This window comes from Rhipicephalus microplus, chromosome 4 (genome assembly GCF_043290135.1).
Source record: "Rhipicephalus microplus isolate Deutch F79 chromosome 4, USDA_Rmic, whole genome shotgun sequence".
Taxonomy (NCBI): Eukaryota; Metazoa; Arthropoda; class Arachnida; order Ixodida; family Ixodidae; genus Rhipicephalus; species Rhipicephalus microplus.
This window is the reverse complement of record NC_134703.1, coordinates 182,215,080-183,204,573: the sequence shown is the minus strand read 5'-3', so window position 1 is coordinate 183,204,573 and position 989,494 is coordinate 182,215,080. Positions and strand designations below refer to the sequence as shown.

At 45.4% G+C, this 989,494-nt stretch overlaps 4 protein-coding genes and 1 long non-coding RNA gene across 5 annotated transcripts; 1 reads left to right on the top strand and 4 right to left on the bottom strand.

Annotated features, from left to right (window-relative positions):
- Positions 1-179,485: 179,485 nt before the first annotated feature.
- LOC142814455 (uncharacterized) lies at positions 179,486-208,955 on the bottom strand. The gene is made up of 4 exons (XM_075893217.1): positions 208,871-208,955; positions 199,139-199,438; positions 181,161-181,237; positions 179,486-179,614 (listed from the first exon to the last, which is right to left on the bottom strand). The coding sequence occupies exons 1-4, from the start codon at positions 208,953-208,955 to the stop codon at positions 179,486-179,488; spliced, it is 591 nt and encodes a 196-aa protein (XP_075749332.1).
- A 156,433-nt stretch (positions 208,956-365,388) lies between these two features.
- Positions 365,389-396,955, bottom strand: LOC142814454 (ABC transporter A family member 11-like). The gene is made up of 2 exons (XM_075893216.1): positions 396,749-396,955; positions 365,389-365,619 (listed from the first exon to the last, which is right to left on the bottom strand). The coding sequence occupies exons 1-2, from the start codon at positions 396,920-396,922 to the stop codon at positions 365,389-365,391; spliced, it is 405 nt and encodes a 134-aa protein (XP_075749331.1). The 5' UTR covers positions 396,923-396,955.
- On the bottom strand, positions 380,928-382,270 carry LOC119172567 (uncharacterized). The gene has a single exon (XM_037423725.2). The coding sequence runs from the start codon at positions 382,209-382,211 to the stop codon at positions 380,967-380,969; it is 1,245 nt and encodes a 414-aa protein (XP_037279622.1). The 5' UTR covers positions 382,212-382,270; the 3' UTR covers positions 380,928-380,966.
- A 23,131-nt stretch (positions 396,956-420,086) lies between the features above and the next one.
- Positions 420,087-871,664, bottom strand: LOC119172568 (phospholipid-transporting ATPase ABCA3). The gene is made up of 13 exons (XM_075893215.1): positions 871,329-871,664; positions 823,395-823,550; positions 796,455-796,665; positions 795,287-795,539; positions 754,558-754,610; positions 712,510-712,708; positions 643,702-643,938; positions 643,156-643,309; positions 630,981-631,278; positions 586,835-586,960; positions 579,862-580,095; positions 510,500-510,975; positions 420,087-420,317 (listed from the first exon to the last, which is right to left on the bottom strand). The coding sequence occupies exons 1-13, from the start codon at positions 871,359-871,361 to the stop codon at positions 420,087-420,089; spliced, it is 2,661 nt and encodes an 886-aa protein (XP_075749330.1). The 5' UTR covers positions 871,362-871,664.
- LOC142814697 (uncharacterized) lies at positions 489,311-502,311 on the top strand. Its single transcript, XR_012895028.1, has 3 exons — positions 489,311-489,563; positions 492,447-492,556; positions 498,991-502,311. It is a non-coding gene; the product is annotated as an uncharacterized LOC142814697 (long non-coding RNA).
- Positions 871,665-989,494: the final 117,830 nt, after the last annotated feature.

The window sequence follows — 989,494 nt, the reverse complement described above, 5'->3', positions numbered from 1 at the left end:
TACCTGAACACCTTTCCTGCCCATCTACTCACCTTTATTTTCCTGAGCCTCTCTTCAAATCTCATTTTGCTCTGAGCTTCGCTTACTTCAAAGCCTTTTCATGGCATATCCCCCTTCACATCTTCATTCGTCGTCTTCCGGTGAGTGCCAAACGTGAGATGTCCCACAGACCTTTGATTTACACCCATTCCTGTTTGCCCCTCTGGCTTCATGGATACCACTGAGTTCCTAAATGTAAGCCCTGGAACCATTACGCCTTTGCACAGACCTTGAAGCATTTTCCTAATTAACATTGGCATACTCCTTAGTGATGTTTAGATGAGCTACGTATAAGACAATGTTTTCTATTTTAGATAGCTCTATACACAGAGTAGAAACAAACAGGCTATCGTATAATCCATTCTGATCGAACTTCTCTCAAAATATAGTTTTGCTCTGTCCTCGTTTCTAGTTTACAGCAAAAGCTGTTATATCACAACTCGGGTCTCGTGCAGCACCGTAGTAGTCCATCGCCGCCCCGTCATCCACCGGTGTCCCTAACCAGATCGCGCAAAATTATAAAAAAGGCCTAGTACCAATGGCTCAGTGGGGCTAAAACCCAGGTCCGCTGGGTTCCAGCCCAGTATTTACCCACTGGGCCACTCCGGTGCATAGGACTCGTTGGCGAATTTGCCTTAGGCAGGCTAGATGTCGGGAAAGCAATCGCGTTAATACGAGTTATAAAGCATTTTAATACAGCGAAATAAGATTCAGTCATCGCACAATGAGAATAGCGTAACGAGTGGGACGTTCGATGCACCACCTCATTAGAAACGCTTGTTATTGTTCAGGTCTTGACTGTGGTGCATCGCCACTTCAGGCATAATTCCTCATCGTTGTCAGCCACTGCAGCAACAATTGGCACAAATTTCTTCGCAAAAGTATAACTTATACCACGCTTCTCAAAAGAATGACTTAATATTGCATAGTGAATGCCAGCCTACTACCCTTAAACTTTTTAATATTATACCCGTAGTGGGCATCAAGCAAGTATGCTTACACCAGTTACCCAATGAGTGTCAAGAAAAGGCTCTGAAAGGCCCCTCTTTTATCTTTTGTTGTGACTCTGCTGCGCTTTCTGCGCAGGCATGGCTTTTTTTATAAGTTTACTGCCTGCATCACCAACCTGTATTTTACAGATTTATATGTTAGTGATTTATACGAGCGAATGTTATCCTCTTCGCCCTTGCAATTATAAATTAGGCTCATTCTACTTTTACGCCAAGTGTCTGGTATTTCCTTCTTCTCTAAGCGCTTTTGTACGCATTTCAGCAGTGCTTCTTCAGTGTTAACTCGTAGTTCAATATTAAGGCAGACGGGACCCCTTCTTAGCCCGGAGTAGTGCCCTTGGGAATATTTTCTTCGGCCTTCTTCCATCTGAAATTCTTAAGTGCTACCACTTCCTCGATTGCACTTTTTTTAATACTTTCACTCCCTGGGCACGTTTCCTGGGAGACCTTTTTAAACAAATCTCTTGTTACCTTACGGGTATAACCGAGTGCTTCATGCCCTATCAATTTATTTCCTCCATCATTTAACATATGTTACTGCGTTGTGACAGACTTCCTACCTTGGGAGTTTAGGTCGCTCCGAAATAATTTAGGCACGGCTTTCTTTTTGTTCGCGGATGTTTGTCATCGAGCGTTCACTTTCATCTTTGATTTTTGTCTCGACCGATTTCTGCACAATATTTTTTTTCTCTAAGAGCATTTCCCTCTTTTGGTTTACTTCCTCTTGTGGCTGCTGCTCCCTTTTTGCCTGCCTGGGCTCTTCAAAAGCCTGGCGTCGCTTCTTTATCGCTTCGTCAATTTCTCTGTTCCACCAAAATTTTGGCATTCTCTTCCCTTTCTATCAAACGGTTTTCTTCTCTTCTTCGAACTCCCTCATCTTTCCATGTACCAGGTCAATATACTACCAGTCTATGCACGGTAGTTTTCCTATTTCGTCCTCGACTCTTGCTGCTATATTTGCTAATTGTGACATTTCTATAAGAGTTTCCAAGCTTTGATTTCATGTTCTTATTTTCAGTTTTATATCCCAGTTGTAATGTTATACGTTTATGATTACTACCCAAGCACTTACTACTTCCCTCGTCTATTTTCATCTCTCTAAGTATGACAGAGTATCCCTCTGTTGGACGACAATAATCAATGCTCGATTGCCTGTGTCCGACTTCTCACGTCATCTGCCCCTCTACCTTAGGCCCTACGTTAGTTATCTCCCGACAATGTGACTTGCACAGATCTAGCAATAACTTGTCATTGTTATCTGAATATCCGTCAAGGTCCTGTATATGACCATTAATGTCTCCTAGAAGAAATGGTGGGCACGGCGGACCATCGAAGAACATGTGGCTCAAACCGTTTTGCTACCTCGTGCAGGTTCTTGTCTAAACAATCGACCAGGCATATCTGCCTGACTTCGCCACGTGCACTTGGTCTCCAACTACGTCACTCATGTCGCGTCACTGCTGGTTCGACGCCTCACCTTCGCTGTTTTGGGACGCGCCACTCGTGGCGCCACTTATGTTCCACGTGACGTCGACACACCAGTTAAAAAGACACCAGCTCCAGACCTACGCCTTTTGTGAGCACGGCGGACCATCGAAGAACATGTGGCTCAAACCGTTTTGCTACCTCGTGCAGGTTAGTAACTGCTATAGCACGATTACGAGTGATTGTAACGGTCCGCGGTCTTTTGGTTTTGCCGTGCCCCCAACGCTGTGCTTCTATTGCTTATGATGTTTCCTGTGTATGTTTGCTGCTGTTGTGCGGTGACGTCGAGTCAAATCCCGGCCCCACTAACAGTGGTGGGGCTTCTGTCGAGTCGATGTTGAGGGAGCTGCTGTCTGGCCAGAAAAAGTTGACAGCGGATGTAACTGCACTCGGAGAACAACAGAATAACGTTGAAAAGGTTATAGCTGACTGGGGAGCCAGATTCGTCGAATTGGAAAGACGAGCCTCACGCGTGGATGACCTTGAACGTACTGTAAAATTGCTAGAGGCGAAGTTTACTGATCTCGAGGATAGGAGTAGGCGATCCAATTTAGTAGTCTTTGGGATCCCTGAGGATATGGGTGAAACTGAAGCTATTCTTAAAAATAAGGTTCTTGAAGAAGTTTTCTCCAAGAGGCTTTCGGTTAATTGTAAATCTGTCGGCCAAATTCATCGCCTCGGTAACGCGGGTAGTAGACGATTAGTCATTATTCACTTACTGGATGTCACTGAAAAACAGCATATCTTAAAAATGCTCATAAACTAAAGGGTACTCGAATATCAGTTCAGAACGATTATTCGCGCAATACGCTAAGGAAACGTAAACTGCTGTGGGATAGCACTAGAACTGATAGGGAGCAAGGCAAGAAAGTTAGCCTGCGTAACGATAAGCTGCGCATTAACAATGAACTTTTCACATGGGATGAAAGCAACAACTTGAGAATCAAAATCGACGGTCGTCAAAACAGTACCAGAAATACTTGACTTTCCTCCGGGGAGGCCTCCCCTGAATTTAAAGAACTTCGAGTTTTGAACATTAATAACCGCAGTGTCGTTAATAAATCGGAAATCCTCGAGGCTACTATTTTAAGTTACAACCCTCACGTAGTTGTCATAACGGAAACTTGGCTGCATGATAATATTGAAGATGCTGTTGTGTTTCCTCCGTCGTACAGGGCGTTTCGCCGTGACAGAAGTACTAGGAAGGGCGGTGTGGCTGTTTGGTTAAAAAACACTATAGCCGCTACACCATTACGACAGGCTGATAACTTAGAAACCGTGTCACTAAAGTTTTCGGATAAATCATTCTTACTTTTTGCTGCTTATCGAGCACCTGACTCTCCCCCGAATTCTTTCGCGATCTTTTTACACACATGGCGTCTTTTGCAAAGGATAAGGTGTTTCTTATAGGTGATTTTAATCTGCCAGATGTCGATTGGGAAAACGGATTTTTTTTGCACCGCGAATAATTCACAATTACAATATTTGCATGACATCATCCTATCTCACAATCTGGATCAGATAGTTAAACAGCCAACGCGCACCTGTGGTATGTCAGCATCCATACTGGACCTTGTGTTTATTAGTCGTTCATTAGAAAACTTTTCTGTATCGGTTGATCCCGGAATTTCTGATCACAACCTAGTATACTGTTCTTTTTCTTTGAAGGTACCTAACACCAGCAAATGTAAAACGATAACGGTTAAAGATTTCTCTCGTGCCAGAGATGAAAGTGTTTTGGATTATCTGGAACTATGCCTTGAAAATTTTCAAAACAACAATACTGCTGTACTTTGGGATGAGTTGAAACAAATTATTGCTTACTGTCTTAGCAACTTTATTCCCAACAAAACTAAAAAAGCATCGAAAACTACTCCTTGGATAACGAGAGAAATCTTGCACCTCAAAAGGAAAGTGAAGCGCCTAAGGCGACGGTGGGCCTCCCGTGTGATTATTCACCAAATGCAAGATAAATTAAACTTTGAAGTACAGCTAGCTAAGCGCTGGTATTTCCAGCACACGTTGCTAAACTTCATTCGCACGGCATCCCAAAAATTTTGGTCTTTTATAAGAAGGAAAACAAACTCAATTGACCAAATCGTTCACGAAGGCCTCGTCGTTGTCGATAAGCAATGTATCGCAGAGCGCTTTAATTATTATTTTCAAAGTGTATTTTCAAGTTCTAATACCATGGTAAACCCTAATCGCTTGCCATGTGACTCGAACACTGATATTGTATCACAACCAGGTGTGGTATTAATGTTACTGAACCTTCAAATATAAATCATCTCCAAGACCAGACAACATACCGAATGCCTTTCTGCTCAGATATGCTGAAGCGTTAGCCCCCTTTTTGGTAATCATTTTTCGTTCTTCGTTGTCGTCAGCTATTTGTCCTGCAGATTGGCGAACTGCGCGTGTCGTTCTCATTCCGAAAAAGGGCGACGCAGCACAAGTAGCCAATTATAGACCCATTTCATTAACGTCCACATGCTGCAAATTAGTTGAAAATATTATTGCTAAAGAAATAACAAAGTTTCTAAATGATAACAATATACTTTCTCCTCATCAGCATGGTTTTGGCACAGGGTTATCAACTGTAACACAATTAACGACAATTATTCATTACTTTGCTAGTACACTTGACAAGTCGAGCCAAATCGACGTGATATTTTTGGACTTTAAGAAAGCGTTTGACCTTGTTCCTCACAGTAAACTCATTGAAAAAACTGCAGTCAATTAACCTTCCCGCATATATAGTTAACTGGGTAGCAGCTTATCTGTATAATCGCGAACAGTTTGTATCAATCGGTAATTACTCTTCTATTGAACTTTCAGTAACGTCTGGAGTACCCCAGGGTAGTGTTTTGGGACCTTTACTATTTCTAATATATATAAATGGCATCGTTAACAAAACTTTTCCCCCTATCAAATTAGGCTTTTCGCAGACGATTGTAGAGTGTTTAACGAAGTTTGTTCTCTTAATGATCAATAATGCTTAATTCTAACCTTCAAAACATCTTGTCGTGGTGCGGGCGATGGGGTATGGAATTGAACAAGGAAAAAACAGTCTACATGTCTATAACAAAAAAAAATCAATATGATGTCGTTTGCTTATAACCTAGGATCTACACCGCTCACCAAAGTAAACCAATACAAGTATCTTGGAATCACGATAACCAGTGACCTAAGTTGGGATAACCACATTTCCAACATATGTAACTCCTCCTTCAAAAAACTGTGTATCCTTAGGCACAAACTAAAGCACACTCCTCATTATACTAAAATGCTAGCCTACACTTCACTCATTCGCCCGAAACTAGAATATGCAAGCATCGTATGGGGTCCCAAAACAAAAACTAACATAAACGCTCTAGAGATAATTCAACGCAGAGCAGTTAGGTTCATTTTTTCTAAATATAGAATAACTGACTCTCCCACTAGCCTAATGAAACAACATAATATCCAGACACTTCAGCTTCGAAGGAAAATACACAGGCTGAAATTTCTCTGCCAACTGAAAAACAACTCTTTCTCTCTAAACCCACACGTGTATGTGACACCACTTGCAGCACGTCGAACACGGCATCGTCACGAATTTTCTTTAACACCATATAAGACCAGAACTAACCTTTTCAAATATTCTTTCTTTCCGCGCACTATAAACGATTGGAATAATCTGCATTTATCACAACTAATAAGCATAGACTCCATTGAACATATGTCTACTTGATGTTCGCCATTGTCATGTTGATTAATCTTTCATTTCTTATTTTTAGTGCTCCTTTTTTGTATTTCAATTCTTTTTTTGTGTACTTCAAGTGTCTTGCGGGGGTATAGGCAAATGTTTATGCGCATGCCATGTGTTCTTACTTCTGTTATCTCTTTCTGACAATGTTTTCAATGATTATGTTTTTCGTATTTCTTCAGTGTACATCTTGTTTAGTTGTGACTTTCTCCTTTCATTTTGTTGTGATTGCTGTTCACAGATATATACATATGCGTATATATATATATATATATATATATATATATATATATATATATATATATATATATGCATATATGTGTGTGTGTATATGTATATTTATATTCATGTATTTGCCCTCCTGCTTGGACCGAAATAGGGTCTGCAGTATTGTATAAATAAATAATAAATAAATAAATAAATATTTTGGCCTCATGACCAAATGCTTTGATATCGATGCGTAAGCAAGTCGCTACCTTATTTTTTTTACCTTGCAGTCATTCCCACTCCACAAGTGAGCTACACCTAGAACGTTTTCTTTCCTTCTACTATTCCCGAAACTCGGAGGTGCTCAGAACAACTTTGCTTCACTCTGTCTGACTTAGCTTTGCTATGGATCAGCATTCCAACACCCTCACCTTTACTTTTTAAAATGATCTTGTCACATCTTTCTTAGGTAATATTCAGAAACTGTGGAGGCTGTTCCAATTCTCTAAGGTGTGTCTATGTGACCGCACAAACAACTAAATGTTCCTTCTTTAACTGCTGTTTTTTGCCTTTTTATGCCAACCTGCATGTTAATGTAACTACTTGCAACACGTGCCTTTTCTTTTTCTTTTACCTTTTCTCTGACTTTTCGCTCTACCACTTTCGAAGGAGTGCCCCTGCTTGTTTTCCTTGTTGCTAGCTATCCTAGACCCTGTATGGCCCGCGTGCACCCCAAGAACGCTACCGCACGTCCTGCAAGTCGCCAACCCATTTCATGACCTATCCTCCTATCGACGTGAATTCTGTTTTGTTGAAAACCACCCACCTGTGCACCTCTCTATTCATTTCCACTACCTGAAATCCTTTCTCTCGACTCATATGCAATATCCTTCTGTTCGCCCCCACAACCGCTGTTTGCTGAAATTTTTTTTTCCGATGTTGGGATTTCAACCCATATTTATTTATTTATTTATTTATTTACAAGATACTGCAGGCATGGAGCCCAAGCAGGAATGGTACAGGCAGTAAGGCAATCAAGCCAAACATCACACAGCATACAATAATTCAATCATCACACACATACAACAACAATGCAACCAAACTTATCGTAACAGCGATAATTTAAGTGGTGATTTAAGATATCCTCCTACTCCGAAAGCCAGTGTATTTTACCACTAGCCTATGCACTTCTCTTTAACGGGGCCTAGTTGAACCAAGCACACGTCTGCGATCTCAAAAGCATTGCAGCGAAATTCTTCTATGACCGTTTTCGCTGCTGTGTCTCGTACTACTTTTGCTTTTCTGCTACTAGAGTCGGTGGCAACGCTAGAAAGCCGCACAAGGTTATGATTGCCAAACGTGACGTGACGCCTTCCACATTAGGCGGGTGATTTGATGTGCCATTACTCAATACGGACAGTAAAGCGTTAATTTATTTCAAAACAAGCACTTTCTTGGCATAAAAGCAACACACGAAGTTGTGGACCGCTATTTCGACAATCAACGTTGACCTAATAGTTGCTTTCAGGGTTCGTTTAGCACTTGCGCTCCCAAGTTTTTGCGTAGCTCCCACTTGAGCTGCAAAACTAAAAATACAGAGATGCTGAGGGGAACATAGCGAGGTATTGCGGTCTCCTAACGGTCTTTTTTGTTTATGATATATATATATATATATATATATATATATATATATATATTATGACGACTCGGTTGTAGCGAGGTTTATTGGCCGTGAACTCGGGAACGAACAAGCGCAACGGACCCGACAAAGAAGCGCTCGTGCCAAGCAGATGATGATTGTCAGCCAGAACATATGATGATGATTGACTGCTGTTCAGATGAGGATGAAGCGCATAATAGATGCCTACACTGATTCCCCCCCTGTGGAAGCGGCCAGCCTGGCCGCTGCGGGCGGGTAGTCAAGGTGACGAGGAACGCCGTGTGAAAAGCTTCATGCGGGAAACGTGTACAATTTCGGTGCATCGGTAACGGCGGTCAGTTGGCACGACAAGAGGCGTCACACGATAGTTGACAGGTGAAGTCTGCTCTAAAACAACACATGGGCCGATGAATCGAGGCTGGAACTTGTCGCAGAGACCAGGTGTGCGAATTGGTGTCAATAGCAGCACCTCGTCACCCGGTCGGAATGATACCACACGATGAGAGGTGTCGTAGACAGCCTTCCTTGCTTGTTGCGTAGCTTCCGTGTTCCTACGAGCGCGCTGGCGGCACTGGGCAAGGCGAGAAATATATTCTTCGCAAGAAGATGGTGATGTAGGGCCATTGCTGGTGAAGAAGGAAACATCGATAAAGAAAGTAGGTGAACGTCCGTAAACGAGATAAAACGGTGAGTAGCCTGTTGTGCGCTGAACAGCGGTGTTGTAGGCGAAAGTGAGGAACGGTAGAAGTTTATCCCAGTTTCTGTGATCCGGTTGAATGTATACGGCGATCATGTCGGCAAGGGTTCGATGAAATCTCTCGGTCAGACCATTTGTTTGAGGATGGTAGCTAGACGCCATCTTGTGTGTGGTACCAGAAACGCGAAGAACTTCACCTAAAAGCTGTGATAAGAACACCTTTCCACGGTCACTCAGAAGTACACGAGGTGCACCATGACGTAGTATTATGGCCTGAAGGACGAAGTCAGCAACTTCCGATGCTGAACCAGTAGCTACTGAAGTTGTCTCGGCGTAGCGTGTCATATGGTCTACGGCGGTGACTATACATCTATTTCCAGCACCAGTAACAGGAAGGGGTCCATAAAGATCGACACCGACGACCTCGAAAGGTGTTGTAGGGCACGTCATTGGCTGTAACTGACCAGCTGGGGGAGATGTCGGAAGTTTGCGAAGTTGGCATGGAGAGCAGGAACCCACGTACTTTGCTACGCTGGTAGAAATCCCAGGTCAATAAAAGCGGCTTCGAATGCGGTCGTAGGTTTTTTGAAAGCCTAGGTGGCCAGCAGTTAAATCGTCATGAAAGGCGTTAAGTACATGATGTTGAAGAGCGCGTGGCAGAACAGGTACCCAGCATGTGCCGTCAGGATGATATATGTGACGATACAGCACACCGTCCTGAAACTTGAAGTGCTCGAGTTGTCGACGAAGGCGTGCATTGGGTGGACGCGTAGCTCCTGAAAGGTGGTTTATAATGCGCCGACAATACGGGTCAGCCTGCTGGTGAGAACTGAAGGGTTGTTCATCGTCGAGTGGCGGTTGGTACAGCGAGGCGAGCAAGGCAACAGAAGTGGGAGTCACGTCCGCACTGGTGTCGTTGGAGGTGGCAGCTGGAGTGTCGAACGACGCTGTAGGTAGTGGGCAACGAGAAAGAGCGTCGGCGTCTTGATGTTTTTTGCCCGATTTATAAATAATCTCAAACTGATACTCATGCAGGCGTAAAATCCAACGACCCAAGCGTCCGGACAAGTTCTTCATTGTAGAAAGCCAGCATAAGGCGTGGTGGTCCGTTACGATGGTGAATTGACGGCCGTACAGATAAGGACGGAACTTTTGTATGGACCAAACCACAGCGAGGCACTCCTGCTCAGTGATGGTATAGTTTTTTTCGGTAGAAGTAAGCACTCGGCTAGCATATGCGATGACCCTTTCCCGTCCAGAGTTATCGCGTTGGAGGAGAACAGCACCTATACCGCAGCCGCTGGCGTCGGTATGCAGGAGTGTTGGGGCGGTGTCATCAAAATGGCAGAGTACAGGCTCTGACGTCAAAGCTTTCTTCAATAGGTGAAACGCCGACTGACATTCCTCGGACCACACAAAGGGTGCATTAGATGCAAGTAGTTTGTGAAGTGGCGCAGCTATTGAAGCGAAATTTTGTATGAAGCGACGAAAATATGATGCGAGGCCAAGAAAACTTCGCAAATCCTTAAGTCTTGTGGGGCATGGAAATCGAAGGACGGCAGCGATCTTTTCGGGGTCAGGGCGAATACCGTCCTTGCTGACGACATGACCGAGAACCTTGATGGATTTGGTGGCGAAACGGCACTTCTTAGTGTTGAGCTGCAGACCCGCACCGGCGAGGCTTGTTAGGACGTCATCCAAGCGGCTCAGGTGCTGAGAAAACGTTGATGAAAAGATGATAATGTCATCAAGGTAGCAGAGACACGTCTTCCATTTCAGACCACGCAGGACGGTGTCGATCATGCGTTCAAACGTCGCGGGCGCATTGCAGAGCCCGAAAGGTATCACGTTAAATTCGTATAGGCCATCGGGGGTTGCAAATGCCATTTTTTCTTTGTCGTCATCGTGCATGGGAATTTGCCAATATCCCGAACGCAAATCAAGGCTTGAAAAGTATTCGGCGCCTTGCAGTGAATCAAGGGCGTCGTCGATGCGTGGCATGGGGTATATGTCCTTGCGTGTGATGTTGTTAAGTGCCCGGTAATCAACGCAAAAGCGCACGGAGCCATCTTTTTTTCGTACCAAAACAACAGGGGATGACCAAGGGCTAGTTGATGGACGAATTATTTCTCGTTGGAGCATGTCAGCGACGTTTTCCTCGATGATTTTTCGCTCAGCGAGAGACACGCGGTACGGGCGGCGATGTACAATAGATGTTCCCTCCGTCTGAATGCGATGCGCTGCAGTGGTAGTTCGGCCCAACGTTGAGGAGCAGGTGTCAAAAGAATCGGCGTGTTTCGTTAATAACGCAAGCAACTGCTGCGCCTGCATAGCTGTTAAGTCATCACTGATAAGAGCTGTGAAGGGAGAGGATGAGGCAGGCTTACTCATAGAACGGTCGTTGGTAGAGGCAGGGTTAAGTGGCGTGACGCTGACAGGCTCAGCATCCACAACACAGGCTACTGCAGTGCCCTCTGGCAGGAGAACTTTCTCTGGCGTTTCATTCGTAGCAATGACGAGCGCGGAGCCATGGTGAAAGCGTACGACACCTGATGCAAGGGCTATGCCTTTTGCGACGCAAGTCGACGAAGGGGACACCAAGACGTCACCGTGGTCGATGTCCTTAGAAATCAGGGTCACAATTCGTTCTTGGTGTGGCGGTAGTTCGAGATCTTCGCGAGCGAACAGGCGTAGAGGCTTGTAGACGCTTTCGTCGAACATGGAGTCCGTATTAGTTAGGTGCAGAATCCGTTCACCACAACATATAGCGGCTGAAGAAGAAGATAGGAAGTCCCACCCTAGAATCAGCTGGTGAGAGCACCGGGTAAGCACAGTGAACTCGATGTAATGCAAAATGTCATCAATAAACACACGAGCAGTACAAAGAGCAAAAGGGCGGATAGTGTTCCCCTGGGCTTCGACTAGATTGGGTCCATTATAAGGTGTCATTACTTTCTTCAGGCGTTTGCACAAATCATACCTAATCACAGAAACTGTAGCACCAGTGTCCACCAAAGCGTCCACGAGAACTCCTTCCACCGTAACAGAAACCATGTTGAACGGGCGTGCTGGAGGAATATGAGTCCTACTGTTACATGCAGTTTCTCCTCCGAAAACTGCATCATTTAGTTTTCCGACCGGTTATCAGTAGTAAACGAGGCTGGCCGAAGAGGAGAGGAGGAGCGACGGAAGGGCGAAGGTGATCGGCGTCGGCTTGAACGGTAAGTGTTCCGCGTCTCAGTCGACGCGGGCGGAGATGGAGACCGCTGCTGTCCAGATGAATAACTCCGAGCGTAAGAGTCCCCTCTGGAAAAGTCCCGTTCGCGCATGTCGTACCCGCGACGCTCGTCCTGCTGGCGCTTGCGGCAGAAGCGCGATATATGGCCACGATATCCACAGTAAAAGCATGTTGGGCGAGACGGGCGCCAAGGCGGGTAGTAAAGGGCGTTCGGCACACCGGGAGATAGCGCACTCAAGTGGACTGACGGAGGTTCGGGTGGGATTGGTCGGAAGTGGACCGGTGGTGCAGCAGCAACCGGTGTGAATGATGGCAGCGGTGAAGTAGAGTTTACGTTGCGAGGAGGCGCGGCCGCAACTTGCGCGTACGTTGGAGGGCTAGACGGAGGTGGCTGGACGTAGGCTGGACCGGTGAATGATGTTAGTTCCTCCCTTACGATGTCACGGAGGGCCATGCTTGAAGGCTGTGTGACAGATGGAGAAGGTTTTGAGATACCCATTGATTGAAGTTCTTCTCGTATGATCTTCCGTATCATGTCACGCAGGTCCCGGTCTGCTGCACGGTGTTCACTATTGCCCGACTGAAGGCGAACAGAATCAAGTTCGTCGAGACGCTGACACGTAGAGACGACGTCCGTGACAGTAGAAGGATTCTGGGCAACAAGGGCATTGTAGGCAATGCTTCCGATGCCCTTCAGGATGTGGCGCAGTTTGTCCGACTTGGACATCGAAGAATTGACGCGCCGGCAAAGCGCGAGGACATCCTCGATATAAGATGTGTATGACTCGCCGGGATGTTGTTGGCGAGTATCTAGGGCCCTCCTCGCTAGAGCGGATCGAGCGGCTGGTGTGCCGAATACTTGGCGAAGCTGCTGCTTGAAGGCAGGCCAGTCGGTGAGGTCGATCTCATGGTTCAAGAACCATGTCTTGGCAACGCCCGTGAGATAAAGCGATACTCGGCGGAGCTTGTTAGAGTCGTCCCAGTGATTAGTTGCGCTGACCCGCTCGTAGTTATCGAGCCAGTCCTCCACATCTTCGCCGCGGAGACCAGCGAAGATCGGAGGGTCACGCTGGTGGTTTACGATGTAAAGAGGAGGGGCTTGCGGCGCAGTGACGGCTTGCGGCGCAGAGACGGCTTGCGGCGCAGAGACCGGAGCCGAAAGGGCATCCACCCACTCACTCTGAGACATGTTGGCGGACTGAGGGTCCAAGCGGCGGCCTGAACGGAGCTCCAGCGAGTAGGCGTTGTAAGTAGAGGTACTGGGAACGTCAATCCACCTCCACCACGTATGACGACTCGGTTGTAGCGAGGTTTATTGGCCGTGAACTCTGGAACGAACAAGCGCAACGGACCCGACAAAGAAGCGCTCGTGCCAAGCAGATGATGATTGTCAGCCAGAACATATGATGATGATTGACTGCTGTTCAGATGAGGATGAAGCGCATAATAGATGCCTACAATATATATAAATTTGTTATTGTGATGGGGCGAGATCTAGGCTAATAAGATTGATTGATTGATTGATTTGTAGATTTTCACGTCCCAAAACCACCATATGATTATGAGAGACGCCGTAGTGGAGGGCTCCGGAAATTTTGACCACCTGGGGTTCTTTAACGTGCACCCAAATCTGAGTACACGGGCCTACAACATTTCCGCCTCCATCGGAAATGCAGCCGCTGCAGCCGGGAATCGAACCCATGACCTGCGGGTCAGCAGCCGAGAACCTTAGCCACTAGACCACCGCGGCGGGGCCTAGGCTTTTAAGAAAGCGTCCACAGATAATCGGTATCCGAACAAGATGGCTGTGTTGCCTCTCGCGCAATCATATAACGCACAGGCATCTTCATATTCGCAAAGTGTCACGCTTGCACCTGTCGATGATGCACCGTACCATCATATATATATATATATATATACATATATATATATATATATATATATATATATATATATATATATATATTTACATTGAAGAATGGATAGGGTACAATTAGCAGTATCTGCAAAAGACGAGGAAGATCCATCGTGGTTCGTGCTCGCGATAGCTCCGATTCAGATCGCTGAGCACGTGACCTGTGTTCGTTTTTTTAATAAACGCGTCGCACACTCACCGCTCAACGCGTACTACCAAGTGCTGGAGAGTGCTGGTTCTCTTTTTCACCCTGGAACTCTGTAGCCGGACTCTACTTCCGCCGTCCATCATGCCTGACGACGTTGCAGCACAGCCGAATGCTGCCACACAACCCGCTCTCCGCTGCTCCGGTATTCCGAGGGAACGTGACCCAGTTCTATTCAACGGTACTGATGAACAGGACGTCGAGGACTGGCTCGCATCGTTTGAAAAACTGAGTGTCAACAACCGGTGGGACGATAACGACAAACTCGGTCGCGTCCACTTCTACATGAGGGGTGTCGCGGAGCTTTAGTTGAACAACCACGAGGCTGAGATTTCCACCTGGGCCTCTTTGAAAACGACCTTCGCAGATGCATTCGGCCGACCGGCATGCGCAAGCTCCGCGCGGAGCAGCCAGCGTTTGCGTAATTGGGCCCAGTTGGCAGAAGAAAGTTTCACTTCTTACATTGAGCGCGTCGTAGGCCTCTGCCGGCACTTCAATCCGGCCATGTCCGAAGCCGACAAAGTCAAGCATATCAATGAAGAGCATCGAGGACAATGCGTTCCACATGCTTGTGCGAAAACTCCTCGAACCGTCACAGACATCTTTCAGCACTGCCAGAGCTACGACGAGTTGCGAAAGCAGCGCATTTCCACGCGACGTCACAGTTTCGACACGACCAGCACGTCAGCACTTACCGTTACCGCGATCTCTCCAGATCCGGTAGTATTGACGCACCAAATACAACAGTTCATCCGCGAGGAGTTTGCCCGCCAATTGTCTATTGCTCCCTTTCTCCCTAGTAATCAATAGTCATAGACTCCCCTCGTCCCTGTGCCAAACCATTGAGGAGCAAGCATCCGAAGCTCTTCCGCCTACACACCAGCCACCACCTGTATCAGCACCGTTGATATGCACTGCCATACAGCACAGGCCCACCTCAATGCCCTCATGTCTTCTACGCACCACGGGCGCCGACAAGCGGACAGCCCGCAAGTTCTGCTTTATCAACGTCCTGCTACCCTTCCCAATAATCCTTGGCGCACATTGGAGAACCGAACAATATGCTAATACTGTGGTCTACCCAGGCATGTCGAGCGTTCCTGCTGCCGCCACGTTCCTCGTCCAACTGCCGTTGAAGCCAATTACAGCTACGACAGTACAGAGCCGCCACAACCAATGCCCTACCACGCTCCTTCAAACTCATCATCGTCGAACCGCCGCACCTCCCACTCGTCTCGATCACCCTCCCCGTGCCGGCGCTCGCTATCGCCAATGCTTCGACGCACCGCGCCCGTTCACACAGAAAACTGACCACCGCAGTTCTCGAGGGAAGAACTGCGCCACTGTTGAAATCTACAAGGCCTCATTCCCAACCTGCAAATGAAATACCAATCTTCATTGAAGGTGTTGCCGTGTCCGCCTTAGTCGATACTGGAGCTGCTGTGTCCGTGTTGAGCGAAGCAATGGGCCACAAGTTGAAAAAGATTGCGACTCTGATTTCTGGTGTTTCTCTTCGTACGGCGACCGCACATCACATACAACCTTCCGTCACGTGCACAGCTCGTTTATCATTTAGGAAGTTATGTATGTGGTGGAAATTGTCGTCTTTCCGCATTGCTCGCATGACGTTATCTTGGGCTGGAACTTTGTTTCCATGCATCATGCCGTTGTCGATTGTATCCGTGCCGAGCTTGAATTATCAGCAATCTCGGACATCTCTCCTGCCAAGTCATCTTTTTCTCGTGTCGTCATTGCCGAGGACACGGACATCCCACCTACGTCATCTGCTATTGTGCCAATCTCCTACGACTATGCTTTCTCTACCACCTTGTTTAGGCCGTCAGCGAAATTCAATTTCCGTAAGCACGTTCTTCTCCCAATTGCTCATATCATGATCGAAAACTCCTCCGCAACCATTTGTGTCACAAACCTGCTTTCGGTACCAACCACTATGTTCCGCGAAGAATGTATAGAGCAACTTGAGGACATTTATTCAGTCTGCCTAACTCACTACCTGGTCGCACAGCAAGCCTCCATGTCGCGAGCGTTAATCTCGATACCACGGCCAACACATCAACTCCAGATGCCTTCCTTCCATCCATTGCTTCGGACCTTCCCAGCATTCAGCGGGCGCAACTCTTGACGCTTCTCGGCCGCTTTCGGATGTCTTTCGATTACAAGCAACCCAGTTTGGTCAGAACAACTTCAATCGCTAATCATATAGACACCGACAGACATGCAACCCTGTGCCGGCGACCATGCCACGTCTCTCAAGCTGAACGTCGGGTTATTGAAGACCAGGTGACTGACATGCTTAGTCGGGGAGTCATACAGCCGTCCCACAGTCCCTGGGCATCCCCGGTGGTGCTCATGAAAAAAAACAGACGGTAGCATTCGCTTCTGAATTGATTATAGGCGCCTTAATAAGATCACGCGCAAGTATGTCTATCCGCTCCCCAGAATTGAAGACGCGCTCGACTGTTTGCAAGGAGCGGAGTTTTTCTCTTCGCTGGATCTTCGGCCGGGGTACCGGCAGGTACCTATGAATGAACCCGACCGCCCCAATACTGCGTTCTTAACTCCTGACGGCTTCTACGAGTTGAACGTGATGCCGTTCGGCCTTTGCAATGCCCCGGCCACATTTGAGCGTCTTAAGGACAACATACTTCGAGGTCTCAAGTAACATACGTGCCTTTGCTTTCTGGACGACGTCGTGGTTTTTTCAAAAGACTTCGATACCCATCTCCAGCACCTCGCAAGTGTCCTGGAATGCCTCACACAAGCTGGGCTACAACTGAATTTCAAGAAATGTCACTTCGCCACACGGAAGCTCGCAATCTTAGGGTACGTTGTCAGCAAGGACGGCGTTCTACCAGATACAGACAAGCTCCGCGTCGTCACCGAGTTTTTTAAGCTGCCGATACTCAAAGAACTCCGGAGCTTTATAGAGCTATGCTCGTATTTTAGACGATTTATTCGTAATTCGCATCTCTAATCATTCATTTAACACGTCTACTTGCTTACAGCCAAAATATCTCAGCATGGCCGTCCACCTGTGACGACGCATTCGCAAAATTACGTCATCTTCTGACATCGCCGCCGATTCTCCATCACTTCGACCCTGACGCCCTTACCGAAATCCACACGGACGCTCGTGGAGTCGGCCTTGGCACTATCCTTGCGCAGCGAATGTCTGGCTTCGATGAGTACATCGTTTCTTACGCGAGTCGCACTCTGACCAGAGCGGAAGAATAATATTCGGTCACGGAGAAAGAATGTCTTGCCATCGTTTGGGCTATGGCTAAATTTAGACCTTCCATATATGGTCAGAGATTTGATGTCATGACTGACCATCATGCCACCTGCTGGTTGACGTCTCTAAAAGACCCATCTGGTCACCTAGCCCGTTGGGCATTACGACTCCAAGACTACGACATCCACGTCGTCTACAGGTCAGGGCGCAGACATTCAGACGCCGACGCTGTCTCTCGATCCCAAGACTGTGCAAATGCGTCTGTTTCTACCTACAAATCTGCCTCTCTCACACACTGATATGCCATCCGAGCAGCGTCAAGACCCTTGGATAGTGTCTTTAATGGACTTCCTATCGAAGCCATCACTGAGTACCGCCAGTCGCTCGCTGCGGCGCACAGCTCGCCATTTCACCATGCGCGAGGGGCTACTTTACTACCGCAATTACCTCAGTGAAGGTCGCAAGCAGTTGTTGTGATTCCTCGCCATCTACGTGCTGATATTTGCGCCTCGTTCTATGCGGACCCCCAATGCGGCCACGCTGGTGTAATAAAGACGTATGCACGCCTCCGGCTGCGGTACTACGGGCGTGGAATGTACCGATTTGTCCGCCAAAACGTGCGTCATGCTCAAAATGTCAACCCCGGAAGAGTTCACCGTATGCCGCCACTGGACCATTTCAGCCGTTGCCCTGCCCATCCCGACGTTTCGATTGCATCGGAATCGACTCATATGGCACACTTCCATACCCACCTGACTGGAATTGCTGCGTGGTAGTCGCTATTCATCATTTGACACGGTTTGCTGAGACTGCCGCGCTGCCAGAGGCTACATGACAGAAGTCGGCTTATTTATTCTTCACAAGCTTGTTCTTCGCCACGATGCTCCTCGCGAGTTACTCAGCGACCGCAGGCGCACGTTCCTCTCAGAAGCCGTACAAGACCTCCTGCGTGAATGCAATGTTGTTCATCGAAATACCAGTGCGTACCATCCCGAAACCAATGGCATGACTGAACGCTTCAATTGCACAATAGGCGACATCCTGTCTATGTATGTATCTGCAGACAACACCAACTGGGACCGCATAATACCATTTGTCACTTATGCGTACAAAAGCGCCCCTCAGTCCACGACTAGATTTTCTCCCTTATTTCTTCTATATGGCCGCGAACCCTCCTCATTTATGGATACCATTCTGTTGTATCGCCCAGATACTTTAGAGTCTGCAACTCTCTCAGAAGTCGCCACCTATGCGGAAGAATGCAGGCAGCTAGCACATTCGTTACCTACACAAGACCAAGCACACCAAAAGGACAGCCATGACGCCAACCTGCATCCCCAGTCATATTCGCCTGGAACATTGGTGTGGCTTCGCGTTGCCTCCTCAGCTCCAGACCTTTCTTCAAAGGTGCTGTCTTAGGTATGAAGGCCCCTACCGGATCCTGCGTCAAGCATCCCCGGTAAACTATATTGTTCAGCCCGTACAGTCATCCACAGACCGCCGCCGTCGCGGCTGTGAGACTGTTCACGTCGACAGGCTGAAGCCGCACTATGACCCACCAGACGCACCTGTGCCTTAGGTCGCTAGGATAGCTCCTTTTCCGCGGGGGAGTGATTTGTAGAATGGATAGGGTACAATTAGCAGTGCTGCGAAAGACGAGGAAGAGGACCGTGGTTCGTGCTCGTGACAGCTCCGATTCGGATCGCTGAGCGCTTGACGTGTGTTCGTTTTTTTAATAGACGCGTCGCGGACTGAACGCTCAGCACGTACTACCAATATATATATATATATATATATATATATAATAAAGAACTGTGATAGTCAGAACTGTTACTTGAAACTAGGTAGGAGCGTAGGCCTAGCCAGCGAAAGCAGCGACGATAACGTCCGGCGCGAGAGTCTCGTGCTTAGCACTAACGATGTGTTTACCGAGCTATGCATGACCCAGTACATTCATAATCACATATTTCCCCCTCGCTGAAGACGGAGTCAAGTAGGTGTTCTAAGGTGTCGTGAGAACAAGTGGTTCGTGATACGGTTTGAGATGATCCATGTGTACGATTTCGCGCCCTCGGCGACGCAGGTCCGGAGTAGGTGTGAGGGGCTCGAAGAGGTAGTTAACAGCAGAAGTTTTCTCTGTGACGCGATAAGACCCATGATACCTGCTGACGAACTTTGTAGATGTACCAGGAGCAGCAGTGGGAGCCACCCACAGCCAAACAAGAGAGTTGGGCGAAAAATCGTAGTGGAACCGCCCATCGTCGCGACGAAACTTTTGTAGCCCTTGTTCTTGTGTTGTAAGGGCGCGAGCTAATTGTCACCATTCTTCCGCATACCTAGCACTTTGGAAACTAGTGTTTCTTTTGATGAGTCGGGTCGGTAAGAGCGAATAGTGTCGATTGGAGATGATGGCTCTCGACCATAGAGTAAAAAGAAGGGTGAAAAGCTTGTCGTCGCTTGAGGTGCCGTGTTTTAAGCGTACGTTACGTAGAGAAGGATAAGATCCCAGTTGCTGTGGTCGTAAGCGACATACATAGAAAGCATGTCGCCAAGAGTGCGGTTGAAACGTTCGGTCAAGCCGTTTGTGCGTGGCCGATATGCGGTAGTACAGCGGTGAATCACGTGGCATTCAGCAAGAAGTTCTTGAACTACATCCGCGAGAAATACGTGGCCTCGGTCGCTCAAAAGTTCACGTGGAGCGCCGTGACACAGAACAAAACGTTGCAGGAGGAAAGACGCGACGTCACGTGCCGTCGCGGCTGGTAGAGCGGCCGTATCTGCACATCTCGTGAGATGTTCAATCGCTAAAATTATCCAGCGATTCCCACCTGATGTGTACGACAGAGGACCATAAAGGTCTATCCCAACCCGGTCGAATGGTCGCACTGGGCATGGTAACGGCTGCATTGATGCAGTAGGACGGCTAGGATCGTGCTTGCGGCGTTGGCACTCTGTGCAAGATCCAATGTACTTTTGAAAGAATGTGTACATGCCGCGCCAATAAAACCGAAAATGTAGCCTGGCGTAGGTTTTAAACAAACCGGTGTGTGCACACTGCGGATCAGCATGGAAAACAGCACATATGCTGGCACGGAGATGCCTGGGTATGTTGAGTAGCGATTTGTGGCCGTCAGAGTGGTAGTTGTGGCGATAAAGTATTCCATCACAGATGGTGAAGTGAGAGGCTTGTCGGTGTAGTGCTCGAGATGGCGGGTGGACGAGTGTTTCAGATAGGTAATCCATCAGAGACGCAATCCACGAATCTTTGTGCTGCTCCGCAGCCATGTCGATGGGTCCTGATAGTGGAAGTAAGTTGTCTTAGATGGAGACACTCGCAATATCAGCAGAAACAGGCGAACGCGAAAGAGCATCGGCATCGGTAGGCTTTTGGCCTGAGCGATAAATTACACGGATGTCGCACTCTTGGAGCCATAAAGCCCACCGTGCCAAGCGTCCGGAGGGATCCTTGAGGGAGGATAACCAGCAGAGCACGTCGTGATCGGTAACAACATCGAAAGGGCGGCCGTACAGATAAGGCCGAAATTTGGTAATCACCCATATGATCGCTCGGCATTCTTTCTCAGTTACCGAATAATTTGCTTCTGTTTTTGTTAGAGTGCGCCTCGTGTACGCAACAACATATTCTTAGTAACCAGGCTTTCGTTGGGCGAGTAGAGCGCTAAGACTCACACACCTAGCATCCGTGTGGATTTCTGTGGGAGCACTTGAATCAAAATGTCGCAGTATGGGTTGTGTAGTTAGCAGTTCACGGAGCTTCGCAAAAGCACTGTCGCAGGCTGGAGACCACGCAGATAGATTGCAGTCTCCCTTAAGTAGGTCACTCAGAGGTGCTACGATCGAGGCGAAATCTCTGGCGAAGCGGCAGAAGTATGAGCAAAGCCCAATGAAACTACGCAGCTCCTTGAGAGACGCAGGCCTCGGGAACTCGCTAACAGCACGTAGCTTTGCGGGGTCAAGGAGGACGCCATACTTCGACACGACGTGTCCGAGAATGGTCAGCTTGCGTGCTCCAAAGGGACACTTTTTCAAGTTTAGTTGGAGGCCAGCTGCAGAAAGGCAGAGTAGAACCTGTTCCAAGCGACGAAGGTGCGTAGGAAAATCGGGCGAGAATACCACCACATCATCTAAGTAGCACAAACACGTGTTTCTTTTGAGGCGTCGTAAAATAGTGTCCATCATGCGCTCAAATTTTGCCAGGGCATTGCATAGGCCGAATGGCATCACGTTAAATTAGTATAAGCCGTCTGGTGTAACAAAGGCAGTTTTTGCTCTATCATTCAGATTCATGGGCACTTGCCAATACCCAGAGCGTAGATCAAGGGAGGAAAAGCACTCTGCGCCTTGTAAAGAGTCAAAGGCGTCATCAATCCGAGGCAAAGAATACACATCCTTTCGTTTTATTTTGTTTAGGTGACGATAATCTACGCAAAAGCGTATTGTGCCATCCTTTTTTACCCAAAACAACCGGCGACGCGCAAGGACTGTTTGATAGTTGAACGACGCCGCGCTTTCGCATGTCACCTTCTTGTTCATCGATGACACGGCGTTCAGTCGGTGAAATACGGTACGGTCGCTGCCGTAGTGGTGGATGATTACGTGTGTCGATCAGGTGGCATAGAGTAGATGTTGGACCTAAGGTAGCGCTGTGACTGTCAAAAGATGGCCGAAACTTGTCAAGGAGGCTCAAAAGCTCACACCTCTGTTGTGGGTTTAGGTCTTCGTCGATTACACGGTTGAGAATGTCGGCAGTGGAAGGGCCATTCCCGGAACTACAGGAGAAGGCTCCGACTTCCGATGATCCATCAGGAACATCAAGTGTAGCGATGGTTTTGAATGATTCGATTGAGCCGATACATTCGCCCCGAAGCAGCGTAATTGTGAATAGGAAAGGATTCCCCACAGGCACGTCAGTCGCATCACCTGGAAGAGTAACGAGAGCGGTTGGGAGCGGTGATAGGTGGCGATGAACGAAAGCAACGGAACGCGTGAAGAATGCGGTAGCGTCGACGACAGTGCAACATGACGCAGGTATGAAGACAGTAGCGCGCGGAGGGACCCAAGTGTCGCCACTAATGACCAACTTCTCGTAGGAAGGGGCGATCATCTGCAGGTAGAGCGTCACCAAGAGGACAAACGACAACGTCGGCATGGGCACAATCAATGACGGTTGGGTGATGGGAGAGAAAATCCCAGCCTAAAATGATGTCGTGAGAACAGTATGGGACTTCTACGAACTGAACTGTGTAAGGCACTCCTTGAATTACAAGTCTGGCGGTACACTCCACCACAGGCTGCAAAGGCTGTGCAGTGGCAGTATGAAGAAACGAACCCAAGTAAGGCGTTGTCACTTTTCGAATTGCACGGCAAACGTTTTCGAAAATGACAGAAATGGCGGCACCAGTATCAATAAGGGAGAGTACGGGTACACCTTCAAAAACAGCATTATTCACATTCGGCGGCGAACAAGGAGGGTTTGTGCTTTGCGACGAGGACGCAGTTCTTGTCTCTGGAACTGCGTCGTTTAGTTTTCTGCTTCGATTGTCGGGGAGCGTTGGCGCATCAGGGAGGGCGAGCGACGACGTGGAGAAGGAGATCAGCGATCATAAGGTGGTCGTTGGCTTGATCGAGTAGGGTGCAATTCGGGGTCTTGAGTGTAGGGAAACGTGTGGTTGTACTCATATGAACGCGGGTTTTCACGTGAATGGAGCGGGCGGCGGCGGCAAAGCCGTGCGACATGTCCGGGTAGACCACACGAAAAGCAGATCGGTCGCTTGTCGGCAGTGCGCCATGGATTAGATACTCGGTGTACTGGACGTCGTGGCGGCTGGGTGCTATAAACAGGAGCGGGCAGTGGAGGTGGCGCTCGGAACGTGTGTGGTCGTGGTCGTACTGCTGCTTCGGCACACGTCAATGGCGCATTGACTGGTGGCACCAGCTGTGGAGGAAGAGCCTCAGACGTTTGGTCTTGTATAATAGTCCGCAGTGTAGGGCTGAGCGGTGCACTGCGCTCCGGTAGGCCGGAGATGAGCGACAGTCGGCGGGCAACTTCTTCGCGTACAAAATCTTTTATCTGCGAAAGGAGGGTGGGATCTTGCGAGAGAGTCAAGCCGGACATCGATTCCTGATGGGGGACAGCACGGCGGGTGACGAGATGTTGCCGGCGGAGCTCATCATAGCTTTGGCAGAGCTCGGTAACTTGAGCGACAATAGCCGGGCTTTTTGAAATGAGCATCTGGAATGCGTCTTCGTCGATACCCTTGAAAATATGCTTGATGCGGTCCACCTCTGTGATGTTCGCATCGACGCGTTTGCACAAGTCAATGACGTCGTCAATGTAACTGGTAAAATTCTCACCAGGCAGTTGAGATCTTGACTGAAGGCGCTGCTCCGCACGAAGTTTGCGAACAGCAGGACGACCGAAGACTTCGCTGAACTTTGTTTTGAATTCTGTCCAGGTTGGAACGTTGGTTTCATGGTTCCGAAGCCACAAGTGGGCAATGCCACTGAGGTAAATGCTGACGGTGGCCAGTCTCGTGGCTTTGTCCCATTTGTTCAGGACACTTACGAGTTCATAGGCAGCCAGCCAGTCATCGACGCCGTGATCGTCCGTGCCGCTGAATATGGGAGGGTCCCGCTGACGGACCACACCGGAGCACACGATGGCCTGAGGAGCCATAGGCGGAGGGCTTGTGGCAGATGCAGTGGTCATAGCGGCAGGTCGAGTCCGGCTTCTCCGGGATTGCGAGGAGACCAAGCACCTCCACCAATTATAATAAAGGACTGTGACAGTCAGAACTGTTCTTTGAAACTAGGTAGGAGCGTAGGCCTAGTCAGCGAAAGCAGCGATAACGTCCGGCACGAGAGTCTCGTGCTTAGCACTGACGATGCGTTTTTCGAGCTATGCATGAACCACTACATTCATCATTACAATATATATATATATATATATATATATATAAGTATTCAAACAAGGACTGGCGTCATTTTTAGTGATCGTAGTTCTGGGTACTCTGCATAAAAAACCGACGGCAAGACACCTAACGACCATACAGGAAAAGTATTACTGGTCCCGCATCGCCGCCTGCATCAGACGTAGGTAAAAACCTTCCGAAACCGTCATTGTCAGAAGAGAACGCCAACTACGCCAGCTGAACTTCTGCAGCCCATCCAGCCACCTCGCCGGTCGGTTAGGCAAATCGGCATGGACCTACAGGGACCATTCTCGACGTCAAATTCCGGAAAAATATGAATCGTCATAGTTACTGACAGCCTCACTCACCAGCCTGACAGAAATTGGCGCCAAATGGCAGTGGTGCCAAGGTACCGAAAAAGGTCGAGAACATCATCCGGCGTCACTGTGACTTAGAGCTCCTCATTACCGACAGAGGTGTAACCTTGAGTGTGCAAATACCTCAGGTCTTCTTCGCACACTCGCAGAAAAGTCACCACCGAAGGACAGCGTACCACCCACAGGCAAACGGCCTCACAACTTCGAACACAACGTGTAGGACGCCATTCTTCTGTACGTGACCTTCGCATACAACACAGCGGTGCAGGAGATGACACAGGTGTCGCCGTAATATTTTGTCTACGGAAAGAACCCGTTCATGACACTCGACGCCATTCTGCCCAACGTCGCTGACAAAAAAATCCGCCACATGAATGCCTACATTCAGCGCGCTGAAGAAGCACGACAACTCACCCACCTGCTCATCAAGAACCAACTAACGACCATGAGCGGCCGTCACAATATTCGACGACACTTCGTGGAATACCAATCCGGTGACCGTGTTTGGGTGTGTACGCCAAAACGCCAACGTGGTCTGAGTGAAAAACTTGTTCGACAGTACTTCGGACCATACAGGTCAGTTCGACTTCTCGGTTTACTCAAATGCAAGGTTGTCCTCCAAGGCGTCGCGGAGTTTTAACGGCACCATGCACAATCTGAAGTCGTTCACGTCATGTGCCTCAAACCATTTCATGCGCGTTAACGAGCCTAAGAATTGTAGTGTTTGTTATTTCTCTGGCCTACGTTGCTTGTACCTATTCATCATTACACTGTCTTTATTGTTGTTATTTCTTTAGTGTTCATACATTTTTCCATGGGTACTGTTCAATCATCGGGACGTTGCTTTTTAAGAGTAAGGAAGTGCCGAGCGCGTTTCTCATATTCACTTTTATTTGGTCTAGTTTTTGGTCACGAAGCCTGGGTTAAGAAGCTCACCGCAACCTGCCCGTTATTGTTCTACAACGTTCGCGATCATTGTGGATTGTCCTAATAGGACTGTCCGCTTGACGTGAACACTCGAGAATATTCGAGAGCTAGCGCAAAAACTAGTGATAATGCAGGAATATTTGATGACAGATGTGTAAATTCCGCCGCGCTTCACCGCTTTTTAGTTAATCGCTGGCCGACGCTCCGTTCACCGCTATCAGTGCATGTGTCTTGCTATAATGTGACCTTCAGTTTTCTGGTCACAAGTACAGTCGAATAAAGAAATTTACCCTGAACTTCAAGTGTGCTCTTCATTCACTTCACGACCCCATGACAACATACTCCTGTAAAATAATTATCTTGATAGGGCAATGTACACGAACATATAAACGGCCATTTTCAGTAATCTATTATTCTTAAGTAATCGAATAACTGTTCGAGTCAGCATTACTCACGATCTACCTCGAAAACAACCAAGTTTCGCTAATCATCATTTCACTACCTTCACTTACTAGGACGTTCGTGCTTTTTGCGGCAAGTAAACAGCCGGTATTTAGTTAATGCATTAGCAGGCCTTTTATAAGGGTGCATGAATAAACTAGCATTATTTTAGAAATTCTTGAGCTGAAACTTGTTATTGCCTAAATGGCGACTTAGAAAGTGGTTGCGTAAGGATAGTTGGAAGCACCGCCTTGATTAAGCTCGAGCGTCTGCTTTGGCGGGCTGCACGAACCAGTGCTTTCAAAAGTCTATTCTATTTCTCTCTGTATGGTTTATCTTGTGCGACAAATCATGGCATACACAGTTCACACAGCACACAGTTTATGAGGCCCAAATGTGTGCTGCACTGTCCTACACATCTTTGCGATAGAGTTTCCGGCAAAGGGTGTTCATGCGTGTAGACAAGGGGTCCATTATTGCAAAAAAAAGAGGTTAGTAATAAAGGGCAAGAATGCGCGCAAGCTTTTAAAAGAAATCTTGCAGTAAACACAAACACCACCTGGACGTCAATATGCATCACAATTTAGAGAATCACTTTTTCGAATATGCGTAAAAGTCACCGACGGCATAAGCAAACACAATGTGAAGGATGGGAGCCAGCAGGCGGCTGACGGTGTCATGAAGGGGCAAAAAATCACAATGTGTAAGTTGGGTATACTGCCATCGTATAGTTAGTTCCACAAGACGCTTACCATAACATAGCGTCTTGGTTACGCAGGGAATAAAATAAACTTCGTATGAACGCCAGCTATAAAGGAAGATATATAGGTATAGTAGGTGCGTTTCTTATAAACACACCAAGCTTGTAATCAGCCAAGCCCTTTCAAATACTGCTTTACTTTGAAATTCGATGGTGTGGCTTACTAATGTTCGAAGTTTAAAAAAGAGCATGTTGACGAAAATGTGCCCTACTTTGTGAAACACGACCTAATTCTATTCACAATTCACTTCTCCAAGTTTTGCTGCCACTTCCTTCCAGTTCTAATCCAGTGTAGAAAAAATGTGGCATGATTCTAGAGTTATTCTAATTCCGGAGTAGCAACTGCGCTACACTGAGTGAAACATACTGAATCGCCAGTGCCCTCTGCCATGCCAATCCCCGATTTCGCGGTGTGACGCTCACGCGATTTCGCGTGAAAGTCGCACCGAGGCGTTGTCGTCGCTCCCCAAACTTGAATCTGATTACCCTAGTACATAAAGCCGCTCACTTGTTCCCTTCAGGGCACTAATCAAGAGTTGATTGAGAAGGCCTTTGTCCACACTTTTTTGTTGCATATTATTTTCAAAGATCGAAGGATGCTACACGAATACAGCGAGATGGACATCTTCGGGAAACAATGACGACGGTGACTTACTCGCTGGCCAACGATTGCGACTCGCTTGACAGATCTATAGCAGTGTGGTGTCGGTGACTCAGGAAAGCATGGTGGGTGAGACAATTTTTTCGTTTTGAGCTTGAAAACCTTGTAAACATTGTGGACAGCTGCGTGCTGAAGAGTCGGCACAAACGTTTTTTTTTATGTAATCCGACCCATTGTCATGCATTCTCTCAAGAAGCTGCTAGAACGCGCTTCTGTTCTCACTGAATTGTGCATTAAAGCAAGTTTGCAAGAGTCTTCAATTTTACTCAACAGCCCCAGCTCCTATGTAATTTATGTGGACTCAAACTATATATACTGCTATTTGCTCACACACTTTATGGGGACAATAAATTTTCTCGTCCTTCTTTGAAATACTAAAATAGCACTGCATGGTTAGCACTGCGCAGCTGAGACAGCCAGCTATGACTCCAGCTATAATACATATTGAACTGCTTTTTCGCTAATGCTTGACGGACGTAAATAACCAAAAGTATACAAAAATTATGAAATTCATGACACTGAAAACACTCTAAGAAATATCCTATTTATGGCAGGTATTCTCACAGTATCGAAACCTCCAACGGTGCGCCACTTATGCTGAAGGTATAATTGGCTGAAACGGTCCAGACTGGGCCCAAATCTTCTGGGCCCGGGCCGCGAACGGGCCATAAATAAAAACACGGGGCCAGACTTGAACGGAGCAAAGCATAGCTTTAGGGGACACGCCTGGGACAAAAAATTCGGTCTGTACGTGCAGTTCTTTAACACTGACCAGCCCGACAGTGAAGTCTATTCCGATATTTCGAATTACTCAACTGCAGGAACTGATGGGCCTGATTAGGAAAACCACGACTTCGGATGTGTTTTCTTCAACGTCAAACACATGTAAAGTTTTGAGCGCTTTTTTATGGTAGGGGAGTGTGCTAGTGACAATGACGCCTTGTTTTTTGTTGATTTGAAGTGTAAAGACTTTCGACTGTTTAGAATACCGGCCTTGCGGGTTATGGCGGCTGCCAGGTGCATGGGGGCGATTTCAGCCAGAGAAAGATTGTTCTGGGGGCAGATCCCCACCTTGTAGTGTTTCGTAAGAAGTAGTGGCGGTTTTACTTGGCGTGGCCCTGAGTCTCGGAAGAAAGCCACCGTAGGTGATGTTTGGTTTGGAGCTATCACTGAGGGGCATTGCGGCGGAGCTGAGTGGCGGTGTGCCAGGCGGGTGAATTGAACTCTAGGACTCGAGGTGCTCTCATCTAATTTTCTGAAATAGTGGCGTAGTTCACGTCTTGTTATTCCATTGCTTCCTCATTAGATATGCCAGAGGACAGCTGGCGGGAGTTTGTAGCGGGCACACGCCGACGCGAGGCATCAATCGGTTCGGCAGCAGCTTTCGGCACCTCGGAGATTTAGGCGTCCGTAAAAAAATTGAAAACCGGGCTAACAGCTTTAAATTTATTGTCTTTTTGATGCTGCTGATCTTGTGAACACAATGCAGTAGTATGAGCTCATTCATGAGGTAATTTCTTAATGATACCCAGGCAGCACAGAACGATGGCCCGATGTTGGGGATACATCGGCAGTTCATGACCCAAGAATGGCCCACATTTGACAATGTTCCACCAATAATGGCTCTGCCAGCCGAATATAACGGTGATGTTGGACCAGCATTCAGAACTTCCCGCCATTATTGTCCGTGCCAGCGTATTAGAACGGCCACATTGGAACGAGTTGTTCAACCAACGGCCAATATGGGCAGAGCCATGAAATTAGGCTGGCATTATTGACCCGTCGTTCAAACTTTATTGCCGGCGTTATGAGCTGATATCTGCGTCTGCTGCTTTTGGCGCTGCTCTGGTCCCACTCACGTTCGATTTTTCAAAATCGAGAAAGTAACATGCCGGGCGCATGAGTGATATACTTTTTGTCATTAAATCACGCACACCTAGTTGATATGCGTGATTGTTGAAGTTGCGCGAGGTAGACTATTTTACCGATAAACATTCATCGAGTTTGTCGCCTGTCAGACGTCCGATGCGATGTTTTTGCAGATCAAAATCGTGCAGATCTGTGCGATGAAGCAACCGCCGATGCCACTGCCGTTCGTGACCCACTTCGACGGGACCCGGCGGCGTTCGTTTCGTCGCATCACACCGGCGATGCCACGCCAAGCGCTTTCGATTTCACAGATAACGGACGCAAAGCGTATCGTATCTTGTGTCCTGCTATTTGCTATCGCCACGAATGATTTGGTTTTTTCGCGTTCACAGCGCTGTACCAGTTAAAGGCACACAAGTGCTTGACGTGTGGGAACTGGAGTGATCAGTTGCGTTACGGAGATTGAATCGTACAACACACGCACCGACGCTCGCATCCAGTATCGCAACGACCACACGAATTACCGACATTGCAGCGAGCTGTTGGTAAAGTGTTTTGGAGCGTGCGGGCGTCGGGCACCTTGTCTCCGTGGGTCGTCGCGAGTTACAATTTTGTTGTGGAAGGTTTTTTTGTTGATTATTTAGATGATACATATACATTGCCCTACTATAGCCAAAACATCAGCTAGCTAACGCAGTACGATGCGCAAAAAAAACGTTTCCTTGAGTTCAGACGGGCTGATGCATAGAACACAAAATACGTAGACTAAATCGTTTGTAAACAAGAAACACGCACGCTTAGGGCGTCGTGTTTTTTTTGATCAAATACAGAACCACAGACGCCTCTCCGCCTCCTCCTTCCTGCTTTTCTTTTTTAAGTCTGTGAAAAGAAGAAAGTGCTCTGCACAGATATGGCTAGCTAATTCCTGTACAGCAGAGAGTTTTATTTCACACTCGATCTCCTTTAATAATTTTATGTTTAGTGGTGTGGCTAAGGCCAGCTGGCTGTCTTTCGAGAAATCAATGGACGTACACGTTACAAACCGGGAAATGTGTCAAAAATTGCTGTACTCTCCAGAACATGAGGAGGATCACTTGACAGTTGGTGTCAGTACTGGTCCTCAAAATTGAAAGGCAATATCTAGGAATAAATATTAAGCTACGAGTGAGTGACTGTTTGCCTTCCTGAAGACTGTTGTCTGTGTTGTCAGCAGCTGTGCATTTTGTTTATATTTGGCGAGCGAGATCTGGCAATTTCTTTCTCACAGAGTTCCTCAATCTAGCTCAGTCATATTTTTATAGTTTCGTTTCTCCAGACTCAGTGCAGAATAGCAAACAGGATTGTTGTAATCAGTGAATAACTAGTTCATTTGTCTTAATTACCACATACTGTGTGCAATTTCGTGGTGTATGTGTTTTAAGGATGTCCTATATTCAGTGGGAAAGTCAAACAGAACTAAAAGCAAGAAATGACTCAGGTGGCCAGAGTAGCTGAAACGACTTTTTTCACATTTAGTTTGACATGAGGATCAAAATATTTAGCTTATCTGAATTATTAACGGCTGAAATGGTCACGTACACCAGAGAGGAAGTTTAATTGATGAGACACTGAAGGCACAAAAGGGCAAGATGGGTACTTCATAGTTAATGCGGTGGTGTAGCTAAGGAATGGGACACTGGGCAAATGGCCCACCCTTGAAATTTTCAGCAATGGGATACCGAGAACCAAATAACACATACTCGACTTGCCTGCACTGAAGACCAAGGATATCATCCCCCTATCCCTCCACCACACGAAATTACACCTACATAACAGGTTATAAGACCACGGCTCATGTTCAAGCATTTTGTCAAGGTTCATGCGACCTTATGTTTTGAAATGGAAACATTTTTTCAAGAGAAACAAATATAACCCTTTTGCATCAGTGGCAACAATTGTTTATGCAATTTGTTTATGCTAGCTGTGTCAACTTGAGGCCAGAATAGAGTAAAATACACAGTTTGTTAGATGAACTGAACCTTCTCTCTAGTCAGTATGTCCTGACTTGACCTCAGTCTGCTGCGCACAACCATATCTGATCACTCTAGTGAAGGAACTGTTATCTTTGATGGGTCGTTCAAATCGTGTTCTAAAACCAATGTCAAGTGTTGCTTTTCTTCTCCTAAAATGATGCAATCAAAAACTAATTGCACACACATCAGGATCTTATGATTTCTTTCTTTTTACATCAAATATAAGTATAACTTACATCATGATGATGAAGTAGTAAATTTCATAGAAATCGCAATGGCTTGCTGAAGCTCACAAAAAAGAACGCATCGTTTTCGTCCTTGGAATGTAATATTGAGTGCCTTGTGATTGTGCTATGTGAATTTGCCACATTTCTTGACAGTGCAATATAATTCACACCTGAAGGGGCTATATTCTTAGCAAGTGTTTATAGTACTCTTCACACGTGATTTGCAGTAAACTAAAAGAAGAGGCTTTGCCTGTCGAGCTAGTAATACATACTCAGGACATCATCACTGCAAAGATACACCAGCCGCAACCAAGAAAGGGCACACCTGCAGCGATTACTCCACAATTTTCATGTTTTCTGCTGTGCCAATAAGGCTGGCTGTGTGAGCACTGCGTCCAGTACCAGAAGGCTGCAGCGACAAAGTCCTACTTACATAACACTCACCAGCTGAGAGGAGAAGTACTGACGTCCCAATTATCCAAAACAGAATGCCGGAGAAAACAGCGGTGATTACTTTTACAGTCCATAAAACATGCTAATAGTACGAAGTTGTAATGATGTTGATCTTCCAGCCAAGTAAAATAAGAATACACTGAGAAAAGATACTCGCGCTTTCAATTCGTCTCATTCAATTCGAAGTCGTCCTGAGCCGTAAAAGTCACATCTGGTGTCCCCCAGGGCTCCGTTCTCGGTCCACTTTTATTTCTGATCTTTATAAATGACCTTCCCAGCAATATTAGGTCCCAAGTTCGCCTGTACGCCGACGACTGTGTACGTTACCAGGTAATTAGTTCTCCTAATGGTAATGCCATACTTCAGGATTCTTTCTCGCAGTTTTGTTCTTGGTGCTCGGACTGGCAGATGCGCATAAATTTCCCAAAAAACAGGAGTTTCGTCCATGATGATACGGGGCGCGAAAAAAACGACACACAACAGAGAAGAAGTACACAGACGACGCGCGGAGAGGGAGATTATAGAAGCCCTCTTTATCCAGAGGGAGGGGCATGATTGCATCAGCCACCCCTCTATCAGTCTGCAGGAAGGGGAGATAGCCTATCTGCAACGTTACTTATAGGCATGCTGAGCATGTATTTTTAGTTTTTTGGGTTAAAGTTGACGTCACTGCGGTATAAATGGTGTTTCCTGAATAAAATATTCCAGTTGCTAGTAGCGCGTCGTCTGTGTACTTCTTCTCTGTTGTGTGTCGTTTTTTTCGCGCCCCGTATCATCATGAACCAGCACCAACTCGCCCAACTTTTCACTTTACTTTTTAAGGAGTTTCGTCCTTTACTAACAGCCATTCACCAACGCGTTATGCATATTCCTTCAACAACATCGCTGTTCCCCGAGCACAGACGTACAAATACCTTGGCGTTATGTTCACACACAACATGCAATGGTCGCATCACATAAACTACATTACTTCGAAAGCATTAAAAAAGTTAGGTTACTTAAGACGTACATCATCTAAATCGCCAAAAACGACCAAATTACTAATGTACAAAACTTTCATGCGCCCTGTATTAGAGTACGCTTCGTGTGTGTGTAATCCATACAAATTAGGTGACTTGAATAAAATTGAATCTGTCCAAAGGAAGTCTGTTCGCTTCATTTTTCATCGCTATGACCATGATTCTCACCCTCATCTGCAATGAAATCTTTGAAGTTATCTCTATTGTGCGCTAGACGTGATATTGATTCTTTGAAACTTTTGCACTCTTATGTTCACTCATCCTGCCGGCTTTCTAATGATAATTACATCGTGTATGCTAATGCTCTGACAACTAGACGTGGTCACAATCTTATCATAAGGCCATTCTTTGTGCGTACTGATATGTTCAAATACAGTTTCTTTCCGAAAATAATTGTCTACTGGATCGAACTACCAGGTTCGGTTCGTGAAATGAATGTCAGATTTTTTGGAGGCACTGGAATGACATTGGTGTCCTCTTTTTTTATGTACCCGGTTGTGCTTAGAATGTGACAATAATTGTTTTGATTTGTTCTGATGAAGAACTTGTTTTGATGTTACTCATATTCTTTCCTACTGTATATACCCCACTCCTGCAATAGCCCTGCACTGCGCTACAGTATTTGAAAATAAATAAATAAATAAAGATACGCCATCAGGAAATGACAAAACAAGAACCCATGCAGGTTCGTCTTCACATGAACAGCTTTCAACTGATAAGGCGTATAAGTAACTGACAAACAATGAGTGCGCGAAGAAGAGCGGTCACACGAGGTCATCAGCAGTCTAATGACACAGGCTGTGATCGGGGGCGTTGCCAGGGTAGGCTCAGGGAGGCTAGACTGGAGGCCCACCCCCCTCCCCCAATTTTTGCCTGACTACTGTGTTGTGTTATGACCATGTGTTACGACTATGTTCCCAAGAGAAAACACAGTCATCACACAATGGCCAAGTTCCCCGCCTCTCTGCTCCTCCTAAGGACCTTGCTTATCGTGAGTGCACCCCCGGTAAAGACCAATCCTGGCACCAACCTTGGCTAAAGTACAATAAGAATAACAGAAAATTCAAAGCGAATGTTACCACCATACTTTGACTTCTTGCTTTGTGTGCAAATGAATCTAGCGAGAAGTATGTGGAACACCAAAGAAAAGCACCACAGTCAACACCTGCTAGTACCTGCATTCATAATAGTACAAAGTACTGAAGAAGCATGCAAAAAGCATTCCTACGATGCGAAATATCATAAAGCAACGGGAGGCTATGTGGCCCTGACTGAGACAACACGACAACAAAAAGAAAAACCTTTCAGGCATGTCGGCAGTTCATGCACAGCACTGAAAATTCATGAAAACGTACCTTCGATGCCTTTCTTGCACAAGAACTTTAAAAGGAATACACACTAATGTAGAAGAAAGCCATTACTCAAATCCGGCTCTTATGCACTGATTGGAGATACTTGGACCTGGATTTCTAACAATGGCTTCAGTACACCTCTTTAAGATACCTTCAAAAGTGCTGACTGCAAGTGGACAAGACATGAAGGCAGACCACAATGCGGCATAATGAGCACGTCAACCACCAACCATGAACTTATGCTAGAGTGGATGTTGCAAGACATCTAGAACACTGGGAACACTCAACGTTCCCAACCGAAATCTCGACCTCACAAACACGATAAGAATGTTCCGATGACCTGCTGCCCATCGCCATAATTTGAAACAGGGGCATACACACACACACACAACTCATCTTTACGTGATGAAAATACTCTTGCCTTCAGGTTTATAAAAACCGTCTCACCAAATTTTTCTCTAATGAGCTCACCACTTTCATCGTTGCTGGGAGTGTGTTCAAATTAAAGAGACAGAGGACACTGGTGAGGCTACATGCAGATAGTGTTCTTCGAATAAATGAGCAATTGCCTGCATGGTCTTCTTTGACCACCTTCCACGTCTGAGCCATTTGTTATATTCACGTTGACATGTTAGTATAGTAGTTGTGCCTAATGAAAGGCATGAAAGACATAAATATCAGTAAGAAAGGCATGTAAGCTTTGAAATGTCTTTTAATTATCGCAAATTTGAACTGTGTTAGAAACAAAAACCGATTCGTTGCTCTATTGACACTGTGTATATTATAGGGAAATGATTGTACTGTGTTTCTACTATTTTTCTACATCCAATGAGTGGATAAAGCCAGGCTTGCTTAAGCTAAAGTGAGGCTTGGAAGCTAATCAGAGAATGACAATCTGACAATCAACGTGCTTTCTTGTATAGCCCCTGCCAGATCGGCTCTCCTGTTCATTATTATTATTATTATTAAATGTATAAAGATAGGGCTCACATGTTCTTTAATTTATATGGCCTTTCTTAAAATCTAATGATGTGCCTTGCTCCAAACAACTTTTTCAATATGAAAAATGCCATCACTAGCTGTCCTCTTACTTGATTTGCCTTGAATGTGTGTTTGATTCAGTGAACTGCAAAAAAGTTTGTTGCATTGACTTACTGTCAGCGAAAAATTCATTTCATTGCAATAAAACTGCCAGGAGTACGAATAGTAGCAATATTTAGGTGTGCTAGGGTTGACTAAAAAAATAACTACTCAGGCAGAAGATACACAACAATTATGGCGACAGTGGAGTCAAAAAGAGCTCATACTAGTGAATTTTCACATAAACAATTAATGGAAGAACTACTATAACTAATCTTGAGATCCAGTGAGCTTTCTGGTGTTTAGATTGGCACGACAAAAAAATGAAAAAAGACTTTTGAGTAACGTGCGCGAGCACAGGCTTCCTGAGTTGTCCTGTGATGATGTATTGAAAAAAAAGGAACTAATTGAGAAGGTACGGTCAAAATGAAAAACAATCATGCATCAGCTTTCATTCAATTAAACTGCAGGGTAAACAAATCATTAACATTTGTGTACAACTTGTTTTTATTTTTTGGTATTCCTGGTCAGTTTTGCGTATTGCCATGTGGATGTATATATCTGTTCTGTAATTTTGAGTAAACTTCAGTCGCAAATCGGCACTTGTGTTGCTGTGGCGCGTTTTTTTTTAATCTTCTTCGATGTACTGTTCCAATATCATGAGTCCATACCAACTTATTCTGTCAGTCCTATTGAAGCTTTCTGGCTCCTATAGTTGTATTACTAACCATGTCAGAGTTATGACCAAGCATACCTCTCAAAATGTTTGGAGGACCATTTATAGTACGACAGGGTTCACAGCATTCATCACAATGGTTACGTGAATATGGATTTTTGCTCTTAAGCGGCACATGCACGGTCCTAATCTTTAATTTTCGCAAATATGGCTTTACAAGCTTCAATGTTTTATGATGTGAATAAGTTAGAAAAGACAAGTAAGCATGACTTACGACCGCGAGCTTGTTGATCTACAAACAAAACAAAGCTCAAAATGCAAGACCACACCATCTTTTAATCTAACTGATTGAAAATTAAGGTATTTAGAATAGTACCTAAACCTTTTTCAAGTGAGGTCTGGTTGCAGGAGTCAAGCTTACAGCAAACATGAAGGTATACTTTATTTTTCATAGCACTTGAGCATAAGTACCGGGCAATAAAAAATTGAAATTACATTCTCACTTTTTGTTTGCGCCACTCGAGAACTAGCACATTTGTAAACTCATGCAAAACATAAATTTACTGAATGATATGATAACATTACAGCTGTTATTCAATAACTTTTGTAGCCATCATAACTCAGGTGTCACAAATTAAATGGGGCAATTTTTCGCAAATAAATTAATATTTCAGATATAACAAATGCATACAACACAGCAAGAATATTTTCGCTTTGCCTGAAGAAATGATGCTGGTAAAGGCTTTATTAGCTAGATTGACTTGACAACCAGTTACCATGCAATTTTAATCATGACATTATGAGGAATGTTTATTGATGTTTTGTAAGTGGGATATTTTTGCTGTTTCAGGCCATTTGTGCACTCATGATGACTTCTGCATAGGAAGTGAATCATCTACCTTGTTTAAATAAAACTTCAGTAAAAAATACTTGAGAGAAAGGTTTTGTTAATGTTGGGCGCATGACACCGATGAGGGATGGTTAGCCCATATCATTTCATTATGCATGCGTGTACATGAGTCTAGTTCACTGCTACCATATGTGCCTTCCAATACGCTGTCACACAGCTATAGGTAGAAGCTTCTTTATGATGTAACATAGACGAGATGTGTAGTCATGGGCAGGAAGTTGGGCTTCGTGTCGATCAGAGTAAAAGAACATGGTCACTGGTTTGACCTACAGTCACGCCTAAAGCAAGTTTTACAGTGTTGCAACCAATGGCTGCCTTGAGTGGCATGCATATACGTTTCATTATTTCATTGCTCATTGGGAGGTAGGGCTTGGTGAAATACTGTCGGTCCATATTGGCTCTCTCTCTTTGTTGGGACCAAGGATGACATGAGTAATGCAGCCAGCAGCTACAAAAGCGGGAACAACAGTGCGTGACCTAGAAATGTCTAGAGTAAGAATATATTCCACCCAACGCTGAACCATGCAATCAACACAAGACTACAAGTTTGTATTTTTAAGGCAGCAGTATAGTCAATGGCACAATGAGATCCTCTAAAACGTCGCTGAATCAAGTCGTTGGGCCTGCAAACATATCCAGAAATGTCACATTGTGATTGAATCTTGAAGTGCTGCAAAGCATTCAACACAGGTGGTACATGAACCCACGTGATGCTATACACCTTACTTTATCTGCCAGGGGAAGCCTTTGGATTTCCCGCGTGTTTGGGCATGAAAGACAGTCTAGTAATATGCCTAATTGTGCTTGCAAGTGGGCTTAAATAGTCAGTTCATGGGTCACAGCATGTGTTGAAGCTAATATGTCTCCTGGTACTGGCCAACGACCCTGCATCACTCAAAGTTTAGCAGCGTCAAAGCTTATATTTCTTGCAGATGGCAGAATTTGTTGCCATGTCAACCAGTCGACACTTTTTTAAGGTGTATATTTCTCTGGGACAGGTCAACATGTTGTTTGGGCTATGTGACAGGGCATCAATGACAATGTTGACAGCTCCTATGATATGTTTCGGATATGTTTGACTTCTCCTGCAGTTCATGGGAATATGGACGCAATGATTGTAACTGAGGGAGTGTAACATGTACCAATAAGAGATGTGCACACGTATTCTATAAAAAAGAAATCACGTAATTTCGTTCATGTAATAATGTAATGACATAAGCACTTACCATTTATGCCCACTTTTAAGCACAATTAGGTATATCACAATTAGAGAGTCTTTCACATACATCCAAGTACACAGGAAATCCAAAGACTTTCCCAGACAAATACCATAAGGTGTAGTATAGCATTAGGCGGGTGTACGTACCACCTCAGTAGATTGCTTTGCGGCACTTCAAGATTCAGTCGCATTGTCACTATGCTTGATATGATTATAGGGCCAACCACATAATAAAGTGACATTTTGAGGATCTGTTGGCTTCAGGCTCCAAAACAAATGCTGTGATGCTGTTCAGATAGTGGGCATAAGTTTTCAGGACATGCCAGAGAACTGACTGGCCGCCATATGTACTCTTTTGACGAGTCGGTGATCTAGCACAAATTGCATTCAAGATGTCGTACGCTGATGCATAGTGGAACTCTCATTTGATATTCAGGGATTAGCATATACTGTCGCGCAAGCATCTGTTGATCCCCAAAAGTTTTTATGGGAGTTCTTGGTCTAAGAGAGCTCAATATAGTAGCATTTCTATGTATCAATAGCACGAAGTGGAGTGAATATGTATATTAGCTGGCACCATGATACAAAATGTTAGTATAGTACGTATTTCACAAAAATAAGACGAAGGAGCTTGTTGGTATTATCAGCATCTAGTATTCGGAGATGGGAAGCTGTCAACACCTATAAATCTGCATTGAAGAAGAATGGCAATTTGGGCTAGTGTTTGAATTCATGGTAATGAGAGCTGCAGCGCGAGCACGAATGTGCTAGAAGAAACAGATGAAAGTCGAGGCACGGAAAGCAAAGAGGACAACAGTGTTGTCCTCTTTGCTTTCCGTGCCTCGACTTTCGTCTGTTTCTTCTAGCACATTCGTGCTCGCGCTGCAGCCCTCATTACCTATAAACCTGCCTCGGTAGAGCTGAATACTGGATTTGGAGAACACAAGGATAGGACAGGTGAGCTTTTCGACATCAAGTGCACACCTGCTTATGCGGCCTTGTTCAGATGTTGGATTACAGAATTCAGATGTGAACTGTCCTCATCTGATGAACTCGCGATGAGTAGGTTGTTGAGGCAAGCAAGACAGAATTCAAGGCTGGGTAAAATGCTGAAATGTATGTCTGGAATTTGTCATGCTGCATAACATATAAAGAAGATCAGACACGATGAACGGTGTTACTATGGGTATGTTATTTGAAATCGACACATCTTCCTAAAGTATTTGATGGTCGAACCACATAAGGCCAATTTCGGAGGAAATTGCTGCATCATATATCTGAGACATCATATACGAATGTGAGGTGCTGGGTTGAAACAGCTAGGCTAAGTTGACTGTTGGCGCTATGCCGTCCGCATCCTGATTTAGACTTCAGCGCCATTCGCAGAACCAATAACACCAACAGACAGCACACACTGGGCTGAGTGAAGTCGGCAAAATCTGTAAATATATGCGTATTTGGTATGGCTGCCTCGAAATTTTTTTTGAATTGCAGCCCAGTTGAGATAGTGCTTCTAATATAGATTATGCAGTACAACAATTTGATGGTTGAGTTGCCATATGCAGAATTATTTCTTCTTTATTTCTCTTTCATCAGAGCCCTGAGACTAGAGCTCTTTCTCAAAGAACCATCATATAATGTTGTGGTGGCTCCGCAGTTTAATATATTGACACGTGTTTATATGAAAAATGCCGCCATATCCACGAAGTGAATGATGATGAGTGGGTGAAGCTCCGGAGGTAAACCTGGTAAACCATGAATCCTCCGTACATTTTGCCCACTCGATTTTATTGCAACGCTCCCCCTAGCGTACGTCGCCGCACTATATCGAACGATGACACGCGCCATATGTGGCATCATTCCTATTTTATATCACCTCGCATCTTTCATAATCAACTACACGTACCGCCATCTAGTTTATAACATCTTGCATCTTTTGGACGGACGGACGGGCGGACGGACGGACGGACGGACGGACGGACGGACGGACGGACGGACGGACGGACGGACGGACGGATGGATGGATGGACGGACGGATGGATGGATGGATGGACGGATGGATGGATGGACGGATGGATATGGCTGTACCTTTTAGATCGGGCGGTGGCTAGCGTAATACTGAAAACTGAACAAGAGGTGACTACATACAGGGGACGTACAGCCCACGCCTTAAGGAGCTTCGCTCCTAAAAGAACGATGATAGGAATGTTTTGTAGATTCCAGCTAGTGGGTCAGGTGGTTTTTCGGCACGACAACGAAGCAGGCATCTTGCTGTACAGCTGATCCTGAATACGCTCTTTTCGCTGCTGTAAGCTGCTGTCATCTTTTGTTCACGTTGCACTGCGACACTGGTGGAGGTGCTGGGCCACGACGCTGCCCGATGCTTCACACTCCTAGTGGGAGCCGTTCGTCCAGCCCGGACGTGCCTACTGCAAACCCTGTCCATCGATTCAGTCGTCGGCTACGAGGTATTCCTCCAGACTGCAACCCCTCGCAGAAAACCTCTACCAGACATCTAGAAATGGCTAACATCAGCCCTCAGCCTCTACTTCTTGGCACCAGTCTTCCCGCTCCATTCCAGGTAACATTTTTTCAATCGCTGGAGCCTAAACGCTTTGGTGGTGGCGCACACGAAGATGTAGAAGACTGGTTAGACCACTATGACCGTGTTGCGAAGATCAACTAGTGGTCTGCTCAGGAAAAGCTCGGCCAGGCCTACTTCTATCTCGATGACAGCGCTCGTACTTGGTACGAGAACAGAGACGCAACCTGTCCACATGGACCAACTTTCACCAGAAGAGGGTTGAAACTTTTGCCAATGTCGACAGACATGACCACGCCCACCAACTACTAGAGCTAAGGGTCCAAAAACCCAATGAAACGGTCGCCATGTTCGCCGAAGACCTGACACGTTTATTTCGGAGGGCTGACCCGCAGATGACTGAAGATAGGAAGTTGCGCTACCTCATGCATGGCGTGAAAGAGCAGCTGTTCGCCGGACTTCTGCGCAACCCGCCAAGCACTGTAGAGAACTTCATCAAAGAAGCGTCGGTTACCGAGCGGGCCCTTCACAAACGCTACCGACAATATGACCGCTTCTGCAGCAGCCCCCAAATTCAGGCCGCCGCTGTGACGTTTGACAGTCATAGCTCCACAAATGAGATGATTAGCGAGATTGTTCGTGAAGAATTGCAAAGGCTGTAGACTCCGGTAGTGGATACACCCATGGCATCTGTCGCTCAAGTCGTTCGTGACGAAATCCGCCAAGCATTCTCGACAGCTGATCCTGCCCCCGAACAGCGTCCCATGACGTACGCCGCCGCCCTTCGAAGCTCCCCACCCGCTCCGCCTTCATACTACCCACCACCTGCAACTGTTCCTTGGTCACCACCACAGGGGGAGACATCGTGGCGCCCACCCATCCAGCCCCCATACGACCAGTCGTCTTCTGGCCTGCCATGGCCTTCGTCGCGTGAGGAGTCATCACGGCAACCACAGCTTCGCCGAACAAACACCTGGCGCACTGCCGACAGGCGTCCACTCTGTTTCAACTGCGGAGGTGTGTGTAGGCCACATAACCCGCTATTGCTTTCACCGCGCCGATTCGTCTCGCCCTCTCAAGCCACGGTCTGACATTCGACATGCCAACGAGTACGTATCCCGCCGTGGCGATGTAGGTTCTCAAGGACCTCTAGTACCTCGACACCCATTCGACGGCCGCCGTAACAATGATGACGAGACTATAACTGATTACGAGCCGGTCTTCCGACATCGACCATGCTCTCCTTCTCCTGCCCAGTCACCTTCGTTGCAGCGCCGCACTTTTGCCGACACCAGAGGAGCGAGGTTACCCAGCCCACACCGGGAAAACTGAAGGCGGCGACCTCAGAGGGTAAGGTTGCAGGCTGTCAAGACGAACAAAAAAAGCCCCCATTACTCCCACCTTAGGACGCTGTAAAGCCGACAAGACGTAATACCGACGAAGCTGTGACCCCAGACCTTACCGTTCTTGTGGATGGACAGCAAGTCAAAGCTTTAGTCGACACCGGGGCTGACTTCTCGGTTATCAGTGATAACCTTGTCGTACGCCTCAAAAAAGTAAAGAAAGCGTGGACGGGACCTCACTTAAGGATGGCAGGCGGCCAATTACTGATGCCTGTCGGAATATGCACAGCAAGGCTCGACATCGGTCACTCTACTTTTGTGGCGACGTTCGTCGTTCTCACTTCATGCTGTAAAGACCTGATTATCGGAATGGATTTCTTGAGAGAACATGGCGCCGTCATCAACATCCCTGACAGTGTCATTACATTTCGCAACAACAGCCCTACTTTAGTCGATTGTTCAGAGCCGACTTGTTCAGGGCCTTTGCGTCTGACGAATGACGATGTGGTCGTTCCGCCACGATCGTGTACGCTTGTTTCGGTGGCAGGGGATGAGCCGTTTGACGGCGACGGCATTGCTGACCAAATAAGCTCACTGATATAGCACGACGGTATTTCAGTTGCTCGAGGTCTTGTCACTGTCACTGCTAGATGCACAAACTTGCTGCTCACTATCTTCAGTTCTGAGCGCCGACATATCCCAATGGGTACAGCCGTCGCTTACTTTGACAGTACTGAAGAAATCCAAGGCAGTTTATTGGCCCTAGACGAAGCACCTCAAGAAGAATCAGTACCGAATCTTGACGTTGGTACTACGTTGTCAAGGGACGAACGAACGAGACTTCTTGAGCTGCTAGCTGAATTCCAGGACTGCTTTTCATCGACATCACGGGTCGGTCCAACGCCGCTAACAAAGCATCGAATAATTACCCACAACGCAGCAAGGCTTTACACCAGAATCTTTATTGTGTGGCTCCAATAGAACGGGAAGTGATACAGCAGCAACTCGCTAAAATGCTTGAAGATGATGTTATTCAGCCATCACAGAGCCCGTGGGAATCGCCTGTAGTATTAGTTAAGAAAAAATTCCGCCATATCCACGAAGTGAATGATGATGAGTGGGCGAAGCTCCGGAGGTAAACCTGGTAAACCATGAATCCGCTGTACATTTAGCCCACTCGATTTTATTACATCGCTCCCCCTAGCGTACGTCGCCGCACTAAATCGAACGATTGCCTTCAACCAATGACACGCGCCATATGTGACATCATTCCTATTTTATAATATCTCGCGTCTTTCATCAACTACAAGTACCGCTTTCTAGTTTATAACATCTTGCATCCTTTCATCATCAGCTACAAGTACCACCATCTAGTAAACACTACAAGAACTAAACGAGGTGGCTACATACAGGAGACGGTACCGCCATCTAGTGAACACTGCAAGAACTAAACTAGAGGTGGCTACATACAGGGGACGGTACCGCCATTTAGTGAACACTGCAAGAACTAAACTAGAGGTGGCTACATACAGGCTACAGCGGACGCACAGCCCACGCCCTAAGGATCTTCGCCCATAAAAGGACGGTACCCTGCGTTTTTGCGTGGATTACAGGAAGCTGAATCAAGTGACTAAGAAAGATGTGTATCAGCTTCCACGTATTGATGACTCTCTCGATAGGCTTCGAAACGCTCGCTACTTTTCTTCAATGGACCTCAGAAGTGGATATTGGCAGATCGAGGTAGACCCAAGAGATCGGGAAAAAACCGCTTTTGTGACGCCGGATGGTTTATATGAATTTAAAGTTATACTCTTCGGTCTGTGCTCAGCGCCCGCTACTTTTCAAAGGCTCATGAACTCTGTACTTTCAGGGTTAAAATGGAAGACCTGTTTAGTTTATCTAGACGACGTCATAGTGTTTTTCCCAACTTTTGACGAGCATCTCAAGAGGCTAGAAGTTGTTTTACGAGCCATCCGCTCTGCAGGCCTCACATTGAAACCAGAGAAATGCCACTTTTGTTTTGAAGAACTGCTGTTTCTTGGTCATGTCATCAGCTGTACCGGAGTTCGGCCTGATCCCGAAAAACTTGCAGCCGTGGCACAGTTCCCAGTACCGTCCGATAAGAAATCTGTCAGGCGCTTTCTGGGCCTATGCGCCTACTATCGCCGGTTCATCGCCGACTTCGCACGAATTGTGTCGCCGTTAACTCGCCTCACTAGAGACGACGCCACCTCTGAGTGGAATCACGAACAGCAAGCAGCGTTTATGACTTCCTCCAACGTCTTCAAACACCTCCAGTGCTTGCTCACTTCGACGAACAAGCGCCAACAATGCTTCACACTGACGCAAGCAATGTAGGCCTCGGATCTGTGCTTGTGCAGTGAAAAGAAGACACGGAACGAGGGATCGCCTACGCAAGCAGGACGCTAACACGCGCTGAGGCCAATTATTCAACAACTGAGAAAGAATGCCTCGCCGTGGTCTGGGCAGTTATGAAGTTTCGCCCGTATTTGTATGGCCGCCCTTTCAAAGTTATAAGTGACCATCGTTCCCTCTGTTGGTTGACTAATTTAAGAGATCCAACCGGCCGATTAGCACGGTGGAGTCTGAAGTTACAAGAGTTTGATATGACGGTCATACACAAGTCTGGGAAGCGCCATACGGACGCCAACTGCCTGTCTCGGTCACTAGTACACTCAGCTTCTCTTTCTGACGACGACGATATGGCCTTTTTTGGTGTTCTCGACGCGTCCACGATTGCCCAACAACAACGAAGGGACCCTGAATTGCTTAATTTGATTAATTACGTGGACGGACGTTCTTCGAGAGCACCTAGAGTCGTTGCAAGGACATTATCGTCGTTTTGCTTACGCAATGGCGTCCTCTACAAAAGAAACTTTTCATCCATCGCAGCTCCCTATTTGCTCGTTATTCCTGCACCCCTTCAAACTGAAATGCTTCAAGCATGTCACAATGAGCCGACGTCTGGCCATTCAGGCTACACTCGCACATTTGCAAGAGTACAGCAGGGATACTACTAGCCACGACTCACAACAGCCGTCAAGCACCACATTCACACTCGCATCGATTGCCAGCGACGCAAGTCACCTCCAAAGAGACCTGCCGGTCAGCTGCAACCAGTTCAGGTTCCACGTACACCGTTTGAACAGATAGGAATGGATATTTTGGGACCCCTTCCTACTTCTACTGCAGGGAATCGCTGGGTTATAGTCGCAAAAGACAACCTAACCAGGTATGCCGAAACAAAAGCTATCCAAAAGAGCACCGCAGTGGAAGTAGCGAGATTTTTCATTTAAAAATATTGTGCTACGACACGGTGCCCCGACTGTCGTGATCACAGACCGCGGAACAGCATTTACGGCAGCTCTTTTAGACCACGTCCTGATGCTTAGTGGAACGACTCACCGTAAGACCACTGCGTACCACCCGCAAACGAATGGACTAACGGAGCGCCTCAACAAGACTATTGAAGACATGCTGTCGATGTACGTGAATGTCCAACATAAGAATTGGAACGAAATTTTGACCTCTATCACGTTCGCATACAATACGGCTAAACAAAAGACGACTCGCATGACTCCATTCAGCTTGGTTTACGGACGGGAGGTACGGACTATGCTGGATGTGATGTTGCCGCATGAATGGAACGCTACCGACACAGGCGCTGACGTGTTCACTGAACGCGCGGAAGAAGCTAGGCAGCTCGCCCGCTTACGGATCCACCAGCGACAAAACTACGACGCAGGCCGCTACAATGCTCGCCATAGAACTGTATCGTACAAAATCGGTGACAGAGTGTGGGTTTGGACACCCGTACGAAAACGTGGACTGTCCGAGAAGCTGCTAAGGCGATACTTCGGGCCATACCGAGTATCACGCCAGCTAAGTGACGTCACCAACGAGGTTGTGTCCGACAGTCCCCAATGCCCGAGGCGTCGCCAGCACCAGCCTGAACTTGTTCATGTAGTGCGTATGAAGCCGTATGTGAGTGACTGACTGCACGTTAAAAAATACTGTGCGTCTGAATCAGCATTAGGGCGATGCTCTTATAAGGAGGGGCAAGTGACATGTGTTTATATGAAAAAGAACGATGATAGGAATGTGTTGTAGATTCCAGCTAGTGGGTCAGGTGGTTTTTTGGGACGACAACGAAGCAGGCATCTTGCTGTACAGCTGATCTTGAATACGCTCTTTTCGCTGCCGTAAGCTGCTGTCATCTTTTGTTCGCGTTGCACTGCGACAATATGAAACAGTGATAATGTAGTGTGCTATAATATCGTTGCAACGAAAAGAAGCAGGTACTATTGCTGTGCTTTAAAACACGAGTAATCATCTGACCGCTCGCTTCGCACTGATGCAGAGCTTTTTTTAGCGGTTAAGTTGTAAAAATGCTGAAAATGAGTGCTTGTTTTGTGCACACTCTTCTATGGTCCTCGTTATTTTTGCGATGTTTCGCTGGGAGCATAATGAGGTGCTTTTCCAAAGTGTATACATGTAATGTCGTTAGGACTAAGTTAATAGTTAATAGTGGACATGGCATCTCTCATAATCATATGGTGGTTTTGGGACATTTAACCCCACATATCAATCAGTCAAGTTAATAGTGGACAGGCTTAGGTGGACTGTTATGGCTTTGCACATTTCTTACTAATGATGCATGCACGTGTATACGCTTAGTTATTGTATTTTACGAGCTGCCATATTGTGTTCACGCGGTCCGGCGTATGTCGCAATCAGAGCGAGGTGTATTCGAGATTAAAACTACACACACGTGTGACCCTGCTGGGTCACGTATCAAGGGCGTAGCCAGTGTTTATTTCTGTGTGAAGCGTCCAACCCACAGTGTGGCTGAACTGGTATTCTTGTATTGAATTGTATAGTTTGAACCCAACCTTGTGGCAACGCCTAGCACCTTAGGCTACCACTTAATTTAATTAGGACGAAAATTGTGCGCTTCTTCGCCTCTTTACGGCCATCATTCTCTCTTGGTATTTACGCGTCATTCTCGCACGTACCGCCGTGGCTTTTCACGCATGTCGAGCTCAAGACTGCTGCAGCTGCATACCATCCAGAAATGTGGCATGATAAAATAAAATATATGCTGCAATCGGATCAGCTGATGCTGGTTTTCGCGATTATGCGATCGCCCGATTTCTCTTGCTGGTTCTTTTAATCGTGATCAGACCACTCAGGTTGCGTTTGGCGCAGAATCACGCAAATGTTTGGTGAAGACGTTAGCTAAATCACAGCATGAGAGTCGAAAATTGCGATGCGCAGATCGTGACCGTCTTAATCCCTCCGCTATGATAGGTGTCCGTGTGACATGCAACGCAAGCTTAGCACAGTCGTAAGAAGTAGTACGCTTGTTTTGTTGGCTATAGAGACAGCTGGTGCTGTATTAAAGCTATAAATTGCATGCTACTTCATTAAAAAAATTGTTTTACAGTCTTTTGTGCCACCCACGACCTTGGTCGTGATACCAGCTCGCCAAGCTGAGCGACAGTAGATTTTGACATTTGCTGGTTGACCACACCATTGCTGCCTTTCCGAGTGCTTAATATCACTTTTGTTAAGGAGGCTTGAAATCATTTTTAGTTTTGTTGTAAATAAATACTTCCGTGTGCTCAGATTTGGGTGCACGTTAAAGAACCCCAGGTGGTCTAAATTTCCGGAGCCCTCCACTACGGCGTCTCTCATAATCATATAGTGGTTTTGGGACGTTAAACCCCACATATCAATCAAATGTAAATAAATACTTCCCTGGCCACATTTCGGGCGGTTTTGTCCGATTTCATCAACGCTCCCTTACCAAGGCCTGGCAACACTGATTTTGTCTTCCGGGTTATGGGCAGAAAAAAGAAAATTTCAGCTGCCTCAGCAACGCCAGCGACGAGCCAGATTACATTTGTGAGTATATGTTACTGTTCTTCTGTATGAGTGCCTTCTTGTTCATACCTGCCACGTGCACCTTAATCAACCGCTCGCCGTAGTGTGCGAGTATTCGGCGAGTAAGTTGGACGAACAGTCGCGGCTAGTCGTGTACGTGCGACCCAAAACTTCAATCTTTTTTCTTTAGATTCGAGGGTACATAGTAGAGTACGGGTAATATTTTATTGTGCAACTTGTGTAAGCTTACCGCAACAAGACGTGAGCCTATGTCGTCTGCCTATGTCTCGGGTATCTTTTAGAAAAGTGCCTTCCTGTCACCAATGCTATTTTTATGTGCCTGGGTGTCAACCTTGTGCAGTGTATCGGGAATATGAGCTAAATGGTGCATACACGTAGCACATGTCACACCATTTTGCGTAACCGCGTCTTTACGATGCACCTAAAACAAGGCCAACTACTGCAGTCTGCCGTGAGTTCAGCGGGGCGATTATGTGGAGCGTGACCCATTGCAACTAGAAGAAGTTCTCTGTGTGGGAGGTTAGTACGCTAGACAAGGCTTGTGTAACTTGCTAGCTACATTAGATATAATGAGCAGCGACGTTTAAAAGCTTCGTGACATCAATACGAGTAAATAAAACTGGCATCAACATTTATGTCAGTTACTTCGCAGCAAAGAAAGTTGTGGTGGTGAATATGTTGCTACTAGCAGGGTTAGCTTGGCAGACAACAAATGGAGGTCTGACTTACTTTTTCGTTTTTTCTTGCTTTGCAAGCCAAACAATACCTTTCAGTTCCTTTTGAAAATTCACTCGTGGCGAGTCAGAAACAAAATATGAAATTTTAAGTAATAATTCATCTGAATTCCTATGTTTGCTTTGTATGGTAGCTTCGTGTGGTTTTAATAATGTAAAAGCCCCCCATTACCCATCTAGTGATGCTGCTTCTGCCCACAAATAAGCCAAACTAATTTTCCTGCACCATCCTAATGAAATCATTGTAGATTATGCCACTCTGCACCAGATTCGCACGTTTGGCACTATGTGTCAGTGGAAATAGCACTGCTGATCTAAACATTTTCCGCTTGATTTGGAGGCCACCAATCTCACAGCCATGCACCAAGGATAATTTTAATACCTGAACAGTGCTGGTTCTGGCACGCAATATGTGCTATACTGCATGCAGCCATAAACCAGATGCAATATTTAACCACCCAGAGGTGGAAATTCAGTTGTGGTGAAAAAGTTGTGCGCAAGTGCACAACAACCATAAAGCTCTTAAATTTTTTTGAAACGGTGCTGTAATAGCGGAGTTAAAAAAAGACCCAGGCAGATTTAAAAACAAAGAGTCAGGCAGATTTAGCCGCGTTTAAAAAGTATAGGATTAAATTAAGCTTGGACCTAAAGAAGGCAATAATGCATATTATCAAAATAATATTTTGCCGCTAATTGATAACCCTAAACGGCTTCGGGGTGCTGTTAACAAAATTATAGGAATTGAACGACCACGTATACCTACTGAACTACACATAAATGGAACATCTATCTCTGGCACGACGCTTGCAATTCAGTTTAATATGCATTTTTTGACATCAGGTGCTTTTCTTGGCCCCAAGGTAGCATCATCTTCGAAATCTGCTATTTCCTACGTTCCTACGGCCTACAAGAATTCTATTTTTTTAACACCTACCTCAGATGTAGAGATAGCATCTGCGGTGTTCGCACTGAAAGACACGTGCTCGCGTGGTTACGATGAAATCAGCGTTTCGCCGGTTAAAGCTGCTATCTGTCACATTTCTGCCCCACTAACTTATATCTGCAACAAAATGTTGGAAACTGGCATTTTCCCTGAGAAAATGAAGGTTGCGCTTGTTACTGTCCTTCGTAAAGGTGACGGTAAAAATGACCTCAAATAATTATCGACCAATATCGGTACTGCCTCTTTTTTTCTAAAATCCCAGAGCGTAATATTTATAAACGACTGCATGATTTCATTGAAGTTAAAAATATTATCTCGAAAAACCAGTACGGCTTTCAATGTGGAAAATCAGTGGAATCTGCTTTACTGCAGGGAAAAGAAAAGATACTTAGTAATTTCGAACAGCGATATTTTACAGTTGGAATTTTTCTTGACTTTCGAAAAGCGTTTGATTCGATCAAACACCAAATCTCGTTTCATAAGCTAACGACATGAGGTGTTCGTGGACTGGCCCTTACATTATTAAAGAGTTACTTCGAAGGCAGAATGCAATATACACAGCTTCAGGAATTAAAGTCAGACTTAGGTAAGATAAACTTTGGGGTCCCACAGGGATTTATTTTAGGTCCTTTGCTCTTTCTCTTATATATTAATGATATTGCTAACATTTATTTTACTCCCGCCATTGCTATGTACGCCAATGACACTAACGTTTTCTTTTCTGGTCCAGATCTAAATTTATTAGAGCACCGTGCTAATATCTGGCTAAACGAACTTCATACTTGGCTTAGTGTGAACGAAATGAACTTAAACGTAAAGGAAACACAGTACGTAATATTTCGCCCAAAAATAAACCACTTCTTCATAACGTAGAATTGAGTATCAATAATAATATAATAACGCCCGTCAACTCTTGCCGCTTCTTGGGTGTCGTTTTTAGGTTTGACGTCAGCTGGTATGAGCACATAGATTATGTTTGTGCTAAGCTATCTAGATCTGTTGCTATGGTATACACGCTAAAATATTTATTGCCACTGCGTGTTAAAAAACAATTGTACTTTGCTTTTATTCATTCCCTCTTTACATATTATCACCTTGTCTGGGACGTGCAACAAGACGGATGCTGAACGTGTTTTCTCTATACAAAAAAGGAGCCTAAAAATGATTTCTTCCTATCTTCCCCCATTAACTGACTCTCTGTCTAAACGTCTGAACGTACCACCATTCTCATAGTTATATCAGCCTTCTTTGGCAGCAATGATTTTCCGCAAATTCTAACATGATCGCACCATGTTCTTAAGCAAATATCTAAATAGACAAGTGGCATATGACCTTCGCACTATTTCATTGACGGGATCAAGACCAAAAAATAATTATGGTACTAAAACTATAGATTATCAGATTATTTCATTGCTGAATGCATACCCATTCCTAATCGATTTGGCTAATCAGAACCCAAGTATGTCTTGTTTTAAAAAACAAGTAAAGCTACTTTTCCTGCCTCCTTGAAATTACAAATATTTTGCTTTCAACACGAAAATATGTAATTTTGCATATTTATGTAACTTTATACAACTGTTAAACATGAACAATGTAAACTTTGTATAATTTTTGTCCCAATATGTTTTTTACTGTTCGTTTTTTGTTTATAAAAGTTGTGCAATGAGCATTCTACTTATTTTCTCTGATTTTGGTCCTGGCTGTCCGACGTGTAAGTCCAGGGTGAAGGCCTCATCAGGCGACATACGAGTCTCCTTTTGCCTTGCCTCGTGGACATATTTCATGTCATGCAACTATGTCCGAAATAAACTGAAACTGAAATGCGTTTGATTATCTAAGCACAGTAATCACTCCTTTCATTCTTATTTTCACTACCCTCCGTTGGTACCTCTCCCGAAGCCGCTTTGCCCTCTTGCCAAGCACCTCTCCCAATCTTGCACGGCATGCATCATCGATGACATATTGCTCTAAACACTGTCTTGTTACGGTTGCCGCCACTCCACCCTCTGTCAACTTTGTGCTTCTTGGTGAATCGCTGTTGCTGTGCAAGCTCGTGCTTATACGAATAGTGTCGGTTTGAACCCTGTCCTGCGGACCACAGTACTTGATTAGCAAGCATGTGCATGCATGCGGGCATCCCGACAAACGACGAGTGGCGTGGACAGCTTCTTGCAGGCTAATAGGAAGTCATAGGTGCTTGCTTGACCAATTGCAGCATATTTATTCTGCTCGTCAGATTCAATTTATTGATGTCACGTGCCAGCCCGAAAGGCATGGGGGGGATTGTTCCTTGTGTAGTGGAGCATACGCACTAACGTGTATGCGCCTTCCAAAGAGAAGGAAAAACCCCGTGCTCTGATTGCACGAGAACCTGGGCCGCCTTTTGCCAGACTTGTCGTACGGCCATTTTTCGTTGCGACATCGTTGCGACTTCTCCGGTTCAATAAACGTCATCACATTTGGTGGAGGCTGCTGAGATCCCCAAGCAGACCTGGAGCTCCGCTCTCGCAAGTTGCCCGAGAGACCACTGCAAAACATGACTGACGCAGTCGCCAACCAGCCCGTCCCAGCCCAGCCAGCACCATCGGCTGCCCCGTCTACCTGCCCCGGCGCTACTCGCCAACGGGACCCACCAATCTTCAGCGGCAGTGGCGAGCAAGACGTCGAGGACTGGCTCTCCTTGTACGAACGCGTAAGCGCCAGTAACAAGTGGGACAACGACTCTAAGCTCGCCTACGTTATATTTTACTTGGCAGACGTAGCTAAACTTTGGTTTACGAACCGCGAAACCGCCATCGCCAACTGGTCTTCCTTTAAGACACTCGTCACTGAAGCGTTCGGCCGACCAGAGGTCCGCAAGCTCCGCGCTGACCAGCGCCTGCGCCACCGAGCCCAGCAGCCTGGCGAGACGTTTACTAGTTACATAGAAGACGTGCTCGACCTCTGCAAGCGTGTGAATCCATCTATGCCCGAAGAAGAAAAAATTCGGCAGATTCTCAAGGGCATCGAGGATGGCGCATTCCAGATGTTGCTAGCGAAAAGCCCGAACACGGTGGCAATCCTCGTAAGCCTCTGCCAGAGCTTTGATGAATTGCGCCGTCAGCGTTCCATCGCCCGACAGAGTGTCCTACCACCGGAATCGATCTCGGCAGTCACCCTCACAAATGCCAACGTTTGCAAAGAAAGTCTATCCAACCAGATCAAAGACTTCATCAGGGAGGAAGTCGCCCGACAGCTCTCCCTGCTGCCGCATAGCGACGCGCCCACCGCAAGCCTGCCTACGACACTGCAGCAGGCCATACGCACGGAAATTTGTGATGTCCTCCCTACAGTGCAGGCCCCTTACCCGTGCACTTCAGTAGCGCCTAATCTCTCAGCTGTCGGCTACGCACCACCTGCACCACCTTCACCTCTCAGCTACGCAGCTGTGGTCGCGCGGCCCCCACCGCATCCAGTCGCCTTATCAGCTCCACCTCCTCCGGCATCGCCTCCAGTTTACAGGCCCTCACCTCGCTTTTTCCATCGATCTAATGAGTGGCGCACTCAAGACAATCGTCCTATCTGCTTCGCCTGTGGCATCGCTGGCCACATTGCACGCTTCTGCCGCCGTCGCCCCACACCTGCAAACGCATATTTCGGAACTCCTACCTACGCGCCGCAGCAGGCCACCGCATCTGCATATGAACAGAGGCACTCAGACTCGGATCGCCGCCCATCGACTGCTCGTTTCCCATCCCCTCGTCGCCGGTCGCCATCGCCTATGCGTCGCCGACCACCTCCTGAGGAGGGAAACTAATCAGTGCAGTTCCGGAGGCAAGAACTGCAACTTGTGCGCAATTCCCAAGGCCTCCGTTTTCGCCGAAAAATGTTGTTGATGTCGTTGTTGAGGGAGTCGCCACATTAGCGTTAATTGATACCGGGGCCGCCGTTTCTGTGATGGACGTCAAATTTTGTCGGAAACTGAAGAAAGTGACCACATCTCTCTGTGGCATGGTGCTGTCCACGGCTAGCGCGCAACGCATTCAACCCTCGGCTCTGTGTACGGCGCGCGTCGTCATCCAAGATGTTTTGTACGTCGTACAGTTTTTTGTTCTGCCATCTTGCTCTCATGACCTTATCCTCGGTTGGGATTTCTTATCAGGTCATGAAGCTATCATCGATTGTTCCCGTGCCGAAGTGTCCCTTGTGCCAACATATGAATTTCCCCCACCCGACCGGCCTCCTCGGCTCTGCAAACTCATCGCTGACGACGACATCACCTTGCCCCCGGAAGCTTCGGTCCCTGTAAGCCTTTCATGTGTGGCGCAACCTGACGCCACGGTGGTCTTTACGCCATCTCCTGTTTTTACTGAACGCAAGGGCATCGTTCTCCTATTTGCCGTTCCTACAATTGCATCTGGTTTAACCGTAGTGCTGGTTACCAACTACTGCAACTACCCCATCAGCTTACTTCGTGGTGAAACGTTGGGATATGTGCAACCTGTCGACCATATCGATGATATTATTCCTCCCGACGAAACGCCATGTCACATTGCCGCAATAACTCATGCGTCTGAGCCATCAAGTTTGTCAGCCTTCGACAATGCTATTGACGCAGACCTTCCCCTCTCGCATCGCCGCCAACTTGTTGCTCTCCTTAACAAGTTTCGCTCTTCTTTCGACTTTCAAGAACCTGCTTTGGGCCGCACCACGATTATCACTCATACTATTGACACCGGCTCACATTTGCCTCTGCGACAGCGTCCTTACCGAGTTTCCGCCGAAGAGCGCCGCGTCATTACGGAGCAAGTAGACGACATGCTTAAACGTGGAGTGATACAGCCTTCTCAAAGCGCTTGGTCATCACCCGTCCTTCTGGTCAAGAAAAAAGATGGCACCGTTCGATTTTGCGTGGACTATCGCCGCTTAAACAAGATTACGAAGAAAGATGTTTACCCGCTACCACGAATAGACGATGCTCTTGACTGTTTACAAGGCGCCGAGTACTTTACATCCTTGGATCTGCGTTCTGGGTATTGGCAGGTGCCAATGGCTGAATGTGATCGCCCTAAAACAGCCTTTGTAACGCCAGATGGTCTATATGAGTTCAAAGTGATGCCATTTGGGCTCTGCAACGCACCTGCCACATTTGAGCGCATGATCGATACCATCTTGCGTGCCCATAAGTGGAAAACTTGCTTGTGTTACCTGGACGACATCGTAGTCTTTTCGTCTGATTTCCCGACACATCTTGTTCGCCTCCACGAGATTCTGACGTGTCTAACTTCTGCGGGCCTACAACTTAACTCCAAAAAGTGCCACTTCGCAGCACGAAAACTAACCATCTTGGGACATGTCATCACAAGAGACGGTGTTCTTCCGGATCCCGATAAGCTTCGGGCTGTCGCTGACTTCCCGTTGCCCACATCACTGAAAGCTCTAAGAAGTTTCGTCGGTCTCTGCTCGTACTTTCGTCGCTTTGTGCCGAACTTCGCGTCCATCATCGCACCTCTAACAAGTCTGCTCTCCAACAGCAAAGGTATATCTGCATGGTCACCTTCATGTGACGACGCATTTCGCCAGCTGCGCCGCCTGCTGACCTCACCACCCATTCTTCGTCACTACGACCCCGCTGCTGCCACAGAAATTCACACCGATGCAAGTGGCATCGGTCTTGGTGCAGTTTTGGCACAACGGAAAGGCACCCAACCCGAATACGTAGTCGCCTATGCAAGTCGCGCTCTCAAGAAGGCTGAGTTGAATTACTCCGTGACAGAGAAGGAGTGTTTGGCCATAATCTGGGCCTTGACGAAGTTTCGCCCGTACCTTTACGGCCACCCTTTCGACGTGATCACAGACCACCACGCTCTATGTTGGCTGTCCACATTGAAAGACCCGTCCGGACGCCTGGGACGTTGGGCACTTCGATTGCAAGAATACGACATCCGTGTAGTATATCGTTCCGGTCGCAAGCATGCAGATGCCGATGCACTTTCGCGATCGCCTTTGACCCCAGATGTGGCTTCTCTGTCACCACTTTTTACCACCTTGTCACCAATAGACACCACTGACATGCTTTCGGAGCAGCGTAAAGATCCATACCTTGCATTGTTACTCGACTACCTTACCGATCCGTCTGCTGTCCCTTCCACGAAAGCGCTACGCCGACAAGCAGCCCACTTTTCCGTGCGAGACAGCATTCTGTACCGCCGCAACTACATGCCTGATGGTCGGAAGTGGCTCCTTGCTGTCCCAACTCATATGCGCTCTGATATCTGCATGAATTTCCATGCAGACCCTCAAAGTGCTCACGCAGGTGTCCTGAAAACCTACGAAAGGCTGCGCCAACGATATTACTGGCGAGGAATGTATCGCTTTGTGCAGAAATACGTTCAGTCTTGCACCACTTGCCAACAGAACAAGACACCTCCGCGGCACCTTACTGGCATGTTACAGCCGCTCCCATGCCCGGCTCGCCCATTCGACCGCGTGGGTATCGATCTCTATGGCCCCCTCCCATATAGTCGCTCTGGAAACCGGTGGATTATTGTCGGCGTCGATCATCTGACACGCTACGCTGAGACTGCAGCTCTACCAGCAGCGACCGCCCACGAAGTTGCACTCTTCGTTCTCCGCAGCTTCATTCTCCGCCATGGGGCTCCACGGGAATTACTCAGTGATAGGGGTCGAGTGTTCCTGTCGGAGGTCATCCAAGCTATTCTCGCTGAATGCAACATCATCCACCGGAAATCTACCGCATACCATCCACAGACGAATGGTCTCACTGAACGGTTCAATCGCACACTTGGCGACATGCTGAGGATGTACACCTCCTCCGACCACACTAACTGGGACGCTGTCTTGCCTTTTGTTACCTTCGCTTACAACACCGCGACGCAAGCGACTACCGGTTTTTCCCCGTTCTTTCTGTTGTACGGCCGCGAACCATCCCACCCACTCGACACCATACTCCCGTACCGCCCTGATGTATCGGAGTGCTCCCCGCTTTCGGAAGTCACCAGATACGCTGAAGACTGCCGTCAGTTGGCTCGGTCTATGACAAGTGAGGCTCAAGGTCTACAAAAAACCCGGCATGATGACGCTCATCACATAGCGCCTACGTTTCGTACTGGTCCCCTCGTGTGGCTTTGGGTGCCCCCGCACGTTCCTGGCCTGTCTTCTAAACTTCTGGCCCGGTACCATGGTCCATACCGTGTCATTGACGCAACCTCACCAGTGAATTACATCGTTGAGCCCCTAACACAATCGCCAGATTTGCGCCGTCGAGGACGCGAGACCGTACACGTCGACCGTCTCAAGCCCTACTACGACCCCCTCATTGTGCCTACTCCCTGAGTCGCCAGGATGGCTACTCTTCAACCCGGGGGGTATTGTAGTGGAGCATACGCACTAACGTGTATGCGCCTTCCAAAGAGAAGGAAAAACCCCGTGCTCTGATTGCACGAGAACCTGGGCCGCCTTTTGCCAGACTTGTCGTACGGCCATTTTTCGTTGCGACATCGTTGCGACTTCTCCGGTTCAATAAACGTCATCACACTTGGAATTTGTGAAGCACTGGGGGCTTGCTGCACTGCCACGTGGAACATCACAGATCTTGCTGCATTTTGCATATGATGCACGTGTTTACTTCGAACGTTTGAAAAATATTATAAGAGGTTGTTTAGGGGCCATTTAAATGGACCGGAGCAGTGGCCAGATTTTAAAATAAGGATTGCTTTAGGTATTTGCTATTCATGAGGAACAATGCAGGGCGGCTGAGAAAAGGCTATAGCGAGACACAGCTGGGGGCTAACGAAGCTATGTTACACCATTGCAAAGCGTAATTTACTTGAAATGGTCTATGTCGATGTGGGGGTTCATTTGTAAGTGTTTTATTTAGAATGGGAGGAGATAGAATGAAAGAACAAGAGGGATCAAAAAGCTTGCAGGCAAGCTAAGAGAAGTCGGAAATGCTTTCAACTCATATAAAAATATAAAATGAATACAGCACATCATCATTATTGGCACTTGTTGTTTTTCAAAGCTTGAGATTGCAGATTGGGGTGACTTCAGCCATTTACTTGTGGCTTGAGTACATGCTAGGTGGTGATGCGATTCGGAGGAGTCATTTTGTTGTGATTTTTGCAGCAGGATTATGGTAAGTGAAAGGCAAAACAGGCTAATTCGATTCTTTGGACTCAAGTGCTTAATTTCCATCGAATCCATGTTGTTCGGATGCCATTTTGGCTCCATTTTACTGACTCAATGCGGCCTCCACCCGTTCTATGCACCTTCCATGGCTATTCTCATGTCTAGACCATGAAAATAGCCTTGACCAATCTAGTGTGGCTCCATTTCATTCTTTTGTTTCCTCTGCCCTGTTCTAGATCGAATACTTACAAAATACTCCCTCCGATTTATCACACATCTAACTTGAAATGAAACTTTTTACTCTTTCCTTATATTTCAAATAAATAATGCTTTGCTGCTGTAGTCATCAACGTACGCTATATATAACATTAACACACAAGTAAAATTCTTTAAACTTTAGGTCTTCTGTGCGTGAAAAAGAAAAATGAAAGGCGTATTCATTAGGTAGGTGCTGATTAGCTGGTATTTCATTGAATACCCTTTTGGGGGGCATGTGCTCGTCAACAGCACAGTAGGTGTAAAATATTGTAAAATATTTGGGTTCACGTCATCACTTTCTGGGCTTATTTGCACCTTACAGTTTCACGCCGTTTGCAGCAGGGCAGTTGTGTATCGCCTACTGAATATATGCGAAACCGCCTTTGTGCCTAAACAGTGCGAGCGCACCCACAGTCAAGAGTAACAGATTTGCCAGAACAGCATTTTTTCAGTTTTGAACAGTGTTGACACACTTGAGACATCTACTAACATTTTGCGGCACAGAAAGATGGATACAAGATTTTTTATTAAGGCGGATCACCATTTGTAATAACATATTTACTCTTCTTGGAATATAAATAATAATAACAGCAAAGGGTCACAGCATTCGGTTTACCCTTATGAAATTAGCAGCCCCCTCTGAAAGAGCACATGGAATGCTTGAAAAAGTACACATAGTGAAGCAATACGTGTGCAAACCACACCACGAAATGTTTCTTTATTAAACCCCTCAATAAACAAGTAACTATAAGAAACACGTTTGAGCACAACCATTCCAATAGATGACAATTGATGACATGCAGAAGCTACGTGGCTAATATGTTTTCGTTATCGCAAAGTAATCGACAAAGTAATGCTGTAAACAGCAGCAGAGGCAAGCATGAGTAGCCGTGGGGCAACTTTGAAGCTCGTGCACAAGGCCGGTTTGTCTGTGTCTGCATTCACACGGTGCCAAAACAATTTCATTCTGGCATGGCATGAAAGAGCGTGCTGGGATGAGTGCCTATGCTGTCCCACATCTGGATAGAACGGAGAACATAAACAGGAATTTAATTGTAGGCAGCAAAATGAGCAACAGATCTGGCCCTTCCCGTCAGCCACGAGGAAGCCAAATAACATAGAGGTTAATCTCCTGCAAATATTTTTTAGCATCCCAGTTTCCTCAGTCTGAGCAACATAACACACAAATATTTGTTGGCATTGCCGCCCCTATCTGCCACCACACGTTAATATGGACATTCCGTGTCTGCACAGAAGGAGCGCGCCGAGCCTTCACCATTGCAGAGATGCCCTCGGTGTCTGCTAGATAGCAGCAGATTCTACACAAGGTCTGTACAACGCTGTCGGATGTTTCAAGAACACTTCAGTTTTCCGAGTATTTCTTTTTTTAGCCTACCAAGTGTTGTCGTCCTGCCATGATAACAAGCAATTCCTTTTTTTCTCGTGCTGTCGACCTTTGGTTTGCATTCCAAGGCTTGTTTAGGGCAGTGTATCGGCTGTCGCTTGGACACCAGTGCTTGTACAGAGTGGCAAGTTTCAAAATGTCTCGTAAGTGCTTTCTATTCCTTGAAACCAGAAAAGCTGAAGTCTCAACGTGACGCTTTCCTTAATGACTGAGCTCCTGGTAGTCACTTGCTCTTTAAAGTAGAGCATTTTTAGCGAACTAAAAGCACCTTAACCATATCTGTCTGTCAGTCGGTCTGTGTAGTATCTATCTGATCGACTGATTTACTCTAGCCTATTAAGTTTGGGCGCTCTGTGATCATCTCCTTAACTTGACACCTTAGGTCAGCAACTCACTTATTAGTTGACTTAGTCGAGACTCGCTCATACTCAAATAAGCCATGTGCTTGCGTGAGTAAGGGTGAGTAATATTTTAGCGAGCTTGAGGCCGAGCGAGTCTGGTTTAAGAAAATTTTGGTGGGTTAGAATGAGCCCCAGGCACGAAGTATGTGTAAGTGATTTTGAGTGAGCTCCAATTTTTCGCCAACTAATGTTTGACATGAACGAAAACTTGCATGACAGGAAAGAGTACGTCATAAAAGGGTTTGATTCAGTAATTCACTGACATTTGGTTTATATTATATACAAGATGTTTATTTACACAACTTACAAATGCGTTAGAGAGCAAACAATCTATTGTTGACTGTTTTCAAAAAGTCTCTTGTCACTGTCTTTTCGACCACTGATTCACCCTGCACCGACCACTTGTCTTCCTCTATTGCTTGCTGCACCGTTCCGTGTACCAAAGATCGGTCGTGCAGTTTCCCTAAATATTGGGCGTGAGGCCCACCACCGGAGGCGCGAGTGCTGCAATCACTGTGACGGGCAGGGTTGGATCACGTGATCTCGCCTCGCACTGGCAAAGGAAAGCTGGCGGTTGCATTTATGATTCTACCGTGACTTTACAGTGCCTTCATTTTCGAACAGCGTTGTTTTGCTCTGGCTTCATGTGTGCGGACTTCTGCAGACTACTCAATCCAAAAAAGCAGCAAAAGTTTCCGGTGGTATGCCACAGTGCGCTACATACGTGAGGGTAGTCTCACTGCATCTTGCAGTGGCACTGTCACCTCTATCTTTTTGTGTTCTGGTTGTTATTCAATTATGGGGTTAACATGAGCACCGACCATGAATGCTCGCATAAAAGCGACACATTTAGGTTTCCGCCTGGGAGCCATGTCACAAATAATAATGAATGTGCAAACAATCCAAATATATATATTTAAAAAAGATGTAGGTGCGTATATCTGGGGGAATTTGCTGTCATTGTCATTACATTCAAGAATGTGCCCCGTTATTTTCCGTCAGAGAGTCTAGATATAGCCTGAAAACCAATTCTTTTCCTTTTATTTTGGTAATTTCAACTTAATCCAGTCTATTTCGTCACCAGTTGCTTCTCTGTGCTTGGCCAGCACGTTGGACGCAACCTTTTTTCTTACATAATACATGTGCCGCTCCAATTAAAGCTCCTTTTCTCGCCAAGGTAGCCTTACATTAGCCTGTGCCACTCTCACTCTCCTCCCCAGCTCTCCTTCTCTATGTGTGTACTCGAGCACACTGGTTTCCATCCACCAGTAGCGTAGCCAGGGTGTGGCACACCAGGTCCGTGCCTCTGCCCTCCCAATATTTTTCTATGGTATATAGGGGAGCAGAAAATAACAGTCTACCACATCTACTTGCCTAGCTGGGACCCATTCTAATCAAGGTGGAGCCCCTTCGAAAAAAATTTTTGGTAAGACCTCTGCCTTTGTGGCCTCAGCTCACAGGGTTCTTTGCTTATAGATTACGTCTGTAGGATGGGCCCATAGCCACTGTCACTTCCTCTCAATGCTGTTTTGATCTACGGGCGAAAAACTGGTAAGCTTCGAGAACTGATTCATCTTCTAAGAGCTGCCGTGAAATATCGCACAGTGCGTGAATAAAGCTTAAAAGAAAAAAAAAACTGGACACTCTCTATTTCATTGAAAGCTCTGAGCTCCCCCCCCTCCTTTTTTTTGTCTTGAAGTTGCGTCGTCCTGGCCACCGTGCTGGCGATGGACATCGGCGGTACTGTCGCTAGGTCAACGGGTGCACGCCGTTTTTGCTTTACCTGGTCGAACGCGCCTTCGGGGGAGAGCCGACGCGATACCTAACCCCGCGGTGGGAAAAAAACAAGGTGGGAAGTTGGGGAAGGGGAAGTGTAGTGATTCGAAAATTTCTTGGCTTGGAATTCTAACCCGTGCAGGGAATCCTGAATAGGCCACCTTTGCCATTTTACACCGGTGCTCTGTGGAAAAGCTAATATCAAGATTTGGAAGGGGCTGTTATTTCTAGTCACGGGATACTGCACATAATGTTCACTTACTCATGCGTTTGTATGCTGCCTAATGATGAGTATCAGTGTAATCACTGATGTCTAAATATGCTACTGGAAATATTTTGGAGCAGTGTATGACATTTCTGGTTCCCTAAAAAAAACTAAATTGTGCACCAGTTTTTTTTTTTCACCACCTCTGTTCTTCACTTTCAGGAATCACCCAAATTTCATGGTCCCAAGCTTGGCAGATCCATATTTAAATCCCAGAGTCTGACAAATGATTTTACAGGCACAGCAAATGCTAATATAGACTTCATCATTGTTGGCTCAGTGGGGTGGTACAAAAAACCACTTTCGTTGAAATAGCAGTGCTCTTGTTTACACTGCACAGTTTAGGTGATGTCGAATGGTTTATACATGTTTTGTTTCTAAATGTAAGCTTTCTTTTTTATACTGTTCAAAATTTTGTATCTAGTGATGAAAATTGCACATCTTTTTCCCTGTAACCTGCCAAAATTTACATTTTAGTGCTTCAAAAGTGATATTTTGCTGCTCCTAAAATTGCTTCAAGTTGTATTTCGGCTGTTGCACACTTGACCTTGTTAAACAGTATCTTTCAGTGACGCTGTGTTCAATAAGCAAACAAGTTTGATATTCAGACATTCTTTTCGCATTTCTTCTGGTGCCCTTGTAATCTAACATGTGCTTACCAGTCTGACCAGTGTAACTGTTGGCGCATGCCTGAGGAATTTTGTACACTACTCCTGTAACACAAGGAATTGAGGAGCTTCGGTGTTTCTGACCACATTCACTTTTATTTTTGGTTTTTCCTTTGGCCACGAGTTTAACAAGTGTGCAAGTGCTGCCTAGCTTCTTAAGAGCCGTACATACCACTGCCCCATCATATCTCGATGCGACACTCTCAATTGTGCGCCATCCTGTGAAGAAGTCTAACAAGTGTTGTGTATTTTTATGTACTAATAAGAGCTTGGATCAGTAATGAACTTGAACGTAGGGCAGCGGGCTAAAGTGGCTTTGATGATTTTTCTCACAGACTTCGCATTTGCTGAAAGGTTTGATCCATTTCACCACCTTTTCGCAGGATCTAGTGACCGCATAATCTCGAAACCCTGCAGTTGAAAACCTCTGGATCTGAGCATAAACACTGCTCAATACCTTGTGCACACATGACTTGCACACAGCCTTCTGTACCAAATATGCAGCCAATCCATCTTTGATCACTTTGGATTAGGCTAATGTGTAAGGCAAAAGAGGCTGTTGCGACCTGGACTTGTATTGCCAACACACATGCATTGGTAAGGAGTGAGACTGCTGCTCACATTGCACATTTTTGATACAATTCTGTTTTTTTTTTGCGCCAAGCTGCTCTAAAAGCATAGTAACCAAGAAAATTGCACCGAACTGCTCTGAAACAGCCTCGAAAGCTAGAATTTTGATGCCGACCTCAGCTACGGTGGGGAAAAATTGGCGAGTTTGACTAATAAGATGCACCCAATTATGTTTTTTTTTTCACTTTCCACATTTCTGGTGACAAAGGCTCCCATGGTGCCGCCATAATCTTCAAACTTTAGCAAATATGCGCGACTCACAAACATGTGCTGCCGTGCATCGAGCTAGCTGCTTCTACTAGCTAGGCTGTGTGTTCTAGCGCCACTGTCGGCTAGCGAAAAGCACCGAGTTTGGTGGCAAGCATTGCGGGGTTGACTCTCCGGTTCTCTGTCGTGCATAGCGCATTCCTCCAGGCACTGTGGCTTTCATGTTGACACTGCTGCATGTGGTCACCTACGAGTACGTGTTTGCTGTGAGCGAGTAAGTGTAAATGTGGAGCCATTTTTTCCCTGTCTGGCACAAGCACATGGGTTTTCAAAATTGGTTCCGTGAGCGACACAATGTGTGCAACCTATTTCCGGTTTACACTCAATAGCTACTAATTTATTTAAACAGGCGAGAGTTCTCATTGCATTTTATATTTAAAGGAGCCATCGCAAGTGAAATTCACACATCAATGTTTGCAGGTAGAGAGAAACACTTGGTTACATGCGAAGCCACGGTGACAAAGCGAGTGTTCAAACCATTGTAAACGATATCAACGGGCATCTTGGTGCTTTATTCGTGACTCTTCACAAATCGGCAATCACTTGACACAGTTTTCATTAATGGCGATTTGCCACTGCTTTGTTTTGTAATCGAAACTTGCAACAAGTGCTTAAAGAGGTGTCGCTGCATGCGTGCCGGCCCTAGGCTACACGAGCTTCTCGCTTATCTTAATCAATGTTTCGGTCGGCGGCTGTGTGACTTCGGTTTCTTTCTTTTCTTCTCTTTTTGCAATAAAACCTGCCTCTCTACGATCAGCGTTTTGTTTGCGTGGACAGGGATTTTTTCACCTGTGGTGCGCGAGAACTTTACGCGAGTCACGGAGTGGCGCGGGCAGCAATCGCAAGCCGATGTATTATTGGGAGTTCTTCATCGACGTGGATGACCTATAGATATTGAAAAAATGTCAACACTAGCCAACTTGTTCTATATTAATAGCGCGTGGTTCCTCATGTGGAGAGGCGTTATCAGTATCTCTCGCTTATCACTTAGTGCCGTATGCAAATGCTTTACAAGATAGTCTATGCGGCGAGATTTTTTTTATCTCGCGCTGCACTCTTGGAGGTTGTCCTGCATGAGGTGACCGCGAACGGCAGTGCAGCATGCTTTTGCTTGTTAGAAGATCTTAACGCTATCATGTCAGGCTTTTTTTAGGCGAACGACCGCTCTTACGTCACTAAGATTCTTGTGCAATCACAATTATTTACTTTCTTTTTCAGTGAGATGTGTTTTTTTTAATGTTTCATTGGAACCTAGCTTTCAGCAAAACCTTTTTTAGATATTATTTCATGTGTTACGAGGGCTAGATAGGTCACGTGTGTGGTATATAAAAAAGTAGTGCAGTTCATACCTAGCGATGATCTGTTCAAAAACTTTCTTCAAAATCTGTTTCAGTGTAATGTCTACTATAAGCCAAATAAAGTATGCACTGGTGCCCCCACGTTACTAAACATTGGTATTTTTAAGCTGCCAGGACAACTTGTTAAAGGCTGCTAACTGCTCCAAAATTGAAATTTCGCTGCTCCAGAAACTGCTCACAATTGCATTTCAGCCGTCTCACCCCAGTTTGAGTAAAGTGTTAGCCTTAGGTAAAAAAACTGAAGGTTTAATTCCTGTGGCAGTTTTGTCGTAAAGTGAAGAACGCTTCCATTCTCTAAAGAGACACTAAAGAGCAAAACAATTTTTTGCATATTAGTACTTCTAATTTCACTCTCCGACAAACACTTCTCGTGCGGCGACATGATGCTCGGCAGCGGAGAAAACATGGAAGAAGAAAATTTGGGTGGAGATTCCACTGAGATTGCCGTGCCAAACACAGTGACGTATGAAATAATGAAAGCGTCTACTGGGGGGGGGGAGTCCAACATAGCTTCTACTCATTAAAAATGAAGTACAGTGTGTTCAGTGGGTGCTAGACCTAGCATACGATGGTTGGAAAATTTCATCGAGCCAATGTCATGAAAATACGAAAAATACATTTCGAATTATGCTACGTGATGCTCAAATGCAGAGGTCCAACAGCTGCGCTGATTGCGTCAATTTGATAAAATTCCTCATTTGTTCGCCGAGTTGTGCCAAAACCATAAAATTTCTCGAAATTGCGCCACACTGCACCAAAATGCCCGACCAGCCTCAAAATTTTCTCGTTTGCCCTAATTTGAGCGAGAAATGGAGACCACTTTAGCCACTTGTAGTTCGCATCATCAATCTGTGCGGGCAGACCCTAACCATAAACCGCAGTGTAAGACAGCTGCTCATTAGTTCAAGACACTCGCGAAACTCTATCAACCAGATGAAGTTACATCGGCGCGTGCCTGTCAGTCTGCTGACCGCAGCAGATATATTTACCAGTGGGACGACGCAACTACAACACAAAAGATGTGTTGCCGTAGCCAGCAACACATCTTTCGTTGGAAATATAAATTTTCTAGTCAGCAAGTGCTGCCATGGCATGTTAGGAACCATTAGGAACTAAAGCTGGAAGTGTAAAAAGTCTCAGCACGTCGAGCTTGTACACTACCAGCTTTACTTCATGCCGTGACGTCAGTTGCCATAGCAACAGCACATGCGATAGATATCCGGTGCCATTGCGAGGCCAACTGGCGGGTTGGTCTCGCAATGGTTTGACCAGATTACTTTATCTTGCAAATGCGCCTTGCAAGCAAGCCAAAAAGTTGTGCCCTAAACCTAACTCTTTCATGAAAAAAAAATGAAGGGAGGGGGGGGAGGTTGTGGTTTTGAAAATTTCTTGGTCTTGTTATATCCTGTGCAGAAACATTGCTTAAGCCACCTTCGCCATAGTAAATGCGTGGCCTGCGAAAAAGCGTCATAATATTTAGAAGGGGCTTATAATTGCAGTCTCTAGACACTGCACAGTTTGCTCAATGACTGATGTATGTATATACCACATATTTGTGAGTAGGCAAAGGTACTGGCAAAATTATTTGGAGTACAATATGACATCTCTGCAGCTGTAAAAAATCAGTTTTTTTTTGCAGTTTAAGGAATCTCATGGTCAACATCTTGGGAAATCCACATTTGAATTCTCAAACAATTTGACAGGCCTGGTGACCTCTAATGTGGACCTCATGATTGTTTGCTGAGTGGGGTGATTGAAGAAAATACTACTTTATTTGAAATAGCAGTGCTCATATTCACTGTGCATGATTTAGGGAATGTTAAATGGCTTGCATATATATATATATATATATATATATATATATATATATATATATATATATATATAAATTCAAGCCTTCTTTCTTAAGCTGCTCGAAATTCGTTGTTTGTGGTAAAAAATGAATGATTTTTCGCTTTCTAACCTACTCCACATTTGAGTTTTAGTGCTCCGAAAGTAACATATTGCTGCTTTGAAAATTGCTCCAAATTCTAGTTCAGCTGTCACACTCTGGCAAATGTTTAAGCACGAAATTTAACATTAAAACTTTGACCTTGATTTTTATTCATTAATAATGAATTGATGTTGAGAGTGAAACTTGTAGCATTAGAGTTCTCAGACCACAGTTTGTTCATTTAGGTCAAGTAATTGTTTCCCTTTATTCTCCCGACTACATCTACCTGTGGCCGGTCTGGAGGCACACGCTCGCTTTCTTTGCGGCCTGTGTACAGGAAGGAGGTTGTGCTTCTACCTATTGCCGCAATCTTGTTCCAAACTAACTTGCCGCCATCCATTGGAAAAAAAAAGGCGAGCGCACTCAAGTAATGCTGAGGTTCATTTCTACTGTTGGACTTCCTGGTGGTACCAACGCAATGGAAACATGGTACGAAGCATATATGACACTTCTTTCTGATACTGTCAAGACAGGAGGAAATTGATAAATATTCCATTCTGCACGCATGTGTCATTGCGCGTTGGGTTCAGAAGGCTCGGCCACAAGATTCGTGACAAACTGGCAGAGGAAATGACAGACAACATAATCTTTTTTTTCTGAGAAAAAGAGTTTTGGAATCGTTTACTTCGAATTCATATGCCGGCAGCCAGTGCCGATTAGAGTGATAAGTTTTGCACATTCTTGTTCAAGGTATCACATTTCGTGCTTATTGAAATAAGTACTTCAAAATGTTGAAAGTAAAAGCATAGGAGCGATGGTTACTATTTTTCACAAGTAGGAGTGAATAGCACTCGCAATAGCAGGAGTAACAGCAGTAGTAATAAGAATGTCAATGAAGATAATAATTGTTCAAAATGAAAACACAAATTTTAGAGACATAAAAGAGCATGTAGTGATGCAGTTTTGGAAAGTCGTTTTAGTAAAGAAAAAAAGCCAAGCCCGCACAATCCCAAATGCAATCTACAGTGCCGATGAAAAAGTGTGAAACATTTTCATATGCAATAAGGCTTGCCAGAGACGCACGGGAACAATATAATTTTCGAGAATCAGAAAATGGCCTCCCTAGTACTAATATATTTTCAGTGCGCCTGAAGAAAAAAAATTGCCCGCAGCTTCCCTCGGGGGAACACTGAGGAGGATGCGGACCATATAATTGGTTAACGGGGTGTTAAAGTGCGACTTACTTGGGTCGATGGCTAAATTGGTTAACGTGGTTGTAGGAGAGGGTGTTAAATGAGTGAACACGTACACACGTATGCGAAAGGGCGGCGCTGGTTGAAGGGACGTCGATCATTGTGTTTGTGGATTCGTTGGAATTCATTTCACCGCGACCTTGGACGTCGACGCGCCGTACAAACCAACTGACGAGCCGCAACTGAGCGAGCGAGCGCCGACCTTGAGTATATATACAGCACGACGGCGCATGCACTGTCAGCTGTTGAATGTTCTCGAAGCGCGACGCCACATGCGCGTCCACTGGAGAATCAGGAAAATTGTAGATGTCGAACGCGGTGTGTGAGGCGGAAGGGTGCACAGATGGTGGAGGAGTGAAGCGCGCGCGGTGTGTAGAGGAGGAAGGGATGCACAGATGGTGGAAGAGTGGGCGACGGCGCGACGGCGCATGCGCGCGCGTCAGCTGTCGAATGTTCGAGAAGCGGTGCGGACGGCGCGGACGGCGCACTACAAGGCGCGAGTATAAGATGCTCCGCATCTAAAAAGCACTGTTGGCAAACATTTGTTGTGATGCTTTTAGCTGAAGTAGCGACATTGGTTCCAACCAGAAATGCTTTTGTGTGGGCTTGTAAACAAAGCGAGACGGCATGTCATTTCGCTCCGGTAACATTTTTCTGCAAGTAACTAGAAGAATCTGGAGAAACTCTTCAGAAGTAATTAGCGCCGACGCTTTTGCGTGACTCTTGTCCACACTTTCCGAACAGGCCAGCAGGAGTGAATCGTCAATGTATTGCTCAATAATCAACTGTGATTGTCAAGGATTTTTATTCGAGGAAGTTCATTCACTGATATGTTTATGAAGGACGCCATAGTGGAAGGATCTCGGATTTTTGACCATGTGGAGTTTTTTCACGTGCACCTCAATGATAAATCCAACCACACGAGCTTCAAGCATTTCCGGATTCAGCGAATAGAATGTGTTCGAGCCTTAAAAAAATATTTTGCGTCGTTGCGTGTGCGTATTCATTACCCCATGCATGCGTGCAAAAAATGCAGGCTGTGCCAACACACACCTCTACTACTCTCACTGCTTCCTACTAATTGAAAAGTAATTGGCGCGAGAAAGTGGCCGAGGACAGCTGATTGACAAAGCAGTGCGTATGCGGCAAAATGTGTTTTGAAGAGTTGGCTCTCGACGCCCTCATGAGGAGTGCGCTGACACTGTATAAAAAAACTATATTTTTTGCGGCGGCTGCTTAGGCCATAAAAGCACGGAGCGAGCGAGCGCCTATAGACCGGCTGTGATCTACTATCCATTCGTTATATTGTTCCCTTCATAATTGATCAGGTAATCGTGCATGTACTGAAATACATACTGCCAAACCATCTGATATTGCTGTCCCGATTTATCTTGTTGGCATCCCTTAAAGGAGTACTGAGACGAATTTTCAATATTTAGGAATTGTTCTATAAAAGACGATTGGTTTCAAGAAGAGAGTTCATGTTGCGAGGGAAAGCATCGCATATGTTTTTAATACCTCTACCTTTAAAAAACACTATCAATTTCGATATTAAGTGGGTGGCTTCTCTGTGATATGACAAGGCAGTGTGACGTTGCAGGAACTTGGCAATTCGCTACGTACTAATGGCATCAAAGCTATCTGCTCGTGGTACATATAAACCATGAGTGCATTGTCCCTGTTGACCATGACAGTGTTTTCTATGATTCAGGCTGCATGGAAACTCTGTTTGCAAACTTGGAGGAACCTTGTTGACTCGTCGCGATAATGTCCACTCCATTGCTTGCCAATATTCTGGAACGAAAACTTTAAAATCAAAGTAACTATCTCATGCACGCTGGCTGACTATTATGTGGCCAGTGGTAATACTACTTGCATACCGAGGAAACTAAAAATGTCCCTTTTGCGATGTCTCAAAATTGTCTCGGTACACCTTTTAAATACACTAAAACCAAAAACATTTTTCGCGTATTTGTCAAGTACAATTTCTCAATCCAGGAAATACCACCCTTACCGCTAAACGACGCTTGGTAAGTGAGATAACGCGCGAAAAGAAAATGTAGGTGGAGATGCTGACTTGATCTTCCCGCACGAAACCAGGTGACATAATAGAATTCAAACACGTGTACTGGGTCTTATGTAAATATTCATTCATCAAAATTAAGTACACTGTTCTCTGTCGGTGTGATGGACCTAAGATACAAAGTTTCAGAAATATTCATCAAGCCAATGTTGCGAAAAAAACAATTCAATTTCAAAATTTGAGCATCACGAAATAAAAAATAAACTTCATCCCTAATTTTCTTCGCTGATAATGAACCTGTGGCATGAGGGGTCTCGGCGTGCAGCGTGTCAGTCTAAACTGAGACATTGGTTCTCTTTAGTGTCCCTTTAAAAAAATATTGCCAACTGCTGGTGCAACACGAGTCACTGCAAACACTGCTTTGAAGCAATATTTGATGTTATTCAAGTAAAACATCAGAGGTTCACTGACATTTTAGTCCTATCACTTCATTGAACTTGGCCATGTCGTTCACCTCGTGTTCTAGTGACTTAACAGCAATCAGGAGTTCTTTTAGGGGCATGGCATAAGATTATTATGATCCCTTTCTTGTGCCCAATTCAGGGGCTATCGTGATATTTCTGCGACAAAATGATCCGAAGACATGCAGTGAATTTAGCTTAGATGTCGAAGACCTGTACTACCCTGAAATTGGGTTACATTGTGACACATTTTTCGTGTTTTTTTCCTTGCTTGAGAATCGTCATTATAAAGGCAAATGAACAATGGCAGAACGTTTATAAAACATTTCCTCGCACTACGGTGTGTTCTACCGATCCCAATTTTTTATACAAATGACTCTATTGAGGTGGGGAGGTGAGGTGGGGCAAATTACTCCACATTGTAGGGGCAGCTTTGTGACAACGTTGTTTTTGGCTGAATATGATTGAGAAAAAAAGGCTAGCACAAAATTACACAATGAAACGTTCATTTGAGTTATCTACAACTGGTTTCTGTTCTAGCAACCTCACAGTTGCATGAAAATTTATTCATACATGTACCTCCTCAATCAAGATGTTTTACCTCAAAGATAACTTGTTTGCCTAGTGGTTTCAATTGAGTACAAAATTTCGTCTTCACAGTCCAGTCATCTCCAGTTCTTTAGGGTCATCCCCATAGTGCTGATGATGTGCCTATCAGGTTTGACTTCTGTCGCTCATCCCAGGTAAAGGGGTTGTTCAAAGTTTGCTATGTCGAAGTCAGCCTTCTCGAAGGTTTTTTCTCTGAAACCCGCACCATTGAATCCTAAGCGTTGCTAGTATAGGAAACGAGCGCTGGAGATTCCATGGCCACCCTGGTGGTGAGAGCGCGCACTTCTCAGCTGCTCCCGCAGAGGAGAGTGGTGGCTGTCAGAGATGGGGCGTGCGCGCATCGCCGTAACAAAATCAAAGGATTGGCTACTTGGGCCGGTTGGCATTGCATTTTTTGAGAGAAATAAACTTCCTTAGTGCGCAGAGAATGTTTCAAAGGGATGATATAGCAGAGAGATAGGACAGAGCGCACAGTTACACATATTTTATTGCACAGATAGCGGGAATATATGTACGGTCAAGAGGGCGAGGGGATCACGCACAGAAGAATGGACAAATGATGGCGCATGCACCAGACCACCTCATTCCAATCCTAAAATGACAACTTAACTGAAAAGATAACTGTCGATCTGTCGAATAGTGAATACAGGTATCTTTTCAGTTAAGCTGTAATTTTAAGACTTCAATAAGGTGGTGTAGCGCATGCGCCATCATTTGTCCTTTCTTCTGTGCGTGATCTCCTCGCCCTCTTGACCGTATATATATTCCCGTCATCTGTGCAATAAAATTGGCTGTAAGTGCGCGCTCTGTCCTAGCTCTCTGCTATATCTTCCTTCTTCAACGTTCCCTCCGCACTAAAGAAATATATTTCTCTAAAAAGACCAAAGGGCGCTGGCGGTACTGCGGCGTAACCAAGTGCAACAGTATGTAAAAAGAAGGACGTATATAGGAAAGGGAGAACGTAGAATGAGGAAACAGCGTTGCATCCAAGCGGTCAGCTGAGCAAAATTCTGCTCTTGCTCTTCTTTCTAGTGGCGTCGGGCTCGTTTCTAAACCGGATGGCACGTGTCTGCTACATTTATTCGATAGTAAAGACAGCCACCAGTGAAAGCCAGGGCCAAACAGTCGAGTTTAAACGGTGTTTTAATGGAAATGAAACAAGCATATTATGCAACAAACGGCATTGTAAACTTTTTTTTCTGGCCCGCTGAGTGTTGAGTAGTGAACTTCAAGACTAACAAAGTTTCCATGCGTCCGTTCATTTGACCATCACCACCAAACTTTATCTGGTGCCACTGCGTGTAGTGAACGAAACGATAGGCAGGTAGTCTTTTTTTGTAAACGTTTGCGTGTAAAGGAAAAGTGCATTGCCCACAACACTTGTGCACGGCCACGTTCATACGACTCTGGGCTGCTTAAAAGATACTCTCGCGGTGAAAACTCGATGCCGAAGTGCCTCTGCTTAAATTAATTTGTACAAAAGACAGGGTTCTTGTTACACACAAAGGAGCAGATTACTCAAAGCTTAGTTTTATGAAGCAAGCCAATTCAGTAAGCGTTTTTCACACTTGCTGCCGTGGCTAAGTAACATCGGAAATAATGCATTGCTAGAGAAGTATCAAATTTCTTCAATGTTTACTTGTTGTTTAGTTCACCTAACAGGCAGTTTGTTTTTTTCCGCTTACCTGTGTCGGCCTAAAATGAACATGTCGGTTCAACATCGATAATTGCTAGGTTTTAATGTGCCAACAAGATATTATTCTGAGGTACGCTGGAATGTGCGTACTAAGATTCTGACTGCTTGGGGTTCTCCGATGCGCACATATCTTTTGGTTTACGGGTGTTCTTTGTATATTTTGTCCTCATCTAAATGCAGTCATTATGGTCGGAAATTCATCCCGCGCTATCAAGCATAAGACCGCGACACCACCCTTAATATGCAGTCACAGTTGTTTGCCTGATCAACGTCAACGTACATACATACCGCAGACAGGGTGCACATTTGCCGCCAGAAAAAGTGATGCCGCAGCCACTACTTATTTGTTTTTTTTTACTACAGAAGTGCGCAGTAAAGTATCGTCGCCGCACGGGCATATAAGCCAGTACTACCATAGCACAAAATCCCAACCAGAAAATGATCACGAGGAAGTTGCCATCACTGCACAACACTGTCTCTTCGATGCCACATGCATAGATGCAGTCCGCTTTGCAGAGCTTCTCTCTGTTTTCAAGTGCTATTTATGTGAGAGTAGCCTTCAGACAGTTTTTTTTGTAAACCACAGTACATTATTACTGCCGCAATGGCTTTTAGAGCTGGTAATTCCAAAATGAAGCACGGCAGCGCCACAAGTACGTGCTCTCCCTGCAGCTGGTCCGCAAATGGCTGAATTGTGTCGCAAGTTTCTGTCAAGTACTGCTTTTAGTGAGATACCTATCCAGTCCTGGTCTCCTATGAAACCAAGACTTCGGATCAATGCAAGTCTCCAAAAGCAAGTAAAATTTCGGAGGTTTATTTAATGCGAAAAAAAACAACATAGGAAACCACATCAGCACATCTTTTATGGTCTTTGGAAATACCATTTAAAAATTGATACAGGAGCCTTGCAATAATCCACAAGTGTCATTGCTGAAATTGGCTTAGCATAGATTCTTTCATCTTGTGTTATCTATCTGGTGGTCTGTCATCCTCTTGTGCAGTATTAGCTGACATGTGCTGAAGAATAATCCAGTGTTGAAAGTTCGTGCGGTCCTGTTATAAATTTATACAGCCATAGGCTGTAGCTGCAGACTAGCTCACCTGGCTTGCAACCCTGTAATTCATGTGTAAAAATTACGAAAGACCTGGTGTTTATTTGTAAATTAGTCAAAAAAGCTTGTTTTAATCAACTCCTCTTAATTGCCTCCTTGAAACCTATTCCTAAATGTTTTGGTCTGTGGCAGATTTTTTTGCACAATGACTGTTGAAGTATTTGTTCATTTCTTTTCATAAAGGCCACATGGCATTTGATCTGAATAGTACTTTATAACGTCTGCTGTCATTGTTTTTCATTGTTTTCGCTTGCATATATGTTATACTGCAGTGCTTAGAACTTATTTTGAGGTGTTTATTTCTATTTACGTATGCAGGTGTCAGAAAAAGCTCAGCGTTTCATCAAGACGTGGCTGTTGAAGTTTGATGACCTGGATGGAGGTGAGAAAAGGCACTTCAAAATGTGTTCATAAATTTGCCGCCCGATCGCTGCCGCCCTTCAGAGCAGAGATCTGCGACAGCCTGTGATGGTTAGTTTCCTGCCCAATCGCTGCTTGCAGGACTCTGGGCAGCCCACTGTCATTGCCTTATTTCCTGTTGCAGCCTCTGAATCATCGCCCAACCTCTGCTGCCCTGGCCAACCCAATGCCCATAGAGCCTTGCTGAACTCGCCTCCTAGTTTCGGCTGCATTACTGAACTGCAGTAACTTGAAAAGCCCAACTAAAAAAATAAATGGTTTGACTTAGTATACTTGGAATTAAAGTTACAAAACTTGTGTTTTGGTATTTTTATTTATAGATTGCTTGTGTGCGGAATATTTGCACGGAGCAGTTATTTTAGTTAATGTTTTTAGCTAATACTTGATAGAACAGCCTGTGTTACAATTTTTCGCAAAACTGAGGAAGAATACATGAAGAAAACTACACAGTAATTAGACTTGGGCAGTCCTGTGCTCTACATGTGGGGAGGGTAATTGCCAATGCAAGAAAAAAGGCAAAAAAGGACAATTCAGTGGAATCATGTAGTGCTTCTACACTAGTCATCCAGTGGTCAGTCGCCTTGAAGTATACTACACCGCGAAGCTCGTACGGGGCTGCTATAAGCTGCTAGAGGAAGTTCTGGGGGCGTAATGTAATGTCCACCGGCTAAGAAATACCAGTAGTAAAAAGCCCATATTAATAACGGTGGAAAATTGCCAAGCGAATGGTAGCCAATATTCATCGTAAAGCCAATGCTGGCGTAATAACGGCATTTCATTGGCTAAAAAGTGGCCTGAGAATGGTCCTATGCTGGATGTATGTTGGCAACTACGTCGGTGAAAGGACGGGCCTTCATTGGCATTGGTAGAGTGGGCCGGCGTTGGCTGGATATGGGCAAATGCAACGGCAGAACGTCGGCCCCAGGTTGGCTTGATCCTTAGTCCTACATCGGAAGAAGTTGCACTTAGCCGATTTGCCAACCTTGGGCCAATATCGCAGCCGACGTTGGCCAATACCGGTCGAAGAACGGTCCAACGCCGGTGTGCTGCCTGGGTAATGTGTTCTTTTTAACCGGAGCTGATGTTGCTTTATCTGATGCCGCTATACCGGAACCCTAAAGTGGCGAGCGCTAGTACTCAACCCTCAACGCCCGTAACCTTAGAGTATGGTATTCTAAAGCTGTGTATTATCGTTGTCCCTTACATGACACATTGTTTTCTTTCACAAGTTCACCTAAGTGAAGCTTTTGTCTTTACCAGCTGGAATCGGTTTGGTCACTACTCCTACCATGTAGTGGTATGCACGCATGATCGGCGCCAGGGCCAAGAGAAGAGCGGTGTTTTCTGTTCTTGCGACAAATAAACGAAACGCTGCCTACCAGTCGAGAACCGTCCCAGCATACGCATCGCCTTGCCGAGTCGGTGTACGAGGTGCCGAACCTTCCGATACTGCAAGGTTATCGGCGACACGACAACAATTATTTTCGGTTACGACACATTCTTGATAAGAGAACGGTGCCATCATTGATTTTGTGGTGAGGAACTTCGGTGCGGCGCACCTTCTGATGCGCCGAGTGGTCGGCGTGTAGGACCAATCAACATACGGCCTCCAGGTGCCTAGACAAAGACACCTTGGTGTCCCAAGGGAAGAGTGCGGAGGCTGCGCTCCCGTCAAGTACGTCGAACAGGGCGGTTGCAAGTGACACCCTAGATAGTGCTCGGTGTGGCGTAGACAGGCTGCCCGAACTGAAGCAATTCCCCTATCAAGAGTATGGTGAAATACACCTTTTATAACGAACCTCTGAGGGCTCTCTCAAAGCGACATGTTTGTTGTGTAAACCATCCTAATGAACCTCAACTTGAACTTGTATAGCGCATTACGGGGAAGAAGAAACGGCCGAGCAGACCGACACAAGAGGACAGAGCGCTAACTTCCAACTGAGCTTTATTGTCAAATTTCATCAAATAAGTAGACCGGCGCAAGCATACAAAACCACCCTAACGCAACGACAAGATAACACACAACATCACACCATCTCATATCACACATTCATAGGCGGTTACTCTGATTAAGGAAGGCCACTTCATGTTCAGATAAACCCAAAGAAGGGGCGCTAATACACGTGCTGCCAGCTCTCGCTATACAATGCGCTTCTATTTTTTCCCGAGTTAATTGCGACGGGTGCTTTTTTATCACTTCACACTGGTCAAACATGGGGGTACATCTACAATCGCGACAGTGAATTCCAATGTGGCCCTGGATTGCTTTGTGAGCATTATAATGGTGCTCTTTTAGCCTTTCATTAAGGCATCGCCCCGTTTGGCCGAAATACCACATACCACATGAGAAAGGAATCGCGTAAACAACCCCCACTACACATGGCACAAACCGAGTTTTGTGCTTAGTGGCGCAATTAGTGGTGTGTGATTTGAGAGGGTTGACAGCTTTGCAAAGCCGCTGTAACTTATCCGGCGCTGAAAACACCACTTTGACGCTGCATTTCTCCCCTATCTTTTTTAGCCGGTGGGAAATGTCGTGCACGTAGGGTAAAACTACGGGTCTTTTTCGGTCGTTAGATTCCGGCTGGGCCTCAGAGTTGCATCCTTTCTTTATCTGTTTTAATAGCTTTTCAGCTATAGACGCCAGTAGGATAGCTGGGTACCCAGCACTCAAAAGCCTTTCAACTTGAGCAGCAAAGCTGCGATGCATGACATGATGACACGATTTCCTAAGAGGATTGATGAGAGAAAGATTTGTGATGCTGCGCTTAACTAACTTGGAATGGGAAGAGTCATAGGGTAAAAGGGGTTTTCCATTTCTAGGTTCAAATAGCCAGCACACATGGTCAGGTGAAAGAATTAATTTCAAATCTAAAAAGCGTAAGCTGTTGTCAACTGGCAACTCACGAGTCAATAAAAGCGGTTTAAAACATTCCTTAAAAGTCATTACAATACCGTCGGTTAGGTGCTGGCAACCAGCGTCGCTGCAGTCAATGAAAATTAAAAAGTCGTCTACGTAACGACATATTTTGGTGACAAAGTTTTGGTCCAGTATGCTCATCAGCAAGCGGTCATGATAAGCAAGGTATATGTCACTAAGGATTGGGGCGAGGCATGACCCGATGCAGACACCACTATTCTGCATGTATTTACGATAATTAAAAGATACAAACGTCGACTTGATGTAAAAGGACAGAAGCTCTAAGAGGTTACTGTTATGGACACCCGTGAGATTCTGGAAGGCTACACCACCAAATGAGTCAATGGCATTGTCAACACACTGTAACAACTTCTCATGCGGCAAAGAGTAATACAAATCTTTTATATCGACAGAAAAAGCTTTTAAGCCCCTGCCGTTATGTTCCAGAAAGTTGACCAAAATGTCCGAATTCCTAATTAAAAATGGGTCATCGATGGTAAGCAAATTGAGTTTTTCTTGCAAAAATAATGCCACAGTTTTTTGCCATGTTCCTCTCTCTGTCACAATTACCCGCAGAGGGCAATCGACCTTGTGTGTTTTGGCCGTAAAGAACACATCAAGGCTAAGCTTTTTGCACTTATCCACTGCTTTGGCAAGTTTTTCGAAACCCAAGGTGGCACACAGCTTTTTTGCCTGTGATTTAACTTTGCTGAGGGAAGTGTCATCCTCAGCTCTAAAGACGGAGTGAACAGCTGTGGTCGCTTTCTCAATAAATAAAAGGTTCGGTAAAACGACAAAACCTCCTTCTTTGTCAGAAGGTAACAGAGCAAGTGAATTGTCTTTTAAGTGTCCCACGACTTTCTTAAATGGCAGTTTTTTGGTCGAAGGCACGAAACGCGAAACCACATCAACGCCATCGGCAACACACCTGTCCCTTTCACCCTCAGGAATCTGTTGAGCCACTTGCCTGACGTAGGTGAGCAGATCGTACGGCGAATTGGCTGGTTCCGTGGCGAACTTCGGTCCACGGCACAACACGCGTCGAACCGCTTCCGGGAGCACAAAACCACCCAGAGTGTGTACAGGGTTGCTCGTTGCTGTCACCTTCTTGGGGGTCATGGCACGAAGGTGGAAGAGCATATGCTGCCACAGGTACTCCGCTTTTCTGTCAATTGAAGCAGACACTTCTCGCCACTTCATTTTCGCCTTGAAGATACCTTCAGCTGTCTGGAGTTTGAGGCGTAAAGCATCCCTGTAGAAGCGAGCCTGGCGCAACCACTCGGCGCAAAGAATCTTACAGATTCTCGTTCCGTGACCGGCAGACGGTGTGAAACCTGCTAGGAGCGCTTTAACATCGGGTGGAAGGATCTTGACTCGAATGCAGTACGCAAAAGAACGCGCACGACACACGGCGAGAGCAACAAGGTCACCAATGAAAGATGCATTTGCGGAAGAAGGTAGGAACGAGCCCGATGTACAAGAAATGAATTCCACGAGTGTTGAAGATTGGGCGAGTTGGTTCGTCGTACTTGAACTTGTATAGTGCATTACGGGGAAGAAGAAACGGCCGAGCAGACCGACACAAGAGGACAGAGCGCTAACTTCCAACTGAGCTTTATTGTCAAATTTCATCAAATAAGTAGACCGGCGCAAGCATACAAAACCACCCTAACGCAACGACAAGATAACACACAACATCACACCACCACATATCACACATTCATAGGCGGTTACTCTGATTAAGGAAGGCCACTTCATGTTCAGATAAACCCAAAGAAGGGGCGCTAATACACGTGCCCTCTCAAATCACACACCACTAATTGCGCAACTAAGCACAAAACTCGGTTTGTGCCATGTGTAGTGGGGGTTGTTTACGCGATTCCTTTCTCATGTGGTATGTGGTATTTCGGCCAAACGGGGCGATGCCTTAATGAAAGGCTAAAAGAGCACCATTATAATGCTCACAAAGCAATCCAGGGCCACATTGGAATTCACTGTCGCGATTATGGATGTACCCCCATGTTTGACCAGTGTGAAGTGATAAAAAAGCACCCGTCGCAATTAACTCGGGAAATTATAGAAGCGCATTGTATAGCGAGAGCTGGCAGCACGTGTATTAGCGCCCCTTCTTTGGGTTTATCTGAACATGAAGTGGCCTTCCTTAATCAGAGTAACCACCTATGAATGTGTGATATGTGATGGTGTGATGTTGTGTGTTATCTTGTCGTTGCGTTAGGGTGGTTTTGTATGCTTGCGCCGGTCTACTTATTTGATGAAATTTGACAATAAAGCTCAGTTGGAAGTTAGCGCTCTGTCCTCTTGTGTCGGTCTGCTCGGCCGTTTCTTCTTCCCCGTAATGCGCTATACAAGTTCAAGTACGACGAACCAACTCGCCCAATCTTCAACACTCGTGGAACCTCAACTACTTGAAAGGAAACATTCGACAGAAGTTTGTCTGGTTGGGTATGAAAGTGGGAGATGATTCAGGCTCAAACCAAAAGTTTCGAAGAAACCCGACGTTTCGGAACCAACTTGGTTCCTTCCTCAGGGGTGACTGCGGAGGCTACTAGCAGCGTCGTCTTCAAAGCACTCGCGGTGTGGCTAATGACCCCTCTCTCTCTCTCTCGTTTTGCCGTGGAGCGCAGTCCGTGTGAATACACTGGGGGAGGGTTCCGAGAGAGCGGTTGATAGTATGGGCGGTTCTCTGTATGTGCCACGACTCGAGTAACAACCTTCTCCTCCAGTTCAGCTCACTTTCATGTATGGCCATTGCTTCGAAATTTATTTTGTGATCCAACTTCTCAGCATGTTCGGCGATTGCGCTGCGCTCTTTGTAGAAGTTCCGCACATCAACACGCCAACAATGTGCGTTCGGCGTCGCAACTGAAAACTTCGTCATTGAACTTTTAAGCTTCAATTTGTCAGCTAATTTTGTTATCTTCGCTGGCAAATTGTTTTACCATAAAATTGGTATATGTTTTACAGAAAAATAGTCTTGTGTTGCTCATGTCGTAGTACTTATTTGCCAATTCTGAGAGACGCTTGTAACAGAGCCTCCATGATCACCGGGTGATCTGTATTTCTAAATATGGTGAAGATTTTATTAGTTTTTCTTAGTATTGGAGGGAGTGATTGTGTGTCAGATGTCATTGGTAAGATTATTTCAGTATTTCAAGCATAATGTTAAAATTTTTTCTTTCATGCGTCAAATTGCGAAGGAAAATTTTTTTAGGTTCCTGGACCTCACACTCACGTTTCGTCCTCTTGTTCAAGTGTGCTGAAAGCATAGTCCAAAGAGTGAAAAGAATCTTTTGCCGTATGATTTCTCCCACTCCAAGCTGGTGAAAAGAAGTATCACGAATCTTTGTTTGACAAATGCTTTTACGAAGAGTTTCACTCATAAAATGCAAGACAGCACGACTGAGCAGCAAACAGGCTTTTGTTGGCAGGCAACCTGAAGTCGTTAAGATCCTCTGTTTGCTGAACATGTGGTTTAAGCGCCTCAATGTAATACACAGAAGCGATCGTGGTGTCAGAGAACAAAGAAATGATGGAGGTGTTTGAGAACAAAAGAATTTTGGGATATCCCGTTCGTCCATGGCATTTCACACATAGTGAAGGAGGTTCCCGCGAGGATCTATGTCCAATTGGTCTGCTGTGCACCAAGCAAACTCGCCGGTCTTTGCAAGACGGTGGCGCAGCTCGGGACAATACGCAGCATGTGTGACGTAATACATGTCAGGGAATAGTGCGCGTGTAACACATGTGTGGTATTTGGCATCCTTTTAGGCTGTAACAGGTTTCCCGTTAGACAATCTGGTATATGTGTCCATAATTAGCTTAGGGAGCATGAAAATCTTCTAACATCGGGCAGTGGTGCTTACATGCTGTTGAACTGCAAATCGTGTGGTTGTACGCCCCTTTTGATAGGCTGACAATTTTAGGTAAGGCTAAGACGCAGCGTGAAGAGGAAATTATTGATGCATTCCACATCTGGATACTTGGTTTTGACAAATAGGTTGGCGCAGCTGCAGTTTATCGCAACAGGGAAACAGTTATGTTTCTAGCGAAGGAGACATTTACTCTCATTAGCTTGCTTGGTCTCTTTGGTTTGTTATGTGCGCATGCATTGCACGGACGCGGGAGGAGAGTTTTTTTCCGAAATAAAGGTCAGTTGTCAGTGCCACGTCTCTTCTCTCTGTCTCTGTTTCTGCTGCTCCACTTTTTCCGATTTCGACATTTTGTGGCTTTTGTAGTTTACTGAGTATGTACCGAATTCCCAACAAGCATTTCTCCCAAACAGATTCGTTCAGACAGTTCGCAAGAAACCCAACAGCGCTTGCGCATGCTTTTCAGGCAAGGTTTAGTTGTGTTGCCAAAATTTTCAATGAAGCAGTGGCTTCTGCCACACCACGAAGGCTTTTGTCTTCACCAGAGCTTAGGCAGATATACAGATGTAAAAAAAATTTCTTACCTTCAAAGTCGTCGAATATGCCGAGGATCTTTATGATTCTGCTAAACGCCACATTAGGGTAAACGGCTGTTCGCAGTTTTTCAAACCTTCTGTTGCTGGCGTATCTCAGGAGACTTTCAGAAAAAAGAAAACTCAACCTCTCGCCATCGAACATAGGTAAGATGAAAAACAATGCGAATGCCACCAACATCGCCCAGTGACCTGAAAAAGATGCAAACAAAAAATTTACAAATTACTGTTTTAAAAAGTGTATAAAATATTATTGCCATGTGTCGCTTAAGTGTACTGTTTGGGCTAGCGAAACCGAGCAATGTGACCAAATTATATTGTATTCTTGTTACCAATACATCAACATACGACGCTATATCGGCGTATACCTACTTTAAAGACACGCAATATCTTGAATATATTACATGCATGCCAAATACACCACATTTAGGATGGCATGGTTTTTGTTATTCAGCGGCAGTTGGAAAAACCTAATATTGTCACGTGCTACAAAAAGTCTTCAACTCGGAAGAACTGAGCTGGTGGGAAGGCGCAAAAAAAACTGCCAAGATGGCTCACTCAATGAAGCTGGTCAGAGAGCGCGCTGCCCCAGAACATCTTCCATTCAAGCGGGCTGCCATGGCTCGCGCTTGCTGTACCTAGTGGCCAAGTGGCATCTGCACTGTCAAGAACCACGAAAAATCTGCACTGTCACGACGCCTTTCGGTCGTTGCCGTTTTTTGCGATTGCCTTTTGGCATATCAGCAGCCTCTGAGGTTAAGAGGGTATCTTTTTTGAAGCTGTTCCTAATTGGCTTCTTCGGTTAGCCATTCGGGAACTGTGAAGGACATTTATATAATATTGGTGTACTTAAATCAACTAATAAATGGTCACTTCCGTAAGAATTATTCGTGGTTTTTCGTGCGAGTAAAGGTAGTTGCAATGGAGATGCAATGCATATATCTATGGAGGAGTAGGCATTGTTAGCGAGGTTGTACTATGTGGGCTCCTTCCGATTCAGAAGACAGGCGCCAGAAAAGAAAAAGAGCTGCTCAATTAGGTAACCTCGCGCATCGCGACGAGAGCCACACCATAGAATATTATGTGCATTAAAGTTCTCTAAGACAAGATAGGGTTCGGGAAGGTCATTTATCAAGGATATTAATTCATGTTTGTGCAGTTGAAAATGTGGAGGCATATATATAGAGCAATTGGTGACAAGTTTGCCAGAAAGACCATTGGAATAGCGACAGCCTCAGGAGACATTTGTAGTTCTGGTGTTTACATGCTAAACCTTGCTTAACTATAACAGCTGCACCTCCAGATTATGCCGTGGTATCGCCGTGGTCCTTCCAGAAAATATTGTAACTGAGTAGAAAATTGGTGTGTTTAGATTTTAAGCGTGTTTCCTGTACACACAGCACTTTTGGTTAGTGTTTTTGTAGAAGTTCTTGGACATCGCCATGGTTTGTAAGAAGGCTTCTGACATTTCATTTTGTAATCTGTGTTTCCTTATGGGATGGTAAGTAGTGCTGTGTGTACAAAAATGAAGGAGCTGTTCAAGAGGGAAGTTGAAACTTAAGCAGCGGGGCCATTGTCAGGCTCTACTATTGGTTTCTTGGTGCTCTTAGCCCGCTCCAAGGAGGCACGCCGCACTTCCGGCACCTGAAGTGCCGTAGTTGGGTTCATAGCCTTGTGCGAAGAACTGTACGCCCGCGTACGCGAGCATCTCTTGCGTATTTCCGACTACGCCTGGTGAGACGTGGTCGGTAGATCCGACGACCCTGGAGTCGCCTGAGTCACTGACTTGGTAGGTAGAGCAGGCTTGGCTGCTTCTACCACAGGGATGGCCGCCACACCCGACGGCTCACTTTGCGTGGGCCTGGGTAGTAGTAGAGGGTGACGCGATGCTGCCCCCTGACGCGCCGCATCAGCGTAGGTTGTGCCATGCAAAGCCGCACACCTTCGGCGAGCTTCTTAGAAGATGTTTTTGCGGATCTTCAGTGTAGTATTGTCTTTTCTTTTTTGCACTGTGAACAAGAGCGTGAATATGCCACGTGGTCTTTGTCACAGTGTACCCATGTGGGGTTTCGTTACATTTGTCAGAGATATTGCCTTGGGCACCACATTTGGCACAAGCAGGTCAACCATGACACCTCTGAGAGCCATGGCCGAGCCTTTGACACTCGTTACATCGGCGGCGGTTTGGTTTGTAGGGTCTGATCGGTGTCTTAGTATAGCCCGTTTCTATTGTTTGTGGTAGTTCACTGGTGACAAAGGTCAGTAGCAAGTGCTTCGTGGGGGTTCTCGATTGTTCCTTCGGATCACGATTCGCTTCACATTGGTCACATTCTGTTCTTTTCAACCTTAGTGTAGTTCAGCTCCTTCAGGTTAAGGAGGTCTGTATCAGAAACAAGTACACGGGCGGAGTTCATGAATCAAAGAGGTGTTACGCTGATGGGAATGTCGCCAAATGTTGCAGGATTCTTTAGCTTGGCGAATTGATTTTTGTCATGAAGTTCTAAAAGAAGGTCGCCTCCCGCCCCCGCCATTTTTGTAACTTTATAGCCATCACTTAACGTGGCTGTCAGTGACTGCAATACTATGAACGGGTAGATGTTCGGGTTGTTAGGTTAGGCCTCTCCCTGTGTACGACATGATAGCAAGGGAATACTTCTTTCGGTCGGCTGAAAAAGGAACATTGTTCGGTGCGTACGCGCTTTGAAGCGGCGCGATCAATTAGGAGTGGAAATGTTCTGTGCATGATAGGGGAATGTAATTCAGCAACAATGGCGGCCACCCACAACGGAGCCCAACGAGGGAACGCTACAAAATTCGTGAAATATAAAACATGCAAACGCCAGCCATTCACCGCTACGATGATCTAATGCGCATAGGCCAAGGGGGGCTAGTGTCACAAAGTTGACCAAAGCCGCCTAGGAAAATAGGGAATTACACAAACCACGGCGATGTCCAAGAAGAAGACAGGAAAGGTGAAAAAGAAGACAGAAAACAAAAAGATTGTAGAGGGGAATAGGAAAAGGCGATTGCCGATTTCCACTGGGTGGGTTAGCCCAGGGCTGCCGCCTACGTGAAGCCAGGGCAAAAGGGGTGTGTTGCCTGATTCGGAGGACCTTAAAGATCCTTTCCCCCGGCGTCGGCTCAACTCCCAGGATCCCATTTTTCCCGGACACGGCAAAGCCACGCATGGCTAGGCGTGGAGGGAGTCTCGAAACTCCTACCATTAGCTCGTGTCCGTGGTGTCGCTACACACCAAACGCCTGCGTAAGCTGACGTCGCTGAGGGGTACGAGAAAAAGCATCGATAATTCTCTTAGTAAAATAACTAAAATCTTTTGTTCAGTGCAATCACCAATGCTTACCGCGCCCCACCGTATACTTTGATGAGGTTTGTGTCGTCACGCTCCCAACAGGGGCGTCTGCGCAAGCAGGCGTTTGGTGTGTAGTGACACCACGGACCCGAGCTAACGGGCGGGTTTCGACTCCCTTTCACGCCCAATCGTGCGTGGCTTTGCCGTGTCTGGGCAAAAAGGAGGTCCTGGGGGGTGAGCTTACGCTGGGCGATTGGACCTTTAAGGACCCAGGCAGAGGCAACACACCCCTTTGGCACTGGCTTGACGTAGATGGTACCCCTCGGCTGACCCACCCAGGGAAAATCGGCGGTCGTCTTTTCCTTTTTCTCTCCCCTATAACTTTGTCTTTATCTCTCACTGTTATTCTGTCCTGTCTACTTCTCCATTCTGCTTACTTCCGCTTCTTCCTGGCGGCAAGGGTTAACCCTGTGTGTTAACAAGACCTTGGGATGCCTCACATCAGGTAATAGTGGTGGTGTACAGTTCGCGTATACAAGCGATTTCTTCGTGTCTTGCAGCGCCCTATCATTGGGCTTGGTGGCGGGTAGCTGCCACCGCCACAGAACACACTTCATGTTTTATGGCTAAAAACTTCCATTCATCTATTGATCGCTCCCTGAAGATGGTGCGCACCAAAGTAAGCTAGCAACTATTCCAACTAACCAAAAACAACTTTCCACGCTACCACGTTATCCACAGTGACAACCAGCAAAACCTGTCCAAAAAATTTCACCGTTCCTAGTTCCAGGGTGCCTAATAGACAAACTTCGAACAGGTTACAAAGCAACAAAAATGGCCAGTGGTGATCTCCTCGTTGAAGTCAGAGAGAAGGAACAACATAATAAACTATCCAGTTTGAAGACTTTTGGTGATGTTTTCTTCGCTGTTTCAGCACATCGCTTAATGAACACAGTACGAGGAGTCAGGTTGAAACATAATCTAGTTGGCTTGACAAATGCCGAGCTTTTCGACGGCTGAAAAGAAGAGAATTTAAATAATGTTCAGAGAATCAAGATGACGCGAAATGGCAAAGAGATTTCAACAAAACATAAAATCGTTACTGTTGGCTTCAGTATCCTTCCGAATTACAACTTTGTACACAAAGCTTCGTGTTCGACCATACATACCTAACCCGCGACAATGCTTTCAATGTCAGAGATACGGCCACGGCTCGCAAAGCTGTCGTGGCCACCAGACTTGTGCACAATGTGGAGTTTCAGGTCACATCTTCGTTAACTGCACCAACGTCTGCTAGGATATTTATGCCTGGAACGTCGCTCTTTTTCTCATTGGAGCTCCCTACCATGCGTTTTCACCAGGCACCGTGCGAGAGTGCTTGCCTCTGTACCGCCTGGTCACGTGATAACCCTAGCGCACCCAATGGCGTTTCCCGGAGCCGACAGTTCGCCGGCATTGCCGGCGAAGTGCAGTCGACGCTGCGGTGAAACACGTTGAAACCTACCTGCAGCTTTGCAGAATAATTATCTATTCAAACCAACAAAACAGTGACAAGAAGCCCCATAAGGCAACTCGCAAGATGCACTTACCCAGGCACATAATAACAGCATCTTTCTTTTTCTTAGTGTTTATTCCGGAGGGGGTGGGGAGGTATTGGCGTTATCGCACGACAAACCTTTTATAAGACGTCCTAAAATGTGTGTCATCTCTCAGTGAACCAAAAGCACCTTGAGTGGGCCAGTCTCGGCCAGTCTCAGCCTTGACTTTTCATATCGCTGGCATTGTAGACGTCAAGTTTACCGAATTCGCTGCACACCGCAAAGGTAGGGAAGAAGCAGGCTGGAGACCAGGCAGTAGGAGATTATGGCATCGACACTAGAAACGCCAGAGAAGAGCTACTAGTAGAATTCGCAGAACGCAATAATTTGCGGATTTTGAATACCTTTTACCGAAAACGAGAAAACCGCAAGTGGACATGGAGGAGCCCTAATGGCGAAAATAAGAACGAAATAGACTTTATAATGACCGCACACAGAGGAGTCGTACAGGACGTGGAAGTGGTTGGCAAGGTACGATGCAGTGACCATAGAATGGTGCGGTCTCGAATTCGCCTAGACTTGAAAAAGGAACGACAGAAACTGATACGCAAGAAGCCAATCATTGAGCTAGCACTGAGAGGGAAAGTACAGGAATTCAGAGTGTCGCTGCAGAACAGGTACTCGGCTCTTAGTGAGGAAACCAACCTTAGCGTAGATACAATGAATGATAATCTGACGAGTATCATTACGGAGTGTGCAGTGGAAGCTGGAGGCAGGGTAGTTAGACAGGACACTGGCAAGTTGTTCCAGGAAACGAAGAACCTAATTAAGAAGCGTCAAACCATGAAAGTGTCAAGTACAACAGACGAAATAGAACTGGCAGAGCTTTCGAAGTTGAATAATAGACGTAAAGTATGCGATGTAAGAAGGTATAACATGGAGAAAATTGAACACGCTCTGAAAAACGGAGGAAGCTTCAAAGCAGTGAAGAGGAAACTTGGGATAGGCTAAAGTAGGGTGTATGCACTAAGGGACAAAGAAGGCAAAATAACTACGAATATGGATAGGATAGTTAAAATAGCGGAGGAGTTTTACAGAGATCTGTACAGTAGCCGAGACAACCACGACCTTAATACTATAAGAACTAGCGGTAACCCAGACGACACCCCACTAGTAATGTTAGAAGAAGTCAGAAAAGCTTTGGAGAGCATGCAAAGAGGCAAGGCTGCTGGTGAGGATCAGGTAACATCAGATCTGCTGAAAGAAGGAGGACAGATTGTGTTAGAAAAACTAGCCACCATGTTTACGAGGTGTCTGCTGACGGGAAGGGTACCAGAGTCTTGGAAGAACGCTAACATCATCTTAATACATAAGAAAGGAGATGACAAGGACTTGAAGAATTTCAGGCCGATCAGCTTGCTCTCTGTAGTGTACAAGCTATTTACAAAGGTAATTGCTAACAGAGTAAAGAAACATTAGAATTCAATCAACCAAAGGAACAAGCAGGATTTCGAACAGGCTACTCAACAATTGACCACATGCATACTATCAATCAGGTAATAGAGAAATGCTCGGAGTATAACCAACCACTATACATAGCCTTCATAGATTACGAGAAGGCGTTTGATTCAGTAGAAATATCAGCCGTCATGCAGACACTGCGGAATCAGGGCGTAGATGAAGTATATATAAACATTCTGGAAAAAATCTGCCGGGGATCAACTGCTACCATAGTGCTTCATAAAGAAAGCAACAGAATACCAATCAAGAAGGGTGTAAGGCAGGGGGCGCGATCTCCCCAATGCTATTTACCGCGTGCTTACAGGAGGTTTTCATAAGCCTAGAATGGGAACAGTTAGGGTTAAGAGTTAATGGAGAATACCTTAGTAACCTGCGCTTCGCCGATAACATTGCATTGCTGAGTAAGTCAGGGGACGAATTGCAACTCATGATTACGGAGTTACATAGGGAGAGCAGAAAGGTGGCTCTTAAAATTAATCTGCAGAAAACGAAAGTAATGTACAACAACCTCGGAAAGGAACAGCGCTTCTGATAGGTAATAGTGCACTTGAAGTAGTAAAAGACTATGTCTACTTAGGGCAGGTAATAACCGCAGAGCCTAACCACGAGATTGAAGTAACTAGAAGAATAAGAATGGGGTGGAGCATATTCGAAAAGCACTTTCAAATTATGACAGGTAGATTGCCATTATCTTTTAAGAGGAACGTATATAACAGCTGTATCTTACCGGTACTTAGCTATGGAGCAGAAACCTGGAGACTCACAAAGAGGGTTCAGCTTAAATTGAGGACGACGCAGCGAGCAATGGAAAGAAAAATGGTAGGTGTAACTTTGAGAGACAAGAAGAGAGCGGAGGGGATTAGGGGACAAACGGGGGTTAAGGATATCATAGTTGAAATAAAGAAAAGTAAATGGACATGGGCCGGGCATGTAGCGCGTAGACAGGATAACCGCTGGTCATTAAGAGTAAATAACTGGATTCCCAGAGAAGGAAAGCGGTTAGGGGGAGACAGAAGGTTAGGTGGGCAGATGAAATTAAGAAGTTTGCGGGTATAAATTGGCAGCAGCAAGCACAGGACCGGGTTAACTGGCGGAACATGGGAGAGGCTTTTGTCCTGCAGTGGACGTAGCCAGGCTGATGATGATGATGATGACGATGCATTGGGCATGGTATATGACATGCGAATGCTTTCTAACCTAAATGTAACATTGAATTGCAATGACGAGATCACTCCCGAATTGAAATTTTTTCTCCGCACCTCCCCCCCCCCCTTCAGCCTGCGAATTGCGTCTCGGAAAGCCCAAACGGGGGCAGAATGTAGCATATTCAGCTTGCCGCACTATGTGGTGTAATTCATGGAATTTTCGACAAACGTGCTGGATTAGTTTAATCAATGAAGATGAACATAGTGTATGTCGATGGACAATATAAATAGCGCCTAAAAATGTGAGTGTTAAACAAAATTTCCTAGTAGAAAGCGACCTAACTGTTTGCTTGTAGGTACGTGAATGTGTTTTAGGCTTCTCCGTTTTCGGATATGCTAGGAAGTACAAATATTCAATCACTGGCACAAAATAACTACAGGTGAAGTAGAAAGAAAGAAAGGCGCAGATGTAAACACATAGACGCTTAAACCTTTAATTGAACATAAGGTGAAGGAAACACAGAAACAACAAAACCAAACTGGCGAAGCAAGACTACACACTTTAGGCACACAGTAAAAAAATGGAGTGGTTCTGTGCTAGCGTAGTTCACATGTATCGCGTACGCTGATGAGACACGGTCCAATCCAATACGTGATATTACACGCCCTTTTGTACAGGAGGAAGGCTCTGCGGCACGATGTCCCGAGTACTGTGGAACTATACGAGCTATCAATTTGTGAATTTTTCTTGAAAGGGGCTTTCTCTGAAGAAACTTCTCAGTTGTGTTCATGTCGGTTTTTCCTTGGGCATAGTTGGCGAACAGCGGCTTGAAGAACTTTCGTGTGATCTCCTCCAGCAGAACTTTGCGGCAATCCAATTCGGTAATGCTGCAGCTCAACACGGCCAGGCTAACGAGCTCTTGTACTGACCTCTCAACGCATAAGTCAAGAGGCTTCTTGACTCATCTTCGTTGCGAAAGTACGCAGTTCACAAATCTCAGCAGGCCTCCAAGGACTTTGACAAGTTCTTGCGTCGGATAGTAAAGGCCGCCGCGGTGTAGGTGCTTTATGAAGCCATGATTTGGAGCACTGCTGTTTGGTGCTTGAAGCATTGCGATGCACTGAGCACAGGCAATGCGCTTGCTTCCAGCACAAACAATGAAACCTGCGATCATTTCCAGGCTGGCGACGTCGCGTTTGGAGAAAATCGGCTGCCCTGTCAGCAAGTGTTCCCTTAGAGGCATTGCTGCTGTATCCAAAATACGGTTGGCTGTGGTGGGCGAGCTCGTACGGTGTGCCTGCTGAATTGGTAGTAGCTGCGTTGACGAGAATGTCACCGAGATCTGCACGTTGCTATTATTGGAAGTGGCTTTGATTCCTGTTTTCAGCATTTTTTCGAGACCACATATTGTGCTCCTGACATCCAAGGCATCGTCACATCCGGCTTTCCGCCTCAGGAATCCGAGCATGGGTTCAATAGGGTCACTTGACATCATCCGAGTCAGAGCAAACTTGAAGTTTTTCTCTGTCAACAGGCATCATATACAGGAATTAATTAATTGCGTTGTGAGAAGTAGGGCATGACAACTTTCTTTGCTGAAGAAGTTTTCAGTTTTGCCTGCATACCTCAGGTTTTCTGCATATGCGATGAAAGTGTGTTCCAGTCAATTGAGCCTTGTGTCGTCTGCATCTATGAATGAATGGCAATCAGTGTTGTTGTAGTGCACGTGCTGCTTGCAATTGCTTACGTCCATTAAAGTTAACCATATTTGCACTCTCTCCAGGAATTGAATCCTAGGACCTGCCGATGCAAATGCGACATCGGTAGTGTGCCCCGCCAGCTTTTTGAAATATCTTAAGGCTGCAATTATCGCGTCTGACAGCAACTGTACGGCTAGTTTAACGCTCATCTTCTCAATATTAGAAGAGTAAAGGCGCTTTCATGAAAGAAACCTTATTGGCTTTACTCTTGAGTTCTTTTGAATTTTGTACATCTTCTTTAGGTACACTGCAGAAATTTTTTGTTCTCCACCTATCTCCTTTGCCAGAAACTGGGATCTAACAATTTTTTTTTATTATATGGCTCTGATCGGAAGCAAGGAAGATGTTTTTCGTGACATCCACGAGGTGCGGCACGCGTACGTGCAGCGGCTCATCACACAGAACTTTCATCGCTCTCATGTCATTCTAGTTCTTGTGCGTTACCACCCGACTACATCAAAGCCGATCTCCGATTTTTTTTAAGTATCACATGGCGGGTGACTTCTGCGAAATGCTCGCCTGTACACACCTTCGTGAAAAATTGCCTACAGGTCTCTTGTATAGCCAGTGAAGGCCACATAGCAAAAATCAGAGGACAGAGTTGGCCAGGCACTCATTCTGAGAGCTGCCAAAAAGGTGTTCCAGATCAGCGCGCAAGTCCACGTCGCCAATGAATGCAACCTATCGTTTATGGTGCTGTAACTTCTATCGTATTCTCGTTTCAACAATTATCAGTGGACAAAAGTTGACTGTAGTGTTTCAATGAACAGTAATTTGGTTTCAAGCCAGATGTGAACTTGCTGAGTAAAGCCTATTTCCCCTGAAACTGCGCAGATATACTTTTGCAGGGTCCTATTGCATAGCGATCTCAGAAGGTCTTCTGAGCGCAAATATTCGTACGACTTCGTCGACAAACTTCTCAAGATGATTCTATGCCTCAGCGTAGTTTCTGACCACTGCGGCTTTTTCCTTTTGCAATTTCTCACCTGATCAACAATCAGGAGTGCCTTTGCATTTCCCTTCTCGCTTTCGGACGTGACCTCCAGAAATGCACTCACGTGTGCGGCTCGCCTTCCTTTAGCTTGCGCAGTTCCGGTTTGTAGGAATGCACTGTTTTGCTCAGTTTTTCATTTCTTGCTTTCAGTGCCTGTTCTTCCTCACGCCATCGCTTGCGCCTGACGAAGTACGTCGAAGGGTGCAGCCTAAACGGAATTTGTGTTTTGAGCGAACAATTCGTGTGCACCATTCCTGTTGGTGTCAAATTAAACACATATACGGTCTTGTCTGCGAGATCTTTCTCTACTTGATGAGGTTGGACGACATTCTTTTCAAGTCACGTCCTTCACTGCTGTGGTCACTGTCTGGAGGTACAGCTGGCCTTTCAGAATAATTTTGATGCTCCTGTGACAACGAAGCGCTTGAAGGAGTGCGCTTGCGCTTTTTTGTAGTGCCTTGAGTCATGCTTGGTTGTAAAACGGGCGCCACCAGTCCACCGCACCACTGGTGCTCTTGTCGGCACATTTTTGGTTGTCGCCTTGGCCAGTTGAGTTGGCCACAGAAACTGCCTACCGTTTACTGTTGGCAATGGCGTGCTCGTGGACACAGTGGCCGCTGTCGTACTGTCGATTTTTCGAGCAAGGCTCGCCGTCAGCCCACTGAACACACTAGGCACTGCACCGGGCTTGAGTGAGCGCCTGGTGAAGTCTTGCTTGAAGTCACATGCATGAAAGTGCAGGCTGCATACCACGGAGTGCTCTTTGATTGCAGTACTGGAAAATGTGCCTCTTATTGTTGCTTGCTGCCACTTATTACGCAAAGCAATCATGACTGCCACATCATGGAAGGAAACTCCCGGTTGGTTTTGTCGGTGAGTAGAAGAACAGCCAGGTACACAACAGCACCGCATTGCAGCCTAAATTAGGTGGAGTGAAGGCTCCACAAAAACGAAAGGCGTTGCAATAACAAACAGCGAAAAAATATCGCAATGATATGCGAAAAATAGCAGACTGCTATGATTAGCACTGCATGAATTCGGCCTGCAAGAGACGTTCATTGGCGTACCGTCCGAACGCGCTTCGCGTCCAGTAGAAACACAAGAGGCACAAGCGTATAGACCGTTGGATATCAAAGAAGTGTCGCATGTGCTTTGGGGTAATGGGCAACTGGGGCTAGGTTGAGGGGCTCTCTGAAGTTCACCTGGTCCTGTCCTCTGTTATGTAAAGGCGCGCCTGTACGCCTAGTTTGGTCAGACCTGTAAATATGTAAATAAATCGCGTGTTTTACGTAAGAAGCGTCTCAAGAGTTTTTTCGCCAGTGCCTGGGTGAACGATTGTGCTCCGCTCTTCGGTCACATCAAGACGAAATTACCGCCATTTGTGTGAAGCTTTATTTCCAGCAGAAAAAAACTACTTTCAAGAAAGCGCACTTTACTTAATTTAGCAGTTTGCGATCATCCTACAGAAATGAAGATACCACTTCAATGTCGCCGTCTGCACGTAGGAGCGGTGATAACGCGCGGTGGGTAGATGTCGCCTGCTCGCGCAAGCTAGCCGCACGTCGGCGTGTGTACAAAGAGCGACTGCTAGAGGCGCTCGCCTCCGTACCGGAGGGGGAGGGTAAAATCAGAAGGTAGGGTAGTGCAGTCGCGGCTCACGTTCTAGGCATAATTTTTCTAAGATGTGTTGACTACACAGAACCAGCACACTGCGTCAACTGTCATGGAAATCATGCCTCTTTCGGTCACGTCTATTCTCGAAGAAAAAAAAGAGATCATCGCGTTGAAGGTGATGAAAAAAATCTCATTTAAAGAAGCAAGAAGAAGGGTCTCGCCATGCTATGGCCCAAAATCATATGCTGATGTGGCGCGTCTGACGGTAGCACCACACCAGCTCTCGCCACTGCTTGGACCTGCGCAATGCAAGCCGTCGGCTGTGGCCACCGGGTCTCAAGGCCTCCCCTCATCTGGCGAGACCTAAACTACGAGCAACCGACTCGCACGTGCGGGCATCCACGGCCTCCGAGGAAGCAATGGATACGTCGGTACCCTTGGTGCTGAGGGAGTGGCGTGGCTCCTTGGAGCGACGAGGAAAACAAAAAAAAAGATAATTGAGCCCTGTGACGGCCCTGTTAGTGAAATTTAAACTTTGCGCCTGAACAGCCACTCATTCTTCATACACACAGCACTACTTTACTTTCACCATTAACACTAAAATTATACAATGGAACGTCAGAAACCTTCTAAAGAATCTTGTCGATGTCCGAGAACTCTTACACAAACACTCACCAAAAGTGCTGTGTGTGTACAAGAAACACACCTAAAACCAAGACGCACCAACTTTCTACGCAACTACATTATTTTTCGAAAGGACCGTGATGATGCCATGACATCACACGGAGGTGTAGCCAATATAATGAATCAAGGGATCTCATGTACATACTTACATCTCCAAACGTCCCTTGAAACATTGTGTGTTCGAGCGGTTCTTTTTGATAAACTGATCGCAATTGGCACCATTTAGATTTCTCTAAGCTATATCGGCTGCAAAAACAAGATTGATGAACTTCCAGAACTTTATTTTCTCCTTGGAGATTTCAATGCATATAGCAAGCTCTGGGGTGACTCGTTGCAACGCACGAGGTCGACTGTTTGAACAATTCCTCCTTTCGAGGAGCGCGTGTCTCCTGAATCGAAAAGAATCAACCTATTATAATGTCGCTGACAAAACCTATTCTTCCATAGACCTAAGCATAGTATCTCCGTCCCTCATGTCTCTACGCCACTGGAAAGTCATCATTAACACCTACAGAAGTGACCACTTTCCCGTAGTTTTGAGCACAACTACACCAACTGAGTGTCCACCACGGGTTACCAAATGACTTACAAACAGAGCCGACTCAGAACAGTTTTATACCATCGCTCGTTTAGATTGGAATGATATATGTACTTTGAGCATTGCTGCTGCTGTCAACTACTTCACAGCGATTTTGACTGATGCTGCAACAAAATGCATCCCACAAACGAATGAACACCCTGAAAAATGAAGTGTGCCGTGGTGGTACTCTGAGTGCCGAAATGCGCACAAACAGCAAAACAAAGCATGCCGGTTGCTTCTGAACTCACCACACCCGAAAATCTTAACAGCTTTAGAAAAATAAAGTCTCAAGGTAGGAGAACGCGTCGGCAGGCCAGAAGAGAAAATTGGCACAAATTTATATTAGAAATCAATTCATATACACAAAAGGCTATAGTCTGGAGCATGGTTGGTAGCGTAGGAGGAAGACAAGTGCACACACTCTTACTGGAAAATACACAGGGTGACACCTTAAAGATCAGCCAAACTTTCTCGGTGCACACTTCGAACGGGTTTCTAGCTCGTCAAACTATACTGATGTTTTTCAAAAATACAGAAGAAGAATAAAAAACACAAAACTCGAACACAAAAGCACAAGATACGAGGCATATAACCAAGCTTTAAGCTTAGCTGAGCTACGAACATCACCAAACTCCTGCAGTAAATCCGCCCCAGGTTCTGACCGAGTCGTGTATGAAATATTAAAAAATCTACCAAATTAAACACAAAAAATCCTACTTTGCTTGCACAATGGTATCTGGTTCTCTGGCGCTATCCAGGATTCCTGGAAAGAGGCTATTGTTATTCTCATTTTGAAACAGGGCAAGGACCATTCTTCAGTTTCGAGTTATAGGCATATTGAACTTACAAGCTGATTGTGCAAACTATTCGAAAAAAAGATAAACTGCCGACTTGTACAATTCCTTGAAACAAACAATTTCCTTGACCCATTCAGAGTGGGTTTCGAGAGGGTAGGTTCACTACCGACCACTTCGTTCGTATCGAGACACAGATCACAGACGCTTTCCTCCACAAACAATATTTTCTCTCCGTGTTCCTCGATACGGATTCCCTACGATACATGACACTTTGAAATAATAAGAGACCTGTCGCACCTTGGCGTGCGTGGCAGAATGTTTACCATAATCGAAGGTTACTTGTCAAATCGGACATTCCGCGTTCGAATGGGCAGCGTTCTTTCTGAAACATTTGTCCAAAAAACAAGTGTGCCGCAAGATGATGTACTTAGCTGCACACGTTTTTATTATCAAAATGAATTCTTTGCGATTGTCCATTCCTCGCAATATCTTTTATTGTGCATATTTCGCCGACATCCAGCTTGGTTTTAGGTCTTTTATTCTGGCCATGTGTACCACAAAGACTCCAATTTGGCAGAAGAAAACGGGTTCCGACCGAATGCACATAAAATAACGTGTGTCTTGTTCTCCAGGAAGAGAGGCATTCATTACGAATCCGATATTAAGCTGCATGGCTGACGTTTTTCCGTCAATGCTGAAGATAAATTCTTAGCCCTAATCTTGGACACCAAGCTAACCTTCATACCACCCATCAAATTTAAAAAAAAAATTGCCCGCAGCTTCCCTCGGGGGAACACTGAGGAGGATGCGGAGCATATAATTGGTTAACGGGGTGTTAAAGTGCGACTTACTTGGGTCGATGGCTAAATTGGTTAACGTGGTTGTGAAATGGGGTGTTAAATTGCGACTTACTTGGGTCAATGGCTAAATTGGTTAACGTGGTTGTAGGAGGGGGTGTTAAATGAGTGAACACGTACACACGTATGCGAAAGGGTGGCGCTGGTCGAAGAGACGTCGATCATTGTGTTTGTGGATTCGTTGGCATTCATTTCACCGCGACCTTGGACGTCGACGCGCCGTACAAACCAACCAACGAGCGGCAACTGAGCGAGCGAGCGCCGACCTTGAGTATATATACAGCGCGTCGGCGCATGCACTGTCAGCTGTTGAATATTCTCGAAGCGCGATGGCGCATGCGCGTTCACTGGAGAATCAGCAGAATTGTAGAATGTTCTCGAAGGGGAGAAGCGCGCGTGGCACAGATGGTGGGTGACAGTGCATGCGCGCGTCAGCTGTCGAATGTTCGAGAAGGGGGAGAAGCGCAACGGCGCATGCGCGCGCGTCAGCTGCCGATGTTCTCGAAGCGTGACGGCGCATGCGCGCTACATTATACACCTAGCGAATGTTCGTGAAGAGGAGAAGCGCACGCGGTGTGTAGAGGAGGAAGGGTGCACAGATGGTGGAGGAGTGAAGCGCGCGCGGTGTGTAGAGGAGGAAGGGATGCACAGATGGTGGAAGGAGGAGGAGGAAGCTTGCGGACGGCACCGCACTACAAGCCTCGAGTATTAGAGGCTCCGCATCTAAAACAAGTGCATAAACGCTTTAACGTTCTAAAAGTGTTCTCACGCACTTCATGTGTAAGTGACAAGAAGCGTTTAATGAATTTGTGTAAAAGTCTCAGATGTACCCACCTAGACTATGGGGCAATAGCACACAGTCTTCGACAAATACTGCACCTAAAATGCTTTCTGCAGTTCGCCATCCAGGCATCCGTCTCTCTACGGGTGCTTTTCGCACTAGCCCCGTGGAAAGCCTACACGTGAAATCGAACGAACGGTCACTCCACCTACGTAGATGTTTCATGTCTTTTAAATATTATCTTAATGTATATGCAGACAAAGATCACCCATCGCATTCAACAATTATAGACATGTCAAGCCTTGCTGTGTTTCAGAAATGGCTATCTATGAGACAGCCCTACTCACTCCGTGTGAGGTGCCAGGCGAAAGAAACCAATGTGCCACTTGAACAACGTTTGATGGCTCCCGCAGTGTGCCTGCCATTTTGGCAATGACAGGCGATAGATTGCGACATGTCTTTCTTGGAGGTTATCAAGCATGAACCAATTGCACATATTCAGACATACTTCCTAGAACTACAACAGAAATACACATGTCCTGAGTTCTTTACGCATGCTTCTAAGTCCGACACCTTTGTCTCGTATGCAGCCGTCGGCCCATCCTTTTCGGAAGCAGGCATTCTACCCTCTGGTTCAAGCATTTTCACCGGCAAAGCTTATGCGATACTTTCGGCCATTAAACACAATAAATAAATAAAACTACAATAAGCAATAATATTGACACGTGCGGTTCTTTTGGTTTGCGAGGGAGGACGCTATCACTTTCTGTTGGCGCAACGCAGGCCGCGTTTATCTTGTATGCCACTCTGGAACGCGTTACGACGCGTGTATACAAAAGTAACACGTGCGGTTCTTTTCGTTTGCGAGGGAAGACGCTATCACTTTCTGTTGGGCGCAACGCAGGCCGCGTTTGTCTTGTATGCCACTTTGGAACGCGTTACGACGCGTGTATAAAAAGCCGGCGCAGTGCGCCACTGGGGTTTTTTTCTTTTTTTCCGTCGGCCGACGACTGTTCACGCCGCTGCTGCTATGAGTTGTGTTTGGCCCCGTTTTGCTGGGCACAAGTTCGCCCAATAAACAGTTCGCCTGACACCGCCCTGACTCCTGCGTGCTTCCTCTCAAGTGCTGCGTGTTTCACAACCTCGTGACATCTGGTGGAGGTGCTTCTCGGTCCATGTACCGTACGCCCCCGTCCAGCCGTGAGCCAAGCCCAAGCCGGCAAGAGGACGACGCCGACCCGGTCGTTCGAGTAAGCCGAAGACAACAAGGACTACCGCCCGAATACCTGCCGCTCCCCGACAAGGACAAGAAAACAAAGGCTGCTACGAAGCCGGCATCCACGATGACGGAAGCTAGTTCTTCGGCAACCGTGGTCGTCAACCAGCCCAAAGAGCCGCCTACCTTCCGCGGATCGACCTACGAAGACCCGGAAAGCTGGCTTGACATTTACGACCGCGTCGCAGCCCTCAATAAGTGGGACCCGGACGACAAGCTGCGTCATGTGTATTTTTACCTGGAAGACGCCGCAAGGACTTGGTTCGAGAACCGCGAGTCAACGCTTCGAACCTGGGACGACTTCCGCGTTGCTTTCCTGCGCACCTTTGCAAGCGTCGTGCGAAAGGAAAGAGCCGCAGCACTGCTTGAAACTCGGGTGCAGCTCCCCAACGAAAACGTAACGATCTTTACGGAGGAGATGACGCGACTTTTCCGCCACGCCGACGCCGACATGTCTGAGGACAAGAAGGTTCGCCTGCTTATGCGAGGAGTGCAGCAGGAGCTCTTCGCCGGACTGATCAGAACCCCGCCAAAGACGGTACAAGAGTTCCTCTCCGAGGCTACCACCATCGAGAAGACTCTTGAAATGCGGACCAGCCAATACGATCGGCGCATGTCGCCAGACGTCGCAGAAGTCCGAGGACTCTGCCCCGACGACCTGCTCGAGACCATACGTGCTATTGTTCGTGAAGAACTGCGCCGCATGTTGCCATCGTCTCAGCCCCAAGTCGCCTCTCTCGAAGACGTAGTCCGCGAGGAACTACAGCGCTCACTGAGCGTTCCTGAACGGCCACAGCCCCAACCGGAGGCGATGACCTACGCCGCTACTGCACGACGACCTGTCGCCGCTCCTCGCCAACACCAGGACCCAACGTCTCCGCAGTTTCGTCGCCAGCCACCGCCGCCACCCCCGACGCCTTCCCGCTCGCCAGTAATCCAGCACTCGCCGAGGAAAACTGACGTTTGGCGCACCCCGAACCACCGCCCACTATGCTACCACTGCGGCGAAGCCGGGCACACCTACCGCTAGTGCCAGTACCGTGAGATGGGACTGCGTGGCTTCGACGTGAACGCGCCGCGTCCGCGCCCAGGTGAGCGACCTCGCGACATCGCCGACTACATCGCCGGATCGCAGTGGCAACAACGACGACCATCCCGTTCACCTTCGCCTGGCCGCTACGTCTCCCCGGATCGCCGCCAGTACACCGGCCCTAACCGGGGCCGATCCCCAAGCCCCTACCCGGGAAACTAAAGGCAGCAACCGATGGAGGTGCGGTTGCTGCACGACGCAATGCCGAAGATCCTCCTCCGCCGCCGCCGCCGCTGCCGATGACGACGACCACGACGCACGAACTTTCCCGACGTAGTCGCAGTACGCCGCCTGAGCAGAGTCTTTACGACAAAGCCTCGCCACCTACGCGACATAGCAGCACCGGACCAAGCCGACGCAGCCGTGATCCGACGCCCCGACCTAACCGGAACGCCAGACGACGAACCACCGACCTCGACGTGATCATCGACGGCCACAGCGTCACCGCCCTAGTTGATACCGGCGCCGACTACTCTATCATCAGTGGTCTCTTCGCCGCTAAGCTCAAGAAGGTAAAGACTGCATGGGAAGGACCGGATATCCGAACAGCAGGGGGCCACCTTATAACACCGACTGGAACCTGCACGGCAGGAGTCACGATTCACAGCCAGATGTATTCTGTGAATTTTGTGGTCCTGCAGCAATGCTCGCGAGACGTCATTTTAGGCATGGATTTCCTGGACCAGCAAGGCGCAGTAATCGACCTAAGATCCAGGTCAATCACGCTGTCCACGGATAATGCAACGGCGTCAGACTGCAACATCGCTCACAATGCCTTGAATGTGACAGAAGAGCAGGTAACCATCCCGCCACTGTCGAGCGTCATCATTTCCGTCGGCACCAAAGCGTCTACCAACTTACAAGGTGTCATCGAAGGCGACCAGCACCTGCTCCTAAACCGTCAGATGTGCGTCGCAAGAGGCATAGCCAAGCTTCATAACGGCGAAGCCAAGGTAATGGTGACGAACTTCAGCAAAGAATATAAGCACTTAAATAGGGGCACGACGGTAGCACATCTAAGCGAGTTTGTGGAAGCGAGCAATGCCTTCGCCCTCACTGATTCTCAGGGAGCCGCAACGTCGACAGCAGTGTCCGCGCCCGCCTTCGACGTCAATCAAAGCCTTTCCAGGCAGCAACAAAAGGAGCTCAAAGCCTTACTCCACCAATACAAGGACTGCTTCTCGTCGTCGTCGAGGCTTCGTCAGACCCCTCTCGCGAAACATCGCGTCATAACCGACGAATATGCCCGTCCGCTCCGTCAGAGCCCCTACCGAGTTTCTGCACGGGAACGCGAGGCCATCAAGAAACAAGTCGACGAAATGCTGCGTGACGACATCATTCAGCCGTCTACGAGTCCGTGGGCATCACCCGTGGTGTTGGTGAAGAAGAAGGACGGAACCCTACGTTTTTGCGTCGATTATCGTCGCCTGAACAACATCACGAAGAAAGACGTGTATCCCCTCCCACGGATAGACGATGCTCTGGACAGACTCTACAACGCCAAGTATTTTTCGTCGATGGATCTCAAAACCGGCTACTGGCAAATCGAAGTAGACGAGAGAGACCGAGAGAAGACTGCCTTCATAACACCAGACGGCCTATTCGAGTTTAAGGTCATGCCCTTTGGTCTTTGCTCGACGCCTGCGACGTTCCAACGGGTTATGGACACAGTACTCGCAGGCTTGAAGTGGCAGACTTGCCTCGTCTACTTGGACGACGTAGTCGTATTTTCTTCCAACTTCGACGAGCACGTCCGGCGCCTTGAAGCTGTTCTTCGGGTAATCAAAGCCTCGGGACTTACCCTGAAGCCAGAAAAGTGCCGCTTCGCCTACGAGGAACTATTGTTCCTTGGCCACGTTATCAGCAAGTCGGGAGTGCTCCCTGATCCACAGAAAACAGCTGCGATAGCCGACTTTCCTGCACCCACCGACAAGAAAGCAGTACGCCGATTTCTTGGCCTCTGCGCTTATTACAGGCGCTTCGTGAAGAACTTTTCGCGGATCGCCGAGCCACTGACGTACCTCACGAAGGCCGACGTCGACTTCAAATGGGAAACGCCGCAAGTCGAGGCATTTCAAGAATTAAAGCGACGCCTGCAAATGCCGCCAATACTGGCGCACTTCGACGAAGAAGCTGACACCGAAATTCACACGGACGCAAGCAGCACAGGGCTCGGCGCCGTGATCGTGCAGAGGACCGACGGACTTGAAAGGGTCATCAGTTACGCTAGCCGGTCACTTTCGAAGGCAGAAGCCAATTATTCCACGACAGAAAAGGAATGCCTTGCCATCATCTGGGCTACATCAAAGTTCCGCCCCTACCTGTACGGCAGGCCTTTCAAAGTCGTGAGTGACCACCACGCCTTGTGTTGGCTAGCTAACTTGAAGGATCCATCAGGGCGCCTCGCACGGTGGAGTCTCAGACTACAAGAATTTGACATCACCGTCGTCTACAAGAGCGGACGAAAGCACTCCGACGCCGACTGCTTGTCTCGCGCCCCTGTCAATCCGCCGCCCCAGGATGACCAGGACGACGACTCTTTCCTGGGACCCATAAGTACCGACGACTACGCGGAACGCCAACGATCTGACCCGGAGCTCAAGATCCTCATGGACTACCTGCAAGGCAAGACCGCCGACGTGCCGAAAGTATTCCGCCGAGGACTGGCTTCGTTTTTCCTGCGAAACAACGTCCTCCTGAAGAAAAACTTCTCGCCGCTCCGCGCCGACCACCTCCTCGTGGTACCTTCAGCGTTACGTTCAGAGGTTCTGGAAGCATTACACGACGACCCGACAGCCGGACATCTTGGTGTTTCCCGCACACTGTCACGAATACAAGAGAAGTACTATTGGCCTCGCCTCGCTGCCGACATCGCCCACTACGTAAAAACATGCAGAGACTGTCAGCGACGCAAGACGCCGACAACTAGGCCAGCCGGACTTCTGCAACCCGTCGAACCACCTCAACGGCCATTCCAACAAATCGGCATGGACTTACTGGGGCCGTTCCCGACGTCAACTTCTGGCAACAAATGGATTGTCGTAGCGACTGACTACCTCACCCGCTATGCCGAAACAAGGGCCTTGCCCAAGGGCACTGCCACCGAGGTCGCCATGTTCTTCATTGAGAACATCGTCCTTCGCCACGGAGCCCCCGAGGTCCTCATCACCGACAGAGGTACGGCCTTTACGGCAGACCTAACGCAAGCGATCTTGAGGTACTGTCAGACAAGCCACCGCCGAACCACCGCGTACCACCCACAGACGAATGGCCTCACCGAGCGTCTAAATAAGACCATCGCCGACATGCTGGCCATGTACGTGGACGTCGAGCACAAGACGTGGGACGCCATACTCCCGTATGTAACCTTCGCGTACAACACGGCCGTGCAGGAAACGACGCAGTTTGCTCCATACAAGCTCGTCTACGGACGGAGCCCAACAACGACGCTTGACGCCATGCTACCGGTCGGCACCGACGAAGAAGACCTCGACGTCGCCAGCTACCTGGATCGCGCTGAAGAAGCTCGACAGCTAGCCCGCCTGCGTATCAAGAGCCAACAGACGGTCGACAGGCACCACTACAACCTTCGACGACACCACACCGAATACCAACCAGGTGACCTTGTCTGGGTCTGGACGCCGATACGACGACGGGGATTGTCTGAGAAGCTCCTGCGACGCTACTTTGGACCCTACAAGGTAGTCCGACGTCGTGGTGAACTGGACTATGAGGTCGTGCCCGATGGCTTAACGTCATCCCAACGACGCCGTGCACGACCCGAAGTCGTACACGTGGTGCGACTTAAACCTTATTACGCGCGCTGATTAGCTGTGACGCATTGTTAATGTAATTTATTGCATGTACTCTTTCTTATGTTCTGTCTTTAGCATCGGGACGATGCTTTTTCAGAGGGGGGTAAAGACACGTGCGGTTCTTTTGGTTTGCGAGGGAGGACGCTATCACTTTCTGTTGGGCGCAACGCAGGCCGCGTTTATCTTGTATGCCACTCTGGAACGCGTTACGACGCGTGTATACAAAAGTGACACGTGCGGTTCTTTTCGTTTGCGAAGGAAGACGCTATCACTTTCTGTTGGGCGCAACGCAGGCCGCGTTTGTCTTGTATGCCACTTTGGAACGCGTTACGACGCGTGTATAAAAAGCCGGCGCAGTGCGCCACTGGGAGTTTTTTCTTTTTTTCCGTCGGCCGACGACTGTTCACGCCGCTGTTGCTATGAGTTGTGTTTGGCCCCGTTTTGCTGGGCACAAGTTCGCCCAATAAACAGTTCGCCTGACACCGCCCTGACTCCTGCGTGCTTCCTCTCAAGTGCTGCGTGTTTCACAACCTCGTGACAATATATACAGATTGCCTAAGCGTAATAAGAGCTCTGGAAACTCTTAGAAAGCATAAAAATTTTGACCTTGTCTCGCTTTATTCGCTCTTATGCACAGTCTACTCTTCTAAGCAGCATGTTGTAGTCCGCTGGGTGCCAGGACACCGTGAAATTCGAGGCAATGTTCTTGTGGACCAGGTAGCTAGATCCGCCAACAAAACCACTTCCAATACAATGATACCAGTTCCTGCACTCAACTTGAGACCTTTTCTAAAACGAAAGCTCAGAGGTTATTGGCAGAGCACATGGGACACACCCACAGGTAATAAATTGCATGTCATCAAGCTGCAACTTGGTCATTAGCCGCCAGTATGAAAATCACGCCACACAGAAGTAATCCTTACAAGGTTAAGAACATGACGTACACACACAACACATTCATTTCTTTTGTCTGGGGGCGAACCACCATTGTGTGATAGACGTAGAGAAGCACTCACCGTACTTCAAATTCTAATCCAGTGTAAAGAATGAAACACGCTGAGAAGGCAACACTTTCCGTTACCCTACCAACAACAGATAACACTTCATCCTGCAATGGTGGCCGGTAGGAAACAACTTTTTCCACATAAATCGTTGTTAGCTTTTTGAGAGAAGTTCGTACTTTTCATATCATATACCCGATCATTCCATAGCATGACCTCTCCAGAAAGGTCTCCGCTGCGGTGGCTACACAGAACAAAGCACTTGCCTCACGGCCCTTGCACGCAAGGGTGTGAACGTTTAGGGCACTTGTGCGAATGCCACGCATGTCTACCATCGTTCTCATTATCCTAAGCTTTTGTCAATTATTACCACCACACACATTTCACGGCGTGGTCATGATTTTATAACTTCCATGTTTTTACATACTATTGCGCGAGGAAATTTATGGCCTTTATACAGCCGCTAATCAAAATCATTGTCCGTATCTCTAGTAAGATTAACTGGCACTCTTTCACCATTAAATGGCCCTTGCCCCACGAAACATCAAAAATCAACACGAGATCGGGTTCGAGTCTCGGCCGCGGCAGCCGCATGTCGAAGCGAGTGAAGAGCAAGAACATGTTTGTGCTTGAATACAAAGTTATTCTACAGCAGGTCCCGTATTCAAGTCATGGATTTTACACATTAGACAACGTATTTACAATGATATACTGCTTTCTTTCTGAGTGGTTCTGAAAAGAACCAATCGGAAACCGGAAGCTTTAAATCAGAACTGAAAGTTTTTTTATTTTTTCGGATACAAGCAACTATCTGTTCACCGTTTTTTTTTCTTTGGTACCTGGCTCTACGCACAGTTACACAACCCATGCAGTATTGAGGCTCGCTAGTCATCTCTTTTCTTGCAGGAAATTCGGGGCTTTTTTCAACAAAAACAAGTTGAGGGTAATTAAGAAAACTCCATGCAGCATTGTAGCAACGGTGCTGTTACACCTACACTGGAGCTTTATTACTTGTATGTGAATATGGCCTTCAAGACCAGACATTGTCTCACTGAGGCGAGCACCGTTTAATTATTACGTGGAACACGTCACTGGGAGCACCATCGAAACTATTCACAACTCCCATTTCGACTTTCATCGTTTCGCAAACGATGGTTATCGATAGTACTCGCACGTGAAATAAATATTGGCGCTTGTGACACGGTGTTTTATTGGGCGAGCAGTTCATGAAAATCAGAATAAACAGCCACATAACTCCTGGTGACTAGTTGTTTAGAAATAATATTTAAGAGATTGAAGTCCACTAACATCTTAGCGTTTTCATTAACGCATTGTGTGTGACCCTATACATTCTGCATATATATAAGAAATATATGGTAGATAATCTAACGTATCTTTTAGCAAGATTCGCAACTTTGGAAAATCACCTGAATAATGCGCCGCAAAAGTGCGGTGCATTATTGAATCCGAAGGCACCCTAATTTTCAAAATTTTCATTTTTTCAAGACACAGCTTCTAACGCCGGAGAGCATGCCAAGTTTAAATGAAGGTAATTTTATCAACGTAAATACCTTTCGTATCAGTTTTTTGACGTAAGCAGTGACAACAAAGATTGTCTTGTTGTAATGCACTACCATCTTCAGGGTCCATTTTTCGTTTAAGCGGCAGTTTGCACTTGAGATAATCGCGACTTTTTGCAGCTGACTGAACTTTTGATAGCAGTGTGAAAAGGCGCCTTCTACCTTGGTAGATTTGCATTGCAACAATGAGAAGTTTTCACCGCCGCATTGCGTAGAAGCGGGCACACGGTGGGCGCCGAAAAAGTTGATATTCGGCCGTGGAGAAAGCGAGTCCTTGCTGTGACGTCACTGCCCCGACTACCGCGCCGCCAGTGTGCGTTTTCGGGGCTAATCACATCAAATAAAAGTAGAAGAGAATTGCTGAATGGCTCGTTCCGCGCCTTTTGTTGCTAAGCCGCGCACAATAAAACCTATAAATAGAGTACGGTTCTACATGCTATAACATGTCAGTTGTAATGCAGAGCTTTCTATCTTCTGGATGGGCTGTGCTGCTTGTACGCGGAAACATTTTAGTGAAGCAGCTCCCCCAATATGTTCTATTACTTTCATACCGTAAATGAGGTGTAAATGTTGTCTCTACGACACGGTTTCTACGACACGGTTTTATTTCCTCAGAACCGCCACAGATGTCTTACTGAGACACCTGATATCGCTTGGTAAACTGAATTCGTAATTAGAAAAACTATTTTTTGCAGCTTGTCTATGGTCTTGCTAAGTGTAACGGCTTCAATACAAACGCCACGATTGCGACGTGTTGCTTGCAATAAAATTCGCCCTCGTGGGCATGTTTGTGGCAGCTGGTGTCAATTCACTTTTAAAACATTATCGATGTCTCACTATCGTAAACCAAAAACAGAAATGTACATTTAATGGCTAGTTTTTTTGTGTTAGAAACATTACTGCTGAGATGTAATAGACAATCATGCCAAGGATTGTGTAGGGATGTTTTTTGAAGTGATTGTAGAGTAAATGAAAAAAAAAGGTAAAGTGCACAAAAAATGCCCTGCCGTCCGCAGGGACTGAACCTGTGCATTTCAAACAACGCGTCCAATGCTCCACCAACTGAGCTACCACGGTGGCTTTTCCCATTCTCTTTATAGAGTATTCATAAACAAGAATTCATAAACTGTAACAAAAAGGTGCATTAACTCACCCAGTGGGAAAGCGCAAGCAATGAAAAGCGCCAACAGTGTGTGGCACGTCACGAAGGTAGCGAAGCATGCCACAACGAGTGAATCATCAGGGTTTTGAAGATATCTACTGGTTTCGGGAACATTCTCATAAACGTGATTGTATATAGTGTCCAATTCCCTTTGCTGGTGTATATCTAGCGTTTGAAATTTTTCTTCCGGTTGATATTTTTCCGGAAGAACAACGACAATTAGAGTCGCAATAGCGGCCTCAAGAGCAGAGACAAGCCAGGCGGAAAAAAAATGGCCGATCCAGAATATGCTCGAAGAAAGACCCATGACTTCTTGTAGTTCCTGAAAACATCAAGAAAATTCAAATAAGCAGAAGTTTTCTATGGATGGCTTTGTACAGTCCATTAATTGTGAATCAGAGCAAAACGAATGGTACTTAAGATCACTACAGACCCCTAGAGCATTTATCGCAATCGGACAGTGCTCTATCTCACCCTATTAAAACACTTCTGAATAATGAACCGATTGACTACCGCTTCACAAGGCAAAATGAAAAAAAAAACCGCCTGGTCAGTGTGTAACACGCAGCACATTCATTGCGAAAGCGGGAGCAGAGGCTCATCGCATGCTCTCATGGAACAATGACTACTGCCAGTACAGTTGCAAAGTGCCCATTCAACCGTGACTTATAATGTCTTCAAGGCATCAATAATATAAATGCACAGAGTACACCAGCATTCATCTCTATGCAATAAAATCACCGCGTGTCATTAAAGCGTTGTGTGCACTTTGCCTATGCGGACATTCCGGGCGAAGAAAAATTATAGTTGAGCCCTCTGTAATCTCTGGCAGATTTTATACGCACTGCTTTTTACGCATTTCAGATTACGTGACACCAGCTCGTATTAACTCATGGGCGTTCAAGAGCTGGCTTAGCAGATATTGCGGCTTCCTTCGTGTTGGTATCGTTGATGTGATAAAAAATCACCACCTTGTGCGTGACCGGCAAGTCGAGAAATATGCGAATAAATTTAATAGTCATTTTTATCATTCTCACTGAGAATTTAACCAAGGCTGCCTGCATTGCAAGCAGGTGTTCAACCGGTAAGCCACGTCGTTGAAGCTGCTTGGCGGAAAAAACACGATATGGATGTGATTCTGAGAAAGTACTCTCCTTAACGCGTCAGTTATTGCGTGGAAAAATTGCGCAATCGCACTAGCAGTAAAAACATGTGAATGGCGCAACGAATGGGCCATGTAAAACTGCCGCCCATACATTTCACATTTATGCAAGTACGTATGAAACCCTAAGCACAAGTAGTCTCCGCTTCACTAACATTTGCTCACATTGTCTAATAGCCGAGTTATTTAACTGAAACTTACCTTGACGCCTGATTCTATTTCTGTAGTTACGTCTCTTATGCGACAGACCAGGGGCAGGAAAAAGCCTACTGTTATAGCTAAAAAAACTGCATTTCTATAGTGTTTGATGTCGAATACTGGTAGTCTCGCGGGCATCGTTGCTCTGTACATCTGAAAGCAAACAAGAAAGATCGACAGTTACACCTGTAGCAACGTTGGCTTAATCTCTCAAATCGACGCACTACCATTCCTGAATATTCTGACTATACGCAGCCGCAACAATTGCGACAAATGATCCAGTAAACACCGGCAAGCTGGTTCAACAATTCTCTGCTCGTGACAAGGTGTGCCATTTCAAAATTTATTCAGCGCCGGCAACCTAATCTCACGTAGGAGTTAGCTAGGTTTAACTCTAACGATCACGTGCAGAAAGCGTACGCATCACCAAACTCAGCGTACACGTACGCCGAGGTCATTTATGTCAATCAAATGGCTGTGAAACCGTTCGTGTGTACGTATTGTTTTAATTTCTCTAGGGTACAATTACGCTCAGTTGTTTTTCCTGGATAACCATTTTTCGCTTTGGCGATGTATGGACTTTTGCTGTTGACTACCAAAACACTACCAAGAAAAAGTCTGTAGGGATTTTTTTATCAACACGCTCAATATACTTATTCTCTTGCATATAGCTAACCATTTCAATAAATAGAGTGTAGTAAATTTATATCATAGCGAAACGCTCCGCCGTGGTGGTCTAGTGGTTGTGGCGCTAGACCGCTAATCCTAAGGTAGCGGGATCAAATCCCGCTTGCGGCAGCTGCATTTTCTAGGGAGATGAAAACATTGAGGCCCGTGTACTGATATTTAGGTGCATGTTAAGAACCACGGGTGGCCGAATATCTCTGGGCCCTCCTCTACGGCGTCTTTCATAGGAGGAGGAAGAAGAGAAGAAATGAAATGCAGGGAGGTCAACCAGAGGCACGTCTGGTTTGCTACCCGGAACTGGGGAAAGGGATGAGGGGATGAAAGAAGAAGAGAGAGAGAAGTGAAGGGCAACGTGTGTGTAGATGTGACCTTATCCATTGCACGCTTATAGGCGGTCACGTAGTCCGGTCGACTTTAGAAAACTTAGCAATGCCCACGTCGCTTTGCTGGCCTGCGACGCCTAGAGCCATGAACCAAGGATCTTCTCTTCGGAAAAAGGTCTACTGTGTAGTGTCTCTAGCTTTTCGTGTAGCAACTTGCGTTCGCTCGCAAAACGTTCACTTGAACACAGTAGATGTCCTATTGTCTCGTCAGTGTCGCACGATTCATATCGGGAGCTATCCGCCATTCCTATGCGGAAGGAGTACGCTTTCGTAAAAGCTACTCCTAACCACAGGCGGCACAGTAAAGTTGCATCCTGGCGGGAGAGCTCCGATAGAACTTGAAGCTTTCTCGATGGGTCCAATTTGTGTAGGTGGGGGTTCCCGACACCGGGGTCACATAGCCAAGTTTCCGACATGGTGTTAGCGAACGAATGAAGGCCCCTTGCAGCGTCGGTTCGCGACAATTGAATTGGGGTTGTCTGGGCGTCCGCGTGGGCGGATCGGGCAGCATTATCAGCCCCTTCTGTCCCTTCCCTTGTCCTATGATTCTAACGCGCTACGTCGATTAATTATGTCTTACCAACATGCCCAACTTTATACTCTAATTAGCAAGGTCGTTACCGACAATACCACAATGTCCCGGTAACCACTGGAACACCACGTCATGTCCTTTCGATAAAACTTCATGAAGCAATTCTCTTATTTCATTCACTAGTTTTTGATGCACCCTTTGTCGTAAAGCTGATTGCAAGCTCTGAAGGAATGCTTTGAGTCACAGAACACAGCCCATTTTTGAGGCCTGGCTTCTGCGATATAAAGTATAGCAGCACGTAAGACGGCAAGCTCCGCTGCTGTGGATGTTGTACTATGTGACAGTTTGAAGTTTAGAGTGACCTGGTAAGTCAGAATGACAACAGAACCTGCGGAGCTGTCAGCCGAGACCGATCCATCGGTGTAAATGTGTGTCCCCTGGCCGTATTTTTTCGTTGAGTTGCGACAATGTCACCGGTCGTAGGACCACTGTTGAATGACGGCTCTTGTTCGTTATTTTCAGAATAGTGGGGCACACCTGTGGTTGTTGTAGGCACCGCGGAGGTGACGCTGGTCTTGTTGCTGGAGTGAAGCCAAAAGTAGAGAATTCTCTATGGGCAGAAATAATCTTTGAAAGAATCGCTTGTGGTCTTTTAGGTGGGAACACTGCAACATGGTGACGAGGAACTCGGCAGAGGTGTCTTACATGGTGGGTCGAGGATTAAAACGACAGAAACTATATTAGTTTGATGAAACAACAAGAAGTATTATGTGTAAGACAGAGGAATAGATGCTCATTTAGGATGATTGTATTTTTTATTTGTGTATTTTAATGTTTGATGTTTATAGCAGTTGAAATTAGAATATTGAATAATACATGAAATCTCCCATAGTATTCTGATACGTCATTGGCATAGCTGATTACAATATGTACCAAGAAAAATATATGCCTGGCAACATGAGTCGCCTGCAGAATGTTATAATATAATAATGTGAGCGTTATTCATACGTGTCATCTTATCATATATACATACTCATCATCATCAGTCTGACCTGTGTTGTGGGGCAGATGCTCGGCAAGTAAAAGAAGTGTATTGCAGCCTTACAAGTGGTGAAAATTGCTTTCCGGTCCCCTGATCCTTTCCCTGCAGCGCTTTTTCGTTATCTTCGACCACAAACCATCCCTGGAGCTTCGGTCAGGTCGCCGTCTGCGCAGTCAGCCCACGGTCATGTTGCAAGACGCGCACAACAACACAGCTCCATCCAACCCACCTGCACCCCTGGGCATGCCTTCTTGGACTGTCACCGCCCCTCAAAAAGATCCCCCGATGCTCACCGGCCTTCGTAGTGAAAACGTTGAAAACTGATTGCATGAGTATGACCTTATGAGTGCGCTTAACTATCGGCATGATTCTGTGAAGCTGTCCCACGTACCGTTCTATCTGACCGGTGTCGCAAAGACAAGATTTCTCAACGATCAGCTGGATATCCCAGGCTAGCCTACCTTTAAGCAGCAGCTCCGTCAGCAGCTCCAGATGACAATCAGCTCCGTCAGATATTTGCCAACTCTTTTGTCCGTGCAGACATAGATAGCCAAACGGAAACTTGCTGAACGTGTTCAGCACCCCGGTGATTCTTATACCTCGTACATTGAAGTAGTCCTCGGCCTACGCTGTCGCATCGACAGCTCGACGGCGGAGCATGACCGCGTCCGCCATCTGCTCAAGGGCATAGGTGCCGTCACATTTAACGCTTCAGCGGCAAACAACCCCACCACAGCCACGGATATGATCAGAGCGTGTCAGCTACTTGATGACTTTCAACTTATACGTTTACAACCTGACACAGCAGAGCTCAGGCCAACGCATGACAATGAGCTCCGTGCGTCGATACGGTCCATGATCCGCGAGGAGCTGCAACTACAGGCCACCTCGTCGTCTGCAGCCCTGCAACATCCTGAGGGAAGAACTAGCATCCATGACGTGTGAGCAAGTACCGAGCTCGCACACCGCTCCAAAGCCGACGTACGCTCAGGTGGTTACAGCATCACCTACTCAGCAATCACCGTAGTGCGGGTCAACTACGCAGCCTTCACTGAATGTCCTCGCCCTAAGGGCAATGCCTCCTTCTTTCCATGCCTGGCATCCAACTCGGCCAATTTGCTAATATTGCGGAATACGCAGCAACATCTCACGGTTCTGTCGTCAGCATCAACAAGTCGAAAGGGGCGGCTGTGGTGACTTCGAGAGGGATGAGTGTGCCCCTGCTCCACAACATCACCACCAATACCAACTCTACTAACGCCGCTCACCATCTTCACAGCACTTCGATGCAGCCAGTACCTTCCGCTCCTCGCGCTGTCGTTCCCCGTCGCCTATGCGCCGTTCCTCGTCACCACTTCGTCCAGCTACCGTGGCGTCTGATCATCGCCCGGAAATCTTAATAGCGCAGCTTCAAGAGGGAAAACCGCGTTTTGCGGACTCGTGTGCTCAGATGTGGGTGCACGTTAAAGAACTACCTGAAGAAAAGGACGAAAATAGCGAACGCCTTGAAGAAGCTGTTAATCGCAAAGTCATTGCAAATATCCTCGAGCTCGATCCAGTAGCATTCGAACGTATTCATCGCTTGGGTAAACCTGCACCAAATAAGATTAGGCCTATCAGTTTCAAGCTTTTTGACTTCAGGAACAAAGTACAGATACTGAAAAGGGGAGCTAAGCTTAAGAACACAGGAATTTCTATTGGCGAAGACTTCTCACGGAAAATAAGGGATGTCAGAAAGAAGCTCTGGGACAGTGCAAAACAGAACCGATTGAATAAGGAAAAAGTGTCATTGGCTTTTGATAAACTCTACATTATTAAGCAATGTTATATGTGGGACGATGTCAAAAATGAAAGAGTACTGATCAAAAAAAAAACGACACAGATCTAAGCCGCCCCATGACAAGGCAGCGCGCCCAGTCGCTGTCGACGCCAGACTCTTGAACGATGCCCCTTTTCATGTGCCTAACGAATATGATGACAGGAACGATCAACCCCTATTCAGCAGTAGAAACAAAAACCTACGCCTTGTTAATGTAAATGCGCAAAGTTTTGTAAATAAAACTGACCTCCTTGAAATCCCCTTACTCCAGCATGATCCGCACGTTACAGTAATTACTGAAACATGGCTACGCAACGAAATAAGTGATGATACAATATTCCCACCGAACTACAAAGTCTTTCGCAAAGACCGCACCTCTAGGGGTGGCGGTGTGGTGGTTCTAATCAAACAACAGATTGAAACCGTATTGCTGGACGATATTGCCGACTTGGAGTGCTTGTGTATTAAATTATCTTGTTGGGGTCAGCATTTTATTTTATACGCGCTTTACCGCCCTCCAGACACGCCCCCTGAATACTTAAGCAAACTTGAGCAACATATGTCTCAATATCACAAACATAAAATTATTCTTATAGGTGACTTCAGTCTACCAACTATTAAATGCGAATTAATGCACGCTGGTCACCAGAATGTTGAGCATGCTAATATTATGTTCAGTATTATGTTCACTCATGATTTGGCCCAGCTGGTTCGCGACCCAACGCGTGTCCAAGGGCCTTGCAGTTAAGTTTTATATCTGATATTTTTCAATCGTGCGTTCAGCGAATATACCGTGTATGTCGAATCTGAATTATCTGATCACTATCTTGCGGGCCTTTCCGTCCCACTGTTGAAACGTGGTGATAAGAAGCACTGTCAAGTGCAGTCTTTCAAAGACTACTCCCGTACAGATGACACGTCCATAGTTGATTATTTGGAGACCGGTCTTGTTGACTTTGACAATGATGACGTATGCGCTCTCTGGGCCCAGTTTAAAAAAAAATGTGTGAACACTGTTTAGATAAATTTGTCCCAAGCCGGAAAAAGAAAACTCACAAACAGACCCCCTGGATAACGCGTAGTACTATTCACTTGAAATGTAAAATTAAACGTCTAAAAAAGAAGCGTGCGGATATGACTAAAATCGGACCACTGCAGGCTAGCCTCGCACAAGCTGTGCGTTCTTCTAAGGAATATTATTTCCAAACAACTCTCCCAAACTTCATAAAAAATGACCCTGAAAATTTATGGTACCACTTGACGGATAAAAAAAAGCCTGTATTCGAAATGGTAATAAATGAATCTATTGTTACGGACAAAGAGACTATAGCTGAGCATTTCAATATATACTTCCATAGCGTGTTTACTAGCCCAAGTGTATATCAATCTGATGTTCCATCGTTTCACACGACAGAGGCTGACTTTGTTTCGTACCCGGGTGTATTTTCCGTGCTCTTAAAACTGAAAACTAAGAAATCAAGCGGTCCTCATAACATTCCAAACATCTTTCTTTGCGGATATGCTGAAGTGATAGCAACATATCTTGTGATTATATTCCGTGTATCTTTGATATCTTCAAAGCTCCCTAGTGACTGGAAGGCAGCCCGAGTTGCACCGGTATTTAAAAAAGGTAACCGCTTGCTTTTTGAAAATTATTGTCCAATATCCTTAACATTAGCATGCTGTAAATTATTTGAGCATATAATCGCGCAACATATCACCGAATATCTTGAAAAAAAATGCTGTCTTAACTGATTCTCAACATGGTTTCAGAAAAGGGTTTTCAACTGTGACTCAACTGCTCACTATATCTCATTCCTTTGCATCTACTCTAGATAAGAACGGTCAAACTGATGTGATATTCTTGGATTTTAGTAAAGCATTTGACAGGGTTCTTCATGACAGACTAATACTAAAATTGAACAATATTGATCTTCCTCGCATCTTAGTTTTCTGGCATATTGATTATTTAAAAAACCGAATTCAGTACGTAGAAATTGGGGATCAGCGATTGGGTTGTCTTCCTGTCGCCTCTGGAGTACCGCAGGGGAGTGTCTTGGGATCCCTACTGTTCCTGCTGTATATAAATGACATTGTAAGTGTGGTATGTTCATCTGTGCAAATTCATCTGTTCGCAGACGATTATGTCTTGTATAAGGAAATTACTTGCCCAGAAAATCAACATGACCTTAATCACAGTTTGTTTATAGTTTTTCTATGGTGCAATCGCAGGGGGATGGCTTTGAACTTAGATAAAAGTGTATGCATGCGTATAACCCGGAAGAAAAATCTACTTCAGTATACTTATACATTAAATGAGTCACCTCTACAGCAAGTTTTTGAGTTCAAATATTCAGGAGTAACACTCACAAGTAATTTATCTTGGAATCAACATATTGACAATATCTCCGCGTCCGCCTTCCGTAAACTGTCTTTCTAACGACACAAATTAAAAAACGCTCCTCCTGATGTCAAACTCCTGGCCTACCAATCAATAATCCGACCAAAGTTAGAATATGCATGCATAATATGAAACCCATTCACACAGAAAAACGTCAATAAACTAGAAAGAATCCAAAGAAAAGCTGTAAGGTATATATATTCTAAGTTTCGTCACACTGATTCACCTTCTGAGTTATTTAAAGCTAATGGCATTGAACTCCTTCAGTCACGACAGAAGACATTTAGGCTTAATTTTCTTTCCCAACTTCTTCAAAGACAAACAGCACTTGACCCTACACAGTACCTGACACCCATATCGACAAGGCATACGAGACACCATCACCCCGGAACTCTAACACCTTATTTTGCACGGACAGATGCATTTAAATTTTCTTTTTTTCCAAGAACAGCGGAAGAATGGAACCTTCCAAAAGACTCTGTTTAAAAATTCCCTTTGGTTAATTTACTGTGTGTAAACAGTGTGTTGTGTGTGTAAACCTGTACTTGTATGTTGAACTCTTTCCTTTTTCCTTTTCTACGTGACTTTAGTGCCTAACATGTACTTTCCACTTGTACCGTGCCCACCTGCCTTGACCTGTGAAGGTCTGCAGTATGCATTAAAATAAAAATAAAAAAAATAAATAAGTAAGCCTGCAGTGCCATTTGATGCAAACCAGCATTTTGTTTACGTTCGCGGGCGATACAATTTGTAACTTGGCTCGATTCGCCTAGCCAACCACCTAAGTGGGTTGATTAGCATACGTTCACGGTAGAGCGTTATTATGCCCCTAAACAGTGGCGTGCGCTTGTTAAAAGATATAAGTGTGTGCCTAGTGTAGAGAGAGAGAGGTGTTCGTGCAATCTGTATGTGTGAGCACTAATTATTAGTGTGAGCACACACTAATAATGCACCGGCCAGCACCTACATCGTACGCCTGACTTTGAAGAAAACTTGCATGCAGAATGTGAGATTTTGTAATCTGCCAGAGTTGCTTTTTATAAAATAATACAATGCCCGTATGTTCAAAATATGTTTCGCTGCGGTGTGGCAGGGGTGCGGTTATCACGCTGTTGTGTAGTTGCTAATGCAAGCACTTATAGTTTTGATGCATTCATATTTCTCATCTAACTCATCAGGTGTTTGGCTGTTTCAGCACAAACAAGGCAAAGAGAGAAGAAAGACGGGTAATGACAGGACCAGTGCCGCCGTTTGTTTTCAGGAGAATACCCTTGTTGGTGTATTTATTGTGACAGCCTTTCTGTGTTGCTTCTTTGCCCAATTTATGCAACGACACAGTTGTCAGCAATATGAGAGAGAACACTGAAATTAGCTTTTAAAGATCATGGTGACTAAATGCCTGGTAATTCACAGCACAAAGTAAGAACAAAATACATCAGTATGATAAATGTGGGACGCGTACGGTCTTGCATTTAAAAAGGTATTGTGCAAAATGTTGCCTAATAAGAAACCTCTCTATGCTTGCAAATAGTGTGACGTCACTTCGAGCACCAAGCCAGCCATTCCCTCCCTCTGTGCATGGGCTGGTCGGCAAGAAAGTTGTTGGTAACGTTCCTGATAGACCACTGAGATGTATGCGATTCTAAACCTGTAGCCTAATATATACGGAATCTTTTGTGCAGTTACATCGCTGTATCTGACACCTTCAACTTATTTGCATATTTTTATTGCTCCCTTAGGACCTAACCCACAAACTTGTAGTGTGCATTGTCACTTCATGATTATCGAGCTGTAAAGGTACTGAGTATATGTGAAACAAGAATCTCTGCTTATTATATGAAGACGTTCGAGGCCTTCGATAAAACGAGTTATGCCTTTATAGGGCTTGCGTACTCGTCGGGGCGATTCATACATGCAGCTTCAGCAGATAATATCTTCCAGCCCGTGACCATGCAATTTTTTTCTGCACACAGCACAAACACCGAGATGTACCCACTCGCAGATGGTCGCGTCAACTGCATAGTTACCTTGACTAAACTGTCGAATCAAGTTTTCAACCACCGGTTCCTACCACGAGTGCTAACGTCTTCTCAAACAAGACACATTGTTATTGACACTGCACATACCACACACAATATTCTCAGTTGAACCAATATTCTCAATACCTTTCAATGCACACTACATGCCGCAATCAATAGTCCACATTTTTAAAGACTATGCCGCTGTTCCTCGCACAGGCCACCACGAGTGTTCACTTCTTCAAGATAAACAGGCAGCGTGGAAAATATTTTACCACATAGTTTACCACACAGCTAGATGTTTGCAGACACATTCTACAGCTAATGTCGACATTGTAACGTGAAGTGTAAGCTTTGAAAAATTAAAACTTGCCCGACACCACACGACTGTACCGGGCTGAGCCACCAGCGGGAGTGTTTTTCCAGCCACACCTTTTACGCGTTCCAGTGACATCATGCTGTGACATACCTTGGTAGGGGCCTATTGCTGCATACTTTATTTGAATCAAGGTCCTGTTAGAGAAAGCAGGCATTGTTGATTTCGCAACTTGTTCATTTCCAATTGGACCTTCCTTTTCACGAGTTGTCTGACTAATATTCAGGTGAACTTTTGTGCAATAAATTATACAGTTGGCAGTCTGTGCTTGCCCCATACTGTTGTTGCTAGTGTTTCTCGTTATTACTTTTCACTGTTCATTACTGCTCACCTGCAGAAGCTAGCCTAGCTTGCCGCTGTTTTGGACGAGATGCAGCTGGCAAGTGCGATAGTGTTCATAACTCTAAATGCTCAAGCAAAAATTATCGTTTTATATTCAGTTAGTTGCATTCATATCAGTACATTATTAGTAATCATTCAATAAACATGAATCCGTGTTCTTTCACATAATGCTCACAACTTTTATATCAAATTGAATGGTGTTTATAAAAAAAACAAGGGTTTTAGCTAAACTTCATGCTGTTTTCTTGTACAGCTGACAAAACGCTATTGCATGCTTACTGGCCATGAATTGGATTGTGTTTGAAATACTATGAAATTCTTTAATGGACTGCCAGTACACTTCACATTGGGGGAAAATTTATTAACCGTGGATTGATTAATTTTTAAGAACAAAAAGAAAGAAGCGGCAGGCCGGGATACTTACTCGATATTGGCATCCGTTTTGATAGCCAGCGCATTATCATGCAAACTTCCTATAGAGTGGTTATGCGTCTTGCATGTGTGTCTGTAAACCAAGAACTTTGGGTACAACTATATTTGTCTTACAAATGGTTGCAGGACTGTAGAGGCTGTAGGGCTGCTTAGCCAATATGATTGGTGGAATCCCTGGATATGTGTTCAACAATGCTGCATCAGCTGCTTCGTGTTTTCATGGAATCTTTACAGATGTTTGGATAAGTGAAGCAAGCAGGTTTCAACACAGAGAAAAGTATAATATGGCAGCACCTCTTGTGCGTGCCTTACATCCCAAGTATATCAAATATTTATCTTGCACCTTGTCGCCTGTAATTTTTAAAGAAACATTTCTTTTTGCTTTATATTTGAGTCTTGATGCTTCGACAGCAATGTATTTGTGTTTGACAGCAAGTGTTCTTGAACAAATATCTGATCTCAATAATGACAAAACACCCTTGATACTTGGTCCTTAGCATAAGCTTGCACATATCTATAGCAGATTCAATGTTTATTTTTTGCTGTGATGATAATGGGCAAGTTCAGATTGGAGTGGTCAGTGACGTCTGTTTAGGGTGTCCCATATTGCTTTGCAACCAGAGTTACTTGTGGCCACATAAATAATGAAGTCAATGACATGCATTCTAAATGGAATTACCATTTCACATTTCACTGCATCTTAATATGTGTCGAAGAAATGCAGATATCTTTAGCTTGCCGCTATAAAGGGATCCTAAACCAACACAAGGTTGAGATTTAGTCGTGGTGTTGCAACATTGTATGACTCTACAATGGATGCATAGCCGTGATAATCTTTCTATATGTTGTTGCAATAGTAATGTTACACACATTTGACGATACAAAAGAGGTCCTCGCTTATTTCGGTTTTTTTCTATATGCTTCTTTCTTGTCTTTTCTTGCCATGTGCTCCTCCTCACTGTACAAGGAGCAAGAGCAGTGGGCACAGAAACACGTTTTAAAAAAAATGTTGTTGTAAGGTGAGCACTGAGGGGCTGCACACTTCCGAAAGGCTCAAAGAGGTAAAGGTATTGTTTCTAGCTACTTTTTGGGCACCCATAGCTAGTTGTGCTGCTGGAGTTGTCATTGTTGATCAGGACACTATTATGAAGTCGTTGCATGCATTTGCTTGAAATGTTAAAAAAATAAGAGGTGATTTGGCACCCTTTGTTGCAGTTACATACAGAACTAGGTTTCAATGCGTAAGCAAAATCTGTTCACTATAAATCCATCCTAATGATATCTGAAATTCACGAAATATTCACAGAAAAGCTCAGGAAAAGGCAAAGTGGTTGCCCCTTCAACGTGAAGGAGATACCCTTCTTCTAAAAGGTCAATAGACAGTCTATAGTCTCGATACTACTTGCACTATAAAATATTCTGGTGTGGCGCTTTTCATGCATATTATAATGAGAGGGGTTTTTCAATAGAACTGTTGTTACCTTGCCTTGCGTTGCTGAAATTTTTCACATAGTTATAATACATGAATCACTTTATGCCTTTTGATTTTATGCAAATGGTTTGCTTACTCAGTTGGTATAACTTGATTTGGATAAAATCATAAATGCTCTGAATTGTTTTTACTATACAGCAGGTTTATTTTTAAAATACGCGACCATAGATGCGAACGCAGTTTGTGGCGTGCATGACTAATGTTTCACTATCACCACCCTTACTACACCTGCTACAGTGCACAGTGTGACAAAAGTATTGGTACTTAACAATACTGGCAGCATACACTTTTATGTCTCAAAATGTGTTAGAAAGCCTGGTAAAATTGTGTGTACGTTTTTCTTCGCTCCAACTAAATATTCTGGTTTACTCAAACCAGCTTCTGCTCTTTTAAGGTCCTCAAACTATTAGGCGTTCAAAATAAGTATATATGCCATATATTTTCTTTGTCAGCCTACTCCCCACTGTATTAATGAGAATTACCCGACAACATTACCCAGGAAAATATAGGGATGTTATAAAACGTAATGTCAATTCAAATGTCAAAAAACATCAACCCATTAGTAACTTGTCACCAAGTTACGTTTTCATTCACTTTTCTTTTCACAATTTTGTTTAAGCTATTTTTGATAACATCCTCTATAGTTTGTTTGGCATTATTGTCTGCTAGTTCTCATTATAATGTGTTCAACAAAGACAACGAACCCTTAAATTGATAGTTCTTTCCTTTCCTCAAAAATCTGAAACAGTGAATCTCAGTAATCTTAGCGGTGTGTGACTTGTTTTTTTTATCAGTTGTGCGTGTGTTCAAGTACATGCAATTACGTAGAAGGGCGAACCATTGCCACCTCCTGTGACTAACAGATTTTCCGAGAACTAACAGATGCATAATGCTGCCAAAGAAGTATAGGGATATTGAAAGTAAACGTAACGTAACTGCAATCGTAATGTAATTACCAGTAGGCAAAAAAAAGGTGTCCCACACTTGCCATAATGGTAACAGGCGACGCTGACTGACTCTTCCATGATTATATGCACATATATACCGTACAAACAGGAAGGTGGATAGCCGCCATGGTAGCTTAGTTGATAGAGCATCGGACATGTTATTCGAAGTTCGCAGTGTCGGTCCCTGTCCAGGGCCACTTATCTTTTTTCCTTCTACTTTTCTTTCTTCACAATTACAACACTTCTATTCTTTTTGCAGATTTTCTTGTGTAAAAAAAGGTACCTTGCATTCTGAAGAGGCAAACAGAATGTGCCAGTGTACGAGTTAGCTCTTGTAGTGGTTAGAAGTAAGATATGTTTTGAAGAATAAATCATTCTGCCACTTGCTTAAAGAATGGCTACAGGACATGATGCTGGATGCACTGTGTTATTTTGGAATCAAGCTATCTTGAATTCTGTTTTCATATATTACATGGGCTACAGATGACGGTATCACACACTTCAATGCCACAAATAATATGCATCGAACAATGTTATAAATGCGAAATTGCATAAGGATAAGGTGAAAAGTGCACCTTCAACGAGAATGTACAGGGAGCACAGGGTGCAGGCGTCATTCCTGCTGCCCCGTGCTTTTCAAGTGCGAGCTGTTTTAACCTCGTTCTGATCAACTAACTAGACTGAGATCTGTTGTTATAGTGCATAAGGATGCTCCACGGGAAACTAGGTTTGTCTCAAACTCTGTGTGTGTCTTTCAACCTATATGGTGCCCGGTTCAAGTGTTCAAGCAGACCAGATTGTGTAAAACAGGACACCCGTTTAACATAATAACATGACTTAAAACATAAAGCAGTTATTGGGACCGAACACCAATTTTTATAGTAGCTGTTTTTTTCTGCAAGAGAAAGCTTACTGGTTTGAGCGTATAATCATGCAGTGAAAGAAGAGAATTTTCGGGGCTTGTTTCTTTTTGTTTGCCATGGCTTTCATGGGTACACTTAGTGGTAACACAGAAAGTGCTGGAAACATTTTAAGAATTTTCGGGTATCTGACTGCTATAAAGTGTCACACAACACAGGCAGCAAACAGTGGCAGGACAGCATAACAGCTTTTTATGTATCTCAGTTTGATGTGAAAGCATGCATTTCACGTGCGTGTGAAATGCCTTTATTTCGCACTGTTTGCCACGATGGCAGTGCTGCTTTTTCAGGGTTGACTTCTCTGCGTAGGCAGCACAGAATAATGTTGGCACAGGTAATTTGGATATATGCTGTAACTTTGACCACTAATCTTTTTGCATATTAAAGCATCAAATTTTTTGCAGTAAACAAACAGGCTGCATGACATATTGATTTTTAGGCTTTTTAAGTGCAATTTTAAAAGAAAATGCCACTCGAGTTGCAAAAAGAATGCAGTTCAATTCACGGATTTTGATTGACACCTCCAATCACACATTCTGGCGACTTGTCAGTCTCTTTAATGAAGAAATTCTAATCAAAATTTTTAGGAGAATGGGTTGGTACTGATGTTAAATTTTGTGCATTTCTCATGAGTAGAACGATAGAACCGTGCCCTAACCTTCTGTACTCCCTGATATCGATCAGGCAATCTTTGCATATTTTTAGTATTGTTGGACGATTAGTGTCGGCTTAAGCTATGCCATGAAAGTGGCCCACAGCGTCCAGCTAATGTTGTTTTCATGTGCAACTGTAGTTGTGGTTGTGCTGAATGACGTTTTTTATATACACTACATAACAAACTTGCTCCTTTAGAGAGAAGCGCATCTTCGGATCGATTGTAAATGTTTGCATATGCGAGGCCTTAAGTTTTATAAGAAATTATTCAGTGTGCCACGAGAAATTGTGTGTTCAGCAAAAAATTTTATAACATTATATACAACTCTTAAAGCCTCGTCTACAACTTTGTGCAGGTTGACCTTGAGCAGAAAACGAGGAGCGGCAGCAGCCCCCAGAAAAGAGAGAGCACCCTCCAAGCTCCCCAAGCTCTCTTCGACAGGAACAGCAAAGTCACAGTGTAGCATGGAAACCCATAGCAAGGAGTGCCTTTTCAGCACACTGTGCTGCTCTTTCCTCGCAGAAGACGAAGTTGATCGCTCCACAGGAACTTCACGCTGTGTATTGTGAGTGCTTCAGTGGTTTTTTTTTTTTGTCCATCCAGCAGTCAAGAAAACATGTGTCAGATTCAGCCGGGATGGCTAAAGGGAGTCGGGCAGGCATGTTTGGACATTTGTCTAGCCAAGTAGTGCCAATTTTCGCACTGGTCCTGTTGGATTTACTGCCACAAATGACAGAAGCTTCGTCACCTCTCTAAATGTACAGATGTGTCGGGGAAGATTAGCTGCATTAGTTTTTTCTATAACTGATAGCTGCCAACGTTCTTCATTGTACAGGAGTTTTGTTCCTCACTTATGGGTGTAAAGCCCTCCACAAAAAAATGCTACACGTCTACTTACAGAAGGCCCCCCAAGGCCCTACTTGTAGGTTTTTTCGGCTTGTATCATAAGCAGCTCGTTTGGGGGTACATGAACATTTTATAAACATGTCCAGCGAAAAACTTGGGTGGCTTGTCGTTTTTCCGTTATCATGTTTCTCGCAATATTTTTGAACATGTTGTGCATTACGTTGTCGATTTGGTTCATGTGCTTAGAAGACATTACGCAGTTTGAGACTACTTTAAGCACCGTATTGTATATAAAAAGCCTGGAAGCAAGCTATCAATAATTTCTTTAACACAGTTGCTTAATCTGATGCATGATACATCACTAAACTTTCGTGTGTATTCATCAATGTAAGCTCGTCTTAGTGTTATCCAAAGTGAAGATGCGAGTCGACAGACGGAAGCATCTAGTGGGGTAATCAGGGTGAACAGTGGAAGTGCCTCAGACAGGCTGGCCAATGTTGCGATAGGAGGACCTATTTTTTAGAAGTCACCTTGTCATCCTTGGCGTGTTAGTTTAAATGGGTTTAGTAATGACATCATCTTTTGGTGCAGGCGTGTGTGCCTGTTGGAAATGTTTGTCTGAAAAAAAAAACCTATAACGCAGAAGAGTGCAGCCCTTGCTTCCTTTCAAGTTAGGTTGCGATGATACAAAGTCTTCTCCTGTCGGAGGTTGAGTGTAAGGGAAGCAAAAAAAGGTAAAAGAAAGAGAAGAAGAAAAAAGAAGAAAGAAAAGGGGGATGCTAAGTAAAAGTAGTGTGCAACACTGCTCCTACTTTGCATTCTCCTTTTCTTCTTTTTTTTCCCTTGTCTTTTTTTTTCACCTTTTCTGTTACATTTGTATTGTCCCATCTAGTGCATGAATCAATGACACATAGCTTTGCTATAGCAAAGATGCCTATGTGGTGTTGGATTGAACAGTGCATTGTACTTCATTCAGTTAATTACCCGCTGATCAGTCTTGCAATAGGTGCTTCCTGTCTATCACCACACATGATCAAATGAAAAGTTTGCGCTTGGCTCTTAGTATACTGGTATATAGCTTGTGTCTCTGACTACTCAAAATGTATGTCATTTTGCTGCTGTTTATGGTAATGAATTTATCGCACATGAAAATATCTTGCCTTGTGAACTTTGTCAGACCTGCCTTTCTTTTTCAATCCTATGCAGGCATTGTATGTAAGGAAGGCAGTAACAGAGAGGTGATAGCTTGAGCTACGAAAGAATAAATGCTGTCAGTGAGGTGATTCCACATCAAACATCCGAGCCAATTTGCTAACCATCCTAATTGTGTTTTGAAAAAAAAATATATTGTGCTCGTTTACTGTATTGAAAACAGCAAAATGCTAAAATATATCGCAGAGAACGAAATATTAGGCCACCTTGGTACCTTCTGGACTTCCCAGGATGTCGTCTGGGTGTTGTTTGTAAAAAGTAAAAAGAAGTATTTCAAAAATGCTGCCTTTTCTACACCAAATTTGGTCTAGGTAATAAGTAACGGTGGTTGTGTGTAGTGCATGAAGCTCGGTAATAATAGTGCAATTTTTTTGCCACCTCAAAAGCAAGGAAGCAGTTCTCTTGATATGGCAAGTTATATGATTACACTTTGTTTTAAAGAAGAAATTAAATTTTGAAGTTTTTTAATGATGGCTGTTTTCTGCATTTGATATACGACAGCTTCCGTTTCGAAGTTCCCCATTGCTCTCAATAGGAAACTTTAAAAATCATTTTCTTCATTGAAACAAAAATTGTAATGATAACACTTGCCATATAACAAGAACTGTTTATTTGCTTTCAACTTACACATAAAAGTAATTTTCAGTTAGACAAACAAATAGTCCAAATTGCATCTCAATGTGGACAAAAACGATTTTATAGTGGTATTTGTAATCTGGACGTAACATTATTTTTTTCGTGAAATATATCTTCTGTGGAGTGAGTATTTGTGGCTCAAATATTCATACAAAGGGCAGTATTGCCATACGAGAAATGCAAACGATAAACAGTTTGGCTAAATTCTTCAAAGCCTACGTAGCGGAAAAATTGCACTAATTTTACTCGGCTTCAAATGCTTTAAAGAAGCGCCTTTACTTAATATGTAGATCAAATTTGATATGTCAAGCAAAAGCGGTGCTTATTGAACAAAGTGAAACAACGTCTTTCGAGTAAATAACGAGAGTGCTTCATGAAGAGGTAATATGCAAGAAGTTCATCGGCCAAAAACAAAGCAGTTTGTTGTGGGTCCAGACAGCTCTTTCGAGAAGAATCCGACGAGTTTTCAATAGCCGTAATGAACTGCTCAATAATGAGCATCGTGGTAATAAACTACTCAATATTAACATTGTACTTCAGATGCATTAAAAGCGTTACTTCAGCCGGTTCATTCGGTATGACAAATAAAACTTGTTTTTTTTTAATTTTTTACAGCATATAGCAGCAGGTTATGTGGCCAAAGCTGGAGCGACAAGGGACAAAATGAATAAACGTACAATGCACAATTGAAAATCTAAAACGAAATTGTGCTAACAAACGACTCTAAATAGCAAATAATTGGGAAAAAGTGAAGATGTTTTTTATATTGATTCAGGTGAGTTCAGTTGATGAAAATGTATCACGTTTGACTTTGTCGTAGTTTGGAGAAAGAACGAATATTTAAACATTCCAACTCGGGCATTATAATGAGAGTGTGAGGGAGTACGAATTACTACGAAATTCCCTAGTCTCAGGTTTGTGTGAGTACTGTTATCTATAAAAAATACGTTTAAAATAAAGTGAGAAACGTATGTAGGGACATCTTGCGCCTCATCTGAAATGTTTGAAATTGGTTGAAACGTAAAAGTTCGGTTACCGATCATTGTGGCCGTATTTGGGAGAAAAAAACGTCAGGCCTGCGCAGAAGGCGCAGCACAGTCACAGTGAAAGCTAGAAGAGTGGCCTTTCAGAGCCTTTTCAAAACACTCATTGGGTAAATACTGCTAACACACTTGCTTGATACCCATTAGGGCGTTATTATTAAAAATTTTAGGGTAGTAGGCCGGCATTTGTTATGTAATTTTTCGTCATTCTTCTGAGAAGCGTGATATCCGCAAAACACTGGCAAGAAATTTTGTGCCAATTGCTCGTGCAGTGGCTGACAACGATGGAGAATTATGGCAGAAGTGGGTATGCGCCACAGTTAATAGGGGAACAAGAACAAGTTTTTGTAATGAGCTGGAGCATTCGACGGCCCATTGTTAAGTACGGCGCTTGGGACGAAAAGGGGAGCGAAACTCAAGAGTGCAGCAAACGAGTCACTGAGGGGCTCCTTGCCTGCGGAAAGCCGTTTCAGCTTGGGCATTTTTAGTCCGTTATGTACTGTCCAAGCAAGGCATCGTGCCGCCACGCCGGCGTAGGCCGTTTCACGAGAGCATGACAAGTGTTTACGTGGTGGCGACATCTTCCTTGGAAGGGTTATCGGTGGCAGCCGCAAATCGCCCCTATAATAAACCTCTGCCGGGGTACGTCACAGCGTGACGTCATCGGGGCACGTGCAGGGCGGTGATTGGCAAAACGTTCCCGCCGGAGGCTCAGTGGGGTACAGTCGCTCGGTGCTTGTGGCAAGTTTTTTTTTTCTTTTTGAAAACCTAATCTTCATGTAACAGTGACAATATTAGCTGGGAATGTGTCAGAGAACATCTAGGTAGGTGGTAAAGTTCGTCATGAAAAATTTGCCGCGCTGGCTGGCTGTTTATCTCCAAAAAATGAACCTACTTGGCGGCCTGTACAAGGAACAGATTGATTGATTGATATGTGGGGTTTAACGTCCCAAAACCACCATATGATTATGAGAGACGCCCTAGTGGAGGGCTCGGGAAATTTCGACCACCTGGGGTTCTTTAACGTGCACCCAAATCTTGTACAAGGAACAGCAGCATCGCCTTCGAAAATGTGCAGTGTTGACTGTGACGTGTAGTGTGCGTTGAATGGCATCGGCAATATTGGTTAACCTTTACAAACTGTGAAACTGGGAATATTGTGCGTGGTGTGTGCAGTGAAATAACACGGTCCGTTCTATTTGCGAAAACACTGGTATTTGTGGTGAACTGTTTGCAGTAACTAGTTGTCGATGGAACTTTACGATCTGACATTATAGTCAAGGTAAAAGTGCATTCTACGCGGTCGTCTGTGAGTGGATACATCATTGTATGCGCGGCGCGCAAAAAAACAAGTGCATGATCTCTGGGTTAAGTATGCGACTACGGATGAGCATGTTGAAGCGTAGCCAAATCGGCTTATACGCTTCACCAAGGCTATATCTCGTCTTATTGGATACCTGACGCATGTTAATAGAAACAGCGGTGATTTTCGTTTCTTATCTACTTTGTACGTTCACGGCTCAATCTTCATGAAGTGACAATGCGCATTAAAATTGTGCGTATCAAGCCTAAAAAAGCAATATAGGTACGAAAACACGTTATAGGTGTCACATGTAGCAAGGTAACTGTGCCAATTAATATTATATACTAATAAGTTGTTGGGTTTTATTTCACATGAGTTTAGGTTCACTAGGTTATTGAGAAACGCAGCGGTGTGGTGAAATTTCACTTTATTTTCTTGAGGATATGTTGACCACAGCCAGCGGCCCCGCCACGGTGGTCTAGTGGCTAAGGTACTCGGCTGCTGACCCGCAGGGCGCGGGTTCAAATCCCGGCTTCGGCGGCTGCATTTCCGATGGAGGCGGAAATGTTGTAGGCCCGTGTGCTCAGATTTGGGTGCAGGTTAAAGAACCCCAGGTGGTCTAAATTTCCGGAGCCCTCCACTACGGCGTCTCTCATAATCATATAGTGGTTTTGGGACGTTAAACCCCACATATCCATCATGTTAACCACAGCCTAACACACGGCAAAAATTGTTTCTTTGTTTAATTCATTTTAGATCAGATTTTGCGCAATAAGTGAGAATCTTATCCGTCACGTCACGCACAGCAGCTTAAACGTACATTGCACAGTACTTGGGGCTAGTGAGCACGGTGGAGCGGCAACGATGCGGTCGCTCAAGCATCCGATTTTGATTTTCGTGCAGTTTATTGCCCGATTTGGAACGTGGCTACAACGTGTGGATCTAGCGGTTACCAACTGCTCCTCACCGGTGTTGCTTACGGTCCTGATGTGCATTGATACGCCTCTGTGTCATCAACCCTGTTTCCACGGCGATATTCTTTCATCGTCAGCCGGTCGACAACAATGTGGGTGACTACAGTGACGCGAGATGATATAAAGACGACGCGATTCCTCAGCTCCATCAGTGGGCACGGTGGAGCGGCAACGAAGCGGTCACTCAAGCATCCGATTTTGCTTTTCCTCAGTAGAGAGAAGGAGGTTAGTCAACCTACTTTTCTCTACTGTAAGCGGACCAACAACGTCTGTTTGCTGCTCCTGCAGTGCCCAAGTATCGTATTTGAGTACCTATGTGAATGCGTGCTTGTCACAAAGCTGTTACTGTGTTGCGGAGATGTTAAGGTAAAACCTGGCTCCACAAATACTAACAAAGAAATACTAGACGCCATCGCTAAGCTGTTTGAAAGAGGTGATCACCGTCATGGTGAGCTAATGGAAGTTCTCGCCGACCTAAAGACAAAACAGGAGGCATTCACACAGACTGTCGCTCATCTAACAGAAAGATTATCAGCGGTTGAAGCTTTCATTGAATGATTTCATGGTTGTGCAGTAGTAAGTGATATACCATGTCTAACCACTGAAACTGTCAGGAGGCAAGGCCAGGAGCTCAGTGCCCAGCTGGATGATTTTGAAGACAGGTTCAGACGAGAGACCCTATAGTTCTTTGGTGTACCGGACAACCCTACTGAGACGTGGGCTTGGTCTGAAGGCCTTGTTCGTGACGTATTGTCTCGTCATCTTAATATGCATATTTCTGATTCTGAAGTTTCCCGAGCGCACAGGTTAGGATCTTACGCCGATAAAAAGGCTCGACCAATTATCGTCACATTTTTGTCGTCTAAGGCGTGAGATGCTATCTTCGCGCACAAACATAAGTTCAAAGCAACTGGGCTATCAGCTAGCGAAGATTTTTGCAGAAGTAAACGAAACTCAACGAGGAAACCAACAGATTTTGCAAAGGCAGCCGGGCAACCGTATTTGCTGCGAGTTAACAAACTAATCATAAACAAAAAATGTACGCTTACTGTACAGAAACTGACAGCGTTAGTGAAATCTGCTCACCACGAGCCCTGCATAAACAGGACAATGCGGCCACTGTATCGGCACGTGCTGTTACTAAAACCACATCATAGCTACGCCTATCTAACTCCTGCGAAGGAAACGTCTTTTTTTTTCTTTTCTAATGTGCGAAGCGTGCTGAATAAACGCGTCGAACTGCCTTCTGCTATCAATTTCTGCTCCGTTGATATTGTTCGTCTGACGGAGACTTGGCTTTCAGCAAAAGTTAAAAATGAAGAAATCTTAGACTGTGAAAAAAGCTACAAGTGAGCATGATTGCCGGTCTGGTGGTGGACTCTTGCTGACGATAGCCGATAACCTTGCTTCTTATGCTATTCATGTGCTTTCTTCACTTGAGCTAGTGTGCGTGCGTGTGCTCATTGATTCTCGTGAAATACTATTTTATGTTTGCTACCGATCACCAATCGCTTTATCATCCTTCTGTAATGACCTACATGATGTTATCAATCAGCTGTTCGTCAGATATTCAAAATTACCCTTGTTCATTCATGGCGACTTCAACTTTTCTGATATAATGTGGGAAAGAGACTCCGTTTCCTTAAAGCATAGCTCAGCTGAAAGTAAGGAATTTTCGGCTTTTTGTGACGGCTTTACCTTGACCCAGCTCGTTGACTTTGCCACTCGCATTACTCCCACTTCTGCCAACATATTGGACCTAATACTTACCACTACACCTGACCAAGCTTCGCATTTAACCTATCTATAGGGTATCAGCGACCACTGTATAATCCAATTTACTTTAAAAGAACGGGTCACCATCACGAAAACAAGCAAAGTTATCCAAGACTTTAGTAGGACGTATTTTGATTGAATGAACAGAGAATTACAATGTTTTGTTGACTTGTTTTTTGCTGACTTAGAGAAGCGATCAGTTGAGCAGGACAGGTTAGAATATAAAATCAAATCCCTATTCGTTATTGATCGCTTCATATCTAAAAAAGGTTTAATCAAATCCTCGCTCTCTATTGTTCAATAACACGTTAAAACGCATGCGCAACAAAAAGAAGCGGGTATCAGACGCGCGAATTTAACAGCCAGAAGGGACAATTGGTCATCCTATGAGATATTTATTACAGAATTCTGCACTGCAACTTGAAAAGCCAAAAAATAATTTTTTATAAAACTCTTTTTTGCTGCTTCGTTGTAACCCGCGTAAGTTTTGGAACATCATCAGCGGAGCTAAAACACGACAAATTCAATTATTCCATTGTAATGTCCCAGTTGCTCTTAGCGAGTGCTGCAATGTTCTGATTGATGTATTTGCTGCACACTTTCCTAAGAGCACCTCCACGATATTCCCGCATTTAACAAGAACCGATTTCTTCCCAATGAACCCCATCATCATTGACACATTCGGCATTGAAAGACTGCTAGTGAACTTAAAAGTGTCTTCATCGGATGGTCCAGTTTGTATTTTTTGAAAAATCATGAAGGGTACACAAGTCTATTCTGCTCTAATATTGTCAAATTTTTCAACAGTCATTAAAGACGTCCACATTACGATCTGACTGGAAGGCTGGGAAGGTAGTCCCTGTGCGTAAATTTGGTGATGTATATTCCCACAATAACTACCGTCCGTTATCATAAACATTCATCCCAGTAAAAATATTGGAAAATATACTATACTAGCATCTTATTGAATCCCTTGAGTCTAATTCTTTCTTTAGCACTTATCAGCATGAATTCCGTAAAGCTGTTTCGTGCGAAACGCAGTTGCTGTGTTTTACTAACGACTTATTCATTAACGCAGATCTTGAATTTGATACTGACAGTACGTACTTAGATTTCGTTAGAGCGTTCGACTCCGTCTCACATAAACTACTTATTTTCAAACCTAATCAACTTAATATAGACCTCAACGTACTTGCATGGATTAAAGAATAGGGAGTTTTAATGCGGGGAACCCACGCGGCTTGCGTACCCAGGACGTTGGGGTGGTTGCATTGCGCATGTGTGAAACCTCAAACAGATGCGTCGCAAGATCACTCGGGCGATGGGGCCATGTGTCCGCGCGGCCATAAACAACGCTGCCACCACTGGCTTCCTAGCGGAGATAAGCTGCCACGGCGCACATGCTGGCACATCATGTTGCCTTCATGGCGAGCAAAGCCGAGGCTGGCCAGAGCCACCACTTTGACTTTAAGTTTTAAGTGGAAATATTATAGTAGCTAGCCACTATACAAATAGCATGGCACAAAGGCGCAAAATCTCGGACAGCATGGATCGGCCGCCTTGTAAGGTCCACCTTCGCAAGAACTCACAGTACCCGCACTGCGGATACTCTAGCCGTCGAGTTAAAATAAGCCAAAGGGCGAGAACTTATTGCGATTACGCGGTTTCAGCCAGATTTTCAAAGCCAGAATGGCCTGGAAGATAGAAACTAAAAAGCATATGCCAGCCTCCGACCAGCTGATTAGGTGGCGCCATCTAGCGCGGCCATAGTGAAACAGACAACCAAAACTTTGTTATTGCAGAAACATTGTGCATTGTACATCGGGTGCAAAAACTGCGCAGCGACAATATTACAAATGAGTAACCTTTTTATTCATTTTCACTTCAAAAAATATACGCGTAAGCTAACATGTTTATGACTGTGGTTGCACGAAGGGTCACAAGGTGCCGACACTGTCGTTACAATAACCTTGTATTTTTCACTTTTTTTGCGTATACCAGATTACTGTACACAATAAAAAAAGTCTTTATCACTATGTATGTTTAATTTACACTTTAAATTATAAAAATACATAAACATTATTTACACGACAAGACGCTATGGCGCTGTGAGCGCGTGTGAACTTCGTGCGGCTTGCGTTTGCGTGCGTGCCACCGTGGCACCAACTAAAAGGCATTCCGGTTGGGTATGGGTTGGACACGCAACGCCGCGCGCTCCCAAGCCCGCAACGCCCCAAAAGAATGCGTACCTGACACTAAAACTCCCTAATTTCTCTCTAACCACTGCCAGTATGTAACAGCTAACAATTTTTTTCAACTAATTCCGCCGTAACGTCTGGTGTACCACAAGGCTCAGTTTCAGGCCCACTGCTTTTCCTAATTTATAATATTGATTTTCCTTGTTGCGTTTCTTCCTCAACAGTCATTGATTGACTTGTGAGGTTTAGCGTCCCAAAACCGCCATATGATTATGAGAGACGCCGTAGTGGAGGGCTCCGGAAATTACGACAAAGTGGGGTCCTTTAACGTGCACCCAAATCTGAGCACACACGCCTACAACATTGCCCCGCCGCGGTGGTCTAGTGGCTAAGGTACTCGGCTGCTGACCCGCAGATCACGGGTTTGAATCCCGGCGGCGGCGGCTGCATTTCTGATGGAGGCGGAAATGTTGGAGGCCCGTGTGCTCAGGTTTGGTTGCACGTTAAAGAACCCCAGGTGGTCGAAATTTCCGAGCCCTGCACTACGGCGTCTCTCATAATCAAATGGTGGTTTTGGGACGTTAAACCCCACGTATCAATCAATAAATCAGGCCTACAACATTTACGCCTTCATTGTAAATGCAGCCGCCGCAGCCGGGATTCGATCCCGCAACCTGCGGGTCAGCAGCCGAGTACCTTAGTCACTAGACCACCGCGGCGGATTTTCCTTAACAGTGAGACTATTCGCAGATGACTGCGTACTTCATTAGAAGATTACTAGCCATACCGATCATCTTGACTTCAAACGCGATCTGTATACAGTATCCGAATGATGTAATAAATGGCTCATGACACTTATCTAAATGTGAGAGCATGCGAGTCTCACGCTGCACTACTACCCATTGTTCGCGTACATACTTCCTCGGTAAAATTCTGTTACCATCTGTGGAACATTATAATTATCTTTGTGTGCATATATGTTCTAATTTTTCATAGAATATGCACGTACAATATGTAAGTAACAATGCTAACCACATGCTTCGTTACCTGCAATGAAACTTTTCCCCTGCCTCATTGTCAATCAGGCTAACACTTTACAAAACATTGATAATATCAAAATTAGAGTACGCATATGCCTTATGGGACACAACTCATGCCAGTCTCATTGGAACTCTCGAAGCCATTAAAAATCGCGCAGCGCGTTTCATCTTATCGAATTATTCACGTCATTCCAGTGCCATATCCATAAAAAACACCTTAAACTTCCCTGACCTTTCATTGTACCGCAAATTGTCTCGCCCTAACCATTTTCACAAAATCTATCATTTTAACAGCCATTTGTAGGACGCCCTGTTTCATCCTCCTAGTTTCATATCACCGAGGACTGATCCTCGCCATAAGGTGGTCTACCATCCAGTCGCACCAGATTGTACAATGTTTCATTTATTCCTAGGACAAGCGCCGCCTGGAACCACCTTCCCGCCTCCATCGCCTGCATCTAGACTAAAAAGACTTCAAGCTCGCTGTACAAAGTGACCTGTAACTTCTTTTTTTTTCTTTTTTTCGTTTGGTAAATAACTGTTTTCCTCACTCTATTCTGTAGTGCCTTCGGGCCTTGAAAGTATCTTTAATAAATGAATAAAACCCATGCTGCCGCCAATAATGTACCTTGTTGAAATGTGCATTGCACATGCCACGATAGAAATTAAGTTTAAATTCATGCCGTGCAAATATTTCTTTATGTGGGCACCACATTAAAAAAATCGCTTTCGAAAAAGGTCATATTTTTATGGCTGCCATATACGAGGGTGAAGCCAATTGCAATCCACTCACGTCTCTCTGTACTCTAAATGAAGTTTTTCCTTCCATCCATCTACGACGAGCAAATTTCCACACTATGAGTAGCGATCCTTCCACGACCCCCTTCTTTAGAAAGCTGTGACTTTAGAACATAGCAATGCAGAAATTTCTGTCAAAGAAACGAAGACACGCAGCTCTGCTAAGCAGAAAGATGCCGCTGGTGGAACTTTCTTGCCAACCAGCACCTACTCCAACAGAGGGTATGGTAGGTGGGGTGCCTTAATTCAGTGACAACACATTGTTTACAAACAGGGAGAGGTCTATTGAACGAGCAGTGTGGCATACGCTGTGAAATTGGTTGCGGCGGCCATCTTGATTTATGCTGCCGTGAGCTGGAGACCACTCGCACAGGGGCACACACGCGACAAGGAGTAGGCACGTTGGTTACACATGGCAGTGCAGTGACGTCACCTCAATACTGAAACTTCACGTGGGCCTTGCATGCTCATCGCCCTCGCCAGTTGTGTGATGTGTGTTTGCACAGTTTAGTTTGGTGCCCTTTCCCCCCACATAGGGATCTTGGGAAACGAAACTGGTTAAAATGAGCCCTGGCAGGCTGCTTTGTGTGCCTTTTCGCTGCAGTGCTTTTTCGATGGAGTGCTTTTTCATGCTGTTTCCTTTTCAATTTAGAGTCTTCGACGAGATCGTCACGATGTAGGACAACATCTTCGTCTAGATGTTCGTTATGTGGCGAGAAACGCTCGCTTCTAAATAATGTAAAATAAACCTCGGTAAATATCTCCTGAAGACCAGCAATGCTCCCTGCAAGATGGGCTAAACGGGTCAATCAGCAGCGGCCAGCTACCCACGACGAGACAGCCAGACCCGAGCCGCGACGCCTGGCAGGAAAGGTGGGACGCCCTGGAGCCCTGGTCATAACAAAACTCGGTGCACTATTCGCATTGTGTGACGACTGGTTGTTCTTTCGCTGTTTTAAAACGCTTTATAAGTCGTATTACGGTAATTGCTTTCCCGACATCAAGCCTGCCTAAGACAAGTTTTGCGAGAAGTCAAAAGCACCGGCGTACCTCAGTAGTAGCATACTGGGCTAGCACCCAGTGGGTACGGTTTCAAGCACTACTGTCATCATTGCTGATTTTTTTTTTATTTAACCCGAGTTGTGATCTTATAACAGCTTTCGCAGTGAAATCAAATTGCACGGCTTTTCTCTGTATTCTTTCAAGAGCATCCGTGCATGTTTTTGGTGAAGGAATTCCAAATAATGCGGGTATATTTTAATTTGGGTCTGATAACAGTTGTATAAGCTAAAGTTTTTACGTCATGGAATGCATGTTTAAGCTTGTAGCAACGAAGCCGCAATTAGGAATGCTGTGACGTCATCTGTCCCTAAATATTATTTTTATGTGTATGTTTTGTTTTCACGCTTTGTTACACTGAGAATTTATGTCCTTACTCCCTTACAGGGTCTACCATTCGCGGTCAAATTCTATTCAACCTCATGTATACCACACCCTTGAGTCTAATACGCCAAGCCACCAGTAGCTGTAAGAAATGTTTTATTTAAGGCATGTGACTTCGCAATTTAAACTTGACTTCGCAGCCACAATGCTGCGATTGATTTTTGATGGTGTAATTATGCGTAAGCAATGAAATGAGGAAGTTGGAACTTTTGAGGTTGCTTAGGTGACTGGCTGGCGTTGAAACATTGTGAATATTGTTCTACTAGTTACGTGTAATAGAAGTATGGTGTATTACAGCTTTGTGACAAGACTCACATGTCACCAAACGTAATTGCCGAAAATTGTGTTAGTTTTCAGATATTCGTGAGTGAACAAGTGCAGCTAGACATGAATGCAACGTTGCAATTTTGTTGGCATCACTGAACCCTTCTACAAATTGTGGTAAGTCGTTCTACTAGGAACACCACATATCTGTTGAGGATTTTCTGCAGAAAACTGAACTTAATGATTGTGTGCGGCAAGGTTTGACGTCACAGGGCAAACTAATGCAATAAAATTTACAACACGCCTACTTGCTCGGTTGCATATTGCAATGCATTGCTAACGTTATTGTACCAATTTGGTCCTTTATGTATAGGCTGACATGAATTTCTTTGTAGACCTAATATTTTATTTTTCTTACATGCTGGTGCTGTGTAGTGCACTTGTCAGTGGACATTGTGAGCAGATGTTCCCCACTCTTCTTATGTTGGTTTACTGCTGTGAAATCTGTATAGCGACTGGGCTCTATTGTAGTTAATCCTAGTGTTCAGTATAGGGGGTAGGTTCTGTGCACGAGGAAGTATTTCTTATGTATGCTTACACTGACTTGAGAAGTGCTGCTGTGCTAATTTCAATACACGTAACGCCCTGTTCAGGTGGAACTACGAAAACTGCTGCTACCCGCGCTCTCAACACTGCATTAGTAATAACTGGGTAGTGCAAAAAGAGCCTACCGCAAGCGAATGTGCATAGGCCACTATAGAACCCACCCTCTTTCGTTGGTGTTGAGCCATAGTTTCCTCACAATTAGGGATCGACAAAGGGTCTTCTGTCAATCTACCCTCTATTCACAAAAGTAGGAAGGTCATCGAAGCAAGCTGCGGGTACAGTGCAAAATATTTTTCCGATTATTTCGGCGCGCTACCACTCTCAATTGTAAGCGAGTATCGCATTTCGTCAAGTTTGAGCCAAACACTTGCATGGGCGTTCTACCCCTACTGAAAAAACTTATATAATTCCATACAGGATTTGTATGCTTCAATACAGGAATTACAGGAGCTAATACAGGAGTAGTACAGGAACCAAATGGCGGTAGGTAGGTGTTATACAGGACCTATACGGTGGTATGTAGGAGCTGAATGGGACCTGGACAGGGCATGTAGGGGCATGTAAGAGCTATGTAGGGATTATGGGTTTGGTATGTAGGTCCTACCTAGCACAATACAGGTGCTAATGGGGCTGAATGGGAGCCTTACATAGGACTTGATAGGGCTCTATGTCTACCTTAATAGTCAATATAGTACATGAATAGACTCATTAGACCAAATACCTAGGCACGCACAAAATTTTGGCTTTTTTTGCGTTGAAGGGTCTAAATTACTCAGTTTTTCAGCTTCATTAGTTGGCTGTACACAACCTGAAAAAAAGAACCAATTTTAACTAGTACATATTATGAGATGCAAATATGTGCTAAAATAAAACAAATAAGTATATCAGCTAAGTACCAAAGTACTTTATTTCATTTGATCACCTTAGTTGTACACGTGTTATACTTGCACAAATAATGCTGTTCAGTTTATGAAAAGACGATAATTTGAATGAATTTGTGCATTGAATAATCTTTCTATGAGAAATCTCTAACAGTAAATAGTGATTGAGCAATTTCCTATTACATGAACATACACAAGAAGATAAAAGAGAATTCCTCTTTATATTCAGGAGAGATAGACCAAGTCTCGCTCACGTGCTCTATTACTGTCCCAAGGCACACAGCACAAGAGGCCATGCAGGACTACCAAGGAAGAGTGCGAATGAGCTCTACGCATCTTGGACCTCGAGGCATAAGTGCACACGACACAGTCGAGGGGCAAGGCGTCTCTGTTCTGACATAGCAATTGCGCTCTCTCGTCTAAACACACACACTGAAAGATATCAATTAAGTCTATAATCTATAAACGTACAAACTAATTACATACAAACACATTAAAAATAGTTTTGCAATAATGGTGTTGTTGAAACAAAGCTACATCAAAAATTCAGATCAATTTTGCATGCACTGCTCGAAATGGTCTATATGAGAGTTTGGTTGGCTTTGCACAAGCTTGCTCACTTGTGAATAGTACTTGACAGTGTTTATTCCTCAGAATCAGAGTAAGAGCAAATGATTATCAAAGTTTCGTTTAGTGTGCTTTCACCTGAGCCTTTGAAAACAGCTCGTTGTACGTATGCATGAAAGTATCTTCACCACTGGCCAACTAAGTTTTTCTAATGATACTCATGTCTTGCGACAAAATCGATTCAAATATTCAGTTGAATTTTCAACACATTACTTTAACCACATGAATTAGTGTTTGGGTGGCACCAGCTTGCTTGCTCATGAAATGTACTTGGTTGTGTTTATTGCTCAAAAGCTAAATAGGAGCGAATAGTTCTCAAGCCTTTGTTTCGTGTGCTTTCACCTGAACCTTCGAAAACTGCTTGTTGTACGGATTCGTGTACCGCATCATTCCAACTAAACAGCTAATGGTCCCGGTACTGATTTCTTGCAAACAAGAGTGGCTCAAGTTGTTGTTTCGGGCTTCCACGCATTGCGTAAAATGGTTGACAAGAGTGTTTAGTGGCACAAGCTTACCTCTTCCTGATACTTGGCTGTTCTATCAAATAGAAGGTGCACCATAGCAAATAATTTTCCACGCTTTGTTTTACGCACTTCCATCTGAACCTTTCAAAACGGCTTGTTGTATACTTCCGTGTACAGCATCATCCCCATTGGACAGCTATGTCTAACGGTACTCATGTCTTGCAAACAAAAGGGACTCAAGTTTTCATTTTAAGTTTCCACGTATTGCTTGAAATGGTTGATGAGAGAGTTTTTGTGGCACAAGTATTCTTGTCTGTAATACTTGGCTGTGTTTATCACTAAGGTGTACAAGAGTCAATAATTCTTCGCTCTTTGTTTTGTATGCTTCCATGAGGACCCTTGAATACAGCTATACTTGTACGCATTTATGTGCCGCATCAGTCCAACTGAACAGCTAATGGTCACGGTACTCTCATGTCTTGCAAACTAGAGTGGCTCAAGTTGTTGTTTTGAGTTTCCACTCCTTGCTTTAAATGGTTTATCAGTGGGTTTGGTGGCCCAAGTTTTTTTTTCTCATCATGGTACTTGGCTGGGCTATGACAAAGCAGGTGCACAATAGCAAATAATTCTCCACGCTTTATTTCATGCGCTTCTATCTGAACCCTTCAGAACGGCTTGTTGTATGCTTGCATGTACAGCATCATCCCCATCGGACTGCTTTTTGTAACGGTACTCATTTGTTGCAAACAAAATAGGCTCAAGTTCTCATTTTGAGTTTCCATGTATTGCTTGAAATGGTATATGAGAGTGTTTCTATGGCACAAGAAGTCTTGTCTGTGATACTTCGTGGTGTTTATCACTCAGAAGGTGGACAAGTGGAAATAACTCTCCACGCTCTGCTTTGTATGTTTCCATGTGAACCCTTGCATGAAAACATGAATAGAAAATTGAAGGTATTCATCTTGCTAGAAGAACACAAGTACTGCAACACATATATAGTTTCTGCTTTGCAGAAAGTTGTCATGCATACGCGAAATGAGCTGTAACAAACTGTTTTAGAAATCTCAGATGGATGCACACGAAACAAAACATTGAGAATTATTTGCTCTTGCGCACCTTCTCTGTGATAACCAATGTGAAGTACTGATCACGATGAAGAAAGCTTTTGCCACTAAAACAGTCTTGAGAATTTCACAAAATGTAAGAACTGAAATGAAAATTGAAGCAATTTATGTTTGCAAGACACAAGTACAGTGATAACCTGTCAAGTAAGACGACGCTTCCAGGCATGCGTACAACAAGCTCTTTTCAAAGGATAACAAGCAAGCACACAAAACAAAGCGTAGAGAATCATTTCTTCTTTCTACCACCTCTGTGATATACACAACCAATTATCACAGACAAGAATTTTTGAGCCACAACAACTCTCATCAGCCATTTAAAGCGATACGTGGAAGCTAAAAAATCCTCTTTTGTTTCGAAGACATGACTGTCGTTACAAATAGCTGTCCAATGGGGATGATGCTGTACACGCAAGCATGCAACAAGCCGTTTTTAATGGTTCAGATGGAAGTGCAGAAAAAAAGCGTGCATAATTATTTTCGCACCTTTTCTGTGATAGCCCTGCCAAGTATCAGGAAGAAGAAACCTTGTGTCTTTAAATACTCTTGTCAACCGTTTAAAGCAATGCGTGGAAGCTCGAAGCAACAACATGCGTCACTCTTGTTTGCAAGACTTGAGTACCGTGACCATTAGCTGTTCAGTTCGAATGATGTGGTACATGAATGTGCATTGTTTGAAATGTGTTGTCTAAGCAATTGTGTGGCACAAACCTGTGCATTTTCCGTTTGCCCGATTTGAGTTTTCTTTAAAGGCCTAGAAAATGTCATTTGAAGACATCTCTCTCATTTTATTGAGAGATGTTTAATTCCACAATGCCTTGCAAGCATAGTTTAAAAAAACGTTGGTGTAGTGTAACTGCAGAGAGAATTCATTTTCCAAAGAATTGAAGAGAAGTGTCAAGTGATAGCCTTCTTTATTTACTTTAAGAAAAACTTATGCTTATAAAACAAAACCAAAAAATACTTTCTGTCAAGCTTGAATTTCCGTAATATGATGTCAATCAAGTCTTCTAACGTGTGAATTCTTGTGTGTCGCTTTGACATCAGTAAGTTAATATTAATTAGCACTCGTGAAAAATACTGGATCCTACGCTAGCTGGGAGTCGCATAAGGAAGCATACTGGGTTGTTCCTTGTTTAACTTATTATTAACGAGACTGTCAGTATTTATTACTACTTTGTTTTGCACACTTACGCATTGACGTCAGTAAGGGGAACGAACAGGGTAGTTGTCCTCCTCAAGCCTCACTAGCACTTGCTAGTGAGGCTTGAGGAGGACCCAAGCTACGGCAGTGCTTTCGCCCTACACCAGCCATTTGCACGCCCCAAGAGAGAATCTGGCCGATGATTATGCACCTATGGCACCAATAATACAGTTGTGTGTGAGAGCTGATCTAAAGTACTGTGCTCCTGGGTCATATGGCTTGGCTGCCTGCGTTGGAGGCGTAACCGATATATCGAAGACGAGAGAGTAAATGCGGAATCTGTAGATATCAAGAGCAACCTGCAGCTTCGTTTTCTTTCTAAGTCATGCAGGCGGTCTCCCCACCCCTCGCTTTTGTTCCTAATGAACGAAGTTTGTGCGCAAGAAATGCGGCAGGCTTCGAATGTCGTAAAGTGGCTGTAGACGTTCCGCTTAGTTCGTGGTGCCTTGAACGCACATAGTGATGTGCGTGAAGCTTGAGCACTGGCAGTTTTAGTGGCAACATGTAGCGAATTAATGTTACGTGTCTTCAACTGTGGAGTGCATGTGGCTGCAGTTAGCATTGATTGAGCAAGACGCTGCGCGTAGACTTCGCCTTAAGTAGTATCGTAATCTTCGTAGAATTTTCGGTTAGTAGAAATGGAGCGTTACTGGGGAAAGTGCACTAGAAAGTATTGTGGCTAATACGAAAGGGATCACTTTAGGCCACGGGGAAAAGCATGTGCTATGACAGGAATCCCTGACTTGCAGCTCTAGAAACATCAAAATGTGCAAGCCATGTAAAACTCTAGGTGTTTGGTTAAGAGAAAAGTTGCTGAGGGATGTGCAGGCCAGTCTCGTTCATTGAGCTCTATCACGTTTCCATTGTTCTTCCTACTAGCAGCATTTTAAAGAAGTTCCACGTTATTCAAAACAAAGCTTTACGTATCATTAACAACTTAGCCAAAGATAATTCTTTTCCACAGCTCAGCTGTTTTTACACTATTACTTAGGCTGGTTTCTGGCATATGCATATACAAAATAAAGAATATATTATTGCTTGCAGATACAGTAAGGTCAGCTGAATAATCATCTATGTAACACTTACGGCTCGTGAAAAAATCCTAAACAACACCACACATTAATTACGGGGCCCCGACGAGAACACGTCTACCATTACCTTGTGTATTGAACAAAAATGGTCAGCATCTCGAAGACCTGCGTTTTATGCTTTCGTCGTTAGTCTAGAATAACACAGAAGAATTTTATATTTGATGTGTTTTTTTTCTGTTGGTCTTCTCGGAGTTGGGTGTACTGGTCACGTTCTTTTGGCGATTATGTGTGCTTATGTACGCCAGTTAACGTATGCCGTCATGGCATGCTGCTGAACAATAATCAACTGGGAAGCTTAGTGAAGTTCAAAAAAGCTTTTTTTCTCACATGCTCTCGCTGTAGGTAGGTTAAGTTTGTTGAGAATCAGCGGGATCATCGCAGAATGCTTAGCTGCAATTTGCATTTTTGCGCGACCGGATGCTTACAAGCCATAAGTCAACCCCACCTGACAGCCGCACTACGGAAGCCAAAGTACAATTTTCGGTAGCGTGAAGCGTGCGAAATAGCGTGAGTGTATGAATTTTAAATTGCATCAATGAGTTTTTTTTTTCTCGCCAGCTTCGAGTTTTTTTCCCATGTGAACTTCGGGAGAGTCGGTTAACTACAAGCGGCCAAGACAAGCCCATTTCGGAGTCATTAGTTGTCAACAAGGCAGTTGTGGGTTGTGTGATGGGTTTTGCTGCTTGTCTTCAGCTACCGCGTTTCAACGTCTTCTGTGTGCAGCCTCTAATTCCTTTGAGCTGTGCAGCAGGTGTGAAAGAGATGTGGTTCAGTGAAACAGTGAAGAGTCAGTTTAAATGCTGGGTGCACCAAAAGTCACGTTCGTCGTTTTCGGAGACGGTTGTCCACAACGGCGGTTACCGCGCTGTTGTGGACAACCTCGAAAAATGCTTCATGTCACTGAGCCTTGCCAATATGGCAAAAAAGACCTTTATTGGCAAAGTAGGTCGGGTAAGGACATCAAGAAAAGCTGCTTTCAGAGGGATGTCCACTTGCTACGAGGTAAATGTCAGTTCACTTTACATGACGTTTTCGCTGGCGTGCCATTAGGCGAACAAACGAAGGCACAATGAAAACGTGTTTTAGTGCGTGTGTGTTCTATATTTTATGTACCATATTTTATCCGTGTGTTGTGTATATTGGCGTGCTGCACCTGATACCGCACGCTCGTGTCCCATGGGATTGTTCGATCGCAGTCATGACCAATCTGAATTAAAATGTCTATTATGTGCGGCTGCACAGTGTTATAAGTTGTAGCTGCCACTGTTGATCGCGATCAAGAAACCACATTCGGGTCGGCCCTGATGGCACTGGAAATGTCCGGAGTGACACTAGTAGAGTTATTAATATATGAACAAGTTGACGTCGCTATTTCTAATGACCAACCTGCATTACATTGCATTTACTTATTGTTCGCAAGTAATAGTCACGCATTCTACGTTTTCATTTCAGTGTAGTTATTTATAGCAACCTGCTCTCCAACTTTTTGTGTTCTCTGAATAAACTATTTTTACTGACCTCGTGGAGATGGAGAAACAAGCGACTCACCATGCTACACAATCTTTTCTACCAGAATGACTGTGAAAGAAACGCCAGAACTTGGAAGACAAATGTGCTTTATTAGTAAAACTGATTTTAACGACGTATACAAAATGCCATCTTCCTATGTCCTGGTTTATTTCACAAGCCGCACGTCTAAAAATTACCGCTCGTTCAAGAAAATTTGGGCTAATTGGCTAGGCAAGGGTCACTCAATCTATGTTACATTCTTTTTCAAGTTCTGTTCGGTTGTGAAGTAGTAACCAGAGCGAAAATGAAGACTGCTTCATTTTAAACGTTTAGGTGCATATACGAGCTACATCTGTACAAATTTGCCATTTCGATTCAAACATTTCGTCAGTGTGTAGCACCAACTTCTTAATTTATTTATTCCACAATACTGCAACTGCAGCCTAGCATAGCCCAAGCTGCAGTGGAATTACAAGAAAGAAGAACGGCACAGAAATAATGAATAACAATACTGGCACCACACGCAAATACGTCAGTTTTGCCAGGATAATTCTTACAAAGAAAAAAAAAACAACTCTAGCAGTTAGCAACCACACTTTTGACTTAGTAATGTGAGAGTGTCAGTGATTTAGTATTCAGCACAACAAATGTTGATCAAGGGCTTTATCAGAGCTGTCTGCCTTGCAACTTCCTTCACTCTCCGCCTAGAAGTTCAGTAAGTGAGTCTGCAGCAGGCAGCAGAGCGAAGAACCGGGCTGGGTTAAAGCACAGGCCTCCTAAGCCAGCGTTTTATGTTACGAAGATATAGCAATCAGAGATGGCTAAGTTGAGTCAGTATGGTGTTGGGTGACTGAACTTCCCTCTGCTTCCTCTGTGGCTCCATGTTGTCTTGAAAAAAAGACAGTCTATTATGACATCTCTCTTTGCTTATTCCTAATTGTGCTCTGTCGGCATTTGAGAGTTGGACCTACAATACTGCAGTGAGGTTTACGCCATGTCCCATGAATAAGTGAGGCATAAACTTGCAAATGTTAAAGGGATGCACGCAGTCTGCATCAGCTACCATTTCAATGGCTCTGCGTGAGCTGCGTCATTCCTTAAGTATCGGTGTTTATCTCTGTCAATCGCTTTCTTCATGGTAACCCGACGCGTATGCTGCAAATTTCCAGCAAACAATAGCACGGCCGCACCTACGACTGACCACAAAAGAGAAGCATGTGCTGTGATTGCCAAATAATATGTTCATTCGAAGTGGCAAACAACCGACTGTGTGTGCTATCACAATTATGTGTTTTCTTTTAGGTGGCCTGGCCTTGGTTGTCACGTCTTTGAAATAATTTACACTTGCATATTAACGCACATCACCGAATAATGTGCTTATTTTTACGTGTTTGCTTCAGCTAGGGTGCTCAGGTGTTTTTGCATTTGCAATTGAAACACTCTGTCACTGTCTCAGATTGTTGGATATAAAGTATCTTGCATCAATGTTCACCGTGGGCAATGAGTATTATATGTTGCTAAAACTACGTGTTCAGCGGTGACGGCCTGGCAAAATGTTCAAATGTTCGTGAATGACATCGACTAGAATGCTGTGCAGAAAAAGTTCGAAAGCAAAATATGTCCGCGGTAACTTTTATTTAGTAAAGTCGAGCTTCTTAGGCGTTTCCGCATCGAATCGCGTTGGTGAACAAGCTGGTCTAGGCGACGCTCACCTCACAGTCAGGCATCGTACAACACATGTGCGTTGCATCATGAAATTTTTATTGCTTTCTATTTGTGGCCCATTTTGACTTTGGAAAATATAGGCATCGTATTTTGTGAGCTAAAATGTATCGCTGGAGTATCAACATGCCAAAGCAAGCTTGTAAAGTTACACTCATGCCGACTGTATGTTTCTTACGTTCATGAAGCAGTTAATTTTGTAATGATATACATATATTCATGTTGCTAAATGACTGCATAAACATCAGCCTGCCAATATGATGCACAACAATTGCATAATTTTAAATTAAGGAGCGCATGCAGCTGTTGCGGTTAGCAACACGGCAGGCAGTAAGATATTCGACAAGTGAATAATTGTGGCTACCTATGAAGTGATAGATGACTTAGCAAGGTAGTTATTGGAACTCAAGTTTTAAAGTACGTGTTACTGGAAAGTGCAGACTTTGTAGTAAGTTGTGTTTACCGAAAAAATCTCAGCAAGTGCTCCTGGAGAGTGAATGATTATTCAACAAGGTTTGAAGAGTAGGCCCTTGCTCAGTCATCGGTAAATATTTAACGTGGAAGTGGAAGAACCACTGAGAATAAAAATGCACAACTGAGCTCTACCAAAGCACTTTCTTGAATGCACATGCATACGCGGCTTTATTTCGCATTCATTTGGCAAATAGAATATTGAAAATGGTGGTAGAGGAGAAGAGGCTACTTATCCAACACCTCTTGAAGAAAGTAGGGAGACGCTTGCTCTGTTAGGAGGGCTTACTGTGGATTTTATGGCATTTAGAGCACCTCTATTGAATGGTAATATTTTGGGTTTATATATACATTCCAAAGACCCCCCCCCCTCTAAAAAAAGTCACAGAAGGCAGCAATTCAAGAAAAAAAAAGAGCCCAGAAGGATAGCTCTGGCAGTTAGAAGCTCGTTTGATTGAGCCTCCTCCACAAAGGGAAGAAAAACTTTACAATGGAACGAGTGGATTGAGCAACAAATAGAGGCTTTGGAGAAAAGGAATGACAGACTTCAGAACTCCTCTCCGCCATAGGTCGGCAAACTTCCTCAGAAGTCGAGTCACTCAAACTCGAATCGGGCCATAAATGAGAATCTGAATGAGCCATACGTGCAAATACATTTTGTGATAGGGTGAGCTTCACATTTTTTTTGTTGGCCTGTGCTTTCAACACACCTCCCACAATTTAAAGATAGAATTTTTGGTGAGCCTGTAGTTCGCGCTCTCTTCAATTTCATTAATGTCTGGTTAACAATGGCCCATCTGCCCTATGTAGTTAGGACTGAAGTTAAAAGGAACAATTTACTTTGCGCCTGTATGATAATCAACAAATTTTTTAGTGTTTACAAAACAAATAGGAGTCCAGCTTCTTTTCCCATTTCACTGTTTTTCAGCATGACGGCGCATATTTAACCTAGTACCTAGTGTATTGGTGGCCATAATACAATGATGTTGTATCTATTTATCACTTTCTTTAGCCTCTGAGCTATGTTGTGAGTGTATAGACTACACACGACACACCCGTTACTTGCTACGCTTCTCGCTTAATATGTTCATTATGTTCACAGAAGTCCAACATGAATCTCTACCAACAAGCTCAGCTGTCCGTTACTCTAAGGTGTAAATTTCTATAAAGTAGTGAGCATTCTTTTTCATGAATTCTTGGTACCTATTATCTGTCACTTCTTAAGTTTCAGTCATATCCTCAAGGTCAGGCACCTTTTGCACAAACACTGCAGCTGCTGCTACCACCACCATGGCCCATATTTCACTTCAGCCATTGCTGCATCACAAACAGTATTACCACTTCTGAGCCGCTACCACCGTCCTTTCCAATGATGCCTCACCTTGACAGGGCTTCACATGCTTCCAAAGGAATCTATCAGGCAAGTTTACTGTCAAGAAATTTAGTTTTCAATGGCATTGATGTTTTCGATGGGCAGATTATTTGAAAATCTGCCAACCTCATACTTTTTGAACAGGGCTAAAACTACATGTGTCTGTCAGTGCAGGAAACCAAGTTTATGTGAATTTCAATGTAGCTTATTTTTATTTTATTTTACAATACTGCAGGCCCCTTCTCGGGCCCATGCAGGATTGGGTTAAATTTGAATACACAAAAATGTGAGGAAAAAAATAGAACTTATGTAAAAGCAAGCAAGCGCAAAAATTATGCACATTGTACAGTAAACAAGGTGTTCATATAAGTTCTGAATTCTGTTCATGAATTTGACAGAAGAGCACTTCACAATATCAGCGGGCAGCATATTCCATTGCGAAATGGCTTGCAGAATAAATAATATTTGTAAGGGTTATGTTAATAACTTTTGCATGAAGGAAGCAGGGCAAGCAAAAATTCGAAGAAAGTACTTTTTCACTGTTTACTAGTTATGAAAGCAGATTCTTTTTCCACAATTTTCATGTACCGTGCCATCCTGAGCAAGTGTTCCCACTATGATGAAGGTGATGAGATTTGGAAGAGGGGGGGCTCTTGCTCAGTCTTGCATCAAAAATTAAGATTGTTGTGAAAAAGTCGCATATGTTTCGAACAAAACTGATACACCTAAATAAATATGCAGGAATTCACTATTATTCTGCAACCTCTTTGTGCTTCTAAATAAAGAAAGTGAAGGAAACTGCAGAAATTGCAGGTAGGCGGAAGGGTGGGGAGAGGGAAGTGCTGACTCAGATGTTCGTGCATGTTTTAAATATCTTGAAAGAGAGAGGATGCAACTTGCTCAGGTGGGGGCGCTTGCTTGAGATATAACAGCATTGTCCTCATCCTGCGTATCTTTTTTTTAAATAAAATCAAGTAAAAAAAGCGACCTGAAAGCAAATGGCCCTTTCACAGATGGTATATTTGTAGCTTCGTTTCTTTGTAAATTGACAGAAAGCATGAAGTTTAGCAGTATTCAGGGAAAAGAAAAAGCTCTCCAATCAGTATTATTTAAGCATTTACCGAAGTCAGACACAGTGAAATAGATAAAGTGGCACAGTAAAAAAATAGGCCAGCACAGAAAAAATTGTGCAAATTCCATTGCATAAGTTGAACTCCACCTTCTCGAAATGACATTTTTTTATGTCAGTATACTAATTTCAAAATGGCAAAATATGTCATGCTGATTGTGCACATACACAAGCAACACATGGTGGTGTACTGAATGAAACTTGATTCCTCAAAATAACTTTCATTTGATCTAAAGGAAAGTGTGCAAAACTTATAACCCATACTTTGGTTCGGTCAATAGAACACAAGGCTCTGAACAAATTAGTATAAACATCTGGTCGCTATCAATATTACATGCTCAAAATGATTACAATAGGGTAAAAAGTACGTGGAAATCTGGGACTTGCCCGGTCTTCCCTAAGAGACACAGTGCTCTGAAATAAGGCAGAGTTTTCATGCACCCGCAGACCTGTCTCAATTAATAATTACAAAGTAGATACATGCTGTAGAAAAGTTATTGTCACTACCCCTAATAGGAGGCAGTTACCGGGTAAACTCAAATGGCTGACTTAACAGCCCCCAAAATGCACTGCTAAAGCTTGAACAGTTTAACATCAGGTCCTTTTAGCAGGGGTGCAACAGCTGCGCCGATTGCGCCAATTTGATACAATTCCCGATTGTTGCATCGAGCCGCGCCAAACCCGTGAAATTGTCAAAATTGCACCATGCTGCATCAAAATGCTCAGTCAGCCCCAATTTTTTTTTTAGGTGTAATAATTTCAGTAAGCAATGCAGGGCATGTCGGCCACCTGGAGCTTCGTGCCATCAGTCAAAGCGCAAAGACCCGAACTACAGTGCCTAGAATATACTTAAAATAATCTAGCCACCCACCCTATGCTCGTGATACGTGATCGACCAGATAAAATAACAACACTGCATGTCCGTCGGTCTGCTGACCGCAACAGATAAGTATCGGCGGGACGGCGGAACTTCAAAACAAAAATGTGTTGATGTAGTCACCAACGCTTCGCTAAAAATGTAAGTTTTCTTCCCAAAAAACGGGGCTATGGCTTATTAAGACTAGAAAAAGCTCGACGTGCTGCAAATGCCGGCGTTGATTACCTTAGCAGTGGCACAGAACAAATTTTGGTTGAAAGCTGCATTGTCCTTGCCACGGTATTGGCGATAGATATCTGGTACCGTCGCAGGGGCAACGGGCGCACGCCGTCGTTACTTTATCTGGTCAAACTCGCCTTTCAAGGTAGCCGAAGCGGCACATAGGCCTACGCTGAAAAGGGTGGGTGGAAGGGGGGTGGTGAGCGATTGGAAAGTTTGTTGACTTTGGTTCTAAAGCTGCTTGAGTCATCTTTGCCGCACTAGACCAGTGCCCCGAAAACAAGCGTGTTGAGATTTACAAGGAGCTGCTCGTGACACTGGGACACCACGATTCGTTCAGTTACTCAAGCGTTTGTACACCGTTCAATTCTGAGTACCAGTATAATCACTGAGGTATAAATAAGCTATAGTCAATCATTTGAAGCAGTGTGTGATATTTATGCTTCCCAACAGAAACAAACTGAATTACGCGCTTTTTTTTTCACCATCTCTACTACTCGTTTTTACGAATCTTCCAAATTTCAAGCTCACAATATCAGCAAATTGATATTGAAATTCTCAGAATTTGTCAATTGATTTAACAGGTACAGTAAACGCTAATATGAACTTTATCATTGGTTCTTTAGCGAGGTGGTTCAAAATACTACCTTCATTGAAATAGTAGCAAATAATATGCTCACACTACACAATTCAGCTTATGTTGAGTTGTTCATACATGTTTTTTTAATTCTCTAAATGTAAGCCTTCTTTTTATACTGCTCCAAATTCGCTATGTTATGATAAAAAGGCATGTTTTTTTTCATAACCAGCTCTGAACTTGGATTTAGTGCTCCAAAAGTAACATTTTGCTGCTCCGAAAATGACTCCAAATAATATTTCGGCGGTGTCACCTCTGTTTTAGCACGCGAGCAAATGCCAGTTGGGGTCCAAAGATAAAGTATGAGCTCAGAGTTTTGTTACAAGCACAAAGCAATGAATGGAGTAGGAGCAAATGGGAAAGCTATACAAAGATTAGCACCTAATTCTTCAGATTCAATTTCACAAAACGAAACACTGGTTAGAGTCAATGTCAGTGCTGCTGAGAGTGAGTGGGTTTTCGTGCTGTCAGTAGTCTCAACGAATAGAAAGTGCTGAGAGCACACCACGTAAACAAGCCGTGTAGTGATATTTATCCAAAATAGCACGCACCAGCACTCGTAACTGCGCCCTTATGTTCAATGGTAGCAGCTGTTGAAAGTGTCCATATATTTGTCATTGCAATAATGTATTGTAAATGAGCGACTAGTCAAACTAATGAACAACTCAAAAGGGTTTAACAATAATGATAAAACAATCAAGTATTTCTCATCACAAGCATGAAACTCAGACACTTACAGAATATTCGATCCTTCAAGCAATGATTTTGTCACCAGCCCGACTAGTCCCTCCATGTAGACTGCAGTGTTGACCAGGGGCTCCCCTGCTGCCATCGGTGCATACTTGTTACTCCTCAGTGTCACTGTGTGAGACTCTCTTTAAAAACACCTCCTCAGTGACTGCACAGCATCATCTATAAAGTCTTCATCATAGACTGACTGACTCATGCCCTAGTAAGGTGCTATAAGGAGCTGTTTGGTATGCAAAACATCACACTGCATTGTTGCAAATGTTTTTCTGGTCAGTGTTTTTTTCGGCAGAGTTTTTCTCGGCAGCGATCTAAGATGATCGATGGTACTACCTAATAACCTAACACTTCTCTGGACAACCGAAGCAATTTTCTATATGATAACACATTGCCCCACCAACTGAACCACTTCTGCATTCACGATGTTTCTGCTTGTTTACATTGAGCAGCACTCTGCATAAGTTAAAAAAATCTGGGAGTCATTCACACTCACTCATGAAATATAATTTTTCCTTATGATTGACTAGTGGACTCAGACTCGCGGCTCAGTGCAAGTCTGACAAGTCAAGTGAGTCGACTTTCGAGTCCGTTAAAATATAATGATCTTTTCCGCACATGGTTTCAATGCTCCCTAACAGCAATATGTTGTATATTTGGTGCTTCCGTTGATGATGTTTTTTCCACATGGTTTTAATGCTCCTTAACAGCAATGTGTTGCATAATTGGTGCTCCAGTTACCTTTCTATCTAAGACCTTTATATAGTGACTGCAACTCAGCAAAGTCATCTCTATTCAAAGAGATGGCACCTCAGATATTACATGAGAACGTCCCGGGAAAAAATTCACAAGAGGGCATGTTAAGGAACCTCGACTCCCCCCCCCCCCACTGCTTGTAGTTCTGGCCTCTCATCTGTAAGTGTTGAGTAGGTGCACAAATGCTTGTGTGCTGAGATATGTGTGAGCTTTGAAAATTGAGAGCTCAAGGTGCAGTGCCATGTGGAGGGAGGCCGCTACACTGTCAGGAGACACTGCAAGGTGCCAACAGGAGCACCTATTATGCAATATATTCCTTTTATGGAGCATTGAAACTATAGGTGAAAATTATAATGATATTTTAACGTACTCGGAAGTCGGCTCACCAGACTTGGTTATTGCATTGAGCCCCATGTCTGAGGGAGGCCCAAAGACAAAATATATTTTATGAGTGAGTGTGAATTATTTCCAGATGTTTTTGCAATCCTATGCAGGGCACTGCTGAACATGAGTGAACAGAGACAAAAAAAAACGCAGGAGTGGTTCGATCGGCCAGAGAATCGTTGCATTTCAAGTAGTGCCATTCGTCATCGTGCTTGTGACGTGCTGCAGACTAATACACGCACCAGAAAAAGAAAACGCAGGGTGATATTTTATGTACAAGCTAGCCCCTATTACTGCTTTATTTAGGCATGAGGCACTCAATCTATCAAGAAGTGAGAAGACATGACGCTGCGCCGTCACAGAGAAAGTGTTTTGAAAAGGAGTCTCAGACTGGGACACTGAGGACAAATAAGTACTCACCAACTTCCAAAAGGGAACCACTGCTCTGCACTGCAAACCGACTGGTCGTGCTGGCGAATATAAAATTATTGCTTAAGGTGTTGTTAATACTCTGAAATGCCTGAGTCTATCTGAAAACAATTTGTTTGTTCTCTTAATATTGATAAACACATATAATTTGTATAGTAATTTAACTAGGTGTGTGCATGTATGTAAGACGGATGGGTCGATGGATAGATGGTAGAACTTTATAGTCCTGAAAGTCGCGGCCAGCACCCTGTGAGCTGTTAATACTTTATTCATTTAGCATACATTATTGCAATGACAATTATATAGACATAAAGGCGCAGTTGCGAGTGCTGGTACGTGCTATTTTGATAACTATCACTAGAAGGCTTGTGTACATGGTGTGCTCTCAGTGCTTAGTTTTTGTCGAGCCTACTAACAGCACAAAAAAACGCTTCACTCTGGGAGCACTCACATTTGCTTTAACCAGCATTTTGTTTCGTTGAGTTAAGTGAGATTGAATCCAAAAGAGGTAACTGCTAATCTCGATTCTCAATTGCTATAATTCTTGAACAAGGATGCCAATAGTTGCCATTTGCACCCTGGTTGGAGGAATATTGACATGACTCATCCATGCATAGAAAAACAAAGGCAAAGCCTTGAAATGAACAAGTTTCTTGCATGCTTTTCTCATAGCACTGTAGCGGCTTCCACATGACATTGTGTTCTGAGTTCTCATTTTTAGGGGGCTTTTGCATCAGCATTTGGTGTGAAGCATGCTGGCTAATTGCACGGTGCCTTCCTTTAGAGGAGGGTGCAGGAGCATGGATGCTTCAGAGAAGCAGCTGCTGGTAGCTCGTGTAGCCGCAAAGGGCTCATTAGGGGCTGTGCTTGGGAGCTTTTTTTTAATGTTGTTTAAGTGCTTATTTGTGTCAGCTATGGTTGCATGCTTGTGTGGAATCACCTTATTTTATAACTGACTCAACAATCCAATTTTTTTGCTTTTCGGGGGGCAGCACCAAGTGTGGGGACTGCCACTTACAGTTTTGGCCCTCTTAAATAACAAAGTAGGCAGCCGTGCTTTTTTTGAAAATTTTTGTTTGCTGTTGATGCATTAGTACTCATCTCTACCAGTTCCACGACATTCCTCACACAGCCTGAATATGCCATTTACACTCCTGCTTCTTGCACTTATTTTTTATCCATGTACTGTATTTGCTCACATAATAATTTCATGTTGTTCATTTTTAGATAATTTAGTGATTTAAAGGTGTGGTTTGTACAGTGGATAAAGTTTTGGAACAGTTCGACTAAATCTAAAACTAGAAGCTGGAATTGTGATGACTACGTTGTGTCATAACAAAACCATACAAGGTTGAAGAGTTCCTACCTTCATGTTACAGGCACATGTTCGAATCGCCTTGTATTGAAGAAGCCCTGAAAAGCCTTTCCCAATAATCATCAAATGTCTTCATTGGAAAAACTTAATTCATCCTAAATTGACTGTTGGAAAAATTTTTGCAGTCTGCGAAAAGCTAGCAGAGCTACAAGAATTTGTCACATACTTTACGTGCTTTCTTTCACCTTTCGTTCGAGTGAGCTCACTCAAAGCCACGCAGGAGGGGGGGACTTCGGGGCAAAAATCTATGCCTATTTATCAACGTGCGTCCTGACCTTGAGCTCTTTTATTCCCCCCTTTTTTTCTTCAAAAAAGGGGCTTCTCAATGTAATCACGAGCAAGTGCACGGACATGTGGCACCCTCCGGTTGTGGTTGTACACATTTCACTTGAAGCGCAGTCAGCTTGATTTGGAGCCTTATTTGTTGAAAGGAAACAGCGTTTTTCTGGAGACTGATAATAAATTATGAATACCAGGCTGCGTGCTGCCCTATAACGTCTGTCTCACATGCTCTCAGGTGCCTCGACTACCCTCGGCAGCATTTTCCGACCATGCTCGAAAAGGGTTGCTGGGCCATTTAAATTGCTTCATGGAGAATGTTGTGTATAATCTGCTGAAATCTTGAAAGAAATGCCCATTTTAGTATGCCTAATTCCTGTATATCTGCCGTCTGCGACACTTTTAGGGACAATTTGAAAACGATTCCAGAGATGACAACAGATGATCCAGGCCCTTAAATTGCTGGACAATAAATGTTACCGTCAAGGCCCTCGAAGAAAACGGGAAAAAGCTTTCTCTGGCACAAGTGTGCCCTTCATTGGCTATGCTTTATATGGTTTCGCCTGCTTCAACATCATCAAAGTGCTTGAAGAACAAGAAGAATAATTCTCTGTGGCACAAGTGTGCAATCAAATGCTCAGCTATTTCTGGTTTTCCACATATCTTGAAACTTATTGTTATAGTATGGGTGCTAAAGTGAACTGAAATATTGAAGTGTGAGTGCAAATTGAATAATTTTCTGAAACTTCTCGAATACTCATAGAATTCGTTTCAAATACTTCATGTGAAATTCTAGAAAAAGTTGGCGAGGCTTCCAAAGTTTTTTCTTATGAGATGAAAGTCTTCCTTTTTTTCAAAATTGATGAAGTGTTGGTAGCGTTTCGTTGTTGCTTCCTAAAGAATAAGGCAATACTCAATTGAATTTATCGTATACGCAATTGAATAAATCGTGTATATTAACACCAATGTGTTTATATACACAATTTTATGCACCAAAAGAGTTTGTCGAATTTGAGGTCAAAAACCACTATAAATAAGCCCTAGCCTCTGCCACATCTATCATCTCCTAGATAGATTCAGCGTTTTCTAGAGTCAGTACATTTGCGACCATAGCAGAGCCAGAAAGGCAGCTTTCATGCAATACGTGTGTGATGAGGTGGAACATATTGTTATGGTTAAAGTCGAAGGATGTTTAAGAGCAGGGCGAAGTTGATGGTTCGGTCGTAATAGCGTCCGTATCTGCGCCAGTTCACGTCTTCCTCCTCTTCTCCTCTCTCGGCTCATACCCGTTGCATTTCCCGGCTCCCAGACGAAGCCCACTGGGCGAGTATACGTCATTTTAAATGTTGAGGGTGAAACCGTTAAAGGCGCGAGACATGTACCAGCTGAGTCTGGTTTGACCGACGGCCAGCTGATGTCAGCCGTGCTACCACATATGTCAAATCGCTCATGAGTATTGGGCCACTGTAATGAGGTAAAAACTTTTCTCATAGGCCCCGTTTACAATGTGGCCTCCACAACCACACAACGTCTCCTTTGTAGTATGATACAGACTGATGGCGGCTGTCATAGTTTTTTTTGGATTGGTGTTGCCATAGTTTTCCTTGGATTCGCCGTCTTACACAGCTTCAGGATTGTCTCAATGTACGTGGTACAAGTCTCACCTGGCACTTGAGCACGCTGAAGTAATGTCTGCTCGGCTCGCTTTCTTTTTGCAGTGGAATCATCAAAGCACTCTGTGAGTTGGATAGCGAAGTGATCCCAGGTTGTTAGCAACTCTTCGTGGTTCTCGAACCACACAAGAGCAGTGTCTGTCAGGAAGAGAGAACCATACTCTAGCTGAGCCGTAGCATCCCAGCCGTTGCACTTGCTCACGCGTTTGTAGTGTGTCAGCCATTCTTCCACGTCCTCGCCGGGTTTCCCTGAGAAAGGACGTGGCTCCAACTGATGCATCCAGGCACTGGATGTTCGTGCCGGAGGAGTTGAAGATGACTGTAGGTCACCGTTGTTTCATACCGCGAGTTCCGGTAGTGTTGGAGGCAGTCGCGCGAGGCGTCGGCTTCGGCGAGGACCTAGCGGCAGTGGCTCCGTCGTCTTGGACGAGTACCAGCACGTCCACTACAAAACTGTTATGGTTAAAGTCGAAGCATGAATAGCAGGGCGAAGTTGATGGTTCAGTCGTAATGGCGTCAGTATTTGCGCCAGTTCACGTCTTCCTCCTCTTCACCTCTCTGCTCATACACGTTGCAATAATAAAAGCTTGGAAGGTTCCTTTCAGTCAGACATTGACCGTCTTTTTTGTCTTTGGTAAGTTAGAATAGTTCAAATAGCAAAATTTGCAATACAACTTGAAGCGAATATCATTATTCGCAAGAGATGTAAAAGTATGAATATTTGTGTACCCCTACTTATTGTTTGCTTCACATTTTTACCCCATTTTTTGTTCTCAGTAGAAAAGACATGTGCCGTTCTAAATGTTGTACTAAGGCCACAGATCAGAACTCATGCACGTTCCTAGAGCTCCACGCATATTCTTCTGTGAGACCTTCTATTTACCTGTTTGAATTCAAAATTGTGAAACCTCTTGGATCAATTTTCACTATTGAAACTTTATTCTTTGAAGTAGTTATGCTAGTAAGCTTTAAGTGTTATAGCTACAATTTGAGAGTGTGTGTAACGATTCTAACTCATACACACAAGAAAAAAGGATTACAGAGACATTTTTCTAATGCAGGTTAATCTGAGAGGCAGAAGAAGGAGCAGTGGGCTTAGCTACGGTCGTCATGCAAGGAGGCCACAAAGCACAAGTGAAGTGTCCTTCAGCTTAAGAACAAGAGCCTCATAATAGCCCCACGTTGGAGTATTGTGCATCAATAGGACAAACAGGTGCCCCTGAACAGAGCCCTGACAATGAGAAAGTTCAAGGTTGTGGCTAGTGATTATTGCTTAAAATGTACTGACGCGAAATTTGGTCTTGCAATATTAACATTGTTGACAGCCTATTAGTCACACTATGGCGGATTGCTTGCTGCAGCATGAGACAGATAGACAATTGCTTCTGTTTATGACAGACTAGTTTTATCTTGGCACAGCTCTGAGAACACGAGCCACCAAATGCAACAAATGCCAGCTAGCGTGCAAAATAGTACACATAAAATGGGGCTTTCTGGCGTAAGTAGCACTTGCACAGCAGGTCTATCAATAGTGAAAGCGGGCGGTGACAACCGACACAATAATAAATGCGCTTGGGAAAACAGCTCGCTCTCGGTTCTTCTGCCTTAAAGATGGCCCACCTTGTCGTATTGTTCTTCTTCCTCCTTACACCGAGAACATTGACGCACTTCCGTGCTGCCTGCATTATGTGCTCACAATCTTTTTCTGCTGAATATGCAGCACAGTCTCGTTGTCATCAACTTGATCGTTGTCGTTTGGAGGCAAAGATTTTCATGAGGCATCCTCACGTTCCACATGTTTACATCAGGCATGAACACAGCAGTTACTGAATGGTAGCCTGCTAGCAAAAGTGTGGCTAAAAGGCAACAACGACTGTGATGTCAATAGTGTAGCTGTGCCAACTCTGAGCTCGGCAACGATGGTGGCGCCTTGAAGTTGAAACTCAGCTTCAGGCCACTTTCAGTGATTCAATGATCTGAGATGCGGCATATATCACTGGATCAGGCACGCAAACTTCAAGATTCATATAATTGGCCATCGGAGCTATAATTCTTAATCCAATTAGTAGATATACGCACGTTCAAGGGAATCGATGTCGCAGGTTATATGAGCCACAAAATTTTGTGTCAGTACTCTTTAGGATATTTTGCTTTATGTTTGAACACACAGGTAAACAAATAAACAAAGTATTTAGTAAGTACTGCATGTATTCGCCCGTTACTGTGTGGATAGTTTTGCAAAATTTGTGAATCAGCCAGCAGATATGCATGCACCTAGCAGGCTGAGAAAGATGAAAACACTTCCTTGCAACATGTTTAATCATATAAGTAAATTCAAGGATGCAAAAATATTTGTCTTCTTGTTTTTCTCAAATGTCCCGACACTTCACTACATACAACACTTTTTCCACCTATTTATTCTACCGCACTTTTGAAGCACCAATAATTGTCCATTGTGGCATATTCGTACTTTTTTACACTTTAAAACTGGTATTGCCTTATTACCATGCTTAGGCAAAAATTACTCATGACCCCTACTACTTGCGCAAAGGAACGGGGGATGTTCTGCAGAAGGATTTGTTCTTGGGCTAGTTTATGCTTGCTTAAAATTATATGTTGTGTGGTTTAGCGTGACTGTTCTCTTTTTTTTGCACCACATTAGGATTTTCAGCAAGAGCCAGAGAATTCATCGGACCCCTATCACCTACATTACCCACAAGCTCTATAACACCTGTATGGCGCATATACCCCATATGCCCCATATGGTCCATAAGCCCTGTATCCCCATATGGGCCATAATCTTTGTATCACCTGTATTCAATAAATTCGTATGATACGGGTCCTATATGTATAGGAATTTCCAGTAGGGACAACACCTCAATGCGGTAAATTTGGACATACACATAATATAAAAGCGATGAAGTAGATTCACAAGCAATGTATTTTAGGATCAGTGGTACGAAGCTCAATTTCACAAGCACGAATGGCTGGCTTTAGCAGGCACCGGCATCTTTCGCCTTTGCAGTTGCATTCCTCATTCAGGTCGGGCTTCCTGCGCGTCGACTGCTTTATTACGCATCTTCTGATGCTCTGCTGATTATAGTCATCCGTTTGTATATATTCAAAATGTGAATACGTCGTGCGTGTCGGGGTACATTTCTTGGTGTAAAACGAAAGGTATAACACAGGCCCCCTATATAGCTCCGGCAATCACGGAGGCCACAGGCAAGACAAGCGCGATGATGGTTACGACTAACACTTTTCGATTAATTGGTATGACACACGTGTTAGCACCCCTTAGTGAAAGCCAGAACTTTGATGCTTCGAACCGTATGTGCGCAATGCTACGTAGTGACGACCAGCTCAGAATATGGGTGGTAAGGGAGTGCGCCATGTTTACCGCACGTCCGCAGTCAGAATTTAACTGTCCTACAGCACGCACCACAGTCACATGTTCTGCAGGGCGAGTTCAGTCTTGGTTACCATGATTCTCCGTGAATGCTACACGAAACAATAACAGCAGACCTACATTATCACAATTTCCTATCCGAGTGCCTGAGGAGAGCGCGAGTGATACCCTTACTCCACGTGTTTGCAATGGATTATTAAGTGTTCTCGCCGTTTTGTTCTTTAAGACAGCTACAGAAATTGGTAAACTAAAGGCGTGGCAAGTCACAATGTAAATGTAGTATAGACTGAGGCCTTTTTTGAAGTGCGTGGAGCTGTTGCGTCTGCTTTTGTTTTCGCTGTCGTTCTGCCGTGTGATTCATCAAGCACTTCATGGCGATTCGGTCGGTACTGTTGCGCGTCTAACAAGCAGATAATGATTCCTAGCTCTTTTCATAGCTTGTAATGCACAATCGCACCTAAACTTTAGCTCATTAGTTAATTCGCCTTCGCTTATTGCACACCAAACTGTGCCTTGCACTGCCCAAAACTGCTCCGACACATAGCACTGCATGTCTGTGTAATTCCACCGTTTGCGGTTAATAAAATATTGTGACAACTGTTGTTTTCAACACTTCAGGAACGAACTTCTGCATGCAATACTGTTGTGATCTACATATATGGTCAGCGAGACAGGAACGAAAATGCACACGAAAAACTGTTTATGATAATAAAACTCAAGGACGAAAAACCCTAACTGACAAAATGTATGCTAAATGCGCTATAACAGTTTTCCCACATGCTGCATATATACAATACTTGAATGTCATATTTACAGAGTTCCAGGTGCGTTGCCCTGACTTCACTCTGGCGTCGATTTGTAGGGCTCGTCCCGTCTTCGAAGCTCGTTGCCTCGATGGCCCCGGCCGCAAGCTGCAGCGTTGGGTCCCTACGATGTCTGGTCTCCGCAGCGTCGGGCTCTCAGGCTGTACCGCTAGTCGTTCTTGGTGCACCGCCTACGGAGCGTGCCTGCAAGGCATCTGGTGCATGAAGTCGAGATTGCAGTTGCTGGGCCGAGCTGATTGAACTCCTGGCTGCGCCCCCCCCCTCCAGCTCACAGGGTGCTGCTGCGAAGGCTGGGCCCGTCCTTCCTATGAGCCGCGCTCATAGGATTCTGGTGAACACCGTGCTACCTCGACCCCACGTTCACGCATGTCGGCGTTCCAAGACCTCGAGCCTCCATCTCTCTCGGCCACGTCGTCACTCGTGCCCACTCTCCTTCATCTTCCTCTTTTCTCATTTCTCGTTATATTAGGTGGGGGTTATTCAATTCACCCAGGCGTCTCTTCATCACCCTGTTTTTCATTTTTTTCCTATACTATTGACATACGCCCTCCTTTTAAGAGTTCTTCTTTTAAAAAAACTGCCCTTGACGTTCCTCGGAACTCCTTCCTTTTGTCTATCATAGTTATGTCCTCTCGATGCACGTCACCGACGCACTCACAACACACCACAGTCACTCACCACTTCAACACACATCACTCGTGTTCTACCATGACGTCACATCACTTGTACGCACCGTGTGTTGAAAGTTCTTAGTATCTATACTAACATGATTCCACTGCACCCATGTCACGACAACCTTCATCAACCGCGATAACAACAACAGTTCATATCGTAAAAATTACTGCATCAACAATTCTTACAACCTGTATTTTTTAATTTCGTGAGGTTCTGCTCACAAAGTCAGCACCCACATTTTCTTCCTTTCACGTATTCCATGTGAAAGCTGTGTTCTTGTATCGCAAGACTCCAGCAAATCCCTCGAGCACTTTGTTAACTTTGCTTTCCTTAAGTACTCCAGGGGCTGATGATCGTTTTGTACTTTGAAATGTCTCCCGTACACATAAATTTAAAACTTCTTTATGGCCCACAGCAGTGCCAGACATTCTTTGTCCACCGTCGAGTAATGCCACTCTAGCTCCATCACGTGCTTGCTTGCATAGAGGAGTGCATGTAGCGTACCGTTCTTTTCCTGTTGCAGAACAGCTCCAAGTGCTTTTTTCGATGCATCAGTGCGTAGAAGAAATTGTTCTAAATTTGGCGCTAGTATAATTGGAGGTTTAGCTATGCATTGTTTGAGGGTCTGGAATGCGACCTCTTGAGCTTTCGTCCATGCAACTGTGTTATCAGCACTTTTTTTGTCAGCTCCTCCAAAGGATCACCCACTTCAGCGTAGTGTGGTAAAAATTCTCTGTAGAATACTCTCAAACCCAAAAATGGTTGTACCTCTTTTTTGGCCTTGGGTGATCTTGCTGCTCGAATTTTTTACGGGATCTCTTCTTGTGTAGCAATGTGACCGAAGCCCAACTTGTGCCCAAGGAATGTCACTGCTTGAAATTCAAACTCAGACTTATTTGGCTTAATTGTCAGCCGAGCTTCATGCAACCTTTGAAAGAGTATTTTCATTGTTTTAAATGCTTTTGTCATGAATCTGTAGTGATGAGAATGTCGTCAGTGTAATAATGTTCGACATTCCTGAGACCTCAAACGACTCTTCTAATCAGTTTAGTGAAAGCGGCTTCTGCAGTCTTAAGTCCGAATGGCATATACCTGAATTGAAATAACCCTCGTGTACAGGAAAACGCAGTTATTTCTTTGAATGCTTCTGTCATGGGTATTTGCCAATACCCCTTGGCCAAATCTAATTTCGAGAAGAACCGTTTTCCGCCAACCTTTGCAACAGCTACATCCACTCTCCGAATAGGTTCTGCGTTCGCCACCAATACATTGTTCAGGCGTCTTATGTCTACACAGATTCTGTTGGCACCGTCTGGTTTTCTTACTGCCACCAGAGGTGCATTGAACGGCGACATCGACATTTCTACGATTCCAAGGCAAAGCATCTCGTCTACCTCCTTTTCAATAGAATTTTGTACTGCCAGGGGCAAAGAGTACTGCTTGACGTAAGCTGGCTTCGTCATGATGCAATCTAACTTGCATTCGACCACATTAGTTCACCCGGGGATATCGGGGAGTAATTCGCTGCACTTCTTCAATACTGCCTGAAGCTGGGTTGCGTCCTCCGCTTTCAGAGTTGTGTTTATAACATCCTACTCCAGGCCCGTGCTCTTACTGTAGTTTCGAAGTTTGTACCTTTATGCCCTCTTTCTCTTCCTCTACTACCATGCAGGCCACATCCAATCTTTCGGCTGCTATCTCTCCTCATACTTTTTAGCAAGTTTATGTGAAACATTTCCGTAGTAATATTAACCGTAAATTCATAGTACGCTTTATTCTTCTAAATCCGAAGTATTTCTTAGCGAAATTCGGCGACATTGAGCGTATCTATCTATCTATCTATCTATCTATCTATCTATTAATCTATCTATCTAGGTGCTTACGTTTAGGTGCTCTCGTGGTTACCCTCATAACTTAATGTGAATGAAAATTAGCATGGGAGGGTAAGATGGTTCGACAAATTTGACGCTCTGGTCAAGATATGAATAATGTCTCATTCCCGTCACGTATGTCGTCAAAAACTTTCCGATAGACAGTGGCATGTACTGATGGGAGCGTATGTGCCTCTGATGTGAGGGTATGTGCCACGAGTGATTGACACTAAGTATCTACCCAGGAACGACGAGAGCACACATGGACACCTTTAACGCTCGAGCGTTAAGACAAACCCGAAATCACTAGCGTCGACCGGAGGAATGCAAATAACAAATGTCAATGATAAGAAAAACCTGCCATAGAAAGCGTTGACCCGCAGACAAATGCCAATAATAGATTTCAACGTCCCAAACAGTAATCGAACCCAAGCGTTCTGCGTGGCAGTTAAGCATTCTACCACAAAGCTATACGCCAATTCTCGGAACTGCTTTTCAAATAGACGCTAATCTTCGTGAAACATTAATAGTAATTGCAGTGCTGTCTACCCAATTTCGCAAACATTACATATGCACTCCTTTCAAACAGCCATCACGTCGGGTTAACGTCTGTTGTGGTCAGGTGCCATGTGCTGAAGTTCAGTTATGAGCGGCCCGCGACGTTGCTCTAAAGGAGCAGCGTTTCTCAGGACCCAATAAAGTTCTCTGTCTGTCTGTCTGTCTGTCTGTCTGTCTGTCTGTCTGTCTGTCTGTCTGTCTGTCTGTCTGTCTGCCTTCCCACCCACCCGTTTGTCTGCCTGCCTGCCTGCCTGCCTGCCAGTTATGAGCTGTGTCCCTTGCCAGCATCTTCGCGAGTATCAGCGTTTCATGTCAGCTAGTGGTGTTAAACGCATGTTCCAGTTGACATCGTTGTGCAAGTACAAACAACTGGCTACATAAACATCGGCAACTTTTCAACATGTATCTGTGCGTGCAACATTTGTACATAGATATGGCGCAATTTCATAACGTGTCGCACATTAAAAACTTGCGACACGGTCACCTCCGCATGCTTCGCATAACGTCGATTGTCAGGTACGTGGGAACTGCCAAATTTTTTTCTGTGTGACCCCAAACGGTCTCTTCCACTGCCATTGCAGCTATTTCTAATACTGGGCAGTAATACTGCCAAGACCAAAATCACAGACAGGCGGAAATGAACGTCTTGACCAGAATTAAACCAGGAAGCAGCGATCTCTTCTGCCTCCACTTCCAGGTCGATTCCCGCCACAATGGATGGCTCATATCCATTTACCTGCGACATTATTCTCTCTCCTCGAAAAGTATTGTATTGATGCTGTTTATGAGACCTGAAAATATGAAAAGAAAAGACGCTACTATCGAATCTAACAACTGCGTCGTAAGGCAAATGGAAGGAGCTGCTGTCACAGAAGTACTCAATAATGAAAGGAGCGGGCACACAAGACACAACAAAACGAAAATAGGTAGTCATGGCATCAAAAGTCAGTACACATTCATTGACGACGCGAGAATTATGGTTTGAGTCTTGAAACATGCACCACATCAATTTCTGAAAGGCGACGGGAACGTCTTGAGGTGCCCTCTGGGAAAAGTTCGTACATTACGTCGCTGAGTCGGCGTACAACCTTGTAAGCACCGAACTGGCGTCGCAGCAACTTTGCAGAGTGGCCCCGCTGTCGGATGGGGGTCTACACCCAAACTTCATCGCCTGGATGGAAGGTAACCTCTCGGTGTCGAAGGTTGTAGTGGCGTGCGTCGGCAGTTAGGCGGGTCTAAATACGGCATCTGGCGAAATGACGAGCCTCCTCAGCGCGTTGAGCGAACAAGGCAGCGTCCGCGTTGGAGATGCCCAGGTTGTCGAGAAGGAGCATTGCGTCGAGCATTTTGTGACCTCTCGACCATCAACTGAGCAATATGGGGCTAAACCAGTACTCTCTTGAACTTCCGTATTGTAGGCAAAAGTTACGTAAGGGAGTATATCGTCCCAGTTATCGTGATCAACGGCAACATACATTGACAGCATATCTTCAATGGTCTTGTCCAGCCGTTCAGTGTGTCCGTTTGTTTGGGAGTGATAACTAGTGGTTTTCCGATGTTCTGTACAACTATGTCTCAGCACTTCTTGAAGCATCTCTGCGGTGAAAGCTGTCCCACAATCAGTAATTATCCCAGCTGGTGCTCAATGACGGAGGACGATGGTGGTGACGAAAAACTGGGCGATTTCAACTTCGGTAGCTTTGGGCAGGACCTTTGTTTAGCTGTAACGTGTTAAGTGGTCGGTGGCGACTGCAATTCACATTTACAAACGAGGATGTGGGAAACGATCTGAGAAAGTCCATGCCCATTTGATGGAATGGTGTTTTCGATGTGGCGATTGGCTGTAGTAGTCCTGCTGGTCAAACATGTGGAGTCTTACAGCGTTCGCAGTCACAACATGTGCGGACGTACTGCTTGACTCTCTTCGCGAGGCGTGGCCAGTAGCAGGAACGGCATGTTCTTTCCAAGGTGCGCGTGTAGCCAAGGTGTCCCAATGATGGCTCGTCATGACAACCATGTAAAATATCATTACAAAATGAGGTCGGTGCTACCAGTACGTAAGTAGCTTGCGTATGGTCAAAGTCCTTCTTATAGACAACTTCAGTTCAGATGCAGGAAGAGGCCAGCAAGCGTGCAAAATTTCGAGGAGTACTGCTTTTGTGGTCTTCGAGGTAGCCAATGAGCGGGCTTACCGTCATGTCATCGCGTTGTTGTTGAGTCAAGTCGGTTGCTGGTACACAGAAAAGGAATATATCGTCCTCTTCAACGTCAGCGTTCGTACTTTCGATCGGCACACATGAAAGAAAGTAAGCGTCGGTTTGTTTGTGTCCGGACTTCTGAATTATTGTAACGTCAAACTCTTGCAGCTGAAGGCTCCATCATGCTAGATGGCCGTAAGGATCTTTGAGGTTGGCGACCCAGCATAACGAGTGGTGGTTGCTAACTACTGTGGATCAACGACAGTACAAGTATGGCCGAAACTTGGTATAGCTCGAACAACGACTAAGCATTATTTTTTTGGTGCAGAGTAGTTTTTCTCGGCGGATGATAATGTTCGTCTTGCATAGGCAACCATGCGCTCTACGCCTTTTTGCCATTGAACCAATACAGGTCCAAGTCCAAAGTTGCTGGCATCTGTGTGTAGCTCTGTCGCAGCGTTGTGGTCAAATTGACCGAGTACAGGTGGAGCTTGGAGACGGTTTTGTAGGGTGTCAAAGGCATGACGCTCATTCTGACCACAAAGAAGTGGTACGCCGTCTTTTGTAAGTTCATTCAGAGGGTCAGCGAGTTTGTGAAAGCCTTTGACAAAACATCTGTAATATGCGCACAGTCCCAGAAATCGGCAGGGATCGCTCTTGTTCGTTGGGACAGTAAATGCGGCAACAGCGCTCGTTTTCTCAGGGACTGGGCGTACACTGGCGTGGCTCACATCGTGACCAAGAAACATGAGTTCCTCGAAAGCAAAATGTCATTTTTCACGTTTGAAAGAAAGTATAGCTGTTCGATTCTGCTGCAAAACTGCCTGTAAGCGCTGGACGTGTTGCACAAACGTATCCGAAAAGCCCACTGCATCGTCGAGGTAGTCAAGATACGACTGAAATTTTAGCCCAGAAATAACCACGTACTTTATCCTTTGAAAAGTACCTGGCGCCTGTAACCGAGTTGGCACGGCCGCGATAGCGAGCGCAAGCTGTCGCTCCTACGTAAGCGTGGCGTCACCCACCTAACCTACTTAAACTCGTCACTATAGGCAATAAAGCGTTGTTCGACCCATGATATCGTCTCGTACACATGGTGGCAGCGGAAAACAGCCAGCATGACGACACCGCCGCCTACGTTGCCGACACCGCCTGCATTGCCGACAACGCTCCTGCCGCCTCCGAAGCCCCTCGACACATCGCGAGACGCTTGGCTTGGGTGGAAGACCTGGAAAAGTGAGTTTGAACTGTTTTCCACGGCAACTCAGCTGAACAAGCAACCAAAAGAAGTGCAGGCGGCGACGCTTTTAGTGACCATTGGGGAAGAGGCTAGAAAAGTGTTCGCTTCGTTCAAGTTTGAGCCAGGAGAGGACACAACCGATGTAACCCTTATAATTAAAAAAATTTGAAGACTTCTACGAGCCTGCGAAGAACCTCCCTTACCACGAGTTTTGCTTCGGCTCCCGAGACCAAAAAGAGGACGAAAGTTTCAATGACTGGCTTGTCGAATTGCGAACGCTAGCCCAACACTGCGATTTTGGAGACTTAGAAGAGCGCATGCTTCGTAGCCGCATCATACTCGGTATCCGGGACAAGAGACTGCAAAAGAAGTGAATTTCTGAAAACCCCTCTTACCAAAGAGTAGTCGAAATCTGTCGCATCCAAGAGCAAGGCGAGGAGCAGTTTCGACAGATACGTGGCACCACTGAAGGCGCTGAAACTGCAGCCGTAAATGCGTTGGCCAGAGTAACAAAGCCATGTAACAAATGTGGCTACAAAGTTCACCGCGGCAGCCGCTGCCCAGCAACCGGAAAAGCGTGCTAGAAATGCGGAGGATTGAATCATTTCGCCCAAGCATGCTCGCAGTCATCCTTCTTGCACAGCGAAGATGCAAAACATAGGGAAATACGAGAGCTACATGTTGACGAAAGGTCAGATTTTTTTCTGGAAGCTTTAACCGTGAACGCACTCGCTAGCGACCAGTGGACCGCGACAGTTTCCATTGAAGGCCGTCCGGTGGTCTGCAAACTTGATACTGGGGCAAACTGTTGTGTGATTTCAAAGGAAGATGTTTTGTCGCTTCCGAGAAAGACTCGTGAAGCCTGACGAGCCACGTTAACGAGTTTTTTCGTTTTCGGCCACAAAACGACTGCGCAGTTTAAAGTAAAGTTGTCGCTATCCGTGAACGATAAACAGCACGATGAAACCTTCTTCGTCATAGAGCAAAACGTGCCGGTGACCCTCAGCGGAGCAGCAGCAGAAAGCCTTGGCTTGATTTATCGCGTTGATAGCGTCGAGACGCAGCAAGTCTATTTCGTTGGCTCAGCCCTTCACCGATGTTTTCACAGGATTGGGACAGCTGGAGAATTTTGAGTACGAAATGAAGCTCAAACCCGGCGCCGTCAGTGTTGTTGTGCCAGCCAGAAGGATTCCGGTCGCCATTGAAGAAAAAGTAAAGGCCGAACTTCAACGTATGGAGGAGCACAACGTCATAACCAAGGTAACCGAACCAACAGAATAGTCAAGCTATATGGTAGCCGTAGTTAAAGGTGATAAAGTAAGAATTTGTCTCGACCCAACGGAGCTTAACAAGGTTATTCTGCGTGAACACAACCCGATGCCTGTTCTAGAAGACGTCGCGCAACGACTAGCTGGAGCTAAATAATTTTCTACCTTGGACGCAACATCCGGTTTCTGGCAAATAAAACTTTCTGACAGCAGCTCCGGATTGTGCACAATGAGCACGCCCTACGGGCGCTATCGGTTTATCCGCATGCCTTTTGGAATTGCTTTCGCCCCGGAAATATTTCAAGCAGCCATGCACCACCTCTTGGAGGGCCTGTCTGGAGTAGCGGTTGTAATGGACGACATATTAGTCTGGGGCACAACGAAGGAAGAATATGACAACAACTTGATCGGGGTGCTTGCACGCTGCCGTAAGCACAAACTCCGTCTGAACTCACAGAAATGTGTCTTTTTGCAGGAGCAAGTTCGCTACTTGGGACACGTTTTCACCACGCAAGGACTGAGCCTGAGACCCGATCGCGTCCAAGCTATTTTGGACATGCCAGCGCCAAGTAACAGTAAGGAATTGAAAGTCTTCCTCGGAACGATGAATTACGTACAGCGCTTCATTCCTCGAATGTCTGTACTCAGCGCACCACTTAGAACATTGCTGCTCAAAGATATTGCCTGGGTCTGGACAGAAAAAGAGCAATGCAGCTTCAATGAGCTGCGCCAAGCCTTAGTAACAGCGCCAGTGCTTGCTTACTTCGATCCGAAAAAGCCAGTCACCCTCTCTGTTGACGCCAGCCACATGGGCGTTGGCGCCGTTCTGATACAAGACGGCCGCCCTATCGCTTTCTCGTCTAGATCGCTCAGCGATGCTCAGACGCGGTACGCGCAGATTGAAAAGGAAGCTCTGGCGATTGTGCATGGCTGCGAAAAATTTCACGACTATATTTTCGGCCAATCTGAGGTTACGGTGGAAACCAACCATCGTCCGTTGGTGCCAATTTTCAGTAAACCACTTCACCAGTGCCCACTTAGACTGCAACGAATGCGACTGACATTGCAGCGATACGCCATTAATCTCCTGTACAAGCCAGGAAAAGAGCTGTTTTTGGCTGATGCGCTCTCTCGTTTTCCAAGCAAGGCGTTATTGACGGAAGAAACCGAGCGCTTCAATGTTAACGTCATTGCCCTTGTTTCAGCTTCTGAGCGTCGCCTCGAGGAACTACGTGTGGCAACCGCCAAGGATCCTGCTCTGTCGACCATCCGATCCTATGCAGAGACTGACTGGCCGGAAAACAAAGAGGACGTCCCAGCATGTGCCAGGCCATTTTTGGCGTATCGAGAAGAGATGCATACACAAGATGGCCTCGTCTTTCGCAGCAACAAGGTAACTGTACCAAGCGCTAAGAGAGCTGAAATCCTTCGGCTTCTTCATCTGGCCCACTCGGGGGCGGAAAAGATGAAAATTCGGGCTAGGAGTGTCAAGTTTTAGCCATCCATGTCGAGTGACATTGGCCAGGTTGCAGCATCATGCAAAGTTTGGCAGGCTCACCAAAAGCAAAACACCAAGATGCCTCTACTGTCGCATGATGTCCCCAGTCTGCCATGGGAAATGGTTGGCATGGACTTTTTCCATCACGGTGGTAAAGAGTTTGCCTTAATTGTAGACTTCTATTCCTTTTATTTTGAAATAAAGGAGTTTCGATACACAACAGCCCGGCACTTGAAGGAGTGGTGCGCGAAAGTTTTCTCTGTCCACGGCTTACCAGTGAAGCTCTGTAGTGACAACGGGCCCCCATTTAGTAGCCAAGAGTTCCATGAATTTCTGCATGAAGTAGGAGTCACCCACGTGACGTCAAGCCCTTATCACCCTCGTGAAAAATGGCATGGCCGAAAGGGCAGTTCAAGAAGCGAAAACACTGCTGAAGAAGTGTTCGTATAACAGCCCAGACTTCCATTTAGCTCTGCTTGAGTTGCGCAATACTCCACGTGATGCTATTCTGATGTCACCTGTGCAGAGGCTGATGGGTCGACAGACGAGAACACTGCTCCTGGTTCCCTCCTGCCACCTGAAGCCGGCACCATTGCACAACAGGAAGGTGCACTCCCGTCTCCAGGAGATTCGCCACAAGCACACGGTTTACTACAATCGAGGTGCTCGGGAGCTGCGCGCCCTCTCACCGGGTCAGAGGGCCTCGTTGTACGACACGCACACACGGACGTGGTCCGCGGTCGTTGTGCTGGGATCAGCGAGAGCTCCACGCTCCGTACTGGTAAAAACGGAAGATGGCCGAGAAATGCGACGCACATGGGAACATCTCCGGGAGGTTCCAGAGCTACCATGCCCCGACACTACCACAACACCTTCCTCAGGCTTGCCAGGTTCGGGTCCCGTTCCAGAGCCGCCACTACCACGGAGAAGCACTCGGGAACGTCGCGAGCCTCGTCGGTACACCATGCCAGAGCGACCTATATTGCCCCAAGGAAAGGAAGATGTAACCGAGTTGGCACGGCCGCGATATCGAGCGCAAGCTGTCGCTCCTACGTAAGCGTGACGTCACCCGCCTGGCCTACTTAAACTCGTCACTATAGGCAATAAAGCGTTGTTCGACCCATGATATCGTCTCGTACGCAGCGCCGAGAATAAGCCGAAGGGAAGGACTTTGAACGCGTAGACTCCGTCAGAAGCAATAAAGCAATAAAGATGGTACTTTCACGGCCAGCGGTGTTTTGTTCACTTTTGATGTTGTAGCACAGCAGTTCCGAAGTCAGTCGAGTATTTCCAAAAGACGATCCCGTTGTGTGACTGGTAGACCCTGGTGCACGTCAAGATGGCCTGATCCGTTATCTCCTTCCTTTCGGCGCTGCGGTACGCATCGCGAATCTGTCGGCTGAACTCTTGCCACGTCGCAAAGGAACCCTTGTGGTTCTCATACCACGTTTTCGCAGAGTCTTCCAACGCGAAGTAAATTCTCAGCAGCTTGCGAACTTCATCTCATTCGTTAGTGTTGGCAACTCGATCCAAATGGTCAAGCCAATCATCAACATCTTCATAAATTTCTCTGTGAAATGAGCGCGCTGTTTGCGGCGCACAAAGAAAACATGCGGGAGAAGTGAATAGGCCTCGTTGGTTTGACTCGCCTGGCTGGTAGTCAAGGTTGCCATCTCGTCTTAAGATAAGGGACTGAATTCGGGGATATTCTTCGCAGGCGGCAGCTGCTTCTTGCCGTGGGGGTTGTAGCTGTCTCCAAGTAACTCGGTGTGCCGTCTGAAACTCGGGAGCCTAGACACATTTACCCAAGACCTCCACCAGTAGCGAAATGATCTCCACCACGAGCAAAATGAGAGAGACAGCCATGAGTTGACGTTTTGACAAGAACCAGACCAGGAAGCAGCGATCTCTTTTCTTCTTCGTCCACTTCCAAGCCAGTTCCCGCCACAGTGGATGGCTCATAACCTTTTACCTGTGACAATACGGGAACCTTGTCATCAAGCTTGGATGCAATGCCACCAACTTCTTGTTGTATATCCCTTATGCCGTTCTTTTGCTTCACGCAGTCTTTGGTGTGCTAACTTGCATGTCTCCTCCAGATTCATGCGCATTTCTAACACCTACGTGTATGTTGTCTTAACTTCATTCTCAATCTCTTCATTTGCTCTTACCTCCTTAAGCCCCGCTAGGCGTCCCCTCACCCTGCGAACACACGACATCTCGAATGGTGAGAAATTGAAGCTTGCTTGCAGCACTTCTCGGTATGCAAACAATACCGCCGGAAAGTGTCAACGCGAGTCAGTGGGTATTTTTTTGCACATTTTTTAGCCATGTTGTTTAAGTGCCATCGAATCTTTTCACAAGTTCATTGGCCATAGGGCAATAAGACGTCATCAACATCTGCTGGCTCGATAACAGCTTGTTAAATTCCTTCATAGGTTGAGATGTGAAATTCGAACTTCTGTCACCCAGTATTTCTTTTGGGAGGCCGTAACAAGAGAATTTCTCCAACAATGCCTCAGCGACGTGAATAGTATGAATACTCTTGAGTGCGATAGCTTCTGTATATGTTGTTGCCATATCCACCATTGTAACAACATATCTGTTCCCTTTGGTTGACGCCGGCCTAATAGGGCTTAAAATGTCAATGGCTACTTTTTGGAATGAAATTTCAATGATTGGCATGGCTCCCAAAGGTGCTCATTTTATTCGTCCTTTTAGGAACGTCCTCTGGCACACGTCGCTGGACTTCACGTATGGTTTCACTTCGCTCTGTAGCCCAGGCCAGAAAAATCTTCAGTGATCTTCGCTACTGTTCGTTGTACGCCCTGGTGTTCAGCCATAATGCTGTCATGTCCCAAACACAATGCAGCCTGTCATAAGGTTTTTGGTACAAGATACTGCAGAACATTTCTTCCTGGAACAAAATGGAATTTGCTATAAAACAATCAATTGATTCTTTTCTATTCATGCATTGTCCTAATTTTCTTCTTTGTTGTAGTTTTTCTTGCTTTTCAAAGCATTCCTATATGAACTCATCTTCCATTTGCAATATTTGCATATTCTTGAGGCGTGACCTTCAGTGTGTCAATTGCAGGCGGCTCTTTAAGTGCATATAATTGCCTCGAAGCTCTGTCTGACATGATCCTGTGGACACCACAAAGACGCAGCTGGGACCGGTTCTTTACTCTTTATCTTCAGTGCCTTGTTGTTCTCCTTGCATTCCCTACACTCGCAGGCCTCTCGTCGCACCTGCGTTGCTGCCCATGCGTGTGTATACTTCCATAAGGTATTCGGATCATCTATTTTTCTGACATATGGTGAATTGCCCACTATCAAGTCGTATAGAGGCTCTTCAACGCATTTTAGGGTAAGCCGACAACTGTAGTGAGGTGTGGAAAGCTGTCTCTTTGATTCAGGTCGACTTCTAAACGTGCTGTAAACCACTATAACAAAGGTCATTTTGCCTCTCAATTCTTCGTCTCGCACCAAACTCCTTCTTACTAAGGATATGTTTGTACCACTATCTCGGAGAACTGTGACCCGCGTTCTGTAGATCTCCCCATAGACGACAGATAGACCTAGTGTTCCTTCTCTTTGCTGAGGGTTGTCTCTATTCTGCGCGTCTTTGCAAGCCGCGTCGTCAGGGCCCTTCTCTCTTGATTCTTTTATGAGAAGAACTTCTTTCATAATTGGCACTACACAAGCAACTTGTTCTTACTTTTGAAGCCTACACTCTTCTGACCGATGCCCTTTTTTTTTGATGCCGACAGAAGATCTTTGCCTTGGCGCTATCGGAGCGCCAATTCCTAGCACGGTGACCGATATGGTTACATAAGAAACATCTCGGATCTTTAGGAATAGCACCTGTCATTGTTTGGTTTGCGCCAACTTTCATTTCGTGAGGATTGGCCTTGGTTTTACTTAAATTATTAGAACCTTGCCCTTCAAGAAGTTGCTCAGCACATTCTGCATCATCATCAAGTCGCTTCAGTGCCCTTTTTTAAGAAAGACGCCAAGTTCAGAACTATACAATAGATCAAAATTGCTCGATCTCTGTTCTGTCTCGCACTTCTTCATTTGTCATCTCGATGTATGACATATCCACCCTTCTCTCGAAATAGTTTGTTATACGACAAACTAACCATTTTCCCTTCCTTGAATCTTGGGGTTTGCATATTCTACATTTTTCCCGGAATCCTTCAGCCGTAAGCCGGAATTGCTGAAGCCGAGCTTTCTTGACCTTATCGTTGTCCATTAAATCTGAAGTGGGCATCTTTCAGAACACACTCAAGGCTTCACCTACTAAGCGTTAACTCAATGAAGCAGCCACCCACTCGCCTCTATCACATCCTTGTCCTACCACGATTCTTTCGAGGCGGTGCAAATATGCATCTCGATTATCCCTCTTGTCGTCGTAGAAAGCCATTAGTTTGCAACGACAAATGCTCTTTGCTCTCGAGACATTCCTCTCCATGAAAATAGATGACCCACTTTTATAATCTCTCACATTAGATGTATCGGCTAAACGTAACTTTGGGGAAAGCATCTCTTTCTCCGCTTCGCGTGCTTTACGAGCGTGTTTTCCGGCGCGGATGGATGGTTGGATGGATGGACGGAAGGATGGATGGATGGATGGATGGATGGATGGATGGATGGATGGATGGATGGATGGATGGATGGATGGATGGATGGATGGATGGATGGATGGATGGATGGATGGACGGACGGACGGACGGACGGACGGACGGACGGACGGATGGGTGGATGGGTGGATGGATGGATGGATGGATGGATAGATGGATGGATGGATAGATGGATGGATGGATCTGTACCCGTAAGATCGGGTGGTGTCTAGCGCCACCAGGTCGTAATACCTAATGAACCAAAAACTACATTTATCTTTTTTTCCTTTGAAAAGTGAATTGACGATACGTACTTCGCTGTGAACGGTTTATTTTCAATCGTGCTTTGACTTTAGCCACCAATCAGATAACCTTCTTCTAGTTAATTCTACCCGCTTAAGGTCTATTTTGCCCTCCCCATCCCTAAACCCAGTGCTTTGAAAATCTCTGCGCCATCATCCTGAACTATAGGGTGAAGCACTTTATAGAACATTATCAAGTGTTCGGCAGTATCTTCTTCCTCTCCACACGCACTGCATACCATGTCTACCCCTCCGTATTTGGCCCGATATGTCTTGGCTCGCAATACTCCCCTCTTGGCCTTAAACAGAAGAAAACTGCCTGGAGTATTATCATAGATCCTTTCTTGGCAATTTTCTGCTTAAAAGTTCAATAAATCTTGAGTGCGGACTTCTTAATCATGCCAATTCTCCACATATCAGTCTTGCCTTCCTTCACCTTCTCTTAACCGAGAATTTTTTTTGGTTTGGCCCCCTGCTGTTGTCTAAATATTCACCAGTCAATTTTCTGGTTCGCATCCTGTATTTTGTATGTACATTCTTCATGTACAAGAAGCTGGATACCTTCCTAGCCCAACGCCCCTCCCCCATTTTTCTCATTCGCTTCTGAAATTTTATCTTGCTGCTAGCTTCCCTACCCTCAAACGATGCCCATCCCATATCACCTTGTACTCCCTGATTTGGTGTATTCCCGTGAGCTCCTAAGGCAAGCCTACCTATTCCGCGTTGCTTAATTTCTAATCTTACTTGAACTTCTGATCTCATGCACAAGACTGCATTTCCGCACGTCCGACCAGTAACTATGACCGCTTTCCATAATCCTCTCACAACATCATACCTATTGTAATTCCACAGTGCCCTGTTTTTAATTACCGCCGCATTTCTGTTACCTTTAGTCGTCATGTTTGTTTCGTGTTCCCTTAGGTACTTGGCCCCATTGCTTATCCATACGCCCAGATAACTGTATTTATCTGTTATTTCTTGCGTGACCTCCTGTATTCTAAGCTCACTACCTTCATTGCCATTATAAATTATGACTGCTAATTTTTCCTTACTGAATCTGAAATTTAACCTATCTCCCTCATTACCGCAGATGTCCACCAATCTCTACAAATCTTCCTTGTTGTCGGCTATCAGCACTATATCATCTGCTTACATCAATGCTTGTAGTGCTTGTTCAATGAGTTTTCCTTGTCTGACGAAAAAAAGTTGAAGCCCAGTCTACTTCCCTCTAATTAGGCCTCTCATCCTTGTAAGTACAACATGAATAATAAGAGTGACAGGAGGCACCCCTGCTTAAGCCCCGTTTTACCTCTGCAGGCTTGTATACCTGTTTTCCCACTTTATAACTTCCTTGTTACCTTTAAAGATATCCTTTAAACGATTAGTGACTAGACCTTCCACGCCTAGTGTGTCCAGTATTCCCCACAATTTCTCTTGAACCACGCTATCGTATGCTTCCTTGAGATCCAAAAATGCTAGCCGTAGGGGCCTGTGTTCCTTTTCTGCTATTTCGATGCACTGCGTCATTAAAAACAGATTGTCTTCCACCCTCCTGTGTTTTCGAAACCCATTCTGCAGTTCCCGCAGCACCCTCTCCTCCTCTATTTGTGCCCACAGTCTTTCCTTTAAAATCTGCATCGAGATCCTGTAGACCACTGATGTCACTGTTGTAGGATGATAGTTGTTTATATCAGCTTTGTCCCCCTTTTCTTTACAGATCAAGCTCATCCTGCTAAGTTTCCATCCATCGGGGACTTAACAAATCAATTAATATTTCTCACTGCCTCCCTCAAAGCCTGCTTAGACTTCGGATGTACTGTCTTTTTCAGCATATTTGGAATGCCATCTGGGCCTATTGATGTACTACTAGGAACCCTTTTCTCAGCCCTTTCTCACTCTCGTTGTGAAAATGGAGCCATTGCCTCACTTGATGCATCCTTGTCTTTTGTGGTGCACAAAGTTGTTGAAATTTTTCTGTCACCCTTGTTCTTATATATTCAATAGCTTCGTCCCGTTCTAGCCTAGCACCTTGAGCTGTAGGTATAAAGCATTGCTCTAGGCTCGTCTCATTTCTTAGAGAGTTTAGATGGTTTCCAAATTTCGCAGCTGCCTTTCTATCTATTTATGTACTTCTGCCAGCCACTCAGCTCCCCTTCTTCTAATCTTTTCATTGATCAGAAGTGAAGCGTCCCTTCTACAGCTTAGAAAGATTTCCCATTTTATTTCAACATCATCTGTCGGTTCACCCCGCTGCTTAGCAAGTCAGTGTTCCCTTGAGGCTTCCTGACGTTTTGCTATGGCTCTCTTAACTTCCTTATACCACCAACTTTTGGGTTTGTGTCTTATTTTCCGGGTGACTTGTCACATATCTCAGCAAACTCTAGCTCAAAAAATCTAATTAGATTCGTGAATGACCACACTGTTTTGTTATCCTCGGTGATTGCTTTTTCAATTTGTCTAGTGGCTATTTCAAATTGCCTTTCGAATAAAAATTTGTCTGTAGTTGCTCATCTTGTCTCCTTCCCACTTTCACTGCTCTTCCAAAACTTAGCTTGATACGTTTGTGAGCACGACCCAGACTTCTGGAGCCAACTTCATCAATGTGCATTCCCCTGAGCTTATCACACATCCTATGTGACATCAGTGCGTAATCTATCGTCGACTGCTGCCTTCCTACCTCCAATGTTATTTGCCCTTCACACTTCTTGGTACTGTTGCAAATGATCAAATCAAGCCTTTCACACATATCCTTGACCATTTTGCCTGTCGGGTCAGTATACCCATCTATATCTTCTATGTGCGCATTCATATCTCCTAACATAATTATCTCGTGTTCTCCTCCTAACTCCTGAAGGTGCTTTGATATACACTCTACCAATGCCTCGTTTTCCTCTCTTGCCTTTGCTCTCGTCCACAAGTACACGAAACTAAGGAGTGTCATTTGCCCTGCCACTTTCCCTTTTAGCCACGAAAATTCCTGGCCCTCCTGCTTGACGCTTTGCCAGTCTCTACTTTTATGAATGAATGCCACGATACAACCCTCCTTTCTACTGCCTTCTGTTCTATTACAATATTCCCACGCGTAGTCCGGATTGTTCAGAGGTTGTTCCGTGTCCCTGAGATATGTTTCTACAAAATAGTATACCATTGGCCTCTCCTCCCTTAGCTGTTCTTCTATCTCTTCCCACTTCAGCCTGTTCCTACCAACCTGCAGGTTAATATACGCTATGTCTGAATTGGCTCGGCGCTCATGGCTACGTCTATTTCTGCCCCGGACTCTACCTATCTTAGATACTGGGGCCACTTTGAAATCGTATCTGTCCATACCACCAGTCAATGAGTCTCCCTGGTAGTTTTCCTAGTTACTAGCTATCCTGCACCCCGAAGGCTCCCTTGCCCCCCAAAAAAGCTACTGCGCGTCCTGAAAGTCGCCAACCCGCCTCATGACCTAGCCGTCCAGTGAAGTGATTTCTGTCTTGTTGAAAACCACCCCACCTATGCACCTCTCTGTTTTTTTTCACCACCTCAAAGCCCTACTCTCAACTCATCCACCAAATCTCTTGGTTTTCGCTGACAACCGCTCTTTGCAGGTTGCTATCACGCACTGGTACCTCTGGTATCGTGCATATCACTACCTGTACCTGAGAAGTAACGCGCATGTCATCGACGCCTTTCGCCAGTGTGGTTGCTAGTCCTGCTGTATCTTCATTTAGGACATCGTTTACAGCACCTGAAATTATCACGAGGTTTCGTCTATCAGCTGTAGTTTAGACTTTTACGCTCGCTTGCCTCATGTTTACTTCCAGCTTGCGTCCTGGGAACGCCCCTACTGCAACCCTCTTGTCACCTCTTACCCTCTCTTTTATGGCTTCTGTGTATCGAATTAAATTCGAGTCCCCGGCGATTATCACATGCTGTGACTGTTCAGTTGGAGCGTCCTTCACCTGGGGGTTACTTGCACCTGTGACGCCGGCTGCTTTGTCCTCTCCCAGGCCCACCACTACTTCGCTGAAGCTGGGCCTTGCGACAATTACCCCCTGAAACTGTTTTTTTTAAACTTGCTTGCTTATTCTTCTCCGCCGTACTGGTTGCCGGTTCCCTACTGTTCTCTCCGTAGGCCTCTCCTTTGTTCACCTTGGCTAGTGCTTCTTCGGCGGACTTCAGCCTTACTCCCATTGCTCTCGTTTTCGTTCACTCTTTTGCCAACGCAGTCTCGAGCGCGGTGATTGTCATCAGCAGTTCACTGTGGGCAACCATCATTTTCTCCATTTTTCCTCGACCTCACATTGCCTACACTTGGCGTTAGCCTCTTCTTCATCCGCTTCTACACTTGGGGTCCACTTTCAAACCCACGCTACATCCTGAACACTTTGAAGTCTCTTTAACCATGTCTTTCTGACGCCAATTCTCCCTATAACTTGTCTCACTTGATAATTACTTAACATGAGCCCTGCCTTACGAAAAAGGGAAATTCTAAGATCCACTACAAAACTTTGCAAGTTCAGTGTACGTGCCCCTCCCCCACGAGTTGGCAAAAGAAAAAAACAACAAAAACAAAAAATTCAAACACGCACACACCCACTAACTAATAAATACCTGGTGACTGACCCCCAAAAAAGCCGTACAATAAAATAAGTTCTGCAAAAATTTCAACTGCTGCCTTACAACTATAAAGACAAGCTCAAAACATGCAAAAACACTTATCTGTGCCGTCGATCAGGAGCACTCAAAAAACGCGTCCATACCCCGTGACAGTGCAAACCAAACACCTCCCATAACGTGAACGCCTCCCCGCATCTGAGGTCCAACGTTCTGGCTACACCCACAATTTCTTATAATCCATGTTCCTGTGGCGTTGCTTCGTTTCCTCATTGCCTCGTTGCCTCGATGGTCATTGCCTCGATGGTCCCGGCCGTAAGGTGCACTATCGGGTCTCTACGATGTCAGGTCACCGCTGTGTCAGGTCCCCACAGCGGCTGTACCGCAAGTCGTTCTTGGTGCACCACCTACGGAGTGTCGCTCCAGTGCATCTGGCGCATGATGACGGGATTGCAGTCACTGGGCCGAGCCTGTTAAACTCCTGGCAGCGCCCCGCAGCTCCCAGGGCGTTGCTGTGAAGGCTGGCGCATGTCCTTCCGAGGAGCCGAGCTCGTGGGGTTCCCGCAAACACTGTGCTGCCTCGACCGCTTGTCCGCGCACGTCTGCGTTCCAAGACCCCGAGTTTCGTCTGTCTCAGCCACGTCGTTGCTCAAGCCCTCTCTCCTCCGTCTTTTTCATTTCTCTTTTCTCTTTAAGTTAGGCGAACGTTATTCAAATAACCCAGGCGTATCTTCACTGTCCTCTTCTTCATATCTTGTCATAAGTACTCGATACAAACACAAATTGCTGAAATGCTGCCAGCTCAATGCCATGAAATGTGTCTGTAGAACAGGTGATTCACTCTTCAGAGTGTCAGTAGAAAAAAAAAACTGGCATAACCCATGCATTGTGGGAATAGATGTAATGCCAAGCCACCAGCAAGGGGCAAATCAAGTTTTTCATAACATTTATATTACGATTAACTTATTAGAACCTGTAATCTATGCTCGTCATACATGACATGTGGAATTAAACTCCAAAATCCACCTTATGATTTTGAGAGACGCCGTAGTGGTGAACTCCGGAAATTTTGACCACTTGGAGTTCTTCAACGTGCACCTAAATCTGAGAACACGGGCCTACAACATTTCCGCCTCCATCAGAAATGCAGCCGCAACAGCCGGGATGCGACCCTGTGAGCTGCGGGTCAGCAGCTGAGTACCTTAGCCACTATAGCAGTGCAGCGTCCCCATGCTGCATTTGCTTCAGTATAGCATCTGGTGAGCCGAAACACAAAATTTTGTATTGAGGTATAGCGCAATATTTTTCAAGACCTCTAATATACTTGTCGTTCTTACTTGTGGCAGTAAATGACTCAAGTTGGAGAACAAGCAAATTAATACGCTATTGGCATTTGTGCTAGCAACAGATAATTTGAGCCAACCTTGCAAACAACCCTTGTAACTCTTCTGCACCGCAAATCGACTGTCTCAGAAACGGAGCTACTTTTATCGGCCGTATACAGCAAGCATTGCACCATCACGCAACTATTCTTAATGCGAGCACTGTTTGGGAAGTAATGAGTTTTCATAGTAAGCCGATGTCAAGAGAGATTCGATGTAGATGGCTCTTACTTCAACAGGCACCGCCGGTTTTTTCTACGTGCCTACATAAAACCTACTTTTGATTAAACTTTTGCGTAGTACCTTTAATGCGCAAGTTAAGAGCCGACCCCGAAACTCTCTGAAAGATTCAAAGCCATCGGCGGTGTCGTAGAGGGCTCTGCAACTTCAACCATATGAAGCACATTCACTATGCACTGAAACAGTACACTACACGGGCCTCTATTATTTTGCCTGCGTCGAAAAAAGAGCGCTGTCCCCCAGATCGGACACACGAAATTCGGGTTAGCAAGCGAACACCCTTGTTGTTGCAACACTACAATGGAAGCTTTCCAAGTGTTCTTATGTTAGCCATATTTGGTTTATTTAGCAGGCATTGCTGTTCAGCATACAGATCAAAGTCCTTTCTGTAAAGCAGCAGCTTCGAAGTCTGTGAGAATCACCGCACAGACGCTTCTCTCTTAGACTTGTAACAAGTGCTGAAAACTCGGTGTGGTAATAAGGGTTCGTGTGCGACGCAGTTTGCTAGAAAACATCTCTGACTTACCGTTGTGGTGTTTTTGTAGTTGCCTTGGAGAAGCATGTGGTTATGGTTGATCAATAACATAGACTGAAGTATGCTATCTGCAAAGAGACCATGATAGTGATGAAAAATTGAGTTACATAAGAGCACGTGAAAAAACAACGCTGTGCCTCAATAGAGCTAGTGCCAATCTTTACCATTTGCCATTGACTGCCTGCAGACACGCTTGTTTACGTTAATAATCATAACCGACCATTTCTGCCGCGCATGGGAACAAAATGCACTTTCTCAGTCACGTTTCTATTAGAGAAACTTTCCTAATACGACACTGAATCAACAATATCGTTCCTGCTTCATCACTGTAGCTCAAGGAATAATTTCTCTATCGGGTACGTAAGGGGCTGTCGTCGGGGAGCGTTTCCTCTAGGTTAGTTTGTTTATTATCATCTAGAAGCTTTTATTGCCTGGCGATTCACCGGTTTCCTCATCAATTGTGTTCAAATGCAAGACGTTAGGAAACCACTGACCACAAATTCACAAATGCGATTTTTTTTTTGTGTGTTCACAAGTAGTTCGTGACCCCATAGTAACAATTGGAGAACGAAAATACAACTTAGGGACGAAAAAACAACAATTTTGTTCATTTTTATTACCTGTATCCAATTTAATACTAATAGAAAACGGCCTAAGTGCAATTTTAATCGCTTCCAGCGCTTACTGTTGGTGACCTCCACAGCGTGACAAAGCTGAAAACTTTCCACAGAAAGGAGTGGCGCAAGACTCGGCTATTTTTTGGTCTGCTGAACATAGTCGTTCAGTCATGCCCTGACATTAACATCTTCATTGTGAACGTCAAAAGTTTGACTAATGTTAAAAACAACACTCTGGAACTTGGAATAGGCAGAATTCACGATGTTGCGAATAATTTTTTCGAGCTTCTTTAAAAGGGCGATGAAAATGGACGCCTTTCAAAGCAGCAACGAGGAGGTGTTTGAGAACGCAGGATTAGGCGTTGCTCGCCGTTTCTCTCAAATTAGCTATACTAAACGATTTCAGCGCTCACGGCAATCCGTGGTATAGGCAAGGCTGCCTATGAAATATTGGTGTAGTAAATATATACCACCCGAGAAATGCATTAAGCTGCATTTTACCTAAAACTATTTTGGGCTTGCTGCGTTCTTCTTCGCACCTTCAGACGGCCGCATCTCTACGGTTTCCCGTGGTTACGGCTTCAGTACATATTTACTCGTCAAGCAGCGCACCAAGCCCAACATGACCAACTTTGAACGTTATTGAATGGCTGCAGTAACCTGTTAATTTACTGGCGCTATCAAGTTTATGAGCGATTCAAATTACTCTATTCGTGCTACGTGCGTGGTAGCTGTTGGTGATTATTTTTATCTAAACGCGGCCAACTTTGATAGCCTGTGGTCATGTTGGCGTGTACCGCACGTGCACTGACATGGCGCACTTGTTTCCCCTGTTCAGCGTTTACAACACACAACTGCAACTCACAAAGAATTCGTACATCCAATCCTGCTTTTTCTTTTCCCCAGTCCTTTTTTAGCTTTGCGCGTCTTGTAATTCTAATAAATCATTCAACACGGCCCTATAAAATCGGGTATAAAAAGTGAAGTTGTTTGTTGGTGTGTGTGCCAGATCATGAACGCCATCGCTACATGGCGCATTGTCATTCAGGAGTTCGGGGTCCACATCCAACACGTCACAGTATTATTAATGTGGCAGGCGTCCGAAAGCCCCTTGGAGCATCTTACGCTCTTTACTTTCAAAATGTCATAACTTCCTTGTGACGGACTGTATTGGAAGGTCATATGCACAATCGCAATCAGAGTGAAACGTGCCCCACGTTTCTCACGAACAAATAGACACTTTGAGTTAAGTGTTAGGGGAAGATACGTGCACTGTTTAAATTACGCTGCGTACGCTGCAGGTGAAGCATGCAGCGACACATTTAGTATAACGTACCTTGATGCATTGCACTCAACTATATAGGTCGTTTTCAAAATGCAAAGGTTTCAGATATTTATCAGCGCCACCCACACTAGAAGTACGCTAGGTCACAGCGGGGCTCTTCGATTTTCAACTTCTGGCTACCCGCGGGCTGCCAGTGCCAGCCAGAGCGTGCTCGTTTTTCTCGGGCTGCTCCGTCCCCCCCCCCCCCACACCCCTCCCCGTGGCGCACTTGTGGTTGGCGTTTGTTTTTCTCGGGTTGGACGTTCTGGCTACCCGCGGGGAGCCCGAGGGTCGCAAGACGCTTCCAGGACAATTTAGTCGTGGAAGCTATCTGTAAGGTTTTGGGCAGGTGTTGGGCTAGCAGGCGCAAAAAAGGTACGATGTGTGCTCGGTGCCATCTTTGTGAGGACTCGACGGATTGCAATGTGGGCACTCTAGGACTGCGCCTTCGCTTGTCATTATGCGTGGCTTTATCTTCTAAAGCCTGTTCCGCCTGGCGAGATGAGGTGATTACGAGTCGCGGCGAGTGTTTGAAGCTACTGTTTATCGCAATTGTTATGTTTAGTGTGAAGCTTCTTTCTGTGAACAACGCGGTGAACTGTTGCCTGTTGACTGTGTCGTGCACATGCCCTAAATGTTATGTTGTACGTAGTACACGTTCGTACGCACGCATGGAGACAACATTGCAGTTATTTTTTTTCGTAGTAGTCGTTTGCGAAGCTGTGCCTGCTTTCTGTGCACTTAGCGAAGACGATTGTGATCGAACTAGCTCACTCCGTCGTATGTTTGCGTACGTGAACCTCTTAGAAACTCTGTCCTGACTACACGATTGATCTTCAATGGTGATAGAAGGCCCAAGATCGCGACTTTTGGTGATGCTCGCTGGTCGCGAATGGCGTGCGAACCCATTTCTATCTATCAGCCAGCATATATTTGGTATGATGTTATATGATACGGCGCGAGAAAAAAAAACAGGGAATAAAATCAGAAAGGTATAAATCTTTTTGTGGCTGATTTCTTCATTGGCTTCATCTTTTTTCACCTCTTCGTAATAATGCCACGCATTACGTACTATGACCTAGAAGGTAGAATCAATGCTGATATTCATGACATTCGTTAAGTGCCACTTAGGACGGAAAAACAGGTCAAAGCAAGTTCTAAAAATGGGTCGAGAACATGTCATGCAAATGTTTATTTTATATACGACGCGCACTCGTGGTACCGATATCTGCGCCTTTCATAAACTTTCGACAAAAACGTAAGTTGGTCAACGTGTGTTTTCGACGTATGATACGCGATAGCTGAGCAGGTATATATCTTCAAGCTCTTTTGGGGACACGATCACATTCATGTGACTTCGCATCGTGTTGTGCAGTGACTGATACATGTGCTAAATAGACGTGAGCTGGTCAAGCCGTCACCGTCGCGGCAGCTCACCTTGCATCGTTCTCAAGGTAGCGTGCGCCAGCTGGCTGTCTCGTTCGCGGACTCGGCGAGTCATCGTGCGAGCGTACGAAGCCGTACCACATATGCGTACGCTCGAGGATATTATTTCAGCTTTTTGGCAAGCTTAGCTACGTATTTCTAAGCGGACAATGCAGAAAAAAAAAACCAACGTACACGCTGCGCATTGTTTTGTTTGCTGCCATGACGGTAGAGTTTGTTTACGTTTACGCTGGCTGTCCTGCGTTAGATTTTGCGACCTTCGGGCTGTCGCCGGGCGGGCACGTAGCCAGCTTACGTCATTTGCTATCAGAGCCGGATGCAGTGGTAGCTTTCGGGGAGCCCGCGGGCAGCCCGTGGGTCTCCAGAACCAACCAAGGATTCCGAAAATCGAAGAGCCCCAGTAATAACGTGGTCTCTGTGGTCTGCGTGAAAAAAATTGCAGCATATTCATTGAGTGAATGATGGAGAGTGGGGCGAAGCATTCGTCCATCTATTCGTTCTTATTTCCGCGCGTCCATGCATCCGTCTGTGTGACCGTCCGTGCGTCCACTTGCCCATCCGTGCGTGCGTCTGTTCATGCGTGCGCACCTCCATCTGTGCGCCCGTCCCTGCGTTCGTTCATGCAGCCGCCCCCGAGTCCGTCCATGCGTCCATCCGTCGGTGCAACTATCCGTGAGTCCGTCCATGCACCTGCTGTGTGTCCGTTCGTCCATCTATTCAACACTCCAAGCACCACCATCTCATATCTTTTCCTCATATATTCCGCATATGCACCACCATCCAGCGGACATTCCAAGGACTAAACAAGAGGTGGCACACGCACACTTTCTTACGACTTGCGCGTCGTGTCTACTTCTACACCTTTAACCACCTCGAAATCATGGTATATACTAGTTCACTGTATTCATGGCACTCCGGCCCAACGCTCGATAAATTTTCTAAAACCAAGGAGGTTATGCCCAGAGAGTTTAACGTAGCAACCCTTTCTTGTCAGATAGTGCTCAATGTACATGCCAATGGTTGCTAATTGGGGATGAGAGACATGAGAATTCGGCTTTTAGTTAACGCGCACGCTGCGAAGTTTTTATTGTTCAACAACGCACAAAAGAAATCACCCCACGGCACCACCTTGAAGGTCAAAATGTAAGACTGGTTACACACTACGACTACTACGACGACTACGGCGACGAACGGGGGCCACTATAAGGAGCTCGCCCCTAAAACATCCTGACAGTTAGGGTAAGAACCACTAGCGAATAATGAGGCCGCGGCGTTCACTGTGGATATTTCGAGCAGCTTTCCTAGGTGCATTGAATGTGAACGTTCATCTTTGTTCTTTTGAACTTGGCTGCGCAATGCGTCTGATCGGGTACAGCCACACTGGATCGAACCAAGCGTTCTATTCAGTGCTGGCACGGATGAGACTTAGCGTACCCTGCAGCAAGTTGTCGCGTTCCGGGTATTCATGGCCTTACGATTACTGCCGGCCAATTTTAGAAATGAAAGCTTGCACAAAGCCCAAGGTGTGTACTTTGAACCAGAAATAAACGTACGTGCCAAGCTGCCATTTTATTCAGTTTCATTCACCGAGGGGTTTGGCAGAAAAAAACGCGTTCCCGTACACAACCTATTGCATGCGATTCTTGGGGATTTTCGTGAGACGCCAGGCAATTCTGAATTATCTGAACTCCGGACCACGCCGCTTTGGTCTACTTTGTCTGGCGTGAAAACATAGTCCTTCATTGTGAAGTCCACATGCCTTTTATCAGGTCCGCTGTTGCTGTCTGCGTTGAACGCCACTGCTGTCACCATATACTTCCGTTCTGGTTTTTACGAGGTTTCGCGGGGATGAGCAGCAGCTCGCAGAGACGCTGAGGGACGCCCTGAGCCCCGTGAGGATTAATCTACGACTAAAAGCGACTTCAGAACCCACAAGTTTCAGTGGTGAGCCTTTTTCAAACTTTTACGCTCGCCCACGACCAGCCGGCATGCAGCGCAAAGCCAGCATGCAGCGCAAAGCGGTAAACGCCATGTTTGAAAGAGTTTGCAGTACGCTGTAGAAGGCGAGGAACTAGATCCAGCAGAGCTCGAAGACGGCACCTGGGTCACATAAAAAATGACGCAGAGTGGCTTAGACCACCTCGATCAGCAGCACAAGTACAGAACGGCCGTGCCCAAGCCCTCAGAGGCAATGCCTGAACACGCCAGTACCCCGGCACTCGTCCCCGGCAGCGCGCCCGCTGCCGCTTCCACGCCGGAGGCCCATGCCGAGGCTGCCAAGCAAACATTACCAAATTGTAATTCGACCCGGACACCGAATCAACCTGTCGAACATTGGCCTCGCTACGCTGCTGGAAGCCATTAAAAACACTGCCAAAGTCGACCTGGCCCAAGCAGAAGAAGAAGACCAAATAAGAATTCACCCTATTAAAAATACCCTTAGAGTCAGTACACCCGACAGAAGCAGGGCAGAAGCCTACCACTCACTGGAAGGGCTCAGAAGTCAAAGGTACAATATTACCTTCCAATGGCCGCCTGCGTACCAGCGCCAGACGAGTCCATCCATGGAGTACTTTGCAAGGCCTACACGGACGAAACAGAACACGATCTTCAAGCACAACTGATGAAGAAAAATCCTGACATCCTCATAGTGAATGCCAGGACACTGGGCTTATCAAAACACCTGGTCATCACCTTCGCCGGACACAAGCTTCCTGGCACAATCTGCTTCAGGGCTTTAACCTTAGAAGTACAACCCTTCAAAGAGAGACCTGAGGCCTCCTTCAAATGCAGGAAGTTTGGGCACCGCACAGATGTGTGCCTGCTGTCCGGCCCTGGAATACCAAAATGCTGAAGATGCGGTGGAGAAAATTCCCCACCGCCACTGGGAGAATAGCCAACATGTACACCACAGTGTGTAGTTTGCCTCGGCGAACATCCCACTGGCATAAGGAGCTGCAAGCTACGCTTCACACCAGTCAAACCTAATAACAGTAAGAATACATCGATGTCCTCTAGCACCAACGAGGGAGGAAAATGAAAATCACCAGGCGGTCGATCAAGATCGACGTCGTGAAAAAGGAGCAAGAGCAGGAACAGAAATGCCCCCATCCCCGCGAAGAAGAGCCGTAGTCCCAGTCAGGAGACATCCACTTCTATGCCAGCAATACACAACAAGAACGCCTGGAGCAACGGCTCATCAAAGAGCGTAGGTTGGAGTACCGACAATCCAGGGCAAACCAGCAAAGCGGCAACTACTCAGCCAGCATCCAGCACGAAACGAGGGGGCAAGACCAGGAACCGGTCAACATCCCGGACTCGAGGCAGCCATTCCGAATCCAATTCGAAATCAAGGACTCAGCCACCATCCAGACCTCAAGACAATCAGGTGAGGGAACTTACAGAGCTGGTAAACTCTTTACAGTATCAGTTGGCATCGGCCAATGAACAGACCAGGGAACAGAAAAACAATTTCAATTTGACCTTTACTCCACCCGCTGCTGACGAACAAATGGCATGCACTCACATTGAAGTAACTAACATGAAAACCGACAGAATTATAGGAGAAAAGCGCACAGCTTCTAACCGAGCGCCAGATATTGCCACAGGAGAAAAACGAGAAAAAGTAAAAAAAAATTGTACTCAGAATAGCCAAGCTAGAAACTGCAATAAACGCGCGTGTCAAGGGGATAGAAGCCAAACAGGCTGAGTTTCAGGCATATACTGAGGCTCGCCCCACGAGAATCGAAGACGCGATCGAAAACATGCTGGCAGGTCTTAATCAGCTCAAAGCCACTAACACAGGCGCACTGACACAGCAGCAGCAACAGCACCAAAGCTCTGACGCACAATTGCCACTCCTAGTTAGAGGCGAGGGACCTAACAACAATACTAGCTTAGATCAACGACCCACAGCGGGAGGCCCGATCAGAGCACACGGACCACGTGCAAAAACTCCTAGGCATTCATGATGGCCAGCGACCAAGTTTTGATCTAGCAATAGAACTGCAGAGGGTTCCGAGATAAAAGTTGGGATCTCGAATATAAGATTTTATTACTCTGCATTCAAACCTGATGTTATTGCGCTAAGGTAACTGGAGTAAACGCCAAGCTTGTTGGCTACACAGCCTTCACGATAGTGGCGGAAGGCTTTAATTCCTCCACGGCACTCATGATACATAGAAACCTCACCGCTAAACGCGATAGATCTCGCAATCGAGGATATAACATAAAAGTTTGTAGAAATCCTCCTCAAGAAGAAAACTTAACCTACCCGGTACATTCTAAACGCATATCATCCACCAAACAACAGAGGCATCGTCGCCTCTAAGCTTATTGTAAAGGCACAAAACATGCCCGAAGCTGACTTCTAATTATAGTAGGTGACTTCAATGCTCATCATCCAGCATGGGGCTGTAAGCCTTGTGACAAGAGGGAGACCAGCCTATGGACAACCTCACTAGAGCTGGGCTTGACCCTCCTCAGTGACCCCGAGCGCCCCACCTGAGTAGGCAACAGCATCTGTCGCAACACATCACCTGATCTAACATTCATCAAAAACATAAAATTCGCCAAATGGGAAAACACAGAAACTAAAGCAGGCAGCGATCATTACATCATAGCAACCACATTACCACTCAGTAACATAAAGAAAGAAAAATTCAGAGAAAAAGATACTAATTGGGACACTTTCAGAGACATTAGAAATTATAGAGAACCCACAGAACTCACAAACTTGGAAGAATGAACATCCACTCTATTCGAAAACGCGAACAGGGCCAACCCTGAAGCCGAGATTGAGGAGGATCACCCGGCCCTTGACTCCCGGCTTATACGCCTGTGGGCGGCTAGGGAAAGCATTCAGAAGAGATGGATGTCACAAAAACATAACAAAACTTTACGAAAGAAGATAGCTTAAATCGACAAAGAAGTAGAGAATTATACACAAGCGTTGAGTTCAGAACACTGGCACCAAATATGTGACCGGCTCAATGGCCAATTAGCTAAATAAAACTCCTGGTTTCTACTCAGACATCTGAAAGATCCCGAACAAACCAAATCAAACTCATGTAAGAACCTCCAGAAACTCATCCATTCCTATCCTGGGGAGGAGAATGACCTAATACGGGAACTGCAAAGCAAATACTTCAACACCAACACAAACAGGCCCACTCCAGCTAATTATGAAGAAGAAATCAATCCAGCTTTAGATAGCGATATAGACGAAGCTGAAATTAGAGCAGTCCTCAACCAGATTAAAACCACTGCCGCAGCGGGGGAAGACAGAATAACAAAATGCTTCGAAATTTAGATTACCACTTGATCAGCCATATCACTAAACTGTTCAACACTTACTTTGCTGATGGAAAAGTTCTGCCTAGCTGGAAACATGCTACCGTCATTTTTATTAGGAAACCGGGCAATGAGTTGGAACTTGGAAATTTCCAACCGATTTCTCTCACCTCCTCTTTAAGCAAGGTCATGAAACAGATCATATTAATTCGATCATATTATTCTGACTCAACAATTACATTGAAAAAGAGCATCTGTTACCTGACACGTTAATTGGCTTCTGAGAGTATTTATCAACACAAGATATTATGCCTCAACTGCAACAAGACATCCTGACATCCTTGACAGATGCCCAGTGCGAGCCACTCAGACCATACGGGGCCTGGACGTCAGTAAAGCTTTTGACAATGTCGCGCCTCAGGCCATCCTAAATGGCTTATCCCATTTGAGCGTGGGCGAAAGAACATTTGCATACATTTCCGACTTTCTCAGAGAAAGAACGGCCACTATTCAAGTGTGTGAAGTGCGCGGTCAAAAGTTTACGCTAGGCACAAGAGGAACCCCGCAAGGTACTGTCTTCTTGCCCCTACTCTTCAATATCACTGTGATGAACTTACCACAACATCTAAACACGATACCACATATCAAACATGCCATATACGTGGATGATGTTACAATCTGGACAAACAGTGGCTCGGATGGTGTGATAAATGATGCGTTACAGCTGGCAGCCAACTTTGTGCAAGAATATGTTAGACAAAACAGGTTAACAAGCTCCCCCTCCAAATCCGAACTCCTAATCATTATAAGTAAATCCAAAAATACGCCAGGCACGGACGCCCAAAAACAAGCACCGATAAAAATTATGTTAGAGAGCAGCCCAGTTCCTCTGGTTCTGACCATTAGAGTGCTGGGTGCTCCTCTTATTCAACATAACACGCAAAATACCATGGCCCTCACAAAATTGCAGAGCACCGCCAAACCAATTGGTGGACTCCTCAGAAAAGTGGCCAACAGACATAGAGGAATGAAAGAGATGGACTTGTGTGGACTCATTCACGCCTTCCTAATCAGCCGTACACTCTACTTTTTCCCCAGTTATCATCTCAAGAAATCAGACAAAGATGAAATTGAAGCTGTAGTTCGACAGGCGTACGAATTGGCCCTAGGTTTGCCTGTTTATGCCAGCACCGAGAAGCTCCTCCAACTTGGAATGCTTAACACCCTAGAGGAGCTGATCGAAGCACATAAAACAGCACAAATAACACGGCTTTCAGACACGATGACGGGACTACATATCTTGCATCAACTGAAAATTGAGCCCATACACACCACGGGAGGCAGAGCACCACTACCTCCCGCGATCAGACGTTACCTACAGATCAAACCAATACCCAAAAACACCCAGGCGGGCAGACACGACGCCAAAAGAAAAGCCAGAGCCGATAGGCTAAGTGAAAAGCACAAGCAAGACCAAACCGCGGTCTTCGTCGATGCCGCCAACTAGGTACACAACAAATACGCCCTGAGTGCCGTGAACAGAGAACTTAAAATCGTAAATGTGGCTTCCACTATAGCCCCATCGATCCAAGATGCCGAAAAAATGGCCATAGCGCTGGCCATTATGCATCCAACCACCCACACTGTCCTTAGCGACTCTAAGAGTGCTATTCTCAGCTTTGTAAGGGGAAGTGTGGGACTAAATACAGCCAAGGCCCTGAGAAACTTCAATCAGAATAATATAACCAAAATCAATCTGGTCTGAGTCCCCGCTCACTCGAGAAACCCCGGTAACGAGGAAGCGCATAAAGTGGCCCGAGGGTTAGCAAACTGGGTCGTGCTTTCATTGGAACCGGGCTCCCCGATAGGAGAAGCAGTGACCTCCAATAACGAACCTACGAATATGTATAAAAATGACAGGAGATTATATCCTATACCGAACAGCAACTTCACGAGAGCGCAGGCCACTTTCCTCAACCGAATTTAAATGAACAGCCTAACCACTCCTCACCGCATAGCGATAGTCACAGGTGGAGAGGTTGGCTCAACATGCTAAAATGGTGACAAAAATGCCATAGCAAACTAAAGTCACATCCTCTGGGAATGCGAGGGTCTTCTCCCATTCAGAGAGCTTCTGCCAGCTCCCTTCGAAACAGCATGGGAAACCTTAATACGGTCCTGCGACAAAAAACTGCAGAAAGCAGTCATTGCATGGGCACAAGAGGTCGCCGCAGACAAGTGGCCAGCTCGAAACCCATGAAATCTCTTTAAATAAAGCTGTACCTTCCTCCTCCCCCATCGAGTTCTCGCGAGAACACACTGCTGTAAGCGTTGCGTTACGTACGCAGCGTTCTGTTTCGAGAGTATGCGCGGCGCATCTCTGGAATCGATACGTTACGTACTGCACATGCGCAGTTCTCTCCCGTGGTAGTGCTGCGTGCGTGGGCTTGTTACGTACGCCCAACTAAATGTGTCGTAATAACGCACAAAACGTACTCACAGGTGCAGATGAACGTGAATAAGTGCATCAGTTGTCAGTGCACTGTGTCTGAAAAACACGCCTTTTTCGCTAACCGAGACTGTGCAACGATTCCAGTGACCTTTTTGCAAATGGGAACTACAACAAAATCATTCCGGTGAAAGCTTTAGCACAGCCAAGACTTAAGATGCTCCCAGGTGCGAGATAAGGGTGCGCGAGTCTGCGTTCAGGGGCTTCACGACCACCCACACTTCTATCTGCGACGCAAAGTACGCGTGGAAGATGAGGGCGCGCGCCGGCGTTCACTCATTGCGTCATCTTGCTAGTAATTCCGAAAACACAATAGTTCCCCCTCCCCTCCCCACGGAGATACCCATCATCAGCGGTAAGAGGTAGACATAAATAGCTCCTTGCCGTTTGCACGTTGAACCGTAGTGGGTCAGCAAGCGCCCCACACTCACAATGCTGAGGTCCCAAGTTGGCTTCCACATACCGGAGTCTTTTTCTGGATTTCTCACTTTCTTGCGTGATATATATATATATATATATATATATATATATATATATATATATATATATATATATATATTCGTATAGGAAAGAAGACGCACGTACGAAGTTATTTTATTTGACGTTTCACGTGGGTCCGGCCTTCATCAGAATGATTTGACATCAGAATCATTCTGATGAAGGCCGGACCCACGGCCTAAACGTCAAATAAAATAACTTCGTACGTGCGTCTTCTTTCCTATACGAATAATATTTCCCGGACCCAGCATCACTTTTGTTTTTGGTATATTTATATATATATATATATATATATATATATAGTCTAGTAGATCCTCCGTGAGCGGTCACAACGTGGTTTATTTCGACGTTTCGGCCTAGAGTCTGGCCTTCATCAGGACTTTATTCCTGATGAAGGCCAGACTCTAGGCCGAAACGTCGAAATAAACCACGTTGTGACCGCTCACGGAGGATCTACTAGACTATATGCAACGCTACGGCCACTCAACCGCCATGCCTGCCTATATATATATATATATATATATATATATATATATATATATATATATAGACTGAGCTCTACCACCTCAGTGGTAGTGAGGTGGTAGAGCATCGAACGCGTTATTCGAAGGTCTCAGGTTCGGATTCAGCCCATGGCAAGTTATCTTTCCACCCACATTTATTTCTTCTCATTTACACTACAATTGGCCTAATGACTTTCTCCATACCTTTCTTGGCATTGTTGTTTATTATATCTCAGTAATATTGTGTAAAACACAAAAACAAGCCCTTAAATATACACTTGTTTCCCTTATTCATTAACGAGGGTCTCGTACTGGCGGACTTGGTGCCTCTAGGTTGTATACGGTGGACTATTGGTCAGCTGCCAATTAGTAATAAGTTCACGCGCTACGTGATGCCAAACAGGCTCATAAAGAGTGTACCACACTCGCCGCCATGGCTACAAATGGCGCTGACTGACACTCCCACGTTTAAATTGACATAGATACCCAATAAAGTGGCTGGGGGGATGGCTGTCGTGCTAGCTCAGTGGTAGGGCATCGAACGCGTTATTCGAAGGTCGCAGATTCGGATCCCACCCACAGCAAGTTATCTTTTCACCCACTTTTCTTTCTTCTCAATTACATTACAATTGGCCTAATAACTTCCCTTATAACTTCCTTGGCATCATTGTCTGTTAGATCTCATTATTATTGTGTAAAATGCAAAAAACAAGCCCTTAGGTATACACTCGTTTCCCTTATATACATAATATATATATATATATATATATATATATATATATATATATATATATATATATATATATATATATATATATATATATATATATATATATTTTTTAGGGACTCTGAAGCTGGCAACAATATCCAGCTGAGCCTCGAAGCCATGACCTTAGTTTTACGGAAGCGCATACACAGCAGTAAATATTTTAATTACGAAGCTTGCATTTCAACAATAATATTGAATGTGTGAAACAGGCGATGCACTTTGTGTCAATTGTTCACCATGTTTAGGCACTTTATCACTCCTTCGGCTACTTCCTGATACTCCTTCCTGATACAAGGACACTGCAGACAGCGATCTATGTGGATGATGTCATTTTGGGAGCAGCAACGCTTGATGAAGCAGTTAAGTTGTACAAAGAGGCAAAGCAAGTGTTCAGAGACGCAGCGATGAATTTGGGAAAATGGACATCCAAAGAAGAGCGATTAAACAAAATAATTGATGAAAATAAAAGAGACGATTCTCGCATAGATATTCGATCTAGAGGATTTACAATGCTTCTGGGCTCGATATGGATACACTCAAAGGACATGATTTGCTTCCATATGGAAAAGTGGAATTTATTAACAGATACAACGCACTTGACAAAAAATGGTTGTGTTACAAACCACAGCGAAGATATTTGACCCTCTCGATTTGTTGTCGCCATTCACAGTACGCACGAAATTAGGACTGCAGATACTGTGGAAAATGAACGTCACGTGAGGCGACCGGCTCCCTAAAGATGAATGCGACAATTGGAAGAAACGTATGTCTGAAGCGGAGGACTTTCGTGTTCTAGAAATCCCACGATGCTACGCAAGCAAGAATCAACCAGTACAAGCATACAAGCTGCATGTATTTGCCGACGCGAGCCCATTAGCATACGGAGCGGCAGCATACTTGACAGCAGTAAACCACTATGGAAGCAAAGAATCAAGGCTGGTAACAGCAAAAAGCCACGTAGCCCCAATTAAAAAGCTGACATTGGCGCGACTTGAACGGATGGCAGCGGTGGTAGCATCAAGATTATGCAGCTACATCAAAGGTCACTTCAATGAAAGATTTCAGGAAATACACTGCTGGACGGACTCGATGATTGTGCTTCACTGGATCAAGGGAACAAGCAAAAGGGATTCGTTTGCTGCCAACAGCATCGCAGAAATTAGAGAAAAAACACTTGAAGCAAGCTGGTAATTCGTTCAAAGTGACGACAACCCTGCTGTCCTACTTACACGAGGAATAAGCGCAAAGGCATTGATAATGTCAAAGTTATGGTGGAACGGTCCTGAATGGATAACATCACTGGAAAAACCTCAGTAAGCATAGGGGCACAAATACAGACGTGGGAGACCAACATAAAACACACTGTCACCAATGCATGGGAACCGCCAAAATTAAGCCAATCTTGGAAATCGAAAGCTATTCATCATACGGATGGCTTATAAGAGTGACAGCATGGGTGTTCAGATTCATAGAAAAGACAAAAAAGGAAAAGCACAAAGGGCCGTTGACAGGAAAAGAGGTAACAAATGCAGAGAAATACTGGATAAGACAGGCCCAAATACCACTGAGACTAACAAAGGGTGAGGCCTATTCGAAGACTCAATCATTTCAAATACTGGTGGACACGAGGTCTACCTTGATGATGATGGAATTATCAGACAGAAGGGACAATTGCAGTGCAGCCAAGAATTCAACAAGCACGTTATAGTAATTCCATAGGATGAGCATTTCACGGAATTTCTGGTACGTCAGGTGCATAAAAGGACATCACACGGAGAAGTTCAAGTGACGCTAGCTCAAATTCGAACTAAGTTGTCAATATTGCAGGGTAGACAAGCAGTGAAAAGAGTTCTGAACAGATGTCTCGTCTGCAAGAGGCATAACTCCAGAATGGTGACTGAAAACATACCTCCACTTCCGGCAGACAGAGTCACCGAATCAGAGCCATTCAAAGTTACGGGAGCTGACTTTACAGGACCTCTGTACGCAAAGGAAAAGTGCCAGATTGTGAAGCTTGATTGATTTGTGGGGTTTAACGTCCCAAATCCGCGATATGATAATGAGAGACGCCGTAGTAAAGAGCTCCGGAAATTTCCACCACCTGCGGTTCTTTAACGTGCACCCAAATCTGAGTGCACGGGCCTACAACACTTCCACCTCCATCGGAAATGCAGCCGTCACTGCCCGGATTGGGAAACAATACGTATTGATATTCACCTGAGCGGTAATGAGAGGAGTACACTTGGAGGTTACCAACGATTTGTCAACGTCAAGTTTTCTACAAGCATTCTGACAATCTACAGCTCGACGAGGAATGCCAGCAGTAATCTGCTCGGACAACATCAAAACGTTTATAAAAGCTGGAAAGGAAATCAACAAAATGTTCGAAACAATTAAAAACGAGGTCTTAAAGGATTAATGCAGTGGTCATCAAATTCTGTGAAAAAAAAATAGTCGAGTGCGCGTCATGGTGGGAAAGATTTTACGAGAGCCTCATAAGAAGCCTGAAGACATCGATGCGGAAGATAATATCGAAAACTACAGCTTCGGTTGAGGAGCTACGTACTGTTGTAGCAGAAGTTGAAGGAACACTCAGCAATCGACCATTGACTTACGTATATGGCGAACCTGACGAGCCAATGTCACTAACGCTAGTAGACATCATAGGCGGACGGCGACAGCTTCAAGACGGACAAACAAGACTGTACAACGGTGACACTGAAGACGCATGGCAAAGCAAACACTGATTTTTAGCTCACACTGATAATGAGAAATAGCATCAACTAACGCCAGGTAAAAAATACGCGAGGTTATTAGAAGTAATTGCAATGTAAATGCAAAGAAATGAAAGTGAAGAGAAAAGTAATTTGCGACTAGCGGGGTTCGAACTTGTGCCCTTGGAATGGCGCATCCGATGTCCTATCAGTGCGCTACAGCGGTGGTAATTTCACCGTTACCTCTAGAGGGTATATATGTGCATTTACTCGTACCAGCGGCAGGCAGAGCCACCTGTCGCAATACTTGCTTTTATGTATTTTTTTATTATCTCGAGGAAGGAAGACAAAGCGACAACTTATTTAAAGCATGGGGGAATGGTTTGTCCTGCTTTACGCGTAGCGTCTTCATTTATTTACGTATATTCATTTATTTACGTGTAAAAAAATTGGTCATATGGTGTCAGGTAAAAATAATAAACAAATGCAAACCACGTAAATAAAACATTTAAATGGCAATATTTCACTTAGAGTTTGGTGTCTTCAAATTCAAAAGACTGTTCTATAGTAAATACTTTTGCAAGAATTTCTGAAATATTTACGAGCTCATAGTAAGAACATTAGTGTGACTATTGCCCATACACAAGCGTTCATTGGCACCTTATGAAGAAGCTGTATTTTGAACTTAAATCTAACAAATCCTTCTGAAGATAGCGGTGACAGCAGTGCCTCGTGCTTCTAGCAAGGAACATTTTCGCCAGGTGCCTTCTTCACAGTTCACTTCTTTTTAGCAGCATCAGCATGGCAGATAGAGCTATCAGTGAATTCCTGGTCCGTTCGGAAAAATAATTCTTCCGTCGCCATAATAACGAAGAGCAGATGCACGTAATGCAAGGAACTGCACTAAACCATGTCCGTTTTCTAAGACACTACGCACAACGCTTTTGCCACTCTCGGCTCCATGAAGTAACGCACCTTCCACTGCATGACCGCAACAATACTGTGCTCAATGCTGATGTTGGTAGGTTAGCTACTATGACGCCCATTGAAGAGATTACAATGTCTGCCCAGTGGCTTCCTGATGTTTTGAAAGTGTTAGAAGTTGTTTATTGTGTTTATAGTGCCTGCTTGTTCGGGGAGGGCTGTAAAATCTGACTCGGGGCATATGATGAAGGCTTGAGAGAAAATTCTAGACCACTGTGGCTGGAACTATTTCGCGTGTTCAAGCTAGTAACATCATACCACACGAATCGCTTAACAAGATGTTTTAAACACATGCGGAATCGAAGGAGTGCTGGTAAAACTTTGCATGATGAGATTTCCTGGCATGCACTATGGCTTCAACAAAAGACCCAGTCGTATGACATGCCGTTCTGCGCTGCCTTCAGTAGTCAAAGCAGTAAGTGAGGGAGAAACAACGTTGGTTCATTTTGAAGCTATCCTACGCTAGAGAAGACGCGAAAGCAAAATCTCATAAAACCTTCGCCAGAAAACCGAATCCCCACGCGCTCGGAATTTCTGACTATGGAACAGTGCAATAGTACAATATTGCGGTGGAAGCCTCCGCTGCGCTGAGAGTATGGAAGCTCTCCCAGTTGGTGCTCGATAGTGGCATAATGATAGTGACACACCCATAAAGCTTGGAGAAATGTGAGAGAAAAGTGTACAAGATAAAATGTGTGTTTGGGAACACGCCTAGTTTTCTTTGCGATTAGATTGCGGACGTTTCAACAACGTTATATTCTTGACGAAAATATCACATAAAGTGATTATGTATTTTGGTAAAAATCACTATCATGTCAAAAAACTAAACAACGTTCAAACACCGATTAGCCTATAATGCGTGCGTGTATTAGACATGCGGCATCGTTTGGGTAACACGTTGCTTGAAATTACCCGTGGTGTGCACAATCGTAACATATTGCCAGTACTTTCCTTTTTATTTTAAAGACTTGTAGGAGTGAGCCGTATATTTTTGTGTGTTTCCTGTGTTGCGTACTTACCTTTACGCATTTAGGTGAAAAATGTTCGTCAAAAGTTTTGTGGGGCCCCGCAGTATCAACGTTGGAGCTCATATTTAAGTGAATTCACAAAGGATGGGTTACAAAGCATATTGCCTTTGTTAATATTGGCTTCTCGTGTAAAGCTTTCCCCAATATTATTAAAGATTTGAATGAGTCAACCTTGGTTGCGCAGTTTAACATGTTCATACACTACATATTAGCTACATACTCGTACTTAGGCGGGAAATATTTACTGCAAAAAATAAATTGTACACTGTAGTCGTAACCACTCACCGTGGATAGCTGTCATCAAACTATTGTTTGATAGGGTCCTTATAGCATTTAGGGTCTCGTGTACACTGGGCAGCAGCTCTCGTGGAAAAGCAGCCTTCGGGGGAACAGGTATCACGATGTTGTAGGCGAGGCCTCCCATGGGAAAGGAATTGTCGGAGGCAAACTCGATGCAGATTATGTTCTCTATGAAGTACTTGTAACTTTCCCCAGCGTCCATTCGAGAGCCGATTATTTTACAGCAGTCAGCTGCCACGGCGCTAGCGTCCACAAGTGGCAGTGGAGCTGGAAGTGTGTCTCTTCCTGAAAGCAATAGAAAGAACAATGCAACCAAAACGTACTCAAGGGCATGTTACACGTGCTCAGTCGCCTAGCTTTCTTTATCTCTTTGCACTGAGCATAATAATTGCTTAGCATTGTTCACATACGACACTGTTTACTGTAATAAACTGTTAATAAATTGTAAATTGAGCTTGTGGTGCATATGGTTGCGTTGTACCACTATCGACCGTGTTCATTTTATTGAAAATTTGGCACTACAGAACGAGGAGATAGAAAATACATTGAGAGCCGTCATGCATGCTGTTACGAAGTTGATTCCAGTTGTGCCTACACATGAAATGCAAATTTTGGTTCGGGTTGCCTGTCATTACCCTTGTGTTGAAACATGTATCGTACACAGAAGGCAGCTCTGTCACACAGCTGGCGCTAACAGTTTATCCAGTTTCACGTGGTAATTTGGTGGTTCAATTTATCACACTAAATCAGTCAATGACGATGATGCTAGTCAGCAGCAGCTACAGCACTCATTCAAGCTTTGACATCAGAAAACAGAATGCTGAGAAAAAAACATTTGTGTGCAACCATGAAAAAACAAGCAATAATCTCTTGGAATCTAGACGCAAAAAACCAAATGAAATTTTTTGTTCTTGCGAAAACATTTTTGAGCACTTGTGCAAGCTCAGCCACCTCAACATCAGCGGCCAAAATCAGAGGCCCCTAGCATGAACAGCAGCCACAAGCAATGTGTGACATAGACAAACTTATACCCCTGTCACACGAAAAAGTTTAATGTCATTTTCGTCTAATAACATTCGACACAATGAATGACATTAGGAAACGTGTGCTGCTACACAGAAAGGCATAATGTCATTTGGCAATTACGATGTCGCTAAGAAAGTACTGAACAAAAACAGTCACAGCGTGCGTGAGAAATATATTATGTATACTAAGGGTTATAAAAGCTGATTCCACATTAATGAAACTGAGGATGAAAGGTTATTGTGCATTTTTAAATTGTAAAAGAAAACGTCGTAGCTCAACCAAAGTCGAGGCAAGACTGGAGCCATTGTCGCTGTTAGGGTCACGTGGTAAACGTTCAATATGGCTGACATGGCAGAGTGCGAGGAAGCCACTGCAACTTCTCTCACCGATCTGATAAGAAGTGTTGTCGCGGTGTATTTCTCCATTCGTGTCAGGCATGTGAACCAAGAAAGGCAGCTTGACATTTAAATCGAAGATCAGGCTATTCAGTCGCAAGATATTGAAAAGCGGCTACAAGCGAGCGCCTTTACAGTTTCCGTGGTAATGGCAGATACGGCCACTATTCACATAGAACATTCGAGCTTCCATTGCAATGACCGTTGTTTTGAGGACATTATGCCACATTCAGGAGACGAACACTCCTGGCAAGCCTTCCATGTGTTGTCGATGACGTTCCGATACCTGGTAGTGTCATGCAGGTTATTGCCTTAGCACAGAGACAAACATGAGGGAAACAATTTCCGTGGAGAACAGTGTGGCCGTGGGGATGTACTGTCTGTGCTCTTCTGCCGAAGATAGAACCATTGCCGACCTGCTTGGTCTAACAGGTCTACCGTGCATACTTTTTTCAGAGTATTCAGTAAGAGAGTGGCAGACCAACACGAAGATAAATGAATACAGATGGTGGGACCAAGGCAGTTGGTAAAGCACGTCAGGGAGTGTTTCTCCGTGAATGGTGTCCCGCAGACTGTGGGTGCCTTCGACGGCTGTGATTTCACCGTATTCCCAGCTAAGGAGCACACAGATGACTACTATAACTACAAAGGATGTTGACTGCTGTCTTTCTTCGTATAAAAAACAACATTCATGTTGTTATTCACTTCAGTTGTGCCTGTGATATGAGATGTGTATAACGCTTTATGCTGCTCTGTCGTTATCTCCTTCAAGAGACGTCCCACGTTCTATACTCTATTTTCGTCTATGCAGCTCAGTGGTGTGTCGCAGAGTAGTTTCACAGAACAGCCCCAGTCTTGTTGTTTGGGTGATGTGTGAGGCATGCTTAACGACAGGTAACTGCACAAAATAATTTTGGTATTAAAGGTGTCGTCATATCACCTTGATAAGCACATATTATAATGTGCCTTTGGGCTTTATTTTTCACGGGTACAGCATGATACTCCTGGCAGTTGTTGACCACTGCTGCTGCTTCAAGTACATCAACGTGGGCGCTCCTGGTAAATGTCACGACGCCTATGTATGCGGACGGTTATGGATTTGTGAGAAAATAGAGTCTGGTCTTCTGTCATCTACTGTGGACATTATAGAAAACTGCCCGGGGAAACCTGTCATACTATGCATCCAAGGCTTCCCTCTCAAAGAAAATTTACTGAATTTCATCTGCTTCACCTGAATCTATTAGGGCTATCTTCAAATACAATTTGTTCAAAACAAGACGAATTGCAAAGAATGCTTCGGTATGCTGACGGCACGTTTCCGTTTCGCAACCAAGAGGATAGAATGTATATTGGCCAATGCTCGGCAGGCTATCAAAACAACCTGTTTCCTTCATAACAACTGTGGGTCTTTCAGGGATGCTATGGAACAGCACTGTGAAAATGATTCGCAAGTTTTAGGCATTGTACTAGCAGCCTTGCGATACTACTATGGTTTAAACAGGAAGGGGTGAAGAAGTTTGACAAGCACTCGATTGATATAACGAGTTTAACACATCCAAAAACCACCATATGATTATGAGAGACGCGGTAGTGCAGGGCTCCGGAAATCGCGATCACCTCGGGTTCTTTAACGTGCACCCAAATCGGAGCACAAGGGCCTACAGCAACTTCACCTCCATCGAAAATGCAGCCGCCGCAGCCGTGGTTTGATCCCATGACCTATAATCCCATGACTAAGATCCCATGACCTATGATCCCATGATCCTATGAATGAAGTGAGCTGAAACACCTGAAACACCTGTAGTTTTGCCACTGTAGTCGCGTAGTTTCTTCTTCGCGACGCCACGGCTCACCACGACAGCTGATTGTGATGCGCGGGCTGCGTTGACAACTCTGGACTTTTGTCCAGAACAGTGTGATGTCACGGTAATGGAGCTACTGGTGACATACTGGCGGCAGCTCTTCCATCTGCTCATTGTGTACGTAAACAATTACGAGCGAATCGCCGTCCAGTTACTCTAACAGCGATTTCCGGAATTGGGGCTGCGCTCATGCATGCGTACGAGCTCAAAAATTCAGGGACTGTATTCACTCGTCAGGATAATGTCTGTTGAAGGGGAGCTGGCTTGCAGATACTCAGCGACGAAAACGTTAATTTCAAAATAACGTAATTTATACGTGTTGCCTGACTCGGATGTGTCGAGGGTGTTTTCTTCGTATGTACTGCCGTACATACGAAGAAAACGAGAAACGTCCGTTTCGCGACGTCTTCAAATCGTGTTTGTACTCCTTTTACATAACGCGCAGGAAGCGAAAAGTCAAGTTTAATCTATCGGTTTGTCATTATTAGAAGGGCACGGGGTAGTTGCCAAGCGCTTGAACGTGGCTGAAGTGCGCGAGTCCCCGATGATGCGCTTACGCGCCACGTTCACGTACAAGATTGGTCCAAGAAAGATTCATGGCACGCCTTCCACGCCGAAAAGAAAAATCTCGAAGAATGACCTGTCAATCTGTGTTGGTGCTTCCAACTACGTTAGTTCAGGAAGGTCGGGGTTGCTACCGCGATGGAAGGCGTGGAACATCAACGTTCTGAAAGTTGTCAGCGATAAGGCCCGGGGTGCGGCCGTTGATTTCAGCAGACTCGAGTGAGGCTGCTCAAACTTGCCGCAACCTTTCGCCGCAGTTCCTGGCAGGCCTAGAGCTCTTCCTTTTTCAACCCGAAGGGATGTAGCCCGCATCGCAGTGGCGACGCCTATGATACATTAGGTCTAGCCTAATCAAGCTGCAGGAGATTACGAAGGCCCCAACCAACCGGCAGTGAGGTTGAGCAGCACCTCCGGCGAAAAAGGATGACGATTTCAGGAACTCATGGTGAATGTCTACGGATGAATCGACTGAGCCTCGACGCAGCAAATGGGCACAGTGTCAACGTGGCAAAGCGACGAACTGTAGTAATGTTGAATTGTTGAAACGTCATTATAGCTTATTGTTGGCGGACAGGGCTGGAAATGGCTTTATACTGGGATACGGTCAGTTTGGGTTTGACTGTGTACGAGTTTTTATTCGGGTAGTTTTGAGTGTACGCAAGTATTTTGTTTACCCTTTCGATTTCGGTCTTCCTGTGTATTCATTTGGTGTGATCAAGGGTGATCGTTTTGCCACGCCCGTCTCCGGTCTCTGTCAATTCTAAGCACTGCAAGTGCTCCTGGGATAACCGTGACATGGTTGAGGGAGGAACAAAAGTGTTAAATTGACAGATCCCACGTATAATGTGAATCGATGTTATGCGCAAGGTTGAGAAAGGTTGATTGCTTGATTGATTGATTTCTGGGGTTCAAAGTCTTGAGGAAGGTTGATATATGACTTTTAAATCAGCACAACGTTACGAGGCGGACCTAAATTATGCCGTATGTCACTTCCGTGTCATCATTATTGTGTTTTCGCCTGGCATTTACCTCTGTCTTCTATTCACATTATCTCATAACAAATTAGGTCTGTGCAGAGGTAGTGAAACGCTTCCAAGCCTGCTCTAACTGTAGCATGTAGTCAGGTTTTACATAATACGCATGTACATGTTTGATGTGTTATTCACCTTCGTCGTTTATTCAGGTCGTTTGATACCAAATTCGGTATGTCTGGAGCTAGTGAGCACGCTATGAGCGTAGCACGTAGTCGTTTTACATCACATGAATGTCATATGATTACCATGTTCACACGTGTCAGTTACCTTCGTCGTCTATTCACGTCACGTGATTCTAAAGTTGTTATAAGTAGAGCTAGCGAAACGGTCACGACCGCGGTAAGAGCGTCGCATGTAGACATGTTTGACATAAAACGGTTATCACGATTATCGATTTTGGCCGTGCTATTTACCTTCGTCGCCTATTCACGTCGCTGATACTAAATTTGGTATATGGGGAGCCAACGAAACCGCCACTAGTGCACTATCAGTGGTCTTTTAGGGGCGAAGCTCCTTAGGGCGTGGGCTGTGCGTCCCCTGTAGCCTGTATGTAGCCACCTCTAGTTTAGTTCTTGCAGTGTTCACTAGATGGCGGTACCGTCCCCTGTATGTAGCCACCTCTAGTTTAGTTCTTGCAGTGTTCACTAGATGGCGGTACCGTCTCCTGTATGTAGCCACCTCTCGTTTAGTTCTTGTAGTGTTTACTAGATGGTGGTACTTGTAGCTGATGATGAAAAGATTCAAGATGTTATAAACTAGAAAGCGGTACTTGTAGTTGATGAAAGATGCGAGATCTTATAAAATAGGAATGATGTCACATATGCCGCGTGTCATTGGTTGAAGGCAATCGTTCGATTTAGTGCGGCGACGTACGCTAGGGGGAGCGATGTAATAAAATTGAGTGGGCAAAATGTACAGAGGATTCATGGTTTACCAGGTTTACCTCCGCAGCTTCGCCCACTCATCATCATTCACTTCGTGAATATGGCGGAATTTTTTTCATTACATGCGTGCATTCCTTTTTTACATGACACCAATAGTATAAATATTACGTTTGGACGTGTAATTTACATTAGTCGTCTATTTACGCCACGTAATACAAAATTTTAACGGGCAAAACGGCCGCGAGCGCATCTTGAGTGTGGTATGTTGCCATCTTTGACATGTCATACATGTCATGATTTTGACATAAATTTCTGTCACTTATGCTATTCATGCAATTATGTGATATCAATTATGTTTTGTAATAGTTCATGGTAACGAAACCGTCGCAAGAGCAGCAAGACCATAAACTGCTAATACTGTGGGCATTTAGTATACGCATCCTCTTCACCGGTACATTATCATCATTCTCATGTGTGGCTCATGCATCCTCATCGTTGTCGCGTAGCATCATCATCTCATCACTCGGGGTTTCCGCCATCAATTTGCACAACATACCCTCGGAGTCCACGTCTACGGCGGTTTCCTCTCTCGCCTCTATGGACCAGCTGCCTTCGGACGACCCGCACGATTTTCCTTCTCGACAGTTGGCTGCCCCATACTGTCGACGTATTATAGGCTACCTCACTGGCAGTTCCCGTCCGCCTAATGCAAGGCTCCGTCGCCAACTCTCGCAATTTAAGCTGGACAACTCGGTGCTGTACCGCAAGATTTACCATCCTGACGGTCAGCCCTGGGTTCCCGTTCTACCCCGATCGCTTCGGTCCGAAGTCCTCAGGGCACTTCATGACCATCCGACTGCTGGTCACCTTGGTTACCATAAAACCTACGATCGCCTTCGAGGTCGGTTTTATTGGCCAGACATTACCACTAATGTAGCTCGGTACGTCAAGTCCTGCACTCCCTGCCAATGTAGAAAACTACGAACATCTGCTCCCGCCGGTACACTACAGCCTCTTCCGTGCCCAGCCACACCATTCGAAGTTGTAGGCGTCGATCTTTATGGCCCCCTCCCAGTCAGTGCTGCTGGAAACCGGTGGATAGTAACAGCCATTGACCATTTGACGCGCTACGCCGAGACGGCATCCGTTACTACTGGTTCAGCTTCTGAGATTGCCGATTTCATCCTCCGAGCCATTATACTGCGTCATGGTGCTCCACGTGTGTTGCTCAGTGACCGTGGAAGGGTCTTTCTTTCACAACTAGTGAACGAACTTCTTCAGGCATCCGGCACAACTCACAAGACTGCCTTTAGTTATCATCCCCAGACTAACGGCCTCACTGAGCGATTCCACCGCACTCTTGCTGACATGATCGCTGCCTATATTCAACCAGACCACAAAAACTGGGACGTTGTTCTACCATTTGTCACTTTCGCCTACAATACGGCTATTCAGCGAACAACCGGCTATTCGCCATTTTACCTAGTTTATGGACGCTCCCCTACTTCTTTCCTGGACGTCTCCTTCTTTACCTGCCAAGCGAATTCATCTCCACCCTCTTCAGAGGAATACGTTTCACGACTCGCACAGTGCCGCCAACGAGCTCGTATAAACACTGAAGCCCGCCAGCAAGACAGAAGGCTAGTTTACGATGAATCGCATCGTGATGTATCCTTCCAACCTGGAGACGAAGTGCTCCTTTTGATGCCTGTTCGTACACCTAGTTTGTGTGACAAATTTCAGCCTCGGTTTATCGGGCCGTACACAGTTCTTGAAGAGACTTCGCCAGTGAATTATTGCGTGACGCCACTTGTAGTCCCAGCAGATCGCCGTTATCGAACTACAGAGGTCGTCCATGTCTCCCGTATGAAGCCCTTCATGCGACGTTCTTTGTCCCCTTGACTTGCCGCGGCCAGGCTGGCCGCTTTCACTTGGGGGGAATTGATGTGGGCATTTAGTATACGCATCCTCTTCACCGGTACATTGTCATCATTATCATGTGTGGCTCATGCATCCTCATCGTTGTCGCGAAGCATCATCATCTTGGCTCATTCATCGTAGCTGTCGGCTGCCGGTTCCTCGGGCCTAATAAAAGGTAATCCAAACCAAGACTTCATAATACATTCATGACATACATACGATTTTCATTATATAACTGCTCAGTTATTCTGGTCATAAATTCATAGTATGGCATACCCACTTTGCTATAGATATGATAACAAAACGGCCAGAATAGCTGTAAGTGGTAGGTGGCTAGATAGATAGATAAATAGATAGATAGATAGATAGATGATAGATAGATAGATGATAGATAGATAGACGATAGATAGATATATGATAGATAGATAGATAGATGATAGATAGACAGATAGATGATATATAGATAAGAAGTTGATAGATAGATAGATAGATAGATGATAGATAGATAAGTAGTTGATAGATAGATAGATAGATAGATAGATAGATAGATAGATAGATAGATAGATAGATAGATAGATAGCTGGATAAATAGATAGATAGATAGATAGATAGATGTGTATTGCTGTATGTTGTGATTTTATTTCGAGTGCGCAGGTTCATTCAAATAATGTTTAGTCCTCAAGCCTCTGACTGCTGCGCTTGAACACGTCACCACTCTGTGATGATATAGCACCTTTGAGACCTAAAACCAAGATGTTTATTATTACTGTTCTAAAAAACAAGCCTATTTATTGATTTATATGTGGAGTTTAACGTCCCAAAACCACTATATGAATATGAGAGACGCCGTAGTGGAGGACTCCGGAAATTTAGACCACCTGGGGTTCTTTAACGTGCGCTCAATTCTAAACACACGGGCCTACAACATTTCCGCCTCCATCGGAAATCCAGCCACCACAGCCGGGATTTGATCGCGTGATCTGCGAGTCAGCAGCCGAGTACCTTAGCCACTAGACCACCGCGGCGGGGCAAGCCTATTTATAAGGCAGGACGATAGTTATAGCACGAGAACAAAACGACGACACAGAGACAAGAACGACAAGAAAGACACGAGCGCTCGTGTCTTTCGTGTCCTTCTTGTCTCTGTGTCGTAGTTTTTTTCTCGCGTTATAACTATTGTCATGCCATACCAACTAGCCCAAGCTGCCACACTTCTATTTATAAGGCTGTGAAATTCACGTGACGATCAGAGAGCATGCATTTCCTCCGCTCTTGGAGACAGTCCAAAACAGCCTAAGGAGAAGAAATCTTTCGCACTGGCGGTCTGAGGTTCAATACAGGAACCAATATGAAGAAGAAGGAAGTAGCCTTTTCTTTGACGTGGCCATAAGCTAATACATAACACACCATGTGAGTGTTCTTTTGAAAATTCACCTTATACCTGCGGCGAAGTGATGGTCGAGTACACCCTTTTGTCTCTTGAAGTTTGTTCGTGTTGTGCGCGTGTGGTTGTCACTAGAAACAGTTGGTGCTGAACTAAAGTAGAGCTGTACAGTTTCCTGACCAAGTAGGTGTATTATTAGGCTGGAGCAAAATAATAACCGACTGCACAATGGTAGCACGTCACTATATCACGTGGTCGGCGCGACAAGTATATCCCGCTGTAGATCGACACAGTCAACGCACCATGCAGGTGACAATGAAACCATGGTAAAGTTATCACAGCCAGTACCAAAGCCACGCAGTCAATGCCAAAATGAGTGGGTCCTTCAGTATCCGCATTGAGCAATCTTGACAAAGTGACAAGTGCCTGATAAACTGTAGCTGATGTTGAGCAGTGTCATCTACCTTAGTATTGATGTAAGCTACTGCTGCTTCGAGGATGCCACACAGGTTTCGCTCACGATCGATGAATTTGCGCTGCAGTTTATGTTGTTTCTAAAGCGGAAGCCATATGTTGTATACTCACGTATCTGGCGTTGCTCGCGGTAAATGCCTTCATGTGAGGGAGAAGTAGCCACAAATCTCTCACTTGTACGGTTGGTCACGTTGTCACCATCTGGACCAATATCATCTGCATCTTGCAAGAGCCACTCATTCAGTTTATTCGACGGCATCTTGTCAATTCTGTCACGGAATTCACGTTGAATACCATGCGCAAAATTGGTATATTCGTCGCTCATACCATAGGTTACTTTTTGTCGCTCACGCCATCGGTAGGTTTTTCGCAATAGCGTGTTAATCAGCTTGTCCGTTCTGACGTTACTGGGTCCGTACACCACATGTAATTTTGTAACGTCAACCTCACTAATGTCGATTCTCTGACGATGCACCTGCTCAAGAAGGGCAGAATTAAACTTTCTCACATCGGCCAGGTCAACTCTGTCGATGCGAAGGAAATAGTTAAACATAACCAGCACAAATCCTAGTTCCATAAACAAAGCCCTATTGTGGCGCTGGAGGGTCTGCAGAAAGAGTCGTCTCCATATAAAAGCGCGCAGTTTACCACAGGCCGTCATGTTCCAAGGTGAAGGCAGCCTCTTGACAGATACCACGCTCTGGGAAGGAAACAAAAAACAACATGTCATGCATACATACATGAAAGCATTTATTAGTTGCAGAAAAAGAACTAACCGAACAGATACATAAGCAAACAGGAACAAGAAGGCAACACTCAGCGGCGTATTGAAACTACTCCCTTCGTGAATCAAGAGATTTCCTGCTCGAGCATTCCAGCATTCACTTGCCAAGGGGAAAGACTGTTTTCAGAATTATTCACCGAGGTAAATATACCAGTCAGTTTAGGTCATCACGGTTTCCTCTGACGAAAACTTTCAACACACACACACACACACAAACACACATACATACATATATATATATATACATATATATATGTTGTAGAGACGCCGCCAAACACTGAAGTGGGTCGAACTCTCAAGTGTTCTCTAGTGGGTCTACCCAAAAAGGACGCCGCTCGCGCTGAGTGCCCGTGCTTGGCCGTTACTGTTGCCGTTGTGGATACTCGCTTTGTGCCTGCTAATAAACGCCTTAAGAAATTGGTAGAGAGTGCTACGATCCCCTTCAATGCTCTTGGAACTGCGCTCACGTACCCTGCAATCTACAATGTCCCACGACGCCTCTCAGCAAACGCCTCCTCCCATGCCACCCCCTTGTCCCGGTGTCCCCAAGATCCGAGATCCACCCATCTTCACGGGCGCCGATGGTACTGACGTGGAGGACTGGCTCGCCATTTACGAGCGCGTGAGCGTCCCCAACAAATGGGGCGAGGACGGCAAGTTGACAAACTTGGTGTTCTACTTTGCGGGCGTTGCAAGCTTGTGGTACAACCACGCGTCTGATTTCGCAACCTGGTCCGATTTCAAGACTGCTATCACCAACGTTTTTGGCCGCCCTGCCGTTCGTAAGCTGCGAGCCGAGCAGCGCTTACGCGAACCCGCTCAGCAGGCCGGTGAATCATTCACCAGTTACATAGAAGATGTCCTGGACCTCCGCAAGAAATCCATCGACAGCATGTCCGAATCAGACAAGATCCGGAACGTCACAAAGGGCATTGACGATGATGCCTTCACGATGCTGCTTGCCAAAAACCCAGGCACAGTAGCTGAGGTCATCACTCTGTGCCAGAGCTACGAGGAGCTCCGCCGGCAGCGTTCGATGACCCGTCGCTCCACCCCACGAGATGCAGGGCTTGCTGGCTTGGAGGCGAGATGTGATCACGTGGCGCTGCTGGCAGACCTCAAGTCCTTCATACGTGAGAAAATCGCGCGCCAGTTCTCTATCCTTCCCTTTGCCCACCCACTGGCTGTTCAACAATCGGCAACTACTATTCTTCCACCCATCCGCCGTGCGATTGAGCAGGAAATAGCGGAGGTCATGCCTGCGTACCAACCACAACAACTTCCGGCCCCTGCGCCCCCAAGTTACGCCCAAGTGGTCGCCAGGCTACCTCCAGTCGTTCAAGTGTTTGCACCACTGACTTACGCCAAAGCGGCCGCACGACCTCCGTCATTTGCAGCGGGTATGCCGGCTGCGTAAGTTGGCGCAACCCCTCAGCCTCATTTTCAGCCCGCCATGCAGCCTTTCGAGCCACCGTTTCGGGCTAGACCCACCCCGGCGCACCGATGGCGCACACCTGACAACCGGCCCATCTGCTTTGCTTGCGGTTACGCCGGTCACGTAGCCAGTTAATGCTCTCGAGTACAGCCGGCTCCCATTTCTTCTCCTTTTGCTGGCCACCTTCGCCATCCGTATAACGACAAACTGGCGTCTGTGCCAGTGTCTCCTCGAAGGTCGCCTCCTCGAAGGTCGCCGTCACCACGACGTCCGTCCCTGTCCCCCATGTGGCCAGGTTCGGCTGCTCATGAGCCGGAAAACTAGTCGTCGCAGTCCCAGAGGCAAGGACTGCGACACTATCGCATTCTGAAAGCCCTCAGAGCCGCCCACCTAATGTCATTGACGTGCTTGTGGACGGTGCTCATGCATCTGCTCTTGTTGACACTGGATCTGCCGTATCAGTTATGAACGAAAACCTTTGCCGTTTGCTTCGAAAAGTGACGACTCCCATTTCTGGGTTGTCCCTTCGTAACGCTAGTTCACATCGTATTCATCCTACAGCAGGCTGCACAGCTCGCGTTGTCGTTCAGGACGTTCTGTATGTCGCCCAATTCATCATCATTCCGGCATGCTCACATGACGTCATCCTGGGATGGAATTTTCTCTCCCGCAACGACGCCGTCATTCAAAGTACTGCCGCTGAAATTGAACTCTCGCCTTTCTCGCATTTGACGCCAGAAGACGGCCTCTCAACACTGAGCAAGATTCTCGTGAAATACGATATTATAGTGCCTCTAAGCTCGACGATGGGTGTATCGATCTACTGCACTGGTCTCTCCGACACAATTGCACTCGTTTCGCCATCCGACCGTGCTTCCAGAAGGAAAGGGTTGCTAGTGCCTTTCGCTACCGTGCAAATCACCCAGGGCAACGCCGATATTTTTGTGACCAACCCATTCCCGTACACTGTTACCTTGGTTCGAGGGGAATGTCTCGGCAGAGAGGTACCAGTCGACGACGCTCAAGTCCTGAACGTACCCGAAGACTCGCGTCGTCCCGATTCACGTACTATCAGTGCTGTTTCTACTTCTGATCCATCATTTCTTGATGTATTTGGCCCATACATTGATGACAACCTTAGGTCAATACAGCGTTCCCAGCTTCTGTACCTGCTGCAAGAATACCGTTCTTCTTTCGATGTCGGGCGAAGTTCTCTCGGTTGCGTGTCCACTGTTACGCATGTCCCGCCGTGGTGCTCTGGTGGCTACGGTACTTGGCTGCTGACCCGCAGGTCGCGGGTTCGATTCCCGGCTGCGGCGGCTGCATTTCCGATGGAGGCGGAAATGTTGTAGGCTCATGTACTCAGATTTAGGTGCACGTTAAAGAACCCCAGGTGGTCAAAATTTCCGGAGCCCTCCACTACGGCGTCTCTCATAATCAAATGATGGTTTTGGGACGTTAAACCTCACAAGTCAATCAATCACTGTTACGCATCGTATCGACACTGGTGCCCATTCACCATTACGGCAACGTTTATGCCGCGTGTCGCTTGCTGAACGCCGGGAAATTAACGAGCAGGTTGACGATATGCTCCGACGCGACGTCATTCGGCCCTCGGACAGTCCATGGGCGTCTGCTGTTGTTCTGATTGCGAAGAAAGATGGTTCTGTGCGGTTCTGTGTGGACTACACACGGCTCAATAAGATCACTCGCAAGGATGTCTACCCCTGCCAGGCATTGATGATGCAATCGACAGCCTTCACGAAGCCCAATTTTTTTCTTCTCTCGATCTGCGCTTGGGGTACTGGCAAGTACCCATGGCTGATGAAGCTCGACCGAAGACTGCCTTCATCACACCCGACGGCTTGTACGAATTAAACGTCACGCCGTTTGGTCTGTGTAATGCACCTGCGACATTTGAGCGCATCATGGACACCGTTCTGCGTAACTTGAAATGACACACGTGCTTGTGCTACCTCGATGACCTTGTTGTCTTCGCTCCAGATTTCTCCACGCATCTCCAACGTCTAAAAGACATTTTCGCAAGTGTGAGCAATTCCGGCTTGCAACTAAATCTGAAGAAGTGCCGCTTTGCAGCACGCCAACTCACCATCCTAGGGTACGTCGTGTCGAAAGATGGCATTCTTCCTGAACCAGCCTAGCTTCGGGACGTGACCAAATTTCCCAAACCTGCGTTCGTCAAAGAATTGCGTAGTTTCGTGGGCCTGTGCTCGTACTTCCGACGCTTCTCACGAAACTTTGCCACGATCATATCACCCTTGACGAAGCTCCTTGGAGGTAACGGGCCACTTAACTCGTAGTCATTCGAGTGCGACGACGCGTTCGCAAAGCTCCGCCATTTGTTGACGTCTCCTCCCATTCTACGCCACTATGACCCTACAGCGCCAACGGAGGTGCACACGGACGCCAGCGGTGTAGGCGTCGGCGCTGTCCTGGCGCAGCGCAAACCCAGATTCCCTGATTATGTCGTGGCATATGTAAGCCGTACGCTCATGAGACCCGAGACAAACTACACTGTCACCGAAAAAGAGTGCCTGGCGATCGTCTGGGCCCTTACAAAGTTTCGACCTTATTTGTATGGTCACCCATTCGATTTCGTCACCAACTATCATGCACTATGCTGGCTGTCATCATTGAAGGATCTCGCCCGTGGGCTCTTCGCTTACAAGACTACGACATACGCGTGCTCTACCGCAACGGACGGCAGCATGCTGACGCCGACACCCTCTCGCGCTCCCCTCTGCCTGAAGCTGACGTGCTCTGCTCAGTATCCTCGGTTGCTGCTTCTGCCATTGATGTTGACATCATCGCTACCGAACAGCTAAAGGATAATTGGATCGCCCCACTGATCGACTTGCTCTCTGATTCATCCGCAACGCCATCCACGCGTGCCTTGCGTCGTCAAGCTCACCATTTTGCCATTCGTGACGGCCTCCTACACCGACGCAATTACGACGCCGATGGCCGGCAGTGGCTACTCGTGATACTACGCAGTCTGCGGTCGGAGATATGTGAATCCTTCCATTCTGATCTGCAATGCGCGCACTCTGCGGTATTTAAAACCTACCATCGCATTCGACAACGCTACTTCTGGCGCAGGATGTACCGCTACGTCCAGCAGTTCATTCGCTCCTGCCTCGCTTGCCAACACCGCAAACCATCCGCACACATGTCACCAGCCGGTCTTCAACCGTTACCTTGTCCTGACCGCCCGTTTGGGCGCATAGGTATCCATCAATTTTTACGGACCATTCCTCTCACGTCCGCTGGCAACCGCTGGGCCATCGTGGCCGCAGATCATTTAACGCGATACACCGAAACCACCGCTCTTCCTGCGGCTACTGCGCGTCATGTTGCGTCCTTCCTACTGCATCGATTCATACTGCGCCACGGTCCACCCCAGAAGCTTCTCAGCGATCGAGGCCGTGTCTTCTTGTCAGAAGTCGTCGACGCCATTCTCACTGAGTGCCATTCTGTCCCCCGCAAAACAACTGCTTACCACCCGAAGACGAATGGTCTGACCGAACGCTTTAACCACACCCTCGACGACATGCTTTCGATGTACGTCGCCGCCAACCACATGAATTGTGATACTATACTGCCCTTCGTCACCTACGCATACAACACCGCCCCTCAGAGAATGACCGGTTTTTCACCTTTCTTCTTGCTGTACGGAAGGCACCCGTCACACACCATCGACACGATACTCCCGTACACGCCGTATCCATCTGAGTGTGCACCTATTTCCGAGACCGCCAGGCTTGCTGAAGAGTGTCGCGAGCTAGCCAAGACATTTACGACGCATGAGCAAGAGTGGCAGAAAAGTATTCATGATGGCTCCGCCACTTCTGAACCCACGTTCCTTCCTGATTCCCTTGTATGGCTCTCAATCCCGACCTCTGTACCTGGCCTTTATTCCAAACTACTCCCGAAATATGAAGGTCCCTACCGTGTGATTGAGCGCACATCTCCAGTCAACTATCTTTTCGAGCCAATTGAACAATCTTCTGACATGCACCGTCGCGGGCGCGACATTTCCAACGTGGAGCGCCTGAAGGCTTACTATGACCCGCTCGTAGTGACAAGCTGTTAGGTCGCCAGGCGGCTCCCTCATCGACCCCGGGGTAATTGTAGAAAAGCCGCCGAACACTGAAGTGGGTCAAACTGTCAAGTGTTCTCTAGTGGGTCTACCCAAAAAGGACGCCGCTTGCGCTGAGTGTCCGTGCTTGGCCGTTACTGTCGCCATTGTGGATACTCGCTGTGTGCCTGCTAATAAACGCCATAACAATTTATATATATATATATATATATATATATATATATATATATATGATTCAAAAAAAAATTCTGTGGGTCCAGTGTAAATATAATTAGGAATAAAGGAGCACACTTACGAAAATTTGATAATTGTTTACTCTACGTTTCAGCCGTGGCACGGCCTTCGTCAGGATTAACAGAAATACGAGTATGTGGCCGCTTTTATGAGCAGGCATGAACACGTCAGTACAAAACACGTGCGATCAGCATGTGAGTGTCACAAAAAGTCTTTTAAACAGCCGTGACTACACTACAAACCATTAAAATCTAATACAATAGACAAGATTGTGGGCATGTAAAAGGCATTTGTAACATTCACCATTGACGACGAGGATCGCGCATGAAAAAAATCAATATGTGATAACCTTTAGGAAGTATATTATACGTCAGGGATGCTTCTTTGAATATTTCTCAAAATTTCGGAGGTCAGGGCATCGTAGAAAGGAATGACACTTTTCCTACGCATTCGTTAATGCCGGATAACAGACTGTTGAACTTGTGAATCAAGAACGATTCTCGAACTTCGCGATCATGGTGCGATTTGAAGCCAGATTCTAATAGTGTTACCATAATCTTGTCAAACGAATGACCTGGTAGATGACAATGCTTGGACAATGGAAGATGTGGCAAACTGTTTACGTGTGATTTGTGGTTGATGAAACGGATGCGAAAAGATGTCTGGGTTTGACCGATGTATTGCATGTGGCAGATTGAGCATTCAAGTAAGTAAATGATGTTGCTCCTATCGCAGTTTGAGTCCCCTTTAATCCTAAGTGAAAAGTTAGATGCCGTGCTTTTAGCATCAGTTGCAGTGGTCATGTGCGCACAAACATTACATCGCGTTTTTTTACAGGTGTGACAACCAACTGGAGCAATGAATATAGTCTTGGAAGAAGTTACCATGTCACGCAAGTTCCTCGATCTCCGATACACAACCCGCGGCGATTCAGTGAAGATGTCCTTAAGCCGATCGCTCGGTGTCAGTATGTTGTAATACTGTCTGAGTATATGCGACACGTTAGGAATAGATGCAGAATGCGTTAGAACGAGGTTGGTTCGGGAAGGTGGCGCTAATCGCTTGTCTTTACTGATGAGCTCTTTCCGATCGAGACATTTGGCCCGTTGGAGAGCGTCGTCAATTATTTGTGAAGGATATTGTTGTTCGGTTAATGCTTTACGGAGCTGGTCACAGTTGCGAGTGAAATTCCCGTTGTCCGAAAAAATTCTTTTAAAACGGATAGCTTGGCTATAGGGGATACTTGTTTTGCAGTGTTTGACATGGCTACTTTTAAAATGAAGATATCTTTGTCGGTCAGTGGGCTTTCTGTATAGGTTTGTCGTTAGTTTACCATTGCTTAAAGCTACATTGACATCAAGGAAGTTTATGGTGACTGGTGAATAAGAGTGGGAAAAGGAGATGGGTGGTTCTACTTTGTTAAAGTCTGCAATGAAAGAATGTAATGCCGCTTCACCATAGTGCCAAATTAAGAAAATGTCGTGAATGAAGCGTTTGTAATAAAGTGGTTTAAGATCACGAGTGACGAGAAAGTAATTTTCTAGAATGCTCATGAAGATGTTCGCATAATTGGGACCTATTTTGGTGCCCATCAAGGTGCCGCTGGTTTGAACATAATGTTCATCGTTAAATTCAAAGTTGTTAAGCTCGAGTATCAGTGATAAAATAGTGCCCAAGATGGAACCGTTGATGGGTTTGTCATTTACCAAGTCATTGTATGCTTGGAGTACAGAACGAATCCCGTCCGCATGGGGTATATTTGTGTACAGTGACACCACATCTAGTGTGACCAGAAGAGCCTCACTGGGAACACGCATATTTACAATGTCACGCAGAAAGTGATTAGTGTCCTTGACATATGAAGAAAAGTTAGGAGGAATTGAACTAATTAGGCTGTCTGCATATCGAGACAGGTTTTCCGTAATGGTTCCTATTCCTGAAATTATTGGCCGGCCTGGATTTTTTTGTTTATGAATCTTAGGAAACAGATAAAATCTACCAGCTACCGGACTCAGGGGGACTAAGGATTTAAGCACAGTTTCTGGAATTTTATTTTTTCTGGAAGAAAAGGTTGGGGCGGCGTCTTAGTATGACGGGAGCCCTTTGTCATCTGGCAGGGCAGGCACATGCGCGTCCAAGCGCGCACATCACCGTTGATTCCGGGCCAGACATAGCGCTGGGTGAGAAGACGCTGAGTAGCCAGAATGCCAGGGTGACAGATGTCGTGTAAGGAGTGGAAAACGGTGCGTCGTAATGAAGCGGGAACAAAAGGGCGGGGAAGGTCAGCTGAGACATCGCACCACAAGCGCTCAGATGATAATGGATGAGGCACCAGGCGTAGTCGGAGAGAACGGGGTTCTCCCGAAAAGCGGCAAGCTCTCTATCATCCTGCTGTGCCGAGGAGAATGAGGCCCAGTCGATGGTTGGCGGTGGAGAGTCAACCGCGGCTATACGAGAAAGGGCATCTGCGGCGGTGTTGTCAGCTCCTTTCACGTGGCGGATGTCAGTCGTGAACTCCTATATATAAGCCGCATGGCGGAGTTCCCGGGGCACGTACTTAGATGAGTTTGTGCGGAAAACATACGCCAGTGGTTTATGGTCACTCAGCACGTAAAACGAGCATCCTTCCAGGAAATGCCGAAAGTGCTGTATTGCAGCGTAGATGGCTAGTAATTCCCGGCCAAAGACGTTGTAGCGGGCCTCAGCAGGAAGTAGCTTCCGAGAGTAAAACGACAAGGGTCTCCACTCGGAGTAAATGCACTGCTGTAAGACGGCTCCGACGGCTACGCTGGATGCGTCCACCATTAACCGAGTAGGAGCGTTGCTGCGTGGATGAATGAGAAGCACGGCGTTAGCGACCGCTTGCTTAGCAGCAGCAAAGGCGGCCTGGGCCTCTGACGACCAAGGAATGGCGGAGGACGGGCCGGCGGTCGACCGAAGGAGGTCGGTGAGCGGTCGTAGCAGTTAGGCACAGTGTGGTATGAAGCGCCTGGAAAAATTCACAAGCCCCAGGAATTGGCTTAATTGGCGCAGTGTTGTAGGCTGAGGATAATCCTGAATTGCTCTAACGTGGGACCGGAGAGGGCGTATTCCTTTGGATGATAAGTGATGGCCCAAGAACTCGAGCTCAGATGCGCCGAAAGTACACTTAGAGGCGTTCACAACGAGGCCGTACTGCTGAAGACGTTGGAACAGAGCGCGTAGATGGTGCTCATGATCTTCAGGTGTGCGGCTGGCGATGAGGACATCGTCAAGGTACGCGAACACAGTAGGAAGACCCCGTGTGACCTCAGAAATGAACCGCTGGAAAGTTTGAGCCGAATTGCGGAGTCCAAAAGGCATCCGCACGTATTCAAACAACCCAAAGGGCGTCGTGATGGCGGTCTTAGGTATGTCGGCGGGCTCGACAGGAATCTGGTGGTACGCCTTAACAAGGTCCACTTTGCTGAAAATTGTGCAGCCGTCGAGGTGTGATGTAAAATCCTGGATGTGAGGTAGAGGATAGCTGTCGTGGACAGTCTTGGCGTTCAACGCTCGATAGTCCCCACAAGGACGCCAGTCACCAGGATCACGCTTTGGCGCCAAATGCAGCGGGGAAGCCCAAGCGCTTGACGACGGGAGGATAATGCCGAGCTGCAGCATGTGGTCAAACTCCCGTTTAGCAATAGCTAGGCGGTCTCCGAACAGGCGGCGTGGTCGAGCGGCTGCCGGTGGACCCCGGGTGACGATGTGGTGTGTCACCGTATGTTTAGGCGGCTGAGTGAGGTTGCACGGTTTAGTTAACTCCGGGAAACTCACCAAGATTTTTTCGAACGGTGAGGAAGGTATCAGCATGCAGATGGCCATTGGAGCGATGTGGGACAGGACTCCCGAGATGGAGAGACGAGTCTTACCATCTATGAGGCGGCGCCGCCGCACGATGACGTCCAAATTGAAGTATGAGAGGAAGTCCGAGCCGATGATCGGTTGAACCACGTCTGCGATGACGAAAACCCACCGGAAAATGCAGCGAAGGCCGAATTCGAGGGTGAGAGATCGGAGCCCATAAGTTGCTATAGACGAGGCGTTGGCAGCACGAAGCACTTGCCCCTGTGACTTTGAACGATCAGCCTTAGTCGGGGGCACAACGCTAATTTCCGCGCCCGTATCTATAAGGAACCTGGCGCCCGATAGCTGGTCCGTGACCATGAAAAGGCGGCTGGGACGAGAAGGGAGATCACACGCCGCCGTCAGTGATCCCGGCAGGCGTTTCCCTGTCACGAACATGGGGGTGTACACTTCGTGGCTCGGTGTCGGAAACGCCGGTGGTACCAGCAGAGGGGTGGAGGGCTGGGACTCCGAGCATCTCATGTGCGTGGAAGAGCTCGACGACCAGAACGAGGCTAACGAGTCTCCTGCAGGGGGCTCCGGAGTGCGGCAATGGAGGCGGCGAGTTCGTCGGTGCGGGTCTCAAGGCGCGAAATCGCTGTGTCTGCTGGTGGTAAGACAGCGTTGACAGATGGGGAGGTCGCTTCAAGAACCTGATCGGCGAGCTCCGCCAGGCGTTCGAGATTGACGTCGCCGGCCGCCGCGAGGACGAGGCGAATTGGCTGAGAAAGGCGTTGGAGGAAGAGCTCGCAAAGCAACGCTGAGTGGGCAGAGACGTCGTGTTTCCCAAGACGCTGTCGTATTCGGCGCAGTAGTTGGGAGGGGCGCCTGTCGCCAAGGTCCCCCTCTGCAAGGAGCTGCTGTAGGCGGACGCGTTCCGAAGGCATGAATCGTTCCAGCACCTTGGTTTTAAGGTTCTGATATGGCGTAGTGTCCGAGGGGTTGGAGAGGACGTTGGAGAGCTCGCTGGCAAAGTCAGGAGGAAGGACGGAGGCTACGTGGTAGTAGCGTGTCGTTTCCGAGGCGATGCGGTACAGGGAGAATTGCGCCTCGACCTGATGAAACCAAACTTGCGGGTCCTGTGGCCAGAAAGATGGGAGACGCAGTTCCACGGACGAGACGTCCTGCGGACGTGAGGCTTGTTCGGTTGAGGGTGGATTCGAGTGAGTCATTGTCTTCGTCCGGGTCACCACTTGTAGGCTTATGCCACAGGAGCGAAAAAGAGACACGCCTGAACGATAACCGATGCCAGCCCGGAACGTGAGCCATGGCTTCACTTGCCACGGCCTAGCGCCTTCTTTATTTTCTTCTGTCGCCATCGCACGCTCTCCGGTTTGCGAGCCGCCCGAACGAGGGCGCTACAATATCTTCATTTTAGAAGTAGCCATGTCAAACACTGCAAAACAAGTATCCCCTATAGCCAAGCTATCCGTTATAAAAGAATTTGTTCGGATAACAGGGATTTCACTCGAAACTGTGACCAGCTCCGTAAAGCATTAACCGAACAACAATATCCTTCACAAATAATTGACGACGCTCTCCAACGGGCCAAATGTCTCGATCGGAAAGAGCTCATCAGTAAAGACAAGCGATTAGCGCCACCTTCCCGAACCAACCTCGTTCTAACGCATTCTGCATCTATTCCTAACGTGTCGCATATACTCAGAAAGCATTACAACATAATGACACAGAGCGATCGGCTTAAAGACATCATCACTGAATCACCGCGGGTTGTGTATCGGAGATCGAGGAACTTGCGCGACATGGTAACTTCTTCCACGACTAGATTCACTGCTCCTGTTGGTTGTCACCCCTGTAAAAAAACGCGATGTAAAGTTTGTGCGCACATGACCACTGCAACTGTTGCTAAAAGCACGGAATCTAACTTTTCACTTAGGATTAAAGGGGACTTAAACTGCGATAGCAGCAACATCATTTACTTACTTGAATGCTCAATCTGCCACATGCAATACATCGGTCAAACCCAGACATCTTTTCGCATCCGTTTCAACAACCACAAATCACACGTAAGCAGTTTGCCACATCTTCCATTGTCCAAGCATTGTCATCTACCAGGTCATTCGTTTGACAAGATTATGGTAACACTATTAGAATTTGGCTTTAAATCACACCATGATCGCGAAATTCGAGAATCGTTCTTGATTCACAAGCTCAACAGTCTGTTATCCGGCACTAACGAATGCGTAGGAAAAGTGTCATGCCATTCTACGATGCCCTGACGTCCGAAATTTTGAGAAATGTTCAAAGAAGCATCCCTGACGTATAATATACTTCCTAAAGGTTATCACATATTTATTTTTTTCATGCGTGATCCTCGTCGTCAATGGTGAATGTTACAAATGCCTTTTACATGCCCACAATCTTGTCTATTGTATTAGATTTTAATGGATTGTAGTGTAGTCACGGCTGTTTAAAAGACTTTTTTTGACACTCACACGCTGATCGCACGTTTTTTGTACTGACGTGTTCATGCCTGCCCATAAAAGCGGCCAGATATTCGTATTTCTGTTAATCCTGACAAAGGCAATGCCACGGCCGAAACGTAGAGTAAACAATTATCAAATGTTTGTAAGTGTGCTCTTTTATTCTTAATTATATATATATATATATATATATATATATATATATATATATATATATATATATATATATATATATATATATATATATATATATATATGCAGGCATGGTGGTTGAGTGGCCATAGCGGTCCATATATTCAAGTGTATCTTCGGTGAGTGGTCACAACGTGGTTTATTTCGACGGTTCGGCCTAGACCCCGGCCTTCATCTCGATGAAGGCCAGACTATAGGCTGAAACTGAAACGTCAAAATAAACCACGTTGTGACCGCTCAAGAAGGATTTGCTTGACTATATATATATATATATATATATATATATATATATATATATATATATATATATATATATATATATATATATATATATATATATATATATATATAAGGGAGAGAAGTGTATACCTGAGGGCTCGTATTTCCGTGGTTTAACACAATAATAATGAGATGTAACGGAGAGTAATGCCAAGGAATGTACAGGGTAAGTTATTAGAACCAATGGAATGTAAATAAGAAGAAAGAAGAAAGAAAAGTGGATGAAAAAATTACCAGCTGTGAGCAGGAATCGAACCTATGACCTTCGAATAACGCGTTCAATGCTCTAACCACTGAGCTATCACAGCTTTTTTTTTCTCTTTATTTCCGGTAAACTTCACATGCGGGTTGCTACGCTTAATATATTACAATTCACATTGAGCAATACAAAAAACTGGAAAATAACTAAGCCCGTCAAGCATTACTATAACACATCACGTTCTAGAATTTCTTCATGGTCAGTAGGGCTTCTACCCTTTCTACCCATAAAGGTACACATTCATCTGTTCTTACTACCTCGAGAAATCTTGAGATGCTTTCTTTAAAATACTCTCTTGCTGGTCTTCTGTCTGGGTCACAATGAAATCCAGCCATTCTAGAGCGCCATATACTATGCAAGGCAGTCATCATAATAAAATCGAAAGGTAATCCATCATCATTCTCTATATCCAAATACCTGATCCCATGAGGATCTAACGGGAACTCTTTTTTGATTGTCCTTTGTAATACGTCCCAAAAATAAACTCCTTCCCAACAGTGCAGAAAAACATGGTCAATAGTTTCCGGTTTCTTACAGATGAGACAGTGAGATCCCCAAGGCACATAAAACCCACGCTCCTCTAGGAAGGTTCTTACAGGAAGTGTTCCAGTGTGTAATTTGAAAAAGAACGTTTTCGCACTTGGAGCTGCTGGCATTTTTTTAACTCGTTTAAGTACATTCTGGCCCTTGCGTGCTGTATATAGCGCTCTGTACAATGGGATGGGGAGCATCGTGTCACATAAATCTTTGTACAGTTTTTTCTTTCCAACAGACCACAGGTAGTCAGTTGAAAACCGAACACACAAAAACCGCACGCTGGCCACAACTTCCTTCATGTATCCTTGCACAGCCCCTGTGGTAACATGAGTGCTCACAACAAACTCGGGCAACAGTCTACTTAGTCTTGTTTGACACACTGTTAGTAGGAAAGGATCTCTTGTCTCGCAAAAAAAGAAAAACCTATTTACTAACTGCTTGATAAACAGATGTCCTAGCCCAAGGCCTCCACACTTCACCCGTCTAAACAAATTCGTGCGACTGCACCTTTCCCAGTTAGAACCCCACACAAATACTGCAAACACCCGATGTAATTTTTGCACATTGACCCGGGAACAGTACAGCACTTGCATCACATACCACAGCTTTGACACAAAAAACCAGTTGCATGCAGTAGCCCTTGCAAACATGGACAGATAGGTTGCATTCCACCTATTCGCTTTCTCTTTAATTTCTTTCGTTTGCTGTGTCCAATATTCATCAGTACTTTTGTATGACTCAAGCATTGAGCTATCACAGCGGCCGTCCCTCCATTCACTTTTTGGGGTTTATATGTGAATTTAGAAGTAGGAGTGACAGTCAGCGCCATCTATAAGCCAAACAACGAGTGTGAAAACACTCTTATGCGCATGTTTCGGCGTCACGTAGCACGTGAACTTATTATGAGCGGGCAGCTGATTAATTGTCCCTCTTATACAACTTAAACACACCAAGTCTGTCAGTACGAGACCCTTGTTCAATGAAAATAAGAGAGAGAAGTGTACACCTAAGGGCTCGTATTTCCGTGGTTTAACACAATAATAATGAGATATAACAGACAGTTGTGCCAAGGAATGTACAGGGGAAGTTATTAGAACCAATGGAATGTAAATAAGAAGAAAGAAGAAAGAAAAGTGGAGAAAAAATTACCAGCTGTGAGCAGGAATCGAACCCACGAGCTTCGAATAACGCGTTCGATGCTCTAACCACTGAGCTATCACAACGGCCTTCCCTCCATCCACTTTTTGGGGTTTATATGTGAATTTAGAAGTAGGAGTGACAATCAGCGCCATCTATAAGCCAAACAACGAGTGTGAAAACACTCTTATTCGCATGTTTTGGCGTCACGTAGCACGTGAACGTATTATGAGCGGGCAGCTGAATAATTGTCCCTCTTATACAACCTAAACACACCAAGTCTGCCAGTACGAGACCCTCGTTCAATGAAAATAAGAGAGAGAAGTGTATACCTAAGGGCTCGTATTTCCGTGGTTTAACACAATATTAACGAGATATAACAGACAGTAATGCCAAGGAATGTACAGGGGAAGTTATTAGAACCAATGGAATGTAAATAAGAAGAAAGAAGAAAGAAAAGTGACTGAAAAAATTATCAGCTGTGAGCAGGAATCGAACCCACGACCTTCGAATACCGCGTTCGATGCTCTAACCACTGAGCTATCCCAGAGGCCGTCCCTCCATCCACTTTTTGGGGTTTATATGTGAATTTAGAAGTAGGAGTGACAGTCAGCGCCATCTATAAGCAAAACAACGAGTGTGAAAACACTCTTATTCGCATGTTTTGGCGTCACGTAGCACGTGAACTTATTATGAGCGGGCAGCTGATTAATTGTCCCTCTTATACAACCTAAACACACCAAGTCTGCCAGTACGAGACCCTCGTTCAATGAAAATAAGAGAGAGAAGTGTATACCTAAGGGCTCGTATTTCCGTGGTTTAACACAATATTAACGAGATATAACAGACAGTAATGCCAAAGGATGTACAGGGGAAGTTATTAGAACCTATGAAATCTAAATAAGAAGAAAGAAGAAAGAAAATGGATGAAAAAATTACCAGCTGTGAGCAGGAATCGAACCCACGACCTTCGAATAACGCGTTCGATGCTCTAACCACTGAGCTATCACAGCGGCCGTCCCTCCATCCACTTTTTTGGGGTTTATATGTGAATTTAGAAGTAGGAGTGACAGTCAGCGCCATCTATAAGCCAAACAACGAGTGTGAAAACACTCTTATGCGCACCACGGAAGTACGAGCCCTTAGGTATAGCCCTTAGGCATCCACTTTTCTTTCTTCTTTCTTCTTATTTACATTCCATTGGTTCTTATAACTTCCCCTGTACATTCCTTGGCATTACTGTCTGTTAGATCTCATTATTATTGTGTTAAAACACGGAACAATGAACCTTTCGGTATACACTTCGTTTTTATATATAAATATATATATATATATATATATATATATATATATATATATATATATATATATATATATATATATATATATATATGGGATATGGCACAACGGGAGCGTTGTCAACAAGGATAAATATTTATACTCATCCCCTGATGAAGGGAGGACCCCTCCCGAAGCTGTTGGGAAATAAATATATTTATCCTTGTTGACAAAGCTCCCGTTGTGCCATATCCCATACCTTCACGAAGACTAACTGGCCCATTGAATTATTACTCCCACTATATATAAATATATATATATATATATATATATATATATATATATATATATATATATATATATATATATATATATATATATATATATCAAAAACAAAAGTAATGCTGGGTCAAGGTAAGATTATTCGTAGTGATGAAGACGACCGTACGAAGTGATTTTATTGACGTTTCGGCCGGGGGTCCGGCCTTCATGAGAATACAGTTTATGGCATGAGTGCTGTGCTGTTTATATACACGTGCATATCAATAGGAGAAAAATATGAAAACCGGTATCAAAAGCGATATATGGGCATATATAAAAGCAAGTCACAAAATTTGAAGGGCACCTGATACACGTGTAAAAAGATATCGTTTCCAAGCATGAGAACGTGGCGAGCACGTTGTTTACAAATAAAAGCTAAAACACATAAAAGATAAAACACATAACATGAAGATTATTTGATTTGATTGATTCTTGGTGTTTAACGTCCCAAAACCACCATAAGATTATGAGAGACGCCGTAGTGGGTTCGTTAACGTGTACCCAAATCTGAGAACAGGGGCCTACAACATTTCCGCCTCCATCGGAAATGCAGCCGCCGCAGCCGGTTTTTGATCCCGCGATCTGTGGGCATAACATGAAGAGTAGTCCGACCGGCAACAGCAAAGTGAAAAAAGAAGAAAAAATTATGCAATAATAAAAAAATCACAAAGAGCTATATAAAATACGTTACAAAGCTCCTACGTGATCAACCAATACAGACAATGTAGCGCGACTTGCTGAGCAAGGTAGAGAAAAGATGGACAGGGTGAAACAGGTTCCGCAGATAGGCAAGAAAGTTTTCCGACGTTTTCATTTAGACCAGGTGCGACGGCGTCGAATTTATAGATGAAGATAGATTCACGGGCTTCTCTATCATAATTTGTGCGGAAACCAGATTCGAGTAAAGTGACCCCCATATTTTCAAAATAGTAGTCAGGGAGGTGCACGTGTCTTGAAATGGGCAAGAAGGGCAATGTGTTAGCATGAGATTTATGGTTGTTAAAACGCAGTCTTAAAGGCCCTTCCGTTTGACTAGTGTATTGTCTTTCACATAGCGCACATTCTAATATGTATATCACGTTTTCAAAATCGCAGTCAAGATTGCATTTCATTTTTAAGGAAAAGCTGGAACCAGTACTGGTGACTTGTTGGCATGTTCACATGTACGTCCACACTTTGCTTCGAGGTTTTCGGCAAGGATGGCAGCCCATCGTGTCAGGACTGTCTGCTTTCGACGATGATGGCGATGAGAGTATGTCTCAAATATTTTTAGCTTTGCGATACAGTGCTTTAGGTGGTTCGATGAAGTTGGTTGCTAAGCGTTCACTTTGCATTACAATATTCTGGTGCTTTCTCAGCACATTCGAAACACGCGGAACTGACGCAGAATGAATAAGGACTAAGTTTGTCTGTGGAGAGGGAGTAGAGTATTTAGCAGTGCACAACAGCGTTCGACGATTATGCATATCGGCACGTTTTATTGCGTCATCAATTAATTGCGCCGGATATTTTGTTTAACTGGAGCATCTTTTAGTGTTGTGCAATTTTTTGAAACTCTGATCGCTCTGAGCAGATTCTTTTAAAGCATAAGGTCTGCCTGTAAGGGAGGCTAGTTTTGCAATGTTTCACATGGCTACTGTCAAAGTGCAAATACTGTTGCTGGTCAGTAGGCTACCTGTATAGAGCAGTGGATTGTTTATCATTCACAATGAAATATTTACATCAAGAAAACTAAGCGTTAATGTGGAATAGGTGTGAGAAATTGATATTGATGGATTGGCATCATTAAAGTCAGATATGAAGGAAAGCAACTCCTGTTCACACCATGCGGCCAAATAAGAAAAATGTCATCAATGTAACAATTATAATAAAAATATTTCAGTGTGCGTGTTTGCGAAAATTCATTTTCAAGCTGGAAAATGAATGTATTAGCGTAGTTGGGTTCTATACGCGTACCCATTGACGTGGCACTACCTTGGACTTCGTGTTGCCCTTCAAATTGAAAGTTAGTTAGCTCTAAAATGAGCCTGAACAATACTGCTATTGTGTTGCTGTGGATAAATTTACTGGGTGTTCTGCTTCATAGGGCCCCGCCGCGGTGGTCTAGTGGCTAAGGTACTCGGCTGCTGACCCGCAGGTCGCGGGTTCGATTCCCGGCTGCGGCGGCTGCATTTCCGATGGAGGCGGAAATGTTGTAGGCCCGTGTGCTCAGATTTGGGCGCACGTTAAAGAACCCCAGGTGGTCGAAATTACCGGAGCCCTCCACTACGGCGTCTCTCATAATCATATGGTGGTATTGGGACGTTATACCCCACAAATCAATCAATCAATCAATCTGCTTCATAGGACCTGGCGACTGCCGCCATTCCGTCTACATGCGGAAGTTGGTGTATAAAGGCGCTACGTCTAGCGTGACCAAAAAAGAACGTTAAGAAATGATCAGATCAATTATACCAGAAACAAAGTCGGTGGTGTCCCTTACGTATGAGAGAAGTGATGCTGGAATACTACTGATCAGAGAATCGACATAGCTGGACAATTTTTCTGTGACAGTACCTATACATGAAATAAAAAGACGGCCGGGGTTGTTTATTGTTTGTATATAAGGCAAAAGGTAAAAACGACCGGGAACAGGACTTAGGGGAATAAGACAATGAATCGCATTGTCAAGCACCTTTTTGTTTTCTAGCAGCTCTAGCAAAATGCTTTGGATAAGAGATTCAAATTGTTCAGTGAGGTCGTGATCCAGACGCTTGTGAAAACTCGTGTCTGCTAGCTGTCTTTGGGCCTCTGCTTTGTAATCAGACTTGTTCATTACGACAACAGCCCCACCTTTGTCTGCAGGCTTGATGATGATGTTGTTGCGAGAGGACAACGCATTTAGTTCTTCCATTTCACTTGTGGATAGGTTACAGCAAAACGGTGTTTGCTTTCGATACGACCGTCGTACATCTCGTTGTACAGCTTTGATAAACATATATAAACATCTCTCTCATTGTGAAGGAAGTACTTAACGTTTTCCAGAAGGTAATGCGCTTGTGGAACCATTTGTATTTTGCCGGTCATAAAAAACTCGCGCAAGCGTAAGTTGTGGGCCAAATTATTCAAGTCTTTCAATAATTGAAATTCAGTGTGTCCGCCTGAGGCAGGAAAGAAATTGAGACCACGCCAGAGATAACTGCGCTTCTCAGCAGTTAGTACAATGTCCGAAAATTTGACTATATTTTTTTTCAGTTTCAGTTTATTATTCATCTCAAAAAAGTAGTACAGTCATATTAATATACAGACGAGGGTCCCAAAGTTAAAAACTGTAACGGGACCCTCTATGCATTATAACAATGAATAAATCAGATCAAGTTAACAAGCAACGAGTGAATGGAAAGCAATTATACAATATAGAGTGATAAGTAATTATTATAGGCTAAGTGACACATCAGGCAACAAAAACCAAGGCAAATAAGGAAAGAAAAAAGAAAGAACGGAAAAAAACATCTCGTTCAGTGGCGGACATTGTCAATCGAAATGCATAACCAAAAACGCAAAGCCCCCAAAAAGCCCATATACAGGCAGCTAATAATTTAACAGAAAACTTTTAAGCGACTTTTTGATTGATGACAATGTGGGCATCGTTTTAACAGAAAGAGGCATGTTATTTCAAAAAGTAATGGCCGCGAAGGCAGTGGTCATTTTTTCATAATTTGTGGGCGACGCGGGTAGCAAAAAGTTAAGGTTCATTGCAAATGTGGTTACATTGTTGTTTTGTAAGAAAACTGAATCAATGAACTCAAACGGTAGCAGTGCATTGCGCAATTGAAACAGAAGAATGGCTATGCTATAAAAAAATAACTTACGAACAGGTAGGATTTTGTTGTCTTGGAGTAGATGGCCTGCACTGGAGTATCGTGAGCTATTAGTGATAATGCGGATCGCCTGATTTGTTCGCCGGATCGCCGGATCGTCTGTATGTTCAGAATGGGTGATAGATGACAGTCATACGTGTTTCCGCAAGCAGCGATACCATACATGATATGGGAATGAATGAAGGCGCAATACAGAGACATAAGTACGTTTATAAGAAAAACTTCACGAGCTTTTATTATAGCCCGAATTCTGAATGCAGTTTTCTTTCTGAGGTGATCAGTGTGGAGATTAAACTTTAAATGGCAGTCAAGATGTACACCAAGAAAAATTACAGTATCACAGGTGGGTATAGAGTGAGGACCTAGGGTTAAGGGTTGATGAAAAGGCAATGGCCTTTGAGCGGACCTAAATATCATAAACTTGGTTTTGGCTGGGTTAATAATAAGTTGGTTCTCGTAGCACCATTTAGTAATATCTCGAAGTGTGTTATTCAAGTGTAAAGTAAGAGCAGTTAGAGAGTCCTCAGCTGCAGGTATAGTCGTGTCGTCTGCGTATAACACGCAGTGAGTTGATTTAATTGCATTGACAATATCATTAATATAAATAATAAATAATAAAGGGCCCAAAATAGACCCCTGGGGCACGCCTTGATTGATTAGCTTAGTTTCAGTAGAAGCGCCTGATACGTACACCGAGCATTCTCTATTGTGCAGATATTTTTTTAGGAAGGTTAATGGAGCTCCAGTTACCCCATAGGCCTCCAATTTGTTAAACAGGGTGGCATGATTAATGGTGTCAAAGGCCTTGGTGAAATCTAGGAACGCAGATCCAACAAATATACCAGAGTCAATCGATTTTTTTAAAACTAGTGCTAAGCTTGTCGAACTGCCTGAACGAAAGCCAAATTGACACGAATGAAGTATATTAAATTGGCTTAGGTAATTACTTAAACGATCAACGAACAGTTTTTCATTAACTTTGCTGAGAGAAGAAAGAATTGATATGGCCCGATAATTAGAAACTGTTCTTTTGTCACCCTTTTTGAATACCGGAACTATTTTAGATTTCTTTAAAAGTTTAGGAAATATGCCTTGCTGAAACATTACATTAATGATATCACTAAGTATCCCAGAAATATTACGCGCAACCAGTTTTAAGTGATACGCAGAAATATTGTCAAGACCTGCGCATTTATTTTTTAGATTCAAGAGAACTGAGCATACTTCGTCAGCTGTTACGGGCAAAAGAAAAAATAAAGAAGCGACCCGAGAAACGGAACATTTTGGTATGCCCGATTGTGTAGTAGGAATGCTAGAAAAAAAATCGCTGAAAGCATTTGCAATAGAAGTTGGCTGTTACAAAGAAATATTATTATATAATATTTCAGATATAGGTGAGTTTCCAGATGACTCGTTTAAAAAGTTGTTCAAAAGGTTCTATTGTTTTCTAGGGTCCCCCTGATGTTTGGTCAACTCATTTCCATAATAACGCTTTTTTGCTTCTCGGAGTAAAATTTTAAATTGTTGCAATATTTCCTGTATCGGCGGGCAAGCGAAGTATTAAAAGGCTGTCTTTTTTGTTTTTTTGTAAAGGTTATCTTTTTTACGAACACTTGTCAATAGGCCGTTTGTCATCCATGGATTGTGGGGAAATTCATACCGTTTTTTGCATTTAACAGTTGTTGTACTAGATGTTACGGCCTTTAAAAATAAAGCGCAGAATTTCTGTAGCATAGCCTTTACGTTGGAGCAGGAATTATCAAGAATATCGGACTTGACAAGTGACCAGTCAGTTGTAGCTATAGCATCAATAAACTTGTCATCATCCAGCACAGATGTGTAAAAACAGCTATCGACACTGAAGCGCCTAGCATTAAATGTTATGTAAACGGGGAAGTGATCTGTAATGTATGTGTCAACCTCGCCAGCCTCGGGGGCGGGAGAAAAATTGCATAAGACATGATCTAAAAGAGATTGGGAACCCAAGTGGCCACATCTTGTTGGAGTAGTGACAAGTGATTCGTAGCCGAAGCCACTGAAGCAGTTCGTGTAAGCCGAGTAGACACTGGATTCTATATCTAATAAGTTTATGTTGATGTGCCCTACCAGTACAACTTGCTTATTCTCAAAAGATAGCTTGTGAAGTAATCTATCAAGATTTGACAGAAATTCTAGAACAGGAGATGAAGGAGAGCGATACACAATGCCAATGATTAATTTTTTTCCGTTGTTTAGGGGTGACTTGCCACATTAGATCCACACAGATTCGCACAGTGGTACGGTGAAAGACAGATCAATCCTGCGCGTGTACGAAACCCCACTGGAAACAAAAATTGCAGCGCCACCATGCGCGTCATAAGATCGGTGACAATACTCTGCCTGATACTGTGGAAAAGATTACATGTTACGGTCTGCGTCGCACAACCACGTTTCCGAAAAGCAGATAAACGAAAACTGGTGGTGCAGTAGAGAAAGAAAAGTGGTAATCGCGTCATAGTTCTTTCAGATGCTGCGAGCATTAAAATGAATTAGCGAATATTTCTGTAGCGTAAGCGAATGTTTGAGGTTGCTAACGGTAATCGAAGACATAAAAAAAAAGAAAAACTTAGTGGTCGATACAGAATATGTAAGGCGTCGTTTAAATGAAAATCGAAAGGTCAGAGGCGGTATTTATTCGAAAGACCCTGGTATCTTCAGACTTGCGTGCTAGGATGCAACAGTTCTCTGTCCAGAGAAATTTTCACTGGTGCTCTTTCTTGAGAGCCAGTGCCCTAGCAAATAGCTTCTTATTCTCAGCAGTAAGGTGGTCAATCGTATAAATAGCCTGGTCAGAATATTCCAAAAAGCCAATGCTGCCGGTGCGAAGCCGAGCCTTGCGAGCTTTGTGGATGAAGTCATTTTTTTTTGTCACGACTGCAAAACCGAGCAATGATGTTGTTCACTGCTGATTTCGTGGGAACACGATGCACTGTGTCTATGTCAGCAGGTGTTACAGTACATCCTATTGCATCGCCCTTGCGCTTTAGAATGGCAGTACAGTCCTCGCATTTAGTAGTTGGTATACCTTTAATTTTTATATTGTTTTGTCGAGAATATTGCTCAAGTTCAGCCAAACGGGTTTCAACAGACTCGTTTTGGGCCCTTAGCGCTTTATTTTCTGCAATGAGCGCATTCTGCTTCACACACATGTTATCGTACTGAGCACTGAGGAACTTAACGCTCTCGCATAGTTTTGCATGCTTTTCAAGGCCTTTGTCATCCAGTGTTTTCCTAGCCTCCGCCTTGAACTCTTTAACTGCAGTTTCTAATTGCTCTTTAAACGCAGATTCAAGCGCTTCAATTTTTTTAGCAAGTTCAGCACAGGTAGGCATTGTATACAGGTCAAAAGCAGCGTTGAGCAGCAGTCACGGTAATTTTTACAGCACAGAATAGTTACATAAAATTCGCACACCAACCTGGAAATACAGATTGAGGTGATTCAGAGCGTGCACATTCCGCCGTGACTGCTGCGGCTGCAATGGATTCCAGGCAGTCCAGAGTGGTCCTTATAGCCCCGTTTTGGATGTGCAGAGCAGGATGCGCAACCGCTGCTTGCGTATCCCTTGAACACTGTAGCTGGCGACACGCGGGCGTGTCGCCAGCTACAGTGTTCTGCTATATTGTTCTGCTTTTTGACGATAGGTTAGTCAATGGAAAGTGACAAAGAATTATCGGGGTTAGCTTGCACCGGATATGTTTGCAAATAAACGTAATTGCATACATTATTCTGGCTAGGGCACCAAACACGGTTACACGACATTTTCTTGACTTTCAATGCGTAGATTTTACGATACTTTCAGATGCAAATGCCTCTGGTGCGGCGGATGCATTAGACGACAGTCTTTATTTGGTGATGTTTCAATTTGTTGGAGCAAGATTATTTCGCTTGAAGAACGATAACGATCAAGGGTAACTCGGGTGAGTTGTAGTGAAGCATTTCCTAGTTTGTTGTCCCACATATATATTTAGCTGATACATGTTAGATAGGGCTGGGTTCACGATGATACATAGGCCTTTAGGTGCAACAGACGCGGTTAAGTAGGTGTTCAATGTATCTACATGTAGGTCATTGCGAACACGCTTTTCTATAACCTCCTTAACCTTAAAAATTCCATTCAACAGAGGCAATAAGTGTTTTTATCGGGAGACAAAGTCTTCAGCCCATCCGCAGGTCCCTGTCGCACGGCTTGGGTATGGCTGCGAATCTTGTAGCGGTGACCACTGGCTGATGGACCTGTAGGGTCTTCTGCTGAATGCGAAGGTCCATTGACAAACCTCTCGTAGCTGAGTCTGTCGGGCAACTTTTTATTCGAAGCAAACTGGTTGCGATAGTCCTGCATCACTCGCTCATGGGGTGATGGTGACTTCTGAGGGGAAGCTTAACTTCTTGTTTGGCCAGTCACCAGTGCTCCGTCAGACGACTCGCGCACAGCGGTAGTCCTCCTTTCGTGATGCTGTGGTGGATTGTTTGGCACACTGTCCAACCAGGAGTGGGACATTGCACTGGATGGCTTGCAACAATTGTGCCGAATATGGCTTTCCATGAACGAGACCCCTTCAAAGTTAGGATGCAAGCCATCAGCGGCCAGTATGCGGGGCGAAGGCAACCATTTGCAGCCGTGATCCAGGAAATATACCAGTCGTCAGCGGCATTTCTTTAGCAGAGTGTTTAAATAACACGCTTCACTGTTGAAACAACGCACGAAAGTTTCACTGGGGTGCCATCATCGGCAGTTCCTGGTCCTTGGTAGGATGAGAGTGGCGTAGATCATGGTGACTTCGGGTCGTTCCTTGGCAATATGGTTGTTAACATTACAGTAACTGTCGAAAGCTTTCCGTGCTGAGGCTTCAAGTAGGTCGTTGGTACCTACATGTAGGACGATTCAGGTGGTGTTCCATGGCACGAAATCTAATAGAGCTGGCGGGTCAGCGATTGAAGCACCACACTGGGACACAAATGCTGGAATTTTTGCCGGTGCCGGATCGAAGTACTGATGAATGTGCTTTGTCTGCGAGTCTCCTACGACAGTCACAGATGGTACTTTCATTGGGTACCTCCAGTAAATGTGCTTTCACGTGGTCTGCTCCGGAGCCATTGTTTCAGTATCCCAAAAACACAAGTGATGCTGGGTCCGGTTAGGATTATCCGCAGTGAAGAAGACACACGTACGAAGTGATTTTATTGACGTTTTTGCCGCGGGTCCGGCCTTCATCAGAATACAGTTTATGATAGGAGTGCTGTTTATATACATGTGCATATGAATAAGATAAAAATATGAAAACTGGCATGAAAGGCGATATATGGGAATATATAAATGCAAGTCACATAATTTGAAGAGCACTTGAAACACTTGTAAAAGGATATTGTTTCCATGCGCGAGCACGTGACGAGCACGTTGTTTACAAATAAAAGATAAAACGAATAAAAGATGAAGCATATAACATGAAGAGCAGTACGAGTAGTAAAACAAGGTGAAAAAGAAGAAAATAATAAAAACAACAAAAAATATCAAGAACTCTATAAAAGACATTTCAAAGCTGCTATGTAATCAACCGATACAGACAATGCAGTGCGACTTGCTGAGCAAGGTAGAGAAAAGCTGGACAGGGTGATATAGGTTACGCAGATAGGCAACCAAGTTTTCCTACGTTTTCATTTAGACCAGATGCGGCGATGGCGTCGAACTTATCAATGAAGAATTCTTCACGGGCTTCTTTATTATAATTAGTGCGGAAACCAGATTCAAGTAATGTGACCTGTAGATTTTCAAAAGAGTGGCCAGGGAGGTGCACGTGTCTTGAAATGGGCAAGTGGGGCAAGGTGTTAGCATGAGATTTATGGTTATTGAAACGCAGTCTACAAGGCCTTCTGTTTGACCGATGTACTGTGTTTTCCATAGCACACATTCTATTATGTATATCACAATTTTAGAATCGAAGTCAAGATTCCTTTGATTTTTAAGGAAAAGTCGGAACCAGTACTGGTGACTTGTTGGCATGTGCGCATGTACGGCCACACTTTGCATCGCGGTTTTCGGCAAGGATGGCACCCGATCGTGTCAGGACTGTCTGCTTTAGGCGATGATGACGATGAGAGAATGTCTCGAATATTTTTAGTTTTGCGATACTCTGCTTTAGGTGGTTTGGTGAAAATGGTTCTTAAGTGTTCACTTTGCATTAGAATACTCTGGTGCTTTCTCAGCACATTCGAAACACGCGGAACTGGCGCAGAATGGATAAGTGCCAAGTTTTTCTGCGGAGAGGGAGACGAGTTTTTAGAAGCGCACAACAGCGTTTTACGATTAAGCATGTCAGCACGTTTTATTGCGTCATCAATTATTTGCAGCTGGTATTTTTGTTTGACTAGAGTATCCTTTGGTGTTCTGCCATTTTTGTGAACACTGATTGCTCTGAGAAGACTCTTTTAGAGCGTAAGGCCTTAATGTAAGGAATGCTAGTTTTGCAATATTTCACGTGGCTACTGTGAAAGTGCAAATACTGTTGCCGGTCTGTAGGCTTACTGTATAGAGTCGATAGTTTATCATTTACAACTGAAATGCTTACATCAAGAAAACTAAGCGTTCATGTGGAATAGGTGTGAGAAAATGATATTGATGGATGTGCATCGTTAAAGTCAGATATAAAAGAAAGTAACTCCTGTTCACCATGTGGCCAAATAAGGAAAATGTGACCGATGTATCGTTTATAATAAAAAGCTTACAGCGCACGGGTTAGCGAAAATTCACTCTCAATATGGCCCATGAATATATTGGCGCAGTTGGGTCCGATACGCGTACCCATTGACGTGCTGCTAAATTAGACATAGTGTTGCCCTTCAAATTGAAAGTTGTTTAGCTCTAAAATGAGCGTGAGTAATACTGCTAATGTGTTGCTGTCAATAAATTTACCCGGTGTTGCTGCTTCACAGGACCTGCCGACTGCCGCTATTCCGTCTACATGCAGAATGTTGGTGTATAAAGACGCTACGTCTAGCGTGACCAAAAAAGATCCTTAAGGAATAATCAGATCAATTATCCCAGAAACAAAGTCGGTAGTGTCCCTTACGTAAAACAAAAGTGACGCGGCGTCGTCATGCCTGCGGTCAAAGGTGAGGCTGTTGTCGTAATGAACAAGTCTGATTACGAAGCAGAGGCCCAAAGACAGCTTGCAGACAAGAGTTTTTACAAGCGTCTGGATCACGACTCCACTGAATAATTTAAATCTCTGGTCCAGAGCACATTGCTAGAGCTTCTAGGAAAGAAATTGTGCTTGATAATGCGATTCATTCTCTTATTCCCCTAAATACTGTTGCCGGTTGTTTTTACCTTTTGCCCTGAAATACACAAGATCAACAACCCCGGCCATCTCATTATTTCAGGTATAGGTACTGTCACAGAAAAATTGTCCAGCTAAGTCAAATCTCTGATCAGTAGTATCCCAGCATCACTTGTGTGCCTCGAAATGGTGCCAACAAACGAACGCCGGTTGCGTCGGTTGTGTCTCACGTCGGATCTCGCGTTTTGCTAGCGTAGCGTCGCTTGTCCGGTGTGCCCTTTTATGAAAAAATAGAGAAGCGGGCATCGCCATGCATTTGGGCCCTGTAATTTGCTCCAAGGTAGGATGCCTACTACAGCGGGATGAATGGACAAGGCTTGAGCATAAGGAGCAAACTCCTAAAGCAAACTCCTAAACAAACTCCATCTCGTGGAGAGAGCATCCTTAACTCATTGTTGAATCCTGTATATAGTACCTGTAGTTTCGGGTTCTGCGTTTGAGTTGGCAACGCTGGGTCCTTGTGATTGTATATATTTGTGGAACGTCTAATAAAAAGGAGAGTATGCAACCGCTACCCGTGAGTGCGAGGCACGTCATTAGTTCACTACACTCATCATACCATATATCATGCTGCAAAAGCGTAGAATCAGGCCAGGCTTCAAAATATAAGAATTAATTAAGGGGCGTGGGATATAAAGGTTCCCCTGATACAAAGCCCTCAAACTTTTAATTATCATCAGCGCCAGAATCATTCACAAAGCGAACAGTTAGTTGAACACGGTTTACGTGTTGCTCTACGGACGTTGGGGGGTCATTCACTGATTGTCAAAGTGATAACTTTGGCGTAGTGGGCACCTAAAACTGCACTCGCAATAAGCCTTCCTGTATACTTTTGTTTGCACACGGCGTAGTTTAGGTACTGCTGAGAAGCGAAGCAGGTCAACAGTTCAAAAGGCGATGCGGATGAGGCCCTGTTAACGCTATCGCGACCTGTCACGACCTATTTTAACGCTATAGGCCCCCGAAAGTGGACCAGAGGGCGCGAAGAAGCTTTTTTGGCCGCCTCAGCATTGTAGCTACCGACTGCCAGGATACCAAGAGCATGAAACTCTCGCTGAACACATTGGAACGCTGAAATGTCAGGGCACTTTTTGGCACGGGTTCAAAGAACGCTTCCTGGGCGCTTACGTAATCAGCTGTGAACCCGTGTGTACAAATAAAAAGAAAATAATATGCACGTGAAAGTCCGGTTTTGCAGCGTCTACTCGCTAGGCTACGCATTAGAAGGCTCGGTTTTGCTGCGCCTACTCGCTAGGCTGTGTGTTCTGGTGCTACCATAAGATATCGTATAGGGAGCCTTCATGTGCGCGAGTCTCCGTGTTTCAGGGTGGTGACAACTTCAATCACTGTTGCTTACAACTGGCTAAAACGGCGGCCATACTTGATGGGCCGCCATGTTGGTTCTTAGCGGCCACTCATTTACATTGAAGGCAGCGTGCGTTTCAACGAGAAGGGGTGTTTTTTTTATATAGCAAGTTTTGAAAGACGAAGGGTTGTTTTCTGAACTTAGCCACCGTTTTGTAGAATCAGAAAAGTGTGTTCATAACTCGAGTTTGTATAAAATGCCACTAAAACAGTTTATTTTTTCTACCTGGTAGATCCACCACATCGGCGGAGTGAGGATATTTAGGGAGCCTATATTTTTGAGGGGGAGAACCTAGATGTCACTGTGAATAGACTACAATGTCTGCGCGGTATTTCTGAAGTGAATTCACCTTATCACTGCAGACACCTCAAAGGCTTTCGAGTGTAAGCCTCAAGACCATGCTGTATTATATGACAGTACCCGTAACGACAGCAAGGTAGAGCAAACAACCGGGTAGCTCGCGATGTACTCTGTAAACCACATACACCACTAGCATTTTTCTCATACCCCAAATATTGCTTTTGCCCATGATATAATTTTCTGCAGCAAGTTTAGTTATTGAGAACGAATCTGTACAACGGATTGCTAAAAAACCTTAGTAGTGTTAAGTATTGCCTGAAAATAGTAGGGCGCTCAATCACATTACACCAACCCTCCCTCTCCGCCCAAAAATCTGTATATTAGGCCAGAAGGAAAGCAAAAAAAGCAGCAAGGAAAAAACCAAGTTTTTCATTGTCAGTTGATTGCAAGCAGGATTCAAACAGCATCTGGCCTTCATTTCTTCAAACCATCCTGACTCCTTTGCTGGAAGCTCGTGTCCTCGCAGTGGGCCTAAAATAAGGCCGAAAGTCATACATGGCGCTGACCACACATACAGAGGCCATACACATTTTCTCTACAAGCACTACATGAAAACTGAATTCACAATACCAAATCAACTTTGTGGCTGGTTATGGAACAAAGGACGACAGAAAATATTAACACAGCAGCAATCTCCCAAACAGCATATTTCAGTTAGAGAAAAATAACCCACTTGCTTAGTGCACATATACTGCACCGTTAGTACCGACAGAACGACAGAAGGATGGACGGACACGATCAGTAAATCTGTCGCATTCTATACTATTCAAGCGAAAGCCTTTTTGCCGTTGTTGAGCAAGTTTTTGTGTGGTTCCACGTGTTAGCGAAGGGAAGAATGAATACCCAATGGCAAGCCGCGCAAAACTTGTGTTGCAACTGTGCAAAACTACAAGTCTACAGCGAACGCATTCGTCTGATCGTCTGTGTTCCTCTACAAATGCCCTTACTCACCAACCGAGGTGAAAGTGCAGGAACGCTAACATCTGCCAGCAAAGGAAGACGAGAACGCGAGCGTCTGTTGGTGGTTTACGGGCCTGGCGTTTCCCGCGACGAATGCTGAGATGGCTTCAGAAACTGATGAAACGCAGGTAGTGAATGCATGCAGGACCACACGTTCGACTAGTCATATTATTCGATTGATCAACTGTGCTTCGACTACGAGAATAAACTATCGTGTTTAATGTAACTTTCTCTCACCTGAACGAAGTCTGATCCATTTCTTTTAGTGTGCAAATTGTCGTGATTACTTTGTTTAAACTGCTTTTCATCGCATAACTAAGTCAGCCATTTCACGAAATATGCGGCAATATAACCAACCCGCTCGCAATGCAACGAATACTCACCTCGCAAACACGGGGACAAGTAGTCGGCTCCAAGAAATCTCGCTTCACTTGTGTAATCTAGCGTTTCCGTTGACTAGAGCAAGTCCGGAAGCGGGACATTTTGCAGATGGTTTTGAATTGCGGAGTGGTGGGGGGTGATTTCAAGTGAAGAAAGAGAAAAGTGAGCCCCGCAACTGTCTATCAGGGGGAGAACAACTCAACATTAGCTCACGAGCGTTGGGGGTAAAGGAGGGTTCAAAAGAGTAAGATTAAAAGTTAAAAAAATAGAGAGAGAGGAAGGAGAGAGCAAGGCGCAGGGACAGCGAACGACAGAAGTAAGGAGAAGATATGAAAGATGGACACGGTTGCAGGAGTCCGAGGACGGGGCACCACTGGCGAAAGCTCTTATCGTCGTCAAGAGATGGCGTAGGGCGAGCCAAGTCGGCCAGAGCTATGCTGTTGTCGGAGATTGTAGGGGCACAACTTGTCAGCATGAAATCTAGCAAGCGAGTCGAATTGTAGCACGCAGCACCCTGGCATTCACACTCGAAAGTTCTTGTAGGTGCGCTTAGCGTGAGGATGGCGTCGTACCAGAAGCGAGGTCTACGGCATAGTCAAAAGCAGCTCATACCACAGCTTACACACCAGCGCCAACATGCAGCTGATGCAGTGCGGCGGAGCAGCAACGCCCCGTCGCAAGAACCAACATGGCGCTTGTTCCCAAGGAAAGCGGGACTGGCAACATTGTGTTTTAGCGGGCGGCGGCAAGTGGTGGGTCAAAGGCTGACACCACCCTAAAACACTAAGACGCGCGCACATGAAGGCTCCCTAATCTCGTAAACAGCATTACCGGGTGCCTATCAAGGCCTAGGTCAAGCGCCCTCAAATTTTCCTTATTTTTCACCATGGCATACAAGGCCCGAAATGGCACTAACCACATCTGCGTGGTCGGCAGTTACTTCAGATCAAGCTGGTTTTACCAATGTAAAAAAATGCCCACACGGCGCTTCCAATTATGGCACATATTAGCAATAGACTGTATACATATTTTCAACGGAGAAGCGAACACCTTCTTCTTTGGGCCGTTGCACGGGAGTACGAAAGCTGTGGTGGTAGCTTCGGCCCTGCAATTTTGTGGGGCCGCGCTTGCTAACAACCACTCAGGGGAGCTTATTACGGCGCCGGGAAAGTATTCACTTAAAAAATAGATATGAAAGAGCGAATGAAACAAACTGATTTTCGAACAACTTGAAATCTCTAACCGAAGTATTCCAGAGCTGAGACACGAAATTCATTACATGCGTAACATATGCGCACATAATACGCTATGAAGGAAATTGAAAAAAAATTCTTTATAAAGAAATCTGAGTTACCGTTGATGAAAATTCACTCAGAAAATGTGTCGGCAAACTACAATGCCCAGAATATTCCAGGCACTATTGGCAAACCACTACAGATTTCGTGCTACATTCTTGAAAGAAAGTATAAAGTTAGTAACCAGGTGCAAAATGTTAGTAACAGCAGCTCTTACTAAACCTCTTGAGCCATTGATAACCTTTTACGAGCACTTTACTACCCACGTTAGCAAACGCTTGAAGGTTGCATTGGTTCCTACCTTTTGCGCACTCTTGGTAACTTTTTGTCCTGCACGTATTCAAGGAACCTGGTAAACAAACTTTAGAGGAGATTACTACATGCGTCTAACATCCTATGTAATAGCACGGGGAGACATTCATTTTTTTTAGTCAATAAGCATCCGGCAAAGCAGTTTACGGGCCCTGATGGTAGCGCCAGAACACCCAGCCTTGCGAGTGGGCGCACCAAAACCGCGTCTTCCAATGCGTTGCCTAGCGAGTAGACGCAACAGAAACGGACTTGCCCGTGCATATTATTTTCTTTTTTAGATGCGGAGCATCTAATACTCGAGGCTTGTAGTGCGGCGCCGTCCGCAAGCTTCCTCCTCCTTCTTCCACCATCTGTGCATCCCTTCCTCCTCTACACACCGCGCGCGCTTCACTCCTCCACCATCTGTGCACCCTTCCTCCTCTACACACCGCGTGCGCTTCTCCTCTTCACGAACATTCGCTAGCTGTATAATGTAGCGCGCATGCGCCGTCACGCTTCGAGAACATCGGCAGCTGACGCGCGCGCATGCGCCGTCGCGCTTCGAGAACATCGGCAGCTGACGCGCGCGCATGCGCCGTTGCGCTTCTTCCCCTTCTCGAACATTCGACAGCTGACAGTGCATGCACCGTCGCGCTGTATATATACTCAAGGTCGGTGCTCGCTCGCTCAGTTGCCGCTCGTCGGTTGGTTTGTACGGCGCGTCGACGTCCGAGGTCGCAATGATCGACGTCCCTTCGACCAGCGCCGGCCAAAGTGTTGGCGGAACAGCAACCAAGTCGTCGTCCGAAGACAAGGCAGCGCGGAGAAAAGCTCGCGACGCCGAACGTAAACGTCGGCGTCGCACAACGCACGACGACTGCAAACACCACCAGCCGACCACCATTCGCGGAACCTGCATCGACCACGTCTTTGCAAATTTCGACCTACGACCGCTGCAACCCGATCCACTCACTCTTCACTTTACCGACCAAAAAGCCATCGTGCTCAAAGTTCGTCGCAATAAATAAACACCGCCCTTTTGCATACGTGTCATACGTGTTCACTCATTTAACACCCCTCCTACAACCACGTTAACCAATTTAGCCAGCGACCCAAGTAAGTCGCAATTTAACACCCCATTTCACAACCACGTTAACCAATTTAGCCATCGACCCAAGTAAATCGTACTTTAACACCCCGTTAACCAATTATATGCTCCGCATCCTCCTCAGTGTTCCCCCGAGGGAAGCTGCGGGCAATTTTTTTTCTTCTGTAAGCAGGGAAGTCACGGCTGATTATGTAAGTGCCTAGGAAGCCTTCTTTCAAAACGCACCAAAAAGGGCGTTAACACTCCAGCGTTTCAATGTTTTCAGCGAGAGTTTTATCATCTTGGTATCCCTGGTGGTCGGTACGACGAATGCTCAGGTGGCCTAAAAAGCTTCGTCGCGCCTTCTGGTGTACTGTTGGGTGGCTACATACTTTAGGTTACCACCCACTTTTATGTCTTTTAGAAGCAGGCCGTGTTGAAATGCTAATATGCAAAATAGAAAAAAATTATTGTTTTTCTCAATTTGTTTGATTAAAGATTGGCAGATCCCACGTACAGTGAGAATTGATGATATGAAAAGCACGAAGTAGGAGGCTCAAATATGAGTTTAAAATCAGAACAACTTAATGAGGCGGAGGTAAATTATTCCGTACGCAACACTCAAGCTATAATTATTATTTTTAGACGTGTCATTTACCTTCATCATCTATTAACGCCATCTGATACCAAATTATTGAGATAGCGAAGCGGCAGCGAGCGTGCAATGAGCGTAGCATGTAGTCATGCTTTACATGACAAGCATTTCATGATTACTATGTTCGGACGTGTAATCTACCTTGTCGTCTAATGAAGTCATGCAATACCAATTTCGTATAGGTGAAGCTAGAGAAACGACTGCGAGCGCGTCATGAGCGTGGAACGTGGTCGTGTTGTTACATGATACGCACCTTGCGATTATCATGTCTGCACCAGTGACATACCTTCGTCGTCCATTCACGTCCCTTAATGCCGAACTTGGAATATGTGAAGCTAGCGAAACGGTGGGGAGAGCATCATGAAGGGCCCAATATACTGTTACATAACAGTGACAAGCGCACGCTGGGCGCAGCGACGCTACGCGAGCAAAACGCGAAGACTCTATAGTCTGACGACGTCTGTCGGCGCAGCCCGGTGGCAATGGGTGCGAAATGATACATGTTGCTTTTCATACTAACGACGTTACCCAGAATGCCCCGCTTCTGCGTAGCTTCGTGACGAAGGGAGGCCGGGCGTGCTCAAACGCACATGCGTCAAAGCAACGCGGTGCGGCGTGTGCCTGCGAGTATATGCCAGGGAGATCGGCACCTGGCGTGGCATCGCCAGCATGACGCGACGAAACAAATGCTGGAGCACACGCGCACCGGGTCACATCTAAGTGTATTGGTGCCTTGAGTTTGGCGTGTAGTCATGCTCTTACATGACACGCATCTCATAATCAATATGTTTGCACCAGTCACATACCTTCGTCATTCATTCACGTGACTTAATGCAAAATTTTGCATATATGAATCTAGCGAAACGGCCCCGAGTGCATCATGAGTGCGGCATGTAGTCATGTTGTTACATGACACGCATGTCATGCTTACTATGCGTGGACATGTCATTTACATATGTCGTTCGTTTGTGTCACGTAATACTGAATTTGGTACATGTGAAGCTAGTGAGACGGCCACGAGCGCATCATGAGCGTAGCATGTAGTCATGTTGTTACATGACACACATCACATGATAATCACGCTTGCACCAGTGACATCCCTTCGCCGTCCATTCACATCGCATAATACTAAATTTGGTGTATGTGGAGCTAGCGAAACTGCTGTGAGGGCATCATGAGTGTGGCTTGTAGTCATAATGTCACATGAAACGCATATCATGATCATCATGTTTGCACAAGTCACATACCTTCGTCATCCAATCGCATCAGGTAACGCCGAATTTGATATATGTGAAGCTAGCGAGACGGCTGCGAGCGCATCATAAGCGTGGCGTATATTCATGACTCATGACTTACATGGCATGCATGTCATAATTTTCACGTTATGGTCTGTCTGTTCGCCATGCAATCATGTCATACCATATCAGTTTTGCAACATGTCATGTGAACGAGACCATTGCAAGAGCAGCAAGGTCATCAAACGTAAATCATGAAACTCATGTCATACATGTTATAATTTTCATGTTATGACTTGTCAAATGTGCTCGTCATACAGTCATTTTATGCCATACCATGTTTGTTATCGATATCTCTATCCAAACGGCCAGGAGAGCTTAATGTCGTAGGCGGATAGATAGATAGATAGATAGATAGATAGATAGATAGATAGATAGATAGATAGATAGATAGATAGATAGATACGCTTAAAGTCACTGAAGTTTGCTAAGAAATGCTTCGCATTAAAAAACCAACACTACGTTACCTCGCTTACTTAAAGAAACTGTACGTTTTACAAATAGAGGCGCCAAACCTAAGGTATACATCCTAGAGCATAGCCGCCCATCGGCACTAGCCGTATCCCCTAAGTTAGGTCCATGGTTACTCTTGGAACGACTTTGTAACTGTACTTTTCACGTGTACTGGTGTATGTCTGCTGTTCTATTTTATGACAATTTGTACGTAATCACTCGGTGATATATCGAAATGTTGGTGTTCGCGAACAGCACCATTACAAAAGGGGTAAATAGTGAGGCAAACTGATCGCGTACAGTCAGTAACCGTAAACGTAGTAACGGTTACCAACGGCCTCGTTACTAACTTCTATTACTATTCAGTTAATTACATACGTGACATTCAGTTAGTAAACTGAAGTTAGGAAGTACTACAGAATTTTTTTAAATGCGAAGCATTCCTTAGCGAACTGTGGCAAATTAGAGCGTATCTATCTATCTATCTATCTATCTATCTATCTATCTATCTATCTATATATCTATCTATCTAGCCGCCTACGACTTTTAGCTCTCCTGGCGGTTTTGATAATGGTATCAATACGATACTTGGTATGGCGTAACATGACATTGTGAAGAACATATTTGACTAGTCACAACATGAAAATCGTGACATGTATGTCATGAATATACCGATTTACAATTCATGATCTTGTAGCGCTAGGGGTGGTTCCGTTCTCATTGCATGTTGCAAAACTGGTATGGTATGGCATGATTCCATGGCGAACACAAGCGACAGACCCTAACATGAAAATCATGACATGCGTGTCATGTAACAACATGACTACATGCCACTCTCGCGATACGCTCGCAACCGTTTTGCTAGCGTCACATACACCGAATTCGGTAATACAGTACGTGAATGAATGATGAAGTCATGTGACAGGTGCAAACAAGATAATCATGAGATACGTGTCATGTAACAACACGGCTACATGCCATGTTCATGATGCGCTTGCGGCCGTATAACTAGCTTCACTTATACCAAGCTTGGTATTACGATACGTGAATGGATGACGAAGGTTTGATACTGGTGCAGGCATGATAAACATGAAATGCATGTCATGAAACAACTTGACTACATGCTACGCTCATGATGCGCTCGCGGCCGTTTCGCTAGCTTCACATATACCAAACTCGGTATTACGCGACGTGAACGGGCGGCATAGGTAAATGACACATCCAAACATGGTAACAACGACATTCGTGTCATGTGAAAAAAAATGACTACAACGCCACATTGATGATACGCTCGCGGCCGTTTCACTAACTTCACTTGTGTTAAGTTTTGTACGTGACGCATATCCCCTTCAGGCGCGAATTAAATCTGACGTAGCGAAAAAAAAATTTTGTTCAGATTATGAATACATAACGCTATTAAAGAAGGAATCCACAAGAAATTCAGAAAAAAATTCATTGGTTCAATTTTTCAATGGCGTCCACATATGTGGACATTGCGCCTCAAAGCAGTCATATTGTCACGTGACCGTTACCCAAGCGCGCGCACGAAGACGCAGGGAAAGGAAGACGACGAAGGTGCGCCATGGCTTGTGCGTGGGTTTTTCGCCATACTGCCTGTTGTATAGGCTCTAGTAAATACATATTTTACATCTCGCTTTCCTTGTTGCAATACCCATGAACGGTGGAGAAGAAGAAAACAAACGCTTTTATTTCGGAGGCTCGCAAATAATCATTGCAGGAACACTGCTTAGGAAGTCTTTTCCGCAAAAATAATCAGAAAGAGTCTATTTGGTATGAAACAAATAAAAACAGTCGTTCTGAGATGTCAGACAAAGGAAAATGTTGCATTTCCTGCAGCGGACACGGCTTTTGGATGTGCATTCCTCTCTCCGGCAGCGTTGTGCGTTAGCCATGTTTACTTGCTGCGGCCAATGATTAATCCCATCATAGCGAACAGTGCTGACTGGTAGTGGTGAAGCATTGGGTACCTTCTTTTTCACTGTTCGGGAGTTGTCATTGCTCGGACGTCCACGCTTCTTTTGTGGCTTATTGCTGTTCAGCAGGCAATTCGCGACGTCTGTTTGGAACGCCATCATGTCCAGTGTCTCTTTTCTTAGTAGCCCTGCTTTATTGGCATCCCTTAAGTATTCAAGCCAACTGTTGGAGAGCGCAAAAGATGCAAAATGGGAAATCACTCTCACAGGCCACTTTTTCGTTCGCGTCCGCATTGGGTAGAGGGACATGATGAAGTCTAGTTTGTCTACTCCACCCATGTATTTGTTGTAGTCCAGGACTACCTCTGGACAGTCAATGTCAACGTGGACCTTTTGGGATTCGCTCCATCTTCTCACGGTGCCAATATTTCCAACTCCAAGGTGGGTAGAAGCCATGTTGACGGTCCCGTTGTCTTGCCAACGAACAAGGACAACTTCGTCGTTCTGGGAAACCCGCTCATCATAGCTTCCCCGTCCTTCTTTCTTCATTTCCTTGTCTGTTTTCATGACGCATCCTGCCAAGCGGTTTCCCCTAATTGTGCCACTAGCCAAAATGCCGATCTTTTTTAACTCAAGAAAGAGCTTCACGGACGTAAAATAATTGTCCATGTAGCACTTGATGTTCTGTGCCTTCGGGAGGCTTTCAACAAGGCGCATTACGACGGAGCCACCAAGGCCAAGATGTGCATGTTCTTTGCTCACTCCCGTTCCCTTCCCTTGGTAAAACTCAAAGTCATGTGCAAGACCGTCAAAACTGCAGCGTACAAAAACCTTCACGCCTTCTGGGTTCGGTTTTCCTTTCACAAATTGCTTTGCAGCAATGCGTCCTGTGAACGGCACCATCTGTTCATCGATGCTATTCTGTTCCAAGGGAACAAGCTGTAAGCAGCGGCTTCTGACAGCTTCTAGCAACGGCCTAACTTTCCAAAATTTGTCTTGGCTGTTCGGGTCCCGTTCTTCATTAGCGTCGCTTATGTGGAGAGCGCCTCTGATTTTGAAGAATCGCTTCACGCCCATCGAATCGGCTATTGCGGGAATCCTCGTTGCAGTTTGCCAATACATTCTGACGCGTGGGTATTTCAGAACACCCATCAGCATGAGCATTCCAAAAAATATTTTGATCTCTTCTTTTGTAGTGGCTAATACGGCACCGTCTCTTTGCAGGACATACCTGTTTGTGAATTCAGCAAGGTCTTCAAATATCTGTTCGGTGAAATACTTGCTAAAATACACAAGTGGCTGCTGGCATGTCGAGGCTACTTCAGGATTGTAGTGGCAGTCAACATCACTTGGAGCAAAATCTTTCTTCACCCATTTGAACTCAGCCTTCGTAGATGCCGCAGGTGCGTTCGAGCTGACCGTGGCGTCTGGTCGTGCAGGCAGTGCAGCTGTGGTCGTGGATGCGGTCACCTGACCATTGGCAGGCTGAAACAAACAGCGTAAATTAGGGTCAAAGTACCTTTAGACAGTTTGGTGCCATATGTTTCCCGAGAACACAAAATAATGTCTCACAATCTCGAGCAAACTTACTATGTTTTCTTCATTTTCTGCTTCCAATTCGTCATCTGAAAAGTCGCCATCTGAGATATCTCCATTTGATATTCTCATGAGGATTTCTTCTGCTGTCGCATCATCAACTTTCTGACGTTTTGAAGCATGATCTTCAAGTCCTGGAGACAAAAAATCACACATAACCATCATATCTGCGCACACGGTGCGAAATGGCTGCCCTGCAACAAAGGCAGCACTAAGGCGCAATGTCCACGATCGTGGACGCGGTATTTTACGCACCCTTTTTGACGTTATAAATAGTTTCTAGTTGCAAAAGTCTTGTTTATTGGCATGAGGTATCTCTTAGCTCTTACTGACAAGTGCATAATTTCATGCCACCTCGAATGAAACATAGCAAGGGCTTGAAAAGTGAGAGCCACTTACGTGCGCCGCCGTAAAACGTGGAGGCGTCCATCTTTGAGAGTTGTTTTTGTAGTTATTTTGTGTCAGCTGCGGCAGATGGCGCCACGGGTCGCTGCAGCAACATGTAGTGATAGAGAGAGCACTGGTTGCGCGCGAGATTCAAAGTAAATTTCGAGATATTGAGTTGTGAAGTTGGCGTCCACAAATGTGGACGCTGCGCCTGAAGGGGATATTGATCACGAAGGTATGCGACTGGTCCAAACATGATAATCATGAGATGCGCGTCATGTGAAGACATGACCACTGGCCACAATCAAGACACCAATACTTTTCGACGTGACGTAGTGCGCGTGTTCCCCGGCGTTCATTTCGTCACGTCTTGCCGGCGTTGTAACGCCAGTCGCCGGTCCTGCCATATAATCGCAGACGCGCGCCGCACTGCGTTGCTTTGACGCATGCACGTTTCAGCGCGTCAGTGGTCCTTTCGTCACGAAAAGAGAAAGACCCAGTGTTGTCTGGATAATGCATTGGCGCAAAATGCAGCACGTCGCATTTCGCGCCCCCGAGCCGTCGGGCCGCTTGACGGATGCTAGTCACGCCTGGCGGGAGACTATGGAGCGCTCGCGTTTTGCTAACGTAGCGTTGCTGTGCCCAACGTGCGCGCGCGTCACCGCTACATTGGAGTATACTGGGTCCTTCATGATACGCTCGTGGCTGTTTTGCTAGCTCCACATATACCGAACTAGGTGTTAGGCGACGTCAATGGATGACGAAATATATGACTGGTGAAAAGATGATAATGACACGCGTGTCATGTAAGAACATGCCACGCTCATAGCGTGCTCGTGGCCGTTTCGCTAGTTCCACATATACTAAATTTGGTATCACGTGACGTGAATAGATGGCAAAAATAAACGACACATCCAAACATGATAATAATGACACGCAACCTATGTGCATCAATTACCTCCACCTCGTAACGTTGTGCTGATTTTGAAGTGACATATAAGCTTTTCTATTTCGTGCTTCGCCTATCATCGATTCCCGCTGTACGCGGGATCAGCTGCCAATTTCTTTTTTCATGCCTTTCGTGAAATTATAAACCATACCACTTTAGCAATTACCGGCACTGTGCTCAATTTGAACTTGCGTTCGTGGCGTGAACGACAATACTGATCCGCATGTGTCTAGCACTGGTGCCTCAGTGACATTCAAAGCATCTTGGTGCGCATAAATAACAAGTTCCTCGGGGCTTCCTTTGATTGAACGTGATTCAACGCCAAGATTCGCCTGCCATAGAATATCAGCTCGCCAACAACCCACGTCAACCACACATCGACGTAGTCAATCGTCGACAAAGAATTGTGTGCAACGTTCCTGCCCGTTTCACCGCTGACGGTTACCAGGCTGGTAGCCAACATCAGCACTAATTTTATTCGGTATATTTCCAAATCAACATCGGTTGCGCCTCAGAACAAACCACACACACTGTTATGCGAAGACATTACACTCTTATAGGTGTTGGATCAACCATCTCTGCGTAATAATAACACATTGCGAATGGTATGCGATGGTATTCATGGTGATGTCCAGGAACTTAATATGCGAACATGCCCGAGGAGGTTCTGTGCTCCGAGCCTGCACCTGCTGCTGAACTTCATTTTTCGACGTAGACGTGTTGGATTTAAAGCTTGGACATTAAACGTTGCATCCCCTCAAAGGAATGCCTCTATTACACCACACATAACTTCTTGCTTTGCTTTGAGTATGGATTCAATATTAATAATGTTGGATAATAATATTCAATATTTTTGTTATCATTATTATTATTATTATTATTATTATTATTATTATTATTATTATTATAATTATTATTATTATTATTATTATTATTATTATTCGAGTTTCACGTACCAGAAAGGCTGTGAGATTACGAAAGACACCTTAATTCAGCCGCGTTGTATCAAATGAGCCAGCTGGCCATGCTGCTCCGAGTAGCAGAATCTGCGTGAAATAGAAGAACGGGTTTGTCATCTTGTTCACAGGCGACCAGCCAACTAGCCGACGTGCGCAATATACTCCTATGTAGCGTTGATGCGCGCTTACGCAGGGCACAGCGACGCTGCGTTAACAAAACGCGAGCACTTTATAATCTGACGACACGCGCGACCAGCGTCCTTCGGTGCGACTCGGCGGCCAACGGCGCGAAATGCGACATGCTGCATTTCTTGCCGATGCGTTATCCAGACAACACTGTGTCTCCCTCTTTTCATGACGGAGGGATGCCGGACGCGCTGAAACGCGCATGCGTCAAAGCAACGCAGCGCGGCGCACGCCTGCGAGTATATGGCAGGGCCGGCGCCTGGCGTGGCAACACCGGCGGGATGCGACAAAATGAACGCCAGCGAGCACGCACACCGCGTCAGGTGAAAATGTATTGGCGCCTTAACTGTAGCATGTTGTCATATTCTGACATGACACGCATCTCATAATTTTCATGTTTGCACCTTCATCATCCATTCATGTTACGTAATACTCAATGCGGCAAATGTGAAGCTCAAGAAACGGCCGCCAGCGCATCATAAGTGTGGCATGTAGTCTTGTTGGTACATGACACGCATTTCATGATTATCTTGTTTGCACCAGTCGCATACCTTTGTCATCCATTGACGTACTCTAACACGAAATTTGATATATGTGACGCTAGCGAAACTGATACGAGCGCATCATGAGCGTAGCCTGTAGTCTTGTTGTGACATGACACGTATGTCATGATTTTCATGTTAGGGTCTGTCGCTTGTGTTCGCCATCGAATTATGTCATACCATACTAGTTCTTTCCTATGACATGCGAACGAAACAACCGCAAAAGCCGCAGGAGCATCAATTGTAAATCATAACATTCATGACATACATCTGATGATTTTCAATTTATGACCATTCAAATATATTCTTCATGCAGTCATGTTATTCCATAGACGTCAGACTCTTCCCAGGTGGCGCTGCAAAAAACGCTGCTATCAGCGCCCCCATCCATGCGCAACCCATAAATGTATAGTGCGAAGCTAGCCGTCTGCAAGCGTTTGTGCGTAGGCCCTCCTCTTTCGATGGCCTTGAGGTGCCATAACCTAAAAATGAAGGACCTGACAAGCTTGTTACTTCAATCCAAGGTCACTTCAGAAAAGCCGGAATTTCTTGAAAACAATCATTATGTACAATGGAAAAGATGTTTCTGTTGATTCGGCGTAGTGCAACTGACACTTTAATTGCCCCGCCGTGGTGGTCTAGTGGCTAAGGTACTCGGCTGCTGACCCGCAGGTCGCGGGTTCAAATCGCGGCTGGGGCGGCTGCTATTCCGATGGAGGCGGAAATGTAGGCCCGTGTGCTCAGATTTGGGTGCACGTTAAAGAACCCCAGGTGGTCGAAATTTCCGGAGCCCTCCACTACGGCGTCTCTCATAATCATATAGTGGTTTTGGGATGTTAAACCCCACATATCAATCAACTGACACTTTAATTGCAAGCGAGCGTCACGTGACATCGAGTTACAGGCAAGCACTCCGACGTTCGTTCTGTAGCGCCTAAATGCGTTAAACTTGCGCATAAACATGTTGCAAAAGTGATGAAGTGCATACACAAGCAATCTATCGTACGATCAGCGGAACAAAGTTCACTTCATTTGGCACAAGCAGTCCAGGCGATTTTCGCCATTGCAGTTGCATACTCCATCAATCTCTGGCTTACAGTGCGTTGAACTGTTTTATTACGTCTGATACAATGTTCTGTGCACGGTTGTCATCCGTTTGTATGTACTACAAAGTGGAATGCTTGCGTGTGCAGTTTCTCGGTGTACAACGAAAAGCAAAACCGAGGCCACCAAAATAGTTCCGGCAATCGCGGAGCCCAATGGTTAGAAAAAAACATATTGTGATAACGATCATTTTGCTATTTACCTGTATTACGTGCATGTTCGCATTTTATAGATACAGCCAGAACTTAGAACATTCAAAGCCCTCAGGCGTAATGCTTTGGAGCTTAAGCTTATCGACAGGCGGGGCGTGTGCGATGTTAACCGTGCGCGTCACCTATCTACTATGACATGGTGCGCACCGCGGTCAAAGGCTCTGTTAATCTTCATAACCAAAGTTACTATGGTTCCCTTGATATCAAATCTAGTAAAAAAATAGCAGGAGACCTATATTACTGCACTTTCTCACGCGAATGGTTGTAGCCAATGCGAGCGACTCGCTTACTCAATACAACAGCCCATGCATGTCCAGTGCGCTTGCCGTTGTGCTTCACGATAGCTGCAGAAAACAGTGATAAAACGAAGTCCCTAACCCATTACCGCCCAGCGTACTTAATCAAGTAATGTGAATAACAATTTTTTTTCTCACATCGAGGCGAATATATTTCGAAATTGAGTTCAGATTGCTGCCACCACGGGGTTTCTTTACGGCCCCTGTGTAGGTGGTCATCTCTCCATTCCTCCTACTAGGTGATTTTTTCCACCTAACTCCAGGAAACTGGACGCCGCCTTGCTAGCTGCGTAGGTGCGCGCATTTTATTTTATAAAGTTTATAGCGGGCTTTGTCAGATTCAATATTTGTGTGGGTTATTTATAAATTGGGTACTAAGCACGCGCATAAGTTTGTTTGCAATTTTTGTTGATAAGAACAAGTTAGGTTGGATTAAAGTTAGGTGTAGTTGATATAGTACATTGGTTGCTTACGTGTGCTACACTGATATCCCGTTGCAGACGGTTTGCGCGATGGAGGCTGACTTTTTCTTTGGCCCGAAAACTTGACAATGCAGAAGAGGCAGATAATGATGTTGACTTGGGGATCGTGCCCCCTGAGCCTGCTGCAGAAACCGACCATGAAGAAGAAGATGACGACTGCATTGAATACCTTGGGGTGAATGACGAATGTGTTGAGTGTAAGTAATCTTGCAACAATTATTTTAAAATTATTCGTGCGGTTGTAGAGCCTAATTTATTTTCCAGGCTCGCTCGAGGTCAACAGTCTTCCTGCAGATCCTCTACCACATTCTGAAAAGGCTCCTAAAAAAGCGAGGAACGGAACCACCCCCAAATGACAACAAAGTGCGCCTCAGTACTCTCGGTCTGCGCCCAAAAGCGGAACTGAAGACCGAAGAAGCAGTTTGAAGACGAAATTTGAAAAAAAAGGCCGAGTTAGATCTTTTTTACCATTTTTGATGAGGAGGTCCTCCCGAAAATAATAGTTAAGCCAGGGACATACGCGAAACAAAAAATGAGCACGGCTTTTCTCCGAGCACGGATGACCTAAAAAAAGTCCTTTGTATTCTTCTTCTGAGCGGGTACAACAGATTGCCAAGTCAGAGGATGTACTGGTCTCTTGACGAAGATGTTGGCGTTTCTTGTGTGTTGCGGTGCATACCCAGGACGAGGTTCTTGGATATCAAGAAATTCTTGCGTTTTGCTGACAACAACGCTATTGTTGGAACAACCGACAGGATGTATAAAGTCCGGCCACTCATGGATTAACTAAACAAAAAGTTCTAGCAACACGGGGTTTTTCACAGAAACCTTTCCACAGAAGAATCACTGGTAAAATATTTTGAACATCACCCATGCAAGAAGTTTATTCGGGGCAAGCCAATACGATTTGGCTATAAAAACTGGATGCTCTGCAGTTCAGATGGCTACTGCTACGCCTTTGACACCTATTACAGAAAGTCGTCGAACTCTGAAAACTTGCCCCTTGGCAGCCGTATCGTGCTTTATTTTTGCGAGAACATTTCTATCCCTTCGGACCACATCTTTCACTTCGACAATTTTTTCACCAGAATTGACCTGTTAGCGACACTTAGAATGAAGGGGTTCAGAGAGACCGGCACTATCCGCGAGAACCGCCTCAAGAATGCTCCCTTGCCAGCGAAGCTATGAAAAAGCGAGACAGGGGCTACTTCGCTAGCTGCGTTGACACTGACAATGAAGTGCTCGTGAAGTGGCGTGACAGCAACGTCGTGACAATGGCAACGAATTATGACTCAGTTAAGCCCATTAGGGCAGTATGTCGGTGGTATTCATCAAAAAAAGAAAAAGTAAAGGTAGCCCAGCCAAGCGTTTTCGGCACTTACAATAATGAAATGGGAGGCGTGGACATTCTCGATCAGACCACCAACAACTACAGGATCGGCATTCGCTCCGAGAAGTGGTGGTGGGTATTGTTCACCCAGATGCTAAACATTTCCGTGGTGAATGCGTGGAGGATTCACCAAATGTCGCCTGAAAACAGAGTGGACCTTCTAACTTCCACTAAACTGCTTACTCGGCACTTCCTGCGCCTCGGTGTTCAGAACCGGAACCAAAGACGAACACCTGCAAGCGTCACAACTTACATCATTTTTTACCCCAGAGGGCACTACCCAAGGAACCTGGGAAAATAGCTCATCTGCAAAATTTCCCATGTGCGAGCCATTGAGGAATCCGGAAAATGCCAATGCACTTTGTGCCTTGAGCTAGGATGCTTCAAGAATTTTCATGACGGCAAGTAGGGCCCGTCGGAGAAACCCCGGTCGAAATGACATTGCAACCACCCAGTGTACTAGATCAAGTACGGTGTCATAACTTCTCCGGAAATAAATATTTTTTCGTGAACTTTTGTTGCCAGTTTTCATCAGGGGTCCTAATATTATATGCTATTTCTTTTTCAACTTTCATCCAGTTGTTTTCCCATGGGTCATAATGGGTTAACGTCATTAGCAATTCACAACGCAACTGTAGCGTCGGCTGTGGTCTTTTTTCGTAGAGCGCGATGCTGTTGCGTCTGCTCTTGTTTTCATTGTCGTTCTGGCGCATGAACCAGCAAGCATTTCATGGCGGTTCGGTAACGCGCCTGACTAGCGGAGAAAAACTCGCAGCTCTTTTTCTGAGAGTTCAACGCTCAAATACACTCATTATTTCGCTCCATCGCTGTTTTTTACGCTGTAGTTCCTCCTAGTTGCGCAGCAAACGATGCAAGAGAGTCGGGCTTTGCACTACTCAAAACTGAGTCGGCAGGTGGCCCTGCGTGTCCGAAAAACTCCAAAGTCGGACGTCTATACCAAGTTTGGCATTGATACCATTATCGAAATGGCCAGGAGAGCTAAAGGACGTTTCTGGCTTGGCCCACTCTTCGTGAGGCACTTACGGGGCTGGATTCACAAAACTCGTTTACGAAAAAATTTTGCGCAAGAGTAATTTTGTTGCGTAAGTCGATTCACGAAACGAAAAACAAAACGTCGTAAGAGGCCATAGTTGTCACAGCGGCCGCTGCAATAAAGCGTGCTGCGACTGCCCGGGAACATGTCAGCGATAGTGATGCAGTTGCTATATTTCCATACGTCATCGAAAAATGCTCATAAGTAGATTCACGAATCAAAAGTTTTGGTAAAAACTGCGTCGCTAAAAAAAGTCCTAAAAGTGGTCCGGACCATTCTTAAGAGCATTAGGGCTACTTAGAACTTGCCACCGCAGCGGTATACTTTGGTGTCCTGGCTGCTTTTGAGTTAATTCACGTTCATGTAGGGCTGCCTGATGATTGCTTGTGCGTTTTTAATTATTTTGGCACTTTGAGTTTCATGTGTTGTTTCTCTTGTACGCAGTAGATGGCATTGACAACCACCGTCGTCCAATGACTTTGAAGTTGCAGTAATTGAAGAGTCCCATTGGGCATCATTGGTGCAAAACTATGCATGTAAAGATTTGTGGTCTGATGAAAACCAACGTGCTACGTGAATGGTGGGTGCATTCAAACACGGCGCGGTATATTATGAACGTTATTTGTTATGCTGTTGTGTTGCGCCCCATCTTATCCAATTAAAAGTACGACTCGATATCCTTGCCTCATTGGTAGAAATTACCACCGAATAGGTTAATGAAAGCACATTCCTTGCACGCCATTGGAAATAAAAATGAGAGGAACTTCTCAGTGAGTGGTTCATAAAGCCAGTGCTCTAGTGTACTTTCATTGGCTCTAACTGTCCAATGGGTGCGATCTCTGAAATACAGCTGTCGATACACTTTGGGATGATCTGAAATGGCGCGTACTTTGTAAACCGAAGCATATTAGAGCTGTGCGTGATTACACACAGACTACAAACAAATCATGCATTTTCACTCTCTATGTTCAGAAACCGATATAGACCGTAATATTAAGGCAAGCAATCGGAATAAAAAGACCTTAGTCTGACTAACCAATGACTACCAATTGACTAACCAATTTAGTTCTAGTGACATGCTGTCACGTAGTGCATGCGAAATGGGTCTGGACTTACAGAACTTAGACACGGCGCCTTCCTTTAGGTGAACCGACCGGAGGGCCCGTGATGAGCCACAGTTCCTTGGAAAACCCGTCGTGGTAGTCGTTGAATATGGTGTTTATACTGAACTGGCCCGGTTGTTCTCTAGGCTCCGAGTCTTCAATGCGAACCACCGGAACACCAGTGCCGTTCAACAGCTGGAGTAAACCACGACCGCAGAGGCTCGGTCCCACACTGTCTAACACGGTCAGTGTGCACTCCACCACCGTCGCTCCTTTAGGGAAAACTCTGAGTGCCAGCTCCCCAAGCACCGGCAGTCGTCCTGTATAGCAGGATAATTTCACAATGGATCATCTCAGTTTCGGCCATAAGTCGTGGTGCTTCTCGTACAGTTTACGTGGGATGACACATACGGAAGACCCAGCATCAATTTCCATGGTAAGCTGGATACCAAACCAAAAGAACGTTCGGCAAATCGGTGGCTCTAGACAGGTCTTTCGTTCCGAAGCCAAGGTCCAGATGTGTGCTGCTTCCTGTTCGTCGTCTAACAATCCCTCCGTCAGCGTGAGAATGTTGGTTTGTGCTTTCCTGGCTGTTCCTCGCTCGCGAGCACCAAGGCTTCGGCATTTTCTTGCAAAGTGACCCCGTCCTTCGCAGCGGTAACAGTGAGCGTTAGACCACGTGCAACTAGTTTCATTGTGCTTTGCACTACCGCGCCTTGAGAATTCTCGATGTCAAGCCCCCCACCACTCATCTTGCGGAGTTTCCCGCTGGTCCGCTTGTACTTTCAACACTGGAGTCAAGGGCATTCTGTTTATATTTTTCACCCCCATATCTGCAGCTTCATCTAAAGGTCCATCGCGTCAGCCTCTTATAAAGTTAAGTGCTTCTTCACAAGTAGCTGCTTCTGCAGTGCACTTGACCGAACAACACATACTATGCGATCTCGTAGCATGCGGTTTAAAGCATTGCCGAAATTGCAATTATCTGCAATTCACCGAATGTCGACTGGAAATTGATTGGTAGCCTCATCGTCCGCTTGACATTGGCTGAAAAACTTGTACCTTTCGGCCATTTCATGTCGCCTGTGATTGTAGCGCTCGCTCAAAACTGCAATGACTTCTGCATGAGTCAACTCGTTCGGCTTGCGTGGAGCTATCCTCACTGCCAGTGCTTGGATTGTGTGCATGCTTAAAACAGCAACTAGCAATGCTCTTTTCTTTGTCGTATCCTCAATTTCATTCTCTTCGAAGTGTGCTTCGACTTTATAAGGTATGGCCTTCGCTTATCTTTGTCTTATTCGGATTCCGGAAGCAAGTGGTGTGCCTTGATCGCCTCGGTTGCTCGGTTTTTTGTAGCCTCGGGGTCAGGTTCGTTTCTCACTGCATAAGTGGTGTTCATCCTCGTCGCCACTGTAGCATCGCCATGGCGTGCGCACAGGAGCGCCGGACCAGTAAGACACCAACGTAGTCAGCAGAAAGAAAGAACGTTTATTCAGAAGTCTGGAACGTGTTTAGAGGCAACTTAGTGGTAAAGCGATAGCGATGAACACGTGGTAGTAGCAGTAATCTAATGAGCTGCAGGCCGCCAGCTGAAGCGTCAATGTGCGTGCGCGCACCCTCACAACAACGTGTGAAAACACAAGTAACTCACAGTTCTAGCATAAAAAAGGCAGCATATCCACGGGGTGAATGATGGAGAGCGGGGCGAAGCATCCGTCCGTCCATGCGTCTGTCTGTGTGACCGTTCATGCGTCCATCCGCCCGTCCGTGCGTATGTTCGTGCGTTCGCACGTTTATCCGTGCGTCTGTCGGTACGTTCGTTCATGCATCCACCCCTGCGTCCGTCCATGCGTTCATTCGTCCGTGCAGCCATCTGTGCGTCCGTCCATGCATCTGTCTGTGTGTCCATTTTTCCATCTAGTCAACACTCCAAGTACCACCATCTCGCATCTTTTCATTATATACGCGCCCATCTATGTGATTGTTCGTGCGTTGATCCGCCCATCCATGCGTCCGTCAGTTCGTGCGTCCACACGTCCATCCGTGCGCCCCTCCCTGCGTTCATTCATGCATCCGCCCCTACGTTCGTTCAAGCGTCTATCCATCCGTGCAGCCATCCGTGTGCCCATCCATGCATCTGTCTGTATGTCCGTTCGTCCATCTAGTGAACACTCCAAGTACCATCATATCGCATCTTTTCATCATATATTCCGCACGGAGGAGCACCGCCATCCAACGGAAACTACAAGGACTAAACGAGAGGTCACACGCACACTTTCTTACGGCTTGCGCTTCTTGTCTAATTACCAGCTTTAACCTTTTCGAGTTCATGCTGTATACTAGCTCACTGTATTCATGGCACGGCGGCCCAACGCTCGCTAAACCTCTCTAAAACCACGGACGTTACGCCAAGCGAGTATAACCTAACAACCCTTTCCTGTCCGATAGTGCTAAATGTACATGCCAATGGCCGCTGACTGCAAATGAGAGATAGGGAAATTAGGCTTTCAGTTAACGTGCACGCTGCAATTTTTTAATAGTTTGACAATGCACAAGATAAATCTCCCACCGGCACCACCTTGCAGGTCACAGCGTAAGACTGGTTACGCAATACGACTACGACGATGGTAGAACGGGTGCCGCTTTAAGAAGCTTCGCCCCTAAAAGTGATAAATTACGCAACTGAAAGCCAACGAAAAAGCTACTAAAAAACTCCCAAGCATTACCCCGAAGGTGACCATGGTTAAGTGCGAATGCACGGGGTGATACTATGAGGGGGAAAGTTAATTCCCTCGGCATTCGCCAGTGAGTTAACGTAAACTTCCCCTTGCGATCAGATTGCGATTCCCAGGAACCATTAGACCCTCTCGGGAAATCTTGGTGAGTTTACGCGTATATGTGAGAGTAAATTTGCACTGTAATAATATTTAGGTCCGCGGCCCGCTTCGCCCGCTTGCGCTCGGCATCACGGGCCCTTGGCCGCGCTGCCTTGTCTTCAGCCGGTGCGACGCGTGCAATGCTCGCATTTGATCGCGTTGCACTCGTTGTTGAAGGTATCGCAGTCGAGGTTGACGCCTGCGATGGATTCATACCTACGAAGACTTGCCAATCTCGAGCAAGTCGTGGCTGCGCGGGCGCGCGCAGCCATAGAGCGGAGGACGGAGAACGCGCTATCACGTGGTGTGTGAGGTCGCTGCGCTGTTGCTACAGACGCTCCTCTCCGCTCCTCGCGCCGTTGCTAGGGGAGAGGAGGAGGCGCACCAGGGACAATATGTTCTACCCCTTCGTATTTGGCCCGATATGTCTGGGTTCGCAATACTCCCGTCCTGGCCTCAAACATTAGAGAACTACCCCGAGTATTAGCAGAGATCCTTCCCTTGTTATTTTCCTGCTTAAAAGTTCGATAGATCTCTATTGCGGACTTCTTAATCATGCCGAATCTCCCCATATCGGTCTCAGCTTCCTTCACCTTCTTCTTAACCGACCAATTCTTTTTTTGGTTTGGCCCCCTGCTGTTTTCAAAGTATTTACCAGTCAATTTTCTGGTTCGCTTTCTCTATTTTGTATCCACATTCTTCATGTACAAGTAGCTGAATACCTTCCTAGCCCAACGCTCCCCCCCATTTCTCTCAATCGCTTCTCAAACTTTATCTTGTCGCTAGCTTCCCTGCCCTCAAATGATGTCCATCCCATATCACCTTGTACTCCCTGATTTGGTGTATTCCCGTGAGCTCCTAAGGCAAGCCTACCTATTCCACGTTGCCTGATTTCTAACCTTGCTTTTGAACCTCTAATGTCATGCACAAGACCGCATTGACGAACGTCAGACCAGGAACCATGACCCCTTTCCGTGTTCCTCTCACAACATCATACCTATTGTAATTCCACAGTTCCCTGTTTTTTATTACCGCTGCATTCCTGTTACCTTTAGTGGTCACGTATAATTCGTGTTCTCTTAGGTACTCGGCCCCATTGCTTATCCATACGCCCAGATATTTGTGTTTATCTGTTATCTCTATCGTGATCGCCTGTATTCTAAGCTCACTATCTTTATTGTCATTAAAAATTATGACTGCTGATTTTTTCTTACTGAATCTGAAATGTAACTTATCTCCCTCATTACCGCAGATGTTCATCAATCTCTGCAAATCTTTCTTGTTGTCGGCCATTAGCACTATATCATCTGCATACATCAATACTGGTAATGGCTGTTCAATGAGTTTTCCTTGTTTGACGAAAGAAAGGTTGAAGCCCAGTCCACTTCCCTCTAATTTTGCCTCTGATCCTTGTAGGTACATCATGAATAATAAGGGTGACAGGAGGCACCCCTGCTTAAGCACCGTTTTACCTCTGCAGGCTTGGATACCTGTATTTTCCACTTTATAACTACCTTTTTACCTTTATAGATATACTTTAAAAGATTAGTGACTACATCTTACATGCCTAGTGTGTCCAGTGTTCCCCACAATTCCTCTTGAACCACGCTATCGTACGCTCCCTTGATATCAAAAATTGCTAGCCACAGGGGCCTGTGTTCCTTTTCTGCTATTTTGATGCACTGCGTCTAGGAGAACAGATTGTCTTTCTAGCTCCTGTGTTTTCGAAACCCAATCTGAAATTCCCCAAGCCTCCCCCCCTCATCTTCTATTCATGCCTGCAGTCTTTCCTTTAAAATCTGCATCGCCTGCCAGTAGACCACTGATGTCACTCTTATAGGACCGTAGTAGTTTATGTCAGCTTTGTCCCCCTTTCTTTTATAGATTATGCTCATCTTGCTAAGTTTCCATCTATCGGGAACTTTGGTTTTGTGCGTATCGTTGAAGCGCAGTGTAGCATGCGTATTTATTGGCTTCAAGAAAACGACAATAAGCAGTTGGTAGTTTGCGCTCTTTCTTGTCTCCCTTGTTTTCCTTCAAGTTTGTGCAGCAAATATATTTTTCAAGTATGAACCAACTAGTCTGCAAAAAAGTATGGCTTCAAAATGTCTGTGTTTCGTACAGGCTTCCTGACGTTTTGCTATGGCTCTCTTAACTTCCTCATCCCACCAACTTTTAAGTTTGTGTCTTCTTTTCCGGGGTGACTTGTCACGTGCCTTAGCAAGCTCTGGCTCAAACAGTATAATTAGATTCGTATATGTCCACACTGTTTTGTTATCCTCAGTGATCTCTTTCTCAATTTCTTTAGTGGCTATTTCTATTTGCCTTTCTAAAAAAAAATTTCTGTAGTTGCTCATCTTGTCTCCTTCCCACTTTCACTGCTCTTCCAAAATTTCGCTTGATACTTTTGTGATCACTACCCAGACTTCCGGAGCCACCTTCATCTATGTACATTCCCCTCAGCTTATCATACATCCTGTGTGACATCAGTGCGCATTTGATCGCCGACTGCAGTCTTCCTACCTCCCATGTTATTTGCCCTTCACACTTCTCGGTACTGTTTCAAATGATCAAATCAAGCCTTTCACACTCCAAGTAAGAGCGGGGCTTCAGCAGCTCAAATGTGGACGCGGCGCGCGAAGTATGCGTAATCACGCCGCAGAAAGTTGGTGCAGCCAACTAAGTCCACTTGCAATTACTCCGGCCATGGTCACCACTCTCAAAAAGAATGCCCAGATCACAAGGCCACATGCAATTTCTACAAGAAGCAAGGTTCCTTTATCGCTCTTTGCCGGGCCAAGCATAAGAAAGAGATGCTAGGCTCAGTGAACTTCACACGATCAGTACGTGTAGGACACGAAATGCCGACATTCACGTGAATGGTCACCTCGCACACTTCATAGAATCAGGAGCCGAAGTAAGGAAGGTTTCACCTTCTTTTCCGGCATTACCTATTGTTTTGAATAAAGTGTACGCCGAGCTATCTGGTGCTGGATATCAAAGTTGGCACGTTCTGAGATATTTCACTTCTACCTTGCAGTGGCGTAACAAGGTGTTTGTGTGAAGACTGTATGTTTTAAGAACGAGATGTGACACATCCTGCGATTACCGGAAAGTGAAGACTTTGGGATCGTACTGTTTTTGAACTCTGTGGATGGCATTCCGTCACCCAAGTCCACAAAATGTTTTGTGTACTTGGGGAAGTGCAAGAAGAATACCACATCCGCGTGGCTCAAGATGCTTGTACCTTTTCGTTAAGTGTTCCTCGACGAACACCTCTGTTTTTGCTGAAGCAGGTGAAAAAGGAATTGGATGCAATGAAAACTGAAGGAGTCATTCGCAAGTTTGTTACGCCTACCGCGAGGTGTACCAGCCTCGTCGTCGTGCCGAAGCCATCGGCCGGGTACGGGCTGTGTGTCGACCTGACGAAGCTTAACAAGGTTGTCCTGTAGGAACGCTACACTCTGCCAGTAGTTGAAGACATCTTAGGCCAGTTTGGTAGAGCACAAATTTTTTCTAAGCTTGATGCATGATCCAGCTTCCTCAAAATCAAACTAACTCGTGAGAGTGAAGGACTGGTAACATTCATCACCTCTTTTGGCCACTATTGCTATAAGCATCTTCCCTTTGGCATTGTGACAGCAGCCAACTATTTCCAACGCTTCATTTCAAGACTGCTCAAAGGCATCACTTGAGTGTACTCGTCTTCGGTAGGAACCACCAAGAGTTCGACCAGTGTCTTGCTGAAGTCTTGGCGCGTTTAACTCAAGCGGGCGTAACTCTTAACAAAAATGAGTCTCAGTTCAGAGTATTCTGTCAAGCTCTTAGAAGTTGTAGTCAGCGAGCAAGAAATTAGTCCCGACCCGAACAAAGTCAAGGCTATTATGAATCTCCCACCACCAATTGATGTTAGAGGTGTTCCCCGATTATTTGGAATAGTAAATCATGTGGCTCATTTCACTCAAAAACTGTCTGAGATCTCCGCACCCATTCGTGCACTCCCCAACAAGAACAAAACGCGGAGCCAGAGTTACAACTAAGAGCAAGCGTTCAAAAAAATAAAGTATTTGCTCAGCTCCGACACATGTTTGGCTATGTGTAATGCACATTACACATAGCCAAACATGTGTCGGAGCTGAGCAAATACTTTATTTTTTTGAACGCTTGCTCTTAGTTGTAACTCTGGCTCCGCGTTTTGTTCTTGTTGGGGAGTGCACGGCATCACTGCTCTCCACTCTAATCTAGATGGCGGTTTTTTTAACAGATTGTATATTTCTCGACTTCTCTAAAGCATTCGACAAAGTGAACCATGCACTGCTACTTCATAAACTAAGCGTTCTAAACATCGACACAGCTGTAATTAATTGGATTCGCGCCTTTCTAACATCACGTGTTCAGTTTGTAGCCGCTAACGACGTTAACTCCTCATTGATTCCTGTTGATTCTGGTGTCCCGCAAGGATCTGTGCTTGGTCCCTTATTATTCCTAATCTATATTAATGATTTGCCTACTAATGTCTCTTCGAAAATATGCCTGTTTGCAGATGACTGCGTCTTGTATAGAAAGGTGACGGATGCCGCAGACATTTCACTAATTCAGGAAGATCTTAATAACATAACTAAATGGTGTCAATTATGGCGTATGGAATTAAACGTTAGAAAATGCAAAAGTATGAGGATTTCCAGTGCTGAAGTGACTTCCCCTACTTACACACTTAATAACATCCCACTAGAATGCGTAACATCGTACAAATACTTGGGTGTCCATATTACCAATAACCTTTCATGGAAAACTCATATTGATTACATAGCCACCAAGGCCACTAGCACATTAGGATATTTTCGCCGGAAGTTTCCTCAAGCGCCATCTTCATTAAAACTACTACTGTACACAACTTTCATTCGTCCGAAGCTTGAGTATGCATCGTCAGTATGGGACACCGGATATCAGAACCACATAAAATTACTAGAAAAAATACAAAATCGCTCAGTCCGTTTCATTTTAAACAATTACCAAAGAACTGCGAGTGTTACTAACATGAAAGACATTCTACACCTTCCATTGCTATCACATCGCCGAAAACTATCTCGACTCTATCTTTTCCATAAAATCTACTACCACAATTCATATTTACATTCTATGCTTCTTCAGCCACCGCCGTACATTTCATCCCGCATCGACCATCGCCAAAAGGTAAACATTCCACACAGCAACACCGTCGGCTTTTCACACTCATTTCTCCCCACAACGACCAGAGACTGGAACAATCTGCCTGCATCACTCACAAGCATAACTAACACCAATAATTTCAAAATCGCACTTCGAAGTTTCATTTCGAGTTAACATCGTTCAGTGTTTGTTTCATACCTTTAATTTTTTTCTTTTTTTATATGTTTCCCTTTTGTTGCTATGCTTCTCGTATTCTAGTTTTGCGAGTGGCTACTTTTTGTACATTATGTTTTTTTTTTTTTTTTTTTTTTTTTTTTTTCATTATATCTCTTTTGGCAGTGCATCCAATGATAAAATCTTGTAATTCTTCCAGGACAGTCCAGTGTTTTGATTCCTGTGTTATTCATTTTGGTTCATTGGCCTTTGTTCTTGTAACTGATATTTGTTTAAAGTGTCATCGTGATAATTCATTTCTGTATTTTTAAAACTATAACCAAGTTATTATTACGTGTTAACTTTCTTTGCCCCTCCCCTCTTCAATGTACGTTTGTACCCTGAGGGTATTTGAAATAAATAAATAAATAAATAAACTAAAGTACTGGCTGACGGAAGCTCTCATGGCCTTGGAGCCGTCTTACTCCAAGATGAATTGTCTACAATTCGACGTGCAGTTGCCTATACTTCCATATCTCTCACAAATACAAAAAGACGCTACAGTCCATTGGAAAAAGAGTCTTTGGCTGTCACATGGGCTGTCACCAGCTTCGACCAATACCTACGTGGGCTCAGCTTTGAGGTCATTTCTGATCACCTTCCACTTGTAGCTCTCCTGACAAGCAAGGTTCTAGACGTCTTGTCACCTCGAATTCAACGTATGCGGATGAAACTGATGCGCTATCAGTTCTTCGTCATGTGAGTTCCTAGAATCTGCTAGCCACAGCCTACACACTGTCTAAAGCAACCTACAACTTGCCAACTTCCAAAGCAGTCAGCAGCATATCAGTGTATATAGAAGAAATTCTCAATGATCTACCTCCAAAACTTATGAATCAGCTCGACGATATTTATCGTCTTAAAGCTCAATATAACGAGTGTTCTTCTGCTATTACTTTTTGTGAAAAAGGCCGGCCGTCCAAGAAGATTGTTCCGATCTATTTAGCACCATACTGGAAGGAGCGAGAAAGACTGTGTACGATGGGTTATCTACTGCATCGCCACAATGTCATTTCGTCAGCTCAACGCAAGGACATTCTCGCACTGCTGCATGTAGGATATCAGGGTGTCTGCCACTTTCAAAAGCATGCCTGCGAGTGCGTTTGGTAGCCCCATTGCAACCATCATATTGAGGACCATGTGGCTCAATGTGCTAAGTGTGCTGAAACTTGAGGCTTGCGTTTTGAGCCACTGACACCAACGCCAACACCGGAACGACCATGGCAATGCCTGGGAATCGACTTGTTTCTCTTGGGACGACGCGAATACTTCCTCATCGTGGACTACTACTCCAAAGTTTCTGAATTTGTCACACTCACAACTTCATCAGCAAAAGCGGTGGTGGCTTCGGACAAGAGTTGTTTAGTTCGTTTTAGAATACCAGACGTTGTGTGGATGGACAATGGACCTCGTTTCTCGTCGAAGGAGTTCGCCGGCTTTAAAATGGCGTATCGATTCTGCCAAGAGACCAGCAGCCCTCGATACCTTCAGAGTAATGGAGAGGCAGGGCGGATGGTGCGTACCGTGAAACATTTGCTGAAAAAAATCCTGGACCCATACCTCGCTCTACTTGCACATCGAGACACACCTGGACTTTCGGATGTCTCTTCAGCTCAGTTACTCGTGGGGAGGAGGCTGCAAACTAGTCTTCTGGTTTTGGCTGAGCGACTTTTTCCGGCCTTACCAAATCACGAGAAATTTCAAGAACAGAATACTGCTGCGAACTTGCAACAGGCGAAGGACTACAATCGCCGTCACAGTGATACTCCTCTAATTCCTCTCACTATGGGGGAGGACGTGCGGATAAAAGAGCTAAGTTGCAGCGTACGTGTTCTCAGCCTAGTTCAGCGACCAAGTTCATACGTGGTCGAGACTACAAGTGGTGTTGTCCAGAGGAACCGTTGCCATTTGGTGCTGCTTGTAGGTGACAAAAATGTCCAAGGACAAGCAGAAAGACCTTTATCACCGACGCCTGGAACCTGGTCATCATATCCGCCAAGAGCATCAGCCTCGACCTCAGCGCCGGAGGCATCGTCTCCCAGCACTTCGTGTGCATAACCTGTACCGTCTCTGAAGATACCTCCCTCGCCTAAAGTGCAGACCTACCTTTGCGAGCAAGTGCGCCTCAGTGTGGTGAACCTAAGCGTACGCATTATGGTCGTGCCGTGAAACCAGCGTGTAAATTGGACATTTAACTGCCTCGGGAGAAGAGATGTAGTGAACGCTGAGTGCTATGTTGATGCTCAAATGAATGGCATTGGTAGCATGCGCGTGCCATCTCACGTGGAGTATATAGCAGGGGGGCAGTGGCGAATAAAGGGGCTTCTTTTTGTTGCTATAAACCATGCACGTGTCTTGTTTGGCATCTGTAAACACTACGGTAAAATAAATATACCTACGCTGTGCGAGTGCTTCTTCAATTGTAGCCTCATTATAGTAATAATATATGTTAGGGTTTAACACTTTAAAGTAAGCATATGACTATGAGACACGCCAAACTGAAATGCTTCAAAACTTTCGAACACATGGGGTTCATTAATGTCCACCTAAGCCTAGGCACACAAGCCTTAAGCATTTTGCCTCTATCTAAATTATGCCCGCCGTGGCTGAGATTCGACTCAGTGACCTGCGGGTTAGCTGCCGAATGCCTTGGCCATTAGACCCCCATGGCGGGTTGATTGCAAGCGTCAAATTATCGTTTTGTATATGAGTGCTATTGAAGAGAGGAGGAAACTAATAACACTACGTAACAAAAATAAACAAAATACATAAAACGAAGACATGTATTGGTTGCACCTTTCGCTTGTGAGCCACTGCAGTCCAATCAGCAAAAAAGGTATTGTGCAGAGGCGAAACGCTTGACACTTATATGTACGAGCTGTGTACACAATAGCCGCCAATATTTACAAGCAAACCGAATTTTCAACCGGTCTCACTAGGAGTTTGGCTCTTGTCACGACTGAGAGAACAGCTTTCTTTGCGTTCCTTCAAAAACTCACTGAACTATAAATGAATTCGGATCACCACATACGTCTTTTGCGTCAAGTGAACTAGCTGGTCATTCATCAAGGCAAAGGTACCTTGTAGAAGCGGCAACTGGCTCATCGACGTCTCGGACACAGCCTAATGTAGGTCTCCTACAGAATCCCGGCACATAAACGAAAATGATGACAGTAGCATTTGCAAAGGCTCATACCCACTAACTTGCTACTCAATAACGAATTAGGAGTTCCAGCACATGAAACATTATAACTTATAAAAAACGATAAGGATATGGGCCCATTGCAAATTTTTAAGCAGTTCCAGACATCTCGTATTGCATTTACTAAATAGCTTTGTTAAGTAAGTGTCAATATACGTGCAGCTATTACTGGGGTCTATAGACATACTGAAGGGCATCGGTTGAAATATAGAGAAGCACCCTATTTATTCCACATCTTCCGGCCACTGCCTCGACAGTGCATTGGCCAAATATTCTAACCTCTTCCTGACTGAAAACTCAGCTCTACGCCATGCTAGTAGCAGAGAGGGTGATCACTATGCTCAGCCTCATGGATAACCTACCTCTGCAAACTCCTTGACCGTAAAGTTGTGTTTCAATGACTTGATAAAAAAAACAATTCGGCTAATAGAACAAAAGATAGTACTGAAATAATATAAAAATCGAAAAAATACCAATTTTCAGCACAAAATTGTTCATCCGGTATGTAATATCTAAGAACTCGTGACCGTGGTCGTCAAACGTGGCACGAAATAGCGTAATCTTGGGCTGCACCTTTCAATTGTATAACTGATAATAGTGAGGTATGGCCAAGGCTTTAGTAGTGCATAGGCTGATTTGAACCACCTAATCGTTTGGCGATCTACATGGTATGCGGTCTTGTGCGATCAATATACTTTCGCCACACAGAAATCTGTTATCATGACTTTTCACCTGATATTACCTTCGTATATCAGAAGCCGTAAAGCGATTGTGTTTTCTTTCAAACCAGTGTCATTCATTTTTGTTTAGAGTATGCTAGCGTATCTAGGGACGAAGACAGGAGAGTTAAAATAAGAAAGCACACTTCAGGCCTAGGTTGTGAAACGATTTCGCTTGAAATATTGTGGCGCCAATTTTTACAAGCACAAGACAGAAAATTAAAATAACTGGACGGGTGCTGACTTCTACTGGTTTATTCAAAGTAGATAATACAATTTAGAGCAGTAGAACGCAATGAATGCATGCGCAATCAGAAGATAAATGTAAACAGGGTGGCATTTGTGCGTACTGTCATGTTTTGTTTAGTACCTCCTATAAAATTGGATACAAAAATATAAACGTTGAGGTGACGATTGTGACAGATGTGGCTTTACCAAGTAGAGCTACCGCGTGATTTTTGGGTGAACAGTTTCGAGCACTATCACAGTCATTGATGAAGACAAGCTTAGGACAGGAATTTGAAACGCACGGCCTGCCCTACACATCAATCTTTTTTTTGCTCCACATAAGCTTTTATGTTTTGAAAACTATCCTCATGCGCCTTTGCACGCAATATACAGCAGTCCACACGAATTAAAAACGAACTTGTTCAGCAACGCCAATAGACGAATTCCTCCTGTTGGCTCAATGCGTGATTTCGAAGTGGCCAGATACCTCTTTCTTCGAAATAACGGAGAAGTCTGCGAGAAGAGTAGACCATCTTCAGTAAGTTTCCTTGTGGCACACGCAAAAAAATGAAAGAAATGAAGGCACATACAGACAAGGCAATAAATTTCCAGATAGTTCATTCTCGGAAACCGGGACAATTATGCACTTGTCAGACGAATCACCGTCATGTGAGCACGTGAACAAAAAACATATGAATATAAGTGCATACGTGCGTATATACGCGCATACACTTATAGCCTCAAGGTTTGCGCTGGTACGTAAACTCTTTTTCTTAAAGTGCTAGCGACGGCTGGCTGACACACATTCCCAAGTGTTGCGATGGGTTTCGCTTCTTTTATAAGCCTAGTCATTTCTTGTTTGCTTTTAGCTATTCTTGTGGTGTTTGTATAGGGGAAAGATAGGGAAACATTGATGCTGCTTATAATGTTGTGCGAGAAAACCACCACTAGCATTTTTCAACATTATTTTTGTGTTCGTGCCACCTACCGTTGATGCATCTTCCTCAATGCCTACATACCATTTTCACAAATCAAGAGAATGTCATAGATGACTAATTTCAGACATTCAAAAAACCTAATCTTGTGTTTGACTTGGCAGTTCGCAACCGTTTTCTTCTCTTGTTTCGACTGTCTGCAATGACTGATGAGCTTTTTGGTGCTAAGAAAACAACGTCAGTTTTACTACGCCTTGCTATTTCCTTCAGGTTGTTCGACAACCGGTGGACATAAGGAGTTATTGCCGCTAGTTTTTCCTCTCGTTCGCAAGTTTCTCGCCTGCTTTCAGGAATACTAGCTTTGCATACTTCAATAAAAATTCTTTTAGTGACTGACACCAAACGCTGTCTGGGATAAGCAGCATCCTTAAGAAGCAAAGCCTTCTTGCTGAACGCTTCGTTGGTAGAGTGAACGCATGATTTTCTAAGTAAGTTCGTGAAAACAATTTTGCTACTCCTCTCCTAACTAATTTCGAGTGGGCTGAGTGATACGACAAAAATGATTAATTTGTCATGAGACTGTAGCACCACCATGACAGGTCATCAATGAAGGCAAAATTAACATCTAAAAACCTAACATTTTCGTGCACGGGAACATCGAATGTATTTTCTCGTGGACAAAGGCACTCGCCTGCGACGGTAAAATTTTAGAACAATCGGTGCCAAAGTTGTCTGATGAACAAATAACAAACACTAAAAAATCATCAATAAATCTAAACATTTTAACAACTTCTGGCTGATTGAGGTAAACACGCAAGTCTCTGTTTAGCTTGGATATATATAAGTTGCTCAAAACTGGCACTAAGCAGGGTCCTATACAGATACAGGTCCTATACAAACTGACGACACTCTTCAGCGTGGTGTACAATTTCAGAAAGAGGGTTGAACTCTGAGACGTCGGGCCGATACGGCAAAATAGTGTCAAGGGTGGAGCACGGCTCACGCTTATACAGAAGAAAAAAAGGCGAGAAGCCTGTGGTTGGTTGCGTCGTGGTGTTGTACGCATAAGTCACAAATGGGAGAACGACATCACAGTTCGATTTGTCGGAGTTGACATACATGAAGATCATGTCTCCTAGCATTTGGTTCAAGCGCTCAGTTAGACCGTTGGTCTGCGGGTGGTTGGCTGTAGAGGTGCGGTGAACCGTGCGGCATTCCCGAAGGAGTTGTACAAGCTCGGATGAAAGGCACGCCCTCGATCACTCAGTAGTTCACGTGGTGCCCCGTGACGCAGTACGAAGCGCCGCAAGACGAAATTGGCTACGTCATGTGCACCAGCTGTAGGTAGTGGAGCAGTTTCAGTATACCCCGTCTGATGGTCGACGGCGACAATGATCCATCGATTTCCAGCGCCATTGTACGGAAGGGGACCATATAAATCAATTCCATCATGGTCAAAAGGGCCCACCGGGCACGGTAGAGGCTGTTATAATCCAGGTGAATGGGCCGCTGTCTTTCGTCATTGGTATAATGAACAGGACCGAATGTATTTTTGTACAAAAGTGTACATACCACGCCAAAATAACGCTCGCGGATCCGGTTATACGTTTTTAACACACCAGCGTGATAATGTTTTGGGTCGGCATGAAAATACGCACAGACATCAGATTGCATGTGGCGTGGTGTAACCAAGAGCCATTTACGACCTTGCGCGTGATAGTTTCTGCGGTATAGTTGCGTGTGCCGTATCTTGAAATGTGTGGCTTGGCGGCGAAGAGCGCGTGGGTACGCCGTCGTTGAGGAGTCGGAAAGAATGTTAAGGAGAGATGTTATCCATAGGTATTTCCGCTGTTCGGACGACATGCTTGAAACAGAGATGGGAGCGATGGGGAAGTTGGTGTCCGAATGCAGGTCTGCGCTGTATCTCACTGGTGATCGTGAGAGGACGTCCGCATCAGAGCGTTTTCGTCCTGAGTGGTAGACGACACGAATGTCAAATTCTTGTAGGCGAACAGCCGAACGTCTAAGGCGACCTGAAGTATCCTTTAGTGACGCCAACCAACAAAGTGCGTGGTGGTTTGTCGCGACGTCGAAACTCTGTCCGTAAAAGTAAGAGCGAAACTTGCTTAACGCCCAAACAATTGCGAGGCATTCTTTCCGAGTGACTGAGTAGTTCTAGTTCATTTCCGCTATCGTGAGTGCGCGAATTGCATATGCGACGACGTACTCTGGAATACGGGGCTTTCGTTGCGCGGGTACTGCTCTCTGGCCAACGCCAATAGCGTCTGTGTGCACCTCAGTTGTGGCACTTGGGTCGTAATGGCGTAGATTGGGAGGTGACGCAAGCAGGCGGCGCAGTGTAAGGAAGGCTTCGCCATATGCCGGGGTCCAGTTAGAAAGATTAGCTGGACCATTCAGTAGTTGTGTAAGTGGGGCTATTACTGATGCAAAGTTATGGACCAAACGGCAAAAATACGAGCACAAGTCGATGAAGCTTCTAAGTTATTTGAGTGAAGTGGGCTTCGGAAAGTCGGCTACGGCTCGAAGTTTGTCCGGGTCGGGGCGAACTCTATCCTTTGACACAACATGACCAAGTACAGTAAGTTGGCGAGCCCCGAAGCAGCACTTCTTTAGGTTGAGCTTGAGGTTTGCTTTAGTAAGGCACTGAAGAATTGTGCGCAGACGGCCACGGGGGTGGGGAAATCAGGAGAGAATACGATAACATCATCTGGGTAACATAAGCATATCTGCCATTTAAGGCCGCGTAAAATGTTGTCCATAATTCGTTCAAACGCTGCAGGTGCATCGCACAGACCGAATGGCATAACTGTGTATTCGTATAGGCCATCCGGCGTAACGAACGCTGTTTTGGGATGGTCACACTCTGACATCGGAACCTGCTAGTAACCTGAACTTAAGTCCAATGATGAAAAGGATACCACACCTTGTAGGCAATCGATAGCGTCGTCGATGCGGGGAAGAGGGTATACTTATTTCCGTGTTTTTGTTCAGTCGCCAGTAGTCGACACGAAATCTAAACGAACCGTCTTTTTTCTTCACTAGCACAACAGGTGAAGACCAAGGGCTAGAAGATGGCTTGATGACACCACGCTGAAGCATATCGTCCACCTGCTCTCAAATCACACTTCGTTCCTTGGGTGATACGCCGTAAGGGCGTTGCCGCAAAGGAGGGTGCGTTCCAGTGTATATTGTGTGAGCGACGGTGTTAGTTTGACTCAGTTCCTTTTGAGGAAGGTCAATTGAATCTCCAAACTCGTGCAGAAGGGTTATTAGCTGGCTCCGTTGATCCGGAGGAAGCTTGCTGTCGATGGAACGATCGAAGATATCCGAGGAGTAGTCATCCCACGTAAAAGGAGGAGTAACGGCGTTCAGACGAAGTTGCTGGCCAGGGTCGAAGGACTCAACAAGCACAATAACGTTTTCATCCACAGGAAGAACATAGCCCAGTGTTTCGTGAGCTCTTAAGGTGAGAGGGCGTGAGCTAGGATTGCAAACGACAATTCCGGAAGTATCTTTGTGAGGTGGCAGAATGGCGTATGGCAGAAACGTACGATGGCGCGGCGACTGAAAACGTCAGAAGGGGAGAACACAGCGGTAGAGCCAGACAATTCAGTACGAATGACGGGGACAACGATGGCACTAAGAGGGGGAACATCTATGGCGGAAGCAACAAGAAGCTTGTCAAGGTGCGTGCACTCATTTTCAGTAAATGGCGCATCATAAAACACGGAAACTTTCACCTGCGCGCGAGCGCAGTGAATTACGGCATGATGACGTGACATAAAATCCCATCCAAGTATCCCGTCGTGAGAACAAGTAGTTGACGCGTCAAACTCGATGTGGTACAGGACGTATTGAATGATTACTTTCGCCGTACATGCTCCAACTGGTCGAATTGGTTGCGCGCTCATGGTATTTAACAAAACGTCGGAAGATGGCGTCGTTACTTTTCGTATTAAACGGCAGAGTTTATTACTCATCACAGATACGGCGACACCGGTGTCAACAAGCGCAAGAGTTCGGAGACCTTCAACAAAAACTTCAAGAACGTTTGTGGGGGACGGGCGAGGATTTCTACAATGTGACGATTTCGCAGCTCGCGCCTCCAGAGCTGCGGCAGTCAGTTTTCCCTCTCTACGGTGTTCGATCGACGACGCAGAGGGGACGGATAACGGTAGCGGCATGGTGAGGATAAGTGACGGGGACTGAATGGTCGGTAGTCAGCCGCAGGGTGGTGGTTCAGTTCGGTTGGTGACGAGTCGCGTTGCACTGATTGTCGGTCGCATTGAAGAGGCAGTTCTCGTTGCGCGTTATACGGTGCCGTGAAAGAGTAGTTCAATTACCTCAAAACCACAGCCGGGCTCGTTGCGAAGCGCCGCCTACAGAAGCGCGCCACGTGACCTGAATATCCGCATGCGTAACAGATCGGGCGATTGTCAACTGTGCGCCAAGGTTTTCCGTTATAGCGCATCTGGGTTGCTGGAAATTGCGTCGTTGGAACTCGTACAGGCTGGGGAGCCGGCTAAGTGGAGGTCGTGGCGGAGTAGCGGCGACAGTAGCATAAGTCAATGGTGCGGTGACAGGTGTTGTCTGAGAGACGGTCGGCAGTGCCTCAGAGACCTGCGGCTGTATTACTTGCCTGATGGCGGGCGCGAGATGCTCAGAAGAGGGTTCTGTTGCCGGTAGATACGACAGGCACGAAAGTTTTCGGGCCACATATTCGCGCACATATCATTTGATTTCCGACATTATTATGTTGTGGTCTCCACTGAGGGTCAAACCGCGAGAGTTTCGTTGGTAGCCGCTGGCCGCCGTGTCTCGACCCGTTGTTTGCACAGCTCCTCGAAGCTCTTGCTAAAAGTGGCGAGTTCGGACATGGTACGTGGGCCCTTGGCCAGCAGCATCTGGATCGCGTCGTGTATCCCCTTCAAGATATGTTTGATCTTGTCTGCTTCTTTCATTGAAGTATCAAGGCGCTTGCACAAGTCGAGCCCATCATCGATGTAGCTTGTCAAGCCTTCCCCTTGAAGCTGTGCGCGTTCACGTAGGCACTATTCGGCACGAAGCTTGCGTACGTCGGGGCGACCAAACACATCGGTAATGCATAGCTTAAAAGCACCCCAAGTGGTGAATTCCGCGTTTTGGTTGTTAAACTGGAGACTCGCAACAACTTTCAGGTAGAACGGTACATATTGAAGCTTCGAAGGGTCGTCCCACTTGTTGCTTCGTCTACCTTTTCAAATGTCGACAGCCAATCTTCTACGTCTTGCTCTTCGGTACCGTCGAAAAAAAAGCGGATCACGCATGCCCAGTGCAGTGGACATGATAACCATCAAAGGCTGGGTCATACTTTGCTGGGTTTGCAGTTTCTTCGGCCATTTCTGAAACAGCAGATAGTTTCCTGTTGCGGAGTTTCATGTTGAGTTACCCAGCACCTCCACCACTCTGAAACGGGGTTTATTGGCGTAAGTGGTACTTGTACAGCAGGTCTATTGATACGGCAAGCGGGCGGTAGCAATCGACACAGGAATCGCAGCGTTGGGGGCATCAGCTCGCGCTCAGTTCCTGTCGTTAAAAGCGTGACCCACTGCGGTACATAATTTTCTTCCTTCCTACAGCAGTACAACTCCTTTCCTCCAGCCAAGAAGGCCTTAAGTCTTTCAACAGAGTTTCCTTATGCGAATTTAAGTACTTTGTTAGAATCTCTAGTTATGAAAGAATCATTTATCTTCAGCAGCTTTAGCTTGTCTATGAGATAACTGGTAATAGCTTCTGCCACAAGACCTTCTCTGACGCAATTACTCTGAATGGAACGCCTTCTTTATGAGTCGTGGCAGTACGATAATACATACAAACTGGCATTTGTACTTTTTATAATTCCTGGTAATATGCCTCTTTGCTTCATACCACAATACAACGCGAAAGCTCGGCTCCTCACTTTTGCCAACGAAGTGCCTTTGTGTGAATGGAAGAAAACATTCACAGCACTGCCAGCTTTTGTCTCGTCCATACCGCATGGAAACACTGCGAATCTCCCTTCTCTGTCTGCTGGTACTACCGCTAGAGCATTTTTAAGAAGGTTTGATACAACTGCTAACTTTGAATAGGATGCCTTACATTTCTTGAGAACGTATCAACCTTCAGAGTTCTGCCTGTCTAAGTGCACCTTCATTGCGTCGCATTTTTCACGTGTGCTACATGGGCGCTTACGTAAGATGAGCTACCAGAAAGCCCGCAGCGCTTTCTCTCGTGAAGAGGAGAACGCCTGGTATCACGACGTTTCTCAAAAACCGTACTCGAAATTCCCCGTTCAGAAATTGACAATTTACCCCATTCGCGATTAACGAACGGCCAACTTTAAATATTGGCGTGACACTGTATTTCGTACTGTATCCCTTTGCTGAAGATAGCTTCAGACAGGGCTGGGCAACATCGCGAGAGAATAGCACTTCCAGACATATATTGCCATATTCAACCTGCAGAGAAGAGCTCACGCAGCAAGAGAGAAAGATGAAGTTGTTGCCCGGTCCTCTTTACGAGCGCCTTGCAAGTAGTTAATGTGAGCTCTCCTACATCCGACTTCTGCTGGGTCTGCGTCGTGACAAGATCGCAATTCCAGATATATTGTCGAATGTCTGTATTCCTGTATCAATCTACATATGAAACGGTACTTGTATCTCAATAAAGGAATACTTTATTGAGCTACTGAACATATCGCCATAATGAGAACAAGACTATCTCGTTCCTTTCGGTTCATAAGAAATGAGCTGGATCGTATTCCAAAACGAGAATGACAGTTTTTTATGTTTGTTTGCCAAGGCTAGGTAAGACTTGCCACTAGTCCATGACATGACAAGTGCGGTGATCGTTTGCCCTAAGTCCAGAAATTCTCATTTAGAAAAGCGTGTGACGCCACTGAAGGCAGAATCTAGGAGGCAATGTGTCTCAAGGCTAGTGCAACATGCCTAATTGTTTAGGGCTGCAAGTGATTGCCTTGGTGGTCTAGTGACCAAAGCATTCGACTATTGAGTCATAGGTAGCGGCATGAAATCTCGTTCACGGCAACCACTTTTTTAGTGAAGGCGAAACTTCTTGAGGCCGTTGTGCTTAATTTTACGTGCATGTTAAATAACTGCAGGTGGTCTAAATTTCTGGAGCCTTCCCCTGCGGCGTCTCTCATAGTCGTACGGATATCTTGGGATGTAAACCCGAATTATGATTATTGAGTCATCACTTCGTGACCCATCTCACGGATACTGCCTTAAAACCTAAATATTTCAAGGCGTTGTGCGCGTTCAGTTCTCAGAGTCGCGATACTTCAATAGCAGTTCCCGTACTGGCAGCCGTAGTGAATAAAACGGAAGTGCCCTTTCCGAACTTCAAGTGACTCCTACACCGTGTCACGGTGACTTTCTCGTGAATTTGAAACAGTGCAACGACCCCTAAAGATAATAGCCTTGCTTGGTATTTCTTGGGGTATTCAACGCAAAAAGCTTGGTCTGTCTGTTTGTCTGCCTGTCTGTCTTTCTGTCTGTCTGTCGTTCTGTCTGTCTGTCTGTACATTTGTCTGCCCCCCGTAGCGATGCACCGAACGGCACCAGGCGATGCGCCAAACGACCTACCCTATCCGCAGCGCCCACATATATCGCTCAAGTTTCGGCGTTCATACTTGTGCGCTTGTCAATAAAAAGCAGTTATTGCACATATCTGCGGCACCATAACAACATGTCAATCATTTGTATTAGTGGCTTCATACTAAAAAGGCACACATAACTAATTCTAAAGAGCGCAGCGTTTATCACGCTGCGCTGGCATTGCAACGTGATGCTGAAAAAGGCAAGTATTTCCAACGTTTTCCTAAGACGACACGGTGCTGGCACGTGCCCGTCACTTTGCGTTCAGCACCTTATCGCCTCCGAGACAGGCGCGCATCTTTCTCCGTGAGCACGCACGCCTTCCTTCGTTTTTGAAGCTAACTTCGTTTTCGTGTCTAACATGTTTTGATGCGCTCGTTCACCTTCGCTGCATGAACCAAGACTCTCTAACGCAGCGCTTCCAGAATACAACTCACCGGTTTTCTCTCGCAGAACATCAAAGAAACAATTTGTTCACTCGCTACACACACAAAATTATTGTCTTTTGGCGACATTTGCTGCGAGATATTCAGAAATTGAGCCAATGTTTCATAGTATCACGCTTCTACGCCACCGGAACCGACTTAGTTTGTTGTGGCTTCCTTCAGGGGCCCCTGAAACTGTTTTTTCACATCCCGTTTTTATTTAGACCACTACTGGAGCGAATCATCGGCACCAGAGTTTAATCTAATTGCTAATTAATAATGGAGCTACAATATCGAAAAGAGTACCCTCTTTTCGGCTACGCCTGTCACCCTCAACTGCCCTAAACTCTTCCTTGGAGCGCTAGGGGCTAAGATCCACATTCATGGCGGTTGCGTCACGATGTGGCGTGAGACCACGTACGGGTAAATCCCGCCGCCGATTCAATACCGGCATCTGCGCTGCGCGTTCCACAGCCAATCAAATCAGCTGGAGTGATCACGTCAGTGGGGCAGAGCGTGTCGCTCGGTGTATGGGCAGTTGAAAACGCGTTTGGCCGAGTGGCAGCAATCTTCTACAATCTGGAGCGATTCGCAGCTTTAAACCGCTGTCATAAATTATACAGTTTACTCAGAGATTTGAAATAGGTCTCTAAATAACACTCTAAATTGCGTTTACCAGCCCAGTGTGTTGGTAAAAAATTGCAAAAATTGTTTCAGGGTCCCTTTATTCGCACTGGTATCACCGGAATGAGCACAGCTCAATTTAAAGGAACCCTGCTGCACTTTTTGAAATAGCCATGGAATATATTCATAAAAAGTCTTGTTGTCTCACCAGTTCACCACCGCAAAAAAGTTCGAATCCTTCTAGTTCGAACGCAGTTACTGAGATTTGTCGCACGCTGCCATTGCGTTCTCTCTTCTCTCTTCCAGACGAATGCGTTCAAAGCAAAGCAGGAGAAATGACATGGGTATAGAAAAAACGTCACGCGTGTCCCGTGAGCTCGAGCACTTTTCTATTTTTTTTCTCTTCAAATACGCGGCTTTCCGGTTCACTAGCACTGCAAACTTTGTGAGTTGGTGTGGGTTCATAGTGACGAATGGTGCAACAACACGAGACACAAAACAATGAGAACGCCAGTACCTGTGCCTGAAAAAACACACACCCTCGCGGTGGATCCTGTAGCTACCTAGCGTGTCATACTCAAGTAAGCCAGTGGCGGATACTATGGCTGTAACGCACGAGCTTTGATCTTGTGTCGTCATTTGTCAAAATAGCACAGAAATACAGAAAAGAAAAGATCCTCAGGAGCCAGCCAGTTCAGTGCTACAGAGAATCTGTGGCTTGCTAAGAAAAATGATTTCGGATGACACTGACAATGTACCGTATATTTCAGGCTAAATTCCGCGCTATAATATTTGGCTCGCACCCTCGAGAGCCTCGACTAGGAATCGGCAGCGTTTTTTCACCATGATATGAAAATTACAGCATATTCATGAAAAGAATGATGATAGGCGTGGCGAACCATCCGTTCGTGCGTTCCAACATTCATCCAGCCATCTATTCATGCTTTCGTCTGTGTGTCCGTCCGTTCTTCTATGCGTCCTTCCGTCGATCTGTCTGTCTGTCTGTCTGTCTGTCTGCTCCTATTATACTGGAGCACGCATCAGGCGGACGGACGCTTAAGGCAACCCTTCTGTCGAGTTTTCCCATTTGACTGCAGTGCCAGAAGATAGCCTATCGTATGAAAATAGCAATACTTAGATGGGGTTGGTGAAAATGTAACGCCATGCGCACGTGTCGCGCCCTGAATCACCGGGCAGATTGTGACCGGGTTAGACGGGGAATACCTGCACGCGTCTATTTTCTGCGGGCTCTGTACGGCGGATGTCAGCGGCTTTGAGACAGAGCTATATTGCCTAGAATGATTTCTAGGCACATTAACGGGGCAGTGAAAGCAGCGTAGCTCCCTCTGGTCAGAGGAGAGTACGTAAAATACTCCGTGGATATTCTGGGTATGCAGAATGAATGGACGAGGACGAAGAACTAGGTGTTGCTATAAAGATTTCCCTAAAAGTTTTGTGGGGTCGCTCTAAGAAGACACTGCTGCAGAACATCCAGTAATATTGTTACTGTGCTACAGAGACATGAACCAAGCGGGTGGTTGTCAAAGATAAAGACGACGAGTAAATGTAGAGCTTGCATGTGGTACTTCTGCAATATCGTCTGGCTGACGACGAGTCTTTGAGTAATCCTAGAATTCGAATTCATCACACTTGGTCGAGGTACTGCGTAACCACCTCACAGCGGAACTTTGCAGCGACCATCGTTTGAAGGGTCACTCTGTAAAAACACCGGTAAATATGACGTATGAATCTGCCCACACTGTTACTGCGGCTGGAGATGATGCAGCGACTACATCTGTTCCTGTGTCTACAGCCTTCGTGGTTGAACCCCCACGAGATTTGGGCACGTTTAGTGGTTCTGGCGATCAAGATGAAGTGTATATCAGAGATTCCCTTTCTGAGTACGGTCATGTCAGCACTCGATCTTGATGGGGCCCGAATCTTATGCTGTCAAACCTTTTGTTCTACCTTATGGGAACCACCAAAGTGTGGTATGAAAACCATGAAGCAGAACTTGGTAGTTCGGAAACGTGCAGGCAGAAAATGGGGGACTTGTTCGGGAAGCCCGTTGGAAGAAATTTTGCTGCGAACAAAACGTTAGTGTCTCGCGCGCAAACGTCTTAGAAGTCGTAAATCCCGTACATCTAAGGTGCGATTTCTTTGTGTCAGAAAGCCATTGCGAGATGCCGGATGCCGACAAAGTTGGGCATATTCTTAAAGAGATTGCCTCTGACGCCTTCGATCTCCTAATATGTAACAATCACTCAACCGTCTATGCCATTTTAAAGATGTGCAAGCGTATGAGCAAGCTAAGACCCGGCGCATCGACGGAGAGTTTTCCCGGGTTTCCAACACGGCTGAAACGTCGTCGTGCGAAGATCGTGCGAGAACTTATTCACTGGCTCCCGTTTCACCTGGCCAGGTGGATCAAATCGTGTAGCATGATATTGGAGTCAAGGCTCCTGCTCAAGCTTAAAGCTGATACGACACAAGTTATTTTTCCCATGTTTCAGGCCATCGTTCATCAAGAACTCACTAGCATCGACATCCACTCGATGTGCGCTGTGACCAGTTCAAAGCTTCGCCACCACCTGCACAAAGTCCTCCCAGCCGCTGTTTCCCGCACACTTCAAGTCACTGATGCAGGGACTTAATCGTTCTAAGTATGTGCTTGCCCCATATTCGTGAGTAAGTGAAAACATTTATTCATCGAAAGGATGGGGGAGGAGGGAGGATAAGTCAAGTAGGCTGCCAGGCCGTGCCTTTTGACCACGACTGGCGCTCATTCTAGCCGGTCATTGTACCGCAGTTCCATTCACCGTCAATGACCAGTGTCCCCATGACCTAATTCTTGGCTTGCATTTTCTGTCTAGTCATTCCGCGCTGATTGATAGTTTCACAGGCGCTCTTCCGCTTGAGGTACCATAGCCTGCCGATTTTTCGACCAACCTGCATCCAAGATTCTGCTTTCACCACCACGTCCGCTTACCACCGCCGGCTGCTACCTACGTCATTTTGTCTTGTTCACGTGGTTCTGTGGTCGTTCACGAGGATCTGTGTCTCGCTCAGGTCGTTCTGTGGTCGAGCTACTACCTACGTCATTTTGTCTTAGTCACCATTGTTTCTGTGGTCAATAATACTGTGGTCATTTCACATCCCAACGCCAGTTTCTTTCCTGAAGTGGTTCCTCAAGACATGTCTTTGGCCACCTTCTCTTCGCTAAACAATGGTGTGATTGCCGCATTGCGCACCGAAGTTCTGTCACCATGTGATGATGCTAGGTCCAATCTGCCTCTTGATGCTATTGAAAAATGATCGCTTCCTATCTATAGCCTCGACACAGGCTACATATATCCATCATCTACTTGCTTTTCACGAAATTTTTAATTCCGAGCATTTCTCAGCGAATTTCAGCGACTTTGAGCGTTACTATAAATCTATCTATCTATCTATCCATATATCTATCTATCTATCTAGTTATCTGTCTATCTCTCTATCTATCTATCTATCTATCTATCTAGTTATCTGTCTATCTCTCTATCTATCTATCTATCTATCTATCTATCTAGCCACCAACGACTTTTAGCTCTCCTGGGCGTTTCAATAATGGTATCGATACCAAACTTGGTATGGCATAACATAACTGCATGAAAAACATTTTTAACCTGTCATAACAAGAAAATGATTACATGTAAGCCATGAATGTCATGACTTAAATTCACGGTCCTGCAGGTCTTGCGGTGGTTTCGTTCACATGGTATCTTGCAAAACTGGTATGGTAAGGCAAGATTGCATGGCGAACACAAGCGACATACCATAACATAAAAATCTTGACATGCGTGTTATGTAACAAAATATCTATATGTCACGCTCATGATGCACTCGCGGCCGTTTCGCTAGCGTCACATATACCGAATTGCTATTACGGTACGGAAATGAATGACGAAGGCTTGTGACTGGTGCAAACATGATAATCATGAGATACATCTCGTGTAAAAACGTGACTAAATGCCGTGCTCATGATGTGCTGGTGGCAGTTTCGCTAGCTTCACCTATACCAAATTTGGTATTACGGGACGTGAATTCATGACAAAGGTATAATACAGGTGCAAACATGATAAACATGAGATGCTTGTCATGTAACAACTTGACTACATGCGACGCTCATGATGCGCTCGTGGCCGTTTTGCTAGCTTCACAATATACCAAACTCGGTATTACGGGACGCAAAGGGACGACAAAGGTAAATAACACATCCAAACGTGATAATCACAACATTCGTGTCATGTCACAACATGGCTACATGCCAAACTCACGATGCGCGCGCGGCCGTCTCTCTTGCTTCAATTATGCCCAATTTAGTATTACGTGACGTCACTGGATGATGAGGGTATTGTGACTGGTGCAAACTTGAAAATCATGAGATGCGTGTCATGTACCCCACATATCAGTCAAAGTTGGCCGGGGCGAATTTACATGTTACAATGAAAATGTCGTCGAAAGACGATAGTCTTGCGACTAGAGAAAGTGAAAAAAAAACGATTATTTGATGTTCTGCGCCAGAAAATCTGTGAATGGAATTTTCGAGGCGCTGCGTTAGAGTGCCTCGAGAGTGTAGCGGAGGTAAACGAGCGCGTCGAGGCACGTTTTACACGAGCGCCATCTGGCAGTTCTCTTCGAAAACGAAGGCGAGCGTGCTCACGGAAAAAGACGCGCGCCTGTCTCGGATGTGATAAGGTGTAGTACGCAAAGTGACCGGCAGGCGCCAACACTGTGATATCTTAGCGAAGCGTAGGAAACACCTTTTTTGGCATCGCGTTGCACTGTCAGCGCAGCGCGATAAGCGCTAGAGTCGTTATAGTTGCTTGTGTGTGCCCGTTCTAGTATAAAGGCACACATACAAAGCATCAACGTGTTGTTATAGCACCTCAGATATACGCAATAATGCTTTTTAGTTTACAATCGCACAACTATTTACGCTGAATTTTCAGCAATATTGGTGGGTGCTGTGAATGGCGTCGGCCGTTTGGTGCCATTTGAGGTGTCGTTATTGGCAGACAAACAGACAAAAATGCAGACAGAAATACAGACAGACAGACGAAAAAATTTCTGTTGAAGGGTCGCAAGAAAGACTATCATCTGTAAAAAGGAAAACGAAGAAACACGTAGGCCCCCTTTGTGGCGAATCGACGAGGCAATAGTTTGCCAACTTCGAAGTTTCAAGCTTTTTCGTTTGTTCGTGTAATCAAAGGCCACCGCTTTGAAGCACACTGCTACTACTGTGCGTGTTTCTTCGTTTCCCTTTTATTCTTTCCCTTTAGTGATAGGAGATAACGAAAAAATTCATGGCGTTGTGTACGTGGTTACAAGAAGAAGACAAACGCGTGAAGATGATGCCTATGCTACATTCAATCGGCTTGTGTGAATCAAAGCAGTCTGAAACTGGCACCATCGTGCAAATTACTTCGCTAAAGAATGTGGGAATCTTGCACGAAGTCGTGCAAAGCTTCGCACAGTAAAGATGGCTGATCTTCAGAGAAATTTTTGTTTAAATATAGCGACAGCTGCCTACAACGTGCAAAACCTACTTGCAGCATTTTCAATATTGTGCCCACCACTGTCAGCCTAAAGACTTTTGTATCAACCAGTTTCACTGCACCAAGCTATGCGCGACGTAATGCAAGCGTCGCGTTTTTCTTTCTTTCCCTCCGCCTTCACTTCTGAAAAGTGCCGCCAAGAAGCTGCTCACTGTGCCGCCTATGAAGCAAAATACTATCATGGGTGCCTTGGGCCGCATCTGATGCCTCTGCTATTCGCAATGTTTGTATACTATCGCGCCGCCTCGCGGAATTCAGGAGCTTCCTCTAATGCGTAGGCATCCACTCCCTTATTAGTCTCGGTATTAACGCGTTAGAAGAAATGAACACAAACCACTTTGTATGTTTTCTGCATCTGTGAATACACCAGACCGTTCGTGATGTTGGAAATCTAATTCGTTCTTGCGAGACCCGAAGTTTTTATGAAAATACGGGACCACTCGCGTGTTAGATTAGATCCCGCAGAGTACACGTAGCAGCTGCATGAGGTTACCTGCAGCCACGTTGGATCGTTAACTGTGATCGTCTCATCATTGCAGTTGAAATTCTCCTTGTTATACGTGCGTATAGCAATCTTCAGTGCTTTTGTAGTGCTTGATTCCCACAGCATTCATTGTACTATCGGCATAAATTGAAACACAAACAGCGGAGCACGTGTTTACAGCATCAGAAACAGTATAGTGTTCGCCGTTCACCATTAATCATGTAGACAGGCCCACACATCCGGTGTGGCAGCACGGTGCGATCCCCCTATAGCACAGTATTTCTGCTTGTTCTTCAGTTGTGCTACTTGAAAGGAAGAAAAAAAAATCTGAAGTTAAAATACTGCAGCTGAAGGCGAGTATTGCAGCATGGTTCGTCAAACGCAACAGAGCCATCAATACCAAACAAATCACAAACCGTGTCACACGTAGAGCAGCTTGTAACCAAGTGATTCGAGATAGATTCACTTCAGCAGTTTCACGCTCTGGCGCCGCAATCTTACTTTCAATCGACTAATCTATATCGGGGGCAGTCCCGATGGTTGCCGGCATGTGCGGAGTGCTTTAGTTTGTTTAAACTGCGGCGCTCGGTTTTACTGCAGCATTTCAGTGCTTTCGTCGTCTGGACATGATACAAAATAGATGAATCTGACTAACCAGTATCTTGACCATTAAAATTAACTGGTGCCTCAAGTCACAATACGAAGTCATCTAATTATAAGTACATTTAGAAAGGAAGGTTCCCCTAAGCTGAAGCGCTTATCACAATAAAAAAAACGAACAAAGAAGAACTGGTTGACTTGCAAATTTTTCTTATTGCAGATGATAAAAAATGTGCGAAAAATAAGCACCATGTTCATGAATGCTCCTAAGCGAGACTTAGTCGAGGAGAAGGTGGGAATGTTACCGCGAGAAAAAAGTTATTTGCCCCCTCAAGTTTAATACTTAGTGAATTCACCTCCTGATGCCACAACGGCGCCCATTCTTCGAGGAAGACTGTCGAAGAGCCGTGTCACAGGGTCACTTGCACGCAGGCGCTTCCATTGCTCTTTTATGGCAGCCCACAGTGCGTCTTGAGAGCCCCGCCAAATTGGCTGCCGCGAGAGTGTCTTCATCATCGCGCCCCTCACATTCTCACATATGTTTGTGTCGGCGCCTTGTGGAGGCCACTCCCACAGCATCCCACCCAGCTGTTCCAGCAAGCGTGTTGTTGATTTCGCCATGTTATGGGGCTGCGGTCCTGTTGGAGGAAGTACAACCCGTCAAGGAACGGTCCATTCAAGCATAGGGCAACAGGACTCTTTCAATCGAATCGCAGTATGCCGCAGCGTTGAACCTGTCCTGTATGCGAACTTGTGGTCCAAGGCCTTCCTTGAACAATGCACCCCACACGCTGACGGACCATAAGCCGCTTCTTGCTACGCGCTGTAGGTTCCGGGGCTCAAATCTGCAGAAGGAATATGAACCGTTATTTCAAGCCTTTCTGCTACTCTTATCACAATCAAAAATTGTAAAAATAGCTGCAATAATTACAGTGCCCTGCAAAGTGTACCAAATCATAATCATTTTACCAAACCGCAGGCTCGTTTCGGAGTCACGATAACAACAAAGTATACCTATTGAATATTTGCAATCACTCAAAAAACAACACAGCCAACGACTCTAAGTTGAAAGAATATCAGACCTAGCAATGTCAGATCTCCAAATTCTCTGACGCTAGTTCCAGCGAGTGGAGAACGTAGACTCGTCGGTGAATTTTACACACCGCCAGTCTTCCACAGTCCATGCTGCGTTTTCTTGGGCATGCACAAGTCTTGCTAGCTTATTGGCCTCTGAAAGCGCAGGCTTTTCGAATGGCACACGGCTCCGCAGGCTTTTCTCATGCAGTCAGCATCTGATGGTTGACATGCTGGCCGAGAAGTTCAGGTTGTCTTTTATCTGTCGAGCTGTGATGAACGGAGCCTCCTTTCCAGCTTGTACAATAAGTAGTTCCTTCGCACTGTCTGTCGCCCGCTGCCTGTGTCCACGTGAAAGGTTCAAGAGGCGTCCATCATCACGGAATGCCTGGCAAATTCTTTTTATTGAAGACAAAGGTTGGTTCATACGTCTGGAAATTTCCCGCTGTTTGTTTGCGTGGCGGTAAAGCGACAAAATCTGCGCTCTATCTTTCAAAGAAACGCTCGGCATTTTCCGGTAAAGTGAAGCTTTTTCAGGAATCTCTGAAAAAAGGGTGCAGGTAAAGCCGCGCTGGCGAACGAGTTACGACGATCGTTTGAAAATGAACCACAGACAGATACGTGCCATCTATTGTGCGTGTGCACTTTGAATACCGATGCGCATTTAAAGAGACACTTAGGCAAAGCAATCACTTCGTTTAGATTTATGAACTGTACTTCGAGAACTCCAAGATCACAAGTTTTACTAATATAACTATTGTAGCCGCACACCCGCCACATGCCCTACTGAAACGTCCCGTATGAAATCTTCCGGAAGAATAATGGACTCCGTACACTTTCCTTATGAACTATACAATAAAAATATGTGTTTTTGCGAAATTATACCAAAGTTGTATGGCATATACGGAACACATCTCAAGAAAAGTATGGAAGGATACGGAATTCCTGTCGGACATACGGAAAAATTCCTTATAAAAATATGGAAGGATACGAAAATGATGTCAATATAGAAAAATTACTTACGATAAATATGGAAAGATGTGGAAATGTGGAAAGCTTTACGGAGTACACAGAAGCTTCCTTAAGGAAGTTATACAGAGCATACGGATACTTTCTTACGGTAATATGGAAAAGTAAGGAGTGCAAGCAGATCAACAAGACTGGTGATATTAACGTCACTGGATTCAAATGGCAGTCTGAGCTATGATTATCATTCGATATATGGTAGTGCTAAACTGCAGCCAGAAAAAGTAATGTCGTTGTGTTTGTGCATGACATCAATGTTGACAATTCAGAAAGAAAAGGCTGCAAAAATAAAGAAATTATAGAGTGATAAAAATGAATATATTAATAAATATTTAGTCCCGCGCCAAAATGACAACCACGCAAATGAAACACACAATCACAAATCACAAATAGTGTGACACGTAGAGCAGCTTGTAACAAAGCGATTCGAGATAGATGCACTCCAGCAGTTTCACGCTCTGGCGCCGCAATCTTGCTTTCAATCGACTAATCTATATCGGGGGCAGTCCCGATGCTTGCCGGCATGTGCGGAGTGCATTAGTTCGTTTAAGCAGCGGTGCTCAGTTTTACTGCAGAATTCAGTGCTTTCGTCGTCTGGACATGATACAAAAAAGATGAATCTGACTAACCAGTATCTTGACCATTAAAAGTAACTGGTGCCTCAAGTCACGATACGAAGTCATTTAATTATAAGTACGATTGGAAACGAAGGTTCCCCTAAGCGGAAGCGCATATCACAATAAAAAAACGAACAAAAAAGAACTGGTTGACTTGCAAATTTTTCTTATTGCAGATAATAAAAAATGTGCGAAAAATAAGCATCATGTTCATGAATGCTCCTAAGCGAGACTTAGTCGAGGAGAAGGTGCGAATGTTTCCGCGAGAAAAAAGTTATTTGCCCCCTTAAGTTTAATACTTATTGAATTCACCTCCTGATGCCACAACGGCGCCCATTCTTCGGGGAAGACTGTCGAAGAGCCGTGTCACAAGGTCACTTGCGCGCAGGCGCTTCCATTGCTCTTTTATGGCAGCCCACAGTGCGTCTTGAGAGCCACGCTGAATTGGCTGCCACAAGAGTGTCTTCTTCATCGCGCCCCTCACATTCTCACATATGTTTGTGTCGGCGCCTTGTGGAGGCCACTCCCACAGCATCACTTCCAGCTGTTCCAGCTAGCGTGTTGTTGATTTCGCCTTGTTATGGAGTTGCGGTCCTGTTGGAGGAAGTACAACAAGTCAGGGAATGGTTCATTGAAGCATAGGGCACCAGGACTCTTTCTATCGAATCGCAGTATGCCGCAGCATGGAGCCTGTCCTGTATGCGAACTTGTGGTCCAAGGCCTTCCTTGAACAACGCACCTCACACGCTAATGGAGCATAAGCCGCTTCTTGCTACGCGCTGTAGGTTCCGGGGCTCAAATCTGCAGAAGGAATACAAACGGTTATTTCAAGCCTTTCTGCTACTCTTATCGCAATCACAAATTGTAAAAATAGCTGTAATAATTACAGTGCCCTGCAAAGTGTACCAAATCATAATCATTTTACCAAACCGCAGGCTCGTTTCGGAGTCACGATAACAACAAAGTATACCTATTGAATAATTGCAATCACTCAAAAAACAACACAGCCAACGACTCTAAATTGATAGAATATCAGACCTAGCAATGTGAGTTCTCCAAATTCTCTGACGCTGGTCCCAGCGAGTGGAGAACGTAGACTCGTCGGTGAATTTTACACACCGCCAGTCTTCCACAGTCCATGCTGCGTTTTCTTGGGCATGCACAAGTCTTGCTAGCTTATCGGCCTCTGAAAGAGCAGGCTTTTCGAATGGCACACGGCTCCGCAGGCTTTTCTCATGCAGTCAGCGTCTGATGCTTGACATGCTGGCCGAGAGGTTCAAGCTGTCTTTTATCTGTCGAGCTGTGATGAACGGAGCCTCCTTTGCAGGTTGTACAATAAGTAGTTCCTTCGCACTGTCTGTCGCCCGCTGCCTGTGTCCACGAGAAGGTTCCAGAGGCGTCCATCATCACGGAATGCCTGGCAAATTCTATTTATTGTAGACAAAGGTTGGTTCATACGTCTGAAAATGTCCCGCTGTTTATTTGCGTGCCGGTAATGCGAAAAAATCTGCGCTCTCTCGTTCAAAGAAACGCTCGGCATTTTCCAGTAAAGTGAAGCTTTTTCAGGCAAGTCTCTGAAAAAAGGGTGCAGGTAAAGCCGCGCTGGCGAACGAGTTATGACGATCGTTTGAAAATGAACCACAGACAAATACGTGCCATCTATTGCGCGTGTGCACTTTGAATACCGATGCGCATTTAAAGAGACACTTAGGCAAAGCAATCACTTCGTTTAGATTTATGAACTGTACTTTGAGAACTCCAAGATCCCAAGTTTTACTAATATAACTATTGTAGCCGCACACCCGGCTAATGCTCTACTGAAACGTCCCGTATGAAATCTTCCGGAAGAATAATGGACTCCGTACACTTTGCTTATGAACTATACAATAAAAATATGCGTTTTTACGAAATTATACCAAAGTTGTATGGCATATACGGAAGACATCTTAAGAAAAGTATGGAAGGATACGGAATTCCTATCGGACATACGAAAAAATTCCTTATAAAAATATGGAAGGATACAAAAATGATGTCAATATACGAAAAATTACTTACGATAAATATAGAAAGATGTGGAAATGTGAAAAGCTTTACGGAGTACACAGAAGCTTCCTTAAGGAAGTTATACAGAGCATACGGAAACTTTCTTACGGTAATATGGAATAATAAGGAGTGCAAGCAGATCAACAAGACTGGTGATATTAACGTCACTGGATTCAAATGGCAGTCTGTACTATGAATACCATTCGATATATGGTAGTGCTAAACTGCGGCCAGAAAAAGTAATGTCATTGTGATTGTGCATGATATCAATGTTGACAATTCAGAAAGAAAAGGTTGCAAAAATTGAAGAAAGAAATTATAGAGTGATAAAAATGAATATATTAATAAATACTTAGTCCCGCGCCAAAATGACAACCACGCAAATGAAAAAAAAACATGTTGAAGGACGGGTGCTCACTTGTATTTGTTTATTCCCTGATTTATTCCTTTGAAAAAGCAAGCGAAAAGTATTTTGCTAAGTAAATACGCATAGTAATTGTATATCGCAGAAGAATAGACCACCATGAGCAAAGACAACCCAATTAACCAGTATAAACACAGCCGATAACATGCTTTTAAATATATCATGGCTGCATGGATACATACAAGCAATGTAAGCGCAACAAAGTGGGCATGCATGTGCTTCTCTTGACGCTTCAGTTTTCATTGCGTGCTTCAACTGTGCTGCAAAAAATTAACCTATGTTTCTGCGTGTAACATTGGCAATTTCGAACTATCTATATGTATACCTGGGATGCCTACTTCGAGTGAAGTTATGTAGTGTGCCATAACTCTTCCTTTTATTAAGTATTTTTTCAAACAACGGACATTTTTATTTTCTGTCTTGATGCCCCCAATTGCAGGTTTGGCTTGATCACAAGTGTGCAGCCCTTATTTTGGAGAAAGGAAAAACTTCAACCAAAGTATATTTCAGAACTGCTTTTCGGTGATATTGCCTTCCCTCAACTGCCACAGCTTGCGATGAGTCATAGCAAGTCTCTCGCATACTTAGGGCCTACCCTTGAAGAAGAAGCTGGTCCGGCTATAAAATGCTCAGTTTTTTCTTAAATAAATTCTTGGTTGAGGTTTGTTTCACTTCTGCAGTACCTTCACAACAAGCAGACCAAATGTTCACCTTTGTTCGTGTTTATGTTATAATATGAAGTGAATAAATTTGTAATAATCAAAATAAAATAATAAAAACTGTTGAGCATTACACATACGTACTCGAACTTAATATTGCTTTTAGTTTCCTCTAGCACGTAACACATAAGCGGAACTAGCAGTACATCAAAAAGTTGAAAAAAATTAAAACTTTTACCCCTTAGCGGGATTAGAACCTGCGCCACTGAACTTTGCTCGCGTAAGTGAACTAGGGGCGTTAGCTTACTAAGCCGTGCGCGCACAAGGTGCAGCCAACTAATTAACATTTGCATACAGATGTGCTTATACGCTATGTGTTGGCATGTTCATGTACAATATGCAATTGTAGTTATTATTGCGTGGATATGTTTTGTGATTGTATATATGTTACATTCCTTTCTCGTATCTTTCAACTATAGATTTCTTTCAACTATATTTACCTTTCAACTACTGACGTAGTACGATTTTACGTTTGGTGCTTGTCACCAACGTAAAGCTCAACAGTAGTTGTATCGGAGTTCTCATTGAATCTGAGGATGACTACAAAGCAGTAACATTTTGACATAGTGCAGCACGCCATCTTTCAAGGCATGACATTTCTTCGCTATGAAGCAAATTGAAGCAAGCCGGCTGACGCAATCAGCTGATGTCACCGCTACGCGAGGCACCGTCGTGCGCATTAGCGTCGCGCCCCACCCTCGCTTTGGGGTCGAACAAGAGAGATGTTTAGTGGAACACAGCTAGATGCAGGGTTTATTGGCGTATCACTCTAATTTCCTGTGGTGGCCGACTCAATCGCAAGAAAGCCCCGGGAAACAGGCTTCAACTGCTCAAGCTTGTGTGTAAGCGTAAAAATACTTGTTTTCAACTGCGAGGGAGCGGCAATCTATAGTCGAAAGATAAGCAAAAAGCGTGTAGCGTAGATACAATCACAAAATATATGCACACAATAAAAAATAAGAACACATATCGTACATGATTATGCCAAAACATGCCGTATAAGCACATATAAATGTAGATGTTAAATGAACTGCTGCTTCTATGTGGACATGGCTTAGCAAGCTAACGCAACAAGTTTACGTGCGCGAGCACGTCTCAATGGCGCACGTTGAAATCGCGCTGAGTCACAATTTTTGAACATTTTTTGATGTAATGCTACTTCTTCTTATGGGTTAAGTGCTAAAACAAAATGTAGGCAATATTATGTTCGAGTACGTAAGTGGGACTGTGTTTCTTGCACAACAGTTAATACATTCTTATTTTTATTATTACATGTTTAATAAATTCATATTATAACAAAAATAACGACTAAGGCGATCATTAGATCTGCTTGATTGTGAAGGGACTGGAGAAGTGAGAAAACTCCAACCAAAAGTTCATTTGAGAGAAAAACTGAACATTTCTCAGCCGCACCTGCTTCTTCTTCAAGGGTAGGCCCCAGGTATGCGCAACACTTGCCCTGAGTCATTGTAAGCTGTAGTAGCTGAGGGATGGCAATATCACCGTGAAACAGTTCTAAAATATATTTTGGTTGAAGTTTTTTTTTCATTTCTCCAAAATAAGGGCTGCACAATTGTGAACTGGCCAAACCAAGGATTGGGGGCACAAAGTCACGAGACAAAAAATGAACAATGTTCATTGTATGAAAAATTCCCCTCTTAAAGGAAGAGTTATGGCGCACTAAGCAAGTTACTCGTAGTGAGCATTCTAGGTATACATATAGATACGTTAAAATGGCCAATGTTACACGCACAGACATTGGTTAAAATTCTTTGCAGCAGAGTTGAAGCATTCATTGAGAACTGAAACATCAAGAGACCCTCCTGCGTCCTCACTTTCTTGCGTTTTACATTGCTTGTATGTTTTCATGCAGCCATGATGTATTTCAGAGCATTTGTTTCACCTATAATTTTCTTATTAATTAAAGCTGGCTCATAAGTTGTGTCTTATATAGCACTACAATTGAAGCGTATTCTGAAAGGTGGGCTGGAAGAATGCTTTTGAAAATCTCAAAACAAAACAGCTCTATACATGCCCATCAGTGCATCAATGATAAGCCTCAATATGTGTCTGTACAAATCAGTTGTGCTCTCATACTGAATTCTTTTTCTGACCACTCCCTCTACCCCTACGCTGTACGGCAGCAAAACATCATCCTGGTTGACCTACGGGCCTTTCTTTTGTCTTTTATTTTCTTTTTTGCTGTTTCATTTCAATTTTCTGTGTACATCACAGCGTCAATAGTCATGTGCATGAAGACTCACTCCCTATTGTAAAGTAGAGCAGAGAGGCAGTTTTGCTTCATGCATCTGTATTTTAAATTTGCTTACTTGAAAGCTTGCAGGAAATCTAATAACAATGTAGCTCGACGTGTGCTTTGGGATTTTCAATGGGGAGATTTTGTGTGGTGATGCAGATGTGTCATTGATCACCTGTGATTTGAGCAAAGCCAAGCACATACAAGTACACGTAAATAAGTGAGGCACACATCTAGCCATTTATAGTTGCGGTAGATGTATAATTGCAGTAGAATCAGAAGTTCAACATGGTCACTCTAGGCGGTAGCTTTCTCATGAACAGAGGTAAATAGACCAATATAACCTCTACGACTGAACTGTCTAAACTTACACATTTTTTTCACATATAATTGTGAGAATGAAACCCTTTACCCAAAATTCAATATGTATGTTCCAAGTTTTGATACGCATGGCACAGTTCACATGTATGGCACATCATGGGAGAAAACGTTTTACAACAAGACTAGTTTCCGAAATGTTAAAACGGTATTATATACAGATCACATAGGTACCACGACTAGTTTATAAAGCATGTGCCCTTTCTACTTCGAGGTTGCATTTTGAGGATGTCGTCTGGTTCTTTAGGCAGAAGTGTAGTGCATGCCAGTGACCTATTAAGGTGACTGAGTAAGCTCTAAGTATGCACATATAATGGAAGAAGTAGCGCCTAATAGTACTTAAGCGAAAATGCTTCTTCAATGCGAATATTTCCAAGTTGCAGAGCCCAAAGGCCACGAGGCTTTTTTGGTTGAAAACTTTGTTGTTTTGAGAGTACAGAGAACACCAGAAGTTCAATATCACACACTTATGACAAAAAGAAAACAGTTTTCACATTGTTTATTTTATGGCAAAGAGAATGTGTCTGTTTTTTGTGCCAATAGGCTGCTACAAAGGTTACACCAGTTATTTACACTGCACTTAACCATTGGTACAAAATTTTGTTTCTGTAGGATAAGCCCATGAACACAGACAAATATTCTTTTTCAAAAGAAAACTCATTTCATTTAACTGGAACATTTGCAACCATCCATGTGTTGTAAGGTCTTTTACAGAAGATGTGACCGTTGCAGCTTGGCGTACCCTCACTCATAAGTCAGGTGTAAGCACACTCATTCAAAAGGTGCAAGTGTAAAGAGGGGCATGATTATATTCGAATATGAAAGGGAGTACAAGGAAGAGTCCGTCGGTATGAGTATTAATGTGAGTGTGTTGATAAGTGGGAGAAGGTATGAGAACTTATGAGTGCCATCAATGAATAACAATGTTATGTGTGCGTAAAGATCAGGTTGCATTGATATTCAATTCTTTTTCCGACCACCTCCACTAATCAGCTTAATGTGATTACCTACTTAGGGTTACTTTTACCACCACTTTTTTGTTTTTATTATATATCATTGAAGCTTAACTATGGGTAATAATTGTGTGCATCAAGCTTCTTAGTCTATAGGAAAGTAAAGAATGAGGGGCGAAATTGCTTGATATGTATATACTTTAAACTGGCTACTTGAAAACTTGCATGAACCTAGATAACCACGATACTCAACATGTGATTTGGGATCTTCAACAGTTAACTTCTGTGTGACAACATGTATTTGATATTAATCACCACAGACTCATGGCACAACTTACATAAGATTGAGGCACCTATTCAGCTCTTTATTATGATCATAGGTCACACCTACTCAGAGCATAGAGCCTTGTACAGATTTGAGTAAATTAGCACTTCTTTGTGGCTGGATTGTGTGAGCACTTGTACGTGTGCTCTTAAACCATTTTGTTCAACTAAATGGAGAAAGTGAATGTCATTTACAAAAACTGCTTGTGTTCCCTAATAATCAAAATGTAGTTTGAAAAGGCACAACAAACCGTTGTGTCTTTACAAACTACATTATGATAATTAGCAAGCACCAACTAGCCCAAGAACAAGTCCTTCTTCATGTCTTTGTTTCTTGAAGTTTTCATAAGTTGGACATGGTGCATTTGCACATACTTTTCTAAAAAATGTATGTTAGCAAGACTAGTGTCTCAGAAAAAATATAACTACATTATATGCAGACAATGCAGGTAGAGTAACACTATATTATCAATACAACACACCTTTAACTCAAATTATGTCTGATCGAGCTATGTTTCATGAGGCCCTTTAGGCAGAATTTTAGTATGTTCAAGTGACATATTAGGGTGACTGAGTATGGTTTTATACTATACGTATACTTATGGAAAAAATACTGTCTAATACTGCCTGAGGAAAAGTGCTAGTTTAACGCGGTTTTTTGCAGTTTTCAAAGCCTACCGGCTACTGGGTCTGCTTTTATTCAAGTCAATGTTTGCATTTATTACTGAGAATACCAAAAGTTGAATACCACAACTACAGAGAAAGAAAAACACCTATCATGAAGTCATTTTATGGCTAAAAGACTTTGTTAACTGTGTTAATGTGCTGCTACAATAGTCAAACTAGTTATTTTATGTTCGTCCTCAACCAGAGCTTAGAATTATAATTCGCTCCCTGACATGCCCCCACAGACCACATTGTAGGCTTGAGGGTAAGCAATCTATGCACACAGGCAAATATTTCTTTTTTAACAAAACTAACTTATCTTGAATTGAATCATATGCAGCCATCAACATGTACCTGGAGAAAATGTGGAAGCTAGCTTGGTATACTCACTTACATTGTATAGGCAACTCTATCCTTTGAAAGGCATAGGTATGAATATGAGTGAGTGACAAACGACTTGAGTAAACCTGTGTAGAAACACGAGTAATTACTTACATGAGTGCGAATTCACATGTAGCATGAATGTGAGTGAGTCTCAGTGAGTGTGAGTTAATGTGAGTTTGTATGCGAGTGACTACTCATGACGTTGAGTGGAAAAATGTGAGTATTAGTTAGTGACAAGCAATGTCAGTAGACTCGAGCATTAACATGAGTGAACACTCAGTGATTTGAGAATGCATGAGGGGGTGAATGGGTGAGTATTGAAGGCGGCAGTAGAGTACATAATCTTCAGTCTGTACGTTGATGTGCGTAAAGTGTGGATGCGAGTCACATGAATACTTATCAGTGCAAGTACCGTAAATATTCGACTGAGCACCCTCCCCCCCCCTTTAGAAGAATGATAATCTCACCCGATCTAGAAAAGGGGTTCTTGCTCGGACCCCGACTAGTCACTGACGCTTATTTAGGACCTACAGTGAAAATGGAACGGGGGCTCCTGCTTGGATTGGGGTGCTTGCTTGGCCTTATATTGTAAGTGCGAGTCTGAGTATAGGTGAATTCAAGGGTGCGAGGAGCTGTAGTATAGCAATTATATTGTATAGGCAAATATGAATCGGAGGTGGTACTCACGCTTATAAATTACAGTTTGGGATGAAAGTTTTCTATGTGTTTTTATACTTTTGTATATGCAGCACTGTTATTCCTGTGATACCATAACCTGTTTGTTTAGTCTAGCCTGTATTTCTTGTTCAACATGCATCACCCTAACTCTCATAAACCTGTAAGACTTCATCATTGATAAATAATTGAATAATTATTGTGGGCCCACAATTATCCATCATAGGGGTGAATATTAAGGTTCCTCTCAACTGCCTATTCCTTACAAAGTGAAAATATGAGGCAGATGCACACTCTCCTCTTATGTGAATATTGTGTTTCAGGTATAAGCTGAAACCTCCTTCAGCTCTTGGGTGAAACCTGTGACTGTATGCTCATGCGCTTTCCGTGCACTTAAGACGATTTGTTGTGTGGGCCTTACGAAAGCCATTCATTTCCAATCAGTTTGTGTACTACCACTCTAACACTGGACTTTTCAGTGTTGTTCGAATGAAATGACATTTGCATCTAATGTGAGTATGCGAATGCTACACACAAAAATATATTCTATTTAGAATCGAATCAATTAGGCAATCGAATGAGTCCGAGAAACATATTCGCCGACGCAGTTAAACCAATTGTATACCTTCTACTTCAGAGACTTTAAAGTTGGCATTTAGCATTATCAAGTTGATCTGCATGCATGTAAACATGCTAATAACCCACCTTACTTTTTAGGGCATCTATCATTCGGACAAAAATGCTGCCACAAATGTCTTCAGTCTCCCCCTCAGTGGCGCTTGGCTGCCGGTGCTGTCGGCCATGATATAAACAAACAGACATCTCTGGGCATGCATATGCGTGTATCTGCAGTAGCGGCATCAGGTGCACGAGCGCAATGAACCCATACCGCGACGCTTGAAAAGCTATGGCAGTTCCAGTTTCATTGCACGCTGTTCACCCACATGGGCACGTGTGAGACCGTGTTTTTAAGCGAACAAATGCGATACCCTCTGGGTTTATGTTAGTGGTTGCACTACAAGATACTATGTGGGCATCTGTTACTTGGCGTTCTCAACAACCTAAATAGACCTGAGACATTCATTTTGCCATTTTTTCATGGTGTGCACGCCGTGTTGCTTTGGTTATATTATCAGCTGTGGGTATATTGGTTAAGCAGGCCGTCTTGATTCATGGTGGCCATTCATTCGGCGATATGGAATTTCTATGCGTATTCATTTAGCAAATTACTTTACGCATGTTTTTCAATGAAATAACTCAAGAAATAAACATTTGCAAGCAATCACCCGTCCTGTCGACATGTTCTTTTTTGTTAATGTGGTAGTCATTTTGGCGCGGGACTAAATATTTCTGAATATCTTAACTTTATCATTCTGCATTTTTTTTCTTCAATTTTTGCGGCCATTTCTTTTTCAATTATCGACATTTATACTATGTGCAATCCCAATTACATTACTTTTTTCGGCCGCACTGTAGCACCACCACAAATCGAATGGTATTCATAGCTCAGACTGCCATTTTAATCTAGTGACATTACCATCTCCAGTCTTATTAGTCTGCCTGCACTCCCTATTTCGCCATATATTCATAAGAAAGTTTCTGTATGCTCCGTGTAATTTTCTTAAGTTTCCGTATACTACGTAAATATTTCCACATCTTTTCATATTTTCCGTGAGTAGTATTCCGTATATACGACATGAATTCCGTATCCTTCCATAGCTTTTTTGAAGACTTTTTCGGTATGTACTACATGATTTCCGTATCCTTTCATATTTTCCTTAAAAGCATTTCTGTATATGCCATACAACTTCCGTATGCTTCCGTATAACTGCATAACTTTTCCGTAACACTTATAAGGAAATCGTACGGAGTCCATGTTTTCTCCGCAAGATTTCATACGGAACGTTTCATTGGGGATTGCCAGTTCGAACTGTGAAACATTCTCATTCCGCTACCAAAGACTTTGGCATACGACGTAAATTCGTGGATTTGACCACTAACAACTGCAACTCTTTGGTGGAATGTTTGCGTCCCATAAGAGCCTAACAGCTTTCCGTAAGCATTACCACCTCCGGCAGCCAATCCATTGCTCTCCTTCACTACCACTGACAATTCGTACTGTTACGTCATACGAGTAGACAGTATAGCCAACGTTCTCGACAGTGCCTAATGCGATGATGTTTATTCGATTAGAGGAGTCGCAACGAGGTCGCGACGGAAAATGGGTGAACGGCAAGTCTGGCGGCACAGGTTCTCGCGCAATCAGAGCACGGGGTTCTTCGTTCTCTTTTGAAGGCGCATACGCGTTAGTGCGTATGCTACACTACAATACCCCCGGGGTGAAGAGAAGCCATCCTGGCGACTCATGGAGTAGGCACAATGAGGGGGTCGTGGTAGGGTTCGAGACGGCCGACGTGTATGGTCTCACGTCCTCGACGGCGCAAGTCTGGAGATTGTGTTAGGGGCTCGATTATATATTTCACGGCGAGGTTGCGTCAATGACACGGTATGGACCATGACACCAGGCCAGAAGCTTAGAAGAAAGGCCAGGAACGTGCGGAAGCACCTAAAGCCACACAAAAGAGGCAGTCCGAAACGTAGGCGCTATGTAATGAACGTCGTCATGTCGGGTCTTTTGTAGACCTTGAGCCTCACTTGTCATACACCGAGCCAACTGACGGCTGTCTTCAGCGTATCTGGCGACTTCCGAAAGCGGGGAGCACTCCGATGCGTCAGGGCGGTACGGGAGTATGGTGTCAAGGGGGTGGGATGGTTCGCGGCCGTGCAACAGGAAGAACAGGTAAAAACCGGTAGTCGCTTGCGTCGCGGTGTTATAAGCGAACGTAACAAATGGTAATACAGCGTCCCAGTTAGTGTGGTCGGAGGAGGTGTACATCCTCAGCATGTCGCTAAGTGTGCGGTTGAACCGTTCAGTGAGACCATTCGTCTGTGGATGGTATGCGGTAGCTTTCCGGTGTATGATGTTGCATTGAGAGAGAATAGCTTGTATGACCTCCAACAGGAACACTCGACCCCTATCACTGAGTAATTCGCGTGGAGCCCCATGGCGGAGAATGAAGCTGCGCAGAATGAAAAGTGCAACTTCGTGGGCGGTCGCTGCCGGTAAAGCTGCAGTCTCAGCCTAGCGTGTCAGATGATCGATGCCGGCAATAATCTACCGGTTACCAGAGCGACTATATGGGAGGGGGCCATAGAGGTCGATACCCACGTAATCGAATGGGCGAGCCGGGCATGGGAGCGGCTGTAACATGCCAGTAAGGTGCCGCGGAGGTGTCTTGTTCTGTTGGCAAGTGGTGCAAGAGTGAAAGTATTTCTGCACAAAGCGATACATTCCTCGCCAGTAATATCGTTGGCGCAGCCTTTCGTAGGTTTTCAGGACACGTGCGTGAGCACTTTGGGGATCTGCATGGAAATTCATGCAGATGTCAGAGCGCATATGAGTTGGGACAGCAAGGATCCACTTCCGACCACTAGGCATATAGTTGCGGCGGTACAGAATGTTGTCTCGTACCGAAAAGTGAGCTGCTTGCTGGCGTAGCGTTCTCGTGGAAGAGACAGCAGACGAATCGGTAAGATAGTCGAGTAGCAATGCAAGGTATGGGGGTCTTTACACTGCTCCGAAAGCATGTCAGTGGTGTCGATTGGTGACAAGGTGGCAAAAAGGGGTGACAGAGAAGCCACATCTGGTGTTAATGGTGATCGCGATAGTGCATCGGCATCAGCATGCTTGCGACCGGAACGATATGCGACACGGATGTCGTATTCTTGCAATCGAAGTGCCCAATGCCCCAGGCATCCGGACGGGTCTTCCAAGGTGGACAGCCAACATAGAGCGTGGTGGTCTGTGACCAGGTCAAAAGGACGGCTGTAAAGGTACGGGCGGAACTTCGTCAATGCCCAGATTATGGCCAAACACTCCTTCTCTGTCACGGAATAATTCACTTGAGCCTTCTTGAGAGCGCGACTTGCATAGGCGACTATGTATTCTGCTTGGGTGCCTTTCCGTTGTGCCAAAACTGCACCAAGACCGATGCCACTTGCATCGGTGTGGATTTCTGTGGCAGCAGCGGGGTCGAAGTGACGAAGAATAGGTGGTGAGGTCAGCAGGCGGCGCAGCTGGCGAAATGCTTCGTAACATGCAGGTGACCATGCAGATATGCCTTTGCTGTTGGAAAGCAGACTCCTGAGAGGTGCGATGATGGACGTGAAGTTGCGCACTAAGCGACGAAAGTAGGAGCAGAGAACGACGAAACTTCCTAGGGCTTTCAGTGATGTGGGCAACGGGAAGTCAGCGACAGCTCGAAGCTTTTCGGGATCCGGAAGAACACCGTCTCTTGTGATTACAAGTCCCAAGATGGTTAGTTTTCGTGCTGCGAAGTGGCACTTCTTGGAGTTAAGTTGTAGGCCTGCACAAGTTAGACACGTCAGAACCTCGTGGAGGCCAGCAAGATGTGTCGAAAAATCAGATGAAAACAGTACGATGTCGTCCAGGTAACACAAGCAGGTTTTCCACTTGTGGGCACGCAAGATGGTGTCGATCATGCGCTCAAATGTGGCAGGCGCGTTACAGAGCCCAAATGGGATGACTTTGAACTCATATAGACTATCCGGCGTTACAAAGGCAGTTTTAGAGCGATCACATTCAGCCATTGGCACCTGCCAATACCCAGAACGCAGATCCAAGGATGTAAAGTACTCGGCGCCTTGTAAACTGTCAAGAGCATCGTCTATTTGTGGCAGCGGGTAGATATCTTTTTTTAGTAATATTGTTTGAGCGGTGATAGTCCCCGCAAAATCATACGGTGCCATCTTTTTTCTTTACCAAAACCACAGGTGATGACCAAGTGCTTTGAGAAGGCTGTATGACTCCACGTTTAAGCATGTCATCTACTTGCTCTGTAATGACACGGCGCTCTTCTGCGGGAATGCGGTAAGGACGCTGTCGCAGAGGCGAATGTGAGGCGGTTTCAATAATACGAGTGATAGTCGTGGTGCGGCCCAAAGGAGGTTCTTGAAAGTCGAAAGAAGAGCAAAACTTCTTAAGGAGAGCAATAAGTTGGCAGCGAGGCTGAAGGGGAAGGTCTGCGTCAACAGCATTGTCGAAGGCTGACGAACTTGATGGCTCAGTCACATGAGTGATTGCAGTAATGTGACATGGCGTTTCGTCGGGAAGAATAAAATCATCAATATGGTCGACAGGTTGCACATATCTTAACGTTTCAGCACGAAGTAAGCCAATGGGGTAGTTGCAGTGGTTGGTCACCAGCATTACGGTTAAACCAGACGCAATTGTAAAAACAGCAAATGGGAGAACGATGCCCTTGCGTTCAGTAAAAATGGGAGATGGCGTAAACACCAGTGTGCCATCAGGTTGTGCGATACATGAAAGGCTAATAGAGACCGAAGCTTCAGAAGGCAAGGTGATGTCGTCGTCAACGATGAGTTTGCAGAGCAGAGGAGAGCGGTCGGGTGGTGAAAATTCACATGTTGGCACAATGACACTTCGGCACGGGAACAATCGATGATAGCTTCATGACGTGATAAGAAATCCCAGCCAGGATAAGGTCATGAGAGCAAGATGGTAGAACAAAAAACTGTACGACGTACAAAACGTCTCGGATGACGACGCGCGCTGTACACACAGCCGAGGGATGTATGCATTGCGCGCTAGCTGTGGACAGCACCATGCCACTGAGAGATGTGGTTACTTTCTTAAGTTTCCTACAAAATTTTGCGTTCATCACAGAAACGGCGGCCCCGGTATCAATTAATGCTAACGTGGCGACTCCCTCAACATCGACATTAACAACACTTTGCGGTGAAAATGGAGGGCTTAGGAATCGCGCACAAGTTGCAGTTCTTGCCTCCGGAGCTGCACTGATAAGTTTCCCTCCTCAGGAGGTGGTCGAATCCGCATGGGGGATGGCGATCAGCGACGAGGTGATGGGAAACGAGCAGTCGATGGGTGGCAATCCGAGTCGGAGTTCATCTATGCAGACGTGGTGCTCTGCTGCGGTGCGTAGGTAGGAGCTCCGAAGTATGCGTGCGCAGGTGTGGATGGCGGCGGCAGAAGCGTGCAATGTGGCCAGCGATGCCACATGCGAAGCAGATAGGACGATTGTCTCGGGTGCGCTACTCATTGGATGGACGGAAAAAGCGAGGTGGGGGGCCTGTAAACTGTAGGCGAGGCCAGAGGAGGTGGAGCTGATAAGGCGACTGAATGCGGTGGGGGCCGCGCGACCACAGCTGCGTAGCTGAGAGGTGAAGGTGGTGCAGTTGGTGCGTAGCCAGAAGTTGAGAGATCAGATGGCACCGAAGTGCATGGGTAAGAGGCCGGAACTGTAGGGAGGGCATTGGAAATTTCAGTGCGTATGGCCTGCTGCATATTCGAAGGGAGGCTTGTCGTGGGCGCGTCGCTCTGCGGCAGCAGGGAGAGCTGTCGGGCGACTTCCTCCCTGATGAAGTCTTTAATCTCGTTCGACAGAGTTCCTTGGTGAACGTTGCCATTTGGGAGTGCGACGGCCGAGATCGAATCTGGTGATGGGACACTCTGTCAGGCGATGGAACGCTGACGACGGAATTCATTGAAGCTCTGGCACAGGCTTACGAGGAATGCCACTGTGGTCGGGCTTTTCGCCAGCAACATCTGGAATGCGCCATCCTCGATGCCCCTGAGAATATGTCGAATTTCCTCTTCTTCAGGCATGGATGAGTTAACACGCCTGCAGAGGTCGAGCACATCCTCAATATAGCTAGTAAAGGTCTCGCCAGGCTGCAGGGCTCGGTGGCGCTGACGCTGATCAGCGCGAAGCTTGCGGACTTCTGGTCGGCCGAACGCTTCGGTCACGAGGGTCTTAAAGGTGGCCCAGTTGGCGATGACGGTTTCGCGGTTGGCGAACCATAGCTTGGCGACGTCAGCCAAGTAAAAGATAACATAGGCAAGCTTACAGTTGTTGTCCCATTTGTTGCTGGCACTCACGCGTTTGTACAAGAAGAGCCAGTCTTCGACGTCTTGCTCACCACTGCCGCTGAAGATTGGTTGGTCCCGCTGACGGGTAGCGCCGGGGCAGGTCGATGGGGCAGCCGATGGTGCTGGCTGTGCTAGGATGGGCTGGTTGGCGACTGCGTCAGTCATGTTGTACGGTGAACTTTCGGCCAACTTGCGAGAGCGGAGCTCCAGGTCTGCTTAGGGATGTCAGCAGCCTCCACCAAATGCGATGATGTTTATTCGAACAGAAGAGTCGCAACGAGGTCGCGACGGAAAATGGGCGAACGGCAAGTCTGGCAAAGGCAGCACAGGTTTGCTTGCTTGCTTGCTTGTTCCTTTCTTTTGTGGCTCTCACCCTCTAAGGGGGATTGGCCAAGCAGCCGGTGGTTAATGTAAGTCAATACCTTTAGATTTTCTAGACTAGGGGATTATGATTACTGTGTTTTGACTGTGAAATTAATTTTGCGCAATGTAAAAAATAAAAAAGGGGGAGAGAAATAATAGAATTTGTTGAATATCTGAGGTGGAGTCGTTATATGAAATTCTCCTGAGAGTTGAATCATTGCAGTGTATCAGCTAAATAATAAGTCGTAGTGTGGCTAGGAAAATTCGAGAGCTGATGGCGACTCAGCAAGGTAATCTCCTTGTGTTATATATAAATTCGCAGAGAGCCCCGCAGATGTTTCTGTCGCTGTGTCCCAATGAAGTGGCCCCAAAAGACAAAATATTGGGAGTATTAAGTGATATTCCTAATATTTTGAATAAAATTTCTAAGCAGTTTTTTCTTTGATTTTTGATTCGGTGACATGTAATAAGAAAATGGTCGATATGGTCAGGTTCGTTACAGCTTGAGCACAGAGGGGATGGAACCAGACCAGACCTGTTTAAATAGAAATTAAGAGGTGGTACACGGCAACGTAATTTTGTTATCAAGACTTCCAATTTACGCGTGGGACACCATTTATTATTCCATGTGAAGTGCAGGTGCGAGAAATCGGTATTCGGTATCATAATTTTTGATGAGTCCTCAAGAAGGGAAAGTTTTCTACAGGTTCTCGCGCAATCAGAACACGGGGTTCTTCGTTCTCTTTCGAAGGCGCATACGCGTTAGTGCGTATGCTTCACTACACAAGCAATTAAGCTAACCTTGACATCGCAGACATTTCACTACATTAGTGAGAGTACAAATCCTTGCGGTGTACCACGACTACACGATTTGAAGACTGTGGTCATAATCTCTCCCAACCTGAGACAAGTCCTTCTATCTATAAGAAAACCCTTAACGAAATAGAAAAGCCATTGCCCTGGATTCAAGTCTGACAGCAACAGCAGAATGAAGCAGTCATCATTCACTCCGTAAGTGTGGTGTGTGTGTTTTACCATGTGGTACCTTCATTTTAATGTGTTTTTAAGTTAGGGAACTGCTCGCGTCACCAAGAATACACCTTCGTGCTTATCCTATACCACTCTTGATAAGAAAAAACAATCCCTCTCGCCCACTTCTGTAACCTTAATAAAAGATTTTGTTCCGTGCTTTTTTGGACCGGTGCAGAAACCCAAGTGGCTGGTGTCAGTACAACCACAGCACGGGTGTCCTTCTCGAAGTGGGCTATAAATGGCAGTTTGTGCAAACTCTCTCACCGGTTGGCGAAATCAGCATCCAGTCCTTCAATGTAGTTGTATACGTCTTCACGTATAAAACAAGCCAGGTGCGGTTACCATAGATGTATTCGTGCTAAAGCTGGAGCAGTCGGTGAAGAGACCGAAAATACAGTCACACCTATTTTTTGTTCTGGAAAGCGAACAAAAAAAGAGGCTATGGCAAAGGTCTTTTCTGGGGCATAACCAAACATCGTTCTCATTGGTGACGCCAATTTTGGTTTCTGTCACCGATTGGCTTTATGATGACTTCATACGCGATTTCCTGAGAGTGCAGTGCTTTTAGTACGTTATGAATAGGCTTCAGACGTTCCTCAAGGTTGGCGAAAGTGGTGATGGCGTTGCTCAAATACAAGAAATCAGTGTGCTCCTTTAGACCGGTTAGTACACTGTCCACCATTTCTGGGAATGTCAATGGTACCAAACACGGTCTGATGAGAGAACAGCTCGGACTCTGCATACTATCCGCTGTAACAACAGCAGTTTATTTGCAATTTGGTTCATGAAGATTCATCTGCTAACATCCACATTTCATATACACTTGGCCGGCCACGAAGTGCTTTAGGACAGCAACAATTCCCGGTAGTGTATAGAGAACTTTTACAAGGAAGCTGTCACATTTCTCGTATTACAGTTACGCGCTCTCGTGAACAAGTGATAAATGATTTTTACTTTTGTAGTGAGCGCTACAAATTAGGTCGGGCAGCTCGCACCTCACCCGCTGCAGTGAAAAAGGAAAGAGAGTGAGAAAAGAGTAGTTTGCATAGTGCCAGCATCCTGCAAGAAAGTACATATAATGTTTTCAGACATTCTGGTGGCTACACCCGAGTAGGATGGTGACGGACGCACTCCACATCGCCTCCGTAGATTTTCTGCTATATCTGCGACATCCACCTTGGTACCCCTGAAACTTGGATTTATCGTCACCACCAAGTTCTCAGCTTTGCCTAGACAACACCTTCGTCCAGGTGGGTCCAGTTTTGACAACTTGAGGGACATTCTTAACTCCGTCGCTAAGGGCTCTCAGCCCGGCGACGGCGGCCGCCAACGTGGTTACGGGCTATGATACTACCTCAAGCCAAGTGCTGTCTATGGAGATTTCATCCTTCGTAAACACTATGCCAACAGAAGATAATACCTCGACGACATGGTGAGACTGTGGCAACGCAAGCAAGCCAAATCAAAGTCTGCGTCTCAACAACAACGAGACGCCACAGCTGGCCGCTATTCCCCAGCCTTGCAAGGAACGCCGGCGCGCCATCCCTCCGGTGGTGTGCCTACCTCTGCTCCGTCCTCGCAGCCAGCGAAGCAACGCAAGTGGCGTCCGCGTCAGACTCCTCGCCTCTCTCGCAACGACTACATCGTAGTAGTTAAACCTCGCGTTCCCTGCGAGCTACGCACATTTGTCCCGGCCGATCGCGCGGGCGATGCCATCCGCAGCTACCTCGGCGACCGGACTACCACGCAAATTCAAGTGTGGCCAATCTGGAAACAGAACATCTTGGTCTGTAGCACCACCATTTTGCCTATGGCACAGCGACTCCTCGGGGACTTCCAGCTGCAAGTGGGGGATCAGCAGCTGCCCGTTCGGGGCCACGCCAAGGCACCAGGGGATACATGCAAGGGCGTGATCCACGTAAACCCTGCTGAAAGCCCGGAGCAGATAAAGTCTGAACTGTATTGGCCTCGAGGTACTATCCTTGCGGTCCGCAAACTCGGAGATTCCGCGGCGGTGGTGGTGACTTTCGAGGGCATGAAGTTACCCCGCTTCCTCTTCTACCACTGCTTGGCGACGTATATCCGCGCCTACAAGAAAACGGTCCCCGTTTGCACTAAGTGCGGTACCATCGGCCATCGACCACCTCAGTGTCCTCACCCCGCTCCAACGCAGTGTGCCAAATGTGGAACCCCGCACCTGCAGGTCTCAATTCCCATGACTGCCACCCCAAGTGCCTCCTCTGCCACGGCGCCCATGAGACTGGGACCAGTGGCTGCACGGCAAAATATCGAAAATATCGGAAACGCAAGCAGCCCTCAACATCTCCCCGAGGGACCACCTCATGTTCGTCACAGCCAGACAGCAGCACCAACCTGCATCATTCGGCTCCACCACTCCACGCCGACACTCAAGCATTCCCACCGCTCGAAGCACCAGCGGCGGTACATCAGGTGAGCAGTTGGGCAGGGAAAGCTGCTTCTAAGCCTCTCTCACCCCCTTCTGTCGATCCTCCTTCTCCCGAACTTGCGGCCCTTCGCCAGCAAGTTGCGGCACTTCAAAAGCAAAATTCTCTTTTAACTAAACAACTCGAACTCTTAAATAAGCGACTTCAACCCCAACAACAGTGTACTGCAAGGCCATCCGGTATTGCCTGCTCTGTCCAGGCGGCTACGCCAGCTACGTCCAAGCTTAGTCCTCACGCTAAGTCCACTCCCATTAAACCGCCGGTTCAAGCAGCCATGTGTACTCCAGCACTCGGAACCGGTGCCACATCTACTCCAGAAGCTCTTGAGGCTCCTGGGGCACCCCAGGTTCTCTTGCCCGCTAACCAAACTCTTCCTAGCGAAGAGCACACCACGCGCGTAGAGGAACGCCTCACGCGCGTCGAAGCTTCGAATAATCACCTCCTCACCAGCTTCTCGGTCCAACGCATAGTAGTAGAGGTTACCCAGGCTATTCAAGCCTGGGCAATCACCCAGTTTCAACTCAAGGCATCGCGTTCCCGCTCCTGCTCGGTGAGCAGTGAGGGTACAGCTCCACGGCGTCGTCGTAAGGTGGCTAACACCACCCCGCCGTCGGACAATCCGGCCTCCGTGCCACTCCCTGCCTCTGAGGATTCCGAGCGGGACATGGAGGACCAAATATAAAACCTAGGACAGTCACGATGGCTACCAATCGTACGTCTCGTTCATACATTGCGTCTAAATTCGAGATCATACAGTGGAACCCTGGAGGCTTTGGGAACAGGCGAAAGCGTTCACATCTTTCTCTTTTCCTCAGCTCACTTGGCTCTCAGCCGGCCGTCTTGGCGCTCCAAGAATCTGGCCCTGCTCCATCCCTTTCTGGATACTGCTCCTATGTAGACGGCACCACCACATGCCTCCTCGTGCATAAAGCTTACACGGCGATACAGGTTGACCTCGATCTGGATCTTCCTTACGACTACTGCATGATATCAGTGCTGTCTCAGCAGAGGGGCCAACCATCAATACATATCTTAAACGTGTACTGTCCCCCTCGCCTTGCGAGGGCTTCGTTTGCGCATCTCTTCCATCGGGCGCTGGGTATAGCGGCCCGACAACCACTGGTGATTGTCGGGGACTTTAATGCCCCCAGCCCTCACTGGGGTTACCACTACGAGAAGGCCCGGGGCAGAGAGCTCAAGGAGCTCATTTCATCGCTGAGCCTGACGCTTCTTACCGATCCGGCACAACCCACACGTTCCGGTAACTCGGTCACGCGAGACACATGCCCCGACCTCTCCCTCACCCGTCACATCCGCGATGCTACATGGGAAAATTTAGGCGAAACCCTAGGCAGCGATCACTTTTTACTCCGCATTTCGTTCACACCGCGGCAGAAAATGCGCCAACACTGGGGCCAAGCCCGTCTCACCGATTGGACTCAGTTCAGAATGCAACCATTCCCCGCCGGCCTCTCCTCGACCGAATATGCAGCGTGGGCATCATACGCTCTACATATGAAACAAGCGAACACTCGCACCCTTGCAACCTCTAATTTGACTCCTGCAATCGATCCACACCTCCTACATCTTTGGCACGCTCGCCGCGGGCTCATAAGGCGCTGGAATAGCAACAAACTTAATCGGAAACTTCGCGCTCGCATTGAGGCGCTCACTGCAGAGGCGGCCGCATACTCCGCACAACTTTCCGATGCTAACTGGGCAGACACCTGTTTGAAGGCTGCAAACCAGATGAGCTCTAAGAGTGCGTGGCGACTCTTTAGAAGCCTTCTCGATCCCTCCACCAGCAGGGGAGAAACGCAACGCCAGCTCCACCGTGTTCTGCATGCCTTTCAGGGCACTACGGATGAACTCGCGCGAGAACTTTGTGACCGCTACGTCTGCCGCTCAATTGATCCCGCAGGCCCAGCATATACGTATTCCGGCGCCCCTAACACCGACCTCGACGCCCCATACACGCTTTCTGATTTACGATTTGCACTCACGAAAATGCGACGGGGCACGGCCCCTGGACGCGACGGAATCACAGTATCGCTCCTGGCAAATCTTCCCGACCAAGCACACCTCTCGCTACTCCACCTTATAAATTCGATATGGGACGGCTCTCCGCTTCCAATAGAATGGACCACATCGGTCGTGACATTCATTCCCAAATCGGCAAAGTCCGTTAGTATTGAAGCACTGAGACCCATCTCACTTACGTCTTGCGCAGGCAAACTCATGGAAACCATGGTTCGCGAGCGACTTTCCGCCTACTTGGAGGTCAGGAGGACCTTTACCGACACGATGTTTGGCTTTCGCCCGCATCTGTCGGCGCAGGACGTCCTGCTCCAGCTTTAACACGATATTATAGAGCCGACTACTATGCGCCATAACGATAAAGCCGTGCTCGCTCTCAATCTCCGCGGGGCGTTCGAAAACGTCAAACACAGCACTATACTCACTAACCTGTCTACCACAAACTGCGGGCAGAAGACTTTCAACTACATTCACGCCTTTCTATCACATCGCACCGCCTTCATTCGCCTTAATTCCACCGAACACGGCCCGTACTTATTAGGCACGCGGGGTACACCTCAAGGGGCAGTCCTGTCTCCTCTGCTTTTTAACCTGGCGATGATGAACCTCCCCTCTCTTCTAAGCGAGGTCGAGGGAATACAACACGCACTATATGCGGACGATATCACAATCTGGACCAACACCGGCTCCTTAGCGCAAATCGAAGAACGCCTGCAAAAGGCTGCCCTTCTGGTGGACACCTACGCAGGTTCATGCGGCCTGGAGTGCTCTCCAGCTAAATCGGCTTTTCTTTCAGTCTCTCCGCTACCACTGCCTCAAATGTGTCTTCCGTCCGGGCCCGTCCCGTCAGTGCAAAATATTCGGGTTCTTGGCCTACACCTCACATCGTCCTTGGATCCAAAGGGCACAATATCAGGCCTCAGACGCACCAGCGAACAGGTGAGCCGCATGATACGGCGAGTTTCTACCAAGCGCGGCGGCCTCCGCGGGTCTCAGTCCCTCCGATTGGCCCACGCGTTTGTGACCAGTCGCGTCCTCTACGCCTTACCTTACCTTCGCCTGCGTCGTCGACACGAGCACCAGCTGGATGTCCTTCTTCGTTCAGTATACAAACGCGCTCTGGACCTACCTATTGCAACTTCCAACAGCCGATTCGCGGCTCTGGGGGTACACAACACCTTTGCAGAGATGCGCGAAGCTCATCGCGTTAACCAAATCAATCGACTGTCGCAGACGCCTTCAGGGCGCCGTCTTCTACACAGACTTGGCCTTAACCCGATATCTGACCAAGACCCTCTGCAGCCGGTGCCAGAGCTCTGGCGTCAAAAGCTATGGGTGGAACCTCTACCCCGTAATATGAACCCCGACCTCCATCCTGGCCGTAGACTAGCACGCGCCGCGGCCCTTCATACGTGACACTCCGATCGTCCTGGTGTGTTCTACGTGGACGTCTCGGGTTCCTCCCCCTCGGGTCACTTCACGGCTGCCGTGATTACAGAGGGCAAACACGTAGATGGCCTCTCCTTTCGAGCAGACACAGTAACGCACGCTGAAGAGGTTGCCATAGCTTTGGCCGCCTCTCACCCTGCCTCACGCACCATCCTGACGGACTCGCGCTCGGCCTGTTCTCAGTACCTTCAGGGTTCCATTGCCCCGCTGGCGGCTAGCCTACTACAGGCAGCCTCTTGGCGCTTTAACCCTCATCCCATTCGTATAGTCTGGACCCCAGGCCACTCGGGCCTGCCCGGCAAGGAGGCGGCAAATGCCGCTGCCCGCGCTTCTCTTGTCCGGGCCGTTGCCCCTCCATGTCCCGAGACGGAATCTGACAATACCAACCTGACGCGCTTTCGCGAAATTTTGGCTTATTACCGGGCTTCGCGCCGCCTCTACCCGCACCCCGCACGCGGTCCGGAGAAAGCGGACGAACGACTGCTCGCCGCCTGCAGACGAACACCTTTATCAGTCCGGCGGTCGCCAGGCACTTTTTGCCAGAAATCAATGGCACCTGCTCGACCTGTCATGTCCTCGCCGACACATATCACGTCGTAGCATCGTGCCCAGTTAATCCCGTCCCTTTTTCATCCCCTTTTCCTATCCCAACTAGAGAGGCTTGGGAGGAGCACCTGCTCAGCTGCTCTACCTTGGCTGCGCAACGCTCCTTGGTGGAGCGCGCACGGGCAGCTTCCAGCTCCACTGGCGTCCCGGAATAGGGTCTTGCCACTCTAGCACGCCGATGGGCCACGTCGGCACTCTCTAGTAGACTTTTTCTGAAATAAATGTTTTTTACCACCACCACCACCACCACCACTCGAGTGAATTTCTGGCCCCAACTGTAGTCATTGCACATTCCTTGACGCCATTCGTTCTTAACAATGGTGCACTGCAGTCACCAGTACGGCTGGTGTTCGTTACTTGTGTACAGCCACGTTGTGATGTCATAGAGAGTGAGTACAGCGATTTACACAGACTCTCAACTAAAGTGTGACGAACTTACAACACTGCATGTTCTGAGAATGTGGTCGTACACGTAAATTTTCATTCAGCAGAATGTGTGTCCATCAAACCCAGAATCCGATCTTTCCTTCCGAAAGATGAACAGGTCGCTTCAGTTAGAAGGCTCTCTTGCAACTTTCTTTCGGCAAGGCTGCTGAAGTAAGCACCATCACCTTGATGTGTGAACATTTCATCTATTCGCTGTGCCTGCAAAGCGTCTGCATCTGTTCGTTAGCAACAAAAAATAATGACTCTCACTGTTTTCTTACGTTCTGTTTGAAATGTATGTTAATTGAAAATGCACTCTGTCTCAGCGTATCTTTTGGTATGTGACTGGGTAATTATTTTGATTTAATTTATCATGCATTCCTATTCAAGCAATACTCAAGCAGTTCCATTGTGTGCTTCGAGAATAAAGATGTACTGCCACCTTACTAAAACGGTCCGTATGTACGAATGCCCTACATACAGAATTATTGGAATACGGAAGCCGTATATGCGGAAAGGCCATGCATCACTCCGCATATTAGAAAAGCCAAATGATACGGGAAGTTCCGCACATAAGAAAAATCTTATTATTATGCGGAAATGAAATTGATGTCTTAATCTGGTGGAAAGCACTAATGTGTGTAGATTGAATAGACGCCCATATCTAGCTTACATGCAATGCTGTTTACAAGTCGTCCCAATACCTCCTAGTGGTGCATGATGAGAGAATGAAATATTTTATCTTTCCAAAAGTCGTATGCGGGAGCAAAATAAGCGGTTAGAGAAATTATGTTGAGAAGCTACTCAATTAACATGCTTGACATCATAAGTCGTGGTTGCATTGTAACCAAATGATGTAGTTTTTTATGCATTATGCAAAAAAAACTTACAAAGTTAGTAATTGCATTACAAAAGCACTGATATGCACATCGAAAGCAGCCCTGCTAAAATGAATATATTTTATTTGTCTATACGCTCCAACTGTGAATAGCCACATCTCAGTGTAGATGATATGCAAATGAGGTGACGCTGCATTAAATTTTACAAGTTGTACCTCAGCCACAGAATGGGGGCACAAAACATAATGCAATAACAGCAATTTACAATAAATACTTCATACTTAAACAATTATCATAGCGTTGCGGAAGTGTGGTGTTGTGTTTATCTCTTGAACGCCTTGTGGAGATTGGCCAAATGCTTCTTGAGGCTCTGGCACCACTCTGGATACAGCAGGTCACTGCCACGCACCTTGATGTGTCCTTCAGAGGCACCTGAAAATGTAAATGACTGGCACAAATAATGACAGACACACATGCAAGCACCTCAGTTCACATACACAAGTAATATAACATACAAAATGAAGCTGAAAAGGAAATGCACACAAGCCTTCATGATATCTATATGTGAATATTATTACAAGTGCACAAATGAGCTCTGCTACAACCGAGAAAACAGCATGCTTCTTGCATAAAGATAACTAGATTGTTCTTACGACTTTCACCAGTACAGTCAATCCAGTGAACTGTTATTATAAAATCGTGAACTAAATGCTTTCCGCACTAAATTTCAAGGAACTGCGAGTAAAAAGCCTCAATGTACAATGTCAAAGTTTATGAAAGGAAACAAGTGATTGGATAGCCCGAGCGCTTTGGCGGCTGCTTGAAGCGCGATCAAGTGGGAGCGATAGCAACCGCAGCCTCGATTCCCGTCATCTAGTGGCAACCAAAACAGCCAATCTTTATTAATAAGGAACTTGGGGCAAGATTTCAGCTCTGCCCCCATCAAGGCAATTATGCCCGGCCTCCCATGTAATTGTTTTGAAGGGAAGGTGGTTGCTATCTTGCCACTGGTTCTGTATTAGCAATGACCAGTTGTTTTGTTCGGCACTAGATGACTGCAGTAGAGGCTGTGGTTTCTATCGACCTCGCTTGAATGTGCTACAAGCAGCCGCCACAGGGCTTGGGCCACGCATTGCGTACTCCCTTTCAAAAAAGTTACACTGTACATTGATTAGTACGTACACTTACATTTGCTGCCTAACTTTACAGTTTGTGTGTAAAATTGACACCTTGAACCATGTTGTGACGTGCAACTCTACAATTTATGAAGGCGAACAATCACAATGAAAGCAAGCAGGGCATTGCAGCTGCCATTAAAAATCTCTGCGAGCCGGATTACTATGGGCTACACACAAAAAATAGCGGAGCAATTGTAACATAAGTGAACCGTCAACAGAAAAATCAAGTGTATGTGCTATCTGTAACTGCTTATGCCTTAGTACATACAGTGTGCTCAAAACATTTCGAATGCAATATTTAAAATAAATACTCTATTAAGAATGTAAAAGACGCAGTGAAACTGAATTACTCAGTAAAAAGTGACACATCATGACATCACCTTTTTTCATAGTAAAATTGACTGAGAGTTTGGAATGCAGAAGAAAATATTTAAGAGAACAATTAGGTTGAAGTCACACATTTTACAAAGGCTACCATATTTACGACCAATCGGGCTCAACAAGGCTAGTGTTAGTTCTTAAGCCCTATGTTCACTGAACTAATGAACCACACCACAAAGCGCACAAATTTCAAGCAAAGCATCACAAAAATTTAAAAAAGAAGCAACACTTTGTTATTATTTACAATGCCTTTGTAATGGTATTGGTGCCTCTACTTACCACCTTTTTTTGAAGTAAGTGAAGTAATTTAGCTGAAAATTTACTGTGGCACCAAAACAAGTTGGTCGAATCTCAATCGAAGACTTGGTGAAGCTCGCACTAAATCAGGCTGCACAAGCCTTGAAACAGCGAAACTACAAATTTCAAGACTACATTGATTGCTTCTGGTTTGTTTCTATGCCTTAGCTTAGAGACAAGGGTTTTATTCAATTCTTGATCACAATGAAATGCTACCAAAATCGCCCAGAAATCGAAGCGCGTTGAGGCATTTGTCGTTTTCCCCACTGAGCAAATCCAAATAAACATTGAAACCTATTTGTCTGCCGACCAACACAACTATTTTTTGCTAAAATAGAGCTGATTTACTACACTGAAACCAGTGAATTGCTAGAATATTTCAGAGAAACAAAATTTTTGGTCACAAGGGTGCCTTGAACCTCCAAAAATGTAGTCTGGATGTTGTTTGTGAGAAAATTTAAAAGTATCACTTTTTGTCATATAGAATTTGCTTTACATATATCAAGGTGCTTGTGTAAGGTAATTCAAGCTGAATAATATTAGTGCAAGTTTTCTGCTACATAGGTTCCGAGAATTATGACAAAATGCTTTATGTTTGCATTTTTCTCTAAGTCAAGACTGCACTTTGTATGAATATCTGGGCAATAAAAACTTGCTGCACACAGGGTGTATACGGCAAGCTCTGTCATTATAATTTTGGTTTAAAAAAGGCAAAAATATTTCAAAATTTCCCATTGACGGCCATGGGGAACTTTGGCATGGGATCCGTCATACACTAAAAAAACAGCCATCAATGGTCAATTTCAAAAATCACTTTCTTTCTTAAAACGAAATCTGTAATGACATGACTTGCCATATAAAGAGAAAGGTTTTTTTTTTCTTTCACAGTGGCAAACGAATTGAGCTAATATTATTGAGGTTCAAGCACTATACACAAGCACCTTTACTTAATATCTAGACCCTCGGCTGCTGACCCACAGGTCGCGGGTTGGATTCCCGGCTGCGGCGGCTGCATTTCCGATGGAGGCGGAAATGTTGTAGGCCCGTGATCTCAGATTTGGGTGCAGGTAGAAGAACCCCAGGTGGTCGAAATTTCCGAAGCCCTCCACTACGGCGTCTCTCATAATCATATGGTGGCTTTGGGATGTTAAACCCCACAAATCAATCATTAATATTTAAACCAAACTAGAACTAAGAAGTGGTAATTTAAAATCCTTTTTTTTCATAAACAACATATAAATGGCAAGTCGGGAAGTCCAGAAGGCACCCAGGTGACCAAAAATGTTGTTTTGTCTGATATGTTTTAGCGATTCACTGTTTTCAATAGAGCGAATGAGTCGAGTTTTTTTTTCAAATACAATTAGGATTTGGGGCAAAATGGCAGGGATGTTTGGTGTTGAATCACCCCACTGCCATTATTTATTCTTCCAGAGCTCAAAATATCGCCCTTCCGTTACTTCGATCCTTACGTACAACGAGTGCATGGCAAAGACAAAAAGACCGGTCGGAAAAAGTTCGCTAGGTAAGATATTTTCATATTGGATAAATTCATTACCATAAACAGCATCAAACCAACATTCATTTTGAGTAGCCCAAGACACAAGCTATGCACCAGTATACTCAGAGTCAAGCGCAAACTTTTCATTTGATCATGTGTGGTGATAGACATGAAGCACTTATTGCAAGACTGATCAGCCTCTAATCAAACTGAATAGGAAAAATTGCTTATGAATGAAAGCTTCGCGTATTTGCGCCTTTATGCGGATGATATGGTCTGTGGTGGACCGACCCTCTCGGAATCCGCACTGATATAGGCCTAGGAGTTTGTTTGATTTATAAAAATACAATGATCGGCACTTTATCATCTTTTGAAATAATTTGCAGAGGCAGCTAGTCAGAGCAATAGGCCTGTAACTTGATACGGAAGACGGATCTTTGCCCTGTTTAAGAACAGGTATTACTATGGCCTCTTTCCACGCAGAGGTAATGTCGCCAGAAGCCCATATGTAGTTATACAAACAGAGGAGAGTTTTTTGTGTTTCTTGAGGTAAGTGTTTAAGCATCTGATATAAAACACAGTCAGAGCTTGGGGCTGATTTGTTGCAGCATTTTAGCGCTGCGTGCAACTCAGCTAAGCTGAAAGGTCTATGGTATAGCTCATTTTTTCCACATTTACGTTCAAGTTTTTGCCTTTCTACTCTCTCTTTGTATCGTTTGAACGTATCAGAATAGTGCGATGAGCTGGACTCGTGTTCACAGTATGCTCCCAGGGAGTCTGCTTGATCCTCAAGGCTGCTATCCTCTGTGTCTACTAGAGGGAGTGAGTGTGTCTGTCCACCTCTTATCCTATTCACTCTGTTCCAGACCATAACTTCATCAGTATAGGAATTAATGCCTGACAAAAACTTCTGCCAGCTTTCTCTTCTAGCCTGTCGGCGCGTCCTTCGCCCTTGAGACTTTACTTGTTTGAAATTGATCAGATTCTCTGCAGTTGGGCAGTCACGCAATAGACACCACGCTTTAGTTTGCTTTTTGCGAGCATTCCTGCAGTTATCGTTCCACCATGGGACACGACGTCTGCAGGGACCACAACTTGTCTGGGGGATACATTCTGAAGCAGTGTAAATAATAAAATCAGTGAAATACGTAGTGGCAGAGTCGATTCCTAGAGAGGAAATCTCGGCCCATGAAATAGTACTAAGACTCTGGTACTTCTCTCAATCTCTGTCTACATTCCAAGTTGGTGCCTGAGGTAGAAATTCATTTTCTTTTGGCGTCTTCAGTAATATGGGAAAGTGATCACTGCCATAAGGGTTTTTAATAACATCCCAATTAAAATCAGGTAAAAGTGTAGGAGAAACAATGCTCAGATCAATGCACGAATGCGTTTTGTTTGCCAGGCTAAAAAATTTTGGTTTATCTTGTTTAAAATGCATGCATCTGTGGAAACAAGGAAGTTTCTCAGTCAAGCGGCCTCGTGCATCACTCCTAAAGTCATCTCACAAAGGGCTGCGGGCATTAAAATCGCCAAGGACGATATATGGTTCAGGTAGTTGATCCATAGGAGATTGAAATTCTTGTTTCTGCAGCTGATAATGAGGAGAAATGTACACTGAGCAAATGGTAACAAGTTTCCCTAAGACAACAGCACGAATGGCCACTGCTTCGAGGGCCGTTTGTATCTGCAAATCTTGACACGCTATGCATTTGTCTAATATAATAGCAACGCCACCTGATGATGCGGTTGCATCATCTCGATCTTTGCGGAAGATGATGTGGTCTCTAAAGAAATTCGTATGTTTTGGTTTCAAGTGTGTTTCTTGTACACACAGAACTTCTGGCGAGTGTTTGTGTAAAAGTTCTTGGACATTGTCGAGGTTTTTAAGCAGTCCTCTGACGTTCCATTGTATAGTTTGTGTTTTCATATTGGGTGTAAATTAGTGCTGTGTGTACAGATTGGGGGTGAGTTACTTTAAAGAGCCTTTAGGGGGCCCTGTAATTGGTGTTTTTTTTTTCTTGGAGCGGTCAGCGGGCTCTAGCCGCTCCTTCAGCACAAGCAGTGCCGGTGGGTCAGTGGTGTCCATCGCCTCTGGAGAGGCGCTAGACAGTCGTGTACTTGTGGTAGGTTTTGTCTTGGCAGACAAAGCCTTCGCCCCCACCAGACCAGAGGTCAAAGGGACCTCTATAGTTTGTGTGTTGTCCTGGCTGCTGCCAGGGTTCACAGGGGCATTTGGTAAGGCGGTGTTCAAAGAGAATGGAGCAGCCAGGACTGCTCCTCCAGTGGGGTCTGCTGGTGGTTCCTCCGCACGCCAGGCGTTGTCCGGGGCTTCGCCGAAAACCGTAGTGGTGCTGACCCCCCTTGCACCACTTCGGCGAATGACTTCTGTAGAATAGTGTGCAATGCGCGCTTCCCTGAAACTGACATTTTCTTGAAATTTAATTGTGAGAATTTTTTTTTCTCTTTTCCAGGCTGGGCATGAGCGAGAATAAGCGGGATTGTCACCACCACAGTTCACACAAAGGGCCTCAGCCTCAGACTTACAGTCATCAGAAGAGTGCCCTGTGGTGGCACAACTTGCGCACATGAGCTGCACTCGACAGCTTAGGGAAGCATGGTCAAATCGTTGGCACTTGAAACAACGTCTCGGGTTCGGTATATATGGTCGAGTACGGAGCATGAGATAGCCTGTAGCGACTGTTTCTGGGAGTTTGTTCCAAACGTCAGTACAATGTGTTTTGTGGGGAGTTCTGCGTTATTTCGCCTAACTTTAATGCCCTGCACGTGTATGACATTCTCGTCTTTCCAGCCATCTAAAAGTTCTTCGTCGGTAAGTTCTACAAGAGCTTCATCTGATACGACACCTTTCACTGTGCTCAATGTCCGGTGAGCGGTAATGGTGAGAGGTTTGTCGCCAAATGCAACAAGGTGGCTTAGTTTCTGATACTGGATTTTGTCTTTGACTTCTATTAGCCACGAACACACGAGAGACGCAATTAGCAGGTCCTCACTGGCCATCTTGGTGGCTTTTAGCCAGTGCCGATGGTATCAGTGAGGCATCTGGAAACGAGAAATGTTGATATGTTTGTTGCTTTTTTTCTGTGGTTTCACAATGTATGACATGATATTTTGGGAACAAGTCTTGATTCTCCATTACACACTGTGGTGATGATGATAATCAGTGGTGTCTTCTAGCACAAGGAGCAAATGAAAACTGTGAGGCTGCTTTGGTGCGCCCCCTTTTGTGGGGGCGATTACTTAGGAAGGGGTTTGGTGATCCCATGAAAGAAAGCATTTGTTCAGCAATGGCGCCTACCACCCACCACGGAGCCCAACAAGGGGACGTGGCTGAGCATGTGAACACGTCTGCGCAACGCCAGCAGTACGCCATCACTATAACCTAATATGGTTTATCTTAGGTTGGATAAGCACACAAGGTTAACCCTTTCCACCAGAAAATTTGAAAGTAGATGGAAAACAGAAGGTGACAGGACCGATAAAAAAGGGAGATAAAGACGAAGATGTAGCGAGAGAGAGATAGGAAAAGGCGACTGCCGATTTCCCCTGGGTGGGTCAGCACAGGGGTGCCGTCTACGTGAAGCTGGGGCCAAAAGGGTGTGTGACCACCACTGGGGGCCTCAAAGGTCCAATCACCCAGCATTGGCTCAGCCCCCAGGATCCCCTTTTCCCCAGACACGGCAAAGCCACGCACGGCTAGGCATGGCAGGGAGTCAAAACTCCCCTGTTAGCTCGGGTTCATGGTGTAGCTACACACCAAACGCCTACTCGCGCAGGCGCCCCTGCGGGTGGCTCACTCAAAGTATCTACAAAGATGACATGTAACACCAAGCAGCTGATGCAGCATGGACGAACAGATGTCCAGGGATTCCACCATTCATATTGGACGAGCAGCCCTGCAGCCTCCACAACACTGCAAAAAATGTTAAAACAAATACAGTTTTATGCAACGTTCTTGGTTTGCAGATATACATTAGGACGCATAACCAATCTATAGGAAGCTTGCATGATATTGCGCGGGGAAGCAAAACGAATGCCAATATCAAGTAAGTAAGCCCCCCAGCAAGTAAGCCCCCCTGCCGGCCGGTTAATTCTCTCCGTTCGTAAAAATTAATCCATCCATAAATAATGTTGCCCCCATTGTGAAGTGTTACTGTCAATGCGGCGAAGAATTGCAATGTATTTCAAACACATTCCAGTAAGTCACAAGAAAGCATGCAACAGCGTTTTGTTAGCTATTCAAGAAAACAGCAAAAAGTTTTGCTGAATCCTATTTTTTATAAACATCATTTATTTTGAAATTTAAAGTTGAGAGCATTATGAGAAAGATCACGGATTCATGTTTAATCAATGGTTACTGGTATAGTACTGGTATGAATGCCTTTAACTGAATAAGAAAACATAATGTTTTGCTTGAGCATTTAGTGTTATGAACACTGTTGCACTTGCCAGCTGCAATTTGTTCAAAACAGCAGCAAGCTGGGCTTGTTTCTACGGATGAGCACTGATGAACAGTTCGAAGTAACAACTAGAAACACCAGTAAGAACAATATGAGATAAGAAGAGACTGCCAACTGTATAACTCATAGAAGAAAAGTTCGCCTGAATAATATCAGTCAGATAACTCGTGCAAATGAAGGTCTATTTGGAAATGAACAGCTTATGAAATCAATAATGCCTGCTTTCGTATTAAGTTTTGGGCAAGTTTAATTTTTTTTCTTTCCCAAAGCGAAACTTCACGTTACGATGGCGATATTCGCTGTATTATGTGTCAGCAAACATATAGCTGTGTGATAAACTGCGTCTAAAACCATTTGCCACGCTGGCTGTTTATCTTAAAGAAGTGAACACACGTGGCGACCTGTGCGAGGAACAGTGGCGTCGTCTTCAAAAATTCGTACGGCTGATTGTGGCATGCAGTTTGCATTGAAAAGCATTGCGAATATTGGTTCACCAACTGAGAATATTTTTCATGGTGTGTGCAGTGTGAATAACAATGCGTCTTCTTTGCGTAAACATAAACAATTGTGGCAGTGACCGGTTGTCAAGAAAACTTGATTCGACATTTTTGTCAAGGTAAATGAGCTTTTGACACGAATATCTGCGAGTGGGTACACTCGGTGTTTGCGCTGTCTGCAGAAAAAAAATTGCATGGTCACCGGGCTGGAAAATACAATTAACTGCAGCTGCATGTATATATCGCCCCGACGAGTACGCAAGCCCCCTAAAGGTATAACTCCTTTTATTGGAGGCCTCAAATGTCTTCATGAAATAAGCAGAGATGTTTGTTTCAGATATACTCAGTACATTTACCACTCGATATTCCTGCAGTGATAATGCACACTATAGGTTTGCGTGCTAGGTCTTAAGAGAGCAATGTAAATATGCAAATACGTTGTAGGTGTCAGATTCAGCGTTGTAACTGCGCAAAAGATTATGTAAACAATTAGGTTACAGAGTTACAATCGCATACCTTTCAGTGGGATATCCGAAACATAACCAACAGCTTCCTTGCCAATCAGCCCTTGCACCGAGAGAGGGAATGGCTGGCGTGGTGCTCCAAGTGACGTCACACTGTTTGCAAACAGGGAGAGGTCTTTTAGGCAAAATTTTGCACAATACACTTTTCAGATGACAGACTGTACTCGTCCCACATTGATCATACTGATGTCTCATGTTCCTACTATGTGCAGTCCATTGCTAGGTATTTAGTCACCATTATCTTTAAAAGCTAATTTCACTGTTTTTTCTGATATTGCTGGCAACTGTGTCGTTGCATAAATTGGGCGAAAAAGCACAACAGAAAGGCTGTCACAATAAATACACCAACATAGGTATTATACTGCAAACAAAAGTCGGCATTGGTCCTGTCATTACCCGTCTTCTTCCTTTCTCTGCCCTGTTTGTGCTGAAACAGCAAAACACCCGATGAGGTAGACAAAAATAATAATGCATCTAGACTACAAGTACTTGCGTCAGCAAATACGCAACAACGTGATAATCGCAGCATTGCCACACAGCACGGAAACATTATTTGAAGATGTTGGCAGCACATCATTTTTTGAAAAGCAACTCTGGCAGATTACAAAATCTCAAATTCGGCAGGCAAGTTTTCTTCAAAGTCAGGCGTACAATGTAGGTGCTGGCCGGTACATTATTAGTTACATCAAAGGTGTCTTGCAGGTACACATACAGATTGCTCGAACACCTCTCTCTCTACACTAAGCACAAACATTGTAACGTTTAGCAATCATGAGCCACTGCTAAGGGGCGTAATAACGCTCCACCATGAACGTATACCCACTTTGGTGGTTAGCAGGGCAAATCGATGCAAGTTACAAATTGTATCACCCGCGAACGTGAACAAATTGCTGCATTACATCAATTGGCACTGCAGGCTTCGTTTATTCAACAACGTAGCAAGTGCCGTGTGCTTCCTCCTCACTACAATGCATATATGAACAAATCAATCACCACACACATGCATGTTGCCGCAGTTGTCGCGAATCAGCTTCAGTAAACCGCGCCGATGCGCCTTGGCTCCAGTGGTGGTAGCGTTGTCAAAGCGAATAAGTAACCCCACTTACAAAGACGCGTAAAGCTGCCGTTTCACGAAGGCTCGTTCGAGTGCGGCGAATCACACTTTCACTGAGTAGCAAGCTTCCTTTAGATGATAACGTGCCCCCCCCCCCTTACCTTTAGCTTCTTTCACACTGTCTTAAGGGAAGTGACCAAAGGCGTCAGCTGTCACCTCGTTGTCCTTCAAGCGCCCGCACAACCCGCCGATTCCTTGGACGACTTGTACTTGATCCGCACTCGAACAACCGCGGGAATAGCACGCAATCTTCGCATGTCGTACGAGCGAGAAATGGCGCACCCTCGCGTAAAGTAATGCTTCGTGCTCTCATGTGTGGCAGCACGAACACACGAGAGACGCGCGGAAAAGGCATGTCCACGAAAACAAGAAAGTCAAGCAACATGTAGATTTAGCTGTGGATGTATTATACTTGAATATCTGTATGAGGAAAAAAATCTGTCGCTGCAGTAAACTAAAAAATGTATGTTATCTGTCGAAATAACCTTAAAAGTGATAAACGTTTATTCAAAGAAAAGAGTTACAATGGAATGAAAAAAAAAATTATTTAAACAAGCTACAAATTTTAAATTTTCCGCAGGGTTTCTTGTTTTTTGTTCTAGCAGACGACAGCCTCCTACTGCTTCTACGATAGACGCAGTGCGCTTTTACGTTCGGTTTGTGTCACCGACGCAAAGCTCTACAGTTGTCGTATCAGAGTTTTCAATTCTCAATGAATTATAGGATGACTACAAAGCACTAACATTTTACCATAGTGTAGTACGCCATCTTTTAGGCATGATATTTTTTTGCTCTGAAGCAAATCGAGAGAGAGAGAAAAGTCTTCATTCCCAGGATCCTGCATGGGGTAGGTGCCGGCCTCGCAGTGCGCGGTCTACACATCTAATGTTCTAGTCTATGCAGTCGTAGAAACACTGGGCTCAGAACTGGAGGGTTGAAACTGACCCGACAAAGGATACTTGGGTTCCCACGCCCCGCGCTTGCAGGTCACGAGTTTCGGTTCTTCTCTGCCTGGCCAGGGCACCCTCGACCCGCTGGATCACCCATTTCTGGAATTGGCTGTCCGCCGAGCAGATCCACCGCTCCATCTGCGCTGGCAGTTCTTGGCGCGTGGTGCTATCGACGGCACCAGTTACTGCTCCATTAGATTCCCCAGCCCTGCCGCAAACATCACCGTCGGTAGAGTCACACGAACCACCGCCCGATATTGCTGCACTGTCCCACCTCACTATGTGTCCTAGTGTCGCCAGTTCTTGTGCACATATACTGCACGTGTCGCCAGTTCTTGTGCACATATACTACACACCGGGCTTGCGAACATTTTGGGACATATGGGGCGCGCCATCACCGGGGTTAAAGCGCACTTGTAGATGACGAAGCGACACCGACTCCGCTCGGAAAAGTTTTCGACGCGAGGCCAGGTACTCTCGTCTTCTTTCCCTGTGCTTCCTGAGTATCGCACCGTAGTCGACTAGGGGTTCGGGGTCTTATTCATCGCCGACACCCGTTGGGATGCTCTCGCGGTCGTCCCGGCCCCTGATGAGTTCTCAGGCCGCTGCGTCTGGATCCTTGTTGCGGTTGTCCACGTTTGCTAGGTCCCCCATGTGGGCTGGTAACCACTTTATGGTGATGATTGGCCCGGTCGGTTAACGTTCCGAGGTTCGCGAGGCTTTGGCGAGCCCCACGATCTGCTCCGCTTCCCTCCAGACCGTGCTTCTGGCGTAGTTCCTCACCGCTGTTTCGGAGTCGCTCAGGATCATGCGAATGCCCGGTACTCCAATTGAAACTGATTGCTGCCTCTTCTGCCTGGCATGGGGTCTTCACATTATTCGTGCCCACGTTGATCAGCTCACCCGTGGACGCGCGGATGACTGTCAGTCCGTATACGCATCTTCTCGATGGATGTTTAGTCAAATCCAAGAACGCGGCGTTCTCGTCCCTGTTGTACTGCTTGGCCAGGGCTGCTGCTCTCGCCTTGCGCCTTTCGCAGTCTTCTCCGGGTTCACGTTCGTTGGCGACGGGAGCACTATGATGCCCCTTGCCGCTTCGTCCATCAGGGGAACCTGGCTCCCCAGTTCGTCGTCTTCCGCGCCTCCATGAACGAGCCGGTTGATTGCCACTCTCTCCAGGATGCTTCTGCCCATCTTCGGGCTGTTTAGTCGAGCTAGCTGTGCCATTTGTTGGGCCTCGCCGACCTCTGAGAGTGTGTTGTGTGCTCCTAGAGCTAGCAAGGCCGACGTTTTCGTGCCTGGCAGTATACCCAGGGCGCTCCTGTAGGCCTTCCTGAGGGCGGCGTTGATCTTCTCCTCCGCTCTGGTCCAGAGGTGGGAGGCTTCTGTGTATGCTTCCTGGCTGACGACGAAGGCCTGCAACAGCCGCAGGAGCCCCCTCTCGTTCATGCCTTGGTACTTTGTCGACACCCGCTTCACGAGGCGCGTGGCGAACCCGTTCTTCGTTACGATGTTCTTCATCGCCGTGGTGTTTGTCTGGATGCTGTCCACGAACATCCCCAGGATTCTGTGTCCACGGACGTGTGGGATAGGCGCCACATCGCCGTTAAGACCACAATGTTTTCTGCCACAGCCTGGCTGGTCGCTTTCTGGAACCGCCCTGGAGGTGGCAGGATCAGGAGCTGAGACTTTTGCGACAAGCACCGCAGGCCCGTGCCCGAGAGCGCAGCCTCGACGGCGCACACAGCATTCTGGAGTTTCGACTCGATCTCTCCGTCGCTGCCGCCGGTGACCCAAATGGTGATGTCGTCAGCATACAGGCAGCACTGGACCCCCGGGCTCAGTGCTTCGAGGCGTTTGACTACCTTTATCACTACTGTTAAAGAAGAACGGCGAGATCATCGAGCCCTGTGGGGTCCCGATGCTACCCAGCCGCCTCTCCTCAAGCTTCTTGTCGCCCAGCTACAGCCGGGCTGTACGGTCCCACAGGAACGCTGGAACGTAGTTGTAAGACCTCTCACCTATGCTCAGGCGAGAGATCTGCTCCAGGATTGCAGAGTGTTTCACGTTGACGAATGCTCCTTGGAGGTGCAGGCCCAGAGTAGCCCGGTTACCTCTCCCAGGCAGCCCTCCCGGTGGGTCCAGGATCTCTCGTTGGATCAGCAACATGGCGTACTGGGTACCAAGTCGTGCCCGGAATCTGACCATCGAGTGAGGGTAGATGGCGTGTTGCTTCATGTAGTCGTTCCATGTAGGCGTTGAGGACGTGTTCCAGCACCTTGACCATGCACGACGTGAGCGAGATGGATCGCATGCCCTCTATGCCCAGTGGCAAGTTGGGTTTGGGCAGGAGAATCGTCTTGGATGTCCTTCATGCTTTCAGCATGGTGACGCTTCTCCAGCACTCGTCGAAGTATCTCGTTAGCACCGCAATCGATGAATCGCTCAGGTCGCAGAGCGTCTTGTTAGAGATCTTGTCCGGGCCGGCGGCAGATCGGCCGTCGAAGTTCCGCGTTGCCAGGAGACTTCCCATTCCTTGACGTCTTTGTCTAGATGGACGTTGGGTTGCCCGTCGCAGTTTGATGACTCTCCCGCTTTGTATCCGGAAGGTATCGGTCGTTTAGTTGTTTGTGCATTTCTTGTTCCCCCAGCCGTCGCGTTGTAGTATGAAGGATCTGCTACATGCGGGTGTGTTGGAACTCTCTGCTCTTGGTTTCGTCTATGAGCAGTTTGAGGATCTTCCATGGGCCGCTGCGGTAGAGTTGTCCGTCAACCTGATTGCACAGGGCGAGACATTGCTGGTTACACAGAAGTTTTCTGTGCCTCTCGATCTCACTGCCGAGCTATGCAATCTTCTTGCGGAGCTTCCTGTTATGCCGCTGTTGTCGCCATCTTCACTGTAATGTTCGTCTGGCACCTAGGAGATGTGCGACCTTTGAGTCCATCGTTTCGACGTTCTCGGCGGCCTCCATCTCTTTCGTTGCTTCGTCCGCGGCTTCACGTAGTCTCTTGGATCATTCGAGGCAAGCCGGCCGGCGCAATCAGCTGATGTTGCCGCTACGCGAGGCACCGTCGTGCGCATTAGCTTCGCACCGCGTGCTCGATTCGTCATTGAGTGAGAGAGCTACTATGTAGAACACAGCTAGATGTAGGTATTAATAGCGTATCACTCTAATTTCCTGTGGTGGCCGACTCAATCGCGAGAGAGTCCCGAAGAACAAGCTTCAACTGCTCAAGCTTGTGTGTATGCGTACAAATACTTGTTTTCATACGCGAGGGACCAGCAATATATAGTAGAAAGATATGGGAAAGGAATGTGGCGTAAGTACAACACAAAACATATGCACACAATAATAAATACAATTGCATATCATACATGAATATGCCAGCACATTGCGTAGAAGCACATCTGTATTATGGACAGAAACAGCGCACAAACTTACGGGACGAAGAGAAGAGACACAAACAAGCAGCACTTGTTCGTGCAAGATGAACGTCATGGTTATGCCGCTTTTGAACGAGACGACACATGTGCTCGAGGTTACTACTGTTATGGCGACAGTTCTTCCAACCACCGATCCCCGTCTTCTATGCGCGTTTCCAACACGACCAACAATACACGTGCCTCCCGACCACGCTACCCTTCGCCAGCCGACGCTCTGTTTCACCCCTTCGACCTGTCTCTCAACTGGCTGCCCAGCGATCGCAACTGGCTGCCCAGGGAAAACTGCATCGCGGCGAAATGTCACAAGTCCTCCTGAACGACCGTCTAACATGTTATTGGTAACTGTGCAAGGTGTACGGGTGTTGGCTTTGGTGGACACGGGAGCAACTATTTCAGTTATGCGTGTCGACTTGTGTTCTCGATTGCGGAAAGTGAAGATACCGTACCTTGGATCACCTTTGATTGGGGCCAATGAAGCAATAATCATACCATCGGCCCAATGTACAGCGCGTGTCTTCATTGATGGTATTCGTCACCATATCAACTTCGCTGTCTTAATTTCATGTGCTCATGAACTAATTTTAGGTTGGGACTTTTTTTCATCAGCATCTGCATTAATTTCTTGCCGTCAACGTGTAGTCTAGATGACCGAGACCGATCACTGCAGCGAACGTGTCGACGAGAAACCATTGCGTTTTTTCACAGCTTCCAATACCACACTGCTCCCGGGTCAGGAGAAACTCATCGCCATCACTTCTCCGAATATTGCCAATGGTGACGTCCTTATCACCCCTTCCAGCCACTGTCTAGCTCGCGGCGTTGTAGTCCCCTCCAGCCTGGTGCGGTTCAAAGACAGTGCTGCGATAATCTTTGGCATGAACCCTACCCCGGAGCCTGTCCTCCTACCTCAAGGTTCTGCATTGTCGTGTTATGTGGATACCAAACCAGTATCTTCGGTCTCTCTTGAATCCTTGACAGCTCAGCCACAACAACCCGGTCTGTTACTTCCTCCTCCTTTGCTCCCGGTATAAATTCTGACCTTTCGGCTTCTCAACGTGAGGCGTTGCTAAATTTGCTAACAAAACAGCAGGCCTCCTTCGACGCCAAGGCTTCGGCACTAGGACAAACCACGGTTGCGCATCATCGCATCGGCACTGGAGGTCAGACTGTTGTACGCCGTCGTCCCTACCGAGTCTCCTTGGCCGAGCGCAAAATCATCGACGAGAACGTGACCGATATGCTAAAAAGAAACATCATACGACCCTCTACCAGTTCTTGCTCATCACCCGTTGTCTTGGTACAAAAGAAGGATGGATCGGTACGTTTTTGTCTTGATTACCGCGCGCTCAACAAGATTACCCGAAAGGATGTATATTCGATGCCTCGTATAGATGGTGCACTTGACTCATTGCAAGGCGCCCAATACTTCTCCACCCTTGACCTTTAGTCCGGGTATTGGCAAATACCAATGAACGAAGCAGACAAAGAAAAGACCGCCTTTTCTACGTTGGACGGTCTTTACGAGTTTAACGTAATGCCATTCGGCCTTTGTGATGCTCCCGCCACATTTGAAAGGACGATCGACACTGTTCTTCGTGGCCTCAAGTGGAAAACTTGTCTATGCTACCTCGATGATATTGTCGTGTTTTCTTCCACTTTTGCTGATCATCTGCAACGCTTCGATCAAGTGCTCACATGTCTCTCCAATGCTGGACTTCAATTAAACACAAAGAAGTGCCATTTCGGCCACACAGCTTTAAGAGTTCTAGGCCATCTTGTTAGTAAAGATGGCATCCAGCCCGGTCCGGACAAAATTTCCGCAGTCCTCAACTTTCCGTGACCCTTTCGTTCCAAAGAACTACGCAGTTTCCTTGGACTCGTATCGTGCTTTCGCCGCTTCATTCGCAACTTTGCCACTAGTGCCGCTCCTCTCCACAAGCTCCTTGCTAGTACCAGTTCCTTCGATTCGAATGATCAATGCGAAGCCTCGTTTCAAGAGCTCAAGTAGGCACTCACATCCCAACCGGTGCTTTGTTATTTCGATGACAAGGCACCTACAATATTACACACTGACGCTAGTGGACAAGGAATCGGCGCCGTACTCCTCCAGCGCGACCATGCCTTTCGCGAGAAAGTTGTCACGTATGCAAGCCGCACTCTGACCTCTGCAGAGAAGAGGTACTTGATAACCGAACAAGAGTGCCTGGCTGTTGTCCGGTCCATCCAAAAATTTCGTCCGTATCTACATGGTTGACATTTTACTGTTGTGACAGACCACCATGCTCTTTGCTGGTTTTCCACAATCAAAAACTTGTCGGGACGACTTGGCCGCTGGATTCTCCGGTTACAATCTTATGACTTCGACGTCATCTACAAGACTGGAAGACAACACCAAGATGCCGACACTTTGTCACGATGCCCTTTGCCGCAGTCTTCGGCGCACGTCACATCCCCTTGTCAAATCGGCTATACGGAGAACGCCTCGTCGATATCATCTATTTTTCTGTACCTTCATCCACCCGTCCGTCAGTACTTTCCACTCACAGGCGAGCCGATTCTTATTGCACTGACATCATCGGTCGGCTTACCGGCGCTTCATCTTCCCCAAATGCCAGGGTCCGGAAACAACTTCGACAATTCAAGTTGCAGGACGATGTGCTACATCGATACATTTTCCATCCGGAAGGCCACCGATGGGTTCCCGTCGTACCATGCGCACTATGCACTGAAGTTCTGCGCGCTTCCCACGACGACCCGATGTCAGGACCTTTGGGTTACTACAAAATATACGAGCGCATCCGCAGTCGATTCTTCTGGCCAGGTCTTTCCACGACGGTAGCTAAACATATCGCCTCGTGCGCACTTTGCCAACACCGCAAGCGGCCCACTACTGCTCCAGTCGGGACCCTACAACCACTTCCTTGTCCATCAGAGCCGTTCTCTGTCGTCGGAATTGACCTCTTCGGGCCCCTCCCTACTACATCAGACGGCAAGAGATGGATCGTCTCCGCGGTTGATCACTTGACCCGGTACGCTGAGACGGCCTCGATCACTTCAGGAACTGCTTCGGAAGTAGCAACTTTCTTTTTGCATGTTATTTACCTACGTCACGGAGCCCCTCGTGTTCTTTTAAGCGACAGGGGCAAGGCGTTTCTATCAAGCACGCTCAGTGAAGTTCTTCAAGCATCAAAAACAGTTCATAAAACAACATCTAGTTATCACCCGCAAACCAATGGCTTAACGGAAAGATTTCATCGCACGCTGTGTGACATGCTATCCATGTATATCCGACCGGACCATCGCAATTGGGATGCCTTACTTCCCTTTGTCACGTATGCATATAATACGTCAGTTCAACGAACCACAGGCTATTCTCCATTTTTCGTAGTATACGGACGCCAACCCACATCACCACTCGACGTTTCATTCTTTTCTGGCCCCGTCAACTCTTCACCATTCGTTTGCTACCAGTTTCTGTCCCGTGTTGCACGATGCCGTCGTCTTGCCCGTGTAAACACCGAAGCTAGTCAAGCAGATCGCAAACATCATTACGATGCCACTCACCGTGTCGTTCTCTGCTGCCCTGGCGACGATGTACTTCTGTGGACTCCTACGCGATCGCCTGGCTTATCCGAGAAGCTTGAGTCACGCTAACTTGGCCCCTACAAAGTTATCGAACAGATTTCACCGGTGAACTACCTTGTCACACCTGTCCATGTCCCCACTGACCAACGCTGCCGCGGGACAGAGATTGTTCACGTTTCGCGTCTCAAGCCCTATCGTATGCGTTCCCCAGCGTAATTAGCGGCCAGGCTTGCCGGTTCCGTCAACGGGGGAGATTAGTGTAGGAATTCATTGGACGTCATCCTCATCTGTCAATAACCATCATCAGTCTTCGCCTGTGCTTCTTCATCATCGGCGCCATTTTGTTGTTGCTTGAATAGAGCGTCAGCTGAATTTGTGGTATTTGAATATCTTCATTTTTTCTCCACATTTTTTTTCTTCAATTTTTGCAGCCATTTTTCTGAATCGTCAGCATTGATATCATGCACAATCACAATGACATTACTTTTTCTGGCCGCAGTGCAGCACTACCATAGATTGAATGGTATTCGTATCTCACAGTGTCATTTGAATCTGGTGACGTTAATATAACCAGTCTTATTGATCTGCTTGCACACCATACTTTTTCATATTACCGTAAGAAAGTTTCCGTATGCTCTGTATAACTTCCTTAAGGAAGTTTCCGTGTATTCCGTAAAGCTTTCCATATTTCCACACCTCTCCTTATTTATCGTAAATAATTTTTCGCTTATTGTAATGATTTCCGTATTCTTCCATATTTTTATAAGAAATTTTTCCGTATGTCCCACATGAATTCCGTATAGTTCCATACTTTTCTTAAGATGTCTTTTGTATATGCCATACAACTTTCGTATATTTCTATAAAAAAGCACATCTCTTCCGTATAGTTCATAAAGAAAGCGTACGGAGTCCATTATTCTTTCGGAAGATTTCATACGGAACGTTGCAGTAGGGCATGTGCCGGGTGTACGGCTACAATAGTTATATTAGTGAAACTTGTGATCTTGGAGTTCTCTAAGGGGAGTTCATAAATCTAAACAAAGTGATTGCTTTGCCTAAGTGTCTCTTTAAATGCGCATCGGTATTTAAAGTGCACACGCGCAATAGATGGCACGCCGTGCAATCCAAGACGACTGTGGAAGGATGTTCAACCCGTGAACTCGCATAGAAACAGAATCTAATGAATACATTACGAACCAATGTTCTTTCCCAAACAATAAAAACTGCTAAATGTTCGCTACCTCATTTCTTGCAGCAATGTGAAGAGTGGTGGTGTTAGCTGATCGATCGTGCATCAACGACACCTTACCTAATGTTGCGCGTGCTACAGAGAACTGCACGAACTGGAATCGACGTAGCAAACGTACGGCACTTCGAGGTAATTTGTGCACAGCCTGCCTGACAGATTTGTCACAGTAATGTGCCACTATCAAGTAGCGTGCCATCGGGGCTGCACGGGACCAGATATGTAACATTGCGATGGTTTGCGAACATATTACGCCATCGTCATTAATGGCGCTGTTAGTACCATGGAGTTGCTTCTTGAGGGGAACACATGCATTTAGGTTCCCATTGAGGAGTGCTTGGGTCACAGCCATGATGTGACTCCAACAGTGTGCAATTCTGTGCACTCAGACATTACACGTCCCATCAGCGCGATCGGAACAAGGATATTGAAACGAATGCACGCGTACACGTTTCGCAACATTGCAATTGTGAAAGTTTGTTGAACAACATTGTCGTTCGTATGGTACCAGTAAAGTGCAGAAGCTGCCAGAGAGGCATGCACTGTAGTCGTAACCTTAATATCTGTAAGCATTTTGCTTTGCTGGTCGAGCTCGGGCGTGTTGGGGGTATGCGGCGCTTCTTAGTATCCAATATATTTGGGCTACATGAAATGTACGAGAAAAACAATCCTTTAGTTTTCAGGTTGCTGTAGGACACTATACCGAAAATACAATTGAAGTGACTTACGTGTGTGAAAAAAATCAACGCTCGAGGGGACGTCAAGTGCAACTCGGTGATCGTGAGTTAGCGGCTCCTGGTTCATCGTCACTGTCCCTCTCGGTGTGTTTTACGTCTAGTGCATAACACTCAACGTCAATATGGCTTCTTTGGACACCACTGCTGAAAGCAATCTGAGTAATTCTCTCCGAAGAACGGTTTCAATAACTCAAAGAACCCGACACTCACCACCCACAACACCAACAAGCTGTCACTCACCCCATTTATCTGGGCACGGTGAACAATTCACTCTGTCCCCCGGCAAGAAGTGAATCAGTTGCAGTGTGCTGCCACCTATCAACGAACGTAGAAATTAAGTGGTACAGCATTGGCCAAGGTTTTTCAAGTACAAATCGCGAGCCTGCGCTACTTTCCACGTAAAATGAATGCTGTAAAAATCAAGCACTACAAAAGCCCTGAAGAATGCTATACGCACGTATAACATAGAGAATTTCAACTGAAATGATGAGACGATAACAGCTAACTATTCAACGTGGCTGCAGATAATTTCATGCAGCCTATACTTGTACTCTGCGGGCTCTAATTGAACACGCGAGTGGCCCCGTAATTTGATAAAAATTTCGGGTCTTGCAAGAACGAATTAGATTTCCAAAGTCACGAACGGTTCGGTGTATTCACTGATACACAAAACATACAAAGTGGTTTGTGTTCATTTCTTCTAACGCGTTAATACCGAGACTTATAGGGGAGTGAATGCATACGGATCAGAGGAAGCTCCTGAATTCCGCGAGGTGGTGCGACAGTACACAAACATTGCGAATAGCAGAGGCATCAGATGCGGCCCAGGGCACCCAAAATAGTATTTTGCTTCTGGCAGCACAGTGAGCAGCTTCTTGGCGGCACTTTTCAGAAGTGAAGGCGGAGGGAAAGAAAAAAACGCGAAGCTTGCATTACGTCGCCGATAGCTTGGTGCAGTGAAACTGGTTTATACACAAGTCGCTAGGCTAACAGTGGTGGCTAAGATATTTAAAATGCTGCAAGTAGGTTTTGCAGGTTGTAGGCAGCTGTCGCTATATTGTAACTAAGTTTTCTCTAAGTATCAGCCATTTTTACTGTGCGAAGCTTTGCACGACAAGATTTTTCCGCGATAGTGTCAGTTTCAGACCGCTTTCATTCACACAAGCCGATTGGATGTAGCATAGTCATCATCTTCATCGTGTTTGTCTTCCTTTTGTAACCGCGTACACAACGCAAGGAATTCTTTTAATTATCTTCAATCACTAAAGGAAAAGGATAAAAGAGAAACGAAGAAACACGCAGACTAGTAGCAGTGTGCTTCAAAGCGGTGGTCTTTTATTACCCGAACTAACGAAAAAGCTTGAAACTTCGAAGTCGGCAAACGGTTGCCTCGTCAAGTCACCACAAAGGGTGGCCAACGTGTTTCTTCGGTTCCCTTTTTACAGACGATCGTCTTTCTTGCGAACCTTCAACAGAAAAATTTTCATCGGTCTGTCTGTCTTTCTGTCTGTATCTTTGTCTGTTTGTCCGCTAATAACGATACCTCAAACGGCACCAAACGGCCGACCCCATTCACAGCACCCACCAATATTGCTGAAAGTTCAGCGTAAATAGTTTTGCGATTGTCAATTAAAAAGCAGTATTGCGCATATTCGAGGTGCTATAATGACACGTTGGTAGTTTGTATGTGTACCTATATACTAGAACAGGCACACACAAGCAACTATAATGAATGCAGCGCTTATCGCGCTGCGCTGACAGTGCAACGCGATGCTAAAAAAGGTGTTTCCTACGCTTCACTAAGAAGTCACAGTGTTGGCACCTGCCAGTCGCTTTGCGTTCCACACCTTATCACATCCGAGACAGGCACGCGTCTTTCTCTGTGGGCATGCACGCCTTCGTTTTCGAAGAGAACTGCCAGAAGGCGCTCGTGTTTAACGTGCCTAGATGTGCTCGTTTACCTCCGCTACACACTCGAGGCACTCTAACGCAGTGCCTCCAGAATTCCATTCACAAATTTTCTGGCGCAGAACATCAAGTTAATCTTTTTTTCACTTTCTCTAGACGCAAGTATATCGTCTTTCGCTGAAATTCGCAGTGTAACATGCAGATTCGCCCCATCCAATTTTGGTTGATATGTGAAGTTTAAGGTCCAAAAACCACCATATGATTATGAAAGACGCCGTAGTGGAGGGTTCCGAAAATTTCGACCACCTGGGGTTCATTACCCTCCCCCAAAATCTGAGCACACGAGCTCACAAAATTACCGCCTCCATCGCAAATGCAGCTGTCGCAGCCGGGATTCAATCCCACGACCTCTGGGTCAGCAGCCGAGTACCTTATCCACTATACCACCGCGGCGCGACCCCGGCCAATTTTTTCCCTGGACATTATTTATTTGACCTCCGAGAACACTTCATACCACTACCAGCAAAATTGAAATTAAGTGAGGAGTTTATTCGTTTGCTTTATAGTATTTTTCTTTCCAGTCGGCAATTATCAACAGGGACACGGACCATCACTAGGATATGATGTCTCAACTAATGCCCCTTAAAACTAACACGCCAGGATGACGCGGTGCCTTTGAGATAGATAGTTCCTCCTATCCAAATGTCAGCCAGCCTGTCTGAGGCACTTCCACTGTTCACCCTTATTATTCCAATACGTGTTTTCATCTGTCAGCTCCCATCTTGATTTTAAGTTTACTTTCCTGATGAGATACGCGATATGGTCGCTGGCGTATAAGAGTGACTTCGCCAGTGCTGATCCAGTGGTTAGCGATGCACCCAAATGGTGGTCCTCGAAGTACAAAAAAGCTTGGCAGGTCCCTCGTACAGTGCAAATCGACAATATGCGAAGCATGAATGAGAAATGTTGTTATGTTACTTTAAAACAACGTTACGAGGTGGAGGTAAATGATGCCGTACATGAATTAAGTGTCATGATTATCCTGTTTGAATGTGTCGTTTACCTTCGTCATCTATTCACGTCACGTGATACCAAATTTAGTATATGCAGCTAGCGAAACTGCCGTGAGCGCGCTATGAGCGTGGTATGTTGCCATGTTCTTAAAGGACACGCCTGTCAGGATTATCATGTTTGCACCAGTCACATATTTCATCCTCCATCGACAGCTCGTAACGCCAAATTTGGTATATACGGAGCTAGCAAAACGGACGCGAGCGCATCATGAAGAGCCCAATACACTTCAATGTAGCGTTGATGCGCGCGCACGCTGGGATGGGTGAAGCTACGTTTTCAAAATGTGAGCACTCTATACTCTCATGCCAGGCGAGACCAGCGTCAGTTGGCGGGGCCCGATGGCAACCGGCGTGAAATGCAACATGCTGCATTTCGCGCCGATGCCATAGAGTAACATTACTCTATGTCGATGCAATACCCAGACACGACAGCATTTCCCTCTTTTAGTAACAGAGGGATGACGTACGCACTGAAACGTGCATGCGTCAAAGCAACGCAGCGCGGCGCGCAGTTGCGAGTATATGGCAGCACTGTCACCTGGTGTGGCAATGCCGCCATGACGCAACGATGTGAACGCCGGTGACCACGCACACCACGTCAAGTCAAAATGTATTGGCGCCTTGACTACGGCTTGTAGTCATGTTATCACATGACACGCATCTCATGATTCTCAAGTTTGCACAGTAACAATACTTTCATCATCCAGTGACGTCTTGTAATACTAAATTGGGCATAATTGAAGCAAGAGAGATGGCCGCGAGCACATCGTGGGTGTGGCATGTAGCCATGTTGTTACATGACACGGATGTTGTGATTATCATGTTTGCACCAGTATTATACCTTCGTCATAAATTCACGTCATATACCTTCGTCATAATTTTCGTCGTAAATTCACGTCATAAGCCACTCATACAAATAGTTAACCAGTTGTGGTGCCTCAGATATGCGCTATAACTGCTTTTTATTAACAAGCGCACAAGTATGAACGCCGAAACTTGAGCGATATTTGTGGGCGCTGCGAATGGGGTTGGTCGTTTGGCGCATCGCTTGGTGCCCATCAGGGCATTGCCATGGTAGGCAGACAAATGTACAGACAGACAGACAGACCAAGCTTTTTGCATTTAAGTACCCCAAGAAAGACCAAGAAAGACAATTATCTTTAAAAGATCGTTTCACAGTTTCAAATCCACGAGGAAGTCACCGTGACATGGTATAGGAGTCACTTGAAGTTCAACAAAGGCACTTTTGTTTTACTCACTTCGGCTGCCAGTACGGGAACTGCTATCAAAGTATCGCCACTCTGAAAAATGAACGCGCACAACGCGTTGAAAAGTCTAGGTTTCAAGGCCGTATCGGTGTGATTGGTCACGGAGTAAATACTCAATAATCATAATTCAGGTTTAACGTCCCAAGACCACCGTACGACTATGAGAGACACCGCAGTGGAAGGCTCCAGAAATTTCGACCTCCTGGAGTTAGTTCACATGCATGTGCACCTCACATGCACATGCACCTATGGCTTAAAAGCCATATACTTTGGCCACAAGACAACCAAGTCTGGCAGAAGCAATCACTTGCAGCCCTAAAAAATTTGGCATGTTGCACTAGCTTTGAGACACATTGCCTCCTTGAATCTGCCTTCAGCTGCGTCACACGCTTTTCTACATGAGCATTTCTGGACTTAAGACGAACGATCACCGCATTTTCCTTGTCATAGACTAGTGGCAAGTCTTAGCTAGCCTTGGCAAGCAAACATAAAAAACTGTCATTCTCTTTTTGGGACACGATCCAGCTCATTTTTTATGAAAAGAAAAGTAACGAGATAGTCCTGTTCTGCTCGTTATGGCGATATGTTCAGTAACTCAATAATGGATTTTTTTATTGAGATACAAGTACCCTTTCAAATGTGAGTCGATACAGGAATACAGGCATTCAACAATATATCTGGAATACCCTACTGAAAAGTTCCGTATGAAATCTTACGAAAAATATATGGACTCCGTAACATTTCCTTATGCTACATACGGAAGACATATGGAGTTTTATGGAAATATACCGAAGTTCTATGGCATTTATGGAAAGCTTCTTATGGAGTATATGGAAGGATAAGGAAATTGTATGGCGTATACGGAAGGCTTTTTATGGAGTATACAGAAAGATAAGGAAAATGTATGGCATATATGTAAAGCTTTTTATGGAATATATGGAAGGATAAGGAAGTTTTAAGGCGTGGATGGTGTGAGTTTTATGGAAAATATGGAAAGATAAGGAAACTTATGGAGCATACGGAGAGTTCATTATGGAAGATATGGGAGGATAAGGAAAGTGTATGGAGTGTACAGAAGCTTTCATAAGGAAAATACAGAATTTAAGGTCATACGAAAATATGCAAATTTTGTAAGGTGCTTACGAAAATGTGCAATGGTGTATGGAAGGAATGTGGATTGTTGCAAAAATGTGGAGACTGTACAGTTGTTGTCACAATTTCAGCAGGAAATCCGAGCTCTATAAAGTTACAAATGAATGCACAGTGACATATATAGTACAAAAGAATAACGCAGGCTAGTCTGTGTTGTCAGTCACGACTGTTCGCCCTTTTCCAGAATGAATACAACTTCTGCAGATTACCAGGTGCTAAAGTCTGTCACACGGAAAATGTGTCATTCACAAGGAATGACAATAACTATCATTTCACTTGCATGCTGTCACACGAAAACAAATCAAGCAAGAAAAGCATAACTTCAAGGGCTCGTTTTTTGGTAGAAACAATAATAATGAGAACTAAATTCAATGTGAATGAACTTGTCAATATTAATGAAACTGTTCTCATTAACATTGGCAAAGAGAAATGTCATTTTAAAATATCGACCATGAGCTTAGCTCTCCTGAGCACCGACAAAAGAAATGAAAATCTATGAATACTAATTGCATGTAGCCTAAAAATAATTTTTATTGATATATGTGCTCCTACAATATAAATACAGCTATACACAACTTGCCACAGCTTCACGACAAAAACGAGGTAGCGGCAGAGGCAGTGGTCAGAAAAATAATTAAGTATGACAGCACAACTGATATGTACGGACACATAATGGTGCTTATCATTGATGCACAGATGGTCGTGTATAGAGCTGGGTCGTTTTGAGATCTTCAAAAGCATTGTTTCAGACCACCATGCAGATTACGCTTCAATTGTAGCGCTACATAAAACACAACTTATGGGCCAGCTTTAATGAATAAGAAGAATGTAGGTTAAACAAATGCTTTAAATTATATCATATCATGGCTGCATGGACGCATACAAGCTACGTAAAGCGCAATAAAGTGAGGACTAATGAGCTTCTCTTGATACTTCAGTTCTACATAGATGCTTCAACTGTGCTGCGAAAAAATTTAACCAATGTCTGTGTGTGTGCAACATTGTCCATTTTAAACTATCTATATGTATATATAAAATTCCTACTGCGGGTTAAGCACCGTAGCACTCCATAACTCTTCCTTTTATTAGGGGCAATTTTTCAAACAATCAACATTATTAATTTTCTGTCTCATGACTTCGTGCCCACAATTCTTGGTTTGGCTCGATCACAATTGTGCAGCCCTTATTTTGGAGGAATCAAAAAACACCAACCAAAATATATTTTGGAACTGCTTCTCGGTGATATTGCCTTCCCTCAACTGCCACAGCTTGAGATGAGTCATATAGCAAGTCTCGCGCATACCTAGGGCCTACCCTTGAAGAAACTGGTCCGGCTGTGAAATGCTCAGTTTTTTCTCAAATAAACTTTTTGGTTTGGGTTTTCTCAGTTCTCGAGTCCCTTCACAATCAAGCAGACCCAATGTTCCCCCTAGTATTTCTTTGTTATATTATGAAATAAATAAAAAAAACGAATAATGAAAATAAAAATACTAATAACTGTTGCGCAAAAAACACAGTTCCACATACGTACTTGAACGCAATATTGCCTTTATTTTGTTTTATAACCTAAGGCATTAGAAAAAATAGCAGTACAACAAAAACGTTATAAAAAACAAGAAAAAATTGGATTTGGCGGGACTCGAACCTGCGCCACTTAGTTGTGCTCGCGCTCGTGAACTGAGTGCGTTAGCTTGCTAAGCTATTCGCGCTGAAGTGGTGGCGCGAGTTTAAGTTATGTATATAAATTTGCTTTTCACACGCTATGTGTTGGCATATTTATGTACATTATGCGATCGTATCTATTGTTGTGTGCATATGTTTTGTGATTGTATATACGTCACATGCATTTCGCATGTCTTTCAACTATATATTGCTGCCCCGCCACGGATGAAAACAAATATTTTTACACCCACAAACAAGCTTTAGCAGTTGAAGGTTGTTTCCCGGGGCTCTCTTGCGATTGAGTCGGCCACCACAGGGAATTAGAGTGATACGCCATTAATCCCTGCATCTAGCTGTATTCCACTTAGTAGCTCTATCGCTTGATGACAAATCGAGCGCGGGGCGCGACGTTATTGCGCACGACCATGCCTCGCGTAGTGGCGACATCAGCTGATTGCGCCGGCCCGCTTGCTTCGATTTGCTTCAGAGCAAAGAAATGTTATACCTTGAAAGATTGCGTACTGCACTAAGTCATAATGTTTTTGCTTTGTAGCCATCCTATTATTCATTGAGAATTGATAACTCTGATATCACTACTGTAGAGCTTTGCGCCGGCGACACACACCGAACGTGAAACCGCATTACGTCTGTCGTAGAAGCAGTAGGAGGCTGTCGTCTGCTAGAACAAAAACAAAACAAAAACTCGCGAAAATATTCATAACTTGTAACTTGTTTTTTGAATAACCGTTTATCACTTTTAAAGTTATTTTGCCAGATAACCTACATTTTTTTTTTCAGTTTATAAGAGCGACAGATGTTTTCTTTTTTTTCCTCACACAGATATCCAAGCCAAATCCATTCACCGCTAAAGCCAGATGTTGTTTGTCTTTGTCTCCGTGGGCATGCTATTTCCTGTGTTCGCGCTGCTACACACGAGAGCACGAAATGTTAAATTTACGCAAGGAAGCGCCGTTCCTCGTTCGTGTGATGTGCTAAGATTGCGCCCTATTCCCGTGATTGTTCGAGTGCGGATCAAGTGTGAGTCGTCCAAGGAATCGGCGGGTTGGGCGGGCGCTCGAAGGACTCCGAGGTGACGGCTGACGCCTGTGGTTGCTTCCCTCAGGACAGTGTGAAAGAAACTAAAGGTAAGGGAGACACTTTTTTATGTACACCAACTATGCCACTCAGTGCAAGTGTGTGTTGCTGCACTCGAACGAGGCGTCATGAAACGGCAACCTTAGGCGCCTTTGCGAGTGCGGTTGCCGATTCGCTTTGACAACGCTAACGCTAGCAGAGCCATGGCACATCGGCGCGGCCTTACTGAAGCTAATTCGAGACAACTGCGGCAACATGCATGTGTATGGTGATCGATTTTTTCATATGTGCCATGTAGTGAGGAAGACGCACACGGCGCTTGCTACGTTGTTGATTAAACGAAGCCTGCAGTGCCATTTGATGGAAAGCAGCATTTTGTTTACGTTCGCGGGCGATATAATTTGTAACTTGGCTCGATTCACCTAGCCAACCGCCTGAGTGGGTTGATTAGCATACGTTCACGGTAGAGCGTTATCATGCCCCTAAACAGTGGCGTGTGCTTGTTAAAAGATATAATGTGTGTGCCTAGTGTAGAGAGAGAGGTGTTCGTGCAATCTGCATATGTACCTACAAGACGCTTTTGCTTGTAACTAATAATGTACCGGCCAGCACCTACATTGTACGCCTGACTTTGAAAAAAACTTGCATGCACAATGTGAGGTTTTGCAATCTGCCACAGTTGCTTTTTATAAAATAATACACTGCCAGCATCATCAAAATATGTTTCGCTGCTGTGTGGCAGGGGTGCGGTTATCACGCTGTTGTGTAGTTGCTGATGCAAGCACTTATAGTTTTGATACGGTAATATTTCTCATCTAACTCATCAGGTGTTTGGCTGTTTCAGCAAAAACAAGGCAAAAAGAGAAGGAAGACGGGTAATGACAGGACCAGTGCCGACTTTTGTTTGCAGGAGAATACCCATGTTGGTGTATTTATTGTGACAGCCTTTCTGTGTTGCCTTTTTGCCCAATTTATGCAAAAACACAGTTGTCAGCAATATGAGAGAGAACACTGGAATTAGCTTTTAAAGATCATGGTGACTAAATGCCTAGTAATTCACAGCACAAAGTAACAACAAAAGACATCAGTATGATCAATGTGGACGAGTACAGTCTTGCATATAAAAAATATATTGTGCAAAATGTTGCCTAAGTAAGAAACCTCTCTATGTTTGCAAACAGTGTGACGTCACTTCGAGCGCCGTGCCAGCCATTCCCTCCCTCTGTGCAAGGGCTGGTTGGCAAGGAAGTTGTTTGTGACGTTCCTGATAGACCACTGAGATTTATGCGATTCTAAACCTGTAGCCTAATATATACGTAATCTTTTGCGCAGTTATATTGCTGCATCTGACACCTACAACTTATTTTATTTATTTATTTTATTTATGACATACTGCAGGCCCCACAAGGGGCCCTAGCAGGAGGGGCATAATCACGCAAGTATAAACAAACCGACAATACAAGGTTAAAATACAGCAACTTCAAAAAAGAAAAAGAAACATACTGTCTCATTTTTCTATATGTTCAATCCCATCAATACTACAGACAACAGATTTGGGCAGATCATTCCAGTCAGATATGGTGCGTGGATAGAAAGAAAATTTGAAGACGTTTGTTCTGGCGCTGTAGGGGGTCAGGGATGCAGCGTGTCGATGTCGTGTACGCCGAGAAGTCAATGGCTGAATAAACTGATCAGCGCTAATGCCGATTCGCATATTTACATTGCTCCCTTAGGACCTAACACAGAAACTTGTTGTTTGCATTGTCACTTCATGAATATCGAGCGGTAAAGGTACTGAGTATATGTGAAACAAAAATCTGTGCTTATTACATGAAGACATATGAGGCCTTCGACAAAACGAGTTATATCTTTATTGGGCTTGCGTACTCGTCGGGGCGATTCATACATGCAGCTTCAGCAAATTGTATCTTCCAGCCCGGTGACCATGCAATTTTTTTCTGCACACAGCGCAAACACCGAGATGTACCCACTCGCAGATGGTCGCGTCAAGTGCATATTTACCTTGACTAAAATGTCGAATCAAGTTTTTTCATCGACCGGTCCCTGCCATGAGTGCTAACGTCTTCGCAAACAAGACGCATTGTTATTGACACTGCACACACCACACAATATTCTCAGTTGAACCAATATTCTCAATACCTTTCAATGCACACTACATGCCGCAATAGACAGTGCACATTTTTGAAGACTATGCCACTGTTCCTCGCACAGGCCACCACGTGTGTTCACTTCTTCAAGATAAACAGACAGCGTGGCAAATATTTTACCACACAGCTAGATGTTTGCTGACACATACTACTAATATCGACATTGTAACGTGAAGTGTAAGCTTTGAAAAATTAAAACTTGCCCCAAACACCGCACGACTGTACCGGGCTGAGCCACCAGCGGGATGTTTTCCAGCCACACCTTTTACCAGTGACATCATGCTTTGACGTACCTCATATGTGCCAGTGACATCATGCTGTGACGTACCTCGGTAGGGGCCTATCGCTGCATACTTTATGTGAATGAGGGTCCTGTTAGTGAAAGCTGCATTGTTGATTTCGTAACTTGTGCATTCCCAACTGGATCTTCAATTTCAAGAGTTGTCTGACTGATATTCAGGCGAACTTTTGTGGAATAAATTATACAGTTGGCAGTCTGTGCTTGCTCTATACTGTTGTTACTGGTGTTTCTTGTTGTTACTTTGCACTGCTCATCACTGCTCACCTACAGAAACTAGCCTATCTTGCTGCTGTTTTGGACAAGATGCAGCTGGCAAGTGCGATAGTGTTCATAACTCTAAATTCTCAAGCAAAAATTATCGTTTCATATTCAGTTAGTTTCATTCATATCAGTACATTATCAGAAATCATTGATTAAACATTAATCCGTGTTCCTTCACATAATGCTCACAACTTTCATATCAAATTGAATGGTGTTTATAAAAAACAAGGGTTTTAGCTAATCTTCATGGTCTTTTTTTGAACAGCTGACAAAACGTTGTTGGATGCTTACTTGCCATGAATTGGACTGTGTTTGAAATACATTGCAATTCTTCACCGGACTACCAGTACACTTCACATTGGGGAAACATTTATTAACCATGGATTGATTAATTAGGAACGGAAAGAAAGAAGCGGCAGGCCGGGATACTTGATATTGGCATCCGTCTTGCTACCCAGCGCATTATAATGCAAACTTCCTATATAGTGGTTATGCGTCTTGCATGTGTGTCTGTAAACCAAGAACTTTGGGTAGAACCATATTTATCTTACAAATGGTTGCAGGACTGTGGTGGCTGTAGGGCTGCTTAGGAATGGTGGAATCCCTGGACATGTGTTCAACCTTGCTGCATCAGCTCCTTGGTGTTTTCACGGCATCTTTACAGACGTGTTGGGTGAGTAAAGCAAGCAGGTTTCAACACAGAGAAAAGTATTATATGGCAGCACCTCTTGTGCGTGCCTTATATCCCTAGTATATCAATTATTTATCTTTCACCTTGTGGCCTGTAATTTTTAAAGAGACACTTCTTTTTGCTTTATACTTGAGTCTTGATGCTTCGACAGCAATGTATTTGTGTTTGACAGCAAGTGTTCTTGAACAAATAACTGATCTCAATAATGACAAAACACGCTTCATACTTGGTCCTTAGCATAAGCTAGCACGTATCTGTAGCAGATTCAATTATTCATTTTTTGCTCAGATGATAATGAGCAAGTAGCAAAGGCAAGTTCAGATTGGAGTGGTCGGTGACGTCTGTTTAGGCTCTGCCATACTGCTTTGCAACCAGGGTTACTTGTGGCCACATATACAATGAAGCCACATGAGGTGCATTCTAAATGAGATTACCATATCACATTTCGCTGCATCTCAATGTGTGCCAAACAAATGCAGATATCATTAGCTTGCCACTATAAAGGGATACTAAACCAACACAAGGTTGAAATTTAGTCGTGGTGTTGCAGCTGTGTATGACTCTACAATGAATGCATAACCGCGATAATTTGTCTATATGTTGTCGCAATAGTAATGTTACACACATTGTACGATGCAAAAGAGGCCCTCGCTTATTTCGCTTTTTTTGCAATGCTTCTTTCTTGTCTCTTCTTGCTATGTGCTCCTCCTCACTGTACAAGGAGCAAGAGTAGTGGGCACACAAACACGTACCTAAAAAATTTTGTAAGGTGAGCACTGAGAAGCTGAACACTTCCGAAAGGCTCAAAGAGGTAAAGGTATTGTTTCTAGCTACTTTTTGGCACCCACAGCTAGTTGTGCTGCTGCAGTTAAAAAATGAGGTAATTGTTAAAAATAATTGGAGGTGGTTTGGCACCCATAATTGCAGTTACATACAGAACTATGTTTCAATGCGTAAGCAAAATATGTTCACTCTAAATGAATCCTAATGATATCTGAAATTCAGGAAATATTCACAGAAACGCTCAGGAAAAGGCTAAGTGGTTGCCCCTTGAACGTGAAGGGGATACCCTTCTTCTAAAAGGTCAATAGACAGTCTAGTAGTCTCGATATTACATGCACTATAAAATATTCTGGTGTGGTGCTTTTCATGCATGTTATAATGAGAGGGGTTTTTAATAGAACTGTTGTCACTTTGCCTTGCGTTTCTGAAATTGTTCACATAGTTATAATACATGAATCACTTTATGCCTTTTGATTTTATGCAAATGGTTTGCTTACCCAGTCGGTTTAACTTGATTTGGATAAAAACATAAACGCTCTAAACTTCTTTATTATACAGCAGGTTTATTTTTAAAATACGCGACCATTGATGTGAACACATTTGGTCATAAAATCATGTCAGATTCAGTCGGGATGGCTAGAGAAAGTCGGGCAGGCATGTTTGGACATTTGTCTAGCCAAGTAGTGCCAATTTTCGCACTGGTCCTGTTGGAGTTACTGGCACAATCACAGAAGCTACGTCACCTCTCTAAATGTACAGATGTGTCGGGGAAGATTAGCTGCATTAGGTTTTTCTATAACTGATAGCTGCCAACATTCTTCATTATACAGGAGTTTTGCTCCTCACTTATGGGTGTAAAGTCCTCCACAGAAAAAATGCCACGCGTCTACTTCCAGAAGGCTCCAAGGCCCTACTTGTAGGTTTTTTCGGCATGTATCATAAGCACCTCGTTTGGGTGTACATGAACATTTTATAAACATGTACAGCGAAATATTTGAATGGCTGGTCGTTTTGTTGTTATCATGTTCCTCGCAGTATTCTTAAGCATGTTGTGCATTACGTTGTCAATCTGGTTCATGTGCATAGAAGACATTACGAAGTTTCAGGCTACAGTATAAAAAGTCAAGAAGCAAGCTATCAATAATTTTTAACAGAGTTGCTTAATCTGATACATGATACATCACTAAACTTTCGTGCGTATTCATCAATGTAAGCTCGTCTTAGTGTTATCCAAAATGAAGATGTGAGTCGACAGATGGAAACATCTAGTGGGGTAATCAGGGTGAACAGTAGAAGTGCCTCAGACAGGCTGGCCGATGTTGCGATAGGAGGACCTATATTTTAGAAGTCACCTTGTCATCCTTGGCGTGTTAGTTTAAATGGGGTCAGTAAAGACATCATCTTTTGGTGTAGGCGTGTGTGCCTGTTGGAAATGTTTGTCTGAAAAAAAACCTATAACGCAGAAGAGTGCAGCCCTTGCTTCTTTTCAAGTTAGGTTGCGCTGATACAAAGTGTTCTACTGTCGGAGGTTAGGGGTAAGGGAAGCAAAAAAAGATAAATGATAGAAAAGAAGAAAAAAGAAGAAAGAAAAGGGGGATGCAAAGTAAAAGTAGTGCTACACTGCTCCTACTTTGCATCCCCCCTTTTCTGCTTTTTTTCCCTTGTTTTCTTTTTTCACCTTTTTTGTTACATTTGCATTGTCCCATCTAGTGCATGAATCATTGACACATGGCTTTGCTATAGCAAAGATGCCTATGTGGTGTTGGATTGAACAGTGCACTGTACTTCATTCAGTCAAAAACAGACTGATCAGTCTTGCCATAAGTGCTTCCTGTCTATCACCACACATGTTCAAATGAAAAGTTTGTGCTTGGCTCTTAGTATGCTGGTATATAGCTCGTGTCTTAGACTATTCAAAATGAATGTTATTTTGCTGCTGTTTATGGTAATGATTTTATCCAACATGAAAATATCTTGCCTTGTGAAATTTGTCGGACCTGCCTTTCTTTTTCTTTCCTATGCAGGCATTGTATGTGAGGGAGGCAGTAACAGAGAGGTGATAGCTTGAGTTTCGGAAGAATAAATGCTGTCAGTGAAGCAATTACACATCAAACATCCCAGCCATTTTGCCAACTGTCCTAAATATGTTTTGAAAAAAAAATTATTGTGCTCGTTTACTGTATTGAAAACAGCCAAATGCTAAAATATATCGCAGAGAACAAAATATTAGACCACGTTGGTGCCTTCTGGACTTCCCAGGATGTCGTCTGGGTGTTGTTTGTAAAAAGTAAAAAGTGTTTCAAAAATACTGCCTCTTCTACACCAAATTCGGTCTAGGTAATACGTAAAGGTGATTGTGTGCAGTGCATGAAGCTCAGTGATATTAGTGCAATTTTTTTGCACCATGAAAAGCAAGGAAGCAGTTCTCTTTATATGGCAAGTTATATGATTACACTTTGTCTTGAAGTAGAAATGAATTTTTGAAGTTTTCTTATTATGGCTGTTTTCTGCATTTGATATACAACAGCTTCCATTCCGAAGTTCCCCATGGCCCTCAATAGGAGACTTCAAAAATCATTTTCATCATTTAAACAAAAATTGTAATGATAACACTTGTCATATAACAAGAACTGTTTATTTGCTTTCAACTTACACATAAAAGTACTTTTCAATTAGGCAAACACACAGCTCAAGTTGCATCTCAAAGTGGTCAAAAACGATTATATAGTGATATTTGTAATCTGGACCAAAAATTATTTTTTTCATGAAATATAACTTCTGTGCAGTGAGTATTTGTGGCTCAAATATGCATACAAAGTGCAGTATTGCCATACAAGAAATGCAAACGATAAACAGTTTGGCTGAATTCTTCAAAGCCTATGTAGCGGAAAAATTGCACTAATGTTACTCGGCTTCAAATACTTTAAGAAGCACCTTTACTTAATATGTAGATCAAATTTGATTTGGCAAGAAAAAGCGGTACTTTGAAATTTTTCCCACAAATAACGCCCGCACGACATTCTGCGAAATTCTGAAGGTACCCAAGTGACCACTACTTTTTTCTCTTCAAAACATTTCTGCAAATAACTATTTTCAGAAGAGTAAATTACCATCATTTTTTAAACTATACATCTTTGATGGTCGCCAGGCAGGATGGTTTGTATGTTTGGTGTAGAATAGCCCAGGGCGAAAAACAACAAATGTCTGAGCATCCTTTGACGCTCGGGCTATTTCGAAAGCATTTCTTTGTTAGCAGCAATTCAGTTAAGCCCTTGTCTTTATGCTTAGGCCCAGAAACAAAACACAAGTAACCAAAGTAGTCCTAAGAGTCATGCAGTCTCGCTGTTTCAAGGCTTGTGGAGCCTAATTTAGTGCAAGCTTCACCATTTTTTGAAAATTCAGATTCAATTAACAGATTTTGGAGGCACAGTGCATTTTCAGCTAACTTGTTTCACACCAGTTACTTAGATAAAAAGCGGAAAGTACAGGTAAAAATACCATTTTAAAGGCATTGTAGGTAATAACAAAAAGGACTGCTTTCTTTTTTTGTCTGTGCTTTGCCTGAACGCTGTGCTTTTTGTGGTATAGTTCATTGTCTAGTGAACATAGGCCTTAAAAACTAACATTAGCCATGTTGAGGTCGATTTGTTGGTTATAGTCATAGTAGCCATATTAAAAATATATGACTTCAAACTTGATTGTTCTTTTGAAGTTTTTTTCTTGCATAATGATATTTCAGAGTCATAGTCAATTTTGTTATAAGAAAACGTGATGTCATAATAGGGTCACTTTTTTAGAGTCGTTCAGTTCTACCTTGCCTTTTACATTCCTAATAGAGCAGTTTTTTTTCAATATCGGTATTTAAAATGGAATGAGCATGCTGTATGTAGTAAGGTGTAAGCACTTACAAATAGCACATGCACCCAACTTTTCTGTTGGCAGTTTATTTCTGTTATTCTTGATTTATATGTGGCGTTTCACGTCCGAAAACCACGATATGATTATGAGAGACGCCGTAGTGGAGGGCACTGGAAACTTCGACCACTTGGGGTTCTTTAGCGTACACCCAAATCTGAGCACACGTGCCTACAGCATTTCTGCCTCCATCGGAAATGGAGCCGGGATTTGAAACCGCGACCTGCGGGTCAGCAGCCGATTTCTGTTACTCTTGCTCCCCTATATGTGTGCAGTTCGGTTATAGTTATCTGGCTTGCACAGATTTTTAATGGCACATGCCTAGTTCTGCTTGCTTTCATGGTGATTTTAACCATCATAAGTTGCATAGGTATAACTCTCAAAATTGTTCAAGATGCCAATTTTGTGCACACACTGTATAGTATAAAGGCAGCAGAAGTACATGCACACACTATTAAATGTACATTGAGAGCTTTCACTTGCAGTTTCTAAAGTTTTACTGCGCAGGAAGCATTTAAATCAAAATTTCATTAAGACATAATAATCGATTATCTCTCCCGTTCAAAATCGTGACAACCTAGTTATTTTCACTGTGATAAGCATGCTGTTTTCTTTGATGTGGCAGAACCAATTTATACACTAATTCCTTCTATTATTCACATATGCATAACATGAAGAATTGTGTGCCTTACATTTTCAATTTCATTCTGTGTGTTATATTTCTTGTGCATGTGAAATAATGTGCCAACATGTGTCTCTGACATTATTTCTGCCAATTATTTTCATTTCCAGGTGCCTATGAAGGACACATAAGTTCTATGGCAGTGACCTTCCAAATTTACAGTGGTGCCGGAGCCTCAAGCAGCATTTCGCCGATCTCCACAAGGCGTTCATGAGACAAACGCAGTGCCACACTTTCACAGTGCTATGATTATTATTTATGTTTAAACATTTTTTTTCTAAAATTGCTGTTACATTGTGTTTTGTGCCACCATCCTGTGGCTTAGGTGGAGCTCGTGAAATTACGGTGCAGTCACCTCATTTGTGTATCATCAACACTGCAATGTCACTATTCACAGCTGGAGCATACAGACAAATAAAAAAATATATTGATTGTAGCAGGGCTGGTGTGTATATTAATGATTCTCTATTGATAATAATATCTTAATAAGTTCTTTAGGTCTTGCATAGAACACTGCATTATTGTGTTGCAATGTCACCACCATTTATGATCGCTAGCATGTCAATTTAGTAGTTTTGTAATGTATTTTATTTGAAAGGTAATGTTGCTTCCGCATCACGACAATTAGAAAGATGCCAATGATTCCATCCCTCATTAAGTACCTTCTTAGCACATTTGTTTCTTTCAAGCCTTTGTTTACTCATCAAGGCTGTTTCAGATAGCAAACATATTTCACCTTCATGCAACATAATAAGAAAGAAATATTCATATATATATATCTACACAGTACTTGCTTTTGTAAACAACGTGAATGGCCAATTGCTTTTACTCGAGATCTAGGATGTCCATTTGATCTTTGCAAGATGCAGCAGATAGCTGCATGGTTTCTGCATAATGCTGATTTCCGTAAGCTGCTTATCGGGTGATTTAGCATGATATGGCACTTTCCGTAAGCTGCGGATGTCCGCATCTTTCTGCACGATATGGCGCTTTCCGTAAGCTGCGGATGTCCGCATCTTTTCGCATGATATGGCGCTTTCCGTAAGCTGCAGATGTTCGCATCTTTCCGCATGATGCGGCTTTCCGTAGTCCATTATTTGCGTATGTACGGATCCGTATATGCGGAACGTTTCAGTAGGGCTGGAAGAGATACGCGACACAAACACAGATCCACAATAGAGGAATTTGGTCCTACTAACAATGAATTTCGCTCCCACTTTTCTTTCATGAGGCGTAAGAGACTGGAATGCCTTAGATGAATTTATTGCTACTAAGTCCACGTAGGATTACTCTCTGAACTTGTAGCGAAAGCCGTTTGACGTGGACACAAGTCAATCTGTTTATTGTTATTTTATTGTTATATTGCTGTTGATGTAGTATGCTTGATATGATTGCTTTCTGTATGTATATTAAAAGTGTGAATTTTTGTTTGTACATGAAAATGTTCATTTCTTACACAACGCATAATTTTCTGTTCGCATTACTTCTGTATATTCATGTATGAAATAACTCTCACCCCTGTTACAATTCCTCTGAGGAAGCAGCAGTATTTGAAAATAAACAAACAAGGAATTCCTCAAAACATGCTTCAGAAGCCCTGGTCTGCGGTATAGGTAGTATTTCCTAGACTTTTTACACACTTCGAAGCTAGGCATTGTGAAGCTAGGCATTGTCTGTGCCTACATTAGCACGGTGCAAAAACTGTTTCATTCTGGCATGGCATGAAAGAGCGTGCTGTGGTGGGTGCCTATGCTGTCCAACATCTGGATAGAACGAAGCACATAAACAGGCAATTATTTGTAAGCAGCAAAATGAGCAACAGATCTGATCCTTCGCGTCAGCCACAAGAAAGTCAAATAACATAGAGGTAAATTTCTTTCAAATATTTTTAGCATCCCAGTTTCCTCAGTCAGAGCAACATGGTACATGAAAATTTGTTGGCTTTGCCACCCCTATTTGCCACCACACATTATTATGGACATTCCATGCCTTCACAGATGGAGCGCGCCCAGCCTTCAACATTGCAGAAATGCGCTCGATGTCTGCTAGATGGCAGCATATTCTCTAGATGGTCTGTACAGTGCTGTCAAGTACTTTAAAAACACATCAGTTTTCCAAGTATTTTTTAGCCTAGCAAGTGCTGTCGTCCTGTCATGATAACAAGAAATTCCTTTTTTCAATTCAATTCAATTCAATTTTATTTCATCCCAAGGATGAGGGCAGGCTCGGAAGAAAAGTGACGTTTTGTCACTTGAGGAGAACCCGAGCCTCCCTAATACATGGCAAGCAACGTGGACATGGGTGAAGAAACATAGGCCATGAACATATAGGCAACGAACATAAGCCATGAGATGTTTAGCGCAGTACAAGTCGGAAGATGCACGTACAGTAATGCTATATACAGAGACTAATATGCGTAAGTAGTTCGGCACAAATTCCGAAGTACAATGCAAAATATGACGGAATACAGAATACTATATATATGACAACAATGCTATGCATAGAAATTGCGTGTACACACATTCACATAAATATACACACACATATGGAGATGCATATACAGACACATATATATACACATATATACACACATATACATATATATATATGTATATATATACGCACATATATATACACACATATATACACACACATATACATATATAGAGAGTTCCATGAATGCCTGGACCACCATTTTCTCAATTTTCACGATAAAAGCACTTGCCTAATGTCACGTGCACTGCATTTCTCCAGGATTATTTTCGCCTCCAGTAATTTATTTAATAACAAAGGAACACTAAAACATAACATTTGTCGCCCAAAATTTGTTCTACAGAATGGAAGGTTCCAACGTTGTTGGTGACGAGTAGGGTACGGATTAGCATGCGTTTCCAGTTCAAAAATATCTAGGAAGGCACGATTGTTATGAAAAAGAGATTGCTTATATCTTATTGCTAGGGAATACTCGTAAAGTTTGTGAATAGGGACAATATTATAGCGCTGAAACAGTTCATCTGTGTGTGCATAGTAGTCAACATTTGCTATAAACCTGATCGCTTTCTTTTGTAGTCTGTATATTTTATTTATGTTGGTTGCTGTCGTACTTGCCCATACCAAAAGACAATAATTTACATGCGACAAAAACAAGCTGTTATAAAGTATTAGTTTAACAGAAACTGGAAGAAAATAATAAATTCTAGTGCTGTTGACCTGAGAATTGCATTCCAAGGCTTCTTTAGGGCAGTGTGTCAGCTATCGCTTGGAGACCAGTGCTAGTACAAAGTTGCAAGTTTCAAATTGTTTCGTAAGTGCTTTCTATTCATAAAAACCAGAACAGCTGAAGTCTCAAAGTGACGCTTCCCTTAATGGCTGAGCTCCTGGTATTCCCTTGCTCTTTAAAGCAGAGCAATTTTTAGCAAACTGAAAGCACCTTAACCATAACTGTCTTTCTGTTGGTCTGTGTAGTATCTATGTAATCGATCGATTTAATCTAGCCTGTTAAGTTTCGGCGCTCTATAATCGTCTCTTTAACTTGACACCTGAGGTGAGCAACTCACTTAGGAGTTGACTTAGTCGAGACTCGCTAATACTCAAATTGAACTATGTGCTTTAGTAATTAAGGGAAAGTGATAATTTAGCGAGCTTGATGCTGAGCGAGACTGGTTTAATAAATTTTGGTGTGTCAGAATGAGCTCCAGGCGCGAAGTATGTATAAGTGAGTTTGAGTCAGCTCTAATTTTTTTCCAACTAATGTATGAGATAAACCGAAACTTGGATGACAGGACAGAGTATGTTATAAAAGGGTTTGATTCAGCAATTCACTAACATTCGGTTTCTATAATATACAAGATGTTTATTTACACTACTTACAAATGCGTTAGAGAGCCAAGAATCTATGGTGGACTGTTTTCAGAAAGTCTCCTGTCACTGTATTTTCGACCACTGATTCACTCTGCAGTGAACACACTTGTCTTCCTCTATTGCTTGCGGCACCGTCCAGTATACCAAGGGTCGGTCATGCTGTTTCCCTAATATGATGGGCGTGAGGCCCACCACCGGAGGCACGAGTGCTGCAATCGCTGTGACTATCAGGGTTAAATCACGTGATCTCACCTCTCACTGGCAAAGGAAAGCTGGCAGCTGCATGTGTGATTTTACCGTGACTTTGCAGTGTCTTCATTTTCGAACAGCGTTGTTTTGCTCTGGCTTCATGTGTGCGGACTTCTGCAGACTACACAATTTGGAAAGACAGCAAAAGTTACCGGCGGCATGCCACAGTTCACTACATACCTGAAGGTACTCTCACGGCCGCTTGCAGTGGCACTGTCACCTCTATCTTTTTGTGTTCTGATTGTTATTCAACTATGGGGTTAACATGAGCACCGACCATGAATGCTCGCATAAAGACGGAACATTTAGGTTTCCGCATGAGAGCCACGCTCAGAGCTAAAAATGAATGTGCGAACAGTCCAAGTAGGCATATTTCAAAATAGGATGCAGGTGTGTATATCTGGGAGAAGTTGCTGTCATCGTCATTACACTGAAGAATATGCCTCGTTATTGTCCGAATTGTCAGAGAGTCTAGATATAGCCCCTAAGTCCAATTATTTTCCCTTTATTTCGGCAATTTTGCCTTATTCTAGTCTATTTCGTTGTCAGTTACTACTGTGAGTTCGGCCAGCAGTTTTGACGAAACCTTCTTTCTTACACCATACATGTGCCACTTCAGTTAGAGCTACGTACATCTCTGGCCAAGGTAACCTAACAGCAGCCTGTGCCACTCCCACTCTCTTCCCCAGCTCTCCTTCCCTATGTGTGTACTCGACCACACTGGTTTCCATCCACCAGTAGCGTAGCCAGGAGGTGGCACTCCAGGCCCATGCCTCTGCCCTCCCAATATTTTCACATGGTATATCATCATCATCATCAGCCTGACTACGTCTACTGCAGGACAAAGGCCTCTCCCATGTTCTGCCAGTTAACCCGGTACTGTGCTTGCTGCTGCCAATTTATACCCGCAAACTTTTTAATCTCATCTGCCCACGTAACCTTCTCTCTCCCCCTAACCCGCTTGCCATCTCTGGGAATCCAGTCAGTTACCCTTAATGACCAGCGGTTTTCCTGTCTACGCGCTACATGCCCAACCCATGTCCATTTCCTCTTCTTGATTTCAGCTATGATATCGTTAACTCCCGTTTGTTTCCTAATCCACTCTGCTCTCTTCTTGTCTCTTAAGGTTACATTTACCAATTTTCTTTCCATTGCTCGCTGCATCGTTCTCAACTTAAGCTGAACCCTCTTTGTAAGTCTCCAGGTTTCTGCTCCGTAGCTAAGTACCAGCAAGATACAGCGGTTATATACCTTCCTCTTGAAGGATAGTGGCAATCTACCTGTCTTGCCAAATGTGCTCCACCCCTTTGTTATTCTTCTAGTTACTTCAATCTCGTGGCTTGGCTCCGCGGTTATTACCTGCCCTAAATAGACATAGTGTTTTACAACTTGAAGTGCACTATTGCCTATCTCGAAGCACTGCTCTTTTCCGAGGTTCTTGTACATGGACTTTCGTTTCCTGCAGAATAATTTTAAGACCCACCTTTCTGCTCTCCTTGTATAACTCCGTATTCATGAGTTGCAATTCGTCCCCTGAGTTGCCCAGCAATGCAATGTCATCGGCAAAGCGCAGGTTACTGAGGTACTCTCCATTAACTCTTATTCCTCACTGTTCCCATTCTAGGCTTCTCAAAACCTCCTGTAAGCACGCGGTAAATAGCATTGAGTAAATTGTGTCCCCCTGCCTTATACCCTTCTTGATTGGTATTTTGTTGCTTTCTTTAGGAAGCACTATGGTAGTAGTTGATCCCCTGTAGATTTTTTCCAGGATGTTTATATATACTTCATCAACGCCCTGACTCCGCAGTGTCTGCAAGACGGCTGATATTTCCACTGAATCAAACGCCTTCTCATAATCTATGAAGGCTATGTATAGTGGTTAGTTATATTCTGAGCATTTCTCTATTACCCAATTGATAGTATGAATGTGGTCTATTGTTTAGTAGCCTCTTCAAAATCCTGCTTGTCTCTTTGGTTGATTGAGTTCTAATGTTTTCTTTACTCTGTTAGCAATTACCTTTGTAAATAGCTTGTATACTACAGAGAGCAAGCTGATCGGCCTGTAATTCTTCAAGTCCTTGTCATCTCCTTTCTTATGTATTAAGATAATGTTAGCATTCTTCCAAGACTCTGGTACCCTTCCCGTCAAGAGACAGCTCGTAAACAGGGTGGCTAGTTTTTCTAACACAATCTGTCCTCCATCTTTCAGTAGGTCTGATGTTACCTGATCCTCACCAGCAGCTTTGCCTCTTTGCATGCTCTCCAAAGCTTTTCTGACTTCTTGTATCATTACTGGTGGGCTGTCATCTGGGTTACTGCTAGTTCTTATAGTATTAAAGTAGTGGTTGTCTCGGCTACTGTACAGATCTCTAAAATTTCTCCGCTATTTTAACTATCCTATCCATATTGGTAGTTATTTTGCCTTCTTTGTCCCTTAGTGCATACATTCATATGGTATATAGGAGCACACAAAATAATGGCCTACCACAGCTGCTTGCCTAGCTAGAACCTATTCTAATCAAAAGGGCGCCCCCTTCAAAAAAAAACATTTGTGGCAACGCCTCTGCCATCTGCGTCTTCAGCTCAAAAAATTCTTTGCTTATAGATTACGTCTGTAGGATAGGCCCATAGCCACTGTCCCTTCCTCTCAATGCTGTTTTCATCTACAGGCGAAAACTTGGTAAACTTCGAAAACTCATTGATCTTCTAAGAGCTGTCGTGAAATATCGCACAGTGTGTGAATAAAACTTTAAAAAAACTATACACTCCCTATTTCATTGAAATCTCTGAGCCCCTTCTCCCCCCCTTTTTTTTTGCCTTGAAGTTGCGTCGTCCCGGCCAAGGTCCTGGCGATGGACATCTGTGGTACTGTCGCATGGTCAACGCGTGCACGCCGATGTTATTTTACCTGGTCAAACGCGTCTTCAAGAGAGAGCCGAAGCGGTACCCAATCTCACGGTAAAAAAATAATAAGGTGGAAAGTTGGGGAAACGGAGGTGTAGTGATTAGAAAATTTCTTCGCTTGGGTTTCTAACCCGTGCAGGCAATTCTGAATAGGCAACCTTTGCCATTTTACACCAGTGCGGTGCGAAAAAGCGTACTGAGATTTGGAAGGAGCTGTTACCCTAGTCACGGGACACTGCACATAATGTTCACTTACTCATGCGTTTGTACGCTGCCTAATTGTGAGTATCAGTGTTATTGCTGATGACTAAATATGCTACTGAAAAAAAATTAGAGCAGTGTATGACATTTCTGCTTCCCTAAAAAAACTAAACTGTGCACCATTTTTTTTTCACCACCTCTGCTCTTCGGTGTCAGGAATCTCCCATATTTCAAGGTCGCAAGCTTCGCAGACCCATAAATAAATTCGCAGAGTCTTTCAAACGATTTTAAAGGCACAGCAAATGCTAATAGAGACTTTATCATTGTAGGTTCAGTGGGGTGGTTCAAAATACCCCTTTCATTGCAATAGCAGTGTTGATGTTTACATTGCACAATTTAGGTGATGTTGAATGGTTTCTACATATTTTGTTTCTAAATGTAAGCCTTGTTTCTTTACTGCTCAAAATTTGTTATCCAGTGATGAAAATTGAATTTTTTTTGTAACCTGCTTGAAATTCACAATTTAGTGCACGAAAAGTAAATTTTTGCTGCTCCTAAAATTGCTCCAAGTTGTCTTTCGGCTGTTGCACCCTGATCTCGTTAAACAGTAGCTTTTAGTGACACTGTGTTTAATAAGCAAACAAGTTTGATATTCGGACACTCTTTTCGCATTTCTTCTGGTGCCCTCATATTCTAGCATGCGCCTACCAGTCTGACCAATATAACTGTTGGCGCATGACTGAGGAATCTTGTACACTACTCCTCTAAAACAAGGAATGAAGAAGCTTAATTGTTTCTGACCACATTCACCTATATCTTTGGTTTTGCCTTTGGCCCTGAGCTTAACAATTGTGCAAGTGCTGCCCAGGTTCTTGAGAGCTGTACATACCACTGCCGCATCATATCTGGATGCGACACTCTTAATTGTGCGCCATCTTGCGAACGAGTTTAACAAGTGTTGCGTATTTTCATGTACTAATAAGAGCTTGTATCAATAAAAAACTTGAACGTAGGGCACCAGGCTGAAGCGATTTCATAGTTTTTCTCCCAGACTTCGCAATTGCTGAAAGTTTGTTCCATCTCGCAACCTTTTCACAGGATATAGTGATCGCATATTCTAGAAACCCTGCCGTCGGAAACCTTTGGATCTGAGCACAAATGCAGCTCATTACCTTGTGCACACCTGACTTGCACACAGCCTCCTGTACCAACAATTCAGCCAATCCATCTTTGATATCTTCGGAATAAGCTAATATGTAAGGCAAAAAGGCTGTTGCGACCTGGGCCTGTACTGCCACCACAAATGCATTGGTAAGGAGTGAGACAGCCGCTCACATTGCTCATTTTGATACGTTTCCATTTTTTGCACCAAGCTGCTCCAAAAGCATAATAATCAAGCAAATCGCACCGAACTTCTCCGAAACAGCCTCAAAAGCTAGAATTTTGATACCGACGTCAGCTTCAGTGGCAAAAAATGGCGAGTTTGATTAGTCAGTTGCAATCAATTGTGTGTTTTGTTTCACTTTTCATATTACTGGTGACAAAGGTCTCGTGGAGCTGCCATAATCTTTAAACTTTAGCAAATATGCGTGACACCACAAAAATGTGCTGCCGTGCACCGAGCGTGCCGCTTCTACTAGCTGGGCTGTGTCTTCTAGTGCCACTGTCGGCTAGCGAAAACCACCGAGTTGGGTGGCAAGCATAGCGGGGTCGACTCTCCGGTTCGATGTCGCGCATAGCGCGTTCCTATAGTCACTTTGGCTTTCAGATTGACGCTGCTGCATACGGTCACTTACGAGTACGTGTTTACTGTGAGCGAGTAACTATAAACGTGGAGTCATTTTTCCCTGATCGGACGCATCTCCTGGATGCTCTGGCATGTGCACATGGGTTCTCAAAACGGGTTCCGTGAGCGGCAGATTGTGTGCAATATATTCCCTGTTTACACTCATTAGCTACTAGTTTATTTAAACAGGCGAGTTCTGATTGCATTTTGCATTTAAAAAATCATCGCAAGTGAGATGCGCACATCACTGTCTGCAGGTAGAGAGAAACACTTGGTTACGTGCGAAGCCACGGTGACAAAACGAGTGTTCAATCTATTTTAAATGATGTTATCTGGCACCTTGGCGGTTTATTCGTGACTCATTACGCATCGGCAATTACTTGGCACAGTTTTCATTAATGGCGATTTGCCACTGCTTCCTTTTGTGATTAAAACTTTCGTTTTGTGATTAAACAAGTGCTTAAAGAGGTGTCGCTGCTTGCGTGCCGGCCATAGGCTACACGAGCTTTTGGCTTATCTCAATCAGTGTTTCGGTCGGTGCCAGTGTAACTTCGTTTTCTTTCTTTTCTTTTTTTGCAATAATACCTGCCTCTCTATGATCAGCTGTTTGTTTACGTGAATAGGGATTTTTTCACCTGTGCTGCGCGAGCACTTTACGCGAGTCACGGAGAGGCGCGGGCAGCAATCGCAAGTCAATGTATTGTTGGGACCTATTCATCGACGGTGATGACCTATAAATATTGAAAAAATATATAACTGGCCAACTTGTGCTATAATAACAGCGCGTGGTTGCTCATGTGGAGAGGCGTTATCAATATCAATCGCCTATCACTTAGTGCTTATGCACGTGCTTTACGAGATAGTCTATGCGGCGAGATTTCTTGGCTCTCGCGTTGCACTCTTGGAGGTGGTCCTGCATGAGGTGGCCGCGAACGGCACTGCAGCATGCTTTTGTTAGTTAAAAGCTCTTGACGCTATCATGTCAGGTGTTTTTAGCGAGCGACTACTGTTACGTTGCTAAGATTCTTATGCAATCACATTTTTATATCTTTTTGAGTTTGATGGGCTTTTTTATTGTTTCAGCGGAACCTCGCTTTCAACGAAATCTTTTTTAGATAATATTTCACGTGTTACGAGGGTTAGATAGGTCACGTGTGGCATGTAAAAAAGTAGTGATGCTCATACCTAGCGATAATCTGTTCAAAAACTTCCTTCAAAATCTGTTTAAGTGTATTGTGTATTAAAAGCCAAATAGAATATTCAATGGTGCCCCCACATTGCTAAATATTGGTATTTTTACGCTCCCAGGACAACCTAATAAAGGCTGCTATCTGCTCCAAAATAAAATTTCGCCGCTCTGAAAACTGCTCTCAATTTAGTTTCAGCCGTCTTACCCCAGTTTGAGTAAAGCATTAAGCTCAGGTCTAAAAACTGAAGGTTTAATTCCTGCGGCAGTTCTGTCGTAAAGTGAAGTACGCTTCCATTCTCTTTAAAGAGACACTAAAGAGCAAAACAATTTTTCGCATATCTGTAACTCTAATTTCACTATCCGAAAGGCACCTCTCTTGCCGCGACATGATGCTCAGCACCTGAGACAACTTGCAAGAAGGAAATTAGGGTGGAGATTCTACTGAGATTGCCGTGCCAAGCACAGTGACATACAAAATATTTAAGGCGTCTACTAGGGGGGTTCCACATAGCTTCTACTCAATAAAAGTGAAGTACATTGTGTTCATTGTGTGCTAGACCTAGCATGCGATCGTTGGAAAACTTTACTTAGCTAATGCCATGAAAATACGAAAAATTGCTACGAAAGTTGCTACGTGATGCTCAAATGCAAAGTTCAACAGCTGCGCTGATTGCGCCAATTTAATAAAAATTTCTCATTTGTGCGCCGAGCTGTGCCAAAACCATAAAATTTGCTGAAATCGCGCCATGCTGTGCCAAAATGCCCGTTCAGCCTCAAAATTTTCTCATTGCCCTAATTTGAGCGAGAAATGAAGACTAGTTTATCCACTTGTACTTTGCATCATCAATCTATGCGTGCAGACCTCAACTCTAAGCCAAAGTGTGAGATAGCTGCTCATTTCGTCAAGACACTCAGGAAACTCGATCAACTAGATAAAGTAACAACGCCGCGTTCCTGTCGGTCTGCTCACCGCAGCAGATATTTATCGGCGGGACGACACCACTGGAACACAAATTATGTGTTGCCGTAGCCAGCAGCACTTCGTTGGAAATATGAATTTTCTAGTCGGCAAGTGCGGCCATGGTAATATTGGAACCATCAGAAACTAAAGTTGGATGAGTAGAGTGCATAAGAGCGAATACAGCGAGACAAGGACAGGGTTTTTGTGCTTTTTAAGAGTTTTCAGACCTTTTACTACGCTGAGAGAATCGGTATACATTATTGCCTTGTGTAGTATTATTGGTCTATTGTGTTTACCAGCCGCAAATATCGCATAGGCTTCGCCGGTGAAAACGCTTGTATGAGAGTGCAGGACGTCAGCTTCCGAAAAAGATGGGCCAACGGCTGTGTGCGAGACAGAAGTGTCGGACTTTGAAGCATCCGTAAAGAACTCAGGACATGTGTATTTACGTTGTAGTTCTAAGAAGTATGTCTGAATATGTGCAAATGGCGCGTGCTTTGTAACCTCTAAGAAAGAGACGTCCCAATCTATTGCCTGCCCCTGCCACGGGGGCAGGCATACTGTCTCATAGCATGCCGTTTCTCAAACACAGCAAGGCTTGCCATGTCGTATTGTGGAAAGTGATGGGTTGTCCTTGTCTGCATTTACATTAAGATAGTATTTAAAAGACATGTAACATATCTGCAGGTCGAGCGACCATAATGCCAGAGAAAACTAGCGGCGTCTCGATCTTCTGGTCCTATGAAAATCTGCAAAAACGCCTTTTGTACGTCGTCATAACGCTAAATACTGCTAAACGAAACGAGATGAGCATCTTCAGAAGCTTCGTGTGTTGGTTCGGCCCCTTTTTATGTTCATTACATAGTAAGTGATCTCCTACTCCATGTGAAAAGGCGTCGAACACAACGCTGAGTTTCGTAGTTGCGGAGGTTTCGCGCATTACTTCATGATGAGGCATGTGATGTAACAGTTCGCCAGTCACGTTATTAATGTCGGCCTTCTCGGCATGTCCGTCTTTTTTGGACTGCCGAATAGCTTTGTCGTATGCCTCAATAGTGTTTTACGTGAAAGCTTGTGTACTAGAGAGTACAATCGTAAATTGGCGACTTTGCGATTGTCGGCGAAGTTACCTTCTGCCGAATTCCATGGCAGTGCAACCTCATAACTACCATTTCAGAAACCAACTTTTTCATCGAATCTTTTAGAACGACGTCTCCATGATATAAATCGGTTCTTCAACAAAGCCGATGGCATCTAGTTTTTAAAATCGTTGTAAGGGGTGCAGGTCCTCCTGCTTGTGTACGTCCGTTCGTAGTTCGCAGATTAGCGTGCTGGTGTACTCCCCACTTTGTCCTCCGATGGAGGTTGGTCCTTCGAGAATTTACCCCATTTTCATGTTGGTAGCAATTAGCCTTCGGTTCTCCAAGTCGGACTGGTTATCGCTGTTACTGGGCATTAGCTTCCACAACTGGTCGGAGCCGATGGGGAGGCTTACGCCGGGGTGACATGTCACACCTGGAAAAGCAACAGCGTCCGCCAACAGTTTTCCTTCGGCAACAAGACTTTGTATGAATTGATTTGTTGGCAAAGCTTCAGTCATGTCTTCACAGATGAAATGGACTAAAACGGCTTCAATTTAGAGTGTGGTGTTCTCGTATTGTTCCGCAGTGTGAAGCTGGCCACCTTAGCGCGTCGGCTGAATTTTTATCATCCTCGTTCAAATGTGCTGATGAATAAATCTATCTCCTTGATTGGTAACTTCAGCTTCTTACTTCAGCTTCTTACTAACGTCCTCCCGGACAAAATTTCTCTGACTGCCGTTGCCAAAACTACCTCGTATGCAACAGGAATTTTTCGCTGTTGTCATCCACACACGAAACGTCTGAAGAAAGACCTCGTTGGTGTGTTTTATAGTTGCGCCGTTTGCAGCTACATGCATAGCAGCGTCAGATGTACCTTCAGTTGCTGCATCTGTATTTGATGTTGCCCCTGCGGTACACATTCTCGACACTTGTGGACGTTTGAATCGCAGACATTGTACTCTGCGACGGCGATATCGTGCCAGGTGTCCCTTGGCGGTGCACTTGAAACAACGACCATCAGATGTGAGCAAGCTGCCATTTTCTGCTAGGCTGAGTTTGTTAGTGCAGTCTTCGGTTCTATGTTCACTTGCTGAACAGAAAACGCAGGACGTAGAAGAAACGTTTCTCCTATTGTGAAGCACATTGGCGACAAAGTGATGGAAGCTTGCGGAGGCTTTTAGTAGTATTGTTACGGTTGAAAACAGCAGCTGGAGTCGAGATCTGTGCGCTTCTCTCACGACACACCACTTCGATGCAAAAGAATTGAAGCAACTGGCTCATCTCCTCTTCTGAAGAATGGGTACGGCTGGCGGCCGATTGATACTGAACCTGCCGACTCCATGCTCTCCTGTTTGTAGTTGTCCACTACGAAGCCAGGGGGAATAACCTTTAGCAGTACTTCATTCAGTATGGCGGCGTAGAATGTTACGCTCACTCCCATGCTCGCCAGTTCCTTCTGACTGAGTTGAACCTCGTCTTACAAGTTCCTGAAGGCCACCACGTCGCCCAACGACCAATTAGGGTTCAGTGTGCGGAGCCGTTTTAGGTGTTTCTGCTCAATCCACTTTGCATTTCCAAATCGCTGTTGCAGTATAGTTACAGAGAGAATAACTTTACTGGACGAAATATAGAATTAACTCGGGGTGGACAAGATGGCGTCAAGTTCGCTCGTAGAGACTGACAACGTCGTTATTTTCCCTGTCCTCTTCGTCGTTCCCGTCCGCCCGTTACATGACTTTTGCGGTGGCTCGAGCACTGACCCGATTCAAATCAGGAGGCACCAGGGTGATATGGCTTCAGTCGCGTAACATGAAATATGTCAGTGTGAGGGCAAATGATGGCGGGGTCCGTTAGGGTGATTTTGTAAGTGAACTTAGGTACTTAATGTAAGATGCGGTAGGGACCTGAATAGCGTGGAAGTAACTTCTCCGAAAGTCCTAGGTGGCGTGAGGGGGACCAAAGAAGAACGAGATTGCCGAGTGTGAAGTAAACATCTGACGGTGGGCGTCATATACGCTCTTCTTGGTGTCCGGAAGTCAAGGAGTCGCCGTCGACCACCTTGGCGTGCCGCTGGGCCTTCATTATTACATCCCGAGCGTAGTCAGATGTGTCGTTTAGTCCGGTCGGCAGAAGCGTGCTGGAGGGTAGCGTAGGGCCACGGCCGAACAGAAAAAAAAGAAAGCCCAACAATGTCGTGTCTAGACGAATCAAACGCGAATGTTACAAACGGTAACGTGGTGTCCCAGTCACGGTGATCGGTGGAGCTATTTAGGGAGAACTTGTCGGTGAGAGTGCAATTGAGGCTGTTCATTACAACACTTGTTTCAATGCAGAAAATCAATGGATAAAATAATCTTTATTTGTTGCAAAATATATAAACGCATTGGGGTTATTATATACAGAAGGAGGTCCCTCTTTTGCGCATACATTCGCCATCGTGTATCACGAAAAACAAGAATAATGCCGCAGTACAAAACAAAGACATACAAATAATATACATCTAAAGTGACGTAGACAATTCTCGCGAAAATATTTCGGCTGTATGAAATATATTTTATTTGCATATATTCAACAGGACATCGCTACGTAATGCCGAATAGCTACCGAATGCTAATGTTGACGATGATGCGCAAAAGTTCATTGGGATGCCGCTGACACTATAGTTGATGATGGTGATGCTAATGATGATCTACTCCACGCCGAATCAGTTTCATTTTGTCCTTTCTCCGCAAACTCAATAAATAACTGCTCCAGGGTGGTATCTGAAGCGAGAACTCGTTCGAAACCGATCACTTTCTCCAAAGTTTCAAGTTTGCGAAAAATGATGCTCCACGGAAGCTTTTCCCTGGTCCGGATCTGGATTTGTTCCTGCAAAAACAAAAATAACAACAAATACTGCAAGACAAAGACAAAGAAGCAGTAAAATAAGTATATTTGTTTATTTTAAAATATCATTCAGCTCGCCAGGAGTCATCAAGTAGGAAATGAGCATTTTGCGTAACATAAGTAGGTAAACATAGCAAGCTTTTGAACAATGACAAAGTAACACTTGCTATACCATATTTCAAACGTAAAATGACAATACAGTCTTATATGCAACAACTGCAGGTTCTTTCTCGGTGACTAGCAGCTTATCACTCAAACAAAATAGCATGGCATAAACAAGCAAACATTAATATCACGCTGTCCCTGAGATCATTTGCCTACCAAACGCGATACGACATTGCATTAGCGATAGCATTCAGATATTTAGTGATATTTCGCAGGACATTTCACTCTTGGTACGAACACGGAGCAGCGTTACGGACCCTTGCTCGGCACCAACTCACACTGTGCAGCTTCGCAGCAATGCCACAGTGGCATTGTCTAATATCCTTTAAAGTGCTCGACCAAGTTTGATTAGTTGCGAGGCATGCCTATCAGAGGGCAGATAGGAATTGAGCTCGCTGCAACAGTGTCGCAGGAATGCACGCTTCTCTCACTGCATTTCGGAGCAATTTTGCTCGTCAGATGTGAGTGATTGTTCCTTTCTCTGTCAGAATCCTTGTTAATTGTAACGTCCTTGCAAACTGCTCAGGACTGCTTTGGTGTATGAAGTTTAACACCACAAAGCGTATCTGCACACAGTAGAGACGTTGCAGCAGATTGCATAACATTGGCTTATGAGCAAGTTCATGAGCCGTGGTGTTTTGATGATGCGGCGCACGAATGGATACACATGCAGGAAGAACGCAAACAAAAGTGCTGTACTGACACTGATTATTTATTTTCGAATCACCCGGCCTAATTACGAGAGCCCGTAGTTGCACAATGACAGTGATGAAGAGTACAAGTAGTAATAATATATTAAATGCGAAGCATTTCTTAGCGAAATTCGGGGACTTTGAGCGTATCTATCTATCTATCTGTCTATCTATCCATCTATCTATTTATCTATATATTAAGCCGCCTACGACTTTTAGCTCTCCTGGCCATTTCGATAATGGTATCGATACCGAACTTGGTATGGCATAACATCACTGTATGAAGAACATATTTGACTAGTCAAAGCATTGAAATCATGACATGTACGTTATGAATACATGATTTACATTTCATGGTCCTGCAGCCCGTGTGGTGGTTTCGTTCACATGGCATGTTGCAAAACTGGTATGGTATACATGAACGACTGGCGAAAGACAGATGAGACAGACGCTAACATGAAAATCGTGACGTTCGTGTCATGTAACAACATGACTACATGCCACGCTCATGATGAGCTCGCGGCTGTTTCTCTAACGCCAAATGTACCAAATTTGGTACTACGGGACGTGAATGGATGACGCAGTATGTGACTGTTGCTAATATAATGAACACGAGGTGCATGTCATTTGGGAACAAGACTACGTGCCACGGTCAAGGCGCCAATACATTTTGACATGATGCGGCGTGCGTGCTCACAGGCGCTCATTTCGCGGCGTCACGCAGGCGTTGCCACGCCAGGCACCGGTCCTGCCATATACTTGCAGGCGCGCGCTGTGCTGCATTGCTTTGATGCATGCGCGTTTCAGTGCGTCCGGCGTCCCTCCTTCACAGAATAAGGGAAACGCAGTGTTGTCGCGGTATCGTATCGACATAGAGTATTGTTAGTCTATGGCATCAGCGCGAAATGCAGCATGTCGCATTTCGCACCGGTTTCAGTCGGCCCACTCCGACGGACGATGGTCGTGCTTGGCGTCAGACTATACAGTGATCGCGTTTTGCTAACGTAGCGTCACTGTGCCCAGCGTACGTGCGCGTCAACGCTACGTTGGAGTATACCGGGCCCTTCATGATGCGCTCGTGTCCGTTTCGCTAGCTCCACATATACCAAGTTTGGCGCTCTATGATGCCAGTGAATCACGAAATATATGACTTGTGCTGTGATAATCTTGACACGCATTTCATGCAAGAACATGAAAACATACCACGCTAACAGCGTGCTCGCGACCGTTTCGCTAGCTCCACATATACTAAATTTGGTATCACTAGTCGTGAATAGATGACAAAGGTAAACGACACATCCAAACATAATAATCATGACACGGTAATCACATACAGCTTCATTTATCTCCACCTCGTTACGTTGTGGTGATTTTGAAGTGACATATCCAAATTTGTGATTCATGCTTCACATATCATGAATTGCCACTGTACGTGGGATCTGCCAAATTTAATTATTAATAATAATATTCGTAATATCAATTATATTATTAGCAGAAGATTCTTAATATATGTGGTGCTGATAAGAAGTTCCAGAAAGCAACAGTATGTGCTTATCTACTAAGCTTTTGCAAGTTTTCTAAAAGAAAGAAAGCGAGGGGGCTACTGTCACAATAATCTTTTTACTTATCCATTTCAATGACCTTGGTTATTTCTTTCGTTTTCTTGTTGCATTCCTTGCCCACATCTTCCGTACTGTTTAGAGTTCGAGCACAGTGACAATCTCTACAATGTAAGGCCAAGTGACGTGGCCTGACGTCACACGCACGCTTAACAAAACTCAACCATGACGTGACGTCACGTCATAGTTGAGTTTCAATAAGCGTGGGTTTAGGCACCTGCCTGTCGGAACAATCAATCAATGATCTTTATTGCACTGATATTTTATACAAAATAAGCACAAACTGTATGGTCCCATAGCCAAAGGCTACTGCGGGTCCCATTGAAAGTATACATTAGTCAAACTGTAATAGTTCTAATTAAAAAAACAGAAGTAAACAATTCAAATTTGGTATACAAAAAGTAATGTTTATCTGCTAACAACAGTCACTTAAATTCAATTGGACAAAGAAAAAATGGAAAGTACATAACTTGTAGTAAACACAAATGTTTGGTGATTAGTGGCGTACAGAACTGAGAATGATACTTGTAGTTGCAATATTAATAGTAGTTCTCTTATATGGCTTAATATACAAAACAAGTGTATTGAAACATCTTTAAAAAAACATCTTTCAAAGAAAAGACTAAACACATAAAGGGCAATATATATACATAATAAAAAATTACAACATAAAGTATCAGTCAACTCAAGCAGAGAAAATTATTTCAAAGTAGTATTTTTTCAATGATCTGGAAAAGTTCTTTGTATTCTTTATATAACGCGGTATGTCATTCCAAACTTTCGCTCCGGTATATTGTAGTAGACGTTTGCTATAGGCGTTTTTATGGGCGGTATATTGAAGTTGTTAAAAGTTTGGTTCCTCGTTTGGCGTCGGGGAATACACAGTAATGAAATTGGGAATGATTCATTGTTTCTAACGACACTGTCAATACATGTAGACCTCATTACAACTGAAAGGAATTTTGTGGACCAACTCTTCCGAACATGCGAGGTAGGGGTTGTGGTGTTTCATTTAACACATTTGCATGTGCTTCCTAGCATTATTCGCCTTTCTGCACGGGGCAGAAAGTCGCACTGGTGTCATGAACAGTGCGTCAACACAAGCTCTCCGGTGTATCATTCGCAGATTGTGCCTATTGGCGTCCAAATTATGTATCACCACCGTTCTCTGCTGGTTTCTGCTTGCAGCAGCATTTGTTTTCTTCTTTTTTTGCAACTATTTTACGACTGAAACTAAGCGCTCGCGTTTGTGTTCTTTCTCTTCCTCTCTCGGTGTGTGTGTGTGTTGTGTGTGCGTGTCATTTCGTTCACTAATTTATCAAAATATCACTGCAGAAGATGGATGTTGGTAATTTCGGCCAGATTTGCTTATACATTAGTGCAAGTTTGGGCTATTTATTGCATAATCACACTCGCAAGTTTTCCTCTTTTATATTGAAAATATTTCTGAGCGAACTTCGGCGACTCCGATTGTTTCTTTTTACTTATCTATCTAGCCACCTGTCACAGGTCCCGTTAATAAGGGAGGCGATCACCGGGCTAATTCCAAGGGCCGAAGTATCGGCCCCCCGAACCGCACCACGAAAGCGTGTACAATTTAGAAGTGGTTCTTTTTGGCGCGCCAGCGGACGCCGGCTGTGGCCCAAAGAACAAGTCAGAGCCGAGAGTTGATAATCAAAACAAAATTATATTCTCAATAATGGCAGATCAAAAACAACACACAAGTATGCACACTCCACAATAGTTGAGTACAATATGTCTCCAATCAATCAACGTACTACACAGTACAATCAGCCACACTCGAAACAACGGACACAGACAACAATACACTCTACAATGCAGTCGCATGCATTGAACAACCAAGACACAAAGACTAAAGAGGTAGAAAACCTATTCAGTCCAAAGTTCTTGGAACAAAAGTTTGGATGATACTCTTCCGAGATGCACTCACTCAAAGTCCAACATTGTTGTCGTTCCGCTGCCCCCGAAGTTTCTCTTCCAGGAAACCTCGCCGAAGGTTCTCTTCCAGGAAACCTCGCCGAAGGTTCTCTTCCAGGAAACCTCGCGTCTTCAATTGGCCTCTCTCCAAACTTCAAACTTCTTCACCGAAAACACGTCCGCTTCACACACGCAGCTGTTGCCACGCGTCTTCGTTCGATAGCGGTAAACACACACTCTTGCCTGTAGCTCTAGTCGTCACCCCTCAGGTGGAAATCATCTTATTCTCCTGCTTTGTCTCTACGGACAAAACCTTCGCCGACTACACGGCGGAATCCCTACGCGCTCTGGTGCGAACTTCCGTCTTCTCCCGCTTTGTCCCTACGGACAAAACCTTCGCCGACTACACGGCGGAATCCCTACGCGCTCTTGCGCTAACTTCCGTCTTCTCCTGATCTCTCGTCTCGGCTGGTCGATTAAATACCTTCCGTGCGAGATTCCAGAAGGTTCTCATCATTTCGTCGGCGCGATGCGCAGCGAAGGCTGGGGGGAAGGTCCAGACGATACGAGGGCCGTCCGCGTCGGATGACTCAACCCGGCAGTACCACGCCTCTTTCCTTCTAGAAATTTCGAGTGCTTGCTCGGTCGCCGATGTGGGGTGAGGATGTTCGTTCGATGTGGGGTGAGGAGGCGAGCCCACGCTGCCGAGGGAGAAAGTCGCGCGCATGGGAGTCTTGGATTGTTTGTTTTCTTTTCTCTTTTTTTTTATCGTAGACCTCGTGGCGTCACTCCGGCGTTTCGTCGCGAGGAGTTGGCGGCGCGCTCTTTTTGAGCACTCGTTCTGTGGCACTGCCCCCCACTTTAAGAATATTATCTCATAATATTCCAAACCACGCGAACGAGCGCGAACAGTCACCACACACTCTCACAGACTGTAACACAATCCGTCGCTCATGACACTTCAGATTCACAATAGATCACTCAATACAACTGTACATTGTAATTCAATTCAACAACACATGAAATATAGCCGCAGGTACATGAATGCAACACTCCATCCCATATTCCAAACAATACAAACGTACAAAGTTCTGTCTTTACAACAATTATACAACACTATACATCACATCATCGCACAGAACACTTTGACTCGCTCGACATACACTTGTGACACAGGATAACAAGAACATTAACACAACATATGTCACTCAGCCCTGCCAAACACATTCCGATTCCACCTCAGTGCCTATCCTGTGTATTTCGAGCTGCGCTTGCGTCCTTTCTTGCGGTGCTCGCTTGATCTCTTCTTGTTTTTCCTCATTCTTTTTCGGCAAGCCGTTTCCAACGACGGGGTCTGAGACAGCGTCTCAGCCATCGTTGTCACTTCCGACACTGCTAACGGGTCATGACGCTGAACCGATCCTGCCCGGTTATTCACCTGCTTGTTCACGTCCCGACATTTGGCCTGGCTGGCCGACTCCGTCACCTTTACACTGTCGGTCGGTTGAGGCCGTGCCGACGTAAGTCCAGCTGCCAAGCACGTGAACTCATTCAGCACGATCATCTTCTCATTCGCGGTCTCTTGCACCGCGCCTTCACCTTGGGCTCTAGTGAGATCCGTCACGGGATGCTCCTCTACGGTATCTCGTGGTCGCTGGGTTGGCGAGGGCTCTATCTTAGGGTCTTCTCCCAAACATTCCGGATCATTCAGTCCTCGCGCCCCGTCGATGTTTCCGATGACCAGGTCGTACAGGGGGGTCGTCATGCATAAAGCGGTAACCTTCCCGCTGAAGTACGGGGTTTCAACCCCAATTACTGCTTCGGGAAGCATCCGAATCGTACGGTCAATTAGGCAAACCGGTTTCATTTTGCCTGTTAACTCACTTTCCCGTACCAGATTTCTCCGCACGATAACAGTGGAGCTCCCGGTATCTCTTAACACCGTAATCTTTTTGTCCGCAACTTTTCCAGGCAGCGTTGGCATTCCCTTCGAATTACCGGTTGGCTGTTTTGCCATTACCGCACCCACAATAGGAATTTTCTCCCCATTTTTCAACTCTACGAATCCATCTGTGATGGCATTATTACCAGAATTCGGTGCCGCTTGCACACAGGATACCTGGTGAGTTTGACTGGCTCCGTTACGACATGCGTCTGCTTTGTGCCCAGTCTGACCACATTTGAAACATTTTACTACCGTAGGGCTCGTAAAGTTAGTACGACAGTTGCTCGCGCGATGACCCACTCGGTTACACAGAAAATATCGTGAAACGCTCTCCGGTACACGCTTCTTTTCTTCGGGAACCGATTTCTTCGAATCTTCAGGACACTCCTTCTTGACCCTGGCCAAATTAGTTCCACCTTGCGCTTCCAAGAATTGATCAGCCAATTCGAGCATGCCTTCAAGTGACTCAGCCTTCCTCTCTTTCAAGTACAGCGACAGGCTTGGGTGGCAACTAGTAAGAAATTGTTCTCTAATTAGGAGCTCTCTAAGCTCATCATACTCCTGCGATGTCCCTGAAAGTTCAATCCATCTGTCGAAATAATGGCAGAGTCGGGCGGCATACTGCGTAGCCGTCTCACCATCAGCTGGCTTTCCTGTCCGAAATCTGTCCCGGAATCCTTCTACGGTAAATATAAATCGCTTCAGCAAAGCAACTTTCACCTTTGCATAGTTGGCGGCATCGGTCGGCGTCAGCCTACCGTACACACTGAGTGCTTCACCACTCAAGCAAGTACTCAAAGCAGTTGCCCATTGATGTTCTGGCCAATTCTGTCTCCTCGCAATCGTCTCAAATCGGTGAAGGTACGCGTCAAGGTCGTCCTTCCTTTCATCAAACGCCACGAGCAGCTTGCTTGGGTTCAAGCGGAAGCCGTGGTGCTCCCGTTCGCTGCTTGCAACTCTAGCTTGGACCAGAGTTTCACTTAGCTGTTGCAAACGGAGCCGCTCGAGTTCTATCTCGTGCTGTCGCTGCCGTTCTCTTTCCTCTCTTTCTTCTTTCGCCTTCTCAGCTGCCAGTCTTTCTCTCTCCAGCTCAAAATTCAATTGCAGCTCTCTTTCTTCTTTCAGCTGTCGCTCCTTTGCTTCTCTTTCTTCCCTCGCCCTTTCAGCTGCCAACTTTTCTCTCTCCAGTTCCAATTTCAATTGCTGCTCTCTTTCTTCTTTCGCTTTCTCAGCTGCCAACCTCTCTCGCTCCAACTCAGCTGCTTTTTCTTCCTTGGCCCTCTCAGCTGCCAACCTCTCTCTCTCCAACTGAGCTGCTTTTTCTTCCTTGGCTCTCTCAGCTGCAAACCTATCTCTCTCCACCGCCTCTTTCTCCTTCTGTCTTACCCACTTCCGTAGTTCGGCGCCAAAAAGACCCATCTTCTCACCAAGAGCAACTAACTTTTCGAGATCCATGGTGTCTCGCAAATAAAGCCTAGCCGCGTGTAAAAAGTATCTGCCTAAATCGGCCTATCGGAACACTCTCCTGCACTCTTTATGGAGAACACCGAGCAACACACAGAATCGTTCCGATAGAACTATCAACAACTCGAGGCTTTTTCTCACTACTTTGGACACACTGTGCACCGAAAGGTCCTGTCGCGGACGCCAGAATAATTGTCACAGGTCCCGTTAATTAGGGAGGCGATCGCCGGGCTAATTCCAAGGGCCGAAGTATCGGCCCCCCGAACCGCACCACGGAAGCGTGGACAATTTAGAAGTGGTCTTTTTTGGCGCGCCAGCGGAAGCCGGCTGTGGCCCAAAGAACAAGTCAGAGCCGAGAGTTGATAATCAAAACAAAATTATATTCTCAACAATGGCAGATTGAAAACAATACACAAGTATGCACACTCCACAATAGATGAGTACAATATGTCTCCAATCAATCAACGTAATACACAGTACAAACAGCCACACTCGAAACAACGGACACAGACAACAATACACACTGCAATGCAGTCGCATGCATTGAACAACCAAGACATTTAAAGACTAAAGAGATAGAAAACTTATTCAGTCCAAAGTTCTTGGAACAAAAGTCTGGATGATACTCTTCAGAGAATCACTCACTCAAAGTCCAACGTTGTTGTCGTTCCGCTGAGCCCGAAGTTTCTCTTCCAGGAAACCTCGCGTCTTCAATTGGCCTCTCTCCAAACTTCAAACTTCTCCGACGGAAACACGTCGGCTTCACACACGCAGCTGTTGCCACGCATCTTCGCTCGATAGCGGCAAACACACACTCTTGCCTGAAGCTCGATTCGTCACCCCTCAGGTGGAAATCATCTTCTTCTCCTGCTTTGTCTCTACGGACAAAACCTTCGCCGACTACACGGCGGAATCCCTACGCGCTCTGGTGCTAACTTCCGTCTTCTCCCGCTTTGTCCCTACGGACAAAACCTTCGCCGACTACACGGCGGAATCCCTACGCGCTCTTGCGCTAACTTCCGTCTTCTCCTGATCTCTCGTCTCGGCTGGTCGATTAAATACCTTCCGCGCGAGATTCCAGAAGGTTCTCATCATTTCGTCAGCGCGATGCGCAGCGAAGGCTGGGGGGAAGGTCGAGAGGATACGAGGGCCGTCCGCGTCGGATGACTCAACCCGGCATTACCACGCCTCTTTCCTTCTAGAAATTTCGAGCGCTTGCTCGGCCGCCGATGTAGGGTGAGGAGGTTCGTCGGCGAGCCCACGCTGCCGAGGGAGAGAGTCGCACGCCCGGGAGTCTTTGAGTGTTCGTTTTCTTTTCTCTTTTTTTATCGTAGACCTCACGGCGTCACTCCGGCGTTTCGTCGCGAGGAGTTGGCGGCGCGCTCTTTGAGCGCTTGTTCTGTGACGCCACCTACGACTTTAAGCACTCCTGACTATTGCGATAATGGCATCAATACCAAAATTGGTATGGCATAATATGACTGTCTGACGAGCATAAGTGACTAGTCACAACATGAAAATTGTAACATGTATGCTATGAATGCCATGTTTTTATATCTTTCTCTTGCTGCTCTTGCGGTTGTCTCATTCACATGACATGTTGCTAAACTGGTGAGGTATGACATGACTGCTTGGCGAACACAAGCAACAGACCCTAACATGAAAATATGACTTGTCATATAACAACATGGCTACATGCCACACTCGTGATGCTCTCACAGCCGTTTGTAAGCTTCGCGTATACCAAATTTGGTGTTACAGGATGTTAATGAATGACGAAGGTATGTGACTCGTACAAACATGATAACTATGAGAGGCGTTTCATATAACAACATGAATATATGCCACGCTCTTGACGCGCTCGCGGCCATTTCGCTAGCTTCACATAAAACAAATTCAGTAATACGTGACGCGAAGGAACGACATAGGTGAATGACACGTCTAAACATGACAATCATAATATGCGTATCGTGTAACAACATGGCTACATGCCACACTGATCATGCGCTTGCGGCCGTTCCGCTAGCTTCACATATGCCAAATTTGGTGTTACTTCACGTGAATGAATGGTGAAGATGGCTGGTGCAAACATGATAATCATGAGGTGTGTTTCATTTAAGAACAGGACCATGCCACGCTCATGCTGCCGTCCAGGCCGTTTCACTAGCTCTACATATAGACGAAGGTAAATGATGTGTCAAAAAATGACAATCATGATATGTGTGTTATGCAAAGCATGACTTCATAGTACGCTCATATCGTGCTCATGGCCGGTTCAGTAGTTTCACATATATCAAATTTGGTAATACGAGACGTGCGGAGATTGTAAATGAAAGGATCAATCGTGATAATCATGATGTGTGTGTCACGTATAACATGACTATATGCTACGCTCATAGTACGCTCGCGGTTGTTTCTCTTGCTTCACAAATACCAATTTCGGTGTTACCTGACGTCAATAGATGACGGAGGTCAAAGACTGGTGCAAAACTGATAATCATGAGACTTGTGTCATGTAACAACATAACGACATACCACGATCATGATGGCTCATGGCCGTTTCACGAGCTCCACATATAACAAATTTCGCCTGACTTGACTTGACGATGAAAGTAAATTAACTGTTTAAACATGACAATGATTTTTCCATTGACCTATATATGTGGCTCATGTTAAACATGGCTACATTCTACGCTCCTAGCGTGCTCGTGGCTGTTTAGCTAGCTCCACATACACCAAATTTGGTATGAGGTGACGTGTATAAATGATGAATGTAAATGACACGCCCAAACATGATAATCATGACATGGAAGTAATGTACGGCGTAATGTATCTCCGCCTCGTCACGCTGTGCTAATTTCAAAGTGACATATCAAGGTTCCTCAATCGTGCTTCGCATATAATTGATTCCCACTGTACGTGAGATCCCATAAATTTTAAATGCGAAGCATTCCTCAGTGAACTTCGCTGACTTTGAGCGTATCCATCTATCTATCAGCCGCCTACGACTTTGAGCTCTCCTGGCTGTTTCAATAATGCTCTCGATATCAAAATTGGTTTGGCAAAACATGGCTGTATGGCGAGCATAAGTGACTAGTCATAAAATAAAAATCTGGACATGTAAGTAATAAATGTTATGCTTTATACTTCATGGACTTGCTGCTCTTGTGGTGGTTTCGTTCACTAGACATGTTGCGAAACTAGTACGGTATGACATGACTGCATGGCGAACACAAGCGACAGAGCCTAATGTGAAAATTATGACATGCGTGTAATGTAACAACATTAGTATATGCCACACTCATGATGCTCTCGCGGCCGTTTCGCTGGCTTCACATATACCAAGTTTGGTATTATGGGACGTGAATAAATGACAAAGGTATGTGGCTTGTGCAAACATAATAATCATGTAATACGTGTCATGTAAAAACATGACTAGATGCCACGCTCATGATGCACTCGCGGCCGTTTCACTAGCCTCGTATTTACAAATGTTGGTATTACGTCCCGTAAATGAATGGTGAAGGCGCGTGTCTGATGCAAACATGATAATCATGGCATAAGTGTCATGTAAAACTGGAATACATGCTACGCTTGTAGCACGCTCGCGGCCGTTTCACTAGCTCCCCGTATACCATCTTTGGTATCACGGGACGTTATTAGATTACGAAGGTAAATGGCACGTCCAAACATAATAATCATGACCTGAAAGTCATGTACAGCATGATGCATCTCTGCCTCGTAGCATTGTGCTGATTTTAAGGTGAAATGTTAAGCTTCCTCATTCTTGCTTCTCATATCATCGATTCCCACTGTACGTGGCATCTGCCATTATTTTTCAGCACGTGAACCTAGGCAAAAAACACAAGGTAGACAGGATAAGCTCTCCCTGTTTACCCTGTTCTTCATTTTCTATGTTCGCGCGCTGAAATCAAAACTATCAATTTCTGCATTTCTAGCGGGAGGTGGTGTTAAGCAACCTTCTTACATGCTGGAACCTCACGTCCACGAAACCTCTGCCAAACAGGTTGAATTTAGCTCGCAGCGGTCTGAATATTCGTTGACGGTATTTATGAAGAATTATTACGAAGCGTCCAAACTTGTCAGATAGTCATCTCAAAAAAGTTTGTCGGCCACAGAGTATCAATGATTACTCTGCTAGGTGGTTTTCGCCCTGACTAAAGGTGCGTTATTTCGGTAGCAGTTTCTGCAATATCTATGCACGTTGAAAACACAGGTTGGTCGCGATTCCTGAAGCCCTTTAAAACTGCATCCCTCAATCTCTTAACGCGTCTTTTTCAAATAAAACCGTAGCTGCTCCTAATATGTTATTTACAGCCGGGTTTTATCAGCCCAAGATCGTTATCCTATCTTTGTTCGCTAAATGACATTACATATTTCACTTTCGCTCTTCCTTTCTCTCTTTTCATTTGGACACTCTGACCCCGCCACTCGATCCCACCTGCTACATATTCTTTTCTCATGCAAGAAGTCATACTTCTCCGCAGTGCACGTAGACTGGCAATGACACTCTGCATTGATCACGAGTTTTCTTCAGCATCGTAGAAGTTTTTGTCGGATCTAACCCTTCACAGCTTCAAATTTTTCTTTTCTATCCGCCAGAAAGGGCCCATTGAAACTTCACGAACAGCCAAGTCATCAGAATATTCCTGGACTTTCCAGGTCACATTGAATCTAGAAGACTTCTACATCATCTCGCCGTTCATCACATGCGCCTTTGAACGCCTTAACACATGTGGGTGATCATTCTTCTTTACACAGCATTTACTAGAGCATACACTGCCTTAAAGAATTCGTCATCCCTTCAGGTGTAGCCTGTAACCTCAACAGATGGCGTCTGAAAACGGCTTCAAAGCGGTTGTACCTAATATTGTCACTAGATTGACACACTAGTTACTGCTGGTGACGCTGCTACAAGATTGCTATGTGCGTTGTTTGACAAGAACAAGGGCTGAATTCTTTTTAATACCTTAATACACAACCATAGTTCTGAAAGCCCACTCATGAGTATAGGCTCAAGCTGGCTCACTTAGACTCCCATTGAGCCGTGAGTCCTAGTCTGAGTTAGTCTACGTGAAAAATAATTTTGCGACTTTGGTACGAGAGAGCTCCTAGAGTAAAATATACTTCATGAGGAAGACTTTAACATTTTTCGCCCATGTATGGTCCTATGTACTTGTCATGAGTAAGCGGGCGCGATGTGTATGGCGGGCGCAGCAATGTGGCGCTGGTGTTTGGAGTCGAAGAAAAGCTGAGGGCACACGAACCGAGCCGTGGTGGAAATCACAGAGGATGAACTGGCACTGTGCTGTGAAGCTTCGAACTGCGAAGGTCAGGAAGGCTAGCGTCACTTCAGTGACGAAAGCAGTAGCAGCCCGGTACTGAAGGATGTCGGCGTAAGAGGCACGCGAAGTGGCCGTTGACCTCGGAAGTCCTGATTGCTGCCATAGATGACATATATTATTCAGAAAATCACTCCGCCTCAACATCACAATATATTTACCTAAATTTGACACATATATCCGCTGATTTATTGCCTTCCAAAGCTCACGAAGTCAATTTGATACGTAGGCTCTTATGTTCACATCTTTCATGATATGATTGTCTGGCAGTGTACGAGTACTTTCATGGATATTTATTTGCAGGTGTACGACTGTTACATTGCAGTGGGTGTTATAGCAACGTGCAGGTTCTTAGTTAATGGGTGTCCGAGCCGTCGCCCCAGACTCCCACGAAAAGACGAGGCCGTTTGTACGCCACACTTTATACACACGAAAAACGAACACACATAACATGGACAGGCTATTTAAAGAATCCTTCACTGTCTCTGTGAACTATCAAAGTCCTAAACTAACCGTCCCTCCTTTTTAACATGGACACAAGACATGAGGTCGGTCTCACCGAGGTTCGTTGCTACGTCTTGAGCTGGCTCGCGTTGTCCGCACGGTCAACCAGGCGACTAGTTGATGGGTAGGCTCCGCCCCCGCAGCCACGTCGCGGCTGGACACATCTGCTGGAGCTCGTGCCCGTAGCCCGACAGCTCCGCGTTGCTCGCCCGGTAGACGAGGCGGCAACTTGAAGGGTATACGCACCACCACCGACCACGTACAGGCCGGACACCTCCGCTGGAACTCGTGCCCGTAGCCCGACAGCTCCGCGTTGCTCGCCCGGTAGACGAGGTGGACCAGTTGGCGCGGTAGACCAGGCACTACCACCGGCCGCGTCCCGGCCGGACACCTCTGCTGGAACTCGTGCCCGTAGCCCGACAGCTCCGCGTGTCCTCAAGCACAGGATGCCTTGAAGCCGCAGCACGTCAGCGACGCACGGCCGTGGCAGGTAGAACGTGGCAGGTAGGCCGGGCTCGACTGTTACTAGGCTCGGGTCCGGAACCCAACGGCCGAGTCGAGAGCCCCGTCTTCCTCGTTCCTTCTCGTACCTTCGCCGCCACGCTACTCAGCGCTCGTGCTACCTTCGTCGTTGTCTGCTTCAAGCGCGCACTTTGTATGGCGCGCACTTTGAAGGGCGCGCACTTTGAAGCTTCGCGCACGACACATATCACAAAAGCCCCCCCTTAAATGAGTTTTTTCTTTCTTTTTTTTTAAAAAAAAAAAAAAAAAACTGCTGACACGTGCGCGGTCTGTAAACCCCTTCACTGTATATGTCCTCTGTATAGTTCACATGTCGAGGTCCAATATTTACTAAATACACAAGAACACCGTTAAATACACTGACATACTTTGAGTGTCCAACACCCAATATCACAGTGCTTGAAGTCCGAACTCTTGGCTCACAATCTACTCATGAAGTCCGCACCGGTATTCTCCGACCCTTTTATATGCTGAATGCTAAATGAGTATTCTTGCAATGCCAGGCTCCACCTCAGGACCCTACTGTTCAAGTGTTTGGCTCGGGCTAAGTACTGTAGAGGTTGGTGATCTGTTTGTACAACAAACTGGTTCCCATACAAAAAAATGTGAAACCTCTGTACCGCCCATACCAATGCCAAACACTCCCTCTCTATGGTAGAGTAATTCTTTTCCCGGGGCAGCAACTGGCGGCTTGCATAAGATACAGGGTGTAACAATCCGTCATGTTCCTGCAAGGGCTCTTCTGGTAGTGGATCCTCACCCCAGCCATAAGACACCGCAGGATACTTCTCTGGATCACTACCATTATGCTTGTAAGAGCTCATAAATGTATCTTCAGGGGAGGTAGAAGCAGCATGCTCCTCCAAGTGCTCTTTGTCCTCGTCTAGTTTTCCCAAGGCTATGTTTTTGCAGTCACCTCCAGCATTGGCCTCGACATTCTCTCCAAAGTCAGGAGCTGGTTCTTTCTTGGTCTTCTTTTTCCTCTTCCTGATCTTGTTTGCCATCTTGACTTTGTTTCCAGCACAACTCCATTCGCGCAAGGTTTCTTCGAGTCCATTTTCTGAGATTGCAGTAGGACAACCGTGCTCCGGGGACAAAAAAGAAAAAGACTTATGTCCTAAAAGTGATCAAAGTCATCCCATGAACAATCATCAGTAGTAGTGTTGCCCATATCCCACGAGTGGCGGCCCAATTCAACAGTCGGTTGGCCCACCTCGACTGTGTGGCAGCCCGCGTCTGCTGTGTGGCGGCCTGCGTCAGCTGTGTGGCGGCCTGCGTCAGCTGTGTGGGGGCCCGAGCCAGCTGTGTGGCGGCCCGAGCCAGCTGTGTGGCGGCCCGCACCAGCTGTGTGGCGGCCCGCGCCAGCTGTGTGACGGCCCGTGACAGCTGTATAGCGGCCTGTGTCGGCTGTGTGACGGCCCATCTCACCAGTGCGGCGGCCTCGATCTGTGCCACCTTGGTTGTAATGACGGGGCCGGCCCCCACCACCATATCCACCCCGGCTGCCGCCACGGTCTGGCCCTCCATAGCGCGAGTCATCCGAACGACGACCGCGGCCGCCACGAGGGTAGTTGCCTGAACGAGGGCCACCAGGTGACTGGCCAGTGTTGTTGCCATGATAGCTATTGGTGTACACTTTCGGAGAACGGCCATCTGAGGCACGATTATAGCCACCACCTCCCTCAAACCTTCTTCCCCTGTTCTCTTCTTTCATGGTATCATGTGAATAATACTGACTCTTGTAAACTGGACTGGATGTGACTGATTGATGGTAACCAGAATCATGGAAGTTGGAGCTTGCAATTGAAGACAATGACAGTCTCCGAGATGTATATGGGTCCCTCACATGAACCACTTGGCCAAAATTCTTGATTTCCTTTTCAATCTTCTCTTTGGTGTAAACAAACCTTGCTGTTTTGCTCAGCTCTTCATCATATTTACGTTCGACTACAAAATGCTTAATGTCATCTCGCAGTTCAGCCAAGCTCTGCTCAGAGAGTGAGGGTGCAGTATCACTACGTTCCTTCAGCTCAGCAGCCAACTTCTGCCGCTGCTCCAATACAAAACGAGCATCATTTTTCACTTTTTCCAATTCCTCCTCTACTAGAACCTGACGGTCATTCAAGACTTTATGGACTTCCGAGAAAGCAGCTTTAACTGCTTTTTCAGCTTTTGTGAGTTGTTCTTCCAGAAGAACTTGCACCCTTTGGAGTGCTACAGTCTGGCGAGAAAGATCCTTCAAGGATTTCTCAAGGCACGTCTTCTTTGGGATGGTGGTAGTACTGGAAGGAAGAGAGTTTGCTTCATGACCGTCGGTGCGTTTGATATCCGGGCTACTTTTGGAACGGCCACTGTTATGCATTGGTCTATTGCTGCTTTTAGTTTCAAACTCGCCAAAATCTTCTGGTTTATCGTCATCCTCCTGCGCAATCTTGAAGATTCGTTGGTTGATATTCAAAGCGGTTGCTTTCACCGAATCCAACGAAGTACTTGATTTCTTGACTACGCTGATCATTGGTCTCTCGTAGCGATCGGCTTTCATCACCCCTAATCTCTCCTTGACGCTTTTAGACTTCGTCTTCCTTTCCGACAGTCCCTCGCTCCACCTGCTATCTGGATCATTGGGATCACGGGATCCTGGCACGTTTCCCACGATGACGTCATACAATGGGGAAGTCATGCATTTAACGATCACCGTGCCAGAAAAATAGGGCGAAAATATCTCCACTTTTGCTTCGGGAACTTTTATTCTGCTCCCATCGGCTAAAAATACTGTCGTCATAGCTCCTGTCAGCACTTCGTCGGGCACGAGGGAACGTCGCACAACCGTCGTGTTACTTCCTGTATCCCGAAGAACAGAGACAGGCTTATCAAATAGGAGACCCTGGAGAACTGGCATCTGATATTTCGTTGCCATTTGTTGCGTGTTTACTGCCCCCGACACATTATTCTCGGACCCGCCGCCGGATGCGTTATCATTGTCTTTAGAGTTCTCTTCGGACAATATACATGAAGCCTTTTTATACGTGGCGGGTTTCTTGGTGCAAACTTGGGTATCGTGTCCTGCCCTACGACAATGCCCACAGTAAGGTTGCTTCGTCCGAGCGCGACAATCTGAGGCTTTATGGCCGATTTTGTTGCAAACAAAACATTGCACTGAAGTTTTTGAGGTCGTGCTCCCACTTTTCACAGCCATGCCGTTTTCAGCCTTTTCTCGGAAAACAAGCAGGTTAGACTGTCGCTGTGCCTCTGAAAACTGATCTGCCGCTTCAGCCATTTCTTCAAGTCTACGGCAATTCTTTTCACGCAAAAAGAGCGCCACTCGATCATGACACTTACTGATGAACTGTTCAGCTACAATCAGGTCACGAACTGACGCGTATTCTTTGTCTACTTTCGACATTTCCACCCATCGGTCGAAAAAACTCATTAATCGTGCAGCGTACTGCCGGCCGGTTTCTCCCTCTTGAGGCTTACTGTGCCGGAACTTCTCACGGTACCCTTCCGCTGTGAAGCGAAATCGCTGAAATAGAGCCAGTTTCACTTTCTCGTAATCAAGTGCATCTTCAGGGGATAGGCGACCAAACACTTTTAGCGCTTCTCCGCTTAGGCACAAACTCAGAGCCGTGGCCCACTTGTCTCTAGGCCACTCTTGTCCTGTCGCGGACGCCAGTGTTACATTGCAGGGGGTGTTATAGCAACGTGCAGGTTCTTAGTTAATGGGTGTCCGAGCCGTCGCCCCAGACTCCCACGAAAAGACGAGGCCGTTTGTACGCCACACTTTATACACACGAAAAACGAACACACATAACATGGACAGGCTATTTAAAGAATCCTTCACTGTCTCTGTGAACTATCAAAGTCCTAAACTAACCGTCCCTCCTTTTTAACATGGACACAAGACATGAGGTCGGTCTCACCGAGGTTCGTTGCTACGTCTTGAGCTGGCTCGCGTTGTCCGCACGGTCAACCAGGCGACTAGTTGATGGGTAGGCTCCGCCCCCGCAGCCACGTCGCGGCTGGACACATCTGCTGGAGCTCGTGCCCGTAGCCCGACAGCTCCGCGTTGCTCGCCCGGTAGACGAGGCGGCAACTTGAAGGGTATACGCACCACCACCGACCACGTACAGGCCGGACACCTCCGCTGGAACTCGTGCCCGTAGCCCGACAGCTCCGCGTTGCTCGCCCGGTAGACGAGGTGGACCAGTTGGCGCGGTAGACCAGGCACTACCACCGGCCGCGTCCCGGCCGGACACCTCTGCTGGAACTCGTGCCCGTAGCCCGACAGCTCCGCGTGTCCTCAAGCACAGGATGCCTTGAAGCCGCAGCACGTCAGCGACGCACGGCCGTGGCAGGTAGAACGTGGCAGGTAGGCCGGGCTCGACTGTTACTAGGCTCGGGTCCGGAACCCAACGGCCGAGTCGAGAGCCCCGTCTTCCTCGTTCCTTCTCGTACCTTCGCCGCCACGCTACTCAGCGCTCGTGCTACCTTCGTCGTTGTCTGCTTCAAGCGCGCACTTTGTATGGCGCGCACTTTGAAGGGCGCGCACTTTGAAGCTTCGCGCACGACACATATCACAACGACACTGATCTCAGCGAATTTCTGGACTAAGAAGAAGGCATAATTTTAACAGGAAGCTGAAAGTTGAAAGCAGTGCAGCTGGAGCCGCCAGAACCACCAACGCTACATGCGCCTGTGACTGCTGACGTAGTGTAATACATACATTCCAAGAGCAATGAGATGAACCTAAAGTGTGCGAACGTATAATATTTATAAATTTGTAATGAAGGAGAAAGGCAGTTAGCCAAGATATTTGAATTGACCCTGTGTGAGCATTGTAAGCACAGCAGTTTTCATCACTTCGAAGAGTACCATGCTGGCGCAGGTTTAAATAGCTCCGTAATATAAAATAACATAGCCCAGCACACAACATACAACACATACAAATTTATACAAATACACAGCCAGTTCAATTTTCTCATTGAAAAGTGTGACACTCATAGAAATTTATGTAAAGTTCGGCTGCAAAGACGTAATTTCGCATCGCGCAGAATGATTCTATGAGATGTTGAAAGCGTTCACGTTTTTGTTTATATCCGTCAATGGTCGAAAAGAGAATGTATGTGCACAGAAGAGCAGGCCATGTTGGGGTAATGATGAAAGTTATGTATGTATTCACAAACCACAAGTAGTGGGTGGTGTACAAAGGGACGTGTGTGTGGTCATTCCAGCTGTGCGACGGTGTGCTGTGACTTCTGAGATTGGTGAATTGAGCTGGACACTTTGAAAGGACCAGACAGTTCTTCATAATACAGAAAGAACAACAGTTTTCAGAGGCGTGTTTTGTAAAGTTGAAGCCTAGAGAAATGTCATTTCAAATTTAGTGCCAACAGTGTGTGATGTTTCACGTTGTACCTTTGCCACTTACACTTGCTACACACTTTAATGTAGCAGGTTTCTTTAGCAGGAAGGTTCAGCCGTGTCACTAAACTTTTTACATAGTCCATCAATGACACGGTGAAACAATTCATCCGGAGTGCAACTGAGTATGCTGTTTGACGACAACAATAATATAAAATTGCATAGGTTTATCCCCAGGCCTGTTTCTTCTGAAACAATGCATTATACCTCTGATCTTTATTATTGGATATATCACCTGTACCATAAATCTTAGCTTCTGATGACATGGTTATGGTAAATATTTCGATTGACTGCAGTTAAAATATGTTTAGAACAGTGACCCAAATATGAACACAAAGCAAAAATTGAATTTCTGTGTGGTCTCACTTGTTTTGTCTGTGCAAGATCCAGTAATATTGCTGCCCCATAGAAGAAAATCATCTAGTTTCAGATCTATCAGCAAATCACAAGTTATGTTTGTAGCATGATGTAACAATATTATTACAGAGTTATTTTAACAGAGTCGGATTGTTGTTGAGATGACTTTACTTTTACTTGCTCTTGAGGAGACAGGTTGCTTTCATCGGTCACCTTGATACTCCTAGGCATGCTGTTCAAACAGCAGAAAAAGAATCAACATTAGATCCCAAGAAGTATGCTTTTCTCACAGTCCCCAAGGATATCCTTATTAGCCTTTCTAAGGTGACAAAAAGGTCAGAAGTCTCATCAACCGGCGGTGGTCGCATTATTCAGTAGCTCAGTTTGGAAGTTTTTTTCTTATAAAGTCTAGTTACGTTGTTGCTTATAATCGTGCTCTGTTACAGTATGCTTGCCAAAGTTATTGATTGTGTGTTGTAGTGCTTTTAGGCAATACGTAACTGTTACATAGGCTGCATAAGTGACTTTTGTATCCTCCTCAATAAGTTTCCGACGCCGTTTTTCAGTGCCAGTTAGCCTACAAGGCTCAGGTCCGGTTAACCTTCCTGCTTTTTTGTCAGCCTTCTCTCCCACTTTTAACTATTTTAGGTGAGTTCAACCATGTGTCATTACGTAGCGAATATATATATTTATAGTAAGAGAAGAGGGAATGTTGTAGAATTGTGATTATTCCCGTGGTGTTTTAGTAAAAGTAACTTTTCAGGGAAATAAGAAATGTAGTCAGGAAACAAAACAGTACATTAAGCCAATAATTGGAGTGTATGAATTTAAACTAAACGTTCCTGCTTCAGGGTTTTTTGTAGAACAGTGAAGTTGGATCTTCTACATCCGCCACTAATACAATCTTCATGGCGAGCACATTATAAAATTAGAGGTATATTCACAATGTGACAGAAAAAAATGTTAAAAAGAGTGTAAGAAGATTACTTACTGTATCAGCAAAACATCTGAAAATAGCACAACTGAATCTTCTCTGCATGTATCTCTGAAGATGTGAGATGAGGTGTCATGCTTAAGGTGCGAGGAGCAGGCACGTTCAAGTCATGGATGGCATTTTTTGTGAGCTTACGACCGAATGTTACCTTAAAAGAAGTGAAAGCAACAATAGTGAAGATTATGTGGGCATAGCAGCGTTTGCTCTTTTTATAAGCAATAAGGGTTGTGGTGAAACACACAAGCATAAAAGTTACACCAAACTCGCCATGGGTTAAGCTGCATCACACCAAGATTGCAATATAGAAGCTTAGGTCTCTCATGAACACGTGATTTTTATCACTTTTTCCTTTTGCTTCCATGTACAGGTATCGGGGAAAGCTCTGCGAGGAAGCTGCTCCGCAACTTGTTTTGCACCATGCTGTTTTGAAACACTAACTCAAGTTAGTATATGTAAGTTTCAGATCCACAATATTTTTGACATAGGAGCGATATAAAAAAACTTCACCTCGTGACAATGCAGAAGCAGCGACAAAATATTTCGAGCATTCATACGCAAATGTTCTTGATATTTGTTCTGCACTTCGTAAGGCACCAGCAATCACAATTTAGGTGAACGAGGAAGGGGTAATTATCGCACTTTTTGAAAATACACTAATTTTTAGTTCACGATGAGTACGTAATGTTGTGCATGAAGCATAATGTTTGACAAAGCTAGTGGGTCTGTCAAAGAAACTGTTGCCCAAGTTTTCTGCTCATCTTTTGTTTTCAATTGTATCATAGGCCTGCAAACTTTACTAAAACATATTGAGATAGTTTGGTTATTTATCAGAAAGTAAAGAAAATAAAGCTAGCTTTAGGAATTATAGGTTACACTCACGTTACTTTCTTGACTTTTAAAATAAACTGAGTAACCCATCTCTCCATATATCTTTTATTATCATACACTATTTATGGCACCGAGGCTTGATATTCTAGTGCAATTTGAAAGGAAGAATTTCTTGAATTATGGGGATGTGAGAGAAATGCGGCAGAAATACGGAAAGCATTGTCTTTAATCATCATCATCCACATCGGCAAAGCGACTCTGCGATGAAGTCAGTACATTCTGGATCTTAGGTGCTTAGCACTTTTAGAGTGCTGCGCTGGCATAGGCTGTGATCGCGCGCTGTCATTGCCGCGTAGCGTGACATCGGCAAACCCAATTTAGATAGCCATCTGAGCATGGGCCCGGGCCAAAGAGAAAACTTTCTCTTGTTGTTCGAGTGCCTTCGTGATAATATTATTGCAGGAAAAGCGGCATACAGCATAGTCAACTTTACCCTATTGAGCGTGCTCTCACGCCAAAGTCCTATTTCACTTGTTCTTCGAATGTCTTGATGATGAGTTTCACACAAACCACCTATAGTATTATATCCAAGTGCAACATACTGGGCCAAATAAGTGTAACATCGCACATGTAGCCATGAGTGCCTTCAGTGCCATAATTTTGCCATATTGATCTCACCCTCTGTGGTTTCTGCATCTGGAACAGTTACTGCTGTCATAATTTCATATAAACAGGTGTTTTGAATAATGCAAGAATAGTCATTGAATACTTTACAAGCAAGTGCTTCTTCAATCAGTGCACTGTACGTGGCGCAATTTGCTTAAAGCTGCAGCACAGCAAATGGAAAAGGAAAAAAGTTTGAGATGCATAAGAAAATTAAAGCTTTTTTGTAAAGTATGTAAGTTCACATTCACGCAGCTGCAGTAGCAGCAATTGCAATTCAAACAATTAGCGCCAGCCTATACTTATTCAATGTCTGCTATCGTATGCAAGCTGGGCAGCTAATGCAGACGTTACATAGGAGTAACGTAGTTCATTTACTTGCTTGCAGCCTGTTTTCGCAAGATAGATTTTAAAATTTAAAACATTCATGTGCTGCACTTAGGATCACGTCAGGAGGCAGCTGCGAAGCTACCAGTGAAAATGTGTTTTGAAGACACGTTTGCAGCTTAAAGGTTAGAGAATGCTTCCCTTTGTTACAGGAAAATCTTGAAAGTATTGCATCAACTGAAGTTGAGCAGAGTGTCGAGGTGGACACAAAATTTTGCAGCAGAAAATGAAAACTGTGACACCATCTCTGAATAGACTTATTGGCTTAATGACCTGGGCATTTCGTGATTGCTGGCGTTAGGCCAAACATTCAAGCCCATAAATGTACGAATTACTGCAACAGTATCTGGCGCTTGAAAAACCTGAGCTGCAAGGTTTCAGATTATATGTGTATCTCGCAGTATCAATGCTTGCTGCAAATGTTATTTCATATATTTCACAAGCTCAAATTCTTTTGCGGGAAGCCATCAGTCGAAACTGTGGCGGATGCAGCTCAGAAGAATAATAATATTATTAAACAATAATAAACTTGATGAAGGAGAAGATGAAACCAATAACTTAACAGCTCCTTAGAATGGCCGAAGGAATCAGTTAGAATAACAAAAAATGTTTGAACACACGGGCATTTTCTGCCCTAAAATAGCATCCCGCCGCAGTGGTCTAATGGATAAGGTACTAGGCTGCTGACCCGCTGGTCGCGCGATCGAATCCCGGCTGCGTCTGCATTTCCGATGGAGGCGGAAATACTGTAGGCCTGTGTGTTTAGATTTGGTTGAACGTTAAAGAACCCGAGGTGGTCGAAATTCCCCGAGTCCTTCACTACGGCGTCTCTCATAATCATATGGTGGTTTTGGGACGTTAAACCCCACATATCAATCTTTCGTCACTAAAATAGCAATTCAGGTCTGCGTGACACACATTTATATTGATGTACTAACAGCTCGCGTTCCTCACGGCTCTTCCCCGCACTGTGAAAAAATCATCATCATCATCTCTAAAACACACAGTAAGTCATTGTGAATGCTCTGTGATAATTTCCGCAGTTCTCTAGCTTGTAAAACACTTCCGTGACAGGGTCTCAGTAATATTGTTTGAGGTAGCCTATATCTCCCGGAAGGGCTGCAGTTTCCACGTAGACAGCATGACTTGTACCGTTCCTACAGCTTTTTTTCTTTCATGATTTTTGAGTGTGAAAAGACGTCTTTGAACTTTTTGCAGTCATAATAAAGATGAAGTGTTGCACAATTGCACAATACTGCGGTATTACTCAATTGTTGCTTAGTTCCAAAAACATTGCTAACTATTTTCTGAATTCTTCTAGTAATTTCAAGCTGCTGCCCATCACTGAAGCACCTTTGCCATTTGTTGCAAATAAGTTAAAAGGCATTACAGCAGGTTCTCGCAACCTTGTGCAATTCATGAAAGTGTCTTTTCAGCTTGAGACATTCATTTTCACAGCTCTCTTCAGGTGCAATTCACTTTGCTGTGTTTGCATATACCGGTACTAGTCAAGAAATTTTTGCTGCTAATTGGAGAAGTTGAGCTACTGAGCTTATAATATAAACGTTTTGTGTATAGACACATTGTACTCACAATGTTCAAGCAAGGTCGTTGCACTCATTGGCATAGCCCACTGTGTACTACTATGTTGTTTGGCCCGTCACGGTGGTCTAGTGGCTAAAGTACTTGGCTGCTGACCCGAAGGTCGCGGGATGAAATCCCGGCTGTGACGGCTGCATTTCCGATGGAGGCGGAAATTTCGTAGGCAAATGTACTCAGATTTTGGTGCATGTTAAAGAACCCCAGGTGGTCGAAATTTCTGGAGCCCTCCACTACGGCGTCTCTCGTAATCCTATGGTGGTTTTGGAACGTTAAACCCAACAAATCAATCAATACTACGTTGTTCGGTTGTCGAAAACAAAATAGCACACATGAAAGGGAATATAAAAATTACTGTTGTCTTATCCTGTTCCTGCATCTATAGCCACAATGAAATAAAACAAAAACGCACTGTTTCATGGTAAGGCCAGCAGGTTACTTTTGGGGCCTTAAATATGAGCGATAATTCTTGTGTTTAACCTCTCTGTCTTCGTCTTCCTCTTATCTCTTTCTCTCTACACATCTGTCCAGTTCTGTTGGAGTACTGCTACAAGAGTAACACCTAAGGCAACTTAGAACAAGAAAACATGAAATATTTCAAGCAAGACATGGAAGGTCAGCGTGCAAAGTATGATCTCGCCGAATGTAATTACTTGCGATACAGTTATAGCGTCAACTTCTGGTGTAATATGGCACATGCATAACAAATAAATGATTTATATAGGTTGATGAGGTACAATACCCGGAAAAGATGCAATGCATACTGAGATAAATGACGTAACATTACAAATGTTTTCATAGCCACCTTTACTTGAATAATTACACCATACTGACTTCACCCTCGGTTTAGTACATGTATTGGATAGGCATAAATGTCATAACTTCATGTGTACAGGTGTCTCGCATAATCTGAGAGCAGTTTTTGAAGGGCTGTGCAAGTAAGCGCTTAATATTTGCAAAAAATTGTACAATTTTGAAAAAAAGAATTCTATTTATTGTAAACGTAAAAGGTAAGTTGGTATGTAGCAATTTATTCACACATAACTTCAGCTGTCATAAAATTTTACTGACAAGACTTCTCATAAGTGCCACTGCACGGTTTCTGAAAGCGGGCATGGCAGAATCATCGAACTCTGGAGGCACTTAAATTTCAGCGGAAAGTTCGGAGAAAAATTAGTGCCTGCCTCCTCTGCCTTTGTGGCCTGAAAGCATGCATGTTCAAAACACACCGCTTAAGTTTGAAACCTGTCTGTCTTTTTGAAGGAACCCACATAAAATGGATGCCCCCTGACCTTCATGAATGAAAAAAAACTCTTGGTACAGCCAATGCACAAGCGCTTCTTTTGTATTTCGCGAACCGCTAAACAATTTTATTCTGGTTACACTCTCATCAGGTCATCTACTTTGGGTTGGCCTAGTCACTTGGCGAACGAAAGTGGTGGTTAATCTAAGCAACCTTCATTATTCAAGCCCTACTATCAATGAGCACACCGCAGTGCATAACATAAATGCACGAGCTGTTCAAGAAGTTTATAGAAGTGGATAAGAAATTTATTCTCCGCCTAGGAGATATATTTTCTGTAGAAGGGAAAGCAAGTTTTGTAGCATGTCACAGAATCATTTTTAGGAGTTAATTTCTTCCTCCTAGACTAGCTTCTACACTATAGAGAAAAGATGTTTCAGGTTCAGAATGGGTCCCCTCGATGACTCGTGAGCATGGTGACAGCGCGAACAAAGAGCCGTAGTCCAGTGAAAAGACGCTTTATTGTAGCCTCAGATGCCTGCCCGAGTGAAAGCCCGAACCTCCGCTCTCCTAATTCAGATTAAAACGTCCTTTTTTTCAGCCCCCGGTTGAACAGAGGGTCTTCCCACAAGTCAACCACACGTGCGGGCTCGCATTGCCACAACCAATTGCACAAACACTTTTATAATAGACTCTGCATTGGTAAAAACCACGTTGCCGAATACAACACGCAAAAGGATAAGTTATCCGCGAGTCACACTCTCTCTCATGCCAGGCCGTGCTTTCTCCGTCGGCCGACTTCCATCGGCAGCCGTTCTCGTGCTCAAGCCCCGTCAACGTTCTCATTAACGTCGCTTCGTAGAAGCTTTCATAAGCGCGGAGATTACACCATCTGGCCCTGTGCATTGACCAGGTGTGCATGCGACATCGAGGCGCCCCACCATCTTAACAACACTTGGTAATGGCGTAAAGCGCGGGAGGATAAGCTCGTGTCCATGCCGCCACTATGTCTTGGTCAGCCCACTGGTCGTGTCCTTGCATCATTCTCAATGACAGGCGTGCATGCATTCTTTTGACACGTTTGCATGCATGACAATGCCTGACAATGACAGGCATGCATGACAATGACACGCGTCCATGCTTGCATTCTCAATGACACGCGTGCATCTGTATTACACTCGGCTACGTTGCGAAAGGGCACAGGAGCTCCAGAAATGCGTTCACGCAGACGAGATTGGCTGTGCTGCAGTGGTCATCGATGAACCACAGATATTGTCTCTGGTGGCCGATGCTGACTGTGTATCCGTGGTCACTCGAAACAATGCTGGGGTTTGACTTGGTACTTTGGTGGTGACGCCGCTTATGACCGCGACTGACTATATCTTGGTGGTCTGTGCCGGAAACGCTGCAACTTCGTTTGCACAGACAGAACTATGCAAGGAGGACAAAATAGGCTGCACTACAGTGGTTGGACATGGTCATGCAAGCACTTTTCGCGGAAAGCTAGCAAACACATACCATGCTGTGCACCTCGGCTGTGCCATGGAGTGAGTGCTGGACGCAGCGCATGAGAAGAAAGTTGACGCTCTTTCGCGATAAATGACACCTCAATGAGCGGCTCCTCCTTCACAAAAGGCAGGCAGCACACGAAAGGCACTGGCACCTGAGTGAACGTGGTCTTGGTCTTGGTATCATCGCAGAGTTCAAGATCCTTGCCGGAGAATCCTGCTCACGCGTGCTGTCATCGTCTTCCCCGCATCCTGTACGCGTCCATGCTTGCATGTTGTTCGCGCTCGGGTGGCAGCTGCGAGTATGTTGAGCACAAAAATTCTTCCCCTCTTAAAAGTTAAAATGGAGTTCGGCGATGGGTACCTTGTGCTTTCCTGGCGTCGTCGCTGTAGGCGTGTCAAGTCCGAGAGGAGCTGGCGTCGGCGGGTGCCTTAGCGAAGGTGAATCTGGGCCCACTTTTCAGACAGCTCTGAATGAGGAGTGGTCTCAACGTTCCCTAGCGATGTACTAACATCTGAGACAGGCATGAAAAGGGAGACAGTTGGCGAAGTGTACATGCTTAGACTGCAGTGGAGCTATCAGAGATGCACAATTCACTAAATGAAATTGACTGGTAATGTTCGAAGACCAGGGTGAACTATTTGAACTTATTTACGAACATGCAGCTTCTCGCTTATATGCGACGCAAAACAGTAGTTAGCTGAGCCAAGAAGCTTAGTTGAAGAAGGCCGTGGCCAATCATGTGCAGGGTCTCAATGAAATGCAAGCAGAAGTATGATGGTACCAATTTTCCAATTTTGGTTGCGTCTCATAAACCTATTTGCAGTTTAATAAATTTTAATAAATTTGAGAACTACAACTTCGCCATCCCACACAAAGTATCAGCGTCACGAACGTGAACTACAGTGTGCCGCCATTGTGAGGGCCCCGAACCAGACGACGCCGCCTCTGTGTGCGAGCGACGCTGATGCGCGTTTCTTGCAGCGCATCAGCGTCACTGCCTCTGTGTCCGCCGCCTCTGTGACCTCTTGCTTTCCTGCAGAACGCGTACCGTGCCGAGAGGGCATGCCAATGAGAGCCTCTTGCAGGCCGAGTCCATGCATTGCCAGTCAAAATAAGCGAAACTGCTCATCCAACCCGTTGAAGGGTACAAAGTATTGCTCATTGTGCAGCGAAAGCAGCTCATAAAACCTATAGGAGAGTACTAGGAGCTCGTTCATGCTAGAAAACGGAGCGATTGCAGCGGATAATACGGAGAACTAGCCGCCAACATAAACATCACAGCACTCACGCGTTTGACGGCTCGCTTTCTATGCCCTCATGATGCCGCTAGCTTACCAACGCTCCTTGGCGAAGGGAAACTGGCGAAAAGCTCACCATCAGGTGGCATATTTATAAAAAGGGTCTATAGCGGAAGAGAAGAGAATAAATGTATCAGCGACTGTGCTCGGGTGTGATGTATGTAATGTCCTGTATATCTTTGTGTTCATGTATGTTCCCATAGATTGAGTGTAGCTGATCGTGTGTGAAGTGTATTACAGTGCGTTCAATGAACTGTCATGAGTATATGTTCGAAATGAGCGTCATCTGACATTGTTGCATATTCTCTGTCAAAACGTTCGTAGTCAGTATAAAAACCACAACAATACTTCACTTTTGCACCCTATCTTTAGTAACATTTCTTTTCTCTAGATGGCGTGACTTACCATCTACTTCATGGCTGTGGCACACTCATCCTTCTGTATAGCTATACAGTGAACCATCAATCTACTGAGAAATATTCTTTTCAATTATATCATTTTCTCCAGGTGTCTCGAGCCATTTTCTACAACGGCTGTGGGGCTGTTACAGGCCCACTTTTTATAAATAACCTAGTACATCTATCTCTATATTCACCCATGCACACACTTCCGAATTTCTGCAGCGATTTGTTCACGAGGAGCATGTACACTTAGAGGAAATTGTGCCTGCGAAAACAGCGATGAGGCTCTGCGCAACCGTGTATATGAAGTGCAGATTACGAAGGATTGTTAGCCGCACGAAGATGGGCTGAAACACGAAAGCCGGACCGTTCTTCTCGAAAGCGCGTTGTCAACAATAGTTGTGGTCATCGCCGATTTCCTCCGTAAACACGCGCACAACGCCGCTACACCAGCCGATGGTTTAAGTACTAGAGGCAGCCTTATATTTACTTGTTGTGTGAGAAATGTTTTGTAGTATTCCGGGTATCTCTGTTGCGACTACTGTCTAAGTGGGCGAGCGAAACGCGCGATCAGCGTTGTTGTTTCACGTGGTTCTCGTCACCACATGTATTTTTTATTTATTTATTTATTTATTTATTTATTTATTTATTTATTTATTTATTTATTTACATTTCAACTACATCGCCATAAGGCATTACGTAGGGGAGATACACATAATAATTTGACTACATAGTTTTTGATCGAAACAATAGATACAACAAATGCAACAGCACTCGAGATATCTTAAGAGAAGAAAAAAAACAAGAAAAAACACTCCAATAGTGGTGAGCGAAAACAACGTCGCAGTCATGCATTTGTGAACACCCACACGCTTCGAGAGAACAAACCATTCTTAGTGGCAGTGATATTGTAGGTGTTGTTACAAGGAAGAAAAAAAAAGTATTCATAATCGGTTTTCTTGTTTGTTGTATTCGTCCTGAAATTTTATATTACGCTGAACAAAACTGTTTTTACGGGGACCAGCCGCACATGCTGTTAATTAGTCGAGATTCGATGCCATCGGTGGACCTACATGTAGCGCTCGCTTCACTGACTAGGCGTCCACCATCTTCATTTTGACGATGGAGAAATCGCTTCTCCATTGAAAAAGAAGAAACGTATCTCCATTTAAAGACGAACATTGTATACATGCATCACCGTTTCATCCTAAAAGGAGAGAAGGTTACTTCGTTTTATTTTTTTAAGAGTGATGGGCTCGGGCTTCATAAATAGCATGGGCCTGTGCAACGCTCTATTGCGTTGTTCTCGTTACGCGTCCAACCACCTGCACTGGTAGGCAGGCTGGTGTCGTATGTGGCATCTACACCAAATACGATGTTACTACGACGATTCGTACCAAGAGTCACTTCACTGTCATCGCCATACAATACTCAGGTTTTGTTGACCAGCCTCCCGAAAAGCCAGCTTAGTACCAGTGAAATCAGCATGTTATGGCTGTTTCAGCATTTCTGTCCTACTGGTCAGCGTGACTGCAGTGTATATGAATATTGTGGTAAGTGCACATACCTCAAAGCAGAAATTTGGGCAAGTTGGTGCCTGTAGATCTTTTGCATATTAAAAAGCGCAGACGAACAAGCACAAGAGAAAGACATGTAAACAGGACGGGCGCCCGTTTAGTTTACGTGTTTCTTTCTCTTGTGTTTGTTTGGCTGCGTAACCACACGAGAAAGAGACACTGAAGCAAGACGGGTGCTCGTCCAGTTTACAATTTTCTTTCTCGTTTTTGTTCCGCTGCGCAAACACAGGAGAAATAGACAGTGAAACAAGATTGTCGCTTGTCTTGTTTACTTGTTTCTTCCTGTTGTCTTTGATGCACTGCACAAACACATGAAAAAGAAACACACAAACAAGACGGGCGCCTCTTCTGTTCACGTGTTTCCTTCTCTTGTGTTTGTTCCACTGCGCTTGCTCAGACGCAAATGTTCAGCACAGATCTCAAGTGCGGTATTGTCGGCATTGCGTTAAAAAGCGCTTCCCTTCACCATCGACTGAGAACCCACGCTCTTATAAATACCTACTTAGTCTGCTCTTTAACCCAACTGGCCGTTGAGACAGAAAAAAGTACTTTCCGACTGGGTAGGGCTGACAAACACTTCATTTACAAAATAAGCTCAATAAAGCAATGCGACACTTACTTGAGTTTTATTTAGGACTTTCATGCCGGGAAATACTTTGCCAACAGCCTCTATTATTTCCTGCGACTGGATATTTAAAGCGTCGCCAAGCAAAAATTTGATGTTGCAGCCTTTACCAAACTTATCCTTGAGATGCTGCAGCGTTCCCAAGCAGACCATTGTGCCTTGAACCATTATGCATATTCGATCACAAGCGACCTCACACTCTTCCATGCTGCAGAGAAGTTTGTTGTGCATGTTAAAAATGACACAATAATAATGAGAACAAACAGACAACACAGCGAAGCAAAATATTGTGAATGCCGTTAGCAGTAAATGTTAACAAAGTATGAAGACAGAAGGATGGGTGAAAAGATAATTGGCTACCGGTAAAGACCAAACCTACGATTTCGAATACTTAACTAACTGAGCTGCCTCTGTGGGTAGCACCCATCCACATTACACGGTGCATGTATTTATTTATTCATTTATTTATTCAATTTATTCAAATATTTAAGGTAGTTTCAAGGTCACAAGGCACTACAGAAAGAAGATTTGTGAAAAATGGTAGGTGCACTTTGAAAAAAAAAAGAAACAGAAAAAAAGGGGTAAACGTTGGCGGGGCATCATGTACGGCGGCCTTAAAGTATTTAATGTCCGCGATACAAGCGGCGAAGGCGGGAAGGTGCTTCCACTGGGATCTTGTTCTTGGAGCAAATGAATCACTATACAGTCTGGCACGACAGGATCGTTGGCCCACCTTAAACGAGCACTGACATCAAATTTACTCATGCCTAATTTTTTGCGTCAGCAAGCAGCTATAGACTCCATAGCAAGGATTCGCGACCTAACACGCAACTGAGGGATCAATAACTATCTATTTTGTTGATTTATATTTCAGGGATCTAGCACTATTGAAAATGGCCAGCGATCCTGCCATTTTTAGCACTGCGAGCACCAGCAGTGGCGCTACGTCATGGTCACTTTCAGATCACGCCACAGCTGACCACTTCTCAACAGAAAAGAGTGACGTCAGGCTCAGCGGCTCCACAAACATTTCGTCTCCTAGGCGGACACATTCAGCCATGCCTAGTCACCTGCATTGCTGTCGTCGCCGTATAAAGTGTCGACTCGGTTTTAATACGATAGTCTAGAGCTTGGAAACGCCACGATTCGCGACGTCGCGATTTTTTTTTGCTTTGATCGACCTATTGCAGAACAGTGATTTTGAAATGAACGCCGTTCTAAGCAGCACTGAAGAGGTGACCGAGGCTGCACACTTCCGCCATGTTCGCTCGTGTGTCTCTGTTAGCTATTCCGGTGTGTTTCGGTGTGTAAAGCATTCAGGTATACGCAGGGGGGTCAATGCAACATAGCTATCGCGAATGAGCATCTGCGGAGAAATAGAATACGTTTCCTCCTTGTCAGGTTCCTTTTTGCGCCTCCAGATGGCCCCACCTATCCAGTCTTCCATTCAATGATACCTGCGTGTTACTTGTTAGCGATGATATCTGACTACTCGCTCTTCCACTTTTGATAGCTTGATGTCGTGTTGATGTGTAACACATAAGTGATATAAACAGACACCCTCATTGCGCTTTTTCCGTGCTTCGAACTAGACGACTGCAACTCGCAACGATTCTCGACATGCTGACCGACTAACACACGTTTAATCATGCTCTTTTCTTTCGCCTTTCTTTAAATGTGGTTTTTTTCTTGGCAATTTCACGAAATCATTCAAACCGGTGCGATGAAGATCAGACGCGACGAGCCACGGCCGGGCTAGACTGCACCTGTGTGCGCTAGCCCGGCCGTGGACGAGCGAGTGCGTTTCTGCACTTCGGCGCCAGTCGGTGCCACAATAAGAACACTCGGATCGTTCCCGTCATCGCTACTAGGGCATCATCACTCAGGACGATGTTTGTGGAATGTATCACACCAAACACGTAGCACTAGTGTCGATGTCACAGGGCAGTCTATTTTTTTCTTCTCCTTAGCTTTTCTACGCTGTTTGGCATCGAATTAAAATAACTTTTACGCGACGGGTGCCGTTCCATTTTGGCCAAGAAGGCCTATGCATACCAAGCGATCGAATGTTGGGTACATCTCGATCTTGAAATTTGATTTCAGTGCTACTTTAAAGCGATGGTCTGTCGTTAGCAATATGGTACGAGGTGGACTAAAGAGAGCGTCCTTCAAGTGGTCGTTTAATGATAGATCTTTGCAAAAATATTGAAATAAGTTAACTTGCGGTGCAATAAAATATCAGGCATGTCTAGGGTGCGCTACATGAATGTAATGGTGTATTGACGTCAATGTTTTTATAACATGAAACGTGCTGTGCGATTCTCAGTTGCTCCAAGAGGTTGAATGAGAGTGCCATGAGTTTCATCGCATATGGCACATGCATACTCTAATTATTATGTGACCAATGTTTTATAGTGCGTTAAGTTGAGTGACGATGAAGCAGAGGAAAAGTTAAGACACAGATAACCAATCATGCGGTTAGGATTGTTAATCACATATTCTATGAATTTATTCGAGACAAAATTAGGAGATCTGCGAACTACAAGGTATTTATATTTGTAAACAGATGGTAATGAACTGTCTTTTAAGAAAAAGTACGACAACAGCGGGTGGTGGCTTGACGTCAAACTTGCATGCTCTTGCACTTAGATAAATTCAATACCATGAACCATGTCTTACGCTAGGTGAATATGTCTTACACTAGGTGAAGTTGAAGGTCGAAATGATCGATATTACTAGTTATTTTCTCATAGAGGATGTAGTCGTCTGCGAAGAGTAGGAGAGTAAGAAAAAACATAAGAAATTATTATAGTACATTCAGAAGAGCAGTGTGGCTAAAAGAGGCCCTTGTGGTACACCTGATGTTAATGCGCAATGGGGTGAACTAAAATGTTTACCTGCCATTTACAGGCTGTGCTTAACAGGAATTTCTTTAATTCATATAAGTACATCGCGGTCTATGTTGAGCTGAGTGAGTTTGAAAATAAGTAGTTCCAGTGAACGGAGTTGAATGCTTTAGCAAAATTGGTGTCGAACTCAAGGTCTTCGTTAATCGTTAGTAAAACTTTAGTAAAGTCGTTAGTAAAACAAAGAAACTATGTTTTGCATGAAACTGATTTATGGACGTCATGCTGATTAATGCTAACAAATGAATGAGATTAAAGAAATTGACTGAGGTGCGAGTATATGACATAATCGAATATTTTCACTGCAACTGATCTTAACGATATCTGACGGTACTTATTGGGGAGTGAACATCACCAGATTTGTGTACAGGGACCACCTTCCCTGCCTTGCAGTCAGATGGACATGTGTACTGCTGTTATGACTGTTCAAAACTTCAACAAGGATAAAGAAAACTTAACGTGAGTACAATTCAACATTTTCGATGAAATGCAATCTGGATCAGCCGAAGATGACACTTAAGAGCTTACAATCAGTCTTTTCGTATGTATTTGAAGAGTTCAATCTGGTCTACAGGTATGAAATATTTGTTATAGTGCCACTTTCAACTCTGTATTTGTGTCTGTTTGCTTATTTAGTTGACTTCATGAATACCGTCACTTTCTGTGCTTTTTGTTGAGATGTGGCACAAGTCGAGCTGAGTTTGTTTAGCATATTTTTCCCGCATTCTACACCACACACTGTATCTTAGTTTTGAGTTCAAAAAGCAGTGTCAATTGGTAACTCCATGTGAAATAAACTTACAATTTGTTTCACACCAACTGCCTCAGCGATAATACTCAGTGACAAGAAATCAGTGCATATAAATTGGTAAATAAAACACAAGAAGACTGAACTCTGGGCAACTAGATAATCCATAACTACAAATACTCCGCGAAAAAAAATTAAAACACAAAAGGCAGATGCACAAGCGCCGTGCGCTTGTGCATGTGCTTGTGCGTGTGGAAATATACTTTGGTTCTGTTCAAAGTGTGCAGCAAAAACATCACTCAGATCGTTGCAGCACTCACTAAGAGCAACTGGCACATCAAAGTGTATTAAGTGCATATGTTGTGCTTTAGTTCTGCAAATATGCCCCGAAATTACGTAGATCAGAGCGCTGCAGCGAAAAAAGGATTTCATTGTGAAATATTTTGGGCTTGCGAAAGCGCACTAAGGAATTCTCAGTTAAATATCTGATACGCAGTTCCCTGATAAATACTGGATGTTGATTACTCGCATCTAAATAGCCGCTTTTTTCATTGCGCATGCGTTATAACGTGGTATTGAGCCACGGAGAACGAAAAATTAATGAAATTTTTCCCTTCGTTACAAGCCAGTCAATTTGAGATAGCAATTAGTTCTTATATTCTAAACAGTTCTGTTTAACTGATCGTCTGAAAACCGGCAAATAACAGCTGAAAGAAAAAGTGCAACTCTGTGTGTAGCCTATGTAAGTCCGCCTTGCTACAGTATTGCATAATTTTCGTTGATTTCTTGATGAAAACCTGCGCTTTCATTGTGAAGTCGAATATACAATGGTTGCTGATTCTTGGTAGACGAGTGAGGGGTGAAGCTATAGGACATGTGCAGTGGTAAGTACTGAGCCTATTACGGAAGCGGAAGTTGGAGTAACGTGAGTGGTAGTGTCAACAAGCTGGGTAAAGTTAAAGTGGTGAAAAAATTTAAAATTTTCTGCTTTTCACTGTGTTGCGCTTTTGGTAACCGGGTCTCTTTCCCACATAATGTCAGCAAAATTCAAATCGCCAAGGATGAACGAAGATGGCTTTGGGTATCTGTATAACAGCTGATTGACAATATCGTGCAGGTCATTCCAAAATAATGATGAAGCAGTTGACGACTGATAGCCAATACGAAATATATGTGCAATGAAACGTGGCAGTGCCATTCAGCACCTACAGTGGCTGTAACGACGAGCATATAGTATAGAGAGTGCACATTCATGTGCTAGAGCACATTCAGTCGATAGCAGCAATATTTTTTCTGGGAAAATATGACCAAACTGAAAGATCCCAATGTACAAAAATACAACCTAGTTGGCGATACTTGCAAGATCGAAGACGTAATGTAAGATTGAAACTACTTTATTCACTCTTCAACAAGAAAACTTGCATTATACTTTCATAATATTTAAACCAACGCATTACCAATCCCCTCGTCATGAACCCAAATTTAAAGTACGTTCATACAACCCCAGGACGAATCTGTTTAAAAAGTGTTTTTTCCGCAAACTATTGTCGAATGGAATACGTTGCCAGCTGATTTAGTTGGCTGCAAGACTGCGTATTCCATGATGCTCTGTGCCACCCGCAATAATGCCTAAGATGGCACTGCGGGTAATGTTCCAAATAAAGCAAATAAAAAATAAAAATGAAACATATTATGTATCAGATAGCAGCTTATCAGTGTGGCAGTTTGTCACACTGAGTGTTTCTTTCTTGGTATCTTCATACATTTCATATCGCTCGCTTTGAAATGTCTGCAAACAAAGCACCAGCTGTTAGTTTTAGTTGAAGCAGCTCTAGCCACCACGACTGTCTGCTTCTTGGAGAGGCACAATACATGGTGTCCGAAGTGTCGGAGCCTCGTCGTAATAGATAATGTCAAGCCTACACAACAGCTGCGGCCTTTCATGCAACATACGAAGACATTGTCAGATGTTTAAGGAAAAGCAAAAAGTTTTCTTCGCGGCGGCGCACACAAAAGCACCCAGGACAGAAGCCACCAAGAGAGCATTTCTGCTCAACACCACCAGAAACGAAGCCTTCGAATTCTACAACAACGTTTCCTTCGAAGAAAGTGAGAGTAAAAGAACGTTACCCTACAGTGCTGTATATAAAAATTCGAATAATATCGTGTCGAAGAAGAGAACGAGGTCTACGAGAGGCCCGTTTCTGGCCCTCACAGAAAAAGGTGCGTCTCGTAAACATCACTCTTCTACAGCTAGGCAATATGTGGAGTAGTCGCTACATGGTTCTCGCGATCTGTGACAGGAATGATTGTTCGCATCATGCTGGCATGAGTATGATCCTTTTCGTTTTGAACTATGGATATCGTTAGCAGTGGCGCCCCACCACAGTGTCAGTCAGCAGACACCTGCTACTAGGGTTAGTAGACACCTGCTACTGACCTACACCAGTAGACAGACCTATGGGCTGCTCACCCACAAGTCGCGGGATTTAGTTCCTGCTGCCGCGGCTACATTTCGAAGAAGGGGAAAAGGCTCTTACCCATTTGCTCATATTTAGGCTCACGTTAAGGAATACCGTGTGGTCGAAATTTCCGCGGCCCTCTACTACAGTATCTTTCATATACTTATGATGGTTTTGAGGCATTAAGCCCCTCATATCAATTAATCAATCATTTCAAGTGCTGACATACCCTACGCTCAAAAAAGTTGTATCGACGCTTGCCCTGCGAACCGGGAGTGCCCGACGGGCCAGGTGGGTCTTCAGTGGCATGCAAATCATCTCTAGAACGGGTGAGAACCCACCCAACAGACTCATTGATGATGGTCATTTTAGCCGGGTGATCTTACAGTCCGGTGCTGGTAGAGACAATAATCGAAAGCTCCTCAGCCGCCTCGTCACAGATCAAGGTGCTGTTCGCAAGGGGGTTGCGCACCTACTAGTGTTGTGGTTTCTTCTGTTTAGTCTCTTGTTCATATGTTTTTCTGAGCAGCACCTCTTTCCGCAGCACACCCTTCGTATGGACAAGCTTCTGTTCAAGCTTGACAGTATCCTTCAATGGTGAGATCGGTTATGACTTTCAGCAAATGAAATCGAGTTAGCGTTACCTACTCGTGTTGTGGTTGCTTCTGTTGAGTCTCTTGTTCATATGTTTTTCTGAGCAGCACCTCTTTCCGCAGCACACCCTTCGTATGGACAAGCTTCTGTTCAAGCTTGACAGGTTCCTTCAATGGTGAGATCGGTTATGACTTTCAGCAAATGAAATCGAGTTAGCGTTCCCGTGGCGCGATGGTCTCGCAAAAAAGGGTCCATAGTGTTAAGTTCATCCTAAAGAAGACCATTGACTCCCGCAGTGACTTTTAGTTGGGTCTTTTAGCCAATATATAAACCCCTCTGAAAGATGGTTGCTCTCCAGGCGACCATCTTTCCTAGTCTACTGCAAGTTCGACAACGTCGCACGACCCTGCCCAAATACCGAAACGGTCTCTGAATTCTCGTGGAAAAGCATCGCCACTCTTCTAATGGCAAGACACTACCATCAATCGACTGGGGAAATTCAATGTGCATTTATATTGAAGACTGCTCACGCTTAGCGACAGTAAGTGAGCAAGCCGCAACAATGTCCTACATGGTGAATGCCGACGACCAGCGGATGCTGAAGCCAAGCAGGGAACACCTGCTGCGCATACTAGAACATGGTGCGAGTGAAGATAAAGACCATGATGCCGAAAACTCCGATGGCATGTTTGTCTGGCATGAAGGAGAGGAATGCAATACACCTGCACAAAGAGTGCACTGAGATCGAGAAGGCATGGTGAACAACACAACGCAGAGGGCTGAGCACGGAGGTGTCCACTCTTCAAGTGGACGAATGTCGACCAGGCAGCGTACGTAATCTCGACAATTGCATTATGGCGCCAACTTTCACCAAGTATCATAGATTTGTTTTTTTTTTCACCAAGAGAAGATGTATCAGGCTGCAGCTTATCAATGTGAGAGAACGTCACACAGAGTCTTTACTTTTTGCGTTTGCTTGTCTCTTCTTTTCATATCGGTCGCTTTAGAAAGCTGGAAATGAACCACAGGGCCTTCATTTTAGTCGGTGCAGCTCTAGCCAACTGACTGTCTGCTTTTTTAGGAAAGGTAACACACTATATAAAATATAGTAAACGTGAACACTCCCTGAAGAACTCACGAAGTTTCAACGAAGGCACGGCGGACCATCATCGAGTACAACACACAGCAACTCATGCAGCGTCCGCGAAAAGACCACTTATTTTGCTTGTGGCATGTAACGTTTATTTATCTATCTTATCAGAACGCAAAAAAGCACAACATCTTTATTTTGACTTCAGGACTGTGCGCAAGCAAATAGCGTATGTATATGGCCACTGCTTATGTTTGCAGCTTCACATGGACACAAATGATGTCTTTTGCACACTTTTCGAAGCAAGCAGTTAGGCACCAAATCTAACAAATAAAAAAACAATGTGCTTGAATGCAACAAGGTGAACCATGGCTATCTCTGTTGAGAGCCTTTCGCACGCCGTTTCTTTTAGGTGTGCGTACTTTTCGTAAGAAATCTGCGTGTCTCATTTTAAAAAGAAAGACGAGATTTTTCTGCTACTGCCTGCAGAGCCTTCAAGTTCGATCATTTTGACTTTCTGAAATGTTCGTATTTGTTTAAATAGTCTGGATGCTACTTGCTTAAATTCGTGCCATTTTTACAGCGGGCAAGTCCACGAAGAAGTTATTTTAAAATCAGTTTCCATGAACAGCGGACCAATGAATGCAATGCCATGAAACTGTGCTGTGATGAAAACTAAAGCTAGAAGCTAACTCTGTTTTATCTCACTGATTTGATGTTGCTGACAATTTCTTGATATGACCTGTCGCATCTGATGCACAAAACACTAGTTCAAGGTATACGGCAGTTCCAGGAACCAACGCGGTTTCCTTATGAGGCATTCGGCTGCACCGCAGTAAAGTAATGCACTGAGTTGGGCAAGTTAGTTAGCAGTAATTTAAAGGCTTATGAATGTAGTATTGACCATGGATGAAGAGGAGTTGACTGCTTATATGTAGAGTTTAACGTCCCAAAACGACCATATGACTATGGGAAACTTTGTTGTGGAGGGCTTTCAAACTTGCGACCAAGCGGGGTTTTTAGGTGCACCCAAATCTAAGGACAAAGAGCATTGAAAGACATGAATGTGGCGTGCATGAAGAACGCTGGCGTGGCGCAATCACGCTGACCTACAGATGCTACTACTGTTACAGCTCTCGTCAATGGAATAAGCAAGGACCTGACTCCGCCCCAAGCGGACAAACTATTGGCGTTGTTGCCGAAACATCAATCATCATTTCCTTTCCAGGGTTATTCTCCTACCCTAGGACAGACGTCGGCGGCTGCTGATTGTATACACAATGATGGAACTTCTATTGTCTACCGGCGGCCAGATCGTGTATCTTCCACCGAACGTAAGACATTGACATGCACGTTGTGAACACCCCGCCGCGGTGGTCTAGTGACTGAGGTACTCGGCTGCTGACCCGCTGGTCACAGGATCGAATCCTGGCTGCACCGTCTACATTTCCGATGGAGGTAGAAATGTAGGCCCACGTGCTCAGATTTGGATGCACGTTAAAGAACCCTAGGTGGTCGAAATATTTGGAGCCCTCCCCTACGGCGCCTATCATAATCATATAGTGGTTATGGGACGTTAAAGCGCAACGTGCGTTAAACCCCTCAACGCACGTTGTCAACATGTACAAGCAAAATAATATCCGCTCATCTGCAAACCCTTGTTTGTCACCAGTCGCTTTCCTGCGCAATCAGTAAAAAAGTATACCGGTTGCCTAACATTGGTGATGCTTCTATACAGCATATTTTTTCAGTCCCACATACCAAATCCTCAAGCACGAAGATGACAAGGATAAAATCACGTACATATGGGTAGTGAGAGACGTTAAAACGTACGGCCATAGGCGGTTGCAGATATCGAAACCAAAACCATAGTGGTACTTCAAAAACATGAAAGAAATGCAGGCGTCTGCCGTTCCCGCGTCTCCCACATTGACGATCCAAAAAGCTGTTCTTTTGGTTCGCCGTTCTCGCTTCTGTTTGGCTCAGTAGGCTGCCGGATTTACAGAGCGCAGTTACTGCTTTCGTTTAGGCATTCGCGCCTGTTCTTGAGCTTGTAGTGCTCCATCTGCTCGGAAAACATGAAATATAGCACGGACCAGCTGTCGGCGCTGTTCCTAAAAAGTTGTCTACTATTCGGGCGTGTGTACGATCCGTGCGCTTCCCATTTAAAAGCTAGACTTTTATACTGCAGCGGAGTATCAACTTTTTGCAGGATTTTTTGTGGCATGGCTGCGAAGCTGTAAATTGATACTGCTGCCCGTGGTCTTGGCAGCATGGCTGCAAACCTATGGACAACGCCACTGACAGTGCAACCAATGGAACAATGCAAGCAGTGGACTTCGGAGCTGAGAGCCCTACAGGCTGAAGCGAGACGCATGCGGTGAGAAATAGACCCGGAGGAGGCATGGCCGCAAGATGCTGCAGCCATGCACCTGAAGCAGACACTACCAACCGATGTTGATGGGGCCGAAGCGCTCTGTAATCGCGATTTTCTAGATTGCAGTTTCGGTCACAGCTACAAAGTAAGAAACTACTTGCGGTTTAAGAACAACCTGACCACAATTTGAACTATCCTAAACGGGTACTCCCGCGCCAGCACCATCATCGTTTTACAGCGGGGATTAGCCGTAAAAAATAGAGAATACCACAGTGACTAAAAAGTATGTTCTACTTCAAAAACTGTTTGGCGGTCAATCAACCAAAGAGTCCTCGTGGATCTGCCCTTCTCGCAACCAATAAAATACCATGAAATTTACAATTGTACTTATGTGTTGTCCCTCCGTTGTATGTTCGAGGGGCTTGGTACAGGGGATTCTCAGTTACCCGAATGACCCCCCAACTTCACCCACTAATCATCAGTTACTTCGCGGATATGCAGTGACTTTTGTTCCGCCTTTTTCTCTTCGCCTTTTATTCCATGTTTAGCAAAGCTCCACAACATCATCCTGCATAAAGATAAGAACATGCTCAGTTTTTTTTGGTTGATTCTTTTCTGATGAAAAACAACATCGCCAACACCAAGTCGTGGAGTGGCTGGCATTGACAAAGATCTTGTCACCCGTGCATACGTTACAAAACCCGTGCGAACCACGTTTTTTTTTGTTCGTTCAAGCTAGCTCCACACTGAACGACGTTTGAAAGCAATTAGGTCCGTTTTCTTTTCACCAACATATTTAAATATTCCTAAAAGTGTTGTTTTATTGGCGTGAGGGGAAGTGCTGGGAAAAGTTAATGCGTGATACCTGTGTGAAGTAAGTACCAAGCTGCATTTCGTGCATTTCTTGATGTCAATGAGTCGCTTGTAGATGCGCGTTCTCGCGAGCACGTCGACACCAGCGTATGGCTCATCCAGGAACACAACACCAGGTAGGCCAATCAAGGAGATTGCGATTGAGAGTTTGCGCTTGTTTCCACCACTTCCGAAAAAGGCAGTGATGGAGATGACATGCATGAAAATAAAAGAAAATGTAACGTGACGCCAGACACCAGCGCAAAATATAAACTCGTTGGGTGCGCTAACATTGAACAGGCCCAGTGAATTACACTAAAGCATCCTGTTTTGTGTTTGCGTAAGCTGTTTGACAAAAAACAGACCTTTTGACTCTTTTGGCTCGCCACAAAAAAGACTATCATTAAAGAATCTCGTCACCTCCTCTAGAGGTCGATTAACTCTCGTCAATAAGACATGACCCTCAAAATAGTTAAACTATCTTTTCGTAGGAAATCAAATACGCGGCACATCACGACTGCCCTAGATGAGTGACGAAGCCTCTTTGCTTACTTAGAATTACGCGGGTTTTTCTTAGCATGCGTGCTAATAATATATGCGTCATTTCACCCCAAAGAGAACAAGCAACTCGAAGAGAGGGCGTGCACTATTGGTATGTTAACGCGATAGATAAAAATCTGGTTTTGCAGAATTTCTCTGTCAATGTCAGCGTCGTTGGTTGTCGACTTTGTCTATGACCGAAAAATGCAATGATACAAACAAACTGAACAAAAACTTCCAGGTCTGAGTGAAGGCTGAACTCAGGCTGGTCGTGTGGGAAGAAGGTGCTCTACCACACAGGTACGCCTCTGCTTAGAAATATAGTGAAAAAACTTGCTCTGCTTGAAAATGCATTAAAAACTATTTTCAATCTTTACAAACAAACACGTTTTGTATATAGGCCTCACAATACCACATGTATTATCCCAGTGTTCTAGTGTGGTACACCGTACAATGCCGCCCCACCGCGTTGGTCTAGTGGCTAAGGTACTCAGCTGCTGACCCGCATGTCGTGGGATGGAGGCGGAAATGCACTTCCGATGGAGGCGGAAATGTTGTAGGCCCATGTGGTCAGATTAAAGTGCACGTTAAAGAATCCCAGGAGGTCAAAATTTCCGGAGCCCTCCGCTACGGCGTCTCTCATAATCATATGGAGGTTTTGGGACGTTAACCTTTACATTTCAATCAAACAAGTCACCGTAAATGTCATTGGTTGTCAAGGTATGTGTTTAGCAGAACGCCTTTGTGACTTAAATCCCGCCACTGTTTTGAAAGGGCACACACGTCACTGAGCTTGCTCAACTAAAATTACATAGTGAGTGCACAGCAAGCTCGAAAACATCTCTCATGCGTGACTGCTTATGGTGTAAATGATTTAAAGCATGCTACCCATAACAAGTACCTTGAAGTTTTGCCGATTACATTTAGTAACCCACAGTTTTAACTGCTGGAGTAACCTCATACAACAATAAATTAGGTACTACGTGACTTAAGTACTTTGTAGGCACCCTGAAACGCTTTTGGCATTTGGGAAGGCACAATGAGCCGGTAGATCAAGGCCTATGGGTCATTTAGATACTGATTTGAGCTCTCTGCCTAAACTGTGCAGGTTATTAAGAGACTTTAAAGCGGCTAATTGCTACAGATTGACGCAGATTGCATCGACTCAGCTGAACGCGTTTTAAACCGCCCAATATTAGATCGACATGCTTTGACCATTTGACGTCAACGAGGTTGCTGATTTTATTGGCTCTTGAAGGCCGTAGAATGCGCCAAATGAAGATTAGCTCGTAAGGTGGCCGCACCCGTCGGAGCAAGTATAAACCTCTCTGCAATCTTCGTCTCTGTTGCCAGATGGCGTGCGTGCTGCTGAGCACACTGTGTGATGGCTTCCAAGACTCGGTGGTAAATGCTCAAATCATCAAGCACGCTCGTGGGAACTTTCTGATTGCTAGCGATTCTAGCGGGCCTCGGGAGTGCAGGAGGCCAGGAAAAAGTTGTGTAGAGAGCATAATTGTTCCTAGCAGCTTTGGCGCACGGCAGGTCACTAAAATGTTTTGTGATGGTTTGATGATTCTCTAGCCTAAACGATGAAAAAACTTTAAAAAACCATTCAGGGTTCTTTCAAAGAGCCAGTCAACAGGCTGTGGAACGCGCAGGATAAGCTCGCGCATCTTTCGTACGCCTGACCAACCTTCTTTCACACGTAGAGACGTCAACATGGCGATCGGTGACGTTCGCTAAGTTACTCTATCATTATCGATATCTGGTTTAGACCAATCGACGAGCTGCGTGCTACGTCACGTCGGTGATTGCCGAGTTGACGTCACTTCGCGTTGAAGGAGGTTGGTCACACGCAGGAAAATGCGCGAGCTCATGCGCGTTTCGGAGCCGGTAACACCCTTTGTATTGTGTCTTTGCGGGGATCCCTCACAGGAACATCCATTTTAAACATATAACTTTCAAGAAAATGAAAGGTTTATTTCACTTGTATGGCTATATAAGCATCAATACCACAATTTATAACTTATTTTCAATACTGCCGATCTCTCAAGGAGACAATTTCAAGGAGGGCATTCGTTACACATGTCACTAGGAGACAAAAAACATAAGATGACATATAAATACAGAAAAAACAACACGACTTTAGTTAACAGAAACAGCTCAGCATTTACATTTGCTTCTATCATTTATAAGAACACATGTAATATTAGGCGTTAGTAACAAATGAACACAGTCGTCTTCATTCACTTGTGGTCAGCGGGTGATATATCGTTGATCATCAGATGTAGATGCGCGAAGCATACCGACTACACGTGCCTTCACCCCTCGTTTCACTCTGCTTTGAGAAACAGCCGGCGCGTTCTCCAGCCCTCTGCTGAGGGCTGGAGAACGCGCCGGCTGTTTCTGTTTAGCCCGCTCTGGCCAGGGTATAAGAACAGCCTCTTGAATAAACATTATTCTTGTTCCTGCCATGAAGTGTCTTTTCCTCGCACCTACGATACTACTGTGGCGATGAAGATAGGATCTTGATCGCACTTCGATTCTGACACCAGAGTAATGGGATCTCGACCCTCAGCCTTCGATGACGCTGTGAGTAGCTGGAGAACGTATCGTGTACGCTTAGAGGTCTACTTTGAGGCCAACGAAATTATTAACACCGCTAGACGCCGTGTCCTACTGGTTTCGTCTTTGAGTGACAGTGCCGTCCAGATTTTGCAAGGGCGCCACCCGGGGGTCTTCATTAACTCTTTGACGTATGACGACGTTGTAAAATGCCTGGAAGACCATTTCAACCCTCAAGAAAATGAAATGGCCTCAAGCTATACCTTCTTCACGCGAAGGCAAGAAGAGCAAGAAAGTGTTCGCGACTACATTGCTGAGTTGGGAAGACTTGCCATAAATTGTAATTTTGGAACAACACTAGACCGTATGTTGCAATACCGAATCGTTTGCGGTACCCTGGACGATAATGCGCGCCGGTGCTTGCTGGGCCGCAAGAAGTTGACTCAAGAAAAAGTCGAAGAATTTGTCTTAGCTACTGAAAAAGCGACCGAGGACAGTCGTGGCATGCAAGCTCCCTACGCACTGACTGCAGGCGGTGGCATCAACATGGTACAGAAACAGCATCATGGAAACAAGTAGAGGAGAAACGACCTACCGCAAAGTCCCAGTCTTTTATGCGACAGATGCAAAGGGCCGCATACCACGGCATCGTGTTGGCATGGCACTTCTATCTGCCATTAATGTGGCAACAGAGGACATCTTGCTAGAGCCTGCAAAAAATCCCACGTTCCGATGTCGAGAACGTTCGCCGTCGACAGAACGGAATACGAACAAAAAGAGATTTTGTATGCTCTAGACACACACAGTTCGGAAAATAAGCACTTAGTGCAGCCAATTGAGCCCTCCTTATTGTGAGAAGGCCGTCGGTTGCGAATGATTATCGACACGGGATCACCAGTAAGTGTAATTCCCAAGAGCTTGTACAAGAAACACTGCAAGTGGTGGCAGGCTTTGCAGAAAACTCCCATAGGCCTTTCATGTTTCCTGGGACCGTTACTGGTCTGGGACAAGGTGGAAATGAAGGTACAGCTTGGTCCATTAACGGTAAGCAGCTCTCTCATAGTGGTGGACCATCAAGGCCCCCTGCTTTGTGGAAGAGCCACGATAGAAGTATTTCGAAAAGCTGGCGTCTTCCTATTGGAGAGAGGCATGTCGTGTATGGTGAATGTTGTGCACGTCAACAGTAAGCTCACCGCCCTTCTAGACGAATTTTCACTCTGCTTTGAGGGCCTCGGATGCTGTAAGGGACCACCGGTGAAACTATACCTCAAGGAAGGCGCCCAACCTCAATTTCTGAAGGCGCAGACATTTCCGTACGCCATGAAAGCGCAAGTAGCTTCCGAAATCGACCGACTGGTGAAAGTGGAAGTTCTGTCCCCAGTGAGCGTGGCTGAATAGACAACGCCAGTAGTGCCAGTGGTAAATAAAAATGGACACATCTGGCTGTGTGGCGACTTTAAGGTGACTGTAAATCAAGCGACAAGAATAGAACAATATCTTCTTCCGAAATTCGAAGACATCTTTGCCACGCTAGCGGGGGGTCAGGTGTTTAGTACGCTCGACTTGAGGAACGCATACAACCACCTTCCCCTGGATGATGATGCCAAAAAGATAGCTGTGCTGAATACGCACAACGGCCTCTTCAGCCATATTCTTGGCTTTTGGTATCGCCGCAGTGCCTGTGCTGTTGCAGCGGCGCATAGAAGCGGTACGACAGGGATTACCCGGGGTGAAAATTTACCTGGACGACATTATTGTAGCGGAAAAGGTGCAGAATACCACGATACTACGCCAAGTGTTGGAACGACTGCAGGCGAATGACCTCGCGCTGAACAGAGAGAAGTGTCGTTTCCGGGAAAAAGAAGTGGTCTTTCATGGGCACCAAATTGACGCAAGAGGGCTCCACTCCCTGCAGGACAGCTTAGAAGGCGTGCTGGCGACGCCACCACCGATCTCGGTGAGCCATCTTAAATCATTGTTAGGAATGGTGACGTATTACTCGAAATTTCTACCAAATCTATCAACCCCTTTGGCTCCGTTACACCACCTGTTGTCAAAATCGGTACCCTAGTGTTGGGGAAACGCACAGGCGACAGCAATCCAAAAAACCAAGCACGCCATGAGCAACGCAAACTTTCTTGTGCATTATGATCCTCAGAAACCCCTGCTGCTTGAGTGTGATGCATGGGTGGAAGGAATAGGCGCAGTTTTGTCTCACTTCATTAACGGGATGGATCATCCTATCGCTTTCCACTCCAGCACTCTTAAGTTGGCAGAAGGTAACTATTCACAATCAGCAAAGGAGGCACTAGCGCTAATTTTTGGCGTTGTCAAACTTCAAGATTATTTGTTTGGCAATAAGATCTCTGGTGACCGCTCACAAGCTTTTGACTGGCTTGTTAAGTCCAGACAAACCCATCCTGCAAATGGCAGTGGCACGAATTCAACGTTGGGCGCTGCTCTTAGCAGCAGATTATTATGATTTGGAATACAGAAATGGTGAGCTGAATGCCATTTCCGATGCTCTGAGCCGCTTGCCGTTACCTGTCCGTGATGATGTCGGCGAAAAAGAACTTGCCGATTATGGCATGCATGTGCAGGCACTGGATGACTTTGTTTTGTCTGCGCAGAATGTGTCTGATCACAACAGCAGAGACTGCACACTTCAGCAAGTAAAGACTTGGATCCTGAAGGGCTGGCCCAAGCGCCTGGGGGCAGATGAACAACAGTATCAACCTTATTTTGCCCGGAGGCAGGAATTGACCGTGAGCGACGGGATACTGTATTGGGGTAATCATCTGGCCTTTCCTAAAGCTGCTCAAAATTTTGCTTTAAAAGAGCTGCATGACTTGCATGCTAGCATCACAGCAATAAAGATCCTCGCGCACTCGATTTTCTGGTACCCAGGGCTAGAAAGTGGTTTTGAGATGTTTGCGAAACGGTGGCTCAAGTGCGTGCAGTGTTTGCCCATGCCTCCGGAGCAGGTTCCAGTAAACTGGCCGAAGACCAACGCACGTTGGTACCGCCTACACATGAATTTTCCCGGTTGTGTGGAAGGACGTATGATCTTCGTTCTTGTCGAAGCCGAGACTAAGTGGATGAAGGCAGTGCCACTGAATTGATTGATTTGTGGTGTTTAACGTCCCAAAACCACCATATGATTATGAGAGACACCGTAGTGGAGGGCTCCGGAAATTTCGACCACCTGGAGTTCTTCAACGTGCACCCAAATCTGAGCACATGGGCCTACAACATTTCCGCCTCCATCAGAAATGCAGCCGCAACGGTGCCAATGAAGACGGTCACGGCGGCAACGACAGTGGATGTACTCAGGGGCATTTTCGCACGCTTTGGCCTACCGCAAACTGTTGTGTCTGACACTGCTCCGCAATTCACCAGTGCAGACACAGCACGGTTTTTCCGGGAAAATGGTGTGCGCAACGTAAGGAAAAAATCGTGTGGCAACGCTGCAAAGCCGAGTTTCCAAATTGTTGTTACGTTACAGAACCACGCCGACCCAAGAAGAGCAGAAAGACTTCTGGGATTCCAGCCGCGGACCCACCTAAGCAGCTTCTTTGCAAAGAAAAAAGGGGCGAAGGAGGCTACTGTCAATGCAGTTCCTAGCCCAGAAAAAAGTATGCACCAGAAATGCAGGTTTGGTGTCGACAATATCGTCAGCCAGGTCAAACATGACTTCCTGCAACAGTGACAACAGTCGAAGGCAAACAATTGTTAACTGTCAACACGCCAAAGGAGGTGCAGCGTAGGCACCTGGATCAAGTACGAGCCCGCGCCTCATCGACGCTGGTTAAAAAAAGTACCCTTCAAGACACCCGTGATCCTGGAGCACTCATCTCCGGAAGGGCGCCTCTCTTCCGCCGGCGACTAGACAACTAGCAGTGACACCCTGCAAGCCGGTCAGCTCGTGTCGAGCGAGCCAGCGGTTGGAGTTGGCATCGCGCCAGCAGTTTCAGGGCCAACAGAATCAATCCAACTCAGACACTCCACCTGTGCCTGCAAGCCCCCAGATAGGTTCTAGCTCAGGAGGAAAGAAAGGATATATCGTTGATCATCAGATGTAGATGCGAGAAGCATGCGACTACACGTGCCCTCACCCCTCGTCACGGAGCATGCTCTGGCCCTTAGTCCAGGGTATAAAAGCAGCCTCTTGAATAAACCTTCAGTCTTGTTCCTGCCATGAAGTGTCTTTCCCTCACACCTACGTACGATACAACAGCGGGAAATAAAAATATTTATACCAATATAAGTTTCAAGTGTATTCATTCAGTTTCGCATTTCTTCACCACCTTCCCGCGGTTGCAAAGAGGGACCTCTCACTTCCTACCCACTGCAATACCCTCGCCTTCAAGGTCTCTGTTGTCACTTCCCGTTTGTCAATTCCTTGAGGTTGCCGGAAGTGACGAACAGCTGTAGAAGCCACCCGCTCTCCTGTTTCCATTTTTATTTTACGTGCTTTGTTACTAGGCTATGATATTTATTATGTGTTTTATTATGCACAAAATATCATGTGTATTTTGGCATTGATGCTCTCTTTTCTTATTTTTTACTAACTTCTCTGTAATTTATATGCTTGACCATTACGATATATTTGTTGTATGTGTTCTGAAATGATTTGTTTCAGTACTGAAGGTTCCCTTTCTTATGTTTTTCTTATGCATATTTCTGTTTTATGTGAGTCGACTCCACTCTTGTAATAGCCAGCAAAGGGCTGACAGTATCAATAAATGAAATGAATGAAATAAATTTTCCTCTCTATTCTATAGTAGACACTCAGAGGTGCTTTTATTCTGGGTTTCAGAAATGTAATCTTTTCCTCTCCTTAAGCTCTCCTCATCTAGGCGCTCGCTGTATGTCAACGCGGTAGCGTAAAATGGCCGGCGCGTCACAGTTTAGGGCTGCTGGGGACTGTTTTCCAGAAGTATGTTGAAAAAAATGCTAGTATGAACCTCATAGTTTTTTATAAGTCAGCAGGAAGGTTGACACTGAAGTCGACGTTGACGCTGGCGCTCACCGCCGAGTTGCTCAGGAGAGAAACTTGGGCAGGCACGAAGCACGCAGTGATGGACCGGTGTTCGCCATTGGAACATGTGAATCGCTGCTAATGAGCAATGAGACAGAAGTCTCCGATTAGACACAGAGACCCACAGTCTGCTTTTAGTTAAGGCTCACACTGCGAATATTTATTGTTCAACAACGCACAGGAGAAATCTCCCACCAGCACTGGCTTGGAGGTTGATTGATTGATATGTGAGATGTAGCGTTCCAAAACCACCATATGATTATGATGCCGTAGTGGTTGCTTCCGAAAATTTTGACCACCTGGGGTTCTTCAGTGCGCACCTAAATCGTAGCACACGGGTCAACAACACTACCGCCTTCATCGAAAATGCAGCAGCCGCTGCCGCCATTTGATCCCGCGAACTGCAGGTCAGCAGCCGAGTACCTTAGCCACTAGACCTTAGCGGCGGGGTTGCTTTGGAAGTCAAGATCCAGTGTCAATACACGCGGGGTGACCAGTGCATGGTTGTGCAGCGCGAGCAGTCGGTTTTTTTTTTATTTAAAAAACTCGCTAGCAGACTTCGGCACAGTGAGGCGAGGAAGAGAGAGTGCAGGAGAGCAAAGGGGGATGCTTATCCACAATGGGATAGCAAATGCCACGGAAAGAAATGCCTAGAGTAGAGAAGGAGCGAGCATGGGCTAGTAGTCGCTTCCTGCGTTGGCGTCGCGAGGCGAAAGTGAGGGGAGCGTATAAGAGGAGAGAGAGGGTATGCGCATGTGCAATGGGAGTATTAACGCTGCTGGAAGGGATGGCTCAAGAAAGGAGAGGGGGTGTGAGCGCTGAGCGTAAGCAGGTGATAGGACAGAAGTGGAGAGAAGTGTGCAGCTGTTGCAGGGAGGTAAGGGTGAAAGTTGCTCATGCTTAGTGTGACTGCGGACATATCTAGCTGATGGAACATCTAGCTTCCTACGCGTGGTTAAGCACCATACGGCCTTCACCAAAACAATCATATGTATCGAAAGATTTTAAGGTAAAATAATATGCACTGTGGGGCAGCAATAAAGCTAAATTTACCAATGCCTCAGCTCTTGTGGTCTTTCTCGGGGCAACAGTCAATAGAAATAAAAAATTAACTAGCGTGACTCAATGACAATACCGTGGCGCATAGACATACTCAAAATTTACATTAAATTCCGTTCAAGTATTCCAAACATATAAGCCAGGTGATAACAAGAACTTTTTGTCGCTTATGTCATGCTGGTGATGATGTACATAACACGGGCTTCTTGTGATGACAGTTTCATTATTTGGTTCACAAAATGTGCGGAGAATATGACATACTTGTGTGAAACGCAATATGCAGGCCATGACATGTATATCGTGTCAAGCACATCCTTATATGCATTACGTGGTCCTAATGCTTTCGCAGCCGTTTGATTATCAGGACTGGAGAATAGCTAGCGCATGACCAACAATATTGTTTACGACATGAACGTCCCGCATATGGGAAAGTACGCTATGTTACACGTGAAAATGCGTTATAGTGATGTAAGAATGAGAATCCTATTAGCTCAGTATATATGCGTGAAAAAATGCGTGAAATGGCACGTGTGTATGAGCAAGACGCGCGATGGGTAAGAACATGAATTTTCATCACACTCATGCAATACATATGTTAAAATGAACAACGCAACTCACATGACACAAACGACGTGAAGTCATTGCGGTCGTTTTAATAGCAAATCGTATGTAGGACGCACAAGATATATTGAATGATAGGTGTTATATTACATGGCTTGCCTGAAGTCAAACAGTTTGGCATATGCAGCTCATCGATGACTGCATGATATAACATCGATTCCAGCACAAGGGCAAAGGTTTGAGCTTGTTGGCATGAATTAGTTGCAAAAAGACAGTTTGAACTATTAAGAATTTTTGCGCACAACTAGGCTTCTTGAATCTAAAGATGAAGTTGATTTAGTGCAGAGCACAATTGTTGGTAGTACATACCTCGTTTGATGAAATAACTTTCTTACATTTGATATCATCATTGTAAGCTAATCAAAGGGCTATCGTGTTCTTCGCTATGAGAATTTGTCCGGTGAGATCATTATCAGCATCTAATCACGTCTAATTTCGCTTATCAAGTTGGCCGATTGAAGAAAAGAGCATTTTCTGATCAGCTCCTGTCCGGGTTTGCCGAAATCATTTCAAATGAGCAACGCAAGATAAAAAAAACCTTGCGCTGCAGATGACAGGGCTATAGTCGTACCCAATCAGCATGGTGTGTCCCACAAAATGAAGAAGGTGGCAGCACGTGTTAGGTTGGTGTTTTCGTTGCCAGCCAAACAAGGATCACTGTGCAAGAAAGCAAACGCCCCTCGCCCAAATGTTTCCATTTGCAAGAAACGACATGCTACCAGATTTGTTCCTTCTTGGACTGAAGCCGTTTACGAGATACCGACGTCTTGTGATGGTCGCTGCGTTCGTCGAACGGCTTGAAAAGTGATCAACCTGCTCCGAAAGCATAAGAATAATTTCAAGAATGAAAGAGAAATTAATCTGGCAATTCACTGTGCCGAGTGTGGATCTAATGCGAATTTAGGACAGACGCAAATTTTACGCAGGTATCACAATTTTTGAGTCGGGAGGACTATAAAACGTTGAAAACCCATTCCATAGTGCCATAATATGTAAGCGCACCATCCATCGTGCTAACCAACCAGGACGTTCAATATCTATGTAAAAGAAATTCGCAGTTTTCTCTTTAAGTCCAGACGCATTCGGAATGCCGGCACTACCTTCATTACCAATCTTATTGTTCCTTTTGAAGGCGTACATAATTCTTCACACAAAATAAACGCTCACCTTGCTAGCGTGCGCTTTTTACAGTTGTCTTTCTTGTCTCGTATACCTGCTCTGTTTTCTACGATGTACCGACTTCAAAGAGAGTGCAATCTGCCAAATTATATTATAAAATCTAAGCCACGAAGACATTACCAGACAGAAATATATTCACGGATAATTTCCTTCCTCAGACGAAATGAGAACCAAACTGGCGTACTCAGCATAGTGTTATTCTTAAATTTTACATATATGTTTTTCAGGAGATAAACATTTCTGAAGCTGCTAAGGGCTTATTCTCTTACTTTCCCACCAGTAAAAGTAAATGTGAAGGAACTAATGAAGCGCTCACGACAGTATCAAAACCAACTAACAAGATGCAGCTAAAACAAAAGTGTTCTTTTTCATTTTTACTGAGAATTGTCTTTGCCTAAAATAGTATTCATCAGCATACGTTATCAATCAAGCTTATCTTCCTTCAGTTTCCGATGCTTTTTGCTCCTCTGCATGCGTTCTTTTTTCACCTGTTGAAAGCCTGTTATACTTTTCGCCTAAAGAAACGATTACATGTCCTAGGTTGAGTGCACTGTCCTCGCGGCAACCACTACCCCTCTCACTTAACGGTGCTCGATATTGTCGAGGCAACGTAACGTTCGCGACGAAGATGCGTTGCCACCTAATTCGAAATGCGGGTTACTCATGTACACCACCTGCAGCAACATAACCGTGCATAAGCCTTCCCCGTTTTTTGACAGTCATTCAATTATGCTGTTAGCAAAAATGTCAAGCGGGGTCTCTACTGTACTAACTATCTGTCATTAGCGTTTTTTTTTCAGACCTCTCATAGCCGACTAAAAACAACACACTGGGTAAGAGATAAACGACCTTCACTTAAATCCGACGAAGAGAACCAAAAAACGTATAGTGTACTGTGAGTGGAAAAGAAAAAAAAAGAATTACAAAACAGCGATACTTCAATTTACTGGAGTTGTGGTTCTTCGGTGTGCATCGCAACTCTTCGCACTCTTAGAAAAGCCTTTCTTTCGTGCAGCACTTACATACCTGCTCATAAAATCTTCAACTAACACCCGTCGTGGTCTTTGCACTAAAGTGTGTCGCGTAGTAAAAAGATTAGGCTCGATTTTGAATCCAGGCCACTGTTATTGTATTTCTATACCTTCAAGCGACTGAAAAAAATACCCGTGATATTGATGCATGTTAGATAAAAAAGAGAAAAAACTCCCTGTACTGAACATTTCATCGAAGACGTCCACCACGGCATGCTTCATTATCACCTTGTGATAGTGACACGTAAAATCGGCCCTATTATTACACTATGAGATCAGCCTAGACGTCAAAGCGTACGCAGGAATATACCTGTAGTAGTCACACCTCTTGTCCGCATGTTCTTGCAAACCGGTTACTTCGATCATTTGCCTAACTATATCCGCCAGGCTTTCTTCCGGTACACCTCGAAGACGGCCAAACAGGTACAGGTTCTCGTGGGCGTTAAGCTTTCCCAGCAGGGAGTCGCGCTGAGGGCAGAAGCCAAGTTTGGATTGCCACTACATTGATGAAAGTGAACAGTTGGGTGTTTTGCATCAACAAAAATATCAATAGGCAAAATGTTGTCTAAACACAAGCACGTAATAATGCCGAATACGCAAAGTAACACGATTTATGAAATGTTGTTACTTGTACTAGAAATTTTCATACACGTGCAAGCATTTTTCAAGCAATAAATATCTTTAGGTACAGTAAGAAAGTGCCAATCTTACCACTACAATGAAGTTTCGTGCGCTCCTGCTATGCAATATAAAAAAACGAGGTCACGTATTGGGTGGCATTACCAAAACAGCACCGTGCAATATCTAGCGTGTCCTGTGAAGGGCATAAGCTCATTGATTTTGTTCATCCGTTCATTATTTAATGTGCTTCTGAAGAACTGGGCGTGTTGGCATTGCATGATTCCAAAAAGAAGACCCAAGCAAGCTGACGGACAAAACGGGAGACACACGTGCTATGTCTGTGATTTTCTCTTATCGTCCATCGCCTAGCATATCTCTAACGTCCCGGTACGTATTATATCCTCCGCACACAATTGACTACTCTAGAAATATATACCATAGTAATCGTAGAAAAAAACAAAAACAATTATTGCGTGAGCTCGTGCATGAGCTCAAGACAACTTAAGCAATCTTAAAGGAGTATTTAACTAGAACCGTAATTGTTGCTTCTACTTGAGGTACACCTCAGTGGAACAGAAGCTTTGGGGCTCGGCTTCTGACCGAATGGCCATAGGTACAATCTCGGCCGCAGCCGTTGCGTTTTGATGGAGGCGAAATTGTAGAGGCCCGGGCACAGTGCGATGTCAGGGCACGTCAAAGAGCACCAGATGATAATTATCCGGAACGCTTGGCTACGGCATCTCTCAAATTCAGATAATCTTTTTTGGACATCAAACTCCACATATTATCCATTATATTTATTGTCATCTTGTTATTTTATTATTAATATTATTATAATATTGTTAATAATAATATTATTCGGCTCAAGTACGTCATAAGTGTCTTGCAAAGGTGCTTTGAACGTATGCCGCTGGTAGGGAATGAATGAATGGTCGTGTCACTGTAACTGGGCGCAAAAATCTACTTTTTTCATCTTGCTGTTCGCAGTATGCGAATCATTCCTTAGCAAGGCAAACACACTAAAACCGCATCTATCTATCTATCTATTGATCATTCTATCTATCTATTGATCTATCTATATCGTACGTCTGAATGCTCTTGCGGCTTGTTTGACAAATTAGTTTATGCCAAAGTTTGCGTGACAAGTGTTGATTGATATGTGGGGTTTAAGGTCCCAAAACCACCGTATGATTATGAGAGACGCCGTAGTGGAGGGCTCCGGAAATTTCGACCACCTGGGGTTCTTTAACGTGCACCCAAATCTGAGCACACGGGCCTACAACATTTCCGCCTCCATCGGAAATGCAGCCGCCGCAGCCGCGATTCGAACCCGCGACGTACGGGTCAGCAGCCGAGTACCTTAGCCACTAGACCACCGCGGCGGGGCTGCGTGACAAGGGTAGGACATATATAAGGGCTCAGCAAGCTACAATAGTAAACAAATCACATGTGTCTTCAAATACGCGTCAAGCCACTCACGTGAGATAATGTTAGTGGTTTCATTGCCTAACTATACGTGAAGGTTGAGGCCACTTAATGTTCGTGCATGAGGACACTTCCATGTGTCTTCACGGCCTGCGTCGCTTGGCACTGCCGTAAATTGCACATCGAATGACTATCCCCGCTACATTTGTCCGCAATAGATGGCCGGTCATGACGCCAACATTTGTATAACCATGTGCAAACTGTAACGTGTTAAGTCAGCAAGAGAGACGCCCCCGAAATGTGATGATGCACCCGCGCACTACGTCGCAGAATGGTGGTGTGTTTCCTCGCAGCACTCTTTCTTAATGTCGGGGACTTGGCCTTCATGTTTTAGGGCAGTGGAAATGTATGCCAGTGGTTACGGCTAACTGCCTGCATAACTGCCTGGATTGTGTAGTTTCGCATCTTTTGGTGCTGCAACAACGTGGCACGTATAAATAAGAGCTGGTTGATGCTGTATGGTCTCACAGTTAGGCAGGTTATTTATTGTAAGAAGAAAGAAACTTTAAAATAAAAGGTATCGCGAAAAAAAGGCAAAGCAGTGCTGAAAATGGTTTTGACCGTGATTCTGGAAAAAGTGACAACATAAGAGAAGTAGTACACTACCATGTTCATCAACGGATATGAATCCTAGTGGTAGACTTGAAAAGAAAACTTGGACACGAATCTTATTAAAATGGTTTGAAAAAATTGCGCCATATCACGCCAATGAATTCTGCAAAAACGTCTTAAGGCTGACGTGACACATATGTGACAAACGTTCTGCAGCTGGTTGGAAGGAACGCGAGTTCCTTGTTTGAAAACGTCCAAGAGGTCTGACGCACATGACTTTTGTCCATGCGTCTTACAAAGAATGCTTCATGAAATGCTCAGTTTAAACAGCGTAACAATTTTCGAGTATTTGTAAGATACTTTGTCGGAATACCAAAAACCCCATGCTTGTGGCGACAAGACTCACAGCGAAGCACGAAACGGGGCAAAAACAAAATTCTGCAGGTGGCGACGCCATATTGAAAATCTTTTACCAATCGCCATGACGTCATAATGTTTTACAGCAGCTACAAGAGCCTACGTATTTCGCAAGTGTGGAGTATGCAATACCTAACTCTTCATAGAGGGCGGAGATACAGCGGGCCAAGTTTGATAATATTTTCTTGAACTAATGTCAACAGATATAAAAAAGTAGTTTGACATTCCTTACCTCACGTGCAAAAATGCCTAAGCCAAATTTGACAAACAAAATTTTGACCTTCATATTTTGTAATACTATATCTATTGTGTTGAAGTTGTCGACAACGTTGTTTACAGGTTATAACTCAATAATCGAAAATAACACATTGCCTCAATTTACTATGACTTTATTAATTGGGGAAGAATCTTTGTGACTGTAAAAATTGGGGTGCAGCAGCGTGAATTGCGGCTGCACTTTAAGGATGCCCATTGCATCAATTGCAGTTCGCAACTAGGTGTGGGCGCCTTGAACACCTTAAAGCGTGACCATGCTCTCACAGCCTGCTGTTCATGCAACGTCGTAATTTCCCAGAATGACTTATGGAGGAGGTCAGAGAAATATGGTAATCCACTGCAGTTTTGTACAAACGGTAGCCTTGCTTGTGCTTTATATGGTCCCGGCTTGTGCACAGCGTACTAGAGGATTCTCGTGTCCATCGAATCCGTAAGAACAATCGATTCTTTAGAAAGTTCAGTCTGGCAACATGACTTTTCCGCCATATCTTGTTCACTCGTGTGAGCTGGCACGCTGTGTGTCCCAGCAACGCCCCGCAGCGCACACAGACACTACTTCCGTTACTGCAGGACGTGTCCCGTGTTTGGACGGTACGCGAATGAGCGTCTCTTGGAAGCCATGTCCTTGCTCTGGCGGTCATAACGACCCGTCCGCCGCCCGAAGAGGTCATACAAAGGCCGCAGTGGCCCACTTCCCTGAAGTGGCCACTGTGCGTCTTCTCCGACATCCCACCGACTGCCAATCACAACCTACGTACGCAGCGATAATCACGTACTGGTATCAATAGCGCGCATACCGTGGGTGAACGAGACATGGCGGGAAAAAGAATGTTTGCGGTTTTCTTCGATTGTTGGCGCTTAAATTCGAAAAGGTTCTAATACGCTAATCGTACGTTGCTAAAGCATCAGTGACACCACACTTTGCTGCTATATCATTATAGTGGTGTGAAAGCCGGTAAGCTTTCGCAACGATAGCGGGCTTACTTTGGGTGGCTTTCAAGCATTTCAGCCTTGTTTATGAGCGCTTCGCCACGGGAATATGTTTGCTACTAGGCACTGCAAATGTGCTCTTCGTGTTTTTCCTCGCAGCTGATAGTGGGGCCTTTTAGTGATTTACTAATTCAGATCAAAAAGCAATAATCACGTTAGAAAAAATGAAAAGAGTACTAATTCTTATCATGATGCATATTCGCCCGCCTGCTCCGGGTGCGCGAGTAATGCTTTTATGCGACACTTCCTTCGAATGTAGTGTAGTTGACCCGTATGAGAGAGAGCAGTATGAATTTCAGTACGTGCCAAGGGACGAAATGCACCAATAGTGTTAAATAAAGGCCACAATATTTGCAGTGAAAACCTGCGAACATTTGCAGAAGGAAGCAATGTAACTAGCCCTTGTTTTTCAAAAAAGCCTAATTGTGTGCAATATTTTATAATTACTCATGAGTACTAATCATCCGATATCAATTTTCACCATCATATCTAGCCTTTGTGAACAATAGTTTCCCTTATGCATGGATCAGTGCTTGCCAGTATCGTTCTGCATGGTTCATACCCATGTGAAGTATAACACATATAACATAAGGTGAAGTATAACACAAATAACCCCATAGGCATAAGGTGGAGCAGTTTTGTGATACAAGTGTATAACGATAGTATCTCTAAGACAATTTTGAGTATCTGTATTTCTGTATCAAGGCACACCTGAAGTTTTGAAGGTACACTATGTAAATAACTGCTGTAAATGGAGCAAACTTAATATATATGGTATTACCGAGCTTCGGGAGGAACAACCTAAGACATTGAAAGAAGTTTTCCACAAAATACTTAGCGATACCTTGAGTGTTCAAGTTGAATATACACCAGTAGGTAAATGAATTTGCACTGACTCACAGCAACGCCGTGTAAAAGAAACCCACTTTGAGAAGTGGCTACCAGCAACCTTCTCCCTAGCAACATTCGCAAAACATATCTTATGCATAATCATCTATTTAACTGGTGGTCATCAGAATTTGAACGACATGCTTGACATGCAAGTGTCGAGCTGCTGAAACATATTATTCACAATATTATGCTGAACTCCATAAATGCTGTTTTGAAGCATGCACAGCCCAAAAAGACTATTCAAGCATTTGTTTTCGGTTGTCTTTGCCGCCTGTCTGCAGAACTATTGCCAGAATATTCTGCTACATTCCAGATATGTGTTCATCAGTATCTAGAAAGGTTGTGAAGGAAAGACAATTTATACAAAAAGTTGAAATACAGCTTTCAATGTTGTCCTGTGATTGCGATATAAAAAGTACTGCAATCTACCTAATGAAGTCCTTGCAGAAGCTAAGAGAACTTATTGTACGGACAGGATTCATATAGCTGGCAATAGAAGCAAAGATCAATAGAAAACAATAACTCATCTTTAAACAGATTATTAGGTGAACCCGCTGAAACTGAATTACAGTAATCAGAGGGTATGCTAAGAAACGCCTTCGACATTTCGAACGTCTTCAAGAACTTTTCTGCTAACACTTCCCTCTAGCCTCATGCTTCGAAGCCAACAAGCAGGGAATGTACTCAGTTATTTGACCGTTTTCCAACGGGACCAGATGATCTGGAGGAAATAATTATTCTGATGAAAACAACAAGTGCTGATCTCGATACAATTCAATCTGTTCATCTGGTATGCATCTCTCACGTGATCTCCACTCCATTAGCCTGTATCATTATTCTTATGTATAAAACAGGCATCTTCACATCACAGCTTAAAAAGGCTGAGATAGTTCCAGTGCTTAAAAAGGCGATGGAACGTCTTTGGTAATCGCCGACTTATTGCCATCCTTTCATCATACAGCAAAATCATAGAGAAGTATATTGAAAATGGTTTCTAAAGATCTAACCGAATTTCGTATTCTATCGACTCAACAATTTGGTTTTCATGCAGGATATTCAACAGTTTCGCTGTACTCTCATTCACCGATCATATTAAACACGCGCTTCACTCTGGTTGTATTGCCGGTGCTCTGATGATTGATCTCTCGAAGGCGTTTAACTCTATCGTTCATAACATACTTTTAGGTAAACTTAACTCAATTAGTGTCGTAGATGGTGCGCCGGAGCTGATAAATAGCTACTTATTTAATAGAAAGCAAGCTGTTTCTCTCTATAATTTTCTCTCCATTTTAAATCTTTAGACAACGGTGTCCCGCAAGGTTCTATACAAGGCCCGCTGGTATTCATAATTTATAACAACCTAACCACAATTTCGACACACAGTCATTCTTTCTTAACCACAGAATATACAACCATACTTACTAAAAACAAGTATATCAATGCGTTAACTTGCAAACTCTCATCTGATTTCTATAACATTCAGAACTAGTGCACAGCTAACTGTTTAACAATTAACACCGATAAAACACAATTCATTGTTTTCCACTCCAGTCATAACGCCCCAGGAAGAACAGAACGTTGGCCCAATGTTGGGGATAGATTGGCAGTTTATGGCCCAAGAATGGCCCAGGCGCACAACGTACAGCCAATAATGGCTGTGCCAGCCGAATAGAACGGCGATGTTGGACCAGCAATGACAATGTTTCGCCAATAATGGCTGTGCCAGCCGAATGAAACGGTGACGTTGGACCAGCATTCAGAACTTCCCGCCAATATTTGCAGTGCCAGCGTAACAGAACGGCCACATTGGACCGAGTTGTGCAACCAGCAGCCAATAAGGTCAGAGCCATGCAGTCAGGCTGGCAATATTGGCCCGCCGTTCGAACGTTATTGGCGGCGTCGGCTAAAAAGTCAACTTCGTTGGCATAACATTAGACTGGTAGAGCTATTTCTGCGTCTGCTGCTTTTGGCGCTGTTCTGGTCCCATTCACGTGTCGATTTTTTAAGTTCGATAGAGAAATATGACCATCGCATTAGTAATATGTCACTCACATGTCGATTTTTATGTTCGAGAGAGTAATATGCCGGGTGCATAAGTACTATATTTTTTCTAATTATATCATGCACACCTAGTTGACATGCATGATTGTCGATTGAAGTTGCGTAAGGTAGAATATTTTACTGATAAACATTTATCCAGTTTGTCACCTGTCAGACATCTGATACGTGCTTTCCCCAAGAAAATCATGCAGATCTGTACGATGAAGCAACCGTGGATGCCACTGCCCTACGTTACCCACTCCGACGTGACAAGGCGCGCGTGGGCCGGCATTCATTTCGTCGCACCACGCCAGCGATGCCACACCAAGCGCTTTGGACTTCGTGGATATCGCACGCAAAGCGTATTGTATCGTATGTCCTGCAATGCCATTGCCACGACCGATTTGGTTTTTTCGTGTTCACAGAGCTGTACGAGTTAATGGCACACAAGTGCTCTTTGTGTGAGAACTGGAGTTATCAGTTGCGTTACGGTGGTTGAATTGTACAACACTCGCATTTGCCGTAATCTGACACCCGCACCGACACTTGCAACTTGTATCGCAATGACCACATCAATTACCTATAACCTTGCAGCGAACGGTTGGTAAAGCGTGGCGGAGTGTGTGGGCGTCGGGCACCTTGTCTCCTTGTGTCGTCGCGAGTTACAATTAAGTTGTAGAACGTTTCTTTGTTAGTTATAAGATAGATAGATAGATAGATAGATAGATAGATAGATAGATAGATAGATAGATAGATAGATAGATAGATAGATAGATAGATAGATAGATAGATAGATAGATAGATAGATAGATAGATAGATAGATAGATAGATAGATAGATAGATAGATAGATAGATAGATAGATAGATAGATAGATAGATAGATAGATAGATAGATAGATAGATAGATAGATACATTGCCCTATGGTAGGCAAAACATCAGCTAGCTTACGCACTACGCAGACTTAATTGAACCCGCAGTACGACACGCAAAAAAATGTTTCCGTGAGTTAATAAGTGCTAATGCATAGAACACATAACACGTAAGCTCAATCGTTTATAAACAAGAAACACGCACGATTACGGCGTCATGTTGTTTAACAAATACGAAACCACAGACAATTCTCCACCCCCTCCCCTCCTGCTTTTTTTAGGTCTGTGGAAAGAAGGAAGTGCTCTATACAAATCTGGCAAGCTGGTTCCTGTAAAGCAGAGAGTTTTATTTCACACTCGCTGTCCTTCATTAATTTTCCGTTTAGAGCGGTAGCTAATGCAAGATGGCTGTCGTTCGAGAAGTCAACGGACATACACGTTACAAACCGGAAAATGTGTCTAAGATTGCTTTAATCTCCAAAACACGAGGAGGATCATTTGACAGCTGGTGTCAGGGCTGGTCCTCACAACCGTAAGGCAATATCTATGAATAAATCTTAAGCTAAGAGTGAGTGACTGTTTGTAGTACTGAAGACTGTTGCCTGTCCTGTCAGCAGCTGTGCATTTTTTGTGATATCTTGCAATTTCTTTCTCACAGTGTTTCTCAATCTAGCACAGCAATATTTTTATATTTTTTCTCCAGAATCAGTGCAGAAGGGCAAACAAGAGTGTTGTCATCAGTGAATAACTAGTTCGTTTGTCTGAATTATCTCATACTCTGTGCGCGAATTTGGGTTGTATGTGTCTTCAAGACGTTCAGTGGGAGAGTCAAGCAGAACTAAAAGCAAGGAACGCCTCAGTTGGCCAAAGTAGCTGGTGCACATCATTCTTCCCATATTTTATATCTTTGTGACTTATACTGATCTACACACATGAAGTTTTCACTGGTTTTCATAATCATGAGGTATATGAACATGATTCCTCAAGGCTTTTCAAACTGAAACGACCCTTTTCACTTTTAGTTTGACATGCAGATCAATATATTTAGCTTATCTTTATTATCAACGACTGAAATGGTCACATCCACCAGAGAGGCAGTTTACTTGATGAGCCACTGAATGCACGAAAGTGCAAGATGGGTGCTTCATAGTTAATGCAGTGGTGTAGCCAAGGCATGGGCACTGGGAAAATGGTTCACCCCTGAAATGTTCAGCAATGCAATACCGAGAACCAAATAACACATACTCGGCTTGCCTGCACTGAAGACCAAGGACGTCCTCCCCCTATCCCTGCACCACACAAAGTTCTGCTTATAACACAGGTTATAGGTGCATGGCCAATGTTCAACAATTTTTTAAGGTTTATGCGACCATATGTTTTCAAATGGAAACATTTTTCAAAGAGAAACAAATATAACCATTTAGCATCAGTGGCGACATTTGTGTATGCAATATGTTTATGTTAGCTGTCTCAACTTGAGGCCAGAATAGAGTAAAATACATAGTTCGGTAAATGGGCACAACCTTCTCCCTAGTCAGTATGTCCTGACTTGACTTCAGTCTGCTGCGAACAACCGCAGCTGATTACTCTAGTGAAGGAACTGTTATCTCAGACGGGTCGTTCAAATTGTGTTCTAAAACCAACGTCAAGTGTTGCTTTTCTTCTCCCGAAACTAATGCAATGAAATCTGATTGCACACACAACAAGAGCCTATGATTTCATTCTCTCTATATCAAAACTAAATATAACTTACAGCAGATTGAAGTATTTATTTCATAGAATTTGTAATAGCTTGCTGAAGCTCACACAAACGAACACATCATTTTTTCTTGGATTGTAATATTGAGTGCCTTGTGATTGTGCTATCTGAATTGACCATATTTGTTGACAGTGCATCATAATTCACACCTGAAGGGGCTATAATCTTAGCAAGTGTTAATAGTACTCTTCAAATGGGATTTGCAGCTAACTAAAAGAAGAAGCTTTGCCTGTCGAGCTACTAATACATATTCAGGACATCACCACAGCAAAGATGCACCAGCAGAAACCAAGACAGGCACACCTGTAGTGATTAGTCCGCACTTTTCATGTTTTCTGCTGTACCAATAGGGCTGGCTGAGTGAGCGCTGCAACTAGTACGAGGAGGCTGCAGCGACAAAGTCCTGCTTACAAAACACTCGACAGCTGAGAGAAGTACTGACGTACCAACCATCCAAAATAGAATGCCAAAGAAAAAAGCGATGATTACTTTTACAGTCTATAAAAACATGCTAAGAGTTTAAAGTTGTAACGTTGCTGATGTTCTAGCTAAGTAAAATTAGGGTACACTGAAAAAATACACTGAGGATACGCCATCAGGAAATAATAAAACAAGAACCAACGGAGGTTTGTCTTCATCACATCAACAGCCTTCAACTAATGAGGCGAGTAAGTAACTGACAAACATTGAGTGCAAGAAGGAGGGCTGTCACACGAAGTCATCAGCAGTCGAATGACACAGGCTGGAATCGGGGTTGGTGCCAGGGTAGGCACAGGGGGGCTGGACTGGAGCCCCCCCTCCACCACTTTTTGCCTGACTCCTGTGTTGTGTTATGCCTATGTGTTACAACTATGTTCCCAAGAGGGAACATAGTCGCATAACAATGGCCAAGTTCCCCGCCTCTCTGCTCCTCCTGAAGGACCTCGCTTATCATGGGTGCACCCCTAGTATAGACCAATCCTGGCACCGACCCTCGCTAAAATACAATAAGAACAACAGAAAACTCCAAGCAAATGTTACCACCGTACTTTTACTTTTTCCTTTGTGTGGACAGGAATCTAGCGAGAAATATGTGGAACACCAAATAAAACACCACAGTCAACACATGCTAACACCTGCTTTCATAATAGTACAAAGTACTGAAGAAGCATGCAAAGAGCTTTCCTACGAAGCAAAGTATTAAAGCAACAGGACGCTGCTTGGCTCTGACTGAGACAACACCACAACAAAAAGAAAAACTTTTCAGTCAGGTCAGCAGTTCATACACAGCACTGAAAAGTCATGAAACCTACTTTCAATGCTTTCTTGCGCAAGAACATTAAAATGAATAGACACTGATTGAGAAGAAAGCCATTACTCAAACCCGGCGCTTATGAACTGATGGCAGATACTTGGACCTGGATCTCTAACATTGGCCTCAGTACAACTCTTGAACATACCATAAGAAGTGCTGACTGCAAGTGGACGAGACATGAAGGCAGACTACAATAACACACAATGGTCACATCAACCACCAACCATGAACTTATTATGCTAGAGTGGATGCCGAAATAAATCTTGAACACTGGGAACACTCAACGTTCCCTACCAAAATCTCGACCTCACAAACACAATAAGAAGGTTCCGATGACCTGCTGCCCATCGCCATGTCATAAAACAGGGGCATACCCACACACACAACTCGACTTTACGTGGTTAAAATACTCTTGCTTCCAGGTTTATAGATATCGTCTCATTCGATTTCTCTCTTGTAAGCTCACCACCTTCAATGTTGCTCGGAGTGCGTTCAATATAAAGGAGACAGAGGGCACTGGTGGGGCTGCATGCAGATGGTGTTCTTCAAACTAACGAGCAATGGCACGCATGGTCATCTTTGACCAGTTTTCACGTCTGAGCCATTTGTTATATTCACGTTGACATGTTAGTGTAGTAGTTGTGCCTAATGAAAGGCATAAAAGACATAAATATTAGTAAGAGAGACATGTAATCTTTGAGACGTCTTTGAAATATTGCAAATTTGAACTGTGTTAGAAATAAAAAAACACAAATGGTTGCTCTAGTTACACTGTGTTTATTATAGCGAAATATTTGTACAGTGTTTCTGCTCTTTCTACGTGCTATGAGTGGATAAAGCCAGGCTTGCTTAACCTAAATTGAGTCTTGGAAGCTGATCAGAGAATGACAATAAACGTTCTTTCTTTATAGCTCCTGTCACACTCAATTCTCACGTTCAATCTTAATATTATTATTAAATGTATATAGATAGGGCTTGCATCTTCCTCATAATATATGGCCTTTCTCTAATGCTGTACCTTGCTCCAAACAACTTTTTCAATATAAAAAATGCCATCACTAGCTGTCTTCTTACTTGAATGGCCTTGAATGTGTGTTTGATTCAGTAAACTGCAGTGTAATATGCTGCATTGACACACCGTCAGCAACAAATTCTGTTCATTGCACTAAAGCTGCAGGGAGTCTAAGTAGTAGCATTTTTTCAGTGTGATAGAGTTGACTCAAAAAATAACTACTCAGGCAGAAGATACACAACAATTATGGCAACAGTATAGTCGAAAAGAGCTCATACTAGTGGAGTTTCACCTGAACAAGTAGGTGAAGAACTGCTATATGTAATCTTGAGACATAGTAAGCTTTCAGGTTTTTAGAATGGCACTACAAAGAAGGAAAAAAGACTAGTGAGTAACTTGTGGGAGCACAGGCTTCTTGAGTTGTCTTGTGATGAAGTTTGGAAAAAAAAGTTACTAGTTGAGAAGGTACAGTCAAAGTGAAAAACAATCATGCATCAGCTTTCTTTTAAATATGCTGCAGAGTAAATAAATTCTTCACTCTTGTGTACAACTTTTTCTTTTATTTTTTGGTTTTGCTGGTCAATTTTTCATGGTGCCATGTGGATGTAGTATGTACCTGTTCTGTAATCTTGAATAAACTTCAGCCGCTGATTGGCGCTTGTGTTTCTGGGGCTCATTCGTTTTTAATCTTCTTCGTTGTACCGTTCTAATATCATGAATCCATCCCAACTTAATCTGTAAGTCCTATTCAAGCTTTCTTACTCCTGTAGTTGCATTACTAAACCATGTCAGAGTTATGACCAAGCATACCCCTCAAAATGTTTGGATGACCGTTTGATGTACGACAGGGTTCACAGCATTCATCACATTGGCTACGTGAATATTGATTTTTGCTTTTCAGAGGCACATGCATGGTTTTATTGTTTAACTTTTGCAAATGTGGCTTTAGAAGCTTCAGTGCTTTTATGATGTGAGGGAGTTAAGAAAGACAAATAATCATGACTAACGACCACGAGCTTGTTGATCTACAAATACACAAAGCTCAAGATGCAAGACCACACCGTCTTTTATTCCAACTGATTGAAAATTCAGGTACTTAGAATAGTACCTCAACCTTCTTTAAGTGAGTTGTTGTAGCGTGGTCAAACTTACAGCAAACATAAAGTTACACATTATTTTAGAGCACTTGAGTGTAAGTACCAGGCAATAAAAAATCCAAATTACATTCTCACTTTTTATTTGTGGCACTCGAGAACTAGCACATTTGCAAACCCATGCAAAACATAGATTTACTGAATCATATGATAACCTTACAGCTGTTATTCAATATTTTTGTAGCCATAATAACTCAGGTGTCACAAATTTAATGGGGCAGTTGTTTCGCGCCTAAATTATTTTCAAGATATAACAAATCCATAAAACAAATAAAAAATATTTTCACTAGGCCTGAAGAAATTATTCTGGTAAAAGCTTTATTAGCTAGATTAACTTGACAGCCAGTTAACATGCAATTTTAATCTTAGCATTGTGGGGAATGTTTATTGATGTTACGTGAGCGGGATATCTTTGCTGTTTCAGGCGATTTGTGCACTGGTGATGACTTCAGCATAGAAAGTGAATAATCTATTTTGTTTTCATAAAACTTCAGTTAAACTTACTTGAGAGGAAGGTTTTTTAAAATTGGCAGCATGACACCGATAAGAAATGGCTAGCCCATATCATTTCATTATGCATGCGTGTACAAGAGTCTAGTTCACTGCTACCATACGCGCCTTCCAATGCGCTGTCACACAGCTATAGGTAGGAGCTTCTTTATGGTGTAACATAGACTAGATGTGTAGTCACTCGCAAGAAGGCGGGTTTTGTGTGGATCAGAGTAAAAGAACATAGTCACTGGGTAAACCTACAGTCAAGCCTAAAGCAAGTCTTACAGTGTTGAAACCAATGTCTGCCTCGAATGTAATGCATATACATTTAATTATTTCTATTGCTCATTCAGAGGAACATGGCTTGGTGAAATACTGTTGGTCCATATTGGCTTTCTTTATTTGTTGAGACCAAGGATGAAATGAGTGATGCAGCCAGCAGCTACAGTGCGTAACCTAGAAATGTCTGGAGTAAGAATATATTCCACCTAACGCTCAACCTTGCAATTTTGTTGCATGGTTGAGCAACAAGTTTGTCTTTTGCAAAGCAGCAGTATAGTGAATAGCACGATAAGATCCTCAGAAACGTCGCTGAATTAAGCGGTTGGGTCTGGAAACATAACCAGCAATGTCACAATGTGATTTAATCTTGAAGGGCTGCAATGCATTCGACACAGGTGGTACGTAAACCCACGTGTTGCCAAACACCTTACGTTATCTGCCAGGGGAAGCCTTTGGATTTCCCATGTATATGGGCATAAAAGACAGTCTGGTTGCCTCGTTGTGTTTGCAAGTGGGCATAAATGGTCAGTTCCTTGGTCACAGCATGTGTTTAAGTGCACATGTCTTCTATAACTGGCAAACGACTCTGCACCACTAAATGTCGTGCAGCGTCAAAGGTTATATTTCTTGCAGATGGTGGAATTTGTTGTCACGTCAACTAGGCACCACTTTTTTAAGGTGTATGTATCTTTGGGCAGTTGAACATGTTCATTGGGCACATGTGACAGGGCATCAATGGCAATGTTGACAGCTCCTATGTTTCTGATATGTTTGACATTTGCTGCAGTTCATGGGAATATGGATGCAATGATTGCAACTGAGGGAGTGTATTAAGTACCGATAAGAGATGTACACACGTATTCTATGACAAAGAAATCACGAAATTTCGTCCATATAATAATGTATTGACATAAGCACTTAGCATTTATGCCCACTTTTAAGCACAATTAGGTGTATTACAATTAGAGAGTCTTTCACATACATCCAAGTACACAGGACATCCAAAGACTTCCGCAGGCAAATACCATAAGGTGTAGTACAGCATCACGTGGATGTACGTGCCACCTGAGTAGATTGCTTTGCGGCACTTCCAGATTCAGTCGCATTGTCACATTTCTGGATCTGTTTACAGGGCCAAACAAAGAATTTAGAGACATTTTTGAGGGTGTATTGGCTTCATTCTCCACAAAAAAATGCTGTGATGCTACTCATATATTGGGCATAAGTTTCAGGATATGTCAGGGAACTGATCAGCCACCATATGTACTCCTTTGACGATTTGGTGATCTAGCACATATTGCATTCAGGATGTCGTACGATTATGTATAGTGGAACTCTCATTTGATATTCAAGGAGTAGCATATACTGTCACGCAAGCATCTGTTGCTCCCCTAAAGTTTGTATGGGAGTTGTTGATTTAAGGGAGCTCAATATAATAGCATTTCTGTTTGTCAGTAGCACGAAGTAGAAGGAATAAAGTTAATGGTCTGGCACCATGGTACAAAATGTTAGTATAGTACGTAGTTCACAAAGATAAGACGAAGGAGCTTGTAGGGCTTTTCAGAATCTAGTATTCAGAGATTATAAGCTCTCGACACCTATAAATCTGCCTGGGTAGAGCTGAATATTGGATGCGGAGAACACAAGAATAGGACAGGTGACCTTTTGTACATCAAATGCACACTTGCTTATTCTGACAAATGTGCCTTGTTCAGGTGCTGGATCACAGAATTGAGACGTCAACTGCGCTCATTTGATGAACTCGCGATCAGTAGGTTGTTGAGGCAAGCATGGCAGAACTCAAAACTGGGGAAAATGCTGAAATGTATGTCTGGAATTTCTCATGCCGCATGGCATATGTAGAAGATCCGACACGATTATTGGTGTCACTATCAGTATGTCATTTGTAATCTACACAATTTCTTAAAGGATTTGATGGTTGAACTACATGAGGCCAATTTCGGAGGAAATTGCTGAATCATATATATCTGTGACATCATATACGAATGTGAGTTGCTGGATTGAAACAGCTAAGCTAAGTTTACTGTTGGTGCTATGCCATCAGCATCCTAATTTAGACTTCAGCACCATTCGCAGAATACAATAACACCAACACGCAGCACACATTGGGCTGAGTGAAGTTGGAAAAATCTGTAAATATATGCCTGATTTGGTATGGCTGCCTCAAAAATTCTTTTGAATTGCAGCCCAATAGAGATAGTGCTTCTAGTATAATTTATGTAGTACATAAATTTTATGGTTAAGTTGCCATATCTCAAAATATTTTTTCTTTGTTTCTTCGTCATCAGAGCCCTGAAACTAGAGCTCTTCTGAAAAACCATCCCATAGTGTTCTGGTGACTCCATAGTTTAATATATGTAACAGTGATAATGCAGCCTGATATAAAATCGCTGCAATGAAAAAAAGCAGCTACAACTGCTGTGCCTTAAAACACAAGTAATAAACTGTCTTATCGCATTGCACCAATGCAGAGCTTTCCTTATCGATTAAGCTGCCAAAAATGTTGAAAATTAGCGCTCGTGTTGTGCACACTCTTCCGTAGTCCTCGTTATTTTTGCAATGTTTTGCTTATGCGCTCGCTGGTAGCATAATCTGGTACTTTTCCAGAGTGTATACATGTAATGTTGTTAGGACTAAGTTAATAGCGGACAGGCGTAGGTGGATTCTTATGGCTTTGTGCATTTTTTACTAATCAACCATGCACGTGTATACGCTTAGTTTTTCTACTTTACGAGCTGCCGTATTGTGTTCACGTTGTCTGGTGTAGGTCGCAATCAGAGCGAGGTGTATCTGTGGTTCAAAGTACACACACATGTGACCTTGCTGGGTCACGATTTCAAGGGCGTAGCCAGTGTTTACTTCTGGGTGAAGCGTCGAACCGAGGTGTGGCTGAAGCGGTATTACTGTATTAATTGTACAGTTTGAACCCAACCTTGTAGCAACGCCTAGCACCTTATACTACCACTTAATTTAATTAGGACGAAAATTTACGGCCGTCATTCTCGCTTGGTATTTACGCGTCATTCTCGCACGTGCAACCGTGGCTTTTTCACGCATGTCGAGTTCAAGACTACTGCAGCGGCATACCATCAGGAACTTTGGCACGATGAAATGAAATATATGCTACAATCGTAACAGCTGATGCTCGTTTTCGCGATTTTGCGAGGATCACCTGATTTCTCTTGCTGATTTTTTGTAACGGTGTCTTTTGATCAAGATCAGACCCCTCAGGTTGCGTTTGGCGCAAAATCACGCAAACGTTTAGCGGTGACGTTAGCTAAATCACGGCCTGAGATTCGGAAATCGCGATGCACAGATCGCGACCGTCTTAATCCCTCCGCTATGATAGGTGTCCGTGTGACACGCAACGCAAGCTTAGCACACTCGTAAGAAGTAGTACGCTTGTTTTGTTGGTTATACAGCCAGCTGGTGCTGGATAAAAGCTGTCAATTCTATGCTACTTTAAAAAAAAATTTTGTTTCACAGTCTTTCGTGCCAACGACGACCTCGATCGTGATACCAGCTCGCCAAGCGGAGTGACAGTAGATTTTGACATTGCTGGTTTGACTACACCATCGCTACTTTTCTTAGTGCTAAATATCACTTTTGTTAAGAAGGCTTGCAATCATTTTAGTTTTGTTGTGAATAAATACTTCCTGGGCACATTTTGAGCGATCTTGTCCGATTTTGTCAAAGCTCTCTTACCGAGACCTGACAACACTGATTTTGTCATCCGAGTTCTGGGCAGAGAAAAGAGAATTTCAGCTGCCTCAGCAACGCCAGCGACGAGCCAGATTACATTTGTGAATATAAGTTACTGTTCTTCTGTACGAGTGCCTTCTTGTTCATACCTGTCACGTGCACCTTAATCAACCGCTCGCCGTAGTGTGCGAATATTCGGTGAGTAAGTAGGGTGAACAGTTGCGGCTAGTCGCGTACGTCCGACTCGAGCTATCAATCTTTCTTCTTCTGATTGGAGGGCATGTAGTAGAGTACAGGTAATCATTTAATGTGCGACTTGTATAGGCTTACCGCAACATGACGGGAGTATATGTCGGCTGCCTATGTCTCGGGTATCCTTTAAAAGAGTGTCTGCCTGTCACCAATGCTAATTTTATTTGCCCGGGTGCAAAACTTGTGCAGAGGATCGGCAGTGTGAGCTAAATGGAGCATACACGTAGCAACTGTCGCACCATTTTGCATAACTTCGTCGTTACGATGCACCTGAAAGAAGGCCAACTACTGCAGTCTGCAGTGGGTTTTGCGTGGCCATGATGTAGAGTGTGGCCCATTGTAACTTAAGACAGTTCTCTGTGTGGGAGGTTAGTACGCTAGACAAGGCTTGTGTAACTTGCTAGCTACTATAAATATAATGAGCCGCAACGTTTAAAAGCTTCGTGACATCAATACGAGAAAATGAAAGTGGCATCAACGTTTATATCAGTTACTTCAGCGCAAAGAAAGCTGTGGTTGTGATTATGTTGCTACTATTGGGGTTAATTGATTGATTGATATGTCGGGTTTAACGTCCCAAAACCACTAGATGATTATGAGAGACGCCGTAGTGGAGGGCTCCGGAAATTTCGACCACCTGGGGTTCTTTAACGTGCACTATTGGGGTTAGCTTGGCAGACAACAAAAGGAGGTCTGAGTTCCTTTTTCGTTTTTTCTTGCTTTGCAAGCCCAACAATACCTTTCAGTTTGGTTCGAAAATTGACTCGTGGTGACTCAGAAACAAGATTTTATATTTCAAGTAATAATTCATCCGAATTCTTATGTTTGCCTCAACTTTTAGCTTTGTGTGGTTTTAATATTGTAAACCCCCCCATTCCTCATCGAGTGATGCTGCTTCTGCAGAAAAATGTGCCAAACCAAGTTTTCTGCACAATCCTAATAAAATCATTGTAGATTATGCCATGCTGCACCTGAGTCCCACGTTTGACAGTGTGTTTCACTGGAAATAGCATTGCTGGTCTAAACATTTGCCGCTTGATTTTGAGGCCATTGATCTCACAGCCATACAGCAAGGATTATTTTAATAGCTGAACAGTGCTGGCACGCATTGTGTGCTATACTGCATGCAGCCAAAAACCAGATGCAATTAACCACCCAGAGGGGGAAATTCAGTTGTTGTGAAGAAGTTGTGCGCAAGTGCACAACAACCATAAAACCGTTAAAATTTTTTTGAAACGGTATTGTATTAGCGCACTTAAATTCGTTTGATTATCTAAGCACAGCAATCACTCCTTTATTTCTTTTCACTACCCTCCGTTGGTACCTCTCCTGAAGCCTCTTTGCCCTCTTGCCGAGCACGTCTCCCAAATTGCGCGGTATACATCATCGATGACATATTGCTCCAAACACTGCCTTGTTATGCTTGCTGCGACTTCGCCCTATGTCAGCTGTGTGGTTGTTGGCGAATCGATGTTGCTGTACCAGACGGTGCTTATACGAATAGTTTCGGTATGAACCCTGCGCTACGGACCACAGTACCTGATTTGCAAGTACGTGCATGCATGCGGGCATCACCACAAACGACAAATGGCATGAAACGCTTCTTGCAGCCTAACAGGAAGTCATAGGTGCTTGGCTTAACTAATTGCAGCATATTTATTCAGCACGTCAGATTCAACTTGTTTATGTCACGTGCCAGCCCGAAAGGCAGTGGGGGATTGTTACTTGGATTTTGTGGAGCACTGGCGGCTTGTTGCAGTGCCACGTTGGGATTCATTGATCATGCACCATTTTGCATATAATGTACGTGCCTACTTCAAACGTTTGTAAAAACTTATAGTGGGTAGGTCAGAGGCCCTTTAAATGGACTGGAGTGGTCACCAAATTTAAAATAAGGATTGCTTTAGTTATTTCCTATTCACGAGAAACAATGCAGGGCGGCTGAAAGGAGGCTATAGCGAGGCACAGTTGGGGGCTAAGGAAGCTCTGCTACACCATTGCAAAGCGTAATTTACTAGAAACGGCCTATGTCGACGGGGGGGGGGGTAATTTATAAGCGTTTTATTTAGAATAGGAGGAGATAGATTGAAAGAACAAGAGGGATAAAAAAGCTTGTAGGCAAGCTAAGAGAGTTCAGAAATGCTTTCAACACTTTAAAAATATAAGATAAATACGGGACATCATCAATATTAGCACGTGTTATTTTTCAAAGCTTGAGATTAAAGAGTGGGATGACTTCAGCCATTTATTTGTGTCTTGAGTAAATGCTAGGTGGTGTTGCGATTGGAGGAGTAATTTTGTTGTGATTTTCGCAGCAGCATTACTGTAAGTCAGGTGCAAAACAAGCTGATTCGATTCTTTGGGCTCAAGCGCTTCATTTACATCGAGTCCATGTTATTCGGATGTCATTGTCTCCATTTTATTGACGCAATGCGGCCTCCACCCATTCTATGAAACTTCCATGGCTATTCTCATGTCTTGACCATGAGAAAAGTCTGTACCAATCTACTGTGGCTCCATTTCATGCTTTTGTTTCATATATGCCTTGTTCTAGATAGAATACTGACAAAATAGTCCCGACGATTTATTGCACAACTAACTTGAAAAGAAACATTTTACTCCTTCTTTATATTCCAAATAAATAATACTTTGCTGCTGTATTCATCAACGTACGTTATATATAGCCTTAACACACAAGTAAACTTTTTAAAACTTTTAGTCTTCTGTACGTGAAAAAGAAAAAATGAAAAGCGTGTCCATGAAGCAGGCGCTGATTAGCTGGTATTTCATAGAATACCCTATTGGGGGAGTGGTATGTGCTCGTAAACAGCACAGTAGGTGTAAAATATTTGCGTTCACGTCGTCACTTTCGGGGCTTATTTGCACCTTCCAATGTCCCGCCGTTTGCAGCAGGGCAGTTGTGTATTGCCTACTGAAAGTTTACGAAACCACCTTTATGTGTAAACAGTGGAAGCAAACCCACAGTTAAGCTTAACAGATTTGCCAGAAAAGCATTTCTTCAGTTTTGAACAGTGTTGACACATTCAAGATATCTATTAACATTTTACAGCACACAAAGGTGGATACAAGATTTTTTGTGAGGAAGGATCACCATTTCGAACAACATAATTGCTCTTCTTGTGGTATAAAAATAATCATACCAGGGGGAGGGTCATAGCATTCGGGTCGCCCTTCTGAAATCGGCCGCCCCCTCTGAAAGAGCATATGGTATGCTTGCAAATTACACGTATTGAAGCATTACGTGTGCAAACTGCACCACCAAATACTACTTTAGTAAACTTCACAATAAACAAGTAACTATAAGCAACATGTTCGAGCACAACCAGTTCATTAGATGAGAATCGATGACATGCAGAAGCTATGTGGCTAATATGTACTTGTTATCGCAATGTAATCGACAAAATAACGCTGTAAACAGCAGCAGAGGCAAGCATGAGTAGCCGTGATGCAGCTTTAAGCTCATGCACAAGGCTGGTTTGTCTGTGCCTGCATTCACACGGTGCAAAAACTGTTTCATTCTCGCATAGCATGAAAGAGCGTGCTTTTATGAGTGCCTACGCTGTCCCAAATATGGATAAAACGGAGAACATAAACAGGCAATTAATTGTAAGCAGCCAAATGAGCAACATATCTGGCCCTTCGCGTCAGCCACGAGAAAGTCAAAACATATAGAGGTTAATTTCCTGCAAATATTTTTCAGCATTCCAGTTTTCTCAGTCTGAGCAACATGGCACAAGAAAATCGATTGGCACTGCCGCCCCTATTCGCCACCCCACAATAATATGGACATTCCCTGACTGCACAGGTGGCGCGCGCCCAGCCTTCAACATTGCAGAAATGCACTTGGTGTCTGCTAGATGGCAGCAGATTCTACACAAGGTCTGTACAGCACTGTCGGGTGTTTCAAAAACACATCAGTTTTCCAATTATTTCTTTTTTAGCCTAGCAAGTGTTGTCGTCCTGTCATGATAACGAGAAATTTCTTTTTTCTCGCGCTGTTGACCTGTGCTTTGCATTCCAAGGCTTGTTTAGGGCATTGTGTCGGCTATCGCTTGGAGACTAGTGCTAGTACAGAGTGGAAAGTTTCAAAATGTGTCGTAAGTGCTTTCTAATAATAGAAACCAGAAAAGTTGAAGTCTCAAAGTGGTGCTCCAATCAAAGGCTGAGTTTCTGGTAGTCACTTGCTTTCTAATGCACAGCATTTTTTAGCTAACTGAAAGAACCTTAACTATATCTGTCTGTCAGTCGGTCTGTGTAATACCTATCTTATCAAATCTTATCAATCGATTTAATCTAGTCTCGTAAGTTTGGGCGCTTTGTCATCGTCTCCATAACTTGACACCTTAGGTCAGCAACTCACTTGCGAGTTGACTTAGTCGAGACTCACTCATGCTCGAATTAGGCCATGTGCTTGAGTGAGTAAGGCAGAGTGATATTTTAGCGAGCTTGAAGCCAAGCGTGTCTGGTGTAAGAAAATTTTGGTGGGTCATAATAAGCTCCAGGCGGGAAGTATGTGTAAGTGAGTATGAGTGAACTCTAATTTTTTGCCAACCGAAGTTTGACATAAACGAAAACTTGCATGACAGGACAGAGCATGTTATAAAAAGGTGTGATTCAGCAATTCACTGACATTTGGTATCTATAATATACAAGATGTTTATTTACACTACTTACAAATGCGTTAGAGAACCATGCGTCTATGTACTGTTTTCGAAAAGTCTCTAGTCACTGTATTTCCGACCACTGATTCACCCTGCACCGACCACTATTGTCTTCCTATATTGCTTGCTGCACCATCCAGTGTACTAAGGGTCAGTCATGCAGTTTCCCAAACAGATTAGGCTTGCGGCCCACCACCGGAGGCGCGAGTGCTGCAATCACTGTGACGTGCAAGGTTAGGTCACGTGATCTCGCCTCGCACTGGAAAAGGAAAGCTGGCAGTTGCATATGTTATTTTACTGTGACTTTTCAGTGTCATTTTCGAACAGTGTTGTTTTACTCTGGCTTCATGTGTGCGGGCTTCTGCAGACTACTCAATCCAAAAAAGCAGCAAAAGTTTCCGGTGGTATGCCACAGTGCGCTACATACGTGAGGGTACTCTCACGGCGGCTTGCAGTGCCACTGTCACCTTTCCCTTTTTGTGTGCTGGTTGTTACTGAACTATGGGGTTAACGTGAGCACCGATCATGAATGCTCGTATAAAAATGAAACATTTAGGTTCCGCATGGGAGCCACGCTCCCAACTAAAAATAAATGTTTGAGCAGTTCAAATATGTATATAACAAAATAGAATGTAGGTGTGTATATCTGGGAGAAATTGCTGTCATTGTCATTACACTCAAGAATGTGCCCCGTTGTTGTCCGAATTACGAGATTCTAGATATAGCCTGGAAGTCCAATTCATTTCTCTTTATTTTGGCAATTTCACCTTATTTCAATTTTTTTCGTTGTGAGTTGCTTCTGTGTGTTCGGCCAGCACGTTGGACAAAACCTTCTTTCTTACATCATACATGGGCCGCTCTAGTTACAGCTACTTCTCTCGCCATGGTAACCTAACAGCAGCCTGTGTCACTCTCACCCTCCTCCCCGGCTTTCCTTCTCTATGTGTGTACTCGACCACACTAGTTTTCATCCACCAGTAGCGTAGCCAGCGGTGGCACACCGGGCCCGTATTTTGCCTTCCCAATAGTTTCCTATGGTATATAGGGGCGCATAAATTAACGGTCTGGCAACGCCTCTGCCATCTTCGACTTCAGCTCACCGGGTTCTTTGCTTATAGATTATGTCTGTAGGATGGACTCATAGCTACTGTCACTACTGTCACTTCCTCTCAATGATGCTTAGATCTACAGGCGAAAACTTGGTAAGCTTTGAAAACTGATTCATCTTCTAAGAGCTACTGTTAAATATCGCACAGTTTGTGAAAAAAATCTTTAAAAACTGGACACTCCCTATTTCATTGAAAGCTCTGAGCTCCCCCCCCCCCTTCTTTTTTTGCCTTGAAGTTGCGTCGTCCCGGCCACGGTCCTGGCGATAGACATCTGCGCTACTGTCACCAGGTCAACGGGTGCACGCCGTTGTACCTTTACCTGGTCGAACACGTCTTAAAAGAAGAGCCAAAGCGATACCTAACCTCGCGGTGGAAAAAAAGACAAGGTGGGAAGTTGAGAAAGGGGAGGTGTAGTGATTTTAAAATTTCTTGGCTTCAGATTCTAACCCGTGCAGAGAATCCTGAGTAGGCCACCTTTGCCATTTTACACTAGTGCTTTGCGAAAAACCGTATTGAGATTTCGAAGGGGCTGTTACCCTAGTCACGGGACAGTGTACATAACGTTCACTTACTTATGCGTTTGTAGGCTGCCTGATTATGAGTATCAGCGTTATCACTGATGTCTAAATATGCTACTGGAAATAATTTAGAGCAGTGTATGACATTTCTGCTTCCCTAAAAAAACTAATTTGTGCGCCAGTCTTTTCTTTCACCACCTCTGCTCTTCGGTTTCACGGTTTCAGGAATCTTCCAAATTTCATGGTCGCAAGCTTGGCAGATCCATATTTAAAATCGCAGAGTGTGTCAAATAATTTTACAGGCATAGCAAATGCTAATATGGTCTTTATCATTGTTGGCTCAGTGGGGTGGTTCAAAATACCACTTTTATTGAACTAGCAGTGCTCATGTTTAAACTCCACAGTTTAGGTGATGTCGAATGGTTTATACAGATTTTGTTTCTAAATGTAAGCCTTCTTTTTTCACTGCTGAAAATTTGGTATCTAGTGATGAAAATTGTATATTTTTCCCCCTGTAACCTGCTCGAAATTCACATTTTAGTGCTCCAAAAGTAATATTTTGCTGCTCCTAAGATTGTTCCAAGTTGCATTTCGTCTGTCGCACTCCTTATCTTGTTAAACAGTAGCTTTGAGTGACGCTGTGTTCAATAAACAAACAATTCTGATATTCGAACATTCTTTTGGCAATTCTTCTGGTGCCCCTCTAATCTAACATACACCTACCAGTCTGACCAATATAACTGTTGGCGTATGACTAAGAAATCTTGTACACTACTTCTGTAAAATAAGGAATGGGGAAGCTTCGGTGTTTCTGACCACATTCGCCTTTATTTTTGGTTTTGCTTTTGGCCCCAAGCTTAACGAGTGTGCAAGTGCTGCCCAGCTTCTTGAGAGCCGTACATACCACTGCCGCATCATATCTGGATGCGACACTCTCAATTGTGCGCCATCCTGTGAAGAAGTCTAACAAGTGTTGTGTATTTTTATGTACTAATAAGAGCTTGTATAAATAAAGAGCTCTAACGTAGGGCAGCAGGCTGAAGCGTCTTTCACGATTTTTCTCACAGACTTCGCATTTGCTGAAATGTTTGATCCATCTCGCCACCTTTTCGCAGGATATAGTGACTGCATAATCTGGAATCCCTGCTGTTTAAACCTCTGGATCTGAGCATAAACACTGCTCAATACCTTGTGCACACATGACCTGCGCAGAGCCTCCTGTACCAAAGGGGCAGCCAATTCATTTTTGATAACTTTAGAATAAGCTAATGTGTAAGGCAAAAGAGACTGTTGTGACCTGGGCCTGTACTGCCAACACACATGCATTGGTAAGAAGCGAGAGCTGCGCACATTGCGCATTTTGATATATTTCCGGTTTTTTTTTTGCGCCAAGCTGCTCTAAAAGCAAATTAATCAAGAAAATTGTACCTAACTCTTCCGAAACAGCCTATAAAGCTAGAATTTTGATCCCAATCTCAGTTTTAGTGGAAAAAAATTGGCCAGGTTGCCTGATAAGGTGCACCCAATTGTGTTTTTTTATTCGCTTTCCATCTTTCTGGTGATACAGGCTTTCAGGGTGCGGCCATGATATTTAAACTTTAGCAAATATGCGTGACCCCACAAAAATGTGCTGTCAAGAATCTAGCGTGCTCCTTTTACGAGCTGGGCTGTGTGTTCTAGTGCCAAGGTCGGCTAGCGAAAACCACCGAGTTGGGTAGCAAGCATAGCGGGGTTGACTCTCCGGTTCTCTGGCGTGCATAGCACGTTCCTTCAGTCACTGTGGCTTTCATATTGAGGCTGCTGCATGCGGTCCCCTACGAGTACGTGTTTTCTGTGAGCGAGTAACTGTAAATGTGGAGTCATCTTTCCCTTCATCCTACGTGTCTCCCTGATGCTCTGGCACGTGCACATGGGTTCTCAAAATGGGTTACGTGAGCAGCAGAATTTGTGCAACCTATTCCCGGTTTACACCCATTACCTACTCATTTATTTAGACTGGTGAGTTCTCATTGCATTTTGCATTTAAAAAGCCATCGCAAGTTAAATCCGCACATCAGTGTCGGCAGGTAGAGAAAAACACTTGGTTACATGCGAAGCCGCGGTGACAAAACGAGTGTTCAATCCCTTGTAAATGACATTAACGGGGACCTTGGCGCTTTATTCGTGAGTTATTACGCATCGGCAATCACTTGGCACAGTTTTCATTAATGGCGATTTGCCACTGCTTCCTTTTTTAATCGAAACTCGCAACAAGTGCTTAAAGAGGTGTCGCTGCATGCGTGTCAGCCCTTGGCTACACGAGCTTTTGGCTTATCTCAATCAATGTTTCGGTCGGCGGCAGTGTGACTTCGTTTTCTTTCTTTTCGTAATTTTTTGCAATAAAACCTGCCTCTCTATGGTCTGCGGTTTGTTTGCGTGGATAGGGATTTTTTTCACCTGTGGTGCGCGAGCACTTCACGCGAGTCATGGAGCGGCGCGGGCAGCATTCGCAAGTCGATGTATTATTAGGAGTCGACGGTGATGACCTGTAGATATTGAAAATTTATAAAACTAGCTAACTTGTGTTATGATAATAGTGCGTGGTTGTGCTCATGTGGAGAGGCGTTATCAGTATCCCTCACCTATCACTTAGTGCCATATGTACGTGTTTTACGAGATAATCAATGCGACGAGATTTCTTGGCTGTCGCGCTGCACTCTTGGAGGTGGTCCTGCATGAGGTGGCCGCGAACGGCAGTGCAGCATGCTTTTGTTTGTTAAAAGCTCTTGACGCTATTATGTCAGTCTTTTTTAGCGAACGACCACTGTTGCGTCACTAAGATCCTTGTGCAAACACAATTTTTTAATTTCTTTTTGAGTGTGACGTGTTTTTTTTTATGTTCAAGGGGAACCTAGCTTTGAACAAAGACTTTTTAGATATTTTTTACATGTTACGGGGGCAAGATAGGTCACGTGTGTGGTATGTAAAAAAGTAGTGCAGTTCATACCTAGCAATGATCTGTTCAAAAACTTCCTTCAAAGTCTCTTTAGGTGTAATGTGTATTATGGGTCAATTAAAATACTCACTGGTGCCCCCACGTTCCTATACATTGGTATTTTCAAGCTCCCAGGACAACTTAGTAAAGGCTGCTAACTGCTCCAAAATTGAAATTTCGCTGCTCCTAAAACTGTTCCCAATTTAGTTTCAGCCATCATTTAACCATATGGTGTAGTAGCGCAAATTTGACGGGGACGAAGAGGACAAGAAAACACGACACTCGCTTCAGCCATCTCATCCCAGTTTGAGTAAAACGTTAGCCTTAGTCCTAAAACTGAAGGTTTATGCCTGCGGCAGTTCTGTCGTAAAGTCAAGTACGCTTCCATTCTCTTTAAAGAGACACTAAAGAGCTAAACATTTTTTCGCATATTAGTAACTGTGATTTCATTATCCCAAACACACCTCTCTTGCCACGACATGATGCTCGGCAAAGGAGAAAACATGCAAGTAAAAAATTTGGGTGGAGATTCGACTGAGATGGCCGTGCCAAACACAGTGACGCACAAAATATTAAGGCGTGTACTGGGGGAGTCCCACATAAGTTCTACTCAATAAAAATGAAGTACATTGTGTTCAGTGGGTGCTATACCTAGCATACGAGGGTTGGAAAATTTTATTGAACCAATGTCGTGAAAATACGAAAAAGACATTTCGAAATTTTCTACGTGACGATCAAATGCGAAGTGCAACAGCTGCTCTGATTGCACCAATTTGATAAAATTCCTCATTTGTGCGCCGAGCTGTGCCAAAACCATGAAATTTGCCGAATTTACGCCACGCTGCGCCAAAATGCCCGACCAGCCTCAAAATTTTCTCATTTGCCCTAATTCGAGCGAGAAATAGAGACCACTTTATCCACTTGTAGTTTGCATCATCAATCTATGCAGGCAGATCCTAACCATAAACCGCAGTGCAAGATAGCTGCTCATTAGGTCAAGACACTCGGGAAACTCAATCAACCAGGCGAAGTAACAACGCCGCGTGCCTGTCGGTCTGCTGACCGCAGCAGATATTTACCGACGGGACGACGCAACTACAACACAAAAGATGTGTTGCCGTAGCCAGCAACACTTCGTGTTAAATATAAATTTTCTAGTCGGAAAGTGCAGCCATGGGATGTTAGGAACCATTAGGAACTAAAGCTGGAAGTGTACAAACTCTCAGCACATCGAGCTTGCACACTACCAGCTTTAGTTCCTGCCGTGCCCCTGTCAGTTGCCATAGCAGCGCCACATGCGATAGATATCCGATGTCATTGCGAGGTCAACTGACGCGTGCCATTGTTACTTTATCTAATCAAACGCACCTTGCAAAAAATCAAAAGTTGTGCCCTAAAACTAACCCCTTCATGAAAAAAAATGGAGAGGAGGGGTGTGGTTCCAACATTTCTTGGTTTTGTTCTAACCTGTGCAGAAGCATGGCTTAAGCCACCTTTACCTTAGTACATGGCTGGTATGAGAAAAAGCGTTATAATATTTTGAAGGGGCTTATAGTTGTAGTCTCTAGACACAGCACAATTTGTTCAATCACTGATGTATGTATATGCCACATATTTGTGAGTACTAATATGCTCTCTGATGTCTTGAAAAGTTACAGGCAAAATTACTTCGAGTACAATACGACATCTCTGCAGCTGTAAAAAGTCAAACACTTTTTTCTACCAGTTTTACGAATCTCATGGTCACCATATTGGGAACACTTGGGAAGTGAACACTTGCACCATTTAAAGCATTAGAAAACAATAACGGCAATAACGAAAATAGTAACTGCGTTCACGGCTCTGCAGCTGCGAAGGGCACTGGACAACTCAAAACAATTCCAAGTGTAACTACTCTTCCTAAGTGCAGTTGTCGTCTGTTTTCTGTTTTATTTTACTACTCAATCAACTGTGCCATGCATGACATGTCCAGCAGCAACACTGTGCACAGCCGGGAGGCCCCCACTGCACGAGTAATCCAGAAGCGGGCAAGGAATTTGCATTGCGCCCGTTTACAAGCCTCTGCCACAATGCGCGGAACCCCTCTTTCTACGATGAAATGTTCACGGGACCCCGAGTAGTTAAAGGCTTACAACTTCCTAAAATGCCCGCTGTCCAGCCTCTGCCGCAATACGCGGTACCCCTCTTTCTACGACGAAATGTTGACGGGGCACCGAGTAGTTAAAGTCTTTTCTGCCCCACACTGAACCGCCAGTGCCAGGAGGCGCCGTCTGGTCGGGAAGATTGCGTTAGTGAAAGGAAGCATACACAGGCCACTGACATCAGAAAGGTGAAGGGAAGAAAGGGGAGAGAGATTAAGGGGGAAGTGGAAGGAAGAGTGGAAGCGGGGTGCCCGAGGGGAGTCCACCTTATATTTTTTTTTCTCTTTTTTTCTTCTTTTTTTCTTTTATTATATATATAAATATGTATATGTATAAATATATATATATATATATATATATATATATATATATATATATATATATATATATATATATATATATATATATATACATATAGGCAGGCATGGTGGTTGAGTGGCCGTAGCGTTCCATATAGTCTAGTAGATCCTCCGTGAGCGGTCACAACGTGGTTTATTTCGACGTTTCGGCCTAGAGTCTGGCCTTCATCAGGAATAAAGATACAGTTTGTCGGTGCTCAGCTTTATACAATCTCAAATCAGAGGGCAAGGAAAGAGGAAAAAAAGGAAAGAAAAAAAGAAAAGAAAAGGAAGGGAAAAAAAGAAAAAAGAGAAAAATAATATACGGTGGACGCCCCTGGGGTGCCCCCCTTCCACTTTTCCCTCCACTTCCCCCCATTTCTCTCCCCCCTCTCCCCTTCACCTTTCTGATGTCAGCGGTCTGTGTATGTTTCCGTTCACTAGCGCATTCCTCCCGATCAGACGGCCCTTCCTGGCACTGGCGGTTCGGTGTGGGGCAAAAAAGAGCTTTTCAGGAAGTCCTAAGCCTTTAACTACTCGGGGTCCCGTAAACAATTCGTCGTAGAAGGACGGGGGCCGCGTATTGTGGCAGAGGCTGGTCAGCGGGCATTTTAGGAAGTTCTAAGCCTTTAACTACTCCGCGCCCTGTCAACATTTCGTCGTAAAAATAGGGGTGCCCCGTATTGCGGTAGGCTGTGCAAGCGCGTGCAATGCGAATTCCTGGCCCGCTTCTAAATTACGCGTGTCGTGGGGGCCTCCTGGCTGTGCACATGGTTGCTGCTGGGCATGTCGTGCATGACACAATTGATTGGGTAGTAAAATAAAACAAAACAGACGACAGCTGCACTTAGGAAGAGTAGTTACACTTGGAATTGTTTTAGGTTGTCCAGTGCCCTTCGCAGCTGCAGTGCCGTGAACTCAGTTACTATTTTCATTGTTGCCGTTATTGTTTTCTAATGCTTTAATTGCTGCAAGTGTACCAGCATTCTCATTTATTCCTCTATCGAGGGTGTTAAATCGGTGGATAAGGTATGACTCTCGTTGTTCACGTTCTCGATTTGATTTAAATCCCGTCTCTAAGAGCGTTAGTGATAGTTTGTCGAATGCATGGTCGGGAAGATTGAGATGTTTTGATAGAGGTAGACTTGGGGCTGATTTCGCATGGGCTCTGTGATTATTGAAGCGAATCCTAAATGGTGTTTCTGTTTGTCCGATGTACTGCATACCACACACGTTGCATTCGAGTAGGTACACCACATTAGAGGAATCGCATGTTAGAATTCCTCGTATGGTAATCGAAAACTTGGATTGCGTGCTGCTTGCTTTGTCTGTTTCTCGCATCGCCTTACATACAAGACATCGTGGCTTTAAGCAAGGGCGGCATGAATTATTGGGTGGTGATGTGTTAATTTGGGAGTGGACAAGGGTGTCTTTGAGGTTACGTGGTCGTCGGTAAACGACGCCTGGAGCGGATGGGAATGCGCTTTTCAGACGTTCACTTTGTTCCAGAATGTTGTAATGTCGTTTAAGGATTTTGTTTACATTGTGGAAGTTTGTGCTGTAAGTCAAGCAGAGGTTTGTTCGTTGTGGGTCTTCTCGTGGTGGTCGCTTCATAAGTAAGTCTTCACGCTTTAGTTTTTTCGCTTTTTGAACAGCGTCATTAATTACATGTGGGGGGTATTTTTGTTGCTCGAGCATAAGTTTTAGCCTCTGTGAGCTCGTGTCAAAGTCAGCGTCTCTAGAGCAGATTCGCTTAAACCGGTGAGCCTGGCTGTATGGAATACTGTTTTTACAGTGGCGTGGGTGATCGCTTTGGTAATGAAGGTATTGTTGTCGATCCGTTGGCTTGCGATATAGGGTTGTAGAGAGCTTCTCTTCTTCTATCGTTATGGTAACATCAAGAAAATTTACGGTAACTTGCGAGTATGTGTGTGTGAAGTGTATGTTCGGATGTACAGCATTGTAAGTGTCTATAAAGCTGAGAAGTTCGTCCTCGCTGTGGGTCCAAATAAGAAAGATGTCATCTATGTATCTTCTGTATAACATTGGTTTCAAGGAACTTTGTGCAAGAAATTCAGATTCCAGCTTTCCCATAAATATGTTGGCATAATTAGGTGCCATTTTGGTGCCCATAGCGGTCCCGCTGATTTGTCGAAAGTACTCTTGGTTAACTCGAATGAATTTAATTCGAGGACCATCCTCGTCAATGTTGCAATGGCAGAGAAATCTGGGGTGTTAGATTGTCTATGGTTTGTGTACATGTTTTGTAATGCAGCTATGCCGTCATCGTGAGGAATATTTGTATATAATGAAGAGACATCAAGAGTAACCAAGTACGAGTTTTTCGGCACACAGATACCCGCAATGTCTCGAAGAAAATGTGTGGTGTCTTTTACGTACGACGCGAGGGTGCATGGAATGTGGCTTATTAGTTTGTCCACGTACCCTGATATGGGTTCAGTTATTGTACCGATGCCTGATATGATTGGTCGACCTGGGTTACCGGGTTTATGAATTTTTGGGAGGATGTAGAAGTGACCTGGACGAGGGTATGCTGCTTGCATCAGTTTGTGGTCAGTGTTGGTTATCTTTTCTGCGTCCAACAGTTTCTTTAGTTCTGTTGATACGATACGTTTGTATTCGTCTGTCAAATCACCTGGGAGGCGTTCGTAAAATCTTGAGTCGTCTAGTTGGCGGTATGCTTCTTGTAGGTAGTCGGTTGTATTAAGGACTACAATTGCTCCTCCTTTGTCAGCGGGTTTTATTGTTATGTCTGTCCTAGATGCCAAATTTTTCATACTTATTTTTTCAGATTTGGTCAAGTTTTCTCGGTTTCCTTTCTGTCTGTGGTATTCGTGTACTATATCTTTCTGTACTGCGGCGATATAGAGGTCCAAGCACTTGTCTCGATTACTGTTCGGTGTCCAATCATTTGATTTACGGCGGTGAATTGTTTCGTGGTTAGAAGGCCTATCCAAGAAATATTCGCGCAACCTTAAGCTTCGAGCGAAGTTGTCGAGGTCTCGGAGTAAGTGGAATTCATCGAAAAATTTTGTGGTCGGGCAGAAGCTTAGTCCCTTAGATAGCAGTTTTACTTCGTCAGGAGACAAGCTCGTGTCCGATAAGTTTACAACCGCAGTGTCACACGGTGTGTTCCTAGATGGGTGCTCGTTTGTACCATTAGTGTTTTCCTGGGTGGTGGTGTTGTAATAATAAGGCACTGTATCAGGGAACGCGGGTTTGGGCACATGGTCTCTTTCGAGTTTATGAATTTTTGTGGTCCTGATGGCTTGGTATTTATTCTGCTCAAATTCTGTTAATCGCGTGATTTCTTCGTTCGATAAAGTGTTGTGGCGGAGAATGGTGTTGGTCATAGCGACCAGTTTCTTTACCTGCTTGTCACTATGATTAAGAGCAATTTCTGTTAATTTAAGAGATGCCTCAAGGAGGACGTTTTTCCATGTTATTTGGTCGTGTTTATCTAGATTTGTAGCGGCTGGTGTGAGGGAGAGTGTCATACCCTTGGGGGCTATTCTAGCACGAAGGTACACTTGCAATGTTGATTTATGCATTTCATGTCTAATTCGTTTGTCAGCAAGTTTTCGTACTTTAAGGAAAGTGGCACTGCAACTGGGAAGTGATGAGCTGGACTTACATTTCAAAAGTCAATCTTCTTTTGGGTGCGGGGATGGCACTGATGAGGTGCGCAGGTTGTAGTTATGTCCGGCAGGTCTTCGTCGTTGTGGGGAGAATTTCGGCGTTGGGCTCCCGGCGAACGTGTTCGTTGGCAGTTCCGGGGTCCGTAATAGGGGGACGCGGTTCCGTAGTTCGGCAGGCTTCCCTTTGAGGAGTGGTGTAGTGGTGCTGTCGTGTAGTGCTTCTGGTCTCGACATCCGCAATGGAGGGACGCGTGTTGGCTGTTCTGCAGACTTCCCCCTAGTAGCGGTGCGCTGTTGATGATGATGAGGGGGTGCTTGAGGCTCGCGGGAGTCACAGTTTCGTTGATCGTCGGAAACTCATCTGTGGTGTTGGGTGGGTGTGGGGCTCCTGGTGTATGTTGATATGCAGAAGTCTTCTCATGGGTGTCTTGTTGTGTTGAACGTATATTCACGGGAGCTGCTGGTTGAGTCGACCACCCCGTTGTAGCTTCAAGATCTCCACGACCGAGTGCTTTCTTGAGGGTTTCGGCAATCAAAGCGACACCCATAAAACTCGGATGAAGCCCATCCGCAGCAAGAAAGCGTCTTGGTGGCAACTGCTCGAATTGGTAGTCAATGTATGACACCTTGCTTGGTTCTTGGCAGTAGGCCTTGACTGTCTCGTTGAATTGACGAGCGTCCCGGTTGAAGCGGTGCACGAATTGTTCGTTCGATCGCTGCAGGTGTAGGTTGAGGTACCGGGGCAGCACGCATGAAACAACGAGCCTTTCGAGTTCCTGGCGTGTCCGAAGCGTGTTGTTCACTAGGCGGCGAAGGCGGCGTAGCGATTCATCTAGTCCGTACGACGCCAGCTCGCTCGTACCGACGTGAAAGACGAGCGTGGTCACAGATCGTGGTATGCCAGCAAGCTCTTTCTCGATGTCGAATGTAGAGGCTCCGCGGATGGAAATGATTGCAGGTGTCGTCTTCTCATGTGGGTTGAAATGCCGATGTAAATACCTTGTTTGCGAGTTTCCGATGATGGCTGTAGTTGGTGCATGTTTAGGGAAATTCCGTGAGACCTGCTCGACTGGAGGTGCGCCTGTGGCCGGTCTTGTGTAGGCAGGCATGGTGGTTGAGTGGCCGTAGCGTTCCATATAATCTAGTAGATCCTCTGTGAGCGGTCACAACGTGGTTTATTTCGACGTTTCGGCCTAGAGTCTGGCCTTCATCAGGAATAAAGATACAGTTTGTCGGTGCTCAGCTTTATACAATCTCAAATCAGAGGGCAAGGAAAGAGGAAAAAAAGGAAAGAAAAAAAGAAAAGAAAAGGAAGGAAAAAAAAGAAAAAAGAGAAAAATAATATACGGTGGACGCCCCTGGGGTGCCCCCCTTCCACTTTTCCCTCCACTTCCCCCCATTTCTCTCCCCCCTCTCCCCTTCACTTTTCTGATGTCAGCGGTCTGTGTATGTTTCCGTTCACTAGCGCATTCCTCCCGATCAGACGGCCCTTCCTGGCACTGGCGGTTCGGTGTGGGGCAAAAAAGAGCTTTTCAGGAAGTCCTAAGCCATTAACTACTCGGGGTCCCGTAAACAATTCGTCGTAGAAGGACGGGGGCCGCGTATTGTGGCAGAGGCTGGTCAGCTGGCATTTTAGGAAGTTCTAAGCCTTTAACTACTCCGCGCCCTGTCAACATTTCGTCGTAAAAATAGGGGTGCCCCGTATTGCGGTAGGCTGTGCAAGCGCGTGCAATGCGAATTCCTGGCCCGCTTCTAAATTACGCGTGTCTTGGGGGCCTCCTGGCTGTGCACATGGTTGCTGCTGGGCATGTCGTGCATGACACAATTGATTGGGTAGTAAAATAAAACAAAACAGACGACAGCTGCACTTAGGAAGAGTAGTTACACTTGGAATTGTTTTAGGTTGTCCAGTGCCCTTCGCAGCTGCAGTGCCGTGAACTCAGTTACTATTTTCAATGTTGCCGTTATGGTTTTCTAATGCTTTAATTGCTGCAAGTGTACCAGGATTCTCATTTATTCCTCTATCGAGGGTGTTAAATCGGTGGATAAGGTATGACTCTCGTTGTTCACGTTCTCGATTTGATTTAAATCCCGTCTCTAAGAGCGTTACTGATAGTTTGTCGAATGCATGGTCGGGAAGATTGAGATGTTTTGATAGAGGTAGACTTGGGGCTGATTTCGCATGGGCTCTGTGATTATTGAAGCGAATCCTAAATGGTGTTTCTGTTTGTCCGATGTACTGCATACCACACATGTTGCATTCGAGTAGGTACACCACATTAGAGGAATCGCATGTTAGGTTTCCTCGTATGTTAATCGAAAACTTGGATTGCGTGCTGCTTGCTTTGTCTGTTTCTCGCATCGCCTTACATACAAGACATCGTGGCTTTAAGCAAGGGCGGCATGAATTATTGGATGGTGATGTGTTAATTTGGGAGTGGACAAGGGTGTCTTTGAGGTTACGTGGTCGTCGGTAAACGACGCCTGGAGCGGATGGGAATGCGCTTTTCAGACGTTCACTTTGTTCCAGAATGTTGTAATGTCGTTTAAGGATTTTGTTTACATTGGGGAAGTTTGTGCTGTAAGTCAAGCAGAGGTTTGTTCGTTGTGGGTCTTCTCGTGGTGGTCGCTTCATAAGTAAGTCTTCACGCTTTAGTTTTTTCGCTTTTTGAACAGCGTCATTAATTACATGTGGGGGGTATTTTTGTTGCTCGAGCATAAGTTTTAGCCTCTGTGAGCTCGTGTCAAAGTCAGCGTCTCTAGAGCAGATTCGCTTAAACCGGTGAGCCTGGCTGTATGGAATACTGTTTTTACAGTGGCGTGGGTGATCGCTTTGGTAATGAAGGTATTGTTGTCGATCCGTTGGCTTGCGATATAGGGTTGTAGAGAGCTTCTCTTCTTCTATCGTTATGGTAACATCAAGAAAATTTACGGTAACTTGCGAGTATGTGTGTGTGAAGTGTATGTTCGGATGTACAGCATTGTAAGTGTCTATAAAGCTGAGAAGTTCGTCCTCGCTGTGGGTCCAAATAAGAAAGATGTCGTCTATGTATCTTCTGTATAACATTGGTTTCAAGGAACTTTGTGCAAGAAATTCAGATTCTAGCTTTCCCATAAATATGTTGGCATAATTAGGTGCCATTTTGGTGCCCATAGCGGTCCCGCTGATTTGTCGAAAGTACTCTTGGTTAAACTCGAATGAATTTAATTCGAGGACCATCCTCGTCAATGTTGCAATGGCAGAGAAATCTGGCGTGTTAGATTGTCTATGGTTTGTGTACATGTTTTGTAATGCAGCTATGCCGTCATCGTGAGGAATATTTGTATATAATGAAGAGACATCAAGAGTAACCAAGTACGAGTAACCAAGTACGACATGCCCAGCAGCAACCATGTGCACAGCCAGGAGGCCCCCACGACACGCGTAATTTAGAAGCGGGCCAGGAATTCGCATTGCACGCGCTTGCACAGCCTACCGCAATACGGGGCACCCCTATTTTTACGACAAAATGTTGACAGGGCGCGGAGTAGTTAAAGGCTTAGAACTTCCTAAAATGCACGCTGACCAGCCTCTGCCACAATACGCGGCCCCCATCCTTCTACGACGAATTGTTTACGGGACCCCGAGTAGTTAAAGGCTTAGGACTTCCTGAAAAGCTCTTTTTTGCCCCACACCGAACCGCCAGTGCCAGGAAGGGCCGTCTGATCGGGAGGAATGCGCTAGTGAACGGAAACATACACAGACCGCTGACATCAGAAAGGTGAAGGGGAGAGGGGGGAGAGAAATGGGGGGAAGTGGAGGGAAAAGTGGAAGGGGGGCACCCCAGGGGCGTCCACCGTATATTATTTTTCTCTTTTTTCTTTTTTTTCCTTCCTTTTCTTTTCTTTTTTTCTTTCCTTTTTTTCCTCTTTCCTTGCCCTCTGATTTCAGATTGTATAAAGCTGAGCTCCGACAAACTGTATCTTTATTCCTGATGAAGGCCAGACTCTAGGCCGAAACGTCGAAATAAACCACGTTGTGACCGCTCACGGAGGATCTACTAGACTATATATACATATATATATATACATATATATTTCGAGGCATGGTGGTTGAGTGGCCGTAGCGTTGCATATAGTAAAGTAGATCCTCCGTGAGCGGTCACAACGTGGTTCATCCCATGTTGTGACCGCTGACAAAGGAGGAGCAATTGTAGTCCTTATTACAACCAACTACTTACAAGAAGCATACAGCCAACTAGACGACTCAAGATTTTATGAGCGCCTCCCAGGTGATCCGACAGACGAATACAAAAGTATCTTATCAACAGAAAAAGAAAACTTTTGGATGCAGAAAAGATAACCAACACTGACCACAAATTGATGCGAACTGCATACCCTCGTCCAGGTCGCTTCTACATCCTCCCAAAAATTCATAAGCCCGGTGACCCAGGTCGACCAATCATATATGGCATCGGTACAATAACTGAACCCATATCAGGGTACGTGGACAAACTAATAAGCCACATTGCATGCACCCTCCCGTCGTACACAAAAGACACCACACATTTTCTTCGAGACATTGCAGGTCTGTGTGTGCCGCAAAACTCGTACTTGCTTACTCTTCATGTCTCTTCATTGTTTACAAATATTCCTCACGATTACGGCATAGCTGCAATTCAAAACATGTACACAAACCATAGACAATCTAACACCCCAGATTTCTCTGTCATCGCAACTTTGACGAGGATGGTCCTCGAATTAATATCATTCGAGTTTAACCAAGAGTATTTTAGAGAAATCAGCGGAACCGCTATGGGCACCAAAATGACACCCAATTATGCCACCATATTTATGGGAAAGCTACAATCGGAATTTCTTGCAGAAAGTTCCTTAAAACCACTGTTATACAGATGATACATAGATGACATCTTTCTTATTTGGACCCGCAGCGACGACGAACTTCTCAGCTTTATCGACACTTATATATCTGTACATCCGAGAGTACACTTCACACACACATACTCGCAAGTAACCGTAAATTTTCTTGATATCACCATAAAGATAGAAGAGGGCATGCTCTCTACAACTCTATATTGCAAACCTACGGATCGACAACAATACCTCCAGTATCAAAGCGATCACCCGCGCCACTGTAAAAACAGTATCCCATACAACCAGGCTCACCGGTTTAAGCGAATCTGCTCAAGAGACGCTGATTTTGACACGAGCTCACATAGGCTAAAACTTATGCTCAAGAAACAAAAATACCCCCCCCCCCCCCATGTAATTGATGACACCGTTCAAAAAGCGAGAAACCTGAAGCGTGATGACTTACTTATGAAGCGACCACCGCAAGAAAATCCACAACGAGCAAACCTCTGTTTTACAGCACAAATTTCCCCACTGTGAAAAAGTTCCTTAAACGCCATTACAACATTCTGGAACAAAGCAAAACGTCTGAAACGCGCAATCCAATCTGCTCCTGGCGTCGTTTACTCACGACCACGCAACCTCAAAGACACACTTGTCCACTCTCAAATCAATACCTCACCCCCTAATAATTCATGCCGACCTTGTTAAAAGTCACGATGTCTTGTATGTAAAGCGATGCGAGAAACACACAAAGCAACCAGCACACAATCCAAGTTTTCGATTAACATACGAGGAAACCTAACATGCGATTCCTCTAACGTGGTATTCCTACTCGAATTCAACGTGTGTAGTATGCAGTACATCGAACAAACAGAAACACCATTTAAGATTCGCTTCAGTAATCACAGAGCCCATGCGAAATCAGCCCCAAATCTACCCCTATCAAAACATGTTAATCTTCCCGACCATGCATTCGACAAACTGTCAGTAACGCTCTTAGAGACGGGATTGAAATCAAACCGAGAACGTTAACAACGAGAGTCATACCTTATCCACCGATTTAACTAACACCCTCGATAGAGGAATAAATGAGAAACCTGGTACACTTGCAGCAATTAAAGCATTAGAAAACAATAACGGCAATAATGAAAACAGTAACTTACTTCATGGCACTGCAGCTGCGAAGGGCACTGGACAACCCAAAACAATTCCAAGTATAACTACTCTTCCTAAGTGCAGCTGTCTTCTGTTTTCTGTTTTATTTTACTACCCAATCAATTGTGCCATGCATGACATGCCGAACAGCAACCCTGTGCACAGCTGCGAAGCCCCTACTGCACGCGTAATCCAGAAGCGGGCAAGGAATTCGCATTGAGCCCGCTTACCAGCCTCTGCCGCAATACGCGGCACCCCTCTTTCTACGACGATATGTTGACAGGGCGCCGAGTAGTTAAAGGGTTAAACTTACTGAAAAAACTCTTTTATGCCCCACGCCGAACCGCCAGAGCCAGGAGGCGCCGTCTGGTCGGGAAGAATGCGTTAGTGAAAAGAAGCATACACTGACCGCTGACATCAGAAAGGTGAAGGGGAGAAAAGGAAGAGAGATGAAGGGGGAAGTGGAAGGAAGAGTGGAAGGAGGCGCCCGGGGGGAGTTCACCTTATATTGTTTTTCTCTTTTTTCTTTTTCTTTTTTTCTTTCTTTTCCTTTTTCTTTTTTTTCTTTTTTTCTGTTTTTTTTTCTTTTCCTCTGATTTGAGATTGTATAAAGCTGAGCACCAACAAACTATACCTTTAATCTTGATGAAGGCCAGACGCTAGGCCGAAACGTCGAAATTAACCACGTTGTGACCACTCACGGAGGATCTACGTGTCTATACATACATATATATATATATATATATATATATATATATATATATATATATTAAGCCTTCTTTTTCAAGCTGCTCAAAATTCGGTCTTTCATGGTAAAAAAAATGAATATTTTTCGCTTGTAACCTCTCTGAATTTGAGTTTTAGTGCTCCAGAAGTAACATTTTACTGCTCCGAAAATTGCTCCAAATTCTAGGTCGGCTGTTGCACCCCTGGAAAATGTTTAAGCACGAAATTTAACATTGAAACTTTGACCTTGATTTTTATTCAATAATAATGAAGTGATGACAGTGAAACTCGTAGCAATAGAGTTTTCACGCCTTAGTTTGCTATTCTAAGTCAAGTAATTGTTTCTCTTTATTGTCCCGAGTGTATTTACCTGCGGCCAATCTGGAGGAACAAGCTCGCTTTTTTTTACGGCCTGTGTATTGGAAGGAGGCTGTACTTCTACCTATCGCTGCAATCTCGTTTCAAACTAACTTGCCGCCATCCATTGGAAAAAAGGCTAGCGCACTCAAATATTGATCAGGTTTATTTCTACTGTCGCACTTCCTGGTGGTACCTATGCAATAGAAACATGGTAGGAAGTATATAGGACAACTCTTTCTGATACTTCAAGACAGGAGTAAATTGATAAATATTCCATTCTGCACGCATGTACCATTGTGCGTCGCGTTCATAAGGCTCGGCCACATGATCCGCCACTAACTGGCAGACGAAATGGCAGACAACGTAACTTTTTTTCTGAGAAAAATAGTTTTGGGAACGTTTACTTGGAACCCAGATGCCGGCAGCCAGTGTCTATGAAAATGATCAATTTCGCACACTTTTGTTCAAAGTATCACATTTTGTGCTTATTGAAATAGTACGTCAAAAAGGTGAAAGTAAAAGCAAAATATCGATGGTCACAATTTTTCACAAGTAGGTGTGAATAGCAATCAGAATTGCAGGAGTATTAGCAATAGTAATAATGATGTTACGGAAAATAGTTGTTCAAAATGAAAACACAAATGTTAGAAACATTAAAGAGCCTGCAGTTGTACAGTTTTGGAAAGTCTATGTAGTAAAGAAAAACAACAACAACCCTAAGCCCACACAATCCCAGATGCAATCTTCAGTGCTGATGAAAAAATGGGAAACATTTTCATAAGCAATAAGGCTCACCAGAGACGCAGGGGAACAATACAATTTTAGAGAATCAGAAAATGTTCTCATTAGTATTAATATAATTTCATTGCACCTGAAGAAAAAAAAGCACTGTTGGCAAAGCTTTGTCGCGATGCTTTTAGATGAAGTAGCGACATTGTTTTTACCAGAAATGCTTTCGTGCGGGCTTGTAAACAAAGCCAGACGGCATGTCATTTTGATCCGTTAACATTTTTATGCACTTATTTAGAAGAATCCGGAGAATTTGAACAGAAGTAATCAGCACCAACGCTTGTGCCTGACTCTTGCCCACACTTTCTGGACAGGCTAGTATCAGTGAATCTTCAATGTATGGCTCAAGAATCAACTATGATTGTCAAGGATTTTTGTTTGAGGGAGTTATTTCACTGATATGTTTACGAAGGACACCATAGAGGAAGGCTTTGGGAATTGTCACCATGTGGAGTGCTTTAACGTGGACCTAATTGATAAACCCAACCACACGAGTTTCAAGCATTTTCGAATTCAGCGAATAGAATGCGTTCGAGCAAAAAAGAAAAAAGATTTCGTACCGTTGCGTGTGCGTATTCATTACCCAATGCATGAGTGCCAAAATTGCAGGCTGTGCCAACACACGCATCTACTACTCTGACTGCTTCCTACAAATAGAAAAGGAATTCGCACAAGAAAGCGGCCGGGGACAGCTGAATTACAGTGCAATGCGTATGCGGCAAAATGCGTTTTTAAGAGTTGGCTCTCGACGCCCTCATGCGGAGTGCGCTGTCACTGTATAAAAACAACTAGATTACTCCTGGCGGCTGCTTAGGCCACAAAAGCAGGGAGCGAGCGAGCACGTATAGACCGGTCGTAATCTACCATCCATTCGTTTTATATTGTTCCTTTCACAATCGATAAGGTAATTGTGCATGTACCAAAATACTTATTGTCAAACCATCTAATATTACTGTCCCCATTCATCTTGTTGGCATCACTTAAAGGAGAACGGAGACGAATTTTCAATATTTAGGAACTGTTGTTCTATAGAAGACGATCGGTTTCAAGAAGAGAGTTTGTGTTGCGTGGGAAACCATCGAATATATTTTTAATACCACTACCTTTAAAATACGCTTTCAGTTTCAATATCAAGTGGATGGCTTCTGCGCGACATGACAAGGCAGCGTGACGTTGCAGGAGCTTTCATATTAGCTACCTACTAATGGCAGATAAGCGATCTGCTCGTAGTACATATAAACCATGAGTGCATTGTCCCTATTGACCATGACAGTGATTTCTCTGATTAAGGCTGCATGGAAACTGCATTTGCAAGCTCGGAGGAACCTTGTTGACTCGTCGCAATAATGCCCAATCCACTGCTTGCCAATACTCTGGAACAAAAACTTTAAAATCAAAGTAACTATCTTATGCATGCTGGCTGACTATTGTCTGGTACGTGGTAATACTACTTTCATACCGAGGAAACTAAAAATGTCCCTTTTGCGATGTCTAGAAATTGTCTCAGTACACCTTTAAAAAACGCTTAAATTAAAAACATTTTTCACGTATTAGTCAAGTACAATTTCTCAATCCAGGTAATACCACTTGTATTGCGAAACGACGCTTAGTAAGTTAGATAACGCGCGAAAAGAAAATGTGTGTGGAGATGCCGCCTTGATCTTCTCCCACAAAACCACGTGACATCATAAAATTCAAACGCGTGTACTGGGTCTTACGTAATTAATAATTCACCAAAATTAAGTACACTGTCATCTGTGCGTGCGGTGAACCTAAGGCAAGAACTTTCAGAAATATTCATCAAGACACGGTTGCGAAAATACAATACATTTTCAAAATTTGAGCATCACGAAATTAAAAAATAAACTTCAACCCTACTTTTCTCCGCTGATAATGAACTTGTTGCATGAAAGGTCTCAGTGTGCAGCGTGTCAGTCTAAACTGAGACATTGGTTTACTTTTGTGTACTTTTGAAAAACTATTTCCAACTGCTGGTGCAAGACGAGTCACTGCAAACACTGATTTGAAGCAATATTTGATTTTATTCAAGTGAAACATCAGACGTTCACCGACATTTTAGTCCTATCACTTCATTGAACTTGGCCTTGTCCTTCACCTCGTGTTCTAGTGAATTAACAGTAGTCATGAGTTTTTTTTTTGCGGGGGGAGCATGGCGTAGCGTTATTGTAGTTCCTTTCTTGTGCCCAATTCAGGAGCTATCGTGATATTTCTGCGGCAGAATGATCCGAAGGCATGCAGTGAATTTAGCTTAGATGTCGAAGACCTGTACTACTGAGAAAAGGGGTTACTTTGTGACAGATTTTTCATGTTTTTCCTAGCTGGAGAATCGTCAATGTAAAGGCAAATGAATAATGGCAGAACGTTTATAAAACGTTCGCTCGCACTACGGAGTGTTCTACTGATCCGCATTTTCAATACAAATGGCTCTATTGCGGTGGGGAGGTGAGGTGGGGTAAATGACTCTACATCGTGTGGGGCAGCTTTGTGACAACGTTGTTTTTGGCTGAATATGATTGCGAAAAATGGCTAGTAGAAAGTTACACAAGCAAAAGTTCATTTGAGTTATCTACAACTTTCTGTTTTAGCATTCTCACAAATGCATGAAAGGTTATTCATAACTGTACCTCCTCAATCAAGATGTTTTACCTCAAGAATACCTTGTTTTCCTAGTGGATTCTATTGAGTACAAAATTGCGTCTTCATAGTCCGGCCGTCTTCGATTCTTTAGGGTGCTCCCCATAGTGCTGATGATGTGCCTATCAGGTTTGACTTCTGTCACTCACCCATGGTAAAGGGGCCGTTCAAAGTTTGCTATATCGAAATTATCCTTCTCGAAGTTTTTTATCTTCGGAACCCACACCATCGAATCTTAAACGTTGCTCGTATTGAGCACCAGCGCCGTAGTTTCCACGGCCATCCTGGCAGTGAGAGCGCGCACTTCTCAGCTGCTCCCGCAGACGAGAGTGGTGGCTGGTAGAGATGGTGCGTGCGCGCATCGCCGTAACAAAAACCAAAGGAGTGGCTACTTGGGCTGGTTGGTATTGCATTTTTTAGAGAAATATACTTTCTTAGTGCGCAGAGAATGTTTCAGAGGGAAGATAAAGCAGAGAGATAGGACAGAGCACACTCTTACAACCGGCTTTATTGCACAGATGGTGGGAAAATATATACAGCCAAGAGGGTGAGAAGATCACACACAGAAGAAAGAACAAATGATGGCGCATGTGCCAGACCACCTTATTCGAATCCTAAAATGATACCTTAACTGAAAAGATACCTGTCAATCTGTCGAATATTGGATAAAGGTATTTTTTCAGTTGAGTTTTCATTTTAAGACTGCAATAAGGTGGTATGGCGCATGCACCATCATTTGTTCTTTTTTCTCTGTGTGATATCCTCACCCTCTTGGCCGCATATATATTCCCGCCATCTGTGCAATAAAATTGGCTGCAAGTGTGCGCTCTGTCTTACCTCTCTGCTATATCTTCCTTTTGAAACGTTCCCTGCGCACTAAGAAAATAAATTTCTCTCCAAAAAACAAAGGCGCGGGGGGTACTGCTGTGTAATCAAGTGCAACAGTATGTAAAAAGGAGGACGTTTAGAGGAAAGGGAGAACGTAGAAAGATGAGGCAGCGTTGCATCCAAGCGGTCAGTCGATCTAAATTCTGCTCTCGCTCTCCTTTGTAGTGCTGTCGGGCTCGTTTCTAAACTGGATAGCTCGTGTCTGTTATACTTATTCGATAGTGATGACAGCTACCAGTGGAAACCAGGTACAAACAGTCGAGTTTAAACGGTGTTTTGCCGGAAATGAAATGAGCATATTCTGCTACAAACGGCATTGTAAACTGCTTTTTTATCTGGTCCGCTGAGCGTTGAGTAGTGAACTTCAAGACTAACAAAGATTACATGCATCCGTTCATTTGACCATCACCAGCAAACTCTATCTGATGCCACTGCATGTAGTGAACGAAACGATAGGCAGGTAGTCTTTTTTTTCGTAAACATTTGCGTGTAAAGGAAAGCTGCGTTGCCCACAACACTTGTGCAGGGCCACGTTTATACGTTTCTGGGCTGTTATAAAAGATAACCTCGTGGTAAAACTCGATGCCGAAGTGCCTCTGTTTAACTTAATTTGTGCAAAAGACAGGGTTCTTCTTACGAACAAAGGATTAGACTACTCAAAGCTTAGCTTTATGGACCCAGCCAACTACACTGTAAGCAAAAGTTAGCCGAGATGGGAGTTTCTCCAGCACATGAGCCCACAAAACTCCCCTGCCCCAATTATTTACTCCCTGGTAGGGAGTGAACTCGGCACATGTCATCGTAAAACGCCCCCTCCTTAATCACAGAAATTATGAACGACATGACCTTGTTAAACTCCCCAGGGAGTTTCAGGTCACGTGGCTACAAACTCCCTATAGGAACTTTAGAAACCCTCTTTGGGCGTGACGTGTGTGTGTGTGTGTGTGTGTGTGTGTGTGTGTGTGTGTGTCTATGTGTGTGTACGGGTACATGTTTGCACGTCGGTAACCGTGAAAGCATCTGTCAACAGGCAACGAAATTATAAGTGCAGCGAAAAATAGCAACGACCGGTTGGTATTTACTGGGAACATTTCAATATATTTCGCACCGTTAAACCACGCTGCACATCGGTCCGATTCCTCAACGAAACGTCGTGAATGCCGCGCTTCAAAGCGCCGAGTAACAAAAAGCTTCGAATAATAAATTAATGGTAGTAAAAGTGAGCTGTTACGATCCTCAGCGGCTGCTCCTGGAGTTTCAGCATCAGAAACTTTCAAGTGGTCTGAAGTATGCTTCGCTCGACTACGGCAGGCTGGCCGGCAACCGGTCTGAGAGTTAGAGAGTGAGAGTGAGAGAAGCCGATAGTGGCTTCTCTGAGTGTCACCGGTATTTCACCGGCTGCAACATCTAAGCAGTAGGAAGGCCTCGCTATGGCGTCGGTATCAAGCCGGACGTATCGAGCTCACACTGCGCACCGGCCGCCGTGGCGAGCTCTGCGAGCTATACATGCAATGCATGCGAGCAACGGGAACACCGACTGCGAACCGTCTCATTCGTTTAAGTCTATTGCTCCGTAGCTTAAACTGCGTGGATAGAGGACACCTATTTCTGTGCATGGGAAAAACGAGACGTAAACTGCTCATCAGCAAGCATTTTGTGATCGCCAGCTGTCATTCATCGAATCACCGTGCCGTACTCGTGAGTGAGGCCAAGTCGTCGAACGTGGTAGCGGCGGTCTACCTCGGTTCATCGCTGGAGCTGTTAAATGTGCCTCGTTAATGTGTTCATTCAAGGCCGCGCGCACTTTGTGTATGTTTCCGTGCATTTTACGGGCCCACAAACAGTACTGCTAATGCAAATTCAGCCCGTACGACAAAGCGTCAACTGATGAAACTTTTTTGCTATAGTAAAAAAATAATAAATATTAGGCAGGCTTAGGATAAAAGGCATGTGTGTTGAAGTGCTTACATCAGACCACCGCAAGTTCATATTTACGCCGCGCGTATTTATTGCCTAATTAATATCGAAAAAGGCTTTCACCATGGCTACATGGGAGGTAAAAATGTGGTGCATATATATACCCGGTGACTATTTGGCAGGTGTGTACTGCGTGTGGCAAGCTGTGGTGAGTGCGAGTGTTGTGATATAACGTGAACATTGTGATAATGTTTGTGTACTGTAATCATTGTTGTGCGCAATATATGTTATGTAATTAAAGTTACGCTTGCGCATGGTACGGCTGCTGACGTAATTTTTTTCTTTGTCGATGCAAAAAATTTACTCCTATACTGACCTGAAAAAGTTCCCCAATGGATGTAAATAACCCCCCCCCCCTGGCACCATGCAAAAACCCCCTACTGATGGGGAGTAAATTTTTTACTCCCAACGGAGGTGTTTATAAAACTCTCATCGGGGCGTGTGCTAGAGGACAAGGTCATTTACTCCCATCTCCGCTTATTTCTGTTTACATTGTATGTAAGCGTTTTGCTTACTTGCTGCCGTGACCAAGTAACATTGAAATTTATGCATTGCTAAAGAAGTATCAAATGTCTTCGATGTTTACTTGTTGTTTTGTTCAACTAACACATAGTTTCGGTTTTTCCCGCTTGCCTGTGTTGGCGTAAAATGAACATGTCTGTTCAAGATCTATCATTGCTAGGCTTTAATGTGCTAACAAGATATCATTCTGAGGCACGCTGTAGTGTGCGTACCAAGATTGTGGCCGCTTGGGGTTCTCCGATGCGCACATATCTTTTGGTTCACGAGTGTTCTTTTTATATTTCGTCCCCATCTAAATGCAGCAATTGTGTTCGGAAATACATCCCGCGCTATCAAGCATAAGACCGTGACACCACCCGTGCTATGCTTTACAGCAGTTTGCTAGATCAAAGTCCACGAACATACATACCGCAGACAGGGTGTACATATGCCGCCAGAAAAAAAGTAATGCCGCAACCACTACCTATTCTTTTTTTTTACTACAGAAGTGCGCAGTGTCGGATCGTCGCCACAGGGGCATATAACCCGGTACTACCACAGCACAAAATCCCCACAAGAAAATGATCACGAGGGAGTTGCCATCACGGCACAACACTGTGTCTTCGATGCCAAATGCATAGACGCACTCCGGTTTGTAGAGCTTCTCTCCGTTTTGAAGTGCTATTTATGTGAGACTAGCCTTCAGACAGTTGTTTTTAAACCACAGTGCTGTATTACGGGCGCAATGGCTTTTAGAGCTGTTCGTTCCAAAATGAAGCACGGCAGCGTCACAGGCGTGCTCTCTCTGCAGCCGGTTGTCTGGGCGCGAATGGCTGAGTTGTGCCGCAACTTTCTGACAAGTGCTGTTTTAGGGGCGAAACTCCTTATAACAGCGCCCGTTCTTCCCTCGTAGCCGTTGTAGTGTGTAACAAGTATTATATTTTGACCTCCAAGGTGGTGCCGGTGAAAGATTTCTTCTGTGCATTGTTGAACAATAAAAATTAGGGGTCAATGTACAGGACAATGGCTGCTAATGAGAAATGAGAGACCGGACCATTCGGCTTTTAGTAAACACGCACACTGCGATCCCCATGAGCAGCCATTGTCATGTAGATTGAGCACTATCTGACAAGAAAGGGTTGCTACGTTATACTCGCTGGGCGTAACCTCTTTAGTTTAAGAAAGATTTAGCGAGTGTTGAGCCGCAGTGCCATGAATACAATAAACTAGTATATAACCTAAACTCGAGATGGTTAAAGGTGGGAAGTAGATACGCAGTGCCAGCCGTAAGAAAGTAAAAGCCGAATTCTCCTCTTTCTCATTTCCCTTTAACAGTCATTGGCATGTGCATAAAGCACTATCAAACAGGAAAAGGTTGCTATGTTATACTCGCTGGGTGTAACCTCCTTGGTTTTAGAAAAGTTTAGCGAGCGTTGGGCTGCAGCGCCATGAATGCAGTGAACTAGTATATACCATGAACTCAAGGTGGTTAAAGATGGCAAGTAAACCCGAAGCGCAAGCTGTAAGAAAGTGTGCGTGCGCCACCTCTCGTTTAGTCCTTGCAATGTGCGCTGGATGGCGGTGCTTCATTGTGGAGAATATATGATGAAAATATGCGATATGGTGGTACTTTAAGTGTTGACTAGATGGAAGAACGGACACACACACGGATGCATGGTTGGATGCATGAACGGACGCAGGGGCGGATGCTTGAACGAACGCAGGGACGGACGCACGAACAGACGCACGCACGAACTGGCGGCTGGACGCACGGACGGTCACACAGATTGATGCCTGGATGGACGGAAGCAAGAACGAATGGAAGGACGAATGCTTTGCCCCACTCTCCATCATTCACTCTGTGGATATGCTGCCAATTTGTTTTGCTGAGCCACCTATTCAGTCCTGGTCTCCTATAAAACCAAGACTTCGGATCATCGCAAGCCTCAAAAGCTACGTGAGATTTCGGAGTTTTATTTAATGCGAAAAGAACAACATAGGAATGCACATCAACACATCTTTCATAGCATTTGGAGATACCATTTTAAAATACTACTGAAGCTTTGCAATAATCCACAAGTGTTGGGCTGAAATTGGGTTTGCATAGATTCTTTCAACTTTTGTTTTCTATCTGGTGGTTAGTCCTCCTATTGTGCAGTATTAGCTGATGTGTGCCCAAGAATAATCCAGAGTTGGAAGTTCTTGCGGTCATGTGTCTTGTTCTCCTGTTATAAAATTATACAGCCATAGGCTATAGCTAGAGACTAGTTCACCTGGCTTGCAACCCTGTAAGTCATGTTTAGAAATCATGAAAGACCTTGTATTTATTTGTAAATTAGTCAAACAAGCTTGTTTTATTAAGCTTTCATTGAAACCTATTCCTAAATATTCTGGTCTGTGGCCGACTTTTTTGCACAATGACTGTTGAAGTATTTGTTCATTTCTATTCATGATGGCCGCATGGCATTCCATGTTGTTTTGTCATTGTTTTAATTGTTTTTCATCGTTTTAGCTTGCATATATGGTATACTGCAGTGCTTAGAACTTATTTTGAGGCGTTTATTTCTATTCGCGTATGCAGGTGTTTGAAAAAGCTCAGCGTTTAATCAAGACGTGGCTGTTGAAGTTTGTTGGCCTTGATGGAGGTTAGGAAAGGCATTTCACAGATGTGCGCATAGATTTGCAGCCCGATCGTTGCTGCCCCTGAAGGCAGGGATCTGCGACAGCCTGTGATGGTTGGTTTCTGCTCAATCGCTGCTTGCAGAACCCTGGGCAGTCCGTTATTGCCTTATCGCGTGCTGCAGCCCCTAAATCATCGCCCCACCTCTGCTGCCCTGGCCAGCGCTATGCACATAGATCCTTGCTGAAGTCGCTTCCTAGTTTGGGCTGCATTACTGAACAGCAGTAACCTGAAAAGTTTAACTTAAATAAATGGTTTGGCTTGGTAGATTGAGAAATAAAGTTACAAAAATTCTATGTATAGATTGCCTGTGTGCGGAACATTTGCACTAAGCAGTTATCTTAGATAATGTTTATAGCTAATACTTGATGGAACAGCCTATGTTACAGTTTTTCGCAAAACTGAGGAGGAATGTGTAGAGAAAACTAGACAGTAACTAGACTTGTGCAGTCTTATGCTCTACATGTGAGGAGGGTAATAGGCAATGCAAGAAAACAATGCAAAATGGATGATTTAGTGGAATTGTGTAGTGTTTCTACACTACTCATCCAGTGGTCAGTCACCTTGAAGTATACTACACCGCGAAGCTCGTACGAGGCTGCTAAAAGCTGCTAAGGGAAGTTCTGGGGGCGTAATTTAAAGTCTATTGTCAGAGGAATACGAGTCGTAGAAAGCCCATGTTGAAAACAGTGAAAGATTGCCAAGCCAATAGTAGCCAATATTCGTCTTAAAGCGAATGCTCGCGTAATAATGGCATTTCATTGGCAACATAGTGGCCTGAGAATAGTCCTATGCTGGATGTACGTTGGCTACTACGTCGGTGAAAAGACGGGCCTTCATTGGCATGTGCAAATAGGCCGGCGTTGGCATGATATTGGCACAGGTGACAGCAGAACGTCAGCCCCAGGTCGGCTTCAACATCGATCCTACATCGGCAGAAGTTGCACTTGACCGAGATGCCAACCTTGGGCCAATATTGCGGCCGACGTAAGCCGATACGGGTCCAAAGATTGGTTCAACGCTGGTGTGCTGCCTTAGGCTCTTTCATCTACACCACTATAACTATCAATGGCCACAGTCATCTCAGTAAAACTAAGTGAAAAATCTTGGGCGTAGTCATAGATGCTCATATTAAGTACCATCATCACATATCACTTATAAAATGGAGGATAGCTCATGGTATAGGAACATTAATTAAAGCATGACCTTTCTTCAACTTGGAGGCTTTGCTTAAACTATGCTAGGCCTTCATCTACAGTCATATTACGTAATGCATCACGTCACGGGCGAACACTTATCTATCTCATCTCCTCCCACTTCAACATCTTCAAAATCAAATCATTCGCATTCTAACATTCAGTACACCTATCAGCAGCGCGCACCCACTTTTAAATGTGAAGCGTTCTTGGCGAACTTCGGTGACTGCGAGCGTATCTATCTATCTATCTATCTATCTATCTCGCCGCCTACGACATTAAGCTTCACCTGGTCGTTTGGATAATGGTATCGATACCAAACTTGGCAAGATCTGACATGACTGCATGACAAACATAACCGACTAGTCATAACATGAAAATCATGAGATGCATGTCATATATATCATGATATACATGTCATGGTCTTGCTGCTCTTGTGGTGGTTTCATTCACATGATATGTTGCAAAACTGGTATAGTATGATATGACAGCATGGCGAACACAAGCGACAGACCCTATCATCAAAATCATGACATGCCCGTCATAAAACAACATGTTTGCATGCCACACTCACGATGTGCTTACGGCCGTTTTACTAGCTTTGCATATACCGAATTCATTACTACGGGACGTGAATGGATGACAAAGCTATGTGACTGGTGGTAACATTATAATCATGAGATGCGTGTCATGTAACAACATGACTACGTGCTTAGCTCATGATGCGCCCCTGGTCGTTTCGCTAGCTTCACATGTACCAAATTTGGTATTACGTGACATGAATGGACGACATAGATAAGTGACACGCCCAAATATGGTGATCATTACATGCGTGTCATTCGACAGCATGACTTTGTCCCACACTCCTGATGCGCTAGTTGCCGATTCGCTACCTTCACATATGCCAATATTTAAAACTGCGTCACGTGAATGGGTGACGCAATTATGTAACTGGTGCAAACATGATAATCATGAGATGCGTGTCATATAATAACAACAATACACACCACACTCGAGGCTTCAATACCCCTCGACATAAGCCGGCGTGCGTGCGCACTGGCGTTCGTTATATCGCGTCACACCGGCGATACCACGCCTGGTGCCGATATCCCCCTATTAAAGATCAGTGGATCTGCCTACTGACTTTCATTGTGTTTCTGCATGCCATGTACTCGGCCACTTTTGGCAGGCGTGCGCAGCGCTCCGTTGCTTTGGCACATTCGCGTTTGAGCGCACACGGCGTCCCACCATCACAAAGAGAGGCCGACGCGGTGCTGTCTAAGTAACGTCGTTGGCGCGAAATGGAACATGTCACATTTTGTGCTGGTTGCCTCCAGGCCACGCCCACAGACGCTGGTCGCGCCGGTCACACCTGGCGTCACCCTCTCAAATGCAGACGTTTTGCTAGCGTGAAGTCGCTGCGCCCAGCCTGCGCATGCGTCAGCGTTACATCGGAGTACATTGGGCCCTTCAAGACACGTTCGCCACCATTGCGCTAGCTCCACAAGTACCAAATTTTCTATCACGGGAAATGAATAGATGACGAGGCTAAATGACGTGTGCAAACCAGATTATCATAATATGCGTTCTATGTAAAACATGACTAAATGCGGTGCTCATTGCGTTCTTGCGGCTGTTTAGCAAGTTCCACATATACCAAATTTAGTATAACATGACGTGAATGGACGATGAATGTAAATGATACGTCCGAATGTAATAGTCATGATTCATGTACAACAAGAATACATGCTACGCTCATAGCACGCTCGCGGCTGTTTCGCTAGCTCTATATATACTAAAGTTGGTATCAGGTGACGTTATAGATCAGGAATGTAAATGTAATGTCCAAACAAGATAATCATGACATGGAAGTCAGGTACGCCATAATTTACCTCTGCCTCTTAACGTTATGCTGATTTTAATGTCTACTATCACTCGTCCTCATTCCTGCTTCGCATATCATCGATTCCCACAGTACGTGGGCTCTGCCATTTTTTCAGCAAATTAGTGTGCTATCAGTGTGTAATTTATTCAAATACGAACTGGGTATTTTTGTAATAAAGTGTCTGAATGGTTTCATAACACCCAATGTCTCACAGAAACTTCAATTGGTAAATCACAAGAGTAGAAGCTTGGCTAGTTTGTGCGTAGTCATATTTGCAAGATGTTTCAGCGCGCGAGCAAATGAAAAGGACAGGGTAGACAGAAATAGCGCTGACTTTCAACAAACTTTATTTGACAGAGTGGCAATAATATATACGTTTAAAAAACGATGATTACAGAGCATGAAGGTAAAATGCAAGCCTAATCTACACATCGGTAACAAAGCACATGTGACGGGTCCTCTAATGCCTCAAACTCCAGTCAGGTAATCACGTTCAGCCTGTGATAAAGCCACCGAAGAACTGCTTACGCATTTTTCTCCTAGCACGTGTATTTTTTCACCTTCGATAATTTATCGGGTAAGCTGGTCTGTGCCGTGCCAATATAGAGCACTCATCAAAGAGGGGGGTGCCTCCACGATCTCAGCAATGAATGTCAAGATGTCCTTGTACCACATTGTGCACACTGTTTCGGTGTTCTCGGAGGCGGTCATTTATGCACCTGCCAGTTTGGCCGACATAGATGCACCCGCACGTCAGTGGAATCAAGAATACGACTCCCACTGCGCATGGGGCGTATCGTTTCCCGTGCGCGACAAAGCACGAGGCAGAATTTGCGCGAGGTGTATTGACATGTTTGCAAAGCCTCTGCAATATTTCCGGTGCAGAAAAAAGCACAAGAACGTTGGCGTCTCGAGCAATCTTTTTAGCCTGTGTGAGACGTCGTGCACGTAAGGTAGTACGACAGGCCGTCTCTTTCTGACATTGTTTCGCTTATCCGGTTTGTAGCCTCGCTTCACGACAGTGACCAGCTTTTCTGCCACCGAAACTAGAACATGCGTGGGTAACCAGCTTTGGTGAGACACTCCACTTGTAGCGCAAGGCTGCGGTGTACCATGTGGGGGCCGGACTTCTTTAAGGCGTTGGCAGGGCAGTAGTGGCTTGCCGCTTCTTCGTTCATACATCCAGCAAACATGTCGGGATTCTAGCAAAAGCTTCAAATCTAGAAACTTCAGGTTTTTATCAGTGGGTGATTCATAGGTTAGAACTAGTGGTTTCAGGCACTCTCGGAAAACAGTCAACACGTCAGAGGATATGGTCTGAATATTTCGACTATCACATTTCAACAACTATAAATAATTACCAACAAAACGGCAAACTTTAAAAACTACAGAGTCATCAAGCTTGTTTGACAAGATGCGATCATTATGTGCTATAAATATGTCACTGAGAATGGGTGCCAAACATGAACGAATACACACTTCACTTTTTGTAAGTAGTTTTCGTCTTCCCATGATACAAAAGTGGCCTTCAAATAAAATCTGAGAAATTCTAATAAGCTGCTGTTATGAACTCCAGTACGCGTTTGGAAGGCTGATGATCCGAAACTGTGTATGGATTCTTCTACACATTTAAGTAGATGTTAATGCGGCAAAGAGTAATACATGTCCTTAATATTCACAGACATTGCCTGGAGTCCTGTGTTAGTTCGCCCAATAATGTCAATAACAGCGTCAGTGTTTTTGACCAAAATGAGTCGTCTATTGTTAGGTTTTTTTAGCTTTTCCTGAAGGAAAAGTGCTACCGGCTTTTGCCAGGTCCCCCTTTCTGTTAACATGACCCGCAAGGGGCAGTCAATTTTGTGAGTTTTTACAGAAAAGAACAGGTCAAGGCGAAGCTTTTTGCAACTATCTATCGCCTTAGAAAGCTTTTGAAATCCCAGAGCCCCGGTAAGAGTTTTCGCACGCTTTTTAAGCTTTTCCAGAAAAAAATTCATCGTTCTAATTCAAAAGAGACTGCATTGCCTGTAAAGCTTTCATCTTAAACATTGAACGAGGAAGAACTGCAAAACCACCTTCCTTGTCAGCCGGCAGAAGTGACATGGAATGTGCCTTTAGGTATGCGAAAGTGCCTCCTGTATCGACGACTTTCTTTGAAGGCTTACATCTCGAGAGCACCTGCACGCCTTGGGCAACCCATTTATCACATTCAGAGTCAGGAGCACGATATGCGACTTGCCTGATCAGAGTGAGAAGCTCGTGTGGTGTTTTTGAAGGTGCCACTGCGTACTTCGGTTCGAGGCATTTTGGTGTGCTTAACGTTGTCGGGAAGAAAAGCATCTCCAAGAACATGCACACGGATACAGTACGTCAATAAGCGTGCGCGGCAAGCAGCCACACTGATTAATCTGGCGAGAAAAGAAGGGCTTGTAGAAGGGGAGAGATAGATGCCCGATGTACTAGAAATGTAACTCACAAGAGTGGAAGCTCGGGCTAGTTTGTGCGTAGTCATATTTTCAAGATGTTTCAGCGCGCAAACAAAGGAAAAAAGACAGGGTAGACAAAAAGAGCGCTGACTTCCAACTAACATTATTTCACAGAGTGGCAAGAATATATACGTCTAAAAAAAGGTACAAGGGCATCTCGGCATTTATTGCCGAGATTGTGGATGCACCCCCCTCTTTCATCAGTGCTCCATATTGCCAAGGCACAGGGAACAGCTTACCCGAGAAATTATCGAAGCCGAAAAATACACGGCCTAGAAGATAAATGCGTAAGCAATTCATCGGTTGCTTTATCACAGGCTGAACATGATTACCTGGCTGCGCTTTGAGGCATTAGAGGACCCGTCAAATGTGCTTTGTTACTGGTGTGTAGATTTGGTTTGCATTTTACCTTCATGCTCTGTAATCATCCTTTTTTAGACGCATATATTCTTGCCACTCTGTGAAATTTGGAAATTTGGAGTTGGAAGTAAGCGCTATTTCTGTGTACCCTGTCCTTTTTTCTTTGTTCGCGCGCTGAAACTTCTTGAAAATATGACTACGCAACAATTAGCCCAAGCTTCCACTCTATTGAGTTACATTTTTAGTACATCGGGCATCTATATCTTCCCTTCTACAAGCCCTTCTCTTCACGTCAGTTTAATCAGTGGGGCTGCTTGCTGCGCACGCTCACTGACGTACTGCATTCGGATAAAGATACTTCTTCTCGAAGTCAAGGCGTTGTTAGGTGGCCTCACTCTCTCGGTTGGCCATGGTTTAAGAGTATCCAAGATTCTACGCTCGGAATGGCTTTGGCAGGCTCGCCTGTACAGGAAAGCCCTGCAACTACGAATCCTAAAGAACGAACGCACACTAGTTAAACAAAAGAAGTGTCGTGAACTCTCAAGCCTCGTAGACAGAAACGTCGAGTTCATTTGGCGTCAGGCGCTTAGTGACCTACGGGCCATCACACCAAGGAAATCACCAGCTGCTAGGGACCGTGTGCATGTTCTCGGAGATGCTTTTCTTCCCGACATCGTTGAGCACACCCTATGCCTCGAACCAAAGTACGTGGTGGCCCCTTCAAGAACACCACATGAGCTCCTCACTCTGGTCAGGCAAGTCACCCGTCGTGCTCCTGACACTGAACATGATAGATGCGTTGCCCAAGGCGTGCAGGTGCTCTCGAGATGTAAGTCTTCGAACAAAGTTGGCAATATAGGATGCACTGTCGCGTATATAAAGGCGCATTCCTTGTCACTTCTGCCGGCTGACAAGGAAGGGGGTTTGGCGGTGCTTCCTCGTTCAATGTTTAAGGTGAAAGCTATACAGGCAATGCAGTCTCTTTTCAACGACACAGATGAGATTTGTCTGGAAAAGCTTAAGAAGCGCGAGAAAACTCTTACCTGGGCCGTGGGGTTTCAAAAGCTTTCTAAGGCGGTAGATAGTTACAAAAAGCTTAGCCTTGACCTGTTCTTTTCTGCAAAAACTCGCAAAATTGACGGCCCATCGCAGGCCATTGTAACAGAAAGAGGACCTGGCAAAAGTCGGGAGCACGTTTCTTGCAGAAAAAGCTCGAAAATTTAACAATAGATGACCCTTTTTTGGTCAAAAACTCTGACGCTGTTATTGACGTTATTGGGCGAACTAACACAGGACTCCAGGCAACGTCTGTGAATATTAAGGACATGTATTACTCTTTGCCGCATTAACATCCACTTAAATGTGTAGAAGAATCCATAGACAGTTTCGAATCATCAACGTTCCAAACGCGTCCTGGAATTCATAACAGCAGCTTAATAGAATTACTCAGTTTCTATTTGAAGGCCACTTTTGTATCATGGGAAGACAAAAAATACTTACAAAAAAGTGGAGTATTTATTGATTCATGTTGGGACCCATTATCAGCGACATAGTTCTAGCACATAATGATCGTGTCTTGTCAAACAAGCTTGATGACTCTGTAGTTTTTAATGTTTGCCGTTTTGTTGGTGATTATTTAGTGTTGTTGAAATGTGATAGTCAGAATTTTCAGACCATTTCCTCTGACAGGTTGACTGTTTTCCGAGAGTGCCTGAAACCACTAGGTCTAACCTATGAATCATCCACTGATAAAAACCCGAAGTTTCTAGATTTGAAGCTTTTGCAAGAATCCCGACATGTTCGCTAGATGTATGAACCAAGAAGCGGCCAGCCACAACTGCCTTCAAGCTCAGCTCATTCTAAGTTGGTCAAGCAGGGCATTGCTAACCTCTGCCTTGCCAACACCTTAAAGAAGTCCAGCCTTTGCGGTGTACCGCAAAGCTGCGGTACACCGCAGCTTTGCGCTACAAGTGGAGCGTCTCACCAAAGCTGTTTACCCCGCGCATGTTCTCCTTTCGGTGGCGGAAAAGCTGGTCACTGTCGTGAAGCGAGGCGACAAACCGGATAAGCGAAACAGTGTCAGAAAGAGCAGGCCTGTCGTACTACCTGTACTACCTTACGTGCACGACGTCTCACACAGTCTAAAAAAGATTACTCGAGACGCCTACGTTCTTCTGGTTTTTTCTGCGCCAGAAAAATTGCAGAGGCTTTCCAAAAGTGTCAATACACCTCGCGCAAATTCTGCCTCGTGCTCTGTCGCGCACAGGACACGATACGTCCCATGCGCAGTGGGAGTCGTATACTTGATTCCACTAACGTGTGGGTGCATCTATGTCCGCCAAACCGGCAGGTGCATAAATGACCGCCTTCGAGAACACCAAAACAATGTGCACAATGTGGTACAAGAACATCTTGACATTCATTGCCGAGATTGTGGATGCTCCCTCCTCTTTGATGAGTGCTCTATATTGCCAAGGCACAGGGGCCAGCTTACCCAAGAAATTATCGGATGCGAAAAATTACACGTGCTAGGAGATAAATGCGTAAGCACTTTATCGGTTGCTTCATCACAGGCTGAACGTGATTACCTGGGTGTGCTTTGAGGCATTAGAGTACCCGTCACATGTGCTTTGTTACTGATGTGTAGATTAGGCTTGAATTCTACCATCATGCTCTGTAATCATCCTTTCTTAGACGTATATATTCTTGTCACTCTGTGAAATAAAGTTAGTTGGAAGTCAGCGCTCTTTCTGTCTACCCTGTCCTTTTTTCTTTTGTTCGCGCGCTGAAACATCTTTCAATTGGTAAACTCTAATCCAACCAAGTTTGCCTCAAAGAAGAACTTTTTACTTTCACCTACATGTACGAACTACGGTAAGTATAGTACCCTATTTGCTGCTATACAACTTTGGATCTCAATACCACTATGCATTAAACAATTGCCATTCATCACTTTAAAAAAAATGAATCATCTCATTTCGCAATTATAAGTAATCTGTATTTCTATATTGGTGTTCTCTTACATTGAGTGCTACTACCGTATCATTAATTTTTATATTTATTACGCATGTAGATTTGAGTTGTCTGTTTTAGCTATGTATCATCAATATAGTCAATTTTGTTCAATATTCTACTGCCATTCTTTATGAGTGTTTGAGCTTCTTCATGACCATATATAATTACTGAACGTTGGTTCATTGTCATATTTACAGGTATTTAAATTGCATGTTAGCGTTGTTTTTATTCCTATCAAAATTACTTGCCACTCTTAGTTGCCTTTTTGTTGTACTTATCAACATGTATACATCTGACAGGAAGTCCCCTTTAAGCCCTGTGATATGGAACTTCCTTCTGTATATACTAACCCCAATACGTTTATACACTTTCGAACAAATATTTTTTGATCAGTTGATTGACTGAATGATTGACTGATTGATGAATTGGGCTTGCAGTTAGTTTATTTGACAACGGTCTTCCGAAATGCGAGTACTCTGGAAACGACTTAAAACTGCCATCAGATCACATGCTGTGTTGGCCATCCGCGTTCAACGCGTCAGCATTAGCTAAAAGCCCCACGTTGGGTGCCACATGTAAGCCTCAGCCTCCATTCACGAGGTTCTGTGAGCCGCAGTTTTAGAAAGTGAGGGTCTTGTGATAGTTTTTGCGATAAAAAACTTCGACATGTATCTTGATGGAGTCTAATTGAACATTCATACTTATCTCCAGGTGTTGTCATAGCTGTCAAAGTTACAAAACACTTCCACATGATTGGTATTGTGGGAACTGCCTCTTCAGAAATATGAATACAGAGTCTAATACAAGCAAGACAAATTCAACAACGTGGCTGACGCGCTTTTACCGAGAGTCAATAGCCGGGTTGTTGAATCGGCACCCCAGATCGTAGTTTGACCAATGTTACTATATGTTGGTTGTGACAGTGCCTACAGATGCTTAGGCAACAGCATTTATTCAATCTACTACAGACATATGACAAGTGAAAGAAGATGTACAGTGGCCTCGCTACTACGAATAGTGCAGGGAGGACACTGCCGGCATCTGCCTATGATATCTACTTGCAAGCCGACGACGATGCACACACATCTTTAAACAGTCTGCAACAAGGTTTTTTCGAAAACTTTGGTACCTCAGACGTACGTTAAGCAAGGCGACAAAAAATCCAATTTGACATCGTAAAAGACCTTGGTCTGATTTGTAGTCGAATAAGTGTCGGCCCCGTCACGGTGATCTAGTGGCTAAGCTACATAGCTGCTAACTTTCAAGTCAATAGTGAGATTGAATTCTGGCTGTGGCGGCTGCATTTTTGATGGAGGCGAAATTGCCGTAAACCCATGTGCTCAGATTTGCGCGCACAATAAATGGGTTTTGACACCCAATTTTAAACCTTATTCTGACTTGTGCGGATTGATCCTTCAGCGTTCAAAAACAAGCTGGCAAAATTTGCGCGAATTTGGTCGAGCCCATATTTTTAAAATTAAATATATTTATAAGCAAGCGAGAACCCTGAGAGTCGGGCAACACTGGAGCTATTGCTAGTCATGAGGTCGCAAACTGCATGGTGGGCGAGACTTCGCACGGTCTGCATTCCAGAGGACGAACATGTTCAGTGGTCAGCTGAGCGAACTTTTTCGGCGTTGTTCTACTTGCCACTGGAACTAAACGACTTCCAGTGGTTGCAACAATGACTCCGCGTCCGCCATGTAGCACTGGTACTCGGAACAAGCAATTTATGAGGTCAAAAAGTGTCCTGTGAATATGCAATACATATGCCTTTTGAAGCCCAGTATATTTATTGAAACTCCTGGCAATCAGTTTCTGGGTTGGGCGTCACACTTGATTTTTTTTACTGGAACTGACTGCAATCGTTAGAGTTAAAGCGAAAATTTGGCTGAAAAGTATTGAAGGGGCATGAGCCTCGGGACAGAAAAAGAAGCGCGAGAGCCTGGGCAGGAAAGATTGGTTTATTAGAACAACACCGGTCTCAATTAGGTACTAATATAGTAATTGAAACGGATGCATCAATGAGTGGTGAGAAGGCAGGTGTGGGTATTTTTTCTCTCTCATTATTCTGGTCATTTTCATTACGCCTCCAAGATTATACACCAATATTTGAAGTGGAATTAATGGCCGTTATACTAGCTATTCGTAAACTTCCTGCGACTCATTCGACAGCTGTGATAGTGTCTGACTCGTATTCCGTGTGTTCATTCTTATCATTGTCGTCGACATCAGCAGTATTAGAGACTTTTAAATCATTATTTCCAGCAAACATTCGTCTAGTGCGAATGATATGGGTGCCAGGCCATCAGAGTACATTGATAAACGAGATGGCTGACAAACTTGCGCGAACATTTCTTGATCTTCCGATTGTGCCAATCATGCCTCCTACAGTTTATGTAACAGCAGCGAGGTTTAGAAAACTTTCCCTTCTTGAAGACTCATCAAAAACCATGATACCGAATCCAGATTTCTCGCACCTGCACTTCACATGGAATAATAAATGGTGTCCCACGCGTAATGGAAGTCTTGGTAACAAAATTACGTTGCCGTGTACCACTTCTTAATTTCTACTGAAACAGGTCTGGTCTGGTGCCATCCCCTCTGTGCTCAAGCTGTGACGAACCTGAACATATCGACCATTTTCGTATCACATGTCGCCGATTCAAAAATTAAAGAAAAAACTGCTTCGAAATTTTATTCAGAAAATTAGAAATATCACTTAATACTCCCAATATTTTGTCTTTTGGGGCCACTTCATTGGGACACAGCGACAGGAACATCTGCGGGGCTCTCTGCGAATTCATATAGAACACAAGAAGATTACCTTGCTGAGTCAGCGATCAGCTTTCGAGTTTTACTAGCCACACTACCACTTATTATTTAGCTGATACACTGCAATGATTCAACTTTCAGGAGAATTTAATATAACGATTTCACCACAGATATTCAACAAATTCTATTATTTCTCCCCCCTTTTTTTCTTTTTTTCTGGCATTGCGCCAAATCAATTTCACAGTCAAAACACAATAATCATATTCCCCTAATCTAGAAAATCTATAGGTATTGACTTGCATTAACCACCGGCTTCTTGGCCAATCCCTCTTAGTGGGTGAGAGCCACAAAAGAAAGGAACAAGCAAGCAAGCGAAGGATGAAGTTGGGAAGAAAACAGACTAAGATGGACGCCAGTTTCAGACTGAGGCTATAATGCAGTTCTGTTCTTTTAGGTAGGAATACAACATTCTCTTGGTGCAGCCGGCCATCGAAGCCAAATTATGGTTGACGTTTTTCGATGACGAGACCTCCGCAGACAAGATCATTTTTTCGAAGTACCAAGTTCAAAATGAAACAGCGGTAGACCTACCTCGCGACTTCTGCTCAGAAGAACTCGTGAACCTGCTCGTGGGAAAGTTAGCCGTGGACACTACTGAAATACTACGCAAAGGTGCTGTAAAAGTGAACCTGCGACCTTCTACAATCTAGTTCTTAAACTAGCTCGTCGAAGCGACTCAGGATGACGGTCTTCGACGGAAGAGGTAAGCCTCGCTTTGAAAGCTCTTCAGCTGCAACATGAACAGATTGTGCAACAGAACCAAATAATGGCATTCCTTATAAGCTCTCTGAATTCCGAAAAACCGGTACCTAAATTCGTAGCGCCTGACGCCTTCAACAGTATGTCTTCAAGTGCAGAAAGTTTGCTTGAGTTCTACGATAATGCCACCGAAAAACCAACAGGTGGCTCTCTGAAGAGGATAAAATCACCAACAGGCGAGTTTACTTGAGAGGTGTTGCGCTCAAGTTGTATGAAAGTTGCATTCAGTATGACAGTGGCAACTCTTGGAGTCAGCGGTAAAAAAAACTTTTGACTGCTTTTGGAAGCAGTCCAGTACATAGATGGAGTACAGCACAAAATTTCAAGTCCAAGCGAAGCTCTCTTGTCGCGCCCTTCTTCGAGAAATGCCGTATTTTATATCTAGCTGAGCCTTTGCTTTCATCTACGGCCGTAGTAGCCTGAATAATGCATGGATTATGCAATTAGGTCTTGAAGCAGGTAAAAATGCGTTCACCAAAAACCCTAGATGACCTCTTAGTGTGTTTTTAGAACATACCATATCAAGACGATTGAGACCAGGGACTGCTTCGAACGAATACGGTTTATTAAAAGAAGTGAAGTAGCGCGCGCTCGCTCCAGGCAGCAGTCTTCTTTCTTCTTCTTCCGGCGTTTGATGATGATATTTTATAGGCTCCCGCCCGCCCAAGCGTAAATGTGATAAGCTCTCGCGGACTATTTGAAAGAACCTTCCATTGGGTATATGTGGTTCACCGATCTTCTTAGCTTTTTTTGCCTGTGAGAAGGAGACAAGCTCTTGTTATTCCGTCTCACCCAGGGTAGAGTTTTTCAATCCGGCACATTTTCCAAAATGTTCTTGGAGCCTTGTCCTCAACCAACACGATGTCATCCTGTGAGAGTGGTTTTGCTTGCCGTGTCTTGGCTTTGACCGTAGCTCCTATTTCCTTGATATATTCTTGATGCCATCTTTTCCACCAAGCGCGCACGAGTTTGCATCTGCGGCACCATGCGTCTTCAATGTCACCGTTGTACAGTCTTGTTTGTCCGTCTTTAAGCTGTCGCCGTCCACCTATGAAGTCTGCCGGCGTTAGTGGCATTGGCTCGTCAGCTTCTCCATATACGTAAGTCAATGGTCGATTGTTGAGTGTTCCTTCAACTTCTGCTACAATAGTGCGTAGCTCCTCTACCGAAGCTGTGCTTTTCGATATTATTTTTTGCATCGACGTCTTCAAGCTTCTTATGAGGCGCTCGTGAAATCCTCCCCACCATGTCGCGCACTCAGCTATCGTTTTCCATTGAATTTGTTGGCCTCTGCAGTAATCCTTTAAGACCTCGTTTTCAATTGTTTCGAGCATTCTGTTGATTTCCTTTCCATCTTTTATAAATGTTTTGGCGTTGTCCGAGTATATTACTGCTGGTATTCCCCGTCGAGCTGTAAATTGTTGGAATGCTTGTAGAAAACTTGACGATCACAAATCGTTGGTAACTTCCAAGTGTATTCCTCTTGTTACCGCGCAGGTGAATATCAGTAGATATTGCTTCACAATCTGTTATTTGTCTTTTGCGTAAAAAGGTGCTGTGAAGTCAACCTCCGTAACTTTGAGTGGCTCTGCTTCAGTGACTCTGTCTGCCGGAAGTGGAGGTATGTCTTGAGTCGCTGGTCTGGAGTTATGCCTCTTGCAGACGACACATTTGTTTAGAACTCTTTTCACTTCTTGTCTACCCTGCAATATCCAGAACTTAGTTCGCAGTTGCGTTAGCGTCACTTGAACTCCTCCTTGTGATACCATTTTATCCACGTGACGTATTAGCAGTTCTGTGAAATGCTCATCCTTTGGAATTACTACTACGTGCTTGTTGAATTCTTGGCTGCACTGCAATCGTCCTTTCTGTCTAATGATTCCATCGTCATCAAGGTAGACTTCGTGTCCATTAACTTCAAATGATCGATTGTTTGAATAGGCCTCACCCTTTGTTTGTCTTAGTGATATTTGGGTCTGTCTTATCCAGTATTTCTCTGCATTTGTTACCTCTTTTCCTGTCAACGGCCCTTTGTGATTTTCCTTTCTTGTGTTGTTTATGATTCTGAAACCCGCGCTGACACTCTTATAAGCCGTCCGTATGAATTATACCTTTCGATTTCCAAGATTGGCGCAATTTCGGCTCTTTCCATGCATTGGTGACATTGTGTTTTATGCTGGTCTTCCACGTCTGTATTTGTACCAATTATGCTTACTAAGTTCTTTTCCAGTGATGTTATCCATTCGGGACCGTTCCACCATAACTTTCACGTTATCAATGCCTTTGCGCTAATTCCTCGTGTAAGTAAGTCCACAGGTTTGTCGTGACTTTGAACGAATGACCAGCTTGCCTGAAGTGTTTTTTCTCTAATTTCTTCAATTCTGTTGGCAACAAATGAATCCTTTTTGCTTGTTTCCTTGATCCAGTGAAGCACAATCATCGAGTCCGTCCAGCAGTGTATTTCCTGAAAACTTTCGTTGAAGCGACCTTTGATGTAGTCGCATAATCTTGATGCTACCACCGCTGCCATCAGTTCAAGTCGCGCCAATGTCAGCTCTTTAATAGGAGCTACGCGGCTTTTTGCTGTTACCAGCCTTGATTCTTTGCTTCCATCGTGGTAAATTGCTATCAAGTATGCTGCCGCTTCGTATGCTAATGGGCTCGCGTCGGCAAATACATGCAGCTTGTTTGCTTGTACTGGTTGATTCTTGCTTGCGTAGCATCGTGGGATTTCTAGAACTCGAAAGTCCTCCGCTTCAGACATAAGGTTCTTCAATTTGTCGCATTCACTTTTAGGGAGCTGGTCATCCCACGTGACGTTAAATTTCCACAGTCTCTGCCGCCCTATTTTCGCGCATACTGTGAATGGCTACAACAAACCGAGTGGGTCAAATATCTTCGCTGCGGTTTGTAACACAGCCCTTTTTGTCAAGTGCGTTGTATATGCTAATAAAGTCCACTTTTCCATAGGGAAGCAAATCTTGTCCTTTGAAAGTTTCCATATCAAGCCCGGAAGCATTGTAAATCCTCTAGATCAAATATCTATGTGAGAATCGTCTCTTTCGTTTTCATCAATTATTTGGTTTAATCGCTCTTCATTGGATGTCCATTTTTTCAAATTCATCGCTGCCTCTCTGAACACTTGCTTTGCCTCTTTGTACAACTTGACTGCTTCATCAAGCGTTGCTGCTCCCAAAATGACATCATCCACGTAGATCGCTTTCTGCAGTGTCCTTGTCATATCAGGAAACTGGTCTTCTACTTGTTTCAAATGGTGTTTAATTGTAGCGGCCAGTATAAACGTGCTTGGTGTTGTTTCGAACGTTACTCTTGCCATGCGCCATGTTTGCACTTCATTCATTAACCTTCCTTCAGCGTCATGCTTCCACCACAGAAATCTCATTGCATCTCTATCCTCCTCATGTATAGAGATTTAAGGAAATGCCTTTTCAACATCTCCAACTAATGCCACCTTTTCTTTTCGGAAATCAATGGGCAGTGACAGCATGTCCTCATTCAAATTGGGTCCTGCCTCTAGGTTCACGTTTAAAGACATGCCTTTTCGAGAAGGTGATGAGGCGTCAAACACTACTCGAACCTTTGTTGCGGCTCGGTCTTTTCTAATGAACGCATGATGTGGCAAGTAGTAGCAAAGTGCCTTTGGCTGTTCTGATGGCTCTTGGACCTCCTCTGCGACTCCTAATGCCATATACTCTGATATACCTTTGTCGTATTGATACAGCATGTCTTCATTTTTCTGCGGCCTTTTAGTCAGTTGCTGTAGTCTTTCTATTGCATTTTCCTTGTTGCTTCCCTGCTGAAACGCTCCGTATGAAATCTTACGGAAATTATATGGACTCCGTAACATTTCCTTATGCTACATACGGAAAAAATATGGAGTTTTATGGAAATATACGGAAGTTGTTTGGCATTTACGGAAAGCTTTTTATGGAGTATATGGAAGGATAAGAAAATTGTATGGCGTATACGGAAGCCTTTTTATGGAGTATACGGAAGGATAAGGAAAATGTATGGCATAAATGGAAAGCTTTTTATGGAGTATATGGAAGGATAAGGAAGTTTTATGGCGTGGATGGAGTGAGTTTTATGGAAAATAAGGAAAGATAGGGAAACTTATGGAGCATACGGAGAGTTCATTATGGAAGATATGGAAGGGTAAGGAAAGTGTATGGAGTGTACAGAAGCTTTCATAAGGAAAATGCAGAATGTAAGGTCTTACGAAAATATACAGATTTTGTAAGGTGCTTACGAAAATGTGCAATAGTGTATGAAAGGCATGTGGATTGTTGCAAAAATGTGGAAACTCTACAGTTGTTGTCACATTTTCAGCAGGAAACCCGAGCTCTATAAAGTTATAAATGAATGCACAGTGACATATATAGTACAAAAGAATAACGCAGGCTAGTCTGTGTTGTCAGTCACTGCTATTCGCCCTTTTTCAGAATGAATACAACTTCTGCAGATTACCAGGTGCTAAATTCTGTGACATGGAAAATGTGTCATTCACAAGAAATGACAATACCTGACATTTTACTTTCATGCTGTCACACGAAAACAAATCGAGCAAAAATAAGCATAACTTCAAGGGCTCGTTTTTCGGTAGAAACAATAATAATGAGAACTAAATTCAATGTGAATGAACTTGTCAATATTACTGAAACTGTTCTCATTCACATTGGCGAAGAGAAATGTCATTTTAAAATATCGACCATGAGCTTAGCTCTCCTGAGAACCGACAAAAGAAATGAAAATCTATGAAAACTAATTGCATGTAGCCTAAAAATAATTTTTATTGATAGTATGTGCCACTACAATATAAATACAGCTATACATAACTTGCCACAGGTTCACGACAAAAACGAGGTAGGGGCAGAGGGAGTGGTCAGAAAAATAATTAAGTATGAGAGCACAACTGATATGTACGGACACATAATGGTGCTTATCATTGATGCTCGGATGGTCGTGTATAAAGCTAGGTCGTTTTGAGATTTTCAAAAGCATTGTTTCAGACCACCATGCAGATTAAGCTTCAATTGTAGTGCTACATAAGACACAACTTATGGGCCAGCTTTATTGAATAAGAAGATTATAGGTTAAACAAATGCTTTAAAATATCTCATATCATGGCTGCATGGACGCATACAAGCTATGTAAAGCGCAATAAAGTGAGGACGCATGAGCTTTTCTTGATGCTTCAGTTCTACATAGACGCTTCAACTGTGCTGCAAAGAAATTTAACCAATGTCTGTGTGTGCAACATTGTCCATTTTAAACTATCTATATGTATATATAAAATTCCTACTGTGAGTTAAGGTACGTAGCACTTTATAACTCTTCCTTTTATTAGGGGCATTTTTTCAAACAATCAACATTATTCATTTTCTGTCTCATGACTTCGTGCCCACAATTCGTGGTTTGGCTCGATCACAATTGTGCAGCTCTTTATTTGGAGGAATCAAAAAACATCAACCAAAATATATTTCGGAACTGCTTCTCGGTGATATTGCCTTCCCTCAACTGCCACAGCTTGAGATGAGTCATATAGCAAGTCTCGCGCATACCTAGGGCCTACCCTTGAAGAAACTGGTCCGGCTGTGAAATGCTCAGTTTTTTCTCAAATAAATTTTTTGGTTTGAGTTTTCTCCTTTCTCGAGTCCCTTCACAATCAAGCAGACTCAATGTTCCCTTTAGTCTTTAATTTTGTTGTATTATGAAATAAATAAAAAATTAATAATGAAAATAAAAATACTAATAACTTTTGCCCAATAACACAATCACACATACGTACTTGAACGCAATATTGCTTTTATTTTGTTTTAGAACCTAAGGCATTAGAAAAGATAGCAGTAAAATAAAAACGTTGAAAAAAAACAAAAAACTTTGACTTGGCGGGACTCGAACCTGCGCCACTCAGTTGTGCTCACGTACGTGAACTGAGTGCGTTAGCTTGCTGAGCTATTCGCGCTGAAGAGTGCTTGTAAGTTTAACTTATGTATAAAAATTTGCTCTTCACACGCTATGTGTTGGCATATTTATGTACATTATGCGATAGTATCTATTGTTGTGTGCATATGTTTTGTGATTGCATATACGTCACATGCTTTTCGCATGTCTTTCAACTATAGATTGCTGCCCCGCCGCGGATGAAAAGTATTTTTACACCCACACACAAGCTTGAGCAGTTAAAGGTTGTCTCCCGGGGCTCTCTTGCGATTGAGTCGGCCACCACAGGGAATCAGAGTGATACGCCATTAATCCCTGCATCTAGCTGTATTCAACTTAGCAGCTCTCTTGCTTGATGACAAATCGAGCGCGGGGCGCAACGCTATTGCGCACGACCATGCCTCGCGTAGTGGCGACATCAGTTGATTGCGCCGGCCGGCTTGCTTCGATTTGCTTCAGAGCAAAGAAATGTCATACCTTGAAAGATTGCATACTGCACTATGTCAAAATGTTACTGCTTTGTAGCCATCCTATGATTCATTGAGAATTGATAACTCTGTTATCACTACTGTAGAGCTTTGCGTCGGCGACACGCACCGAGCGTGAAACCGCACTACGTCTGTCGTAGAAGCAGTAGGAGGCTGTCGTCAGCTAGAAAAAAAGTAAAACAAAGACCTGCGAAAATGTTCAGTGTTGTAACTTGTTTTTTGAATAACCGTTTATTACTTTCAAAGTTATTTTTCCAGATACCGTACATTTTTTTTTCAGTTTATAGCAGCGACAGATGTTTTTTTTATTTTCCTCACACAGATATCTAAGTCAAATCCATTCACAGCTAAAGCCAAATGTTGTTTGTCTTCTTTGTTTCGGTGGGCATGCCGTTTCGGTGCGTCTCTCATGTGTTTGCGCTGCTACACACGAGAGCACGAAATGTAAAATTTACGGAAGGAAGCGGCGTTCCTCGTTCGTGTGATGTGCTAAGATTGCGCCCTATTCCCACGGTTGTTAGAGTGGGGATCAAGTGCGAGTCGTCCAAGGAATCGGCGGGTTGGGCGGGCGCTCGAAGGAATCCGAGGTGACGGCTGACGCCTGTGGTCGCTTCCCTCAAGACAGTGTGAAAGAAACTAAAGGTAAGGGGGGACACTTTTTTATGTAGACCAAGTGTGCCACTCAGTGCAAGTGTATGTTGCTGCACTCGAACGAGGCGTCGTGAAACGGCAACATTACGCGCCTTTGCGAGTGCGGTTGCCGATTCGCTTTGACAACGCTAACGGCAGCAGAGCCGTGGCGCATCGGCGCGGCCTTACTGGAGCTAATTCGAGACAACTGCGGCAACATGCATGTGTATGGTGATCGATTTTTCCATATGTGCAATGTAGTGAGGAAGACGCACACGGCGCTTGCTACGTTGTTCATTAAACGAAGCCTGCAGTGCCATTTGATGCAAAGCAGCATTTTGTTTACGTTCGCGGGCGATACAATTTGTAACTTGGCTCGATTCACCTAGCCAACCGCCTAAGTGGGTTGATTAGCTTACGTTCACGGTAGAGCGTTATTATGCCCCTAAACAGTGGCGTGTGCTTGTTAAAAGATATAATGTGTGTGCCTAGTTTAGAGAGAGAGAGGTGTTCGTGCAATCTGCATGTGTACGTGCAAGATGCTTTGCTTGTAACTAATAGTGTACCGGCCAGCACCTACATTGTACGCCTGACTTTGAAGAAAACTTGCTTGCACATTGTGAGATTTTGTATTCTGCCAGAGTTGCTTTTTATAAAATAATAAACTGCCAGCCTGTTCAAAAAATGCTCGCTGCTGTGTGGCAGGAGTGCGGTTATCACGCTGTTGTGTAGTTGCTGATGCAAGCACTTATAGTTTTGATGCGTTAATATTTCTCATCTAACTCATCAGGTGCTTGGCTGTTCAGCACAAACAAGGCAAAGAGAGAAGGAAGACGGGTAATGACAGGACCAGTGCCGACTTTTGTTTGCTGGAGAATACCCATGTTGGTGTTTGTGACAGCCTTTCTGTGTTGCTTTTTTGCCCAATTTATGCAACAACACAGTTGTGAGCAATATGAGAGAGAACACTGAAATTAGCGTTTAAAGATCATGGTGACTAAATGCCTAGGTGTTCACAGCACGAAGTAACAAGAAAAGACATCAGTATGATCAATGTGGACGAGTGCAGTCTTGCATCTAAAAATATATTGTGCAAAATATTGCCTAAGTAAGAATCCTCTCTATGTTTGCAAATAGTGTGACGTCACTTCGCGCACCGTGCCAGCCATTCCGTACCTCTGTGCAAGGGCTGGTTGGCAAGAAAGTTGTTTGTGACGATCCTGATAGACCACTGAGATGTATGCGATTCTAAACCTTTAGACTAATATATAGGTAATCTTTTGTGCAGTTACATCGCTGCATCTGACACCTACAACTTATTTGCATATATACATTGCTCCCTTAGGACCTAACACACAAACTTGTTGTTTGCATTGTCACTTCATAAATATCGAGCGGTAAGGGTACTGAGTATATGTGATACAAGAATCTCTGCTTATTACATGAAGACATATGAGGCCTTCGATAAAACGAGTTATACCTTTATTGGGCTTGCGTACTCTTCGGGGCCATTCATACATGCAGCTTCAGCAAATGGTATCTTCCAGCCCGGTAACCATGCAATTTTTTTCTGCACACAACGCAAACACCGAGATGTACCCACTCGCAGATGGTCGCGTCAACTGCATATTTACCTTGACTAAAATGTCGAATCAAGTTTTTTCATCGACCGGTCCCTGCCATGAGTGCTAACGTCTTCGCAAACAAGACACATTGTTATTGACACTGCACACACCACACAAAATATTCTCAGTTGAACGAATATTCCCAATATCTTTCAATGGACACTACATGCCGCAATCCACAGTGCACATTTTTGAAGACCATGCCACTGTACCTCGCACAAGCCACCACGTGTGTTCACTTCTTCAAGATAAACAGACAGCATGGCAAATATTTTACCACACAGTTTACCACACAGTTAGATGTTCGTTGACACATACTACAGCTAATGTCGACATTGTAACGGGAAGTGTAAGCTTTGAAAGATTAAAACTTGCCCCAAACACCCACGACTGTACCGGGCTGAGCCACGAGCGGGAGTGTTTTTCCAGCCACACCTTTTAAATGTGCCAGTGACATCATGCTGTGACGTACCTCGGTAGGGGCCTATCGCTGCATACTTTATGTGAATGAGGGTCCTGTTAGTGAAAGCTGCATTGTTGATTTCGTAACTTGTGCATTCCCAACTGGACCTTCAATTTCAAGAGTTGTCTGACTGATATTCAGGCGAACTCTTGTGCAATAAATTATACAGTTGGCAGTCTCTGCTTGCCCCATACTGTTGTTACTGGTGTTTCTTGTTGTTACTTTGCACTGCTCATTACTGCTCACCTACAGAAACTAGCCTATCTTGCCGCTGTTTTGGACAAGATGCAGCTGGCAAGTGCGATAGTGTTCATAACTCTAAATTTTCAAGCAAAAATTATCGTTTCATATTCAGTTAGCTGCATTCATATCAGTACATTATAAGACATCATTGATTAAACATGAATCCGTGTTCCTTCACATAATGCTCACAACTTTTATATCAAATTGATAGGTGTTTATAAAAAACATGGGTTTTAGCTAAACTTCATGCTCTTTTCTCGAACAGCTGACAAAACGCTATTGCATGCTTACTTGCCATGAATTGGACTGTGTTTGAAATACGTTGCAATTCTTCACCGGACTGCCAGTACACTTCACATTGGGGGAACACTTATTAACCATAGATTGAATAATTAAGAACGGAAAGAAAGAAGCGGCTGGCCGGGATACTTGATATTGGCATCCGTTTTGCTACCCAGCGAAATTATCATGCAAGCTTCCTATATACTGGTTATGCGTCTTGCATGTGTGTCTGTAAACCAAGAACTTTGGGTAGAACTATATTTATTTTACAAATGGTTGCAGGACTGTAGAGGCGGTAAGGCTGCTTAGGAATGGTGGAATCCCTGGACATGTGTTCAACCTTGCTGCATCAGCTCTTTGGTGTTTTCACGGCATCTTTACAGATGTGTTGGGTGAGTAAATCAAGCAAGTTTCAACATAAGGAAAAGTATATGGCAGTACCTCTTGTGCGTGCCTTACATCCCAAGTACATCAAATATTTATCTTGCACCTTGTGGCCTGTAATTTTTAAAGAGACACTTCTTTTTGCTTTATAATTGAGTCTTGATGCTTCGACAGCAATGTATTTGTGTTTGACAGCAAGTATTCTTGAACAAGTAACTGATCTCAATAATGACAAAACACCCTTCATACTTGGTCCTTAGCATAAGCTAGCACATATCTGTAGCAGGTTCAATTATTCATTTTTTGCTCGGATGATAATGGGCAAGTAGCAAAGGCAAGTTCAGATTGGAGTGGTCGGTGACTTCTGTTTAGGCTCTGCCATATTGATTTGCAACCCGAGTTACTTGTGGCCACTTATACAATGAAGCCACATGACGTGCATTCTGAATGAGATTACCATATCACATTTCATTGCATCTTAATATGTGCCAAACAAATGCAGATATCATTAGCTTGCCACTATAAAGGGATCCTAAACCAACACAAGGTTGAGAGAGAGAGAATAAACTTTATTGAAGAATTAAAATTACGTGACTAATTCCGGGTTGAGCCCTCTTGTAGAGCCCCACTGGCCACAGCGGCTCGCCGGGCCTGGTCTAGGGTCACCAGTTGGCTCCCCAGTGCCAGCTCGGAAAGCCGTGCCTCCCAAGACCACGTTGTGAGTGTTTGTAGTGAGCGCACCAACCTAGATACTGCATTGGCTGGCTGCTCGGTACATTGGTAGGTTATCTGCGTAAGTGTGGCTGCGTGGTTACTAAACCATGGGCATACCCCTGTTGTGTATATATGTGGAAAAATTGCGTGTAGTTTTGATATGTGGTGGTATGTGTTCGTTTGGAGGCGGCGCCAATCCCGGGCTTGTTGGCTGCTTAAGTTCGGATGTGGAGGGGCGTACGTGCGTCTTGTAAGGCGTTGGTTTTTCAATATCTGCCTGCTTGTTACACTTTGCTCTTCAAGGTTGAAATTTAGTCGTGGTGTTGCAGCTCTGTATGACTCCACAATGGATGCATAGCCGTGATAATTTGTCTATATGTTGTCGCAATAGTAATGTTACACACATTGTACGATACAAAAGAGGTCCTCGCTTATTTCGCTTTTTTTCCTATGCTTCTTTCTTGTCTCTTCTTGCCATGCGCTCCTCCTCACTGTACAAGGAGCAAGAGCAGTGGGCACACAAACACGTATTTAAAAAAACATGTTGTAAGGTGAGCACTGAGAAGCCGAACACTTCCACAAGGCTCAAAGAGGTAAAGGTATTGTTTCTAGCTACTTTTTGGGCACGCATAGCTAGTTGTACTGCTGCAGTAAAAAAATAAGTTAAATGATAAAATAAATAATTGGAGGTGGTTTGGCACCCATAATTGCAGTTACATACAGAACTAGGTTTCAATGCGTAAGCAAAATCTGTTCACTCTAAATCAATCCTAATGATATCTGAAATTCAGGAAATATTCACAGAAAAGCTCACGAAAAGGCTAAGTGGTTGCCCCTTGAACGTGAAGGAGATACCCTTCTTCTAAAAGGTCAATAGACAGTCTAGTAGTCTCGATATTACATCCACTATAAAATAATTGGGGTGGTGCTTTTCATGCATGTTATAATGAGAGGCGTTTTTAATAGAACTTTTGTCACTTTGCCCTGCGTTGCTGAAATTGTTCACATAGTTATAATGCATGAAGAACTTTATGCCTTTTGATTTTATGTACCCAGTCGGTTTAACTTGATTTGGATAAAATCATAAATGCTCTAAATTTTTTTACTATACAGCAGGTTTATTTTGAAAATACGCGACCATTGATGGGAACGCAGTTGGTGACGTGCTTGATTAATCTTTCACTATCACCACTCTAAATACACCTGCCAAAGTGCATAGTGTGACAAAAGTATTAGTACTTAACATTACTGGCAGCATACACTTTTATGTCTCAAAATGTGTTAAAAAGCCTGGTAAAAATGTGTGTACGTTTTTTTCGCTCCATATAAATATTCTGTTCTACTCAAAGTAGCTTCCGCTCTTTTAAGGTCCTCAAACATTTAGGGGTTCAAAAGAAGTATCAATGCCATATACTTTCTTTGTCAGCCTACTCACCACTTTAATAATGAGAATTACCCGACAACACTACCCAGTAAAATATAGGGATGGTATAAAAAGTATTGTCAATTCAATTGTCAAAAAACATTGCCAAGTTACGTTTTTGTTCACTTTTTTGTTCACAATTTTGTTAAAATTACTTTTGATAACATTTCCTATAGTTTGTTTGGCATCATTTTCTGCTAGTTCTCATTATAATGTGTTCAACAAACACAACAAACCCTTAAATTTATAGTTCTTTCCTTTACTCATGAATCTGAAACAGTGAATCTCAGTAATCTTAGCGGTGTGTGACTTGTTTTTTTTTATCAGTTGTGCATGTGTTCAAGTACATGCATTTAGGTGGGAGGGCGAACCATTGTCACCTCCTGTGACTAGCAGATTTTCTGAGAACTGACAGATGCATAATGCTGCCAAAGAAGTATAGGGATATTGGAAGTAATCGTAACGTAAATGCAATCGTAATGTAATTGCCAGTAGGCAAAAAAAGGTGTCCCACACTTGCCACAATGGTAACAGGCAGCGCTGACTGACTCTTCTATGTAAAAATGCACATATATTTCGTACAAAATGGAAGAGGGATAGCCGCAATGGTAGCTCAGTTGATAGAGCATCGGACATGTTATTCGAAGTTTGCAAGCTCGGTCCCTGTACAGGGCAGGTTATCTTTTTTCCTTCTACTTTTCTTCCTTCCCAACTACAACACTTCTATTCTTCTTGAAGATTTTCTAGTGTAAAAAAGGTACCTGATCTGATACATGATACATCACTAAACTTTCGTGCGTATTCATCAATGTAAGCTCGTCTTAGTGTTATCCAAAATGAAGATGTGAGTCGACAGATGGAAACATCTAGTGGGGTAATCAGGGTGAACAGTGGAAGTGCTTCGGACAGGCTGGCCGATGTTGCGATAGGAGGACCTATTTTTTTAGAAGTCACCTTGTCATCCTTGGCGTGTTAGTTTAAATTGGGTCAGTAATGACATCATCTTTTGGTGTAGGCGTGTGTGCCTGTTGGAAAGTTTGAAAAAAAAGCCTATAACGCAGAAGAGTTCAGTCCTTGCTTCTTTTCAAGTTAGGTTGCGCTGATACAAAGTGTTCAACTGTCTGAGGTTGGGGGTAAGGGAAGAAAAAAAAAGATAAATGATAGAAAAGAAGAAAAAAGAAGAAAGAAAAAGGGGATGCAAAGTAAAAGTAGTGCTACACTGCTCCTACTTTGCATCCTCCCTTTTCTTCTTTTTTTTTCCTTGTTTTCTTTTTTCACCTTTTTTGTTGCATTTGCATTGTCACATCTAGTGCATGAATCAATGACACATGGATTTGCTATAGCGAAGATTCCTATGTGGTGTTGGATTGAACAGTGCATTGTACTTCATTCAGTTAATTACAGACTGATCAATCTTGCAATAAGTGCTTCCTGTCTATCACCACACATGTTCAAATGAAAAGTTTGTGCTTGGCTCTTAGTATGCTGGTATATAGCTTGTGTCTTGGACTACTCAAAATGAATGTTATTTTGCTGCTGTTTATGGTAATGAATTTATCTAACATGAAAATATCTTGCCTTGTGAACTTTGTTGGACCTGCCTTTCTTTTTCTTTCCTATGCAGGCATTGTATGTGAGGGAAACAGTAACAGAGAGGTGATAGCTTGAGCTTTGAAAGAATAAATGCTGGCAGTGAGGCAATTACACATCAAACATGCCAGCCATTTTGCCAACCGTCCTAAATGTGTTTTGAAAAAAAATTTTGTGCTCGTTTACTGTATTGAAAACAGCAAAATGCTAAAATATATCACAGAGAACAAAATATTAGACCACGTTGGTGCCTTCTGTACTTCCCAGGATGTCGCCGGGTGTTGTTTGTAAAAAGTAAAAAGCGTTTCAAAAACACTGCCTCATCTACACCAAATTCGGTCTAGGTATTAAGTAAAGGTCATTGTGTGTAGTGCATGAAGTTCAGTAATATTAGCACACTTTTTTTGGCCACATCAAAAGCAAAGAAGCAGTTCTCTTTATATGGCAAGTTATATGAGTACACTTTGTCATAAAGTAGAAATTAATTTTTGAAGTTTTTTTATGATGGCTGTTGTCTGCATTTGATATACGACAGTTTCCGTTCCGAAGTTCCCCATGGCCCTCAATTGAAGACTTCAAAAATAATTTTCCTCATTTAAGCAAAAATTGTAACGATAACACTTGTCATATAACAAGAACTGTTTATTTGCTTTCAACTTACACATAAAAGTAATTTTCAATTAGACAAACACACAGCTCAAAGTGCATCTCAATGTGGACAAAAACGATTATACAGTGATATTTGTAATCTGGACCTAACATTATTTTTTTCGTGAAATATAACTTCTGTGCAGTGAGTATTTGTGGCTCAAATATTCATACAAAGTGCAATATTGCCATACAAGAAATGCAAACGATAAACAGTTTGGCTGAATTCTTCAAAGCCTATGTAGCGAAAAAATTGCACTAATGTTACTCGGCTTCACATACTTTAAGAAGCACCTTTACTTATTATGTAGATCAAATTTGATATGGCAACAAAAAGCGGTACTTTGAAATTTTTCTCACAAATAACACCCGCACAACATTCTGCGAATTTCAGAAGGTACCCACGTGACCACATCTTTTTTCTCTTCAAAACATTTCTGCAAATAGCTATTTTCAGAAGAGTAAATTACCATCATTTTTAAACTACACATCTGTGATGGTCGCCAGGCAGTATGGTTTGTATGTTTGGTGTAGAATAGCCCAGTGTGAAAAACAACAAAAGTCTGAGCATCCTTTGACGCTCGGGCAATTTCGAAAGCATTTGTTTGTTAGCAGCAATTCAGTTAAGCCCTTGTTTTTATGCTTAGGCCCAGAAACAAAACACAAGTAACCAAAGTAGTCCTAAGAGTCATGCAGTCTCGCTGTTCCAAGGCTTGTGGAGCCTAATTTAGTGCAAGCTTCACCATTTTTTAAAAATTCAGATTCAACCAACAGGTTTTGGAGGCACAGTGCATTTTCAGCTAACTTGTTTCACACCAGTTACTTAGATAAAAAGCGGAAAGTACAGGTATAAATACCATTTTAAAGGCATTGTAAGTAATAACAAAAAGGACTGCTTTCTTTTTTGTGTGTGGTGCTTTGCCTGAACGCTGTGCTTTTTGTGGTATAGCTCGTTGTCTAGTGAACATAGGCCTTAAAAACTAACATTAGCCACGTTGAGGTCGATTTGTTGGTTAAAGTCATAGTAGCCACATTAAAATTATATGACTTCAATCTTGATTGTTCTTTTGAAGTTATTTCTTGCATAATGATATTTCAGAGGCATAGTCAATTTTGTTATAAGAAAACGTGATGTCATAATAGGGTCACTTTTTGTAGAGTCGCTCAGTTCTACCTTACCTTTTACATTCCTAATAGAGCAGTTATTTTCAATATCGGTATTTAAAATGGAATGAGCATGCTGTATGTAGTAAGGTGTAAGCACTTACAAATAGCACATGTACCCAACTTTTCTGTTGGCAGTTTATTTCTGTTATTCTTGATTTATATGTAGAGTTTCACGTCCGAAAACCACAATATGATTATGAGAGACGCAGTAGTGGAGGGCACTGGAAACTTCGACCACTTGGGGTTCTTTAGCGTACACCCAAGTCTGAGCACACGTGCCTACAGCATTTCTGCCTCCATCGGAAATGGAGCCGGGATTTGATACCGCGACCTGTGGGTCAGCAGCCGATTTCTGTAACTCTTGCTCCCCTATATGTGTGCAGTTCGGTTATAGTTATCTGGCTTGCACAGATTTTTAATGGCACCTGCCTGGTCCTGCTTGCTTTCATGGTGATTTTAACCTTCATAAGTTGCATAGGTTTAATTCTCAAACTTGTTCAAGATGCCAGTTTTGTGCACAAACTGTATTGTATAAAGGCAGCAGATGTACATGCACATACTATTAAATGTACATTGAGAGCTTTCACTTGCAGTTTCTAAAGTTTTACTGTGCAGGAAGCATTTAAATCATAATTTCATAAGGACATGTTAATCGATTATCTCTACCATTGAAAATCGTGACAACCTAGTTATTTTCACTGTGATAAGCATGCTGTTTTCTTTGATGTTGCAGAACTAATTTATACACACATTCCTTCTATTATGCACATATGCATAACATGAAGGTTTGTGTGCCTTTTATTTTCAGTTTCATTCTGTGTGGTATAATTCTTGTGCATGTGAACTAATGTGCTAACATGTGTCTCTGACATTATTTGTGCCAATTATTTTCATTTTCAGGTGCCTATGAAGGACACATAAGTTCTATGGCAGTGACCTTCCAAATTTACAGTGGTGCCGGAGCCTCAAGCAGCATTTCGCCGATCTGCACAAGGCGTTCATGAGATAAACACAGCGCCACACTTTCACAGTGCTATGATTATTATTTAAATTTAAACATTTCGTTCTAAAATTGCTGTTACACTGTGTTTTGTGCCACCATCCTGTGGCTTAGGTGGATCTCGTGAAATTACTGTGCAGTCACCTCATTTGTGTACCATCAACACTGCAATGTCACTATTCACATCTGGAGCATACAGACAAATAAAAAAATATATTGATTGTAGCAGGGCTGATGTGTATATTAATGCTTCTCTATTGATGACAATCACTTCATAAGTTCTTTAAGTCTTGCATAGAACACTGCAATATTGTGTTGCCATGTAACCACCATTTATGATCGCTAGCATGTTAATTTAGTAGTTTTGTAATGTATTTTATTTAAAAGGTAATTTTTCTTCCGCATCACGACAATTAGAAAGATGCCGATGATTCAATCCCTCATCATGCACATTTAAGAAATATTGTGATTTGTACACAGCATTGCATGTACTCAAGATGTGGACGTCTATTCAATTTACACATTATATTGCTTTGCACTAGATTCAGACGTAACATGCACACATTTCAGTAATTTCTGCATGATACGTCTTTCCATAAGATGTGGAGTCCGCATCATACGTCTTATACGGAGTCCGCATCATACGCTTTCCATATTCCCATAATTCCGTACTTGAGGTCTCCGCATCATACGGAACGTTTCAGTAGGGTTTCCAAGTTTACCTCCTGTTTCCATGGCAAGCTGACTTGATAGCGACCGTTTTGTTGTACAATCTTGCTCTCGAATTCTTCGACCACTTTATTTTCGATGTTATCCAAAGTATTTATTGTGATCCCCATTGGCTCCAGGCTCCAGAACTTCTGTAGCTCTTGCTGGAGTTCTGTCTCCGCAGCTTCGACCTTCAGAACCATGACGGCTTGATTATGTGCTAGTTTTGTCTTGTTCTGCTCTGACGGCCCTTGCAGTACCCATCCCAGTATAGTTTCTACAGCCATCAGTCTGTCCTCGATTCTTTCAGTTCTACCAGTAAAGAATTCCCAATAATAGTCTGAGTCGATCAGTAGTTCTACAGAATCTGTTGCAGTCGTCTTGGTCCTGCGATCAGCCACTTGCATATTTAGCTGTTTCATTTTCTCGCTGAGTTTTTTAGTTGGAGTGGGTATACAACTGTGCGAGATAACGTCGACTTGTAACGCTTCAATCACTATTGTCGTGCTTCTTTCTCGTGATCCTACCACCACTTGCACCACGTTCATTAGTTAGACCTTTTCGTCTCCTCCAAATGAACCAATCGTCAGCCTTTCCTGTCGCAACACCTTCGCACCTATTTCTTTCGCTAATCCCGCTTCAATAAATGAACGTTGACTTCCGCTGTCTAATAACAGACGGCAATGTCGGCCACATGTTACTCCTTCTACGCACGCTACCACCGTCTGCAAAAGCACAAACTTATGCTTGATATTTTCGGTTGCTTGTAGCGTAGACGTCGTTGCTTCGGCTTGCGCTGTTGAGACCAACTCTGCCCTTGTTTTCGGCATCACCGTTCTACATACTGACGTGGCATGTCGTCCCTTGCATTGCTTTCATTTTACTTGGGCCTTGCAAATGCGTGCAGTGTGGTTTGGTCGCATGCATCTGAAGCATGCTCTATTTTCGGTAAGCATAGCTTTGTTTTCATCCATTGGAATACTCTTACGACAGTTTTCGGTTGCGTGGGTTTTCTGCTTGCAGAATAAGCATATTCTGTCCGCTGAGCTATAAAAGCTTGAAGTTGTGCGCATCTGTCCGCGGTTCTCTCTTGGTTTTGCAGTTATCCTCTCTTGTTCATGTTGTGTTTCTTCACTAAAAGCCGCTTGCTTTCTTAAGAATAACATAAGCCTGTGCAGCTTTTCCTCGCACGCTTTTCCCGATGCATTGTTTTGCTCGCCGTTTTCTCAAGCTGAGTTGTTTCTCATAGCCTCTTTTGACTTGAACTGCACTGATAATTCTGGTGGAATTGCTCTTTTCAATACCGGTAGCAACATCGGCGCATAGCTCTCAGTTTCCAATTTTAGTGACTTGAGTGCCAATATGTTAACTTGCACTCTCTGTACTAGACTATTTAGATGATTGGTATCTTGAACAGACCTCACTTTCTCCAAACTCAATAGCTCTATCATGTGCATTTCAATGGAATGTTCGCGATTGCCGAACATTTTTTTGTAGTATTTTGATTGCGTAATCATAGTTTTCCTCTGTCGAGTACTGAAGTCCTTCAATAGCAGCCGCCGCTTTTCCGGTTACCGATGCTAACAAGTAATTGAACTTCTGTTTCTTGCTCATGTTCGGTCTCAGGTGAACTGCCGACTCGTACTGAGGCCAAAAGCGGTTCCAATCCAAAGTTTTCTCCCCAAACTTTGTCATTTCAAGCTTTGGTAACTTAAATAGTTCCGTTGCTTCTTGTCCTGTACTTGAGGGCGTCACCTGCCTTGTCCTATCGTTTGAATCCGATTGTTCAGGCTGTCGAAGTCTGATTCCTATTGCAGATAAGATCGTCGTTAATTTCATGTCGTACTCTATGACGCTTTTGAATTCAGCTTCGGCATTGTCTTCTGTTAAAAACTTTTCCATTTGCTCGTTCGCGCATTGAGACTGTCGCTTATTGCTTTAATCTGCGCCTGCGTTGTAAGCAGCTGCTCCCAGTTAGCTCCATCATTAATTTGCTGCTCGGCTGCGTTAATCAGTCGCGTGATCTGGGAGCGAAGCGCTTCCCTTTTCTTCGTTATCACTTCTTTGCTCATATTGAGGCAGTTAACGATGACTCCTTCTTGTCAATCGTTCGTTCTGATGCTCGTACTGTCCACCGTGGTCTCGTCGCTCAATCCAGGTCGATCCTCTGCTCCTCCGCCGTTTTATTCTCTGCTGCTCTGTGGCAGGTTGACCTTTCTTGCCGGCGAGGAGGTAGTATTCTGGTTCACGGCACCATTTTTAAGACGATCGAGACCAGGGACTGCTTCGAACAAATACGGTTTATTAGAAGAAGGGAAGTAGCGCGCGCTCGCTCCAGGCGGCAGTCTTCTTTCTTCTTCTTCCGGCGTTTGAATGATATTTTATATACCATCGCCTTCGGTAACAAGTATTACCGCTAATTCAAGCAGCTGTTTCAGTCGGAGTGAAGCGGCCTAGTCAAGCCGCGATCAGCGAGAACCGAGCCACCTCGCCAGTAGCCCAGATAACTTGACCTAGAGCGCTCCAAGATGTCGAATGAGTAATATCGACACTGAAGCTCAGGAGGATTCGACAGAAAAAAAATTAATAAGTGAAGGTGGTTCAGCCCCCTCCCCCCCCCCCCCGATGACTCCAAATGAGTCTGTTTATTTAGGTTCCTCTAGCCTACTTCACATTCCCGTCAAAGTAGGAAACAAGCCAATGATATCTCTCGTAGTTAGCGGTGCATCTGTGTCTATGATAAATGCCAACATTATAGATGCACGCCACGTGCATCCACCATCTTGATAGAAAAGTAACGTTGCATGATAAGAGGACCTTTGTACACATCGAGTTTAAGGGTCAGAAAATTGAGAGCGAAGTGTTGGTGGTAGAGGGGTTGACGTAAGATTTCTCGCTATCAAGATTAGTTATAAAGAAATAAATATCAACATATACTGGAACGTTGTGATTCCGATAGAGGCTATAGCAAGAAACAAGACATATCCAGGTACACAAGATAACCTACGAGTTATCAAGTGTGCGGAGAATATCGCAACTACCTACCCTGAACTTGTACGCAGAGAAACCTATCCTCAGGCGATGAAGTCTTACAAGGTTCCTTTTGAACTCGCTGACAAGACCGTCTTCGGGAAATCACCTTACAATATGTCAAGAGAGCAAAAGACGTGGCTAAGGAAAGTTGCAGAAGATGGTAGATGCTGATATCATACGACCATCGGCATACACCTTCGCTTCTCCCATGACGAGCGCACCGAAAGAAGACGTAGCTTTCAGAATATACACCGACTACAAGGTTTTCAATCGTCAGACAGAACTCATACCATTTCCCATGCAGAAGATCGACACAATTACAGATGAGACTGGTGGTTGCCGACGTTTTTCCCGCATCGATTTATGCAAAGGTTTCTGGCAGATCCCACTAATCGAAGTATCAAAAATGTACACAAATTCTATCACGCCATTTGATCTCTAAGAGTATAACCGGCTTCCTTTAGATTGGAAAACCTCGCAGCGTGGTTCCAGATGATCATGAACGACATGCTAAAGTGAATTCTTTGTGTTTTTTGTAATTTGTACATATATGACATAAAAGTCTTCTCCGAAACAAAGGCGGAGCATCAGGGCCATCTGTCTCAGGTGTTAAACGCCTTAAGCTTAGCACATCTCAAGGTTACTTTTAAGAAGAGTGCATTCGTTCAACAAAAGTTTGTGCTTCTTGGACGAGTCTTCGATGGGAACACCATAAGCACGAAACAAGAGTCCGTCGAGAAGATCTCCCAGTTGAAGAAACCATATGACATCCATTCACTACGTGTGTATTTGGGATGGACAGGACGTTTCTAATAGTTCATTAAGGACTTTGCTTTCAGAACTAGATATCTCACACGTTTAACACAGAAAGACGTTCCCTTTGAATAAAGAGACGAATGTGAGAGAGTGTATCATATATTGGTGCACACAATTTCTTCTGATCCTTTCCTATACCTACCAGACTTCACTTTACCCATTCAATTGAACACTGACACCTCTTATTATGAGACTCGTGTAGTCTTTTATCAAAATTGTAGTGAGGCATCCAGCCGAGAAAAGCGACACATAGTAGGTTACTACAGTTACACGTTCAAGCCATCTGGAATAAACTACACTACTACGGAAAAGGAAGCCCTGGCCGTTCTGAAGGCCATTGAGTATATATGTACGTACCCGGAAGGTACGAAGTTCACTTTGTTCACCGAACACCAGGCCCTCACGCATCTCTTGAATATGACCCAAACTAAAGGACGTATTGCTAGATGGGAGAAAAGCTTGCCGCAAAATGACTTTACCATTTCGCACCGCCAGGACCACTTTTAACTAATGCAGATGCTCTATCAAATTTGATGGTACAAAGTAACACAGAACAATCCGAAGAAATGGATAAAGTGAAGCTGAGGAAAGGCTCCGAACACTGAAGGTCGATATCGAATCCCCCAACACTTTTTTCCAGAGTCCTTAATTTGTGCCACGACAGCCCAGAAACTGAAAAACAGGACGGATTTCAGCACACCTACAACAAATTGGTCAAGAGATGTACATGGCCTCACATGAAGAAAGACGTCAGTCAGTACGTTCATTCGTGCCATGTGTGTCAAATACGCAAAGTCAAGTATCGACATCCCATGGATGCTATGGTACTACCTAGCCACTCGAACGTGCCTTTTGACGTAGGTCACCATGATTTCGCCATATTAAATAAGAAACGGGAAGGAGTCAAGAAAACGCAAGTTTTTTTTCATACCATAGATGAATGACCGAGAATGGTCGCGGCACGAGCAGGAAAAGAAGATGCAAGTAGCGTCATAACCCTCGTCGAAAGAGACATGTTGAGGACTACGCGGTCAATCGTATGCGACAATCGCCCTGCGTTCAAGAGCGAAAAGCTAGCAAGATGGGCTCGGGATCACCATATATCGATCACGTTCTGTGCTCCTTACAATCCCGCTGCGAATGGGCTGGCAGAACGTGCCATACGGGACGTGAAACAGTACATTGATATGTATGAGTTTTTTGGTGGATAGAAATGTTCTTTGGAAGCCGCCGTGAAACATCATAATCAATCCTACACAAGTGGCTTGGGGTGCAGTCCACAGTACGCTTCTTTAGGAGAAACCCCTACACTGCAGGCAGACCGTGAGTTGGGACTCTTGGAAAACAACAAGATCGTCGAGGAGAGGCAAGAAAAATTACAGGAGGATAGATGCGGAAAACGAATGCGAAAGAATTTCGACAACAGGCATCGAGCAGACATGCCACACATTCAAATCACCCGTCTCGTACTAGTAAAGAAAGGACTAAGAGATGACAGGGCCAAATTTAGCAGTCCTTACTCTGTGACAAAGGCAGCCCCCCAGAACGAACATTTGAAGATTGTGGTACACTGGTGAACGTGGATCAGCTGAATGAGCTTTAGTTGGAAATGTTATTGAATATTACCCCAGGAGGGGTAACTAAAAGAAACCGAGAAGGGTGAAGTTGTATGAGCCCTAGGACAAGAGAAGAAAAAGCACGAGAGCTGGGGCAGGAAAGAACAGAAGGATGGAGTTTGGAATAAAGCAGAATAAGATGGACGCCAGTTTCATACTGAGACTATAATGCTGTTCCTTTCTTTTAGGTAGGAACACTACAAGTATATCGTCAGTAACCGTAGCACCGCACGTACAAGCCGTTGGCTTTGGTTTATTGTTTACATAAGCCACACGCAACAAACGATGAAAAACAACCGTCCCCACGCGCAGCATTGCAACGACCATTTATTTCTTATGTTCAACTTTCCAAAATCGAGTATGCACGAATGCTGGCCAACAAATACCTGCACGTTTTGCCGCTTTCACGGCGCTAAGTAACACTTGCTCGTGAAGGCAGCATTGAAGGATCCCCGTGTGCCAAGTTTGCTTTCCAATCTGACACGCTTGAAATAAGGCTACTTGTCATTGCAGAAGCCACTCTGCAACGTCTGCCACAACAATAAGGTCATTGTAGTCTTGTTTCAGACCGTGTTCAACGCAGTCTTCATCGCTAGAGTAGGTGGCGATAGACTCGAAGTCAAAATGCGCAAAGTACACGAATTCGTCGCCGCATATGGTGGTGAAAACACACCGCAACACTTGCAACCTACTCACACGTCCGGACCACTTGGCAAGGAACACTCGCAACAATCACCCCATGCGAAAGGTGCAGTTTTACAGTGCACGACGGCACGCCTTCTTCGGCTTATGACGTCATGCACGCCATGAAAAGTGGCGGTTGCTGGCGGTGGGCGTAGTTCACAGCCCATGACTTCTACGGCGTATTTTGGGCTACAATAATGTCTCGCTGTCCAGTAAGCACACGTCTAGAAGCATAGTTGACCCTCTACCTTCGTTTTTGCCAAAAACTGTGAATTGTTGGTGACCATGTCATGACCCTTTAAAAGAACCCCGATGGTCGAAGTTCCCGGAGCCCTTCACTGCGGCGTCTCTTGAAACCAAATGATAGTTTTGGGACATTAAGCCCCACATCCTAGTCAACCATCGAATATGCATGCGCTGGTTGTTTGGTCGCCTCACCGCAAATATGACTTCGCTATGCGAAAATTTGTTCCAAAAAGCCCTAAGTATATATTTCAGGGCCATTATCAATGGCTCTTTTCTAGTTCGCATGCGTATGTGTCACCGCCGTAGTCTCTCGAACATCGGTGCACTTGCAAAGGTGTCGTCCTCCTGCATAGATTATAGTTCATACCGGCTTGAGTGTTGTAACGCAAATTTCTTTCAACTCGAACGCCGTGCTCGATGATTCAATCTACTAAAGATTACGTCTAATAGAGCTAGTCTTACTTTTTAGGTTTTCATTTTTGCGGACTGTCAATGCGAAATCATCTTGATGGGTCTTTGCATAACCTTGGCGCTTAGCAATTTCAAAAAGAGTTGCTTAATCATGTACTTTGTTAAACTTTACTTTCCAGCATTGTGCTGAAGGATTTTATCCACTTCTGCTAAGTATCATTTTAATGCGGGGTAGAAAAACGAAGCTGAAACTGTGCGATCGCCATGAACGACGTTCAGCGTTAAAGGCAGTACAAGGCTGGACGTCCGATCCGGAGAACTCCGCCATGCTGTTCTGTTCCTGGACTCTGGCTAGGTGACTGGCCCAGGAACCAGATTGTGTGCTTTGGATTCAGTTGCTGTCCCTAACACCTGGGCAACTGACGGAGGAGGCTTGCGACCCAGCTTAAGGTGACTGGCTCAGGGTTCACGCAAGGTGCCACTGTTCCGCTACCGTCGAGAGGGGCTGCGAGTTTCAGTCTGCTAGGGGCCGCCGCTTCGGCTGCCTTTTTGGGTGGCTGGTACAATGCTGGTGTGCTGCCTGGATGAGCGTGGTAGCTGGTGAGCTAACACAACCTTACTGCTGCAGGTGTGGAAAAAAGCCGTCCCATGGCTTGGACCGACTCACGCTGAGGACACCAGTGAGCCTGAGGCGCACCGCCCCAAGTGAGCGGCGACGAAGAAGCCAGGCGAAAACGCAGTGAGACTTAAAATCTATATGTGCCTTCAGAAAGGACTGCGTGGGACAGCTCAAATTTAGGCTAAGCGTCATCAGCATTTGCGTTTTACTGTAAATACACTTTTGTTTTACGCGTGTACACTTTTGGATCGAGATAATATCTTGGCTGGCGGTCCGGAACCCAGCAAAAATCCTGATTATACATCACAGTCATTATTTGAGACAGTAGATATAATAAATAAATATTCAAAAATAAATAAATAAATAAATAAATAAATAAACTGCTTTTGCTTTATGCACCTACAGTTGATAGAGATATGGTGTTGTCAGTCCTCGATATTTAGACGAAGCTTTCCTGAAATGTTTTTATGACAAATGAATTTTTTCTCATGGCAATGACAAGAGAACGTTGGAAAAGTTACTTAGAGTCGTCACTTAGCCACACATGAGAAAGGATGTCACTATTATGCTCACACTTCCCTCGTCTGCCAGCCTGCGAAGCCAAGAAAAGGCAAGCCACCAGACCTTACGCAATCGTTAGAAAGCAGCTTTTATGACAAATTGTCGCTCGTTGCATAATAAACCCATGCCCTCAATCTCGCAAGAGAAATCAGTACCTATTAGAAATCACTCAATATTTTCGAAATGGGTTGAGTTGTACCGCTACGGCAACTGGGTTTCAAAGTGATCTTGGATTGCCTGCTGCAAACGTTACATCGTTTCAGTCTTCCCGAGCAGCTACTAACAGATAAGGCCAAATATTTTGTAAACAGGATATTTATCGACGCCTACAAATGCTTCGGAGTTCAGCACAAAAAACAACAACAACCCTAAGGCCAACATCACAGAGCATGTCAAAAGAAACATTAAGAGAACGTTGATCATTTAAATAAGTAGCAAGGGAAGGGACATGCCTGTAAAAAGGCAATAGAATCTTCCACATGAACAACAGTATACAAATCAACTAGCTTTACTCCGGCACCAATTCTACTCAGTCGCGAGCTCAATTTTCTTACTGAACATGCATCGACCTAATTACTCTAGCTCACCGCACTTGAGATACGTGAGGTTCGCGCAAAAGATCTCTACCAGCTTACCTGAAACTCTAAGAATTCAGGTGAAACTTACATTTTCCCCACCTACAACATTGCAATCAACACAAGAAGGGTGCATAACGACTAGAGTTCGCCGTAGGTTATGAGCTGCTGCCGCACCCGCATCCTCTCAGTGATGCAGAAAGAATGTTGTCGGCCTCTTTCGCAGCACAATAGGATGGCGCCTATGCGAGCGCGAAGCGAAATTTCAGTTTGGTTTTTTTTAATAAACAGACACAGTGGTAGACCAACAGGGCCTGTAAATGTTTATGATGTCAGAGCTTACTAGCACGTGTGAGATGAATCTACGTACTCTTCACACCAACATCCAGGTTGCTGCTCTACGTAAGTGTTGTTACTTATTTCTTAAGTATGACGGGACTTCATCCTTGTCTTGCTGCTGTACTGTTGCCTTCTGCAGAACACCTCACAACAACTTCACTACTCAACCCTTCTGGCGGGCACAGTGTCTTCCTGGCCTACCCTTAACACCATCGTTCAGCCAATGTATCGTGGTGTGGGCTGGGTGAAGGTAATATACCATCTTCAGAAGCGCAAACTGATACAGAACTCACGTTTTACCGAGGGCAGTCTTGCGTTCTATGGGGAGTGTAAACTATAGTTTTCACCCCCGTAGAACGCAGACACCGGCTGTTGTGAAAAACGGCACATTAAGCAAACAGGCAAAACGTTGTGCAAGTATCGTGACGTAGACATGCCAACAGCCATGATTTGCTGTGTTGTGGTGCTTAGCCAAAGCGAATCGTGCTGGCCAGTTTAAAACTGGTTCTGACTAAATCTTTTTTATATGCGAAACAGTTCTTTGACCAGCCCAAGCAGCTCTTTAGCACTGTTTGTTCCTGTCTTCTTGCCAACATGCCGCACGGTGTTCTCCCCACCCCAGTTCTTGAAACGATGCCAAATAAATTAAGTGGAGGCGGCGCGTTGACGTCATTCTCTCCATCACATGCAACAGCTATCGGCTCCTCCTAACACACATAGGTGGTGTGGTTCCTCCGCCCGTTGGAAACAGATTTCTCTTTCGCTTCAACTCCATTACCGCCCGAAACGCTCGACCGCTCTCGAGTGGAAACACTCTTTTGGCTCGTTTTACTGCGACAAAACATAAAATAAACGCAACGCGCCTACTAAGTATTTGTGCTTCACAGAAATGTTTACTCGTTTAAATGCAACACAGAACACAGAACATCGCTTCAAACAGTTCTTCCAGCACCCACGTCGACGCCCGTTTCAGCCGGGTCAACTCTAAGCTCACCGCTGCTGCTTCGCATCCCATCATGTTTCTTTTCTGAGAGACGGTTTATACTTTGTTTATATTGTGTTTTTTTTGCTTTTAAGTATTCAGAATACTATGACTCTCGGCAGCGTTTCCATCATTGTGGGGTAGAGAGGAGAATTTCGAACCTTTGATCCCTTCTCTGCAACACGCAATCTGGAAACCATTTGAAACAGGCACCTAAGCACACGCTGCCTAGACTCTAAGCCGCACGCAGGCAGCCCAGGTGGTTGCAGGGTCTTTGAAAACTGGAGACATGAGACCTCGAGCTTTTTGAGCGACGGGGCCAAAGGATGCGAAAGCGCTTGCGCGACGCGTTGAGATATTTTCTTGGTGAATGCACCAAAATGGAAAGGAACGCAGAGGGGTAGCGTCCACTAAAGCGAGTCATTGATTTGCCATTTGTTTCAGAGCAGTGTGACCTTGTTCTTTTGAATACTAGCTTTCTGAGTCACCGAAACCCTGCGGTTTAAAGCTCGTAACCAACTGCTCTCGAGCTTTGAGCTACATACCTTCTTAAGTTAGTGTGGAAGGTTGTGAGAGATTGAATTGATGGGCGTAGTCAATTATATAGGTTCATATATCTACATTGTTAGATGTTTTGCGCGTCAACTGCGGATCACAGACCTGCTGAGGGGAGGCTCAAGCCTTCAATGCACAGCTAACTAGCTCAAATCTCTATTTTACTAAGAATTTACATGCTTCCAGTTGATTTTCAATGCATTTTGCCACATGTATTTTGCCAGTTTATTTCTCGTAACAGGGCACACTGAAATATTTCCTCACCTTCCGTGGTTCTTTGGACAACGCAACATCTCCCATGAAGGCCTCGCCATAAGTCATCGGTGTAAGGGCAGTCAACATGCGGAACGTTGTGGTCTTTCCGGCACCGTTAACACCGAGCAGGCCGAAGACTTCAGCTGGTCGTAAGGCGAGAGAGAGTTCCTTAACAACCTGTAACTTCCCGTAGCTTTTGTGTAGCCTTCGTGCTACGAGGGTACTGTTCGCGAAGTTTCTATTGGAACGATTGCACATTTCCTCCACGGCAGCCCACTCGCCTTCCACATCTGCGTCTTTGTGGATCTCAGTTCTTTCCGCTGGCAAAGCACTTCTCCATGAACAACTTGTCGAGACACGGTAGAGAAGATAGCAAAATATGAAGATACCGTAAATTAGCATAAGAGAGATGTCGTAAAGTATTCCTTCTCCGGAAGAGGACAGAATATGAACGTCGTGCCATGGTTCTGTGTCGGATTTGAGCACTGGATGTAGAATAGGAAAGAACTGAGTCACTGTTATTTCGTAATCATAAATGACATCATTTTTGAGGCTCAGAAAACTGGTGTCACAGAACGAGTGCTCTCAAGTTGAACCAATTTCTTGTACAACATGAGAAGCACAACAAGAGACCCGACTTTCAACTCAGATAAAAAGAGTTTGTTTCATTAAATTTACCACTCTGTAACACAAGCTTTCCTTCAAAGCAATTTCCACAGCTCTCAGCTAGTCTTACATTACGAATACTTTTTTATTCAACAAGAAGCAAAAATCCAGGAAGCATGAACTCTAAAAGTGTATGTTATAGAGAAAAAATTAATTTATCATGTTGTAATCAATCACTAAGTTGTTCTTTTATTAGCCTCAATCTTCAAAATAAACAGCTTCCAAATCTAATTCACGTGTTTTTGTAAGAATTGAGGTAAATACTAGGCATTTTCTATTGCTCAAGCATTGTTAAAAGTTATAGCTCTGAAATTACTTCATAGCCATATCAAGATTTTTTCGCTCTTTGTTAGCACTATTCTCTATAGTTTCACAAGTTTTCTTTTGCATTAAAAATTTGCGGCGCATCCGTAAGCTTATGAGTTTGAGGATAACGAATAGTAAATTATTTGTATTGAACAATGTGGGATTTATTAGAAGCTATCACATGAAAAGTCTACATCACTAAAGGCATGCTAAGTTACGCAATATTATTTTCATTTATGTCCAATGGGGTCAACTCCAACTTTGGATTCAATAAACATAACCATAATATTTTTATATTATTGGCAAACAACATATTCAAGCAAACATGACATGACTTTACAGTTCAAATGAACAACAAATATCATAAAAATCTGTTGTACATTTCTCGCCTGCCACAACGTAGCGCCAATATTTGATTTACAGTGGCTATTCCAGGCTCAATTTCAGCCCAATTTCGAGAGCAATTAGCCTTTATTGGCGGAGCCGATCACTTTGACCGACAGCATTGAGAAATGTTTGTTTCTAGCGCATATTCACTAAAAGCCTACTAATCATGTGCCAGGTGGACTACTCCACATTTCGTTGGCGTGACGAAAAAACGAAAAAACTTACACTATCTCCTGCTAAAGGAAACCCTGTATGTTTAAAGCAGCGGTGGCTAACGCCTACAACGGTGGCGCCATTCACGCTGACGCTCATCGCAATGTTGAACAGGAAAATAACTTGAAGAGGCGCATTTTTTCTAACACCTACAATGGCGGCGGCATTCGCGGTGACGCTCATCGCGATGTTGCGCAGGAGAGACACTTGAAGAGGCGCATGGTTTTTACTATGCGCATGGTTTCCAACGCCTAAACTGGCGGCGGTGTACGCTCATCGCGATGTTGTGCAGGGGAGAAACTTGGAGAGGCGCGTGGTTTCTACTATACGCATGGTTTCTAACGCCTGCACTGGCGGTGGCGTTTACGCTGACGATCATCGCGATGTTGCGCTGGAGAGAAACTTAGAGAGGCGCATGGTTTCTACTATATGTTATATATAAACCACCATAATTTTTGCCCAATTTTTTCAAAAACTATAAAACGTGTCATATATATAAAAATTGCAAGTTTTTATACAAAAAAGTTATAAAAGAACATCAGTATGTATTCCAGAAAAACGAGTCAACTGAAAAAGCCCTACTATCTACTAAAGATAAAACAATTTAAAACTTTTAGCAAAACCTACACACAATAGAAATATTTCTGGACTTTGAGAAAGCGTTTGATTCTATTAGGCTTAAAATTCTTGTGCAATAACTCAATAAATACATTGTAAGAGGCTCGTCCGATAATTTAGTAAGAAGTTACCTTTCTTACCTATATCAGTATACAGATATGAAGCACTTAAAGTCTCAAATGGGAAATATATACTATTGTGTCCCTCAGGCACTGCTACTTGGACCGCTTCAGTTTCTGTTATATATCAATGATAGCGTAAATGTGCCTTTCACACCAGACATTATATTGTATGCAGATGACACTGACGTATTTTTTTCCGCTGAAGATATGTTTAATCATGAACAAAAAGCAAACATGTGGCTTGATAATTTGTCTCTATGGTTACAAACAAATCAATCAGAACTACATATTAAGAAAACAAAATGCATTACTTTTCATCTGCGAAACCGTTCCGTTTCTGGTGATCCGCAGCTCACTTTTAGAGAAGTTTTGATTGAGCTTGTTCAGACTCAGAAGTTCCTAGGCGTCTTTTTCCACGAAACGCGGAATCGGATCAATCACGTAAATAAACTTCGTACCCAGGTATCACGGTTCATTGGTGTAATTGGAAAAATAACATGCTTACTACCTCTCTGGGTGACAAAGCAGCGTTACTAATCTTTGGTTTATTCAAGCATACATTACTGCATATTATTCTGGGGCTTTACAACAAAAACAAATAAAATTAATATTGAGAAACTGCAAAAAATGCTGCATATCATTGAAAATGTTTCCCGTCGAACGCCTTCCCCTCCACTTTTTCATAAACAAAGAATTCTAAAATTTGAAAGAATATTTTATAAAAAGCTCGCGATGTCATCTATGATCAAATAAAAACAAATGCAGATTAATTTAGGGATACTTATTCCCGGAAACTACAAACGTATATATTTAGAAAAACCACCTATTACAGTCAGAGAATTCGGACGAACTATGACAGGCAAAAGTCAGCACACCTCGTTCCTTATTTCTAAATTCAAGCAGCATAGTTGTCACCATAGTAAATGAAAGTCATTCAACAACAGTTTAAAAGAAAGATACACGCCTAACTACTCTCGCTTCAAAAATGACATGTCTGTTTTGTTCTTCTGTATACGATTGTTCATATCGTGTACTGTCTAGGAAATGTAATGCGCCTTAAATTTGTTCAAGCCAGCTATGCTCCTATTCACTTCGCAATCTGTCACTTTTTAATACCTGATCAAAACTACGACTGCATTATAAAGGTTTCTTTGTTATCTGTAAAAAGTGCGTGTAAAGTGTCTTGGAATCTCTTATCTCTTCTCCCACTGATCTCACTTTATTTTCACTGCATCTTCTTTTCTTCATATTTTTTCTCTCGTTGCATTGAATTTGTGTTCATTCTCTAAAGATATACTGAGTGTTGTGCATTATTTTGGTCTGGACGGGGATTGCCGCATTGTCAGGCATTTAGTTGCTTTTCACCCCTCCCTTCCCATAAAACCATTGGATAAAGATGTGTGCTTCAATGATGATGAACAAACTTCAAAATTAAACTTCAAACTACAATGCGCTTGCTTTCTAATGCTTACACTGGTGTCGACGTTCATGCTCACGCTCATCGCGATGTTGCGCAGAAGACAAACTTGATTTGATTGATTGATATGTGGGGTTTACTGTTCTAAAACAACCATATGATTACGAGAGACGCCGTAGTGGAGGGCTCCGGAAATTTCGACCAACTGCGGTTCTTTAACGTGCACCTAAATCTAGCACACGGGCCTACAACATTTTCGCCTCCATCGGAATTGCAGCCGCCGAAGCCGGCATGCGAACCCGTTACCTGCGGATCAGCAGCCGAGCACCTTACCCACTAGACCACTGTGGTGGGGCGCAGAAGAAACACTTCGAGATGCGTATGGTTTTCACTATGCGCTTTGATTTTAACAAAACTGGCAACAGCATTCACGATGACGCTCATCGCGATGTTGCGCAGAAAAGAAACTTGAAGAGGCGCATGGTTTTTACTATGCGCATGGTTTCTAACGCCTACACTGGCGGCGGTGTTCACGCTGACGCTCATCGCGATGTTGTGCAGTGGACAAACTTGGAGAGGCGCGTGGTTTTTACTATGCGCATGGTTTCTAACGCCTGCACTGGCGGTGGCGTTTACGCTGACGATCATCGCGATGTTGCGCTGGAGAGAAACTTAGAGAGGCGCATGCTTTCTACTATATGTTATATACAAACCACCATAATTTTTGCCCAATTTTTTCAAAAATTATAAAACGTGTCATATATATAAGAATTGCGAGTAATTGCAGCTCAAAAAAAGGTATAACAGAACATAAGTATGTATTCCAGAAGAACGAGTCAACTAAAAAAGCCCTACTATCTACTAAAGATAAAGCAATTCATAACTTTTAGCAAAACCTACACACATTAGGAATATTTCTGGAGTTTAAGAAAGCATTTCCTTCTATTAAGCATGAAATTATTCTACAATAACTCAATGAATATGGTATAAGAGGCTCGCCCCTTAATTTATTAGGAAGTTACCTTTCTAACCAATATCAGTATACAGATATGAAGCACTCAAAGTCTCAAATGGGCAAGATAAACTATGGCGTCCGACAGTGCTCCATACTTGAACCGCTTCTGTTTCTGTTATTTATCACTGATATCGTAAATGTGCCTCTCACACCAGACATTGTATTCTATGCAGACGACACTGACGTATTTTTTTTCGCTGAATATATGTTTAATCTTGAACAACAAGAAAGCTTGTGGCTTGACAATTTGTCTTTATGGTTACAAAAAAATCAATCAGAATTACATATTAAGAAAACAAAATGCATTACTTTTCATCCGCGAAACCGTTTCATTTTTTGTGATCCGCAGCTCACATTTAGAGGAGTTTTGATTGAGCTTCTTCAGACTCAAAAGTTCCTAGGCGTCCTTTTTCACGAAACGCTGAATTGGACCAATCACGTAAATAAACTTCGTACCCAGGTATCACGCATCATTGGTGTAATTGGAAAAATAAGATGCTTACTACCTCTCTGGGTGACAAACCAGCTTTACTAAGCTTTGATTTATTCAAGCATACATTACTGCGTATTATTTTGGGGCTTTACAACAAAAACAAATGAAATTAGTATTGACAAACTGCAAAAAGAATGCTGCATACCATTGAAAATGTTCTACGTCGAACGCCTTCTGGTCCACTTTATCATAAACACACAATTCTAAAATTCGATAACATGTTTTCTAAAAATCTCGCGACTGTCATCTATGATCAAATAAAAACGAGTGCAGATCAATTTAGGATACTTACTCCCGGAAACTTCAAACGTATAGTTTTAGCAAAGCCACGTATTACAGTGAGAGAATTCGGACGAACTAAGGCAGGCAAAACTAGCACACCTCATTCCTTCATTTCTAAATTCAAGCAGCATGGTTATCACCATAGCGAAGAGAATCTTGGAGAGGCGCATGGTTTCTACTATTTCTACTATGCGCATTCTAACGCCTACCCTGGCGGCGGCATTCACGCTGACGCTCATCGCGATGTTGCGCAAGAGAGAAATTCTTAGAGGCACATGGTTTCTACTATGCGCATTCTATTGCCTACCCTGGCGGCGGCATTCACATTGACGCTCATCGCGATGTTACCCAGGAGAGAAACTCGTCGAAGCGCATGGTTTCTACTACGCGCATTCTATCGCCTACCCTGGCGACGGCGTTCATGCTGACGCTCATCGCGATGTTACGCAATAGAGAAACTTGGAGAGGCGCATGATTTCTACTATGCGAATGGTTTCTAACACCTATACTGCCGGCGGTGTTAACGCTGACGCCCACCGCGAGGTTGGACAGGAGAGAAACTTGGAGAGGCGCATAGTTTCTACTATGTGCATTCCAATGCCTATCCTGGCGGCGGCGTTTACGCTGACACTCATCGCGATGTTGGGCAGGACAGAAACTTGGAGAGGCGCATGGTTTCTACTGTGCACATCCTAATGCCTACCCTGGCGGCGGCGTTTCCGCTGCCGCTGATCGCGATGTTACGCAGGAGAGAAACTTGTAGACGCATGATTTATACTACGCGAATTGTTTCTAATCCCTACACTGAAGGGGCGTTCACGCTGACTCTGATCGCGATGTTATGCAGGAGAGAAATTTGGAGAGGCGCATGGTTTCTACTATGCGCAATCTGACACCTACCCTGGCGGCGTCGTTTACGCTTACGCTCATCGCGATGTTACGCAAGAGCGAAACTTGTAGAGGCGCACGATTTCTACTATGCGAATGATTTCTAATGCCTACACTAGCGGCAGCGTTCGCGCTGACGCTCATGGCAATGTTACGCAGGAGATAACTTGGAAAGGCGCATGGTTTCTGCTATGCGCATGGTTTCTAACGCCTACACTGGCAGCGGCATTTACGCTGACGATTGTCGCGATGTTGTGCAGCAGAGAAACTTGGAAAGGCGCATGGTTTCTACTATATGTTATATATAAACCACCATACCTTTTGCCCATTTTTTTTCAAAATTTAGAAAACATGTCATATATATAGGAAATCAAGCTTTTGTAGCTCAAAAAAGTTATAACGGAAAATCAGTAAGTACTCCAGAAGAACGAGTAAATTGAAAAAGCCCTACTATCTATTAAAGATAAAACACTTCATAACTTTTAGCAAAACCTACACACATTAGGAATATTTCTGGATTTTAAGAAAGCGTTTGATTCTATTAGGCATGAAATTCTTCTACAATACCTCAATGAATATGATATAAGAGGCTCGTTCTTAATTTCATAAGTTACCTTTCTCACCGATATCAGTATACAGATATGAAGCACTCAAAGTCTCAAATGGGCAAGATAAACTATGGTTTCCGACAGGGATCCATACTTGGATCGCTTCTGTTTTTGTTATATACCAACGATATCATAAATGTGCCTCTCACACCAGACATTGTATTGTACGCATACGACACTGACGTATTTTTTCCGGTGAAGATATGTTTAACCTTGAACAACAAGCAAACTTGTGGCTTGACAATTTGTCTTTATGGTTACAAACGAATCACTCAGAATTACATAACGGGAAAACAAAATGCATTATTTTTCATCAGCGAAACCGTTCCATTTTGAGTGATCCACAGCTCACTGTTAGAGCAGATTTGATTGAGGCCATTCAGACTCAGAAGTTACCAGGCGTTTTTTCCACGAAACGCTGAATTACACCAATCACATAGATAAAGTGTGTACACAGGTATAACGGTTCATTGTTGTAATTGAAAAAATAAGATGCTCACTACCTTTCTGGGTGACAAAGCAGCTTTACTACACTTTGGTTCATTCAATCATACATTACTGCGTAATATATTATTCTAAGACTTTACAACAAAAACAAATAAAAATGGTATTGACAAACTGCAAAAAGATTGCTGCGTATGATTGAAAATGTTCCCCGTCAAACGCCTTCTGCTCCATTTTTTCATAAACGCAGAATTCTAAACTTTGAAAACATAATTTATAACAAGCTCGCAACTGTCATCTATGATCAAATAAAAACGAATGCAGATCAATTTAAGGATGCTTACTCCCGGAAACTTCAAATGTTTAGTTTTAGAAAAACCGCCTATTACAGTGAGGGAATTCGGACGAACTAAGGGAGGCAGAAGTTAGCACACCTCATTCCTTCAGTTCTAAATACAAGCAGCTTGGTTATAATCATAGTGAATGAAAGTCGTTCAACAACAGTTTCAAAAAAGATACACGCGTATCTACTCTCGCTTCACACATGACATGTCTGTTTTTTTCTTTTGTATACGATTGTGCATATCGTGTAGTCTCGATGAATTGTAATGCGCCTTAAGTTTGTGCGAGCCAGCTACGGTCCTATTCACTTCGCGATCTGTCACTTGTTATTACCTAGTGAAATTACGACTGTATTATAAAGGTTTCTTTGGTATGTGTAAAAAGTGCATGTATAAGCGTCTTGGAAACTCTTATGTCTTCTCCCACTGCTCTCACTTAAATTCGCTGTATCTTCTTTTCTCAATTTTTTTCTCTCGCTGTATAGAATTTGTGTTCATGCTCTGAAGATAAGTAGAGTATTGTGCATTATTATGGTCTGGGCGGGAATTACCGCATTGTTGGGCATTTAGTTGCCCTTTCGCCCCTCCCTTCCCAATAAAGCATTGGGTAAAGATGTATGCTTCAAAGATAATGAATAAACTTCAAACCTCAAACTACTACGTGCCTGCTTTTTAATGCTTACACTGGTGGTCGCGTTAGCAATGGCGCTCATCGCGATGTTGCACAGGAGAGAAACAGGAAGAAGGACATGGTTTCGACTAGGCGCATAGTTTCAAATGCATACACTGGTGTCGGCGTTCACACTTACACCCATAGCGATAATGCGCGGAAGAAAAACTTTGAGAGGCGCATGGTTTCTACTATGAGCATGGTTTCTAACGCCTACACTGGCAACGGCGTCCACGCTGACGCTCTACGTGATGTTGCAAAGCAGAGAAACTTGGAGAGGCGCATCATTTCTACTATGCGCCTTCTAACACTACACTGGTGGTGTCGTTCACGCTGACGCTCATCGCGATGTTGCACAGGAGAAAAACTTGGAGAGGCGCTTAGTTTCTGCTATGCGCATTGTAACCCCTACATTTGCTGTGGCGTTTACGCTGACGCTCATAGCAATGTTGCGCAGCAGAGAAACTTGGAGAGGCGCATGGTCTGCACTATGCGCCTTCTAACGCCTACACAGGTGGTGGCGTTCACGCTGACGCTCATCGCGATTTTGCAAAGAAGAAAAAGATTTGAGAGGCGCTTGGTTGCTGCTATGCGCATTCTAACGCCTTCACTGGCGGCTGTGTTCACACTGACCCTCATTAGGATGTTGCGTAGGAGAGAAACTTGGAGAGGTGCATAATTTCTACTATGCGCCTTCTAAAGCCTACACTGGTGGCGGCGTTCACGCTGACGCTCATCGAGATGTTGCGCAGCAGAGAAACTTGTACAGGCGCATAGTTTCTACTATGCGCCTTCTAACGCCTACACTGGCGGTGGCGTTCACGCTGACGCTCATCGCGATGTTGCACACGAAAAAAACTTGGAGAGACACTTGGTTTCTGCTATGCGCATTCTAACACCTGCCCTGGCGCTGGCGTTCACGCTGACGTTCATCGTGATGTTGCACAGTGACAATCTTGGAGAGGCTCAACGTTTTAAACCCCTACACTGGCGGCGTCATTCACAGTGACGCTTATCGCGATGTTGCGCAGGAGAGAAACTTGGAGAGGTGCATGGTTTATAACGCCTACACTGGCGGCGTCGTTCACGGTGACGCATATCGCGATGTTGCGCAGGAGAGTAAGTTGGAGAGGCGCATCGTTCCAACACCTACATCGGCAGCGTCCTTCACGGTGACGCTCATCGCCATGTTGCGCAGGAGAGAAACTTGCAAGAATTGCATGGTTTCTAACGCCCACACTGGCAGGGTCGTTCACGGTGACGCTCGTCGCGATGTTGTGCAGGAGAGAAACTTGGAGAGGCGCATGATTTTTAATGCCAACACTGGCGGCGTCGTTCACGGTGACACTTATCGCGATGTTACGCAGGAGAGTAACTTGGAGAGGCGCATGGTTTCAACGCCTACACTGGTGGCGGCGTTCACGGTTACGCTCATCGCGTTGTTGCGCTGGAGAGAAACTTGGAGAGGCGCATTGTTTCTAACGCCTACACTTCCGGAGTCGTTGAAGGTGACGCTCATCGCGATGTTTCGCAGGAGAGAAATTCGTAGAGGCACATGGTTTCTACTATGGGCATTCTATTGCCTACCCTGGCGGCGGCGTTCACGCTGACGCTGATCGCGATATTGCACAGGAGAGAATCTTGAAGAGGCGCATGATTACTACTATGCGCATTCTGACGCCTACCCTGGCGGCCTTGTTTACGCTTACGCTCATCACGATGTTACGCAAGAGAGAAACTTGGAGAGGCGCATGATTTCTACTATGCGAATGGTTTCTAACGCCTATACTGGCGGCAGCGTTCACGCTTACGCTCATCGCAATGTTGCGCAGGAGAGAATCTTGGAGAGGCGCATGATTTCCACTAAGCGCATTCTAACGCCTACCCTGGCGGCGGCATTCACGCTAACGCTCATCGCAATGTTGCGCAGGAGAGAAACTCGTAGAAGCGCATGGTTTCTACTTTGCGCATTCTATCGCCTACCCTGGCGACGGCGTTCACGCTGACGCTCATCGCGATGTTACGCAGAAGAGAAACTAGGAGAGGCGCATGATTTCTACTATGCAAATGGTTTCTAACACCTATACTGCCGGCAGTGTTAGCGCTGACGCCCATCGCGAGGTTGGGCAGGAGAGAAACTTGAAGAGGCGCATGGTTTCTCCTATGCGCATTCCAAAACCTATCGGTGGAGTTTACGCTGACACTCATCAGGATGTTGGGCAGGAGAGAAACTTGGAGAGGCTCATAGTTTCTACTGTGCAAATCCTAATGCCTACCCTGGCAGCGGCGTTTCCGCTGACGCTTAACGCGATGTTACGCAGGAAGGAAACTTGGAGACGCATGATTTCTACTATGCGAATAGTTTCTAATGCCTACACTGGAGGGGCGTTCACGCTTACTCTCATCGCGATGTTACGCAGGAGAGAAACTTGAAGAGGCGCATGGTTTCTACTATGCGCAATCTGACACCTACCCTGGCGGCTTCGTTTACAGTTACGCTCATCGCGATGTTACGCAAGAAAGAAACTTGGAGAGGCGCATGATTTCTACTATGCGAATCATTTCTAACGTCTACACTTGCGGCAGCATTCACGCTGACGCTCATCACGATGTTAGGCAGGAGAGAATCTTGGAGAGGCGCATGGTTTCTACTATGCGCCTTCTAACACTACACTGGTGGTGTCGTTCACGCTGATGCTCATCGCGATGTTGCACAGGAGAAAAGCTTGGAGAGGCGCTTAGTTTCTGCTATGCGCATTGTAACCCCTACACTTGCTGTGGCGTTTACGCTGACGCTCATAGCAATGTTGCGCAGCAGAGAAACTTGGAGAGGCGCATGGTCTCCACTATGCGCCTTCTAACGCCTACACAGGTGGTGGCGTTCATGCTGACGCTCATCGCGATTTTGCAAAGAAGAAAAAGATTTGAGAGGCGCTTGGTTGCTGCTATGCGCATTCTAAAGCCTTCACTGGCGGCTGTGTTCACGCTGACGCTCATTAGGATGTTGCGTAGGAGAGAAACTTGGACAGGTGCATAATTTCTACTATGTGCCTTCTAACGCCTACACTGGCGGCGGCGTTCACGCTGACGCTCATGGCGATATTGCACAGGAGAGAATCTTGAAGAGGCGCATGATTACTACTATGCGCATTCTGACGCCTACCCTGGCGGCCTTGTTTACGCTTACGCTCATCACGATGTTATGCAAGAGAGAAACTTGGAGAGGCGCATGATTTCTACTATGCGAATGGTTTCTAACGCCTATACTGGCGGCGGCGTTCACGCTTACGCTCATCGCAATGTTGCGCAGGAGAGAATCTTGGAGAGGCGCATGATTTCCACTAAGCGCATTCTAACGCCTACCCTGGCGGTGGCATTCACGCTAACGCTCATCGCAATGTTGCGCAGGAGAGAAACTCGTAGAAACGCATGGTTTCTACTTAGCGCATTCTATCGCCTACCCTGGCAAAGGCGTTCACGCTAACGCTCATCGCGATGTTACGCCGAAGAGAAACTAGGAGAGGCGCATGATTTCTTCTATGCAAATGGTTTTTAACACCTATACTGCCGGCGGTGTTAGCGCTGACGCCCATCGCGAGGTTGGGCAGGAGAGAAACTTGAAGAGGCGCATGGTTTCTACTATGCGCATTCCAAAACCTATCGGCGGCGTTTACGATGACACTCATCACGATGTTGGGCAGGAGAGAAACTTGGAGAGGCTCATAGTTTCTACTGTGCAAATCCTAATGCCTACCCTGGCAACGGCGTTTCCGCTGACGCTGAATGCGATGTTATGCAGGAAGGAAACTTTGAGACGCATGATTTCTACTATGCGAATGGTTTCTAATGCCTACACTGGTGGGGCGTTCACGCTGACTCTCATCGCGATGTTACGCAGGAGAGAAACTTGAAGAGGCGCATGGTTTCTACTATGCGCAATCTGACACCTACCCTGGCGGCGTCGTTTACAGTTACGCTCATCGCGATGTTACGCAAGAGAGAAACTTGGAGAGGTGCATGATTTCTACTATGCGAATCATTTCTAACGCCTACACTAGCGGCAGCGTTCACGCTGATGCTCATCACGATGTTAGGCAGGAGAGAATCTTGGAGAGGCGCATGGTTTCTACTGTGCGCAATGTAACGCCTACCCTGGCGGCGACGTTCACGCTGATGCTCATTGCTATATTGCAAAGGAGAGAAACTTGGAAAGGCCCATGGTTTCTGCTATGCGCATGGATTCTAACGCCTACACTGGCAGTGGCATTTACGCTGACGATAATCGCGATGTTGTGCAGCAGAGAAACTTGGAGAGGCGCATGGTTTCTATTATATGTTATATATAAACCACCATAATTTTTGCCCATTTTTTTCAAAATTCAGAAAACGTATCGTATATATAGGAATTGCAATTTTTTTGTAGCTCAAAGAAAATTATAACGGAACATCAGTATGTATTCCAGAAGAAGAAGTCAATTGAAAAAGCCCTACTATCAATTAAAGATAAAACACTTCATAACTTTTAGCAAAACCCACACACATTAGGAATATTTCTGGATTTTAAGAAAGCGTTTGATTCTAATGGGCATGAAATTCTTCTACAATAACTCAATAAATAAGGTATAAGAGGCTCGTTTTTACTTTAATAAGTTACCTTTCTAAGCGATATCAGTATACAGATATAAAGAACTCAAAGTCCTAAATGGGCAAGATAAACTATGGTTTCCGACAGGGATCCATACTTGGAACGCTTCTGTTTCTGGTATATATCAATGATATCATAAATGTGCCTCTCACACCAGACATTGTATTGTATGCATACGACACTGACGTATTTTTTCCGGTGAAGATATGTTTAACCTTGAACAACAAGCAAACTTGTGGCTTGACAATATGTCTTTATGGTTACAAACGAATCAATCAGAATTACATAACAGGAAAACAAAATGCATTATTTTTCATCAGCGAAACCGTTCCATTTTCAGTGATCCACAGCTCACTGTTAGAGCTGTTTTGATTGAGGCTGTTCAGACTCAGAAGTTACTAGGCGTTTTTTTCTACGAAACGCTGAATTACACCAATCACTTAGATAAACTTTGTACCCAGGTATAACGGTTCATTGGTGTAATTGGAAAAATAAGATGCTTACTACCTCTCTGGGTGACAAAGCAGCTTTACTACACTTTGGTTTATTCAATCATACTTTACTGCGTACTATTCTGGGGCTTTACAACAAAAAAAATTAAATTGGTATTGACAAACTGCAAAAAGATAGCTGCGTATAATTGAAAATGTTCCCCGTCGAACGCCTTCTGCTCCACTTTCTCATAAACGTGGAATTCTAAAGTTTGAAAACATAATTTATAAAAAGCTCGCAACTGTCATCTACGGTCAAATAAAAACAAATGCAGATCAATTTAAGGATGCTTACTCCCGGAAACTTCAAACGTATAGTTTTAGAAAAACCACCTATTACAGTGAGAGAATTCGGACGAACTAAGGGAGGCAGAAGTTAGCACACCTCATTCCTTCAGTTCTAAATTCAAGCAGCGTGGTTATCACCATAGTGAATGAAAGTCGTTCAACAACAGTTTCAAAAAAAGATACACACGTATCTACTCTCGCTTCAAACATGACATGTCTGTTTTGTTCTTCTGTATACGATTGTGCATATCGTGTACTGTCTATGAATTGTAATGCGCCTTAAGTTTGTGCAAGCCAGCTACGGTCCTATTCACTTCGCGATCTGTCACTTGTTATTACCTAGTGAAAATTACGACTGTATTATAAAGGTTTCTTTGGTATGTGTAAAAAGTCCATGTATTAGCGTCTTGGAATCTCCTATGTGTTCTCCCTCTGCTCTCACTTTATTTTTGCTGTATCTTTTTTTCTCAATTTTTTTTTCTCGCTGTATAGAATTTGTGTTCATGCTCTAAAGATATGCTGAGTATTGTGCATTATTTTGGTCTGGGCGGGGATTGCCGCATTGTCAGGCATTTAGTTGCCCTTCCACCCCTCCCTTCCCATAAAACCATTGGGTAGAGATGTATGCTTCAAAGATAATGAATGGAATAATGGAGTGGGAACGGCGAAACTGCTAGGACCATGTCGCTTACCACGAAATTCTTCTTCACTGCACAGGTCCTCCTGACAGTGATCGCCGGATCATCAACCATAAGCGATGCGTGCCGAAGACCTGCAGCTATCAACGCCTCCTTCGACACGTGTCCGTCTGCACCGCTATCGTTCCCCGACAAGTTCACCTCCACCCCTCTGCATGGTCTGCGCATGTTAGTGACGTCACCAATCGTCAACCCTATAAAAGACTCGCTCCAGTGCTTCTTCGGCAGTGGGCACGGCAAAACGGCTGGGACCATGTCGCTTACCACGAAATTTTTCTTCACTGCACAGGTCCTCCTGACAGTGATTGCCGGATCATCAACCGTAAGCGATGCGTGCCGAGGACCAGCAGCTATCAACGCCTCCTTCGACACGTGTCCGTCTGCACTGCTATCGTTCCCCGACAAGTTCACCTCCACCCCTCTGCATGGTCTGCGCATGTTAGTGACGTCACTAATCGTCAACCCTATAAAGGACTCGCTCCAGTGCTTCTTCGGCAGTGGGCACGGCGAAACGGCTGGGACCATGTCGCTTACCACGAAATTCTTCTTCACTGCACAGGTTAGTTATTCCAACTGTAACATCAGAACGAAAAGTGAAATTTTTCTTTTGGTTGTGCCCTGCCCACGCACACTTGCTTGTATATGTTATGATTGTTATGCTGTATGCAAATTGTTGCTTTGCGGCGACATCGAGGAAAATCCTGGTCCAACTGTTGAGGAAATGTGTGAAAAACTCTTGTGTGGTCAGGCTACGATACGGGATGAACTCTCGGAAATGAAAACGCGTCTCAACAACACTGAACGAGTATTGCGGGATTACGGCTCACAAATTCAGTGTATAAACAAGATCTTACAGGAAGTTAACTTGAAGGCACCTGCCGTTACATCTCTCGAAACTCCGACTGCTTCTCTACAGACCATGATGGCGTGGCAGAACAGCAAGCTTGTAGACTTGGAGGACCGCAGCCGACGGTCCAACCTTGTTGTACATGGCATCGCGGAATCAGCTTGTGAAGAGGAAGAGTCACTGAAAACAAAGGTTATAAGCAATGTTTTTAAGAAAACACTCGGCGTTGAGTGCAAATCAATTGCTCGCATCCACCGCCTTGGGCGAAAAGAAGGTCAGAGACCAGTTATTGCCTACTTTCAGGATTTTGTAGAAAAGCAGGCTGTGTTGAAAAATGCGCATAAACTGAAGGGAACGAATATTTTTGTACAGAATGATTACAGCCAAAGCACTTTGCACAAACGCAAGCTTCTCTGGGAAAGCGCGAAACCCGAGCGTGATAGTAAAAAACGCGTCCTGCTAGTTCACAATAAGCTTAAAATCGATGAAGAAGTGTACATATGGGACAACGAAAGGAATCGTACAGTTCTGCTGCCCTCACAGCCTGCCTCATCAGCACAGAAAAGCCAGCGTTCACCAGAAACTGCAGCAGCGGCAACTGCAGTAGCGACACAAAGTGCGTCAAACGGCACCACGGCAGATTGACGGGAATTAAGGAGCGCCGACAAAGAACTAGGAATATTAAACCTAAACGCTCAAAGCCTTGCCAACAAAACTGATAAACTTGAATATTTGCTTTTAGAACATAACCCACACATAACAGTTATAACAGAAACGTGGTTGTAAAATGACATCCCCGATTCTATTGTAGTTCCTGCATTCTATCAAATCATACGCCGCGACCGCCCTTCTCGTGGGGGCGGTGTAGCTATTGTCTTAAAACGTTCCATTCCGCATGTTATCTTACCGGAGATACCAGACCAGGAGAGCCTATTTTGAATGTAAACTGTTGGGGTCATAATTTCACGATATGTGCGGTGTATAGGCCTCCAAATGCTCCGTCCAGCTATTTGCAAGTACTTCACGATGAATTATGTATGTATAAGGACAACCGGCTCATTCTATCTGGTGACTTTATTCTTCCCCAAATTAATTGGCTTAACACGAAATCAGTGTTTGATGCTGTTACTAACCCTCTTCTTGATGTTATGCTCATGTGTGGCTTAGTTCAGACAGTTCTCGAGTACACGAGTTGCCGGAAATGCCCGTTCAATATTAGACCTTGTTTTTGTTAATTCAAGCACACCTGAATATAGTGTCTCTATCAATAGTGGTATCTCTGACCACATGAGTGTCTTGTTGTCTTTTCGTTTAGGGGGCGTTAAGAAACACCGAAAACAAGTCAATAAGGTAGTGAAAAATTATTCTAATGCCGATGATCAATCAATCTCAGACACACTTTGGAATCTTTGTGACAGCCTGCCCAGTTCCGTTGAAACATTGTGGAATACCCTGAAGTCTACCGTTCACTTTTGCATTGACAGATATATTCCTACCAGGAGTGTCCGTACTAACCAAAACAACCCATGGATATCAAGAGAAATCATTCACCTTCATCGCAGGCTTAAGCGTGCCAAACGGCGCCACTCCCCTTCCAGCAAGTTAACCGCATTGAAAACTCTTCTTGCCTCCAAGCTTTCTGATGCAAAGGCTAAATATTTCTCGCAAACCCTTCCAAGTTTTATAAAAAGCTGTCCAGAGAAGTTCTGGCGGTACTTAGGTGATCGTCCTAAAGACGTCCAACAGATATCAATTAGCGGTTCTGTTACCGGTGACTCGGTCGCTATCGCTAACCATTTTAACCAATATTTTCACACCGTTTTCTCTTCAATCCAAGATAGTACACCGTACAACATGCCTCTCCCAAATCTGTCCTCAGAATTTATAATCGTTGAGGGTGTTATTAACATGTTACTCAACCGAAAAATTAGATCTTCCGTTGGCCCCGACCACATACCCAATGCCTTCTTGCACCGATACGCTGAGCCGCTAGGGCATATTCTTACTCAACTTTTTAGGTTATCATTTGACTGTTCCGAAATGCCTGACGACTGGCGCATGGCCTGTGTCGTACCAATCTTCAAAAAAGGGGACCGCCTCTTTGCAAACAATTACCGTCCTATCTCCCTGACTTCTAGCATCTGTAAACTCTTCGAACATGTAGTATCAGATTTTATTGTCTCGTTTTTAGAAGCCTACAATATTCCAACGCCTTGTCAGCATGGGTTCAGAAGACGCTTATCTACGCTTACCCAGTTAGTAACCACTATTCATGAACTTGCGTCTTCACTCGATAAGGCTGAACAAATTGACGTCATTTTTTTAGATTTCAGCAAAGCATTCGACCGCGTTCCTCACAGTAAACTAATCCTAAAGCTTCAAAAAATTGGCTTACCAATAACACTCATAAAATGAATCTAGTGCTATCTGTCTAACAGCAAGCAGTTTGTTAAAATTAGTAGCTGTTTTTCTGATACTCTCCCTGTAACTTCCGGTGTTCCTCAGGGCAGCGTGCTGGGACCCGCACTCTTTTTAATTTATATCAATGATATTTCTGACGTTATCGACGCATCATCGATTGGTTTAAAGTTGTTTGCGGACGACTGTGTACTCTTTAAACGAATTTCACCCTCAAGTGACCAAAGTAACCTGCAACGTAACCTTGATGCTGTCTCTGAATGGTGTGAAAAATGGTCCATGGAACTGAACTGTGACAAATCTGTATTGCTCCAGGTAACTAACAAAAAAATGCATTCACGTCCACCTACAGGCTCAATAACCACACGCTGAAACAAGTAGACGAATATAAATATCTAGGAGTTACTATAACAAGCCGACTAACTTGGTCCAGTCACATTAACAAAATTTGCGCATTGGCCTCCAGAAAACTCGGGTTCCTCAGGCACAAACTAAAAGCCGCTCCTCCACGTGTTAAATTGCTAACTTATAATTCCGTTGTTAGGCCGCAACTCGAGTATGCAAGCGCAGCATGGGACCCATTCCTTAAAAAAGACATTCACAAATTATAAATGGTGCAAAGAAAGGCAGTCCGGTTCATCTTTAACATCTATCATAGCCGAGCTTCTCCATCGCTTTTCATGGAAAACAACAATATAATGACCCTGGAACACAGGAGGAAAGTTGCGCGTCTAAGATTTCTGTTTTTGCTTAATTCCGAACAATTCAATATTAATCCAGGACTTTATATTCAGCCCCGCTTATCTCGTTCAACTCGAAGCACCCATGAGCACAATCTAACTCCAATTTTCACACGCACTAATCTTTTTAAGCACTCCTTCTTTCCCCGCACAATCGAGCAGTGGAATAGATTGCCTGTTGATGTGTTTTCGGCGCGTGATGTGTCGGATTTTGAAAAGCGTGTACTTTCTGCAATATTTTATACATTCACTGTGCCGCTATGTTTCTTTGTGTACTGCTATTTTTTCACACTTGTTGGACTGTTTTCAGAATTGTGTACCAATTTACCATGCAGATTGATGCTTTCTATGTAATTAATCCCTGCCCACCTGCTTGGTCTTCGGACTGCAGTATGTCTTAAATGTCTTAAATAATAAACTTCAAACTTCAAAATACTATGCGCCTGCTTTTTAATGCTTACACTGGTGGTCGCGTTAGCGCTGGCGCTCATCGCGATGTTGCACAGGAGAGAAACAGGGAGAGGCACATTATTATTATTATTATTTACAATACTGCCAGTCTCTTACGAGACCAAAGCAGGAGACCAAACATGGTTTTGACTAGGCGCATAGTTTCAAATGCCTACACTGGTGTCGGCGTTCACACTTACACTCATCGCGATAATGCGCGGAAGAGAAACTTCGAGAGGCGCAAGGTTTCTACTATGCCCACGGTTTCTAACGCCTACACTGTCAACGGCGTCCATGCTGACAATCTACGCGATGTTGCGCAGCAGAGATACTTGAACAGGTGCATGGTTTCTACTATGCGCCTTCTAACGCCCACACTGGTGGTGGCGTTCACGCTGATGCTTATCGCGATGTTGCGAAGCAGAGAATCTGGGAGAGGCGCGTGGTGTCTACTATGCGCCTTCTAACGCCTACACTGGCGGTGGCGTTCACGCTGACGCTCATCGCGATGTTGCACAGGAGAAAACTTGGAGAGGCGCTTGGTTTCTGATATGCGCATTCTAATGCCTACACTGGCGGTGGCGTTCACGCTGACACTCAGAGCGATGTTGCGCAGCAGAGAAACTTAGAGAGGCGCATAGTCTCTACAATGCGCATTCTAACGCCTACACTGGGGGCGGTTTTCACGCTGACGCTCATCGGTTTGTTGCGCAGGAGAGAAACTTTGAGAGGTGCATCATTTCTACTACGCGCCTTCTAGCGCCTACACTGGCGGTTGCATTCACGCTGAAGCTCTACGCGGTGTTGCGAAGCAGAGATACCTGGAGAGGCGCGTGGTTTTTACTATGCTCCTTCTATCACCTACACTGGCGTCGGCGTTCACGCTGACGCTTCTAGCGATGTTGCGCAGCAGAGAAACTTGGAGAGGCGCTTGGTTTCTACTATGGGCATTCTAACGCCTACACTGGCGGCGGTGTTAACGTTGACGCTCATTGGGATGTTGCGCAGCAGAGAAACTTGAACAGGCACATGGTTTCTACTAAGCGCCTTCTAATGCCTACACTGGCGGTGGCATTCACGCTGACGCTCATCGCGATTTTGCACAGAAGAAAACGTTTTGAGAGGCGCTTGGTTGCTGCTATGCGCATTCTAACGCCTTCACTGGCAGCGGTGTTCACGCTGACGCTCATCAGGATGTTGCGTAGGAGAGAAACTTGGAGAGGTGCATCATTTCTACTATGCGCCTTCTAACGCCTACACTGGCAGTAGCGTTCACGCTGACGCTCTACGCGATGTTGTGAAGCAGAGAAACTTCGAGAGGGGCGTGGTTCGTACTAAGCGACTTCTAGCGCCTACACTGGCGGTGGCGTTCACGCTGACGCTCATTGCGATGCTGCACAGGAGAAAAACTTGGAGAGGCGCTTGGTTTCTGCTATGCGCATTCTAACGCCTACACTGGTGGCGGCGTTCATGCTGACGCTCTACGCGATCCTTCGAAGCAGAGAAACTTGAAGAGGCGCATGGTTTCTATTATGCGCATTCTAACACCTACTCTGGTGGTGGCGTTCACGCTGACGTTTATCGTGATGTTGCGCAGGAGAGAATCTTGGAGAGGCTCAAGGTCTTTAACGCCTACACTGGCAGCGTCGTTCATGGTGACGCTTATCGCGATGTTGCGCAGGAGAGAAACTTGGAGAGGCGCATGGTTTCTAACGCCTACACTGGCGGCGTCGTTCAGGGTGACGCTTATTGCGATGTTACGCAGGAGAGTAACTTGGAGAGGCGCATGGTTTCAACGCCTACACTGGCGGCGGCGTTCACGGTGACGCTCATCGCGTTGTTGCACCGGAGAGAAACTTGGAGAGGCGCATTCTTTCTAATGCCTACACCGGCAGTGTCGTTCACGGTGACGCTCATCGCGATGTTGCGCAGAAGAGAAACTTGGAGAGGTGCATGGTTTCTATCGCCTACACTGGCGACGTCGTTCACGGTGACGCTCGTCACGATGTTGCGCAGGAGAGAAACTTGGAGAGGCGCATGGGTTCTAACGCCTACACTGGCGGCGTCGGTCCCGGTGACGCTTATTGCGATGTTGCGCAGGAGAGTAACTTGGAGAGGCGCATGGTTTCTAACGCCTACACTTGCGGCATCGTTCACGGTGACGCTCAACGCGATGTTGCGCAGGAGAGAAACTTGGAGAGGCGCACGGTTTCTACAATGCAAATGGTTTCTAACGCCTACACTGGCGCAGGTGTTGGCCCTGACGCTCTTCGGAGTGTTGCGCAGGAGAGAAACCTAGTGAGATGGTTGGCTTCTACTCTGTGCGTGGTTTCTAACGACTACACTGGTGGTGGCGTTCACGCTGACGCTCCTCGCAATATTGCGCAAAAGAGAAACTTGAAGAGGCGCTTGGTTTTTGCAATGCGCATGGTTTCTGATGCCTACACTGGTGGCGGCTTTCACGCTGACGCTCATTGCGATGTTGCCAGAAGAGAAACTAAGAGAGGCACATAGTTTCTGCTAAGCGCATAGTTTCAAACGCCTACACTGGTGGCGGTTCACGCTGACGCTCATCGCGATATTGCGCAGGGAAGAAACTTGGTGAGGCACATAATTTCGATAATGCGCATAATTTCTAACGCCTACACTGGCGGCCGCGTTCACGCCTACGCTGATTTAAGAATATTCTTTATGACTGTACTTAAGCTTATTACTAGCAGATTACGACTGTGAAAGCGTGACGCACTTAGACACCCCCACTTCGTAGTGGCGACATATCAAATTGTACAAGAACCTCAGGCGCACTTTTTATCTTAGTTCAACAATACCAGAAGTTGCCATAATGTTCGGGGGGTTCTATACATTTGAACTTTTGGGCATACCATGTGGCTTTGCGTTGTACTGTCTCTTATTTCCAATACCAGTTAGAGAATTAGGAGAGCGAACCATATTCTCACATCATAATACAAGTTTACGAACATGGCCTATATAAAATGTTTTGTGGGCACAGGTGCCAATCTCACATGTCTTTTTATGAGGGAAAGTTCACGCAGTGCGACCGCAGTGACGCTATATATATATATATGCATTCAATGGCAAATCAGATGTTATTTATAAGGCATAATTGACTTATAATGGATTTTGTTTAGGAGTCTTGGTGAAAGCTGCCAATTTTTTACATTGATAGACATTCGCCATCTAGACCACCAATCCGCCTTCTTGGTTACACAATTATTCTGGTTAATGTGTGATGCGAAGCTGTTTATCTCTTTACAAATTAGGCAGTCATCTGCAAACACCTTCATATTACGTAATGTTTGACGTGAGGTCAGTTATATAACTTTAAATAACAGCGGCCTTAAGAAAGAACCTTACAGAAAGCCTAGAATTACGGGCACTATGTTCGAAGTATGACGCTTATACAGTATGAACTGTAAGTGATCTGCTGATAGTTGTTTCATTCAAGGCCCCTCTTAAGCACACTATTCAGTTTACTAGTAATTTGTCATGCCAGACCCAGCCAAAAGGCTTTTAAAATGAATAGCAAATACGTCTTTTTTAGCGTGATCAGTAGCAGTGAAAGAGGGATCGTGAACCCCCTCCACTAGTTGTGTATGACTGCAAAAGCCACAACGGTATCCATGCTGTTCATGAGAAAAAGTTTATTTTACTGACAAAACTGTTCTGTGTTTCAAGAAGACATGCTCTCGTAGCTTACATCAAATGCTAAAGAGGGTTATTGGGTGGTGCAGCTTCGAAGAAGTCAGGTTTTCAAAAGGTCGCCACGATCGAAAACCCGTGTTCTGAGAAACTCTCATCACTTCACATTACTTTCGAATAAAAAGATATGTACATTTTGAATTTAGTCATATGTGACATTTCGGGGTGAAAATTTTTGATGAATATTTGTTTACTAGGCTTCATGCAAAAAATAAGAAGTTTAGAGCGACACGACGCACGACATACAAAATCTGTCCACAGTAATGAAATATATATTTGAAGCTTCCTGTTTGAAGGACACTGTGCTCCTTTCTACTAGGTGTATGCATTGTGAATGCTCTTAATAACGTTTAAGCTTATATTTTATATAAATTGCTCAGATATCTCTGACAGCTCTTGAACGGGTATTGTATTGACTATGCAGTCGCGTTGTCAACATTATTGAGTCGGTTCGTCATCTCTCATCACAACAGCGTAATGCCAACAATAAATGTAAACATCCCTGTCTTTCCTTTCTCACCTATTGTTTCATTCATGCTTAATGAAAAAGGGCTACTTTATTTCTAGCCCCCTCTTCCCTGCAGTCAGACAATCTTATTACGCATTTTACTAGTACTCAGAGTCTCCGAAGGGCACAAACGAAAATTTTATTCAGTGGTGTAAGGATTCTTGGATATACAGACATGACCTCAAGATGATCGCGGCCCTTCGCCCCGCCATGGTGGTCTAGTGGCTAAGGCACTCGGCTGCTGACCCGCAGGTCGCAGGATAAAATCTTGGCTGTTGCGGCTGCGTTTCCGACGGAGACTCAAATGTTGTAGGCCCGTGTGCTTAGATTTGGGTCCATGTTAATGAACCCAAGTGGTCGAAATTTCCGGAGCCCTCTACTACGGCGGCTCTCATAATCATATGGTGATTCTCGGACGTTAAACTTCACATATCAATCGATCGTGGCCCTCTAGTTTTGAAACGACAAAACTGGCAAATTTATCGCTGCTATACCCTGGAGTGCACAAAACCTGAACAAACGTAGTCGAAAGCATTTGAGCTCTTTAAAAAACCTCAGGACTTCTACCTAAAATTGCCGCCCTCCTACCCCTTCTTGTTTGCGTCATTATCATCAACAACCTCAGTCCAGATTCCTTTTCTTTACCGTTCTATGCTCTCTGAAAATGAAACAACGTTGTTGTCGATCGCAGTGGAGATAGTTGAAGAAATACTTTGCCAAGAATAAGCGGGTTTGATTACGTTTTCAAGGTTCTAGAAGAAACCTTGTGTGGTGTCAATAATTAACGAGACCAGGCCAGAACGACTAAATTATGCCAACAGCTTCCTGCCGAGATGTGATAAAAACTGGCCAAAGATCAGTAAATGAGTCTTCATCATCGGCCTCATTGCACCCCTTGCCGGAAAATGGCATGTTCTACGTTTCAATGAACTGGGTCCTGTGCTCAGCATAGCCATGATACTACTCAAGTTTTATCAGCAATATCAGCCATCCTAACTTTGTGCATTTACGTCACCGTCAGTTACTGTTTATGACCAGTGGTTATCCCACATTCTTGTGACAAAATCTGCTCATATTCACTTTTCCAAACTGACTTCAGCGAAGATGATCTCAATAACCACCTGAACCACACACTCCACTCTTTGTGCTCCCAATGGGGCTCTGCAAGGTCTTTTTAGGCATCACTGGATTGTGTGTTGCCTTGCGTATTGAGAAAAACACAAAAACGAACTATCCAATTCAGAGCATGGGAATAGTAGTTACGAGTGCGAATAAGCGCAGCTTGCATGGGCGGACAAAAAGAGGGCTCACAGCAGGCTCACAACTTCCTACAAATAATTTCTGTAGAAAGCCTTCACTTTTATAAAGCTACACACTATTGCGACAGTCATGTTCTAGAATGCAATGATGTTACCCAAATTATCACGTGGACAAGCCTAATTAAGTGCAGCAAGTTCCACTCTGTGTCCTGCTTTTTGTCCAACCCTGTCAGTGCGCTGATTTGCATTCAAAATTAGGTTGTACCCACACACAAAATCACACCACGTAATCAGATATCAGCCTTCTAAATTGAACGCCCCAGAAAGCAACACCAAAACTTGATTCCTTTTGCATTCCGTTTCTAGTGCCTATAATGCTCAATTGTTGCCATAGAGGTTGCGGGCTTGCATCTCGACAGTGACGGCCGCAATTTTGATGAAAGAGAAAATGCTTCCTCTGGTGTACCTAAACTTCGGTGCATGTTATAGAACCACAGCTTATCAAAATTTACCATACCCTCCCCTTTGGCATCCCACATATTCATATCGCCATCATCACACCTGCAACATCAGCAATGCCCATTATAATAAAGCACTAATGTTTGTGGCAGGTTCCAATTACCTCGTGCTACTCATAAGCTGCGTTCCGACGAATGGAAGGAGGGGAAATTTTTGAAGCAGACGGTGCATCACATGACGCACACGTTAAAAAAACTCTCTGTTGTCACCATATGGGGCCTCTTCTGCCCGCACCTGGAAACGCCTCGCGCACATACTCGCGCATTAACATCGTTTCAATTTGTAAGCCCTTGTGCTCAAATTTGGGTGCACATTAAAGAACCCCAGGTGGTCGACATTTCCAAAACCCTAAGCTACGGCAGCTCTCATAATCATATGATGGTTTTGGGACGTTAAACCCCACATATCAATCAAATCAACGTCGTTTCAAACCACGTTCCATCTTGGAATGCACTCTTGTACCTGGTGCTCCAGCGGTATAAGTGGTGCGTAAGCGCGTGACTGGAGAGCGTGCACGCGGATTCCGTGAGTCCCCCTCCTGCTTTGTGCATGCGATGCCTCCGCGGTTTCGTCGGATAGCATTGATCACGTGACTGCTCGGTCCACGGAGACGTGGCATTTTAGAGGTGAAGCTCCTGAAGCAGTGAGTTCTGCATACGTGATTAGCGTAGTAGCAGCAGCAGCAGCAGTATTATTATTATTATTATTATTATTATTAGTAGTAGTAGTAGTAGTAGTAAAAGTAATAGTACTGATAGTAGTGCTAGTAGTAGTCATTTTAGTAGGTATCCATTTAGAAGACTGAGCCAGACGAGCAGCTCACACGCATTCTTTTGAATTGATCAGGAAACCCGCGTACGTTAGCTATAAATAGAAACAGTCATTTCTCATGAAATAACCTAAAGAGATGAGTAGAGGTAACTTAATCTCCAATAAAATTTGCCATGAATTAGGTGCCTACTGAAAAAATAGTAACAAAAGGACGCACTTTGAGCACTATCTGGCCGGAAAACGTTGCCTTTTTTATCTCGCTGAGTGTAACCTCCTTGATTTTAGTGGTAGCTGGGCCACCGTGCCATGAACTAGCGGCGGTGAAAGGGGGGAACTAGACACGAAGCGCAAGTTGTAAGAGAGTGCGTGCGTGCCGCTTCTCTAGTACGGCCGTGCCACCATTCGTTTAGCCCTTGGAATATCCGCTTCATGGCGGTACTTCTCTATGATGAATATATGATGAAAAGATGCAAGATGGTGGTACTTGGTGTGTTCACTAGATGGACGGACAGATGGACAGACGCACAGACGGACAGACAGATGCGTGGACGTTCGAAAGGATGGATGGATGCACAGATGGGCGAATGGACGAATGTATGGCTGGACGGACACAAGAACGAACGCACGGACGAACGCAAGGACACACACGGACAAACAGACAGACGCACAGATGGACGCATTGACAGATGCATGGACGCATGGACGCACGAATGGAAGCCGGAAAGACGCACGGACAGAGTGACCGACGCTTTGCCTCACTCATTATCACGCACTCTGTGTAAATGCTGTGATATTTTTTCCTCGCGTGTGAAAACATACCGAAAGTCTTGGCACATGGCGGCGACATTATATTTAGAATATAATTTTTATGTATGAGAAAATAAAAAAAGATACTTTCTTATCTTTATCGCAATGCAAGGTGGCATAGCTAGGACCACATTGTTACGGGAATAATTTATTTAGGAGTCGTGAGTCCGTAGGCGAGCGGCATCACAGTACGCAGGGCACACAGAATGCCAGTAAACAAGGCAACCCAGACTGAGCCTCACAACACCAATGCCGTCATCTTCTTTAATTAGGTGCCATTTCAGCAGCTGCTGAGGTATCTCAACACCCGCGACATTACCCCGGCCTATAAAGCCACCGTCTCAGTATCAGCTATGACTAAAAGGGCGTGACATCATTATAAGCCTTCAAGCGATAGACGTGCATGATGTCGGTTTGGAGAGTAGTAGTCGATGAGTTCAATGATTTGGTTGTCGAAGAAGTCTACTAGAAGACAGGTGTCACCTGTCGCACTACTTGCTAGGGCCCGACGTATCGCGATAGAAGCTTCTTGCTGATGCCAACGTGACGAAATGGGTCCCACAACGAACGAGAGAGCCCGGAGAAAAATCATCGTTGCTTTGTCGGCCATCATACATGGTCTTTTGTGTAGCCTGGGACCGTGAGAGCCGAGTGCGGGCTATTGTGCGTGCGATGAGAACTCTGCTGATGGCATCTCGAGCGTATGAAGTCGTCGATGTTGGATCAAGTGGAAGCAGAGTATCAATTGGCAACAAAGGGTCACGCCCAAAGAGAAGATAGAAGGGTGAGTAGCCAGGTGTTTCGTGATGCGATGAATTATAGACAATTGTGACCAACCGGAGGGCAATCTCCCAGTCGGTGTGATTTTCGAAAACGTACATAGAAAGCATGTCTGTCAGTGTACAGTTGAGGCGTTCAGTCAGCCCGTTGATATCGAGATGATAAGACGTGCTAAAACGATGACGAGTAGCGCAAGATCGCGGTAGGTCGTAGACCACCCGAGAGAGGAAGCAGTGACCACGATCTGTGAGTAGATGAGAAGAAGCACCATGCTGAAAGTGTCGTCAAACAGAAGGAAATCTGCAACATAAGTCGCGCAACGGGTCAGTAGTGCTTAGGTTGAATAATTCGTGGCTACTGCGATCAATTTCTGTCTTGTTGTCAAAGTTGGAAAAGCACCAAGCAAGTTCAATCCCAGTTTATGATAAGGCTACACCAGAACTTCAGTAAGCTGGAGGTCGCCGGTTAGGGGAGTCGTAAGTTTATTTTGACGTTTCCAGTGGCCGCAAGAGCCACAACGTAGTGGCGAACGGAGCGATACATGTCTTTCCAGAAAACCTGCCGTCGAACACGGTCGTAGGTTCGGGTCACGCCTAAGTGTCCTATAAATAAGGCATCGTGAAGCTCTTCAAGAACGTCTTTACGCAGATGATGTTGGACGACTAGTAAATGGTCTGCACCCTCAGGGTGTAAATTACTGTGATACCAAACGTTGTCTTGCAGTAAGAACATACTGAGGGAAGGGTGGGCATTGCCGGCTTGGTGATGATCAATGATGAGGAGTATTGATGAATCTCGCTATTGCTCATCCTCTACGTGCAGAAAGTATGTGATGGTGAAAATATAGGCGTCAGCTTCCAATTTAGTTGAGTTGGGTGATTCAAAAGTGTGGCGAGATAACCAATCGGCCGTACTGTGCAACTTACCAGATTCGTGACTAAGAAAGTGTACTTCTGCAGTCTTAATGCCCAGCGGCCGAGTCTTCCAGTAGGGTCCTTCAGTGTTTACAGTCAGCACAGCACATGATGATCTGTGATGACTGCAAACGGGCGTCCATACAGGTACATACAAACTTTAGCGACGGTTCAGACGGGAGCTATACATTGCCGCTCGGTAATGGAATGATTCCTTTAAGAGTGTGACAGAAGGCAACCGACATATGCTATAACACGGTTTGTACTAAACTGTACCTGAGCGAGTATAGCCCCATTGCCAAGACCACTTGCGTCAGTGTGAAGCTCTTTTTGTGCAGCTGGGTCGAAGTGGGCACGCACTGGTGGTGAAGTGAGAACGCAAATCATGGAAGCGAAGGAATGTGGTTGGCCCGCATTCCAGTAAAAAGCCACGTCCTTTATTGAGAGGTCCGAGAGGGGTCGAACAATATCCGCGAAGTTGGAGGAAAAGCAGCAGCAGTGGGAGCAGAGCCCCGGGAAACTGTGGACCTGTTTTGTAGAACGCGAAACAGGAACTCACTTGTCTTGGTTGGATTGGACTCCAGTAGCATCTGCAAGGTGTCAAAGTAGCTTAATTTGACAGCACCGAAAAAGCGCACTTATACGAGCTAAGCTAGACGCCAGCACGGGTAAATACGTCAAGAATGGCTTACAGACGCGAGAGATGGCTCTCAAACGTGGGCGACAACAAGGTAACATTGTCGAAGTAGCAAAGGCAAGTTTAATATTTAAAACCGCGTAAAAGAGAGTCTATGATAAGTCTCCTGAATAACTTGGCGCTCAGCGTACGACACACGGTAGGGGCGTTTGTGAAGGGTACTGCCGTCGACTGTATCGATACGGTTGGCTACGACACTTGCGCCACCCAATGGACGACCGTCAATGTTAAAGATGTTGATGTAGGAAAGCGAAACACAGCGGATGGCTTTAACTTGAGAAGGTGAGAGGTCCCGGGTTATTATTCTGTTCAGGAATGTCTTATTGTGCGCTTCGAAGACACCTTTTGTCAGAGCGTTCTTGCATCAGGGGTGAAAGAGCAAATTGTGAATACATCGACACTAGAAAGCTCTGCTAGTGAGATGCCTTGGGGAACAACTTGAAGTGACGTAGAGAAGTTTAGGACAAAAAGCAGCGTCTTGTTTTTGGCGATAGCCACAACAGTATGTGCAAGAACAATTTTTCAGGAAAGAAAGAGGTCGATGAGGGAGCTACCGAGAAGTCGCCAGCAGGGACTGACGGAAAAAACATCAATTGAACGTACACAGCAGCCTGAAATGGTAGTCGAAAAAAGTTCGTAGAACTGAAGAGGATGCATCAATAAGCTGGGCAGAGTTGGGGTCATCGTTGTAGGTAGAAGTCTATATGGGCTGAGGCGCAAGGTGAGCGGATGGGGAAAGTAGCACGCCCATGTTGGCAAACTCTTTCCGGACGACGGCTTGATTTAGTGAAGTGGTTGCCAACTAGTCTTGCGCATGGGGCATGCAGGTAGCAGGGGCATGGCTCCCAGCTCCTCGCAAGCAATTCGTGCACTGGTAGAATGCGCGTTTGGGCGTGGCGGAGCAGGCTTTTGGCACGAGGAAATCAAAGCGGTGTTTGGAAGGTGGTTCAAGCAATGAGTATTCCGCCTGCTCTTAGCATGCTCAAAGCGCCGACATTCAGTGATGATGGAGTCAACCATGGCACAGTTCTTACACATGAGGATGTTGAAGGCTTCGTCGGCTATGCTCTTCAGCACATTGTTGAGTTTGCCCGCCTCTGACATGTTTTCTTGAACATGCGGCACAGGGCGAGCACGTCTTGAATTTACGTGACGTAAGACTCAGTGGTTGATTGAACACGCGAAGCAAGTTCCTGTCTAGATGTGATTCATCGAGTAAGAGACCAGCCGAAAAAAAATGCGAAGTTCCTCTTTGCACATGTTCCAGCCGGTAACGTCTTTCTCGTGGGTCTGATACCATGCGCGTGATATAGCCCGTATGTAGAAAAGGATATTGGCAAGCATAAGCGCCTCATACGACCTGTTGTGCTTGCTCACGCGCTCTTATAAGTCGAGCAATTAGTCAATGTTACTCTTCTTAGTTCCGAAAAACTCGCCGGGGTCTAGAAGATGGAAAGGATTCGCAAATGACTGTGGAGGCGTGTACTGGACGGATGGCGCACTGTCTTCAGACATGGTGGCTGGACAAGGTGACATTCGCTATGGAGACCAAGAGGCGGGATGTTACCACCACTTCAACGAAAAAGATTTTACAGGGAGTATTTATTTAGTGGTCGTGAGTCTGTAGGAGAAGAGAATGACAGTTGCAAAGACGCACAAAATGCCAGTCAACAGGGCAACCCAGACTGAGCCCCCCAACACCAACGTCGTTGTCTTCTTGCATTAGACGCCACTTCAGCTGCTCCACTGGAGAGTTGCACATGCACATTGTTGTGTGAAGTCGACCCAAACCCAGAGCGATGGTTGTCACTGCCACTTGTTGAAGCGTTGCTTCTGGTCACGGAAACAGCCGATGTGCGTCGTTGGCAATGAAATATAAAGCGGTTTATCTTATCGAGTAGAATTGAGAAAACCTTTCTTCCGGCGTTGCCACATGCTTGACAATATTGGTGTTTTTCACTGTTCAAAAAGAAGATATGAAATTGAATTCAGCATTTCTGTCAGTGCTCTGAAACGCGTTTTCAGAATGTTGAGAAAACGCTGCTGGTTCGAAGGTGAGACTCCTGGTAACGAGCGACCAAACCGTCGAAGTACCCCACGCAGCCTGAAATTTACGAAAAATCGTACAATTCAGCAAGACATTCCTCGTTCTTCTCTCTAGAAATTTCTCTTCACAATTCGCTGATTTGTGCTGCATTGCGAGCTGCATAGTTACAGCAGCAAAATTGGATGCTATGTTGAGCGCACGCATTTGCTCGCGTTATCACCTGGCGTAACCCCTACTTTTCTCGGAAAAAAAGGAATAATTGGGTTTGATTCCAACCAGGGCCGAGATATTTGTTCTTTGCATTTGTCGGGTGAACACTACTAATGAAAGCTCTTTTTCTAATTCGTAGAAGTCGTGATTTGCGCTGAAAAACAGGCGCGTTTTCTTGCCACTTTTTCACTCTCACCCCCTGCGTATCGTTCAATGTACTCAGTAGTATAAAAGAAGATAAAGCACCTAACATGTGCAGCAGGTCCACGTATCTATGAACGTGCTTGGCAGACACTAAGCTTCTATTTGTGGGGCGTTATGCCCCAATATTGCCAGCGGATGGCTACTTGGAAGAATGTACCTGGTTTCGGTTACTCATTTACATTATAATGTTGGCTTAAACGTCTCTGTGGAAAGAACGATGCATATTGCAAAATGGAATTCAAAACAATCTCATTGAAGGAGAATTAACAGACGCTAATTCCCGCGGAGTTGTCAGGCATGTGGTCAGTAATTGTAATGTAAATCAGAAGAAAGAAAGCGGATGAAAAGATAATTTACAAGCGGCAGTATTCGAACCTCCTACCTTCGAATAAAGCGTCGATGCACTACCACTGAGCTACGGTGGCCGTTATCCCGCCATTCACTTCATAGGATATAAATATGGATTTATACAATGGAGAGCTTGTCAGCCCAGTAATAGAGCGTCGGACACGTTATTCGAAGGTCGCAGTGTTTGATGAGGTCGGTAGCAAGTCATCTTTTCATCCACTTTCTTTTTTCTGGATACGTTACAATTGCTTATAATACCATCCGTCACAGTTTCCTTAACATTATGTTGGGCCTAACAAAAAACGACCTCTTAAATACACCCTTTGTTTTGAAACATCCAAAATATATATACAATAGCGAGATTTTGGAAAAAATTGCAGCATATCCATGGTGTGCATGAGAATGAGTGGTGCGAAGCGTCCATTAGTGCATTCGCGGTTCCGTCCATCTGTGCGTCTGTCTGTGTGACCTTTCATGCGTCCATCTGTCCATCCGTCTGTCTGTGCGTCCGCCCGTCCGTTTGTCCATGCCTGTATCCATCTGTCTGCATGTCCGTCTGTGCACCTATCCATGCGACCACCCATGTGTCCGTCCATGCGTCGATCTATCCGTCTATGCGTCCATCCCCGAGTTCGTCCATGCGTCCGCGTATTCTTCTGTGCTTCTATCCGTCCATGTGTACGTTCATCTATCGGTGCATCTGTCAGGGTGTTTGTCCTAATGTAAGTGCATCTGTCCATCCATCCGTCCATCCACTGAACACTCAAAGTATCACTATCTCGCATCTTTTCATCATACATTCATCATATAAAAGTACCGCCATCCAGCGGATATTCCAAGGACTAATGAAGATGTGGCACGGCCTGACTGCTGGAGTGGCACGCGCATGCTTTCTTACAGCTACCACTTCGTGTCTAGTTCTCACCTTTAACCGCCGCTAGTTCATGGCACTGTGGCCCCCCAGTTGAAAATCCCACATACGTGTGCTTGGTGTGTTCTATTCTGTTCTGTTGTATGCACCAGCCTGGTGTGTAGGCTTCAAGTGGGAACATCGGACAATTCCGGTGTGTCCTGGTGGGATGTGTTCTCACCTCTGGTGGGATGTGCTCTGGTGTGAAAGTTGATTCAGTGTGGTGTGTCCTGGTGGGATCTCCCACTTAGACTGGTGTGTTCTGGTGGGACATGTTCTTGTGGGATATGTTTTGGTGGGAAGACCACAGATATGTGGTGGGTTCTGGTTGGATGTGTTCTCGTTGACTCAAGAAGTATATTTATTCTTGTTCTGGTTGACTCAAGAAATATATTTTTTCTTGGGGCTTGGACAAAGAATTTTCTTCAACCAAGCGCACTCGAACCCACACTCCTAATATTTTCCTTAATCAGACTCACTTGTAATAAAACTCGCGAACTTATTACTCAGCCGGTTGCTCTAAGACTCATGGCTGAATCATTTTCAGTGAGTTGACTCATCAGCAAGTTAACTTATATTTACCTTTTCTAACCATGATGTGAATGCTCTTCAGCTTCCTTGGCATTTATTATTAACACTCACAATTACTGATGAAACCAGGGAACACCTATCACAAAATTTGGCTTCATTTCGAAGTTTTTGTTTCCCTGGAGAGTACGCTAGGCCCTTGACAAATAAATACCAAAGTCATCTTGGCCCATGCAGCTTATGGAAGTACCACCACATTCTGCAAAGCCTAATGTCATTTTTCTTGCAGTACTATTTCAATGTATTGGGGCATACCTGCATTGTTTGCTGAGCTTTGTTAATTGCCCGCATCCATAAGACAACCCCGTAATAGAGCTTATCACATCGAGATAGAACAGCTCACTTTATGTACAAACTCCGTGTCTGTGTGCAACCGAAATTGCTCTTTGAGCATTCGCATATCTATTCACCGTTCACAGTTTACATGCAACACGTGCAAACTACCGCGATCTACTCAGTGCTTGTCACTATCCCCTTGTGACTTCGACATATGCCACACTGTTTACGTATCATTATAATACCACGACGTTGATATCAAAACCAAACAATTCCTTTAGGTAGCAGTAATAAAAATATATTAACTACACTCCAAACAAGTGTAAATATTTGGCACCTCTACTTCATTAGAAGCAACAATACTAAAATTGTTGAAATTCGTATTGCCCCTTTCATGCTATTATTTACAATATCTGGTGCACTCCTTAGTTCGTTTTGACTTCGTAGCTTTTTACATGAGCTATCAGTAGCAATTCAGTAAGGACATTTTTATTGAAATGCAACTCACATGCGACATTTTTATCAAAATAACGTCCCGTGAAAGAGATTGTGAGCTAAGGCCGAAGACTAACTACCGTAACTTACGCCTGTTATCAACAAGTACTTAGATGGAGTATAAACTGGCATGCACTGAAGAGTGTTGGTAGTAATAAGGTTGATAGTAATGAAGTTGAGCAGATAGGTCCATAAGTCGACAGAAAAGTGGAGTTCATGCATTCTCACTCAAGAAATATTTTTTTTGCTTATGGCTGACTTGAACTCAACCCCCCCCCCCCCAATATTTCTGAACCTGACTCTTCGACTAAAACTTCCCAAAATGTTACTCACCCAAACTTACTCCGACTTATACTTTCTGCTTGATCTGAATGTGAGTTATTCGATTCATGAGTAAGTTTACTGACTTATGTATATCCCTCTCTGGAATGCCATATTCTTTTTCACAAACCACATCTTCATGCGGCGCAACACCGCTAGCCTTGGCCAGGTGAATTACAGATCATCAAAGAACCCGAGACAGTCCCACTATTTACTGGCAACACGAAGTCTGTACAGATTGTGGAATTGATGGCCGACAAAAGGCACAGGAACCAAAGTCATGCAGTAGTGTCCATACTTTATTACAGAATACATAGTTATTTACACAACACAAAGATTTTCTATGGGAGAGGATATGAAAAAGACAGTACATATTCTCATAATATACTTCCCCAGCAGATACTAATTGTCATGAAAAAATTCTGATATTCAGTAGAACACTGTACGAATTAGGTACTTCAATATGGGAGCACTATATTCTACATTGTATTGTTTCATAGACTTCACATAGCAATAATTACAAATCTAGATTCAAAGCGGTCACTAGTATCAAGCTCGTGTGTGTGTCTGGTACACGGCAAACACATATTTGTATATATGCGCGAGGGACAATTTGACATGGCATCCTAGGTCCAATGACATAATTTCAAATGGTGTTCACCAGTGTAGCACAATCCACAATGCCCTGAGCGACACAATTATTGTAAAAATGTATTAAATTCTTTCAGTACGTGAAGATTTGACTTCCGTGCGCACAAACTCCTACTGACTGCAGTGTTGACATGTGATGCAGATTACAATAGTTTTATACATTTCATTTACTTATACGGGGCTTCAAAGCTTGCGAAAACTTTAAAAGTAGCACACAATAAATGGCTTAGATTTTGTGAAATCTGGGGCCGGATTCACAAAACTCACCTACAAAAACATTTTTGCACAACAGAAATTTTGTTGCGTAAGTCGATTCACGAAACGAAAAAACGTCGTAAGAGGTCATCGTTGTCACATCGGCCGCTGCAATAAAGCACGCTGTGACTGCCCGGGAACATGTCAGCGATGGTGATGCAGTTGCTATATTTGCTTACGTCACCGAAAAGGGCTCGTAAGTGGATTCACGAAGCGAAATTGTGCGTAAAAACAGCGTGGCTGAGAGAAAGTCCTAAGAAGGGTCCGGACCACTCTTAGGACCAATGTAACTACTTAGACCCTGCCGCCGCAGCGGTATACTTTGGTGCCCTGGCTGGTTTTGAGTTAATTCATGCCCATGAAGGGCTGCCTGATGACTACTGGTGCATTTTTATTTCTTTCGGCGCTTTAAGTTTCGTGTGTTGTTTCCCTTTTACGCAGTGGATGATGTTGACAACTACCGCCATCCAATAAGTTCGAAGTCGCAGTAATTGAAGAATTCTATTGGGCGTCAATGGCGTAAAATTATGCATGTAAGATTTGTGGTGGGATGAAAATCAATTTGATATGTGAATGGTCGGCGCATTCGAACACGGCATGGCATAGGATCAACCTTATTTGTTATGTTGCTGTGTTGTGCCCCATCTCATCCAATTAAAAGTGCGACTCAAGATCCTTGCCTCATTGGTGGAAATTACCACCAAAGAGGTTAATAGAAGCACATTCCTTGCACGCTATTGGAAATTAAAATGAGAGGAAGATTTTAGTGAGTCGTTCACAAAGCTTGTGCTCTAGTGTACTTTCATTCGCTCTAACAGTCCAATGGGTGCGATCTCTGAAATACAGCTGTCGATACACTTTCGGATGATCTGGAACAAAGCGTACTTTGTAAACGGAAGCGTATTAGAAGTGCGCGTGATTACGCTTGGAACTACAAGCAAATCATGCATTTTCACCTTCACTGTTCAGACACCGTTATGGACCGTGATAATATGGCCAGCAGTCGAAATAAAACGACCCTAGTAACTTTGTATGACACCGAAAATATGCAAACCCTCACGATTCTGGAGCAAACGTTGGCTGAATTTATTCCTGCGTTAATTACCAGCCATTTAACTTGGCGCACGAACATCATTCGAAGGTAGAGCGAGCCACTGACATGTTTTTTGTGCGACGCAGCGACCACATCACCTGAGAATAATAGCGTTGCGAAGGCGAATGTCATGTAACATGCTCTGATTGAAGCAGACGACAAACGCGAGCAGACGACGGCTTGGCCTATGGACACAGCTTGGATTGGTTGTGAAGAATATTCTCTACATCAGCTCACTCCGTCACGTTGCCAAAACACTTCTTTCATCTGGCACGCCTGTCGTTTTCGTCATATCACCCCCCTCGCACATAAGAGCAAATTTTGTCATGCCGTGAAAATAGCGCAAGTACTTTCTAAGAGCTCTCTTAAGTGCTGCGCAGTTGTTGAAACCAACATGGCGTCGTAAACAGCATATCGGTCGGTGCGACTTCCAGCAAACGCTTCTCGCATTAGTTACTTCAGCGTTCGACCGGATGCGTTGTGATTACGGCTGCTCTTTCGGTGCGTGTAGGCAGTGCGGAAAGCTGCGACAGTGCAATGGTGTACGGTGAAGCGCAGCGAAGCCTGTGCGTCGGTGTATCGACGGCAACTAGCACTCGGGAAGCCTGCAATGTGCGTATGTTTGCCGGTAACAGCTCGTTTGCTTGACTTTCCAGTGACTCTGTTGGGTGCTGTGTGACATTTCGGATCGACAGCGTTTTGGCACGTTACTTGAGTGACCCCAAGTACGTACGGAAACGTATGAATTACGCGCTGTGTTCGGTTCTTGCTTCGCCACTGGTTAGCCCGTACGCTTTTATTTCCTTGAGAGCAATCTAGTGTTCGGGAGTGAAACGATGTTCGTTGTGAACAGTGTTGCTGTGTTGACGTTCCAAGACTTGTGAACAAGCTGTGCTCGTAGACCGAAAATTGAAAGACAGCGTTCATAACGGTTTTTCCCTGCGACGTTGTAGTGGTGGAGCTTGGAGCTTTTCTTTGTTAACTCGTCACTTCTCCTTTTTGTGATTACCATAGTCCTAGCGCTTTGATGTGATGAACCAAAGCTGCGAGATGCTACATTCTGTAGTGGATTGTGTTACTTTGGCAGCGCGCCTAGACTGTTCTTCGGTAAGAACTTGAGTGTTCTATGTGGCAGCGAGAACCCGTGAACGTCAAGCTTTTCTCCGGCCCCTATAAAGAGCAAAGATTTCATCGTTGCCTTGCTTTGGATGAAGTTATAGGCCAATACCGCCTAACTACAGGTTTCCGATCTCGTCTGGCCACCATTTTGCACGGAACTAGAGCCTTGACAATAGCCGGTCATGGCGAGTTCTTACAGTTCATCAATGAACGCGCACGCCTGGCCAGCCCTTCAATGCTGTCATCGGCAGTTTCCAGTCTGCAGATGCCCTTTGCCTGTTGGCCGTAGAACACACTTGGTTCTTCATGACACCGATGGCTACTAAATGCTGCCATCAGTGAGTTCACCTTGCAGAACTAAATTTCACCGGTACTATAATTCATGCAGTACTATAACATGTGCAAGTTTTTGAGGCCATCAGATGTAATGATTCCCTAAGGTAAGTTGAAGCATGATAAATTTACTACTACTGTTATATACATACATATATTATGGAGCAAATACATCAGAAGATTTTGTGATTTGATACAAGTGAGCTCTTGTTTGATTATGAGGTTGGGCCTGTCGATTTACTACGTTTGATAGTTGGAAAGGTAATTTGAATTTATTTCCCAGAAGCCAGGTAGCACTTAAAAAATTTACGTTATTTTGAAAAATTATTTGTATAGACGATTACCACTGTGGTAGCGCTATACTTCATTAGCACATATATATTGCAGTACGTAAATTTTACATGAAGCTTCAGTTTATTTCAAAGTGATTATAGCACATTTTGGTCACTTTGACGAAGTGATAGCTTCGTCAAAGAAGTATTAGAATTGAGTGCTTTTATTGATTGTTTTTAAATATCTCGTTTTTGGCTCTTAATAGATCGCAGAGATTGGCTTGTTAAGGTACTGTGATGCATCGGTTGCTCACACTGGCACATCAATCCGCATCATGACTCGGAGCACCTGTACAAAAATAGGAAGGACACGTGCTCCCTAACTGTACAAGTCTATGTCACTGCTGGGATTGTTATCATTCAGCGGATGTGGCCTGGAAGCATGCATGGCAGCCTCATCTGGAAGGACTGTGGTCTGCTTGGGAGCTTCTAGGGCAAAAAACTGCCTAATGGCTGGCTGCAAGGTTAGTTTTTTTTTAATACATACGAATAAGTGAACACCACTTACTGTGCACAAATTGAAAACCCAAGCTTCGTTGCTTGCAGTGGATACCTGTATTATTCTGACACATATATTTATTCAACATTAAAAAAATTAATAGCAAGATAATTGAGAATGTTGAAAGTTGGAAGCTTGCAGCTTATGAATGAAACTCCAATCATCTGAGACTCAAAAGCTGGTGCTTTTAAACGAGCACAAATACTTTGATTCCTCATTGAGCTCTCGAGCTTGTGACTGCCTCTGTGGGTCGAGTGTTCTGGAAGGAAATAGCAAGCGGATGAAAATCGCCTGGCTGTTCACTACTTGCAAGAAGAAAGACCTATTGAACAAGCCTCAGACGACATAGGGCCAGTAACTGCATCTTTGACTTCATGTAGCTTTTTCTCTCTCAGTGATGTGGCTTGTTGTGTTTCAGCCGAACGTGTTCATCACGATTGCATATTGATATATAATTTTCTACAAATTGTACCTGACCTAAGTATGCATTGTTGATCTCTAAAGGTGACTTTCAGTGTGTTTCAAAGCCATGGCTCCTCATCTGGCTGTGACTAGCCTACTTCAGCAGCAGTGCGATGCAGCCAGCACACATAAAAGCCAAGTCAAGGAGTGTTCCTTCGGTGTTCTGTGCAGGACGCAGCATATCAATCCAGCAAGAGACTGGTATCAACAATTATGGTGAGTGTTGGTGGTACCTGTAGAAGCCTATTGTGTTTGTTGTGTATGATTATTTCCCCTGATGAAGTGCATTTTTGAAAAGTTTTCTTCTTTTAGAACAATAGATGTCAGCAACAAGCACACTCATAATCCACAAGTGTTTTCTGTCTTCTAGACTACCCATTTGCTCCTATACGCAGTATGGTGAGCTGGCTATTTTAGATTGCCTTAAAGTTATGAACATTGGCTGTTGTGTTGTAATGCAGTCTAACTTGTGTTTTTGTTAACATGTTTGTGGTCTGCTTCTCGCATCTAGTGTAAAGTCAAAATAGAAGAAACTTTATTGGCTTTTTATGCCTGGCAGAAGTTTCATGCCTTCATCTATAACACTGTAGTTTTGCTCTTGTATCATAATAACATAAATTTTCAGTCTTCACTGTTTGTGTTTGTGTTGAGGCTTGTCATTGGGTTCTGAAAATACGACATCTGTAAATATGAGCACATAGTTAACAACTCTACACTCTTGCATGTAGCATGGTTGTAACAATGATCTGTATTTTTTAAGTTCCAGCAGTAACAAGTGATTCGGTGCTCCACGGTCATGTACAGTGTATCAAGAACAGAGCACACAAGACCAACAAGTACAAAAGAACTGCCAGTGACTGTTCTCCTGCTCAAAGTTTACGACAGCAGAAAGAGCACATTGTGATATCAGGAGCGGTTTGAATTGTTTACGTAGTAACAATCTGTGCAGCGGCGGCTTAACTTCTTAGCAGTGCAGTATTCAGCAGTTCCTTTGCTTGCATTTCAAATTATATGTATTTTGCATGGAAGATACCAAACTATGACACTAATTTAAAGGCTGCTGTAGTGTTACTGGGCAAATATATTTGAGCTGAAGTTTTTAACATGCGTGTTAAGTGCCTGCGTGTCTCTGCCTTTACCTGTCATAAATCACAGCATCCTTGGTCGACAATGGTAACGGTGTTTGCATTCTTTGTAGTACAAGAAGTCAAGCCTTGGATGCGGTAATCTTGTACTTAGTCGATGTAATCCTTCAGTCTACACTCATTGGTATAGCACCAATGATGTCATGAGTGTATAAGCTATGGGAAGTGAATCTATGTGAATTATTGTATTTGGAAGGAAGAGGATCATCACTACTCCTAGTATATCTTAACAGTAGATTTTAGTGCTTGGGTATTCTTATCCCACTGCCTGTCCGTCCCTCAACAGTCTACTTATCTGTTTCTACTGTGTAAGTGTAACTTTTTCAATGTATACTTTCCTCGGATAGGTTTGTTCGTAATGTAATGCAAGTGACTTATCATCTATGCAGCTCTACTCAGACTAAAAATAAAAGTATTTATTTTTATTTATATGTAGCTATAGCGTGCATTTACTTATCTTTTTCTAGGTGCCTGTACAATCATTTAGCTTTACAAAGGTACTGGTATACTTTAATATTGAAGCTGGCATCTTAAAATAGTTTATTAGTGGAAGTAACAATGTGTTTACAACAAATGTTACTATCCTCAGATGTGCTGTGAAAACTCTATAGAAATTTATTGACATTTTTTTTAACTGTGTGAAGGTAAATGTTATCTTTCTTTAGTGTGGTCCCTGTTTCGTGCAAATGACATATAATTACTTTGCAGTGGCATAGTGTATATGCCACTGAAAATCTTGCTACATATGTAGCAAGACCTTCATGCAGTGCACTTGGGCATCACTTCACATAATTAGTGTACAGCCTTTACCCACCAGTGAACTCCATTTTTTTTCAAGCAGACTAACAGATAGCTGTATGGGAAATGTGTTGGTGTGCAAAGTTTAAGTTTTTTAGAGGAGTGTTTTCAGGGAACGAAATAGGGTCTAGAGTTGTCAATATAAGCACTGTTTGCACCAAGGTGCGTAGTAGCTTAGAATTGTATTATTCTTGTATTGTCTAGAATTTCTTTGCGCTGTGCCGCTTTTTAGCCATGTGTCCTAACATGCTTTGTTAGTGTGTTGTGAATCAGCCAAGCTATGTAAATAAACAGATTAATATTGCAGACATGTACGAAATATTGGTGCACAGACCTTTTCTTTGGCTTGACATTTTCATGGGCTTTATCCTCGTGTTTCTTTAAACAACTGCTTCTCATTGAGCAGCAGCAGAAACTATGCATCAAGATTTTCCGAGATGGTTCGAGTAACACCGAACTCAGACATGACAGTGCTGGTGAATTTCTCTTGTAAGTTCATTTCTGCATATTCAAAATGAGTGTATTAGAATTGTTGTTTTATAGCCATTCATCCTAATATTTACACCTCAGTGTACGTATGTATGTATGTATGTATGTATGTATGTATGTATGTATGTATGTATCTTTTAAATGATAATTTCTTTATCATTGATGGGTAAGTTTGGTACTGATTTAGCTGAAATTTTTTCTAGTTCTTTTTCTTCTGAGCCATTATACGCTTAAATTTGTTTTTTACTGCATAAAAATAAATGTAACCTCACACAAAATATGTGCATTCGAAAAAGTTGTTTTATTTGCCAACGTACAGTCATGAGCAAGAAACTGGGTGAAATGAAACCAACCAGCGAAGATTAGTTTATATCATAAATACTCTACATGGGATATCTTGTACACATTGCGTTGGTCGAATATGTCGATTTCAACATATCAATTTTATCGGAATGAGCAAGCTATCGCCCGTGGTTGTACATGTGTAATTTTGTCCATGCAACATACATCTGTACAGTAACTATTGTTAATAAAAAATAAACTTTGGTTTAAACAATTATTGTAGTAACCAAAAGCAGAGTATCTCTCTATGACACAAATCAAATTGTCATTGTTATGTTCCGTTCTGGACAATAGGGGACCCACTCAGCAGAACTCGATTTTCTACTATAGTTAATTTTTAATCATTGTTAGCGACATTACACTGAATCGCGCAGCATGACAGATAGCGGGTGAGAAGACACAAACTAATCACTCTGTTTGTGTCTTCTCTAACTGTCCGTGCTCTTTGGCCTTGCTGCATGTTATTAGGCACATTTGTGCCTCATAACATGCAGCAAGGCCAATTGATTGTGATGTGTTTTTCGTGCTAAGTTGGTGATGCCCACCAACTTAGCACGAAAATGTGTCCCGACAAAAGCAGGTAACTTGGCCGCAAGCAATTACCTCGCTGCACGTGGACAGTTTCCTCAAAACACCGTGACGACTGATTGCTGGTCGAATATCCAAACACGTAAAAAGTAATATACCAGGTATGATTTTGGTATTTCAGCACTGGGCACTTTTGTGATGAGAGGGGATGGAAGGAAAAACTATGAGCCCTGAGGTATGTAATTTATGAAGAAGCACGGCATAGCGCTTTTGGGTCAAAAGGGGAGTGAAAGAAGAAAGCGTAAAAGCCACTTTCTCAAAAAAAAATTGTACCCGCTGCTATGCATGATCTCAGGTCGGACAATCTCTTTAAAAAGAGCTCGGTGACACTGCGGGTCGAACCCAGAACCTCCTAGAGCGTAGCTGAGCGCTGTAACCGCTCGTCCATTGCAGCACTGCTTGCATTCATTATATTGCTGATATATCTTTAATGCTTCGAATGACGCGAAATGCAAAAACGTGTTGTGAGACTTGGTCAAAAATAGAAAAAAAATGGTTGTAATGCGTTTGCCCAAGGTTACTAGAAGATAGAAACTGCCACTTGTGGCTGTATAACCACGCTGTATAACCACGCTTGTGGCTGTATAACCAAGCACTATTTATCTTGTACATTGCTGTCATGATGTTGAGATAGCCGGCCCTAACGCACGCTACCTTCTCATAGTTTACCAAATATAAATAAAAAAATAGAAATATATATCGGCTGGCGACAACGCTAGTCATCTATTATAAATTCACTGTAACTAGTGTCACTTTCACAAGATGAATACTCAGTTTGTTTTCATTATCGTTATTTAAGGAAGATTTGGCTCATCACAAGCCCATCAAATCCATTGTTCCGGGAGACTCATCATTTACTGAACCTGCAGATATTGCTAATGCATTTAGCAATCATTTTTCGGGTGTATGCTCACAACTTCCCTCGTGCCCTTATTCTTCTGACCTTTTGCGTTGCCCCCAATCGTTTTTTCTATTTCCTACTTGTTCCGACGAAATCGAAGCTACCATTGCAGGATTAAAGACTACCGGGCCTGGCTTAGATGGTATTGATGGGTTCCATTTGAAACTTGTACGTCGACTTGTTGCGCCACTACTTTGCTATATATTCAACTTAATTTTTAAAACCAGATTATTTCCACAGTCCTTGAAAATAGCAAAAATTGTTCCTGTACTCAAAAAAGGTGACGCGCGCTTTGTGGATAATTACAGACCCATTTCTATTCTTTCCTTCTTAAATAAGCTTCTAGAAAAACTTATTGAGACCCGTCTTTCCCGCTACCTTAAAAAATTCAACTTACTCACCCCCTCTAAGTTTGGGTTTCGTGCTGCCCTATCAACTAATATTGCGAATGCATGTCTAACAGATAAAATTAAGTCTTTCGTTGATTGCGGCGACGTTGCTGCTGCTGTTTTCATAGATTTTTCAAAAGCATTTGACACCATTGACCATGACATTCTTTTCACTAAACTGGAGCGTTATGGCATTACGGGTCCTGCTCTAACTTTGTTACGCAGCTTTCTTTTAAACAGGCAACAAATAGTTTCTGTTTCCACAGCAACATCACCCCCGGTCACAGTTAACAGAGGCGTTCCACAAGGCTCAATCTTGGGCCCACTTCTTTTTTAACTTTACATAATGACCTTCCTCGCTGTTTAACCTCTTCACAATGCGTACTATATGCTGACGACACTACCATCTTTAACTCCCACCGAAACATGTGTACCTTAACGCAAATGCTCCAAGCTGACCTATTTTCCCTCGAGCGATGGTGTCTCTTCAACAAGCTATCTATTAACGTTCTTAAAACTTGCTTTCTGCTTTTTAGTTCCCCGCAAAGAAAAATTTCCGAGTTCCCTTCCCTGTATATTTCCGGTATTCAAATTGAATCTCGTCGTAGCACTAATTTTCTTGGCGTAATAGTCGATTCTCACCTTAAATTTCATGAGCACGTAATCTTCATTTCAAAGAAAGTTATGTTCGGCATAAGAGTTTTGATTAGAGGTTGACCATACGTCAACTTGCAAACTCTCCTAACTTTGTATTACGCTTTTGTCCACAGTCACCTAAATTACTGCATTTCTTCCTGGGGTGGTACGTATCATATCCACATCGCCCCTATAATAACACTGCAGAAACAAGCGTTACGCATCATTACATTTTCCCATCGACATGCAGAATCTTCCCCGCTGTTCTATCACCTCCGTGTTTTGCCCCTTCATCATATGTTTAGGTACAGCATTGGTATTTTATTTTTTAACGTTTTGCACGATCACCTTGTCTTAGATATTCTCCCTCACTGCATCACTAATAATCTCAATTCAACGCGCTTTGCCTCACGCCAGAATCTCTTACTTCCGTGTATACACACTAACTACGGCCAACAAACGATTCTATTCTCGGCCATTTCGCTCAGGAATTCACTAAACTCTGATAGTATTAAATCTTCTAAATCACTTTGCGTTTTTAAATTTAAACTAAAGTCTTTCTTGTTAGGCCCATCTGTTTAATTGAATTGAAACTGTATTATCATGTCTTTTTTTGTTGTGGTATTCATATCCACTTTTTTTTGACGATGACGAGATTGACGATGTACTTCTGGTTTTTTAGTGTTCCTGCTTATTATTCTAATGGTTTTTTGTTTTTGTTTTTATTCGTCTTTCTCTTTTTATGCTGTGTTTATTTGGTGACAATGTATTTCAGTGTTGCTTGATGATGATTACTTTTTTTTTTCATCATGGGAGGTCCCGCCTGCCGTCCTTACCTTGGGACCTCCCAGTGAATCTGTACCCATGCACTTTTCTATGTTCACGCTTGATGAATAAAATTCAAAATTCAAAAACTCACAACTCCCCTAATTAGCATTGATTTTGTCACATCTAAAGACAGTCGCACTTCATCTCGCTTTATGTGTGGCTGTCGCTCCCATAAATGCGCACTCCACTTTTTTATGCTCTACAAGCATCCGACCCTGCTTTGTGGAAACTTTCCTTGACGTCTGCTGGGCCAGAAAATTGTCTTTATTATGTATCGATTTCAAGCTTTCGTGGGGACAAAACGAGACTCTCTTTCTCTTTTTTCTCCGTCCTTTTTGCACGTGTGATAACGTCTCTCGACTTTAAGGCTCGTGTACACATCTTTTGCTTTGTTTGCTCACTCAAACAACCCTGGACAAAATATTTGCACTGTGTTTTGTGAAAAGCATTAGCACGGAAACACCTCCCGACGAGTCTCTCTTGTTTTACGTAGACACATATCTAAGCGCAAGCGTATGCACGTTCTCGCATTCCGGCTTTATAAAAATGCTGATGTGCATGAAACTAGCGAAATACCACTCACAACTTCATTTGATTACGGCTGTTCTCTATTTCTGCGCAATTTGTCCGCAGGCACAAAAGTCGCTCTTGTGTCTTGTAATAAGAATATTGTAAGAAAGGCAGCCTTTTAGGTCTAGGTACAAAACACCCTTACCTTCACCACTATACCGTGCTCGATTACACCGGATTAGTTGAGTAGCAGGGCAGCTTCATTAAATTGTAAGGTAACTGGTCGTGTTCAACAGGGGAAGACATTTGAGGCACAAGTTCAAACATTGCATGCATCGTTTTATGCGTGGTTTTATTGATGTGGTGCACCTGGAGTGTTGTTTACTTATACTTGGCGAGATAGTGCATGGATTGCTCGATGGCTTAAGGTCATCGAGCGAATTCTTTTTTAGCTACAGTCGTTCATGAAAGGCAAGTGCTTGGATTTGCACAGCGCACCAAAATGTCTATTGCAACGTACGCGGAATCTCGTAAGCGCTGTAGCAGACGCTCGGGGAACTTAAACTTAGATGCAGCAAATCATTGGCGATCATTGTATACTCTCGATGCTAGACGCTTTGCGTCCTACCTTGATATTATTGGCGCAAACTTCTTTCTTTGCTTGTCGTATCATCGGCTATCGTGTATTCTCCTCGCCCTCTTAAAAGCCGAATAAGTTAAATTCGTACCCGCGCTATAGTAATCCCTCCAGTTAAGAAAATTTTTTGGCTAAGAAAATGCGTAGCTGAAAGAAAGCTTTGCGAATTCGGCCCTTGTTTTCAAAGGTAATGATGCGAAATTTACCAGTTGCTTTTTTTAGCTTCAAATGCAAGGCAAAGCCTTCAAGGACCCCAGATAGTGCACTACTAAATATCAGTGCACCTTGAAAAATTAGGCGCACATTAGTTACAATTCCTACTGTACCCTGGCACCACGACATGGTACAAGCTTTTCATCCCATCCTCACCCAAGCTCAAGATATTGACACATTTTTACGGTTGGCTCTGTTGATCACGCACAAGCAGCCATTTTGTTTGTTTTGTCCCTGACATCATTAACACTGCCTATACTGGTGCATGGGGCCACCAAAATCACACTATCGGGTCAACGCCACAACGCGCACCAAGATACGTTATTATTCTTCACCTTTTTCATGTTTAACACAAGCTTATAGTCATGTCCATATAACGAATATTTCTCTGGCAGAGTTAAGTCAGCTTTTACAATTGGTGTTAGTACTTCTTTCAAAAATGTAATTTTTTTCAAGATATTGCTTTATGCAGCTTCAACAAGCCATCCCATGTGTTCATTGCAGTCTAGTTGTTAAAACAAAATCAACAACTAGCACAAAGCTTCCAATCTGTTTACAGAGAAGCCAGAAGGAATTACTGCTGAATTTCTTAAAATAAAATCAAAGATCAGCATTCTAATCGATGACTTGATAATCTTCAGGAGCTGTTTGACTACTTTCCAAAACACCGCGAACTTTGCTGACTGCTAAAAAGAAAATTATCATATAGACTTAGTTCATGATTTAGACCAACAACCTCCTCAACTAGCTGGTTTGAACTTGCCTGCATAGAAAAAAAGATAAACAAACAGCCGTAAGACATCATGAAGAATTCATTTAAATGTTAGATCATGAAGTGTAAGCACATAAGTGAATTTGTCGACAAAGTGACAAACGACATGAGAGTGACATGCCAAAGTTAGTCGTCGCCTATAGAAGCTTAAACCCACGACAACGGCAACTGTCAAATGTTGTCGGTATGAAGGCAGCAGTACACACTGAAACTGGCAAGACACATGCTCTAACAGGTTAACCATGTTTGTTTGTTTTTTCCTTCCGTCTGACCACCCGTATAGCACGTTAATAAAAACTACATACTATTGAAACTTCGCTGTCCTGACTGGTCTCTTATAGCAATTCTGGGCAAGCAATATATTCTTGATTTCTGCAACTAAGCAATCTACCAAGGGCAACAAGCTAGAGATTAGGTCATGTAATAGTTCATTTTGTTGCATGCCACTTTTGAATTCAACATAGCTTTCGTGCTATTTGGGCTTCAATTGCACTCACAGCATGACAGCTAGCAGATGTGAAACTGAAAGTGAGGACAGCAAGTTGATGCAATCATAAAGAGATCACATAAACTTTAATACCAGACAAGTCATGTGAACACACCATTCATGGTTCTGGTAAAAAAAAAGTATTAGTCTTATTCACACAATTTACTCTATCACTGTCTTTTCAGATGCTAATCATTTTGAATAACTAGCAACCCCAAATAAAAAAGATAACATCACAGCCCAGCTCAATTAATATTCTTTAAAACTATTTCTTAGTAGGTTAGCTTGTTTTACACGAAAAGTACGCAGTAGCTCAAGCAGAAACATTCCACGCCAGAAATTCTTCCTATCACAGCATTCACTGATAAATAATCACTTAATTCATTTCAATTATTTAAATTTTCTTAAAAGGCTGTATGGGCTGCAGAATTTCCATTATTAGACTAATATTCCTATAATTACACTACTACAACAACCTCCCTCCTGCTCCTCGTGCTTGGCGCCCAGCTGACGCATAGATATGAAACAGCTGACTGCATCGTCCCGCGGAGCAAAGCTGTCAGTTACGGCAAAAAAAAGTGGTTCCCTCACATGAGCGTGAGCGTATGGCCCCATGTGAGAATCCACATTGCCAGATGACAATAGTTACTTCAAAATAAAACTTACCGAAGCGGAATGTAACGTAGCAAACGATCCTTTTCTGGCTAGACACATTCCGCAGAGGGATTTTGATGAGTCGCTACGTGCCGACGATTGTGACTGGGCAACACTGCCAGTACACCTCTATGGGCCCATCATTTCATCGTGTGCACGGTACTGACGCAACAAGAAATAAAGCCTGCGCACGCACGTATAACTACACACACGCACACACACACACACACACACACCATGCCGTATCACTAAAATAGCAATATTTCGCCGTACGATAGTACATATGCTGTTATTGCACTTCCCTTCTCACCTTGCTGCGATAGCTCAGTTTGTTGACGCGCCGCCACGAAGTACGTGATTCCGCATGTCGCAAGTTCGAATCCCAGATGTAGTAACTTTCTTTTTCACGTTTTTTCGTAATGTCAAATTTTTCGTAATGTCACGCAGGCAAAGCTACTAGCGGTCCTCGCTAAGCTTACGCGCAACACGAGCCCAGGAAAAGACAGAGTGACCAATAAGCACCTACGACAGCTACCGCCCCGGGCGTTGACGGCGCTCCTTCCGCACTATAATGACTGCTGGAGGAAGGGCGAGCTACCACAAGCCTGGAAACACTCAGAGGTGACCATGGTACCCTGGCCAAACAAGGCAATCACAATTGCGAATCTTCACCCCATTCTCTTTACATCTTGCGCTGGGAAACTTTTTGAGCACATGATAAACGAGCGGCTCACCACACATCTCGAAGACAATGGCCACTACCCGAACACCATGTTCGGTTTCCGCCAAACGCTCTGCACACAAGACGTCCTCTTTCAGATAAAGAAAGATATTCTCCTCCATTTGAGCAAGCACAGTAAGTCATCTGTTCTAGCTATTGACATAAAGGGCGCATTTGATAATGTGAGCCACGAAGCCATTCTTCGAAGCCTGGAAGATGTCCGCTGCGGTGCCAAGACATACGCCTATATGCTGGATTTCCTCACCAACCGCACTGCCACTGTAGGGATCACCAATATCAGGAGCGAGCTTTTTCAAATCCTTAACAAAGGAACGCCGCAAGGCTCAGTGATATCACCACTACTTTTCAACTTATTTTTAAGCTCCCACGTCTCTTGGACGCTGTCCCTGGGATACATTACGCGTTATGCGCCGATGATATCACTATATGGACAAGAGTTTCAAGCACAGGTGAACAGGAAGACTGACTTCAAGAGGCGGTTAACATCACTGAAGAATGGCTCAAGACTTGTGGCCTTCAATATGCTCCGGAAAACTCGGAACTGTAAGTACTTGCGGCACGCACCAGGGGTAAACTACCAAGCTACGACACTGCTGACCTACAAGTATTTCTACAGGGAGTCCAAATACCACAAGTTGACACACTTCGAGTCCTTGGACTACATATACATAAAGATGGATCTGGCTCCGCTGCCCTACCCCGGCTGCAGAGCACTGTGAGACAGCTCACCCACCTAATCCAAAGGGTGGCTAACCGCCGTAGTGGTTTCAAAAAGCTCGACAGTCTAAAAATTGTACAAGCTCTCCTTTACAGCCGCATAACGTACAGAACTCCCTACCTCAACCTGAAGACATCGAAGAATCAAAAACTTATTCAGGGGAAACGAAAGACTAAAAGCCTGCCCTAGGACTGCCGCCAGCCGCCTGCACTGACAGACTGCTTCGCATAGGAGTTCACAATACGTGGGAAGAACTCACTGAAGCACACCTCATCAAACAGGTCGAGAGACTCAAACTGTCACTCACAGGGCAAGCCGTCCTTGGATGCAGAATATACCAGACCACCCTAGAACCCAAAGAATAACGCAAAGGCCAAATACCGTCACAACTGCGAGAAAGCCTTGAAATTCGGCAGATCCCTCGAAACATGCATCCTCAACATCACCGAGCAAGTCGGCTTGTCAGGGTTAACATGATCCGGAAAAACCATGGCAATGACCCAAAGGCGCGATACGTGGACGCAGCCAAATATCCGGGACGTAATGCCTTCGCGATTACCGTCGCCAATTACAAGGGCATGGTACTGGCATCAGCGACTACCTTGCCAAACGTGCAGAAACAGCTGAATAGGCTGCTATAGCACTCGCAACCCGGACAAGTGAGGATCCCATCGTGGTCTTTACCGACTCACAAACAGCGGCACGGAACTACCTGAAAGGCAGGGTCTCCACGGTGGCGATTAGGCTACTAAATCACATGGACAATCCTCCTCCCTACACATGCATCGTGTGGATTCCTGGTCATGAAGGTCTTGAGGGAAACGAAGCGGCACACACCGCAGCCCGCGAATGCGTCAACTGGGCATTCCCATACGATATCCGAGGCACTTCTCACTCAACAACAGAATCAAGGGAAGAGAAGTCGTACCACTAACGTATCATGCATTACTGCAACTTTATCGGCTCGAACGCAAGTCATACCCTCCGCCACTTCCAAAACTCACAAGAGATGAAGGGACTGACTATAGGCGCCTTCAAAGCAGCACGTTCACCCACGGCGTGCTAATGCTCCATATGAGGCGAACGTTGCACAGCTACATCTGCCCTCACTGCAGTGTGGCAGACACTCTGGCGCGCCTCCTACTTAAGTGCAAAGTAAGCGTCCCAAGACTACGAGCAGCAACACCAGATGCGGACCAAGACCTCCTCAGTGAAGCGTGGGAGGCTGTGATTTTCCAGTCAGACCTGGTCGAGCAGCGTCAACTTGTCGCTTGGCCTCGGCGCGCTGTCCAAGTCAGAGGGTTTCAGGAATAATAAACCCCCCCACCTTCACTCACAAGCTTCATTCAATAAACGTTTCTCTCTCTCTCTCTCCTGGTGCGTCATTTGAATGAGGCACCAGCGTGATCTTGCCATCTTAATATATTCCTAGGTGAAATCGTCTCCAGCACCGAAAACAAAAGAAATGGTGGAAATCCTTAGCGCACTAATAAAAAATCTAACTAGCTTTCATGTCGTTTATAACCGAAACGGGATAAAAATCATGACAATATAAAAAGTTTATAGTGTTTTTCCGCTTGTTACTGCTATATTTATGGTTTAAAATTCTGGTTTTTTGATTTAAACAGCAAAGGTGATAGGCTAAAAAGGTTTATTGCTGGTATTCCTTTTCTTAGCAGTGAAACATTCACTTTTATGGCTCTGTTAGCAACACTGACGTGTTTTCTTTTTTATAGCTTGCACCAAAAATCTTGCGTGCGTGAACGATCGCTCGCATGTCAACTGTTGCTGATACACAATTACTTTACTCAAAATACCAGTTTGACAAGTTCAATAAAGTTATAAGTGCGAAGAGCGTGTGATTGTAGTAGCCATCTTAGTACGTTGATGATTGAGCTGCAAGGACGTTCACGACTTCACCCCTCGGGACGACAACAGTGCTTACAGGGAGCACCGAGGGGAAGACCAAAGGTGGTCGCTACGATACCGTACTTCTGCATACAACAGGTGAAGTAAAATTCTCAATCACTAATTACATGGTGCGCGTTTTGTGTGCGTATGTTTAATGCCTTTTCTCGCTAGCCTCATCCAAGAAAAAAGTCCCCCCACCCTTACTAGCAATGTGCTCAACCACGCCGTGTTTAACCCACTAGGTCACGTTTTAAAGCCCTTGCTTACCGCTAGCTACATGTAACCTGCGTATAGAATACCGTACGCAAAGCTTGCTGGTGTAGCTTTGCGAGCGTCATGTAAAGACAGCCCGCGAGAGGTTGGCTCAGAACGCACGCGCATCACAAACGTGAAGCTTTGCGAGTGCTGTTTTAAAACTGCATATCCAACAGTGCGTGCTCACGCCGAGCTGCCGTCGGCGCGAGAGGGGCATGCCAGTGGATGCTATGCTTTGTGTAGTGTGCGAATCTATGGAACCATGGTTTGCGAAGATTTTCTTAATCGGAGTGATCCTACGATAGTATTCAGGTGACTTGTCGAATACCGCAGTTCTTGGTCACGCGTTTTGTTCCAAATGAAGTGAACGCGACAGGTTCAAGCGATTTATTTATATATTTTACTATTTTAGGTACTGCAACCCAATGCAGGGCTAATACAGTAGTTGGGTACATAAATACACTAGTAAATAAAAACTATAACATCACCAATTCTTCAACAGAACAAATATTTCACATCTTAAGCATAACTGGGTACAAAAAGAAAGAAATAAATCATTGGGTGATTCTAGTAAACAATCATGCTCGTAAAAAAGCTATTTAAACATATAGGTACATGCAAAAATGGCCTTAAGATAGTACCTACGTCTCGTCGGAAGAGCATTAGCATGCACGTAGTAATGATCATCAGGTAGCCGTCACGTGTAGTTCAAAAGCGCTGCACCACTGTGCTCAAGCTTCTGAAAAAGCTTGAAACAAGCAAGCGACCTGCGAAGTGCGAAGCTTACCAGCTTTTAGGTTCCTTTAGTGCCACTCATACGTTATTTAGCTCCGTGTGAATATAATTTTTTTTCAAGTGTTTGTTCATTAACAGTTATTGTCTGCTAGGGAAGTGTTTTCTGCTCAAACGTGCAAGCTCCCCAGTGTGTCTTTACCACTCCTGTTTATGTGTTTCTTGAGTCACAGATCATGAACGCCTGATTTTAGATGCTATTATCATTGCCTAATCTCCCGAAACAATACGATCAGCGCATGCCAATCTAGAAAAAAGATGTAGGACTCTCACCGTCACTGCCATGGCACTTTGAGGCTATAAAAAATGCCATGCTAAGTGACACCGTAAAGTACCCCCATTTGACTATGCATATTATTTCAGATTTTCGTAGTGGTAGGTACTTTGGCTACATTATCGCCGTTTAGCTGCATTTGGTGGTTGCACGACTCACCGCGTCATCTGGCATGCAAAAGAGGAGAAGCAAACTCCATTGAAACTGCGTTTACAATTGAAAGTCAACATTGTGTGAGCATGTTCAACTCTGTTGAGCTGTTCAGACTTAACACAGGACGATAGTTATAGCGCGAGAGCAAAGCGACGACACGGAGACAAGAAGGACACGAAAGACACGAGCGCTCGTGTCTTTCGTGTCCTTCTTGTCTCTGTGTCGTCGTTTTGTTCTCGCGCTATAACTATCGCCATGCCATACCAACTAGCCCAAGCTGCCACACTTCTAAATTAACCGAGGAGGGGCTGACATTGCATCGTAAATATAGAAGTGGCGGCTCGGTCGGAATTACTGGAAGATATAATAAGTGAGTCGGAGCCGTGGGCTAAAGGAGCCATGGACTTCAGAACGAAACCCAAAAAAGGCAGCGAGCTAAGGACACAGAGGAAGAATGAGCCACATGCCTCGAAAAGCATAGCCGTGCAGAGAACAAATCTTAAATTGACAGATTTAGTGGCTATACGCAGCAGCTCTGTGGATGCAGCCTGCGAATCATTTCCCATGGCAGGGTGTGTTCGCAAAGCTGCTGCGAATGCTAGCTAAATTTCTCCAATAAGAATAACTGTACCTCTCGCTACACACACCAAGGTATAACTGAATTACCTCACAGTTATTTTTATGTGGCATTCCAGGCCAAATTAACCAGCCCATCACGAATATAGCAGAAAAATTTTCCACATCTTTTTTAATGTTCGAAACTCGTCCTGCTTGCCTAAAAGGCTGTGTTATTGCTCATTGAAAGTGGCTAACCTAGGGACAGTTATCGCTATAAGTGAGGCCTTTTTTGCTAAGTCTTGGCCATAGTGGCACTATAATCATTAGGTGGATGGGACACTACAGGTGCTCTAGAGGTTTTTACTACTTATCTCATATAACTATATTCTCCAGGAAGCGTTGCACAGCTTGTTTTCAAGTGCATGAATGGAAACTATAGTTTGTGTGGTTCAGTACAGCATTTCTTCGTTTGGGCTGTTTCATAGCTCTTAAGTTCATTTCTTACTGTTCTCTCTAAGATAAATCAGTGTGGTTCTACTGCATTTGTTGCACTTCAAGAAGTACTTCAGAGCTTATGAAACTCAGCCCATCGTTTCACTCAATGGGATGAAGTAATCAGTGCTGCTTTGCTGTTTTATTATGAAATATTTTCGCTTTGTTTGCGCGCAGGTCTACCAAGCTAATAGTGTGATGCCCTCAAGGGCCGCCTAGAGTCGGCTGATGAGCCCCCGCAGGGGCCGCTGTCAAAGCAGGCATTTGGTGTGCAATGACACCACGGACCCGAGCTAACGGGGGTTTGAACCTTTCCCACGCCTAGCAATGCGTATCTGAGCCGTGTCCGGGGAAAAGGGGATCCTGGAGGTTCAGCCGACGCCGGGTGATCGGACCTTTCAGGCCCCCCGGCAGAGGCAACACACCCCTTGGGCCCCGGCTTCATGTAGACGGCACCCCTGGGCTGAACCACCCAAGGGAAATTGGCAGTCGCCTTTTCCTTTTCCCTTCTTCAATCTCTTTCTTTCCTGTCCTCTTTCTCATCTGTCCTGTTTTCTAATTTCTTCTTTTACTTCCCCAATTTCATAGGCGGTTTGGGTTAACCTTGTGCAGCTAGCCAACCTTAGCTTACGCGCATAAGGTTATCTCAGTGGTGTACGGCTGGCGTCTGCATGTTTCGCATTTGACGAATCTTGTAGCGTCCCCTCGTAGGGCTTCGTGATGGGTGGCCGCCACCGTTACTGAATTATATTCTCCTATCATGAATAGAACACTCTCACTCCTCAATGATGGTACCGCTTCAAAGCGCATACGCACCGAATAACTTTATTTTTTCATCCTACCCAAAGAAATATTTCCTCACTATCATGTCGTACACAGTGAGAAGCCCAACAAAACAGCCAGAACAGTGTTCCCGTTCATAGTATTGGGGTCACTGACAGCCACATTAGTTGATGGCTATAAAGTTACAAAAAAGGCTAGTTGCGACCTTCTTTTAGAACTCCATGACAAAAACAAATTGACAAACTAAATAACCTTGCAACATTCGGCGACATTCTCATTAGCGTAACACCCCATTGATCCGTGAACCCTGCACCTGGAGTTGTTGCTGACAGAGACCTCCTTGACCTGAAGAAGGCTGAACTCCTCGAGGGCTGGAAAGAACAAAATGTGACCAATGTGAAGCGAATCTTCATCCGAAGAAACAATCGGGAAACCCCGCGGAACACTTGGTACTGACCTTTGCCACCAGTGAACTACCACAAACAATGCGAAACTGGCTATACTAAGACACCGATCTGACCCTACATACCAAACCCCCGCCGACGTTAACTGTGTCAAAGGTTCGACCATGGCTCTCAGAGCTGTCGTGCTCGACCTGTTTGTGCCAAATGTGGCGCTCAAGGCCATGGCTCTGACAAATGTAATGAAACCCCACATTGTGTAAACTGTTACGGAGACCACGCGTCATATTCACGTTGTTGTCCACAGTGGAAAAAAGAAAAGACTTTATCACGCTGAAGATGCGCGAAAACATCTCCTTCAAGGAAGCACGCTGGAGCTGTTAGGCTTTTCATGGCACAACTTACGATGATGCGGCGCGTCGAGGGACAGCGTCTCATCACCCTCCACCACCACCGAGGCCCACGAAAAGTGAGCCATTGGGTGTGGCGGGAGGCCTCGCGGTGGAAGCAGCCAAGCCTACTCAACCTAGCAAGCCAGAGACTCAGGCGACTCCAGAGCAATCGGGTCTACTGACGACGTCACACCAGGCGAGGTCGCAAATGCGCAACAGCGGCTCGCGTGCACGGACGTCCACTGCTTCACATGAGGCAACGACACAAACGCGGCAACTCAGGTGCCGGAAGTGCGGCGTGGCTCCCTGGAGCGCGCTAAGAAAACCAAGAAACCAATAACAGGGCCCGACGACGGCCCTGGTACATAAGCTACAACTTTCCACTAGAACAGCCACTTCACTTTCGTACACACAGCACCACTTTTAATCCAATATGGAAGCATAGATTATACAATGGAATGTCAGAGGCCTTCTTACAAACCTCGACGGTGTCCAAGAATTTCTACACAAACACTCACCAAAGGTGCTGTGTGTACAGTAAACACACTTAAAATCTAAACATGCCAACTTTCTACGCAGTTACAATATTTTCTGGAAGGACCGTGGTGATGCCGTTAAGCAAGGTTAGCATGTAAACGTTATAGTTAAGCAAGGTTTAGCATGTAAACATTTAAAGCTCCAAAGGTCTCTTGAGGCAGTGGCTGTTCGAGTGGTGCTTCTAGGCAAACTCATCACTATTTGCTCTATATACATACCTCCACATTTTCAGCTACACAAACATGAATTCCAGTTCTTGATAGATGAACCTCCCTAACCCTATTTTGTTCTAGGGGACTCTAATTCTCAAAGCAGGTTATGGGGCGACTCTTGTTGTGACGCCCGAGGTCGGCTGATTGAACAGTTTCTTCTCTCTTCCAGTACATGTTTTCTGAATCGAAAGGAACCAACCTATTATAACCTCGCTAACAATACCTATTCCTCAATAGACCTAAGCATAGTATCTTCATCGCTTGTGCCTCTACTTCACTGGAAAGTCATCACGTATCCCTACAGAAGTGACCATTTTCCCGTAGTTTTGAGCACATCTGCATCAACTGAATGCCCGCCACAGGTTCCCAAATGGCTAATAAGATAAGCCGACTGGAAACAGTTTTACACCATCACTCATTTAAGTTGGCGCGACATATGCTTTTTAAACATTGATGTGGCTGTCAACTACTTCACAGCGTTTCTGATTGATGCAGCAACGAAATGCATCTCACAAACGAATGGACACCCTGGAAGGAAGACCACGTGTGCCATGGTGGTGGAACCCTGAGTGCCGAAATACGCGCAAGCAGCAAAACAAAGTATGGAGGTTGCTTCAGACCTCACCGACAGCCGAAAATATTCACATCTTTAAGAAAATGAAGTCTCAGGCCAGGAGAACACGTCGGCAGGCCAGAAGAGAAAGCTGGCAGAAGATTTTATCAGTGATCAATTCATATACACAGGAAGCAAAAGTCTGGAAAATGGTTGGCAGGGCAGCAGGAAGACAAGCAAAACACTTCCACTTGTAAACACGCAGGGTAACACCTTGGAAAATCAGGCGAACTTCCTCAGTGCGCACTTCGAGCGGGTGTCCAGCTCGTTGCACTATACTGATGCTTTCCAAAAATACAGAACAAAAATAGAAAAGCAAAAATTGAACACATATGTACGAGATACGAGGCGTAAACCAAGCTTTCAGCTTAGCTGAGCTACAAACATCATTGAACTTCTGCAGTGATTACGCTTCAGGTTCTGACCATGTGGTTTACGAAATGTTTGAAAACCTACCAATCAAAACTCAAAAAAACCTTACTTTGTTTGTAAAATGCTATCTGGATCTCTGGCGCTATCCCTACTTCCAGGAAAGAGGCTATTCTTATTCCCATTTTGAAACAGGGCAAGAATCCTTCTTCAGTTTCAAGTTATAGGCCTATTGCACTTACAAGCTGCTTATCCAAACTTCTCGAAAAAATGATAAACTGCCGACTTGTACATTCCTCTAAACGAACAATTTGCTCGACCCGGTTCAGTGCGGATTTTGAGAGAGTAGATCCACCACCGACCACCTTTTTCGTATTGAGGCACATATCGAAAACGCTTTCGTTCATAAGAAATACTTTCTCTTTGTGTTCCTCGATGTCGAAAAGGCATATGATACAACATGGCGCTTTGGAATACTAAGGGACCTGTCCCACCTTGGCGTGCGTAGCAGAATGCTTACTATAATCGAAAGTTACCTGTCAAACCAGACATTCCGAGTTCGAGTAGGCAGCGTTCTTTCCCAAACATTTGTCCAAGAAACAGGCGTGCCGCAAGGTGGTGTACTTAGTTACACACATTTTATCACTAAAATGAATTCTTTGCACCTTTGCATCCCTCGCAAGATGTTTTATTGTACTTATGTCGATGACATCCGGCTTGGCTTTAGATCTTGCAACCTTGCCATGCGTGAGCGCCAGGTTCAGCTTGGTTTGAACAAGGTCTCCAATTGGGATGAAGAAAACGGGTTCCGATTGAATGCACTGAAAAACACGTGTGTCTTGTTCTGCAGGAAGAGAGGAATTCATCCTCAACTCTACATTCAACTGCACGGGCAACGACTTCCCGTTGAAACCGAACACAAATTATTAGGCCTAATTTTGGACATTAAGCTAACCTTCATACCACACATCGAATATTTAAAAAACAACTGCATAAAAGCTGTTAACGTTCTAAAAGTGTTGTCTCGCACTACGGGGGGAAGCACCAAGAAGTGTTTAATGAATTTCTAAAAAGCCTCATGCGTTCCCGTCTAGACTATGGGGCAATAACATTTCAGTCTATGACACCTACTGCTCTTAAAATTCTTCACCTTGTTCAATGCTTGACCCTGCTCATTATCTAGGCATCCGCCTCTCCACGGGTGTTTTTCGCACTAGCCCCGTGGAAAGCCTGTACGTGGTATCAATTGAATGGTCGCTCCAACTACAAAAATGTTACATGTCTTTTAAATATTATCCTAATGTAAATGCAGACAAGGGTCACCAATCCCATTCCACAATTATTAACATGTCAAGCCATGCAGTGTTTCGGAAACGATCCTTATGAGACAGCCCTACTCACTCCATGTAAGGGGCCCTAGCAAAGGAAACCGGTGTGCCACTTGAACACCGTTTGATAGCTCCCGCAGTATGCCTGCCACCGTGGCAATGGCAGGCAATAGATTGCGACGTGTCATTCTTGGAGGTTACGAAGCATGCACCAATTGCACATATCCAGACATACTTCCTAGAACTACAACAGAAATACACATGTCCTGAGTTCTTCATGAATGCTTCAAAGTCCGGCGCTTCTGTCTCGTACGCAGCCGTCGGCCCATTCTTTTCTGAAGCCAGCGTTCTGCACTCTGATTCGAATATTTTCACCGGCAAAGCTTATGCGATACTCGCGGCCGTCAAACACTATAAACAAATAAAGCTACAAAAGGCAATACCATATATACAGATCCTTCAGTGTAGTAAAAGCTCTGAAATCTCTCAAAAAGCTCAAGAACCCTGTCCTTGTTTCACTTTATTCGCTCTTATGCAGTCTACTCATCTAAGCAGCTTGTTGTAGTCTGCTGGGTGCCAGGACACCACGAAATTCAAGATGACGTACTGGTGGACCAGCTAGCTGGATCCGCCACCGCTTCCGATTCATTGATACCAGTTCCTGCACTTGACTTGAAACCTCTTCGAAAACGAAGACTCACGGGCTACTGGCAGAGCACATGGGACACACACACGCAGGTAATAAATTGCATGTCATCAAGCCGCAACTTGGTCATTGGCTGCCAGTATCAAAATCGCGCCACACAGAAATAATCTTTACAAGGTTGAGAACAGCACATACATACACATTACATTCATTTCTTTTGTCTGCGGGTGATCCACCATTGTATGATAGATGTGGAGAAGCACTCACCATAATTTACATTCTAATCCAGTGTAACGAACTAGATACGCTAAGAAGAGAGCACTTTCGGTCACCCTACCTTCAACAGATACGACTCCGTTCTGCATTGTTCGTCAGTACAGAACCACTTTTTACTCATAAATCTTTGTTAGATTTTTTAAAAAGAAATCTGTACGTTTCATATCATATACCCCGGCATTCCGCAGCATGACTTCTCCAGAGAAGTCTCCGCTGCGGTGGCTACACTCAACAAAGCACATGCTTCACGGCATTTAGATGCAAGGTTGTGAACAATTGATGCACTAGTGCTTATGCCATACTTGTTTTCACTATCACAAAGTTTTGTCATTCATTAACATCACGTACCTTTCATGGCATGGTCATGATTTTATTACTTCGAAGTTTTTACTCGCCTTAGCGTGAGTAATTTAAAGGCCCTTATACAGCCACTTATCATAATCAATGTCCATATCTCTATTAAGAGGAACTAGATTTTTTGGCCACGAAATGACCCATGCGCCACAAAACATCAAATATCATCATCGTCTGATGAGAGTTCCAAGGACTTTCATTTCGTCAAGTGGTCTACCCTCTCAATGAGCTAGACAGCAGCTGGTACGGCACGCATAGGAGCATCACAGAAACTGTTGGAATTGGTTTGCAGCAGAAGGCTGGCAGAAGCCTGCCCAGCAGCGATTGCGTCCACAAGAAGAAGCTTAGAGAGATTAGTGAGGAAGCTTGCTCATTTCAGTGTAGTGTATGTTTTATCATGCATGCGTTTTATAAGCTGTTTCCAAATTGGCGACTACAGTGCCCTGCTTATGAGCACTGCTGCAAGTTTCCAGCCACAGAATTTCAGCCATCAGCACACTTAACTTGATTGTTTCGACGCAGCTCCTTAACTTACCTTGACTGATGCAAGTGCGGCCAAGTGTTGGCCACTGCTTGTTAGCTGCACTTTATAGTAAAGATGGATCGGAGGTTGTTTTTAATAGTAATTTTCAGTTTGATGTCTACCTGACCGGTAGGTTTATTGCACTCTCTTGGAAAGTCCTTTTTTGTCATGTATCGCTCATGGCTATGTTCCACACACCCCCATGAAATTCGTTGCCATTTGCTTGTTTGTACAATGAATCATTGTGTGTGACAGCTATTAGACCATTCGTTTTCAACATTGCAGTTGCTGCTTGATCAAAGTATTATATTCGTATAGAAGATCAACTGCTTGCTCACCGTATTTCTGATTTTTTATTGTGGAATATTTACAAGCGCTATGAATGTGCGTTTTCTCAGTTTTTCCAATATCCTACTTTTTTAGCAGCAGCTGCAATTTCAAACTAGAACGGTGCGTTAGTTGTCAAACACAATGGGTCATTGCTGACATAAGCGTTGGCTATGAATTTCATGGGCTTGCGTAAAAATATCCACAAGCAAAATGTGGCACAAAAGGACCTGCGAAGTGTGTTTTTGACCCGCCAGTTAGGCAGAAGTGAACTCAAAACTTACTGGAGAAATCGACCCGCACATCAACTGTTATTTGTTGCAGTAAATAAACCATGTCCGACACTTGGCAGCGTTAGCATCAGTCGAAGCAGGTCTCATGTGGTGAAGTAAAGCTGATGCCGTACAGCCGTCAGCAGCTTTAACTTGGACGCTTCGACGCGTGGCCTAAGCTTGCTTCGACTGAGGTCAGCGCCACCAAGCCTTGAAAATGATATGCTTGTTGCAGTTAGGGATAGATGTAGCGCTCATTGGTTTCACTAGTAAATTTCCAACTCCAGACTGCCTGACCGGCGGGCCGAATGCACTCACTTCGCCTCCTGCTTTTGCCACGTTTTACTTTTGGCTACATTATCGCGTGCATCCATGGCATTCATTTTCTCATTTATTCCTTTCTAAACAAGGAATCATTGCGTGAAATAGCTTCCGCACCTTTCATGTTTTCATTGGAAGCTGCTAGTTAAAGTCAAAAGAAATCACACGTATAAAAAGCAGAGCAAATGCATGTTCAAGGTGTTTGTAAATGTTGCACAATAAATCTGAAATGCAGGAGCATTGTTAATGTTCCAATTCAGTAATTTTCAGACAGCGTGAATCCAACTGCTCTTGCGATTTAGAGCGTGCCTTCTTGCTTGGTTTCCACTGCACAGAATTTGAGGTCGTGGGGCACAACATCTGAGTGGGCAACAATTCCTGGGCTTCAGCATGCCTATTACGATTCGATTATAAGATGGCAGTTCAAGCTTTTATGCGATAACTACGCAAAAAATTGCTTTGTTTACGTTGTATTCATGCGCCTTCCTTGCTGAAAAGATGGACAAACATTGAACTCCATATGGAATCTTCCATGCAGCATGAACCGAACAGACAGGCACACTCTAAATTGCGAGAACAGTTCAATTGATGCTGTCTGAAGGTTATTAAAACAGAACATGAACAACGGCAGCACATTTGAGATTTATTTTTTGTGCGACTTTTACAAATGCCATGAGCGTGCGTTTGCTTTGGTGTTTATACATGTGATTCCTTGCTGCAAATTCAACCTCATAAGGTGGGTATGCTGCCGCACTCAATGGTTCTTTGTCGAGGTAAGCATAAAACAAGGAATGCCATGGGCACGCGATAATGTAGCCACGAGCGAAACGTGGCTAAAACGGGATGCGAAGTGAGTGCATTCGATCCGCCGGTCGGGCTAACTGGAAACTGAAATTTACTAGCGATACCGACGCGCGCTACATCTGTTGGTAATTGCAGCAAGTATATCATGCTGAATGCTTGGTAGCGCTGATCTAAGTTCAAGAGAGCCGAACCCACTCATCGGAGCGTTCAAGTTAAAGCTGCTCACGGCTGTGCGTGCCGAATGCGAAAAATGCTGAAAGGCACGGCTACTTTGCTTTTGTCAACATTTTCATACAGAAATAATTTGGTATTGTTGAAACTTAGGTGGCGTCTACCTGTTTCACGTTCTTTATAGTCTGTATTGGTCTGCGAAAGGAAAACCTCAACTGTAATTCATGATTGTACGGACATTCCAGCAGTTGCTGCTTCATGATGTGTGAGCTGTCCCTTAGTCACGGTTTGTTTGAATGATAGTCCTACTTTTAAATATGAGTTCCTGTGTTGGTTAGGCTGTATGATAACCCCATAAACTTCTTTGCAAATGTATATTTACTGGTAGTGCTTCCTTAGCGAGCAAATAATAAACTGTTATAGTTCAGCGATAGGCATTTCTTGATGAACAGAAATGAATTTGTGTTCTTCATTTTCTAAGAGCTGTGCGTATAGCAAAATTTTGTGTGCGAAATGAATTCCAATATTGAAATGTGAGTGTGAATCAAATATTTTCGAACATTTGTTGAATATCTTTAATACTCGAATTGAACGGAAGTTGCAAAATATGACACTGTTTTTTGGCTACGTTGGTGAAGATCTGGAGGGAAGGTGCTCCCTTGTTTTGTCAAAGATGAGACATTGCAGACCAAATTGTATTTATTTATTATATTTGGTGCCACCAATGTGGTGTCGATAGCAGTGTACATGTGAAATGTCCCCCACCCCATTAACTTCTGTGGAGGCCCTTCTGATTTGGCGGACAAAGGCTTGCTCCTTTCGAATTTGAAGTTGCTGCTCTGCCGTGCAGATGTCTGCGCACAAAAACACCTGAAATTTCAGATAGTGAGAAGGTTCGTGCTATTTTTTCGGACCTTTTGGTCTGATGCATAAAATAAATCTTCCACCCCTGCCATGCAGGTTTGAACCAGCGCTTACGTGAGTCAATCTGATTATGCGCATAGCGTAACCCAAGAATCGGTGAAGCATATTGATAAAAATTGAGTGTATACTGTAACGGCACAGTGCATGTTCGTGTTGGAATAAGCATTTTCTCGAATAAATGCATTTGCTACTTTAGCTTGAAAGGCAGCTTTGCAGCATAGTGAAAATGTAGTGAGGTAAAGCAGTTAAAAAAATCTGAAGGAGCTGCACTCAATTGAGCATTGGATGTTGTCTTTAGAAATTCTAAGAGTAAAACTTTCAGTAAAAAATAATCGACTAGCAAATGCTAATTGAAAAATGTTTGAAAGTTGGAATATTTGCGCACTGTTAATTTTTTTGAAGTAAGAGGACAAATCTGCAACACACATATTTAAATTCATTTATCAAATTTGGCAATGTTGTAATAAATTGTTAATCTTTTCCATGCCCTGCAGTGTTGGCAGAAGCATTGTGGAAAAGGAAGCAATGCAGGTCAACTCAAAGATAAAGCTAAGACAGGAAAAGAAAAAAATAAACAGAAAAGTCATTTTCAGTCCAACACTACTGTGGAAGCTTGCTGTTTTGCCCATGCACACGTAAAAGTTCATGTGCTCATACACAATGCATTTAATTACGTAAAAAGAAAAAATATACGAGAACCAGTGATGCAAAACACACCAGCCCGGTTCGCACCGGACCACACAAGTCCGCGTTTTCCCGAAACACACCAGCCCGGGTCTTGCCAAAACACACCACTCTGTGTCACACCAGAAAACGGTCGTATACACCAGACCAGCCGTATACGCAGAAACCGTGTCTGAATTCCCGCTCTGGTGTAAACGAGAAAAACACATCAGACACGCCCTGTTGAATTTTTTGACTGGGCCAACCCTAGCTAAACCTTTCTAAAACCAAGGAGGTTACGCCCAGCAAGTTTAGCGAGACAACGTTTTCGGGTCAGTTAGTGCTTCAAGTGCGTCCTTCTGTTACTGTTTTTTTATAGTAAGCATCGAATTCAAGGCAAATTTTATTGTAGGTCAAGTTATGAAAGAGTGCGCGCGTGTTGCTTCTCAAGTTCGGCCGTGAAGGTGGCTACATACTACTACTACTACTACTACTACTACCACTACTACCACTACTACCACTACTACCAATACCACTACCACTACTACTACTACTACTACTACTACATACATTGTGGACAGACTACCCATGACTTAGGGAGCTTCGTCCCTAAAATGATCTAAACCATGAGTTTTAGCGTAGGTTAAAGTGTCATCAAATGTTTCGTGGTGTTGGCGGGGAAGTACTTCATCCTGTCGGAGTTTGTGCCGGCAACGTCTTATTGGAAGGAAAGGTGTTCCCAACAGAGTTTCTTGTGCTGCAACATTGTACCCACGATGTGATTCTCGGTCTTGACTTTCTCCAAGGATGTGGCACTTTCGTCGACTGTAGAAGGGGTGAACTTTCCGTCAGCGGTGACATTGTTCCTGCCCTCGTCGATGAGGCGCCGGAGGCCGCGAAAAATGCTCTGATTGTTTCCGATGAGCTGACAGTGCCGCCATGGTCAATGAGGTCAGTTGCAGTGTTCGCCCCAGAATCAGCCACATATTTTGACGCCATCGTTGAACCTGCCATCCTTCAATGTGCTAAGAAAGGCATACTCGTCCCTTGTAGTTTGGTATCTGTTGATGAAGAGCAACCTTTCTGTGGGCACTGAACTGTTCGCCAATGCCGCTTGTGCTTCCTCGAGGAATGAAGCTTGGCGTATTTGATGATTCCACTGAAGATTTTGTAGCGGTCGTTAACAACGATGAAAGCGAGAAAGGTACATTCTCTGGCAAGCACAGTTGCTCTTACGAGTCGCAGATCCTAGGCATGACTAGCGCCATTTTGCGGTCACACGAGCAGCAAACATTGCGCCATCTGTTGAGGCGACATGCTTCTGTGTTTAACTTTTGCCAAGAGGAGAAGACACTACCATTACCATGTTCTCGCGCACACCATAGGATTGACACTAGCACTGGCAATCCGATCCGACAAAAGCCTTGCCGAGTGTCGTCATCAGAACGAAAAGTTATTGCCGACCAGGTTCAGGAAATGCTGAAGAAGGGTGTTATTGAAGAGTCGTGTAGCCCGTGCGCAGGACCGGTCATCTTGGTTAAGAAGAAAGATGGGGCCTGGCGGTTCTGCATTGATTACAGAAGACTCAACGCCATGACCAAAAAAGATGTATATCCGCTGCCTAGAATTGACGATGATATTGACTGCTTACACTCGGCTTCGTACTTTTCTTCAATAGACCTACAATCAGGATATTGGCAGATACCTATGCACCCTTCAGCCAAGAAGTAGACCGCATTCGTGACGCCTGATGGACTGTACCAACTCAATGTGATGTCGTTTGGGCTTTGCAACGCCCCCACCACTTTTGAAAGGCTTATGGACTCTGTCCTTCGTGGTCTTAAATGGGAGGTGTGCTTATGCTACCTGGATGACGTCGTCATTTTTGGGCGTAGCTTCGAAGAGCACAACGTCCGTTTAAACCTTGTTTTAGACTGTGTCGGAAAGGCTGGCTTGGTTTTGAACTCTAAGAAGTGCCGGTTTGGTGAACGACAAGCTTTAGTCCTCGGTCACCTAGTTGACAAAGATGGTGTCAGGCCGGATCCCGGCAAAATCGAAGCAGTCGGCACACTCAAACCACCCCAGACACTGAAGAAACTTCGCAGCTTCTCAGGCCTATGTTCTTACTTTCGCCGCTTTGTGCCCCGATTCGCGGACGTAGTACACCCACTGACGAGCTTGTTGCGAAAAGACACCCCATTCGAATGGACACCTGATTGTGATGCCGCGTTTTCTGAACTGAAATTCCTACTAACATCTGAGCCTATTCTTCATCATTTCGATCCTTCTGCTGCTACAGAAGTGCACAGTGACGCAAGTGGAATCGGCATTGGAGGTGTGCTTGTTCAGCGCCATGATAATGCAGAGCATGTTGTTGCTTATACGAGTTGATCTCTAAGCAAGGCCGAAATGAATTATACCGTGACAGAGCAAGAATGTTTAGCGGCTGTATTCGCCATTCAGAAGTTTCTATGTTACCTTTACGGTCGTCCGTTCACGAATGTGGCAGACCATCATTCATTATGTTGGCTTGTTACCCTCCGAGACCCTTCTGGCCGCCTTGCTCGATGGGCTTTACGCCTTCAAAAATTTGACTTCAGCATTTCGTACAGAAGTGAACGACGTCATTCGGACGCTGATTGCCTTTCTCGTCTACCTATGACCATGACGGAAAACAGTTCAGATACCCTTGACGTCTGTTTGCTGCGGTCTCTCACACCTTTCCTGACGCCAATATCTTCAAACGAGAGCAATTGAATGATTTATCTTTAGACCCATTGTTCGTTGACGCTCGGAATCTCAAAGGCACTGGTCGCTTTCGCATTTGTGATGGACTGTTGTGCAAAACGAATTACTCAGCAACCGGCGCAAGTTATTTACTGGTTGTACCTCAGAGTCTTCGATGCGACGTTCTCCGTACTATGCACGATGATTCAACGTCAGGACACCTTGGGTTCATTCGCACCTTGCATCGAGTGCAGCAGCGTTTTTACTGGCCCCGAAGGCGAGATTTCACGAAACAATACGTCTCGAGCTGCGAGACCTGCCAGCGCTACAAACAGCCTACCAGTGCACCGCACGGCCTTCTTCATGCCGTAGAATCGCCGACTACGCCTTTCGAGCAAGTTGGCATCGACCTATTGGGCCCGTTTCTGCGATCTTCGAACAACAACCGCTGTATAATAGTGTGCATCGACCACCTTACCAGATACGCCGAAACCGCTGCGATACCATCTTTTACAGCTGATGGCGTCGCTGCCTTTTTGTTACGCTCCGTTGTTCTTCGCCATGGTCCACCTCAAGTAATCATTAGTGACCGTGGTCCCCAATTTATCGCGGACGCTGTGGAAGAATTGCTTCGCCTCAGCACTTCACAGTTCAGACATTCGACACCATACCATCCCCAGACGAATGGTCTTGTAGAACCTACCAATCGAAATCTTACTAACATGCTCGCAATGTACGTCGCGTCCAATCACAAAAACTGGGATCAGATCTTACCATTTATTACTTATGCATACAATACAGCGAAGCACGAGACCACAGACTTTACGCCCTTCTACCTGCTTTACGCTCGATAACCACGCAGCTCCCTTGATACAATCCTCCTATTTAAGCTCCATACCGATGAGTTCGTGGCCGAAACATTGTGCCGGGCTGAAGAAGCCCGCCAAATTGCTTGCTTGCGAACACTGGCATCACAAGATTGCTCCAAGCAACGATACGCTCAACGCCATGATGTCATTTCATTCCGCAAAGGTGAATTCGTGTGGTTGTGGAACCCCCAACGAAAACCTGGTTTATGTCAGAAGTTTTTACCGCAGTCACAGGCCCCTACGTCATTGTAGATCACTTGACTGACTTGACGTACGTTGTGGCACTCTTGACGACACCTTCTCTTCGGTTGAATCGAACGCAGTTGGTGCAAGTGGCTCGCCTGAAGAAGTTTAATCCCTCCAGTGACATAAACTCGCCCAGCGGGCTTCGTCTGGGAACGGGGATTGCTACGGTATGTTCCGGGCTGTAGTATGTGCCGGGGAGGTAGAAGAGGAAGACGACGTTGTCTGGTGCGGCCTGAGGACTCCATCTTTACCGCGTCTGCCAAACTTTATCCTCACCTTGTAAATAAACCCACCTATCCTTTAATTCCACCGTAACAATAGAAATGTTTCTCTGTAAAAAGTCACAGCTTTGCCAAAAAGAAGAAGCAATGAACGTGATAGCGAAAAAATGAAAGATCACGCGCAGAATTGAGCGCAGATCAAAACGCGGCCCACGTTATTCACGTGCGAATGACGCACGAAATGTACTCACAGGTACAGATGCACGTGAATAAGCGTTTCAGTTGTTACTTCACTGTGCCACAAAAGCGCGCGCTTTTCGCAAACAGAGACTACAATGATTTCAGTGGCCTTTGCGCACCCGGTAACTACAGCGGAATTGTTCCCGGTAAAACTAGAGGCCAGCCAAGAAGTACCATCTTCCCCTCCTCCCCACCGTCAGATAAGAGCGCCCGAGGGAGCGTCGCTCCCCTCCTCTGAGCGGGGCACAGTACGTGTGAGAGATTCAAGCACGCACCACCATGCGATGTGGCAACGCACGCTCATTGCGCCATCTTACTGGTAATGCTGAAAATCAATTCTCCCAGAGATGCCCGTCAACAGCGGCAAGTAGTATATTTAGATAACTTGCCGTTTGAACGTTGAAAAACGTGCTTTATGGTAGCGCAGTGGTTAACGCCTCGTACTCACGAAGCAGGGCACGCAAGTTCAATTTCGCACCGGAGTATTTTTCTGTTTTTTTTTCTTTCTTGCATTTTCATATATACAGATACGTATTCATATGCGGCGAGGAACGGTGACGCCGACGCCAGCGGCAAAATCCAGCCAAGAGTGTCTATATAAGTGCTATCGCAATAATAGCCAAGCTTCAATTAGGGCGACCCACTAATATCAAGAATATGCTAGCGATAGCATGAAGCAACTATTCATAAAAAATGTACATACCATCGCAGCAATGTTTGATTGCAGAACTGAACTTTCCAGCAAACCAACAGAAGATGCCATCCCTCGATTTTTTCTGTCGCATGTAGTCGCATGCTGTCATTTCTTTTTCAAAACTTACGGCTCGTACAAAAGCTGCTGGTAGTTGGAATGGAGGAAAAAACAAAAAAACAGTCCTCCAATCTCTCTCTTCATTGAATGTAGTTGTAAAGAGGTAGGCGAGGACAAGAGCTGGACCTGCGGAGAAAGCATCATTATGTTGTTTAACAGTGCATGATGCTGGTAAATGAGTCTGTTGTTAAAATAACCATCCTACATAAACTAAAGAGTGCCGCAAGTGGCGTGGAATCAGCCTAAGTAAATATCAATATAGTCTAGTGGGATGAGCAATGGCGAGAAAGCTGCAGGAATAATGAAAGGAGAAACTTCAGAGGCATCATCTGTGCCTCTTCTTTATACAGAAACACTCTATAAATATGAAATCATCTGTAAAGAATAAGTGGAAGCTTGGTGGCTCAAAGATCTTGGCTCAGTCAACTTGTACAGAAAGATTGCACCTTTTATGCACCCGATAATCCAATCAACCGTCTCTCTATCTGTGCATCTATTGACTCGTCCATCTGTATAAGCACACTTACCCACTATCGCTAGTTTTACGCAGGTGGCGAAATCTTGAAGATACGCGCTAGAACGCAACTGAAATAATCTCCGAAAAATAGCAAGAAAATGAGCCACAAGTTTGTAGAAAAGTCAGTGCCCGAAAGGCAGCAAATATTCTTTGTGAATGCCTAAATTTGCATTGATTAGTAAATTTTATTCGAACAAGAAAATGGCCACGTTTTTAAGAAGGATTTTTCTTGCTGTCACCAGCACAAAAGAGTTTGGGTTATTTCAAGTCCTGATCTCCCGCATTCGATTGATTGATTGATGATTTGTATGTAGGGTTTACGTCCCAAAACCACCATATGAATATGAGAGACACCGTAGTGGAGGGCTCCGGAAATTTCGACCACCTGAGGTTCTTTAACGTGCACCCAAATCTGAGAACATGGGTCTACAACATTTCCGCTTCCATCTGAAATGCAGCCGCCGCAGCCGGGATTGGTTCCCGCGACCTGCGGGTCAGCAGCCGAGTACCTTAGCCACTAGACCACCGCGGCGGGGCTGTCTCCCGCATTCGAATGCTGTGCGACTACTTCAGGCACACAGCATGGCGGGCAAGGTTGCAAAACATGCATTCGTAGTACCGGAGAAACACTTCGCAGATTTATCGTGGTTGATTCCTGCTTCTTCTTATGGGATATAACATGAAAGTTAAACGTCTTTTTACAAAAGTAGTTCAGTGCTTACTGTACCTTGATATAAGACAGATGATAAAATGTTGTCGCTGTTTGAGAGCTAAATTGTATCACCGTATTTCTAAGGCATCCACGTTGATGCGTAGTCAGCAACGTTGATGCTTAGTCATCACGTTCCCACTTATTATTTGAATAACGAGAAAACTTGTCCTTGTGGTGATCGACTCCTGCGGTAGCTCTAGTAGTTATCGGTGAGAGGGGAACAAAAGAAATCAACGTGACAGGCAGAAGAGCGTCGCGAAATGTACGCCAGACTTGGGCTAAAGTCGCCTACTACGGCATGCTACAGTAAATTAGGAAAAACGCCATATGTGTGGCGTCTTTCCTCTTGGCTGCCTGAGATTTCTCACGCGGGAAGCGCAAGTTACGTCAAGGCGAAGGAAGATCGTTGCTGTTTGCGCTGTAGAACTCAGTCGCTATGGATAGATCCCACGAGACATGCCGAGGCAATGGGTAAGGTCACCACTTGGCAATGGGTTAAGGCATTCACAAAGTTGCACTTCTCCTTTTTGAAACGCACCGATAGGACGTACGCGTAGAAATGGCACTTTGAAGGAGGTTAACGAGTATTAGGAAATGATTTAAACTCCAACTAAACGTTTGTGAATAAATCCGATATTTCAGAACCGACCTGGTTCCTTCCTCAGTTGGGACTAGGACTACGTAGCAGCGACGTCTTCAAAGCACTAGCGGCGTGGTTTAGCACCCTCTCTCTTTCTCTCTCTCTCGTTTAGCCATTGAGCGCTGTCCGTGTGTATACACTAAGGGAAGGGTACTGAGAGAGCGGTTAATGTTTTCGGCCATTCGCTGTATATACCACGACTGGAGTATAAACCTTCCCTTGTTATTCTTGTTCTCAAGGATGAAAGCCTCGCTTTCAAGAAACCACATATCCAAGTAAAGCCCGCATCAGTCTCAGTTGGCACACTGTTTGTAAACAAGGATCTCTTGTGTAGCGAAAAAAAGACCCTATTTACGACTTCGCGTATGAAAATATGTGGTAAACTCAGCCCTCCCTGTTTCACTCTTCGAAACAGATTGGTTCGACATCATTACTCCCGGTTCACGGCCCACACGAACACTGCGAAGTTGCGATGGAGCTTCTGTATGTTTGCCCTTGAAATATGGGTGACTACACTTGTCAAGTACCTTGGTGTGCCGCTGAAATATTATAAATATAACGAGAACTACTCTTAAGAACAACCGAAATAAATCCGGCTGAAAGTCAATAAATGCAACGGTAATCATCTGTCAGTGTTTTAGAGAGCGACTGTGTTCAATCTCTTCTTTGTCTCAAAACTTTTGTATGTCATGCAATGGAGCCACACCAGTGCTTGAAACTATTCTCTATATTGGCCAAAGGTATACTTGATGTCGGGAAAGGAATCGCGCTAATATAAGCGATGACGCGTTTTATAACATGAAAGGAACAACCAGGTGTCACACATTGCGAATTGAGTAACGAGTGGGTCGTCCAGTGCGCCAACCCTTTACAAAAGCTCGTTTTTGAGCACTTGTTAACTGTGGCGAATTCCTTGCTTGCTTGATCCTTTCTTGTGGCTCTCGCCCACTAAGGCGGATTAGCCAAGAAGCCAGCTGGTAATGTAAGTGGACAATTTAGGATTGTCCAGGCTAAGGAAATTTGACTGCATTTTTTACAAGACGGGAATATTTTTGCGCAATGTGAAACAAATGAATGAAAAGAAATAATAGGATTTTTTGAATAACTGAAGTATATTCATTATATGAAATTCTTTTGTAGGCTAAGTCATTACCGTGTTACAAATAAATATTAAACGTAAAATTGGTTAGTAAAAACCGACAGCTGATCAATGGCTCAGCAAGGTAATCTTCTTTTGTCGCAAAGGAATTCGCACAAGGCCCTGCAGACGTTGCTGTCGCTGAATCCTAATAAAGCAGCCCCAAAGGGCAAACATTCCAAGTAGTAAGTGATGTTCCTATTTTTTAATAAAAATTCGAAACATTGTTCGGCTTTTAAAACGGTGGCAAGTGGATAAGGAGAAGACAGAAGGTTAGGTGGGCAGATGAGATTAAGAAGTTTGCGGGTATAAATTGGCAGCAGCAAGGAACTGGTGGAACATGGGAATGACCTTTGTTCTGCAGTGGACGTAGTCAGGCTGATGATGATGATGATGATGATGATGATGATCATGATGATGAAGTAGTTGATGATGATGATGGTGGTGGTGGTGGTGGTGGTGGCGGCGGCGGCGGCGGCGGCGGCGATGATGATGACCATGATAATGATGATTATGATTATGATTAAGTGAGAAAAAAATAGTCGATATTTTCAGTTTTGTTACGGCTTGAGCACAGAGGTGACGGTACCAGACCAGACCTCTTTACACAGAATTTAGGCGGTGGTACAAGGCATGGTATTTTGTTACAGAGACTTCCAATCTACGCATGATACATCATTTATTGTTCCATGCGAAGTAAAGGTGCTTAAAATCTAGATTTGGTGTCGTAATCTTTGATGGGTGCACAAGAAGGGAAAGTTAGTTTTTTTAACCGCACTGCTGTTACATAAGCTGAAGAGGCATGACTGACACAATCGGAAGATCAAGAGATACTTGCGTGAGTGAGTCAGCCATTACATTTGTAAGTATACTACGGTGGCCGGGTACCCATATCAATCGCACTAGGCGAATGTTTGCTGGAATGAATGATTTAAATGTATCCAGTACTGCTGATGCCTACGACGATGATAAAAATGAACACACGGATAATGAGTCAGTCAATATCACAACTCTCGTTTGAGACGCAGGGAGATTTTGAAGAGCTAGTGTACTAGCTGTTCATTCTGTTTCAAGCATGAATGTATAATCTGGGAAGTGTAATAGAGAAGGCGAGACTAATGAGAAAGGAAAATATCCACACCTGCTTTCTCGCTACTCATACATGCGTTCATTGCAATTACTATATTAGTACCTAATTGAGACAGGCGTTCTTCTAATAAGCCAATCAAATACTTGGAGGGCAAGTGTTTAGCATTGATTGGGAAGATATCATCAAGTTCTATTTGTACTTGGCGGATTGGTTTATCTGATTTCCAAATTATTAACCATTAAAGCATCTAGAAGTGTTTGAAAAAATGTAGAAAAGTTTGAGCTTTTGGGGTTCATATACACGAGAATGATGCTCATTCAAAAAAAATTGGGCTCAGAAAAGAATACGAACTGCTGCCTTCCTAAAGTGAAATGATAAAATGTCAATAAGTTTTAACTGCTAAAAAAACTGTGGCGCTTAGGCTGTTCATGCATATGGTTATCAGGCACAATAAATGTTTAGCAGATACAATGCTCCTCCGAAGAATGACGAAAGCTAGCATAGCGAATGCTGCCCAACTATACAAAAACTAGGATCATATTTGATGTCTGTAGTTGGTACCCAGCAATTATAATTGTACCAGTTACCCAACGAATGATTAGAAAGGATTTGAAAGGCTGCTCTTTCACTTTTCGCGCTTACGGTGCTACGCATGTCACACAGGCCTGGCGTTTTTACCTAGTGAGAGAGACCATCACAGCATGGCTATTTCGCATGTAACACCTATTCGCCTGAATCTCTAATCTTCTCAGCATTGTTCTGCATTTGAGTGTCTTCACGGTGTAAAATAAAATAAACTAGCAATTAACTTACGGCAACGAGATTTGTCGCTTGTTGACGTGAGCCAACCTAAATTTGGAAATCTGCACCATTTGTTGGAAGTAGTATGAAGATTTTCTCATTTTACAGAAAATGGCACTCACATCTGATGGAGCAGAGGTGTTGAAGAAGAACCGCCAACGACAACAAAAATTATGAGTAGGTGCCACAAAAGGCGGTACCAACTCTCGGCATTGAATCTTGGCAACGTACTTTTTGCGGAAACGGCGAAGGAATGAAGGCCTCGGTGATCTAACTTCATCTAATAATCTATCCAGGCTTTCTGCTTTAAGGTGGAGTTGTTGGAGATTATTAAGGCTTCTGTAATTTTGCGTGCACGACACTTTTTGCACTGAACATTGCCGAAAGTTATTGCCGTGGACAGTGTTTTATTATCTTTTTCACAGTCAGTCAGGTGCACCCAATGACATCTACATTCGTTGTGATAATCAATGAATCGTGTTTAGCATTAGAGTGGTTTGAAGAAGCCTTGAAGAACAGAAATTTCATTTTAGGTTGCTAATACCAAACCATGCCATGTAAATGTTAAGTAGCCACTCTGCATAGCAGTGTGCAAATTCTTGCTTTATGACCACTAAAAGTGCCCGTCACAAGTGGTGACGCCTGATTATCAGAGCAACTCGTCATTCATTTAAAATGTACTTTGCGTTTAACATTTAGGTTCAACATATTTCTCTAGCAACTTACCGTTTATTTCTTATAGCTTAGGATCATTTTTCACAGCTTAAAAGTTTTGTTTTTGAAATAGTTACTATTTCGTCTGCCATTTCAGCATTCGAATACTTGACCACTCCCAGAAATTTATTGGTGCTGATGAACAGAAATATGTACGTGGGCGCTTATTGTAGCATGCAACAGTAACAAACGCTTTCTCATGCAACAGTAACAAACGCATCCTCTGAGCCAACGCAATAATAATTTTTTGCCACTTTAATAATTTCTCTACAGCCACAAGGGGGAGTACGGACGTAACACCGACCTACAACAGTGTTTTGCAGGATTCGAAAAAAGACGTTTTACGTTGGTGGAGATGAGCGGCATACTTTTGCAACTGGGCAAGTTTAACATAGTTCGAAAGCGAAGCGACATTATTATTACAGTTCCGTACATGCTACGCGCTGCCGATCACCGATCAGGTTCTTTCCTATTTCACCTTCGCGACACGGAATGCTTTTGCACTGCCGGCAAACCTTGCCGTTTTCAGCACGTGCGCTTCATACGTTGGTTGGCGCCACGACAATGGTCAGCTAAAAAGACGCGAAAGGAAGGAGGGTTAAAGCTCGGCGTTCTAATATCCACATCATGTTGACCTTGTCTAACGACACACGCACACACACACCGCGCACGTGTACCACACGTGTGAATGCTTACATCGGAAGACTTCAGGTATATTTGGTCTACTTTCTTGTTTTCGTTGCGGTAGCCTCATTGGTCACCTAGTAGCCCATAACATGTTTCCACCATCGTTCGCGTTTCGGGCACAATTCGCAAAGCGCAAGCTTGCTGGTTGGTACACTATCGAAAGCAAAAAGGTACATGCTGCCAGCACCATGGCCAACTGCCGCAGACAGTGTCATCTGCTGCGTGACCACTGCCGCTCGAAATCACCATGCCACTCCAAACTGCGGCTTCACAGTTCAGAGTTGTACGCGTAAAGTGCACTTAGCACGCCCTTTTACGGAGAAAGTATATTACTTTACTCCGGCGCCAGACTCGCACTCATTCGCGGGACGGTAGCTGCAGTGCATAAGTCTAGTTGGGACGCAAACAAGCCGAAAGCGAGTAGATTACTTCCGGCTAGAAGCAGAGAGTAGTTTTTCAGGCTCATAGGAAAGTCAGATAAAGTAGGGTGGTAGTGAAAGATACTACAAAAATGTGTGAGATACATAAAAAAATGACGGATCACTGCTACGTAGCAGATGACTTACCTCCGACTGCGTATATCCCAAGAATAGCGGCGTAGGATGAACCACCATCTGCGCTATGCTCACAAATGAGGTAAGGTAGAAATATATTGACAGGAGCGGATGATAACATCACAAGAACCAGCGTCGCTACAAAGAAAGAAAAAAAATTGCATTTTCACTGCACTAGGGCCTAGTAATTCTATACGACATCGACAAGCTTTGATGTTATACTAAGTGGAGCTAGCAGCTCACGCCGTAAGCACATAGTGTCGCGTTGCTTAATTAAGAACACATGACTGCTGTGACGAGCGAAGCAACCTAGCTGTGGTGTATCACTACAACGCAAACGAAATGTTAAAAAAGAAAAGGTAGAGATGAGTGAAAGTTTGCCGAGTCATGTAAAAATATGGTGTGTATAAGTGCCGGCAACTTTGCCCTACAACTGATAATACACATTTCACGCCGTAGCCAGGCACCTCCCTTTTTGGTTTCAATTCGCACGCGTTTTGGGTGATGGAGGTGACCTCCGCGTTTCAGTCGTAATCGCTTGCAACGATCACCCTCATCACTCGAATATATATGCGGGGCCACACATCTAATTGTTTCAATTTGGGCTTGATAGGGAACCTTGTTCTTCCCCGCAGCGGTGTCTGGGCATGCAGAGACTCCTGCGGACAGGTTACTGGCGAAATGACGTACCCCAGCCAGTGGTAGTGTTTCGAACAACTCCCACGCTTCACCATTTTTTGTGTATTGTTGTGCCCAGAAATAAAGGGATGGAGGCAGAGGGTTAAACCGACGCCGAGTAATTTGAAATCAGAGGCCCAACGACACAGGCCACACACCCCTGGGTGCCTGACTTCATGTAGACATTGCCCATGCGGTGAGCGACCAACAGGCAATCGGCGGTCATCTTTTGTTTTTTGCGCTTTCGTTTTCTCTTTCACTTTTGATAGTTCACACTTTCTGAATTGTTTTACTTCCATGTTTCCAGGCGACAAGCGCTAACGTTCTGCAAATAACCAACGTTGGCGTAGGTGCATCAGTATATATCGACAATATACAGCTAAAGTGTTCAAATGATGCAAGCACGTACCGTTATCTTGTTGAGCACCATGTGAAACTACCTTTGCTCTCCCATAGAACATTTCCACATTTTTTATCGCACCATCGTAAAGCATCTACGCACCGAGGCTACCTTGAAGTGTATTCCTCAGCACGCAGAGCCCTTCCTTAGATACCATGTAGTCCATAGTCGAATACATAAAAAAACCTGCCTGGCCTATTTCCGCTTATTATGTGCCCTACTCCTTCACTGATTTTACTGGAGACAGGAGAAAAAAAAAAGACAGCTTGACAATGCCCCATAACCCTGGGGTTACTGTAACAACAAAATGGCAAAAGCGAAGTAAACCACAGGACATTTGAAACCAGCGATGTAAATGCTTTGCGTCAAAACACTAAAGTTCTGCAAACTTATACAATCCAGTAACACGCATGCTATACATCTAAAGATAGAAGTATACAAGCAGAAAGTATTACAACACACATAAACTAATAAAGCATATTTCAAATTAAAGTGTTACAGAGCATACGAACATGTTCACAATTATTTCCTAATTTATTTAGAGTATTCAGCAAGCAATAACTCAATGTCTCAAACCGTAATCTGTATGCTGTCTCGGCACATTCCAATGTTCAAAGTGTCGGTTTATGCACATCGAAATATTTATTTGTAAGTTGGCTAAACTACGTATACAGCCTCGACTTTTAAGAGTGTTGATCGAAAAAAGATTACTAAAGAATGCATAATGGGTTTCTAATGGTACAGTGCATGAGTCCTTGTCACGGGTCCCGTTAATTAGGGAGGCGATCGCCGGGATAATTCCAAGGGCCGAAGTATCGGCCCCGGGAACCGCACCACGAAAGCGTGGACAATTTAGAAGTGGTCCTTTTTGGCGCGCCAGTGGACACTGGCTGTGGCCCAAAGAACAAGTCAGAGCCGAGAGTTGATAAACAAAACAGAAATATATTCTCAATAAAGGCAGATCCAAAACAATACACAAGTATGCACACTCCACTATAGTCGAGCACAATATGTCACCAATCAAACAACGTATTACACAGTACAATCAGCCACACTCGAAACAACGGACATAGACAACAATACGCACTACAATGCAGTCGCATGCATTGAACAACCAAGACACTTAAAGACTAAAGAGATAGAAAACCTATTCAGTCCAAAGTCCTTGGAACAAAAGTCGGGATGATACTCTTCCGAGAATCACTCACTCATAGTCCAGCGTTGTTGTCGTTACGAGGCCCCTGAAGTTTCTCCTCCAGGAAACCTCGCCGAAGTTTCTCTTCAAGGAAACCTCGCGTCTTCCGTTGGCCACTCTCCAAGCTTCAAACTTCTTCGTCGGAAACACGTCGGCTTCACACACGCAGCTGTTGCCACGCGTCTTCGCTCGATAGCGGTGAACACACACACTGTTGTCTGTAGCTCGAGTCGTCACCCCTCAGGTGGAAATCATCTTCTTCTCCTGCTTTGTCTCTACGGACAAAACCTTCGCCGACTACACGGCGAAATCCCTACGCGCTCTGGCGCTAACTTCCGTCTTCTCCTGATCTCTCACCTCGGCTGCTCGATTAAATACCCTCCGTGTGAGATTCCAGAAAGTTCTCGTCATTTCGTCGGCGCGATACGCAGCGAAGACTGGGCAGAAGGCGAGACGGTTCGAATGCCGCCCGCGACGGATGACTCAACCCAGCATGACCCCGCCCCTTTCCATCTAGAACATTCGAGTGCTTGCTCGGCTGCCGATGTGGGGTGAGGAGGTTCATCGGCGAAGCCACGCTTCCGAGAGGAGAAGCTCGCGCGCCCGGGGAGCCTTTAAATGTTTGTTTTCTTTTTCTTTCTTTTTCGTTGACCTCGCTGAGTCACTCCGGCGTTTTGTCGCGAGAATTTGGCGGCGCGCCCTTTTTGAGCGCTCGTTCTGTGACAGTCCTGTTGTTCACATTAAGTAGAAGACGCCCTTTATCCAGCCGATTCTCAGCGAGATGTTGGTCGCGGCATTCACTTTGGCGAATGGGCCTGCCGACTCAATAGTCGGCCCTACTACTCTTTGCGTGCGCCATGACGTCTTCGTTGTTAAGAGAGCGCTGAGCATGCACTCTCATGAAAAAGTTAGTAAAAAGGCAGCAACTGCAAGCGAATAGGTAGTAACTGCAGCAGTTACTACCTTTCTCTGACCGTTACTACCCTTTGCTGCCTGTCTACTACCTACGTTAGTAAACAGTTACTAGCTGCTACCGTTACTGACATTTTGTGACCTCTTTACTACCTACGTTAGTAAGCAATTAGTAAATGAAACGAAAGAGGTAGTAACTGCAGCCGTTACTACCTTTCTTGCCCCGTTACTACCTCTTTGCTACCCGGATTTTGACTATCTAATCCAAAAATGTGTGTGAATGCGATTCTGATCATTTATGAGAGGAATCGTCGCAACGTATCATCATTAAACGGAAAAATGACGCAGAAGGTATCCATAGGTCAAGAAAATACATTTCGTTCTAAATTACTCAACCGAGATATGCAAACTTCATTCGGATACTGTCTAAACGGAGAAGTACAAGTTAAAGAACCATATTCAAGTGTTACACCCGCCGTAATAAACAATTACAATAAACTTAGTAAATTACAGCAAACATTAACAAGAGCAGCAAATCAAAATACCCAGATGGTCACAATTACCCTCGAGGACAGTCACAGTTATTCCACTGCGGCGTGTCCTCACATATCATCATTGTTTTGGCGCGTCAAACCCCCAAAACAATTATTACCTTTTAAACGCTGACATATTAGTTGTGAGAAGCACTGAAATGCACTGAGACTGAGTTCGGTACCTTGTTTCGGCCACTGTACATATTGCCTTTTTATGGCCATTTTATATTAGATAAATATAACATATAATGTTTTATAAGTAAGGCTGTTTAAAGATCTTGTGCTACGCCACCAAACACACGTAGCCAAGCATTACAATATAGTGCTATAGGAATATATTTCTTATAATTCCTCCTGAAACGCAAGTGCGCCTCTGTGCCAGACATGCCCCTGCGAAATAGGGGCTATATATTCCACACGCTTATTTCTTACTGCATGTATACGTGAAAAATAGTCATTCTGCTTCTGGTCTAGGATGCGTGCTGACGCAGGATGGCAGGCTCGTCAAGAGCTGTTACAGCGGCCGACGCTGGCCGTGGTTTCTCGTGCACATCACTTCCCAAGGACTACCGTTTAATTCTGCCACCACTGCCTTCAGGCGAAGAACTCAGGCACGCGTTGGTTCTGCACTGCGACATCGCAGCGCGTCCGTACGGGAATAATGACTTCCGAAAGCCGCTCAAGGAACTAGACATCATTCAAGAGGTAAGCGGCATAGGACCGTATCAGATGACGCACGTCTGGCTTCTTAACATGAAGACAGATGAGGCCAAGAAGACACTTCTGAACGCTGGCCTATTCTCTGTGAAAGACCAGCCCTGCGTCGCCGTCGACCCAGAGAGGCAAGAGGTGCCTCTCAAGTTGCATTGGGTAGCCTTTGACGTCAACGCAGAGACTGTACAGCGTGCTTTCCGGGAGTATGGTGAAGAGAAAGAAGTCATCAGCGACAAGTGGAGAGACGAAGACTTCGACGGACTTGAGTCAACCGCAAGATTCATTCGGCTATTGCTTAAAGAAGACGTTACTATGGATCGTATACCCCACCAGATGCGTCACGAGAGCGGCACGGCACTGGTGGTCGTGCCAGGAAAAGAGCCGCCGCGCCGGCGTTGTCGAACACTGGACACATTCGTCGCGACTGCAGGGTGCCCAGGTGCGCTGGTTGTCGCGCTTTTGGGCGTGAGCAGGCGGACCGTACTCTTTCCTGCGCCAGTGCAGCTAGTCGAGGAACAAATGCCGACCACACTGAATTGCTGATGGATGAAGAGGAAGCAGAGAGGGCCGCGGCGTCGAAGGCAGGAGTGGAGGCGCCTCATGCAGTGGCGACCAGCGAGAGAGAGTTGCAGACACCTAAGCAAGACACAGATGAAAACACAGTTATGTGCACTCCAACGCAACAGCGTTCGACTCGGACGGAAACTCAACACAAGCTTGAACCAGTCATCGGGTCCGAGGCTACTTCGGACATAAATCCAGTCGATGCTACACCAGTAAAAGTCGCCTAAATGAGGGAGACGCGGCGTCCCAGCAGCGTCTGACCCAGGAAGATAAAGTGCAGTGGCGAGTGGCTGGCTCCAAAAAGTCCCGGGGTGCTGGCCGCCTGCGTTCGTCGTCGCTTTCACGCGGCGGCGACGGGACGAAGCCTTGAGCATCGGCCGGACAGTGGGTTAGGTGTTGGTAAGGTAAGCGTCGCACGCTCGCCTTTTTCTCATCACGATGGTGATGATTAGATTGGCGACGCTAAATGTACGTGGGCTTTCTGCCTAACGGCGGCAAAACCAGCTTTACCGCCTGAATATAGAACAAGATCGAGACATCGTCGCTGTATAGGAAACTAAAGTAGAGAGTGAAGAGCACGCTGAGCGAAGCGAATGGTGCAGCCTTTCACGAGACTGTTTGTTGTGTGTGTTTGTCACGTGGTGGGTACGTCTGCAATCTGCATTTTGGTAATTCGGCAGAGCCTCAATGCGAATGTGGAGTCCGTAACTACCTGCGACGCGGGTCGATTTATTACATTTGATTTATCCTGATCAAGAGAAAAATGGAGAGTAATCTGTGTGTACGCACCCACTGGGATTCAAGATCGAAAGGAGTTTTTTTTGAAAAACTTGATGTGTATTTGGAATGTGAACGTAAACTAATTTTGGCCGGCAATTTCAACTGCGTTTGTTCGAGTATAGATAAATCAAGTTCCAGGCCAAACAGAGATTCAAGCACTGCCGTTTTAATCGATATGTCGGTGAAGGCTCAGCTAGAGGACCTGGGGGAATGTCTTTGCGGTCGAAAGGAGGTTACGTTTACCCAATTTCCGCGTTCAAGCCATGCTAGACTTGACAGAGTATACGTGCCTTCCAAAATCAATCCTTCGTGTTATGATTACAAAGGTACACCTGTTACGTTTAGTGATCATTGTTTGGTTTTATTCTCAGAGGGCAAACATAAAAAGAATAACAAACATTTCTCTTGAGACCTCTGAAAATTTAATGTGAAGCTATTAAAGGATGAAAAGTTTAATCGCATATTTCTAGAGGTCATAGAAGACTTAGTAAATTTAACACTTGAATCCTGGGAACATAAGTGGGAAATAATTAAACAGACCATTAAACTGAAAGCACTTGAGAGAGCCAGTATCCTTAGACATGCTGAAAAAGAACTTGAAGTGCACTTTTGTGAAAACTTGCAACAGTTAGTAGCGGAAGAATGTACTCAGGCCGGAACAATTTCTGATGAGATAAACAGAACTAAACAGAAGCTAGACTTGATAGACCAAGAACGTTATCGTTGAGCATTGATTCGAGCTCGAGCAGAAAACTTGGTAGCGAGAGAAATGCCAACAAAACAAGCTCTAGGAGTTGAGAAGAGACATGCCTGTAAAAGGGAAATAAGAAAAAATAGAATATAAAGAAACAAGGTACCATACAAAAGAAGCAATATCCGGTGCGTTTTTCGAATATTACAAAGAGTTATTCACACCAACCAGTGTACACGCAGATCGTTTTAATAGCGATTTCATTTCATTAATGCCAAGACTTGATGATGAAAGGAAGGAAATGTTGGAATTGTCTATAACAGAGCTAGAAGTTGAAAAAGCAATTGTTAAGTTAAATAATGGTAAGTCTCCAGGACCAGATGGCCTGAGTGCATCAGTGTACAAAGAATTCAAACACGTTATTTCACCTATTTTGAGGGAAGTATTTACCGAGGCTTTTAAATGTAAACAACTTCCACCATCGTTATTGTCAGCCCACACGGTCTTAATACCTAAAACAGAAGATCCCGCGAAGTTAAAAAGCGTTACTGCATATCGACCAATTAGCCTAACTAATGTTGACTATAAAATATTCATGAAAATATTGGCCAGAAGACTCCAGACAGTTATGACAAAACTGACTGGGTCCCACCAAACTTGTGGCATAAAGGGAAGAACAATAATGACCAACACAAACATAGCACGGTCAATCCTAGAAAGTTGTGACGCTATGCATTTCAATGTTGCCCTGCTTCAAATTGACCTCGAAAAGGCATTTGATCGTGTGCCGCACGACTTGCTCCTTTCATTACTTGAGCACATTAACGTAGGGAGTTTAATTAGCGACAGAGTGCGTATGGCATACACTGGATGCACAACGAGATTGGTAATAAACAAAACGGCGGGTGAGCGTATAGCTGTGCTGCGGTCAGTGAGGCAGGGGGGCCCACTATCGCCCCAGCTTTTTTCTATTTTATTGAACCTTTCTGTTTAAGTGTAACTAATAACACTGCAATAGGCTGCTTTAAATTGCATGAAGCTGAGGTTAGCCTCCTTGCGTAAGCAGACGACATTGCAGTTTACTGTAAACATTATGAGAGTACAATGCGTGCTGTGAATGCCGTGAAAACTTTTCGCCAGGCGAGTGGTATTGCCGTGAACTGGGATAAGTGCCTTGGCTTCTGGCATAGGAAATGGGACGTCACGTCAAGAGTATTTCTAAACACTAAATGGCAGGAAACACCAGTAGAGTATTAAGGAGTGCCGCAAGAGTTCTATCACGACAGTGAACCGTATTGGAAAAAAAAACACAGGCATTGCGCAATGATGTAGAAAAATGGAAAGGTTGGGGTATTTTGACATTCGCACGGGCTACAACGTGCAAGTTGTTTCTGGTAAGCAAACTGTGGTACGTAATGCAGGCTTTGCACTGCAGTAGAATAAGTGTACAGAAAGTACACAAAGTATTTGCAATTTTCATATGGAGCTCTGTATGGGAAAGATCAAGCCGCACAAACCTGTTCAGAAAAGTTAGAGATGGCGGGCTCGGATTTGTTCATTTGTACATAAGACAACTTGTCAATCAATTCCTTTTTCTGCGTTACGTAGATAACCCCTTTTTCAGAACTGTTATACAACTAAGGTTATCTAGAGTGCTGCCGAGATTTCTCGTATCATCATCAAATATGCAAGGACCAATACAAGGGTATTTAAATGAAGTTTTTTCGTCTTTCCACTTTTTGTCAGTGAGATTTTCGTTAAAATGTCTGGCTTAAGTACCACGCAAAAAGTTGTATAAAGGCCTTGCCGATGTTTTACTGCCTGTACCATTGTACCGTCAGCTATATTGTGCAGGCCCACGACGGATGTTCTGAAACTTGTTAAAAGAATGCTTGTAGCACCATGGGTCAAAAGCTTTTCCTTTAAATTGCATACTGGTACCTTGCCAGTTAAAATGTGCTTGCAGGATAGGGAAATATTCGTGCCATGGAGCACAAACTGTAACTTGTGTAATAAACCGGGAACAAATGAGCATGTGTTTATTGATTGCTGGAGCAAGGTTTTTTTCTGGGACATACTGCAAAGAACCTTGAAAAAAAATTACGGTTAAGTCCACACGGCATTTGTTTTCTTTCGGTTAAAAACGAGGCAGGTGCACCTTATGATCTCATCATGCTTCTGGGCCTGCACAGTACATAGAAAACCCTATGTGCCTTTGAAAACACGGATGTAGAAGTAGCTCTGCGCCAATATATTTGCGAATTCGTGCCATTTTCTTGAAATTCTGAAAGGCCAAGAGGATGTGCCAGACTGGATTGGGCACAATGAGCGATTGTTCCGAATGACCTAGTATTGAATAATAGTCAGCCAAGAGCTGACGGTACCTCAATTAATTCTGTGGGTGTATTTTGTGACGCACTTGAATTTGCACCAATATGTAAATATGTAAAATGTGATTAGTCATGATATGCGAGGCAATAAAAAAATACGTGAAAAATAGTGAACCTGTTTTGTCTACATAGTAATAAGGGCTGCAGCGCGAGCACGAATGTGCTAGAAGAAACAGACAAAGTCGAGGTACGGAAGGCAAAAGAGGACAACACGAGCGCTGACTACCAACTGAATTTTATTCGCAGCACACATGATAATATATACAACAGGAAACCTTTTGAACAGCACACGTGAGCAACGTGACATATTCTGGGGCATGTTCTGATAAAAAGAAGGTACTAAAACTAGCTAACCTTTATCTAAAAGTGCGAACTCTTTTTCATGCAAGGCCACTGAAGGTTGGCTTACGCATCCGTCACCATTTTTTCTAATAAAAAACGCTTCAGCTATTTCCCGAGTTAACTTGTCCATGTGGCGTGCTAGCACACTCACGCCCGGAAAACGAGGCTGGCACCCGCAGCTTTTGCAGTGCAAAACAATGTTTGAACTGATACCTTTGCATATGTCATTCATATGTTCTCCTAACCTTTTATTAATGCACCGCCCAGTTTGGCCTATATAACAACGACCGCACGTTAAAGGAAGCATGTAAACAACACCAACAACGCATTCTACAAATTTATTTATGTGTTTTACGGCGCATGTCCAACTTTTTTTAGTGATTCCACTAAGTCGCTCATCCGTCATTCTGCAGATCTGGCTTACTTTGCACGGAGCTGATAAAACTACATCCACACCATATCTCGAGCCTACCTTCTTCAAACCATGAGATATATTGTGAAAGTATGGGATGACTGCAACTCTTTTTCGCTCTTTATTTCCTCCTGCATTTTCTTGTTTTTGTTTGATTTTTCGCAACAAGGCTTCGCACACTGAAGAAATTACAGATTTTGGAAATCCTGCTGACACAAGTCTGGTAATTGGCATTGTTACACTATCAGTCATCTTGTGTGGGCATGACTTGGATAAGCCAGCACTTACAGCCGACGAAGCAATAGCCCTCTTGACCAGTTTTGTGTGGCAGGAGGCATAGTTTAACAAGGGTTTTACACTTCGCGGCTGGTATTCCCAGCATACGTGATTTGGAAACAATGTAATATTAATATCTAAATACCTCAGTGAACCCTGTTGGGGAACTTCGCAAGTGAAGTCTAGCCCACCTCCATATGTTTTAAAAGCACTCAATACAAGTTCAGCCGGGTCTTTTCTGTTAGTTACGGAAGGCAGCAGAAAAATTAAATAGTCGTCCACATATCTGAAAGCGGTTTGCACCAAATCCACAAGTTTTTCATTGAGGATGGTGTCAATCTTGGCAAGAAAATTGTCACTCAGAACCGGGGCGACCCTTGACCCAATGCAAACTCCCTTACGTTGTCTATAAAGAGACCCTCCCCACGACACAAAGGTGGAGTTCAAGTAGAAAAGCAAAAGTTCCATGAAAGAATTAACACTGACGCCACAAACATTAATGAACAAATCTTCATGATTATCCTTGGTTATACAATCTTTAACATAATTTAACAATGTGCTCTGAGGAATGGAGTAATACAAATCTACAACATCGATACTTAAAACAGGGCACCCAATTGGATTAATATCCTTGAGGTATCTGACAACTTCTTGCGAATTGCGGACACGGTAGGGGTCATTCAAAACTAAACTAGATAGATGTTTCTGCAAATAACCTCCCAAAAGCTTCTGCCAGGTTCCTCTTTCAGAGTTTGTGGCGTCAGTGTTAATTCTTTCATGGAACTTTTGCTTTTCTACTTGAACTCCACCTTTGTGTCGTGGGGAGGGTCTCTTTATAGACAACGTAAGGGAGTTTGCATTGGGTCAAGGGTCGCCCCGGTTCTGAGTGACATTTTTCTTGCCAAGATTGACCCCATCCTCAATGAAAAACTTGTGGATTTGGTGCAAACCGCTTTCAGATATGTGGACGACTATTTAATTTTTCTGCTGCCTTCCGTAACTAACAGAAAAGACCCGGCTGAACTTGTATTCAGTGCTTTTAAAACATATGGAGGTGGGCTAGACTTCACTTGCGAAGTTCCCCAACAGGGTTCACTGAGGTATTTAGATATTAATATTACATTGTTTCCAAATCACGTATGCTGGGAATACCAGCCGCGAAGTGTAAAACCCTTGTTAAACTATGCCTCCTGCCACACAAAACTGGTCAAGAGAGCTATTGCTTCGTCGGCTGTAAGTGCTGGCTTATCCAAGTCATGCCCACACAAGATGACTGATAGTGTAACAATGCCAATTACCAGACTTGTGTCAGCAGGATTTCCAAAATCTGTAATTTCTTCAGTGTGCGAAGCCTTGTTGCGAAAAATCAAACAAAAACAAGAAAATGCAGGAGGAAATAAAGAGCGAAAAAGAGTTGCAGTCATCCCATACTTTCACAATATATCTCATGGTTTGAAGAAGGTAGGCTCGAGATATGGTGTGGATGTAGTTTTATCAGCTCCGTGCAAAGTAAGCCAGATCTGCAGAATGACGGATGAGCGACTTAGTGGAATCACTAAAAAAAGTTGGACATGCGCCGTAAAACACATAAATAAATTTGTAGAATGCGTTGTTGGTGTTGTTTACATGCTTCCTTTAACGTGCGGTCGTTGTTATATAGGCCAAACTGGGCGGTGCATTAATAAAAGGTTAGGAGAACATATGAATGACATATGCAAAGGTATCAGTTCAAACATTGTTTTGCACTGCAAAAGCTGCGGGTGCCAGCCTCGTTTTCCGGGCGTGAGTGTGCTAGCACGCCACATGGACAAGTTAACTCGGGAAATAGCTGAAGCGTTTTTTATTAGAAAAAATGGTGACGGATGCGTAAGCCAACCTTCAGTGGCCTTGCATGAAAAAGAGTTCGCACTTTTAGATAAAGGTTAGCTAGTTTTAGTACCTTCTTTTTATCAGAACATGCCCCAGAATATGTCACGTTGCTCACGTGTGCTGTTCAAAAGGTTTCCTGTTGTATATATTATCATGTGTGCTGCGAATAAAATTCAGTTGGTAGTCAGCGCTCGTGTTGTCCTCTTTTGCCTTCCGTACCTCGACTTTGTCTGTTTCTTCTAGCACATTCGTGCTCGCGCTGCAGCCCTTATTACTATGAATTCAAACCAACTAGCCCAAATCACCATTCTTTTTCTGTTTTGTCTATATTCACGGCACACCACGCTTCTTACCCGACTTTGTCTAGTAATAAGACATTTATTAGCCAACATTAGCAGTGTAGAAATATACCCAAAGTAATGCACTAGGTAGCATCGGTTACTACTTTTTTTGAAACCTCTATAAGTTACTACCCATGGGTAATAACGGCCAGGGTAGTAACAGTTACTAACTGCTGGTAGTAACAGTATAAGTAGCAACTGTTACCACCCTCGCCATTACTACCTGCGCTTACTACCAGGGTTGTAAAATATGTGACAAGTCATTACTACCCCAAAGTTAGCAAGTACTACCACCTCTTTTTAAGAGTGTGAGCGGTGCCGATACCGATGCCGCTTGCGTCTGTGTGAATCTGTGTTGGTGACGAAGAATTGAAGGGCAGAAGCATCGGCTGTGAAGTTAGAAAACACCTCAACTGGCGAGAAGTGGCTTCACACTCGAGGGTTCCCTGAAACGAACTCTTCTTGCATAGAAGATTCTTCAAGGACTGAATGACATCCTAAAAACTGGGTATAAAACACCATGAATGTGAGAAGAACCCCATTAATCTGCAAATTGGTTTCACAAACTTGCATCCATCCAACAATTCAACGGTCACTGTCTTCTGTAGGTCATGCCTAATGCCATCTTTATCAACGAGATGTCCCAACACCGATGTCTCGCGATCTCCAAACTGACCCTTTTTCAATTCAATACAGTGCCAGCCTTTTGAATGGACTTGAGCAGAAGATCCAGGCGAGCTTTCTGCTCCTAAAATGAACGTGTGAAATTACGACATCACTAAATTAACAAATGCAAGTCTGACATTCCAAATGACACAGAATAGAGTCCATGAGTATCTTGAATGTCACAGGAGCATTTTATCTTCGAATGGCTTTGCATTGACTTCGCGCAGTGCATTAGGCGTGTAATGTCGCGCTTTCCTTATTAGCTTCGTGCATCAAAATTTTCCAGCAACCAGAATTCCGTTCAACAGACGAAAAGTAGGAAGTGGGATAAAGGTAGCCTAAGGCATCGTCGATGCACAGCTGCTGATAGACGTCTTTTTGGTAACATAATTCAGGCGGTGATAGTCCACGCAGAATCTCCACGTACCATATTTTTCTTCATCACTAGATTGACGGTAAAACACTAGTTTCTTGCCGGTTCCTGGAATTTTGCGCGCTCTAGAATTTCTTCGACTTGCTTATCAATAATATCACGCTCTGGTGGTGCCATTCGGCAGTGTTCTACCATAATAAATGTGCCAGCTTGGTATGAATGGGATGACGTATATGGCATGCTGCTTTTGGCTTTTTTTTCTATCACTCAGTATAAATGTGATGACTTATTTGGCACAACGCTTTTGGCAGGTTTTTTTTTCAAAAAAATCGAACACTTTTGAGTGCATAGATAGAACGCCGAGAAGTGTGTGATGTTCCCTTTATTCAAGTGGCTTCCTGATCATTTGTAGAAACTGGTCACCTGTGGATTTTGTGGACCTATGTTCATTCTTGTCTGTAACATCAACAAGTGCAACTACTGTCGTAGACAATTTAACCTTAAATACTGCTAGTTTCATGCCACCTGGCAAAACTTGAGGCTTCATGAAACCGCTCGTTGTCGCCACACTTCCCGTTCATGAACAACACACACCACGCAGTGAGAATTTCGAATGTTTTGGGGTTTCCTTTTTGAACGTCCGAAAAGAAGTTGAATGTGGATGGCATCGCGCGTGGCTCAGTTGTTACAACAATATGTCACGTGAACACGCACATCAGAAAATACAGTAATTCCTTGGTCCTCGAAGGCAAAAACGATTCATTTATCATGAAGAAATTTTCCAAGAGCCCAGCTGGGAAAGTACCGTGTATGAAAAGGAGCCCGCATTAGCAGTGAACTGGGCCCCACACTTAAACAAAAAGTGAATAGCCAAGATAACGTCATGTGTACACAGCGCAATAAACCAAATTCTGTGCGCGAAATACCTTGCCACCGAAGGAGACGTCCACAGTACAATATCCCAATGAACACAACGCGTCGCCACTCACCGCGTAATGTCGCACCATGACTCAGGCAAAACATAACATTAAATACGAACACCTTCTTGAAATTCGCACTCATCACTAAGACTGTCACGCCAGTATACTTAAGTGTCATAGTAGGCACTCCATCAGCTTGTACATGAATTCCGTTCTTTAAAGAAAATGCACTCAGGGGTTTATCTGTAGGTGAGGCCCAGTATCTTGCGGCCTAACCCTCATTGGTTACATGGACTAGTCTTGCGGTGTTCGTGGCCGTGTACACCAACCTAGCCGACGGCAATAGTGGAGCACGTGGAGCTGGTAGCGGCTCGAGCAGAGGCTAGTGAGAGGCAGCATGACCCGGTGGGTGCGGGTGGTTTCCGTAACATGGAGAGCTGAGGATCGAAAGGCTGGTGAGACGTGAAAAAAGGATTTCACTGATGTGTAGGGTGCTGGTAGCAAAAATGTTGGATCTCACCCGGGATGCCACAGATGTAGCACAACGGAGGAGGTCTAGATACACGTAGCTGCTCAGAGTAACCACTTCTTTTAGAAGGCATGGAGTAGCAGTGCCGCTCTTCTGCGGCACGGTAGCCTGTTGGGCAACCACGCGGGCAAGTATTGAGCAACCAGCACGTTGACTAACCAGGTGAGCGAAAACTTCGTTGACGATTCAGAGGCGGCCTATGTAAGTATCCAAATGTTGCATGGCTTGTTATTCATAGGCGTCTGCTGCGTTGACCAACGGTTGCCATAGAGCAGGAGTAGCCGCTGTTCGCACACTTTCTGCTTGTCTTGCGTAGGCAACCTGACGTTTCTTGGGACGATGATAGCTCCGCTGACACCGAAGCAGATCTTTTTTCGACAATCTTCCGCATGGTCAAAGCAAAGTCGTTGGGTGGCACCGTTGCAAATATAGCCAAAGTTCGAGCGTTGGACAGGTGGTCGAAAACTCGGAGACCTGTCGCATCTTCTGCGATCCAGTGGTACGAAAGTTTCAGCACGTGAAACGCAGAGTTCTGACTCTCTCTTCCTACTAATAAATTATACGCCTTTTTGCCTATGTCCTCAAAAAAGAGCTTGCCGAACTTTGATATCTGCAGACATCCTCTCATTCACTATTTTGCATATGTTTAGGATTGCATGGCTTCAATTGCGCTACTGTCAGAATAGCAGCCGAAAGCCCTATGCATGCAGTGGTGGTATATATTACCACAAACTTTACAAGGCAATATGCCATTTTTTAATCGTTACGTGTCGAAGGCGTTGTCTGGTGGTGTAAGCTGAACATAAAATTCAGTCACTTGCGGACATCTTACCATATGTACGCAGCTGCAGGCAGTTTAAAAAAACATACTCGTCGCCCTTTGCTCCTCATGCATGCCTCCTGAAGATTCATTTAAAACGCAATATATTTTTTGTTGACCAGAATTCAAACACTATCAAGATTGTCAATATTTTTATTACCATTACATTCTGTGGAAAGACTGCAGTGTGTCACAAGGGGTATATTTATCTAAAACTTTGATATACACTCTGGCGTGACTTTTTTCAATATCAAGCAGTCTTATAAGCCCAATACACATTGAGAAAAAGCAATGATGAATCCAATAAAGCAGAGACAGCAGCTCCAAATCGCAACTAAATTTGTCATATGTATATAACACAATCGCTACTGGACAATCACGATAAAAAACAAGCGCGCATGCATAAGACCACAAAAGTAACTGAAAAAATGCAAGTCGCTTAACACGCGAGTGCATTATGCAAGCTGCACAAAAAACGCAATTGGCTGAGTGGACAGACACATAAACAACTGTATTTAGACCTCGGAGCACGAATAGTGCCCCCGGTGAAATGAACCATCTGTGGGCCACACATGAGAAGGAGCCGGGAGTTTGAGGCTCTTGGCCACTTTTGGGCTCTCTGGATAGTCCTGGGCTGCTCTCGTTTAGTGGAGCTGCTGAGAAGCCGTAGCCAGTTTTTTTCAGTAGATGAAGATTGTGTGCACTCGCGCAAGTCGGGACACTGCCGGAGCACGCGCTGAAGTGTGCACTGAGTTCACATGCGCCCTGCGCGCACGCCGCTACGCAGCCTTGTCCATCCTCCGTCGCCGAGTCTGTGAATGCGCATGCGTGCCAAAACAGCGCGTTTATTGCTCGCTGGATCTCGTGCTGACCGGTTGTGCCCTCGCAATCTCCGACGACAGTGTAGCTCTGCCCGACTGGGTGCGCCCTACGCCATCTCCTGACGCCGTCCCCGACGACGACGACAGCGTAGCTATGGCCGACTGAACTCACCCTATGCAATCTCCTAACGCTGACAAAAGCTCTCGCCAGTGGTGCCCCGCCCTCCGATTTCTGTGACCGTTTCAATCTTTCCCATCTCCTATTTACTTCCATCGTTTTCTACCACTCGCTGGCCCTCCGACTTGCCCTCTCCCTCCTCACTCTATCTACTCACCTTGTAATCTAATCCTTTTAATTCCTCCTTACCCCGTACCTTGTGAGCTACTGTTGAGGTGTCGAACTCGGATGCAGACATTTACGGGACTCACTTTTCTTTTCCCTTTAGAAACACTTAGAGACCGTACTATAGAGCCCCCCTGGCATATGGTGCCACCGAACAACACGCGATCATCTCTCTGTCCTTCTGTACGTGTGACATTAATCCTTCTTTTCTATAAGTAACGCCCCCTAGTGTCGTTCTTCATCGTTGACAGCCCGGGTTTATTTGCAACGTGGACAGCCCAGGTCCACGCACTTTACTAAGTTTAGGAAGATTGCTCGAAAAGCTGTTCCTTGCACCTAGTCTGGTGGCGGTGGCTGGCGATAACAACGATGTAGCCAGTGTTCTCTTCTTTGGTCGCCTCTCCAGTGAATCCAAGAATGCTAACTAGATAGAGTGCCGCCCCCAACACGTTAAAATGCGTTGGTTTTCGATAGCCGGCGCACTCGCCTCCTCGTGACGAGGTCCACTTTGCTTTCGTCGCGTTGTAGGCACGACAGCACGTGAGAAGTTCTTATGATGGGTTTTACTCACGGATACCGATATTCTCCCAAGACCCTCACCTGCCTGCTCTCAACTCCGTTGAAAAACGCTGATAACTTCAAGTATGTCATTTTGACCGTTAGGCTTTAGACTCACGGCAGCGACTAGTATAGCATATAGGGGGCAGGTGGCTAAGGTGCCGATAAATATGGCTAAACCTGTGCAGTGCTGGTCACTGAACGCACCCAACAACGCTGTCTTTGACGGACACACCGTGCACCAGCTGGTTAACAAGCCTTCCGACAGAAATGGTCCCGCCAAGAAGCGCCCCGTCCACGTTTGAGGCTCAAAGCAAGCTTCTCTATCATCAATTATTTTATAAATATGGTGTTGATATTCTTAATAAGTGAAGAATTATGAGTATGCCTTCATCTGTCGCATACGCTGAATTATTGCCATGATCTGTTCAAGTGGAGGTGTGGAAACGAAAACTTTAGACACCTTAAATGGCAATCGCAGAGCTTACACACCTGAATAAATGAGAGCAAAAACAGTATCGCTTTGCAAATTTTCTTTCTCGGCTTTCGAGTGCCCGCTTTCGGCACGGCCGGTGAGAATTCGCACCTAAGAGTCTGTCGTGATGTGTCATGCACCTCCGCTATAAGGCTTCGCCGTGATCTTTGGCAGCGGCGACGGCGAGGAAAGCACGTTGGATAACCTCTGCTGTGTTTTACAGGCGCTGACTTCGAAAACTTCCTGTGGTGCCTTGACCCAAGGCTGTGCCTAAAATCGCCTGGACTGAACTTCAAATTTCCCGCGCCCATTCTACCTGTCTGCTTGGAAGAAACTGCGTCGTTCTACGGCGCAGATCATCGGCGCAGATCATCAGCAAACAGCAGCGGCACCACGACAGAAAGAGACTTTGCGCAGGGGCGTGATTTTGGCAGGGCACTTTGGCAGCGGCGACGGCGAGGAAAGCACGTTGGATAACCTCTGCTGTGTTTTACAGGCGCTGACTTCGAAAACTTCCTGTGGTGCCTTGACCCAAGGCTGTGCCTAAAATCGCCTGGACTGAACTTCAAATTTCCCGCGCCCATTCTACCTGTCTGATTGGAAGAAACTGCGTCGTTCTACGGCGCAGATCATCGGCGCAGATCATCAGCAAACAGCAGCGGCACCACGACAGAAAGAGACTTTGCGCAGGGGCGTGATTTTGGCAGGGCACTTTGGCAGCGGCGACGGCGAGGAAAGCACGTTGGATAACCTCTGCTGTGTTTTACAGGTTGGTTAAACTTCTCGTTCTTGTTCGTTTACGACTTTTCATTCGCTGTCGCTGCTGCCAAGCGATTTGTTTTGAGGACGAATGATTTTGGGGCCCAAACATGACAAAGTGTTGCGGTTGCAGAGCTGAAATTGAAGATGCCGCGAGTGCTATTGTTTGCAGTGAGTGCGAATTCTGTTTTCATGCTTCGGTATGCTCAGGCATGAGTGAACAGGAGTATGCTGAGAAGAAAAAGTCGTTCAAGAAAAGAGCATGGAAGTGTGAGGCCTGCAGGCCGGGGGCATCCAAGAGTACCACACGGCCCGCTGATCAAATAGGAGATGCTCAGCTTAAGATTACGATCATGGACATAGACAAGAAATTAACTTCTCTCCTCACTTTGAATGAAAAGGTAGAGGGAATAGACAGGTCAATTCAGTTGCTGTCGGATCACTTTGATAAAATTCAAGAACGCTTGAGTGGGCATGACAGGGAAATAAAAAACATAAAATGCAAGATCGACAAACTTGAGAAGGAGGATCCAGCTAAGGGTCTCGCCCAGCTTCAGATTGATTTTGATGACCTCGAGTGGCGCAGCCGACGTCTAAATGTGGAGATACATGGAATTCCTGAGACTGCAGGTGAAAATCTTTTAAACAAGGTAAATGATCTTGCGAAAACCTTGAGTTTGACGGAACTTGCTCCGGCGGATATTTCCGCTATTCACAGGATGGCATCGAGGCCAGGTAGAGAGCGTGGAGTGATCCTTCGCTTTGTCCACCAGGACCTTCGAAATATGTGGTTAGAAAAAAGAAAATCCTTGAGGCAGGAACAAGAAAATGTCTACATAACTGAGAATATGACCAAGCGTTCCCGGGCTCTTTTATTAGCAGCTAAAACCTGGGCTAGGAGAGTTGGCTATGACTTTGCATGGCATTCCAATGGGAAGGTCTTGGTGCGTAGGAAGAGTGGAGAACGTGCGCAGGTCATCAGGTGTGAGGATGACTTGTCAGCGTTGAGCAATTGATGTTAGTTTTTTGTGCTGTTTCTTGGTATCTCTTTTTTTTGTTTTTACTGCTCTGTAAAATGGATGACCTCGGATATATCGCCCTTCGTGAGTTAGCGAAGCGGTTTGGAAACGTACAAAGAGGTTTTCTCCGATGCTTCCATTTAAATGTACAATCATTGGGAAACAAAGTAAATGAACTCGAGTGTCTGTTTAATCAAACGAAAGGTTGTTTTGATGTTGTTATGCTAACGGAAACCTGGAAATCGGATATTTCAGAAGAATTTGAACTACCTCATATGAAAACGTTCTCTGTTTTTCGGCCAAGTCGTCGAGGAGGTGGTGTCACTATGCTACTTGAAAATTCTTTACCAGCCGTATTGCTCGAAAAGTTTACTTCAGTTACTGCTCATTACGAAATGTTATGTGTTCAGTTTCAAGATGTCATAGTTGCTGTGTGTTACCGGCCACCTGATGGTGACTTGTCTGATTTTTTTGCATTTTTAGATGTTTTCTTAAAATTTGTAAATCAACATCAATACACTGTTATATTGGGTGGTGATTTCAATATTGACATGGGGCATGAAAGCACGAGAAAGTGTGACTTTGAAACTATTATTGCATGCAACGGTTGCGAAAACATTATAAATAGATCCACTAGAATTAGTCTGTCTTCGGAGACCACCATAGACTTATTTATCACAAACTGTGATCTGTCGTGTGTTACCTGTGCTGTCCTTACGTATCCTATTAGTGATCACATGGCGATATGTTGTTCTGTAAAAACAGCTGTACCTACGTTAATTCAGAATGACATTCCTTATAGTTATCAGCATGTCTCGCCAGCTGCTTTAGATGCTTTCCGTTTAGAGATTGGCACTTTGCATTGGGACATTGTTTTTTACTCAAATGATGCAAACTCAGCCTATGACGCTTTTTTAGAATCGTTCATTTGTATATACAAAAAACACTTCCCTTATAAACAGCGGAAAAAACGTAAAGGTTGTCGGAAACCTTGGATGACACGTGAACTCTTACGTAAAATAGACAGGAAAAACAGATTATTCCGGAAATTCATACGTACGCGCGACGAGGCGGACCTAATTGCTTTCAAGCAGTTCCGAAATGCCTTAAGTAAAGAAATGAAGAAATCAAAGGAGCTGTATCATATACAAGCATTTACTGTGTGTTCAAAACGAGCAGATGTTTTATGGAATAGAATAAACTCTTTGATGGGCCGAAATTCGAAAACAGAAGAAATTAAGGAGGTACTCCATGACGGAAACTTGGTCAGTGGAGAGGCTATGGTCAATGTTTTTAATGATTACTTCGTTTACAGAGACTTTAGCGACAGATCAACCGCTACTTGCCGAACTCTAGGTCCAGAAATTGCAAACACGTTTTTCTTAGCAGGTACTATCGAACCAGAAGTCCGCACAGTATTTCTCGGCTTAAAAAACAGTCGCAGCTGCGACGCTGATGGCATACAAATAAAACCAGTGAAATATGTTATCGATCAGATCAGTCCAGCACTAACACACATATTCAATCTCTGTATTTCGACAGGGGTTTTTCCTTCAAAAATGCAAACGGCACGCGTAATAGCTCTTTACAAAAAGGGGAACAAGCATAACGTTGCAAATTATCGACCGATATCTATTCTCCCCGTATTTTCTAAAGGTTTCGAAAAAATTATTTTTAGTCGCTTATCCTGTTTTTGCACCAAATATGTCCTAACAAAATCACAATATGGCTTCCAAAAACATAAGTCTACAGAACTCGCCCTACTGAATCAAAAAGAATATATTCTACAACAATTTGAACAAAAAAATAAAGTGGTCGGAATTTTTGTGGATTTCACACAAGCATTTGACTACATTCACCACGGCATTTTATTTGAAAAATTAAACCATTATGGCATTCGCGGGCTCCCACTCATGTTACTTAAAAGCTATCTGGCGCATAGATGTCAATTTGTTTCGATAAATGATTTAGTATCAGATAAGAAAAATATAATTTCAGGGGTACAACAAGGGAGCATTCTTGGCCCTTTATTATTCACTTTATATATTAATGACATAGTCCATATCTCCCCAGAAGTTAAGTTTATTATCTATGCAGATGACACGAGTATATTTGTCACCTCATCATCAGATGTTATTCTTTCTAATAAAGCTAATGACGTCTTACAGAAGTTAGACAACTGGACAAGTAACAATAAGTTAAAAATAAATGCAACTAAAACAAAAGCGGTAGTTTTTCAATCGAAAGGTCAACAAGTGACTTTGAAGAATAATATTGTATTTAGAGGCTCAGATATAGAAATAGTGAAGTCAGTGAAAGTACTTGGGGTACATTTCTCCAGTTCTTTGCAATGGAATGACCACGTAAATAATATTCAAATAAAATTAGGCCGGATAACTGGAATACTCAGCCGTATCCGGTACCTCATCGCCAATTCGGTGAACTTATTGATATACAAATCGCTGTTTAGTTCTTATCTTAACTATTGCTATTTGGTTTGGGGAACAACTACAGAAACAAACTTAACAAAATTACTGAGAATACAGAAGAAAATACTGAGGCTGATAGACAACGCTACAGCTCTAGCACCTAGTGACCCACTGTTTAAAAAATATAAGATAATCAAAGTGAATGACCTATATCAATACAGACTACTACGAGAGTACTGCCTTAGCTGCAAACGCGCAAACTTTTTGTTTACGGAAATGGCGAATCTTTGCTTAAAGGAAAAGGTGTATGTAACAAGAAATACAGAAATGTGGAACGTTCCGTACTTTCGCACTAATTATGGTTTTCAGATGCTTCGATGTACTCTACCGCGAATTCTGAATACTTATATTAGCAAAGGTATAGATGTGTCTCATTTAAGTGTCGCAGAATTAGCGGCTCTTTTTGTTCTATAAACTATGTAGCAAACTATGTTATATGTTCTATAAACTATGTATTTATTCAGGTGCAGAAGATTGCTGCAAGTTTCTTTGTTGTGTAAGCTATGTATCAACTACGTTTTCAGGTTTCCTTCCTTTGTGGCATGATCTTTACGTAAAACAATGTGAAAGTGTATGATATTGTGATGTCCTTCATCTGCTGCCATTGTTCACAAAGGGGGCGGAGGATCCCTCAAGCCGTCATTACGGCTTTTCCCTCCGCCTCCTGTTACACTGTACTGTGACGAAGCAAATAAAGCAAATAAAATAAATCTCGCACCACCACCACACACGAATTGTGTCATCAGCATTGCAGTGCTTAAACCAAGGGTTTCGCAACACATTAGTCATTAGCTTTGTTGATAAAACATAAAGGACAAGGTAGCGCTGGAAAAACAGAGGCGTATGTTATCAAAATAGCTGGAGATTTGTTTGCATAGTATAATGAAGAAATAATGACAACACCAGAAAACAACAAGCATCATCACAGAGTAAGGCACCACGAGATTGGCGCTCGAGCTCCATCTTCCTCGTCCTGTCGATATCTCGAATCTTCCACCTGTCCGTTAGGTTCGCCCAATAAAACTCGTCCTATTTGGTGGATCGTGTTGAGTAACCACATTGTCTACATCCTGGAACTCCGATGCCGCACCCTGCCGTCGACCATGCAAGTTAACGCTCCCCAACAAACAATACCTTTCGCGGCCGCTACTTGCCCCGGCCCGAGACCCCCCCCCCCCCCCCCGATATTTGAGGGCACCGAAGACCAGGATGTCGAGGACTAGCTGTCGTCGTACGAGAAAGTCAGTGGACCCAACAAGTGAGATGACGCTGCTAAGCGGGGTACTGTCAATTTTTATCTCACCAACGTGGCCAAGCTGTGGTATACGAACCACAAAACCATGTTCGTGAACTGGTCCACCTTCAAGGAGGCGATATGTCCCGTTTTTGGTCGCCCTGACTTACAGAAGCTACGCGCCGAACAACTTCTGCGCACAAGGGCACAGCAGCGAAGTGAAACTTTCACCTCATATATAGAAAATGTGATAGACCTCTGCCGGTGCATCGATGCTTCCATGAGCGAGAGTGCAAAGAGACAGCACTATATTGAAGGGCGTCGACGATGAAGTTTTCCAGATGCTTCTCGCGAAGTCTCCTAGCACTGTGGCCGAAGTGGTCACTTTGTGTCAGAGCTATGATGAATTGCGGAGGCAACGAGCTCAGATGCGGCGCTCATTCCAGACAATCCAACCAGTGACCGCACTGGATGTCATGAGTGACTAGACAAACCTTCTCGCACAAATGAAAGACTTCGTGCGAGAGGAAGTGGCTCGGCAGCTTTCTCAACTGCCTCTTGTTCAATACCAGGAGCTCTCGCAGCAACAGCCACTTCGACACCCACCACCATTGGCTCCCATGCTCTGACATGTGGCCCGGGAGAAGATCTCCGAGGCTATGGCGGTGCCCTTGCAGCAGCCCCCCGTCACCGCGCCTTTTACTTACGTGGATGCACTAAAGCGGCAACAGCTACACCATCCCCCGCCGTTCCAGGGACTGCTGCGTACCTCAGCCCCGACTCATCCGTCCACTGCCTGGGTTCCTCCCATTGCTACCAAAGCCTCAACTCAGCCGTCCGCCGCATGGGCTGCTCCCCTTGTCGCTAATACTTGGAGAACGCGTGATAACCAGCCCATCTGTTTTGCATGCGGCTGTCCTGGCCATATCGCCTCATACTGCCGTCGTCGCGTGCCAGGATACACAGACGCCCGGACACAGAACAGCTTCATGGACCTTCCTCCTTCTTGTCTGAAAAATTCAGATCCTCAGCCAAGCTCGCCTTCACGGGAATGTCCGCGTAATATGTCTGGTTGCTCATCTTCACCCCGTCGTCGCTCCCTGTCACACGTGCGTCGTCGGCCAGCTCCTGAACATGAGAGAAACTAACCGCCGCAGTTCAGGAGGCAAGAACTGCGCTGTCGAAATGCTCAAGTCCTCGGACATTGCCGTCGAATATTCTCGAAGTTTTTGTAGAAGGTATTCGAGCATATTGTTACGTGAAGATACACGTGAAACTAGATACTTGAAGATATTGCCGCGTGCATAGCTGCATTTAGCAGCGAGATAGCGACGTCTACGAAGAACGCGGATTTGCTCGAGAGGCACAGCGCAGCAAAGTGAAGAAGATGACAATCTTAACGGCCTTTTTTCAGAGCGTCTCTACAAGTCCCACTGTCCGTGTTTTTAAATAAACCCCCTATAATTTATAACCCGCGACACTGGTGGAGGTGCTGGGTACTACCACCTCTTGATCCGAACCCCTGTGAGAAGCCCTGAGTCCAGCTGTACGAGACAGCCACGTGTGGAGATGCCTGTACACCGCTCAAGCCGTCGCCTTCAAGGTCTTGAACCAGAATTTGGCCTTTTAAAGGGAGCAACACTTCCGACAACCACCCCTACTCAAGAAATGGCAAGGAGTCCTGCACAAGTGACGGTCCAGAATGTGCGCATTCCTGAACCATTTCATGGCCGGCCGAACGAAGATGCGAAAGACTGGCTTGAGCATTTCGAACAGGTAGCTAAATCGAACTACTTGAGTCTCGATGGAAAGCTCTTCCACGTATACTTCGCCCTTAAAGACGGCGCGAAGACGTGGTTTATAAACCGCGAGGCAACATTGACGACTTGGGAGGAGCTTTGTTGTCGGTTTCTTGATACCTTCGGTAACGCAGACCGATGCGAAAACGCACAACGCCTTCTTGAAGGACGCACCCAGCAGCTGCATGAAAGCGTCGCCATTATTGCTGAGGATATGGTGCGCCTTTGCCACCGCACGGACCCCACCATGCCCGAGGCTCGAAAGCTAAGCCATCTCATGAGGGGCGTCAAAGAGCAGCTATTTGTTGGTCTTGTGCGCAATCCGCCGACAACAGTGGACGAGTTCACCAGGGAGGTCACCGCAATAGAGCGTGCGCTACAGCAACGGTACCGACAGTCTGATCGCCCGGCCACTGGCGCAGCTGCAGGCGCCACCGCACTTACCGAAAACGACGAGTTTTCTCTACGCCGCCTGATCAGACTGATCGCGCGTGAGGAGATCGCGAAAGAGAACGCAAAATACACATTGCAGTCACAGGCTCCCCCGCAGCAGGAGTCCACGGTAGCCTCCATTGCTGAAGTCGTTCGCCATGAACTTCGACAAGCGTTTGCCTCTCCTCAGCAATATTCCGCTCCACCGCACCTTCCAAACTCATGTACCTATGCAGACGCTGTGCGTCATCCATTGGCTCCAGAAGTATTATACCAGCTGAACGGATACAGCTATTCAGACGCTGTTCGTCAACCCACGCCCATGCCAGCGCCGCAGTACCTCGAACCGTATCCTGTGGCAGCCTGGGCTCAGCAGGATTCTGTCAGGCGACCCTATATGCGGAAGACCGACATATGGCACACTGCGGATCGCCGAGCACTCTGCTACAACTATGGAGAGCCAGGGCACATTTACCGTTTTCGCCCACATCATCGAGCAGAATACCGTGATAGTGCACCTACAGCTACGCACCGACAGTTCGACGAAAGCCATGCCCCCCTCGACGACGACCAGGCTGGCAGGCGGGAAGGCTCTTCTACCTTCCGGACGCGCTCACCATCCCCGGCTCGCTTTGGTTCACCAAGCCGCCGTAGTTTTGCTGACGCCGTCCGAGGTCAGTCTCCCAGCCCACGGCGGGAAAACTGAAAGCAGCCACCTCTGAGGGGAAGGTTGCAGGCCGTCCAATAGCCGAAAATTCCCCACTGCTGCCGAAACACGTGAGAGACGACGATGAAGACTTCGCCGAGAAACCTTTGACTGCCGACCTCACTGTGACGATTGACGGCGTTGAAGTGACGGCCTTAGCCGATACGGGTGCAGACTTCTCCATAATGAGTGTACGATTGGCAGACGAACTCAAGAAAGTCAGGATGGAATGGACGGGCCCTTATATCCGAAATTCTGGAGGCCAGATAATGACTCCCACGGCAAAATGTACAGCAAGACTCACTATTGAGATAGTGGCTTTCGTAGCCACATTTCTGATCCTACCGGAGTGCTGCAAACCTATGATACTGGGAATAGACTTCTTAAGAGAGTACGGCGCTGTGGTCAACATACGCGATGGTGTGACAAGTCTGTGACCACTGACAAGTCTGTGACCAATGATCCAGACCAAGAACCCAGGGTTTTGCGTGTGGTCGACGACGACGTCTGCGTGCCACCACTGTCATGTAGTCTTGTTTCCGTGTGTTGCGCCGTGCACTTTAATGAAGACGCCATAGCCGAACGCATCACTGACCTTCTTTTTCACCAAGGCATCGCCATCGCTCGCGGTATCGTCAGCTTAGTGGATGGGTGAGCAGAGGTGCTTCTGACCAACTTCACGAATGAGCGCCGGCACATCGGTAAAGGCACGGCTGTGGCGTACCTCGGAGAGCTCGACTACTCTCACGACTGTCTTCCAATGCAAGGGTAAGCCACAGCTCAATCATCTCCACATACACCACCAGTTGATATTGGTCCGAGTCTAACACCGACTGAAAGATGCCGTCTTATGGAGCTGCTCTACCAGTTCAAGGACTGCTTCTCATCGACATGACGAGTGGGTCAAACGCCTCTGACTAAGCATCGCATAATTACGGAAGACACAGCAAGACCGATCCGACAGAACCCATTTCGCGTCGCTCCGAAAGAACGTGAAGTAATCCAGCAGCAAGTCAAGAAGATGCTAGAGGATGATGTAATCCAAGCATCAAAAAGTCCTTGGGCATCGGCAATGGTACTCGTGAAAAAAAAGATGGCAGCTTGCGTTTCTGCATCGATTATCGTAAGCTGAACCATGTTACAAAAAAAGACGTTTATTCATTACCACGGATCGATGACTCTTTGGACAGGCTACGGCATGCGCGCTACTTCTCGTCAATGGACCTTAAAAGTGGATACTGGCAAATATAAGTAGATGAGCGCGACCGAGAAGAGACTGCCTTCGTGACGTCAGACGGGCTTTATGAATTCAAAGTCCTCCCTTTCGGTCTATGCTCAGCCCCCGCCACGTTTCAGAGACTAATGGATACCATTCTGTCTGGCCTGAAGTACAAAACATGCCTTGTGTACCTCGACAACGTGATTGTTTTTTCGGCCACGTTTGAAGAGCATCTAAAGCAGCTACTCTCAGTCCTTCAAGCCATAGGGTCCGCTGGACTCACACTCAAACCGGAAAAATGCCACTTCGGCTTCGAAGAACTCAAGTTCTTGGGATGCATGATCAGTCGCGAAGGTGTGAAGCCTGACCCAGATAAAACAGCAGCCGTCGCAAAGGTCGCAAGGTCTGTTGATAATAAAGCGGTCAGGCGTTTTCTGGGTCTCTGCGCCTACTACCGCCGATATATAGCAAGCTTTGCACACATCGCCTCTCCACTCATCCGCCTCACAAGGGAAGACATTGCATTTGTATAGGGTGAAGAGCAAGAAAATTCGTTCAACGAGCAGCGACAGCGTCTACACACTTCACCTGTCCTGACTCACTTCTACGAGAATGCACCAACAACCATCCATACAGACGCCAGCAATGTGGGCCTAGGTGCGGTTTTTGTCCAATGCCAAGATGGTGTGGAGAGAGTGGTTGCCTACGCTAGCAGAACGTTGACGCGCGCCGAGTCCAACTACTCAACAACGGAGAAGGAGTGTCTGGCCATCGTTTGGGCAGTGGCGTAGTTCCGCTCGTACTTATATGGCCACGCTTTCCAAGTCGGAAGCGACTATCACTCTCTTTGTTGGTTGACCAACATGAAAGACCCGTCTGGACGTTTAGCACGATGGAGCTTACGGCTCCAAGAGTACGACATGGCCGTAGTTTACAAGTCCGGAAGGCAAAACTTGGACGCCGACTGTTTGTCAAGGTCACCGATTGAATCACTGGCTATAGAGGATAATGATTTCCCGGGTTTTTTAGGAGTTGTTGATGCAGCTATCATTTCTCGGGAACAAGATGATCGGGAGCTCAACTCGCTTATAGAATTTTCGAACGGACTAGCCGCCAATGCACCAAGAGTGTTTTCGAAGAACTTATCGGCATTCTGTTTACGGGACGGAATTCTGTACAAAAAGATATTTTCATCAACAGGTAGAAGCTATCTGCTGGTAGTCTTCGAGCTCTCCGCAGCGAAATTTTACAAGCCTGCCATGACGAAGCCACTGCGGGCCACCTCAGTTTCACAAGTACACTGACACGCATCAAAGAAAAATATTACTGGCCAAGAATCGCAGCACAGGTTAAACATTACGTCCGAACATGCATTAACTGTCAGCGGCGCAAGGTACCACCTGTCAAACGCGCTGGGCTATTACATAATGTGCCCGTGCCAGAAACCCCGTTTTCTCAAATCGGAATGCATCTGCTGGGCCCATTCCCAACATCGGACAGCGGCAACAAATGGGTTATAGTGGCGATTACTACCTCACCCGATACGCGGAGACCAAGGCAATTGCGAGTGGCACTGCAGCTGAAGCGGCCCAGTTCTTCATTGAGAACATTGTTCTGAGACATGGTGCTCTAGCGGTCGTCATAACAGACAAAGGTACCGCGTTTACAGCCGAGCTTTTGCACACTGTGCTTACGCTCAGTGGCACAGTGCATAGTAAGACGCCAGCTTACCACCCACAAACGAATGGGCTTACAGAAAGACTTAACAAGACAATCGCTGACATGCTTTGCATGTACTTTGAAGTAGAACACAAGACTTGGGACCGAATATTGCCTTACATCACATTCGAGTATAAAACGGCGCGCCAGGAAACAACAAAAATGACGCCTTTCGCACTAATACATGGCAGAGAAGTTACGACAATGCTTGACGCTATGCTGCCTTACGATTGCGATGATTCAGAGACAGACGCCTCAGACTTCACTGAGCGCGCCGAGGAAGCAAGGGAGCTTGCCCGCGTCAGAATAATGAACCAGCAGCAGCTTGACGCCCAACGGTACAACCTTCGCCATCGATTCGTCATTTATCAAACAGGAGATAGAGTCTGGGTTTGCTTTCCTGTACGACGACAAGGCCTCTCATAGAAACTTCTACGCCGATACTTCTGACCCTACAAGGTTTAGCGCCGTCTCAGCGACGTGACGTACGAAGTCGTGCCCGACGCCTCCTCCTGTTCGAAACGTCATCAGCATCTGCCTGGGACAGTGCACGGGGTCCGCATGAAACTTGACCAGTCTCAGTGATGTAAACACCCACTGGCCGCATCTCTACCTGTTGAGCGTCGGGACGACGCTCACTCTGGCGGGGGGGTAATGCCGCGTGCATAGCTGCATTATACGGCGAGATAGCGACGACAACAACGAACGTGGATTTTCTCGAGAGGCGCAGCGCAGCAGAGTGAAGAAGACGACAATCTTAACGGCCTTCTCTGAGAGCGTCTCTACAGGTCCCACTGTCCGTGTTTTTAAATAAACCCCCTGTAATTTATAACCCACGACAATATATAGACACAGCGCCAACGTGCAAGCCAATATTGAGAACGAGTGGTGTGCTCTACACCAAAATTACGTCGTCTTTCTCCGCGCCTATCTAACCGCTTTTGTGGGGCATTGTCTCATAACATAAGCCCCGGGTGCTGAAGCACCGTCTCGGAGCTTTCTATGATGTTGCTGAGTGGTAAATGCCTAAGGCGAGATACATGAACAATGTCTGTAGACAGTGAAGGGGAGGAGGAAAAAGACTCGGGCGGGGCTATCTCTTAGGTCACATCTGTCACCTAGCGCAATACGTGGTAGGGTCCCGACTAGCGGGAAAGCAGTTTTTCAGAAAGTCCAACGTGTCTGATCGGAGTCCACAATAGCACAAGAGAACCCGGAGTAAAGGAAACTTCGTGATGATGGGAGTTGTAACGCTGCCACTGCTGTTCTAGCGATGCTAAGAGGCGCTGACGGGCAACTTCTCGTGCTTTTCGAGCTCTGGCGATAGCAGCGCGGGCGTATTCGGTCGTCGAGTTGACGGCTGTCGAAAAGATGGTGTCAAACAGTAAAGTTGGATCACGGCCAAACACGAGATAGAAAGGTGAAAAACCAGCTGCATCGTGGCGTGAGGAATTGTAGGCGAACGTAACGAAAAGAATGCAGTGTCCCAGTCCTGGTGGTCGGACGATACGTACAGGCCGAGCATATCGGTTGAAGTCCGATTGAATTGCTCAGTCAGTCTGTTAGTGAGCGGGTGGTAGGCTGTCGTAAATTTATGTATTGTCGCGCAAGAGTAAATCAGGTCATCGATAACTCGCGAAAGGAAATAGCGCCCCCGATCTGTGAGAAGTTGGCGTTGTGCGCCATGATGAAGTATGATTTCGTGCAGGACAAAATTGGCAATGTCCGTGGCACAGCTGGTTAGTAGAGCCTGTGCAATGGCGTACCGGATTGTGTGATCCGTCGCAAAGGCTATCCACTTATTCCCAAAAGTGGACGCAGAGAAACGGCCTAGGAGGTCATGACCAAGTCGAAAGAACAGATGAAAGGGAACGTCAAGTGGTTGGAGGAACCCAGCAGGGCTCACCGAAGGATTTTTTCGTCGTTGACACTGTTCGCATGAAGCGACATAGCTGCGGACCGAGCGATAAAGACTGGGCCAGTAAAATCGACACTGTACACGGTCATACGTCCAAGACAGTCCGAGGTGACTAGCAGCGGGAGCGTCATGGAGCTGGCCGATCACGCTCGCACGTAAGTGGGAAGGTTCCACAAAGAGCAGTTCGTTTCCATCAGGGCGGACGTTGTAACGGTACAATGTGCCATCCTTGAGTACGAACAGTTAAGTAGACGGACCGGGTGCCGCAGAGTGAAGCTTCTCGATGATGTTACGTAAGACCGGGTCTTGGCGCTGTTCCTCACGGATGTTGCTTAAAGCGGAGAGAGACAGGACACTTGGCGCTTCATCGAATGCCTCAGGTGTGTCCACTAGATTCCGAGATATGCAGTCAGTCATGGTGTAAGCGGTCAGATTTATAGGACACCGAGTAGTTATACTCTTGAAGTCGTAATGTCTAACGACCAAGTTGCCCAGTTCGGTCCTTCAAGGATGCGCGCCAGCAAAGTTCATGATAATCGTTTGTTACGGTAAAATGTCGACCGTGTTAATAGGGCCGAAATTTCGCTTCTGCCCTAACGAGAGCAAGACATTCCTTTTCAGAGATTGAGTAATTCCTTTCCGCCTGCAGGAGGAGACGGCTGGCTTAGACGATAATCCGGGTGCAGCCGCTCTAATGCTGGACCAAAACAGCACCAATTCCTTGGCCACTGGCACCGGTGTGGACTTCTGTAGGGACGGCATTGTCAAAATGCGTCAGAACAGGTGGTTCGATTAGCAATGTAATAAGTGTAGAGAACGCCGTAGCCTGCGCAGCACCCCATGTGAATGAGACATCTTTTCTCAGTAAGTTTGTGAGAGGACGGGCTACTTCCGCATAGTTGTTCACAAAACGTCAAAAGTACGAGCACAGACCGAGAAAGCTGCGGACTTCCTAGGTGTAGGTCGGAATGGGGAAGTTACGCACGGCTCGCACGTTATCAGGATCCGGGCGTACACCAGAGGAGTCGACAAGGTGGCCCAACTTCATTAGTTGCAGGCGTCTGAAGTGGCACTTTGACGAGTTCAGTTGGAGACCGGCATTGCGCAAAACAGCCAGTATTGAGGATAGGCGGTCGAGGCGGGTCTCAAAGATCGGAAAAAAGACGATAAGTTCGTCAAGGTAACATTGACAAATTCACCATTTGAACCCACGCAAAAGAGAGTCTATCATTCGCTCTAAGGTGATCGGAGCCTTGCATAACCAGAAGGGCGTGACCATAAACTGGTAAAGACCATCAGGCGTGACAAAAGCGGTCTTTTCGCGGTCAGTGTCGTCGACAGCAATTTACCAGTACCCTGATGTTAGAGCAATGGACGAAAAATTCTTAGCGCCGTGAAGACGATCCAGGGCGTCGTCTATGCGCGGTAGCGGGTAGACATCCTTTATAGTGATCTTGTTCAGATGTTGGGAGTCAACACAGAATCGCCAAGTGTTGTCCTTCTTTTAGACTAGAACTACAGGGGAAGCCCATGGACTACATGATGGCCCAATTATGTCTCTGGCGAGCATTTTGTCGACTTCTGCTTGATTTATGTGACGCTAAGTTGAAGATACGTGGTATGGCCGACGATGGACAGGGGAGGCATCGCCGGTGTCAATGCGGTGCTTTACAGCAGTGGTTTGACCTAGCGGACGATCATAAAAGTCAAATACGTCCGAGTATGACTCAAAGACGTGAAGGAGTGCGTCAGCTTGATGCGGCAAAAGTTCTGAAGCGATCATTTTTTTAACGTCAGCAGGCGGGCTTGCTTGCGAAGATCAAGCGTGCGGGTAGCTACAGTGTCCAGCATCGTTCGAATACAGTGTTGAGATGACGCATTCGTCAGAGATAGTCAGCATGGCGAGGGCAATTCCACGCGGGAGCACTTGTGGACACAGAGCAAAATTGAGCACAGGAATCAAGGCGCGGTTTGCACGTAGCCGAATAACAGTGCGTGGTATGGTAACACTGTGAGTCAAAAGAATGGATGTGATGGGCGCGAGCACATAGTCGCCATAGGATACAGGTGGTGAGGGTGGTACGGTGATGCAGGTCACAGTTTGCGGTGACAAACAGACATGCTCAGCAGAACAAATACGAGCACAGACCGAGAAAGCTGCGGACTTCCTAGGTGTAGGTCAGAATGGGGAAGTTCCGCACGGCTCGCACGTTATCAGGATCCGGGCGTACACCAGAGGAGTCGACAAGGTGGCCCAACTTGGTTAGTTGCAGGCGTCTGAAGTGGCACTTTGACGAGTTCAGTTGGAGACCGGCATTGCGCAAAACAGCCAGTATTGAGGAGAGGTGGTCGTGGTGGGTCTCAAAGATCGGAAAAAAAGACGATAAGTTCGTCAAGGTAACATAGACAAATTCACCATTTGAACCCACGCAAAAGAGAGTCTATCATTCGCTCTAAGGTGATCGGAGCCTTGCATAACGAGAAGGGCGTGACCATAAACTGGCAAAGACCATCGGGCGTGACAAAAGCGGTCTTTTCGCGGTCAGTGTCGTCGACAGCAATTTACCAGTACCCTGATGTTAGAGCAATGGACGAAAAATTCTTAGCGCCGTGAAGACAATCCAGGGCGTCGTCTATGCGCGGTAGCGGGTAGACGTCCTTTTTAGTGATCTTGTTCAGATGTTGGGAGTCAACACAGAAGCGCCAAGTGTTGTCCTTCTTTTAGACGAGAACTACAGGGGAAGCCCATGGACTACATGATGGCCCAATTATGTCTCTGGCGAGCATTTTGTCGACTTCTGCTTGATTTATGTGACGCTAAGTTGAAGATACGTGGTATCGCCGACGATGGACAGGGGAGGCATCGCCGGTGTCAATGCGGTGCTTTACAGCAGTGGTTTGACCTAGCGGACGATCACAAAAGTCAAATACGTCCCAGTATGACTCAAAGACGTGAAGGAGTGCGTCAGCTTGATGCGGCAAAAGTTCTGAAGCGATCATTTTTTTAACGTCAGCAGGCGGGCTTGCTTGCGAAGATCAAGCGTGCGGCTAGCTACCGTGTCCAGCATCGTTCGAATACAGTGTTGAGATGACGCATTCGTCAGAGATAGTCAGCATGGCGAGGGCAATTCCACGCGGGAGCACTTGTGGACACAGAGCAAAATTGAGCACAGGAATCAAGGCGCGGTTTGCACGTAGCCGAATAACAGTGCGTGGTATGGTAACACTGTGAGTCAAAAGAATGGATGTGATGGGCGCGAGCACATAGTCGCCATAGGATACAGGTGGTGAGGGTGGTACGGTGATGCAGGTCACAGTTTGCGGTGACAAACAGACATGCTCAGCAGAACAAATACGAGCACAGACCGAGAAAGCTGCGGACTTCCTAGGTGTAGGTCAGAATGGGGAAGTTCCGCACGGCTCGCACGTTATCAGGATCCGGGCGTACACCAGAGGAGTCGACAAGGTGGCCCAACTTGGTTAGTTGCAGGCGTCTGAAGTGGCACTTTGACGAGTTCAGTTGGAGACCGGCATTGCGCAAAACAGCTAGTATTGAGGAGAGGTGGTCGTGGTGGGTCTCAAAGATCGGAAAAAAAGACGATAAGTTCGTCAAGGTAACATAGACAAATTCACCATTTGAACCCACGCAAAAGAGAGTCTATCATTCGCTCTAAGGTGATCGGAGCCTTGCATAACGAGAAGGGCGTGACCATAAACTGGCAAAGACCATCAGGCGTGACAAAAGCGGTCTTTTCGCGGTCAGTGTCGTCGACAGCAATTTACCAGTACCCTGATGTTAGAGCAATGGACGAAAAATTCTTAGCGCCGTGAAGACAATCCATGGCGTCGTCTATGCGCGGTAGCGGGTAGACGTCCTTTTTAGTGATCTTGTTCAGATGTTGGGAGTCAACACAGAATCGCCAAGTGTTGTCCTTCTTTTAGACGAGAACTACAGGGGAAGCCCATGGACTACATGATGGCCCAATTATGTCTCTGGCGAGCATTTTGTCGACTTCTGCTTGATTTATGTGACGCTAAGTTGAAGATACGTGGTATGGCCGACGATGGACAGGGGAGGCATCGCCGGTGTCAATGCGGTGCTTTACAGCAGTGGTTTGACCTAGCGGACGATCACAAAAGTCAAATACGTCCCAGTATGACTCAAAGACGTGAAGGAGTGCGTCAGCTTGATGCGGCAAAAGTTCTGAAGCGATCATTTTTTAACGTCAGCAGGCGGGCTTGCTTGCGAAGATCAAGCGTGCGGGTAGCTACAGTGTCCAGCATCGTTCGAATACAGTGTTGAGATGACGCATTCGTCAGAGGTAGTCAGCATGGCGAGGGCAATTCCACGCGGGAGCACTTGTAGACACAGAGCAAAATTGAGCACAGGACTCAAGGCGCGGTTTGCACGTAGCCGAATAACAGTGCGTGGTATGGTAACACTGTGAGTCAAAAGAATGGATGTGATGGGCGCGAGCACATAGTCGCCATAGGATACAGGTGGTGAGCGTGGTACGGTGATGCAGGTCACAGTTTGCGGTGACAAACAGACATGCTCAGCAGAACAAATACAAGTTTGGGGTGGACTGGGTGGATCAATCGGACATGGTAGGTCAAGTTGCACATTACCAGCTGAGCAGCCGATGAGGGTGAAATGTGTGGATAAAAAGTCAAGACCGAGGATCACATCACTGGTGCAGTGAGAGGGAACAGTGAAGAGAACTGAAGTTTGACGGCCGGCGATTGTGACGCGTGCAATACAGACGCCAATAAAAGAAGCCGTACCACCGTCAGCAACACGAACACTTCGTGAGGGGGCTGGAGTAAGGACTTTCTTCAAACGGTCACGAATGCGCAAGCTCTTCACAGAAATAAGGGCGTCAGTATCCACCAAGTCTTTAAAAGATAAACCGTCCACTTCGACGTCGATCAGGTTCTGATTGGTCGGCAGCGTCAACAGAGGAATAGGAGAACAAGTCGTATCAGCAGAGTCCCCTCCAGGAGCTGCAGCCGTTAGTTTTCCGAAGAAAACCGCCGGGCAGAGGATGGGGACGGGGAATGGGGCAGCGGTGGAGACCTTGAAAATCTACGTCGAGGTGAAGGTGAGCGACTGTACTTGGCAGTGGTCATAGTGGTCGGGTCGTAATTAGCTGAGCCATCACGCCGAGCTAGTTCCTTGCCATGGAGATGGTACGGTGAGTGGAGGTTGGATAAGCTTGAGTTTGTCCGATACGGTGAGGTCGACGTGCTTCGGCCATGGCGGGAGATGTGTCCCACTTCACATCGAAAGCAAATCGGCCTGTCCTCAGGCGGCCTCCACGCATTTAGGTCACGGTTACGTGGAGCAGGGCAGCGATAGACGATCTGACAGCGTCAAGACGATGCACAGAACAGACCCCGTGAATAACCGCGTTGGCTAGTTCTTGGCGAACAACGGTCTGTATTAGCGAAATGGTCGGATGAGGATCAATCGGTGCTAGTGTTCTCAAGGGTGCGGGTGATATGGCCTCAATTTCGCGGCGTACGATTCTCGTGATGTCACCGGAGTGTGAATTGGGCTGGGTCGCTATACGAAGATCCTCGCAAGTTGACGTCGCAGCAGTGTTGGGAAGGCGCGTAAAGTGGTGGGCAATGCGACGGCTTTTAGCCTCTTGAAAGCGTTGGCACTCCTAGATAACATATTGCACGGTAGAACAGCCTCTGCATACAAGGAGGTTGAATGCATTGTCTGCGATGCCCTTGAGCACGTGCGCTACCTTGTCTGCTTCAGCTATGGTTCGGTCAATTTTACGGCAAAGGGTCAGCACATCTTGTATATATGCCAGGTAGGACTCCGTGGACGTCTGAACACGTGTGCCAAGTTCTTTCCTAGCGGCCTGCCTACAGCCGGCAGATTAACCAAAAAACTCGCGTAACTTTGTCTTGCATACGTCCCAGCTCGTGATCGCCTCCCCATTGTTATTATTCCATACCTTGGCCGTTCCTTGCAAATAAAAGACGATGTTTGCCAGCATCAAGATTGGGTCCCACCTGTGGTTTTCACTGAAGGGCTCGTAGAGTTTAGGCCACTCATCCACGTCCTTGCATTCCGTCCCCGAAAAGTTGCCGGGATCACGGGGTGGACGGCCACGAGAAAAACTGGTGAGGTCGGCGCTGTTGATGCATGGGGTGCGGCAGTTGACGAAGCGTTGCTGCAGGTGGACATGTCGGAAGCAGCGACTAGGCGTCCACTGCGGCACTCCGTCGTGCGTTGTAACCAAGCACCTTCCACCAAAATGTTACGTGAAGGTACACGCGAAACTAGACTCTTGAAGATATATTTACACAGCCCCAACACGCAAGCCAAGATGGAGAACGAGTGCTGTGCTCTACACCAAAATCACGTCGTCTTTCTCTGCGCCTATCTAACCCATTTGTAGGACATTGTCTCATAACAATATGCTCTAATAAATACCGGTGCTTCCGTTTCTGTGATAGACGCTAAACTTTGCCGCAAGCTCCGAAAAGTGACTACGCCTATTAAGACGATGTCCTTGCAAACAGCGAATGGGGACCCGGTTCAGCCTGTAGCTGCCTGTACTCTCCGACTTATCATCGCCAAGGACCACTACAGCGTTAAGTTTATCGTCCTTTCGTCATGCTCGCACGACGTCATACTTTTTATCACATAACCACGCCGTTATTGATTGTGCAAGATCAAAACTTGAACTCTTCCCGTTTCGCGACCAACCAGCCAACCGCACTCAGCCCACCGTACACAAACTCGTCGTCAAAGAAGGCCCTGAAATTCCTCCGACAGCAGCTGTGTTGCTCCCCGTGTTTTGTGATGGCATTAGGGACGAAGCTGCATTCTTTGAACTATCAAGCCTCTTCCTTAGTCGAAGATCACTTCTTGTGCCTTTTTCAACCCTCTCCATTTCTGAAGGAAAGAGTGCTTGATTGTGCAAGATCAAAACTTGGACTGTTCCCGTTTCGCGACCAACCAACCAACCGCCTTCTGCCCGCCGTACTCAAACTCGTCGTCAAAGAAGGCACTGAAATTCCTCCGACAGCAGCTGTGTTGCTCCCCGTGTTCTGTGGTGGCATTAAGGTCGAAGCTGCATTCTTTGAACTATCAAGCCTCTTCCTTAGTCGAAGATCACTTCTCGTGCCTTATTCAACCCTCTTCATTTGTGAATGAAACAGTGCTCTTTGCCTCATCAATCACCTTCCATATCCCGTTGAACTGTTTCAAGGTGAGTCTCTTGAACACGTGCATGCTATCGATAAAGAACAAATGTTTACCATGCAGCCAGATTCTTTCGGTGACTACGATGCCATCAGTGCCCTCAACCCTCCCAATGTACCACTTTCCGAGCTTTTTGATTCATTGATCGCCGACAGAGTATCACCATATGAACGCTCTGAGCTTCTTCAGCTGCTCTACCAGTTTTGTGAATCCTTTGACGTTGCTCATCTTACCCTTGGCCGAATTCCCAGTTTTTTTCACTGCGTCTACACAGGTTCCAACGCACCAGTACTACAGCGACCATACCGTGTTTCCGCCGCGGAACGTCAGGTTGTCACCGAACAGGTTGTTGATATGCTCAAGCGTGACGTCATTCGACGTTCCCAACGTCCGTAGGCATCAACTGTCGTTCCTATTAAAAAGAAGGATGGTACAAATCGCTTCTGCGTTGAATACAGGTGCTTAAATAAGATCACTCGCAAAGTCGTATACCCTTTGCTCAGGATTGATGACGCCCTTCATTGCTTACAAGGTGCCGAGTTTTTTTCGTCGTTAGATTTGCGTTCGGGGTACCGCCAGGTGCCCTTAGCATACGCCGGTCGTCCGAAAACAGCCTTCGCGACTCAAGACGGGCAGTATGGGTTCAATGTTTTGCCCTTCGGCCTCTGCAATGCACCTGCCACATTCGAGCGCATGATGGACTCGGTTTCGCGGGTTTTGAAATGGAACATATGCCTCTGCTACCTCGACGATGTCGTCGTCTTTGCACCCGACTTCGCTAAACATCTTGTACGCCTGAAACATGTCCTCACGTGTCTGAAGAATGCGCAGCTCCAACTGAATCTCAAGAAATGTCACTTCGCTGCTGGGAAGCTCACCATTCTCGGTCACGTCATGTCAAAGGATGGCGTTCTTTCCGATCCGGCTAAACTATGCGCTGTCGCTGAATTCCCCAAACCGACGACTGTAAAAAAGTTATGCAGCTTCGTAGGATCGTGCTCCTACTTTGGTCGGTTTGTGCGCTACTTTGCCTCCATGGTTGCCCCTTTGACACAAATTTTAAGCAGTGCCAACGACATCTCTTTATGGTCTTCCGAATGCGATCACGCATTTACCACTCATCGCCGTCTCATAGCATCACAGCCTATATTTCGCCACTACGATCCCACGGCTGCAACTGAGATCCATACAGACAACAACGACGTCGGACTCGGTGCAGTTCTCGCACAACGCAAGCCTAGATACCCTGAGTATGTCGTCGCCTGCGCCAGCAGAACGCTCAACAAGGCTGAGGTAAACTACAGTGTTACCGAAAATGAGTGCTTAGCCATACTTTGAGCGATTTACAAGTTTCGCCCATATTTATACGGCCGCACGCTTGCTGTAGTTACAGATCATTATGCCTTATGTTGGCTGTCGTCGCTGAAGAATCCATCTGGTCGCCTTGCTCTTTGGCCTCTGTGACTTCAAAAGTATGACATCCGCGTCGTGTACCATTCCGGCCGCCAACATGGCGATGCTGAAGCGCTCTCGTGATCACCACTGTCCACTGAGGCTGCCTTTATATCTTCTACAGAACATGCGCTGTCAGCTCTTGACATCGACACAATGTCCTCTGCACAGTGCGACGATTCATAGATAACTTCGCTTCTGGACGTTTTATCTGGGGTACCGACACTTCCGACCACTCGAGCAATGCGACGCCAGGCTTCGCACCTCATCATTCGAGGTGGCCTCTTGTACCGACGCAATTACACACCGGACGGCAGGAAATGGCTTCTCGTTATGCCTAAAAAGCTGCGCTTTACAATTTGTGCATCATTTCACTCCGACCCGCAATGCGCTCGCGCCAGTCTCTTCAAGACCCACAAACGTTTAAGAAAGCGGTACTACTGGCGTGGGATGTTTTCTTTTGTTCGACAGTTTATTCGCGGCTGCCACGAGCGTCAGCGACAGAAACAATCACTGAATCCAGGAGCAGCTCCACTACAGCCGCTTGCGTGCCCTGACCGCCCATTCGATCGCGTCAGAATTGACCTTTAATGACCACTGCTATTGACCACAGCAGGTAACCGGTGGGCTATGGTTGCTGTAGATCACCTGACACGGTATGCCGAAACCGCTGCTCTTCATACGACGACCGCTCAGGACGTCACATATTTCATCCTCTATCGGTTTGTGTTGCGTCACGGCCCTCCTCACGTGCTCCTCAGTGACCGGGGTCGAGTAATCCAAGCACTTCTCCGTCAGTGCCATAATGTACACCGGATGAGTACTGCTTACCACCCTCAAACGAATGGCCTGACTGAATGGTTTATTCGGACCCTGGGTGACATGCTCGTGACGCATGTGACATCTGACCAAACAAACTGGGACCTGGTTCTTCCGTTTGCGACCTATGCGTACAACACCGCTACCCAAGTCACCACCGGCTTTTCCCAATTCTTCCTTTATTACGAACGTCAACCATCGCCCACAATTGATACTTTGCTGCCATACGCACTAGATGTATCTGAGTGCTCAACCGTATCCGAAGCCGCCCGTCACGCCGAAGAATGCCGCCAACTGGCGCAGCAGTTTACTACAGTTGACCAGCAATGCCAGAAAAAGGCCTCCGACGACGACCACCCTCCTGCCCCAACGTTCGCCCCTGGAACCCTTGTATGGCTGTATGTACCACCCTGTGAACCAGGTTTGTCTACCAAGCTACTTTCAAATTACCATGGTCCATACCGCGTGGTTGAGCGCACATCAATCGTCAATTACGCAATTGAACCACTTACGCTGCTCGGTGACCATCGTCCGCGTGGACATGATATTGGACATGATTATGTGGAGATGGAGCTCGAAGCCGTACTTTGACCCGCTCGTTCCCGCCTGTTAGATCGCCAGGATGGCTTCTCGATGGGGGCAATTATAATTAAGAAATGATGCCAACACCAGGAAACAAGAAGCACCATCACTGAGTAAGGCGCCACGAGAACGGCGCTAGAGCTCCACCATCTTCCTCGTACTGTCGATTTCTCGAATCTTCTACCTGCCCGTTAGGTTCGCCTGATAAACCTCGTTACAAAAGTAATTTAGTACCTCGTTACAATAGTAGTGTTGACACTGAGTATGCCTGAGTGGCCAGATATAGTTTGGTTTCGTTGGCGCACTCTGCTGTTAGCCGTCTAATGGTGCCACAGCCAATGCACGCAACGAAGCGGTGCTGGTGCATTGGCATTCGTCAGCTTGCCCAACATTAGAGTATTTAGTGGCGTGACCAACACTCAAAACTTGAAGGAAGTTGCTCATTTTATTTATGAAGCATCACCAGGTTTAAAGATTTATCGACAAAAAAATTCCTTCTGCAGGCTGTGAACATCGTCAACACGAATAGTTCGGGGAGTACTGAAAGCTAAGCTTCGCTCGCCTGCACTTGTATTTTGTCTGTTCAAAGCATCGCTCGATGCAAAGATAAACATTTAGAATAAACGACTTTCTTCTCACAAAATATTTTTAGTGGAGAAAATTCAAGGAAGTTCCACGGTTGTAGAGGCAGGCGCATGTTTAACAACCCCGGATGGTCAAAATTAGTCAAGAGCTTCCGACTACAGCGTCTCTTGTAACAAAATTGTGGTTTTTACAAGTTGTTCCACGAATTATATAAATTTTTAAACCACGCACGTACTTTAAAAACAGCAAATTGATTAATGTGGTTGTTACTATTAGAATGCTTATATTTATGCCAACGGTCACTTTCAGACAGCACTTTGAAAAAAGGCACACGCTCCGCACTACTCTAATACCCAGAACGGAAGTTCAGTACAGAACACGTTCTACCCAATTCGGAACCACTCAGCAGTTTGACGTCACCTTCAATCATAGAATAACTTTAAACACACACTACGAAAAAGAAGCCTGACTTCAAAACAGCGTGGTAACACATCCGAACAAAAAATAACAGCATCTCCATGGAGTGAATGATGGAGAGGAGAGCGAAGCTGGGTCCGCGAGCCGCTGCCGTGCCGCTTTGGTCTCCTGTTGTCGTAGCGCAGGGTCCTCGCGGCGCCGCCGCGCAGCTTCACGGCACACTTCTGCCTCTTGCGCCCGCACGTCGGGGTCCCTTTTTCGAATGCGAGCCGCGGCCACCCTGCACGCACGCTGCTCAGCAGCCTTCTCCACCTCCGTCACCGAGTCTCTGAATGCTCGCCCGCACAAAACCAGCGCTTCTATTGTACGCGCTTCGTGGCGTACGTCTCCTTCCGTACGTGTGACGTCGATCCTTCTTTCCTACAAGTAGCGCCCTCTAGTGTCGTACCATTTGCATATTCGGCGTATAGTACACGTACCGCCCTCTCATAATTCTTTTCGTCATGTATTCATAGTATACAAGTACCGCCATTCAGCGGACATTCTAAGGAACACTCTCTCGAGTATGTGCCACCTGTAGTAACAAACAATAAAGGGAGACGAACGGGTGACACCATAGGGAGCTTCGCTCCTGAAAGGTCAGCAGCATGCGCGTTTCTACCGACCTTGCTACCGAGATAGCTGACTCCGCTCGTCATAGCATCATCTCAGAAAGCATTGATGAAGCTGCTAGATAACATATAACGGCCCTAATATTAACTGGACGCGCTAGGACTGCACTTTTCCACGCATTGCGGGGAGAGTCTGAGCCTCTGTGTATTCTTACATCGTGTTCGTGTGCCCCGAAAGCCTCGGTTGCGTTACTTGTCGGTGAGGTAGCTTTTCTGGAGGCGCATCATTAACACAATCTGCCTTCTCAACTAATCATTTCTTTCAGTGCACGTGCTCTTGTAACTGCTTGTATATGTCTGTTTTTTCAATGAAGTATCAGTTGTTATTGTACGCCGTGTCCAGGTGTCTGTCATTTGTACTTTGTTTTTCCGTGCAACTTAGTTAAAATGCTCTAATATAAATAATTTTATGAATCTAGGGTGGTTGGCCTTTTTGTTTCACATCTTGAACAACTTAACAAACAATGTTACGGTGGACGCTTACGCATGAAAGCACTTTGGTTCGTCGCTGAGACGTTCCGGGACGTTATTGACTCCCATTGTGATATACAAATCAAGAAAACATCAGCAAGATGGCGCAAGATAGCGGCACCCACATATCTTAGGTAAAATAGTTCATAGGACAAGCATACTTACAGCAAAAAAAGCGCATTTGAGCACAAATGGGTCTCAGAATTTATTTTGCCTCTCTTACGCTTTCACCTGACATTTTTAAATTAGTGGGAGGCTGTATAAAACGCTGAATTGTTGTTTATCGTTTCATGCACGTCGCGTCTACAACGCGGCAGCCTTTCCCGGCCTCAACAGTGAGTGCCCCGGTGAGAAGAATTGGGCCACGCTCATCTGTGAAATCGCGCTCTCTTTGTGTGATTTGAACAGCCAGAAAAAAACTCGTCGGCTAGCCATCTCGGAGGCCATGCTTTCACCTTGTACTTGCCAGAACCCTTTTTTTAATTTATTATAGTGGCCGCGAAAAATCAGTTTGCTGTACTGCTTTCTGCCGGCCACCCCTGCTTTAGAAAATGGAATGTGCTTAGCACCCTGAATATTGGCGTGCTCAGGAAAAGCAGCGTCTCATGTCACCATCTTGACTGGTCACTTGATCCAGTCTTTACCGTTCCGACTGTACTTCTTTGTCGCACTGTCTATTTTTAACGTTAATGACGATTTGTTTTCTCGGCAAGGCAATTATAGCATTGTATCATCTGCTACTGAATACGCCATAGGTTGATGTTTAATGCTGTGAGAGTCATGTTAGCGTTACCTATATTTTTTTTGCTATTACATTCCTCTGATTCACTGTCTTGTGGCTTGATAACTACGATTGTGATTTGTCGCGCTCGCGCTCTGCGTTGCCTTTAGTGCGGTGGGAGTTCTAGTGCTCAAAAAGTTTGCTTAGAGGTTAAGGATTTACTGGAGTAACTTCCTTGTTCTACCTGTGCACCAAACGTGAACGAGTAGTTTTGTACATGAGAAATTGTTTTAGACAAATTGGAATCGATACTTACCATGTGTGCTACTTGAGAGGTTAAAGGCCGTTGCGAATCCAAAGTATATTGCCGTCAATGGTGTTATATAGAACAACAAATCAAAAACAAAATTGGTCCCAATGTAAAGACATCCTGATACACCAGTCATCAGCTGCAAGTCTCGGGCTTCATTGAGTATTTCATTCGAAGGGTTGACTACGAAGCTAGATGTAATCAGTCCAATGCTCATAGGCATTAATAATCCCCAGTAGAGCCAGTTGTACATGATGAAATCCTTCACTTCTTCTAGAGGACCCTCGGACTTTGATCCCCCGTCCTGAAACACGTTTAAGTTAAGCAGTCAAAAGCATTTTACGCACAGTAGAGAGACGTGCTTATCGCTAGAGTCAGGTACATGTTATTTCACTGCTCTTATACGTAGAAAATAGTTTTCGCGTAATTTAGGTTATGCGTTTTGGCTATCAAACGTAGAAGTGACTGTTTTAATGGAAATTTGTGTGCTTAAGGTTTACGCAGTTTCATTTTCTTTCGCCAGCTTAACTCCGGGCTTACCTTTCTTTGTTTTTGCATACAATAAGCGTAAAAAGTACCACGTTTATTCTTAAGTATCACTTGTGAAATGCCAACACAAGGTCTTCTGTGTTTACCTAAATATAGTAATGAGGGTAAGAGCAGTATGCTCGAAAGGTTGCACAACTATGCCGTTGCGCTCACAAGATTTGCACATATGTCATAAACCAGATTATTCACACACATAAGAACCCAGCTAAGATAACCGGACCTATTCAAGGCACTTCGAATCACAATTATTTCGCTAGAATGCGCGCCTAAAGTGCTAGTTTGCTTGCTTTAGTTTCTTGCATCCAGCACAATATGACGTGCTGTCTTAGCGCATAAACTGTGCATAAGACTGAGTAGAGAGAGAAAAAACAGGATTTCCCTTTTTTGCTGGTTTCGAAAGCTTTTACAGCAAGTAAGCAATGAGTGGATTTCAGTGCCTTTTGTAACACCATTTCTATGATGCGTTTATTGGCTACAACTATCGCATAAGTTTTGGCTTTGAATATTCTTCAATGAGGATGAAAAAAAAACGTCTGAATTTCTAAAAAATGGACATATCGCTGCGCAGGACGCAGAATGCTAGGGCATTGCGGCATCTCTAAAAAAATTTAGGGCAAGTGCTTTTGTTTCGCAATTCGAGAAAGTGCGCACGGATATGCGATAAGCGCATGTTTCAGTACATTGACGAAGCGCACATCATTCATTAGAGTGCCAGATCCACGCCATGTAATTGCAGCAGGGGCCACCACACGGCGTTCATGGAGTGGTACACCAATTTCTTGGAGTGCATAGGGTTGTCGCATCAAAATAATTATGTGACCAAGGGAACTGGGAAAATCATTGATTGTGGAGTGTGATGCATGTTCCTTGTTTGCGTTCACATTCAGAAAATACAAACAAAAAGATAAGTAGGATAACAACTGTTGAAGCAATTACTCCCTTTATTCATTGTAGAGGCTCTCTCTACGGGGCTAGAAAGAAAAGTGCTAGTAAGTAGTAAAATACCTGGATGGTGGAGAGGTTCAAGGATGGTTAAAGCATTTGGTGTCACATACTAGTATATTTCTGCCACACAGTCTAGGCGAGGGCATATGAGGCTTTTATAACTAATTAGACACATCCCATACTGCTAGCTTGTGCACACCACGGCAAAACTTTGAGCGTTTTTTTTAAATGGGAAGTATTAGTGAAATAACGGCGCTTCAAGCATTCTATCTGTGGTGATTCTCAGACACGGACAACCACGAAGAAGACAGGAAGCTTTTATAGACTTGACATAACAATTACGCTCACTATTACGCTCACTACGAAAGGCTAAACAATACAAGGAGCGTTTAAACCTTATACCTGACACTCCTAAGCCTACACACACGGAGAATGCGGTGCATCCTGAAGTATATGTTCATTCCATGTCACTTTCAGTGAACCATGAGTGCGTCGACGATACAAGCACGAAGCGGTAAAAGCAAGGCAAAGTCATGCTAGTGTGCACGAAAACTTCGTGCGAGGTGCACGTGCACACGGCAAACTCCTCGTTATGGAACACGCAAGCCACGTTGCGCCCGACGTAGCACCGAGGCCACGCCTTGAGCTCAGGGCTGTAGCGGACTCCCTCAACCACCATCTCAGGGCCGGTTGTGCCAGACCCGGTCGAACATGACACTGAGGCCACAATCTCTGACACTGGAACGGGGTCAGCTGCTCTTCCTAGATGCTCGCTCGCTCACCACAAGAACAGCACTGCTAAATCCAGTTCGGAACATTCACTCGTTCGCAGGGTACGCCAAGCTCGTTCCGACCAGCTAAGTAGCACCAGCTCAGTCCCTTTTTGTCCCTTAGCTTGAAGGATCGGTTCTCTTGCTAGCTGACCCTGTCCTTCGGCCTGTCTATCTATCTATCTATCTATCTATCTATCTATCTATCTATCTATCTATCTATCTATCTTTGCATTCATCTATTTACCAATATTTCTATCAAGCCCCTACATCTGAGCGCTCTCGTGATAAACTCTTTTGCATTTTGTAACCGCAGTCATTATAGGAGTGTAATAACGTTTCAGGAATGTGTCTGCCTAGTCCTCACGCGATTAGCGTGAAAATGCCGTTTTGTACATCATCAAACCGCTTCCTCGGGGCCGCGGGTGACTTTTCGGGTGACTTTTCGGGAATTTAGGAGGGTGTGTGCCACAGCTGAACGACAGTCTGCATGTGGCACTATCTTTTTAAAAAATCAATGTGTACTTTACTGTACTCTGAAAAAAAACGGACATTTCCACTTATCAGACCTTTGTCGATTCTGCTTCAATACTCTTCAGCCAGGGTGCTTCTATCCCAGAAATGCCCCCAATTGTCATTGCAGCTGGAACCGACAAAGCGCCTTATCGTAGGTGTTTAGTTTAAAAATCGCATTTCGCTTCTCTAAAGTGGGACATTTTTTTGGCACTTCAATCAGCCCGTAAAAAAGATTTCAGTTGTTCGAATGTAGGTACAGTGATATTGTGCATTAAAATTAACACCATTTTGTGGTATCGTCAGTGCCATCATTCTCGTGGGCGTAATCGCGACACTATATTCGAGACATGATGGGCGACAGCTCCTCACTGACAAAAAGAGCGCTACTCTGGGCAGTGGACTGCGGTGCCTTCTATCTTGCGTCTACTGAATGCCGTGAAAATACTCCAGCGCTTCATCTTCTCAATTATGCCGTGCCATTTTGAAACAATTCAAAAAATAGATCAAAGCCCAATATCTTGATATCATATCTTTTATTTGAAATACACAGTCCTGGAGCGAAAGAAGGCGATGACATTGCAACTAGAAAAGAAACACCACCAGACAAAAACACCTGAAAAGTCGACCTTTCTTCCATATTGAAGTTTTGCTCGAGAACATTATGGCATCCAGTACACGCAAACTAGTTCACTATAGAAAATCTGAGCGTTGAACGTAAACGTGACAGCGAAGGCATTAGGACTTGATTGAAAAAAAAATGTGTTCAGGCAATGGTGAATATATCTGTCAATTTTCTTGACTCAGCGCTGGTTTAAATAATGTGGCTCTGTTTGATACAAACTGATTCTTATTTCGGCTCATTCCAGAATAGAAAACAATTTGCAAGCTTTCGTTATGTTTAGGAGTTCCCCCGACATTCCAGTTGTTTTATAAAGCAATACACATAGGTGCGCTTTTTCATCCCGTAAACCTCAGCTCAATATCGGTTTATACAATTGAATCATATCAGAAAAAATGCCACATATCATCCTGGAACAGCTCCAACAGATATTGGTAATTTGAACACGAGAGGATTAGGTGAAATCGCTCTCGACAGCATTGATCGGACGAACCTAACAAATAAAAATCAGGGTGCCATCAGGAACCAAACCCAAACATTTTGCGAAGTTATCAGCTGTCCTCCCACGCAACCATGCCAGGTCTCGAAACTGCTTGATGAACCATCAATTGTGCTTGCAGTACTGGTGATCAAGTGTTGCAAATATACGTGTCCTTATGACACAGGCGTCACGTCGAGTTAACGTCCGTTGTAATTTAGGCATCGTCCAGTGGAGCAGTGCTTGCAAGGGTCGCAGCTCTATTCTGGACTGCCATCCTTGCAAGCACAAGCGCTACGTATCAGCCTACAGCTTCTGGTGTTGATAACCACCACGGTGATAACCACCGTAACGCTTCACCGCTATAAAAAAGTAGTCATAAAAACAATAGCGACTTTTCAACACGTGTAAGAGTGCAATTTTTGTACACAGGTTGAGTGTCATTTCGCACCGTAGCTTCATAAAAATTGCCCCACGATCACTTTCTCTGCGCAAGTGTCTTTTAACAAGGGTCACCATAGTATGTACGATATGACGAAATATTGTGCACTTCTTTTTGAAATATTTATTGCTTTATATAAACGTTTGCTTCCTATCTAGGGTGAGGCCTACAAACTTCTGTGCCGTTTTCACAGAGAGACGTTGACTCTTTACGTCAATACCTAAATCAAGGTGAAGGTTTTTCTTTCGGGAGAACGAGCCGAAGGTGTTTTAACGATTAAGGCCATAAGCACTCTCATTTACCCACTTATAGATCTTGGGTGCTACGCTTGCACTGCAGCGGCCGTGGCAATAAGACAGTGCGAAGGGCATTATATCAGCATCGAGAAAAATGGCTACAAGAACCAACATGGCATTAGAAACGAATCTGCAGCATTTGTGGCCGTTTCACACACAAAAGAGAACACCACGCGCAAACACGTGAGCGCTGCCACCCAGTCAACATTTTAATGGTGCAGAAATGTCAGTGTGAGTGTCGCGCTCTTTTTTTCTTTGTCACCTCAACACGCATCTCTCACAGGCGTGTTCGTGGGCGTATGTTTTCTTTCGGACAGGCTCTTTTGTTCCCCGGCAGCACGAAAATTTTCCCTCTCAAGGGCAGCGAGGATGCACACGCAGTGTATCGAAATGACTCGTTGCCCAGACGTGAAGGAGAGACGTTCGTTTGATGCCAATTCTAGAGGTGAACTGCCCCGACCACGTGCATGTGCCCCGATTTACCCTTTCTTTTCTCTTCATCGATAGAGTGCCATGCGCTTCCAGTTCTTCCGTCATTGTTTTACAAAGTCCACCCAGGAAGCCAAAGATGAATCACAAGCGTCAGAGATGAAACTTCAGCGGTAGCATTATGGCCCAACCAATATAGGTGAGCGGCTCGCTGGCATATTTTCCGCTAGCCAACTGTAGGATGTCGGCGATGAGCAGCCTTTTTGCGATATATGTGCTTTCGTGAGCCCCATGGTGGGAATGCACATATCATAGTGAGGTGTGTCGATGAGTTAGTAAGAAATGGGATGGAAAGAAGTGCTTGATCTCTTCGGCATCGCTCTTGCGACGTCTTTGTGGTGCAATGCCTAACTGAGCTGTGGTAGCTGGATGTTTTATACGATTTGCCGCTTATCCAAGTGTTGAGCCAGGCTGAGAAGCCTCATGAGATTCCTCCAGCAGAATCTTATATGTGTCCTTTCCGCCGGATGACGTATAGTGAAAGCGTGGCAAGTTGTACTTATCTTAGACATCATCATGCAAGGAAATGTGGCGCTCCTTGCGTTCCTTCTATGCTCTGCGGTCTAAATTCTCTTCAGCGGGTCTTCGCAGTCGATGAACAGCACGTTATTTCTGGCACGCCACACTTCTCGCTTCCGGCAGTGACTGAGCACTGCGATCATTGGTGTGCGGCTGTCGCACACCTTCACGTACTTGGGACCGACCATTATCAGATACAAAGAGTTTCTACGTACTTGAGAGTGATGTATTCGATGTGACGAACCTTGAAGACGTGAGTTGGCTCATCTGGAACAAGTCGCACAAGGCCGGTGTTACTACCATGGCACTGCCGGTAACGCAAAATGCGCGCGGTCATGATGAGTGTCGACTCACTTGCCTGGCATCTCAGATTGTTCCAAGTTGATGCCTCTTATTTCCTTGTATTTGCCTTGCTCGAATGCGGATTAGTCGTGGTGCTTGTCTGAAGTTCTAGAATGCGTTCCATCGATCCCGATAGCATTAAAACGTGACAGCAAGGATACGTCGATGTTCGTAGCGGAACCGTGATTCACGGCAAACAGCGTAATGGTTGGGGAGCAGGAGTCAGACTTGAGAGGGCCTTGCACCACCCACCTAGAAGTACTTTCGATCGCAGTTATACCTCTGCTGATGCAATAGATTTTCCCAGTGTCGACTTGCCAATAAACGTCAGATCTGACGTGGACACTTATATCTCCGTGTTGTCATGCATTTGATTGAAGTCTGCCAGCTGCGTTGTACCCCCTTTCGTCGAGCCGGTGCGAAATGTTGGGGTCAAGTGGTAGGCTTGTGACGGCGCATATTACCAGAACTGTTAATGTTTTCATAGCTGTAAAGGAGTGATTGTACTGGCTGTGCAATCGCACGTTCACACGCTCTGTGCGAATCCGTCTTGATGACCTTGAGTCGCCGAACGTGACGAGAGATAGCTCTTCTTTTTACGTGACGGAGCACTGAAGAATATCTGACAAGTCTGCACGAACGTATGAGTGCTGACTGCTGCTATCTAACAGTAATCGCACGAGGAGTCGTTGGTCTCCAAACTCTGCCAAAATTCGCCCTGTCTGCAGTAATGCAGGAGTTAATTCGATATGACTGTTTTCGATGGTCGTGACGCCTCGCATCATACCTGACGGAGGTTAGTGAGACGCGGTTGACTCATTCTTTGGCCGTGGCTGTCCCGCTGGCCTGGATAACTCACAGAGAACCGTCAGGTGGCTCCACCGGCTGCTACCACACTTGACGCCCATAGATTTTCGGCACTATCTGGCGATATGATTGCGTGCACCACAGCGAAAGCAACAATGGGCGTACTGCAGTCTTCCTCGCTTCTCCTCAGCAGATAGGATGTCGTTGCAGACAGTGATAGCATGATAGTTTGTTTGACATAGTGGGCACCGCAGTCTAACAGCCAATGTATATCCGTTTAGTGCTGACACTGATGGTATGCGTTTCATGGCATACGTTTCTTCAGATATGTGGGTCCTGGGTTCCTCTTGTGATGCACGGTGAGACCGTAATTGGCCCTTTTGCAGGATTTTCACTTAAATGCGGAGAAATGTTAGTAACTCCTTCGCTAGCCGCGTTCGATCTTCAGGGGTTCCGGTGGTGCTGGAGGCGCAGTTTGCTTGGATTTCTATCTGTACCTAATGGCGAGATCCTCTGGCAGACACCGCATCAGCACACAGTTTACGACTACGGCGCACCGGTCGGCCGGAGCTCCGAGGTCTTCCAAAGCACCAACGTGGAAATGCACACTATCATGCAGCAGACGAAGCTTAGAGACCTCTAGCGAGCTTTTCGCGGGGCTTAGGGGGAAGAGGTGACGTACATGCCCGTTCACAAGCAGATCCTGGCGTCCAAAACGACTCGTCAGGGTCTTCATTGCAAAGTCGTAATTTTGCTCAGCTAGACAGATGCCTTCGACAGCTCGCTTCGCACTCCCGGTTAAGTATGTGAGTAGGTACTTAAATATTTCAATGCGTGGCATGTCGATATTTTTGTGGATGGTAGCATTGAAATGGTCCCAAAACGACTGCCATTCACGGAGACTACCATTGAAAGTCGGTATCTGTAGCTTCGGTAGTTTCACTGAACGCTAACGGTGCTCTCTCACCTGGCCTGGTGCGTCGGCGGAGTTCAGAAATCTAAGGTAGCTGGGCCCAGGCTCAGTTGCTTCAGTCTGCGTTCTGGCCGTTCTCTCGCGTTCTTGAAGTCAGTACTTGGCGCGTGACACCACGTAGAGAATTTTCTCACTGTATTCCCAGCTCTTTCTACTTCGTGGTCGATAATTTCTTCATCTATGGTCACAAAGTTGATGTCATCGAGCTTCGGCAGTGCTGGCTCCTTGTCCTTGGGGTAATTCATGTGGCTGTTAATCTGCGAGGTGCCACGATTCGGTTGCAGCAGGAGGTCAATCAGAAGTGCCAGGGCTCGGGTGACACTAGATCTGATTAGGCCGCGCTTTTCTGAAGCTGATCAATGTTTGCCATGGTTGTAACGTCAAAGAAAGTCCCTAGAGGGACAGTGCCGGGTTCCGGCACCAAATATAACAAATAACCGGTCTGCCTACGTTACACGGAGACGACCCTCTTCATTCAGCATAAAGCCAAAGCTGTCAATTCCCCGCGCGTGGCTGTCTCCACCTTCGTCCTCCTCGAAAGACTGGCCTGCTCTAAGACAATATTCTGCTACACAGCTCATATTGAAAATGAATTTCTAGTGCGAATACGGGGCTGTGATTGACTTCCGCGACAGAATCGTATATCGTTCGCTATAAGTTCGGGCACTGCTGCTGATGAGGAACACCAGTCCCCTCGCTTCTGTATTGCCGATGACGACGTCATACTGTCACCACGAATATGCTCCGTGGTATCCGTGAACTGCGACATCTTGCAAAACAGTACTGGCATCGCTGAACAGATCAAGGAGCTCACATTCAGAAGCGGCATTTCTGTTGCCAGGGCTGCCAACACTGTTATTGACGGACGCCCTGAACTATTGTTCACAAATTTCAGCAGAGAACGCCTACACAAAGTTAAAGGCACGGCTATTGCCTATTTCGACGGACTCGCTCAAGAAGAAAATTGTCATTTAGTGGAGAAAGCAGCAGCATAACCATCACTACACTGACACATGTCGGGTTCGTCCAACGTTATATCCCATTGAGCGAGACCGCCTTCTCACGCTGATCAAGAAGCTCCATGGCTGCTTCTCATCCAAATCAAGAGTTGGTCAAACGGCACTGAAGAAACAGCGCATCATCACGGATTCCGACGCCAAAACCATCCGACAAAATCCTTATCGCGTCACCCCAGAGGAGCGTGAGGCAATTCAATAACAGGTGAATGTGGTGTTCACCTAAGGCATCACCTGTAGTGACAGTGCTAACAGTCCTTAGGCATCACCTGTAGTACCCGTAAGTATGAAAGACGGCAGCTTTCATGTATGCATCGACTAAGAGCAGCTCAATTAGATCACAAAGAAGAACGTCTATGCTCTGCCGCGTATAGATGATTCATTGGATAAAATATGAAACGCAAGCTACTTTTCGACCATCGACTTGAAAAGCGGTTACTGGCAAATTAAAGTGGATGAGAGAGATTGTGAGAAGACCACCTTCATTATGCCCGATCGACTTTATGAATTACAGGTACTTTCTTCCGGTTTGTTTTCGGCGCCAGCAACGTCCCAGCGTCTGATCGACACGGTTCTGTCGGGACTTAAGTGGCAAACCCGCTTGGTGTACCTCGACGACGTGATTGTCTTTTCGGTGACTTTCGGGGAACCCTTACAAAGGCTTGAAGGAATTTTTGAAGCTATACGCTTGCCCGGTTTTACTCTAAAACCCGAATAGTGGTACTTTGGCTTGCACGAACTTCAATTCCTCGGTCACGACGTGAGCATTCAAGGGGTCTGAACCGACCTATGTAAAATTACCGCTGTGGCGACTTTCCCGACGCCATCCGACGAAAAATTAGTGCGACGTTTGTGGTACCCTGTGCCTGTTACCGGCGCTTTATTGCCAATTTTTTGCACTTTGTATGGCCATTCACAAAGCTTACTCGGGAAGATATCTCCTTCACACGATGCGAAGACCAGCAGCAGGCACTTCACGAGCTACGTCAGCGCATGCAAACTCCTCCCGTGCTTCCCCACTTCAATGAAGACGCGCCAACAATACTGCATACAGAAGCTAGTAACGTGGGTCTTGGAGCAGTGCTCGTACAGTTGAAGGACAACAACGAAAACGCGATCGCCTACGCCAGCAGGACGCTGGCCCGAACAGATACTAACTACACTAAGACGGAGAAAGAATGTCTTGCAACGGTTTGGGCAGTCCTGAAGATTTGTCCTTATTTGTACGGCTGCCCATTCATAGTTATGAGCGATCAGTACTCGCTCTGTTTGTTAGTCAACTTGAAGGATACATCTGATCGTCTTACAGGCTGGATTCTTCGGCTCCAAGAATTTGACCTGACTGTTACCTGCAAGTCGAGAAAACGACACAACGATGCCGACTGTCTTTCTCAACTGTTGAGACGGCACCCCCGGATGACGAAGACGACACGGCTTTTTTGGGAATTGTAAACACTGCCACCTTTTCTCAACAGCAGCGCGAGGACGCTGACCTGCTACCACTCATAAATTACCTTCAAGGGTGAACAATTAGCGTGCCGAAGTTATTTGCGAGAGGACTGCCGTCGTACTCCTTTCGGAATGACGTCCTTTACAAGAAGTTTTTACCAGCTGTCAGCAGCTACTTTCTAGTCGTTCTTTCTACGCTTTGCCGTGAGATACTGCAAGCCTGGCACAACGAACCTACCGCTGGTCACTTGGGTTATGCAAAAACATTGAGAATAAGGCAAAACTATTACTGGCCAAAACTTACGTACTGGGATATCTTGATTGCCAGCGTTGCAAACCACCATTCATCGAACCAGCCGGTCTGCGGCAGCCTGTTCGAGTTCCGACGACACCGTTCGCACGAATTGCCACACATTTTCTGGGCCCCTTCACAAAGTCTGCCACTCGAAACAGGTGATAATCGTCGCCACAGATTACCTGAATTGATACGTGGAGACAGGTTCTCTGCCACGGGCAACGGCAGCTGAAGCAGCGCAATTTTCAATCCAAGCCATCGGTTTAAGACACGGTGCTCCCGCGATAGTCAACACCGACAGAGGTACTGTGTTCATGGCCGAGCTTTTGAACACCGTTTTCTAAGTGGTACGGCTCACAGGAAGCCAATGGCACATCATTCTCAGACAAGCGGGCTCACTCAACGTCTAAATAACACCCTTGCTGACATAATCAGTATGTACGTAGGCGTAGACCACGAGCACTGGGACGACATTTGGTCTTAGTCACATTCGCGTACAACACTGCTCGTCAGAAGACCACTCGGAAGACGCCCTTTAGTCTCGTTTACGGACGCGAAAGTAGCACAACGTTAGACGTGTTGTTCCCTCACGAAAATAAATGATGGAATTGAGACAGACGCCGAAGAGTTTACCGAGTGAGCAGAAGAAGCTGCGCAACTTGCCAGGTGGCGAATCACCGAACAACAAAGCGACGATGCCAAACAATACCTCCAGCACAGATTCTTCATATACAAAGTGGGCGACAGTGTTTGTCTGGATACCTATTCGTCAGCGTGGGCTCTTCGAAAAGCTGTTACGAAGGCACTTTGGACCCTACAAGGTTCTGTAACGCATCAGTGACGTCAACTACAAGGTTGTTACGGATGGTGTTCCGTGTTCGAAGCGATGCAAATATTCATCAGAAATAGTCCACGTGCTTCAAGAAGCCTTACTTTTAGTGACTAACCGCGCAGTTTTGGTTTTGCCTTGCTTGCCCAACATTCAAAATCGCGGATATGTTCTTTAAAAGAGAATATAGCTGCGCGTATGGGCAAGTGGCGGCGACAACGAAGCAACGCGAGTGTCCCTGGCCGAGGGCAGATACGAAAAAGATGTTGCAGTCTTTTTCCTTTGATCGATAAAGCGTATTTGTTCGAGGTGCTTTGTGTCCTCAGTGACCCCACAACATCACATTATGAAGGAACGTGGAGACAAAAAAACGCCTGTCCAGGGTAAGAAGTGTCTTTCTGTTTCGAGGGTTAGGTTTTGCAATATTTTACATACTATACGGTTAGACTTGGGCAGACTTATTGCAGCAATTTAGCAATCCTTGTAGCTCAAGTAAACGAAAACGTTCACTGTATGATTCGCAATTTGCACATTTCACTTCAGCTTGTGTTTTTTCATTGTTGTTTCGTATTGCAGGAAGGATTTGGTGTTGTGCACTGAGCTGGACACCTGTTAAATGTGCACGCCCAGGATTCCACCGTGTCTACTAAGAGTGAGCATATATGTCTTGTAAGAGTGAGTGAATATTTTGCTACCACAGAATTCGACAGAGACAACATAAGAGTCACACATTCGCCACAAAGAGTGGCGCCTTTTGCTCAAACTAGATCTGCAGTAAACTTGTTATGAGCAGCTTAGCTGCAAAATCCTGCACTCTTCAGTAAAACTCTTCTCTCTATATACTGACCTTTGCTTCTTCCGTCGTCATCTGCACTACTGAAATGCCAGTGTCAAAGCGTGCGTTCGGCTGGCCAGTTTGTTGAATTAGCAGCGTTGTGTCAATCAGGTTTTGTAAGATCCATGACCCTAGTAAGCTTAATGGGTTTGTCCACATCTCGATTCTGTGCAAAAGCAAATAAACAGGTGTAACTCTTGATTGGTAACATGAAAATTGCAAAGATGCTGCATACCTGGTTCACCTAGAATAGGGTGAACTAGCAGTGTGCATAGGTGGCCATGCAACACCAAACCAGTGAGGCATTTCTCGTAAGATATTTTTATGCGTCAAAATCGTAAATTTCTGTGCACAGTGCTAGTGACGCTGTTTCTATTCTGTCCTCAAGTTTTTTTTCCCGGATGATTCCAATCTTTATGCCTTTAAGAAAGCATGGATCAACTAGCCCCACAAAGTATTATTAACCTAAATATAACAGTACAGAGCACACTCTATGTTTGCATGAAAACAGAATGTAGAAACCGGCACTGTGCTGCTATTCTTAGGAAATCTACTTACACTGTATTGTTGAATACACTTCCGAAGGCATAAGTGGACAAGTATTCAAAGTAGTTCTCGTGGTACTTCTCCAGAAGAGTGCCTAAAACATTCGCAGCAAAATCACACGGTATATCTTCGCTCTTTAGAAGACCCTTGTAGCGCAGTGAATTGTTGTCCGCCGTATCCTCTCTAATGAATGTCTTTGTAGATGGTTCTGTAGCTTTCGTAGCGAACATAGTGCTTAATTTTATGTAGCTGCAAAAAAAGCAGGAGATCAACAGGTTATCTAAAACCGAAAACATTAGGCACTGAATTCATAGGATGCACTAATGAAGCATACTTGTACTTGTAGGTAAGATTGAACTAATGATTATCACTACCAGAATTGCCATTACATGAATACCTGATGGTTTCTTGAAGTCACAGTCAGCTTCACCTCTGCTTTCGTTTTCTGTAGCAAGTGCAAATTGATAACATGTCTCCTACACCCCCCCCCCCCCCCCGCATATCGTGTGATTTTTTCCCGAACAGAAAGTTGCGTGCGCTGTAGAAGGGTATAATGGAGCTCAAGCATAGTTAAAATAGGTTTTGAATGCAGGTTGACCACTATAAGATCACACCGCGTGCAGTGCCTGCCATCAAGTGCCCATCGAGTAGAGAGGAAACGCCTCTCCAGTCTTTAGCAATTAGGGAGCATAAAAGGACTCCAGGGAAAGGCGAAGGGGAAGAGCAGGCTGCGTTGCTTGATGTGAGTGCCTGGTTTTGCACGCACCGTTTAAAGAGGCTCAGGCGACGGTTTTAGGGGCGAAGCTCCTTATAGCGGCACCCGTTCGTCCCCCTTAGTATGTAACAAGTATATCATTTTGACCACCAAGGTGGTGCCGTTGAGAGACTTCTTCTGTGCGTTGTTGAACAATAAAAAATAGTGCTCAATGTACATGTCAATGGCTGCTAATGGGGAATGAGAGACAGGAGTATTCGGCTTTTAGTTAACGCACAGGCTGCGATCACCATTAGCAGCCATTGGCATGCACATTGAGCACTATCTGACAAGAAAGGGTTACTACGTTATACTCGCTGGGTGTAACCTCCTTAGCTTTAGAAAAGTTTAGCGAGCGTTGAGCCACAGTGCCATGAATACAATAAACTTGTATATATCATGAATGAACTCGAGGTGGTTAAAAATGGGAAGTAGATACGAAGCACAAGCCGTAAGAAAGTAAAAGCTGAATTCTCCGCCCCTCATTTCTCATTAGCAGCCATTGGCATGTACATTGAGCACTATCTGACTGAAAAAGTTTGCTACGTCACACTCGCTGGGCGTAATCTCCTTGGTTTTAGAAATTTTTAGCGAGTGTTGGGCCGCAGTGCCATGAATACAGTAAACCATGAACTCGAGGTTGTTAAAGGTGGGAAGTGGACCCGAAGCGCAAGTCGTAAGAAAGTGTGCGTGTGCCACCTCTCGTTTAGTCCTTGAAATGTCCGCTGGATGGCGGTGCTTCTATATGGGGAATATATGATCAAAAGATGCGAGATGGTGGTACTTGGAGTGTTGAATAGATGGACGAGCGGACACATAGACAGCTGCTTGGATGGACGCATGAACGGACGTAGGGGCGGCTGTATGGACGAACGCAGGAACGGACGCACGAATAGATGCACGCTCTGGCGGGCTGATGGACGCCTGGACGGTCACACTGACGGACGCATGGACGAACGGAAGCAAGAACGAGTGGACGGGCGAATTCTTCGCCCCACTCTCCATCATTCACTCCGTAGATATGCTGGCATTTTTTTAACTTGCTGCATTCTCATCTTTTACAGTACTTCGTGTGTAGAAAAGACAGCGTGAAAACCACATCAGCCGCTGATTAGGCCGCATTGCCTTAGCTCGGCTGTTTATTATTTATATACACGACACTTACGCAAAACAGTTTGCTGCTAAACTTTCACCATACATCATAGTGATTTGTAGCTGTACCATGCACTGGTTCAGCTTATATCGAAAGTACAGTTTGTCAATAAATTAGATAATAAATGTGACAACTTTAGTAGGAAACTGAGGGCACTTTGAGCATTTGTGTCTATCGACTATACATTATATTATAAATTGTACCAGTGCACATCAGCGCTAGCTCTGTGCTAGTGAGAAAAAAAGACGACGGCTTTCGTATGTCACGCTCTCGGCGTCCTGTGTACCGCAGCTGTACTGCAGCTGTCTTGCTTTCCCTGGTAGGTTTCTTGCTGAAACTACTCTGAAGAACACGCTTGTTACACTTGGTGGAGGTGCGGGGTAGAGTAGATATATCCTTCCGTGTTTAGGCGGCGGTAGTCAAAGCAAAATCTTATCAAAACATCTTTTTGCACACCAGCTCGACAGTAGAGGCTCAGGAACTGTTCTATTCCTGAATCTCGCAACGTTTCAGCATGTCATCGACGTTGTCGCTAATAATGTGGCGTTCAGCCTGCCATACTCGGAAGGGACGCTATCACAGGGTGGCATGATGACCGGTGTCAATACGATGAACCACTGCAGACGTGTGCCCCAATAATGGCTGGCCAATGTCGAAAAAGGCATGAAAGTGTTCAAGCAGTTGAAACACCTTGGTACGCTGGACTGGAGTAAGCGAAGCGCATTATCGATGCTACGCAGGAGGATGTTTTCGACCAGGGAGGTGGTAGCCGCGGCGGAAGTGATGGCCTTTATTGTCAACGGTGTCTTAACGCAAGTTGCATCCAAAAGAAATATGGCGTATAAACTGTCTTAATGGCCAACACATTCGCCGCGTAACAGAGTTGCCGAGCAAGGAAAGAGGTTGCACATGTAAACCACACCGGCACCATTCACAAGGGTAACGATGTCAAACGGGAGTATGAGGTTCCGTCAGCGTGCACAGTCTTCAGACGGTGTAAACAGGGTGGTCAAATAACAGAGTCGGATGAAACGGACACATGGGTAGAAGAGAACGGATAAATGGGAGTGACAGCAGCGACAACCAATTTAGGCACTGGGCTCGGGACGTCGACGACTGTGGTACTGAAAGGGGACAAAGCGAGTCGAGCTCCAGCGCAAACAACGACCGCATCGTGTGTAGTAAGGAAGTCTAAACCGAGGATCACGTCATAAGACGCATGTGGTAAGACAACGAAAGCTACAGTGTAGAATGCGTCATTGGTGAAAAGACGTGCCATGCACACCGCCACAGGCTTAACGTGCTGCGACCTCGCTGTCCGTAATAAAAGATCAGAAACGGGTATCGTCACTTTCTGCAGTTTGCCGCACAAACGTTCACCTAATATAGAAACGGCAGCTGCTGTGTCGAAAAGACAGTTCGTCGTGATACCATCAATAATAACCGCGATCTCGTTCGAAGGCGAACGATGAGGCCTTGAAATTTTTGACGAGGGCGCAGTTCGCGCCTCAGGAATTGTGGCTCTTGGTTTTCCTCTTGCGTAGGGTTGGCACGGCGTAGCATAAGAGAAACCGAGCGGCGCCGGGAAGCAAGAGATCGACGTGAAGGTTAGCTGGCACGGCGTGAATAAGCGCCCAATGAGTCGGTGGATACAGAGTGTGCTCGCTGCTGTGGCATGTAGTCAAGGTTGGGGATTTATTTGTTGGCATAACGACTGCGCTGACGAAGACAGTGATGAGCAACATGGCCAGCAATGCCGCAGGCGTAACAGATGGATCTGTTGTCTGGAGTGCGCCAATGGTTGTAAGGTGTACCGGGCGGTGAGAGGGGTTGCACGAGAACGGGGCTTCTTGGGTGAACAGGGCGTGGTGGCAAGTAAAAGTCGAGTACTGGGGCGGATAGTGTTGACTTCGGTCGAGCATAGGAACGGTTAACAGCCTCAGCAGAGGTGAGAGGCGCTGCAGGCTACGTTGGTGGCACACGAGGTGAAACCACCTCAGTGACTTGAGCCTGAATGGCACGACAGAGTGAGTGATCTAGTGCCGTGGGTCTCTCGGTGACAGATGTCACAATACAGAGCTGACGAGCTGCTTCCTCACGGATGTATTGCTTAATTTGCGGCAGCAAGGTGGAAAATGCAGCACCAGTGCTCCTATCTTTCAAAGATGAGAGTTCTAGTGCGGGATTTTTGGTGCGACGTTGAACGTCTGAAACGCGCATTCCCATCTGCTCCAGGCGTCGTTTACCGACGACCACGTAACCTCAAAGACACCCTTGTCCACTCCCAAATTAACACATCACCACCCAATAATTCATGCCGCCCTTGCTTAAAGCCACGATGTCTTGTATGTAAGGCGATGCGAGAAACAGACAAAGCAACCAGCACGCAATCCAAGTTTTCGATTAACATACGAGGAAACCTAACATGCGATTCTTCTAATGTGGTGTACCTACTCGAATGCAACGTGTGTGGTATGCAGTACATCGGACAAACAGAAACACCATTTAGGATTCGCTTCAATAATCACAGAGCCCATGCGAAATCAGCCCCAAGTCTACCTCTATCAAAACATCTCAATCTTCCCGACCATGCATTCGACAAACTATCAGTAACGCTCTTAGAGACGGGATTTAAATCAAATCGAGAACGTGAACAACGAGAGTCATACCTTATCCACCGATTTAACACCCTCGATAGAGGAATAAATGAGAATCCTGGTACACTTGCAGCAATTAAAGCATTAGAAAACAATAACGGCAACAATGAAAATGGTAACTGAGTTCACGGCACTGCAGCTGCGAAGGGCACTGGACAACCTAAAACAATTCCAAGTGTAACTACTCTTCCTAAGTGCAGCTGTCGTCTGTTTTGTTTTATTTTACTACCCAATCAATTGTGTCATGCACGACATGCCCAGCAGCAACCATGTGCACAGCCAGGAGGCCCCCACGACACGCGTAATTTAGAAGCGGGCCGGGAATTCGCATTGCACGCGCTTGCACAGCCTACCGCAATACGGGGCACCCCTATTTTTACGACGAAATGTTGACAGGGCGCGGAGTAGTTAAAGGCTTAGAACTTCCTAAAATGCCCGCTGACCAGCCTCTGCCACAATACGCGGCCCCCGTCCTTCTACGACGAATTGTTTACGGGACCCCGAGTAGTTAAAGGCTTAGGACTTCCTGAAAAGCTCTTTTTTGCCCCACACCGAACCGCCAGTGCCAGGAAGGGCCGTCTGATCGGGAGGAATGCGCTAGTGAACGGAAACATACACAGACCGCTGACTTCAGAAAGGTGAAGGGGAGAGGGGGGGAGAGATGGGGGGGAAGTGGAGGGAAAAGTGGAAGGGGGGCACCCGAGGGGGTCCACCGTATACTATTTTTCTCTTTTTCTTTTTTTTCTTTCCTTTTCTTTTCTTTTTTTCTTTCCTTTTTTTTTCCTCTTTCCTTGCCCTCTGATTTGAGATTGTATAAAGCTGAGCACCGACATACTGTATCTTTATTCGTGATGAAGGCCAGACTCTAGGCCGAAACGTCGAAATAAACCACGTTGTGACCGCTCACGGAGGATCTACTAGACTCTACTAGACTATATAAATATATATATATATATATATATATATATATATATATATATATATATATATATACACCTAATATATGTATATATGTATATATATACGACGCTATGATGAGTGGGAGACGTGGCCTGGCTCATACGCCATGTTTATTCCGTTCTCACTTTTTCGTCCTCTACCTCTACCAACCATCGCTTCATACGTCACACGATTCCCCCTCCCCCCGAAAGAAGGCATTAATTATGAACAAGTAAAAGTAAACTAGGAGAGGTTGAAAAGTCATAAATTTCAAAGTTCACAATTTGTTCTATGCTCCAGCGAAGTTCCGTAAACTTTTGAAGACTTCAGGGAGGAGTGCAGCAGTCCGGTTAACGCAGGAGTTCTGGTGGGCGAGGCTGACTGTGGCGTTCTGCAGAAGATAACCGCGTCCTGCGCAACTGCACTGACCATGACACGGCTTCAGCAGCAGCGAAGAAAAAACGAGGTTGAACACCCTTGTTGCATCGGCAGGTCGGATGTCGTCGGTGCTGTATTTTTCGTCATGAAGGGTCATAAGCTGGAGCAAGGACTTTGCAAATTCCGACTTTCCTGCAGAGGGGAGGCGCGCTTGATAATTGGGTTGTTCCCAGGATACGCATGGTCCTCCGTAAGTAAACTGATGTGCGACTTTGTCTTGTGGCAGTTGTGGATTCACGTTGGGCTTCTTGCGTGCGTGCTTCTCGATAAATTGTGACAGAGTGCCGGAGTGCTTGCGGTTTGCAAGTAGTGCTTCCACGGCTTTCTCGGCGTTTTCTGTGGTGTTGCAGTGGGTGTAAGAGCAGGCGCTGGGAGCGTCTCTGCCGACTTTTTTTTATGCGAAAGTGTCTGACGTGTTGAAATGGCCTTTGGTTTGAAGATCTTATTTTTCGATGTTCTTCAATTGGTGAACGCGCTTCCGTTGAATTTTGCGTTCGTCTATGCCTAAATTGTAGTCACTTTTGTGGTCGGATGTGTTTGTAATCTTGGCTTTGCTTGCTTTGCTGATGTTTCTCGGGAGATGACTGTTGTGGAGCCCCTTTCGGAATTGGGCATTCACTTCTTTCAAAAGTTAATATGTCTCGTAAGCAGCTGATGCATAGTGAGCTGATGTCTTGCTCGTCGGGCATAGTTGGTAATGCGCCATCATTGCTAAAATGCTCTTCAGAGGCTCCGGTAAGGTGGTCCTCTATAGACGCTTCTGACAGACAGCTGCGTGGGAGGTTTGATATCTGTAATACTTCTGCCTTCTTTCGGTACTTGTATTGGTGAGCTCTGGATGAGGATACCACAGGTGACGTGACATTACCAGGCTCAATCTGCACAGTCTGCTGAATCATAGTAAAGTCTTGTGATGAGAAACACCTTTTCGAGTCGTCATGGCGGGGTTGGGTAGTTTCTCGATGCGTCGACAGTTCGCTTATCATGGACACGGTGTCATACAAGGCAAACGGTGAGCATTTGATTTATATGCACTTGAGGAGTCAATTCGTGAAGGCTGATTTCGACTGTGACAACCGAGTGCGGTTGTCTGTGGATGGTGGGTTACAAGCAAGTCTTCGCCGTAGTCATCATTGTATTCTTTAAACCAAACGATCATTTCTTGTTTTATCTTTTCCCATGACTCGTTCTTTTGAAATATGTGGGTGAGGTAGAATTTGAAAGCCTCACCGGAGATTTAGTCGGTAAAGTTGATGATCATCTCCCGTTCCGACCACGATGCAGCGGTAGCTTGGAGCTTGAACAGGTCGAACCAGTCTTGTATATATTCATCGTCCACTGCTCCGGTGTACTTATGGATGCGAATGTAGGTCAAGATTGCGTCATGAAGCTCGTCGATGTGTACTGCTAGATGCTGGTTTGGTAGTTCACTTATGGTCAGGATGTCTTGCGGAGAACCTTGTCGATGATGTGCGACTGATAAAGGGGCTGGCAGGTCTTCATCCCATCGACTCGTGTGACACTATGATGAGTGGGAGACGTGGCCTGGCTCATACGCCATGTTTAATCCGTTCTCACTTTTTCGCCCTCTGCCTCTACCAACCATCGTTTCATACGTCATATATATATATATATATATATATATATATATATATATATATATATATATATATATATATAGTGGGAGTAATAATTCAATGGGCCAGTTAGTCTTCGTGAAGGTATGGGATATGGCACAACGCTCCCGTTGTGCCATATCCCATATATATATATATATATATATATATATATATATATATATATATATATATGTGTGTGTGTGTGTGTGTGTGTGTGTGACGCTATGATGAATGGGCGACGTGGCTTGGCTCATACGCCATGTTTATTCTGAAAGCACTTCTTCCTCCTCAGCCTCTACCTTCAGTCACTACCTACTTACGTCACAGGATTCCCCTCCCCCTGAAAGAATGTGCGTGTTGCATCATACAATGCATAATGAATGAGCAGTATTAGACCGCAAAAAAACTTCGAAATGGGCTATAGTTGCACATCACATTGAAGTTCCCTAAGATCGCACATAGTCTTCACAAGAGAGGGCAGCAATCCGGGGTTATCAAGTGCAGCTCCGGTGGGCGAGGCTGGCTGTTAGGCTCTGGACAACATAAACATGCTTTGAGGTTGAAAACAGATGTAGATACAGCCGGTATTCTTGCAAAGAACGAACGAGGTTGGAACGCTTTGCAGGATGGAATGTTCCGTAGGCGTCGCATTTTTTGTCGTGGGTCATACAAACGCCGTGCATGCAGTTTGCGCACCCATTGAACGTGGCTGATTAGGCGCTGCTTGTGTTCCTGCAGAGCACAAATGGTGGTTTTGTGGCTGTTGGGGAGTTTTCTATGGTGATAACGCAGATGTTCAGACCGAAGGCGCAATCTTGAAAGCTGCTGCAGAAAAGTTCCTCGGCTTTTCTTTCTAAGCTGGCTCAGATGCGGAATCAGTCTTTTCTTTTGTGATCAATGTTCACGACATTCTTTAAGCCGCAAGTATGCTTGCGATGCAGCTTTAGTTCGTCGTTGTCTTTGTTAGTGTGGCTGTTCTAGTTTTTGGCATTCTCCTTGTTGTTTTTGTTGGCGTTGCTGATGTTGCTGTGGAACGCGTTGCGGTGGGAGCCATTCTTGAACATCAGGCCGGTTTTCTTGACAACTTGATCTGGTGTCTAGTCGGCAGCTGGTAGTCTGTGGGCTGTTGTAATTCTGTTCGGGCAGTGAAGATAATGCTTCAGGGTTGATAGACAGCTCTTTAGAAGCTTCTTCTACACTGTTCACTACGAAGAGCTCTTGCGCCTGGCAGCGTGCGGTGTTCAATACGTCTGAGACTTGTGCTTTGCTTCGACTGTCTAAGGTGTGGGCACTGGACGGTAATGAATGAACCCGTCCTCAAAGAGCATGACTTGACCGGGTATTTTCGTGAAGCGTCAGGTCATCTACCGTGATCGCGGCGTCCTTATGAGGCAAATGGTGAGCGATAGGAGCGCTTGAAAAACCACGTGATGAAAAACCGCGTGGTAAACTGATGTGCGACTTTGTCTTGTGGCAGTTGTCGATTCACGTTGGGCTTTCGAATGCTCGATGATTGCTTAGGGAATTGACGATAGTGTCGGGTTTTCTTGAGATGGTTGGCAATAAGTAGGTCTTAGTCGTAGTCGCTAAAACGTGTAATCATTTCTTCTTTTATCTTTTGCCAAGGCCCGTCATTTTCAAAAATGTGGGTGAGGTAAAACTTGAATGCCTCACCGGAGATGTAGTCAGTGAATTTGATGATCATCTCCCGTTCCGACCAGGATGCAGCGGCGGCGAGGACCTCGAATAGGTTAAATCAGTCCTGTACAGGTCCGTCGTCCGCTGATCCGGTGTACTTGGGGATGTCGAGGTCAGCCGATGGTTCTGTCATGGTGCTGGTCGTTGTCCTTCTAGGCGATGATTCGGTAGTCAATGTATGGTCAGAGTGTCTTCTGGGGAACTGCGTCGATGATGAGTGACTGATGAAGGGGCAGGCAGGTCTCCATCATGTCGACTCGTGTGACGCTATGATGAATGGCCGACGTGGCCTGGCGCATACGCCATGTTTATTCTAAAAGCACTTCTTCCTCCTCAGCCTCTACCTTCAGTCACTACCTACTTACGTCACACACACACACACACATATATATATATATATATATATATATATATATATATATATGAATATACATAAACAATAGATATATGGCTATATAAATATACAATACACAATATATATGCAGTAAAATAGACACGATCGGTCAAAACGTAGTTTATTTCTACGTTACTGTCTATGGTCTCGCCTTCATCAGGATTGACGGCACAGTTTCTTGGAGCACGCAATCATAAATCAGAAGGGGAGAGAGAGAAAGAAGGAAAAACGAAAAAAAAGAAAAAGAAGAAAAGAAAAATAAGAAAAAAGGAGAATATAGGGTCGACTCCCCCGGGCGCCCCCTTTTATTCTTCCTTCCCCCTCCATCTCTCTCTCTTTTCTCCTTTTTACCCTTAGGATGACTGCGGTTTGTGAATTCTTCGTTTCACTAACGCATTGTTCCCTACCAGACGGCGCCTTCTGGCTCTGGCAGTTCGGTGTGGAGAAAAAGAACATTTTTAAGAAGTTTAAGGCTAACTACACAGTGCACCGTTGACATCTCGTCGTAGAAACAGGGGCGCTGCATATTGCCGCAGAGGCTGGCAAGCGGGTGCAATGGCAATTCTTGCCCGCTTCTGGATTACGCGTGCAGTAGGGGCCTCCTGACTGTGCACAGTGTTGCTGTTGGGCATGTCGTGTTTGGCACAATTGATTGGATAGTGAGGTAAAACCAGAAACAGACGACAGCTGTACTTAGGAAGAGTAGTTACACTTGGAAATATTTTGATATATATATATATATATATATATATATATTGTAATGAATCTCAATAACGGACGCTCTGCTGGTAATGAAGAAGACAATGGTGATCGGGGGCTGTAGTAGTAGCTCGCGCACGCCGCTTGCCATTAGCCAGACCTGCCTGATGAAACACATTTTGCCAAGATGCGTCTGAACCTTTCTACACGTACAACACCTCTGTTTTAAGTGGTGGAGGAGCCGGGGTTTCAATCATCCTGAAACTTCGCAATCGGACGCTACCCTCACCGTTCACCATGACTGCTCCTGACCCTTCTCAAGCTGCCTTACCAACGACAGTCTACTGTACTGGCGTGCCTCGGCAACGCGACCCACCAATTTTTCGCGGCAACGACAAACAAGACGTTGAGGACTGGCTCGTCGAGTACGAAATTGTAAGCGCTTCAGTTTCAGTTTCAGTTTTCAGTTTCAGTTTTATTGAGCATTTTCTTAACAGAGTTGCGAAAAAGAAAACGCAAGGATAGGAGCAAAAAGCTGCTATATTAGCAGCTTGACGAGGCTCCTACCCCTTTTCACTTAACATTACAAAATCAGCAGAGCACAAAACATGTAAAAACAATTTGACGTCGATTTTCAAAATTTCAATAAATTAGGAAATAAAAAGAAAATGCATCAAAATTACATGAGTTTCAGGTTTACATAAAATAAGCAAACCGAATAGAGAGAAAAACAACAAAAAACAAAAGAAAACAGCGTGCGGTCAATCATGAAACAATGCACACGTTGCTAAACGGCTACCAAAGTATTACAAAAATGATTATACAACGTTTACAACACTGGGTATGCGAAAAGCACGAGTTTTATTGCACAAGGGAAACACTGACGAGTGAAATTTTGTATGTTTTACTCGTAAAAAAAAGCAAGGAAAAAAATGTCAAAGAAAGCAAACATTATAGGATGCCATGTTACACAAGCACTATTATAGGGTGTTTCTTTTACATACAGTACTGTAGCCGGACAACTAGAAGATGCTAAACTACACGCCGCCATTTTGGATGAGAAGGTTCTTAAGTTGTTTTTTATGTATATTAAAGATGTCGATGTTTTTATTTTCAAACATGTTAAAACAAGCTGGAATACAGTGTTCAAGTCTTCTCAAACCGTGATTAGTTCGCGAATAAGGAACAAACCAGGAAGGCCTTTTCCGAATGTCATAATAGGATTGTGTATTTTTCCTGAGGTTACACAGTTTAAGAAAACAAGCATTGTTTGATAACAAGCTTTGTTTGTATTTCATAATAAGGTTGAAACTGTGTATGTGATCGATTGGTAAAATCTTATATTCTCTGAATATATGACTTGTATGTGCGTCGTATGGTACGTTTGCAATATGACGAATCGCTTTTTTCTGCAGTAAAAATATTTTGTTCCGACTTGCTTTAGATGTATCTGCCCACACTAGACTACAATAGTTTATGTGAGATGAAAACAACGTAATATATAGTAAAAGTTTAATGTTTGCTGGAAGTATCTGTCGAAGTTTAGAGAGAGCACCACACGTCCTAGCTATATTTCTAGTTAACTTATTAACGTGTTCATCCCAATTAAGATTTTCATTAAAAATTACTCCTAAGGATGAAACTTCTTTGACAACCTCAATTTTTTTGGGCCCGAGTTATATATCCAAACCACGACAGACAGCCTTCTGAACCGGTGCGAATACCACAGCTTTGGATTTTTTTTTGTGTTGATTGTTAAATAATTTGCAGTACTCCAAATGAAGATGTCGTTAAGAATGTTGTTGGCTGACTCTGCAAGCTTACCTAAATCATTACCATGAAAAAATATACTAGTGTCATCTGCATAAATTATAAAGTCCACATATTTGCTGACACTTGTTATGTCGTTTATATAAATAATAAACAGTAGGGGCCCTAATATGCTGCCCTGAGGTACACCTGACGGTATGGTTAGTAGGAAGGATTGGCTGTCATTTATAACTAGAGATTGCTTTCTTTGTGATAAATAAGATTTCAGAAAGTCAAGTGGGGTTCCCCGAAAACCATAATGACGCAATTTTGCATAGAGTACTTCGTGGTTGATTCTATCGAACGCTTTGGAATAGTCAATAAAAACACCCAATGTTAACAGTTTCTTTTCAAATGAGTTAAGTATGAGTTCTTTTTGTGTGAGGAGAGCCAGTTCCGTGGACATGCCCCGTCGGAAGCCAAATTGATGCGGTGATAATATAGAGTACTTTTCACAAAAAGACATGACACATTGATATATTATTTTCTCTAGCCCTTTAGATATAACAGGAAGTATCGAGATCGGACGATAATTAGAAAAAATATTTCGGTCACCAGATTTGTATAAGACACTAACTCTCGCATGCTTCATTTTTTCTGGGAAAACTCCCGTGGATAAGCAGATATTAAACAGATGGGTAAGAACAGGTAACAAAAGATCAAGTGCTGCTTTAATAGGTCTAATTTGTAGGTCATCTATGTCCCGAGCAGTAGTGTTCTTTAGTTACATAAATAAAGACAGTACTCCTTCAGGAGTTGTGTTTAAAAAATATGCGGTGCTCATGTTTGGCACACCTAGAAAGTCCCTGTAATCACTATTACAGGCACGAGAAGGGTTTGATAAATCAGAGGACACCAACGTTGTGAAGTACACATTAAATTTATTAGCAAGTTCTTGACCCTTTACTATCTTGTTATCTATGTTGAACTCAAGTGCGTTGTCTCGAGAGCAACTTCTATTTAGAAGCTTATTTATTTCTCGCCAAAGCACGTCGCCACGAGTGCTAACCCTCTTGAAGAGAGCTTCATAGTACGCATCCTTAGTTTTTCTCAGTTGCTTCGTTACAAAATTTCTATACCGCTTGAATTCCGAAAGATCGTGGTGATGTCTTGTTTTCACGAATTTCGCGTTCAGTACATTTTTCTTCTTAATCATTTCTAGACATTCTCGCGTCATCCATTGTTTCCGACCTTTCTTCAGGGTTTCGACAGTTTTATATTTAAAACGCTTATGGTAAGTTTTTCTTAACAGGCACATAAATATTTCATACGCCTCGTTAGCGTTAACTGATTTATAGACAGGATCCCAATAAATCTGCGCAATTTCACGCCTAAAATTGTCTAATGTTTTGTTACTAATTTCCTGTATTTTGTATGATTCTGGAGTTGATACTTTTGCACGATTAAGATACTCGTTGCGATTGTGAAACATGAATATAGGGTAGTGATCACTAATATCGGCAATAACAGTTCCAGATACGGTTGAATCACTTATGTCATTTGTAATAAGTAAGTCGATAAGGCTTTCAGTATCTAAAGTGACACGTGTAGGTTCAGTAATAATATTAGCACACGCAAAGGAATCAAGTAGTAGTTGGAAGTTACGAGTGGTTTCAGTTTGCTGTAAAAGGTTTATATTGCAGTCGCCCCCTATGATAATGTGCAACTTGTTTTGCACGCATACGTAAGCAGATTTTCAAGAAATTGAAAAAACGCTTCTGTTACCAGTGGAACGCCTGTGACCAGCTCACAAACGTGCGCTTTTACCTCGCTGATGTGGCCAGCCTCTGGTTAAAGAACCACGAAGGCGAAATCACCAACTGGTCCGCCTTCAAGACCACCATCGCCGTGGTCTTTGGTCGTCCCGCCGTGCACCGGCTTCACGCGGAACAGCGTCTCCGTAGTCGAACCAGCGCAGGGACGAGACCTTTACAGGTTACATTGTAGAAGTCTTGTCTCTTTGTAAGCGCGTCGATAAATCTCTAATCGAACGCGACAAATTCAAGCACATCATCAAAGGAGTTGACGACGATACCTTCCAGATACTCGTCGCTAGGAATCCACAGACCATCACCGATGTTGTCCAGCTCTGTCAGGAGTACAACGAGTTGCGTAAGCAGCGTGTCTCGACGCGCAGAGCCGCTCTAGATACGACTGAGGTTTCCGCCCTCGTGCACGACGTCGCTGCTGATCACACCGTCTTACTTCCCCACATCAAGCAATTCATTCGAGAAGAAGTTGCCCGTCAGCTTGCTTATGTGGCCGAAGCATCCACGCCAGTGACCTCGTTAGATCCACGTCTACGCCAGGTCATTGAAACACAGGTCACGCAGGCACTGCTTCCATCGCCATCTGTCCCTACGCCACTGACCTACGCTGCCGTCGTTGCTAGACTCCCAGCCCCACCTATCTCTGGCGCATACCGGGGGACCGGGTCCTCCTACCCTACGACGCTGCCTACATACACGGCATCCCATCCCGTTTCGCCCCCTGCACCTTCTTTCGTTAACCCATGGTGCACCTTGGATAATCGACCCATCTGTTTCGCATGCGGTTTCATGGGACATACAGCACGCTACAGTCACTGTCAGGACTTCCAGCCTCCAGACCATGGGAATTCTGCAAATTACCAGGCTGCCCAGAACCCCCAGCGACCATCTTCTCCTATCACCGACTCATTGTCCCTACGAAGCCCTCTCGATTCTCGCCGGTCATTACCACCCTGTCGCCGATCTGTCTCCCCAATGCTTCGGCGCACGAGCCCCGCTCGAGAGGAAAACTGACAGCCGCAATTCCGGAGGCAAGAACTGCGTCGTCGTCGAACTTTCCAAGACCTCCTCTTTTTCCGACCAACGAAATTGATGTGCTAGTAGAAGGTGTTGCTGTACGTGCACTTGTCGACACAGGCGCCGTCGTTTCTGTAATTAGTGAAAAACTGTGTCGCGATTTGAGAAAAGTTACAACGGCGCTTACGAATCTTGCTCTGCGTACAGCCACCTCCCATTTCATCGCGCCGACAGCTCAGTGCACAGCACGCGTTCTTATTCAAGATGTTTGGTACGCCGTCAACTTTGTTGTTCTCCCACGTTCATCTTACGACGTCATACTAGGATGGGATTTCCTTTCTACCCATCAGGCCGTCGTCGACTGCGCTCGTGCTTAACTCACGTTGACGAATCCATGCCTTGATATCGACCACCACAGTCCCTCGAAAGTGTTTGCCGCAGCTGACGTCCGCATCGCGCCGTTGTCCGCCGTCCTAGCGCCTGTGTTTTCCCCTGCTGCCACTAACTCGACGCTCCTGTTCCAACCAACTATAGCTAGTGTGCAACACCGAACCAACGTCCTCCCGTTTGCCGTCATCAACTTTTGCAATGATTCGGGGGTACTTTATGCATGCAACGTTTCTGCTTGTCCATACATCCTGCTACGCGGCGAGTGTCTGGGAAGCCTCGAGACCTTAAAATGTACTTTCGAAGACCCCATCTATCCAGACAAGCCATTTTACCGACTTGTGCCGTTACACCCGCAACTGACGCTAATGAACCTATGAATGTATTCCGCAAGTCCATTGATTGCAACCTCACGCCTGGGCAGCAGGAACAGCTTATCAAGCTCCTACAGCGTTTTCGAGCCTCGTTTGACCACAATCAGCCTTCCTTAGGTCGAGCGTCATCTGTTGTTCACCGTATAGATACCGGTCAAGGGACGCCATTATGGCAGCGTCCATATCGTGTGTCAACTACCGAACGCCGTGTCATCAATGAACAGGTTGACGACATGCTGACACGTGGCATAATCGAACCGTCAAGCAGTCCCTGGGCCTCTCCAGTTGTGTTGGTGAAGAAGAAGGACAGATCCATCAGGTTTTGCGTGCAGTACCGACGTCTCAACCAAATCGCGCGCAAGGATGTCTATCCGCTGCCACGCATTGACGAAGCCTGGGACTGCCTCCAGGGAGCCAAATTTTTCTCTTCTTTAGATCTGCGCTCTGGATACTGGCAGGTACTCATGGCAGAGGCCGATCGCGAAAAAACAGCTTTCATCACGCCCGACAGGCTTTACGAATCCACAGTCATGTCCTTCGGCCTCTTCAACGCGCCAGCTACTTTCGAGCGAATGATGGACTATATCCTTCGAGGCCTCAAATGGAACGTTTGCCTTTGTTATTTAGATGACAATGTCGTCTTTTCAACTGATTTCGCAACCCCTTTAACCCGCCTCGAGAAAGTCTTCACGTGTATTTCTGCCACGGGGCTGCAACTGAATCTGAAGAAGTGCCATTTCGCCGCTCGAAAGCTTACAATCCTTGGCCACGTGGTTTCAAAAGACGGCATTCTTCCTGGCCCTGCCAATTTTACAGCCGTTTCAGCGTTTCCCAAACCGACCACCATGAAAAAGTTCCGAAGCTTCATACGCTTTTGCTCTTACTTCCGGCGCTTCGTCCGCAATTTCGCGACGATCATCGCTCCTTTGACCAAGCTCTCTCGCCGTCTCTAGAGACCTTTCAGCCTGGTCTGCCACTTGTGAGGATTCTTTCAATGAACTGCGCCGCCTCCTCACGTCGCCGCCGATTCTGCGACTCTACGACCCATCGGCAACCACAGAGATCCACACCGACGCTAGTGGTGTCGGGCTAGGCGCTATTCTTGCACAGCAGAAAGACGGCTTCCAAGAGTACGTGGTTGCCTACGCAATCCGAACTCTTAGCAAAGCCGAAATCAACTATTCCGTCACTCACAAGGAGTGCCTCGCCATTATTTGGGCGATAGATAAATTTCGACCTTACGTGTACGGGCGCCCTTTTGACGTCGTGACTGACCACCACGCACTCTGCTGGTTGTCATGACTGAAGGATCCAAGTGGTCGCCTCGCCCGATGGGCAGTACGCCTCCAAGAATATAATATTCGCGTGGTCAATCGCTCCGGCCTGAAACATTCGGACGCAGACGCCCTATCCCGTTCGCCTCTACCCCCTGACCAGGACTGCTGCGAAAGTCTAACCTGTGATGCCACTGCCGTCACCATCGCCGACATGCCATCTGAGCAACGCAAGGACCCTTGGGTTGCTTCGATTCTAGACATCCTGGCTGGGCGGACCCCTTCCCCCCCTTCTCGCACGTTGCGTCGGCAAGTCGAGCACTTCGCTACTCGCGACGACGTGCTGTACCGACGCAACTACGCACCCGGTGGATGTCAGTGGCTACTCGTGATTCCACGTCATCTGCGATCCGAAATTTGTTCCACGTTTCATGACGACCCCCAATGTGGCCACGCAGGTTTCCTGAAGACTTATTCTCGCATACGTCTACGATATTACTGGCGTGGCATGTACAGTTTTATACAACAATACGTTCGGGCCTGCTCGACGTGCCAGAGACAAAAATCTCCCCCTTATCACGCCAGCGGTACCTTGTTACCCTTACCATGCCCATCCCGACCATTCGACCGCGTCGGCATCGATATCTATGGTCCCCCAACACTGCTGACGGTAACCGCTGGATCATAGTTGCCGTCGACCATCTCACGCGGTATGCCGAAACTTTATCCCTTCCCTCGTCTACAGCTAAAGACGTTGCAACTTTCGTTCTTCACAACATCCTATCACGTCATGGAGCACCTCGAGAGTTACTAAGCGATCGTGGTCGCGTATTCTTGTCAGACGTCATCACAGCATTGCTGCGCGAGTGCCACGTCGTTCACCGCACTACAAGTGCCTATCATGCCCAGACCAATGGCATGACAGAGCGCTTCAACCGCACCCTTGGTGACATGCAGTCTATGTACATCTCGTCAGACCACTCCAATTGGGACCGAGTGCTCCCGTTTATCACGTTCGCCTATGATACCGCCATTCAAAGCACTACTGGGTTCTCTCCTTTTTTCCAACTTTACGGACGCGAACCTTCTTGCACTATGGACACCATTCTTTTGTACAAACCTGACTCCTCATAGTCAACGACTTTGTCTCAAGCCACTACATACGCTGAAGAATGCCGCCAACTGGCAAGATTATACACAACCCAAGACCAAGGACGCAAAAAGCACCACCATGACGCATCAAATAACACTACTTTCTACGATCCAGGTTCACTCGTCTGGCGGCATGTTCTTCTGCTACACCTGGCCTTTCTACCAAGTTGGTCCCCAAGTATCACGGCCCATATCGTGTGCTACATAAAACGTCACCAGTGAATTACCTCATTGAGCCACTGGAACTATCTTCTGACCAACGTCGTCGTGGCCAGGAAACTGTCCACGTCTCGAGACTTCAGCCCTGCTACGACCCTCCCGTGTTTACTTGTCCGTAGGTCGCCAGGATGGCTCTTTATTTCGCGGGGAGTAATTGTAATGAATCTGAATAACGGACGCTCTGCTGGTAATGAAGAAGACGATGATGATCAGTGACTGTAGTAGTAGCTCGCGCACGCCGCTCGCCATTAGCCAGACCTGCCTGATAAAGCACATTTTGCAAAGTTGCGTCTTAACGTTTCTCGATGTATAACACCTCTATTTTAATATATATAATCATGATCAACCTGACTACGTCCACTGCAGGACAAAAGCCCTCACAAGTTCTGCCACTGAACTCGGTCCTGTGCTTGTTGCTGCCAATTTATACCCACAAACTTCTTAATCTGATCTGCCCACCTAACCTTCTGTATCCCCCTAACCCGTTTGCCTTCTCAGAGAATCCAGTTAGTTACCCTTAATGACCAGTGGTTATCCTGTCTACGCGCTACATGCCCAGCACATGTCTATTTCCTCTTCTTGATTTCCACTATGATATCCATAACCCCCTTTGTTTCCTAATCCTATATATATATATATTCTCATGCCCACAATCACCAGCCGTCTGCCAACTACCGGAATTCCACAGGGTCCGGAGCGACGCCGACAGCTGGGTGGCAACCGTCAACGCGCTAGCGATGCGTGCGGCCTGGACAGATAATTAGACTTGGTATGTGGCCATAGACCGTCTTCGGGAAGGTGCAGCGGCATGACACCAGTATGAAGGCTGAAAGCAGCGGTCATGGTCGGAGTGGAGCTGCAAGCTCATAGCTGCTTTTGGTCGTAATCCTTACCACCTCTCCACCACCACCCGTCCAACCTGGCCGGTATCGAGGAACAAGCTCCAGAGGCTTTCCACCTCGAGGCTGCAGCTGTGCGCTGCAGCTTACCACACGAGAAGTTAGACACTTTGTCGATACCCGAAGCACGTTCACTGCAGCCAGTGGCCGCTACTGAAGTTGGACCTCTTGAAGGTTGTTGCTCCAACAAAACAGCCGCAGAGAATAACCACTGCTGGTCTCGCTGACCAAGAATATGAAGGGAAAGTTGGTGCTCAAGATGGAGACGGCAGCCAATACGATGACAGCTTCACAAAATGTCCTGCCGCTGATGCCAAAACTGGCCGTAAACTATGTTCTCTGCCACACATCTCAGAAGTTGCGTACAAGTTCTCGACACAGGCTAAGGTACCCAGCGCGTCTTTTGAAATACTGTTTCGGCTACCCTCGTCCGGAGTTCAACGTCTGCCGCAGATTTCGTGGCCCGTCCGAAGTGCGCTGTCAAGTGCATGTTTGGCTGCTTCCCACAGAGTCTCTTCATGGCCGAGACAGACAACAACGATGCAGCCAGTCTCAACCTCCCGATATACTTGTGGAAGACTCTGGAACCCAGTCAGCGGGGCCAAGGCCGACCTCTTAAATGCAGCTAGTATATCGACTGCCTTTGGCAGATACCGGGACCTAATCGCGGCATGGCCGAGAGCGTCGGCCGCAACGGGGCAGACAGTGCCGGCCGCCTGAGTCCGCAGATCTTTTTCAAGAGACATCGTGGCGTGCAAAAGAGCGACCAGCTCGAGGCAGCCAGAGCCGCCCACCAGAGACGCTTCCCCAAGACCGTCGCTTTATGTTGCATTATGGTCCGGGCTGACCACCCGATGCAGACTTTTCCGCCATCTCTGCACGCGCGCAGTCATGGCTGAGTGTCATGACCAAGAAAGACATATATATATATATATATATATATATATATATATATATATATATATATATATATATATATATATATATATATATATATATATATATATATATATATATATATGGAGGTAGTTATAAGATTCACCATATTTTTGGTCTGGCGAACAAGCATGCCAGAAATTTTCTACGCGGCGACTGCCCTCCTAATTGCCGGAAGTGCGCTTGTACAAATTAGCCAGTAGGTACCTGGTGACGGGAACTCTCTGCTTTCCACAGGAGCGGCACATGCTCAACTATTGCACCATGCTGTGATTAGTTAATGTACGCCCTTGGTATGATTGTAATCTATATATATATATATATATATATATATATATATATATATATATATATATGTTCACCCACTTTTCTTTCTTCTCATTACATTACAATTGTCCTAATACCTTCCCCTATACCTTCCTTGGCACTATTGTCTCTTAGATTTCATTATTATTGTGTAAACACAAAAAACGAGCTCTTAAGTATACACTTGTTCTCTTATTCATTAACGAAGGTTTCGTACTGGCAGACTTGGTGCCTTTAGGCTGTATACGACGGACTATTGGTCAGCTGCCAGTTAGTAATAAGTTCACGTGCTACGTGATGACAAACAGGCTCATAAACAGTGTGATACACTCGCCGCCATGGCTACTAGTGGCGCTGACTGACACTCCAACGTTTAATTCAGCCCGTTTAATTCAGAATAATTCAGCCCGTTTCATACTATCAAATTACAATAGAACGGCAAGTGTAACGGCAATGAAAAGTAGTATTGACCTCCCATCTCTAGCATCACGACGTCGCATTTTTCGCCTAACTTTGTTTCATAAGGTTTATTACCATGCTTCTCTCCATGCTGAACTGCTTTCACAAGCTCAGTACCTATCATGTCGAATTGACCATAATCATAAAGTTGGAGTTGTTTCATCTAACACTAAATATTTTGCTGAGTCTTTCATTCCAAAAACATCCCGAGAGTGGAACCACCTTCCCGCCGATGTTGTTTCCATACGCGTTAATCACCTGTTTCACAAGCATTAGCTAATATTGTATAATCAGGATAATCTATGTTTTTCCATTTAAACACATTCTCTGTTTTTTCCATGTTTTGTACATCTTGTTACTGCCACTCCCCTCTTCAATGCCCATGGCCTTGAGGGTATAATAAATAAATAAATAAATAAATAAATAAATAAATTGACATAGATACCCAGTAAAGTGGCTGGGGGGATTGCTGTCGTAGTAGTTCAGTGGTAGAGCATCGATCGCGTTATTTGAAGGTCGCCGGTTCGGATCTTGCCCACGGCAAGTTATCTTTTCCCCCACTTTTCTTTCTTCTCAATTACATTACAATCGGCCTAATAACTTCCCCTATACCTTCCTTGGCATTATTGTCTGTTAGATCTCAATGTTACTGCATAAACACGAAAACCGAGCCCTTATGTATACACTTGTTTCCTTTATTCATTAACGAGGGTCTCGTACTGGCAGACTTGGTGCCTTTAGGTTGTATACGAGGGACTATTGGTCAGCTGCCAGTTAGTAATAAGTTCTCCGCAGGGGCGCCTGCGCAAGCAGGCGTTTGGTGTGTGGTGACACCACGGACCCAAGCTAACGGGGGGGTTTCGACTCCCTCCCACGCCTAGCCGTGCGTGGCTTCGCCGTGTGAGGGGAAAAGGGGATCCTGAGGGTTAAGCCAATGCTAGGTTATTGGACCTTCAAGGCCCCCCAGCGGCGGCAACACACCTCTTTGGCCCCGGCTTCACGTAGACGGCACACCTGGGCTGACCCACCCAGGGGAAATTGGTAGTCGTCTTTTCCTATTTCTCTCTCTCTCTACATCTTAGTCTTTTCTCGTCTTTATATCTGTCCTGTCTTCTTCTCTCTTCCATTTATTTCTGATTTTTCCTGGCGGCAAGGGTTAACCTTGTGTATGTGCTCTGTTTTGGGCACAATATATTTGGTTATAGCGGCTGTTCACAGCTGACGTTGACATGCCTCATATAAATTTAGGACTTGTCACGTCCCCGTGTTGGGCTCTATGGTGGGCGGCTGGCATGGCTGCCGAACTCATGATTAGTTTATGGCTTTTACTTCTCTCCCTTCATTGCACGATCGTCCTCTCTCGAAGAGAAGGTGCACCGAAGACAGTTGCAACTATTTCAGAAAATCGATAAAAACCTTTCCCCGCTACCATGTAATCCACTGTGAAACTGCAGAAAAGAACGCCAGAACAATTTCGCCTTTTGTTGTTTCCAAATGCCTCACCACTACACTTGGCCCAGGTTACCAGGCTACAAGAGTGGTCAGTGGGGATCTCCTCCTCGAGGTAAAAAGTCAGACCCAGTATGAAAACCTCTCGAAACTAGAATCCTTTGGAAACATTCCTATCTCAACTACACCACACCACTCACTCAACACTTTCCGAGGTGTTGTACCTGATCAAGACTTGCTTGGCCTGACTGAAGGTGAGCTCCTCAAGGGCTGAAAGGACCAGCAGGTGACACAAGTACAAAGAATCAAAATTAGGCGTGATAAGAAGGAAGTCCCAACAAAACACATAATTGTGACATTTTGCACCAGTACCCTGCCTGAACATCTCGAAACAGGGTACTTGAAGTTGAATGTGCGACCCTACATTCCCAACCCACGACGTTGCTTCAAATGCCAGGGTTTTGGTCACGGCTCTTCGAGTTGCCGCGACCAACTCACCTGCGGAAAGTGTGCCACCACAGGACACACCACAGACAAGTGTAAGGTGCAGGATGGGGCCCACTGCGCGAACTGCGATGGTACCCATCCCGCATACTCCTAAACCTGTCCAACATGGAAAAAGGAAAAGAAAATGTTACAATCAAAATCACACAAAACATTACTTTCCGAGAAGCCCGACAACAAGTATCTGGTCTTTTCACAAACAAACCATCGTTCCCCAATGTAATGCAACAGGGACGGCACTACAACGGCCTACGGCAACTTCCCATGCCAGGCACAGTGTGCCCAGGCGATCGCCAATGCCCACCCCCCCTTCCACGGTCGGAACAGCCAAAGCTACCCTACCGCTTGTCCCCACAGCCACACCAGCGGTTGCTGCAAGCTCTTGCAGCAGCCAGGGTAACCCAGTAGTAAAGAAGGTCCCCTCAACATTCGACCCAATGGGACGACACGTTACGCCTCCCGAGGTGGAGGACACCCCAGGATCGGCAGATATAAAGGCCTCTGCTCACCAGGCGAGGCCTCAAGCTCAAAACACCAGCTCGCAAATGCGGGCACGCAGTGCCTCTTAGGAGGCTATGAACACCACGGTACCCCTGGGGCCAAAAGATTGGCGTAGCTCTCTGGAGCGCGCCAAGAGACATAAAAAGCCGATAACGGGGCCCGATGACGGCCCTGTTACCTGAGTATTAACGTTCAGCTCAAAAAACAGACACACCCATTTTGTACACACAGCACTACTTTTCTTCCAATATGAAAACACACATTATACATTGGAACGCCAGAGGACTGCTTAAAAACCTCGATGACATCCAAGAGCTCTTACACAAACACTCACCAAAAGTGCTGTGTGTGCAGGAAACACACCTAAAACCCTCGAATACAAATTTTCTACGTGATTACGTTATATTCAGAAAAGACCGAGATGATGCTCTGGCGTCATCCGGTGGCGTGGCCATTATGGTTAATCAAGGAGTAGCGTGTACACACTTACTACTCCAGACATCCCTTGAGGCGGTGGCTGTCGGAGCAGTACTTCTAAACAAACTTGTCACCGTCTGTTCTCTGTACATACCTTCGCACCACCGCCTTCAAAGACGTGAATTCCAGTCTTTGATAGACGAACTACCTGAACCTTATCTGCTCCTTGGGGACCTAAATGCACATAGCGGTCTGTGGGGCGATTCTCGCTGTGATGCACGAGGTCGTCTCATTGAACAATTTCTCTTCTCTTCCGGTGCCTGTTTGTTGAATAGGAAAGAGCCAACATACTATAATGTCACCAACAAAACTTACTCGTCTATAGACCTCAGCATCGTATCACCTTCACTTCCACCCCTACTAAACTGGAAAGTCATAAATAATCCATATGGAAGTGACCATTTTCCTGTTGTGTTGAGTTCAACAACATATGAATGTTCTCCACATGTTCCCAAATGGCTGATAGACAAAGCGGTCTGGGAACAGTTTCGCAATACTACTCGTTTAGATTAGACTGACTTGTGTAGGTTAAGTATAGATGAAGCTGTGCAGTACTTCACAGCTTTTCTTACTGACGCAGCGGCCAAGAGCATACCGCAAACATCTGGAATTCTTTGCAAGCGACGTGTCCCATGGTGGAACACTGAGTGTCAAAATGCGCGAAAGGAGCAGAAGAGGGTATGGAGGTTGCTTCAGAACTCACCGACAGCCGAAAATATTGACAGCTTTAAGAAAATAAAGTCTCAAGGCAGGAGAACGTGTCGGAAGGCCAGAAGATAAAGCTGGCAGAAGTTCTTGTCAGGGATCAATTCATACACAGAGGAGGCTAAAGTCTGGAACATGGTTATTACGGTAGCAGGAAGACAAGCACATTCACTCCCACTCGTTAACACACAAAGTGATAGCCTAGAAGATCAGGCGACCTTCCTCGGTGCATAGTACGAGCAGGTGTCTAGCTCGTCACAATATACTGAAGCCTTCCAAAGATACAAAGCAAGGATAGAAAAGCAGAAACTAGAATACAAGTGCACAAATTACGAGGCATACAACCAACATTTCAACTTAGCTGAGCTACAAACGTCACTACACTCCTGCAGTAATTCTGCCCCATGCTACGAGTGTGTCACGTATGAAATGTTAAAAAACCTGCCGCTCAAAACGCGAAAAACTTTCCTATCTCAGTAGAATGGTATCTGGCTTTCTGGCACCATCCCTGCTTCCTAGAAAGAGGCTATTGTTATCCCTATTTTGAAACAGGGCAAGGACCCTTCCTCAGTTTCACGTTATAGGCCTATTGCACTGACCAGCTGCCTTTGTAAACCTTTTGAAAAAATGATAAACCGCCGACTTTTACATTTCCTTGAAACACACAATCTGCTTGACCAGTTCCAGTGTGAGTTTCGAGAGGGTAGATCCACCACTGACCATGTGGTGTGTATTGAGGCACAGATCCGAGACGCTTTCGTCCACAAACAATACTTTCTCTCGGTGTTTCTCGATATCGAGAAGGCTTACGACACAACATGGCGTTCTGGCATATTAAGAGACTTGTCTCACCTGGGTGTGCGCGGTAGAATGCTTTCCATAATCGAGAGCTGCTTCTCCAAACGGAAATTCCGTGTCCGTGCGGGCAGTATTCTCTCCCAAACATTTGTGCAAGAAACGGGAGTACCTCAAGGTGGACTACTTAGTTGTACACTTTTTATTATCAAAATGAATCCCTTGCACCTGTCCATCCCCCGCAACATGTTCTATTCCACATATGTCGATGACGTCCAGCTTGGCTTTAAGTCATGCAACCTAGCATTGTGTGAGCGGCAGGTTCAGTTAGGTTTAAACAAGGTCTCCAAATGGGCCGAGGAAAACGGATTCCCGCTGAACCCTGAAAAAGCACGTGTGTCTTGTTCTCCCGAAAAAGAGGCGTGCACTCAGAACCTGACATTGAACTGAACAGTCAACGTCTGTCTGTCAATGCGGAGCATAAATGCTTAGGCTTAATCTTGGACAACAAGTTGACCTTCGTACCACACATCAAGTATTTAAAAAGAAAATGTTTAAAAGCCATGAATGTTACAAAAGTGTTGTCACGTACTACGTGGGGTAGTGACAGGCAATGTCTCATGAACCTGCGTAAAAGCCTCATTCGCACCCTGTTAAATTATGGGGCCGTTTATCAGTCTGCGACTCAAAGTGCTTTGAAGATGCTGGATCCTGTGCACCATTTGGGCATCCGCCTTTCTACGGGTGCTTTTCGCACCAGCCCTGTAGAAAGCCTTTACGTTGAGTCAAATGATTGGTCGCTTCATCTACAAAGAACTTACATATCCTTTGTATAGTTTCTTAAGGTGAAAGCAGACAAGAAGCACCCCTCATGCTCTACTATTATAGATTTGTCGAGCTTTATTCTGTTCCAAAACAGGCCTTCGATGAGGCAGCCCTTCTCAGTTTGCCTGAAGGGTCTAGCTGAGGAAACTGGATTGTCACTTGAACACAGTTTAATGGCTCCTGTAGTATACCCGCCACCGTGGCAGTGGCAGATAATAGACTGCGATGTGCCTTTCCTAGAAGTTACAAAACATGCACCTATTGCCCATATTGGAAACTACTTCCAGGAACTTCAACACAAATACACACATCCTGAGTTCTTTACAGGTGCCTCCAAGTCTAACTCCTCTGTGTCCTACGCTGCTGTCAGCCCATCCTTTTCGGATGCTGGCCCTCTACATTCAGGCACAAATATCTTCACAGCGAAAGCTTACACGATACTTGTGGCGGCTAAACACATCAAGCAATCGCAAATACAAAAAGCAGTAATTTATATGGACTCCTTCAGTGCGGTTACGGCTCTGCACAATCTTCAAAAACAAAAAACCCCGTCCTCGTCTTACTTTATTCTATGCACACTCTACACACTCAAACAACATGTTGTAGTGTGCTGGGTGCCAGGGCACCGTGAGATCCAAGGCAACGTGATGGCAGATCAGCTTCCTGCATCCGTCTACGAAATCAGTGCCACTACACTCATATCGATCCCGCCCCTTGATCTTAAGCAGTCTCTCAAAGAAATCTCAGGGACTACTGGCAGAGCAGGTGGGATAGACACACACAAAACAAGCTACACGTTATCAAGCCGCACCTGGGCCATTGGCCATCAGTATCAAAATCACGTCTAACCAAGGTAACACTAACAAGGCTCAGGATAGGACACATACATGACACACTCATATCTTTTGTGCGGTGGCTATTCATCATTCTGTGACAGATGTGGTGAGGCATTAACAGTTCTTCACGTTTTAATCCAGTGTAAACAATTAGACTCTCTAAAAAGACAACGATTTCCATTACACTACCGACAACATATACCATTACACCCCGCAATGTTTGTCAGTAGGGAACCACTTTTCACCCGTAAATCATTCCTACCTTTTTTAGGAATTTCGGTTTTTACCATGCAATATACCCAGGCATTGCGTAGCGTGACCTCTCAAGAGAGGTTGCTGCTGCAGTGGCTACAATAAGAAGCACTTGCCTCGCAGCCCTTGGACACAAGGGCACTAATGAGGCACTTGTGCTAGTGCCAAATTTCTTTACACGTTTTTATAATCAAAACCTTTGTCACCCTTTTTTTACTATGCATATCACGCCACTGTCATGATTTTAATACGTATGTTTTTACCCGCATTATCGCGAGGAATTTTAAGGCCCCTATACAGCCACGCAACATATCATTGTCCGCATCTCTACTCATTGAAATGGCGCTCTTTGGCCATCTATTGGCCCTTGCGCCATAAAGCGCCACACATCACCATCTGTTAGTAATAGGTTCACGTGCTACGTGACGCCAAACAGGCTCATAAATAGTGTGCCACACTCACCGCCATGGCTACTAGTGGCGCTGACACTCCAACGTTTAAATTGACATAGATACCCAATAACGTGGCTGGGGAGATAGCTGTCGTGGTAGCTCAGTGGTAGAGCATCGAACGCGTTATTCGAAGGTCGCAGGTTCGAATCCTGCCCAAGGCAAGTTATCTTTTCTCCCTCTTTTTTTTCTTCTCATTTAGATTACAATTGGCCTAATAACTTCCCCTATACCTTCCTTGGCATTATTGTCTGATAGATCTCATTATTATTGTGTAAACACGAAAAACGAGCCCTTAAGTATACACTTGTTTCCCTTATTCATTAACGAGGGTCTCGTACTGGCAGACTTAGTGCCATTAGGTTGTATGCGAGGGACTATTGGTCAGCTGCCAGTTAGTATTGAGTTCGCGTGCTACGCGACGCCAAACAGGCTCATAAAGAGTGTGCCACACTCGCCGCCATGGCTACTAGTGGCGCTGACTGACACTCCAACAATTAAATTGGCATGGATACCCAACCTTCCTTTGCATCGTCTGTTAGATCTCATTATTATTGTGTAAACACGAAATACGAGCCCTTAAGGATACAGTTCTTTCCCTTATATATATATATATATATATATATATATATATATATATATATATATATATATATTTATATATATATATATATATATATATAATGAGTTCTAACAGACAATAATGCCAAGGAATTACAGGTTAAGGTATTAGGCCAATTGTAATGTAAATGAGAAGAAAGAAAAGTGGATGAAAAGATAACTTGCCTTGGGCAGGATCCTGCCCACGGCAAGTTATATATATACATATATATATATATATATATATATACAATGAAGGTTTGGGTGATATCTTGAGCGCCTTTTTAATTTGCCATACGCAAAACTCAGCGTGCGCGGCTAAAAACATTTGATGATTAGGACGAGCTGGTGTTGACTGAGTAACGCGAAATTCCTGCTGCGTACTGTGTCAGACCCTTGCTTGAGACTCATGAGGCTCATATTTAACGCGGTTATATTTAACGCTAAGCACCTTATGTGACTGACAGTTTTTGTCTATCCCGAAACCACTGCTCTATCGATGATTTATATCTGAGGTTTAATGTCACAAAACTACCATATGGTCGTAAGAGATGCCGTAGTGGAGGACTCCGGAAATGTCGACCACCTGGGGTTGCTTAACGTGCGCCCAGTTTGAGCACACGGGCCTACGGCATTTTTTTTTCATTGTAAATGCAGCCGCCACAGCCGGGAGTCAATCCAGCAGCTTGCGGGTCAATAGCAGAGTACTTTAGCCATCGCACCATCACGGCAAGGCACCCCGGAACCAATGAAAGAAAGGTATTGGTGAAACGAAAACATTTCAACAAGGGGTGGTTCTAAACCCGTTGCGTGTTGAAGTGTTGAGCTTGGGACAATATTCTCTCAAATCTGTTTGCGAAGGTATCGAGGAGACGAAGCACCGAGATTTGGAGCCTCTTATTGACTTGGTCTTAACGCGAAAAAGTCCGAAGGCTCGCCAAAACTTGCGATGCATGCAAAAAGACATGTTACTTTCAAGAACAAAGTTGAGAAAGTGCCTCTTGAACGAATGCCTTTATTTCACGTCTGACGCTGGTTTAAAAGGGCAATAAGCACATTCATACTTGGGTGAATTTCGCCGCATGATACCTGGGTGCGGTAGTCTTGTGCGCTAGGAATTTGCCAATGGTAGCCGATGGGCTACTGCAAATATATCTCGACTACGATTTTCATGACAGATTCCTTGTGACTACGTAGGCTGCTTCACGTCAGAGCTGATAAAAGACCTGAACGTTTGGCTTGCTATTCGACTTTCAAACTCTACTACTTAACACCTGATATACAATGGCTTGGTTTAAAGATTCAACACCACCTTGAAACAGATGTGCAAGTAAAGCTGAAAGAAGCCGAAGTTGCGCTTCTGTTATTTGCCCATTGATAAGTGCTTAAAGCCAATATGGCCTTCTCATCATTCGAACTGAAAAACGGCTAGCACGTCCGAGGGCCACAGGATATTCTCTAAGAACTCTGGGCAGAAAAATCTCAATTGAACATAGTATGACAACCTGGGGTTATGTGCTTGACCTGAAAGTTCATTTCTAACACACCTTGAAGGCGGTTCAAGAAAATCTTTCCCTAGCCCTAAAGACACAGAGAAAGCTCCATGTCCGAATTGCTCACATAAGATAACATAACTCATCGTTGGTCACTGGGCTCTCATACTACTCGTGACCTGTAAAAACAAGCTCTTCATGCAATGAGAAAGACCATTTCTGGTTACAGGGACGGGGGTAATAATGGCCATTGCTTGGAACGGGGACGCGCCACTAAATTGTTCAATATCAATATGCTCAAATGGTACGAGGAACGTCAGTCAGAAATCCTAGTCAACCTGTTTGAGCAGTCGTTTTTTAAACAGCTTGACACGAAACACACCTCCATACACCTAACGTCATTGAAGGCAAAATAAGTAATACACTCGAGGTAGAGCAACACGAAGCACATTGTGCACGACGTTCAAGGATTTTACCACATTTCAGAGAGCGGTAATATTGTGTAGAGTTGCAACTTGCAGATGAAAGCGCAAGTGATATTACACACGAATACAACCCTTATTGCTTGCGGACTTAGGTAGACAGTTGACTTCAGTAGATCTAGTGTGATAGTGCAACCTCTTGTAGGCATGTTTTTGTCGAAAGTTCTTGTCCCACGCTATCGGTACAGTACTTAATGTTTGTAGAAAAAAGTACTTTCGCAGATTGCAGGAAGGGAGGGAGCTTTCATGCTAGTGTACCCAGCACTTTCACGTGCCGTGAGGTGTTGCTGTTGTGTGTTGCATGATACACTGACGATGGTGATGACGAGACAAGAAAAAGGCGGAATTGGTCGGTGAAGTCAAGACGAACCATGGACAGAATCGAAAAGAGGAGAGGGGCGTTCGGGAACAAAATATAACGTAGCGATCAAAGGCTAAAGTCCTCATCGGGTCGACATTCTGAGGCCCACCCCCGCCTTTTGACTACACTGGCCTCACTCTTTTCTGGGCGTTGCAGCAGCCTGCGCCGGTGCCTTGTGCTCCGACCCGGGTGAATTCTAGACCTGCGCATACTACTTGCTGTTTGGAGTTTGTTGGTTGTACATTTAGTGTGCCGCCAGCTCCACTTCAATCACGCACTACGACACGTATCAGCAGTACATGTGATATGTGACCCACGCTCAGAATCACTCACCTCGTTTCATCATCGCTAACTACGCTCGCACTGCTAATATCTCATTATTGAAAACTTTGCTCGACCTCCCTGCCCATTCTAACTTGAGAAAGCAGGTCCACCAATGCCTCTTCTACGTTTTTTCCATGAATCCGGAACTAAATAAACATTGTTCTCACCCCCTTTTTACGTTCCATCTCGCGCCAACCACAACTTCAAAGTTCATATGACATTTTGTCATACCACCATGTACTTCTACTTACGTGTGCCCAAGAACTCATCTGAATGGAACCACTTTCCTGCCTCCATCGCCAGCAACGCTGATCTTGCATCATTCAAGACAACCATTTCAAGCTTGTAAGCCTACTCCTCTCTGTGACGCCGCAAATAGAATTGAGAGCACTCAAGTGAGTAAATAAACTATTTAATAGACAAATATTTATTTATTAAATGACTCATTCAGTCCTCAACCTTCGGCTAATACACTCTCAAGCTCAACGATTTGAGCACAGTGAGTGGCTATGAAGCGTGCAGACATTTTTACTGGTATATGTGTCGCGCCTATGGTTATGGCAGTTTCTCGCTGACTCTATGCGAAGCACTAAATTGCACTACCATTATTTGTGACAACAAAGCACTATAACGCAAGTTTCAAATGTATCGGCCAATCTCAGCGGCGCTTATTTCAGTTGCCATGTCTGTTTGAAAATATACCTCACATCGACGTAGCCGTGATACTACGCCATGTAAAAACCGCATCAGAACACGACGATCCACCTTGACGTTCTCATGCATGATCAGAACGCTAATGCTCTCATCGACAATGACATCGACTACTACGTCGTCAATTCACTGTTCACTGCGAAGTTGAGACAGTTCAAAATCTTCAAAAGCAGGACTACTGGAGGTCGCCCTAAGAACCACAGCAAGAGTCACCTTCAGCAACCATACATGCCAGATTTGTAATCTTACAAGATTATTTTGAAGATGTAATAGTTCCAAAAGACTTCTTAACCCCCTATGACACCATTACTCATCTGAGGTCTTAGTCGATGTCTAACCTACATAAAAGCGCTGCCACGCTATTTGACGCCAAGGGCCCACGCATTCACTCTGATAGAAGAGCAGGAAAACCTTCGGCCAGTGTTCTGCCTCTTTGTTTCTGTCTGCCCCGAAAAATCCTCATATATTGAAGTTAAGAGGCCTACACCTTTTACGGCGCAGAGCTGCATAATGCCAATGTGCGTGATGGAAAAGCAAAGGTGGCGCTGACGCGCTTCACCAATGAAAAAAAAAGTAACAGCTTTGCCGCAAAGGCAAAGGAATACACGCGATGGCAACAAACTCGAAGGTCACGCGCAGAATGGCAAGCAGATCAAAACGTGTCCTATATTTCTAACACACAAATGACACACGAAACGTACTCACAGGTACAGATGAACGCGAATAGGCGTTTTGATTGATATGTGGGGTTTAACGTCCCAAAATCACTATATGTATATGAGAGACGCCGTTAATTGATTGATCGATATGTGGGGTTTAACGTCTCAAAACCACCATAAGAATTTGAGAGACGCCGTAGTGGAGGGCTTCGAAAATTTCGACTACCTGGCATTCTTTAACGTGCATCCGAATCTGAGCACAGGAGCCTTCATTTTTGCCTCCATCGGAAATGCAGCCGCCGCAGCCGGGATTCGATCCCGCGACTTGCGGGTCAGCCGCCGACTACTTTAGCCACTAGACCACCATGGCCGGGCGCGAATACTCGTTTCAGTTGTTACTTCGCTGTCTGAAAAGCACGCGTTTTTTGCTAAGGGAGGCTGTGCAACGATTGCAGTGACCATTGTGCGCCCGGTAACTACAACAGAATCGTTCCGACGAAATCCAAAGGCTAGCCAAGCTGTACAATTCTCCCCACTGCAAGATAAGAGCACACGATCGGAGCGTACACCCCCTTATTCTGTTCGCGGGCCCAAGTACGCGTGATAGGCGAGAGCCGCGCGCTCACTCTGCTATCTTGCTGATAATACTAAAAACGCGTTAGCCCCCGCCCCCCTGAAATTTGATGATTTGTTGGGTTTAACGTCCCAAAACCACCACATGATTATGAGAGACGCCGTAGTGGAGGGCTCCGGAAATTTTGACCACCTGGGGTTCTGTAACGTGCACCCAAATCTGAGCACACGGGCCTCGACATTTCCGCCTCCATCGGAAATGCAGCCGCCGCAGCCGGGTTTTGAACCCGCGACCTGCGGGTCAGCAGCCGAGTACCTTAGCCACTAGACCACCGCGGCGGGGCCCCCTGAAATGCCCTTCAACAGCGGTAAGAGGTAGATATGAATAGCTTGTCGCTGAAACGTTGGAAGAGGTACCTCTCGGTGGTTCAGTGGTTACGCCTCGCATTCCCGACGCTGAAGTCCCACGTTCGATTTCCGCAATCCGGAGTCTTTCTTCTGAGAATTTTTTTGCGTTTTCATGTATATGAATACGTATACATATACGGTGCATGACATCGACGCCGACTCGCACTTCGACGCCGGAGGCGAAATTCAGCCGAAAGTGTCCGTATAATTGCTATTGCAATAATATAGCCACCCTAACATCGGCAGGACGGTTGCCTAAATGAATGAATTTGTTGACGCTAGAAGTTCTATCACGCTCCTCAGTGTTACCAACCCTACTTCAATAAATTGGGTTCCAAAACTGTGTCTTCAACACAAGCCTTCCGAAGTGTGAGCAACACTACCAAAAACACCTCCACCTGCAATTCACGAGCTGATTTTCATCATTGTCGAAATCCGGCACACTTCATCACGTGATTCAGCCACTGTGTCGGATAGCCGGCACAGCCGCATTTCGCTGTCGAGACGAACGTGGTGGCTGAGACCCACTGAGCTAGCACCAACAAGCCCTTCTATAGCCCCTCCTACGGCACAGAGTGGTGTCAAGGCTAGAGTTAACTGACATTGAAGATGTGAATCAGACAGGCGGCACACCGTCCCCAAGCGATCTGGCGTCAGCGTCTCGCAAGCTAACATGCCGAGACGCTTCATTCATCAAGACAAGACAGTCAGGAATTATTGTTTCAGATTAACCTAAGTGTTACTAGCCAACAGTTCCATTTTTTTCTGTAAATATAGGCTTGTGTGTATGTGCCCTCGTGACTCGATTTACTTCCTTTCTAAGTGATCCTGGACCCAAAACCTCCTATTACATCTCACTACTGTGTCCTATGTCATGTGTATACAGCAGCTATCCCCGGCACAAATAATTGTTCCAAAACAGAAAAGAAACGTCTTGCCATCCCCTGGACTACGTTAATCTCTAACCCCTAATTTGCGGTGAATTCTTCATGGTTGTAAACTACCACCAAACTTTGTGTTGGCTAGCTAACTAGAAAATTAATCGGGTCGTCTTCTACAATGGAGTCTGAGGACTTCCAGAATCCAACATTACGAGCAATTAGTGGTGCAAACGAAAGCACTCTGATATCGACTGCCTGTTTCACGCCTTAGTTGACCCGCCGCCACAGGGTGGTGAGTGCTTCTTGGAAACCTTACGTACGGGGGACTTCGCTGGATGAAGGCCAGAGCATGTGCGATGAGGTGTTGTGCCAGTTAGATGCTACAGCATCTAGTTGTTTCGCTATAGCGAAACAACTAGGATAGCTGTAGAGAAGCTGGTACAGACCTCAACTTAGGTTGTCGTGACAGTGGAACTTGCAAACCATGTAGAAGTAGGCAAGGAAACCGGAGAACGTTCAGGAGCAGCAGCCAAAGCAGAGGGTGAGAACAACAGTATACGGATGCCGACAGCTCCAACCCATTCGAGGTAGATTGTTTTAAGGAAAACTGCGGCACTGTTCTTAACTGAGTTAACCTGTCCGCCAGTCTAGAGTGAGAAAGAGGTGATTTTATCGAAAATCATTTAGACTCCGTGGGTTGGACAGCTGACGAAAGCCGTGAGAGAGTTGACGAGCTTGAGATGAAATCGGAAGGCTCGGCAACGAGCCGCAAGAAGTGGCGCAGACGAAAAAGACGTCGCATAGCCGCTAGGGAGACGAACAGTACTACGCGTGTAAAAGAAGGCGCAAATCCTTTGAGCGTAGCAAGTAGTACTAGGAACTTTGCGTCGACGCCCATGTCAGTTTGCATGCGTCCGTGAACCAGATGAAAACTAAGAGGAAAGTGGGTTCGCGAGTGGAATTAGGTGGAGAGCGCCGGTCTTTCCGTTTTACCAACAGCACGTTTCAGGGCGCGCGCGAGTGCAGATTTAGCATAGGAGAATCAGCCTGACAAGGCGATAGAGCCGAGAAACCGAAGTGCCGAAGTAGTGAGGCAAGTGGTGCAGAAGCGCCTTTTGGCTGTAATTCTACCAATGAAGCAACCCGAGGTCAATTTCCTAGTTGTAAAAAAGGGCCGGTCGCAAACGTCGCCGTAAAAGAGTTAAGTGAACGTGCGTGACAAAGCGAAGGCAAGAAGGAGGAGGCAAGGATCTGGAAGAGAGAAAACAGGTTAGCTCTTCGGTCAGTTCGACGAAAGAGCCTTTGTGGCGTACAGTAAGGGGCAAATGGCGTAGGCAACAACGCGCACTCGCGACAGAATTCGCGGTAGAGGTTTAGGGCTTAGAGCGGACAAGAGTGTCGAAGGGGCCCTAGAAGAAATGCCCCAATTGCTAAACGCAGCATATGAGCGAGCCCAAAAATGGCATAGCCACTCTTTCCCGCACATTGCTTGGGTCCTCCCCGCGAACCTGACAGAGGCAGGCTGAAATCGCGAATGAGGCGTGACTGTGCAGTTCAGCTTGTAGGACGTGCATGTTGTGGTGTCGAGCGTTCTGAAAATCCACCAGGACCGCGACCACCGCGTGTACGATTGAAGAGTCAGGGGCAGCTGTAAGCTGGAGAGTCGGGCACAGCAATTTACTTAAAAGCGTGTATATTTGTGTATTTTTCACTTTAAAATAATATTCCTCTGTCATCTCGAAGGTTAGTTTGTTTAGCTACAGTTTTCACGTCTCGTATCTGTAAGCATTGTAAGTGTTTTAAGTTCAGTTGTTATGCGGAAGCAGTGACCCGCTTCAGTCAACCGACTACGTGCAATGAGTTTGTCTTTTGTGTAACAGCGCGTTAGTTATGAATGAAGTTTTGTTCACCCCGAAAATTTTAAAAGCATGGTAACATTGCCGAGCGGAGCTAGAGTTTTTATGCTTCGTGCTATTTTTTGTGTAGCGCATAAGTCAGATCGTCTAAAGAGAGTAAATGAGCATTTCAAAGTAGGTTTTAGAATAAAACCCAAAAGCCATTTTCGAGATACTCATGGTTGCGAATCATTGGATAAAAGGTTCTTAGCACAAACTTACGCAAGTTTTGTTATGTGCTCCTGAAGTGTAGAGCATCTACAGTTATTTTCATTGTACGCGGGACGTTTTTTGTGAACATTTACGTTCAGATGTGTGTTTAGTGGTGCCTAGGTTATAGCGATATGACCTATGGTTAGGTGTGTTAGTATGCTAGTGCTTTTATGGATGAGAGTATGGTGTCGTGCTAGGGCGCACAGCAAGGTTCTTTAAAAAGAGGAGCTGACAAGAGCCTATATTCAACAAATGTGCGTGTTCGTATACGAGATATATTCATTTTGTTATTTTCGTGAGTGATTGCTGGTCATGTGACCTCTTGAGCTGAGTGGTAAGCTTACTGAACGATGAGGTTAGGGGTACCTTTTAAGGAGTTATAAGACGCAGTTAGATATGTTGTGAGTGAGTTTTGTTGGCGCCAGGGTTTCCTACAAGTAGGTACTCTCGGCTACGCCTTGAAAGTATGTAATTAGAGGAAAAATGCGCCCAGATACATTTTGTATGTTCAGGCTGCATTTGTGTGAAAATTATGTAGTTGTCTTTCATGAAGCTATTCGTAAAGTTATCTGATATATGTTACAACTTAGTCGTGCGGATGGTGGGAGAAAGCTAGTTTTGAGAGAATGTGATTATGATTATCTGGGGCCAAGTTATATTTGCCTTTGTGCGTGTTTCACGAACGGCAAACTGTTCCATCTTTAGTAAGCATCTCCACATCCATGATTGTTGTAACTTTGGCGACACAAAATTGTGTCAAAATTTTAGCGTACGGGTTTTTGTTTTGTTTGTGTTTCTTGAGAAGCCTGACGAGATTTTGAGCGTGTCCAATGTGCTTGACTGCAGCATGGTATTCTGTTGTGTGGTTCGTCTTGCTGTTGTTGATCATTGTGAGGTGGTTGGGGAGATGGCTACAAGTTCGCAGCTGGAGGGTCCAAGCCAGGCCATCGTCCTCATCACCAGCCATTCTCTTCGTGCCCAGCGGCTGGGAGCGCTGGCCAGCCGAGATTTTCTGGGCCGCGGAGGAGCTTTTACGTTCGGCCTGGCAATTCGTCCGGGCAGACGCCAATGTGCGTAAGCTGATCTACTGGGGTGGCTTTCAACCCCATTGGCGCCCATTCAGCAAGACGCTGTCCGGTAGATGTTCCAGGAAGCAATCGGGTCTCAACGGAAGCTTCGCGAGGCAAGCCTTTTGTTGAACGGGCTCGAACAGTGGGGTAACGGCGCCACTGTGGCGGGTCTCTTAAAGTCAACCTTTTGACTAGGCTTATGTCATCTTCGCGAGGCCATCTCAACGCACCGAGAACCCGGAAGCGTGGGAACGCGTCGAAGAAGCCTTTCACCGGGATCCAGCGCTTGGACTGCCTGAAGCCGAAAGCAGCATGGACCGCTGCTGACGTTCGGGTTAGCGGCCGTTTCCCCGGAGGAGCTCAACTTTCCCCCTCCGGACTCTACCTCCTCGCTCTACGGTGCCTTCAAGGCGTGCGCCGGGTGCATCTTTGTGTGGTGCGTTCCTGTTACCATTGGATCGTTTCGCCCAACCGAGTGGTGCAATGTCTGCACCCTTTCTGGTAGGTGGACCACATAGACTTCGTCCCCTGCTTTGTGGCAAGAGTGGTCACCGCCTCCTTCCGACGGCGGTGATGGTGGGCTATAAAAGAAGAAGCATGATTGTAAATACAGCTGATTTTTTAGTGGAATTTCGTGCTGAATCATGAACGAAATCTTTGTTGTACATAATGCGGAATCTTCTGGATCCCTGTGCAGTTCCTATTTTTCTTCAATATTGTAAATAAATCTTCGTTCTGTCTCTCCTTACGCGTCCCCTCACTGGCGAAGATCGGCTATGCGGACGACGGCGGGAAACCAGCTCCCATAAAGAGAACCCGCTGTACCTGCCATCGAGACCTTCCTACCCTTAACAACTGGGGGCAGCGGTGGTATGCCATCATCAACTTCCTTCCCTTTACAGTGCCGAGAAGTTCTGGAACATTCGCGTTGCAACCAGTGGCTGGGTATCTTGGATTTTAACTCACGCTTGAGATACGAGCATAAAGGTACTACTGACAAGCTTTCACTGCCGAGGTCAATCTTTACGTAAAAATTCACAGGATATCCACGGAGTGAATGATGATGAGTGAGGTGAAGCGTCCATCAGCCCGTTCGTGCTTCCATCCGTCCGTTCCTTCTTGCTTCCATCCGTCCGCACGACCACCCGTGCGTCCATCCATGCGTTCGTTCGTCTTTCCACGCATCCATTCGTCTGCACGTTCGCGTCCATCTATCTGTCCGTGTGTGTTCTAGTCTGTCTGTCCGTCCGTCCTTGCGTCCATATAGTGAACACTCCAAGTACCACCACCTCTCATCTCGCATCCTCAGTGGCACATACCCACTCCGCGCGTCCGTTCATCTGTTCTTCAGACTGCTAGTTTGTATGTCCGTCCGTCCGTGTGTCTGTCCGAGCGTCCATCTAGTGAACGATTCAAGCACCGCCCGCATCCCGGTCGCTGCGTACGACAACGACGGGGGACGGACAGACCGAGGCCCTAAGGAGGTTCGCCCATAAATTTAGGCGAGCGTGACAGCGACGGAAGATACCGCTGACTACATCATCCGGAATTTCCTGTAAACTGCCTAACTTTGCATTCACCAGTAACGTCCAGCGAGCAAGCTTGTCGGAAGTTGCAGCTGATTGAGATAAATCTATTGATATCGTTTGAAACGTTGACTGCCAGAAAATAAATAGATCGTCGTAGACACCAACTACTTCACCGGCTGTGCTGAAACACGGGGCCTTCCAAACAGCGGTGGCATCAACGTCACGAACTTCATAAGAACATGGCCTGTGCCATGGTGCCCCAAAAGTTCTCGTCACCGAGAGAGTGGCCACCTTTACTGTGGACATAGCTTAGTCGATCTAACACAGCCGCTAAAGTCACCACGGGGCCCCAGCCTACCACCAACAGGCGAATTATCGCACTGAACGTCTAAACAAGACAATCCGCGACATGCTAGCCGCGCACGTCGAAGTCGAACCCAAGAGGTGTGATGATGGAGATGATGAGGAACATTTATTCATGGAAGCGTTGTACCGGGACGAGGGAGTGGCCTTTAAACTAGCACACCGTGTAAATGCTAGGTGAGTGCCCGTAAGAGCGAGCCTATTGGTGTCGGCCGTGTCCTTGGCACGCTCAACCAAGGTCTGTTGTGAACTTTTTTGCGCTATATTATTATTGTTCTTTTTTTGTGAATGCATATTGTCCATTTATTGATTTCGTTTAAGTAACGAGGCGATGCTTTCTCAAAGTGGGCATTGCCACGCGTGTCTAGTTGCATGCCTTCGTGTTTCAGGCTTGAAGACAACAAGCAACGTTAGGTACACGCCAAGGAGCACTGTTGGAGTTTTTCGATCACTCGAGATTATTCTTGCGAAATTGGGCATGGGCGCAAACCCTATGCTCACTTTAGAGCTTCTGTGGCAACTAGTCATAGTGCTATGAGTTTCAATTTTACATAAATAAATAAAAGCGGACACTGTATACAACTTGGCACATTATCGACGGTCGTTGGTCTGTTCGCCAGCACACTATACAGCGTGTATCGGTTGTGTTTTTTAAGATTGTGTACATAACGTTAACGCTCGATCTTACTCCAGGATTTGCACCGCTACCAGTGACAAGCCTGGAAAGTTCGACGCCTGATGTATAAGAAATGACACGTAGTAATGATGACTGGTTTATCGACGACCACGGCTCTATTCGCCGCTATCTGTGCCACTGTGAATCGCTCTAATATGACTCCGTTTACCTGACACAAGTTCATCCTAATCTACACTTTAAGCTTTAAAGTACATTCTGCTGGCTTCACTGATGTCACCACTACGTGCCATCTGATCAAGGCGATACCCGGCCCATGCGAAGTGACGAAGGGATTTATCTGCGAAGTGACGACAACAGCAAACGCGCTTAAGATGTGTGTCCGACAATTCAATCACCGCAGCACGCCAGGGTACCTAGACGTTCGATCAATCTGCTCCGACGACCTGCGGGAGACCATATGTGCAGTCGTGCTGGAGAAGCTGCAAAACCGGTTACCTTTGCCACAGACGCAAGTAGATTCGATCACCGACATTGTCCGCGAGGTAAATCCGCCATCGCCTGGCACTGCGAAAGCACAGTATTCTGATCCGAAAGCTACGAGCTACGCCACTACAGTCCGTCGCAACGCTCCTCCAAGGCCGCGTGATGACGCTGCACTGCCGAAGTTTTGCCGCCAGACTCCTGCGACACCACCAACGACGCCATACGGTCCACCTATTGGACTGCGCTACTCTCCCAGAAACACCGACGCTTCGCGGGCCCCTGATAACCGCCTGCTGTACTAGGTCTGCGGAGAAGCTTGTCACGCATACCACCACTGCCAGTACTACCAGATGGGCTTACGCAGCTTCGCCGCCAACATATGGGCCCCGCACCACGGCGAGTGACCACGCGCCCTTTTTAAGTACTTCACCGTCCCTGAACGGGCACCTCCACGTCCATCGCGTTAGCCATCAACTGGATACCGGTGACTCATCTGCGACAGCAGTACAGCACTAGCAGGGGCCGTTCTGAGAGCCAACATTCGGAAAACTCGAAGCAGCAACCGAAAAAGGTGCGGTTACTGTACGACGAACTACCGAAGTTTTTCTGCTGCTTACGACGCCACAATTAAATTTAAAGCACTCGCCAAAAGGCAAACAGGGCCCTGATATTGAAATTTCGCAGCCCAAAGAAGACACCATGGTGCAACAAGACAGCAGTGGAGTAAACCGACTCTGCCATGACCCTACGACATGACAAAGCCGGAACGAACGAAGACGCACCCACGGCTTCGACGTGACGATCTGCCTTTATATAGCCGGCCTTTCGCGATCAAGTTCAAGAAATTGAAGACTGCTTCACAAGGTTCTGAAATCCGGCCCACTGGCGATCATCTAATACGACTGGCTGGTGTTTGCACAACATGAATCACCATCAATAACTGGACTTATCTCGCCAGCTTTCTCATCCCACAGCACTACTTCAGGGATGGAATGCTTAGGATAAACATTTTAGGTCAACGCGGTGCCGTCAATCACCTACAGCTTCATCAACAACGCGAACCTCCGAAAAAGGGCTACCTACCCTGACGACACCTGGAAGCTATGCGCTCAACATGATAGAACAGAACGCCACCATTTCAGATCTGTCCAGCGTCATCGCTTCTGGAAACACTGAAAAACCCCACACTTCGAAGGCGTCATTGAGGGCAATCAGCTCCTGCTTGTTAACAAAAATATTTGCGCCTCAAGAGACATGGCTGAGTTTCATGACGGCAAAGCGAAGGTACTGGCACTGCTGACAAACTTCAGCAACAAATTTCAGCTTAACTTTCGCACAATCATCGACTGCTTCTAGAAATTCGTGGGCAACAGCAGTTTTCTCGCCCTCTCCTATGCTACCAAACCTGCTTCCATGAATCGACATCTCAAATCAGATTTCAACGTCAACCTGTGCCACCGAAAGCACAATCAAGACCAGCGCGAACCCCTCGGCTCCTGCAACCAAGGACTGCTCTTGTTGTCGTCAAAAATTCGACAGACTCCATTCGTCCAACATTGTATTATAATGAATGAAAGTGCCCGCCAATCCGTCAGAGCCTGTAGTTTCAAAGACGGAACGCGTAGCGGTAAAAATGGGTTGACGGAACGCTATGCGACAACACCATGACACCATCCAGGAATTCTAGAATCCGTGGGCGTCTCCCGTAGCGTTGGTGAAAAAAAAGCATGAATTTCTTCGTTTTTGTGTAGACTGTGGTCGGCTGAACAAAATCCCAAAAAAGGACATGTTCCTTCGACTGACGCATGACGCCCAGGATCAACTCCACACACGGCTTACTTTTTGTCGAGGACTTTAAGACAGGCTACTGCTAAATTGAAGTCAACGAGACCGAGAAAAACCTCCCTTCAAAACACCAAACAGCTTGTTCGCGTTTAAGGTCACGCCTTTTGGTCTTTTCTCGGCCCCCGCGACCTTCCATCGTGTTATGCATTTCGTAGTAGCCACCTTGAAGTGTCATACTTGCCTAGGGTGCTTGAACGACGTGGTTGCGTTTCTCTAAAACTTCGACAAACATCTTCATCACCTTGAACTTGCACTTAAAGCAATCGACACCTCCAGACTTACCCTTAAGCTGGAAAAGGGCCACTTCACGTACACGTAACTTTTCTTCTTGTGCCACGTGATAAGAAAGTCAGCAGTACGTCCTAATCCACAGAAGACAGTCAACATCGCTACATTCTCACCGACAGGAAGACTGCGTGTCAATTATTCGGGATGTGCGCTTATTACAGGCGGTTCTTGAAACTTTTTCGCCCGCGTCGCCGAGACAATCAGTAGCCTTGCCAGTACTGAGGTTGAGTTCAAGTGCAAAAAATGTCTGCGAATACCTTCAATGCTTGCGCATTACGAGAAACAAGCCGATATACATTTCACACTGACGCAAGCAACGTAGGATCCGGTGCCGCCTTTGTGCATAGGATGGACAGACTGCAAAGCATTATCCGTTGTGCTACCTGGACGCTATACTAGGCAAAAGCCACCTACTTCACAACAAAAAAGGAGCTTCTCGCCATTTTCTGGGCTGCGTCAAAGTTTCCTCCCCACCATCATGGCAGGTCCTTCAAAGTTTTCAGCAACCACCATGCTTTGTGGTGGCTAGCTAACGTGAAGGACACTTCCAGTCGTCTCGCAAAATGGAGTCTATAGCTTCAAGAAACTGACACTATCCTCGTCTAAACGTCCGGACAAAAACACCCTGACGCCGACTGCTTGTTTCACGCCCCGTCAACTTGCCGCCGCAGAATGACCAGGGGGATAACTCTGTCGCGTGATGCTGTGCTGACGCAGTGATGAAAACAAAGTAACTGTAGTCGCGAGGAGGCGAGCGCACGGACCATCGAATGAAGCCATTGAATAAACCAGTTGATTTTTGGTAAGGAGTGTACCCGCATCTTCCTTTTTTTGCCTCACTGCCAGAGTGGTGACGCCAGACCATGCAACAACAATTCAATAACTTCAACCGCACAATTCAACCGAGCCACCTAACCTCTTATGCATACGACCATGGTACAACGACCAGACTAAACTACGGTGGCCTGCATCCCGTGGCAGCTAAAATTTTCAAAAATACGGGCAAAAAACCTACCCATCTGGCTCATGAAAATGGAGGCTGATGTCTACTGCGTAACGTCGTCTTGAGGTAGGACAAGTGCGCAATAACTGTAGCCATTTCTGCTGTGTGCCTCCTGGGACAGGCACACGATGGACTTCTCTGTTTCATGCTAGCGCTACTGCAACCGGCAGTGCCACATCACTTGATCTCTGCTATGCTAAACGTGGGCTTCGAACCTCAGCCGAAACGATTCACGTCCAATTTCACTGAATATTTGCTATACGGCATCAACCGATTCACAGGTAGCGTTGCCGTCATCGTAAGACATTGTTTTTGACGCAGCATCATAGAAAACCCTGTGTCCATCACAACCACTATGAGCGAAGTGAGAGGTCATCAACCGATATATACACCCAGTCACTGTGGTCTGAGTAAAGTAGCACCCACGTCCACAAGCAATGTGCCTCCGACAGCACCTGTGCAGGCTCCGCAGATGTTACAGGTCTCTCTCCACCGAGTGCATGGCCGACACACTCATCGGACGCCTCAAACTCCTATTTGCTCTTACCAGAAGTGTTTGCCAAAGAGATCATAACCAATGTTCCCGTAAGCCCACCACACTATCCATATGGTCAGAAAGCGCTTGATTCGTCGCTTGGTGCACCTATGTTCGCACAAAAGCTGAACGCACCTGTGAAGCTCTGTGAAATTGAGGAACGTCATGCACTAACCTAAATCACCGCCACAAGGCTCCTGCTCACAAGCGAAGAATGATGTGAGGTTTCGAGCAAATTTGGGTCAAGCCCAATGGTGTTTTCTCAACGTCGTAATAAATTTTTTCGAGCTTCAATCAACGCGACATATTTCAACACGATCCGCTTCCTAATGCCAAGTTCTCTCATCGATCCACACCCCAATGGCGTGTTCACACGCTCACCACTACAATGCTTCGACGCAACAACCTCAGCTGCTTTGTAGGTAACCAACTTGCTTGCGAAGTGGAAGAGCCCCACCTGCCTGCTATTGGGAAAACGCTCCGGCGCACTCCCCGACCTTTGCGCCACGCCCAGCTCTTTCCTCCCATGTAAAATTAGGCACGCTTTCGCCGCACCACCTTCAAGACCAGAACTGAATAATGGACACTTTGAGGGGCGAAGCTCTTTATGGCGTCAGTCATTCCATGTTTTGTACTAGTATTTTTAGTAGAATGTAGCCACCTCCAGTTGTTTTGAGAATTACCCACTACATGGCGCTATGTGTATATGTTCATGGGTTGGATAATAGTCAAGCAGAGGTGCATGGAACATTTTTAGTTTAAATGAAAAGTAGCTGGGCTCATGACATTCCTTGGTTTGGTGTACTTGTGGACGGGAGCAAAGACCAGAGAGGAAAACCACGCAATGGTGGAGTGCATAACAAATGAAAGTGAGGAATTAGGAGAATAGAGCAAGGTAATTACACTAGGTGATACCAATGCGCACATACAAGATCTCTATGGGCATACTCACCCATCAGGCGAAATGATAATGTGGGGATATGTGTGAAGGGATGCTTTATCATGTACAAGAGTACCAGTAAGTGTAAAGGGCAGAAAACATGGTAGGTAGGAAGCCTGAATTCATCAATATATTTTGCACTGATGTAACATATGATGTATGATGGACTAAAGGGAAAGCACATTGATGATAATGGCTGCAGAAGCCTGTGTAGTGATCACTAACGTATCAGGTTAAGTTTCAGAAGAGAGATGATAAAGGAAACAAGGTGAGCCAGAGACAGAATTTTTATTTTAGAAGCCAAATATAAATAGCTACAAAGAAATTTTAGAATTCAACACAGAGGACAACAAACCAGTGTGGACGTGAACAAATGTAAATAGACTGTTTGAACAGGAGCTTGCTGTCGTACCTGACACATAACTTCAGAAAATAGACGCAAACTGAAGATTTTCTGGGATGGGGAGGTTTAGAGAGCCAAAGCAAAACGTCAGGAAGCCTCTAGAGGACACAGGCATGCAAAACAGCGGGGTGAATTGACATATCATGCTGAAAGAAAATGGTATACCTTTCGAAGCTGCAGAACGGAAGCATCCCTTCTGATCAATGAAAGATAAACAGAAAGACGGCTCAGTGGCTGGCAGAAGTACATAAAAAAATAGGAAGGCAGCTGCAAGAACTCGAAACAATCTAAATGGCCTAAGTAATGAAACGAGCCTAGAAGAGAGATTTATAACTACAGCTCAAGGTGTTAGGCTAGAAGGGGCTGAGGCTAGTGAGTACATATGAACAAGCATGAGAGAAAAATTTCAACAAAGAAGTTCTTTATACACCTTAATAGTCAAAGATTGATCAAGTGGTGCTGTGGCTCCACTTTCACAACGATAGTGGAAAGGGCTGAGAAAAGGGTTCTTAGTTGTACATCAACAGGCACTGATGGCATCCCGATTACACTGTTAAAGAACTCGGACCCCAAGTCTAAGCAAACTTTGAGAGAGGCAACGAGCAAAACAATAATCGACTGGGAAGTTTCTGATGGATCAAAACTTAGCAGGATGAGCATGATTTCTAAAGGAAAGGGGGACAAAGTTGACATAAACAACTACCGTCCTGTACAAGTGACATCGGTTGTTTACAGGCTCATGATGCAGATTATAAAGAAGAGATTGCAGGCATGGATAGAGGATGATGGGGAGCAGGGGCAACTGCAGAATGGGCTTCGGAAACAAAAGAGTTTGAAAGGCAGTGTGATCTCTCTGGCGCAGTGCATTGAAATAGCAGAAAAAGAACACAAGTGACTGTGGCTGGCATTTTTGGATATCAAGAAAATGTACGTTAGTGCGTTTCAAGAGGAATTGTGGAGAATACTGGGCATGCTTTGTATGAACGATAAAGTCAGTAACCTTTTAAAGGATATCCGTAAAAGTAACAAAGCAGTAATAAAATAAAAAAAACAGGAATCCTAGCACATAAAGATAAAGCTAGGGTTTAGGCAGGGGTGTCCTTTGTCACCCTTTTCATTCATGATGTACCTACAAGGATTAAAGGCCGAATTAGAAAGGAGTGGACTTGGCTTCTGCCTTTCTTTCTCCAAACAAAAGCAACTCATTGAACAGGAACTGCCAGCATTGATGTTCGCATATAAAACACTGCTAATGGCTGACAACAAGTAAGATTTGCAGAGATCGATATGCATCTGCAGTATTGAAGGAGATTGGTCGGATTTAAGATTGAGTAAGCAAAAATCAGCTGTCATAATTTTTATTGATAATGAGGATAGTGGGTTTAGGATGAAGGAGGTCACGCGAGAAATAGCAGAAAATACAACTATCTTTGCGTATTGATAAGCAAGAAGGCCGAGTGCCTAAGGGAACACAAAAAATAAGTAATGACTAAAGGTAACAGCAATGCAGCGGGGATGAAAAACAGGGCACTGTGAAATTCAAAAACGTTGTGAGAAAATTTTGCAAATGGGTCATGGTTGCTGGTCTCACTTATGGCAATGCGGTGATGTGCATGAGATCAGAGGTTCAGGCAAGGTCATGAATTAGGCATCGTGGAATAGATGGCTTGCTTTAGGAGCTCATGGGGATGCACCAAATCATGTAATACAAGGCGATATGGGGTGGGCAATATTCGAGGGCAGGGAAGCTAGCAGCAAGATGAAATTTCAGGACAGATTGACATAAATGGGGGAGCAGCGTTTGGCTAGAAAAGCTTGTAACTACTTATGCATGAGGATAGTGGATACAAAATAGAGGAATTGAGCCAGATAATTGACGGGTAAATGATTAGAAAACAGCAGGGGGCCAAAAAAATATTGGTTAATAAAAACGTGAAAGTAACGGAGATCGGCATAAGGAGAACAGGCATGATTAGGAAGTGGGTACTATAGATCTACCGAACGTTTAAGCAGGCATTCGCCAAAGAAAGGATCTATCATTTTTTCAGTGCAGTTCTTAAATCTTTTAGGCCAGGACGAAGCAACATTTATCGGGCAAAATACCAAGAGGTTGACACGGTATGTACTCCGTGTAGAGAGTTGAATGAAACTGCTAAATACTTGATAATGGAAACTACCGAACAATTGATAGTGCCCTGTAAATGGCTCCACGCTATAGTTCAGAATGATGTCACATGGTTTTTCACAGAACTGTGGTTTGGGGACAGAGAGGGCAAAATAGACTTTAAGAGAGTAGAAATAACTAGGAAGAGGCTATCTGATTGGTGGCTTTAATCAAGGCATGAGGGAAAATTAAATCCTCGGATGCAAAGTGCCAGTTCTTAACTTCACTATTCAAAGGAAAAAATAACAGCATATCCACAGGGTGAACGATAGAGAGAGGGGCGAAGCTGAGTCCAAACGCCCCTTTCACACTGCTTCGGCCTCCCGTTCTCGTACGCCTGGATCTTGTCAGCACCATTGCGCAGCTTCACGGCATGCCTCTGCCACGCGCGCTCGCACGTCGGGGTTCCGTCTTCGAGCACGAGCCACCGCCGGCTTGAGCACACACCGCCCTGCAGCCTTGTCCACCCAGTGACCTTCTGAAAGTGTGTGAGTGCCAAAACGGCCTTTATTTTACTACCTTGCGCCCCCAACGTACGGCACTGCCGATGAACACGTGATCACCAGCATATTCGTGTGACAGCATTCCTTTTTTGTCGCGCACTCGCACGTCGGGGTTTCGTCTTCGAGCGCGAGCAGCCAACACCTTGCGCGTATCATACTTGTTATCGGCAAACCGTGAATCATTTGCTGGCCGCGTCTGTCCGTCATTTTTCTGTCTGTTTCACGCACGAACGTATGAATTGACGGACACATGGACGCATTGACGGATGCACGAATGAACAGACGCACCGATGAACGGATGAACGCACGGATGGATGGTTGGACCCTCGGGCGGACGGATGGACGGCTGAAGGAACACACGAGGGGACGCACGCATGGACGGATGGGCGGACGGGCGCCTCGATGAACTCAATGAGGACGCACGGACGGATGAACAGACACAGAGATAGACACACGAATGTACTCACAAGAGCACCGACGGAGGGACGCACGGACGGATGCACGAATGGATGGACGTACGGATGTACAGATGGAGGCACGGGTGAGCGTATGGGCGCACGGACGAACGGACGGACGGATGGATGGACCCACGGATGGACGGAAGCAAGAAAGAACGGACGGACGGAAGCGTGAACGGACTGGTGGACGCTTCGGCCCACTCGTCATCATTCATTCCATTGATATGCTGTGATTTTTCTTATTCATCATACTGCAGGTAACAACCTCTAGTATCGTGCCATTTGCAGCTTTTGGCATATATGCATTTTGTTTATGTACAAGTCCCGCCCTCTACAACTGGTTCAAGAACAAACATGAGGTGGCTACATACAATTAGGACGGGACGCTCAGCCCTCGCTCAGTTTCACTTCTAAAAAAGATAAATCTAGTTTCTGTTTAATAAGTATTTCGGCTATGTGACGGTAGCCGCCACCCTATCTTAAGGGTACAGCCATATCAATCCTTCCATCCACCCATCCTTGCAAATATTACCACTAGATTGCGTTCATGATTTTCATATTGTCACGTTACAACGTAACTGTAAGCTGCAGATATTAGGGAGTTTTAGCTTGTACGTACACTTCTTTACGTTACCGTGTTACCGGATACCGGATAGAATCTGCGCATGCGCGGGTCTTTACGGAACGTAAACTTTTACGTTTCCCTCCGGATCTGGTTTAAAAGTTTAGGTTTCCTGCCATATAGACTTTACGTTTACAACCTTATCTCGCAAATACGCCTTCGTTCGTAGAAACTCGTGGTATGCGCATTGCGGGGACTCGAACCGTCGAGTTGCTATAAGCAGAAGTAGCTGAAGTGCGAGTGCCAATGGCCATTACATTGTTTCAGCCGGATTACCAAAGCTAGAATGGTCTAGAACATAAATGCCGTAAACGTGCGAATTCCAGAGAAGCTGGATAGGTGGTGCCATCTAGCGGGGCGATAGTGAACCAGGTAATCACAAAATTGTTATTTCAGAAACATTGAGCATCGTACGTCTGATGCAAAAAACGCGCAGCGCCGTTATTACAAATGAGTTACCTTTTTAATCATTTTCACCTCAAAAACATTACGCGTAAGAACGTGTTCATTAATGTGGTTGCACGAAGTGTCACAAGATTTCGACACCATCGTTGCATTAGCCTTGTATTTTTCACTTTTTCGCGCATATGAGAATGCTGTACGCAATAAAAGAACGTCTCGTGATTTCACCACAATGTTGATTTAATCATATGTAAGGTGAATGCAGTTTATATGCAGTTAGCATCACCATTTATGGTTTGCGAAAACGTAAAGGTATATGCGTTTACGTACGTACGTGAAAATTTACGTATGAGGAGCTAACACGTTGAAAGATATCCGTTCCGGTGAGACGGTAAACGCGAAACGGTATCCGGTAACACGTTAACGTAAAGAAGTATACGTACAAGCTAAAACTCCCTAATGGCACACAAGGACGTCAAACTGATTCGAACAACGGCAGTATTACTATTGTTTTTCTCTGCACGCGCATCTTTGTCCTCTTCTGAACAGCGGCACATACAAGCATGCCAGCATATGTGTAAATAATACGTGTAAAACTTGTACTAGTGGCATTACCCCCCTTCCCAAAGGACATCGTCACGATGTCATAACATAATTGCCAGGTGAAAAGACGTACGATAGGAAGTACACAAGGGGGTGGTCACAATCACTGTAAGTCTACTCAAGGGAGTGTGACGAATAGTCAACGTTGGTAAAATGGTTTTATCTTCGAAACATGGACGACGTGTCGCTGTTGTGAACGGCGGGAATTACGAGCCATGTCCTCGTCAAGAACCTCGTAGTTCACTTCGCTGAGACGACGGAGAACTCTATAGGAACCAAAATAGCGGCGTAACAACTTTTCCGACCGGCCCCGTTGTCGAATAGGAGTCCACAACCATACTCGTTCTCCTGGTTGGTAAGAGACATCATGACGACGAGCGTTGTGCCGCAGCGAGTCGATGCATTGTTGCTTATGGATTCGTTCGACTGCAAGCTTACGAGCCGCGTCTGCCAGTGTTCGTCTTGACACTAATCTGGTGTCTGCCTGGTAGAAGCATGGCATCCAGCATTGTAGTGACCTCCCTGCCGTGAAGCAACCGGAATGGTGTGAATTTAGTTGTTTCTTGCACAGCGGTGTTGTAAGCGAACGTGACGTAAGGGAGGATGTCATCCAAGTTTTTGTGGTCTTGGCCAACGTACATGGATAGCATGTCGGCGATCGTCTTGTTTAGTCGCTCTGTAAGGCCGTTGCTTTGTGGGTGGTATGCAGTAGTTTTTCTATGTACTGTGCCGCTAAGCTGCATGACGTCTTGTATCATCCGGGCGGTAAAAACTGTGCCACGATCAGTTATGACAACTGCTGGTGCTCCATGTCGGAGGACGATGTTTTTTATAAAAAAGTGGGCAGTCTCAATGGCGGTGCCACGTTGTAATGCCTTCGTTTCGCAGTAGCGCGTCATGTAATCAGTAGCGACTACAATCCAGCGGTTGCCGTCACAAGACTTGGGAAAAGGTCCGAGTAGATCCATGCCAATTTGTTAGAACGGTTGTGTCGAAGGAGTGACGGGATTGAAAAAGCCGGCTGGGCGCTGATGTGGTGCTTTACGGCGCTGGAACTCGTTACACGTCTTCACGTAATGCTTCACGTCTCGACTGAGCTTAGGCCAGTAGTAGTGTTGGCGAATCCGGGCCAAGGTAAGTGTGAATCCCAAGTGGTCAGAGGAAGGCTCATCGTGACAGGCGGACAAGACATCGGCTCGTAACGCTGGCGGGACAACGAGCAGGTACTCAGTCGCGTAAGGGTCGAAGTTTCTTTTATAGAGGATATTTCTGTGGACGCAGAACGATGATGACGAGCGGGCGAATGCTGGTGGTGGATGCCGCGTACGGCCTTCGAGATATTCGATGAATTGTCGAAGCTCGGAATCGTTCTTCTGCTGTTCAGCCAAGTTGGATACACTAACGGCGCAGAGAAAACGGCCGTCGAGATCGTGATCACCTGACGCTGTCTTAAGAGGAGCTCGGGAAAGGCAGTCCGCGTCAGTATGCTTCCGGCCAGACTTGTGCACGACTGTCAAATCGAACTCCAGAAGGCGTAAGTTCCACCGGGCCAGACGTCCGGAAGGGTCTTTATGGTTCGCCAATCAGCAGAGCGCATGATGATCGGTAACAACTCTGAACGGGCGACCATACAGATACGGTCTGAATTTAGCTATTGCCCAGACAACAGCTAGGCACTCCTTTTCAGTTGTTGTGTAATTCACATCCGCAGATGATAAAATCCGACTCGCATAAGCCATAAGGCCTTCGACGCCGCCTTTCCACAGGACGAGGACTGCACCAAGGCCGATGTTACTGGCGTCTGTCTGTAGTTCAGTGTCGGCATATTTGTCGTAATGTCCGAGTAAGGGCTCAGACTGGAGATGCTGCTGGAGCTCGGAGAAAGCGCGTGTTTGCTCAAGGCCCCACACGAAGGGAAGGTCGTCTATTGTCAGACGAGTGAGGGGTTCGGCAATGTTTGCGAAATTTCGCACAAAGCGTCTGTAGTATGCGCAGAGGCCTAAAAATCGACGCACATCACTTTGTTTGTAGGTGGTGGAGAATCTGCGACAGCCAATGTTTTGCCTGGGTCACGCCGAATACCTTCAGGGCTAACAAGGTGACCGAGGAACTTTAATTCGTTGTAACCAAAATGACATTTTTCTGGTTTCAGTGATAGGCAATATAGTGTATGGACGTATGGACTAATAGACAAACAGACGGACATTTTGCGTCAGCTTTCTCAGCTGTTACATAAATTTTCTCCACTGCGTTCTGTTTCAAGCATTGGGCCGATGCTTTTTTCGAAGAGGGCAGTGCCACGCGTGTTCAAAATTTCACTTCAGCTGTATTTGATTTTCACCCTTAAAGCCTGTAAGCATATCGCTCAGCGCAAACTACGCCTACATTGTTCGATAAACTTATGAACTGTTGTAGATCATTTTGATAGGATTCCACGTGTGAAGCGAACACTCACGCTCATTCCAGAACTAGCGCTACCAGCAGTGTCGATGCTCGAAAGTCTGGCATGTGTTGTATAAACGACAGTGCGTCACCACAATCATCAGTTAATCGACTGCCGAGGCCCTGTTCGCCGCTTTCAGTGCTAATGTGTGTCGCTGTAATGTAATTTTCCGGCTTACCATACGCAGTTTCAACGAAATAAAGTCGAATTCTGTGCATACAGTCTACTGAGTTAATGAATGTCACGATCACGTGAAAATCGTCATTACTTTGAAGTCTTTTAAATGCGAAGCATATTTATCGAACTTGGGCGACTTTCGGCGTATATATCTATCAATTTATCTATTCATCTTATCTATCTATCTATCTATCTAACCACCGACGACTTCTAGTTTTCCTGGCCGTTTCAGTGATGGCATAGATACCAAAATCGGTATGGCAAAACATGACTATAAGACGAGCATAAGTGACTAGCAATAAGAAAATCATGATATAAATTTCAAAAATGTCATGATTTGAATATCATAGTCTTGCTGCTCTTGCGGTGGTTTCGTTCACATGACATGTTTCAACACTGGTATGGTATGGCATGATTGCATGGCGAACACAAGCGATAGACACCCCCACATGAAAATCATGACATGCGTGCAATGTATCAACATGACTACATGCCACACTCACGATACGCTCGTGGCCGCTTCGGTAGCCTCGCATATACGAAAATCGGTATTACGGGACGTGAATGGATAACAAAGGTATATGTGGCAGGTGCAAACATGATAACCAAGAGATGTGTGTCATGTAAAATATATTGCTACATGCCACGCTCTTGATGCGCTCACGGCCATTTTGCTAGCTTCTCCTATACCAAATTTGGTGTTACGGGACTTGGATGGATGACGAAGGTATATGATTGGTCCAAACATGATAATCACGAGAAGCTTCTCATGAAACAACATGACTGCATGCCACACTCACGATGCGCTCGCGGCTGTTTCGCTTGCTTCACATATCCCAAATTTAGCAATACGTCACTTGAAGTGATGACAAAGGTATGTGACTGGTGAAATCATAATTATGAGATGCGTAACATGTAAGGACATGACTACGAGCCACACTCAATTCGCCGTACACTGCCACGTGAACCATCGCACCTGCGCGCCGGCGTTCGTTTCATCGCGTCATGCCGGCGGTGCCAGCTAGGCGCCGATCTGCCTGCCGTATGCTAGCAGGCCCTGCGTTGCTTTTACGCACGCGCGTTTTTGCGTGCCCGGCGTCACTCTGTCACGAAGAGAGGTAAACGTATTGCTGTCTGGGTAGAGTGTATTATTATTCCAAGTAACGTCGCCGACGCGAAATGCTGCATGCCGCATCTCACGCCGGTAGCCGCTGGTCGCGCCTGGCATCATACTATTCGCAATGTTCACACACCATCGCGCCACCTAGCGAAATTCAGGAGTGGCCTCTCAAGGATGATCATTAGGCAGACGCTACCAAGGCTCCCTTGTTCGGCGGTGCTAGCCGCAGTGCTCGCGTTAACAATAAACGAACACAAAGCACTTAGTAGGTTTCGTGCATCAGTGAGCATACCGGACCATCTGTGACACCATAAATCCGATTCGTTCTTGCAAGACGAGAAGTTTTCGTGAAAATAGGTGGCAACTCGCGCTTTCAATTATAGCTCGCAAAGTACACATATCAGCTTCGTGAGATTTTCTGTATCCACTTTGGATAGTTATCACCTGACCATTCCAGTTAAAACTCGCCTTGTTTTATGTGCGTATGGAATTCTTCAGTGCTTTTGTAGTGCGTGAATCTCATCACATTTATTGTACACGGAAAGTGCCGCGGCTCGCAATTTGCGTTTCTAAACCTTGGCCTGCGCTGTGCCGCTTTCTTACGTTCGTTGACAGATGGCAGCGCACTGCCAGCGATTCTTTTTTTGCTTGTTATTGGAGCGAATTGATGTCCGCACCCTAAATGAAACGTGGTGTGTGTTGCCGTGTAGGTGTTGTATATGGTGAATCACGTGTTGTGGGTGTTATCAAAGTCGTTTGGCGGAGAGCATTCATCCCATTACTTTCAGCAATGATTTTCAAAGAAACCACCCTGATGTCGATGATTTTTCACTGTACGTAGATAGTTGTCAACGCGCTGAGAGTGACAGCGACAGTGAACGGTAAGCTGCTAATTCACAAGCAGAGAGCTGCACTTCACGTGCCGACGTGCGTTAATGTTTTTAACGCTCGTAGGTCAGTTTGATTGTATTTACTGTTTAATATTCTTTAGCGAGCTCAAACTAAATACATGCTTTTTCTTGCGCAATGAATGTATCCCATTAGAGTGGATATTACAAAGTGCTGCATGCAGTGAATACGCTCGAGCTCGATCTGCGAACCGAAATGGTTAGAGAAATGAGATAGGTGGTTGCGACTAAAGTCCACGCTAACTTCCCCTGAACTCACCGGTGCCGTTGGAACGACGATGTTCTTCGACAATTTTTCGCAATTTCGACGTTGCAAAAAGCGTACGCGCGTCAATATTCTTGTTTCGATTGCACTCAAGGCACCTGCAACATCCGAGTGCATGGAATTCCGCATTGTTAGAGTTTGATTGTAGCGGTGGCACAAGCACTACTTAATAGGAAGGTAAATGCTTGTGTTCCGTTGAAGAAGCAGCTGAATGATGCTTACAGCGCAAGTAATGACCATGGCGTTATATGTTTGCGAACCATCGCTACGTTAAACATCAGGTCCTGTACAGCCACGATGGCGAACTCTCATTCTCGTCTACGTCATTCTCATCTGCCGATTGGGCTACCTAATGAAACTGAATTGCATGTGTCACTCACTTATGGCGAGACTACATAATTTGAAACCAGTCTGCGCGTCGTCCAAGTAGGTGCAGTGACACATTTATTTGCGTGGAATGTACAGATGCAAGGAATTACCTTTTATGGTAAAAAGTGTGAAACTCAAGACATCACGTGGCTTCACTTCAGTCCCCTGGACAAATGTTTGAGAGAGGACATTTCCCAATGGTACACACAACGTGCGATTGACAAATAACTTTTGATTACGGCCAACATGTTCCTCAGGACATGTAGGTTTCACAGGTCTCGTAGTATCCAAACCCAAAGTGATATGGGTCAAAAAGGATTTACACAGGCAACTTGTTACTGCGGTTGGCCTATACCTGATAACGAATGATCGACCATTTCGTTCTCGAGTATCGGGAGAATGGCCTGCTTTCTGGCAGAGGGAATCAGGTAAGGTATTTCGCGTTTCGGGACGTAAGTTTTTCAAGATTTCAGAGTTTATCTGGTCAAAACGTAGGTGTAATCACTGCAGCAGTTTAGCGATGCTTCCAGCATGGCAAAGCTAGAAGGTTTGTTTTTTGCCTCATCAATTATAATATTTTCTGGTTTTCCATTCACGTTTTATGTGGTTAGGATGCCTCGGACTATTGTGACAAGCTGGATACGTGATCGAAGTGGGCGCCTAGGAACTGTGCCTTCTCTTGCAGGCTGTCGCCTATCGCGGTGACTAGAGGGAGCGAATGTGCTTGTGTTCTTCTTACCTTGTTGATCTTTTCCACACTTCGCCCTCATGTGTATGTGAGTTTATGCCTGATAAAAAAAATTTCAGACTTCTGACACCGTCTCCTGCCTTGGAACTTTAAGTTCTTGAAAATTGTAAGGTTTCGCGCTGTCGGGGGGAGCTGAAGACTTTCACGCTTTGTTTCGCTTTCTACGCGCATTTCGACATTCAGTGTTCTACCAAAACACAAGTCATTTGCCGGGCAGTGAAGATGTTTGTGAAATGAATTTATTTCCCGCATCAGTCAGAAAAGCAGTAAAGTACTATACATTCTCGTTCTTTAGAGAAGGGAACACGAGCGCGTGGCCTGCGCTCTACAGCGGCTGCCTACAGCGCCATCAACCGACGACTAAAGAAAACTCATCCGCTTTTCACGGCACCACTAATTGCGATACTAGAAAGGGAACGCTATTTAGCAGCGTTTCTCCAACGGCCATGACTAGTTATTAAAGGCGAAGCATTTCTTAGCGAACTTCAGCGATTTTGAGCGTATCTATCTGTCTGTCTACCTTTCCATCTATCTATCTATCTATCTATCTATCTATCTGTCTATCTATCTATCTAGCCGCCTACGACTTTTAACTCTCCTGGTCGTTTCACTAATGATAAAAAGGGGTTTATTGGCGTAAGTAGTACTTGCACAGCAAGTCCATTGATGCGAAACGGGCGGTAGCAACTGACCCAGGAATCACAGCACTCGGGGCAAGAGCTCGCGCTCGGCTCCGCTCGCTAAAAGCGCGATCAACTGCGGCACATAATCTTCTTCCTCTCTACAATACCCCGGTGAGGAAGACGAGCCATCCTGGCAAGTCAAGGTGACGAGAATAGGAGTGAGTCGTGATAGGGCTTGAGACGACTGATGTGGACAGTCTCACGACCAAGACTGCGCCTGTCTGTAGATGGTGTGACTGGCTCGATCATGTATGTGACATGAGATCGACGTTCGACGACGCGATAAGGACCGTGAAACTTGGGGCCAAACTTAAAGGACAGACCTGGGGAGTGAAAGGGTAGTCGGAGCAAGACGAGCGAGCCCACGGAAAAAGTCTCAACTTGCTGGTCGCAGTCGTGGTGGTCTTTTTTGAGTGCTTGCTTGTCCGACATGAATGATCGGGCCAACTGACGACAGTCTTCAGCATGGTGCACAATTTCAGAAAGAAGGTTGAACTCTGAGACGTCGGGACAATACGGCAAAATGGTGTCAAGGGTAAAGCATGGCTCACGCCCATATAGACGAAAAACAGGCGAGAAGCCTGTGATTGACTGCGTCGTGGTGTTGCACGCATAAGCCACAAATGGAAGAATGACATCCCAGTTCGATTGGTCACAATAGACATACATTGCGAGCATGGCTCCTAGCGTTCGATTGAAGCGGTAAGTTAGACCGTTGGTCTGCGGGTGGTAGGCTGTAGAGGTGCGTTGCACCGTGCGGCATGCCCGAATAAGTTGTTGTACAACTTCGGATGAAAAGACACGCTCTCGATCACTCAGTAGTTCACGTGGTGCCCCGTGACGCAGTACGAAGTGTCGCAAGACGAAATTGGCTACGTCACGTGCAACAGCTGTAGGTAGTGAAGCTGTTTCAGCATACCTCGTCTGATGGTCGACGGCGACAATGATCCATCGATTTCCAGAGGCAGTGTACGGAAGGGAACCATATAGATTGATTCCAGCACGATCGAAAGGGTGCGCCGGACTTGGTAAAGGCGGTAATAATCCGGATCAATGGGCCGCTGTCTTTCGTCGTTGGCATAATGTACAGAACCGAATGTATTTTTGTACAAAGGTGTACATACCACGCCAGTAGTAACGCTGGCGGAGCTGGTTATATGTTTTTAACACACCAGCGTGAACATGTTGTGGGTCGGCATGAAAATACGCACAGACATCAGATCGCATGTGGCGTGGTATAACCAAGAGCCACTTACGACCATCCGCGTGGTAGTTTTTGCGGTAGAGTTGCGCATCTCGCATCTCGAATTGTGTGGCTTGGCGGCGAAAAGCGCGTGGGTACGCAGACGTTGAGGAGTCGGAAAGAATGTTAAGGAGAGATTTTATCCATGGGTCTTTCCGCTGTTCAGACGACATGCTTGAGACGAAAATGGGAGCGATGGGGAAGTTGGCGTCCGAATGCAGGTCTGCGCTGAATCTCACTGGCGATCGTGAGAGGGCGTCCGCATCAGAGTGTTTTCATCCTGAGCTGTAGACGACACAAATGTCGAATTCTTGTAGGCGAGAATCCCAATGTCCAAGGCGACCTGAAGGATCTTTTAGCGACGCCAACCAACAAAAAGCGTGGTGGTCTGTCAAAACGTCGAAACTCTGTCCGTACAAGTAAGGACAAAACTTGCTTCACGCCCAAACGATTGCGAGGCACTCTTTTTCAGTTGCTAAGTAGTTCATTTCCGCTTTCGTGAATGCGCTGTTTGCATATGCGACGACATACTCTGGAATACTGGGCTCTCGTTTCGCGAGTACTGCTCCCAGACTTACGCCACTAGCGTCTGTGTGTACTTCAGGGGGGGGGGGGGCACTTGGGTCGTAGTGGCGTAGAATGGGTGGCGATGTAAGCAGGCGGCGCAGTGTAAGGAAGGCTTCGTCACATGGCGGGGCCCAGTTAGAAAGATTAGCTGGACCAGTCAGTAGTTGCGTAAGTGAAGCTATTATTGATGCAAAGTTGTGGACGAAACGGCGAAAATTCGAGCATAAGTCGATGAAGCTCCTAAGTTGTTTGAGTGAAGACGGCTTCGGAAAGTCGGCTACAGCTCGAAGTTTGTCCGGGTCGGGGCAAATTTCATCCTTTGACACAACGCGACCAAGTATAGTAACGTAACGAACGCTGTATTGGGACGGTCACACTCTGCCATCGGAACCTGCCAGTAACCAGAACGTAAGTTCAGCGAAGAAAAGAATTCGGCACCTTGTAGGCAATCGATGGCGTCGTTGATGCGGGGAAGAGGGTAGACAACTTTCCGTGTAATTTTGTTCAGTCGCCGGTAGTCGAAACAAAATTTAATCAAACCGTCTTTTTTCTTCACTAGCACAACAGGTGAAAACCAGGGGCTAGAAGATGGCTTGATGACACCGTGCTGAAGCATATCGTTCACGTGCTCTGCAATTACACTTAATTCCTTGGGTGATACGCGGTAGGGCCGTTGCCGCAAAAGAGGGTGCGTTCCAGCGTAGATTGTGTGAGCGACGGTGTTAGTTTGACTCACTGCCTTTTGAGGAAGGTCAAATGAATCTTGGAACTCATGCAGAAGGGTTATTAGCTAGTTCCGTTTATCCGGAGGAAGCTTGCTGTCGATGGAACGATCGAAGACATCCGAGGAGTAGTCATCCTACGTAAAAGGAGGAGTAACAGCGTTCAGTTGAAGTTGCTGGCCAGGGTCATAACACTCAAGTGGCTAAGGTACTCAGCTGCATAACCGCATGGCGCGGGTTCGAATCCCGGCTGCGGCGGCTGAATTTCTGATGGAGGCGGAAATGTTGTAGGCCCGTGTGCTCAGATTTGCGTGCACGTTAAAGAACCTCAGGTGGTCTAAATTTCCGGAGCCCTGCATTACGGCGTCTCTCATAATCATATAGTGGTTTTGGGACGTTAAACCCCACATATCAATCAATCAATCAACACTCAATAAGCACAATAACGTTGACAGCAACAGGAAGAACATAGCCCAGTGTTTCGTGAGCTCTCAAGGTGAGAGGGCATTAGCTAGGATTGCAAACGACCATTCCGGAAGTAGGTTGGTGAGGTGGCAGAACGGCGTATGGCAGAGACGTACCATGGCGGCGACTGAAAACGTCAGAAGGGGAGAACACAACGGTAGAGCCAGACAATTCAGTACGATTGACGGGGACAACAATGGCACTAAGAGAGGGAACATCTATGTCGGAAGCAACAAGAAGCTTGCCGAGGTGAGTGAACTCATTGTCAGTAGATGGCGCATCATAAACACAGAAAATTCCACCTGCGCGCGAGCGCAGTCAATTACGGCATGGTGACGCGACAAAAAGGCCCATCCAAGTGTCACGTCGTAAGAACAAGTGGTCAACGAAAGAAACTCTATGTGGTACAGGACGTCCTGAATGATTACTCTCGCCGTACATGCTCCGACTGGTTGAATTGGTGGCGCGCTCGCGGTATTTAGCAAAACGTCGGAAGGCGTCATTGTTACTTTTCGTATCGAACGGCAGAGTTTTTGACTCATCACAGATACGGCGGCACCCGTGTCAACAAGCGCAAGAGTTCGTAGACCTTCAACAAACAGTCCCAGAACGTTTGTGGGAGACGGGCGTGGATTTCTACAATGCGACGATTTCGCAGCTCGTGCCTCGGGAGCTGCGGCAGTATGTTTTCCGTCTCTACGGGGTTCGGTCGGTGACGCAGAGGGGACAGAGAACGGTAGCGGCGTGGTGAGGATGAGCGACGGGGACCGAATGGTCGGTAGTCGGCAGCAGGGTGGTGGTCTAGTTCGGAAGTAGACGGGTCGTGTTGCACTGATTGTCGTCGCATTGACGGGGCGCTTCTCGTTGTGTGTTGTACGGTGCCGGGAAAGAGTCGTCGAGTACCTCTGAGCTGCAGCCGGGCCCGTTGCGAAGCGCCGGTGACAGAAGCGCGCCACGTGACCTGGATATCTGCATGCGTACCAGATCAGGCGATTGTCAACTGTGCGCCAAGTATTTCACTTATAGCGCTGTTGTGTTGCTGGAAATGGCGTCGTTGGTACTCGTACAGGCTGGGGAATCGGCCCAAAGTGGAGGTCGTCGCGGAGTAGCAGCAACGGCAGCGTAAGTCAATGGCGCGGTGACAGGTGTTGTCTGAAAGACGGTCGGCAGTGCCTCAGAGACCTGCGCCTGCATTACCTGCCTGATGGCGGGCGCGAGACGCTCAGAAGAGGGTTCCGTTGCGGGTTTATACGACAGACACGAAAGTTGTCGGGTCACCTCCTCGCGCACATATCGTTTGGTTTTCGACATGATTGTGTTGTGGTCTCCACCTAGGGTCAATGGCGCGAGAGTTTTGTCGGTAACAGCTGGCCGCTCTGTTTGCGCAACTCCTCGAAGCTCTGACAAAGAGTGGCGAGCTCGGACACGGTACGTGGGCCCTTGGGCAGCAGTATCTGGAAGGCGTCGTCGTCTATCCTCTTCAAGATGTGTTCGATCTTGTCTGCTTCGATCATCGAAGGGTCAAGGCGCTTGCACAAGTCGAGCACATCCTCCATGTAGCTTGTGAAGCCTTCCCCCTGAAGCTATGCGCGTCCCCGTAGATGCTGTTCGGCACGGAGCTTACGTACCTCGGGGCGACCAAATACATTTGTAATGCGTAGCCTAAAAGCACCCCAAGTGGCGAATTCCAAGTGGTGGTTGTTAAACCAGAGACTCGCTACCTCTTTCAGGTAGAAGGGTACATATTGCAGCTTCGATGCGTCGTCTAGCTTGTTGCTTGCGCCTATCTTTTCAAATGTTGACAGCCAAACTTCAACGTCTTGCTTATCGGCACCGTCGAAAAAAGGTGGATCGCGCACGCGTAGCGCAGTCGGCACGATGACAATCGCAGGCTGGGTCGTACCTTGCTGGGTGTTTTCTTCAGCCATTTTTGAGATGCAGGTAGTTTCCTGTTGCGGAGTTCCAGGTTGAGTTACACAGCACCTCTACCACCTTAAAACGGGGTTTATTGGTGTAAATAGTACTTGCACAGCAGGTCTAATAATGCGGAAAGCGGGCGGCAGCAATGGACCCAGGAATCACAGCACTCGGGGCAATAGCTCGTGCTCGGCTCCTCTCGCTAAAGGCATGACCCACTGCGAAACATAATGTTCTTCCTCTATACAATGATATCAATACCAAACTTAGTATAGAATAACATAACTGTGTGAAGAACATATTTGTCAAGTCATGACATGCAAACCATGACATGTATATCATGTATGTCATGTATGTCATGATATACATTCCATGGTCTTGTTGCTCTTGCGGCGTTCTAGTTCACATGACATGTTGCAAAACTTGTATGCTGTGACTTGATTGCACGGCTAACCCAAGCAACAGACCCTAACAAGAAAATCATGATATGCGTGCCATGTGACAACATGATTACGTTACATGCTCATGATGCGCTCGCGGCCGTTTCACTAGCGTCACATATACCAAATTTGGTATTATGGTTGGTTTTACGGTACGTGAATGGATGTCGAAGGTATGTGACTGGTGCAAACATGATAATCATGAGATGCGTGTCATGTAATAACCTGACTACATGCCACACCCATGATACGCTAGTGGCCGTTTCGCTAGTTTCACTTATACCAAATTTGGCATTAGGGAACGTGAATGGATGACAAAAGTGTGATACTGGTGCGAACATGATAAACATGTGATTTGTGTCATGTAACAACATGACTACATGCTACGCTCATGATGCGCCCGCGGCAGTTTCGCTAGCTTCACATGTACCAAACTCGGTATTACGCGACGCGAATGTACGACATAGGTAAATGACACATCCAAACATGGTAATCATGACATGCGTGTCATGCAACAACATGACTACTTGCCGCACTCATGATGCGCTCGCGGACGTTCCGCTAGCTTCACATATACCAAATTCTGTAATACGTGACGTCAATGGATGACGAAAGTATGTGACCATGCAAACATGATAATCATGAGGCATATCATGAGAGAACATGACTACATATCACTGTCAAGGCGCCAAAACATTTTGACAAGTGCGGTGCGTGCGCACGCCGGCGTTTATTTCGTCACGTCATGCCCGCGTAGCCACGCCAAGCGCAGGTCTTACCATATACTCGCAGGTGCACGCCGCACTGCGTTGCTTTCACGCAGGTGCGTTTAAGCACGTCCAGCGTTCCTCTATCATGAAAATAGGGAGACGCAGTGTTGTCTGGGTGAAATGAAATGAATTGAAACCAGTGCGAAGTGCGACATGCTGTATTTCGCGCTGACCGCTGTCGGGCCACGCCGACGGACGCTGGTCGCAGCTGGCGTCAAACTATCTATAGAGTGCTCGCGTTAGGCTAACATAGCGTCACTGTTCCCAGCGTGTGCGTGCGTCAATGCTATATTGGAGTATATTGGGCTCTTCATGATGCTTTCGTGGCCGTTTTGCTAACTCTACATATAACGAATTCGGTGTTACGTGACATCAATGAATGACGTATTATATGACTGGTGCAAACATGATAATCCTCACACGCGCGTCGTGTAAGAAGATGACAATATTCCACGCCCACGGCTTGCTCGAGGGCACATTGCTAGCTCCACATATAATAAATTTGGTATCACTTGACGTGAATAGATGACGAAGGTAAATGACACATCCGAACATGATAATCATGAGACGAGAGTCATGTACGGCATCATTTAGTTCGACATCGTAACGTTGTGCTGATTTTGAAGTAACATATCAACATTTCTCCTTCGTGCTTCGCATATCATCTATTCCCACTGTACGTGGGATCTGCCTTTTTTTTGTGCTAACAGGCGACGTTAAACGCGGACGTGCTTTTTTTACCCATCACTTTACGGGGCGGCAGTCTGCCACCGCAGTGCACACGCCACGCGCTCGCGCTTTCTTTTTCATAAATGACAACATTTTACATCTCCATATATGCCTAAACTACATACGTAAGTCCATTCAAATCGAGTAATCCTACAAAATGTTTCCTGATCACCTTTTCCTGCGAGTCATTTGTGAACCTGTTGAAGATACTCATTTCATACAGTTGTGCTCCGAACTACAGGGAAATGGTGACTTACGAAAGAATTACCGATGACTTTCTATTGGAGTAGGGCAGCGTTGTGGGGTTGGCAATCCGAAATTGTAATGAATGCGGAAACATTCCACATATTTGTGACCTCGCAATAGAATTCGAATGGAATTGCGACAAAGCTTGGGGGAATAGAATGGAATTGGAGTTAGGCGCATTTCCGCGGAATAGAAAGAGAATGAAATTACGTCTTTTTTATAGAGCACATTTTCGTCAATGCGCTTTTTTTAAACTTCAAATGGTAGTAAGTATGGCCTTACAGCTTAAGAATAAAATAGTATCTTAAAAACACTTGGTTGATTACAAGCATAGCAAAATTATATAATCAGAGCACGTACTTTAACTTTGTTCTTATATTGACAAAGTTGCTCCGAAGTTTTTTTTCTATTGTTCGCGTAACCACGGCTCTATGCAGTCTCGCGGACCTATAAGGTGGCGGCAATCTCACCTTACACCTTGTGGTTTTCTCTTTGGTGGTACCTCAGCCGCCTGCTTACTCGAAATGCTTCACTTTTTTGTATATGCCGCTGTCCGCGACTAGGACGCATATTCGAAAACATGCTTGTATAATTTGAGATGCGCATTCATGGCAGTGCAATGCTTCTTTTTACTGCAACCTTTCGTATAGCAGCATGTGCACAGTCTCGCCACATATTATCACCCCACCCCCATTTCTTCAATACTGTTCCCCCTGCCTTCACACATGATTGTCATTGTCGAAACTCTATAGGAAGGCTCTAAAGGCCAACACAGCACACAGTCACAGACGATGAACTGTGTGCTGTATGAACGGTGTGTGCGATGACTATTGTACAAAATTAACTTTAAAAGTAATATTGAATAGACTCTTGAAAGCATTGGTTCTGATAGCCAGCCAAAGCAGGTTTTCGTACAACCAAAGTGGCGCCTCTCCGAATACCTACACGACCATTTGCTAAGGCTTCACCTTGGCATTAACGCATTTAAGCTTACGATAGTAAGCCAACATTCGTTTACACATGCACTCTTATAAGGAGAAGGCCTGCTTATTCACTACCCAAATACTAACGGTTTATTTGTCATAAAAAGCCCTTAACACCTAGTGGGTGAGTATAGTAAAATGCTTATTAGTGAAACTTGCTAGTTTGCAAGGAAGTTGGTGAGTAGTGCTGACTTCAATATTTACTACATCACTAATTTTTTAGCTAACGGGCGTTTATATGTGCGTGTACATTGTCACATAAGAATAAATCAATTGCAGAAGTATATAAGAGATATTACACTACAATTATCCACGTTTTATAATAATTAGCCTGGAAATAATTCATGTATATCAAGTCAAGTACGCATCAAACAAACATACATAGAGGCATGAATGAATCACAGAGGAGGACATGCACGCAAACGCCCGCATGCAATATCAAGACTTAGTCGATATGGTATACTATAGCACCCGTTTGAAGGCTATTCATGCTCCTACTTTGAAATAGCACAATTTGTAAGGTTAGCAGCCATAACTTAGAAAATTATTGAACGTTTCGTGCACATCGTTGTCATGTATGTGTGTGATCACTTAGCACAAAATTTCTATTCCAAAGTAATCGACAGAATGTAGATTAGTCTAAAATGTTTTTATGAGTGTAACGAGTACTGAAGGACATAGGGTGGTGTTTACGAAAGATCTGGCACTGTATGCGTCTCTGTAGCTATCTAGGTCAAAAGACCAAAAAGGCATTCCTGGTTAGTAACGGCAGAACTTTTCAAGCTTTACTAGCTGTCAGTGAAGAGATACCGGTAAGGTAGTAAAATACGCTCGAAACAAGTAAATGCATGCGTTGACAGCTCTTTACTGACTTTCTTTCAAGATTGTGCTGACCATAAAAACATCATAGGTAACGAGAGAACTACTGCTATGGGAACTAGTAGTGATGTTGTACTGCGCGATACAAGTCACCAAACTACTATCCCTCGACCGTGGTGACGTGTCTAGCATAGCTTTGCAGTTTTTATGCATCTGATGAAATCACATTTATAGTTTTACAATAATTTTTATCTCAATAAAATTATCAAGTTATGTATTCACTACATTAAGAAACTGTAGCAATGGAATTGACCTGCCTGGATATTCCTGCAATAGAAATCGGCTAAGCTTTTTTTTCATTCCGAGGAATTGAAGCGAATGCAAATACAGCAAGTTGCCATTCCCCGGAATGGCATTGAAATGGAACGGAGGTGCCCACTCCGCAACACTGGAGTATGAATAAACACGATGAATATAAAATGCTTTGGTTTATAAACGTGTACGTACGGTTATACAGGTTCTAATACGTTGGGTCTCTACAGTTCAGCAGACATACGCCGGAAGAGAAACGAAACTGTTCAATTAGGTGACCTCGCGCGTCGCAGCGAGAATCACTCCACAGACTTGAATGTGCATTAAAGTTCCCTAAGACAAGATATGGTTTTAAAATTTCATTTATTAAGGACTCGAGGTCATGTTTAGAAAATTCGTAGGGTGCAGGTATTCACAAAGAGTAAATGGTGACTAGTTTATTAAAAAGAGCAGCTCGAACAGCTAGTGCCTCGCAAGGTGCTTGGAGTGGTAAGGATTTGCATGCAATTCCTTGAATAACTATAATGACTTTTCTGAAAGTCATGTAGCTATGAAGAATTCCGGTGTGTTTGGATTTGAAGCGTATTTGTTATACACACTGCACTTTTGGTGGAAGTTGGTGTGAAAGTTCTTGCACAATGGCAAGGTTCTTGAAAAGGCCCCTGTATTGTATAATTTGCGTTTTCATCAAGAAAGTCAAGTAGTGATGTGCGTACGAGAAACAAGTGCACGTTTTTTTTAACGGGAGTTCCAAACTCTAGTTACAGGGTCATCAACAGGCTCTTTTATAGGCGTTTTTGTTTTTTTGACGTGCTCAAAGCAGCTACGTCACTCTTTCTGCACGAGGGGTACAGTGGTGTTCATTTTCTTCTTCTTGAAGGCACTAGATTGTAGCAGTTACGGGCCAACCTATTGAGTGTCGTGCCTAGCCTGGTAAGGCGAGGCCTTCGAATCTGATGGCCCTGGAGTCGCCTGTCAATGTTCGCGTGTTGGTCTAGTAGACAACTACTCCCGCCTTGTGGACAGTCGCCACAACTGATGGCTTTCTCTGTGGAGGCTGAAAGAGTTGCGTAGGCTGGTTCGACGTTGTCCCCTGGCGCGTCGCATAAGCACATGATGTGTTGTAAAAAGCTATGTACTTTTTACACGCTTTCTTAAACGAAATATTTTCTTTTACTATTAGAGTTCCGGTTTGAACAGGATCGTGAGTGGGCTGCGTGATCACCTTCACAGTTGACACAAGGAGGTCTGCTTGCACAGTGTTTAGAGGGGTGTCCTTGGTACACAATTTTGGTGCAGGTTTCTTAACCTCGGCAGCTTTGGGAGTCATGTAGCAATCGCTAAAATTAGAAAAATTATCGGTGGACACTGAATTTAATGTAACCAGTTTCGAAATATAAAGGCAGTACACTGGATGCAAATGTCAATGATAGGTGCTAGGTAGGTATTTCTTTGTTCTCGCGTTTGATGATCATTCCTTTCACATCAGTGACATTTTGCTCTTTCCAAACCCTTTTAGCAGTGCTTGTTGATACAGCTCAAGGTAGTGCGTTTCTGAGACGACTCCGCAGAAAGTATTCATCGGATGGTGAGACGATACAGATATTGTAATTTTCGAAAAGTTATCAAGCTGCCCAATTTTTCCTAGTAGAGTTCTTCAGGTGACTCAAACAGGAGGTCGACGCTTGTTATATTAGTTACCTTGTAAACTCGTTCAAACATTTTGAACAGTGTCCTTGACACCACAAATATTAAAGTTAATCAGGCTTGTTTGTCTAGGGTTTCACTATGAATAAGTGTGCAATTTCAGGAAGGACAATGCAGAGTGGTTAAAACATTGTCATCGTTCGGTGCGTGCCCTTTTGTCAGAAAGGAAATCAGGTATGCGGGCAGGTGATGATGTTGGTGTGATAGTTTTGTTTGTTTCGGCATTCATGGCACCCACCGATCATCGAGTCCAGCTAGGGGATGATGAAGCACATTATCACGCTGCAGACGCCAGCCGTACATTGCCACTATAACCAAATATATTTATTCATTTTTGAGTAAATACGAACTGTTAACCTTTGCAGCCAGAAAAACTCAGAAGTAAGCGCAAAAGAGAAGTACACAGGAAAGATGTAACATCACAGCGAAAAACCATGATGTGATGACAGAGATGGGTAGGAAAAAGCGATGGTGGATCTCAGTAGGTGGGTCAGCCCAGGGATGTCGTGGGGCCAAAGAGTTGTGTTGCCTCGACAAGGTACAAACACCCAGCTTCGGTTCAACGCCAGGATCATCTTTTCTCTGGACACAGGAAAGCCACGTACAGTTTGGCGTGGGAGGAGTCAGGGTGTAGTTTATGGTGACGCCATTCACCAACACCTGCCTACGTAGACGTTCTAGCGAGATAAACTTAGAAGGGCGTATGCCACATCAAACGCAGTCAACAAATGCGTTTTGGCAATAATTCATCGCGCCGATCATGCGCAATTGTCAGCTCATTCTACGAATTCTGTTGACAGGGAGTCCTTGCGAGGAATTATGTGTCTTTTATTGTCCAAGACTATCATTTAGATTATCAAAACTCAGTATTTTTCTAAAGCTTTTGTATTCGTTGGTGGCACCTAAGTATTTTTTATTTAGATATGTTGATGTATATATACGCTGTTCAATCTATGTACCCTTTCGGAGCATAAAATTGAGGAAAAGATATTACCTTTGTTTCGGTGGTGCCACTTGAGAGCGGATTACAGCCAAAAGACTAAGGTACGCTATAACAACCGGCAGTATCCAACCAGTCGCCAACAGGGAAGGTGTTCGCCACAAACAAAGCAGTCTTTTTTTCATCAATGCCCAGAAGCGTTTACCCATTCTTGGTACCAGATTGACCATGAGAATCTCGGTTGCCCTGTGTCCTGCATTTGCGTAGATTTGATCAATAAGCACAGCACGACTTTATCCCGTCGCATGTGGTTTCACCTATTTTGTATTCGTACGCGTGACACGCGTGTAAACTTTACGTTTATTTTCCTTAATCTATTTGGCTATGTTTCCAGAGCTGAGTTATCTTTGTGCGTGATGTTGTCTTTATGAGTTAGCACGTGAGGTTTGAAAAGAGAAGGCAATGTGTCGCTCAGAGCCCCGACACTCTTCTTGTTTTGTTGAACAGCACTACAATATTACAATTACCCAGTATTAGTCCAGCAAAACTTGATGGTTTTCCTTTTCAGCCTGCTCTTGTGGCACTAATCGACAAAAAGCCTAATGAAAATCAAGGCTAGCTTTTCGAACGTTGTAGTAAGTGCGCAGAGACACATAATGCATGCGTGATATTATAACTGCAAATGGAAAGCAAATATTCACGAAGCATACATTTTCTAGGCTGCATTATTCTATCCCAAACTTTCAACTTTGTCTTAGTTTTGTATAGCTTAAGAGAAACCTATTACTTTTCTCGCTTAAGCCACAGCTGTGAGTAACAAGTGGTTCTATTTGCCCATGACCTTACTCGAAATTTGAATGAGATTGTACACGCATGCCGCATATACGCTTCCCATACAAGATGCCACTTTGCTGTCTGAAACATCAAAAACAATGTCCTCCTTTACGAAAAAGCTGAGCACATGTGTTACAGAAGTAGTTACTTGCACATTCACTCACCAGTTTTTGATGTACATACAACACATTAGTAAGCACCTTAGGAACAACAAGCACAAAGTTGTAAACGCTCGCCGAAAGAACACTTCCGCGTAACCGTATCAGGGTAGTGTAGAATGATATTGCAACGGTTGTGCCTCCTTTTGTTGATGTAAGGTTATATGCAGATGATTGTCTCTTGTTTTGTCATGTGAAAAGTGTTTCTGATCAAATGCTCCTCAATGAGGCTCTTCAATGTATTGACAACTGGTGTGAAAAATGGTGCATGAAAATTAATTTTGATAAAACTGTTTGCATGACAATTTCAAATAAAAAATCCCTCTTAACTATAAATACACAATAAACAATAGAGAAAGTAAGAGTTTTAATGAGTTGAAATACTTAGGTGTTACTAGATCTAGCAGTTTAAAGTGGGACAATCATATTGACAACATTACAGGACTGGCGAAGCGAAAGCTGGGTTTTCTGAGAAGAAAACTCCGTAATGCAACGCCCTCTGTTAAATTGTTGGCGTATAAGACTATTGTTAGACCAACGCTGGAGTACGCAGCTATCATCTGGGATCCGCATAGTAAAACTGAAATTAACAAACTTGAACGAGTACAAAGATTGGCCGCGAGGTTTATTTATTCAAATTACATGAGAACACAGTCTGTATCACTTTTGCTTGCTAGGGCTGACCTTCAATCGTTAGCTACACGTAGAAAAATAGCTCGCTTAAAATTTATTTATGACCTGTATCATAAGAACTACAGGCTAGATCCCAGTGTTTACCTGCGCCCCCCAGGACGAGTGTCGGCTCGTACCAATCACTCATTTTCTGTGCAAGCTTATGAACCGCGGGTGGATGTATTTAAGTTTTCGTTTCTGGTGCGATCTATTGTTGACTGGAATGCGCTTCCTCCCGAAGTACTTACAGGATGTAGATCCTCACAGGATTTTCAACGACAGCTGGACTTGTTTTTTGCCTAACATTGTTTGTGTATTGTTCACCTGTTCACCTCCCACCCCTGCTACAGCCCGCAAGGGCTAGTATTATTGTAAATAACAATAATAAAACGCGTGCTACGGTGCTATATAACGCGTACTGCTCGTGATTTTATGACGCAATAGCTTTTATGATGCAGCGCTAGCTCTCCTCACTTAACGGAACTTCAGATACGCCAAAAGGAAATACACATTCGCATCAATCACGAAAAAGTTCGCCTGGAATAAAGGTATCATAAAGTATTTCTTTTCACAAATCATACAAACGCATGTACAAAACACAGACACATTTATAGCACTGCATGGGCCTGAAATTTTGTCCCGAGCCTTACCCGAAACCAGGCGTAAAATGCCGAGCCCAGCCCTGGCGCCATTCTAACTGCTAAACTTATCCACAGTGCACTTATTCATTAACAGGCCCTGCCCAGATTTGCTAGAAGTTATTAGTTGTTAATGGTGTATAATAATGATGCCTTGCGCTTTGTAGTAGGCGATAAGACGGAAAATCTGGTGTGTACATGAATCTATTTGTTGCTTTGGCCACAGGGGTACCTCAGTGGTTAAATCATTTTGATATTCAGTCTTCGTACACGGGCCCAATTTCCCAGCCATGGCGGTAGCACAATGAGAGAGGAGAGAAAAGTAAAAGAGGGAGATTGGAGGGGAAAAAACATCTAGAATAAAAAAACCATCACAGCATGTCCACGGAGTGAATCACGATGAGTAAGGCGAAGCGTCCGTCAGCGCTTCCTTCCATTCGTTCGTTCGTGCATCCATCCGTGCGTCCATTCATGCGTCCATCCATCCATCCATCCATCCGTACATTTGCTCTTGCGTCCATCCGTTCGTCAGTGCGTGCATTCATCCATCTGGCCGTGAGCCCGTCCATGCGTCAAACAGACAGATGACACATGGACGCAGTAAGCTGATGATTCACGGTTCACCAATAAACCCTCCGAAGCTTCGCCCCACTCATCAACATTCATTCCGCGAATAGGCTGTGAGGTGGTTACTGCATGCATGCATACTACATAAAGGTGACGACCGACGCACGCCTTAAGAGCTTCGCTCCTATTAAAGTCATGGTTGATGCCTCCATGGTGTAAATCGGTAAAACACGAAAGTAAAACGTGTCCTTACAGAAGTTGCCTAATGCTTGCTATACATCAATTGAGCGAGCACAATGTCCATTGGTGTTTGAAAGATACAGCTCTGATTAACGTGAACGCATCCACGTTGACGCTTAGTCATACACCTCCATCGCGATGAACGTCCATCATTGATAAATAAAGAAACGCTTGCGATTATAGATGCCTACGTTAGCTACAGTAGTCAACAGTGAGAGCGGAATCAGAAAAAGCGTTGTAGTTGCGAGAAGATCATGACTGATTAGACGCTAAACTTGGGCTACGGCATACAGGCAGGCAAAGAACTTTAATAATATCCGGGACAGCGCTCAAACCCACTCTGGAGGCGACACCGGTGCGCCATTCCCACGCCGGGACGGGGAGGTTAAACTCCACGGCTATGTTGTGGGCCCTCTGGATGGCCCTTAGCTGGTCTCCTTTGTCGTTGCTTGTAAGGAGACAGGTTCAGCCCGCCTCCGTAGAGGGAGACTCGCTGCTCTCGCGCAACGCAGGGCATTGCCACAGCATGTGTTGATGACCACAGCGCGGGCACCCCGGGTCTATGCCACACATGTATTTAGAGCAATTTAGAGGCGATGCATACGCCTTCGTCTGTAAGAATCGCAGAATAACAAACTGAGGTCTTGTTAAGTGTGGGTGTGGCAGTGGGTATTTCCACCCCTCGAACTGGCAGTGTTTGCTAATTTCGTTTAAAGTTAGCAAAGTGTCTCTGAAGAAACAAGTGACATCCTCAGCCTTCGAGTGATTTTCCCTGGCGTGGACTGTGAGACCTCGCGCCCGGAAGTGAGCCAACTCGTTGGCATTAGGGAAGGTTCCGTGTACATGTCAGCGAACGTGTGCGGGGAACCAGATTATGTGTTTTTTGCCTAACCAATTGACAGCAGAGAGAACGCTTGCGGCTTCCCGACAAACTGAGCCTGTCATGAAGGCCCGCGCGCCTGCACGCGAAGCCGTGTAAATGGCGGTGCGATCGGTGGCAGCGAGAGCTAGTGCCACAGCGACCTGCTAGGTGCGATCAGCGTTTGAATTTAATAAAGTCATAGACGACAAGCGTTCGCCTTTGCGAGTTGTAACCACAGAAACAAAGTGGTCCACAGAGCCGTACTGCACTGCGTCTACAAAGGCCACGTTACCCTCCATAGCAGCTTTGGTCCTGAGTAGGGCTTCCGCCTGTGCCTGACGTCTCCCAACGTTATGTGTGGGATGCATGTTATGGGGTATCGGGGAAACTGTTATTTTGCGCGCATGCCTTTGGGAAGCTGCCGCAGACATTCTTGGGATACGGGAGATTTGAGCCCGAGGTGGGCTAGTAACCGTCGCCGAGCTGCAGTGGAAGACAGCTTTAAATTTGAGATACTTTTTGAGGTTCTACGATTTCGTTGAATATGTTATCAATGCCTATCTCAATGAGCTTGACCGTACGGGTGCTCCCAAGTAACCCGAGCACCTGTTTCACGGACCGGCGGATGATCACGTCGAGACGGCATATGTTTCCTTTTTGCCACAGGTGGGCGGGAGCCACATAGTTGATGTGACTCATGAAGAAAGCGTGGAACAGTCTGCGGAGATTTTCTTCAAATAGTCCGCCACGCCTGTTAGCTACTCTGGTAATTAATTTAGCCATTGCTTCGACCTTCCAAGAATTATGAGAAACACTGCCGTCATTATGGCCGTTGGCCAGAATGACCATGCCTAGTATGCGAACTTGGTCCACCGTGGGGGTGGGAGTACCATTCGCCGTCAGGACATTGATTGCCGTGTATGCGTCTCTGCGCGCCTTGCATTTCGGGTGGTATAAAAGTTATTCTAATTCCTCTGCTGATAGCGAAAGACCGGCCTGTCGTGAGAACATTTGTACCATGTTTACTGCCACTCGTACACCAGACGGTGATGTGGTCTGCGTAGAAGACGTGGCTCGTGCCGTCGATCTGTGAGAGTTGTTGCGACAGAGCGTGCATGGAGAGGTTGAACAGGAACGGAGAAATCACAGCCCCTTGGGGTATGTCCCTAGGTCCCAGGGTGAATTTATTCAAGCCCAGCGAGCCGAGTTGGATTATAGGCGTTTTGCCGCGCCGGAACGAGCTAGCATGGTTGTAAAAACTTGTACCTAATCCTGCTACGCGAATCGAGTCGATAATATGAGAGTGCTTGATGCAGTCAAATGCCTTCTCCAGGTCGACCTAGAATGGCTCTAGTGTCTCTGGTGATCTTATCCATGAGCTCATAGTTGAGCATTAGCATAACATCCTGCGTGGAGAGGGTCGAACAAAAGCAAATTTGGTTGATCTGTAGAATCTGGCGCTCCTCAACAAATTTTGTGACTTGATTGAGTATTACGTGTTCGGCCACCTTACCTACCCAGGACGTGAGCGAGATCGCATTAAGTGAGCCTTGCGCTAACGGTTTACTGGCTTAGGGATAAGTATGATGGTTGCCTTGCGTCGTTGAGGCGGAACGTTGCCAGTCTCCCACATTCTGGTAATGTGCTCGCTGAGAACTTTTATGTCCTCCTCAGCAAAAGTTTTGAGAAACTTATTCTTTATGCCTTCCGGGCTCGAGGCTGAGCGGCAGTTGAGTTTGGAGATGACAGCCCGAACCTCGACTGCCTGAGTGGGCAAGGCGAGTGGACAATGGGATAACCTACAACAGTCCCTCAATGAGAAGAAGGTGCCAGACGTCATCGCCTTACAGGAAACTGGAGGAATGGCTAAATTGTCTAATTACAAATCTTATGTTACCCCCGATGAAAAAACGCCCGTAACAACCCTCGTGCGAAGAAATCTCACAGTGATAGAACATGATAGAGAAATCTACAATGTCATGTTCTTGTTCAGTTAGTTTCATCGTAGAAGAGTGGTGACAGTCTATTTATATTAAATGTCTATGGCAGCTCTAGACAAAAAACCAAACTTAGGTCTCTTTTCAGAAAAACTACCACCATTACAAAAAAAACCAAGCTCTGGTTATACTAGGAGATTTCAACGCGTTGCATGCGGCGTGGGGTTAGGACAAAGAAAACATCAAAGGTAGAAATCTCTGGATCGATGCCCAACAGGTCAGCCTTACGTTAATAACCGACCCCCTTTTCCCAACTAGGATTGGAAACAGTGTAGCCAAAGACACATCCCCTAAACTCACATTCACTAAGAATACCATCGAACCTCAATGGCTTAACACACAAAAATTATGGGCAATGGCTACTATATAATTCAGACCACGTTTAAAGCAGGTCTACGTTAAAGAGGAGGCAAAGAATTAAGGGTGGTTGAATGGATTAGGTTTAGAAAAATCAGAGAGAAGGAAGCATGTGATGTCATCAAAGATATAGATGAATGGCTAAGGAACCTTAAGCAAAATATTAAAATGGCAACTAAGACAATAGCAAAAACAGAAGGATTAGAAAGCACAGACAGTAAGTTCCTACATATGAGGGAAGCAAAAAACCTAAAAAAAGCTTGGAGATCGCAAAATAATAACAAACTCCTTAGAAAAAGGATAGCCACCCTCCGTAAAGATATTGAGAAGTACGCAGAGCAACTATGCAGACAACAATGGGAAGAAAAGTGTGATGCGATTGAAAACAAATATGTTTCTCCAAAACATGGACCCTGTTAGGGTGTCAGATAGACTTGGAAGTGAGCAAGACAGCTCAACAACAATACTTTATTAGATGGTACATAAATACAAAGGTACGGAGGAACAACTGATTGAAGAAATCAGACAGAGATACGTTGGCGATACAGAAAAGAGCAATTAAGCTCCTACAGAAGTAAAGAAAACGATTCCCTATACCGACACATATTAGAGGCCGAGGTACAGTCGAAACTAATGAAACTGAGCCCAACATACGCCCTGGGCCACAATAGGATCACGAATAAAACGCTCAGGAATTTAGACGACAAATATATCACAGTCCTCACCGAATATATGAACAATTGTTGGCAAAAAGGTAAGATACCCAAGCAGGGGAAAACGGCAACAATCATAATGATTACCAAGCCAGGCAAGATATTAGATCTTGACAACCTTAGACCTAATAACCTGACATACAACATAAAAAATTTATTATAGCATGTCATTCTTACTTGCCTGTCAACTTATATGTAAGAAAATGAGGTCTTCCCTCATACCACGGTAGGCTTCAGGGCAAAACTGTCCACACAGGACAGTATGCTTAAAGATAAAACATGAAATAATTGATTAGGTTCTCAGTACACACGACACAAAGGTCATAGTTGACCTAGGTTCTTAAAAAAGCGTTCAATAATACATCACGTAAAGCTATACTTGCCAATCTAGGGATAGGAAAAAGAGTATACGATTGTATATCAGACTTTTTAACTGACCAGACTGCAAGAATAATACTAGGCGAAGCAGAATCCCAAGAGTAGCCTGGGCCGCAGAGGTACACCACAAGGCTCAATTCTATCCCCCTTTCTTTTTAACGTGACCATAATAAGTGTCCCTATCAGACTGCAGGAAATTCCAGGACTCTACCATAACCTCTACGCAGATGACAATACCTTATAGGTAGCAGAGGGTAGTGACGGACACATAGAGGAAACTTTGCAAACCGCAGTGAATATTGTAAAAGAATATGCCACGCATACAGCAATACAATGCTCACCGGAAAAATCAGAACTTCTTTTCTATAAACCGACATGTAGTGGTCAGAAAAGTATCCAGAAGAAAACTAACTATAATGTCTTTGTTGGAAAAAAATCCAATACCTGTGGTCGAAAGCATACTAATTTTGGGACTCTGAAACAGCTCCAACGGGCGCAACAGAGAGGCGATTATATTACTTGAAACCAGTGTGCAGCAAATTATGCGTCTACATAAACAATAATGTAATAATACTCGTGTGATAATACTCGTGCAGGCTTTTGTCATCACTCGTACTGTATATGCAATCCCGTACATTAGGCTGCAAGTAGCCGAAAGAGAAAGAATTGACAGAATCATTAGACAAGTTTTCAAACAGGTGATCGGACTTCCAATAACTACCTTTATTGAGAAATTACTTCAATTAGGACTTCAAAACACATCAGAATAGCTTTTAAAAGCTCAAAGAATTGTACAATATAAAATAGTAACGCAGAATAAAACAGGCAGGGCAATACTAAGGGGACTGGGTCTCAACTACACAAATCAACTTGGAGCCAAAAAAAGGATATCACGCATAAAGTTAGGAAATGTTTAGTAATGTTACCGAGCCCAAAAAACATGCACCGCTACCTTCACAAGGCCAGAAGAGCTGAAAGAGCAAAAAGTGTACATTACAACGTAAAATATTTACCGAAAACAACATATGTAGGCGCAGCGAAATACAATGTAAATGACAACATGACTATAGCAGTTGTGGACTACAAAGGAAATCTTAAGGTCAGCAGCTTGGTGAGAACGAGCTTTGCAGAAGAGGCGGAGGAAGCAGCTATTGCAATGGCCATAGCATCCACTTCGACTTCACTAATTGTTCGGGACTCGCAGACGGCTGCGAGAAACTTTACACAAGGGCAAGTATCCCAAATAGCTTTAAGAATATTGGCTGGATGCAACGACCAACGAACAATAGATATAGTTTGGGCACCCACTTCCTCCTCCTTGCCCGGCAATGAGGCTGCACACCAGACAGCTCAAGAACTTACAGACCGAGCCTCTGGATTGCCCTGGTCGAACGGGGAGGATGATGAGAGATTTGAGTGGATGACCACTTACAGAGATATTACGCAGTATTGAAGGCTAAGCAGGAAAATTTATCCTCCTGCACACTCGTCACTGAATAAAGGACAGGTGGTGGCGTGGCGCTTACTCCAGACGCATGCGTTTCCCACTCCGGTAACAATGAACCGCTGCGTGCCGGAACTTCATTCGGGCAAGTGTGAATTTTGCCATAACAGGGTGGCCTTCAGCCACATTTTATAGGCATGCCCGCAGACCCGCATGAGAGGTGAATTTGTAGAAGGGAGTGGATGGAATACCGCGCTCCTCAGCTCTGACTCTCAATTACAAGCCCGCTTAATACCGCAGCCCAAGACGACGCCAGGACTCATGGTATCATGGCCGTCATCTAGGTTTGGTCCTTCCTTCCCCTCTCGCACCTGAAATGGGAGGAGGATCTTTCTGCCAATAAATAAAGTTTGTTCATCATCATCATCATATAATTTAAATCGAAAGAGCTAACCAATTGCTCCTCACCCGGAACTGGGGTTGTGTAGAGTGAGCCCACGGTGCCGACGGTGGCACTGAGTGCAAAATCAGCACTTGAGGCTCGTCTAGAGGCCCGCATGGACACCCATCTTAGTGCTTAGAAAATCATTTTTCCACGGCACTAACCTCTGCTATCGCCAAATTGACCGAAACAATCTCCACAATCAATGCCCAGTACTTGTCACAGTCGCCGTGTAGCATCCAACGATCCGGCGGTCAGAATAAATACGTGTCTGGCCGCTAACCGAAAACCTCGCGTCACGCCACATAAAATGATGTAGATGATGATGACAGCTGCACGCTAACAGGAACCGTGAACGCCACTCTCGCCGTGAGTGCTGACTCCGCAGCTGTGTCTCTACAACCGCTTTTAACTACAAGGACCATAGGGGGCAACGCTCAAGTTAGACGCTTTCTGTGTTGCGATTCGGCCACCCCCATTCAAATTACTCCTAGGAACTGTCGGACATTCCGTTACCGCGCCAAGCGGGCTCACCTCCGAATTTTCCTATCAAGTCTCGCTTCACTTCCCGCAGTGGTTGCCCTCCAGGAGCCAGGGAGTGGCCACGTTCCAGCAGGACCCCTCTTCCTGTCTATTCGTGCACAAAAATTATGCAGATTTGGAACTTAATACTATAGTATTCCTATGTGATGGTCTCCCTCCTTCCGCTTAAGAAACTAGACGCATTATTAGACATACTCAAAGCTACTGCTCTCCAAAACTTAAAAATGTTTCTTGCGCAACACTTTTCAGTCGCTTCCTGAATGCTGTAGGCAGGGATCCCCTTGTGATAGTGGGCAATTTCAACACTCACAGCACAGTCTGGGGGTACGCGCGTGATGATAAGCTTGTGCGCACGCTAGCGGAACTTGCGTCCACACTGGTCCTCACTCATCACACTGACCCTGCATATGTGACGCGAGTGGGTAACTGCGTGACTCGGGACACTTGTCCCAACCTTACTCCCAGAAAAAAGCATCAGACACGCAGGCTGGGACAACACATAGGAAACCCTCACCAGTGACCACTGCATAAACACAATCATCACAGCCACCCCATTGGCAAGGCCCTACAGCCAAGCCTGCCTACCCAAATACACAAAGTTCCGGAAAAACTACACCAATCTGGCTCCGATTCCCAAAAGAGGTTATCACGCGTGGTCACGCGAATGAGTTACCCACCTTCGTATGGGAAAAACTAAAGTTCAACTCTCAGAGGCTACGCCAAAGGTGGACAACCACCTCCTTTATCTCTGGCAGGCACGGCACAGCCTCACTCGTCCGCAGATGGCCCCGCCAAAAACACAATTGGAAGCTCAAAATTCACATTACCAAGCTCACTGGACGAGCGGCTGAGTAAGTGGCCCCGCTCACCGACTCGAATTGGGTGGAACGATGCAACAAGGCTGCTAGACAAATGTCCAGCTGGAACATTGGGCGCCTCTTTCACGCCTTGATTGATCCGACCTTATCGATTCCTTCAATGGAGACACTTCAGAATGAGCATGCAAACTACGCGATCAATACCTCTGTGTTCAACGTGACATTAAAGGGCCAGCGTACTTGAATGCAGGTTCTGAGAACGCGGGGCTGTATCAATCGTTCTGGCTCCATGACCTGAAGGTGGCCCTGACTAATCCTAAACGAGAAACGGCACTGGGCTGAGGCAAAGTAATAGTGCAATTACTTGTCAACCTTCCCGACCCGACGTACGACACACTCCTGGAATACATAAACACCATCTGGCTTGGTCAGAAAACCCCTCCCTATTGAACGGAAGACTGGTCTAGTCACTTACATTCCAAAAGCCGGCAAAGCCATGAACACGCATAACATTCGCCCCATCTCTAACGTCTTGTGCGGGAAAGCTAATGAAGACTATGGTGCGAGATTAGCTATTCAAGTTCCTGGAGAACCAACACGTAATTTCTGACATCAAGTTCGGGTTCCACCTACACTGGTCCGCACATGATGTCTTGCTTCAGCTCGACCGCAAATTTTGAAATTCGTCGACTACCTCCTCAATGACAAGGCGGATCTCGCCCTTGACTTGAAGGGAGCTTTCGACAACGTCACGCATGACATGATTCTGACTCACCATCCCCAAATCAACTGTGAACACAACAGGTTTCAATAAATTAGACTATTCTTATCTGACTGACAGTCAGATATCTTGATACAAAATGAAGAACACAGCCCCTGCCAATTAGAAACGAGAGGCACCCGTCTTTGTAGTGTCCTCTCACCTCCACTGTTTAATTTGGCGATGATGAACCTAACGGCTCAGCTGGAGAACGTTGAAGGAATACAACACGCACTTTACGCCGACGACATTATCATATGGGCTAAACACGTATCGGAAGGAAACAGAGAAGCCAACCTGGTGTAAACGGTGGAGATCGTGGATACCAACGCCCGCTGCTGCGGCCTTCATTGCTCCCCGACCGAATCGGAATTCGTGTACATTCGTCCCTCACCAAAGTGCACTTCAGAAATTGAACTGTCCTTGCAAAGCTGACCCATTCCACAACATTATGAGGTCAGAGTAATGTGTCTGTTTATTCGCAAACATCGCCGAGTCGAAACAACATTGACAAAACTGTAAGATGTGGGAGACCAGGTGGGCTGTATGGTTCGCCGGGTACCCAACAAGCGCAGGGGATTAGGGAGCCTTCATGTTCGCGCGTCTCCGTGTTTCAGGATGATGTCAGCCTTTGACCCACCACTTGCCGCCACCCGCTAAAACACAATGTCGCCAGTCCCGGTTTCCGTGGCAACAGGCGCCATGTTGGTTCTCGCGGCCAGGCGTTCCTGCTCCGCCGTGCTGCACCGGCTGCATGTTGGCGCGCGTGTGCAAGCTGCGGTATGAGCTGCGTTTGATTACCCCATAGACGTAGCTTCCGCTACCACACCATCCTCGTGCTAACCACACATAAAGTCTATATGCCACAAGAAAGTCTATATGCCAGGGTGCTGCGTGCCACAATGCAAAACCATCTGAAGACCTTCCCGCTTCCCGAATTGCTCTAGCCAACGGAAACGCTGGGCTACACAAGTGAAGTGAGACTGCTTGGAGGCGACTACTTCTCGCCGTGTTTGTGAGGTGAGTACCCGTTGTATTGAGTGGGTTGAGTATATCACCGCACATTTCGTGAAATGGCTGACATAGCCATGCAACAAAAAGCAGTTTGAGCAAAGTAAGCACGACAACTAGCACAGTATAATAATGAATTAGGCTTCGTTATGCTATGCTGTGCAAGCGAAAGATGGTTGAGTATGCTTGTTTATCCTTGCAGTCGAAGCGCAGTTCCTCAATCGAATGACATGACTAGTCGAATGTGTGGTCCTGCATGCATTCACTATCTGCACTTTGTCGGTTTCCGAAGCCATTTCTGCATTCGTTGCGGAAAACTCCAGGCCCGTAAACCACCTACAGACGCTCCCGTTCGCTTCTTCATTTTCTGGCAGAAGTTCGCATTCCTGCAATTTTACCTCGGTTGCTGAGGAAGGGCATTTGGAGAGGTATACAGACGAGCCGATGAACGCGTTTCCTGTAGGCGCTTGTCTTGCACAGTTGCAATGCAACTAACTTTTTGTGAGGCTTGCCATGGAGTATTAGTTTTTCGCTTCAATGACACGCGCAACCACACCGAAACTCGCTCAATAATTGCAAACAGGTCTTCTCTTTAATAACATAGAATGTGACAGATTTACTGTTCGTGTTCGTTCATCCTTCTGTCTATCTGTCGGTCCTGAACGGAGCACTATATGTGCACTAAGCAAGTCGGTTCTCAGCCTATAACTCAAATATGCTCTATGTGGTGCATCGTTATTTGTGTCATCCTTTTGTTTCACAACCAGACACACAGATGAATTGATATCGTAAATTCCGCTTTTATTTAGTGCTTGTAGAGAAAATGTGTATGGACTCCGTATATCCGAAGCCGTCGCTGCATTTGTCGCAGAAAACGCCAGGCCAGTAAACCACCTACAGACGCTCCCGTTCGCGTCTTACTTTTCTGGCAGATGTTCGCATTCCTGCAATTTTACCGCGGTTGCTGAGGAAGGGCATTTCGAGAGGCAGATTGGCGAGCCGAAGAACGCGTTCCCTGTAGGTGCTTGTCTTACACAGTTGCAACGCAACTAACTTTTTGTGCGGCTTGCCACGGGGTATTCGTTCTTCGCTTCCTTGACGCACGCAATCACACCGAAACTCGCTCAATAATTTCAAACAGGACTTCTCTTTATTAACATAGAATGCGTAGGTTTACTGTTCGTCTCCATTCATCCTTCTGTCTATCTGTCGGTCCTGAACGGAGCAGTATATGTGCACTAAGCAAGTCGTTTGTCAGCCCATAACTCAAATATGCCCTCTGTGCTGCATCGTTATTTGTGTCGTCCTTTTGTTTCATAACCAGACACACGGATGATTTGATATCGTAAACTCCGCTTTTATTTAGTGCTTCTATAGAAAATGTGTATAGACTCCGTATATGTGGTCGGAGCCGTGTTTGATTTTTTTGTCTTATTGCTTTACTCTAGGCTCACTGCGACGACACAGGCTTCCAGCCAAGGAGGCAGGATGTTTTTAAGACACAAGGCCAGATGCCATTTGGATGCTGTTTGCAATAAAATCTGACCTAGAAAAACTTGATTTGTCCCTCGTTGCTCTCCTTTGCTTTTCTTCTAGCTTAATATACAGGCTTGTGGGCATAGGGGAGGGCGGAGTTATGTGATTGAATGCCTTACTTTTTCGGGCAATCCTTACAGCTTGTAAGGTTTTTAAGCAGTCATTGTACATATTCGTTCGCAGGAACTAAACTTGCTGTAGAAAATTATATTACGGAGAAACGCAATGTTTAGTGTATCAGAAACAGGCTAGCTGAGCTATTCGGTTTACAGAGAACATCGCGAGCTCCCCGTTTGTTTGTTCTGCCTTCCCTGTCGCTACAAGTTCCATCATATAAACAGCATGGTTTCGAGCCTTGCCCTAAGAGGCCTTTGAGGTATTTGCAGTGCTAAGGTGAATACGCTTCATGAATGTCGCGTAGACATTGAAGTCCATTCATAGTGACATCGAGGTTCTCCCCCTGGCAAATATAGGCTTCCTAAATAACCTCACTCCACCAATGCGGTGGCTTTACCAAGTGGGAGAAACGAACTGTTTTAACAGTATTTTATACAAACTCGAGCCACGAACATGTTTTTCCTGTTCTACCGAACCACGGCTACCTTCAGAAAACAACCCTTCAGCCTTCAGCACTTCCTATACAAAAAACCCTCTTCTCGTTGAAACCCACGCTGCCGTCAATGTAAATGAGCAACCACTCAGAACTAACGTGGCGGCCCGTCAAGTATGGGGGCCATTTTAGCCAGTTGTAAGCAACCATGATAGGAGTTGTCACCACTCTAAAGCACGGATACGCGCGCACATGAAGGCTCCCTACAGAGAGTTACGTTGCAGGGACACCTCGCAGCTGGCGCATGCATTCGTAACCAGTCGAGTCCTCTACTCGGCTCTTCATCTTTACCTGCGCAAGTTCGATGAGATTGTTTTTGCGGTGATTATCAGGAAGATGTAAAAGCGTGCCTTCGCTCTGCCAATAACCACGTCTAACCAGCGCCTTATGGGCCTGGGGATGGTAAGACTTTTGCAGAGCTCCGGGAGGCACACTTAACCAATCAATACACGAGGCCTTTTATTGTTGTTGAACAATAAAAAATTCGTAGCGTGCGCGTTAACTAAAGGCCGAATTCTCATGTCTCTTATTCCCCATTTGCAGCGATTGGCATGTACAATGAGCACTATTTGAGAAGAAAGAGTTTCTACGTTGTACTCGCTGGGCATAACCTCCTTGGTTTTCGAAAGGTTTAGCGAGCGTTGAGCCGCAGTGCCATGATTACAGTGAAGTAGTATATGCCATGAACTCAATGTGATTAAAGGTGGGAAGTTGGTGCGAGGCGCAAAGAAAGTAAAATCCAAATTCTCCTCTCTCGTTCCCCATTAGCAGCCATTTGCATGTACATTGAGCACAGACAAGAAAGGGTTGCTACGTTATACTCGCTGGGCGTAACCTCCTTGGTTTTAGAAAGGTTTAGCGAGCGTTTAGCCGCAGTGCCATGAATACAGTGAACTAGTATATACCATGAACTCGAGGTGGTGAAAGGTGGTAAGTAGACACGAAGCGCAAGCCGTAAGAAACTGTGCGTGTGCCACCTCTCATTTATTCCTTGGAATGTCCGCTAGATGGCGGTGCTTCTATATAGGAAGATTTGCAGAGATTGATGTACATCTGCGGTAATGAGGGAGATAGGTTAAATTTATTATTCAGTAAGGAAAAATCAGCACTCATGATTTTCAATGACAACGAAGGTAGTGAGCTTAAAATACAGGAGGTCACGCTGGACATAACAGATAAATACAAATATCTGGGCATATGGATAAGCAATGGAACCGAGTACCTGAGGGAACACGAAATATACGTGACGACTAAAGGTAACAGGAATGCTGCAGTGATGAAAAATAGGGCACTGTGGAATTACAATAGGTATGATGTTGTGAGAGGAACATGGAAAGGGGTCATGGTTCCTGGGCTGACGTTCGGCAATGCCGTCTTGTGCATGAGATCAGAAGTTCAAGCAAGATTAGAAACTAAGTAACGTGGAATAGGTAGGCTTGCTTTAGGAGCTCACGGGAATACACCAAATCAGGGAGTACAAGGTGATATGGGACGGACATCATTTGAGGGCAGGGAAGCTAGCAGCAAGATAAAATTTGAGAAGCGATTGAGAAAAATGGGGGAGGAGCGTTGGGCTAGGAAGGTTTTCAGCTACTTGTACATGAAGAATGTCGATACAAAATGGAAGAAGCGAACCAGGAAGTTGACTGGTAAATACTTAGAAAACAGCAGGTGGCCAAACCAAAAAGAACTATCGGTTAAGAAGAAATTGAAGGAAACGGAGACTGACACGTGGAGAATGGGCATGATTAAGAAGTCCGCACTGGAGATCTGTCGAACTTTTAAGCAGGAAATTGCCAAGGAAAGGATCTATGATAATACTCGGGGTAGTTCTCTACTGTTTGAGGCCAGGACGGGAGTACTGCGAACCAAGACATATCGGGCCAAATACGAAGGGGCAGACAAAGTATGCAGCGCGTGTGGAGAGGAAGAAAAAACTGCCGAACACTTGATAATGTTCTCTAAAGGGCTTCACCCTATAGTTCCGGATGATGGCGCAGAGTTCTTCAAAGCACTGGGGTTTAGGGACTGGGAGGCCAAAATAGACTTTAAGCGGGTAGACTAAACTAGAAGGAGGTTATGTGATTGGTGGCTAAAGTCAAGGCACGAGTGAAAATTAAACTCTTCACTGCAAAGTACGAACCCTCAAACTCACTTTTTAAGGAAAAAAATATAGTTTTTGGTTCATTAAGTATTACGGCTTGGGGGCGCAGGGGTGGATAGACGGACGCAGGAGTGGATAGACGGACGCAGGGGTGGATAGACGGACGCAGGGGTGCATGCATTGACGAGCGCAAGGATGGACGCACGGATGGACGTGCAAACGCACCAACAGACGGACGGATGAACGCACGGACGGTTACACAGACGGACGCATGGACGGGCGTAAGCAAGAACGAATAGATAGACGGATGCTTCGCCCCACTCTCCATCATTCACCCCATGGATATGCTGCCCTTTTTTAAATTATCTTCATCCTACCTGTACAGTAAAATGCCCGCACTGTATGGAGAAGTCTTCGGGCATCTTTCACCTAGTGTGGGTATGCCAGTCGACCCCTCGCCTTACGCCGAAACCAAACCCCACCCGGGAGAACTGGGAGGTGGCCCTGCTCGGCTGCTTCAACATGGCGAGCCCGAAGCTCTGGTAAACCGAGCCTGAGTCACGTTGAACGCCAATGGGCTTCTGCAATAAGGAGCCCACCTAGTGTTTGTGAGCGGTAGCTCACATTAGGCCACCTCCCACATACACCCTAAATATAAGTAGAATAAAGTTTTTTTCTCTTTCTCTTGAACTGCCTTATTAACGGAAACGCAAGGAGCGTCGCGTCGTCGCTTTGGCCACCCAGAATTCGCCGGGGCAGCAAGAGCGGGGAATGCGAAGTTTGAGCCAGGCGGAACTAGCGGGCGTCGCAGTAACCTGCTTGTTCGCAATGCTATCGTTGGTATGGATGGATGCTATGGGCGGTTCCGACGCTCGAAGTAGGGTATCCTCCCATGGGTGTGTTACAGCGTTCACAAAATTTCACTCCTTTTATCAGAAAAGCGTCAAATGGGTCAGAAAAGACGCGTTGCACGAACCAGTCGTGAATGTAATGGTCGTGAGACAATACTGCGCTTTACTAGTAACGCTGTCAGAGGACAGTGGTAGATATCAATGGCGTATTCCTAAGGCCTGTGGAGTGTGTGACCATGGTGAAGTAGATAGCAAGGCTGGCATGCGTTGACGCGAACGCAGGGGTCATGGGTTCCGCGCATCGTGACGGAACTTTTTTCTTTGTCTTCAGATCGTGCTTATTATTTCGACGTCGTTTAAAACACTTCCGTGTTACACAAAGGAGGGAACATGACGTCACGGTGCCAGCTTTGGCAAGCTAAGCCGTTTTAAAGCTAGCAGTGTCGGCCCAACACGTAAACTTCTGCGCATGATTACGCCAGCAATGAGACTTGCCAGTACGTCGGAGCTTGGCACCCGGTAGCTTATGATCTAAACACGCTTTGTCAGCCTAGAATGGCGGCAGGCTTACGCGGGAGGTTCAAAAACAGAACACTATCGAGAGTACTAAAGCCTATCACACGATTTGACGTTTTCATCGCACGTTAGGCCGACAAGATCAGTTTAACCTGTGGGACCTAATACTCCCTCCTTTCTTTTTCTTTCTTCATGGGGCGAAATGTAAGAACACCGTTTGCTACTCTCTAGGTGCATGGTAACGAACTCCAGGTGCCCGAAATTGATGCGGATATCTCTTGATTACATTTTGCTCGGAAACCCTCGAGGAGCTGCTCATCGCTCAGACTCAGAAAGACGTCTTCTGCGATGGCGCCCCTACGCGTGTTCAGTGAGCGGTGTGCAGCAATCGTGACACCAGTGTTGCCGATGGTGAGAAGATCGTATATCCTTACTATTTCGTATATCTTGACTATATCGTATATGTTTTATATCTTTACTATAACGAGGAATGTGGTTTAACTCCGACTGGATGGTAAAATAAACTGGTACTTAGGCGCGACCTAACTTGGGAAGCCGATCTAGAACGGAAAAAAAGGGGGTTGATTCTGGAATAACACGGTTTCGAAATTATTATTCTTATTCTTATTATTATTATTATTATTATTATTATTATTAATATTATTATTATTATCATTATTATTATTATTACCCTTAATTCTGATAGATTTTCTAAAGAACGTCGGCGAGTTCGAGCGTATCTATCTATCTATCCAGCCGCCTACGACTCTTAGCTCTCCTGGCAATTTTGATAACGGTATCAATACCAAACTTGGTATGGCAAAACGTCAATGTATGAAGAACATACTTGACTAGTCATAACATGAAAATTGATGATGATATGTGGTAGTTTTTGGCGCAAGGGCCATTTGATGGCCAAAGAGCGCCAGTTCATGGGCATAACATGAAAATTATGATATGCGTGTCATTTAACAACATGACAACGCGCCATGCACATGATGCGCTGGCGGCCGTTTCGCTAGATTCACTCATATGCCAAATTCGGTATTAAGGGACTTGTTCCCAGTATTGTATTCATTGTGTCGCATACTATTATATTAAATCTGTCGTTTGGTTGCCCACATGCTTATATGATCTCCTCACTGCTCTCTTTGCATACGAAGCGAACTAACCTGCTGTCATTCCCGCCACCGACATCGCGTCGGCCATGCTAGAGTGACAACTTGTAACAATCAGCAAAGGTTCAAAGTAGCTCACAGAAGCCTCCATAGTTAGGGTACACGAACGGCCAACTGGTTACAGTACACAAGTCAGTCCATGTGACGTTTCTCACCAGAGGGGGATATTCCCTGATAATTGGCGTGCGTAGAACTATGGAGAAGTGGGCGCTTGCAAATAATTATTAATGACTTCCCATTTAGGGGGCAGCAGTAGTTATGGAGATATTATTGTGAGGTCTAAGGAACGGTATGTTTTGTTTGCGAGGTTATAATACGTTGACTCTTTCTGGTTCAAGAGACAGGCACCAGAAAAAAAAAGGGGGGGGGGGGGGGGAGACTGTTCAATCAGGCGTCTTCACCATCACAGCAAGAGCAACCTCATAAACGTGTGTCTTTAAGGACGAGATAAGATTCGGGTATTTTATCTGTTAATGAATGGAATTCATGTTGGTTCAGTTAATGGTATGGAGTTGTGTAGAGAGTACCAATGGTGACAAGTTTGCTGAAAATAATGACTCGAACAGCCCCTGCCTAAAGGGATGTCTGAAGGGGTAAATGGGTAAAGGCAATTCCTTCAATAACCACAACGGTAACTGCACAGGATGATGCGACGACATCTTCGGTCCTTTTGGTGTAAATTGGTGTAAAAAGTTGGTGTGTTTTCGTATAAGGTGTGTTTCTTCCTAATGTATATATTTCTGTAAAGTTTGTTTGACATCGTCGAAGTTCTTGAGCATTTCTTTGGTGTTCCACTGTAGTATTTCTGTTTCCATTTTAATGTAGTGTGGTGCTGTGTGCACAATAGTTTTTTCCTCAAGTTACAGGACTTTTTGAGACTCTTTAAAGTGGAGTTTTTTATTTTATTGCACTCCAAAGAGCTGCGCTTCACCTTCGGTGTATCAGGCATCAGTAAAATATTAATTGTATCTATCAGCACTGCGGAGGTCATGGATGGTATCTTCTCGCAAGGCAAGTTCGCAGTGGTTTCAGACCTGACTGTACTTGCAGGAGCCCAGCGTTAGGAGAACACGGGAGTAAGGTGGTTCTGTTCGTCATGAGGCTGAGTAGTACAGTCTGCTCGAGCCGGGGACTCTCATCACGTGAACATGGTCGCACGCTGTGGAACATTCTCGCACGCGGAAAAGTGTAGCGTGGCGCCCCATCGCGTCACATCGACGAAACAGGGATACGACAGGTGGTGAAGTGATAACGTTTGCACGTCTCTTGGCAGGACAAGTTGAATTTCATTTTAAGTTCTTTTATTTTATTTTCTTATATTCCTCGAGTGATATTATCTTGAGTAGGCGTGTTCCCCGCAACAACTCGCCCAACAGGCGGTAATGACGCAGTTGCCAGACAACTGTTCTTTTGACGCACATTTATCATATGTGGCATGCTCTCAGCAGCTTTGCGGCCCATATTCAAAGCTGGCATTTGAAGCTTTGACAAAGATTAGGTATATACGGTCTCACACAAATGTTAGAACAGCTAGTTTCGATCCATTCGGGGAGGTTGTGCATTCAAAATGTTGCTTATGTACTTGATTGGGATTTCTTTCTCACATCACTAATCATGATTCCTGCTATTTTAACAATGTTTTGGTCCTTCCTTCTGTCTAGAAGTTCAGTTTTACTGAGTTCAAGAAAGTCGCTATCAGGGATTACGCCGCGCACTGTATTACTGAATCTATAGGCCATACTGTCGCTGGGCTGTTCCCAAAAGATACAAGTAATAACTGTTCTTCATAATAGCGTTTCTCATGAAATTCCAGAAAAAGATAGCCGCTTTTTAAGTTTAGTTGCTTTGCAACCTAGGCCACTCACCTCCGTGCGAAATTTTCACACAAGATTTCACTTCTCCGAAAAATTCAAGTTTGTCGGTGGTGGTGACCACCGACAGCCGATCCAAAAGGGTACACTACAAGATAACACATTTGAGATCGTCAGCCATACACGACCGCTATAACCGAATATAACGACACTGGGTTGACTAACTATGCAAGGTTATTCCTTGCTGCCAAGAAACTAGAGTTAAATGAAAATGTAGAAGACAGGGAAGCGTAAAAAAGAAATAAATATGAAGCTATGGGGAAGAAAGAGATCCGAAAAGGTGACTGTCGATTTCCCTGGGGTGTGTCAGCTCATGGTGCCGTCTAAGTGAAACATGGGCCAAGAAGGTGCGTTGCCTCTGCAGGGAGGCCTTAACCAATCACCCGGCATTGGCGCCTTCCCCAGGGCTCCCTATTTCCTGGACACGCCACACCCACGCATACCTGCGCGTGGGACGAGATAAACCCCCCTCAGCTCGGGTTCGTGGTGTCGCCACTCACTGAATCCCTCCTCACGCAGACGCCCACGTGTGGCTAGCGGTCTATGAACTATGACAACAGCGAGGTTCTACTCACATGCCTCATATCTATCTCGCCTTGTCTTTCGCATGACGCTCTCTCTTGGCAAGGTGATGCCACCGTGTGTAAGCTGCGAATGGACGAACTGCGTCATAACAGTGGCAAAAACGAATAGGGTTTTATTTGGAAGCGAAACTGTTAGTGTCCTATATATGATACCGAAGATAGCACCGGAGCATATAAAAGAATACTGGATGCAGTTTGAGTGTCTCGATGTCAGCAGACGATGCTGGGAGCGCTAGCATCAAAGAGTCGCCGTATACGCAACTACTTTTTATTTTCCTTTATGTTGGCGTTTGACGGCTTATTGAATTATTGTACCTTTCACTTGTACCAACGCTGTTTCTATGTCGTCTACTGTTTCGACTCTAATAGCACCGACTAACAAAACTGTCGTAATAAGAGTCACAGAAAAGCCAAGATCCCACAGATGCATGTTGAGCCTTCGTGGAATGAGACAGGGGTCTGCGGAACGTTGAACGTCTTCTCGCGTTGGTTGTGTTATGTCATGAGGCGCAAATCGAACTTCATTGTTTCTGCAAATTCAGTGTCAAGAGCAGCGAGCGTGCCCAGCTGGCGCAATCATGGGATGGTGTCTTACGTAACGCACGGCAAGCTCGCTCCACCCATAGGTCCAGTTCAAGCCTGAATATACAGTCGACCTCATCTAGGCCGGTGCTTCTCACGCAAGACGAGGCAATACTACCTGCCCCTAGGTGCAATCTAGCAGCGGTTTCTGATTGGAGGCTGCTGACATCAGAAACTCCAGGGCCTATAAAAGATCAAGTGGCTCGATGAAAAGCGGCATACCTGAGCGCAAGACTGCCCGAAAGCATCAGAGTCACCTAAACCAGACGATAGCGTCCGAGCACACGAAGGCGTCAGAGCGTCCGAAGACATCCCGGCTCTTCATGTTCCTCAAGCGGTCGGTGCTAGTGCCGAATATGTAACGCCTGTATTTATGCTGCACATAAATATTGCCTTAAGTCAACGTGGCTTTGTCCACTCTATCTATCAGGCCTGTGCAGCCGCAGCCGCGGGCTAAAACAGGTGTTACCAAACAGTGGTGACCGATCCACGATACGTAGCAGTGGAAGGCAGCCACGCGATCGGCCGGCGTCAGCTACCTTGATGTGGTGAGTGTCTGCTATTTTCCTCTCAGTTCACTAGACTGCTTTTGCACAAGTTATAGTAGTTTAGTTAGAGGAAGGCTAAGTGAAACATTGGAGTGAGCTTTGATTGTTTCAAATGAACTGGCAGTGCTTTAAAACCAAAGGTAATGTGGAGGGTGTAAGCACAGGGTGTTGAGAACTGCTTGCGCGCCTTGCTAGTAGACTTCTAGTGGGTACGGCAAGTAGATTCTAAACAACCACAAACAGCAAGAGGCTACTGTGACCGATGGAGAACCTTCAAGTGAAGGAACTCATCGAAGTTTGTGAGAACTTGTTCTTACTCTGGGCCACGCAAAACGTAAGCAAGCAATAATTGAGACCGTGAGGAGGGAGTTACGGTTCAGAAGGCCAATGAGGCCTGAACGCTTTACAGGAGAATGCACGTGGATCAGGCAAGTCGCCGAAAAGCAGAGTACTTGTTTACCAATCGCTGCGGTTGTAATTGAAGGCTCGCTCAGTAAGCTTCGCACCGAAACGGCTGTGTCTGCCGCACTTCCCGATTGTTTTCCTTATCTTTTTTTCTAATAACCCCAAGCAGCTTTTTAATGAGCAGGGTAAATTGTTGTTTTCTAACTTTGCGGACATGGTCCTAACGCAATCACCAGTGCAAAAACTATCGCAGGAACTTGATCTCTTTCAATGTAGTATAAAACCACCTGCACAGGCAGCCGAGATGCGTGACGTTGGCGGCTTGTCGAGTGGGCCTCGGACAGAAAGCTCTCAGGGTAAGTCACTCGAGACGCTTGTCCCTGAAGAGAATGGCTTCATCTTTGTCGGCGGAGTAGACAACGTGGCGAGTTTGGCAAAATTGGCACTACGCTTTCGGCTGTAGCCGAAAGATGGTATGAGTTGTCGGCGATTAATTGAGAAGCGCTCATTCGCCAGCAACGTGAGGACTTATCGAACAAAGAGCTAATGGAATGCGTAAAATTGGGCACGAAGAAAAAAAATGTTTTCTTCTTTTACGAGTTCAGGGCTCCTGTGTCGTCGTTACACAAATTTTCAAGGTCGCAAGTGTGGCCAACTCCTGGTACCGCATCCGTTGCCTAAATGTGCCTGGTAACCGAAGTGGAGTATGATACCTAACAGCACAATTTAGACGTTCATTACAAGAAAGAAAAGCTAATCGCTTACGCAGACGCATTCAGCAATAGCCATACGTTTTAGTCAGTACTTTCTCCACCTTTTGGTCTTTCACTGGCGAGTCAGGACAAAACGTCATCCTCCCCGCGGCCTTAACTGGGTTCTGCCGTCCAGAGTGATCTCAAGCCGTCAATATTATGTAGATTGCGTTGTTACACGAGTAAAAATTTGAGTTCGGGTTTTAAGAGTTCTGTGTCCCACATGTGCCTATTGATGTGGAGGGAAAAACATTTCGATAGACACCTAGCTAGCTATATTTAGTACTATAATATAACGTTGCTTCCTCAAAATTTGTTATCGCCCCGTTACACTACGTTCGGCGCCAACTGCGCCTCTGATGTTCGAGGGCTTGCGAAGCTGCAATAGATCGTTGTGTTGGGATTACACCTACATCGTGAACAGTAAAGGTTATTCTGGAACCTACGTAAACCCTACCGATAACGCTGGAACATTCAAGAGCAAGTGTATAAATGCCGACGCACTTCGTTGCTTGTCACTCGATCGACGGCTGACGCTCTGCCCGCCAATATCAGGGCCAGTGCTTCACTGTAATCTTACTTTTCATTTGTCGGCCACAAGTTCGGCCCGAATAAACAGTTTATTCTTCGACCTACTGTCTCTCCTTTCGTCCTTGTCACGACCCCGTGACATCTGGTGGATGTGCTTCCTGATCCATGTACCGCACGCCTCTTTCCAGCCGTGAACCAAGTCCACGTCATAGAGAAGACACCGACGCCAAGCACGACCAGTGACTCAGCTATAGGCAACAGTCTACCACCGGAGTACGGGCCTTTACGCAACAATTTTCGCACGCCCACCAAGATGACCACTGCTGCAACCATGACTGCCGTTGCGCCACTGCCTGCGGCTATTGGGAAGCACCCACTCCGAGAGCCGCCAAGACTCCATGGAGCACCTAATGAAGACCCGGAAACCTGGCTCGAGACACAAGACCAAGTCGCCTGCTGAAACAGCTTGCACACCGAAGAAAAACTACGCCACGCATATTTCTACCTAGAAGACGGCGCAAATACGTGTTATTAGAGCTGGGAGTCTACGCTGCGAAGCTGTGATGTCTTTCGGATGACGTTCATCTGCACGTTCATGGGCGTCGTCCGCAAGGAACGTGCTGCGACTATCTTGGAGCTGTGTGTGCAACTCCCCAACGAGAACCTCACAATCATTGTCGATGAGATGACCAGGTTGTTCAACGACGCTGACTCCGCCGTGGCTGACGACAAGGTGGTCCAATTTCTTATGCTAGTCGTTAAAGAAAATTTGTTTGTTAGGCTTGTGCGCAACCCACCGAGACATTCGAAAAATTTCTCAACCAGGCCACAGCAACATAGAAGGCACTTGAGATGTGCATAAGGCAGTATGACCACCGCTCTTTAACAGTACCATACTGCGAGGATCATGCTCCCAGCACACACGACCGACACGATACAATCCGAGTAATTGTGCGGGAAAAGCTGCACAAGGTATTTCCTTCATCGCAGTTTCAAGTTATTCGATCACCAAGATTGTCCGCGAGGAAGTTCGGCAATTGCTTGGGGTCCCCGAAGCACCGCAGCCTGAACCGAAAGCAATGAGCTGCGCCACTGTAGTGCTCCGCAATGCTCCTCCACACCCTCGTGAGGATACTGCTCCGCAGCAGTTCTACCACAAGACACCGCCGCCCCCACTATTGACGTCGTACTGCCCACCTACCGGCCAGCGCTACGCTCCTAGGAAGACTCACCTCTGGCGCACCCCTGACCACCACCCCCTGTGCTACCACTGCGGTGAAGTTCGGTACAAGTACCGCCGCTGCCAGTGCCACCAGATAAGGCTACGTAGTTGCGCCATCGACTCATCGTGTCCACAGCGGGATGAAAAAAAACGTGGCATCGCCGACTAGTTTGTCGGAACGCTGAAATCACCCTGAAGATCTTCTAATTCACCTCCAACTGGCCACTACACGTCACCACATGGTCATCAGTACACCGACATAAGCCGGGGCCAGTCGCCTAGCTTGTATCAGAAAAACTTAGGGCAGCAGTCATTGGAGGTGCGGTTGCTGCTCCACGAACCTTCTAAATGTTGCATTTGTCGTGGTCACAACTCTGTGACAACATTCTGCCTGGTGTTCTGTCAGCTAAACGAGAGCCCTTGCTTGTGTCAAGCAATGTCTGTTGTCGAACCGTGCTTGACAGTGTGCAGAACCATGAACAAGTGCGTAACGCAGAACATCAGAAGAGACGAGTGAAGCTAGTCGACAAGTTTTGTTGACAAGCCAGCGAAACTGGGATCCTTCGTCAAGAATGTGATCTTTTCACGGAGCTGAGCCTGAAGCCACATCCTCTCCATCGCACTGAAGGAACCTGGTGAATAAGCGCGCCCGACATCCAAGCCACGTGGAAGCAACTGGTCTTTCCGGCAGATTGTCTGGTGGTGAGGGTGCTGTCGCGCCATAGAGTCCAAATTGAACTTCATTGCTTCTGCAAGTGCAACGAGCGTGAAAGCGAGTGAGCGAGTCCGACTGACGCAATCACCGGGAACCGTACGTGTGTCTAATGAAAGGCACAGCAAGCTACCTCCACCCACGGGTTCGATTTCAACCCGATAATTCACTGGACGTTATCAAGCCCAGCGCGTTTTACTCAACGCGTGGCAATACCACTCGCCCATGGGAGCAATCTAGCGGTGGTTACTGATCGGAGGCTGCTGACGCTATGATTAGCGGTGGTTCCTGATTGCAGGCTGCTGGCATGAGAAGCCCCAAGGCCTATAAAAGAATCAAGCGGCGCGACGACAAGCAGCAGACCTGCGCGTCAGAGGGCCCGGGTGTCGCGGCATCCGAAAGCAGATGATAGTGTCTGAGCAGGTGACATACCCAACTTGACATGCCCAATTCGGTATTGCGTCACGTGGATGGATGACGAAGGTATGTGACTGAAGCAAACATGATAGTCATGAGATTTGTGTCATGTAAGAAATTGACCACAAGTCACCCTCAAAGTGCCAATACACTTTGGCGTGACCCGGCGCACGTGCGTGCCGGTGTTCGTTTCGTCCCGTGACGCCTGCGATGCCTAGCCAGGCACCGATATGCCTGCTCTAATACTCACAGGCACGCGCCACACTGCGTTGTTATGACACATGCGCGTTTGAGGGTGCCCGGCATGCCTTCGCCAAGAAGAGAAGCAGAGGCAGTGCTGTCGAGGTAACGTCGTTGGTGTGTAACGCAGCATGACGAATTTCGCACTGGTTGCCGCATGGCCGCGTTGACGGACGCTGGTAGTGTCTGGCGTAAGACAACAGAGTGCTGGTGTTTTGCTTGCGCAGCTTCGCTGCGCCCAGCGTGTGCGCGCGTCAACGTTACGTCTGAGAACATTTTGCTCTTCATGAGGCGATCGCTGCCGTTTCGCTAGCTTCACGTATTCCAAATTTCGTAATTCGGGATGTGAATGAACGACGAATGCATGTGACTGGTGCGAACATGATAATCATTAGATTTGTGTCATGCAGCAACACGACAACTTGCCACTCTCATGATATGCTCGCGGACGTTTTGCTAGCCCAACATATAACAAATTTGGTGTTACGAGACGTCTATGAATGAGGAAGATATAAGTCTAGTGGAAACATGATAATGATGACACGCGTGTCATGTAAAAACATGACAACATACCAAGCTCATGATGCACTTGCGGCCGTTTCGCTAGCTGCATATATACCAAATTTGGTATTACGTGTCTTGAATGGACGACGTTTGCAAATGAGCAAATGACAGGTGCAAACATGATAATCATGATTTGGTGTCATGTAAAACTTGACTATATGCTACGCTTGTAGTGCCTTCGCAGCTATTTCGCTAGCTCAACATATACCAAATTTGGTGTTACGTGAGATGAATAGACTACGAAAGTAAATGACACGTTCAAACACGATAATCGTGGCATGCGCGTCAGGTGCAGCATAATTTACCTCCACCTCGTAACGTTGTGCTGATTTCAAAGTGACGTATCAACCTTCCTCATTCGTGCTTCACATATCATCGACTCCCACTGTACGTGGGATCTACCATATTTTATTGCGATTGCAACTATATGGACACCATCGGCTGGATTTCGCCGCCGGCATCGGCATCGACGAGGGCGTCGGCGTCGATGTCAAACACTGCATATCTACACGTACCTGTGTATGTGAAAACACAAGAAAGAAAAGAATCCATGTAAAGGGACTCCGGCTTGCGGAAATAAACGTGGTACCTCCGTGTCGTGAAAGCGAGGCGTTAACCACTGAGCCACCGCAAAGTACTTCCTTCAAAGCTCCAACGGCAACTTATTCATATCTACCACTTACCCGCTGTTGGCGGGAATCTCCGAGGGGGGGGGGGGGAGACTATCGTGCTTTCAGCATTATCAGCAAGGTGGCGCAGTGAGCGCGGGGTGGCTCTCATCACTCAGCGTACTTTGGCCCGCATAGAGAATAAGCTACTGAACGCTCGAGCACGCGCCCTTATCTTGCAATGGGTAGACTCGCATGTCTTGGCTAGCCTTTCAGGTTCGTCGGAATGATTCTGTGGTAGTTACCGGGCGCACAAAGTCACTGCAATTGTTGCACAGCCTCCGTTTTCGAAAAAGACGTGCTTTTCAGACACAAAAAAGATACGATCGAGACGCTTATTAGCGTTAATCTGTACATGTGAGTACATTTCGTGCGTCCTTGTGCGTGAGAAACGTGGGGCACGTTTCGATCTGCTTGGCATTCTGCGCATGACCTTCCAATTTGTTGCTATCGCGTTCTTCGCATCCCGTTTGCGGCTAAGCTGTGACTTTTTGTTTCTTGTTGTCAGAAGAAGTGGCCGCCGTGTGAGCAAATGTTGTGGATATTACACCGACACGGGGGGACAATGTCACAGGCTGCCATTTAGGGACGAAGCTTCTTACGGCGTGGGTCTGTCACTCCTCCGTATGTATGTATGTATGTATGTATGTATGTATGTATGTATGTATGTATGTATGTATGTATGTAGGTAAGTAGGTAAGTAGGTATGTAGGTATGTATGTATGTATGTATGTATGTATGTATGTATGTATGTATGTAGCCACCGGTAGCGCATACCCACTCTAGGGCGGGTATGTGCCACAGAGGTTGCGAGATGGGGAGGTAGGTGGTGGTACTTCCAGTGTCTTGCGTGTTGCGAGCCTTCTCGCGAGACGCGTTCACAGTGGCTTCAGACGTGACTGCACTTGCAGGGGCCCGACATTCGGCAAACAGAGGAGTAAGGTGGTTCTGTTTGTCAGAAGGCTGAGCAGTACAGGCTGGTCCAGCCGGGAGTCTCATCACGTTACCATGGTCGCACACTGTGAGACATTCTCACGTGCAGAATCGTGTAGCGCGGCACCCCATCGCGTCACATTGACAAAAAAGCGATAAGACGGGTAGTGCAGTGGTAACGTTTGCACGTCTCTTGAAAGGACAAGTTGAATTTCATTTTCACTTCTCTTGATTTCTTTTCTTATATTCCTCGAAGGATATGATCTTGAGTAGGCGTGTCCTCCTCCACAGCTCGCACAACAGGCGGACATGACAGTTGTTAGACAAGTGTTATTTTCGACGCAGACTTATCATCAGTGGTGTTCTCTTAGCAGCTTTGCGGCCCATGTCCAAAGCTGAAACTTGAAGCAACGGCAAATATTCGGTATATACGGTCTGAAGCAAATTTTACACCACTGACGCTGGGCTGTTTCCAAAAGATACTAGTAACAGTTCTTCATAATAGCGTTTCTCATGCAATTCCAGAAGAATATCGCCGCTTTCAATTTTAGTTGCTTTGTAACCTAGGCCAATTACCACCGTGAGAGATTTTCACACAAGAAACGGTGAAACTGTATGCACAGTTTTCGATTCGCCTTAACTGTGTATTACGAGCTATTTCGGAAATGATTTTTTGGTCAGAAAATGGGAAATTCTTGTCTCTACTCCACGTACTTGAGGTGGTGATTAGATATTGCGAAAAAAAGGACTTCACTTAAAACATTTAAATTTGTCGTTGGTGGTGGCCGCCGACTGTTGATCCAGAAGGCTACACTACAAGATAGCACACTTGAAATCGTCAGCCATACGCGACCGCCATAACCGAATATAACGACACTGGGTTGACTAACCATGCAAGGTTATTCCTTGCCGCCGAGAAAACTAGAGTTAAATGAAAATGTAGAAGACAGGGAAGCGTAAAAAAGAAATAACTACGAAGGTATGGGAAAAAAAGAGATACGAAAAGGTGACTGTCGATTTCCCCGGGGTGTGTGAGCTCATGGTGCCGTATGGGCCAAGAAGGTGTGCTGCCTCTGCAGGGAGGCCTTAACCAATCACCCGGCGTTGGCGCCCTCCCCAGCGTTTCCTTTTCCCTGGACCCGCCACACCCACGCATGCCTGGGCGTGGGAGGAGATAAACCCCCCGTCAGCTGGGGTTCACCGCGTTGCCACTCACTAAATCCCTCCTCATGCAGACGCCCTTGTGTGGCTAGCGGTCTATGAACTATGACAACAGCGAGGTTCTACTCACATGCCTCATATCTCTCACGCCTTCTCTTTTGCGTGACGCTCTCTCTTGGCAAGGTGATGCCACCGTGTGTAAGCTGTGAATGGACGAACTGAGTCATAACAGTGGCCAGCACCAATAGGGATTTATTTGAAAGCGAAACTGTTAGTGTCCTATATATGATACCGAAGATAGCACCAGAGCATATAAAAGAATACTGGATGCAGTTTGAGTGTCTCGATGTCAGCAGACGATGCTGGGCGCGCTAGCATCAAAGAGCCGCCGTATACGCAACTACTTTTTATTTTCCTTTATGTTGGCGTTTGACGGCTTATTGAATTATTGCACCTTTCACTTGTACCAACGCTGTTTCTATGCCGTCTACTGTTTCGACTCTAATAGCACCGACTAACAAAACTGTCGTAATAAAAGCCACAGAAAAGCCAAGATCCTACAGGTGCATGCCGAGCCTTCGTGCAATGAGACAGGGGTCAGCGGAACGTTGAACGTCTTCTCGCGTTGGTTGTATTATGTCATGAGGCGCAAATCGAACATCATTGCTTCTGCAAATGCAGTGTCAAGATCAGCGAGCGTGCCCAGCTGGCGCAATCATCGGCTATTGTCTTACGTAACGCACGGCAAGCTCGCTCCACCCATAAGTCCAGTTCAAGCCTGAATATACAGTTGACCTCATCTAGGCCGGTGGTTTTTACGCAAGACGAGACAATACTACTTGCCCCTAGGTGCAATCTAGCAGCGGTTGCTGATTGTAGGCTGCTGACATCAGAAACTCCAAGGAATATCAAAAATTAAGTGGCGCGATGACAAGCAGCATACCTGAGCGCAAAAGTGCCCGAGAGCATCAGAGCAACCTAAAGCAGACGATAGCGTCCGAGCACACGAAGGCGTCAGAGCATCCGAAGACATCGCGGCTCTTCATGTTCCTCAAGCGGTCGGCGCTAGTGCCGAATATGTAACGCCTGTATTTATGCTGCACATGAATATTGCCATACCTTAACGTGGCTTTGTCCACTCCGTCAATCAGGCCTGCGCAGCCGCTGCCGTGGGCTAAAACAGGTGTTACCAAACAGTGGTGACAGATCCATGATACGTAGCAGTGGAAGGCAGCTACGCGATCGGCCGGCGCCAGCTACCTCGATGCGGTGAGTGCCTGATCTTTTCCCCTCAGTTCACTGGACTACTTTTGCACAAGTTATAGTAGTTGAGTTAGAGGAAGGCTGAGTGAAGGATTTGATTGAGCTTCAATTGTTTCAAGCGAAGTCGCAGCGCGCTAAAACCAAGGTTAATGCGGAGGGTGTAAATACAGGCTGTTGAGAACAGCTTGCGCGTCTTGCTAGTAGACTTCTAGTGGGTACGGCAAGTAGATTCTAAACAACCACAAACAGCAAGAGGCTAATGTGACCGATAGAGAACCTTAAAGTGAAGGAACTCATTGAAGTTTGTGAGAACTTGTCCTTACTTTGGGCCGCGCAAAACGTAAGCATGCAATAATTGAGACCGTGAGGAGGGAGTTACATTTGAGAAGGTCAATGAGGCCTAAACGGATATCAAAGCACCCTGCAAATAGGCTCATTAAAGAGAACTTCGCGAGTGCGAGGAAATAGAAACGCGAGAATTTCACAAATGCCAGGAGGCTGAAAGCCTAGAATGCAATGAGGAAACCGAAAGACAGGAGCGCCTCAAGTTGAAAGGAATAGAAGTAGCAATCGTACTGTGTTCGCAGGCACCTGGCGTAGCTTCTGCGATGGTTCAGGTCAGCTGTCACATAACTCGGGACAAACTGCCACTGTTCGTAGTCAACGAGGACATGGCAAAGTAATTCTTCAGGCTCGAACAAGTCTGTGAGGGAAATGGCATGGAGCGGTCTCTTTGGACGCAGAATCTATTAGCTCTACTTCCCGGTGAAGTATTTGACATGATAACGGACTTGTGGAGGAAATCGTTTGAGAGCGACGACGAGGTTAAGGAAGTTCTCTTGAGACGTTATAAGTTGTCACCCGGGGATTTCCGGCAAAGGTTCCGGTATGCAAAAAAAGGGCAATGCGTCAGCCGTTCACTTCGCGGTTCTTCGCAAAGCTGATTTCATTTATTGACTCAATAGAAAAGAGTTTTATGACGATCGCCATAAGGCGGTAAAATGCATTGCGTTGGAACATTTCTACCGCTTCCTAGAGGATGACCTCAAGCTTTCGCTGCAGGACGAGCTTGGCAAATATGTGCAAAGTACAAATATGTGCAGCAACGTTAGCTCAGGAGCACTATACTCACCGAAACTTCCGTAGTAGGGCCGTGCGCGTTGAAAAAAATGAAAGGATAGAGACCATTTCAAGGAAACTTGATCAACGGAAACCCACTCCACATCGCAATTTCAGGAAGAACCCGTCTCTTACGAAAGACACTGTAGGGGAAGGGCAAACGGGAGGGGAGAAATCGAGTGATGTTTCTAAACAACGCACTGATACCACACGGAAGTTTGAATCACGGAAGCCGCTAATTTGCTGCAACTGCAAGAAAAAAGGCCACATGGCGGAAAACTGTAAACAAATGTTTGCTTTCGCAACAATCTGAGAATCCGAAAAAAAAACTTGCGGTTGGTAAAGCCGTATCCCCAGGAAATCAGTCTCAATAGAAAACGTGTCGAGCACTTCAAGACTCACCAGCAACCATGGGCGCTGTTCGTCCGTCGCTTGTGTCTCCGAACCACTTTAGAGGAGAATGGACGTGGATCAGGCAAGTCACCGAAAAGCAGAGCGTTTGCTTACCAACCAGTATGGTTGTCATTGAAGGCTCGTTCAATAAGCTTCGTACCCAAACGGCTGTGTCTGCCGCGCTTCCCGATTGTTTCCCTTATCTTTCTTTTATTAACTCTGAGCAGCTTTTCCAAGAGCAGGGTAAATTGTTGTTTTCTAACTTGGCGGACATGGCCCTCACGCAATCACCAGCGCGGGAACTATCGCGGGAAGTTGATCTCTTTCAACGTAGTATAAAACCACCTGCACAGGCAGCCGACATGCGTGACGTTGCCGGCTTGTCGAGCGAGCCTCGGACAGAAAGCTCTCAGGCTAAGTCAATCGAGACGCCTGTCCCTAAAGGGAGTGGCTTCATCTCTGTCGGCGGAGGAGAGAAGGCGGCGCAGTTGGGCGACGGTGGCGCTAGGCTCTCGCCTGTAGCGAAAGGTTGGTATTACTTGTCAAGCATCAATAGAGAGGCAGGCGCTCATTCGCTAGCAGCGTGAAAACCTGTCGAATAAAGAGCTAATGGAAAGCGTACAATTGGGAACAAAAAAGAATGTTTTCTTTTTATGAGAAATCAGGGCTCCTGTGTCGTCGTTACACAAACGTTCAAGGTCGCAAGTGTGAACAACTCTTGGTACCGCAAAAATATCGTTGCCTAAAACAGGCCGGTTACTGAGTGTTCGTTACACGGAAGGAAAGCTAACGTTCGTTACAAGGAAGGAAAGCTAACGCTTACGCAGACACAATGAGCCATGCGCTTAAGTTAGTACCTTCTCCACCTTGCGGTCTTTCACTGGCGAGTTAGGGCAAAATGTTGTCCTCACCGCGGTTTTAGCTGAGCGCTTCCGTCCAGAGCGATCTCAAGCGGCCAACTTTCTGAAGTATTGTAGTTGATTGCGTTGTTACACGTATAAAATTTTGAGTTCTCGTTCTAAGAGTTCTGTGCCCACGTGTGCTTCTTGATGTGAAGGGAAAGAAATTTTGGTAGACACCTAGGTAGCTATAGTTATTACTATATTTCCACGTTCCTTCATCAAGTTTTGTTATTGGCGCGTTACACTACGATCGGCGCAAAATGCGCCTCAAGTATTCGAGGGGTTTGGAGGCTGTAGTAGATTGTTGTGTAGGCGTTACGCCCACATCATGAACAATACACGTTATTCTGGAACCTACGTCACCCCTAGCGATCATGCTAGAACATTCGTAGGCAAGTGTATAAATTCCGATGCTTTTCGCTGCTTGTCAATCGATCGACGGCTGCCGTTCTGCCCGGCGCTATCAGTTCCAGTGCTTCACTGTAATCTTAATTTTCATTAAGGGAGCAGACCTACTGTCTGCTCCCTTTATCCTTTTCATGACCCCGTGACATCTGGTGGAGGTGCTTCCTGATATATGTACCGCACGACCCTTTCCATTCGTGATCCAAGTCCAGGTCGTAGAAAAGACACCGACGCCAAGCACGACCAGCGAGCCAACCATAGGCCACAAAGTCCACCGCCTGAGTACGCGCCTTTACGCAACAATACTCGCACGCCCACCATGACGGCCACTGCTGCAACCATGAGTGCCGCTGCGCCACTGCCTGTGGCTATTGTCATTCACCCACCCCGAGAACCACCAAGCTTCCATAGAGAACCTAATGAAGACCCGGAAACGTTGCTCGAGACATACAACCGAGTCGCCTGCATAAACAGCTGGGACACCGAACAAAAACTATGCCGCCTATAATTCTACCTAGAAGACGGTGCAAAGACGTGTTTTGAGAGCTGGGAGTCCACGCTGCGTAGCTGCGATGTCTTTCGAATGATGTTCCTCTGCACGTTCATGAGCGTCGTGAACAAGGAACATGCTGCGACTATCTTGGAGCTGCGTGTGACACTCTCCAACGAGAACCTCACAATCATCGTCGATGGGATGACCCGGTTGTTCCACCACGCTGACTCCGCCGTGGCTGAGGACTAGACGGTCCAATTCCTTTTGCTAGATATTAAAGAATGTTTGTTTGCGAGGCTTGTGTGCAACCTACTGAAGACGTTCGAAAAATTTTTCAACGAGGCCACAACAATCTAGAAGGCACTTGAGATGCGCACAAGGCAGTATGACCGCAGCTCTTCGAGAGTACGCTTCTCCGAGGCTCATCCTTTCAGCACCCACGACCTACACGAGAATATCCGAGCGATTCTGCGGGAAGAGCTGCGCAAGCTATAAGCTTCAGCGCAGTTTCAGGTTAGTTCAGTCACCGAGATTGTCCGCGAGGAAATTCGGATATCGCTTGGGATCCCCGAAGCACCACAGCCTGAACTGCAAGAAATGAGCTACGCCACTGTCGTGCTCCGCAACGCTTGACTTGATTGATTGATATGTGGGGTGTAACGTCCCAAAACCACCAAATGATTATGAGAGACGCCGTAGTGGAGGGCTCCGGAAATTTCGACCACCTTGGATTCTTTACGTGCCCCCAAATCTGAGCACATGGGCCTACAACATTTCCGCCTCCATCGCAAATGCAGCCGCCGCAACCGGGATTCAAACCCGTGACCTGCGAGTCAGCAGCCGAGTACTTTAGCCACTAGAGCTCCGCAACGCTCCTCCACACCCTAGTCAAGATACTCCTCCGCCGCAGTTCTACCGCGAGACACCGCCACCACCACCACTGACGTCGTACTGCCCACCTACTGGCCAGCGCTACGCTCATAGCAAGACTCACCTATGGCGCACCCCTGACCACCACCTCCTGTGCTACCACTGCGGTGAAGTTTGGTACAAGTACCGCTGCTGCCAGTGCCGCCAGATAAGACTACGTGGTTGCGCCATCGACTCACCGTGTCCAAAGCGGGATGAAAAACCACGTGGCATCGCTGACTATATTATCGGAACGCGGATGGCACTCCGAGGATCTTCTAGTTCACCTTCACCAGGGCACTACATGTCACCAGCCCGTCATCAGTACACTGACTAAGCCAGTGCTGGTCGCCTAGCTCGTATCAGAAAATCTAAGGGCAGCAACCATTGGAGGTGTGGTTGCTGCACTACGAACCTCCTGTCTTTTGCGTTTGTCGTGATCACGACCCTGTGAAAATATTCTGCCTGGTGTTCTGTCGGGTAACCGAGGGCCCGTGCTTGTGTCATGTGGTGTCTATTGATGAACTGTGCTTGAGAAAGCGCAGAACCATCAACAAGTGCTGAAACCAGAACATCAGAAGAGACGAGCGAAGCTAGTCGAGAAGTTTTGGTGACAAGCCAGCGAAACTGGGATATTCTTCAAGAATGGGATCTGTTCAAGGAGCTGAGCCTGAAGACACATCCTCTCCATAGCACTAGTGGGACCTGGCAAACAAGCGCGCCTGACACCCGAGCCACGTGGAACCAGCTGGTCTTTCCGGCAGATTGTCTGGTGGTTGGGGTGCTGTCGTGCCATAGAGTTCAAATTCAACTTCATTGCTTCTGCAAATTCAACGAGCGTCAAAGCCAGTGAGCGAGTCCGACTGACGCAATCACCGGAAATGGTACGTGTGTCTTACGCAATGCAGAGCAAGCGACGTCCACCCACGGGCTCATTTCAACTCGATGATTCAGTCGACGTCATCTAGCCCGGCGCGTTTTACTCAACGCGTGGCAATACCACTCACCCATGGGTGCAATCCAGCTGCGGTTACTGATCGGAGGCGGCTGACGCAATGGCCAGGGGGGGTTCCTGAGTGGAGGTTGCTTGCGTGAGGAGCCCCAGGGCCTATAAAAGAACCAAGCGGCGCGACGAGAAGCACGAGAAGCAGCAGACCTGAGCGTCAGAGGGCCCGAGTGTCGGGGCATCCGAAAGACAAAGATAGTGTCAGAGCAGATGGAAGCGTGGGCGCTACCGATGACACCCCGGCTCTTAGAACTTCTTAAGCTGTCAGCCCCAGTGCATAAAAATTGGCATATCCCCAGTACTGTGGGATTCGATAACATGCAAAGCACGAATAAAAACGCTTGATATGTCACTCTAAATTCAGAACAACGGTACAAGCTGGAGGTAAATGATGCCATAAAAAACATCCGTGTCATGATTATCATGTTTAAATGAGTCGTTTACCATTGTCGTCTATTCACGTCAAGTGATACCAAATTTAGTATAGGTGAGGCTAGCGAAGCGCCCGTGAACACGCTATGAGCGTGGTATATTGTCGTGTTCTTACGTGACCCGTGAGTCAGGCTTATCATGTTATCACCAGTCATATATTTCGTCATCCATTGACGTCATGTAACACCAAATTTACTATGTGTGGAGCTAGCAAAACGGCCGCGAGCGTCATTAGGAGCTCAATGTACTCCACTGTATATTGTCGCTCCACTGTAGAGTGTCGCTGCAGAACAGGTACTCGGCTCTTAGTGAGGAAACCCACCTTAGCGTAGATACAATGAATGATAATCTGACGAGTATTATTACGGAGTGTGCAGTGGAAGTTGGAGGCAGTGTAGTTAGACAGAACATTGGCAAGCTTTCCCAGGAAACGAAGAACCTAATTAAGAAGCGTCAACTCATGAAAGTGTCAAGTACAACAGACAAAATAGAACTGGCAGAGCTTTCGAAGTTGAGTAACAGACGTAAGGTATGCGATTTAAGAAGGTGTATCATGTAGAGAACTGAACACGCTCTGAAAAACGGAGCAAGCGTCAAAGCAGTGAATAGGAAACTTGGGATAGGCAAAAGTCGCATGTATGCACTAAGGGACAAAGAAGGCAAAATAACTACCAATATGGATAGGATAATTAAAATAGCGGAAGAGCTTTACAGAGATCTGTACAGTAGCGGAGACAACCACGACCTTAATACTATAAGAACTTTCCGTAACCCAGATGACACCCCATCAGTAATGATAGAAGTCAGAAAAGCTTTGGAGAGAATGCAAAGAGGCAAAGCTGCTGGTGAGGATCAGGTAACATCAGATCTGCTGAAAGATGGAGGACAGATTGTGTTAGAAAAACTAGCCACCCTGTTTACGAGGTGTCTCCTGACGGGAAGAGTACCAGAGTCTTGGAAGACCGCTAACATCATCTTAATACATAAGAAAGGAGATGACAAGGACTTGAAGAATTACAGGCCGATCAGTTTGCTCTCTGTAGTATACAAGCTATTTACAAAGGTAATTGCTAACAGAGTAAAGAAAACATTAGAATTCAATCAACCAAAGGAACAAGCAGGATTTCGAACAGGCTACTCAACAATTGACCACATTCATACTATCAACCAGGTAATAGAGGAATCCTCAGAGTATAACCAACCACCATACATAGCCTTCATAGATTACGAGAACGCGTTTGATTCAGTAGAAATATCAGCCGTCATGCAGACACTGCGGAATTAAGGCGTAGATGAAGTATATATAAACATTCTGGAAGAAATCTACAGGTGATCAACTGCTACTATAGTGCTACGTAAAGAAAGCAAGAGAATACCAATCAAGAAGGGTGTAAGGCAGGGGGACACTATCTCCCCAATGCTATTTACCGCGTGCTTACAGGAGGTTTTCAGAAGCCTAGAATGGGAGCAGTTAGGGATAAGAGTTAATGGAGAATACCTTAGTTACCTGCGCTACGCCGATGACATTGCATTGCTGAGCAACTCAGGGGACGAATTGCAACTCATGATTACGGAGTTGAACAGGGAGAGCAGAAAGGTGAGATTAAAATTAATCTGCAGAAAACGAAAGTAATGTACAACAACCTCGGAAAGGAGCAGCGCTTCGAGATAGGTAATAGTGCACTTGAAGTTGTAAAAGACTATGTCTACTTAGGGCTGGTAATAACCGCAGAGTTGAACTACGAGATTGAAGTAACTAGAAGAATAAGAATAGGGTGGAGCACATTCGGCAAGCACTCTCAAATTATGACAGGTAGATTGCCACTATCCCTCAAGAGAAAGGTATATTACAGCTGTATCTTGCCAGTACTTAGCTACGGAGCAGAAACCTGAAGACTTACAAAGAGGGTTCAGCTTAAATTGAGGACGACACAGCGAGCAATGGAAAGAAAATGGTAGGTGTAACCTTAAGAGACAAGAAGAGAGCAGAGGGGATTAGGGGACAAACGGGAGTTAAGGATATCATAGTTGAAATAAAGAAGAGGAAATGGACGTGGGCCGGGCATGTGGCGCGTAGACAGGATAACCGCTGGTCATTAAGGGTAACTAACTGGATTCCCAGAGAAGGGAAGCGGGTTAGGGGGAGACAGAAGGTTAGGTGGGCAGATGAGATTAAGAAGTTTGCGGGTATAAATTGGCAGCAGCAAGCACAGAACCGGGTTAACTGGCGGAACATGGGAGAGGCCTTTGTCGTGCAGTGGACGTAGTCAGGCTGATGATGATGATGGTGATGATGATGATGATACTCCACTGTAGCGTTGACGCGCGAGCACGCTGGGCACAAGGACGCTACGTTAGCAAGACGTGGGCACCCTATAGTCTGACGCCAGGCGTGACCAGCGTTCGTCGGCGCAGCCTAACAGCAACCGGCGCAAAATGCTACATGCTGCATTTCGTGCCCATTCATCACCCAGACAACACTTTGTCTCCCTCTTTTCGAGACGGAGGGACGCCGGACGCGCCGAAATAAGCATGCGGCAAAGCAACGCAGTGTGGCGCGTGCCTGCGAGTATATGGCAGGACCGGCGTCTGGCGTGGCAAAGCCGGCTTGACGAAACAAAATGAACGCGGTTGAGCACGCGCACCACGTCGCGTCGGAATGTATTGGCGCCTTTACTGTGGCATGTAGTCATACTCTCACATATCACGCATCTCATGAGTATTTAGTTTGCACCACTCACATACCATCGTCACCCATTGGCGTCACGTAATACCAAATTTGTCATATGTGAAGATGCGAAACGCCCGTGAGCGCATCATGAGCGTGGCATGTAGTCATGTTGTTACATGACACGCATGTCGTGATTATCATGTTTGGATGTGTCATTTGCCTATGTCGTCCGTTCGCGTCGCGTAATATCGAGTTTGGTACATATGAAGCTAGTGAAACGACCGCGAGCGCATCATTAGCGTAGCATGTAGTCATGTTGTTACATGACATGCATCTCATGTTTGTCATGTTTGCACCAGTCACATACCTAAGTCATCCATTCACGTGCCGTAATACCAAATTTTGTATGTGACGCTAGCGAAACGGCCGCGAGTGCATGATGAGCGTAGAATGTTGTCATGTTGTTACATGACATGCATTTCATGATTTCACTGTTAGGGTCTGTCAGTTATGTTCGCCATGCGATCATGTCATACCTTACCAGTTTTGCAACATGCCTTGTGAACGAAACCACCGCAAGAGCTGCAGTATCATGAAATGCAAATCATGACGTTCATGACATACCTGTCATAATTTTTATGTTATGACTAGTCATATATGTTTTTACACAGTTATGTTACGCCATACCAAATTTGGTATCGATACCATTATCTCAACAGCTATGAGAGCTAAAAGTCGTAGGTGGCTAGATAGATAGATAGATAGATAGATAGATAGATAGATAGATAGATAGATAGATAGATAGATAGATAGATAGATAGATAGATAGATAGATAGATAGATAGATAGATAGATAGATAGATAGATAGATAGATAGATAGATAGATAGATAGATAGATAGATAGATAGATAGATAGATAGATAGATAGATAGATAGATAGATAGATAGATAGATAGATAGATAGATAGATAGATAGATAGATAGATAGATACGCTCAAAGTCGCCAAAGCTCGCTACGAAATGCTTCACATTTAATGTATAAAGCCTCTCTTTATGCTGTACAGTAATGTTATGCCTTAACTCATCGCTCATCGTCGCCTTGTCCGCTCAATCTATCAGCTATGCGCAGAAGCAGCGGCGGGGTGGGACACGTGCTACCCAACAGTGGTGACAGCGGCGAGATACGTAACAGTGGCTCAAGCTGCGCACCTATGCACCAATTTCTCAGGTGCGCACACCAAGCCATATGTCTCCTCAGTTAACTCTGATATGAAGAATGGGATACCCAGTACCTGTGTTTCATTGAGCACTTAGTGACACCACCGTTTTCTGGGATTCACTATATGATTAGTCCAGGCGTATGTTGAAAGCTTCAGCTACCAAAACTGTTAACTCACGATCATGAATGTAAATCGTCACAATGAAGATTTGCCACTAGCCTTCAATGTGGATGAAGCCACGCGCGACGGGTCTATAGATAGCCGCTACGTCCCAGTATGTATTGTATAAGCTTTCGTATATGAATGCACAATGAACAATTATCTGCATTTGTGACGGTACGTCCACTTTCGTGTTATACGGATTGCTACGACAAGGCGAGCGGCTGTGTTTTCTTTTTCATATGAAACGAACACGTGTACAATCAGAAAAATAAATTGTGATTCTAGAAAAAGAGAAAATCATTCGAAAGCTCCTGCCGTGAAACAATAGCTACGCTCCAGCGTGTAGTGCATCTTTGTCACTACTTTCATTAACGGCACAGAGAGCAAGCTTGGCGGACGCTTAAGCTGCACCTTTAAACGTAGACCACGAAAGCGTGTTGTGACCATGTTTGCATCGTCTTTCCAATTGCTAGTATAATTCATTCGCTTCACTGTGGATACCTAAACCACGCCGTAAGATAAATCTATGTGCGCAGGTTCACCCGCGTGCTATTACCCACGTGTGGAGCTTACGAAGCGCTGATGGATCTTGCCAATTCAACCTTTATCCTAGACATGATGGTGATGGTGACTGCAAACGTGACGGCAAAATACTCGCGTAGACTGTCTATATAAATACCATCGCAATAATAAAGCGCCATGCTTACCTTCGTCTCGCGAAAGCTCGTCTTTCTGTCCACCAACCCATTCTGTGTATATTCTGGACACATGTAGTAGGAAAAAAAAACTAAATTAGTTCGTGCAGTTTGACAACTTGTAGCTATAGCAAACTATTTGCTCCTTCAGCTATGCCATTATTCATGTATTCGTTCAACGGTCTCTGCAAGAGGAGGTTTTCTTTAATAATCCGCGTTCATTACTAAATCTGCCACCGGGAGTGCTCACATGAGGGATAATGAAATACAGTGCCAGGATTCTGGGTGTGAGAGTACTTGAGCATCTAAAATAAACTTTTAAAGTTCATTTACTATTGCATAAGTCCCCTTGAGGCATAGGCATCTTAATATCATGTTTTTTGGACCTAACACCTCCCACATTATAAAACTAATTATGTTATGACATGTACGTAATCATTATTGTAAATTATTCGTTTGCATTATCCCTCTTTTTTCAGAGTCATAATTTTACTGTGTACAATTTTAAGCCAATACTTACTACTGTCACATATATCCTCTTTATAGCCTTCAAAACCAAGCTCTGTGATTATTATTCTTCAGTAATGTTTTACATCCTGTAAACCACTATACCTAAATATAAATGTTCAGCCAAAATAACAGAACTACCTGAACAAAATCTCTTTCTTTATTTCTAGGCTCAAGTAATGTGCCACTTCCACCCCAGATTAGCCAAATGAATTTCTTGAGAATACTAACATTACTAGGTTCCCTTCAAAGAACAATCAACTTGTTTCTGAAATTCGAAGAATGGAAAACTGACAACCCTATTTTACGTCTTATCAATTTGAAATGCAATATCATGTGAGATTGAATCATCATCGTTTGTAACTACACTTCAAAGCCTTAACAAAAAATGCTGTCTCGACAAATCTTGGGAGCTATCACACTAACTTTATAATCTACAATTTCTTATTGTTTTTATTGCTTTATTACCATTTCCGCCAATTTTTATGAGCATGCTTTCTTAGAGATCATTACCTTTAAATATTTGATGTTATTGTTTCTTGAGGAATTCATCATGGTTTTCTTTTCCAGCCATTACTTGTATGTCAGTTGGTATTCATTGTTTTGCATGCCACTGTTTGCTCAATTTTATTGTGCTTACTTTGTTCAGATGTGTTCATTACACCTCCATGAAGATGATCTTTCGTATAAATTTAGTTTTTTCCACCTATGCTAATTGTTGTGTAATTTCAGATTTACAAATCACGGCAGTTTCTTTGTTTCTTCCTTTCATTTTTCAATCTTACCTTACTTTGACTTTTTATGCTTGAATTCTTCTTAGCGTTTCTGCAAGTCTTGATGAATGTACTCTTTTTCTCAATGCACATTATCTCTTTACAATACAAGTGTTTTATTACTAGGAGGAACTAATAATATTTATGGTAACTATCGGACCTCCGAATGTAGTACATCAGGCTAAAGATACCGCCCTGTTTTCAAAGAAGCCGAATAAAATAGACTGAACTCGATAATAAAATGTAAAAAAGAAGTAGGAAGTTAGGGGCTTCTTTTTGTTACACACTGTTATTGAGGACAAACTGTCAATTATGCAAAACAAAGTATAGGGAACGTTATAAGTAGTAAGTGTAATGTCCCAATGAAGAAAGAAAGTAACGAAAAGCTACCCTTCCAATGGCGGGGCCGAACGTACGGCCTTCGAATGACGCATCTAATGTTTCATGAAATAAGTTACATCGCTGACCATCCCTCCGTTCACTTTATGGGGTATATAAGTGTATCTATACATGGGAGTGTCATCGCCATTAGTAACTATGACAATGAGCTTGGAAAACTCTTTTTATCTTTGCGTCACGTAGCGTCAGAACACAACGTCCCCTAAATGGGACGTTGTGTTCTAAAATATACAGGGCAAGGAAATGAAAATATACTGCTACAGCACTGAAAATGTACACAGGAACGGCAACTTACGAGGACACTTGAGCTTTGCCTGCAAAGATGGAATGTCATGCCGTTATAGTGCTCCCTGCACATTGTCTCCTGAATGGCTCGCCTAAATTCGGTTTCTACTGGATGCCTCAACCGTGTCGCTAGCAAACAATCTTCCATGCGCATAACTATTATGATTTAACACTATGATAGAACGCTAACTGCAAGTACAATTCAGAAGTCTTCCAGACGCCATACTTATTCTCTTTTTAAAGCAGCAAGATGCCCGCTGGCACGTCCCTAGGCGAAACGCGAATCTACGCAGCAGCTTTGTTGATGCTTTTGTTGCTGACTATAACCAAGTGTGTTTGAGTACAACAAAATGTATGAATTTTTCAAGCCCACGCTCCTTGCATATTATTGCTGTAATGGCAAGCTCGTTTTATTGAAATTCCGTCGTTGGTGTCAGCTTCCGGGTTGACATCAGTGCCGGCGCCGTTGGTTGCTAGCGAAACATTTTTGGCTCTGAACAAAAACCCGTAAACATGCAAACAAATAATAAATTTCCACGTCCAAGTTACTATAAAACATGGGCCGTCTGTGTGGCAAACAGGTGGTATACCACAGATCCACGAGAATGTTGAAAGTTTTTTTGTAAAAAAAGATGGCAGATCCTCAGTACAGCGGGAATCGATAGTATGAGAAGTACGGATAAGAAAGCTTGATATGTCACTCTAAAATCAGCACAACGTTACAAGGTGGAGGTAAATGATGCGGTAGATGACTTCCGTGTCATGATTATCATGTTTAAATGTGTTGTTTACCTTTGTCATCTATTCACGTCACGTGATACCTAATTTAGTTCATGTGAAGTTAGCGAAATGCCTGCGAACACGCTGTGAGCGTGGTATACTGTCACGTTCCTACATGGCATGCGAGTCAAGGTTATTAATGCACCAGTCATATATTTCGTCATCCATTGACGTCATGCAACACCAAATTTACCATGCAAAACGTGAGCACTCTATAGTCTGACGCCAGGCGTGACCAGCATCCGTCGGCACGTCCCGACGGCAACCGGCCCGAAACGCTACATGCGGCATTTCGTGCCGATGCATTACCCAGACAACACTGCGTCTCCCTCTCTTCGTGACGGAGAAACGCTGGATGCGCTCAAACAAGCATGCGTCAAAGCAACACAGTGTGGCGCGTTCCTGCGAGTATTTGGCAGGACTGGCACCTGGCGTAGCAACGCTGGCGTGACGCAACAGAATGAACGCCGGTCAGCACGCGCACCGCGTCACGTCGAAATGTATTGGCGCCTTGACTGTGACAAATCATGTTCTCACACTACACGCATCTCATGATTATCATGTTTGCACCAGTCACATACCATTGTCATTCATAGGCGCGACGTAATACTAAATTTGGCATATGTGAAGCAGCGAAACGGCCGCGAGCGCATGATGAGCGTGGCGTGTAGTCATGTTGTTACATGACACGCAAGTCGTGGTTATCGTGTTTGGATGAGTCATTTACCTGTTTCTTCCATTCGCGTCCCGTAATAACTAATTTGGTACATGTCAAGCTAGCGAAACAGCCGCAAGCACATCATGTGCGCAGCATGTAGTCAGGTTGTTACATGACACACATTTCATGTTTATCGTGTTTGCACCAGTATCAGACCTTCGTCACCAATTCACGTCCCGTAATACCAAGTTTCGTATAAGTGAAGCTAGCGAAACGGCCACTAGCGCATCATGAGCGTGGCATGTAGTCATGTTGTTACATGACACGCATCTCATGATTATCATGTTTGAAGCACTCACATACCTTCATCATTCATACACGTAGTGTAATACCAAATTTAGTATAAATGTGACGCTAGCGAAACGGCAGCGAGTGCATCATGAGAGTGGCATGTAGTCATGTTGCTACATGATACGCATTTTATAACTTTCATGTTAGGGCCTTTCGCTTGTGTTCGTCATGCAATCATGCCGTACCATACCAGTTTTGCAACATGTCAGGCGAACGAAACCACTGCAAGAGCTGCAGGACCATGAAATGTAAATCATGACATTCATGACATACCTGTTATGATTTTCATGTTATGACTAGTCAGATATGTTTTTCATACAGTCTTCTTATGCCGAACCAAGTTTTGTATCGCTACCGTTATTGAAACGGCGAGGAGAGATAAAAGTCATTTCCGGAGAGATAGATAGATAGATAGATAGATAGATAGATAGATAGATAGATAGATAGATAGATAGATAGATAGATAGATAGATAGATAGATAGATAGATAGATAGATAGATAGATAGATAGATAGATAGATAGATAGATAGATAGATAGATAGATAGATAGATAGATAGATAGATAGATAGATAGATAGATAGATAGATAGATAGATAGATAGATAGATAGATAGATAGATAGATAGATAGATAGATAGATAGATAGATAGATAGATAGATACGCTCAAAGTCGCCGAAGTTCGCTAAGAAATGCTTCGCATTTGAAAGGCCGGTGGTGCGTGTCACCGTCCCTTCGATAGCGAGAGTTGTCCGGCCCTGCAAGCCGCCCACCCCCGAGCTGTGCTGAGAAATGAGGAGTATTTCCGAGCATAGAGTTTCCTAAAATTGGCTGGAGGGGACTCTGGTGCTGCAATCATTCAGTGACCATGGGAACGATGGGTAGTGCACACATGTGTCTTGTCTTCGTAATTGCGGATGGCAAATCGTACATGCGGCTTCGTTTATTGCTGTGTTTCAGTTTTTTTTTTTTGAAAGAAAGATTCAACCCTTTTGAACTTCGTACCCGATTTGGAAAGGTAAGTCTAAAAGAATAACTTGGTGAATCGCAACCGCAGAACATTTGCTAATATTTGCTTCGTGAGAAAGCAGCTCCAAGCCACACTAACACACATGGAGCCAAAAGCAGGCCAGAAGTATGAATATTAGACAAACGTGTGTACCACCCTTCATTCCTTCGCTCGCTGAAGTACAGTGCGTTGCAGCTCCCATAGACACTAGCACCAGAGTTCCCTCATGTGTACATTAGAAAACTCTATGTTTCCGAGAGTCATACATATTCAAAAACGCTCTTGAATTTATCTTGACTTGCCACAGCCTCCAATGCAGCACGAACGCGTCTCGAACGCGGTGCCTCAAGTCGTTGCCAAGACATGAAGCACAAACGCGTTCCAAACGCACTGCATTGAAGGCGGTGACAAGTCAAGTTCGAGACAGAAAATTGACAGCATAGCCACGGAGTGAGAGATGGAGTGTGGGGTGAAGCATTCATTCGTTCATTCGTTCTTGCTTCTGTCCGTCCATGCGTCCGTCTGTGTGAGCATTCATGCGTCCATCCACCTGCCCGTGCGTGCGTCTTTTCGTGCGTCCGTCCCTGCGTTCGTCCATGCATCCGCACCTGCGTCCGTTCATGCGTCCATGCATGCATCTGTCTGTGTGTCCATTCGTCCATCTATTCAACACTCCAAGTACTACCATCTCGCATCTTTTCTTCACATATTATTCCCCATATATAAGCACCGCCATCCAGCGGACATTCCAAGGACTACACAAAAGGTGGGACACACACACTTTCTTGTGGCTTGCGCTCGGGTCTACTTCCCCCCTTTAACCACCTCGAGTTCATAGTATTTCATGGTATAACTAGTTCACTGTATTCATGGCACTGCGGCCCAACACTCGCTTAACCTTTCTAAAACCAAGAGGGCTACGCCCAGCGAGTATAACGTAGCAATCTTTTTCTGTCAGACAGTGCTCAATGTATATGCCAACGTCTGCTAATGGGAAATGAGAGACAGGAGAATTCGGCTTTTACTTTCTTACGGCTTGCGCTTCATATCTACTTACTTCTCACCTTTAACCACCTCGAGCTCATTCATGGTATATACTAGTTCATTGTATTCATGGCACTGCGGCTCAACGCTCGCAAAACCTTTTTAAAACTAAGGAAGTTACACCCAGCGAGTATAACGTAGCAACCCTTTCGTGTCAGGTAGTGCTCAATGTACATGCCAATGGCTGCTAATGGGGATCTCAGCGTGCGCGTTAACTAGAAGCCAAATGCTCCTCTCTCTCATTCCCCGTTAGCAGCCATTGGCATGTACATTGAGCATTATTTTTTATTGTTCAACAACGCACAGAAGAAATCTCTCACCGGCACCACTTTCGAGGTCAAAGTTTTATACTTGTTACATACTACAATGGCTACGAAGGAAGAATGGGTGCCGCTATAAGAAGCTTCGCCCCTAAAAGCGATTCTAAATACGTGGAAAAGGTAGTGCACAATGCAATTTCTGTTTAATTTGAAGGTGTTTAGCTTCTTGCGAATACCACCACGTGAATTCAACACTTTGCTTGAGCTGCGGCACCCCGCCATCTCCACGTCATGCATTCCGTGGTGGCTATGCTGCCACAGACCCAGAGGAACGCACTCATTTGTATCTGGCGACAGGAGGCCAGTGCAATGATCAAAAACAAGAAAAAATTGAGCATTGCTGATTGGTTCCAGCAGCTTTGCGATTGCAGTCACGTGACTGAAAGATTGGTCAGGAAACGACTAGCCAAAGTAGTCACTTTGCGACCATTTGCGACTGTTCGCAACTGTTTGCGAGAGTCGCGAATAGGTGCACGACCGCTGCTAGGCGCTGGTGTGCACCAACCTTTACACTGTTGAGTGTGACCTCTGCCAACGCTTGAAATATGAAGTGAGGATGTTAAGACGTGCCATCGAGGAGCTCAAGCGCGAAAGCACCCGGCATGTGGAAACACAAGAACAAAATGTTGTGCAACATATGAGCGAAGCAAAGGTCCAGTTTCACACAGGTCAGAAACAGCGTTTTTGCTTTTATGAATGTGGAACAGATGTCATGCTTGGACAAGGTAATATGTACCACTCCTGCAAATACTGAGTGTGTTAGTGTATGTTTTCATCACAAACATTACTAGGGTCATGTTGCTTTTTCAGTTCTTCCAAAGGCTGTGTTTTTTACTATTTTATCAAGCAGTGTGTCTGCCTTGCCCACGGCCCGAAAGAAAGTCCCGCGTGATATACAGCTCCTTACACTCTTGATGAAGCTGCAGCTCAACGTTCCCTTCAAAGACCTGGCGTGCCGGTTTAGTTATGTGATATTATCCAGGACAGTAAGTCAGAGTTTTAGGACTGTACTTGACACCATGTCACATTTGTGTAAAACCTGGTAATGTTCCCAAGCCATAAAGTATGCTAGAGTGGACTGACTTAAAAAGAACTGAAGTATTTTCCTAGGCTTCGGGCAATTATTTACTGCACCAAGTTGCATGTGTTCAGGTATGTTCTGGATACTTTTTCCCGTACGACTGCTTTCCGTCGCATTCATTATTTAAACTACTTGAAGCTGAAAAACATTCTAAATACACTACGAACACAGAGAAAGAAGGCAACAATTGAGTTTCAGCTAGTTTTTCACGTTCAATAGGTATCTACTTGCCTAACTGTTGACATTGTTGCTTAAATTGCCTTTTTAGATCACTCATGTTGCTAAAATTGCCTTTTTAGGTCACTCAACCTGGATGAGCAACAGGTATGGAGCACATATAAAAAGAGTGCCACATTGAAATATCTAGTTGCCTTTAGTCCACACGGTTCTGTGTTTGTGTCAAAAACATGTGGACGCAGGATATCTGACAAAGCGCTGACATTATTAAGTGGTGAGTTCCACACGCTCCCTTTTTGTGTTGTAGAAGCATTCGCTACGTTTCCTCCACTAACCCGAGCACGAGAACCTTTATGCTGTTGTTACTATCTTTGAGTCATGAAATGCACGTCAAATCGCCCACACTGCTGGTTCATTTGTGTCAAAATGCAAATTTTGTGGCTGGCCTAGCACAACCTACGTTATGTATAAATAAATATGAAATGATGGTTTTTCAAGGATTTATTAGGCATCTTGAAAGTGAAGACCAAGTTCTGGCAGACCCTGGATTTTGGTTTTTCAACTATTTTAAGACAGAAATGTGCAGCTGATAACACCCAGTTTTTTTGAGGGCCGACTGCAACTATCAGGACAAGAGGACACAACATCAAGGAGGACTTCTTCATCCCGCATCATTGTTGAACGCACAATCGGCCACATAAAGAAATAGCGTAAAATGGTTCATACAATGCATAAAAAAGTTGTCGGCATCTATGATGAGATACCCTTTGTTGTTGCTTATTTGACAAACATATGTCCACCGTTATCTAAGAAGGGTGAGTACCATGTCAACTGTTGTTGTTATGTGGGGGAGGGAATGCCGACTAATTCATTGGCACCATCTTAATATGTCGTTTATTTTATAGTAGCATAAAGACATGAAAAGGAGCAAGCCGAGAAATTGGATATTTTGTTTACATGAAATATCTTTGCCATAGCCTATGAAACTGCTACTGCCTATGCAAGCTTACACACAAATGTAGGGAATGTGCAGCATAAACTTAGTAAGCAAGCCCCACATGCTGCAGGAGCTTAGCCCTCAAAAAAAGGGGATGTGCAGAGTAAATGCAGTGGCGAAATTTCACCTTAAAAAGAAACTTATCACATGAGAACATGAGACGTGCATTGTAAATCCACACAATTAGCCTTACATATCACAGTATTCAAACGAACAAGCAGAAGGGATGTGCAGGGTAAATGCAGTAGACTAGTTTCACCCTCAACAGTAACTTAGCACTCAATAACATGAAACGTGCAATGTGAACGCACTCGATGAGCCTCACCTATCACAGTATTTAGATGAACGAACAGAAGGTATGTGCAGGGTGAGTGCAGTAGACTAGTGTCACCCTCAACAGCAACTCAGCATACAAGAACAAGGGTTGTGCAAAATAAACGCACTCGATGAGCCTTATATATGATAATATTTAAATGAAGAAACGCAAGAGCTGCGCAGGGTGATTGCAGTAGACTAGTATTATCCTAAACAGCAACTTAGCATGTAGGAACAAGAGACATGCAATGTAAACGAACTCGATGAGCCCTACATTTCACAATAATTGAATGAACAAACGCATGACTTGTGCAGGGTGAATGTGGTAGACTACTGTCACCCTCGACAGCAGCTTAGCATGTGAGAGCATGGGACGTGCAATGTAAACACACTTGTTGAGCCTTAAATATCAGAGCATTTAAATGAACAAGTGCAACGGTTGTGCAGGGTAAATACCCTAGACTAGTGTCACTCACAACCAGAACATAGCATGTAATAACATCGGACGTGCAATGTAAATGTACGAGATGAGCTTTACATATATCATAGTAGTTAAGTGAAAAAGTGCGGTGGATGTGCTGGTTAAACACAGAACTCCTGTGTACTTAGATTTAGATGCACAAGAACCCCTCGTGGCCAAAAATCATCCGGAGTCCCATATTATGGCAATGCCTCATAATCATGCCTCGTTTAAGCATGTTAAACACCTGCCACTAACTGAAGTGAACAAGTCTCACAATGATTTTTAAAACATTGTTGTTCATGCATATTGTAAACCCTATTGGATTAGTAGTTCTACTTGTTCTCTGTGATAGTGCCCATTCCAATGCACTGTCTAGGCTGTGTTGCAGAGAATGATTCTTGGCATGACAATCTCTTATATGAGACTGTACACGCTCACAATGTTCACATGCATAAGATCTCACTCTCTCTCTCTCTCTATTATTACCAGGTGCCCATTGCTCTCAATTCGGACATAGAAATAGGACTTTCTTATGTTATGCAGGTTGAGAAGTAGCTAAGCCTGCACCTGGTCATAGTAAGAGCGACTCTCTTTCAAGCTTCCTGCAGAATCAAGACAGAAGTCTTTTTTTTCTGCTGGCCTTGTGGAATCTGGTTCACTGTGTTGCAGTCTGAGAGGCTGTACAAGCACTTGATTTCGCGTGTGCTGAATCATAGCGACCGCACCTGAAAATTCCGACTGGACTGCCACCAAGAAAAGGGCAGTTTAGATTATTCATTATTTCACGGTCTTCAATTATTGCATTAATATGCTGCTGCCACAAAAAATCAAGCAGCGTCTCTTTCACGACAGGTTCAATTGTAACGTCATACGGCACTGCGGACACATTATTAAAGCGTGGGCTGAAAATCTGATTTATTAATGTGCTACAGCAAACATTCTTTGAACGACAAACATCCTTGAATATAGAGGCTCTCACTCTTCCTTTTCGGTGCAAATAATAAAGCAAACTGTCTCGCTGACTTCTTGTGCCTAGCTCAATAGTCTTGGCATCACCCCTGTAATGGTAAGCTTTTCCATCACTGCTTGTGCTAATTCGCCAACATTTTCGCTCTGGAGTCACTGCTGGGACATTTGTAAAGCTATGTTCCTCCAGTGGCATTTCTTCCGCTGCTATTTCTCCTATTCGGCACGTGGTTAGCGTGAAAACTCGAGCACAGATAGGAACCTGTAATGAAGGTTGCCAAGGTTATGAACCTTGAACGGCGGAAGCTATGGCACATGCTCTCTGAAAGGCCAGCAATATCATGTACTCACCTCTCGCAGTTTCCGTATAACACTGTTGGAATCTGGCAAGTCACGTGACGCTGTGTCCTTCCTCTTTCAAGGCACTGTTGGCAGAACGCCACAAGTGTGGCGTTTGAATGACAATTCTTTACTTTTTTTTGCCTGAATCTGAAATATACCATTGATGCGCACTGTATGGTCGAGAAATTCACAACGTAAAACAGCAGAATGCATTGGGTTGTTTCTGCAGTTATCAGAGCTACATGCCGCATATTCTTTCATTTATAGCAAATTGCGACATTTTCTCGCCTTTTTCAGGCGAGGTTTCCCCCACTGACATAGAGAATTAGTTGGAGCAGCACCGTCAGAATCGACTTTCGTCCATAAATTAACGGCGACACACTGCCGCGCACTGCAGGATCGTCCCAACCTAGACATGTAATCCACGATGAACCATATTCCACCATTACACTTGCTACTAAAAAGGCTTCACCGTGGAATATTTTACAGCACAACGGATTAGAAACGGACAGAGAAGAAACATGGCGCTGTTTCCCTTCTGTGTCCGTTTCTGCCCATTGCGCTGTAAAATATTTTACTATGAGCATTCACCAACTGGCCCAACTCGCAATTTTGCTTTAAAAAGGCTTGTGCCACAATATGAAACGGAAGCTTGAGCATGAAAAAAGGTTTCAATGCTTTTCATGGGGTACACATAGCTGTATTAAGCCAAAGAATGCATAGCAGGTGCTTACTACTGCGTGATAATTACGAAATAACAAGGAGTAATATTTGACAGCAAGTGATTAGCATAACTTTCAGTCTTAGCAACAGGAATTATTAAATTACCATTCAGAAGTTAACAAAATCCATCTTGTGAGGCACTACTGCAAAAACCGTAAGGCACAGCATGTGCTACCACTCCGCCCTTTTCGTAAGCAGTATTTTGTCAAATTCCATATCTATTTTTTATTTAGTGAATTTCTCTTTGAAAATTGCTAATGACACTCTTTATGCATTGTCTGTTGTGAATATTTATCTGCCTCGGTTGGCTCCACATGTGTTTCTCACACAAAAAGGACCATTCATAGATTCTCTTTCCTTTTACAGTCCGGTATAGGTAACAATCGTTGACAAGATACATTACCCTGCCATGCATGTGCACCTGGCGACTTGCGTTTGGCCATCTCCGTTGTCGCTACACTCGTACAGAGGCCCTTGCATTTGCGAGGGGCTAAAATAGGCCTTTAAAACACGTAGTTTTGGTCTGGGCCTAGCTGTTTGTATTTTGTGAACTTTTCCTGAAAAACTGAATATTAGTCATTATACTGAATAGGCAAATAATAGGTCTAAGGCAACCGCCTCAGTAAAGCATGAAGTTCCACTAAAAGCATGCACTATGCTGCCACTTGCCTCAATTCAGGACTGTCAGCCCATCCCTCTCATGACCAGGAAGTTACGTAGAGCGGTGCTGTTTGATTACTGCAGCTGTGAAGCAAAGACGTTCTTTAGTCATATTTTGTAATGTCTCATTTGTGCATTCGAACGATTTACAACTCTACATGTACTGCTAAACCCATCTACATGAAAACAATTATAGTAATAATGCATTATTTTTTTATTCCATTAGAAAATGTGCACAAAGTAACCAAAGCAACATTCTCAAAAGTGACGCCAGCATGACTAATGTTTAGAGGCATTGCAAGTGAAAATAGCATTTTTGGGGACATGTGCTTCACAATATGCCCACATGCTTCGCTAAAAAAGACTAATTTGGGCAAGCTGTTTGTTGTAGCAACAGTAATAAATTTAGCTTACCGGACTTGAGATACTGATACGTATCTAAGACACGAAAAGCCTCAGAAGCATTGCCATCATGCCTTTCTTTTTCTGATAATACGAGGTTATCTAAGCAAAGTTATTCTCTGCCCACAGGTGCTCGCAGTTTTCATAATTTAAATTCCGCATTGCGTCTACGTTGAAGGCAACTGGACACCTGGAACAGCCAATAATTATCGTTAAGACTTGTTATATGCAACCATACGCAAGTAAACACACTTGCTTTGCATGCATTCAATCAGCTTTAACAAGATTAGGCATGGTCTTGTATACAGATCATAAATATGTTAGTGCAACAAAAGTTTTTGAATTGAAGTTTTGACGCATCTTACAAATGCAGTCATTATATTTTTGAAAACAACCCTTTCAGAATGCTTACCAAAACTGCTAAATTTTTTGATCACGTTGTTTTTCAATTGTGCACGGATATTTATGATCTAACAAACTGCTCACCTGGATTGTGTACATTCCTATAGTTAGCTTGCACATGTTTCCATGCATCACTGATTTTCTTAAGCTTTTTAAGGGTTCTTTTTACTCAGCTCTTTCGGGCTAAGAGGAACATGGTATACAAAGAGAATAAAAATGTTCACTACAACATTTCTTTTTTTACACTGCTGTATGTGCTTTCTATACATTTACACTGCAGTTCTAAATTAATTTTTTCGTGTCTTTATTCTATCACAAGGAATTTTGTCGCTGTTGTACTTGTACTTGCTGCAGTCCCAGTGTAAGTTGCAGCTCGAATATATACAGCAAAGGTGGACACTTGTAGGTCATATGTGTTACTTTCAGTGGCCTTTTTTAGAACACATAAGTAGAAGCGGGTGGAAATATGGCAAAAACAGTGGAAGGAAAATTTCACTGCAAGCAATACAAGCCACCAAGATAATTTGCCAAATCAATAGCTGCATTATTACAAGCTTTTCCATCAAACCTTCGTGTGTAGTTTGGAGCTACTCGGTAAGGGGAAACATAGCGTTGTCTTTTGATCATAACTCATGATTATGACTATAGGGTTGCTGTGAAGTTGTCATTAAAGCTAGTACTAACATTTATTGTACTCTGTACTAGTGGTACTCATTATGCAGTGAGTTGTTTCTTTGACGTGAGTTGTTTAGTGTGAGACAACTGTCATGCCACATTTTTTTCGATATATATAACAATAGAAGAGCACAATTTTAGATCAGTTTGTAAGGCTCGTTCAAAAAAAATATCAGCACAAAAATTAACAGGACTGTAAATGAAGCATACAAACGACAGTGATCCAACGAACCGGCAGCTAGTGAGCATCGTTAAGTCTGGAGAAAGCACAAGGAGTCAATATGTGCACAAATATTTTTAAAAACCTTAACACAGTTTAATTTAACTCTAAGCTCAAGCCCTAAACAATGTAGTGCTCTTCCTATTCTTTTCTTTTAAGGTCAAAAATATTTATCTGCTTTAGTGAGGCCATCCGAGCCCACACGAGTGCTCTAATTTATGACCTTTCAGTCAACGCAAGCTACTGCATAAAAAAATGATGCAAACAGAAAAAAAAAACTGGTGACCCTTACATTTGCCATGACCATGCCCTTTTGTTATCAGCGAGGTTACGACGATGGAGAGACTCCGGTGACATTCGTTGCAAAAGCTTTCGCAACAATAACAAGAGAAACAGCAGTCACATATCAAAAATTGACTTGTCACTAAAAAGCTACTTGACAGGTTAACGGACGTGTATTTACGCTTGATAAACTTCATATGACCGTCCAATATGATGCGATTGGGACATCACATTCGTGCCACCCAAACACGTGTTTTAAGAGCATCAACATAATACAAAGGATTGACAGCTCACACTTACCTTTCGGAACTGCTGTGTGGTCCTTGCTTCATGATTTTCCACCAAAGCTGCGCAATCAAATAAAGAAGTCAATCGTGCATGCGACGGCGATCACATGAAGAACGGACACAAAGTGATAGCCGTGCGGAGCCTCGAACCGGAAGAACTAGAAGACTGCATCGCATTTCACAATCCTTTGCGGCAACCAAGATTTCCCTATTCCCGTAATGCTTGGACGGTGTAAGAAAAGAAGAAAAAATTATTTTTTTAACACTCGGTTTTCACGCGCGAAACGTCGTTATGGATGCTACGCAACGCATTCGCATTTCCTCAAGATTTCATTCGGGGAGGTGAGGGTATAGTTTGCTACTGGTGCGATCTAACGCTTCTGCCACGGGAGATTACATATGCTAAGTTGACTCTGTGACCTTCATGTCGGGTTTTTTTTTTTCGAATGATTCTCACGCTAAGATATGCCTTCGTGCCAGGACACCCGTTTTCTACGCAGACTCCCTGGGTCCAATCGTCACTCGAACTGAGAATTCTTATTATTCATTGTATTTGCAACTTTTCTTAAGTTTTTCCTCACAGAAAGCGCATATTTCTCGCTCACAAACAACTATATTGGTGCCAACAATGAAATCTCTAAAAACTAGCTAATCAGTGATGTCACATTATTTTACGAATACAGATGCTACAAAATAATGCAAGGTGAATACTTCAGATGCATGTGTTTTATTGTCGCATTGTGATGCACTGAAAGTATCACATGAGTGTGCGAAAAAGCCGCCGCCACTTCGCCTTTGCGAGTTTTGTGACGAAATAGTTTAAATAGCCGCTTTCGTGTAATAAAAAGTGCCCGCTAATATAGCCACACAGTATATAGCCACACAAAAAGGTGAATGCATAAGGGGCTTTCCGATTTCTAATTCATTCAAAGGGTAATGATTCACTAGTTTATTTTAAAATTAACCCATATCAATGTGCTTTTTCCTGCACTATACACCTCTAACTCCAATCGGTGTCGTCTAAATAGGCCTAGAAAAACGCATAGGCCTAGAAAAACACAAGAGTCAAAATGAAAAAAACTGGCGTCGTGCTTGGACGCTCCGTTTCATACGAGCAGCTCCTAAATTTGTTAGAAGTTTATCGTCACTCCTCGTATGTACTCAGAGCAATGTAGAACGCTACAAACCATTTCAAGGTGGAATTTTCTAAATTTAGTAAACATTATTCTCTAAAATGACCAGCCACTATACGGACAGCCGGAACAGGACATCCAGTCACTCAATGTCCAACATACGGTCATTCTGAAGAGAGGATGTTGGAACTCAAACGAAATAAAACGAGCTTTATACCACAAGGTTCAACAACGCTCGCTTAGGCTGGGATATCTTGGGCATGTCATTTGGCATATTCCAGGGTGAATGCACAAAGGCGAATACAGAAGAGGCTTGACACACACGAGCGCTTCGATCCAGAATCATGAAATATCCCGGATGAAGGGGAGATAGATAACAATGAGCAGAAAGGCTCATGAAATCCGATGGCTATGATGACCCATAACAATGATGGGTCATGACTATTCATGCATCGAAACTTCTTTTGAATGTGTGAGTCCGGCTCAGCAAAAGTTTTGTGAGTCACAATCTTACTGAGTGAAAAGCGCAACGTATACACCTGGAATGACCCTAAACGAGTTTCACTTTTTTTGCTGACCTATCGTCTTACCGACTTATGTTCAGTATCCCTATTAGCCTTACCTGTATTGCGATTATACTGACTATACTCACACGGCTTCCGAAAACTGTCGCTCATCCTTTTTTTCAATATTCCTTAATCAGGGATGTGAAGGCAGGTAGGTAGGTAATCAACTTTATTGATTCACGAAGGAATCATTTGAGAGGGGGGGGGGGTAGGGGATGTGTAATCAGGATGACGATGAGCCCTCGGGCCGCTCTAGGCGGCCGGACACTGCTGTGCTTCGGTGACCCTTCTGGCCCAGCTCACTGTCCGGAGCTGTAAACCCGGTTGCGAGCTGCGCAGAGCAGCCTCCCATCGCTCCTTGTGTTCTGACCCTTGCCACGGGAGCTTGGGTTTGTTTGGACAATTCAGAAATATGTGCTGGAAGTTGGCTCGAGTGCTACGACATAAGTTGCAATGAGGCGAGGTTTCACCATGTGTAAAAAGGGAGAGAAGATAAGGAGTCGTCACTGTGGCCGTTTGAAGTCGGTGCCACAAAGCCTGGTCACTTCTGGAAAGATATTTATGTGATGGGGGATACGTTAGGCGGGAATTTCGGTAAAATAGCGTGATATCGTGATAGCTGAGGAGTCGATCCCTGGCACCTCGAAGCGAAGGCAGGTCGCTGTGAGCCCGGTTTGCGAGTGCTCGGGCTTGGGTGTGACGGCCGCGTTGCCTGGGTGTCCACAGTGCGCAGAGACCCAGAGGAGGGTGATGAGACGATCAGACGGAAGAGATGATTCAAGAATTTTAGCAGCCGGAGAATGAATTTGGAAAGTGGCGAAATTACGAATTGCAGTTTTTGAAGCGGAAAAAATATACTCAGCGGAGGAGTGAACAATGGCTAAACCAATGGCCGCCTCCTCTGCTTCCAGGGATTCTGTCGAATTTGGAAGGGACGCCCTAGCGACCAGTTATTGAAATCCATCTACAACGGCTACCGCGAAAGCTCGAAGATTTACATATTCGGCCGCGTCTAATTCAATTGCGGGAGAATTAGGAGGGAAGCGCTTCTGAAGGGACTTGGCTCGAGCTTCCCGTCGCGCCCGATTATGTTCTGGGCGAGTATTTTTGGGGAGTGGCGGGTTAATAGGTTGCTGCCAACAGGGACGGGAACTGCATGCGTGGCCTTGGTGTGACCAGGAACGTTGATTCCAAGTCGGCACAGGAGCACCTGTCCTGTTTCTGTGAGTGATAGTCTGATATTGGCTGAAAACATGCGCCTCTACAAGCTTTCCCAGAGTGTTGTGCACCCCAAGTTGAAGTAGTTTATCCATGGCTGTTGATTTAGGCAGATGGAGCGCAGCTTTATAGGCATTACGAGTGAGTTTGTTAAGTTGCTCGATCTCCGTAAGTGAGAGATGGTGGTAGGGGATAGAATAGGTAATTCTGCATAGGCAAAAGGCCTATATGAGGTAGCGTGTGTCTTGTTCCCTCATGCGGCGATGACGATTGGATATGCACTTAATGAGGGAAGCTGTATTATGAAGTGAGGTGTGGATTAACTTTAGGGTATCAGCGTTTGAACCATTGTCGGAAATATTAAGGCCTAAATTATTAATTTTATTGGCCCTGCGATAGGGGTGTCATCAAGCATGACTTGAATGTGACATGTATCTTGTTTTTCGAAGTCAATTACTAGGAGTTCCGATTTAGCCGCCCAGCAGGTGAGCCCAATTTTGTTGGCGTATTTAACAACAATGTCAGCGGCCAACCGAAGCTTCGATTCGATTTCGCCATGGTTGCCAGCATTGACCCAGATGGTGATGTCATCCGCGTACTAGGAGTGATTGATGGAAGAAAGTTTGGCAAGTTCCCACGCTAGCGGTATTAGAGTAACGTTAAAAAGGAACGGGGACAAAACCGATCCCTGGGGCGTTCCCTTGCTACCTAGCGTGAAGGAATTGGTTTTGAAAGTGCCCAACTGTAGGCGGACAGACCTATTGCTGAGAAAGCAGAAACATACCTGTGCGTGCGAGAGCCTACGTTTAGTTCACTAAGAGATTGCAAATTCGAGGAGTGAGAAACATTATCAAAAGCCTTAGTCAGGTCCAATGCAAGGAGGGCTCTGGTGATGTGCGGAAAGTTAGGATTTAGCACGTCCTCCTTAAGCTGAAGCACAACGTCCTGAGTGGATAGTCCCGCTCGGAAGCCGTACATGGTGGAGAGAAACAGTTTTTCTTGTTCCATGTAGCGATTAAGACGATTGAGAATTACATGCTCCATCAGTTTTCCTGTACATGAGGTAAGAGATATCGGTCTCAAATTATTAAGGTCTAACAGCTTATTATGTTTGGGTATGAAAGTCACCTTAGCTGAGTTCAATTCCTGGGGCAGCGTGCCCTGCTCCCATTGTTGATTCATGTAATCGGTAAGAGCTGCCACTGACTTGGAGTGTAAATTTCGAAGTGTCTTGTTAGTAATTCCATCTAGTCTTCGAGCAGATGTGGTGCGAAGTTTGCTTAGGGCAGCCCATACTTCCGCCTTTGCAATTGGTGCATCCAAGTCTGCATTGGGAGCTCCATTGTATGTAGGTAACGATTCTCGCCTTGGGCCAGGGAAATACGTAGTTTTAAGAGCTGTTTAAATGTCTTGCCCTTGTTTTTCTACTTAAAACAAGACTTTCGTAATTCGCTTATTACTTTCACATCGTGAGGAGCATGGGTTCAACATATGGTGAAGCAGGGACCCAGAGTTCTTCATATGTAGAGTACCGTCGAGTCGGTTACATATCTGGTTCCATTGCTGCGATGATAGTTCGGCCGCGTGTTCAGTTACAAGCTGGAGTGTTTGTGACATTTCGCATTTTAGATTGCGATTATATTTTTGCTTGAGCCATCGTTTCTTCAAGCTCTGATAGGCCTCCCATAGGTGGAGTAGCCTGCTGTCTACTGGATCGTGGATATGTGCTGCTGGGGCTACTTTTTCGCTAAGAGCTGCATCCTGTTTAAGCTGAGACGCCCATTCTTTGTAGTCTTGAATTTCTTTTTTCGGGTTTCGGTCTCAGATTTGGTGAAATTTGTCCCAGTCAACAATAGGTTTTAAATGAAACTTTAGACAAAAATTGGCATGGGACAGTGTAATGGTTAGGATGCAATGATCACTGCCGAGGTTGACCCTACTGTGTGTCCAGTTAGCTTGTCACACATTTTTAGTGAAAGTAAGGTCAGGGGTTGTATCTCTGCTCACACTGTTGCCAATTCGTGTTGGTAGCATGCAGTCAGTGACTAGAGCGCACCTGTTTCGCTGAATGTATTGAAGAAGGCTGGTGCCCTTTCGAGTGTTTCTCCTGTAACCCCAATCTACGTGCGAGGCATTAAAGCCACCCATTACAACTATGAGAGCAGAGTTTGCTATTTGGATGACCCTATCAATTGCTTCAAAAACAGCAGTGAAGCCATCTCTAGGATTAGAATAAATATTCAAAATAAAATATGTGCCTTGTCCTGTACGACGTGGGAGAAATTCAAGAAGAAGGCAGTCACTGTAAATATCGGAAAGATCATGCGCTATAAACGAGATATTCCTCTGTATATATGTGGTAGCCCATGGGGAGCTAGGATGCGAATGTACAGCCTGATAGCTAAGGATTTTTCAAGCTTTTAAAGGCTCCTGTATGGAGATGACGTCAATACCCGTGTAGACCGCTGTATATAAAGTGAGAGGTTGTCTCTCTTGTTTCTTAATCCACGGCAATCCCATTGTCTTATGCAGAGTGAAGAAGGTGAAGATGAGGCAAGGGTGCCGGAGTTTGTTATGGCTACGAAGGCGCTGGAGAGGGTTGAGATTGTGGGAGACATTCGAGCCGAGCGACTAACACGTCTAGAATACTCTCTCTCTTATTGAAGCGTTCAGCGATTTGCGCAAAGCCTAAATCAACTTTTTGTTTGAGTTCGTGGTGTTGTTTCCGAATTTTTTTACTGATGCTTTTAAAATCATCCTCCGTTGACTCGGGCTGCTGTGTCTTTCTTTTTTGCTGGCTGTGCAGAGGAATTTATATTATTGGTCCCTGACTCGGCTGCCTTATCAGGCTCTATGATAGAGGGGGAGATGGATAGGTGTGGAGAAGGTATGGGTGGGGCAGCTGTAAGCGTACTTAAACATTCCAGCACCAGAGCCAACTGTTGCTTTAACTCTTGATTCTCTCGCATTAGACGTTCGATAGTCTCCTGAGTTATAGAATTTTCTTTAGCATCAGAGAGCATACAACAGGAGCAGGAGGCTTACTTTGCCCAGCTCACCTTTTCGGGTTTGGTGCTGAAGTCGCGGCTTTGTGATGCACTTGTCCAGGGCTTTTGCTTTTGCTGCCACGGTTTCGTCCAGAACTCCTGCTTCTGCTGCTACGGTTTCGTCCAGAACTCTTGCTTCTGCTGCTACGATTTCTATCGTCGATGCTGGAAAAAAACTCGTTCTCGAGCTAGAACTCGGGCTGCTCCTGCTGGTGCTCTTGGTGCGGTCTTTGTCGTGGCCGAGAGAGACGGCTGAAGCCACGATGAAAGCGTTGCTTGCACGCCCTGTCACCCGTCTTGTGAGCGTCTCCACAGATGACGCACTGCGGAGTGCACGGATAGTCCTCCGGGTGTTTCTCTTCGCAGCTTGAGCAAGTGACGCGATTTATCAAAGGACATACATCTCGTCAGTGGCCGACTTGTCTGCAGTTTAGGCACGCTTCCACCTTCGGTCGAAAGTTGAAAACGGCGTAGATTGGTTTGGTTTGGAAAAACTTTATTGACAAGTCCGAAGGCGTGCGCCCTAGCACACGGCGGGCCGCTCCCACGATGGGACAGTAAGGCCGAGCCCTAGCGCCGCATCGTGGGCCCTCTGGACAGCCCATAGTTGCGATGTTATGTCTGGACTCCGGAGAGCGGAGTCCCACTTTCTGGACGATGCTGTATCGGTGCCACGTACCGAAGGGCACTCCCAGAGCATGTGGTGTAAGGTGGCTAAACCGCCACATTTTGTACACGAGTTGGTTAAATAAACATCAGGATAAAGCTTGTGAAGAAAGGCAGGGTTAGGGTACGTTTCTGTTTGAAGTAATCGCAATGTAAGCGCCTGCGCTCTATTTAGCTTCGCATGTGGAGGTGGAAAGATTCTCCTATCCATAGCGAAATGTTGGGTTATTTCATTATATGTAGTTGGCGGATCCCTGTTTACGAAATCTCCAGTTCGACCCAAAGGTCCTCCATGGCCGCGGACAGCTAACCCTCGCGCCCTGGAGTGGGCCAACTCATTGAGATTTATGATCCCTCCGTCCATGTTTCCCATATGAGCTGGGAACCATGTAATGGTATGGGTTGTAAGCAACTTATCACCGAGTATGTTTTTGGCCTCTTTGCACACAGCTCCAACACTGAAGGCACGAATGGCAGCTCTAGAATCGCTAAATATGTGTTCATTACGCTGATCTAAAAGAGCCAAGGCGATGGCAACCTGCTCAGCTGCATTGGCAGTTCTGGCGCATACCGACGCCGCATTAATTGTAATGCCTTTGTGGTTGATTGCCACTACCGTGAATCGGTCTCTCTGGCCATCATATTGCGCCGCGTCTACGAAACAGGCCCCCCCGTCAAGATCCGCAACTTGGCGAAGAAGGGCCCGAGCGCGCGCTCTCCTCCTTCCAACATTACGTTGGGGATGCATGTTCCGCGGGGCAGGCGAGACAATGATGTTTTCCTTCTGATCCCTCGTCAACCCTTGGTACAGAGCCTCAATCTGAGCTGGTGGAATACCCATTTCTGCGAGAATCATCCTCCCCGCTTTTGAGCCAGACAGCCTAATTACCTGTGTTCTTTCTTGTGCTTCCGCAATTTCCTCCAATGTATTATGAATTCCCAACTGCAGGAGACGATTGGTGTGGGTGTAGTTGGGGAGCCCAAGGGCATTCTTTACAGCTCTCCTGATCATTGCATTAAGCTTGTCCCTTTCCATTCTCTTCCAGACATGCATTGCCGCCACATATGCAAAATGACACAGCAGAAAAGCATGTATAAGCCTGACCAAGTTGTCCTCTGATAGTCCTGTCCTTCGGTTAGCCACCCGTCTTATGAGCCTAATAACACTGTCTGTCTTTTTTTCCAACCTTTTAATCGTGATGGTGTTGGTGCCCGTTGCTTCTAGCGTCATACCTAAGATCCGAATGGAAGCGACTTTGGGGATTGATCGTCCACTTTTGGTACGTAAGTGGATGTCATTTTCTAGGGGCGGCACCCAGCCTCGCGGTCGACGGCCCCTCCTGACCGGTTTATAGAGGAGAAGCTCAGACTTTTCCGGAGAGCAAGAAAGGCCTGTGTCTTCCAGAAAACTCTCGGTAGTGTCGATGGCCTCTTGCAGGGCCGCCTCTACAGTGCCATCACTTCCTCCTCTACACCAAATGGTGATATCATCGGCATAAATTGTATGACCAACATCTGAAATTCCAGAAAGCTGCCTCGAGAGACCAGCCATGACGATGTTAAAAAGTAAGGGTGATAGAACAGATCCCTGCGGGGTGCCCCTATTTCCCAGCGCTTGCACATCCGATTCTAGATCTCCAACTTTAAGTATGGCTTTTCGACCACACAGGAAGGATCTGACAAACGCATGAAATGAGGAACCTAGGTTGAGACTTGAGATCGCATCTAAAATAGAATCATGGCGGACATTATCAAACGCTTTTTTTATATCCAAGCCTAGGATCGCCCTGGTGTCTCTGGTATGATTATCTAAAATTTGACACTTAATGATTTTCATAGCATCCTGCGTACAGAGGCCTGGCCTAAAGCCAATAAGGTAGTGAGGGAAGAGATCATTGTGCTCTATGTAGTCCGCGATTCGGTTCTGGACAACGTGTTCCACCACCTTTCCCACGCATGACGTGAGAGAGATGGGGCGCAGATTGTCCAAACTTGGTGCTTTACCGGGCTTGGGAATGAGGATCACCTTGGCCAACTTCCATTGTTCCGGGATGTCACCTCCCTTCCAAATCCTATTAATCTCATCAGTAAGAAATTCAACAGAGTCATCTTCCAAATTCCGAAGCGCTTTGTTGGTGACCCTATCTGGACCCGGCGCCGATCGGCCATTGAGTTCGTGCAGGGCACGTCGCACATCGCTGATGGTGAAGGGTTCATCCAAATGGGCACAAGGTGTTCCCATATACCCCGGATAGGCTTGCATGGAATCAACTGCTAGCGGTAGATACTTCTCAGCAAGCTGCCCCAATAGCTCCGCGCCCGAGGAGGATTTTTGAGCAAGATGAAGTATTCTAGCAAGGACCCCCCTCTGATTAGATTTAGTGCCCGACTCGTCAAGCAAGTGTTTTAAAAGATTCCATTTACCTCTGGTTCGCATTTGTCCATCGACTGAATTACAAATTTCATCCCACTGCTGCCTCGACAAGTTTTTGCAATGTTCTTCAATTTGTGTATTTAACTCTGCTATCTTTTTCCGAAGCCTACGATTAAGTCTCTGACCCTTCCATCTGGCCAATAGCGACTGCTTTGCCTCCAGTAAATGCGCAAGCCGACTGTCCATTTTGTTTGTCTGTACCTCTGTCTCAATGGTTCTGGTAACCGCTCTAACGTCCTGCAGCAGCATCTCTGTCCATTGCCCCAGAGAGTCCGGGATTTCCCCCTGTTCCGCTCGAGCGCTGCGTGACTCCCGAAATTTATCCCAATCCACGTAAGTAAACTTTCTTTTAGATTTTGCCTCCATCTGTAATTTAGTAACTGTAATATAATGATCACTTCCTAAATCCGTCAGAAGATTTTCCCAACCTACCGAGCCAGCATTTTTCACGAAAGCTAGGTCCGGGGTGGAGTCCCTGGTGGTGGATGTGCCGCGCCTAGTAGGAAACATCGGGTCCGTAATTAACGAGAGATCCGCATCTCCCGTCTCCTGCCACAAGCTCCTGCCTTTAGCTGAATCATACGGGTAGTTCCACGCCCGGAAAGGCGAGTTAAAATCCCCCGCCACAACCAGAGGAGAGAGCCCAGCCAATCTGGTTGCCTTAGCTATGATCGTCCTAAAACGCTGCCTATGATCACTAGGGCTACTATATATGTTCAGTATAAAAATGCTGGAAAGGTTGGAAGAACTCGGAATGACCTCAACTAAGGAGAGCTCCGTTTTATTAGGTCTTACCCCTAGATCATGTGTCACAAAGGTGAACTTGTTGCTGACTAACGTGGCAATCCCTCTGCCTTCCCCTTTAACTGCATGTGCCTTGTACCCCGGGAGGGTTACACTATCAGACAGCGTCTCCTGCAGTAGGATCACTTGCGGCTTCTCGCTGTGAGAGCGGACAAATTGCTGCAGGGTGCCCCTTTTGCTAAGGATCCCCCTGCAGTTCCATTGCCATATACGAAATTCAGCGTGCGAGGCCATCTTGATCATTGGAGGTGCTCCCTGACCCTGCCGTCAGGTTCTGTACAGAAGCAACTGTACTATCCGAACTGGGGATACTCATGGGAATGGGCGCCGATAAAGGCGTTCCCTCTGGAAAGAAATCCGGGTGAATCCGAGCTGCTCCCCTGATATTGGGGCTCTGCACCATAAGGCCGGCGTTCTGTAATTGATTCTCCACACATTGAATTCTGGCATGTTGAATATCTATTTTCTGATCCATAACTGTGAGACGTTGATCGACCGCCGAGAAACGCTCATTAAGTTTGTGAATCTCAAGGCAAATTGAATTTAGAGTCTCCTTAATTTCAGATTTAGCTCTAGCCTGCACATTCTCGGCTGAAGTCGCAGCCTTACGCTTGGCTGGGTTACCCGAGGGGCCCGCTTCCACGACCATGGGAACCTCCGTGGGTTGAGGAGAGGGAGAACCTACACACGGAGAAGCAGATGCCAGAGTAGCTTGAGATGTACTGACACGTCTAAGCTCAGCCATTTCGGCTCTCAGCGACTCAATAATGCTGCGCATTTCGGCATTCTCCTTCCTAAGCTGATTTAGCTCCGCTAGACCATGCTCTGGCGCAGTGCCTCCCGTTACCTTTTCACCTCCTCCGCTGCGCACCCGGTCAGCCCAGGAGCCACCCTGCATCTCCGGTTGGGGTGGGCTTTGGAAACGGACTGTGCCATGCGGGTCCCTGGACTGGCTCCTCGAGTGCGATGGGCCTCTGGATTGGGACCGACGACGATCTCTGGACCGGGACTTGGCTCGGCCTTTAGACGAAGTTCCCTTTCGCTGGCCTTGGGAGCGACTTCTGGACCGAGATCTGGGTCTGGACCGACTGCTTGCCTGTTGCGATGAGTCACGGCTGTCCACCCCAGTTGCAGCAGAACGACTGTTTGAGCTGGAGTTGCGGTGTGCAGGCTGGCTCACACCCTCGTCGGCGTTAGCAGGTACCGTTTGCTGACTACGACGCTCTGATTCCGCACGGCGCTCTCTTCGCCGCCTTCGCACAATAAATGGAAGCTGAAACCTTTGCTGGCAACTTTTATCCGTCGTGGCGTGTGGGCCGCCACAGAATCCACAGGTCGGGGAACATTGATGGTTCTCATCAGGGTTGTTGATTCCGCACCTCTTGCACACAGCTTCGTCCGGTGTCGGACAGACGTCCGCCCTGTGCCCGAGTCTGCCACAGGCATAGCAGCAGTCATGCTGCCGATGGTAAAGCGAGCATCTGACCAGCGCTGTGCCGAAATAAATGAAGTTGGGAACTTTGTAGCCATCGAAGACAATAACCACCGTCTCAGTGTTCTTAATACGTCTGACTCCCAGAGCCGTGGGGTTTCTTTCAGTAAGGATGCTCCTCTCCAGCTCCGTCTGGCTCTCCGATGCGTCAATCTTACGGATGACCCCCTTGCAGGTCTCATGCGGGGCAGCCTCGTAAGTGTTGATGTCATACTTCTTCATTCCCAATGTAAGGCAGCTCATCCTGAGGTAAGAGTCAGCGTTCGCACGGGACGCCGTGCTAATAACTATGATATTTTGCGTTGCATTCGGGCAGACAATGTCCTGACTAATGAGCGTGGGTACAATTCCAGCCGCCTCTGCGATTGCCCGGCCAAGTCTAGCTGAGCCCGCCTTCTCAACATCCAAGCCACCCCTTGGACGGACGATAATCTTCCAGTGCTCGCTAGGCAGTCGAGGCATTCTCGATGATTTGATAACTTGATTCTTCAAGTGTAGAGCTTTTCTTGTAGCACTGAAATTGCCCCTGGCATTCTCGCCGCATGCCGTGGCACGCTCTGTAGCACTGGCGTTCGTGCGCCTCGAGCTTTTCTTCACCGCGGCGGAACGCCAGCCGTGTTCCTCTCCAAACTCTTCCGGAGGGAGTTCATCACCGTCCATAATAACAGCAGCACCGTCCAGCATATTGGCTCAGCAGGTGGAACGAAGGGCGCGTCCAAGGAAGGGCGCGTCCTGCCCGGCAGACGCCAACTCGGCGTTTCAACGGCGTAGAGGATGCCAAACATTTTGATTGACGCAGGAAGCTCCTCAGCCATGAGGTGAATGAGCACTGAGCCTGAGGTACGCCCCATGTCCCTTGCTTGGACTATTGGTAGAAGGGGATTAGCTCGACGTAATTCTTGAAGCAAGTCCTGAGGTGATTCACCATTCCAAGCGCGGTAGATGATCCCTGCCCACGCTCCGTCCTGGGGAGCTATGTACGCATGAATTCCCAGTTTTAGCACGTAACGTGAGTTCTCGTATTATTGCATAGTTAGCAACTCGGTCGGCGCAAGATGTGGACACAGTGAAAATATTCTTGGCCATATTGGTGCACACAAGATCTTCGTCGGCAACCACAAAGTGCAGTCCGCTGTTGGCGACTACAGCCGCTCGTAACTCTAAATCGTTGTATTTGGCCAGATCTACGCCAGCACTCGGACGAAAGACAATCTTGAAGTCATCGACGGGCAACCGTGGCAGTCGTTTTAAGCGAGGATGCGCCACAGCTGTGTGGTCGAGCTTTGAGGAAACGCTGGGCGGTGATTCCGTTTTGTGTGCTGGCGTTTCGGCAGCTGATGCCGCTTTACTTGACTGCGTTCCTTCAGTTTCTTTTGACTGCTGTCGAGGTGAGCGTTGTCGGGCATTCAGGACTACACTCCATTTTTCTGGGTTAAATTCTCTGGCAGGTAAGTCCGTGCCACTCAACATGAATGCCATTGCGTTGCCGAATGAACTTGTGCACGCGCGTTGAAGCGCGAGCCCGACGCCGGTGCCGGAGGCGTTAGGGCTGACGAGGTGGCGTTCCCCCGATCAGCAAGAGTTGAAATTTGCAAAGCTCCTCAAGAACAAAGAGGTTTGGGCACTCACCAGCAGTGTCGGCAACTTGATGAAGTTCAAGAGAGACCACTGTTGGCTTTAAAAAGCAGTCTTGGTTCAACAAAAACTTCGTAGAATACGGAGCCCATGCGAGGCACACCAGCCATGCCTCAGGGCTGTGAAGTGCACATAAGGGTGCCTTCACACTCCCGTTCCTCCCCATTTTCAACTTTTCCAGGAAATTTCTTATGGCGAATTCCATTGAGAAAATAGGAGTAGAGGGGCAGAGCACTGAGAGCAGAGCCACTCAACCTGCCACTGGAATGCGCTGCACTCCCGGAGGGCAGGTGAGAAGGTAACGAGTAGGGAGACCATGTGACAGAAACATTCCAAACCCCGGCATATTCTTTGTGGGGCAGCAGAAAAATACGCGTGAAATCGGTCACCCACATATTCTTCGATATCCTAATACCTAGTATGCTTATGAAATGACTCTTTCGGCAAACGTCCAGCTCTCATCGTAGCCATCCGTACAAAACAGCGGTATCAACTTACACATATACAAAAACAAATGCTGTTACAGATACAAATACAAATGCTACCACAAAATAAAATATTGTTACTGTTTTCATGCTTGTTAGTGCTATATTTGTGGTTTAAAACACCGGTACATTTAGTTTAACCAACAAATCATTAGCCCCAGAAGATATACTGCTAGTACACCTTTTCTTAACGGTGAAACATTCACTTTTACGGCTCTGTTAGCAACACTGGCGTCTTTTTTTTTCAAGGGCTTTCACAAAAACTATGTGTGCGTGAAATATGGCTCGCATGTCAATTGTTGCCGAGACACAGTTCTTGAACATACGATACCAGCTTTACAAGATCAATAATGTTATAAGTACAATGAGCGTGTGGTTGTAGTGGCCACCTTAGTGAGATGATTGAGCCACAAGGACGTTGACGACTTTACATCTGGGAACAACAACAGTGCTTAAAGCGAGCACCAATGAGAGCACCAAAGGCTGCCGCTACGACACCGTACTTCTGCATACGATAGGTGAAGTAAAATTCTTCATTGCATGGTCAACGTATTGGGTGCGTATGTTTATCTTCTCTAACTAGCCTCGCTTAAGAAGGGAATATCCCCCCCTCCGCCCCACCCCTGTAATTGTGATGTGCTCAGTCACGCCGTGTTTAACAAACTACGTCATGTCCCAGAGGGCTTGCTGATCGCTAGCTGCATGTAACCTGCGTATAGAATACCGTATGCAAAGCTTGCAGGTGTAGCTTTGCGAGCGTCATGCAAAGGGAGCCCACGAGAGGTCGGTACAGAACGCACGCGCGACGCCATTGCGAAGCTTTGCGTGCGCTTTTTTTTTAACTGCATATTCAACAGCATGTGCTTACGCCGAGATGCCGTCGAGGCAAGAGACGTATTTCAGTGGATTCTATGCTTAGCGCTGTGTACAAATACATGGAACCATGATTTGCGAACACATTTCTTTAATCACGGTGAATATACGATTGTATTCAGGTGACTTGTCGAATACCACAGTTCTTGGTCCCGTGTTTCACCCCAGTGAACGCAACAGGTGCGAGCGACTGATTATTTCCCTTTAATTATTTTCAAGCACTGCAACCCAATGCAGGGTTATTTATAGGAGTTGGGTGCATAAATACAATAGGAAAAATAACGATAACATCACAAGTTCTTCAGCAGAACAAATGTTGTCACACCCTAATCATAACTGGGTAGAAAATGAAAGAAATAAACCATATAGCTTATTCTAGTAAACAATAATGGTCAGAAAAAACTCTGTTTGAACATATTAGTACATGCAAATATGACCTTAATTTAGTGTTTACGTCTAGTTGAAAGAGCATGAGCATGCACGTTGTGATGATCATTAGATAGCCGACATGTGTTCTTCAAATGCGCTGCCCCACTGTGCTCATGCTTCTGAAAAAGCTCGAAATAAGCATGCGACCAGGGAAGCCCAAAGCTTACCAGCTTTTAAGTTCCTTCAGTACCACTCATTCGTTATTTTGCTCCGTGTGATTATAAATATTCCTTAAAGTGTTTGTTCATTTGCAGTCATTCTCTACTAGTGAAGTGTTTCCATCCCAAATGTGCAAGCTGCCCTGTGTGTCGACACCTCCCTGTTTATGTGCTGCTTGCGTCACTTATCATGGATGTCTTATCTTTAGATAGTATGACCAATGCCTAATCTTCCCAAACAATATAATCAGCGCATGCCAGTCGAGAAAAAAAGATATCAAAACTTTCACCGTCACTGCCATGCAACTTTGAGGCTATAATTATTCGCATGCTTAGTGAGACTGTAAATTACTTCCATTTGACTATGCATAATAAATTCAGAGTTTTATAGCGGGAGCTACATTGGCTACATTATCGCCATTTCGCTTCATTCGGTGGTTGCACCACTCACCGCGTCATCTGGCATGCGACAGAGAGAAGCACACCGCAATGCAACTGTATTTACAACTCAATGTCAACATTGTATGTGCTTGCTTAACTCTATTGTTCTGTTCAGACCTAACAGAGGAGGGGCTGGCATTGCATCGTAAAGTGGCGGCTCGGTCGGAATCGTCGGCAGATATAAAGAGTGAGTCGGAGGCATTGGCCTAAAAGAGCCATAGACGTCGGAACGAAACCAAAAAGAGACAGCGAGCTGAGGACACAGAGAAAGAATGAGCCATATGCTCGAAAAGCGTAACCATGCAGAGAATCAATCTGTAAACAATAGACAGACTTAGTGGGAATGCGCAGCAGCCCTGCGGATGCAGCATGCCAGCCATTACCTATGGAAAGCTGTGTTCGCACAGCTGCTGCGGATGCTAGCTCAATTTCTCCAATAAGAATAACTGTACCTTTTGCTGCACACACAAAGACCCAACTGAACTAAGTCACAGCCATTTTAAATGCGAAGCATTTCTTTGCGAACTTCGGCGACTTTCAGCGTATCTATCTATCTATCTATCTATCTATCTATCTATCTATCTATCTATTTATTTATTTATATAACTAGCCGCCTATGACTTTTAGCTCTCCTGATCGTTTTGATAACGGCATCAATACCAAATTTGGTAAGGCATAACATGACTGAATGATGAACATATTTGACTATTTATAACATGAAAATCATGACATGTATGTCATTAACGTCACTATTTACATCTGATGGTCCTGCTGCTCTTGCTGTGGTTTCGTTCACATGACATGTTGCAAAACTGGTATGCTATGACATCGATGAATGGCGAACGCAAGTCACAGACCCTAACATGAAAATCACGACTTGTGTGTCATTTAGCAACATGACTACATGACGCGCTCATGGTGCTCTCGCGGCAATTTCACTAGCGTCACATATACCAAATTTGGTACTACGGTTCATGAATGGATGACGAAGGTACGTGACGCGTGGAAACATAATAATCATGAGATGCGGGTGATGTAACAACATGACTACATGCCACACTCATGATGCGCTGATGGTCGTACCGCGAGCTTCACTTAAACCAAGTTTGGTATTACGGGGCGTCAATGTATGACGACGGTATGAGAGTGGTGCAAACAGGATAAACATGAGGTGCGTGTCATGTAACAACATGACCACATGCTACGCTCATGATGCGCTCACGGATGTTTCGCTAGGTTCACATGTACCAAATTAAGTATTTTGTGACTAAAACAGACGACGTAGCTAAATGACACATCTGAAGAAGATAATCACAACTTGCGTGTCATGCAAAAATATGACATGTCACGCTCGTGATGCGCTCGCGGCCGTTCCGCTAGGTTCACATGTGCCAAATCTAGTATTACGTGACGTCAATAAATGATGAAGGTATGTGACTGGTGCAAGCATCATAATCATGAGATACGTGTCATGTGAGAACATGACAACATGCCACAGTCAAGGCACCAATATATTTTGACGTGACCCAGTGCGCGTGGCACTGGCGTTCGTTTCGTCACGTCTAGCCGGCGTTGCCACGCCAGGCGCAGGTCCTCCAATATACTCGCAGGCGCGCGCCGCACCGCGTTCCTTGACGCATGTGCGTCCCTCGGTCACGAAAACACGCAGATGCTGTGCTGTTTGGGTAACGCATCAGTGCGAAATGCAGCATGTCGCATTTCGCACTGATTACAGTCGGGCCGTGCCGACAGACGCTGGTCGCGTTGGCTGCGCCTGGCGTCTGACTATAAAGTGCTTGAGTTTTGTAACATAGCGTCTCTGTGGCCAGCGTGCGTGCGCGTCAGCGTTACGTTGGAGCAAATTGGGCCCTTCATGATGCACTCACGGCCATTTTGCTAGCTCCACTTACACCAAGTTTGGTGTTACTTGACGTCAATGAATGACGAAGGTATATGACTGGTGCAAACATTATAATACTGACACGCGTGTCAAGTAAGAACATGACAAGATAGCATGCTCATAGCGTGCTCGTGGCCACTTCGCTAGCTTCTCAAATAGTAAATTTCGTATCACGTGACGTCATTGATGACGAAGGTAAACGACACATCCAAACATGGTAATCATGACACGGAAGTCATGTACCGCATAATTTACCTCCACCTCGTAACATTGTGCTGATTTTAAAGTGACATACCAACCTCTCGCATTAGTGCTTCGCATATCATCGATTCGCACTTTACGTGGGATCTGCTAATTTTTTTAAGCGGAATTCCATGCTAAATCGACCAGCGTTTTTTGATCATAACGAATATGGCTGAAAAAAATTCAACATTTTTACTAAAGTTCGAAACTCGTCCTGCCTGCTTACAGGGCTGTGTTACTGCTCATTGACACTGGCTCACCTGGGTACAGTTATCGCTATAAGGGAGGCCTCTTTTTCTAAATCTTGGCCAAAGTGGCACTTTATTCATTAAGTGGATGTGACACTACAGGTGATCTTGAGATACTTGCTGCTTATCTCACATAAGTAAATTCTCCAGGAAACGTGGCACATTTTGTTCTCAAGTGTATGAATTGAAACTAAATTTTGTGTGGTTCAGCACTTCATTTTTTTATTTCGCTAATTTTACAGCTCTTAAGTTCATTTCATACTGTCCTCTCAAAAATAAATCAGTGTGGTTCAACTGCATGTGTTTCGGTTCAAAGTGTAATTCAGAGCTTATTAAACTCAGCACATCATTTTAGTCACCAGGATGAAGTAATCAGTGCCGTTTGTTCAGTTTTTTTATGAAATAATTTTTGTTTGTGTGTGCGCAGGTTCACCTAGCTAATGGTGTGTTTCCCTCAAGGGCCACTTAGAGTCGTCTGATGGCTGTTCCAAAGATTTGGTCAAGTGGTATACCATCACATTTACGTAGACAGAGGCCGGTACGGCATGCATAGGAGCTTCACGGAAACTGTTGGTTTCCTCCATAAGGCAGCTAGAAGCCTGCACAGCAGCAATCGCCTCCACAAGAAGATGAAGAATAGTAAGGTTATTGAGGAAGCTTGCTCACTTCAGATGTGTGTATGTTTTGTCATGCATGCATTTTATAACCTGTTTCCAGTTTGGCTACTATAGTGCCCTGTTGGCGACTATAGTGCCCTATAGTAACAGCTGCAAGTTATATTTCCAGCCACAGAACTTCCAGCCATCGGCACACTTGTATGCTTGGACGCAGCTCCTTAACTTGCTTTGACTGATTGTAGTGCTGCCACGTGTTGGACTCTGCATGTTTGCTGGCCCTTATAGTATAGATGGAGCGGGGTTTGATTAGAATAGTAAATTTTTGTTTTATATCTGCCTGACCGGTGTATTCAATGCACTCACTTAGCAAGTTTATTTTTGCCATGTTTCGCTCGTGGCTATGTTCCACGCACTCCCATCAAGTTCATTGTCATATGCTTGTTTCTGCAATAAACCATAGTGTGTGACAGCTAACACGCCATTCGTTTTCGAAATTGCTGTTGATTCTTGAACAAAGTAATATTTTTGTATAGAACATCAACTGCTTTCTCACTTCATTTCAGATTAATTTATTGTGGAATTTTTACAAGTGGTATGAATGTGCGTTTCCTCAGTTTTGCAATGCAACATTTTTTTGCAGCAGCTGCCATTACAAACTGTAAAGGTGCGTGAGTTGTCGCACACAATTGTTCATTGCTAAGATAAATTTTGGCAACAAATTTCATGGGCTTGCGTGAAAATATCCGCGAGAAAAATGTGGCGAATATGGACCTGCCAAGTGTGTTTTTGACCCGCCAGTTAGGCAGAAGTGAACTGGAAATTTACTGTAGAAATCAACCTGCACTCAATCTATAATTTGCTGCAGTAAATAAACCATGTCTAACGCTTCGTGGCGTTAGCATCAGTCAAAGCAGGTTGAGGCCACGTGGTGGAATAAAGCTGATGATGTACATACATAATGGGGGAAATGCTGAAAGGCATTGCTACTTTTGTCATGAATTGCATACAGAAATAATTTGGTATTGTTGAAACTCAGGTGCCTTCTAGCTGTTGCATATTCTTCATTGTCTGTAGTGATCTGCGGAAGGAAAACCAAAACTGTGATCCGTGATTGTACTGACATTCCAGCCATTGCTGTTCCTTGATGTGCGATAGGCACGGTTTGTTTGAACAATAGTCCTACCTTTATAATGAGTTTCTCGGTTGGTTGGGCTGTATGAGGAGCACATTAGAATCTTTGCAAATGTACATTTACTTCTAGTGTTTTTAGTGAGCTTAATGAACTGCCGTAGATCAGTGATAGGCATTTCCTAATGAACAGAAATGAATCTGTGTTGTTGTTGTTGTTTTTAGCTGTGTGGATAGAAAAATTTTGTGTGCGAAACGAATTCCAATATTGAAGTGTGAGTTTGAGTCAAACATTTTTGAACATTTGTTGGATATGTTTTGAATGCTTTCAAGTGAAGTTACAGAAGAAAAGTTGCAATAGATTGCTTAGCACATTATTATGGAGTAGCAATGTGGCATCGTTTTTTTTTTTCGCTAAGTTGGTCAACATCTGAAGGAGAAAGTGCTCCCTTTTTTTATAAAAGATGAAGCACTGCAGGCCATATTGTATTTATTTATTATATTTGGTGCAACCGATAGGGTGTTGACAGCAATTTATACGAAAAAGGTCCCTCCCCTACCCCCACCCCATCAACTTCTGTGGAGGCCCTACTGATTTGGTGGAAAACGGCGTGTTCCTTTCGAATTTAAAGTTTCTGATCTGCCCTGTATATATCTGTGCATAAAAACACCTGAAATTTTAGATATTGAAAACGTGTGTACAGTTTTTTTAACCTTTTAGTCTGAAACATCAAATAAGGCCTCCACGCCTACCATGCAGCTTTGAACCAGTCGTTTCGTGAGTCGATCTGATTACGCCTGTAGCGTAGCCCGTGGAGAGGTGAAGCGTATTAAAAAAATAGGGGTGACTGAACCAACACAGTGCATCTCCACTTTGGAACCAGGATTTTCTGAATCAATGCAATTCCTACCATAGCTCTAAAGGCAGCTTCGCTGCAGAACGCAAGTGTAGTGTGGCAAAGCATTTAAAAAATTTTGAAGCGGCCGCAGTTAATTGGGCATTGATGATTGTCTTCGGGAAGATCCAATAGTAAAACATTCAATGGAAAATAAATAAATACAAGTTATTTTTGAAAATTATTTGAAAGTTTGAATATTTGCACACCCTTCAATTTTTCTTTGAAAAAGTAAGAGCACAAGTTTGCAACAAACGTACTCATCTTCATTTATCAAAATGGCCAATGTTCTAATGAATTTTTCGTCTTTCCCATGCCGTTCAGTGCTGTCCGAACCCTTGTGAAAAAGGAAGCGACGCAGGTCAACGCAATGATCAAGCTGAGACGAAGAGAAAAAATATAGTATAGAAGTCATTTCCAGTCCTACAGTACTGTGCGAGCCTGCTGTTTTTGCCCATGGGCACGTGAAAGTGCATGTGTTCATCCACAAATGCAATAAATTATGTAAAGATAAAGAATACACGAGGACCCAACATTCAAAGACACATGAGCCCTGTTCTCACCAAAACACACCAGCCAGGTTTTTCCCAAAACACACCAGCCCGGGTCTGGCCAAAACACACCAGTTCCTAGCACACCAGAAAACGGCCGCATACATCAGACCGGCCGTATACGCCTAAAACCGTGTCTGAATTCCCACTCTGGTGTGAACAGAAAAAACACACCAGGCACGGCCTGGCGTATTTTTCAACTGGGTTGCATAGTTTGCAAGATTGCGCTGGTCCAAGGAGATGTCTCCAATAAGGCAGTTAGGCGAGTGGACACTAGATTCCACTGAAGGTGCCGTTGTTCTCCGATTGGCTGCTGCACGGGGCTGTGCTGGCACACTCCGTGCCACTCCCATGTCGTAACCACACCCATATGTGGTACGACATTAAGGCGATATTGTAAGAAACAATAATAGCCCAAAGGAATTCCACTTCCTACCAGCAATGACAGGGGAAGTAAGGAAAGCTGTAGAAGGAATGCAAAGAGACAAAGCTGCTGGTGAGAATAAAGAAAACAACCGACCTCCTAAATAAGGCGGAGATATTGTGTTAGAAAAATGAGGCACCTTATATACGAAACGTCTCTTGAAGAGAAGGGCACCAGAATCATGAAAGAAAGCCAACGTCATCTTTATTCATAATACAGTACGCGTCAAGTAATTGAAAAATTCAGGCCGATCAGCTAATTGTTCATTCTCAAAAACTATTTATGAAAACGATAGCTTATAGAATTAAGGCGACATTCAAGTTCAATCAACGAAAGCATCAAACAGAATTTTGTACAGGCTACTCCACAATATACCATGTTCATACTATCAATCTGGTAATGGAGAAGTGCGCTAAATACAACCAACGTCTATACATATCTTTCATAGATTACGAGAAGGCGTTTGACTCTGTTGAGACATCAGCACTAATTCAGGCACTACGGAATCAGGGCAATGAAGAACCCTACATAAACATACTGGGAGAACCTGGAGGCTTACAAAGAGGATTCAGCCTGAGTTGAGGACGACACAGTGAGCGATGAAAAGGAAAATGATAGGTGTACTCTTAAGAGACAGGAAGAGAGCATAGTGGATAAAGGAACAAACCAGGGTTAGGAATATCATGGTTGAAATCAAGAAAAGGAATGGACAGTCAGACACGTAGCATGTAGGCAGCATAACCACTCGTCATTAGGAGAACTGAATGAATTCACAGAGAAGGCAGATGCACGAAAAGAAGACAGGAAGTTCAGTGGCCCAATGAAATTAAAAACTTATCAGGCATAGCGTGAAAACGGAAACCCCGAGACTGGGTTGTTTGACGGATCATAGGAGAAGCCTCTGCCCTGCAGTGGGCACAGTCGGGCTGTTGTTGTTGTTGTTGATGATGATGATGATGATGATGATGATGATGATGACGATGATGATGATTATGATGATGACGATGACAATGACGATGATGATGATGATGACGATGACGGTGGTGGTAATGATAATGATGATGATGGTGAACTGGGACGTAATGGGACTGAGCGTTAGAAGGACATGTGAAGCACATGTGTTGAAAGACACGTTCTATGTTACCATGAATTAGTTGAAAGAAAAAAACTAGGGCGGAGTGTCATATACTAAAGAATATTGCTGACACACATAGATGAATATTATATCAGTGAGAAGGCATCAGTTATCATAATTAAGTTTAACACAAGGTACAAGATGACGCTGGTACAAGCCTACGCGTTTATATTGAGTCATGATAATCATTTGGTTGAGCGCTTGTACAAAGACGCAGATTGAGCAATTATTCAAGTATAAACAGTGTATACCATTCTGATGAGTAACTTCAATGTCAAAATAGTCAAGAAACAGGCCAGAGACTGTGCGGGGGGGGGGGGGGGGAGTATGGCATCAACTCTAGAAATGCCAGAGGAGAGTTATTAGTAGAATTTGCGGAACGTAATAATATACGCTTTTTGAACACCTTCAGAAAATGAACTAAACGTAAGTGGACGCGGCGAAGTCCTCAAGGCGAAACTAAAAAGGAAAAAGACTTCATTGTGTGTCCACACCAGACATTCTGCAGGATATAGAAGTAGTAGGCAAGATCCGATGCAGTTGCCATAAAATGATAAGAGCTCATATTCAGCCAGATTCGAAAAGGCAGAAGCGCAAACCCATACGCAAGAAGCTAAATAGTGAGCTAGTGGTGAGAGAAAAGTTGCAGGAATTCATATTTTTGTTTCAGAATAAATTCGAGATTCTAAACGAGGTAAGCGAGGATAGCATTGACACAATGAACATTATTGTTACTAGTATCATCAGAGAGTGTGCAACGGAAGTGGGAGGTGTTGTCCCTAGACACAACACTGGCAAACTATTTCAACAGACGAAAAACTCATTGAGAGACGGCAAACCATGAGAACCTTACATTCAAGCGACAAAATAGGGCTAGTGGAGCTTTCGAAGGCAATCAATGGGTGTCAGGTAGGCAACATCAGACGGTACAACATGGAGAGAAAAGCAGGCTGTAAAAAGCGACAAAAGCCAAGAGCTGTGAAGGCAAACTAGAGCATAGGCTAAATCAGATATATGCATTAAAGGACAAGCAAGGTAATGGCATAACCAATACGGTTTGAATTGTTGTTGTGGCGGAGGAGTCCTACAGAGAGCTGTGCAGAAGCTGAAACAACCAGGATGATATCGGAAGAAGCAAGAGTAGCCCAGAGAAACTCGACATCCTTTTAGTAACGATTTTGAAAGTGAGGAATCCCTACAACACATGCGTAGAGAAAAGGCCCTTGCGGAAGATAAGGTAACGATGGACCAGCTGAAAGATGGCAGGGATATTGTGTCAGAACTGGTCGTCTTATATACGAAGTGTTTATAAGCGGGAAGGGCACCATAATCTTGTAACAACGCCAACATCGTCCTGCTTATTATTAGGAAGATGTCAAAGACTAAAAATTATACGTAAATCAGCTTTATGCTCCTTCTCTACGAGCTATTTACAAAATAATAACTAATAGAGTTAGGGCGACATGAGAGTTCAATCAACCGAAGGACCAAGCAGGATTTCGTACAGGCTACTTCACAATAGACCATATTCATACTAACAATCAGGTAATAGAGAAATGCGCTGGATAAAATCAACCCTACACATAAAATTCTTAGATCACGAGAAGCCATTTGACTCAATCGAGACATCAGCAGAATTCAGGCACCACGAAGTCAGGGCATCGACGAACCGTACGCAAACATACTGGAAAAAATCTACAGAGGATCCACAGCCACCATAGTTCTCCCTAAAGAACGAGAAAAAATCCCAATGAAGAAGGGTGTAAAGCAGGGAGACACGATCTCTCCAATGCTATTCACCGCTTGTTTACAAGAGGTATTCAGGACCCTAGACTGGAAAGAGTTGGGGAAAAGAGTTAATGGAGAGTACCTTAGTAACCTGCGATTCGCTCATAAGATTGCCCTGATGAGTAACTCTGGAAACAAATTATTATTACTGAACTGGACCCGCAAAGCAAAAGAGTAGGTCTGAAAATTAATATGCGCAAATCTGAAGCAGTGTGCAACAATACCGGCAGAAAACAGCGCCTTGCAATAGGTGGAGAGACGCTGGAAGTTGTAAAGAAATATGTCTACTTAGAACAGCTAGGAACCACGGAGCCGAACCATGAAAGTGAAATAACTAGAACACTATCAAAGGAGTGGATCGCATTCGGAAAGAATTCCCAAATCAAGAATGGTATGAACCACTGACCATCAAAGGGAAAATATATCACAGCTGCATCTCACCGGTACTTACCTACATAGCAGAAACCTGGAGGCTTAGAAAAATAGTTCAGCTCACGTTGGTACGATGCAAAGAGCAATAGAAAAGAAAATGTCAAGTGCAACCTCATGAGACAAAAAGAGAGCAGAGTGGGTCGGGAAACCAAGCGGGGTTAAGGATATCATAGTTGAAATCAAGATGAAGGAAAGAACAGGGGCGAGCACGTAGCACGTAGGCAGGATAACCGCTGCTCATTACGGGTAACTGACTGGATTCCCAGAGAAGGCAGACGCACGAAGGGGAAACAGAAAGTTAGGGGGGTCTATGAGATTAAACAGTTCGCCCGTATAACATGGCAACAGAAAGCACAAGACCAGGTTGATTGCCGGGTCATTGGAGAGGCCTTAGCCCTGCTGTGGGTGTAGTCAGGCTGATGATGTTGATTCATCATCAATCAATCAATCAGTGAATCAATTATTCCTTAAGAAGAAATCACTTGGAATCAATCGGTCCCGTATTGAGTGATGAATCCTAGTCTAAGTGACTTCAAGTAAGAAATATTTAATGATTCGGAGTGCGAGTGAGCCTGGTTAAAAAAACCTTCGTAAGCGTGAGCCATGGTTTAGGAAAATGTTTGTGAGTCTGAGCCCTCGGGAGTACAAAACGGAATATATATTTCTTAAGTGAGTGTGAGTGATTTCTGTTTGTTTTACCAAGCTATGCACCCAATTAATCACTTAGAGGCAGTAGTCGAACCGACCAATATAAATGATGATAAATATAAATGACTATCTTAGTGAAATATGTGGAGGCAGCAGCACACGATACATTAGTTTTCTTCACCGCCTGCTAATCGCAGGCACTGCGAACAGTACACCGTTGAGGAGAGTGTTAAAGAGACCCTGAAACGGTTTGGCGATTCTGTACAAACACTTCGGTCTGGCAGACAATGTCCCACGGCACCGTCACGTTGGTCTAGTGGCTAAGGTACTCAGCTGCTGACCCCCAATTAGCGGGATCAAATCTTGGCTGCAGCGGCTGCATTGTCGTTGGAAACGGAAATGTTGTAGGCCCGTGTGCTCAGATTTGAGTGTGCGTTAAAGAACTCCAGGTGGTCTAAATTTCCGGAGCCCTCCACTACGGCGTCTCTCATAATTATTTAGTGGTTTCGGGACGTTAACCCCACATATCAATTGATCAAACCATGTCCCAAGGGTATTTAAATACTTGTTTGAGCTCTCTGCGTATACTGTGTATGTAGTACAACGCTATAAAGCTGCAAATAGGTGTGGATAGTTGCAGATCGTTAATACTCGGCCAAATGCGTTTTAAACCACTCATTCACAGAACGACATGTTCTGGTCATTTGACGAGGCCAAAGCACGTCAGCGGCCATGTCACCGTGGCTGCTGGTCTGATTGGTTGTCATGGGTTGTACAATGTGCGAAAGTAAGATCACATGTTAGAGCAGCGGCACCTGTCAGAGCATATATGAACCACTCCGCAATCTTAGTCTAGATTCGATCTTCGTCTCTTCGGCCTCCAAGACTGCGCACAATCTGTCGGCAAGCCATCTCAGAGGTCTGGACTGGTAAAAGCTCAAGTCATCCAGCACGCTCATGAGAGCTCTGCGATCGCCAGCCATGCGAGCATGCCTCATGAGTTGAGGAGGCCAGGCAGAGATGAAAAGTGGGGTATGACATATTTGTGCTAGCGACCGTAGTTCATGGTGGTGCACTAAATTTGTGGTGTGAATAGTTTGTCGGTCCTCTAGCCTAAACACTGAAAAAAACTCAAAAAACCATTTCATGGTGCTTTAAAAACGGAAGACCTGAAGTATCAGCAAACGTCCAAGTAGTAAGCAAAAGTGATTCAGATTCAGGCAGCTGACTTACTTGATGTAGACATCCTGCATCGTCGCCACAGTCAATCCAGTGCTCCTAATTCCTAGCCGTTCACTCCCGCCTTCAAGCTCACGGAACAGAGCTGGGAAGTCATTTCTTTCCATGGTATTTAGTGCGATAATTGCTTCGTTTTCCTTCTCTTCTTCGATAGTCGCTTGCGGTACAGCATTCTTTACTACAGCCAGGACCAGTTCAGAATTGAAGACTGTCTGTTCCTTTTCAATGCGCAGCTTGTACCCAACACCTGCAAGGTACAGCCAGTTAAATGAAACCCCCTGAACGACAAAAAAAAGAATCTTGCACATGGTTACTTTCTCTCAGTCAGATTGAAACAAAAATTGCGCGTGAAAATTTTGCCCGTCAAGCCCCGCCACGGTGGTCTAGCGGCTAAGGTACTCGGCTGCTGACCCGCAGGTCACGGGTTCAAATCCCGGCTGTGGCGGCTGCATTTCCGATGGAGGCGGGAATGTTGTAGGCTCATGTACTCATATTTGTGTGCACGTTAAAGAACCCCAGGTGGTCGAAATTTCCGGAGCCCTTCACTACGGCGTCCCTCAAAATCAAATAATGGTTTTGGGACGTTAAACCCCACAAATCAATCAATCAATCAATTTTGCCCATCAATAACCGCAGTGAAATATTGATGGTCTAGCAAATACCCCCCAACCTAGTGCTGCTTGCAGCTGCGAAAATATTTTACAACACACAAAAGATGCTGATGGTACTGATACAATATTTTATGCTACGTGAGACATCTGGTAGTTCCAAAGTTTTTTTCTCGTATTCAAAATGTGAAAATGAGCGCAGCGGTAACAGTTAAGAACGACGCAAACAGAACACTGACAGTTATATACATAGAGGAAACATTCTGAAATATCGCAACTCACTGCTACTCGAACGTGCAAAATTGATTTTGAAAGAATAGGTGTAATCATATAGCAAAGTTCCAGGAAGCAGCCAACTTCATATCACTGTATATTTAATGCCCAAAACTGGGTTTTCAAGGCATGATACAAACAGCTAGAATATTATGAAATTAAAAATTTTATTTGATTACTATGCTGTAAGAAATTGTGACTTGGCACCCTCCCAGGTACCAAGTCACAAAAATTGTTCTAAGCATAATTCAATGTGTGTTTAAATCTGCACGAACACTCACCACATGCATTTTTGAGAAAGCTAGGTGAGCCCCAGGAAATGATGCTGCCATTGTACATCACAATAACCCGATCACCCAAAACGTCGGCTTCTTCCATGTCGTGCGTGGAAAGCAGAATGCTTGACTTTCCTCGCAACTCTTTCACCAAAGACCATATGCTGTGCCGCGTCTCAGGATCCAAAGCCGCCGTCGGTTCGTCCAGTATCAGCACCTGTGAGTGGTCGTTTTGGTCATTGTTCAGCTTTTTTGTTGTGGTTCATAAGGAATGTATTCTTAGTATAAGAAACTAAATGTTGAATTATTTTAAATCTAGCTTATACACCTGTCAGTTGATGTTTCCCGGTAATTGAGGTGCGCTTCTTGTGTCATACCCTCCAAACACAGCAATAGTGTGATATTAAGGCAAACTGCCTAAGTCAAGATTAGGCAACAAGGCAACGACTTCAATAACGCTGAATTGACCCTACCCGTTATGTTTGCAATCGAGATTAGAGCTGATCCACTTGAATCTATCTTGTAGTGGCAGCAGTTTATTGGAGGCCTTCGTCATGTGCCTGGCTTTTGTTACATTGAACATCCGCATGAAGCTGGCTGTCAAAACCATCGCATAACTCTACAATAACTAGTCTCTAGAAGCACATCCACTTGATAAATTCGTAATCCACGGACGAAAAGAAATAGTGAACGTGATCACTCTTAGTATTAAACACCAAAAAGTGTATGCGTTTGCAAAGCATGCGCCAAAGGTTTACAGATTATAGCCACCGATTTGATAGAAGACAAATTTTCCGGCCATGTAGGCGCTATTACCACTACATACATTATTGGCAGAGTGAATCATTCCACGCTAAAGGATTGGCATGTTCACGTGCAGGCCAATAGCTTCTGTTGCTTCTTTTACGCGTTCTCCTGGCAACTGATGGCGTTCACAGATTGCGGCAGTCACATACACTGGGGCTCTTCGATTTTCGGCTTCTGGCTACCCGCGGGCTGCCATTTTTCTCGGGCTGCTCCCCCCCCCCCCCCCCCCGCGGCGCAACTTTCGGTTGGCGATCGTTTTTCTCGGGTTGGATGTTCTGGCGACCCGCGGGGAGCCCGAGGGTCGCCAGACGCTTCTAGGACAATTTAGTCGTGGAACGTTTCTGGAAGGTTCTTGGCAGGTTTCGGGTAGCAGACGCCGAAAAGGTACGATGCGTGCTCAGGGCCATCTTTGTAAGGACTCGATGGATTGTAATGTGGGCATTTGAGTCCTGCGCCTTCGCTTGTCATTACGTGTGGCGTTATCTTCTAAAGCCTTTTCCGCCTTGCGAGATGAGGTGATTACCAGTGGCGGCGAGTGTTTGAAGCTACTGTTCATCGCATTTCTTAAGTTTTCTATGAAGCTTCCTCCTGTGAACAACACGGTGAACTGTTGACTGCGTCGTGCACATGCCTTAAAAGTTTTGTACGTAGTACACGTTCGTACGCACGCATGGAGACAACTTTAGAGTTAATTTTTTTTTCGTACAGTAGTAGTCGTTTGTGAAGCTGTGCCTGCTTTCTGTGCACTTAGCAAAGACGATTGTGATCGAACTAGCTCACTTCGTCGTATGTTTGCGTACGTGAACCTCTTAGAACCTCTGTCCTGACTACACGATTGATCTTCGATGGTGATAGAAGGCCCTAGATCGCGGCTGTTGGTGATGCTCGCTGGTCGCGAACGGCGTGCGAACCCATTTTCATTTATTAGCCAGCATATGTGGTATGATTTTATACGATACGGCGCGAGAAAAAAAAACGGAAAATGGAATCAGAAATGTATACATCCTTTCGTGGCCCATTTCATTGCTGGCTTTGTCTTTTTTCACCTCTTCGTAATAATGCCGCGCAGTACGTACTATGACCTAGTAGGTCGAATCAAGGCTGATATACATGACAATCGTTAAGTGCCACTTATGACTAAAAAACAGGCCAAGGCAAGATCTAAATATGGGTCGAGAACGTGTGATGTAATTGTTTATTTTATATACGACACGCACTCGTGGTACCAATACATATGCATATCATAAACTTTAGTAAGTTGGTCAACGTGTGTTTGCGACGTATGATATGCGATAGCTGAGCAGGTATATATCTTCAAGCTCTTTTGGGGACACGATCACTTTGATTGATTGATTTGTGGGGTTTAACGTCCCAAAACCACCATTTGATTATGAGAGACGCCGTAGTTGAGGGCTCCGGAAATTTAGACCACCTGGGGTTCTTTAACGTGCACCCAAATCTGAGTACACGGGCCTACAACATTTCCGCCTCCATCGGACACGATCACTTTCGTGTGACTTCGCATCGTGTTGTTCAGTGACTGATACATGTACTAAAAGAGACGTTAGCTTGTCTAGCCGTCACTGTCACGGCAGCTCACCTTGCATCGTTCTCAAGACAGCGTGCGCCAGCTGGCCGTTTCGTTCGCGGACGCGGCGAGTGATTGTGCGAGCGTACGAAGTCCTACTCCAAATGCTTACGCTCGAGGATATTATTTCAGCTTTTTGGCGAGCTTAGCTACGTATTTCCAAGCAGACAATGCGAAAAAAAACCAACATACACGCGGCGCATTGTTTTGTTTGCTGCCATGATGGTAGAGTTTGTTTACGTTTACGCTGGCTGTCCTGCGTTCGATTTTGCGACCGTTGGGCTGACGCCGGGCGGGCGCGTAGCCAGCCTCCGTCATTTTCTATCAGAACCGGATGCAGCGGTAGCTTTCGGGGAGCCCGCGGGTCTCCAGAAGCCACCCAGGAATCCGAAAATTCAAGAGCCCCACTGTGTATCGAGACACAGCTTTCGCGTTCTGCAGTGGCGGTGTGCATGGTCCGCCTACGCGTTTTGAAAGGGATAGCCTGCACATTGCCAAGGGGAGAAAAGCCTTGGCTCCCACGATGAACGCCACCCACGCTGGCCAATTTGTGATGCCCAGAGATTATGGTGACCGCATCGCTGTCTCGTTTTCCCAGGCCACCCTGCCGTATACAACATATAACTAATTAAATGGTCGTTTGTTATCACTTCAAACCTCTGTCGTCCAACTTTGTCCAATTTCTCAACTTTAACAAAGCACTTCGATGCGCATGCTCCACCACATTCTTCAGAAAATAATATCTGCCTTTTCACGGATCGCTGTTCGTTTTTCGCATTTTCCAGCGCTCCTAGCGTACTTCCAGTGAACCAGGATGTTCTCATTTTTGGTCAAGTGCAAGCAAACGCTACGTCAGGGTTTTCAACCTCTGTTTGTTTATGACAGATTTGTTGTGTTGCATGAACGTTTGCTAGAAGGTCCCAGCGATCATATATACTAGTTCATTGATATGTTAGCGTGAATTTTCGCATGTTGCAAAGAAAGACTTCATTTATTCAGAATTCTTCCTAATGATAAGTAGTGTTGTTATGCGATAAAATATGGCTGCCAGTGAATGGTCGACCTATCTGCTTGCTGAAAAATATATGAACAGAACTAGGACGCGCGTCCCGAGCCTGTTTCGAGGCGTTCGTGCGGTAATCAGCCGCAAAATATTAACACGATCGTTGCTGCATGGCACCGAACGTTTAACGTGATGGCAGTTTCCAGATATGTTCTCCTGTGAAATTCCTTGCCCTGTCATGAACGCGAGAGTACTTCTTCGACAGAACACAAGCGCGCCTTTGTGATAGTAACGTTCTCAATCAGCAGCCTATTAGTCACGGCCAAGCAAGAAAGCAGTGATGTTTGGATTGCGGTCCAGCGGAGCTCACATCCATCCCATGTTGCTCCTTCAATCAGCACAAGAATGATGAATTTAAGAATACCTACGTATGCTTTCCGCCCTTTAAAATTCTCGGATGTTGCGATATAGCCAAACAATGACGTTCTGGCGGTACAGGAGACGCTCATTTCTGCAGTAAAGCTGTGCCAGATGTGGGCGCGACGCAGTGACTACAAGTTTTGCAAGTTAAACGTTTTCGCTTCCGCTTGCCGTGAGTCACTAAGTGGCATGAAGCGCTTCAAGAAATCCACAATATATTTTATAACATACATTGCATGACCAAAAAGGCTTTTATTTTGCTCTGAGCACCATTTCACTATAGGTGCACACAAACTGGTTTAAGAGCGTGAAAAACACTCAGACTCGAAAGGTTCCTAAGATCAACCCACACTTTGCGAGTTAGCAGCAGCACTTTTATCTTCACGGTGTTTTCCGAATTTTTTTACCACCTTCTATGTCAACTAAAAAAACACTAGCTTTCTAGGCTGTTTTTGACAAAATCGCATTTGAAAAAATGTGTAGAGTTCCCTTTTCTGAGAACCCCTACTTCATCTTGGGCTCCCTCTTCTTCTCCAAAAATCTTGATAATGACCTAATATATTTAGCAAAAAAGATGACTGGCCCCTTTTTATTAGGAATAGGTATAACATTGAAGTGAAAAGTGACTTCGCAGCAATACTACTTATTGTGTTGTGCTTACGAAGGCTTGTACAATGTCTATTGGTGCTTGACAGCTAAACAGTACTTGACGTGTATGCACCCTCGTTCACGCCTTGTAGCACATTCCCATAGCGACGACTAATGCTCATGATCACGATCTAACTATTGCGATAGATGAACTTCTAAGGTTGAAGCACCTAAGGGCACCACATGCAATGTACTGACTATACACCAACCGCATGTCCGTAATGGCACAGCACGTGGAAGGTGCGCACTATAGGCTCACCGTTACTTTCATAAAGCAGAGAAGCACACTACGCTGCTATGCCATTAGTCTTTCTACAGGTAAGTGATGTGCCCGCTAAGGTCTTATGTGTACTTTGTGCTGTGGCTGGACGGCGAAGTGCTTTTCTGACCGCACAATATGGCTCGCAGGAAAACGAGCGTGAATGCACACTCGCGCGTGAAAGCGAGAGTGACAACGCCAACAAAAAACTGTTACTCTCGAGGCGAGAGCGCGGCATCCGGTGGCTCAGCGCCTACGCACGCAGCAAGCTGACCTGGAATGACAGCTCGGGGAACAGTGATTAATTGCCTCGCAGCTTCCGTTCAGACTTTCAAGCATTTAACCCATCGCAATGTCTAAAACAAAATGTAAAGTCAAGTGGTCAACGCCGTGATAAACGTTCGGACAACGGTGCAATGCCTTGCTATGAATATATACAAACTGGCAGCCGTCGACATGCACCTAAACGAAAGGCAAGAAGCAAGCCTTGTACAAGACCAGCCTTGTCGAGAAACAAAACCCTGCTGCTGTTGAAGTACCTAGTTGACTGGCCAAACATAATAGGAATCTTTGCCTTGCAGTGGGCTGCTCTTGATGATGATGATGAATAACTACACAGAGGTCTGATTATCATCATTTTTAACAGTAACTGCAGCCTTACTAGGCCAACTGTAGGAGAAAGGCCTCTTCTGTGTTCCGCCAGTCATCTCGGTCCTGCGCTTACTGCGGCAATTATAAATGCGCTAACTTCTTAATCTCGTCTGCCCACCAGACTTTTAAACGCCAAGCATTTCTTAGCGAAATTCAGCGACTTTGAGCTTATCAACTATCTATCTATCCACCTATGACTTTTGGCTCTCCTGGCAGTTTTGATAATGGTATCGATACCAAAATTGGTATGGAATTACATGACTGTTCGACGAGTATAAGTGACTAGTCGTGACATGAAAATCATGACATGAATATCATCATTTACATTTCATAGTCTTGCTGCTCTTGCAGTGGTTTAGTTCACAACATGTTGCGAAACTGGTATGGTATGACATGACGGCATGGCAAACACAAGCCACAGACCCTAAAGCGAAAATCTTGACATGCGTGTCATTTAACAACATGACTATATAAAACACTCTTGATGCGTTTCTGGCCGTTTCGCTGGCTTCACATATACTAAGTGTGGCATTACGGGGCGTGAATGCATGACGAAGACATGTGACTGGTGCAAACATGATAATCATGAAATGCTTTCCATATAACAACATGACTACATGACACGCTCATGATGCGCTAGCGGCTGTTTTGCTAGCTTTACATATACCAATGTCGGTGTTACGTGACATCGATAGATGACGAAGGTAAATGACACGTCCAAACATAATAATTATGATATGCGTGTCACGTAAACAAGACTACATGCCACACTAATAACGCACTCACGGCTGTTTTGCTAGCTCAACATATACCAAATTTTGTATACGTGACGTGAATAGACGACGAAGGTAAATGACACGTCCAAACATGATAATCATGGCATGCTTTTCAAGTAAAACTAGACTGCATGGCACGCACCCGGGCGCTTCGCTCGCTCCACCTATAAAAAATTTGGTATCAGGTGACATGAATAGATGACGAAGGTAAATGAAACGTCCAGACATGATAATCATGACATGGAAAGTCGTGTATGGTGTCATTTACCTCCGCCTCATAACTTTGTGCTCATTTGAAAGTGGCATATTAACCTTCCTCATTCGCGCTTCGCATATCATCGATTCCCACTGTACGTGGGATCTGCCACTTTTTATTCTCAACTTCACCCACTTGCCTTCTCTTGAAATTCAGCCCGTGATGTTCAATGACCAGTGGTTATCTTGCCTTCGTGCTACGTGCCCTGCTCATGAGCATTTCTACTTCTTGATTTTGGCTATGATGTCGTTAACACCCGTTTGTTCTGATCTCTGCTCTCTTTCTTGTTTGTTCTCACACTCTGCTCTCTTTCTTGTCGCTAAAGGTTACAGATACCATTTTTCTTTTCATTGCTCGCTGTGGCGTCCTCAACATTAGTTGAGAACGCCACAGCACCGCTTCAATTGCCGCTTTGAACAGTTGCCAGTTGGCAGCCACCCGTGAAATCGTGAACAAAGGCTTTAAGTCTGCCCTGTCTGCTGCCATAGTTTTTCGTGTGCTGTCAGTCACACACACAAAGTACTCGTCTTAATAAACCACTGGCCCAACGTAAGGCGCCAAATGTAAAGGTTACTTTGTAACAAACAGATCCGCGCGTGTGAAACTGTCCCTTCTTCGATCGCACCACGCGCCAGTGGAACGTTAGTCACTCGCTACTAGCATTACGCAGCAGCCCGATCAGTTAGAGCTGGACCGCAACGTTGCTGAACCCCTAAATCGTGGTTAGCATGGAGTAGCGATCACGGCGAGTTTCAGGCCAGTGTAAAAAGAGACGAGTTTATAGATACGTGGGGTTTAACGTCCCAGAACCATATTATGATTATGAGATACGCCGTAGTAGAGGGCTCCAGAAATTTCGACCACCTGGGGTTCTTTACGTACACCCAAATCTAAGACGGCTGACACTGTTGAATAAAGCGTCAAGCGCTGCCAGCACAACAACATACACGAAAAGGGCGAAGTGGTGGATTATTTCCGCACGACAATGTCGAAAAGGGCACCAAATGCGAATCGTATGAAAGAGAGAGAGAGAGAGCGCGATAAAGTTCGAACTCACAACTCGTGGCTTAGGACTCCGGCCCTGGGGAAGTAGAGCACCCACAAAAGACCGGGCGGCACACAGGGTGTGATGGCGGCTAAATCGCTCCCGACTCGATCGAGCTCTGTCCATCACGACTCCCCTAGTCGAAAGACAACGAGCCCCCAAGAAAGCGACACACTTTTTTAGGGGAGGGGCAAGTGATTCAAGGGAAATAAAGAAAAAAAGTGGAAAGGTAAGGGACTGAGGCATGGAGTGCACGATAACTCTCTCTCTCATGTGAAGACACCTCAACCTGGAGAGGAGAAGGCCTGGAGAGAAGTTTCCCCAGATAAATGAAAGGAGGCTAACAGGCATCTCGACTTCAGCCAAAAAGCAGTGTGCGAAATACTACCTGAGCGTCCCAGTGCCGCCTCCCCCACTAAATCCTTGGCACTGCCCGCACAAACAGCGGCGCCTCAGCGTGAACCCGAGGCGCTGCCGTGGTGAAAACAAAGCGCGACACCACAGTATACATATATGAGGAAGCATGCACTAGCTTCCTCTTTCTGCGGAGCGAACATCGCTTTTCCGGCCGCAATCGTACGCGCATGCGATCAGGTGAGCAAACAAGAAAATCAGGGGGGGGGGGCGTTTATAGTTGCCGCGCTATCACGCCCACAATTAGTCCGTGTCTCGTGCCCCCAGAGCACACGGGAGCTTCTACGAGCTGCACTCTCAACATGAAAAAATTGGCAGATCTCACGTACAGTGGCAATCGATGATATGTGAAGCACGAATGAGAAATGTTGATATGACACTCCTGGACGACATTCGATAGAAACGCACGCCCACGGTCGCTAAACAGCTCACGTGGCGCGCCACGGCGAAGGACAAAACCATGCAAGATGAACAAGGCGACATCACGAGCAGCAGCGGCTGGCAAAGCAACGGTATCATCGTAACGGGTGAGATGGTCGACAACCACAATAATCCAGCGATTTCCAGCCGGAGTAAAAGGTAGTGGGCCGTACAGGTAGATGCCGAGTCTATCAAACGGCCGAGCTGGACACGGCTATGGTTGTAATTCACCAGAGCCATGACAAGTTGTTTTCCGTCGCTGACACTCGGTGCAGGAACGTATGTACTAACAAACGTACGAGAACATTCCACGCCAAAAAAATCGCTGGCAAAGCCGGTCGTGTGTTTTCAAAACGCCAGCGTTGGTGTTTTGAGGGACTGCGTGGAAGTACGTGCACACGTTCGAGCGCAAATGGCGAGGTATAACACAGAATCATTTTCTACCATCCGGCTGTTAGTTGAGACGGTACAACATGGCATCCCGTATCGCATAAAGGGGAATTCGCTGACGTAGGGCACAAGGTAGACGCTGGCGTAGTGTCACCGAAGACGAGGAGAGAACGTCGATGAGCGAGGCTATCCAATGGTCATTGCGTTGTTCCGAAGGCATGTCAGCGGTATCGATGCTGTCGATGGTAGCTTCGGCAAATGAAACCGGTGCAACGGCTGAAGGTCGGGCGAGCGAGAAAGAGCGTCTGCGTCGGTATGCTTGCGGCCTGAGCGATAAATGACGTGGCTATCAAATTCCTCTAAACGTAGTGCCCAACACCCAAGCCGGTCCGAAGAATCCTTCAATAAAGGGAGCTAACAGAGTGAATGCTGATCTGTAACGACATCAAATGGCCGTCCGTATAAGTAAGGACAAAATTTTGTAATGCTCAAACAATGGCAAAAGATTCCTTTGCGGAAACCGAATATTTGTGCTCTGCCTTGGTCAGAGTACGTACTCCGAGAAACCAGGCTTGCGTTGACCAAAGACAGTGCGAAGCCCTATGCCACTGGCATCCGCTGCACCTTGGTTGGAGCAACTGGGTTGAAGTGGCGTGAAATAGGTGGTGAGGTAAGGAGATGGCGTAATGTTGCAAAAGCATCATCGCCTGCTGGCGACCATCGCTAGTGATCAGCTGTGTCAGTGGTGCGATTATCGAAGCAAAGTTCTTCACAAAGTGGTGAAAGCCTGAGCACAGTTCGACGAAGCTGAGAAGCGCTTTCTTGGTCATAGGCTTCAGGAACTCAGCGACAGCACGAAGCTTTTCTGGGTATGAAGGGACATGATGTTTTGAGACAATGTGGCCAAGTATTGAGAGCTTCCGAGCTCCAAAGTGGCACTTCTTGATGTTTAGTTGAAGGCCTGCGCTCGTGAGGCAGCTCACGACTTCACTTAGACGATGGAGGCGGCAATTGAAATAAGGGGAGAAAACAACGACATCATCCAAGTAACATAGGCATGTTTTTCAATTTAGCCCACGCAAGACGCTATCCGTCATTCTTTCGAATGTTGCTGGGGCATAACAAAGGCCGAAGGGCATTACATTAAATTCGTATAGCCCACCGGGCGTCAGGAAAGCAGTTTTGGGACGATCTGATGGTAAAATGGGGACCTGCCAATAACCGGACCGTAGGTCTAGTGATCAGAAGAATTCAGCGCCTTGCAAGCAGTCCAGGGCATCATCGATGCGTGGCAAAGGGTTTACTTCTTTAAGCGTAACTTTCTTTAAACAGCGGTAATCGACTCAGAAGCGAAGCAAGCCGTCTTTTTTTCTTCACAAGTACCACAGGTGAAGACCAGGGACTGCTTGATGGCTGAATGACGCCACGTTGAAGCATGTCGGCCACTTGCTCGGTGATCACACGACGCTCAACAGGAGATACACGGTAGGGACGCTGTCGCAGAGGCGCTTGGGAACCGGTGCTAATGTGATGGAGAACGGTGTGCGTTTGTCCTAAGGACGTCTGCTGGCAATCGAACGAGCCGCGAAACTGGTGAAGAAGTTCTAGAAACTTTTCGTGGTGTGGTTCTTCAAGTTCGCCATAAATTGAGAGGCCAAAGAAATTAATGTTTTCGTGAACAGGTAAACGGGCAGATGGTGTCAGTGCATTAAGCCACAAATCACTTTCACCGTCAAGGCTGAATATGCAGGAAACTTCTAAGTCTTGAAATGGTCCAATGCATTCACCGCGACGCAAGGTTGTGGGAGAATTCAGTGATAAACAAAGTACTATATATATATATATATATATATATATATATATATATATATATATATATATATATATATATATATATATATATATATATACTGAAGTTTGGGAAGAGAAGAGATACAACTTAGCGGTCGCCTTAATTTTATTTCCAACGTTTTCGACCGGTAGACCGGTCTTCTTCAGGGTTTGCGAACAAGTCTGAACAATATATATATATATATATATATATATATATATATATATATATATATATATATATATATATATATATATATATATATATATATATACTGAAGTTTGGGAAGAGAAGAGATACAACTTAGCGGTCGCCTTAATTTTATTTCCAACGTTTTCGACCGGTAGACCGGTCTTCTTCAGGGTTTGCGAACAAGTCTGAACAATATATATATATATATATATATATATATATATATATATATATATATATATATATATATATATATATATATATATATATAAATTGTTGAGACGTTTATTGGCGGACGGTTGTCGACGATGCTTGACAGTGACAGTCAATGCGGGTACCGACTCTCTGCACGAGCTGCTCTTCTTCTTGCTAAAAAGGGCAACCCACTAGAAGGCGCTGGAGAGGACGACCCACTGTTCGAAGGCTTCACCACAACTACCCCGGGTACGAAGAGGGAGCCGCCTGGCGACCTAGCAGCTGGTTACTATGAGCGGGTCGTGGTAGGCTTTGAGGCGCTCCACGTTGACAATGTCACGCCCTCGACGGCGCATGTCCGAAAATGGTTCGATGGGTTCGATCAAGTAATTTACAGGGGAAGTGCGTTCGACGACACAGTAGAGGCCTTCGTATTTGGGCAATAGTTTTGAAGATAGGCCAGTTGAAGTGGTAGGGATCGAGAGCCAGACGAGCGCTCCAGGGAGGAACATGGGCTCAGTAGTGCTGGTGTCAGCGCGAATGCCTTTTTGCCGCTCTTGATCATGCGCTGCAAAGGTTCTTGCGAGCTCTCGACACTCTTCAACAAGCTTGGCTGTAGCAGAAATAGGCGCCCACTCTGACGGATCTGGCTTGTACGGAAGTATAGTGTCGATGGTGTGCGACGGGTGCCATCCATATAATAAAAAGAAAGGTGAAAAGCCAGTAGTGCTCTGAGGGGCGGTGTTATATGCGTAGGTGACGAAGGGTAGAATGGAATCCCAATTTGTGTGATCGGCGGCGACGTACTTGGAGAGCATGTCGCCGAGCGTACGGTTGAAGCGTTCAGTAAGGCCATTCGTCTGCGGGTGGTAAGCAGCAGTTTTGCGGTGAACAAAGTTGCACTCTTTGAGAATGGCTTCGACGACTTCAAACAGGAAGACGCGGCCTCGATCACTGAGCAGTTCCTGAGGTGGACCGTGTCGCAGCATGAATCGTTGGAGCAGGAAGGAGGCCACATCGCTCGCTGTAGCCGCGGGGAGAGCGGCAGTTTCGGCGTATCGCGTGAAGTGGTCCACAGCAACAATGGCCCAGCGGTTACCGGCCGACGTTAGTGGAAGTGGACCATACAAATCAATGCCAACGCGCCCAAACGGCCTGGCAGGGCAAGGTAGAGGTTGCAGACCTACCGGCGACAGGTACGTTGAAGTTTTGCGGCGCTGACATTCTATGCAGGAGCGAACGAATTTCTGCACATAGCGGTACATGCCGCGCCAAAAGTACCGTTGGCGAATGCGCTGGTAAGTCTTCGATACGCCGGAGTGCGCACATTGCGGATCAGTATGAAAGAATTCGCATATGTCAGAGCGCAGACTGCGGGGTATGACTAGTAGCCACTGGCGGCCGTCACCGCTGTAATTGCGTCGGTGGAGAAGGTCGTCGCGAACGGCGAAATGGTGGGCTTGACGACGCAACGCGCGAGTGGATGGAGTGGATGGATCAGTCAGCAAGTCTATCAGTGAGGCAATCCATTGATCCTTGCGCTGTTCAGTAGCAACGGCATGAATGCTAATGGAAGAAACGGCAAGGTGAGACGCTGAGTCGTGGGCATTGTCGTCAGGCAAGGGAGAGCGCGACAGGGCGTCGGCGTCAGCATGTTGCCTTCCGTTGCGGTACAGCACGCGGATGTCGTAGTCTTGCAGGCGAAGTGCCCACCGGGCGAGACGGCCTGAGGGATCTTTCAATGAGGACAACCAGCATAGTGCGTGATGGTCGGTGACTACATCAAATGGGCGACCATATAAATAAGGTCGGAACTTGGTAAGGGCCCACACGATTGCCAGACATTCTTTCTCAGTGACGGTGTAATTAGTCTCGGCTTTTGTAAGCGTACGGCTTGCATACGCCACGACATATCCCGGGAACCCTGGTTTGCGCTGCGCAAGGACAGCGCCGAGACCGACACCACTGGCGTCCGTGTGTACCTCTGTAGGGGCAGTAGGGTCGTAGTGGCGAAGTATGGGAGGCGACGTCAGTAAACGACGGAGCGTTGTGAATGCGTCGTCACACTGTGATGACCACGAATGGAGAGGCCCGTTACTACCGAGGAGTTTTGTCAGCGGTGATGCGATAGACGCGAAGTTTCGGATGAAGCGCCGAAAGTAGGAACACAGTCCTAAGAAACTGCGCAGTTCCTTGATGAATGTTGGCTTGGGGAACTCGGTCACGGCCCGAAGCTTGGCTGGATCGGGGAGAATTCCGTCCTTGGACACGACGTAGCCGAGTATTGTCAACTGCCGAGCTGCAAATCGGCACTTCTTCAGGTTCAGTTGCAGACTGGCGTCACTCAGACGCGTTAAAACATGCCGCAGGCGTTGAAGGTGCGTTGAGAAGTCCGGAGCGAAAACGACGACGTCATCGAGGTAGCACAGGTACGTGTGCCATTTCAGGTCACGCAGGACGGTATCCATCATGCGCTCAAAGGTGGCAGGCGCATTGCACAGCCCAAACGGCATGACGTTAAATTCGTACAAGCCGTCGGGAGTGACGAAAGCGGTCTTCGGTCGAGCGTCCTCAGCCATAGGTACTTGCCAGTACCCTGAGCGCAAATCTAGAGATGAAAAAAATTCGGCTCCTTGCAGGCTGTCAATCGCGTCATCCACACGCGGTAGTGGGTACACGTCCTTACGAGTGATCTTGTTGAGACGTCGGTAGTCCACACAGAACCGCACAGAACCGTCCTTCTTCGCGACGAGAACGACAGGAGATGCCCAGGGGCTGTTAGAGGGTCGAATAACATCACGGCGTAGCATGTCGTCCACTTGCTCGTTGATTACACGGCGTTCTGTGGGAGATACGCGATATGGACGTTGCCGTAGTGGTGGTTGTGCGCCTGTGTCAATGCGATGCGTAACAGTGGATGTGCGGCCGAGAGAAGGTTGAGAGACATCGAAAGAAGAGCGGAATTCTTCCAACAGGGCCAGAAGCTGGGAGCGCTGGACCGGCGTAAGGTTGTCAGCAATGGAAGGACCAAATACATCAGCGGATGATGAAACAGATGTAGAAACAGCACTAAGCGTATTGGAACTTCGGCAGTGCGTGTCATCAGGTTGATCCATGACTTGTGCGTCTTCGATGGGTTCCACGCTGCCGAGACATTCCCCTCGCACCAACGTAACACTGTACGGGGATGAGTTCAGAACAAAAATAGTGGTGCTGCCGCGAGTTACTTGCAGGGTCGCGAAAGGAACCAGCAAACCTTTTCTGGTGAAAACACGATGAAATGGTGAGAGGAGTGCAGCGGCGTCTGAAAGACTTGCACAGTACACCGACACCGCCGCGGACGAGTTTGCAGGCACTTGCGTGTCGTCCCTGACGAGTAATTTGCTTGCAGTAGATGGACTGTCGGAGGGCGTCAAAGAAGAGAATGGTGTTAGCTCTATTTCTGCTGGTGCGCAATGAATGACGGCGTCGTGGCGGGAGAGAAAATCTCATCCTAGGATGACGTCGTGAGAGCATGAAGGAATTATGATGAATTCAACGGCATACATCACGTCCTGAATCATGAGGCGGGCTGTGCACATCGCTGTAGGGTGAATGCTTTGGGCGCTGGCTGTACGGAGGGAGAGCCCGGAAAGTGGCGTGGTCACTTTGCGCAGTAATCGGCTAAGCTTTGCGTCCATCACGGATACGGCGGCTCCAGTATCTACAAGGGCAGATGCACGAACACCATCCACAAACACGTCTATCACGTTCGATGGTCTTTCCTGAGGGCTTCCGCAGTTCGACAGCGTCGCAGCCCTTGCCTCGTGGACTGCGACGACTAGTTTTCCTGGTCACCCTCTGGTGGACGTAGCCGCATCGGCGACAGTGAGCGACGTCGCGGAGAATGTGAGCGGCGGGTAGATGGAGCGGGGCGGGACGACGGTGACGTAGGTGGCGGTTGATCATAAAAGCGGCTCGATTGGCTGGGAAAATTGGAGGCGACTTGCGGTCGCTGCACACGATTGCAGTAGCGTGCTACGTGCCCGACGCAACCACAAGCAAAGCAGATGGGGCGATTGTCCGCAGTGCGCCATCGGTTCGCGGGTCCCATCCATGTCGAAGAACGCGATGGGCGAGCCGGCTGCTGATATAACTGCATAGTGGGCGGCACACGGGGCACGTGGATGACGTCGGTATATGTAGGCGGCACAGTTTCTCCGAAGGCCTGGGGTCTGGTGATGGTTTCGGTGTAACCAAGAGGGCCAGTCACAGGAATCGGTGGGGGTGGCCTGGCGACAACTTGGGCGTAACTGAGTGGTGTAGATACTGGAGGCAGCTGGTGATATTCTGGAACGACCTCCGCGATTTCCTGCTGAATGGCTCGGCGGAGGGGAGGCAGAAGTGTGCTTGACGACTGTTCAGCACGTTGCGGGGAAGCAAAGGCCAGTAAATAGACCTGGCGGGTAACTTCTTCACGCACGAATGACTTGATTTCAGCAAGCAAGGCGGTGTGGTCCGGAAGTGTTGACAAGGCCGAGAGATCAGCGTCACGTGAGGGTGGTCGACGGGTCATCGAGCGCTGCCGTCACAGCTCCTCGTAACTTTGGCAAAGTGTAATGATCTCTGCCACAGTGCGAGGGTTCTTGGCCAGGAGCATGGTGAAGGCATCGTCGGCGATGCCTTTTAGAACATGGGTAATTCTGTCGGCCTCTGACATGCTCGCGTCCACTTTCTTGCACAAGTCAAGAATGTCCTCTATGTAGCTTGTGAAGGACTCACCGGTCTGCTGTGCTCGTTCACGTAACCGCTGTTCGGCTTGGAGCTTACGAACGGCAGGATGGCCGAACATGTCGACGACGGCGGTTTTAAAAGCGGACCAAGTGGGGAAATCGGATGCGTGGTTGTTGTACCACATGCCGGCCACACCCGCGAGGTAGAAAACCAGGTTGCCGAGTTTACCTGCCTCGTCCCAATGATTGGGGACGCTGACGCGTTCGTACATAGCAATCCAGTCCTCGACGTCGGTGCCATCCGCGCCGGTGAAGACAGGAGGGTCCCGGATGCGGGGAACACCGGAACATGGCGTCGGCGCAGGAGGAAGCGTTTGCTGTGCGGCGTCTTGGTGCATGGTAGAAGGCACGGTGCGGGATCGTAGCTCCAGGGGCATCAAATGCTAACCGAAGGTGTTAGAAGGGCACAGCACTCTCCATCAAATTGTTGAGACGTTTATTGGCGGACGGTTGTCGACGATGCTTGACAGTGACAGTCAATGCGGGTACCGACTCTCTGCACGAGCTGCTCTTCTTCTTGCTAAAAAGGGCAACCCACTAGAAGGCGCTGGAGAGGACGACCCACTGTTCGAAGGCTTCACCACAATATATATATATATATATATATATATATATATATATATATATATATATATATATATATATATATATATATATATATATATATATCTAGCACGATTCGCAACGACTGGCGATCCCGCCATATTTACCACTGAGAGCAATACCAGGGGCGCTACCTTGTGGTCACCTATACACCAGAACACAGCAAGCTCAGTGCTTGCTGCTATATTGAAAAGGGCGTGGCGCCGTCTGTTACAAGCGCGGCGAAGCAACACTCTCAACTCACGGCCGCCTGGATCGGGGTGCGCGGCCGTCTTGCTCCGGCCGTCCCATTCGGCCGGAGGAGGCGTAATTGCAGAAAGGGGCGCGGCCGCTGCTTTCGCCGCACCGCCGCGCTCCTACTACCCGTCCATCTCTATTCTATTTGCGCGGGAAGGTTTGCGGCACCTTGAAAATATCGCAGTATAGTAACCATGGGTTAGCATACCACCTCCCCACCCTCACAAAACGCACATAAAAGAATGGACGGTGGCTATCGCTATATTCTTTATTTTTGTGCGTGTGTGCGCCATTCCCTGTCATGATAACGGTGCTCGAGTGCGCTATGGCAGGTAAAGCTCGCACATTGGCATTCCTTCTATAGAAGTAATGCCATGATGATTGCTTTATTTTGTACTTGCCATGTTTGTGTTCAATGGATTTGCAAGCATGACACGTTCACAATGCATAGAATAGTTAATTTAAAGTATAATAGTTTATAGTATAGTATAGAATAGTTTATTTATTCATTTTCCGCCCGTAGGAAAGCCGACATGGGACGATTTCGTCTGTAGTTTGAGTTGCGCATCCTGTTGAATTCACTGGGTGCCAATATCAATATTTTCGGGGATAGCCTGTATGTCATGAGTAGTTTTTGACTCCAGCAATGTTTCAGAACTCGTGGGTAGGCAGATCACCGACGTTGGAACCAGCTGGTGGTTTTCTTCACGGCCACTTGGTGTGCAATCTTCGACACTGTCACTGTTCACTGTGCAACGGACGACCTTCGTTGTGGGAAATGCACACGGTGGTCGTTCCCGCTGCAACTTTCGTCGCTTCTGTGGTATTTGCGGCTGCATATAGGTGGGGTAACCAGGAAAGACACTGGGAACAGCAGTTCTCTTCAGACACCGTCGCTTGGGTGAATCAGAAGAGTAGTCATCGCCCACAAAATGCAATGAGCAGACGACGCTAGTGGCGGACTTGTTGTTTGGAATGAAATCTTTCCTGGATATGGCTTTAAGCCACTTTTGCTGGATAGCCTGGTCTGCAGGAAACTCGTTGAAGCTTACACCAAGCTTTTTCTGGTGCTTGACTTGCAGTACGGCACGTATCAGTACGGCATGTTTCTGAAAAATACGGTATCACACACGTAATCTCAAAGCCGACCAAAAAAGCAATTTATTTGCCTGAAGTCAGTGTGGTATGACAACGACGTGAAAATGCATATGAAAACGTGTATGCAAGTCGCAGAAAGCCATATCAGCAGCCGTTCAGCCAAAGAACCGGCATATTAGTTCGAATCGGTAGATTAGTTCAAAGCGTCACTTATCGCTTCTGCGTTCAGATTTGCCTACATGCGGCCTGCGCTTAAATAGGAACGTCGCATTTACATCACTGTCGTATTGTGGAAATTTCAGAATGCAAAGAGACGTGGCCACAAAACAAATGTTGCCTATCATCGGCAAGGTGAAAACGACTACAACATTAGCATTACCGCAATTAAGTTTTCCAACAACGTGTTGCTCTCAAGACAGCACTCGAGAGCAGGACATAGCTATGCAGTGTCGACGAACACGAAATGCATTTCCATAGAAAAAAGAAGCATGGCGCGCGCCGACACAGGCAGCTGTGCGAGAAACGAGCGCCTAAACAAACAATGAGAAGCACGGAAAATTGCGCACTCTGCACAAAAATGTGTCATGGCATTTGAACGCACAGTGCAAACGAAGTCGCCTAAGCACGCTTCTTGGCTCTATCTCGAGCGTAATACGCTACAGTTAACTGCAGTCACTGCGTAAAGACCGATTAAGAAAACATAACAGCGTACGTTGATTCCCGTCACCACGTGCACGATGTCCAATGCGAATTTCTCCAAGCACGTCTGCAGATGTCTACGGCACCGCCAGCGCAGCATCGTCCGCAAGAATAGATGGATGGATGGATGGATGGATGGATGGATGGATGGATGGATGGATGGATGGATGGATGGATGGATGGATGGATGGATGGATGGACGGACGGACGGACGGACGGACGGACGGACGGACGGACGGACGGACGGACGGATATGGCTGTACCCTTTAGATCGGGCGGTGGCTCGCGCCACCAAGCCGTAATACTTAATGAACCAAAAACTAGATTTATTTTTTTTTCCTTTAAATAGTGAGGTTGAGGATTCGTTTTTTGCAGTGAAGGGTTTGATTTTCACTCGTGCCTTGACTTTAGGCACCAATCAGATAACCTCCTTCTAGTTATTTTACCCCCTTAAAGTTTATTTCGGCCTCCCTGTCCCTAAACCCCACTGCTTTGAAAAACTCTGCGCCATCATCCTGAACTATAGGGTGAAGCCCTTTACAGAACATTTTCAAGTGTTCGGCAGTTTCTTCTTTCTCTCCACATGCACTGTATACCGTGTCTACCCCTTCGTATTTGACCCGATATGTCTTGGTTCGCAATACTGCCGTCCTGGCCTCAAATACTCGAGAACTACCCCGAGTATTATCATAGATCCTTTCCTTAGCAATTTCCTGCTTAAAATTTCGATAGATCTCTAGTGCGGACTTCTGATTCATGCCGATTCTCCACATATCGGTCTCAGCTTCCTTCACCTTCTTCTTAAACGATAATTCTTTTTGGTTTGTCTCCTGAGGTTTTCAAAGTATTTACCAGTCAATTTTCTGGTTCGATTCCTTCATTTTGTATCGACACTCTTCATGTTCAAGTAGCTGAATACCTTTCTAGCCCAACGCTCCTCCCCCAGTTCTCTTAATCACTGCTCAAATTTTATTTTGCTGGTACATTCCCCGCCCTCAATTGATGTCCATCCCACATCATATTGTACTCCCTAATTTTGTGTATTCCCGTGGGCCCCTAAGGCATGCCTACCTTTTCCACGTTGCTTAATTTCTAATCTTGCTTGAACTTCTGATCTCATGCACAAGACCGCATTGCCGAACGTCAGACCAGGAACCATGACCCCTTTCCATATTCCTCTCGCAACATCATACCTATTGTAATTCCAAAGTGCCCTGTGTTTTTTTCATTACCGCTGAATTCCTGTTACCTTTAGTCGTCACGTATATTTTGTGTTCCCTCAGGTACTCGGCCCCATCGCTTATGCATACGCCCAGATATTTGTATTTATCTGTTATCTCTAGCGTGACCTCCTGTATTCTAAACTCACTACCTTCGTTGTCATTAAAAATCAAGACTGCTGATTTTCCTTACTGAATCTGAAATCTAACCTATCTCCCTCATTACCGCAGATGTCCACCAATCTCGGCAAATTTTCCTTGTTGTCGACCATTACCACTATATCATCTGCTTACATTACTGCTGGTAGTGCCTGTTCAATGAGTTCTCCTTGTTTAATGAAAGAGAGGTTTAAGCCCAGTTCACTTTTTTCTAATTCGGCCTCTAATCTTTCTAGGTCCATTATGACTAACAAGGGTGACGGTGGACACCCCTGCCTAAGTCCCCGTCTCACCTCTGTGGGCTTGGATACCTGTCTTTCCCACTTTATAACTACCTTGTTACTTTTATAGATTTCCTTGAAAAGATTAATGACTCCATCTTCCACACCCAGTGTGTCTAGTATTTTCCACAAGTCCTCTTGAACCACGCTACCGTACTCTCCCTTGATATCCAAAAACGCTAGTCACAGGGGCCTGTGTTCCTTTTCTGCTATTTCGATGCACTGCGTCAGTGAGAACAGATTGTCTCCAACCTCCTGTGTTTCCGAAACCCATTCTGCAGTTCCCCCAGAACCCCCTTATCATCTATCTATGCCTGCAGTCTTTCCTTTATAATCTGCATCGCCAGCCTGTAGACCACTGATGTCACTGTTATAGGACGGTAGTTGTTTATGTCAGCTTTGTCCCCTTTTCCTTTATAGATCAAGCTCATCCTGCTAAGTTTCCATCCATCGGGAACTTCTCCATTACTTCTTATTTTGTTCACTGCCTCTCTGAAAGCCTGCTTAGACTTCGGACCAAATGTCTTTATCAGCATAATTGGAATGCCTTCTGGGCCTGTTTATGTACTACTAGGAACACTTTTCTCAGCCCTTTCCCACTCTCGTTGTGAAAATGAAGCCATTGCACCACTTGATTCATCCTTGTATATTGTGGTGCATAAAGCACTTCTTTGTTGAAACTTTTCTGTCACCATTGTTCTTATATATTCAATAGCTTTGTCCTCTTCTTGCCTAGCACCTTCAGCTGTAGTTACAAACCTCTGCTTTTGGCTCTTCTCATTTCTTAGAGAGTTTAGATGGTTCCAAAATTTGGCAGCTGCCTTTGTACTTCTGCCAGCCACTGAGCTCCCTTTCTTCTTATCTATTCATTGATGAGAAGGGATGCATCCCTTCTACAGCTTAGAAAGATTTCCCATTTTCTTTCGACATCATCTGTCGGTTCACCCCGCTGCTTAGCACGTCTGTGTTCCCTAGAGGCTTCCTGACGTTTTGCTATGCCTCTCTTAACTTCCTCATCCAACCAACTTTTGGGTTTGTGTCTTCTTTTCCGGGGTGACTTGTCACGTGCCTTAACTAGCTCTAGGCTCAAACAGTCTAATTAGATTCGTGTATGTCCACACTCTTTTATTATCCCCGGGATTACTTTCTCAATTTGTTAGTGGCTATATTATTTGCCTTTCTGAATAAAAATTTTCCTGTAGTTGCTCATCTTGTCTCCTTCCCACTTTCACTGCTCTTCCAAAACTTAGCTTGATACGTTTGTGATCACTACCCGGACTTCTGGAGCCACCTTCATCTATGTGCATTCCCCTGAGCTTATCATACATCCTATGTGACATTAGTGCGTAATCTATCGTCAACTGCAGCCTTCCTTCCTCCCATGTTTTTTGCCCTTCACACTTCTCGGTACTGTTGCAAGTGATCGAATCAAGCCTTTCACACTGTGATGACTTCGACGAGTGAGCCGTAGAGGCCGATTTATTTGTGATCGGTGTGCGGGGCCAATTTAGTATTTCAGGGTGCGTAGGAATCACCATGATCATTTTGCCTGTCGGGCTGGTGTACGCAACTATATCTTCTATATGCGCATTCATATCTCCTAGTATAATTATCTCGCACTCTCCTCCTAACTCCTGAATGTCTTTTGATATACGCTCTACCATTGCCTAGTTTTCCTCTCTGGCCTTTGCTCGCGTCCACAAGTACACGAAACCAAGGAGTGTCATTTGCCCTGCCACTTTCCCTTTTAGCCATAAATGTTCCTTGCGCTCCTGCTTGACTCTTTGCCAGTCTGTACTTTTATGAATGAATGCCCCAATACCACCCCCCTTTCTGCTGCCTTCTGTTCTATTACAATATTCCCACGCGTAGTCTGCATTGTTAGGAGGTTGTTCCATGTCCCTGAGATGTGTTTCTACAAAACCGTATACCATCAGGCTCTCCTCCCTTAGCTGTTCTTTTATCTCTTCCCACTTCAGCCTGTTCCTATTGCCCTACATGTTAATTTACCCTATGTCTGAATTGGCTCGGCGCTCGTGGCTACGTCTATTTCTGCGGACTCTACCTATCCTAGATACTGGTGCCACTTTGGAATTTTATCTGTCCATACCACCTGTCAAAAAGTCTCCCTGGTGGTTTTCCTCGTTACTAGCTATCCTGCACCCCGAAGGGCCCGCTTGCACCCCAAAAAAGCTACTGCGCGTCCTGAAAGTCGCCAACCCACCTCATGACCTAGCCGCCCATCGTAGTGAATTCCGTCTCATATAAAACCACCCCACCTATGCACCTCTTTGTTTATTTCCACCACCTCAAAGCCTTTTTCTCGACTCATCCGCGATATCCCTTGGTTTGCGTTGACAACCGCTCTTTGCAGGCTGCTATCACGCACCGGTACCTCCGGTATCATGCATATCACTACCTGTACCTGAGGAGAAGTGGCGCGCATGTCATCGACACCTTTCGCCAGTGTTGTTGCTAGTGCTGCTGTATCTTCATTTAGGACATCGTTTAAACCACCTGAAATTATCACGAGATTTCGTCTATCAGCTGTAGTTTTGAGTTTTTCGCTCGCTTGCCTCATGACTGCTTCCAGCTTGCGTCCTGGGAACGCCCCTACTGTAACCCTCTTGTCCCCTTTTACCCTCTCTTTGATGGCTTCTGTGCATCGACTTAAATTCGAGTCCCCAGCGATTATCACATGCTGCGACTTGTCAGCTGGAGTGTCCTGCACCTGGGGGTTACTTGCACCTGTGACGCCGGCTGCTTTGTCCCCTCCCAGCCCCACCACTACTTCGCTGAAGCTGGGCCTTGCGACAATTGAACAGGGTGAACCTGTTGTTTCCGAACATGCTTCTCCGCCGTTCTGGTTGCCGGTTCCCTACTGTTCTCTCCGTAGGGCACTCTTCTGTTCACCTTGGCTAGTGCTTCCTCTGCAGACTGCAGCCTTTCTCCCATAGCCCTCGTTTTCTCTTGCTCTGTTGCCAACGCAATTTCGAGCTCGGTGATTCTCATCAGCAGGTCACTCTGGGCAAGCATCATTTTCGCCATTTTTTCCTCGACCTCACATTGCCTACACTTCGCGTCAGCCTCTTATCCTTCCTTTTCTACACTTGGGTCTACTTTCAAAGCCACCCCACATCCTGAACACTTTACAGTCTTTTTAACCACGTGTTTCCGACACCAATTGTCCTTATGACTTGTCTCACTCGATTATTACAAAACTCGAGCCCTGTCCCACGAAAAAGAGAAAGTCCAAGCTCTCCTACAAAAATTTGCGTGTTCAATGCACGTGCAACTCCCCCGCGGGGTGGCAAAAAACAACAAAAAAAACAAAAAAGCAAACACACACACACGCACAAACTAATAAATACCTTGTGACTGACCCCCGAAAAAGCCGTACAATAAAATAAGTGCTACAGGGATTTTAACTAGTGCCTTATAATTATAAAGACAAGCTCAAAACATGCAAAACAACTTATCTGTGCAGTCGATCGGGAGCGCTCAAAAAAAAAAGTCCATCCACCGTGACAGTTCGAACTTCGCCACCCAAGGGAGTGGCAGAACAGCGCTGCGTCGCGGCACGCGGCCAAGTTACCTCAATTACATTTTTTCAAAACGTGCGCCGAATGTGACGGCCGGAGCCACCGCCGCGTGTCCCGATTCAGGCGGCCGTGCTCAACTGCCAGGCGCGCAGACGCTCTGCAAATCAAACGCCAAACTTCACAACTCGAGTCCGGCTGTAGGCATGTTTCGTGCTGTTCCTGTGCTGGAATTTTATGTTGATTTCATGTGAAACGTCGAGGAGGCCTTTCTCGACAGTCCGAAATGTCTGCAGCACGTGCATTGCAGACTACGGAAGCAGCTTCATCAGGTACGTAATGAAAGAAACGCGAACAGTGGAAAGCGTTGCTTTTGACTCAGTCGAGAACTGCGGCGTGCCGTGGCTGTGACAAGGCAGAATTTGTGCTGTAAGCTGGCGTCAACGTAGCTCTAGAATCTGGTTCCAACTTACGCTCATGCACCGCATGTGTACCAATTGCCAGTCCCGCCAGGCACTCGGAACACACACGCGCTGCAAAAGTACCAGCCAAAACAAGATGTTAATATGCTAAGGTGACGCCAGCCGAAAGCACGTGTAGAGTCGCCAATTGACAGTCAACGCATTTCGCAGTTCTACTGATTCGAAAGTCATGATTTCCGCGCCGTTCACGCATCTCGATAGTAGGCCTTTACAGTTGTACTAAACATGCGTGGTGCGTGCATCCACGCGTTAGTCGTAATACATATATCCTATTATTGGCATGCGGCCTGCAAAAGAGTACGGCAATAGTTCTGGGCCGCACACTACAGGCATAGTTCACGCAAATCACTGCTGTAAAGTGCAACAGCTGGAGTCACCCTTGAATAAACGCGATAAATATACTTACTCGTACACTTTACTGGGCTCTTAGTTTTTCCTGCTTATTGCAATTATATCCAACCGGGTTAACTGGCGGAGCATGGGAGAGGCCTTTGTCCTGCAGTGGACGTAGTCAGGCTGATGATGATGATGATGATGCATTTATATCCTAAGGCTGTGGAGCTCAGCGTTTTTCGTTGTGGACGGAAATCTGTGCATTCGCAAAACACCACACCGGTACGATTCCCGCGATGTGCTCCGAAATTCAGAAGCAGTGCTTAGCAATCTCTTCCTCTTGCGCTGGTTCTTGTCGCATCAGATGACAGCGCAGTGGTACCCAGATGACATTTTATAAGCGGTCGCATCGTGAACAGGCGCTTTTTCGCATTTTAAACTCTCAGAGCCACTGCATTCTATGCTAGCGAGGCCTGCTTTCGCAGTTGCAAACAAATTATGGCGTCTCTGGGAGGGAGGCTATACCGCCGAAGGCGCCTGCATGCGATATAGGCGTGTTCTCGTGTATAGACCGCGCCGCACCTCACCACTTCTCCACAGAAAAGAGTGTCGTCAAGCCATCCTGCTCCGCAAACATTTAGTCTGCTAGGCGCACACATTCAGCCATGCCTTGTCATCTGCATTGTCACCACCGTTGTGCAAAATGCCGACTAGGGTCGAATACGATAGCCAGGAGCTTGTAAGCGCCACACTTCGTGGCTTCACGAATCAGTCTTCCTTTAATTAACCCTTTGCAGAGCAGAGATTCTAAAATAGCCGCCATTCCCAGCAGCAATGAGCAGGTGCCCGAGGATGTATGCTTCGACCACGCTCGCTGGTGCATCTAAATTACTTATATTGGTGTGCGTGGCGTGCACAGCATTAAGGTATACGCAAAAGGATCACTAGAATAACTGTATAGGGGAAGCGCACCAGAAAGAGATAGAATACGCTCCCTGCTTCCAGGTTTTTATTTGTGCCTCTAGATAGCCCCACCTATACGGCCTCTCATGGTCCATGGCGGCGGCAGTAGCCCGGTATTACGCGTTCGCAAAGAAGTCTCCTGGTATTCCCTGCGTGTTACTTGTTAGCGATGATAATTCTTTATACGCTTCTCCACTTCGATAGCTTGTGGTCGCGCTGGGGTGTAACATACGCGCAATAAAAAGAAGCCCTCATTGCGCTTTTTCCGCGCTTTGAACAAGACGACTGCCACTCACAACGGTTCCCCGACGCACTGACTGCCGAGCACACATTGAATCATGATCTTTTTTTTGCTGCACTTTTATGGGCAACTTTCACCTTTTCAATTTCACGAAATCATTCAAAGCAGTGCGTTGAAGATCAGAAATGACGAGTGAGTGTGTTTCCAAGCTTCGGTGCCAGTCGGTGACACGATAAGAACACTCGGACTGTAGACATTATCGCTACTAGCGCATCGTCACTTAGGATTATATGCGCTGAATGTCTGACACCGAATTCGCAGCACTAGTGTCTATGTCGTAGGAAAACGCCGCTTTTCATTAAGTTTTCGTACGCGGTTTGCCGTCGAAATGAAATAGCTTGCACGCGATGGACGCGATGGAATTTCGGTCGAGAGGAGCTATGTACACCAAGCTATCGAATCAAAGGCAAATCTCAATTTTGAAATTTTATAGCAGTGCTCTATAGGCAAAATAAATGAACAACCCAACACAACACACGAGTTCTGACCAAGACAACGTTGTGTCTACTGTACACGTTCATCGTCACTCACTCGCAGCCGAGATAGGGCGGGTGATTTACCTCCCCAGTGCAAGGCCCACTTGTTATGATTCGCTTTGTGGAGATGCGTGGTTCTTTTTTTTCCCACACTATACCTGGGCGCAGCGAATTGTGGATCGCGCGCCAAGATGACACCCACAAGCACAGGTATTGTGCACTTTTTCAAGGTGTCATTCATTAAGGAGGACATTAGCGTGGCATGCGCTCCCGACTGCGCCTGCTTTCATGCATACACTGCCACACTGCCCTTCAACGTCACGGGAGAGGGATGTGCGTAGCTTGAGCTGCGAGCGCGTGCAGGCATTCCACGTTCCGCTGGCATGCGTCTCGTTCAACCAAGGCACCAGACTAGCCCATCGACATCTCGCCTTTCTGCACCGTTTACTGGGGCAGCTTTTTTATTCATAGCTAAAGCAACCGTAGTAGTCAGCCCGAAACACCGTTTGTGCGTATAGAAGCTCCACTACTGCGAGAGCAAGGTGCCACAAGTTGACCCGATGGGTGTACATACACAAGCTCTTGTGGTGTACATACACTTTCTTGCCCGTGTCTTCTTCGCGCTACATTTACGCTGTGATGCAACTACTATTAACTTTTGTATATTTCAAGTAAAACCGTGATACGCCAGTTTTACATGTACTCTAATAAAATACAATTGTAGCATCATTGTGGCACTATGTGATAAAGATTAAATACAAAATATCCATGTCTACCTTAGCACTGGAAAACGCACAACAAGAACATCAAGAAAGAAGATAAATTCCCGGATACCTCTGTACAGCTCTTTCTTCGATAATACACACTTACAAACAAAAGAAATCCCACCTCGGGGCTTGTTAGGAGTGCCAAAGCGATGCTCAGCCTTCTCTTCATTCCACCGGAGAGTTCTTTGGGGAACGCATTTGCTTTATCGGAAAGGCGCACATCATTCAAGACCTTTTCTATTATTGAGGGTAATAGGTGGAAGTTTAGTCCCTTCACCTGCAAAAGAAAAGTTCCCAAAAGAGTTTATTTTGAGAAAACATGCGCTAGTTCAAGCTCAGTTGCGCGCAGTTTTATTGCAATTATAAATGGCTGTTTTCATTTTGCGATAGAATGCCAAAGTAACGTAATGACTACCAGCGTAAACGTTATTATTGTTTAACAAAAAGTGACCGGGCAAGCATGCAACCACCACACCTCATAAAAGCATTCTTGCAAACTTATTTTATCTGAAATATCTAAACGTCACTGCAGACGAAGAGCGGTCCTTACGGTTTGAAAATTACAATATTTAGTAAATTGATGAACAGGAGCTGCCCGACAGTGTTTATTGCATAGGCGCTGTTTGGTTTTAGCTCATTGAGTAGACGTAGACAGAACAACCCCAGTGAGGCCTTTGAGAAGAAGCAATGGGTGCTTTTTCTGATGATTGAAAGTACATTAATATATGGCTGTTTCAGTGAACAAGTCTGGAGCATTGCTCAGCAAAACAAAACCTTTTGGAGGACGGAAGTGGGGGTTACAAAAATGTGCCTGGAAGAATATGTTATGACAAGTGCACGCTGCACCCTTGACGAAGCGAACACCGTATCAGCTGAATTCCTGGAAATGACGGTGCGAATAAAACGGGAGACCATCGGCGTCACCAGGGGAGGAATCGGGCAATGAAGGCAGCGAAATGGCTTGATATCCGTGAGCTGGATGCGTTGCGACGGAGGCGTAGTGGCCGGAGCAATAATGTGAATGGATACTGCACATTCTGCGTATTGAGATACGCAGCAACGAGGGGAAATGTTGAGAATTTCAGTCTGTGCACAGAATGTCGCTGATGTAGCAATTCATCAATCGTGTTAACTTGTTCATCCGCTTGCAAACTTGCAACCATCGCCCTGCGCTGAGGCCCAGTGACTGCACGAATAGCTTTATGATTATCACTTTCAAAGCGGGTCCACTCTGCTCTTGTTAGATGCTGAAAGTGGGCTTAGTACAGAAGGCATCTATATATATATATATATATATATATATATATATATATATATATATATATATATATATATATATATATATATATATATATATATATATATATATATATATATATATATCTGATGTAGCCGCCTATGAGTTTGAAGTCTTCTGGCCGTTTGGATAACGGTATTGATACCAAACTAGGTGTAGATAACATGACTGTATGACGAACCAAAGTGATTATTGATAACATGAAAATGATGACATGTAGCCATGAATGTCATCATTCACATTTCATTGTCTTGTTGCTCTTGTGGTGGTTTCATTCACAAGATATGTTCAAAACTAGTATGGTATGACATGACTGCATGGCGATTACAGGTGACAGACCCTAACGTAGAAACAATGACAGGCATGAGATGTAAGTCATCGCTACACGCCACGGTCACGCTGCGTTCGCCGCAGTTTCCCTAGCTTCACATATACCAAATATGGTATTACGCACGTGAATGGATGACGAAGGATGTGACTGGTGCAGACATGATAATCATGAGATGCGTTTCATGTAACAACAGGACTACATGCCACGCTCATGACGCGCTCGCAGCCATAGCGCTAGTTTCGCGTATACAAAATTTGGTATTACAGGATGTGAACAGATGATGAAAGTATTTGGATGGTGCAAACACAATAACCATGAGATTCGCGTCATAAAACAGCATGCTGCATGCCACGCTGATGATGTGCTCACGGCTGATTCGCAAGCTTCAAATATTTCAAATGTGGTATTACGTAAGGCGAACGGACGACAAAGTAAGTTACACGTCCAAATATGATAATCATGACATGCGTGTCATGTAACAGCATGACTACATGCTACGCTCGTAGTGCGTTCGCAGTCGTTTGGCTAGCTTGACATATACCAAAGCTGGTATCATGTCACGCGAAGAAACGGCGAAGGTAAATTGCACGTTCAAACATAATCAGGACATGCGTGTTATGTAAAACATGACTACTTGCTACGCTAACAGCGTACTTGCGGCCGTTTTGCTAGCTCCACATACCAAATCTGGTATCACGTGACATGAATATTCAACGAAGGTAAATTCTGAACATGACAATCATGACAAGAAAGTCATGTGCAGCATTATTTACGTCCGCCTCGTAACGTTGTGCTGATTTCCAAGTGGCATATCAACCGTCCTCATTTGTGCTTTGCATATCATCAATTCCCACTGTACGTGAGATCTGCAAATTTTTTCTCTGAATAATTCCCATCCGATAAAATCACTTTAAGCGTGAGGCACATTTAAGGCCGTTTTAGGCCCCTGTTCTTGATGGGCAAGACCTGCGTGGACTGTCCGTCAGGACTGCCCAAGCAGTGAAATCGTCGATATGCATCAGGAAGTAAATTTTAGGTTCTGCCACCAGTTCTACGCTAATAGCGGAAGGGCAATGTTGAAAAGAACTAGTGCAAGGACTGAGCCTTCTGGAGCACCACGGGACGTCAACAGACTTACATGCCCACCTAGTTGAATAGAGAAAGTTGCGTCACTGAAAAAAGTTTCGACGCACGTGCATACACATCTAGGAGAGTGAAGAAAATGTATTATCGCTGCTACTGCTTCAAGGCAGACATGTTCATAAGTTTCTAATGCCCATCGCCAATGAAGTTTGAATATGGCGATAGTGACCTCCAACGAGTACCAGAAAAAAAGGTGTCACAGCTCAACTTCAGTGCCCAAGTGGGGTGGAATCTCAGTTGCGCAGGACGGTACCAGGGGTACCGTTCAAGCTACCATGTAAGGTGGTTGTCAAGCATACACTTCATTAATTTACACTGACTTGATGTTAATCATATAAGCCTCATTTTGCCTATATTACCCGACGTTTCATCCTGGCTTTGAAATAGCGATCACTTCCGCGTGGCGCCATGTATTTATGATGAGGATACCTGTCTACGCCTCGTTAAAGGTGTCCAGGGGATGCACAAGAACGTTTCCGTCTCGGTTTTTATAGAGTTCATACGAGATGCAATCAGGCCGCGGCACACTGTGCGAATTTGTAGTCTACAATTGCCAAAAACTACGCCTTTACAAAAGGTGTCCGAGTGCCATCAGTATCTTCAAATTAAAGTAATATGACAGAGTCGGCAGGTCACCATGCTTGTGCAGTACAAGGGGCTGGTATGTCCAAGGTGGGAAAAACGGCTCGGGTAACTGAGGATGCGAAAGTGAACGGCACCTGGTCGGCTGCCACCATAGCCGATGCCACGTGATCAGGGGGCTGGTGAGAACGTTTGATCACTCGGAATGCCTGCCATATTGTCTCATCTGATGTTGAAGGGTCGAGGAAAGCATACCAGTCCAGCCAACGGCCTCGTTCCAAGCGTTGTTCATGCCGATGAGGGACTGCTGAACAGCACTGAAGCTGTACTCGTGCCGTAGTAGAAGCTGGAGCTCGCTCCGATGAAACGTCTGCCCGAAGGCGTGCTACTGTAAGCCATGAGTCTCAGGTTGTTCGAGATTCGTCAATTCAAGACGTGTATTTTGCCGTGTTCAGAGCCGTGCGAGAATGAACCACTAGACCAAGGCAGGTTCTGTCGGTAATAGCTTTAGATGGCGAATGGCAGTGATCCCCGCTTACAGCTCGACAGAGATGACGATGAGTAACAGCAGAACTTGGATGAAGGCAATGGTGTATTTGATGATGGTCAGTGCCCCAACAATCCACGTCACATGCCCAAAACGCGACCCTACTTTCCTTCCACCGGGATAAATCTGGCAATTGCAGTAGAATACGCTACCATTCGCACCACCGAGTATAGGTGCAGACACATCATTTTTGGGGTAAAATTGGCGCCTACAAAGTCATCATATACGCACGTACCCCGTGCATTTGATGTATTATATGCCAGTGTGTTGTGCGGCGAATTAAAGTCACCATCCACCCATCCACCGATACGGGGCTTCCAGGAAAACAATTGTGTAGATGAGATATCCAACCGAAGCTCGCGTGAGCCGTGCTGCCGTTATAAGTGCGAGCGTAGTACAACACTAAAATAACATCCAATCTATAGTGCATTCACAACGGGACAGTGTAAAAGACACATAACACCATCTGATCTGTCTCGCACTGGAGACGCTATACATCAGATGCTATAGATAACGAAAAAGCCAGCCGTGCAACCTTAAACAAATATAACGTCCAATCGTGGTAGGAGTACCAAAATTGCCATCAGTTACTGCCACAGCGTTCACCACTCAAGCATCTCGGTAAGCAATTGAGAAAAAGTGGTACGAACGTATGGAGCAACCTTCCCAGGTTTTACACTGGGTGTCAAGCTCCTGCGGTTCATGAAGGATAGAAAGCAGTACACTGTAAATCTTGATGTTCGCGGAAGAGCACTGGTTCCTTCAAGCAGCATGGCACAAACATGTAGCCTTTAAAATTGAATGCACTGAAGAAGTTCTCCAACATTCCCAGAAATGCAACGAACATTCTGCTGCAGAATGCCTTCCCACGGGAAGGTATGCCCCTATTTATAGCTGTAGTTTGGCTACTAACACCCATGTGAGCTGCTAGAGATGCTGTGCCACAAATTACAGGAACTCGTGTGCCAGCAGCAGCGTTGATTCAGTGCCTGATTATAGCCTCCCAAATGGCAGGCACGCAGCGGCCACCCCAATGGCGCGGAGAGAGTGCGTTTCTAGAGGTGGGCGTGGCCCGCTCTACGCAACGCGGCACTCCTTCGAATGGTCGAAAAGGCAGCCGCACTGATTGCGAAACTTCTATGTGGCGAGAAAAAAAGTGGTTTTTCTATTTTATTTACAGTCGTGTTCATTTGAAAATGTCGGGTCAAGGAGTAAGAGAAGCAAAGTCCAAGTTGAGGCGTTTTATTTTCAAAAGGGGTTTTCATTTTGCTGTAGATTTGAGCCGCCCTTATTGGAGCAGTTATAATTGCAATATCTTTGCAAGAGATACGCATGTGCAGAAAACTTACTATACTTCGAAGTTCGCAAGGAGGGGGGGGGGGGCGCTGGCAAAAAAAGAAAAAATGGCAGCCCGATCCACAAGCAGAGTGAAAACAATGCCGCGCTCCACGTTCATGGATTCCTTTTTACACTCGAACAAATGGATTCTTCTTGCGCTCATGGAACTAGCGCTGCTTTTCATTGTGACGCTGTTTCAATAATTCTTGCAGACGCCCTTAGGTAAGAAAAGCTGCGCCGCGACGCGGTTTTATTGCTTCTCAGAAGCGTTCTTCGCTTCTCGAACAAGCACGCTAGCCGTCCAGCCGTGCTCGCCACAACTGGTCTCCTCTATAGATAAGGAACCCTCAGTGGGACATTCCAACCGGGAGCGAAACTCTGTTCAGAGCGCAAAGGATAAATAAACATTCACAGCATATTTACAGGTTGGATCATGAGTGGGGCGAAGCATCCATCCAACCGTCCGTTCTTTTGCCCATGCGTTTGTCCGTCCACGATTCCGTCCATCAGTCCTTCTGTATGTTCATCCATCCGCCCGTCCATTTACTGCTATCACGCTAGAACACGCATGGGACGAGCGGAACCTTCGTCCCACGCGTCATCATTCACTCACTGAGTATGCTGTGCACGCCAGATAGAAGGACGACCGACCAGGTGATGCTACAAAGAGCTTCGTCTCTAAAAGCAATAAAACCACGTCGCGGTGCGCGTCGCAGCTGCGAATATGTCAGCGCGACTGTAATAATTATCTAAACAGCGTTACACTGTCGTAGCTGCTGACTAGCTCACCCACTACGCCGAGACAAAAGCTTTACCAAAGCAGTGTGACCGAGGTAGTAAAACTCTTCGTCAAAAACATGATCCTACGTCACAGCGCCCCGCAGGTCCTTATCCCCGACAAAAGTAGGGCATTTACTGCTGGCCTAATTCAGGCAATTCTGGCTTATAGCCAGACAAGCCGCGATCGGATGACAGCGTACCATCCGCAGACCAGCTGCCTCAACGAGTAACTAAACAAGACCATCGCCGACATGTTGATCATCATGATATTGATATGTGGGGTTTTTGCATATTGTGTGTGTCAGGTCTTGATACTAACAAACTTGTCGAAGGAACATATGAAATTATGCTCAGTTTGTCGAATTGAACTCAAGCAAACAGGCTTAAGGTAAATTCAAAGAAACCAAACGTTATCGTGTTTTGCGCTAAAAAATAAACCCTTCGTCATTCATAATGATATTTACTTCCAGATTCAACGTATTGAGTTGATGGAAGAATTCAAAATTCTTGCAGTATATTTTTTATCTGGTTTACGTTGGGATACCCACATCAATTATCTTTGCGGTAAGCTATCTGCGGTTACCGGAGCTACGGCGCGCTGCCACGCATTCTTTCCTATGGGGGCAAAGTGGCAAACTTACTATGGTCTATTCCCGTCATTGTCCACTGTTGCTACTTTGTCTGGGCAACAACTTCAAAATGCAACACGCAAAAACTCTTAACAATTCAAAAGGAAATCTTCCGCTATATTGAAAATGTTGATCGACTTTAAGCCACACATGGCATATTTCTCATACACAAATTACACCACGTTTACAGGCTGTATTAATGTAGATTAGTATAAAAAATGTATTTCTCATTCCAAAATGTTAAAAATCACTTTACGTCACTCGCTAAGTTACAACAACACAAAACACACACGACCACTGAAGTATAGAAGGTGCCTTGGTCCCGACACAACTACAGCTTGCAATCACTAGCTCATAATATTCCAACCATACTCAAGCGGTACAAACACACAACCGCATTAATTAAAAAACATCTGCGTGACAACGCTTTACCTTTGTAATTACGCATTACCTTTCATTCATGTACGAAGTGCCATTGTTACATTTTATGTGTACGTGTGATGTATGCTGATCTTATGTATAATGATTTCGATGTGAATGCCATGTAAAAACACTTGTTGACATGTGCCATATATGTGCTACTGCCATGTAAGGGACCCTGGTCCTTCATCAACTGCTGCGACAGCTTTTTGCCCTAGCGTCCCTCCAGATATTTCCTAGTAAATAAAATTGAATTGAATTGAACCAACGTCCCAAAACCGCCATATGTATATGAGAGACGCCATAGTGGAGGGCTCCGGAAATTTCAACCACCTGGGGATCTTTAACTTGCACCCAAATCTGAGCGCACGTGCCTAAAACGTTTCCTCCTCCATCGGAAATGCAGCCGCCGCAGCCGCAATTTGAGCCCGCGACCTGCGGGTGAGCAGTCGAGTACCTTATTCAATAAACCAATGCGGCGGGGCGACATGCTGATCATGTATGTCGACGCCGATCACAACACGTGAGGTGCCATCCTTTCGTACTTAGCCCTCACACACAACACGGAAGAGCAAGAGACGACGCAGGCGCCGTCATACAAGTTGGTCGACTGAAGGAAAATGGCCACCACGCTTGCCGTGATGCTTCCAAACGTCGCCAATGAAAAAGCCTCGCCTCGATGCCACCATCTATCTTCAGCGCGCTAAAGAAGCTCATCAATATGGTGGCCTCTTCACCAAGAATCAGCAGACGACCAACCACCACCGTTACTATCTTCGATGAAGCTTCATGTGATACCTGCCCAGCGACCGTGTTCGGGTATAGACGCTGATACGCCTACTTGGCCTCAGTGAAAAACTTCAGCACGGTACTTCCAGCCATACAGGGTTGTTAGACATCTCGGCCAACTCGACTGCGTGACAACACATCACAAACTCCGAACGGTGGCGTGCGCGGCCTGAAGTCGCTCATGTCGTGCACCTCCAGCCTTTTCATGCGTGTTAATGAACCTAATGACTGCATTGTTTGTTGTTCTTTTATATCCGAAGCATTTCTTAGCGAACTTCGGTGACTTCCAGTGTATCTATCTATCTATCTATCTATCTATCTATCTATCTATCTATCTATCTATCTATCTGTCTGTCTGTCTGTCTGTTTATCTGTCTATCTATCTATTTATCTATTTATCTATCTATCTATCTAATTAGCCGCCTACGACGTTTAGCTCTGCTGGCTGTTTGGAAAATGGTATCAATACCAAACTTGGCATGCCGTAACATGACTGTATGACGAGCATAAGTGACTAGTCATAACATGAAAGTCATGACATGTATATCATCAATATCACAATTTACAATTCATGGTCTTGCTGTTCTTGTGGTGGTTTCGTTTATATTGATATGTTGCAAAACTGGCATGGTGCGACATTAATGCACAACAAACGTAAGTAACACACCCTAATGTGAAAATTATGACATGCATGTCAAGATTTTCATGTTATCACTAGTTATGACTACACGCCACGCTCATGTTGCGCTCGCGGCCATTTCGCTAGCCTCGCATCCAAGAAATTTGGTATTACGAGACAAGAATGTACGAAGGTATGTAACTGGTGCGAACAAGATAATTATCAGTGCAGGTGCGTGTCATGTAACAGCATGACTACATGCCACGCTCATGATGCGCTCGCATTCGTTTCGCTAACGTCACATATACGAAGTATGGTATTACGGGACGTGAATGAATGACGAAGGTGTGTGACTGGGGCAAACATGATAATCATCAGTGCAGGTGCGTGTCATATAACAACACGACTTCGAGCCACGCTCATGATGCGCTCGTGGCCGTTTCGATAGCGTCAGATATACCAAGTTCGTTATTATGGGACGTGAATGGATGATGAATGCATGAGTTTGGTGCGAACATAATAATCATGAGATGCGTGTCATGTAACAACATGACTACATGCTACGCTCATGATGCGTTCGTGGGAGTTTCGTTAGCTTCACATGTACCAAATTTGGTATTACGTGACGCGAAAGAACGACATTGGTAAAGGCCGCGTCCAAACATGATAATCATGATATGCATGTTATGTAACAACATGACTACATGTCACACTCATAATGCGCTGCAGCCGTTTCACTAGCTTCACAAATGCAAAGTTTGGTATTACATCACGTGACAAACGTATGTTACTGGTGGAAACCTGATAATCATGAGATGCGTATCAATTACCAACATGGCTATATGCCACAATCAAGGCGCCAATACACTTTGATGTGACCCGGCACACGTGCTCATCGGCGTTCGTTTCGTCGTGTCACGCCGGCGATGTCACGCCAGGCACCTATATGCCTGCCATATGCTTGCAGGAGCACGCCGAGTTGCGTTGTTCTGACGCATGTGCATAAGAGCGCACCCGGCGTCCCTCTATCACGACGAGAGGCAGACGCAGTGCTGTCTGGGTAGAGCTGGGTAACGTCGTGGGTGCGAAATGCAGCATGCAACATGCAACATGCAACCGGCGCTAAATGCAACGTGCTGCATTTCGCGCCGGTTGCCACCGGGCCACGCCGACGGACGCTGCAGTCATGCCGGCCCCGCCTGGCGTCCGTTTTGCTAGCGCTGCGTCACTGGGCCCAGCGGCATGCTCGTCAACGTTAGGTCGGAGTACATTGGGCCCTTCATGATACACTCGCGGCCGTTTCACTAGCTCCACATTTACCAAATTTGGTGTTACGTGACGTGAATAGGCGACAAAGGTAAATGACACGTCAAAACATGATAATCATGATATGCATGTCATGCAAAGCATGACTACATGTTATGCTCATGGCATGCTTGCGGCCGTTTTAATAGCTCTATATACACCAACATTAGTATTACGTGACATGAACCGACGAAGAACTCGAATGACAGGTTTAAACACAATAATCAAGATATGCATGTCATGTAAAACGTAGCTATATGCTACGATTACCGCGTGCTCGCAGCCGTTTTGCTAGCTTCCCATATACCATACTTAGTATCAAGTGACCGGAATATATGACGAAGGTAAATGACACGTGCAGATATAATAATCATTACATTAAAATTAAGTAGGGCATAACTTACTTCCGCCTCGTAACGTTATGCTCATTTTAAAGTGGCATATCAAGCTTGCTCATTCGTGCTTCGCATATCATCGGGATCTCCCCATTTTATTTCTATTAGACTGATTTATTGCTTGCACCAATTTATTATTGTCCTTACTTTATTGTTATTTTATATTCTTGTATTCTCCTCCGCCCCCCCCCCCCCGTGATCTGTTTTGAACATCGGGATGACACCTTTTGAAAGTAGGGAGAACGGCACGCGCGTTTCGTATTTTTTACTATTGTTCCATTCGATTTTGGTCCATAAAGCATGTCAAGATTGCTCAGCGCAAGTTGCACCTCATTGTTTGAGTTTAGGAGGGAAAAAATTGACGGCAGATCTACGAGGTGAATGATGATGAGATCAGGCAAAGCTCCTGGAAGTAATACTGTGAAATTTTCTTCCATTATTTCGCCTGGCGTTTTGCCCGCTTCTTCGCCGCTACCCATTGTCGAACGTTTTCCAGATCTGCTTCGCGACGTTGACGTGCTGCCTCAGCCTCTCGTTCCCGTAAGGAAGGATCTTGCTGACGCTGACGTGCCGCTGCAGCTTCTTCTTCACGCATGGCGGGTTCTTGCCGATGCTGCCTTGTTGATATGGCTTCTTGTTCCTGTACAGCAGGATCTTGCCGACGCTGACGTGCCGCTGCAGCTTCTTGTCCACGTACAGCGGAATCTTGCCGACACTGCCTTGTTGATATGGCTTCTTGTTCCCGTACAGCAGGATCTTGCCGACGCTGACGTGGCGCTGCAGCTTCTTGTCCACGTACGGCGGAATCTTGCCGACGCTGCCTTGTTGATATGGCTTCTTGTTCCCGTACAGCAGGATCTTGCCGACGCTGACGTGCCACTGCAGCTTCTTGTTCACGTACGGTGGGATCTTTCCGACGCTGTCTTGCTGATGTGGCTTCTTGTTCCCGTGCAGCAGCATCTAGGCGGCGACGTCACACAGCGTCCCGGTGGGCTTCCGCCTCGCGTGCTCTCACTTCAGGGTCCTTTCTGCGAGTGCGCGCCGCCGCTGCCCTGCGCGCCTGCCTTTCGGCATCCTTTATCCATACGAGCACACACCGACGGCAACGAGCATAGGCAACTACAAACCTCTATCGATATGGTTTTCATTATAAAACCATTGCTTTAGAAAATACCTGGCGTCTTTCGTTAAGCAGCTGGCGTCTTTTTCTTGTTTTGCTTTTGGAAAACATCTGGCGTCTTTCGTTGGTTTATTTCATTAATCAACGGCGTCTTGAACAAAAATGTTTTATTGTTTAATCACGCACAGGAGAAATCTCACCAGGCACTACCTTGGAGGTAAACAATGGCTGCTACTGGGAATGAGAAACAGCAGGGGTGGGCTTTTAACACTTCTACTTCTACTAACGTTTCCTACTGGAACATGCAAATAACTGCTAATGGGAATGACAGACAGAAGAATTCGGGTTTTAGTTAACGCGCCCACGGCGAATTTTTTTTTATTGTTCAACAACGCACAAGAAAAATCTCCCACCGGCACCACCTTGTAGGTCAAAGTGTAAGACTGGTTACACACTGCGACTACGACTACGAGGGACTAACGGGTGCCGCTATAAGGAGCTTCGCCCCTGAAACTTTATTGGACGAGTGAGTTTGGGTCCCCGAGCCACTACACGGCCATCACACTGCACGTATGGGTCCAGCTAGACCAGACTGGGCTAGGGCACTGGCACCTCCGTTCACACAGCGAATGTGTGCGCCCAGGTCCTCTGACGCAAGGAGGACCTCCCATTCCTCCCATGTGCTGATGGCGGGCTGTCCTTGCGTGGAAGGATCGGCAGGGCAGCCAAAAATAAGGCGGTGTAATGTTGAATTCCAATGGCGGAGTCGGTGCAGCCGACCGACTTCGCGAGCGAGCGCTCGACTCTGGCGTAGAGAAAATCCTCCAAATCCGCCATCGGAACACAACCCGCCCTGCTGGAGCAAGGCGGAAGCTGCCGCGTTACCCAGGATACCCTGCGCGTGGTCTTTTCCGCTGTCTGTTTCCCACGTGGTTTACCAGCATCGCCGCATCGTTCGTTTGCTTGTTCAGCGCTATTCACCTGTGTGGAATGGATATCACGCCAAGCGTGCAACAGCTATTGTCCACGATTTCTACTGTCGCTATCGAGTAGCAGAAGCATTGCCGCACGCTTTGCCGAGGTAGCCGAGCCGTCCATGCCATATGCCATTATCAACACAACTCGCGCTGTGCCAGCCGCGCCCCCAAGCAGGCAAACGTGTTAAAGGAAATGCGTCACGCTGAGTTCCGGTCCACTCCACCGATTTCGGCGCAGCAGTTTTTCTTGCTCCATGGAGGGACTCCCACTCTGAATCCCCTCCGGCTCTTTCATTGGAACATTTGACTCTCGCTCTCACTCTGTCATTGGAGCACACTTGCTCTGAAAGGAGCAGAAAAACTTGCTCCGACTCCGCCATTGGAATTCAGCATAAGTTGGTAGGCGACTCTTCACAGAGAGTGCCCTCCGGAGAAATGGAGCGGAAGTGGGATAGGACGTGAGGAGTGGGAAGACTTCTCGTCTAAAGCCGCCTCCAGACAATTTGTTGCGAGTGAGAAAGACGTGGGTGTGAAGGAGGGTAGAGATGATGGTCAAGACGTGCTTGTTGGGTGAGTTCAGAGAACGTGTGTGCACGCTCTCTCGAAATATACCAGCTGAGGTTGCCGTTTGCCCGGACAATAAGTTCTCCGGCTATGTTTTCGGCAGCCACATCTCCGGGATTGTCAGGGTGAGCCGGCACCCACAAGATTTCTATAAGCCTATCGGAATTTACAGTACACCCTCAATGTTCCCACGTGAGAGGATGGACGCTGCCACGGGCAAAGTGACGAATTGCTGTTTTGGAATAGTTAAGTATGTGTGTGGCGTTGGTTTTGGCTATCGCTAACGCAATAGCAGTCTCCTCTGCTTCCTCCGAGGTACAGAGCGGGTCTAGGAATTGCATGAAGGGGGGGGGGGGGCTGCAGGACAATAAGCTACAGCTACCAAATGGTATGGACCACACGCTGCATCTATATAACCAACGCACATCCTCCTCGAGTGCCGTAGGCCTTATGGAGAGTTGCTGCGCGCGCTACGCGGTGGGATAGGTAGAATTCTGGGTGGACGTTCCTGGGGAGACGTTTGAAAACAAGGGCGGCGCATATGTCGCGAGGGAGTGAGACTAGTTTTGTAGGATGTGCGGGTATACAGATTCCAAGTGAATCAAGTATATGCCACCCTATTTCTGACTCAGCCAGACGAAGGTACTGTGGTTGTCTGTGTGCGTCTGGCAGTTCCTGCACTGTGTGTTGCATTCCCAGTTTTAGGAGCTTATCTGTTCTGGTGTTCTATGGGAGATTGAGCGCTGCTTTGGTGGCCATGCAGATTAGAGCATTTAGTTTATCTTAGTTTGTGCACGATAGGGTCAAGTAAGGAGAGGCATAGGCAATGCGACTAAGCACAAAGGCATAAAGCACTTAGAGGTTTTCGGCTTCGTCCAAGCCCGCTCGTGAACCCTTCTTCTAAGCTGGATGACAGAGTAAGTGGACTGCCTCAGTGCCTTTAATGTAATGTTGTTTTTTTTCCCGTGTCTTGTAAGTACAGGCTGAGAATTCGGAAGGTGGATGTTTGCGAAATGGGAGTTATTTGCAAATAAACTGGTATGGGGGCAATAGGGACACGCTGCGGTCGGAGTATGTGGAGGGTCGACTTTGTGAGGGAGCATTGAAAACCGATGTTTGCCGCAAGTGTAGCTATGGCTGTGGCTCTCTCCTGAAGGGTCAATTCAATATCACCATCTGAGCCCTACATGGTACAGACCGTTATATCGCCAGCGTACAGTGTATGTCCTAAATGTGGAATGTGGCTGATAACTTTCGCCAAGAGAATCAGGGTGATATTAAAAAGGAGCGGGGATAAAACCAACCCCTGTGAGGTGCCAATGTTACCAAGGGAGAAGAGCGGCGTTTGTACATCATCGATATGCAGGAAGGTGGTGCGCCCATTTAGAAAGGCCCGGACGTAGTTATAGGTTACAGGCCTTAAGCGAAGCTCTCTGATTCCCGGTACGATCGCACTGTGCGTAACCCTGTCAAACGCTTTGTTGAAGTCAATCGCAAGAACTGCTCTTGTATGATGTACCATTTCATTGAAGATGGTGTGTGAAATCTGTAACAGGGCGTCTTGGGCAGAGAGGTGCGAACTAAATCCCACCAGGCTATGGGGATACAGTCCGTGCGATTCCATATGTAGCGTGAAATGGACGAGGATAACATGCTCAAACAATTTCTCCAGCAAAGAAGTCAGGGACGTGAGACGGAGATTGTTGACATTCATTGGGTTATTCGGTTTCGGGATGAACGTTATCTTTGCTTGCTTTTATTCAGCTGGTATCTCCCCTTTTTCTCAGCAGTCATTGAAGTAATTGGTGAAAACAGAAATGTAACGATCATCTATGTTCCTGAGCATGACATTGGTTATCTGGTCCTCCCCAAGGGTCGAGTTCCTGAGCTTTAGAAGCCCTTCTCTGACATCGGCCTCCTGCATCGGGGAATCAAGGGCAGCTTGGCCGGGACCAATGTAGTCGGGATATGATATCGCTTAGCCCACAGTTGTATATGTTGATTTGATTTGGTTTAACAGTGCCTGCTGATCTTGTGGAATTTGCTGGGCAAGCCTTTTAAGTGTGAGCCACGTTTGCTTTTTAGTTTGACTGGGGTTTATCATAAGTCAGACCCTTGATGAGGAGAGCTTACCTCGCAGTCCATCGCACATTTGGATCCAATTAGATTTACGGATAGCGGCACCGTGCGCTTCTATTTCTTTTTCGAGCTGCACCAGTTTGAGCTTGTATTCTATTTAGTTTCTACGTTTTCAAACGCGTGAGTATACTAGTTCGCGCTTGGAGTAGATGCGCTAAACTACTGTCTATTGTAGGAGTTATTGGGGTGGTGTCAAACGTTTGTGTAAATGCATGGGTGTCCCGTTTGAGCTCCCTATCCATGTGTGGAGGTTGAAAAGCGACTTGACTGGTTCGGTCTCTCTATGGGTACGAAAATTATCCCAGCGAGTCTCACGCACATGATGGGTGCAAAGTTTTTTACTGAAATCAAGCTCAATAGTAATCAAATCATGATTACTGACTTAGGTTTCATTTGAGTTTTGCCAGACTGGCTGGGAAATATTGCGGCTAAAAGTAAGGTCTGAACTATTGTCGGCGCTGACACTGTTCCCAATTCGAGTTGGAGTACTGAAATTATTGTTTATGGATTGGCCCTGCATCTGAAGGGTGTTGTATAATTCTGCCCCTCTCTTATTGATACGTATATAACCCCAGTCTACATGTGTGCTATTGAAGTCCCCCTAATATAATGAGGGGGTCCTTCTTTGAAGCGGTGAAGGTGGTCTGAATGAGCTCGATAAATTCTGAGACCAGTTGTTTGGGAAGAAGGTAACAGTTGAGGATGAAGAGGGGATGAGATCTGTGAGTAGATGGTATTAACTCGAGGAATGTGTCAGCTACGTGGAAGTTTACTACATAAAAAGTGAAGGGTAGAGAATTTTGAACATGCATAGTAACCCTCGGGTTTGGAGTTAGGTCAGAAAGCACCAAAGCGTATCAGGGCAGCGACATGTTCGTACCGGCATCTTGGAGAGCTAATAAATCAGGGAGTGTGGAAGAAGCAGGGAGTGCCTGCTGCAGCAGGTCTCGTTTGCGACGAAAACTCCTGCAGTTTTATTGCATAATGCGTAGGTGTTGATTATTGGCCGTCAGCAGCGCCGTATTGTAGGGTAAGAAGGCGAGTGATGGAATTCGCCGGGGTAGTGGCAGTAAGGCCGTGAGAAAACACTCGAGCAATTATTTGATGAAGTTGTTGCAAAACGGCTGTGGTTATCTGAATTTTAATTCCCTCCATGAGCTTGGCAATGGCAGTTTCAGTGTATTTTTCTGTCTGAGCCATAATATTGTTTTCTAGCCATTCAGCAAATGCGTTAAGTTTACAGTCTATGTCTTTGTCTAAAGTGCCATCTGGCTGGCGTTTCTTTGGGGAGGAGGTATGGAAGGCTCGGGTGTTGATGGTAGAGGGAGTGATAAGTAGGAGGTTGGATTGATGATGTTAGAGAGGTTGTAGGGGTGTTGGGTGTCATAAGGTAATGGCTGCCCTCAGGTGCCTTACCACTTCCCGCAGGAGTGCTACGTCTTCTTTCCGCAGTGATATTTTGTGCCCACTGGTGGTTTTGGTCCAGGCTCCCTGGTGATCTTGATGGGGCTCTAGAGGTGAAAAGTTCTTTGTCGTAGGCACTGGTGGCTGAGGTTTCGGCAAAGCCTTTCGTCGAGGCTGGGGCGTCCTGGCTTTGCACGAGCCTGTGCCGGTAAGATGGTTCCCTTCACAGAGGATGCATGTCGGTGTGCTCAGGGTCTTTGGCTCGTCGTGTTTCTTGCCGAATCATGGGCAGAGTCCACTTTTTGGGAGGGGGCACACGTCATACTTGTGACCAGGCTTCCGATGGTTGGTGCAGACAAGGTGAACCTTCTACGTGGTGCAACGGTGTACCACACGCACGTACTTGATGGTATGGCATACATGATCGCAGGCGAAGGTAATCAAAATAGTAGCTGATTTTCCCATGTGTCTCGCGGCTTGAATGTTGGTGTCCGGATTGCGACAGCGCAAGTCGTTTAGAATCTCATTAGGTGTCTCATACCAGTAGGCCTTTGAAATCACACCCCTGACTCTGGCAGGGGGGGGGGGAGCTGCGATGTACGCTGCTATGGGGTATTGCTTTCCATTTTAAGCGATCGCCTTTACTTTCACTAAAGCTTACTCTGCAGTCACCACTGTGAAGATATTGTTCATAGGATGTTTTCTGATATGCAGTTCGCCCAGCGTGGAGCCGTCAAACGCGGTACGCAGTGCCAGTAGCACACTTGCTGCTGTGTGCTTTTCCAGGGAAAGCCAACGTCGCGGGCGAAAAACAACGCGGGTTGTGCCTACCAGCAGCGCCGCGAGTTGTTTGCTTTTTCGTACGACAGCACGCGTTGTGCATAGCAGATTTATTACCTCGTTGGACGCGGTTCAAGTGGACCCAGACGCCACGTCCGGCTGTGCACTGGCGTTGCTGGCGTTTGGCTGTGCCGGAGCCAAGGCCGCTGAAAGGAATTTTGTGGCCGAATTCGAAGCCGGGGCTCAATTTCGATAAGCACGAAGCACCGTTTGCCACTCACCAAAGTGGTCGTCTTGCTGGTGGATGGTCTTTTCATCCTCTGTGTCCTCCATGGCTGTTGGAGAGTGAGGAACTCTGCGCGCGTGTGAGGCGGGCGAGGCTTAGCGCGACGGTGTGGATATCAGAAGTGGTTTCACTGCGTGCTTCTCAAAGATCATGAGGCACATCCAAAAGATGGTAGCAGGTAGTGTCCATGCACCCTCTCGGATCCGTTGAGAGCCTTGCTGGGTCCACGCAAAGATATAACTGGGTACAAGAACCAGAAATTGATGGAAGCAATGTGATACGCGTCCGTTCTTCTGGACCTCTAGCGGCCAGTCCCATTGTTTGAGAAGTTTCACAAATATTAAGATAGTTTTGTTAAGATTGCGCGCAAGACGCGAGCATTCGACAATATTCCAGAGCTTGCCCGACTACCAATGATAAGGCTGGAGTATTCGAAGGCATATGCGTAAATGCCGATGCACTTCGCCACTTCTCTGTTGATTGACGGTACGCTCATTTTGCGGCTATCAGTGCCAGTGTATCGCGGTAATCGGACTTTCGATTCACCGGCTACAAGTTCGGCCAAATTAACAGATCAATCTTGAACCTAGTCTGTTTCCTTCGTTGACGTCACAACCCTATGACAATATCTGTTTCCAAGCAAGATGCGTCAGTTGAGTAATTGTGATGTTTGGCGAGCATTTAAAGTGCGCGCATTTGAAGTTGCCGGAATGAAGACGACGACGTCAAAGTAATGTTGAGCACGACACCACGCGGCGCCAGCTATTGACGTCCAAGTGACCTAATCAGGAGCTACCACAAAGATTTCAGGGGCCAATGACTTATAAACACGGCAACTCAGAAAACTCTGATGGGAAGCCGAAGAGTCAATCCTGGGAGTACGACCGCAGTCAGCAAGGGGGCTCGTAGTTCGTTCGGGGAGAAGCAGGGCGGAGGGAGTTCACCAGTGTAACGGTCGTGGTTTGCCGCGAGTGCCTGGCAGAGTTCCAGAGGCAGATTGGCCTGCTTCGCTTGATCTCAAGTTTCGACAGTTCACGGACGCAGCGGGAAGCTACGCCAGGCACAAGGTCCCCTGTCGGGCGTTAGCTCATAAGCTTGGATGTGGTCTCTCGTCCGCGCGTCCGAAGAGAAGACTGCTCGTCGACCATTTCTTTGTAACGTACTCGCTCTGTCGCGCCTTCAACTGACCGTCTACCTGCTCTATGCCGGATTCCTGCGACGACGGCCTCCTTGTGTCTGTGTCTGCTAGCCGTAGACATCTGCCACACCTCAGTACACTAGCACTCGCCAGTGAGACTTTGGGTTACGGTTGGACTAGACTTGTTTTTGCGACTTAGAGCTCTGTACATAGGCGTTAAGATGTTTTGTTATCGTCAGTGCGTGTTGCGTGTTTTATGTTCGTGTGTTGTTTTCTTAAAGTGAGAGAAAACAGAAACAGCCTCGCCGTCTTACGGGCATAGTGGTCAATGAAGTAACGAAGTCCGCATATTTCATAATGTGAAGAACCCCGTCACACTGATTCTGTGGTATCGGTAGCGAAGGCTCAGATTTCCAGCGAGATCCTTTAACTGCTGCCGTGTACAATAATTGATTGATGATTGATATGTGGGGTTCAACGCCCAAAGCCACCATATGATTATGAGAGACGCCGTAGTGGAGGGCTCCGAAAATTTCGACCACCTGGGGTTCTTTAACGTGCACCCAGATGTGAGCACACGTTCCTACAACATTTCTGCCTCAATCTGAAATGCAGCCGCCACAGCCGGGATTTGAGCCCGCGACCTGCGAGTCAGCAGCCGATTACCTTAGCCACTAGACCACCGCGGTGGGGCTGCAACGTACAATAGTCTATGCTGTTTGGGAGGTATGTTAATAGGCGTTAAGATGTTTTGTTATCGTCAGTGCGTGTTGCGTGTTTCATGTGTGTGGTTTTCTTAAAGTGAGAGACAACAGAAAGAGCCTCGCCGTCTTACAGGCGTTGTGGTCAATGACGCAACGAAGTCCACATAAGTCACATAATGTGAAGAACGCCTTTACACTGATCCTGTGGTATCGGCAGCTAAGGCTCAGGTTTCAAGCGAGATGCTTTAACTGCTGCAATGTACAATGGTCTTTACTGTTTGAGAGGTATATTTATTGGACGCGTGCAATGATTCTTTAAAGCTACAAGGAAATGGCAGTTGGGAGGAACCACATTGTTTGATGATTCCTAGACTGAATGTTTTGCTGGTTGTCAATGATAGCGGTGGTGAGCTTTCTTAGTTCCGGCACATTTAATAGGGTGCAGTAGTAAAGTGCTGCAGTTGTCGTTGATTTGACAGAGGCCACATTGAAACGGTGATGATGTAGCCTTCATTGTCATCCTTGGCTGGGTATAATCAGAATCATTTCATGTGCCCTTGCTTGCAACAGAAATAACTGTAGACTCGAGTGGCCTTGTTCACAACGTACAGCCGTAATACAGCAGACAGCCTGCAGGACTAGCTGAACTTTGTAGGTTCAGCCAGGACCAGGTAACGAGCGACAATATATCTCCATGATGCGAAAGTGAAGGCCATATATTTTCCGGTAATTTATTGTAGTGAACGCCATAGACAACGCAGCATCGTAAATCGATGTCACCTACCAAGTAAGCTTGTACATGGAATACAGCATGTTCGAATGTATGTGTCTTCCAAAGCGTCTTGAGTTTCTCAACTAATTCAAGAGAATGCATCAACACGGAGATGGTATATGTTAGTTGGGATAGAGCACATTCTTGGAACTACGGGGTGTTAAGGCTAGCGTCAACAGCTGCTTGAATGGCATGACTGGGCAACGTCACCTGGGGTCGATTGAGGGCTCCACCTCAAACCCAAAGGAGAGCGCACACGAGGCCGCGCGAAGGCTCACCGACCGCGCCATCTCCGCAGTCACACTGCATCACTGGGCACTATTACTGTCATTCAACGAAATAACAAAACAGTTCTATCTGTGAAGATGGATATTCTCCTTCCCACACCCTGCCTTGTGCAAGGCTGAGGCAGTTACCCTTAGGCTTTTGCTAGCCAGCACGTATCCTGAGCCTGCAGTTCTACATGTCATGCACCCTGAATGGTATGCAAGTGCGGATTGTCCTGCCTGTGGACAAATAGCAACATCAAATTATTTGTTGTGGGAATGTGAAGCCATCGGCTCCGCCTTCAGCGAGGAGAGTTCTGCAGTGCTCTTAAGCAGCCCCGAACCTAACGATCAAACCCTGGCTGTCCAGAGGGCCCGTGAACGGGCCGCCGAATTCGGCTTCACGTGGAATATACCGGGTAGAGTGGGGTCTCCCCTGGGTCTTCTCAAGACCAAAATAAAATTTTAATCAATTAGTCAATCCCCATAGGTCATTGAGGGCATATCGAAGCGATAGCACTACTTGATGACGACTTTGTACGAAAGCATTGTAGGCGACCCCGGAGAAGGCACCTCAATGCAGCGTTATGCATTAGGTGAAGTCGTTTTGCATGCTACATCAGACGCGGTTAGAGACGTGACCTCGCGTACTGGAGTTTTATCGCCGATATCATCGATCAGTCTCTCGTAAGAAGTCTGCTGCGATGTCAGCTAACTCTAATCGATGCCGCCAGCACTGTACATCACTTTATGGCGGCTTTCGCAGTGTAAGTTCTTCACCGTTGTAGACGCTGGATTTCGTTCAATGTGAGATGGTTCAGCATATGGGTGCTGTTGGAAACGCAACATGGCAGTGCCTTACCGAAGTGGCACCGGCCGCCACGAACTGCACGCTATAGGACTAGTCTTCAGCTTGAGACGATAGTCGAGGCGCTGAGAGAAGACCACATAGATTGCGACGTACCTTGTGAATGGGCGCCAGGCGCACTTATGAAGCTGCCACAACAGTTCAAGAAGTTCAATGGTGCTTTTCTAACAAAAAACAAGAGGCATGAAACACGAAGCGATGTATGCACAAGTCTTATCGCATTCAATGCTCGCCCCCTCCCCCAATTCTTTCGAGTAGATGTCAAATCCTACCGACCAACCTTCTTTCACGCGTGGTTCTAGATACTTGCTTATATTGAAGCTCTTTATTATTATATTTAGTTTTGTCAGCACTCCTCATCAAAGATTCCCCAGTGCGCTTCCTCCTTAGTTATGGGTTCCCTGATAAAGTCTCTATTTTAATCTCAAGCTTGTCCAATGTTACTATAGTTTCTTCATAGTTTTCGAGCCACACCAACGCCGGTTCTTCAAGACACTATCCGAAGTTCTTCAACCAAAAAACTGAATCCAAACAATTGTATGTATTCACATGATAGTAGGACTTAAGTCTTTCCTGAACATTGTTTCCGACCTTCTCAGAAGTTCGTGGCACAATTTGTTCTGCCACGAAGCGCTCGAAGTAGACTGCGCGTTGACGCCGTCAGCAGTCGGGTCCATATATTGGGGTGGTTGACGGGCCAGTTGTGGTTTCTGTGTAGCTTTACATGTAGCTCTTCCATGAACGTTTCTCTGGGATCGGTATGTTTCGCCCATATCACCCACCGATATTGTTACGGTGAGATGCATTTATGTACAGGAGTTGATGAGTACGAGAGTCGAGGGGCCTCGTAGACCACAGTTCTTGTCCACTTCGTGTCCACACAGCTATTGAGACTGTTCTTTCGTTTCGTGAAACCAATTGACCTACTTTCACCACAATCATTAGCCGCGGATAAAAAGCCCTGGGTATCAACCACCTTCGTAGTTTCACTTCCCAAAAATGTCTGTACTCATTAGGGACAGCTTTATTTTTTCATAACTCATGTGAAAACAGATGCGGTATTTTAGTGCATCTGTATCTATACATATTTCAAAGAAAATTTCATCGCGAATGAGCTCGTACTTCAGAAAATATGGCTCGTGATCATGCTTGATCTTAAGATACAGCGAAAATGTCATGGTGACAAATTCTATTTTAGACGCGGATACAGCGAAAAATGAAATGATGGGTTCGTTTGGCAGTTATTGTGAAATTGTATGAAGCGCGGGATTTGTAGCTGACGCCACATTTACTGCTCTTTGTGGACGTCATTGTTTTTTAGTGGCCACCTGCGCCTTTTTGCTGTTGAACATAGTTGCGACGAAGCGGGCTGTTTTTCATTCAAACTGTGCACCGCAAGGCATAGTTAGGAAAATTATCCATGTTCTTCAATGGCCAGCTTGTTTTGGCTTGTTATCCCTTCTGTCGTTGGATTCTGTGCTGCGTATAGGCGCCGCAGGCTGCTAATGGGTACGTCGCAAAGTAAATATTGCTCGCACCACCATTTCTTGCGACGAATCGCAATCGGGTTGATACTTATGTTTCGTCTGGTAAGTGCCTCCCGCAAAGCAGTTATAATCAGGAATATCAATATGGCGAGGCTCTTGGACCTTCTTCTGTGCACTTGAAGATAACTTCGTGACAGGGCTTTTACCTCCTACACCGAAGTAGATATTCGTGATTCATCGCCTTGCCCTTTATACTCATCGTCGCAGTCGAGCCAACCGATGCACCGGTGTGTGAGGGATAAGGTTTGGGCAATCACGGCAACTTAAATAATCGTTGTCGAGACTGACGAAGACATTTGCAACTAGAGTTATAAGGCTTTAATGCCACGAAAAAAGAAAAAAACGATAAAGAAGCTTGGCGTGTTACATGGCAACAGCGAAGAACTGCCTTAAGTACGAGCACGACACACGTTCTCGAAAGACAAGGTCTGACGCTTAGCGTAGTCCCCCACTGCACTACACAAGGTTTGAAACACTTCACCGTGTGACGTCGAAGGCAGATGAGTCGATGCGTTGCGTTGCGTCTTACGCCGACATCAGCGATGCCTCAGGCATGGTTGGAGCGGAGCGTGAGGCAGAGTCGATGTGTGGCAAGCACGTCCCGGACAGCCAGTAGTAGGCCCAGGTCTGGAAAACGCCCGGATCCGAGTACAACGGACCGGCGCCGGCTGCTGGATCACACGATAGAAGGGAGCCAGGCTCGTGCGGACCACAGGCACAGGTAGGCTTCGGGACCACGACCCGACGAGCGCTTCAGCCTGCCACTGTTTCGTTCCGATCCTTCTTCTCGAACGCCCCGTCGTCGTCTTCCTCTTCTCTCTCCCCATGGCTTGGCTTGACTTTGACGACGCGATTCCGCCTTTTCCTTGTCTCATCGTCATCTTCGTCGGCGTACGGCACAGCACAAACTCACAAACATCGCGCACCAGATGAACCTACCGCGCATATCATGACACGGTGTTAACACTGTTAGGTTGGCGCGCTACTTGTGTGATTCTCACACCTTCATATGTTAGTAATTTCCTGAAACTGCCTCTACGGTATCTCTCATAGTAATATCTGGGTTTTAAGCGTTAAACCTCAACTGTTATTATACAATACATCTAGGCTGTCTATGAGACTACCGTAATCCTCATCAAGGAAGTCTGTGTAGGTGGTAGTGTCCGATAGCTCAATGTAGACAGCCGACAGATCTTTATCGTCCTCTTCGAGTATTCTGGCTACTTAAGGTAAAGTAAACCTTGATGATTGATTGATTTGTGAACTTTCACGTCCCAAAATCCATCATATGATTATGAGAGATACTGTAATGAAGGGCTTCAGAAATTTCAACCACCTGCGGTTGTCCAGCGTGCACTCAAATCTGAGCACAAGGGCCTACAGAATTTTCACCTCCATTGAAAATGCAGCTGCTGCCGCCAGGATTCGAGTGAAGTAAACGTGGCATACAATAAACTGACGTATGAGGTAATTGAATTACCTTACGAGGAGCATATATAATACTAAGTATCAAAGTGCGACCAAAACATGGAACCTAACGACAGATCGATATATACGTGGGACTTATTGTCACAAAATCGTTATATGATTATGAGTGGAGGGCTCCGGAAATTTTGGCTACCTTGGCTTTCTTACGTGCACCCAAATCTCAGCACACGAGCCTAGAGCATTTTCGCCTCCATATAAAATTCAGCCAGCGCAGCCGGGATTCGATCCCGTGACCTGCGGTTCAGTAGTCAAGTACGTTAAACATTAGACCAACGCCGCGGGACGGAGCCTAACGATAGAACAAGTGTCCCCTGTCCCCTGTCACCCTTGTCCCCTGTCCCCTGTCACCCTTATTATTCATGATCTACCTACAAGGATTAGAGGCCAAATTAGAGGGAAGTGGACTGGGCTTCAACCTATCTTTATTCAAACAAGGAAAACATATTGATCCGGCACTACCAGCAATAATGTACGCAGAATATATAGTGCTAATGGCCAACAACAAGGAAGATTTGCAGAGATTGATGGACATCTGCGGTAATGAGGGATATAGGTTAGATTTTGGATTCAGTAAGGAAAAGTCTGCAGTCATGATGTCCAATGACAACGAAGGTAGTGAGCTTAGAATACAGGAGGTCACGCTAGAGATAACAGACAAATACAAATATCTGGGCGTATGGATAAGACATGGGACCGAGTACCTGAGGGAACACGAAATATACGTGACGACTAAAGGTAACAGGAATCCAGCAGTGATGAAAATTAGGGCATTGTGGAATTACACTAGGTATGATGTTGTGAGAGGAATATGAAAAGGGGTCATGGTGCCTGGGCTGACGTTCGGCAATGCGGTCTTGTGCATGAGATCAGAAGTTCAAGCAAGATTAGAAATTAAGCAGCGTGGAATAGGTAGGCTTGCTTTAGGAGCTCACGGGAATACACAAAATCAGGGAGTACTAGGTGATATGGTATGGACATCATTTGAGGACAGGGAAGCTAGCAGCAAGATAAAACTTGAGAAGCGATAGAGAGAAATGGGGGAGGAGCGTTGGGCTAGGAAGGTTTTCAGCTACTTGTACATGAAGAATGTCGATACAAAATGGAGGAAGCGAACAAGGAAATTGACTGGTAAATACTTAGAAAACAGCAGGTGGCCAAACCAAAAAGAACTATCGCTTAAGAAGAAAGTGAAGGAAACGGAGACTGACATGTGGAGAGTGGGCATGATTAAGAAGTCCGCACTAGAGATCTATCGAACATTTAACCAGGAAATTGTCAAGGAAAGGATCTATGGTAATACTCGGGGTAGCTCTCTACTGTTTGAGGCCAGGACGGGAGTACTGTGAACCAAGACATATCGGGCCAAATACGAAGGGGTAGACACAGTATGCAGTGCGTGTGGAGAGGAAGAAGAAGCTGCCGAACACTTGATAATGTTCTGTAAAGGGCTTCACCGTATAGTTCGGGATGATGGCGCAGAGTTTTTCAAAGCACTGGGGTTTAGGGACCAGGAGGGCAAACTAGACTTTAAGTGGGTAGACTTAACTAGAAGGAGGTTATCTGATTGGTGGCTATAGTCAAGGCACGAGTGAAAATTAAACTCTTCACTGCAAAGTACAAATACTCAAACTCACTTTTTGAAGAAAAACATAAATCTAGTTTTTGGTTCGTTAATATTACGGCTTGGTGGCGCTAGCCACTGCCCAATCTAAAAGGTAGAGCCATATCCATCCATCCATCCATCCATCCGTGGCTGGTCTAGTTGGTGCATGCCTCTGGTGCAAAGTTTTTGGGTGCGGAGACGATTTCCTAATTTTACTAAAAAGACTGGATTACTTCAGGAACAAAGTAATAGTGGATAATGTTTTAGAGACTTTTTGGCAAAGCGGACAAAGATTGTCATTTACGCATGAGCTGTCTTACAATGGGGCCTATAGTTTTTAGATTTAAAACTAACCCTTTATGGAAATTATGTAGGCTGGTTTTTTGCCCCCGTGCAAAGGAGGACCTTTCAGCTTTTGGTTCGTCCCACTCGAAAACCGTGAAGAGGGGCATTGCGATGCTTTTGCTGGAGTCGACACTTCGGAACTCGGGTCCACATCTCATGCAGGTTAGTTTCAATCCAAGTTTAGACCATTTGAAGCTCGCCGGGCCACCTTGTTGTATGCTCGATGTTGTATGCGGTTGTAGAATTCTTTCTTAAGAAGGTCGAAAAAGGCCCGGCTGAAGCACGAAAGGATAAAAAATGGCCGCAGGGGATACCCTACATTGATAAGGTCAAACACAACCTTCAAAAAAATGGCCTCTTGGCATGGCGTAACAGTCATGTTCGCTGCCCAAAACAAACTGGCGAAGTTGTGCTCTCGCATCTCTGGATATCATGCTCAACAGCTGAAAGGCTCCTGCAAAGAAGCATGTGCGGCCGTTTACAAGGTGTCCCACTGAAGTTTCCTATGAAATACCCCTATCATGCAGAAAGAGCTAGATTCGCTAGACGGGGCGCTGCGTGAATAATCGAGTGAAGTAACACAGCCTGACGGTGCACATTTAGGCGGGCATGTCACTTCATGTGGATGTACACCACGCTTCACGCAGGTTAGGATCCGGCGTAAACGTAAAAGCAGGGCAGCATAATAAATGTTGCGAGGCCTTTCAAATAAAAAAACGGGGTATTGAGTGTGTTAGTGAAACTTCACTCATCCAGTATGAGTCGAAACCACGATATCTAGAGACCGTGTGTCCTTTAGCGTGATTGGGTAAACGACGGCCCGAGCACGTTGCGCGTGTGTTCATGTGAAGCGAATTTATATGAGCCTGTTTCCTCAAGGAATAAACAATTTTGTGTGAGCATCCTTCCTGTCTATGCGTTTTCTTCTTTTGCGTGGTTGGGGTTCTCGCATGAAATAGACTATTTATTTTTAGGCCTAAAGGCCTAGCATGACGATATGGTTACACGTAAAAGAGCACGTTTAAATTAATGAGCCAATATATGGTTTATCCATTTCAAATTTTTATCGTAGAATGCATATTGCAGACTCTCTACAGGCAGATGGCCACCACGTTATTGCAAAAGATGGTACAACGATGAAATCCACTTACACAGAGTGTTGCATGACGAGGCGCCAGATTGTAAAACGCCTCCTTTCACGCTGTTTTCACGCTGTTTCACGCCTGTTTTAGCTGGTGCCCCATAAGGACAGAAAACTTTTTCAAAGTGGTGCATTTAAATGGTACGCTATTGCAAGGCATATTGCTGTGGCTTAGGTGCGTTTTTTTTACGATAGCAATTATACGGACACTCTCAGCTGAATTTTGCTGTCGGCGTAGGCATCGACGTCAGCGTCGATGTCACGCACCACATATGTATACGTATCTATACATGTCAAAACGCAAGAAAAAAGTAAGTAAAAAATTGGCCCCGTATCTGCATTCACTCTGCAAATGTCGTCGAAAGACGATAGCCTTGCGTGTGGAGAGAGTGAACAAAACATTTATTTGTTGTTCTGGTCAAGAAAATCGGTAATAGGTATTCTGGAGGCGCTACGTTAGAGTGCCTCGAGCATGCAGCGGAGGCGAACGAGCGCATCAAGTCCCCTCACACGTGAGACATGAGTGCCATCTGGCAGTTTCTTTTTTCAAAAGCAAAGCGCATGGCTCTGAGACAGGTGTGCGCGCCCGCTCCCGTCTCAGAGGTGATAAAATGTATAACGGAAGGCGACGGGTAGGTGCCACCACTGTCTCGTTTTAGCAAAGCGTTGGAAACACTCGCCTTTCCGTGCAAGCGTTACATGGTCAGCGCATCGTGATAAGCACTACAGGCCTTAAAATTACTTATGTATGCCTTTTCTAGTAAAAGACGCACTTGCAGAATATATACGTGTTGTTATGGTGCCCATGACATGCGCAATAATTGCTTTTTATACAGCAATTGCACAAGTATGAACGCTGAAGCTTGAGCAACATAGGTGGGCGCTGTGGATGGGGTCTGCCATTCCGAATACATGATGTTGTTCAGAGTGGACAAATAGACAAATGTACAGACAGGCAGACAGACAGACAGACAGACAGACCGAAATTTTTGCGGCGAAGGTCGCCAAGAAGGACTATCGTGCTTAAAACACTCCAGCGCGTGGAATCGAACGTGGGACCTCTGCGTCGTGAAAGCGAGGCGATAGCCACTGAGCAACCCCGGAGACCGTTCTGAACCGTTTAAACAGCAAGCTATTAAAGACGATAGTCTTTCTTGGGGACCTTGCACAGAAAAATTTTAGTCTGTCTATCTGTCTGTACATTTGCCTGTTCATCAGCCCTAACAATACCTCAAACGGCACCAAACGGCCAACCCCATCCGCAGTGCCCAGCAATATTGCTCAAGGTTTAGTGTTCATAGTTGTGCAATTGTCAATTAAAAAGCAAATATTGCGCATATCTGAGGTGCCATAACAACATGTCTATGTTTTGTATGTCTGGCTTTATACTAGAAGAGTCACACACAAATAACTCTAAGGACTGTAGCGTTTAACGCGCTGCGCTGTCAACGTAACGCGATGCTCAAGAAGGTGTTTCCAACGCTTTGCTACGACGGCATGGTGGTGGCACCTGCCCGTCGCTTTGCATTCTACACCTTATCACCTCCGTGACGGGCGCGCACGGATCTTTCTCCGCTGTCACGCACGCCTTCGTTTTCGAAGATAACTGCCAGATGGCGCTCGTGCATAACGTGCCTAGATGTGCTTGTTCGCTTTCATGACACGCTCGAGGCACTCTAACACAGTGCCTTCAGAACACCCTTCACTGATTTTCTTGCACAGAACATAAAATAAACGTTTTGTTCACTCTCTCCAGACTCAAGACTATCGTCTTTCGATGGCATTTACAGTGTAACATGTAGATTCGGGCCAATTCTTTCATATCTGCGACTTACCACTGCTGTGTTTCCGGCATTACAAGAAAGATGGTGCAATGAGCGCACGTCAACACATCTCGCAGCGGCACCCACTCTAATCTCCTACGCGTAGTTTGCCCGGCTTAGAGAAGGAGAGCTACGCTCCTCGCGCGCCTTTATCTCGCGGTGGCAATGGGAAGAGGATCGTACGCCTTGGCTGGCCTCGGGCTTTACGGGGAACAATTCTGCTGTAGTTACCTGACGCACAAAGGTCACTGCAATCACTGCAGCCTGCGTTAGCGAAAAGCGCGCACTTTTCGGTTTTAGTGAAACAACAAATGAGACGCTTATTCGCATGCATCTGTACCTGTGAGTACGTTTCGTGTGTAATTTGTGCGTGAAAAACGCGGGGCACGTTTTGATTTGCTTTCCATTTTGTGCGTGACCTTTCAAATTATTGCTACCGCGTTCATTGCTTCACCTTCGCAACAAAGCTGTGACTTCTTTAAGACTGCATAAAGTGAAACCCTTCGTTGGGACATGCCGGACCATATGGTACCCTCGTACCTAGTGTGGTAAAAGCCGTTACTACGAATGTCACCGACCCATGCTGCATGAGAAAGGCAATGTCGGGTGGCCTTGGGTACCACTTCGCAAGTGCAGCCTATGCCAAACGTTCCTGGCCAACGATACCGCCCCCCCCCCCTTTTTTTCTTGTCGTATAACGTCTCAGTGATATCACGTACGTACGTGATATCCCGGCTCTTTACTGGACGTCGCTCAAGCATTACCAATGTCCACCATGTTGCCCATCTCAAACACTCCCATTTTTGCAACGAAAGATGACTTCCCCCGTGGGCTTTGTGTGCAAAGGGGGAGTCATTACCATAGAGGGGAAGAGGGGGGGGGGCACATGGAAAAAAGAACAACGTTGGCGCGAACCGCGATTCGATTGTCCTGTGGGCTTTAGCATTGATGATTTTCTATAAATAAACGCATCTCGCCATGGCAATGTTAATCTAGAAACTGAATATGGAAAACAATCATAACACTGTAGCCGTTAAAATGCTTCATATTGCCACGTTCCATTCCTCAAGCCTTGTTATCACCCCAATACACTACACAATTCTCAGCTCAAACTGCGCCTACAGTTTTCGAGAAGCTTCGGGACTGTAGTAGATCATTTCGATGAGATCACGTCCACTCCGCGAACTGTATAAATTATTCTGGAACACTCGTCACCACCAGCGATAAAGCTAAAACATTCTATGGCAAGAATATAAATGCCAACGCACTCTGCCGCTTGTGAGTAGTTGATCGACGGCTGACGCTCCGTTCACTGCTATTAGTGCAAGACTGCCCCTCTAATCGGACTCTCCGTTTACAGGGCACAGGTTCGCCCAAATAAACAATTAAATCTCAACATAAAGTCTCCTGTCTTCGACCACGTCACGACCCCGTGACATCTGGTGGAGATGCTACTTCGTTCATGTACCAGACGCCCCCGTCAAGCCGTGAACCCAGCCCACGTCGCGAAGAAGAGACCGACGGCAACCAGGAGCAGCGAACAAGCCGCCGACAGCAAGGACTACCACAGGGGTACGGGTTTCTACTAGACAAGGCGCGGAATACCATCGCCATGACCGTGACTGCAGCGACAATGACAACCACAGCGTCCCAGCCCACGATCGTCGTGCATCAACCCAGGGAACCACCAATTTTGCATGGGTCATCGTTCGAAGATTCGGAGACCTGGCTAAAAACATACCACCGTATGGCCGCCCTCAACCACTGGAACAATGACGAAAAGCTCCGTCATGTGTTCTTCTATTTGGAAGACACCACAAGGACCTGGCTCGAGATTCGGGAGTCCACGCTCCGAACGTGGGATGTTTTCTGCGGCGCGTTCCTGCAAATGTTCGCGAGCGTCGCTCGCAAAGAGAGAGCCGCTGCTTTACTAGAGACCCGGGTTCAGTTGCCAAATGAAAATGTTGCCGTTTTCGCAGAAGAGAAGACTCGCCTATTCCGTCATGCTGACACAAACATGTTCGAGGAGAAAAAAGTTCGTTTCCTCATGCGAGGGCTCAAACAGGAGCTAATCGCGGGGCTAATGAGGAATCCACTGAACAGCGTCCAAGAGTTTGTATTCGAAGCAACCACTATCTAAAAGATCCTGGACATGCGCACCAGACAGTATAATCGTCGCCAAACTCCAGAATGCGCTGCTGCTCAAGCCAGTAACTCCGTAGACCTGCGTGAAACGATCCGAGCGATCGTGCGGGAAGAGCTGCGCAAGCTGTTGCCTTCAGCGCAGTCTCAAGAGGATTCGATCGCCGACATTGTGCGAGAAGGAGTTCAGCAATCGTTTTGAATTCACCAAGCACCGCTGCTCCAGCTGGAAGCTATGAGCTACGCCGCTGCAGTGCGCCACAATGCTCCTCCCCTTCCACGCCAGAACGCCGCCCCATCGCACTTCCGTCTCTAGATGCCACCACCCCCACCGACGTCTTACCGTTCACCAGCGGGCCAGCGCAATTCGCCGAGGAAAACGGACGTTTGGCGTGCACCTGACAACGGCCCGCTCTGCTACCACTGCGGTGAGGCCGAGCACACATACCGCCGTTGCCAGTACCACAGATGGGACTGCGTGGCTTCGCCGTCAATGCACCACGTCCGCAGCGAGGGGAACAGCCACATGACATCGCCGACTACCTGACAGGAACTCAGTGGACACCACGAAGCCCTTCCCGTTCGCCTTTGCCTAGCAACCGCATGTCACGGCACCACCGACAGTACTCTGGCCCAACGCGGGGCCGGTCTCCTAGACCGTATTCGAGAAACTAAGGGCAGCAAGCGTGGAGGTGCGGTTGCTGTGCAACGAACTACTGAAGATCCTCCGACGACGGCAACGCCGCGACGGAGCTTTCCGAACACCACGCCAACTAGGCAGTCTTGACGACGAAACCTCACTCACCGAAGGTGACCTGACGACGCAACATAGAAGCAGCGGAAAAAAACCGACGAAGCACGGCCTAACTGCAACGCGAGACGGCTAACTAGCGACCTCGACGTTTTTATTGACGGCCACAGTGTGACCGCTCTCGTCGATACTGGAGCCGTCTATTCCGTCATTACTGGGTCATTCGCCGCGAAGTTGAAGAAAGTTAGGACATCTTGGGAAGGCCCCGAAATCCGTACAGCCGGAGGTCATGTCGTAACGCCAGCAGGAATCTGCACAGCGATAGTCACCATTAACGGCCGTAATTATCCTGCAGACTTCGTAGTCCTACAGCGTTGCTCGAGAGATGTCATCCTTGGCATGAACTTCTTATGCCTCCATGGTGCTGTCACCAACCTAAGAACAAAGTCGATAACGTTATCCACAGAAGAAGCACTACCGCCACGCACGCCGTCAGGAAACCATGCCTTGTATGTGCTGGAAGAACAAGTCACCATTCCGCCTCACTCCAGCGTCATTATTTCAGTCGGTACTTCTGAATCACCCGACTTTGAAGACGTCATTGAAGGCAGTCAGCATCTGTTGGTCACCCGCAATATTTGCGTCACAAGAGGAATTGCAGAGCTGCAGGGAGGCAAAGCAACGGTTATGCTCACAACTTTCAGCAATGAATACAAACATGTGAACAAAGGAACGACGGTCGCATACATTGAAGAAATTGTGGAAGCCACCAGTGCTTTCGCCCTCGCCGATTCTGCGGAACCTGCTCAGAGGAACCAAACCCCACCCACAGTTTTGAAGTCAATCCCAGACTTCCGAGTCATAAGCAAGAACATCTCAAGGCCCTGCTTCTGCAATACGAAGATTGCCTTTCATCGTCATCAAAAACTCGGCAGACCCCAATCACGAAACATCGCATAATAACCGAAGAAAATGCCAGACCACTCCGTCAGAGTCCGTACAGGGTTTCGACGCGAGAACGCGAGGCCATAAAGAGACAAATTGATGAAATGCTGCGGAATGACATCATCCGTCCGTCCATGAGTCCATGGGCGTCCCCCGTGGTGTTAGGGAAAAAAAGTATGGGACCCTACGTTTCTGTGTCGGTTATCGCCGTCTGAACAAGATCACAAGAAAGGACGTGTATCCTCTCCCACGAATAGACGACGCACTTGATTGGCTCCATAACGCCAAGTATGTGTCGTCAATGGACCTCAAGACTGGCTACTGGCAAATCGAAGTCGACGAAAGAGACCGAGAGAAGACGGCGTTTATAATTCCGGACAGCCTCTTTGAGTTAAAGGTGATTCCCTAGGGTCTTTGCTCAGCGCCTGCGACTTTTCAACGCGTAATGGATACGATATTGGACGTATTGAAGTAGCAGACTTGCCTTGTGTACTTGGACGACGTCGTCGTGTTTTCTCGAGTTTCGACGAGCATCATCGGCGCCTTGAAGCTGTACTTCAAGCCATCAAGACGTCCGGACTCACTATGAAGCCATAAAAGTGCAGATTTGCGTTCGAGAAGCTCTTGTTCCTGGGGCACGTGATCAGCAAGTCTGGAGTTCATCCCTATCCACGGAAAACAGCCGTCGTTGCCGACTTCCCACCGTCCACTGACAACAAGGCGGTGTGCCGATTTCTGGGCCTGTGCGCCTACTATAGGCGGTTCGTGAAAAACTTCGCCCGCATCGCCGATCCACTCACCAACCTTACCAAGGCCGACGTAAAGTTCAAGTGCAAAACGACGCAGGAACACGCTTTTGAGGAGCTTAAACATCGCCTCCAGACGCCACCATTACTTGCCCTTTGCGAAGAATTCGCCGAGACAGAAATACACACCGACGCAAGCAGCGAAGGTCTCGGCGCCGTTCTTGTGCAGAGTGGAGATGGGCTTGAAAGGGTAATTAGTTACGCCAGCCGATCGCTATCCAAAGCAGAAGCCAATTATTCCACAACAGAACAAGAGTGCCTCGCCATCATCTGGGCTACGTCGAAATTTCGCCCCTACTTCTACGGCAGACCCTTCAAAGTTGTGAGCGACCACCACGCCTTGTGTTGGCTAGCCACCTTGAAGGACCCTTCGGGTCACCTCGCCAGATGGAGCCTAAGACTTCAAGAATATGACATTACTGTCGTTTACAAGTCCGGCAAGAAACACTCCGACGCCGACTGTCTCTTTCGTGCGCCTGTCGACCAACCACCACCCGACAACCCGGATGACGACTACTTCTGGGAACGATAACTGCCGACGACTTCGCTGAACAACAGCGGGCCGCCCCGGAACTTAAGGCCCTAATAAAATGCCTCGAAGGCAGGACCACCGGAGTCCCGAAGGTATTCAAGCGCGCCCTTGCGTCGTTCTTCCTGCGAAACAGTCTTCTCCAAAAGAAAAACTTTTCACCGCTTCGAGCCAAGTACGTCGATGTGGTGCCTTCAGCTCTGCGGCCAGAACTCCTGCAGGCCCTGCACGACAATCCGACGGCAGGGCACCTCGGTGTTTCCCGCAAGCTCGCGAGGATACAAGAAAGGTACTACTGGCCACGTCTTACCACCGACGTCACTCGTTATGTGAGGACATGGCGGGACTGTCAGCGACGCAAGACACCGCCGACAGGGCCAGCGGGACTTCTGCAGCCAATTGAACCACCTCACCGACCGTTCCAGCAGATTGGTATGAACCTACTGGGTCCGTTCCCGACGTCAGCTTTCGGAAACAAGTTGATTGTGGTAGCTACCGACTAGCTCACCCGTTACGCCGAGACAAAAGCCCTGCCCAAAGGCAGTGCATCCGAGGTAGCTAAGTTCATTGTCGAAAATATCGTCCTACGTCACGGCGCCCCGGAGGTCCTCATCACCGACAGAGGAACGGCATTTACTGCTGACCTAACTCAAGCAATCTTGTCATACGGCCAGACAAAGCACCGCCGGACGACGCGTACCACCGACAGACCAACGGCCTCACCGAGCGGCTAAACAAGACGATCGCCGACATGCTGGCAATGTACGTCGATGTCGAACACAAGACGTGGGACGCCATTCTTCTGTACGTGACCTTCGCATACAACACAGCGGTGCAGGAAATGACGCTGATATCTCCATACAAATTGGTCTACGGAAGGAGCCCGGTAACGACGATCGATGCTATGTTACCGAAAGTCACCGACGGAGAAAACATCGATGTGAGTGAGTACCTTCAACGTGTCGAAGAAGCCCGACAACTCGCGCGTCCCCGTATCAAGAATCAACAGACGACCGACAGCCACCGTTACAATCTTTGACGACGCCTCGTGGAATACCAGCCCGGTAAACGTGTTTGGGAGTGGACGCCGATATGCCGACGTGAACTCAGTGAAAAGCTTCTGCGACGGTACTTCGGACCGTACAGGGTGGTTCGACGCCTCGGCCTACTTGATTACGAGGTTGTCCCCGAGGGTATCACGAACCCTCAACGACACCGTTCGCGACCTGAAGTCGCCCATGTCGCACGCCTCAAGCCATTTTATGCGCGTTAACCAAAACAGTGTTTTTGTATTATTTTTGTGTCGTAATTTATTCATTGTACTTTCTTGCATAATTGTTGTACCTTCATCAATAGTTAAAGCATCGGGATGATGCCTTTTTCAGAGGGGGCAATGCCACGTTCCATTCCTTAAGCGTTGTTATTGCCCCAATACACTACACAATTCTCAGTGCAAACCCCGCCTGCAGTTTTCGAGAAGCTTCGGGACTGTAGTAGATCATTTCGATAAGATCACGCCCACTACGCGAACTGTATAGAATATTCTGGAACAATCCTCACCACCAGCGATAACGCTAGAACATTCGATCGCAAAAGTATAAATGCCGTCACACTTTGCCGCTTGTGAGTAGTTGATCGACGGATGACGCTCCGTTCACTGCTATTAGTGCAAGACTGCTAATGTAATCGGACTTTCTGTTTACAGGGCACAGGTTCGCCCAAATAAACAGTTACCGATCATCTTATATTCATGTTTATTTTCACTCGTTTGCTCCAAAGCTTTTTCTACATTGTTAGCCCTTGGCATCTGAATTGATGCAACAGAAATGTGTTCTAGACACGGATTATCACAGCTCTAAGCCCGTGTATTTATTTGTCATATTTCTAGGTAATCAAAATGCTGTTCATGTGTGCATTCTCTTGCTCATCAGGCATATTTCTGCGTTCTTGTATGTCAGAGCCAACATTTCGCTGTAAAAGCTTAACTTTTATTTATTTGTATTTATATTACCGGTATAATTTTATTACTGTAACTAAGGATCGTTAACTAAATGTAACCATTGTGTCGATCGGAAGCTCATTATCCGGCGCTTCTCTTTATGCACCAAGTGTGACACGTCATCCTCAGAAATTTTCTCCAGCTGCTATTTTCGTGTGCGGTCGGATTACCAGCGGTGCTTTAGTCGCCTTTCCGCTGCTTTCCGTTGTACAGGCGCGTGTTCTCGTTTATCTGGCGTGACGAGTTGCACAATGTTTCATTCAGCTTCGTATTTACGGACTGCTCACGCTCCCTCTTTTAACACAGTCCGAGTTCGTCGTCTGTAGCCTCACTTCTTTCCTTCATTCGTCTGAGCTTCGTTATTTTTTAGACGCGAAGCATCTTCTGCCAGGCGTTGTTTTGCTCACTCCTATGGCGTCCACCCATCACTACGCATTTGCGTCCACTCTTTTTCTCTATTCTATATTTCGCTCCCTACTCTCTCCCCTCCCATGGCATCTAGATCCTCACAGCGCATGCGTGTTTCCTCCCCCTCTGTCCTCTTCTACGCTCCCCCCATTTCTTTCCCGAGTCGGCGGCGAAGGCAACGAGACGCTTCCTTAGTACACGGGCACTGCACAATGCCATCAATTAGGCAGCCAGAAATTAGGTGCCTTTTAACTTTTCTAAAAGAACCACTACTACTACTTCTTAATACACACGATCATATCGTAGCCGTTGATCGTTGGTCTTGAAGCGTTCGACGCTTTCGCAAAACAGAGCACATCTGCTTTTTTTTCGTAACCGTTATCATCGGTCTTGCGGTATTCTACGCTTCCGTGAGGCAGAGCGCGTCTTCTTTGGTTCGCACGGGATCACATTTAATGTCTGGTATATGTGTTGACTGCTTAGCGCTGCTGTATTCATGGTCACCGGCAGCGGTCACGGCAGCGGTCACAGGCACCAAGCGATGGTCACTGGCAGCGTTAGTCAGGTATAAGTTCTGAATAGTGGTTCAACTACTTAAGGTGACGTGGTGACGTAGACAAGATTTTGTGCGTGCCGTTCACCATTACCCACTGCTTCACATCCACACATGGTTACCCTTAGCGCGAAGTGGCCGAATTGTTTTAGGGGAGTAGCTCCTTAAGCCGTGGGTCGTGTGTCCGCAATGTATGTAGTAGTAGGTAGCCGCCTACATGCACGGATGGACTAGAGAAGTGGCACGCTCACACTCTTTTGAATTGAGGAGCAAACCCGCGCACAACAATCATAAATAAAAAGTAATCTGTTTCTGATGAAATAACCTACAGGCGTTAATTGGCGACTTAATCACCAATTAAATTTGCCATGAATTTGATGCTAACTGAAAGAACTAGTAACAGAAGGACGCACTTTTAGCAATATCTGATTAGGAAAGGTTGCCACATTGAACTCGTTCAACGTAACCTCCCTGGTTTTAGCAAGGTTTAGCGAGGGTTGGGCCGCAGTGTCATGGACTAGCAGTGGCGAAAAGTGGGAACTAGACAGGAAACGCAGGCTTTAGGAGGGTGCGTGCGTGCCGCTTCCTAGACCGGCCATGCTATCTGGTTAACTATAGTCGTGCTACCTCTAGTTTAGTTTTTGGAATACCCGCTGGAGAGTGGTGCTTTTATGTGATGAATATATGATGAAAAATTGCGAGACAGCGGTACTTGGAGGGTTAACTAGATGGATGGACGGATGGACAGACGCATGGAAGGACGGACATACAGATGGATGCATGGACGGATGCACGCGTGGATGCACGGGTGCACAGATGGACTTATGGACGGTCGCATGGGTGGATGAACGCACAGACGAACAGTCACGTGGATACACGGACAGGCAGGCAGACGGGCGCACGGAGCAACGCATGGACACACGCACGGACATGCGCATGAACGAATGGATGAACAGAAGCATGTACGGACTGATAGATGCTTCGTCCCACTCATCATAATGCACTCCATGTATACGCTGTGATTTCTTTTCTCCTGCGCGGAAAACGCACATGAATGCGCTACAATATCATGGCCTTTCATGTTCGCTCTGTAGGTGTGGACATCTTGGCACAGCGGCACCACTGCTCTACCACCACTCAAACACTGCTGCTGGAGATTAAGCCAACTGCATCGTGAACAGTTTCAGCCTACGTGCTCCTTGATTTTCTGTGCATTCGTTGCAATGCAGGAATGGTACTCCATCCCCTACCACACTGATATGCAAGTGATCGAGCTGAGTGATTTCGCTGTAAAACTCATCGAAGTATGCCTAACATCTCGATGTCACGTGAAAAATGCTAAAATGGACACTGCTAATATGTCACACACAGACTTGCACAGTCAAAAGCTTTGTAACAAAAGTTATATTTAATGGAAGTGATGCTTTTACACAACCTTAAAAATGATACACACGTCTGTCATGAATATATTGGCTTACGGGCATATAAAAGAAGAACTAAAAAAGTTCATGCACCTCCATGAAAAAAATCACGACGAGTACGCCTAAGCCAAGGTCTTAAGGTCCCTAATGCCTACGTTAAAGTCGCCGACTAGAGTAAAGGACGGTGGGGTCGACTGGTTTACAGATGCATGGGCGGACGAACAGGCAGATGCACGCACAAACAGATGGTCGGACGAATGGACAAACAGACGAGTGGATAGACAGACATATAGACGCAGACACGCTTGGACGTATGAATTCATGACTTCATCTAGAGATAGGTGGGCAGACACATGGACGGATTGAGGGCGCAAGTGGTTTTAGGGGCGAAGCTCCTTATAAGGGCCCTGAATCCATTTTTAGAGTAACCATGGAAATAATTCCCTGCAAAAGCCTATTCCTTCACAAATTCACCGCCGCAAAAATTTAAGAATCTGTCCAGTACAATCAGAGTTACTAAGATTTGCCACACGCTGCAATCGCATTCTCATTTTCTCTTCTCTCGTCCCGACGAAAGCGCTGGAAGCTAAGCCGGGAGGGATGGGAGGGGCAAACAAAAACGTCACGCGTGCCTCATGACTTGACCACTTTTGAGTTCAAATCATTTCTTAGCGAACTCCAGTGACTTTGATCATATCTATCTAACTATCTATCTACCTATCTATCTATCTATCTACCTATCTATCTATCTATCTATCTATCTATCTATCTAGCCGCCTACGACTTTTAGCGCTCCTGGCTGTTTGGGTAATGGTATCGGTACCAGACTTGGTATGCCGTAACATGACTGTATGAGGAGCATAAGTGACTAGTCATAACATGAAAACCATGACATGTATGCCATCACTGTCATGATTTATAATTCACAGTCTTGCTGCTTTTGCGGTGGTTTCGTTTATATGATATGTTGCAAAACTGGCATGGTATGACATGAATGCATAACGAATATAAGTGTTGGACCCTAACCTAGAAATTATGACGTGCATGTCATGATTTTCATGTTATGACTAGTCACGACTACACGCCACGTTCATGGTTTGCTTGCGGTCATTTCGCTAGCTTTACATATACCAAATTTTGTATTACTGAACGTGAATGAATGATGAAGGTACTTGACTGGTGCAAACTTGATAATCGTGAGATGCGTGTCTTCTAAGAACATGACAACATACTACGCTCATGATGCGCTCACGCTGCGCTCACGACCTTTTCGCTAGCTTCACATTTACCAAGTTTATTCTTACGTGACATCAATGGATGACGAAAGTATAACACTGGTGCAAAGATGATAATCATGACTTTCGTATGATGTCAAGACATGACAACGTACCACGCTCATGATGCGCCCATGGCCTTTTCGATAGCTTTACATGTACCAAATTTTGTATTACGTGACGTGAATAGACGCCGTAGGTAAATGACACGTTCAAACGTGATAATCGTAACATGCGTGTCATGCAAAACATGACTACATGCTACGCTCATAGCGCTCCCGCCACCGTTTCCCTAGCTCCACATATACCAAATTTGGTATCACGTGACGTGAATAGACCAAGAAGGTAAATGACACGTCTAAACATGATACTGATGATGTGCCTATCATGTGCAAGCTAATTACATGCTACGCTCACTGTGATCGCGGCCATTTCGCTTGCTCCACATATGCCAAATTTGGTATCACGGGACGTGATTAGATAACAAAGGCATATAACACGTCCAAGCTTGATAATCAGGAAATGCGTAACACGTGAAATATGATTACATACTACGCTCATAGCTTGCTCGTGGTCATTTCGCTTGCTCTAGGTGTAACAAATTTGGTATTACGTGACGTGGATGGACGACGAAAGTAAATGACACGTGCAAACACGATAATCTTGATATGCGTGTGATGTTAAGCATGACTACATGCTACACTCATAGCGCGCTTGAGGCCGTTTCGCTAGCCCTACATATCACATCACGTGATCCTAAATTTGTTATCATCTGATGATTGATTGATTTGTGGGGTTTAACGTCCCAAAACCACCATTTGATTATGAGAGACGCCGTAGTGGAGGGCTCCGGAAATTTTGACCTCCTGGGGTTCTTTAACGTGCAGCCAAATCTGAGTACACGGGCCTACAACATTTCCGCCTCCATCGGAAATGCAGCCGCCGCAGCCGGGAATCGAACCCGCGACCTGCGGGTCAGCAGCCGAGTACCTTAGCCACTAGACTACCGCGGCGGGGCTATCATCTGATGTAAATGGACGGTGAAGGTAAAGGACACGTCCAAGGATTGATTGATTTGTGGGGTTTAACGTCCCAAAACCACCGTATGATTATGAAAGACGCCATAGTGGAGGGCTCCAGAAATTTTGACCACCTGGGGTTCTTTAACGTGCGCCCAAATTTGAGCACACGGGCCTACAACATTGCCGCCTCGATCGGAAATGCAGCCGCCACAGCCGGGAATAGAACCCGCGACCTGCGGGTCAGCAGCCGAGTACCTTAGCCACTAGACCACCGCGACGGGGCGGGGCCAAAGATAATAAATATGGCATGGAAGTCATGGACGTAGAATTTACGTAAGCCTCGTAAAGCCGCGCTCATTTTAAAGTGACATATATTCCTTCCTCATTAGTGTTCCGCAAATCATCGATTCCCACAGTACGTGGGATCTGCGAATTTTTCTTCTTTTTTTTTTGTCAAATACGTGGCTTTTTTAGTGCGATAGCGCGCGCACTTGTAAACACGTAACGGCCTCTTGCGGCAATCTCTGTAACTACCCAGCACGCCATGTTCAAATCAGCCAATGGCTGATAGATTAGTAATGGACGTTTGATTTTTGAGCGTCTTCCGTCATTTGTCGAGGGAAAAAAAGCTATTTTTCAGCTGAGTTAAATAAGTTATTTCCATTCCAGGCCGCATGCTGCGCTATAACATTTGGCTCGCGTGTTCTTGGGTGCATCTACTACCGATCAGCAGTGTTTTCTAACCGTGCTCAAAAAGTGTCGCAGGGCCCCTTTAAGTCGTGGGTCATGCGTCCGTGATATATGTAGTAGTAGTGCGTCGTAGTAGTAGGTAGCGACCTCCACAGCCGTACTAAAGGAGCGGCACGCGCGCACTTTTTTAATTGAGGAGGAAACCAGCGCACGCTAATCACAAATAAAATGCTAATTGTTTCTGACGAAATAGCCGGCAGAGACGGGTATCGGTGACATAAAGATAATAGGACAAAATGTCCTTCTTTTTATTCTGAAAAAAACTTTGTTGCTGTTAAAATTAGACAAACTTGGAGCCAAAAGAATGTGCTGCAATTGATTATTGATCACTGATAATGTTTTTTTTCGCAGCAGTTTCTATGTAGTTACATAGGTGGTGTTGTAGATCCGATGATTTGAAATTTGTCTTGTTTTGAATGTGGCGTTCAGAATTTTTGCTCCCGTAGGACGAGATTTACGACTGTTCAGGATAAATGTTAAGATTTTCCTTTTTTGAACTTCTCGGCAGAAGTTTTCTGCACTCTTCGGTGCCAACATTTTGCAAATTGGAGTATTAGGAGGCCAGATACACTGGCCAGTGCCATCATACTTCAAAATTTTATGAGCGTTTTGCTAGGCCTAAATGACACTAACTCTTTTTGTTCAGATATATTTCTCGATTTATTAATTTCAACGGACTCCGTTTTCAATCAAGAGACACTCGAGCTATTCTGCAGCTTGCTGGACGAATCTGAAAGAAGTGGGTACGAGGCAGAAAGTAGTGAAGATAAGTTCGTGCCGGAGCTCGCGCCACCAGACTCGTGTCTCGATGAAGACGAAGATAAACCTGGGTCATCGACAGAGAAACGAAAAAAAACATCTACAAAGAACTTCAAAAACCAGAAAAATAGCCAACCAGGAAATAATAGGGACTGATCTCAAAACAACTGCTGTTGAAGAAGAAAACGGTGATGGGTCAAATGAAAATAAACCAAACCTTTGTTTCGGAAGTCCGAAATCATGGGACCCCGAGTTCATGAAAAAGGGGGTGACACGTGCAGTATATTGCTTCGCGTGGTATTTTGACGACGTGGTGATATATGATATTAGGGCACACTAACCATGCTGGTGCTGAAAAGGACACGACGAAGTGGGCTGTGCTCACAGCCGATCAGCTAAGGGCTTATTTTGGTTCGCTTTTGCTAATGAGGGTATCACCATGGCACCACTTTTACCAGTATTGAACCTGCGATTCACTTTTCAACTCTGAAGAAATCGCCAAAGTGATGTGGTTCGAAAGTTTCCAGTACATCATGAACTCCTTTCGTGTGAATGACCACAGTAAAGAAAAGAAGAAAGGAGAAGATGGTTATAGTAGGCTCGCGAAACTGCGTCCCCTCATCAATAAGCTTAACAGGTGCTTCAAGGAGGAGTACTTGCCATCACCCTATCAGTCCATTGATGAAACCATGATCGCTTTCAAAAGAAGGTCTAGCATGAAGCAGGACTTTTTGATGAAGCCCATAAAGCGTGGATATAAATTTTGGTGCAGGGCAGACTCAAAGACGGGACATTTGCTTCAATTCGAGGTATATAAAGGAAAGCATGCATCACGACCACCCAACCAAAACAAAGCCTTGGAGAGCATTTCATGCTTTCCCTGTCAGAGAACGTAAAGGCTGGAACGCAGCTGTTCTTCTACTATTCCTTTACGTGCACCAAGCTGATGGAAACTCTCGTCGAAAGGATATTTCTCGCTGGAGGTATTGTTCGCACCAAAAGAAAGGATTTACCTGTGGAACTAAAACAAAAGAATAAGCTCAAAAGAGGAGAGTACATCTGGCGCACCAAAGGTCACGTTACAGCTTATTAGTGGCACGGCATCAAAGATGTCAACCTGTTGTCAAACTTTCATGATCCAACAGAAACTGCGAAAGTACCACAAAAGCTCACAAATGGATCTTAGGTGGCTGGAAACTGCCCGAACGCCGTGGCCGTGGCAACCTGTGGATGGGAGCTGTGGACAGTTCGGGCTCAAAGCGGAATGCCTACACTTCTGACAGACATTCCGAGAAGTCGTGGTACCACATATTTTATTTTCTATTTGACGCAGCTGCTGTCAACGCATTCATACAGCACAAAGACATGAGCTACATATGGTTTCATCTTGTGCTAGGGCAACAACTGATAAATGGACATACTTTCAGGCACTACACTAGGCCTGCGCCATTCCAAAAAAACAAGCAGGGTCAGAAGACTGGTCAGAAGATGCTTGGAGTGTCGGGTGAAATCAGATTCACATGAGGCGACCACAATCCACAAAAAAGAATCTCACGGAGAAGGTGCGGACGGTGTTCAGAAACTGGAAATGAGGTCCGCGCAAATTTCACATGTGCAGCTTGCAAGGTGCCGCTCTGTCCAACTTATTTTGGTGCCGCCTTTCAGTCTAAGTGAGCGCACAAATGAAATCGAGAAAGTACCTTCACGAGACCATAAGACAGTGTTGTCTCACTTTTCAAGGGGCCTGAATACACCAACGGGACGTATAAGTCCCATCTAAGAACCTAAGCATGCTATCAACCTGAAATATTTTGCTTATCATTTTTAAGCTATTAAAAAACTCTGAAAAGCAAAAATAATTTCAATTGGCCTTGAAATATATAGGCGACCTCACGAAGGGTTAATCTGAAGAATTCTAATTAGGATGCAAAATTTTATGTTTGTACAAGCCGACACAGAGGGCGGTTTTGTTGTGTTCACTCTGGGTTTATTGATAGAGAGGGCTCTTAGCGCCGTTGACATTTTTACTTGTTAAAAAGAGTGTTGTGCGCGTTAAATCGAAATTCAGAGCGCTCTGTAGAGAAGTAGGACTACATACGCTAGCTAGGACATTAGCAAGCAGGAAAAGCATTAACTTGAACGTCTTCTTTTCCGCCAAACCCACAAATTAGACATACTTTTGAGAAACATCTTTAGCAAAAATGGTTCATGGCAGTGGAATGTTAGTAAAGTCCTTTAGGCAAACTAAAGACGCTTTATATCAGTGATTCCTTCCGCACCAAAAGCTCTAGTGATGCCGGTAATTTTATACGGACTAACTAGGAGATTTCCTTTGCTGTTCTCTGTGATATTCTTAGCTGACGTAGATAGGAAGTTGGCTGACATTTTAGGTGGGGGGATGGTTTTAAAGATTTTAAAATATATTGACATTGACAATTTTTTATATTCTTTTAGACAAAAGGTTGCCCTATACACCCCCCCGATTACTTTTTACATTTTCAAAAGGATGCTTGTATTTCGATAAGTGTGTGCGCCAAATATTTCTTGTATGAAGTTGAGCGTTCTTATTCTAAGCATGTGCTTAGTGTTTTTAAAAAATATGGACGCGGACTTAGTTTCACTACCGAGGCACCTACAGAGACCTGTCTACAGCTTTTAGACCTCAAGCTACTGTGGGACAGTGAACATTGTTGTTGGTAGTACCATTCTCGAGTGAAAAAGGGGCTGTTGCCGTATGATTCTGTGCACTCTAAAATAGCTGAAAGAGGAATCGCAACTCTTTTCTTATAATCCTCGTTGACTAAGTCGTGCCCAACAACATGCGTACTAGTTTTTATGATCATATCGGCCGATTGATAGTGGCGGGCTTCCCTTCTTGGGTCATAAACATGGTCGCTGATTCACTACTGCAGAAGATGAAACGTGGAATTTAAAGGGATAGAGCTGCTTAAGATCCATTGGGTTTCAAGCCTCGAGTGACGCCGTACTTGCACAATCTCTCCCATAACCTTAAGGTGGCCTCTGCTAGGCATTGTGTGGCTGTGGTCTTTTCGGTGCCAGATAAGCCTGCGAAGTTGTGTCCGTGCATTTGCAATGACAAAAGACGCGGTTGCCTGAAAAAACATGAGAACGCCTTCGTTAAGTGTTCCATGGAAGTTTTACACTCTATTCCCTTATCTTGCGATAACGTGTACATTGGCATTACCGAGACTTGCCTCAATAACCAGCTTAAAAAGAGTGCGCTAAAGGTTAAGAAGAACGAGAATACGTACGCACATCTTGTGGCACATATTGCTGCATGTGGGTGTGAACCACGATTTACAGATACAAAATTACTTAGAATAAGCACGAATTTATGAGCACGTCTGCTGTTGGAAGCATACCATATTAAACAAATTAAGGATATCTGTGTCAGCGAGCCGCCTTTGGTGCTGCATCAACAGGAAATATTTTTTTTCTAGAGGCAAAGATTTAGTTATTCAAGCTGGTTTATCTGCTTTCCTTATTTACATTTTTTTTTCACTTGTTCCTTGCTGTATGGTCGCGCACTACACATCACGCGTTGTATGCTTTCAACATGCGTGGCTCTGTTCATTATTTTCTTTGCGCATTCACCTGTAGATATATAAAAAGGTCATTTAGGAGCAATAAACAGTTGTCAGTAAGCGCTGTGTGTTGTGTGTGTTAATTGGGTTGGTGTGCGAGTGTTTGTGAGAGTGTGTGCGAGAGTCAAGGTTGCACTAAATGCCTTTGTCGTTGGTGTTTTTTTTATTTTCAGAGTTTTTTATTTCTCGTGTGATAATGGCTGCGGACACTGGCGGCGGCGGACAACTACGGTGCGCACGTGGCCTGCGTTGTGATGTCATAAGAACTTTCGATGTAAAAAATAAGACCTGGGAGAATAAAATATTCGAAATAATGTTACTGACAAAAATAATAATTGATCATATATTTATATCATCATCATTATCTGTGGTATTGCGTCGCAAAGCTACGACATTACTGTGAGGTATGCTAAAGCGGCGGACTCTGGAAATTTAGACCATCTGGTGTTTATTAACGCGCACTAACATCGCACAAAACGCGGGTCTCGAGCATTCAGCTTCCATCGAAATCCGGTCGCCTTCCTCGGGTTTGAGCATCGTGATGTTCGCCTAAGTAGCCGAGCTCTGTAACCACTCATGCACCATGGCAGACCTGACAATTAAATAAAATAGCCAAAAATTTGCCCGAGACACACCTGGTGAAGAAACGTACAAGTTTATCAAAGGCAATGACAGTTGAGTTTGCGCGAGGAAACATCATGAAACAGCGTACGGCCAAAAAGAACTGAAGAAAGCAGCTAGACGATGCGCTCGCACGTCTTAAATGTATCAAAAACAAGTAAGCTCTTTGACTAACGTTGATGCACCGCTTTGCTGTTTTATTTATAGCAGGATTGATAACGCCGAGCCAAACAAAGGGATCATGGGAAAAGGACTAAGTCTTTTGAACTAGAATTATCAACTGTACATTCTTTTGAAGCCTAGGAATCGATTTTATTATCGACGTACGACTAGATTTTCAAGATAGGTCTCAAAAGGCTTTCAGTGAAGTAACGACATTCTGATAATGTACCAAAAAAAGACGAATCCGTAACTTCGAGAACGAGGTCCTCAATACGGTAATTTTAGTCATGACCATTCTTCTTTAGAGGATGACTGTATACAACAATAAGGCTGGCGTGAAGCAGCTGATATATTCAGTTTTCTTCCCTGACGTCGACTACTACTTATTACCTTTACCATACATCACAGTCATTGTTTTTTAATCTTCTGGGAACAACGTCTGCACCATGCTCATAAAAGAAGCTGCATAAACGTGAAAACGTTATAATAACGCAATAGACATATAAACACCACGTGTACTTTGATTACACCTGAACAGCGCACGCTAAAAGAAAGGGGGCTGATGGGAGGTGAATGCCGTGCGCCTTAAGCGGAGAGAAGCGGGCAAGTGTGTTTCTGCCTTGACGACATGATGCTATATACCTTCTGCCCGCACTAGAAGCCTTGAGGAGGGAAGCCGTATGCTTTGGAGACCAGGTTAAGTTGATTTCTACGTCAGTGGAGTAAGGTCGCAGATGGCGTAGGGCTCGTTCCACTAGCGCGTAAATATGCGCTCTGGTGAAGAAGATAGCTGCGTTCGACTTCAGCATCACTCGCCTTGTACTCATGCGCACTAGCCAAGAAGCGGTATGGGGCGCGGTTGGCAGTTTTCGTAATGAAGTTCTCGAATAGTTTTATTCGATTTATTAAATCATGATTGCGGCAGCATTTATTTGGACACGTTTGGTTGGATTTTGCCGCCAGCGTTGATGTTGTCGTCACTTACCGTACATGTATACGTATCTATATATAAGAAAATTCACGAAAGAAAAATATCCTGAACTGGACTCCAGTTAGCGGAACTGAACTTGCGTCCTCTCCATCGTGAGTGCAAGGCGTTAACCACTGAGCCACCTAGGAGCACGCCCATCACCGTTGAAACCGCAAGCTATTTATATCTACCACTTACCGCTGCTCCTGGGCGTCTCGGGGGAACTCTCATGTTTTCAGCATTACCAGCAAGATAGCGCAATAAGCGCGCGTCGCCACATCGCGCGGTGCCGCGCACTCTGATTGCCCACGCATGCTTTGCTTTTCTAAGAGAAGGGAAGTGACGCTTCCTCTCGCGCTCTTATTCCACCGTCGGTAGGAGGGGAGGATCTTACGTCTTGACTGGCATCGCGCTTTACCTGGAACGATTCCGTTGTAGTTACCGGGCGCACAAAGGCCACTGAAATAATTGCAGTCTCCGTTTGCGAAAAGCGTGCGCTTTACAGACACAGCGAAGTAACAACTAAGACGCTTAGTACGTTTCATGCGTCATTTTCGCGTGAGCAAAGCGGGGAACCTTTCTATCTGCTTTCCATTCTGCGCTTTTTATGTTGCTATCACGTTAATTGCTTCACCTTTGCGGCAAAGCTGTGACGTTTTTGAATTGTAGAATCCATCACAAAGAATCAATTAAACGTGCATCTTAAATCTATTATTCGGTTAGTCGTTCATTGATTTTATTACCCTTAGCATGGAATAGCAAGAGGCGCGTTAGGGCGTTCACCCGAAGTCGGCCAGGCGATTTCTCGACAAAGTTCCCTAGCCTTCGCAACAATGTTATGAAAGCTTCGGGGCGCTAGCAGGAGTGTGACCTCTCGGTATGACGATGTCATTTTTCTGAGGAGGAGCAGATGGTCTGCGGCTATGCTCCTTGGGCCGCGCACCAAAGAACGAGTGGTACAGTCGCTGCGAGTACCTGATGCGGCGTTGACCAAATACTACGGGGACCCAACGGCGCAGTGCATTGTCGCGCTCTGGTGAAACAACGGACTTCCTGGACGCGAAAAAACTTCATCGTAGCACCAAAGCTCGCACAACAAGGCCCCGAACCCGAAACTATAAATACATTTTTTCTAGTTTTGGTATATTGTGTGCAAGGCAAGTTCATTTACATTAAGGTGTTTTCACTATTTCTTGTGTATGTAGTTTAGTTTTCTCTCAAAGTTTTTGTTCTAATCAATGCTCCTGCTTCGTTCCCCTCCTAAAAGAACCTGACAACTTCAAACAACAAATGTTGTCGCTATTGCGTAAACAAAGTAATTAGCAAGGTCATAGTGTACATGTTTCCACAGCCATTTTTTTTTCATGTATGCTCACTGAGTCAGGAAGATCTAGAAGCACACTCCGGTATTTTATTTTACGGCTATAATCAAAATTTTGTCCGAATTTTAAACTAAGGTTTTATTACCGGCGCTTCTCTACCTCTAGCAACATGTAACAGAATTCCCTTTTCATAGACTGGGTTTACTTCTAAAATATGATTCTTACCCCTCCAAAGTAGCCTAGGTGTTCAGATACGGTGAGATCCTCGAAAAGGATATCGAACTGTGGGCAAAATCCTATATGCTCGAAGCCAGTAGTTCCAATTTCTGTACCAGAAACCAGCACTGACCCACTGTTCGGTTTGATCAAACCTGAAAAAAACATAAAAAACATACAACGGCGCAGACCAGCACTACAGTGATACAGCGCAGAGAACAGTTAGTGAGAGTGAATATTCATATATAGCACGAAATTCTCAATATTTACACACTACTACAACGTTAGAAGGGAATTGTCCTCATGATACTATGAAGTCTAGAGTTCTAACTTTGAAGTTTATTATTAACAAAGTGAAGGAGACGTTTTAGATAATAGCTTCCCGTAGTCTGAAGACTGTAGGGGGACCCACAATAAAGAAAGCATGTAAAAAGTGCAAGAGCAAATGGCACGACAATGTAGTATTAACGCAGCAATGTTATAAACATGCATTATAGAGAAATAACTTTCCAAAGAATGACACTCTGGGCCCAGGAATTTTCTCTTTGTCGGAATAGGCTTTATAGTACGTATATTTTATAGTTGAAACCTTAGGGTTGACACGACACATCCAATTATGATAATCATTACACAGAAGTCATGTACGGCATCATTTACCTCCACCTCGTAAAGTTGTGCTGACTTAAAAGTGACACATCAACCTTTCTTCTTCGTGCTTCGCATATCATTGATTCCCACTGTACGTAGGATCTGCCATTTTTTTAAATACGAAGCATTTCTTAGTGAACTTCGGTGACTTTGAGCGTATCTATTTATCTATCTATCTATCTATCTATTTATCTATCTAGCCGCTTATGACATTCAGCTTTCCTGGCTGTTTTAACAATGGTATCAATACCAAACTTGGTATGGCATAACGTGACTGTATGACAAGTGTAAGTGGCCAGTTATAACATGAAAGTCTTGGTATCTATGTCATGAAAGTCATGATTTACAAATCCTAATGTTGCTGCTCTGGCGGTGGTTTTGTTCGCATGACATGTTGCAAAACTTGTAAGGTATGACATGACTGCATGGTAAACGCAAGCGACAGAACCTAACCTAGAAATCATGACAAGCATGTCATGTAGGTGAGGAGTCATGACTACACGTTACGCTCATGGGGCGCTCGCGGTCGTTTTGCTAGCTTCAGGTACAACAAATCGGGTATTACGGGACGCGACACATGATGAACGTATAAGGCTGGTGCAAACAAGATGATTATGAGATACGTGTCATGTAAAACATGACTACATGCGACGCTCATGTGATGCCCTCACGGCCTTTTTGCTAGTTTCACATATACCAAATTTTGTATTACGTGACGTGATTGGATGATGAAGGTGTGACTGGTGCAAACATGATAATCATCAGGTGCGTGCCATGTAAAAACATGACTACATGCCACGCTCTTGATGCACTGGCGGTCTTTTCGCTAGCTTCACATATATCAAATTTCGTATTAGGGGACGTAAATGTATGACGAAAGTATGTGTATGGTGCAAACAGGATAATCGTGAGATGCGTTTCTTGTAAGAACATGTCTACTTATCACACTTAAGGCTCCAATACACTTCGATGGGACCCGGCAGCGTGCGTGCCGGCATTCATTTCGTCACGTCACGACGGCGATGCCGCGTCAGGCGCCAATCTTTCTGCCTTAAGGTGCGCTTCGTGCTGCGTTGCTTAGACGCATGCGCATTTGAGCGCGGCCGGCGTCTCTCCTTCACAAGAAGTGCCAGACGCATTGCTGTTTGGGTAACGTCATCGGCGCGAAATGCAGCATGTCGCATTTCGCTACAGTGGCCGCCGGGCCGCGCTGACGAACGCTGGTCGCATAAGTCGTGCCTGGCGTCAGATTTAAAGAGTAAGGCTCGCGCTTTGCTAGCGCAGCGTCGCTGTGCCCAGCGTGCACGCACGTAAACATTACGTCGGAGTGCATTGGGCCGTCCATGATGCGTTCGTGGCCGTTTCGCTAGCTCCGCATATACCAAATTGGGTATCAGGTGACGTGAAAGATGACGAAGGTAAATGGCGCGTTCAAACATAATAATCTTGACAAGGAAGCATGTACAATATAAATCACCTCCGCCTCGTAACGTTGTGCTGATTATAAAGTGGCATATTAACCCTTCTAACTCGCGCTTCCCATATCCTAGATGCCCACTGTACGTGGGATCTGCTAGTTATTTTTCTTTCGGCTTATGTTCTGCCTCAGCAACTTTCCAGCGGATGACGAATACCATTCTCGCAGATTGGAAGGCACAAAGCTCCCTTGTATACCTTGACAATGTCGTCGTCTTCTCTGAGAGCTACTACGAACATCTGAAGCGCCTAATAATGGTTATAGACTATTCTTTGTGCCGAACTCATGCTAAAACCCCAGAAGTATCATATCGGCCATGAAGAGCTCGAATTCCTAGGACACGTTACGGGTACGGATCAATTTCGGCCTGATCCGGAGAAAACTGCCGCAGACACCGCCTTTCCTGTTGCGTCAGACGAAATAGCAGTGCGACGTTTTCTTCACCTGTTTGCTTATTATCGTCGTTTCATTGCCAACTTCTGAACAATAACCTAACCGCTCACGCAACTCAACGGAGATGATGTACCCTTTGCCTGGACTACAGAGCAGGAGCCAGCTTTTGCAGAGTTGAGGCAACGAATGCAAAGCGCACCTGTTCTTTCTAATTTTAGACGAGGGCGTTGCTGCTGAAGTGCATACAGGTGGCAGTGACGTCAGACTTGGCGCTGTTTTTTATACAACGGTAGAACACCATTAGAGATGTGATAGCTTACGCCAGCTGTGCACTCGATAAGCGAACTACTCTACATCAAAGAGCAGTTGTGTGGGAAACGGCAAAGTTTTGACCGTACCTCTATGGCCGTCTCTTCAAGGTAGTTACTTATATCAATATAGCGCGCCACAACAAAGGAAGAAACAGGTACAGACACACACAGCACTAGCTTAAAATTATTTTTTATTTGCAATCACGCATGTTATTTATACGACAACAGTGGACCGATAAATTCTAGAAAGTATCATCTTAAAGGGACACTGAAGGCAACTATTAAGTCGACGTTTATTCTTGGAGGAGCACTTCAGAAACCTCGCAGTGTTACTTTTGTGCGAAGGACGGGCCTATTTTGAAACAAAATTGAGTTTTAGTGGTTCGCATCGGGTTAGCGCACTTCAAATTACCCGCCTCTACAAGCGGACTGACCGGACCGGCTCACGTCACTGTTGAGATGCACAATGTTTCCCGGCCTTACTGCGCTAGTAGGAGCAGACCGAAGGCAGTGGAAGCCACAGCAGCAAAAACCAGCGGGGACGCGCGCCCGCTCTCGGAGGTCACAGTAGATGTTTTCCGGTCCAACTGCGCCCCGCTAGATTGTACCACATGTTCAGTTTAACTACGCGAAAATTGAGTTTTTGAACCACTCGCACCATTCCTCATAGTAACGTCCGGCAGTTCTTTTTTTTTTTCATGAATCAAACAGAAACGAACAAGCATCATTTTATTGCATTTCTTGATGCACGTAAGTTTTTTTTATTTACAGCAGCTAGATCTATTACTTGTGATGAATTGTAGGTGGACGTCTGATCTCATCGAAATCATTTTGAGAATATCCTACGGTGGCGCTTGTGTTCTTGTACATTTACCTAAATTTCTTGATACGTACGGCGCTGTTGTTGATATCGTTGTCGTTTTAGAAGTTTGCTCATTCCTTGTAATCGTTCGGGAGCAGAAAACACTACATCCGCACCACCCATATCAATGATGAACCCCAAACAAGTAGCCCAGCAACATGCCTCAATGACTTATAAGTTATCACCATTCGCTGAGCTGGCTGGCCAGTCTCCGCGATCGGTCTGGCCGTCTTGCTTGGTGGAGCTTGCGCTTGCAAGAATTTGATATCATGATTGTGTATAAGTCTGGGCACAAACATAAAGATGCCGTTGCCATTTCTGCAGCACCTGTAGGACATCCAGTTTAGGACTTAGAGGATGTTGATGGCTTTCTCGGAACCCTCAATGATTCTGACTTCATGCTTAGGCAGCTATCCAATCAATAACTGCGCCCTGTTATTGATTCTTTATACAAGGTCGAAACTCGCACGTTCCTCGGTGCATTGCTCGCGAGCTGTCATTCTTTTGCCTCATGAAGAACACCCTTTACAAGAAAAATACTAGAGGTAGCGACAAAGCATTTCTCCTCATTTTTCCAGCCGACGTGCGTGACGACGTCCCCCTCGCGTGCCACGAAGAGCCCACTTCAGAACACATAGGCTGCTCGCGGACTTTCGCCAGAGTGCGCCAGCCGTCCTATTGGCCACGACTTTCAACTGGTGTACACCGCTATGTGTTAAAGGCCCCGTTATTTAGGGAAGCGATCGCCAGGCTAATTCCAAGGGCCGAAGTATCGGCCCCCCTAACCGCACAACGAAAGCGTGGACAATTTAGAAGTGGTCCTATTTGGCGCGCCAGCGGATGCCGGCTGTGGCCCAGAGAACAAGTAACAGCCGAGAGTTGATAAACAAAACAAAATTATATTCTCAAATATATCAGATCAAAACGATACACAAGTATGCACACACGACAATAGTTGAATACAATATGTCACCAATCAAACAACGTACTACGCAGTACAATCAGCCACACTCGAAACAACGGACACAGACAACAATACGCACTACAATGCAGTCGCATGCATTGAACAACCAAGACACTTAAAGACTGAAGAGTTAGAAAACTTATTTAGTCCAAAGTTCTTGGAACAAAAGTCTGGATGATACTGTTCCGAGAATCACTCACTCAAAGTACAGTGTTGTTGTCGTTCCGCTGCCCCCGAAGTTTCTCTTCCAGGAAACCTCGCGTCTTCAATTGGCCGCTCTCCAGGCTCCAAACTTCTTCGCCGGAAACACGTCGGCTTCACACACGCAGCTGATGCCACGCGTCTTTGCTCGATAGCAGTAGACACACACTCTTGCTTGTAACTCGAGTCTTCACCCCTCAGGTAGAAATCCTCTTCTTCTCCTCCTTTGTCACGGAAGACAAAAGGCTTCGCCCACAAGGCGGAACACCCTACGCACTCTGGCGCATACTTTCTTCTTCTTCTACTTTATCACTAAGGACAAAACCTTCACCGACTGACGCGGCGGAATAACCCCACGCACACTGGCGCTAACTTCCTTGTTCCCCTGATCTCCCACCTCCGCTCCTCGGTTAAATACCTTCCGCGCGCGATTCCAGAAAATTCTCATCATTACGTCGGCGCGATACGCAGCGAAGGCTGGGGAAAGGATGAGACGGTACGAGGGCCGTCCGCGAAAGATGACGCAACCCTGCATCACCACGCCCCTTTCCATCGAGAACGTTCCAGGGCTTGCTCGGCCGCCGATGAGAGGAGGTTCGTCCGCGAATTCACGCTTCCGAGGGGAGAGGGACGCGCGCCCGGGGAGTGTTTGGATGCTTGTTTTCTTTTTTTTTATCGTTGACCTCGAGGCATCCTTCCGGCGCTTCGTCGCGAGAATTTGGCGGCGCGCCCTTTTTGAGCGGTCGTTTTGTGACACTGCGCCCCACTTTAAGAGTATTATCATAATATTCAAAACAACACAAACGAGCGCGAACAGTCAACGCTGTGGTGATAGCGCCCAGGCACGTCAAGTGTCCGCGTTATCTGGCGCTGTCGCCCGCAATTGTAAAGTGTCGTTTGTACGTGACGTTATTGGTCACATGAGTGGCTGCTATATATGTATGCTGGTTGCATGGAATAAAGATGGACGTTATCTCGCGCGCATCGGAAGCGGCTCAGTCCCTTTCTCAGCTCGTGCGGCCGGCCGGGACGCGCATGGCCATCCGCTATGGCGCAACACGACATGGTGTCAGAAGTGGGATTCTTCTGATATTCGAGGGGCGTTGCACCAGTCTTCGTCAAGCGGCGCCATGTCAGAAGACAAAGAAGTCAAGCCAGTTCACGGCATGTTCGCGGTTCAAGCTCCGCCAGCGTTTGACTTCGACCGAACGTCCGAATGGCCTTCCTGGATCCAACTATTCGACGACTACCGCTTTGCCTCTGGCTTAAATGAGCGAAGTGAAGAAGCGCAAGTCCGGACTCTACTCTACACAATGGGCAGGCAAACGAGAGAGATCTTTTCGACCTTCACACTATCTGAACAACAGCAGAAGCAGTATGAAGTCGTCAGAAAAAAGTTCGACGATCACTTCGTGGCCGCACGGAACCTCGTTTACGAGAGCGCATGTTTTCACCGACACATACAACAACCAGGCGAGTCAGTCGACCAATTCATCACCGCGTTGCGCACACTGGCGGACCTGTGCGACTACAAGGAAAAGGAACGCATGATCCGCGACCGGTTTGTAGTCGGCCTCAGTGATGCCAAGCTCTCGGAGTCTCTGCAAATGGATGCAAATCTTACACTCGCCAGCGCTTTGGCAAAAGCTCGCTTGAAGGAGACCGTCCAACGACAGCAGCAACAGCTGCGAGAAACCAGCGACGAACCTTCGGCAGCGCCAGCCAGCAACCTGGACACGGTCAACAAACAACGGCAGCTCCGAAAGAATTCTTCAGGACAGCGTTCCGGCACCTCACCAAGGACAAGTGCACCGGTCACACAAGGTCAATGCACTAGACCACAGTCCTACCGACCTCTCACATCCAGTTCATGCCCCAACTGCAGTCAAGGAGAGCACCCGAGGACCTCCTGTCTGGCACGAGCTGCGAAATGCAACTACTGCGGTTGTTGCGGACACTTTGCAGTGGTGTGTCGGAAAAAGGCTGCAGGCGAGCGAAAGAAGGTACAGATTTCTTCTCTCCATATGGAAAAAGGGGCGTATTTCATAGGCGCGGTAAATGGGGAGCACTCCAATTCTCGGTATGCTCAAGTTATCATTAACGGCACTCCGGTGTTCACTTAACTTGACTCGGGTGCAGAAGTGTCCGTTGTACCCTCTACATTTCCGGGATTGCCTACCAAATTAGACAAGTGCGACATAACCTTAACAGGCCCTGCGAATGAGCCACTGCATGTTCTCGGAAAATTTCTTGCCACTATAGAGTGGAGACAACGCATTGTCCGACAAACTGTGTACGTAGTCTTGCCTTTACGCTCGATACTTTTGGGTCTCCCAGCGCTCGAAGCCCTTGAGCTGATCAAGTTCGCTGACTCGGTCAGTAGCGCAACAGCCATCGAAGCTTCCTACCCTCAGCTTTTCGGTAGTCTGGGAGCTATGAAAGGGGAATACAATATCAGACTGAAGCCGAACTCGGTACCCTTTGCTATTTCGGTTGCGCGTCGCATTGTCTTACCCCTGTGGGACCGAGTGAAGCAGGAGCTCGAGCGTATGGAGCGAGATGACATAATCCGCAAAGTAGACGAACCAACAGAAGGGTGCGCAGGTATTGTACCAGTACTTAAACCTTCTGGAGACGTTCGTATTTGCGTTGACTTGACGCAACTAAATAAAAGTGTACTTCGCGAGCGCTATGTTATGCCAACGGTTGAAGATAGCCTTGGTCTGTTAAGTGGGGCGTCGTTTATTTCGAAGCTGGACGCTAATTCTGAATTTTATCAGATCAAGTTGTCGCCGGAAAGCCAATTGTTGACTAACTTCATTACGCCACTTGGGCGATACTGTTTTCAGAGGCTACCGTTTGGAATAACATCAGCACCTGAGTTTTTTCAAAAGAAAATGTCGTAGATTCTGGAAGGAATCCCAGGCGTGGTAAACATGATGAATGATGTGCTCATTTATGGCTGCGACAAAGCTCAACATGATGAGCGTCTGCGTCTTACTTTAGACCGTCTCATGAGTGCTGGTGTTACGCTAAACAAAGAAAAGTGTTCTTTTGGAGTAACCGAGATAAAGTTTCTTGGTTGTGTTCTAAGTCGAGATGGAATCAGGCCGGATCCTGAAAAGGTCCGGGCCATCAAAGAACTGCTGACGCCAAATAGCGTGTCTGACGTTCGACGGCTGCTCGGTATGACTAATCATCTGGCAAGATTCATACCAGATTTGGCTTCAAAAACGGCGCCGTTACGTCACTTGCTTTTGAAGAGTTCTGAGTAGACGTGGGGACCAGCCCAAGAGCAAGCGCTGTCATACGTTGAAGACGTTATCGGTTCGGCGCGCGTCATGGCTAACTATGATGCAAAGTACCCTACGATTCTTTCAACCGATACGTCATCATTCGGTTTGGGGGCGGTACTGATGCAAGTTCAACCAAACAACGAAAAACGACCCGTTGCCTTTGCATCGCGATCGTTGACGCCTGCCGAAACCAGATATTCCCAGATTGAAAAAGAAGCTATAGCAATGACGTGGGCGGCAGAACGATTCGAAGGGTACATCAAAGGTCTTGAAATTGTGTGTGAAACCGACCACAAACCTCTTGTAACTTTGCTGGGAAAATCTTCTTTAGATGTTTTACCACCTCGCATTCAGCGTTTTCGCATGAGGCTCATGCGCTTCAGCTATGAAGTTGTGCATGTCCCGGGCAAGAGCTTAGTTACTGCAGATGAGTTGTCGAGGGCCCCGATTCGAGGAAAGGAAACTGATAATGCACTGTCTATTAGTGACGTCAGCAAGCACGTTTCAGGATGCTTGTCAAACGCGGTCGAGGCCAGCCTCTTCGAGAGAGTGAAAGCAGAACAAGCCGCTGACGAAGTTTGTCAAGCACTCGTAAAATTCAGCCGGAAAGGGTGGCAAAAATTCTCGTCTCTTCCGATGGTCTTGCGTCCATATTGGCAGGAAAGAGCCACGCTTACAGTTGCTGAAGGCGTGCTACTTAAAGGTATGAGGTTGGTCATTCCTCAAAAATTGCGCACAGAGGTCTTGATACGCTTGCACGAGAGTAACCTGGGAATCTAAAAATGCAGAGCTCGAGCCAAAGAGTCGGTATGGTGGCAGGGGTTGAGTTATCAGCTGAAAGCTCTGGTTACCGATGGCCGCGTATGCGCCGAGCAGACACCAAAAGCCAGAACCAATGATCCCGACAACCACTCCACAGCGCCCTTGGCAAAAACTAGGAGCTGATCTCTGCCATGTTCAAGGAAAATGGTATTTGGTAGTCGTAGAGTATTTTTTTAGGTACCCAGAGATTGCTTTCTTATCATCTACAACAAGTGTCACTGTCATTACGCACCTTAAAAGTTTCTTTGCAAGACATGGCATACCAGAAGTTGTTATGTCTGATACCGGAGCGCAATTTGTGTCGCAGGAATACAAGTTGTTCGCTCGCAACTACGGGTTTCGCGCTGTGACGTCTAGCCCAAGGTACCCCCAGGCAAATGGTGAAGTAGAGAGGATGGTCCAGACAATCAAAGGTCTCATTACAAAAGCGAAGGACCCATATCTTTCTCTCCTAGCGTACAGAGACACTCCGGGGCCACTTGAGAAAAGCCCTGCAGAACTTCTAATGGGCAGGCGGCTACGCACAACGGTGCCTGTCCATCCCACAAGCCTTCTGCCTCAGACGGTGAACCTGAGAAAGTTCAGAAGCTATGATACGACCGCTCGACAGCGGCAGCATAGGAACTTCAACCTTCGTCATTGCGCTACTTCGTTGCGAGCACTCGAACCGGGCACGGAAGTCTGGGTGACGGACAGCAAAGCAAAAGCGCGAGTCTTGCGACTTGCTGAGCGGCCGAGGTCGCGTGTGGTTAGAACTTCCACTGGTGTAGTTCTAGAAAGAAACAGGAAATCCTTAGTGCGCTTTGTTTCACAGCCAAAAGAAGGTGAGGATGAGGGAGACAGTGATGATTTTCCTCAGGCAGAAGATAGTCGGGTAGAAACGGAACAGAATTCTAATCGCGTTACAGACAGCATGGCGCCGGACGATCTATCTAGCCCTTCCTTGCTGGGAACTGACCTTCCTGAATACCGAACGCGATTTGGTCGTCTTGTTCGACGGCCGGACCGCTACGGGTTCAGTAATTGACTGTATTGTTCTTGCGCAATTTTCGTTTCTGCAAAGTGTTCTTTCGCGGGCAGTGCTGCGAAGTTTGTTGCAACTGTCAGCGTATTGTTAAAGAAGGGGAGATGTGGTGATAGCGCCCAGGCGCGTCAAGTGTCCGCGTTATCTGGCGCTGTCGCCCGCAATTGTAAAGTGTCGTTTGTACGTGACGTCATTGGTCACATGAGTGTCTGCTATATATGTATGCTGATTGCATGGAATAAAGATGGACGTTATCTCGCGCGCATCGGAAGCGGCTCAGTCCCTTTCTCAGCTCCTGCGGCCGGCCGGGACGCGCATGGCCATCCGCTAGGGCGCAACACGACAAACGCACACTTAAAGACTGTAACATAGTCGGTCGCCCTTGGCACGTCACATTCACAATAGATCACTCAATACAAATGTACATTGCAATTCAATCTCACAACACATATAATACAGCCACAGGTAGAGGAATACAACACTCCGCTATATACTTCAAGCAATACAAATGTACAAAGGTTTGTCTTTACAACAATTGTACAATACTAAACATCAAATCACCGTAACAAACATTTTGAATCGCTCGACATACAGTTATGACACAGCATAACAAAACACAACACATTAAGGCTCAACACAGCCAAACGCATTCCGATTTGACCTCAGCACCTATCCTGAGTACTTCGAGCTGCACTTGCGCCCTTTCTTGCGGTGCTCTCTCGATCTCTTCTTATTGTTCTTGTTTCTGTTCCGATAAGCCATTTCCAACGACGGTATCTCAGGCGGCGTCTCAGCCATCGTTGTCCCTTTCGACACCGTTAACGGGTCATAACGTTCAACCGATCCTGTCACCCGCTTGTTCATGTCACGACATTGGGCCTGGCTGGCCGACTCTGTCACCTTGACACTGTCGGTCGGTTGAGGTCGTGCCAACGTAAGTCCAGCTGCCCAGCACGTGAACTCATTCAACACGATCATCTGCTCATTCACTGTCTCTTGCATCGCGGCTTCACCTTGGGCTCGAGTGAGATCCGTCACGGGGTGCTCCTCCACTGTATGTCGCAGTCGCTGGGTTGGCAAGGGCTCTATCTCTGGATCATTCGGCCTTCACGCCCCGTCGATGTTTCCGATGATGAGGTCGTACAGGAGGGTCGTCATGTATAGAGCAGTAGCTTTCCCGCTGAGGTACGGGGTTTCAACCTCAATTTCTGCTTCAGGAAGCATCCGAACCGTACTGTCAATTAGACAAACCGGTTTTGTTTTGCCTGCCAACTCACCTACCCATACAAAATCTCTCCGCACGATAACCGTGGATCTACCGGTGTCTCTTAACACCGTAATCTTCTTGCCCGCAACTTTTCCAGGCAGCGTTGGCATTCCCTTCGAAACACCGGTTGGCTGTTTTGTCATTACAGCACCCATAATAGGAAGTTTCTCCCCATTTTCAACTCTACGAATCCGTCGGTGACGGCATTATTATCGGATTTCAGTGCTGCTAGCACACAGGATACCTGGTGAGTTAGACTCGTTCCGTTATGACATGCGTCTGCTTTGTGCCCAGTCTGAACACACTTGAAACATTTTACTACCGCAGGGCTCATAAAGTTAGTACGACAGTTGTTCGCGCGATGACCCACTTGGTTACACAGAAAACATTGCGGAACACTCTCCGGTGCACGCTTCTTTTGTTCGGGTGCCGAAATTTTCGAGTCTTCGGGACACTCCTTCTCGATTTTGGCCAAACTAGTGCCACCTTGCGCTTCCAAGAATTGATCAGCTTATTCAAGCATGTCTTCAAGTGACTTAGCTCTCCTCTCTTTCAAGTACAGTGACAGGCTTGGGTGGCAACTAGTAAGAAATTGTTCTCTAATTAGGAGCTCTCTAAGCTCATCGTATTCCTGCGCTGTCCCTGAAAGTTCAATCCATCTGTCGAAATAATGGCAAAGTCGGGCGGCATACTGCGTAGCCGTCTCACCATCAGCTGGCTTTCCTATCCGAAATCTGTCCAGGAATCCTTCAACAGTAAATCTAAATCGCTTCAGTAAAGCAGCTTTCACCTTTGCATAGTTGGCTGCATCGGTCGGCATCAGCCTACCGTACACACTGAGTGCTTCACCACTCAAGCAAGTACTCAAAGCAGTTGCCCATTGATGTTCCGGCCAATTCTGGCTCCTCTCAATCGTCTCAAATCGGTGAAGGTATGCGTCAAGGCCGTCCTTCCTTTCATCAAAAGCTACGAGCAGCTTGCTTGGGTTCAAGCGGAAGCCGTGGTCTTCCCGTTCGCTGCTTTCAACTCTAGCTTGGACTGGAGTTTCACTTCGCTGTTGCAAACGGAGCCGGTCAAGCTCCATCTCGTGCAGTCGCTGCCGTTCCCTTTCCTCTCTTTATTCTTTCGCCCTCTCAGCTGCCAGTCTTTCTCTCTCCAGCTGCAACTTCAATTGCTGCTCTCTTTCTTCTCTCGCCCTTTCGGCTGGCAACTTTTCTCTCTCCAACTCAGCTGCTTTTTCTTCCATGTCCCTCTCAGCTGCCAACCTCTCTCGTTCCAACTCAGCTGCTTTTTCTTCCTTGGCTCTTTCAGCTGCCAACCTCTCTCTCTCCACCGCCTCTTTCTCCTTCTGGCTTACCCACTTCCGTAGTTCGGTGCCAGAAAGACCCATCTCCTCACCAAGAGCGACCAACTTTTCGAGATCCATTGTGTCTCGCAAATAAAACCTTGCCGCGTGCAAAAAATATCTGCCTAAATCAGTATATCTGAACACTCTCCTGCGCTCGTTAACGAGAACACCGAGCAACACACAAAATCGTTCCGATAGCACTATCAACAACTCAAGGCTCTTTCTCACTACTTTGGACACACTGTGCACCAAAAAGGTCCTGTCGCGGACGCCAGATTAATTGCCACAGGTCCCGTTAATTAGGGAGGCGATCGCTGGGCTAATTCCAAGAGCCGAAGTACCGGCCCCCCGAACCGCACCATAAAAGCGTTGACAATTTAGAAGTGGTCCTATTTGGTGCGCCAGCAGACGCTGGCTGTGGCCCAGAGAACAAGTCAAAGCCAAGAGTTCATAAACAAAACAAAATTATATTCTCAATTATGTCAGATCAAAACGATACACAAGTATGAACACTCCACAATAGTTGAATACAATGTGTCACCAACCAAACAACGTACTACGCAGTACAATCAGCCACACTCGAAACATTGGACACAGACAACAATACGCACTACAATGCAGTCACATGCATCGAACAACCAAGACACTTAAAGACTAAAGAGTTAGAAAACTTATTCAGTCCAAAGTTCTTGGAACAAAAGTCTGGATGATACTCTTCCGAGAATCACTCACTCAAAGTACAGCGTTGTTGTCGTTCCGCTGCCCCCGAAGTTTCTCTTCCAGGAAACCTCGCGTCTTCCATTGGCCGCTCTCCAGGCTCCAAACTTCTTCGCCGGAATCACGTTGGCTTCACACATGCAGCTGTTGCCACGCGTGTTCGCTCGATAGCGGTAGACACACACTCTTCCCTGTAGCTCGAGTCTTCACCCCTCAGGTGGAAATTCTCTTCTTCTCCTCCTTTGTCACGGAAGACAAAAGGCTTCGCCCACGAGGCGGAACATCCTACGCACTCTGGCGCACACATTCTTCTTCTCCTGCTTTGTCACTAAGGACGAAACCTTCACCGACAGACGTGGCGGAATAACCCCACGCACACTGGCGCTAACTTCCTTCTTCCCCTGATCTCCCATCTCCGCTGCTCAGTTAAATACCTTCCGCGCGCGATTCCAGAAAATTCTCATCATTACGTCGGCGCGATACGCAGCGAAGGCTGGGGAAAGCGCGAGACGGTACGAGGGCCGTCTGCGAAAGATGACGCAAACCTGCATCACCACACCCCTTTCCATCGAGAACGTTCCAGGGCTTGCTCGGCCGCCGATGAGAGGAGGTTCGTCGGCGAACCCACGCTTCTGAGGGAAGAGTAATGCACGCCCGGGAAGTCTTTGGATGCTTGTTTTCTTTTTTTTTATCGTTGACCTCGAGGCATCCTTCCGGCGCTTCGTCGCGAGAATTTGGCGGTGCGCCCTTTTTGAGTGCTCGTTTCGCGACACCATGTGCAAGCATGCCGAGAGTGCCAGCATCACAAGAAACCACCTGCGAAACCTGCAGCACTTTTCCACCCGATTGCACGACCACAGGCACCTTTCGAGCTTGTGGGAATGGACCTTCTGGGGCTTATGCTTTTGTTGTCCACTGGAAACTAAAAGAGTATAGACGCAACCCAATGCTTCACCCAATATGGCCAAAAAATCAAGTTACCGAGATACCCGTGGGAGGCCGCTACTTGTTGACGCGTGCACGCGCGATCACACTAAGAAAGCCGTGCATTCGAAGAAAAAGGTTACGAGGCGCCGCAGTTTCTTTGACCTGCCACCGTTCTCTGCTTAGCTTCCAGCGCTTTCGTCGGGACGAGAGAAGAGAGAGTACAATCGCAGCATGCGACGAATCTTTGTTACTCCACTCGCACTGGACGGATTTTTTAAATTTTTTTGCGCTGTTTAATTTGTGAAGCAATAAGCTCATCCATAGAGTTCACTCTACGATTACTTTAAAAAATGCTTCAGGGCCCCTTTAAGGTGCTTACCAATAGAAAAGATGTTGACCATATGCTTTTTTCCCGGCTAATAACGATGCATCGTTTTTGTTTGATCTTTTAGCGCTCCGCCTATCTGTTCCTGTGTTGCCCTTCTGAGCGAAGCCGGAAAGACACCCAAGAGTGTGTTGATTTGGTAGTAGACCCATAAGTGGCCATTCAGAAAAAAGGACAATATCATGGCTGTGTTCATTCGTCGGCTCCTTTGCGTCATCATAAGCAAAAACATTTTCTGCTTTCCTGTTTTAGGTACAGCCCGCATACGTCTTTGTGTGAAATTATTTTGATCTAATAAATGTTTATTAAAAATATACTTTCAATTTAGGAGTCCTAGAATGTTTTTAGTGCTACTGAAAAATGAGTTCGTCTTCTTTCAAAGTCGATATTGTTGCCGTAATTTCTTAGAAACGTAAAAGAGGCTGAAAAATCATAAAGGAGTGGTGCTTTTAAAAATGGGTATTTCACTTTCGAAAGACACCAAATGTCAAGGAACGAATGGTTACGACTGAATAGGCAGACCTGTCTTTCTCAAATCTGCGTTGGCATCCCCAGAATATAAGCTATAAAATTTTTATACGTGTACACCACATTGCACGTTGTCGCTTTTAGTACCAATTGTGTCCTAACTAGCCAGAACGGAATTGAAAGTGGTCCTTTTGCGCCTGTAAGCATAGCACTGGAGGAGGAGTGTTTTTTTTATATTGCTACGCTTGGTCCTTGTTCCGATTTCACTACATATACTCTACACCCTCCAACATGATCAGTGAGGCTCTGCGTAAACCACGCCTCAGTGTTCAAGATGCTTCGCGATTGAAGTAGATCAATTTCCCATAAATATGTGCAGAGCTCGAGCAGTCAAGCTTATTTCAGAGTTTGCGTTACTGCAAGTGATTAACCCCAAAAGTTTGACTTCTGTCTTTAAGGTACATTGATAGGATCTCGACCTGTACACCGAATCGTTTGAATTCGTCGCTACCGGTCAGGTCAGAATTGATTGGTGTTAACGGAAAATCCAGAAGAAGGTGCTACGAAAGAAAAAAAAGTGATAGCTTTGCGGCAAAGGCGAAGCAATGAACGCAATAGCAACAAATTGGAAGGTCACGCCAAAAAAGGCAAGATGATTGAAACGTGCCCCGCGTTTCTCACGCACAAATCACGTACGAAACGTACTCACAGGTACAGATGAACGTGAATAAGTATTTCAATTGTTACTTCGTTGTGTCTCAAAAGCGTGGCCTTTTCGCCTTTTCGCCAAAGATCGCAGTGACCTTTGTGTGCCCCGTAACTACAACAGAATCGTTCCTGTGCAAGCTAGACGCCAGCCAAGACGTATTATTCTCCCCACCGGGAGATATTAGCACACAAGAAATCTCCACTCCCTCCCTCTCCGCGGGCCAAAGTACGCGTGTGAGATGAGAGTCGCCACGCTGATAATGGTGAAAACGCGATAGTCCCCCTCCCCCCCCCCCCCAATATTCCCGCCAAAAGCGGTAAGTGGTAAAAATAAATAACTTGCCGCTTGAACGTTAAAGAAGGTACCCTTGGTGGCTCATTGGTTAACGCCTCGCATTCACGACGCGGAGGTCCCATGTTTGATTCCGCACACCGCAGTCTTTTTTCTGGACTCTTTTCTTCCTTGCGTTTTCATATATATAGATACGTATACATATACGGTGCACGACAACGACGCCGACACCCACGCTGACACCGGCGGCGAAATCCAGCTGAGAGTGCTCATATAATTGCTATCGTCTTAAAAAGGCAGTAGTTCTAGCAAGATGCAAGTCCGATGTTTCATTTGTGGGAAATATGAGCGCGAACATCCGACTGGTGCATGCGACCAAAGCAACAATATTGTACGTATTGCCGGTAGACTGAGCACAATCAGCAAGAGTGCAGACGCAAGGGCCTAGGCACAGAAAAACTCGCCGGTTGTGTCTTCATGAGAATTCGCACCTTCAACAGACGTCCAGGCTCCAGCCCACGTGATGCAAAACGAGATAGAAGCGCTCCCAGAAAAATAGGTTCAAACAGCCACAACAAGTCCTTCGTGCAAGTAATATTGTTTGAGAAGGCTGAATCTGTTCTACGTAACGCAGCCAGCAATAGTGTTGCTGTAAAACGTTCGCAAGTCCCGGCTACGGCATTAACGGGCACAATGACAACTCTATTTTTAGCTGATGGCAGTACCACTGAGACACTGGTAGCCAACGTACTTCATCTGGCCACAATACTTTTCATGGGCCGTTGTTGCAAAATGCCTGGATGACCCACTTTATGGTGTCAGCAACATGTGTTTCAATTCGCAGAGTTTTCTTCCGCTTCATTGTACGTCACTGTCATTGCAAAGCGGAGTGCAAGACAAAAGGCAGAGTCATAGCTGAACGATACTCCGCTTGTTTCAGCGGAGCGCGTTGATCCACCACCTGTTAAACAACGTTGCAGTAACTGTGAATCAAACAGAGACTTAGCTTGTAAGTCGCCTGTATGTACGCTCGTTGGCCGAGCTCGCTCCGCAGAGGAAACGAGATGAGTGGGCGAGCCGCTCGCTCCATAAAAACGCTGGCTGTGCCAGACTGTAGTGCATGCACAGTTGGGGTCTCGGCTCGTCCACTAGACCCGTCGGCCTCTATTATCCATATCACACAGCCAGCTTTTCCCGGAACGGCCGGAATACTATTCTGATTACAGCCTGACCGTGTAAAATCAAAGCAGCGTGTTTTTTTTTTCGGGCGAAAAGTGGCAGGAACCACGATCTGTATTTTTTTTTTTACTGTACGCTTCTTTGACTCATACTGGCTGCCTCAAAATGGGAATGTTGGAGGGCACTGCTGTTTAATGCGCAATATAGTGCATAGCCATCTTTACACGTGTTACATTTGAGATTCCGCGCGCTTTCGTTATCAACAGGAAAAATGAGCATGCAATTAGTATTTGTTCAAACTAGTACAGTCGGATGTCATTTTACATGCACGTGTTTGCCTTATTGGCATTTTCATAATTAGGCGAGGACTTTTGCACTTACTAACATACTTAAGACTAATTATTTATTGTCAATAAAGCTTAGTAGTGGCTCTTACAGAATTCTGTGAACAATATGCGCTAAGCCATAGTTTCGCGTAACGTCTATCTCTGTTTTTGTTTCCACTGAGTGATAATTGGCACACATTGTATATCGTCTGCAAGCTCACTGAAAAGCTATCTCGTCAATCATAAAAAGATATATTAAAACTAGTTCTATTTTATTTTATGTTTCTGTATTTACTGATAGAACTAATGTCACTTAGTAGAAAAAATAACAGGGCTTAGAAAAGCAGTCGTACCTGCGAGTATGCTCATCAGCGTAGTCTTCCCTGCTCCATTTTGTCCTAGTAGTATGGTCACTTGGGACTTGTAGGTTGTCATGTTCACGTTATTTAGAGCAACAGTGTCACCGAAGACCTAGAGTTAGAAAGCAGCATAACAAATTATACGGCACCACTACGTCAAGCACGCCAGTGATGTAAAAAGTATGAAAAATAGTGATGCTGTCGATAACGCTGACATCAAAATATACGAAGACAAGTTTTCTTCCCGAAGCCGTATAAACGGGGCAGACTAGTTGATAATGAGCGTTGCTGTCAGTTTCATGCTGGAGGTTTCTTTGATAGCATAGCTGTTGAACTCGTGCTATGGCCGGCGTTAGTAAACCAACACATCAGCGGCTACGTGTCGCTGAATGCGGGCATGTGCAAGGGTGCCTCGATGCGCGCGCCCCCGCTCAGGGCGCTGCCACCTTTTTTACGGCTTCCTCTGCCATTGTAGCACCTGCAGCATCTTCGCCAAACTGTAGAGCTCACGTGCCGTCTTTCTTCGGCATGTTTTGTCTGCATGTTCAGGTCCGTATGGCTACAATCATTCGCGTTAAGCTAATGGGCCACGAGGTGCCAGAGCGAAACCTGTTCTGCCATTGTAGTGCCTGCAGCGTTTTCGCCATGCTGTAGAGCTCATGTGCTGTCTTTCGTCAGCATGTTTTGTTTGCACATAAAGTTCCACATGGCTACAATCATTCGCGTTAAGCTAGTGGGCCATTGCGCGCCAGAGCGAAGCTGTATGCAGTCGAGGGGATAATGGCGGCTGCCGCTGATGTCTTCGCTCTGAGCGGAGGTCTGGGCATCAAGACACTCTAGCATATGCGAAAGTGCTCGTATACCAAAACGCATAGCAATGCAGACAGTATTACATCATCATTATCATCATAATCATAATCATAATTCGCTTGACTATGTCGGGTAAAGACCTCTAACTTGTTCCGAAAATCAACTTGGTCCCATGCTTGCTGCTGCCACGTTATACCCGTAAACAGCTTTATCTTATCTGTTCAACTAACTTTCTGTCAGCCCCTAGAGGCTTTTTTTTACTTGAACACACTCAGTTGAAAGTCATTACCAGTGGTTATCCTACCTACGCTCTACGTGTCCGGCCCATTCTTCTTCTTGGTTTCGACTACAATTCACGATCCATCTGGCCGTCTTGCTCGGTGGAGCTTGCGCTTGCTGCATTGTGACATCGCAGTTGCGTATGGGTCTGCTGTGCGCAAACACGAAGATGCTGACGCCCTTTCTCGAGCACCTGTATGGCCTTATGATAAGAACTTAGAGAATGTTGAAGGCGTTCTCGGATCCTTCCAGTCATGCTGAGTCTCCTAAGGTTACACCTGTCCTGATGCTTTGAATCGCTCGCTGCATCGTACGTGATTTTAGTGGTACGCTATACGTATGTCTCCCGGTTTCTGCTCTGTAACTAAGTACCAGTAAGATGCAGCTGTTATATGCCTTTCTTGAGAATTAGTGCTAAACTGCTATTTATGAATACTAGTAGACTACCTTACCACTCAGCGCTCGATAATATTCGGCCAGATGTTCCTCAAATTCGGGACTTTCAAACAACTCAAGCACCTCGATTTTTATATTTGTTGACAGGGGACCTCCAAGGGTAACTGACGGGATTCTGAGAGAAGGCAAACGCGTAAGAAGGTAATTTAATGGGCATAAAGTTGAGTGGGCCTTGAGATTCAAGGGTCCCCAACAATTTGTGATTGTCCAGGAAAAGTAGAAGTAGGGGACCCATTGTGCCTATGCAGATATGTAAACTGGGTCGTGATGAAACATTTCAACAGAAAACAGACCCTAGAAGTCGCCAGTTTAATATCCCGCCCACCCCGGCGATTGCCATTTGACTATAGTGTCTGTGACGTCATGTGCAGCAAGGAGCACTGCCGTCGTCTTCTACCATAGTTTGAGCCGCTGCCAATTCTTCAATACCCGTGTCATTCCCAGCTGAGATCTCAAACATTACGATTTTACGCGTAGCCCAAGGCAGAACAAAATACTTTCTCGAAATGCAGACGCACGCAAAGCTAGCTGCTTGTTCCGTCGCGGCTTGCTAGTGTGCCATTGTTGCCCGACTATCAGGCCACTCGCATGCTTGTAAAAATGTTAAAAAAACAGGTATTGATGTAATGCGCTAAACATTTGCCAGCCTATTTGTGAATGCAGAGTATTAACCAGCATAACACAGAATATGATTGAAAATTAGATGTCATGGCCTCTTTAAGAAGTTTAAAGGTATAACATGGAATCAACAGAGGACCAAGTTGACTGATGAAACATGAGAGAGGCTTTTGCTCTGCTGTAGGCAAAGTCAGATTGATAATGAACAATCGCTTTCCTTATTTACCGGGGCACTGTTGTACAGTCCCACTTTTTGTAGAACAATTACAAAGTTAGTTACAAAGCATCGATTACATAACACTTGTATACAGATAAGGGTCCCTGAGTATAAATACCGAAAACAGGAAGTGAGTATACATCTGAATCTCCTCTCTACTTGCTTCAGTAATTCAATCCACTTATGTGCGTAAAATTGTACACGTGGAATGGCTTTCGGTACCAGTTATTCAAAAAAACTATCATTTTACAAAGATTCCCGCTGCAAGAAGGAGTCCTTAGTATCAACGTCCGGCTCTTATTTCGCACGTGTTATTTAGGTTGACGCTTGCACTGGGGCCTGCTTTATATAATTAACTTGCCCTTACCGATAAAATTCATTCTGCATCTTGAAATATTAGTAATGTAATAATTTTTTTGTCTACTGGTGTGCCCATGGGTTATTATCAAGCATTTTTTGAAACGGATAATATACTTCACTGCAGATTAATAAACGTCGGAGCCAATAGCTGAATAACAGGTATAACAGCAGCAGTGAAGCCTTCCGTTCAAGACATGTCACCAATCTCAATGAATTCGTCCTATGTTTGTCAAAAACCTCTTCCAAATTCTTGAATTTGATGCGATTCTTCACGGTTTTGTCGGTAACCATCCTACAATTTTGTATCGGCAGTGCATTGAAAATTTTTACTTCGTTAGTGGCATCAATCATCTGCCTATTTTCAACGAAAGCTCTAAAGACCACTTGTGCTGGTTTTCCATACCAATCGCTGCTGAAAGATGTAAATTGCCACAATAAAAAATCTAATTCAAAGCAGGAAGCATTCTATTGAGCAAGGTCGTCTTCAGAAGCTTGCGTGCTCCTAAGCTTACCTTGACCAATTTCTTGCACTCTATTACAACATCCAGTCTTGGCAAAGGCTCGAAGCGTGCTGTGTTATCATTGTCATTCATATTAGTACCAGTCACGGTGAGGGCAGGAGGAAACCAGTAAGTAGACTGCAAAAAAGTGCACTCAAGCCATCATAAGATGGTTCCAAAGCAAACACAGGGGTTTATGCCGCTTTAAACACTCCCCCATAAGTTCCCGCCTTAAACACTCCCCAAACTTGCTGAAGCATCAGCAATTTTGTTGTCATGTAAACAGACATACGCATGAATGTTTTAATATCCATGGAAGACAGGGGCAATGTTGCAATTTTGAAAGACTCTTCATTATATAAATGAAACCGAATAGAATTTAAAGCATTCTTCTTTAGGTCTGTAACGTAACACTGGTGAGCTCGGTCATTCTGCCAAATTTCAAGAAACCCAACTGTTTCGTCCTCTAGAGTCGATCATGAAAGACAACAGTGCTATTTTGAGACATGATTATTCAGTACAAATGCTCTAGTCGTTCACATATTTATTCATTCAAGCTTATTGCACTCAAAGCCTTCTGTGTTATGCATTTTATGAAAAGCAATGAATCGGTTTATTCTCGCAGAGCCAATTTTATTGCAACCGTTAAACTTTATTCGGTCCATAATTGCGTACTCTTAATACTGCAGCTGGCCAAAATATATGACAACGAGGAAAACGGAATGTTCGCAAACAACATTGCACTACTCCAAGTGTAAATACATCAGTTGGTATCGGTTAGCAACTCAAGCATTTGTAATACATGGCAGCCTGAGAGAGTGTGGACTCAAGGAAACTGCAAAATCTCCTAAGACCCTTGAAGAGTGTCTTCAAACACACTGCCACGTCGCGCAAACAAGTTTACGCGCCGGGCCTTATTTATATTGTGAGCTCTGACTACGTGTATTTCAACGTCTCCATCTGTATATCCAGATCGTTGCGACGTTTTTCTTCGTCCCATGCACTGCGCAGCTTTTGCCTCGGGCAACTGCGTTAAAATACTATGTCGCTGTCGTGCCACGCATCTTCTTCTGAGTAGTGGACTATGCTCTTATTTGCACGTCCTCTTGCTCTACCGGTCGCCCCTGCAGCTACATTTTCGTCATCGATTTCACTCACTGACACCAGGGATAGAATAGAACAACATGCCCACTTTCCACGGCTACTTCCTCCCCGCCAGCTGCGCCTAACTACACCGTGAGTACACCACAACGAAACCTTCAGGTATTCCATGGCCTTCGCGGGGAAGATGTCAAAAAGTGGCCCAACAGTTAGACAAAATTAGGGTTTGTCATCGTTGCAACAAGGCAGACAAACTGCACTATGTCTTACACCTTTTTCGAAATGTCTGCAGTATGCTCTTAAGCAGCCAAACGGAAAGCCACCATCCGGAAGAATTATATCCTATACCGAAGACATGCTGGCGCTTTGTCGCTGTGCCGAGAGTTACATGATGGATGCCTACCACAGGCGGCAGGTACTGAACAATGTCAACTTTGTCGCCTTCAACGCTCTCGTGATTCAGATTCTCAATAAGGTTGCAGCCGTCATCCCCACCTACCAACGTTTCTACGTGCTCTATTTTGTGCGCCTTCCACAGGCCTCCTGTGACGATCGCTTTACCAGAGAACCTTCATTGTGTGCTCTTATCCACGCAATTGTTCAACAACTTCCCTGTATTGTTCCAGGCGGCACAGCCATTTCAGTTTTCTGCCCGTTTCCTCTCAACCTGCTTAACATTATCATGGGCGAACGGGAAATAATGACAAGTATCGCATGGGCCCCTTCTTATAGGCCCTTTCGTGACCTTCAGTATGCCGAAGTTCTGTTACGGGCCCCTGCAGCAGTTCTTCTGCCGCTGCGGACATTGTCTGTGATCATTCGGTCTTGGTGGCAGCCCAGGCGCCATTGTAACTACACTACTCTACCTGGAGTCCTTCCCACCCCGTTTGTTTTACTGTGGCATACGGGGCCGTATATCCCGCTTCTGCCGTCGCCATCATCACTGCTGACGCTATCTCCCTTACCGTGTATCAGTTTTTCAAAGCAAGTCCACATAATAAGAATTCAAGTACATGCACCCACGCAACGTAAACATGCCTTCGGTAAGCCCGTGTTCTTCTCCTGTTGTGGCGGTAAAAATTAAAGATGGCTCTGTGTGATCTTGCGTAGGATATAGGGTGCTCAGCAAAATTACCCATAAGGGCGTCTGCCTAGACTAGGCGTTAGATTGACGAAGCTCTTGATACATTACAAGATGCCGAGTACTTTTGAAGTCTCGACCTATGCTGTGGTTATTGGCAAATCCCGATGCACAAGTCCAATATAAAGAGCGCTACCTTTGCCCCTTCTGGTAAACTCTTCTAATTCGATATAACGCCTCTTGAACTACGTGATGCCCTTACGACATTCGAACAAATGATAGGAACGCTACTCCAGTGATTAAAATAGAAGACAAGTCTTTGCTACCTGAACGACCTCGCCATCTTTCATTTCAGCTTCTCACAGTACCTGGAACAACTGGACGAAGTTCTAACGTGCCTCGCTAAGGGTGGTCTCCAGCTCAACACTAATTGAATGCCTGATATGTGGGGTTTAATGTCCCAAAACCATTATATCATTATGAGAGACACCGTAGTTGAGGGCTCCGGAAATTTTGACCACCTGGTGTTCTTTATTGTGCACCCGAATCTGAGCACACGGGCCTCAGCTGAACACTAAGAAGTGTTGATTTGCCGGTATCTGCATCAAGGTGTTAGTGAACGTTGTCACTTAGCATGGCATTGAGCTCGATTCCGTCAAGGTGGCCGCAGTACCCCATGTCCCTACACCAATCATACCTACAGGCGGCTTCCTTCACTGAGCAATGTACTTCTGTCGATTTCCAAGTGATTTCGTTACTATCGCAGCTCCTCTTCACAAACTCCTGACCATGAGCGCGCCCTTTGTCTTGTGGAATGATTACGAGGTCACTTTTCGCAGTCTCAAGCGAGTCTTCAGGTCGTGGTTAGTGCTTCGCCATCTCGACCGTGCAGCATCCATTCGTCTACACACCGATGAATGTGGACATGGAAACGTAGCTGTCCAGCTTCAGCGAAACCACGCTTCCGTAGAACAAGTCATGGCCTACACGAGCCGTATTCTTTCTCCTGCCAAGCCAAATGGCACCATTGCTGAACAAGAATGTCTCACTATCATGTGGTCCACGCAAACTTTGCTGCCTTATTTATACGGCCAGCATTTCACAATCACCCCTAACTGTCATGCTCTCTGTAGGTTATCACGTCTCAAGAATTAGTTGGGATGGCTCAGCTGTTAAGCGTTTCGTTTGCAGTACTGTGACTATAGTGCCACATATAGGTCGGGTCGGCCCACCAAGATGCTGACGCTTTGGCGTGCGGCCCACTCTCGCCAAGCGCCCAAGTGCAGCCTACCATTCGTTCGTCACCAACAAGCTTACTGATCTAGCAGGTGACCGTTAGCGCTAAAAAGTCCGCTGTTTCGGCAGACCTCGTTTCATCTGTATATCTCACCTTGCTCCAACATGAAGATACTTACTGTCTGCCTCGCCGCCACACGAGCTTATCTTGAGCTCCAAACAAGCGCTTACGGTGACAGCTTGCACGTTTCAAATTCAAAATGGATTATTACGCTGGCAAATTAACTATTCTCTAGGGGACCAATAGGTCCTGGCCATCCCTCACTCACTTCATCTCCAGGTTTTCATGACGGCGTTTGATGACGACGCCACAGCTGGCCACTTAGCTTTTGACAAGACCTGCGACTGCATGAAGACTCACTGCTTCTGGCCTGGCCAATCCACTCACTGCTTCTGGCCTGGCCTGGCCAATCCGAATGTTGCCATGTACGTCACTTGGCAGGGCCAAAAGCGTAGCACATTTCTTCCCACACGGCCTTTTCAACCTTTCCCAAGTCCGTCGATTACCTTCGAATTCTTGGGCATAGACATATATAGGCCCCTTCCGCTTACACCCGCCGGTCACCGTTAGATTGTTACGGCAGTCCATCAGTTTCCTCGCTATGCTTCCCTCATTGAAGCGAAAAAGTGAAATTTGATGCAAAGACACTTTCATTGCATTCTTCTTCTTGGCTTTATGGAAATACCATCTAATCCGCTCTCGCAAGCCACTGCTCGGTGCCACAGTTCAAAGAAAAAAGGAACTACTATGACCAGTCTTGTGGACTGAAGGAAACAAAAAGTTTTCAAGAAAAGATGAAAGCTCACCAGTGTTGAAGATTGCATGCATTAGCAACATTGAAAAGATGAACGAAATAACATAGTGCGCAGTCTTCCAGGCGTACTTGTATAGTGCCCCATATTCAACAGACAGTCATGAATCATGTAGTTATTGCAATAATGCTACTTCAATAAAAATTTCTATGTGCTTTAAACAGTTTAAAATACTACACCTAAGCGTGCGTGGCATTAGAAAAAAACAAAAACTTTGTGGCTTGTATGTCTCGATCACCCACAGCTTTGGTATATATTGTAATGTACATAGAAACCTTGCTAACACAAGCGGAAAAACAGCCACATTTCCATGATTACTCATGTAATGGTCCCTTGCGGTCAAACGGTAGAGGTACTGGAGTAACAAGTTATGTTTAAGCGTCATTAAAGCATGAAATCATTTTGTTCAGTAATAAGCAACATTGAATGTATGTTGCTTCATTTACAAGAACTGATCGTTGCAGTGTTTGATCGTCTACCAATAGGGAACAAATTAGATTTATTTTGTGTGTAATTTGTTTTCGGTTTCTATTTTCGATGCCTCTTGTAATAATGGGTATGTTCACACAAATATGTTATCAAGCTATACCGCAAGTAACCCTTGCAAAAATCAAACATTGATTTGCATGCACCAACCTTATTACGCAACCCGCAAGTATAAAAAATATTGCTCTTCATTTCAGATGCGTGTAACGAACATTTACTCTCAAAGTGGTTTGCCGGACTGCTAACAGCTGACGTAAGACATAATTCACCTTTTTTTTTGCTTACTGTTAAATATGCAAGTCCAATGCAAAACCACAGTGAAAGCTTTAACTTGCAGCGTCAGTGCTACATTCTTAGGCGTGTTTCACTTTTATATTGAGACAATCAACTGGACACCCGTGATTGAGCAAAAAGACCCTAACGCAGCGTACAAGACAATTGTGAGAAATTTAGATTATGTTATACTAAAGCATTTCCAACGACCTTGCGAAACCGATAACACAAACGTGCAAGATGACTGCGCAGGCGGAAATGTTGTAGGCCCGCGTACTCAGATTTGGGCGCACGTTAAAGAACCCCAGGTGGTCGTAATTTCCGGAGCCCTCTACTGCGGCGTGTTTCATAATCATATGGTGGTTTTGGGACGTTAAGCCCCACATATCAATTGAAATAGCCGCGCATTGATCAGAAGCTACTAAAGATGAATCCAGCAGAAAACAATATCTCTACATTTTTGTTTAATCACGAAGATGAACACGTTACCAGATTTGCCAAAATACCGAAGTTGAACCGCGACTTGAAGCGTGCATGGGAGCCATATTTGAAGAGTTGTTTACAAAATACCAATATCCCTAGGAAGGTGTGGGACCCGATTAGGAATTTAATGTCGCAAAAAAACAAGTACCACCACTACGTTTTCAGAGTAATGCACACATTTTGCCTGAGAGTGATGCAGCTAATAAGAATAATGATAGCTTTGTGACCACTGCAGAAGACAAAAGTGGTGGCAATATAGCCCCGTGTGTCACATTAGTCAAATACGGGCCTGCAAACTTCATTTTGTTATCTCCAATGCCATCAGAGGAAGCAAAGCGATTAATAAACACGGTTAAGAGTAACGTAGCCGGTGGCGTTGACAAGATCAAGACAACTCCACTGAAGTACGTAGCCAATAATATAGACTCAGTAATCGCTTATAATTGATAGAATGCTCAAAACTAGCAATTTTAAGACCGCCCAAAATAGCGAGAGTATGCCCTTTCTTCAAGAGAGGTGATAAAAAAATTACCATGCAGGCCAATATCTGTTCTTCCTGTTCAATTTAAATTATTTAGGATGAAATAAAGATACGATTGAATAAATTCTTTGATGAGCGGAATGTGGCCAGCAAGGCCCATTATACTTTTCAAAAATAAATCTTGTGAAGTCGTTCTACTTAATATGGAACCACAACAACTTACAAACATCGAGCATAGGCTTCACTAGGTTTGTCCTTATACAATAAGGAGGCGTTTCATTCGGTATGTGATGAAGCAGTAACGGGTAAACTTAGCAAATGAAACGAACGTAGTGAAGTTCTTCAGTTAGTGAAACACTATCTGACGCACCGCCATCAATATGCTTTAATAAACAACAGTGGACATACTCAAACACACAACACGTGTACCGCAAGAATCAATTATTGCTTGGCCCTGTATCGTGCACAATTTATATAAACGACCTGTATGATATCCCATGTCCTTCACCCCACCGCGGTGGTTTAGTAGATAAGATACTCGGCTGCTGACCCGAAGGTCGCGGGATCGAATCCCGGCTGCAGCGGCTGCATTTCCGATGAAGGCGGAAATGTTGCATGCACATGTGCTCATATTTGAATACACGTTAAAGAACTTGAGGTGGTCGAAATTTCCGAAGCCCTTCACTACGGCATCTCTAATAATCATATGGTGGTTTTGGGACGTTAAACTCCACCTATCAATCAATCATTTCCTTCGCGTTAGGTATGCATTCAGATGACACTAACAAGTTTTTCAGTGGTATATTCATACCAGAGCTTCAAGACCAGGTTAATAACTACTCACAAAAGTTGTCAGGCCTAGTTTATATAAACTTCAAATTAATAGATTAATATTTAATACATTCATTTTCCGCTCGTAATTATAGTACAACTGTATTATTTGAGGTCCAAGGGATAGAGCAGGTCACCTGTCAGAGGTTTTTGGTATATGGTTATTGAAGGCTTAACACACGCATGTAAAGAAATTCTACGAAATAACTCAGTAGAAACGTTGCATATTCACGCAAGCTAAGCCCGGTCTTATCAAAATGCTCACAAATAGTCGTACTCTATTCTACTGTAAAATGACATACTACGTTTTGCTATGACGTACTGCCAAGCAAACAATAAAAAATGCATAGTTCTTCAAAGGAGACTTTTGTGGTCATTCGAACAATTCTGTGGCACTTTCAGGGGCTTGAAAACTAAAATACTCATTGAAAAGGAGGCAATACTGATGGTAACCAAACTTTATCACTTCAAACTTCTGGAATGGGTTAAATAAAACAAGCCACAGGGGTTTCAGAAGTTGCCTGATAATATTCATCATACCATGCAGAAATCTCGAAAGTGAGGGCAAATTATACCAAGCAATACATTCAGTGTGAAATACCTCCAATGTCAAATAGTTTGCATGGCCTCAAATATTTCATTCCTATACATTCTAACACCAATATCAAGTCCACATTAAGGCAACCTCATATCGGTACGTGCGTACAGCTGGCCTTTGTTTGTTGTGCGGGAACATTTTACTCTTAGGGGGCGGCGGAGATTTGTGCGGTTATTTGAAGAGCGCAAAAACAAACAAACGTTCGGCTTGATAGTGACTGATGTGCTGAAAGCCGGCTAATATTTACTCTCACTTTATTACCGTGACAAGTGGTGGAGGTTCTGAGTACGAACCTTTTTCGATATTTGAATTTCACGATGGGTTCCTACCACCAATCCTATGATTCCTTAGAAAACCAGCTACTTCAGCGCAGTCGCAGCTTGCTACGACTACCTCAAGAGTTGGGCCCATTCAGCTCAGCAAGAATGAGAACCACAACGACTAGTCAGACGCAAAAAAGTGACGTAAACTTCCTGACTGCCATCATGAATGTGGTTCATGAAGCACGTGTCCCGAAGTCCTTTTATGATGATGTGTTTGAGCTTGTGAACGCTTGAATAGACCTCTTCGACTGAGGCACAGCAGCCAACAAGGAAGACGAAAAAAAAAACCGCACAGGTCTACTTCACCCTCGAAGAACATGCTCGCACTGTCATGAAAATTATGGGAGCTCTTTGAATACCTGGCAAGAATTCTAACTACAGCTGCACGAGGCCTTCAGGATTCTTAAAAGCAATTAGAAAGTCAAGCGGGTGTTACACAGATGAATTCACAAGACTAAATAAAGAGTGGCTATTTTTGTTGAGAACACATCGCACTTGTTCGGACGCTGGGACAAAGAAAGTCCGTCTGCTAATGCGCTAGGTTGAAGAGCATGCACAGGCCCCCTTCTACTGTCGCTGAGTTCGCTGGAGTGACGACAATGGAACGGGTGCTTCAACAACGCTCCCTTCAGTTCGAGCGCGAAGATAATGTCACCGCCGTGTCATCGTTCACCGGTGGACATGAGGTAGCGAAACACAGGGAGCTTGTGCGGAGCATTGTCCGTGAGTAGCTTGAAAATGTTCGTCACTGTGATGAGTGAAGAAAACGACAACGACGGAAGTGCGGGGCAAGGCGCGTGTAATGTGCGCGCGAGTGTCAGCGAATCAGCTGATGACCTGTGGTGGCCCATAGAGGTGGCGTGCCACGATTGGGCCACGGGCGACCATCACGTGGCAGTGGGCTTTGTGGCTGGGGACGAGCCGAAGCAGCGGCAGACGGGAGACAGCGGGCCGAAGCGTCGGACGCAGGCGAGCCAGGTTCCGGCCAGGGAACGCGGTCGTCCACACTGCTGCCGTCCAACCACCAGCTGGGGCGGCATTGCCGGCACGAATACTGCATCTCGGGGCGCTGCCAGGCCTGCTATTCTCTTCCTTGTCGAGGGCATCGCGGATCTCGGCGAGGCGTCTCCACGGTCAGCCGTTCGACACAGCGATGAACGTGGCCTGGCTAATGGTCACGGTTGCGTCGAGCATCGCGTCTCGGCGCACGCTCTTCGCTGGACGGGCTGGCCATGCCCCGCATGGAGCATCGCGTCTCCGATGCGGGTTGACTGCTCCGTGGCCGCACCCATGCCATCAAGCGCCGATGTCTCCAGAGCGTCGCACATCGGCAAGGGACGAGCGAAATGTTCTGCCGGGCGAGACGCGGGCGTGTGTACGGAGGATCATGGAGCCGGGCAAGGTCCAGGGTGGCCGAGGATTCAGATGCCAGGGGAGTTGCTGGCTGAATCGAGGATCGCCGAGCGGTGCCGAGCCGTACCGAGCGACGCGCCAGACTTGGACGTGGGCCACGAGCTCATGAGCTGCAGTGTGCACCCGAGGGTACCTGGCGGTGCCCTGGCCAAGAAGGAACGTGGGAAAAAGAGCTCGAGGGTTGAGGCCACGAAGGCAAAGGAAGCGGTGCGCCGCTCGAGAGGACGAGTTCCTGGCAGCGTTCCTGAGCCGGACGTGAGACCCGTACGTGTCGGCCAGGTCGAGCTCCGGTGTGTCTGTTCAAGGTCCAAGGCCGAGACCTGCCGAACGGCTCCTGCCTGGGTGCAGTGGCCGAGAGCATGTTCGTGAAAGAGGCCTACCGCGTGTGGTCGTCGTGAGCCGTGGCCTGATCCTGGACCTCCGGAGTTGCGACCCTGACTGCTGGGTTGGCCGCGACGTCCGACTCAACGGCGCTGCACACGGTAGCGTATCCGTGCGCCGTCAGCCGTTCCACCCATGCCATGAAATAAAAAGTTCATGTTAATCCTTTCTCGTCCGCTATCAACATAGTGACGAACGTCCTTAACCATTACAGTCACCCTACCCCTCAACCGACTGCTACTTTTTGGAGACATTTCGTAATGAGATCAGGAACGTACCGTAGCCATTAGTGACAATGCGAACGGAAGCCCCAACACAAAGTTACGCTGAAGCGCAATAGACTCCTCAGCCCTCAATAAGACATCGCTCGTCCTCCTGTCTTCCTGCACTGTCGTGACAATTCCCTGCTGCAAGCTCTAATGCCTATATGACTTCGAAATCCCACGCGAAGCAACCCGGAAGTCACACGTGGGGCCCACCTCTGATAACAGGCCGCTTTTTCGCCACTGTGTTGAAGAGGACCACCTCTACCGCCAGTGCCGTTATCCAGAATGTGTCTTGTTAAGTTTGCCGCAAAAAAACCGCGCGTCTGGTGCTGCGCACCAGACACGCTAAGAAGTGAGCTCAGGGCGGGCGGCACGTGAGCATGCAATAAAGAGGGAAGAACGAGGTGTTCAACAAGGGTAACGCGGGTGTTGGCTCCTTCGTAACATATTGGCGCCCAAAACCCGGGAGAAGTTCGACATCCTCAGCACCGAGACGTTTTCAGGATGGACAAACTACGACGCCATAGCCGCATCATTCGCGGTGCCATGACCCGACTTCTGTCCGAAGACACCGAAGACCTCCTGCGCGATATATCACCGTCTAACGCCGACTGGCAGGAAATCCTTGACGGGCTCCGCAACAAAGATACACATCTTACCCATCTGGATAAACAGATTGCCGACGTCTTCGATGGAGAGGAATTTGATGAAGAAGTCAAGGGCCCTCTCGATTACCTCAAGAAGATCGGGAAGGCCATTAGCAGGCTTCAATTTACAGTGAATGCGCGTGCAATGGTTGGCTCTACCATTCACGAAGACAACCAGTCGGGGCATGCGGGTACGAGTGACTCATCCAGCCACTCCATGGGAGCTGCCCACTCGGACACTACTGGCAAAACCCTCGTCAATCACAGTAGGGCACGTGCACCAAGCTAGCGAGTCGCGCTGCCAAAACTTCAAGCGCCCGTCTTCAACGGCAAGAACCGTGAATGGCAGGGGTTCTAGGAGCATTACGAGGCGACCATTGACACGCTCCGGCATTGAAAAGTTGAAGTACTTGAAGACGTACTTTCCAGCACTGTGAAGTAGCCCATTGAAGAAATGCCGTCAAGGTGCGCACCGAAAGTTTTGGCTGAAAAGATGTTCTCATTGACGACCACAATGACAGCCTTCTAGCCATCGAGCCAATCGAAAGATCATTGCACGTATCAAGGCTACGGGACCTCTACGAGCAGATACACTTCCGGACCAGCTGTTTGGAAAGCCTTGGTATGCCGTCTTCCGAATACGCGGTTGTTCTGCAGCGGGTTAGGATGTGCTCATTACCAAAGGGCCTGGTGATCCAGTGCCGAAGGCGCACAAAAACCGACACAGATGTCGTGAACGCTGTAGTCCAGTCGAGAGATGCGCAAGTGAAGGCAACCCTGAAGTTCCTTCAAGTTAAAGTCAAAAGCATAGAGGTGAGTCGTGCGTCACGTGGGAAATCCGCTTCAGCGAGCCCGTCACCAAACGGTAATAATACTGTGAACACCGTGACGCCACTTTATCTGCCGTCAGCATTAGCACTGACAGCACGCTCATCATCGGCAGGTTCGAATTAAAAACCTATACAGACAATATGTCCGCTCTGTGGCATCTCAGGATGCATTACGTGTAACTGTTGGGTCACGCTCTCAGCGGTAAAGGTTCAGCGATATTCCAACGACATTCGACGAGATTTCATATGCGGAATCAAGGCCACATTACTCGCAGTTGCCGAACCGCACCCTGGCTTAAGTGCGACCGATGCTTCAGACGCCACATTTCTGCTCTGTGCGCGATCTGGGGCCAACGAGCAACCGACAGTCCACAGTTGACTGCAACTGATCACCTAGATGTGACCTCACAGCGAGAAAAGTGCGTAACGATGACTCCTGCAAGTAGCACGCGCTCGTCGGCTGTGTTTCTCCAAACAGCCACAGTTTGGGCGTTCGGAACCGGTGGGTGCGTACCAGTGCGACTGCTGCTTGACACCGGTAGCCACTGAACGTTCATTCGTAAAGACATATCGCAGCAGCTTCATCTATCTTGAGCTGGAACCGAAAAGGTGGACGTCTTTACGTACGCCGGGTCAAATCATTCATGACATTACCATTGCTGAAGTGTAAACGCCATGCTATGTGGATGTATGGAGCCTATCGACGTCGATCTTCAAATTCTGGAGGTGCCAGAGGTCTTCACCGTAAATGGTCCGACGTTAGAGCTGAGCGTTATGGCGATGATGTGTGACTGCAATCTGGCATATACTGATGCACCTGTAGGGGACGAACCCCAGGACTTCATTATAAGCGTTTTGATTGGCTCAGGCCACTACTAGAGAGTAGTGAAGAGGCGCGTCGAAAGACCATATTTGGCTGGGTCATTCAAGGAGTGGGTGCTAACTTAAAGCATGGGCTGTCCTCGCGTGACATCAGTGCCACTGCCTTGTCCCTGGATTGTTGCGGCACCTTGTGCACTGGAGTCCTACCTCGTGACCCATCAGACCTCTGGCGCTTGGACACCATTGGTATCACTGACAGACAATACGACGTCAGCAAGCACCCAGCACTCATCCATAGTGCAGTACGCAAGAGTTCAGAACGCAACAAGGTACCGCTGTTGATCAATACACCAGGTCTCACGTCGTGTATGAACCGAAGTGTGGCTGAAACCAGGCTCAAGCGTCAGCTTTAGCAGTTCGAGCATCACCCAGAGGTTCAGCAGGAATACCATGCCACCATCAGCGATTACTTAAAGGATGGGCATGCGAAAAGAGTAGCGCTGTTAGCCCCTCTTGGACACACTGTCTACTACGTGCCTCATCATGCGGTAGTCCGACGAGAGGCCGTGACTACAAAGGTTCGTGTCGTAATCGACGCCTCGTCACATGAATATGAAGAACCGTATTTAAATGGCATGTTTGATAAAGGCATCAAGTTGTGTCCTGAAATTCTGCCGTTGCTCGTGTAGTTTAGGAACAGTGGCTTCGTTCTTACTGCAGACATCCGAAAGGCATTCCTCCAGATATTCATCTGACCAGAAGACCGAGACACGCTTCGTTTCCTGTGGATTGACCAACTATCGTCCTCTGACCATCCCATCTCAGCAATCGTCAAATGGCACATGACCCGGGTTCCGTTCGGAGCGTCTTCTAGCCCATTCTTGCAGTCGTCAACCCTGCAGCACCCCTCGAAACATCGAAGACGAAATATCCCGACATTGCCACCAATCAGCAGCCTTCATTCTACATTGATGACTTAGTCATAGGTGCGTCTTCTGAAGAAGAGGCGTTGAATATTTACATGGAAGTGAATGTTTCCTTGCCTACGCCCGACTGGAACTGCGAAAGTGGTGCTCCAACTCCCGTCTTCTATACGCCCAGTTATTGAAGGATGGCCTCTCACTTGAGATTATTACCGAGCAGAGCTGCAAGTCGCAAGTTCTTGGTCTACTTAGGGATCGCTCATCCGATCACATCATCATCATCACTTGACAAGCCGTATTCGCATTCATTGCAACCCAACCATTGACGAAGCGAACTGTCTTGCAGCCTTCGCCAGACTTTTCAACCCGCTAGGCTTCGTCGCCCCATTTCACGTGACAGCACAAACCCTGCTGCAGTGGTTATGGCGACAAAACATCAACTGGTACGAGCCTCTCCCATTTGACATTGAGGAAATATGAAAGAAGTGGGTGCCCAAGCTACATGTTCTGTCTGCTATTCGGATTCCACGTTGTCGCAGTGTTGCATCGCAAGAGCATGGCCGCGCTACTGTACACTCGCTTTTGTTGACGCCTGCCCTCGTGCGTATGGAGCCACCGTGTTTATGCACCAACCACTCGAAGGCGGCCGTTTTACAGTGCGACTGCTCATGAGCAAATCTCGCCTTGCACCTCTGAATAGAATCACTCTACCGCGCTTAGAGCTTCTCGCCTGTCTTTTAGCGGGGAGGTTTGGACATTACCTTCAGAAAATACCCGAGTTCTCATCCTGGGTCGCCTCCTTCTAGAAGGATTCAATGAATGCACCACATTGAATCTCTGGTGATGCTCATCAATTTGAGACCTTTGTAAGGAACCGTGCGCAAGCGATTCAGACTTTGATTCAAGGCTAAACTTTGCAGCACTGCGCAATTGCGGACAATCCAGCAGACCATTTGACGCGCGGAATATCCACAGTGGTCCTAACACAAAAGACTAAGTGGTGGAATTGACTTCCTTGTCTGGCCGAACCAGAAGGCATCTTGCCCCTGCGCTGACAATGCAGGACCTCAAGAGCGAACTGGTGGCCGCGTGCCCAACTGCAGTCTCACCTCAAGCTATACATTCACCGGCACCACAACTGGATCTAGAGAAGTACAGCTCACTCTCTAGGCTCCTCAGAGCAACTACCTGTATTCTGAGTTTTGTTTGCAACACCTCCGAAGCTAGCCATCCTTTTCTGGGCCGCTGACGCCCCTGCAAATAAAAAACGCAAAAATATACTAGCTCAAATTTGTCCAGAAAACCCCCTTTCCAGCAGAGGTCGCCGCACGTCTTGTGAGCCAGCCTTTGGCCTCAGGTTCCAGTGTGCTGACACTAAGGCCGGAGATTGACCAAGATGGATTGCTTAGAGTTGCAGGCCGCTAAGAGGAACTTGAAGGACCAAAGTAGCTTAAACACCTATTGCTATTACTAAATGACCACGTGTTTACGAGGCTCCTGATATCCCCGACGCATGCCCCTCTTCTACACGCTGGCGTTCAAGTTACGCTGCTGGACCTCCGATGAAGGTTTTGGATTTTAAATGACACACGAATTGTTAAAAGGGTGCTTCAGTCCTGCTTGCCGTGTCTTTGCCGACGTTTGCGTCCAGCGTCGATCCCAGTTGTACCATTACCGAAAGGCCACATAACGGAGGCGTCACCGTTCGACGTCTTGGAAATAGACTTTTCAATTCATTTTATTTTCTTGAAGAAACCACTAGGGGGTGTTCAAGAAGTGTGCGGTCAAGGACTGTATTTACGCGTGGAAGTGCTTCCGTACTAGATGCGGGACTGTCTGCTGTTGTCCCGATTATATACCGAGCAATTCCACCACTGTCACGATGCAGCCGCAGCAGAAATTAAATGCCGCACAGCTATATTTATTCATACAAAGCGCAGATACCTTTATTAGGTGAAGACCTCGTCTTTATCCCTTGTTGCGCGTGCTCTTTGTTGTTGCTTTCGCAACGCATATGAATGTGGCAACTTAAACGTTTACCTAACTCTCTGTCAACTTGGGCGCTTTCTCTATCAGATCTGTGTAGATGTACCACTAGGTTGAGATGCCTCAAATCCAGCCGTGCAAAACTTTGTGGGATAGTTATTGCACAGGTAGGGGCAGCAGTCAGCCGCACATGCTTCTGCACTTGAGCATGCGCGGATATTCCTATGGACGACCGTCGGACCTACAATGCTCTCTCTGCGTGAGAGAGTTCTGCGTCAACCACGGAAAGCGACTTCAGCCTTCAGGCACGGGCAGTAGAAATTGCTACTCACAATAGGTGCACTTAGGCTAATGGTTGTATTACATGGTCTGGATGACCACTGGTCATTAAGGTCAGCTGACTGAATTCCCAAAAAAGGCACATAAAGTTAGATGAGCCGATGAGATTAATAAGTTCGCAGATATAACGGGGCAGCAGATAGTACAAGCCCGGGTACAGTGGCGGATCATGGGAGGAGCCCTGGGCTGATTATCATGATGATATTCAATTTTCTTATGTTACCACTCTCAGTTTCCAAAGGCCGCAACAACTGAGCATACTGGGCACAAGGACAAGGAGAAGAAACAGAGGTATATAAGACGGACGGTTTTGATATCACGTTACACTACAGGAATCTTCATTTTAAAGCCTAACAACCAGAAATAAGTTTAGTTTTATTCAAGAGAAGTTGACTTAGGCTACATACGCCGTAGTAGTAGTAGCTGCTGGCATCCGATAGAGCGCCACTGGCTGGGCCAGTAGGTCACGTGTTCCCCTTTGACTAATAAGCGGAACAACAGATTTTTAATTCACGAATGGCTTCACTCTACCATGTGATCCCGACAGCTAATTAAAGGGGTTCCTAGCACAATGAACACGTGAGGACAGCTTGCGTGGCCGTGCCAAAAATGCGCCGGTTTATTCGCAAGTCCGATATCTGAAGCAAAGTGGTGGCACCAGTTTCGAACAGACCTTCCGTAAACTCTCGAAAATTTCACCAATATTTTGTAAGTCGGCATTAGGAGAAGCAAATTGATTGGAGAAGTGGACGCCAGGCCACTGTGAAGAGGGTATTTAAACACAAGCGGTTACCACGATTACTTGCTGAGATCATTCCAAAGTGCACCGTATGTTAGTGCAAGTGTTCCTTGTGTCCTTAAGCGGAACATTGTTGCTCGTGGGCGTCAAAGGGGCAGTATGTGCAATGGCAACAACACAGTTCGATGCGCCACAGTGAGCCATGGCAACCAAGCATCAACGAATAGGTGCCGCGATGGTACCTCAGGTTGTGCACTTGTCGATGACACTCACGTGTGCAGGAGTCAATTGTCAATATAACGCTGTGTTGGTAGAAGCTATGTTGTGCTGGTATGGACGTCAATGTCGTCTTCAACTGTTTACTGTGGCTGCCATGCTGGCCGAGGTGTGCGAGTAGACCGACTCGGAAACGCCGTGTTCCAAGAGCTGTCCTTCACGCAGAGCGAATAGTGTTGTGTATGGTACGCAGTCGCTCAGTGCATCAGGCAGCAATGGAAGTCGCTTCCGATGCGTCGAAGGGCATGGTTGCATTTCATTTAATTTCTTACTGGGTCTCCTCTGCCGCTAAGAACTCCGAACGAGGGATTCGTAGTGTCTAGCAAGCATAGAATCAACAAAATAGTCGTTTGGTGGATCTGTGCTCGAGGAAATACCCTTGCCAGGCAGTGCAAGAGAATATAACTTGTCAATACGGTTTATTGGGCGAGTTGGGGATACATTACTGTTTGAAATAAGAGCGCACCACTTAGACGCGGACAGGATAGACAGAGACAAGCGATTACTTCTAACAATATCTAACAGGTCTGGAGGGTCCGTTAGCCATTGTTAGAAGCAAGCACTCTTCCCTGTCTATCCTGTCTGCGCCTAAGTAGTCCGCTCTTACTTCAAACAGTGCAAGGGAACTTGAGCACGATGGAGTAAGCTGAAAGCTTTCCTATTGAGGCAGACGTGCACAATTCTGCTGCTCTACTATGGGCTAACATTGCATGTGGTCCTAAATAATTTCACTCATTACATCGTCTCGGGAGTTTCACCGCAGCTGGTCCCCTGCAAGGTCCAGAGTACGATGGTAGAATCTGCCGGCAAGATGCTCAGATTGTTGAGGACGATGAAAAAGTGCATTCACTGGTTACACAGATGGCGATGCATCCACAATTTGCGGTCACCAGCCGGCTAGAGGATCTGTGTGTCACGCTGCCACATGTGGCAAGGTAGTCGTCGTAGAGCGCGATACATTTCGCGAGCCAGTGACGTCGAGGAACATGCGCGGGGCAGGCACGATGGACGTTCAGACAATGGTTTGAAAGTTGGTTTCTTCTACGTCATGGTGGTTGTTGGGTGCATGAAAGGACGCTCCTGTGGCTATATTCATGACAGTAGGAGTCATATCCTGGAGAACATCATGATGAAGGGACGGCTGTAGACCAGTTGGTACCACCCACTGTGACGGAGAAGTATGCAACTCGCGGCTGCCGTGAAGCCTCCGGTACGTTTCGCTGTATCAGGCTGGTGCCGTAGCACAGATGTCTTCGTTTGCTGTGGGCTGGAGGTCGACGCGGCTGCGATATGACGCAGCTGAACCACTACGGCGTTCAGCAGGATGGCATGCATCATCGGTTGCGCCTCTACGCCATTCAACAGAGGATAGCGTAAATCAAGTTGCATGAACGACGCCCGGCTATAGACCACCTTGAAAAGCTTCATTGTTGGGCAGAGTTATCGATGCATTGCATAGGGCCCCCCGACAAAGGACGGGCTTTTTGGTTCCCAACTGTAGCGAAATTGACACTTATAGGAGTCAATCTGGCCCCTGTATTCACACGATCACTAGCCGAAGCAGAACGATGGTGTCTGCGGCCTCCAAATTACCCGGAGCATGCACTCGTTTTCCTCTGGCTCCATCCTTCATCATTAGGTACAGGGTGTGTGAGATGCGCGGGCGGTGGCTACAAAACTATGGTAATGATGACGGACGATGAAAGTGACACTACAGAAAAACTCTGTGTTGGTTAGTTGGCGCATTCTTCATATTAACTTGCTTTCTCAAGGAATGAATAGTTGCAAGCGAGGGCCCCTCTTGCCTATGTTTTCTTCCTTTGTGTGGTAGTGATTTTGGTGTGAAATTGACTCTCAAATTCAGTGACGCTGCAGGTCCACACGCTTTCCTAGGCGAACGGGATACCGCTTCCCGAGTGCATGTACTTGCACCAACAGGCGTCACCATGCGGAAGGCGGGGTGTTGCGAAGATCAGAAGCGGACGCGAGTCAGCGGTAAACAGAGAGCACAGAACTGCAAGTTCCGGGAAATTTATTCCCAACTGTATATTTCCACCATTCACGCTTTTTTTGCATTTCTTTTATCAAAGGTTGGAATGAAGATTATAATGGGAGGGCAATGCAGGATTGCCGTCACTACTGAAGGCTGCAAGGGGAATCACCACAGATAGACAGCTTCGCTGTACGACCATCTTTGCGAAAGAGATGGGGCAGTATTAGTTCCGCTATGTGCACAGCGTCATGCAGCTCAAAAATCTTCTAATTTCTTACAAGTACATGCTGGCATTACAAGTAGAGCAAGTAATTTTTACTTTTTAACCATACCCGATTTTACACAGTGGTTTATGTATAGTCACCAGAAAACTTTAATACTCTTCGTACCTCTTTTACCGTTTACTTGCCAAGCACAATAATAAGGCTAGAATTGTGCGATGATTCTGGACTTACCACTGTGCGCAACGAACGTACATTAGGAATATAAACGTGCTACGAATGACACTTTATTAACTCACCATTACAGGAAACAGGAGAGGCTTTGGTCTCGGTGTGGTCCAGGGCAGAACATTTGATAGGTAAGCAAGCAATATGACTAGTAAGAAAGTTGTGCTTAGTAAGATGACCAACATTTCAATAATGGTCACGTTGTCCAGGTTCAGCGCGTGCTTGCCGATGATGTCCCAGCCAGCCCTTCCTAAATCGAGGCATGTAAAATATAACCAATGTTAGATGCAGTCTATTTTCCTACGAGAAAAAACAACGCCAACTGTGTTTGATGCTTGGCTATCCGAAGTTGTATTGATGTAAAAAAGATCCCATATCGCCACAACAAGTGCTAGTGCTTCAGTGCTACGGAAACCATTCTGTACATTACATGAATGGCATACATCGCGAAGCAAGCGCGACGTCGACAGCCCCGCTACAAAAAGTGAAGCCAGCCTAAGTGAACTTGCAAGCCCTGCATGCGCACCACTCTATGTTTGCCTTTTTTTATCCTCGTTTGCTTCTATTGGTCATGACGACAGCAGCGCCTCTCAAAGCACAAATGTCCTAAGAGCTGATTTTTAAAATTAGCGCAGCTTTATGAGCGTCTAAAATTGGGCTAATTTGTACATACTGGCTTCGAATGAGGAAACATTTCTGTTACAGGACGGCAACAAGCAGCGCACTGTTTGTGCCTTCTCGTTTGCGTTCTGTTCCAACGCTGTTTCTTGGTGGCATATAGTTTGCACATGACGTGCCAAGATAACCAGATCATGAAACTAATTGTGGTGGTGCGAAAACATTTATTCAGAAAAGGACTGGCAGTTGCATGACAATTGCACTTGAATGGTCTTCTTCTCCACAAGTTCACTGAAGGTCATCGCTGGTCGGGCATGGGCCGCCAGGGAGCGCTGAGCATCCTAGGTGAAGCAGCCAAGCAGGACCTTCATCCAAGCATCTCTTTTAATTGGGTGGAAAGAGGATGAAAAGGAAAAGGTATGGTGGGGCAGTCATTTGGTAGGTGTCGGCCAGCACTCCACAATGCGCACAGTAGCCGTATGTACCCAACGAAAATTCTCAGTGGCTGCAATACACAAAAAGGCATTCATCGGCAAGCGTCTCAAAAGTTGCTCGACCGCTTCAGAGAGACCCGGTGTAGGCTCTAGGTAAAGAAGGCGCCAGGTTCGACAGTAACTGAGGAGTTCGTGGTACTGTGTAATAGCTGAGGTGCGTGGGGGAGACGCGGAGTCGAAAGAGGTAACGGCCCGCGAGAGAAAATTGCAGGCAATGGCATGACCGGCTTTCTTACCGGGAGATCCGCGTGGCCAGGATACCAGACTATGCGGATAGACTGAGTTTCAAAGTGCTACGAGGCCGCCCGAGGAAGGTCGGTGGCCATTGGAGCTATGGTACCATCACTATTGCTGAGCGGTGAGAGGTGGCCAAAGCGGAGGCTACCTCTTCATCCCGAATTGCATGAGGTGAGCGGAAGAAGATGCCGTCAGTGTGCTGACCCTCGAATATTACTGCGGTAGTGAAGTGTCCCAAGGAGGTTGCGCTTGCGAAATCTGTGTAGAATATGCCAGGACTTTCGGAGTATCAAGTGTGGAGGAATAGCGTTTTGGCTAGGCGTCTGCTGTGTGTTGACTGGGATTGGTGTGGCAAGAAAGAGGCTCCACCCAACGTTTTTGCCGCCACAGCTCCAGAACGGAGGAATCGGGTGGTGGAGTAGAGCTCGGGTTCAGTAAGAGTCTGTCCAGAAAGCGGCGTCCAGGAACCATCGGGGACAGGTGGTTGATTTGATGAATGCAATGAGCCTCCTGCAACTTGTAGGTTGAGTTGTGAGAGGCCTAGGTATTGAAAAACGTGGCGCGTCGATTTGCTGTGAAGGTAGTTTCTTCAGTGCATAACCAGCTCCAACGAACATGTGCACGCATAAAAAAAGTAAAGGGAAGAAATTAGAAGACTTCAAGTTGCGACGTCAACTACCCTTCCTTAGCTGCTCACTGTGCCACGGGGGTTGTGTACGGGCTTCCTTTATTTTGTGACGCCCCATACATAGGACCAACCGGTAGGTGCGTCAATCTGAGATTGAGAGAACACGAGACCAATTGTCGCGCCGACGCCCTTTCACATGGAGGTGCGCATTACAGAGAGTGTGGGTGTGCCCTCAATTTGAAAAATCATCATCAACAGAAGTAATGATCAGGCAACTAGGGAGATAATGCAGACTTTACACATTTCTAACGCAAGCGCACGTATCAGCGTTTCATCTATCACCATGCAACAAAGAGAGTACTTTTTTTAAAGAAAAGCGTGACAAAACCTTGCGTGTTTTATCACCTCGTTTGTGTGACGTCGTGCCTGTATATGAGTGGGAGTTGACATGAGTAAAGATTAGTTGCCCGTCTGGCGTCCTTCCTCGTGTTCTCATCATTTTGTGACCCGTGTTCTTGCGCCATTCGTAACTATGAAGAGTGTTCTATACATACTATACAATCCAACAGTGAGGCCGAGGTGACCAGGCTTTCTTTATGCATTCCAGATGGATTTAGGAATGACTGGTGATCGTGCTGTTAGTTAGTTTTGCGATTATTGTGTACTGCGTTTCATGTTTTGCCTGGTGGCGAAATTTTATTGAGTGTTCTGCTTGTTTCTAGTTTCTTCTTTGATCATTATAAACCATGTTTGCTGTGCCATCCAGTGTCCTCACAATCTCTCTTCAATGACACAAGCCACCTAGACTCATAAAATAATATTTATTGCTGATGTTATCAACCCAATTTCTATTATGCGCAAGTGCGCTTTTTTGCGCCGCCTATTCACGCAATTAGTAGAAGTACAAGCAGTCTTTCATGAAGAGGAGAACGTTTATTTGCGTGTGCTGGGGCTTTCTTATTATACATGCTTACGTCAAGAGAATCACTCCGCATTTACCGCTATATAGCACAATGAAACTTCGTATGAACACGCTCTTTCCATTAGACGAATAACTGTGATTGATTCCGCTAGCTGCATTAAAAAAAAGCTAGTTTTACAATCATGAAGAGCGTCTAATGCAGTACCAAGGCAGCAATCCACAACCAACCGTACTTTTGTAGGAGCTGCATGTGCTAGTTCAAAGAAACTTGGCCCAAAACTCTATTTCATACCTCGTTCCTTCGTTGTGAATTAAACTTACGCAGGCCAAACTCGTACGGTGAAACATCAGCGAAACCTAGCCCAGATGCATTTTGCATATCGCACTAATACATTCGAGTCTCTTTGTTCACAAACTGCTATCAAATATTTGCAATATATGTATTTTGCAGGGTAAAACCTGAGCGCGAAAACCTTCCATGCCTCTCGTATACGCGCTTTCGCTCGCTGCTGCGCAGCGGCCGCACCGCTTTTACCACTAGCGGCTGCCGGGCATACAACAACCAATAAATGACGAACAGAACATTTCTGTCATGATGCCACTTCTCAGTCACCGAATAGAGAGAAACGACGAAGAACCAAGAGGAGGGGGGTTGCCGCTGAAGCTCTCATTTCACACTTTGCAGGAAAACAGCGTAGGTTCGTGCCTTCTCTGGGGTCGTCTGGCCACTTGGCCGATGCGGCCAATCGTAAAATTCTTTAAATATTTTTATTTTGTTGGTGTGTCTTAAATCCGCGAATGTAGTGCTCACTGATTTCATTGTAACGCAAAACTCCATCGACGCACAAAATGAAATTTCTATTGCACGTTTTGTATAAAAAAGAAACGTAAACGTAAGGTGAAAGTGTCAATCTACAAAAGCAGCTTTAGTTGGTTTTACTTTTGTATATCTTTTTTCCACCTTCTTGTTCATCAATTGTTGTGTTTGTTTGTTGTCTTGTTAGTTTTTTGTACTTGTCTGTATTTTATTTCAGTGCATATACCAATGCCTCCCTCACTCAATGCCAATTAATTCATTCTGAAACATTTCAAATAAATATAAACAATACCAACTCAAATATAGAACTAAAAACCTTAAAGGAACGAGAAATACCAGGTTAACACACCGTAGAATCGCGAAAAACATGTGTTGCCTGGTTAAGCCATGTTCGTGGAATGCATGGTTGACTTCCTAGGAGTAACTTCCTGCATTTTCTGTTCTATGGCCGCCATGACATGCTGTCTTTATTTTGCCGTACTTGACGCGCCAACAGAGCAAGTTAACTGAGCGTGATCCATCTTGTAATATCCCTGAGCGAGTGGCGACTCTTTCGCGGCACCTTAACCAAGCCGACTTAAACTTCCCAAAATAATAAACAAAAAAATGTTCCCCACAGTGGTCGACAACTTCTTCATTTGTAAAAACTTGCGAAAGCCAACGAGTTGGGACATTCACTTATAACCCTCACTCCATGCAACCTAGTCTTAGGATGCGCGGCAATCGAGACGAGCTTGCATATTCCTCGAAACCATAACTAGGGCAGAATCTCCGGGGCCTGGTAGCCCCTATTTCAGCAAAGACACCTGCTTTTATTGCGAAAGCTTTTTTTTATTTCATGGCTCACCAAGACTTCGGTGACGTACTTCTTTAATGGCTGAAGTTTTTGTAACTTTGTGTGACAAAACAAACCAAACTATGCACTTCGAATGACGTCGAAAAAGTACAAACAATCATGATACAAATACCAAATATATTCTGTCACCGGGAAACTAGTCCACGACATTTCAATCGGCTTCAACAGTGGCCAAGCATATTATCCACTGCGCCACGTTTACATGCTTTTTAGGCTATAAAAATACGTCTGTTATGTCTACAACTGTCTTTTCACAGGGATTTTGGTTAAGTGTACTAATTCATCATGACCGCGAAATTCACGATTGGCTTTTTTAACGAGTCGTTTCTACACGTACGTTCTACTCGGTGTGTTCTCAAATGGAAATGTTTAATTTTGTCGACACCTTCACCTACCACCAAGTGGCAACGTTACCCAAAGCGTCAGCGTGACATATAGAATTCCTTCAGGCAAAACAAGAAATAACCGCATATCTACGAAGTGAATGATGATGAGTGAGCGAAGCTGCGGGGATCATTCGGATAACAGTGAATCTGCCGTATACATTGGCCAGTCAATAACAACTCGTATGGAGTGGGTGCATACAAATATTTTCATGGATCATATATGGCGGTAAGCTGCGGGCGTTGCTTTGCATTCATGGGGACAGCTTTATGGTCAGTAAAGTGTACAGACAATGGGCGTTGTGTGGGACATAGCCTGAAGTTTGCACAGATGAGATCTATGCACGTCCCCTTAAATTTTGTTGGATATTTGCAGTCGTATGAAATGCATCGTAGAGCATATCATCATAACAAATCTTCTTTCATCCAATCATAGTTCATGATGTCCCCATTGAGGTCTTCATTTAGTAAGAGGGAGTCATGTTTGTATTTCGTCTGATAGTCATCTCTCACTGCTGCGTCAATTTATTTCTTCACGCAGGATCGGTAGAGATGTGGGGCCAGGCACATTGCCATAATGACAAATTAATATGATAATTTTCAAGCATTATGATCGCCGTTCAGGAACCTAATTCGATAATTTTAGAGTGGTGTGTTCGCCGTTCAGGAAATGACTCGTTACGGATAGTTTCAGATATACTGCCTTCTCGGTAGTTTGACGTACAGCCGTCCGCACCTTTAACACGAACGCTCCGCCGCATGTCCTGCAGCAGTTTGATTGACGCTGACACCACGTTCGCTTGGGTTTTGTTGCCAAGATGCTAACCATACATGCCGACATACTGTCCTAGCCTACCGAGGTTAAAAGCGCCCCGAACTTCGAGGCTGGCATCAATCAAACTAGCCCTGGCCACGCATCAAAGTGTTCGTGTTAAAGGTGCTGACGGCTGTACATGCACTAATACGGAAAGACAGACGCTAACGCTTCAGCATGCGACGTACATGGTCACGCCGCCTGCCTGCCATTGCGCTTCTCGTGTGCATGCGACAGGAAACAATTCAATGATATAAAGGCTCTTCAAATTTCACATTTCCGTAAAACACAGGACATCTTTATTAGTCGGCATGCGATATTTCTCGATCTCTTCTGCGTTTGCACTGAAACAGCGAGCGTTGAGTAAAACCAAAGCAAATCATATTGGGGTGTCGCCACCATCTCGAAAGGCCCGAAGGTACATCTGCGTCAGCCTCGACAAAATGTGTTGCTTCAGACGTTAAAACGCATCCATCATGTTGTTATCCACACAACTACCCTACAACTAACTTTATGATGAAAGCAGTGATTACAGGTAGAGGTGGTAAGGTATGGGTTATTTGCGTTGATGCAACGGCTGAGAGTCACGTATACCAAGCTGACTGTTGGTGTTGCCATGCCTCAGCCGTTCTGCGAGCCCTCAGCTCCACTTGCAGTTTGGCCGCCTTTCCTCATTGAGGACGAGGTGAGCTCCACGACTGCCACTTTTGAAGAGAGAGAGATCGCACGCCGGGACCAAGTGACACCACAGTGTCGCTAGCGGTCTCCCCTCATACCCATATTATAGTGACTAGAATATACGTAATTATATTCTAGGCAATATAACCAGAGCCCACTGTTGAATGGAGAGATTGCGTACCGGGAGTGAGTGACACCACAGCGCCCCTAGCGGTCTCCACTCAAACCCCGTACACGTACAGGGAGTAAGCACTTCTACCGCATCGCCTCCACCAGGGGCTTTAGGTACGATGTCACGCCAACGGGGGGACAAAGCTCTACCCCAAGGAGCTTTGTCCCTCTAAACGTTGCTCTAACGTATAGAGAAATGCGCCGGCTTCGTCTGAACTTAATCAGTTGTGGCTGGCCAACAGAGAAGACAAACCACGTTGCGCTTCTCTGTAATTGTTCAGTAACTGCAAGTAGGCTACCTTAGCCTAAGTTTGGCGTACAATCAATCCCACTCTTCTGGCCGGCACATGGCTCTTTTTGTACCGCTCTTATTGTTTATTACAGCTACAAGAGGCACCTATAGCCATAAGGGCATGTTTAATTAATAATCAAACAATTATGAACATTAGTTGCCGAAAACAATATGTATTACTGGGCATCAACGTGGATGAAATTACGTTACGCGATTCTGTAGCTGTCAAACAACAACATACATTGTATAGTCTCTCTTATTGAATACACAGTAAACGTTGCATGACTTCTACAGGGAGACCTTTTACTTTCGTGTTTTGCCAGTCCTTATGGCGAAGCGATGAACCATGTTTTTTTAAAGCTTCGCAAATGAAGCTGCAATGACATTCCCTATACGCACTGCACACGCCATCTGAATTTCTTGAAATAGGCTTCGGGGAACAGTGACCATCAATGTCTTCGAACAATGTACAAGGAACTAATACCCGAACCGACATTGGTATTTGGCATGAATATACAAATTTCGTGAAAAAAGGAGAATGAAGCGGGAGATGCACTTCAAAACATCATATGCCAATTGTATATTTCCTATTTTTGAGAGCTTGGTTTACGTAATATATTACACTGCCAAAGTAAGATCGACATAGATATGAAGCGGCAAAAACTATCCATGCCGTACTGGAATTCACGTATTACACTTGAGAAGGTGTAGCTCGCGTGAAATATGGTGGTGCTCTGCCATGATGAATGAAAATGTAGAATGTCGCCATGCTCGGACAAAATACGGCTACTTTCGTGCTATCCAAGGGGTGCAGAGCACCGTGAAAGAAACGCCTTCTAAATTTTGCAAGTATTTAAACTTTTATCAAGTAACAGTGCTGCTAATTTTTATTGCTTTTGATCTAAACAATATTACTTTTGTAAACCACGTATGAACAGAGAAGCTCTTGCATATACAAATACTGTATGCATGTGAAAAACCTTGTAAAATTATCAATACAACATCATGGCTTAGAGGGCTGCATCACTGGACGCTTGTATCACTAATACCCTCTGTGAGAATGGTGGTGCTTATGAACTGCCGCTCACATCAGTAAATGTCTTATATTGCAGCCTAGGATTTATTGCTTGATAAAAAAGCCTATGACACAAATTATCCTCTCAAAAAGGACTGTAATCAAAGCCACTAGATCCGTTCCGCTCGCATATTCAACAAGACAGTAAAGCAAGCAGTTATTTGAAGACAGCTGAAAAATTTCCTGTTAGCCGACCTGTAAAACACAGTAGCAAGCAAAAACCTTAATACTGATGTGAGTTTTATCAGTGCAACCATAAAACATCGGTTTATCCTCAAGGGTGAAGCAATTATAGGAAATTAAGAAATGGAAATGCCGTTAAAAAATGGCACTTCCAACTCGCTATTCAAACGCAAAGAAGGACGCAAAGAAAATAACTCGCAGGTATACGCAGGAGGACCTAGAACTGGCTGTCACAGTTACTTATTTCCGTTTTAGCAGGGGGCTGCGAGTGTCGAGTAAGTACAACCAGCCATACTTGATCATGGCTCTTCCAACTAACAGCAGACTTTTTTCTCAAATAGAGCCGCTTCAGCTAGCGGGATTACTTTCTTGGACTTAGTAACTTCAACACAATATTTGCGGTGAAAGCACAAGAGCTTCTAACCGCACCCCTAACATGATAAGCACACGCGTACACGCTCAAGCACTTGCGTTCTCTGCGTGCCACCAGCAGTAAAGGCTGTTTATAAACAGTTCGCCGTTGGTATGCTTCAGGACGTATGTTTCTGAGCAGAGCAAGGGCACACAGGTTCGTATCACTTATTGCGCGCTTCGGAAATGATTTCTTCTGATTTATTTTTGGTTCTGTCTTTTATTTCGCTTATATAAATTCATACATACGCATATTTGGAACATGTGCCCGACGGCTACAGCGACGCTGACGACCAATATCCGCTCCGTGTGTTCATTAAACAGGTATCGCAGTAGAACAAATAATGGTCAAAAGTGTGACAAAACTTTCGGAGTTTAAAAATTGCCGAGATAGGCTAAATAGATATTTAAAGCGTGCAACACTACGCCACTGTGAGAATTTATCTTGTGTTTTTTGAATAATGAGTATAACCAGCTGTAAACTATCTCATAGACATGAGGCGAAGTGCCATAACAGTGCTGCTATTCTTTATTGCTTCTGATCTAAACAATATTACTTTTGTAAACCACGTACGAACAAAGGAGCTCTGGCATATACACACATTGTATGCATGTGAAAAACCTTGTAAAATTATCGTTACAACATCATGGCTTGGAGGGCTGCAGTGATTAAGCTGCTACAGCACTAAGCAGTGAATTGACAAGTAATGTTGAATAAACAAACACCTATCACAAAGCTTTCCAAATATTGCGGAGCAGCCTGCGCTTAGCGTTGCTAATAGTCTTTGTAGTTGGAATATGAATACATCAAAATGATCAACACAGGCACGTGGCGATATTTTGTGAGGTTTTCATCCTGTTCAAATACTTCAAAGCTTTAGCAACAAACTCGGTATTGAGGTGTACATACATTCACCACAAGCACTTATGCCATCAGAAAATTCCTGATAGAACTGGGTCATTTTCGCATTTCTCGTGAAGTTCACTTAAAATTGAATGAAATTTCATTTCGGAACAATAAAATAGCTTATGCATACTTATAATTAGTTACTTAGATTAACAAATGTATTCTGTTTTTGTTATTAAAACACGCAAAATTTCGTTCTCAATAAAGCATTTACAAGTTTATTGCGTATAATGAGGCGTTATATTCAATTTACCCTATATCATGCAGTGGGCATCATCGGGGCCTATGCTGTCACACACACGTATTTGTGGCTTTTCTCTCATGCATTAATATTGCGTCAACTTGACCTAGTTAGTGCATCTTATCTACTAATATAAACAAAATTCACTAGCGCGGTGCCCAGACACATGTCTATGGTGTTGGTAGGGGCCATCTCTTACTCTCATAACGGGGACGTGTTGACTCAGGCTGTCACAAAACGAGCGCTCAAAAAGGGCGCGCCACCAAATTCTCGCGACGAAGCGCCAGAGTGACGCTGCGAGGTCAACCATGAAAAAAGAAAACAAACATCCAACGACTCCCTGGGCGCGCGCCTCTCCTCTCGGAAGCGTAGGTTCGCCGACGAACCTTCTCACCCCACATCGGTGGCCGAGCAAGCACTGGAAATTTCTTGAAGGAAAGAGGCGTGGTGATGCCGGGTTGAGTCATCCGCCGCGGACGGCCCTCCTATCGTCTCGACCTTTCCCCCAGCCTTCGCTGCGCATCGCGCCAACGAAATGAAGAGAAGTTTCTGGAATCTCGCGCGGAAGGTATTTAATCGAGCAGCCGAGACGAAAGATCAGGAGAAGACCGAAGCTTAGCAGCAGAGCGCGTAGGGATTCCACCGTGTAGTCGGCGAAGGTTTTGTCCGTAGAGACAAAGCAGGAGAAGAAGATGATTTCCACCTGAGGGGTGACGACTCGAGCTACAGGCAAGAGTGTGTGTTTACCGCTATCGAGCGAACACGCGTGGCAACAGCTGCGGGTGTGAAGCCGACGTGTTTCCGGCGAAGAAGTTTGAAGCTTGGAGAGTGGCCATTTGAAGACGCGAGGTTTCCTGGAAGAGAAACTTCGGCGAGGTTTCCTGGAAGAGAAACTTCGGGGCAGTGGAACGACAACAACTCTGGACTTTGAGTGAGTGATTCTCGGAAGAGTATCATCCAGACTTTTGTTCCAAGAACTTTGGACTGAATAGGTTTTCTATTTCTTTGGTCTTTAAGTGTCTTGGTTGTTCAATGCATGCGACTACATTGTAGTGCGTATTGTTGTCTGTGTCCGTTGTTTCGAGTGTGGCTGATTGTACTTTGTAGTACGTTGGTTGGTTGGTGACATATTGTATGCAACTATTGTGGAGTGTGCATACTTGTGTATGGTTTTCGATCTGCCATTATTGAGAATATAATTTTGTTTTTTTTATCAACTCTCGGCTCTGACTTGTTCTTTGGGCCACAGCCGGTGTCTGCTGGCACGCCAAAAAGGACCACTTCTAAATGGTCCACGCTTTCGTGGTGCGGTTCGAAGGCCGATACTTCGGCCCTTGGAATTAGCCCGGCGATCGCCTCCCTAATTAACGGAACCTGTGACAATTATTCTGGCGTCCGCGACTAGGACCTTTTGGTGCAGAGTGTGTCCAAAGTAGTGAAAAAGAGCCTCGAGTTGTTGATAGTGCTATCACAACGATTTTGTGTGTTGCTCAGTGTTCTCGTTAACGAGTGCAGGAGAGTGCTCCGATATACTGATTTAGGCAGATATTTTTTGCACGCGGCAAGGTTTTAGTTGCGAGACACAATGAATCTCGAAACGTTAGTCGCTCTTGGTGAGAAGATGGGTCTTTCTGGCGCCGAACTACGGAAGTGGGTCATCCAGAAGGAAAATGAAGAAAAAGAGAGAGCCAAGGAAGAAAAAGCAGCTGAGTTGGAGAGAGAGAGGTTGGCAGCTGACAGATCCAAGGAAGAAAAAGCAGCGTAGTAGGAACGAGAGAGGTTGGCAGCTGAAAGGGCGAAAGAAGAACAAGAGGCAAAAGAGCGACAGCTGGAGGAAGAAAGAGAGCAGCAAATGAAGTTGGAGCTGGAGAGAGAGAAGTTCGCAGCCGAAAGGGCGAAAGAAGAAAGAGAGGCAAAGGAGTGACAGCTGAAAGAAGAAAGAGAGCAGCAATTGAAGTTGGAGCTGGAGAGAGAAAAGCTGGCTGCTTAGAGGGCGAGAGAAGAAAGAGAGGTAAAGGAGCTACAGCTGAGAGAAGAAAGAGAGCAGCAATTGAAGTTGGAGCTGGAGAGAGGAAGACTGGTGGCTGAGATGGCGAAAGAAGAAAGAGAGGAAAGGGAATGGCAGCGACAGCACGAGATGGAACTCGAGCGGCTCCGTTTGCAACAGCGAAGTGAAACTCCCGCCCAAGCTAGAGTTGAAAGCAGCGAACGGGAAGATCATGGCTTCCGCTTGAACCCAAGCAAGCTGCTCGTAGCGTTGGATGAAAGAAAGGACGACCTTGACGCGTACCTTCACCGATTTGAGACGATTGCAAGGAGCCAGAATTGGCCGGAACATCAATGGGCAACTGCTTTGAGTACTTGCTTGAGTGCGTGAAGCGCTCAGTGTTTAAGGTAGGCTGACGCCAACCGATGCAGCCAACTATGCAAAGGTAAAAGCTGCTTTGCTGAAGCGATTTAGATTTACTGTGGAAGGATTCCGGGACAGATTTCGGACAGGAAACCAGCTGATGGTGAGACAGCTACGCAGTACGCCGCCCGATTTAGCCGTTATTTAGTTAGATTGATTGAACTTTCAGGTACATCGCAGGAGTACCATGAGCTTAGAGAGCTCCTAATTAGAGAACAATTTCTTACTAGTTGCCACCGAAGCCTGTCGCTGTACTTGAAAGAGAGGAGAGCTAAGTCACTTGAACACATGCTTGAGTTAGCTGATCAATTCTTGGAAGCGCAAGGTGGCACTAATTTGGCCAAGGTCAAGAAGGAGTGTCCCGAAGATTCGAAGAAATCGGCTCCCGAAGAAAAGAAGCGTGCACCAGAGAGCATTCCGCGATGTTTTCTGTGTAACCGAGTGGGTCACCGCGCGAAAAACTGTCGAACGATCTTTACGAGCCCTACGGTATTAAAACGTTTCAAGTGTGGTCAGACTGGGTACAAAGCAGACGCATGTCGTAACGGACCGAGTCAAACTCACCAGGTATCATGTGTGCTAGCAGCACCGAAATCCGATGATAATGCCATCACCGATGGATTCGTAGAGTTGAAAAATGGGGAGAAAATTCCTATTGTGGGTGCTATAATGACAAAACAGCCAACCGGTGTCACGAAGGGAATGCCAACGCTGCCTGGAAAAGCTGTGGGCAAGAAGATTAAGGTGTTAAGAGACACCGGTAGCTCCACGGTTATCGTGCGGAGAAATTTGGTACGGGAAAGTGAGTTGACAGGCAGAACGAAACCGGTTTGCCTAATTGACCGTACGGTTCGGATGCTTCCCGAATCAGAGATTGAGGTTGAAATCCCGTACTTCAGCGGGAAGGTTACGGCTCTATGCACGACGACCCCCCTGTACGACCTCGTTATCGGAAACATCGACGGGGCGCGAGGGCCAAATGATCCAGAATGTTTGGGGGAAGACCCGAAGATGGAGCCCCCGCCGACACAGGCACCGCAAGATACAGCAGAGAACAATCGCGTGAAGGATTTCGCTCGAGCCCAAGGTGAAGCCGCGATGCAAAAGACAGTGAATGAGAAGATGATCGTGTTGAATGAGTTCACGTGCTGGGCAGCTGGACTTACGTCGGCACGACCTCAACCGACCGACAGTGTAAAGATGATGGAGTCGGCCAGGCAGGCCCAATGTCGTGACATGAACAAGCGGGTGAATAACCGGAAAGGATCAGTTGAGCGTCATGACCTGATAACAATGTTGGAAGTGACAACGATGGCTGAGAAGCCGCCTCAGATACCGTCGTTGGGAGGGGCTCGCCAGAACAAAACGAGCAAAAACAATAAGAGATTGTCACAGGTCCCGTTAATTAGGGAGGCGATCGCCAGGCTAATTCCAAGGGCCGTAGTATCGGCCCCCTGAACCGCACCACGAAAGCGTGGACAATTTAGAAGTGGTCCTTTTTGGCGTGCCAGCGGACGCCGGCTGTGGCCCAAAGAACAATTCAGAGCCAAGAGTTCATCAACAAAACAAAATTATATTCTCAATAATGGCAGATCGAAAACAATACGCAAGAATGCACACTCCACAATAGTTACATTCAATATGTCACCAATCAAACGGACTACACAGTACAATCAGCCACACTCGAAACAATGGACACAGACAACAATACGCACTACAATGCAGTCGCATGCATCGAACAACCAAGAGTTCGAAAACTTATTCAGTCCAAAGTTCTTGGAACAAAAGTCTGGATGATACTCTTCCGAGAATCACTCACTCAAAGTCCAGCGTTGTTGTCGTTCCGCTGCCCCCGAAGTTTCTCTTCCAGGAAACCTCGCCGAAGTTTCTCTTCCAGGAAACCTCGCGTCTTCAAATGGACACTCTCCAAGCTTCAAACCTCTTCGCCGGAAACACGTCGGCTTCACACCCACAGCTGTTGCCACGCGTCTTCGCTCAATAGTGGTAAACACACACTCTTGTCTGTAGCTCGAGTCGTCACCCCTCAGGTGGAAATCATCTTCTTCTCCTGCTTTGTCTCTATGGACAAAACCTTTGCCGACTACATGGCGGAATCTCTACGTGCTCGGGCGCTAACTTCCGTCTTCTCCTGATCTCTCGTCTCGGCTGCTCGATTAGATACCTTCCACGCGAGATTCCAGAAAGTTCTCATCATTTCGTCGGCGCGCTACGCAGCGAAGGCTGGAGAGGGGGCGAGACGGTTCGAATGCCGTCCGCGACGGATGACCCAACCCGGCATGATCCCGCCCCTTTCCATCTAGAACATTCGAGTGTTTGCTCGGCCACTGATGTGGGGTGAGGAGGTTCATCGGCGAAGCCACGCTTCCGAGAGGAGAGGCTCGCGCACCCGGGGAGCCTTTAGATGTTTGTTTTCTTTGTCTTTCTTTTTCGTTGACCTCGCGGCGTCACTCCGGCGTTTCGTTGCGAGAATTTGGCGGCGCGCCCCTTTTGAGCGCTCGTTTTCTGATAGAGATCGAGAGAGCACCGCAAAAAAGGGCGCAAGCGCTGCTCGAAATGCGCCGGATAGGTGTCGAAGTCGATTTGGAATGTGTTAGACGGTGCTATATGTTAAGATAATGTGATTGTTTTTCTGTGCCACAACTGTATGTCGAGTGAGTCAAAATGCTTGTTACGGTGATGTGTTGTATAGTAATGATGTGAGTATAGTAATTGTTGTAATGAGATCTTTGTACATTGGTATTGTCTGGAATATTTGATGGAGTGTTATACTCATGCACCTGTGGTCATATTTCATGTGTTGTGAGATTGAATTGCAATGTACATTTGTATTGAGTGATCTACTGTGAATGTGACGTGCCATGAGCAACGGACTATGTTACAGTCTTTAAGTGTGTGGTGACTGTTCGCGCTCGTTTGTGTGGTTTTGAATATTATGAGATAATATTCTTAAAGTGGGGGGCAGTGTCACAAAACGAGCGCTCAAAAAGGGCGCGCCGCCAAATTCTCGCGACGAAGCGCCAGAGTGACGCCGCGAGGTCAACCATAAAAAAAGAAAACAAACATCCAACGACTCCCCGGGCGCGCGCCTCTCCTCTCTATGAAGCGTAGGTTCGCCGACGAACCTCCTCACCTCACATCGGCGGCCGAGCAAGCACTGGAAATTTCTAGAAGGAAAGGGGCGTGGTGATGCTGGGTTGAGTCGTCCGCCACGGGCGGCCCTCGTATCGTCTCGACCTTTCCCCCAGCCTTCACTGCGCATCGCGCCGACGAAATGATGAGAACTTTCTGGAATCTCGCGCGGAAGGTATTTAATCGAGCAGCCGAGACGAGAGATCAGGAGAAGACGGAAGTTAGCGCCAGAGCGCGTAGAGATTCCACCGTGTAGTCGGCGAACGTTTTGTTCGTAGAGACAAAGCAGGAGAAGAAGATGATTTTCACCTGAGGGGGGACGACTCGAGCTACAGGCAAGAGTGTGTGTTTACCGCTATCGAGCGAAGACGCGTGGCAACAGCTGCGGGTGTGAAGCCGACGTGTTTCCGGCAAAGAAGTTTGAAGCTTGGAGAGTGGCCATTTGAAGACGCGAGGTTTCCTGGAAGAGAAACTTCGGCGAGGTTTCCTGGAAGAGAAACTTCTGGGGCAGCGGAACGACACCTCTGGACTTTGAGTGAGTGATTCTCGGAAGAGTATCATCCAGACTTTTGTTCCAAGAACTTTGGACTGAATAGGTTTTCTATCACTTTAGTCTTTAAGTGTCTTGGTTGTTCAATGCATGCGACTGCATTGTAGTGCGTATTGTTGTCTGTGTCCGTTGCTTCGAGTGTGGCTGATTGTACTGTGTAGTGCATTGGTTGGTTGGTGACACATTGTATGCAACCATTGTGGAGTGTGCATACTTGTGTATTGTTTTCGATCTGCCATTATTGAGAATATAATTTTGTTTGTTTATCAACGCTCGGCTCTGACTTGTTCTTTGGGCCACAGCCGGCGTCCGCTGGTGCGCCAAAAAGGACCACTTCTAAATTGTCCACGCTTTTGTGGTGTGGTTCGGGGGGCCGATACTTCGGCCCTTGGAATTAGCCCGGCGATCGCCTCCCTAATTAACGGGACCTGTGACACAGGCCAACAGCAATTAATTCGCCCTTATTAGGGAGAAACCATTTAGAGAAGCACTTGGAGGTCTGGCTTGCGAGGAAGGATTGAGAGAGCCAAGTTGCTCTGCTCAATCAGACTCAGCGCGCCGCAAAGGCGAGTGGGGCCCTTGATTAGACACACCCACCTTCACCCTTATTCCTTCTAGTACAATAAAGTTTCTACTATTGCTACTATTTTCACACGTTCACAATAACTTTAGTTATGGTTCTTCTATTACTGTAATGCTTGTAACGAAAGTGCAGTCGTCTTTGTTACATTTCACAATGGCGTTCCTTTTCTTGCTTTTGTGTGGAGTAGTGGCGTAGAAAAAGAGTGGAAAGGGCTGTGGTATTTAAGCGCCACACCCTCCCACCTTTCCGGAACGTTTCAGTTTTTCATGTGCATGTACTGCCACGTACACTCCTCCTCATTGATTTCTTTTTCATAGAGCTTACTCGTAGCACCTGTGACACACTACCTTGTGCAAACTATGGCTGAGTGTCTTCAAACCTTTCTAGAATATAGAATATTCTCATAAACCGAAGCACACAACACTATCAGCTCTATTTTTTCCCGGAACTTTGATTACTATCAACAATAGACCTGATGTCTTCAGTGTTACATGTGCAGTGACGACGCCCTTTAGCGGGGCTCAGAATATTCGACGACAGATGCTGTCTGCGCTAACATTGGTGTTCTTTCAGAGGCGTTTTTTTTTATTTTGTTTCAAGCACAAGTTCCCCCAAACAGAAGTTAAATCTTTACCGACTGCGATTGATTTCCTCACTATCACAACCACGTGACAACACGTTTTTGTGATACCGCGTGTTGCCACACAGACAGGGCGCCCGTGTCTGTATGCTCTTCATCTGTGTTGCGTGTTTTTTTTTCTTCGCGGTTCATAACAATGCACGTGAAACATACATGCGTGATCACTGCTTGGGCCGAAAGGAAGGCGGCGTTTCCTGTTGCAACATTGCGCCGCAAAGTTGCCTGCCTGCTGATAGCCACTCAACCACGTGCATTGCTTTCGCGAACCTTAGTGTGAGGCAACAAGCCTTCTGACACCGCAAGGTCGTGACAACAACATTACCACAGTAGTCTCCGATGACAATCTATCGGTAAGGAGATAACGGCCCCAGTACGCATGGCGATACCTTCCACAAATTTAGTACTGAGGTACTTCAATGCAGAGGCCTGCGGCTTTCACGCGCCAAGCAAGCACCCTCTTGGTGCTACAAAGGCAGGGTGCGGCGGCTATAATCTTGTCGAAGACGTTGACCGGGACGTGTGTGGGCGGCACCCTCGATAGTCCTCCGTATGATGTAATTGGATAGTTCAAACTGGAATGGGTTCTGAGGAAAAAGAACCCTTTATAACGAGCCTCCACAAGCTCATTAAAAACAATGGGTTCATTGTGTAAACTGTGTATGTTAATCTCAATTTCGTTTCGCTTCAGTCTCTTCATGCTGTCTGTGCATTTTTCTCTCTAGTCTCCGGTGCCCAAAAATGGTCGTAATGGCACACATACAAACCCACGAACAAACAGACGTAAAGTATGGTTCCAGCCACCCCAGCAAAAATATTCTAGTTACGCAACGGGTGCGGGATATCTGGTATTCTGTATTCACGAAATTTTCTATAGAGCAAGAGCCTTTGTTAGGTCATACCTTTTGTCAGCGCCAAAGTTTATACATATATGCAAAAGTAAAAAATAGTATTTTAGTTATTCGTTACCTTCAAAGTCGTCGAATATGCCGATGATCTTTATGATTCTGCTGAACACCACATTAGGGTAAAAGGCAGTGCGTAGTTTGTCTTGCTTTGAGTCAGTGAAGTATTTTAACAAACTTGAATGAAAAAGGAAACTCATCCTCTCCCCATCACATAAAGGCAAGATGAAAAATAATACAAACGCCACGACCATCGCCCACCGACCTGAAATACAATAAAAAAAATATTTTGGTTGGCAAATTTAAAAAGTGCATTTGATGTTAGTGCCATATGTGAAATAAATAAGTATGCTGTTACAATCTGCGAAACCGAGTGATGTCACCAAAAATTTATGCTCTGCTTGCCGCTTCTTTGAAATGTAATTATATTGGCGTACGGCGGTGACTAATGAGACGCTGTTACTTGAAAAGCTTGACATGAATGCCATATACATAACAATTTACATGACACGGATTTGGTACTGTCGAGGCCGTTTTGACAGCTTGATAATACATGATGTTATACAATTATGATATTTTTATTTCTTGAAGAATTTTTGGGTAGGCTAGTAGGTACAGTGCAAGCTTCTGCCGTAGAAAGTCAGCCTAAGTCGTTGTAGTTTATGTATTTTTTGTACTCGTTTCACAGTGCATCACAGTCATTTTTCTTCCAAAACGATCTTCTGCTAAAGAAAGGCTCGTCACTATGAGTCAACTGCTTCCTCGTTATACCTTCAGCAATACATCCAGAGGTTCTGAGTGCTTTGAATGATGACCCTATGGCTGAGTGCCACAGATGTTTTCGCACGCTCACAAACATACAAAAGAGAGATGTCATTCAAAACTCACCTTACTACATACGCCTATGATTCCTCAAGTTTCTCAAGCACTTTCTGAGAATGTCTGTGATGAAACACACCGTGTACTAGTCTAGCTGTACTTCTATTTTATATGAAACAATCTTTCCGAAAATTTAGGAAAATCAGTTTTGCACATACTGGAACCATTCTCCCCACCAACCTACAGGAATGAAGGAAGAGTAGAGCCATGGACCATCTTACCCACTACACTGAACAATACACCTGCCCAAAGCAGCACCATCGAGGTGGTGTATGACGCTCTTTCTACGGCCCAAATAGGACTGGGTGCAACCATAGGTCGGCCGGAAGTCTTGATGAAGAGTGAGAATTCCACTGCAATACAATGGTTCTAGATTGTGAGCAATCGAAGAGAGGTAATTGTGTCGTTCGGAAAAAGCTTGCAAACAGATGGCACCATGGCGTTCATTTGAAGGTAGACTTGCTCTTGTTTGAAGGCCAGAGAATGCTGCAGGCTGGCCTGCTCTACACACCTCAAAGTTTTGCGCGAAGGTAACAAAACTGAGGGAATTGAAAACGAGCGTTGTCCCACCACCAGGTTTATTTGACAGTATGGTGAATTGAGTCACAAGCCGCAGCTACTGAGAAATACTTCCGACTGCACAACGAGCGATATTTCTGTGCTTGATCAGGTTGTTCATTCATAGAGAGACACTCAGTAGCTTAAGAGCCATATCCGCACGAGACCAGCTTATGACGGTGCTCTATAACAAAAAATTGATGGTTCTACTAAATGAGAAAAAAAAACAAATAAAAAATTGGTCCCGTATGTGCATGCTCTACTGCAAATATTGTCGAAAGACGACCGTCTTGCGCCTGGGGAGAGTGAACAAAACGTTTGTTTGATTTTCTGCGCAAGAAAATTGCTTAATTGTATTCTAGAGGCGCTGCATTAGAGAGACTCGATTTGTGCAGCGAAGGCGAACGAGCGCATCAAGGCACGTTAGACACGAGCGCTATCTGGCAGTTATCTTCGAAAACGAAGGAAGGCGTGCGCACCCACGGAGTAAGATGCACGCCTGTCTTGTAGGCGAGAAGGTGTAGAACGCAAAGCGATGGGCAGGTTTCATCATCTGCCCGCCGAGCGTTGGAAACGTTTGCCTTTTTGAGCATCGCGTTGCATTGTCAGCACAGCATAATAAACGCTACGGTCCCTAGAATTACTTATGTATGCCTCCTCTAGTATAAAGACACACATACAAAATATTTACGTGTTCTTGTGGTGTCTCAGCTATGCGCAATAATTGCTTTTTACTTGACAATCGCACAAGAATAAATGCTGAAACTTTAGCAATATTGGTGGGCGCTACGGATAGTGTTGGCCGTTTGGGGCATCGTTTGGTGCTGTTTGATGTATTGTTAAGAACGGACAAACAGACAAACGTACAGACGCACAGACAGACGTAAATTTGTGAGTCGAAGGTCTCTAGGATTAAAAAAAAGAAAAGCATTTCTAGTGTAAGCAGATAAAACCAGCTTGAGAGCATCCCGACCAAAAAGTGAGAGGGGTGAGGAGCGATAGTACTCGCCAGGAGACAGTTAGGGTATTTTGCGTGCCCTGCAAACGTTCTCTGACATCGCCAACATTTGCTTGACCTCTGCTACGTCATGCAGGGGCGCCTGTCTACATGAAACCACTGAAAATGTCAATTGGACCTGAATACTCGAATGTAGTGATGTTTTACACGACACGCATATCATTATTATCATGTCTGCACGTGTCATTTACCTTCGTCGCCTGTTGACGTCACATGATACAAAATTTTGCATATGTGAAGCAAGCAGAATGGCCGCGAGCACTCTATGAGCTTAGCCTGTTGTAATATTTTACATGACAGGAATATCACAACTATTATGTCTGGACGTTTCATTTACCTTCGTCATCTGTTCGCCTCACGAGAAGCTATCGAAACGGCCACGAGCGGGCTGTGAGCGCATCGCGGAGTAATGTTTTACATAACACGCATATCATGATTATCATGTTTTGACGTGTCATTTACCTTCGTCGTTCGTTCGCGTCACGTAATGCCAAATTTGCTATATCTGAACCCAGCAAAACGGCCGTGAGGTCATCCTGAGCTTGGTATGAATTTACGTTCTTACATGAGGGGCATATTATTATTATCGTGTTAGCACTAGTCATATAACTTCGTCAACCGCTCACGTCACGTAATACCAAGTTGGTATATGTGAAGATAGCGAAACGACCGTGACAGCACCATGATCGTATGGCTTGTAATCATGACTTACATGACATGCATGGAACGATTTCCAGGTTAGTATCAGTCAGTTATGTTCTCCATGCAGTCATGTCCTACAATACCAGTATTGCAATATGTTAAGTGAACGAAACCACCGCTAGAGCAGCAAGGCCATGAAATGCAACTCACAACATTCATGACATACACGACATGAATTTTATGTTTTCAACTGAACACTTATGCTCATCGTGCGGTCATGTTATGCTATATTTTGGTATAAATCCAATCACCGAAACAGCCACGATAGGTAAAAGTCGTTGGTGGCAAGATAGATAGATAGATAGATAGATAGATAGATAGATAGATAGATAGATAGATAGATAGATAGATAGATAGATAGATAGATAGATAGATAGATAGATAGATAGATAGATAGATAGATAGATAGATAGATAGATAGATAGATAGATAGATAGATAGATAGATAGATAGATAGATAGATAGATAGATAGATAGATAGATAGATAGATAGATAGATAGATAGATAGATAGATAGATAGATAGATAGATAGATAGATAGATAGATAGATAGATAGATAGATAGATAGATAGATAGATAGATAGATACGCTCAAAGTCGCTGTAGTTCACTAAGAAATTCTTCGCATTTTATATCTTATAGGCAACTCTCGTCACTAACAATAGGTCAGAAGTACCCCCCCCCCCCCACCCCCGGACTGTCGAAAAACACAAGCATCTCATGTCTCTTGAACACGACGTATACAACCGCGCATTTGAGCGGTGCACCTTCGAAGGGCCCAATTTGCGATCTGTACGACCATGCCACCACCACAATATATAACTCATAATTTGAAAAAAGCTGGCTATAGTTGCTAATTCATTCATACTACTCTAGCACGCACTAAAAAAACAAAGGAGGGAAATTTGTTAGAAAAAGAAACGCTTTGGTGTGCCACAATTTTTTTCACGTCATCTCTGGAGTAGACCGACTGATTCAAATTATGACTGTGCCTCTTCCTGAAGCAGCCCTATAACTGCCTGGTTAACATATGAAGGTGAATTTCCGCTCCCGTAATTCGCCTTGACTCTATCTCAGCTTCTCTGATCCCTGAGTGGCATTGCCTTATGCTCATGGAAGGCTTTTCGCAAACGAAAGTAACAGCCGCCTCAGAAAACTTTCTCCTATCATTGACTGCGTACGGATCAAAGATGGTAAAACCAAATAGTCATGTAGTTTCGGAGCGCTCTATTGGCCCAAGCCACGTTTACCACATGATGAGCTGGGCGTAGACTTATTTTATGACGTCAAAGCGTCAACACGCATTCTCAAGCTTGTTGAGAATGAGCACGACATCTTCTACAAAGGAAAAACGTGAAAAGCTTGCTCGAGGGAGCACGTACTGCCCGACTGAAAAGCCAGCTGGTAAGCTTGCTAGTTGCGGGTTGAATACCCTCGCGTTCTCACAAAGTTGGTGAACCACAAGGTTTGGGATGTTGGGGATCGCCAGTAAATATCTCCAATCAGCCGCTTACTGGTTGGCACAATGAAGGATTGCATTTCGCGGCAGCTAGGCAAGCTAGAAGCTTGATTTCCTGAGAGAACACTTATTGCTGTGTGCGATGCACTCTTGCGTATGTTCAAAATTGAGGATGCCACTCAGATGAAAGACACTAAATGATCAAAGGAAGAATGTAGTTACCAAGTGTGTGCTTCAGATGGTGCATGTTCTATGAATATCGCAATTTTATGTGAAAGCCAAGTTGTGTTTTTCTCTGCAAGCAATCATTTTAAGAGGGTGTTGTGTTTAAATTAGAGGAGGCTGTTCAAATAAGTAAATCTTAGCTAGCACTGACAACCTCGTGTCACATCAAACACGCTCATGTAGCAGCTTGTTTTGTGCTCCGTAGGCGTGCTCTATGCTACAGGGCCCTCTTTGCAGTGTACTGTATCATGCGCTGATTTCTCGCTGTAGAAATGCCCGTGTGCTCAGATTTGGGTGCACGTTAAAGAACCCCAGGTGGTCAAAATTTCCGGAGCCCTCCACTACGGCGTCTCTCATAACCATATGGTGGTTTTGGGACTTTAAACCCCACAAATCAATCAATCAATCGCTGTAGAAATGCTTAGATTCGAGAGCACCACGCCGCTGTACGAAATTCTACTAGCTCTAATTTGGCTGAACATTTCGGAAGCTTTCTACGCGGCCCACTGTGCCCGAAAACATCGGTAGAGCTTAGAGATTGTGGACGCTGATCCTATGCAGGTATATTCTGCCTCGTTCAAGTGTATATTCTACTCAATAAAAAATCACAGCATATTCACGGAGTGAATGACAATAAGTGGGCGAAGTGTCCATCTATCCGTCCGTCCGTCTGTCTGTCTGTCCGTCTGTCTGTGTGTCTGTTCGTTCATCCATCTATCTGACATACGATGGACGGACGGACAGACAGACCGGCAATTCGCGAACGGACGAATGGATGGACGCTACAACCCGCTTATCATCATTCACTCGGTACACATGCTGTGAGTTTCTTATTACACTAGAGCCACTAACGCCCTCTAGTGATGCTATCTTCAAGGACACAAACACACAATGCCATCTACTGAGCGATTCATGAAAATAACAAAGTCGCTACATGCATATGCAGAGGACGGAACGACACACACCCTCAAGAGCTTCGCCCCTAAAAGGAGATAATTTAAAATAGCTCGTTTCACCAGCTCTGGTGCTGATAAGGCGCGCAAATTGTAACTTTATTGTAGGGTGTAATATTACACGCAATTGTGTGTCATTGGTTTGTTAGCCTTCATGTATAGTAGCCCCCATCCTCAGTGTAAGCTTTGCAGCATGTTCACTCGAATACTTCAGCGTGCCAGCTCGCCAAAGCTGTTTCAATACATTTACATCATACATAGAGTGTTAGAAGTGGGAAGTAAGAACACAATGTCTAAGACAGAGTGTTTGATTTCTCAGAACTATCATAGACGTCGTGGTGAGACCGCACTTGCGAGGCACCTCAATATCGCTAAGCGAAGTGAATTCGAATTGGCTAACAAGCTTTCTTTTGCCATTAGTACATGGTCGTCCCGAGAGTTTACCTGCTTGAAAACTAATGCCATGATTGTGACGTGTCGATTACAATAAAAGCCGGTTTCATCGACATGCTTGTGACAGTTGCTTGGGGTTCATTATCTTTAACGCGTTGCCTATCTTTTACTACCGTAAACCATTTAAAAAAACACTTTAGCTCACCTTGCGGAAAAGTGCAGGCAATGACAAGGGCCAACAGGGTGTGACATGCCACGAAAGTAGCAAAGCATGCCACCACGAGAGATCCATCAGCATTTTGAAGATATTTAGTGCTATCTGGAACTTTCTGGTAAACAGGATTATAAACACTGTCGAATACTTTTTGCTGGTGCTCCCGTACCGCTTTATTGATTGTTGAATCTTCGTATTTTTCATCCGCTTGATATTTTTCTGGAGTCACCAGGATAACTAGTATCGCTAAAGTGGCTTCAACTGCAGAGACAAACCAGGCAGATACAAAATGGCCGATCCAAAATACGCTCGAAGAAAGACCCATGGTTTCTTGTAGTTCCTGAAACGAAATTCAAATGGGCTAATCTTTTGCATCGCTCATTTTTATCTCAATAGACTTGCCAATCAGAGCTAATTGAAGCTGTAATTTAATGAAGACTCTTAGAGTGTCTCTTAGGTTGCTAGTTGCGCAATATCTGCTTGTCACTTTACTAAAACACCTCTAAATATTAAATCGTTTACTGATAACCTCCCGGCACGGCAAGGAGGAATGAAAAAAAAATGACAGGCCCGTGCAGCTCACGCAGCAATCTCATTGCGAAAGCTGGAACAAAGGCGTATCGCACGCTCCCATGTAAAGATGACTGCTGGTATTGCAATCGCAAAGTGCCCACTCCACCACAAAACATCATAATTTCGCGTTGTGAACAGTGTGAATCCAGCCAATATACCAGCAGTCACTTATATGCCATCAAGTCAGGCACCCACTGAGCGTCTCGTTCTAAAAGCAATATACTTTCTTTGTGCGCAGAACGTTTGAGGGAAGTCACGTGGTACTGAGCGCATACTTACATTGCGTTGGGTTTTTGGTGTAAGAAGAAGCCTGCCAAAGTTTTTGTAGAATGTAATATAAGAGTTGTGTATCACTGTTCTTTATGACGTGGTCGATGCTGCAATATTCACACGGGGCTCTATCTAAGCGATCGCCTCAGAAAGCATGCAAATCTTATGCGCGGATCAGTGCACAGCCACTCTCCAAGTCACTGTGCCGATTTCGGCTGCACGCCATTATTTTTGAACGCCAAGTAATGGAAAGATAAAGGGAAAAAGGGCACCTGAAATACATGAAGCATATTTGATTGTCAAGGCAGCAACTGAGTGTGTAATGCAGTTCCATTTATTCTATCGGACAATTAGTACAAGTATCTTTTTAGTTAAATTTGATTTCAGTATTTCAATAAGATGTTATGCCATGAGCCACGATTTTTTCCTTTGTTTTCCTTTTTCTCCGTGTCACCTGCTTGCCTTCTTCATTGTGTATATATAACTGTCATCTTCGCAACGAAGCTGTTGTATGTGTGCGCTCTCTCCCAACTGACGTCTTCTCGAAAACGTTCTGCTCAACAATCAAGTATATTCTTTTTAGAATACAATACCAGTTAGCCCAAAAAGCCATGCTTTTGTGTCTCTACGGCATTATGTGTTCTTGGTTGATGCGGTTGCTCATGTTGATTGCAATTCATAGCTCAGCCCCTTGCAACATTTGAAAAATTTGAAGCTAATTACTCCTTACGCTCTACGTATTACGTGACAGGCTGTCTTATTATTGCGAGAACATTAAAGACATTGTCTCGCAGGAATTCCAGCGCTGATGTAAGCGTCGTCTGTTGTGAGCGAAAAATCATCACCTTATCCGTAAGCGGGAATTTGAGAAAGATGCAAACGAAATGAAAATGAAACATATTCAGTTCGAAGTGACAGTCGAAGCCACACTATTTGAGTGGCACAAAAGTGTTCAACCATAGAGGCACGACTTGCTTGAAGCGTCATTGAAAAAAAAAACCATGATATGGATGTCATCTAATAAAAGGAGTCTCTTTAATGCATGTATTATTGCGTTGCGGAATCTTGTTATTCCACCAGGGGTCTAAACAAGCCAATTTCCCACCGAGTCAGTGGTTTAAAGCTGCCCGCGCTTTAGAAAGTGTGCAGCTGCTCATGTGTACGTGGCATCTTACAGACGAGTACTTGGTACTTAACCCATCACCAAAGAATAAAATTGTGGCTTAGCGGGAACTTAGCACCTGCACATCCCGTAGACTTTCACAGGGTAGTTGTAAACGGCCAATGTTAGGCGCACAAACGTTGCATTCTTCGCGGTGTATTCTCAAAGGCAATGCAGATGGGGCTCGGTTACGCTATGGGGTTCTGCTCTTGAAGGCAAAGCTCAGGTGTTCTCAAAGTTTTTTTGCTCTGCTACCACGCTTAATTACATCTAATAACATCATTGTAACAACATGACGCCACAACAGCATCATAAAACTATACATCATCACTAAATAAGATGTGCAGTTGTAAAGGCAGCCGACCTCACGAATATTGTTGAATTCTATGCTCTAGAATAAGATCAACCTGGTGCTCGTGGTGTAATACTGTACTACTAAACATTGTATTTATGTTAACGCAAGGGTTGCGCAGACAAAGATAACTTGTTTCACGTGATGAGCTGACTTCGGTTTTGTAGGTTTAGGCGACCACGAGATCAATGATTCAACACTACCCAAAAACATGCTACTGTTGATTTTGTTGCCCCTGTCACGCATTTGTGCACTGATCCATTTCACCTGCGGTACTTTTTCTTGACGGGACGGTGACGCGACGGAGAATTTGGCGGCTATGTTCATGATGCCTAAAGCATGCAAATTGAGCTTCGGTGGTGGTCATCTTCCTGTCCCCTTTATGGTGACTTTATGCATATTGAAACATGGGAGCGTTAGTCAGGGCTGCTAGTAGTCATGACGTTGAGTGTGGAACATTTCGTTTGGCTAACTGGTGTGCCACAGTGCACGATTTGACCAATAGCCCTCGCATACTACCTGAAGGCATCAACTATGCCAGCATAAGACCCTCGCCATGAATGAGAGAAGGAAGGAAAAAATTTCAAGACTCGTTTCTGCGTTCAATACAAATAGCAACTGTTCATGGCACTCAGAAGCACCATCAACGTGTGTGGCACCTTTAGGAAGCCTCGCCCAATCGCAGCGTTAGGTATATGGCACTCGCTGCTCCATTTATCGGTAGAAAGCCGACGGTGCAACCTTCTTCAACCATGGTCACACATACACTGCTAGTTAACCACACTTCCGTATTTCATTACGGCACGTATCCCGCTAATCGCGATTCATGTGCCTATCACTGCACGTCCTCATACCCCTTCCAGTGCCCTGAAGCGTCTTCATTATCCCCAGCTTTGCGTGGTCTCCTTACTCATGAAACGGTATTGCACTATATAGATATGACGTAGGGCCATCAATCATAAATGATTCGGTTTCACAAAACTACATATATTTCATTTGAAACGAAAGCTCCGCACTACTTCTGTAGCACGAAAGGGTAAAGCAAATCGCTAGAAACTCCACTTTCCCTTATTTGCGAGTTTCAGTATTGAACTTTCAATAAAACACAATTTCAATAAAGCGTACCTTGAGGCCCGTCCCTATCTCTTTAGTGACGTCTCTTATGCGCCAGACAAGAGGCAGGCAAAATCCGATTGTCGTAGCTAAGAAAAATCCATGTCTATAGTGTTGGATGTCGAACACTGGTGGTGCCACAGGAATCGTGGCTCTGTACAGCTGAAAGCAAACAATAAAGTCTGGCTGATACTTATACAGAAACGTTTTTTTTAATCACTCTAAATGTCGCACTATTTCTTCAAGAGCCTGATGATTAGCAGTGGCAACACTTGGCACAGAGCATTCATCAAATGGTGCTGCAACAAAGACACAGGTAAACTGGTTCTATGATTTGGCGGACGTCGTGGAGTGCGCTACGCCAAGATTTTTTCACCGCGGGGAACTTTATCCCACGTATGAGTTAGCAACACGCAACACGAGCAGTGACGTGGGAAATGCGTGTGCCAAGCAAAGCTCATTCTACACGTATGCGAGTTTTGTTAACGCAGAGGTAGTTGAACTGCTTTTGTGTACTTAACGTTGTAATACTACGCAGTCAGGATAAGTTTGAGTTGTTTTTCTCAATAACGCTTTTTTGTTAGCACTGTTTTTTGGGAACACTCTCTTTAGAATACTGTTGCCTAAAATCTGTGGATCATCTCCCCGAAGGGAACCCTGATGGGATGCGAAGCAGCAATGGTGAACACGGTATTGACCCGGTTGAAACGGGCGTTAATGCGGGTGCTTGAAGAACGATTTGAAGCAAAGCTTGGCGTAGCGTTTACTTGAGTAAACTTTTGTTGAAACGCAAAGACATAGGAGGTGGGTTGGGTTTCGTGTATATTCTTCGAAGATAAACGAGCTGAAAGAGTGTTTCCACTCGGAGTGAGGTCGAGAGTTGTGGGCGGCAAAGAGAGTGAAACAAGAGGCAAATGTTTTGCGAGTGGGTGGAGGGGGCCGCAGATGCTGGGGGTGAAAGAGGGAGTGACGCCAATACGCAGCTGCGGCTTGATCTACTTGGCACCGCTCCACCACCTGCGGCAACATGGTTCGTACAGACGTACAGGACAGCTTACATAAGCTAGTCAAAGGGCCGCTTTGCATCTAATAATCGTGGGCTTCATTACAAAAAGCGCTGTCATCTTTCCGCAATAACATGGCTTTAGAAAAAACACAGTACGGCTACTTTGGTATGGTTTTTATCAGATATTGTAAACCGTGCATTATGTATTAACATGATTGATATGTGGGGTTTAACATCCCAAAACCACCATATGATTATGAGAGACGCCGTAGCAGAGGACTCCGGAAATTTCGACCATCTGGGGTTCTTTAACGTGCACTCAATTCTGAACACACGGGCCTACAACATTTCCGCCTCCATCGGAAGTGCAGCCACCGCAGCCGGGATTTGATCGCGTGACCTGCGAGTCCGCAGCCGAGTACGTTAGCCACTAGAACATCGCGGTGGGGCCCGTGTATCAAATGCTAACCCATCTGCCATAGCTATCTTCCTACGCATAAAACAATCCACGCATCTCCACAACGTGAATGATGACGAGTGAGCAAAGCTAGGTTCTAACGTTCATAATGTCTACGTTGAAGTCACTGACCAGCATCAAGGACGAAATGGACGTACGCATGAATGGAGAGACGGGCAGGTGGCCGAACGTACGGATGACGGATAGATGGAGGGACAAATGGACGGCGGAGATAATGCATTGTACTGTCGTATACTTGATTGATTTACACCTAAAATGAATTTCCTGTACAGATGTTTTTGTTTTTTGTTATGCAGATGTTCAGTTTCCGTTTGGGTTTTGTGGAACATGACGAACGTTAACGGGCCTTGACCCTAAAAAGAAAAAGCTTTTAGTTTGGTGGACCAGTAGTTACTGGTAAACGAACTCGAACGCTAACAACTTAGAAGAATATATCCAAAGTTATTTGCCTGCTATTTGTCCGAACGAACTTCATATGTCAACTGCAATTACTTAGTAATAAATCAAACGAAATACCCATCGAAAGCCGTGTGCCGCAAAGTTCAGTACTTAGACCAATCTTGTTCTACCTCTTCATTAATGAATATGCTCTATCCTTGGTCGCATGAAAGCAGCTCTGTATGCATATGACACTGCTTTGTGTACTCCACCTTCTTCAGGAAGCCGAATCACTCACCAATAAAGAACTGCAAGTAACTACTTCTTGCGCAACATTTTTTAGACAACGAAAGAAACAAACACGGAGAGGCGCACACATCAAGTGGAAGTTGAAACTCAATTGGAAGAATGAATTCAGATGGAAGTTCGTGCGCTCCCGTGTCTGTTCCATCCCTTCTCTAAGGTCATAGAGTACTAACTAGCTCGAACCTACAGCTTCTTATGAAAGTGACTTTCCATTGGTTTAAACAACACAGTTTATTATTGAATTTAGGACAAAACAAGTACGTTCTTCTCGCTTTTACCCACAAATTGACTCCTGAGGCACGTGGTCTGCACATTGCGAAAACTCGCATTAACAAAGTGAACGCGTATGTAATTTACGTTGACGTGACACTACACCATCCATTCCTCAGGACCTTTATCTCAGGCAATTTACGAAAGAAATTGAGCTTCGAATGTTTTATAATATTTAAGGCTAGAAACTGTTTTAACCTTCGCTCACTCTTTATTTCACACCTCAACATTTTTCACTCTCGCTTAACTTCTTGTATCGAATCATGGAGCTAAAATATTCGTCATATGGTTCGCTCGTTGCCATTTTGCAAGCCGAGCTCGTGGAACTATTGCATCAGCACTCATGAATGCACCATTCGATCAACGTCTCAGAAATCTTTACACAATATCTTGTAATATAGTTAGGCAATAAAAAGCAAAACATTATTGCAGTAAAAGAGTGACGCGACGCTCACGCATGTGTAACGATTGCATACAGCTTCTTTATTTGAGGTTCCACATACACAAGGACAATGAGACAGTGTTGGCAACACAAACACTTAGTTCGAAACTGCAGTAGCTGTTTACAGAATACAACATTTGCCTTCCCTCATTTTTTCTTTGCTTAATAGGGTGTTAGTACCTAATATAGGTAATCACGTACCGTTTACACGGGGAAAGAGAAATACATAGCAAGAAATATCTAATAATACGTCTACATCAAATTATATATATTGTGAGGAACCGGTTTATTCGGCCAGGCTCGAGCTCAATCACGCCGGTGATGATATTCCTAGATGAAGAAGATGTACAGGTGATGATGATTACAAAGAGAATAAAGAGTCATTCGCTTGTCGCGCTCACACTAATTCCCCCGCGTGGTGAAAGCGGCCGCCTCGTCACTTGACAGTATTATGAAATGCGTCGCGCATAAGGCTTTAAACGAGATACGTGCACTATCTCTGTTCCTCGGCAACGATGATCAGGACTAGCGCTAAGAGGAGAAACGCGGTAATTGACAGGAGATGTCTGTTCGACCACCGTGTATGGCCCAATGAAGCGACTGATGAATTTGTCGCATAGGCCGGGGACGCGTAGTGGAGTCCATAGAAGAACTTCGTCACCAGGGGAAAAACTCACAACACGGCGAGACGAGTCGTAGCGAGATTTTTGAGTGTCTTGAGAGAGGCCGGTGTTAACACGGGGCTGGTGACGGCAGTGTGCGAGACGAGATAGGAATTCTTCAGAGAAAGGAGCCGTCGAGGGTGCAGGGGCCAAAAGGAAAGAGACATCCAGAGCGAAACTCGGCGAGCGACCATGGACGAGAAAAAATGGAGAAAATCCGGTAGTGCGTTGAGCAGCCGTATTATAGGCGAATGTCACGAAGGGTAGAATTGCATCCCAGTTCGTGTGATTGGAGTGAATGTACATGGCGATCATTTTCGATAGGGTCCGATGAAACCGTTCAGTCAATCCGTTGGTCTGCGGGTGGTAGCTAGAAGTTGTCTTATGAACAGTGTTTGAGGCACGCAAAACTTGCTCGGCAATGAAAGATAGGAAGACTTTGCCACGATCACTGAGGAGAATGCGTGGAGCTCCATGACGCAAAACGATGTGGCGAAGAAAGAAATCGGCGATCTCAGTGGCAGTCCCAGATGGTATAGACGCTGTTTCTGCGTAGTGGGTAAGGTGGTCGACTGCCGTGACAATCCAGCGATTCCCATTGGACGATATAGGAAGAGGGCCATGCAAGTCGATTCCAACGACTTCAAAAGGTGAGGCGGGACAAGAACGAGGTTGCATTAAGCCAGCCGGAGCAGTTGTCGGTCGTTTTCGCCGTTGGCATTGGACACAGGAGGCGACGTACTTAGCGACGGCTGAAGAGAGGCCAGGCCAAAAACAACGACTTCGTATTTTGTCGTAAGTCTTGTGGTAGCCTAGATGAGCAGCGGTTGGATCATCATGAAAGGCTTCCAGAACTTCACGTTGCAGAGAACGTGGGATGACGGGTACCCACTTGTTGCCATCGATGTGGTAAATGTAGCGACATAAAGCATCACCGACAAGCTTAAATTGTTTAAGTTGTCGACGGAGTCTGGCGTTTGGAGGAGGAGTAGAGCCGGTCAAGCGGTCAACAATGGTGCGGCAGTATGGGTCGGCACGTTGTTGTGAAACAAGGACGAATAGGGTGGTAGGTGATGAACTTAGCACTGCGATTGGAGAGGTGCTGTTGTTTTGGAGTATCGATGGTGAATTGCTTCCGCTGGGCAAAGGACAGCGCGATAGAGCATCAGCATCTTGATGCTTCTTCCCAGATCTGTAGGCGACATCGAAATCATACTCCTGTAAGCGAAGCGCCCAGCGACCAAGGCGACCCGATAAGGTTTTCAGCGATGAAAGCCAGCATAGGGCGTTATGGTCGGTCACGACGGTAAAATGACGGCCATGAAGATATGGTCGGATATGGAGATATATGTACATAAAAGTATATAAATATACCTGAGGCAGGGCACACAAGTAATTAGTATTCATACGCTCACACTTGACAGCTATATATGTCCGCTTTCTGTCTATCTCAGTGCGGCTGAATTCGGTGGCCAAGTGGGCGCAATACCACAGGTTCTTCTGGTTATCATGCCCGCTTGTGAACAACTCTTTCAGAAGCAGGAAACTGTTCCCTAGCTGACCTTATTGGCAAACCGGGACAGTGGTCTGCACTGGGTACATGTTGCGCTGCGGGAACACTTGCCTCGGTAGACGCTGGCTGTCATGTTGCAGTGAGAAGTGTCATGTCAGAGGAAGTGCAAAGGGACGAGGATTCGGGACCTGAACAATGCGGCTGAAGGCCATTGTGACAATGGAGCCGAGCAGGCACGTTGCACAGCTTTACCGCATTCTATGTTCTGCCACATCGTAGAAAACGAATAACGTTGGACCACGTTGCCCGACGACCTCCCTAAGCTTCGAAAAAGAAAGAAAATTGAATGAAACTGATGGTTCCATCACGCGCGACATGTCTCCTACCACCACCATGGTCGGTTTCGCCACTCTACGCCTGTCGGTGTAGGCTTTCCTGTACTTTTGCCGGCACTTGACACGTTGTTGAATCTATGCCAGTTCCTGGTGGGGTGTCTTCGCGAATGCTTCTGGTGATCAGCCGAAGATGTCAAGCTTTGTTCTTTGAAGCCTTTCATGTAGAAGTTGAGCAAGGGCCACTTCTGTTGTGTATGGTGTGCACTGGTATACAGCGACTTAATGTCGTACAGCAGCTTGCAGTGGGCGCTCTTCAAAATGAGCCAGCTGGAGGTAAGTCCTGAACGTTTGGTTGAACCACTCGATTTGTCCGTTTCACTGAGGATAATAAACAAATTAATGAAACAGATGGATCACTCGTTCTTGTTGGAAGATAACGAATTTCTTCAAGGTAAACTGTGGGGCCCATTATCGCAGACTATCTTGTCAGAATGAACTTCCCGTGCAAATTCGCAGAGCAAGAACTAGATCACAGTTTTTGTTGAAGTTTCCCTGCAAAACGGTATTTTTGGGCATTTCGGCAAATTGCAATGTGAAGATGCCCTCTCAAAAAGACCACTGATATCGATCGAAATTTTCTGCCATGGTCTTTCTGGTAGCTCTGCAAGTTGCAGTGGAAAAGGAGCCGTCTTTCTATCTGCTTCTTGACAGACGCTACAATTGTGGACTGCTTCTTCCTTATGAATGTCCAATCATGACCACCAAAACTGTTTCCTGAGTCGTGCTTTGGCGCGTCCAATACCTTGGCTATTTTTATGCATTGTTGCTGCCAGTTCAAGCACGAGCTTTCAAGTAACCACGAGCCACTCCTTAAGCAACAATTTTCCTAACACTGATAATTCGTCTACAATACGGAAATATGCTTTCAGAACTTCAAGCTAGCGCCTATGTGAGGGCCAAGACCCATTTACGTACGCTTTCACCTTGTGTAGAGTGGAGTCAGCAAGAACCACTTGATCAACATCCTCTTTCGTCAGGCAAGTTCGGTGAATCATGCAAACAAATGCTTTCTCAAATCCTGAGCTAAACTTTTGCTGGAGTGCTGATGGCAGCTGCATGGAAGGCTCTATCAAAAATGCACGAGCTACTTCGGCATTCGGTACCGTTTTCATTTGAAAACACTGCAACACAGCTCTTTCAATGTGCTACTTCAAAGCCTTCTTATTATCCAGGCCAATGGAAGCAATGCCCCGTCCGACAACGTACAAAAAGAGGGGTGCGCTGAGATTTTCGAAAAAGACCTCTTAAACGAAAACGTCGAATCGAACTTAGTCTTTTTGAATAATTCAAAAATATTACACGAGGAACAGGAAGAAGTGGCACACTAGAGAAATGTTGATGAAATACTTTCTCTGAAAGAATGGAAATGAAAGAGCCCGAATTGACTAACAGTTTCAAGACGACCTGCCCAATTTGAACGCTATAATATTAATTTCAGTTGCACGAGGTGGTTGAACTTTACAACCTCTATGATTTCATCCTGCGACAGGCTATCTATTGAAACCTCGTGAATGGTTGCTTTCGACTGCTTCTGGTTGGAAACATTTTCAATGTACCCGCAACGGCTACAAAAAAAATAATTTTTTCTTCCTTTAATTAGTTGGACAGCGTTCCCATGAGGCACAATACTGCTTAGAACCACATAAGAAGCAGTAAGAAAAACTTCCGGGTTGCTGCGCATACGACGGGCTGTGTTCTTGAGATAAGGGGCGGTTCCCAGACGTGCCTGTCTTAACGCATTGACTAAAAGTGTGAGCACCTGGTTACGACTGCGGTGACTGCAACAATGAACATCATTTCGCGCTAGACTGCACAGATACTGGTTGCAGAGAAATGAAAAAAACCTTCATTTAGACTGCTGCGTGCTCTATTTGACTCTTGAGAGCAGCTGCCTTGTTGAACGAAAGAAAAGTCTTTTCTGAAAGAAGACGTTCCCGAATAATGTGCCAGGGCATACTGGTGACAAGTTGGTCACGCAACGTTTCCTCTTGCGAAGAAAATGAACACGCCACCATAAAGTAAAATAAAAACTACAAGAATGGTCAATCGGGTCAAAAAGCGACTGAGCTTCAACCCAGCCGTAAGATGGCAACACATAACTCACTGTTTCAAGGAAAGACGCGTACTAGTTATTTATATTGCTAGTACCTTTTCTATTGCATTATACGTCTACGTGTTTTTGTGTATGTGATAGTGGCCTGAATTCGTCTTTATTGTCTGCGATTGTACGGTGCGATATCGTCGGGCTGGCATTGGGCATTAATCAGATGCGAGAGAAGTACACGTGGTATCGACACGATGGAACGTTGTGACGCTCCGCGTTCATGAGCATTTACGGCAATGAAGAAGCACGGGCAGCAGCAGGGAGATGCCATAAACGTGCGATAACGTGCGCGGCGTGCTTCGTGGTCTTCACCTGTTTCGTCTGCCCCTCAGCTTGGCTGCTGCTAGGTAAAACGCCATCAATACTTTGTTAAGTGCGTAATGCAATTGTCATTGAAGCCTTAACCTAACATTTCTGGTATTGTGTTGTTCGTCACGGATATCTTTTTGTGTATGTTATCTTCACTTTGCGTACTGTTTTTGCGGATTGCTTCGCACGAAAGAAAACTGTCTGAATTGCTTCGCAGCACGTTCGCGAGAAATTTCTTTCTTTGCTAAAGAAATTGAGTCGCCACTCACGTTGTTATATTTTCTTTGTGCCACTGCATGTATTCGAACTCACTGCATGAGTGGAAGTTTGTGATAAGTGCAGCTATGCTCAGTATCGTTATCTGTGCCGTTCGCAAATTGCTTGAAGATCTAACGAGGGCAATAGTAGAAAAGCATTGAATCTAGAAACATTTTTGCTAGTAAATGCTAGGACGTAATCTTTTAGTAAACACTCCTGCTTTGTTAACAGCTTGTACGACGCCTAAAATTGCTTTGTTTTCACTGCGGCAGCTGCTTGTGACTTTTTTTGCGGAAGAGCGATGTATACTGTATTGGGGAAAATTAGTTTGAAGGTTAGAAAAATAAGATAGCCACCATTATTCTTTCATTTTTTTTTTTCGCTTCATGCCGTAGTCAAGTGCGGAGGCAACTACTGCCGTGTCGCGTTGTGCACTGTATATACGTGTAGTTTCGTGACTTTGTTGCAGTTTTACTCTGCTGTGGTTCTTCTTATATTATTGCCTATATGTTTATCGTGTGTAATTTAAAACCATGATATGGCAGCTGTATTTTCGTGTCACGCAGTGCAATCAACCTCTCTATGTGCCTGCGTTTACCAAACACTCGTTAACAAAGCGGGCATGTGCGTACCAAGAGTATCACTCAAAAATAAACGTTCTTGCTCCTCTAATGATTAACATATTTTAATTAAAGTGTGTACATAGACGCACATTGGTATAGTGTGTTTTCCACTCTAGCAGTGCAGCTTACACTAAGTTCATCAATGAATGAAAATGACGCGTCAAAAAAATAATCAAAGTATGACCTCAGAGACAAGCACGCATGTAGAAGTGCTGTCGTAGGCTGTGTAATATCTCTAGTCACTATAAAATAGCCTTCGAGGCAGTCTTGCTTAAGGTCTACCATCTCAGTCCGCCGCGGTGGTCTAGTGGCTAAGGTACTCGGCTGCTGACCCGCAAATCGCGGGATCAAATCCCGGCTGTGGCAGCTGCATTTTCGATGTAGTCGAAAATGTTTAGGCCCGTGCGCTCAGATTTGGGCTCACATTAAAGAACCCCCGATGGTCTCAATTTCCGGAGCACTCCACTACGGTGTCTCTTATAATCATACATGGTTTCCGGACGTTAAACCCCACATATGAATCAATCTGCCATCTCTGAGGCTGCAAGGTTTCCCCGCACCCGTTTGGTGCGCTGCAAACCCAAATCAGCCGCAGTGGCCTATGGACGCGTCCAATCTCAACCTTTTATGTTAATGTATACGCCGCGGCAACCTTAGTAAGCACCACCGATTATTCTGGAATAGACAAACGTGAAATCTGATTACTACGGTGAAATCCCTGGCGCTCGAAGACCGGGTTGCAGGTAGCATCAAAGTGCTTTGCCAGTTCCGCTACTGCGTAGTCATACACGTCGGGCGTAGCTCCAGTCTTTGTTTCATTCTCTTTTTTTTTCAGTAGACAGCGAAGCAGACGGTGCATTAAAGACACTTTGACCTTCGGGCCCTGGGGAGAACTCAGGAGCACCGGAAGCCAGCAGGTAGACCTTGAACATGTCGTGCAATCAGGACCAAGTATTCAAGGAGCGACCCGGTGTCGCGGGGAACTGATATGGTGGGGCGATGCCGGCGAACGCCATGTAGAAGATGTGGCTGGATATCCCCGCGGAAATATATCAAAAGGGGTTCAAAACACTCGTCGCCATTGTAGCGAAGGAGTGACGTGACTCCAACACAAGGGTAGTGATTGCACACTGTTTTCTTTTGTCAACGTTACACCACTATCTCTACAGGCATAAGGACAGAGTGTAGCCAATCTAAACTCTCACATCGAAACTACTGAAACCATGTACTGTATGCGACAATTAGTGCACAAAATATTGAAGGATAACGTACTCTTTACCTCATCAAATTTAACCCAGTGTTGACGCTCTACAGGCGCAACAATGAATTCTGAACTTGCCGATAGTGCCCAGTGTTTACGACCGTCGAGAAATACCCTCTGTGAAAAAAGATACTGTAGAAATAAATGCTGCTAGCCAGTAAATGGCAAAGATGAAGAACATCGCGTTCCATTATGGCGATGATGGTCTTCTAGCTGAGTTATTCCGCATTTGTTAACGTTTTAGCGTCCACATTATTTGGTGCCGAAAACCCCCGTGCGGACAAGCCTTCCCTCTACGCACGGCGCTCAGGCCTTCTACTCTCGCTTCGCGTCATGGGCGATGAGGACTTGATGGATTGTGGACGCGAAGATCGGCGTTGGGGCAGAGACGTCTGCCAGGAACGACGCTCTCACAATGAATTGTCTAAAAGGCAAGCGATCTGCACGACGCGAGCAAAACTCGAAAATCATTCAAGAAGCACGAATCTTGCTTGACAACGCTAGCCGCGTCATTGCGAAGCTCACTGTTATTTACAGCAGTGAATCTCCTACAATAACGACGTGCTCTCCCAAATAAATGAGCAATTCAAGCTTTATATCCAGACAGAACATATCGAGTAGGATTATGCAGCTATAGCGGAGTATCAAGACGAAGCTGTCAGCATGCTCGCTGCGCTGCGTTGCTGAATCAGTCAGTTGCAACGGGAGCAGAACAGCCATGCTCAAGATCGCAGTACTGAAAACACAGAATCGATGGCTTTCAGAAACGAAGCTTCCGCAATATTTAAGACACCCTGGTTGCCGCAGCAATCGACGGGCTCCATAAGCTCGTCAAACGACTTTCGCGTCAGGATTACCTGATTGAACAATACGACACGACCGTACGTCAATACTGGCCAATGGAACATGCTGAAGTGGTGCCAGAGCTATAATCTCATAATGCCCTGTACTTCATGCCGCACCACGAGGTTGTACGAGAACACTCGCTGACCACAAAACTTCGAGTAGTCTTCGACACCTCATCGCATGCAAATAGATACATGTCACTGAAGGACTGTTTGGACAAAGGTGCAAATGTGAATCCGGATCTGCTTCAAGTGTTGCTCCATTTTCGATGCCACCCGATAGCCATCAACGCCGACATTGAGATAGCTTTCCTGCAGATAAAAATACAGAAATCAGATCGCAATGCATTTCGTTTCCTATGGTTCGAAAGCCTGCTCCATAGTGAAAATGGCAGCATTATCAAATGGCAAATGACAAGTGTGCCATTCGGATTGACATCAAGCCCTTTCCTCCTAATGGCGACGATACACCACCACCTGGACAACGTAAGCGGTGAGCAACAAACCTTGACCCGGACACTGAAGCAGAGTTTCTACGTGTACGACTTGCTGTTGGGAGCCGACAGTTTTGACGAAGGCTTAGACCTGTACAAAAAAGCAAAGTCGATTTTGGAAGATGCTGCGATGAACTTCCGGAAGTGAAAGACAAACAATGCTCAACACCAGGAAGTGTTCTCGAAAAAGAAAGAGTGCCTGGAAGGATTGAACAGTACTTTCGCTATTGGTATAGGAATGTTATGGAACGTCGAAGACGATTACTTGGCATGTTCATCAAAGTCTGTCACGCAGTTGCTGCTTTCGGTTAAGGAGGACTCGAAGCGGACGATCTCAAGAATAGCTTGCAGCGATCCTCTCGGTATTCTTTCGCCTTTCACGGTAATATCCAAGATCTTATTTCAGAAGCTATGACTGTTACGCATACCACGGGATTCCAAGTTACCCATGGAAATTGAGAAGCCGTGGAAAGAATGGTATACTGAAGTCGCACAGTTACACTTCATTAAGATACCACGCTACGTCATGAGTCGTCCAGAAAAAGGAATCACCATGACGCAAGTGCATATTTTCGTTGATGCCAGTTCAAGGGCCTATGAAGCATGCGTTTACCTTAAACAGTGGACATCAATGGTAATTGTGATACGAAGATTATCGTGGCTAAGTCTCATGTGGCACCCATAAAAGCCTTGAGCATGCCAAAGTTGGAACTAACTGGTGCAGTTGTCGGAGCGAGACTGCTAAAATCCCTCAGGAAGTCATGGAACACGGTTCACTTCTCACATACAATGTGGTCAGACTCGACAACTGTTCTGAGCTGGATTTAGGCACACCAAGATAAGCTGAGCCCCTTGTGAGAAACAGGGTAGCCGGGATAACTGACTCTACCGATGGAGGGCAATGACGTTATTGTCCTGAAGAGGAGAACCCATCTGATTGTGTGACTCGGGGACTATCAGTGGCTGCGCTTTGGGAAAGCTTCAACGGCGGGATGGCCCAGAGTGGTTAATTCAACCTGAAGCTGCTTGGCCAGTTCAGGCCGCTTCAGTTGCCGCCCAAGAAAACAGCTACGAAACCAACTCTGCAGGCAAAACTACCGCTACAGACGCAAGAACCCCTTGGGGATGTTATAAACACCAAGAAGCACAGCTGCTTGGCCAGGCTTCTTGGCGTTACAGCGTTAGTGTAAAGATTTTTGGAAAGAACGCGGCGCCCACGTGCACCACATACGGGGTCAATTTTGGCAGAAGAGCTGAGTATGGCCGAGAAGAACAGTAGGTGAGGTCCCTGCAAGACAACAAAAGTAATCGGTGCTTTTGGCCACTTGGCTGAATATTGGAAGTACATCTTTGTCGTGATGAAATGGTGCGTGCGGGATTCACCATCAAAACACAGAACGGGAAGGTGTTTAAGAGACCCGCTCAAGCTCTGCATCACCTAGAAACGCCCTCTATTTGCGCGACGGGGCAGAATGTAAAAAAGACGATGTACAAATAAGCGCTGCCAGCTAGTAAATGGCAAAGAATAAGAAGAGCATCGCGTTTGATCATGGCGACGATGGCTTCTGCATGAGTTATTCCGTGCCTGTAAACGTTTTAGCGTCCACACCCTTTTTTGTTGCACTATCACTACCCTAAATAAATATCCACCAATTATGACGTGGTTGCGTACGAAACTATTTCCATCGGGGAGTTAGTTACCAGTCACCATATTAATGTCGTAAAACTTTGTGCACATGTTTTATTGATTATGTTGTTTTCTTGAATTAGTGTATTTTATTTAGCACAGTATTCTGTGCGCAAAAGCAGTGCTCTCTAATCGAACCTCAATAGGACTTGCCATATCGGCAACAAGTGTGAATGTTTTCGCAGAAGTTATTACTTATATTTTTCATTCAAAATAAAGCATTCTATGCCTTTTTTCATTCAGTTATATGGGCATATCGTGAGCACTGCTAAAAAACACAACCAAAAAAGCAAGAAACTTGTAATCAACACGCTCAAGGTTGCAAATAACTACATAGATTTGTATATTGACAGCGTGGTAATATGCCAAATTACTAAGTTGTGATGAAAAAGCTAGGGACATTGTGCGTATGCTGAATCGGGATAATTGCAACGTGTAGAGCACTTCTTTGCGTACGACAGACAGTTCGCGCATTTCTATCTACGTATCTCTGTCCTTATACCTGTTTAGCCGAATACATGTGCGTGCCCTCCTAATCACCTCCTTAATGTGGGGTAAACCAAAATTAGTATGGGAGGGTAAGAGAGTTTGACGACTATGGCCACCTGGTCATGACATAAATAATGCGGATATCCCGTTGTGTACGACGTCCCACCCGTGTGGTACATACCCGTATACCACTGGCCACAGTAGGCATTTACCGAGGAAATACAAGAACAGACATTCGTTATTTAAGTAAGAAAGTGCTAGGAATAAACGACATAGGCAGCATTGACCGGAAGAGTGCAAAGTATGCATGTTATGATCCCAGCGAAAATCAAACCCAAGCCTTATGCGTGGCAATTCAGTATTCTACCGTAGAACCATGCCTTGTCTGGGAATTACGCTGAAAAAATATCCTATCCGAGCTTTATGTTGCTGAAAAGTCAGTTGTTGCAGCGCTGCTCATCTAGCTTTATTAACATGACATATGTACTGCAATGACGCAAGAATCAGATAGGGTTAGCTTGAAATGTGTTTAGGTGACATCCGCTGAAGTGGTTGTACGGAGCACTATCCAGGGTTACCAACTTCGCAAGCACAAGCGCTATATTGCAGCTTACCACTTCTAGTGCTGGCACTGCCCATGTTGCTCTTGGAATTGCTACGCAACCGTAAAAAGCTCGTTGTATAAAACATGTGTGACTGTTCCACATACATGTATGTGCGTCTAACATCTTGCGCTGAGATTTTTCGATCTGCCAGGTTTTTAGTATAATTATTTCAATAATTTGAAGTTTTATTACACTTATTTGACGTTTATCAAATGTTGCATAATAAGACCGGAAGTGCTGTAATACACCTCAAATTGACGGAACAGTTTGCAGCGACAACAATAGTTTCTTTAAAAACTTCAAATTGTAATATTATTTCTAATCTGAGTGGTTTGTTTTTCTTTGACCATATACTGTTTTTTTTTCATGCTTAATGACATTGCACAGCAAACTGGCCTTTGACATGTTTTCTCTATCCAAGTGTGGCCGCCATGGTGAAAGTCGAACCTCCGACCTTCGGTACAGCAGCCGAGCGCTATAACGACCGCTCCGCGGCGAGAGATTCTTGAAGAAGTCCCGGCAGTCGAAATGACGCTCGATTATCCAATGGTCTTCACTACTGTATTGTTCTTTCACCAAACATCACCGAATAATTTAGTTTTTTGCCGAACTGTAGTTCACGCCACTCTACACAATGTGAAAGCGAACGCTTGAGATCCCTCATCTATCGCCTCGGGACTCGCTCGCTGGATTCTGTGCCGACCGGTTGTGCCCTCGCGATATCCGACGACAGTGCAGCTCTGGCCGACAAGAGCTCTCGCCAGTGGTGCACCGTCCTCGGACGCCTGCGACCGTCTCCATCTTTCCTATCTTCTCCTTACTTCCATCGTTCGCTGTCCCTGCGCCTCGCTCTCTCCTTCCTCTCTTTTTATCTCTTTACCTCTTAGTCCTATCCTTTTGATCCCTTTTCTACCCCCATCCCTCGTGAGCTACTGTTGTGGTGTCCTCCCCCTAAGAAGACAGTTACGGGGCTCACTTTTATCTTCTTTTCTTTAATATCACTTCCCCTTCATCTATCGCCTCAAAAGACCACCGGTGGCAGCGGCGTCAGTGACAATACGAGTGATGCAAACATCGCCGTTATTCGTTCGCGTCAGCGGAGGGCGTAATCACAAGTCGCAAAACTAACATTACCATAACGCCGTCATGAGGTCACATAAGGTGTCGTCACATGATTGCTTCGTCCCATCACATTCGCTCTTCCCCATAGGTGGGTCAATTTCGTTGGCAGCGTAAAATCACTCTTGGTTGAGAAAGTGCTCGGCTAGGACGGCTCTTCATTGCAATCGACAAAGGAGAAAAAAACGAGACAGTATACTTCCATTGTATTCGTAATGCGTAAATAAAGTTGTGATATTTATGCTGTTAGGAAACCACTTGAAAGTGTACGAATCTGCTCATTTTAAAGGCCAGTCTATCTCGATAATCAGTGGCTAAGGAACTTGGCTACTGATCAGAAGGTAGCGGGTTCGATCGCGGCCATGGGGGTTGCATTTCGATGGAGGAGAAATGCTAGAGGCTTGTGTGCTGTGTGATGTCAGTGCACGTAAAAGAACACCGGATGGTCTAAACTTGTGGAGCCCTCCACTACGACGTGTCGCAAAATTCAATCGTGGTTTTGGGACGCAAAACTTCAGATAGTATTGCTAACTATCCGGGCCCATGTTTTCTTTATTATTTTTTTGCAAATTACGCAGCTTGTTTCGAGAATGCTTACGCGATGCTGTGATATGAAAAGCCTCCTCCAGACATTGGAATTCAGATGCATCACTTTCAACAGAGCTCATCATTGACTTCTAAAAAAGGAGGAAGCATAAGCAAAAATAATATTCGGCAGAAGCTAAACAACAATTCTTATATTTGAAACAGCTTCCAAATGTGTCTATGGTGATTCAAACAATTCATAAGGAACAAACGTAATCCTAGGAATGTTCCTGCAGTAAAAACATTCAGTTCATTTATTCCAGCGCTTCTTCGTGGTACAGATATAGTGGCAGCAAACTAAACTAACTGCTTAAACGCTCTGCTGTTTAAAAGAATATTTTGCCATTCAGCACTGTACTTTACTAAAGGAACGGCAGCAAGAGGACCGTGTATCAAAGCAAAGAATGCACGACGGCAGGGGTTTGTTTTGGAAATGACACACTATCAAATAGCCATCAGCAGTTTTATGAACCGTGGGTGTACCGTGCGAATATACGAACAAAATCAAAAGAGGTTTTGAGTTCAATTTTTTATAGCAGCGGAATTCCGACTATCTGCTGTTCTTTAACGTGCACTGAAATCGCGCAGCACACGCGCCTCCAGCATTTCGTCTGCAACGAAAGTGACCACCACGTCCGGGATCCAACCCACGAACTTCGAATTAAGGACGAACACCAGAATTGCGCTACAACACAGCGGTCGACGCGTGTCATGCCTTGCTAAGCTATCCGAATTCTGTACATTTTGTCATGCATCGCTGTTAAGCGCCCACACTCATTGCCCGTCCTGTAAAAGTAACACTCTTATTTTTATAAAAATCACCACACAAGGCCATTTATCTTTGACTTACCTTTGGAGTGTTTTTGTAGTTGCCTTGGAGAAGCATGTGGTTATGGTCGATTAATAATATCCACTGAAGAATGCTACCTGCATAGAGACCACGATATTGAAGATGTATTGAGGTGACAAAAAAGCAGAAGAAAATGTTGCCATTTCTCAAAGAGCTACTGCCATTATTTAAAGTTTGCCTATTAAGCACGTGCGGCCACGCTTGACTATGTCGGGTCATCCCGACTGAATATTTCTGCCACGCGTGTGCAGCACGTGAGCTTTCGCACCCTCGTCCGTGTGATGCAGCATAAAGGCTATCAGGGCTCATTGATTCGAGTAACGGTTTCATTCCGGCAGTGACGCAACATTTTTGCTTCAGTATCAGCACTGTAGCTCAAGCATTCATGTATTTATCAAACATGAAAGCCATTGTTGTTGTGAAAAGTTTTCTCTCAAGGACATTTTGATTTGATGTCATATACAAGCTTTTCCCGCCTGGTGGTTCGCTAGTTTTTCTACATGGGAATAAAACTGCGTAGCCTAACACCTGCCGCGCAGCCATTAAGAGTTCTGTTATAATATAGCAATCAGCTTGGAAACCCATTAGATATTTTAACACAAAACGTACTTGTGTACACTGCATTTAGAAAGTCCGAAATACGCAACGCAATGAATGTCTGTGGGCTCGCTTGAGCTTGAGGGTTGCGATGAGGGCGCTGGTGTCAATTTTTGTTCTCAGCGCCGCCTGAACAGAGTTTGACGTCTTTAGGCAACATGCAGAGCACTATTCCAGAATGACTGCAATGCGACAACACACAGTCTAGCGAATGAAAAAACGGTGCTGAGCTGGGCTTAACAAGACCCGAACACAATTCGTGCGTTTCCCTCCTGCATGAGCGGGCGGGCTGTGGCGGGGCATGAGAGTGTCGGATGCGCGTGCCCTTCAAATTCCTGCACTTGACGGCCATCGGCAGTAACCTTTCGAAGTCCACTTTAAACGCTGTACGTAGCACTGTTTGATGTGTATGCACTCACGACAACTCCTGGTGGCACCTACCACTTCAGACGACTGACGTTCATTGTCGTGGTTATACTTTTCTTGGAGGTGAAGCTTCTCTTAGCCTAACTTTGTCCTGCGGGTGGCGTAACTTATAGAAGAGCAGACGAGCAAAAATTGTCAGATCCTACGTAGGGTGGGAATTGATGGTCTCTATGTCATTTTGAAATCAGCGCAACATTGCGAGGCTGACGTAAATTACTTCTTAAATGACACGCATGTCAGAATTAATGTTCACGTGTCATTTATTGTTATTTCACGTGTCATTTATTTTCGTCGTCCATTGACGTCACCTAACACCAAGTTTGCTATATGTGGAGCTAGTGAAGCGGCCACGAGCGTGCTATGAGCGTAGCATGCAGTCATGAATTACATGACACGCCCATACATATTGCCACGTTCCATTTCTCAAGTTTTCTTATCGCCCATATACACTACACAATTCTCGGCGCAAGCCGCCCCTGCAGTTTTCGAGAAGCTTCGAGACTGTAGTAGATATTTTCGATAAGATCATGCCCACTCCGCGAACTGTACAGATTATTCTGGAACACTCGTCACAGCCAGCGATAGCGCTAGAACTTTCGATGGCAAGAGTATAAATGCCGACGCACTTCGCCGCTTGTCAGTAGTTGATCGACGGCCGACGCTCCGGTCACTGCTATCTGTGCCGGGGCAATCGCTTCTCGGCTTTTGGATTTCACGGTCAGACCAGGTTCTGCCGGCTTCGCCGCCTCGTGCGAGCGACTGACACCTCTGGGTCTCGGGCCTTCCAGCCCGGAGCCCCCCACCCTTATGCCAGGAGGAGCACGGTTGCCGGTCCACGCTACCTTCCCGGAGCCCGCCTGCAGCCCACCCGACTCCACCTGATCCCGAGCGGCGTCTCCCCAGGCTTAGCCGCAGATTTACCAGAGTGCAGCTCGACTGCACGCTACTAGTTTTCTACAAGTCACGCCCCCTTCTGCTGGTGACAGCCCCTCCAGAATGGCGGCCACTACCGACCTACCAGTGCGGGAGAACTGCTTCCTCTTCACAGCGCCGGACGGCGATGTATTCCTTGATAATCTTATAGGCGCTATTGAATTAGAAGCTGGTGATGATAGTGTTCTTATTATGCAGCATATGGGCGGGGCCAAGTTTCTCGTCTGTACACGTAACGCCAGCCAGGCAACAAAGTTAATGGTGGCGGAAGGTTTCAAGGTTAATTGAGTAAGCGTACCGGTTGAGGCCGTCGGGCCACCGGTCACGTACGTCAATGTCTACCGATACCCCGCCTACCTGTCTGACTAGATACTTGGCAACGCCCTAGCACAGAACGGTAGGGTGCGGGGCATCTCGTTTGCTACTGTGGCCACCCGCCAAAATAAGTTGAATGGCGTCAGAGTCGTAAAAATCGAAATGAGTAAGCCGGTGCCCAACTTTGCGACCATTGCAGGGCACCGGGTCATGTTCGAATATAGAGGCATGAGGCATGTGTGCGCGCGGTGTAGTGAGGTGGGCCACATGGCGACCGCATGCTCCGCACCATACTGCAAACGATGCGGAACTTTCGGTCATGAAACTGAGGGCTGTTCAGCCGAATGTAAGCGTTGCGGGGGTCACCACGGAACGAAAGAATGTTTTAGGAGGCGCTCTTATGCGTCAGCCGCTCGTGGATTCCCCTCGGTATCGGACCTCGCGTCGAACTCGGTCCAGCCGAGTGGCTCCCCGTCGCAGAAGCCAGGCGAACCCCTCTCTCGCTTACAAGAGCTCGTACCCAGGACCGCGGCCCGCGCCCCCCCAAGGCCTCCCTCCCCCCAAGGCCGCAAAACGGATGCCAGCTTGCTCACAGGAAGTACTGCGGCGGGTTCATCCGCCAACGAGGAAAAGAAGCCCGAGAAGACTGACGATGCCGCCACCATGTCATCGGAAACGGAATCGAGCTACCTCGAAACCGTCTCGGCCCAATCGTCCCCGTCTATGCCATTCGTCCCCCCGTCAGTCCAAGATGAAGGCCACAACTTCCCGGTGCTTGCCGAAACTTTCAAGCGAAGTGAGCCCCCCCAAACCGCCTCCCAAACACCCGTTAATGTGTTGGCCCAAGTGTGCGCCCAGGACTTGGACGACGCTACCAATGACCCCGCCAGGGACGAATTGCCCATCCTGAGCCACGGGTATTACGCGCTCCCTGACGACCAAGACCGTGCTCAACTAAACCAGCCCCTCTCCTTTGAGCCCCCCTCCGGTAAAGCGTCGCCCTACACAGACCGCTAACTTGACCCACTCGCGTCCCAGCGGGTGCCAGGCCGCGAGCTGAGAGCTCGTTCGCGCTCGCACCGACGCCAGGGAGAGGAGAACAAGAAAGAAACGAGAGGGAGAGCCACAAGCAGAGAGGCGCGACAACGCCGAATTGGGCCAGAAGCGACGGCGAGCGACAGCGATGCCCCACCGAAGGCGAAGACGCAGAAGCTCGGCCAAAGCGCCGCAGGCAAAGGGGAACCGCCCCCTAAAGCCAGCGAGCCGATCTGATAACACCTTCCCTTCGTTACAGACGACAGTGCCCGTGCGCGCCGGCGCCGCCATTTACCCTTTCCTGTTTCACTCCCGCATGCGCTGCCTCCCCTTGCCCCCACCCCTCCCTTCCACACACTCACGTACCCCCCTCGTTTCCACTTCACCATAGTGCGACTGATGGCTGATCGAATCCGTTTCGCCAGTTGGAATGTTCGCGGTTTCCACGACACGACGCAACAAACCGCGGTCGTTTCCTTTGCGAAAGCCCGCAGCATCGACTTGTTGTTCGTCCAGCAGACGAATTTCTGATCCCCCCTCGACCTCGCTCGCTTCCTCAGCCTCTGTCACGTCGAAGCCTTCTTCTCATTGACGAGGACCAGATCATGCGGGGTTGGGGTTGTGTTCGTCACCAGGAGGTTTAGGCAAAAAGCCCATTGCGTGTTTGGCGCTGACGGCCGCACATTATTGCTTGACATCTTCATCGATGGGCTGAAAGTCCGGTTTGTGAACGTGTACGCGCCAGTAACTAGATCGGAGACGAACCCCTTTTTCAGGGAGCTTGGCGAGTACCTGCTGCCCCCCCTCCCGCACGTAGTCCTTGGAGACTTTAACTGTGTGGTCGACACTGCGAGGGATATCCGGGGACCAGGTTGCGGAGGCTCAGCCTACCGTGCAAAAGAACTGATCAAAGTTATCGACTGCCTTCGACTTTCAGACGCATGGTTCCGCCTCCACGACGACGACTTCGGCCCCACCCGCGTGTAGAGGGTCACCGCTAGCCGGCTAGACCGCGCGTACTTACCGGAGCTCCTACTTCCATCCCTAACAGCGTGCGAGGTGGTCCCGTTGCCACCCCCTCAGGCCGCTCTGTCTGATCACGCGCCACTGCTAACAACCCTCCATGCAAAGCCTGGCCCCAAACCAGCCGAGGCATCGTGGCGCCTGGATTCTGCACTACTAAAGGATCCGGTGTCTACACCACAGATCGAGACGCTGATAGAGGCCTCGATTAGAGCATCCACCCACGTAACATCGACTACCTGGGACGACCTCAAGGAGGCCTGGAAGGTGCTCCTCCAAGACGAAGGCCATAAAAGGAAAAAGCGCTTGACGTCCCAGATGAACGAGTTACTGCGCAGAATGCGTATCATTCAGTGTGCTGACACCCTCACCTCTTGTACACGACATTTCCTAGCCTCGCTCAAGGTGCAGTACGAACGGCTTCTTCGGGCAGCTACTGGCGAAAAGCGCGCGACTTGGGCCACCTCGAACGAGCGGCCAGAGGTAGTCTCGCGCGAAGTAAGGGGAAACGGCTCTGTGCGTATTGCAGAAGCGTTCAGATGGTACCTTCGCGCAGACCCGGTAGAGATCGAGGCGACCTTCTTGCGCGACTTCGAGACAGCCTTTCACGAGCCGGACGCCACAATGATTGCCTCGGAACCAGCGTCCCTGTCGGAGCTGTGTAAATTCCTTAAGCGTCTGGAAAAGGATGAATTCCCGACTATGTGCGGCGCAGCGACGTTACCAGAATTGAGGGCCGCTATCCAGTCAATGCCACCAAACTCGGCTCCTGGTGCGGACGGCCTCACAGCGGGCTTCTACGCCACCTTTTTCGAGAGCCTATGTGAACCGCTCCTAGCCATAGTCAACACCGTCCTCGAGGGATACGCGAAACCTGCCTCCTTCGGCATGGGGCGCGTAGTCCTCATTCTTAAAGAAGGTGCACCGCCGAACGACCCTGCTTCTTGGCGCCCGATCACGTTGTTAAATGTAGACTACAAGATCGTGGTGTCAATCTTGAACAGCCGACTAAAGACCTTTCTGCCGGATATTATTGCTCCACACCAGGCTTGCGAAGTCCCGGGCAGATCAATGTTCACCAACCTGACCACGACAAGGGACGTGTTCCAGTACGCTTCGGAGAAAAGAGTCACTGGAGTCTTTTTTTTTCACTTGATCAGGCCAAGGCTTTCGATAGGGTAAGGCACACCTACCTGTTCGAAACCCTGCGAGAATTTGGTCTACCTGCAAGCTTTGTACAAGTGATAAGGCTCCTGTACTCAGACCTCAGGTGCCACGAAGTAGTAAATGGCTCCACGACGGACACCTTTTAGTACACGAGAGGGATCAGGCAGGGGTGCCCGCTTGGCCCAACCCTCTTTGTACTCGCGATAGAGCCGCTACTTACATCCCTGGCAAGCGATGCGCAAATCGGAACCTTCAACTCACAGGAACTGCGGAACTGAAAGTCCTCGCATACGCTGACGATATCTCCCTTTTTGTGCGAGATCCAAGCAGTCTCGAGCGCTTTCACCAGGTATTCGCGTCATATGCCATAGCATCAGGTGCACAGCTAAATGAGAGGAAGTGTAAAGCCCTCCTATTCGGCCATTTCCCGGCGCACGTGATCGGCAACTTCGAGGTAGTCACCGCTGTTAAGGTCCTCGGTATATACTTTTCCAGCGAGGGAGTTACGGCCTCAACGTGGTCCCGATTCGTGGACAGGGCTGCACAAGTGTCAGAGAGCGCTAGCCTACAAGGCCTGACGCTATGCGAAAAAGCCGTAGCCGTCAAAACAAGCATTTGCGCCCAAGCCTCGCATGCGAGCCGAGTAGCGGTGATGCCCACAAGAACAGCAAGCCAGTTGACCAAACTCATTAACGCATACCTCTGGGATGGGAAACCGCCACCATTGAAGCAAAACTTGCTACAACTGGCAGTGTCAGAAGGGGGTCTCGGCCTACCACACGTGTTGACCACGAGCAGAGTCCTGGCCATGAAAACCGCCCGCATGTTCGCGCGCGCGAGCGATTACCTAGGGCGCAGCCTACTCCTCTACTGAAGTGGAGTGAAGCATGACTGGCTGGATGCAGGCCGCCACACCGGGCCCTTTGCTGAGGCACCCGCGCCCTTCTATAAAACGGCGTCGGCTACCTGGCGCATGTTGAGGCAAGAAGTGCCCGAAGGCGATGTGGATGAGGACCAGCCAGCGCGCATTGTTGAAGCCATCACGCGGAAGCAGCTGAGCGACACTGAACAAAAACGAGCTGAGCGCGTGAGGCGCGAATTACTCTCGCTCCGTTGCGGCACCCCCCGTGATGCACAGGATTTCCTCCTGAAAAAGACCTGGGCCATCCTCCCCACCAGACAACGCCTGCATAAATTTGGAATAGTCCCGGATGCACGTTGCCCGAACTGTCACGCAGTTGAATCGCAGGATCACGCGTTGTTCCAATGCGTGGCGGTGAAACCCGTGTGGCGGATGGTAGCCCACTCCTTTGGTATCCGCCCACCTCCCCACCACAAGCGCAACAAAGGTGCCTTCTGCCAACTTGTGCTGATCTTCACGATGCTAGCTATCTGGCAAAGGAGATCGCTAGCGGACGCGCGTAGAAAGCCTGTGCGGAGCGCGTTTCCGGTAGTCTCGCGTATGCGGCGGTTGCTATGGGCCCACCTATCCGGCGAACCCGAGGCCAGCGGCGAGGAAAACTTCCTTCGTCGCTGGCATGCCAAATTCTTTTTCTGAGGAATGGCAAGCTAGCCGCCGCAATCACTACCTGGTGACCTGTTTTCGGCCACGTCACGACCCCGTGACAATATTTATTACGTTTGGGCGTACGATTTACCTTCGTCGTTCATTGAAGTCACGTAATACAAAAAATTGGTATATGTGAAGCTAGTGAAACGGCCGTAAGCGCGCTATGAGGATAAAATGTAGTCATGCCTTTACATGACACGCATGTCATGATTATCATAATTGCAGCTGTCATATATCTTTGTCATTCATTCACGTCCCGTAATACCGAATTTGGTATATGTGCGGCTAGCGAAATGACCGGCGAGTGCACCATGAGCGTGGCGTCCCTATCACGACATGCACGTCATGATTTCCAAGTTAGGGTCTGTTACTCATGTTCGCCATGCAGTCATGCCATACTATACCGGTTTCGCAATATGTCATGTGAACGAAACCTTCGCAAGAGCAGTAAGACCATAAAATATAAATCATGGCACTCATGACATACATGTCATGATTTTCATGTTATGACTAGTCATGTTCGTCATACAGTCATGTTATGCCATAACAATTTCGGTATCGTTACCATAACTGAAACGGCCAGGAGAGCTAAATGTCGTAGATAGATAGATAGATAGATAGATAGATAGATAGATAGATAGATAGATAGATAGATAGATAGATAGATAGATAGATAGATAGATAGATAGATAGATAGATAGATAGATAGATAGATAGATAGATAGATAGATAGATAGATAGATAGATAGATAGACCAGTGTTGCATGAGTGTGAACTTCTGTGGTCGCCGCTCAAGGTCGCCTTTTCGATGATTTCAAGAATACTCACTAGGTGGCACGTCGCCACCCAAGGCGTTCGGTTCAGACCTTGGTTCGGAATGTCACGGTGGATGGACGTGTTTTTGAGCGCTCCCGACCGACTGCGCAGATAAGTGGTTTTGCCTGTTTTGAGCTTGTCTTTATAATTATAAGGCAAGAGTTAAAAACTTTGTAGCACTTATTTTATTGTACGGCTTTTTCGGGGGTCAGTCAACAGGTAATCATTAGTTTGCGCGCGTGTGTGCGTGTTTAATTTTTTGTTTTTTGTTGTTGTTGTTTTCTTTTGCCACCACGTGGAAGAGGTGCACGCACATTGGACACGCAAATTTTTGTAGTAGAGCTTAGACTTTCTCTTTTCCGTAGGGCAGAACTCGAGTTTTGTAATTATCGAGTGAGACAAGTCATAGGGACAATTGGTGTCAGAAAGACATGGTTAAAAACACTAAAGTATTCAGGAGGCGGGGTGGGTTTGAAAATGGACCCAAGTGTAGGAGCGGAAGAAGAAGAGGCTGACGCGAAGTGTAGGCAATGTGAGGTCGAGGAAAAAAGGGAGAAAATGATGGTTGCCCAGAGTGAACTGCTGATGAGAATCACCGAGCTCGAGACTGCGTTGGCGGCAAAGCAAGAGAAAACGAGGGCAATGGGAGAACGACTGAAGTCCGCCGAGGAAGCACTAGCCAAGGTGAACAGAGGAGCGGCCTACGGAGAGAACAGTAGGGAACCGGCAACCAGAATGGCGGAGACGAAACAGCAAGCAAGTTTGGAAAAAACAGGTTCAGCCGGTTCAATTCTCGCAAGCCCCAGCTTCAACGAAGTAGGGGTGGGACTGGCAGGGGACAAATCAGCCGGCGTCACATGTGCAAGTAACCCCCAGGTGCAGGACGCTCCAGCTGAAAAGCCACAGCATGTGATAATCGCCGGCGACTCGAATTTAAATTGATGCACGGAAGCCATCAAAGAGAGGGTAAGCGGTGACAAGAGGGTTGCAGTAGGGGCGTTCCCAGGACGCAAGCTTGAAGCAGTCATGAGGCAAGCGAGCGCAAAACTCAAAACTTCAGCTGATAGACAAAACCTCGTGATAATTTCAGGTGGTTTAAACGATGTCTTAAATGAAGATACAGCAGGACTAGCAACCACACTGGCGAAAGGCATCGATGACATGAGCGCCACTTCTCGTTAGGTACATGTAGTGATATGCACGATACCGGAGATACCGGTGCGTGATAGCAACCTGCAAAGAGCGGTTGTCAAGAAAACGAAGAGATATGGCGGATGAGTCGAGAGAAAGGCTTTGAGGTGGTGGAAAGAAACACAGAGGTGCCTAGGTGGGGTGGTTTTCAACGAGACAGAATTCACTTCGATGGGCGGCTGGGTCATGAGGTGGGTTGGCGACTTGCAGGACGCGCAGTAGCTTTCTTGGGGGTAAAGCGGGCCCTTCGGGGTGCAGGATAGCTAGTAATGAAGAAAACAACCAGGTAGACTCTTTGACAGGTGGTATGGACAGATACGGTTCCAAAGTGGCACCAGTATCTAAGATGGGTAGAGTCTGGGGTGGAAATAGACGCAGCCACGAGCGCCGAGCCAATTCAGACATAGGGTATATTAGCATGCAGGGTGGAAGGAACAGGATGAAGTGGGAAGAGATAGAAGAACAGCTAAGAGAGGAGAGGCCGATGGTATACGGTTTTGTAGAAACACATCTCAGAGACATGGAACAACCTCCTAACAATCCGGTGTACGCCTGGGAATATTGTATTAGAACAGAAGGCAGCAGAAAGGGGTGTGGTATTGTGGCATTCATCCATAAGAGTACAGACTGGCAAATGGTCAAGCAGGAGTGCAGGGAACATTTATGGCTAAAAGAGAATGTGGCAGGGCAAATGACACTTCTTGATTTCGTGTACTTGTGGGCGGGAGCGAAGGCCAGAGAGGAAAACCAGGCAATGGTAGACTGTGTATCAAAGGACATTCAGGAGTTAGAAGGAGAGTGCGAAGTAATTATACCAGGAGATATGAATGCGGACATAGAAGATATAGATGGTTTTACCGACCCGACAGGCAAAATGATCACGGATATGTGTGAAAGGCTTGATTTGATCATTTGCAACAGTACCCAGAAGTGTGAAGGGCAAATAACATGGGAGGTAGGAAAGCTGCAGTCGACGATAGACTACGCACTGATGTCACATAGGGTGTATGATAAGCTTAGGGGAATGCGCATAGAGGAAGGTGGCTCCAGAAGTCCGGGTAGTGATCACAAACGTATCGAGCTAAGTTTTGGAAGAGCAGTTAAAGTGGGAAGGAGACAAGATGAGCAACTGCAGGAAAATTTTTATTCAGAAAGGCAAATCGAAATAGCCACTAAACTTGTTGAGAAAGTAATCACTGAGGATAATAAAACAGTGTTGACATACATTAACCTAATTAGACTGTTTGAGCTAGAGCTTGCTAAGGCATGTGACAAGTCACCCCGGAAAAGAAGACACAAACCCAAAAGCTAGTGAGATTAGGAAGTTAAGAGAGCCATAGCAAAACGTCAGGAAGCCTCTAGGGAACACAGACATGCTAAGCAGCGGGGTGAACCGACAGATGATGTTGAAAGAAAATGGGAAATCTTTCTGAGTTGTAAAAGGAATGTATCACTTCTGATCAATGAAAATATTAGAAGAAAGGGAGCTCAGTGGATGGCGGAAGTAAATAAAAAAGATAGAAAGGCCGCTGCAAAATTTTGGAATTATCTGAACTCCATAAGAAATGCGACGAGCCTAGAGCAGAGGTTTCTAACTACAACTCAAGGTGCTTGGCTAGAATGGGACGAAGCTATTGAATGCATAAGAACAAGGGTGACAGAAAATTTTCAACAAAGAGGTGCTTTATGCACCACAATAGGCAAGGATCAATCAAGTGGCACAATGGCTCCATTTTCACAACGATAGTGGGAAAGGGCTGAGATAAGGGTAGCTAGTAGTACATCAACAGGCCCAGATGCCATTCCAATTAAGATGATAAAGACATTAGGTCCAAAGTCTAAGCATGCTTTGGGAGAGGCAGTGAGCAAAATAATAATCGATGGTGAAGTTCCCGTTAGATAGAAACTTAGCAGGATGAGCATGATCTATAAAGGAAAGGGGGCAAAGCTGACATAAACAACTACCGTCCTATGACAGTGACATCAGTGGTCTACAGACTGGCGATGCAGATTATAAAGGAAAGACTCCAGGCATGGATAGAGGATGAGGGGGTGCTGGGGTAACTGCAGAATGAGTTTCGGAAACACAGGAGGTTGGAAGACAATCTATTCTCACTGACGCAGTGCATCGAAATAGCAGAAAAAGAACACAGGCCCCTGTGGCTGGCATTTTTGAATATCATGGGAGCGTACGATAGCGTGGTTCATGAGGAGTTTTGGGGAATACTAGACACACTAGGCGTAGAAGATGTAGTCACTAATCCTTTAAAATATATCTATAAAGGTAACAAGGTAGTTATAAAGTGGGAAAAACATGTATCCAAGCCTGCAGAGCTAAAACGGGGGCTTAGGCAGGGGTGTCCCCTGTCACCCTTACTATTCATGATGTACCTGCAAGGATTAGAGGCCAAATTAGAGGGAAGTGGACTGGGCTTCAACCTCTCTTTCGTCAAACAAGGAAAACTCATTGAACAGGCACTACCAGCATTGATGTACGCAGATGATATAGTGCTAATGGCCGACAACATGAAGATTTGCAGAGATTGGTGGACATCTGCGGTAATGAGGGAGATAGGTTAGATTTCTAATTCAGTAAGGGAAAATCAGCTGTCAAGACTTTTAATGACAATGAAGGAAGTGACCTTAGAATACAGGAGGTTACGCTAGAGATAACAGATAAATACAAATACCTGGGCGTATGGATAAGCAATAGGGCCGAGTACCTAAGGGAACATGAAATATACGTGACGACTAAAGGTAACAGGAATGCAGCAGTAATCAAAAAACAGGGCACTGGGGAAATACAATAGGTATAATGTTGTGAGAGGAATATGGAAAGGGGTCATGGTTCCTGGTCTGACGTTCGGCAACGCGGTCTTGTGCATGAGATCAGAAGTTCAAGCAAGCTTAGAAATTAAGCAACGTGGAATAGGTAGGCTTGCCTTAGGAGCTCACAGGAATACACCAAATCAGGGAGTACAAGGTGATATGGGATGGACATCATTTGAGGGCAGGGAAGCTAGCAGCAAGATAAAATTTGAGAAGCGATTGAGAGAAATGGGGGAGGAGCGTTCGGCTAGGAAGGTATTCAGCTACTTGTACATGAAGAATGTCGATACAAAATGCAGGAAGCGAACCAGAAAATTGAATGGTAGATACTTAGAAAACAGTAGGGGGCCAAACCAAAAAGAATTATCGGTCAAGAAGAAGGTGAAGGACGCTGAGACTGATATGTGGAGAATCGGCATGATTAAGAAGTCTTCACTAGAGATCTATCGACTTTTTAAGCAGGCAATTGCCAATGAAAAGATCTATAATACTCGGGGTAGTTCTGTACTGTTTGAGGCCAGCACGGGAGTATTGCGAACCAAGACATATCGGGCCAAATACAAAGAGGTAGACACGGTATGCAGTTCGTGTGGAGAGGAAGAATAAACTGCCGAACACTTGATAATGTTTTCTAAAGGCTTCCCCCTATAGTTCAGTATGATGGCGCAGAGTTTTTCAAAGCACTGAGGTTTAGGGACCGGGAGGGCAAAATAGACTTTAAGCGGGTAGACTTAACTAGAAGGAGGTTATCTGATTAGTGGCTAAAGTCATGGCACGAGCGAAAATTAAACCCTTCACCTATTTATTTTATTTTATTTATTTATTTAATACATACTGCAGACCATGGTTGGGTCCAAGCAGGGGGGCACAAGAAGATAAAATGCAAAAATACAAACAATACAAGCAAACAAGGCACTTATACAGGGGGTAATTCATTCCACTCTTGTATCGTACGCGGAAAAAAAGAGTACTTGAAGGTGTCAGTAGCAGCAAAATATGGGGCGAAAGCATTCGGGTTGTGGTGCCTAGTAGGTCTTGTTTGTAACAAGACCTACTAGGCACCACAAATAATGAGGTTGAGGATTCGTACTTCAAAGTACGAATCCTCAACCTCATTATTTAAAGGGAAAAAATAAATCTAGTTTTTGGTTCATTAAGTATTATGGCTTGGTGGCGCTAGCCACCACCTGATCTAGAGGGTACAGCCCTATCCATCCATCCATCCATCGTTTTTTTTTTCGATGGCCCGAGCGCTCACCCCCTCGAAGTGGCTTTGAAAGAAAGGGAACTGAAGAAGAAAGTATGGAGTCGCAACCATGCTCGTAACTGCCTCTCTTTCAGGAGGTCATCACAACGCCACACGGGAGAGGGATAGTGGGTGAAAGGAAGGAATGTTGAAGAGAGCGAAAAAAAGGAGGTTGTCAACAGTGTTTGATCTGGCCGCGCGCGCGCACGCGCTCCATCAGAGCCGAGAGGAGAGAAATAAAACCACAGCATATCGACGGAGTGAATTATGATGAGTGGGGCGAAGAGTCCATACGTTTATCCGTGCTTCTGTTCGTTCATCCATCCGTCCGTGCTTCCGTCCATTTTTTAGGCCCTTCATGCATCCGTTCGGGTGTTCACCCCTCTGTCCGTTCATCCGTCTGTCTGTGCATCCGTCCGTGCTTTCACATTTCTGTCTGTTCAACCGTCCATCCGTCCGTCCATCCGGCCGTCCGTCTCTGAGTCTGTCTGTCTGTCTGTCTGTCTGTCTGTCTGTCTGTCTGTCTGTCTGTCTGTCTGTCTGTCTGTCTGTTTGTCTGTCTGTCCATTCGTGTGTCCGTTCACCCGCGCATGCGTCCATGCTTCCGATCGCGTTCGAGAATGCAGATGACGCGTGGTTAACAGCGACGAGACACGAGCCAAGGAAGCCGAGTGCAAGCGTCTTCAACGCTCCTGACGCTCTGCTTCATCTATGCCCCGCCCACAATCCACCGCGTACGGTGACTATCCCGGAGACTGTGGGAGGCACTCCTTCCTCGCGCACCCTTGCGCAGCCCGCGCAGCAGCGAATTGGAGAGTAGTGGTACAGCCCCATCTAGAATATCCTCACTGAATTGCAGTTTGCATGTACTTCCATGAGGCGGCGCCTTCTATTATACTGTTCGAAAGATACTGCCATCCTTTTTTCGTCGTCTCTTCTCTCGGACTTTCGTCGGCTCTCTTGGTTACGCCACACGCAGGACAAGGTTAGACTAAGAGGAGCTTCGCCCCTAAGAAACGTCAAGCTGTGGCCGGCAGGGCGAAGAGGATCCTCGCGTCTACGTCCACTTCGTTCTCGTCGCTTCGTAGGCACGGCAGCACGTAACGAGTTTTTACACGATGAGTGTTACACACTCGTTGCAATATCCTCTCAACCTCGTGGAAGATCGCCTGGCAGTCCATGTCTGCTATTTATGAGCGTTATGCATTTGACTAATAGCAGCGGCTAGTATGGCATAAAGCGGCAAGTGGTTAACGTGCCGATAGACCTGGCCAACACTGTGCAGTGCCGGCCACGGAATATGCCGAGAAGGGCTGCCGTCGACGCACACATCATGCGCCGGCTCGCTAACAAACCTTCCTACAGAAATGGTCTCGCCAATAAACGTCCCGAGCAAGCTTCTCTAACATTTATCACTTTGTGGTTATGGCGGTGATCCGTTTTGTATTTCTGCGAAAAACGGCAGCTGCAGCGGCTGGTTGGGCCTTCTAGACGAACGTGATTCAGCTTGTTCTTGCTGTACCAAAGAACGCACTAATGCGGCATTATAGCGTCTACGTCATTACCTTTCTATGGCACCGATGTACCAGCTGTTTTGCTAGTTGGTGCTACCCCATTTGCAGCAGTAGGTGACAGAAAAAGTGTTCGCTCATTTTTAAAATGCCGTAAGCTATAGAGCAGGCCTCACGTGGTGACGTCAAATGCATCTTACGTAACAGTGTTTTCACCAAATCAAATACCAACGCGTGCCGCGTTTCACCAACTGGAGTTTCCTACATCATGGCGGCAAAAGTCTCCGTGGCACTGAGGTACGGCAGCGCTTGCACTTTGTGCTGGATAGTGCCATGACGTATAACTCGACTTCTTTGATCACACAAGGTGACACCACCCCCTCTCAAGACAGGAGTATTGTGAGAGCAAAGTGAAAAAGAAAAAAAACTGCGTTTGTGAACGTGCGCAGTTTTTTATTTGTGATGTGATCTCGTTAATTTTAAATGCGAAGCATTTCTTGACAAACTTCGGCGACCTTGAGCGTATCTATCTATCTATTTATCTATCTATCTATCTATCTATCTATCTATCTATCTATCTATCTGTCTCTTTACCTAGCCGCTTACGACTTTTAGCTATCCTGGCCGTTTGGATAATGGCACCAATAACAAACTTGGTACGACATAACATGCCTGTATGACGAACACAACTGACTAGTCTTAACATGAAAGTGATGACATGTATGTCATGTATGTCGTGATTTACATTTCATGGTCTTGCTTCTCTTGCGGTGGTTTTATTCACAAGACATGTTGCAAAACTGGTATGGTATGACATGACTACATGGCGAACACAAGCGACAGACCCTAACATAGAATTCATGACGTGCACGTCATGCAACAACATGACTACATGCCACAGTCATGATGTGCTCGCGGCCGTTTCGCTAGCATTGCACATACCAAATTCAGCATTACGTCACGCGAACGGACCACATAGGTAAATGACACGTCCAAACATGATGATCATAACATCCATGCCATGTGACAAAAAGACTACGTCCCACACTGATGATGCGTTCGTTGCCGATTCGCTAGCTTCACATATGCCAAATTTGGTATTGCATCACATGAATGGATGACGAAGGTATGTGACTTGTGCAAACATGATAATCTTGAGATGCATGTCATGTAAGGACATGACTACATGCCACACTGAAGGCGCCTATAATCTTCGACGTGACCCGATGCGCGTGCGCGCCGGCGTTCGTTTCATTGCGTTATGCCGGCAATGCCACGACAGGCGCTGATATCCCCTAGTAGAAATCAGTGGATCTGCCCATAAACCTCCATAGTAGATTGCTTTGACGCATGCACGTTCGAGCGCGCACGGCGTCCTTCCATCACGAAGAAAGGTAGACGCGGTGCTGTCTAAGTAATGTGGCCGGCGCGAAAAGCAGCATGTCGCAAACCACGCCAGTTGCCACCGGGCTACGCCGACAGACACTGGTCACGCCGGTCGCGTTTCACTAGCGTGGCGTCGCTGCGCCCAGCCTGCGCGCGCGTCTACGATGCGTCGGAGTATATTAGGTCATTCATAGCGCGCCCGCTGGCATTTCGCTAGCTCCACATGTGCCAAATTTGGTATCGCAGGAAGTGAATAGACGACGAAGGTAAATGACACGTCCAAACCTGATAGCCATCGGCCATACCATGCTGAATACGCTGGTTCTCGTCCAAACCTGATACTAATAATATGCGTTTCATCTAAAACATGACTACATGCTACGCTCATAACACGCTCGCGACCGTTTAGCTAGCTTCATATATACCAAAATTGATATCAGGTGAGGTTAATAGATGACAAAGGTAAACGAAACGTCCAAACATGACAATCATGACATGGAAGTCATGTACGGCGTAACTTACCTTCGTTTCGTAATGTTGTGGTGATATTGAAGTGACCTATCAACCTTCCTCATTCGTGCTTCGCATATGCATATCATTAATTCCCACTGTACGTGGAATCACACACACACGCACGCACGCACACACACAAGCACACGCACATACGCACGCACGCACGCACGCACACACACACACACACACACACACACACACACACACACACACACACACACACAAAGAAGCCAGTCAACACAGATCAGTGATCAACGGGCATGGACATTATACATCTGGCACAGGGCTGGGAAAAGCTACTTTAAAATTGTATCACTATTCGATACAACATATTGAGGCAAAAAGTATTGAAGATACAGATATAAGATGCTACCACAAAAATTGTACTCGATTCAATACTTGCCAATGGTATCTTGATATATTTTCATACATTCGCGAGTTTGTTTTTATAGATCCCCATAGTGTAGTACCAAACGTCTATGCACAAAAGGGTCTGCTTGAAAATTTATTTAGACATGGCCAATTTGATTTTATTAACATGATTGTTCGCATATTAAAAAGAATGTTGTTCTTGTTCAAATAAATTGATTCACTTCCGAAAAACTTATGAGCCATTGTTTCAGCAGCTTCACAAAGCTGTGCAGATACTTTGCTAACAGTGGTTCTTGCTTGTGATTTCGGAAATCGATTGGAGTCACTCCTAAGCGTGCCTTTAAGCCACGGGTCTCTGTATATAGGCACGCGAGCTTCAGTAAGAATCTTCACACGATGGCGCGAATATTAGTGTGCAGATTGACTATATCCCTAGGAGACCGTTTCGCAATACCAAATCACCAGTCTACAGCAAGAACGACGCTGGTAGCGCTTCTTTATGGCATATTGTATATAGGCGCAATATCTATTAGGCTGCTATTACTTTTATATTTTTCTCATCTGCTGTCGTAAAGCATCCTTTATCAGTATACTATGTAATGAGCAGTCAGTTTCTTTTTTTTTTCAGCGATAGAACCTGTGCACCCCAGAAACATCTGAGACCTATTGCATTTTCATTTAGTGCGGACTATAGGGGCCGCCAGTCACTCTGGTAGAAATAAAACTCTTTAGTAAGCTAACGTGTGCCCGGAAAGTTAAGTAACTCAAAGGACAAGCAAAGCGAGCTGTACTCTCGTTGTGGCAATATATGTCATCGGCCTTCCACAACCTGATCATCAGCAGAAAGTGCCTTCCATACATCAGATTTTTTTGGACTTTCCACATTGTGTATGCGCTTCTTCGCTAAGACATTTTGAGTATTGCGACGAAGTCCTTTACACGCCTTTATTAGGCCTGGAAGATGCGGCCAAAACAGTCACCTCCGAGACACAGAACCGACTGAAGGGTCATCCCCACTAACGATGAAGATGAAGGACACTAGATGATGATGGTTTTGTACAGGTGATGAAAAAGCGTGCTTTAAATGCCCACACTCATTCCCCGTGCATGAGAGCGGCCATCCTGGCCACAACATAGGTGCGGAGAACGCCTTGCGAAAGGCTTCATACGCGAGACATCCACTATCTCGGTACCGCGACAGCACCGGTCACTTGGAGCAATCACAGGTTCAATGCGATAGTTAACTGGTGAGGTCTGCTCTAAGACTGTGTATGGCCCGAGCAACCGAAACTGACATAAATTTGTTGCACAATCCAGGAGTGTGAACTGGTGTCCTCAGTAGCACCTCGTTGCCGGGGGGGAAAGTCACAGTGGTGTGAGATGCGTCATGCAGATTTTTACGGGCCTGTTGTGTCTTCTCAGTGTTGAGTCCGGCGAGCTGGCGACAGTGATGGAGGCGGGACACATATTAATCACAGGATTATGTATATGGTGTAACCGGGGCTGTCAAGAACGAGACTTCCAGGAAGGAAGATGGCGATCGGCCATAGACAAGGTAGAATAGTGAGTAGCCAGTTGTGCGTCGTACGGTGGTATTATAAGCGAACATTACGAAAGGCGAAATTGCATCCCAGTTGGTGTGGTATGGCTCAATGTACATAGCTATCATGTCGGACAGAGTTCGATGAAAGCATCAGTGAGCCCGTTGATCTGAGGGCGATAGCTGGAGGTTGTCTTGTGACTGGTGCCGGAGGCTTTTAGCAGTTCTTCCACAATTTGCGAAAGAAAAGCTTTTCCACGGTCACTCAGGATGACACGAGGAGCACCGTGGCGCACGATCAAGGCTTCCAGCATAAATGTAGCCATGTCAGAAGCAGAGGCCGAATTCACGCAGGCAGTTTCAGTGTAACGTCTCAAGTGGTCGACAGCTGTCACTATTCATTGATGGCCACTGGGAGTCGTGGGAAGGGGACCATATAGATCAATGCCAATGACTTCAAATGGCGCCGACGGACATGGAAGTGGCTGTAGCTCTCCGCATTGAGGTGATGTCGGAAGCTTTCGGCGCTGACTAAGGTTGCAAGAGGCGATGTACTTTGCTACGCTGGCGGACATCCCTGGCCAGTAGAAATGACCTTTAATGCAATCGTACGCTTTCTGGAAACCGAAGTGACCAGTAGTCAGGTCGTCGTGATAGGCCTTGAGAATATCGGCTCGAAGAGAACGAGGCAGAACGGGCACCCAGCGTTGACCATCCGGGTGATATATGGGATGTTAACGCTGTTATCGAGCTTGAAACGCCCGAGTTGTCGCCGAAGGCGGGCATTAGGCGGTCGCGATTTCCCCCTAAGGCGATCTATGATGCGTCTACAGTAAGCGTCAGCGAGTTGATGCGTTATGATGGAGCCGTGGTCGTCAGGTGGGATCTTGTCAATGACGGCTACAGACGAAACAGACGTAGGATTATCCAAGCGTTCATCGCTGAAGTAAGTAGCGGAAGCAGTGTACGGTGCCGTAGGAAGTGGGCAGCGAGAAAGCGCATCTGCGTCCTGGTGCTTTTTACCGCACTTGTAGGTAATAGTGAAGTCATATTCTTCAAGACGTATAATTTATCGACCAAGGCTTCCTGACAAATTCTTGAGTGTGGAAAGCCAACATAGGGCATGATTATCTGTAACTATGGTCAAATGACGGTCATGTAGATAAGGTCGAACTTTCTGCACTGACCACACGACAGCTAAACACTCCTGTTCAGCAATGGTGTAATTCTTCTCGGCGTTCATCAGGACGTGGCTTGCATTCGCAACGACCTTTTTACGTGACGATTCATCGCGCTGAAGTAGAATACCTCCGATTCCGTGACCGCTAGCATCAGTATGCAGGAGTGTGGGTGCTGTTTCATCGAAATGGTGAAGTACTGGTTCAGGTGTGAGGGCGTTTTTCAGATGGCTGAACGCTGATTCGCAGGCAAGAGACCACTCAGAACGAACGCCAGAACCGAGTAATTTGTGCAAAGGTGCCGCTATCGAGGCAAAGTGTCGTATGTATCGGCGGAAGTATGAAGCCAGGCCGAGAAAACTGCCTAAGTCCTTGCTCTTTTCAGGACAAGGAAAATGAATAACGGCCGATATTTTATCGGGATCAGGACGAATGCCATCCTTACTCACAATGTGCCCTAATACCTTAATTGTCTTGCTGGCAAAACGGCACTTTTTTGTGTTCAGCTGAAGGCCAGCCGAACCCAGGCACATGAGGACTTCGTCTAAACGGTGTAAGTGTTGAGAGAAAGTTGACGAGAAAACAATGATGTCGTTCAAATAGCACAGGCAAGTTTTCCACTTCAGGCCACGCAAAATGGTGTCAATCATGCGTTCGAATGTTGCGGGTGCGTTGCAGAGGCCGAAGGGCATTACATTGAACTCGTAAAGTCCATCTGGTGTCGAGAGTGCCGTCTTTTCTTTATCATCTTCATGCATCAGTATCTGCAAGTACCCCGAACGTATATCCAGATTTGAAAAGTATTGACCTGCCTGTAGCGAATCCAAGGCGTCATCAATACGTGGCATGGGGTATACATTCTTCCGCGTGATCTTGTTTAGCGCCCGGTAATCTGCGCAGAAGCGCACACAACCGTCTTTTTTTTCGAACTAAGACGACAGGTGATGACCAAGGGCTAGCATAGGGGCGTATTATGTTCCGTCTCAACATGTCGTCAACGTTTTCTTCAATAACCTTCCGCTCAGCTACTGATGCGTGATATGGCCGACGACGAACGATTGACGTACCTTCAGTCTCGATGTGATGCGTGGTGACGCACGTCTTTGCCAGTACGGGTGAATTTACGTCAAACAAAGCTTCGTGTTTAGTCAGTAAGGCAAACAGTTGTTGAGTCTGCGAAGGGGTCAGGTCAGAGCTGATGGTAGTTTTGAGGGAGGAGGTGGATGGGGAACGTGCAACAGGGAGATCTTCAGATGAACCGTCTTGAAAGGTTACTACAGAGAAAGGCTCTGGTGTAGCGACGCAAGCCAACGTTAAGCTCTTCGGAACCAGAATTTTTTCGGGCGTCGGGTTCGTTGCGCAAACGAGTGTGAAGCCATCGTTGAAACGTATCAGACCTGATGCGAAGGCTATTCCTCTGGTGACACAGCGTACAGAGGATTGTACGAGCACATCGCCGCAGTCAATGACATCAGACAGAAGTGTAACAATTCGCTGACTGTGCGGAGGTAGCTCAGTGTCTTATGCAGCATAAAAACAAAGTGGTGCGTCATCTGCGTGAAGCGAATAGGCGGTATCCCTTATGTGTAAGACGCGTTGCCGGCAGCAGATGGACGCGGATGCTGTTGAAAGTCCCATCCTAATATTAGCAGTTGAGTACAAGAACTAAGCACTGCAAATTTCACATAATGGAGAAGTCCATCAATGTAGACACGAACAGTGCACATGGCAGAAGTTTCGATAACATCCCCTTGAGCAGCGAGCAACTTAGGTCCATCATAGGGCGTAGTAACATTGCGGAGACGCGCGCACAAATCTCTGTGAATGGCTGAGAAACTAGCACCAGTGTCTATTAATGCTTCCACTTTTATGCCTTCCACCGAAACATATACCATAATATGAAGATGTTCTAGAGGAACTTTTTCTACTTCGCTAAGTGCAGCTTTTCCCCCAAAAGCTGCGTAATTTAGTTTTCCAGGTGACAGTTGGCGAACTGGGAGGCTGATCGAAGTGGCGACGTAGAGCGACGGAGAGGGGACGGCGAGCGATTGGCACCACGGTAGCGAGGAGCCATTTTTACTGATGGCTAGGAAGAGCGACCATGAGGCGTAGCGTAAGGACGGTGCTGGAAAGTGGTTCCTATGGCATAGTCACCCCGTTCGTAAGTGTCAAACCCATGGCGCTCGTCTCGCTGACGCTTGCGACAGACACGTGCGATGTGTCCACGACATCCGCAATATTAGCATGTACGTCTCGTCGGGTGCCATGATTGATAGTAGGGCTGGTTGTTTGGGCTGGGGACTATGGAATCCAGGTGTGCTGGCGCCGGTCGTGCATAGTAAGGCTGGTCGTCAGGGACGCCAGATGGGCTGGCGTCATCGTCGGCGGTATCAGTGAAACGAAAGCTGGAGCAACTGCGGCGACTTGCGCGTAAGTCAGTGGGGCTTTAGAGACGTGAGGGTCTGTGTAGGCGTTGCCAGTCATAGCCGCCAATTCCTCCTTGACGACGTCCCGTAAATTTGTACTTGGGGTGTCAGAAGGAAACTGACGTACTGTAAATTCGAGCGACTGCAGCTCCTCTCGTATCATGTTGCGGATCCTGGCTCATAACAATGGTGCGAAAGTAGGGTTGTCAGGATGGCTGCAGGAGAGTTGTCCAGCTACGGCCGTGCAGATTCGAGCTCGTCCAGGCGTTGGCACATAGCTACAATGTCAGCAACGGTACTTGGGTCCTTTACGACCAAAGCATTGAAGGCAACAGGCCCTATGCCTTTGAGCAGACGGCGTACTTTGTCTGTCTTGGTCATGGAGGCGTTGATGCGCTGACAGAGAGAGAGAACATCCTCGATAAACGAGGTATAGAACTCGCCTAGTTGTTTTCGACCATCAAGTATTCTCTTCGCCAGACTGACTCAAACTGCCGGAGTAGCGAAGACTTGTCGCAGATGTTCTTTGAAGACGTTCCAGTTGGGGAAGGCGATCTGGTGGTTGAAAAACCAAGTCTTCGCCAGGGCAGTAAGATAGAAGGAGACGTGGCTGACTGTGCGGATCGTCCCAACGGTTAGCTGCACTCACTATGTCATATTGGTGTAGCCAGTCGTCCACGTCCTCGTTTCAGAGTCCATTGAATAGAGGGGGCTCGCGGGGGGGTCCGCTGATGATCCAAGAGTGAGTAGCTGCAGCACACGTATCCGGAGGGGTGAAAGGAGAAGCGCCCGAGGGTTCGTCTTGCGGCATGCTGGTGGACACGTAGCCCAAACGGTGACCTAGCGAAGCTCCTGGAAGTAAAGAGGGTGAGCAGGAACGGGGAATCGAGGAGCAACCTCCACCACATGCGACGAAGTCCTTTACACGCCTATATTAGGCCTGGAAGATGTGACCAAAACAGTCACCTCCGAGGCACAGAAACGGCTGAAGGGTCATCCCCACTAACGATGAAGATGAAGGACACTAGATGATGATGGTTTTGTACAGGTGATGAAGAAGCGTGCTTCAAATGCCCACAGTATGCCGAAATTTACCACATATAGGCGGTATGGAACGTACTTCGGAGGCCATGTCTCGAACGCCATGGTGCGCATTGTTATCCGGCACTTGCAAGTTGCAGCGCGCTGCCATAACTGGAAGTTCAATCTCTTTCGCTGGTGCTCACGTAAGGACACGCAATAACAAAAGTTCGTGCGTACAGTGCATAATCTGACTGATAAGTTTTGACGTCTTGCAAATAGGGTATTACCGTGAAGGACTTAGAGGTGGAAGATTCCGGAAAATTTGACCATGTAGTGTTCTCTAACGTGCAATCACATCTAAGTACATACTCCTCTAGCATGACACCTCCATCGGCAGGCGGTCGCTGCCTCAGGATTTGCGCGTAATCTTACCAAAGATTACGAGAAAATCCAGCAGTTTACGAAACATTGCAGGGTAGCTTGCGCCGACCTGTGGCAAGCTTTCTTGTGGATGAGACCTGGTCACACCAAACGAAAAATGAGAACGCGTGGTAGTTGAGTCGCACAAATCATCGCATGCAGTACAACGCCGCTATTCACGCTATTGCCACCTATAGCTAGTATTACCTGGAAATTATTAACAGTAAAGAATTGGGCAGGCCTCAAATGGGAAAAATATTACAAAATAAAAGTCATTTTGTTTCAACCATTCATAGTAAATGACTTCAGATATACCACGATACCGGTGGCACTTCTAAGAGCTGTGCCAATTAAGCATGAAGAATTGTCTATTTTTCTGCTTAGGAAATACAATAAAAAACTCAGTGTTTCGAAAAATTGCCTAAAATGGCTTGTTTGAACGTTCACAAGCAACGTGGACTGTTTGATAAAATATTATTTCCTAAATCCCTTTTCTAAAATCTCTAAGATGGTTCCCACACATTCCCATTTCATCGAAAACTCAATTTGGTCATTTCATCAAGCATTAAGCAGAATGTTTGACGCTGTGTACTCAAACAATACCCGCCTGCATATTAGTATAATTCTTTTCCCAAATAACCTTGGCACAAGAGTAAACTGAAGTGAATATAAATGCCCAAGCAGTAGCACAAATAAAGCAGACAGGTCAAAGTAAAAGTAATACAGAGAGCCTATTATGGCTGCGCTTTAAAACAGCATACTTCATACACCAAACCAAAACATAAAACTTCACACGCCAAGGAATTGGATGCAAGAAAAGGACAACCGAGTGAGCACTTGTGATAGGATTTATGTCGTACTTTCAAGAAATGTTTGAATAGAAATATGTGAAAAAAGCGACATATTACGCCAAAGTATCATCTGATAAGTAGACCTTCGTTTCTAGATATAAGATCAGTACGGGCGGCGCCACAGTTCAACGCTGAAGAGCGGCATAACAATTTGTGCAGTTATCACTGCACGCATAGTTGTACGCGGCGCTTGTAAGTGGTGAAAGGTAAGTTACAAGGCTCTGACACAACTCAAAAGAGAAAAAAATCAAGGAAACTAAGGAACGTGGGCAATCCCGCAAAGTGTGTTTCTGTCGAGATTGCGGGGGCTATGTCATGTTGCTCTGCTCCACCAAAAAGGACGCATGCAACTCATCTCCTGACCTCACTAGTGGAGTCGAGCGGAAAGATAAATTAATGTCATGGCCTTTAGTTTCATCCTAGTTTTTTGGTAGCACCAGTACCAGCTTGAGAAGTGTAGTTCAGTCTGCGATGAATATTTCACACGGTCACATTACCACGGCAGTATCTTGTGTCTGAACATATACGATACTTTACTGAATGAATCAAAAGTACAGATACTCACCTTGTGAAGTATATCGCGATGCTGATCCAAGATACCCTAAATGTCTCCAATATAGCACCTAAAATACATGTATCTTCGATACCGCCCAACCGTGATCTGGCCACAAGGGTAATGTTTTTGAATACATGCTGCATCGATTGACCTGCGGTCCATGGGTTATCCCATGCCACGTTTTATCCTGAGCGCATTCATGTTTTCTTGATCTCTTGTAAGGTTTTAGAGCAGTTCCTTTTTGTCTGCCGAGTACTCACATTTAGGCGTTTACATCAAAATTTCAGTCGCGTCCACAACAACAAAGTGGGTACACCCATTTAAAAGAAGTGGGCTACGAAGCTACTTGTCCACCTTATGTATTGGCTTCTCGTGTAAAGCTTTGTTCGAGACAAATGAGGATTGCAAAGTGTCCACATTGGCGGCATCATTTAACGTACTCATACTCTACACCTTTGCTGTAAACTTTCGTTACTGCAAGATAATAGGTTGTAAATTGCGGTCGTAAGTACTTACCACCGATAGCTCTCACCACGTCATCGTTAAAAAGCGCCGTTAGGTCCTTGAAAATTTCATGTTCACCAGCCAGCACCTCTCGAGGAAAAGCAACGTTCGGGGGAACAGGCATCACAATGTTGTAGGCAAGGCCTCCCGTGGAAATGTAATTAGCAGAGTCGGAGGCAAACTCGATGCAAATTATGCGCTTGATGACGTCCTTGTATAGTGTACGGTAGTTTATTAAATTGCTGATGATTTTACAGCAGTTAGCTGCCACGGCGCTAGCATCCTCAATTGGTATAGGCCTGGGAGATGTGTATGGGCCTGAAAGCGAGAGAAAAAAACGATAAGACCAGATGCACTCTAGGGCAGCTTACACCTGCTCGGTCCCCAGTTCTAAATGCGAAGAATTTCTTAGCAAACATCTATCGCATCTATCTATCTATCTATCTATCTATCTATCTATCTATCTATCGCCTATAAATTTTACCTTTCCTGGACGTTTCGATAACGGCATCAGTACCAAATTTCGTATAGAATAAAATGACAGTATAAAGAACCTAAGTGACTGGCAATAAATAACGCGCAAATCATGACATGCATGTCATGAATGCGATGAGTTACATTACAAGGTCTTGCTGCTCTTGCGGTGGTTTTCTTCGCATACTTTATCGCGAAACTCGTATGGTATCGCATGACTGCATGGCGAACATAAGTTACAGACCCCAACGTGGAAATCATGCCATGCATGTTATGTAAGCCATAACTACACGCCACGCTCATGGTGCAGTCGCGGTCGTTTCGCAGGCTTCACATTTACCAAATTTGGTATCATGGAACTTGAATTGATGACGAAGGTACATGACTAGTGCAAACAAGAGAATCATGAGATGCGTGTCATGCATGAACATAATTACATGCCACGCTCATGATGCGCTCACAGCCGTTTCACTAGCTTCACATATACCAAGTTCAGTATTACGTGACCCGAACAAACGATGCAGGTAAGTGGCACGTCCAAACACAATAATCATGCTATTCATGGTACGTACAACATGGCTACATGCTACCCTCATATAGCGCTCGCAGTCGTTTCGCTAGCTTCACATATATCAAACTTGGTTGCTACGTGACGTCACAGGATGATTAAGGTATATGACTCGTGTGAACATGATAATCATGAGATGTGTGTCATGTAAGAACATGACAGCATGCCACGCTCATGATGCACTCGCGGCCGTTTTGCTAGCTTCATATGTACCAAGATTGATATTACGTGACGTAAATTGGCAACGTCCAAACATGATAATCGTGACATGCGTGTAATTTCAAACATGACATGCTACGCTCATAGCGTGCTCGCGGCCATTTCGCTAGTTCCACATATGCCAAATTTAGTATCACGTGACCTGAATAGACGACGAGGGTAAGTGACATGTTCAAACATGACAATCATTACATGGAGGTCATGTACGGCATAACTTACGTGCACCGCCAGTGTCAGTAACCCCATCGCACGAAATCGAAAAAGACCTTGTAACCAATGACACAGTGAGGCTCAAACCCGAGTCCACTGGGTACCAGCCAAGTATTCTACCACTGAGCCACGCCAGTGCTTGTGACTTGTTGGCAAAGTTGCCTTAGGCGGGCTTGATGTTGGGAAAGCAGTCTCGTTAATACGACTAATAAAGTGTTTTAAAACAGTGAAAGAACAAGCAGCCATGACACAATGCGAATAGGGTAACAAGTGGGTAGTCCAATGATCTAACCTATCACAAAAGCTTGTTCTTGTTCAGCTATTAACTCTTGCGCATACCCCCTTCAGGCATAATTCCTCATTTTTGTCAGCCACTGCATGAACAATTAGCATACAATTCCTCGCATATATTCAGCGAATACCCCGCTTCTCAGGAGACTGACGAAAAGTAGCACAGCGAATGGTGGCCTACTACCCTAAATTGTTTTATTAATAATGCCGTAGTGGGTATCTACCAAGTGTGCTTGCAGCAGTTACCCATTGAGGGTTTAGAAAAGGTTCTGAAAGCCACTCTTCTAGCTTTCGCTGTGATGATGATGATGAACCTTCAGCTTTGCTGGCACTCGTCCACAAAGGGGGATCGGCCAAGAACAGGATCATCAAGTGGGCTAAGTCAGGCATTCAGGTAGTCTCGTAGCCGTAGATAGTAACAATAGGCTAACAGGATAATCTCTTTGTTGCCATTATGTACTCGCACACAGCAGAGAAAACTTCCCTGTGGCTGTAACCTAATGTAATCCCTCCGAAGGATAAAATTAGTTCCACGTTTATTTTTAAACCTAGCTTCTCAATTGGTTTGACCAGGTATCTTTTTCTTCGGATAAGCATAACGTTGACAGGATAAAAATAAATGATCTATTGATTCCCATTCCTTGCAAAAGAGACACAATGGAGATGCCGTTAGTCCAGCTTTATGTAGGTAGTAATTCAGATGCGGAATTCTGCATCGTAATCTGGCTGTGCTGCACCTTCCACGCAGGCCTGGCGTTTTTTTTTCTCTTTCAACTGAGCTCATTTCGCAGGTTAGCATTGGTCACACTTGCACCATGTATTGTGTGAACGTGTTAATAAATTAAATGAGAGCTTGTGGTGCATATGATTGTTGGCTACAAATGTCGAGTGTTTGAATTTTATTACGGCCGTGGCGCAGCAAACTAGGAGTTAGAAGACACTCTTAGCTTTCATACATGCCCCACTATAAAAGTCTATTGGAACTGTGCTAATCCGTTAAATGCCACTTTTGGCTCATTTCGCCTATCATTACCTTTCTGTTGATGATGATGATGATGATGATGAACAAACTTTATTTAATTAGCAGAAAGGCCCTCTTCCCCTTTCAGGTGTGAGAGGAGAAGGGAGGACCAAACCTAGATGACAGCCATGATCCCAAGGGCCCTGGTGGCGTCTTCGGCCTGCCGTATTAGGCGGGCTTGTAGTTAAGAGTCAGAGCTGAGGAGCGCGGCATCCCATACACTCCCGTCTGGAAATTTGCCTCTCATGGGGGCCTGCGGGCATGCCCATAAAATGTGGCTCAAGTCCGCCCTGTTGTGGCAAAATTTACACTTGTCCGAATGAAGTTCCGGCACGCCGCGGTTCATTGTTACCGGACTAGGAAACGTGTGGGTCTGGAGTAGGCGCCACGCCACCGCCTGTCCTTTGTTCAATGACGAGTGTGCGGGAGGATAAATTTTCCTGCTTCGCCTGTAATACTGCGTAATATCTCTGTAAGCGGTCATCCGCTCAAATCTCTCATCGTCCTCCCCGTTCGACCAGGGCAATCCAGAGGATCTGTCTGTAAGTCCTCGAGCTGTCTGGTGTGCAGCCTCATTGCTGGGCAAGGAGGAGTGAGCGGGTGCCCAGACTATTTCTATTGTTCGTTGGTCTTAGCATTCAACCAATATTCTTAAGGCTATTTGGGATATTCGCCCTCGTGCAAAGTTTCTCACAGCCGTCTGCGAGTCGCTAACAATGAGTGAAGTCGAGGTGGATGCTATGGCCATTGCAATAGCTCAAGGAGGTGCTCTATCGTGGTTTAGTGGCTAACGCCACGCACTCACAAGCAAAATGTCGGACGTTTGAATCCACGCACCAGAGTGTTTTCCTGGATTATTTTTTTTCATTCTTGTGTTTTCATATATAAAGACGCGTATACATATACGGCATATGACGGGGGTCAACAACGTCAATGCCAACAAGGGCAGCGAAATCCAGCAGAGAATGTGCATATAATTGCTATCGCAATAAAAAGTAATGAAAAGTTGAACATCGAGCTGAAAACGTCTCTATGCACCGATAAAAAATAGTAATAAACTCTGGGAATACAAACGATTAAAAAAAGTCATCGGACATTTTTACGCTTGTAAGGGCGTATATTCAGCCATGGCTGTCCTATTCTCGATGGAGGCAATAATATTAGAGGCAGAAGTTTTTTTCTTTGCTGATACACTTTGAAGAGCAACAGGCAGTCGATATTGACGATGTCTCATCGCGGCACCCCTCTTAAACTAGTCTTCGTTTTTGCCGCATGAAAGCAAATAAACTTGATAATTCCTTAGCGAAACATGTGCGTCATCTCTAGAGGTGCGCCAGAGGTTACGTGTAATCGCACAGTACACTGCACTCACTGCGGAACATCGTGGCTAAGTGATACACGATTATGGGCTTTCATTTCATTATGTGTGTTTCTGTTGTGCGCGTGTGGAATCTACTAGAAACAGTTAATTGACATCGAAAGAAAGTAGAACAGAATTGTTTCCTGAAAACGTAGCTATATTAGAAAGTCGGGGCAGTAACGGAAGCAGGACTGTACAATTTGTGGAGTTGCGGCCGTCTGGGTGAAGACGGGAGGCAGCCGAGTACGATAAGCCTCAGAAAAGAAAATTTAATAGTACTAAAACTTTCAAAGGTAATGTGCGCGATCACATTACCTGGGCTCACAGCGACCACTCCTGTCATCATACTACGCAACGCTGGGCAAACACCGCACGCACGTTCGCTCCCTGTCAGTCCGTCGCCTAGTCTCGCACATCGTGTCTGCTGCCGCTTTTGTAGCCGCCATGTGGGAAATGCACACACCCACTGCACCGCAAGTGTTGATATCTGGTGCGCGCCGTACTCACAAATTATACCAATGTCACCATATCACGTGGTCGGTGCGGCAAGTATATCAAACTGTCAATCTACACAGCGGGGGCACCATTACAACCGGAAAAAGGGGATGGTAACATTCCCACAGTGAGTAGCCGAACCTCGCCATCGTGTACAAAAAAGTCGAATATTTCGATAACCACAGTAAATAACCTTGATTGAGTAACCAGCATCAGCTTAATTATAGCTAATGTCAATCCGAGTTGTCTAAATTAACACAGATGTAAGCTACCACTGCTTGCAAGACGTCGCTCAGTGTCGGCTGATGATCGTGTAATGCGCCACTCTAATTTATGATGTATGTAAAGCGGAAGACAGTTGTCCTTACTCACCCATCTGGACTTCCTTGTCGTACAAGTAATCATAAGAGGGTGTAGTAGCCAGAGACTTATTTGCATGGTTGTGCACGTCGTCCCCTTCTGGACCACCACTGTCATCTGTGTGCTGCAACAGTGAGTCATTCAGCCGATTGAACGGCATCTCATCAGTTTCGCCTAGGAATGTGGGTTGAAGAACGCGTGCATATTCGGCATATTTGTCACGGACACCATCGGCAGCTTTTTGTCGTTCACGCCGTGGGTGGGTTTTTCCCAGTAGCGTGTTTATCAGCTTGTCCGTTCTGGTGTTACTGGGTCCGTACACCACATATAACCTGGATAAGTTAACTCTGCTCATGTCTATGCTCTGACGGTGCACTTGCTCAAGAAGGGCAGAATTGAACCTTCTGACATCGGCCAGGTCTACTCTGTCGGTGCGAAGGAAATATTTAAAAATGACCAGCACAAACACCATTTCCGTCAGCAAAGCAACATAGTGACGCCTGATGGTTTGCACTAAAATTCGTCTCCATAAAAAAGTCCGCAGTTTTCCGCAGGCTGTCATGTTCCCAGACAAAGGCAGTTTCTTGACAGATACCAAGCTCTGGGAAGAAAACAAGAAACGACACATCAATGTATACATACCTATAGAAGTTCTCATTGGTTACTAAAAAATGCAGTAACACGAGAGAGACAAAAGAAACATGAAGAAGAAGAGAACAATCAGTGACTAATTGCAAGTGCTCCCTATCTGAATGAAATAGTAGTGCCAGCACAGTTTTTCGGTATTCACTAGTTCTGAGGAGAAAACTCAATTTAAAAGCGTCATTCCTAGGGAAATAGAAGGATAAGTTCAGCTCTTCACGGTCCATTCTGACTAAAGCAGCGTTGCACGCGGGAGGTATGTCTGCGTTGGAAGATGAGTGTTAAGTGCCAACCACTGGCACGCGTATGCACGTTCCTACGCGTCAAAAGCGTCTAGTCGCGCCTGTGGAGGAAAAGGGCGCGCAACCACTGACACGCGTGAACACGCGTCCAAGGCTGATGCACAATGTTGCTTGACTTTTTGGCTTAGAACTGCCCAATTTCAGCACAGAACGGCACGTTTTTCACTGAAGCGGGTTTGTATGTTTTATAGAATATGAGAACACGTTAAAAAATGATAGTGCTTCACCCACCACAGTTTAGACTATTTTAGAAGTAATTGACATTCTAGTGCCCAAAGTAACTACAGCTGTATGCACCAGAAATCAACATCGGTGCGTGCGCCACTCCCGCGAATGGACATTCGCGTCTAGAATACCGTACGTCTATCATAGACGTGTGCAGGGTTCTCCTTAAGGAGGGGGGGGGAGGCAAAAGTTCGTCGCAGTGCCCCCCCTTCCTAATATGTCCATGTAGGGGCTGACTTAGCGCCCGCTCCCTATTATGTTAATACATGGAGTTGACATCAAGCTCTCCCCCCCTCCTCTCATCGGTGAATGAGGCGGCAGCTGCCCTCCTAATCAGGTTTACAAACCACTGGGTTTCTATACCTGCACTACAAAATTTATTAACAATATCGTGTATATGCTGGTACCTTCAGTATATTTACACTTCATATTTTATAGCACTCAAGTTATTAATCACGCCTTAAACTTCATGATCTGACAGATTTAAGTAAATCATAAGTCTACAATTGAGGCCAGAGTAGCAGGCTTTCAGCTGATGTGTGTGTGAAATATCCTCGAATGCAACAAAGCACACCTGGGTTCTTATTGATACAACAGATATTGGTCATAGTATAGGAACCAAATACTGGGAAGAATGCCTTCGGGCATTTTCCATAATCGAAATGTGCTCTAATG

What these genes read in the sequence shown, in the direction of transcription:
- LOC142814455 (XM_075893217.1), bottom strand. Translation starts at nt 208,955, where the DNA reads ATGCCGTCGAATAAACTGAATGAGTGGCTCTTGCAAGATGCAGATGAT. An exon ending in CAACGTGACCAACCGTACAA is followed by an intron (nt 199,439 to 208,870) that starts GTGAGAGATTTG and finishes TATTGCTTTCAG; the next exon opens with GAAGAGACACACTTCCAGCT. An exon ending in ACTACAAAAACACCACAACG is followed by an intron (nt 179,615 to 181,160) that starts GTAAGTCAGAGA and finishes CTTGGAACGCAG; the next exon opens with ACGTGCGCGGACAAGCGGTC.
- LOC119172567 (XM_037423725.2), bottom strand. Translation starts at nt 382,211, where the DNA reads ATGCATAACAGTGGCCGTTCCAAAAGTAGCCCGGATATCAAACGCACC.
- LOC142814454 (XM_075893216.1), bottom strand. Translation starts at nt 396,922, where the DNA reads ATGGTTCAAGGCACAATGGTCTGCTTGGGAACGCTGCAGCATCTCAAG. An exon ending in AAGTCCTAAATAAAACTCAA is followed by an intron (nt 365,620 to 396,748) that starts GTAAGTGTCGCA and finishes TTGTTTTTGCAG; the next exon opens with GAACAAATCCAGATCCGGAC.
- LOC119172568 (XM_075893215.1), bottom strand. Translation starts at nt 871,361, where the DNA reads ATGAGAGTTCCCCCGAGACGCCCAGGAGCAGCG. An exon ending in CACTCCTAACAAGCCCCGAG is followed by an intron (nt 796,666 to 823,394) that starts GTGGGATTTCTT and finishes GACCACTCACAG; the next exon opens with GTGCTGATACTGGACGAACC. An exon ending in CCTCTCAAGTAGCACACATG is followed by an intron (nt 586,961 to 630,980) that starts GTAAGTATCGAT and finishes CTTTCTTTGTAG; the next exon opens with CGACGCTGGTTCTTGTGATG.